This window comes from Lissotriton vulgaris, chromosome 9 (assembly GCF_964263255.1).
Source record: "Lissotriton vulgaris chromosome 9, aLisVul1.2, whole genome shotgun sequence".
Lineage (NCBI taxonomy): Eukaryota > Metazoa > Chordata > Amphibia > Caudata > Salamandridae > Lissotriton > Lissotriton vulgaris.
In genome coordinates, this window is record NC_141697.1 from 947,790,051 (window position 1) to 948,943,483 (window position 1,153,433).

At 44.9% G+C, this 1,153,433-nt stretch overlaps 1 protein-coding gene across 1 annotated transcript; it reads left to right on the plus strand.

Annotated features, from left to right (window-relative positions):
- The first annotated feature begins 155,607 nt into the window (after positions 1-155,607).
- Positions 155,608-749,913, plus strand: CAMKV (CaM kinase like vesicle associated). Its single transcript, XM_086938801.1, has 11 exons — positions 155,608-155,920; positions 489,878-489,986; positions 572,741-572,872; positions 638,804-638,878; positions 677,171-677,309; positions 681,309-681,429; positions 693,640-693,715; positions 716,767-716,903; positions 725,418-725,496; positions 740,379-740,466; positions 746,797-749,913. The coding sequence occupies exons 2-11, from the start codon at positions 489,892-489,894 to the stop codon at positions 747,070-747,072; spliced, it is 1,218 nt and encodes a 405-aa protein (XP_086794927.1). The 5' UTR covers positions 155,608-155,920; positions 489,878-489,891; the 3' UTR covers positions 747,073-749,913.
- Positions 749,914-1,153,433: the final 403,520 nt, after the last annotated feature.

The following is a 1,153,433-nucleotide window of genomic DNA, read 5'->3' on the forward strand; positions in this document are numbered from 1 at the left end:
CCACGCCTACAACACCCCCTTGCAGCAATTGCCTTAGATGCTGAAAAGGCATTTGACAGGGTCGAATGGTCCTACCTTTTCCATACCCTTGAATGGTTTAGTTTTGGTCCCAAATGTATTTCCTTAATTTCTTTGCTATACTCTAACCCACGTGCAGCAGTTTGCGCTAATGGCCTGGTTTCCACTTTCTTTGATCTCGGTAGAGGCGTCCGTCAAGGTTGTCCCTTATCCCCTTTCCTTCTCAACTTAGCTCTGGAGCCTTTTTTATCCAAGCTTCGTCAAAATCCCAGTATCCATGGTTTTCAAGCCTTGAACTCCCAAATTAAACTTGCTGCTTATGCAGATGATATTTTACTTTTTATTTCTAACCCCACTGAATCAATTCCTGCCTTCCTTGATGAGGTACGGGATTATTCCTTGATCTCTGGCTATAAACTTAATATTGATAAATGTGAGATTCTACCTGTGACAAAGTTTACCTTTAAACAGGATTTCAGTGCTTCTAATTTTACCTGGAGCCCCTCGCACATCAAATACTTAGGTTTACAGGTTACTACCTCTATCTCAGACACAGTTTCCTTATGCTCGACTAAATGTATCCAGAAAATATCGGATTTAACAACTAGATGGCATCCTCTTTACCTATCTTGGTGGGGCTGACTCGACACCATCAAGATGATGTTATCTCCTATAATCCTTTATACCATCTCTAATATACTAGTACCCATCCCTTCTAAATTTTCAAGAAAATCAATTCGGTTCTATCCTCCTTTTTATGGAACAACAAAAAGTCCAGGATGTCCCTCACTAGGCTAATATGCCCCAAATCAGAAGGGGGAGTCAACTTTCCAGATTTTCCGGCCTACCAACAAGCATTTTTGTTGCGGCAAGCTTCCTTCTGGTTGCACGACCCTACCTCTCCTTGCCCTCTATGGGCTACAGTTGAACGCCTCTTTCTCTCTCCCTTTTCTTTTGCTGAATACATCTCTTTTTCACGCAAACCCCCTTCACTTCCCACTCCCATTCACAAATTCACTACCAAGCTTCTTTTATCTTCCTCCACTCCTCCTCCACCTGCTACGATTGCTGACTTTCTCAACTCAACCATTTGGCACAATGCACATTTACTGATTCATAACAAACCCTTTTACTGGAAATCCTGGAGGCAAAAAGGATTACTTTGGATCTCTCAACTATTTTCACACTCTACTTTCCTACCTTTTTCAACTCTCTGCTCCTCCTTTGATTTGCCTACATCTTTCGCCCACAAATACCTTCTTCTTAAAGAGATGGTGATGGCGACTTATACCCAGCTTTTGCATGCAAATACTGCCCTTGCATCACCCACCACTGCTTCACGACTTCATTCCTTTCTACGCACCACTTCGAAAGCCTCTACCATTTACAAGTACCTTCACACTAAAGAGTCTATTAGACCCAAGTCAACGGTGGAAGAACAATGGGAACACGACTTTGCCACGTCTTGGCCGTTATCCCTATGGGACAAGATATGGACTAAGATCCGCAAATCATCCAGAGCTGTCCCCTTAACACAGTCCTTGTTTTTTATTTATAATAGACTCCTTTTCACACCTTTTGACCTCAACAAGCGGTTCTCTGCTACTCATGACACTTGCTGGTCTTGCTCCTCCCGTAATGCCAATCTATTTCACATGCTGTTTCTCTGCAAATCCGTACAAGACTTCTGGCTACAGGTTTGGGCACAAATCAATGTAGTTTTCTACACGTGCATTCCCTTTTCTCACACACATATCTTTTTGGGAAGCCTCTCTCCCTGTTGGGAAAGCACTGACCTTAATGTTCAAATTGTTGATCTACTGTTAGCCGTCACATTTCAACAGAATACAGTTAATTGGAAAACATTTTCTAATATCTCTTTCAAAGCTTGGTGGTACAATGTATGTCATAATCACAGGTTGGACACTGCTTTTGTTTTTCCTATCCATATGGCAGCGAAACGTACAGACTTGTGGCTTCCTATCACGCTGTACCTCGATACATGCACCAATACTTCATTCCGTCCGCAGCTCGCTCAGCAGGAAGTTTCCAAACCCCCTTAAATACCCTTTGCATTTCTTCTCTTCTTCACTATTATCTTGTATGTATCTTTCCCCGTATGACCATATTTTGTAACAATTGCATCTCCTTTATTTAGCTTTATAGCCGTGACTAGGTTTTGTTATTGATTTTGCTGGATTGCTTTAATTGACTGTTATTGTTTTCTTTTTCTCTTTTTCTCCTGTATTACCTATGTACTTTGCACTGACACCTTGTTTTTTCTGACTAATAAAATTCTTTTTGAACTGAAAAAAAAAGTTTGCTTGAGAGTTGGGTGTGGCCACCTGGACCTCTTCCTATCGCCACAAAAACCTTCTTTTTCATCAACCAAGGGGTCGAGGTTCATTGATGCCTCACTACCCCAACTCGAGAGTTGGACATTTTTCAATGTTATGAGACCGGATTTCGATCCCAAAAAATGTGATACATCTCATACCGAATCGCTATTTGGAAGTCACATCTACAACACCCCCTGTCAAGTAGCAATTTGGTATGGAGGCACAAAACCATTTTCGAAGTTGGAAAAAAATTTCAGACTCCTTAAATGATTTTATTGCCTTGTACTCAACATTTTTGTGTTCGCTACCAGAACAGCATTTAGTGCATCCCTCCCTAAATAATATTTATCATTCAAATCATCATTGGCGATATTACTATTTTTATTGTTACTTGTTGTTCTTATTAATAGTGTTGTTAATTCTCCTGCTATCTTTATTATTGTAGATACAATCATGATAGATATAATAATTAGCCCCTTAAGTGCTGCGCACGATCAACGGCCGACGGCACCACTACCTACGTAGTGCTGCCGTCGGCCGTTGAACGTTCTAACTGCACCTGCGCAATGGAACGTCCAGCACTGGAGCTGGACGTTCCATAGCAGCTATGAGGTTAAAAAAATAATAATACAATCAAGAAGGATATTGAGTGAGCGTGTATGTATATATAATTCCTACCTAGCAACCTTGTGAACATTTCCAGTGTGATCTGTTATTAATTTGTTTGGGCAGTGAGGCACTGGGATTAGTGTAGCACATAACATTAGCCGAGGGTTGGGTGTTGTTTAATTACCTTAACATATTTTTTTTACCCATTTTGATCGTAGTCAGTGTAGTGACCTCTGGAGTATGTGAGGCTCCTTGGCTTTGCCAGAATTTTAGCTGGCAACTTTTAGGTCAACTAGATGTGAGCATTTAGGACTTAACTAGGCCATTGTGTGCTACGGGGTAGATGTTCTATCCTTAAAAATGCTCCAATCAGTGAGGACAAAGGTGAAGTTTATGGCACTCTGTTCCAAATATGTCATCTAAAAACATGCCCTTTCCAGGCTGCTCTGAAATACTTCATTCTATGGCATAAGAGATTTGAGCATTAGTTCTTCACAGAGGCAGATCAACGCTTAGAAGGGAACCAATAAAAACAGACTGGATGTAGTCATTATTATGCATTTGAAAAGAATCGTTCTAACTTCCAAGCAATGTCTTTTTGCCTTACATCCTAAATTAGGAATTACCAGGATGGGACTGGCCTATAGGGCAATCAGGCAGTGCCCGAAGTATTGGTCTGCTAGAACAGTGAATGGGCTGGTATTGACAGTGGGCCAGTTATCTAGTATTATTGGCCGGTTTTTGCTGTTGATTTCTCTGATATTATCACAAATTTTGCCTGCAACATGCACATTACATACAATCTTCCATTACTAGCAAAACACCTAGATAGCTTATGTTTACAAGTTAAACACTGCCCTGAGTTGAAAATGTGGCCAACTTTTTTGCTATTGGATTTGCTACAGGGGGCAGTTTTTATTTATTTGGTGCCCAGGACTATTAGTCCCAGTCCACCCTAGGAACTCCAAAAATGTGGACACTTTATCAATTCTTAAATGATTGACATTACAGAACAAATAAGGTACAATATTACATTGCTGTCACTTTAATTCTATTGAACATGCAGTTTTATTCATTTTGCTTGACCCGGCAGCTTATTTATTGTTGCACGCATATTATTCTGCACCCCTGATGCACTGTACAGAACCTGTCTGGTATAAAATACAAGAATTGGCGTAAGAAGTCTGTTGCACCTTCACTAAATTCAGTAACACGTTATAACTATATTAACACATCTATATTGTATTGTATTGTAATTGCATTTATATAGCGCTTACTACCCCTGACAAGGCGTCGAAGTGCTTTTTCGGCGGGTAGCACGCCACTCCGGGACCCATAGAGGATTAGTGTTGAATTAGTATAGTGAAACATGCAAGTACGTTTTAAGTGGTGGATAGGTTAGTCAGTTATTTGGATTTGGAATGATAGCAGAAGGATAGAGGAGGACAAAGGTGTGTATTTATTTATCACTCGCTTGTTGACGCATGCTATTCAGGAAGCCTATATTATTATTTTTTTTAATTATTTTTTTTATTTTCAAATTGCAAAGTAAGTATACATACAAATTAACATTGAAGGTCTGTGGCCCCCCCTCCCCCCCCCCCACCCACCTATGACAGTGAAGAAAAAGGTTACAGCGGGAATTGGAATAATGGGCACAAAAATACACCGGAGGAAAAAGAAAAAGAAAAACTAGAAGAGAAAAAAAAAAGAAAAGAAAAAAAAGAGGGAATAGAAAGAAGCAGACATAGAAAGATGCAGAAAAAACTGGCTGGGAGGACTGGCACCGAATAGTATAAAAAAGAACAGAAGTACACGGGCTAATCGGGCAGAGTCAGCCAGTTAGTTAGATTTTCCCACACCTCGGTGCCCTTACGTCCTTTTTTTGCATATACAGCTATTTCCAGGTGATATGTTGCCATAAATCTGGCAAGCCATTGAGAAAAAGAAGGGGGTTCTGGGTCTAACCAGGCTGTAGCAACACAGATCCTCCAGACGGCCATTGCTATAAATGTTAGGCCCTCCCTTTTCAGATGTGTGGCTTCTGTTTGTGTCCCAAGCATGATGGTAGTATGGTTCAGAGTTATTGGCTGGGAGGTGACTCCTCTTAGAAACCCCTGTATTCGATTTAAAGTAGGCGCAAGCTTGGTGCAAGAAGCAAATATATGTATGGAGTTGGCCCCGAATTCAGCGCATCTGGGACAGAGAGTACCTTGGCCGGTCCCCCATTTTGCTATTTTGCTAGGAGTGATATATAAGAAAAAAATTGTTTTAAAGTGCTGAGCTTGTAGTTTAGCAGACAGTAAAATATTTTGTGAGAGGGTAAGTGAGTTAAAGAAAACATTTCTAGGAGAGTCAAGTTTGGTAGACCATTTGCCTGCAATAGTTTGCAAATCGTCAGGAGTCTGTCTATTTAGGATGCAGTATAGGAGGCCAATTCGGGGAGTCAGAGGTTTCCGTAAGTCATTAAGGAGTTCTACCTCCATAAAACCAGAGGTTCCCCCTACCTTTCTAGAGAGAAAGTCGTAGATAGACATATATTTAAAAGCGTCCTCTTTCTTGAGGCTGAATTTATCTATAAGGTCAGGAAAGGGGATAACTCCCTTGTTGGTAATTAAGTCACCTAATTTTCTAATACCAGCCCTGTACCAGTCAGATAAGTAGGCCCTTCCAAAGATGTCAGGGAGATTACTATTATTCAGAATAGGAGAATAGTGGTTGTATCTGCCTATACCAAGGTATCTACGGATGCTTTGAAATACTTTAAATGAGTTGAGCAGGGTCTTAAATCTAACCCGTTTGAAGTATCCAAAGGTAGTTTCTCGTAGCAGACACCCCCAGTGGTGTTCCCCCACCAGTAGTTGGAAGGGAGAGGGCAACATTGTAGGAAACACATCAGGGCGTTCTTTAGTTAGCTCAGTACTATATTGCATGACCGTGGCCCAGTAATACAAAGTGATGTTGGGAAAGGACCAGCCGCCTCGGTCTTTAGGCAGGCATAGTTGTCTGAATGCCCTCCTAGGTTGTGAATATGCCCAAATAAATTGTATGTAGATTTGTTGGAATTTCGTGAGGTTGGCTTTACTAAATTCTAAAGGTATGGTCCGGAAAAAATATAGAAGTTTGGGAAAATAGGTCATTTTTACGACGTTGCATCTACCAACTAAAGTGAGGTGAAGGTTATTTATTTGTTTCAGTGCTTTCCTGGTTTGTATTGCGAGCGGGAGCAGATTATTGGAAACAACTTCGTCCAGATTAGAAGAAATGCATACTCCTAAATATTTGGCTTTGCCTATCACCCTCTGATCAGCCCAGGAGATTTTGCTGTTAGTAATTATCTGTGTCTTATTTTTATTAAGAGTGTAGCCAGAGATCTTTCCAAATTTTTTTGCCTCATGTTCTAATTCCGTTATGGCTTTTAGAGGGTCTGGTGATGTAAATGCCAGGTCGTCTGCGTATGCTAAAATTTTTGTATTGAAGCCTTGGAAACTAATCGGTGGAATGTTGTGATTGTTTTCAATCTGTTTAATAAAAGGGTCCAGGTACAGGGCAAACAGCAGAGGGGAGCAGGGGCAACCCTGTCTGGTGCCTCGGGATATCTTCAGTTGCTCGGTTAATTGACCGTTTATGGAAACACAGGCTGAGGGGTTAAGGTAGAGCGCTTTCACGGCCTGTATGAACTTCGGCCCAAAGCCCATCCTCTTCATGACTGCCCACAAGTATCTCCAGGAAACCCGATCAAAGGCCTTCTCGGCGTCAAGTAGTGTTAATGACATCGGGTCTCCTGCTGCCTGTGCGGCGTCAAATAGAGTGATGGCTCGCCTGACATGTTCTGTGGTGCCCTTTTTTGGGATAAACCCATGCTGCCACTCTGATACCAGGGATTCCACCACAGAAGAAATTCGGTTTGCCAGTACTTTGGAATAAATCTTAGAGTCACAGTTGATAAGTGTTATTGGCCTGTATGAGCTCATCTCGAGTGGAGATTTATCTTTTTTGGGAAAAATAGCTATCCTAGCGTTAGACCAGGAATCTGGAGGAGAGGCCCCACTGAAAATAGATGTTATCAGATCAGTTAATATTTTCTGAATTTGGGGCGCAAAAACCTTATAAAATTCCATGGGGATCCCGTCCAGACCTGCAGCTTTACAATCGGGGAGGGACTTAAGAGATTTCTGTATCTCTTCCCAAGTAGGAATAAGTTCTAATATGTCGGTAGAATTTGTAGAAAGTGTTTCAAGATTAATCTCATTCAAGTAACTGGAGATATCGTTCTCAATTATGTCAGTCGGGTCTTTATTCTCCTCAGTGTACAGTTTAGCGTAAAAGTCCTGAAAGCCCTTACGTATTAAGTTAAAATCTTTGGTCTCCTCTCCTGATTGGAGTTTAATGGTGTGTATTTCGCTGTTTGACACCTGCAGTCGGGTCTTGACCGCCAAGTGGTGCATTCGTAATTTTCTTGTCGTGTAGCGGCCCACTTTGCAGCGATTGTTTCAGAAGAAATTGCTCCAATTTTAGCTCTGACCAAAACAACCTCATCTTGGATAGCCTCGGTATTTAACCCTGCTTGAATGGCTTGTGTTAGTTTAGTTTCGGCAGTCTTAAGCTTCTTCTGGAGATCAGAGGTAGCAAGTCTCTCCTTTTTGTTTTTACCCACTGAAAAACCAAGAGTTTCGCCCCTGATGCCTGCTTTAAGTGTGTCCCAAACTATGGCCAAGGGTGCTGTCCCCACATTTATTTCTAGAAAATCCTGTATCCATCCCTGCATATGCGTCTGATATGTTAAATCTTGCAGTAGGGCTTTCTCAAAGCTCCAAGTAGTGGGAGTTCTAGGTTTTGACAGCCCCTTGATGTTGAGAATAAGGGGGTTGTGATCGTACATAAAACGCGGGACTATCTCAATAGTACTGCTGTTAATAAGACAGGATGATATGAAGAAATAATCTAGCCTGACAGGAGTGTGGTGAGTGGCAGAGTAGAAAGTGTAGCAGGGGTTGGAGGGTTTCAAGCTGGCCCAAGCGTCTTTCAGGCCATGCGTCTCTACCAGATTAGTCAAGGCCTGAAAGACCAGTGGTTTTCTGCCCTTATACTTCCAGGTACTATCGGTAGCCCAATCACTGGGTAAGTGTAGGTTGAGGTCGCCACAGAGAATTATTGGGATAGGCCAGTGTGCTAATTCCCCTGACACTAAGTTGAGGACCCCTGGGTCATCCGTGTTACTACCATAAATAGAGCAGAGTGTGAAAGAGGGACCGCCAGGAAGAAGACATTCCGTTATGACCCACCTGCCGAGAGGGTCTGCTTTGGACCTGGGAGTGTTAAGAAGGAGTCTTTTTTCAGCAAGGATTCCCACCCCCCTGGTTTTTGATCCTTGAGAGGTAGCCCCCAGGATTTTGAATCCTAGAGAGTCAAGTAGTTATTTCTGTGAGCCTTCGACATGTGTTTCCTGCAAACAGTAGATGTCTCCCCTCAAGGTTCTGAGGCCCTGCGAGACACTTTGTCTTTTGGAACGGTCATTTAGCCCGCAGATGTTTAAACAAATGATTCTTAGAGTATCAAGGTTAGCCATTTAAAAAAGAGTGTTGTTCGTCGTTCAGTGCCATGAAGTATACAGTCTGCTTGTGTGTGTCTTCAATAATTGAGTAGTGAATTAAACTAAACAAAGTATAGTTCCCATTCTTCCAATAGAAGTGCAAGTGCAAGTACCTCCCTCTTCCCCCCTCCCCCCGCCCCCCCCTTTTTTGAGCAATCAGGTAAACCCTGAATGATGGTAATCTACATGAGCCCCAGCCGCTAGCCACGCCGGAATGACAGAAAAAAAAAAAAAGCACAAATAAGCTGTCTCCTTTAGAAGGTCAGATGCCAGGGATCCTTATACAGTTGCTATGTGTGGATTGACAAGTATAGGAGAAGAAACTAAAGAAAAAGATAAGATTATAGCTTAAGGGCATAAGGTATGAAGGCATCACTATGTGTGGCAGGAGAACCAGACATGATCAATAGTCAATAGTCAATAGTCAATAGACCATAGTCAGTGATGGCTTATAATGGGCGCCTTGCCAGGATTCTTGCCGGGTGGATAGCGTCGGGTGAAGATAGAGCTAGAGCTGAAGCTATAGTTTGATTCATCTGTTGTTTTTCTTGGACTTCAGTTCTTCTAGGTATTCCCCGGCTTTTATTTCAGACAAAAAGATTTTGGTTGTTCCATTGCGTATAACCTTTAGTCTGGCGGGATTCATGAGAAACACGTCTGCCCCTTGTTGCTGAAAAGGCAAGATTAATTGTCTTAGGCGCCATCTGCGCTCGACTGTCTGATGGCAAAAGTCTGGCTTTGCGAAGAAGTTTATCCCATTGGCCCCTTTTTTAGAGTTGAAACGGGCTTTATCGTAAATCATCTCTCTAAGAAGAAAGTTTCCGAAATAGACCAGGAACACCCTCGGGTGTCCTCCAGCTGAATTATGTTGTCGTTTTAGATGAAAGGGGAAACGGTGCGCCCTCTGTACCTCACGGTCCCAGTCCCAGCCGGATTCTTCAGGGAAGGATTCTTGAAGTAGCTTGACGATGAAACGTCTTGGATCTTCCCCCTCCTTCCCTTCGGGAATACCAAGTAAGCGTAGGTTGTTTCGACGCTGGCGATTTTCCTGGTCCTCCATCTTTGTCATTAAATCGATCATGCAGGCTGTATTGGACTCCCCCTGTTGTTTAGTGGTCAGGGCCTCTGTTTCCAGGTGTTCCGTTCGGGCTTCCACCATGGCGACCCGTTCGCTGATATCGGAGCAGGTCTTATTCAATCGCCTTAGTCCGCCCTGCAACTTTTTAGCGGTATTCTTAGCAATGCGATTATCTGCCCGCACTTCTTCCTGAAAGTCCTTAATGGAGGCCAGAATGGCTGCTAAAGAAGGTTCGGAGGGGTCTGTTCGCAGGTTATTTGTGTTTCCCCACTGAGTAGAACTTGAATCTTCTTCATCCGGGGGGTAGGACACTTGAGAATCTGAATAGTCCCATTTAAGCTGACTGCGGCGCTTATTTTTGTTAATGGGTTTTTTGGGACGCTGGACTGTGCCTGTGTCTTTGTTTGAGACCTCACTGTCCCTTTCGCTGTCTTCCTCGGAGCCATCCTCGATAGAAGAGGTTGGGGTACTGTCTGACACTGAGTAAAAATCTTCAGCTCCTGCTTCAGGAGTCCAGGGTATTTGGGAACCGGAGGGCACCACCAGGCTTTGAATGACTTTGTTGGTCCCTGCTTCGCCAAATTCACAGGAATTCAGTGGTCTTTCAAGTACTTCAAGTACTTCAGGGCTGTTCTCTTCACTATTCTCCTCGGGTGTGCTCTCAATGGCTAGCGATTGTGGGGTAGGCTGGTTTAAAGAGACCGGGGTATCATCGCCTGGATGTATTAGGGCTTGGGGAGTCCCGTTTTGGCCTTTCACGGACTCAGTTAATACTGCCAAGCTGGTTTCCGGGGTGGTGGGCAGAAAGTCAATTTTAACAACGTTCCCTGCTTGTAGAACACTAGTAGTTACAGTTCCGGCTGGTGGGTTGCTAGTGGGAAAGAGGGGTGTTTTGTTGTTGATATTTGGCAGGGTTTTTTTGCCTCCCAGGAATATTTTTGCGGGGGGGATGTAAAGTCTCAGTGATTTTTGTGTCTCTGGGAGGACCCCCCCCCACCTGGTTTGCCCTGCGGTACCCCCCCAGCTTTCTTGTCCCCACTGACCTCAGGTTTTGTTTTGGGTGCTCCTTCAATGGCAGCAGAAGCAGCATGTCCGGTAGCGTCCTGGGCAGTTGGTTTTTTCGTTTTGGCACCTCTGCGGGCCCCTCGGGCGCTCATGATGACCCAGCCAAGTTCAGGAGGTCCTTCCACGAAGCAGATCCAAAGGGCCGTAAATCCGCTGTCTTTGCCCCGTTGAAGGCTGTGCGCGATGCGGAGTAAAAATATGCTGCTGCCGCGGCAAATTTAAAAAAGGACCGTCTTCGAAACAGGACAGCCCTTTGAGTCCTCTGTGCAATGCGGGCACCATGTGTGGGCTTGGGGCTTCCAGGCGCCTCCGCAGAGAGGCCCCCTCCCGAGAAGAGCTGCCTCGAGTTTCCTGTTGCACTGTGGAGCTGGCGTGAGAAATGAATCAGCATCCCGATGACAGGCGCAGGACAGCTAGTCGAGTGATTACGCTTCCGGCGTGAGCGGCCAGGCAGCGTGAGCTCAGGCAGATTCCATCTTGCTCTTATTCAGGAAGCCTATAAAGGATTAGTGGTGAATTAATATGTTGAAATATGAGGTAATTTCAGTGGTGGATATTAGTCTGTTACTTGGAGTGAGAAGGATAACGGATGGATAAAAGGGGAAGAAAGATTTGCATTCATATAGCACTTGTTACCCCTGATGGGTGTTGAAGCGCTTTTCTGGCGAGTAGCACTCCACTCCGGAACCCATAAAGGATTAGCGTTGAAAATTAGTATAGTATAAATATGAAGTAATTTGAGTATTAGATATGTTATTCATTTATTTGGGCAGTATATTAGTATAGTTGAATATGGAATATGGAATTTGAGAAGTGAACATGTTAGTCTATTAATTTTGATTGAAAAGGATAGTGGAGGGATAAAAGAGTGAAGGATTTTTTTATGGTCTTAGCAGTAGGAAGAGGCTTTTGGATGAGTAAAAGGGAGTTTTGGAGGGAAGGAGTCAGAGGGGAGAGTTTAGAAAGGTTTGTTTTAGGGAATCTGTGTAGTAAAAAGAGGTGTCAGATGATGCAAGGAGGGGTAGAGCAGGACAGAGTCTAGAAAGGGTTATTTTGGCGATCATAGTAGTGGTATGGGGTTTGGGATAAATGAGAGAGTGGATGTAGAGGATCTATTGATAGATGTATAGGATGAGAGATAGGGTAGTGCATTAGAAGGAGTAGTAGAAGGAAGTTTGAGATGAGTCAGAAGGTTGGGCTAGAAGATATATAGAGCAAAGTATAGGCTTAGAAATAGGCTAGTGCATTGGAATTGCAAAATTAGAAGAAAGTAATAAATATATTTATTTATTTATTTATTTTTACCATTTGTTGAGCGCGCTGTTACCGGGCGGTGTCCTGGCGCTGAAACGATACATTATCTCCAAGAGGCAAAGAAAGTTACTGGAGGTTAAAAAGCCATGTTTTGATATTTTTCCTGAAGGTCAGGAGATCATTGCTTTGTTTTAGGGTGAGAGGCAATTCATTCCAGATGTTAGATGCTCCGTGGAAGAAGCTACGGCCTCCCCAACGGGCTTTCCTAATACGGTTAGTCATGACCAGGCTTTTATTAGCAGATCTTAGATGTCGCCCTGGTTTGTACAGTTGGAGGTGTTCTTGAAGGAAGGATGGACCTATTCCATTTACTGCCTTGAATACCATACAAAGAGCCTTAAACATGATACGTTTCCGTATTGGAAGCCAGTGTAGATTTTTTAATTCCTGAGCTACCGATGCAAACTTAGGTAGACCAGTAATCAGTCGGGCAGCAGCATTTTGTAGCGTTTGCAATTTGTTCAGAACTCCCTGCTGGGCCTCCAGATACATGCTATTGCAGTAGTCAAGGCGAGACAGCACAAGTGCTGTCACCACCGTTTTCCTGCTATCACTGGAGAGGAAAGGAAGGATTTTCCTAATAGTTTTTATTATCCAGTGAATGGAGGATGATAAGGCATTAGCCTGTGCTTTAAAGGAGAGTTGGGAGTCAATAATTACCCCCAGGTTTTTTACTGTAGTGGCTGGAATGGGTAGGGCTCCCATTTCGTGAGGTCACCAGTCAGGGGTCCAGAGATTGGTCACATTTCCAAAGAGAAGAACCTCAGTTTTAGAGGAATTCAATTTAAGGCAGTTCTTAGCCATCCATGAACTTACTGCCATCATGCAATCCTGGAATCTGGCCGCAATTCCTTCCTCTCGCCCCGGGAGCAGAGATACCACAATTTGAGTATCATCTGCATACGATGTTAATTCGAAGCCAAAAGAACGAATCACCGGGGCGAGGGAGGTAACATAAACATTAAATATGGTAGGGCTCAGGGAGGAGCCCTGAGGAACCCCTCCTGGAAGGGTAAAAGGGCTCGATTCAAAATCTCCCATGGCCACCACTTGTATCCTGTCTGCTAAAAAGGATTTCAGCATGGTCAATGCGACTCCTTGGATTCCGCAGCCCTCAAGACGGTCCAAAAGAATGTCATGGTGGACCGTATCAAAGGCTGCGGATAGGTCCAGGAGCACCAGGACTGCCCGTCCTCCAGCATCCATCACCTTCCTGATTTCCTCAGTGGATTTAATGAGGGCGGACTCGGTGCTGTGACCTTCCCTAAACCCATGTTGAGCAGGGTCCAAGCCCCCAGAGGATCGGAGGAAGTCACAGAGCTGAACGTTCATGATCCTTTCAATAATCTTGGCCGGTAGAGGGAGTCTAGATATGGGTCGATAGCTACTAGGGTCATAAGTGTCTAGATTAGATTTTTTCAGCAGAGGAGCTATTGAGACTTGTTTCCAACATAGTGGATATGCTCCCTCTTTGAACATTTTATTGAACAAATCTGCATGCAAGACAGATATAGGGGCGGCTGCCAGATGAGCCACTGAGACTGGGCAGGGATCCCGGGGGGAGCCAGATTTGGTTCTCAGTAGTAGTTTCTTTACTACTTCTATTGTAACTGGCCCGAATTCCCTGAATTCCAAACTATGTGGATTTGTTGGCGTAGTCGTATGTGCTCCCTCGGTAAGAGTGAGCCCCACATGAGGTTCAAGGGCTGCGAAGATTTGCTCCACTTTATTTAAAAAGTACTTGGCGAGGGTCTCGCAGAGCTCCAGACTGGGAGGGACAGTGACAGAATTTGGAGTGGACAAAGTGGTCACCGTCTGGAAAAGTTCTTTGGAGGAGTTTTTAGCTCCCTCAATTCTAGCAGAGAAATATTCAATTTTTGCTTTTTTGATCATTTCTTTGTATATCTTTTGGCTTGATTTGAGTTTTTGTTTATCTGCCTGTGAATATTCAGTACGCCATTGGCGTTCGAGTTTTTTGCAAGATACTTTGTAATCTCTTAATTCCAAGGTGAACCAAGGGGCAGATGGTATTGTGCGTGTTGGACGAGATAGTTTGGGCTTAATTAGAGATGTGCATGCATCTTTTATCCAGATGGTGTATCTCTCCGTAGCTTCGTTTACATCAACCGATGGGGTAAAGGTAGAGGCTGCCAGACGTTCCTCCAATGCTTTCCCATCCAATTCCCTCCATGGCATATAGAGCTTGGCAGGTTTCCTTTCCTTCCTTGCTCTAACTGACTCAGACGGTTGAATTTTAAAAAGGACTGCTGAATGATCTGTCCATGCTAAAGGCTCCGCATGGCTAAACTTCAGGTCTGGGTTATTTGTAAAAATCCCATCTAGCGTATGTCCCTTTATATGTGTGGAACCCCTTACCATCTGAGTTAGTCCTGCCGTCAACATGGAGTCTACCAGAATTGCCGTCTGAGGGTCTGAGTTTTCCTCTAGGTGAAAGATAAAGTCACCAAGAATAGTGAATGATTTGGTGCAGAGGGCTTCTTCCAAGTAAGTACCTATTTCTACGAGAAATGAGGCTTTAGGACCAGGAGGTCTGTATAAGAGGCAACCTTGGAAAGTGTTATGGTTAGAGATGGAAAGTTTAAATCCTAGTACCTCCGTTAACTGGCAGTTCAGTGACTGAAATGTGCCTTGGATCCAGGCGTGGTAGATAATGGCTATCCCACCTCCCCTTTGACCGGGTCTGTCCTGTACCCGACAGCAGTATCCCGTTGGAGTGGCCATAACTAGGTCTGGCCCTGAGGCCGCATCAGTCCAGGTCTCAGTGATAAATACGATTTTAGCCTCCTTTTCTAGGATCAGGTCGGCACATTCAGAACTGTGTTTGACCAGTGATCTAGCATTAATGAGGAGGCAATTAATTATATATATCCATAAGTACATTGAAAGTATATAGATACATAAAGAAAGTAAGTATATTTTGATTAAATATCTTGATAGAGGCACAGGATGAAAAATAGGGTAGTGCATTGGATATGCTTTTTCAGGAGAAAAGTAACAGACACACAGATCCAAGTACATGGAAGGTACATAGATGCACAATGGAAGTATGTACATGTAGACCAAAGATGATTTTTATTTATTGAGGAATATTATTATTATTTTATTTTTATTTTTATTTTCTCTTAGTAACATAATTATTTTACATGTTTTATAAAGTAATACACAAAGATAGGTACTTATCTATATTGAAAACAAATGCTTATATACAGAGGGATATGCTGTACATTTCTTTTTCTGTATGGTGCTTATGTTGGGAAGAGCCAGATCTTGAGTAGTTTTCTGAAGATAAGGTGGTTGTCGGTAGATCTTATGTTGGGGGGTAAAGAGTTCCATAGTTTGGCTGCTTGAACAGAGAAGGAGGTGCAACATATGGTTTTTTTCTTGTATGGTTGGATTTTGAGGCGAGATGCTCTTTTAGAGCGGAGGTTCCTTTGTTGAATGTGTTTGGTGATTTTATTCCTGATGAAGAGTGGTCCTATTCCATGTATTGCTTTGTGGGTAATACAAAGCAGCTTGAACGTGGATCTTCTGGCAACCGGTAACCAATGCAGGGCTTTCAAGGCAGAGAGGATATGGTCTCGTGGTTTGATATGCAAGAGTAGTTTGGCGCCGAGTTCTGAATCCGTTGTAGTCTTTTCATGGTCGTTAAAGGTGATCTGTGGTAGAGGCTATTGGCGTAATCGAGTTTGGATAGAACAAGGGAGATGGTAGCTTGGACCTTGTGTGGAAATCCCAAATGAGGGAAAATTCGTTGCAGCGTTTTTATAGTAGCAAAGCTTGATCTTGCTAGTTTATCCACTTGGACATTCATCGACAGCTTGGAGTCCATGGTCATTCCGAGGTTTCTTACTTCCTTCGATACTTTAAGCAGTGATCCCAGCTCATCAGGCCATGCGGCAAGCGGGTTGTAATTTTTCCAATCGCCACATGTGAGTATTTCAGTTTTTGAAGCATTCAATTTGAGATGGCTCCAAGTCATCCACTGATCCACGGCTCTGAGACAGCTGAAAATTGGTGATTTTCCAATGTCTTTGGGGTATTCCAGTTAAAGGAGTATTTGCGTGTCATCTGCATAGTTGTAGCACGTGAGGTGAAGTTTATTGATCAGTACTGGTAAAGACTTCATGTAGATGTTGAAAAGCATGGGCGAGATGATAGAACCTTGAGGGACCCCTGCTTTTGTGGAGTACGGTTTGGACGAGAAAGGTGGGGTGTGGATGACATTAGTTCTGTTTCGAAGGTAGAACGCGGTCCAGTCTAGAGCAGTTCCCTCTATGCCGGCTTCATAAAGTCTTTGTTTCAGAGTGTCATGGTCAACCGTGTCAAAGGCAGCTGAGAGGTCCAAGAGGAGTAGCGCAGCAACCCCGTTGCGGTCAACTGTATTCTTTAGGTCATCCCAGATGCCAAGGAGGGCAGATTCAGTGCCTCTTCCCGGACGGAATCCTGTTTGGAAATCTGAAAGTATGTCATTCTCTTCAATGAATTGTGACATCTGGGCGAACGCTGCTCTTTCTATCAGTTTGCCCAGGAAAGGTCCATTTGTAATGGGTCTGTAGTTGTCAGGGTTCAGCGGGTCCAAGTTTGTTTTCTTCAGAAAAGGGCGTATGTATGACTTTTTGAGTTCTTCTGGAAATATTTCAGCAGTTAAGGAATCGTTGATGATTCTTCTTACTGGAATGGCAGCAGAGGTTGTTAAAAGAATTGTCTTGAAAGTTTGTGGCGGACAGGGCTCAGAAGGGCTGCCGGCAGGCCTGCTTGCTTTGACCAGGTCCATAAATTCATCGTGTGAGATGTGTTGGAAAGAACGGAGAGGCTTGATTAGAGCATTTTTGGATACTTGTTTTGTACAAGGGTTAGTGCTGGTGCTTTGTTTCTGTTGTAAGTATGAGTCCAAAGTGTCTGCTTTGTCCGTGTAATGATTTGCCAGTTTGTCTGTGAAATCTTGAGTAACAGGATGAGTTCCTTCTAGGCAATTTGGTTTTCGAAATTCATTGAGTATTTTATAGAATTCTTCATTTGCACATTTAGCGTTTTGAATTCTGTCTGAAAAGTACATTTTCTCTTTTCTTAGCTTTTTTTCTTAGCCGAATTATATATTCTGTTAATTTTATGTAGGTGAAGTTTGTCTTGTTTGGCGTTTGTTTTGAGCCTGGTAAGTTGCAGCTTTCTAATTTGTTGTTTTATGTCTTTTATTTCTATGTTTCTCCAAGATGCTTTTTTTCTTTTGTTCTGTTGTGTGGTTTTGAGTGGTATCAGGATGTCAAAGCTTCCTGTAGCCACTCATATAGATTCTGAATAGAATTTATGGTTTCCAGATTTATACTGGATGTTAGTTGAGTTTCCAAGTGTTCCAAATTGAGTTTGTTCCACGGCCGATAGGTGGATGGATGTAAGGTAGTTTTAGGTGAGTCGCTTAGCGTTGTTTTATGTGGGAAAGCAAGCAAGTGGTGGTCTGACCATGTGACTGGAGTTATAGTTTGAAAGGTAACTAGTTCAGTATTAGCAAAAATGACATCTAGGATATATCCAGCGGTGTGTGTCGGATTGGGGACAATCTGATGCAGGTTCAATGCGTCTAGGCCGGTGATTATTGTTTTTGGATGGGTCATATTGATTTTATCAAACCAAATGTTAAGGTCACCCAGAACGCATAGGTTGGAGTGTATTGTTATCAGGTTTGAAACTGTGTCTAGAAGTGCGTCTAGGAATGTTGCCTTGCTAGGTGGAGGTCTGTAAAGAAGCAGGAAGTTACAGGTGGAAGAAGGTGTAGGATTGCATCTTGTTAGAAGAGCCTCACAATTCTTTATGGAGATGTTGTCAACTTTAGTGATATGTATTGTTTGCCTGAATACAACAGCTAGACCACCTCCTTTTTTGGCTGTACGATTTTGGGTGATTATTTGATAGCCTAGAGGAATGGCTTCATGCAGGACTGGAGCCATATCCTCTCTCAACCATGATTCGGTTATAAATAGTATGTCTGGTTTTGCATCGGTGAGAAGGTCGTAGATGTGATGCTTGTTTTTAGAGAGGGATTGAGCATTTATTAGTAGACAGTGTAGAGAGTGGCCTTTGGTGATAGTGGGACTTTGTTTTGTAGAAGAGTGACCAGTATTGTGTGGGTGTGTAGCAGGTGTGTTTTTAGTGCTGGTATTAGCTGTATTAGGATAGCTATCGTGTATCTGTTCTATATCATGTTCCTCATCCAGCATGCTAAGAAGACATTTTGATGGGTCTGCATGTGTATGTGTTGGAGATGGTGTTTGAGAATGAGTTGGAGTGCTGTGTTGCTTTTGTGGTGTAACATTGTTGTGAGGTAGACTTGGGGAAGCAAAGTTGTGAGGTGTGGCATGGTGCTTATATTTTTTGCATGTGTTAAAGGCAGAAGGTGTATGAGTCAGGGGAGGTGGTGCAGCATGTGGGTCATGTCGTAATGTTCTAAATTGTCCAATGGATGAGAGGCGGTTAGAAGAGTGGTGCTGTATTGCTGTATCTGTGTTAGGTGTGGTGGAAGAGTGCAAGCTTGGCATTGGAGTTTGTTCCTTTGTGTGCTTTGAAAGGTGGGTATATGTATGCATTTTGTGATGGTAAGTATTATGAGGTGTTGCACTCTGAAGATCTTGTGCTGGTGTGTGTGATATGTTTTGCTTTTGAGGTGTGTTGAAAAGGGGTGCTGATGTATATGTTTCATGCACCTGATTTGGTTGTGTAGTATTGTTTGTGAGAGGAGGTTGTGACATAGAGGGGGTGGTGATGTGTTTATGAGTAGAGTGTATGTTGTGTGTTGGAGGAAATGAAGTAGAGGTGAGAGTGTTTATCTTAAACTGGTTTGTTTCAAGAGTTACAAAGTGTGGTGGTGTGCAGTGTGTGTGTGTGTTGTATTTTAGTGTTATTATGGTAGAAGGGAGAGGAGGGTGTTTATTGGGCAACTGATGGAAGGATCATCATATGTTTGTTAGTGATAAAAGGTGGACTGTTAGGTGTAATTACAGTAGGGAAAGTGTGTCTGAGTGGGATGTAGGTATGTATGGTGTTGATTGGCGTTGTGTTAGTGATGAGTGTAATGGTTAGTGGTATAGGATAGAGTTGTGTACTGTTTGTGGGTGATGGTGGATATGTGTGGTAGTTGGGATAGTAGGGTGAAAGGCAGTATATGCGAGTGTTGGAGTATATAAGTTACTATATGTGAGAGTGAGTGATTGTGAGAGTGGCTGTATGGAGGAGTGTGTGCTTGTGCCAGTGACTGTAGAAGAGAGTAAGTATGCGTTAGTATCTGTATGAATAAGTGAGGTGGTATGTGTATAACTGTATAGGTGAGTAAATGGTAGTGTGATTGATTCTTTGGGTGGCTGACTAGGTGTGTGAGTAACTCTATGGGTGAGTGGCGGTGTGTGAGTGTCTGTTTGGGTGTATGAGTGCATATATCAGTGGCTGTATTGATGAGTGACTGCGTTTATGAGTGACTGTATGAATTAGTGAGTGGATGTGTGTGTAGACCTATGAATCAGTGAGTGAGTATGTACTAACCGGTATTGGTGTGTCTATGGTTTCAAAAATGGTAGTCTTTATTTTAGAGTGGGTGTATAAAAGGTTATTTTAGGGTGTGAGGAGGTGCATCAGATAATAAGTGGATGATGTCATCAGTGATGCCATTTGAGATGTAATCAGTGATGTCACTAACCATGTCATGAGTGACGTAATATGTGACGTCATCAGCAGTGCATTACGGGGCACGAATTATAGCTAGCTCAGCCAACCATAACGGCTGAATTTCTCTGGTTTTGTACGAGTGAAATGTCAGTCTAACTATAACATTCCTGAAATCTGTGTTTTTCTCAGTGAATTTCTAAGGGTTTTTAAATGCTAATTCCTAACTATAACATCCCTGAAACCTGAGAACCAAGAGAACTTCATAAAGAGGCAAGAGAGATGCAGACAGAGGGAAGGTTGCATAAAGGGGCAAGAGGGGTGCAGAAAGAAGCAAGAGAGGTAGAGAATGAAGCAAGAGAAGTGCAGATAGAAGCAACAGAGGTAGAGAAAGAGAGGCAAGAGGGGTACATAAAGAGGCAAGAGAAGTGCAGAAATAAGCAACAGAGGTGTAAAAAAAAGCAAGAGAAGTGATGAAAGAGACAAGAGAGTTGCAGGAAGAAACAAGAGAGGTGCAGAAAAAATCAAGAGAAGTGCAGATAGAAGCAAGTGAGGTGCAGAAAGAGGCAAGAGAGGTGGAGAAAGAGGCAAGAGATACAGAAAGAGGCAAGTGAGGTGCAGAAACAGGCATGAGGGGTACAGAAAGTGGCAGGAGAGGTACAGAAAGAAGCAACAAAGGTACAGAAGGAGGCGAGAGAACAGCAGAAAGAGGCAAGAGAGTTGCAGAGACAGGTAGGAGAGATTCAGAAAGTGGAAAGAGGGGTACAGAAAGAGGCAAGATGGGTGCAGAAAGAAGAAAGAGAGGTGCCGAAAAAAGCTAGAGAAGTGCAGAAAGAACCAACAGAGTTGCAGAAAGAGGCAGCAGAGGTGCAGAAAGAAGCAAGAGACCTGCAGAAAGAGGCTAGAGATGTGCAGAAAGAGGCAAGAGAGGTGCGGAAAGAGTGAAGATGTTTGCAGAAAGAGGGGAGAGAGGTGCAGAAGGAAGCAAGAGAGGTACAGAAAGAAGGAAGAGAAGTGCAGAAAGAAGCAACAGAGGTGCAGAAAGAGGAAACAGAAGTGTAGAAAGAAGCAAGAGATGTTTGCGCACCATTAGTACCAATTTAACACCCACATTTAGCAATAGGTAACAAGTGACCATTCCAGTCTTGCACAGGGCCTTCCACCATGATTTAACACGTGTCACTGCATTTTTGGGAACATTTGAACCATTTCAGCTATGAACAAGGTTTTTTTTGTCAAATCTGCAGATTATGCGCCAGATAATGGATTTTGTGGCAAATGCAGAAAATGTATAATTATGGGAAAATAGGCACAGCTGGACAGTCGCCTATTTTTCCAGTGGCCCTCCTCGAACCTCTGACTAGATCCGCAAGTGTTCCTCTCTGGTTGCTTCTTTTTTTGTGTCTTTTCAGATTTATAGTTTAGCTTCTATGGAAACGAGGAAGACTAAACCTGAGGTTACCACTCCACAATACAGACTACCATACCACTTAATTACTCTCCATAATCCCACTCAACAAAATTCTTATACACTAAATACAACATACTTTCTATCCACATAATTTCACTGCACAACATACCACATAATTCCACTACAAAAACCATTAGTAAAAAACGATTACATTTACAACGCCAATAGCTCTAACTTTCGCAAATGCGAGACCTATTGCATTGCAAATGCTTCTTTAACTAGTAGTCACATTTGCAGAGTGGTGGAGAAAGGAGGCTGGGCCTCCAACCAGCACTCATGAATTCCGCTGAGAAGGACTTACAGGAGGTACCAAGTGCTTCTTGGCCCTCAAAGTCCCTCAGGAGTAAAGTGGACTTCATATCCCAATGCAGTAGTGTACCAGGAGGCGCATTTGCAGAGTGGTAAGGAAGGGGGGCTTGGCCTCTGAAGACCTCTTAGCAATTCCACTGTGTGGGACTTACTAGAGGTAACAGGAGGGGTAGTTGGCCCCCAAGTACATCCTTGAGGGCCAACTAACCCTCCTATTACCTCCAGTAGGTCCCACACAGTAGGATTGCTAGGTTCTTATAGCAGGCCACACCCCCTTTGCCCACCACTCTGCAAGCGCACTACCTGGTGTGCTCTTGGGTGGGATTGAAGTCTCCTTGCCTCTTGAGGGTCCCTTGGGGCCAACTAACCCTCCTGTTATCTCCAGTAAGCCCCACACAGCTGGATTGCTGAGAGGTGGACACAGGCCACACTCCCTTTCTCCACCACTCTGCAAACATGCCTCCTGGCACGCTTTTGGTTGGGGGATGAAGTCCCCTTGGCTCTTGAGGGCCCCTGGGGGCCAACAAGCCCTCCTGTTATCTCCAGTAAGCCTCACACATCTGGATTGCTGAGAGGTGCTCAGAGGCCATACCCCCTTTCTACACCACTCTGCAAACATGCTTCCTGGTATACTTCTGCTTGGGGGATGAAGTCCACTTTAGTCCTGAGGTCCTCAGGACACAAGGGGACCTCATTGCCCCACTAGCAGTTTGCCAAGAGGTGTGTTTGCAGCGTGGTGTAAAAAGGGGTGTGGCCTCCTACCACCTCTCAGCAATCCCACTGTGTGGGGTTTTCTGGAGGTACCTGGTGGGGTAATTGGCCCCTAATGACCCTCACCAGTGAAGGGGGCTTCATCCCCCAACCCACAGCGCTCCAGGAGGTGCGTTTGGAGAGTTGTGCAAGGGAGGCCTCCAGCGAGTTGGCGTGTTTTTTTTTTAAGAAGGGGGTGTGTCCCCCCTTTCCTTTTGGACCCCGGGGACCCAATACCCTGGGGCCTTAGCCAATAAAAAAAATGAAAAGGGAGGGGGCAGTGGGGCACCCCTCCTGAGGCTGATTAAGGCCCCAGGAACCCCATCCCCCGGGTCATGATCTCTTTGTTGGGGACCACGGGGAGCCGCAATGCTCCCTCCAGGAACCAGCATTGCTTTTGGGCGAAGACAGCTGCTGACATGCAGCTCGCTTTGCCCAAAAGCAATTATGCTTCGCTTCATGGAAGCAGGAGCAGTTTTTCTGCTATCGCTTCCATGAAGCGAAGCAGAAGTTTTCTATGGCAGGGGGGAGCAGTGCTCTCGCCCTGCCATGGGAAACTGCAATGTCCTGGGGGTGCGCACTCTGGAACATTGCTGAAGCCGGCTCTGGGGGGGTGGTGGTCCCCAGGGCCAAGGAGGGCCCCTAGAGTGGGGCCATGCAGGCTCACTCCCATCTTCTGTGCAGCCCCTGGGAGGTGGTGATCCCCGGGAATGTGGATCCACAACAGACCCCGCACTTAATTGATGTGTGTCCCAGGGCAGTGTGGGGGGCTTGAGCCCTGCCACACTTAATTTTTTAAAAGTAGCCCTGGGGAAGTGAAAGTCCCCGGGGCTTGTGGGGGCCAGCAAAGCCCAGCACATTTAATAATAAAGCCCCCGGGAGGTGGCGGTCCATGGGGCAGCGTGGGGGGCAGGAGCTCCCGCACGCTATGTTTTTTAAAAAAGACCTAGGAAGACGGCGGTCCATGGGGAGGCCTGGGAGTCCCCCACACATTAATTAAATGATCCCCAGGGAGGTGGCGGTCCTCGGGGCAGCGTGGCAAGGCAGGAGCCCCCCATGCTTTTTTTTTTTTAAAGCCCTGGGGAGGTGGCGGTCCCCAGACTGCGGGGGCTGCGGGCGCCTCACATCATAATTCTGCATCGCCCTCGGAACCTAGCCCACCCAGGGGCTTCAAGAAAATTAAGCGCTCGATCCAGCTCTTCATTTTTAATGATTTTTAATGATTTTTTGTCTTTCGCCGTCCCTGTAGGACCCCCTGAGCAGGACTAGGGCCAGGGTGTTTCTACCCTGCCCCCTTTTCTTCAATTTGAACCTTTTTTCTTGTAAAAGATGGCTGCCAACACTTCCTGGTTGGAACTGTTGACAGTCAATTAGATTGCAAGGCTCGAGATCGGGAGAGTTTGCGGATCCTTTGCGCCGCTAGATATCTGTAATTATTACATTTTCTCAAAAACTGCTAAACAGATTTACACCCGCGGCTGTCTTGTATGTTGGAGGGGGCTGCGCGGCACCCTCATGGGGCCATGGATGGCCTTGGGGACTGCCACCCCCCTGGGCTGACTCCTGCTATGTCCCAGGGGGGCAATTTCCAATCCAGTCTGTGAAACAGTAGAAAAAGTGTTGGACTTGGGAGGGGTAACATTTACTATTCCCACTCCAGTCTGTGCAACAGTAGGGCAAATACTTCACTTTAAAAACATACCATATTTATACCATAACCCTATTAATTTATAACAAATATAAAACTCCTAATATAACCTTTATCAACCACCCAAATAAAAAAACATATATAAAAACAAAAAACAATTAAACAATTAATGTGATTATTAAGTAATGTAATTAAGTACCAATTTTAAAAAAAATATTTTTATTTATTACTTAATTACCTTACCACACTATACCCTCACAAACCTAGCAGCCCACACAAAAAAATATAACTAAAATAAATAAATACAACAACAGCGGTAGGAAAATGTTTAGGATATTTTGCTTGAAACACTGCTCTGTGCTAGGGATTGCTGTGTCACTCACCTCACTGCCCACAGCCAGGTCCGTCACGGCAAGTGCCGATTGTACGGAGGGTGAAAGACAGGGCTTTTCCACGCACCCTCACTTCCTGTAACTCCCGCTTCCGGCAGGTGAGTGTGCTAGTTGTTGGGATACCCTGCTCATATAAACCTATGCCAGAGCGAATGCGCAGCGAGCGCGCTAAAGGCAAGTCCGGCTGCACCCGTACGCGACCAGCGCCAGTCACGCTGTCTGTTTCGACCTCGCAACCCAGCCCAGCTTGACCTGGTCTGTTGAACAACTAAAAGCTCAGAGGCCCAAAAAATTTGAGAATCCATCCCACCTTGAACTTGATGTCGACTCCCTGGAGGGCTGAAAATTCTGCTCCTTCAGGTTCAATACTACAAGGGTCGATTGAGGCCTTTTTGTACTGTATTACATTTTCACACACTTTATCGTTTACCGGAATATTAGTGTATAAACCACCTAATTCATCGGCGGTACACCTTTCCGATTTATATGACATCATTGCAGACCTATCTCTGAAATACACCAATTTTACGGTACTTGGGGACTTCAATGTCCATATGGACAATGAAAAGTGCCCCCTCGCCTCCAAATTGAATGATACTCTCCATGGGCTAAATCTAACTCAAAAAGTAACATCACCCACACATAAGCCTGGACAAATATCAGACCTATGTTTACTAATGACCGACTTTTAGAAGTCAAAGCACCTCTCCAGCTAACTTGGTCAGACCATCAACTTATACCTTTCAACTTGACCCGTAGCTCCAGCCTCAAACAGAGGGTCCTCACTTTTGAGACCAGAAGGAACTGGAAGAAACTGGAAATAAAATCATTAGAAGCGAACTATTAAACACCCCCCCCCCCGAGCTAACAGGTGACCTCCATCTTTCTTCACTGGGTATGGATGTATGTCAGTACAACGCGATCTTTTAGATCGCGGTACTTGACAACGCTGCCATTACAACCCAAGTCGTTACAACGACTTGCGTTGGAGGGCATGGATTGTGGAATACTTTAATTTTATATTCCAACACCAGTCCACGTAACAGTAGGGAAGGTGTTGGAATATAAAATTACAATATTCCTTAACCAACAGCGCCATCCAGCGCAAGTCGTAGTAACGACTTGCGTTGTAATGGCAGCGTTGTTAAGGTAGTGCGGTGTAAACACCGCGTTGTAAACGATGTTCCACCTGGGTATCATCTGCACTCGATAATATTATTCCCAAAAAAACAGAAAAGCGCGTTAGGAAGGAAGTAAGGAACCTTCTGCTCCCTGGTTCTCCACAGACCTTTGGACATGTAAAAGTGCCTGTAAAAAACTTGAGCGTACATGGAGAAAACACTACGATACTACAGCAAAAAAAGATATAAAATGGAGCTGAAGAAATTTAAGAAACTCAAGCAACACGCTATCAGGGATTATATTATGGAACAGATTAAAATCTCAAAAAACCCGACTAAAGAGATCTTTAACCTAGTGCAAGGATTTATTCAACCACAGGCTTTAAAGAGCCCGGTCACCTCTTCACCCACTCTTTGGGAAGATCTAGCCATCTATTTTCAGGAGAAAATCCAGACAATTTACAGTTCCTTCTCGCAGGCGGAGAAAATAGACAACCCCCCCTGTATTTCCCAACCAATGAGCCATTGGTCAGAATTTGGCCGTTTAGCTTGGATACTTCACTCGCAGATCTAAATAGTATAAGCTCAGGCTCACCTATGGATCCCTGTCCGGCCAGGTTTTTTTAACTACTGGCCACTGTGCTTAATCCTATCCTAAATGCTATTTGGAATTCCTCTTTGAGATTAGGTTCCTTTTCTGCACCCTGGAAGACAGCATATGTTAGACCAATCTTAAAGAAAGAGGATGCTGATCCCACTGTCCCCAAAAATTATAGGCCGATCTCTCTTCTCCCCATACCGGCAAAAATACTGGAGAAAGAGGTCCAGAGACAGTTATCCGCCCACCTCGAGTCCAATGCCCTCCTACACGATTCTCAGTTAGGCTTAGGGCTGGCTATAGTACTGAGACAGCTCTGCTGGAGGTGGCTGAGACTGTGCGTGCAACAGTTGATCAGGGAAATTGCGCAATGCTGTTGCTATTGGACCTCTCAGCGACCTTTGATACGGTCACCCACCGGATACTGATCAAAAGGTTGGAAACGATGGGTGTAGCGGGCACTGTGCTTGCTTGGTTCAAATCATTCCTTGAAGACAGGCACCAGTTAATCTCCCTCCATCCTCACATTTCAGCGGCAAAAGCCCTAACATGTGGTGTGCCCCAAGGGTCAGCATTAAGTCCAACACTCTTTAATGCCTATCTTGCCCCACTGGCCTATCTGGTTGAGGAATGGGATTTTAAGGCTGCCTCCTACGCTGACGATACTCAGCTGGTGTTCTTCTTTAAGGAGCACACAGAGGCAGCTTTCTACAACTTCAGGCAGTGTCTGCTCAATATTGCATCTTGGATGACAAACAACTGCCTGTAGTTCAACACTGATAAAACTGAGGTGTTATTTTTTAATCAGGTACACCCACCAAGAGCAAAGTTATGGTGGCCGATGGAGCTGAATCCCCCACCAGAACCTGCTCAGGTTGCAAAAAACCTGGGCTTTAAATTTGATTCTGCTCTTTCAGGCAAAGCACAGGTTTTTGGAAATTAAAAACTCTTCGCAGGTTTCTACATTTTCTCCCTATGGATAGCAGGAAGACAGTGGTTCATGCCTTGATCACCTCACAATTAGACTATTCCAACAGTCTTCATCTGTGCCTCCCTGCATATCTAATTTGGAAACTTCAGATCATTCAAAATTCAGCCGCTAGGTTGATTAGGAACGTCCCACTCCGTCATCACATCTCCCCCCACCTGCGGAGCTTTCACTGGCTTCCAGTAAAGAGAAGAATAGAGTTCAAAGCATTAACCATAGCACTTAGGGCTTTGACAGAGAGAGGTCCCAACTACCTCAAAGCTAGCGTACAGAAATACACCGAGATCAGATCCCTTAGATCAAACCATCAGGAACTTTATTAGTTTCTCGCTATAAAAAAGCGCGTATCGGCAGGTGCTCATTTACTGTAAAAGCAGCTGCACTCTGGAACACCATGCCAATACATATCAGGAAAGCCAAGACAGACTGTTCAGGAAAACTTTGAAAACCTGGCTGTTTAGCCTTCCATGAATTTCCTAGCCATCTCCTCCTGCTGCTGCTAGCACCGGGACACCCCCGTTGGGGGTAGCTGTGCGCTCTATAAGTAGTAGTAATAATAATATATTTAATAATCAATTAAATATTATTGAATACATTCATCATTAATAGTGAATTAATAATAATTATTTTCTCAACCTAGACCCCTACAAACCCACACCTAATATATAACTTGCAAAATATAATTATTAGACAATTTACATATTTAATAATAAGTTAAATATTTAGTAATAAATTTGGTAATTAATTGTTAACTTAATATTACTTAGGGCCTCATTACGAGTTCCGAAGTCCTACTGCCATTCTAGCGATGTGGCAGTCCATTAGACGACCCCCTGCTCGGCAGTCTACCGTCCGCTGTATTACGATATCACCGTTGGCCCATGGCAGTGTTTCTGACGGCGGTGAATGTTTTTTCATACATGTCCATGCATGTGTGTATATTTTGACTGCACAAGTACATGACACATATGAAAAAATACCTACTGTGAAAAAAATGCCTACCTAATAGGAAAGTACTATGAATACTTTCCCATTGCTAGAGTCTGGCTCATATGTGCCCAGTCCAGTTAATGGATAAAAACTTCAAAACTGACTTACCTGGATTTCGGCATCAACCGGGTTGTTTTCTTTGGGGTGAAGATGCTGCTGTGAAGGGGGGACTTGGAGGAAGGGATCCACATGGGAGACTGAAGCACGAAAAGGAAGTAGGTGTGAATGCACCCCAAATCCTTTGATTCTGACGACTCGAAGCAGGTGGTCTTCCCACCACTGTCGGCTTGCCAGAAAGCCAACTCATAATTCAGGCGGCAATGAACTTCTATGTACCACCCTCTGACAGCTGCTTTTCCTGTACTGACATTGCAGCAGTCTGCAAATGGCTGGTGGTGTCAGCGGTGCCCCAGGGGTTATTTTGTTCTGCAAACTGACAACATCGTAATACGGCAGGCCTCCCGCCTAGTCAGTGGGTGATGAATCCAATGCCATGGTGGTCCCAAGACTGCCAAAGTCGTAATCAGGCCCTTAATTAAATTCCCACCTTGTACTCATACAAAACAAACAGCCCTCACCTAATATATCAAGAAAAAATTTAACTAATTCACAATTTACGTACTTAATAAACAAGTACAATATTATTAATAAATTAATACTTAATTATTGAATTAATTATTACTTAACTTCCCAACATATACCCCTACAAGTCCAGTAGCCTCCACATAATATATAGCTTAAAAAATATAATCATTACACAATTTGCATATTTAGTAATCAAACACTGAATAATGAAATTAAATAATTATTACCTAATTAACTTCCCACCTTATACGCTTACAAACCCAGCAGCCGACACTTAATAATTTAAAAATTATAATTACTAAACACTTAACATATTAAATAACCAATTAAATAGTTAATAAGGTCCGCTGTATGGTAGCGAGGTGTGAGGATTTGTTAAACCTACCAACTTGCAAAGGGAAGAGAACAAATATCTAAGACGTATGCTGAAAGCCCCACATAGTACACCAGCATACTGTAGACACAAGGAGTTGGGGGTGAGGTACATAACAGATAGTGTGGGTGTGAAACCCCTAGTATGTTGGCTGAAGATTTGGACTAATGACGAGGTGGCTTTGACAAGGATGGTAGTGCGCGACTGTCTCTCCCTGGAGCATGCGCGCAAAATCCCATGGCTGAAATACGTAAGGGATTCTTTTGTTAACCTAGGTCGCACAAACCTATTTGAGAAACCAGAGACAATAAAGCCAAAAGACATAAGTGATATCAAAACACTGTATCGAACATTTGCAATGGCGCAGCGCGAAACCGTAGAACTGGGGAAACATTAGACGAGAGATCATATCCTAGTTAAAACAACTCAGGGCATAGATCTCTACTTAACACTAATGACAAGTGCCCATGATCGTTTTTTGGTCTCCCGCTTCAGACTAAATTATATCCATCACCTATTGGCAGTACCGGCAGGTTTCATCATAAATCCAGAAGAGAGGGGGCCCTGTGGCTGCGACAGTAAGTCTCTGCACCCTTCACTTAGTTTTACTCTGCCCGTACTATGCCTTCCCCAGGAAACTGTTTTTAAAAGGGCCGCTAAGAAAAGCTAGATTTAGACAGGCACGGGTAGCCTTGTTGTTTTTTAAAATTGTCATCTGATGTCTTTACTCTTTATTGTATGGCAAATTGCTTAAAAACCGCTCTAAAGTTGGGAACAATAAGGGGGGATGGAGTATATTAATGAGATTTATGTCCCTGGTGATACATAGTAGGTTATTGATTTTTAGTAATGATATTGTATTTGAGTAATTTTAGTCAAATACATTTCTGTGATTTTTTATTGATTGTTATTTATATGCTTTTATGGTTTGAGCATCAAATCGAATAAAGCTGTTATTATTATTATTATTAGTTAACAAAACATTAATAATGAATTGTTAATTAATTATACTTAATTATCTTCCCACCCTACACCTCTACAAAACTAGAAACCCACTAAGACACTATGAATTACTATTAGCAATTAAATAAAAAATTATAAATCGCTTGAAATTACAAACTGTATTTAAACATATTCTTAACAATTATACAAACTATTGTAACACATAAAATAATACATACACTAAAACACATAAAGATAATTAAAACACAATATTTGTTCAACTGTGTTATTGAAAACAATATTAAAGAAAATATAATTCTTGACAAATATTGCTTACCTGAAAAACCAATATTTGTGCGTCACTATATTTGTGTATCATTATTTGTTTCAGATAATTCTACAACTCGATATTTAAAACCAATGGGCCCGATTACGATGCGGGCAGGAAGGGATCCTCCGGAATCAGGTCCTTCCGGCATCATAATCGGCCCCAATATGTTGTTTAAATACCTAGCACAAAATGAGCTGGGAGCATTAATTTAATTTCACACAAGAAACATTGGAAAATAGAAAATAGATCTTTTCTTAAATTAACACACTTTTTGATAATTACACCACCCAAGTCCCATTTTTTTTGTTCTGTCGAGAGCAATTAATTGCAAGTTAGCCAGCACCAGCATGCCAGTCACTGGTTCCAAGATTTCGTTATACCAGGTTTCGGTCAGGATGACATGATCCAGGCTAGTGGAGATAATTAAATTGGTGGTCTCTACACTGTGTTGTGTTGTTGAACTGCAAATATTTGCAGGAGTCATTCTAGTGAGGAGTGTGGTGTGATACTGATGAGAGATGTAATGACTTTATTTAATCAGATTTTCTAAGTGGACTCCTATTCTATTGATTAATTTGATTGTCTTCTTGTGCCCACCACAGTGGAGATGTGATGACCATTGTGTGGTCTGTCCTTCATTAAGTGTGTGTGACTCATAGTCTTCTATTAGCACTTTAATGACTTTCTTGCGCATTGGTGCTGACTTTCTGTTACTGCAGGGCCTAGAGACCTTTGTGGGTTTGTAGATGTTAACTGTGTTTATGGAGGAAATATGTATGTTCTTGATTCTTCATCTAAGATGACCATGGATTATCTGCAAATTATGCCACTGAATAACATTTTTGCTTCTTTGAGGAAATTGTTGAAGTTTGCGGAGAAGGCTTTAAAGTTTGTGTGTGGGCCAGTACATTATCTTAAATCATTGCTTTCCTTTACTGGGCGGATCAATATAATATATTTTACAATTTACAGCATGTGTGTGGCCTGAAGAGCCAACCTCAAATTATGGGGTGAGCTTATCTGTTTTGCGCTTCAAGGTAGGAGTAATCTCACTGGGCTCATTGTTCCTAAAGTATGAGCAAGGGATCCATTGTTTTCACTAAGTGCTTGTTCCCTTTTACATTGGCATGTGGCTGGTGCTAGGGTCTTGATTCTTCTGATGTTCAAGTTCAAAGTTGGTAAGATTTACAGTTGTCATGAATCTAACACTTGACAGGGGGCATCTAGAGGTGGTGTGTGTGTAGCTATAAATAATGTTACCAGCCCAGAGTGGGTACTCATGTTTGTTAGTGGAACAAAATATATTGGTGCTTGAGGGCCAATGACACAGGAAGGAAATGGTGAGCAGTCACTTATTCCAGGTGCACTGAATGGAACTGTAAAGAAGACTGTATCTTGGGTCTTTCTGACGGTGTGGTTATAGGGCACTTGGTGAAGTTGGTAGGAGTGAATGTCTTGGGATATAGGAGCAGTAATAGTCTGCAGGATGGTGGCTAATGGTAAGTGGGAGGAGAAGGCCTAAAGTGGAGGCCGGGGGTCTGAGAGTGAGAAGGAGACGTGAACTCACTAAAGAACATTCTTGGGCATGTGACATGGGATGATCAGTGCTGTGGGTTTACACAGCTTAGAGTGAAGAGAATATGAGAGTTATAAGGTGCAGAGACCGAGGTAAAGGGAAAGTTCTGGTAGCCTTTTAAAGATTTGTAGAAGAGTCAGGAAGTACTGCTCAAATTGTTATATGTCCATATTAGCTGCTCGTACCACAACCTTACCATTGTTGAGGACGGAGATGGCAAGATTGGCTTTAAAAATGGGGACGTTGAAACTGAATGTTTGTGGTCTTAGGGATTTCAGTGTTGTGAGTGATATACGGTACAAAAGGGGGTGGTGATGGACGGAGCATCTGAATCAATCAAACACTCACACCCAGTCAAAAGATCTGGGTTTAATCCATCACCATTCTTTAGCCCACTCTGCCACCCCAGTTCAGACATGGCTATATGCAAATCAGTCTGACCCTGTGCCTCATGGGAACAGTCCAGCCTGAACTGCCAAGCCATGTCTTCCCTGGACTGGAAACAAGCTTCCGAGGACGGGTTTCTGGCATTCCAGCCGTCTTCAGCCCGGCTTGCTTGAATCCAGTGGCAAAATGAGCAAGGGACTCACGTCTGAGCATACCCTGCCACACTTATGGCAGCCAAAAGCGGTACAAAAGGGGGTGGTGATGGACGGGTGTGAGTGTTTGATTGATTCAGATGCTCCGTCCATCACCACCCCCTTTTGTACCGTGAGGGATATACAGCACTTTCGCAAAGAATTCATAGCAAAGTGTGGAGAAGGAAGAGGAGAACATTCTTTTAATTGCCATTCATAGGGATGATATTGTTCCTTAAAATGCAATTCAGGGTGTTCACTTGTGATCTGCAAGCAGACTTTTTAACAGAATGTGCACTTAAGCTCTGTGGTTTGAGAAAATTGAGGGGATGGTTAAGATGGGGTTCACAGTATTTAGGATTTATGCCACCCTAGTCTTTATAATATCAAGGATACAGGTAGTTAGCTTGAAGTCTGACTTAATCAGGTTTCACTGAATAAATGTTCAATATGAAGGAAAATATAGTAACAAAAGGGGAAAGTAGAGGAGAAAGACTGAGAGACTACTATCAATCTTATCAATAAACAAAGAAGACCGTCCACCATTGATTGGACTTGACTTCCACATCTGGTTGGGAACACAGAATGTTTTCTTTAGATAATCCTCACCCACCGGGGTTTCCTCTTTATGGCTTGCTTCATCATTTGGTCCATCCTGTTCCACTGCGGAACTGCGTGTGCTGTGACCTACGAGTTACGTAGGAGCACGTTTGGGTGTTTTATAATAGATGAATAAAGAAATAAAGAATAGGAGTCGGGGGCTACGTGGAAATTAAAAATACCTTTCTAGTAGGAAAAAATATTTGATTCACACCTCTAGTCACATGGTTACAAAATGGGGAAAGATTTGAAACTCAATTTAATTATGTTCCTGAGTTTCATAGGTCTACATGTTTCAAGGCCTACCCCAAGACTTTTCATCAGGAACCAGGATTTCTACTCCCTGATACCACTCCTATCCAGCAGAACAGGAAGGACTGAATGATGAAGCATGCCACCAAGGGGAAACCCTAGAGGATTAGGGTTATCTAAATAAAAGATTCTGTATTCCAAACCAGATGTCGAAGTCAAGTCCAACGAATGACGGACGGGCTCTCAATGTTTATGGACAATATGAATGAAAGTCAGCTGGAGATATGAAATACCTCATAATTCCTCTGAGAACCCTCTTTTGGATTAAGGTTCGCAAGTTTGTGTTTAAAGTAATCAGTCTAGGTTCACTCTATGTTCCATTCACACTATGTCGAAAAAGCACCGTATTCTGAATTAGTGTTGTGCAGCCTCTTATAACGTAAGACTTGGCGATTCTCAAGAAAGGTGGCATCTAAATTTCCTGTGATTTCAATTGAATTTTCCTGGGTTTAATGATTTTATCACGAGAAGCAGTCTATTTTTTTTTTTTTTGCTGATAGTTATTTAAGATATCTGCTCTTTGCTTGATAACTGGTAGAGTCAAGAGACCAGAAGTTAGGATTAAAGGTCCCCTGATGGGTTCTTCAGTAGGGGAGAACTATTTTTGCAACTAGAGATCCAAAAGAAGGACCACTGCCTGCTTCATGTGCACATCTGCAATGTACAAAATAAAAGGAGGCGAGTACACAGAATGCTATTTGCAGAACCCGTCCTGGCCTATGAAGCAGCTTAGAGTATGAGGGTTTCATGGTTTGTATTCTGATATAGTTAGATCCAAGCTAGAACATTGGACATAGTAAAATAACTGTTCATGAGCAAAAGAACTGTTGTTTTTACGATTGAAATGACTGCACCAGTACCACTGCTACTTCTAATAATATTACTAGTGCTGCTGCTACTAATGATAACAATTATAATAAAATAATAATAATGTATATGGTACACAAAATAAACTCAATTGTTATTGGTCCTCAAATGATAACTGATATTACTACCAAATCAAATCAAACTCCGTTTGTCATCATGTTTATTTCCGAACTTTAAAATATTCCATAAAACATATTATACATCAACATAAAATAATTGCAATTAAAAGAAATTGTTAAATAAGCTTTTTCCACTGCATATTTCATGTTCGAAAGTGCAAATGCATGAATGGTATGCAAATCTACAAAAACGAAGGGAATTCCTATTTAACTTTCTAAACATCATAACATTTCTTTATAAGGCAAAATTAGATCTCAAATACCACTCTTACAAATTTGAGCAGATAGAGCCTTATAGCCCTTGTAACAATCTTCTCCTACTTAGGTCTACTGTGGTACTAATATGATTGCAGGGGTGTGGCTATTAACCCCTTCGACGCTGATGACGAGCTGGGCTCGTCATGGCGTAGCCTCCTCGCACACTGATGACGAGCCCAGCTCGTCACGTAAAGTGCGTTTCCGCAAAACCCAGCGTGCGAGCGGAATTCCGCTAGCGCGCATGGTGTTAATAGAGCAGAAGGCGCAGTGGCTCCAGAGGCCATCGGTCTTTAGGGCCCACTGACCTCAATTATAGCTGTATTTTACTGCCTACCCCAGTGATAAGATCCTATTTTCCTTGCTTGGTCTGGGGACCACGACACCATTATTATTCCATGGTCTGATTGCATTCATATTTCTGGAATAGCCATTCAACCCACTGAACTCGGTTGCAAAATGGATTCTGCAGGTCAATGATACACCTTCATTACTCCATACGTGCTGGGCTCTTTCCCTGGCCATCTATAGTCTTTGGCCCATTATGGGCTTGGGAGCTTTTATTCTCATATGTGATAGAACCTCTTCACCCATATGGGACAGGACCTCTTGGTGATGGCAGATGGAATCCATCTTAAATGCCCACTGGAGCATATTGACTCTTAAATTTCCAAATTGTACACCGAAGACTCTGAAAGTGGTGCTCAGAGGAAGAAAGAATGTAATTGGATTATGATCATGACTACTGAATTTTACATTTTTAATTTGGCCATGCAAACAAGTCAAACCTGCAACACATCACATAAATATGTTACCTAACTTAATTACAGTTTAACACCAACAATGTATACTACTTTATGTCATATTATGTTATGCTTATGTTATGTTATCAGTGTTTTTACAGCATAATTGTATTGCCTTGTCACTTCCCCATCCTCTGTTGACGTCATTGAGAGGTCAAGGACATTTCCCTGAGTTTACTGTCACTCACAACACAACTCTTCAGACCCCTTTGGACTACCCCTCGGCAAACTAGATCAGCTGAACTCTGTTCTTACTGACTTTTCATGGTTTTTTGATTTCGCTAAATTTTAAATATGTTTAAGAAGAAAATTATTAAGTTTATGGCAGCTGGAACATCTTATAGTGAACACAAGGCTGAAAAGTAGCAACAGTTCCTATCAGAAGTTACTCACTGGAAACAATGCCACTCCTAAAGAGTTGGAAAATAATTGTTGCATGGTGTGAGTAAAATACCTAAAATACAGGAAAGTGAGTCCTTATGTACAAGAAATGTTTTGTGTTCGTTAACTTTTCAATTCACAAAATCACAGGATTTCTGACAGCTGAATGACATTCTAGTATTTATTAAATGCTTTTAATGATTCCAAAAAGCCTTTCCAACCCACAACAAGCATTTACAATGCAATGGTTTCGCCTTTGGAAAAGTTAGAGCTATTGGCATTTTAAATGACAAAATTTGTAATTATGTGTTGGTTTTGAAAACAGATAAATAAATGGCATTGTCATTTACATTGCCATTAGCTTAATCTCTCGCAAATGTGAGACCTATTGTACCCTACGGACGAGCTCAGCAGACAGCAATTACTACCACACACACCCAGAGCCACACCCACACACACAGAGCCACACACACACCCAGAGCCACACCCACCCAGAGCCACACCCACCCAGAGCCACACACACACACACCCACCCACACCCAGAGCCACACACACCCACCCAGAGCCACACACACCCACCCAGAGCCACACACACCCACCCAGAGCCACACACACCCACCCAGAGCCACACACACACACACTCAGGGGGCAGGGAAGCAAGCACAGCGAGGGGGCAGGGAAGCAAACATAGCCAGGTGGCAGAGAAGCAAGCACAGCCAGGTTGCAGGGGAGCAAGCACAGCCAGGGGCGGGGAAGCAAGCACAGCCAGGGGGCGGGGAAGCAAACAAAGCCAGGTGGCAGAGAAGCAAGCACAGCCAGGTTGCAGGGGAGCAAGCACAGCCAGGGGCGGGGAAGCAAGCACAGCCAGGGGGCGGGGAAGCAAGCACAGCCAGGGGCCGGGAAAGCAAGCACAGCCAGGGGGCGGGAAAGCAAGCACAGCCAGGGGCCGGGAAAGCAAGCACAGCCAGGGGCCGGGAAAGCAAGCACAGCCAGGGGCCGGGAAAGCAAGCATAGCCATGTTTCCAGTGCTTGGCTATTGTGAACAAACCATTGGTATACGGCCTGCCACTCAAACGAAAACAACTCCCAGAATACCTTAAATAGCTAAATGAAACTTCAGAAGTAGAAACATTATGTCCTGACTACACGAGAGAGGCTGCAATTGTAACTGCGAGGGACAAATACCACCTGAACCACACAGCGCGGATCCCCTACAAAACGACAAAGTTAAATTGCCCCTGTCCAACTACCTTGCCAAGTAGCGATATTTGCTTAAAATGTTATAAGTGACTTAGCATGTCAGAGTGTATTGCTAAATATCTAAATATAACAAGTTGCTGGCATAAATCCAGACAGAGCCCTCTCAGCCTTTCACCGGACGTGGTCCGTTGATAAAATCCATACCTAATTGGTTTAAATGCAATATCCGTGAAAAGGCGTGCTGTGTGGTTTTGCTGGATGGCTTGACACAATTTAGTGATGGGTGAAGACGACGCGATCCCCTTAGGTGTCTCAACATTACACTTCTCCTGTTAAAAATCGGAACATACGAGTTCCTAATTTCCAACCAGCTTTGGGCGAGTCCACAGTAAGGAGTTTATCTGCTATTATCATTATACAGTGGAAAGAAACACTTTATAGATGTTACATGAACCGTCAGAAATAAAAATGCCACTTCATGTGGTGTGAGCACACACACACACACACAGTTCCTGCTTCCTCATGGAAAAATAGTCCCCTTAGGACGGAGGCAGAAAGGAACTGGATGCGATAGTCACAAGATGAGGTCTAACTATAAATGTCTAGAGTTAGAATCCCAGCTACTCCTACCCAACCAAAGTCTGATCTTGGGCAAATTGGTAAACATCCCCCATCAGTACGAAAGTAACGGATGCTCTTTTGGCAGAATGAGCTGTCCAGACCAAAGGAATCAGCTCCCTTAAACATTCAATAGTACTGACAGGGGGAGGAGACATAAGGTTGTGCCATTGTCTGAAATGCATATCATGGGAGCAGGGGGCCAGTCACCGATGCAGCCAATTCACACAGCCATCAGCCTGGCAGCATTCAAGCTTCGTGGAAGGAGGGGGCAGGGGGTATTGTGCAGACCCAGAACGCATTAAGCAGCAGAGACTAAAGCCCTTTGTGTTCCAGATGTGTGTGTATGTAGGTTGTGGCTTATGTTAGTGCACACCACAAATCACCTATAGCGTGCATACTGCTCTGCACTAGAAGCGTTTAACACCAAAATATACAAGTACTGCTTTTCAAGGAACGGGTCTACCGAGTTGAGAGCCGGCACTCTTTGGAGACCAGGCAAGATGGCACGGAAGAAGCGGACAAGGGCAGCCTGCTGGGCATTGCTGTCGAGCCCAAAGCTTCTTGAAGTGCCGTATATGTTTAGGTAGGCGCAATAAATCTACTAGCCCCCCAATCACAAGCTCCAACAACTCTAAATGATGAGAGGATACAGAAAGGGGCAGTTTGGCTTTTTTCACGACATTTAATTTTCAAGTGGGGACAGCACAGTACATTTCTTGGGCAAAAAATGCCAACAAAATACTGCAGAGACTAAACAAAATCCCCGACGAATGCACATGTGATGCTTAGAGGGAGGTCTTTTCGAGAGGGGAAGGGGCAGTAACAATCCCAAACTCCCAGCGGTCATGAAAGGCAAAAACCAGGCGAAACCTAAAAAGGGAGGACGTGAAACACAAATTGCCCCATATTGTGAGTCACTGGATCGACATTTTAAGTGGGTCAAAGTAACTTTTATTTTGAAAACGCATTGACAATGATTCTGATGGCATTTCAGAAACCCAGAAACAGAAGGATGCAATGTTTTTATTTACTGTGGGAGCAGAAATAGTCTCCAGTGAGGGTGTTGTGTTGTTTACGTTCGTTAACAATGTTTTTGTGGCAGGGACTCGAGGTAACTTCAGCGCAGGGCTCCGTCTCCTGCTGCTGGATGTAAATAGAGGTAATTGCATCAGAGAAAGTGTATTTTCTCGTGACGAAGTGAAGAGCAAACTGGCAGGAAGGGGTCTTCTGGTCCCATTAAGCAGCTTGAACGGATTGAGAGCCGCAGGCGTCGGGCTGAAGCCAGGCAGATTTGGGGTGCTTCCTGCAATAAAGACCGCACTGTGTGATGTGCCTGACAGGTCTCAGGGTACCCCCCGCGCGGCAGGGAGGTGGGGGCCATGCTGATGAGAGCCCCCCCCCACTCCCGCAATATATCCATCTGTGACATTAAATGGTCCCTATTTCGCCGAATTATTGATGAAACTCCATTTATCACTGAAAGTGACATTTTGAAATGCATTGCTATAAATTCCACTGCATGGTTAGTTTTCTTTAATATTTCTCTCCTGTTGACGTCATACTCATCATTCTTCTCTGCTCTTACTTCACAGTGACGTCTTCCTGTGTTTCGCGCCGCCTCACCAGCTGTGCTGCTAGGGGTTAAACACTGTAGTGTTCCTCGTTAAATTCGGAATGATTGCAATTATGTACAGTTCATTTATTGAAAGGCAACAAGGTGTGATCCACGCTGCGTGGCCTCGTCGCCAGGCTCAGCGGCCCTAGACTGCCAAGAACCTTTTTTCCTCAGCGTCATAGCGTGTAGATAGACAACTGTCCATCAAGCGAGCACCACGATTTTCCAAAATCTGACTGCAAAGAGTTACAATTATACACGCAAATAATTAAACATACTCACCCCTGCGTGGGTAAATATAAACACGCACAGTATAATTTGACGTCAATTCTTGCTTCTGAGCGTGGCTTTTTCTTCGCAAAGCGCCTACAATGGAGTGAGATTTTGAGAGGCACTGGACTGCCTATTAGTGCTTGAAGCATCTGCCAGGCTGCTTGGATTGTCACGCTGTGGTCGTGTGGATTACACCGTGTTTGCCACGGTTGCATCATGTGTTGGGGGCATGTGCGGTCACCAGTGAGTGCACAGCACGCACAGCTAGGTTAGGTACATGCGGACAGAGACTTCCGCACGCACAAATACACACACAAACACACAGGCACCTTCAAAGAAATGAGATGAGCAAACACATGCAAGGATACGACACACAAAGACATACAGACACAAAGACATACATACACATAGATAAACGTGCAAGCTCATATACACAACTACACACAGGCACACACATAAGCGGAAGCACACAGGCACGCGCAAACACAAACCGAAGATAGTCACTTAAAATTAAACACAATAACACGAACCGATAATCACACGCACCAACACGCACACAACCAGAAAAGATCGTACTAAGTAGGCCCCTCCCACACACAACACACAACGACGCACAGACATAAAAATATATCACGTGCATACAGCACACAGATAAACACAGACACACAAACACACCCGCATAAAAAACATGCTCACAGATTGTTACACACCAAGACGCGCGGCCACTTAAAAACAAAAACACACATACGACACACTGAAAAATACAAACACACAGGTAAACACAAAACAATTGACAACTAGCGCATAAGGCCACGCACAAGCCTGGAAGCAAGTATCACAGGGTGACTGTTCATTCCGTGCACCTTTGTTCTATAAGGTGCTCACAGGACGCATTGGGGATATATAACTGTTTGGGGTTCTGATGAGTATTAATGTTCCTAACAGAAAATTCCAGCCTTGCCCACTTCAAGAACGGACCCAACTTCCGACTCACCTGAAAAACACACAATGGGGTGTTCCGAGGGGCGGCGGAGAGTGTAAATTACACGTGTATTTCCAATTGGCGAGAGGGGTTCATTATAAGACGCACTTCGTGAACGGACCTACACTTCCGACTCACCTGAAAAACACACAATGGGGTGTTGAGAGGGGCAGCGGAGAGTGTAAATTACACGTGTATTCCCAATTGGCAAGAGGGGTTCATTAGAAGACTCACGTAAAAGAAACCTGTGATTTAAAAAATAATAATAACATACCATTTTTGAGAAACAAAAGAACGTTTTTCCTGGTGCTCGCGTCCACCGGTGGCACACACCCTCCCACTGCCGCTCGCTCCTCTGTCTCTACGTGCAGTCTGTCTGCCTCGGTCCCTTCCCCCTTTTGTCCTGGAGACTGCCACTGGCGAAGACTTTTCCGGATCCGTGCAACCCCGGTTCTGCCCCCCGCCCTCCTCCTGTGTATGCTGATTCTTCCCCCCGGGCTGCGGGGGCGGGCACTTCCGGCCAACCACTTCCGGGTCGCTGCGGGCAGCGCAGCGGCCCTTCTCCTTAGGCAGGCAGGCGGGGGCTGATTTTATCGGGCAAATGCCGGGTGGGCACCGGCTCTTTAAAGATAACCATCAATCGAGGTGGGCACTCGATCGGCCCACAAGTCCGCCACAAAACGGTCCAGATGCCGGGTGGGCGAGGGGGGGCGTGGTCGAATGACGAAAATAAACCCAGGGGGCGAGAAAGGGGGGAGGAGAGACGCAGAAGTGCCGGCAATGCCGGAACAGACTCGGGGGCGTTCCCGGCTTTCGGCTGACGTCGCGTGACGTCGGCAAAAGCCAAAGATTCTCGGGAACGCCCCCGAGTCTCCTACGGCCATGACGGACGCCTCTCTGTTCCAATGGCTAGCCTCCATTTATGGAGCTAGCCAATGAAGCAGAGGGGCGTGTTCCAGAGTCACTACTGCAATCAAGAGATTTCTCTGGAGGCGGAGCCTAAAGGCTCCGTTCCCCAGCGAAACCTAAAAAGGGGGTTTGCGACCTATTCCGAATCACAATTAGGAGGTGCGATGAATGAGGGGCCCTCGCCTAATGGTGAAATGCATTGTGAAGTATCAATGCTTTGTGACTGCTATGACCCTAGTATCATCACCCCTGCAGGCTGATCTAACTTTTAACTAAGTTGCAGTTGCCTCAATAAAAGCACAGAAGTGTTTGTGCACTGCAGTCATGGGCCAGAGGAAGTAGTCCCACCCAGTTAAAGGAGACTCCACCCATTCCATGAAGGGTCCGTTCCTCACCAATAGTCACTGTAGCAGCTCCTCAGAGTCCCAACCCAGCAGCAGCTTACTGCAGTGGCGGCTCAATCGCTAAGGTGGAGGAGCGTCACCCCACTGCTTTAACTGCAAGCTCAATGCAAAAAATACAATGATAATAATGTTCCATTATTATTATTGTATTTTTTTGTATTGAGCTTGTAGTTGAAGCCAGGTTCTTTTAGGGCGGTAAGGGGCTGGGGTCCCGTGACGTCGAGGAAGGAGGAGTGGCTGCTGCACCTTAAATTAAATGTGCATGATGGTTTGGCTGACCGTCTCGGGCCAGCCAAACCGTTGTGCGCACTTTGCATGGTCGCCACAGGCTGTATTGTACTTTGATGGCCAAAACACATCACTCAGACCAATCACAAAACTGTTGTAAGGCAGCATCGTGATTGGCTAGGGGATTCTGGAAAGCTGTGTGCCTCCTGCTGCAGAAGGAGGAGATGTGGCGGCTGGCGGTATTCAGGTAAGTGTTTATTTTTTTTTTTATCCCCGCCACCCCCATTCGGTAGCAGCCGCTACTGGCTTACTGGCACTGCACCATTCTAGTTAGAACATTAGGGTGAAAAGACTGATGGTGCGCTACCGAGGGATGTTTGTTCTCTAATCTGCTAAGACTAGCTAGGCTCCTGGTCTGCTGGGGCTAAGCAATGCCGCCATGAGAATTAAATGCCACTAGTGAACAGAAACACACACACACTGACTGAAGGCCGAGACGCGAACAGGCAGTTTATCAAAAGCATGATAACAACTAGGATGACTCACTGGCATGGATATAATGACACACAGATGTCAAGAGTAGGAGCCCTGCTGTCAGGCATAGCACCAACGCAATGTACTGTGACATGCCCATCAGTGCCGCGCGTCACCAAGGGCGATCAAGGTGACAGGGTTGACAGAATGGCGTCCCTGAGTACTACACAAGTCTTCAATCCACCAAAAACAACCTATCATGAAATACATGCCAACTGTGCCCACGCCCTTTGGCAAGAAGGCAAATCGAAACCCATTGATGCTCTGTGAACAGGAAGACAAACACAGCTGGAGAGGATACAAAAATGACCGTGTTAAAGTAATATTTAAACTATAGAACTGCATTTGTCATAATCTGGCCTTTCACAATAAACTGTTAGTACTCGCACTTCAGGCCTTGCAATATTTTGAGTTGTTCTGGAGAAAGGTAAAGGGTGTGTCCTTTTTTTCTCTTTGAGAAACCTGCACAATGACGCTACATGGGTTTATTTCCAGAAACGTGCTTATAGTCTGTTGTTAGCAGAAAAACGATAACTCTTTTTTTTACCAAGTATTAGAACCCACAGCCGTGCCAAGTGCCACGCATCATGTGTCATACTAACTCAAACCTTAAGTCATTCTCGCATTCCTGCACTGGAACATTTTGTCAGGCAATTTAAAGAGTAGCTCTGAGCTCAGCAGCAGTCATTCTTTTCGTGCCACGAGTTTGAATAGCTATTTGTCAGCAAGACTCTGAAACTCAGCATTTAGCTGCCTCCGGTGTTTGCAGCCAGGACTGATGATAAGGGTTCAAGGAAAGCCTAACAGCTGTCATGGTTGAACCTTAAGACTATGTGCACTGTTTTACGACCCTGTAGGTGGGTCGTCCTTGCTTTCAGCAGATGCAGGTAACTTTAAATCAGTTGCATTATGCCACGAAGGAGCAGCACTCCCTCAGAGAAAGTGCATGTGTGCAAAAAGTGTCACTTACTTCTAAGGCTTCATATGGCACCAAACGAGATAATTTCTGATATTGATGTCTACAGGGATTTTTCTGTGAAGTTTTAATCTCAATTACGTTTCCCACATAGTGTCACACATAAAGCTTGGAATGTCACACATAAGTACACTTAAACCATGGCAATTCACAGATAAGCAATCTGAAACTTGGCAGCTATGCACCCACCGAACAGTTTCCCAGGACACTTGTCATCAGCCCCCCGTAGTTACCTGATCTCTTGTATTTAAAAGAACTACTCCACTTCAGCACACAGAATGCAACTAGGTTACAAATGCACTATTTATTGGATAGCCATTTGGAAGAGAGATTAGGTTAGTTTCTCCATTAAACTAGCATATACATTATCTACAGCACCACTTCCAACTGTACACACGGTGCCACAATCACACATGCATTAAATCCCACTTACACAGCACTATGGGTGGGCAGAATTGGTGGAGCTTGATTCCACGGAATACCAATAAAATTTTGCAAGATTCAGCAGAATTCCGCTGTGGGGTGGAGTGGGCATTGGCTACTATTTTCTTAGTGCAAAATGCACCCTCGCGACCGAAAATAGATGTGAAGATGCCTTTTGCACTAAGAAAATAGCTCAGACAGCCACCACACTGCGCCCTTACATACTCTGCAGTGATTATACTACAGAGTAAGTAAGGGTGCCTCAGCCAAGTGGTCTGCAGTGGTTTCTAATCTTTAGAAACCACTGCATATCACTATGGAATGTATACCCCTCAGCGCCCTTACATGCTCTGCAGTTATTATTGCAGAGCATGTATGGGTGTCGAAGGGTATGCACTCAGTGATTTCCAAACAGAGTGGAAAGAGAGCAGCGTCTCTATGTTTAAAAAACACTGCAGTTTAAACTTTAATCCAGTGATTTTCAACCGTAGATGAACTGCTCCTTCTTCCAGCCCTGTTTTAGAAACAACAACCACTACAATCATTCAAGAGACTTGTAAAGCGTGACTTCTCACCGTAAAGGTCTCAAGGTGTTAGGAAGGGAGTGTGTGTGGGAGGGTATACTCAGACGTGAGTCCCTAGCTCATTGCACCATCAGGACTCAAGCAAGCCGGGCCGACGACGGCTGAAATGCCAGAAACCGGTCCCCGGTAGCTTGTCTCCTTCCCAGTATAAGAATTGGCTTAGTAGTTTGGTTTGCCCTGTTCCCATCATGCACTGGGACAGGAACAGACTAATTTGCATATAGCCAGGTTCTGAAGCTGGGATGGTGCAGTGAGCTAAAAAACGGTGATGGATCAAGCTCTGATCTCTTGACTGGGTAGGAGTATTCTGCATCATTCAGAAACTCTGTCCATCACCTTTTCCAAAATTGATTTTATCCACACTGTGTGTGGGAGGGTATACTCAGACGTGAGTCCCTAGCTCATTGCACCATCAGGACTCAAGCAAGCCGGGCCGACGACGGCTGAAATGCCAGAAACCGGTCCCCGGTAGCTTGTCTCCTTCCCAGTATAAGAATTGGCTTAGTAGTTTGGTTTGCCCTGTTCCCATCATGCACTGGGACAGGAACAGACTAATTTGCATATAGCCAGGTTCTGAAGCTGGGATGGTGCAGTGAGCAAAAAAACGGTGATGGATCAAGCTCTGATCTCTTGACTGGGTAGGAGTATTCTGCATCATTCAGAAACTCTGTCCATCACCTTTTCCAAAATTGATTTTATCCACACTGTGTGTGGGAGGGTATACTCAGACGTGAGTCCCTAGCTCATTGCACCATCAGGACTCAAGCAAGCCGGGCCGACGACGGCTGAAATGCCAGAAACCGGTCCCCGGTAGCTTGTCTCCTTCCCAGTATAAGAATTGGCTTAGTAGTTTGGTTTGCCCTGTTCCCATCATGCACTGGGACAGGAACAGACTAATTTGCATATAGCCAGGTTCTGAAGCTGGGATGGTGCAGTGAGCTAAAAAACGGTGATGGATCAAGCTCTGATCTCTTGACTGGGTAGGAGTATTCTGCATCATTCAGAAACTCTGTCCATCACCTTTTCCAAAATTGATTTTATCCACACTGTGTGTGGGAGGGTATACTCAGACGTGAGTCCCTAGCTCATTGCACCATCAGGACTCAAGCAAGCCGGGCCGACGACGGCTGAAATGCCAGAAACCGGTCCCCGGTAGCTTGTCTCCTTCCCAGTATAAGAATTGGCTTAGTAGTTTGGTTTGCCCTGTTCCCATCATGCACTGGGACAGGAACAGACTAATTTGCATTTAGCCAGGTTCTGAAGCTGGGATGGTGCAGTGAGCTAAAAAACGGTGATGGATCAAGCTCTGATCTCTTGACTGGGTATGAGTATTCTGCATCATTCAGAAACTCTGTCCATCACCTTTTCCAAAATTGATTTTATCCACACTGTGTGTGGGAGGGTATACTCAGACGTGAGTCCCTAGCTCATTGCACCATCAGGACTCAAGCAAGCCGGGCCGACGACGGCTGAAATGCCAGAAACCGGTCCCCGGTAGCTTGTCTCCTTCCCAGTATAAGAATTGGCTTAGTAGTTTGGTTTGCCCTGTTCCCATCATGCACTGGGACAGGAACAGACTAATTTGCATATAGCCAGGTTCTGAAGCTGGGATGGTGCAGTGAGCTAAAAAACGGTGATGGATCAAGCTCTGATCTCTTGACTGGGTAGGAGTATTCTGCATCATTCAGAAACTCTGTCCATCACCTTTTCCAAAATTGATTTTATCCACACTGTGTGTGGGAGGGTATACTCAGACGTGAGTCCCTAGCTCATTGCACCATCAGGACTCAAGCAAGCCGGGCCGACGACGGCTGAAATGCCAGAAACCGGTCCCCGGTAGCTTGTCTCCTTCCCAGTATAAGAATTGGCTTAGTAGTTTGGTTTGCCCTGTTCCCATCATGCACTGGGACAGGAACAGACTAATTTGCATATAGCCAGTTTCTGAAGCTGGGATGGTGCAGTGAGCTAAAAAACGGTGATGGATCAAGCTCTGATCTCTTGACTGGGTAGGAGTATTCTGCATCATTCAGAAACTCTGTCCATCACCTTTTCCAAAATTGATTTTATCCACACTGTGTGTGGGAGGGTATACTCAGACGTGAGTCCCTAGCTCATTGCACCATCAGGACTCAAGCAAGCCGGGCCGACGACGGCTGAAATGCCAGAAACCGGTCCCCGGTAGCTTGTCTCCTTCCCAGTATAAGAATTGGCTTAGTAGTTTGGTTTGCCCTGTTCCCATCATGCACTGGGACAGGAACAGACTAATTTGCATATAGCCAGGTTCTGAAGCTGGGATGGTGCAGTGAGCTAAAAAACGGTGATGGATCAAGCTCTGATCTCTTGACTGGGTAGGAGTATTCTGCATCATTCAGAAACTCTGTCCATCACCTTTTCCAAAATTGATTTTATCCACACTGTGTGTGGGAGGGTATACTCAGACGTGAGTCCCTAGCTCATTGCACCATCAGGACTCAAGCAAGCCGGGCCGACGACGGCTGAAATGCCAGAAACCGGTCCCCGGTAGCTTGTCTCCTTCCCAGTATAAGAATTGGCTTAGTAGTTTGGTTTGCCCTGTTCCCATCATGCACTGGGACAGGAACAGACTAATTTGCATATAGCCAGGTTCTGAAGCTGGGATGGTGCAGTGAGCTAAAAAACGGTGATGGATCAAGCTCTGATCTCTTGACTGGGTAGGAGTATTCTGCATCATTCAGAAACTCTGTCCATCACCTTTTCCAAAATTGATTTTATCCACACTGTGTGTGGGAGGGTATACTCAGACGTGAGTCCCTAGCTCATTGCACCATCAGGACTCAAGCAAGCCGGGCCGACGACGGCTGAAATGCCAGAAACCGGTCCCCGGTAGCTTGTCTCCTTCCCAGTATAAGAATTGGCTTAGTAGTTTGGTTTGCCCTGTTCCCATCATGCACTGGGACAGGAACAGACTAATTTGCATATAGCCAGGTTCTGAAGCTGGGATGGTGCAGTGAGCTAAAAAACGGTGATGGATCAAGCTCTGATCTCTTGACTGGGTAGGAGTATTCTGCATCATTCAGAAACTCTGTCCATCACCTTTTCCAAAATTGATTTTATCCACACTGTGTGTGGGAGGGTATACTCAGACGTGAGTCCCTAGCCCATTGCACCATCAGGACTCAAGCAAGCCGGGCCGACGACGGCTGAAATGCCAGAAACCGGTCCCCGGTAGCTTGTCTCCTTCCCAGTATAAGAATTGGCTTAGTAGTTTGGTTTGCCCTGTTCCCATCATGCACTGGGACAGGAACAGACTAATTTGCATATAGCCAGGTTCTGAAGCTGGGATGGTGCAGTGAGCTAAAAAACGGTGATGGATCAAGCTCTGATCTCTTGACTGGGTAGGAGTATTCTGCATCATTCAGAAACTCTGTCCATCACCTTTTCCAAAATTGATTTTATCCACACTGTGTGTGGGAGGGTATACTCAGACGTGAGTCCCTAGCTCATTGCACCATCAGGACTCAAGCAAGCCGGGCCAACGACGGCTGAAATGCCAGAAACCGGTCCCCAGTAGCTTGTCTCCTTCCCAGTATAAGAATTGGCTTAGTAGTTTGGTTTTCCCTGTTCCCATCATGCACTGGGACAGGAACAGACTAATTTGCATATAGCCAGGTTCTGAAGCTGGGATGGTGCAGTGAGCTAAAAAACGGTGATGGATCAAGCTCTGATCTCTTGACTGGGTAGGAGTATTCTGCATCATTCAGAAACTCTGTCCATCACCTTTTCCAAAATTGATTTTATCCACACTGTGTGTGGGAGGGTATACTCAGACGTGAGTCCCTAGCTCATTGCACCATCAGGACTCAAGCAAGCCGGGCCGACGACGGCTGAAATGCCAGAAACCGGTCCCCGGTAGCTTGTCTCCTTCCCAGTATAAGAATTGGCTTAGTAGTTTGGTTTGCCCTGTTCCCATCATGCACTGGGACAGGAACAGACTAATTTGCATATAGCCAGGTTCTGAAGCTGGGATGGTGCAGTGAGCTAAAAAACGGTGATGGATCAAGCTCTGATCTCTTGACTGGGTAGGAGTATTCTGCATCATTCAGAAACTCTGTCCATCACCTTTTCCAAAATTGATTTTATCCACACTGTGTGTGGGAGGGTATACTCAGACGTGAGTCCCTAGCTCATTGCACCATCAGGACTCAAGCAAGCCGGGCCGACGACGGCTGAAATGCCAGAAACCGGTCCCCGGTAGCTTGTCTCCTTCCCAGTATAAGAATTGGCTTAGTAGTTTGGTTTGCCCTGTTCCCATCATGCACTGGGACAGGAACAGACTAATTTGCATATAGCCAGGTTCTGAAGCTGGGATGGTGCAGTGAGCTAAAAAACGGTGATGGATCAAGCTCTGATCTCTTGACTGGGTAGGAGTATTCTGCATCATTCAGAAACTCTGTCCATCACCTTTTCCAAAATTGATTTTATCCACACTGTGTGTGGGAGGGTATACTCAGACGTGAGTCCCTAGCTCATTGCACCATCAGGACTCAAGCAAGCCGGGCCGACGACGGCTGAAATGCCAGAAACCGGTCCCCGGTAGCTTGTCTCCTTCCCAGTATAAGAATTGGCTTAGTAGTTTGGTTTGCCCTGTTCCCATCATGCACTGGGACAGGAACAGACTAATTTGCATATAGCCAGGTTCTGAAGCTGGGATGGTGCAGTGAGCTAAAAAACGGTGATGGATCAAGCTCTGATCTCTTGACTGGGTAGGAGTATTCTGCATCATTCAGAAACTCTGTCCATCACCTTTTCCAAAATTGTTAGGAAGGGAGTGGGCACTGTGGTTCAGTCAAAGAGCCAGGTCTTGAGGTCCTTCTTGAATTGGGTCAGTGACGGTGATTGCGTTAGGTGGAGAGGCAGGGTGTTCCAGGTCTTTGCTGCGAGGTATGAGGAGGATCTTCCCTCAGCTGTGGTCTTGTGGATACATGGGATGGCGGCCAGGGTCAGATGGGCGGAGTGGAGGTCTCTGGTGGGTGTGTGGAATGCGAGGCGATGGTTAAGGTATGCAAGTCTTGTGTCATGAAGGGCTTTGTAGATGTGTATAAGGAGCTTGAAGGTGATTCTTTTGTTAACTGAGAGCCATTGGAGGTCTCTCAGGTGGCTGATGGTGTGGCTGCAGCAGGGGATATCGAGGCAGAGGTGTACTGGATGTTTTGCAGTTTCTTGAGGAGTTTCTGGGTAATGCCGGAGTAGAGTGCATTGCTTTAGTTGAGTCTGCTGCTGATGAGTGCAGAGTTGTTTTCTTTCTGGACTCGATTGGGGATCCACTTGAAAATCTTTCGGAGCAGGGGTAGTTGGGGAAGCAGGATAATGAGACTGTATTGATCTGGCAGTTCATGGAGAGCGAGGAGTCCAAGATGATGCTGAGATTTTGTGCGTGGTCTGTGGGTGTGGGGGGGTCCAAGATTCGCAGGCCACCAGGAGTCATCTCAGGCGTAGGAGGTGGAGCCCAGGATGAGGACTTCAGTCTTCTCTGACTTTACCTTGAGGTAGCTGTGCTTCATCCAGATGGCGACAGCCTTCATCTCGTCGAGGAAGTTGTTCTTGGCGACTGTGGGTTCATTGGTGAGGGAGAGGATCAGCAGGGTGTTGTTGGCGTAGGAGACAATGTTGAGTCTGTGGTTCCTGACAATGGCTGCAAGTGGGCTATGTAGATGTTGTAGAGTGTGGGGCTCAGGGAGGGGACAGATTAATTCTGTTGGTGGAGTGGCTGAATTTATTAGTAATTCCATGTTACAAGAGTAACGTAGAATTACTAAATTCCTCCGGTCCTGCCTGCAGAATCTAAAATTCTGCTCAGGCCTACACAGCACCTCATCCACATCCTCTTGCATGCAGCACCACTGCACAAGCACACAGCCTTACAGCAAATACATTATCAGCTACAGCTACGCCAAAACACAGCGGGACACTTGACTACACAATGTGCATATATTCTGGCACTGGCTTTGTCAAGAATTGATTACTGCAATTCGCAGTACCATGGGATAGTAAAAAGCCCATCAATCAAAAGCAAAGGTTGCGGAATAAATCAGCGAAAGTCACATTTAAACTGAAACATAGCAGCCGAGTCAATCAAGTTCCACACACAATGCCATTACTTGCGCTCTGTTTGGAACTGCATCGCTCCTCAAAGATTAATTTACCTCGCAAGGCTAACGGAGAGAGAATTCCAGCTTACCTATTGACATTTTCTACACTAATATTCACACAGCAATTCATTGCATTCATCTAATAGTCAGTCCTTGGCACTCCCCTGATTGGTCAAGTTAAGATTTACGTGGCAGTGTTGTTTTTCACAAGAAGTAGCATTATAAATTCACTACACATATACAACAGTTCACAACAGTTGTTCACATACAACACTAGAGACACACAATACATTTTTACCCAGGCCACAGGAACTGCACTTGTGCTAGGTATGGGGCAGATAATTGCATGAAGCAAACACAAGGAGATGATGGACGGAGTGCTGAAACTTTTCAGACACTCACCCCCAGTAACAGAACTGGGTTGAATCCATCATCATTCTTTAGCTCACTTCGCCAGCCCAGTTCAGACCCAGCCATATGCAAATCAGTCTTGACCCTGTTCCTTATGGGAACAGCCCAGCCCGTACTACTAAGCCAGGTCTTTCGTGGACTGGAAATAAGCATCCTGGGACCAGTTTCAGGGCAACACCCATCATCAGCCAGGCTAGATTGAATCCAGTGGCAAACTGAGCAAGGATAAACAAACGTGTGACCTTATTTATTGGTAGGGTGGGCCAAGAGACTGAGAAGTCCCTGATCTAGATCATCAAAATGTACATGTCACCGAAACATTGATCACTACAGTCAGGATAATTGTTTAAATCTAGAGGATGCAGAGATGTTGGGCACTCCTTGTAAGACGCATTATCCGTTGTCTGTGAACCCCAAAGCATGGATACAATGTACAGCTCACTAGAATGCATGGCAAGAAACTCATTCATTGGGCTTGACTCTCATGGGGTAGGAAGAGCAAGCATTCCAGGCTTATTTCCAGAGGATGACGCAAGTGTCAGTTCTAAAATGAAGGTATACCGTTCATGTTCTAAAATAATTTGAGTGCATGCCAATATTACGGACCTCCTTTGAAGCTAAAAGTAATTGACTTTCTTTTCGCCAATGTCGGCCATCTTAATTATTACGTTATCAAGGTTGAACATGTGTTCAAGCCACTAGTCACCACATCATTTTCATTTCTCTGGTCACCACCATGCTCTCTTCACACCATCCTCCTCATTCAACACAGGAAATCTGTCTATCTAGATGGAGAATGCTTACTTGCTCTAGAATGTAAATAGGCAGGAGGTGTTGTTTATACTGTATCCTACACTTATCAGAATAGCCAAATTTGTACTGAACTCTTTTTTATACAATTTCCTTTCTTTCCACACAATCATAGTTCACTAAATTGTTGCATAATTCTTGCAGTACCTAAGCTTGCACGCAACTCTCCCAGTTACTAAATAGTATCTTGTGCATTAAAATAGATCACGCTGTTCATACCATCACACCATTCCAACATGGCGACCTACGCGAATGCCTGAGCGCTAGTCTAATTGACAACGAACGCCCTACACGCTATAAGATGGATTCAATTTCCATATGTTTAACATAAGCCAACCAATAGTCCTTCAACACACATCTATTTGCATATTGCGATATCTTAGTCAAGATAATCAATCTACTACAGTTCGCCTCTCGGTTTCTAGTCCGTCTTCTAGTTTTACACGGAAGCCCAACTTCCCAATAAAAGAAGGACTAGCCGCCTTTTCGCATACGCCAGAAAAGACGCCAAGACGGGATCCCTGATCATTCGACTTCGGTAAGGCTTCTCGCTGAACCTTTCACATAGCTTCCGAATCGCAATGCGATCTGATCACATTGCACGCCGGCCAATATTCAAGACGCATTATCCTTATCTCTCCCGGCAGGTCTTTTCACTTCTTTGAGCCCTTGCTGAGCCCGATGCGCAACCCATAGGACTCACAGGTAAACTCCAATACTACATGGAGTCGTCGTTTACCGCTTTTGTTAAACATTCGCCGATTTCTGATTACAATTTTGCTTATCTCCTCATAGGCTCCCTGTTTTAAAATCAGCATACATAAGGTGAGGTTACAGATATATTCAATAACGCCATGACTAATTTAACTCCATGCTGTTGTAATGTGAATAGCCTACACTCTTCTCACCCTTAACCTCGCCTCTCATTACTTTGTTATCTTTACAGACTCTTTCATCCCAAGCGCACAGGTAATTCTAATCCTCATTCAGAGCTTCTGAATGCACCATACTGATCAAATTAACCCAATATGCTCACATGCAGTTCTCCCCTATCTATAGATCTCATCGATTTCCTACCTGAAATGTAACTTACAATACTCCTCCATCTAGTTTGCGGTAAGAAACATAAACAACGCAATCATTCATTCTTATTGATGACAGTGCATCATTAGTAACAAGATTCCTTTTTTCTTCTCTCTTTTTCTTTTTTACACATACAGACCCCTGACGAAGGGGCTCGTGCCCCGAAATGCATTGGGTGGACACTAAATGTACTGTTTATTGTGATGTATGACATATAGCTGAAGACAGTTATGTATATGCTGATTAATTATTATGCGCTTTAAACAAATATAACATGGACATAAATGTTATGCTGATTTAAGTTGACTTACTGATGAAACTTTAAATAAATGTACTAACGTTCAAATTTTTTGAGTAGTGCGTGCTGGTGTCCTGGTTCTCAACCAGGCCTAAAATACTTTACAAGCCACTAGGAGATCACAAAATTAGGATAATGTTAGTGTCATATTAAAAACATGTACTGTAATAATGCTCTGGCTGTATCTCACTGGAAAATGTTTAAATGGAATTGTCAGAAAACACTTTAGGAGAACATCTACCTGCAACTCTGAGGATAGGAGTGCACAGTCGATCTTCGATCTGAGATATGAATCATGTACCCTTTGGGGCTGCATCCTGCCCACTTCAATGGAAAGATCTCATTTTGTGTTTCCAAGATGCTGAGGTGTCACAGAAAGTAAAATACGTTGCTTCAAAATTTCATGTGGAGCTATAGAACAGATTGTAAAACTCCAGGGGGCAGATTTACAATAACTGACGCATCCCCAGGGATGCGCCAATTATTGTCAATTGTCAATTTACAATGCGGCGCACCATGGGGCAAAAACAGCACAGATGCGTGACGCATCTGTGCCGTAAAGGCGGCGCATCGCTCGAGTTGCGTCGCAAGCGCGACGCAGCTCCAGCAATGCTCTGGGGGGCCCTATCTGTCCAATGCTGTGCCAAGTCTTACGCCTGCTTCAAGCAGGCGCAGGGTTTTGACGCAGCATTGGCCTAAAAGTGACTGAGTGAAATCTACAAGATTTCACTCAGCCACTTTTAGGAGGCGTTCCTGCGCAGGAACGCCCCCCCCCCCCCTGTGCCGGAACGCCTCCTTGTGGCGCAGGGCTTTACAATGTGACGCATATCCTAGATGCGTCACGTTGTAAATACCCTGCACCATGGCACATCTTTTGCGCCGCCGCTGCGTCATAAAAGTGACTCAACGGCGGCGTAAAAGAGGCGCAAGGGGCTTGTAAATCTGCCCCCAGAGGTTTACAAAACAGAGTTGCAAAGTGTTGGAGAGCAGATCAAGCATGAAGATGAAGGAGACCCTGGAGAACGGGCCTGAGCTTAAATTCTGGAACAGAGAATAAAACCATAAATCGAGCAACTTGCATGACACAAGGCTCAATATACATTGTTAAAGTAAAATGTGGCATGCATGCGTCTCACTGCAAAACATGGCACTGTTGGTGTCGGTGCAACCAGCCTTGTGCGTGACATTAAGAGCATTTATAAACACCTTAAACAAATGTGTGTCAAACTTATGGGCAAACACATAACATAGACATCAGGCACTGTCCAAATGGGATAACTCACCCAATTTAGGTAAATGGTATTGCCTTCAGGAGTAGGAGCAAAGCTAATGCTAATTAGCGTGTCTTGGGAGACAAAAGTGGGGAGATGTCACAAAGAGGAAAAGAGCACCTCATCATCAGTACACTCAAGTAGGCTCTTACTGGGAGACCTGTTGGGAAAATTGCTGCACTTTACTTTAACGATGTATATTGCGGCTTGTGGCATGCATGGCACTTGATCTATAGTTTTATTCTTTTACATGTCGGTTCTTAGCATTATTACATTACGGTATCTACTTATACCATACTATCAGCCCGTCACGACGTTGTCCGGGTATGAGTTTCTGCCGGCCAGTAGTATATTGTTTTGTAGGATTTCGTTTTGATAGCATTTCTTATCTGTGACAGGCCTGTGAAACGCTCCGATTCACAGTGCACTGCTGATGCACTTAAGAGTGCACGTTCAGTAGTGTGTGAACTCGAGTTTCCCTACTTTATTTTTCCTTGCAATATTATATAGCGCGAACTCGACAACATGGCATGAGCACAATTTACATTACAGAAAAACACATTCATTTGTGGTAGGCATGGGGAGACAAAGCGATTTGCCTGGAATCACAGGATGTTGAGCTGATGCCGAGATTCGAACGTAGCTCCCCAGCTCTAAAGTTCGCAATTCTAGAACTTGTGGCGGGAGGTGTGTCTAAAAGTGTATGTCGGTGCTGGCCATCAATGAAAGAGGCCTGTTAATTTTTCAAATCGGTGGTGAAAAAATATGAGTATGTTGCTGGAGATGTGGGCCGCTGTGCCACCAATGTACTTACCGGGGTAGGGTAAACATCCATTATTCCGCAACTTTCTTTCCGCATACCATCACTCCACATACTTTCATTACGAAAGTACCATGACTCCGCAATGCCATTATAACGCATGGCATTACATTTTATATGCTTTTACCACGCATACATTTACAACGAAATTCGTTGTAACTGCATGAATGGTAAAAGCATGTTTTTTTAATGTTTGGATAAGGTAAGTATGGGTATAGGGGCATATGTTTTGGGGTACTGAGGTATATGTTTTGAGGTGTTTGGGTATTTTAAGGGTTCAGATATAGTTTTGGGTTATGGGGTACAGGGGTAGTTTTAGGGTTTAGGCATAGGTATGGGTTTTGGGGTACAGGGGTATTTTTAGGGTTCAGGGCTAGGTTTGGGTTTTGGGGTATAGGGGTATTTTTAGGGTTCAGGGGTAGGTTTGGGTTTTGGGGTACAGGGGTATTTTAAGGGTTCAGGGCTAGGTTTGGGTTTTGGGGTACAGGGGTATTTTTAGGGTTCAGGGCTAGGTTTGAGTTTTGGGGTACAGGGGTATTTTAGGGTTCAGGGGTAGGTTTGGGTTTTGGGGTACATGGTTATTTTTATGGTTCAGGGCTAGGTTTGGGTTTTGGGGTACAGGGGTATTTTTAGGGTTCAGGGGTAGGTTTGAGTTTTGGGGTACAGGGGTATTTTAAGGGTTCAGGGCTAGGTTTGGGTTTTGGGGTACAGGGGTATTTTAGGGTTCAGGGGTAGGTTTGGGGTACAGGGGTATTTTTAGGGTTCAGGGCTAGGTTTGGGTTTTGGGGTACAGGGGTATTTTAGGGTTCAGGGATAGGTTTGGGTTTTGAGGTACAGGGGTATTTATAGGGTTCAGGGCTAGGTTTGGATTTTTGGGGTACAGGGGTATTTATAGGGTTCCGGGCTAGGTTTGGGTTTTGGGGTACAGGGTATATTTATAAGGTTAAGATGGGTTAGTGTTTATGGGTGTTCGGGTATTTTAAGGAGTAAGGGTGGGTTATGATTATGGGGTGCAGGGGTATTTAAAGGGAGCAGTGTGGACACCCGGAGCTGGAATGTACAGAACCTGGGAAGAAAAAACAATGAAATATTGGGCCACAACGCTCACTTTTTTTCCCGTAATCCCGCGCCACGCACACGCCCACGCCCCCAGCGAACGCCCACAGCACACGATATGAGACATGGCATGAAGGGCGGAACATACCACACGCCCCCAGCGTTTGTCACGCTCCAAGCACACAGCACAACGCAGACACGCCCACAGGGGACTACTTTGCTGGCACGGTTCTTTTACCTTATAAATGTATATGGTGGGCATCTGCATAGCCTATGTCCTTCTGCTGCAACTGCCCTTTCCAACGCTGTATTGGGTGTTGTGATTGGTGCTATGGTTCTTGAGATTACCCATCTCAAAGGTTTGGGCTCTCTCTTTATTATATTAGTATAGATATAGATATAGATTGGGTTACTTGTGATTGGTAATCTTCTGAGTATACACAATTCTACATTCCAACCACTGTGTAGATTAGGGAATTTTGGCCATGATGAATTGCCACAAGTTTGTTTCTTATTTATAACGGCACGAAACATGTTGACCCACTTAGAATTTTGAGCTATCACAGATCATTATCTTTGCTGATAGCCACCGCCATGTTTACTAGGCAAGTGGACTTGTCTATTAAACTCTTTTGAGGACCACTTAGTCTAATTTAATACGCACTTTTCACATGCACATATTACATACACCAATCAACACCAGCAGCCCCACTCTCACACTTCACTTACAGCATAAAAAGAAAAGAACTCCTGAAAAGAGCCTCTTTGTGAGTGCCCATCAGGCATTGCAGCGCTGGCCAGATAAGGAGCATGTCCCATGATGAAGAATGACACTCTTTTGGGTGTGTGAGAGCTTTTGCTCCTGAGGAATCACACTTCCCTGACTGATTCCCGAGTTCATAACCCACCACACATTCTTTATATTGTATCCTCTCACAAGTATGTGCTTACCAGCATCCTGGGGGCTTCTTCAGTTTCCTGGTCAGCTCCAGTTTCGTCATAGCATCATACGGTGCAGAAACCCGTAAGCCTTGTTTCACATGTTACTTATTTGTTATATACCAGCTAATGTCTATACTTACCCTCAACCCTGTGCCTTCCAGCTGGCCAGATCTACCCCAGACTAATTACCATCAAGAAGTGCTTAACTTCTGGTGCCCACATTTTTCTCAGAATTCAGAGACCAGCCTGCCACAAGTTGGAGTTGCCAAATACCAAGTCTAGTCTTTATTCCACCTAAGGCCATTTCAATCCACCTCCTAATACTCCCTGCCCCTTTATCCTTCTGTTGCTTATTCTTTTTCATCTCTCCTTTCTTAGTTTGTTACTGTTTTCCGTCATTCTCTTCCTCTTTCTTTCTGCCTTGCTCTGTCTTGTTCTGAATCGAAGACAAATGATTGGAAAATAAGTTCTGGTCCCAAAAAAGAGTATCAGTGGAGTCCACCATCAAACACCGGCTCAAATTAAGCACTGCTATGAAGGCCGAGTGGTGGCATCCCTTGAAACAGACAAAGTCTCGGAGAGTAAGCTCCAGTCCTGGATTTCTATCTTACCACTTTTTTATGTTTCTCCTCCAGTTACTATGTCTGGAGAGGCTTAACACTGGTCATCAGTACAAAAGCTAAGGGATAGCAGCAGCTTTCAGCCTATCCCCAACTTTGAAACCTGACACAAAGTTGTACTTTGATCTGAGGAGATAGAATCGTTCTACAACTGCTCTGAAAATCCTCCACTGATTACCAGTGGCAGCGGCCACTGAATGAAAGTCCCAGTTTACTATCCAGCAGACCCTCTGGTGAAACAGAGCCAAATATCTGCAAAAACGTACATGCCATTATATCACTGCAACATTGATGAGTCCCAACCAGTCCATCCTCAAGCAAAAGTGAGGACAGCAAAAAGGCAGATCCTTCATAGTATGTGTAACACAGCACTGGACAAAATTTGAACACTCACTCAGAATCCAGGTAAACTATTGGAAATTCAGGATAGCCCTAAACATGACACCCTTAAGAAAAGTTCTCTATCAGGAGTCATGGCTGCAAGTCACCCATAAACCATCTTTTGGGCTCACTAGAATGAGGTAGAGAGAGGCTGACTAGGCAAAACATTCCAACAGCCTCCCCCTTGCATCAGACACTGCCTGTTTAGCTCCCCCAACAGCCCATGCATGTGGGGCAACATCAAACTATAATCTAAGGGACCGATTCACATAAGTAATCTGAGACGAAAGTCTAACTTTGCGACTTTCGGTATTCACAAAGGGCATTTAAGAGTAGTAAAGTTAGACTTTTGGTCTAAGTTTAGACCAAAAGTCTAACTTAGACCGAAAGTCTCACTTTACTATTACTAAAGTTAGACTTTTGATCTAAGGTTAGACCAAAAGTATAACTTAGACCAAAAGTCTAACTTTAGTAGTAGTAAAGTTAAACTTTTGGTCTTCGTTAGACTTTTGGTCTAAACTTAGACCAAAAGTCAAAATTCAATACTCGTAAATGCCCTTTGTGAATACCGAATGTCGTAAAGTTAGACTTTCGTCTCAGAGTACTTCTGTGAATCGGGCCCTAAGCATTTAATCACTATTAAAGTACCTCTCAGAGAACTCACAGAACGCACTGTGGATCTACATAATAAAACGTACTTCAAAACTCCTAGAAGTCTATGTGTTGACTGTATTAGTAAAACTAAGAATAAGTAAATGAATTAAAAGTCACACCCGTAAACTAAGGGTGGTTGAAACAGTAAATATTTTACATAATTGATAAATCATGGTTTTGGAGCAAAATGTGGTTCTCCTGTGTCTTGTATCACTTTTTTTCACATGACTGTAAACCTCTGGTAGAAAAGTCTCACAAGATATGTCAGGAACCTAATGTAAGCAAAAAATCTTTTTTGGTTATATATTTTCTTCTCAAATGACTATCTTTCATGCAAAAATTATGTGATCTTGCGTAATGCGCACTTGCAATTACTTTTCGGCATATCATGCATTAAGTGAATTTTACCAGTGCAATTTAAATGTATCCAAGGCCTGCTATAAACTGTATAAAATTATTCTGACTTAAAGATGATAAAAGAGATAAGAGTTACAAATAACAAAGCGCTACATATATAAATCTTATGATTTTTTTTTTTACATTTTATTTTGGGAAAGTCAGTGGCCAAATCTGAAGTGGGTGAGCACAGAAAAGAATCAGAAATAATTTGGTCCCCGACACCGGACAGTGGCAGCGCACCCATTAGGGCGCTGGGGTGTTGACCCACAAGCCGCAATCGCCGACTCCCGAAGCAGTAATTTAGCAGAGGCTCAGCTCACTCAGCGGCTCTGTCTAAAGGAGGTGGGCGGGCCAGCCAGCAGGTTGACTCCCGGCATCATGCTGACTGACATGTCATTGTCAGACTCAGCAGGCCGGGGGTGGGGCAGAGCGCACAGCAGGCAGCAGTGCACATGTTGGGTTTGGGTCGGAGAATTTTTATAACCAACCCAGTCATGCGCACTAGTGTTTGCTGTGTCTGGCGACTGCCCATTAGGAGAGCGAGGGTTGATCAATGCTGCAGCCCTCGGTCTCCGAATGGGCAGCGAGTATCCCTGCTAAGCCAATCCTGGCGCTGCTGGAGCAGTGTCTGTATTGGCTGAGAGGGTTTGCACACTTGCCCCAGCGCCAGCAGCATCAGGATTGGTGTATAGTTGCCGCCGCCGGGCGACACTAGTACACAGCTCTGGCCCGGGACCGCAGCATGCATTAAGGCGGCAAGCAGCGCTGGGGCATAAAGATCAAGGCTAGTTGACATGGAGCCTTTGGGTCAAAAGAAAGGACTGTATGGATAGGGCCGGAGCAGGAGCTGCACACATTCACACAGTGCGTGTGTTAAAACAGCTTTGTGCTAGTATATCCCATGGATGCCTTTCTATCTCCATACTGTCTCTGTCTTGCCTATTACACTCGTATAGGCACTCTTATGGGCCACCGCTTTAAAATGTCACCAGCCGCCACTGACACAGTATACTCTTCCTCTAATCTCAAAGCCACAAAACTGGAGTAGGTGATCATTCACTGCGAAGGACTCCTCTTTAACCCCAGGATCACTGAAATTGGAACTTTACAAATTCCACAGAAATCCTGATGGGCTCTCCAAACGCCGAAACAGAGGTTCAGGTAAAATGCCCTGTTACGAATTTAGGAATGGTTCCCTGTAAGAAAAACATGAAGCTGAGCAATCCAATAGGATCCCCCTCGGTGGGCTAAAGTCTTCCTCGATTGTGTTACTTCCATTTTCCAAAGTCATATTTCGATTTTTACTGATTTCTGAATGTTTCTGACTTCCTGATATGGTAGTGTATGGTATCTGGTCAGAAAACCGTCTGGCATAAACATCATGTTTTAAATACGGGAGTAAATAATAGAACACCTACACCCAATTAGATTATATTTTTGAAAAAGATATTTAGGGCACAACAATTAAGTCAGACGATATTTCTATAGTCCCATTAGCCTTACTGACAGATGTAATTATAGCAGAAATCTAACATATTTAATTGGGTCCAAAGGTCGTTTTTAGACATTTGAGGTGTGTGTATCTATCTATACATCATGGATGAGAACTGTATCGGGAAACTAGAACCACTTCATCAAGTCTTTTGGGTATCCCCAGACATTTGGCACATCGATTCAAAGATGCCTTTGGGCGCATAGAAACAGAGGAAAACAAGGCAGCACATCCAGCGTGATCATAGAGCGGCCATTAACACCACATGGCAGATTCACCTAGGCCTAAAATGAAAATGAAGGCAATGGCCTGAGGGTTACATTACAGAAAAACAACACAGAAAGCTTTTTTGCTGAGTGGCAATTAAAATAATTGAGCATAACTCTCAGAGAAATAAGCTCAATTCCAGACCATATCTGAAAAAAACAAAAGAAACTGCAAGTGGCACCCAATGGTTTCTAGTACTGTGGATATCATAGTATGGAAACGGTAGTGTAATCGGTGCAAGAAGGGGGAATTAACGTTAGGGGGTGAAGTAGTTGTGTGAAGTCAGCACAAACACCACAGTCGGTGGAACGCAAGGATCCCCCACGTAGGGTAAATGATTGATTGCAGGCATGCTGTGGTAGGCCACAGCATAGAGCCTAAATTAGGAGGATCAGCAACCCCTCTGGGCCTGATGCCCGGTAGTCATATGGGCGACAATACTCTGAATCTAACAGGCGCGTACAGCACAGTAAACAGGGGTGGGGTGGGGTCAGGGCTGGTGGCGGCAAGTGGACAGAGACGACAGGATAGGGAAAGTAAAATAAAAAATAAATAAAACCTCTTCCCTTGAGCTTGCCGCATCACCAACTCGGCGATGCGGCGAGCACAAGGTAAGTGGTTTTATTTATTTTTTATTTTACTTTCCCCATTCCGTCGTCTGTCCTTTTCTCCCCCACCTGCCCTGCCTCACCCTCGCCCCACCGCTGTGACCTGTGCCGGCCACGCCTGGAATCTAAAGGAGTACGATAAATACAGTAAGGGCCTAATTCTGAGTTTGGCGTTCCAATTGACCGCCAAACCCATGGTGGCGGTGCGGCCTGGCGGCCCTACCGCCATATTATGACTTTGCCGGTTGGACCGCCATGGGATCGCGGCTATCACCAGGGATCCGTGATCCCTGGCGGTCTTGCAGTGATCTGAGGCTGCAATAGGCTGGTGGTGCAGCTGCTGTACCTCCAAGGATATTATGAGGTTCCTCACTAGCCTCCTTCCTGTGGCTGTGAGCCGGCCATGAAAAGGGTGGCTGTGAGGAAACTAAAGGGGCCCTACATGGCCCCCTGGCACCTCGGTGCATGCAGGGGGGGACACATGGTGTGCCCCCTGTCTTTCTGCACCCCTAGTTCCTGCACAACATGGACTTTACAGTCCATGCTGTGTTGGAACATGCTGTTGCGGTCCCACAGTGCTGCCTTTTTAAGCCCCTCCTATGAGCCTTTGAAAGGCAGCACTGTGGGACAGCAGTTGCATGACCACCCTCCGGTCGAAGTTGCAGTTTGCCATTTTGAGAGCAGGCGGTGGCGTGCCACCCGGCAATCACACCGCCAAACTCATAATCAGGCCCTACGTCTTCACACTGCATGCTGTAGAGCTCTATGTTGTTCTTGAACACAGAGTTTGCACTGAACTGTAGTCATGTCCTTCCCCAAATTCAGACTAGGGTAGACAAAGTTGCTTCGTTTTTTCCTCACATTGTACACATAATTCAAATAAAAACTGCAGGTCACACAGTATTTGAAATTGGGCTTCAACATAAAAATTGGGTCTTTCGCAACCCCCTTTATTTAGGAGATTCCGATTTTCACTCCCCATCCATGTGTATAACCCGAAAACATACAGTTTGGTAAATAATCGTGAGTAAACGAAACATCCATTTATCCATTTTCTGTAAGTGACGCAGAGAAAGATGCTTATGCAACGCAGCTCATGCAACAAATACCCGAATTGACTGTTCCCCAAGACATTTTCTCATCCAGCTAAATCTGGTCTCCAAAAGCATAAATTCTGAGTAAGTCGTGCATAGACAATTACTAGCATAATGCGACTCCTGCAACACACACCAGGTTCCACTGCTCTGGTGAGACATTTCTGCTAGAAAAGAGTTTCCTGACAGAAATGCTATGCAGTTTGTTTAAGCATGCAGTAAACAGGATTTTTTGACGCCTCCTGCCACCCACAACTCTTTTCATAAGGGTCCTTCATGGAGGCGCTTTTGCGCCATTTCTTGATACTCATAAACAATGACTGTTTAATTGGCTGATGTAGCACTAAATCGGTATGTTTGTACCATTTTTATGGTAATTTTTTTTTTTAATAAAGCGTGGGAAAAAAGAAAAAATAGGACATTTTGTGAAATACAGGGAACCCAATGATCAGGAACCATGCAAGAATTTACTTGCGTAATACAAACGAAGCACTGCCCTAAAGCATCGCAGGGGCAGCTCCTCTGTTATGGCGGAGGAGCGTCGCCCCACTGCTTGAACCAGGACACGCATCCATACTAATATAATGAAGAGAGAGCCCAAACCGTTGAGGCGGGTAATCTCAGGAACCACAGCACCAATCACAACACCCAATACAGCATTGGAAAGGGCAGTTGCAGCAGAAGAACATAGGCTATGCAGACGCCCACCATATACATTTCAAAGGTAAAAGAACCGAGCCATGAAAGTAGTCCCTTGTGGGCGTGTCTACGTTGTGCTGTGGGCGTGTGCAGGGGGCGTGATAAATGCTGGGGGCGTGTGGTATGTTCCGCCCTTCATGCCATGTCTCATATCATGTGCTAAGCCCACCCTGCTCCCTTTAAATACCCCTGCACCCCATAATCATAACCCACCCTTACTCCTTAAAATACCCCAACACCCTTAAACACTAACCCATCTTAACCCTATAAATATACCCTGTACCCCAAGACCCAAACCTATCCCTAAACCCTAAAAATACCCCTGTACCCCAAAACCCAAACCTAGCCCTAAACCTTATAAATACCCCTGTACCTCAAAACCCAAACCTACCCCTGAACCCTAAGAAAACCCTGTACCCCAAAACCCAAACCTAGCCCGGAACCCTAAAAATACCACTGGGCCCCAAAACCCAAACCTACCCCTGAACCCTAAAATACCCCTGTACCCCAAAACCCAAACCTAGCGCTGAACCCTTAAAATACCCCTGTACCCCAAAACCCAAACCTACCCCTGAACCCTAAAAATACCCCTGTATACCCCAAAACCCAAACCTAGCCCTGAACCCTAAAAATAACCCTGTACCCCAAAACCCAAACCTACCCCTGAACCCTAAAATACCCCTGTACCCCAAAACTCAAACCTACCCCTGAACCCTAAAAATACCCCTGTACCCCAAAACCTAATCCTAGCCCTGAACCCTTAAAATACCCCTGTACCCCAAAACCCAAACCTTCCCCTGAACCCTAAAAATACCCCTATACCCCATAACCCTAAACTATATCTGAACCCTTAAAATACCCAAACACCCCAAAACATATACCTCAGTACCCCCAAACACATACCCCTATACCCAAACTTTCCTTATCCAAACATTTTAAAAAAACATGCTTTTACCATTCATGCATTTACAACGAATTTTATTTTAAATGTTTGCGTGGTAAAAGCATATAAAATGTAATGACATGCGTTATAATGGCATTAAGGAGTCATGGTACTTTCGTAATGAAAGTATGCGGAGTGATGGTATGCGGAAAGAAAGTTGCGGAATAATGGGTGTTTACCCTCCCCCGGTAAGTACATTGGTGGCACGGCGGCCCACATCTCTAGCAACATACTCATATTTTTTCACCACCCATTTGAAAAATGCACAGGTCTCTCTCATTGATGAAACAAATGGGGTTGTGTGGCACTCTGTTTGTGATCCTTTGAAGTATGTAATCCAATTATCGTTTGCAGTGTTTGATACTTGGGTGCTGGTGGGTTTGCTCCCTCCGACCTATGGGGAGTTATCGTTTAATATCCTGTGTCTGTACTGTCAAACTTGACAGTAGACCCAACTGCACTCCTTTGGGAGATAGAGAAATCTTCACTTTTTTGACTCAAAGTAAACAAATATATATCCAGAAAGAATTAAGTTTCAAATTTGTTTATTCATATTTCACAAATGTTATGTGTTTCTCGCTGTTACATCACAGCTCAATCATTAATTATTTTTTCATGATAAATCATTCATCTTCATAATGATTTTTTTACAATCCAAACAAATATTCACTAGTGAATATTCATAAACCCTATGCATATTGTGCGAACCGCACTTCATCAGGAGAAATACGTGTAATCTATGGGAAAAATTGAGAGTAAAAGAATGCATCAATGAACGGGATATCATACCTCTGTGTGCCCTTCTGTGTGGAGTCAAATGATGATGAACTGCCTTTATCTGAAGACAGATTGCTGTACGGTCTTTGTTGTCTACGTTGAACCTAGACATCTGCCCAATTGTAGACCTCTCCAAGCTTGTAGTCTATGATGTCACGCTTGTATTTTCTAATTTTTCTGTCGTTGATTTCTCTTGTGTATTTATCCAATTGGATATTGATGTCATTCAAGGCTCGGTCAAGTTCATCTTTTGTCATGTTGCTGTCTAAATTGGTTTGGATCTTTTTGATGTCTTTATCAAGGTCCTCGATGACTTTAGAAATGTCCTCCACAATAAGAAAAATAAGATCCAACGAGCATTTGTTTAAAATCTCGTACCAGCGTTCCGTGAACTTAGGATTGTTCCTGCAAAGAGTCGGCTTTAAGGCTATACGTAGCCCTCTAGGGATTCTTTGATCTTTATGGTATCTTATGAGCGTACCCGCGTGAAGTTTTTGATTGATAATTCTTTTGGAAGTATATAATAATTGTTTGAGCAAGCTTTGAGTAGAAAAAGTGCTGGTAGATGCCGGACATGCTTCCTGTATCAAGGCATATATACGACTGGTTTCTTCGGATGAGAAGCCGAATGTGTTTGCTCTGTTTTTTGTGATGCTTGAGATGTCCTCGTATTCCATTGTAAGATTGGTTAGGGTAGGTGCTCACACTAGGAGGGTCAGAATAGATTAAATCAAACAAATGGGGTTGTGTGGCACTCTGTTTGTGATCCTTTGAAGTATGTAATCCAATTATCGTTTGCAGTATTTGATACTTGGGTGCTGGTGGGTTTGCTCCCTCCGACCTATGGGGAGTTATCGTATAATATCCTGTGTCTGTACTGTCAAACTTGACAGTAGACCCAACTGCACTCCTTTGGGAGATAGAGAAATCTTCACTTTTTTGATTCAAAGTAAACGAATATATATCCAGAAAGGATTAAGGTTCAAATTTGTTTATTCATATTTCACAAATGTTATGTGTTTCTCGCTGTTACATCACAGCTCAATCTTCAATTATTTTTTTCATGATAAATCATTCATCTTCATAATGATTTTTTTACAATTCAAACAAATATTCACGAGTGTATATTCATAAACCCTATGCATATTGTGCGAACCGCACTTCATCAGGGGAAATACGTGTAATCTATGGGAAAAATTGAGAGTAAAAGAATGCATCAATGAACGGGAAGCGGACCATCGTGTTATTAATTAATGGTGGTGAATTGGGAAAGAACGTGGTGATCATGCTGGTATTATCGACGAAAAGCTCAAGTGACTTAATCATGTCTTTCGATTGTGAGTAGTTATGGAGAGTATTGAATCGTAAAATTTGCGTGCATCGCATTAAAGAAGTGTTTATTTTATGTTCAGCAGGATGCTTGAGTCCGCGACAGGGAACATGCCATGCTTATGAAGGATTGTTCACTTATGTTGTGCCCCCGATTTGTGCTCATTAGTACGTTATCATTTTCCACAATATGGTCAGGCTATGAGTGGTTACTGGCAAGGGTTACTAGTGGCAGAATATTAACAGACGTGGTTTAAGCGTTAAGGTAATCGATCGAACCAATTATGTGTCCAGGTTCTATTTAACATTGCTCCAACTACGTTGTGCTCGGTTCAAAAATGGAAGGGTGCATCAATCTAAAATGAAGCATGCTTAATTCTCATTCATGGCCAGCACCGACATACACTTTTAGACACACCTCCCACCACAAGTTCTAGAATTGCGAACTTTAGAGCTGGGGAGCTACGTTCGAATCTCGGCATCAGCTCAACATCCTGTGATTCCTGGCAAATCGCTTTGTCTCCCCGTGTCTACCACAAATGAATGTGTTCTTCTGTAATGTAAATTGTGCTCATGCCATGTTGTCGAGTTTGCGCTATATAATATTGCAAGGAAAAATAAAGTAGGGAAACTCAAGTTCACACACTACTGAACGCGCACTCTTAAGTGCATCAGCAGTGCACTGTGAATCGTAGCATTTCACAGGCCTGTCACAGATAAGAAAAGCTATCAAAATGAAATCCTACACAACAATATACTACTGGCCGGCAGTAATTCATACTTGGACAACGTCGGGACGGGCTACTAGTAAAAAATAAAATGATAATAAAGCAGTTAATACAATTTTGTTATTATCATTTTATTTTACTCCAGAGCCACCGCCCAGTCTTATGGGCGGGGCCATCAGCAGCAGGAGGAGTGGTGGCCTCAGAGCACTGCTAGTCCATATGAAGGTTTGGCTGTCCATCTTAGGATGGCCAAACAGACATGCACACTTGGATGTCTCCAGGCTATTGCTTGGCAATATATGCAAGCTCCCAGACCCTGATGGAGCATGGAACCAGCCCACTCCACCCAATCCCTATGCTTCTCTCATGCAGGGTAATACCAGCATGAGAGTAGCGTCTGGATTGGCACAGGGAAACATCGTCTGAAGAGGCGGCGAGATAGCGGAAGTCAGGCTGCAAATAAGTTTCCAGGTTTTTATTCTCCCCCCTGCGTTGCCTCATCGATTTCCGCAGCTAGTGGCCACCACTGAGCATTGATGACAAAGACAGCCACACAGGACACTGAATTACTACACTCTTCTGAAATATGTTATTGCAGCCTTTCCTACTGGAGAAAAGGAAAAATGTTTCATACTGTAGTGGGCGCTGCTATTCAGAGATACCAGAGGCAGAGACGTTTTAAGGCATGTGCATAGTGGGCCCCACCTTCAAAGTGCCCCTCCTTTGAAAGTAAATGTTCTCCTTATCTACCTCTCTTCTATGTTCATCCATATCTCACCCACTCTCCTTTCTGCCTGCATCTACCTCTGCGTCTCTCTCTTTACCTCGGTGGCATCTTAAGGATTTTGGGAGTCCTAAAAAGAAGAATCTCACCAGTTGTTGAGCAAAGCCCATTTCTGAAAGCTTGTTTGCCATCATGTAGGCTTCAATTAGCATAAAATATAATTATGAACAACGTGCCTCAAAATATGTCTTGCCCAGGGCCCCAAAAATCCTTAAGGGAGCACTGACCAGGGGAGCCAAGCTCTTTGGAAAAAAATGGAACCTATAAAAAAAAACGAGTGTGCATGCAAAGCCATTTTAGATACTGACGCTATCCCTCAGATGCATCAAGAACCCATTTTGCTATTCCTTAATAGCGAAAAATAACGATTCGCTAATAAGGAATAGCAAAATGCTATGCATGAAGAAATCACTTAAAAAAATAGCGATTTCTTAAAATTCCTAAATTGCGACTCGCAAATTGTGAGTCGCAATTAAGGAATACCTCCCCATTCATTCCTATGGGCCTAGAGGCCCTTAGGAATGAATGGGAAACCATTCTCAATTTGCGAATCGCAATTAGTGAATCGCAAATTGAGAATGCGATTTCAAGGGTGCAGGGGTGTCCAAAGGACACCCTGTTGAACCCCTCAAATTGGTCTGTGCACATATGTTGCGCACACACATGCCCTTAGGGCATGTGTGTGCGCAACATGAAACTTTGAAAAATGCACTTTAGTGCATTTTTCAACATTTTTGCAAATTACCATGAAGTTCCACTTCACGGTAATTTGCGCCCCCTTTTACCGAAATCGCTATTTTTTTTAACTTTAATGTATTGCATTTAAGGAATCTCAATTTGAGATTCCTTAAATGCAAGTAATCGCAATTTTGCGATTTCTTAATTTGCGATCTTTGCATTTGGGATGTTGCATCCCAAGTGCAAAAATACCGGTCGCAAAGGGGCAGATTCTGAGAATCTGCCCCATTGCGAGCGGATTTTACCTGATGCATCTATGTCTAAAACTTGATACTGCAGACACATCAAACTCATAAGACACAATCTGAAAATCCAATATGCACACAAATGGCAGATGAGCAAAATGGCCAATTCGAATAATATTATTTTTCATTTAAAATATACATTTTAAGTGTATCCAGCCACTAAGTAAGGCGTTTGTTATATATGACTGAATTGACACATTTCTTAAATACTTATGCAGTCTACGTTTGCAATGCTTTGACTACATCTTCTGCATTAAACATCTGGGGCCAGATACATGCTCAAATGCCAGGGATGAATCACAAATTCTGTATTTGCACGTCATCTACAGTGTGACCCGGGACATCCTTTCCGCCTGCTTGTTGTGTTAATCCTGTAGATTGCAAAAAGAGCACTCTCATGGATTTGTAGATATCCCGCCTCACTGATATGTACACAAATCCTTGTGAATGGCTGTGAATGCGGAGACGGAGGCCTGCAAGGGACAGCGGGATGCCATATCTTTATTAGTTTTGTAATTTGGAGGACCCTGTAACTTAAAGGCCTCAGTGTAGCAAAAAAAATGTGGCAGAATGAACGTCTCTTTGCTCCCTCCAATGCCGGTAGCTGCCACTCATGCACGAAAGCTGTCCCTTAAGGACAGCTCCCAGATTCTGAATGAATGTAGACACGCCACAAACGTTTGAAATATTTCCTTGTGAGATGCAAAAAGGAGATGGGCCCTCTCCTTTTCCTTGGGATTCATATGTAATCAACCACTCATATTGCCTAGTGATTGTCTTTGTCTCTATTTATGCTTGTACCTGAGTCTAAGGGCCCGATTCACAGAGCTAACTTAAGAAAAATTCCTAAACTTACTACTTTTGGTATTCACAGAAGTTAGGATTTAGTCTTAAGACAGATTTAAGACAGACTTAAGACAGACTTAAGATAGAATCCTAACTTAAGTCTGTCTTAAGTCTGTTTTAAGACAAAATCCTAACTTCTGTGAATACCAAAAGTAGTAGGTTTAGGATTTTGTCTTAAGTTAGTTCTGTGAATCGGGCCCTAAGTGTCTAGCATAAAATGTAAAGATATGTTATTCTATTTTTTTCCTTTTATGTAAAGCTCTCTGATACCTTTGGGTCTAGCTAGCGCTATATAAAGCTTATAAATAAATGTTGTCAAGTGACAAGGTCATTTTGTGCTCACAATGTTACTTCAATACATTGAAAAGTTTGTTTTCGCAATCTGTCTGCCAAAGTGCACAGCATAGGCTTTACGATTGTTAAAAAATATATTCCTATATATGGATCTGAGTTACAGCGAGTACATAACCTTTATAATTTCTTTCAGATTAATGACGTGTTCATATACTTTGCAAACACCTTAACTCACTATGTGTTGATCATTGATAAGACAATATTCATTGTATATGACTTTACTTAATGAGTCGTCCCAAGCTATAAAACTCCTAACCATTGAGACTGTGGGACCGATTCACAAAGGGCCTTTGCACTCATGGAGGAGGCCGCACAGTTGTCACTCACAATCGCTCTAGAAAATGGCACAATAATTGTTCGCGTATGGAATATGATCTATTTTTACAATATTAATTATTGGGATGTAGTTGATGATACGAAATAACATAATGAACATTTGGATGCAATGCAAGCAATATGTGGCGGTTCGCCCCTTGATGCGATTTCAAACCAATTCGGTTCTTGTTTTTGTACTCAATATATAATTATATGAATAGTAACATGTCATTGTAGGATTCTCCTAAAGAAAATCTCCTTATGAAGTTACCATTTTTCCAAACAATGGAAGGCCAAACCATTGCTGATGTTTACATTTGAAATGCTCTCTTTAGTAGACCCCTTTACATGTATATTTATATTGATATTGACATTTAAGCTGTCAGATTTATAGGGCAATAAAGTTAAGGAATGTTTTCTGTCTGTTCTGTATTTTGTTTCTTATGATATTTTGTCCTTTTAAACAAGATTATGGCCTAGTGTTTTTACATATTTTTACATGTGTTTGTTTTGGACTTTATATGTCTGTATTTTTGTTCATGACTGTATTTAATCTGAGTTTTTGTGTATTGCTTACAGCCCTGATGAATTTCAAGAGAACTTGAATGAAATGCGTTGGCTGGATGTGTTGTAATCATTGGGTTTTACAAGTTTTGATATTGAATAAAGCAAGAATTTTTCTAATGGACTGAAAGATCTGTTGTTCCACTTACTTACGAGTGCACCATTCCACCATTTGTTTTTTCAAGATTATTTCTGCTTTGCAGTAATACCATACAACGGCTGGCATTGGGAGAGAAGTGCACCATGCTGTACTTTTTGAACTACACGTGAGGTGCAGTGGAGAGGTCTGCCTTTGACTCTTTTCCCCTTTGCTCTTTTAAAGAGGAGGATTGAGGCTGGAATCAGGTTCTGGAAATCCAGCTGGTCTAGATCAGGCTTCTTTGACTTGTAGGGGTATTTTGACCTGATTTTACTGCCAATTCGAAAACTCTCTCTTTAAGGAAGGCATTTACTATTTTAAGGATTATTGGAGCAAGGTCTCAGGTATAAAGTTTAACAGGTTTGCTGGGTTGTGTTCATTTACATATGAAAAGGGGGTTAGTTGATGCAATAATTGTAATTATGTCTTGAGTGTCAAGTTTTTCTTTAATGATGACGATTCTTTAATGTTTATCTGTAGAATATCGTGTTTGGATTTTATGTCTCAATTTGTCTTCATGTCTTGATGTATTTTTAAGATTTTGTCAGTGAAGAAGTTTGTGTGGGTTGCAGTCAGTTCTGAACATGGGATGTTCGATTTTTGCTTGGTTTGGAGCAATGTTTACTTTTTTGAAGAGTACCCCGAGTCTGTTTGATGGTTCCTTAGTTCGTTTCAAGAAGTAGTTGATTATGGTCAAAATATTTTTTCCCTTGTTGTTTTTTGTTTCCTTTTCAGAGCCTGTAAAGTTTTAGGCTTTTGTGTCTATCACCAGGTCTTTTCTAGTATACTGGTGTTCCCTCTGCTTAAATGCAGTGCATTGGTATATGAATGAGCTGAGTGTTTGCCTTTTATTGATTTTAGAGATAAGGGTGTTCATTTGTTGATTTTCTTTAGAGGTGAGTAAATGTTGCAGGTGCTGAAAGTTTACAACAGCATGTTATGTTAATTTTTATGTTAATTTTCCATGGATTTTAAGTTACTTGAGAAATGTAGACAAATACCTTTATGAAAATGAAGACTCAAAAAGTGCACAAAAAAAGGACTGACAAATCAGTTCTGGCACATATACTTGATTGAACAGTGGCGGCTCCTTCGCTAAGGCGGCGGAGCATCGCTCCACTGCTGCAAAGCAGAAAGAAAGAACAAATACAATGATAATAACTCAAGGTTATTCTCATTGAATTTGTTCCTGCTGTGCAGCTTTGCGCAGCGGATGGGGCCGCTCTGCTCTCATAGCAGGGGAGAGGTGGTTTGCCCACTCCTAAGTGCACATGACTGTTTAGCTGGCCTTTTCAGGCCGGTCAAAAAGTCATGCGCACTTCATGCGCACTTTGCATGTTTCCACCCAGCCTGCATTACAGCCTGCTTGGAGAACATGCCCAGGCCTCCATTCTCTGGCTGAGCGACGAACCACGGTGCTCAGGCCAATCACAACGCTGCATTGCAGCATTGTGATTGGCCTTGGGGAGGGAGCCTGACTACTTCCTGTTCTGGCCCCAAAATAGGAGAGACTGAGAGCACATGGGAGAGAACGGGAGAGCGGCGAGAACGTACGTTTTTTCCTTTTTTCTTTTTCTGTTTTTTTTTTGCGGCACGCCTCACCACTACCGATCCATTAAGTTCTTTCATGGTGTGAATTGTCTCCCCATATCCATTTGTAGTTATCTGATTGTGCTAGATTGTATCTAGATAACTGGTAAACACACAGGATCCTGTAAACAATAGAGAACGTTTTAACAATTGCCTAGGACTTAAATATAGCAAGAAAGAGAGAATGAGGAAACGAAAATCCCTCTCAGGTCAAGGGGTAGCTGGGACCCTCGATGCCTTTTTACAAAGGGCTGAGTCGGTATTAAGATCTTCAATAAAAGACGCGGACAAGACCCTAACACACATAAAAACTCCCACTATAGGCAAAATAATACGGAGACAGAGCAAGAAAATGCAACTCCAGCTAATATTTTATCGCCCGAGGCTACTAACTGAAGCATTATTTTAACGGGGGAACAGAGGCCACGACTCAGCCATTCTTTTGGGATAAGTTAGAGGGTATGTTTGAAAATAAAATTAGACCAGTGCTAACTAAACTATCAGCGCTAGAAGAAAGGCTACAGAGTCTGGAGGGCGCAGTAAAACGCTCATTGGAGCTCCCACAATTATGTCACCAGATTCCTTGTAAGACGGAGCATATCACTAATAATACTCCGTGCCCCTCCACCCAGAGTACCTTGCACGCTACCCTCCCTGCTAATACTGCCTTACAACCAAGATCTATAGCTAATCCAGAGAGTGAATTAGTCTCATTGGCCCCTGAACCACCTGACCAACATGACCTTGGTGTGCCCTACTACAAATGCAAATCAGGGCAGTCTAATTAGAGAAGGACCTATGGAGCTTGTCGGGGGGGGGGGTCTAATAGAAAACAAGAATCTAATTATTTAGTGGAGCCGACCTCCCTACACCTTCCACCTGAGGCCACACCTTACACTGTTGTTTTAACTAATGTACCCCTTTTGAAACAGGGAGTGTTTGAGCACTGGTCCTCACTGAAAAATAAGGCATTGCACGCACTTGCCACCAAGACGGGTATTACTTACCCTTTATTTTCAGAATTCAAGACGGCCCGCCAGATCCCCTGGGTAGGATCTGCTCCCAAAACATCATCAGGGGACTGTGTAGTGATCACGTTTAGGTCACATGAATTGGTCAGAAATATCCTCTATCAGTCCAGTCGCCATTTGGTGAAAAAAGGTGGGATGGGGTAGCCCCCTTAGGTTTCTTCTATCAATTGCACCCTGGGCTGGAGCAACTCCCCCACTATGATAATAGCAGAAGTAATTTACATCATAGATATGGTATTCCAACCTTTAATTTCTTTGATCCCCTCTATGGCCTGGACGGAGTAGATTGACTGGTCTCTCACCCAAGCAGCGTTATAGGTGTGGGGGAGACACAAAATAGTACCACCCAGGTCACTACTGGTGAGCTGGGTACCTCGCATAAAGAGGACTTAATAGGTGCTGAAAGATCAAAACAGGTTGAGAGATGTGCTAGTGAATTGGGAGATGTCGGGGGAACAATATATATGATAGACCAGGAGCCGGCGTAGCATGGACACTTAAATTGCCCACTCTGGATCCTCTAAAAAAAGTAGTAGGGTCGTCAAACAATGTACCCCAGGTGACTCTAGATCCCACGATTTGCACAGTGGTGTCTTGGAACATTGCAGGATTACGTACAAAGATCCAAAACCCAGTTTGGGAGGCCTACTTGGAGAATATAGATATTCTGTGCTTGCAGGAGACCTGGACAATTGAGCCAATACACTTAAATGAGTACAAGACTGTTGGACTTGGCCCTGTTTCCCAAAATGTTTCGCTTTTCGCCACCCTGTTTTAGGACGTCTCCCCCATGGTAGAAAACTGCCTAGGCCATGTGTGGTATGAGATGTCATGTGAAATGTAATGCAATGGTGTGCGCACCTATGATTCCCCCATTAAGAGAATGTACCCTGGTAACATGCTGCGTTTAAAATGGATTGCATGGCTGAGTGTGGTGCCACCTGACTGTGGTAGGTTAGCAGTCTAGATGTTTGGTTCCCAGCCATCCCAGCTTTTGGAGGGAAAGCTTGGCACCCAGGGTTCTCAACTCCTCCCCTGAGCCAGTTAGAACCAGTTTCCCCAGAGGCTTCTAGAAGCTTCTGGCACTGCCTGGTAGGTGGGGTGAGGGGCATATAAATAAGGGGGCCGTGCCACAATGTGCTCAGACAGGGCAGGGACATGAACGTGAGGAGACCTGCTGCCTGTGGGTACCGCCACTGGGGCCTGTGTGCTGGACCCTGCACTTAACTGAAACCCCTCTGCTGTCCACAGGGATAGTGAAAGCCCCACTTCTGGAGTTCAGGCTTCTGTACAGGAGAAGTGCCACGTTACAGAGGAGGATGGTTTCTAGGACCTACCGCCCTGTTCTGATGAGTGCCCACTGACTGCTGACCTGGCCCAGTGGTGCTTGCTGCTCTCCTGCCTAGCGCCTCGTGAGCGCTACCCATGGGCCCTGACTGCTGGCGAGCGCCTGGAAGAAAAGAGTGCTTTAACTGGCTGCCAAGGAGCATCTTTGACTGCACCCAGAAGGAGGTGAGGAGCACTAAAATCAGAGTGCCAGTAAAGAGGAGCGCTATCCCCTGTCCCAAGCTTGCCTGCTGACTAGCGCCTGGTGAGTGCAGCGCTATATTCCCGGCACCAGAGGTGAGGAGCTGATGCCTGCAGCGCTCTACATTAATTTTGTCCAAAAAGAAGCGGGGACCCAACAGCGCTGTGTGGCCCTGAGGTACTGTGTTATTGGAAAGCGCAGCGGGTGCCCACCCCGCGTAGTGGCGGCGCTTTGCATGCCTCAGAAAAGCGGGTGCCTACCCCGCAATATTGCCCCCCTGGTGCCAATTTAAATAAAAGCGGGTGCCTGCCTACCCCGTGTGAGGACGCGCTGCTGTTTGCCAATGTAAGCGGGTGCCTACCCCGCGTTTGGAGACTGCCCGGAATCAATGCCGCAGCCCGGGAGCAAGAAGAAGGAGAGTGCCGCATCTGTACCCCAGCTGGAGCCTACCCCGCACTATCACTGTCATCGCGCGTGTGTGCCGTGCGTTATTCTACACCCCAGCGGGAGCCTACCCCGCGGGTTCACCGTCACGCCAGTGGGAGCCAACCCCACACTTTAAGATGGCCGGTAATCACCGCCGCCGGCCCGGGCAAAGGGTTGCCAGGGAGCCCTGAGGGCCGCCGCGCTGCCCGCAGCGACCCGAAGCCTTGTCTGGAGGTGGGCGGGGCTTCAACAATATCCGGAGCCAGGCGGGAGCCTACCCCGCGCTGGCCCAGCAGCCCTTGAAGACACCTGCAGCCTCGCAGAGGCTGCATCGGACCCCCGGGTCCCAGGAGGGGGGGCCCGGGTAAAGTCCGGAAGCAGCGGAGAGGGAGGCGGGGCTCCCGGGATCCAGAGGGAGAGTCCCGCAACCTCAGCAGAAGAGAAGACAGAGCCAATGCAGAGCGAAGAGAGTCCCGGTGAGTGTGGGGCTCTAGCGTCCACGTGGGGGCCAAGGGGGCCCAGGCCTACCTTGGTGGGGGCGTAGCGGGGTACATTGTCGGTGCCCGCCCCCCGGCTGCCGTGTTGACTTTACAGGTGCCTCATCTGGCAGCGGGCACCTGCAACGTAGGGCCAGATTATTTTTGGGCACCAGAGAGCTGCACCAGCGGCGGACTCCCCTTCCCATCCCCCAAAGGAGTGGGGATGGGCTCTGACTTTCACCCCGCGGACCAGCTGGAGGAGGGTACACCTGGGGGGCACCAGAGTCCCTTTCTTATTACCATGAAGGAGGCCGTTTTGGTGATTAGAGACCTAGAATAGGGGGCTCCCTGGTGCAGTGGCGCCAGAGATTACTCTGCAACTTTGGGGCCTTCGTGAATTTAGAGACCCCTATGCGACTGCGTAGTGCACCAGAAATTCATCTGCCACGTAGGGGGCAAGGACTGTAGGTGTTGATGCCAGCTGACTGCAAGGATGTTTATGCTAATGGCTTATGCCCCCCCTACCAATGTGATTTATGCTAACGCAGGATGCCCCCATGTTGAATGCGGTCAGGCTAATGAAAGTTTTAGGCCTAGAGTTCTCCAGCTGCAGAGGTTGCTGATGTTACGCATAAGGTCTTGCCCCTTACGCATGATAATACCTGATGCCTCTGCTAATGTGGTTAATAATGTATTCCTTTCAGGCTTGTGTATATTGTGTTCATGGGCTGGCCTGACAACCTATGCGAGGCTCATGGTTAAGGCCCTATACCCCGAGAAGTTATATGCCTAAGGTGGGCCAAATACCATACCAGGATATCTGCGTTTTACGCCTAATGTTCTTTTTGCAGGGGATGCTGAAGCAATGCATAATGTGCTTTTATGCCTAATGTTCCTACCCTGAGGATAATGTCCCTGGCTGGTGTATGCCCCCTCTGGTCCTGCCTGATTCCAGGCCTACAGAGAATGTCCTGCTAATGTTTTATGCCAAATGTTTATGCTTTGTTTCTTTATTACAGTCTTGACACAGATGGACTTACCTTTTTCATTTATTCTTTATCCTTGCGTAATGGTTCTGGCAGCGGCCCGATTGGCCCTGCCCTGTAAATAATCCCCTTGTATATATTGCCCTGGCACCAGTTGGCGCAGTCTAGAGACTACTGTGGTTACACACGTGGTTACTCTTGTATGTTTTATACAATACAAAAGTTATTCTTTCCATATAATCTGGTGTGGTCTCTTTTTGTGGTGTGCCTAGTGTGTCATCTGTGTGTTCTGCGTGGATGCTTCACACATGTCCTCTGGAGTTTGGCCTGCCCGCTCTGCACCATGCTATCCCATTTCTAACAAAGACATTTCACACTGTGAAAGGCTTGGGAGGGAGACCTAAAGGAGGGATAGTGACATATATCTCAAATAAGTTCCCCATAACCAGGATCACCTTCAACCAGGGGGAAATCACTTTCACGCGATTAAGCTAACCCCTACTGCAACCCATTCTATCCTTTTGATTAGCATCTATAATAATATAATGCAAAATGATCTGGAAGTAGTTGTAAAAGAAATCCTGGCCATAGTAAATAAAATCTCGGAGGGGGAAAGCAGAGACATAATGACTCTGCTGATGGGCGATTTCAATTGTGGGCTATGTAATAATGCTGATAATAGACTGTGTAGCACCTATAATAGTGTGGATAGCTGCACACACTTTTCCTATTCTAAAACAGGGGATATATTTAATGGCCTCATTTCTAAACTAGATCTGGCATTTGTTAATGAGATCTTAAACCCCCAGTGGGTTTTTTGCCCACATTTAATGGGAGAGGCTCTGCCAATACAATTGATTTTTTTTTACTGATTTCAGCTACTTGTGCCCAGGTTTTACTATCTAGTGCGGTTGGCGAAGTCGCTTCAAGCGACCACTTCCCCCTTATTTTGAGATTTGATACACGTCTCCATATCCAGAAAAAGTGTGGAGTAAATTCCTGTATTCAGGGAATGGTAGAAGTGAACTCAGTAAATGGATTTTCAATAAAGTGGTCCCGGGCTGAACCAGACTTGTTAACCAAAAATGTTTTAGAGAAGTGTAGGGCTGAGATAGAGACCTGCCTAAGTGAGGATGCCTAAGATATATCCGTAGTGAACTGTTCTGAAGTAATTACCAGGGTAGTTAGAGACCTCATGACAATACAGTTTAATAATAGGCCAAAACACTATGGATGGTTTAATGCAAGGTGTACTAGGGCTTACTCTTACCTAAAAAAGGCTCTCCACACTAAGCCTAAGTCCCGGCCCAATATCACACAAGCCAGATTAGAATACAGGAGGGCTATAAAAGAAAGGAAACAGTCCCTCCGTAACGAGGCTTGGGACTTACTACATAAGGCAGCAGAAATGAAAGATAGTACAACTTTTTAGAAGGTCCAGAGAACCCCTTTTTTAGCACCTAGCACAGGACCTACTAGGGAGATAGCCATTACGGAAAAAGAATGGATTATCCACTTTTCTAAACTATACATTGATCAGGGTATAACGGGTAGCAACGCGGAAGTCTTAACCTCAAGTAACTGGGAAAATATTGACCTAGAAATTACTTTGGATGAGGTCACTAGGGCTTTGTCAGTAAGCGCTGGCGGAAAAGCCCCTGGGCCCGATGGAGTGCCAGTTGATCTGTATAAACATAATGTGACCCTGTCGGGACCCATATTAACTCAGGTCTTAAATGCCAGCATAAGGTCTACTCCCCCGTCAACCTCAGCAAAATATACTATTATTCTAAACTTTAAAAAGGGAAATCGGGAAGACCCAGACTGCTATCGACCAATTTACCTCCTTGATTCTACGGTCAAGGTACTATGGAGGGTCATTTTGGAGCGATTAGCAGGTTGGGCTGAGGAAAAGATGATTTTAACAGACCTACAATATGGGTTCCGCCAGGGCTTGGGCACAATCGAGCAGTCTCTAAATCTTTCCTTACTGATAGGTAAATATACCAGAGCATAAAAGGGCAGTCTTTATCTGGCCTTCGTCGACCTCACAGTGGCCTTGATTCAGTGAAGCATAATAGGCTCTGGGAGGTCCTTGAAGCGGTGGAAGTCGACTCACAAATAATTATTCTTCTACCCTGCCCCTACATTGATGCTTCAGCAACTATCCGCTTTGGTCAGAACGGAGAATGCAGTAAATCCTTCCCTGTCAGGAGAGGGGTAAGACAAAGTTGTGTGCTGGCCCCTTTCCATTTTAATCTTTACATAAATGGGCTCAAAGAAGCACTGTTGACACAGGGCAAAGGTTTTCCCCAAGTGAACGGTCATTTGATTCCCGCACTTCTTTATGCGGACGACACCGTATTGATGGCTCGTACCAAAAATGACAAACAACCAAACAACAAAAGAAGAGAGGTCTGGTCAGTCACAAGGCTGCCAGGAATATGGAGCAAAGGGATAAGAGGATTTTTTTTGTACACAATCACTCTGATTGAGTAGGAAAGCCCTCACACACCGACCTGGTCAGTGTCATGCTTCATCATCGGGCCTCACCGAAGAGACCGAGTGTCTCTTCGGTGTGCTGCGACGCCAGAAAGACTGCGGAGCTGGTCGTGTGGGGAGGACGTGTTGTGGAAAATAGAAAATTAAAAGTGCCTAACAGGGTATCAAAAAAACTTTTAATGAGTGATCCCTAAGACACGTGTGGGTGGTATATGTGTCTGAATTTAAGTGCCAAGGTTATTAGGATTTGGTTAAATTCATCTAAATACCACGAGTTTTAAAATTAATCAGTCAACATGTTTCTGCCGTACTTGTGGTATGTATTCACCAAGGCATTCTTCAGGACTATACCCCGGCGGTATGGACACTCTAATAGTCCACCCTGACCTGGGGACGTGAAAGTGAAAAAAGGAAAAGTGAAAAAAAGTGCTTAAAAATTAGAAGAGCAATTGCTCATTCCAAAAAAGCCCCAAAGTTCAGGGGTGTATCAGCACTTTTAAAACAGGGCGCTACTAGCACCATGGGTCTCGGGAGGAGGATTGGAGCGCGCCTGGCACATCGCCCTCAGCGCTCACAACCCACTTCTCAACCTGCAAGAATCCTCTGAACCGGACCCCGACTCGTACCAAAAATGGCCTCCGGAGAGCCCTGGACATTTCTAGTAAATATATGGGCGACCTTGGACTTCAAACCAATATTTCCAAGACATACGTAATGAGGTGCAAGCAAGGGATACAGAAAACCCATGAGATGTACATTGATGGAAAAAAGTTAGCTACTACAAAAAAATTCTTATACTTAGGTGTATTTTTTAACTATCAAGATTCCTGGACCCCCGCAATTTTGGAAAAAAAGACAGCTTTCACCAGATCAACTGCGGTACTACTAACAAAGTTCGCTGGGAAGCTGGGTAGGAAACCGCCCCGAGAGCTGTTATATATATATTTAAAGCCAAATGTATCGTAATGGGTATTTACGGGGCTGGGGTGTGGGGTTTTGCGGATACTAATTCTTTGCAGCAGATTGAAATTGCCTTCATAAGGTACATCCTTTCTGTCCCCTCTAGCACCTCTACTTTCAATTGTCACCAGGAGCTGGCTCTCCCCCATATAGTAGATCTGGTAAAATTAGAGCCAATCCTCTTGTGGCATAGAGTTTGGTGTAAGGACCAGACGGGCCTGAATAGAGAGATTCTAAAAGATATATTAAAGCTGGACAGGGCACATAGAATTCCCTGGATTAAGTACGTACACAACCTCATGAACAAATATGGTTATCTCGAATATTTTAACACCCCATTCTCTATGAAGAACATTACAAGAAAAATATTTAAAAAGGAGGGCATGCAGTTCTTAGAAACTAAAAGATTATACGGAGAATCTGCAGTTAAAATAAATGTAAGAAATTATCAGTTGCTGTGTACTACACTAGGAATGGAGCCGTACTTATCTTTTGTTCCTGGATCTTTTGATAGATTTTTTCTCACAAGGTTAAGACTGGGTATTAGTTATAGGCTGATGACATTTCCAAAGATGAATACTTGGTCTTGTAACCTCTCACACTGCCCATGTGATAACACACCCATTCAATCCAACATGCACTTAGTCCTATTTTGTAATTTTTTTTGCGAGTTTAGGAAAGCTTGGATTATACCCTTTGTTGTGAAGTTAGCAGGCTAGTGGTTGTGGGTGGAGTTAGGGGGAGGACAGGAAGAGGAGGGGACAGACAGGCGAGGGGCAGATAGAGTAGGGACCGAGACAAGGGAAAAAGTAGTAATAAAGAGCTCTGCATAATACTACTCAAGTGTCCGCGTGTCATTGTTAGGACACTACAACTGGCGACGCTGGGTGGGATGTAGCTGGCTGCCATCCCGAGACCCTAGAAGAAGTATTGTCCGGTCCCTGGGGGTCGTGTTGGCCGAGTCGCCATCGCGACCTGTGAGCCCGCCGAAATCGCCGTCGGAAGACCAGCGATCAGCCTGTGTGCTCCGCGAGTAGCGACTCGCGTGGAGTTTCTCCCCCCCCTCCTCCTGGCGCAGCTGAGCAGAAGGCTGCTGAAGAGCCAGTGCGGGGAGTTCCTTTTTCAAATCTGGCGCTGTTTTGCGCCGAGAATCGACCAGTGAGGCGAGAGGCTGAAGTGGGCAGAGAAAGTATTGAGAAGAGATCGGGAGCCCACCCGACTCTACTGTGGTGCCTGGAGTCGCGCAGTGACCGCCGGAGCGCCGGGAAGAGGAGCGCTGCATTGCCGAAAGGAATCGTGCTGCCTGCCGGAAAAACCTCACCCCCGATGCGTGAGACATCGCATTCCGTCGTCGGAAGAGTGAATTGAGCCGAAAATTCAGCTTACCGTGATGGTGGAGAAGTAGAAAGCCCCAAAGAGAAGTCTCGGACCAGAGGGAAGATCAGGGTGAGTCCATGTGGAGTCTGTATGTGGAGTCAGACTGAATGCAAGCACATCTCGTGTGATTTGGGCGGCCATCTTGGAGTCAGGCAGCTGGGAAGGACATCCCCTGTGAAATTTGACGGTGGCCATTTTAGAGTCAGGCATTCATCAAAACAAGAAGCATTGACAATTGCATGCAAACAAGCATTGGCGAAAGTGAATCAACAAGCATTGATAGTTGTAAACAAAACAAAAAAAAACATTGACAAAAGCAATTCAACAAGCGAAGTGAAGACAAGCATTGATAAGAACAAATGAATGTTTGACAAAAGGGTACAAACAAGCACGAGTCAACGCAGAGAGACAAGTGACATCAATCAATAAAACATAGAAACAAAGTGATAAACAGAAACAAATAAAAGGCGGAAGGCACTTACTGCAAAATGGTGTCCGACGATGAAGGTCCGCAACCTCAACTGAACGATGCCAGACCTAAAGCTGCAGGCGGGTCACACCTGCGAGCCCCAGAACCCCTCACAGTGACCACAGGGGGAAGCATGGGTCCCAGGTGGCAAGAATGGCTGGAAGAATTTGAAGATTATATCGAAGGATCTGAAGTGACAGTGGACAAAAAGAAGTTGATTGCCCTGCGCAACCTAGCGGGGCGTGAAATAGTTAAAATAATCAAAGATCTCCCCACTGATGATGCTGATACCTATGACAAAGTGCGTGACGCATTGAACAAAAGATTTCTTCACAAAAGAAATGTGGACTATGAACGTCACACATTTCACCAGGCTCGTCAAGGGAAGGAAGAGCCCATGAGTGCTTTCATGATGCGCCTGCTGAGATTATCCAAACATTGTGATTTTGACAATTTCTCAACGGATGCTGCCATAAAGTCTCAAATTATAGATGGATGTCATTCTGACCAGCTGAGGAGGCGACTATTGAGAAAAGTCCATTAACTAGACGAAATAGAGGAAATGACGCGAGTCTATGATCAAGCGGAGGAGTATGCGGCCGACATTGAAACAGGGCACAAGGGAAGTCGCGAACAAGTGCGATTTGTCCACGCCAAAAGTGACAGTCGAAGGAGTTCGAGAGACCGACAATGGAGGTCACGCCCGTCCTCCCGTCGAGAACAATCAAGACATCAGCGGAGAGAACCGTGGAAGAAAGAGAGAAAACCTGAGAGGGTGAGGAAGTGTTACCGATGTGGGTATGATTACCCCCATGTGGACAGCTGCCCTGCCATGGGTCAGAGATGCCGGAAGTGCGGACGAACTAACACTTCGAAGTGATGTGTGGGGATTTTAACAAAGAGAAACGAAGCGATGCCACGAGAACGTCCCGGTCCGACACTAGAAAGCACTACGCGCGAGCTGTTCAAGAACGGACTGAGCAATCCCCCAGGTCGTCACACTCTAGCCGAGAGTCACGTCGATCCAGGTGGGAACGGAGATCACCATCCAGGGAGTCTAGACCGTCATCCCGAGACTCAGTGTACACCATCGAATATTTGAACCTAGCGGCAGATCCGGACCAACTTAAGAGATATCCTCGTCTGGACATCAAAGTTGGCAATCATGACACAAAGTTCGTACTAGATACCGGTGCATCCTTGAACTATATTCCAGTTACTGAGTATGAAAGAATGAGTCCTCGACCTTCTCTTACCTTTGCACCAGTTAGAGTCTTCATGTGGATGTCTAAGAAGCCACTTCCCTGCCTTGGGAAGTTTTCGACGACCCTCAAACATGAAAACACAACCATATCAGCTGTCATCCATGTCATCAAGGGCCCAGACGCTGACTGTCTGCTGAGCCTACCGACAGCTGAACGTCTTCGCCTGGTGGAGATCCTCTTCAAGGTCAGCGACAATCAAGATGTGATCCGTCAGTTTCCCAAATTATTCCAAGGATTAGGCAAACTGAAAGGCTGTCAAGTGCGTTTACACATTAACGAACTGATCAGACCCGTCGCTCAACACCCTCGACAAGTACCGTTCCACCTCCAGACCGCTGTTGAGGAAGAACTCCAGGATCTGCTAGCTGCTGACATCATCGAGCGAACAGATGGTCCAACACCGTGGGTATCACCAGTAGTTATCGTACCCAAGAAGGGCACGGCCAACAAGGTCAGACTCTGTGTGGACATGCGCCTGCCCAAAACTGCAATTGAGAGAGAACGCCATCCGGGACCACACCTGAGCGATATGATCTCAGCTCTGAATGGGGCAACGGTATTTTCAAAGCTGGACTTAAATAAGGGATATCATCAGTTGGAGCTGGATGTAAGATCAAGATACATCACCACCTTTGCAACCCATCTGGGATTATTCAGGTACAAGAGACTGAGCTTTGGAGTTTCCTCAGCCGCTGAAATATTTCAGGAAACAATTCGGCAAATCAGTCAGAACATTCCCAACACTCTCAATTACAGCGATGACATCCTTGTATATGGTTCAGGCCTACGGGAGCACGACATAGCACTCCATCGTGTCTGCCATGCCTTGTTGGAGGCAAACCTGACTCTAAACAAAGATAAATGTGAGTTCCACCAGTCCACATTGAAATTCTTTGGTCATATTTTCTCAGGCACTGGCATGAAGCCTGATCCTGACAAGATCGTAACTCTGAATAACACCAAGAGTCCCCAAGACGTCAGTGAACTCAGATCGTTCCTGGGGATGGCCAGCTACTGTGCTCGCTACATCAGGGACTACGCGACCATTAGTCATCCCCTCCGCATCTTAACCAAACAAGGTCAACCGTTTGATTGGACACCCCAATGTGAACAATCATTCAAAGAGATCAAAAGAGCGGTGGAGTCTGTGGATCACCTGTCGTACTTTAACCCAAAACGAAAGACTGAGATAACTGTGGATGCCAGCCCCGTTGGGCTTGGAGCCATCCTAGCACAGTATGAGAATGACTCAGACCAACGCCGTATCATTGCCTACGCGAGTCGTTGCCTGACTGACCTGGAGCGGGCGTACTTGCAGCCTGAAAAGGAGAGTCTTGCCGTGGTGTGGGCATGTGAACATTTTCATGTTTTCATTTACGGTAAACATTTCACCTTAATCACCGATCATCAGGCTCTAGTCACCATTTATGGAAACCCCCGGTCCAAGATGCCCCCGAGAATTGAGAGGTGGGGCCTAAGGCTACAGGAATACACATTTACTATCGTTCACAAACCTGGGAAGTCGGAAAACCCGGCTGACTACATGTCCCGGCATCCACTCACATCGTCAAGCTCCAATCCGTCCATCGCGGAAGAGTACATACATTTTGTGGCCGACCAAGCACTACCTCCAGCCATCCCCATGGATGCCATCCATGAAAGCACGGCCCAAGACGTCATCCTGCAGAAAGTCCTCGGCAGGATTCGAAACAATCGGTGGAGACATGATCCCCAAGAAGAAGAGACTGATCCCAACATCAAACAAGAAATGCAAGCTTTCCGGCATGTGTGTGGTGAACTGTCAGCTACCACCGACGGAATAATACTGCGGGACCAGCGGATCGTGATCCCCACTCAACTGAGGCAAGGTGTGGTTGCTCTTGTACATGAAGGGCATCGGGGAATTGTGTCAACTAAACGTGCTCTGAGTGAACGAGTGTGGTTTCCAGCTCTTGATCAACTAGTTGAATCCACATTAAAGGACTGTCATCTCTGTCAGCTCACCAGCAAAAGTGATCCTCCAGCACCATTACACATGACCACCCTGCCACCCGGAGTATGGCAAGAGATTGCCATTGATTTTTACGGACCCCTGTCATCGGGCAAATATGTGCTGGCCCTCATCGATGAACATTCCCGATATCCCATTGCACGTATAGTACCTTCTACAAATGCCTCTAGTACTATCAAAGTACTTGATGAAGTCTTTGCAACTTGGGGAGTTCCCAAGGAGGTGAAAACGGACAGTGGGCCCCCATTCAATGGGCAAGACTTTGCAGCGTTTGCAAAACACCTAGACTTTCATCATAGGAAGATTACGCCCCTCTGGCCACAGGCGAATGGAACAATTGAAAGATTCATGGCCACGCTTAAAAAGACCTTCCAACATGCTACAACAGAAGGAAGAGACTTGCAAGTGGCACTCAATGAGGTCCTCAGAGCCTACAGAACAACCCCTCACTCAACGACTGGGAAATGCCTGGCGACGCTCATGCTGGGGCGTCCCATGAGGAATCGCATTCCAACGTGGGAAGGGGCCTTGCGAGCATCATCACCCGCCCGAGACCATCAGGAGATGAGGATAACAGACAAGTGCAATAAAGACAAGATGAAATCATATGCGGACCACCGGAGAAGAGCGAGGTCGCTGTCATTACAGGAAGGGGACCATGTTCTCGTCAAGCAAGAGCAGCAGAGAAAGACCGACTGTCTATTCAGAGATGAACCATTGGTGATCACGAGAAAGAAAGGAACTATGCTGACAGCGGAATCAGAGCAGCGGCGAGTCACGAGAAATATCTTGCACTTTAAGAAATGCTCACGAGATGTTACAGGAACCATGGCGAGTGACATGGACACTCCAAGTTCAGAAGAACCATGCCCAGGCGGTCGTGAAAACACTGGTCTGGTCAGTGAGGCACTGAGTAATACCGGTCCTGGGGCCCGGTCACCACGACCTCATCGTGACACACGTCCACCCAAAAGACTCATTGAAGAAATGGACTGAGAAGTAATTCTGTTGTTTGTTACAAAAGGGGGAGATGTTGTGAAGTTAGCAGGCTAGTGGTTGTGGGTGAAGTTAGGGGGAGGACAGGAAGAGGAGGGGACAGACAGGCGAGGGGCAGATAGAGTAGGGACCGAGACAAGGGAAGAAGTAGTAATAAAGAGCTCTGCATAATACTACTCAAGTGTCCGCGTGTCATTGTTAGGACACTACACCCTTGTTAAGAAATCTGGGCCTTAGGCGGTGCCGTGAAGCAATGCACCAACTTTTACTGCTAGAGAATGAACATACAGCATGGAGGGTGGCCCGGTTCTTGAAAGCTGCATTTTATATGAGGAAAAGTTTTATTTTAATGGAATAGAACTATGTAAATTGACTGTATTGTGTCTTTTCATCTTTTATCTGTAAATAGTGTGTTGTATTTTTGTGCTTTTCTTTTAACCTATGTGCTTTTATGTCTGTTTAATATAGCAGCCGAATAAAGCTTGACTGAACTGAAATGAATCAATCCATGCCGGCCACTACCGTCCTAAAATACCTTATTATCCTCATGGATATAAGTCATACTGGATGTTGCAAAGGGGTGAGATGAGTCAATTGTTTACCTCACTCAAATAGAAGCTCTGTCACTGCTTGGATTTTAGGTGTTTTAAATGTAACTGCAGAGTGATTAGATTAAAGAATGATACAAGGAATAGCAAAGTAGATTTCCTCTTTTCTTTTTTCCCTTTTCCAAATTCTGTGTAAATACAACTTTAAATATTTGCTCATTTGCCGCATGCCTAGGCACTGAATTTGAAATGGCAATTATTTTGAACGTCTGTTCCACAGGATATTTGATTTTACAGCAACACACAAGGGCTTGGGGTCAGGTTGTTTGTAAGGCTCGGGGGTCATGGTTGGTGGTAGGGCTAGAGGGTTGGGTTGTTTTTAGGGATGGGGGTTGCAGTTTTTAAGGTTCGGCTGGTTGGGTTGTTTTAGGGGTCAGGGGTGTATGGGGTTGTTTTTAGGGCTTACAGGGGTCAGATGTTTTTAGGGCTCGGGGTTTGGTGTTGTTTTTAAGGCTGAGGGGTCGGGTTGTGTTTAGGCCTCGGGAGTTGGAGTTGTTTTTGTGGCTCGGTGTTGGGGTTGTTTTTAGGGCTCATAGAGGTCTGATTTGTTTTTAGAGCTTAGTGTCAGGTTGTTTAGAGGGCTCAGGGGGGTCTGGATTGTTTTTAGGGCTTTGTCGGTTTGTTTTTTAGGGCTGGGGGGGGGGTTGGGGTGTGCTCTTTGCCACACATATCCCTTTACTAGTCCTTCCTTTACTCAGAAATTGCATGGTAAATGCATGCATGGTAAAAGAATCCTTTTTCAAGACACATTTGTTGTTTGGGCAGCATTGTAGAGCCACACATGGTTTAGCCATGCATGCCTCTATCATACAACCCCCTCAAAGATCGCCTAGTAATAACATAGATCTAAATTCCAAAGTATGTTGTGCGATCTAAATGATGTTTCCCGTGATGGACATAGTTCTTTGGTATCGTATTTTATGTGTACAAATCAAATATATTTTACCAAAAATAATGACAAATAATGGGGAAGCCTCCTGTGTCTTTATGTGTAGACTACCTGTGCACACACCATCTCTTGGTTTTCACATTGAACTGCTCGCACAAGTATTCCAATAGTCAATTACAGTTAAGACATGAGGGTTCACTTGTTTAGGAAGTCCTATGGTCTCTTCAATTAACCCACTCCTGGGAGCCCCGTCTGGCAACAGGAATGTCTTTTATGTGACTGCTAATCAGGGGCATAGCTTCGGGGGGGGGGCGGGGGGGGTTACACACCTTCCCCCAATAAAAAGCACATGCACACTCTCCATCTCTCTGTTTGAAAGGCCTAAAAAATCTTTGCTACTTTACTAAATATTATGTTTTCTCTCACTTAGAACCCCTTCTAATACACACTCCGGTCACTTTCCATTTTAATATTATGTGCCAGCTTCATTGTTGGAAACTCTGAAGCTCACCCTCCCCCCAAATCTTACGGGCCAAGCTATGCCCCTTCTGCTACTGCGTCTAGCACTGACTGACAAAGAATGTTAGAGTGAATGAGAGAGGAACAGGGCTAAGTAAGCGAGGTCTTGGCGGGTTTCAATCAGGGAAGTAATTAAAAAGTGACCTTTAAATTCGTCCCTATTGGGTCCCTTATTTATATCCATAATTTTACCAGTACAAACTCTGATCGATTTCTCAACAATGACTGTAAACACTGTTAAGGTAATCCACATCTGCAATACAGTCCACTTATAATTCATATTTTACTTCATCTCGCCTTTCTGTAGATTATTAGCTTTCCCTCTAGTTTTTTTTCTTTCAAACAATGTATGCCTGTTGTGTGCTGCACTGAGATGAAATGAGTCTTTGTCAGTGGTGCACATTGTGAAAGAGTCGCTCTCACTGGTGCACGCTGTGAAATGAGTGTCTCTCAGCGGTGCATGCTATGAAATGAGTCATTGTCAGTGGTGCACATTGTGAAATGAGTCGCTCTCACTGGTGCACGCTGTGAAATGAGTGTCTCTCAAATGTGCACGCTGTAAAATGAGTGTCTCTCAAATGTGCACGCTGTAAAATGAGTGTCTCTCAGTGGTGCATGCTATGAAATGAGTCGTTGTCAGTGGTGCACATTGTCTCAGTGGTGCACGCTGTGAAATGAGTGTCTCTCAAATGTGCACGCTGTAAAATGAGTGTCTCTCAGTGATGCATGCTGTAAAATGCGTGTCTCTCAGTTGTTGTCGCCGTGAAATAAGTCATTGTCAGTGGTTCACATTGTGAAATGAGTTACTCTCAGTGGTGCACGCTGTGAAATGAGTGTCTGTCAGTAGTGCATGCTGTGAAATGAGTCATTGTCAGTGGTGCACATTGTGAAATAAGTCGCTTTCAGTAGTGCCCTCTGTTAAGAGTGGTGCACACTGTGAAATGAGTCATTGTAAGTGGTGCACAATTTGAAATGAGTCGCTCTCAGTGGTGCACGCTGTGAAATGAGTGTCTCTCAGTGGTGCAGGCAGTGAAATGAGCGTCTCTCAGTGGTGCACACTGTAAAATGTGTGTCTCCCAGTTGTGCACGCTGTGAAATGAGTCATTGTCAGTGGTGCGCTCAGTGAAATGAGTCACTCTCAGTGGTGCATGCTGTGAAATGAGGTCTCTCAGTGGTGCACGCTGTGAAGTTAGTTGTTGTCAGTGGTGCACTCTGTGAAATTAGTTGTTGTCAGTGGTGCACAGTGTGAAATGAGTGTCTCTCAGTGGTGCACGCTGTGAAATTAGTTGTTGTCAGTGGTGCACTCTGTGAAATGAGTAGTTCCCAGTGGTGCACAGTGTGAAATGAGTCACTCTCAGTGGTGCACACTGTGAAATGAGTCACTCTCAGTAGGACACGCTGTGAAATGTGTGTCTCAGTTGTGCACACTGTGAAATGAGTCGCTCTCTATGTGGTGCACATTGTGAAATGAGTCTCTCTAAGTGGTGCACACTGTGAAATGAGTGTCTCTCAGTGGTGCACGCTGTGAAACGAGTGTCTCTCAGTGGTGCACGCTGTGAAACGAGTGTCTCTCAGTTGTTCACTCTGTGAAATGAGTCACTGTCAGTGGTGCACTCTGTGAAATGAGTCGCTCTCAGTGGGGCACGCTGTCAAATGAGTGTCTCTCAGTGGTGCACGCTGTCAAATGAGTGTCTCTCAGCGGTGCACTCTGTGAAATGAGTCGCTCTCAGTGGTGCACGCTGTGAAATGAGTGTCTCTCAGTTGTGCACGCAGTGAAATGAGTCACTCTCAGTAGGACACACTGTGAAATTAGTGTCTCAGTTGTGCACACTGTGAAATTAGTCACTGTCAAGGGGGCACTCTGTGAAATGAGTCGCTCTCAGTGGTGCACGCTGTGAAATGAGTGTCTCTCAGTGGGTGCACGCTGTGAAATGAGTCACTCTCAGTGAAATGCTGTCAGTGGTGCACTCTGTGAAATGAGTCGCTCTCAGTGGTGTACGCTGTGAAATGAGTCACTCTCAGTGGGACACACTGTGAAATGAGTGTCTCAGTTGTACACACTGTGAAGTGAGTCACTCTCTATGTGGTGCACTATGTGAAATGAGTCGCTCTCAGTGGTGCACACTGGGAAATGAGTCACTGTCAGTGGTGCACACTGGCAAATGAGTCACTGTCAGTGGTCCATGCTGTGAAATGAGTCGCTCTCAGTGGGACACGCTGTGAAATGAGTGTCTCCCAGTGGTGCACACTGTGAAATGAGTCGTTCTCAGTGGTGCACACTATGAAATGAAACACTCTCAGTGGTCCACACTATGAAATTAGTGTCTCTCAGTTGTGCAGTCTGTGAAATGAGTTGCTGTGAATGGTGCATGCTGTGAAATGAGTCATTCTCAGTGGTGCATACTGTGAAATGAGACACTCTCAGTTGTGCACACTGAAATGAGTGTCTCTCAGTTGTGCCCACTGTGAAATGAGTCGCTGTCAGTGGTGAATGCTGTGAAATGAGTCGCTGTCAGTGGTGCACACTGTGAAATAAGACACATTCAGTGGTGCACACTGTGAAATTAGTGTCTCACACTTGTGCACACTGTGAAATGAGTCACTGTCAGTGGTGCACAGTGTGAAATGAGCGTCTCTCAGTGGTGCACGCTGTGAAATGAGTTGCTGTCAGTGGTGCACACTGTGAAATGAGTCACACTCAGTGGTACACATTGAGAAATGAGAGTCTCTCAGTTGTGCATGCTGTGAAATGAGTTACTCTCAGTGGTGCAATCAATCAATCAGAGTACTACTAAAGCGTGCTACTTACCCGTGAGGGTCTTAAGGCGCTATGGGGAGGGGGTGCTGCTACTGCTCAAAGAGCCAGGTCTAGAGGAGTCTTCTGAAGGTGAGTAGGTCTTGGATCTGCTGTATGTGGGTAGGGAGGGTGTTCCAGGTGTTGGCGGCGAGGTACGAGAAGGATCTGCCGCCAGAGGTCGTTCTTTGGATGTGGGGGACAGTGGTGAGGGTGAGGCTGGCGGAGCGGAGCTGGCGGGTGGGGGTGTAGAAGCTGAGTCTGCTGTTCAGGTAGGCTGGTTCGGCGTTGTGGAGTGCTTTGTGTGCATGGGTGAGGAGCTTGAAGGTGATCCGATTGACGGGGAGCCAGTGTTGGTCTCTCAGGTGGGGGGTGATGTGGCTGCGGCGGGGGACGTTGACGATCAGTCAGGCGGAGGCGTTTTGGATGCGTTGTAGTCGTCGTAGGTGTTTGGCTGGGATTCCTGCGTAGAGTGCGTTGCCGTAGTCCAGTCTTGTGCTGACGAGGGCCTGTGTCACCGCTCTTCGTGTTTCGGTCGGGATCCACTTGTAGATCCTGCGGAGGGTGTTGTAGCAGAAGGAGGAGACAGCGTTGACCTGCTTAGACATGGAGAGGGAGGAGTCGAGGATGAATCCTAGGCTGCGTGCATGGTCAGTGGGTGTTGGTGCTGTTCCCAGTGTGGTCGGCCACCAGGAGTCATCCCAGGCTGAGGGGGTGGGTCCGAGGATGAGGACCTCCGTCTTGTCCGAGTTCAGCTTCAGACGGCTGCTCCTCATCCAGTTGGGGACGGCCTTCATTCCCTCGTGGAGGTTGGTTTTGGTGGTGTGTGGGTCCTTGGTGAGAGAGAGGATGAGCTGGGTGTCGTCGGCGTAGGAGATGATGTTGAGGTTGTGATGGCGGGCCACTTGTGCGAGGGGGGCCATGTAGACGTTGAACAGCGTCGGGCTGGGAGATGAGCCCTGGAGGACGCCGCAGATGATGTCGGTGGCTTCGGATCGGAAGGGTGGGAGGCGGACGTTCTGGGTTCTGCTGGAGAGGAAGAACGTGGTCCAGTCAAGGGCCTTCTCACTGTGAAGTGAGTCTCTCTCAGTGATGCATACTGTGAAACAAAATGAGTCACTCTCAGTGGTGTATACTGTGAAATGAGTGTCTCTCAGTGGTGTACACTGTGAAATGAGTGTCTCTCAGTGGTGCACACTGTCAAATCAGTGTCTCTCAGTTGTGCAAGCTGTGAAATGAGTCGCTGTCAGTGGTGCACTCTGTTAAATGAGTTGCTCTCAGTGGTGCTCACTGTGAAATGAGTTGCACTAAGTGGGACACATTATGAAATGAGTCGCTCTCAGAAGTGCACACTGAACAAACAGAAATCTTTATTGCATGATTAAAAAAACCTTTGCAAGTTACAGAATTTTAAGAGCGATATAGTGCACACTGAGAAATGAGTGTCTCTCAGTGGTGCACGCTGTGAAATGACGCGCTGCCTGTGGAGCACAGTGTGAAATAAGTCACTCTCAGTGGGACACACTGAGAAATGAGTCAGTCTCAGAGGTGCACACTGTGAAATGAGTTACTCTCAGTGGTGCACACTGTGAAATGAGTGTCTCTCAATGGTGCACGCTGTGAAATTAGTTGCTGGCAGTGGTGCACGGTGTGAAATGAGTCGCTCTCAGTGGTGCACAGTTTGAAAAGAGTCACTCTCAGTGGTGCACAGTGCGAAATTAGTTGCTGTCAGTAGTGCACACTGTGAAATGAGTCACACTCAGTGGTACACACTGAGAAATGAGTGTCACTGCTAGTGGAGCACAGTGTGAAATAAGTCACTCTCAGTGGGACACACTGAGAAATGAGTCAGTCTCAGTGGTGAACACTGTGAAATGAGTTACTCTCAGTGGTGCATACTGTGAAATGAGTCTCTCTCAGTGATAGATACTGTGAAATGAAATGAGTCTCTCTCAGTGGTGCACACTGTGAAATAAGTCACTCTCAGTGGTGCACACTGTGAAATGAGTGTCTCTCAGTGGTGCACAGTGTCAAATGAGTGTCTATCAGTGGTGCACACTGTGAAATGAGTCACTGTCAGAGGAGCACTCTGAGAAATTAATCGCTCTCAGTGGTGCACACTGTGAAATGTGTGTCTCTCAGTGGTGCTCACTGTGAAATGAGTCGCTCTGAGTGGGACACATTGCGAAACGAGTCCTTCTCAGAGATGCACACTGTCAAATGAGTGTCTTCCAGTGGTGTATGCTGTGAAATGAGTGTCTCTCAGTGGTGCACACTGTCAAATGAGTGTCTCTCAGTTGTGCATGCTGTGAAATGAGTATCTCTCAGTGGTGCACACTGTCAAATGAGTGTCTCTCAGTTATGCACGTTGTGAAATGAGTCACTCTCAGTGGTACACATTGTGAAATGAGTGTCTCTCAGTGGTGCACAGTGTCAAATGAGTGTCTATCAGTTGTGCACAATGTGAAATGAGTCGCTGTCAGTCGCTCTCAGTGGTGCACACTGTGAAATGAGTGTCTCTCAGTGGTGCACGCTGTCAAATGAGTGTCTCTCAGTTGTGCACGCTGTGAATGAGTCGCTGCCAGTGGTGCAAACTGTGAAATGAGTCGCTCTAGGTGCCTAGGTGTGTTCAGGTTTTTAGTATGTGTTTATGGCGGTGCACAGTTGCATGCTCTGGAGTTGAGACTTAAGGTCGTGCTATTTTCTCACAGAGCCTCTCAGTGGGTCATACAAATGGAAAAGCCACAAGGACATATAATACTTGGCCTCTCTGTAGAGCACATAGAGTGATTGTCACATAGGTGACAAAGGAAAGTGTGTGAAGGAGGTCTCCAGCTGTTAAAATATGGACTGCACCAAAGGAAAAGAAAATGCGGTGCTTATAAGGGTTTGGTTCTGTTGTTTGTGTGGGGAGTTAGTGGAAGTAGAGGAGATGAAAGAAAGCACATGCAGGCAGAGCGGAAAGACATGCTGAAGAGGAGCAAGATGATGCAGGAAAGATGATATTTTTTTTATAACTCCGTTTATTGTTTTCCATACACAAACAGCATACACAATGACCAATCATGTCTACATTCGAGCGAGACATTTCTAAGGCACTTGGCAAAACATGTTACATGTGTTGTTACCTGCAGAACAGGAATCCAATTAAATAAACCCAGTTGTCAACAACCTTTTAATCAGCAACTTGTTCCAAATTAGCACCTGGATACTTATACAAAAACTGTAAACATGAGCCGCAAGGCCCTATAATAACAAGGGTCAAATAGGCCCTATGGTCAAAGCACCTCAAGCGTTCCACGACCACTGCTACAGCCTCCTTCAAGTTCAGGACCATTTCCTGCGACTCAGGGTTGGTGGAGTGGGCCCGCTCGGCCTCCCTAAGGTTCCTCTCTGCAGTGTCTATTTCCTGCAGTAACATCTTTCACACTCCTACCATTTAGTCATGCAGAGCCCACGGATCACCACCTTGAAGGCATCCCACTCCAAGGCGGTCGTCGTAGCCGTGCCTTCGTTTTCACTAAAGTACCGCTCTATTCCTGTTTCCAGCTCAGCGCTGAAGACCGGGTCCTCTAGCAGCTCCAGGCGGAATCGCCAGTTCGGGACAGCTGGGCATTCCAGAGCCCAGCAGAAACTCACCAGCAGCGGATTATGATCCAAGATGGTACGCAATAGATATTCGCTATTAGCTACCATAGTAGCAAGACCAGCGCTACACAAAACCGCATCGAGCCTCACGTGCAAATCATGAAAAGCCAAGAAGTAAGAGTAGTCTTGCTCATCAGGGTGCTGCGCGTGCCATACAGCTATAAATCCCCAGCTATCCTGCCACTGGGTTCTAATCTTCGAGAATTTATGAATTGGGGCAGCAGGCAGCGGGGGTGGTATCTATCCATGGTCTGGTCTGTAATGGAGTTGAAGTCCCCTCCCAACAATACCGGGTTCGTGAAGTATACTGCTAAGGGGTCGGACAAGTGTGCAAAGAAGGTCGCCTGTTCCACGTTTGGGGCGTAAACATTGCAGAGGGTCACATACCGCCCATGAAGGTGTCCTCTAACAGCTACATAACGTTCTTCCGGGTCTATCAGTTGGTCAATCATCTGGAAGGGGACCCCGGCCCTGACCCAAATCAACACCCCCCTCGCGAAAGCCGAGTAAGTAGTATAATAGAGCTGTCCCCACCATCTGCGCTGCAGTGCTAGCCCTTCTGTTTTAGTTAAATGTGTCTCCTGCAGAAATGCTATCTGTGCGCCCCTACGTACTAGATATGAGTGAACCTTATATCTTTGTTGCATAGAATGTAATCCTTGCACATTCCAAGTCACACACTTTACATCAGGTAATGGACCCATAGTTCAGTTGTAAAAGACACAGGAAATTCCTGTCCCTCTCTAGACATGCCAGTGAATACCATTCCCCAATCAAAGTAACTCTTTCCCCCAACAGACCCAGCCCACCCACATCAATCACTTCCCACCCTAGAACAGGCACTAACATAGTGAAACCCATCCAAACTAACCCAACAAACGCCCCAAAAGGTGTTGAAGGCGCACTAACTGGGAACCATCCAGTGGGGGCTGGATAGAGCCTAGCAATCAAACAGCAATCAGTCAAAGCAGTGCCCATTTACCACCCCGGAAACCCCTTGAAAATATAGCAATCCCAATCCCCCCCATATTTAGTTCCAGGTCCCCTGAGCAGTCTGCCAGTATGCAAGCATATCATTATAGAGCCAGGCCTAGGGTCCCATCCTTCCACAGCCCTAGGTGTCATCATATTGGGATCCAAGCAATGTCCACATTTCCATCCCCAAACCCAACAGACACAGCACACCCTCATAAAATACAGATTCTACTTATCCATTAGTCCATCCGCCGTTCCAGGTGTAACCAGCGGCAAATGCACACTATCTGACCCTGAGGAGTCAGCATCCGAGTGCTCTTTGTCCTTCTCCAGGTCTGAGTCCTTCGGTGAAGTCACCAGCAAATCACCAGAGATAGCCGACACCGCTTCCAGCGCTCCTCTGCGTTCCAACTCTGTCTGTGAAGTTAACAGCTTTTGCAGTCCTCGCCGTTGGCGCCTTATCCGTTGTGATTTACGAATCTGAGGGTTTTCGGCGGGTTCTCGGGTCTCCCGTTCTGGACCGTCTTTACCTGCTCTATAGGATTCCAGCAATTGTCCACGCATCTTCTGGTGTTTCATTGAAGCAAGTTCTCCCATCTAGGATTATACGCAACTTGGCCGGAAACAACAGGGAGTATTGGAGCCCCTCCGCTCGCAATTCTTTTTTGACTGATTGGAAAGACGCGCAGCGCCGCTGAGTCTCGAAAGTGTAGTCTGGGAACAGAGTGACCTTACTATTTCCCACGTGGAATGGTCCATCAGTACGGGCCTTCTGGAGCAGCAAGTCTCTATCCCTGAAGTGCAGCAGGCGTGCCACCACCGGCCGGTGGGCGTCCTTGCTGAGGTGATTTCGCAGGGACTCGGTGCGCACGTTCTAGGGTGTAAAAGGTTGACAAACCAGGAGCCACCACTGTTCTCAGCCAGTCCTCCAAGTAGCGCACCATGTCGGGTCCATCTGCTTTTTCAGGTTGTCCCACCCCGCGAATGTTGTTCCGTCGGTTTCTACCTTCAGCATCCTCAGCGCCCTTCTCCAGCGCTGCACTCCGATCCAGGGCATTTGTCACTGTGCAGCCAACGCAGTCTGTGCCAGAGCCACCTCTCGGACTATCCCTTCCACTTGTTTCACCCTGTCCGCCAACTTAGAGTGGTCCTCCCGCAGGAGGCCAAGGCCTGTCGCCACCTGCGCAATGTCCTGTTGCAGGGCAGTACGGGAGTCAGCGATGGCCGCCAGAATCTTATCCAGTTGCTGTTGTAGTCCAGAGTCCTGGGGAGGGTCTTGTGTATCTTGTTCTGCCTGAGACAGGGACTCAGTTTCTGAGTGTTGTTGAGCCCCATCCTTCTTCCCTCTTGGCTTGCCCATGTTAAAGTCTGCTAGATCGTGCCGGAGGGACCCGAAGTGTCAGACCTCCCTCAACCTGGTATTCGGCTGCAAGCATCGTACACCAGCAAAGAGACTCCAAATATCCGACCCGCTAGTCGACTCAATGTGTCGCTGCCGATGTTAACCAGTTCAATGCCGCCAGACTGTATTGTGTGGGAACTGAGCTATCAGCGTATGTCAGAGCAGAGGAATATCATTAACATTACTCAATTCAGTGTGCATCTAGCCATAGGCTCCGCACCCCTTCTGTCCAGCTGGGAATGCCTGGGCCCGCAGTGCATCGTCAGCTCCTCGCTGTTGGGGTGGCACCAGCCCAAGTCCCGATAGTCTAATATAGTGCTACTATTCCAGCTCCCAGTTGCGTTTCCCACGCTTAGAAGCGCTCCTATATCCCTGCGACTCGCTGGCTTCACACTCGATCGTGCTCAACGAGCAGGCCCCTCTCTGCCACCGCCTCAGGCCCCACTGTGTGTCGCAGTACCTCCAGGGACCGCTCGTGTGTTTGTCAGAGCGAGGTCCCACCAGTCGCGCCCATGCTTGCCTTCTTCCAAGGGCTGGCATAGGTCTCAGTATTCCTGCCTCCACTCGTGCCCCGGCTTGCAGGTCGCGGCATCCCAGGGCCGCACGTCTGCCTCCGTGGTCCGCAGCCCCAGCTCCCACCGCACCCCACTCACCAGTGCAGGGCCATTTGGTGCTCGCCCCTCAAGCAGGTCCCGGGTACTGGCAGCTCCCTCGCCGCCACTCACGTGCTATTCGACCTCCGGGGGGGATGGGGGTTTGATAGCTCCTCCGCTCTCCCGGATCCACTGGATGCGTCGTCCGCGGCGCCGGGTGGAGTCGCGGCGGACCCCCTGAGCTTCGGCCACTGCAGGCCGTTCTTCACTCTGCAGCCACGTATTCCAGCCTCCCAGCGGGGTCGCACCGCGCTCTGGCTCAATCCACTACCTCATCCGAGCCCGAGGCAGCAGCCCGCTGTCCCACTAGCGCAGTCCGGGAGCCACTTGTTAATGGAGCGCCGCCATTTTGTGGGTGCCTCTCGCCGCCAGCTCAGACTTCAAAGTCTCTACCGGGTCTTGATTCGTGCCGTTTTTGGAGCGGAATTGCCCCGACGCTGCGCCCCCTCGCACCCCGAGGGGGGGGTCAAGGTAGTATTATTTCAGGATCTTTGTGGGGTTTCCCTAGAGGAGCTCGGTGCTCACACTGCTGATCGCATCAGCTTCCAAACAACGCCCCATGCAGGAAAGATGATGATGGAGAAAATCAGAAATAAGTGAGGGGGAATGGGCGTAAGTGTCTAACAGAGAGAGAGAGACAGAGATTGGAGAGGAAAGCAGTATGCAGAGAGTTCAGGAGTGAATGACTACTCCACAGACCTTAGTAATGTTTAATCCACAGTCTCCCATTTTCAGAATTTAAACATTGCCAATTCTGATGACTCACAACATAATCATAGTTATTACTCGTTCATTTGATTCTGCTAACAAGCATTGGCAAATCCGACGGGTCTGGCTTGTTTTAGGCATATGTTTGTTGTTGTGGTCAGAGGCGCAAATAGAGCCAAATTTCGGGATGGCTGATAAAATTTTTTTGAGGGGGGGCTAATTCTTCCAGCAGGGGCTATAAGAAGGGGTATAAACACAACAAAGCCTCGTTAGCAAGTAAAAGGTCTATTAACCCCTTCACTGCGGTGGCTATTCCGCCGCAGTGCTAAGGGGGCGGGGCGGCCGCGCGGCGGGCGCATGCTGGTGACGGAACCGCTCCGTCATCTGTCACCAGCCGCAGTTGAGCTGTGCTCATGACGGAGCGGTTCCGTCATGGCCCCGCCCGCTCAATAGAACGCGCCGCACAGGCGCGAAATCAGCGCCGCGCAAGCGCAGCGGCCGGGCCATGATGGAACTGCTCCGTCATCAGCACAGCGCCACCGCGGCTGATGACGGAGCGGTTTCATCATCAGCATGGATAGGGTTAAAGACCTGTGAAATACTCAGGTTCGGCTGCAATAAGACGGTCGCTAGACAAGCCAGCTCGGGAAGCTGTCTCAGCCCGGGGGGGTGGTCGGGGGGTGCTGAAGCCCTTTGAGCCCAATGGGCGTTGCGCGCCAGGCTGTGGTATGTGTCTGGTGTCACCGAATTACTGTCCAGGTGGCATGCTGTGTTTACAGGTTTTAAGCCACACTTTTAATTACTTAGGTCACATCTCTTGGGAAGGATTGCTAGTTACACTTCTATGACCATGACCCTTTTAGAGCTGCCATCCTTTTTTTATCCGATTTAAAGCCCTGGAGATGAAGGAAAGGTGTAGATACAATGAGAGAGATAGAGAGGCCTATGAGGGGGGGGAAGTGTAAGAACTAGAGGGAAGGAAGCAATTGAAAAGGGGTTTCAAAGAGGTTGAAACTCGGCACAGAAAATTGATAAAATAGTAGCTGAATTAGGAGAAAGTGAGGCATGAGGAGAGGTGGAAATAGGAGGATGGCAAGAGCGAGAACTGTGCACGACATACAGACGGGGAGGACAAGGAAAGCAACGAATTGGGGATAAATGACCAAAATGAGACAAGAGAGGCAACATGGTGGGTAGAAAAAATATTGCGAACGGTGGGTCAGGAAGGAAAAACGTGAGTTAAGGTGGACGACGAAGGTGCAGGCGTGAGGGGGGAGTTGGGAATGGGCAAGGAGGCGCGCGAGACATGAGGGAAGCGACGTACTCGAGGACGCAGAGGAATTACTAGTGAGCTGTGCACAGTGCGAGTAGTTCCGGCCTTGTAGAGTTTGTCGGCCTTCTCCCGGAGGTTATTTTTAATTCATTCAAGCATTTGCAAATGTAGAATAATGCATAGGAAAGCAAAGCGCGCGCGCGCGGTCACCACGGGGGAGAGTCAGCTCGGCGGGCTTAATGTGAAGCCAAGGCGAAGAGACAGCTCTGCTCTTGCGAAATATGTAAGAGCCCCTTAGGAGACGTTACTTCCTGGCGAGACTGAGCACCGTGGAAAACCCTCGCCAGAGACGGCTCTCGGAAGAGTCCAGTCACAGTGCACCGTGTGTGTGCCCAGCGTACCATTAATAAAAACCGCCCGAGACGCCTCTGCTGTGATTCTTTCCAAGAACACTGCTCGAGTCGAGGCAGCACTGTGTGCACGATCGAAGACCCCTACTGCTTGAGGGACCTAAAAGTACACTGTGAGGGACCCCCGAGTGAGGTACTTGTGTGTACCCTGGAGAAGAGCACGCGTTGAGGGACTCTGGGGCAGATCTACAAGGAAGTGCGCCAGCATGGCACCGGGCTGTGCCATGCTGCAGCACTTCCAAAGCACAGGGGGCCTCATTTATGAGAAATGACGCATCGCTGCGTGAAAGCAGCGATGCGTCACTTCTCAGTGCGCACTCCTTGCGACACCAATGATGAGTCATATTTAATGTATGACGCATCATGTCGCAAGGAGTTACAGATATGTCAGTATTTCTTACGTATCTGTAAGCGCAAAAGTGACGCATTACTGGAGTGTGTCACAAAAGTGACGCAACTCCAGCAATGCATCCTTTCACATGGGACAAGCCCCATGTGAAAGGGCCTGCGTCAGTCTTACGCCTGCTGTGAGGCAGGTGGAAGATTTTGACGCAACAGCGTCCTAAAAGTGACGCAGTGAAATCTCATAGATTTCACTGCGTCACTTCTACGACCCTTCCTTGCGTCAATACGCCCCCCTTGCATACATTATAGCTGGCGCGGGTATATTGTGGCGCAGGGGTTTACAAAGTGATGCATCTACCTAGATGCGTCACTTTGTAAATATGGCGCAACAAGGCGCATTTTTTACGCCACTGGTGCGTCACAAAAAGTGACGCACAGGCGGCGTAAAAGTGACGCACGGCCTCATAAATGAGGCCTAGGGATGCAACATATTTACAAGAATATGGTGTATCTGTGTGCTTCCCCTTGCGCTGGCGCACAAACTGCAGTGATGCGCTGGCACATGCACCCCTGCACCATGGTGCAAGGATGCCTGCGTCGTGGGGAGATTATATACAGGAAGGGGCACCTTCCTGCACAAAAACAATCCCTACAGGCATTTTCCTCGTTCAATTTGTGCTGTAGAATGCAGCACGCATTGAAAGAGAAAAAAACTAGGAGAAATTAAAACATCTCTCCTCGTTTCGCCTCGCTACTCCACCTCTAGGGTGGTGTAGCATTTAGACACATCTCCAGATTTACAATTTCTCGTAAAGCTGGAGATGTGTCTTGTTCCTTGGGTGTTGCTGTGGGAACACCCGCAGCAACACCCATGGAACACTCCTTCAACGCAAAGTGCTGCATGTGAAGGGGCCGAATTTACAAGGAGAGAAAAAGTTGCGCTGGGTGGCTTTTCCTGTCCCTGTAAATATGGAGGAGCCCCCTGCGCCACCAGTATGTCATGAAAGGTGACGTACTGGTGGCGCAGGGGGCATGTAAATCTGCCCCTCAGTGCTCTAATAAAAAGTCCTGCGCGAGGCACCGTTGTTTGCGCTACCGAAGGCGGCGGGAGAGGCAGCTCTGTGTGATCAGGGGCGTAGCTTCCACTGGTGCAGCAGGTGCAGTGCACTGGGGTCCGGCAGCCTGAGGGACCCTGCTTTGAACTCTGATTTTTGCTGTATTTCATAATTCAAACAAACAGCGGTTCGGGGCTCATTTCCTTACTTGCACTAGGGCCTATTACAAACAGGCCACGGTACAGATCTGTGTACACTTTCAGGGAGCACACTGCTCTCAAAGGGCACTGCTGCTTGAGACATCTCTATGTGAGTTTTTGATCACTAGTGTAACTGACAGATCCGAGTACACTTTTACACAGCACTTTTCGAGGCATCTCCATGTAGGCTACACGATTGACGAGCTCTCGTGAGCACCTGGTTGCAGTCTATCAATGAACACTACCTCTATCAGCGCTTTGTGCACTATCAAAGACTTCAAGAGACAGCGCTACATCTATCCTAGATCTTGCACGAGGCACCTCTGTGTGCCCTGTTGAAGAATAGCACCTGAGACACTTGTGTGTACACCATTGGAGAGCGTTGCTTTTGGCGCCTGTCAGTGCAGTATCACAGAGCATCGCTTGTGGCACCAATTTGTGCACTATCGAAGAAACCCACCAGGAGAAAGCTATGTGGGCACTCATTGAAGAACCCAGTTAGAGGCAGTTGCTTGTAATCGCAGAGCCAGGGAGGAAGGATTCACTTGTGCTCTGTGAAAGAGCTCTGTGAGAGATATGTACTTGGGCACTGCTCTATCTAAGAGATCTCCACGAGGAATCTATGTGTGCCCGACCAAAGCGATCTATAAGTGGACTTTACTTGAGCACAGTACTATCAAAGGGATCTCTACGAGGAATCTGCTTGTGTCCGACCAAAGAGCCCTGCAAGAGGCCCCTACTTGGACACAGTAAGCCACGTCTCTAACCTTCCCTCCACATTCATTGACCTGCCCACATTGTACTCTGGGTCACAGTTCCCAAATTTCTTTATGTACTTTGACTACTGGATAGGAGACACTTACTTGTGCACTATCCCAGAGCTCGGTAAGATACATCTAGTTGTGCACTGCCAAAGAGCTCTGTAAGAGGCACCTACATGTGCACTATCAAAGAGCTTTGTAAGGAGATAGCTACTTATGCACTGTCAAGGAGCTTTGTATGGAGACAGCGAATTGTGCACTGCCCTAGAGCTCGGTAAGATACATCTACTTGTGCATCGTCAAGGAGCTCAGGAAGAGGCACCTACGTGTGCACTTTCAAAGTGTTCAGTAAGGAGACAGCTAATTGTGCACTGCCCTAGAGCTCTGTAAGGTACATCTACTTGTGCACTGTCAAAGAGATCAGTAAGAAGCATGTATTTATGCACTATCCTAGAGTTCGGAGATGCATCTACATGTGCACTGTCAAAGAGTTTAGTTAGAGGCACCTACTTGTGCACTGTCAGAGAGCTTTCTAAAGAGACATCTAATTATGCACTATCCTAGAGCTCGGTAAGAGACATCTACTTGTGCATCGTCAAGGAGCTCAGGAAGAGGCACCTACGTGTGCACTGTCAAAGAGTTCAGTAAGGAGACAGCTAATTGTGCACAGCCCTAGAGCTCTGTAAGGTACATCTACTTGTGCACTGTCAAAGAGTTCAGTAAGGAGACAGCTAATTGTGCACTGCCCTAGAGCTCTGTAAGGTACATCTACTTGTGCACTGTCAAAGAGTTCAGTAAGGAGACAGCTAATTGTGCACTGCCCTAGAGCTCTGTAAGGTACATCTACTTGTGCACTGTCAAAGAGCTCAGTAAGAAGCATGTACTTGTGCACTGTCAAAGAGTTCAGTAAGAGGCACCCACTTGTGTACTGTCAAGAAGCTTTGTAAGGAGACATCTAATTGTGCACTATCCTAGAGCTCTGAAAGCTACATCTACATGTGCACTGTCAAACAGCTTTGCAAGGAGACATCTAATTGTGCACTGTCCTAGAGCTCTATAAATTCCATCTACTTGAGCACTGTCAAAGAGCTCAGTGAGCGGCATGTTCTTGTGCACTGTCAAAAAGCTTTGTAAGGAGACATCTACTTGAGCACTATCCTAGAGCTTGGTAAGAGACATCTACTTGTGCACTGTTGAAGAGCTTTGCAAGAAAACATATACTTGTGCACTGTCCTAGAGCATGATAAGATCCATCTACTTATGCAATGTCAAAGATCTCTGTAAGAGGTATCTACTTGTGCACTGCCAAAGAGCTTTGTGAGGAAACATTTAATTGTGCACTATCCTAGAGCTCGGTTTGATACATCTACTTGTGCACTGTCAAAAAGCTAAGTGAGCTGCACCTACTTGTGCACTGTCAAAGAGCTTTGTAAGGAGACATTTAATTGTGCACTATCCCAGAGCTCGGTAAGATACATGTATTTGTGCACTGTCAAAGAGCTTTGTACGGAGACATTTAATTGTGCTCTATCCCAGAGCTCGGTAAGATACATCTATTTGTGTACTGTCAAAGAGCTCAGTAAGAGGTATCTACTTGTGCACTGTCAAAGAGCTTTGTAAGGAGACACCCCTTGTGCACTGCCAAAGACCTTCAGAAAGAGGAATCTAGTTGTGCATTGTTGCTGAGTTCCTAAAAGCGGCATCTACTTGTGCACTATCCATGAGCTCAATCATAGACATTTACTTGTGCACTATCAAAGAGCTCAGTAAAGGGCATCTATCGACATGCGCACTGTCCAAGAGTACTTCTTTGAGGAATCTACTTGAGCCCTACCACAGAGCGGGGTAAAGGGCCTCTACTTGAGCACTGCACTATACAAGAGCACTGTACTTGTGCACCATCAAAGAGTTCCACGAAGAGGCATCTACTTGTGCACCATCAATGAGTTCCATAAAGAGGCATCTACTTGTGCACTATCCATAAGCTCAGTAATAGACATTTACTTGTGCACTATCAAAGAGCTCAGTAAAGGGCATCTATCTACATGCGCACTGTCCAAGAGTACTTCTTTGAGCAATCTACTTGAGCCCTACCAAAGAGCGGGGTAAAGGGCCTCTACTTGAGCACTGCACTATACAAGAGCACTGTACTTGTGCACCATCAAGAGTTCCATGAAGAGGCATCTACTTGTGTACCATCAATGAGTTCCATGAAAATTCATCCACTTGTTACTATCCACAAGCTCAGTAATAGACATTTACTTGTGCACTATCAAAGAGCTCAGTAAAGGGCATCTATCTACATGCGCACTGTCCAAGAGTACTTCTTTGAGCAATCTACTTGAGCCCTACCAAAGAGCGGGGTAAAGGGCCTCTACTTGAGCACTGCACTATACAAGAGCACTGTACTTGTGCACCATCAAGAGTTCCATGAAGAGGCATCTACTTGTGTACCATCAATGAGTTCCATAAAAATTCATCCACTTGTTACTATCCACAAGCTCAGTAATAGACATTTACTTGTGCACTATCAAAGAGCTCAGTAATGGACATCAACATGTGCACTGTCCAAGAGTACTTCTTTCACGAATCTACTTGAACCCTACCAAAGAGCGGTGTGAAAGGCCTCTACTTGAGCACTGCAATATACTAGAGCACTCAACTTGAGCACCATCAAAGAGTTCCATAAAGAGGCATCTACTTGTGCACCATCCACATGCTCGGTGATAGACATTTACTTGTTCACTATCAGAGAACTTGGTAGGAAGCATCTACTTGTGCACCATCAAAGAGCTCCATAAAGGGGCTTCTAAATGGCATCTAGTCTAATCAAAAGCCCGATAAGAAACATTTACTTGTACACTATCAAAGAGTTCAGAAAGAGACATCTACCTGGGCACTATCCAAGAGTTTATTAAGAGACATCTAGCTTGGGCACTATCCAAGAGCTCAAAAAGAGACATCGACTTGGGACTATCCGAGAGATAGATAAGAGACTTCTACTTGGGTACTTGGGCACTATCCAAGAACTCCATAGAAGACATCTACTTGGGCACTATCTATGAACTAAGTAAGAGACACCTACTTGGGTACTATCCAAGAGCCCTGCAAAAGACAGCTCTGCTTTACAAACGCTACCACCAAATAATGCAAGTGCTATTTCTCCCTAATACTGACTCTTAAGTAGGGGTGGGTGGTAAACTCCGCTTCACCAGCGGAGTACGTGGATTTTTGCCCGCTCTGCTTGGAGTGCGGAGTTCCAGAAAAACTCCACGAACCGCCGGGTGTCAGAGGTTTTCTTGAGCGCGGCTCGCAATCGTGAAGTTGGCAAGCGCGAGCAAGAAAATCGAGCATTAGGACGAGTCCTGGTGCAATTTCTCAACGAGGCAGTTGCAGCAGGTCGCTATCATTCACATCGAGGAAGCTGCCACTCAAATTGAAACTATACTCTAGCTGCAGAAAGAGAAAGCACCCTCTGGTACACCACATGATGCTGTTCATGCTGATTTTACAGTGCAGAACAAGCTCCATGTGCTAAAAATCAAGGTGAGCAGTGCGATGTGCTGAAATTCCGCCCCTCGCTGAACTCTGCAGAAGCTCGTAGAGGTTTTCTGGAACTCCGCGAGTTCCGCCGTCCCCTACTCAGTGGTGTAACAATAGCCCCCGCAACCCCCACGGTGTGGCAATGTCCCTGAGTCCCAGAGGACTCCAGCACTGTGCACGGGCGGGCCTGATAGCTCCCCTGCTGGGTCCTGAGCCCCTCAAGTTTCGTTTCACTACTGGCCTTATTATTATAAAGCCCCCTACAATATATTTGCCTCCTATAAAATCTGTGTATGTTCTATGTGCACTATTTTAAAAAGTGTAGGAAGAAATGGTACTGCTTTCATCACAACATCGCAGGACTGTCCAATAGACAGCTTAGTTTTCACTGTCAAGAAACTGAACGCTACATATTTGCATCCAGGCACATGAAGTGAAGGGAAAAGAGAAGAGACATCTCTGCCCATGCACACCATCTCCTCTTGTTCATTGGTAGCCCCCATTTCATCTGTGTCTTTGCCATTTTTCCACCTCTTGCTCCCTCCTTTTCAACCTCTTCTAGCCAACCACTTGTATCCCTCTAGCTAGTTCACTTGTCCTTCCTCCTATGGCTCTCTCCTCTCTATCTGTGCCTTTATCCCTCTCATTTCATCCCTCCCTTTCCTTCCTCCCTACTTGGCTGAAGAATTCATGGTCGGACGCTGCTAGCAAGCAGCAGCCGTCACATTAGATTCCCAAGGTATATCTGCAGCCTGGGGGTTCTGTCAGGACATTGCCGCCGCCTCACCTCCCCCTCACTCCTCCTCCTGTGCACATGGCGTCAGTAACTGAACAGCAATGCTTTACACGATGTAGGGATTCATTCGTCTTGGGATCTGCTGTGCTTGCTGTTTGAAATCACCCCATCGCACTCTGAGCATATGCTTGGGAATGGATGCTGGCCAGCTCAATCATGTCTTCTGTCTCCCCGAATTTTCATTTAAGGGCCAATACATGAGGGGGGTCTGGATGAAAAGAACAGAGGGGGCCCACCACATGTTTTACTGTTGCTTGGCAGCGAAGGATTTCTGGCCAATCATGGTGAAATATACTAGCTGGTTTTCAAAAGCTTTGCGCGCGTGCTTGCGTCATGCGTTACCACATACAATGCAGCACGCACAGAGTATCCATTATAAAGGCCTGCAAGCGCAGCTCAAAATGGCGTTGCAACTCATGACCGTCTGCACAAGTGTTACTAAATCTTCTCGTAAGTAGTTTCCCCTTATGCGCTCTTCTCCCTGTGTGCTCTTGTGTGGTTGCTTTTCAAGGAGGTTCTTTTGGAAAGTAACATCTTTTAACATGCCATGACGTGTTTGTACTCTTTCACCCAAGCCCAAGGGTATCTTGACGGTGAATGACATATGTTTATTGTTACCAAGCTCAATGGTACACATTTTATCAACCACAGAAAGATGAAAGGCTGAATAGACAAGCTGGGTTTTGAACCTGTGACCATGAGGTCGTACACAGTCCACTACAGTGGACACATTAGTCTACTAAGCCACCAGACGTGGCTAAGTAGTGCACCCCCATATTTTGTTTTCTATAGGCATTGACTTTTCTGCCCTTTACAGTCTGCTAACCAAGGTCAGCGTACCTGTGCACCTCCTTTCAACACTGTGAAATTGGCATAGCCCTGATTGGCATATTTATCTCACCCATCAGACCCTAGTCCAAGGTACAAAAGTTTATTCAGGAGCTGTAAGTTAAATGCCACAAGTGGACTACAGAATCCATTGTGCAATCCACTACTAAAGCTGAATAGCCGATTTGATGAGATGTGAATAGGGGCAGAGCTTCATGGGGGGGGGGGGGGGGGGGGGTTGTGGCGTTACATGCCCTATTAAATGTATTTTCTGATAAATAGTTGGGTACAGGTACTTTCATTCAGGTATGGAGAGATGTCTGTCGGATTTCACAAGGAATTTTTACATACACGCAGATATAAACGCACACACACTCTATCCCTCTCTGTTTTGAAAGTCCTCAAAAATATTGGCTATTCTTACAAAATAGAGGGGCATATTAGCAAGATCCTCGTTAAAATTATCACTGTTTTAGCGGCAGGAAACTGCCGCTAAAACGGCGATAATGGGCTTGCTAATATGCGTTATAGAATTCCAATAGAAGCCCAGGTTACATGTGCAGGACATCTACCCTGGGCTTCTATTGGAATTCTATAACGCATATTAGCAAGCCCATTATGCCGTTTTAGCGGCAGTTTCCTGCTGCTAAAACAGCGATAATTTTAACGAGGTTCTTGCTAATATGCCCCCTTGTGTTGTCTCTCTTAGTAGCCCTACCAATCTGCATTCCTCTCCCTTTCCACTACCCCTTAGGCCCCTCTCATGCATCCTGCCTGTCATATAATATATTTAAACATTATATGACAGCCTGATTGTCAGAAAATTTGAAGCTGCCCCCCCCCCCCCATATTACTGACAAAGCTACGGCCCTGGATGTGAACTAGTTCCTAGAGCTGAGAGAAAGGCCTTGTGTGTGAGGAGATGTTCTGTTCCTCAGGCAGGATTGCCATCTGGGTTGTGCAAGTGAACATAATTAACTTCAAAGAAGCCTACCCTGTCACAGACAAATGTTAGCTGACACCTAGGCAGTGGCCTTCTTTGTTCCCATTCAGGCAGGCACCAATTCCAGTGTAAGATATGCTGCCCATGAAGTGGTTTAGAGTGACAACACATGAGGGATTGCTCATGCCCCTGGCCACACCTCTGGGGAGGGCATATGGACTCTTGCACAAGGGAAGAAGGGTTTCACCATCTTGGGATTAGGTAGTGTTGGATTGTTTGCAGCAGAACTCACAGGAATTGTTGCAAAAGTGGGTAGGGTTTAGGAACATTAACCCTATTGTTTAGGGAGGGGCGAGGAGTTACCTCACCCACCGGCTGGTGCCAAGTATAAATGTTGTGTCCCAGCACCCTCCTCAGAATATTTTTGGGATCTGTAGAAAAACAGAAGAGGAAGGGACCTGCAGTCTGTGACTTAAGAGACAAGAGAAAGATTGGACCTGCTCTCTCTCTTATCCAAGGGCAGGGGAATGAACTCTAAGGGTCATCATTTTGACCTCCTGATCAAGCTACAGAGACACAATAAGTTAACACCTTAGCTGCGGCGCAAATATCCCTCCCCAGTGCTGCGCTGTCCATTGGAACTAGTGCTGAATGGACGTCCAATGGTCGTGCGCAGCACTGGGGAGGTAGCGCTCGTGACGACCGTTGGCCGTCGGCAGCGCTTAAGAGGTTAATGGAGAGCTCCTTCTGCAGCTTCCCAGATGACCAATCACAACTGGACCTGCCCTAGACCCGGCTGCTGGCCTCAGATGAAGTGAGCCTTGACCCCTAAGTGCTGTCCTAAGGGCCCTGGACTCTTGACTAGAGTAAAAGTGCATTTCTCCTAACTTTTCCTGAAACCTAGGACTTGGAAACTTTATGGCTCCAAGACCTCCGGAGGACTCGGACCAACCTGACAAGCCGATCCGATGAAGGTGCATTGCCGCTCAGAGCATTTCCACAGCAGCAAATTTGATTCAATGAGACCTCGCTGAGAAGTCATCTGGCCTTATGAAGCCCTCTTAGGCTACTGCCTGCAGCCTTGCCTTGCTGGAAGAATCCGAGCTCAAAAAGATGACTAAATCCAAAGGTTGAAATCTTCACTGAGTGAAGGTGTCAGAAGTATTTGGCGTGGGAGGGACTTTCATTGGGCAAAATTCAGATTTTGTCCACTCTGAGCTTTCCTGACAAAAGTGAATGGGTTCATCGAAACCTAACACATTCCTTCTTCATTCAGGGCCTGCTGCCTTGCTGAGGATTTTTTACTTCTATTTCACAGAATAAGTCTGAAGATAAAACCTCTGACTGGATCACACCTGGTTTCTGTACCTGACCTGTACTCCATCATAGTCAATTATAGCTTATGCCTACGTACAGGTCAAGCACAACCAGAAGACCGTGGTTGACACTTAATGCTTTTTTTTACACTTAAACTTTAAAAACTTGATAACTCGGGTTTTCCTTATTGGATTTGGTGTCATTTTATTTATTAAAATGTACTCATTTTTTCTAAATTGGGTTTGGATTTTTCTTGTTTGTTTTTTCCACGTTATTACTGTTTTAGTACTGTATAAATATCTTACACATTCCCTCTTAGTTAAGCCTGTCTGTTCCAAGTCGCAGCCACCAGGGGGTTGAGCTCGGGTTAATTTAGTGACGCTGATGGTTTACCCTGACAAGGAATGTGGTTATTACTTGAGGCGGGTACTCACCCCACTCAACTAAAACCTCAATGTTCGACTGGTTCATAGACTGCATCATGCTTCCCCGCTGTGCTGCAGTGTGTCAAAAGCAAGGGGACACCTGTGGTTTTAACGACAACCTTCACCCTATGTAATACACGCACCAACTACAACTCAATTCCTATGTCCTGCCCACTTTTGATTCCTAATGTGGAAGCATATTTTCCCCATCCACTGCTTTCATCACCTTTCGCAGTTGTTGTGAGAAAACATTTGCACCGTATTCTAAGTCTAGCTTTTAATCAACACTAGTGAAATCTAGGAGGAACTAGATTTGGGATCCATATAGGTTGCACCCAAACCACCTAACCAAGAACCTGTGTCAAAATGCCTTGTAGGGGCTCGCTTCACTGTTGTTGTATGATAAATATTATGGGGAGCATTTTCTGAACAATACACATCCATTGGTGCATTTTAAAGCTTACTTGGCCAATAACATTGGTCTCAATTTAATATCCGTTGGTGGGGTTCAAGGGTTCTCCATTAGGGCATTTTAGCGGAATGAACGGTAAGTGGCCAATAGACCACGTAGGATGTGCAATTTTGGGAACAATAAACATCAAATAGTGCATTCCAAAATGCACCTGGGCCAGCTGAATTGGTCTTAACCTATTGGGACTTTACAAAATACAATATATTTAGGCACACTTCCACAAAGGATATTTTTCAAGATTGGTACCAAATGGTGCAGTTTAAACACATTTGTTTTGTCATTGTTCTATTCTTAGCACACTTATCAGGACACAATTGGTTTATGTTAGCATACAAGCCTATTAGAAGTAACAACTCTCTTGCTGTCCCTTAGAAGGTTGCCTCTGGCACTGTAATTTACAAGATAGTCAATCTATATTCAGTGGTACCGCATGGTAACCTTGAGCCCCATCTATGTATTCGTTGCTTTGATACACTTGGCTAGAGCCATTGCCTGAAATGAGTCTGTCATTTGGAAAGAATTTGGTGTGAAGAAGGCACATGGAGTGCAGAAACTGAGCATAAAGTGCGATTATCAATGGATTAACCATACAAGTTAGCATTGACTAGCATATCAGCAGGTAAACCTTGTTAAGTCATTTGCTAATGTAGCACTGTCCTACCAGCTGCTGGCTTAGGGTTTCATCAATATAACAGCAGGGTCAGAAATTAACCCTAGATCAAAAGTTATTTGGTTCATGCTCCTTTAACTAGAGGAGTCCGTGGGAGTCTGGTGAGGAACTGAATGTGGGTGAAGCGGTCAGCCATGAATTGCCATTTGTGGTGAAAGTGTTTCACGTCACTTCCTCTTTGCTATTTTAGTCATTTAAAGTCCTTGGCAGCAGACCCAACACTGAAACCTGTGTCACATACATGAATATTATTGTCAGGAGACATTTGAATAATAATACATTCTAGAAATATGCAACCGTGCATGGAGAATAAATACTACAACTTCAAATATTGCTTCTATGGAATTTAACTTAATGTTTAACAGATAGCATGGCGCATAAACTTCACTGGAATCCTTGAGAGGAGCAAAAGTATAATGACATAGGACATCTTAGGTTAATAATCAGTCGAAGCATACAATGTATTTATAGAGCAATGGTAGGCTGGCTTCCAACAGCAGTAATGTGTGGAAAGTAGGAACATTTAAGAAAAATATTTTGGATAAACATGGCTAATGAGCACTGCTCTCCCACTTGACCTAACCCATTCACCCCCACTCCTTAAACAATTGTAAAACTCCCTAGTCCCTAACCTTGATACCCTCTCTGCCCTCTCAAGATCTCAGTTATACTTCTAAAACGTACTTCATCTTCAGCAGTGGGCAAACAGAGAATTGTTGATATTAGGATGATGCACATTAGAGGTCAGCCTTTAGATATTGCAGAGTGGCTTAGCAGTTCCCTGTTTCAATTGAACATTTTCTGACCTCCCTTAACATCACTAATAGTCTACCATTGTTATAAAGCACTGCCACTATCTGATTATTCTCATTGTCATCTCAAAAAACTACTTCCCTCCCGCCATCTCTCATGCCACCCATTGCATCTCCTTTTCTTCACTCCTACTGTTGTAAGATGCCTAAAGTTGGTTACCTTTAAATCACTCCTGCATATCCAGTGAGGTACCAATATCTTGGACAATGCTTGCTTCACCCACAAGTATCCCTTCTTATTGTCTCTGCCTTGCCCATGTTTTATCTCTCCCACTTTATGTTTTTAGATTATCTTATGACAGCTTTAAAAGCTTTACAAATAAGCAAAATAACATCTTAAGACAGAGACAACTGCGGTCCCTTTATTCTAAAATTATAAGTTAACAGTTTCTTTACTTTGAACCACTAATATGTTTCTTCCTCTTTGTGTCTCTCTGAGTGTCTCTCTTATCAACTTAATACTTCCCTTGGCCTTTTTCACTTTGTCACCTTCTCTTTGTCTCTATTTCTAGGCTTCTTTCAGTCTCTCTCTCTCTCTCTCTCTCTCTCTCTCTCTCTCTCTCTCAATGCCTTCTTCTCTAGATCTCTCTTAAGTACCCCACATTGACATATGGAGAGCAACAGGATGGAAAACAAGAGTGATTTAGGAGAATTTGAACATCAACATGCAATCTTTGCTGCCCTTATCTCTACCATCCTCCACCAATAGTCCCAAATGCTCTGCTACAGAGGGCATCATCCTCTTGTCCTAGAGCAGCAAACCCTTCCTCATCCCTTAGAGTAGCTCCTCTGGTCCTCATACTTCAACCATGTAGGACTTCTCCTGCCCTTATCCATCTCCCCGTAGCGATTGGCCTACTCACACTTCCTCTTTCAGATCTGCCAGAGAGATTTTCCTCCTACTATACGTTTAGCCATGCTCACCCTTTTGCTGTCCGCATCTTTTACTCTTACACACTTCCCATCTTCCACTACATTCCTTTCTACTAGTCTTTCTTCTGATCTCCCTCCAACGTTATCCTCCACTGGAAGATCTTTTTGCCCTCTTTATCTATCTCCCATCTGCCTTCCCCCTCACTCCTCTACCTCACTGCAATGCAAGCCCTGCTACAAAAAAATCCTGGTCAAGGGAATCTCTTGGGTAAGTTATAAGTGGTATTTACATCAACCACAAATCGCACAAAGTCAGAAACATAACCGCCCGACTGGAGGGAATGTTTGCCACTAGATGGTCACCATGTTTTCTCCCACCAGTCCTTTCACAGCTGCATGGCTTTTTGACCGGTGGAACTCATGGGCCATATTTTAATGCAGTGGTTTTCAAACTTTTTTATGTATAGCCACCTTTGAGTTAAAAAATATTATAGTACTCCCCCACCCCACCCCCCATGATGTAACATACTAAAATGTTTAATGTTGAACATTGATTACTGTAGATGTTTCACATTAGAAATTTAGATTACTTGACTGGATTAAGGTAGGAGTAAAACCATTATATGTTCTTGTACATTATCCTATTCTACCCTCCAGACATGTGAAAGGCTGAGATGTCACAGCATTTCTTAAAGTCCCAGTGAGGCCACAGTGCAAACTCGAGCTAAATTCTGGAACCTGTTTTTCATTTCCGAAATATATAAGGTTGCTTGCTACAGCAGTGTTTGCAGAAAGCAAAAACGTGATGGGTAGAATGCTTGAACTATATCAGTCACTTGTAATTACTAGGGATCCTGTTCCAATCGATTGTTTTGTTTTTTGCCCACTATGCCACCTCAGACAGGAACAAGAAATATGAATGTCAGCCTTGGACTTGCTGAAATAGGAATAGCGTTGGCAAAACTACCAGCCCAGGAGCCCTATGAATGGGAACATAGGTCACCCTAAACCAATTTCAACCTATTTGGGCCTCAGCAGTGATGTGCAGCTTGAGTCCTATAGCACATTGAGCGTAGGACCCACGTCTGGACACACCCATCAGTCTTTGGGTGTCGCACAGAAGAAAGCAAACATTAGAAGGATGGAATGCTTGAATTAATCTCAACCACTGGTAATTACTGAGAGCCCTATTACAGACCATTCTGGCATATGCATCAATATTGCATTTTGCGATTCCTTAATTGCGAAAAATAAGGAATCGCAATTACGGAATTGCAAATGCATCAAGAAATCTCTAGAAAAATAGCAATTTCTTAAAATTCCTTAATTGAGATTCGCAATTAAGGAATACCTCCCCATCCATTCCTATGGACCTAGAGGCCCATAGGAATGAATGGAAAGACATTCTTAATTTGCAATTCACCATTAGAAATTCGCAAATTAAGAATGCAATTTCAAGGGTGCAGGGGTGTCCAAAGGACACCCTGTTGCACCCCTGAAATCTGCTTAGAAGTACATTTTGCACACTCACATGCCCCAAGGGCGTGTGTGTGTGTAAAATGGAACTTTAGTGCATTTTTCAAAGTTTTCGCAAATTACCATGAAGGTCAACTTCATGGTAATTTGCTCCCCTTATTTGCGAATTCGCACATTTTTAGAGTTTGATGCATTGCATTTAAGGAATCTCATTTTGAGATTCTTTAAATGCAATCGCAATTTAAGAAATCGCAATTTTGCGATTTCTTAATTTGCGAAAATTACAAAAATGTTAATGCATCCCAAAAATGGGAATTTCATTCGCAAACGGCCGAATTTTGCGATTCACACCATTTGCGAATGCAATTTCCTTTGATGCATGTGCCCCAATGTCTTTTGTCCACCAAGTGACCGCAGACAACAACCAGTGATAGGCAAATCCTCCTTGGTCCTGCTCCAGTTTTGCATCGCTTTAAAGGACACGTGCTGTCCTTAATTGAGTCATATCCATGTTATCAATCCCAAAAAGATGAAGGTTTGAGGCACCCCTACCAGAATTCCACATTTCTGCAGGTTGCTTGTAGATGTCTGCAGTTGGCCCAATAACGGTACATACTACTGCCGATAAGCAGCTGTCTATAATGTGCATTAAACATAATGGGGCATTCTTTTTACCTTGATGTCAAAAAGCAATATATCCTTTGTGCACTTTATGTTTAATTAGCCTTGAACAATATCAATGTCTTCACTGCAAAAAGAAAATGCTATTAAAATGTATGGTATACTTTAATATACTAGGCTAACTTTAAAGACTTTAATGGAAGGCAAACTTCTTCTGGCATAAAATTGTCTATCTTTTAAGTGCCAATTGATGGATACTTATTTTAGCTCTTTGGATTGAGTGAAATTGTTGCTGTGTATCCCTGCTGTTATTTATTGGAGGGTGTCGGATGCGAAAATTGCAGCTTTGACCCACTTCACCCGTTCACTTTAAACAGCGAGTCACAACTCTTGTTAAGGAAAGAAACAATCATGTATTTTAATGATAACATGGATTTGTATTTCGCAATAAAGACACATGCAGGACTGTTAGCGCTGCACCTGTCCTTGCAGGCCAGCCAGCCTACTCCAGAGAAGCTGACGGTGGGTGGGGGCTAGAGCACTCAGAACTCAGCCAATGGTAGTTGCATGTCAGACATCTAATATATATATATATATATATATATATATATATATATATATATATATATATATATATATATATATATATATATATATATATATATATATATATATATATATATATATATATATATATATATATATATATTTACATTGCTTGAACAATACCAGAGAAAAATACGGGCGCCCTGGATAGCTGCAGGAAAAAAATGTATTTGCTGCAGAAAACAACGCATTTCAGCTTTCGCCTTGATCACACTGGAAGCACACAGTGTCAACTCTCCATATAAAGTCATATTCAGCTGCCTAGAAAGAGGACTGATACAAACACCCCTCAGAGAAAAACAATGGGTGCCATCTTAGCGTGGTGTTTTAAATAAAGTTTTGTTGCAAATGTCTCAGTGTCTAATGCATAATTATCGGCACCTCAAAATTATAAGCTACATTTCATCTTTGATTCAAATAACCAGCGAGAAATTGACGCTTGCATGTGCTGCGCTGCTCCTGCCACTGACTTTGCACATTTAGCATTTAGCATGGCTATGCCCCAAGATGTCTGTTTTCTGGCAGGCAGTGTGCACTGCCATCTCGGAGATGACCTCTGCGTCAGTGCAGTCTGACCCTTCCCTGTGTCTGTTGGGCTTTGTAAAGGTTTGCCCAGGCGCCTCCCGCCGTTTGATTGCGATGTTGCTGGTCCTTGCCAGTCATAGGGTGGCTATGTGTTGGGTTTGAAAACCTGCACCCACGTTTGACCACTGGCTGGAAGACACTTCAAGGTGCCAGACCTTGCTGTCGGAGTTCTGGGACTTGATGCCCGCAAGGTCTCGAACTGTGGACATTTGGGTTCCTCTGGTGACATTCCTTTATTCCCGAGCCCCTCTAGCGGTGTTGCCTCCCCCGTGCTTCCCCCCGGCACCCCGACTGCGTTGGTCGCCGGTGTTGGTTAGTGACTGCCTTCTTCCCTCCCTGTGCCTTTCTTGCCCGCTGCTTTGTCTACTAAAGCCATTGCCTAGCTCATGATCCCCGGTGGAGGGGAAGGACACACTGAAGAAGCCTTGCTGCCCACACAGTATTATGTATAATTCGCTGTTTGGCGAGAGTGAATGCTTTTTTCTCTTATTCATGAACCTGACTTGGAACTTTTTGTGTATATTGTTCGGCTCTGATGCAAAATTGTAATGTGTTTACTCTGAGATTCCTCAACAAAGGTTTTGAAAAACGTAAAAAATTTTTTTTAAAATAACCAGCGAGAAATACATATTTGATTAAGTTGCCCATTCATCATGTAACATTGGTACCGTATACATATGCCTGAATTATACATATATGAAATTCACAATAGTTTGTAAGGGGACATCAAAATCTTCAGTTATTTCATTTTAATATAAAAGTACAATGTAAATGTCCTCCTCCACATAGCCTGTCTGATCGCCCTGGCATGTTCAAACACTCTTTTTTTGGCACGATGAATTGTGCTACCTATATATGCCATATTGCATAGACAAATCAAAGCATAAACACAATGTGTAGTGTTACATGTTAAGGGTTTTCTAATCACCCACTCTCTACTGATGCTAGAAATTGAGAGTGTGGTGCAGCTGACGCTATTACTGCAAGCCTTGCAGTTCCTACAGCATCAAATTCCTGGGCGAAAATTAGTATTGGGTTTGATGTTCCTTGTCACTAAGGGGGCGATTCCGATTCGGGAAAAACCACTCCGAATAGCCGTACGGAACGTTTTTCCCATACGAATCGTACCCTGCAACGTCCCCGTACGTACGAGGAAGTACGATTCGTACCAGGAGCAGGACTCAGTACGAATCGTACAAAGAACATATGACTCTAATCTCCGCATGATTCTCCCTCGAAACCCGCTGTACGTGACATCCATACGGTTCGAAGCAGGTTTTCCCGACCCAGCAAGTACGATTCGTGTCAGGTACGCACCGTACAACGCTTTTGTTATGGGACCCCAAAACGTCCGGAGAAGCAGAGTTCACCTCAAAACAAGTATGGAACTCCCACCCCCGGTACGGTGCGTACACCCCATGCCCCCAGGGGTACAGTCCGTACCCCTGCAATCATGGGGTGTACGCACCATACCCCATGATCGCAGGGTGTACGGTGCGTACACCCTGCGATCATGGGGTACGGTGCGTACACCCCATGATCGCAATGGTTCGCATTGTACCCCTGCTGACATGCGGTGTACGCACCGTATGGTGTCTATGTGATTGTATGGTTGTCTGTACAAACAGCCCTTACCTGACGTGGACTATACAAATCGCGTCATCATACCCCGGTCCGAATCGTACTCGTCGGGTCGTACAGCATGCTTATGAATCGTATGGTTCACTGTGAGGGTCCGTGTTGTACGGTTTCACCCTTGCAATTCATACGGTCCACGATGATTCAGACGGATTGACGAGATACAGATCGAACTACGCGATACGGACGGACGTGTACGATTCGTACGGAGAGGACTCCGGATACGATTTGGATGGACGCTTTTTTTCCTGATTCGGAATCGGCCTCTAAATTGGGGCTCAATTTACCTCTCAAGGATCTATTTCTCTTAAATGGTATTTTGAGGCCAGCTGTTAAAATATTTCTGCAAATTGCTGTCTGTCAACAGCACATGCCAACGTTTTTGTAAAATATGGCGAATATCCTGTGCTTGTCCTGAATAAGTTGTAACTGATAACGGGTGACCAAATCTACTCAATTACATGCATCCAGTATAGTCTTGCGGATGTAAACTCTTTCTTTAAACCGTTGAGACATGATCTCTTTCTCTTTTAAATAGCTGGTCTCAGAGCTGCAATTGCGCTTGGCGCGTAATAGCTCACCATGTCGTATGCTGTACACCAATTTACGGGGATGGGACCTAAAGGCGCTCAGAATGTTATTTCCGGCTGTATTCTTGCGGAACAAGTGCGTTAATATATATATATGGCGGACAAGAGGGTGCACAAAAAATAAATAAGCGCTGAAACTAACCTGATTGGGTCCGTTTCGTTATTCTGGTTCCAGTTTTCTTGGGGCGGACAACGAAGTTCTGGGCATATATATATATATATATATATATATATATATCAAAATTGCATCTCCTGACCGCCAATTACAAGGTGGAACCAAACAGGTGCGGACCTCTTCCCCAAAATGCAGGTTCAATAACGGGCCACTGCACAAAGTTCTGCAAGCAGTTTTAAAGTTTTATTTAATTGTTCTTGAGACTAATGTCCCCCATGACGCGTTTCACTCCCTGGAAGGAGCTTGATCCCATGACGCGCCCCGACAAACATCACCAATTTTAAAGTGCTTTAAAAGCCCAAACAGCCTTAAAAAATAGGCTGAAAGGCAACAATGTGTAGTAAATAAGTAAAACGACTGAGAGTGGTAAAGACATTCTTTGTTCATAATGATGAAAGTGTTGGCAAGTGCCCTTAAAAATCACAAAGTCATCAAAATGTAGTCAAACATGGAAAGTAGCAGCAACAACAAGTTATTTAAATGTATATGTTCGTCCACTGCAATCACAGAGCAAAATGCTACTATTCATATAAAATAATTCCCATCATCTAGAATGAATCAATAAAGTACAAGTGCAAAAAATATTTCAATTTAGTATATAGAGAATTGTAGAATAGAAGCAGCTGGAACTACTTAGGGGGGTGGGAGCTAAAGGCGCTCAGAATGCTATTTCCGGCTGTTTTCTTGCAGAACAAGTGCATTAATATATATATATATATATATATATATATATATATATATATGTATATATATATATATATATATATATATATATATATATATATATATATATATATATATATATATATATATATATATATATATATATATATATATATATATAATGCTCCCCCGCAGGTGGGGAGCGTTAAAGGGGACCCAGGGAGGCTGAAATTCATCACTGCTGTCTGGCTTGTCTTTCTCAACACAACGCGCCTTTCCCCACTAATTTTGCTCACTGCACCCACAGCCCGAAAAATACTGCATTTTGGGAACTGGAGTTCTACTTGGGTAGCAGTGGCAGTGCGACCATGTGACTGGGGGCTGAACTTTGACCCTCCAATTGGGGAGAGCACAGGAGATCTTAAAGGCGTGGGCGGAGACACAACCGGACTCACAGAGGCATCTGACGAAGGCTACAATGCCGAAATGCATCATGCCCATGCTGTCATTAATAAAAGCTTTCTCTGCTGTCCCCTGATGTGGCCTCTCACCTTCTGTATCTGGAGTGGTGTTAATTGGATATATATATATATATATATATATATATATATATATATATATATATATATATATATATATATATATATATATATATATGTATATATATATATATATCCAAACAATGTTCCCCCAAAAATGAAGAAGCGGAAGCCCAGAGGGGATCAAGGTAGGGAGCCTTTATTGACTTGGAAACATCCCTGATGGCGGCGAATGCATTTCAGTGTGTACCTTCATAAGCGCCCAACACCAGAATGTCTAATCAGCAGAGTAACTCCCCACTTCCACTTATTAGGTGTAATCGAGTTCGCTCCTCCACTACATTGATATGTCTCACCAGGTGAAGTCCATTCTCCATTCTCTGGACTACCACTCCCAGGGTGCTTGTAATGCTGGCAACACAGGACGGTGAGTACTAACTTTGGGGAGTCAGTGTGGCGTGTTAACAGGAACTCAAGGAGCAGGGTGCGCTGTAGCAAACAATTGTTCCAAGTCCATCCAGGCCCCCCTCAGGCTCCCTCGTACCGCCAGAACCTCCCAAAGCTGAAGTCCAAAATGCCGGGACTAAACCGCAATGCAGAATGTCCAAAAGAGAGGTAAAATACCTCCACTACTCTCTTCTTTCAGTGCGGGGGGCGGATTCAAGACGATTCCATATCTGAAGGGTTTTGAAAAGCGCCGTGAGGCAGACCAGCACGTCCGGAACCCAAACGTGGCGGGGACTTCCAACGTGCGTTACTGGCCGGCACACAATTGTATCCAAACAATGGTCCCCCAAAAATTAAGAAGCGGAAGCCCAGAGGGGATCAAGGTAGGGAGCCTTTATTGACTTGCAAACATCCCTGATGGCGGCGAATGCATTTCAGTGTGTACCTTCATCAGCGCCCAACACCCCTATATATATATATATATATATATATATATATATATATATATATATATATATATATATATATATATATATATATATATGTTCAAAAGTAACTTTATTCGATTGAGTTTACAATCATAAAAGTAAATCGTACAATACATATACAGTTATTTACAACATTTTGGTTTTCATATAGTAGTTGGCTGCTATGTACAATAATATGTCAGTTTTAGCATAAAATCAATTTTCTTTTTGTTGATATAAAAAGTGACAACAGTATAAAAATAATATTTACTGTGCAGACGCCGCAAGGTTAGACCGAATTTTGATACAAGCTTTTAAATAATAGGCAACTGTTTTTGCAACATAAGGAGAGTCTAAGCATTGTAGTGCCAGGAGGGCAGGTCTGCATCTTCTCAGTCCTAGTGATCTAAGCAAAGGGACCAACCAACGTTTGCGGGGAATTTCATAAAAAGTACAGAATAAAGTTGCATGTAACATGGACTGAGGGGTACAGTCATCGCAGGGACATTTGACCAATTCACGTGACCAGTCTGAAGGCGTAGGAAATGAGACAAGGCGGTAGAAAGAGTTAAATCTAAAACGGGTTAAAACATATCTATCATAGTTAGACAAATAAAAAGACAGGTAGGGTTGCAGGCCATATGAGGATTGGATCGACATTAGATGGATAGTCGACTGCTTGCTGATTTAGGAGCACAAGCGTAGATCACGCAGATGCGAGACACATAGGTTCTTTAAAGACTTTCTAGATATGGTCAAGAGTGAAGTAGGGTTTGTAAAAAACTCTAGGCAGTTCAAATCATTCAGAAATTTAAATACGTACGACAGCCAAGGAATCTTTTTCCAATGGGTCAAGGTGAGGCAGTCTGTTATTAGCGACCGGGTTAGGAGACATTGCTCCTTGGTCCATATACGGTGCCACAGGAGAATCGGTTGGTACCTTATGGTGTCAGATAGGTAATCCCAACCGAGTTCCATATGGCTACCGTAGTTGGAGGCACTTCTAGGGAGAGCTAATATGTACTTCAGGAAGTCGTTTTCGACTACTTGGAGCTCCTGGACAGGGGCATAGCCCCATACACCCGCTCCGTAGGTAGCCACACTCATGCATTTAGCTTGATAGATTTGCAATATTGCTGCAGGAGCGGGCTTGCCCAGTTTCCTTGAGAATGAGGTTAGTGCTGATGTTGTGCGCTGGAGCTGCAGTTTTCTACTAGATATGGCAGGTTTCCACGACATTTGATGGTCAATGAGAATTCCTAAGTACGGATAGTACCTAGCGCTATCTAGTCTAGTGTTCTCAATATAGATGGATTTACATTTCTGGGCTTTCTTGCCAATATGCATTACAAAGGTCTTAGATTTGTTGACTTTAAGACCAAGGGAGAGCATATATTGGCAGTATTTGTTGAGTTGCAGTTGGAGCTGGTTGGGCGTCCTTGCTAAAATTACCGAATCATCGGCATAAAGAAGTGCTGGAATCGGGCGGGCTTTTATACAGGGGAGGTCCTTGTTCCCTATCAGCATTGCTTGTTCCAAGCCATTAGTATAGATGTTGAATAGGAATGGGGCAAGGACACACCCTTGTCTAACTCCTTTTGTGATTCCAAATGAATCCGTTAGCTCTCCGTTAATACCAAACCTCACACAGGCTTTGGCATCCGAATAAAGCTCTCGGAGGAACTTCAGGATTGGAGGGTCTACTCCCAGTTTGCTTAGGATCTCCCATAGCTTGGAGTGAATCACGCAGTCGAATGCGGAACTTAGATCCACATAGACCAGATAAAGATTGCCACCTTTAGCCCAAGCATATTTCCCCATAAGTAAAGTGAGGTTAAGAGCCTGTTCCACCGTACCTAATCCCTCTTGGAACCCAAACTGGAGGTCTGTGATGATCTTATTCTCCTTCGCCCAGTCCTGGAGACGTTCCAGGAGGAGTCTCCCAGCGACCTTACCCAGCGAGTCCAAGAGGGAAATTGGTCGGTAGCAAGCTGGATTGTCTCTGTCTCCCTTCTTAAAGATAGGGAGAAGGACAGAGGTGGACCAGGAATCGATTAAACCAACCTGAGAGACTGCGGACATAACTTGAGTTACTATTGGGGACCATAATTCGAGGTTGTTCACAAAGATATCTAGGGGAACCCCATCAGGGCCGGGGGCTTTACCAGTCTTGGAGGACGTTAGCGCTGTGTTCACGTCTCCAAGGTCAAAATGAATGTCTATTGGGTAGATGTTATTACTGTTGGTACAGGCCTCCCCAGGTGTGGTATCATCGGTAGTTGGTGATGGATCCCCAAATATCTGGGAAAAATGGGTTACCCATTTTTCAGCAGGTACCGCCACATCTAATTGGGAAGAGGCGGTGTCATCTGCCAAAAATGGGGACTTGACTGTTCGCCAAAATAGCGTACTGTCCTTTGATTTTATGCTCTCATGGAGTTGGGCCCAAAGGTTATTTTTTATTTCTTGTTTACGGGCTTTTATGGCCAATTTATATTGCCTTCTTAAAAATGAAATGAAAACTGTGTCCCTGTCTTGGCTATGGAGGGCTCGTTTGAGGGCATTATGGGCCATACGACAATCGGAGTCAAACCACCCCCGACTATCTTTATCTTTCTTCTTGCTGTGATGGCGGGTAAGTTCCTGCCGCATGGTTTCTAGGATCTTTGCAAAACTACACAGGATCAGCTGGGGAGGTGAAGTCTCATCTAAACAGGTGTATATTTGGGGAAGAGTTTGTTGGATGACCTTTTCAGTGACCTCTTTGGGGTTGATCTTAGACCACTTTACTGTGTAGCCGTTAGTTCGACCCATCTCCAGTGATTGCTGCATTAAAATACTGGGCTTAGTGCTAGATACGGGAACCAAGGTAAGAGTTATAGTAATACTATTGGGAAAGTGGTCGCTAGAAGGGTCTGTGCCGGTAGAAGAATTTTTTAGTCTGGGTCCTAGAATCTGCGAACACAATATAAAGTCGATCTTGGACAACAATCCTCTACCATGGAATGTTGGCTTAAAGTCGACAGCAGGTGTTACAAGTTCGTTCGCAAATTCGAGTTCCAGTGAGAATAAAGATGTATTAAAAGCTGACCCTAAGCTAGAATGGACAAAGTGGGTAATGGGAGAGTCATGCTCGTCTTGAAGGCCGCATACACCTTTGTTGTAATTACTACATAAATAGATATTAAAGTCCCCACCCCACACAAAATAACATTGTGACTGTACATTTTTAGCTTTCTGGTCATGCAGAAATGAAGTGATTTCCGCCAATGACTTTACACTGTCAACCGATGGCACATTGTTATACATGTTTATAACATAATAAACAGAGCTTTTAACAGTAAACTTAAGGATTTGAGAAATTGCAGACACCTGGGATATTTCGGTCATGGTAAACGGAATTTGGTTCGAGACATAGATAGCCAGACCACCCTTGTGTCTACCTTGAACAGATGGAGTAGCGGACATATGAAAGGTTTTAAAGCCATGGATATGAATCGGCTCGATGGCCCAGGTTTCCTGGAGACAGACTATGTCATGGCTGTTAACCAGGTCGATCCAGGGCTGTAGATGTGTTTTTGACCTAAGGCCCGCTACATTCCAGTACATGATTGCAAGATCCCTAGTGGAGGGTAAAGGGGTATATGAGGTCAACAGGTGATCAGGCGGTATTGGATCACGGATGTGAAGGGACGGAATGGTGGAAAAGGCAGTGTTATTAGATAGACTAGTTGGTATAGATAAACTAGTTTGTTGGCTTTTATGTATCTCCTCCGAAGTAATAGGAGGAGCAGAGCTGAGAGCACGAACCTGCGAAGATGGCAAATGTAAAGAGGATTTTGGCAGTGGAGTGAAGGACTCAGTGACAGCACCGGGCAGGGAAGGATGATTGGGCATTTCCACCCAATTTTTGCTTGGAGAGAGGGTTGTGGGGATCTGAATAACTATGGTGTCTTGGGTGTTATCGGAGGGGACTGATGGTCAGTCAACCATGTCCAAACATTCATATCTGTTGGATAATGGTGGACCTCTCCAATTGGAAGGATGTCCGAAGGCGGAGTTGGAAAAGCCATAACCTGCCCAGTGACCATGGTCTCTGTTCCCATCCCAATTACCCACTCTCGTCCAGCTCCAAGGGGGGACTGTATTGTGACACGGAGCCGGGGGGTAGAAGTATGACAGGTTATGGGTGGCTATCCCTTCAGCAGAGGTGCGGTCGCCCCAGGAGCAAATGTGCTCTACCGTGTTGGGGTCATCAAAGTTCACTATGATGCAGTCGCCCTGGATGTTTTTGGGCGCAGTGCCGAGCCATGGCACTCTGCGGACGGTGGTAACTCTGTTGTCCAAAAAAGGTGGTAAGGGTCTGTTGTTGGACAACCAATAGATAACTTTGTTTTTTAGTGACCAAATTGGCTCATCTTGACTGGGGGGGAGTTCCGGGACACCTGTCATAATTACCACATAAGGGGATGCCTCAGGTGGAAGATGTACAGGACGGGGCCCTCTCTTTCGGTTTCTAGGGACATTGTTAAAGCCAACCGATTGTTGCTTCGGGTGGGAGGGTGCTGGGGTGGGAAGGGAAGGCTGAGGAGGGGTTTTTTGTTGAATAGACTGTTGAACATTTGGATTATTGGAATTGATCGGGGTTGGGGTGGTAAAGGCTTTGGTGCCTTCGGTGGGGGTTGAGGCTTAGGCTGAGCAGGTGGTGGTTGTTTTTGAATGGGTTTCAGCAAGGCCTTTTGATTAGTGTTGTTGTTAGGAACAGTCGTTTTTGCCAAACTGGGCTTACTGGTTTTGCTGTTATTTGGTAGGGATTTCCCTGGAGCAGGATTGGGATTTTTTGTACTAGTCTTGATTTGGTCGAGAGCGGAGGACAGATGGGTTAGTTGAACTAATTGAGTTTGCACCTGGTGTAATACCTTTTCAATTGGGGTTAGGTATGACTTAAATAGTTCACCTAATTTGTTGAGCAATAGGGTATCGTTACCACAGGTAATGTTAGTTATGTTCCCGTTGTCATCCAGGCTACTGTCGCTATCGTAGCTACTGGAGCTGCTAAGATTTAAGTTATCAACGGTAAGAATCGTTGCAGGTGCTGGCATGGGAGAGGGTGGTTGATCGGGGGTTGGAACAGGGTTGATGGGTTGGGGGAGATGTGAAGTAGAAGGGGTTTTGGGGATAGTCATGGATGGAAAGGTAGTGATGTGCTGTAAATGAGCAGTTTTCCTTCTTTTTGACTTTCTTTTGGGAATGGCCCCTTCTCGTATACCCCTATCTGTGGCTGGAGAGGGATCGGGGGCACTGTGAGTGGCAAATATAAGTGGGGATTTTTCGAGGGACAGGCGAGATTCTGACAAATCCAGAGTTGCCGAGAGGTCCACTGTACTGGGCACCGTGTTTACCTCTGCGTGGACTAACACTGGCAGGGGTAGTTCTGCTGGGCGTAGCGGAGTTACCGCAGTGGCCAGTAGGCCCATAGAGGAACGCCTCGCTATGGCCAGGTCCTGGGAGACTCAGCGATTTAATAAAATGATACCCTGCTCGATGGCATCGTTGGCCTTAGTTATGAATTGGTCAATCGGACCGATGACTTCGGCCGCGGCCAGAGCCTGCTTTTTAACAGTATTTCTAGTATTTCGAGGAGACATGCTGTACGTGAATTAATGGCTCACTAGTGGTGGGGAGCTAAGAGAAGCAAGTTCAGGGATAAAAGTTAAAATACTCTAACAGTAACAATAAAAAGGGGGGAAATAGAAAAACCAACCAGAAATAAAGTGGCCCAGTCCAGTCTTGCACAGGCTTGAACGGGCTTAAACGGGCCCGCCCTTTGCCCGGGCTTCGCCCCGCGCTGCGGGAGGGACTGAACTAGTTTTTATGTTGTGCTGTGATGAAGGGGCGTGGCCGCCGGGGGAAGAGGCACCAGCTGTGGAAGCTAGAGGCTGCTGGTCCTCGCAGTCCCCCGGTGTGGTGGCAGTAGTTTGTTTTAATCTTTGGTCCAGCGCACGCTGGGAGCATGCAGAGTTACCGCCGAATGCGGAACTGCTCCCACCAGCAGCGCGACCTGCCTGTAGAGCCCCTTTGATCTGTGGATCCCTCCGTGGGCGATGAGCAGCTTCCTAGTGCAAATATCCGGCAAGAGAGAGCAAGTGAGCGGCACCCGCGGAGCGGGTGTCGCGAAAGGTAAATGGTCGGTGATGAGGGGGCGTGGCCGCCGGGGGAAGAGGCACCAGCTGTGGAAGCTAGAGGCTGCTGGTCCTCGCAGTCCCCCGGTGTGGTCGGCAGTAGTTTGTTTTAATCTTTGGTCCAGCGCACGCTGGGAGCATGCAGAGTTACCGCCGAATAAGGAACTGCTCCCACCAGCAGCGCGACCTGCCTGTAGAGCCCCTTTGATCTGTGGATCCCTCCGTGGGCGATGAGCAGCTTCCTAGTGCAAATATCCGGCAAGAGAGAGCAAGTGAGCGGCACCCGCGGAGCGGGTGTCGCGAAAGGTAAATGGTCGGTGATGAGGGGGCGTGGCCGCCGGGGGAAGAGGCACCAGCTGTGGAAGCTAGAGGCTGCTGGTCCTCGCAGTCCCCCGGTGTGGTCGGCAGTAGTTTGTTTTAATCTTTGGTCCAGCGCACGCTGGGAGCATGCAGAGTTACCGCCGAATGCGGAACTGCTCCCACCAGCAGCGCGACCTGCCTGTAGAGCCCCTTTGATCTGTGGATCCCTCCGTGGGCGATGAACAGCTTCCTAGTGCAAATATCCGGCAAGAGAGAGCAAGTGAGCGGCACCCGCGGAGCGGGTGTCGCGAAAGGTAAATGGTCGGTGATGAGGGGGCGTGGCCGCCGGGGGAAGAGGCACCAGCTGTGGAAGCTAGAGGCTGCTGGTCCTCGCAGTCCCCCGGTGTGGTCGGCAGTAGATTGTTTTAATCTTTGGTCCAGCGCACGCTGGGAGCATGCAGAGTTACCGCCGAATGCGGAACTGCTCCCACCAGCAGCGCGACCTGCCTGTAGAGCCCCTTTGATCTGTGGATCCCTCCGTGGGCGATGAGCAGCTTCCTAGTGCAAATATCAGCAGCAACTAAAGCAGCACAATGGATTCTAACAGGAGACACCAGCGAAATATATATCCACGAAACCCTCTTCAAATTGAAGAAGCAGAGGCCACGTGAAGGGATGAGATGGGAGCTTTATTCAGATAGCACAAGTAAGTTTTCTGGCATAATGCATTTCGGCCGGTTCTGGCCTTCCTCAGATGCCGCTCCTTTCAGTATTCTCTTTTTCAACCGTTTTGATGCTTTCACGCACAGTTCTCATTAATGGACAACATTGCTCCACCTCCAACCATGTGACTGTGCACCGACTGGTTGTTGCCCGGTCCTACCAGTCCCAGCATGCATCTCTCTGGCTAAGTGCTACTGGCTTTTTGTTTGTAAAGGCCATGTGGTTTAGAGCAAATTGCGTGACAATTCACGGTGTGGATGTTTTTCAGAGTCCCGATTGGTGCAATGTCTTTAACCCCTTCGGGTCCCCTCGACGCTCCAACCTTTGAAGTCGAGCTTCCACCAGGTAGGGGTAGGGATGGCCATGCACCCCATCCGATGTGTAATCACAGCCTGCTTCAACCGGAGCCATCCTTGTTTCTGTACGACTTCTACGGCGGACCTGGGCTTACCGATACCTCGGAAAGAAAATATATATATATATTCCAAGGATTCCGATCTCCTGAACACTCAAGGCACTTCAGGCAAAGAAACGGATACGGACCCAAACTTTGTGCAAGTGAGATTCTTTATTCAGTGCTTCAAATCGCCATGACGCGTTTCGCGCTCCCCAGAGCGCTTGTTCACATGACACAGAAGATCGCTAGGGTATTGGTTTTATATATATATATATATATATATATATATATATATATATATATATATATACATATCTACCTACTGGCAGTCGCCAGTAGGTAGTTATAGTTAGAACCTTGTGTCTATTCAAAAAGTGTTTTTTTTGCCAATATCTTTGGCGTTGTTTGACAAATCTTCACAAAGTTTTCAAAACTAATGGCCCGTGATCCACTCGGGTCAGCTGCTGTCTTGAAAGTTTTGGGGTAATTCGTCAAGAGGGGGCCGAGAAAGAAGGGGTCCCAAAACGTGTTTTCTCCATGTTAATTTCCTTAGGAAACTTTAGACACGGCTACAGCCTGAACTGCTGAATGGAATGACACCGAATTTAGCAACAAGGTAGCTTTTGGTCCAGAAAGCATGCCTTTCTTTAAATGGTGTAAATCCGTTCAGTAGTTTTTTGAGATATTTAAAGATTTACAGATATCGATATTTGAGAATTGTGAGACCTGATTGGCTGAACCCTCCCGATCACAAGCTTGCTTCTGATTTGCTGCCAACACTTCAAACCAGGAAGTGTTGGCAGCCATCTTGTGACTCGGTAGAACCGAGTCACAAGAAAAAAGGTACAAAATAAGATAAGGGGGCAGGGTAGAAACCCCCTGACCCCCTAGGCCTGGTTAGGTGGTCCCACAGGGACCCCCAGGGCCCCAAAAAGCATTTTTGTAAAAAGTATTTCACCTGAAATGGTGGTCCCCAGGGATTGGGGCGTCCTGCTCTTTGTTTTAACAAGGCCCTGGATGGGCCAGGTCACATATATATGCGGGGGCTGCCACCTCCCCGGGGCTTTCCTTAATTATGGACGAGTTTCTTGTGGACCCTCCTAAGCCCCGGGGACAGCCACCTCCCTGGGGCTTCACTTATTTATGGGCAGGAGGCCTCGCAGCCCCCCAATTCCCAGGGACCACCACCTCCACAGGGCTATTATAAATAGTAAGTGTGGGGTGCCTCGAGCCCCCCCCCACAGCCCTATGGACCACTATCTCCCCAGAGCACACTGTATGCAAATATGGGGGTCCGTTGCGGACCCCCGGCCCTGGGGACCACCACCTCCCTGGGCCTATGTTCACGTTGGAAGGGGTGCCACAATCCCCCTCCAGGAGCCCTCCATGGCCCTGGGGACCGCCACCCCCCCTGGGCAGGCTTTAGCAATGTCCCAGGGTGCCGACCCCTGGGACATTGCAGTTTGCAATGATAGGGCCGGAGCACAGCTCCCACCCTGTCATTGCAAACTTGTGCTTCGCTTCATGGAAGCGAGAGCAGAAACCCATGCACCCAGTGAATCACCCACTCACACATCCATGCAGGGAGTCACACATACCCCATCCACCCACACAGACACTCAGGCACTCATACAGGTACTCAGACAACCAATCATTAACCCATATAGACACTCATGTAGCTACTCACCAACCAATGCAGCCACTTACAGACCAACTGAGACTGATACAGACATTCACACAGATTAGTCACTGACCCATGCATTCACTAAGGCATGTTTAATCACTCACTTATACAGGCAGTCACGCACCCACAAAGTCATCCATAAAGACACTCATACACCCACTCACTCTCTAATACACCTTGGCATGCATATATAGATAACCTTCTTAAACATTTCAGAAACACTCAGTCACTGGGTGATGTCATCAGTGATGTCCTTTGAGATGTCATGAGTGATGTCACTGACCATGTCATGAGTGATGTTACGTCATCAGCAGTGCATTGCGGAGGTGTGAGTTATAGTTAGCTCTACTAACTATAACAGCTGAATTTTTCTGGTTTTATGCAACTGAAATATCCAACTAACTATAACGTCCCTGAAACCTGTGTTTATTTCCGTGAATTTCTAACGTTTTTTTAATGCTAATTTCTAACTATAATGTCCCTGAAACCTATGGTTTTTTCAGTGAATATATATATGTATATATATATATATATATATATACACACACACACACACACACACACACACACACCAAAGCTTGATGCCTACAGTGAGTGTGAAAATTATAGTGTAGACCCCTGAGATGGGGATCGAAGAGCTGGTTTTTTTGCAGTTTATTTAAGTAGTGCGAAATTGGCCCCTAGGTATTGGAGCACTTTACATTAGCACCCGGTACTTTGCAGAAGGTCTCATTAATTTTGAAGAGAGACTGGAGAGATTGTAGGAGACTGAACCCCTGCAGCCCTGTCTTCGCTACATAGTGAATTGACTTTTGCAGGCTGCTTTGGCTTTGTATGCTTGTTCATCTGTTCACACCAGCACAGAGGCTTGTTAGGATTAGTTCCTCGGACCAGACTATATTAGACTTTCCAGTGGAACGTTAAAGGACTTAACTCACAGTAGGGGAAATCAGCACTGACAAAAAAGCCTCAGGTAAATACAATGAGTGCTATGTGGAAAGGTGTGTATGTACATGCATGTAGTTATGCTCCAGTGTTTTATTGTCTGTGTGCATGTGTGTGAGAGAGAGAGAGATACAGAAAAAAACAACCATTGGCAAAGTGGAGTGTTGCAGAGAGGAGTGGTGCAGGGTAGACTGCAGTTTCATGGAGTAGTGGCGTAAAATGCATTGGCATAGAGTGCAGTGACAGAGAGTGTAGTGTTGCAGCGTAGAGTGGCACAGAGTGGAGTGGCCTAGACTGGAGTGCAATGGTGCATAGCAGAGTGGGGTAGTGTGAACTGGAGTAGAGCGGTACAGAGTGGAGTGGTGCAGAGTTGAGTGGTGCAGAGTAGCGTGGCGTGGAGTACAGTGCTGCAGATTAGAATAGAGTGTGGCATAGCATTCAGGGGTGTACAGGGCAGTGGCATAGAGTGTTGCAGGGTAGAGTGTACTGGCATAGAGTAGTAGTGTATACAGCAGTTGCATAGAGTAGGGTGGTGCAGGGTAGAGTGATGTAGAGTACAGTGGTGTAGAGTTAAGTAGTGCAGAGTGGAGTAGAGTAGAGTGCAATGGTATAGAGTAGATTGTTTCAGAGTAGAGTGAAGTGGCGTAGAGTAGAGTGGTGCAGGGTAGAGTGGAGGAGTGCAAGGTAGAGTACATTGGAATTGAATAGTGGCGTAGAGTGCATTGGTGTAGAGTGCAGTGTTGCAGAGTAGAGTGGCATAGAGTGGAGTGGTGCAGAGTAGGGTGGAGTAGCCTACACTGGAGTGGTGTTGAGTGCAGTGCAAAGAGAGCAGTGGTGCATAATTGAGTGGGATAGAGCATACTGGCACAGAGTAGACTGATGCAGATAGTGCGGCATACAGTGAAGTTGTGTAGAGTGCAGTGGTGCGCAGTAGATTAGAGTGGCATAGTGTGCATTGGCGTAGAGTGCGTTGGTGTAGAGTACAGTAGAGTGGCATTGAGTAGAGTGGTACAGAGTAAAGTACAGTGGCACAGAGTAGAGTGGTGCAGAGCAGAGTGGCGTAGAGTTTTGTGGAATAGAGTTCAGTGGTAGAGAGTGCAATGTTGCAGAGTAGAGTGTTATAGAGTCCAGTAGTATAGAGTAGAGTGGCGTAGAGTAGAGTAAAGTGATGTAGAGTGCAATGGTGTACAGTAGAATGGTGTAGAGTGCAGTAGAGTGTTTCAGGGTAGAGTACAGGGGCATAGAGTGCAGTGTTGCAGAGTAGATTAACGTAGAGTCCAGTGGCGTAGAGTGTGTTGGTTTTTATAAAGTGGTGCAGAGTGCATTGGCTTTGATTCCAGTGATGTGGAGTACAGCAGCATAGAATAGATTGTTCTGAAGTGGAGTTGCACAGGGTAGATTGCAGTGGCATAGAGTAGAATGGCTCATAGTGAAATATAGTGGTGTAGAGTGCAGTGGGGTAGAGTAGATTGTTTCAGAGTAGAGTGGAGTGGCTCAGAATGCCGTGGGATAGAGTGCAGTGTCATAGAGTGCTGTGTCTTACAATACAGTGGGCAGGGTCGACTGGAGTGGCTTAGAGTGGAGCGATGTAGAGTGGCGTAGAGTGTAGAGGCGTACAGTGCATTGGCGTACAGTGCAGTAGAGTAGCGTAGAGTAGAGCAGTGAAGAGTAGTGTGCAGTGGCATAGAGTGCAGTGGTGCAGAGTTCAGTGGTAGAGAGGACAGTAAGTGGCAAAGAGTGAAGTGGCGGAGAGTGGAGTGGTGCTGAGTAGAGTGGAGTGGTTTAGGGTAGAGTGCAGTGGCATGAAGTGGATTGGCGGTAGAGCGTAGTGACGTAGAGTGTAGTGGTGTAGAGGGGATTTGCATAGAGTGATATAGAGTGAAGTGGTACAGAGTAGAGTGCAGTGGCATAGAGTGCAGTTGCTTAGAGGTCAGTGCAGAGCGTACGGTGGTGCACAGTAGAGTGCTGTACAGTGCATTGGTCTAGAGTGTAGTGCATAAAGTGGTGCAGATTAGATTGGAGTAGAGAGCAGTGGCGTAGTGTACAGTGGTGCAGATTAGAATAGAGTGGTGTAGAGTTCAGTGATGTAGAGTACAATGGAGTATTGTGCAGTGAGTATAGTGTTGCAGAGTAGAGTATAATGGCATAGAGTGCAGCGGTGCAGAATAGATAGACATTGAGTATAGTGGTGTAGAGTACACTGGTTTGAGTAAAGTGGCGTAGGGTACAGTGATGCAGAGTAGAGTGCAGTGATGCAGAGTAGAGTGCACTGGCACTGAGAGCAGTGGTGCTGAGGGGAGTGGCACCGAGTGCAGTGGCACCAGGTGGAATGGTGCTGAGTTCAGTTGAGTAGAGTGGATTGTTTCAGAGGAAAGTGGAGTGGTGCATGATAGAGTACAGTAGCATAGAGTAGAGTGGCATACAGTAGGGTGCCATAGAATAGAGTGACATAGAGTGTAGTGGCAAAGAGTGGAGTGGTGTACAGTACAGTTACAAAGAGAGCAGGGGTATATGATAGAGTAATGTGGGGTACAGGGCATTGGCATACAGTGGAGTGGTGTAGAGAGGTGTGCAGTGAAGTGTGGTAGGGTGGAGTGGTGCAGAGTAGAGTGCAGTGACGCAGTGTGGAGTGGTTTGGAGTGGAGTAGAGTGGTGTAGTGTGGAGTGGTGCTGAGTAGACTGCAGTGGTATGGAGAGGTGTAGGGTAGAGTGAAGTGGGGTAAAGTGAAGTATGCATGGCATGGTAGCATACTCCCACAGTAAACACATCTTTAATTGAAATCACCATAACATTCGCACAGACATACAGTTTTACTTATAAAAAATATACAGTGCACAAATGATGTGTTGAAATGTCATCACATAATGTATTGATTTGTTTTGATTGTATTAAAATATGTGTTTCTACCACAATTCTGAATTTCCCAAAAATGTGCATTGTTTGTGCTTTTCTAATTCTGATATTCTGAAATATCTAATTAGTTCATTTACAGACATTTAAATGGTGTGTGATAGAAAAAAAAATCACATTGTACAGCCTTCCTCAGGCACACCCCCAGTAGTCAGCATGTTTGTCACATAAATCCTTTCACTTTGAAGTCAGAGAAAGAAAAGTAAACACCAGGTTCCCTGAAAGACAGAGCCTGACGTTTGACCTCTGTCATTGAATGCTCAGCAAATGCGACAAGATAAGAATATGATTTAAAGGCCTGTTTACAGAAATCTAGTACTGGTGGGCGAATACAGTAAATAGGATTTGGGCCATGGAAGGGAGAAACTAAAACTGGACACCCTAAAACAAATAGAGCCAGCAGATAGAAAACAAGCAACTGTTGGTTACAAAGTCAATAGAAAGCAATGGGCAGAATGCATTCCCAGAGAAGCTTACTGAATATCTCCAAGATGTTGTTAGCAAACCAGACAGCTGCGATGCCTGGTAGGCTTCAACCTAAAAAAGCAAGTAAGAGAGAGAGAGAGAGAGAAGGGAGAGAGAGAGAGAGAGAGAAAGAGAGAGAGAGAGGGAGAGAGAGAGAGAGAGAGAGCGAGAGAGAGAGAGAGAGAGAGAGAGAGAGAGAGAGAGAGAGAGAGAGAAAATGTCTAAGACTGGCTGGCAGGGTCTAATGAAGTCTGGCGAAGGCAGATGGTCCCAGTCTGTGAATTGATTGTGTCTGAGAACCAAATGAGGGGGTCTAACATTTTGGTCTTTGATGGGGTGTTTGATCTTTGCTGAGGGTGTTTGGGTCAATTGTAGGTTCATCAGTGTAGGTTCATGGTGTCAGAGAGCTGATCATATGTTCTAAATGCCAGTGAAGGGTTTTGATGATGAACTGGGTGTGTCTGAGAACCAAATGAGATGGTCTGATATTTTGGTCTTTGTTGAGTGCATTTGAGTACCTGCTCTGGGTACCTGAGGGCCAATTAGAGTCTATTAGCATTGGTTAAGGGTGCCAAAGAGCAGATCAAATGGTCTAAGGCCAGCTGAGTGTTTTTTTTGTTGAATTGAGTGCATCACATAGTAGATTAGTAGGTTTCTTATACCACTGAGAGAACCTGAAAGTTAGGCGATTGTTCTGCGAGCCAGCAAATCTGCCCAAAAACATGTTTTGTGTGCCAGGTACCTCTTTGTGTGTGGGATTGTGGGTTGAGGTGCCTGGTGGCCACTGGAGGTTGATTGGCGATTTAGGGAAGGGTCTGACAGCTTTCAAAGCCTGCTGAGGGGCTAGGGCCTGCTGAGAGCTGATTAAAGGTGTCTGTGTGGAATCACTGACAGAATATCGACATCAAAAATATCGACATCAAAAATATCAGAGGTGGAATATCGACATCAAAATATTGAAGTCCTATCTACATTAAGGTAATTACAAAAATATCGATAAAAAAATATTGTAAAGAATATTGTTGTAAAAAATATATTTTTTTAATGTTGAAAAATAATATAAAATTAAATAAATAATACATATATTTAAAATAAACATAGTTAAAAATATATTTTAAATTATAAGTATACATATAGGGGTCGATTCCGATTCGGGAAACTAATCCGTACGACGATTCGAATTCGTAGCTGTTTCCGTACGAATCGTACAAATCCGTCCGAATCGCGTAGTACGATCCGTTATGAGAAAATACGTCCGAATCATTGCGTACCGTACGAAAATGAAGGGTAAATTCGTACGACATCGACCCGTACAGTGAACCGTACGATTCGTAAAAATGCCGTACGACCCGCCAAGTACGATCCGGACCGGGGAATGAGTACGCGATTCGTACGGTAAACTTCACGTATGAGCAATTCGTACGGAGGGCAACACTATCACATATGCAGAGTACCCCTAACATCAAGGGGTGTATGCACGGGGTGTACGCACCACACACCTACGACCTTGAGGTGTACGAACCGTACCCCTACGGTCCGTACACCTACGATCATGGAGTGTACGCACAGGGACATACGCAAAGTACCCCTGAAATCCAGGGTTGTACGCACCGTACCCCGATGCACCGTACCCCTGCAATCCTGGGGTGTACGCACCGAACCCGGGGGGGTCCGTTTCATACACACTTCGAGGCGAAATCTCCTTTTACGGATGTTTTAAGCTCCCGTAGAAAAAGAGTCGTACCGAGTGTTGTCGATACGATTCGTACTTGCTGGGTCGGAAAATGCTGCTTCGATCCGTACGGACATCACATACTGCGCGTCCCGAATGCGATTCGTACGGATTAGTGAGTTGTACGGTCTTCGGTACGATTCGTACGGAGAACTGCTTTGGGCACACATCGTACTACATCGTACGTACGGGTACGGTTCTGCATACGATTCATACGGGAAAAAAGCTCCGTACGGCTATTCGGAGGGCATTTTACCAAATCAGAATCGGCCCATATGTAAAAAAAATAATATGTACATATAAAATATAATATATATACTTACTTGATAATATTTACAATTAATAACTTATAAATTGTTAGAATTTTTTTATAAATTATAAATACATACATACACATTCAACAATATCAATAAAATATCAAAACTATATATAACATTTTTTTTTAAATAATTTTAAATAAATTAGACATTACTTTAATTAAACAATAAATATTGGATAGCGTAGGGGTAAAAATTACTATTCCAACTCCAGAGGGTGAAACAGTAGGGAAAGTGTTGGATAGCGTAGGGGTTAAATTACCATTCCAAATCCAGAGGGTGCAACAGTAGGGAAAGTGTTGGATAGCATAGGCCAGGGGTTAAAATTACTATTCCAACTTCGGAGGGTGCAACAGTAGGGAATGTGTTGGATAGTGTAGGGGTTAAAATTACTATTCCAACTCCAAAGGGTGCAACAGTAGGGAAAGTGTTGGATAGCATAGGAGTCAAAACAACTTACTAATAATTAAAATAATAATTTTTCTTTAATAATAATAACAAATGAATAATTATTTATAAATAAATACCAATTAATAATTAATTAACAATAAAATAAGTGCAATTAAATAATAATTATTAAAAATGTCTTAACAAATTATAAAAAAATATATTTTAAAAAATTAATACCAAAAAACAATAATTATTAAAAAAATTAGCAATTTATAATTAATTAACAATAAATTATTGATAAATACCAATAAATTATAAAAAAAATACCAATTATTAATTAATAAACAATTATTTATAAAAAATAATAATTTGTAAAAATGTATTAACAATTAATAATTGATTAACAACAATGTCATTATCAATACTCAACACTAAAAAAATATTTACTTAATTACAATTAAATTACGTACCACCCTATTACCCTAAAACCTCACAACACACTTCAACAATAAATTAATACACTTAATATAATTACCAATTAATCAATTCATAGCAATTAATTACAAATTAATAAAAATTAATTACCAATTAATAATTATTTAACATAAACATATTTATCAATACCAATAAATAAAAATTACATATTTAATTAATTACAATTAAATTACTTCCCACCCTAATCCCATATAAACCCACAAACCGCTACAGAACTAAAACGCTGAATGTATTAAAAATATTTATTAATTCCTAAAAAATACTTAATTAAGTTACTGTAATTAAATTACTTCCCACCCTATTCCCCTATAAACCCACAACCCGCTACGGTACTAAAACGCATAATTTACTTAAACAAATTATTTCTAATTTCAAAAATGTAATACATTTATTTTAAAACTAGTAAAATAATTAAAAAAATTATAAAAATAAATATATAAAATAAAATACATAACACTAATATTAATATCTATATTAGTAACATCAATATTTTTGCTATCGATGTTACTAACTTCGATATTAACAAAAACGATATTTCTTACCTTCAGGTCGATATTCTGGTTGTCGATATTCTTGATTTCGATATTCTGTCCCTCCGAAATTTTGGACTCGATATTATTGCCTGTCGAAATAAAAACTTGATATTTAGACTGTTTACATGTCAATGTTCTTACTGCTTTGGAATGTATGACTTAACTTATATGGAGGCCTTTCGTGAGCTATATTGAAAGATATAATTATTACCTGTTGATAACTATATATAACTGCTATCTGAGAGCCAGTCCTATAAGATCTGTGTAACCTGCCTTTGCTGATTGGCCTTCAAAAATAGGTCAACCCTGTGTAATAGCTCTGCTGTTTAAGGTCTGAGATGTTGTGGTCTCTGCAACATCATTACCTTCTCTTCCCTCGTCCTCACTCTAGTCATTTATTTGCTACATGTTAGACTTGGCATCTTTTGGCGTGTTTCCCCTGAGTTTTTGCTTTCTGCCCCCCCCGGTTTTCACTCTGTTTTTGCTGGCGTAGTGTTTCTGCGCACCTTTCACACTGCTGATCTGTGGTAAAGTGCAAATGCTCCTGTGGTAAGTATGTTATGGATTTCCATGATTTTCTTGTCAGCCCCTAGTAAAGTGCACTGAGTGTGCCAGGGTCTGGGAATCAAATGCTACGTGTGGGCCTGCAGCACAGATTGTGCCACCCACGTGAGTTGCCCGAAAAAGGGACCTCAGACCTGCCATTGCAGAGTCTGCATGCAGTTTGTAACTGTCATGTCGACTTGGCCCGTGCACACACTCATTGCACCATCAGGATTCAAGCAAGCCGGGCCGAAGACGGCTGTAATGCCGGAAACCGGTCCCAGGAAGCTTGTTTCCTTCCCAGTATAAGAATTGGCTTGGTAGTTTGGTCTGCCCTGTTCCCATGATGCACTGGGCCAGGGACAGACTAATTTGCATATAGCCAGGTTCTGAGCTGGGATGGTGCAGTGAGCTAAAAAACGGTGATGGATCAAGCCCTGATCTTTGGACTGGGTAGGAGTAGTCTGCTTAATTCAGATACTCTGTCCATCACCACCCCCTTTTCTGAATCATTTTTGTCCACCATAAGCGTGGAAGGGTATACTCAGATGTGAGTCCCTTGCTCATTGCACCATCAGGATTCAAGCAAGCCGGGCCGAAGACGGCTGTAATGCCAGAAACCGGTCCCCGGAAGCTTGTTTCCTTCCCAGTATAAGAATTGGCTTGGTAGTTTGGTCTGCCCTGTTCCCATGATGCACTGGGCCAGGGACAGACTAATTTGCATATAGCCAGGTTCTGAGCTGGGATGGTGCAGTGAGCTAAAAAACGGTGATGGATCAAGCCCTGATCTTTGGACTGGGTAGGAGTAGTCTGCTTAATTCAGATACTCTGTCCATCACCACCCCCTTTTCTGAACCGTGCACACACTGGCCAGCCCCTAACCTTCTCTTTTCTTACATGTCAGACACCCCTAAGATAGGCCCAAAGTACCCCTGTGGGCAGGGTGCAGTGTATGTGAAAGGTAGGACATGCCCTGTTGTGTGTGGCATGTCCTGATAGTGAATTACCGCCCATTTCGTTTTTCACTATTGCAAGGCTACCTGTTCTTATAGGCCAGAATGGGAAGGTTGATTATAACATCTTATAATCCTAAACTAACCGAGGGAACAAGGTAGAAATTCGAGTTTAGTATGTCTGAACTCAGAATGTTAAAATACATATTTTAGGGACGGTGATTTTTACATTCTGTGTTTGAAAACACCACTTTTAGAAAGTAGGTATTTTCTTGCTCGGTCATCCCGTGTGCCTATGCTGGAATGCGGATTGCCTGTCTGGGTTTTGGACAACAGATGGCTAGGAAGCAAGGGTGGCTCCTGATAGTCTAGGTAGGTCAGGAAAGGGCTGAATAGACCTGGGCTGCGATGGGGGAAGAGGGAGGTGATTTCCTTGCACCTCAAAGGGCCTGGTCTGCCTATGAATGCCGTCTCCACCCCCTGCCGGGAAATCACACCAGAGAAGGCATAACTGGTTCTGGCTGGGCACAGACACCATTATTATCACAACAGAGAACACCTGGGGGTCAAACATAAGGGGTGGATCATAAAGCCAAATGCAACACAAAAGACACCAGTGAGTGAGCTTCGAAAGTGAAATGCAGGCCAGGTTAAGGCTCAAGAGCAAATGGAGAAATAGTTCCCATCAGAAGCCACTCTGTACCGCCCTTATTCTCATCATCTGGGTTCTCCTTGCCCAGGAGACTGAACGGCCGGTCAGATGTTACCGTGGCCGATATGTGCGAGATAAGGGAAGTGAATGAAGTACAAAAAGTAAAGGTGGCTACTGTAGAGGCAGTGTTGTGGTAGGAAAAGTGTTAAGTGAAGGGAGAGAAACTAAAATTAGGTGATCGGGTGGACAAACAACATTTATTAGTGTCTCCCAATCCCTAAAGTTTAAAAAGCAAGTGTAAGTGCGGGTTCCAAATAATCACCGTACTATATGATGGTCAACATGTTTCTGCATTATTATGAACAAAGTTTCAAATGCATTCGTCAGGACCGAAACTATAAAACACTGCTGCTTAGATTTAGTGAAATTAAAACCAATATCACCTGATCTTCAGGTACAAACTCAACCGAATACCAAATCTTGTGGTTGAGAGGCTTCACCCCACCTGGCCACAGCGCAGGTATGAGGAGCACCGCTCTAATCCGTCGATGTCTCCAGGCAGTCAGCTGTACTGCTTGGGGGGGCAGACACCCTCTGCCTAGAGGTTCAAAGAATTTTTGGATACAAATACTGGGGCCCAGACCCCTGAATTTCAGAACTCATCTGGATCAAGAAGACTGCCAAAAAGAAGAGCCGGAGAAGCTGTAAAGAGGAACGACCGCTTTGCTGGGCTGACCTGCAGCAGCTGCTTCTGTCTTGGGCAGTGAAAGTCCTGGACTGGACTTTCTTCAACCTAATTTGTGAGTCTCTCCAAGGGCTTGAGGTAGAGCTTGCCCACTGTCACGAAGTCTCAGGAACCGCAAAGACTTCTAGCTCTTCTGCCCGCAGCACCGTGGACTGTGTGTTTTGTGCTGCCACAGAGGAAAAGTAACTCAACAACATCTACAATGCCGCTGCCGACTCCGTGTCCTGACGGCACCACAGAGAACACCACTGCAACACCGCACCGTGACCCTGGTCTCAATGACGACGCCTGCAGACGCCGCCAAGGAGCCACTGCTCGCACCACGGCCTGTGGGCACCGCACTCTGCACTGCCTTGCTTCATGCCGAAGCCTGGGCACCGCAGATAGCACTGCCGGAACGCTGCACTGCAACCCTGGTCTCACCGACGACGCCTGCTAACGCCTCCATTGAGCCGTTGCTCGCACTGCAACCTGTGGGCACCGCACTCCGCACTGCCCTGCTTCACAACAACCCCTTGGCCTCCCCGTTGAAGCAGCTCCATGCCAAAATTGACGCCCCTGCTTGCACCGTGGTTCGAAGGCACCGCTCGTAAAGTTACATGATGCACCGCCCTTATCCCGCACCAGAGCCTTGACCTACCGACGCCGGCAGCATCGACTCCCATTCGTCAGCCAACGACAGCGCTTCAGCAACAACAAAGCTGCTGCTTGCACCGTGACCTGCCAGCACCGCGACGAGCACCGCCTTCACCTCGCACCGTGACCCTGGTCTCACCGACGACGTCATCTGCCGCCGCCACCAAGCCGCTGCTCACACCACGACCTGAGGGCACCGCACGCCGCACCGCTGCACTTCGCACCGCAACACCTGACGCCTGCCGACACCAGCGCTCCTGATCCCAACAGAAAGGAGCACGACCTGCAACACGAGTGACTTCAAGGGCCTCAGCGCCCTGCATCGCTAACAGGTACTGTTTGCCTGTCTTCCCGACAACGTACCTGGTCCGCGACGCCACGACCAGCCTGAACTGTTTGGATTTGTTTGCTCATAATGCCGTGATAGCCCCGGACGGAGCTATCGACATCAAGGAACTGTTTTTAAAGCGTATTTTGATAACTGCAGATTTTTAAGTACTGTATTGTGGATTCTTATTGTTTTTGGTCTTGTATACAAAAATATTGGCTATTTTTCTAAACTGGTGTGGTGTCCTTTTGTAGTGCTTACACTGTATTACTGTCAGTTAGGTGCAAATACTTTACACACTGCCTCTAAGATAAGCCTGACTGCTCGTGCCAAACTACCGAGGGGGTGAGCAGGGGTTATTTTATGAGTGTAACTCCCTTATCCTGACTAGAAAGAAGGGTCCCTACTTGGACAAAGGTGCAAGCAATTGCCAACTAGAGACCCCCATTTCTAACACTCCCTGTTTACGATTTACGTGTAAACGTTTGGAGATACCAGGTGGTAGATTTACCGTTTCTGAATGGTATCTCCACCTATATTTACTCTTATTTTGAGCTAAATTCCTTTCAATGGGGAATTACTGTGTGAGCATGAAATTACTATGTGACACTCTACTATTTTCTCTTTTCCATGGGGTTTAACACACACATTTACCATCTGCTCTGAGCAAGTGGTAATGGGATGGGCGGGATTCTGTCTGGGGTGTGATTTGAGGGAGGTGAGTGGTTAGTAGGTTAGAGAAGGGAAGATTACTTCTGGCAGGGTGGAAAATTGAATGCTGTACCTTTGCCAGAGAAAAAAAAGTCAGGTGGAGCGAGGCACAAGGCGTTGATGCTGAAATAACCGGCAAGTAAAATAAGTTCTGGAGATTCCGTACCCTGGAACACCAGGTGCAGGAACGCCAGTCCAGTCATGGTCTGACAGAGAGGTATATTGCATGGGAGTTTTTCTCTACAAGACTTGCAATCAATGCCTAGATAAATAGCCACCTTTCTGTTGGTCACCCGGCATATTAAACTCAAAGAAGCCCCTCTAATTGAGCTGCTGTATATTTTCAACTGCCTATTGTTTCCAATTGAGTTTTTTAGGTCCCACTAGAGTCAGTGCATGCGCTGCTCTTGCGAGAAATGTAGTAGGTGGTTTAAAAGTGCTACCCAGGCCGGCCACCAGCTTGCTATTACTTGCACAAGCACGTGCGAAGTGCACAGCACTTTTTCCCGTCGCGCACGTGCGCACAACTCGCGCCACCACTCGCATTTTTTTTAAATTTCATTTTGCTGCTTTGCTGCGTTACTTTTACGGCCGCGCTGCCAATGCTTTGTTTTTTTCTGTGTGTGCGAACCAAGAAACTTGCTCTTGGAATGCACATACCTAGCATTTGAGACAGAGGGCGCTAAAGCGTTGTATTTCGAAAAACAAATAAGAAGCTTGCTCACTTTCTGCAGTCACAGAAATCCGTGTAATTTAAAACGTAATGTTTATCAAAATCTGCAAAAATTATTTGAAAACTATTCCAAAGGCAGTGTTTCCAAAGAGAACAGCGTTTTCATTCAATGACTCGGATCAGAAAGGCTCAAAAACATACCCTCATATATCATTCATGCGAACGTGAATCCCTATCCGCGTTATTATGATATAAAGTGATGGGCATTACATGGGCGGCACTGAATCCACGTACAGGCGGTAAATAATGGTTGATACTATCAGCAGGAAGCCAAAGTCCCCCCACCCTTAAAAAAAGCTGAAAGTGTGCCCCTGTTTCGGCAGCTGCCTTCTTCGCAATTAGCTGCCGACTGACAGGAAAATTTAAAGTAAATATCCTATGTTGAACCTTCCGGTGCGTAAAACAAGCAGCTGGTAAACCTGGGGCAGTATCGAGGCACCTTCACGCTATTGCTCCCGCCGTGCGTCATGGAATCTAGATGCATTATAACACGTGGCAATAAACACATCATATGAAAAATGTCCAAATTGTGCCTGCTAAATTGTGGCTGTCGCGCGTCTCCTCGTTCGCTTTCTTTCCTACCAACTTAAGTGTGCAGGGTCAGCTTTAGCGCTGGGGGCTCAAGGTGCGACCATGTTTGTTGGCGCCCCACCCCTCAGTGACCTTCTGCTACTTATTCACTCACTACATAACACTGCCCCTCATGTCTCCATAACCACCCTCTCTCACATACATTGCTTTTGTTTTATAGGGCCACTAATGTCAGAGTAGGGTGTCAGAGCACTTTACATCACATTACACAGAAACAATGAATTATATGAGTATGAATCTATATATAGGAAATGTTACATGAGACAAAGGACTACAAGGTGTAGGAGTCACATGTCATCCATACTGGCAGACTAAATTTTAAGAGTGCTTGGTCTGGGGAAGCATTAACTCGGAAATTAAAACATAACACCATGGTAGAGGGTTGACTTCACTATTAGAATAGACTTCTACCCAAATTAACCCCTTTTGCGACATTAGGATAATGAAAGACTGGGTAAGAAAACAATGTTCTAACCTATATCTTGCAGTCTGCAGGTTGCTCTTTGATAACAGTTAATAAGTCACTGTTCTAAGGGGCTCATTAGGATGGCGGACGGACCAGCGTCCGTCCGCCACCCCAGAGGAGGAGGGACCCTCCGCAGGGGCAGCGATGGTCCCTCCGTGCTAATTAGGATGTGACCGCCACCCTGGAGGTCACATCCTGTATTTTTAACATTGCGGCCGGTGCTGCTTGAAGCAGTACACGCCGCAATGTTTTCCTTTGCGTGCACGAAGCTGCAGGCACCGCGTGGTGCCTGCCGCTTCGTGCACGCAAAGGCAGGGGGGTACCATAGGTACCCCCCATGTGCACCCCCCACCCCCCCTTCACCCCTGGGGGCCCACAACAGGCCTCCAAAGAAAAGTCAGTATGCCTTTCCACGGCGGAAATGCCGCCATGTAAAGGCATAGGACCGCAGACATCCTAATACGGCTGGCGGTGTCTGATAGACACCGCCAGCCATGTTAGAGCATTTCCGCCGCGGTCGGAAGGCGACCGCGGCGGAAAAGTTGGCGGACGGAAAAAAGATCCCCCCCGTCATCCAAATCTGGTGGGGGGTCTTTTTTTAGTCCGCAGCGGGTAATCCGCATCCTCCGAGCCGGCGGTGGCTTCCGCCGTCCCGGAGGATGCGGATTAACCGCAATCCTAATGATCCCCTCAGTTAGGATTTTAACGTACAAAGTGCAAGTAACAAAAGGATGTCTGTGACAAAAGCAGTAACCCACTGAACTATTTACATGCACTTCTGTGATCTGTATGGTAGATGCCCTTGCAGAAAGCATATTAACCCTCTACGCTACCTTATGATGAGTTAAAACTTCCACTTGACAAAACTCTGATCTCTCTGCAGCAGACCCATTAATCACCAGAGTAATTTTGACATTTTTATTGTTTCCTGGAAATGGCTGGAGGCAAAGAAGCTGCAGCAGGTGCATTTACATCCAGAATATATTTGAAAACACTGTGCCCCCGAAGCCAGCACCCCGTGCCCTGACACTGGTCACACCGCACTAAAGCTGGCTGTGGAAGTTAAAGGCACGCTCGTGACAGAGGCCCTCCGCCACCCCTACCGCCCATGGTCAAATGTTGCAACGTGAAATAAGCCGAATTAGATCTAGATCATGAGGGTTTTAAAGTTCAACATGGTCAGTTGCATCAGTCTGGTGTCTCCTCTTCCCTAGGCTCTGCAGATTAAGTTCTTGTGCATGACTGGTATCAGGGCTTGGTCACTATGGGTCTCAGACTAGGTAACAATAACAAGCATTGCCATAGCCAATAGGTCTCGCCTTTGGGAACTAATAAGTGTTTCGTTATCCAGCACAATATCCTTGGTGCAACAACATGAAGTGTTGCATGGCTAAACACTTATAAGGTGTACTTCCTAGTGCCAGACTGTGGGTTTTATCAAATGAACGGCATTCGGGCCCACTGGTTGCTGATCATTTTGGTCGTCTACCTCCTCCTAGAAGGTAGCTTTGATAAATCTGGGGATGTAGTATATAAGGTACCTTTGGGTGCAATGAAAATTTGCCCCAGCTTTTTGGACCCCGCCCATCCCGCCACCGGCACTTTGGTTTCACAGAAGGGATCGCAGATGCTTGTGCAGCTTATTCTGTAATGCCAATCCTGTATCCACGCATTTTGCCCCTGAATGATGATAAGGGCCCTTCCCCCATTTGCATGGGAATGTGGACCCATGCAAATATGGCAATCCTTTGCCTTTGCTCATGTGTCATATTACAGACTCAGATGCAGAGTTGCTGTCAGGTGGTGCACAATCAGTGTGACTCCTGGGGGTACAGTGGCAGCTGCTACTTAACAGGGGTGGTGGGGCGAGGAGGATAAAATCCCCTACCTGCAGGGCGGTTGCTGCTTCTTGGCCCTCTTCGGTCATCCACTCAGAGTCTTAGAAGCAGGAAGCACACAGGGTCCCCTAGCCAATCATGATGCTGCTGTCACCACCTTGACAGTAACATTGTGATTGGTCTGAGCACAGTGGTTCGGCGCTCAGACTGGGTCTGGGAGCCTGAGCATGTTCTCCCATGCTGTTTAATACAGCCCAAGACTGCCGGCCAAACCATCATGCGCACTTAGAGAGCATCCACCACTCCTCCCCGTGTTCTGGCCAGCCCAGCTCCACCCTGCACCTAAGCCAGTATGGAAAATTAAAATGATAATAGCATTGCGTTATTATCATTTCATTTTTCCTTTTTGAACTGCTCACAAAGAAGTGGGGCGACGCTCCTCTGCCTTAGCGGACAGGCCTCCGCTGAGAGGGTGACTCTTAGGAGGGGAGCAAAGGGGTGCCTCATAGAACCCTAGGCATCCCCTGTAGGTGGGCTCAATCACTCAGTATACCTGTCTGCAGGGAGATCCATGCTACCCCCCTTTAAATGTGAGGCCAGGACTGGCGTCTCTGTGAAAACACCACTAGCAGCTTAAAACAGCCGGTCCGTCTTTCACTAACGCTCTATTCCCAGAGCAGGCACAACTTCGCAAGCAGTCGCTGTAAAAGGACGCAATGACCCAGTCTGAAATGGCGCACGCTATTAAAGGTGTGCCGCGGCACAGAATGGGACTGGGCGCCCAATTGTAAGAAGGCTGCTGCATTTAAGACTTTTTTAATTATTAAAATTCGCAAACATTAATTTATAATGCTTTATTTATTTATTTATTTATTTATGGATTTTGTAAAGCGCACGGCTACCCCCAATGGGGGTGTCCCGGCGCTAAAAACTGATTGGCAGAAGAGAGAGGAAGTAGACTACACAGATACAAAAAGCCAAGTCTTCAGGCGTCTGCGGAAAATCACTTCAGATGGGGCAAATCTAAGATCAATAGGTAGACTGTTCCAGTATTTGGCTGCAAGGACGGCAAAGGCTCTGCCACCCATTCTTGTGCGACGGAATCTAGGCACACACATGAGGCGCAGATTGTTGGAACGGAGATCCCTGACCGAGTAGGACAGCCTCAGTCTTTTTCTTAAATAGTCTGGGCCAGTTCCATTCAACGCTCGAAAGGCGAGAATGAGCGTTTTGAACTTAATTCGGTTAGCTATAGGCAACCAATGAAGCTCTTTGCGAAATGCTGAGATCGAATGTCTGTAAGGAATGTTACCAATCAATCTTGCGGCCGCGTTCTGCACCACCTGGAGACGTTCAATTTGGTACAGAGGGGCCCCTACATATAGACTGTTCGCGTAATCTAGGTGGGAAGTAATTAAGGCCTGGGTGACAGTTCTACGTGCATCCATAGGTAAAAAAGGAAAAATCTTCCTCATCATTTTTAATTTACCATAGCAAATCGACGTGACCTTATTGATTTGGGGGCTGCAAGATAGTGTATCATCGAATATGAACCCCAGGTTGCGGGCAGAGTGAACCGGGGTCGGAGGAGGGTTGAGAATTGTAGGCCACCATAAAGAAGGTGGAATGGTCATTTTTTGATTAAAAAACAAAACCTCCGTTTTATCGGTGTTTAGTTGCAGATGGTTAGTGGACATCCAGGAGCAGATTTCGCCAAGACAGTGGCGAAAACTGGAGAGGCTGGAGTCAGAGTGATCGCTGAAAGAGAATATAAGCTGAGTATCATCAGCATACGAGATCACTCTGACTCCGCAGGCCTCTACTACCTTGGCCAACGGGGCTAGGTAAACATTGAAGAACAGGGGGCTTAACGCTGAGCCCTGTGGGACTCCGCGAACCAGAGGTTTGCGTTCTGATTCAAAAGGTCTGAGAAGAACCCTCTGTGATCGTCCTTGGAGGAAGGAACCCAGCCATGATAAGGCAACGCCGCTCACTCCAATCTGTTTCATACGGTCAAGGAGGATTTTATGGGACACCGTATCGAAAGCGGCGGACAGGTCGAGGAGGACCAACATGGCCTCCTCGCCCTTGTCCACACACTCTCGCACAGTCTCTGACACTTCAAGCAGTGCGGTCTCAGTGCTGAAACCAGCACGGAAACCGGACTGGGAATCGTGCAGAAGAGAGTTTTAAACCTTTTATTGCTCCTTTTTTACTTTTTCAACTCTATTTTCTGTCCTATATCTTCTCTGTCTTCTTTCCTAACCTTTTCAAATTGTGCATCTTACTGTACCATCCCAGTAATTAATTTGAAAGTCAATTTGTGGAAAGGGCTATAGGAAGTCCATGAATACATTCAAAATACACGAAGAGGATAGGATGGAGGAAAGAGGAACCACTTTTATCATAACTATCACCACTTCCACGTAGGTAAAGCCATCTTGTTTTTTTTTTTATCCACGTTCCAGTCCCCTAATTGGCAGACTAATGAAGAGTATTCACATGACCCTTTGCCCGAAGGATGCTATCAGAGGAAACACAGGAGAGACTCATTCAGATCAGAGGAAATTACTGGGAGCTTCTGCTCCAGGTGACATAATGATTAATCAAGGGAACAGCATAAACGATCTACTACTGAACATGGCGGCCAGCCTGACCTACCCTAGCACAACCCCTTCCTTGTAGCTTCCGAGGCCAGAGATATTCATTTCTAGTAGTGGTAAATGATTTGTGTGGTGAATGGAATGGCAGCTGTTGCGTTTCTACACGTTTTAAAGAAAATATTTAGTGGTTTCCAAAGTGAGTGATGTTTGGCTTGCCGACCTCGCAAGCATGAAAGGCTAGGTTCGCCTTGCAGGGATTTTTACACCTGCTGTTCTCATCAGATGTCATTGGCCATCAATTAATTTATCGGGGCAGTTTACAGAGAAGGCATGGTTGAATCAATCAATCAGGAATGTAGGTGTTTACATCGCATGAATTTACCACGCATGCAATTACAACGCCTTTGTTACAACGATCGCGTTGTTACATTGCAGTACCATTACAATGCAAGTCGTTACTTGCTGTAGGGGGCGCACACTGGATTTAGGAATAGTAGAATTTACTATTCCAACCCCAGTGTGTGCAACAGTAGGGAAGGTGTTGGAATAGTAAATCATACTATTACTTAGTTTAGAGCGTCCCCTACAGCAAGTCGTTGTAACAACTTGCATTGTAATGGTACTGCGATGTAACAACGCAGTGGTTGTATAGCTCGGCTGCTTCACCCGTGGGGGTCTTAGGCGCTGTGGGGTTCTGCTAAGGGGTTCTGCTGACCGTTCTTAGTGGTTGAACATCCATCTCTTGAGGACCTTCCTGAACTGTTGGAGTGACGGAGCTGCTCTGAGGGGGATGAGGTTGTTCCAGGTCTTAGATGCCATGTGGGTGAGGGAGTGGTCTTTGCTGTTTGCCCGACGGATGCACTGGGTAACTTCTAGAGAAGGATCAGGAACGGAGTTCCCTGGTAGGTTGGTGGAAGTGCATTTGTTTGTTGAGGTTCGGTTGGTTTCTCTCCATACCTAACCTATGCAGCACAGGCAATTATGAGGAAATTGCCTAGATAATGGTTATTTAATCTGATATTGCATTGGAATAATAGGAGACTGTCAGGGCTTCTGTTGGAAGACAGAGGTATACTCCCAGCTTCAGGAAAGTTGAACTAGGCCTTATGTTACGTTCCAGTCACCACGTGCGGGTGGATTTGTGGCCTAGCAGCTTGGGATGATAATCTTGGAACAGGAGGAAACAGAATGGAATCTCAGTCCCAACTCAACATCTAATGATTTTGTTCCTTAAAAGCAAAATAAAACAAAAAACTAGGTGTAACTAGTTTGGTTCTTGTAAAGCACTCAAATGCTCTTGGGTCAGGTTTGCACTATAAAAAATTGCAAAGAAATGTGTGGATGAATTTATGGCCTAGTGCCTAGAGCTGATGAACTTGAAAATAGGAGTGTGTTAAATTTGAGTAGTTTGATTTTGCGTAGGAATGTAAAGTTATAGCAAATGTTATGGAATTGCATGTGTGGGAGGGTAGGGTCCTTCTAGCATTGTTACCCCCTCCCTTTTTCCCTGCTGTCAGTGCGTTCTTGACCTGGTCTGCTTAGATCCTTCTAATCAGGACGCTAGCAACTAAGTTCTCTCCCCTAAATTGGTTCTGGTAAGTACTTTGGTCACACACAAAAGAAACTGGAATAACTGGAAAAAGAGGAAAGGAAGAAGATGGATCCTGTTGAGGGAAAGAAGGTCCTTTCTCATATCTCTTGGGTAGCCAAACATATTGGATTAGATGCCTCACTCACTTTATCATCAACGCCTATCCACACCCTGGTAGTATGGTACCATCAGGGCAGACTCAACCAAAAATGGAATGGGAAGTCTTAGATTAAATCAAACTGGATAAGCAGGGATCCAGAAGAAAGGTATAGAGTTTAGAAATACCTACATGTATACCCAAAGGATTCCTTTATTCATAGGCTAACTGGGGTATGGGTATAAAAAAATTGTGTTTTTAATATATTTTTATTGAATATAATGATTCAATTACACCTCCTTTATTGGTGCCTTACTGTACTTTGGTACATCCACAATTGGCTACTGGTGTACCCTTGTACGTCCCTAGTATATGGTACTGAGTTACCCAGGGCATTGGTACCCAGGGTCTCCCATGAGCTGCAGCATGTATTGTGCCACCCATGGGAGACCACTTAAACTGTGACAAAAGGCCTGCCATTGCAGCCTGTGTGAGTTGGTGCTTGTACCTCTCACAACAGATATAAGTTTCCTTATATCTGATGTCACTGCACTTAAAACCTATTAGTCACTCCTATGGCAGGCTCTTCAGTCCTGAGGGCATGGTGCTTGGTTACAAGTGTAAGGGTGCCCCTGCATGAGCAGGACACCCCTACAAACCCCAGAGTCAATTCTCCAGGCTTTCTAAGTGCCGTCAGACATTTTAACGATTATGGTGGACATCAGTCATTACAAGATGTCTAATTATATAGTGACTGCACCAAATCTGGTCCTGTTTGGTATCAAACATGATAGAATCATAGCCCAACACTAATAACAGTTCTGGAAGTATGATTGCATGTACTGGGGGTTCCCTAGGGCACCACCCTGTACTTGTAGTAAAAGGCTTTCTGCTGCTCACCACAGACATGACTCTGCCCTCCTGCTGCTGAGCCAAGCTCGAGCAGGGGAAGGTAGAGCAATAGGTTCCCTGTTACAGGGAGGACTGACCACTCTCCAGACAGGACTTAGTGTATTGGGCTGGGGTGGGAGCACTTTGCAGCGCCACCAGACTGCTTTGAAGGGCACAGATGGTGCCCTCCTTGCATACACCAGTTTAAGCCAGTTCAGAAAATCTTGGTTCCTGCTCTTGCAGGAAACTGGACAAAGGACAGGGGAATACCCTTCCCTCTGTCCAGCTCCTACTCTAGGAGGAACCCCTGAGTCGTCTCAGCCCTTTGTGTAGGGTATTTAAGGGCTCCCCCATGGGCGGGTCCACAGATTCGTAGTGGGAGCAGACTCCACCCTGAAACTATGTCACTCTACAATTGTCTGGGCACTTGAACTTCATTGGACTTCGACTGGAACAGAGACTGCACCTAGGAAGACTCCTGCAGCTCCTGGTCTCACTGTTCATCAGGTCTTCTGCGTTGTCTGTGTCTGTTCTTCATCCAGGTTCTCCAAAAGACCTTTGAGGGATTTGGCGGCCTCCGGCTCTGTTCCACTTCCAAACACGCTAACCCCTTCCTTTTTACTGGCCTCCATGCTCCGCCCTGTCCGGACCCCCTCTTCCGGGGCCCCCTACCTACGCTCCCTGCCCAAGGCCGCCATGAACCTAGAGCCGCCCCTGATTGGGGTGCCACAGTCTCCCTCAGAAAGAGGGGACTAGAATATGGAAAGTGCCACCCATCACTTGCACTAGCCCCATATCAGCTCTGACAGAGACTATGGTGGTCCCTGAAGAAGCACTTGGGGAGGGTAAGTGGTAGTGCTGCAAAGAAATACAGTAGCCGTCACAATCGGCATCTTGAAGATCTCCACTTGGCCTTGAGGGAATAATGGTAAGGACGATCAAAAGGGGAGGGACAGGAGTATTGAGCCAAGGGCCCTGAACACGTTACCCTCGATGAGGTCTTTATCCGAATAATTGATCTGTATACCCGAGTATTTAAACGTGTTATGGCGCCATTCCAGCCTAGACTGCAGCAAGGCTCTTCTATTGGGCTCAGGGACTAGGTAAAGGGGGAACAGACAGAACTTATACCAATTTACCTTGAGGCCGACATGGTTTTGAATTGATTCAGTGTCTCTATCAGAGCAGGGAGTTCACTATTGACTTTGTGCAGATAGATAAGGGCATCATCTGCACATAAAGAGATTATGAGGCGTTCCCTGTGTGCCATGATTCCCCAGTTCTGCGCTCGCAAACATAGTCTACGGGCCAGTGGCTCAATGGCTAGGGCTAGTATCAGTGGGGAAAGAGGGCAGCCCTGCCTGGTGCCCCTTTGTATGTCAACAACCTGGTTTGGTCTATATGTACGAGGGTGCTGAGAATGAGGAGCAGTACCTTCCCCAATATCTTATAGTCCACATTTAGGAGGGATAGTTGCCTGAATCAGTGTACGTCAAGCGTATTCCATCCTGGTTTGGCACATTGCGGGCACTGTGTGCAAGAGGGAACCCATTGATGAAGCATGTCATCCAAGTGGTGAGTGAGTGTTCTCGTCTTTAAAAAGCAAATGCCCAGCTCTTTATAATTGAGTTACTTTGCACACATTGGTTTACATTCCAGTATTCGACCAATAGGTTACCTTTTGTGAGTATTATATGGTAAGAACCACTATCAGCACCTCAAGCAGGTGTCTGGGAAGGGCCCTCTCTTCTTTGCTCCGTTATAAACTTCCAGTAGTGTCTGGGAGAGGTGTGCACTGAAGGTGGCACAGTATTCTACTGGGAGGCCATCCTTACCCAGGGTTTTACTTTAGGCAATTTGAGTGATGACCACACGTATGTGTTCAATTTGAAGGGGGTTAATCCAGTTCTGCTCTTTGGGGCGGATTCAAGTGGAGGAGGGAAGCTCGTGAAGATACCCCTTGATCCTATCAATGGTGGGACTTTCTACGTCTGCATATAAGTAACAATAACACTTCTCAAAGGCGGCAATACTATTCAGTTGTGTGTTAACCACTGTGCCATCTTCCGACTTAATCCGCTCTTTCAGCGGACGCATTTGACAACCTCAGGTCAGCTATCCCAGTAGCTTGCCTAATCGATCTCCTTCAGATCATTGACAAATATTAAACTTTATTTTATAATTTAGTGCAACATAAGCTACAAAATTGCCAACATCCAGCCTCCTGTAGAAATGCACATTAAGACTGGAAATGTATTGGGACAGAACACAATCCACACATACTGACAAATAGAAGCATCTGTTCCTATCAATGATCTTGAATACATTCTGAATGTAAGGAATCTGCATCCAAAGTTATTTTTGAGAAAACATAAAGGCCCTGACACCTCAAAGACAAAGAGTGCATGTTGGATCAGAAGAAAAGCCAATTTCTGCCGAATTTAAATGACCACTGTACTGACAGCACTATACAGTCAAAACAACAACCACACCGACCCTACTTTTACGCAGCACTTTCTTCTAACACGCGCCTAATCCTAAATGTTACCCCAACCCAAACTCTACTTATAATCATACACCAAAAGTAACCTAATTATAAAATAACCCTGAATCTTACTTTAATGGTAAGCTTACCCCTAAGCAGCCACCTAAGTCTAACAGTGCTATTGTATTGTGTGAAAATATGTTGATTTAGTGCTGTGTGTGTAGTGGTAAGTGATGATGTAAGGGTGTTGATGGAAGAAGGAATTGAGGTAATGGTTTAGGTGTTCCTGTAGAGGTTTGTGGATGTAGGGGGGAGGCAGATGCAGTGGGGGGGTGGGGAGGGGGGTAGTAGACTGCAAGCCTTCCTACACCCATTCCCACAAACGTCAAAGGTCTTACCCATTCATTCTTAAACCTGCCACCCATTCATCCATTCTTCTATGCCTTCATGAATCAGTGCGTCCTTATGTTCATTCCCGGCCTCTGCCTCTCACAGTCGCCGTTCTATCAGTCCCTCCCCTTCGAGCAGCACAGAGCCCCAAGTTTGGCGGCTGTTCTCTCGATTAGATCTGGCAGGACCGGCTACCAAGGTGACCAGAATCACTCGGTCTGACATCCCGCGACCACCTTTTCTTGAACCTCTTTCACAGGCATGGGAGTGGTAGAACCCATACATTATATAACAACTAACGTCTGTATGTTGGCAAGAAACATTGATGGGTGGGTGGATGGATGGATGGGGGGGGGGGGTGAATGGATGGATGGATGGACGGTGGGTGAATGGATGGGTGGGTGGGCGGGTTAATGGATGGAAAGATGGATAGATGTATAAAAGAACGAATAGAGGATTGAATTCCACGGTTATGGAACAAACTGTCTTTTTTAATGATGCAAAGCTCGTTCTTGGAGGCAACTACATAGCAAGAAGGCATGCAGAGCTGAACGTGCCCTATGGTGAAAAATCTCTGCAGTGCCTTTTCATATCTCGCCCAGAAGTGAACACAGCGTCAATTCGCGTCAGATGCTGCCCGCCACACCCCCATTTCGCCTCTACAGTAGATGAAACAACAGAGGTAGGGTGGGCGGGGCTTAAAGTTTCCGGTGATGGGGATGCAGGGATGATGAAGCCCCGCCCCCGCTGGGATGGGCTCCGGCGGTCTCCTCTCTTGGAACTTTTGCAGCAAGCTCTGGAGTGGGCACTGCTCTGCCTTCCTGGCGCTCGGCTCCATAGCTGCAGGTTGTTCACCCGGCTGGTACCTCTCCGCAGCTTGCCTGCCTCCTCCGATGGCAACACGCGGCTACCACTAAGCAGGGAGCGGCGACCACACTCTGGGATCAGCACCCAGCGGCCCGGACAGCTCTGCAGCAGGGGCGCGAGACCCGGGCAACGCCGCCCACAGGCTGCACGCACGGACCTTAAGGTGGGTGCACGCGGGATGGATGGGGCGGGCGACACTGGAGAGAGTGCCAGGGAGCCCCGTGCGAAGTGCCAGTGTGCTGTGCATGTTGAACTGGACAACTCGAAGGGATTAGCAGAGCAGACGAACTGCAATAGGGTTATTTGTCATAATAAGGTGGACTGGTTCTCGAAAATCACAGCAGGTGCCAACGCTCGGGTGCATACTTTCTGCCCCTGCCATGTGGCAAGAGAGTGGTCAGGACTGCATGTGCCACCTTCAGCCCCTGGCGGTATCTTACGTTATCTGCTTCACGAGCGCTCGAACACCCCCCCCCCCTCCTCCTCCCAGGCGTATGAGTTCCCACCAGAGTGTCGGACGAAACAGGTGCACCTCTACACCCCCCCCCCCCCCACCCCCAACGTGTCCCCGCGTGTGTGTGTGGGGGGCGGGGGGTTTAAAGTGCTGAAAGAAGATTTTTGTTTAACGAGGGGAGGCGGCATTCTTGCATTTAGTAAAGTGGTGCATCCTTTATGTATGCCTAGGCACTCGAACCTTTACGTCTTAGTCAAAGTAAATCCTCTCAGGCGATTTGAAAACATCGCCTCCCTGTCCCGGGAGCCATGTGCGCTCCCCACAACCCCAAACACTGCCTCTGAGGACGACTGCCATCCATTCGCACGTGCACTCACTATCGGTGGGCATTCTCAGCCTATACCAGTGGGGAAAACAGCCCCGACATTATTTTAGCTCGACTTAAAAAATGATTGACATCCTGGGGCATGCATACGCTGCACGGGGGGAGGGGGGGGGGGCACCAGTCACCAGGGTGCCATAGCCCCCCTCGAGTCGATCGAAGCTCTCTCCTTCCGTGCCTCCCACGAACATGTAACACGTTCGCGCTTCTTTTCCACAGAGACTGAATAGCCGAGGGGAGGCTGGGCTGCGACACCCCCAGCCCGCACCGCGGTCCGTCTTAAGAGAGGGGCACTGTGCAGGGCTTCTTTAACCACGTGCTGGCGGCCCCTAATTGTCACGTAGAAGAGAGCCCACATGCACGGTTCGGCACCCCCCTCCCAATCCATTTAGTCGCGTTTTGGGATTAGTTAGGAGTTTTTGCATAGCGCTCCGTGTCTAACGGGCCACTTCTAGGTGCTGTCTCTTGCACTTTAATTTTAGGGACGCAGGAGATGGGATAATCCAGTCTACGTCACTTCTCAGAAGCCGTGATCTCTACTCCTCTATGTTATGCAACTAGGGTGGAGTAGAGTGGAAACTGCGGTGGGCTTCCGCCACTCCATAATTTACTCCTGCATATTACACCGTTCTTCTGCCGTTTGCGAATGTCTCTGACACTTGCAGCCTGCCCGACTGGGGACCAACCCGGGGAGCTACATACAATGTGGCGATTGGGGGGGGATGGGGGTGGGGGGAGTTGCGTTCAGAGGCGTGAGTGGAGCTTCTGCCAGCAATGGTGTAATCCATGTACGCGTGAAAAAAAAACCAGAAGAAGCGACGCACCACTTGCAAAAATGTAGACGCATTTAGAATGTGTTTAAAAAAAACGTTCATCAGCCACTGGATTAGCTGTTTGTACCCGCGGCTGCTGTCGATATTTTTAAGTCTTAAGCTACTGTTGTTTATTCTGTAACTCGTCGGAACCCGCTGTCTATACACACACACACTCACGGCGAGCTTCGGGCTGCGCGCGCGTCTGTTTCTAGCTCTACCCCCTCGCGGGGCAGGTATTAGCCACTGTGTGCGCGTGGTTAGAACTCATCACGTGTCGCCCCCACTGACTTCCGCTGTGGTAACTTTATTTTGTGAGGGGCGGGGGGGGGGGGGGGGAAGGGGGGGGTCTGTCATTTGCAGAGACGCTGTGAAGTGATGTTATGGCCAGGTGAGTTTAGTTTTTGAACCACTGCCCACACCCCTCTCACATTGCTCTGCACAGGGACAAGTGCCCACAGGGAGCTTTACAGAATGATACGTCATACCGATGAAGGTGCGCCTGCCTTCAGATGTTATGCTCACATATTGTAGCACACGTTCAAAAAGACTCGCTTGTTAAAAGACCTGCTTTGCAGACTTTGCCCAGCTCACGCCTCTAAGCTGTCTCACCAGCAAGCAGGGAACAAGCATTTAAAATACACGTCAAGCCTCGTTTTCACGATGATTGCCCGCCAATCCCTCCAGCCCGTCAGATATTAGGAGGCTGGCTTTGTTTTTTAGGTTAATAAATTCTGCTAACCCGCAAGCCTGGAGTTATTGGTTGCGCCTTATCCTCCAAACAGGGAGTGGGAGAGGCATAGGATTCAATGGATGACCTGTCTTGTACAGCACACACTGATAAGTGAACGCTGTATAATGGCCAGAAACCTTGATCCCCAAAGCCAGGGGCTTGAAATGATTTTCAGAGGATCACACCGTTTGGTTACCTGAAGCAGCAGGGATTACCAATTCAGCAGCCTGACTAAATGCGGGTGGGAACAGAAAATCTGCATTGCCAACTGATGGATATGCTGTTCACACCTCCTGCAACTTTTCTGCACCTCACGTTGGATGTACCACTAGCAGAAACCCCGAAGGCCACCGTCCAGTGACGTGATGCCACCAAAATAAAAACAGATCCGTCAGCTGATCAATAGTGACTACTATAAGGCTCAACATGTGGGCACTGACAATTAATTATGTGACTCAGTGGAAGTGACACTTTGGAAGTACAGATCCAGTGGCCATATTTTCTGGTGGAGGTGCTAACAGGAACAAAGAACATTGCTGAGAATTCTATTTTGAGGGTTTTCTGACTGATGCAGACACTTCGATTAAAAGGCTTCCACTGTTTTGGCAACTAATCCTCCCGCCCGCCCCCCCCCCCCCCCCATTTACTCAATTTCCTTGATGGAAGCGGTAACACTGCCACTTAAAACTACCCATCAAATGCTAAATTAAGGCCTTGGTTTCAAAATCTGCAGTCTTCCCCCATCCCTTTTGTAATGTAACCAATTGAAATAGGAGAGAGGGGCACAGGACGCATACTTTTGGAACAAAAGCTCTTAATAGCACCACCCACACACAAAGTTATGTGTCCTAATTCTGTTGTGTTCATTTGAGTGTAGATTTACTGCTCACACAAGTTGTGGAATTGCAAGCACTAGAGAGGGCTTCTGTCAATGACAGTGCAAGATTTTCAGACACTTCTCCAGTGTGCACTAGTGCTACTAGTGCGATTGTGAAGGTAAGTCAGGCTCAATGCTCCTTCTGTCCTTGGCCTCTCTGCTAAGTCTCCTGGTCAGTGGGGTGGGTGTATTATTGCAGACTGTGGAGGCCTTGGGTTAGTCCAAGTGCTTTCATATAGCTCACCAGACAAAGCACCAATAGCTGACACATTGAGACCAGCATCTCCATCTTTTAAGTGTCTTCTGTGATATAACCTCGTGCAAGCTCTTGAAGCCTAGCCTGCTCTAGCACGACTACACATTAGTCCAGCACAGGGATGTCAGGCTTGGACAGCCAAAGGTAGTCATTTCTATCCTTTGGATATTTAATGCAGCTGCTGCTGTATATCTTTTCAGCCTTAATATTTTAAGAACTTAATTGTTTCTTTAGTTACATCTTCCTAGTTTTACTAGCTGGTTAGTTGCATCCATTATCAATCATTGTGGTTTTTTTTTAACATACCTCTTATTCATTATTTCTAGGCAGGTCATTTAAACTGAAAGTTCAAAAGTATCAGACTTCGTAATTTGTCACTTCCTGTGATATCAAACAGCATTTGGTGTCACTTTTGAGACCTATATGAGTTTGGTCAAAAGGAGCAGCGGCCCGTGCAGGTAAGAGCGGTGGAGCGGCGGGGTCGGGTAGTGGGTGAATTCGACAGACGACCATGAGGGAAAATTAAATAAATAATTAATTTTCCCTCGTCGTCATCTGTCGAAACCCCCCCCCCCCCCCGCCCCCCGGCTCGGTCCTACCACCCCATCGCCCTTACCTGTAGGGCCCTCAGCTGGTCAAAAGACATCATTGTGCAAAGAATTTCTAAATTGAATGAAGGGCCATGCCATGTGGTCAATTTATAAAAGACGTAGGTACAGGGGCTTAAGTTTTTCCTACAGGCGTGTCACCAGTGCTGTTGAATGCCAAGGGTGCCTCGCCGTGATTTTAGTACATACCTCCTTTTTCAACCACCATACATTTAATTTTTTACATCTTTCTAGTTCCTTTTCATCCCTGATATATATATTTGTCACTGTGTCCCTAGATTTCTCTTCCTCTGTTTTTGTCACTTGTCTGCCTTTTTCCTGCTTGCTCTGGGTCAAAGACTAGTAAGGACAAGTAAGTGCCAGACCCCAAAATAAGTGCCAGCGCCTTCCACCTGCACACACTTACATCATTACTGAACGCTTGAGTGTCTCAGTGGGGAACACGGATGAGTTGTAACTGTTTGTAACACAATGTTGTCAAAATGGAGAAGCTCTTGTTTAATGTTTGTTGACTTTATTTGCCTGAAGGGCTTCCAGTTTTGAGGAACTATTCCTCAAAAGAAACGTGTAGAGGAAAACAAAATATCACAAAGTGTTGAAACAGCCCCCCACCCCCACTCTCGTCTTCATCCCTCCCTTGAATTCAGGGAATTGTAGAGTTTGGGCTTCAAATAGCCGATTGTTACCAAGAATTAGGATTTTTCAACAAGCCTATCTTTGTTTTAAAGTCATGATCTCGCGTGCAGCCGATTCTCCCACAGACGCCCACACTACAGCGAGAACGGGAGGCGAATTTCCGCAAATGTGACAATAAAAACAAGAAATTTGCAAAGAGTGGGTTGAAAGCATTTCTTTTTATATATATGGTTCTCCATGTCGTGATTCAAGAGATTTAATTGGTTGACCTGAGTCTTTTGAGTCTTATGTACTGCAGAATACACACTTGTCCCAAAGAAATTACAGTTTTGTCTAAAAGGCCAGTAAATGGTCATGTGGAAAACTCTCTAAAATCAGTTGTTCCAGTTTATGGAGAAATACCAAGTTTAATGCAGGATTTTTAATTTAAAGAGCTACATTTCAAATAAGTGGAGCAAGTAGTGTGTTCTGCTTGGGTGCCATGCTTGAGGATATATTGGTCGCCCCATCACCACAGCAGCCAGTGCATCTGTGAAGAGCTGTAGCCACTTGGGTTGTGGTACCCCTCAGGCATGGCCAGTGGAAGGATGTGATTTTGTGACTGTAGTGCTTTCTGCATAATTATGGATTTGCTGCATTTGCCACACAATCCATCGCCTGCTGCATAATCCGCAGATTTTAACCCCAAAATTGTTTTTCTAACTCAAATGAATCAAAAGTTACTAAAAACACAATGACGCGTGTTGCCACATAGTAGAAGGCCCTTTGCAAAGGTTCTCTATGCACCTTTCTGTTGCTTACTGCTGTAGTTGTGTGTCAACCTAGTACTAATGATGTGAACCTTTGCGGAAATAGCGTTAACATGTGTAAAAAGGACTAAGGTGGCAATACTATCACAAAATGTCCCGCATTATGCCACATATTTTGACTTTTCTTGCCACATACTATAGACATCCCTGCCACATGATTTGGTCCTCCCTGTCCCATATTTCCAGAGTCCCCGCCTTTGGCCTAAGCTCTACTGGTTTTCACCTCGACCTTCATGATGTACCATATCACGGTTTCCCATAGAGAGTAAAATCTCTTTCATTACCACCATTGCTTCATTCAAATCCTGGAAGTATTTACATTAAGCTTGTGTTTCTTGAGAGTATCCTAAGGAAAAAATATTTTAACCTTTTTTTGCGCATACATTTTTTTACTCGTCATAAATCTGGAGCCTCCAGTGACGACTGGATGTACCAATGGTCAAATTTGTGCTGAAACTTTGGCCGCTGGCTACGAAGCAGGCGTTGGCTGTGTTGGATATATTTATATTGTTCTTTGCTGATTCCGCTTGTGCTACACAATCAGGCGCTTTGTAACATATGGGAAGAAACCGTACAAAGCTAATAAAATTGTAGCGTAAACATGGTTGGACTTATATTACATTCTATGCTTCTTATCTCAGAAGGCTCCAAATACTGTTTAAGCGGATACCCAATGATGAAGCATGTCACCTTTGGTGGGCGAGGGAACTTGTCCTTTAAAGGGAGCACCCCACATCATTTAGGTACACCAACACTCATTGTTTCTCTTCTCTCTATTAGATCCAGGTGTTTTATTTGTGATTTTTATTTTTATTTTGAAAGTTATTAATAAGAGGATACTCTGTCATGAATAATTGGTAGAGTTTAGGACTATAGAGTGTATTTTGTAGGATGAGATTGAGTGCCTCTCGTGTGTGTGGTTTATAGGAGGGCACCAACGTGTTGTAGCAAAACTTGTTGATATACATACTCAGTGATTGAAGAAGAGAGATAGACTTTTTTGTGTCTACTGTCATCTTCAGGCAGTTGGCTAAGCAGCTAACATGATGCTTGTGCTGTGAGGGTGTAAGTTTGTATTTTGGGCTAACTGGGTAAAGTGGAATGGTTGTCAATAACAAAAAATGAGGGGTTTGCGAAATTCACAAAATTTCCATTTTTAGTAATCCATTAGAATTCAGAAAAATGACTCAAAGTTAGACAAAATGTAAACTTGGTATTTAGTGCCATATTTGAATGTGAAAGGTGCATATTTTTTATGCAACTACCCATGCTGCACTAAAAAATCACAACAAACACAAATGCTGCCTACAACAGCCACTAGTGTTATGATCGTTCGTGTTTTCCTCTGCTCCCACTATAGAAATTTTACCCAAATGGGCTGATTACACAATGTGGCATAATGGACTAATATTGTGATCTTTGCCTAACAAAAATAACCCACAATTGGATAAGATTATGCTGACGCAACAAAAATGTATCTACACCAAGCAAGAATATTGTGTTCTAAAAATCATTTGCAAAAACATTATCCATTGGTCGTAGATTGCCCGTTATTAATTTCAAACAGGGCACTATTTTGATAAAGGCATTCGGGGACACAATATTTCTCTTAGATGATATTTTGTTTTTCAGATTCTGGTGCCATGCTTTGTTATATGTAGTGCATTAAAAGGAGATCCCATTGTGTTGCATCAATTTTGTGGCTGTGCCTACACCTCTGGTGAGGGGCAGGAGTGCAGGATGGGCTGGGTTGGACAAGTGTAAAGTACCATTATCCCATGCATGTGTGAGTCATCTGTTCTGGGAACAACCAGGCTTATGGCACCCTCATGAATTCTAGGTGGCCACACTTGATCCTTAACCATTCCCGGTTGTGATTTCCAAAGAAGCAGGTACCACCAGTTTTGATGAAGGGAGGGATCATGAGGAGGAAACTCTGCCTGGAAAAGAGCATCCTTCTTTGAGTCCTCTGCGTGCACCATTAAGTAAATAAAATAGGAAGTTCTGTTTTCCGGGCACATTGCACTTTAAAGGTTCTGATCAATTGGGGATGTTGGATATTGGGTTTTATTCATAAATTGTGTATAGGGTCACATTTTTTAAATCATGTTTTAATGTATTACTGTTTTTATGTACTTGTAACCGTTGTAACTTTTATGGTTGTCCGATGTGAAACCGAATAAAGTTTATTTGAATTGAATTTGAGTCCTCTGCCATAATTTTGTTTGGTGGAAGGTGTGTATGATGTTGTGGATTGCATGGCAGGAGAAGCATAGATCCTTAAACAAGCAGCATAGTGTTGTAGGCAATCAGTGGATGGTTTGCAAGGGCACAGAGAGATGTGGTCTGTTATGCACAGAGGCAAGAGTTGTCTGGTGTCTTTATTCTGAATCCTCTGCAGACTTCAGAGTAGATAGAGAGAAGCTCCCTAGGCAAAGTCTGTTGCTCTAATTTAGGCATGCCAAAAAATGAATACAATCTTATTTTGAGCACTGTGAGGGAAGCATAGATAAGGGAAGGTGTGGAGCAAGGTTTGCATGATGTAGATGCCTCATTAAGTCACTTGATTTACTTGTGGCACCAGTGCTGATTTAGAGTCTACTGGCATTCCTAGAGTGGGGGTCCAGAGTCCTCAGAACAAATACCAGTGGGGTGATGCTTAACCTATTTTTCCAATGTGAGACACACTGTTTTTAAGAACCAAGTTTGAGGTGGTTGAGTAGCATTCACTTCTTGGAGGCATTGGCCTAGGGAACTGATGTCAAGGTATGAGATGTTTGCAATCTTTAGGAACATCTGGGTGTCATCAGTTTAATTTAGCAGTTTAGGTTGAACACTTTGAGGATTTGAGGATTTTTGAACAGAGGCCCAAGTTTCTATTAAAGAGTGGAGCAGAAGTATTGGAACCATGTGGGTGCTGGTATGGGAGTGTAAAGGAGCTGAGGTAAAAGGTTGAGAGTGAATGATATAGAGCGAAGGAGAGCCAGTCCACTACGTTACCATGAATACTGAGGTTGCTCAGTCTCTACAGTAGTGTAAGATGATGCAATTTGCCCACAGCAGAGCCGAGACCCACTAAATTAGTGCAGCACCTACGTTTATATATATATATTTTTTTGTCCTCATTTCACTTTAACCACATTGCTGCTGTGGTTATTTTTCTCCTGTGCTGGATATTGCCATTTCCCATTGTTCATGACGAGCTGGGCTCGTCATCAGTGTTTGAGGAGGCTACACCATGACGAGCCCAGCTCGTCATCAGCCTCGAAGGGGTTAAGCATCTGCAAATTCGCATTTGGAAGTCCACCTTCCAACTGGGCGCCCTGGGTCTATGCTCTTGCATTCGCTTTTCGGGCCTACCAGGCCAGCTTCATTTGTTCGAGGCTTGGTGTAATCATTGGACCATATACACTTAGACTAACCTCATTTCAGTACCCCAAGTGATTAATGGCCCCCAGATGTTCCCCTCCTCTTGGTCCAATCTCGCCATACACAACACAGCCCTTAACCAAGTCTCATATTGCGGTGGCTCAGGGTCTTTCCACAGCCTGCAGATCTCTCTACGGGCTACTAATATCAAACACAAGAATAAACCAATCGACTTATTAGATAATTGGTATGTAGGATTATTCTCGATACCAAATATAACTAGTGTCGGGTTGAGATTGAACGTGACTTTAAAAACACCCTCCAACGCCCTCCTCACATTTCCCCAAAAGGTTCTTAGAAAAATACAGTCAAAAAACATATGTATATCATCAGCCTCTACCAAACCGCATCTAGAACATTTAGGAGCTAATGTTGATGCAAATCTAGCAATTTTTTGGGGGGTATAGTACAATCTATTTACCACAAAGAAATTATTTTTCTTTAAAGAAGCTGATTTAACATATTTGTATAAATTATAAAGAGAGGGATAAAACAGATCAACAGAGATGTTTTCCAGCGATGAAGCACTCCATACCTTATGAGAGGGAGGAAGAGTTATATCCTCTGCCTCAACTACTGCTCTATACCAAATCCCTACTTCCTTTTTTTGAGGGTTTACATTTTGGAGGATATTCTCGATTTCCCAATTTCCACCAATAAGATCTCTCTCAGCAGTGAACCAAGAACATATTTGCAGGTATTTAAAGCGGGAGAGAGAACCCCCTGTTTTAGCATTTAACACTTCCCATGGATGGACACCGTTCTGTGATATTAACTCTGACCAATTGTCAATTCCTGCTCTCTTAATAGGGATGGCCAAGGTGTTATCTAGACAAGCAGGAAGTCCTGGGGAGTCCCAGATTGGGGCAAAATCGGAATATAATCTTATTCCCCACTTTGTTTTCAAACTTTGCCACACCCTGAGAGCGGACCTCATTACTTTTAATCGTACCTTTTTTAAAAATCTGGGAGCACCAAACTTATACAAAAATCCAGTACTACCTCCCTCGAAGTGAACCATAGCATCCAGAACCAGTCCCCAATTGGAGCTGGGGGGGAAGAGAGTAAGCAACAAATGTTTAAAAAAAAAAAAAAAGAGTATAAAGAGATATCGGGGAGGGCGAGGCCACCCTTAATCAACCTCCGTTTTAGCTTCTTCCAAGACAGCCTGGAGTTTTTATTGGCCCATATGAAGCTCCCTAATTTACTTTGAATGTTTCCCAGTAACTTCCCAGGGAAATCGAGTGGTATAGCCCCAAACAAATATATCAACTTTGGCAGAATAACCATTTTAACCAAGTTTACTCGCCCGTAGATTGTAAGAGGGAGATTCTGCCATTTCATGAAAAGATGGTCGATTTCTTTAGAAATTTTCTTCAAATTAATAGTGGGGATCTCCTCTATATTATGGGTTATAATAATCCCTAAATACCTAAACTCCCCACAGTGTCTCCCAACATAGTCTTCAACTCCATAACCTCGGTTTTAGATGTGTTAACCAGGTATCCTGAGAGGAGACCAAACTCTTCCAAGGTATTTTCTACCCTGGGAAACACCTCTACTGGGTTGCTGGTATACACCAGCAGGTCATCTGTGTAAAGGGCTAACTTACACTTCTGGGACCAGTCTGGGAGGTGGATATAGGTACAGGTGATGATTGGAGGGGTGGAACTAGCTTTAGTGTCCTACTAAGGCCCTAATGTTGACGACCCGGCTTGTTTACTTAAAATGCAGGCCTTATTGGCTCAAGTCACCCTGCTAATTATAATCGCTGGAGATGTTAATATCCTTCTTAACCCCTCCAAACATAGGTCTAACCTTAGTCGCTCTGTTACAGCTCAACGCATGCGCCGGACAATGATTAACATGATGCATGAACTCGGATTGGTTGATCTATGGAACATAAAGAAGGAGGGTCAACCGGGTTTTACTTTTTTTAGTAAAAAATATGGCCATTCTTCCAGACTGGACTATATCCTTTCAGATAGGGCATGTCTGGATCGTTTGGTTGATATCTCTATCCTTCCAGTCATATTGTCCCATCATGCTCCAATAACCTTTCTCTATCGTAAGGCGAAATCTACTGTTGCTCCTAGGTGGACATTAAAAAGGGCGATGCTGGCCAACGAAGATTTAATAACAGTTATTAGATCTTCGACTGTGGAGTACTTCGCTGAGAATCAGGGCTCAACATCATTGGAATATGTCTGGGACGTATTTAAGGCCCACACTCATGGGGTACTCCACAGTTGGATAAGCTCCAAAAATAGGGTAGAAAGGTTGGAACTAAAAAGATTGGAGGAGGAGATTTCTAGATTGGAAAGGGTTAGAACCAACTGTCCCCTAGATAATTTATCTCAAGTTCTTAAAGACTTGGAAGATCTTCGCTTTTCATATAGGGATAAGTTGGATCAGAAGCGCCTACGTTTATATTGGCTGTGATCTTCAGATCATTCCAGATGATGATCAAGTGAAGATCAGTCCTTCTGCCTGGGAAATGTCCTAGTAAATGGCCAATGAGAATGAGCTTTCCTTTAAAAAATGCCATTATGTGGATGGGGGCTGATCCTTTGTTGAGGTTACAGAGGAAGGACCATGAGAGATTTGTCTGAGGCTGGAGGAGTTTGTCAGATCAATCGTTTGTTTCTTTGGGATCATCTTGACATAGGAGGTCTTGAGACCATGAGGATACTGCACAATGTCAAGTTGTATTAGAACATTGGAATGTTGGGAGCTCCATTGAAAACAATGGAGTGCTCTGGGCGTATAATGGCTGGTATAAGCCTGGAGCTCCAACATTCCAATGTTTCTTTGTTCACAGCTCTGGCTGTGAACAAAGGCTTCAGGGAGCCTGAGGGGATTCCAATCCCTTCACGCTTCCAAAAGGCTTTGTTTTTTTGTTAGAACATTCTGTCCTCTAGTGACAGAATGTTCTAATAGCCTTATAGCCCTTCGTTGATGGGCTATACCGCTATTAAAGTCCCTCTCCCTTGTTAAAGGCCCTCGCCTTCGGCTTGGGGCCTTTAACGCTGGAGAGGGCCTTTAAGAGCCGGTATAGCCCTCTACGGCGGGCTATAAGGCTATATTGTGGAAGACAAAGAATCTGCAACAGAACAGACATCATGATAAGCTGTTGCTGCTTGAGGCAAAAAAAGAACTGACCCTCACCCCTTTGAAGAAGGAACACAGTACAGACATTACTGTTTAAAGCATGGTGGATGAATCCATAGCCATTGTTAACACATATGTCAACAATCATGGTTTTAGGTGTGTTGGTTGGGGGCCCCTAAAATGGCAGGTAAAAGGAGATCTGACAGGTCCATCGGCATGGGCAGTGGAGATGTCCGCAGATTTGTACAGTAACCATTTTCAGATCTCGCCTACAGACAGCATTTAGCTGTTTCTTGTAGAAGACCTATTCAGCACAAAAAAAAGTAAAACACACAGCTGCACTTTTGCCGGACCAGCCCCAAAACTTTGGAATGCCCTACCACCCTCAACAAGAGCAATTACCTCCATTAGGCTTTTCAAGAAGGAAGTTAAAGCCTTATTACTAGAAAAACATGACTCATAAGCAAACTTTTATAACTGTAATTCACACTGGTGCATTTGGTTCCTTATTATTTGTATGCCATGGTCTCCCATTTCTATGTATATTGTATCTTAAATGTTTGCTGATTACTGTAAAGCAACTCTCTACAACTCTTTGTACAGTGCTCTGATACCTTGATGGTCATTGTTCGCGCTATATAAAACGCTATAAATAGATAAATAAACAATACCAATATGAACAGTGAGCTTTGGGCCTATTGCTCACCATTGGTTGGCTCTCTTGTCAATCTCATTTACTTGCTTCTTATTCAACGGCCTTCCGTGTTTGTATTTATCCCCTTCCCTGTAGTACAGCTTCTTTACCATCCTTTTGACTGGATGACTTGTAAGCTTCCACTACTCTGATTTTGATGAATCACATTTTTCTTATTTCATTTAGCGGTCAACCTGCTGCTTTCATGTGTTTTATGTTTCTCTTCCTCTAGCTTCTCTATTGCTTTCCCTACCGGTTCATGGCTGGCATTCTCTTTTTTTCTTTTTTTTTTAGGCTGTTCCACTTCAAGCTTTTCCGCTGCTTCCCAAACTGCACTGCCCATTGTTATCCCTCTGTTGACTTCTCCACCACCCTCTACTCCATTGCTTCTCCACCGTATCCAGCACATTTTTCTTTTTTGCTTTTTGGTACTCCGCACCGGATTGAGATTGTTGTGGAACATGAATTGTTTCTTCATTGTACAGGACTTCTGTATCAGGAAGGCCTTCTCGCTACCATTACTGGGTGGGAGAATTTTGGGGCTTGCAGAAGGTTCCTCCAGGTTAATACCAGAATCAGGGTAGGCTTCTCCCCTTAGCGCAATGGTGATTACTGGATCATAGACTTTCTTATTTGAGAGTTAGGATATCAATAATATCTTTCTTTTTATGGTCTCTGAAGTCCCTCTGTCATAAGGATCCTGGTTTAGTTCCATTAAGACCATCTCTGACCTCTACCTCGTGCTTTATGTACCTTCTGGGAAGAATCGTTGTTTATCCTTTTCATCTGTGGACTATTTGTAAGGGTGTGCGGAACTCACGGAGTTTCACTCCTCCGGAACTCAACAGAGTTACATAAAAACTCCACGAGATTAAGTGGAGTTCCGCAAGTGGGCGAATAGGCACGTCACACTGATTTTTATCTCCAGGAGCTTGTTCTGCACTTCAAAATCAGTGCAAACATCACTACATGGTGCGCCAGCGGGTGCTGCTTCTTTTCTGCCGCTTCAGTGGATTTTCTACTTAAGTGGCAGCTTTCTCACTGCCAATGGTTGGGGCTGCTCGTGACCCCCTGTTGCCATCCTCGCGCCTGAAATTCATGCTAGCGGACGTCAATCCTCGCTCGCACTACCACACAATAAAAAAAGTCTGCAATGTGGCAGTTGGTGGCATTTTGCTGCAACTCCATATTACAAGCGTAACACAGAGTCGGCAAAACTCTGTGAACTTCGCAAGCGGAGCGGAATTTATCGTCCACCCCTTATATTTGGTGGTAGTCTCTCACAGAAATCTCATTGAGCAGTTCATATTTTCTGGTAATTCTGTTGCCTCTTCCATGCTTCTATCTTGGCCAGAGAACCATGTTCAACAGAATAATTAGGGCTTTTAGAACAATTGACCCCTGCTAGGTTTGCACTTTTTCTTTAATGAACAACCGTAAATCAATTGTTTGTCTCATCTTTCTAGTACCTGCCTATTTTAATAAGTTATTGTCATATACAGTACTCATTTTAAGCATTCAATAATGCTTTAAATCCATTATGTGGGATATTTTTATGTACTTATTATCCACTCCCATGAAAGAAGCCAGATACTACCAGAAGGTCGCGTGCTATTTGGTACCTTGAGAAAAGCGTATTGAAACACAAGTAGGTTTATAAGTATTCAGGTTTTTTCAGCATCTCACTTTGGTAATACTTTTTTTGTAGCAGGCTAGTGTCCTTGGAAGAGGCTTAAAACCTCACCTTGTAGATACACAGAGATCCATTTACTTCTCTTCCCAGAGTAGTAGGAACAATCAATATTTTTCTCCTCGTCTTATGTTCAGTTGGAGTACATGTTGCCATGAAGACCATGACATGTTTGCTTTAATAAAAGGTTGCGTTTAATAAATGAGAAGCAGAGATTACATTTTACACATCACTTTATCCATCTGCTTACTAACTAAACATACTCGAAACAGCAAATCAATACATCTTTATTGATTTTTGCCACTCGTTCCTCTGTTGGCCTAATGGTACCCTTTCCACTGACCTCACAGGCACTGTGAGGCGGGCGCATCCTGATTGTATCTGCGGAACCCCCGCATGCATTGCGGGCAGTCCCATTTCCTGCCACCCACCATGCTAATCCACCCCATAGTGTTAAATGTCTGCATCCCTTCAAAACTGAGGATGGACTCTGTTAGAACAGGATTTATGAATGTAAAATTACTACTAGTAAATTTTCACTTGTAGGCAGATGTCTTGCCACCTGGGTCCAGATCTACAAATGTTATAATATAGGTAAAAATAATAAAGTTTCATAATTATTAACATTTTATTTTAAATATTTTAATGTAAAATAAAAATGTAAATGAACTTACACTAATTCTCATTAACTTATAACTAAACAATATACAGTACATTACTCATCAAACTAAATGGTAATAAAAAATAAAATATATTAATGCAATTTATAAGTATTATTTTAAAAAATCGAAAACCCCACCCTCACTCTTACTTGTAACATTTAATTATTATTAAGTACATTTTGTTTAAACATATTTGTTTAATTTATTGTATTTAATTATTTTTTTATTAAACGTTTAAAAGTTGCACATTATTTTTAAGCAACAAATTAAATATTCATTTAAATGTATTAAAACTATTTTGGAACAAATTTGCATTTGTGAAATTTACAACTTTAAATGATTTATTTTATTTAACATGATTGTATATCTGGTGTTCAATTATGTCCATGCCGCCATTATCTTCTATGGGTGTGTGTTTCATTGCTTGTCAGTGGTCATGTGTGGTGCTGGACTTACTGCAAGTTGGGGTCAAGTACATTTACAACTACTTTGGATCATTCTTGGCTGTAGCAACTTTAGAATTGCAGTTTTTGATTAGCAACGGCCTTACCCTTTTTGGATGGATGCTTGTATTTGCATGTCTGTCCCTAAGCCCCCCATTACGACCCCTAATACACTCCTATTTAGAAGTCAGTATTCCCCATTTCCCAGCCATTCCCCCAGGCTCCTCCAACATTTACAGCTGGGGACGAGAACTCTCCATAGAAGAATTAGGAGAGGCTGAGACTGAGGTATCCACATGTAGGTTTGTGAATAGAATTTTGTAGAGCAGGAGTAGTATTATTGTAGTAATGCTAACAATACTGCAAAGTGCAGTTTGTGAAGAGGCCCCAACGTATCTTTGTTCCATATCTTGCGTATCCCATTCTTGGCGACCAGCAGCAAATGGAAGGTAGTCTATCCGGAGCCAGAGAAAGGGGCTGTGCATTCACATCTTAGCTTCTACCATATAACCCAGGCCTCGGTAATTATAAAATTGTGCGGCCGTGGCATTTTTCGCATAAATATAGATTTGCTGCATTTGCCACATAAGCCATCATCTCCTACAGAATCTTCAGGTTTTAATAAAAAAAAATGTTTTGAGCTCAAACAGTTCAAAAGTTACTGATAACACAGCAACACTTGTTGCCATACAGTGGTAGACCCTTTGCAAAGGTTGATTGGATATCACATTGTTGCTTATTGATATATTTGGGCGTTAAAATGGTCCTCAGGAGGTGCAACCATTGCCTATACAATCTTAACTCGTTTAAAAATGGCAAAATAATGAAGTAATACTATCACAAAATGTGCTGCATTATGGCGCATAATTTGTCTTTTTGTGCTGAATAATTTACTCAACCTTGTCACATAATTTGGCTCTCCCCTGCTGCACAATTCTAATGACCCTGCATATAACGTGGATTTTAAGGGGACATTGTTTTAGAATGGCGGTCACCCCAGTGATTCAGAAATCCCACGGAAAATGTTATAGCTAAGATGTGATGGTATGGCCATATTGGCATCTTCTCTTTCCCTCCTATAGCAGAGACTATCAAAAAATATCAAAATTCAGATTACAGCTCCTCCCTTTTCTCCCTAATCTGTATAAACACCATCCCCACTCCAAACCAGCCATCTCCCTCTCCCACACCCTAGGCAGACACCACAATGGCACCACTCCCTCATAGTGTGGTCCCTTCCCAGCCAATGTATACGCTGCAGTCGCCCTCGCTGCCAAGAGGCTAGTCACAGGGCTCTTTAAGACCTTCTCCAAGTAATCCAGCACTACTGGTGCTCCACCAGTGTCTTCGATCCACCCCAATCTTTTTGGCTTCCTGGAGGCCAGGAAGATAGTGGTTGGCGCTAGGGTCTCCCTGAATGGCTCTAGCACATAGAAACTCTGGTTCGCCTCACGGTTGTGCAGCGCACTTACCAACGATACTCATGCTTGAGTACTAATGGGACCTTACTCCATAGTATTAGAATCCACATGGCAGCAGACTCCGTACATTATCGTTAGCTATGTGATGTTATGTTAATTTTATTTAATATAGCGCACAAATTGCCCCCAGAGGGGTTTCTCAGCGCTGTAGATAAACCCGAGACTAAATTAAAATAAAACTGTCTTAAGCAGTTTCCTGAATTTGTCATGGTCAGTGTTGGTGCAGATATAATAAGATAAGTAATTCCAATAGGAAGGGGCCAGGTGAGAAAAAGACCTTCTAGGTATGGTAAGAGTTGCAAAGGATTTGTGGACATCTCACATGAATCACTGAAATAGGAATGAATATACCAGTGTGCTTTAATGCCCCTGCTGCAGAAACCTTGAGCATCTCTCATCCGTTGAGGTAGTAAAACAGCTCAGTGATATAGATGATAAAGAGTCTGTGGTGCCCTCCTAATGGAAGAATTCACTATATAGATGTGTATAACACAACAGAACTTACTGCAGAGAACCTTTCACAACCTGGAGCTTACACAAATTGGGCTGTGCAAAGACCCGAAGTCTAAAAGCTTTCAGATTTGACCTCAGCAGTGCCCCCTGCCCCACCCCGTTAAGGCGGAAGAGTGTTACCCCCCCCCTGCCAGTGCAGCAAAAGTGAAAAATAAAGCAGTAATAAAATGAATTACCGTTTTATTTTTCACTGCTCCCAGTCCGGGCAGTGTTTGGGGGCCGGCACTGCTGCTGACTGGCAGCAGGAAGCGGTGCTCACTCCAGCAGTTTACACTGCTCAAGTAAGTCATTTTTGCCAGCCGTCTCTCGACAGTCAGCCTGACATACGCTATGTAAGCCTCTCCACCTAGCTGTCTCAGACAGCTGTGTGGAGAGCAGGCACAGGCCTCCTGTGCCCTGCTGGAGCGTTGAGGCAGCCCGCTCCAGCCAATCCTGGCACTGCTTTCATGCTGCTCATCTGCAGCATGAGAGCAGCTTCGGGATTTGCAGCAGGGGGCTGCCAGAGGCTCCATGAGGCGCTGTTGTGCTGATGCCAGAAGAAAGAAGAAAACAGGGAGCGCGAAACACAGATAAGTACATTGTTATTTGTTTTAATGTATCTTTTTGCCCCCCACTGGGTTTGACTCTCGGTCCACTCAACGCCCCTCCAGTGTTGAGGGTCACCGCCTGCCACAATTTGTCCAGTTTTCTAAAAGAATAGACAGATTCACTAAATGCAAAGCTGGTAAAGATTTATGTCTATACACTGAAAAACAAATGCACTTCAACGCGAACTACCCTGTGGCTGCAAATGGTCGTGATGAGCGCAAACACCTATCTTAACTTCTACATGGCCGTGGTGAGAGCAAACACCTATCTTAACTTCTACAGTCCCTGATGCCAGACTTATGTGCCCCCCGTACCACCTCGTTTACTAACGAGGAATATCAGGATCTGGGAGTTCTCTGAGGGCCTCAGAGGTTCCCAGGGATCAGGAAACAGCGAAATTGATGCTGGGCAGGACACCAGCCTACCAGGACTTGGCACATTTTAACTACACTGCATCGGGGTAATTCATGGAATCTCACACACTAAAGTAAAATTTACAGCATTTTACAACCTACACAGCTGTAATAAAAAAAATTGTCTGAGCTTAGTCACAACTTCAACTTTTAGTTCGAATTTTTGTGGCTTACCATTTCAACCCCTAAATTCAAATGAATTGAGTATCATTTACTATGGTATTAATATCTTTTGTCAATACCTGAGCCTCCAGTTGGTTAGTTCTGCAGCAAAAGTATGAATGTAATTGTATGTATTAGTTTTATTTAGTACTTTTTAACTAGTAGTTAGTTACATAATACCAAGAAAAGAAGTTAAGAATGTGATGAGCGCCACTGACATTTCCCAGCTTTGACAGCATTACTTCAAACCTCAGTAAAATTAACCTGTGAACGACTGGAACAAAAATGGCTAAATACATTTTTATGCATGGAGGCCTTTATGCCACAAAGTCTTTACACCCTGAGCCTTCAGCCACTTTAAAGAAGTTGCTGATGCCAAAAGACATTGTCCTGTCGTTTCTTACAAAAATGACAAAAAAAGATTGTTTGGGCAGAATTTCCTTTCCGCCTGCCGTAGTCTAATGTGTCCCTGTGTAGGTTTCAGCACAGGTGCACTGCTCCCCATTCACAAAAGCATTTATGATTATGGGAAATAGCACTACATGAGAACTCTTTACGTACTTTTCATGCCTTTGTTAATTGGCCCTGAAACATTCAAAGTAGGGGTGAGCAGAACTCTTGGAATTTGACTCTGTGGAATTTCACCAAGTAACGAAAAAACTAGGCCTGGGCCGCAAATTCCGTTCCGCTCGTGGAATTTGGGTAATTTTGCGTTCCGCGGAGAACGCAAAATTGCCCAAAACTCTGCGTTCCGGGACTTTGTGAATTTTTTTGTTTGCGTTCTCTAATGCGTGTTTGCGAGATATTTCCCCCGAGCATGCAAACAGCAATTGCGAACAGTAAAAAAGCATCGCGAACAAGCAATTCTGCGTGTTCATGGAATTTCTGCGTGTTCACGGAGATTTTTTACTGTTTCGCAGAGATTTGCGTAACGCGATTTCGCAAATTCCGCCCACCCCTAAAAAAAACGCAGTGAGATTCTGCGGAGCTCCACTAATGGACGGAAATAGGCATGACATGCTCCGATTTAGATCCGGGAGCACGCTCCGTGCTGAAAAATCAACGCGAACGGCACCAATCGGAACACCGGAAGGCGTAACTACTCAAGTTGATTTTGAAGCCACTCGAGTAGATAAAAAATTACACCACGTGATGATAGGGGAAATTTGATCGGAATTCTGCCAATTTCAACAGCGGAATGGAATATTTCACCTATCCGTAATTCAAAGTCATTATTAATGGAAGTGCAAATAGGGAACACTCATTTCTGTTTGTATTATTTGTCCCTGAACAGTCCTATTTTGGGCCAAATCACAAAGTATGTTAGAGTATGTAGAAGAGAGCCTCACAAAAAACTTATACATACTGCAAAATGCGTTTGTAAATGGGCCTCTACTTCTCTTGTAGTGTGTTGGCTGGAGACATTTGACTATGCTTGAAAATCTGTGTTTCTGCCATACAAGGCTTCAATCTGACTTATTGGAACTTCTGATGAGAGGCACAGTAGAAATATTCAAGCAAGACACATCTTGTGATAGGAGGAATACTAGATGAACGGCCATCTTAAAAATACTGTGAGCATTTCAACTAGTTGAACCATAGCATCTCACTAACTTACTCAAGGGACTCCTTAGGCATTTCCTACAATTTGATGCTCACGCCATGAAACCAGTATATACTGTTACTTATACAGCAATTATGCTATTTACTGGATGTGTAGTTTGCACTTGTAAATGCTTGTGTTTTGCCCCATTACAAGGGGCACAAACTTTGATTTACAGTTTGACTGAAGAATAGCACCAGGTATTACCTGGTGAAAATCATGAAGGCAAAAACCAGTGGGGTGCATAATTATTGCATAGTTGGACTTTCGATTCAAACAAAGTCAAGAACTTGCACCAAAACTGGGAACCCCGCTGTTATTGGAAAGAGTGTCAAGCGGTGAATTTAGATTTCTTTGAATGCAGTGTGCCCCTAAAAAGTGGGGGATGTCGCATCTGCCCTCATTACATTGCAGAGACACAGTGATTAATTTGTAAAAAATATATATATATGTTCCGGGGCCCTCGTCAGGAGGCAGCTTGCACCAGCACATTTCTCCTGTTATCGTGGCCTAAAACAGAAGCACCTACTAACCATGAGATTGAGGAAAGGATGTGGCCTAACGGCCAGAGCTGGCGACTTCGGAGCTCGGGAACCAAGTTAGAGTCTCCACGCCCGCTCAACATTCTTTGATTCTGTGGAAAATCACTTAATCTCCCAGTAAATTAATGTGTTTTTAACTGGTCCTCATGAAAAGCGCCAGAAACCACCGGCTGAAATTAAGCACTGCCAAGACATCAACTCTTCCTCAAATAGGATGGACGAGTGGCCCGCCAAACTCTAAAGCAGGCCCTCTGTCTTTTGTTTTGTCATGTTAGTTTCAAAATGTATGCCATTATCAAATACATATATTGACACTTCGGAGTGCCTGTATGACGCACTCGTAGGCTACTTTGTGTTTTACACGGTTCAGAGCACACCGTCTAAAAGCCAACATTCCTAATGTACCTCCTCAACAAATCTGAAAACGTTTTGGGTAACTTAATGCCTCTGTGTACGTGATTTAGCACCTCTTTCCTGCAGGTGGGTCAATAAATTAGCGAATATCGACCGATTAGGCGTCAAAATGTCAAATTAACAGCCCTTGCACAGATTCGTCACCGTTGGTGCGTCACAGGCTCGCTTCACACATATTGGACATAGCCAGAGGGCGTCATCCAAGAAGACAGAGATGCACGAGCTGCTTCCGCATTCCATTACTGGGCCTCGCTAATCACCGCGTGCGTGCTAAAGAAGCACGCACCGTGGAGGTCAAAGGTCACTGCGATGTCATGGCAAATATACCATAAATCACAATCGTTTTTGTCATGTTTGCCTAAGACTCCTGGATATGGGTGAAGACAGAACACTTTTATTGGGGTTGCTGGAGGCAGAACGTAAAAAGGAATATTGAGAACTGGTTTAGTGCAGTGAGGCCTTTGTGCTTAGATATGTGAGATCGGATCATGTAAAACGCACTGTTCCTTGCTGTGAATGTAATTTGCAAAATTGCCAGAAATCGACATAAAAATGATTAGTACCTTTGAAACCTGTACACTATACATGATGTGGCCCCTGGTGCAGGTACATGGCTGCTCATTCAAATGGAATGGGTTATTTATTTTGTATTTATTTATTTATTTATCGAGTTTTATATTGCTCAAACTTGACCCGAAGGCATCAGAGTGTATTAACAGAGTTTAAACAGTAGCAATTACATGAGATACAAATGTTGTAAATAAAATACATATAGCCTGATTCATCAAGGTGAATTGCGCTCGCAAAGGGCCAGATTCTGAGAATCTGGCCCTTTGCGAGTGCGATTTTTGCATTTGGGATTCATCATCCCAAATGCAAAAATCGCTATTACCGAAATCGCATATTTGCGAGGAATTGGATTTAAGGAATCTCTAATAGAGATTCCTTAAATGCAATTCATCAACCAATTAGAAATTGCGAAATCGCAATATTTGGTCGCAATTTACCACCAAGTCTGACTTGGTGGTAAATTGCGAAAAAAGTAAAAAGCACTTTAGTGCATTTTTTTCTTTTGCATGTTACACACACACATGTCCTTTGGACATGTGTGTGCGCAACACCTGTTCAAATGTGCATTTAAGGGGTGCTGCAGGGTGTCCTTTGGACACCCCTGGCACCCTTCAAATCGCTATCTTATTTGCGATTAGCAAATTGCTAATCGCAAATAAGGAATACTCCCCATTCATTCCTATGGGCCTTTTGGCCCATAGGAATGAATGGGGAGTTTTTCCTTATTTGCGATTAGCAATTTGCTAATCGCAAATAAGGAATGTGTAGGAATCGCATTTTATTTTGCGATTCCTACATGAATACCGTTTTGCGAGTCTCTAATAGCGATTCCTTATGATTCTCTATTAGAGACTCGCAAAACGGTTCTTTGATGAATCAGGCTGATAGTTACAATAAATTAGAGAAGGGTTGCATAAACAGTGGGGCCTGTGTACGATAATGTGAACTAGGCCCGAAGGCATTAGACCACTTCGCATAAATAGCACAGCAGCATATTATACGAGATACACATTGGATAAATAAAAATATAAAGTACCAGTTTGTTACAAAAAGTAGATACGGGACAGTAGGATATTTTAACAAAATTGATCAGAGGTAACTACATACAATATACAGTGGGATATGAGGGCAACATAGTTCTGAGGTAGATATGAAGGGTGTTGCAGATGTGGGGAGAATAGAGGCAAACGTTTTCCCCAAGGTAGTGATGCTCAAATTTAAAAGGATGTGGGTTAGGAGCTTTGGATCCTGCAGAAGGTGTTTGGGGGTGGGTTTGGGTATTTTTGTTAGAAGAAGGAGCTTACAGCTTACATTTATTCCTGAAGTGAGGGTACGAATGCTTGTCATGTAGATCCTCTGGGTGTGGTCAAAGAATTTAGCATTCAATGAGACGAAAACCTGAACTGGATTTCTGGGAGTTTTGGATAGAACTTGCATTGGATCCCAGTACTCACAAGAACAGACTAACTGCTGTGTTGAGGGGGAGAAGAAGAAGATGATGAAGTGGCACATGAATCTTCTAGATTACATTATGGGCATGGATGTCAAGTCGTGTCGCGTGTGCCCTCTTTAAGCCAACAGATCACTGAAGGCTGTTGTGTAGGATCAGTAGTTTTGTGTTTCTGGGCTCAAAAATCCCAGAAAGTGGGGTTGGCAAACAAGGCAGAACTTGGAGGTGTCAAGATCACACACATGTGAAGCACTGTCCCAAAATCTAATAATGCCATTTCCCTCACACTATTGACAGTAATGTTGGTATGCACCTGTTACAACGCATTTTTTACTCCGCACTACCACTACAACGCAGGCATTACAACGCATACCGTTACAACGCATTGCGCTGGGGGGCGCTCTAGGATAAGAGGTAAGTTTAATTTACTATCCAACACCTTCCCTAGGGTCCACGGGGACTGGAGTTAGAATAGTAAATTATACTTACCACTATCCAGCACCCCAAAGCGCTATGCGTTGTAGCGGTATGCGTTGTAAATACCGCGTTGTAATGGTATGCGGAGTAAAAGTATGCGTTGTAACGACATACATCCGTAATGTTAGCAGAAAGGGATATCTGTTACAACTTTTTTAAATGTTATTTTATTTTGACAGTGTATGGTAGTATTTCACCTAGAAATGTACTTTGTAGTTCTTGTATTTATGTCACATTCTGTTGTTGTGGACTTTGTGTACAAATGGTGAAAAAATTCTGCATCAGTGTGTGTGTGGGGCGGTTGCTGGGTATAAGGAGGACGGTGATGGGCCACAGTGGATAAATTGTAGGGGTGGGCAGAAATCACTGAGTTTTACTCCACTGAATTCCATGGAGTTACATAAAAACTCCACGAGATTCCACCCAGTTCCGCCCAACCCTAACGTAGACACAGCAGTATAGTCTCTCACATGGTTGTGGCTGCAGGTATCAACCACGCAAAAGCTTCAGCAAGTGGTCAAGCGCTACCAGTTGCACCCACACAACAGACCTTTTTTACAGTTGTACATGCCTGTGAATGCCTAGGGTTGCCATAGACAGCCTATCTGTTGAAAATGTCTATTTTCTCTCATCCTCGCAGCCTCGAGGGGATGTTGTATGTTGTATCTTTGGTCACCGAGCTGGGCAAGCACATGACTAAGTCATGTTGCCTGTATCGGCCACTTGCACCACTTACCACTCAACATGTGGCTCGTCAATGACCAGATTAGAAGCTCTTTGAACTTCTTGGCTTGTCCTGTCACCGCCGAGGTCTGCTTCATTAACCCACCTGTGGCAGAGGCTGCTTCACAGCGTTGAATATGGAAGTGACGAAGCTGCTGCCGACCAAGGCAGACTGGTTGGACTGCCCAACTCTCCAGGGCCAGCGCGGCGGGGGAGGCTGCTGAGTGGGAGCGGCAGACACGGTGGCAAGTGGAGGCTCCTGTGGCTCAAGTCACTGTAGATAGGTCATGTATCCATTGGCCACATTTGCAATGAAGCTGCTGTTGGAGCCGTTGTGTCTAACAGCCTCAAGCGTCCCGCGCAGGCTTCTTCTCCATGTAAATGTAAATGTATTTATATAGCGCAAATCACCGACCCGGTATCTAAGCGCTTGCTTAGGGAACCCGTCCTGGTATTCCCCTGTGAGATAACCCCAGCAGGGTATCCACAAGGTGAAAGCCAGGCATCCCACCGCGAGGGGCCGTTGTGGAGATTAAGCAAGCTATTGCCCAGAGTAGCAGAGTGTGAACCCGTGAATCGAGTAGGCACCGGAGCGAGAATTGTCGAGTCCGTGGACATTTTAGGACTCAAGACCCCGCAGAGCAGGGAATTGAACCCTGGTCCCAGGCTGACCTCTGCTTCCAGGTCTGCCTCCTCTAAACAGTGAGCCACACTTCTCCTCCATGGAAACACTCATCACTTCTGGCCGCGGTGCAGCATTCAATTGTGTCGTCCGGACACAAACATTTTTTTTAAATATACTTCTGAGTGTGAATGTGCGAGAGGGAGGTGGTGCATGACTTGGCGTTGAGGAGAGCGGGGTGTGTCTATTTCTATTCCAGTAGAGTAAGAATTATTTATTTGACATTCATAGCAATAAACTAGAGGTGCTGATTATTTCCTCCGGTGGGGCAGAGCAGCAGAATTTATTATTCATTCTGTGTTACAAGAGTAACAGGGAATTACTAAATTCCTCCAATTACACCCACCCCTAAAAAATTGGTAGGAGGGTTGAGTACTTTGGCGCCCTAGTGGTGAAGGGAGGTCTAAAGGTTGTCACATGATTGAAATGGACATAGGCCCCCATGCAGTGAAGAGAGACATTTAGTTTGAGTCCTCCTGACTAAGGCAGCTCGTGATTGGAGGCTACTTTTAACTGGTCCTAAATATGCAGAAAAACAAGAAATACTATACATAGCGACAGAACCAAAGAACAAAATCTCGTGGCAGTTTAGATGGTAAACAAATAGGTATTTGCTTATAAGATGCATGTTAGGTGTTGGTTGATAGGCACAATAGTGGATAAGTAAACAATTATAATTGATATGCTGGGCAACTTAAAAACACAACCACATTTTACATCACGGTTCAGTAGGAGGGCATATTTTATCAGGAGTAGGAGGCTAGTGATTAGTTGCAGTCACTTTAAACCATAATTAGGGAAGACTATAATCAGGACCATTGAAATTATGCAGCAGGGGAGGGATAAATTATGCAGCAGAAATTAGGCGGCAAGAAAACATAAGTTATGTGGCCTAATGTGCCACATTTTCAATAGTATTACTGTAATATTTTGTCATCTGTACACATGTTAACTGTGTCCAGGCAAAGGTTTCACCTCATTTGTTCCAGCTGAACACCTAAACAGAAATACCCTGCTAAAGGTGGCCATCAGTATTTGCAATGGGCTTTCTAGTGCACTGCGACAAACATTACTGCCTTTTCAGTAACTTTTTATCCGTTTGAGCTAGAAACAACTTTTTTTCTTTAAAAATCTGCAGATTACATGCAGCAGATAATGGATTACGCTGCAAAATCAGCTAATCTGTAATTATGCGGAAAACTCTGTGACCGTAGAACCACATAATGCCAGTGAACTTTAAGGTCCGTTATTTCCCTACTCGTACTCTTTCTTGAAGATGAGCAGAACTTTTCTAGAGCTCGACCCGCATTTGTTTTTGATCAGTGGAAATCAAAATTATAGAATTTTTTTATGCACCTCGCCAGAGGGTTTAGGTCTGTCTATTTGAGCTTTGGTGCTGTACAATGAAGTCTTCCAATTTTCCATTTGTTATAAATTTGGGGCTTTTCAGCCTAGATTGGCCACTCCCTCCCCCTCCGCCTTCATGCGGCCAAAGTGATTGACTGTTGATCCCCTCAGATGGAGAGGTCCTCATAAGGTGAATGTGACCCACATACTCAGTTTATATCAGGATCGAGACTTTTTTTTGTTAAAAACTGTTTCTCTAAAAACACTGGGGCAGATTTACAAGGACTGGCGCATCCCTGCATATCAGCAGGGATGCACCAGGTAAGATGCGTCACGCAAGCTTACCGTTGCGCCACCACAGATGCGCCGCATTTACAATTTGGCGCATTGTGGCGCAAGGATAAACAGATGCATGACGCATCTGATGGCGTAAGGACGGCGCATTGCTGGAGCCGTGCCGCAAGCGCGACACAACTCCAGCAATGCTCAGGGGCCGCCCATACCTAACATGCTGCGTCACGCCTTACGCCTGCTTCAAGCAGGCGCAGGGTTTTGACGCAGCAGCGTCGGAAAAGTGACTCCGTGAAATCTTGTAGATTTCACTGCGTCACTTTTCCGAGGCTTTTTCCAACGGAACGCCAACCCTGCATAACAACGTCACATTGTAAATACGGCGCAACATGATTCATGCTTTACACCGCCACTGCGTCATAGAAGTCACGCAACAGCGGCGTAAATGTGTCGCAAGGGGCTTGTAAATCTGCCCCCCCCTTTCTATAAAAAAATATCTCCAGGGGACAAACCGAGCCCACGTTTTCTCGTTTGTGGATTCCATTTTCTCTTGATGCCTTGTTGGAAGTTTGTGAATCCCATGGGTATTAAAGCACCATCGTTCTGCACACCCAGCATCTTTTTAAATCGATTTTTGAATGTATTTGTCTTTTAGATTGGATCCTATTGATTCAGTATGAAATGATGTCGGCATAAGGACCGACGAAGCGATTCAGTGGGCAACACAGCACCCCGAGCGCGTGCATTTTAAACGCGAGTGTTATGCTTACAGTGAACTACGTAAAAAAGAGAAGGAGGTGTGAGGGGAGGGAGGAGGGAGCTGAGTTATATAAAAAGACATCTGTAAATGACATGCTCGGCGCAAGCTTAAACTCTCCGCACGCAGCACGTCACGTCGCGTTGGTATCACGTCCCTCTCTCGGAGACGAGGCGCGAGTCTAGCAGCGGCGCGCGCCGAGAGGGGGCAAAAAGGAACAGGCATCCGTTTGGCATGGAATGTCCTCACGCCACCCTGGGATACCCGCATGGAGGTCCAGGATGCAATAAAGGAGGGATTATTGGAGGAAACGTCATCCCCCAGTTATTTAAACATAATTCTAAATCAGGGGGTGGGATGGTGGCTCCAAACAGACGCTGAACCGACTTCTTAAAATAGAGGTGCCTCAGCCCCGCAGATATGTGAAGACTAAAATGGCCGAGTGTTGTTTCCTGGCACACTGTGTAAAGTACACGCACAGCAGTGATTGAAGTAGACACCAGGAAGGCTCACCAGGGTTTGATTCGCTCAACCTACTGTTCAAATCTGTTTGGGTTCAAGTAGGGTGTGGGCCCCCGAAAGGCTCACGTCTGATTACACAGCAGTGTAACATTTGCAGTTAGCCACTAAAAGTGCTTAGAAGTGGTTGCAGTCTGGCAAGGTGGCTCAGCGAGTCAACCACTCCCGCTAACATTTGTGTGAGCTGCAGGGCACTAGTTTGATTCACAGCAAGCACAAATCAGACTCACATCTACAGGAAGTTTAATAAAAATGACGGCCTTTTGGGTTAAGCTTTATTTTGACACTACTATGACCAGTCCATAGAGGGGCAGTGGAGAGATCTTTCCTCATTACTTACTCTCCCAGTCAACTAGACCACTGGCATCTGCTCAACATCCTGTGATTCTGGGCGTGATTAGTGCAGATAGCGCTCTAGTGTCTGGTTGGGCAGGGAGAGGAAGAGGAAGTGTCAGAACAGGAAGCTCCAGAAATGGACAAGTAAGTGAGGAGCGGCAGTGTTTGGGGGTGTAGCTTTTAGTGGTGTGGGTCAGGTTTTAGGGCTCAGGGCGGGGGGTCGGGGTAGTTTTAAGGGCTGGGGCCAGGTTGGGGTGGGGGGGTAGATTCCTTTGCTCACTTTGCCACTGGATTCAAGCAAGCCGGGCTGAAGACGGCTGGAATGCCAGAAACCGGTCCTCGGAAGCTTGTTTCCGGTCCAGGGAAGGCATGGCTTGGCAGTTCGGGCTGGACTGTTCCCATGAGGCACAGGGTCAGGGGTCAGACTGATTTGTATATAGCCATGTCTGAACTGGGGTGGCAGAGTGGGCTAAAGAACGGTGATGGATCAAACCCAGATCTTTTGACTGGGTGTGAGTGTTTGATTGGTTCAGATGCTCCGTCCCTCACCACCTCCTTTTGTACCGCAACATTACATTTAAAGCACCACATGGCCATTTTTACAAACAAGCATTTGCATTGCATAAGGTGTCTCATTTACGAAAACTCTCGTAAAAGCGAGACCTATTGCATTGGATGCAAATGCTTGTTTAAAGGGAGGAATTGTTTTAGGCATCAGGGCGGGGGAAGGGGTAAGGGTAGTTTTAAGGGCAGCATGGAGGTTAGTTTTAGGGATCAGGGTAGGCAGGCTGGTCTCAGGGAAGTTTTTTGGCAGAGGCAGGGTTTTATGCCTCAGGGCAGGGGGAGGGGATGGGGTAGCCTTAAGGGTGGAGTAGACTTTAGGCCTCAGGGCAGGGGAGGGAAGTAGGGGGATAAGATTTTAGGGCGGGGAGGGGAGATTGGGGCTGTGGTGTTCTTTACCACGCATAGCCCTTTACCAATCATGCCTTTACCACGAAATTGAGTGATTTATTTTATTAATACTATTTTATAAAATGTTGGTAATTCACCAACATGGAGATTCACATGCCTGGATTCGTTAGACTGGCATTCTTCATCTTTGTTTACCACCAAAGAAGGCAGATTTTGCCTGTTTTGTTGAATATTTTCACCCACCAGCGCAAATAAGCCCTAAATGTTTACTGGTTTGGAGAAACATGATGATTGTGCCTTAGGATTGACTGAAGTTGCCTATGGTGTTAGCTGTTCAAGAAGGGGCTTGTACAATGAAGTAAGAAAGCCTGGACCTGTGACTTACTTTCTAGCACTTATCAAGATACAGAATGTCCACCACCATTATGAGGTGCGACAACCATGAAAAGTGTGGCGGTGAGGAAACTGTGCCTCTGCACCCTGGGGTGCATGCAGTGGGGCTCATGCTGTGCCCCCTGTGTGCATGCACCAGGTACGGATTTTGACGCTCACACTGCTAAGCCTATTCCATAGGCACCCTCAGTGGGAACGCCAAAGAACAGCCTGCAAGACCAGAGAAAACTCGTAATCTGGCGGTTCGTTCAAATATGGTTTTGGCGGTGCGGGACGGTCTCGCTCCTGCACCGTCAAACTCATAATAACGTCTTAAGATCTTACTCTAGAGAGAAAAGCAAAAACAAAGACTCAGTGGCATTTTTGTGGAAAGTTTCTGTTTCCTTTGAAGCACCTAAAATCTTTTGATCTGATTGAAATATGTGGTCGCACACTGGGAAAAAAATTCATGATCACAACTCCTGTTTGTGTCTCGATTTTATGACGAGAGACCTCCATGATGGAGTGCAGGAGTTCATTCTCAGTGAAGAAATATTTCAAAAGGATGCATCTTTTCTATTGCACATAACACTGAGTGTTTTTATCTTCCATATCTCCAAGGATGTGTGGTAATTAGATGTGTTAAATGTGACAAAAATGTGCAAAGGAAACCCTTAGTAAAGCAGGGCCCACGTTCTTGCATGACTCATCTTTTAAAGAGGAATAGAAAGGAGATGGCTATGCCATCTCCCTAATCACCATGCACGTGAGCCTAGTATGACCCAGATAGCTTTAAAAGGGATTATTTAACCTATTAAAAATCAACATGTTTCAGGCAAGCATTAGAAACGCTCTGCCCCGGGATAATAATTATTTTTGAGAATCACATTCAGGATTGCACAAACACGTTTTCCTGCCGCTGAGGCAATATAATGCTGCCACTTTCTGAAATAGCTCTCGTTTTTTCAAAACTGTCTCTTTCAATTTACATGTTTATTAGCTTTTCTCTACATCCATGCTGACAATTGTGAACCCTGCTCTCAATTTACCAGGGGATGCGTTAGGAGACTGCAGATTCCATGAGGTGAATTGGTATTGTTCCATATTCTAATATTGAATTTTTGAAGAAAATTAAGAGAAGTGCATTATAATAAATTTATCAGACCCACACCACTGCATTAACATTATTATTATTTATGACTACACTTAAAAGTGTCATATTAATTTTTAAATATGTTCTTATGCTTAGATTTTACCTCCATTATTTACATGCCTTCCTTCAAAGCGAAACACAGGAAGAGGAGAAATGACTACGAACTTTCATTGACCTGCAAACTCAAGTGGAATTTCAGATATAGCATTCCATGCTCATGTTGGATTATACAGGGTTAGGTGAATATATCTTTCAATGGTCAGTCCAGCTTATCTTGTATGGAAGGTACCAAGCAATTAAGAATCCATTCATAATTGTGTTATTGCATCACAGAGCGCCTCGTATTGGTCTATGGGGCTTAGCGGATATTTTTGTGTTTATTGCAAACTCAACTCACCAATTTTTTTTCTACTATTGTTTTCGTAGGAAAATATCATGTCCCTATCATTTCTGATGAACGTACATTTTTTTAAGTGAAAACAAACTCACTTCTGAACACAGATCAGACCTTTTTTATAGTCACCTTTAACCATTAGTGCAGTGTAATTGATTACTTTGTGTAGAACCATCCTAGGGCCTTATCCCATTTACCCTCTCTCTTATAAGACCCCTCTGTCCTACATTATCACAAGCCACCCACTCCTTGGGGTTTCCTTTCCGAGACCAGTCACCTCTTTTGTGATGTTGTTTTTTCTTTGCTTCTTATGTATTCTACTATCTCTTTAATCTAGCTTTCTATGCATGAATTTGCTCCATGCCTTCGGCTTCTGGTAACATTGTGGTTCTTGTCCCTTCCTGTTCTGACTGCCCTCCAAATCGAGATGAGTGGATGTTCTCTCAATGTTTTTCTTTAAATTTCCGTTCTATGACTTGTGAGTTAATGGAGGTGAGTTGTAAGGCAATATGCTGAGTGGTGGACCATTCTGTCATTTCCGTGTTGACGTATGTTGAGCTGAAGATGCTTGTTTTTGGAGGCTTCATCAAGCTCCAAGACTGACATTTCAGTGAGCTGATCTCTTTTGAATTGACATTGGTTGTTTTTTAGAATACGGTTTGCAGTGTGCCTCGCTGCCATGTTGATGGAGTCCATAGGCTCCAACTTCCCAGGAGAAACCTAGCCAGCATACTTAGAGGTCTCCGCCTACACAGCATAAAGGGCTTTTACCATTGTGGCAGACAAACTCATTTTGGCAGAACTGAAGTGCCAATTAGCCGCCATGCATAGCTGCTGGTAAGTATTTTTTGTTGTTGTTCTGTACAGAAACAACCCTCTAGCATGGAGGTTTATTTCTGCAAAATAAATAATCAGTGGCCCTGAAATGCAGAGTTTTTTCTTCTCAGCTTGTGGGCGTTGATTCTGTTGTCCTTAACAGGGAAAAGGAATAGTGGACAGTGGTTTAGCAAGGGGACGGCGGTCCACGACGGGTGGCACAGGTTTTAGGGGTAGCGGCCTCCCCTGCAACCCCTCACTCTTACCTGCGGCTGGTGCGCCAGAGCAGGAATCGCCAGCACCACCCCTCTTAGATACGCCTGCCGCGGGCCGGCAAACGCAGGTGTTGCCACAGGCGGCCACAGTTCTACCTACGTCGCTGATGGTGGAAGCACTTATCCAAATGGGGCAAACCTCCTGGCGTACATTGACAACAGCACAACCACACTTCATGCTTGATGTTCAATAGATTAGCCAAAAGAAACAAACATATTTATTGTAGCAAAGGCTTTTCAGATCCAGAGGAATGCTTTAATTGCCAAGTGTTTACATAAGGGTGGTACCGGGAGAATAATTTGATCAGTAGGATTTTGTTATACAATTACAAGAATTGATCTACCTGGAATGATGACTCACCATTCAAACAATCCTATAAAATTGTCTTCAATATTTAACCCATATGCAATAGCTGATACATTGAAAGAATTGTAGAAACATTGTCCAATGTTGGCAAAATGCTAAGTGTCATGAAAGAGCTAGCCAGGAATTCTGAGTTGTCAGGGAAATTTTGTTTTTGTCACTGTCACCATAATAGCTATTAGCTTCCATGGCCTGCTGATAGGCCTGATAGAAATTTTAATTGTGTGGGTGTAATATGTGCAATTCCCAAAATTGGCATAATGCAAAAGTCTGGAAATATTTAACATTTTAGATTACACAATTTTGCTTAATGTTTGCATGAAAAAGACTCATTTAAGCAGGACACATCTCACAAAGAGACATATTTTGCTCAAACCAGACTCCTACCTGTAACTCGCATGAATTTTTTACTCGAAGCGCGTTCTCTTGTTTCAGGTAATTGAGGCCATTTCATCCAAAGAACATCTTGTTTCGTATAACATGTTGAGATTGTGTTTTATGCATTATACATTTATGAAGTGTATTTCACGTTCAAGAATTCTAGCTTGGATGACATGGTACAGAATAGCATAGCCCGGAGCAAGATAGGGGGTTCTCTTTCCGGATGCTGCCTCTTTGTCTGCTTTTAGTCCTTTCACCACTTATGCTTGACTCTAGTTGAATAAATATAAAGGCTCAGGAAAGCTATTATTGTAATGGCAACATAATCAATGTGTCTCTGTTGATGATAAATCATTGATTAAGTCACACCAATACCAATGGAACACATTCAATACTTTCTTAAGTGCTAGATGGGTATGTTTGACAACATTAGGAATGTAATTCAGATACATGATTAGGCTGACCTTTGTTATTCAGAGCTCAGCCTTTGTTGGCCCTATCCTTTTGTGACACTTATTAGCTCATGAGCTCATATTTGGCCAGATAAAGGGAAGACTGTGCTGAAGGAGCTGCCAAGGGAATCTCAGGATGTTGAAGTAGGAAGGGAAAAAGCAGAGGGGTGTGTATGAGGTTCACCCTCAACATAAGATGCCCGTACAGGAAGGTCAAATTATCTTAAATGGTGATGTTTATGGGAGGTGGTAATAATTGTGATTTGACTTACTTATATCTCTTGGAGGATAAAAGCAGTTTTCAAAAAGTGGAGCACGACTGCTGGGAAAGGACTGTATTGCACTAGTGCCTGTCCCTTTATATGGTCAAGGAACACTTGCTGTCACATAAAGTTGCGGAATTTTATTTATTATGAGACTCGAGTGACACTTCTTATTTGAAAATCCCTAATTATTTTCATTTCACATTTTGTCTAATCCTTCTGCACTTCTCTTTCATAATTATTTTTCACGTCCTTTGAAAACGTTGTTACGTCTCGAATATATTCATTGAAATAGGAAACAAGTGCTTTTAATTTTCTTTTTCTAATGTAGTTTCTCCTTCTATTCATTCTTTTTTTGCTTTCCCTCTTTTATTTTGAACTTTTGCCCTCTCTCTTCTTTTCATTCGCCTTTTCTTTACCTATTCGTTTTTATCTTTTCCCTTCCCCTTTCTATATTTTTATTTCTGTTGTCATTTATTTGCATTTCAATCTTTTCTTTCTCTTTAGCTCTTCCGGTTCATTATTGTGCCTTTACTTTTATCACTTTCAACTTACTTTCCTCTGATTTTGTTATGCTCTTAACTCGCACCTTTCCCAAATGACAGAGCTTCATCTTGTACAAGTGAAAGAGTAGCGTGCTGGCCCACCATCTCTGACAATTTATCAATAGGATAAGGAAGGAGGTGCCTCGTGGTGGACAGTAGGGACATTTGATGCCACAATGAAGAGCAAACTCTGAACTCATCAGCTAGACATATATACACAAAATATTATTACAATTGGACGAGAAAGTGTTGACCTTATTTTGTTTTTAGGAGCTACTTCTACATCAAAAGTAACCCACAATAACAAAATGATGCAGAGTACACTGTTGCGAAACTTACCCAGTTATAAATATCGCTAAAGGCTATTTGAAATGTGTATCAACATCTATAAAGATCAGACATGCAAGTTCTGACCTAATTTTGTTACAATAGGTTTAGTCTACCTGACACATTTTTGTGACCATTATATCTATATGTATTTGTACGGTTATTATGTGTTAATATGTGTATTCCACCACTTTTTTAGCAACTGATATTCATATCGTTGGTAAGAATATTTGCGCAAAGTACTCTCATATGTACATAAATCAATTGTCCGACCTTTGATATTAGTAGGCTGTTATGCCATAGCTATATGCAATATTATACTGTGCATTGACAGTGCTTTATTTTCACTCTTTCAAAATGGCGCCCGTTTTCGTTAAAGTATAGGCTTAGGCAATACGTGAGTCCTATTTCTATATCATGTTTTCGAATTGGGCGCGCTTTGCACTTTGTATGCTATATATGTTAACAGTGGTCCACACTCCCGCCAACAGTGAGCAAGGACGATCTGTCCGAAACGCGTCTGTTCAGCATTTTTACCCTGCACTTTATAGTTTAATAAAGCAGTGAATAACCAAAGACTGGCTCTGGCGTATTTCTGAGTCTACGCGCTGGGTTCTGTGCTTGTATCTATGGCACGGCTAGCGGCTGGATTGTGATCTATATATATATATATATATATATAGATATATATATCCAATTTCCACACCTTTTCCACAGACAAACTGAAGAGGCCACAGCAGGGGAACCGTTGGAGAAAACTTTATTCTATCACACAGGCAAGTAACAGTCCTGCACCACCCACAATCGGCGAATGCATTTCGGCGTTTCGTGCTGCCTTCATCAGCGCCAGGGGTGTAAAATATTTCAGGAAGAGACGTGTATCCCAGATAAAGTATCTAGCCATTCCTGATAGGTTGTGCAGCTTACGGCTCCTTAAAGGTGTATACCAAACGCAGACAGCCCTGGTAGGTCGCTACTGGCTCTACGCCTACCAGTCCCAGCATGCAATGTCCATGTTCGTGTCTGGAAGGCTGGAAGGTGCTGCGTGGATATATATATATATATATATATATATATATATATATATATATATATTCACTGAAAAAACCATAGGTTATAGACCATATATAGTTAGGAATTCGCATTTACAAAACCTTATTTTACTCACACAAAACCATTGAAATTCCATATATAGTTAGTTGCACTAACTATATATCGCGCACCCGCAATCCACTGCTGATGATGTCACATATTACATCATTCATGACATGGTCAGTGACATCACTGATGACATCTCAAATGACATCACTGATGACATCACTGATGACAACATCCAGTGACTGTATGTTTCTGTAAAGTTAAAATATGTCTTACATATTGAAGAATGAGTGGATGTATAAGTGTCTGGATGAAGGATTTAGTAGGTGCATGACTGACTGTATGAGTGAGTGATTAAATGTGTCTCACTGAGTGCATGGGTTAGTGACTAAACTGTCTTAATTTGTGCATCATTATGTCTGTTGTTCTGTAAACTGTTGCATGTGTTGATAAGTAGCTATATGAGTAACTATATGGGTTATTGATTGGTTGCCCAAGTATTTGTATGGGAGACTGAGTGTGTGTGTGGGTGGCTGGGAGGTGTATGACTCTGTGCATAGATGTGTGAGCAGTTGCTTCACTAGATGTATGGTTTCAAAAGTGCATGTGGAAACAGCTGTATGGGCGGTTGACTGTGTGCATGAGTGTATTGGTGAGTGAATGGATATCTCAGTGCTACATGTCAAAGTAAGTACATATGTAAAACACAGTACATGTGAGAGTTGACATATATAAATAACTGTGCACAAGAGCCAGTGAATGTGTGAGTGGCTGTATGGATCATTGTGAACTTGTATCAGGGATTGTATAAGAGAGTAAATATGTGTTAGTATATGTTTGAATAAGTAAAGTTTGTATAACTGTATAGTTGAGGAAATGGAGGTGTGATTGATTCTTTGCATGACTGACTAGGTGTGTGAGTAACTCCATGGATGAGTGACAGTCTGTGAGTGTCTGTTTACACTGATTGTATCTAAGGTTATATTAGAGTCTGAAGAGGTTCATCGTATTATCACATGAATGATATCATCAGTGATGTGATCAGTAATGTCAAATGAGATGTCATCAGTGATGTCATCAGTGATGTCATTTGAGATGTCATCAGTGATGTCATTTGAGGTGTCATCAGTGATGTCATCAGTGATGTCACTGACCATGTCATGAATGATGTAATATGTGACATCATCAGCAGTGGATTGCGGGTGCGCGATATATAGTTAGTGCAACTAACTATATATGGAATTTCAATGGTTTTGTGTGAGTAAAATAAGGTTTTGTAAATGCGAATTCCTAACTATATATGGTCTATAACCTATGGTTTTTTCAGTGAATTTTCAAGGTTTTGTAAATGCTAATTCCTAACTATATATGGCCTATAACCTAAGGTTTTTTCAGTGAATTTTCAAGGTTTTGTAAATGCTAATTCCTAACTATATATGGTCTATAGCCTATGGTTTTTTCAGTGAATATATATATATACATACATATATAAACATATATCATCTGTATATCTATATAAATACAAACATAAATGCATGCATACATATACTTATATGCATACAGATGCATGTTATTTACATGAAAGTTGAAAAAACACTAATAAAAGCAAAGCTAAAAAGCCACCTCATTACAAACAGAATGGCTTTAACTTAAACGAGGGCGAGATCTATTGCATTTTCAATGCTTGTTTACTTTGGTTCCATCAAGAAGGCATTCAGATGTGTCACACATTTGCCATAAATTCTGAATGTTAGCACTCTAGTTGCACATTAGATCACTGTAGTAAAGCTACTGCTCACCAGGGACGTCTGCTGCTGGTATTCAAAGTGCATGTTTCAGTCTGCATGTCAGAATTAATGAAATAGAAGAGGATTTGAGAAGTCACTCAAAATGATCCCTAATTTTTCTTTCTGAAGCACTAATCATACTTTCTATGGCAAAATTAACCCCCTCATGTTGTTCCTTTTTAAATTGAGTGTTTTCAGACTTACCACTTCATTCCAATCAAGATGGCTTCTGGTGTGCCATACTTTTGTCATAAGTAAGACTGTGTTGTAACCTTACTCTTCTCTCACTCCCCGTTCTCCCCTCCTCTTACTGCCCACTTGGTATGGTCCGCGCTACCTCCGGGAGCGCAGGTTAGAACGTTGGTGAAGAGTTTATGCCGCCAAGCTGGGAGCACCTATTATACAAGACTGAATAAAAGTACTTTCAAGGAAACCTCATTTGAAGTAGTGTTTTATTACTACATTTTGGCGACGAGGACCGGGAGCTGAGCCGGGGTCAGTGAGGTGCTTTCCCTCCCCGGGATGAACTTGATGCTTGTGCGGACATTGCGGATCGAATGAACTGTGGATTTCCCAGCACTAGAAATATCAACCGAAGAGCGTCTTTGCTGGACGTTAGGCTCTCGCTTCTAAAAAGTCGGAAGTGGTTTTAGCCTGGGAGTCGGTGAGCTGGTGCTGAGGTGAGGAGAGGAAGTTTGCCTCCTCGTTTGAAGTCATAGGCGTTGGTGGAGCCGGTGTTTACAGTCCCGTTGGTGTGACTGGAGGCGGGGAAAGGGACATACGAAGAAGCAGCAGCATGCAAGCTGAGGCACGTTGATCTGAGGCTGCTGGGCACATCGAGTAATTTGGTGAAGGGTCCTGAAGAGGTGCACGCATCTGTAATCAAGCAGTGACCGGTTGATCTGAGGCTGCCGGGCACAACGCGTGATTTGGAGAGTGGTTTTGAAGAAGTGCACGGACCGGTAATTAAGCAGCGGCATGTTGAGCTGAGGCCGCCGGGCACAACGCGTAATGGTTGTGTGTGAACCGGAAGAGGTGCTAGGATCTGCCATTAAAGTGAGTGAAGACGTCGAGGGGCAGTGCGTGTGAAGAAAAAATTGCTGCTGACTTAAGCAAGGAATCGAACTCTACTGTCAGAGCTGTGTGAGGAGTGTCGTCATTCGTTGGGGCTCATTAAGTAGAAGACAGGACCTCCGTTGTAGTCCCCTCTGAGGAACGGAAGGCTGTCCTGCTGTCAGTGATAGCAGGGAATTCTAGTGGGTAACAAGACGGATCTGGTCTTGCCCATAAGCGCCGCTGAGTCGTCGACAGGAAGTTCCTATCCTGCCATTGGGAGTGAGAAGTAGAATTTAAAAGTACATTCGCATCTTTCGCGAGAGTGTGCAAGTCGAGTGTCACGCCGGGCACTGGAGGCGAAGAGGTGGAGCGAGAAGGCAAGGACGGCGTCAGTGAGGTGAATTTAACCCGCTCCTGTCGCGACGGCTCAGGAGGTAGAAACCCCCAGGAGAAAGTGACGCGCAGCAATCAGCACACAGTGATACCGGAGCCAGCGGTGCAAAAGAGCCTGAAGAAATGAAGTAAGGCTGTGGGCTCCATTGGTCAATGAACTGCACAAATCTATGGCGTGAGACTTTTATGCAGCGTGAGGTGAAGTGAGTGGAGCGTGCATTCCAGGCGCTCCTGTAGCAACGTGAAAGGAGCTGTTTCGAGGTGAGCGAGAAATGAAGGGAGCGGATCGTGCATTAAGGTCGCATTTGAAGCAACGTGAAAGGAACTGATTTGAGGTGAGCGCCAACCATTTGAGGCATGAGTGAATGACAGCGCGGGGAAGACGCCATTCCCTGACTCCCAGAAGTATAGGAGGCGTGTAACGGAAAGCCTCGGAGAATCTAGTTGGATTCACATGTTCTAGCGGGGGAAGGAGATTAACCGTGGGGGACACAGGCTGGACTGCATTATTGAGTTGGTCCTCTGAAATTTTGAGAGGCGCGTAGAGCGTAACTTATGGTGCCTATGTCCCAAGATACTGAATGGAGGCTGTGCAGGGCAGATGTGTGAAGAGAAAAGGTGGGAAATAAAAGATAAAACCGGAAGTACAGATTTGTGTAACTAGCCTCTCTTCCTGGGATTGAAGATCATAGGTGGCAGCATATTGAGCGGCATTAACTTCTGAACTTAACCTGTGAATTGGGACGATAGCAGCGCGTAGAAGATTCAGGTGAGGTGAACTCAGTCGAAACGCCGTGTATAAGCGGCACAAGGACATCTTAAATTTGAGGCAGCGCTGGCTAGTTGATGAGAAGGTTTAGAAGGAGCTTAGAGAACGAGATTAACATCAGGGCCCTGTGAAGTAAATCACCACTGCGGGGTTTAAGCAGCGTAAGGGAAATTTAGAACTGACGTAGCATCCCTAAGCGATGTGTGGAGATTTTGGGACTGTGGCTAAACATCAGGGCTCTGCGTTGTAGACCCATCCACGGCAGGTGTTGAAGCAGCGGGAGGTTAAGCTAAGGATCTCGACAGTGCGTGGGAACAGTTTGAGGAGATTCCAGAGGAACACATGTGTGAGGCAACCCACGAGGTTCCGAGTAGAAAATCTCATAGTGGCTGTGAAGTGAGGCAGTGTGTGTGGGAACCAAAGAAGGGCCTATAGTGCAAGTACACCTTGAGGAATATTCAATACAGTTTAGAAGCAGCTCGTCGGGTAAGGGTTAAGCATCCCTTTGCACAAGTGAATTAGGATTTCCATGGGTTACCAACCCACATACGGTGGGAGCTAAGCAGACTCAAGGATCATAGAAAGTCAAGCTATAAATCTATAAGCATTCGGAAACAGTATTTTTCAAAGTAAAATCCCAGTGGCTGTTCTTGGCACATCTCCAGTTACAGGCCTGGGGACGCTCGGGTGACCCCCGATCTCACACTGATCCCATCTTCCTGGTTAGGAGGTTAAGCATTTTCAAGTGATTTTCCAAAATACAGGTACATTTAACATGGAGTGGGGCCAGAAGTATGATTTTCTGCCTCCAGTGCCGTTTATGGAGAGGGATGATAAAACCGTGGCAGAATGGAATGAATGGAAAGTATATTTTGAGAATTACATTACAGCACTGGAGGAAGGGGCAGTATCCTTGGTGCCTAAGGAAAAAACTGAAGTATTGCTGTACAGCTTAGGAACAGGAGGGCGTAAAATGTACCTCAAAATGGAAAAAACATCCATGAAAGGAGCTGTCTGTAATATTTACGAGGATATCTTGAGAGTGATGGATGAACACGTTGCACATGCCTTGTTGGAAAAAGTACAAAGGGTAGAAGTTTTCAAGAATGAAATGGGTAGCAACGAGGATCGAAAGCTAAGTAATGTATACCAGGGGTGTACCATCTGCATAGGAGGAGTGATGACAGATATGTTATTAGATTCAGGATCGCCGCATAGTGGGATAAGCAGGAGTGACTGGAATAAAAAATTAACTAAGAAATATGGAAACGAATTGAAAGAAGCTAACATATTCCAGGAGACTTGCACAGGGGAGGACGTCAAGGTGATAGGATACCTAGTCATGGATTTAACGTACAAGGGAAAGTATACCAGGAGTACCGTATACGTAACAGAAAGAGGACCCACCATGTTGGGGTGGGAGGATCAAAAGGAATTGAGAATATCTCGTGAGGGAAGAAGAGGAGAACAAATGAAGGAGAAGGCACTGGAAAAAAACACGTGTGTAAAAATGGCAGGCGGTTGTGAGGGTGCAGCAAGTTGTGAAAAACGTGAGGAGAATACAGCCAAGTGCAAACTGAGAGGAGGACTAGAATCTTATCAGGGTTTGGTGGATGAGAGAGAAATACGTAAGAAACACGGAAAAAAAAAAAAAACTGTGAAGGAATAGGTGGAGAGGAAAGAGATTTCGAAAGAAAGGAAGAAGGCATCAGTTCCACTGTTAAGAAATGGAAAAGGATAAAATGTAAGAGCAAGGAAAAGAACATTACAGCCAGTATCAATCTTCCGGATGGAAAGGGTAATCTTAGCAGGAGAATTTCGGAATCCAAGGGATAAATAGACTGTGGGCAAGTTCTGACAAAAAGGGAGCCAAGAAAAAAAAAAAGGTTGTGATTCATAAACCTGGGCTTTACCCAGGACAGGATGTCTAAAGTACATACTCGTGAATCCCTTAAGTGTACTGCCCACATCATAGAGGTGCACATCCATGGTGCACCAGACATTCACAAGTGTCACTTGCGTTGGTTGATTTTAAGGGTGTAAAGGATGTGATACCAACAACTGTGATCTACCCATGTCAGGACGCCTAAGCACGTAACCGTGCATCCATTGAATTGTACAGCCCATATCTTAACTGGGCACACCCTTGTGGCACCTGAATGTTACAGTTGTTTATGCGTTGGTTGATTTTATCTCATAACTTTAATTGCTGCAACCTGAATTCTTTAGAGTTTTGTCCTGGTTGCTACAGACACATATTTGGACAATGAGCGTCTCATGCAATCCTTCTGTATATGCCAGGGGATCAAATAAGTATATCCCCAGTCACGTCAAGTAAAACCAACCCTTCATATCTCATGTACCATAGTCAACTGTAGTCTCATGAGTTTTTCCATTTAGACTTTGGCATGGGGTCCCCTGTTCCCGACCCTGTTGTTTTGTGCCTTACACATATCTCTCTCTCTCCAGCTCTCTCTCTCTCTCTCTCTCTCACTCTCTCTCTATCTCTCTCTCTCTCTCCCTCCCTATCTTTCCAGCACCCATTTCTGCTGGGAGTGCTTACTCATCCTCTCCCTCTATTTTCCTTAGGGAGGAAGGTGTGTTGTAACCTTACTCTTCTCTCACTCCCCGTTCTCCCCTCCTCTTACTGCCCACTTGGTATGGTCCGCGCTACCTCCGGGAGCGCAGGTTAGAACGTTGGTGAAGAGTTTATGCCGCCAAGCTGGGAGCACCTATTATACAAGACTGAATAAAAGTACTTTCAAGGAAACCTCATTTGAAGTAGTGTTTTATTACTACAGACTGTTAGCGCTCTAGTTGTTCTTTAGAACACTCTGGGACATTCTGTCATTGGGCTATACTTGGGGTACATCTGGGTGATATTTGGGCTACATTTAGGCTCTTTTGACTCTGGTGGCCATCTTGGGAGACTGTATGTCAGAATTTTTTAATGAAATTGAAGAGGGTTTGAGAAGTCACTCAAAATGTGCCCTAACTTTTCTTTCTGCAGCACTAATCATAATTCATATGGCAAAATATACCCCCTCATTTTGTTCCTTTTTAAATTAAATGTTTTAAGAGTTACCACTTTATTCCAATCAAGATGGCTTCAGGTGTGCCATACCTTTGTAATAAGTAGGACTGTTAGCGCTCTAGTTGTTCTTTAGAACACTCTGTGACATTCTGTCATTGGGCTATACTTGGGCTACATCTGGGTGATATTTGGGCTACATTTGGGCTCTTTTGTCTCTGGTGGCCATTTTGGGAGACTGCATGTCAGAATTTTTTAATGAAATAGAAGAGGATTTGAAAAGTCACTCAAAATGTGCCCTAATTTTTCTTTCTGCCGCACTAATAATACCTTCTATTGCATAATATACCCCCTCATTTTGTTCCTTTTTAAATTAAATGTTTTAAGAGTTACCACTTTATTCCCATCACGATGGCTCCAGGTGTGCTATACCTTTGTAATAAGTAGGACTGTTAGCGCTCTAGTTGTTCTTTAGAACACTCTGGGGCATTCTGTCATTGGGCTATACTTGGGCTACATCTGGGTGATATTTGGGCTACATTTGGGCTCTTTTGTCTCTGGTGGCCATTTTGGGAGACTGCATGTCAGAATGTTTTAATGAAATAGAAAAGGATTTGAAAGTCACTCAAAATGTGCCCTCATTTTTCATTCTGCAGCACTAATCATACTTTCTATGGCAAAATATACCCCCTCATGTTGTTTCTTTTAAAATTAAATGTTTTAAGAGTTACCACTTTATTCCAATCAAGATGGCTTCAGTTGTGCCATACCTTTGTAATAAGTAGGACTGTTAGCGCTCTAGTTGTTCTTTAGAACACTCTGGGACATTCTGTCATTGGGCTATACTTGGGCTACATCTGGGTGATATTTGGGCTACATTTGGGCTCTTTTGTCTCTGGTGGCCATTTTGGGAGACTGCATGTCAGAATGTTTTAATGAAATAGAAAAGGATTTGAGAAGTCACTCAAAATGTGCCCTAATTTTTCATTCTGCAGCACTAATCATACTTTCTATGGCAAAATATACCCCCTCATGTTGTTTCCTTTTAAATTAAATGTTTTAAGAGTTACCACTTTATTCCAATCAAGATGGCTTCAGGTGTGCCATACCTTTGTAATAAGTAGGACTGTTAGCGCTCTAGTTGTTCTTTAGAACACTCTGGGACATTCTGTCATTGGGCTATACTTGGGCTACATCTGGGTGATATTTGGGCAACATTTGGGCTCTTTTGTCTCTGGTGGCCATTTTGGGAGACTGCATGTCAGAATGTTTTAATGAAATAGAAAAGGATTTGAGAAGTCACTCAAAATGTGCCCTTTGTAATAAGTAGGACTGTTAGCGCTCTAGTTGTTCTTTAGAACACTCTAGGAGGCTGCAGTAGAACACAAAGGAATCAACTGACAGTCTCTGTCCTTGTTGGATGTTTATGTTTTACTGAGAATGTCAGACTTCATTTTCACATGACTGAGAAAGATAATGTGAATTTACAGAAAATATGCTTTCAGTTTAGCTTATAGATCCCCTTCCAAACCACTGTGGGAAAATCATGAGATATTAGTTTTCTTTCAAACAATATTCATGATATCACAGCAGAAGGTTTTTTCACATGGTATCACCTTAGAACCCACCACAATTCCTAAAACGAGTATGGTACCATCAACAAATGATTTATAATGTAACTAAAGTCCTAAAACCCTCTATTAACTACAATGCTTTTTAATGAGGTGCTATCATGTATATTGGTCCCAAGATGGCTGCCAACACTTCTTGGATGAAGTGCTGACAGCCAATCAGATCAGATGTGTGGTTAGGCTCCGCCCAGATATATATCTTTATTTGAACCTAAATTACTCAAAATCCACTGGAGCACATATATTGAGACCTAGCAAAGGCACATCGGGCTAACAGTCCCTACAATTTTGCCAAGTTTCGTGCAAATCCATTCAGCCGTTCGAGCTAAAAGTGAGGCCAACCGCCCTATGGAAATTAACATGGGAAAAACGTGTTTTGGGACCCCCCTTGTTTCTCTGCCCCCCCTTGATGAAACCCCCCCAAATTGTCAGGGGCTGCTCAGAAACAAAATGTTCCATTTTCCTGAAAATTTCAGCCACTTCCGTCCACATACGCCAAAGTTATTAGACATAGAATTTTCAAAAATCCCATAGAGAAAAAATCCTAACTATATATACCTACTGGCGACCGCCAGTAGGTAATATATATATATATATATATATATATATATATATGGAGAGCATGAGACGTGAGTCCCATGCTCTCCACACCACTGGAGTCAAGCTATCCTGGCTGAAGATGGCTGATAGCCAGAAACCGGTCCTAGGATGCTTGATTCCGGTCCAGGAAAGACATGGCTTGGCAGTTCGGGCTGGACTGTTCCCATGAGGCACAGGGTCAAGGCTGATTTGCATATGGCCATGTCTGAACTGGGGTGGTGTGGAGTGCAAAAAAACGATGGATTTAGGCCCAGATCTCTGTACTGGGGTGAATGTATGACATTGTTCTGCATTCTGTCCATCAGCTGTTGTTTTTTCATTTGTCACCCCGAGTGGGATGGGTATGCTCAGACGTGAGTCCCATGCTCTCCACACCACTGGAGTCAAGCTATCCTGGCTGAAGACGGCTGATAGCCAGAAACCGGCCCTAGGATGCTTGATTCCGGTCCAGGAAAGACATGGCTTGGCAGGTCGGGCTGGACTGTTCCCATGAGGCACAGTGTCAAGGCTGATTTGCATATGGCCATGCCTGAACTTGGGTGGTGTGAAGCTAAAAAAACGATGGATTTAGGCCCAGATCTCTGTACTGGGGTGAATGTATGACATTGTTCTGCATTCTGTCCATCAGCTGTTGTTTGTGAAAAAGCAAACCATTTAAATGATGACCAATAGGTCACTGCCGGAAACGTGGCAGTCAGACAAAATCAATCAAACTCAGCAATGATTCCTAGCAGGTCTGTAACCGGGGGCAAGTTCATTGTCAGAGAAATGCAGCATCACAGAAACACGCTGTTCTGCCAAACATTTTTTCTGGGAAATTAACATCAATCGGAGTAAAGGGCTCACGGTTCTGAAAACGTTTGGGTAATCCTTTGGAAAGCTGTGCTTTCAGTTCTTCTGCAGTTAAGAGCGTTCCGAATACAATGTTTAGTTGAATACGATTTTTACTCGCTGGTTACACCGGGAGCTGTCCAGGTGCTGAAAGATGTCCTGCATCTGAAGAGAAATAGGTGGGCGAACGAAGGCGCTGTCCTTGGTGTGCATTTAGCTCGCAAGAGCAGTTCTGCGCTTTGAGAGAGCCTCGCTGTCAAGTTGCAGGTCGATCTCTAAGCTTGAGGTGCCTACAACAGCATCCAATGTGTCGAAAATGGCCTTATGAATTAGCAATTTTTACATTACATTTGCGTTATGTCCTAACTTATTCTTCTCTTCCCAATGTATATGTTTTAATCTTTAATGGGGTATTTTCTTTAGTATATTTTTGTCTTGCATCATCCAACTCCATCTCCACACCTGGAAGAGTGCAGTGTGTTTAACCATTGGTTACGTTCTTTTTCTTCTTGCTGTTCTTTTATTTTTTCCCGGTGGATACCTGTCTCCTCTTTCTTTTAAGTGTTGCATGAGAAAGTACATGTGCTGTTGCTTGCGATATCTTTTGCAGTAGTGGCCAGGGTATGGATATGGTGGGGGGTGGGGGTGGGGGGGAGACAGAAACATTAAAAACAAAAAACATTTACCTGCCGCATCGCGCTCCTCTCTTCTGCAGGCACAGACTCCCAGAATGCACTGCAGCCAATCCCAAAGCTGCTTTCGTGCTGCTGAAAGCAACATCAGGATTGGCTTGAGCGCCGATGATTTGCGCTCCCATTTAGACTTGGAGCCTGTGCCTGCTCTCTCCAACCAGACAGTGCAGCTTGGGTTGGACAGAGCTTTAGTACACATGATGGTTTGACCAGCCAGACCGTCTTGCGCACTGAATAGCAATGCAAAATACAACTCCACCAACCTGTCATCCACTTGGCCGCATCCCAAAGCCTCGGCTCCAGAACAAAAATAAAACAATAGTGAAAAAGTATTTATTACCGTTTTTTTTAGGTAGGGCGAAGCTCAGCTGCCATTGTGGAGGAGCCGGCGCTGATCTTTTGTTCACTTAAACTTAAAGGGTGTCTGGAGTCCGCACATCACGTACCATTGGTTGGCTTCATCATCACTCTCATACCCTTGTTTCTCATTGGTCAGAAGATTCCACCTTCTCTTTCCTTTCAATGGAGCATGGACTAAGTACTATTAATTGCTTAATCGGTGTCCTTCCACTACTCTTGCTGAGACTGGGGTACTTTTTTGTTGCTTCCCCCATCATCATGGCTTCCTTGTGGTCGTTGCTAGGGGCTGAAAACAGGCAGTGATTCATTTATAAGAAGGCCGTGGTCTTTATAGAATCGATTTCTACAACCACAACAGTGGGTACTTTCCCTTTTTGGCATTTCTTTACACACTCATTTTCAAAATGTAGCAGAACGCCATCTTTCCTCACTAGAAGTCACCCTGTGTAACATACACAGAGAGATCTTTGTAGACAACCCCAAGAATTGACACATTTTTAGATGGGATGTTCTACACTCTCTGTTATTTACAAGTGTGTTCACTGTGCCCAAGTAAACACACTGTGTGATACTGGGCAAGACCCTTGCTGTTGCAGGGTTTCAGGGTTCATCCACTGACAAAAGCACAAGATGAAGGTCTGCTGGAACAGTATGAGCTCCTCACTAAATTGACTGCTCTGTCAATATCTGGGCTGATGTTATTCTGTAAATGGTAGTACCAGGGTCTTTAGGGCTAATCCTACATTGCCTTGATCCACCTCCTCACTCTAATTCAAAGAGAGTGTGAGATTCCTGCCTGGCAATGCAGTGACAGAGTACCCTTTGCTCAGCAGGGACACCTGCAATGCTGCTGGCCGTCATCACTTTTAACCTGGGCCCTTCTATGCTTTAAATCCATAACACAGAATATGTCAAAGAGCTTTCACATCTCGCCTGTTTCACATCAAATAAGAAACATCACAGAGTAGACCCAAGAATGGCTTGTTCCTGGTACCCAGGAAAGCAATTTGCTCACAGTGCAAAGAGAAAGTAGTCTTTATCATTTAAAAATGTTGAAGTGCAAAGACGGAATTTACAACGAGCTGGCTGTGTCATAGCACTTTTGTTTTTTAACTTCCAACAATGTTACATGTACAACATGGCACAAAATCATTGACAAGGCAAATTAGCTCTACTATTTGCAGAATGGTTGAAAGTAAAAAACAACAACGCTGTGAAGCGGCCAGCATTTACCACATTATAGCACTTTAAAAAAAATACTTTCAGTCGTGCTGCAAAGCAGCCGCACTGCTATACAAAATGGCTAAAAAAATGACAAATCCATTAGATCTCATATTAGAGAAATCTATTGGCTTCACCAGTCCTTTTTTAATTTCCTTTTCCATATTTCCTTTTTCCTTTCCTTCTCTGTGTGTTCTATTTTTCCTGTTTCTATGCGCTGAATATTTCAAAGTCTTTTTGGGAACTGTCACTTTCATAGTGTTTATTGTCAAGGTGTCAATTTGCTGTTGTTAATGCACCCATAGGAGGCCTGGCTGAAAGGGCTTTACGTAAATCACTGTTTGGCTGGCCCAAGACAGCTGACCAAAATGTCATGCGCACTTAGAAAGCGCCTACCACTCCTCCCTCAGCTCTCTACTTCTCAGCCCTGCCCTGCCCCCAACCAACTGAGCTAGTACTGTTAAATAAAATGATAATAACGTTGCATTATTAACATTTCATATTTCCCTTTTTTTATTTTAAAACATATTTTATTGCAAGCAAGAAAAAGAAACACATGACAGCAGTAATCATCACAGTCAGCTTCAGATCACAGATTACATTCCTTACATTTCTCAGGATGATTACCTCCATTGTTGCGTCAAGTTGCTCTTCCAGTCCTCCCCCCTTTCATGTCTCAGCAATATAGCTATTATATTTGACCCTTGGTCTCTCTCTGGTTGGGGGTCCATCCAACTGGTAGGCAGAGCAGCCCCCTACTTTCGTCCCAGCCCCCCTCAAATTTTCGTCCATTTATGTGGGCAATCTCTCCCCTCATAAACCACATTTTTTCCACCTGCATGCAACAATCCATGTCAGTTTCCCAATCACAGAGTCTTGGCCCTCCATTTGCTTCCCATTTTCTAGCTATGTTACGTTTGGCCATCATGATCATTTTTCCCTTTTGAACTGCTCAGTGAGCAGTGGGGCCATGCTCCTCCGCCTCAGCGGAGGGGCCGCCGCTGCTGTTGGTACTGCACCCACTGCCCTATTGATAGATGCGAACCCGGGGACCATTAATGGATCTCAAAGGGGCTGCATTCCCAAACTGTGATCGTTGAAGAGAGGCAATAGGTGCCCCTGGCTGTGCTGAAGTTGTCAGTGTCACTGAATGGCACCAGACTACCTAGCCCTTGAAGAAGGCCTACTGGGCCCAATCTGTGACTTAAATTACCAAAGAGGGCCACGGGCAGGCAACCTCAGATCAATGGGGAAGCAGTCGCTGTGCCGCTGTTTAATGTTAATGCAAACAAAGCTCCTCTGTCCCCGTATTGTTTGCTAGTGCGCATGCGAGAGACTGCTCTCCATGGCGGCAGTCTGCCCTGGGTGCTCACTTTGCAGGCTCAGATTTTGCCAGTGCAGCCCTTGGGTAATAATTGCTTTCTCGACAGAGGCGAACCTGGTTGACGCTCACTGGCAGACTTGGGAGGGTAGCAGCTCCACAGATTTGTCTGGACAGTCGAGGGATCCTATCCAATCAAAATAATGATATTAGAAAATTTGAATATTGCACATTCAGGGAATGTCAGGGCCAGGAAGCATCTTGATGTCTTTATAGGGAGTGACAGCTCTAGCGAATGCCCGGAGTAATTCTAGGAACACAGAGACGAGGAAGGGCATTCACAATGCCTTTGGATCACAACCAGTGCGTTATCATTTTTTTACTCTACTGCAGCCAGAATAGAATGTATTTTACGAGGAGATCGCAAGCCGCAGCAGAGCAGACAAGCATTGCAAGACCCCTTAAATGTCACAGTGACCTACCTTATACGCCTGACACAAAGAAAACGCATGAATAGCTTGTTTTATGTGTAAACCAGCAGCTCCTATATTCAGGGCCTCCCGAATTTGGCGGCAAGAGAGGGCTGATTTATGCTGCAGGGTTGAATAAATAATGCCGCAAGAAAAGCCAAATTATGTGGCATAATGTGGCACATTTTTAAATAGTATTACTTTTTTGTTGTGGCAGTTTTATATAGCGCAGGCTCGACCCGAAGGTATTGGAGCGCTTTAAATGAGCACCGGTTACATTACACAAGGACATATTCATTTTTTTGTCATTTTTTAACTTAGTAGCACTACCTGGGCATTGGTTGCACCCCATTGACACCAATTTAACACCCACATTTTGCCATAAGCAACAGAAAGTTGACCATTCAATAAGCAACAGAAAGTTGACCATTCCAGCTTTGCAAAGAGCTTTCCAACACGAGGCAACACGTTGCTGCATTTTTAGTAACTTTTGACCCGTTTGAGTTAAAAAAAAAAAAGTTTAAACCTACAAATTATGCAGATGATGATATATGTGGCAAATGTACACTTAGGCGAAAATCGCCATGCCCGCACAATCGCATCAGCCCGCACAATCGCATCAGTCCAGTGGCCCTGCCTATATTGGGTATTGTAGCGCTGCGTTAACAGGCTTTACCAACAGACATGAATATTAACAAGTTGAATCGTTCACTTTTAAAATCATTATAAAGTACTGCACAGGGTCCTTCCATACTCGTGTTCCTCCGAGGTGCTTCACTTGAGCTATTGTTGAGAAAGATGGGTAGCGTCTGGTTGTAAGTTCCCTAATACTTCATTGCGCTACACATGATCAAGCCGCACGGGTCAGAGCAGCAGTGAGCGCAGCATGTTCCGGCGAGCCGAGGCTTCAACCTTCCCCGATGCCGGACAGCCCAGTGCCTCTGCCCCTGCAGCTGGGAGGGGAGAGTGCGGCTCGTCATGCCGGCAGCAGTTGTATTTCCCTCTGTCATTCATGGTCAGCGAGCCTGGGTGACCCCCGGGGACGAGGATTTCTGCAGCTGCAGCTCCCTCCGGACTTGGGCAGGGAAGGAATACAAGGGGTTAAGGAGAGACTTGGCCTTCGGCAAAGTCGGACAACTTCGGACTTCATCGCAACGTGCGAGATCAGTGCTTTAAATAGGCTGGAACTGAGTACCGGCACTTTTGTATTTTAAGGGGGAGTACCTGCACTTCTTAAGAGAGACGTAATACTTTTAATTGGAGAGTACTGGCACTTCTCACAGGGGCGGCTCTAGGCTCATGGTGGCCCTTGGCAGGGAGCGTAGGTAGTGGGCCCCGGACGAGGGGGTCCGGGCGGGGCGAAGCGCGGAGGTTAATGAAGATGAGGGGGTCAGGGTGTTTGGAAGTGGAACAGAGCCAGAGGTTTCCAAATCCCTGCCAGAGGCCGCCACGCAAATATGTATCCATCCTCAGAGGATTATTATATTAAGGATATATATTGGCGTGGGGGCCCCGGGGGTTTGATGGCCCTGTGCAGGTGCACAGCTTGCACATGCCTAAGGCCGCCCTTGCTTCTCAGAAACAAGCAGGTACTCTGGTACAGAGTTCCTGCACTTCTATTTTTCCATTTTAAGCACTGGGCGAAATCGTCCGCTTTCGAGTGCATTTCTTTATAAACACACGCTTTAAAAAACTTTCTTTCTACCTCTTTCGCCCTCCCCGTGCTCCTTTCACTCATGTATTCTCATCTCCCCCCTGGTCTCTACATATTTTCCAATCCATCCTCTATACTCTACCCTGCCTCGCACCCCCCTCTCCGCACACATAAGGGGGTGGTGGGGTCGGGAAGAGAGAGTTTAGTGCTGGTTCGTGTTGAGCTGCAAGGCACAGAGAGTTGCTAGAGGGGATATTCGCACTTCCACCCAGCTTGGGAATGCTTCCTATAATGGACTTTTAATGGGAACAAAGACAGTGTTTTATATAGTGCTGCTGCATAAACACTGCTAACACTGTCACCATAAACGGCAGCTTGATCACTCATTGAGTTATGCGCTCCCTGCTGACATCTGATGTTAACAGAAGGTGTCATGAGCTTTCATTTCAGCAAAACAAACATGGCTATCCTTTCTTTTGAGGTCAATAAATATCCTGCAAAGACATTGGTAATAGAACCAATAGTTATTTACAATTAAGAGCGGCAGAAATGCATTATTGCACGTTATATACAATTGATTAGCATTAATGTTTAAGTTGTCTTCATAGCACTTGTCCCAGGGGTAAATGAGAGAAAGAAAACAGGGGGTGAAGAGTTGTGGACAGAGTATTATAATTCTTTCACATTGTGAATGAATACACTGCAGTATAGCACTAAGCTGTGACCTAGTGCTTCTGTGATGTTGGGGGATATTCAGGCGCTAGTATGAACGTTTAGACCACTGAAGTATCAAATAGTCACCATGGCCACCAATATGTCAGCTTAGTTCCAGGTAGTCTGGCTGATTCACCTACCATCAAGGATCCAATCAGAAATGGTGCTACATATACATTTCGTTCCAGATAGACTGATATTAAATGATTTTCTAGTTTTTATTTTGTTTGGATATCAGGACATTTTGCCAGATTACATTTTGGGCTTCCACCTGGCCTATCGAGGAGCCTCTGACTCAAAAGGCACAGACAGAAAAGCATTACAATGAAAAAAGTATTATGAATAAACCAAGGGAATGGGTAATTCTGGGATTTCCCCAGTAATGCCTCATCCTCACTTACAGTTTCACCCTGGCCAAATCATCTTGGTCCACGTTAACCTGTGCACTTCGTCATTTTCATACGGCCTATAACTTTCATTAAAGGCCCCTTTGGAATTACAGGGGCACTTGGGGAAGCTTTGATGCTCCTGCAACACAATAATGGGTGACAAAAGCTTGTACAACTACACACATACACCATCCCTATTTCAGGGCATGTAATGTCACTTTCGCCATCCCTGGCATTTTGGTGAATTGACATTCATGTCATCCTTGTGTAAACACATGCATGGTGCACCATGTCAATTGAAAGATTGGTAGAAATATAGGTTGTAGTAATGTTTATTTGTAAATCCATAAAATCCATATTTGTAAAGCGCAAACTACTCACCCTTACGGGTCTCGTCGTGGAAAATAAGTGAGCTATTGCCCAGAGTCACACAGTGCTGAGCTGAGGTGCAGCCGGAGCCAGGGATCGAACTGTGAACCCTGTGTTCTGAAGTCAGCTGCCCTCGCCGCTGCACCACACCTCTCCACTACCAGCATTTCATGTGTAACCCTTAATTTAGCTAAGGGGCCTATTAAGATGGCAGACCCCGTCGCGGAAACGGGACGGACCGACCTCTGGTTGGCGGTCCTGACCGATTTATTATGATGCGACAAACATGGTGCAGTCACATTCCCAAATTTCCCTAATGGAGCTGGAGTTACAGCCGTAAACTGTCCGCAACACAAACTCCCATAGAGAAATGGGAGATTGGGTTAATCCTGCAACCCATGGCAAGCACCTCAAGGTGCCTGCCACAAGGTGTAGGGATTACCAGGGGGGCACAATAGGTGCCCCCTCGGCCCCCAACCGGAGGCTGCAAAGGAAAAGGTGCCCTGCTAGGGGCCCCCAAACACGCTTTCCAACAGGGTTTCCATGTTGGAAAGGCCACCTTGCATCGTTATCCGGAAGGCGTAAACTACCGTCCATTTGGGTTACGGGCTGTTTCCAACTGGCTGACGGACTCCTTGAGCCCATCGGAAACCAGACGGAATGTCCAGCTGGTTTCAATTCCGACCAGCTGTTTCATAATGATGTTGAAAGCTTTCCGACATTTATCGTAATCAGCCCCTAAGTGTAAGTCATATTTTTCTTTGTTCAACAGGAGCTCTCATTTCAAAGAATGCATAGTGTTGCAATGATAATTTGTGTGCAATTCTACCATGGGTGAGAATTTGCATGCCACATCAGTTGTGGAAATTTAATATATGATGCAGTGCAGGGTTTTCTATCTCATTTATTTCGAGAACTCAAACTTGTGTGGTACAACCTCTATCAAAATGTATGATAATGTACACTGCTAAGACATTTGTAGGTGGACTTTGATTTTCTTACTATCATGAGCAGTTAGTGGTTAATTGGTCAAAAAATTGGTGAGATAGTTGGACCCAGGGACTCTCAGGATTCAAGGGGACTTAATACCCCAACTTAAAACGTGACACAGGGCGCCTTTGCGTAGTGGTAAGGGTAGGGCGGGGGCAGAGATGCCGAATGCAAACACGCCCTCTGGTGCATTTTAAGTTGGGGAATTAAGTCCCCTTTAATCCTTAGAGTCCCTGGGTCCAACTAGCCCACCACGTATCTCCAGTAAGCACCACAGAGCTGCGTTGCAGAGAGGTGGTCCGAGGCCATGCCCCATTTTACACATCTCTGCAATGCAACTCTGTGGCACTTACTGGACATACCTGGTGGGTTAGTTGGCCCCCAGGGACCCTCAGGATTCAAGGGGACTTTATCCCCCAACTTAAAACGGCCACAGGCCGTGTTTGCACACATGTCACCTCAGGCCCCCCCCCTCCCTTCACCAGGGTGCAAACGCGCCCATGGCATGTTTTAAGAGGTAGTTTTAATCCCCCTGCCCTATTATGTACTAGGGTCTTGCAGAGGAGGTCATGCTAATCACAGGGGTACCCCAACGCATAGTGTTCCCTAGTGTATATAGGTGGTTTCACTGTATTCTAAGTGTCTTTTAGCATAGCACTGGCTCTAGGCCTGGTTAGTCAGAGTCAGTTACCACCAGTACCCGTCTGAAAAAGTTGTGGGCACAGGATGATTTTGCAACAAGACCTCTTTCTGCTCCTCCGTTGGTTCTTTCTGCACATGTCTCGCTTCTTCCTGCACTTTTCCTCATCTGTGTGGACTTTTGTTGCTTCTTTCTGCATTTCTTTTTTTTCTTTCTGTGCGTTTTTTCTTCTTTCATTACATGTCCTACCTCTGTAGGCATAGTTAGAAAGTAGCATTTGAAAAACCTTTGAAATTCACAGAAAAAAACATAGGGTTCAGGCACATTATAGTTAGAAATTAGCATTTAAAAAACCTTTGGGATTCACTGAAAAAACCATAGGTTTCAGGCACGTTATAGTTAGAAATTAGCATTTAAAAAACCATAGGTTTCAGGGGCGTTATAGTTAGTTGAACATTTTACTCGTACAAAACCAAAGAAATTCCCCCGTTATAGTTAGTTCAGCTAACTATAACTCGCGCCCCCGCAATGCACTGCTGATGACGTCACATATTACATCACTCATGACATTCTCAGTGACATCACTGATGATATCCCTGATGACATCTCAAATTACATCACTGATGACATCATCCATGTGATAATTTGATGCATCTTCTCACACCATAATATAACCTTTGATACACCCACTCTAAACTACAGACTGCCATTCTCAAAACTATAGACACTCCAACACCAATCACTAAATACCCACGCACTGATTCTTAGGTTTACACACACATCCACTCACTCACCCATACAGTCACTCATACTTATGGTCAGTCAGTACAGGACTATCATATTCACTCATACACCTATATAGACACTCACACACCGCCACTCATCCATAGAGGTACTTACACACCTAGTCAGTCATGCAAATATTTAAGTAATCTGTGACGAAAGTCACACTTTACAACTTTCGGTATTCAAAAAGTATATTTACGAGTAGTAAAGTTAGACTTTTAGTCTAAGTTTAGATTACTTCTGTGAATCGGGCCCATTATGTTTGGTAACAGTAACACATGGGGTCTTATTCACAAAAGGTATTTTTGGCCCTTAACCCCATGGGCGTTGCCGTGATTCTGCGCCTGTGCAGCACATTCGCGGGTGCGGTGATGACGGCCGGGAGCAGTCATCAGCACACGAGCACTGTGTGCCATGATGGCTCCCGGCCGTCATCAGCATGGAAGGGGTTAACATATGTTCACTACCTTATTTACATCTACCCGGAATTCACAAAAGGATTCCTGATTTTATAAATGAATATACTACTGCAGATTCCTCCAAAACAAGCATGGACAAACACACAGTAGTACATCACACAGCATTGATGTGGGCTTTTGAAGACTTAAATTACCTTGTAAGTTTATAAACTCTCACAAAAATGAACATTGATAGTCATTCATAATCTCCAATTCCCCCGATTTCAACCCTGGTAATTGTTAGAAAGCTGCTATATGCAAGGGATGGCCTAACTCCCTTTCTCGGATGGGAAGGGATGGATCGCTGCCCCATTTAGGCCCTCATTACGAGTTGCTCAGTGTGGTAACCCTGTGAGGGATACCGCTGCAGACAACTATGAGTTTTCTGGTGTCTACTGGCCCAGAAATATTGGGTCTTCAAACTCTAGACCTGATAATTCCAGTCACAGTGACACAAGAACCAGAGACCACTGAGGAGCTGCGGGTGCTGCTGGCAGCTGTGTCGAGCTACCCACCCGCCCTTCAACGTCAACTGGAGTGACGAGAAAAAGATCCCTCCAGCCGAAGTGAGGTGACCTCCGCCATACGTCTGCCCCCTGGCCCTGCCCACTTCCCCAAACCTCCCTCCAACCAGCTGGGAAAAACGCTCCTGCAAAATTTACCACGTGCTACAAGCAGGAGGGTAACTGTAGATTTGGGCACATTTTTTAACCCTTCCTAAAGAAAAATTTACAATTAAAACAGAAAAAAGCTTGGGATTTGCCGTATATTTTTTTACGGTGCAATAGTGACCATATTAATTAAATTGAGCTACTTTATGTCCCTGCGGAGATAATGTGGAACCCAGAATGGTGCCTTTACTGAGGTGTACAGGATGGGATTTCCCTAGAAGGCTGGGCAAATGTTTTCCAAGCAGAAAAAAAACATTTGCACAGCACGCGCCATTCGACCTGTGGTGAAATCTACGCCATTTTGCTTTTTGTACAGGGTAAGGAGGTCACGAGGTATCATGTGGCATTCCCAGTAATATGCGTAGAAATACGCGCCTCACCCAGCTTTGCAGGCGTTGGAAATTGAAAACAACAGAAAAACACGGTCTGACACAGATGTAAATCTTCACCTGTACTTTTATGTTTAGAACTGGTCAATAATTTATTAAGCACCAACAGCTAGATTCATCAAAGTCCCGATTTGCGAGTCCTTAATAGCGATTATTAAGGAATCGCTATTAAGGACTTGCAAATCGGGATTCATGTAGAAATCGCAAAATAAATTGTGATTCCTACAGCCTCCTTATTTGCGATGAGCAAATTGCTAATCGCAAATAAGGAATAACTCCCCATTCATTCCTATGGGCCTAAAGGCCCATAGGAATGAATGGGGAGTCAATCCTTATTTGCGATTAGCAATTTGCTAATCGCAAATAAGGATGCGATTTCAAGGGTGCCAGGGGTGTCCAAAGGACACCCTGTAGCACCCCATAAATGTGAATTTACACTGATGTTGTGCACACACATGGTAACATGCAACTTAGAAAAATGCATTGAAATGCATTTTTCTAAGTTTTCGCTATTCACCACGAGGTTTGACTTCGTGGTAAATAGCACTCCTAAATTGCGAATTCGCAATTTTTAAATGTTTCATGAATAGCATTTAAGGAATCTGGCCCTTTTGCGAGCACATTTCGTTGATGAATCTGGCTGTATGAGTCAATTAGTTTTGTACAGCAAATAAAAGAGCAAGGTTGTGGATGTTGTATAAGTTTTCTGGAATGTGTATGTGTTGGGGCAGGGTAGATATGTTCCCTCTGCAAACACTGTCAAGGACTCTGATTTGAAGAAGCCATTTTTTTCTATTCAGCATTAAAAAAAATGGGCTAGAAACGATTGTCTCTTACAAAATGGCGTTAGCCAGTGCTGGCATCCGTTGAGCAGTTTAGCAACCCTTCTTGACAAAAGATCTTCAACGTACAGGAGGTAGGTGTCCCAGAACTCGCGCGAGTGTGTCGGTGGTAAGCACCAGGACAGAAATGGAACGAAGAAGCCGCAAAGACACGATTGCTTGCTCCTGTAAAGTCATTTGGCTGCCTGATGAAGTCCCCATGGAAGGTTGAGTGCAGTGAAATGCATCCCTCCTGATGGTCTGCAGTGCCGGGATGCTGAGAATCAGGTCAGGACAGTGCGTGGATTGCATAGCGCAATTTTGCATCTCTGCAAGCCACCTTCCTTAGAAACACTCTCCCTACTTTTCACATTAAAGGACACTCTTGGGACCTCTTGCTGAAAGCGTGCTTGCCTGCTGATTTCCTTAAATAGTACATCTTTTTTTTAAATGTTGAGGTTTTCGACTGTTTCTAAGAAGTTTGCACACTGAGTCTTAATTAGGCATGCAGACACTGGGATGGAAATACATTGTAACAGATTGACAGTGGATTGGTTGATTTTAAAGACAAGGACCGTAAGAAAAAAGGGGGAAACACATTTGAAGAGACGAGGCCAGATCGATTGAGGGGACCATCGACGCTTGATTTGCGCCAGTGGTGGCCCCTGGAACTCAATTTGGTGAAAGTGACGTAATAGTTACTCATCAGACTTTGACAGAGAATGAGGGAAAGACAGAAAAGGAGAAAGAACACGGGGGACAACGATGGGAAAATAGAGAAAAAGAAAACAAAGATGAAAAAGAACCTGCAAGGGTGTGATGAAAAGATGATGAACAGAATGCTGAACATTTTAAAACATTCACCCCCAGTCACAGATTTGGGTTAAATCCATTGTTTTTTTGCTCACCAAGCCACTCAAGTTTTGACCCAGACATATGCAAATACGTCTTGACCCTGTTCCCCAATGAGAACAGTCCAGTTCGAACTGCCAGGCCAGGTCCCCCCTGGACCGGAAACAAGTATCCTGGGACTGTTTTCAGGGTATCACCCCTCATCAGCCAGTGCCATAGGAAGCACGAGACCCACGTCTGGCCATACCCTTCCCAATTAGTGCGGCTATAACAACACAAACAAATGATAGACGAAACGCTGAACACTGTCAAACATTCACCCCCAGTCACATTGGGTAATATTGAAACAGAATTTCGAGGCATTTTTTTATGCACAATGACAAATAATCGTAATCTCATTTTGCCCTTTACAGAGCTTTTCTTAGCACAGTGGCACGGTACAGCAGAATCATGTTTTTTCTAATAAATATGCTAGACAGAACCATTTTGTTAGTTTTAAATGAGGTAGGCATTTGGCCACTGGAAAATATACTCCATCCTTTAAATGATGAAAATTATAAATGACGGACATGCAGCTTGGGACTTAAAGGGTTATTTTGAGTTTTCGGATGCAGGAGCTCCACCAAAAATTGGTGGATGTCCCAGTTGTCCTGCTTAGAGTGTATACCTAGTTACAGCCGCGGTCGGTGGTAGGGGTTCCTGCAGGGCGGTGACGTGGGGAAGGGGAGGGGCAGGGTGGGGGGTAGTAATGTATGGATTACGGAGTTTAACAGGTAAGTAAACATATAAATAAATAAAATGAATTTCGTTGCGCGCACTGCATCACCAAATACGATGCAGTGCGCGCAACGAAATTCGTTTTATTTACTTATATGTTTACTTACCTGTTAAACTCCGTGCCCCTCCCCCTCCCCACGACACCGCCCTGCAGGAACTCCTACAACCGACCGCGGCTGCCTAGTTATACAATCTAATAGGGCGGAAAGATCCCCTTACATGAGAAGACCCTCCCATAGCTCAACAGTTTGAAATCCTCTTGATTTGTGATCAGTGTTTTTTGCGAACTGTAGTGTGATGTAAATTGTAGTGTGCAGAGTTTACAGCACCATTAAAAAATAATAAATCATATTAACATATCACGACGGTACAGGCGAACTCAAGCAGGACAAATCTTTTTTTAGATACTGTAATTTTCATTTAATTACATTTTTGCAACGTAGGGGTATTTATGCAAATTATTTTTGCAATTGAAAAAAAATTGTTTCATTAGCAAAGTAGTTATTTACATTCGACCATATTAAGTTTATGTAAATGCCTAAAACGCCCTCAAAGTATTATTTAGATGTCAAGCTTGGAACCAAAATAAAAACAAATATAGAATCTAAAACTGATTTTCTTGCAATCATAAAAACAATAATAGTAAAAGAAAATAGATATTAGCAGAAAGGAGTTTGGTGTTCTTTTGAAAGAAACCCTTGCTTAAGGGACATGCATGCCTTCAACTTTGCTTTTTTATTCTCAACCTATTACGTTTAATTGCTGGTAAAATATGTGATTCTTTTCTCTCCAGGAATTGCAAGGATGTCAGGCCAGACTCTTTTAATTGGATATTTTCTTTACTATAGCCTTCTAGCATAACTATGCTTCTGGGTAGAAGCATCTGACCTCTTAATAAAAGACACTACAAAGCCCATGAAAATATAACTGGATTCCAGCGAAAATGGCCTAATTTAAATAATGATAAAAACAAGTAGGAGAAATTCGGGTGGATGTAATGCACAGTGGAAAGTAATGACATTTATAACAAACTATAATCGTGTATTTTTCCGTGTTAGATAAAATGTTCTCTAGGCGCTAGGTGATGTAAAGTTTGTGATGTTTTTAAAAAGTTTGAACATTGCTATTTAGAAAAGGGAGCATATACTCAAGTAAATTGGAAGAACCAACAACAGCTTCCTGTTAGAAACATCTCCTCTTACTTCAGCCACAGGAAGTGGGGGGCTGTAGGGCATTACCCCATGAAGAATCAAGTACTCTAGCGGGTTCAGGGCAGAAGGCCCACCCTGTTTCTGCAAGTGCTTCTGTATGTTTCAAAACAATGAAATTCAGATGTGTGCTGCAGCAACATATTTTTCTAACTTTCCTTCATGTTTAGGGTATTTATGAAAGAGGCTAACAATCAGAAGGTTCTCATTTCGGGAAATTATATAGGTCAGTTTTAAGTAAAGCTTTTAATATGTAAGCACAGTCTTGCTTAGCTCCCAATTATGACCAAACCGTAGTTCACGGAAGTTTCTGTTTTAAAATACTAAACTTTCAGGGATAGTTTTCCCTATAAACATGCAATATTTTCCGCTGGCAGCTAAAATGAATGTGCTTTTTTTCTTGTAAGTTACCTTTAAACCCATATTTCTTGCAACTTTGAAACTGGAAAAATATTGGAAATCCTTTTTCTCAAAACAACTTAAAAGGGGTATGCACTTTTCGATTAATAACCAAAGAGGTAGCAACTTGGATCTTGACAGCTTCTTCCCTAAAAACATGATAGGCGAGATTCCTGCTCCTACATACAGTAGAGTATGGTGGGCATTTCTTCAAGAGCAGTTTTCACAGACATTCTCTCATTGAGTGCCATCTGCACACAGGCCTGGACCAAGGGGTTGATCCTCTTCACCAGTCTGGTAGCTTGAGGTGAGTGTAATGCAATTCTTTCGTGATCCATTCTTATATTCTTCAGGAACACTTTCAGAGCTTTTGTTTTAAATTCTCTCCCCTTGTCAGGGACAATGGGTTGAGGAATCCCTTTTCTCTTGGACTTCTCCTTCAAATATTCATTCACTTTAGAAGCTGTAGCACGAATCACAGCTTTTACCGCAACCCACTTAGAGCACAAGTTAACCAACACCAAAAGTAAAAGCTTATACATAGGCAACAGTTTGAATAGGCCTATAATGTCTAAACCCATCTTGCTACAGGGAGGCACAGAGTCAGACCCTCTTTGGTGGGGCCACAGGGCAAACCGGGCTCCTGGGACTCACCCTTGAGTGTTGAAGTCATTTTCCTCTGATGTCTGAGGGTCCATCCTGTGATGGTTATGCAAACTGGGCCAAGTACAAAGCCTTCAGCACTTGATTCTCGGTGGTTGCGATGAGCAGTCTCAGACTTCTCAGGATGGTAGTACAGGGGGGCTCAAGCTTTGAGTTTAACAATCATTCAGCAGTGTAACAATTGACTGTCCAACTAAGTGCTTGACTTTCAAGGCGAAAAGTACTTCAATGTGCAGTGGAGCTAAATAATACACAAATGAAGATGTACACATTACAATTTACTTCTCCTGGCACTCGAGTATGTCTGTACCTCCTCCCACTATTGGCCCTGGTTACCCATACTCTTCAGGTGATTGCCTCCAGGGTCAGTACCTAGTGTGATTAAGCTCAGGTGCAAATTAGCTCCAAACTCTTGTTATTGCGCACAGTCCTCCTTCAGTTCACAGTTTCGTCCTCAACCAGCATCTGAGTCCATGACTAGTTGATGCTGTTGGGCAGTCGCCCTACTCGTTCACAGATCATCCCCTCTCTCTCTTGCTGGAAGAGCATGAGCCAGCAGTTCATCTCCACCTCCTTATTGGTCACATCAGCTTCAATGCAGTAGCTCTGGCTGTTAGGGATGGGTACTTGGGAATGTGTGGGATTTCTCAGCCTAGTGGGTGCTTGGTACAGCCTAGCTAAGGGCTGATCAGGTCCTGCTGGTGTGACCACGCACAAGCGGGCTGAAGAAGGAGGTAAAGACTTTTACAGGCCTCACCTGGCTGGATGGGGATTAGCCTCAGGTTGTGCAGTGACTCTGGTTATGCTGCAGATTTACAATGCTTGGATGCTTGATTCCGGTCTGGGAAAGACATGGCTTGGCAGTTCGGACTGGACTGTTCCCATGAGGCACAGGGTCAGAGCTGATTTGCATATAGCCAGTGTCTAACCCAGGGTGGTGTGGAGTGCAAAAAACGATGGATTTAGGCCCAGATCCTTGTACTGGGGTGAATGTATGACATTGTTCTACATTCTGTCCATCAACTGTGTTTTTTGCAAATTTCACCCCGAGTGGGCTGGGTATACTCAGACGTGAGTCCCAGGCTCTCCACACCACTGGAGTCAAGCTATCCAGGCTGAATGAAGGCTGATAGCCAGAAACCGGTCCTTGGATGCTTGATTCCGGTCTGGGAAAGACATGGCTTGGCAGTTTGGACTGGACTGTTCCCATGAGGCACAGGGTCAGAGCTGATTTGCATATAGCCAGTGTCTAACCCAGGGTGGTGTGGAGTGCAAAAAAACGATGGATTTAGGCCCAGATCCTTGTACTGGGGTGAATGTATGACATTGTTCTACATTCTGTCCATCAACTGTGTTTTTTGCAAATTTCACCCCGAGTGGGCTGGGTATACTCAGACGTGAGTCCCAGGCTCTCCACACCACTGGAGTCAAGCTATCCAGGCTGAATGAAGGCTGATAGCCAGAAACCGGTCCTTGGATGCTTGATTCCGGTCTGGGAAAGACATGGCTTGGCAGTTCGGACTGGACTGTTCCCATGAGGCACAGGGTCAGAGCTGATTTGCATATAGCCAGTGTCTAACCCAGGGTGGTGAGGAGTGCAAACAAACGATGGATTTAGGCCCAGATCCTTGTACTGGGGTGAATGTATGACATTGTTCTACATTCTGTCCATCAACTGTGTTTTTTGCAAATTTCACCCCGAGTGGGCTGGGTATACTCAGACGTGAGTCCCAGGCTCTCCACACCACTGGAGTCAAGCTATCCAGGCTGAATGAAGGCTGATAGCCAGAAACCGGTCCTTGGATGCTTGATTCCGGTCTGGGAAAGACATGGCTTGGCAGTTCGGACTGGACTGTTCCCATGAGGCACAGGGTCAGAGCTGATTTGCATATAGCCAGTGTCTAACCCAGGGTGGTGTGGAGTGCAAAAAAACGATGGATTTAGGCCCAGATCCTTGTACTGGGGTGAATGTATGACATTGTTCTACATTCTGTCCATCAACTGTGTTTTTTGCAAATTTCACCCCGAGTGGGCTGGGTATACTCAGACGTGAGTCCCAGGCTCTCCACACCACTGGAGTCAAGGTATCCAGGCTGAATGAAGGCTGATAGCCAGAAACCGGTCCTTGGATGCTTGATTCCGGTCTGGGAAAGACATGGCTTGGCAGTTTGGACTGGACTGTTCCCATGAGGCACAGGGTCAGAGCTGATTTGCATATAGCCAGTGTCTAACCCAGGGTGGTGTGGAGTGCAAAAAAACGATGGATTTAGGCCCAGATCCTTGTACTGGGGTGAATGTATGACATTGTTCTACATTCTGTCCATCAACTGTGTTTTTTGCAAATTTCACCCCGAGTGGGCTGGGTATACTCAGACGTGAGTCCCAGGCTCTCCACACCACTGGAGTCAAGGTATCCAGGCTGAATGAAGGCTGATAGCCAGAAACCGCTCCTTGGATGCTTGATTCCGGTCTGGGAAAGACATGGCTTGGTAGTTCGGACTGGACTGTTCCCATGAAGCACAGGGTCAGAGCTGATTTGCATATAGCCAGTGTCTAACCCAGGGTGGTGTGGAGTGCAAAAAAACGATGGATTTAGGCCCAGATCCTTGTACTGGGGTGAATGTATGACATTGTTCTACATTCTGTCCATCAACTGTGTTTTTTGCAAATTTCACCCCGAGTGGGCTGGGTATACTCAGACGTGAGTCCCAGGCTCTCCACACCACTGGAGTCAAGCTATCCAGGCTGAATGAAGGCTGATAGCCAGAAACCGGTCCTTGGATGCTTGATTCCGGTCTGGGAAAGACATGGCTTGGCAGTTTGGACTGGACTGTTCCCATGAGGCACAGGGTCAGAGCTGATTTGCATATAGCCAGTGTCTAACCCAGGGTGGTGTGGAGTGCAAAAAAACGATGGATTTAGGCCCAGATCCTTGTACTGGGGTGAATGTATGACATTGTTCTACATTCTGTCCATCAACTGTGTTTTTTGCAAATTTCACCCCGAGTGGGCTGGGTATACTCAGACGTGAGTCCCAGGCTCTCCACACCACTGGAGTCAAGCTATCCAGGCTGAATGAAGGCTGATAGCCAGAAACCGGTCCTTGGATGCTTGATTCCGGTCTGGGAAAGACATGGCTTGGCAGTTCGGACTGGACTGTTCCCATGAGGCACAGGGTCAGAGCTGATTTGCATATAGCCAGTGTCTCGCACTGGACTGTTCCCATGAGGCACAGGGTCAGAGCTGAGTTGCATATAGCCAGTGTCTAACCCAGGGTGGTGTGGAGTGCAAAAAAACGATGGATTTAGGCCCAGATCCTTGTACTGGGGTGAATGTATGACATTGTTCTACATTCTGTCCATCAACTGTGTTTTTTGCATATTTACAATTCAGCACAGCTGCTTAGGTCACGCGGCAGCGTCACAATTTGAACGAAGGAGCTCAGGTCACGCCACACCTTATTGATCTGAGCACTGCAACTCAGATCATAATGCAGATTCACAATTCCCACCAGGAATCGCAGTATAGAGTCTGGGGTCCACTGACACTGATGTATGCAGATCGCTGTCTGTAGTCTTCCTCATCTACAGACTCACCACTCCAGGGTTATGCTACAACTTGTTCCTCCTGAACAATCACTCCTGTTGCAGGGTTGCAGACTTCTTCCCTCAGTTAGAAGGCAGCCAGTCGTCTAAGCATTTCATGGCAGGTAAACAGCTCTTCAGCAATAGGTAGACTCAGTTGAAGTCACCCTACTATTGGGAAGCTGGATGTCAGGCAGACACCATCTCTGGTTACACAGCAATCCTCTTAGTTCTCTGCAGAGCACTACCTTTGTGGTCATAGATAATTTGGAACTGGAACAACAAGTTGGTCAGTGGGTTCCTCTTTAATACAGTAAAAGCAGACAGAAAATGTGTATCCACTGTCTGCAGTTTCAGGATCACTTTGCAGTGGTTCTTCTTTCAAGTGTCCTCATCAGGCTGTACTCCCCCCCACAGCCTTTGCGTAAAATGATGTTCCTCACTGCAGGGTTGTCTTTAGCCTGCAGTACCTAAAACAGAGGCACAAAGAGGTGTAAGCTTTCTGTACCTGGCTGTCCTCAGTCAAACAGAAGGAGTGTCCTAGGAAAAACATAAGTCTGGACCTCAGCCAAGGGGTTCTGTTCATCTTGCACAACACAGCCTGCAGTCCCACTGTTTACTCCAACCAGCTACCAAATGGCATAGTTTCAAGAAGACTAATCAGGAGCTCCTTGCTCTGCAAAAAGCTAGATGGATTCCAAAGGGAGTGTTGTTTCCTCTCTCCCCTCTTCAGTGTCTAGGTCTCCTCACTCCAGCTTCAGGAATGTCAGCAATACACTTCCACTGTCTGGGAAAACAACTTCACCTCAATCTTGTGCAAAAGGCCAGGCACATCCAAAATTGATCGAGCAGGCCTCCATGACTCTGTTCACAAACACACACTCTAGGTGTAACCTATGTGGCATATGCAAACACACATGACATGCAGTTGTAATGTTGGCACGAGGATCTGGTCATGTGCATAGAAAGAACTTTACACATGTGGGGAAGCATGCCTCCAATCCAGTGGCACACGTGAAAAGGTCTGGCCACTACTATGGAGTCACAAAAAAACACAATGCTGCTACCACCGCTCCATGTAGTAAACCCACACCAGGGACATTAATTCACTATCTCTACAACATAGAAACTCTTGGTGAGCTTCTCCAGGTCAGAGGACAGGTCCAGGACCTCATTCATATCAAGCGGCAGGCCTAGGCCTCTGCACACAGACTAGATTAGTGTAAAGTGAGGGCAAAAAATCAAAAACGAAACCAGATACACTCAGTCATGTGCTCTATACATGGCATGCCAACTTTACACCATGCAGATGACATTCTCGTCCCAACACTGTGCTGAAATTGGACATAAAAGGAATTCCCTTGTCACATTAACCTCATCACTGCTACATCTGCTACCATTCTTTAACTTGACTCTTAATCATGTCTGCGCTAGGCCACAAGCAAATTTCCTTTATTCTGGCCTTGGTAAAGTTTCGTCTTTGAAACTGATCATTCACAAAATAAGCATTCTTCCCATGAACTTCCTCTTGCAGAGCCATCCTACTACCATACCTTAAATTCCCTCACTGAATGTTAATTTCCCCTTCACATTCCAAAAGCCACTCTCCCAAGCTGGCAACTTAAAACTAGATGACCAACCTTCAGCCACCATCTTTACGACACTTCAAATTCAAAAAATTGCTGTAATTTTAAACTGCATCATTTAGTTCCACTCTACTAGAGGCCATCTTCTTCCCCTACTAAATTATTTCTTCGATAATACTGCTCACTTCCTCCACATTCTCATGTTTAATAGGCATAGAAGAAAGACAATCCCTATCTTCTTTCTCAGTTTGGCAAATATTCCACTTGGAAATTAGATTCCCTCACACTATCAAAACATTACGCAATCTTAAGCGTGGCCCTCAAAGATCCTTTACACAAATATATTTTCTGTAGTGGGCTCATACAATGAACGGCAAACTCCACAGAAAATGTAAAAGTGTTCCTTAGCCAAGTTGCACCCCTAAGCCTCTCTTTGAACAAAAGGGTAATTAACCTCCACTCTTATGAGTACAAAGTTAGAAACTTCTTCCTTTCCATCCTCCAATTGTGAAAGAACCACTGAAAGGCCTCTTAACCGAGCATCTGTAGTGGCAATTTGTTCAAACTAACACAAATTATTGACAATACTATACCTTTTTCAAACTATTCCCCTTGGGGACTCATAATCCCAGCATACTCTCTAACAAGCCTCTAATGAACTTTACTTAGTACTCAGAAACTCCAAGAAAATATTGGAGAGCCTCCTTGTTATCAAGCACCTGAATATCCAAAACCACCTTCACTGAACCCATCCCTAACTTAATCCACTCACCAGAAGTGGTATGTCCAAGATGTGAAACGCTACTCACTCAAAATTCACACTCCTCCCTCTTCATAGTCAAACCCTTTTCTTCTGCTCTACTTAGTAAGTGATTCAGAACATCATCATGCTACTCCACATTGCTCCTATATCCAAGATATTGTCCCATCCTCATTGCCAATATTGTTATGTTGTAAGGTACATGCACAATGATGTTATCAGAAGTTGTAACTTTCTTCTTAAGGTCAAAATTAATTGATTTTTTTTTAATCACACTAGTTGCTCAGTGTCAATTGTTTTTTTACCTGGAATGAGTCACAGTCTAATGGCCTTGATTCACAAAGGTAAACATATGCTTTTGTGTACGTCTAAAGTTGCTGTAGCAACTTTACTGCTTTTTAGTATTCACACACTACAAGTGTAATTTTACAACTAGTAAAATTTCACTCGTAAAATTACTAACGGTAAAATTACATTTGCAGTTTGTGAATACCAAACAGTAAAATTAGCTAAACATACACTGTAGTTTACTGTTGGTGTAGTAACTTTACAATATTCGCAAACTACAAGTGTAATTTTACTATAGATAATTTTATTAGTATTCAAATTACACTCATAAAATTACTAGTAGTCGTATGAATACCAAAACTGTATTAAAGTTACTACACCAAGTGTAAACTTACACAAAAGTGTAAGTTTAACTTTGTGACTCAGGTCCTAAATGTCTACATTCTCTAGTCATCCCAAGCCCTACTTACCTTGGAAACTCACTGGTTCTTGCCTTGTGATTTATTGCACAGTTGCTACTATTTCCCCTAGTTATTTGGCCCTGAAATTCTGTCACACTCATAGCTGATTCCTGTAACTGGTGATCTCCAACACCACAGGGTTGATTCTGTGCCTTCTTTACAGCTTTTACTGTCCAGAGGTCCCTCACCAATAATTTCTATCCTTTGTCTGTGAAAAAAATCTATCTCGGATTCTGGACTAGATTCTGGGTGCCTCGGATTTGGTAGTGACTTGGGGAAACTGATACTGATAGGTAGTGAGAGTGTGGAACCCTGAGGTTCCAGTGAGAATTTAGGAACTGCAGGTATTCCAGATTTCATTCACATGGAAAATGTACATTTTCCAACCTGTTTGTCGCTCCGCGCAAACTTCAGAGGAGTAAGGTTGCTCATGTATGTATAGGCACAGAGCTACAGGCATTTGCTGCCTGATACGCCCCTTGTCCAAACAATGATTTGCACTTACCAACTAGACCTTGAATCGGGCCTGGAAAGGTCACAGAAAAAGGAAACATATACACATCACTTACTCATCCTATATTTTCTCAAAAGATACCTCTCTGACCACTTTTGTCATAATAGATGAAAGTGATTTGTACAAATGCCTTTCCTTTTCCATTCTCTGGTTATTACACTCCTGGTAGTTGACAATAATTTTCTATTAGTGATGCACAATTAGTTCTGCCATCTATACACGGTTTGTTGTTTGTCACAAAATTGTGAAGAGCGGTCCTCATAGAACAAAGTTAAATTATACATTCTTTTTTCCATTATCTAACAACTGTGCATGCCCGACGTTTGATTTCTACTGTTACCTCTTTTATGGCAGCGAATTGCTAGTGTGCCTTTGAAATTGGATGCATGTGCATTGTTCTGACCAATGTGTTCTATTGGGTTTGTGAGCTTTTATTATTATGGTTGGTAAGGTTGTGAGCTTTGTGATACCTAACAATATGGAAGATTTGAGCTGTGTTGCATGCTTGGTCAGTATTTTGTCTAATGTGGTGTGTTGGATATTTTGTTTTACTTGTTAGATCATTGAGTTATGTGCTGTGTGCCATCTAACTATGGTCACATTTGCAATGCTCTGTACTCATGTGCGGCCGCAAGAGTTCAGTTCAGTTGTGTGTGTTGTTTAATATGATGTGTGCTCTTGTAGACTCATTAATATACAACTGTATGCAGGGCCACTGGAATTTGCCACAGAAGAAGACAGCATTATGTTGACTAAATTAAGCAGAAAAAAAGGTACACTAGGCGGTGTAATGTGGCACGTTTTATAACAGTATTACTTCATTATTTTGTCATTTTTACATATGTTAACACTGGGCACAGGTTCACCTCAGTAGTGCCACTTTAAACTTAAATACAGCAATAAGCAATTGAAAGGTGACCAGACAATCTTTGAGAAGGGCTTTCCACTGTGCGGCAACATGTGTTGCTCCATTTTTAGTAACTTTTGACCTGTTTGTGCTAGAAATATTTTTTCTGTAAATGATGCAGCAAATGGTGGATTAAGTGACCATGACTATATGCATTGTGCTGGGTGGTTGTGTGGGGTGCAGTCAATGTGCTGAATTTATTTTCTTTCGTTGCTGTTATTGCTTGGGAGGGTAAGCAGTTCTAAATGCAGTCACACCAAACTATATGATTTATTTGCACTGCATTGCATGCGTTTAAGATTTCTCTGCCTATTATTTCCTGTTGAATTCAGGTTCTAACCACTTTGTCTGCCAACTACATTCATTCAATCCCCTGATTAGTTACATTGGGCTGATATGTACCTTATTTGTAGATTTTCTAATCACTCTAGTTACACACCCCTGGTGACACCACCAAGCACATTATTTTATTGACTTACACCAGTTCTTGAACTTTTGTAATTTTTTTGTTAACTTAATCAACCATAATTTAGTCAGTCATAAGTCAGAATTTGTTTTGTAACTCCACAAGACTCTAGCCTGTTTCACTGAGCTTTTTGCACATGTAATATTACTTTACAGGTGGAAATAGACTTTTTCTCTTGCTTAAAATCGATTTACATTCACAAAATATAATTTTGCGCTTATAAAAAGATTTACTAGCCAAAGATTTTCATGTGGGTCTATCCTTTAGGAGGGGAGGAGGCTGGCATTTGAGGATGGTAATGCCCATACAGTTTGGGAATACACCACATTTTTTTAAACTAATCCTAGTCTGGACATGGTCAGGAATTTACTTCTGTCAGGGGCTGGAGTAAATCACTTTGCATGGTTGGAATGGTTAAGAAACATGCCTAAAATGTGTTGGCGTTAGGGAAGGGGTTTCTTCCAGGGGAAAACATTTCTCTCTGGAGGAACAAATAAAATAAAAATCTATTGTCACTCATGCAAAGTTATTTTCACTTGCACAATTACTCATGCAGAAAGCTCTTCACATGCTCATAAGGAGCTCACAAAACATTCCTGGTGAACCTTAAGTACTAATGGGAACCTTTGCACATTCCAACAAGCATTGGCAAAGCCAATTTGGCGGACCTTTATAATGAGAGTGACACACTATTCTCTTTGCCAATGCTTGTTTGCAAAGCATTGTTTGAAAAAAAGGAAAAGGAAAAACTGTTCAAAATAATGGAGCAAAAGCAAGCACGTATCTCAAGGTATCCCAAAACTGTACACTGAATACAAACATTGTAATCATTATAAATGGCATGATTTATATTTCAACTACTTTTCACTTAGAACGCAAACATGGTCCAGCCATTTTGTCCTCTTTAGTAGCTCGGGAAACAGACGAATGGCCTCTAGCAGAAAATACATCTCCAATTCAGTCATGCTAATTGCACCTTAGGCCTCAAACCCCAGCTGACTGCAGCATTTGGCCACTCTCTAGTATTATAAAAGCCTTAGTATGCTAATGCCTGCGTTTCGTCCAATATATGAAATGGAGGAGATGAAACTAAAACAACCCTTAAAGTCTGCTCTTTAGTCACACCCTGGAAACAATACCTGTTATTGAGCTTACACAGACAAACTGGCAGGGGTAGGAACAGAAAAACCACTAGGGGTGTGGCTCCGCACTCTGTAGATTTTTAATTGTGGTGTTCAAAATTTGTAGTCTGTTCAACAGTGTGGTTGGTGCCTCATGTGATACTCCCACTGAGCATGGGAGATAGTTTATGTATAAATGCGCGTTACTTGAACCCAAGCTCCACAATCACATAGGCACTCGAGAATGACTTTTCGTATTTTTATGAAATAATTGTTTTCACATATTCTTTATGCTTACTTCTTCTTTAATTTCCGTTAGCATGTTAATTGTTAAATCATTAACTTTTCAAATTAATCACATGTTTTTCACATTTCTTAAATGCCCGATGCATTTCAAGCAATACTGCTCTTCCTCAGGGGACTTTGTTCTGAAACAATATAGTAATATGTTGGTACATTACCACCTCGGTATACAAACACGTAATAGATCTTCAACATTGTCAGCATCATCAAAATTATTAATAAACCGTTTCGCATTCCCACTCTGTTGTGGTAAAGTGACATTCAATTGTCATGTCACACCTTATAAATCTTGTGTAAAATGAACGTATTACCAGGTCTCACCCCATATCACATGCACTGTGCATACGTGTATGTTCACTATGATATGCTGCAACACTAACCTTGCAGGGTGTTTCACTATTCTTGTCTGGTGCTGTGAACAGTAAATAATAAACCAATTTACTCGAATGTCATGATTACGATATCATTATATCCCTATGTTATGCGGGCCTCCCCGCTGCCTTTTCCGTAATCTTACCGAGTGATTATTCAAAACGCGTGCTGCAGTGTATTCTCCCTGCCGAGTGTCCGTGAAGTCTGGCGTGCGTCGCTCTATCCCCGTCAAACTCTATGTTTATCCCGGTCCGATCACGTGGTGTATGTTGTTCTAGGTGAAAAAACTAAAAACTAAGGGGTAGGAACAGCACAGACCGCAGGGGCATATTTAGAGGAGGGAAGAATAACACAAGGAAGACCTCAAGGAAACACATGCACTCTAATGGACTGGTAAATGAAAAAGAAAAAAGTAGTTCCCTAAATGTGAGACGTGGAAGGACAAATGTAAGTCATTCAAAAGGATGGTAAAGAGGATATTCTCCAGTATGCTCCAAGGGAGGGATAAACACAAGAAGAAGAAGGCAAACATCAAATAAGAAGCAAGCAAATGAGAGTGACAATAAATCCAACCAATGATACATAATGGGTGAGCTTAAGCCCCCTTGAAGTTTTTGTTATGGTTCAAATGAGCCTTTACGCAAAATTCTGTTTGATTGACCTAAAACTGAGTAAATCTGCACTAGGGGCCAGATGTAGGAAGGCTATTACCGGTCAGTAACGGCCGAAATCGGCCATTACCGGCCGGTAATAGGCTTTTCTGATGTAGGTGGCAAATTTACAGATTCGGTAAATACCAAATCGGTATTTACCGATTCGGTATTTACCAAATCATCATTTACCGATTCGGTATTTACCAAATCATCATTTACCGATTCGGTATTTACCAAATCATCATTTACCGATTCGGTATTTACCGAATCGGTAAATGACATGTAGGAAGCACTTTGAAGAGTGCTTCTGTGCCTTAAGGATTCCTTATTTACCACCAACTATTAGTTGGTGGTAAATAAGGAATACATCTGTAAATGCAAATGTGTGCATTTACACCAGTGCCATGTGGCAGACACACATGCCCTTAGGGCATGTATGTATGCCACATGTGCACACAAGCACTATTCAGGGTTGCAACAGGGTGTCAAAGTGACACCCTGCCACCCTTGACTCTTTCCCAATTTTACAGAATCTTAACGATTCAGTATTTTTTAACGAATTTGCATCTACATAGCATTTACCGATTCGAAAATACTGAATCAGTAAAAATTCGGTATTTTCGAATCGCCAAATGTCAATTACCTACATCTAGCCCTAAGTGAGGTAATTAACCTGTGGGTGAAGATTTCAGGTTTTTATTTCAGTATCAAGGTCTCGTTTAGAGTCTGACGTAGCACGAGCACTAGTTCTCCTGCCCCATCAAACCTCCTGTTCCCCTGCTCGATAGCGTGGCAGCAACACCAGGTTTCATGGCAGTGCCTCTGCTGTCTCTCCTACTACAAACCTTTGAACCAGTGGTTCGTACACCCCTGTTAACTTGTGGTCCTTTGGTGGTCGTTTCTTCTTATTGAGGGTGAGGCTACTGTGGCCCATTATTCCAGTGTGTGTCCGACATGGGCAGAGAAAATGTAGAATGGCCCTGACTAGTAGGGCGAAAACTCCATGCACGTCAGACAATGTTTTTGTTCAGTTAGCAAAAAACTTTCCTCTGGGAGTTTGTTCTCTTAAAACAAAATAAAATGGTGAGTGAGCTCTTCAAACAGGGCACCCATGTGTCAAATTAGCAGTGGCAGCAGCTTCCTTCAGAGCATATAGAACCTCACAACACAGGTGGAGAACTCAAAATGTAATGGTTAGTCCTCCCCTAGGGTGACGAAGGTAATGACCACCGCTCCCCTGGCAACCAACAGACCACTGGCCAGGGTTTAAATGAGACCCTAAGACTTTTATTCTGCACTTACATGAAACTATATTGGGAGGCGATGTGCGTCAGAGACTTTCTACATCATCATTAACAATACATCTCAGATTAATTATTATGCTTTTTCAGAGGTCTAGCCCCATAATTTGATTTCTGGTGTGGTGAGGGTTTGCTGATGCAGTTTTGCTATTTTCAGGATGAATATGTAAGCCTGTAATTTCATTGATATTAACTTGCTTTTCATGAGGGAAAAAGTTTGTCCAAAAATCCTTTTTTCTTTCGCATAATTGATATGACTTTCAAGAGGAAGGTGTGGGCTGGACCCCTGCATTAAACATTGACATGCTGTGAAGCTTTGGAACGTTACTCTTGCCTTCAACCTTCATCACTGAAATCACACTGAGATAAACACATTTATAAGCACAGTTGAGAAACGGAGGTAAACGTTTTAAAAAGCTGAGTACTGAAACAAGAAGTCAAACTCATACAAGAGCCCAGTGTGAGTTCATTTAAAAGGAAAAGCTGTCAACAATGAAAAGTGCACAAGTGAAGGGGACAGTTCCTTGGCTCAACAGTTGAACTGCTTCTAATAGAACGTCTGCAGTAAAAGAAAGCTCAATCATATTCTAATTGAACAGCCTCTTGCACAACTGCACTTCCCATAGAAGAGGTGCAAAGAGAATGATCAAGTGTACCTCATTCACATAGAGTGCAGTACAAAACAGAATCAGAGTCTCATTGACAGACAGCAGCTGCACAACACCGAATCAGTCTCATTCAGGGACAGCTGCTGCACAAAACTGAATCAGAGTGTCTCATACACACAAAGAAAGGTACACAAATTTGAAGCAGTCTTCTTCGCAAACAGTAGCTGCACAAAGTTCAATGAGAGAGTCTCATTTAAAGAGAGCAGTGGCACAAAATAAAACTGAGAGTCTCATTCTCATAGAATTTATGCACAAAAAAGAATCAGGATTTCCATGTATGTGGAGCACCTGCACAAGAAAGAATCAGAATGTCTACTTCACATAGATTAGCTTCACAAAATATAATTAGAGAGATTCATTCAAATAAAGTAGCTGCACAAAATAGATTCAGAATGTCTCATTCACATAGAGTAGCATCACAAAATGGATTCAGAATGCTTCATTCACATATAGTAGCTGCCCAAAATTAGAGTGTTTCATTCACATAGAGTAGTTGTACAAGATAGAATTGGAGTGTTTCATTCACATAGAGTAGCTGCACAAAATAGATACTAAATGTCTCACTCATTCACACAGAATAGTGTCACAAAATTGATTCAGAATGTCGCATTCACATAAAGTCGCTGGACAAAACAGAATTAGAGTGTGTCATTCACAGAGAATAGTTGTACAAGATTGAATTGGTGTTTCGGTCACATGGAGTAGCTGCATAAAATAGAATTAGAGTGTTTCATTCACATAGAGTAGCTGTCCCGAAGAGATTCAGAATGTCTTATTCACACAGAGTATCATCAAAAAAAGGATTCAGAATGCCTCATTCACATTGAGTTTCTTCAAAAAATAGAATTGGAGTGTTTTATTCACGTACAGTAGCCACACAAAATAGAATTAGAGTGTTTCATTCACATAAAGTATCTGCACAAAATAGATTCAGCATGCCTCATTCACGTAGAGAAGCATCCCAAAATAGGTCCAGAATGCCTCATTCACATAGAGAAACTGCACAAAATACATTTAGATTGTTTTATTCACATAGTATAGCTGCACAAACAAAATTCAGAATGGCCAATCCATAGAGAGTAGCGTAGCAAAAATAGATCTAGAATGCCTTATTCATAAGGAGTAGCTTCACACAATAACATTAGAGTGTTTCAGTCACATAGAGAAGTTGCACAAAGTACAATTAATGTTTCATTTACATAGAGAAGCTGAACAAGATAGATTCAGAATGGCTCATTTACATGGAGTATCTTCAAGGAATAGAATTGGAGTGTTTCATTCACGTAGACTAGCAGCATAAAATAGAATTAGAGTGTTTCATTCATATAGAGTATCTGCACAAAATAGATTCAGCATGCCTCATTCAAATGGAGAAGCATCCCAAAATAGGTCGAGAATGCCTTATTCACATAGAGTAATTGCACAAAATACATTTAGATTTTTTTATTCACATAGAATAGCTGCATAAACTTGATTCAGAATGTCCAATCAACAGAGAGTAGCGTATCAAAAATAGATCTAGAATGCCTTATTCATAAGGAGTAGCTCCACAAAATAGAATTAGAGTGTTTCAGTCACATAAAGTAGCTACCCAAAATAGAATTAGAGTGTTTCATTCACATAGAGAAGTTGCACAAAGTACAATTAGTGTTTCATTTACATAGAGTAGCTGAACAAGATAGATTCAGAATGGCTCATTCACATGGAGTATCTTAAAAAAATAGAATTGGAGTGTTTCATTCACGTAGAGTAGCAGCACAAAATAGAATTAGAGTGTTTCATTCACATAGAGAAGTTAAACAAAGTACAATTAGAGTGTTTCATTTACATAGAGTAGGTGAACAAGATAGATTCAGAATGTCTATTCACATAGAGTAGCTAAACAAAACAGGTTCAGAATGTCTCGTTCATATAGAGTAGTTTCACAAAATAGACTCAGAATGAATCATTCACATAGAGTAGCTTCACAACATAGAATTAGAGTGTTTTATTCATATAAAGAACCTTGAAAAAATAGAACTAGAGTGTTTTGTTTACATAGAGTAGCACACAAAATAGAATTAGAGTGTTTCTCATTTAGCGGCTGCATTAAATAGTCAGACTCTCTCAATCCCATAGAAAATAGTTGCAAAATAGATTCAGAATGCCTCATTCACATAGAGTAGCTGCACAACATAGAATTAGAGTGTTTCATTCACATAGAATAGCTGCAAAAAATAGATTCAGAATGTCTCATTAACATAGAGTATCTTCACAAAATAAAATTAGTGTTTGATTCACATAGAGTAGCTACACTAAAAAGAATTCGTTTTTTGTTTACATAGAGTAGCGAACAAAATAGAATTAGTGTTTCCTTCACATAGAGTAGCTGCACATAATAGATTCAGAATCTCTCATTCGCATAGAATATAGTCACAAAATATATTCAGAATGCCTCATTTACATAGAGTAGCTGCAGAAAATAAAATTAGTGTTTCATTCACATAGAATAGCTGCACATAATAGATTCAGATGTCTCATTGACATATAGTAGCTGCACAAAATAGATTCAGAATGTCTCATTCACAGAGGATAACATCACAAAATAGATTCAGAAAACCTCACTCACATAGAATAGCTTCACAAAATAGTGTTTCATTCAATAGAGTAACTGCACATAATAGATTCAGAATCTCTCATTCACATAGAATATAGTCACAAAATATATTCAGAATGCCTTATTTGCGTAGAGTAGCTACACAAAAGAGAATTAGAGTGTTGCAGTCAATAGAGTAGCTGCACAAAATAGAATTTGTGTTTCACTCACATAGAGTAGTTGTACAAAATAGAAGTAGAGTGTTGCATTCAATAGAGTAGCTGCACAATATAGAATTTGTGTTTCACTCACATAGAATAGCTGTCCAAAAGAGATTCAGAATGTCTTATTCACACAGAGTATCATCACAAAATGGATTCAGAAAGCCTCATTCACATAGGGTATCTTAAAAAAAATAGAATTGGATTGTTTCATTCACGTAGAGTAGCCGCACAAAATAGAATTCGAGTGTTCCATTCACAAAGAGTATTTTGTATTTGTAGTTAGATTTATAGGGCGCACAGCTACCCACAAGGGGTCTCCCGGCGCCAAAGAAGCAGTGATTTACGCATCGCAGATGTTATTGAGAGAAGAGCCAGGTCTTAAGCTCTCTGCGGAATTTCAACAAAGATGGTTCAAGTTTCAATGACGCCGGGAGGGAGTTCCAAAGCCTGGGGCAAGCGCAGGAGAAGGCGCGCCCGCCCATTCTCATTAGTTTGAAGCGTGGAATTTGGAAATTGCCTCGACCAGATGATCTGAGGGGGCGGGAGGGAGAGTATTGTTGAACAAGAACCTGGAGGTAAACTGGGGCTGACCCTTGCTTGATTTTGTGCATGAAGCAAAGTGCCTTGAATTTGACACGATTGGCAATGCGGAGCCAATGAAGGTCTCTAAGAGCGGGGGAGATTGGGGATCTCCATTGGACCTTGCATATGTTATGTTATGTTATGTTAAAATCAATTTATAAAGCGCTCGTATGCCCGTGGGCTTCATGGCACTATAGAAGAGGTGAGGGATCAGTCCAACATAACACCGAGCTAATAGTGGCTTAATGGTAAGCTTGAGAGAACAGCCATGTTTTTAATCCTTTACGAAAGGTGAGTAAGTCCTTGCTCTGCCTGATCGGTAAGGGAATGGAATTCCAAAGTAAGGCTGCTAGATGGCGGAAGCAGCTACCTCCCTGTCGCTTCCTTTTAAAGCGAGACACCTCCAGTAAGGATAGGAGCCGGGCAGCTGAATTCTGAACTAGTTGAAGCCTTCTCTGGAGCTCCAATGTGACTCCGAGATACAGTACATTGCCGTAATCCAGGCGGGAGGTGATTAAGGCGTGGACCACTGAGCGTCTGGTCCCTACTGGAAGCATCCATAATATTTTTCTAAGCCAGCCCAGGATGGAAAAACATGTGGCGGCCACCTTAACCACTTGGTGTCGCATCGAGAGCGAATCACCCAGGACAAATCCAAGGTTGCGAACCTGGGTCACTGGGAGAGGTGGAGGGCCCATTTCTGGAGGCCAGTGTACAGGGCTGCAGAGATGTTTCTGCTTGCCCAAAATGAGCACCTCCATCTTGTCTCCATTCAGCTTCAAGAGGTTTGTCTGCATCCATTCGGCCACTCGGCTGAGTCCAAGTTTAAGGGCGGATGGGGCATTTGCTGCGGCTGAGGAGAGGGAGAAGAAGATCTGGGTATCATTTGCGTATGAGTAGAGGGATAGACCAGCGTCTTCCACGATGGTAGCCAGGGGTCTCACATAGATATTAAAGAGCACAGGGCTCAGTGAAGACCCCTGCGGGACGCCATACGCAGATGAACGGACAGAGGAGGAGGAACCGGAAGAGACAACCTGAAAGGTACGTTTATTCAAAAACGAAACCAGCCAGGCAAGGGCAGGGCCGGTCACGCCAGCCGTTCTCAGGGCTCGCAGAAGGATGGGGTGTGAGACCGTATCGAATGCGGCGCTTAGGTCTAGAAGAATAAGCGCCGCAGTCTCACCCTGGTCGAGGCGGGCACGTAGGTTCTCAGTAACCCCCAGGAGGGTAGTTTCAGTAGAGTAGTGGGGGCGGAATCCTGACTGGGACGGATGATGTAGAAAACCTGTGGTCTCCACGTGAGAGGAAAGGTGGATGTTAATATGTCTCTCCAGGATTTTAGAGAACAGGGGGAGCAGCGAGATGGGCCGATAGTTAGCGAGTATCTTGGGGTCTGCCCCGGGTTTTTTCAGGAGTGGTACCACCAGGGCTCATTTCCATTCCTCCGGGACTATAGATTCCTACAGTGAGGAGTTCAGGAGCTCTTGGATAACTAGTAGAGCCTCGGGAGAGAGCTGGCGGAGGATGCTCATGGGGATTGGGTCCAGGGAGGAGCCCGAGTTGACCTTCGTCATGTGAGTAAGTAGTGAGATGGGATCTAACAAGGGCCAGTTTGAGATCTGAGATGATGGGCTCAGAGGGTCCATGATGGGGGGACCGGGAGGAGGCTTGGAGGGGACGGAAGACAAAGTGTTGTAGATAGTTTCAACTTTGGATAAGAAGAAGTCTGCGATTTCATTGCATTCCACTTCTCCCAGCACTGGAGGCGTGGGGGCGGTGTTTGAGCCTGCTAGTTTTTTGACCATAGAAAATAGGGTTTTCGGCCGGTTAATGGCTTTTTCAATAGAGTCTGAGACAAACAGGGATTTTGCCTTTCTGCAGGCTTGGTGGTATCCCTTGAGAGCCGATCGGTAGATTAATTTATCGCCCAAGGCGTAAGTTTTCCTCCAAGATCTCTCCAGATGTTTGCATTCGGATTTGATAGCTTTCAAATCATCCGTGAACCATGGGTCAGGGGTAAGATGGGAAATTGGTCGTCTAGGACGAAGCAGCAGGTGGCGATTGATATTGGAGGTGAGCCAGTAGGATACTTCCTGAGCCAGGGAGGTACACCCAAGATTGGTATCAGGGTAGGTGGCAGAGAGAGAGGCATTGAATGCCGAAATGTTCAGTTTGGACCAGGCTCTAAGGTTGCCCATAGGGCCAGGGGGAGGCATGCCCTTTGTAGTGTCCGCAGGCATAGTGAAATAGATGGCAAAATGGTCAGACCAGTCAAGGGGGAGCGCAGGGGAGGTGCAATCAAACAGAATATTGGAAATGATGGGGTCGAGTAAGTGGCCAGCCTGGTGGGTGGGTCCTTGATTACGCAGTGTTAGATTGATGGCCTCGCAGTCGGCTAAGAGCGTTCTGCTTAAGCCATTCTGTGTATCTTCTAGATGGAGATTTAGGTCTCCTAAAATCATAAAATTGGCTGCCTTCAAAGCGTGTGGGGCAACGTATTCAGCGAATGATGCCAGCCACTGCGTGGGTACATCAGGGGGGCGATAGATGAGGGTGCCCGATAGTGTCAGTTGAGGGGAGACAGCTAACTTGAATATAGTATCTGCACAAAATAGATTCAGCATACCTCATTCACATAGAGTAGCAGCACAAAATAGATTCTGAATGACTTATTCAAACAGGGTAGCATCACCAAATAAATTCAGAATGCCGCATTCACATAGCGTAACTTCACAAAATAGCATCAGAGTGTTTCATTCACATGGAGTAGCTGCACAAAATAGAATTAGAGTGTTTCCTTTACATAGAGTAGCAGCACAAAATAGATTCAGAATGTCTTATTCTCATAGAGTAGCATCACAAAATAAATTTAGAATGCGACATTCACATAAAGTGATGTCACAAAATAGCATGAGTGTTTCATTCACATAGAATAGCATCACAAAATAGATTCAGAAAGACTCATTCACATAAAGCAGCTGCACAAATAGATTCAGAATGTCTTGTTCACATAAAGCAGCTGCACAAAATAGATTCAGAATGTCTAATTCACACAGAGTAGCTTCACAAAATATAGAATTAGAGTGTTTCATTCACAGTAGTTTCACAAAATAGCATTAAAGTGTTTCATTGAAATAGAGTCGCTGCACAAAATAGAATTAATATATATCATTCGCATAGAGTAACTGCACAGAAAGAATCAAAATTTCATTCACGAAGAGTAGCTGCGCAAATAAGAAACTTGTTGGCTGTAGAGCACTTAAAGTAGATACACAAGAAAATGATGCTATGTGTTCCCATAGATTAGATGCATGTACAGCTTACTGGACTGCCTAATCCACACCTGTAATCACATGTATATACATTGTAGTATCTCACTTCTGGGGAGCAGATGCACCCAAGGCACTATACATTTTTATTTTCATTGAGCAGGGCACAAATGAGGAAACGCAGAGTCTCATTTCCATGAGACAGCCAGCGGCACTATCATGGAACCAGAATGGCACGTTCCCTAAAGCAGCTACACATGCAAAAAACAGTAGGGTTACATTCACACAAGTAAACGGTGCACAGAACAAACTACAAAGTACATACAAAGAACATGTGTGTCTAATTCCTGTAGGGCAACTGGGCACACAAAAACAGGAGTTCTCCTTTCCATGAAGCAGCAGCACACCCAAGAGCACGACGTTCCCATAAAGCAGCTGTATACACAAGGAACATGAGTGCCTCATTCCTATGGTGCAGATGTACTCACAAGGAGCAGCACTGCCTCATCTCTAAACAGTAGCTGTACACATGAAAAGAAGATTTCTGTTCCAATGGAGCTGCTGTACACACAAGGAACATCAAGGTCTCATTTCCAAACAGCAGGTGTACACATGAACACAAGAGTTCCATAAGAGTTCTGTTCCCATGGAGCTGCTGTACAAACAAGGAACAGCAAGGTCTCATTTCCAAACAGCAGGTGTACACATGAACAGAAGAGTTCTGTTCCCATGGAGCTGCTGTACACACAAGGAACAGCAAGGTCTCATTTCCAAACTGCAGGTGTACATGTAAACAGAAGAGTTCCATTGGAGTTCAGTTCCCATGGAGCTGCTGTACACACAAGGAACAGCAAGGTCTTATTTCAAAACAGCAGGTGTACCCATGAACAGAAGAGTCCGTTACCATGGAGCTGCTGCACCTACAAGGAACAGTAGTCTTTCATCTCCAAACATCAGCTGTACACGTGAACAGAAGAGTTCCATTCCCATGGAGCTGCAGAACACCCAAGGGACAGCAGTCTCCCATCTCCAAACGGCAGCTGTACACATGAACAGAAGAGTTCAGTTCTCACAGAGCTGCTGTACACACAAGGAACAGCGGTATGTCATCTCCAAACAGCAGCTGTACATGTGAACAGTAGAGTTCCGTTCCCATAGAGCTGCTGTACACACAAGGGACAGCAGTCGCTCATCTCCAAACAGCAGCTGTACACATGAACAGAAAAGTTTGGTTCCCATGGAGCTGCTGCACACACAAGGAACAGCAGTCACTCATCTCCAGACAGCAGCTGTACACCGGAACAGAAGAGTTCCATTCCCACGGAGCCCGCTGTTTCGTCATTGTCTCATTTCCAAACAGTAGGTGTACACGTGAACAGAAGAGTTCCATAAGAGTTTGGTTCCCATGGAGGTGCTGTACACCCAAGGAACAGCAGTCTCTCATCTCCAGACAGCAGCTGTACACATGAACAGGAGAGTTCCGTTAGCACGGAGCCCGCTGTTTCGTCATTGTCTCATTTCCAAACAGTAAGTGTACACGTGAACAGAAGAGTTCCATAAGAGTTTGGTTCCCATGGAGATGCTGTACACACAAGGAACGCAAAAACAACAATTGATGAACGGAATGTTGCACAATGGCAAAACATTCTCCCCCAGTCACAGATCTAGGTTTAATCCATCGTTATTTTGCTCACTACACCACCCCGTTCAGACATGGCCATATGCAAATCAGTCTGACCCTGTGCATCATGGGAACAGTCCAGCCCGAACTGCCAAGCCATGAGCAAAAAAACTATGGATTTAGGCCCAGATCTCTGTACTGGGGTGAATGTATGACATTGTTCTGCATTCTGTCCATCAATAGTTCTTTTTGCATTTGTCACCCCGAGTGGGACGGGTACGCTCAGACGTGACTCCCGTGCTCTCCATGCCACTGGAATCAAGCTATCCTGGCTGAAGAGGGGTGAAACCTCGAAACCGGTCCTATGATGCTTGTTTCCAGTCCAGGGGGGACCTGGCCTGGCAGTTCGGGCTGGACTGTTCCCATTGGGCGCAGGGTCAAGACTGATTTGCATATGGCTGGGTTGGAACTGGAATGGCATGGTGAGCAAAAAAACTATGGATTTAGGCCCATATCTCGGTACTGGGGTGAATGTATGACATTGTTCTGCATTCTGTCCATCAATAGTTTTTTTTGCATTCGTCACCCCGAGTGGGACGGGTATGCTCAGACGTGAGTCCTGTGCTCTGCATGCCACTGGAATCAAGCTATCCTGGCTGAAGAGGGGTGAAGCCCTAAAACCGGTCCTAGGATGCTTGTTTCCAGTCCAGGAAAGACCTGGCCTGGCAGTTTGGGCTGGACTGTTACCATTGGGCGGAGGGTCAAGACTGATTTGCATATGTCTGGGTCCAAACTGGAATGGCATGGTGAGCAAGAAAACAATGGATTTAGGCCCAGATCTCTGTACTGGGGTGAATGTGTGACATTGTTCTGCATTCTGTCCATCAATAGTTCTTTTTGCATTTGTACATACAAGGAACAGCAGTCTCTCATCTCCAGACAGCAGCTGTACACGTGAACAGAAGAGTTCCATTCCCACGGAGCCCGCTGTACACACAAGAAATGGCATTGACTCATTTCCAAACAGCAGGTGTACACGTGAACAGAAGAGTTCCATAAGGGTTCAGTTCCCATGGATGTGCTGTACACACAAGTAACTGCAGTCTCTCATCTCCAAACAGCAGCTGTACTGGTGAACAGAAGAGTTCCTTTCCCATGGAGCTGCTGTACACACAAGGAACAGCAGTATCTCATCCCCAGACAGCAGCTGTACACGTGAACGGAAGAGTTCCATAAGAGGTCTGTTCCCATGGAGCTGCTGTACACACAAGGAACAGCAAGGCCTCATTTCCAAACAGCAGGTGTACACATGAACAAAAGAGTTCTGTTCCCATGGAGCTGCTGTACACACAAGGAATAGCAAGGTCCCATTTCCAAACTGCAGGTGTACACGCGAACAGAAGAGTTCCATAAAAGTTCAGTTCCCATCGAGCTGCTGTACACAGAAGAGTTATGTTCCCACAGAGCTGCTGTGCACACACACAAGGAACAGCAGTCTCTCATCTCCAAACATCCGCTGTACATGTGAACATAAGAGTTCCGTTCCCATGGAGCTGCTGCACCTAGAAGGAACAGTAGTCTCTCATCTCCAAACAGCAGCTGTACACTTTGAACAGAAGAGTTCCATTCCCATAGAGTTGCTGTACACACAAGGGGCAGCAGTCTCTCATCTCCAAACAACAGCTGTAAATGTGAACAGAAGAGTTCTGTTTCCTTGGAGCTGCTGTACACACAAGGAAAAGCAGTCTCTCCTCTCCAAACAGCAGATATACACGTGAACAGAAGAGTTCCATAATTATTCAGTTCCCATGGAGCTGCTGTGCACACAAGGAATAGCAATCTTTTATCTCCAAACAGCAGCTGTACACATCAACAGAAAAGTTTTGTTCCCACAGAGCTGCTGCACACACAAGGAACAGCAGTCACTCATCTCCAGACAGCAGCTTTACACGAGAACAGAAGAGTTCCACTCCCAAGGAGCCCGCTGTTTTGTCATTGTCTCATTTCCAAACAGGAGATGTACACGTGAACAGAAGAGTTCCATAAGAGTTCAGTTCCTATGGAGGTGCTGTACACACAAGGAACAGCAGTCTCTCTTCTCCAAACAGCAGCTGTACAGGTGAACAGAAGAGTTCCGTTCCCATGGAGCTGCTGTACACACAAGGAACAGCAGTATCTCATCTCCAGACAGCAGCTGTCTAGTGAACAGGAGAGTTTTGTTCCCATGGGGCTGCTGCACACATATGGACCAGGAGTGTCTCAATACCTTGGAAAGTTTGTACAGAGAAAGAACATACATGCTTCATTCTAATACAGCAACTGTACGCACATGGAATGCAAATGTTTCATTCAATTAGCAGCTCAACTCAAGTATTATATGCCTCATTCATGTAGAGCAGCTGTAAACACAAGGGCTGGAGTGAAGTGCCTCAATCTATGATGGAAGTACTTTGCATGAGGAACAGGAGTGTTACATGTCCATACAGCAGCTGTACACATATGGAACTGAAGAGCCTCATTCCCATAGGGCAACTGAAAGCTTTACACACAAGGAAGCGAAATGCTTCATTCTCATGGAACAGTTGTACACATGAGGAACAGGAGTGCCTTACTTCCATAGAACTGTTGTACCACAAGCATCAGGAGTGCCTCATTTCTCTAGCAGTGGCGGCTCCTCTGCTAAGGAGGAGGAGCATCTCACCACTGCTTTTCGCAGTGGAAAAAAAGGATAACTAAATGAACATAACTCTATGTTATTATCATTTTATTTTTCCTGCTGCAGCATCTCGGGGTGGGGCAGATCTGCTCTGGTCTCAGAGCAGGGGGAGTAGTGGTGTGCCCTATGTAAGTGTGCATAAATGTTTGGCCGACCCTCTGGGGCCTGTCAAATATTCATGCACACTTTGCATGTTCTCCATGCAGGCTGCATTACAGCCTGCATGGAAAACATTCCCAGCCTCCCATTCTCTGGCTGAACGCCAACCCACGGTGTTCAGACCAATCACAATGCTACATTGCAGTGTCGTGATTGGCTATCAGGAGGCTGGGAGCCGGGTGCTTCCTGATTCCTTTGCAGAGAAGAAGCCAGGAAGAGGACGCAGGAGAGGCGAAGACAGCTGGCCAGCAGGTAAGCGTTTTTTTTAAAACTCCTCCTCCTCCCCATCATCCCCCCTCCAAGACCCACTGCTGCTTGCCTGGAGCTTGCTACTGTTCCCTAGAGCTGTTGTACAAGCAAAGATAATGGGTGCCTCCTTCCTATATAGCTGTTATACACACAAAAACAGGTGTATCTCTTTTCCAATCAAGCAGATGCAAATATAAGGAAATGGATCATCTTTGTACCACTACACAACTATTCATCTATGGATCTAAAGTATCTCATTCCCTAACACCCTCAGTGCACACAAGCTAGCACCTTGATCCCAGATAGCATCTGAACACAAGATGAAGGTATTTGAACAGAAATATCCCATTCAGGATAAATGGGGCATGGTCCTCTGCCCCGAGTGCCCAACTCCATAGGAATCTTGAATCCTGACTTTTATTTTGGCCCTGGTGTCACCCTAATGTAGCATGTGAATAGAGGTCTAGTCCTGTCCCTAACAATACGAGGCCTGTTGTATGACCTGAGGGGCACATCAAGCAAGCCGTTATGGTGGACTGAGCACTACTATTGCTGTCCTGCATGTAGCACATACATTGGTGGTGCAGTATACAGTAGTTCAAGAATGGTAGTAAGATTTCTACGTTTGAATAAGTCTGAGTACTGAAGTCAGCGGGATCCATTCTGGATGTCCCTGGTTTAGCATGGCACAAGGTCAAAGGAGAGGACAGCTTACCCAGATAGTGGAAGTATTTTGCCTACATTCATGTGGCTGGAGGGTGGAGGTCCATGCAGCAAATCGGCATGGATAGAGACAGAGCCAACATTATATATCGCACGAAGACAAACGAGACAGATGTCCCATCTCACTTATTACAAGTGCATTATATTCCATGGAACTTGTAATCAGGTGGACAAGATATCCATCATGTTTGTGGCAGAGTAACCCATACTCCAAACTCTAAATCAGGCATTTTGGTAGAAAGAATGCAGCTGATAAGTTCTTCCTGAGGACTGCCATTTGGTAGATGTTAAGGTTGGAGGGTAGGACAGCAGTTTCTGTTGCTCAAGGTGAGGGTGTGTCTAGACCAAACCTGTCGTTTTGTCTGTACCTGATTACTGCTTTATAAAGCATAGAAGGCTGCAACTGCACCTCGCCACTGTGACCTTATTTGTCCAGGGAGACTGCAACTGTATCTTGCTGCTACGAGCCTGTTTGACCAGGAAGGCCTTAACTGTATGTTGCCACTGCAGATCTAATTGTAATTGTAATTTTATAGCCCTTACAACCTCTGATGTGTTAAAGCACTTTCAGTGAGTTCCAGTTAACTGAACTGAAAAAAAAATATACCACAGTACTTCAGAACCCAAAAAGGATTAGTGGTGAATTAGTGTAGGGAAATATGAGTACATTTGAGAGTTGGACATGTGAGTCTGTTAGTTGGATTTAAAATGTTAACGGAGGGATAGAAGAGGGAAGAGTCTAGAAAGTCAGAGATCGTCGTAGTCTGGGGAGGTTTGTCATGAGCAAAGTGAAGATGGAGGAATTTTTAAAAAATGGATGAGAAATCATAGTAATAAAATGAGTGTTGGGTTGAGTCTAAGGAGGGATACATGAGGGAAGAATTTAGAAAGGGTTGTTTGGGAGATCATAGTAGTAAAATGAGGTTTTGGGTGATCAAAATAGGGATTAAGGAGGGAAGAGCCTAGAAAGGAGTATTTTAGAGATCATAGTAGTAGAATGAGGTTTAGGTATGAGTCAGAGAGCCGATGTAGAGGATATATTGAGAGAAGTACAGGATGAAGCATAGGGTAGTGCAGCTTGGAAGGCAACAATTACTGGAGGATTCATGCCGTGGTCCCAGACGAGCCATGCTGCCTTTACCCTAAGACATTGGAACTAAAGAGAGGCTACCTTGAAGACAGATGGCATGGGCTGTGCCATTCCATCATCCAACCTGTGAGAGCAGACGAACAGATATTGTAAAGCATTAACGCACCAGAGCAAAAGGACTGAGATGCACTCTAACGGAGTTGAATGTATAGACTTGAGACTTTCTGTCTAAGATAAAACAAGGGTCAGAACAAGTAACTAAGCCATGCTCCAAGACAGCAAGGGCAACAGTGATAATTTGAACCCTCTTCCTAATTAAAGCACCAGATACACATGAGGGTAGTTCCTAGGGTTACCTGGGTGACAAGATGATACTAGAGCGGGAGGGTGGAGAACCTTTTGTAGAAAGTAATCAGAGTGACAACCCTGTATCTCCATACCTAAACTGAATTGTGTAGTATTTGTGTGATTGAAGTACGTGCTTTTTCTCAAAGATGAGGACTCGCCTGACATTAAGGTGTCTGTTGATTGATTTTGAATTCTGAGCTCTTGCCCCTCACACTGCCTCTTTGAGCGGCCTTTGACTGCTCACCCTAGCTACCCTAAAACTCAAGTGCAGAAAGGGTTGTAGGAGGCCCAGCTTCCAGAGCCATAGTAGGACAGACACCAGGGCACCAGAGGTAAATGACCTCAGCTACTAAGTTGGGGCTGGTAGCCCCTGTCTACCCGGTGGCCCCCAAATGGAGACTGACAGTGAGGGCAGTGGTCTGAGATACAATTTCTAGTTTCAACATTCTAGAAAGGAACAATAGGTTCAGCTTAAGCACAATATTACCTGCACAACACAGTGGCAGACACAAGGTTGGTGGGAGTAGGCGGTAACACTGTGACCCTAGATTTGTTCAAAGATCTGTCTTTTAAGACATGTTGGAGGGTTCCCAAAAACAAGGGCAGGGAGATCCTGGTAGGTCTGTTATGGACAAGATAGAGAAAATGGCATGGTAGAGGAAGAAACTTTGAGAGAATCTGTGGAAAGTACCATGTTAGGAACCGAGTAAGGGAGTGCTCTGGTGTGACGCTCTTTTAGCCCAGACAATGCTTTCTAGTGTTTCCCTGAGGCTTCAGCCCCCTTTTACCACCCCTGCAACTGAATTTAGGGATACCACTTCCACACTCTTGGGTAAGACCATGGAATCAGAGAGAGAGAATTTGAGATTATATTGCCAGGAACCTGAGGAAGAGAGGTGGGAGAAACAGGAGAAATTGAACTGCGATAAAAAGAAAATGGGAGAGAGAAGAAAGGGAAATGGAAAAGGAAAGCCTGGCACTAGAGAAGGAGCAAGAACTGGAGAAAGAGGATGGCAGGTGGGACAGCTACATCTGGGAAAGGTGACCCCCCTCCCCTTCTGCAAGTTTACCTGGAAAGGTTCCAAAAGAGTTTGTGCACAGCTGTGTGTAAGGTCAGGAAATTTGCAATGTTTGGGGAGCTTTGAGGTTTCTTGTATGTGTTATAGGCACTGACAGAGGCACTTGTCCATCTGAGGACTTCTCTGGGCTGGTTCTGGAGTTGCGTGTGTCCTCAGTGGCCCTTTGACCCTGGGAGGCTCCTTCAGAGGGCTGTGTTGGAAGCCAGTGTTCTCATGTGGTGGTGCCTATGACTCGGCCTGGGAACGTAATTGCATCACTGAGACGGAGAGAGCCGAGAGTCACATGGTGGGAGACCTTGAGTGGGAAGAATGGTGCATTGTGATTGGAGAACATTCTGACATCGTGAGGGGGACTGAAAGTGCTGCAGGTCCGATAGGAATGGGACTGGTTACAGCTCTTCCAACTGGGGGCGTGGGCTATCCTATGGACACACGAGGACTCCCTGCTGGACACCAGTACAGAAGTGGAGTCATAAAGGGACGAAAAAGCCTTGAACATTTGTCGATTGAGAAGCACTACTATGCAGGCCACGGAGAGATTGTGACATCGTTCTACTGGTTACGTTTTAAGAGACAAAGGTCCTTAGCATTTGTGACAGTAAAGAGCAATTATTATATAGAACACAATAGGCTGCTATATATTTAACTTCCTTGTCCAGCCGGACAGGGAATTTATTTATCAGAAGATAAAAGATAATCAGTTACAATACATTTCTACAGCAATAGTACATTGCAGTAAGACACACTCCTGTGCAGTACCGGTTAGCATAGAATCAAAGCAGTGCATACTGAGTAATGGACACTGGTATTGGTCAAGAAGGTGGCTGAACATTGTGCTCCAATAGACTGTCCTCTAAATCAGTGTCATTGGGGGGGTTGAGGCTGGGCCCTGGAGAGTGTCCTGACGCCTTGGACGTGCAAGGTGCTCCCTAAGTTTGTTGCCCAGTGGAGCTGGTGCCCGGCTCTCCGGCCTGAGCTGGGTCTGCCACTAACTTATTGAAAGCTAGGATGACTAAACCTGCACAATCGAAAAAAATCGTAAACTGCACTCACACCATCCACCCAGAAGGTCCTGCCTTAGTCGAAACAGCGAAAAGACTGCGGGGTGGAGAGGCAGCAAACTTGGCCCCTTCCCTCGCAGAGCTATTGTTGGCAATACAGAGCTCCTGGGTTGAAATGGTCAATAAAATTAACTCAGTCGCTATTGGAGTCAATCTACTTCGGGCAGAGTCATGGAAGGTGGCGGACCGTGTGACCGCTATGGAGCAACACGTGTACACCCTGCAACAAGAGGTCCATACCCTCCACAACACCGATTCTAACCTTTATTAGCTGATGACCCCACTGGACAAACGGATAAAAGCCTCTAAGGGGCGCTCCTCGAGAAACAACTTGAGATTTATAGGGTTTGCAGGGAAGGAAGAGGGACACTCAATGGAATTGTTCCTAAAAGAATAGATTATTAACATCCTGCTTCCTATGAGACTAACCAGGTTTTTTATGATTGAAAGAGCTCACAGGGCACTGGTCCCCACAGCGTAACCTGAGGCCTCTGAGAACCATATTTGACCGTCGGTTCAACTAACGCGACCGGGATGCCATTCTTCAATGTGTTCCGATACAGGGCCTTCCGTTGTTTGAGGGGAAACCCTCTCAATTTTCCCCAACTACACGCAAAAGGTCTAGGAACAGCAAGAAAAATGTTATTCCATCAAGAAACGCATGAGAGACTTAAATATTAAATACACTGTGATTTTCCCTGCAAAGCTGAGTGTCTTGCATGAGGGAAAGGTGCAGTTCTTTTTCAGCTCAGGAGAGACCAGCGACTCGTTGGACTCTTTTACGAGGAACAGCAGTCAAGACACAGGACAGCGGGGCTCGACTCGGCTGAGCACACAAAGATAATCCGCCCACATTTGGAAATGGAAAGAGCGATGGAGGAGCCAAGACCAGAGCCGAACTGGAAACAAAAACCGGCCCTGGCAAACTGCTTGGCCGGACCCCCTGGGAGAGGAGGGGGGGTGAAGCCGAGCAGTTTTCTAGGGCCGGTTTTGGCCAATTTTGTTACAGGGGGCCGGTATTGCTGACCATTTGTAGCAAAAACTGCCTTCAGGGGCCGAAAACCAGTCCCCACGCCCGGTGGCCGGTGCCCGCTATGGCCAGTCCCCCTGGCCAAGGTGATACGCAAGGAACAGGGGGAATAGTGGTTTGTCGAGATGGTACTCTTCATCTTCAAGCCACTGATGCAGTGCCAGACTCAAGAGACTCATTCTAGAAATGTCGAAGTGACCCCTGGCACAGCCATCGATAGTACGGTTGTGACCCTGGCACAGCCAGTGATAGTACAGACCTGTAGTGATGGATTGATACACCCCATGGAGAGACTGCTGAGCCTTCCTGGATGAGCTGGAGATGGTGCTGGCGCTGGAGCTGCCTGAACTATAGACTAGTCAGTACTGGGTACCTTGGCCTGAATTGTTGTTGGGTGTGAGGTGGGTGGCATGCTAGTATACATTGTGAGCAAATCTGCTACATCCTAAAGAATCCCGGGGGGGGGGGGAATTGGGAAGGGGCAAGTAGACACAGAGGGGGAGTTTGAGGGATTTGGTCTTGCATCGTTGTCTGAGGGCTGGCCTCTAGCGAAGCACACAGTTTTATTTGAACAGAACTTATTCTGATATAAGGCTATTGGGAATGGGGCGGAGGAAGATAGCTCTCAACTGGGCTGTTGTTGGAAGGGAGGTTTTGGCCAAGCTGCTGATGGGGAGGAGGGAGTTGGGTGGGTGTACTGTTTTTAAAGGTTTGAAACGTTGGGGAATTAAATGCTGCTCTTGTAGACTGTGGTCCTGGTTCCTACTCCCGCAATGCCCATGTAACAGCACCCTCTTAGCCAAACATGAACGTGAGTTGGAAGTGTGCAGAGATAAGTCTCTGGATTGGAAATATGTTCATTCCTACTCTCCAAACTTAGGCCAGGGGCTAACTCTAAACTCTAAAGTTGGAGCAGTCTACTATTCGAAGCTGGGGCAGTACAATGAGACTTCCTTCCGAAGAAGGTTAGTGTGGGAGAATTTCCTCCGAAGAAATTTGCAGTGCAAATAAACTGTCCTCTGAAGCAGGCTTCCATGTGAAGCAGGCAACAGTGTGAAGTGTCCATCCTTTGAAAAGGAAAATCTGTTCAGTGCTTGCCCATTTGCAGCTGGTCAGAATGCAGTTAGGCCAAGGTTTCAAAGAAAGTGCCTCTTAAGCAGAGTTCTGTGCAAATAGGTTGTCCTCTGGAGAGTGCATCCATTTAAAGCAGCTCATACTGTGACCACCCCCTAAAGGATGTTTTGCTAAGAAAGGGACTGGTCAATTTTGTTGTCATGAAACACCAAAGCCAAGAAATGCAACCAAGCTGCAAAAACTACTGTTGTTCCTGAAATGCGTTAACAATTTGTGGTGTTTCATAGTGGTTTATGGTGGTTTGACGGTTCCTGTGGGGCAGGGTTAGACCGGCAGGGCCTGATGGGCTGGACTGACAGACAGCAGCAGCACGTGCAGGTAAGAGTGGTGGAGTGGTGGGGCAGGTAGGGGGGATTTCGACAGACGAGGGGAAAGTATTTATTTATTTATTTTTCCCTTGCGGTTGTCTGTAAAATCCCACCCTACCCGGCCCCACTGCCCCACCGCTCTTACCTACACAGGTCGCACCTGCTGGCAGATCAGTGTGTGTGTTGATATTTTAGCAGTTTGTTGGTATGTTTTATGGTCTAATGGGCTGGTGTTTGCTGTTGCTGTCCCTGATATTACCACACACATTGCCTGCAGCAAACACAAGTGCATGCAGTCTCCCTTACTAGGCAAAATACCCATACAGCAAGTTCAAAACTGGCCTGATTTGCAAATGTGGGCCCCTTTTTAGCTATCCGGTTCTGTAATGGCACTTTTATTTTGGTATGTGGGCCTATTGTTTGTCCCAGTCTGACGTTGGTGTTGAGCGTGGGGAGGTGAAAACAATTAGCACAACTATGAAATTTTTCAACAGAATACACCTAGTTTGATAAATTGGCAAAACAATAGCGAATTCGTTCCACCCGTGAAAGTTGTTCTCCTGTGCTAGGATTTACGGTTGGCATGTCTTGACAGACTGTTTTGCCCAACGCTAATAAAGAGACTGATTTTTTTTAAATTTAAAATGGCCGACTCCTTACATTTGTTGCTCCGTGAAAGCTGGCGCCTTGTAAAGTGGCAGCCTGCTGAAGAAGGCAGGAGGAGAGTTCAGATTCATCTGTGACGCAGACCACACTGTGAAGTAACCACCCTCTTAAGCAGGCTGTTGCCACCTGAATAAATTACGACGCAACTTAAAGAGGCTGCACGCGGTCAGATATAAGTAGACCGACAGAAAATTAACCCTACAATTCATGCCGGAGGCTGCACTCAAGCTGCATTAATCTCAGCCTCAGCTGCTAAATAATTAAGCAGCTGGTCTGTCTTCTTCAATTCGCTGAAGGGCTCGCGGACCGAAGCACCCGCACTATGAATTATGTACCAGTTCATTGGCTTAGAACTGCTCAGCAGCGAGTTCGATCCTTCCCCCGGGCTGTGCTTGGTTCCTCCAAACCTTCATAATATATGCCCAAGTGACCTCTGCAGGATTGTCTCCATGCATCATTTGTTTGCGTAGATGAGGTTGTTCACTTTCACAAGCTTTTACACACACATTTTGTGCTCCCCAGTAACATTTTCGTGAAGCTTTCCAGTGAAGTGAGGACCACCAACATTAACAACACTGTGCCCTTGCAGTGTATATGGTTCTGCTTTGGAGTTCTGTGGTTGTCTGTGCCCAATGTTGTCCACCAGACTTGAGAATATACACACGAGACCAACTTGCACAAAATCAATTTAGAGTAGATTTGCCTAAATTGTCAGTGGTTGAAAATGTGGCCTAGAGCAGACATTTTTGGTCCATTGTTGGACACCCCAGCTCTAAGGTACCACAAGTCTAAAAGTATGGAAAACGTTACTGCATAATAGGGTGAGTTCGACGACTATGGGTGGAATTAAAGTGCCATACCAGAAGAACTGTACCTGAAGACTTGTTTTCATTGCTGACTGGCAATACCTTCCATATCAAGGGATTTCTCATGAAAGACGTTACTTTGCCCCATTATCAAATGGCCCTTCATTACATTCAGCTGGTGATGTGTGAAACAAAAGGGAATTTTCATTTGCATTCAAAGAGAATAAGGTCTTAAAAGCCTCTGTAAAGGTGAGGGACACTGTGCAGCAATACTGACCTACAAAAATATTAAGGCCCAGAGTGCTTAATTAGTAGACAAGTAAGTGCCCGGTCCAAAGCATTGTTCAAAAGCCTGTGGATGGCACTATTGAAGATTGGGGTGTCGAATACCAAAGCTGTGTCACCTCGATTCCACCTCATGCCTCTTAAATCAACCAACAGACTCTCCCTTTCTTTTCATCTCACTCTTTCAGCTTCTTTTTCATCCCTGATTTCTCCTGCTGCCACTGTTTTTCCATCTTTCCCTTCCTCCTCCTTCCCCTTTCATGTTGTTCTCTCTCTTGTGCAGCATCAAAGACTGTTGATGAAAAACAAGTGCCAGTCTCTAAAAATGAGTGCCGTTGGGCCCCACCTGCAACCACCGGCTCAAATTAAGCACTCAATGCACAATGTCTACAACCACTGTATTATTCAGATAAGTAGAGATGGAGATAGAAATAGGAAAACTACATGTTCCTATATATACTTACCTTGACGATGTAGTGTTAGTCAATACAGAGGTTCAACATTCTTTAAGCTAAGTGAATTAGGTCCATAGTGTGACATAGTGCCTTTACCCATTTAGTTAGGAAGTGTGCACTGGTGTTTGTTAATCCCATCTTGCTGGTATGGTACCCAAATATCTGGAAAACATTGCCTGACCAAAACAGAGGGTCCTTCATAATTGTTTTAAAAAATATCACCCCAGTGGAGGTAAGAAAATCTACACCCAGTGGGTCAATATTTTTGTAAACGATATTTCAGGACAAAATATTTCTTTCAAACAATGTTTTTTCTAACAATATTCTGAGCCAACCCACCATCACTTTCACATATCCCCTAACCTCTTGGACCCTACTTCCTGCTGTGCTACCCACCCCCCAATACATAGTAGGGGATCCAAACCCTCAGCTCTAGCCTCAAACACTGCTATACTGTGATGCCTGTTCCATCCAGTTTTCAGCAGCAGATTGTCTCACCTTTCATGAGTTGGGCATCCTGCAGCTGGAAAACATCCAACTTGTGAAGGACAAAGACTGAGAACCTTTGCATTCTAAAGTTAGGCAACTTCACAAAGCTTCAACTAGCTTCAAAGATGAAAAGATTCTGATTTGAACCCATTGTTGGGGAATTGTTTTACCTTTTCTTGCCCCTAGTCATTATCCTTCCATAACCATTCTGTAAATATACAGAATCCTTAGATAACACACCATGGATCTTCATACTGTACTATAGGACCTCTCTATGTTTTACAGCAACAGCGGAAAACGAGCTCCAGTGTGAAGTCCCCTAATATTCTCTAAGAGTCCCTCAATCTATATTAATTTTATTAACACAGCATTGAGGAGCCACTTTAATTTCCGTTAAAATCTCTTATAATTTTCCATAAGAATACCAACTCTTGCTTGATTTAGTGACATTAGGGAGCCAACAGCTTTGAAGAGATTTGTTACTTTTCGTAGGAATTACTCCTCTTTTTTTGTATTCACTAGCATCCGGAAAACAGAATTTTCTCTACTGTGAAGTGGGTACTTCATAGTACACAGCCTTAGAGAGCCTCTTAATGTTCTGTAAAAATCCCTCCTCTCTTTTTATCCAGCGAAACAACACACAATATTGAGGAAACTTTCAACTTTTCTAGTGTCTTCTTTTTTATCTGATGACACAAGAAAACAAAAACCTTTGAGGACACTCCTGCTTTTCCATAGGAAAGCCTCTTATCTGATAAGTTTTTGCCATAAGTTAGCACAGACCATTGTGAAACCTCACACTTTTCCATATGAATCTTTCTTCTCTATTTATTCAGTGACAAAGGTGACACACATCATTACAGCATTTAACTCTTTTCCTCAAATATTCCTCCTATCTGATTATCCATTGACACAATGGACCACACAGCTTTGAGGAACCTTGTATTCTCCATAAGAATGCTTCTGTTTATCAAGTGACATTAGGGAGCACAGATCATAGAGGAACATAATACATTTACTTCTCTATAAGGATTTCACCTCTCTGCTTATCCATTTACATAAGAGATCACACCGTATTGAGGAACCTCTTCTCCATAGGTATAATTCTGTTGTCCTAATGAAATCATGGAGGAACCTAATATTTTTAATTCCCCTTAAGGATCTCACCTCTCTGTTTATCCATTGACACAAGGGACCACTCAGCTTCTTTTCATCTAGTGAAATTCGGGACCACAGATCCTGGAGGATCCTAATACTTTTTCCTGTCCTTAAGAAACTCATCTCTTGAAATGAAATGAAAAATTCCACTTGTATAGCGCATAACCACCCGGAGGCCTCGCAGCGCTTATACCTCGCAGCGCTTATATCTTTATTTATCCATTAACACAAGGAAACACACAGCATTGGAAAACCTCTTTCTTCATCCAAAAAAAATCTCTCTCTGTGTATTTAATTCAGTGACCCGAGGGGACAGTATCATTAAGGGACTAATACTTTTCCTTTACCATTCCTCCATGTCGTCTATTGATCAATGCAAAGGATAACACAGCACCGAAGAACCTAATTTTTCGCCACATGAATCTCTCCTCTGTTTACCTACACCATTGAGGCGCCATACTTATTTTTTATAATAATCCCTCCTCTAAAGGGAGCTCACACCACTGTGCAGTGCAACAGTCCTGCAATTACACATGTAACTCCCTCGGGCACATATGGTACAGCTGCCCTTTAGAAGAGTGCCTGGGAGGATCCTGGGATTGCTTTTCTGAAGCACTAAAATTCAGGTCTAGTAATTACACCTGTAGTCGGCGGCACTTGACACTGCTCACTTAGGTGGGCTTCTTTATGTTTTATGTGTATTATTCATGAGCAAGCTAATGCACTGTGATTTTCTGTGAACATGGAATCACAGGCCTGTGTGGGCTCTTCGCGCAGACATCTGCCTACTCACTGTTTCTTGCAGCCAGTTCCGGCTTTCGAGCTCCCTGCACGCCACATGCAATCGAAGCCGCTGCTTTTTTTTTAGTCTGGCCTAGGGAGAGCTTTAGCTGTCGTTCAGCCTCATGTTTTCCCCCCAAAAATATATAAAAAAATGGATGCATAAGATTATAAGGCAATGTAGGGAGTCAATATGTGATTCTTATTGAAGACTTAGGATACTATTCACACATGGGGAGGGAGAGTTACATTTTACTAATTTAAAAAGGATTATCCATACCACCCAATACACTCACCCATCCCTAAACCCTAAAATCACCCTTACCACCCTACATCCTTACCCACTCCTAAACCCTTAAGACACCATTATCCTAATTCCTAATATATATGTATACACAGGTATATATATATATATATATATATATATATATATATATATATATATATATATATATATATATATATATATATATATATATATATATATATATATATATATATATATATATATATATATATATAAAAGTTTTCACTTACCTGATATATACTCAGGCCCGGTGTTAGCACTGGTGATGCCTGGTGCAACAATCTTTTTGTTCCCCCCCACCAATATGACCTCCTCCTTGGATTTCTTCTCTACCACCCAGGCCAGAGTTCCCCTCATCTCTCCATAGTCCCTCTCTCAAATACATTTAATTTGTTTTTAAATCACTGGTAAAGGTTGGCTTTACTATTTCACTCAGCTATCCACATAAAATACAGATCTGTTATTTGCAGCAGGCATATTAACCCTTTGTGCTACTTTATGGTGAGTTATAGCTGCTTCTAGACAAAACTCTGATCTCTCTCCTCTAACTGGAACATTAATCACAAGAGTAATCATAACATTTTTATTGCTGCCTAAAAGCTAGATGCACAAGGAACTCTGCAGCAGGTGCCTTTAAATCGTACCCTATTGCTAAACACAGCGACTCCCTTGAGGTTAGTGCCTCCCCCCCCCCATTCCAGGTCAGTGTCTGGTGCTGCACCAGTCGCACCGCCCTAAAGCCGGCCCTGTATATACTTACATTTTCATTGTAAAGGCATGCATAGTAATGGCCTATGCACTGTAAAGACTTGTTTGGTAAAGGAATTGCATGGTAATGGACTTGTGTAAGATAAAGTGACGTGTGGTTTTGTCATACATCCCTTTTCTAATGGTCTGTTCAAAGATCATTCACATTTTGCTTCTGTTAACCTCAGTATACAGCATGCAGCAATAGGTCTGCCCCCTTCAGCCATGGGCTGTTTGCACTATGAGAAAAGCGCTTTTCCTGATCACGTGTAGAGTAATTTAAACAAGCATTTACAATGCAATGGTCTCGGCATTATTAAAGGTAGAGCTATTGGCATTGCTCATGACTTTTTTTTTTTAATCATAAATAAATGGCATTGTCATTTACATTGCCAATAGCTTAATCGTTAAATAAATGGCATTGTCATTTACAATGCCAATAGCTTAATCGCTCGCAAATGCATGACCTATTGCATTTACACCCACACAGAGCCACCCACACAGTCATTCACATATAGCCCCCTACACAGAGCCACCCTCACACAGACAGAGCCACCCACACATAGAGCCACCTACAAAAAAAAGCTATCCACAGAGCCACACACACACACAGAGCCACAGAGACACACACACATAGCCACATACACACACAGAGCCCTACACATACACACAGAGCCCCCACACACACACAGAGCCCCCAACCACACACACAGAGCCCCCCCCACACACACAGAGCCCCCCCCCACACACACAGAGCCCCCACTCACATAGAGCCTGCCCACACACACACAGAGCCCCCCCCCACACACACAGAGCCCCCCCACACACACACCCAGAGCCCCCTCACACACACAGAGCCACACACACACCCAGAGCCACACAGACACACACCCAGAGCCACACACACACACACACCCAGAGCCACACACACACACACACCCAGAGCCACACACACACACACACAGAGCCACACACACACACCCAGAGCCACACACACACACATCCAGAGCCACACACACCCAGAGCCACACACACACACCCAGAGCCACACACACACACCCAGAGCCACATACATACACCCAGAGCCACACACACACAGGAGAGCAAGCACAGCCATGGGGCAGGGGAACAAGCACAGCCAGGGGGCAGGGGAGCAAGCACAGCTAGGGGGCAGGGGAGCAAGCACAGCCAGGGGGAAGGGGAGCAAGCACAGCCAGGGGGGGCGAAAAGCGAGTGCAACGAGGGTCAGGGGGGGCACGAGCACAAATAGCAACAGGAGGGCGGTGGTGTCTGAAAAGCGAGCGCAACGAGAGTCAGGGGGTGGGGGGGCACGAGCACAGCGAGCAACAGGGGGGCAGGCATCAGAAAAGCGAGCGCAACGTGTTGGTTGGATGGATCCCCTGTGTGCTGCGCACTGCTGATTTTATGATACCTGTGATTGTTTGTATTAATGAATTGTGTAACGTGCAATATTTCTGTAAAAATTTATTTATTGAAAATAAAGTATTTTGTCTCGGCTCGCCACTGCGCAGAGCTTTCATCATCAACATTACTGCCCTTCTCTACATAACCACTGCCATTAAAGTTACTGCCCAGCATGAGGAGCTCCCACCGCTACCTATACTGCCCCTTTCTTGTAGGCACCCCAACCCACTTTATGTCCCCCCCCTGCGGATGCCTGGGCACTACCCTTACTACTCTCTGCCTCAAAGCTAATCATAATGCCCCACCCTACACACACCATAGCATTCGTTACTGCACACGCAACTTTTTCCTTACGGCCCCACTCTACACACACCAGCTTTCTTTACTGCTCCACCCTACACACGCCTGTTTTCCTTACTTCCCCACCGTACACACTCCCAGCTATCCTTACTGTCCCACACTACACTCATTCCAGGCAGCTATCCTTACTGCCCCACCATGCACATGGTGCAGCTTTCCATATTGCCCCACCTATTCTTACTGTACACTCCCCCATGTAGAGCCCCTACTGGTCTTATTATTTATACCCGTTTGAGCCCGCTCTGCCCACCTTACTGCAGTTAAGACAAACCCCTACTCCACCTACCTTTGAACCTTCATGGCCCCTCCCAAGACACCCTCAGGCCCAAACAGTGCTCACTACCAGACTCTACAGAGCCCCCCACCACCAGCCTCAATGCAGCTCCTCCATAGACCCATCTACAGAACTACTGCCCACCCACCGATCCCCCTCCCCCACTGCCCGGACTGCAATACCCAGAGAGGGGGGTCCACACGCCCTACTGCCCCACCCCACAGACTCCTCTGCCCACCCACTGAACCCCACCACTGCCCGGACTGCAATACTCAGTGAGGGGGGTCCACACGCCCTACTGCCCCACCCCACAGACTCCTCTGCACACCCACCGAACCCCACCACTGCCCAGACTGTAATACTCAGAGAGGCGGCCCTCCCTCCCTACTGCCCCCGCCGTCCGAAGTCATCTTTACCAGCCCTCTTTGCTTCTACCGCTGCACACGTCATCTGTAGCCCCGACATCCGGAGCCCTCATCTGTACTACCCCACCGGCCCTGCCCCTAATCTGCCCTAAATCCCTACCGCCCCCGCAAACCGGACTCCGCTCCCATATTCTATCCCAGTGCAAGCTCTCCCGCCCCCTCGAGCCCCCCCCCCTGTGGCGATCCTCACCTTTCTGCACCCCAGGGCTGCTACTCTCTGCCCCAAAGCTAATCATAATGCCCCACCCTACACACACCATAGCATTCGTTACTGCACACACAACTTTTTCCATACGGCCCCACTCTACACACACACCAGCTTTCTTTACTGCTCCACCCTACGCACGCCTGTTTTCCTTACTTCCCCACCGTACACACTCCCAGCTTTCCTTACTGTCTCACACTACACTCATTCAAGGCAGCTATCCTTACTGCCCCACCATGCACATAGTGCAGCTTTCCATATTGCCCCATCTCACATGCCCTACTGCCCCAACCCACAGACTCCTCTGCCCACCCACCAAACCCCACCACTGCCCGGACTGTAATACCCAGAGAGGCGGCCCTCCCTCCATTCTGCCCCTGCCCTTCAGAGTCATCTGTACCAGCCCTCCTTGCTTCTACCTCTGCACACGTCATCTGTAGCCCCGACATCCGGAACCCTCATCTTTACTACCCCACTGGCCCTGCCCCTAATCTGCCCTAAATTACTCCCGCAAACCGGACTCCGCGCCCATGTTCTACCCCAGGGCAGGCTCTCCCGCCCCCTCAAGCTCCCAGCCCCCCTCCGTGGCGATCCTCACCTTTCTGCACCCGGGGCTGAGGCCCCCCCAGGACTGCTGCTTCCTTTCCTTCAGCAAAGTCTCACCGACGGGGTCTGCAACAAAACACCGCAAAGGGTCAAAGCCTCAAACTCTAAAGCACAGCGAGCAACAGGGGGGCGGGGGGTGGTCAGAAAAGCTAGCAAGCGGGTGAGGACTCCGTGGAGGGATCGATTTCGGCGCAGCAGAGACAAAAGGCGGGATGAAAGACAAGTAGGGGGCAGGCGGCACAAAAGGGCCGTGCATCTGTGGGAGGGAGAGCATGACCGAGCCGCTCCTGCGCCGATGGGGAAGAGGCGAGACAGCAGCAACAACAACAAAACAAAACAAAAAATGGCTGCCTCAAGCATCCAAAAATTTTGGATTCGGGGGCGTGTTTTTGGCGTTCTGAGTGACGGATGACGTCATAGTCGAAAGAACGCAAAAAAACACGCCCCCGAATCCGAAAGAGACAGGGCTTTATTGGAGTGACGCCTGTCTCCTCCAATGGCTGGCCTCCGTTTAGGAAGCCAGCCAATGGAGGAGAGAGGAGAAGAGAGGCGGGTTCAAGCCCCATACTCCAAATCATTAAATCTCCTCCCGGATACTGCACAAGCGCAGCCTTCGGTCCTCGACCTAAAAAGGAATGCACGCCATTGCCACTGTGTACCTGGGCGGCTGGGTGCACCGCTTTATTTGAAACTAGCAGCCCGTTCCGACGAGCAACAGGCTTCCCCGACCCCCGCCCGCCCCGACATTGTCCAGCAGCCCGGGCCCCCACCCGTCCCGTCCCCCGCCTGCCCCGACCCCCATGCCCCGACCCCCGCCTGCCCCGACATGGGTCCCCTTACCTCAGCCGCCGCTCCTCCCGCCTGTCCGCTGCTTGCACCGCCGCTGGCCTGTCCACTGCTCCTCACGTAACCGCTCCTCCCCCGCGCCATGTCCGCCGCTCCCTTACCTCAGCCGCCGCTCCTCCAGCCTGTCTGCTGCTCGCACCGCCGCTGGCCTGTCCGCTGCTCCTCACGTCACTGCTCCTGCCCCGCGCCATGTCCGCTGCTCCTCGACGCGGTCCTGGACGCCGCTCCTCCCTGCACTCCTGACGTAAGCACGCACGTCGGGGCCGGCGCTACTTCGGAGGGACTTTTTTTTTTACTGTAAATTTTTTAAATAACGTTTTTTTTTTTATTTATATAGCCTATAACCATCTACACACCCTGACGATTCCAACGGTGTATCAGGTGTGTGGATTGGCGCTGTGGTTCCTGAGTTTACCCACCTCAAAGGCTGAAAGTTCTTCCTTTATTATAGTAGTATAGATATGTTGCCTCTTTTTTGCATATTGCATCTTTGCAAAACCAGGCGCGATTTCCATGGCCAGAGCTATGGACCTTACAAGTGCTTGTTTAAACTAGAAACATTACCTGCAGCAGACGTCCTGTCAATTTCAGCAGCCAACTGAAGAGCCCTGATGAATGAAAGCATTTTATGGGCTACTCCGAGACCTCATTATTAAGTAGATTTTCAAGGACAGGCGAGTGAATGCGCCGAGCCAGCAGAAGAAGTTATTAACGGGAAAACAGAAAGCACATTTGAAGAAAAAAAATCAGAAACAGAAAACAAGGCGCAAAAGCGCTCAGTGAGAAAAAGTAAAATGGGGGACCATTCTGGGTACCTTTGTTAAGAGCTGACAGGGAATGACTGGGACTACATATCAGATAGGGACTTTATCCATCTCAGATTCTCAATTTCTTTGTTTCCTTGGAAAATAATGGAATTTTCTCCCTCCTTCCCCTGTGGACGTAACTATTTTTGACACTTTATTTTGTTCCGTGCCGTTTTTATTCTTTACATTGTTTGACATCTGCTGACAAAAATTCAATGGATGATTTTCCCGTTATTTTTTATCCTCTGCTCCCGATTTTCAGAATGTGTGCACCCTTGTCTTTGCCATAGGTTGGAATGGTTCCTTGCGAATTGCAGGCGCCCTGGGTTGAAAGCATGAGGGGTCTCATTTATGAGGCTGTGCGTCACTTTTACGCTGCCGGTACGTCACTTTTTGTGACGCACCAGCAACGTAAAAAATGTGCCTTGTTGCACCATATTTACAAAGTGACGCATCTAGGTAGATGCGTCACTTTGTATACCCCTGCGCTACATTATACCGACGCCAGGTATAATGTATGCACGGGGGGCGTTCTGACGCAAGAAAGGGTCATAGAAGTGACGCAGTGAAATCTATAAGATTTCACTGCGCCACTTCTAGAACACAAATGCGTCAATTTCTTACGCCTGCCTGACAGCAGGCTTAAGACTGACGCAGGCCCTTTCACATGAGGCTTGCCCCGTGTGAAAGGACACATTGCTGGAGTTGCGTCAATTTTGTGACACACTCCAGCAATGCGTCACTTTTGTGCCACACAGATACGTCAGAAATACTGACGTATCTGTAACTCCTTGCGCCATTATGCGTCATACTTTAAATATGACGCATCAGTGGTGTCGCAAGGAGGGCGAAGTGAAAAGTGACGCATCGCTGTTTTCACGCAGCGATGCGTCACTTTTCATAAATGAGGTCCATTGTACTTACGGGGAGGGTCGGATTGGTTATGCGGGCACTCGGGGAATGGTAGTTGCAGCTGTGAGACACTTTTTATATGATACTTAACAGCATCTACCCTTTCGAGTTTCTTGCCACCTACATACATTTTCCCTATGATTGGTGTTGTCTTATTGCCACATACTTTGTCTTTGTTGCGTTAACTTCTAGGCCTCTGAGTGAACAAAACTCTTCAAAGCGTAGCAGAAATGTTTGCAACCCTTTGGCTGCCTGGGATACTAGAAGGGTATCACCAGCAAACAGCAGAGTGGGTATCTTTGTGCTTGCCAGAGATGGTGCGACCTTAGATGCAGCATAGGGGAACTGTACTACTCCATTCAAGTAGACAGAGAGTAGGGTTGGGGCAAGTACACAGCCTTGCCACATGACCTTTCTAATTGGAATTTGTCTTGTAAGCTGTCCCTGTTCTCCCCAGCGGGCACTGGCATATTTGTCCTCACAAAGCCGAATATTGATTCATAGTAAATTGTGAGGCATTCCCATCTGCTCTAATACCTGCCACAGCTTTTGCCCGGGAACCAAGTCAAATGCAGACTTCAGGTCAACAATGGCCACACACAAGTGGCACTTGCCGATTAGCACAGTTTTCCAATTTAATAAAAGGAAATGAAAATCTTGGTCTATGGTGCTAGTTTTGTCCCTGAAGCCTGCTTGGAAGGGAGAAAGGATTTGATTGTCAAAAATCAGCATGCGTAGCCTGTCCAGGACAACTCTAAAGAAGACTTTCTATAATGTGTCTTTAATCTAATTGGTCTGTTACTGGATGGCAGATTACGATCCCCTTTTTTATATCAAGAGGCACCACCTCCGGACCCTTCCATGATCTGGGGATGGGGACATCTTCTCCTATTGCATTGCTCATGAGTAAGTTGTATTCGGCCCTTTTTTCCTTATTATGCAGGTGGATGCCGCCAGGGATTATACCCGGGCCAGTTGCGTTCCCCTGCCCAATTGTCCCTATAGCACTTTCTGCATCCCGCAGGTCAAATGCCAACCCTAGATCCATCTGTAGTATCTTTGAAATAGCCTGCCCCTCGCTAGTGTAATCGTGTAGGGCACCATCATAATGGGCTTGAAAGTGCTTGGCCCATGCTTCAGGCGAGGTGTGGTTTGCTGAGTGGGTCATTTCTACACCTCTCCTCCGGATCACCAGAGACCAGAACTTGGTCATATCTCTCTCATGGCAAGCAGATAGAAGGTCGCACCATCTTTTCTCTTCCCAGTCCGGCTTGCCCTTTAGTAGAACATGGTGGTAACTTGACTTAGAGTAGACATGTGACCTGTGTTCCATTTTTAATGGCTAGTACAAGTTTAGATTTAAATTTCCTACATTCTGCATTTTACCATGTTGCAGTCTCTTGCCTAGTACCCTTTTTTATGCTGGGAACTGAAAAATGACTGATAAGATTGTCAAAAAATCCTAGGTGAATGTGTATAGCTTCTTGGGCTATACACCACCGCATCCTCAAGTCTTGCTAATATCCTTGTTAAGTCACTCTCAATGGTGGATAGCACAGCTTTGCATACTCACACCTGGCTCCATGTAGGGTGGTGCCAGTCTGTAGGTCCTCTGTAGCACATCGAGGTGGGAGCTCATTCAAAGATTTCTCCCAAAGGGCGTGCATAAGGAAGCAGATGGGGTTGTGATTACTTTCTATACTATTTTCTATGGCCATGTCTACTACATGATGCCACAGCATTAGATCCATTAAGATATAATCTATGCACCTTTCGCAGCAAGGTTTGTTATATGTCTCTCCAAGCATGTTCTACCATTTAGAGCCATTAGCCCATAATATAACGTTAGGGCTTTAAGCAGGAGGGCCACTTCAGTCCACCTTATGATGGGATTAAGGCCAAACTATGTAATGCCCCATCTTTCATCCTCATCTGCAGTGAGAGACACATCATCGCAGTTCAAACGTAGTATTAAAACTGCAATGATGCATGCATGAGTGATTATTTTTTCCCAGACATTCTCTAGATTTACCAAAGTAGATACAGCTCTACCTCCTTGCGTTTCCCTGGCCGAGACGTTACAAACTTCACCCATATGAATAAGTCCCCAGAGCGGCGCCCTCGTGGGTAAACAATAGTTGGAGCATAAACATTTTGATATCCAGCCCAGAATATTGGAGTAGTGCACAATATCTCATGTAAAAGGCAAATTTCAAACCCATCAACATACGTTCCCCAATCAGGGAGGCTCACTTTGGAAGCTATGCCTGCCACATTCCAAGAAATATTTGAGACCCTGTCGTGTTCAGCTACATTTAATCTGCGAGGAATAGGGATGGGATTTGCTAAATTATTAGGTAGGTTGAATTGTGGGAAAGGAACTGTCACCAAACCTAGCTGGTTACCTCCCAATTCATAGCTGTAAGCTCTCTGCCCCAGTGTCCTAGCTTCCAGTAAGTTCAAGCAAGGGGAACTGCATTTGTCGTGTAGTCAATCTATGGAATCCAAGACAGAGCTTGGATCGAATTGTACATTAGGCACGTGCTTCGGATACAAGGGCTTTGTATCCCCTCAGTACTTAAATTGGATAGATGAGCCATTTGGTGGGCAAGTCCTAGTATCTAGGGATACCAGTCTGGCTACCAGGATTAAGCTTGACTAGATCAAATTGAGATCCTGGGACGGATTTCCTTTTAGCACTCAGTGTCCTCCATGATGACAGATTTACGGTCTCTAACGTGTTATATCCAATGAATAACAATTTTTTAATGCCTCATCAGATTCATAATACCAGGCTACACTTAATTTTGTTACATTTATCATATTAAGGAAAGGAGTAACTGGTGGATCCCACTGGCTGGAATGTGGCTCCAAAGCTCCACTTCCACCCTGTGGTCCGCTATACTGCCCCGCCCTTAACAAGCCCTTCCTTGGATGGGAGGAAGCGTTATTATAGCAGAAACCCTTTTCCACCAGCTCCACCACTGATGGGCCCTCTGCCGACGACTGTTGGCCCTATATTTAAAGAAGCACCCCCTGTCAGATGTTGATAGGGGACCTCTGCCTTTTTTAGGGATAGTCGGACTCACTTAGGGCCTCTCGTAGTCTTTCTCATCAGCTCTTCCCGAACTCTCATTAATTACGATGGAATGCCCCATCAACTGCTTCTCAAGCCCTGACAGTTGTAGAACCATGGTTTTTAATCCCCTATTTCTTCTTTCATACCATTTACTGTCCCCAGGAGAGTAACAAAATAAGGGAATATGTGTTCACTTGGTATCTTGAGATTGGGCTTTGCTGATGTCTCATCGTCAATGGGGATGGCCCACCAAGCATTTGTAAGGCAGAGAACAGGTTGCTACATATGATATTAGGCTCTAGGAGAGTATCCTGTGGATTGGCATCGGAAAGAGGTTCATCCTTGAGAATCAGTCGGCCTGACTCTCTCTCAGTGGAGGGGGTGGTCTTACAAGCACTACATACTTCCTTCCTTTTAAAACATACTAGGAAGGAAACATACTGGGCGCTTCAAGTTCCTACCGGAATCTTTTTAGGGCTTAGCTTGGGTATTTTTGGTTCCAATAATTGATTCAACTTCCTTGATCAATAAATCAATTTCACTTAAAGTACAATTATCAGCTTTCCTCATTATCTTCCCATGACCATGCATTCCCTGTGCGGGCCATGTGGCCTTTCGTTTCCCCATTATGTACTTTATACTTTATAACAAAACAAATGTGTTGTGTAGCACTATGACAAGAAGAAGACTAAAAAAGTGAGTGTTAGGACAAAGGTTTGCCCATACACACAGGTGGCCCAATGGGAGAATAGCTAGTAATAGTTGAAGAAAGAGAAGAGGGAGATGTAATAGTGAGACTATCTTGCCTAATACAGGTCTAGTACGGGCGATGCCCCAGTCTGCTTAGATTTCGTGAAAACTGGCAACCAAGTGCTTGGTTGTAGATAGTTTGAACAAACACAGCCATTAGTAGTTCCACATGGACTAAACTGAGTCCGCACTTGAACATTATAATAAAACATATATATTATGCAGGTATAACCAGCTAGTTGCAGGGCTCTATGCTGGGGTTGTTCTTACCAAAAGCAAGATGGTGCTCAATAGAGGAGCAAAAACCAAGAGGGGATTTGTGCTTTTTAGCACAGAGTAGGAGGCTGCAAAAGCACAGGTGCAGCTGGTTAGAGGGCCTTCTTCCCACCCTTGTTGCCGCCTGGGACTCGTATCCTCCACCAGAAGAGTCAGGAGAGCCACAATGTGTCCCCATTAATCGTTATAAATTCATTTTACTTTTTATCAATAATCACATACATGTATTTGACCAATTCAAACCCTCTAGTGGGTAATTCCATACATCTCAGAGTCATACACCATCCTTGCAGTGAGATTCTTGCCTCAACTAATAATATCAAGCACCAGTACAATAACCATCTTGCCCCCTAGGAGGCTGTAGTCCATTTATGTGATAATGATGACACTTCTACCTATTTCACTCCTTCTTCCACCATAAATCTAATACAATGCATGTGTTAAAAGTGCTGACTGATAAGACCTAGCAGATCAAAAAGATTTTTTTTAAAATTAGCAGAAATCGATCATCATATTCTTCTAATGAGCAATCCCACTCGAGACTTCATTTCAAATTATTCCACGTTCATAAGCGACCTATGACCCTGCTCACAGACAGGTCGCTCCCCACGCTGCTGCACGGCTCTGCCTGCATTGTTTTTGCCTAATCTTGTATTTTTCCCCTGTGCCTAACTTGCTTTCTTGCCCAGACTTGTTTTTATTCCACTGTGCCTGTACTTGCTTTCTTGCCCATACTTGTTTTTATTCCCCTGTGCCTGTACTTGGTTTCTTGCCCAGACTTGTTTTTATTCCCCTGTGCCTGTACTTGCTTTCTTGCCCAGACTTGTTTTTATTCCCCTGTGCCTAACTTGCTCTCTTGCCCAGACTTGTTTTTATTCCTCTGTGCCTGTACTTGTTTTCTTGCCTAAACTTGTTTTTCCTTCCTGAGCCCAGTTCTCCAGCGGCCCTGCCCGTTTTTCCCGCCACTGCATCCCTGCGGCCCCGCCCACCTGCAATCCCATTCGCCACCCTGATCCGCGGAAGCGTAGCGGCGCACTAAGCGGGGGCGCCACAGGCGCGCCGCTGGCGCACCTAAGGCAAGCCCGTCTGCACCCGTCTGCGCCTGGACCGTGCCCAGCGGCAGAACCCCTGGTCCCTGCGCCCCCCACTGCACCCGACCCACACTCAGCTACGACGCCTACTCCCTCCACGCTCTCAACACCGGCCGAGACCAACGCTGCAACCAGGCCGCCCCGAAACACACCCACGGACCCTTCTCCTGCCCCAGCTGCAGATTCACTTGCGACAGAACCATCAAACCACCAAGAACCAGACCCAACCACCTCCTCTGCATGCTCCTCAACACCCGCTCCGCACGCAAACACGCCATCTAGCTCTGGGACCTGCTCGACACCACAGGCCCGGATGTAGCCTTCCTGACCGAGACGTGGTGGAACGACTCCTCTGCACCAGACATTGCCGTAGCCTCCCAGACGGATACAAGATCACCCGTAGAGACCGCGCCAATGGCATTGGAGGAGGAATAGCCATCGTCCACAAGTCCACCCTCAAGGTCACCACCCACGCAGATGACTCCCTCAACACCACCGAACACCTGCACACCTGCACTTCCGGATCCACACCGACCCCAACACCACCCTCAGAGGAACTCTCATCTACAGAACCCCTGGACCCTGGGCCCGCTTCAGCGACTCCATCGCCGACCTCGCCAGCACCCACGCACTCGCCTCCATGGACTACATCCTCCTCGGAGACCTGAACTTCCACCTCGAGAACAACAACGATGCCAACTCCTCCATGCTGATCGACAACCTCGCCAACCTCGGCCTCAGACAACTCGTCACCGTGCCCACCCACGCTGCCGGCCACACGCTGGACGCCATCTCCTCCACAAGCACCCACGTCACCTTCGACCACACAACCGAACCCCACTGGACCGACCACCGCTGCATTCACTTCACCTTCAAAGAACCAACCACGCACCATCGCACCCAACAGCTGTCTCGCCGCTGCTGGAGCAAAGTCACCGAAGATCAGCTGATCACCACCCTCTCCAAGAACCCACCCACCGACCCCACCAACCCAGACGCTGCAGCCCGCAACCTCAGACAGTGGATCAATGACTGTGCCAACACCTTTGCCCCACTGAAGAAACCCTCCAACAACCACGCCAGCAAGAGAGCCACCTGGTTCACCGACGAGCTCCTGGCCTCCAAGCGCGCACGCCGGAAACTGGAGAAGAAATGGCTCCACGAACGCACACCGGACAACCACGCAGCCCTCAAGGACGCCACCCGCAGACACCACCACCTCATCAGATCAACCAAGAGATCCTCCTTCAAAGACCGTCTGGATAACAACGCACACAACAGCAAAGAGCTCTTCTGCATTGTAAATGAAGTCTCCAACCCCAGCGCCAACACCAACGGCATCCCGCCCTCACAGGAACTGTGCGACTCACTGGCCATCTTCTTCCACCACAAAATCGCCGACATCCATGAAAGCTTCAACACCACGACCGACCCGACCACGCCAGACTCCACCCCTCTCCCGAACACCAAAGGCACCAACCGCCTGACCTCCTGGTCCAACGTCAGCGACGTCGAGACACGCAATGTCATGAGCTCCATCCACTCAGGATCACCGACAGACCCGTGCCCACACCACATATTTAACAAGGCAGACGCAGCCATCGCACCCCAACTACGGAAGATCATCAACATCTCCTTCGAAACAGCGACATTCCCGGAAAACTGGAAGCACGCCGAAATCAACGCCCTCCTCAAAAAGCCCAAGGCGGACCCCAAGGACTTCAAGAACTTCCGGCCAATCTCCCTGCTCCCGTTCCCGGCGAAGGTCATCGAGAAAATAGTCAACATGCAACTGACCCGCCACCTCGAACACAACAACATCTTGGACCCGTCCCAATCCGGTTTCAGACGAAACCACAGCACCGAGACAGCCCTCATCGCCGCCACAGACGTCATCAGGCGCCAATTAGACAACGCCGAAACATCTGCCCTCATCCTCCTGGACCTCTCGGCAGCCTTCGACACGGTCTGCCATCACACTCGAAAAACACGCCTCCAAGAAGCCGGTATCCAAGAGTAGGCCCTCGACTGGACCACATCCTCCCTCTCCCACAGATCCCTGAGCGTCCGCCTCCCACCTTTCCGATCCGAAGCCACGGATATCATCTGCGGCGTCCCCCAGGGCTCCTCCCTCAGCCCGACGCTGTTCAACATCTACATGGCCCCCCTTGCACAAGTGGCCCCCCACCACAACCTCAACATCATCTCCTGCGCTGACGACACTCAGCTCATCCTCTCCCTCACCAAGGACCCACGCATCACCAAAACCAACATCCACGACGGAATAAAAGCCATCGCCGACTGGATGAGGAGCAGCCGTCTGAAACTGAACTCAGACTAGACGGAGGTCCTTATCGTCGGACCCAACCCCTTAGCCTGGGACGATTCCTGCTGGCCAACCACTCTGGGGACAGCACCGACGCCCACCGACCACGCACGTAATCTTGGATTCATCCTCAACTCCTCCCTCTCCATGTCCAAACAGGTCAACGCCGTCTCCTACTACAACACCCTCCGCATGCTCCGCAGGATCTACAAGTGGATCCCGACCGAAACAAGAAGAACAGTGACACAGGCCCTCGTCAGCAGCAGGCTGGACTATGGCAACGCACTCTACGCCGGAATCCCAGACAAACACCTACGACGACTACAGCGCATCCAAAATGCCTCCGCCCGACTGATCATTAACGTCCCCCACTGCAGCCACATCACCCCCCACCTGAGAAACCTACACTGGCTCCCCGTCGACAAGAGGATCACCTTCAAACTCCTCACCCACGCACACAAAGCACTCCACAACGCTGGACCAGTCTATCTGAACAGCAGACTCAGCTTCCACACCCCACGCCGCCAGCGCCGCTCCGCCAGCCTCGCCCTCGCCGCCGTCACCCGCATCCATTGAACAACCTCAGGCAGCAGATCCTTCTCCTACCTCGCCGGCAAGGCCTGGAACACCCTTCCTACCCACCTACGGCAGACCGAACACCTACTCACCTTCAGAAGACTCCTCAAGACCTGGCTCTTCGAACAGTAGCGAAGCTTCCACCCCCCCCACACTCAGCACCTGGGGACCCTCACGGGTAAATAGCGCTCTCTACAAATTGATTGATTGATTGATAAGTGGACATGCAGCATCTTATCTTGGTTATGTCCATCATGGTGCTTTATTTTTTATTTTGTTATATATTTGGATTCCAATTGTCCTAGAACTCTTATTCTATCTCCTGTGATTTATTTTTCTGTCAAAGCAATTCCCCCCAAAAATAGAGATATTGGAACACCCTCATGTGCTGTTTTATAAGCCATGCTATTGGATAGCGGGTGTCATTATTTGAAATTGCCTGTAGGTGTTCTAAAATCCTCTTATGTAGTTGTCATGTTGTGCTTACATTGTACATCATGTTGCAGGAACATTTTAGGACATAAATCAAAACATCATTTCTGCATGTGATGTTTTTCCTATTTATGATTTGTTTCCCATTGATCTCATACTCTTTCTTCAATATTCCATGCTTGAATGCCTTAGATTTAAGGCATTTCTGAAAAAAACATTTTTGTTGTTATTACCCATCCAATTTAACCCTTTCCTTGTTTTTCTTTTTCAAAATGACTGCATTTAAGCATATTATATAGAAAAGGATCATTTCTGAAAGTTATTTTGGGACAAGTGGCAATTTGTTTCGTGAGGTCAGAATTCTTTCGTAATTGAAGTTTATTTTTAAATTCTGATATGCTAAAAAATTTTGTTGAGCGCACGTTATCCAATGGTTTCTTGGCGCTTAGGCGGAGATGCTAGACAGACACAGTGAGGATTAATCAATTATAAGCCTGGGTAAAGAGCCACGTCTTGACGGATTTTCTGAACTGAAAATAGGAGAGGATTTGGCACAATTCGGAGGGGATGGTATTCCAGAATTGAGGCGCCAAGGTCGATAATCTTAGACCATCATGTTTTTTTCATTTGAATGAGCAAGGGGTCAGTAGATTCAAGCTGGAAGAGCAGAGTTCACGAGAGGGGGCGTATCGCTGTATTTTAGTGGCAATGAAGACCGGTCTATGGGACGACAAGGCTCTGTGGATCAGGCAGCCAAGTTTAAAGAGACAGCGCTGGGTCACAGGGAGCCAATGGAGACTCTTCAGCAGGGGTTTCACATGGTGGGATTTAGGCTGGCCGTAGACAAGCCTATCAGCTTGATTATGTACCATTTGTAACTGGCGTGATTGGTATACAGGAATTCCAGTGTACAGAGAGTTGGCGTAGTCAATACGTGACATTACAAGGGCCAGGGTGACTTGGATCAGTGCCTCTGTGGATAGGAATCTATTAATTTTCCGAATTCTTCACAGGTGGAAGAAACAAGCGGAAACCTCTGAGTTAATCTGGGCCTTCATGGTGAGGTCACTGCTAATTCTAATGCAGAGGCTTTTGACCGAGCTGACTGGGGATGGTGGACATCCCAGTGATTGGGGCCAGAAATTAGAGTTCCAGGGGTTAGCTGAGGTCCAAGTGAGAACCAGCTCAGTTTTATCAGGATTAAGCTTTAGCTGATTTAAGTTCATCCAGTTGCTGATAAAATTTATGGTTGATTGAAATTTCTCCATGGAAGACGGTGGAGAGTCGATGGTGAAGACTAACTGGAGGTCATCAGCGTAATTAAAAGTGACAACATCTTTCTTCCGGAGGTTCAAGATCAGGGGAAAGATATACAGATTAAAAAGAAGGGGGGAGAGAGAGGAACCCTGGGGGACCCCACAGGTCAGTCTTCTTTTCTCCGAGGAAAAGATGGAAAGGCGGACCGCTTCGTAGCGGTCATTGAGGAAGGAGCTGATCCATTTAAGTCGGAGGCCCCGGATGCCGGCGCTCTCGACCCGGCCGACCAATAAATCATGGTCGGCGGTGTCGAAAGCCGCCGACAAGTCCAGGAGAACTACTGCCTGCGTGGTGTTCTGATCAGCCCCCTTCCTGAGTTGATCAAGAACTGCCAAAACAATGGACTCAGTAGAGTGTTCGGGCCTAAAGCCCGCTTGATGTGAGTTTAAGTAGTGGGAGTGCTCCACAAATGTGCTCAGGCGGTTCGCTACATGGGCCTCCAAGATTTTACCCAGGAAGGGTAGCAGTTATATAGGGCGGAAGTTGCTGAGTACGAGAGGGTCAGAGCCTACTTTTTTTGGGATAGGTGCAACTTCCGCAGTTTTAAAGTGGTTAGGGACAATACCCGTAGTAAGAGAGTTGCTAAGGAGCCATAGGGGTGGTTCGGGGAGGTGAAAGAAGATCTCCCAAGCGATATGAGGGGGGCAGGTGTCCGTCTGGGAGCCTGAACGCACCCTTTTAAGAAGGGAGAAGACCTCATGAGTGAACGGTAGGATTAGATCAAGGTGGTGGGGGTTACGGTATGGACAGCCAGGATCAGGGAGTAGGGGGGCCATGAGAATGCTGGTTTAACAAGTTTGTCCACAATTGAAAATATGTCTTTAGCTTTGTTAGTGGATTCCAGGATTTTCAAGGAAAAGTATTCTGATTTGGCCTCGAGGATGGCACTTTTATAATCTTTGAGGGCCAATGAGAAGATTGATTTTTTTGATAGGGCAGTAGTCCTGTCTCCATTTACGCTCAATTTGGCGCAAAGCAAGTTTCTTTTCCTTAAGATTGTAGGTGAACCAACATTGGGCGTCATGGGACCTTTTATTTTTGAGCTTTCTCAGAGGAGCCAAGCTGTCTCTAGCCAAAGCCAGCCAGGCATTGATGTTTTCCTCCTGAGTGTGCGGTGAAGCCAAGTGGCCGAAGGACAGAGAGGTATGGGGCATAGAGGTGGCTAGAAGTGTACAAAGTGCTGTGATGTCTACCCGGCTCCAATTCCTGGCCATAGAGGAATATAGGGGAGGGGCTTTGGAGAAGGGACTAATGGGGATAGAAAAAGAAATAAAATGGTGATCAGACCATGTGCAGGGGGTGATTTGTAGGTCAGTGATCTTGAGATTAGATGTCCAGACCTGGTCCAGGATATATCCTTTTAACGCTTGTCGGGTGGCACGCACGACCTCACACCACCTCCCTCACAACATCTTTGCGACGCCTTATCTGATTTTTTCTTCAAAAAAGTTAACGACATCTATCAGGCTTTTTCTCTAAACACGGACTCTACACCACTATCCTTGTCCTCCACCTCACGGGATAACACACTGACCCGCTTTGTCGAGCTCACTATGGATCAGACAAGGAGTATTATTTCAAGAATCAAATCAGGTTCTGCATTAGACCCGTGTCCGCTCAAAGTTCTTATGCCAGTTATAGACACGTTGATACCGGTTATAACTCATGTTTGCAACACTATGTTTAGCTCCGGAATTTTCCCGGCTTCTCTGAAACATACGTTGGTCAAACCCCTCTTAAAGAAAGCTCATTTGAATAAAGATGACCTGAAAAACTATCGTCCGATAGCCAGTCTTCCTTTCCTGGCTAAGGTAATAGAAAAAGCCATGAATCCGCAACTGTCGGAATTTGTGGAGCAGCACCAGTTGCTCAACAACACCCAGTTCGGATTCCGCAAATGTCATGGCACGGAAACTGCCCTTCTAAAGGCTGCGGATGACATCAGAGCCATACGAGACCAGGGGGGGACAGCACTCCTGGTACTGCTGGATCTTTCGGCGGCCTTCGACACGGTCGACCACAAGATCTTAGTCAACCGTGTCGAACGACTGGGGGTCCAGAAAACTGCTCTGGACCTGCTTGTATCGTTTCTGGCCAATAGATCACAAGCAGTATCTCTAGGACCCTACCAATCATCGAAGGTGTCTCTGCCGTGTGGGGTCCCTCAAGGCTCATCCCTGAGTCCGACACTATTTAATATCTACGTGTCAGACCTTGCAAATGTCATCAAAGCATTTGGGATGAGCCTGACCTCCTACGCCGATGACACCCAATTGGTACTGGCTATCAAAGGGGACGGGGAGGAAGTGGCCAATCGATTCACGAGAGGAATGATGGCAATAGGTGACTGGATGGCCACGAATTGTCTGAAACTCAATTCAGAAAAAACTGAAGTGGTCATCTTCGGTCACCTCTCCCCGGGCTGGTCACCTGTCTGGTGGCCACCATCTTTCGGTCCCCCGCCGAGTCCAGCTAGCAAAGTGAGAAATCTAGGCGTCATCTTCGATGCTGGCCTCAATTTTATGGCACATGCGAATAAAACTGCGGCTTCAGCTCATATGAAATTGAGAATGATTAGGAAAATACTACCTTTCCTACCGAACACGGCCGGGAAAACACTGGTCAGCTCACTAGTCCTGTCCTCCTTGGACTATTGTAACGCTCTATTCTTAAATGCCCAAGTCCGAGTGACAAATAAGATGCAGTCAATCCAAAATGCAGCCGCACGAATGCTGGCTGGGATCCCCAAGTTCGCACCAGTTACAAACATCATTAGGGATCTCCATTGGCTCCCGATACGCAGCCGTATCAAATTCAAATCGCTGTGTATTGTTTACAAGTCACTCAATAATCAAGGTCCCCACTTTCTCAAACAGAATCTTCTCCATCATGTCCCAACCCGATCTCTTCGTTCCTCTATTCAGAACTTCTTGGCTGTGCCTCGCACTAGAACAGTCACCTGGGGCGACAGGCGTTTCCTGGTTGCCGCCCCTAGACTCTGGAACACCCTTCCTGCACATATCCGAGCAAGTCCCTCCCTGTTCACATTCCGCAAACAGCTAAAGACGTGGTTATTTGACCAATAGCCTTGTATATCTTCTTTACCCCAGTTGCTGATCCATCCCTTAATTAGCGCCGAGACGCCCACGGGTATTCGCCGCGCTCTACAAATGTCAATAAATAAATAAATGTGTGTAGCTACCTTGATGTGCTGGGTGTAGTTCATTCCCATTAACAAGTCAGTGAAGTCTGCCGAGCAAAGGCCTTCCCGTGCATCATGTGGCCAGTATTTAAAGTCGCTGATAATCAGCACTCTGGCATGGTTTATGACCAGCTCCGCAATCGCATTGCCAAATGTTTGCGAGAAGTTGGACATGTGGAGGGGGGCCTGTAAAATAACGCACAGGTAAAAGAGGAACAATTAGATTCGAACTTAAAAAGAAGACTATGAACAGAGGGGATTTTATATATGATTAAGGAGGTACATTTATGTGACTGTGATATTATAACCGCAACTCCTACCCCCACTCTGTTTTCAAGCCTGTTGGTCTGAAGAATATAGTAGTTGTCTGGGATTGCAGCTAAGATATCTGTGCTGGATTTGGTTGTTAGCCAAGTTTCTGATAGAAGGAGTATGTCAGGCTTGATAGTATCCAGGAGATAAAATATCTCTAATTGATGCTTGACCATCGAACAGGTGTTAAGGTACCAGATGGTCAATTTGTCCTGGCCTTTGCTGGTGAGGGGGGGGTGAGATTTTGGGGAGAGTGTCCCAAGATCTTGTTGGTGGCATATGATCAGGAAGGTTGATAATTGGTCTACAGGCAGTGTCCTTATGGGTCAGAATCCCTAGTTTATCTAGGATGCTCCTGGTGTTTGGTTCAATGGCTCTGACCTTTTTGACTTTCTATTTGTAGGATATCACTTTGATACTCTTATCTTCATTTTTCCCCAATCACCTTACTAGTATTCAAAAGTTTACCCCTTTACTCTTAGTTCATTTTTCCACTTTCTTTATCAGTTGTTCTTGCTAACCACGTGATAGAACACTCTATTTGGTTAAAAATACGTTTTTTCCTAGCTTATCCTCTGTTGAACAATTTCTCTTTACCCTCAGCATTTCATAAATTGTAAAATCCATTTTAGTTTTTTGTCATAGTGACTTGAGCATGCAATTCACTGTTGGTGGCCATGCTTTTTTTAAAGATCCTGATTTCAATCTTGTCTTTTTCTGCATAAACCAATGTATATAAGAACTCGTTCCTTTCAGGGCTCATACAGTATGTCAGCCTGATGTTGCATAGATTGTTGTTTAGACTCAGAAATTATTCCTTTAAGTTTTCTTGTTGCCACCCTATATTAAAACAAGGTCATCAATTAAGAGCAACCAGATTACAATATTGTCCAAATACTTTTCATGTCTACCTTATCAAGCAAGCTCTTTCTCCCACCAGCCCAAAGTGAAATTCGCATTGATGGGGCACAATAATTTGCCAAAGCAGTGCCACAGATTTGATGGAATACCTCGTTGCCAAAAAGCAAATAGTTGCTCTTCATTTTGATACCAATCATCTCAATATACCTATTTGTATGCTTCACTAGTCTCCTTTTTATACGAAATACCTGCAAGGTTCCAGCCCTATTTCATGGTCAATACCCGTTTATAATGATGTCACATCCATTGTCGCCACATGATAGTTACCCAGCCAAGAAATATTCTGTAAGAGGCACAGAAAGTTCATTGTATTGCATAGATATGAACTCAGTTTAACTTAAGGTTTCAGAAATATATCCACACGTTTAGATTTTTTTAAAACTGGGTAGCAATGCTGGAGACTTCTGTTCCTCTCGGGGTATTCTGTGCATCTTTGTCCACTTTTGGGAGAAAGTAAATTTTTGACATTATTGTACAATCTACCATAAGAAATGTGACCTCAATCAAAAAGCCTGGATCGTTCTGTTTAGTTACTTTGTCTGAATACATTTCTTTTATATGTGTAATCAGTTTTCCGGGACGTTTCTGTAACATTTTTCCATTATGCTGTTGATATGCTTTTTTCATATATTTACTCTTGGCTTGTATGGCGATTTTAGTGCCTTCATCAGCACTTTTTATAACCATACTTTCCCCACTTCTAAGTCAATTGAAAGCTTTACATTCTTCTTTACTCAGGTTCTCTGATTTTCAGTTTTATTTGCGTGTGGCCAGGGCCTGTAAATTAAATGCTACTAGTGGCCCGCAGTACTGGTTGTGCCACCCACACAAGTAGCCTTTCGAAGGTGTCTCAAACCTGTCACAGCAGTGTCTGAGAATAGTTTTTACTGCCATGTCGACCTGGCAAGTGCACCCACTTGCCAGGCCCTAACCTTTCCTTTTCTTACATGTAAGAGTTAGCCCTTTGGGCAGGGTGCAGTGTATGTGAAAGGGTGGACATGTACTAGTGTGTATTACATTTCCTGATTGTGAACCACTGTGCATTTCGTTTTCCATTATTGAAAGGCTGTCTCTGGCATAGGTAAACCTGGGAGCTGCCTTGCAACCTCTTACAAGTGCAACTTTCCATTGGACCAAGATAGAGGAATGGAGTTTAGGTTCTCTGAACTCACAATGTAATAATGCATCTTTTAGTAAGGGTGGTTTTTGAATTGTGTGTTTGAAAATGCCACTTTTAGAAAGTGAGTATTTGCTTATTTAACCATCCTCTGCCTGTTTGTGTATTCACCGTCTGGTTTTGGAGTGACAGGAGCTGGGATGTACATTCACACCAGATAATCACAAGAGGGGTTGAGGTGCGGTCTTGCCTTTTCCTGGGTGACTCATAGCCAGGCTGAATAAACTTTTCTGCATTTAGAGTGGTGGGAGGAGTTTTCACTAGCACCTGAATAGGCTGTGTCTGCTCTGCACAATGCTTTGACATGTTCTGACATGTTCCACAGTTCACCTTGAAAGACCCCATGTCAACAGAGAGCAAAGTTATTCTAGCTTGGGCCTCTTCACACATATTTTGTATTGCCTTGTGAGCTGGGAGGGAAAATAAAATGTACTCAGTCTTAAATAATATGCCCCAGATGATTAGGTCAAACACCTTCTCAGTATCAATAAGTATTATTACTGCTGGGAATTTCATACAGGTAAAATGATTTAAAGCCTCCATAAGGTATTTGGTGTTGGAATGCAGATGGTACCCTGCAAGAAAACCATTCTGATTTGGTAAATCAAATGGCCTGCTCTTTTGTTGATTCTGTTAGCTAACAATTTTGCAATAATTTCATAATATACATTTAGGTGAGTAATTTTGTGGTATGAATTCAGATCGTCAGCTTTGTCAGTTTAAAAAAACTCATGATATCATCCATGAAAAAGTAGTCAGGAACTCAGACTCCACTTGAAATGTGATTTGACAATTTGTTTAAATGACCACTCACAACCCTTTAAATGATTTATAAACTCAATTGGATATCCACCTTTTCTGCATGCATTTCAAGTCCACGTAATCTTGATTACATCCAAGCATTCCTCCAGGTCAAAGGGAGAGATTAAAGGTAGAGCAATGTTTGCGGCTAGTGTTGGGAGGGATAAAGTAGCAAGAAAAGTGTCTGGAAGATTCAGATCAACTACTTTATGTTTATTATAAATCTTTTATAATGCTCTAAACACATTGCATTTATTTCCACTTGTGCTGTACTTCTGGCCCCTGTGTGTGGTTTTAATAATATTTGGGTGGATCTCTCTCCAGCTACCCATACTAAATATCTCCCAGGATAATGGCTATTCTCATAGGAGCACTATTATCCTATCATTAAGAATTTTTTGATCATAGTAATGTTCCTTAAGAGATTGTTTGGCTGTCTCCCAATCTGCGCTATTTTGAGGAGTTTTCTGTGAAGCAAATTTAGCACAAGCATTATGATTCTGCAATTCTAATTTTATTTTGAACTTTCTGACTTGTTTTCTTCTGGCAATACTGAATGGAATTATTTTTCTCTAATGGTACTTTTAAAAGTCTCCCACACTGCAGCCTAATTTGGTGTGCCCTCATTATGGCAAGTCATAAACTCATTATTATCTACTACCCACGTTTAGAGCAAAATATGGACAATTATTGTGCAAGGAAACATATTAGGGATGCAATGTGCCCTCATAACTTATAAATTACCTTCAAAGTCAGGCAAAATTGATAGCTTCCTTAATATACCCATCTTTATATTGTCATTAGAATTGTTTTATTTACAGTCAGGTACCCCAATAAATTTCAAATTAAACATCCTTGAACATTTCTCCAGTGCTTCTTGTCTATCATTTTAATCTCCTTCCTGTATTTCTAAATAGAAACCTGTTCCAAATTCTGTAAAATCTGAAGGTCTGAGATCCGCTGCTCAGCTACCTCCAATCGGTGAGCAACTTATTACATTTTCCTCTATCTTCTTTAATTGTGCTACAATATTCATAATGGATTGTGAATGCATTTGGTTGACCTCCTGGAGTTCCTGCAAGATAATATTAAAAATTAGCATTTTTGCTCCATCTTGACTGAGGTTAAATTGTCTGTTCTACTCTGCTGGATTTGTATATTTTACAAGCGGAAATTGCCGACTGACTAATTGAGTCAGGCTATTTTAAAAATGCGCATCAAATTTCCCCCCCTCAACTTGTTTGGTAGTATTAAGATTTAAACCAAGACCATCACAGTTAGTCGAGTTGATCATCAATAATTGAGAAGAGATATCAGTAGAAGGTTTGTGAATTTGAAACGAGTGATCAACTAAAGGTAGCCCTGAGGTAGTATCAGACTCTCCCTGAATACAGTTATTGATAACTACAGCCAATGCAGAAGATCTCCGGGAATCATTTAATAAGTCAAACATTTCTATCACCTTTCAACAATTAGGTAAACTCTCAACAGGTCCCCATTAAGTATCTTGAGAAGAGAGACCAGCCTGCGTTTGTGAGTTTACAAGTGGAGGTTGAGACACAGAAGAAAAATTGATCTTAGAAATAAGGATTGTACTATCAGAATGCTCTAAACTCTCCAGGGTTGAACCACTTAAACAAAAGTCACTGCCATGATTTTGAACCCCAGAAACCTGAGTTTTGGAATTTTTTGACATTCTATTACTCACAAGGTTATACTTCTGCCCTCCTTCCACCCCTGACTTCTTCCACACTTTACGGGGTAACATTCTGAATTCAGTTGGCTTCTTTGAATGTTGTAGATGGGTGTTATAGATGAAGGTAGGTAAGACCCAGTCATCAGACTTGTTGGGAGTATTTCAAGATGCCCATTAAACTCATAAGTCTAGTACACTGAAGAAAATGCACCTCTATACAAATAGCAATGATCTTATTGCTTCAGCGACCCCCCCCCCCCCCAGATCCCTGATTAAGGGAGGGCTCACCAGGCAAGGAGTTTCAGTTGGCTCGTCTCCAACATGGAAGTAGTGAAAGTGCAGTGAAGCACTGCAGAGGCCTTCATCACCCTATCAGCAAGATACCAGAAAGACAGAATTCAATCTTGGCATATCACAATGCAAAATGCCAATTAGCTTGCAGATTCCACCAAAACAAAATGTATTTGTTGCAAGCAGCCTGCTGTGTGAAGGTCTGAGAGGAGGAAGCTCTGTGGGAGAACGGCTTCACAGATGATGCACAGCAGGTGTGTCTTACCCCCTTCATAAATCCTGCAATATTATGATGTATTTTGGGTCACAAACTTTGTATTTCTGTTCACAATGCCTCTATCACAATGTTGCCCTTTTTTGAGGAGGTAGAAAGGCATTTCTCATCACCTTCACCGGCAATAGAAGGTTGCAAATTGCCTCAGAGGTTTGTTGATCTCTTGCACCACTTAATGACCAACAAAGAAACATATTTAAAATTTTAGTCAGTAAATCAATTTGCAGTGGTTTACTAATCAGCTGGAATTCAACAGGAAAACCAGCTTCAAAAGACATTTATTTATTTATTTAGAAGGCACTTTGTGGTCCAGTGGGTGGGCCAAACGGTAAATGTATATTTTTCCCGCTATTTTGAAGGTCTTAAAGACTGTCATACAACAGATGATTACCATCTAAAAAAACGAATCCATTCTTGTCCAAGCTCTACCTTTATGTCAATTTTGCTGTAAACCACCAGTCCAGTGAAGCTCACTGTCTAAAGGCAAATATTTCCATGAGAATTTAAATTGGGTTTTAACTTTTGAGAATGCTGCAAGTCTTGCCAACCATTGATCAATATGAAAAAATTAAGGAGTTAATCTGAGGCGGTTTTTAAATGTAACACCCTGTGCAGTTTGTCAAATGGAGCAAAAGTCAAAGCAATCAAAAAATGCTTTTTTATGAACTAAACGCCTCAACCATCATTACAGTCACCATCACCAACTCTGTATTATAACATTACAGTAAAAGAAAAATGTTATTGGAACAATAAATATAGAAAATGTTATCAAATATAATCATTTGGCTCTGTCTAATGGCCCCCAATCTTTATGATCAAATGACAAAAAAAACTAAATGAGATAATAATATGTTTATATGCATCTCGTAACGCAAAATAAAAAACACAATTAAAAAAAGCATTTGACAACATAGTTACCATTACAGTTATATGAATAGCCAAAGACCCTTGATATTGGCATACTGGGCCAGTATCTTAAGAACTATGGTGCAAATGTGATTCATATGGATGTCATTGCTCCTTGTCAAATGCTGCCTTCTCTTACAATGGATTTGAGGATTGCCCCCGAGGAGGTACCTAGCCATGTACAACAAATGAGAGGAGTCTTTCTTGGACCCAGTTCACCCTTCCATAGATAAAAGGATATTTGGGTGGATTAATGGAGTGATGTGGCTTACATGGAAATGAACCATAACGTCTTTGAAGAAGATGAGGATCTGCTGATGGGGGTCACTCTAAGTGATTTATTTGTATAGAATGAGATCTAGTGATCTGCTTGAAGTGCTTTTATTTCAGAAATCCTGACTTGATGTACCCTAGTTCATGACATTAAGGGGCCCATTAGGATGTCAGGCGAATTGCCCCCGCCAGGCTGGCGGTGGCTACCGCCAGCCAGACGGGGTAATCTGCCCGACATCTGCATTCGAATTCCCCCTGCCATATTAGTATGGCGGGGGGACCTCGGCGGACGGAAAGACCGTCCGCTGCTTTTCCGCCCTGGATGCCTTGCGGCCGGGGCGGAAAAGGATTAATATGGTGGCGGTGTCTATTAGACACGGTCAGCCATTTTACAATGGGCTTAGGGAGATGCCTTTCCGTGGCGGCGATGCTGCCACAGAAAGGCATGCGGTCTTCACTCTGGGGGCCCCCTGCGTGCCCCCAGAGTGAAGGAGAGGTGGGGGGTGCACACGGGGGGTACCTGTGATATCCCCCTGCATTTGCATAAACAAAGCGGCAGGCACCGCGCGGTGCCTGCCGCTATGTTTATGCAAATGTAAAAGTGCATTTTTAGCATTGTGGCGGGCGGTGCTGAGAGCACCGCCCGCCACAATGCTAAGAATACAGGATGCGCCCGCCACAGTGGCGGACGCATCCTAATACCCCCCGCGGGACCCCCGGTCTTATGGCGGGCGGTCCCGAGTGTGGTTCCTCTTATTTTCCCGTTCAGAGTTATCCAGGCATGGCCCTTTGGGCTGGACTGCTCCTAATAAAGCAGATAATATCTGATTTGCAAATGGTTGATCCCTTTCCCAAGTGGCCCCATATTTAGTAGCTGCCAGTAATTCAGATCTTTGCAAGCACTCAACCCGTCATCTTTGTGTATTCTTCTTGCATACCACCACAAAATTAAACCACACAGGCTATAGTATTTCCTTTTTAATTTCTGTATGGTCACTTCCTTATGATTTCGTTTTCTGCTGACTTCTGTAATGTGAAACTAAAAATCAAGAAAACTTTTTTAAATTGAACCTCCTTTAGTAAAGACTGTGGAGTTCAGTTGAAAGTTTGCCATAAGAATCCTAAAAGGCGCCCGAAAGAGCAATGTAATAGAAAAGTGCAGACAGTAATTACAGCACTGAAATGAACTGGGATAGTTGAGTTAAGAAAGTACACATCATTCATTATGTCTTGTTCTGAATTAATTATGATGTTCTATGCTGTTTTGGGATGTATCAGCAAATTGGTGCTGGTACATCCCAAAAGCATTGCCTTATGTAAATTCTGCTTCTGTTTCATTATTTAGCCATTTTTACTGATTTCAGCTTTCTCTGGGAAACCTCAGGGGCGTTTGCAGCTTCTGAATTAAGGGATCATACTTAATCTTCTGTCTGTAACTTCTGTGCTTGAGCATTGCTTTTGAGGCCAGTCCGCCTCATCCAGATAAAGTTGCTGGAGGAAGGACAAATCAAGGACAATCCCTGCCCCTCCCCCTATAAAATGATAAAGCTGCAAGTGCTCTGTTTTTCTGGGAGCGTAGAATTCCTTAGACCCGTTCCAATGTATGTCTCACTATTTGTATTAGCACAGGCTTACTGAGAGCAATCAAACACAATGCATTGAGGCATCAGGATACAAGAATTGGGTGGAAAGATAATCCAAGGCTATGTACATTGCAGAGTAGAATTAATCCCTTCATAGTGCCGGGGTGAAGTTGATGGACCAATGTATCACTTGATTACCTATTCCTTAAAGAGATGTGTCTTCAGATCCTTCCTGAACTGCAGGGCCAATGGCAGAAGCATGGTTTGTGGGTGGTTGTGCAGGAGGTAGCACCATGCTTTCCCATATCTTTGGCATTTTGTTTTAATTTTTGTAGTTCTTCATCACTCCACAGGCAGAGCAGGTTTTTTTAATGTAAGGTTTTGTATGTTTTATTTCCTCTAGGTAGCATTCATTCAGCACAGTTATGGACTCTAGCCACTCATTCGCAAGTTAATTTTGTAAGCCCAAAGACAGCTCATTTAGCATGTATCCCTCTCCAACTATCCATTTGCATCCTGCATATAGGATCTTTGCTGAGACTACTCACCTTGTCATTTTTCCATGGTTGATAATGCGTTATATTGATTTTAGTAATACTGATGCCTAATTTTTAGGCACAAACAGATAAGTCAGTTTGTAGTTAGTCAGTCATTCAGTAAAACTTTATTCAAAATCCTAAAAGTAAAAGCACAAATATGCACAGTATATAAACATTATCAGCAAACACATGAAAAACAGATGATTGACCCACACAGAGTACAAGAAAATCTTAGCTCAATCTCAAAACACCAGAGAGAAACCAAGATAAGAAAAAAACACACATTAGGCATTGATAAAAATTGTAAAAACAATAGCGCTGGTTTTACTTGCTCAAAATTCATGGGTAACAAAATAGACAGTATAGATTTGTTGCGTAATTTGCAGAACTTCGGGCAAGTCATAACACTTATGCAAAGTGTCAGGAATAGAACATTGTCGGGTAAATCAGGATCTTTACGCGAACCACCGTTAGTAAACATAAGCTGAGGAGTCAAACTTAGATAAAAAAGGTTAACAGCCTTTGATGGTGACTAGACATATCAAGATTATAGGTAGGGTTCCATGCCGCTCATTGATGTGACCATATTAAAATGGCGCAAGGAACGCTTGGTCAAGACAAGAGCCTTGCACTCCGCTGCCAACTTGGAGTTAAAGGCTACCTTGACCCAAGTAATGTCTCCTTTAACAATGTGGCCAGGATCATAGAAAAGTTCTGGTCTCCCTAAATCTCTCGGATTACACAACATATAATGCAGCCAGGGAATGTGTAACATGTCATCCAGGCCCATGAATTCAAGTACAATAAGCTTATTAAGCTCAGCTCATCCTTCAGCAACACTGGAAACCAAAGGAGCAAGGGGCAGAGGCAAATAAAATCAAATATGTATCTCATTGCCCAGTTCTTCATGGGCAATCTTTGAGGGTATGGAATATTTAAAATCCCTCTAAAAAACGTATTTTCTGCAGTTTGATTGGGGACAATGGGTGCATAGCCCCAGATCTCACAACCAAAACTAACTACGGGATACATTTAGATTTAAATATATCTAAAACGGCCTTCATATCTGTGCTTCGCAGCTGTCATGAAAAATCACCAATACTGTGAGAGGCCCTATTGAAAGAAATTATGTTATAATTAATCAGTGGTTGGCAATTAAGGAATATCCAGCAAAATGGCCAAACAACGAAAATTGTCTACCTTACCAATGACCCTTTGCCAAAAACTTCTGAGTTTTAGTACTATTGGGAGCAACCATTATAGTGTGACATTTTGTAAAGTTAGGTGAGAGATCAAGACTATCCATAAAACTGATAGAAAGATCTAAACGATACTACAAACTCTTTTCAGTACATGCAATTAAAACCATGTTGTCTGCATAGAACAGTGTGGGCACCGAGCGACGACCTACCTAGGGACATCCTGGCACTGTTATATTAAAACTGATTCAAAAGGGAAGTGTGTCAGGATGCAACCCTGTTGAACTCCTCTTTTCAAACTAAAGTGTGGTGTGCATTCCCTATTTGCGCCATACCTCACAGGGGCCGAGGGGAGGGACCATCGTGCAAATCACGCAAAAAAGTAACAAGTGCAGGCCTGACCCCAATTGACTCCATCACAGCTCAGAGCATGGCTCAGTTTACTCTATCGAATGCTAGGCTGAGGCCCATGAAGGCCAGGTGGATTGCACCACTCTTCGCTTTAGTATATTTGCAAATAAGTAAATAAAGGTTAAGGCTTTGCTCAATGGTACCCCATCCTGGTCTGAATCCATATTGCAGGTCCGACAGGATGTTCTACTCATTAGCCCATACCGTTAGGCGATCCAACAGCACGCACCTATCATTTTCACCTCACAATTACTGAATGACACCCATGTACTAATTTGCACACACACTACGGTACATTTCCTCTTCTTTTGTGAATATTGTGAAACGTATGCCTACAAAATCCTCATTCCAGTTATGAAGTTTAGGAATCTACGGCTTAATATGCAAGCATATCAATTTTTATTGGCATTACCAGATGACTAAACATGTGGTCATGTCACTCTGTTTCTTAAAACCACAGTCCGCTCCAGGAGGTCAATGATTATAGATTCATTTTAGCATATTGATAAATTAGAACTCAACTTTGTTTTAATCTTGGTTTTGTTCACCCTAGTCTGATTTTATTCAGATTGTTGGACATTAATATCCCAAACCTGATGATTTTACTTATTTTACTTGTGGGTTTTAATAACTCGTATGTATTCTGTTTCTAGTTTTGCATGCCTTGTATGCTTTCATGGCTGTTCACAGCTGAATAAAGAGAATTCTGATACTGAATGACCCGACGAAGGTGGCAGAGGACCACAGGCGGCGGAGTTTAAATGCAATGTCTAAAAGGGGGCCCACAAGCCATCCATTGGCTTGTACAAATCGCCAGGAACCCCATTCAGACTGAAGGGCTTTTCCTGAGGAGAGAGTAGAAATAGCTGTTCTCACCTCATTCCACCAAACTATAATCCTCTGATCCGCCCGAGGATGGGGTAAGACGACTGCCAGCCCTCACGGTCTTAAATGGACTCAAAATGATCGGTCCATGCCTGTGCCATGATAGTTAAGACCTGGTTAGATAACAGCTCATAGTTTGTAGTCAACATATACATGTCTTTTAACTTGCCATGGTTGGGTCTGAACTCCAATTGTGATGAAGTAGTGTAACGAAGAGATTCCAAATCAATTCCAAAACGGGTCCAAGTGTCTCTTTATTGTAAACAAATCATGAATTTACAATAAAGATACAAAAAAAAGTGGTCCAAGTGTCTGTTTAGTATAAATGAATCATTCATGTATAACAGGCAGACAGTCGGATACTTTTGAAATTGATTTGAAGGTCTTCTTTACACTACTTCATCACAATCGGATTGTAGATCTAACCATACTAGATTTCTCAATGTAGTCTTGTGATATGGGCTATACTCAGAGGTTACCAATTCAGCAAGCATACCACATTGACGCTTTTCAAATTACCCATGGTAGAGTGCCTAACCTCTTCATAGTTACTCATAAGCCTTCCTTATTTATGGTTTCTTATATTTTGTTGAGTTTGACAAGATATGAGACCCGCCAACATAATGGAAAAACACTGCTTCTTCTCATTCTTGGATCCAGTGACCCTGTGTGATGCTTGTATATGCGTGGGGTACCTCCTGGCTGAATGCATGGCTGATCTCTTTGAAGTTTCCTACTAGCACCATTTATTACCAAAATCTGTCTGAGTCTGCTGGTACAGTTGATTAATGCGTTCACTGCATGGATCTGTTTTTGACCTCCATGGTCAGCCTTCCATCATCTGGAGGTTGATAAAATGATCACCACTAAGTTGAGTAACAATACACATCAGCATTTCACTGCCAAGAGACTAGTTGTTAACTTGGCAGTACATGTACACGTTATATTATCTACCACAGCACTAACTTATTCTTACCTAAGGCACTTAGCTCTCCTCTACTCTCTCTAAAATGTATGCACTTTTATGACATTTGTGCAGTGGGGATGGTGCTGAAAGGCTGTGGAATGTTGTGCGAGATTAACAGTGGTTTGAATGGTAGCTGGCGTCTGACAGCAGAACTGGACTGTTACTGCATTGTGATATAAAACACTTTAAAAAGGTGTGACTTCAGCTCTTTACTAAATTGGAGCAGGCATGACACCGTTCAAATGGATACAGGGATGTCATTCCAGATCATTAATGCATAGTTTGAAAATGCCTGCGACCTTGTTTTGTCTTTTTTTCACTTCTTTGTTTCCAGTCTGATGGTTTTCCCCCTGTGCTTGTGCCAATAGCCACTAAAGAATGTGAGCTTGTCACCCAAATAGGCATGGTGCTGATCACGATGGTTGTGTAGATGTTGCAGCTGGTTTTCAAAATGGTGCTGCGGATTTGTGTCAGGGTAGGGATGATCATATTTTTTAGGCCCTTATTAAAGTGTGCTGGTGCATGACAGATGTCCTACATGTGGGCAATGTGTAGTCTGAGTGACTGTAAAGAAGGGTATTTACAGCATCTTGATGTGAGAGTATGAGAGCTTTACACCACAGTTCTGAAGTTGTGTTTTGATAGGAAATGTTTCATTTTAATTAGTAGAGAGAGCTTATACCAGAGCATCTTGGTTTTATTGAGGGTTAGGGCAGTGCCCAAGGTAATTGAGCGAGGGAGTTGGCACTCGGTGAAAGGTGTGGTTTGAATTCATCCAGGTTCATGTCATTCAGCCTGGTGTGGACTTCTTGTTCTTTCCAAACATCAAAAAATCTATTTTGGTGGAGTTGAACTTCAAGCAGGAGCTGAACATCCAGGTCTGGATGAGTTGAAGTAACCTGATACTGGTAAAAGAGATGATTTTCATGTACAGTTGTGTGTCACTAGTGCATTGGTGAATTTTCATGCCATTATTGGTTAGAGGGCTAAGATAGTTGGGGCCCGATTCACAGAACTAACTTAAGACAAAATCCTAAACTTACTACCATTTTCGTATTCACAGAAGGCACTTACTCATTTTGGTATTCACAGAAGACACTTACTCATTTGGGTATTCACAGAAGTTAGGAGTCCTAACTTTAGGACTCCTAAATGCCTTCTGTGAATACCGAAAGTCTTAAAATTAGGATTTTTCTCAATTCAGTAGTAGTAAAGTTGAGAAAAATCCTAATTTTAAGACTTTCGGTATTCGCAGAAGGCATTTAGGAGTCCTAAAGTTAGGAGTCCTAACTTTACTACTACTAAATTGAGAAAAATCCTAATTTTAAGACTTTCGGTATTGACAGAAGGCATTTAGGAGTCCTAACTTTACTACTACTAAATTGAGAAAAGTCCTAATTTTAAGACTTTTGGTATTGACAGAACGCATTAAGGAGTCCTAAAGTTAGGAGTCCTAACTTTACTACTACTAAATTGAGAAAAATCCTAATTTTAAGACTTTCGGTATTCACAGAAGGCATTTAGGAGTCCTAAAGTTAGGACTCCTAACTTCTGTGAATACCGAAATGAGAAAGTGCCTTCTGTGAATACCAAAATGAGTAAGTGCCTTCTGTGAATACCAAAATGATAGTAAGTTTAGGATTTTGTCTTAAGTTAGTTCTGTGAATCGGGCCCAGAGTTCTTAAGTCATGTGGAGCTTCTGTTACCTGGATGTGCAAACAGGAATGAACTGATGCTCCTAGATGCCGGCACAGTGAACTGATATGCTGACTGAGATATTATTGGAAACTCTGGTGACAAAAACTATACAACCATGGTGCCTGATATCATCTTATCTGCTAGTGAGATCAGGGTTATACATAGAGTGCAGTGAGCACAATTACACTGTCATTTAATAGGAATTTGTGTGACATGGGAGGCAGATGAGTTCTATATATTTGCTTGTGTTTTTTTCTGGACCTACCTTTTGAGAGTTCAAGTGGAGATATTTGCTGTTATTGGATTAACTACACTTTTTTTGAGTGGGCTGAAACATTTCTTAGTCTTCACTGTGTTTTTTGTGCCATTAAATATTACATTTTGGGAGCCTGGTGCAGGCAAGATGAGGTTGGTGTTTGAAATTAGCCTAGAACTAGTTTGCCCCTTGCAACCCCATGTATTTAAAAAGTATGATTGGATTTTTTCCCCAGTGTTTGTGACCTTTGTTAAATTATGTTTTTGGGTATGAGTCCTTGTAAATACACTGAATGCAAACCTTTGATCACGTGTTCACTGTCATTACTGCTTTTTTAAAATAATTAATAAAACCAAATCTGTCAATCAGATTACCTGTCAATTTTAGACTGTGTTCTTCAGTATGTGGAGCCCTTTTTTCTGTTGCTTAAAATACAAATGTGGCCTCTTATCGCTATCCTTTGATTTCATTAAATACCCATCGTCCATAGGAGCACAAGCTTGTCATCATTTTAATTAATAAACGTAAAAAACGTATGGATCTTTCCTGGCATCTTGATATGATTATATTACTATACTGAAAGTCACCATTTGCATTTATTTCTTTATTTATTGGCATAACATTTTGACCAGGCTAGTTATACATAGGAATCGCGTGCCCGAGAAAAATGAAATACTCAGGTTGACGTTTAACCAAGATTAACCATTTCGATGAGGAGTAAATGCAAAATATGTGCATGGATCAGTGGTGAAGACAAACCTACATTTTAGTTTACATCAGTATCTGAGAGTACACATAGACTTTTATTTAAAGGATTTTAAATTAGTGCCGAGTACTCACAATCAATCAGTAGATTTTAGAGTGCTTCTTGTCACCCATGAGGGTGTCCAGATGCTGGCAAGGTCCAGTTGATTAGTCCAATAGCCATGTCTTCAGGAACTTTTGAATCTCTGGAAGAGATGGGGAGGTCTGTAGATGAAAGGGTCGCTCATTCCACGTCTTCGCTGCTAAGGCGAAGGAGCGACCTCCATATCAGCTACGTCGGATGCAAGAGGTGAGTGTAGAGAAAGGGATGCAGAGCGGAGGTGTCTGATGGATTGATGGCAGTTCAGTTGGGGGTTCAAGTAGGCGGGTCCGCTGTTGTTTAGGGCCTTTTATTTATTTATTTTGTTTATAAAGCCCATACATCATCCCCAAAGGAACATCCCAGCATGAGAAACAATGCAAAGAAATTCTGCAATTAGATGCCCCTAAAGTGGAAACAGCTAGGTTTTCAGGTGCTTATGGAACACAAAGAGGTCCTCCATAAGATGCATTTCCAAGGCAAGGGAATTCCAGTGAAGTACCGACAGATGACAAAACAATCACCCAGCCTGGCTTTCCCAATTCCAGTGCTACGAATCAAAGCTTCATGGGAAGAGTGGGTTTGTAAAAAGCCACTTTGCCACGCAATATACTTGCCCTGACTCATTGAGTGACTTATGCACGTAACAGAGTAGTTTGATCATATACACATTTATGACTTAAGGCACATTGAAGTACTCACATCTTGCATTACTTGTCTCACTCCAGGCGGCTGGAAGTTTAAGAGGAACATATTTTATCTACTATACGGTTAGGTTGTGAATGTAGACTGAAGTACCCTTTTGGCGCAAATGTGTAGGTAGACTGAATAAAATGGAAATGGATGAAGATATGGGCCTGAGTGTGCATCAACTGTGTCTATAAATGCCTATTAACAGTTTACGATGGGTAGAAAGGGATCCTACAAAGAAACTGAGTATATTGTCACTAAAGGGAATCCAAAAAGCACGTATTTAACAATAATTATACAGAGTGCTCCACCCTCGCTCCTCTTGGGTATGTTGGAATAAATGCACCACCAAGTGAAGCCAATTTGACTTAAATTGTCTCAAGATACATAAAAAATGAACATTCCCTCAAGGTTTCACGTGAACAAAGCTACTCTGAAGTATGGATCTAACCCAGATCTGTGACTGGGGGTCAGTGTCTGAAATGTTTCAGAGCTCTGTCCATCATCTCTTTGTATTTTCTTTGTATGCCCTAAGTTGGCAGGGTATGCCCAGATGTGGGTCCCTTGCTCACTTTGCCACTGGATTCAAGCTAGCCTCGCTGATGAGGGCTGTTAGCCCGAAACCGGTCCCGGGATGCATGTTTCCTGCCCAGGGAAGACATGGCTTGGCAGTTTGGGCTCTACTGTTCCCATGAGGCACAGGGTCAAGACTGATTTGCATATAGTTGTGTCTAAACTGGGGTGGCGAAGTGAGCTAAAGAACGATGATGAATTCAGCCCAGATCTGTGACTGGGGGTGAGTGTCTGAAAAGTTTCAGCGCTCCGTCCATCATCTCTTTGTGTTTGCTTTGTTTGCCCTAAGTTGGCAGGGTATGCCCAGACGTGGGCCCCTTACTCACTTTGCCATTGGATTCAAGCTAGCCTGGCTGATTAGGGCTGTTAGCCAGTAACCGGTCCCGGGATGCTTGTTTCCGGTCCAGTGAAGACATGGCTTGGCAGTTCCAGCTGGACTGTTCAAATGAGGCACAGAGTCAAGACTGATTTGCATATAGCTGTGTCCGAACTGGGGTGGCGAAGTGAGCTAAAGAACGATGATGGATTCAACCCAGATCTGTGACTGGGGGTGAGTGTCTGAAAGGTTTCAGCACTCCGTCCACCATCTCTTTGTGTTTGATTTGCCCTGAAGTATGGCAAGACCTGCTAGCATGGCAGTTATCTGGTGGACTTTACACCGGTAATGGCCTTTAGGATCAGATGAAGCATGCCCTGTAAACCAGAGAAGTAATTTACCCACTGGTGTGATGGTATCTGTCTAAGGAGTTACAAAATTGCAAATCTTCTGTATTTGTTGGAAATTCTTGAGAGGTTCACAAAGCTCTAGGCTACTGGACTTTTGAGTGTAAACATGGTCTATTATGCTTAATTCATGCAGACGTACCGACCTGACTGGGAAAACCAACAGCAGTCCTGACAAAAATGCCACCCGCTGCCATCGTCTCGTTGTGCAATATCTCTCTTTACAACCATCCATTCTCTTACTCTCCTTGTCTCCTCGCTTCTCCATGTTTGAACACTTTCTCTCTACCTTCTCTCTCTCTCTCTCTCTCTCAAAACCTCCCAGTGCTTGCTACAATTAACCTCTGGGAGCTAGGGCAAGAGACAGAGGCACTAGGAGAGAACATGGGCATTCAACCAGAATTCAAGGGCTCCAGCCCACTGGGGAAATGCCCTGTGGAATAAAAGGCTTATCCGGCCCTGGAGCCCAGTATCCCCGATAGAGTTAACAAAGAACTCATAATGCAAGCATAATGGGTACATTTTCAAACATTTTGCGCTGGGTCCAAGTCGCAAAAGTGGTACTAACCAACACCAAATGTTTTTACCAATTTCCAGCTCAAAGCATTACTATGCAATAATTAGCACCAAGGTGGTATTACATGGATGGTACATGGGCATTCCCATGCAACCACCCATGCTTTTTGACGTCAATGTCTATCTCCCTATCTACAAACAACTGTAGACAGGTTTAGCTTTTAGCACCAAAAGTTAACGCCATATGAATAAGCATTAAGGGGGAGAAATGTTTTCATTTCCCCTTTCTTTTCCTACCTTGTATGCATGCTGCACTGTGCAGCTCACACACAAAATGGGGAAAGTACTTACACTTGTCTGGGCATAGTATTTTGTACAGGAAGGATATCCTTCCTGTACAAAACCTATGCTAGATTCAGGCATGCACCTTAGCGCTATGTCACTAATGTGTGTGCCTGGGGCACAGCAGCTGAAATCAGCGCTAGTGAGAGGGGAGGAGAGTCATATCTCTGTAGATATGTCGCTCCTTTGCTCCCTCCCTGTCACGCAACACAGCGCAGCATCTTTGGATGCAGCACTACGTTGCGTGACTTCTTTAAAAATCTGCACCTTAGTGTTTACAATCTGTGGTGTAAATTCTAGTTTTATATCTCTACAGATACACAGTAAGATGTCATGGGCCTCATTTACAAGGTATTAACGCAGTGCGGTGCCGCAAGCCATTTGGCTGTGCCGCGCTGCGTTAATTCTAAATAGAGGCTTGAGTCATGTCTACAACGATATGACAGATCCCTTTGCTCTCCCCTGCGCTAGCGCATGATTTGCTGCCATGCGCTGACACAGGCACCCTTGCACCATAGTGCAAGGGTGCCTGCGTTGAGGGGAATGATTGTTTATGTGCATGAAGGTGTCTCTTCCTACACATAAACAATCTGAAGTGGCATTTTTAATGCTTAAAGCAGCATACATAGAAGTTAAAAAACTTCATTTTTTTAATGTTTGTTTATATGCAGGAAGAGACACCTTCTTGCACATACACAATCAATAGAGGTGATTTCCTTGTTCTGTGTGTGCTGCAGAATGCAGCACGCATAGAAAGAGGAAAAAAACGAGGAGAAATGAAAACATTTTTCCTCGTTGCGCCTCCCTACGCCTCCTCTGGGGACGTATAGCATTCTGACACATTTCTAGGTTTACAATGTCTCCTAAATATGGAAATGTGGCAGAAGCAATGGGTGTTGTGTGGGAGCACCCACATCAACACCCATGGAACGCACCTTTCATGCAAAGAGTTGTGTGTAAAGGGGCCATATTTACAAGCACATGAAAAGCCACGCAGGGTGGCATTAAGTGTCGTTGTAAATAAGGGGCAGCAGGTTGCGCCTCCGGTGCGTCACAAAAAGTGTCGAACCGGCGGCACAAGGGGCTTGTAAATAAGCCTCTATGTTTTTTGCCCAAAGAGCCCGGCGCTTCTGTGTGCTGAGGTTGCTGGCTCTTAACTCACCTCTAACTGAGAGAGATACAAACAAAAACTTTTTTCTTCTGTGATAGAATAAAATGGTGCTGGTTGATCCCACCCAACTATTTCCTCACAGAGTATAAAAATCTCTCAAGGGCCCTCAAATGGATCCTTCACATATCTCCAGCCTCAGTGCACAATTTGGAAAAACAATAAGAGCAGGGGCTCAGTTTTTCATAGGAGGTAGTTACCAGTTCTAGGCTTGCCGAAGGCCAAGACAACCTGTTTTTGATTCCACCTCATCCCTCTTTTTCCCAACATCCTACACTACCCTCTCCCTTTCTCAGGGTACTTTTCATCCAAGCTTTCGCTCTGTTTCACCGTGTATTTGTGTCCTACATTATTGTTTTCCGCTCCTACCTTTCTTTGTCTTTCTCTCAATCATAATCTTATACTTAAAAAAATGAGTCCTGGTTCCAAAACAAGAGTGCCAGTGCTTAACACGTGCAGCCACCGGCACAAATTAAGCACAGTGAGCACTAGCACTGAGCACCATTAGCTCTTGCTGTGGTTTAGCTCCAACTGAGCATAATATAATCCTAACGTGACGAAGGGTCAGACCTTTATAGGGCTGCCATGATGATGCACAGTGTGGCGATATTTTCACAGGGCAGGCAAAACAGTTCTGGGAATTCGAAGTTATGCAGCGTTTCATGCCTCGGATTGATAGTAACTGACGATCTCTTTTCCAGTTACCTTAGCAACAAAAAGACTGTACTTCAAAACAGGCGTTTCAGAAGCTTTTTATATCACCGTGCACGCACATAGCTAATGCTTCCAAAACAGTGACGATGAAGAGACCTTGTGCCCAAGATCAGACCTTTCTTTCGTCAACACCGCAGTAGCTGTACCCAACACCGGTTAGTCTCGCTGTTTAAAGCTTTTTGGAGCGCATGTACTCGACTGTGCTTGAAATTGACCTTAAAGTGCATCTCTTCCTTGACTTGACATTTTGCCACACATGAACAGGGCCGGACTTCGGAACCAAAGGGCAGGAGCGGCTGGTGACCTTTCAAAGTAGAGGGCGGGCGAAGTGCCCCACCACATACACAAAACACATTTTCCCTTCCTACAAAAGCAGATTCTAAAAAAAACCTCCTCAGGACCAAATAAAAACAACCCTTCCCTCCAAAATAAAACAAACAGTACATGCATTACACATTATATTAATTAAATAAAACTAAATTGTATTTACAGTTGGCTCCGCGTCCTCTTCGCTGTCTTTCAGAAGACTGCAAAAAAAACAAACCCTAACCAATCCAGATGCTGCTCTCATCCTGCGTGAGAGCAGCGGCTCGATTGGATGGAGCGGATTGGCCTAAAGTTCCTTCAGGCCCTAGAGGTCTGCGCTTGGTCTCCACCCTTCTGTCTAAGGAAGCTGGTTGGAGAGCTTCAAAGTGCGCATGTCACTTTGGCCGGTGCAAGACCACCAGGCCAAAGTAACATGCGGAAGTGGGTGGCCACGAATACTCCGGTCCTCCTGCTGCCAATCGGCAGCAGACAATATGCCGCCCTGGCTCGGAGGCAGGCTGGCGGCGCACCTTGGTTAAAAATAAAATGGCAAGGAAATCATTTTAACACTTTGCGCTGCTCACAGCGGATGGGGGCGGTGACATTTCCTCGCCCTCATAAAGAAACCGCTGCTAAAAGGCAACTCTGGCAAAAAGGATCAAATAAAAGCTGCTCCATTGGCCTACTTGCGCTATTTCTCTCTTTCCACCCATCCATTCTTTCTCTCTCCTTCTCTCCGCTCTCTCTTCTCCATCCCTGATCGCTTTCTTTCTACATTCCCCCTTTCTCTCGCGAAGCATCCTCCTGCCGTCTGCAACGAACCTCTGGATGCTGAGGAAAGTGACAGAGGCATTAGGGGCAGCCCTGGGCTTCATAACCAGCCTCCATTGCTCCAGCCCACTGGGTGGATGCCTGGTGCAATAAAAAGCCTGTCCAGCCCTGCGTGTGAAGTGGGAGGAAACAATAAGTAGATGGGCTGACATGGTGGTATTAAACATGATGAAAGCATCTGGTGTTCTGAGGATCAGAGGGTTGCTTTTTAGGCTAGATGGATAGGCCTAAAATCCATCTGATACTGGCCTGGCAAACAACCCTGAGGGAATGCACTCGATTTTCTTGTAGCTCCTTATATAATTTGCCCCATGTGCTCCATAAAACCCTCCTTGGAGATGGCCCACTCATTACCCCCTGGTAATATGGTAGTGGCATGAACACATTTTCAGGGAAGTTTTCATCTCCCAGTCCACCAATAATCCCTTGATAGACGTGGGCAAGAGGGATCGGTGACCTCTTGTCCACATGGCCTGGGGCAATTATACCCAACCACCAGCTAGAGAAAACACCCCAAGCTTCTCAAATCTTGCCCCAAGACTGTGGAACTTCTGACTAGGACTTCAGACTCCATGACAACCTGTGAGTCAGAAGAACCCTAAAGAGCCAACTTTTGACGTCTCATCTATAGGATTTTATTTCAAGAGAACCTGAAACACACCTTCTTAGACCCTTTTAGAAGTGCTGAAGTCCCCACACACAATACAAACACATGCAAAAACTCTTTCTCTCTCTCACGCACAAACACACAAACAGCTACCTATGCATGTACATACACACACATATGTACACTCATATTTATTGATGTACATACACATGTGAGCACACGTACGGCAACAGACGAATGTAGATGGACACATGCACAGACATGCACACATAAACCTAGGTTAAAGCACATACGTGAAGACATACGCACATGCAGAAACAGGCACAGACACACGTACACACTTACCCGATATGTATATGGCTACATATATGTTGTTGACACACCACACATCCACACACACGAATATAAAGAGTAGCACCTATCTGCTGAATTATAACTGAAATAGCTTCTGACAGTGTTCCTACCCCCCTTTCTTGATAGCCTTTGATTGGACTTAGCCCTGGGAGACTGCCTCAGCAGTGATAGTTTGCGCTTTATAAATAGGTAAAATCCAAATACACACACATCTATCACATGTCACACATACACACGCATATATGTAGACACTTGTCAAATAAAAGCACACACAGCCACGAAAATACTCACATGAGCACAAGCACATACATGCATATTTACCCACACACATATAGACACATACCATCACATGCACACAGATATATAATACATTTACAAACACACATAACCACATACACAGGCATGTGCACCCCCCACACAAACAAAACAACCATCTATTTCATACACACACACATGCACATACAAAAAGAGATGTAGTATCTATCTATATGTGTGATAAAGCCAGATTTGTCACCAACTGCAGATTTTCCCAATCCTTTCCTGCGCCATTACTTTTTCCAGGCTGTCTAGGCAAGGAAGATGTTCAGTCAGCCTGTTGGCTTTGAAGAAACCATGTTATTAATCAAATATTTATGTGCGATTAATGTCCAATTTATTACCGTCATCACGTTGTCTCGCAGCAGTCAGCTCGAATGTCGCGGGGACGGTATCCCCCCCTGACGCCTTCGGTCGCCTTGATGAAAGCACCACTACTGACTGCGGCACTCTGTTCTCTTGAGTCACTGCTCGGTAAACCAGAGGTAATTCACCTGCATCAAACGTTCTAAAAAAAAACATTCCGCCTCAGCCGCACTCTTTTAAGTATTTAAACGTTTTCAGCCGCAGGTGGACCACAAATATTCCTATTGCTTTTACTGGATGTTAAAAGTAAGTGGGTCACAAGTTATCCCGAGCTGTTTTTTATGGGTTTTTTTCTTTTATGGTTGATTGCCCCATCCCTTCCCCCCATCCACTTTCCCACTCGGGCATGCACATTCATATACAATCCTGGAACTGGGATTAAGCATATTTTTAATCCATTCAATAAGGTGAGGGATTATTTTTGCTTTAAATTTTGTGCTTCGGACCTTTACTATGCATTGTAGTGAGCCACCCGGCCACTGCACTACATTGTTGCACCAGCAACTCCCTGGGCCGGGCTCGGACCAGGGGGTATAAATAAACGGCGCGGACTGAGTAACGGAGTGTTTGTGTGCTTTACTGCCGCCGCAGCATAGTTAGGCCTCCCCTATCATTTGCCCCTTCTAGAAGCAAGCCAATCCCTATCAGCGAGTCCAGGTACCCCCAACATCAGCCCCACCACATGCTTGACTTGAATAAATAAATATTCAGGTTGTCAGAAGGCCAAGATGGCGGACACGTTTCTGCAGTGCACCGGGACTCCTATACCATTCATCGGCATTCGGGGCATACTGAGCCTACTCTCCTCCACTACTCCTGCTGCTGCCAGGGAGCCCCGCTGTCAGATGGCCTCCAAACCAGTTCTGCTGCCTGCCTGGGAGCGCAACTGTCGAGCGGCTGCACCGGACAGGAGTGAGGACTGGGAGAGCAGTCACCTCTGACCGGGACGAAACCGTGGTCAGGACCCAACGATTACCGGGATCCCAGGACAGAAGGAATGTACACCTCAGAGGAAGTGGGTGGTGGAGGCCTTTGCTGCAGTCCGCAGTTGATCTGTGGGCCGGCAGGACCAGACACGGCTGCAATCGACTCGAATCAACACAATGTTGGAGCTGAAAGGGGCTGCAGGTCCCCACGGCTGAACCACCGACAGGAGACTGACTGGCTTGTGGTGACCGCAGGCATCCTGGGACCTCGTGCCTACAAACTTATACTTTGGGGAGGAGTTGGAAAACAAGGCAGTATCTGTGAGGCCTGCACAAATAACCTGTCACATTTATCCTTCACTGGGAACCAAACACCCTAAGGCAGCGCCTGACTCTCAGAGGGTAGCGTAGCAGAGCAGTCTAAGGCTTACTCAAGGGAGGTGGTGTGGGCTAGTAATCGCCATTTGCAGGTGTGTAGAAATAACACTCAATAATTGATTGTCCACTCTGTACTTTGCTTTATAAAAGTAGAGTACATTTATTGAACCAACACACTACTCAATACTATGCACCAATTTACAAATATACATAAGATGTTGGAATTACTTTGTGACATTGCATAACATCTCCACCCTTCCCGCAGGGGGGGGTGGGGTCTAGTACCACCGCTCCTATGTACGCACATCATCTTGTCCCCAAAGCAGTTAGTTGAACATAATCTGGAGCGAGGGCCCTGCGCACTGGCACCATCTGAGTGGCGTCACACCCCATTATCTCAACAAGCATTTAAAATAGGTAACCCTGCCTTGGTGACACACAACCCTGACTGAGCATTTCCTAATGACCATGAATTATACACCTCGACATCTTAAGGGCTAGCAGTCTGGGTTCTTCACCTAAGTGCAGCAGCAAGAATACATGTTTAAGCATCACTTTAGAATGACAGTGCTCATCACATGTGTGTATCATTAGAATGCATTGCAATTACAGCCTCTAAAGGCATCACAGATGAAATCACAGGAGTACACATAAACAGCCAGACACCCTAGCAGAAATGACAGGTCTTGCTTCGTGATGCCCTCACACACCCCGAGGGATGTCATGCTTCATCATTGGGCTTTGCTCCTCGTCGAAGGGCTCACCATAAACGGGGCTCTTTTTCGGAGATCTTTCAGTGAAGCAGCCATAAGGTATGTGCGGGTAAGAGGATAGGATGCCCTATGTGGATGTAATGTTCCTAGAGGGCTATCTCTGTGAAAAAGGTTGACATGTTTCGTGCCTCTGTTGCTCCTGACGAGGAAGTAATAGTGTATCGTGCACTACTAAATGTCTGGCTCCTAGTTGGTGGAGTGGTAACCAGACAACAACTCGAGTGCTGCCCTAGTGCCACTCCACCAACCAGAAGCCAGACATTTAGTAGTACATGATACACTATTACATAGGTCCTGATGAAGTGCCAATTGACTTGTTAGGAGCAACAGAGGCACAAAACATGTCGACTCTTTTCACAGAGATAGCCCTCTAGGAACATTACATCCACATAGGGCATCCATGCCCTTTTTTGGAACTACCTTGAACATTAAAATAGTTTTGATTAGGACTGTTCCAGACTTATTTTAACTTCCACCATCCTTGCACTACCCTTGCCCTCTTACCCGCACATACCTTACGACTGCTTCACTAAAAAATCTCCAAAAAAGAGCCCAATTTACGGTGAGCCCATCTGGCATTGCAGCGCCAGCCCGATGAGGAGCAAAGCCCAATTATAAAGCATGACATCCCTCAGGGTGTGTGAGGGCTTCACAAAGGAAGACCTGTCTTCCCTGTCCCCCTTAGGAACTGTATACCCCTTGTAGCACAGCTTACTAGGAGCCCTGCATGCAGGACCTGCTTAAATAACGCTCCCTGTCCCAAACCTCCTCTTTATTTTGATACCCTAGCAGAAATGTCTGCCATCATAACCCCACCTTGCTTATGACATCATCTTACACAGGTACTTCACATTACACATGTGACCTTCAGTCCCTTTAAAATAAATAACGTTAATAAATACATTTTCTGGTGCAATTACACCTCTTCACCTCCAGGGGATGCCCTTCTCCAGACATCTCCAACTCAGACCTTCATCACCTGATACACTTCTTATAACACCCCTATCTGTAGAACCAAAGTTCCAGCCCAAGAGGTGTTGATCTGCCAGATGAACCCTGGAGGGGTTATTTCTTGGAAGTCCCCCGGACACTTAGGGTGGGACTTTTCTTCTTCGTGCTGGGGGAGGCTGCGTTGCTCCTACAGCTCCCCCTGCACCTTCTTCACTAATGAGGGTGACCCCCCTCCTCTGGGGGTCACCAGGCACCAAAAATGCTGGATGTCCCCATGCCTTGCATGGCATTATGGGGTGCTTCAGGCTCCTTTCCGCGAATATTTGATGAGAGGTTCTCCCGCTGTGCTGGGGAGAGCCGCACTGGTGGTGCTGGCGGTCCTCTGCTGCGTTCTTGCCTCGTTGGGGGGCCCGGTCCCACCCAGACCCCCAGGGGAGTGGCTCTTCCCGGCTCAGGGATACCACCCCAGGCTACTCGTATCTTCACGGGGACCCGGTCCCACCCGGGCACCCTGCATCACCACATCATTGGAGGGCAGCCCACCCCCAGCTGCACCCGCCGGCTCCCCCTCTTTTTTGTGATATTTGTGGGGTATTTCTAAAGCGCGACGTTCGCTCCGGAGGGAGCATCTTAGCGCTAGGAAACCTGTGTGAACCAGTCCAGTAGGATTAGATGGAAGCTTTGGAGTAGTCGTCCGGGAGATTGAAGATCCATGTTTTTAGGAGCTTTCGAAAGGATTTTTCCTGGGTTTGTTGTCTGAGGGTTTTGGGCAGTTTGTTCCATGCTTTAGTTGCAAGGAAGCTGAGGGTCTTCTCACCCTTCGTTTTTAGATTGTATTTAGGTAGAAGGATGAGGTTATCATTGGTTGAACGAAGGTGGCGGTTGGTCACGTAGTGGGGAAAGCGCTTGTTGAGGTATTTAGGGCCAGTTTTGTTGTAGGCACGAAAGGCTGTGATCAGGATTTTGAAGAGAATCCTTTTATGGAGTGGGAGCCAATGAAGTGAACGAAGCGCTGCGGAGATAGAGGATCTGCGGGGTAGGCCCAGAACAAGACGGGCGGCTGTATGAAGTACGCTCTGCAGTTTTTGGGTGGTGCTCTTTTTGACTCCTGCGAGCAAGCCGTTGCAGTAATCCAGTCGCGAGATTATGAGTGCAACTGTCACCGTCTTTCTGGCGTCGATGGGGAGAAAGTCGAAGAACTTTCTCAGGGATCTGATTGTTCCGAAGCATTTGCCTGCGACGGTTCTGGCATGCAGATCGAAGGAGAGATCGGAGTCAAAAGTAACGCCGAGATTCCTGGCAGACGAAACTGTCTGGGGGGGGGCAACGGAATTGTCCGGCCACCAAAGTGCTGGACAGAAGGAGATATTTGTGCCAATAGGGAGGATCTCCGTTTTACTCGAATTGCACTTCAAGTGGTTGTTGTCCATCCATCGGAATACTTCAGTCAGGCAGTGTTTGAGGTTAAGTTCAGCTTTAGTAGATGATTCGTCCAATGGCACAATGAGTTGTGTGTCATCGGCATATGAGGTGACAGGTATGCCGAATGATTCTATCAGATTGAGGAGTGGAATGAGGTAGACGTTAAACAGGAGAGGACTGAGGATGGATCCCTGCGGGACACCTGAGGAGACAAGTTTGTCTTTGGAGTGAAATGGGCCTAAAGTGACGGTTTGGGAACGGTGGGAGACAAAGGACGTAATCCAGGATAGGGCGGAATCAGAGATGCCAATGTCCCTGAGTCTACTGATGAGGATGGTGTGGGAGATGGTATCAAACGCCGCCGTTAGGTCGAGGAGGATTAGGATGGAGTTTTTTCTCTGATCTTGTAGGGTTTTTATAGTGTCGGACAATTCAATGAGAGCAGTTTCAGTCGAGTGCTTGGGGCGGAATCCGGATTGTTGGGGATGAAGAAGGTTGTTTTCATCTAGATAGCATTTCAGCTCTTTATGGACTAGCTGTTCCGTGATTTTTCCCAAAGCTGGGAGCAGCGAAATTGGGCGGAGGTTGGTGAGATCCGACGGTGGTTTATTTGCCTTCTTCATAAGAGGTTTGACGATTCCTTTTTTCCAGCAGGTCGGAACTATGCCAGAGCTAAGCGAGGAGTTGATTAAGTTGTTAATGAGTGGGTTGACCTCGTCGATTAATTGGTGGAGTATCTTGGGGGGACAAGGATCGGATGGAGCACCCGATTTGCAGGCCAGAATGGCTTTTTTCGACTCCTCAAGGGTGACAGCGGCGAAGCGACTTAGCGTACAGCTTTGGGGGACCAGTGGGGGGAGTACTGGGGGAGTGACGGGGGGGGAAAGTTGATTTGGATTGAGGCAATTTTTTCCTCGAAATAGTCAGAAATTTGATCACAAAATTTCTGAGAGGGGGGGATTTCAGGCAGGAGTGCCTTAGGTTGCGTGAATGATTTAACTATCGCAAACAGCACCTTTTGTTTCTGGCCTGCGTTTTTTATGGCGTTGACGTAGTAGTGTTTTTTTGCCAGTTTGATTTCTGAAAGGTAGTTTTTTCTTGTTGTGATATAGGAAGTACGATTAGTGGCATCGTATGTCTTCCGCCATTTTCTTTCTGCCTTTTTACATAGCAGATGCGCATTTGCGAGTTCAGATGTAAACCAAGGGGCATTGATTTTTGTTTTGCCCCGGGAGGTACGGGGGCGTGAGGGCGGAATTCTGGATTTGATTTCTTGAGTAATCCAGTTGTGGAAAAGATCGGTATCGGTATCAACATTGCCGGAGAGGATGGGAGCTTGAGTTTGCATTGAAGGATTAAGAGTGAAATTATCCTGAACCTTTTTCCAATTGATGTGATTGCCAGGGAGGAGGACAGGTTTATCGCGATTGGGTAGGTTTTCGTTCAGGATGTGAAATGGGATCAAGGAGTGATCAGACCAGATCTGGGGCAGAGGCGTTAGTGTGATCAAGGAGGGGGAATTAGTGCAGACTCCATCAAGGGTATGACCCAGGGAGTGGGTGGGTAAGGTGACGAGTTGCTTAAAATTGAACATATCAAGTGTTTGTACGAAATTGATGGCACGAGTATCTGTCTTCGATTCTAGGTGAAGGTTAAAATCACCAAGGAGGGAGAAGAATGGATATCTGAGTGAAAGCTGTCCTAAGGAATCGTGCAGTGAGTCGAGGAACTCGGATGCGTTGCCAGGTGGGCGGTAGATGAGTCCGCCTGAGAATGAAGTGTGCTCGTTCAATTTGATAGAGAAGCCTAGTCCTTCTGTCTTTTTTAGAGGCTCTAGACTAAAGGTGTGGCAAGGGAAGGTATCTTTAAGGATGATTGCAACACCTCCGCCTCGGCCCTTGGCTCTGTCTTCCCTGAAGAGTGAATAGCCCAGGGGAAGAGCAATGGCTATGTCAGGGTTGCAATCAGCTGTTAGCCATGTCTCAGTTATCATGAGGCAGTCAAGGTCGAACTCCAAGATAAGGTCGTGTATATCTTGGTTGTGCCTGCACATGGAGCGTGCGTTGATCAGGCCACCTTTGAAGGAGGGCAGAGGGGCCTGAGGTGTATTAGCCGCTGGAGCAGTAGAGTGGAGCCCAGTGGACCAGTGGCAATGTTTGCAACTGACTGGGCCTGAAAGCGCGGCTGGGTCGAGTATACCAGGGCACGGCTTAGTGACCTGTAGTTGTAAGAGGTCGCCAGGTTGGTAGGAAATGTGGGAGGAAGATTTGGCAGAGTTTCCTGCGCCTGTCGCGGTCTTGGCGCGGACGGGCCAGCGTGGGCAGACGTGAGGCAGACTACAGTGCTGCAGATCTCCAGGGGAGTGTGACGGCACTCCCCCTGCCGTCACGCAGCTGAGGGGGAGCGCGACGGCACTCCCCCGTTCTCCTCGTCTCTTCGGGGCCCGGAGATGAGGTCCCAGGTCCCCTTCCTTTGCGCGTTCCTCATCTTTGGCTGTTTCTGCAGGGGCCAGGGTGGGCTCCTGCCACCCCGCGGGGGGACATCTTCACGGGGAGAGCGACAGCCCTCCCCACCTTAACTTCTCCGCCGAGGGCCAGGGTGGGATCCAGGACCCCCGCCTTGCAAATCTTCACTCTTGCTCTTGGTGGCACTCCCCAGCCACTGGGAGCACTCTCCTTTGCCCTCTGGGTCTCCCAGAGGGTGTATTCTGCAGGGGGCTGTCTTCACTGGCTCCCTGTGCCAGCCTCTCACCTAGCTCTCCTAATGGGCCTCCGTTCTCCCTGCGCAGAGGCCCCTGCTTCTGCGCACTGGTCCTGGACTCTTCTCCTGTCCCTGTTCAGCGTCCTGGGGGCAGTCAGGGGGTTCCTCCTTCCAAATGCCCATTGCGCTAGGCTCCAGCACCTTCTACCTCAGCAGACCACACCCCGGAGAGAGCTTCTCTTCCTGTGCAAGCACTTTTTAAAAGTTGAGTAGGGGGCTGGCAGGAAGTCTCTGTTTGTCCTATCAAACAGCGACACATCAGTTCACTGCCCCTGCTCCCTCCTTCCTGCCCAGCCTCTGGGTTTGTTCAAAATGGTTTTGTCCAGGGTCTCTTGCCACATGGTCACGGAAAAAGCCCCTTCCCTCCTTGGTGCAGCCTGGTGCCTGGCACCCAGTGATAGCTGCTGATAGATGAGCCTGTTTCCCATCTCTTCATCGAGAGGAGGCCTTAGCTTGTGGAAGAAAGGTTATCAATCCATCCTGCTGAGGTCAGGCCTCAGCCAAGCCCTGGTTATGACTGACTCAGAGAAATGTGACATTTCTGGATGACCCAAAAGCAGTACAAATATGACTCTGGAATCTGTAGGCCTTATGAAAGTTACTCCTTCCCATGGGCTCCGCACCCCCATAGGGGAATAATGAAGTGAAAAACAGTAAAACACACTGACTTTCCCGGGAATGTTCCTTCCCAGTGTATAAAGCCTATCCATGTCACCACCCCATTCTGCATAAGTCCTGCAACACTAGTCTATCTGCACCTGCTCCTAGGCTGCGCACATTAGGAATCTCCCCTGCGCAGCCCCTACGCGTGTGCACATGCATGTACACATGTGTCTGCATGTAACCAGCCCGGTGTCGCTTACTCCAGCTGCTGCGCAGTGGCCTGGTCAAGCCAGGGGGACACCAGTAAAATCCACATGCAGTCTCTTTCATCCTGAGTTCACTGTGGGTGAGTCCCAACTTATGAGGCTCCCCCACAGTAAAAGCTCAACAATTAGGTGTTCAAAAAGCGAAAAATCCGGGCGGCCCATAGTGTCAGAACCACCTTCTAACAGGAGGCCTCCATTAAAGAATGATAATCACCTAGGCCACAGACCCTCCTGCTCGTTTGTGCTTTCTCTGCATGCATCTCCCTCCACAATGGGGGTGGGACCAAGGCGAGCAAACTGGGAATCAGACACTTGCTTGACTGTGAAGGCCCCAAGTGGGACCCAGAAAACATCCAGACTACGGGCGCGCCATCCATCTACTTAGGGGGATCCCCTCGGAGCCGGTGGGACTGGTGAGCGCATTAACCTCACCTCTTCCTCCATTGCCGGAGCGCGACCTAGGCCCTGCACTGTACCATTAGTACACATCAGCCAGGCTTATTCTCCCGCCATGAGACCCTGCTCTTTAGTCACAGCCAAGATGAGGAAAGAAAACATAGCCCAACGTTCATTCCTAGTTTGTCAGATGGCTCTAATTACACTAGCCATTCTTATCTGTTGACCTGGAGACTATACTGCAATCTATTCAATCTTCCCGAGAGGCAGTCACAACTAAGATGAGGGAAGTACAGATTGATGTCTCCTGCACCAAGACTGTGAGCAATCCGCTACCCCCCCTTTCCCTACTGTTGCACAGACTAGAGTGGGATTAGTAAATTTTACCCATCTGCAATCCAATACTTTCCCTACTGTTGAACAGACTGGAGTAGCACATTTACCCCTCCACTATCCAACACTTACCCTACTGTTGTTCCAACTGAAGTGGGAATAGCAAATGTTACCCCTCCTGAGTTCAACACTTTCTCTACTGTTGCACAAATTGGAGTGGGAATAATAATTTTTACCCCTCCTGATTCCAACCCTTTCCCTACTATTTCTCCGACTGGAGTGGGAATAGTACATTTTACCCCTCCGCAACCAACTATTTCCCTACTGTTACACAGACTGGAGTGGGAATAGCAAATGTTACCCCTCCTAAGTTCAACACTTTCTCTACTGTTTGACAGATTGGAGTGGGAATAGTAAATTTTCCCCCTTCTGAGTCCAAAACTTTCCCTACTGTTGCACTGACTGGAGTGGGAATAGTACATTTTACCCCTCCACAATCCATTACTTTCCCTACGGTTGCAGTGATTTGAGTGATAAAAGTTGTTTGTACCCCTCCAGAGCCTAGCACTTACCCTCTGTTGCACAAACTGGAGTGGGGATAGTAATTTCACCTCTCCTGAATCCAGTGATTTCCCTGCTGTTGCAGAGATTGGAGTGGGAATAGTATATGTTTCTTTCTACAATTTTAAAGTTTTGTTTCTATTGTTTCGATTTATATTAGTATGATGTTTCGTGTGTTTAATATTATATTATTTTCATTTATTAATGTTTGTAATATGTATATATAAATGTAGTTGTTATTATGTTTCCTTTAAAATGTGTCATTAAATTGATGTTTTAAAAATTATTTTCCAGTTTCTTTGTTTCAGTTTATTATTTATTGTGTATATTTGTGTATGCATTTTTCCAGGCATATTTCAGTTCAACACATCTTATTTTCCAAAAACATTTAATTTTGTGCTTTGTTTTTATGAGGCACTAACATGTTAAAAGATGGCTGACATTTGTTTTCCCTTTGACGTTATCACGGTATTGCCGGTATCTATGTCTGTGTATTTTGAACATACAAAATGTCTGCTGTATTGGCTGGAGAACGTTGTGAACAAGGCTAGTTTAGCCGAAATGCATAGATATTTGTTTGTCTACTACTTGAGTTTTCTTTATTTTGAATAAATTCTCCGTACCACAGGAGTGCCGTCTCTGAGAGATTCTTTTTCAGATATTTGTAAACAGGGCCGGACTGGTAACCAAAACCGGCCCGGCAAAGTGCTCGGCCGGCCCCCGGGGGGAGGTCTGAGCTCTTTGCCGGGGCCGGTTTTCAGCCGATTTTGCAGCTATGCTGCATAAACAGCCCTATAACAAAAACAGCCCCCAGGGGCCCAAAACCAGCCCCCACCCTTGCGGCGCACCGGGGGATTGCCTGGCGCCCGCAACGGCCAGTCCGGGCCTGTTTGTAAAATATATAAAGAACTTGAAAAACTGCCAACCATGATGAGATCGTCAAAACAATGACAGACATGAAATTAAGGCTGGCCAAATACGAACAATCCATAAAAGACAGAAAGGCTGTCAAATTCCAACGAGACAGAAACGACTACATGAATGGGAAAATATATTCATTTTCCCAAAAATTCGAAAACATACGCCGCCAATAACGATCAGCAACCTCAGAAACACAAATGAGATCGACGGAGCCCAGTGGGTCAGATTTGAGTTCAGAAGTAGAATCAGACATACAACTGGCCCAGATATCCGCAAAACGCCCACCGCTGTGCAAGAATTTGTTTTTTTACGGCTAGAGCGACTAATGAGCCTACGGCCACGACCGCCCGACCAGAAAGCAACTATACTCCCAGAAAACAAACAGGAGGAGAAGAAAAGACAGACGCTGGGGAAAAAGATACACAAAACTAGAACAAACGGCCATACAGAAGAAACAAACGACAATGAACAGTAACACAGACTTTACAAACACAGTCATCAACCTCACCAATATGGAGCTCACAACTGATGAACAAAGAATCCTCTCGCTAGGCCTCACGTTCTGTGCTAAAAATAACTTTGACTATGCTCAGACAAGAGTGGACCTTTTTCAATTTGTAAGAAAGCTTAAACTACAAACACTTTTTTCTATGTATGTCAGGTACATAGACAACATATTTATCCTGTGGAAAGGGTCCTTAGAAAGTGCAAAAATGTTCTCTAAAGAAATCAAAACAACTCTCTAAATCTCACTTTTACATGTAACACCAGCTTCAAGAGTATACACTTTCTAGACCTCGAAATCTATGTAGATGATGATAAAATGCAGTCAAGAAGAACCTTTAGAAAGCCAACAGCAGGAAACGCAATACTCCACGCTCGCAGTTTCCATCTGACCACATTAAAAGAGAGCATACCATATGCAGAATGCCTGCGCATGAAACAGAACTGAAGGCCTAGAACAATCCACTAGTGATCTCTGCAATATACTAGAAAACAGAGGTTACAGCTCAGACACACTCGTGAAAGTCAAAACCAAAGCAGCAAACATACCAAGGAGGGATCTTTTCTTTAGGAAAGACAATAAAACAGAAAATGAGAATGAGCCTAAAAAAAGCAACACCCCCAGACTAATCACATGATATAATGCATACCATGCTAATGTGCGCAGAAAAATACACAGGCACTGTAACACTGCATGCAATAACCCAGTCACAGTCCCGGTTTGCAGCAAAACACCGCAAGTCACATTCAGGAGAGCCAAATATGCGCTATGTCAGTAATGTTCCGGCTATAGGCAAAGGTTGTACCTTGTTTAACCCCTTCGATGCTCATGACGAGCTCAGCTCATCTTTATTGTCATCAGTTCATGGAGTCAGCGCCTGTCTGTTCGCCGATCTACTTATATATATGTATATACGTATATATATATATATATATATATATATATATGTATATATATATATATATATATATATATATATAATATATATATGTATATATATATATATATATATATATATATATATATATAGTTGTTATTTTAAATTTACAAAAAGTTGTAAATTGTAACATAAATTATAATTATTTTAACAATAGTTTTAAAGTATATATGTTTAAATAAACATACACACATATAAATATGAGTTTTTTTTAATAAGTATACCATTTATATATAATTTTTAATTATTATATATTTAACTTCCATTATATTAGTTTAATGTTAATATATTTAATGTTTACTATATTTAACTATGGGGCATATTATCAAGGGGGTTTATCTCAGCTTTTTTGGCTTTAAAAGCCAAGAAAGCGGAGATAAAATCATCTCCCTATTACCTAGCTGTCGCTAACACCAGTTAGCGACAGCTAGTAGGAGATAGCGACCATCTTGGGCCCCACTTTGCATGTCAGAGAAATTTATCACTAATGACATGCAAAGTGGGCGTGCCAAGATGTTAGCGACTGGAAACAGTCGCTAACATCGCTATCTCCTATTACCAACTTTTGGAGATATTCGCGCTAAGCGCGAATATCTCCAAAAGCTAACACCTGCCCTGAGCAGTTCTTAGTCATGTTATCCAATGGGAGGTGGATAACATGGCTAAGAGCATTAGCTCGGTAATTCATGAATATCGCGGACTTTTCAGCGATATTCATGCATTGCAGCCGATTTTTATCGCATTTGCGATAAACCTTGGTAATACCAAGGTTTATCTGCGATAAAAATCGCCGCAGGTCGGCGATACATTTTTGCCTCTAACCAAGCAATAGCGATAATTATCGCTATTGCTTGGTAATATGCCCCTATGTTTTTAATAAAAAACAATAATTGTGTGTTCGATATTAGTGTATAACGATATTTCTTTTCAAAATTTTTATAATTTACATTATAAGTATAGGATAACCATTTTTTTGTGTTCAATATTTGTGACTTTAATATTTTGGCAGTGACCCCAGCCAGGAAGTATTCCTATTCCCTGAATACTCTGCTTGTTTTGTTCTTACTAATGTGGATTTGGATAGTTTCAACATTTTTGTGGTGTATAATAGGAGAGCTCTCTTGAGACCTTCAGCCAGCAAAAGAGTGTCCTGCGTGCAGGGTAGAGTTGAAAGCTTCGTGGTGGTGTGCTGTTGCCTATATATTGCGGTATAATCTCATACCTAGCTGCCTCTTTCATCCCACCAAACAACTGCATTTAGAAATGACTAATTTGGTATTCAACTGGTGGAAATCAAAGGCTTTTCTTTAATATTGTGTTCATTTTAGAGACTCTTGGAGGCGTTCATCTATGTATCTGAGTGAAGACAAGGAGGCCATTAGGTAGAGAATATTTCTTTCTCAGTGTGAAAGCGTACACTACTGACAGAGATGTAGTAGTGGCTGTTACTTTTTCAATGTGGCTCAATTTTACATATATCAGGAATCCACAAAATGATACCTGCAAACTTAAATTGTTTTAATACTAAATATTAGTTTGCCATGACTGTGTACAATTAAGCAATGGTAGACCCTTCTTTTGGGGGTGGGGAGTGGAAGGATCAGGGTGCAGTTTGTCATTTGAGTTTATGAATGCTCACAAACTTGTGAGTTTGATGGCTTTCACAAATTTCTCTTTGATCCCTTGCCAGCCTGAAAACAGTTAATGATTTACTCCAGTGAAGTTTTGGAGCAATTGCTTTCTCTGATGGCACTGGAAACAGAACACACCAAAAGTTAGGCCTCATTACGATGGCGGTCGAATGGGTATCCGACCGCCATCGTCTCGGGAAGGTGTCCAACTGACTAAATGTCGGAGGTCCCACCTGCCCGATTATAATGCGACCGGCCTGCAGGCAATCGGAAACTGCTCCGTTCCATTGTGGCTTGTGCTGTAGCCCTAGTAAAGGGCCGCAGCACAAGTCACATGTGGTGCCTGGCACATGGTACATGGATGAGGCCACATTCCAGTGGCACCAGGGGCCCTGCTTGGGGCCCTCAAATTCCCATTCTGTCTGCCTTTACATGGCGGTGGAACTTCCTTGTAAAAGCTGAGGAAAAAGGACATCCTAATCCCTTTGGCGGTGCCTCCGCCGGCACTGCCTCCATTGTAGGGATTAGGCTCAGACTGCCACCTGTTGGAGGCAGTGGTCATTCCCCGCCCAAATCGCTCTGACTTCCGGAATTGTAATTTGGTGGTCTGACCAATACACTAGATGTCAGGTGGACCGCAAGCGACGGCCTGTCAGTGGCGGCCTGCCTGGCATTGTAATGAGGCCCTCAGTGAGGTTGTAAATAAAGAGGTTTCTCCAACTGGAAAGATGTTTTCCCATATAGAAATAAAAAGAAAATAATGAATATTTGCACACTGGGATGAATTTCCCCAGTGAGGAATGATGCCGCGCGTAAAACTTTGGATTAGGCAAATAATAGATCTCACATTAGATTCCCAGTTGTATATCTGAAAATCTGCAACTGGCGCAGCATTCCAGACCTACTACTTGAAAAGTTTGTGAATTTCCAAAAGCTGTACACACACACCTGTAGCGGTAGGAAGGAGTACATCTAATGGTGTGAATATATGACTTCACTTTGTGGATATGACCTATAATGTTTTGTAATATACTATAGTATGGGAAGAACTACCATACGAAAGATCTGGTAATACCACTGCCCAAAATGTTTAAAGATGGAGCTAGAAAAGTAATTTAACCTTGTACCAATGGACGTAATTTAGGGGTCACCAGTGGCCGCAGCTGCAACCCATGGTTTGGCTTGCCTCTTGTGACCCTTGGCACCATATACATTATATATATATATATATATATATATATATATATATATATATATATATATATATATGTGCACATTCAAGCAGCTGACAATAGACTAGAATCGACTCTGCATCATAAGATCATAAGAGTACTGCAGGGAATTCGACCTTGCATGCTTCGAGTTTCCATCCGCATCATCATAAAAGGAGTATTCCCTAAGGACAATTTTTAAGATTATGCAGGATCTGTAGCACTGAGCAGGAATTCCACCGATGGGTGGAAGAGGCTAAACTTAGATTCTCAGAAAGAGGCTATGATAGTCATATCATTCAACAAGCTATAGTTAAAGCTACTAAGATCACTCAAGATAGCATACTGTACCAAGAATCCCACAGTAAAGATGTCACAGTTGCCCCAGATAGAGCTAAAGGCAATACTGAGCCAGAGACCCGTCTCATAACCACCTATAGTAGACAACAGAGACAAATAAGGTCTATTATCAACAATCAAAGGCCTATAGTTATGACAGATGCGATCTTGTGTGAATGTTTACCATCTAAACCAACTTTGACCTTCAGACGGGCCCCTTCTATGAACAATGCGTCAGTAAAAAGTAGTCCTTAGATAGTGCCCAGTAATTCAACATCTAACACCAACTATCTGGCCTCAAAAAATGGCTTCTACAAATGCAGTTCCTGCAGAGCATGCAAGTTTGGGAGTAATGCATTTGAGAATTCTTCAGCCTTTGGCCCCAAAAACAGTCTGCTGATGGGAGTCTCCAACTGCAGAATGGAATTTGCAGTATATGTTCTGACTTGCACATGTGGACTCCAATATGTTGGAAGCACAAAGTTACAAGTGCATGTAAGAGTCCTGCAGCACCTGAGGGCCATAGTCAACTCTGACCCACCTTACCCTGTTGCTAGGCACTTCAAATTGGTGCACAACAATGACCTTAGCTGCCTCAAATATTTCGTAATTGGGGCTGTGCCTCCATTGAGAAGAGGCGGCAACAGGGAGAAAATGCTCAGACGGCTGGAGTCTAAGTACATATTGGAACTGGACTCCAGAGCACATAACTTCCTTTAATTCCTCTCTGTATTTTAGATGACCTGTTCTGCCTATCTGTTCCCTGTTTCCTCTGTTCTTCGTTTCCTGGTACCTATTTGCTGCTATCCTTCCATTATTCTACCATTTTGACATCTGTCTTCTGTTTTTCTGCTTTTCGGTTTTGTATGATCAATGGTTTTAAGGTCTGGTACTTACATTCAACCAGCTAGTAGTTAGGAGTTACCACCTGGCTGTGGTGTCAGCAATAACAAGACTGCTCTTCCCTCTCACCCCGGAATTATACAGGGTTTTTATCACTTTTCACCAAGCACTTTAAGTTATAGTGGCAATTTAATGTATTTGCACTTTCTACACTGTTTTTCGTATTATATGTAAGTAGTCGGTTATAGGCAACATTTTAGCATGAACATCACTTTTTTATATCCACTAATAAATATTGTCGGGCATGGATTTTGTTTCAAATTAAGAGATCTTATTCTGTATTTTGGCAGCTATGTCAGCACACAGGTTACTGCATTTAAGCCATTGTGACGGTGCAAAACGTTTTGAACTTAGTTCCTGTGGTACAATACAGCATTGTATGTTTCATGTGAATAGAAAGTATAGTGAATTGCTGCACAGATTTTTGGCATTGAAGCTACTTATATATATATACATAGCAGTATGCCGAAACGCATCAGTCTTGATTTTTGAACTTGGTAGGACTATGAAATGGCATCTGTTTATGCCCCCCAAAAAAATACGAGTTACGAAACTGACCTGAATGGTGGACCGATGTTTGCTTGAACGTGCCGTCGGATTGGGTATTCAGGAGGAAGAACATCAATGGAGACATATATATATATATATATAGATAGATAGATAGATAGATAGATAGATAGATAGATAGATAGATAGATAGATAGATAGATAGATAGAGATATAGATATAAAGATATATATCCAAGTACAGCAAAAAGCCGACCCGACTTCAGAGATCCAAACAAACAATGATGGCAGCAGCTTGCACTGACTGACACGTTTCAAATCTTAAATGAGTCTTAATCATGCAGAGCAATTATTGATGACAGGTGATTACTTTTAAAACAGACTGCTTCAGTAGTTCCATAGTCTGTCAATCATACATATTCCAGAGTGTACTGGAGAAATAAATGAAAGTACATTGAAATTGCGATGTAACATGTGCATTTCATATTTCATTACTCACTCAACATTAGCAATCTATTTTAAAGTTCGTCGTGTTTCCACTGTGCATTTTGGCCTTTAGTTGCCACAGATACTGATGCCTTTAAAAGCGCATGTATTCAAATTCCACACAAAATGGTGCAGTACCTTTCACGCATCCCTTACTCGCTTCCACAATGCATATACTGCATATACTATATATATATATATATATATATATTACCTACTGGCGGTCGCCAGTAGGTATATATAGTTAGGATTTTTTCTCTATGGGATTTTTGAAAATTCTATGTCTAATAACTTTGGCGTTTGTGGATGGAATCGGCTGAAATTTTCAGGAAAATGGAACATTTTGTTTCTGAGCAGCCCCTGAAAATGTGGGGGGTGGTTCGTCAAGGGGGGGCCGAGAAAAAAGGGGGGTCCCAAAACGCGTTTTTCCCATTTTAATTTCCATAGGGCGGTTGGCCTCACTTTTAGCCCGAACGGCTGAATGGATTTGCACGAAACTTGGAAAAATTGTAGGGACTGTTAGCCCGATGCCTTTGCTAGGTCTCAATATATGTGCTCCAGTGGATTTTGAGAAATTAACGTTCAAAAAAAGATATATATCTGTAACAGCGCTCCGGGCAGCGCTCCGGTTCGCGTACTTGACGCGTAACGGAACTTCGCGAAGCGAAGCTGATTGGCTCTCCGGTGTCTGTCAACATTCTAAACAGTCCGGAGCGGCCGCCATCTTGTCTCTCGGTAGGATCGAGAGACAAGAGGAGGCCAAAACAAAGGGGGAAATGACCATAAGGGGGCATAGTAGATCCTCCCTGACCCCCTAGGTTTGATGTGGAGGTTTTAAAAGGGCCCCGCGGGGTAAAAATTTTTTTTTTTTTTTTTTTTTGCGTGGGAAGCTCCCGGTTCGCGAACCGGGAAGCGACCCGGGGAGCGTACTATGAGGAAAAAAGAATGATAGACTTTTCAAATATTGTATGTTAATTGATTGTTTGTTTTGTTGATTTTTTTTTATTTACTATCTAACACAAAAAAGTTGCACAGTATATTTTAAGTCTCATTTTATATTATATCTTTTGGGTACTTTTTCAGCATTTTCAAATAAAAAAGAATAATGATCAATTATATCCTCTTCCATCTTTTCTTCGGTAAATAAATCTATTAAACAGCATCTCTGGTTTAGTCCCTATAGCTGTCTTTCTTTTAACATTACTCTCTGTTTACTTCCCTTGTACTTACTCTTCTTTTTTTAAAAAAAAAAATTTGGGGTTAGCTCCCGGTTCGCGTACCGGCGAGCGAACCGGGAAGCGAACCAAAAGAAATAGAGCTTGCCAGAGTGCTAAACATTCTAGCAATTTTTTTTATAAAGGGGAGGTAGTTCTGAAAAGAACTTTTTTGATGTTTTTGTTGTTTTACATATTTTTTTTAATTTTCTGAACATTTTTTGTTTTTTTTGTATTTTTTGAACAATTTTATGTTTTTTTTGTTTTTTTTGGAGGGGAAAGAACAAAAAACAGGCATTGGAAAGGGCTCAACAGGAGCAAAAAAAAAATTCTTTTTGGGGGCGTTTAGAGCACTTGTGATTTACAAAAGCTCTGTGTACTAAGTTAATGCTCATATTGGCACATGAAAGTAAGGTACCGCAATATATACAGACAATCTTCATGTGGACAAAGTTTTCCTGTATGTTTGGCCCTGTTTCCTGTGCCTCTGGCCCCAACAGAGATATCTGTGTTGATGTCCTGGCCACAGGAGTTGGTGGGTTGTCCTGCAGGTCACGCATCTCTGCCCGGCTGTAATTTAGAGGATGCCACCTCTGCATGTGACGGTGCATAGTATAGTTGCCGTAACTATACTTCTTATTTGTGCCTCTAGATAAGTCCTCTTTGCATATTAGGCACGTCACATACCGAGCATTAACTTTTTTCTGTCCTTCAGGAAAAGAAAAAAACTGCCAAATGAAACTATTTTTATGATGAGATACCCGGGGCTCCTCTTGTAAAAACTGTGGTGCCTGTTCTTCCTCTTCCTCTTCTTGATCCTCTTCCTCCTCTGTGTTGGCAAGGAACTGTGGAGGTGGTCCTCTCTTCCTATGAGGAGGTGGTGGTGGTGGTGGGGGTCCACCAGCTGAAGCTACTAGTGAAGCCATTTTCCACTGAGCAAAATAGGTCTTCCTTTCACAAAGTTGAAAGTCAGAGTGAGAAAAAAGGTGGGGGCTTTCATCATTTGGGGAAAAAATAGTTCTAAACCAATGAAAAGTGTTATTTTTAGGTCACCTGACCTAGCCTTACATCATTAGGAAACCAAAAGTGAAATGAACCAATGAAAAGTTTTATTAACAAGTCACATGACCTGTTACGCTTATGTTACGCGCTGCGCGCCGCGCCCCGGATCGCTTCCGGGAAGCTGCGCTTCGCGCCTCTGTTCGGGGTCCGGAGCACTTCCGGGTGCGCTAACGCGGTGCGTCATAAGACGCATTACGCTGCAACGCGATACGTCGCGCTTTCGCGACGTGCCCCGGATCGCTTCCCGGGAGCTGCGCTTCGCGTCTTAGTTCGCGTACCAGAGCACTTCCGGGAGCGCTAACGCGGCGCGTCATAAGACGCATTACGCGACAACGTGATATGTCGCGCTTCCGCGACGCGTCACGATGTTGATTTCTAACGCGGCAGTTGCGCAAACGGAACGTTTACCGGTTAGCGGACCGGGTCGCGGCATCAAATTGAGCTAACGGAAAGCTTCCCGGTTCGCAAACCGGGAGCGAACAAAAAAAATATTAAAAAAAAATTATTAATAAACATATAAAATATATTTTTGGATTTAAAGAAAAATACATTTTACAGCTACAGATATTAGCTTTTAAAAAACCAATGAAATTCACTGAAAAAACCATAGGTTATAGACCATATATAGTTACAAATTAGCATTTACAAAACCTTGAAAATTCACTGAAAAAACCATAGGTTATAGACCATATATAGTTAGGAATTAGCATTTAAAAAACCTTTTTTTACTCACACAAAACCAATGAAATTCCATATATAGTTAGTTGTACTAACTATATATCGCGCACCCGCAATCCACTGCTGATCATGTCACATATTACATCATTCATGACATGGTCAGTGACATCACTGATGACATCACTGATGACATCTCAAATGACATCACTGATGACATCTCAAACGACATCACTGATGACATCACTGATGACATCACTGATGACATCACTGATGACATCTCAAATGACATCACTGATGACATCACTGATGACATCTCAAATGACATCTCAATGACATCACTGCTGACATCACTGATGACATCTCATTTGACATTACTGATCACATCACTGATGACATCATTCATGTGATAATACAATGAACCTCTTCAGACTCTAATATAACCTTAGATACACTCAGGGTAAACAGACACTCACAGACTGTCACTCATCCATGGAGTTACTCACACACCTAGTCAGTCATGCAAAGAATTAATCACACCTCCATTTCCTCAACTATACAGTTATACACACCTTACTTATTCAAACATATAGTAACACATATTTACTCTCTTATACAATCCCTGATACAAGTTCACAATGATCCATACAGACACTCACACAATCACTGGCTCTTAAGCACAGTTATTTATATATGTCAACTCTCACATGTACTGTGTTTTACATATGTACTTACTTTGACATGTAGCATTGAGATATCCATTCACTCACCAATGCACTCAGTCAACCGCCCATACAGCTGTTTCCACATGCACTTTTGAACCCATACTTCTAGTGAATCAACTGCTCACACATCTATGCTCAGAGTCATACACCTCCCAGCCACACACTCAGTCTCCCATACAAATACTTGGGCAACCAATCAATAACCCATATAGTGACTCATATAGCTACTGATCAACACATGCAGCAGTTTACAGAACAACAGACATAATGATGCACAAATTAAGACAGTTTAGTCACTAACCCATGCACTCAGTGAGACACATTTAATCACTCACTCATACAGTCAGTCATGCACCTACTAAATCCTTCATCCGGACACTTATACATCCACTCATTCTTCAATATGTAAGACATAATTTAACTTTACAGAAACATACAGTCACTGGATGTTGTCATCAGTGATGTCATCAGTGATGTCATTTGAGATGTCATCAGTGATGTCATCAGTGATGTCACTGACCATGTCATGAATGATGTAATATGTGACATGATCAGCAGTGGATTGCGGGTGCGCGATATATAGTTAGTACAACTAACTATATATGGAATTTCATTGGTTTTGTGTGAGTAAAAAAAGGTTTTTTAAATGCTAATTCCTAACTATATATGGTCTATAACCTATGGTTTTTTCAGTGAATATATATATATATATATATATATATATATATATATATATATATATATATATATATATATATATATATATATATATATATATATATATATATATATATATATATAATATATATATCAAAACAAAACCCTTTCAGGCATAGAGTGACGCATAAATTATGCAAAAAAGAAGAAGAGAACTCTGGGTAAATCTCAAGTTTAGGTGGAAAGCAGCTCCTGTTAGAGCACTCTCAACACCAGCGACACTCTAGATCTGCTCATCTCAAATGTCTGTTTTTCTATCAAAGGTTTTTAGCATAGGATTAGCACAGTGCTATCCACACAGGGATAGAAAAGGACAAAGTATTTTGCCATTTATTCAGCAAAGTCTTTAAGCATAGGACTAGTAAAGTGCTGTCCTTGCCAAGCTGTAAAATGACAAAAGCCATTTATCACTCCAGGCACAGTATTACAGCTTTAAATTGGTAAAATACCAAATCAAGCCAACCTAAAATGAGTAAAAGCAACCCCTGACACAGTGTTTCGCTCTAATTAGAGCTCTTCAGAGAGGTATATCTTTGTTCAGACACAAAGGAGCACCCAGTATAAGTCAAAACGTGTACCCAGTGGCAAGACATTTTGAGGAAAAACACGATCAGAATCCCGCGGGCCTAAAATATTTTGCAATCGATACAGTTCCTCCGCTCAGGAGAGGGGGTGACCGTGAGGCACTTCTACGTAAACTGGAAACGAGACACATAATACTGTTCGATTGCAAAGTTCCAAACGGTATGAATTCAAGTGAGGATTTTTACCTGTTTGTAGGCATTCTGTTGTTTATAACATATCTGTAAATTGCTGCTCTTCTAACCAATTTAGTGGTTTTTAACTTTTTTATGTATTTAGGTATTGTACATTTTTGACACTTTTTGTAATTATTTATACACTTGGATTGGTATAGCGTGTTGATATCTATTTATTTGCGGAGTTTGCACATTCAATTGCACTTGATTGTTATTTGCACATTGACTATAGCCCACTTGGGCTATATTATCTCGCTTAATGCAATAATGTGAATAGATGAATAGGACGCGACAAATATGTTGGGGTAAAAAGATCAAAATGGGTTCCTTATTATTTAAAATTGGTCCCTTGTTTTTACTAATGTCCTAGGCGAGCTTGTTGCATGATGAATTTGTTAGCAGTAGCAATTCGATTATGCATTTATATAGGATACCAATATAGTATCTTTTTATTTCTTGAATTTATTCAGAAATTGGTTTTACATGTTTTTACTTAATGCACTGCCATAATGATGCATTTTAGCTTTGCCGCTTACTGTATTTTACAATTATATTTGCAGACATATTTATTGCAAATTACCCATGTATGTTTTTGACCGCAATCAGGTAGACAGTAGTCTTTCCTCTATGTTCATGCATTACTATCAGCACGCTAGCACTTTAAAAAGGTCACCTTACCTTCTCAGCGTTTGTCATGTGATCAAGGCCCTTCGCGGGCTGAAACGCATCATGGTCGATATGGTGTTTGGGCTCCATTAAAAGAATTTTTGCACCAGTTGCGGGTTCGTCTCCTCTTTGCCAGACTTGCTTTTGATGACGTTGTATGCCTCATATAAATATATATATATATATATATATATATATATATTTATATTGAATATAGGATTTATCTTCTGAAGTAATAAATCATCCAGCAATCCGAGGTAGATTACAAATATATATATATATATATGCCACAATCCTCCAGAAGAAGGTAGACCGCACTCATGTTATGTTTTTTAAGGCATTTACGCATGGAAAGAACCTGATGTGGCAAAGTATATTGCCTATGTCCATTGTTGATGTGACGCACTTGCACTTTAAAAGGGGTGGTAATACCTAAGCATTGTCATGTGATCAAGGCCGCTAGTTTGGCTCAAAAGCGTAATGGCAGACTTTGGTAAAATAAAATAATTGAAGCACTTATCTGGGTCCGCGCTCGTTCTTCTGCGGAGTTGGAGCTGTGACGAGGTGTTTGGATATTGGACCAGCTCGGAGTGCCGCCGGCTCGTGGACCCCCTTCCAGGAAGTAGGCTCCGTAGCTGACAGTCTCTTGCTCCCGGCTGTTCTGCCTACGGCACTACGGGCTCGTGGTGCTGCCTTGGTGGGGACCCCCCGGGCACTTCACAGAGTTTGGAACGAAACGGACAGAGCCCCCTGTGTTATGCGATATGCACATCGGTAAAGTAAACTAGGAGCAGTACGAGGCTGTGCTGTGCGAAGCAGCAGCATCAGGCTCGGAGATTTACTCGGCGGAGTGGACACCCGATGGTTGCCGCATTGGGCTGCTCGACACGAAAGGTACGCAACTAAGCAATATCACACAGGTTGGGAAGTGTGCCTTTCTGCAGCCCGAGACAGGATTCATTCTGTCAGGGAGCTGAAGCAGAGAACCTTTATTAACATAAAGCCAAGATGTCAGCCGACACGCTTAGGAACCGCAAGTTAGCCGCAGAGGAAATGTTTTCAGATTCCCCAGCGGATCAGTCAAATACCAGTAATGGGGGAACTGAGGAACAGAGCGTCAGACTCAGTGGATTAAAGGAAAATTTCAGAATGCTTGAAAAGCTCAAACGCCAGAAACAATCAAAATGGTGGGAGGCGCGCTCACTTAAAAGGTATCTGGATATGGGGAAAATCCCCAGGGGCCTCTGCATAATGATTGCTCCTACCTATGAGGCGCCTAACCCGCTCATGATGGTGGAATGGGGAGAATGCAATCTCAAGTCGTCCCGCAGACTGGTGCAGATACTGGTCAAGTATATGGAGATCGACAGAACGGATTTATAGACCAGAATTGAAGCTTTAGAAATCGACATCAAACAGCAGGAAGAAGACTCCCGCCCTGGACAAAAGTTGCAGGAGGAGATGACAATGAGGCTGGTAAAGGAGGAATAAAAAATTAAAGTAAGAAAGGCGTACAAATTCAAAAGAGACCGTGACGACTATGCCAATGGTCACATTTTTACATTTGCTAGGCGCTATGACTCACTTAGAACAGCAACAGCGAACAGACGCATGCATGCGGGCAGTCAAGGGGACAAGAGTCAGCAAAGGACTGAATTGGCATCGACATCTGATTTAAGTTTAGTACCAGAGAGTGAATCAGACAATGAAAGTGCGAGAAGGAATGTAGAGCACATTGGTATCAAATTCACTCTGGGGGAATGAGTTGGACATTTTAAAACGGAGCAGGAAGGAAACATCCAGCCGCAAAACCGAATCAAAAAGAAGAAGGGGGAGACGCCAGGCCTGCAGGAGGTGCTTGAGGCCAAGAAACGGGGTTGCGGCAGAGGCAAGCGTCAATAATTGAGTCCATTGGAGAGGGCAATGTGAGCTCTGAAAGCGGAGCATGTACGCAGTATGCTAATACCTTAATCAATTTAGCTAATATAGATCTATCAGCAGCAGAGGCCCAATTATTATCTTTGGGACTGTCTCATTGCCCCGAATCTAATTTCAATTACACCAGGACAAGAGCAGACATTTACCAGTACATTAGGAAATTGAAGCTCAGGAAATTTCACCAGCAAAGGTCAACATCGGATCAAATGAACACGGCAGCACCAATATTGAACAGTGATTATCCCCTGGCCTAACAGTTTCAGATATAGGCTTATATCAGGATCTGTGTTAATTGGAAAGCAGGTTTGAGACGGGGAATCAGGGCCTGCCCCCATCCCCCTGGGAGCCAATGCAAGACCAATGACTCCCTTAAAGATTATGGCCCGAGATGGCTTGGATGTTTTCAGTGTGCATGTTGTGGCACAAATTAAACAATAGAACTTCGCCATTAATGGATCAAATAGAAAATATACTAACAGGGAAAGGAAATACAATCAACTAATTGCCAAGTTGCAAAAAGAAAATGTGGTAATAAGAAACTCTGACAAGGGCGGCAATATCGTCCTTTGCCCGATGGAGGAATACATGAAAGAGGCATATAGTCAACTAAATGATTAACAGTGTTATAAAAAAAGTTCTCCACTAAAATTCAAAAGTACTCAGGACTCTGTTCAAACTCCTATTGGCATAGAAAAGTCTGGGGCTGTACCCTGTACCCCAAAACCCAAACCTAGCCCTGAACCCTAAAAATAACCCTGTACCCCAAAACCCAAACCTACCCCTGAACCCTAAAAATACCTCTGTACCCCAAAACCCAAACCTAGCCCTGAACCCTAAAAATACCACTGTACCCCAAAAACAAAACCTACCCCTGAACCCTAAAATACCCCTGTACCCCAAAACCCAAACCTACCCCTGAACCCTAAAAAAACCCTGTACCCCAAAACCCAAACCTAGCCCTGAACCCTAAAAATAACCCTGTACCCCAAAACGCAAACCTACCCCTGAACCCTAAAATACCCCTGTACCCCAAAAACATCTCAAATGACATCACTGATTACATCATCCTTGTGAAAGAGTGGCAGACCTCCTCTCAGCGAAATATAACCCTTGATACACACATTCAAAAATAGAAAATACATTTTCAAAAAAAGGGAGATACCAAATCCAGTTAGAACAACCTATTCAGTAATTCCAAAATCTACATACACATCCAGTTCTGTATAGGCACTCATACATGTACTCACTCATCAAATGTACTCATACACCTATACATCGTATTACACACGGACACTCATCTATAGAGTTACTCACACACAAACTCACACATGCAAATAAGCAAACATCCATTTACTTGCATATACAGCTATACACCCACCACTACACTTACTTCTACAGAATCGTACACATACTTACTCTCTTAAACAATCACTTATAGAAACACATACTTATTTATACAGGAACTCTTACAATCGCTCGCTCTCACATATACTCACTTATATACATCAATACTCACATATACTAGTTTAACACATATGTAGTTACTCATAAAGATACTATTGAGACAGTGATTCACTCACTAGCACACCCATACACACACTTATCTACCCATACAGTTCTGCACACATGCTGTCTTCAAAACACATACAAACAGTGAGTCACCCATTCATGCATCTATGCGGTAAGTAATACCCCCCACCAAACCATACAGACACTCATACTGATACTCTAAAAACCAACTAATAACCCATTACGACACTCATGTAGCTAGTCACCAACTCATGCAGCCACTTATACACAGAGTGAGACACTGATACAGATATTTACATATTTAAAAATTACTCGCTAATACATGTATTCACTAAGATACACTTAATAAGTCAGTTATACAATCATTTTTACAAAAAAAAACATCCATTTAGACACTTATTTACACATTTTTTCTTCCATCGACCTTTAGATATACATATATAAAACATATTTATTTTTCAGAAAAGACACACATTCACTGGATGATGTCATCAGTGATGTCATTTGAGATGTCATCAGTGATGTCATGAGTGATGTCACTGACCAAGACATGAGTGATGTAATATGTGACGTCATAAGCAGTGCATTGCGGGCGCGCAAATTATAGTTAGCGGAAGTAACTATAACGGGGGAATTTCAATGGTTTCGTATGAGTGAAATGTCCAGCTAACTATAACATGTGTGAAACCTATGTCTTTTTCAGTGAATATATATATATATATATATATATATATATATATATATATATATATATATATATATATATATATATATATATATATATATATATATATATATATATATTTATATATATATATATATACATATATATATATATATATATATATATATATATATATATATATATATATATATATATGGTTTTTCAGGGGTTAGGGTAGGTATTGGTTTTTGGGTGGTAAAGGCATTTTTAGGTTTTAGGGTGGGGATGGAATTTTTGGGTGTCAAGGGTAATTGTAGGGTTTAGGGTGGGTATGGGCTGTTGGGTAGCAACTGTAATTTTAGGGTTTATGGTGGGTAAGAGTTTTTGGGTGGCAAGGGAAATGTTAGGGTGGGTATGGGGTTTTGGGTGGTGAGAGTATTTTTAGAGTTTAGGGTGGATATGGGCTTTTGTGCTGTAAGGGTATTTTTAGGGTGGGTTTTGAAGGGCAAGGTGATTATATATATATATATATATATATATATATACACAACTCCTGGCTCAACCGCCACTCAGACCCATGGCGCTTCTCTTTTCAGTGCGAAATCCTTGACAGAGCCATACCACAAGTTAAGTCCACAATATCCTTACGGATAGATGAAAACGCACTTGAGGGATGGTTAACTTTCCCAAATTCTTTTAATTTTCAAACATTCCCTGGTTGAAGAAACAACTGACGCGTTTCGTTATCCCTGATAACTTGATCGCGGTTAGGATGTCACTCTTTCTGACACTACTCTCCGAATCAAACGTGTAATAAATGCACATGCACTTTAACAGAATTGTTATGCATTTTTATGAACTATGTTTCCTAGATTAGAACAGTTTAATGTTGAATACTTCATTGAAGACAATGAACTGGCTCAGGGTCAATAATGATTGGTACAGATCTGCTCCAGCATCTCAACCTTTATCTCTGTTTCTACCTTTTTTGTTTAGAACATTCTATCCTTAATAGATGGACTGTTCTAATATCAATGTAGCCCTTCTACCTCAAGCTACAATCATTGTTAAAGGTCTTCACTCTCGTTACAAGGCATTGTCTGTAGCTTGGGCATTTAAATCAGATTTGGGTGCCATTAATAATCATTAGTGGCATTGGGCTGTAATGCTTAATTAATAGCAGCATTCACGTGTCTGAGATTCAGTCATTCATCCAATGCATCAGTCCCTTTGCTTGACCTTTGCAGCTCCTATGGAAGCATGTTAACCAACAGCGCCTTAAAGTTGGGGCATCAGGGTGGTGTTTGAAGACTCTGTAATAACATTATCTGTGTAATGTGCACAAGGTACCACCTTAAGATCCGCATGCAGCCTATCTTCTGTAATAGGGATTTTTAAATTGCTCCTCATTTACATCCTTGGAGCTTCTTGTCCTAGATCCTGCTATTTTTACCATGGACAGGAAGATTAATCTGCATTGTACTTGAGTGTCACAAAATCTGCAGAGAAGTTGTGATGATGGATCTTTACCTGAAACTTATGGTAAAGAGGTATCAAATGGGCCTGAAAAGACCATTCATCCATCCACCTCCAAATTTGGCGTAACATCTAGATGTATGTAAAGGTCTCAAAGTCAGCAAGGTCAAAATCCGTTTACCATACCTACTTCATCACAAAAACCAGAAACTAGACCTTATCATTATAAGGGCTTCCTCTTCTCCATGCTAGAAGGAGTGGGGATACTTCCTTATTCCCACGGATCCATTTCTTTTTATTTTTTGTGGATTTAGTCAGTGATAATCTCTGTGTTTTCTAATCCCATCCCACTTGTTATCTTCAAGCTCTTCACCTTGACTGCTACCTTTGCTTTTTTTCTGTTCAGGAAATACATTGATGCAGGGGCTGTTAGTGAATCAAGCAATGGTAGCCCAGTATACAGTTCTAGTTTTTGTGCATCTTACTTTTTTGCTTTGTGTGCATGTGGGAAAATAAATCAATGTTTGACCTGTATAAAAAGCTCAGTAATGAAAATGGCAGTGGAATTGGGAAACCCACAGCGATAGACCCCTATTCCTTTTAAGAAATGTGGCAGTACCATAAACATAGACAAAGGGCCATCCAACTACTGATCAGGTTAGTGAGATGGTACTGGAATTGTGGTAAATGGAGTTGACCTTCATAGTGACCTTGGATGAGTCCTAATGAACTCATGCTTGGAATTGGCCTATCTTTTAAGTAAGGGTCTCCGGATCTCCCGATGCTTCTGAATGACCTAGAAAATAGTCAGAATAAGCAATTGCCTCACATTTGACTATGTCAAACCATGCCACATGAGTATTTAAATCTGGGAAGAGAACTTGTAGTAATGAATCGGTATCACTGATTATCTTCCAATGCTTTTATTCACCTCGGAACCAGGTACCTGGTACCACTATTCCACTCCAATAAATTACTTCAAGCAAGTAGTGAGAGAGAAATAAAAATGTACCCCTCCTATGACATTACGAACGTGTTTGCATTTTTTGCAATTAAAAGTTCATTGTTTTCTTCTGAAGACTGTATGTTACAGTATAGACACCAAAATTATCTGCATGTACTTATAGCCACTCCAGAGTATTGACAACCAACATATCACCAAGCTGTGTTGTAGCAAAAGATCCTTAGGCCCTCATGCAAAAAATAAGGCCCTCCTAGGCCCTGATTGTGTAGTAAAAGAAAGCTATAACTAGAGATCAGTGGGCCCTTCTCACCACTGGGCCCCGGTGCCACTGCACCTGTTGTACGATTGGAAACTACACACTTACCATCAAGGAAAGTATGCATAGAGAAGTGTGCTTTACTAAATTCAACTCCACATTTACCTACACTAATGGCATGCAGGTAGTGTATATTATGAAAAGTATATGAGTGTGGGTTGATTGTTAAACATTCCTTAGGGGTATACGACATACTTTTGCAGCACAAGGAGGCACCTTTCAGGTATATCCCTTTTAGCCCAAGGTTTACAAGCATCAGTGAAATGTTGGAGACTGAAGGGTCCCTACCCACATTCTGTTCCTCCTTATAAGACATCCAAGGATGAGGATAAAGGTTATAAAAAGATACACCAAATCAAAACCATCATGGCAACCCATCTTATGCCGACATCATACATCATCGATTATAGTCCAACACATATCCAATAACATATAATAACGTACAATGACTCAAACAAAAGGGCGGCACTTGTGCCAAGTACCTACTAGCATATTTGTAATATGATTTGCGCATGTATTGGAATATCGCTTTCTCCCACACCATGTACTTGGTTGTTCATTGTCGAGCACCAGTCTTCTAGGCCTGTAGTTGGTATGGAAACATAATGAGACCTTATCTCTCGTTTTGAATGGATAAAAGTAGAGGTGTCTCCTTTGGTAATTCTCAGTAAGTGGCACACACATTCCATTCCTGTTCTCTCAGCTTTTACTTTGTATTGCAATGGGAAACTGTTTTATCCACACACATAAATCCTAATACTCTACGATGTATAACGTGTTTTTAAATCTGCAGCGGCTCCTCCGTTTGAGTAGAGGAGCGTCGCCCCACTGGTTGAAATGCCCCTCCATGCTCCAGAATTGAAAAATAAAATGGTGATAAAGTTGGTTTATTGCCGTTTTATTTTTCAATATAACCGGATTGAGGCGGGGCTGCTGCTGAATGACCGCAGCAGGGAGGAGGGTGGGCTGCCTCGCCACTTATCAAAGTGCATATGTCGTTTTGACCTGCTGTCTTTGTGTGGCCAGCTGCTACGGCCAGCCTGACATGCGCACTTTGAAACCTCTAACCAAGCTGTCTTTACACAGATGGGTTAGAATAAGTGCAGGGCTCCAGTGTCCTTGGGAGCTGCGAGTGAGGCCACTCCCTTCAATCAGGGCTCTGCACTCACAGCATAAAAGCAGTGCCAGGATTGGTTAAAGCACTTCTCAAGGAATGTATGACATAATATCGACAGACAGAATATCTACATACAAAAATATCGACACAAAAATATCGAAATCAAAAATATCGGAGTCATATCTTCATAAAGGTAAGTACAAAAATATCGAAATTCAAAATATCGTTTTTTTAAATGAATTAATAATAATGTAAAAATAATTTTAAAATACATATAATTTTACAAATATTAAATAAAAACATTAAAACTTAATCAAAAAATTAAAACTAATACATATACATTTAAAATAAATTAAAAATGTAATAATTTAATGTAATTTTTTTTTTTATTTCATTTAATTGATTTAATTTAAATTTATTTTATTTTTACCCTGTAAGCCTGTACCCCAAAAACCCAAAACTGACCCTGAACCCTAAAAATACCCCTTTACCCAAAAACCCAAAACTGACCCTGAACCCTAAAAATACCCCTTTACCCAAAAACCCAAAACTGACCCTGAACCCTAAAAATACCCCTTTACCCAAAAACTGAAAACTGACCCTGAACCCAAAAAAAATACCCCTTTACCCAAGAACTGAAAACTGACCCTGAACCCTAAAAATACCCCTTTACCCAAAAACTGAAAACTGACCCTGAACCCTAAAAATACCCCTTTACCCAAAAACTGAAAACTGACCCTGAACCCTAAAAATACCCCTTTACCCAAGAACTGAAAACTGACCCTGAACCCTAAAAATACCCCTTTACCCAAAAACTGAAAACTGACCCTGAACCCTAAAAATACCCCTTTACCCAAAAACTGAAAACTGACCCTGAACCCTAAAAATACCCCTTTACACAAGAACTGAAAACTGACCCTGAACCCTAAAAATACCCCTTTACCCAAAAACCCAAAACTGACCCAGAACCCTAAAAATACCCCTTTACCCAAAAAACCAAAACTGACCCTGAACCCTAAAAATACTCCTTTACCCAAAATTAATTAATATTATTTAATTACCAATTAATTATTAATTAACAATAACAATAAAGTAAATATATTAGCACATTAGCTGTAATTATTTTAATTTAATAATTAATATTATTTTTTCCCCAATTAATTAATTAATAATAACAAAAAATTATATATATAAAAAAATTACTCTAATTAATGTAATTGCCTAATTAGTATTAATTAATTACCAATTAATTATTACTTAAAAATATGTACAAAATTATATTAATTAATTAACTAATTAATATTAATTAATTACCAATTAATTATTAATTAAAAATATTTACAAACATATATTAATTAATTAATTATTATTAAATTACTTCCCACCCTATTCCCCTATAAACCCACAACCCGCTCTGATACTAAAAAATGTAAACAAATTTACAAATTTTCAAACATACATTACAAAACATGTTTAACAAACATATAAACAACATAATAAAGTACATAACACTAAACAAAATTTCGATATTAGTAAAAATCGATATTAGTAACATACATACCTTAAAAAAACGATATTCTGTCTGTCTATATTGTGGACATCGATATTCTATACTGTCGAAATTAAAACATCGATATTATTGTATATCGATATTTTAATTTCGATATTTTGTCTGCATACCCTTCTCAAGGGCTTGCGCTGCAGGAGAAAGACGTGCAGCGAGGAAGGGGTCGGGGTCGGAGTCAGACGTGTTGCAGGTAACTGTTTTATTTTTTTATTTTTACCCACCACCTATTTGCCCGCCTCACCACTACCCATAGATGCCAGCTGCCACTGTTTTATTTAGAATTAATGTTGTCTGTAGGCTTGTAAAATGGCAGGTGTCTGGCGAGTAACATTTTTTTACTGGATGTATCCACCCTTGAGTTGGTGTAGAGTTACGAATTGTTGGAATTCACAAAGGTTTGCCAGGTGATGCTTTAAAACCACATTAGTTACAACTTGTCAGGCATGCTCCTGAAATATTTGCTCATTCAAAATTCTCCTGAGCAAATGGAAAAGCCCTTAATATTTTGTTTCCTTTTTCACCACAGGGAGAATAGTATTTCCCATTGAGAAACCCCTTCCTCTACACACCCATACATTTTGGAGGTATACTCTTCTCCTTTCCTCACTTGAAGGGATTTATTCCTGTCTAATTTGCGACCTTGATTTAGAAGAGAAGAGGTCGAGGATGAATATTTCAGCACCCAAAAACATGTAGATTTATTGGTATGCCAAGCTCTGGGGAAGGGGCTTCAACCCTGATATGGTCTTTTTCTAATGATGAACGTAGATTTACTTACACTGTACATTGTGTGTATCCTTTTACAGGAGCCAAACCAACTTCTGTGAATTCCATAAAGCGGCTTCGCGCTCCTAAAAAATGATAATCATGCATATCAGCCGAACTTATAAATGCAAAGATTTTTGGGAATCCATGCCTTTCTGGGTACATCACTTTTGACCAGTGGCGTAACGGAACTTGAGGCCCCCCCCTGCAAAGTATATCGAGGGTCCCCTCACATTCCAGACCCACTCAAGATCTCTCAGTTCAGGGGCCCGCCGCCCGTGCACAGTGCAGTGGAGGCCCCTTGAGCTCAGACCCCCCACACCTTGGGGGGCTTGAGGGGTAAGGTTACACCACTGCTATTGATGAACAATAGTAAATCCTATTGTTATTTGGATAAATGAACAGCTTGGGTCTTTTGGAGGGATCTGTTAAGGGCTATAAATGTTCTTGGCGTTTGAGGTGTTTTGACTTTTGAGGGTAATATTTGACTTCCCTTCAAAATGTTCGATCTCCGTCAACAGTACTTGGTGCTATCAAACCACAGGCAATCTTATACATTCTGGGTAATATAGTCTTGTTTTGCTTCAATTGAACTAATTAGACTAACTCACCTGAAATTAATGATTTGTAAGTGTAAGGTTCAGGCTATTAGACAGTGTTCCTAAATGACCTGAAGTGAGGTGGTCACTCTAAATCCCACTGGCTTGCCCCCGGGAGAATCAGGCAGAGTTACTGCGTAAATCGTTTTGTTTTTTTTACAAATTATTAATTTTAAATTGAACTATTGTGGTTTATTACACAATCAGATAAATGTGTTTTAAGCGCTGATCAAACAGTAGACAACTCGTTGCATTTTCCCAGCAACATCTTTTCAGATTTTTTATGTGGTTTAATATCTAGACATTTCAATATTCACTCATTGATGGTGCTTGCGTATAACGAGTGCACACATTTAAAATTACTCTCTGCTTTACCATTTCTTATAAATGCAGTGCTTATTTTACTAGTAATGGATAATCAGTAATTTTCTAAAATGGGGCTAAGCAAAGAAACTGCTCAAACCTTATCTTGTAATAACACTAATAAAAATAGTTGTTCGAGGTTGGAGAAATTTGTGAATATTCGATTTCTGACCAACTCTTTCTTTCATCTTTAATCTGAGTATTTTGTTACTGAAATACATTCATTGGTTTGTTGAGGTTTTAGTTAGAATATCAAAAACAAAAATATTGTGGGACAAAATATTGTGTCAAGTATATCGAGGACATAAATATTGTGACTGTAAGTTTCTATAGGTAAGCACTGTTTTTATATTGTGACAGTAAGTTTCTATAGGTAAGCACAATTTTACTATATATAACCACATATATGTACGTTGACGATATATATATATATATATATATATATATATATATATATATATCATTAAGGTACGTGGATGTGAAGTTAAGAATAGTAAATCTATACTTACATATTCGTACTTACCTTCTTGATATTTTGATCCTTGATTGTTTTTACAAATTTGTCCACATAATATATTTGTTTCCGATATTCTGTCAGTGATCCGTTTGTTGAAAGTTACTTAGCATAACACACTTGATAATGTGGAGCAAATTCCTTGTTCAGGTTTACCCAAGTTAGCCGTTTACGCTAGAAATGGAGCGATTTGCCCACTACTGCTTTTATGGTCCAAAATGACTGAAACTCACCAAAGGTCATCTGAAAACTTATATCAATGCACGAGATCATCTTTTCAGACTACTCGATCTCATTTGGGTGGCGCTAGAGTGATACACACAGGTCGAGAAAGATCCAGGGAGCTCTTCCTAATGACAATTGTGGTAATTTATTGTATGGTTTTCGTGTAATTGATATGGCTGGTTTAAAGTGTCTTAATTGTTACTTTATGTTGCGCTGTACTTAGTTGCCTCATGTTATGCATGCCACTAACGTGGCATTGGGCAAACTTGCTGTAGGATTTTAAACTGCCTGATAATCCCACCTTCTAAATTAGGATTATCATGAAAAAAATCCTATGATTTTAACAAAGGATAGAAATGAATGATTGCTACATTAGTCATCTGAGCAGTTAAATCAAGGGAGTAGAAAAAGAGAAAGTTGCTTAGTTTCGGCAAATAATTAAAAAAATATATTTTCAGATATTGAGCAGGAAGACCCAAGCCTTCCCAAAGTCACCAGCAGTTCCTTGATATATTTTGTAGATAGTATTGGTCGCGCTTCTGCAAAAATATCTGAAAACCTACAGATCCAGAATCTTGCTTTTCTCGGATGTGGGTGTTATTGTTTTGCAGGATCGAAATGTGACTATATTGTTTCAATCATAAAATGATTTCTGATTAAGTTGGATACTAGAAGCAAGATGTACTAAGGTATTGTGCAGCTGCACATCCTATGATTTGTAAAATTAGAGGGTTTGTTTAGGAAAGTGCCTCTTTTGACATGGTTAGGCCCCTACGTTTTGCTTGGTGTATGATGTGATTTCGAACTGGAAGTGCACTGGCTTCCTGCCAACCCTGTTCCCAGTGCTAGATCCCTTTCCTAACTTTGTACCACGACTGGCATAACTTCGGCAACCCCTGTAAGTCTCTAGTAAATGGTATCTCTGGTACCTAGAGCATTGGTACTGAAGAGGGTCCTCTGGGGCTGCAGCATCTATTGTGCAAACTCAGAGACCGCTCACCAAGACCATGCAAACATACATTGCAGGCTGCGTGTCTTGGTACAGAGAATACAGAAGAGTTGACATGGCACACATCCCTGTGTCTGGAGTGGAGACGATAGAATGCATGCCTTTCTTTTATTCATTATTTATTTATAGAAACATTTGTAAAGCGCGAAACGAAGGCCCGTGGGCATCTCGGCGCTAAGTAACTGCAATGTTTGGCCAACAAGGGGACTAGGAGATCATTGATTAAAAAGCCAGGTTTTGAGGTTTTTTCGGAAAGACCAAAGGGACGTGCTGGTCTTGATCGAATGAGGCAGTGTGTTCCATAGTTTTGGAGCAGCCACAAGGAATCTTCTGTCACCCCAGTTGACAGATTTAGTTCGGGGGATCACCAGTTCCAAGGAGCTGGAGGAGCACAGTGCTCTAGATGGACAGTAGGGGGTAAGGTTCTGAGTGAAGAACGCTGGGCCATCGTTGTGTAAAGTCTTGTATACCAGGCACAAGGCTTTGACCTTAATCTTCTTCCTCACCGGAAGCCAATGAAGCTGTTTCAAGGTGGGTGAGACCGGATGGAATTTGGGGATTCGCCCTAGGAGCCTGGCGGCCGCATTCTGTATAGACTGCATTTTCGTTAACACTCTCTCCTGGGCCCCTAGAAACAGAGCGTTGCAATAGTCTAGGGTGGAGAGCACCAGGGAGCTTACCAGCGTTTTCGCAGTGTTTTCAGGTAGAAAGGGCAGAATTTTTTTTGATGAGCCTAAGTTTATGAAAGGCTGAAGAGGATATCTGGTTGGCATGTGGTAAGAAGTTCAGACGGTTGTCGAACATGACTCCCAAGTTCCTCACTTTGTCAACCGGGACTGGGGGCTGGCCCATGGGTGACGGCCACCAAAGGGGGGACCACTCCGGGGAGAGATTGCCAAAAATTACAACCTCCGATTTGTCGGAGTTTAGCTTCAGACAATTGTGTGACATCCAGTTCCCGATTGCCAACATGCCCTGGTTGAACATGTTGGCTTTCTGAAGCCCGTCGTTTTTGACGGCAAGGACCAGTTGAGTGTCATCAGCGTATGAAGTGAGGCTCATCCCGTGTGCCCTGATGACATTGGCAAGGTCCGACACATAAATGTTAAATAGTGTCGGACTAAGGGATGAGCCTTGGGGAACTCCACATGGTAGTGACAAGGGGGAGGATTCAAAATGTCCCACAGTGACGACCTGGGTCCTGTTGGCCAGGAAGGAGGCAAGAAGATTTTTGGCATTGCCTTGAATGCCTATGCTCTCGACACGGTCGACCAAGGTGGTATGGTCGACCGTGTCAAAGGCCGCCGACAGATCTAGTAGTATCAGGACGGCAGTGCCTCCCGCATCCCGGATAGATCTGATGTTGTCTGCCGCTTTGACCAAGGCCGTCTCGGTTCCATGGAAGCGACGGAAGCCAAACTGTGATTCATCAAGGCATTTGTTTTCCTCGATGAAGGACGAGAGTTGGGCATTCATGATTTTTTCCACTATTTTTGCTAATAGTGGGAGACTGGCGATGGGGCGGTAACTTTTGAGTTCTTCTTTATCAAGGGTGGGTTTTTTGAGCAAGGGTTTTATTAGGGTTTTCTTTAGTGTCTCGGGATAGATGCCAGTGCTAAACATGGAGTTGCAGATATTGGTTATTGAGGGTAAAACTGCATCCATAATAGGTCTCAAGACCTTCAAGGGACAAGGGTCAAGGGCCGATCCAGATTTGATGGTGGATATAGTTTTTAGCACCTGCGGACACGTGACCTCGCTGAACTGCGAGAGAATGGGTCCTTCAGGTTGAATTGATGGCCTGTGGGAGAGAGTAACGTTATTGGCGAAAACCCTGTAAATGTCATCAACTTTGCTGAAGAAGAACTTTGATAGAGCGTCGCAAAGGGTTTGGGATGGGGGAGGTGTGAGATCCACAGAGAGACCCGCTAATTGTTTGGTAGTCTCATATAGGCATTTATTGGAGTTTTGTGCGGTTTCAATTTTATTGCAATAATACTTTTTTTTTGCGTCCAAGATAAGATGTTTGTATTTTGCTACCGACTCCTTATATAGGAGTTTGTTTTCGGGTGTGTAGTCCTTCCACCAGTGTCTCTCTCTATTTCGGCACTGTTGCTTTTGGGTACGCAATTCCTCTGAGTACCACGGGGCCGAGGGGGTAGATCTATTGCGTGACCGTTGTTTAACTGGGACCAGGTCTTTTGCTGCTGAGCTTACCCAGTTGTAAAATTGGGACGTGGCGTTATTAGGGTCAGGAGATAACGTGGGGAGGGTATCATTAAGCAAGGTTTCCAGCCTACATACCTCTAAATCATCCCATGCCAAGTAGGGGAGACGGGGATTAGGGTGGGGTTTGTCGACCAGGGGGTCGTCCACTGGAAGTGAAGCCAGGATGAGGTGGTGATCCGACCAAATTAAGGGAAGTATTTCTGTGAGTTTGAGGCCCGAGGCATTAGAAAAAATGCCGTCTAGTGTGTGACCTCCTTCGTGCGTAGGGGAATGAACCAAAGGGGATAGACCAAAGGTGGACATGTCGGCTAAAAGCGTGGCTGTGTCGGGATTGTCGGGCACGTCAAAATTAAAATTAAAATCACCTAGAATGGTGAAGGAGTTGTCCAGCGCGGATGTTTCCAGAAAGGACCTGTGAGCCCCCACTCCTGGGTCCTGGGGGTCGATAAAGGAGGATCCCTTTGAAGGTGTATGAAGGAGTCAGTTTGATTGCGAATTCTAAGGCTTCGCAAGAAGTCTGGGGAATTAGCGTGTGACTTACGATATAGGTGTCACGGGCAATGATAGCAATACCACCGCCTTTTTTCTTGGTTTGCCTGTCCAGTCTGTAAGTGGTAAACCCCGCAGGAACGGCTATGACAAGATCCGGGTCAGATGCTTGGCCCATCCATGTTTCCGTCATGAACAGGATATCTATTTTATGGTCCTGTATCAGTTCATGGATGTCTTGGCTGTGTTTGCCAAGCGAGCGGACATTTGTGAGCGCAATGGTGTAAGAATCCGTAGGATGGTGCTTGCCACTCTGAAGAGATTTGCGGGTGGACGGTAACATGGCATGACAGCCATGTTTTACACAGTTTTACTTTACTTTGAAATAATTTGAGCTTTTGCGTGCAGCCTGGAATCGCGTGCTCTTCCCTTGTAACACACTTTGGAGAATCATCAAAACTGGAGCACTGTATCCTTACTCCGCCAGCCGCACTGCTTGATTCATGACTTTTCACAAAAATACTGCAAGCGTATCAGTGTTTAACAATTTTTATTCTTATTTATTCCATTCACTCCAAAGTTCTTTTTCTCTTTTCATTTCTCTATTCACATGTGAGATGTTTATGTTTTCCAATGTGCCATACTCCTGTGACCCCAGTCTCTGCATGAGGTATAGGTAAGTCAACCGTACTGCAGGCCTTATAGCCCTAAGACAGGGTGCACTATATCCCATGTGTGGACATATCTGCATGAGCAGATATGATCCTACAATATCAAGTCCATTCTTGGATATTGTAAGTGCACAGGGAAGCCATAGAGACTGCATGAGCTGGATACTTGTCATTACGTGTTTCCTAGTTCCGTGATGGCTTTACTTTGCCTTAAGGTGATCGGTAACAAATATCTCACCTTAATAAATCCTCACTGATACCAGTGGTGGATTTATTAATAAATGCATATAGGAGACCCTTTAGAGGGTCCCCAGAAAACCTAACAAGCACTGGTGTGGTCTCTGACTAGTCTTAGCAAGCCTGTTACCACCAGACATATTTCTGACCTCATGGGGTGAGAGCCTGTGCTCTCCGATACCAGGAATGAAGCCTGCTCTGGGCAGAGGTGCTTCACACCTCCTCCAGGCCAGGATGGCCTTCCAGGGCGGGAAGCCTCAAAGGTGATGCCACCTTTGAAATGTGACCCAGGCTGCTCCAGATAGTGGAGCATGCCAACCTCCCCTTTCCTGCTTCATATTGGCGGGAGGACAGATGGGAAAATTAGTTAAATTTGGAAGTGGGTCCCCATTCAGCCAGCACCACCCCTAAGGTGTGGCTGGTGATGTGGACCCCACTTTCCATTTCCCTCCATCTTGGTTTGTGAGGGAATTAGCCAATTAGGGTCAGGGTATTGCCATTTCCCACAGGAAGTGGTCACTTAGATGGTGTAGGCACCCTAAAGGTAGGTAGCACATTGGCTAATACATGTTACCCCCTTTAACACCCCTAAATTTAGTATTTAGGTGGCATCCCTGGACCCTGAATGTAGATTTAACGGACACAGAGAAGAAAAGGACAAGGAAGAGCTACTGACCCGAGGACTGAAGCCCTGCTGTGGAAAATTGGCTCCAAACCCTGCTTCTGCCGTAAGGACTTGACATTTGTGGCGTGCTGTCTCGTCCTGCAACTGTGGGGCCTCCAAGACCCCAGAGCTTCTCCGTCCTTCTAAAAATCACAAAAGAACTCCCTTGGAGTGGAGGTACCACTCCCCTGCAGCCACAGGCACAGAACCACAGAATTAGGTTGAACCAACTTGTTGCTCCCCGGCGACTCCGACACCACACCTCAACCAAAAATGGTATACCAGCTCTGGAGGATCAGATCTGTCTCCCCTCCAAATGTGGAAACACAAGGATCTATTGGAGCCATGCTGCACCAATACCCAGGGTACTGGACCATCTGCAGCATTCGCCAAGACGAAGAATCCAACCTAGACTCCAACTCCCCAGGAAACAATCACCTGTCGATGGACGTTGAGACCCCTGAAAACAACTTTGTGAGTGTCACAGCTGTCCTGGATTCATCTCTCCAGGCTGCCTGCTCCTGACCACAAGGACATCTTGACGCGCACCGCCCAGCTGACCTATCTGCTCTGCACCCAGCCCGACCGGCCTTGGTAATGTCGATACCGTTGTGCTCGCATGTTCCTGAGGCCCTTGCGACCTGTTTCCTTGAGTAGGACCCCCTCAGACTTACACTTAAGTTCCTTTTTTGCGGAGTGTTTTCAAGTGGTCCCCTTCTTCGTAGCGCACCAGCTACCAACAACCTCATCACCCTGCTCCTGGCCGAATCCAGGATGCTCCTGAGAATCTGCTGGTCTAACATTGGGCCTGGACGTGATACTTACCTCAATGCTGAAGTTGAACCTTGAAATCCAGCTGTATGATTTTATATGCATTTTTCTCTTTTCACCTGTTGACTTTAACCCCTTCACTGCAGGGCATATTCCCCTGCTGTGCTGGAGGGGCAGGGCGGGGGGCGCGCACAGCACCCTGGTGCTCATGACGAGTTCAGCTCGTCATGAGCCACGGTTCTCGTGTGCTCATGACGAGCTGAACTCGTCATGGCCACATCCGTTTTCATAGAACGTTCAGCACAGCAGGGGAATTATCCCCGCGTGCGAGCGTTCTAACGGCCGTGACGAGCTGAGCTCATCATGAGCACACGGGAACCGTGGCTCATGACGAGCTGAGCTCGTCATGAGCATGGGAGGGGTTAAAGGTGCGTAATTGCGAGCAAAAGTGATTTATTTTGCGAACTTGGAAAATTCATTACTTAAAAAGTACTTACTGTAGAATTAAGTTCTTGTTCGGAAAAATTACATAAAAATCATTGGTATTTTTATAAATTGGTCTTGGATTTATTCTTGAGTGTGTGTCTCATTTATTGCCTCTGGCAGTACAACAAATGCTTAGCACTACCCTCTGATAAGCCTAACTGCTAACCCACACTATCAAAAATAGAGCATTAGTGTTATCTACTTTTGCTTCTGTATGCCAATCTGGGTCTTTCTGGACTCTCTACACAGTGTACTTCATGTTAGTGCACTATAAAGAGCCACCGTCCTACAGTATGGGACTGCATAATGGCTTTTTAGTATTCACTAAACTCAATTTGCGATTTCATGAAGATTTACATAATCATATAATGGATTTAGATTTGGATAACAAATTGTACATTGGAAGGATATCAGATGTATCACTGGATTGCGACTGCAATTTGGGTTGAGAACCATTGAAACGTTAGACCCTCTCAAGGTGGTAACATATTCACGAAGGGGAAAGAATCAAATGGGAATGTAAAAAAAATGTGCTTGGGAGTAGGCAGTGCTCTAGTGGACAAGTGCTAGCTCTCAAATCAATCAATCAGTCGATATTTGTAGAGCTCGGTTATCACCTGTGAGTTTCTTCCTCAAGTCCGTAAGCGATGGTGATGTTCGGAGTTGGAGGGAGAAGGCGTCCCAGGACTTGGCGTGAGGTGAGAGAAGAAGCATCCTCCGATGGGGCTCCAATGAATGTGTGTTGTCTATGCCAGGCCGAGGGAAGTGGAGCTGAGGTTTCTGGATGGTAGGTGGAAGTTCAGGCAGTCGTCCATGTATGCTGGTCCATGATCGTGGAGGGCTTTGTAGGCGTGTGTCAGTAGTTTGAATTGGCACCTTTCTGGATGGGGAGCAAGTGGTGTTTCCTCAGGTGCTGGGTGCTGTGGGTCCGTTTGGGCAGGTTGGGGATCAATCTGGCCAATGAGTTTTGTATAGTCTGGAGTCTTCTCATGAGTTGGGCGGTAGTTCCTGCATGCAGTGGATTGTTGTAGTGTTGTAGTCCAGACAGCTGGTGATGAGGGCTTGCATGACTGTTTTTTTGTTGCCTGTGGGGAGCCATTTGAAGATTCTGCAGAGCATGCGGAGAGCGTGAAAACAGGCTACGAGACTGTTGATCTGTTGATTCATGGCAAGTTTGTTGTCCATGATGATGCTGAGGTTTCAGGCATGGTCTTCATGTATGGCGATGGGTCTAAATTCAGCAGGCCACCATGTGTCGTTCCACAGGGAAATAGGTTGGCCAAAGATCAGCACTTCGGTCTTGTCCGTGTTGAGTTTTAGGCTTTTTCAAAAAGCAAATGTTTATTTTTAAATGCACCACAGATTTCTTTAACCCGTTGCATGCGTCGGACAGCCCCTGGTCGTCCGACGTCACGGTGGGCGGTTTGCGTCGGCCGGCCATGGGGCCGTCCAATTTGCGCATGCGTGGAATTCACCCGCACAGCAGGGGAATTCCAGCCGCGCCCAAAGGGTTAAGGAAACTGGAGAGCATTTTTCTAAAGGTTACTGTTTGAAAGGCTATCACTGGCATGGTGGTCTGCTGACCCTAGCAGGCCACAATCCCTGTGGAGGGCTTCAATAAAATTGAGTCACTATTTGCGATCTACCACATTAATATTCATGAGGTAGGTCAGTCTGTGACCCATTTCGATTGGAAATTTTGCAAACTGACTAATTTGTGCATAGTTTAACTTGCAGCTTCATTATCAATTCACCAAAAGTTGGTGTGCAGTTTGTAACTGTTTATTGTGAATCGATTCTTTAAAATATGGTGCCAGGGCCCTTATGCATCAACACATTCCACAAAGACACAGAGAACAGACAAACTCCATTGCTACATCAGGCTCTCGGCTTGTTTTTTCATCCTAAATACACAAGATTTGTTTTTGGACAAATAAATGAACTAATATCTTCTCCGGAGTTGCTGTTATTCAGTCACAGATACGTAAGGAACAATGTACACTTACCAACCATTCTCAGGCCTCCACCATAGGTCCAATAGGCTCACTGCATATGTTTTATAGGGGCCCTCAGCCCTTCTGTACAGGTCCCACCATCCCACTGCTGATATATTATTGGTGCAGCCATCCCAGTACAGATAAGTTGGGACCTGATGCCCTCCCTATCCCTACTGCCCCACTGCAGATAACTTATAGAAACATGCAGCCCTCCTAGATACCATTTTGCAGCAGATATCCTTAAGGGACACTCAGGCCTTCTGTTAGGGTCTTACAGCCCCACTACAGATATATTATCGGAGCATGCAACCCTTCTCCAAAGTCCCCACCATCGCACAACAGATACCTTATAGAAACACTCAGCCTTTTCTACCTTCGCACTACAGTATGTTTATAGGAGCACACAGCCATTCTCCACCGTCCCAGTGCAGATATGATATAGAGTCAGCCATTCTGTGTATGCACAAACTCTCCGCCGTTCTCCAGAGGCCGCAGCCAGACGTGAGACGCATTCTTCCAAAGCTGACGTGGCACGTGGCCACTCAGCCCTCGCGCTCGCGCTCGCGCTCACTTGTCTGCGTTGTGCTCAGTTTCAGGCCGCTCCGGGTGGTGTAAATAATGACATGACCGAGGAAAGGAGTGGTTATTTCTGCGTTTCGTCGTGCTCCTCGGCTCAGAAACTTCCGTTGCCATGCTGACGGATTTGAAGCTCGCTATAATTTCTTGGAAGAAAACGTGCTATTAAACAAAGAGCTCCTTTTATCTCCACTCGCGGTTCTCACTTCCTGAGCGCCGCTGCTCCGCGTCCCTCTGCTTCACAAGCTGCGCTTTGCTCTTTTTTTAAGGTAAAGGTACAGTTAGGTAAGATTATTTCTTCGGTTCATGGGGTGAGGAGCGAAAGGAGGGCCATGGAGCAGACGACAGGCGTGGATGTTAATTAGGTTGCCATTTCAGGCCTGTCCTTTCGCAGGGTGGCCAGAAGTAGACAACCAAAACATTCCTTAAATACAGAAGATAGATGTCAGGCCATTCTGGTCCTCTGCCCCGGCTGTAATTAACAACCATTGCCAAAGCCAAAAGGTCTCGCCTATGCGAGATCTGTTGGCGTTGTCTATGGGTTTTTTTAGCCAATAGGCCTCACCGTTTGGGCCTTTTTCGTTCGACAACAGCATGTGTTGAATGGTGAACTTTTGGCTTTGACAGTTGGCTGAGTTCAGTTATTCATTAAATAACACGATTGAGAGCTCTGAGGTTGAAGCAAATGGCAGAACGAATTTCTTACATGCTATGAGTGGGTCATAAAGTTGTTCTAATCATACGTACATTCACTTCTTGGCTTTATTCTGCAGTGTGAGCAGAGCGATGGTCACATATGTGCCAATCGTAATTACTATTTGATATGAAAGTGTCTGAAAGGGGTACTCAGATGTGAAACTTGTAGCAGTGCCAATGGAAAAGGAGGAAGCAACATCTTTATGAAAAATCTATCCAAAGTTCTGGAAATAGGGTGTTTTTTTTATATTTCATCACCTATAATCCTCTTTGCAAGCAAAATCATTTTTAATGGAAAATCGTTGCTTAACCGAAAGCATCAAACTTTAAAAGGAAATCACAAAATCTCTAACATTATATATTTGCGTATCTACATATTTAACGATTTTTTATGTAGTGCGATTTGTGTGTCATGAGTGATATCAATAAGCAAGTTGAGAATTGTAATTACGTTTGGCAAAATTAATACTATGCTGTCAGGAAACTGGCTTGATCTGAAAATATATATTAGCGAGACATTTTTTCCTTGCACCTCTCTTTATGTATGTGTTTATTTAATAAAGATTTTTATATTGCACGAACATGGAAACGTTTGACCTCCTTATGACATGTTTAACCAATTGGGTTAGTTGTAAATCCTGTATGGATTAATGCCAGTTGGAACTGAGGTCAACTGGACTGGTGGCAGTTGGCTCAGTCACCATATGTTACAAATGATGGCTATAGGTCACTATATCGAGGTCGACAATATCTACATATAAAAAAATATTGCATTCACTATCTCAAATGCATTGAAGGCCCAGTATAAATGTACAATTTGTATCTATACTTACACATACTTAACATGCAATGTATTGATTAGATCAGGGCAGGGGTCTCCAACCTTTTCTGTAATAAGAGCTACTTCTGTTCAAAGAAAATCATCAAGAGCTATTAATATTGTTAATGTTGTAATTATGACTGCACCAGACAAGATTACATTGGTGGCCACCCTATTCATGATAACTGGTAGTGGTTACCTCAGCGCAGTGTTGACAGTGTTGACAGGAATTATCACGTCAATGCATCACACCAGGCAAGGTTCATATGTATTTTGGAAAATCAACCAATCAACCCTTTATCTCCAAAGAAGCTTAAAAGTTGAGAAAAATACACAGATTAACACATTTAAATTTTGAGATATATATATCTATATATATATATATTTATATTCACGCACATGCCAGAGGTGCGCTGGAGGCTCCGGTTCTTCAAGTGGCAGAAATCAGCTGGCGCCTGCTTCTTAAGCATCAGTGTTTCCCGTTTCCCGGACCAGTTTCTGCCCGCTTCGAGTTTGTGTTTGCCTCAGCCTTCTGCCAGCTGGCAGCTTGTTACTAAACGAGGAGTCGACTGCATTTACTACTCGGCTCTGCATTTTGGCTTAACTTTTGGCTGCACTATGCTCGAGGCTTGAACTGAGAGGGATGTGAAGGAGTGCGCAAGACTTTCCATTTACGTGTTTTCCTCATTTCATCACTGCAATTTTTCCTTTAACCCTGGCTGCCGTCCCCTGCAATACTCTCCAGCAGCACTGTCTTCTGGGAGTTGAAGTTTCATTTTGCGCCACCATGGTCGAATCAACATGTGACTTGGGGGCGGGGGCTTACTTACCTTCCAATGAGGGTGGTACAGGACATTTTGAAGTTGCAGGTGGGGTCATCACGTGTCAGCAACAGCAACCGAAGAAGGCTTATTGCCGAAATGCATTTTGCTACGCTGTCTCTCATTAAAAACGGCTCCTGCACAGTTCCCTCGTGTGGCCTCTTCTCCTTTCTAATCTGCGAGGAGTGCTGTTCTTCATATATATATATATATATATGCAACCACAGTTCTATATATATATCATTGTTTTTTAAAGGAAACCTTTGTACCACGAGTATAATACAAAGAAACACTCGCACTCCAGGATCGTGGTCACAAGCACAAAGGTTTCCTTAACCCTTTCGCTGCTGATGACGAGCTCAGCTCGTCATCACCCACGGGTGTCGTGTGCTGATGACGAGCTGAGCTCGTCATAAGTGAAGCAAAAGAGCAATTTGCAGCACAGCGCAAAAATCCCCGCAGCAGCCATGTGGTTAAAAATTATAACGGGCTCCGGCGCCCTATCTTGCACTGGCCCGAGTTGTGGAAGCGATCAGCAATGTCGTGACACCTTCCTTATATATATATATATATATATATATCGAACAACACCCCCCTTCAAAAAGAGCAAATGCAGGCACTCCAGGTGAGTAGCATATTTCTTTATTTTTCAGTCTTGGCACAATGCCTGCCCTAACGCGTTTCGGCTGCAGACAGCCTTTGTCAAAGTATATATATATATATTGGCAATAATGAACTACAATTGGGTCCCACTCGTGATTTCGCGTGCATGCGAGGTTGATCTGCGAGGTATTGCAGATATATATATATATATATATATATATATATCTATATATATAGTCAAAGTTGTGAGCTAACAGCTCACCGTGCCTTTCCCAGCCACTTCATGGCGGCGGTCCGTGATGAGGCAGGCAGCCTCAATCAAATACACCACAGCCAAATCCAAATCCAAAAAGACAGCAATCACGGACACAAAATTGGCTGCAACAAACCTCCGTTTATTTCACTCGGGTCTTTGGCAAGTAGCATTCAACGCGTTTCAGGAACACTCCCTTGTTCACGTGAGAAAGTACAAACTGTCAATTAGCTTCCTGCTCCCCAGGGAATGTTTTAGGGTCTCCACTTGGATGACTCACTGCCTTCCCTCTTTTTTATTTCTCCTGCAACAAGCCACACTACTAAATTAAGGGGAGGAGGGATACTGTACAGCCTTGTCATACTCCATAAAGACAGTCGGTCGGACCACCCCTGTTCAGGCAGGCTGAAAATACGACAGATTGACGTGGCTATGTAGTGGGCTTAACAAACGACTGATTGATTGATTGATTGATCCAAAATATGGTTTATTTTCATTGTTTGTAAACACTGAAGAGACCAGAAGGGACTCCAGCGGATCCAAAACGCCTCAGCCAGACTCATCCTCGACATCCCACGATCCAGCCACATCTCCGGACATCTGAGAGACCTTCACTGGCTCCCCATCAACAAGAGAATCACCTTCCGCCTCCTCACCCACGCACACAAAGCCCTACACGACCAAGGCCCGAGCTACCTCAACAGCCGAGTCAACTTCTACGCTCCCAAACGCCACCTCCGATCAGCCAACCACGCCCTCGCCGCCGTCCCCCGCATCCGAAGAGCGACTACAGGAGGAAGGTCCTTCTCCTACCTGGCCGCCAAGACCTGGAACTGCCTCCCGTCCGACCTGCGCCTGACCCAAGACCACCTCTCCTTCAGGAAGAAGCTGAAGACCTGGCTGTTCGAGCAGTAGCGGCACCCCCCCCCCCCCAGCGCCTTGAGACCCTATGGGTATGTAGCGCGCTTTATAAGTGCCACTGATTGATTGATTGATTGACTGTGAATTTCCTCTCCAGAAGAAGGAAGGGAAGTCCAGGATTTGGGTTCTGTTTTCACAGAACAGTCAGGGCATATTTAAAAATTAATAAGTGCAGTGGAACATAGTTTATCTTAAGAGCCCTCTGCTGATGCTGTCGAAAGCTGGGGTGGCAAATGCTGAGAGTCGATGAAGCTGTTCTCTCAAGGGACCACAACAACACCCTTAAGTAATGTACCTCTATTGGGGCTCTCAGTGTACAAGTGGTCAAAAAAAGTGTAGGGACTCAAAGTGTTTCTTATTATTTCATTCCTCAGCGCTGTCTTAGATGATCGACTGCCTCGTTGTTGGTCATCCTCAGGGTGAAGACCGTAAACGGGGGTGGGAGAAGTTTCTTCCACCTGGCCCCTAAACTTTGGAATACTCTACCATTGAACCTAAGATGCCAAACAAAGAGACAACTGTTCAGAAAGGCTTTGAAAACCTGGTTGTTCGCACCCAACTCCTAATCTCATGCTACCCCCTCTGTCTAGGATATGACAGCTCTAGCGCTAAGATGGCTTGGCATACATGCGCTTTATAGAAACTCTGTTCCATTTAATGTCTTAGGAGGCCATTTAATGTCTTGGGAGGCCATCATAGTTTCTGCACAATTGCGGAATACCAAGGGTGCCTGGCCTTAATTCCACCTCAAACCTTTTTCTTACATCACCCTTCACTTTGTGTCCTTTTATCACACTCTTCTAGGTCTTTATCATCTCTCTTTACCTTCTCTGTCACCGTTTTCTAATCTTTCTCTCCCTCTCTTTCTCCTTTTACTGCCTTTATCACTCTTGCTCTGGGTCATTCTCTGACGGTAAAAAATAAGTGCCAAAAAATGTATGCTGGTGTCCATCACCTGCAATCTCCAGCAGAAATTAAGCAATGGGAGCAATCCAACTGCAGATGAAGACATGTGTCATTACTCTAAATGCTTACAACAAGCCCTAGGTGCTGCTTTAGTTGATGACTATAAGTACCTGTGATATTCGAAGCATATTACAGACATATAATGAACTTTTGTCTTATGATGGTGTATATTAGTGATATGTTTGCTATCAGAATATTGTTATTTGTGGTTGGTGCAGTGGAATAGGCCCCTATAGCTGGGTCATCGCTCTACGGCAAAATTGCTGCACTTTTTGCTTAGTCTTCTCATCATCACTTACACCTCACTTAGGAAGTGTCCATGCAGGGTGCGACTAGGACAGAAAATAGGCCGGGGCACCAAAATAAAATTGTCTGCCACTAGTGAAACAGATAGATAAAAAGAGTGCCTCACATTAACAACTCAGGGCTATTTTGAACCTTTAAAGAGTTGCTGTATAGGTGCTTCGGAAGAGATGTGAGACTACTTGAAGTTGTACTTGCTGCATGTAATTTTGTGGTAATATCAGGGAAATCAGTGGTAAAATCTGGCCCACCAAGCATAAAAAAGGTCCACAAACACACCAAAAACAGCCCATACACTGACCTGTCAGGCCTACACTTCGGGTACTGTCTGATTGCACTGTAGGACAGTACAATTCTCATGCCCGGCCCGTGCAGGGCGTTATACTGGGCGGTGACGTCAGGCAGGGGAGGGGCAGGGGGGTTAAAATGCAGGATATGGACCATTACAGGTAAGTAACGAAAAAAAAAAAAAAACGAATTTCGTTGCTTATGCTGCATCACATTTGGCGATGCAGCGCGGGCAACGAAATTCGTTTGTTGTTTTTTCCCGTTAATTACCTGTAATGGTCCATATCCCGCATTTTAAAAACCCCCACCCTGCCCTTCCCCCGCCTGACATCACCGCCCCGGTATAACGCCCTGCACAGGCCGGGCCTGACAATTCTGTGTCAATGGTCTACGCACGGAAATGACAGGGTGTCCTGTACTTTTCACTTGCTCTTCCTGCTGATGCTGCTTTTGTCACTTCGTTTATTGCTTCCGCAGATAGGGAACAAAGAATGTAGACAGTTGATCTCGGAGGCAGTAAGGGTTCTGCAGACCTAAGAATGAGGCCACACCCTTTTTTGATACTGGAACTTGAGATGCAGTATATATTTTGGTTAATTGGAAACTGGAAAGGGGGGGTCTAACTCCAATTGTGGACTGTGATTCATTTAGAAATTCTGGGCGCAGGTTATTAGGGACATCGCGAGATTTGTTGTCTTTCCTCTTAGGGTGGCGCGTCAGAACCAGTTTCAGTTGGAGCTAGATACTGATTCCAGTTCTAACCGTGACAGTTGCACTATAGCCTCTTTTGAAGATGTGTTTGTGGATGGCCTGGGTACAAAAGGATTTAAGGAGGGTTGCATACACTACTGTAATTTCCAGGAGGCTCTAGTCACAACATAGGAACTTAAATTGGAGTGGTGGACGTGTAGTGGGGGCCATGATCTCAGCCATCTATTGGCATAACCAAGCGTGACACAGATTTACATGTGTAGGAGTAAGGTAAATCTGGTGCAGATGGCACTGGATTAACACAGTGGGGACAGGGTTGGTGGGCATCTTAGTCTTAAAGATATAGAAAAAAACAGTATTCTATCTATCATACAGCCACCCACCGGGCAGTCACACTTATGTCACACAGAGTGTTTATCTATTGTCTGTCACTTTTGGTATTTCTCAACCAGACACAGACCAGGGGACATATGTATAAGTCCTTATCGCTACAGGAACATAACTTTTTGCGATGCTCCTGTGGCGATAGAGGCTTCACCTTATTTATAAGGCAGCGTTAAGCCACTTAATGTGGCTTATTGTTGCCTTGTAAATAAGGCCCCCTTTCACACTATGCTTAGCGTGAAAGGGGAGGGCAATGGGTGTTGCTGTGGGCGTACCACCGACCATCAAAGAACCAGATGGTCTCCCTCCAGGTGGAGGAAGGTTGACTGCCTGGAGAACAGGAGACTCAGGCGGAAGAGGACCCAATGATAAAACGAATCACCTAACCTTCTCAAGCGGAGAACCACAATATACCGCTGCCCACGGGTTAGAGTGTATGAGGGCCTTTGTACAGCAATTATAAACCCTGGCTTTTTCAAGATACGTGGTTCATTCTCGTTTGATTAAACCCAAAGAACTAAACAACTGCAAAGGTAATCAGCATTAAAAACCTTGTTTAGAAACAAGAAAGAGCAGTGAACTTATCCAGGATTGTTACATTTGCAAAGGACTAGACAACTGCAAAGGTAAACAGCGTTACCCCCAGGTCCCTTATGTCCTCATCCCATTCATTTACATAGTGGAGATGACCATCTCCACAACAGAAAAAAAGACAGAAGAATGCTGGTATACTAACCCCGCCCCTTCCAATGGGAGTATATAAACTGCACCAACCCAGCATTCTCTCTGTTCTTTTTTTCTGTCTTCCGACAGAAAGGGATGTGAAGTTTTCTCTTACCTGCTGAATGCTTCTGCGATGTCTTGTTGGGCTGCTGGGCTGTCCTCTATGTCACTGAAGTCTTCTTCGCTGTCTCGTCGAGCTGCAAGGCTTCTTGATGTCCTGTCCTGCGGTGTCCTGGCGTGCTGGGAGCTGCGTTGTTGGGCAGCCGGTCCTTCGTGGCTGGGGCGTCGCTCCTCCTGGTCTGTTTTGGGTTGAAGGTTGCGTCTTCCTGTTGCTGGGCCGGTCATGGAGACGCGCTGCTGATGCTGTTTGGGGTACCTCAGGCCGCTCTTGGTGAGACCCCTGGCGTTCCTGGATGCCGGTTGAAGCTGTACGATTCGGCTTTCCTCCCTGGATGCTGCTTGGAACCTGGGGGTGCAGGTTGCTCCTGGATTTACTCTTGTTGACTTGGCGCTTGTTGTTGGATGGCATCTGGGCAGGTGGTCGGGGGGTCAGTCTTTGTGTGGTGGCGTTTGACTGCCCCCGTGGTAAGTACCGCATAGCGGTTTCTTTTTCCATGCTGTGTCTATTGGCAGTTTGCCGCTAGCTCCTGGTAGCTACATGTGTTTGTCTGCTTGCCTACGGTGGCCCAAATGGAGCCTCTGATGTATTCCCATATTTTGGGGTTACTGGTCTTTAATTTCTCCCTCAGCACATAGGAGTCTCTGTGAGTACCATTCTCTGTTGTGCTTGGATTCATGATGTTTGTCGCTTGATGTCCGAATCTTGCCTGATGTTTTTTACAGGTTACAGAGGTTCTTCTACTTTTAGTATCCTTCTCTTACTGCATTGCGGAGTCACTGTGGCCTGGTGGTTGTGGTCATGTACTCTTTTGCATTGGTTCTGTGTTTCACTCTCTTGTGTTTCACTGCCTGTGTTGGCTGTCTGTGGGGGTGGGGTTGTGGATGCGGATTGCCTATTTCCCCTCGTGCCAACTGCTGCTATCATATATGTTTCTATATGTGTCTGTCCATCTGTGCTGCTTGTGGTCTGATGTTGCACTTTGGAAGGACTTGGGACTGGGGGGGCCATTGTTTGGGCTTTGGGGTCGCTGCAGCTTCCTGGGCTTCTGGTGTTCCTGGGTTGGGTGCCTTCTTCTCTAGTACCCTGCTGCACGTTTCTTCAGCCTTTGTCCCCTTTGCTTCTGTGTCTCTTTGTGACAAGCCCCGCAGTGCGGGTCTGTTGGTGAAGGCAGTGTCCTTTTCTGCCTTGTGGTCTCGTTTTTCCAGTATGTATCCTGCGCTGCATTTTGGTGTCATGCGATGGAGCCTGTCCTGGGCTTTGGATGCAGCTACCCTGTTGTTTTGGTGCTGGTTTGCTACCGGCTGGCGGTCCCTGTCAGGGTGTTCCGCTGGGCGTGTCTTGGCTTGGCCGGCCTGGTTCCTTGGGGTTCCCGACTGTTCCTTCTTTGCCTCGCTGTTGCTGCGCTCTGCTGTTGGCTTGTACTTTGCACAGGCCCTGGCGACTGGTCCTGTGACCTGTGCGTTTCCACTCCGCAGCTTCTGTGGCTGCATGCTTCCCCTGCTGCACCCTGTGTGTACTCCTGGTTTGGGTCCTGTGCAGCCTGTAGAGGCCCGGGGTTTGGCCGGGGGGCCTCGTGGGTGCGCGGAGCCTTTCTTTTCCTTCCTAGTGTTGGTTCTGGCTTTGTGTGGCGAGGGGCTGCTGGTATTGGTCCCAGGGCCTCCTGCATGTGTGGCTTGTCCTCTGCCTTTGGGCTGCTTCTTGTGGCCTTGCTGGGTGGTGCTGTGTTCAGCTGCTTGCCGCTTCCATGCTGGGTTCTGCTGTCTTGTTGCTCAGGGCTCTGGCACACTCATTGCACTGTACCTGGCTTCTGTGGTTTCCTTGGCTTGGTCCTTGTGTTCCCTGGCTAGTGCGCTCCGCTGGGTTCTCAGGGGTTGCCCTTGTGCGTCTTCTGGCCTTGGCTTTGCGGGCTATGTTCTGTCTCCTGTGCATGCCTATTGCCTTTGGCTTCCTTCGGTGGGTCATAATCACGCCCTTCGCCTCTTGTCCGGCTTTCCCTGTCTCCTAGTTCTGTCGGTGGTGCTGCTCGTTCTGTGGCTGCTCCTGATGCGGCTCCCTGTCTGCTGGATACTCTGTTGCCTGTATCCCCCTGTTTCGCGGCTGGTACTGGTGTTCGGCCCCTGCTCCCTTCGGGTTGCATTCCCGCTCTGTTCACTTCCTGCGGTGGTTGTGTCTTTGGGGCTTGGTGGGCCATGCTTGGTGCCTGCCTGGTTTCCCAGGTGCTGTTTGCCTCGGCTGGGCTTCTGCATGTTCATGTCCTTGCCTGGTCCTGTTTCTTTTAGCCGGGGTTGTGCCTCGTTTTTTTTCCCCGTGATCCTGTTGTTCCAGGGGCTGTTTTCCGGGCACTCCTGGTCTGCGGGCTTGCGGCTGCCTCTGCTTGGTATCCGGCAGTGCCTCCTTGTGGTCTCCGGTTGCCTTCGGCCTTTCCTCCCTGTTGGCACTTGGGTGCCTGGCTGCATCCTGGTGGGGTGTCTTCCTGGATGTGCTGGTGCTGTCTGCTCGGGGTTGCCCGGTTGCTCGCTTGCACTGGTCCCTCTGCTGTTGGGTTCTGGTCCTTGCTTGTGTGGTGTGTTCCTGCCGTTGTGGCCTCTTGGCTCCAGCTGAGCCTCTTTTGGTCTGTCTCGTACTCCTGTCTTCCCTGCTTGCCTCTGGGAGTCTTGGTCAGGTGGCGTGCCTGGCTGTTGGTCCCCTGGTCCCCTGGGGGTCTGCGGATTGTTTTGAGGGGGTCTGGTGGCTTATTGCGTTGCTTCCTAGCCTGCGCCTTCTCTTCTCTGTTCTCTGTGGTTCGGCTGGGTTGGTCCTGGTTCGTGCCTGGTTATGGGGTCCGCCCGGTGTTGCGGGTGCTGTGGGCTTCCTATGGGTAGCTGTCCTTTCCGGCTTCGCCTGTGGTGCTATCCCAGGGCTGCTTGCTCTCTGCCTTCTGGTTTTGTCCTTGCTGCTGCTGGCCGCCTAAATTTTATTGATGTATCTCATAGTTCAAACTAAAAACAGTGCAAAAAAAGATAGTGTCAACCAATAACTATCTAGAGAATTATAATACTCTAGATAGTTATTTGTTGACACTATCTTTTTTTGCACTGTTTTTAGTTTGAACTATGCAATACATCAATAAAGTTTAGGTCTCTCATATCTCAATTTTAGCTTCACTTTCACCCAAGCATACACGCTGTTCCCATATATGAAAATCACTATTGAACTTAATCAAAACATCCTCGGGCTCCCTATCCTTCTGATAAGGTTGCAGCCCTTAGAACTACCAGTGTGGTCAAAAAAGACCAGATGATGAAGCATGTCACCAGAATTAGTGAGTGATGGGAATCCATAATTTTCTTGAAGATTTTCTCTTAGATTCTGCGACGTCGGTATTAGTGTGGTAGCTCTCAGACTTATACAGGTCACATAATATTTACTTTAGACCTATGGATACTCTATGTGTGTTACATTGGTAGTTTGGGGCGAAGTTTCCATGCTGGTCTTTAAAATTTCCTCTGACCCCCTCTTTAAAATGTTTTGTATCATGTTTTTGCTATCCATAAGCATTTCACTCTGGACAATAATGAGTGACTTCTAGTATGACTAGTTTTAAGCATTGCTTTATTTAGAATTTTATTATCAACCAGTTGATGAAATGTAAATTTCAGTATGCAATACGGATTTGCGAATACGTTCGTAATTCCTTTTATAGTTATGTAATCATTAAAAACTGTAATGTAATTTTGTAATGATTTTTATTACTCAACAAATAAAAAACCTCCTAGAGGCTCACATACCACAGAGGGACAAAAATATATTTCTGTGCACCTCAGTGGTTCCTGTATGTGACCAATAACTCATTCTTCTGAAGGGCAAATACAATGCAAAGCTGTTTAGAGAACCTGTATTAATGTCCTGGAAAATATTCTGCCACTCAGACTCACATGTATCTAACTATGTTGTAAGCAAATTTAATTCAGAAAATGTAGTTCAAAATGTGCAATGTGACTCATAAGATAAAAATATACTTGGATGGAGTCTAGAAAGACCTTCACTGCTATCACTATAACTAAGTGGTGTCTGGTTCTCTTGCATGTTGTATCACTCATATGTGCACACAGCTGAGAAGTGGGTGCATGCAAACATTTGATTACCACTCATGGGGAAAAAAATCTTAGAGGGAGCTTTCACTGTAGTGATATGTGTATAAGGTCAACTTAGCCAGGGTGCAATGAACAATGGAGGGTACCTTGAGAGTTGGACAGAGTTGTGTGTATAGTGGCCATATCACATAAAGCGCCAGGATGCCCGTAGGGTTGCAGAGTGCTCTATAAATACAATAAATAAATAAAATAAAGTGAGCACTAGCGGCAGCCTCAGTTTTGGACTGACTTCTGTCTTATGTAGCGTAAGCGCTGAAGCAGCACTATTTTACCACCTTAAAAAGTGTTAAATGAGTATGGGTATTCAAAATTAGCATATTATTGTTTTGTGTAATTGTGAGAAATGCCACCCAAATTACAAGAAATTATGTTAAATCATGAAAATGAAAATCTGGCATTTAGCTCTATATTTTATCAGAAAAATCCTCCTCATTGCCATTTTGGAATCCATGTATTTCACACTAAATAAATAGGGCAAAAAACACAAATGCAGTGAGCAACAGACAATTCCATTCTGGTTGCTTGCATGCGTGCATTGTTCCAATGCGTCTGCGCTATAATTTTGAGGTAAACATGGCATAATTACATAATGTCAAATAAATTTGTAATTTCTGGAATTCTGCATAACAAGCGTAACATGAAATACTCAAAATTATGTGAATAACGTGATTGTAATTTGAAGTTTAAAGTATGACTAAACTTAATAGCTCCAGTAAAAAATGTTTTGTGATCAGGCCCAGGGTCTCTGATTAATTTCATGGTCTTATTTGTTCCTAACTATTTTTTCTTTCCTATTGAAAATCAGTTTCAACCTATATTTTTGCTTGGCTTTTTTCTTTATTTCTTTTCATTGTTTTCGCTTTACCGTTGTGTTTGTTTAGTTAAAGCAGGAAGCTGAGATACAATATAGTAAGGCTTTGCTAGTAGATTAGTGGCAGTAATAGAGCCTTTTGCAAAAATACTCCATTCCCCCATTGCTAGACCCCCGCTGCTCCCATTCAGCTGACATTTCATGTTAAATGAAATGATCTGCTCAAGTCCATGGCGGGGTGCCTCAATAAATGGAATAAAATGTTCTCAGTCACTTCAAGGTACATTACCGAGCACACCTGGCATGCAAGAGAATATGTTCCATTCTCCCCGCTTTTCATTAGCCCTTTCAGAAAATCAACCAAATATCTGAGTCAATTTGCTTCCTTTTTGTATGACCTTTTGATGGAAATTGATCCCTCTTCTGTAGAGATCTAAATCCTATATGCCCCTGAGAGAGCACTACTGGACATTAGAAACCAGTTTCTGTGATTGTCGCGCTGAAACCAAGAGTTCAGAAATCACATTTGTCCATGTGACCTTACTGTTTACAAGTACATTAGGACTATGAAGGGTACTAACTAAAAGACTTTTGACTGATAAACTCAACACTCGGCAATCAATCTCAACACTATTACCAAAGGCTCTGAATCACAATTGGAGCGATTTTCTCCTCATTACCAATAACATGTGCCCTCAGGTCTTACAATAGCATATGTTTGCGCAAATCTTAGAGGCCAACTTCATGGACAACAGGGATGTCTGAAAAGGTACATGCGCATTACTTCCAAGAAAGATGGTCAACATTCTTGGTTACATTCTGCTTGACAAACAGTAAATGATAATCCCGACACAGTATTGAATTGTTATAGGAAAATAGACTGCAAGAACAGCACTAAAATGGGAGATGGAGGTACTAATACCTTTCTCAACACAACATCTAATAAAATAATTAAGCTACCCATTGATAAATCTCATGTCTACACAAGACCTGAGCGAAACATGTGTCAGCTAATCTTTAAAAGTGTTATATGTTGATATAATAAGTACCACTAAAAAAAGTAGCACGTTATAGAAATGAGTCTGTAACTAACATTAAAAAAATGTGCTGTGTATTGATAGAAATTGTCTTCACCTTACATGTCAGGAATCCACCAAATGCTACATAATATCACATAGGTACCTGAAGGTTCTGCCCACTTGTGACTTTATTCTAAATCAGCCCGAGAGATCACAACTTCAGAGGTGCAAATATGGCTTCTAAATTTTGGTGTGTTGTCTCAACTTCAAAGATCTGTACAAATACAATCAAATGACATTAGAGTATTTTAGAAGCACACCAAGGGTAATCCTAGCCTGTGTTACGCCCGCTCCTGTAAAATCATCTTGGCATGTCAGTAGAGCCAGTATTCAGGTCTTTTCTAGCATTGCCAATTCTCCTGAAATCAATTTTAAACTCAAATAATGTTGAAACCTGAAGTCAAACTGAACACTCAATTACTTATCAGAGCTAGTACTCATCAGAAACCTTTCACCTGTGTAAAACAGCCATCGAACTGCAGGACTCACTGGAAATAATAGGAGACGTTTACTCTGTCATGATGGCTATTTATATTTAACCATCTACGCAGGTGAAGGGAAACTGGGCAGTGAGGGCTCTGGAAATTTCGTCCTCTTTCTTTCTTGTTTTATTTCTATTTTCTCTGTCAAGCCTCCTTTATTTATTTTCTTAGCCTCCTTTTATTTTCTCCCTTTTCTTTATATTTGAGATTCTCTTTATGTTGCTTTCCCTACAGCCTGTCTCCTCCTGCATGGTTAGCTATTCCGCTTGAGTCTTGCTTTCTCTTTTTCATTTAAAACCTTCTTTGAATTGTCTAATAGAGGTGATCATGCGATACAAGGGAGGTGGGGGAGGGTGGTGAAGGGAACAGGAGGAATGAAGCACAGGCATGGGAACTAGTTGTCCCCAACTTGGTGACTTCACTGCCATTAGAAAAGATTGTGATATGTCTCTATGTCATGTTCCTTTGGACTCAAATGAGGATTCCTGATCTTAATGAATACACATTATGTTGTAGGTACCACAATTACCCTGGTTATGTCACCCTTGTTCTGTTCACTGCTATATTATTGAAGTCACATCCGGTGTATCCACTTAGCCCCAAAGGATTTTACCCTTTTCAGTGAAAAGGAGAATAGGTAGGTGTCTCTCATTCCTCCTCTAGTGAGCTATGTTCCATTAGATGGGAGTGTTAGTAGTCAGACAAACCTGTCAAGGAACCTTTTGTTTGAAAGTGAGGATAAATGGATCCCCACCATTGTATCCCAAAGTAGAGTGCACACACAATGGTTGGTATTTTACTATAGGTATGTTTATTTATTATACATTTTTTCGACAAATCATGTGAATCAGAATAATTATTGTTATAATAAACAATTCAGTAAATATTATGCAAATTAAGGCAGATCTTAAATAAGCCCCAATTATATTTCATCACACACCCCTAACTTGTTGTTCTATGCTCTACCTGTAGTGTCTAGGTGTTGTCAGCCGTATAACTTATGGCTGTGTTGATTTATTCAGCCCATATTATGCTAAGCCATGTATAGTTTTGCCACATACCTTATGCTGAAACTGAGTCAGCAGTCAGAATTTGCCCCTTCAGCTCCTCCCCTCAGCAATCGGCCATATGTCTCCTCCTGGCCATGCATCCAGTGCCTTATATACATTTGTCACCAATGATATCTTTTGAGGCAAGAAGGGTTCACTTATGCTTGGCGCTTTCTCTGCTACAAAAATGTACACACATATGTCGTAGCATAGGAAGCTATGGATACTCAAGGGTGTAGCTCCAGGGGGGCTGTTTGGGGTGTTATAACCCCCTCAACATGTATTCTGTTGTAGATTGTAGGGTGTAAGTGCTTTAAGTCAGGTAATGTGAAGTGTCCGTCCGATTTCACCTGGGACTTTTACATACCTACACTGACAAAAACACGCATAGTCTCTCTCATGAATATATTGAAGGCTTTAACTAATGTTGATTAGTTTGAGAAATGACGCACCGCTGCGTGAAAGCAGCGATGTGTCACTTCTCAGTGCGCACTCCTTGCGACATTCCTGATGCGTCATATTTAATGTATGATGCATCATGTCGGAAGGAGTTACAGATACGTCAGTATTTCTGACATATCTGTAAGCGCAAAAGTGACGCATTGCTGGAGGGTATCACAAAAGTGACTCAACTCCAGCAATGCGTCCTTTCACATGAGGCAAGCCCCATGTGAAAGGGCCTGCGTCAGTCTTACGCCTGCTGTGAGGCAGGCACAAGATTTTGATGCAACGGCGTCCTAAATGTGACGCAGTGAAATCTCATAGATTTGACTGCGTCACTTCTACGACCCTTCCTTGCCTCAATACGCCCCCCTTGTATACATTATACCTGGCGCAGGTATAATGTGGCGCAGGGGTTTACAAAGTGACGCACCTACCTAGATGCGTCACTTTGTAAATATGGCGCAACAAGGCGCATTTTTTACGCCACTGGTGTGTCACAAAAAGACGCCCCTGTGGATGCTAATGCTACTTTTCCCTTTGTGCTTCCAAGATGGATCTCTTCAAAGTCATCTTCCCCAGCGGCTGCAGTTATACCATGTGCAGTAGAAAAATGGGAAGTTTCATTTCTTCGTAGACACCTGTGCAAAGGTTATGAATGTTGCCCATTTACCCTCATCTTTAGCTTGACAAAGATTTTTCTGCATTGCAAAGTCGTTTTCATCACATAGCAGATCATTAACAATGTGGTCAAAGTCAGCCACAGTGGGAAATGTTTGTAGTATACTATGCAGTGAATGTACATTTTACAAAGTCTTTCCTTGAAAATTAATAAAACCTTCTATATTTTACACTGTATGTTTACCTTTTGCTGAAGTAGTCCATGCACAAATGGCGAAGCAAAAATATTAGCAAGCTTTGCAAAGTTTTCTATAAATCAAGAATGCTGCTAAAAAACTAATTTCACGACTTTGCACAACACTAATACGGAATGGAATGTACATGTTAATTTAGGGATACCCAGTCCGAAGCTGCTGAAAACCACTCTAGTAAGCCTATTATACCTTGAGCAAAGCTATGTAAAGTTGTTATTAAGCAAATGCAGTCTTGCTGGGTTCCCAATTATTGGCCTACCCCTGTTTACAAAGTTTCCTGCTTTCCCTGCTTTCCCCACACATCAACGAGCTATAAACATATCTTTTGATTTAAACTCTACAACTGTTAAGAGATTTGCATCAATCTGATCATACCATTCATATTCCGTATTTAATCACAATAATATGTTTAGAGAGAACCATGGGCCTCATTTATGAGGCTGTGTGTCACTTTTACGCCGCCGGTGCGTCACTTTTTGTGGCGCACCAGCAGCGTAAAAAATGTGCCTTGTTGCACCATATTTACAAAGTGACGCATCTAGGTAGATGCTTCACTTTGTAAACCCCTGCGCTACATTATACCTGCGCCAGGTATAATGTATGCAGGGGGCGTTCTGACTCAAGAAAGGGTCATAGAAGTGACTCAGTGAAATCTATAAGATTTCACTGCGCCACTTCTAGGACGCAAATGCGTCAATTTCTTTACGCCTGCCTCACAGTAGGCGTAAGATTGACGCTGGTCCTTTCATGTGAAAGGACACATTGCTGGAGTTGCGTCACTTTTGTGACACACTCCAGCAATGCGTCACTTTTGCGCCATACAGATACGTATACAGAAATACTGAAGTATCTGCAACTCCTTGTGCAATGATGCGTCATACTGTAAATATGACGCATCATTGGTGTCACAAGGAGGGCGCAATGAAAAGTGACGCATCGTTGTTTTCACGCAGCGATGCATCACTTTTCTTAAATGAAGCCCCATATGTCCGCTACACATGTGGGTTTTTTCCCTTCATTTTTATATCTGTATGCGTGATTTTTGTAGTCTGATCCTGTAACTTAAAAAATAAATAAGGGTTAAAATGAAAAAATGCTGCTCGACTCCTTATTGCTCAGTGTGCGTGCCTTTCTTTACAAATCTCCGAAGCACAACTGAATAGAAAAAAATATAATTGGATTTTCCCCAGCTTTGTGAGCATTTATTGGTTTCATGAACAGAAATGAATCGAATGGTTAGAAAAAAAATGTATAAGGGAGCCAATTTGTAGAAGAAATGGGAGTCACTGTTGCCTCAGTGTTCTAGGTGGTCAGGATCAACCAATAGTAGAAAACCGATCCCTATATGAATAAATCAAAGTCATTGCAGCCGAGAAGTTGGCGGTAATGCGCAGGAGCCATAAATGGTTGCAAATTCGAGGCTCATCAGTGCGGTGCCGTTTGCAGTGACATTTGCAACTGAATATTATTGGAGAAAAATTTTATGAAGGAAGGTCATGCCAGGAATGGAGCATCATATGTGGCCTCCAGTACATTACCAGCATCAGTATGATTCACCCTGTAAGATGTCACAAAACGTATCTTGAACCTTGACCCTGGGAAAGCTGCCTAGGCGTCACATGACAGGCAGCTGTGATTGTGGAACACCACTGCTTTTCTGTGTTTCTCATGGTATAAAATTGGGGAATAAAGAACGACCACGCATTAGATCGTCGCTAACTAGATTTTTTGATAAGCTGATCCTGTGGTCCACTTCGAAACGCAATATAATATAATATAATATAATATAATATAATATAATATAATTAATATAATATAATATAACAATATCATATAATATAATATAACATAACATACTATAATATAGACAGGCAAGGCCCGTGCAGGGGGTTATACCGGGGCGGTGACGTCAGGAAGGGGAGGGTCAGGGTGGGGGGTTGTAAAGTGCGGGATATGGACCATTACAGGTAAGTACCGAAAGAAAAAAACAAATCAATCAATCAATCAATCACACTTATAGAGCGCGCTACATACCCGTAGGGTCTCAAGGCGCTGGGGGTGGGGGTGCCGCTACTGCTCGAACAGCCAGGTCTTCAGCTTCTTCCTGAAGGAGAGGTGGTCTTGGGTCAGGCGTAGGTCGGCCGGGAGGGAGTTCCAGGTCTTGGCGGCCAGGTAGGAGAAGGACCTTCCTCCTGTAGTCGCTCTTCGGATGCGGGGGACGGCGGCGAGGGCGTGGTTGGCTGATCGGAGGTGGCGTTTGGGAGCGTAGAAGTTGACTCGGTTGTTGAGGTAGATCGGGCCTTGGTCGTGTAGGGCTTTGTGTGCGTGGGTGAGGAGGCGGAAGGTGATTCTCTTGTTGATGGGGAGCCAGTGAAGGTCTCTCAGATGTCCGGAGATGTGGCTGGATCGTGGGATGTCGAGGATGAGTCTGGCTGAGGCGTTTTGGATCCGCTGGAGTCTCTTCTGGAGCTTGGCGGTGGTCCCGGCGTAGAGGGCGTTGCCGTAGTCCAGTCGGCTGGTGACGAGGGCCTGGGTGACGGTCTTCCTGGTCTCTGTGGGGATCCACCAGAAGATCTTCCGTAGCATGCGTAGGATGTTGAAGCACGCCGAGGAGACGCTGTTGACTTGCCTGGTCATGGAGAGGGAGGAGTCCAGGATGAAGCCCAGGTTTCGTGCATGGTCCGTTGGTTTGGGTGCGGTGCCCAGGGCGGGGGGCCACCAGGAGTCGTCCCAGGCGGAGGGTGAGGAGCCCAGGATGAGGACCTCCGTCTTGTCCGAGTTCAGTTTCAGGCGGCTGGTCGTCATCCACTCGGCTACCTCTTTCACCCCTTCGTGCAGGTTGGCTCTGGCGGCGGCGGGGTTGTTGGTCAGGGAGAGGATCAGCTGGGTGTCGTCGGCGTAGGAGATGATGCTGAGGTGGTGTTTGCGTACGATGGCCGCGAGGGGGCTCATGTAGACGTTGAAGAGGGTGGGGCTCAGAGATGATCCTTGAGGGACGCCGCAGATGACTTCGGAGGCCTCTGACTTGTACGGTGGTAGGCGGACTCGCTGTGTTCTTCCGTCGAGGAAGGAGATGATCCATTCCAGCGCCTTGTCCTGGATTCCGATGTTGCTGAGGCGCCGTATTAGGGTGCGGTGGCAGACCGTGTCGAATGCCGCGGAGAGGTCTAGGAGGATGAGGGCCGCTGTTTCTCCATTGTCCATCAGGGCTCGGATGTCATCGGTGGCGGCGATGAGGGCGGTCTCGGTGCTGTGTTTGGCTCGGAAGCCGGACTGTGAGGGGTCGAGGGATCCGTTCGTCTCGAGGAAGGCGGCCATCTGCTTGTTGACGGTCTTCTCGATGACTTTGGCTGGAAACGGGAGAAGCGAGATGGGGCGGTAATTCTTGAGGTCGGTGGGGTCCGCTGTTGGTTTCTTGAGTAGAGCGCTAAGTTCGGCGTGTTTCCAGCTTTCAGGGAAGATGGCGGAGTTGAAGGATGTGTTAATGATGTCTCGCAGGTGGGGTGCGATGACCGCGTCGGCCTTGTTGAAGACGTGGTGAGGGCAGGGGTCGGTTGGTGATCCGGAGTGGATGGAGTTCATCGTGCGGATGGTGTCTTCGGTGCTGATCGGGGTCCAGGCGTGGAGGGTGGTGGTGGGGGGGGGTGGCTGGTCGGTCGTGGTGTGCGTTGGTTGGTTGTTGAAGCTGCTGTGTATGTCCGTGATCTTGTTGTGGAAGTATGAGGCGAGGGAGTTGCAGAGGTCTTGCGATGGGGAGATGTCGTTGTTTCCTGCGCTGGGGTTGGAAAGCTCTTTCACGATGTTGAAGAGTTCCTTGCTGTTGTGTGCGTTGTTGTCCAGCCGGTCCTTGAATGCTGTTCTCTTGGCGGCGCGGATCAGCTGGTGGTGTTTCCGGGTGGCAAGTTTGTAGGAGGTCCTGTTGTCCGGTGTTGGTTCCCTTTTCCAGACTTTCTCGAGGGCTCTGCAGTTCTTCTTGGAGCTCTTGAGTTCGTTGGTGAACCAAGGGGCCTTCTTGCTGCTGGGTCTGCTGGGCGGGGACCTCAGCGGGGCGAGCTCGTCCGCGAACGAATTTCGTTGCCCGTCGCTCGAACGAATTTCGTTGCCCACGCTGCATCACCAAATTGGATACTATGAGTAATCGATTTATATGGGCCCATGGCAAAACAAGAAGGGCTCTTCGTTATATGACTTTACCTTTGGATAGAGGTGGGTGGGCAGTTCCAGATTTCAAGCTCTATCACTGGGCGGCGGCACTACAGTATATGTATTGGTTGATTGGCGGAGGGTTTAAAGAATCTACCGATATCGAAAAGATACCTGATGTACATAGGTTATTGGTGGGGGAAGATGCAGTAAATTGTTTTTTGAAATTTAGCGAGCCCAGCTATTTTAAGAGAACAACATTTAAAACTATGCAAGCAGCGTTTAAAAGCTGGGCTGCCCTAAAGAAGAAGTTGGGCTTAGGAAGAATTAATTTTTATACTCAATTATTTGGCAACCCTACGCTCCCACAAATTATTTTGGATCAAATTATGGAGGTGTAGGCAGAGAAAGGTCTAACGAAAGTGGGGGATTTAATGGGTGCAGTTGGTTTTTTATCAATTCAAGGATATTCAGGATACGTTTAGAATTGATACAAGGAATTTCTTTAAATATCTCCAACTTCCTGAGTAAAAAGGCGGGTGGGTTTAATGGTTTTGGCAAGGTTGAAATTATTGAGGCAATAAGAAGTAGCGAGGGTTGCACCATTAAAATAATTTATAATGAATTAACTGTAACAAAATCGGATGATCTTGTTAAACATTGCAAGAAATGGGAAGACAGGTTAAGCATTGACTCAGATAACTTTACTCAGTCTTTAGAGTTAGCTCGGACAGTCTTAAATTCTGCTGGGCTTCAGGCCCAGCACTATAAAACAGTATTTTCTTTATACTACACACCAGCTAAGATCTTACAATGGGGGGGACAAGAGGGTATTACATGCCCACGGTGTAATTCGCTTAATGCGGATTTAGTCCATATGTTTTCCACCTGCCCATGTCTTGATAGGATTAAATCAGCTATCACTGTATTTTTTTAATCCACGCTGAGCCTCAAAGTTAGGTTAACCCCAGGATTAATGCTTCTTGGGGTGGATAATAGTCAGGGGCAATCATCGTCAGATTATTTTCGCTTTCTTGCTATGGCTGTCTTAATCAATCAATCAATCAATTAATCAATCACTCAATCAGAGTGCTTGTAAAGCGCGCTACTTACCCGGGAGGGTCCCAAGGCGCTGTGGGGAGGGGGGTGCTGCTACTGCTCGAAGAGCCAGGTCTTGAGGAGTCTTCTGAAGGTGAGTAGATCTTGGGTCTGCCGTATGTGGGTAGGGAGGCTGTTCCAGGTCTTGGCGGCGAGGTAGGAGAAGGATCTGCCGCCGGACGTCGTTCGTTGGATGCAGGGGACAGCAGCGAGGAAGAGGCTTGTGGAGCGAAGCTGGCGGGTGGGGGTGTGGAAGCTGAGTCTGCTGTTCGGGTAGGCTGGTCCGGCGTTGTGGAGTGCTTTGTGTGCATGGGTGAGGATCTTGAAGGTGATCCTTTTGTCGATGGGGAGCCAGTGTAGGTCTCTCAGGTGGGGGGTGATGTGGCTGCGGCGTGGGACGTTGACGATCAGTCGGGCGGAGGCGTTTTGGATACGTTGTAGTCGTCATAGGTGTTTGGCTAGGAATCCTGCGTAGAGTGCGTTGCCATAGTATAGTCTGCTACTGACGAGGGCCTATGTCACAGTTCTTCTTGTTTCGGTCGGGATCCACTTGTAGATTCTGCGGAGCATGCGGAGGGTGTTGTAGCAGGAGGAGGAGATGGCGTTGACCTGCTTAGACATGGAGAGGGAGGAGTCGAGGATGAATCCTAGATTGCATGCATGGTCGGTGAGTGTTGGTGCTGTACGAATGACTGTTGCCTCAGTTTGGTTAGATCAAGCTGCACCAACATTTCAGTTATGGTTAGCTCAGCTTTTTTCAATTTTTAATCTGGAAAGGGGTATATACGAAAGGAAGGGTAAAAGAGGAAAAATCCTAGGTAAACGTATATGGGCTCCCATGTATAGCTGGAAGGAATCGTTGGTTTATAATGGACCCTAGTGATTCGTATAATTTTGGCCTCTTTTATTAGATCTTATCATTTGATAAATACCTCCAATGTATTGTGTTTTGTAAAATGTATTCAGATTATCTAGGTTTATGCAATTATAAGCAACTGGTACACGCTGTGCTGTATAATGGAAAAAACTAATACAAATAATTAAAAGAAAAAATAAATCTCTTGCTTTGTGATCAGCACCTTTATTGAAGCACAGATTGCCACGTCCTCTACAAAAGGTAATGATAAGTTTCTTTTGCTGATATTTGAGGTGAATTACTTCATGCATAGGGCAATCACGTGGGATGGCTTTGTAGCATTCGAAAACGTGCAAGTATGTGTTGTATTTACCCCACAGCAATTTGTGGCCCTATGTGATGTGCCCTTGAAATGATTGCCTGACATACTGGAAGAGAAGACTCACTCTTGCTAACGTTCTGTTTAGTCAGAGGCACTCCAGCTTTCAAAGATATGTTCTTTAGAGAACATTTCTTGAAATTGTTAACACACAAGTGGGCAAATCTGAGTGGAGTTGTCCTCAATGGTTGTGTATTCCATACGTTGGTGCAACAACTAAGTAAGGACAAAAATCTCTGACACACTGTGCCAGGTCGGACTGGCCTGTAAGGTAGTCAGGCAGTTCCCCATGGGCTAGTTTGACAGATCAGTGTGTGGGCCTATTTTCTGGCTGATTGTGGGCCTGCTTTGTGGGGTGCTGGGCTGGTTTTTTATTGTTGATTTCCCTGATTTTAAAAGAAATATTGGATTCAGTAAGCTCAAATCAATGAAATCTTCCATACCTCGCAACAACACTTAAACTGCGTACTGCCCTAATTTGAAAATATGGGCCATGTTTTTAGCTATCTGACTCACTAATGGGGGCCATTTTTATTTTGGTGCTCAGGCCGAATATACCTTGTTTTCCACATTCTTTTTTCCCGCAGGGAATTACAACGCGGTTGTAACAACGGGTTGTAAAAACACATACAATTACACCGCAAATCGTAACAACGACTTGCGGAGGCGAGGCGCTGGATGTTGGAATAGTATAATTTACTATTCCAACTCCAGTATGTGCAACAGTAGGGAAGGTGTTACATTTTAAATCAGTCTCTGATCCAGAACCTGTACGACCCTCAGGCCACACGATATCCCTCTGTTTATTTGGGATGGACACAACCTCGCTGTAAACTGGGAGACAACCTTTCGTAACCGGATACAGTAACTCACTTTTCAGAAGTCCAAGATACTCTCCCTTGCCTTTGCAGGTTAATATTTCTTTGTGTTTTCTTGTTGTCAGTGTCTGCAATCATTATGACTCTCGCGATGAGTAAAGGTTGCAAACCTGACAGAAAGTATCTCAGGTTTGGCAGTTTTTCACAAAGACTTCCTATTTGTGAACATTGCTTTAACCACCCCATCGAGGATATGGCATAATGTCAGAGCTGTCAACTTTGGCACTGATAAACCAGGTTTGAGTCATCGCATCGGCTCAGCATCCTGTGATTCCTGCAAATCACTTAATCTCCCCATGCATACCAAAAAATGAATGTATCCTTGTGTAAGGTAATCGGTTCTCTTGTAAAGCGCTCCGGGTCGAGTTCACGCGATATAAAACTGCTAAACGAAAATATGATTCTGGCAAATGCACTGGTATTGTGTCTTCATTTGCAGAAGTGTTTAAGTGTTCCCTAGTCCTTCATTGATCACCCATAGAAGAATAATTAGTTGCAAAATTTCAAATCTGTTGCTATGTAATTGCATTTTAAATCCGAAATCTAATAAATCTTTTTTTTATTTCAAATCTTTTTTATTAAAGTACAAGAACACAAGATTACACGGAAAAGAAGGCAATCATACAAAAAATCAGCTCGCATGGTATATACGATTAATAATGCATGGACAAATACAGTTAATGCAGTCGATAGTAAATAATAAGATGCTTATGACATAGTATATCCGTAGGAAATACACAACCGGTCCACATAGCAGTAGAACATGGAGAGCAGTGTATCAGATATCCATGCATACAATCTCTGTGCCATGGAGCAAAAACAACTAAGAAGACAAAAAAGACAAGAGGGGAAAAGGGGAAGAAGAGCAGACGGAGAGAGGGGGAGAGATAGAGAGAGAGTAGCAGCAACAAGGTTTGAAGAGATTTCCTGAGTCCAGGCATACATCAAATGTCATATATATCAGAAGTGATGCCCGATGTACCGACAGCGAACCCGCAGGGGCACAGTGAAACCCTGGCAGTGTGCCTAGGGTGGGTCATAACAGAGTTCCAATGAGTCAAGCAGACTCCAGAGTTTGGAATGAGGTTTTTGCCAGGGGGATGAGCGTAATACGTCATTATCCGCACCCCTCAGGGAAGACAGCCACTCCTGCCAGTGTGCAAAAGAGACGTAAGAAGCGCTCTTCCACTTGCTCAGGATAATTTTGCAAGCCAGTGTGAGCATAAGGTCCAGGAGGTGTCTGTCCTGCTCTCTAGGGATATTCGGGTCAATCGCCCCTAGCAGGATATATGTGAAGTCCCTGGGTGGTTGGTGGCTGAAGGTTTGATGGATATAGTCAAAGATCTTGTCCCAGAATGTTTGGATCAGCGGACAGTGAAAAAACATATGTGCCATGTTACCCACATGTGTTTTGCAGTTCCAGCAAAGAGGGCTGTCCAGGAGTTTGAGTTTGAAAAGTTTCTCAGGTGTCCAGTTGGCTCTGTTTATCAGCATCAGTTTGGTCTGCGAAAGTATCGGAGATATTTTATTGTAGAAAGGAGTGAGATAAATCTTTTCCCAATCAAAGGTCAGGTTAGATAAGCTTGTCTCGTTTTCCCAGTCCCTCTCACATTTTCTATGTGTTTTCTGTGGTAATGGCAATATGAGCTTATAGATTTTGGATACTGTGTGGCCTAGTGACATAATGTGAGCTAGTTTAGTACATAGAGTGGGTTGTTGCAGGACAATGGCTCTGGCAGAGATAAGTGCCTTAAGGCGAAGAAATTTGTAGAAGTCAAGCGGGCGGAGATCAAATCGCGATTGTATGGTGGCAAACGGGAGCGGGAAGTACCCTCGTAAATGTCCTGTACTAAATTCAAGCCCTTTTTAGCCCAGTCCTCCCAAAAGAGAAGTCCGCTTTCATCCTTTAGGGCCGAGTTAAATCAAAACAAAGCCAGGTTCGATTTGGAGAATTTTATTTTAGCTTTGCAATGCTTCTCAAGGTTGAGTAAAGCCCGTTTAGTGTTGAGAAATATATATTTTGATTGAGTAAAGGCTGAAGGATCCATAGTCATTATAGCGGAAAGTGGCAGGTTGTTAATTATGGCTTTTTCCACATGGACCCACACAGGAGTATATTCTTGTTGCTTAAGGAACCAATTTGCTCCTTGCTTGCACAGGAATGCTGTCTGATAGCATCGAAAGTTAGGCAGACCTACCCCCCCCTTTATCTTTCAGCAATTGAAGTTTTTTCAGGGAAATTCTCGGTTTCTTACCCTGCCAAATAAAATTATTGAAGAGTTTATGTACCCTTGAGAGGAAGTCATCCGAAAGCAGCATGGGTAACATGCTGATTAAATAATTTACAAGCGGCGTAATCATCATTTTGAGGGTCTCCACCCTCCCCCACCACAATAAAAACTTCGGGGACCATCCTTCTAGAAGTGTGGAGATTTTCTTGAGTAACGATTTCTCATTAATTTTAAGAGTACTTATTAAATCCTTTTCAAAATCAATTCCTAGGTATTTAAAGCCCTCCTGTTGCCAGCAGAGGCCTGTGCCACCCAGGACACTCCTATCGCCGACATTACTAAGCAGCTTTACTTCAGTCTTGTCCTTGTTGAGTTTATATCCGGACACTGCCGAGAATTCTGCAATTGTTGATAACAAAGCCGGTATGGCTTCGTCCGCCTTCTCGGACACTACCAGGACATCGTCCGCGTAAGCCGAGATTTTGACTACGGTCTCATTGAAGTTTATACCTTTAATTAGGTTGTTGTTCCGTAGAGAGAAGAGGAAGGGTTCAATTGCCAAAAGAAAGAGTGACGGGGAAAGGGGACAGCCCTGCCTCGTACCCTGTTGCAAGTAAAAGGAGTCTGACAGGCATCCACCGGCTCTAACACGCGCAGAGGGGTTGGAATATAAAGCCATCGCCATGCGTATGAAATTCGCGCCCAGATTACATTTATGTAGAGTGGCTTCCAAGTAGGCCCAGTCAACCTTCTCAAAGGCCTTCTCGGCGTCTAGGGTCACGGCCACGATGGGGGAATCTGATGTTTTAGCTCTCTCTAAGATGTGTGCAAGTGTTCTGGTGTTATCACTCGAGAGTCTATTTTTGAGGAATCCCACTTGTGAAGGATGTATCAGTCGGGGTAAGACTAGTTGGATCCTTTTTGCCAAGACCGCTGAGTAGATCTTACAGTCAAGGTTGATCAAAGATATGGGCCTATAGTTCTTGGGGCCGACGGGTCTTTCCCGTCTTTTGGCAGAACCGCAATAATGGCTTCTGCCGGTGTGCCAAGGACCTGACCACTAGTACTGAAGTGTTCATAAAGGTCCTTTAGTGGTTCCGTTAGAACATTCGAGAAAGTCTTATAAAATGAAGCACTGAACCCATCGGGGCCTGGAGCTTTCCCTGCTTTGAGTGACCTAACAGCCTCTAAAATTTCTGATTCGGATATGAGACGGTTGAGTGCGACTTGATCCTGAGCTGAGAGAGTCGGGAGTTTGCATTTATCAAGGTATGTCTTAACCTTGGAGCTGTCAATATCTTTGTTTTTGCTGTATAGTTCCTTGTAGAATTCTTTAAATAAGTCAGCTATTTTGTTGGGATCAGAGTGCGATGTGCCTAATTTGTCTACTATACATTTGATGTTTGATTGCTGTAGTTTAAATTTTAGATAGGCGGCAATACTTTTACCCGCTTTATTATTTTTGGCACAACCTAAAATTTTTATGATGTTGAAGCCATATACCTGCTCTCTCACTAATGATTTTATTATATTCGTATTTTTTATTCATTAAGGCATTAAGGACTGAAGGTTCTTTGGATAATACATGTTTTTTGTCTAGGGCAGTTATCTCTTCTTCTAGTCGTGACAGGGTGGAGTTCGCATCTTTGTTCATGGCCGAACGAATTTTAATCATTACCCCTCTGATCGTAGTTTTAAGCGCCTCACACCTTGTGAGATCTGAGGTGTCTCCTTTTTTGTTGTGGCTAAGGTAGTCAGTGATTGCTGCTTCTATGGCACACCTGTTTGTTTCTTTTTTTTAAACGGCATCATTGAATCTCCACAAGGTCGTCTTCCTACCCGTTTTGTGCAATGCCAGAGTCATTGTTACGCATGAGTGATCGGAGATTACTCGTGCTTCTATAGATGTGTGTTCAATATCTCCCTTCGAGTGAGCTGAAGTGAGCAGGTAATCTATACGTGAGTATGAGCCATGCGGTGGTGAGAAGAAGGTATAGTCTCAACCTGTTGGGTTCATCAGCCTCCAAGAATCTACTAGGTTAAATCGGGTACAGAGGTTGAGAAGTGCTCTATGTGAGTTGTTTGGTCTGAATTGACACTTCGAGTCTCTGTCTAGGAGGGGGTCCATAGGTAGGTTTAAGTCACCACCCAGGATGTGCGTTGTCTGGAATGGAGTCTATGTGTGAGCTAAGTTCCTTCCAAAAATCTTGATCGTCCTCATTGGGTGCATACACATTTGTCACATAGAGCTCCTTCCCACCCTTAGATAATTTAGTAGAAACCCATCTGCCTTTAGAGTCTGCACTACTCTGTAGAACATCTATGTTGGCTCGCTTCGTAATGAGTGTGAGTACCCCATTCTTTTTGCCCATTGCCTCAGATCCAATCGCTTCGCTATAGAGCTTATTTTTCATGGAGTTAAATTGCGAGGAGTCTATTTTAGTTTCTTGGAGTATTATAATCTCACCTTTCAGTTTGTACAGGAAATCCAAAATTTTCCTCTTTTTGATTGGGTGGTTAAGACCCTTGACATTGAGCGATATTATCTTTATAGACTGTTTATCCGTGGCCATCAATAAAAGAATGTGAATGATCTAGTGGCCCACATACATGTGTAGTTTGAGATCTGACTAACATTATCACTTTTGCAATGGTGTTAACTCGGGTCCCTGGATCATGAGGACGGGTATGCTGTGTACAAGGAGCATTCTCGTCTGTGTTGGTATGTAGTGTGCTGCTGCGAGAAGACAGAAGAAGAAGAGGGGAAATAAACCAGAGGGAAGATGACACAAAAGGGAACACGCACAAGAAAAAAACCAAAAACCCCACCCTACCCCTTCCCATCCCCAACCCACACCTCCCACCCCAATAATGCACTAGGAGCATGACGACTAGGGAGAAGCCGCCAAAGTGGTTGCCCTCCTCCGTGGCGCAAACTAGGAACCTGCGCAAAAATGTAGGCAAACAGTGTTACGGGGTCAAATTGTGTAGCCAACCGAGACCAGACAGTCGTTCGTCTGAGACATAGGGTCTCACGGTGGCATACCGCCCTTATAACATTAACAACATTATCTAACAATTTCTAATATCTAATTGCCCCATTAGTTACTGAAACGAGGTCTATGAACTCCACCTGTAAACAATATACTATAGTATACTAAACAGTGCGTGAGAGGACCAATTCGCAGTCGTATTTGGATCAACATATATAATCATTTGACCTGAACTCTTTTAATTACTTATTCATTATGTTTTTAACTCTGTAAAATGGGCTGGACTGTTCCCATGATGCACAGGGTCAAGGCTGATTTGCATATGGAAAAGAAAAGAGAAAAACAAAAAGGTGAGGGAGGGCCTAAGGGAGTTTAAAGACCGGACAGAGACACATTCCCTAACTGAATGCAAAAAACACGAGAGTCTCAAAGGGTCTAAAAAGTCTATGTGTGGTTCATTAGACTAACAAAGAACAGTGTCAACTCATCTAACAGTTGTAGAAAAGCATTGGTGGATATCAGTGATCACTAACAGGATATCCATCAGTCACCACTCGGAACCGCCCTTCATCATTTGGCATTCCTGTTGACCACAAAAATTGGTACACCACTGGTTCAGATGGAGGGTCAGATGGTATAACCTCCTAAGAACCTTGTAGTGGCCGATGGTGGTAGAGTGTCACAAACTACCCATCAATTGAGAAAGTGGGTGACTGATTTGCAGTGCTGTGAAAAGGGTGTGATTAGTGAGTGAAAAAAATATATAAAATTGGGTGAGGGAGCAGAAATAAGACTAACTTTATTCGGTTCTATGCTCGCTCCACCAACATTAAAAGAGCAGCATAAGTAGATTTAACAAATATCTACCTAGATGGAGAAATGGTCAACATGTTTCAGCAATATACAGGGGACTATAGAGTCCATTGCTTTCATCAGGACCGGATTATATCAAAATGCTACTGCAAAAAGTGAAGTGCAAGGTTTAAAAAGTGACAGAATATTGACATTGCTGCAACATGAAAAAAGATCACCTGATTTTTTAGGTGTATTCTTTGTTCACAGAAGTTGTATTTGTCACTATAAAACAAAGAAAAGACACAGACTAATAGAAGTAAAATGACCACATACATATAGACTAAACAACATGTGGATAATCCACTTTGAGCTATAAACCAGTATTCTTGGTTTCATCACACATTGGTTCTATATTTTATCAGCATGAAGATATGTAAAAGTAATATTCTCATGTAACATATTCTGCTCCATCTTACCATTATAGTTGAAGCAAATAGCCCCACCCGGCCTGGCAACCGCTCAGGACACGAGGGAAGCACCGCTCTAGTAAAAAGAAGCAGAGAACAGGGGTATGTCATCGCTTCCTGGTCAAACGAAAATAAAGCACATTGAAAAGTACCCAGAGAGAAATGACTCATATGGAGTTTGTATTGTTTGGAAAAGCACAGTATCGTCCAGACCATTGATGTTATAAAGGTGAGTCAGAGCAGAGATGTATGCTGACACGTCAGCTGGCATGCCAAGTATCAAAAACTCGTCAAAAATCTGGTGTTAGTCACCATATTATGCGGGAATTATTTAGCAATATATTCTTCTTCCTTGGTAAATTATGACAAAATCTATGACTGTCAGCAAGGTCCGTTATAGTATATTACAAATAATGACTATACACTCTACTAGATTAGATGCAAAGCAAGGTTTTGAAAAAACTCTCAATGTTCGTGTTGTTTGTAAAATGAATGAGGGAGTCGATTTCGCGCTCTAATCACAAGGGCACAGCTTGCTCGGAAAAAGCACTACTAGCGTGTACGACTCGCTAGAGAAAGGACACAGATTGCTCGGAAGAAGCACTGTTAGCGTGTGCGACTAGCTAGAAAAAGGCACACCTAGCGCGTAGCTTACCTCTCCGTCGGTACTCCTTCACCACCATCTGAGCCGGTTGGGGAGGTACCGACACAGAGTAAAGATCTCAAATATAAGCTGTGTATTGATTGGTTGAACCACGGTCATGTGACCGGGTCCACCAATCAAAATTGTTGTTGCAACGCGTCCTTACAAAGACCAGTCCTGTGTACTCATTGGCCTAGTGATGATCATGTGATCGGACCCGGTAGTCGTTTATTGGTCACAGAAAGTGATAGTGTTAGTGGTTGCCTGGAAACTAACACCGAAATCACTAAAAGAAAATACTGTTTCCGATCATTGTATGAAAAGTACAGATCGAGGCTATTTAGCTCGATCACATCATCTAGAAGAGTTTATATTCAGTATAATCTATTATTTTGAACTAGACAAAGGATGTTATAGATCGAGTGCCTATTACTCGATCTCATTGATTCTAATGTCTGATGTACAATCTATCAAGTATTAGGGGGAGAGAGGACAGATCTTACAGTCTAACTCTTTCAATTATATTGCAAGGATATCTTAGTAATATTTTATTTCTACAGAGTAGAAGAGACTGTCAGTGATTGCAACATATTCTAGCAAGCATGGCTATAGGGTGGACCACGGTATGTCGTCGTTTAGTCCACCTTTGTTGGTCCCCAATTTGAACACCCATTTCTGTTCCTTACGATTTGCATATGGCCATGTCTGAACTGGGGTGGTGTGGAGTGCAAATAAACGATGGATTTGGGCCCAGATCTCTGTACTGGGGTGAATGTATGACATTGTTCTGCATTCTGTCCATCAACTGTGGTTTTTGCTTAAAACAATCTACATCACCTTGCTTGAGGTAGACCTTCCTGGTGCATTCAAGTTTACCTGGAGAGACAAGGAGTCTTAGAAGGACAAACTTTTTATTGTAGCCCGAGTAACTAGCTAGTTATGAATACCAGCACACTTGCCTTAAAATAGGTGTGAATCCTAAATATTGAACCCACAGAACATCGAGGATAAAATATCCGGGGGAAATCGACAGGTAAGTAAGTCTAGATGTTCTAAACCTAACTCCAAATATTTGAACCTACACAGTGCATATGTCTTCAAGGTATATGAATGTGGTGTTCGGAAAAGAAAATCTATACTTCGCTATATGCACTTACCTTTCGATATTTTGACCCTTGGTAATCTGGCCTCACCATTCTTGTACCAAGAAGTAGTACAACCCCTTAAATAGGGGTTGGTTGACCTTGTAGCCAGGGAAACATCTAAAAAACCCATTGCAGGCATTTGAACTGAGATTGTTGTTAGAGGTGTGAGCATTTAATGTTGCTACAGAAACTCTGTTGTTATTTCAAAGCGCTTTGTACTTGATAAAAGTATGCTTCACGTGGAAATTACCTATTTAGGAAAACTACAGGTAATAATAGTGGAGGTGTTTATGACAGGTTCCCCCACACCAGTGAAGGGTCTATTAAGCAATGACTAAGCCTAAGCATCTGACTTACTCTTCCATTAAATGCTCGACAACCCCCCTCGAACAACTCAAAAAGGAACTTAGAAAATACAATAAGCACATTGCGCATGAAAAATCCACCTTCTTTTGCAACACACTGAATAATGTAAAAAACCGCCCCAAAGAACTCTTCTACATTATCAGACAGCAAACATCTAAACCACCACCTGCTGCAATTCCGGCCTCCAAAGACCTATGTAACAAATTTGCCAATTTCTTCAACGAAAAAATACTAAAGATTGAGCTCTCACTGATGGACCACTCTCATCCCTCAAAGGTAGGCCCGCTGCTCATCAAAGAAGACATAAACCCACCCAGCCAATCAACCAACAACTGGCTAACCTTTGCACCCACCTTTGAAACGGAAATTATTGAACTAACTACCGGATCCAAACCCTCATCACACCTTGAGGACCCCCTCCCCGCTCAACTGGTAAAAAAACTCAAACACTCCTTAGCCCCTATCTGGACTGAGATTATAAACAGCTCCCTGGAAACAGGAATCATGCCTGACAGCCTCAAAATAGGTCAGGTACCACCATTAATAAAAAAAGCAGGTGCCGACCCTAACGATCTCAACAACTACAGGCCTGTCTCCAATCTTCCTTTCCTAGCAAAATTACTAGAAAAATGTGCTCTCCGTCAACTCACCCACCACATGGACATTAACCTCCTCGACCCTCACCAATCAGGCTTCAGAAAAGGGTGTAGCACAGAGACTGCCATCTTAAATGTCATAGATGACGTGCACAAATCACTGGACAAGAACCGCTGCTGTCTACTCATACTCCTTGACCTTTCGGCGGCCTTTGACGCAGTCGACCACAAACTACTCATCAACATTATCCAAGAAAGGGTAGGAGAAAAAGGGTGGTCTCACAATGGTTCACCTCCTTCCTAAAAAAACCGCTCCCAAAGAATAAAAATAGGAAACTCCACGTCTGACCTACACCCTATAATCAGAGGTGTTCCCCAAGGGTCAGTTCTTTCACCCGCACTGTTCAACATCTACATGGAGCCACTCACCATCAGCCTCAAAAAAGCCAACTTTCCATTCCACCTCTATGCCGACGACACCCATATCCATCTAGAAACCTCCTCCATAGCAGACATGCAAAGACTAAACAACACTCTAAGAGAAGTCCAAAAGTGGCTGTCCCTAAACCATCTGAAACGAAATCAAGACAAAACGGAAATCCTTCTCAGAGCCAACAAAGAACAGACCCCCCAAATCACGGAATGGAAAAAGTCTATTGATGCTCTCGACTGTACCCTCATCCCAGCAGACTCAGTGAAGTCATTGGGTATCACTCTAGACCCCAACCTGGACATGATCAAACACATCAAGAATACCGCAAGAGGTGCCTTCTTCAAGTTAAAGCTACTGAGGAAAATCAAGCCCTTCATCCCACCAACTGACCTTAAGCAAGTCACACAATCCCTCGTTCTATCCAGATTAGACTATGGGATCGCCACCCTCACAGGCACGGCTAAACTCCACCTTGCTCCTCTCAGAACAACCCTAAATGCAACAGCCAGAATGGTGACGGGAGTAAAGAAATATGAACACATCTCCCCCGCTCTAAAAGACCTTAAGTGGCTCCCAATAGAAATGCGGGCCAATTTCAGAACTGCTTGGCTCACACACAAAGCTCTGCACACTGGCAAACACACATATCTAGCTGCCAAACTCAAAAAAGTGGGACAGACAAGAAACCTCAGAAGCACCGACTCTCTGCTACTCATCCCCCCGAAAACCTGCAAACAAAATACCTTATCTGGGTCCTTCACCGGAAATGCACCCATAATTTGGAATGCCATCCTTATACATATCAGGACGAACCCTTCCTTCAAAGCATTTAAGAGCCAGCTGAAAGCGCTCTTCCTCAATCGAGACCTCACTAAGTGACAACGGACCTACTTGAATTTCCTACCTCAAGGCAGAGAAACCAGTGACTACGATAAGATCACTCCTTACAACACCTTCCACCTGTCCCGCACAGTACTCCCCCTATTTTTACCACAAACTTTCAACTCTGCATTGAATGCTACTAAACGTATACTGATTAATGAACCTCCTTGGAATCACTGTTTTTCTGGACACTCTTGGTATACTAGACTGTTATGGACAAATGTTGTAAAGCGCTCCGATACCTCCGGGTCTGGCTAGCGCTATATAAAACTCCAAAATTAAATAAATAAATAAAAAACAAACATAAACTTTCCTGCTCGGTTTTTCCAAACCTAGATATCTTTCGGTTTGGAAATTTATGGAACTAGTTCGCCCTTCTTACTCATAAGAACAGATGTGGTGATCCCTGTGTTCTGTTGCTAGTTGACAATTGTTAATTGTTGATGATGGTTGTCACATGCCAGATATCTAGTAATAAAATCTCACAGGTGATTCCACAAGTCATATCACAAGAAGCAATTACAATCTCAGACTGTCACATTTCATTGTCAGTCTTAGCTGCTCTATCCCTACAAGCTGAGGTGATCATACTGGTGAAGTCATTTGCAGAGAACTGGGCTAGATCAGGGACAGGGAAGCAGAAAGGTTGCTATAATGTGTGGAATTTACTTGCATGCACTAGCAGTTGTTGGTTTAGAAGTTTTGACTATATCCGAATTCCAAAGTGAGTTGCATGTGCCAGCATTAGGGAACATGAAATATAGGACAGATATATTATTATTTAGCACTATGGAGTGCAGCAAGCAAAGTTGCTTTGCTATTTTGCGCTGGCAGAAAGGATTAACGCAGAGTCTTATCTACTAAGATATGGCTCTCTTTGAGCTGTACAAACATTTTTGCACTTAACTGGATTTTTTGATGTCTTCAAAGATGCTCTAGGGTACGATGTAGGGCACTGCAGAGTAAGAATTGTCAGAGATGGAACTTGTAGGTGTCCATGAGTTCAGAAAAAGGGAATAAATAGTCATTGTCCAAAATGTGCTTGACATATTTGCGATATACCAGTAGTAGAGGTTTGGCAATCCTTTAAATAAAGGAAGAGGCCATCAACATACAACAATACTGACTGGACCTCATTAGGAAGAGTGATTCTCCAGGACAAGCCAGACGATCTAAGGGGCAAATTATCCACAGTCTGCGATAAATATCGCAATGCGCGCTTAGCACGATTTGAATTATCGCTGGCTATCGCTGAATTACATCGCCGTGTTAGCGGTGTATTAGCAACCCTTAGCTAACAGGCGATGTGAAATCCTGCGATAGACTGCGATAATCAACATTAGCACGTGAAATCCTGTGATAATTTCACAGCGCTAATGTCAGGCTTGGTAATGGGGGAGTGTGGACTTAACCTTACAATCCACTACCCAAAGTCATTAAAATAAGTCCGGTTTCAATCAGGCGATAGAATATTGCAATGATGGGGGTTTGGCGCGACTTTCGTCATCGCGGGACAGCTTTGCTAATAGAGCGAAGTTGTTTTAGTGACCTTTTCCGTGTGCTTTTAGTAAGAAACGCCTACCTTGCATGTCATTAGCAATAATTATCGCTGGCATGTAAGGCCATAGGAAAACCGTCATATGACGCCAGAAAGCTAGCGCTAACGCATGTTAGCGCTGGCTTGCAAATAGGGCGATAATAATATCGCCGCTTTATCGGCAAAAACGTCAGCTAAAGCGTCGATAAGGCCCTTGCTAATATGCCCCTAAGTGTGGGCGCCAATGGCTCCATCCCCAGGGCATAAAGAAGAGGGGAGAAACGGCAGCCTTGGTATGTTTCCCAGAAGCATCTTTGCATCACAGTGCAAAGATGTGTGCATGATATCTGATATAGGTTTTTGTTTGAGAAGGGGACCCTTCCAGTACACAATACCATGCTTAGACATACTTCAAATCGTTTAACACATTGGATACTTGCCACACAGTACAGCACACACGCAATTTGTGAAAAGTTTGCAGAAAGGAAAACTTTTCTCTTTGTTAAAGCCTTAACGAGGAGTAATGTTTTGGCACAAAGTCCTGTCTAATAATTTTAGTCAATAGCTTTTACATCCAAAACCATGATTTATAGCTGTGATGTGATGCATCACCGTAATGCAAAGTAACGCAAAGCTCTTTTGTGTCACTTTTAGGGCTACTTTCCAGCTCAACCAAAGAAAATACTTTATCAAGACTTTGTGCCTGTTTCTTCACTTTGAGGGGCTGATGTGCACCGGTATGTCACTTTTAATATAGAAAAAGTGACCTACCAGCCAGGCAAGAGGCTTGTATACAAACCCCTGAATGACTTTGAACTGGTGCAATCTTGATATTTCGGCCCCTTAATTTATTTGAATTGGAAATAATAGCTGAGGCATTGCCGGGGGCGGCAGAATTTATTTCTGTAACCTATTATACGCTTTTTAGCAAGGTACCATACGGAGCACATTCATGGTACAAAAAATGAGTAAAACGTAATCCAACTTATCGCAGTGCCGCCACTTGTTACTATTAAGAAGATGGAAAGCTGCCAGGGAAAGGTGCCGAAAGAAGGTGATGTATCAGAGAAAATTGCTTCTGAGAAATACCAAAGGACGAAAAAGTGGGGCAGGAACGTAGTCCAAGCGGGAGTGGATTTCAAAAGAAGGAAAGAATATTCAAACCCGAAAGAGGCCCAAGGGCACAAGAAGGGCAGATGGACAAGAAACGATGGATTTTAGAGGCAGACCAAAGAGCACGAGGAAGGACAAAGAGCTGGATCAGTGAGGACATGCGGGGAGAGGAAACCCGTGAATACATTTAAAGCGGAAGAAATGACAAACCAGCCGAAAATAAAATGAAAGCAACAAAGAGAAATCAGAAGCGGTGACAAGTGCGGAAAAGAGGGGGGATGAAAGAGAAGTCAAACAGAGTAAATGAATGCTAACCGCAGAGGAGCAAGAGAAGAGCAAATGATAAACGAGAAGAAGAAAAATGAGGTCAAGAAAAAAGTGGAATAAAACGTTTTGATTGCTTTGAAAGTAAATGATGAGGTGACGGCCCGATATCAAAAGATGGCGAATTCAAGAATCAAAAAGACTCAATAATTCCTAGCACAAGAAAACTAAGGTAAGCAGCAGGTGAGAGGTTATGAAATAAATAAATAGAAGAGGTAGATATAAGAAAAGATGCGGGGAGATGAAGGAAAGAATATCATCTCATCTTTGGATGGGTAGTGATCAGGTTCATTGGAAATATGCCGCAACATTTTCCACAAAAAAAAAATGTTTCAAGCGCAAACGAATTAAAAGTTACTAAAATGTGGTGACATTTGTTGCTGCACAGAGGAAGGTCCTTTGTAAAGGTTGACGGGTCACCTTTCTGTTATTTATCACTGTGTTTGAGTGCCAAACTTGTACTAAAGAGGTGAAATGACAAATAATTTGGTAATACTATCGCAGAATCTCCCGCATTATGGCGCACAATTTGCCTTTTCTTGTTGCATAATTGAGTCAACTCTCGAACATAGGGGCAGATTTACAAGCCCCATGCGCCGCTTTTGCATCACGTTCAACATGGGAAAAGTAATGCAAAAGTGGCGCAACTGGCTTGTAAAGCTGCCCCATAATTTGTAATCTGTTCCTCTCTTGCCGCATAATTCCAATGTCCCTGGGAAAGATGTAATGAATGAGAAGACATCCAGGCATTAATTTCTCCCACTGTGTTTTAGATCTATTTTAACTGCAATTTTTAACAAATGTTATTCAAAATATTTTTTAAATATTTTTTTTTAAATATTGTATGTATGTATTTTCATGTTCTTTAATGGTATCTTTTTAAGTACCGAATAAAGATAAATTTGAATTTGAATTTGAATTTAATGAATGGGAAGACATCCAGGCATTAATGCAAGAGTGGTTCCTGAAAATTATGTGCCGCAGAACAAAAATAGAAGGGGCATAGGAGAGAGCAGGGGCAGTGGATGTATTGCCTGGAACGGAGTACTTCTCAAGTTATAAATGCACTTTATTATGAAAAGCTCTTGGCTTTACAAAATACCTTAATTTTATTATTTCAATTTTCTTAGATCCTGCAGTGTTTACAAGACAATAACTCCCTCATTGTGGTTGTCGTCAGTTTATTCATTTGATATTTAGTGACCTAGCTATACAAAGGTCTGTGTGGCTCTACAACGGTGGCTCCATTTGACAGAAGCAAAGATTCTGAAGAGAAACACTGGTTCTTATGATAAAGCAAATTTCACCGGTAAATTCACTTTTAGATTTAGCACTTCTTTACGAAATTTGGGGAATTTTTCATTACATACCGGCTCTAAATCTGTCCCTCAGTAATTGCATATGTAATTTTTTTTATCTACCTTGGCCTTTATACAGCCCTATTCAAATAATACGAGCAAAAGATGCGCATGTCGGAAAAGTTGTCCCTTTTTAAAGCTAAACAGCGTTCGTGGACACTTCACCAACCTTCAATGAAAAATGAGAGCACAAACTGAAAACCCTCTCGTTGCACATACTCTTTCAGTGCTGGGGATAACCCTCATTTCGCGCTCACTGCACATACATTAATGAGATAAGCCCAGTATGAACCACTTCGATCACTATCATAAAGTGCTTCCAGTCCTTTTAAGTCCTCCTGTGTCTCCTACAGTGTATAGAGATGGTAATAGGGTCATTTGTCATCTCTGCGGAGAAGAAGAGGTTTGGAAGGGACAATCTATAGTTGTCCATGACAAAGGCTGTGTGTCGTTGAGTGCGCCTTGCACTGGTTGCTACCCCAGAAGAGCCTGGAATAGGACATTTCTATGTTATTTACTGCAGACACATGTCTTTTAATTCCAGAGGTATGCAGCACAAAGCTATTGACTACAGGACCTATGCATCAGTCTCTGGCGTGCAGCATCAAAAACCACCCCCCAGCTGAGCATGGCCCGCTGTTATCATGTGTCTTCCTTTAATATTCTTTGTGGTTTGTACGTGAAGAATACAGAGCCTTACCCATACCCACACCTAGCCACAGAGCCCCTGCAAATGGCACAGATGCGCCAGCTTGGTTGCATTTGAGGAGGATGGTCTCCTCATTCTCTGTCCAAATGACTGCTGGTGTTGTCTCCCACAGCTTTCAACGCACTCCATCACACAAAAAGAAAAGAGGTTTACTCCAGAGAGCTAAAATTGCTAGTTTTCACATTCTATATGATACATTCATGTATTTTATTCTCATGTTAAACGATACAAAACAGTTTTATAATACAAAAATCTGCATAAACTCCACTTTGCATTTGTTTCTTTCAACAGTTCAAAATGTCTTCACGCAGTTCTACTATCCTGAATATAACTGGTTCAAACATCACATCATGTCTATTTCCTTCGAATATCACCACGTTTCATATCCTCTGTTCCAGTCATTGCATTCAAATATAGGCCATTGGTTCTCAGTTTTTTCACAGTCAACCATTCATTCGTATTAGATCATAATTAATATCACAGCCGCTTCATCAGGGCTTTGTAATGGCAAAATAAAAATAAATAATGACTATGCATGTAATGTCTTTGGCATAAATATCTATCTATATTATATGGAATTATAAAATCCTCTGTACTACACGTATTTCCGCTTCTCTCAAGGATCTTCATTGGTTGAGAGTAAAGAACAGGATCAAATCTAAGGCCCTCTGCCTGACGTACAAGGACCTCCATGATTCAGAACCCTCTTTTCTGAATAAAGCCCTAACATGGTACACACCCTCGAGAAACTTCAGAGTAAGTGCCATTAGATTTTAAAAATCTAAATGGGGTGGCAACAGATTTGCGGTTAGAGCTGCGACAGCCTGGAACCTCCTTCCACTCAATCTCAGATCAGCTCCCTTCCTATCTCAATTCAGGAAACTACTAAAAACGTGGCTTTTCAATCAATGAGTCATTCACACCCCTTTCGCTGCTTACTACTTCAGCGCCAAGACACCCAAGGGTAAACGCTGCGCTTTACAAATAATTTAACTTAACATAACATACAGTCATCCTATTAGTATTAGCAGAGTATAAACAGATACTGCAAAGTACTTTTGTTACATCAACATGTTTTTCTACTATTCAGGGAGGCAGTTATTTGTAGTTAAGTTATGTTATGCGTATTTGTAAAGCGTACTATCACCTGCGAAAGTATCCTGGCGCTGAGCTGGTATGTGTGTCTAGTAGCTCTGTCTGTCTATGGTAGGTTGGTTAATAGAAAAGTCTGGCATTCAGCTTCTTGTAGAATGTTTCTGTGTAAGTGTCTGGATGAAGGATTTAGTAGGTGCATGACTGACTGTATGAGAGAATGATTAAATGTGTCTCACTGAGTGCATGGGTTAGTGATTAAAGTGTCTTAATTTGGCAATCATTATTTATGTTCTTCTGTAAACTGCTGCATGTTTAAATCAGTAGCTATATCAGTAACTATATGGGTTATTGAATGGTTGCCCAAGTATTTGTATGGGAGACTGAGTATGTGTGTGGGTGGCTGGGAGGTGTGTGACTCTGTGCATAGATGTGTGAGCAGTTGATTCCCTAGGTGTATGGCTTCAAAAGTGCATGTGCAAACAGCTGTATGGGCGGTTGACTGTGTGCATGAGTGTATTGGTGAGTGAATGGATATCTCAGTGCTACATGTCAAAGTAAGTACATATGTAAAACACAGTACATGTGAGAGTTGACATATATAAATAACTGTGCATAAGAGCCAGTGAATGTGTGAGTGGCTGTATGGATCATTGTGAACTTGTATCAGGGATTGTATAAGAGAGTAAATATGTGTTAGTATATGTTTGAATAAGTAAGGTGTGTATAACTGTATAGTTGAGGAAATGGAGGTGTGATTGATTCTTTGCATGACTGACTAGGTGTGTGAGTAACTCCATGGATGTGTGACAGTCTGTGAGTGCCTGTTTACACTGAGTGTATCTAAGGTTATATTAGAGTCTGAAGATGTATTATCACATAAATGATATCATCAGTGATGTAATCAGTAATGTCAAATGAGATGTCAGTGATGTCATCAGTGATGTCATTTGAGATCTCATCAGTGATGTCATCAGTGATGTCATTTGAGATGTCATCAGTGATGTCATCAGTGATGTCACTGACCATGTCATGAATGATGTAATATGTGACATCATTAGCAGTGGATTGCGGGTCCGCGATATATAGTTAGTGCAACTAACTATATATGGAATTTCAATGGTTTTGTGCAAATAAAATAAGGTTTTTTAAATGCTAATCCCTAACTATATATGGTCTATAACCTATGGTTTTTTCAGTGAATTTTCAAGGTTTTGTAAATGCAAATTCCTAACTATATATGGTCTATAACCTATGGTTTTTTCTGTGAATTTCATTGGTTTTTTAAAAGCTAATATCTAAAGCTGTAAAATATATTCTTTATTAAGTGACGTATCACGTAGCCCGTGAGACGCCTCATGATGCATCGCATAACCGTGACGTATCGTCTCTGCAGCGCAAACCAAACCCAAAACGTAAGCGCGCCAAAACACGCTTAAAGATATATATATATTTTTTTAACCTTAATTAGACAAAATCCACACGTGCACATATCACAAACGTTCAAAAAACACAATATGTCGGACTCCTGTTACGCTGCCGGTTAGCTGCCCGGTTAACGTACCAGGAAGCACCTTTTTCGCGAAAAATCACATTTTTTTTTCACCCCCCAGGGAACTTTAATAGCCCCCTCATCAATCCTAGGGGTTCAGGAGGGGTCTGCCTTACCCCTTTCATTCATTTACACCTTTTTTCCACCTCTTGTCTCTCGATCCCACGGAGAGACAAGATGGCGGCCGCTCCAGACTGTTTACAAAGATAACAGCCAATCAGCTTCTCCTCAGACTCCCGTTACACTGCCGGTTAGCTGCCCGGTTCGCGTACCAAGACGCGTCTCTACGGTGAAAAAATCGGAATTTTTTTTTTTGGGCCCAGCGTGGCTCTATATTATCCCCTCATCAATCCTAGGGGGTCAGAAGGGGTCTACCTTGCCCCTTTCCTTCATTTCCCCCTTTGTTTTGGCCTCCTCTTGTCTCTCGATCCTACCGAGAGACAAGATGGCGGCCGCTCCGAACTGTTTACAATGTTGACAGCCAATCAGCTACTCGTCAGACTCCCGTTACACTGCCGGTTAGCTTCCCGGTTAGCTGCCCGGTTCGCGTACCGAGACGCGTCTCTACGGCGAAAAAAACGGATTTTTTTTTTTTTTTTTTTTGGGCCCAGCGTGGCTCTATAATATCCCCTCATCAATCCTAGGGGGTCAGAAGGGGTCTACCTTGCCCCCTTTCCTTCATTTCCTCCTTTGTTTTGGCCTCCTCTTGTCTCTCGATCCTACCGAGAGACAAGATGGCGGCCGCACCGGACTGTTTAGAATGTTGACAGACACCGGAGAGCCAATCAGCTTCGCTTCGCAAAGTTCCGATAAGCGAAAAGTACGCGAACCGGATCGCTGCCCGGAGCGCTGTTACAGATATATATCTTGATTTAAACGTTAATTTCTCAAAATCCACTGAAGCACATATATTGAGACCTAGCAAAGGCACATCGGGCTAACAGTCCCTACAATTTTGCCAAGTTTCGTGCAAATCCATTCAGCCGTTCGAGCTAAAAGTGAGTCCAACCGCCCTATGGAAAACTCAATGTTAAAAACGCGTTTTGGGACCCCCCTTTTTTCTCAGCCCCCCCTTGACGAAACCCCCCCAAATTTCCAGGAGCTGCTCAGAAACAAAATGTGCCATTTTCCTGAAAATTTCAGCCGATTCCGTCCACAAACGCCAAAGTTATTAGACATAGAATTTTCAGAAATCCCATAGGGAAAAAATCCTAACTATATATACCTACTGGCGACCGCCAGTAGGTAATATATATATATATATATATATATATATATATATATGTATGTATAAATATATATATATATATATATATGTATGTATAATATATATATATATATATATATATATATATATATATATATATATATATATATATATATATATTCACTGAAAAAACCATAAGTTTCACACCAGTTTTAGTTAGGAATTAGCATTTAAAAAACCTATTAAATTTACTGAAAAAAACATTATAGTTAGTTGGACTCACTATAACTTGCGCGCCTGCAATGCACTGCTGATGACGTCACATATTACATCACTCATGACATGGTCAGTGACATCACTCATGACATCACTGATGACACCATCCAGTGAATGTGTGTCTTTCTGAAAAATAAATATATTTTATATATGTATATGTAAAAGTTGATGGAAGAATAAATGTTTAAATAAGTGTCTAAATGGATGGTTTTTAAAAATTGATTGGTTAACTGGCTTAATAAGACATCATCAGCAGTGCATTGCACGCGCAAGTTATAGTGAGTCCATCTAACTATAACGTGGGAATTTCAATGGTTTTATATCAGTAAAATTTCCAGCTAACTATAACTGGTGTGAAACCTATGGTTTTTTCAGTGAATTTAATAGGTTTTTTAAATGCTAATTCCTAACTATAACTGGTGTGAAACCTATGGTTTTTTCAGTGAATTTCATAGGTTTTTTAAATGCTAATTCCTAACTATAACTGGTGTGAAACCTATGGTTTTTTCAGTGAATTTCATAGTTATTTAAATGCTAATTCCTTTGTATATCGAGTTTCTAACCTTTTTTTTTTTTACAATTTGCTGTTTTTTTTTAAGTATTCATTTTTTTTATAATTTTTTTCTTTTGCGCTCTGGGTGCGCGCTCCGGGAAGCTTTCAGCTAAGCTCTCCTGTAAGCTTCTCCGAGAGCTCATCTGAAAGCGCACCCAGAGCGCAACTGTCGTTCGTGAAAAAAAAATATGAATGAAAAGTTAATAATAATGCAAAACATTTCGTACCATACAAATAAAATTTGTTTTTTTTAATATGGAAAATGATTATGCATTTCTATTAAAGATTGATGACGTCACTTCGGCGCGCAACGTACGTGCCCTCGGAAGCGCCTACGTGCGCGGCGCCTAAACGCACGCAAAAGCGCCTACGATCGCGCCACGTTTGCGCCCCGGAAGCGCCTACGATCGCGCTGCGTAAACGCACCCGGAAGTGCACCGGAGCGCGCAGCGTAAACGCGTCGGGTCATGTGACCCTAAAATAACACTTTTCATTGGTTGCTAACAGTTTTTTTTTACAATGAATGAAATCCCCACCCATTTCCTTCACTTCTTCTTTCACTTTTGTGACTGAAAGACCTGCCTTTTTTGCTGCTCCATATTCCTGGATTCATCATGGCTGCCAGACCATCCAGCAGTGAAGATGACTCCAATGATTTCATTGATGAAGAGCCTCCTACCCCAAAGGTGAAGGAACATTTCATCTGGAAATTTTTTAAGTTTCCAGCAGACCAGAAGAAGGTGAATGCACCAAAAGTAGAGTGCAGGATCTGCAAAAAGGTCCTGTCACGGGGTAACCCCCTAAAAAAATACTCTTTTGGCAACTTCACCATGATTCGCCATGTGGAGACCAGGCACCCCCAGAATTTTGCCCGGGAAAGTGTCAGGGCTCTGGCACAGGAGGTTCCCAGAGATGGGGCCTCTACATCAACAGGAGGAGCAACTTCTTCCAGAAGAGAACAATCTCAGGGGCAGGTAGCAAACATTCAACCTGCATTCAACCATGGGGTCGTCAGATGCAGATACTGCAATCAACTCCTCACCTATGGGGAGCAAAGTGTCCTGCTCATGGTTCGGGCATTAGAGAACCATCACTGCCCTTCCCATCCCTAATTTTTTTCTTTTCTTTTTGCTCCTGTTGAGCAGTTTCTATTCCCTGTTTTTGTTCCTCTTCAGTTAAAAGAAGAAAACCAAAAGTTCTTTTCAGAACTACCTCCAATTCTCATCAAAGAGCTATAATCTTAAAAAATGAAGAGTAAGTGAAATATAGTGCATTGATAATTGAAAGGAGAATGAGTAAGAAAGAACAGAAAGGTATGAGAGGTGAAAGGAAGTGAAGTAGGAGGACTGAAAGAAGGTGAGTGTTAGAAAAGAAAGTTATGACACAGTGAATAAACTGGAGGCCTCATTTCTGAAAAGTGACGCATCGCTACGTGAAAATAGCGATGCGTCACTTATCTGGACGCACTCCTTATGACATTCCACATATGTCATATTTAATATATGACTAATCAATTCGCAAGGAGTTACAGATATGTCAGTATTTCTGACATATCTGTAAACACAAAAGTAACGCATTGCAGGAGTGCGTCACAAAAGTGACGCAACTCCAGTAATGTGTCCTTTCACATGGAAAAAGCACCATGTGAAAGGTTTGCTGTGAAGCAGGCGCAAGATTTTGGCGCAACTGCATCCTAAAAGTGACGCACTGCGTCATTATTACCAAGCTTTTTGCAAGGAACACCCCCTCTGCATGCATTATACCTGACACTATTTTTTAAAAAGTGACGCATCTAGGTACATGGGTCACTTTTTAAAACTCTGCGCCATATTGTATCTGCATCAGGTATAATGTATGCAGAGGGGGCAATCCCTCGCAAAAAGCTTGGTAATAACAACGTACTGAAATCTATGAGATTTCCCTGCGTCACTTTTAGGATGCTATTGCGTCAAAATTTTGCGCCGGCCTCGCATCACTTTTATGTTTACACATATGTCAGAAATACTGACGTATCTGTAACTCCTTGCAACATGATTCGTCATACATTAAATATGACACATCTGGAATGTCATAAGGACTGTGTACAGAAAAGTGACGCATCACACCAGCAGTGTAATAAAATGTGCCTCGTTGCACTATATTTAAAGGATGCAACAGCATCCTAAAAGTGACGCAGTGAAATCTCAAACATTTCACTGCGTCGCTATTACAAAGCTTTTTGTGGGGGAACACCCCCTCTGCATGCATTATACCTCACGCAGATATAATGTGGCGCTTGATTTTAAAAAGTGACCCATCTACCTAGATACCTCACTTTTTAAATATAACGCAACGCAACACATTTTTTTACACTACTGGTGCAATGCGTCACTTTTCTGTGCGCACTCCTTATGACATTCCAAGTAACGCATTGCTGGAGTGCGTCACAAAAGTGACGCAACTCCAGTAATGTGTCCTTTCAAATGGGGAAAGCAGCATATGAAAGGTCTTGCCTCAGTCTAACACCTGCTGTAAAGCAGGCACAAGATTTTGACGCAACAGCATCCTAAAACTGACGCAGTGAAATCTCAAAGATTTCACTGCGTCGCTATTACAAAGCTTTTTGCGGGAGAACACCCCCTCTGCATACATTATACCTGACGCTATTTTTAAAAAGTGACGCATCTAGGTACATGGGTCACTTTTTAAAACTCTGCGCCATATTGTATCTGCAACATGATTCGTCATACATTAAATATGACACATCTGGAATGTCATAAGGAGTACGCACAGAAAAGTGACGCATAACACCAGCAGTGTAATAAAATGTACCTCGTTGCACTATATTTAAAAAGTGACGCATCTAGATAGATGCGTCACTTTTTAAATATTGCATAACAATGCGCATTTTTTTACACCGCTGGTGCGTCACAAAAATTGACGCACAGGAAGCGCAAAACTAACAGCGCAAGGCCTTCATAAATATGGTCCTGGATTTTCCCCGTGCTTCCGGTGCGCGTACCATGCGCTTCCCCCGCGCAAAACGAAAAAAAATTTTTAATGCCCTGCAGGACCCTATTTTAGTCCCTACATCAAACCTAGGGGGTCAGAGGGGGTCTACTCTTCCCCCTTATGGTCATTTGCCCCTTTTTTTTTCAAACCCCTTGTGTCTCGATTTTACCGAGACACAAGATGGCGGCCGCTCCGCACTGTTTAGAATGTTTACAGACAACTGAGATCCAATCAGCTTCCTGCGCGCAAGTCGCGTGTCGCGCCTGGAGCGCACTCCGGTGCGCGCACGGGAGAGCGCCTATAGATATATATATTTTTTTGAACCTAAATTACTCAAAATCCACTGGAGCACATATCTTGAGACATAGCAAAGGCACATCGGGCTACCAGTCCCTACAATTTTGCCAAGTTTGGTGGAAATCCATTCAGCCGTTCGGGCTAAAAGTGAAATCGACCGCCCTATGGAAATTAACATGGGGAAAACGCGTTTTGGGACCCCCCTTTTATCTCGGCCCCCGCTTGACGAATCCCCCCCAAACTTTCAGGGAAGGACCGGACCGCCATGAGACCATTTTCCTGAAAATTTCAGGCAGATTCGTCAACCGGCGCCAAAGTTATTCAAAATAGAATGTTGAGATTTAACATTGAAAATTATCCTAACTATAACTACCTACTGGCGACCGCCAGTAGGTAATATATATATATCGTTAAACCAAAGTATATTCCGCGCGTCGCAGTCACAGCTAGCACAGGTACACCAAGCACGGACCAAATTTTACGGCAGTTACATTTTTATTCGCCTGTCGGTTTCATGACGTTTCGGCACCCCTGTGCCTTGCTCACATGATATATACATATATATACATATACACAATGCTCAGCTTCCAAGAATCTGCTCAGAAGATACAAAATCCAAAGCCACAATGCACACACTCTCAGGAACCACAGACCAGGTTATAGGATACAAGTAGATTTATTCCTTCATAAATCCAACGTGACACGTTTCGGCCATCATGCGGCCTTGATCACACAAAGTGTAATTACAAACAGAACCGCATATGTAAGGCATGTAGAGACATAGAAAGGGGACTCTGTAACCAACAGAAAGACATATTGTGAGAATTCTGGTGGCCATCTTAGAGTGAAACCTCTATCATGAAAGGAGGTACATGAACTGCACTAGTAAATTGCAAAAGCATATAAATGTACAATACGTAAGTTTTAAGGACAAAGAGGCAAACCGTGAGAGCCACATCCTTGGTTTCATGTGATACACATGGAAACAATACATAACATAAGAAGTGCTTGTAATTGTGTAGTAAGTCAACATAGTACCAATAAACAACAGTATTGCAGCAAGTAAACACCAATGGTATACAAATTAACATGATGACCTATACATATTGAGATGTGTGTCACAGACAGTCCTATATCAAAATAATTCAAAATGTTGCATGTAAGTCCCCAAGTGGTAGAAGACATATGTGTTAAAAAAAATTGACAAGTGAAATAACAAAAGAAAAATAAGAATGATAAAAACATATCTTATCTGGGGCAGAAGAGGCCACAGGAGACAGATACAGATGAAGAAAAGAGTAGAGATCCCAGAAGTCACTGGTCCTGATCCGTGGGTCCCTTCCTTTCCTCCTGAAAAATATGGAGAAAGACAATGTCACACTCTGTTGTTATATGCAGAAATAATGCAGAGAAAAATATAATAGCTACCATGCTATCTGGGAATCAGTAACCGAGACGTGAGACAGACAGATGTGCCGAAAAGGTCAAACCACTGACAGGGTGGTAAAGGTGTATAGTCAATTCCTCATCAATATTATGACCTCCAGGGTAGATGGTACAGAGATCAATATTATGCATGGATTCACATTTTCTTAGCTTCAATTCCCTATTGCCCCCTCGTTCACCCACACTGACTTGCTCAATAACAAAATATGTAAGCTTGGAACTGTCGAATAGTGGTATGTCTCAAAGTGTCTAGCAATGGGGTAGTGTGGATCTTTGTTAGATATGACCCTCATATGCTCTCTTCTTAGCCATATGCTTCGTACTGCCTACATAGTGAAGTTTGCATGGGCATTCGAGTATATATATATATAATAAAGATAGTGCTGCATGTGAGAAATTGCTTGATGGGTACATTGGTATTCTTATTCGGGTTAGTGTATTCTTTTCTCATAGTGCTGTTCCAGCATTCCTTGCAGTGACTGCATGGAAAGAAACCCTGCAACGTCATGTTGTTAATGCCACCACCAGTCGTGATATCACTATGCATAAGTGTGTCCAGGATTTTTCTCAGTTTAGGAGCAGTAAAGTTAGAACTCCTAACTTTAAGACTCATAAACTGAGAAAAATCCTAACTTTAAGACTTTTGGTATTCACAGAAGGCATTTAGGAGTCCTATTAGGAGTCCTAACTTTACTACTTCTGAACTGAGAAAAATCCTAACTTTAAGACTTTTGGTATTCACAGAAGGCATTTAGGAGTCCTAAAGTTAGGACTCCTAACTTCTGTGAATACCAAAATGAGTAAGTTCCTTCTGTGAATACCAAAATGAGTATGTGCCTTCTGTGAATACCAAAATGTTAGTAAGTTTATGATTTTGTCTTAAGTTAGTTCTGTGAATCGGGCCCAGCGACTCCAGATGCCTGTAACACTTCTGGTGTATTTGTCTTTGTTGGTCTTGGTGTAAAATATAGAGTCATCTAATTGGCGCATGGCCTCAGCTATATATATCTCCCTACTGAGGATAACCACATTCCCGCCTTTATCGGCAGGTCTTATGATAATAGTGTTATTGTTGGCCAAGTTCTTAATGGCTTCTTTTTGTGTCAATGTGAGATAGAATTTGGGTGACCACGATTTGTTGAACCATGTTTTCTGTCTGAATCTCAGAAGTTGACTGGACACAATGTCTTGAAATGTGTCTTTATTGTTGTGCAGCATGACTGGTAGAAAGGTAGACTTAGGTTTAAAATTGGAGGAGGCAGCCCTATCATATACAATATTTAAATCATCAAGAATGGCATGCACATTCGTGTTAACATTACTGTCACCCCCTTACAGTTCATGCATAGTTATGAGGGTGTCAATGTCACTTATGTTCAGGTCCTCACTCATATTGTACCATACGATTTTGTTGCTGTCTATGCTGCTGTTGGGTTTGAGCTTGTGCCATTTCTTTAGTTTCAATTTATGGCAAAATGCAAACAGGTCAATGCACATGTTGACATAGTCTAAGGAAAATGTTGGACAGAAAGAAAGGCTCAGGCAGAGAGTTCTTTCCTCAAGGTCATTGAGGGGTTTGTCAGTTAAGGTCATGATAGTTTGATTTACCTTCTTATACGTTATGTAGCGGTTTTGGAGCGAGTTGATGAACTTCCCATGCGCTCCTTGTTGTAGCCTCTCCCTCCTCCTCCTCTGCCTGCATCTTTTCCTCCTTGATCGCTGGCACCCCGGCCTCTTCCCCTGCCCCTTCCTCGATTGTTGGTGTTCTTTGTCTTAGGTTTCGGGCTTGTCCTTGTGGTCTGTCGGCCTGACGAAAGAGCAGATACTCGTCTAAAAAAAGTTTTTGTTTTGGTCTTACATCAATTTCACTGCCTGATGTGGAGCTTCCTGATGCTATAGATGTTGCAGGTGTATCAGGATCCGCTTCCATAGATGTTTCCCTATTAGTTTCTGGTGATGTTTCAGTCCGCAAGTATTTGCCGGTATCAGGATGGTGTGTGTTGTACATATGGTCATATTTCCAGCTATATGTGAGAATTCTACCTGTCTCGTAGTCAACACAGTTGTGATGGAGTTTTTTCTGTTTTCTTGCTTTTATGTCATCTTCATTGGTGGTCAGTCTTGATTTCATATCACTTAGGAATTTTGAAATGGTGTTGTGTTCATTGCTCTTGTTGATCTCCTTTTTCAGACGTTTGATTTCAGTTATCATTACTTCCCTATCACACCAAGCATATTTGACCAGGATTTCCATCATGGTCTTTGAGCTGTGGGCAGAATTTGCCGTCCACTCCTCCAGCATACCAGGATTAGGCGACTTATATAAAGAGGTGATGTATATCCTTAGTCCCCTTGGGATCATTTCTTTGTCAATATAGTCTTGAAGGGAGGTGGCCTCCCACCATTTGGATTTGGTTTCTATAATTTTTTTTAAAGTAAGTCTGTGGTGGTTGTTCCGCGTATTGCCTGTGCACCGGATATTTGGCCTCTCCCACAAGCTCTTGCAAACAGGGTTTGTGCCACGGCACGTGTATCTGTGACATCATACATTGCTCTTGTCTGTGTACTTGTCTCATATGTGGCCCCACAAAAGTATCATTGACCCTGGTGTTCCCCTTGATACAATCCTGGCTGCTCCGCTGGCTCACGCGCCACCTCCCGAGGGTCCCTGGTTCCTGGAAGGAGTGCTTCTCATGTTTTGGACATTATATATATATATATATATATATCACGTTCACACAGCTGCTGGAACGACCCTCAACCAGGCAACGCTGATGCCGTCGGTAGCAGCAGCCGCTACCTAAATGTTGAAATTGCTGGATCCCGCCAAATAGAAGGAAGCAGAGACGGCACACCAGGAAACCTTGCACAAAATTCCTTTATTGTGCACTCGTTAACCCAAGACGACGCGTTTCGGCGTAAGCCTTTTTCAAGTAGCCGCCATTTTGTTTTTTGCCACATTTATAGTCCCACAACTATTTTTGTAAACAGTAGACACAAAAGAAATACTTCAAGGTAAGCCATTGCAAATGAAAGATAAAATCTAACAAATTATATTGCATTAGGTTAACAATTCAACATTCCTTGTATGTGCGTGGTATTCGTGTATTTTGTGTGGGAAGTGGACAGTTTTTGCTTACCCCACTGCCGTATAACACAGTGGTCTTAATAATAATAGTTGACTGTGTGCCCTGTCAAGAACGTTGACAATTAATGTATTGGGCAGCTGCAACACGCATACACCGTTATCGAGGTAGATATCCCTCGTAATGTTGTACTTACGCCGGCTTGAAAACCGCTCAGTATCATGGGAATTGTAGTCTGATACAGCGGATCGGGACCATAGTCCCGAGAAATACAATCCTGGCTGCTCCGCTGGCTCACGCGCCACCTCCCGAGGGTCCCTGGTTCCTGGAAGGAGTGCTTCTCATGTTTTGGACATTATATATATATATATATATATATATATATATATATATATATATATATATATATACAGTTCCACTTCCTTCGCAAAAGTGCCGGGACACCAAGACAACGGTGCAATCCCGGGGCAAAGGTAACCCTGTGTTAAGATTCAGGCTCACAGCGCGTAGCAGCAGCAGCTACGCAAATGCACTCTCCTTGACAGGAAAAAGATCACTCCCAATCCATTTTGCGCATTCCAATATTCTTTAATTCATCAGATGCAGCATCGTGGTGATAAACAATGAAATAACCCCAAAGCGTTTCGGCGATACCTTCGCCTTGGTCACGGGTGATTACAATGCCAGTGTCAAAACATTAAATGAAGTTTCACGTGATAAGTGCTCCAAATAAACAACGGACTCAAGACCCCATTATCGCGGCCATCTTGGAGTGGAGTAATATCACCTTCTATCTATTCAGCCCACTCCAATACATTCTACACAGTATATATAACAACAATCCTGTCATAAAAAAAGGGGTATGGAAAGTAACATTTAAATGATATTAAATTAAATTCATCACACGTAATTACTCATATAGTACAGTTGGTATTAATTTAAGCGGTGGCATGGGGCATCGATCCGGTAATATTCTGTAAACATGATTGCCACAATATATATTCGCCAAATTCATTGGAAAACTTCAAGATGCCCAAGTGAGCAACATTATACTCTCATTGTATTCATATATTGTCGCAAAAACAGTCTATCATTTGCAAACTCCCAAGTGGGAAATTATAGTTTTCTAGTCCACACGGAATCCAATAGTCAACACCCAAGTGAGATTTCTTTCTGTACATCAATGTACTTCCATTACCTAAAATAAAAATAAAAAAGAAGAATGGGCCAATCAGAACTTCTGTATACCATATACCAAAATATAAGCCATATTTGGGTTATGAGTCTTAAAGATGGAACAGAAACAGAATTCCAAGAATACTTTCAGACAATGAACACCAGCGTGAAAAATTTGAAATTCACATATAATATGAGCAAGGAGAGAATAATATTCTTGGACACAGAAATCTACATAAAAAATCAGCAAATTCACACAACTCTCCATCGAAAAGAAACATCTACAAATGCCACGTTAGAAGCTACCAGTTTCCACCAAAAGTCCCTACTAAACAGTATCCCTTACGGTGAATTTTTAAGAATCCGGAGGATATGTAGTGAAGAAGATGTGTGGAAGAGGAACAGTAAACGTACAATGGAAAGATTCATCCAAAGGAAATACCCACAACAAACAGTGAAAGACAGCCTCGCAAAAAGCAGTACAAAAACACGCGAGGAGTGTTTGAAGAGAAAAAACAAAGGAGTTGATCCCGAGGCAAACAAAATCCGTCTAATAACAGACTACTCACAAGAAAGTGAAAAGATTGGCAAAATTCTCCGAAGAAATTGGAAGTTGTTACAACTAGACAACACTGTCAAAGAAATCGTTGGAACACATCCCATAATAACCTACAGGCGTGCCAAAAACCTTAAGGACCATCTGATACGCAGCCACTTCCAGAAAAAAAGACAGGATGATTGGCTAAAAACTAAAGGGTTCATGAAATGCCATGGGTGCAAAATGTGCCAGATAGCCAAGCCAACTAAAGAAATTACTTTGGCCAACAAAAAGAAATGGAAAATAAGACAATGTATCACGTGCAAAACACCATTCACTGTATATGTTGTGGAGTGCCCTTGCCCCATGCAATATGTTGGAAGCACAACCGTGGAATTGAAGAACCGAATCTTGCAACATATGAGGGCCACAATACATAAGGACCGCTCTAATGCCATAGCCAAACATATGGAATCAGCACACCAGGGTGATTGGCAAAAACTGAAATTTTATGGCATTCAAACAATTTTGAAAGGTAAGCGGGGGGGTGATCGAGCGAAAAGACTGCGACAAGCTGAGTCGAAATTCATCATTAATCTGAGGACCCTGCACCCTAATGGGATGAATCAGTCGGAGGAGTTGTATGTGCACCTTTGAACAGACAAAAATGAATCTAATTTGCAAAGACAAGTCTCTATATCAAGTATGAGTCAGCCTATTGGAAGGCAAACCAAACATTGATAATTGAAGCCTATTGGAAGGCACAGGACGAAAATGCAGTTAATTTTGTTAAGTTTAAAATAATTTATAATTTGGATGAACTTTTACATAGATTGGTTTTGTCAAAAATTCGTAAAAACTACAAGGACCACAATCCTTAGCACACCATGTGACAGGAAACACTGGTTTTTTGAAAAAATTGTTGTGGTTAAATGTTTGTGGGTTGGGCATACCCAGTGATCGTGAGCAAGGTGAAGTGACACCGAAACGCGTAGATCTCTGTGCCTGTTGCCCTTTGAAATGAGCAAAATAAAAAGGATTGCTGTTTAAAATCCGAAGTTGGCTGTGCGACCCGTTTTTCCCAGCAGGGAGAAAGTTTTGAGGATAATAGCGGCTTGGTTCTGCCGCAGGATACCGCACATGCGTGAGCGCTGCAGAATCTCCCGCAAAGGAACTGCTTTGGAGATATATATATATATATATATATATATATATATATATATATATATAAAATTAGGCTGACAGAACCACTCTTTCACGCTGGGAACCAACTGAATGCTGGTAAATGCAGTCATTGAACACTAACTGTTGGAGTGCTTCTGGAGGAATGCGACACAGGTGTCTCCCTGGCTACTTTAGGGGATGGGCCATTACTATTTTGAATGGAATCCAACAGCACCAGAAGCATCTGAGGGATGCTTCGCAAAAACGCGTTATGCCAGGCTCTGAATAAACGGTCTCTCAAAACCCCGCCGTGCCCCCTTGTTTCTTTCACGGAAGAAGACAGCCTTGGAATACATAACGTGCAGTCAGTGGCACGTAATGGGGACCCTTCCTGAAGCAATCCAGGGTCATTGACACTTACCCGGATCGCCGCCCCTCCCTGAAGGCAGTGAATCTGTTGTCGCCTGATAAGCCCATACTGCATGGATAGACGTTGTTACTTCAATTGGCTTCTCCAGACACGCTGCTGACGGGGATACGGGGGTGGGAAGAGAGGGCTTCAAGAGAATGTTTTGTCCAGCACAAGTGTCTGTTTCCAACCTGTGCTGCGGCCGATGTCAGCCTTTCAATGTGGAGTACAATAAAATCAGGCTGACAGAACCACTCTTTCACGCTGAGAACCAACTGCATGCTGGTAAATGCAGTCATTGAACACTAACTGTTGGAGTGCTTCTGGAGGAATGTGACACAGGTGTATCCCACGCTACTTTATGGGATGGGCCATTACTATTTTGAATTGAATCCAACAGCACCAGAGGCATCTGAGGAAGGCTTTGCCGAAATGCGTCATGCCAGGTTCTGAATAAACGGTTCTCCAAACCCCGCTGTGTCCCCTTGTTTCTTTCACGGAAGAAGACAGCCTTGGAATATATAATGTGCAGTCAGTGGCACATAATGGGGACCCTTCCTGAAGCAATCCAGGGTCATTGACACTTACCCGGATCGCCGCCCCTCCCTGAAGGCAGGGAATCTGTTGTCTCCTGACAAGCCCATACTGCATGGACAGACGTTGTTACTGCAATTGTCTTCTCCAGACACGCTGCTGACGGGGATACGGGGGGTGGGAAGAGAGGGCTTCAAGAGACTGTTTTGTCCAGCACAAGTGTCAGTTTCCAACCTGTGCTGCGGCCGATGTCAGCCTTTCAATGTGGAGTACAATAAAATCAGGCTGACAGAACCACTCTATCACGCTGAGAACCAACTGCATGCTGGTAAATGCAGTCTTGAACACTAACTGTTGGAGTTCTTCTGGAGGAATGCGACACAGGTGTGTCCCACGCTACTTTAGGGAATGGGCCATTACTATTTTGAATGGATTCCAACAGCACCAGAGGCATCTGAGGAAGGCTTTGCCGAAACACGTCATGCCAGGTTCTAAATAAACGGTTCTCCAAACCCCGCTGTGTCCCCTTGTTTCTTTCACGGAAGAAGACAGCCTTGGAATACATAATGTGCAGTCAGTGGCACGTAATGGGGACCCTTCCTGAAGCAATCCAGGGTAATTGACACTTACCCTGATCGCCGCCCCTCCCTGAAGGCAGTGAATCTGTTGTCGCCTGAAAAGCCCATACTGCCTGGAGATTCGTCTTTACTTCATTTGGCGTCTCCAGACATGCTGCTTACGGGGATACGGGTGGTGGGAAGAGAGGGCTTCAAGAGACTGTTTTGTCCAGCACAAGAGCCGGTTTCCAACCAGTGCCGTGGCCAATGTCAGCCCTTTAATGTGTAGTACAATAAAATCAGGCTGACAGAGCCACTCTATCACGCTGAGAACCAACTGCATGCTGGTAAATGCAGTCATTGAACACTAACTGTTGGAGTGCTTCTGGAGGAATGCGACACAGGTGTGTCCCACGCTACATTAGGGGATGGGCCATTACTATTTTTAATGGAATGCAACAGCACCAGAGGCATCTGAGGAAGGCTTCACCGAAACACGTCATGCCAGCCTCTGAATAAACGGTTCTCCAAACCCCGCTGTGTCCCCTTGTTTCTTTCACGGAAGAAGACAGCCTTGGAATGCATAATGTGTAGTCAGTGGCACGTAATGGGGACACCTTCTGAAGCAATCCAGGGTCATCGACACTTAGCCGGATCGCCAACCCTCCCTGAAGGCAGTGAATCTGTTGTCGCCTGACAAGCCCATACTGTATGGAGAGACGTCGTTACTTCATTTGTCGTCTCTAGACACGCTGCTGACGGGGATACGGGTGGTAGGAAGAGAGGGCTTCAAGAGACTGTTTTGTCCAGCACAAGTGCCGGTTTCCAACCTGTGCCCCGGCCGATGTCAGCCCTTCGATGTGGAGTACAATAAAATCAGGCTGACAGAACCACTCTTTCACGCTGATAACCAACTGCATGCTGGTAAATGCAGTCATTGAACACTAACTGTTGGAGTGCTTCTGGAGGAATGCGACACAGGTGCGTCCCACGCTACTTTAGGGGATGGGCCATTACTATTTTTAATGGAATCCAACAGCACCAGAGGCATCTGAGGAAGGCTTCGCCGAAACACATCATGACAGGCTCTGATTAAACGGTCTCTCCAAACCCCGCAGTGCCCCCTTGTTTCTTTCACGGAAGAAGACTGCCTTGGAATACATAACGTGCAGTCAGTGGCACATAATGGGGACCCTTCCTGAAGCAATCCAGGGTCATTGACACTCACCCGGATCGCCGCCCCTCCCTGAAGACAGTGAATCTGTTGTCGCCTGACAAGCCCATACTGCATGGAGAGACGTCGTTACTTCAATTGGCGTCTCCAGACACGCTGCTGACGGGAATACGGGCGGTGGGAAGAGAGGGCTTCAAGAGACTATTTTGTCCAGCACAAGTGCCGGTTTCCAACCTGTGCCACAGCCGATGCAAGCCCTTCAAAGTGGAGTACAATAAAATCAGGCTGACAGAACCACTCTTTCACTCTGAGAACCAACTGCATGATGGTAAATGCAGTCATTGAACACTAACTGTTGGAGTGCTTCTGGAGGAATACGACACAGGTGTGTCCCATGCTACTTTGGGGGATGGGCCATTACTATTTCGAATGGAATCCAACAGCGCCAGAGGCATTTGAGGAAGGCTTTGCCAAAACACGTCACGCCAGCCTCTGATTAAACAGTCTCTTCAAACCCGCAGTGTCCCCTTGTTTCTTTCACGGAAGAAGACAGTCTTGGAATACATAAAGTGCAGTCAGTGGCACATAATGGGGACCCTTCCTGAAGCAATCCAGGGTCATTGACACTTACCCGGATTGCCGCCCCTCCCTGAAGGCAGTGAATCTGTTGTCTCCTGACAAGCCCATACTGCATGGAGAGACGTCGTTACTTCAACTGGCGCCTCCAGACATGCTGCTGACGGGTATACGGGCGGTGGGAAGAGAGGGCTTCAAAAGACTGTTTTGTCTAGCACAAGTGCCGGTTTCCAACCTGTGCCGCGTCCGATGTCAACCTTTCGATGTGGAGTACAATAAAATCAGGCTGACAGAACCACTCTTTCCCGCTGATAACCAACTGCATGCTGGTAAATGCAGTCATTGAACACTAACTGTTGGAGTGCTTCTGGAGGAATGCGACACAGGTGTGTCCCACGCTACTTTAGGGGATGGGCCATTACTATTTTAAATGGAATCCAACAGAGCCAGAGGTATCTGAGGAAGGCTTTGCCGGAACGCGTCATGCCAGGCTCTGAATAAACGTTCTCTCCAAACCCCGCTGTGTCCCCTTGTTTCTTTCACGGAAGAAAAAACCTTGGAATACATAACGTGCAGTCAGTGGCCCGTAATGGGGACCCTTCCTGAAGCCATCCAGGGTCATTGACACTTACCCGGATCGCCGTCCCTCCGTGAAGGCAGTTAATCTGTTGTTGCCTGACAAGCCCATACTGCATGGAGAGATGCCGTTACTTCAATTGGCATCTCCAGACACGCTGCTTACGGGGATACAGGCGGTGGGAAGAGAGGGCTTCAAGAAACTGTTTTGTCCAGTACAAGTGCCGGTTTCCAACCTGTGCCCCGGCCGATGTCAGCCCTTCGATGTGGAGTACAATAAAATCAGGCTGACAGAACCACTCTTTCACGCTGATAACCAACTGCATGCTGGTAAATTGATCATTGAACACTAACTGTTGGAGTGCTTCTGGAGGAATGCGACACAGGTGTGTCCCATGCTACTTTAGGGGATGGGCCATTACTATAGAAGACAGCCTTGGAATATGAATATATATATATATATATATATACATATATATATATATATATATATATATATATATATATATATATATATATATATATATATATATATATATATATATATGCAAAAGAACTCCTGGCCACCAAATGCAAGGCAGGCAAACAACAGGTGCGGACCTCTTCGGAGCTCCTTTCAATCACAGACCACCACACAAGATGAAAGTGCAAGCAGTGTAACTCAATTATTATGCATAATGAGACAAGTCTCTTCCTTGACGCGTTTCACTCCACGAAGGAGCTTGGTCACATATATATATATATATATATATATATATATATATATATATATATATATATATATATATATATATATATGTATATATATATATATGTATATATATATATATATATGTACGTTTCGGCCTCTGTGTAGGCCGAAACGTTATGCCGAGGTGTGCCTTCCACGAAATTGAATAAATCACTGCTCACCTGCACTTGGGTCTCCCTCTCTTCTTCTGCGCCGTTGGTATCCAGATATTGGGCTCCTGGTGAGAGAAAGCTGAGATTGTCCTTATATATATATATATATATATATATATATATATATATATATATATATATATATATATATATATATATATATATATATATATATATATATATATATATATATATATATATATATATAGTAATTTACAAATTGTAATTCACCAAATTACAGAATTGATTAAATCATAGATTCTCTAATATGGTTTATATAAAACGTCTAATATAGCCTACAATTTGCTAACTCTTGAAAATTCCCCGTTCGCATTTAATCAAAATTCTCAAATATATCTTTATTCGACTACTTCCGACAGTTAAAGAGTGAACTAAAAAAACACATTATATGTGTTAATCATATATTGATCTATTTATATTCATGTATTATGAAAAGGATCTATTTTTTTAAGATTTGTCTGTGTTAGGTTTAACTGAGAGTACTATTAATTGTCAGGATCGAACTCTCAGCTCCTTACTTTACAGAGTTGTAACATTGGTACTGTCAATATTACAGACTCTACACTATTGCTGATATGCTAGAGATCCCCCAAGAAAAGATACTACTATTCACTAAACCTCTTCCACAGAGATTCATTTGAGAACAACCCAACTGCCAACTCTCATAAACTTTAATTCTCATCTTTATCTGATCCTTTTAGTTGATGAATCGCCCAATTTCTCAGATATTTCTAGATATTTTTTCTAAATTTACTGCATCCATTGCAAAAGGATATTAGTGAACACAGTGATGCTACAGTAAATTAGTTTTAAAAGATTAGCAAAATAATAATCCTTTAAAAAAATATATATATATTGGGGGGGGGGGGGCGTGGCCAAGATGGCTGCGGTGTAGGACGTGTCCTTCTGTCCCTCCTGCGCTGCCTGGCTTAAAGCTTTGATTTTGCAGTCCCTGGTGCCCATCCACGCACAAAAGGGGGCAGCTGCCGATCGCCACACAGAGCTGGTACTGGGGGTACCCTTCTCTCGGGTCCCGTCACCGGGAATCCGCGTCAGACGCGGCCTGGGCGCCCTCTGGGTTGGGGCCGCCACGTGGAGTCCTGCACTACGTTCGGACGGCGGTCGCTGGGAGTGGAGCGGAGCGGTGGAGGCGACCGACGATTGCTGCTGATCTGCGTGCCCCCCTGCCCGAGAGATGCTTGTGGGACGTGGACACAGTGGTGCCCAGCACTGGTCGGGGGCAAGCCTGGAGTGGTGTGCGTGGCTCGTGGGGCCCGCCGGGTGGAGAGCAGCAGTCTAACGACGGAGCTGGGCAACAGGCGGCGATCGGCGGACAGCGGAGCTCTGGCCTGTGAAGAGTGCAGAGAGTGGCGCGCCCCCCCCCTGCTGAGTGACTGGCGACTCTCCCGGGCCTGTAGAACGTGGAATTTCTTGTGAAGGCCTTGGATGCTTGAAAGAGCGTGAGAGTTCTGTCGGGAACCTGAGACTGTCTCTCCAACTGGTGGTCAATTATCTGGTTGAAATCCCCAGAAGAATCATTGGGCTGACTATAAGCAGGCCAATTTCAAATTTGACTGTCACCCAGAATTTAGGAAAATGTGAAAAAAAATTGAAGGTTTTAAGTAATATTACCTATATTACAGCCATAGAAAAAGAAATCTATTTTGTCCCTTAAATGGCTCATAGCAGTAACACATTTATGGTTGGAAATCAATGTGATGAGTCTGTTTATTTTCTTATCTTGAGATGATGCAAAAATCTGTACTGCACATCTTATTCTATTAGCATTTGCCCCTTTTCTTAATCTTGGTTTCCTGGTTGAGAGCAATTTTAGAACATTGTCCTTTAAGAAGAGTCCAACCCTTTATTACTCTGTGGTGCTGAACTTTGATGAGTGATATTTCACTATTCATTTGAATTGTCTGGTTAGTTGGTGCAGGGCTTGTTTGAGGATGAGTTTCCTTTTCTTGCTAAAGTGACCATGTTGTCGAGATCACAACTCACGTGATGTAATGTCCTTATGTGAGTAATTAGATAGGTAGAGATTCGGGACACAAGAGAGGTTCAAATAAATTGTCGTCCAAGTGACATCTGCCAAGCCTCCACTCCTATTTAAACTCCAAAACAAGTATTCCTTCCTGTATTCCTTCCTTCCTGTATTCCCTTTACTAAAATCCAAAGGGGAAGTAGAACTGTAGCTCTTCATGACTAAGCACAGTTAGTATCTAATTATGTATTTGAAAATTGGACCACAGAGCGGAGGTCTTGTAATATTTTAATGTCATGGCAGAAGCACCATGCAGTTGTGTGGTTTCAGCATAAATGTATGCAGAGAGCGCCTAATCTTGGCCTTCAAAAAATCTCAGGTACTGATTAAGTACGATTTTCATTTTTGTTAGTTTAAATAGGCCAAATATATAAAGTAGAGAATTAAGTTGTAGCCTTAAAGTTTAAAATGTGTACATTGTGCCTGAAGTTTCTTTCATGAAATACTGGTGTATGTTAATGGGGAACATTTAATTGTTGTTTTGGTTGGATTTAGTAGCTCTCCTTAACTGGATCACATGTTGATGACATAGAATGTTGCAGATCTTTTGTCTTGGTCTTTGTTGTTCCAGATTTCTTTGTCGATAGTAGACCTTTAAATTCCTTGCATGCAATGCTCTCTTCTCCCTTCAGAATCTTGACAATGGTTTGGGTATGTTGCCTGTTTAGTTTCTCTCAAGCTTTTAAGGCTGTGCTGTCTATTTAGTTTCTGTTAAGCTGCCATGGTCTTTTTCAGATGCTGATTGGATTTCAATAGATTGACATGTCACAAGCGCCATCTTCCATAGATGTGATTCTAGTCTCAATATTTGTCTGCAGTGGCTAGGTTTGTGATTTTTTTTAATGTATTGTCATTTATGATGCCTCTGATTTCCAGAAGTACCGAACGTAAAATTGGGTCATCACTGCTGGTCTTGTGAGTTTTGGGAGGTAACTGAGAAGAGGTCTCTATTTTTGCAGTCTGATCTGTACCTTTGTTTCCTTTATATTAGACATCTGCTAAGTTTAATTTATCTTACCCTTTTCCTATCAATTTACATTTCTAGTTTCTAGTTCAAAAGTTGTCTTGAGAGTGGTGTTTCATTTTTATGGACTTATTTTTTCAAGGGCTTATTTTGGAAGTGGGACAAGAATTGCTCTTTTCCGAACATGTTATACTGTTTGTTGCTGCAGATAGTCTTCTTGTATCAAGTTTGTAAAAAGACTGCTTTCTTTTGCTGGTTGTCATTCTGTCACACTAGTTACATCAACCTAAAATGGGTGACATCCACAAATGACTATGTCATCAAGATAAGTATATATTTACTTGTCTTTTACTAGTCTTAACTTCAAAGCCACTTACCTTGACGATATAGTGGTCGTATGTGTAATTGATGCAACATTTTTGTAGGTCACTATTTCAACCTCAATATAGTTGCAGAATACCATTTTTGTTTTCTGTCTGCCTTTTTAAATCTACTACAATCTTCATGAATTCTTTTTCTGTAAGCCCTCACCTGGTTTGACGTGGACACAGGGAACTCTCTTTTTAATGCAATCTCTATGATAATGCCTTAGGATTTCTTTTTATTGTCAAACCAATGCTATTCGGGCTAGAACATGCAAACCTGTTTGATTCGTAGTGCTAAACTGCAGCTAGTATCGGCAGTTCTATCTTATTATTAAAAAATATTGGACCTAGGTAAATCTTCAAGAATGTTCTAAAATGCAGTAGCTTTTTCTTTGAACAAAGTTGGAGGTCTAGAGAATTCCACAGGGATGGAGTCACAAAATACAAAGATCATCCCCTCTGTTGAATTTTTATGAAAGCAAGGTATCTGGAGTGAAAACTGGATGCTTATAAAAATATTTTGCTATGTTAGCGTAGTATCAAGTTAGTTCCATTTACGGCATGCTTGGAGACGGTGGAATTTCCTGCTTTTCCTACGCAAGCACACTTTTGTTGTCTTTTCACTAGTTGTGTCTGTAACTCATAAGCACGTTGTATGTGAGAGAATAACTTGCTTATCTTTTCTTACCACACCAATAACTCACAATCATTTTAAATGAGTTAATACATTATATTGATATACTTGCCCGCCTTATTCCGACTTTTGAAATTTTTGCATTTTCACCTCTATTATTAGATCCGCACCATAAGGGTGATTTGCTTAAGAGTTTAAATGGCAAAATGGTAAACTCAAATAGAAGAAAATCATTGAATTGAGGCAAAAAAAGAAAGCAAAGAATTCAAATCTCATCGCCGAACTTGTGAAAAATGCAAGATATTACTGCTGGTGCAGCGTAAGCGTGGTTAAATTGTTATTATCCACTTACTCTCCTTTAACTACTCTTACCGAACTGGGTTCTTTACGATTAGACAATCTGCAGTACATCCATTTACCATAGAGGCAATGATATTCTAATGAATCTTCCTCCGCCGATTGGAGGGGCTGGAATTAGGGTGACCAAACATCGCATTAGCTGTCCAATGAGGACCATTAATTGAAATCCAACTCACAAATTTGAGTTCAGATTTAGGTACACCACTCTTAAAGCCATGCTGTAGAAATAAAGGATAGAAACAGGAAGCCCCAACTTCCTGAAAAAGTTAAGTCGAGTTAGGATTATGCAGACCAAAAGCTCTGCAACAGTAAAGCAAAACAAAAGAAGTAACACCTGATGTTCTGTCAGAGCTTGCTGATTCTCCCTACAATACATTTAAATCATTAGTAAAAAGCACAGTCTAAATGGAAGAACCAACAATACTCTATAATAGATTCAGACAGATATTTGATTAGTTTGGTTATTATATTAAACATTCAACGTTCATTGCCACAAGCAATTTCTTGGGAAGTTCAGTTAAAAATATCACAGCTTGTGTAACAGCTCCATTTAAGCAGGCTTTCTTGGATGGTTATAATCAGAATCAACTACAGAGTTAAAAAGCACAACCACCATCACGGTTAAAGGAATAGTTTGTTGTCTAATAGTCCTACGAAGATTGGAAAAAGGGTTTAAATTTGAATTCCATTAACGGCAATTCCAGTTAACATAAACATCACTGGGACATTGTTAGAACTTTATAAAAGAAGAAACCCCAAAGGAAGGGCAACACCATTGATTTTTGCTTCTTGACGAACGCCATTCTGATTTTCTCTACTCTTAGACTCGGATGCTATGCTGATCAATGAACTTTTCTCTTACTTTTGGACTGCTTTGCTGATGTCGGTAGCTGATGGACTGAACCTTCTTTGCCGAACCATTTCCATTTTTCATTTTAGAATGGGATTACGGCGGGGCCTCAGACTGGCTTCTTGAGCCCTCGGAATCCAGTCTGAATGACTGGCCAGTTTCACTTTCGACAGCCTGCATTGTAATGCAGTAATAAGAAGTGAAACCTATGATGTGACTCGGTCGGAGGCTTTCTGAGGCACATTGTAATGAGGCTCAAAATGGTGCATTCTCAACAGAAAGCATTAAGTTCAAGTTCAAGTTCGGGCATTTATATAGCGCACTACTCACCCAGAGGGTCTCAAGGCGCTTGGGGAAGGGGTTCATTATTTGTCGAAAAGCCAGGTTTTAAGTTCTTTTCTGAAGGAGATGTAGTTTTGAGTAAGGCGGAGGTGAGTGGGGAGTGAGTTCCAGGTCTTGGCAAACAGGAAGGAGAAGGATCTGCCACCCATGGTGGATTTTCGGATGCGCGGGACTGCGGCGAGGGCTTGATTGGACGATCTTAGTTGGCAGTGGGTTTGTAGAAGGACAGTCGAGTGTTGAGGCATTCGGGTCCTAGATTGTAGAGGGCCTTGTGTGTGTGGGTGAGAAGACGGAACGTAATTCTTTTGTTGATGGGAAGCCAGTGGAGGTCTTTTAGGTGTCCGGTGATGTGATCTTGGCGAGGGATGTCCAATATGAGTCTCGCTGATGCGTTTTGGATGCGTTGGAGTTTTTTCTGTAATTTTGCTGTGATTCCGGCGTATAGTGTGTTACCATAATCCAGTCGACTCGTGACCAGTGCGTGGGTGACAGTCTTTCTTGTCTCGAGGGGTATCCAGCGGAAGATCTTTTTGAGGATGCGAAGTACGTTGAAGCAGGAGGATGAGACTGCGTTGACTTGTCTGGACATCGAGAGAGAGGAGTCTAGGATGAAGCCAAGGTTAGGTGCGTGGTCTGTGGGTGTGGGTGCTGAGCCCAGAGAGGAAGGCCACCAAGAGTCGTCCCAGGCAGAGGGGGAAGATCCTAGGATGAGCACCTCCATTTTGTCTGAGTTCAGTTTTAGGCGGCTATGTTTCATCCATTCGGCTACTTTTTTCATGCCTTCGTGAAGATTGGTTTTGGCGGTGTTAGGGTCTTTGGTGAGGGAAAGGATTAATTGGGTGTCGTCGGCATAAGAGATGATGTTGAGGTTGTGTTGGCGCGCGATGGATGCAAGTGGGCTCATGTAAACGTTGAAGAGGGTGGGACTGAGTGATGATCCTTGTGGTAATCCACAGATGACTTCAGTGGCCTCTGAGTTGAATGGTGGAAGTCGGACTCTTTGAGTTCTCCTGGCGAGGAACGAGATGATCCAGCCCAAGGCTTTTCCTTGTATGCCGATGTTGCTGAGGCGTTGTATAAGGGTGCTGTGGCAGACTGTGTCGAAAGCGGCGGAGAGGTCGAGTAGAATGAGGGCCGCTGTTTCTCCGTTGTCCAGTAGTGTTCGGATGTCGTCTGTCGCTGCAATGAGGGCGGTTTCGGTGCTGTGTTTGGCTCGAAATCCGGATTGAGATGGATCGAGGGAGTTGTTGGATTTAAGGAAGGCGGCGAGCTGGCTGTTGACAGCTTTCTCAATGACTTTGGCGGGGAAAGGGAGGAGGGATATGGGTCGGTAGTTTTTAAGTTCAGAGGGGTCTGCTGTGGGTTTCTTCAAGAAGGCGCTGAGTTCGGCGTGTTTCCAGCTTTCTGGGAAGGTGGCAGAGTTGAACGAGCAGTTGATGACATCACGGAGATGGGGTGCGATGATGGAGTCAGCTTTGTTGAAGATGTGGTGGGGGCAGGGGTCGGTTGGCGAGCCAGAGTGGATTGAGTTCATTAGGCGGATGGTGTCTTCAGTGGTGATTGGGTTCCAGGCGCTAAGGTTGTTAGTTGGCGGAGTAGGATCTGAGGGGGGTGGGGAGGGTTGATCGCTGGGAGTGTTCTCGAAGCTGTTGTGGATGTCGGCAATTTTGTTGTAGAAGAAGGAGGATAACGTGTCGCAGAGGTCTTGGGAGGGAGTGATGTCATTAGATGCTGCGGTGGGGTTGGTGAATTCTTTGACGATGTTGAAAAGTTCCTTGCTGTTGTGGGTGTTGTTGTCGAGACGATCCTTGAATGCTGATTTCTTGGCGGATCGAATCAGTTGGTGGTGTTTGCGGGTGGCTGCCTTGAGGGTGACCATGTTGTCGGTGGTTGGGTTTTTTCTCCATGTTTTCTCCAGGGTGCGGCATAGCTTCTTGGATTTTTTGAGGTCATCATTGAACCAGGGAGCCTTTTTGCTGACTGATTTGATCTGGTGCTTTTTCAGGGGTGCTAATTCGTCAGCACTGTGGGTGATCCATTGCTTGAGATTGGTGGCCGCTTGGTTTGGGTCCGATGAGAGGGCGTGTTGGTTTTGGTTGAGTGATGTGAGGAGTTGGTCGGAGGTGATTTTGTTCCAGTTTCTCTGAGGAATAGGTTGTGGGCGGTTGTGGGTCAGGGTGGTTTTGTTGCTGAAGTGAACACAGCTGTGGTCCGTCCAATGGAGAGCTGTGGTGCGATCGAAGGAAATGTGCTTGCTGGAGGTGAAGATAGGGTCGAGCGTGTTTCCGGCTACATGGGTGGGGGTGTCAACAAGTTGTTTGAGTCCGAGATTGGCCAGGTTGTCTAGAAGGGTGGAGGTGTTGCTGTCGTGTTTGTTTTCAAGGTGGTAGTTGAGGTCTCCTAAAAGAATGTAGTTCTCGGAGGCGAGGGCATGTGGGCTGACGAAGTCAGTGATGTCATTGCTGAATTGAGTGCGGGTTCCTGGAGGCCTGTAGATGAGGGTGCCTCTATGTGTGGTCCTAGAGTCGGTGTGGATCTGAAAGTGGAGATGTTCGGTGGTTGCAAGATTATCGTCAGAGCTGGTCGTGATTTTGATGGTGTTCCTATGGATGATGGCGATGCCTCCTCCTGTTTGATTGGTGCGGTCTTTTCGGATAATCTTGTAAGCGTCCGGTATGGCTATGGCGATGTCGGGTGCTGATGATGTGTTCATCCATGTTTCTGTAAGGAAGGCGATGTCCGGTGACGCAGTGTCGAGTAGGTCCCAGTGTTCAGTTGCGTGTCTGTGGACCGAGCGGGTGTTAAGCAGAATGCACTTCAGGTGGTTGGAGTCGGAACTGTGTATGGAGGAAGTGGATTTGGTGAGGGTCCTGAAGCAGTTGTACTTGCAGGAGAGGCAGGCGAATGGGCCGTGGGTACGTCCTGGGGTGGCTTCGCAGCATTGTGGTGTGCGTCCGGGGTTGAGGGCGAGGAGAGTTGCGGCATCATATGTGAATATATTGGGTTGGGTGTGGCGGGGACCAGGGGGTCTGGCGCTGGGCGCGGTCCAGGCGCGGACGGGCGTAGACGGGCTTACATTTGGCGCGCCTTCGGCGCGCATGGGGCACGTCCGCTGCGCGTCAAACGCTGCGCGCAAGTCCATCTGTCATAAAGGAGAGTGGAGGGGGGCGGGGCGAGGGGTGGAGAGGCTGGAAGCGGGAGCGGGGTGGAGAGGCGGTGCTGGGAGGCAACAACAATCAACAAAATGGCAGCGACCCTAAAGCCAAACAGGACGAGGCTGGGATCACAATATTTGGTCAGAGAGGGAAGCGTCACCGGTTCAAATCGCAATAAGGAGCAAAATAAGTAAAACAGTAAAAGGCAGCAATGCACAGACGAAAATCAATGACAATTAATGAGTGCGCAGCTCAGCGTGTAATATAGCGCTACGATGCAGTTACAACCCGGTACAAATGAGGCACAAATGAATGCAGGGTCAATGCGAGCAATGGGCAGTTGTTTTAAAAATGCAAATGTCAGTCTGGCAGTATAGCGCTACGATACCAGCTTGGGAGCAGCGTGAGGAGCGCCCGCTTCTGATGAGGTTCAGGACGGTCACAGAGCTTGTTTAGGATGTAAGAGGCTATCCTTTCTGTGGGAGGGGGGGTCAGCTGGGAGGCGGGCGCGGGGTGGAGAGGCGGTGCTGGGAGGCAACAACAATCAACAAAATGGCAGCGACCCTAAAGCCAAACAGGACAAAGCTGGGATCACAATATTTGGTCAGAGAGGGAAGCGTCACCGGTTCAAATCGCAATAAGGAGCAAAATAAGTAAAACAGTAAAAGGCAGCAATGCACAGACGAAAATCAATGACAATTAATGAGTGCGCAGCTCAGCGTGTAATATAGCGCTACGATGCAGTTACAACCCGGTTAATAAACATCATTTTCATAATAAACTCTTATTAGTGCAACTCGTTTATATGTATTAGAATTGCTTTGTGTGCATGTTTTCTTCATCTTAGTTTAAAGCAAGCTTTTATGGTGCTTCTACTACACTTGTCTCATTTTCATGAGTCACTGTGTCTTATGTGTGCAAAGTGTACTTTCAGCTCTTCATGTCTTCAGTTAGTAAATGTGCTGTGTTTTTTGATTTTTATAAATCGTGCTACATCACTGACATCCTTTCAATTCCATGAAGATCACCATCTACAAAGCGAAATGTATTTCCACGGCCACATATGGATCGGGTATATGGGGTACCCGAGAAAATGTAACATTGATTCAATTAATTGAAAATCAATACCTCAGATATCTTTTAGGGGTACCCAAATCAACAGCAAATTACCTCACACATATTGAATTAGGCCTACCATACATTGTAGATGCAATTAAAATTGCACCCATATTACTCTGGCACAAGGTCTGGGTCACCCCCGAGACAGCTCTTAACCGCAACCTGATTTCTGACTGTGTCACCCTAGATGGTGTCTCCAATATTAAATGGCTGGCCTATGTTGAAAACATGCTGACTGACATGGGCCACCTAGAGTATTTCTCGAGACCTTCTACTCTGGAGGCAGTTGATAGAAAATCACTAAAACAATCGGCCCTAGACCATCTAGAAAATAAAAGATGGGCTCTAGAAAAACGTAAACCTTCTGTTCTGGCCTTCCAGAAAATTACCATCAATCGAGGGCTACAATTGTATTTAACAAGTGATTTGAATTGTTACTCCAGTATGTTATTAAGTCGCTTCAGGCTCGGAACTTTTTTTCGTTTAATAACTTTCCCTGCCTGTAAAATTTGGTCGAGGGAGATTCTCATTTGTCCGTGTGATGACACCACTGCCCAATCGAACATTCACTGTCTTTTTTTCTGTATATACTACACTGTCCCCAGGGGGATTTTTATTAAACCAATTTTGAAGGCATGGGGACATCGCTCTTGCCATATAGCCTTTACTAGACTACAGAATTTAGAAAATAACACTTTGGCTTATGCTGTATCCCGTTTTTTAAAATCTTTGATCAGGTACAGGACAACTATGTTAAATCTATAAAACTAAATTTTAAATTTTAAATATTTTATTCAACTGGTATTATTATCTTTGAGACCTGCTGATTGTAACTACTCCGATTTTTAAATGTATTGAACATGTTTTTGCACAATTGTATGTATGCTTTTATGATTTTATCCATGAAATCAAATAAAGCTTATTTGATTTGATTTGAATTCCATGAGGTCTTATCAGACATGGCACACGTAGCCTTCCTGTCACTGGTGAGCATCATCAGTGGCTGCACCCAGAGCAGACTGTGACTGTGATCCTAATTAGAGAATACAATGAAAGTTTTTTTTAAATGCTTATGCTATCAAAGTTACTTCATTCTCTGGAGTGGGTGCAGCAGGGAAACAAAGAGGAGCAGTTTACCTGCTTCTTTTGATTCTTTCCAGGTGACCCTACAGACATCCCTGAGGATGAATGCAGAAAATGGCACAGAAAATGCAGAGTCTGCAATGCTTTTGCAGAGATGGCCTTAATCTAGCTCCTAGTAACTGGCATCCTGGGAAAAACCATGCAATTGGCACTGCTACCTTGTTGTACCTAAATGTTGTACCCTACTTAAATTGCCACCTTAGGCATCCTCAAATGGAATAGGAAGTCCCTCCTCCTGCCACACTATCAGTGTCTCTACAGGCACACTTCTAGACTGCCTTTCATGGATCTCTCCTCATCGGGGGTACAGTTCCTAACTGGGACACTACATTCGATATCCTGAAGGGCAATCCATGCCACATGCCCTACTGGGCTCCTGCCGTACTTCCACGGCATGGACCCTGGCACCTAAGCCCATCCCTTTATTCTCACATGCAATGGTTAATTTGTGAAATAAAGAGTGACGGTGCCCAACAGCTCTGCTCAGAAGCCAGCAGCACCCCAGGCCTGTTTAATCCACTTCCTGTTAATATATCCTGCTCTTTCTACTTTTCTGGCTGTGTTAACGTCTTCCCCTACCACCTTCTTTGCCCTTGTGTGTTCCCTCTATTGCTCTCGGGAAATGTCTGAAGAGGAAACATTTGTGCTGGTGCTCGTGGCCTCCACTGGCAACCTCCAGCTCAAATTAAGCATTACTCACAGGCACCCCAAAACTGCTTCCTTGATTTTGGTCTCTTCTGAAGCGATAGCTTAGGAACCTCTGCCCTTCCTCACAGAAGCCTAATGTTGCACCTATACTTTGTGGCTTCCCATGCTGAATTCCACTTTCCCAAACTTCATTGAAGCACAGGTTAAGGATAAAGTGGAAGAGGTGAAATAATCTGGAACCTTGAACATGATGTTTCCATTGAACGGAAGCTCTTTATTTCATGGCAGATCACGTTGCATAGAGGAAACACTGTGGTTTCGGCAGGAGTTTGCGAAACTCTTGCAATTTGCTTTTTTGCCTAAATATGCAGATTTTAGGGTCAATTATGCATAATCCTACCAACCCAGTAGAACACTCAGATCATCAGATGCTGCGCTGGCAACAGTCCCCATCATAAAAAGATTCTGTCTAGGTGGTTCTTCCTTTGGCTTTTGGGGATCAAAACTGTGGAACACTCTACCTCTCCACCTAAGGCAAGAACCCATTGAGAAACCCTTTAGGAGGAAACGTAAAACATGTCTGTTTAGGCTTGCCTAATCTTCTTACCTTACCTGTTTTATTTTGTATTAACCTTACCTTTCTTGTCAGGGTCTAGCTCTCTTATTACTCTTATATCTGGTTAGGGCAATCATAGCGTGGGGCACTTTGTTGGGAGCACCCAATGCACTTTAAAAATTATTAACATAACATAATCAGGCGAAATACATATCCATCTTTTAGTGTTACATTTGATTTGAAATGTATCCTTTCGTCAATTTTTTACAAGAACGCATTTTGCTGTAAAAACAATGCAAAAAATACAAGTGGTGCGAGCAACAGCCGCTCAGGTTCAGGCTGTTTGCCTTTTTTTATATTCCCTATAGAATTTTAATGTCAACAGCACGCAATTGCATAATGGCATCATTTTGGGGATTTTGCGTACAAGTGTAATGTTAAAGTCATGAAACAACATGAATTACGCTGGAGTATTTTAAATGTCACATGGGCCTAGGTTTAAGCAGCTTTTTCTGGCGAATAGGCCAAATTATATCTAAGAAACATGTGAATTAACAGCAATATTGCAGTGTACCAGAATAAGGGTACAGGAAGTTGGAGTAGGATGAAAAGTGAGTATCTCAATCTGGCTTTAGGGCGAAGTACTCCACAGAAACTGCTCTCCTCTTTTCCACCGAATTGCTCCGCCGTAAAGCTGATGATGGTCACACTGCAGCGTTAATTTTATTGGACCTGAGTGCGGCTTTTGACACCGTGTCGCACTCGGGTCTTCTTGCTCGCCTCAGTGAGATCGGAGTACTGGGCCAAGCCCTTGACTGGATGAGCTCCTTCCTGGCGGATAGGAAATTTCAAGTGCATTGCCCCCCATTTAAATCCAGACTTAGATCGCTTAGACAGGGGGTTCCGCAGGGCTCCATACTAAGCCCTATGTTGTTTAATTTATATATGGAGCCCCTGGCAAGACTAGTGGAGTCCTATGGGGTGGATATTGTTTCGTATGCAGATGATACCCAACTGGTGATCACGTTATCTCACAATCCAGTTGGGGCTGCAGAGAACTTTTCCTCCTGTCTTGTAGCACTCAATAGTTGGATGAAGGGTAACTGTCTGCGCCTTAATGGCAATAAGACGGAGCTCCTTATCATCGGCCCGTCCCCTTCCGTCTGGACTTCGGCCTGGTGGCCGGCGGACTTGGGTGCTGTGCCTCTTCCATCTGCCACTGTGAAAAACTTGGGGATTATTCTTGACTCTAACCTCTCTTATTCCCAACATGTGAGGAATGTAGTCGGGAAATGCTATGGCACACTCAAGGTAATTCGTAAGATCTTGGATCTTCTTCCGTTTAAAGCTAGGAAATCCCTAGTCCACGCCGTTGTCACTCCACATCTCGATTATGGGAACTCCCTGCTCGGTGGTCTCAGCAGAAAGGACCTTAGCCAATTGCAATGCGTCCAGAATGCGGCGGCCAGGCTAGTCCTAAAAATGCCAAGGAGGTCATCGGGTAAGCGGACACTTCATACCTTGCACTGGCTACCCATGGGTGAGCGCATTCGGTTTAAAATCTTGTGTCTCACCCATCGCATTGCTTATGGCCGTGGCCCCATCTACTTACAAAAGATGATGTCCATTTACCGTCCTAAGCGCTTGCTGAGATCCATGGGGAGCATGCAGATTATGGTTCCCCGCATCCGTCGTGTTCGGATGGGTGGGAGATCCTTTAGGTTCCTTGCCAGCAAATATTGGAATGAACTTCTGCTGGAATTCAGGATGGAACCCTCAGAATCGCGCTTTAGGCTGAAACTGAAAACGTATCTATTTCCCAAAGCCTAGTCCTCTTTTTCCTTGTATCCCTTTCCCCGGGCTGCGGGTCTTTCTGTTCTGGAGCTTTTCGGTCTTGGTATGCATCCACAGCGCGGGGACGCACTGTTTCTTCTGTGTAACCATGCGCTTAATAAATGTTTTTATTATTATTATTATTAAAGGGAGAGAGGCGAGAGCTTGCCTCCCAGTACTGAGGAGTCATTGGCATAAACGCAGAATGGAGCCTCCCTGCAGAATGTAAAGAGGCGCCCTTGGCATTCATAGACCTTGGGCTGAATAGGAGCCATGTGAAGGGCTTGGATGCCCATGGGCTTGCGTTACGCCCCAGTGAAGGGTAGAGGTCTTTGTAGAAATCAGTGTGCACCATCAAGGCCGAAGTTTCAACACCTCATACCACCTTCAGTAATCGATCGACCCCAGAAACATTAATTGAATGTTATTATTAAAATGTGAAAGTTGCACAGAGCAAATTGGGCTCTCAATCTGGAAAAAAGGTTTTTAGGGGCTGGACGAAAGTAAAGCCTGGTTAGGGGGAAAATATAATTTGCAGGAAAAAGTTGAAGAGTCACCGTGGAGTCTGGAAGAAAATAAAGCTTTTGTGGGGAGGAAGAAGACACAAGGTCCCTGTAGAGTGGAGAAACAGAATTTGCGGGGTATGGTGCAGATGAAATAGTGGTGGAAGAGAAAAATCTGGTGAGTCTGGAACAAATGAATGTTCTTGTGAGATTAGTGAGATGGCAGAAAATATGGGCTGGAGAAATGAAGGTGCTTGAGATGGACAGGCTATATAATATATATATATATATATATATATATATATATATATATATATATATATATATATATATATATATATATATATATATATATATATATATATATATATATATATATATATATATATATATATATATATATATATATATATATTACCTACTGGCGGTCGCCAGTAGGTAGTTATAGTTAGGATTTTTTTCAATGTTAAATCTGAAAATTCTATTTGGAATAACTTTGGCGCCGGTTGACGAATCTGCCTGAAAATTTCCTCAAAATGGCCTCGCGGCGTTCCGGTCCTTCCCTGAAAGTTTGGGGGGGATTCGTCAAGCGGGAGCCGAGATAAAAGGGGGGTCCCAAAACGCGTTTTCCCCATGTTAATTTCCATAGGGCGGTCGATTTCACTTTTAGCCCGAACGGCTGAATGGATTTCCACCAAACTTGGCAAAATTGTAGGGACTGGTAGCCCGATGTGCCTTTGCTATGTCTCAAGATATGTGCTCCAGTGGATTTTGAGTAATTAAGGTTCAAAAAAATATATATATCTATAGCCGCGCTCCGGTACGCGCACCGGTACGCGCACCGGGCGCTTACCGCGACTTGCGCGCTGAAAGCTGATTGGCTCTGGGATGTCTGTAAACATTCTAAACAGTCCGGAGCGGCCGCCATCTTGTGTCTCGGTAGGATCGAGACACGAGAGGTGGCCAAAACAAAGAAGGAAATGACCATAAGGGGGCAGAGTAGACCCCCCTTGACCCCCTAGGTTTGATGTGGGGGCCATAAAAGGGCCCCGCGGAGCAAAAAAAAAAATAAATTTTTTTTTTGATTTTCGCGGGGTGAGCGCCCGGTACGCGCACCGGTACGCGCACCGGTAAGCGTACCGGGGAGTGTACCATGGGGAAAAAGAATGACAGTTTTAAAAGTAGCTGTTTAAAAAAAAAATGTTTTGTTGTTTTTTTTTATACATACACATACATATATATATAAATGCATATGCATATATATATATGCATATATGTGTATATGTGTGCGTGTAGAGAGAGGTAGAGAGGTAGAGGTGTAGAGGTAGAGAGGTAGAGAGGTAGCGGTAGAGAGGTAGAGATTAGTAGAGAGAGAAGAAGAGAGAGGTAGAGAGGTAGAGAGTAGAGAGTGAGTAATAGAGAGTAGAGAGTGAGTAGTAGAGAGTAGTAGAGAGCAGTAGAGAGAGTAGCAGAGAGTGAGTAGTAGAGAGTAGTAGAGTGAATAGTAGAGTGAGTAGTAGAGAGTAGTAGAGAGTGAGTAGTAGAGAGTGAGTAGTAGACAGTAGTAGAGAGTAAGTAGTAGAGTGAGTAGTAGAGAGCAGTAGAAAGTGAGTAGTAGAGAGTAGTAAAGAGTGAGTAGTAGAGAGTGAGTAGTAGAGAGTGAGTAGTAGAGAGTAGTAGAGAATGAGTAGCAGAGAGAATAGTAGTGAGTAGTAGAGAGTGAGTAGTAGAGTGAGTAGTAGAGACTAGTAGAGAGAGAGTAGTAGAGAGTGAGTAGTAGACAGTAGTGAGTAGTAGAGTGAGTAGTAGAGACTAGTAGAGAGAGAGTAGTAGAGAGTGAGTAGTAGACAGTAGTAGAGAGTGAGAAGTAGAGAGTGAGTAGTAGAGAGTAGTAGTGAGTAGTAAAGAGTGAGTAGTAGAGAGAGTAGTAGAGAGTGAGTAGTAGAGAGTAGTAGATAGTGAGTAGTAGGGAGTAGTGAGTAGCGAGTAGTAGGGAGTGAGTAGTAGAGAGAGAGTAGTAGAGTAGTAGAGAATGAGTAGTAGACAGTGAGTATTTGAGAGTAGTGGAGTAGGAGAGAGTAAGTAGTAGAGAGTAGTGGAGAATATTCCAAAGTTTGGCACAGCACCACTTTCACAATGAGTCCAATCAAATCATATCACTTAGAGTCCTTATTGAAGTGCTGAATCTTGGTGTATATTCAAATGCTTTTATTTTCCTTAAGTTTATGTACCACAGCCAGCCGAAAGGTTTCGTTCTGTACAACAGAACTTCTTCAGGGCGTTCTTATTTCCTTCAAGTTATGTCGGTATCCAGTTGTCATATAACTAGATATTTCTTCCAAATGTTAGACGAGACATAAGTATATTCTTATTCAAAGTGACTAGGTATCAATTTTACCCACACAATTCGGGCAGACTTGAGTAATTTATAGCATCCTCAAAGTCAGTCTTTCAAAAATTCCAAAGTATAGGACATGATAATCCAAATCCAAATGTTTCTCAAGAAAAGTAATTTACAATCGTTCGGAATATCGGTGTTTGGGCAGATATGATCCAGGGACCCCCAGTATGCAAGGGGAATTAGTCCCCCCTCTACAAACGCGCCAGTGGCCTGCATTGCAGAGAGGTGTAACAAGGGTGTGGCCTCATTACACTTCTCTGCAATGCAGCTCCCTCGCGCATACTGGAGGCTCCTGGTGGACCAGTTGACCCCAGGGACCCCCAGTATGCAAGGGGAATTAGTTCCCCCTCTGCAAACGCGGCAGTGGGCTGCGTTGCAGAGAGGTGTAACAAGGGGCATAGTCTCATTACACCTCTGCAATGCAACCCCTGGCGCATACTGGAGGTTCCAGGTGGGCTAATTGGCCCCCAGGGGCCCCCAGTATGCAAGGGGAATTAGTTCCCCCTCTTCAAACATGCACGGGGGCTGCAGTGCAGAGAGGTGTAAAAAGGGTTGTGGCTTCATTACACCTCTCTGCAATGCAGTCCCCTGGCGCATACTGGAGATTCCTGGTGGGCTTTCAGGTCTTATATAGTTAGGAATTAGCATTAAAAAAACCTTTGAAATTCACTGAAAAAACCATAGGTTTCACACCAGTTATAGTTAGGAATTAGCATTTAAAAAACCTTTGAAATTCACTGAAAAAACCATAGGTTTCACACCAGTTATAGTTAGGATTTAGCATTTAAAAAACCTATTAAATTCACTGACAAAACCATAGATTTCACACCATTTATAGTTAGCTGGAAATTTTACTGACATAAAACCATTGAAATTCCCACGTTATAGTTAGTTGGACTCACTATAACTTGCGCGCCTGTAATGCACTGCTGATGACGTCACATATTACATCACTCATGACATGGTCAGTGACATCACTCATGACATCACTGATGACACCATCCTTGTGACAGAGTGACAGACCTAATTTCAGTGTAATGTAACGCTTGAAACACATATTCAAAAATAGAAACAAACATTTTCAAAAAAATGGAGATACCCAAACCAGTAACAACAACCAATTCAGTAATTCCGCCATCTATATACACATCCACTCATTCACCAACAGTTCTATATAGTCACTCATATATATACTCACTCATCATATGTAGTGATACACCTATACATCCTGTTACACATCAGCAGTCATCCAAAAGTTACTCACACACATACTCACACATGCAAATAAACTATTGAACATCCATTTATTTGCATATACATTTATACACACACTACCACCTTACTTCTAAGGAAACTTACCCATACTTACTCTCTTAAACAATCACTTATAGAAACACATACTTATTTAAACAGGAACTCCTACAATCTCTCACTATATATACTATACTCACTTATATACATCAATACTCACATATACTAGATTAAAACATATGTCGTTACTAATGAAGACACTAGTGAGACAGTCATTCACTCACTAACACACACATATACACACTCATCCACCCATACAGTCCTGCACATATGCTGTCTTCAAAACACATACAAACAGTGAGTCAGTCACCAACCCCTGCAGCCACTTATACACAAAGAGAAACACTGATACAAACATTTAAATATTTAAACAATACTCGCTAATATATGTATTCACTAAGATACACGTAATAGGCCAGTTACCCAACCAATTTTTTTTAAAAAAAACATCCATTTACACACTTATTTAAACATTTATTCTTCCATCGACCTTTACAAATACATATATAAAACAAATTTATTTTTCAGAAAGACACACATTCACTGGATGGTGTCATCAGTGATGTCATGAGTGATGTCACTGACCATGTCATGAGTGATGTAATATGTGACGTCATCAGCAGTGCATTACAGGCGCGCAAGTTATAGTGAGTCCAACTAACTATAACGTGGGAATTTCAATGGTTTTATGTCAGTAAAATTTCCAGCTAACTATAAATGGTGTGAAATCTATGGTTTTGTCAGTGAATTTAATAGGTTTTTTAAATGCTAAATCCTAACTATAACTGGTGTGAAACCTATGGTTTTTTCAGTGAATATATATATATATATATATATATATATATATAGATATATATAGATATATATAGATATATATATATAAAGAAAAACAGAAGTGGAGGGCTCTGGGTAGTTCCTAAATCTAGGTGGAGAACAGCTCCTGTACAGAGCACCCTCCAACACCAGCGACATTATGCTTCTGTTTTTTGCACCTTGGGAAACTTTTGTGGGGGGAAATGATATGTGTTTATGTGAGATGTTAGGAAAAAATAAATCATGTGGTGTGGAAGTAATGGACCTACTTTGCGTGGGAATGTGGAAGAATAGCATTTAGAGAGTTTGGAGAATGAACAAAATTGTTGACGGACAGGAGAGTGAATGAAATGAAGGAGACAGGGTTATGGTGTGTGAGAAAAAATAAGAGCCCACAGGGAATGAAACTATGTGTGCACAGGGAAGAGAGAAGCCATATCAAGAGGGAAAGGTGCATGCCCATTGCTGTATATAAAAAGGGGGCCTGATAACTCCCCCGTGGGAGGCAGGCAGGGCTCACTAATGATGGTGCTGCGGCTGTATGTGACAAGGCCTGGCGTCCTAATGACGGCCTCTGGGAACGCGTCTGACAGCAGTGCCACCGCAGGTACCGCGCCATGCTGGGAGCAAGCACAGCGGAGGTGATAGCGAGGCATGAATGTCACTTTCAGAGGTGTTGTCATGTCTCCAAATCCCGCCTTGCCTTTCCACCCCCATATTAAACAACACACCCCATAAAAAAAACAAGCATTGGAAAAGCCATTTGTTCTGACTTTTTTAAATAGTGGAAATGTTATTTGAAAGTTCACTAACACACAGACGTATAAGTACAGAATAGTTCGCAGCATCAGCTTCCTAGACAGAAGGACAACTGCAGCATGGCAGCAGCAGTAATTCAAGGGTTCCCTCAGATACTTTAAACAAATCCTGCATAGACAAGAGCTAGGGAAGCACAGACAGCAGGGGTGGGAGGGCAATCAGTTAAGCCACAGAGAAGAAACCAATGGCCACAAATACGCCAACATCTTCTTGGTCTTCTCCTTTGCAAATTACAACTGTGACGGGAGGCACACACATTCATGTGCTTGCACCCTCACACATGCACACACCCAAACACTCAAACCAAGAACCGTAAGAAAGGCAGCAGTGCAAGCTTCCCTCATACACTCAGAAAAGAGATGAGGTGTCTACAGCAATGCAATCTTCACTGCACTAGATCAGAAAGCCTCAGTTGGCAGCAACAGTTCAAGATTTCCCCAGACACAGAGAATCGATAGAGCACTGGCAGAGGCAACAGTCCTGTCCTAGATTTCATTAACACTCTAGACAGCATGACAATTTAGGCAGGGCAGAATAAGCTTTGGCAGAAGGGAACCATCAGAGCTACAGGCTACTATACAGTTCTTCTAGAAGCAAAGGGGTGAATTTGTTAGCTTAATGTGGGCAAGGTGGATTTCAGGTATAGTCTTGCTGTGGCAGGCTTGCCAACTCTCAGATACATTTCTCAGCATGCTAGGAGGTTGGGGCACAGTCTGTGGATGGGGCGATCATAACCTCAATGTTTTTTATGAGGCATGAGGAGGCTGATTTCTAGAGAGGAGGGAGGCTTTGTGCCAAAAAACTGTCACTGGCTCTCTCCCATCTGACCCTCCCACCCAGAAACAAAAGCTTCCCTAACTATTACTAATGCCCTGGAGGGTTTACAAACACCGCCATGAACATCAGCAGTGCCTAGCCTCCAAACATGAGCTGGAGGCCCTCACTGTATAGGGTTCTCAGCGAAGGTGTGATACCCGCTCCTCCCTTGTACTCCGCATATCATGTGGCCCACAGTGGGACCACTGGTGCTGGCAGGTCTGCTATAGCCCTGACTGCTCTGTGACATGGTCCATTGAATCCTGAAAATCAGGTGTCAGGCAGAGCAGAAATGAAGCGTGATACATCCTCCCTTTTAGGATCATTGTGGCCGTTGGCAACGCAAGCCCCAGAATCCACCCAAGATGCGATGAGGTGGAACACAAATAGGTCACTTTGTACAGAGGGGCAGTATCATTTGGGCAGAAACTATATGAGCTTATTTTCTCTAGAAAGTGCAGGCCTAGTCATTTTTAAAGATCCCTGTGGCATCTGTTGTCTTTTGTATCTGTTTAATATGTATTTTCCAAGAGCTCAGCTCCTATCAAGACACACATAAGTCATAGATGACTGAAGGTTCCACTGTGTGTAGTCTGTAACAGTATGTAGATAAGCAAGAGAAACTGCCTCTTATTGCCTTCGTCCCACCAATAACCTCTGACATTAGGAGCCACTTCTCTGAAAATTCTGTATCTCCTTGAGCTCATCTGATCATCTGATCCAGTAAGTGAGCCTATCGTACACAGTAGATATGCTGACTCCGGTCTCTACATAAGCTGTATAAGGGTAGGAACTAAACAGCTGCAAGCAGAAAACTGGGAAAGTCCTGCCTTTTCTAAAATCTTAAACCAGTTTTAATAATACCTTGGCAACCAGGAACTGAATGACAGGTCCAACCACCCTAGTGTTGCCAAAGGGCTGAGGTCTCTACGGGCGGATATTGTTTGCCTACAGGAAACTCATATCCTGTTTATTGGGAAATGTTTGTTAGGATTGTTGGGGTATCAGGTGGTGTCAAATACTCTGCAAGGTACAACAGTCAGAGGCACCCCTATACATGCCAGGGCTACTTTTGCACTGCAAATAGGGTCATTCCAGGTCGAACTGGCCATTGGGCATCAGTCGAACTTCGAATTTCAGGGATTACGTTCACAATTTGCTCAGCACATGACTCTAATGTAGATGATGCATTTGTAATTGAATGTTTGATAACAGAATTAGCGTCTTGGCCTACCCCGATTATTTTGTGTGGCGATCTTAATTGTCACATGGTGTTAACTTCGGCTTCCATGGAGAAATATAGGGGTCGAAAACCAAAGGTGTACTGGGTTGTTAAGCATCTGCTGGAGATGCATGGGCTAATTGATGCATGGGCAGTGATAAATAGCTCTGATCCGGGCTTCACCTACTTATCCACATCAAAAGTATATTAGTCCTTACTACTTTTTGATATCTGCCTGTGTACTGGATAAAGCCAGACTTAGTAATCTCCCCTGGGTTTTCTCAGACCATATTCCTCTTTTCCTTGAAATATGTTACTCCGATATCACCCGTCCACAACGTAAGTGGACCTTCAACAGGGCACTGCTCCTGAATATATCAGTCATATGTATAGAGACCTGATAGCACAATTACAGATAATGGGTGTTCAATTAGATAATGTAAGTATAAGTTAGGGGACTGGGCAGGGGCGCCCCTGCTCTCCTTCTTTATTTGCGCTTTATAGTGATTCCTTTTTGCGTAAACTCCTGAATAATAGTGCTACAACGTGTGTGACAACTAATGGCTTTGCTACTAAGCTGTTAGCATATGCAGGCAATATCCCTTTAGTTACTGGTGGTGGAGGAGAGTGCCCATTTTGAGCCACTATCGGGCTGTCTTTTAAATCGGGGCAAAACCCACATTTTATATAATCACAATACTAGTAGTTGCGCCATCAGGATGCCAGATAGTGTGGGTTATTGAGGAGTCAAGATAATCCTTACAATGGAGAGCATTGTTCTTTCTAATTATGCACCTGCTATCCAGAAAATGATGTCTCAGTTGGTATGCATTACCAATCTACATTTGACACTTATGGGGCATGCAATGTTGTCAAAATGTTGATGTTTCCCCAAAATTTCTTTATTTGTTTGGGGCTATTCCTTTGGAAATCAGAAAGGAGTGATTGAAGACTTTGGAAGGGATCTACAAAAATGTTATTTGGGAATAAAAGAGGGTGAGGAGGGCTCTGAAATATATGGTAATGCTCATGAACAGAGGCGGATGGGTGGTACCCAATTTTAAGTACTATTATTGAGCAGCAATGCAACAACATATGGGGCTTTTATTAACCAATACGGGCAATACAGACTTTGCAGCAGCAAGGCTCCCCAGTATACAAGAGTTATAACTGGGGAAAAAAGCAGGAGGTTCTTTTGTGAAAATATTAGAAACCATCCACTATAAAAGGTTATGTTTAAGTCTGTTGAGATGGTCTCTCACGCGGGGCACAACAGGTCTGACCTGGAATAATCTTTATACACCCCTCTGGCGCTCTTTGTTCCCTCCGATTTTTTATTATCACCACTGTTGGGTTTGAGAGAGAGCAGGGATATGTAAAACGTTGATCTCTACAATGAAGGTCAATTTTGCTTTTGAATGAAAGGCTTTAGTCACAATTTTAGGTAATGGCAAAAAAAGCTATTACCTAAAATAGCGACTGCAAATAGGGGATCGCAATTTGCGATTCCCTTAGCACACGTGCCAAGCATTTCCTAAATGCAAACTGTGCATCTAGGAAAAAGCTACTACCATCGACTTCAAGTCGATGAAAACCATGTGCACATTTTTTTAAATGCACAAAAAGGCACTTTTCAAAGTGCCATGTAACACTCGCATTCCCCTAGGGCATATGTGCGCTTTACATGTGCACATTGTTATTTTTTAGATTCTTTCAGGGCGGCCTTATGCCCCTAGGCACTCTTGGCTTTTCATGACCTAATTTGCAATTACCAACTAGGTAATCGCAAAGTAGCTAATGCAAGACCATTTGCACCTATAGGTCTTTAAGCCCACTGGAACTACTGGAGTAGTATTACCTAATGGCGATTATCTGTTTATTGAATCGCTATTTCGTAATATTAAAGAATTGCTATTTGGTAATCACAAAATGTTTTTTTGATACATGTGGCCCCTAGCCCCCAGAACTGTGCAAATTCTGCAAGAAAGGGCCTGGTAATTCAAGGTCCCACATGTTGTTCCGTATTTTTGAGACTTAAATTAGGGAAAGCCGATTGTGGGTGGGAAAATACCAGCCTGAATCAATAATCCCAACTTTAGTAGCTCTCACCCTAAATTGGTCTAGTCCATAGTGAGGGTCTTAGAGGTGTGATTTGAATACACCTCTTTTTGGCAGTGGGAACGGAAAAACCTTTTCTTGTGTGGTAAAAAGTGGTATTACTTTATTTGTAAGGCATTAATAATACTTTGAAAAGCAACTCATTTTAAAAGAGCTGATATCCTCTTCAAGCACATTTAACATGAAATTTAACACTTCTGGCCTCCAAATGATGGCCTTGAAGAGGAATACAGCTTTATTTTCACGAGCACCCTTCGGGTTCATTACCTCCTGTCTCCTTGCTTCAATCCACTCTGTCTCCTATCAGTTCCTCCTTCGGTTTAGGTCACACTGTTCATTCACACAAAACAACTTCCCTCTTTCGCTCCTTCTGTAGAAAGTCCCATCAGTATCATCACACCGCCCACCTTACACTTCTAGGGACCTGGATTTCACACTGAATGCTGTAAAAAACAGAAGAGACATGCAGTACATCTGCCTGCTCCACCCTTCGTTCTTAATCTGTCTCCTCTGCTTCTGTTGCTATTCTGCCACAGACAAAGCTTAACTAAATAAAATTGCCTCAGAGGTCTAGTCTCCATTTTTCGCACCAAATAAAATCCGAATCCCACAGTTTGGAATTTATCAGGCACAATAAATAGCACCTAATACGAGTTTTCCCTTCCATGGGAAATAACATGCAGATATTGGTGCTTACTGTTTCAAAGTCCATGTTTCCCAGTAATTACTGGGCCACTTTTCACAATTTACATTTGGCAAGTTCACCATACTCCCTCACTGCCTGGCCTGGAATGTACTGGGAACGATAACCAATGCTACTATCAGGTTTTTTGCCTTTTGATGGGGAATAACATGCAGATATTGGCGCTTACTGCACCAACATCCACATGTCTCGTTGATTCCCTGGCTATTTTTCCCAAATACATTTTGACAGGCTTGCCCTGCCATAATTTAGCAAGGGGTGCAGACTTTATTACACACAGTAAAGGCCAGATGTGATAAAGTCAGCCCAACTTGTCCTTCTGACACCTGCATCTACAGGGGTTTCAGCAGAACTCGGAATTTTCTGCCCCCATCATAGTTAGGCCCTCAGTCTCAAATGCCTTTAGTTTCTGAATTTTGGCTAGGAAATGTTTACATCTTAAATTGTTTATCAGAACAAACTCCAAATTTCTCACAAACTTGCATTCTGTGACCCCGTACGGATTTCCTTCTTCACCACCATTCCCCTTCAGTCTTCCTCATACTGGAACACATCTGTTTTCCACTGGGGCTCCTGTGTGTATCAGCCATGTGCTGGTTTTCAATGGATATGAGTAGGAATCCACACTCTAGACACCAGGGAGTGTTTTTGATGTGGAAGGTTTCATGGGAGAGACCTTTGGGGTTCTGGCTTGAGGCACCCAGGAAAGCATACCAATCCTGGACATTTCTAAAAACTAGAAAACAAAGGAAATACAGGGTGATATAGCTTGCATGAATCACAGGACATTTTATAGCTCCGATTTCCCCCTCTAATGTAAAAATTTGGGTAAAATAACACTTTCTTCGTTTTATGTAAAAGAAAACTCCATAATATCTGAAAAATTAAAAAAAATCTGCAATTTCAAAATCCCACACTTCTTCCAAGAAAAACAGCACACATGTGTAGGGTAGCCTACTATGCATGAAAGGAATAGATCAGAACTTTCAGATGTAAAAACCACATTGACACTACATTGATTTCACACAGTTTTGGTCTGTTTCCATTACGCTATGCTCACACATAAACATGAGGTACTGTTTTTGTTCGGGTGGAGGAACCTTTGCTGTTTCCACAAATTCCAGAACTTTATGTCATAGAAATATGAGGTAAATCTGTTTCGGAGGCAATTTTTGATGTGTGCCGAGCATTCTGGGTAAGAAAAAGTGGGGGCATCCATAGAAGTCCACCACCATGCACTACCTTCATGCCTAGGTGTCTAGGTTTCAGAAATGTCTGGGATTGGTAGGTTATCCTAGATGTCCTCAGAATAGCCTGTCCTCAGGATAAATAAGATTTCAAGTGGTACAAATGTCACCCATCCCAGAGCTCAGATATTTGAGGAACATTTCAAAAGTACTTAGATTTCATTTCCCCCAATTCATATTCCATACATTTAATTATCTAGGTTCATCCATGGTTACATGGGCTAGACACAGTACAAACATTGTAAATCATGGCTTGATTACTGAGGGTTGGCATTGTGTTCCTTTGAACAAGCTGCAAACACTACACAACTCTGCAACAAGGAAAGTCTGATTGCATAGAGGTTTACTATTTTTGTGGGCCTACCTTTTGAGCAAAACATAATGTTCACTATTTTTTCAAAATCCTTTTTTGGGAAAATTCAAGAGAAATCTGCACAATCCCTTCCATAGTCTTTCATCCATTGGTGACTGCATTTGTAACTAAATTGCGCAATAGTTCCAATTATTTGGGATTTTTCCATGAGTAACCTTTAATAGCTCTCGAACTAACTCTGTCTGAAGAAGCAAAAGACAGATAAATCCTCTCAATTTTGTCATAGACATGAAAAAGTCAAAGCATTTTCACTTTGATCATGGAAGAAATGCACATCTTAATTATCTGAATATGTTGCTAGAGTTTCTTATTTTTTTTTAACCCTAGGTTGAGAAACTAACACAGAAAAAATATATATCTGGTTTTTGTTCAAGCTGAACCAACTGTCTCTCTTCTAGATTAGGAGTTCCTTTAAGATGCGCTCTTTTCTCTTGTGGTCTTGATCCTGTTTGTTAGGAAGACTGAATATCACCTGAGCTGTAACATCATAGTTATGGAATTTAACACTGAGGGTTTGCAAAAGAAGTTCAATTGTTGTGTTATGATGTTGAACAGCACATGTGAGAGACAAAAGCTCCAGAAGACTCTGTTTATGCAGGGGGGAAGGTATTCGGATGTTGCACATTTAAAATGTGTAAATCTCAGAATACAAAGCTTTGCAGGTACGCCTTTGACCACCCACTTCCTTTGCCTTACAATGGATGCACAGAGCCCTCATAATACAAAAGTATCTTTGAAACTTCCCACTTCATTAGCATTAACACCATGCGCGCTAGCGGAATTCCGCTCGCACGCTGGCATTTTTAAAAACGCACTTTGCGTGACGAGATGGGCTCGTCATCAGCGTGCGAGGAGGCTACGCCATGACGAGCCCAGCTTGTCATCAGCGTCGAAGGGGTTAATGAGGCAGAAGCCAGCTTGCCACTCCTCACAACATGTTGTGAATGCAGGAATGGTTGGCAGCATTCACAATAGGCCTTCATTTCCGAAGACTCACCCCCTACACAGGATGCTTATTTGTTTATTGCAGCTCTTGCCTCTTCAGTAGCCAGGGGTTGCAATGAAGAGATAAAATATGTGAAAGCATTGAAGAGGCACTCAGAGGTACCCTGGACCACTGTGCACCACTGGCGTAACACAGGACCCGCAGCCCCGTGATGTGGGGGGGCGAGCTGCAGCGGGCCCCCTCAGTTTCAGTACTCTGGCCTAAGAGATACTGATTACATCGGAGCAGGGGGCCTCCATGTACCTTGCATGGGCTGCCCCCTCAAGTTCCGCATACACCACCAGCCCTACAGTTTCGAAGTCCACATTAACAAAGCGGAAACTCTGCATCAAACCCAGTTTAATATTTATGAATCCTGTTCCACCTCTGTTAAGGACTTTGAGGAGGTAGCCTGGAATCGATGGATTGAAACTGCAATGCATTGATACATGGCCTTCCCAGTCTTAATGTGTTGTAAAGTGCTCATTGCAAGTTGAAAGATATTTCCAACCTGCAATGTGCCTTTGGTAGAGTGCAAATTGTGAATTTGTGGTAGCAAAACTGTGATTGTGCACAAGGTTTGTTTCACTCTTACTTACTGCTAGGTTTTTCACAGCGGTAAGGGAGTTTGAAAACTGGCCATTCGTCTGACCAATCTACATTGGGTGGGGCATTTAAATGCTAGAACTACGGCAGCCATACTTTTTTGGGCCATTAGAGAAGTAGGTCAGCAATGGGGCAGAGTAGGCTTCATCGCTGACACACTTAAGGTCCACCCATCTGTAAATTAGACGGGCACTTCACAAGTTTAGAGGAGAATGTACTCCGTCTCAGTTCCAATGGAATGCCATCACTGCCAAATTCAAAATCAGGTACATAATTCAGGTTGGATTTTTACACAGTTTACGCTGTGGTTAGTGAGTTTAGGGCTTGAAATGCCAAGGATAATGGTCAAGGTTACAGTGATCAGGTGAAATAGGAAATTGCAAAGAGAAGTGTACATTACACCTGCCGGCATTATTAGCCATGTGCATTATAAACTATACAATAAAACAGGTGAAGTATCTTTGAAAAGAAACATCAGTGAATAAAGTGGGAAGGTAGAGAATGCTTGAATCGTTAGGATGTACACCTGTGGTTTATGAGGTTCATTCGAGTCTGAATCATTCATTAGGAATGGAATATTTCTCTGTGCAGTGTGTTCCATAGGCCTAGGCCTTCAGCTGAGAATCCCTGGTAAAAATGTTTTTGCACCAACACAGAAAAAGTCTTCATATGCTATACCTAATATGGTGGTCGATCCTTCCCATGCATCACTCCTAAAGTGTGGAATGACTTCCGACTCCACATCAGAACCTCCTGCTCACTTCTTGAGGCTGAAGACTTGATTCTTTGAGCAAGTCCCCAACCCGGACTAGCCTCACACACCTGCGAAATGCCATGATATCCTCGTGTGTGATAGTGCACTATACAAATACATGTAAAAAAACATAACCTAGCTAGAGGTATGACAAGGAGAAGCTCTTCGCTGATTGATTGCTGCCTTAAAGAATTTTTCAGTCTAACTTTTTCTTGCAAAAAATTAAGGGCTGGTTAAGCAGGAGCAGCCCGTGCAGGTAAGAGAGGTGGGCCGAGGTGGGGGGAGTTGACAGACGACAATGAGGGAAAATACAATTAAAAAAAAGAAAACCACACACCTTGTGCTTGCCGCATTTTTGACTCGGTAATACAGCGAGCACAAGGTAAGTGTTTTTCTATTTTTTTTATTTTATTTTTCCTTCGTGGTCGTCTGACGACTCCCCCCTACCCGCACCACCACTCTTACCTGCAGGGGCCGCTCCTGTACTTACGGCTTGATTTATCATCATTTGACACAGCGCCACACAGCAACACAACTTGCTAAATTGTGAGAAATAGAGAGGGGAGAAATGCACCATATTTACTAACATATGGCACATTCCTGCTCTCTCTCACTGCACTGGTGCACTATGTGGTGCCTAGTGCCAAAGCAGGCACCCTTGTGTCATGGTGCAAGGGTGCTGGCATCACAGACAGAGAGGAAACAACGAGGGGAAATAAAGACACCTCTGCTTTACTCCGCCCAACTCGCCCTGGCCACTGTCCCACGGATCCACAAGACCAAAACCAGAGGAAAGTCCTTCTCCTTCCTTGCTGCCAAGACCCGGAACACCCTACCCCTCCACCTCAGACTAACTCCCACTCTACCCCAGTTCAGGAAGGACATCAAGGCCTGGCTCTTTGCATGACCCCAGCACTTAGTTCAATCTGCTCCCCACCTTCCACAACACCTTGAGACCCTCCTGAGTGAGTAGTTGCGCTTTACCAACCTTTGATTGATTGGTTGCGACTCTATCGGGAAGGTGTACAATTTTAACTCATTCTCAGGTGTACCTTCTTGCTAAATCTGGGAGTGCCTCAAAATACATGGGTTTATGCTTGGGAACACCCACACTGCACCCATGTAACTCTGTCCCAGTGCGGAGCATCACAAGCCAGTGACTTGTGCTGCCTTTCATTACTCCAGGGTTACCAAGCCACACAGGGCCATGCGAGGTGGCCTGCAATGGTTTAGAAAATCTGACTTAAGGATTGCGTTGCACTTGCGTCACCTTGTGGAGAAGTCAGTGTAGTGTTTTGTGAGCTTGGCTACTAGTATTGAAACACAAACTGAATATTTCTGTTGTTTGTGACATTAGTAGGTAGTGGCCAACTAAGCTTCCTGAACTGTCCTTTTATGTCTCCTAATAATATGTCCTAAAGCTGTAGTTGGTTTTTTTTATTTTGCAAATGTTTTTCTTTAGAAAATTCTCAAGCTAGTTCTTTAGCTAGAACGTGTCTCAAAAATTCAAGACACTTTTTCTCCAAGGCAGTGTGCCGTGCTCCTACAATTATTTGCATTGCCTTGTTTATACTGTGCGAAAGACTTGCCAAGAATAGAAATGTCTTGCTCAGGGAGCAATTTGAACACGTACAAATGCATGGTGTTGCAACCTTCCCTTCGAGAATGTCATCTATTATATGCTGCATTTAAATCATGATTTAGAATGCGGCAAGGGCTTTTGATACCTTAGCTACACACATTCATGTTTCTTTTATTTGGTATCCTTGAATATATGTTCGTTTCATTAAAAAGCTGCAGTCAGTGAGATCAGCTAATGCAAGATTGTGTTCTCGCCTCGAACAATATTCCTTCAAGGTTACACTCTCCTGACTTCAATGGTCCAAAATTGGCATTTTTCAATGTGTTTCAGTAGCTACACTATATCCAGTCAGATGAAAAAAATAGCACGTATATAAAAATACCTCATTAAACAATAAAATGAATCATGAAATACGTACATGGATTCATGATTCATTATTCATGGTTCTACAGCCCTATAATTAATTTATTTTAAATAAATTAGTACCCAGAAATATCCCACAAGCATTGGCCATGATTTTTCCCACCTCCTCAGACAATCCCATTCTTTGATTAATAATCAAAACAAAAAAATACGATTTTAGACTCAAGAAATCATGTTCATTTGGCTCATCCTTTGGAGTTCATAAGTTGAGAAGCCAGACCCCTATCAAGACTATGGGGCATATTATCAAGAAAGGTTGTTACATTATCGCCGCTTTTATCGGCAGGAAACTGCCGATAAAGCGGCGATAATGGGCTTGATAATATGCTCTATGAATTCCAATCGAAGCTCATGTTAGATGTGAAGACATCTAACATGGGCATCGATTGGAATTGTATAGAGCATATTATCAAGCCCATTATCGCCGCTTTATCGGCAGTTTCCTGCCGATAAAAGCAGCGATAATGTAACAACCTTTTTTGATAATATGCCCCTATATATTCAGTTCCAGTCCCTCACTGCTAAATTCGATCTTAGACACTGGTTGCAGCCCTAAGGCTCAACCTCCCCTGAGTAACATACTCTTGACAGGTATTCTGTTTCTATCCAAAATGAGTCCAGTTCCTTACACCCTATGTCATGTGCTCCTAAGAGAACTTAGGTGCTTGCTACAGTGCATATTCACAACTGAAAAATAGCTGTGTAATTTACCAGCAGTATGGTATGTACAAAGAGAGAACGGCCTAAGAAGCATGCAACATTTGACCATCTAAGGAACGTATGTACTTTCTCACAGCTGGGAAAAGCAACTGGATTTTGGGGTGTTCCACAAAAATATCAAACTTTGAAAAAGCAACATGCACCTCCTTCCCTACACGCACTTAAAATTGACAATATGTTGTCAGTCAGTGATGGATAGTTGATTTATGTGCAAGTCAATATTCTTCACCTCAATATTTTAACAGTCACAGTCAATTTTGGGTGTCATTCCCACCCACCTTTATTTCAACACTCTTCGGTCTGATGCTTTATTGAATAAGGTAGCTAGTTTATCCATAGACAATAATGTCAAAAAGCTCTTTTTGCCAAGCATGACTCCGACATTAGTTCGATTTCATCAAATCCAATTCCGCAGGTACAAATAATTAAGAAATAAACAAGGAAAATGGAATGTAAGTTTATCTTGCAGCACTAAAATATTTGGATTCCACCCTCTCTTCCTCCACCTGAAGGAGAAATTGTCCAAGTGCCAAAATTCCATTTTCTACATTTGGTATATTTGAGCATAACAGGTGCAGCTCACGTATGGCTTGTTACAGTCTGGGCCACTAAAATGCATACTAGTGCCAAATATTCAATTACACTAAATTCAACTTTCTTTGAAATGTCCAGACATTAATTAAAACCCCTATCAGGCGTTGGCCCCCATATACTATGAATAATTAAGCAATCCATTCCATCTTGATATGAAGGGTCAGAAACCTCTTTAAAACCTAGCTATCAGTGAATTGTAACACAACTTAAAATCAAGTAGATCCACGGATCATAAGGTAATATAAAGCTTGGGGTTGTTGCCTGAGTGTCGCTCCTAGCTGCTGCTTTTCCAGCACCATGGGCCTGTCTGATTATTGTGGAGACAATATCCATCTCTGTCAGTGAAACAGACAACAGATGAAAAGATCTCGTGGTAGGGAGGCATAGCCATGTAATGGCTGCACGTAGATGCTCTGCATGGATTGGAAAACGTGATGCTAGGTGAGTGTAGTGGCCCCCACCCCAAAGAATTTGAAAATATAGGAGAGAGAGTGAGGTGGGATAAAAGTGTTCACTATTGCCAAGGAGTTTTTGCACTAGATACGTTAAATACTTTTGAGATGATGAATTCACTAGATCAAGTACTGTGTTTTATCCTAAATTTTATTTTGAAACATCTGTAAAAGGTTCAAATTGAGTGTCATTCACTCTCCTACATCATCCACACCCCTAAAATGTATTGACAGGCCTCCTCTTCCTCAGTAATAACACTAATAACACTAATAGCATATTCTTAGTGTCTTTGATACAGTGATCAAATCAGATGGAACAAACCCCAAAACTCTGATGTCCCATTGACTACTACTGAGTTAAAATTTGCAGATTATAGGGGGACAGATAGAAGGAGACCGCGATAATGAGGTCAGAAGGAATAATGTGAATGCACGGAGGCAATCGTCCCCAAAGAAGACCCAGGGGAAAGCCCAGAACTGAAGGTTTCAAGCAGAATACTAAAGACCACAGATGTATTATTCTCCTCAGGATTGCTGCTTAGAGAAGAGAAATATTATATAGGAAGCAAGTGTAACTCCACATTAGAAAATGTGTCAAAAGCAAAAAACACGCATGCCAAGAATATTAATAATATATCTAATACCCGTAAGCCCTTGCCCGTTTTTTTTACATATAGTAGTCGATGGGAGAGAAAAAAGAAGTTAATAAAAAAGTTTGCAAATGTGACAAAAAAAGCTAGGGTAGTAAAATAAAGGCAACCTACTACATTGAATACTCTGTAGGGAGTACCTCATTCATACAATGTAATAACTCCTGCGTTAAAGCCCCATATGAGGGTATAAGGTCTCTTTTTAAGCCTAAGGATCATACATTTCGAACATACCTCTCCTTAGGGGGAGAATGTAGTTACAACAGGATCTACTGTGTTCACCCAGATGTCTAGGTATCCAGTGGGTAACCCATGTTTTTTAGCGGTTTAAGACTTTTTCTTTGAATTTTAATCTGCTTCGCCGATACAAAGATCTTGTATACTATACTGTTCTATTTTTGAGGATTTAAAATTCCTTTCATGGATTTTATCAGACTAACAGATCGAGGAAAAAGCTGCTTCTTTTGTCTCAAATGTTAGTAGCTTGAGCCTACAAAATTGAGCCCAAGTACAATGCATAGGGAGTGTGTTTTACCTCGCAAGTTCCACAGTAAGATTTATAATTGCACCGAGTAAAATTAAAATGAGATATTAAACACTATCTCAAGAAGACGGATGAGGTGTAATTAATTTTCTGATAGCTTCTAGGGTAGGAAAAACTGTTGTTTCATGGTTATGACAATTTTAAATCCTAACACCCTAGGTATTCAACTAATAATTTGGATGCCTGAGACTACACTGACGGACATCTTTCTGATCATATTCGTGAATTTACAATCAAATCCTTTTCAAGAATGTTTGAATTAATAGCATAAGTCCGGTAAAGTGAGGGGGTACAACACGTAATAAACCTAAGGGAATTCAACATAAGGATAAGTGAGTCAACAGCCTGATTAATGAAAGAGATGGAGCAGGAAAAAAAGTTATCTGTTAATATAAAATCTGTAAATAAAAGGAAAATCAAATGAAGAATATGTCTTAAAATTAATAGGGCAATAGCCAGGACCCTGAGTTCACACAATTATCAAGAAGTGGTCACTTAGAGTAAATTTTCATTCAACATCAATCTAAATCTGGCCTTGGAAAAGAGGGGGATATAAAGGTCGCTCCATTACTTTCCTGCATTGTGTAATTGACATCGTGTGCTATCGGCGCCCTGCTCTGCCCTCCCCTCCATTTTGGCTCTGTTACTGTTGTTGTTGTTCCCTTGAGCCCGCCACGCCTCCCAGCTGAGCCGCCCTCCCACTAACAATATAGAGCGCCCTCTGACCTTTGTGCTCCGTGATCCACTCCCTGCTCCTGCCTCGAGTGGTCGCTCCCCTGCCTGCTTGCTGCTGAAAGGCGGTATTGTGCTACAAAGCTGAGTGATTCATTTATTTTAATAGCGCCATATCGTTTCAGCGTTTCAGAGTTGCTGTACTTTATATTTGCATAGCGCAAAGATTTTAGAGCGTGTGAGCATTTAATTATTTATTTAAACAGCGCCAGGAATCATTATCATTTCCCACCGCCTGGTCACTGCTTCACCGGATGCTTGCTTGGTCGCTCCATTACTTTCCTGCATTGTGTAATTGACATCGTGTGCTATCGGCGCCCTGCTCTGCCCTCCCCTCCATTTTGGCTCTGTTACTGTTGTTGTTGTTCCCTTGAGCCCGCCACGCCTCCCAGCTGAGCCGCCCTCGCCCCTCCCCCCTCCACTACCCATATATGACAGTAGTTCCCGCGCGCAGCGTTCACGCGCAGCGTCCGCGCCCAATCCGCGCCGAAGGTGCGCCAAAGGTAAGCCCGTCTACGCCCGTCCGCGCCTGGACCGCGCCCAGTGCCATACCCCCTGGCCCCCGTCCCTCCCAGCCCCCCTGCATTACCTACGATGCCGCCACCCTCCTAGCCCTTAACCCCGGTCGCGCCCCCAACTGCGTCCAAGCCGCCCCTGGACAAACTCACGGACCTTTCTCCTGCTTCTCCTGCAAATTCAGCGGCACCAACAACATCTCCACTACGACCACACCACAGATACCCGACCCCAACCACCTACAATGCATCTTGCTCAACACCCGATCGGTCCACAGGCACGCCATCGACCTATGGAATCTACTAGACACCACTTCTCCGGACATCGCCTTCCTTACGGAAACATGGATGAACGCTTCCTCCGCACCAGACATCACCATTGCCATCCCTGAAGACTATAAGATCACTCGCAAAGACCGTACCAGCCACACAGGAGGAGGAATCGCCATCGTCCATAAGAAATCCATCCGCATCTCAACCAGCTCCGACGCCAACCTCGCCAACTCCGAACACCTTCACTTCCAGATCCACACCGACCCCAAGACCACACTCAGAGGCACACTCCTCTACAGGCCACCAGGACCCCGCGCAAAATTCAGTGAAGACATCACGGACTTCATCACCCCACACGCGCTCCCCTCCAAAGAATACATCCTTCTGGGAGACCTAAACTTTCACCTCGAAAAGATCAACGACCACAACACCGCCACCCTCGTGGACAACCTCGCCAACCTCGGACTTAAACAACTGGTCACTTCCCCCACCCACATCGCAGGTCACACACTCGACCCCATCTTCACCTCCAGCAATCATGTCTCCTTCAGCCACACTACGGATCTCCTCTGGACTGACCACAGCTGCGTCCACTTCACCTACAACAAGCCCAAACCCACCAACCACCTCCAACCAACTCTGCAAAGAAACTGGAACAAAATCACCACGGACCAAATCTCCGCATCACTCCTTCAAAACACCCCAGCCCTCTCTTCTAACGTTAACGAAGCCGCCGCCAACCTCACCTTATGGCTATCCAACACCGCTGATACCTTAGCTCCACTGAAAAAACGTCAAAACAAACCCGGCAACAAGAAGGCCTCATGGTTCAACGATGATCTTAAGAAATCCAAGAAACTCTGCCGCTCCCTCGAAAAGGCCTGGAAAAAAGACCCTACCACCAGCACCAAGGACGCCTTCAAAAACGCCACCCGTACTCACCACCAACTAATCCGAAAAGCCAAGAAAACAGCATTCAAGGATCGACTTGACAACAACGCCCACAACAGCAAGGAACTTTTCAACATCGTCAAGGAATTCTCCAATCCCTCGGCCAACTCCAACGACATCACCCCCTCTCAAACCCTCTGCGACTCCCTAGCCTCATTTTTCCACAACAAGATTGCAGACATCCACAACAGCTTTGACAACCAACCCGGAAACAAACCCACCCTACCATCTGCTGTACACCTTCCCCCCGTGAACACCCTTAACGCCTGGAACCCCATCTCCACTGAGGACACCATCCGCCTGATGAATTCCATCCACTCAGGATCCCCCACAGACCCATGTCCTCACCACATCTTCAACAAAGCAGACTCCGTCATAGCACCGCACCTCCGAGACGTCATCAACTGCTCCTTCAACTCCGCTACCTTCCCAGAAGACTGGAAACACGCTGAACTCACCGCCCTTCTGAAAAAACCCACAGCAGACCCCACCGAACTCAAAAATTACCGCCCCATCTCGCTTCTTCCATTTCCGGCCAAAGTCATCGAGAAAGCTGTCAACAACCAGCTCGCCGCCTTCCTCGAAGCCAACAAATCCATCGACCCCTCACAATCTGGCTTCCGAGCAAAACACAGCACTGAGACCGCCCTCATCGCAGCAACAGACGACATTCGAACTCTACTGGACAATGGAGACACAGTCGCCCTCATCCTCCTTGACCTCTCTGCAGCATTCGACACAGTCTGCCACAGCACCCTTTTACAGCGCCTCAGAAACATCGGGATCCAAGGAAAAGCACTTGATTGGATCACCTCGTTCCTCACCGGAAGAACCCAGAGAGTCCGCCTTCCACCATTCAAGTCCGAGGCCTCTGAAGTCATCTGCGGCGTACCACAAGGATCCTCACTCAGTCCCACCCTCTTCAACGTATACATGAGCCCCCTCGCGGCCATCGCACGCCATCACAACCTCAACATCATCTCTTACGCGGATGACACCCAACTTATCCTTTCTCTCACCAATGACCCCAGCACCGCCAATACTAACCTACACGAAGGAATGAAAGAAGTTGCCGAATGGATGAAACACAGCCGTCTGAAACTGAACTCAGACAAAACTGAAGTACTCATCCTAGGTACGTCCCCCTCTACATGGGACGACTCCTGGTGGCCGGAAGCCCTCGGAAAAGCACCCATCCCGACGGACCACGCACGGAACCTAGGCGTCATCCTGGATTCCTCACTCTCAATGAACAGACAAGTCAGCGCCGTATCCTCTTCCTGCTTCAACATTCTTCGCATGCTCAGAAAAACATTTCACTGGATCCCCACCGAAACAAGGAAAACTGTCACCCACGCTCTGGTCACGAGCCGACTGGACTACGGAAACACCCTCTACGCAGGTACTACCGCAAAACTCCAGAAGAAACTCCAACGAATCCAAAACGCCTCAGCCAGACTCATATTAGACATCCCACGCAACGAACACATCTCTGGTCACCTTAAAGACCTCCACTGGCTACCCGTCAATAAGAGGATCACTTTCCGACTGCTTACCCACGCACACAAATCACTCTACGACATCGGACCAGAATGCCTCAACTCACGTCTGTCCTTTTACACCCCCTCCCGCCAACTACGCTCTTCCAGCCAAGCCCTCGCCACTGTCCCTCGCATCAACAAGACCACCATGGGAGGCAGATCCTTTTCTTACCTGGCTGCTAAAACATGGAACTCTCTCCCCGCATACCTTCGCCTCACCCAGAACCACCTAGCATTCAGAAAGCAACTTAAAACCTGGATATTTGAAAAGTAATCCTCCTCCCCTTCCTAAGCGCCTTGAAACCCTATGGGTATGTAGTGCGCTATATAAGTTCTGTGACTTGACTTGACTGACTTGTAGAGTGTAATATATTTCATCAATGTATACAAAATAAAAACAATATTGATGTTTCCAAAGGTAGATCAGAGTTTTTGAGCCACATTTTCAATCCCCTTCTTTCCTCAAATTTGTTCATCTGCCTCTCCAAAGAGTATACCATAAAAACATTTACAGTTGAATGGCCATAATGTGCGTATGTTTTTCTTTAATAAGCATGGAAGTCAACCAGGAAAAAAATTACCCTAATAAAGTTGGGCAAAAATGTGTACCTATTCAAGGTTTTGGAATGAATATTTTATTTTATTTTTTAAATTATTTCCCAGATATATTTAATATTATGTACAAATATTGAATTATTGTGGTAATTTGTATGATGTTTTTCACAAATTCTGCTAATTGGTATCCCTTGATGAACATTCAGGAGCTTATTACGACTTTGGCGGTCCTCCTGCAGCACCGCTACTCCTTCATCTGCAGGAGGACTGCAAAGTCTGTGGTGCACTACCCCTCTGGATTCCAAGTTGAATCCAGGTCGGTCGGGCAGTGCTGAGGCGGCCTCACGGGGAGGCAGTTTAAGGCTCATAGGAGAGCCTTAATAGCAAAGCGCTGCTCCATGTCGTGCATGCCATACTGTGCAGGAACACCATGTGCCCTCCTGCATGCACCTTGAGGCCCAGAGGCAGCGGGGGCCCTAACAAGGCCCCCTCAGTTGCCTCTCTGCCACCCTTTTCATGGCAGGCTCACTACCATGAAATGGGTGGGGCAACTCTTAATATGCTCAGCGGCACCGCTAGCATATTATTGTTCCTGACCACTGCTCCAACGCAGGGGGATCCTGGATCCCAGCAGATGCAGCGGCCCTGTTGTGGTCCGACCGCCACACTCAGAATACAGTGGATTGGCCCTCAATGTGGCATTGGTAGGGCCACCACAGCGAGTAATTTGGCGCTTAGTATTGCTGAGGCATCGTTGGTATACTACCAGAACATACCATTGTGATAAACAAAGCAATAAAACACAATATATGTCATATGTTTATATATTCAAGAGACTTCATATTGCCATTTATTACTCATTACTTCCGTAGCATAGAATCATATGGACAATGAAAAACTAAACCAGGCTGGAACTTGAATGACACCTGCGAAATTCACTTTCATTTTACAAAATGAAGTGCACGTATGTGTGGGAAAAAATGTGAAATACCAAAAAAACACATTTTGCTTTAAAAGCAAAAATGATGTCAAAATCAGAGCAGAATTTAGGGAAGGAACACAATGTGGGGGTTACTATTTAGACACTTGTGGCAATGAGATTTACAGCAAAAGATACAATATATAGGAGCAATGCATTTGTGAGGCTGCGCAGAAATTTAGATAAGGGAAACTGTCAGAGCAGATTTGGGGGAATACGATCATAAGATATGCATAATATTCACTTCACAATGGGCCATTGAAAGGAATAAGACGATTGTACAAAATTAATCAATCCTTAAATGTAAATAATCAAAATGCATAGTAGATGTAATGCATGTAAATTGGAGTATATTGAGTAATAATGACATACCGTTGATTGCATAAATATAACAAATGTAGTTTAAAGACAAGCTGATAAATGTCAAAAGAAATTAGCATGGAACCTATATAGAGAACATTGTCCATGACATAAACAGTATTTAGAATGTCATATTCTCAAAAATGTGATCCAGGGTTCTGAAATTACATGCTCAATGAGTTGATAAACAATTATAGTATATTATGAAAAATGTGGTGGGTTCCACATGTATGTTGGACCAACGTATTGAAAATTAAAACACTGATTGCAGAACATAAATCAAATATTAGAATAGCAGGTTAAACAAAATGTTGTGGCCAATTCTAGAAAGCACAATGGAATATCAGATATGCAAAATTTGTATCTATTCACAGGGAGGATATAGTAGTGAACATTCACTTAGACATGAACTTTCGTGGAATACATTTTAAAATTCAGAGGCTCCAATTAGAATAACTAGTAAAGTGCATCACCGCTGTTTTCTTTGTTTAGATTGATGATAAAGCAATATTAAAAGGGGAACTTCAAAGATGGCAGGAGGGAATTAGCGTAATAACTTGATAACGTGACTTTACTGTATTTGGTTTTTAGCAGCCTTGGGCATGACGTATTTTACTGTGTTGAATCCAATAAAATGTTCAATCAGTAACTATTAATGGTAAAGAGCAAGCAAAAACAAATTTGCTGCATTGAAATAATCTGGCCTAAAAAGATGATGGTTGAAATTAAATTCCGATTACCTATTAGCTTTATATCATTTTGAAAATATGAATTATATTTTGTCTGAGCTCACTAGATTGCAAGGCAAGAGTGAAATTAGGATCACACCTCGTTCACATTTTCTGCAAGGCTTGGCCTGACAATGGATACTTCAAATAACTTGCCACACAATAGCCAGATATATCTGGGGGATACACAACTGGACATTTAGGTTTGAAGCTGCTTCTGCATTACCCTTCTTATTCAGAACAGAAAGTCTCCCAACCTCAAAGAAGCAAGGAACTACTTGATTCCTGCTGTCTCAATAGATTAGGTTTCCTGTGATGTCCAGTGTGGGTGAATGAATGAATGAATGAATGAATGAAGCCAGATTTATATAGCGCTACTTAGCCCAATGGGCCTTAAGGCGCCTAACCAAATAAAGTGTAAGGTCAGAGAGCATGCTTACTGGTAGGCCTTAGTGAAACACCACGTCTTTAGGGCTTTCTTAAAAAGGGCCAGAGAGGGTTGGGTTTTAATATCAGAGTACTTGGGTAAGCTAAGGGTCGGGCTGTGAGGCACAAAAGAGTGATGCACAGCTGAAATAGTGGTGAACCATCTTGAATGTTAGGTCCATGAAACTCTGGGATCATTTGGTAGTCACAAAGCCTGTTCATGAATTTACGCCAAACATAGGAGTAAAAATGTATTGTACGGTTAATAAAACTGTTACAAATAAAATAGATATTTGGAAATTAAAGACAATTTGAATTATAAAATCAATACACATTTTACAAACACAGTTAAGGACTAATGGGCTGATTAGGAAGGCGGTGAACCCGCCACGGATAGGCTGCCTAGCAGGCACCGCTGGTCAGATTACGATGCTGGCTCCCTACCAGCCTTTCCATGGTGGTTCGCCCGCCATGAAAAGGCTGATGGGATGGTCTTTGAGGGCCCGTTGCGGGCCCCCCTTGTGCTGGGGCAGTTGGTATTAGCACTTGGGGGGGCACATATGGTGCCCCCTACATTTCCCTGCAACATGTTGCAGGTACCGCATGGTGCCTGCCACGTAGTGCAGGGAATTGTAATACGTGACGTTTTTACATTGCCTCGTCCACCATCGTAATCACCCCCCTAGTTCTAAGCAAAGTTATGCAAATTATTAGGATGTGCAATTTTATCAAAAAGGCAACTAACTATAAAGTTCTAATTCATGAATAGGAGTAAACATTTGGGATTTATGAATTTTTTTTGTGCAGTGGACCCTCTGTCTTTTGTTGGAGTCAAGAGTCTTGGAGAACACCGCGCTGTCTTGGCTGGATGAATGAAGGATATGAATCCAAGAGCTTTCATCCCTATCTTCCGTATAACCAAAGTCAATTTGGACATCATGTAAATTAAGGGATTAGGCCAATAGATGGACACAAATACATGGGAAACATTAAAAACCAAAAAATTAAGGTAGGTTTATTAATCGGAGAATGGATATTTGAGGGCCAGGGAGCTCACTTGTAAGTACCTTGGCTCCCTGCTGGAAAAGTGGCTCAAACCTTCACCCACGGTGGTGTGATCCTACAGCAGTCAAAGTCCTGCTTCAGCGACCCAAGGTTATCTAATTGCAGGCTTTTATGTTTCCTGTTGACGCAAAGAAAAAAATCAAGCCTGGACCATCATTAAACAGAGCACAAGAACTTAAAACTTGATATTCTCCTTAACGTTTTGTGCAAGGGAGGAGAAATCCCTTGCTGACCAATCACAACCATGTATTCTTCCTGGCAAACCCAATAGAAAGCATGCATTATCACTGTTCAGCCCAATGACGATTCTATAGTTCTCTTTTCACTTCCAGGTCATAGAGGCCTTGTACTCTTGTTACATCACTATGCAGCCTAGTAGGCACTAACTTAAGCCATGATGGCAAACAGCATAAAACAAATTTCCATCATGGCTACCTCGGTCAATATTATATATAACAAAACATCCTGACATACATCTGAAATTAAATATTCAGGCAACCCTGGTATGAGAAGAGAAAGTGCCCACCTGGAGGAAGATGCCCATGAAAGACAGCAGTAGGTTGTTTTTTTATTTTGTAGATGTCATAACAAGTACACTATAGACTACCTCCCTGTTATCCATTTTATCAAATGAGACATATCCTGATGGCAGAAATCATAGCCTTTATTGCAGGTGTTAGAACATTTCAAGCGTGAAAAGAAGCTTTGAAGCATGTGTGACAAAAGAGACAGCTCAGTCAGTTACCACCAGTGGGATAGTTTATTCTAACCGCCTTTCCTTGATAAGCAGTTACCAGTGCGCTGCAGAAATTCTTGCCAAGGTCTGTGACACCTGATAAAAGAGGAAATGTTTCACAGCGTGTGCGCCCTCCTTCTAAGCTGAGATACTAATGAGACATTTCTTTGCTATGTGAACCTGGAAAAAGACATAATATGTGCAGGACACACACATACTTATCATGAAAGTGTCAAATACTTCCCTTTACGGAGTCTTTGACACAACTGTCTTAAGATTTGGAGGAAGAAGAGAAAACTGGAATTAATTCCACAAGGAAGTGCATTGTCAAAATGGAGAAATGAGATGGAGAGGAGCTTGAACATATAGAAATGGCGCCCGATGGAAATTCCTGTTGAGAAGCTACAAATAGTTTTTACTTGACTCGGTTGTTAGTAGATTCCTATTTTCTACTTCATTTTAAAGTTTGCTTATAAAAATTCTATTTCAACCATGGGAATGTTAAATGGTATTTAGTAGCACCTGTTGCGATTTTTGTTTATAAAGTAAGATGTCCTATGTTATATTTACACTGGACACTGCAGTCCAATAACCCAAAAAAGACACATGCCGCAAATACATCGAGCTGAAGCCATTTGTATCTGTACACTTTTATACCCTGACACTTGGCTGAAATCCACATTGTAGGTGTGTTTCTGAGAAACAACAACATTGAGAAGTGGATAGTATTGACTTTACAACTCGCCTGTCAATGATTTATCATAATAAAAGTGCTCACACTGTGTCACAGGGAGCATTTTTAATGAAGATTCTCAAGCAGTAAGATGGGTAACTAGTCAAAAACATCAGATTGTCTGCTGTGGGACAAGGGGCGACTCCTCCGTAATGTCAACCCTCTGCCCAAAGCCCTCAGATGATAAATAAAAAGATAATAAGCAATGTCATTATCATTTTATTGATCGTGGTCTGAGTCCAAGCAATGAGTATAGGGTGGGGTCTGGCCGGGCATGGCAGGGAGGAGTGTGCACTTATAAGTGTGCATGTTAGTTTGGCCAGCCGTCTTAGGCCGGCCAAACAGACATGCGCACTTATGTTGCACTTACCCAGCTGACTTGCCCAGCCGGGTTGGAGAAAAGCCACAGGCTCCCAGGTACTGTCTAAGTGGCAAACAAGGCCACTCAGGCAAATCCTGGCTCTGCTCTCATGGTAGGAATAGCATGAGAGCAGTGCCTGGCTTGAGTGGGGGGTGGCACTTCCGGGCCGGAGGAGATAAGCAACGAGGCGTCCGGCAGTGTCAGCAGAGCTGAGCAGCAGGTAAGTCTTTATATTTCAATTGTAGTCCCCTCACAGGCCGCCCTACCACTTTAGATTGGCAACAGCCGCCACTGTGTGGGACAACCAGAGATGGGGCTCCCACTGTCCCAACAGACTAACAGGCTGCCTGTCAAAGTCTAAAGAGGCCCCATAATAATTAATAAGACAAAAGAGTTAAGTAGACCTCACCAAAGTTTATAATCCGGATAAAAGTTCTGGAATAGATATATGATTGATGTTCCTTATAAACATTGATAGAATTGGGTTCCGCTCCATTTATTCCTGCTGAAATTTTTGCTTTTTTGACAACCTGGTTTATGAATTTAAGTCTCAATCAGTAAAAGCGCTATTGAAATGAATTTGAAGTGCTAACCCCAGAGCCAGACTCTACCTTTTACGGTACAGTCTTTATCTGCGCAGCTAGGGTGAGACGCTGTAGGCTGGTTGCACATGAAAACCCACATGTGCACACATGTGCAGGCTGAGCGTATGAGACTGCCATCTAACTCAGCCCAGTAGCTGCTTACATGTAGTCTGTTGCATAACGGACCATCATGTATTGGTGCTGATCTGTGTAGGCCTTAAAATAGGATCGGGCATTAATAGTGTAAGTTTGTACATCTGTAGCGCTTTACTGAAGTATATAGAGTGCTTACTATATTATACATGAATCACTAACAGAATATCGACATACAAAATATCCACCTACAGAAATATCGATGCAGGAATATCGAAGGCAAGAATATCGACATCCTATCTACAACATGGTAAGTATAAAAATATCGAGAAAAAAATGTCGAATTTAAAAGTATCGTAATTAAAAATATCATTTTATTCTGTTAAAAAAAGTGTAAAATAAAGTACATATACTTATAAATAAAATAAACATAGTTACAAATATTTAATAATGTTTAAAATTAATAAATGATACATATATAATAATAAAACAATTAAACATATACATAAAATATATAATATATACTTACTTAATAATAAGTTTTAATAACTTATAAATATTAACCATTATTATAAATTACAAATACATCTACACACATAAAACAATAACATAAATAACAAGTAAATAATTATGTTTAATAAATGTAAAAAAAAATTCAATATTGTTTAAATTAATTATATACTACGTTATCTAAAATAATACAAAAAATATTAAAGAGCTAAAGAAATAAAACTACTATTCAAAGTCCAAAAAACTACAGTAATGAAAATGTTGGATAGCGTAGGGCTTAAAATTACTATTCCAACTCCAGAGAGTGAAACAGTAGGGAAAGCGTTAGATAGCATAGGGGTAAAAATTACTATTCCAACTCCAAAGAGTGCAACAGTTGGGAAAGCGTTGGATAGCGTAGGGGTAAAAATTATTATTCCAACTCCAGAGAGTGAAACAGTAGGGAAAGCGTTGGATAGCAAAGGGGTGAAAATTACTATTTCCACTCCACAAAGTGCAACAGTAGTGAAAGCGTTGGATAGCTTAGGGGTAACAATTACTATTCCCACTCCAGAGAGTGCAACAGTAGGAAAAGCGTTGGATAGCGTAGGGGTAAAAATTACTATTCCAACTCCAGAGAGTGCAACAGTAGAGAAAACGTGGGATAGGGTAGGGGTAAAAATTACTATTCCCACTCCAGAGAGTGCAACAGTAGGGAAAGCGTTGGATAGCGTAGGGATAACAATTACTAATCCAACTCCAGAGAGTGCAACAGTAGGGAAAGCGTTGGATAGCGTAGGGGTAAAAAATACTATTCCCACTCCAGAGAGTGCAACAGTAGGGAAAGCGTTGAATAGTGTAGGGGTACAAATTACTATTCCCACTCCAGAGAGTGCAACAGTAGGGAAAGCGTTGGATAGCGTAGGGGTAGAAATTACTATTCCAACTCCAGAGAGTGAAACAGTAGGGAAAGCGTTGGATAGCGTAGGGGTAAACATTACTATTCCAACTCCAAAGAGTGCAACAGTAGGGAAAGCGTTGGATAGCATAGGGGTAAAAATTACCATTCCAACTCCAGAGAGTGAAACAGTAGGGAAAGCGTTGGATAGCGTAGGGGTAAAAATTACTATTTCCACTCCAGAAAGTGCAACAGTAGGGAAAGCGTTGGACAGTGTAGGGGTAAAAATTACTATTCCAACTCCAGAGAGTGCAAAAGTAGGGAAAACGTTTGATAGCCTAGGGGTAAAAATTACTATTCCCACTCCAGAGAGTGCAACAGTAGGGAAAGCGTTGGGTAGCGTAGGGGTAAAAATTATTAATCCAACTCCAGAGAGTGCAACAGTAGGGAAAGCATTGGATAGCGTAGGGGGAAAAAATACTATTCCAACTCAAGAGAGTGCAACAGTAGGGAAAACGTTGGATAGCGTAGAGGTAAAAATTACTATTCCCACTCCAGAGAGTGCAACAGTAGGCAAAGCGTTGGATAGTGTAGGGGTAAAAATTATTATTCCCACTCCAGAGAGTGCAACAGTAGGGAAAGCATTGGATAGCGTAGGGGTAAAAATTACTTTTCCCACTCCAGAGAGTGCAACAGTAGGGAAAGCGTTGGATAGCGTAGGAGTAAAAATTACTATTCCAACTCCAGAGAGTACAACAGTAGAGAACGTGTTGGATAGCGTAGAAGTTAAATATAACATACTTATAAATAATTTCTGTATTTAAAACAATAATTTAATTTTTAATTAACTCTACACTATTAATAATTATTAAAAACATAATTACAATTGAATAATTATTTAACAATAAATTAACAATAAATACCAATAAACATTAATTAATAAATATTAATCACTAAATAATAAATATTGAACAATACAATATTTTTCATAACAAAAACATATTAATTATTAAAAATTGCTTACCAATTAAAAAATATTAAACAATACAATTATTTTGTATACCCAAAAATACTTTTTATGAAACATTAATGACCAAATAATAAAAAATAATTTCCAATAAAAAATATGAATTGCAATGAAAAAAATGAATTACCAATTAAAAAAAATAAGGACCAATTATTAAAAATAAGGACCAATTATTAAAAATAAAATAATTATCAATACCAATAAATAAGAATAAATCATTACTTAATTAAATTACTTCCCACCCAATTCCCCTATAAACCCACAACCCGCTACAGAACTTAAACGCAAAAATTAATTAATATTAATTTATAATTCTTAAAAATTAATAATTAATTTAGTATAATTAAATTACTTCCCACCCTATTCCCCTATAACCCACAACCCGCTCCGGTACTAAAACACAAAACATTATTAACATATAAAAATAGTATACATATAATTTAAAACCAGTAGAATACTTAACAAAAAACATATAACACATACAAATTAAATACATAATAAAATACATGACAAAAATACAAATATCGATATTAGTAATATTGAGATTAGTATCATCGATATATTTGTTATCGATATTACTAACTTCGATATTACTTACATCGATATAAAAAAATTCAATATTACTCCCTATTGGGTCGATATTCTGTCCAACGATATTCTTGACCTCAATATTCTGTACCTTCGATATTTCCAACTCGATATTTCTGTGGGTCAATATTTCGGAATCGATATTTAGACTGTGCACCATTATACACTATGGGTGAAATCTGTACCAAACGACATTTTTGCAATAGATATTCAGTTGACACACCAATATTATGTGTAGTGGTGTCAGTGCCACTGGGCCTGAAGAAACAAATCCTAGACCCTAGGTGTCAATGAAAGTCTGAAATCCTTGACCCATTCTTGCAGCAGGGGTAAGGTGTTTTATTTCTTCCAGTGGTGCCAAATGCGGTAACTCCATTAGCAGGTAGGCCCAAAGATGGAACATTGTACCCAAACTGTGTGGAAGAATAATTCAGCACCTGAAGTATGTTCCACTTTATTCTGTTTACTTGCCCACGCTAGTCTAATCATAAGAGATTTTAGCAAGTCAATAAACACTTTTTTGGGGTGATAGATGTGTACAAAAACTAGAGGAGCATAGGAAGGGCTTGCGTCTTCATTAGGGCTCTATGGCTTGCTAGCCATAGAGGACTTTAATCTAACGGCCTACTTGATCTGACTGCCGGCTCAGCACCAAGTTTCAATTGTCCCAGAGCACCATCAAAGCGAGCCTGTGTGCTCTAATACCCAAATAGCACACTGACACCTCTGTCCATTGCAGGGAAACTCCAGAGGGCGTGGTGCCATTCCCTCTGTCAATAGAAATATGAAGGATTTTTTCCAGTTTGTTATAAGGCCTAAATGCTGCAGTGAAGCAGGATCTCGTTTAGGGCCTGGGAGAGGTGTATCTTGGGATCTCCTCCTTACAGATGTACATCATCTAGAAATCCCATCCTCTTATTTGAAGGATGTTGAGGCAGTGAACCTGTGAGTCATTCAATGGTCAGAGCATACAATATCGTGACAATGGGCAGCCTTGATGCATCTCTTGCTAATTATTGAATGTGTTGGAAAGGGCCCCATTTATTTTGAGTTAGGCAGGGACACAAGACAATAATGGTGTAGCCATCACTATTCTTTTGATCACATCCACTAAGAAGCCCCCACTCAAGTGAGTCAACTGCTTTTTCTGCATCTAGAAAAAGTGTATATCTCAGTGTATCTCAATCAATCAATCAACCAATCAAACATTTATAAAGTGCTCCTTCTCACCCAAGAGAGTATCCTGGCGCTATGCTGTACAGGCAGTCAAAAAGCCAGGTTTTGAAACACTACCTGAAGTGGTAGCGAAGGTGACTTGTGGAGGTGGATTTGAAGGGCATTTAAGGTCTTGGAGGTGAGGTGGGAGAAGCACCCTACTTCGATGCAGCAGGGTCAGATGCATGGTATATGTGAGAGGGTGAGATGAGCGGATCGGAGGTTCCTGGGAGAATGGTGAAAGTTCAGGCTGTGGTTCATGCCCTTGGCCGTGGAGGGCTTTGTAGGCGTGGGTCAGGAGCTTACATTTATGGGGAGCCAGTGAAGGTCCTTCATGTGCTGGGTGATGTGAGTACACTTTGGCAGCATCAGGATGAGTCTGACTTCTGCGTTCTGGATCGTCTGGAGTCTCCTTAAAAGTTTAGTGGTGGTGCCTGCATAGAGTGTGTTGCCGTAGTCCCGTCTGCTGGTGATGAGTCCCTGCATTACAGTTTTCCTGGTGTTGATTGGGAGCCACGCTAAGACTTTGCAGAGCATGCAGAGAGTTTGGAAGCAGGCGGAGGAAACAGAGCTGACCTGGTGTTTCATGGAAAGCTCGCTGTCCAGGATGATTCAGAGGTTGCTGGCGTAGTCTTTCGGAGTGGGGGAGGATTCAAGCTCTGATGGCCCCAGGAGTCGTTCCATTGGGAGGTCTGTCTGCCGAAAGATCAGTACTTCACTCTTGTCCGAGTTGAGCTTAAGGTGAGGGCAGGGGTCGGCGAGTGCTCCAGAGTGGATGGAGCTCATAAGGGTATTTGTGTTTGGTGTACTGAGCTGCTCCCATGTGGTGATCGGGTGCTCAGCAGTGATGGCCAATGGGATGGTTAGCAGGTAGGTGGTTGGGAGTCTAATCAGACCCGCTCGCAGATTGTACATTGTTGACTTGCCAGTGATGAAATGAATCTGGTTGCGTAGCACAACTGGGGGAGCCTGACTGCTATCATTTTAGCCAGCACGCTGGTGTCCATGGTGAGCAGCAACAGAGACCTATAAATGCTCAAAACGTTTCAGGTTTATCAGGCTTTAGTAGAGTAATAATGAATGCTTGCCTAAGTGAGAGAGGGAGGTAGCCACAACTATACGTCTTACCTTGCTTGCTCAGAATATGTTGGCCATATGTGGTGTGTGGAACTCCATATATTATCTGTAGAATTTGCCTTGAGACCATCTACTTCTGGAGAATGGCCATTAAGCATATTTTTACTGACCTTTTTAATGTTCTCCAGTGAATTTGGTTGCATCAAGAATTCCATCTCTGTTTCTTCTAGTCACACTAACATAAGCCTTAATTGCTTATAGTATTCCCTAAATTGGGCGAGTGTGCTGGGAGTATCATGGCCATCAGAGGATTAAGTGGGGGCTATTGCCCTGGTCCACCATTTCTCTAAATTCACCCATGTAGCATGAATACAATTGAGTCTCTCACCCTCATCACTTGATGTCCGGAAAAGGTACAGTTTTCATATACCTTCTTCCAGTAGGTCTAGATCCCTATAATTTTTTTAAGTACCCCTGATTGCTTGGGTATAGGAACACCAGGTGCATACACTTTAAAGGAATTCCATAGGATGACATAGTCTGACACTGAGCCTACGTTATAGTGGAAATATTCTGAGACCTCCCCTGTCAACCTCTCTAAACATGGCATCAAGCAGGATCTCTGCAGAGAATACACCATTGGTGGACACGATGGATAGACACATTGAGTCCTAAACCCAATACCACTGGGGCATGGGTAGAGAGGGTAGGTGAAAGGTGAAGGCACTTGTGCTCTGAGGGCAGGCATATAATGAGGCTAGCCAAAAATGTATACATGAATCTACATTGTGGACTCAGGATAAAATGTAAATTCTGAAAGCATGGGATGTCTATGCCACTATATGTCTATCTGGTTATCTTTGTTTATTATATAAAGGATCTTCCCAATCATGGTAGACAGACCGTTGAGCACTTGACCTGAACTGTCAGTATTTAGGAAGGTATTGAAGTAACAGCCCCATATTATCACCTGGGGTTCCTGTCCATTTAATTCTGTTTGAAGGTTCAAGTGGAATGGCAGATTATCAATATTAGGACTGTATACTTTTTACATTAATGAATGTATTATTAACACCCAGACTGACACACTTGGCCTATGCAGTTCACTGTAATAATTGGTCGATATGGATCATGGCTAAAGTGTTGGGTGCGGTACCAATATATTCTGATATTACCCTTCTGGAAAATCGAATGCTTACTACTGTAAACGAAGAGGTGAAAATTAGGCTTACAAAAGTGGGACTGTGGACACTTTGGCATTTGCTTGTGGCCAACAAGTTCTTGACGTACAAACAGTTTGGAGAGGGGTGGACACTGACTGCCATGGATAAATCTGACTACTTCAGAATGCTGTTGTTCAAAATGGCAGTCGTTTCCTGATGAAAAGCCTGAGTTCACCCCGCTCACACAGATAATCAGAGATCTTTGGGGTGAAGGGTGGTATTACAGGTTTTATCAGTCATGTTTCTAGGCAATACATAGAGCCTGATTTAGATCTCAGTGGATGGGTTACTTCAGCACAACGGTGACGGACATCCTGTCCACCAAAATATAAATCTCACAGTATATAATAGGATTTTTATTACATCAGACAGGATATCCCCCTAGTCCCTAATTAAGTATTGGAGAAGTGGGAAAAAGCGATGGAGGAAAGGGTTGGGCGGGAGGTCTTGAAATACTGTTGCATGCAAACTAAAGAGGTGTCGCTCAAATACCATCATAAGCTCCTCCATTTTAAGTTCTTAAACAGATTGTACTGCTCTCCTGAGCTGCTTCACATAATACATTCAGTTAGACTATCCTATTGTACACAATGCTGAGGTGATCTTGCAGACTTCTACCAACCTGCGTGGGAATGCCCACCAGTAGTGTGGGCTAAGATAGTGTACATATTTGGTGGTTTTGTGGGCTTTACGGTCAGCTGCACCCCCAAAGCACTGTTGCTGGGCTACGTTAAATATTTCCCTAGGTCAAATCATAAACTTGTGGCCCTACTCCTTTTGTTTGTGAGGCACTGACATCTGAAAACGTGGATTGAAGAGCTGACCCTCAAGATTACAGACTGGCTCAAAGATGCTGCTTATGTTGGTGAAATGGCCACAGACTTGCAGCTATGCAGATTCCACATGATAGGAACAAGGATACAAGGTCCCTACTCAGACAATACCTCATAGTGCTCGACCGGCAGACTAATAAGGCGTATCCACGCTTGCTGCGATATTACATCTGAGTTAATAGGCAGAAAGGCAGATTACACTCATCGATGCCCAAGCTAGCCAGTGTAACCCCAAAGGATGTACCACTGCATTGTTGTTGTATTGATTGCCTGAGATGAATCACCTTAGCACATGCTATATCTGATGACATTACCTGTCTATGACTGTTTCATTGTACTCTTGAATGGGGAAGGGCGTGAGCTGTTTGTGGATGTTGATTTGTACTGGTTCCAGTCTTTTGAAAACAACTGAATTAAAAAATGAATGTAATATTGAACATTTCCATAACTCTATGGGTTATCAAAAAGCTCCTTTCTAGATTCCAGATGTTGAACCATCTCGGCTACCCTTAATGGATGCTCTCTCCTCATCAACAACACTCTCCTAACATTATTATGGTAGGACGCATACATGCGTCGGTCCCTCGACCTGGCTATCCTAGTATGCTTGTTGAATGAGGTTGTGTGTTTCCCCTGGAGAAGGGCCACATCCTCCTGGTGGCTGTTCAGATATACTGCGAGTGACCCTTCTAACCGTACAGACATCATTTACCGTCAATACATTTCAGGATAACAGGCAAAAAGTTAATTGATGTTACACCCTAGCCATGCTGTGAAGTGTACAATCCTGGCAGAGGGTGCGAACACACATGATGTGGAGCCCTTCGTATGACAGTGGCCTTTGTGCAGCATACATTTGTGTTGCTAAGTTGTGTTGTAGCACCACCATTGCCAACCATGCACCCACACTGTCTACCCAAACTGCAGTGCATCTAGTCCACCCCCACAACCTAACAATTCCATCCACAATCACAAACAGGCAGAACACACTAGGGAAGAGTGTCAGACACCACACACACAACACTGGCACGCAGTGGCGGCTGCTCGATTTTCAGAATGATTGGGCTACAAAATGACATCCCTGTTCAATGATGAGTCGAATAAATGCTGGGACCGCACCTCACACAGTGTATTTATGAATAATCATTAAGGATAGTCTCACTTGGTGATTAAATGAAAATACTGTGTAACAAGGGGTGGGGGGGGCAGAAATATGACAGGGTAGTGGACAGCAATGAAAAGAGGTACCACTTTCGCTAGAGCTACAGTAACAGGAGACAGTATCATGTGAGGCCTATCAAAGCCCACAGGCTGGGTCACTGTTGGGTCCCACAGTACATTTGACGGTCTCAGTCATTAGTGGCCCTTCCCTCCATCGCCCCTACCTGTGTCTCATGTGATGGAGATCCCGGAGCCTACTTTGTAAGTTGTTGAACAGGCACCCACACTGGGAATCTCTGAAAGCCATGTATTTGCACTGAAGGTGAGCCGATGGCATCCAGGAAACATGGCATAAGTTATATTCAGTGACAAAAGTTTCTTTTTGACAGTGCTGAATGCTTGCCGATCTTCGGCATAGATGCTTTGAAGTCTGGGACGAGGGATTGAAGGTTCCAGTGCCGCTTAAGTCTTGCTTCTCACCAGCCATCCTCAATGCTGCATCATGATCTTTGCAGGTTAGGAGTTAGAAGGCGTGTGATGATTGGCTGCGAGAGTGGCACCAGCCTCGGTGCCAGATACCTGTGCACCCGCTCTATGAAGAGGAATAACAAGAAGTTATCTCTGTTGAACTGGAAACAGCGTTTACAACACTGGTAATACCACGCGGGTAGGTTACAACTCAGACGTTACATCGTCCGCGTTGTTACCGCGCATGGCATTACATTGCAAGTCGTTTCTATGACTTGCACTAGGAGGCGTACAACACCAAGGAATGTGTTGGATTTTAAATCCAACACATTCCCTGCTGTCGCACTAACTGGAGTAGGAATAGTAATTTATACTATTCCTTGGTCCAGCTCGCCATTTAGTGCAAGTCGTATGACTTGCGATGTAAAGCAATGCGTGGTAACAACTCAGACGATGTAACATCCGCGTTTTAACTTATTGCGGGGTAATGGATGGCTTAGTAACATCATACATTCCTGTTGAACATGTTTTAGAGAAGAGTCTTCACGAAGGTCACCATGGTGCCAGTATTTGTGGATTAAGTATACCTTAATTCAAGGTTTTCATACTTAATTCTGACTTTAAGGACCTATCTTATTCCGAGACATGATCTTCATAGTTCATTAGGACCTTGAGGACCTATTTTGTCCTGTGACTCCTTGCATTGAGCACTGGCGTCATCTTTGACATCAGATACTCTTTGTTCGGCCTGGTCTATTCTGTAGGCTTGCTTGTTGGGGAGTTCAGACATACAGGACTAGTAAATTATCAGGATATCCATCTTGCTATCTATTGTGCGCAGCCTCTGTCTTATGTCTTGCCAGATAGCTGGAATACCATGGCCTTCTGAGGACTCTGAGTTGTAGGAATTCCCACTCTCCAGCTTGTACTCACTGTTCTTTTTCTTTATTGTAGCCTGACTGCCTGAGGGCGAATGAAAGCTTTCTTGGCTTATGGTTTGTCTTCCCCATTGAACCAAAGTGGGGTTGCTGTGGCAATGAGGCATGTGAGAGGCCCCAGGTGGGTTTTCAAGACCAGGTAGAGCAGTTCACTGTCACAAGGGACAACAAATCCGGGCAGAAGCATCTTGCTTCCAGTTTCACTAAAAGGTCAAGTGGGAAGAGGGGCCACATATGCAGGGCAAAGTGGGTGTATTGTACTCTAGTTCATTTTAGAGGCGTCTTCAGCTCTCGTCAAGATCTTAGGTCTTCCATAAGAGCTCTCTATCAAGGACACCATTGATTGCACCCTTTTCGGTTTTATACCTCCTAAGGCTTGGTGTAATGGTAAATGAGCTCTTCTGTGAGCTTCCTTAAAAGCTAGTCCCAGCTCATTTCCATCGCTTGTCTGCAGGACACAAGATAAAGGCTACTATATGGCCGAAGAGTGAATACAACTCAGGAATCAGCCGATTCTCTTCTTTCGGTTGGCCCCACATCGAGGCCGGCTACTGCTCCTCCCACTGGATATCACCACCTCGCACCTCCTCCTCCGACATGAGCAGCACTCCCCAAGAAGTACAGCCCTTCTTGCTGCAGGTGTTAGGCCTACTTGGGAACCACACTTCACCTGGGGTCCAGGTTTGGGATAGACTTTACCCACAGTCTCCTCTGCTGGGGCATGGTCTACTCCTCTGCGGCTGTAAGTGGATCATTCAGTTCCACTTTTACCCATTCCTTTCTGGAAAGGGCACCAACAGCTGGCATGTCGCACCGGGCCTCTAGTTGCAGGCATTACCTCCATCTTCCCACGTCGCATATTCACACACGAGGGGCATTGTTTGGTGAGGGGGTCTCTACAGCAGTTGAGGGCCAACAGCGCATGGTCCTGCTGGACTCCACCTATGGCTTCAAGGGTAACCGATGACCCATCTACTTGCAAATTATTGTTGGATATATGAGTGGCCAAAGGAGGAACTCTAGAAAACAGCTTTTGTAGTGTTCCGCTAACTCCGCTTTCATCCATTGTCCTTTCATGGATATCGATTGAAAATAATTCATTTTTTGAAGTAGAAATAGGAGGGCAGTGTGCTGCCTAGTTTTGATGTGGATACAAAGTTGTAAGTACTAGAGAGTAATTAAGATTATTGGTATGGTATTGGGGCTTTGATACACAGTGCCATGTTGTCCCCACAATAAGGCCTCCCTGTCCTTCTTAAATGAGGACAGTGGATAAACATGTAAGTATGAGCAAACCACTAATGCAGAAGAGAGAATGCCATTCAGAAAAAAATAAGTATTGCATAAGAGGTAAAAACAAGGAACACACAAGAAATAAGTGATGCTTAGCTGGAGAGAGAGAGAGAGAGACACTTTATCAGAATAAGCATGAGATGTCATCTTGTTGAGATTGGAGGTCAATGTAAAGTTACATTTTATATATCTCAAGCCCTTTAATGGATGGGCACCATGACACCAACCACTCAAAGCTGTAGAGCAATGGGGCTCATGACAGCAGCAGTTGTGTGAAATAACATCCCTTCACTACCGTAGTGATGCTATGTGTGCGGTGCACCCGATATGTGTATGGAGTATCTAATAGCTCTAGCACACACGTCTCTCTGGGCTGCAGTAACATCATTATCTAGAAACAGTTACAAGATCCTTGCAGATCTCAAGTTGGCTAACTTTGTGTTTTAGTAATAGGCACCAGTGGCTTAAAATAGAAAGCGACTTTTGAGAAGAAGGCTATGTGATCACACTTCTTATTTCTTAAGTGCATGCCTCTAGTAAGACATGGCAGCCCTGGTGTCCTGCCTATTCATTTCTCACTTTACATTAGGTGTCTCACAGTTTGTGCTCATTGCTGAAGTTCTTGACAAAGGTTTCACTTTACATTGAACCTATGAGAGAAATACAGCAAATTTACAAACACTGGCTTGTTCACAATTGATTCATTATAAATGGTCTGCATGGTATATCCCCCTCTCATGAAATCTTTCAACCCCATAAGCCTACCATTCACAATTTGAAGGAAGAATTTGTGGCTGCACTCATGCAAACCAGCTTTCTCCTCTTTTCTCGAGGTTTGAATTGAGATAGGTGTGAACTTTTTCAATTAATTTCTCATTTGATCTAACTCAGCCTGGGCGAAATTTAAGTTATGCCTGTGTAATTGGAGTCATTTGGGGAATTTCCTGTTCCTCTTGTTATGTCGCTGTAACATCTTTACAGTGAGCGCTTAAGAACAAAATTAATGACCAGAATGACAGCAGCTGTTCCTCGCGGCACTCGGGTTATCACTCAATTTTTAGTGTGAAATGCGTCCTTGTGTCAAAAATGTATGCATGCACACATTTCGTGCTAAAATATAGAACTAAATGACAGACTTGATTTATATATAATTTTTCCAAAATTTTACATAAATACTCAAAAAGTGAACAATGCAAATGTCACACACTCTTAATTATAATACTTGCAATATCACAGTTTATACTTATTTATGACATTTCTGTTATTACATTTCAGAGTTTCCTTTATGAACATTAAGTACTTGCAAATTTGCAAATGTAAATTTGTTTTTCTCTGATGGTGTTAAAGAAAGTGAAGCACGTTAGTCATTGTTAAAAACAAAATGGGTGAATGAAAATTTCCATAATGTCAAATTAGAACAGAGTCCACATCTGCAGAGGCTTAGTGGAAGTACAGCTTTAAGATTTGCGAAAAAAGCTTGTTTGATTGAGTGCCGCCACCCACCCGTTTTTGTAAGTGTGGGAGTACCACTGGAATCTGAAACAATACAATTATTTACTTGAGTCACTGAACAAGGGCTTGGTAGAGAGAATACACTTTTCATGCTGCAATAATATGTTGCTCAGAATCCAAAGGGAGTGATGCACACTTCCATCTCACACCACCACCTGCCTACAGAGAGAGAAATAAGAGGGCCAGTTGTAGAACAGGGACAGGAGAAAAGAGAGAAAACAGGCTCTGGTCTTCAACTCTCTGTACACTCATGTTGATGAAGGATATTTGCAGGATGCAGTGGATATCTAGAGGGCAAAGAGACTTCTGCCAAACAAGGTGCTCTGCTTTACAGTAGTAGTCAATAGGTATATCTTTGCATATAGCCAACACTATGTACTTTGATGTGGAACTTGCAATTCCTGAAAACAGATAAAGAATGAGTATCTCATTTATATGGGAGGGGTGAGTTATAGCAAGCTTCCACTTGACTCTTTAGAACTGCAAGATACCCAACAATGTTCACATTCTGCTGTACCCTAGTATTAGCAAATGTAAATTCAGTATTTGTAAAGCGCACAGCTACCCGGAGTCCTCTCGGCGCTGGGGGCCGTCGGGAAGATTAAGTGAGCTATTGCCTAGAGTCACATGGTGCTGGGCTGTCCTGCCGCCAGTGCCGGGGATCGAACCATGAGCCCCAGCATCTGGTGTCAGTCGCCTTGGCCGCAGCGCCACACCTCTTCCCTGTCGCCCTGGCCGCAGCGCCACACCTCTTCTCTACATACTAGACTTCAATACCGCAAACAGTGACATTCATATATAACATGAGCACCATTTTGAAGGCTAAGAATCCTTCTTGTTCCATCCCAGCATAACCATTTGTAAATGTAACAATCCCAAGTCGTAGAAGAGTTCATGTCAATTTTCAAAAATAGGTCAAAGTTTGCTTCTACCAACAACATGATGGTCTGAAATACTTATTCATTCTCAATGTCCTTCAATACCCATCCATAGGAAAACAATAGGTCATTCAAAGGAAATCTGAGATACCATAGCAAGGTCCTGGCTGCTCAACACTGTATCACAATTGCATATCAAAGATGCAGTGGGCCATGAGGGAAGCTATACACAGATATCCAAAATGACCACCATCCTTCTAGAATATAAATGAGGTCATGGCCTGCTTGGAATTGTAGTTCACTATCAGAACACTTCTGCCTGGCATGTCCTCTGCACCAGTGCTAAACTTGTAAAATAATAGGTTTAAGGGCCCTGACCCGGAGGCCACTGCAGCTTGTACCACCCATTACCCTGTCATCGCTGCCAATGACAGTAAGAAAACAACTACTAACCATCTCTCTCACCTGCAAGCCTGACTGTTCAGATTATTCCAGGTCCCCAAAGCTAAAGAAATGGCTGGGAAAGCAGGTTTTAGCATTTTGTAATGTATATTGCATTCATAAACAACCATTGTTCTGCTCATCTTTAAATTAGATCAGCAGTACCACCATGTGGCACAGTGTCATAAGTGTGGTGCTGACAATTAAGTGCAGGTGCCGAGCAAAAGAAACCAATTAAGTGCTGATGCCGAGCACTGGAAACCACCGGCTCAAATTAAGCACTGCTCTGTACACATGAAGCTTCAGTGCAGACAGCACTGATACTCTGCAATGACAACCAGTCTTTCCATCCTGAAAGCAACTCAGCATCAGTGAGTTTGGAGTATCACTCCCCTACAATTGTCCAATACCAAGCGGTAAGCAAAGCTTCCAACTCCTCTTCCTGAAAGTAATTTTACATAGAACCTATTGTAAGGACCAGAGCAGTTCAGCGCCATTACAGCATGTTTTCACTCAATAGCTGCACAGGACTGTAGGTAGGTTAGGGGAAGGGAGTGGAAATCATTTGGAGGGTGGGTTTCAGGAAGGTACAGATATCCTCAACAATCTTTCCCACACACTTTGTATTTGCAACCATCTTGGCTGCTGCACCGAATAACTAAAATTGCCTCATGACCATATTATCTCGAAGCTTTCTTTTTTATTTGCTCAAATACATTTTCAATCCCATTGATGACATCCTTCCATTCCTTGGTACCTAGAATCCTCATGTACACACGTAGAGAACTCCTATCTCAGTTGCCCTTAATCACTTGCTCACACATGCATATTACAACTTCTTTTGCAGTCAGAGCTTGCTTGACTTCATGGGTGAGATTTAAAGTTTACTCACTCATATGTCTACATGAAACTCTAGCATTGGCATGAAAAACAAAGGCAGTTACCAACATTTTGAATCAAATTGAAATTCTACTTTCAGCCTTGCTTTAGGTTGCCTACTGCAACAACCTCCAAATCACTTTTAATTATGCTGGTCTTTCAACAGAAAATTGATGTTGTAAATGTTTTTGTCATATCTGGCATGCCTGCCTTTACATATCTAGACTATTTCTATCTTAAGCAACCAATATGTTGGTTACTGAAAGCTGGCATATAATAAATGCGACTCCACCAGCACTCACCTCAAATATAACGAGACAGCAATCTAGGGAGAAGTTGGATGGATCTAGCCATTGTCCCTGTCACTCTTATGGTTAACAGCTTTAAAAGAAACCTAGGCCCTTGAGAATGGTACTGTTAGAAATGTATTTGAATTTTATACTCTAAGTTGTTAATCATCACCTTCCATGAATCTTTCTACCATTAAATTAAACAAAATGACAAAAAAATATCAATCAAGGATCATTGTTGAAAACTCTCCAGGTTTATGTTTCTATGCCAATAAATTGAAGCAATGCACAAACACGCGCAGCAGGTGCCATGAAGAGGAGTCAAAGGCAAGCCACTCAGTGCCCTTCTATGCTAAATCCAGCAGTGTTTAAATCTTCATTATCCATGAGGAACTCAGTCTATCTAGGCTATGTCTCAGATAACCTTGCCCTTCATCCTATCTTGAGGTGGATTAACATCTTGCTAAAGAAGGAGACTGAACTGAAACGTATAATTATAAGAGACTGTTTAAGCCTGGATGGAGGTTTATGGATACCCTGGTTGAAATATATAAAATCCACATTTGCTCACATGGGCCATTCAGAATAATTTGAATCATCTGACTTTTGTCAAAGAAGACTTACTTCGGATCAAAATAGATTTTATGCTTTATGCAAAGGGCAATAGAGAAATGAGTGAACTCCATAAACCGTCTGCGCACGCTCACACCCTACGGAGAACTTCCTTGCATATTGAAACATACTTGTCTTTTGTAAAAAATGTAAACCATTGTTATTTGCTAACCAAATTTAGGATAAACTTGTTGCATTGTCTCCTAGTCAGTCCTAGTGACTGGCACCCGGTGTAACAACTAGGGATATGAAGCTGTGATTCATTTGTGGAACAAATTACAATGTACTTTACAATGTCCTGTGACCTCAATGATATTTTTTCTTGTTTTGGAATATATTTTATTTGAGTTTTAAATTGACATAGGATTGACACATAAACATTTCAAACAAAACATTTACAAAACAAAACAAAAGGATTTCGACGATGTTCGGTCACATTTACCTCTCTCCTCCTTCTCCCAACCCACCTAAAAGATACATAAGATACTTGCATTGTAGTGGTCTTTCCCATATCATGCCAGTTCCTAAGGCCTTTTATATGTACCTTGGCATTTCAGATAGATGGGGTGTATCCCTTCATGTTTTACCAATACGTCGGTTCCTGATTCCTACAGCTCTGGTCCCCTGTGGCTATCCCCAAACACTCTTCCATATTTTCTGTAAAGCCCATACCCTCATATACCATGTTTTCTTTTGTTTTACATACATCCATGCCCATTGTCCAGTCTTGGATTCTTGGGCATGTCTGGCTACCCTATTTCCTGGTGATTTCCATTTTCACCAGTAGAAATCCTTTGTTAATCAATAATCTCATGTAGGACATTGCCTTGGAGTCCTTCCATATTCCCAGTAGTATAAGTGGGGGCTGTGCTTCGATAGTTACTCCTGTGACCTCTCCCAGTTTATGTATCATCCCTTCCCAGAATGCTCAAAGTGTGGGGCAGTCCCACAGTGTAGGTAGGAAAGTCCCCATTTGTCCACAGTGTCTCAGACATTTATCATCCGGGGCTCTACCTATTTTAAACAGTAGTGCTCTGGTTGATGCATTCTATGTAATATTTTGAGCTGAATGAGGCGCGAAGTTGCCTTTATGGCCACTCCTCTAGGAAATTGTTGCACCTCCCTCTAGTCGTCATCGACCAGTTCACCTATATGTGGCATATGTAAGGGAGATAGACTTTGCAGTCATTCATGTTTCCATCCTGTAATGTCCTCTCCAGGTCTGAGACCTCTTTGGTCTCCTGTTAAGGAGGAATCGGTGCCTGTAGGGCATCATAGTTGGAGCTATTTAAAGAATTGCATCTTTCCCATCTTATATTCCATTTGTAGGGAGTCAAAGGACACTATGCTATTTTCATCCCACACATCCCCTATTGTCAAGAAGCTGATTGTATCCCATTTTCGAAAGCCTGGTAATGCGGCCACCGGCCAAGTCTCGTTCACAACCATAATGAGGTTTTAAGGGTAAGTCTCTTATCCGCTCCCACTTCTCTCATTAAATTATGCCAAATGGATATCCCTGTTACAGTGGCGGTCATCTGCTCTCCTCTTCTCTCCATATAGTATATGTAGGTATCCTTTCTGTTCCAGGTTAGCCCGGTCCATCTTAAATGCCAGGCCATTTGGTGGAGCATACACCCATTTGTGTATTATGCTAACCTGAGCTGCCCCCTAATATCTAAAGACATTTGGTAATGCTCTGCTCCCATTGTAAACAGATCTCTGGAGGTTAGCAGTCGCTATTCAGAGTGGGCCATTCCTCCATAGCAAGATCCAGAGCAATCTATTTACTGTGCAGAAGAACACCTCTGGGATTGTGTATGAATTATTTTGCAGTACATATCTAGAACGGGGCAAAGCGATCAATTTAAAGAGCGCCGCTCTGCCAAGGATAGAGTGGTAGTGCTTTCCAGTGTTTAATATCCCATTTCCAACGTGTGAATTACTGGGGCTAGGTTATCTTCATAGTGCACTTGGTCGCTTATTGAGATCCACAGCCCCAGGTATTTGAAATGTTGGGTGGAAATTCTCAGTGGCAGAGATAAGTCACCCGCTGTTGTCCAGTTGCCCATGGGCACTATTAGGGATTTCTCCCAGTTTATTCTCAGGCCTGTAAATGCCCTGTACATCTTGAAAATCTCTTTAGTCTCCTCAAGGGACGCCAGGTACAACAGTATGTTATCCGCATGCAGGGATATGCGCTCTTCCCAGGACATTCCCCTCATCTCCATCCCCACACCTGATTATCTACCCTTATCCACTCTGGTAGAGCTTTTATAGGAAGAGCGAAGAGCATTGGCGATAGGGGACATCCTAACCTTGTGCCCCTCTGGATGGGGATGTATCTAGATAGGGTCCCATGGATTTTTAGTTGGGCTCCGGGGTTAGTGTGTAGGAGTTTTGTTCACTTTATAACTTTGGGTCCAAACCTCATCTTTCCCATGATAGTGAACAAAAAGGGCAATTCAATAGAGTCAAACGCCTTGTGAGCATCCAAAGATGTCACAGCTAGTGATACTGCTAGTCCCTCTGCCGCATTGATGTTATTATAGAGGGTAAGAACGCAATAGATGCAGTGTGTGAGTCTTTAGAGAGTTCTCCCTTACTGTATCCCTCGGCATTACATTCTGTGCAACTGTTCCATCATTTTACTTGCCATTGATTTTTAAAAAATCTGTCCGGGAGCCGTTCAGGCCTGGAGTCTTCCCAGATTGAAGCTGTGTGAGTGGAGCTTGCACTTCTTGTGTGAGATACCCTTTCACTGCTAGGGCCCTGTCTTTTCCTAACATCCTGCAGGGGCAGTCAAGTATAAAAGCCTATAGGTACTGTCCAGGTAGTGTTATGTGTGTCAAATACAATTCCTGAATGTAGTCTGCTTTTATTGCTGCTATTTCATTACTCCCTGTGATTTTTGTGCTGTTCTGAGTCACAATCACCCTGACATGGTTACTTTACTTATCTCTACCTCTAAGCCATGCCAGGAGTTGCCCAGCTTTTCCCCTACTTCATAGAAATGTTTCTGTTACATCATGTAAATCCTTTTGACTTCCTCTGTGGCTATCATACGGAACTCCTCCTTTTTAAGAGCTATGCGTGTCTGAAAGGGTTAGTATGTAGTTTTTTTCTAGGTCAACTATCTCCCTTTCAAGGCCTAGGCTCTGCTGTATCCTTTCCCTTTATCTCCAACCTCTTCTGAAATTATTGTTCCCCATATCGTGGCCTTGTAGGCTTCCCACCGTATTATTATAGCTAGGCCTGGGTGGTATAATTAATTCCACCAGTGGATTTGGAGGAATTTGGTTATTCTGCTTCACTTTTGCAGCACGGAATGACTTATAAATTCCGCTGCTCCACTGGGGGAACTAATCTGCAGTAATGCATTTTTTTCTAAGATGACTGGAAGAGGGAGCATTCCCTATAAGTTTAAAAATCACTGTAGATTAAAGTGTAATTTGTTATTTTACACCCATATATTCGCGTGGGCATTGTATAGAGGGACTGCAAGAAAAGTGTTGTTAAACATTTATTAAGAAAGCCTTATGTTGATCCTTTTCAGAAGTCAGTTACAGAACTATGTCTCTCCAATCTTTAAAGAAGCCATTCTTTTAGAGATTCTTGATTTTCTCCTTACGTCTCGAAAAAATGAAAGATCAACAGACAACTGTGATGCCATTGTCAGCCGTATTCAACAGATATTGGGGGGTTCTTTGCCGCCTCCTTCTGATTGCCCAGATCATTTGGTTGTCTTTCAATATTTTGTGTCATCTCCATCTTCGGTTATCTCATTCTGACCCTCCCCAGAATATGATGAAGAGGAAAACAGGTTTCGGGGGAATTCTTCCATGCCCAGAGCAAAAAAGAAACACAATGAGTAACTACATGGAGTCATTTCTTATCTCTTCTCAAATCTCCAAATGAGGGCCAGCCGTTAACAGTGGAGAATAGTTTTTTTTCAGAGTGCACGAAAACTTTCAGTAAATTCATCCACATATGATCTTTTGAAAAGAGAATCAAAACCAGAAAGGTTGTCAGTTTCTCATCTTGTGGTTAGACTATATCATTAGGTGAAAGGACATTTGGAGTTAACTCAGTCATTGGTTTTGGAACATAAGTTAACAAATCTAGAGAGAGAGAGTGGGGACTAGATCGGATTCTTGTATCAACCCACACCGGTTGGGTAGGAAATCTCGGATTAGGCCACCATATAATTTGTCTGGACAGAAATGTGAGTTTATTAAATTAGGGAGGTTCAGGCAAATATGCCTCCTTATTCCGCATGCCTTCACCCCGCATGCAATTACAATGCAGTCGTTACAATGACTACTCACTAAAACTACTCACACACCCACTCACATACCCACTCACAGATCCATTCAGCCAATCACACACCCACTCACAAAGGTTACAGATTACTGTTAGGAAATAAAAATATAAAAACCTTCAAAATTCACAGAAAAAAAAACAAAGGTTACAGGGATGTTATAGTTAGGAAATAGAATTGAAGAAACTTTGAAATTCACTGAAAAAAACAAAGGTTACAGGGACATTATAGTTAGGAAATAGAATTTTAAAAAACTCAGAAATTCACTTAAAAAACCAAAGGTTACAGGGATGGTATAGTTAGGCTCAGGTTTCACTCATACAAACCATAGAAATTCAGCAGTTATAGTTACCTCAGCTAACTATAACTTATGCCCTCACAATCCATTGCTTCTGACCTCAAATATTACATCACTCATGACATGAGAGGAGACAATAGGTTCCCCTGCTCTGGAAAATAGTGATAGCTCAGGAATGGATTCTTCCTTTACTTCCATGTTCTCTACTTCATCCTCCTTTAGCCTGTGCCTCTTACCAGCATCTGAGGGTGTGAGTTTAGAGGTCGAGAGGGAAGGTCTTAGGGATCTGGGATTATCATTGCCAGTTTCCTTTTTCATTCATGCATAACAACTTTTACTCTGAAATCATATGTCGGTCCCTAGTCTTCTTTTTGTAACTGGTGTTATCTTAATAATATTTCCCTGATTGAATGTCACCCGGAATCCAGATTTTTCCAAAGAGCAAAACTTGAGCCTTTAGTACCTCCGTTTATCTGTGTTTGCTCTCTTATGAAACCAAAAGTGAGCAATTTGGTTCTTCCTTTGGCTTTGTGATTTTCAGCTTGAACCACCAGACGACGTTTTTGACGCTCAATCTTTTCCATCTAGAAGCCATAACTACAACAAGACTTTTGGGTGAACTCGGATCACTTTTGTGTGGTCCTCCATATTTGAATATTTTTGACAGCAGAACGGTGTTACATATAGATCAAGGCTTTCATTCTAAAAGTATATTAATTTTTCCATATTGACCAAGAAATAATGTATCCAGCCCTCTGTTTTAATCTCTCTAACGAGGAAGAGTCATAATTAAACTTGATAAATGTTTTGTGACCAGGTAAACTTTATTCTCCACAGAACACTGGGATAAAGTTAGGGTGGGTATATGTAAAACAACCTAGGTATGGCTAGCCAAGGTTAGTTCTGATTTAAGATTATTTATTGGATGTGATAAATAACAATATGTTTGCGAAGATCTTGTAATTTAGGCTTTAGTTTTAAGTGTGGCATTGCAACCTGTGTGCAGCTATTTTGGTAAGTTTTGTTCTGTTGAACTGAATTCTTTTTGTTTGCATCACATGGTGCCTTAAGCAGCGCAGGTATCTAAATCATATATACGTGGAAAAAGCAACATCCTCACAGTCACATTTTTCTAGTATCCCACTTATACTTTATTGGGTCAATGTGACTTGAGTATTGGACCTAAATAAATTTAGCATGTAACAAGCACTAATACACAGCGGGCCCCGGGGGGGATCAAACCATATACTAAGAAAGTAGTATAAGAACCACGACTCGAGTCAGGACAATGTTGAGAGGACGTAGAATTGTTGGGACCCCAAGGAACCACCCATTGTGATTAGACAGTGACCCAACGCAGTACATGTGCACTGTGTGAACACGACCGCGTGCTCCGTACAAGTCTATGCGAAAGTCGCGGTTGGAATTTTAAAGATTAAGGACCCTTCCCAGTGGACTTTGAAGAAACCCCGTGGAAGAAAAAAGGTTGGAGAGCCATGCCACTCGTGGATACTGTGGTACCCAAGTTACCTATCCCAGGAAAGCCGGGTGCATAGGTGTGAAGTGGTGTCGGAAACAACTGTAAAACCCAAAGGAAGACTTCATGAAAGTGCCACTGCTGGAAGAGGAGAAAGTGTCCAGAGGAATCCAAATGTAGATTCTTGATGAAGAGTACCTGAAAGCAGAGGGGACAGAGTCTGGGTCACTTGGGAGTGACCAGGGGTTCAGTAGATTAATGCCCACCGATGTTGGGTGCTTCAGGATGGATGTTGATGACTTTGACTCTGCAGCTGTAGGGACCAGGCAATGCTGAGGATGACCAGGAACTGGATACAAGCTTTCCCACGAAGGATGTCGAGATCTGAGGGGTTGGTGTCCGGCGGGAGCACCAACAAGCCTTGGCAAAACAACCCATGCAGGAATTCAAGAAAGTGTACGGTTTGGACCAGCAAGGTCCAGAAGACTCACCACAAGCAGGGGAGTCAGGGCAGTTCGCAAGCAATCAGTGGAGCCCAAGGAAATCAAAGGTGACCCTCAAATGGACCCACAGGCCAATGGCACAAGAGGAATTCGAGCAGCTCACCAAAAGAGGCAGGCCACGATGCACATGATGCGGTATGGCTGAAGATTTTGACCACAGGAGGCTCTCAGGGTTGGGGCTACTTGGAGCCCGAAGATCTTCTTGCAAAGATGTCAATAAGCCTTTGCAACTGCAAAGGTGATGCGGTACCCAGGGGTTCAGTTATTGCAACCCCCACTGGAGCTGCTGGCCTCAAACTTGGTCAGAGGGGAGAGCAGGCCTTGGGGGCTGAGGAAAACCACCACATGAGCTACAGAGCCCACAGAATCCGGAGCAGCTTGGAATCTGCAGACCGGTCATCTTCATTGCGGTGCCTGCGAATGCAGGGGAGTGATTCCTTCACTCCAAGGGAGATTACTTTGGTTGTCCTTGATGCTTCAAAGGGCTTGGACGGCTCCTGGAGGACCCACAGTCACAGACAATGCAGCAAACTAGAAGGGAGATGAAGTCAGGCCCAAACGAAGTCCAGTGGAGTTCAGATTGCCCAGGAGGTCGAAGTGCAGTGGTACTATTCTAAATCTTGTCCACAACGAATCTAGGGTCCTACAACCAGGTAAGCCCTTAAGTACCCACGGGAGAGGGTCAGAACGATTCAGGGGGCCCTCCCACGGGAAGGTCTGGACAGGGGTTACTCCCATGTCCTTTGCCCAGTTTTGCGCCAGAGCGGGAGCCAACGGCTCCCAGGACTGGTTTGAACTGGACTATGCACAGGGACACCAAATTTGCCCCTCATGCAGACTTTCAGCATTGGCCAGTGCACCACCCAGTACTAAAACACTAAATCCTGTCTGGGAGGTGGTCACCTCCCTGTGACCGGATACCTATTGTTCTGCCTTCCCCTGCTCAAGTTTGGCTCAGCAGCAGGAGGGCAGAAATGTTTCTCTGGTTGCAGCAACCATTTTGTGCTGTCCGGAGCTAGAAGGCTGGTACCAGGAACACCGAGACCCCCACAAAGGGCCTTCCTGGTGGGTGGAATCATACCTCTCACACCGGTTACCAGTGTGGGGGTATGATTCCAACATGTTTGACACTGACAACCATGGGGAATGGACTCAGTAGGCTGCAGGGGTGTCCTGCTCATGGTGGGGCACCCTCTCACTTAGAACCAAGCACCCTGCCTTCAGGATTGTAAAGGCCTGCTATAGGAGTGACTTGTAGGTTTTAAGTGCAGTGAACCTAAGATATAGTGAACCTATATCTCAAGGAAGTGGTGCATGCACCAATTTACACAGGCTGCAATGGCAGGCCTGTAGTTTCATTTTGAATGGTCTCCCATGGGAGACATAATCCATGCTGCAGCCCATGGGAGACCTCTGGGGTATCTGTGCCCTGGGTAAATGGGTGCCATATACTAGGGACTGACAAAAGTACCCCAGTATCCAATCTGGGGTGTACCTAAGTACATAACCTAACAGTTTAGGAAGAAAGCAGATAGTCTCTGGTTCTGATTAGCAGGATCCCAGTCAGACTAGTAAAAAACAGCACTACATCAAGCAAAAAGTGGGGTAACCTTAAGAAACCATATACAACTTTCCTACACCACCCGTGCATAGAAGCAACAAGGCAGAAGACAGGTCGGTTTCAGGTTGAGGAAGGGGCTCATTACAATACATATGTACCCAAAAGACAGCATAAGGGGTGCTGGTGTGTGGTCCATGCCAAATCACCTTCAACATTATTCTTACCTTCCCAACATTTTTTTTGTAGGATACTCAAATACTCAGAAACTAGAAACTAATGATCTTTCTTACTCACAGTATTAGAAATTGAATGCCAAGATGTTTCATTGCCACAAAGCATGCATTACTAGCTAAAAAGTACAGTGCAGGCCTCTGTCAAAACCTGTTCAGATATTAGGGATGAATCATGGGATCGCTGAGCAAGATCACCAACATACCATAAATTCATGGGATTATATGTCCAAATATGATTGATAAAAATATAGACTCACATTAATATTGCATCCTAAATATCATTTGAAAAAATACGATCCATGTGGGTTCATACAGCCTCATGTTTAGCAGGATGTATTAGTATTTTTTATAGAGCAAAGAATTAGAATGATGCTTGATGACCAATTTTCTATGCTGCATGGAATCTGCAACCGACCTATGTTTAATAATACCTTGAATGATCTTGGATGACGGTGACAGCTTTCCTGGCAAATGCAATTTTTATTTGTGGGATTATATTTATGTGGCTACCTTGACATCACTGCTTTGTGGAAGAAAAATCATGATGAACATCTCACTGAAGGTGCAGGCACAACTTTTAATGTTCAAAGGACCTTTTATCATTCCACCGAGCACATTCAGAACGTGCTGTTGCTACCGACTAATGTCAATGAAAAAACATTGCCAAAACCAATAACTTATCTTTTAGCGTTGAGGGCTTTTAGCTTTTTCACTGCCTATTGAATTAGTGTATTAAAGTATCAAAATAGCTAGCAATCTTGTCACACAATTTATTGCAGAATGTGTCCTTAAATACATAATTCAGTCGTCTGTGCCACATATTTTGGTCCTTTACTACTGCATAATTCTTGTAGCCACAATTATCAGATAGTTGATAAATTACTGCTCCAGTTTATTAAATACATTGCTTAGACTACATTTAAATTCTGTGCAGCTACTACATTTTATAGTCTCACATCACATGCAAAAAGTGAGCAGTTTTCAACAAATGACCGCTCAGATGGTATGTAGGTCAACATGTTTCGGCAATAGAGGGAACCTAATAGTCCTTGCCTTCTTCAGGACCAATATGTTTGTACTACTGCAATGTGCAAAAATGGTGAGTATACAGTGAAAAGAAAAAAGAACGTGGTCACCTGAAATCCTAGGTGTCCGTTTCTTTCTTGCACATGGACAAATTTTATCGCTATTGTGCAGGAGAAATGAGCCTCACCTCACCTGGCTGCGGCTCAGGAAAAGGAAGAACCGCTCTATCCGTCGGTACTTCATGCCGGCATCCGAGCCCCAGTCGGCTTGGATGCCGGCGTGAAGTATCGGGTTAGCTGTCTGTTGACGTGTTCTCGATGACCTTGGCTGGGAAGGGGAGCAGAGAGATGGGCCGGAAGTTCTTGAGGTCTCTTGGGTCTGCCCTAGGTTTTTTAAGTAGGGCGTTGATCTCGGCGTGTTTCCAGATCTCTGGGAAGGTCACGGTCTCGAGGGAGAGATTGATGATGTTGTGCCGGTGGGGTGCGATGGCGTCCTTGTGTGCTGCGGGGCTGTCTGGAGTTTGTTCACTGTGCCATTTCTTCTCTAGTTTCTGGCAGGCTTGCTTGGAGTCTAGAAGTTCTGGGGTGAACCAGCTGGCCCTCTTGCTGCTGTCTCTGTGGGGGGGGGGGGGGTTTCAACAGGGCGAGGGTGTTTGCGCAGTCCTCGATCCAGCGTCTGAGGCTGTGGGCAGCGTCGTCGGTGTTGGAGGGTTCGGTGGGTGGGCTGAGAGCGAGGTTTGAGTGTAGTTGGTCTTCGGTGATATTGCTCCAGCAACGGCTTGGGATCTGTTGGGTGTGGTGGGCTTCTGGAAGGTAAAGTGAGTGGTCGGTCCAGAGGAGTTGGGTGGTGTGGTTGATGGAGACGTGCAGGCTTGAGGAGAAGACGGGGTCGAGCGTGTGGCCGGCGGAGTATTTGGGCGTTGTCACGAGTTGCTTCAGTCCGAGTTTGGCGAGGTTAACTATCAGGGCTGTGGAGTTGTTGTCATTGTTGTTCTCAAGGTGAAAGTTCAGGTCTCTGAGGAGGATGTAGTTGGTCCCCATCCACCAAATTACTTTCCTCACTTGCGCCATTTCTTCCCACACCCTACATGTTCTTTCCATCCTCTTGTGCCACCCATGTTGCTCTCCCACCCATTTTTGAAGAGGAAATGCGCTTGTGTTACTTTTTACATTTTTTTCCTGATTCTTCTCTGATCAGTAAATAAAAAAAGAAAAATAAAGGTAGGTGTGCCAGTGTGTGTGTGAGAATGCACAAACTCTCATACAAATGATATGGCTGAGTCATAGTGCTATTTTTCTCTTAAGCCATGCTGCACAGCATCAGGGATGCTGTACAGGATTGCTAAAAGGCAATGGCATAGCCAATAGGTCCTAAATGTGAAACCTATTGCTTTGTCAATGCTTGTTTCATTTAAATGATTTAGAAAAGGGGGTGGTGATGAACAGAGTGTCTGAGTTAAACAGACCACTCTTACCCAGTCCAAAGATCAGGGCTTGATCCATCACCGTTATTTATCTCACTGCCCCATCCCAGCTCAGAACCTGGCTATATGCAAATCAGTCTGTCCCTGGCCCAGTGCATCATGGGAACAGGGCAGACTAAACTACCAAGCCAATTCTTCACCAGAAAGGAGACAAGCTACCGGGGACCGGTTTCTGGCATTTCAGCCTTCTTCGGCCCGGCTTGCTTGAATCCTGATGGAGCAGTGAGAAAGGGACTCATGTCTGAGTATACCCTGCCACACCTATAGTGGCCAAAAACGATTTAGAAAAGGGGGTGGTGATGAACAGAGTGTCTGAGTTAAACAGACCACTCTTACCCAGTCCAAAGATCAGGGCTTGATCCATCACCGTTATTTATCTCACTGCCCCATCCCAGCTCAGAACCTGGCTATATGCAAATCAGTCTGTCCCTGGCCCAGTGCATCATGGGAACAGGGCAGACTAAACTACCAAGCCAATTCTTCACCAGAAAGGAGACAAGCTACCGGGGACCGGTTTCTGGCATTTCAGCCTTCTTCGGCCCGGCTTGCTTGAATCCTGATGGAGCAGTGAGAAAGGGACTCATGTCTGAGTATACCCTGCCACACCTATAGTGGCCAAAAACGATTTAGAAAAGGGGGTGGTGATGAACAGAGTGTCTGAGTTAAACAGACCACTCTTACCCAGTCCAAAGATCAGGGCTTGATCCATCACCGTTGAGAAAGGGACTCATGTCTGAGTATACCCTGCCCGGGAGCTTGTTTCCTTCCCAGTGTAAGAATTGGCTTTTGTAGTTTGGTTTGCCCTGTTCCCATCATGCACTGGGACAGGAACAGACTAATTTGCATACAGCCAGGTTCTGAAACTGGGATGGTGCAGTGAGCTAAAAAACGGTGTTGGATCTAGCCCTGATCTCTTGACTGGGTGAGAGCTTTCTGCTTAATTCAGAGACTCTGTCCCTCACCACCCCTTGTTGTAAATATTTTTGTCCACCCTAAGCGTGGAAGGGTATTCTCAGATGTGAGACCCTTGCTCATTGCACCATCAGGATTCAAGCAAACCGGGCCGAAGACGGCTGTAATGCCAGAAACCGGTCCCCGGGAGCTTGTTTCCTTCCCAGTGTAAGAATTGGCTTTTGTAGTTTGGTTTGCCCTGTTCCCATCATGCACTGGGACAGGAACAGACTAATTTGCATACAGCCAGGTTCTGAAACTGGGATGGTGCAGTGAGCTAAAAAACGGTGTTGGATCTAGCCCTGATCTCTTGACTGGGTGAGAGCTTTCTGCTTAATTCAGAGACTCTGTCCCTCACCACCCCTTGTTGTAAATATTTTTGTCCACCCTAAGCGTGGAAGGGTATTCTCAGATGTGAGACCCTTGCTCATTGCACCATCAGGATTCAAGCAAACCGGGCCGAAGACGGCTGTAATGCCAGAAACCGGTCCCCGGGAGCTTGTTTCCTTCCCAGTGTAAGAATTGGCTTTTGTAGTTTGGTTTGCCCTGTTCCCATCATGCACTGGGACAGGAACAGACTAATTTGCATACAGCCAGGTTCTGAAACTGGGATGGTGCAGTGAGCTAAAAAACGGTGTTGGATCTAGCCCTGATCTCTTGACTGGGTGAGAGCTTTCTGCTTAATTCAGAGACTCTGTCCCTCACCACCCCTTGTTGTAAATATTTTTGTCCACCCTAAGCGTGGAAGGGTATTCTCAGATGTGAGACCCTTGCTCATTGCACCATCAGGATTCAATCAAACCGGGCCGAAGACGGCTGTAATGCCAGAAACCGGTCCCCGGGAGCTTGTTTCCTTCCCAGTGTAAGAATTGGCTTTTGTAGTTTGGTTTGCCCTGTTCCCATCATGCACTGGGACAGGAACAGACTAATTTGCATACAGCCAGGTTCTGAAACTGGGATGGTGCAGTGAGCTAAAAAACGGTGTTGGATCTAGCCCTGATCTCTTGACTGGGTGAGAGCTTTCTGCTTAATTCAGAGACTCTGTCCCTCACCACCCCTTGTTGTAAATATTTTTGTCCACCCTAAGCGTGGAAGGGTATTCTCAGATGTGAGACCCTTGCTCATTGCACCATCAGGATTCAAGCAAACCGGCCTGAAGACGGCTGTAATGCCAGAAACCGGTCCCCGGGAGCTTGTTTCCTTCCCAGTGTAAGAATTGGCTTTTGTAGTTTGGTTTGCCCTGTTCCCATCATCCACTGGGACAGGAACAGACTAATTTGCATACAGCCAGGTTCTGAAACTGGGATGGTGCAGTGAGCTAAAAAACGGTGTTGGATCTAGCCCTGATCTCTTGACTGGGTGAGAGCTTTCTGCTTAATTCAGAGACTCTGTCCCTCACCACCCCTTGTTGTAAATATTTTTGTCCACCCTAAGCGTGGAAGGGTATTCTCAGATGTGAGACCCTTGCTCATTGCACCATCAGGATTCAAGCAAACCGGGCCGAAGACGGCTGTAATGCCAGAAACCGGTCCCCGGGAGCTTGTTTCCTTCCCAGTGTAAGAATTGGCTTTTGTAGTTTGGTTTGCCCTGTTCCCATCATGCACTGGGACAGGAACAGACTAATTTGCATACAGCCAGGTTCTGAAACTGGGATGGTGCAGTGAGCTAAAAAACGGTGTTGGATCTAGCCCTGATCTCTTGACTGGGTGAGAGCTTTCTGCTTAATTCAGAGACTCTGTCCCTCACCACCCCTTGTTGTAAATATTTTTGTCCACCCTAAGCGTGGAAGGGTATTCTCAGATGTGAGACCCTTGCTCATTGCACCATCAGGATTCAAGCAAACCGGGCCGAAGACGGCTGTAATGCCAGAAACCGGTCCCCGGGAGCTTGTTTCCTTCCCAGTGTAAGAATTGGCTTTTGTAGTTTGGTTTGCCCTGTTCCCATCATGCACTGGGACAGGAACAGACTAATTTGCATACAGCCAGGTTCTGAAACTGGGATGGTGCAGTGAGCTAAAAAACGGTGTTGGATCTAGCCCTGATCTCTTGACTGGGTGAGAGCTTTCTGCTTAATTCAGAGACTCTGTCCCTCACCACCCCTTGTTGTAAATATTTTTGTCCACCCTAAGCGTGGAAGGGTATTCTCAGATGTGAGACCCTTGCTCATTGCACCATCAGGATTCAAGCAAACCGGGCCGAAGACGGCTGTAATGCCAGAAACCGGTCCCCGGGAGCTTGTTTCCTTCCCAGTGTAAGAATTGGCTTTTGTAGTTTGGTTTGCCCTGTTCCCATCATGCACTGGGACAGGAACAGACTAATTTGCATACAGCCAGGTTCTGAAACTGGGATGGTGCAGTGAGCTAAAAAACGGTGTTGGATCTAGCCCTGATCTCTTGACTGGGTGAGAGCTTTCTGCTTAATTCAGAGACTCTGTCCCTCACCACCCCTTGTTGTAAATGTTTCATTTAAATGAGCATACTGTTGTAATTTGTGTCACCCAGTTGGTTGGTGCAGAGGAGCCAGGATGCAGAAGGTCTTCTTGGGTGGAGAGGTTCTGTCATCTCTTAAAGCCCGACCTTGATACTGAACCACATAAAACGTTACGATGGACTACGCTTCTATGATTGTATGTGAAGAGGACTTATAAATAAGTATATTAATGACAATATTTTACTAAGTTTCTACAATTGTGTAAGTAGGACAAGGTTATATTTACTAAAGGTACATATTACTGATACACTGGACTTAGCTTACGTTTTTGTAGTTTGTAATTGTAAACTGAATAAAACTTTTTACAAATATAAAGTAAGCTTTACCTCAAAAAAAGAAATTAAACTTAGGCCCTGAGTGGGCAAATGTTGAAAGTAAAATGCAGACATGGCACTTGACTAGCCTCAGGGCCAAGTGCCAGCCTAGAACATAAGAATGCTGTCGTGAAAACAATTCTTGTACAGAAAGAGCTCTCCCGCTGTGTGGCAGTTGTTCTCGCCATGAGAACATTGCTGCCTGGGCCCCCTAGGGGGAGGAGCTTGTAAAAGGAATAGCCTGCCTCGTGCTCTGTTCTCTGCACACTCTGTAACATTTTCCTAAATAAAAGGGCAGAGGTATTATGCGTGCCCTGGGAGAGCTCGCGCTGATTTGCAGTTCATTCGCGTGCTGCAAAGAGCTCCCTCGAGTATTCCCCTTGCGTAGAAGAACAGGAACCGTCAGCAGCAAAACATTCAGTACAGCACAGGCGCCGGCCCGGCACAACAGGGAGCTCTGAGTTCATGTTTTCCGAAGCGTGCAAAGATGAGAGGGGCCTAGAAAAGAGAACGAAAAAATGTACTTTTCAGTGACCTAATGAACCTAGGTTTGCTGCTTTCTTGTTAATGTTAAACATATAATAGGCCCTTATTACACGTTTATCAGAATAGGGTGGAGAGCCGAACAGTCATGTGCACTTACAGTGTGCCCACCACTCCTCCTTCTGCCCCTCTGTGAACAGAGCTGCACCTCGCCGCCCTGCAAAGCTGTTGCAGCAGGAAAAAATAAAATGATAATAACAAGTTATTATAATGTTATTTTTCCTTAATTTACACTGCTGAAAGCAGTGCGGTGACGCTCCTCCGCCTTAGCAGAGGAGCCACCTCTGTACTATTTTTTGGCGCAAAAACGCCTGTTAATGCAGAGTGCTGCAAAGTAACACTTTTATATTACATTTAGAAAAGATTTCAGTGCAAAGACATGTACTGGAAAGTCAATCATTTATCATGACTTTGCACCAGTTATTATTACTATTTATGACTTACCACAAGTGTAAAGCCATGGTAAATATGCGCTCAGTATTCAAAGTAGTTGAGTGATGTACAGAGAAAGTGTGGCTATGTCAATAGGAGCTAGGAAAAACAGAGATCTATGTGCATGTAGGAAAGAAATAGAAAGATGAGGTAAATTGAAAAGGATGGCATTTTTAGTAATACAAAGGAATATAAATAGGCTGTGGAAGAAAGTATGAAGCAGCAAAGATCATACAAAGACATGTAGATATGAGAAAAGCAAGGAAAGTCTGTAGTTAAAGCAAGCAGAGGCAGTCTTCGAAGGATATGAAAATGTGTTGAAGCGTAAGAAGTAAGCTCAAGAAGTCATAAAGCATGATACCCTAGATGACAAACAAGCAAAACCACAGCAAGAAAATACTGGATGTGTTAGATTAAAAAGTGAACACATTCTGGCATCTGAAAATCTTTGAATATCACAAGAGACATGTAGCTGGATAGAGGTAAAGTAAGAAATAGAAATAATGAAATAGTTGAACAAAAAACTTTAGATAGCGAAATAGCAAAAATAATAAACTAGGCTGAAGAAGAAACAGGAAACAGAGATAAAATGTTCTGAAGTTTTTTAGACATTAAAGGATAGACTGTTATTTACATGCAATATGGGAAAGAAAGAAAATTATAAATGAAAGCACCTTTGGTGAAAAAACCCTGCACATCATAATTACAAAGGGATAGTCCAAAAATGTAAGAAATTTACAAGATCCTCTGTAGAGTCTCACAAGAACAGGTCCTGTCGTAGTGCCTGTTCATCAGTGCCATACTGGCCGTACAGGGCATCGAGCATTTCCTCTTGAGACTGGAAGGGTGGGAGACGGTTTTGCATTGGTGGCCTGCTTTCGTTACAGGGGAGAGGTTTTGCCGTGGTGCTGCAGTATTAGCCCCTGGTAATAAAAGCAGCAAGAAAGTGTTTCCAGCCTCCCGGGGCCATGCAGCGCTTCCCCGAGGGCTGGTCCAAGAAAATTGTCAGGGCTGCTGTGGGTTGATAGTCCGTCCCTGCTGTTCATTCACATTGAGAAAAATGAGAATCACCAAGAGAGTAGAACAAATGCTAGAATGATAAAATGTGGAATAAAAAATGAATTAGAATTCAAGATGAATAAATAAACCAAAATAATACAGTGATCAACACTGTCCGAAGCAAAGGAAATAGAATATGTTTCTTGTAACATCCGGTAGAAGAACATTGTAGATGTGGTAGAGCATTGTCTCTGTAGAGTGGAATAGAAACCAGGTTTGCCAGGAATGGGAAGAACATTATTGAAGAGGAAACATAAAAGGAGAAAATGCATTAGACATTAAAATGGGTGCTCATTTTTATTGGATTGGCCTGAAAAGTCAAGCTAGTTCCATATTTGTCTACGTCTAAATGTGTGTCAAGTGGAGTATGTTTAACACTATTGTCACTCTTATTAAAATTATTCATTTTATTTTTAGTTGTATGGTGCTCTGTTACTTTGTATGTTATTAAATTGCAAAGATTTTTGTGTCATTGAATCATGTACTGTTGATGTGACTGGTGTCTTTAATCTTTAAAGCTATTTTGTATGGAATTGTGCTTTTTCAATGAATGTTAAGTGATTAATTTGCTGATTCCTAGGTACATTCTTCTGTGATCAACTTGCATCATTGTTTTTAGTTTTATTTTGTAGCATTTATTCAGGACGTCACTTCCTGTACACTTCCTGTAGCACAATATCCTATATGACCATATGCTCAACTGACAACATTCTGTGGCACAATATACAATATACTTGTGAATACATTCTCCTTTGAGCAATATTGTGTAGATTAGAATTCTACAGAGCACACCTGGTGTAAGAGCACCTTGGGCAGCATCATGTTGTTATTACTGTAGTATTGATATTATGTGCTCTAGGACCCACGTGGTTCTGGGCGTACTCTAGAGAGGAAACATGTGATAAGCGGGGAAGCTTTAAGATTTTGTTAATGTGGAGTATGAGATAATGCACAGTGTGTGAGTGTATGCTGAGGAAAAGAGAAGTATTTGACTACAGCTCCCTTAGCTCCGATGTGGCGTATTTCATTTGCATGAACCTGGGTTGGGGAAGATGGTAAATCTGGCAACGAGTAGAGGATACGTGCCCCAAAGAAAACAAAACTGCTCCTCCTGATAGTATTTAATGGTACAACAAACTGCTTGTGCATGCTACGTGTGCCTGAAATCCATGCGAAGCAGCCTGCAATTGGTACATGCGGAGTCAAAGCCCTGCTCCAATCCCTATGGGGCCAAAGAAGAAAGTAAAGGCCCTACTAAGGAGCACATTTAAAATGCCTGCCAAAACTGCAGGTGAAGTGGTAGACGAAAACACTGCCAACTGCCCCAAATAGGGCGCAAATACTTAAATGAAGCAGAAAGATAACAGCAGTGAAAACCAGATATAAGAAACAGAGAACTTACTCACCGTCAAAGACAAGTGAAGCATTTTACGACTTCAGATCAGGCGTGGTGACCCAAGCTAAAGCACAGGGTTGTGTTTGCAGAAGTTGCAGAGGTAATCGGGTAAAGCGAAGATGTACGAGAGCACAGGCTCTCAATGGCAGAAAAAGAGAGCAAGAAATATTATGCAGCCATGTCCTTGAGGCCACCACCGCCCTCCGACATTCTAAGAAGCTGAGGTGGGCTACATGGATTGAATTTGATGACTTCATAGAAACACTAGAAGAAGAAGAAGATGACAAAATAATCATCAAATACTTTAAACGCCTGGCAGGCCTGGCTGACGAATGCAAAATCATACCAGAAGGTAAAAAAAGCATTGGAGGCCAAGTTCAACCAAATGCTGAATGCTGTCTATGAAAGGTAAATCTTCAACTAAGCACGACAACAGGTTGGTGAAACAATGTATGAATTTGTTGAAAGACTTGATACACTCCTTAAACATTGCAAATTCTGTAATTTCACTGACAAAGAAGCCATGCACCTCAGAGTCATTAATGGCTCCCGTTCAGATTCATTTAAAAGGCGCATGCTGAGAGAAACCCACAGTTTGGAGAAAATGCTGATGGCTGCAAGAGGAGAAGAATGACCAGACTGACAAGCTGCTGAAAGGGAAGCAGGAACAGCACACAAGCAAGATGCATGTAATTGATGTCTTCGAATAAATCAAAGCTATGCTTCTGTTGTGGATTTTCATTTCATCATGAAGGTAAATGTCCAGCCATTGGGAAGAGTGCAAAGGATGTGGAAGAAAGAATCATTTCATAACTATGTGCCGAACTAAAGAAAAATCAAATGCAACTTGATGGAAAGAAAAGATGGACACCAGAACATTCCAAAAGCACAATCGCCACAGCCACAAAACCAAAACCAACATCAGCTACGACAAGTAGAAACCAGGCAAGATAAATTGTCTTCAAGCTCATTGTACAAAAGTCTTTCGGCATCACTGTTGTGTATCAGTGAAGAAGATGGGTGTGAGCTAATGATATGTACCAAAGAACGGCGTGCACATGTGGGATTAGCCACCTGTAAAGTAAATCACAGCTCAAAGACGGCTTATCAAATAATGCGACAAATGTAATTTGAACCCTGTTGCAAAATCACATTGAAAGTGAACGATGCCCCCATAACTTTTCTCATAGACAATAGTGCAGTGATACACATCATGCCAGTAGAGAAATTTAACAACCTATCCCCTGTGCCTAGCCTCACTCAATCAGGCAGAAAGGTATATACTTGTACCACGTCTGAGCCACTACAAAGCCAAGGATTGTTCACAGTGACAATGAGAAACAAAAAGACATAGGTGCAAGCCATCATTGATGTTCTACATCAATGAAGAAATTTGCCCTGTAACTCAACGACACCGCAGAGTTTCTTTCCATTTACAAGAAGCTGTAGAGAAAGAGTTGGAAGCGCTTTTAAAGCATGGCTTTGTTGAACATTCCACAGGTCTCATGCCAATGATTTCACCCATAGAAGTAGTACCAAAAAAGCATAGTAGTGAAGCAGTGTGCATTGGTTTTGATATGCGCCAGGCAAACAAAGCCATTAAGAGGGAGAGACACCCTGGTCCACACATCAAGGACATAATGATGCAAGTGAACGGAGCCAAATGATTTCCCCATCTTGATCTGAACAAAGAATACCATCAACTCCAGCTCGTGGAGAACTGGAGAGACATTACTACCTTTTTGACTCATGTTGGTTTGTTCAGATATAAAGATAGAGTTTGGCAGTATCTTTAGCTGTGGAGATTTTTCAGAATGTTATTCGCCAAGTAATTCAACCTATTACTTGTGCTTTCAATTACAGTGATGACATACTGTTTTTTGGGAGAACACAAGCAAAACACGACATAGTGCTCCACCAAGGGTGCCAGTTACTTGCTGATGCAGTTTTCACTCTAAACGCTGTGAAGTGTGTGTTTCACAAAACCAAATTCAAGATTTTTGGACACATATTCTTTGGCGGGGGAATGACTCCAGACCCAGACAAGGTGCAAGCAATATAATCCACTTGCCCCCTTCACGATGTTACCATGCTGCGATCCTTTCTAGGCATGGCCAGCTTTTACTCAAGATACATTCGCAACTTTGCTACAGTGAGTGCCCAGTTGAGAAACTTGTCAAAGTGAAATGTACTGTTTTACTGGTTTACAGACTCTGACCAATGTTTCAAAGATCGTAAACATGCGATCAAGAGTGCAACTGAAATGGCCTACTTTGACTCCAAGTTACATACCGCCATAACGGTTGATGCAAGCTCAATAGGGCTAGGAGCAATCCTTACTCAACACAATGGTCATACGAATGCTTAGAGACACATTGTGGGCTAAGCCAGTCAAAGCCTGACTGAAACACAATGTGCCTCCTCTCAGCCGGAGAAGGTGAGTCTGGCTTTGGTGTAGGCCTGCAAACATATTCATGAATTCCTCATTGGGAAGTGATTCTCTGTCATCACAGATGACCAGGCATTGCTTAAAATATTTGGAGACCCAAAGGCTAAGATGCCCTCTGGCATAGAGAGGTGGGGGTTGAGACTGAAAGGGTATGACTATGAAATCGTGCATAAACCAGGGAAATTCCAAACCCCAGCAAAGTACTTTTCACGAATGCCGCTACATTGTCAAAGTTCACCATTCAAGATAGCTGAAGCCTATCTCAACTTTATTGTGAGATTCAGCACACCAGAGGCTCTGTCTGTGCAACAAAAAATTGTTGCCACCAACGCAGATAAAGACATGACCATATTCAAAGAACTCATCACCACGCACTCCCTGCTGATGATGTTGAATTCTAAAAGTTCAAAAATGTACGGAATGCTTTAGCAGTTACCCAAGAAGGTGCAATATTGTGAGGCTAAAGAATTGTCATATCAGGAAGCCTAAGACAGAAGGTCATTGATCTGGCCCATGAAGAACACTGTGGTATCATAGCCACCAAAAGAACCTTAAGAGATCAAGTGTGGTTGCCTCAGCTAGATGAGCAAGTCGAGAAGTAACTGAAAACCTGCCACATTTGCAATTGTTTGTCCCCCAAGGTGACACAGCACCCGGGTACAGTGTCTGATCTACTCTACTTGCCCATGCTTGCAACAGGATTGCAGTTGACTTATTTAGGCCTTTAGGGAATGGACACCAAGTCATACATGAACATTCACGTTTTCTTTTCCTGGAAGACCTATCTTCGACAACCCATGACAAAGTCATAGAATGGTTTGATGACATCTTTGCTCTGTGGCGCGTCCTCGAAATCCTCATATCTGATAACAGCCCCTCCTGTCTTCTCTGACTCAACGTCAAACACCAAAAAGAGTACACCCCTCTGGCCCAAGGCCAATGGTGTAGTTCAACGATTCATGGCCATACTCAAGAGGGTCATCCAACGAGCGTCCATGGAGGGACTTGACCTAAGCCAAGCTCAGTGCTAGGTCCTCTGTGCCTATAGATCAACCCCTCCCTCCACAACTGGTGTGAGCCCAGCCACCTTGCTATTTGGGAGAGCCATCAGAACAAAATTACCCCAATGGACCCCTGATCAAGCTGTTAACAATGACAATGTTCGAGACACTGACATTACTCGGAAAAGAAAAATGAAAATGTATGCAGATCTGCGTTGCCATGCCCAGGAGACAACCTTTGGCAAAGGAGACTGGGTTTTGGTTAAGCAGAGACGAAAATGGAAAAGAGATACTCCTTTTGCCACTGATCTTCGACAGGCAGTGGTGTGCAAGGGACATATGGTGACAGCACATTATCCTAGGCAATCCATCACTCAAGACACATCACATTTTAAACACCTACCACGCTACTTGCTGAGGCCTGAAACCATGCTTGAGGGGACCCATGCATCAGGTCCGGATCAAACACCTGAGCCTATGATGCTCTTGCCTGGTCAGGGTGGACCTCGATCATCTCTTATCAGCTGAGCCTGCAGACAAGTGCAAGCGCCTCATCAATTAATTGAGGTAATGTGATTTTTAGTGATGTCTGCCACTTTTATTTAACAAAGGGGAGATGTAGCATATTGATGTTATGCAATCACGGACCCTCATGGTTCTGGTCGGACTATGGAGCAGAAACATGATATGCAGGGAGGTGTTAGGGTGTGGTTAATGTTGAGTATGAGGTAATGTGCAGTCTGAGTGTATGCTGAAGAATGAAGAAGTATTTGACTGCAGCTCAAGGGTGGCATGTTTCATTCCCATGCTCAAGGGCTGGGGGAAATGCTACAATTACTAACCCTTTTCGGCTGCTTGTATTTTTAAAAAAGGCACAAAAGCTGGTATTTCTAATAGTAAGGACAGTAATATTTAGAGCAGTGTTCTGATGAGACAGAAAGTGGCACAGTATTTTGATTGGCATATTCACTAGCGTGGACGTCTGATAGACATATCCTGTGTCACTGATGATGTGTTTCTATATTTGAATAGACACATTTTGTTAGCACTATGTTCTGATTGATTAGGATATTTGTTGCACACAATATTTTGATAGCCAAAGTTTTTGCCACTTAATGCAAACGATCTACAGCAGGGGTCTCCAAACCGGTCCTGGAGGGCCGGATCCATGCCAGATTTTTAAAATTACTACATGTATCTCAATGGGGATATCCCAAAAATCTGGCATGGACCGGTTTGGAGACCCCTGATCTACAGGAACAGTGGTCCCGTACAAGAATGCATATAAAGTAATACTGCACAAAAATACAATGATCTCTATGTTGCGAATTCACAGTGGAATGTATTAATTTATTGAATCGAAAAAAATTAAAGAAACATAGAAGTGGGACAATATTAAACAAAAGAAGAAGTCATTTAGACTGTCAGAACTCAGGCATTGAACAGCATGCGGCTAAAGTACAAACAATGAGTAAGCCACAGTAACATAGTTCCATTGCTTATATTAAAACTAATGAGTGAACAAGTCAAGGAACTCAAGTCAATGACGTTTTGACCCCTAACAGAGTTGGAGAATTTAACTAAACGAGAGCCCACACCCTTCTTCTGCACAAAGAAGATGGTACTGCAAAATCTCTGAGGGTGTAGAAAGCTTCTTTTCCCAATGGACTTTGATTTTCTGAATCTATAACATTATGTTCTGCTTAAGAAGAACTGAAAGGGTGTGGTTTGAGCCTTTAGAATGGAGTAGCTTAAAATTCCAGGGCCTCATTTATGAGACCGTGTGTCACTTTTATGCCGCCAAAGTGCGCCACTTTTTGTGCACACCAGCAGCGTAAAAAATGTGCCTTGTTGCACCATATTTACAAAGTGACGTATCTAGGTAGATGCGTCACTTTGTAAACCCCTGCGCTACATTATACCTGCGTCAGGTATAATGTATGCAGGGGGGCGTTATGACGCAAGAAAAGATCATAGAAGTGATGCAGTGAAATCTATCAGATTTCACTGAGCCACTTCTAGGACGCAAAGTGCGTAAGACTGACGCAGGCCCTTTCACATGGGCCTTGCCCATGTGAAAGGACACATTGCTGGAGTTGCGTCACTTTTGTGACACACTCCAGCAATGCGTCACTTTTGCGCCATACAGATACGTCAGAAATACTGACGTATCTGTAACTCCTTGCGCAATGATGCGTCATACTGTAAATATGACGCATCATTGTTGTCGCAAGGAGGGCGCAATGAAAAGTTACGCATCGCTGTTTTCACACACCGATGCATCACTTTTCATAAATGAGGCCCCCAGTTTGTAACCTTGCACGGTATCTATGAACCATTCATCTTGAGACAACAGCATCCAGTTGAAAAGAAACAGTTTCACTCTGCCGCCAAGATCACTTGCAAAATAGGAATAATGTTTCCCTGTAAAGCTAGCACTGGCTTCATCGGTGTGATCTCTGTGGCCACCTCCGTAGCTCTATCTGCCTCTGCCTCCACAGTAGTGAATAGGGAAGAAAGTGCCTCCTCAGGCATCATCTGTCCACATCGTCACTGGTGAAATCCTCTCTGGGAACCTGGATAGGAGGATTGGCCTGGAGAACATCACCTCTGCTGCCAGGCCCGACCAAACAGGCCAGGGTGAAAACCTTTTTTCGTAGATATTTAGAATTTAGCTAAAGCAGCAAAGGTTTCCATGAACGGGCCCATGTCTTTGACTAAAGGGTTGCCAAACACGAGGGCCGCAGCCACCGTGCCTGTTTCAAAGGACGCTAATGCCATTAACTTCGGATCAGTCCTCATCAAAATGGACTTTCAATGCTCAGTAAGAAATGGCACAGTAGGCCCTGCCCAACTGACATATAACTCGTTGCACCCAACCTACAAGCATGACTGGATCGACGGGTTCTCCAGATTCCTTGGCTTGATAAGCCATTTCCAAAATATTGGTTAAGGGGCCAGATATTTCTAGGAGCTTATCCTGACATGCTATCCCGGATAGTTAGAGACCCTTTTTAGGGTCTCTTGCAAATTAACTCATAAAAGTGGGCATATTAGGATCCACTTCTGGTGTGTTCGCCACTTTACCAAGCAGAGCCAGGCAAGGAGATTCGACTCCAAGAGAAATAGGTTGGAGAGCCTCAGCTAGTGCCTTATCTACTGATTGTTGGTCAGAATAATCCAGTAAGTCAACCAGGGAATCAGTAAAGAAGTTAGCTGGATCAACCTTGTAATAGTCCTGATACACATCCATATCAAAAGGAGTGTGATCCATACTAGCAATAGGTACCAATCCTTTATGATCAGTTGGGAGAGCAAATCCCTAAAAAGGGCCAATCAGGATTATTATTGTAACATAAGGCGTGGTAGGAGGAGCCTGCCCTGGGAGATTCCAAGCTGGCACGATGGGACTTGCCAGCCAAAACTGGCAACAGAAAGAAAACTGCACTCCTTCTAGTGAGTGAGTGCAGCCTGGCACAGACCCCCGCTCCACTAAGGTGCACCATGATGGAGGTAGCGCAAGCCTACAGGAAGGAAGAACAATCATCTTCAGGGAAAAAGGCCTTTCAATGCTTAAATAAATATGTTGTCATGCTACGCTACAGGCGTCGCCACGGTACAAGAGCATGATCCGGTGGAGCAGCTCTCACCAATCCTTCTTTAACAGCAATAATCAACAATAGTACATAAACCGCAACACAAATATGATAGCACTTATCTTGACTGCTGCAGCAGCAAAGAAAGAGGCAGTCAAGTTGGTGCTGATCGTGTTTCAGGAGCACAAATGGCGGTGATTGGTGGAAATCTGTGGTTCAAAACATGGGAAATGTAGTTTTTGATGTTAATGTGTTTTGATTAGCTGCTGTGAGCTTTTAATAAAAGAAAGAAAAAGCATAATCCGTGCCTCCGGTCCTGACATAGAATTTCATGCAGTTGCAGAGGGCATGGAACATCGTCAGATAGGGCCTGGCAGCATGGCCAAAGTGTGGGGTGCGTCTCTGTGTAGTGGATGCTAAACTCTGCCATGTATCCCTGGTGCTCCGTTGCATGGAACACAAAATTGCCAACCCTATTTTGCGAGTCGGTAACCTATTACTTACTTGTAAAATAGGGTTTGCGAGTGCCTATTATGAAGGGGCGTGCCAAGGGCGTCCCTTCCTAATAGTGAGTCGCACTGGTATGAACGATTGTTTTGTGACCACAAATGCGATTGCAAAACACTTGCAGTTACCACCTACTTCAAGCCAGTTGCAAACAGGAAGAGGTCCCTATGGGACCCCTTCCCCTTTGTCTTGGGGAGTGAAAATATTTTGTACGAGCAGGCAGTGGTTCCACGGACCACTGCCTACTCTTAAAAAATGAAACAGAAACGTTTCAATTTTCTTTTTTTAAATGAAGCCCATTTTCCTTTAAGGAAAACGGCTGCATTTTTTTTTTTAAAAAACAGTATTTTTTAAAAAGCAGTCACAGACATGGTGGATCGCTGACCCCAGCAGGTCACCATCCATGTGAGTGCTGGCCATTCATAATGTGTCTGAAATTACGACCTGTCTCGTGAATATGAATGATGCAGGTCATTTGCGACTCATTTGGAAATCTAAAACATTGTCTCAGACACTGTTGTACATTCCATTTTGCAAGTCGCAAATTGAGAGTCCCAAAATATCGCAATTCGCGACTCGCAAAATGGAATGGGCATACGTCTGGCCCTAAAATCGAAGTAACTGTGGTGCGTGACTGCATCCTGGGTACAGGGTCGCACAGGGAGGCAAAAAAAAAACACTTAAAACCAGCCTCTGCTTCCTTCCTTCCCTTCATCTCTCCCTTTTTCATCTATTCAATCTCTGTCTTTCTTGTTCACTCCTCTCGCTTTTACTTCTCCCTCTCTGATCTTCTCTCTCTCTATCTCTGCCTCTTTCTGTCTCTTACTCTCTCATGAAATTCCCACCTATCTGCTGTAATTAACCCCTAGAAGCTGGAGAACGAGACAGGGGTGCCAACAGAGACTTTGGTCCATGGGCCTTCATAAACCGGCATTCAAGTACTCCAGACCCCTGAGGGAATGCTTCATTGGATAAATGACCAGTCCGGCTATATTTGGATGTTGCCTACCAATACTATAATACTGGCTGTAATTAGGAAACTTTGCAAAATCATTTTATACGGCGATTCACATGCGATAATAAAACTACGTATGTGAAATATATTTGCGATGCATGTACAACCACAATGCAAACCTAGCATACATATACTTTAAATATAATACACAATAGACATAATGGCTTGCTTTGTGCACACATGAGTATGCCTTTCCTGTACTAAGGCTCCGATTGTGTCCCTTGTAGTCTGTTGTCTCTGTCATGTCTCCCCTGCTCAGGTAAGGATATGAAGTGATGTAATGTTAATGTGTCTTATATAGCTTCTTGAAGGTGGCCTTTGACCACTGTGTACAAAGACAGCATCTTCATTGTAATACATTTCCATTTGTAAACAAACTAGCCCTTTAGCTCAGGTTGTTGCCATATTTGAGCTTTTTTCCTTTTGGTATCACAAAAATCTCTTAATCTGACCCTTAACAAAGCTGGTGAGCTCCTATGATGCCTTAACAGTTAACTGGTACAAAGTTAATCTGTGAGATGCATCCAGACCCAATTCTATCAAACGCTAACTTTCACAAGTACCATCATCCTAATATACCAGAGATGACCGCATTTGTTGATGAAGACATACCTGAATTCACCATGAAATAGGTTAGCTCATAAATTCTGACATCCATAATGTATTCCTTTCTGGTTAGTTTGTCAAAGGTTATTACTACAATTCATTGCATCACATTTGCTAAATTGATTATTGGTTACGCCCAGTCTTCATGGCCCCCAAACCACTGTGCATGGGTTTCAGCCTTCCGCAATGGTCAATACGCTCTATGGGCAGGTCGTGGCCTTTGGCCATGAACTACCCTCAGTGCTTATGTCTCAAAGTCATTGCATCATTCTTCAGATGTTTACAGTGGCCACTGAGTTCAGGCTGTGACGTTATGCCATGTCATGTACCATTCTACACACAGCCTCCATACTTACAAAGGTTTGCTCCAGAGAAAATCACAGAATGCTGACGGCGCCATTGAGATGCGCATGTGCACATGACATTCACAATGATGTGTTCAGGTGTGTTTTAGAAAGGAACTAGTCACCTGCAGAGTGAATACTATGCGGGTAGGTCACAACATTGTGGTTGAAATATCGGCCTGCAACAGTATCAACAACTACATGGCCATGTACTGTAGACATGAAAAGGTGAATAGTAAGTCTATACTTCCCTGTACACACCTACATTGACAATATAGTGGTAATCAATACTGTGGAGTTGATTTTTGTGCAAGTCAATATTATTACCCTCCATATTGTGACATACAATCTATACTATGCAAATCTTGGAATATTTAGGGCCATATTTATGTAGGGTTGAATTGCTTTTGCACCCCACAACGGGGTGCATGCGTGACACAACCCTTAAATGTGATTTATCAAGCTACGTAAGGCCACCTTGCGTGGTCCTGAGTGGCATGGTCATTTTAGATTAACTCAACGCAATGCAAATATCTGCACTGCGTGTCTCTGCCCCAGGGAGGCCTTCTATTGGTGGAGCATGGGTGTTCCCACGCAAAACCCATGGATTTTGATGCATTCCCACATTTACCATAGGTGGTAGACCTGCGAATGCGTCAAAACTGCTACACCTTCCCAGGTGAGGCGCAAAAAGGAGAAATATGTTTCTTTCTCCTTGTTGTTTCCTCTTTTTATGTGTGCTGCATTCCGAGCACACATAGAAAGAGAAAAATGTCTCAGGATTGGTATCCCTTCCTGCACTAGAAAGATCCTCCTTAAAACGCACCACGGTGCAAGAGTGGCTGCGTTGTGGCAGCGTGGGGAAAAGGCAGGAATGCGCTGAATTATCTTAAATACGGAGCATTTCTGCCCTTTGACTTGTCACGCAACATAGCAAGGTGGCTTGCTGCGCTGTGTGACATATTGATATATGTGCCCCGTAATCCATAGGACGGTTGGGGTAAATCTGAAATGCTTCAGTGAGCCACTCATTTACTTTACTTACAATAAATCTTTTTTTGAATGAGACACAGTATTTTCCAACATGTTTATATTTCTTACTTCTCCTTTCCATCCTCATGCACATCAGGGTGATAGCTGCCATTGGTGCACCAGGTGCAGTGGCACAGTGCCCCAGACGTGGAGTAACTTGTTCAGTAAAATTGGGGCCCTGTGAGCTTCAGATTTTCCGACAATCATGCTGGCATATCATGCTAATCATCATATAAGAAACAGAGTATGAGGGGGCTTAAGGGGTAGTGGAAAAGGACAGAAGTGCTGACTGTGAGGGGGTACTAAAAAACACTGGGGCAGATTTACAAGAAAGTGACGCATCTGTAAAGAATTATCACTTTCCCTGCGTCACCTTTAGAAACCCTTGCTCCACTATGGATGCCCCGTATTTACAATACAGCGCACCATGGCGCAAGGATTGACAAATGTGTCAGAAATTCTGATGCATCTGTTGACGCAAAAGTCATGCATTGCTGGAGTCATGTCACAAGCACAACGCAACTCCAGCAATACAGGGAGAGGCCTATCCTCATTGTGCTGCGTCACTCCTTACACCTGCTTCAAGCAGGCGTAAGAATTTGACGCAGTAGCATCCTAAAAATAGTGCAGTGAAATCTTGTAGATTTCACTGCGTCACTTCTACAAGGCCTTTTTGTGTTGGAACACCCACCCTGCATACATTATACCTGACGCAGGTATAATGTGACACAGGGCTTTACAAAGTGATGCGTCACGTTGTAAATGGGCCGCATTTTCACGCTGCTGCTGCGTCACAAAAAGTGACGCAACAGTGGAGCAAAAATGATGCAAGGAGCTTGTAAATCTGCCCCACTGTATTTTGTAAACTAACTGTGTTTAAAGACCTTCAAACCAGAGAAACATCCTTTACAACGCAACTTTTACCACGCAGTGCCTTTACGACGCAACCTTTACAACGCAAACCATTACAACGCATTGCGCTGGGGGGCGCTCTAGGATAGGGAATAAGTTTAATTTACTATCCAACACCTTCCCTAGTGTCCACGGGGACTGGAGTTGGAATAGTAAATTAAACTATTCACTATCCAGCACCCAAAAGCGCTATGCGTTGTGAAGGTTTTCGTTGTAAAAACCGCGTTGTAAAGGCATGCGTGGTAAAAGCATGCATTGTAATGTCATACATCCTTCAAACCAGAGACGAGTGAGGGTGTGCTTTTGTCTGAGTGAGCATTTAAAAATCCCAGGTGAAATCCAAGTGACACCTTACCATACCCAACTGAAAGCTCTTGTACCCAACTTTTTATTAAAAAAAACATTTATTAGGTTGGTGTAACACCCCAAACATCCCCCTGAAGCTATGTCCCTGGGCCCAGATGGACCCATTGAACCCTGATAATTGCTGTATAATATTACTTCGGCAACAGACAAAGGAGCCGCTTTCCTTGCTTATACCACCGCCCCTGGCGTTCTTGCTCCTACTGATGAACTTGGTCATTTTTAACTCTTTGCTTGATTTTGAAATTAAAATTATTTAAATATTTAGATACTTTCCTCGCTTGACCCGCGCCGCTGGCATTCTTGCTCCCTACTGATGAACTTGGTGATTTTTCTACGTTTTGGTTAACTTAGAAGTTAACATTATTTAGATATTTGGAATGTGCCCTGGATAATGACATGGACATTGGGATAAAATTAATAAGTGTAAAGTGCAACTGAAATTTCCTTTTATGTTTTTGCTGATTGAGAAATGTTTTGGTAAGTATTCAATTGATGTGAAAGCAACATGCCATTTCTAAAACTGTAAGCTCATGGTGGGTGCAATAGATCACACTGTGTTATAAAAACCCATTTGTTCGAATTGACAATGTCATCTCTGAAGCCCCTGGACCACTGCGACATGGCTTGTATGTCAGTAGTCAGAAACCATGAAACAACAGAGTGCAGATTTCAGCTCTAACCTGGAATCCCCTTTCTCTGCAGACTGGACGTCCGCCATGCCGTTCGGCTGTGTGACCCTCGGCGACAAGAAGGACTATAATCAAATCTCGGAGGTGACTGACCGCTATGACTTGGGACAGATCATCAAATCGTAAGTGAAGGATGCTGATCTCTGTAAAGGGCAAAATGGGCACAGCGTGTTCATGGTGGGGCCCACTTTTGACAGTTCATGTGAAATACTTAAGGTGGTATTGAGTGAGTAGTAGGTTTAAGTGAAAGGGTCATACAGACAATAAGTGCATTCGAGGCTTCTGGGACACAGAATTGGGAGAGGGTAAACGGTTGGCTGAATTTGGGGTGCTATGGAATGCTACGATGTAACAGCTTGAGTGTGAATTTGAATTTATTTTACAAGTCTTCGCTTTAGGTCTGGCCTTGGGACAGTTTGAGCAGTCTCATCAGCCTCATGTTTTTCAAAAATTGTATTGATGAAGATACACACTCATTCAGCCCTCTTCATCCATTGGCTTGTTGAAGTGTCCTTAACATTTTCCTTCCTAAGCATTCGGCAAAGGGTTAACCCACTTCACCCATTGATTGTTTGGCACAGAGTCACGACTTTTTTATAGCAATGCCTGTAATCTTCAATGAAAAACGGCTCCAGAAACTGTAGACGGTAAATCTTTATTTAGCAGGAACATGTTAGCGGCGGTAAGTCCAGTTACAGAATAACAACTGTCATCTTCCACCAAATACATAACCCTTGCTACTATCCAAAAGATGCACCCACATGCCACCACAATGCCAACCCCCACCGCATTATCTGAAAGTGGGCATGAGCGTGAACTACGGTTCACCCTCGTGTCTACCTCAAACAATAACACGTGGTGCACGGCTGAGCATGAGCGCGGCATAAGGATGCCGTGCTCGTGTATACAACACATCTTTTCTCTTTACATATTTTTTATGTAAGTACACTATTTTTTTATTTTAAAGGAGGTTGTCTTGATCTTAAATCCCTGGAACTTCTACTGGACACTTTACATTATACTGAAAATATCCATCACAGCGTGAATTCCCAAAACAATAATTTCCTGCTATATCAAAAAACACATTTGTAGCACAGTCATCAGATGACATAATTTCATTCCTAAATAACAGCTCTGCTAAGATTCCATACAGTACCACCCTCAACATGTACAGCGTACCTAAATCACACGTACAGGATCCAACCATTTTGCAAATCCTTTACCCACTATTACACCTTACCTTAACGGCACCATGTCACCCACTTGCACAAGATGTTTCCCAGGCACAGCCTTTCTTTCCCTGAGATCCTCTTTTTTTTCTTTTCATACACTTCCATTTTCTCACGAATTTCTTTGAAATCTACTTCAGCAAGATCGCAATGATTTCTTGTCTCTTAATGACCATGTGACAAAATTAGTGCTAGGTTTACATCCCCTTAAAAATTCAAAATGACTCTCCAAGGTAACAGAATTAGGCAAGGTTCTGTAAGTCAACAACATAGAGTACAAAGCATTCTTCCAGCTCAAACCGCCTTTTACAGCCAATTGGATGGCTACTTTAACCACACGCTTGAACCTTGCCACTTGGCCATTGGCCTCTGGGTTGAAGACAGCAATTCTTGTGTAAATCACACTACAGTTTTGCAAATACTCCTCCAGCTGTTAAGTAACAAACTAAGGCCCATTGTCAGTCACAAGTTCCTGGGGAATGCCCTCTCTACAGAATATCTCAGCCAAAAACCCTATGACCACTTCAGAAGTCACGTCCCTCACCATCTTGATCTGTGGCCATTTAAAAAAGTAATCTATCAGAACAATACCAAAAGCCTCTTGTCCAGGTAAGACAGCAACTTGCGCCTTGGTGCTGTGGGCAACTCTACACGTTGAGGATCAGAATATAAGGCTTTGGCTGATTTGTCACTATTAGCACATTTACCACATAATCTTACTTGATGCTCCACAAAAGAGTCAATGCCAGGCCACCAAAAGTTAACTTTAATACGTCTTCTTGAAGCTGAAATACCGAAATGCCCCTCATGAACAATATCAACAACAGCTCTCCATAATCTAAAAGGAGGATAAAACTTTTCATCCCGGACAATAATATTATTTTCCATTGCCAGTTCCTCACGTACCTTAACAAAAAATGTTATTAATTCACTGGCAATTTTCCTCTCCTCAGGCTAACAATCCAAAATAAATTTTTCACCTTGAAAAGTTCACTGTCTTTCCCCCTTTCTTCATGCCAACTGTTCTCCTCCACTACTGGAAATTCCATACCAAGTAAATTAATATCCTCCAAAGTGAACGCCACTTCACAATCATCGGCCTCATACTTAATCATGGCCTTCAATAGGTAAAGGTAATCTGGACATGCAATTCGTGCATCCATTGTTTTTCCCAGGGACGTATTCTATCTTTTACTGAAAATTTAGTAACTTTGAAGCTAATCTGGCTAATCTAGCAGACATTGTATGACCGCCACCAGGTGCTAATATGCGCACAAGATGTTTGTGATCAGTTTTAATAGTGAACCTTGTACCCCACAAAAAAGACCTAAAATGTTCAGTGCCCCACACACAAGCTAGTAGCTCACTTTCAATTACAGAGTAATTTTTCTCTGCTTCATGCAAAGGTCTAGACGCATATGCCACAATCCATTCATGTCCATGTTCCCTATGCATCAGCACTCCACCTAAGCCACAATTGCTAGCATCAACCATTATACTGCAATGCTTTTCAATTGCAAAAGGTTTTAAGCACTGTGCATTCACAATTAGGTTTTTAAAGTTTCAAAAACGGTAGACATAATCTTGGTCCTTTCAAATGTAATATTTCTTTAGTAAACACCTAGGAGGATCCACAACAGCAGCATCATTTGGGATACATTTTGTATAGAGTTAATCCCAGAAGGGCCACCAACTGTTTCTTATATGTAGGTTCTGCAGCCTTAATGTTTTCTACATTAATATTTTTTGGTTTAATACCAGTTCCACTGTTACAATGTCCTAAATATTCTCCACTTTTTCCCTAAATCTACATTTAGCTGAGCATAAAGTCAACCCCTTGGATGTTAAAGCAGACAAAACATGTTCTAAATTACGGGCTGGTCTTCTGCATTTTCCCAAATACCAATATATCATCCTGGAAGGCCATTGCCCCAGTAAGATCATACAGGGGTTCTTTCATTAACCTTTGGAATACCAAGGCAGCGCTTGCTAAATCAAAAGGCATTCTGCCGAACCAAAACAAACCCTCAGGAGTTATGAACGCAGTCAAGTTTGAAAATTTTCCATGCAACAACTCCTGATGATATACACTGTCTATATTAAGACATGAAAACACGAGTCCCAGCCAACGTAGATACCATCTCATGTAGATTAGGAAGAGGATGAGTATCAACGTAAATAACATTATTGAGACTGCATACATCCATGCAGAGGCAGAGTTCCCCATTGGATTTAACCGAAATAACAACCAGAGAAGCCCACAGAGAAGAATCAGCAGGCTCAATCATTTTCTTCTTACATATATCCTGTAACATTTCCTTCAGTTTACATCTGTACCACGAAGGAACATTCCTTACTCTATGGCGAGCCGGAATGACTCCGTCCTGTAGTTTAATACGATGTGTGAACTCCTTATACATTCCCAATTCATTGGCAAAAAGCTCTGGAAGCTTGTTTTTCAATTTCGATATGAATTCTACTTCATCACTAGATTTCCCATTACCTGTAACTTCCTAAGAGATCCCTAAAGCATAGACAGGAGGGTCTGCCCTTGGATCCAGCTTGATCCTAAGTTTTTTCTGATGTCGCCAGCCCAATAAAGACTGACCATCCCTTACAACATAAACCTTCCCAAACGTTTTGCAACCAGCAAACTCCATATTTGCACAAAAACAACCCACTAATTGAATCTTGTCACGTGGATAACCACCTGAAGAAACATCAGGAGGAAACAGCATTCTCTTGGGCCATTTCGCCTTGACAGTGTTATGTGCAATTACAGTATACTAGGAGCAGGAATCCACCAACACAGTTGTACTTATACCATCAATGCTAACAATGCAAGAGGGAAATTTTGTTCGACCCAATTCATCATTAAGGTTTGAAATTGTGTTTACCTCTTTATCACTGTATTCCAAACCCAACTCTCAATCATCCTGGCTTTGTATAACATTCACTCTCCAGTGAGCTGATTTGCACAACTTTGCAAAATTACCCTTTTTGTTGCATTTGGAACAATTTTTCTCTAAAGTAAGACACATTTTCGAATTTCCCCAAATGGAAACCACCTCTAAAACATGAAGGAAAAATGTTATTCCCTTCAGGTTTTTGTCACTTAGTCTGTCATGTAGGCTTTTGTGTTACCTCATTTTTCTGATTAACGGTTTTCTTGACTTTATCTCCCTCTTTTGCAACAATGTGTACTTCACTCTTTTCACACTCCCTTATCTCATGTACAAACTTTTCAGAATGTTCAATAGCTTTAGTTATTTCAATGGCAGGGTTTAACGACATATCTGCAGTAGCTCACAATCTCTCCTGGATTTTCTTGTTATTGGTTTGCATAAGTATTTTTGGACCCTCCTAAGACTTGATCATATGCAACAAGCTTGAAATCACAAGTTACAGCCAAAGACCTGAGCGAGGACATATAACTATCAATTGACTCCTCAGGCTGGTGTTTTCTAGAGTAATATATGAATCTTTCCATAACTACATTTCTTTTCTTACTGTAGCTTAGCGATAACTGTTTGGATGCATAATGATACACATCAATATTCCCAGGATTTACCAATGTAGGCAGATTACTCAATTCTTTTAACCCAATGCCACCCAAACAATGTTTTAATAGGGAAACTTTCCTCTCTGGTTCACAGGCTTCCCCTTCCAAAACCTCCACATAAGCTAAAAACACCCCTTCTCATGTTTACCAATCCGTCGTTGGCTCTCGAGGTGCTGACAAAAAGGAAGGAGGTGGCAAAACACCTGCCATCATATTACTAGATCCTACCAATAGATAATTATCCCTCCACACAAAAAAAATACGAAACCCAGAAACAATCCCAGAAAACAAATAATGTGGTCACTGCTGTCTCCTGCGCCAATTGCCACAACCATTGTTATTCCTGAAGAGAAGTAAAAGCAAGAGCAACAAAAAAATAACAAAAGTGGTCACCATACTTTGTGCATGAATCAAAGTGCACAAAAGATAAAGGCCACGATGCAGTGTGAATCCCTGCTAGTACTCTGGGGTAATTACACCAATGTATGTTCCTGAGGTTACAACTGTTATTGCTCGATGCTGGACCCCGTCTCATCACAAACAGCGAAACGGAGGGGTGAAGATGCCAAATTAGCACTAGCGTGGCGCTCCAGACGAAATCCAACACAGTGAGTATAATTGTATTTCCCTGGCCACATGCAACAATACAAAGATACCCCACATTGTAATAGTCAATGAGACACAAACCTCAATAGAAAGGGGTGTATCTGTATGACCAGGAAGCTGATGAACAAATCCCAGGTAATGCCAAAGGAAATTCACAAAGCTGAAAATAAACCAATCACGTTGTTGGAAAGAAGGTTCCTCACACGTAGCCTCGTACCCACTCATCACTAGTGTAGCAATGATGGTAATCGTCAATGAAGACTGGCTCCAGAAATTGTAGAAGGTAAATCTTTATTTGGGAGGAACATGTTAGCGGAGGTAAGTTCAATTACAGAATAGCAACCATCATCTTCACCAAATATATAACCCCTGCTACTATCCAGAAGAGGCACCCATGCGCCACCACAATACCAACCCCCACTGCAAATCTGAAAAAAGGACATGAGCGTGAATTGCAGTTCACGCTCGTGTCTACATCAAACAAAAACACGCGTGCGCTACTGTGCACAAGCGCGCCATAAGGATGCAGCGCTCGTATATACAACAATTTTGCATGATCACCTGGTTATAGCTGCCTAAAAAATATACATTTTAATGCCAAGGCTGCTAGTCCACTATTTATTTTATGATTTATATTGGTGCCAAATTTCTTTTAATATTGTATATGTTTGCAAAAAATGAAAACAATAAAAAAAAATTCATGCTTGCCAAGGCCTAGACTGCCGCTTTACTGTGAGCAATGACAGTGATCCCACTCTCACTGCACTACTGGGGCCTCATTTACGAAAAGTGACGCATCGCTGCGTGAAAACAGCGATGCGTCACTTTTCACTGCACTCTCCCTGCGACACTAACGATGCGTCATATTTACAGTATGACGCATCATGTCGCAAGGAGTTACAGATACGTCGGTATTTCTGACGTATCTGTAGGTGCAAAAGTGACGCATTGCTGGAGTGTGTCACAAAGTGACGCAACTCCAGCAATGTGTACTTTCACATGGGCAAGTCCCATGTTGTTAGTGCCTGCGTCAGTCTTACGCCTGCCATGAGGCAAGCGTAAGATTTTGACGCATTAGCGTCCAAGAAATGGCACAGTGAAATCTTATAGATTTCACTGCGTCAATTCTGTGACTCTTTCTTGAGTCAAAATGCCCCCCTTGCATACATTATACCTGGAGCAGTTATAATGTGGCGCAGGAGTTTACAAAGTGTTGCATCTACCTAGATGCGTCACTTTGCAAATATGGTGCAACAAGGCACATTTTTTACTCCACTGGTGCGTCACAAAAAGTGACGCACCAGCGGCGTAAAAGTGACGAAAGGGCTCATAAATGAGCCCCCTGGAGTGCACTATCTTGCTAGAATTCAGTCCTGTGACCTTCGTACTGCATGTTAATTGCCTGCAGTTCGTGTCTTCAATTTATGAACAATCTCTCTGGCGGCAGAACTTTCACACTGCATGTAAAAGACCGGTCTCTGCATAGTGGCAATAACTCTTTAACAATTCTGGGAAGAATTTGAATCTGTAACCTGCATGATATAGGCACATTTCTGCAAAGGGTATTTTTAGCCACTTCTCTTTCTCACTGCAACTGGAATCAGTGAGAGGTTGATTAAATATAGATATCAGAAGCAGGTACATTAACCTACTAAGGTATTTCATCACATTTTAGCCTGTTGCATCAGACCTTGCATATTTGAAAAAGGTTTTCAGAAGTGCACTCTCTGCACATATTGGCAATAACGTCTATATAAGTGTGTTCAAACACACAACAACTTTGCCTATAAACCAAAGCCACAACAATTGGTTCTGTCCATGATTAGCTATCTTAAACTGGGCAATTTGTGCTCTCTTCATTGCAGTGCCAATGAAAATTTCAAAATCCTACCTAAACCAGCAGAAAATTAGAAAAAAGGCTTTTTAAATCAAGGACCAATGTAAAGTGGATGGCAGAAGAGGTGCACTGAATAAATTCTGCTCTTTACTGGTGTTCAGAGCCTCATTCCCTGGACTAGGATTCCTGGCTCTGAGTTCTATGCAGACATCTTCATCTCTGGTAGACAGTTGTCAGTCCAGTGCGTTCTCCAGTGTTTAATGTGCACCGGCAGCCATTTTAGGTGCCAGGGACCAATTTTTCATCATCGAAATTTGATCCAAACCAAAAGTGAGAGAAAGGCTAAATGGAAGAAAGAGAGAATATGAAAAGTGTAGCAATGGGAGAAGATAGGGAGAAAAAAGAGCCTGCAAGAGTGAGATAAAGAGACAGGGAGGGTAGGGTGAGGGAAGAAAGATGCAAGAGGTGAAACCAAGACTATGGAGCTTTGGTATTCTTCAACCTCAGCATTTGACGGGCTGCTAAAAAAAAATCTAGGCTATTTTTATTATTTTTTACAAAGTGAGGACTTGCTTTCTCCCTAACTGACCCCAATGGTGGATAGCTAGGGACTTTTTCCATCTTTGTTTGATACTATAGGTAATTTATTTTGTTTATTTATTTATTTTTATTTTGAGAGTTTTATATAGCGCTGGCTAGACCCGGAGGTATCAGAGCGCTTTACATAAGATTCCACAGGAATTACAAAATTACATCATTTACACGTTACATCAGTTACTAGAAAAACATTTCAAGAGCAAAGAAGACGAAATAAATGGAGCTTAGCAGGGTAAGGGGGTGGGGTAAAGGGGTAGGAGGTGGGTAGGAGGTAGATAGGATGGAGAGACGAAGGAGAGTCTGCCCAAAGTCTGGCTTGGTAGGTGACGGCCGAGGAGGAAGTCCACAGCCCATCTCCTCTTTAACTATCGGATAGCTTCACCGGGCATCAGCCAAACAGCTAGGTTTCGATGGGAAAACAATTAAAGAGCAAAGAGGAGGGAAAAAAATAGATCAGGGAGAGTTAGAAGCCCAGAGGAAGGAGACCGCTGCGGAGGAGAAGACGAGACAAATGTCAGAAGACTGGCTGGGTAGGTGATGGCCAAAGCGGTGTGCCAGAGCCAGTCTCCCCTATAGCTGTCGGAGCACCTCCCTCGGGGATCGGCCATGTGGTTCGGACTCCGCCGGCAGAGGGTGAGGAACAGGGGTAAGTCATGGTTGTTGATCACTGTGGCTCTGAGGCTGGGGGTTTTTAGCCACGAGGCTTGTCCATGTGAGATCAGTGGCAGCCATTTTAGGGTCAGGTGCTGTGTGTTGTTCAAGTCCCTTGTTGTTAAAAGACAGGCCAGATCCCTGGATAAAGATTATGGTCAAACTGGGCGACTACAAGATGATCCAGGGAAGAAGTCACCAGTTGGAGAAAGCCAAAACGTCCTGCCCTAAGCAGAAGCAGCCTGGGCGCCATGTTGGGGTCAGGCACGGGGAAGCACCGGACCGGGCCTGCAATTTAACCTCACGAATGAGATGCCTCCCAGCCTCTAAGTGTTCCACTCGTGGCCCCGTGGGTCTGTGTTATACTGCGGGGGCCTGTGTTGTAGTATCTGCTGCGGTAGCAGCCCCGGTGCACAGCCCAGGCCCAGATGTAGAAGGAATCCGGGGAACACAGTGTCAGGGCAGCTACTGCTGGGTCCCACTCACCTCGTGGATCCTGGCCATTTCGATGGTCTCCGCCTCAGTTACTGCTCCCATGCAGCCGCCGTCAGGGTCAAATCACGGCACTGCTGTCTCTGCGAGACCCACGGCGTTCAGGAAGAGGCGTGCTGCTCCGGACGCGACCGGGCTCCGCCTCACTCGCCACAGCTGATTGCTCACCAACTTTAGACCCTAGCTCCGGCATGGTGCGCAGGCCACACCTTGCCTCTCAGCGTCAAGGAGTCAGAGGGCGCCGCACAGGACTTTCACTGGCCGCATCAGATGCCCCACTAGCTCCGATCCAAGTGCCCCTGCATGGAGTACGTTTTTACCTCCGGATTAGTGTGCGGATCGTTAGGGAAGATGGTCAGACAACGGAGCCTCTCAGTCTCTGGGCAGACCAGATGTTCAGATCTGAGGTCTGTGTGCAAGCCATACCAGATCAGTTTTTGTAGTCAGGAAAAACAGCATCAGGCCATATATGTGATGGAGAGCAAAGGAAGGTGTATGCACCACACAAAGTATACTGCAACGGCTCAGACTTCTGCTATGCTCAAAGAATGCATCTTTGTCTCGAACTGAGGAATAACATCAACAATTCAAGAACATCTCAATAACAGTGAAAATAAAGTTACATATTTAAATCAAAGTTAGTCGATAATCACCTGATTACAGCATAAAGGAATACAAACCAAACCAGTCAAACAGCAAATACGAAGCCAAGATATTTTTTTGATAAACAGACTTTATTAAATTTAAACCACCAAAAGTGGCAACGATGAACACTTGGCACACATATAGCATAGCATATAATCAAGCATCTCGATTACACAAGACGAGATCACTCAAGTAGCATAACACATACAGCATAGGTACTGTCCAATAGGGCATAGTAATAACAGTCTTACATCAATAGACCCAACCACTTCCCCCATACCAGCTCATGCTTTTGGGGGCAGCCCCTAGCCTCGAAGACCACACGCTCCTACTGCGCACACCAATCCACGCCCGCCTCCAACACGACAGAGTGAGGGCCGTAGGGGACATCCATCGTTCAGTGATGTCTTGCTTTCCTACCAAAAGGGCCGTGCCTTCGTGCCATCAGAGCCCTCAAACCCACCAAGGAGAATCAGTGGGGGAGAAAGAGGGACCCCACCCAAGGACATCCGGCAACTCCCGGGTCACCTCGGTCCACTACTGACATATCATTTGGTAGGTCCACGAAGCCACGATATTTAAAGACAGGGTAGACAAATCAAAAAGGATTTAGGATTCGGTTCCCCTGAAGGAAAACTCCCGAATGCTAAAATATGTTTCAGGTGAAGTCGGGGAAAGTTCATAAGCAGCAGGTGTCAGCAAATATAGCATTGCGGAAAAAAGAAATGTGCTTCCTCAAGAGATTAACTACAAGCAGAAATAAAAGAATCATCAGGTCTCAAGAGTGGGAAAGGGACCTTCACCTCCAAGGGTGGACAGAAGCAAGTCTCCCTATCTAGTGATACACAATTTACAAAAGACATACTCTGCAATTTTCTCATAGAGAAGAAACCAATCAAAACTAAACATTTACAAAGTGCTTGGTGTCGGCCCCCTTTTCATGACCCATACAGTGAACAATTTCAGGTCCATTACTGTCCAGTTTATTAAAATGACACATTAGATGGCCTCACACAGAACTTAACAATAATACAATCTAACGAATACGCAGGTGATACTTGGCTCCAGAAACGTGAAAAAGATTATACCCAACAAGCAGATACACAGCACTTATTTTAATATGGATCTTTTCAATCCAGGCCTACTGTGACTATGGCTAACTTAACGTGAACACACTCTAAGTATGGTTAACGTAAAAATAACACATTCTGGTCAATCCAAATATGAACTTGAATGTCAATATATGTAAACAATGATTATGCGTGTTATGCCATTAGCATGTCATTAAACGCAAATAAAAAACAGTGACACAGCGTCACCATAAGCATAGTAAAAATTGAAAGACAGATCAAACGTAAACTCAATTTGGAAGCCACCATAATTTACCTGCATATACACTAAGGGGTTGAACGTCCTGGAGGAACAGAGAGTTACACTTAGACATTTCAGAGATGACAACAACAGAGGTTGGTCTATGTCTACTTTGTAGGTCATATTTAAGGATCTCTTGTTGTTCCTTCATTGTGCCCACTCTGGCTTTACATGTATTTCCAGGCTGTTTTTTCTCGAATTAGGTTGAATTCCCGAGACTGGCCCAATACAGGTTAAATTAATGTTGATATTATAGTCACAGTTTACTGATCTCTCCTTATGCGTTTGTCATGACCATTGGGGTCATGTATATAAAAGAAGAAAAATGTGGGAGGGACTAACTGTTTAGACATGCTGCATACCACCTATAGATCGCCCTTAAACATAGCCCGTTCACGAGGAGAGGGCGAGAGACAAATCAGACATAGCCGAAACATCTCAAGAAGTTAGATCGTATATGATATTTGCATCAGGGAAAATGGGATAATTTTGACAAAATTGGTGCTATTGGATATTAATGAATTTATATTATATTGTTTTATGAATTGTCAAGAAACGTATTCGATTAATCGAAGTGAATGAATGGAATGACCAGTTAAACCTGTATAAGTGTACTACGGACTCTGCTTTTAACTCCATTTATGTCCATCCATTAATCTGTTGCATGTCATTCACATTTTTATTAAACCCACTAAAGTGTGAGTGACAGCATTCTGCTCTTTCACAAAGAACACAGAACACATCCATACAAAGTAGTTCCTTTCACTAACAGGGATTGATATGGCAAAGTGCACTTTGGGTCTTTCGTTTTGTTTTTGTGCCAATGTTTTTTTTTCACATTGGAGACGACCCAGCAGCTCTTCAAAAATAAAGTTGTGCAAATCATAAAAACAAAACAAGCATTGTTAAAGCCAAAATGCTGGCGGCCAATGCCAGACGAATTTGCTGTGCCAATGCGTGTTGTTATTAGGTCTGAAACGTGTTGATGTTTGGTGATGGCATCATTTAACATGACATTCCCTCCCATATAAAATGTTGTAATGGCTACCTTAATGCCATTTAGGCTACCATCCTTGAGATTTACAGAGTCCTTGGTAACCCTGAGCGCTCCTCGGAATGGGGGTGCCCTCACTGCTTTGGAAGGTCTGCAGTGGCTTATGTTTCCCCCACGATGATAGCGTAAAGGATGCCCCCAGTCACATATCACCCAGCCAGCCTGTCTACTCCCTCTACACACTTAAATAAGCAGTTGACTGAATAATTCACTCAGAAAAATAAAAAGTGGGTGGTTGGAGTGCTTGAATTAATCTCAACCACTGGCAATTACTCAGGGCTGCATTCCAGTCCATCTTTTTTGTCATTGAATGATTGACTGTGTCGCTTGGAGGCTGTACTGCCAGTACCTAAAGTAGTTCAGCACAAAGAAGGTGGAAATCCATCTTTCAGTCAGACCCTAATAGGGTACTATGTCTCAAGCTACTGAGTTAAGCCCACGGGAAATTAAAAAGCTGAGAGAGAGAGGCATAAGTTGAAGGGTTGAGCATTCGTGACTGAGCCGGGCATGAGTCCCGGCCTAAATATGCCACATTTTAAATTATAGTACTTTCTCTGGCTCGATGTAAGTTTTCTCATGCTCACACATACATGAGGCTCTGCATTGCCCTTGAAGCTCTTGTGCTGCTACTCCTTCAAGCCTGGTTGGAGTAAACTAACGTCAAAATGAATGAGTGGAAGTAATCTACACAGACAGCTATACTTCAGTGGTACAGAGGGAAATATGTCCTGCAGCTGCCTCGGTTAAGGCAAGTGTTGCCATCATTAGGGCAGGATGCAGGTTTCTCTACGTGGAACCAATTGTAATGTAACAGATGGACACATTTATTTAGAATTCACGCAAGGCAGCTCTACAAGCAAAGTTACTGCACTGTGTTTAATGAAAGGGAGAGAACAGGTATGGCCCTGTTGCCTTCTCACACATCACTTTCGCATATTAGGGTGCCCTGCACTGCACACACATTTCTGAACCATAGTACAACGGTGTCTGCATGATGTCTACCATATGTTTTGTACTGGAGAATACACTTCCAGTACTAACAAACTATGCTTGGACATACTATAAAAAGTTTTAGTTGAATGTGTACAGTACAGTAGAGAACAGTAAAGTGCAGTACTCACACACCCACTTACATTCCCATTCACACAGCCATACAAGCATTCACACATCCGCTCACTCGCCCGTACAGCCATTCACACAGACACTCTCCAATACAGCCACTCACACATTAACTCACTTAGCGAAACACCCACTCAAACAGCCACTCACTCATCCATATAGTCACACCCAGTCGCTCACTGATACAGCCATTCAGATTCCATCTCACTCACCCTTACAGCCACTACACAACCTACACAGCCCTTACCCACCCATACAGCCACTCACACTGCCACTCATTCATCATACAGCTACTGACACACCTACTCACTCACCAATACCACCACTCAAACAGCATCTCACTCACCTCCACAGCTACTCACACACCCACTTATACACCCATACAGCCACTTACACACTCGCACATACAAGGATCTATACAGTCACACAAATAATATAGAAGTAGTATCACTAAGTAGTAGTGCACCTAGTATATTAATTTTACTTTTGTACTTGCTTAGTATATATGTGTTAGAATCCCCGGTTCCCTGGTTGGCTGAGGTAGGTGCCTTAGGCCAAACAGGAACCCACAAGCCACCAACGTTAGGGAAAGACAGGTTGCCTCTAGAGATAGCACCCGCTCCACCTCCATGGTAGCTTGGCACGAGCAGCCAGGCTTATCTTCAAGTCCAATGTGTAATGTATTTGCAATTACGCTCACAGCAACGCAATGATGACACCACAAATAGACTCCACACAAGTTTCATAAAAAAACAAGTATATGTTTATAAAAAGATATACGATGCGACCACACAATACTAAACAACATATGCATCGGGGTAAAGCTCCCCCTGGCCTATTACTATTGTGCTAAACTAAACAATCCTATGTAATCCTAATGTTGTAATATGTAGTTTGTTAAGAACGAATCAGGTACTTCACAACATAAGAATAATGCAGATTGTAATACAGCTATCTGTTGATTTGTACTGTAATGCAGTGCATAATGCAACAACGTGGTAAACTGTTATGCCCCTGTAATGCAATCCGTACAGTTCCTTTGGAAACTCTGTTAGGAAAAAGCAATGCAACGTGTAATACAGTTATCAGGCAGTTTGTTATGCGAAACTAATGCAATGCAGAACACATATGCCAGGCAGTTCGGCATGCAACACTAATGCAATGTGTAATATGACAATCCAGCAGTTCGTGATGCAGGAATAAGACAAGGCGTAACACATCTATCAGGCAGTTCGTTATGCAAACCTAGTTCCATGCGTAACACAACTATCAGGCAGTTTGTTATGCAAAACTAATGCAATGGGCAATACGACCAACAGACAGTTCATTGTTTAAAAATAAGGCAATGCGTCATACAATTATCAGATACTCCGTTATGCAGGACTAATGCATATGTAAGTTACTCCAGCACCGTTCACGGTGCCTCAGGCGGTCTCTCCGCCACTCGTGATGCTTACAGTTAGTCTCCAGAAACAGTTGCCCCCCCACACGGGTAAGATATAACACAGTGAATGCAGCTTCGCATTCCAGCCCCGGTGCTGCCAGTCCCGAGGCACACAGGCCGCGATCCGAGCCAAAGCAGAGGCTCGTGCTGCAGGACAGAGAAAGAGGCAGAGAGACACACTTGCCTTTCTCGGGCTAATCCATGTGAAAGTCTCAGGCTGCACCAAGCACACGCACACCGCGTGGCTGAGACTTATTTGGTTTCCCGGTGCACACGTTCACAGGACGATCCTCTCGAAGGACTCAGGCTGCACCAAGCACATGCACACCTCATCGCTGAGTCTTGTTTGTAACTCCACGTGCCCAAGATCACAGGGCACAATTTACGAAGGTCTCAGGCTTGACAGAGCACACGCACACAGCGTCTCTGATAGTCTTCTCTGGAAACTTTTGTGTTCCTGTGTTTTTGAACAGGTAACCAGCTCACCTCAGGCCCTTGGGGACAGTTACGTCAGGACACAGCACACCGCAAAGTCCTTCAAGCAGTGGGACACAGCACAAAGCAAAATCCCTTTAGCCTTTCCTTGGTTGAAACAGCAAACTGCAGGCCAGCCCCAGATCACACAGCAAGAGCAGTCCTATCCATCAGTCTCTTCAGTTGTTTCTTCCTTGGCAAAGGTCCTCTTGGCTACGAAGTAGCTCCAGTCTTGTTCACATTTTATCAAATCATTCTCCAAAGTTCAGGGGCTTCATTTCGCATAGTTATACCCCTCAAAGGCTTTGAAGTCTTTGTGTTACAGGGGGCACTGGCCCCTGCTCAAACCAGTCCTGGGTGCCTCCCTACCAGTGACACCTTCTTCCTTTGATTAGTGGAGTCTGGATTTTCAATCACTCATCTGGAGATGGGGCAATTGTTTTATAGCACCAGCCCAGGCCTCTTCACCTCTAGGGGCTTCTCTTCCCCCTACACTTCAAATGCAGGTCAGCCTGTGCTGTCTCACCACCTCCCCTGGGTCAAGATGTTCCCCAGATCCTTTCGCTTTCAAATCCAGTCAGTCAACCAACAACCAGGCAGAGACACACAGAAATGTTTAAAGCACAAAAAGCCAGCCACTTCTGAAAGAGTGGCTTACAAACACATATTGCAAAAACCATCTTCATAAAACACACACAGAGCAGACACATGAGAGCAAGGAAAGTGAATTACACTGTCTCTCACAAGATACTGAATAATGTCCTATTACTTACGGTAATCTTCATTACTCCGGGTCCCGTAGTCCTCGACACCTTCCTTACAATATGAGATTATCCTATCTCTGACAGAAAAAAGAAAAGAAGGAATGCTGGACCTACCCTCCCCCTCCCGCCGGGAGTACAAAAGGGTACATGTCCCAGCATTCCCTCTGAAATACCAAGCCAAAGGATGAAGGCCGGCAAACAGGGCGGGAGGGAGGGAAGCCAGGAAGGTGTCGAGGACTACGGGACCCGGAGTAATGAAGATTACCGTAAGTAATAGGACATTACCCCCAGGTCCCTACGTCCTCGACACCTTCCTTACAATATGAGACATACCAAAGCAAAACCCCGGCATTCATCCCACAAACCACAACAAACAACCAGTACAGCAAAAACCAGGCATTTATTGAGCACAGAACATAAATCATGGGCGAACACAACCCAACACCCCCAAAGCAAAACCGCCCTCATCACCCAGCAAATTGAGGAGACGGTAATGCCTGATGAACGTATTAGAAGACGCCCAAGTGGCCGCCCTACAAATCTCCGAAAGAGGGACACCCCGGACCTCAGCCCAGGAGGCCGCCACCCCCCTTGTAGATCGACCCTGAACACCCACAGGAGGAGGGGACCCAGAAAGAGAATAAGCCAAGGAAATGACCTGCTTCAGCCATCGACCAATGGACACAGTCGAAGCCTTACGTCCACGGCGAGCAGCCCCAAAAGATACAAACAGGGAGTCAGTCAACCTGACAGCCGCCGTGCGCTCAAGATAAATACGCAAAGCCCGGCACACATCCAACAAGGACCAACAAGGACCCCCCGGGGAATCCAGAACAGAACTCAACTCAGGCAAGACCAACTCCTGGGACCGGTAAAATTGAGAAGCGACCTTGGGCACGAAGGAGGAATCAAGGCGGAGCACCACCCCGCCCTCCGAAAAGGACAGGAAAGGCTCCCGTGACATCAAGGCCCCCAACTCGCCCAGGCGTCGGGCAGACGTGATGGCCACCAAGAACACAACCTTCAAGGTCACAAATTTCAAATCCACCTCCGACAAAGGTTCAAACGGAGGACTAATCAAGGCCCGAAGGACCAAGGGCAAATCCCACAGGGGAAAGGAAGGCCGGGAAACCGGACGAGACAGAGAAAAACCACGGAGCAGTCTGGAGACCAAATCCTCATCATCAGACAGATTACCCCACGGGGAACGAAAAGCCCGGACAGCCGCCCACTGGGCACGCAAGGTGGACACAGCCAAACCCTTCTCAAAACCTTCCCACAAAAACTGAAGCACCGCCTGCAAAGAACAGTGCAAAGGGGAAAGGTCCAAGGCCGCACACCACCGACTGAAGTTACCCCAGTGGCGATCATAGGACAGGAGAGTGGAAGGCCTACGGGAACTCTGGATGGCAGCAGCTAAATGTTCCGGGAATCCGCGCCGCCGCCACCCCTGCCTCTCAACCTCCACACCGACAGCCGCAAGCGGAGAAGAGACAGTGGCGGTGAGGACCGCAGGGGAGACGGGGACAGAGGGAGGAACCACGGGCCCCGAACCGCCAGAAGACGCACTGTCGGAAACCAAGACCTCCGAGGCCAAAAGGGCAGAACCACCACCACCTCCCGATCCTCCAGACACAGTCGGGACAGAAACCTGGGGATCAGCGCCAGGGGGGGGAAGGCATAGAGCAGGCGGGACGGCCAGGGAACCGACAGGGCATCCACTCCCCAACAACCCTCCTGCCGAAACCTGGAGCAAAAGCGAGGAAGCTGCGCATTCAGCCGGGAGGCAAAGAGGTCCAGAAAGGGACGCCCAAACCTCTCGCACACAAGCCGAAACGCAACCCGGGTGAGAGACAACTCCAGAGGAGCCGGAAAGCAGCGACTCAGGACATCCGCCGCACAATTGTCCACCCCCTTGATATGAATCGCAGTCAGAGACAGCAGGTGACCCTCCGCCCAACAAAACAACGGAATCACCACTGCGTTCAAGGAAGCCGAACGAATCCCCCCTTGATGGTTGAGATAGGCCACCGACACCATATTGTCTGACCGCACCAGGACGTTCCTGCCCATCAAACACACCCGAAAACCCATCACGGCACGGGACACAGCAGTCAACTCCCGCCAGTTGGAAGACCTGCGACTCTCCAGCAGGGACCAGCGACCCTGAAGGGACTGAGAACCCAAGGTCGCCCCCCACCCCAAAGCGCTGGCATCCGTTGTCAACACCAGCGACGGAGAGGGCTGCAAGGGGAGCCCCTGAGACAGATGGCCCGGATCCGACCACCAAATCAGTGCAGGCAGAACCACAGGAGACACCGGCACCAGACACTCCCAATCGCGGGACAACGGATCCCAGAGAGACAGAAGGTAACACCACAGGGGGCGGAGGTGAAACCGAGCCCAAGCCACCGTAAAGACAGTCGCCGCCATCAGACCCATAAGACGCAACCAGAGGCGCACCCGAAAGGAACCTCCCGCCTGGAACCTGCGAGCAAGGGACAACAGGGTCACCACCCGAGGCTCCGGTAGGAACACCCGGTTGAGGTCCGTGCGAAACCGAGCCCCAATGAACACCAGATCCTGCGAAGGGGTCAGGTGGCACTTCGGCAGATTGATCAGAAACCCGTGCCGCCTCAACTCCGAGCAAACCAACTCTCTCGCCTCCAACAGCAGGGCCCGAGAGGGAGCATGGATTAACCAATCGTCCAAATATGGATACACCATCACCCCCCGGAGATGAAGCCAGGCAACCAAGGGGGCGACAACCTTCGTAAAAACCCTCGGGGCAGAGCGAAGGCCGAAGGGCAGAACCTGGAACTGAAAGTGGCACCCCTGAACACAAAATCTCAGGAACCGACGGGACCTTGGATGCACCGGAACATGATAATAGGCGTCCTGCAGATCCAGGGTACACATGAAGTGACCCGGCAGAACCAACGGAATGATCCGCTGCAAGGTCTCCATGCGGAAGGGAATACGCAACACCCCTCGGTTCATGAGCCGCAAATCCAGGACCAGGCGAAAACCCCCGGTATTCTTGGGCACCAGAAAAATCAGGGAATAAAAGCCCGACCCCACCTCCGAAGGAGGAACCGCCTGAATGGCCCCTTTCCGAAGAAGATCCTCCACCCCCTGAACCAGGTGGTCCCTCCTGGACCGGCAAGCAGGCCAGGGTGTCGGGCGGAGGCCGGAATCGGGAGGGGGAACAGAAAACTCCACCTCGTAACCCTCCCGCAGAACATCCAACACCCAAGCGTCTGAACATGACTGAACCCAGGCATCTAGGAAGAAGCGCAGCCGCCCTCCTACCAACAACCCGGGAACCACAGCCAAAGAGTCAGGAGCGAGGCTTCGGGGGAGGGGGAGACCTAGCCTTACGGTCCCGACCCCCGCCAGAAGAGAACCTTCCACGGCCCTTCCCAAACTTTCCACGAAAGGAAGGCCGAAAGAAAGATCTAGACTTAGAGGGGGCAGAAGAAGCAGGAGCAGAAGCAGACCCTTTAAAAGAAGACGAATGTTTCTTTTCCTTAAACAGTTTGTACAGTTTGGTCTCCAACTCCCCCCCAAACAGCATAGAACCCTGAAAAGGCAAACGCAAGGCACAAGCCTTCTGCGCAGAGTCAGTCTTCCAGTCTTTAAGAACAAGACTGCGCCGAGCCACCACACAGGCCCCACCAGAAAGCGCAGCAGCTCGAACCACATCAAAAGACACATCGGACAGAAGTTCAACCTGCCGCTCAATGTGTTCAAGAAGCTCAGAACAGTCCGTGGCATCGTCCATTGACTGGTACAGAGACTTAATGTCAGACAGCAGCGACTGCGACAAATAAGTACCATAAACACCGGCCCTCAAGGCCAGATGAGATCCAGAATAAACCTTCCTCAGTGCTCCGTCAGCCTTCTTATCCACAGGGTCCTTCAGCACAGCGTCCTCAGATAAGGAAGTGCGACCCACCAAACTCGCAACAAACGAGTCAATGGGGATGGAATCAGGAAGATCCGTAGCCATATCCCGGAGTGGGTAAAGACGGGCCATGAAACGCGGAACCATAATGCGATCCGGATCCGCCCACTCCCTTTTCAGGACATCCCTAATAAAGGGATGAACAGGAACATCCACCGCTGCAGAACTCTGGAATTGGCGGAGCAAAGAACCCCCAGAAGTACTGGGAACAGCGTCATCAGCAAAGCCCATATTCCGCTTCACGTGCATCAGGATACCTGGAAGTGCGTCCTTTTCAATATACTTCCCCTTCAGCTCAGAGTCACCAGCCCCAGCCGACTCGTCAGCTGAAGAAGCAGAAGCACCGGAAGCCGCAGCAGGCACCTTGCGACCGGCACCACCAGAACCCATCTCAGTAAGGGTCTCCCTGATCAAGCGCTTCAAGCGCGCATCCCCACCCCCACCACGGCGTCTGGACCGGGCAGGAGAAGGAGAACGTGACCCACTGGCAGAAGAAGAAGAAGAGGAGGACCTCTCCCTATGACGCCTCTTCCTCGAACTCTTCCCCATCCTGAAGCAAGGAACAACCCAGGAGGCAGTAGCAATCAGCAAAAAATGCACAGGAAAGAAACACCGCTACGCGGTACTCACCAGCTGCCCCCGTTTAAATAGTCAGGAAAAACGACCGGGCAGAAGCGCCTGACCCTGTCCCAAACCGGAAGTCAGGCACCGACGTCACAGGAAGGCATCATCCAACCAGCCAATACCAGACGCGAAGTCGGCCGCGCCCCCTAACAAGCCCGGCAGGAAGGAGGGGCGGCCATCGGGCAGACGCGAGGTCCACGCGTTCCCACAGCACAGCGCGACCCCCAGGAGCGCCAAAAGGAAGCCCGCGCCACTCCCCCCAAGCCCGGCAGGGAGGGAGAGGCCATCCACGCCGCCGAGGACACCGAAGCCCCAGCGGAAGGTAAGTTCGGCGCAGGAGCCGATTCCATGCTCCACGCGCCACAGCAATCCCTGTCAGAATGACAGAAAAAAGAAACAGAGGGAATGCTGGGACATGTACCCTTTTGTACTCCCGGCGGGAGGGGGAGGGTAGGTCCAGCATTCCTTCTTTTCTTTTTTCTGTCAGAGATAGGATAATCTCATATTGTAAGGAAGGTGTCGAGGACGTAGGGACCTGGGGGTAATCATTTTTCACACTTGTACTGGCCAATCAAACGTGACTAACATGGAGCAATATGAACTAGGGACTCTGCTGATGATGCCTGGGGAGAAAACGCTATTTAGAACCTTAGACCTAAAGCAATGAATTGGAAATTTCAGGATGAAAATTGATCCTTTCATGGATATGCATTGTAAAAAGATGCACAATTCAATTGAAATATGTTTAGTTGAGTACAAAATACTATAATTATTTACAAAACACAGTTGTAGCACACAAGTATGCGCCACCCCTACTGGTGCCAAAGTTACTCAAATTCCAATACGCAGGGTTAAACTGTAAACAACCCTATTTCTTGAAATGCTAGGTACTATCAAACATTCTGAAATAATTGGGAAAAGCACTCTAATTTATAAAGTGTTCCTTCCAGTTCCAATAATTATTCAATTCATAAATTGTGTAGGAGTGGTCCAAAGGTCTTTGTGGTAATTACTCGATTTAGCTGTATTCCTCCCAGAAGGATTTCCTGAGGTTTATGGATTCAATCATTCCATGAACATCTAAACATTTGCCAAACTGTACCGATCCATTTGACTATTAGTGCATCCCAAGTGTCAGCGTACAAGGTAGCCACTACAAACAAAACTGTTTTCCTGAGAGAAGACTTTGAGTAATGTAAATGGTGCCTTCAAACAGTTCTCTAGAACGAAACACATTGTCTGCATTAAAAATAATAACTTTTTAGAAATTTGGAATACCATGTGTGGTAATCGTTTTAATCTTTGGACCACAACGAAAATACCATAAGATGGTTAAACCAGTCATATATACAATATAATGTACACAGTCCTCTCAAATTATTTACAAATACCTAAATATCTCAACAGTCATTAAAAAGCACTTTAGTTAGTGACATTTAAGTAATTTATAAATTTACAAGAACATTTTAGTCTTAACATTCCATGCTCTCCAGTAGCCTTACACCTTAGAGATCCTACAGGATAGGAGGATTTGACAAATAAGCACACGGTTATCCCATTTATTTCTCAACAAATAGGTATAATGAATCAACATATCTCATTCTACTTAAGGTTGATGTTCAGTCATTGACTAATGTATGCAGTGGTTGCAGTTTGTGTGCAACAGCACTTATGCTGGGAGACCTGAGCTTTTTTCATCATCAGGCTTTGACACGAACAAGACCAAGGCAAGAAATGAAGAAAAAAAGATTAGAAAACCTGCAAGAGTGGGATAAAAAAGAAGCAAAGTGGAAGCAATTCTAGGCAGCCTCAGCATTCCGCAACAAAGATTAACTAACAAGGGAAACCCCATACCAATAATGGACACAAGCTCCCCAGGAGAAGGCAGGGTGCACATATAAACTCTATGACAGAGGTTTCTAGTATCACTCACATGAATAAGGGCCTGGTTCATATGCTGGTGGCAATGGTACTCTGTTCCAATGGCAAAAGAGTGCTTGTTTCACCAACATAACGGTCCACCCACCTTATTTTTGGTCATTTGGTGTAACAAAGGCAGAGACTACTCTGTCTCTGCCGTGGTTACACCCCTCTGACAGAGGTTAATCTGTATGTCTGCCCACCTAATTTAGATGGGTGGACATACAGACCAGTTTTCATTGCCCTTCATTGCTAAGTGAACCCTGGCACTAAGCGTCAATGAAAACTGCAAAGGGTTCTCCTCACCATGGAAGGCAACTGCCCCTGCAAAAGGCGCATTGTTTTTTTATTGTCAAAAATAAAATCCTGCTTTAGGATTTGCTTCTTGAAAATGAAAAAAATGGTAAGTTTGCTGTAGTGCTCCGTCATGTTTGATGAAGACATACAGTAGTTACAATAAATTGGCATGAGCCGCCTTGATGGCGGTTCTTGTCAATGCTTGAAATATCCGCTAGACTGACTGACCTTTCAAATTTGACAGTAGGGACCGCCACCAGGGCTATGAAGTAATTTACTCAATCACTCTAGCAGATGACCGTCTGACCGCCAAATATGAAACTGGGCCCTCAATTCTCAGCAAAAATACAACCTGGTGTATTAATGAGCCCATGAAACCTCTCCTATATGGCATTCATAAGTAACAACAATGCACACCGTTTCGGCTGAGCAAGCTATATTTCAGAAATGCATTGCTTGGGTTTGAAATAACATTTACTTTTGTCTCACGACCAACTGATCCTGTGGTCCGACTTACCATGATCGACTAATTGAGGCTGTTCCGAAGTTTGGGTTTTAATTTTGCAAACTATATCACTGTTGGAGGCTGTAAAAGAGATGCATTGGGTGAAGGTATAATACTCGTAGCACCTACAATATAGGAGGTTGTGACTTGATCAGATTCTTCCATGTAGTCCTGTAGAATTGAAAAAGGATTTGAGATATGTAGAGTATTAGATTTAGGACGTGGAGACGAAATAGACATGGATGCCACACCTCTGTCTGATTTAATCTTCCCCATAGACATGTGTGAAACAAGGTCGGAGAAGAGTTGCGTGTAATTTGTAATTTGAAAAACAAATGGATATAGAATAGTCTTGTATAAACAGCAACACAGAAAAAAATGAGCTTGGTAGTGTAGTAATAAGTCTTGATGAAAAGCAGCGTGACTCCCAAGACTTTCGATGCCGCTTGGTGCAAACCACCTCTAATTCACCTTAAGATTTAGTGATCAAAATAACGAGGCAGGCATGGCAACTGGAAGGCGAGGAACAGGTTTATTTCTCTAGAGGAGAGTACATCACATCAGACACCGGGGCTATCGTCAGGAGGTGCTCTAACTGCATCTCTGTGGCATGGCCTTTTATATGCTTTTTCGTCAGTTTATTACATGGTCAAACATTCCTGGCATCAGTTTATTGCATAGTCAAACATCCTTGAAATCCCCGCCTCAAGCTAGTTCCCACACAAACCCAGCAGCAATTGTCCCTCCACCCAGATCTAACAGATGATCGCTATCTTGCAGCTGGACATTCCGACAGGATCTAAAAGTATGTGGGATTGGTCAGATCTAAGGGTTTGTGTCTTTGATTAGATCAGGCCCTTTGTTGGTGAAACAAGCCCTGCCGTGTGCGGGCAATAAACTATGTCCACAGGGGTTGGTTAGTGCATGGGACCGGATTGAGTGGCCAGGTGCAGGGAAGTGACTCCGGGGCATTGTCATGCTGACAAGTTTTACGACCCTGGTACATGTGTTCAGGCTTGGTCAGAGCGCGGGGGGATGATAGCGAGGTCAGGGTGATTCACAGGTGACCAGCAGAGTATGAAATGGCTGCGATGTCTAAAATGGTTGCTGCTTATGCGCACGTAAAGGCCCTCACTAAGCAAGATGGCGCCGGCAATGTTCATATTTGTCGTTTTATTTTCTACAGTCTCAGAGAGTTGTTCCTGTAACAATGCACGCAAGTAGTCTTTTGCCCAAAGGAGAAACTTGAAATTTTAAAGAAAAGATGCTATCACAGTTGCAAGACGTAACAAAAATGTCATGGGATAGCAAGAGGCAACAGTTGCAAAAGATAAAGAAAGCCTCAATTAGAGAAGAGGAGAGAGCAGTGCTGGTAGTGTTTCGAATTTTTTTTGAGAAAATACAAAAGTGTGTGCGAATCCAGGCATGGAAACGGGATGTACATGTATGGAAAAGGAAGCATCATACAAGCAAACTGTGGATATGGAAGCTATTAAAATGCTCAAGAGGAAATGAAAAACACATTGATTCCAGGAGTAATAATGAAAAGGGTCATTCCAAAGTAAAAATGGTCTGACATCTCATTCCTTTAGGAATGCACTGAAAGCTGAGGAGGAGAGACAAAATGGCAGACGTGAATCCTGTCAAGGAGACACGGCGCACATGGTAAATGTAGAGAAATGTTGCACAATGTTTACTGTGCTCTAAGAGGATACCGCTGTGCTTTTGCCATAATGGGAGAGATGACTGCAAGTTTCTAACTTTAAGCAGGAGCAGGACGGGAAAGTCGACCGTCAGCAGAAGAAATAAACAAAATGGCGGTTGCAAATCCTATAGTTGAGAAGCGCCGCACATCTTGTCTAAATTAAGACATTGCAAAGGGTTTACCATGTTCAGAGAAGATATTGTTGTGCTCTTGTAAAGCTAATGAGCAGAGTCCTGGTAATTCCAAGCAGGATAGATCGAGGATATCGCCCGTCGTCGTGAAATTCCTTCGAGTCCTCAGACGAAGCGATGCTAGCAAGCCACCATCCTTCCCGGCGCCAAGCCATGCCCCCATTTCATAACCTTCTAATTTGAGGTTTATACCTAGATATATTTCTCTACCATCCACTGTAGCAAGGACAGTATATCTCAGCACTCTTCAGGGGAGTAGCTATCAGTGGCACAACCAGTGCAAGAGCACTGAGGTGAGTGGGGGCCCAGCTTGCTATGTATCTGTTGCAATAAGATAGCAGGGCTCCCACTCTGAAAGATTTGAACACAAAGCCTGCCTAGGGGAAGGAGGGAAGAGAAAGAATAGGATAAAGTCTAAGGGAAAAAATGGAGACGACAGAGGAAGTAATGAAAGAAAGCAATAGGGGGAACATAGAAAGGAGAGGAAAAAGTGACAAAACAGGAGAAGGAGATAAGATGCACAAATGGGGTAGGTAAAAAGAAGAGATACATACCAGAAATAAGGACGTCAGTGAAAGAACATTAGGAAGGAGAACAGGATAGACAGTGGCGCCCGGCATGACCTGCAGGTGGCATCTGTGGGGCGAGGTAGCACAATGAACAAAAAAAATACACAATTAGCTTGCCGCCGGTCCCGCCCCCACACCTCAGCTCCTTGCTCCTGCTTTCCTTGTGGGACAGTAGGCCAGGCTCCCCTGGCCAATCACAACACTGCAATGCAGCATTGTGATTGGTTTTGAGCATCCTCGTTCGACGCTCAACCTGGGAATGGGGGCCTGGGCTTATTCTCCATGCTGGCTGTAATGCAGCATGCATGGAGAACAGGGAAAGTGCCCATGACTGGTTGGGTGGCCCAAGAGGACCGACCAAACAATCATTGAGCACTTAGGAGTGGGCAAACCACTCCTCTCTTGCCCTGCTCCGTGAGCATAGCAGCCCCTCCAACACACCCACCCGCAAAGGAAGGAAACATAAAATGATAATTAACTAAATGTTACTATCATTTTATATTTCCTTTCTTGTACACTGCTCAAAGCAGTGGGGTGGCAATCCTCCGCCATGGCAGGAGGAGCCGCCACAAAAAAGAGAGCAGAGCAGACAAAAAATAAGCATCAGAGAAAGGGAAAAGGGAGACAGAGAGATCAAGAAGATTAAGAAGAGGTTGCGGAAAGATGGATAGTGTGCATGGAGAAGAGAAAGGATACATGAGACTTGAAGGAGATAGAAACGAGGACAAGAAAAAGAGAGTTTAAAGAGAATAAGGAGAGAAAACAGTGAGAGAAACAGAGCAAGGAGATAAGGATGAGAGAGAATCATGAGGGGAAGAGAGACTGAGGAAGAAATAGAAGAGTGAATGAAATGAATATGGAGATGGTGAAGAGATGGAGCTAGGAAGAGGAAAGTGAAAGGCATTTAAAATGAGGAAATTGGAGATCTTGAGCTAAGTTTAGTGAGAAGTTTGCTGAAACAACAGGGTCCAGGATATTGATGGGCCCATTGACCCTCTTCATCCATTGGTCTGTTATTGTGTAATTCGCACTTTTTCCCTGCTCATTACAACATATAGCACGGGGCAATAGGGCAGCCGAGTTTATCCATTGGGTAGCTTCACTATGAGTGATGGTATTCTTCCATTTTACACGGGGCACTTCTGCACAGAAAGTAGTTCCCTTAAGTTCCAGGTATTACTATGGCAATTTCTGCTTTTTGTAACCCAAAAATATGTTGGGTTTTTGACATAGTTCTTTTTTTAGATTAATTACGGTCAGGCAGCTTTCCTAACAACATTTTCCAACAACCCTCACATTACAAAACAAGCACTGACAAAGCAAAAATTCTGGTGGTGCACGTCAGACCTAATGGTTTCCTAATACTTGCTAAGAAAAGCAATAGCAATTTCTGATGTTCACTGTGTGCCAGACACTCATTGACTTTACATTACTGAAGACAAAAATCACTTTATAAGACCTGCAGAACTGTTTTTCCTGAGATCAGAAGGATTGAAATTGGGCCCAGGTGTTTTTCCCATTTTAAGTCGAGCCTAGAGTCAGAGCGCAAGCGCTGCTGTGGTGAAGATCTGCTGTAGTTCACTATGTGAGGGAAGCCCCGCCCACTGCCCCGCCAATTTTTTCATTGGCTTGTTTCTTTGTCCTTCATAAATGCTGTCTTTTTATTGATTATGAGGCTTGTTAGTCTCTCCTTATTATGGCCATGTTGTCATTTGTATCCTCCCATGGCTTCTGGCCCCTTTATATCGAGTGTTACACAGAACGTGTTATTTAGACTGTGAGCACTATTTTTTTTAATGAGGTTCTCCTAGTGCCCCCTCCCTCCCATTGTCTGTGCATTCTCACCCCCTCCCGTACTCTCGTTGTATGTGCCTTCTTGCCCCCTTCTCCCCTTCCCCCACCCGCACTTCTGCTGTCTGTGCCTTCTTGCCCCTTCTCCTGTTGCCCCCGCCCTCACTCCTGTTGTCCGTGCCTTCTTGCCCCCTTCTCCCCCTACCCTCCTCCCTCCTGTTGTCCGCGCCTCCCCACTTCCCTCCTGTTTCCAACACAATAGGTCTTGCGTAAATGTGAGTCCTATTGCATTGCAAATGCATGTTTAAGTGGGAGGGCAGCTTTTTTGCCCCAATCCGCACAAACGGTTAGAACTACAAACCAATGAGAAGGCTATCTGGAAAAGAAGGTATGTTTTGGTGAGCTGAGAACGAGACTTGACACGCACAGAGGTGGAGGCGAGGGAGAAGCTTTTCTCGTGGTCAAAGATGGCTCCTTGGCGTAAAATTAACAAATCTCTGACAGGTCCTAAAAAGGGGATTATTTTTCCTTAGAGGTTGTACTTTCCTTCCATTCAAAGTATCTGTTTTTCACCAACCCATTTCATTTACATACTCAGCAATTCTCTCGCACAGTGAGGGGTCCTGTGACACGCTACCCCATCTAAATCTCTATGTATCCTTTCTAACTCACCAGGCGATCCCCTGATTTCTTCGTTAGTGTTCTCCTGCTCCGATGGGAATTCTCTTTTGTAGATCGAGCCCATTTTAGGACCCCTTGAATTATCTCCTCTATTATAATCTCACTTCTTCATTTTGTTGATCCTGAACCCAAGTAAGCTTCAGTCCTTTTACAATTCAAACCTAATTATGCCAAGTCGGTTGTTTTGGTCTTTTATGCCAGCAGGCAGCCCCAAAGTACCGAGCAGGAGAGAAGGGAACAGCGGGGGAATGATGAAGGAATCATGTGAATTTATGAAACATCTCGCAAACCCTTTATTTAACCAGAAGTTTGTAATACATATTAACATTTGGGGACACAAATGGGCATACTTTAATAACAAATTGAAGAAACTCTGTGTCTGCAGTGCACTTATTGCATTGAAGGGGATTAGGCTAGAATAACCTGATTTATAGCTTAAAAACCAACAGCCACCTACTTAAACTGGGAGCGCTGCCGTGTATGTGCTGTAGGGAGCCGAATTTTGCTGTCTGTCCTAGTAGGGGACGAAGGAAAGAAAATACTGTGACGTTAGACGTTATGTGGTCGGGCTATGAAGAAATCAGGATCGGTGGTAGGAGAGATACTGTGGCAAGCCCGAAAGAAGCCCTGGAATCTAGTGTGCGGTCGCCCTAAATCACACAGTGTCACCAGTAAATGACAATGCGTTTTATTTATGTTTCAAAAAGAAAAAAAGATTTTAAAAAAACATTGTCATTTACAATGACATAAGCTGAAACTCGCGTAAATGCTTGACCTGTTGCATTGCAAATGCTTGTTTGTCTGGGTATTGCTTTTTCAATCTATTTCTCGAGTTCAAGCCACAAAATTATCTTTTCTACTCCTAACTCTTCTGTTAGAATAAAGGTTGAAAGTTACCAAACGAAGCTGTAGCTCTCATAGGACATCAAACCATGCATCATTTTCCAAACACCCTTTAGCTGCAAAGTCTAGAAAAATCTCTGGGTTTGTTGGCATGAGTAATAGTCCTAAAATGTTCCAAATTCCATAATCTGAAGATCCTTTCTTGTATTTGATGCATATTAAACGCATGTGCTCATTTAGAAACTACTAGACTTTGTGTTCACTGTTTAGTTACCCATGGATTAAAGAGAGTTAATTCCACAACGTTAAACCTATTGTGCTATTTGGCTCAGTACAACCATCTCCCTAGTACCTACGCTTACATTAGGCACACATCTTCGTCCACTTTTAGAATGTTTTTAAATATACGCCTGCGTCACGCCCCAAGCCATCTCAACCTTACTGTAGCACTTGTTCAAATTGTTTAGGAGGGACCAGAACTAAAATAGCAGGGGGGGGGCAGGTTAGGATTGAGGGCTGTGTTTGGTTGTTCGTGATGAGTAACGGAAGTTCTTACTGGCAGGACCAACCACCACCACAGAAGATTACAAGTGTGCATGCACGTGCCTGTGAGCGTGTGAAGGTGTCCGTTGTGTGTGACCAGACCTAAAATAGCAGGGACAAGACAGGTCTTGAAATTATGTATGGTTCTTATTAACTGATTAGTAGAAGTGCTTGTGGCCGGACAAAGCGCACCCACAGAACATTGCCAGACTTCGAGCATGTGTGCGTGTTTGCGCGCGTGTATGTGCGCATAGGAGGGACCGGAACCAAAATAGCAGCAGGCAGGATAGGACTGGGAGCTATTTTGTTTTTTATTGATGGATCAGTCAAAGTTCTAACTGGCAGGAATGTGCATTTTGGAAGATTATAAGTGTGCATGCACGTACCTGTGAGTGTGAGTGTGTGAAGGTGCCCGATGTATGTGGCCAGACCTAAAATAGCAGGGACAAGTCAAGATAGGACTTGTAACTATTTCCTAATAACGGAGCAGTAGAGGTGCTCGTGGCAGGACAAAGCACATTACGAGACTTCGAGCGTGTGTGCGTGTGCTAGCGCGCGCGTGTGAGTTTGCGCGCGTATGTGCGAATAGAAGGGACCGGAACCAAAATGGCAGGATAGGACTTGTAACTATTTCCTAATAACGGATCAGTAGAGGTGCTCGTGGCAGGACAAAGCACATTGCGAGACTTCGAGTTTGTGTGCGTGTGCTAGCGCGCGCGTGTATGTGCGCATAGGAGGGACCGAACCAAAATGGCAGGATAGGACTTGGAGCTATGTTTGTTTTTTTTTTTAATAATGGATCAGCCGAGGTTCCTGTTGGCGGGACAAGGCGCTTCTGCAGAGCGCTGCACGAGAGTGACCCAGGGCTGTAATAACGGTTCTGCGCACCAGGTCGGGATTAGAGCTTCTCGCGCTGTCTGCTGGCCTAGTTCTGCTACCGCGAGGGAGCGTTGCCAGGCAATGCAGATGCTTTGGCAGGATGTCTGCGCGCGCCGTACATGCTGCATTGTGTCGGGATTTCGGCGTCATGAGCTCCGTTTACAAAACCCAAAATAAATAAGACAGCTTTGAGAGGGACGCAGGAGAAATGTTTCTGCACAGATTGCCTGAAAATAGTTGGTAGCCCAGCTGGAGACACTAATTGCACAACCAGAGGCAAATTGCTAGGCAGTCGAAATGAATTTCTTTTTTAGCAAGAGCGATGTAGAGTATTTGGAGTGTGGGTGAGTCACCGCCTGGTTATTTGTGATTTCCAGTCTGTCAGACAACAAGGACTTTTCTAGGACTGGTTTAGAGCCCTCACTTATTCTTTACAGATTTTTAAAGACCTTCTATAGCCACAGGTGTGCTCTGCTATGTTCACTGATTAAACAAGCATTAGAAATGCAATAGGTCTCGCAGCATTAGAGTTAGTGCTTTTAGAATTGTTTATGGGTTTTTTTTTTAAATCTTTAGCATGAGGTTGAGGGTGAGTGAGGGTGAGGGGTTGAGGGTGAGTGAGGGTGAGGCTGAGGGGTTGAGGGTGAGGGTGAGTGAGGGTGAGTGAGGGGTTGAGGGTGAGTGAGGGTGAGTGAGGGGTTGAGGGTGAGGGGTTGAGGGTGAGTGAGGGTGAGGGGTTGAGGGTGGGTGAGGGGTTGAGGGTGAGTGAGGGTGAGGGGTTGAGGGTGAGTGAGGGTGAGGGGTTGAGGGTGAGTGAGGGTGAGTGAGGGTGAGTGAGGGTGAGGGGTTGAGGGTGAGGGTGAGTGAGGGTGAGTGAGGGTGAGGGTGAGTGAGGGTGAGTGAGGGTGAGGGTGAGTGAGGGTGGGTGAGTGTGAGTGAGGGTGAGTGTGGGTGAGTGTGGGTGAGTGTGGGTGAGGGATTGAGGGTGAGGGGTTGAGGGTGAGTGAGGGTGAGGGGTTGAGGGTGAGTGAAGAATTACAATACAATACAATATACCAAGCCAGCTTCTCACACTAACTTTGAGGAATGTTTACAGTCTATAAAATACACAGAGTGAAGATAATGTATTCCAAATACTCTAAATCTGCTGTTCTCTAAACTATTAATGTATGATTTTGCCCTTTGACATCCATATTGGATTATTTGTTACTTCTTTTCTTCTTTGCTTCTAGAGAAAAATCGGTAAAGAAGGAATTTTATAATGTTTTCCTTTGTATCTTTAACTAAATATAAACCTCTTGCCACGTTAAAAAAAAATATTTTTATTGGAGCAATAATGTAAGGTAGTGGCCTACGTAAAATAGAACAGCACAGCTTAGCTATACATCATGCTCAGCACATTAACTCAGAAAGGGTTACTCGGGTGCAGCACACAAATATGGCCTAAAGCACGAGTTTTGCAAATGGATAAAACAATGCCCCTCAACTCCCACTAACCAACCCCCATCCAGCAGCCAAATAGCATCATATTAGTACCCAAGCTACCTCCTGCCACGTTAATGAGGGTCCTTCGTATTGTTAATTATGCGGTGGCAATGCTGTCATGGAGTAGCACGAATGGCCATGTAAACATGTGTATTAAATAAAAAACCGTGGCTTTATGATCATGACAACACCTGGCACTGGAAATAGATAGCCATTAGGCCTATATTCCTAAGAACGAATATTTGAATGACTCATGCACTCTGACGAACGGCTATTACAAAACAGGTCATGCAATGGAAATCGTTGCATAAGAATGCACTTCACCTCTCTGTACCCATCGACACCAGGTTCACTTTCAGAGCAACTTATCTAGCAGGGCTTGTCGTGCTTGGAAGTAAAGGTGGGCAAGAAAAGCAGGTCTCGCGGCTGGCTCGGGCCCGATGTCTAGCTCTGGCTCAGCCATTTTCTCATGGGAACTGACGAGCCAAAATAGCGCCAATCCAAGCATTCCAGGCGCCGAACGTTCCATCCCTATTGCCTTTAAGGAAACAAAATACTTTAGACGCAGGACAGATAAGCACAAGACAAAAACGTTCTTGTTTTGCTGTGTATGGTTTCATTGGTATTGCGTTTACTACCCCCGACGACTCGGCTAGAACCGAATTAAGCGACACGTTGCGTTAAAGCTGATAATCTAATGTTACCGAAAACAAATATGAAAACTGTTACTGTTATCGTCTAGATCAATAAAGAGTCATAGGAGCTTGCCGTCGTAATGGAGGAGTGGGAGGATGTATCACCACGCCAGGTTTGCGTTTCTAAAAATAAAGGTGAATAAAACAAACCCAAATAGGTTGTAGATTGTTATTCGGTATATAATTAATTAAAACAGAATGGGGTTTACTAACGGGCGAGAAACGCTTCCTTACGCCTTTAAGGAAACAAAATACTTTAGACGCAGGACAGATAAGCACAAGACAAAAACGTTCTTGTTTTGCTGTGTATGGTTTCATTGGTATTGCGTTTACTACCCCCGACGACTCGGCTAGAACCGAATTAAGCGACACGTGCGTTAAAGCTGATAATCTAATGTTACCGAAAACAAATATGAAAACTGTTACTGTTATCGTCTAGATCAATAAAGAGTCATAGGAGCTTGCCGTCGTAATGGAGGAGTGGGAGGATGTATCACCACGCCAGGTTTGCGTTTCTAAAAATAAAGGTGAATAAAACAAACCCAAATAGGTTGTAGATTGTTATTCGGTATATAATTAATTAAAACAGAATGGGGTTTACTAACGGGCGAGAAACGCTTCCTTACCGGAGAAAAAGATATTCCGTTCTATGTATGACAACCTCCGGGAGCCGCATAAAGGATGAGTGATGGCGTCCCGCAGCCGTTGGCAATACGAAATGACCCAATGTGCCGCCATCTGTCTCTTTCTATAAGGGCCAATCGTTATGGTTAAAGCAATGCTGAGGTAGCTAGAACGCCGCCCCTAGGGGGGATATCCCTTTAACAGGCGATAGTGAGGACCAAATAGTAAATGAAAACGCCTAGTAAACACGCCTGTTAGATGACGTATTGATGATATGGAAACGCCTCTAGAAACAAAGTAATTCATGTAAACCTAAAAAACCGGGAGGCGGTAACGAAATAAACTGATGCACTGGCGTGCACCGCAAGTCGTGCCACAACTGCGCCCCAGTGTGATGCCCACTAAGCCGCATGGTTGAAAAATGATAACAAGAGGCAGGAGAGAAAGAAAACAAGACGGACGGACGGACGAGAGGGGAGGGGGGAGGAGAAATGCGACACGGAGGGAAGGGGAGGGGGCGGAGCGGGTTAAATTATACAAACAAAAAACAAGCCTTTCACCGTAACACGGCGGGCAGGGGAGGGGGCGGAGAGGGGAGAGGTGCGACACGGCAGGCAGGCAGGGGAGGAGAGTAGGAGGAGGAGGGGGGAGGAGAGTAGGGGAGGCACGGCCTAGCGGCCGTGCAATCAAGTAGTGAGGGGGCGGAGCTGGGGGAGGCTGTGAGAGAGAGTAGGCAAGGCAGGCGGCTGGGGGCATGTGCACGCGCATTTAAGCTCAATGCGCATGCGCATTGAGCTTAAATTTCTCGTGCACTGCAAGGAATCGCCACGATTCCTTGCAGTGTGGATAAAGAGCGGATAAGTGCCAATACTCTCGCCTTGCTCGATGCGCATGCGCATCGACAGGCGAGACCTAAAAAACCAAGGAAGAAGAGTGACCCTCTTCTACACGGTGCTATTTCAGGTAGGCATTCTACGCATGCATTTCAAATAGCACTCTGTGGGGGAATTTACAAGGAAATGGCGCAGAGCCGCGCTGAACGCAATTTAGCATATCGTGCCATTTAAAAAATGCAGGGATGCACCATATTTACAAGAATACGGCACACCCATGTGTTTCCCCTTGTGCTCGTGCTAAAAAAGCTGCCTAGCGCCTACACAGACACCCTTGCACCACGGTGCAATGGTGCCTACGTTGCAGGAATGATTGCGTATGTTGCAGGGAGGATTGCTTATGTGCAGATAAACAATATGTAAAGGCGATTTGCTTTTACTGTGGGTTCTGCATGCAGCACACATTGAAAGAGCAAAAACGAGGAGAAATAAAAGTATTTCTCCTCGTTGTGCCAATCTAATGCCTGCTTTTCAACGGCGTTCGTTTTTGGTGCTGCCTCAGATTTACAGATCCTTGTAAATCTGAGGCAGCACCAAAAAGAAATAGGTGTCGCAGTTAAACACCCACAGACACACCCATTGCACGCCCCTTTCACGCAGATACCTGTGTATGCCCTTGTGTATTTTACTATTTACTAAATGCATCTCAGGGTACAATACAGGAATCTTAGTTCAAATATATGTTTGTTCATGCACAGTTTAAACAATTTATGCAGCACAGTAAACAGCTCTAGCACCAAGCATCTCTATATGTACTATATGAATGTCATTTTACAGCACATAGATTGATGAGCCTTCAAATATTTACTATCTGCTTCAGCAATCCATAGTCATCTGGTTTCCCATTCCGAGAACTCATTATTTGGATGCGATAAAACTTCTTGGGAAAATACCAGGGCCCGAATCTATTAACATTTAGTGTAACGCAGCAAGAAAGACTCTGAATGTGCCATATTTACTGTGATAGGGCACATTTCTTCTCTCTCTGTGCTGGCTTATTGAGTGCTGCCTAGCGTCAATGCAGGCACTGCTGCACCATGGTACAAGGGTGGGTGCCTGCGTTACAGGCAGGATTGTTTGTATGCAGGAAGGTACACCTTCTTATACAAAAAACAATCCTCAGAGGCATTTTCCTCTGACTATGTGTCGTACAGAATGCAATACATGTAGGAAGAGGAAATAATGAGGAGAAATAAACATATTTCTCCTCGTTACGCCTCTGTTGGGCTGGTGTACCATTCTGGCACATTTCCAGGTTTACTCTTCTCAGTATATCTGAAAATGTGCCATAATCCATGGGTGGATGAATGGGAACGCCCACCCTCCACCCATGAAATGCCTTCCCAGGGCAGAATAATGCAAGGCAGCGACTTAAACTGTCTTGCCTTCCTCTAGATTTACTTGGACAAGCAAAGCCATGCAAGGTGGCTTTGCATGGCATAGCAAATCTGACTTAAGGGCTTGCATTCCCCTGTGTCACTTTGCATGACGCAAGGACAATGCAAATTCTTAGTAAATTTGGTCCCAGGTTTCCATGGGGCATGGAGGTCAACAGTGGACATCCATGCCAACAATGGGGTATGGTTTGTTATTGAAAGCCATAACATTTTCGTATTAGATTTATCTTGAGAGAGTACAAATAGTTTATCTTTGTTTTGTATCCTTTCAAAGGTTAATGAGCGATGGTTTCATGAAGGTCCTGAGCCAAAAATCCAGTGTCTCTCCTTAAACAGGGCCTTCAGGGTCTCTCCCTTTCCCTATTTTGCCCGTTTCCTAATGTGATATTTTTCTCATACGGTATTTCAGTTAGAACAGGTAGATGAGTGGGATTCTTAGTGGGCCCTAACTTGGCAGCCCCATTATCTTCCTCATATCCTGACAGTTGGTATATTCCATATTCCCTCCTCTTTTACTTCCCTACATCCTCTGATGAACCCACCCTAGAAAGCTGCCAACGTTTCCTCTCCAAGACTACATTCCTGTCAGTTGGCTTTCATAACTTGTGCCCACGAGGTTGTTAGTGGTGCCTAATTCTCCTCTAAATAAACTATGGGTCTCATTTACAAACTTTTGATGCACGGCTGCGCAGCAGGCCTTCCTGCTGCGCTGCCATGCGTAAAAAAAAAAGGGCAGAAATGTGCCGTATCTACAAGCTAGAGTGCATTCCTGTCCTTCTCCCTTGCGCCGGGGTACAAACAGCAGCTGTGGCGTCAATGCAGACACCCTTGTGTCATGACGCAAAGGTGCCTGCGTTGCGGGGACAATTGTTTTTGTGCAGGGAGATGTCCTTTACAATAATTGATGGCATTTTCCTCTTTCTATGGGTGCTGAAGAACACAGCACTCATAAGAACCGGAAAAAACGAGGAGAAATACAAGTTTTTCTCCTTGTTGTGCCACTCCTAGTCAAATCTGACACATTCCCAGGTTTACAATTCCTCGTAAATCTGGGAATGCTTCAAATTCCATGGGTGTTGCATGGGAACACCCACAGAAACACCCATGGAATGCCCTTTACACGCAGTGTTCTGCGTGAAAGGGGCACATATTTACAAGGCCGCGCAAAGCTATGTAAAGTGGCTTTGCGTGGCCTTGTAAATATGCTGCGGCACATTACACCACTGAAGCGTCAAAAAAGTGATGCTCCAGCGATAGAAAAGTGCCGCTGGGGCTTTGTAAATGAGGCCCAAATTGTTTCCACATTTCCTGATTTGATCAGTAACTTTACACACTAAACTGATGAAGACTTTCAAATACTGGCCTGAGGGCCAGCCAATACACTATCACCTCCTTGAGGTAATCATCTCTTGAATTTCACAAGCAGAATCAATGCTCCTTTCTTAGTGACAGTACTCAGCGATTAACCTTCCTGTCTTCTTCTGTATGTGCTCCCTCTGCCCTACGCTTTACATATTGGGACTAGCAAAGGGCTTCTGAGGAACGGTTTGACTATGTGTCTCTACTCAACCGTGTTTGCTGTCTCTCGTGCCTTGCATTTCACATATTCTCATTCATCCAGTATTCTCACCCTGCTTTCTTGGGGTTCTCTTTGGTGCGTAAGGCCAGCCATCCTCCATTTACTACATGCTATGTGACTTCCTTTGCCTGCACATGCTGATTTTTGTGTACTTGGTAGTGTTGGCTGTTGCTGAATGTGGTTGCGGTCAATGACTGCTTTACTTCCACCTATTGACTCTTGGCGACACTGCAGTGAGTGCATTTTCTACCCCTACACCCCATGTAGATGGGAGACACTATATATTTGCAAGTTGATTCTTACTCTCACAGCTTTCTACCACACCTTTGTCTGCACACCGCTGTTGTTCTGTAGCCTGGAGGTCTTCTTTTGTGTTGTGCCGAATGTTGACACCCCACAAGGTAGAACATTCACATTGAGATGTTGTTCCCTCTACATGCACCATGCAAGAACTGACTTCCTCCTGGTTGCCTTGTGAATTTGCTGGAGTTGCCTTTTTTTGGTAAAGTTGCAGATAAAATTCGACCAAAGTCCAAAGACCAATTTTAATGGTGTTGTTTCAAGCAGAAATGTTACTTCTGGAAGTCACGCTGAATGTGACTCTTGTTTTTGACCATACATTTGGATTCATTAGCCTTGTGTACATTCCATCGCCATTTCTGCTACTCCTGCTGAATTACTTCTGTTGTATATGTCCTAGCTCCGCATTTCATTTGCAAGGTGCATTCTTGGAGTTTATCATCACTTTTACAATGTGTTACCCAAAGTATTTCATATTACCTTTCTTTGCCTCTTGGTTATATAACTAGGAGTGGGCGGAACTTGCAGAATTTGTCTCTGCATAATTCCACAGAGTTACAAAAAAAGTCAGCTAGAGTCTGTGGATGGAAATAGGCACTTTGCTCTGCTCGCGCTGTGATTTAGTGCTGGGAGTGCGTTGAACGCTGAAAATTCAACATGAACAGCAACATGCAGTGTGCCAGAGCACCCAGCTACTCGAGTTGATTTTGCTGCCTCTCAAGCAGAATTTCTACTTGAGCAGCAGCCTTCTGCCCACGAATAGTTGTGACCACCCGCTTTGGAAAATTCCTGCAGGATGTATTCCTACTGACTGAAAATTGCTGTAGGGGAGGCCAAATCTCGCTTGCGCTTGCCAACTTACTGTTTAGGTGCACACAAAAGAAAAATTTCCGCCACGCGGTGATTGGTGGAATTTGGCTGGACCTATACATTTTTTTATGCCAAAGTTCCGCCAATTTCACCAGAGAAACAGAATACTTCACCCACCCTGAGAAATAACACATCCTACTTCATAACTTAGGTATTTAGGGCAAGAAGGAAAATGAAAATCGACCAGATCTCCCAAATGTGGATGGAGATGGGGAACATAAATACATTTTTCAAATCACTTTAAAAAAAACTGGAAGAACACTGTGAGGATGATTTAAATGTTGGCTGGGAAGGAGATGCATTTTTGGGTAGGTGCAAGGGAAAAAGTTAAAAGTCAAAAGTTGACCTGACCTTTTTTAGGTGTTAAGATATACTAGTAATTAAAAAATTCAAGACAAATGACTTGATAGTAACCATAATCTTAAAGATCAACCAGGTCTTGAATTCCTTTCTGAATTCTGGGAGAGAGGATGATGTTCGGAGGTGGAGGGGAAGGTCATTCCAAGACTTGGTGGCAAGGTAGGAGAAGGAGCGCCCTCCACAGTTCCTTCGGCGGATGAGGGGGGATGTGGAGGGCTAGGGAAGCGAAGCACAGGTGTCTGGAGGGTTTGAGGAAGTTCAGGCTGTGGATGATGTAGGCTGGACTTGTTCATTAAGGGCCTTGTAAGTGAGTGTCAGCATCTTGAATAGACATCTTTCCTGGATGGGAGCCAGTGGAGGTCACTGATGATGAGTGATGTGGGTCTATTTGGGGAGGGCATGGAGGAATCTGGCAACTGAGTTCCCTATCATCTGGAGCCTCTTCAGGAGTTGGAAGGTGATTCCTGCGTAGAGCACATTGCCGTAGTCTAGCCGGTTGCTGACTAGGGCTTCTGTGATAGTTTTCCTTGTGCTGACGGGGAACCCAATCTTTTGAAGCAGGCGGAGGATGTGGAAGCAGGCGAGGAGACTGCATTGGTCTGGCATTTCATGGAGAGTTTGCTGTCCAGGTTGATGTCGAGGTTGCGGGTGGGGTCTGTGGGTGAGGATATGGGGTTCGAGCTTGTGGGGTCCGCCGGGTATGGTCATGTAAGTGTTGAGCACAGTGAGGCTGAGGAATGAGCCTTGAGGGACGCCGTAGATGATGCTCTTGGGTTCTGAGGTGAAGAAAGGTAGGTGGATTCTCTATGTTCGTCTTGTGAGGAAAGATGCTATCCATTTGAGGGCGTCTCTTGATGAGGGTATGGAAGAATACGGTGGTGAACGCTGCTGAGAGGCCGAGGAGGATCAGGATCGCTGTTTCACCACTGTCGAGGAGGGTTCTGATGTTATATATATATATTAGCTAGCAGTATCCATATGCGGACACGCACACACAGGACCACGGACACATGGTGTGCTGTTGCCGATATCGAATGCTTTATTCAACCAAAAGGTGCAAGTTCCGGACACGGACTGTGTCCTTGGTCACTCAGAGATATGTTGAACAACTGGGAAATTTAAACATTCAAGCACTTCTGGGTCACGTGGTCGGCAGGAGAGTGGACATGGAAAAGTTACTCCACAAGTTGATATTAACTAAGAGGAAACCTCTGTAAATACATCGCATGGCTATAAAAATGAATCCTACCAGTATAAATGCACATTGCTGAATTGAATGTTCCAATACATTGCATTGCACTCTTAAAAGAATCTTGTGACTACAAACCCGGACCAGATAAATATTTGTTGTTAACAGACATACAGTTATAGCTATAAAAACATATGTAAAACGTTTATGTACCCATACAAATGGCATTATACTGAAATGTGCTAATATGCTGTTATAAATATTACGAAATGTAAACAATGGTCTACGCCTGTGCAATATATAGCAATGTCATTCAAATGTGCAAATACTCTGATGTAAACAATGGGTTGGTAATGATACTATCCAATCATGTGCAAAAGCAAGGCTACACAGTACAATGATATATAAATAGTATAAATACAGTATAAATAAACACCACCTAACTTATCACTGGGGTCCTAAAAACACATATGTAGTTAAACTTTTAGCAGCAAAAGACCACATTGCCTCATGTAAATAGGTTCAGATAGTATATGTCAAAATTATTCTATTGGATGTGCAAATACGGCAAGTATAAATTCAATGGCCCTGAAGAAACTTAGGGCCATATTATCAAGAAAGGGCTATACATTATCGCTGCTTTTATCGCCAGGAAACTGCCGCCAAAGCGGCGATAATGGACTTGATAATATGCCCTTGTGAATTCCCATAGAAGCCCAGGTTAACACCAGAACCTGGGCTTCTATGGGAATTCACAAGGGTATATTATCAAGCCCATTATCGCCGCTTTAGCAGCAGTTTCCTGCCCATAAAAGTGGCGATAATGTATCGCCCTTTCTTGATAATATGGCCCTAAATTATCCTGCCTCCACGATAGCGAAAAAGTGCTTTTTAGTGCATGAGGGTGAAAATAATAATATATGTGCAAAACAGTGCTTAAGAATAAAAAAAACCAATCCCAAATGTAAAGAAGGGAAGCAGATGTCATTGAGAACTGGAATCTACTGGCATAAATGCAACTTCAAAATATCATAGTACAAATACTAAAATTAGATATGCATATAAACATGTAGCTCTAGTCGATATCATCCACAATCTAAAGAGCAAAAAGTGTATACAAAAACTACAAAAAAATGTATCTACAGATCATATTATGACACAGTTAGCAATAAAACATGGCACATCGATTCAGTAGTGACCATCCAAAAGAAACACTGAACTCTGAAAATATTGTCATGCAGGCATTAGAGGGAAGACTAAAATACAGTATAACAGGAAAGTCGCAGCCCCTTTAATTAATGGAAATTATGTAAATCTTCCCCTGTATTTAATCCAGTTGGGAACTTAGTGTCTAACTCTAAGATGTATAAAGATTCTAGTTGACGCAGCAACTTTTCGCGAGTCCCTCCTCTTTTATTGGGAGGTACTGCGTCAATTACAAAGTATTGTAGACATTTAAGATTGTTTTCGTGCTCGGCTTTAAAATGTCTAGCGGCTGGATATGCTGGATCCGAGTTGACAATTGCACGGAGGTGCTGCACTATGCGCATGTGCACTGGTAACTTAGTACTGCCAACATAGCACAAATCACAGCTACACCTGAGTACATAAACAGCATGGTCGGTCCTACATGTATAATGCTCTCTTAGTGTATGTTCAGAGTCAGAGAACGGTGTCCGATATGTAGAGGTATTGATACCGAATTTACATGCTCTACATGAGCTACACCTAGTGAAACCTTTTCTAGGAGTAAGCCAATTCGTAGACGTAGTATTTTCTGCACTGTTTTTAACTAGATCATTTCGCATGGAGTAAGCTTTTTGGAAGGTGACTGTAGGATGGGGTGGAAGCACTTTCTTGAGAGTCGGGTCTGTCATGACTATTGGCCATTCTTTTTGATTATTGCAGTAATGGCTTTGGCTTGTTTGCTATATGTCATCACCAATCTAAGCTCATCCCCCTAAGCATTGGGTTTACCTATTCTTGTCTATAGTGCTAATGGGTTTCTCTTGGGATCTAGTAAGGCCGTCCTGTCATTCATATTGGCTTTTCTCCTAGCTATGTCCAACTTTTTGGAGGCATATCCTCTTGCCTCCAACCTTTTCTTTACCTCTTCCTGATGGTAATCACGGGTTACTTCAGTTTTGCATGCTCTATGAGTTCACAAAAATTCCCCATATGGAATACTAGCTATTGTATGGTGGGGATATAAACTCTTGGCATGTAGTACCAAGTTTCCTGATGCAGGCTATATATATATATATATATATATATATATATATATATATATATATATATATATATATATATATATATATATATATATATATATATATATATATATATATATATATATATATATATATATATATATATATATATATATATATATATATATATATATATATATATATATATATATATATATATATATATATATATATATATATATATATATATATATATATATATATATATATATATATATATATATATATATATATATATATATATATATATATATATATATATATATATTCACTGAAAAAACCATAGGTTATAGACCATATATAGTTAGGAATTTGCATTTACAAAACCTTGAAAATTCACTGAAAAACCATAGGTTAGAGACCATATATAGTTAGCTGGACATTTTATTGACATAAAACCAATGAAATTCCATATATAGTTAGTTGCACTAACTATATATCGCGCACCCGCAATCCACTGCTGATGATGTCACATATTACATCATTCATGACATGGTCAGTGACATCACTGATGACATCACTGATGACATCTCAAATGACATCACTGATGACATCACTGATGACATCACTGATGACATCTCAAATGACATCATCTAGTGTCTGTGTGTTTTTGTAAAGTTTAAATATGTTTTACATATTGAAGAATGAGTGGATGTATGGAAGACTGAGTGTGTGTGTGGCTGGCTGGGAGGTGTGTGACTCTGTGCATATCAATGTGTACTTGTATCAGTGATTGTATAAGAGAGTAAGTATGTGTTAGTATATGTGTGAAAAGTATGGTGTTCTGTGTTTAACTGTATAGATGAGGAAATCGAAGTGTGATTGATTCTTCACAGGACTGACTAGGTGTATGAGTGCATATGATAGTGTTGTAATAATGAGTGACTGTATGTATGAGTGATTGTATGGGTGAATGAGTGAATGTGTGTGTAGACGTAGGAATCAGTGAGTGCGTATGTAGTAACTGGTATTGGTGTGTCATGATGTCATCAGTGATGTCATTTGAGATGTCATCAGTGATGTCATTTGAGATGTCATCAGTGATGTCATCAGTGATGTCATCAGTGATGTCACTGAAGTATGGTGTTCTGTGTTTAACTGTATAGATGAGGAAATGGAAGTGTGATTGATTCTTTACAGGACTGACTAGGTGTGTGAGTAACTCCATGGATGAGTGGCAGTGTGTGAGTGTCTGCATAGGTGTATGAGTGCATATGATAGTGTTGTAATAATGAGTGACTGTATGTATGAGTGATTGTATGGGTGAATGAGTAAATGTGTGTGTAGACGTAGGAATCAGTGAGTGCGTATGTAGTAACTGGTATTGGTGTGTCATGATGTCATCAGTGATGTCATTTGAGATGTCATCAGTGATGTCATCAGTGATGTCATCAGTGATGTCATTTGAGATGTCATCAGTGATGTCATCAGTGATGTCACTGACCATGTCATGAATGATGTAATATGTGACATCATCAGCAGTGGATTGCGGGTGCGCGATATATAGTTAGTGCAACTAACTATATATGGAATTTCATTGGTTTTATGTCAATAAAATGTCCAGCTAACTATATATGGTCTCTAACCTATGGTTTTTCAGTGAATTTTCAAGGTTTTGTAAATGCAAATTCCTAACTATATATGGTCTATAACCTATGGTTTTTTCAGTGAATTTCATTGGTTTTTTAAAAGCTAATATCTATAGCTGTAAAATATATTCTTTATTACGTGACGTATCACGTAGCCACGTGAGACGCCTCATGGCGCGTCGCATAACCATGACGTATCGGCTCTGCAGCGCAAATAAAACCCGTAATGTAAGCGTGCCGGAGCACGCTTACAGATATATATATATTTTTTAACCTTAATTAGACAAAATCCACACGTGCACATATCTTGAGGCCTTGCAAAGGCACATCAAACAAACAGTCCCTACAATTTTGCCAAGTTTGCTGGAAATCTATTCCCTTAATTTTTTTTTTTGCCCCGCGGGGCACTTTAATATCCCCCTCATCAATCCTAGGGGGTCAGGAGTGGTCTACCTTGCCCCCTTTCCTTCATTTCCCCCTTCGTTTTTCACCACATCTTGTCTCTCGATCGTACCGAGAGACAAGATGGCGGCCGCTCCGGACTGTTTAGAATGTTGACAGACACCGGAGAGCCAATCAGCTTCGCTTCGCGAAGTTCCGTTACGCGTCAGGTACGCGAACCGGGGCGCTAACCGGACCGCTGTCACAGATATATATATTTTTTTAAACGTTCATTTCTCAAAATCCACTGGAGCACATATATTGAGACATAGCAAAGGCACGTCGGGCAAACCATATCTACAATTTTGCCAAGTTTCATGTAAATCTATTCAGCCGTTCGAGCTAAAAGTGAGTCCAACCGCCCTATGGAAAAATGAATGGGAAAAACGCGTTTTGGGACCCCCCTTTTTTCTTGGCCCCCCTTGACGAACCCCCCCCCCAAATTTTCAGGGGCTGCTCAGAATCAAAATGTGCCATTTTCCTGAAAATTTCAGCCAATTCCGTCCACAAACGCCAAAGTTATTAGACATAGAATTTTCAGAAATCCCATAGAGAAAAAATCCTAACTATATATACCCACTGGCTATCGCCAGTAGGTAATATACATATATAAACATATATAATCTGCATATCTATATAAATATAAATGCATGCATACATATACATATATGCATACATATGCATGTTATTTACATGAAAGTTTTAAAAACACTAATAAAAGCAAAGCTAAAAAGCCACCTCATTACAAACAGAATGGCTTTAACTTAAACGAGGGCGAGATCTATTGCATTTTCAATGCTTGTTTACTTTGGTTCTACCAAGAAGGCATTCAGATGTGTCACACATTTGCCATAAATTCTGAATGTTAGCACTCTAGTTGCTCATTAGATCACTGTAGTAAAGCTAGTGCTCACCAGGGAAGTCTGCTGCTAATCATGGTTTGCAGCCATTTTCCCGCATTTTTTATCCCGCAGACTTTCAGTCCGCATACCATTATCCCGCAAGGTCATTGACCTCGCATACCATTATCCCGCATTGTTTCAAAACGCATGTGCATTTATCGCGCATGCCTTTACAAAGAATTACGTTTTAAAGGCATGTATGGTAAATGCATTTGCGTTGTGAAAACCACGATGACGAGAGAGGTAAGTGGGTTTGTGTTAATTTTTTCGTGGGTTAGTGATTGTGTAGTGTAGTGTAGTGTTGTGTAGTGTAGTGTTGTGTTAGTGTAGTGTAGAGTTGTGGTGGTTGTTTAGTGTAGGGTCATGCTGGGGGTAGTGTTTTAGGGTTTAGGGTTGTGTTGTAGTGTTTGCGTAGTGTAGGGTCATGCTGGGGGTAGTGTTTTAGGGTTTAGGGTAGTGTTGTAGTGTTTGCATAGTGTAGGGTCATGCTGGGGGTAGTGTTTTAGGGTTTAGGGTAGTGTTGTAGTGTTTGCGTAGTGTAGGGTCATGCTGGGCGTAGTGTTTTAGGGTTTAGGATAGTGTTGTAGTGTTTGCGTAGTGTAGGGTCATGCTGGGGGTAGTGTTTTAGGGTTTTGGGTAGTGTTGTAGTGTTTGCGTAGTGTAGGGTCATGCTGGGGTGTAGTATTTTAGGGTTTAGGGTAGTGTTGTAGTGTTTGCGTAGTGTAGGGTCATGCTGGGGGTAGTGTTTTAGGGTTTTGGGTAGTGTTGTAGTGTTTGCGTAGTGTAGGGTCATGCTGGGGGTAGTGTTTTAGGGTTTTGGGTAGTGTTGTAGTGTTTGCGTAGTGTAGGGTCATGCTGGGGTGTAGTGTTTTGGGGTTTTGGGTAGTGTTGTAGTGTTTGCGTAGTGTAGGGTCATGCTGGGGGTAGTGTTTTAGGGTTTTGGGTAGTGTTGTAGTGTTTGCGTAGTGTAGTATCATGCTGGGGCTAGTGTTTTAGGGTGTTGGGTAGTGTTGTAGTGTTTGCGTAGTGTAGGGTCATGCTGGGGGGTAGTGTTTTAGGGTTTTGGGTAGTGTTGTAGTTTTTGCGTAGTGTAGGGTCATGCTGGGGGTAGTGTTTTAGGGTTTTGGGTAGTGTTGTAGTGTTTGCGTAGTGTAGGGTCATGCTGGGGGTAGTGTTTTAGGGTTTACGGTAGTGTTGTAGTGTTTGCGTAGTGTAGGGTCATGCTGGGGGTAGTGTTTTAGGGTTTAGGGTAGTGTTGTAGTGTTTGCGTAGTGTAGGGTCATGCTGGGGTGTAGTGTTTTAGGGTTTTGGGTAGTGTTGTAGTGTTTGCGTAGCGTAGGGTCATGCTGGGGGTAGTGTTTTAGGGTTTACGGTAGTGTTGTAGTGTTTGCGTAGTGTAGGGTCATGCTGGGGGTAATGTTTTAGGGTTTAGGGTTGTGTTGTAGTGTTTGCGTAGTGTAGGGTCATGCTGGGGGTAGTGTTTTAGGGTTTAGGGTTGTGTTGTAGTGTTTGTGTAGTGTAGGGTCATGCTGGGGGTAGGGTTTTAGGGTTTAGGGTAGTGTTGTAGTGTTTGCGTAGTGTAGGGTCATGCTGGGGTGTAGTGTTTTAGGGTTTTGGGTAGTGTTGTAGTGTTTGCGTAGTGTAGGGTCATGCTGGGGGTAGTGTTTTAGGGTTTAGGGTAGTGTTGTAGTGTTTGTGTAGTGTAGGGTCATGCTGGGGGTAGTGTTTTAGGGTTTAGGGTAGTGTTGTACTGTTTGTGTAGTGTAGGGTCATGCTGGGGGTAGTGTTTTAGGGTTTAGGGTAGTGTTGTAGTGTTTGCGTAGTGTAGGGTCATGCTGGGGTGTAGTGTTTTAGGGTTTTGGGTAGTGTTGTAGTGTTTGCGTAGCGTAGGGTCATGCTGGGGGTAGTGTTTTAGGGTTTACGGTAGTGTTGTAGTGTTTGCGTAGTGTAGGGTCATGCTGGGGGTAGTGTTTTAGGGTTTAGGGTAGTGTTGTAGTGTTTGCGTAGTGTAGGGTCATGCTGGGGTGTAGTGTTTTAGGGTTTTGGGTAGTGTTGTAGTGTTTGCGTAGCGTAGGGTCATGCTGGGGGTAGTGTTTTAGAGTTTACGGTAGTGTTGTAGTGTTTGCGTAGTGTAGGGTCATGCTGGGGGTAGTGTTTTAGGGTTTAGGGTTGTGTTGTAGTGTTTGCGTAGTGTAGGGTCATGCTGGGGGTAGTGTTTTAGGGTTTAGGGTTGTGTTGTAGTGTTTGTGTAGTGTAGGGTCATGCTGGGGGTAGGGTTTTAGGGTTTAGGGTAGTGTTGTAGCGTTTGCGTAGTGTAGGGTCATGCTGGGGTGTAGTGTTTTAGGGTTTTGGGTAGTGTTGTAGTGTTTGCGTAGTGTAGGGTCATGCTGGGGGTAGTGTTTTAGGGTTTAGGGTAGTGTTGTAGTGTTTGTGTAGTGTAGGGTCATTCTGGGGGTAGTGTTTTAGGGTTTAGGGTAGTGTTGTACTGTTTGTGTAGTGTAGGGTCATGCTGGGGGTAGTGTTTTAGGGTTTAGGGTAGTTTAGTTGTTTAGTGTATGCTAAAGGCATATTCGTTCTAAAAGTTTTCGTTATTTTAATTTGCGGCCTAATAGTACATGCAGGATTTCGTCATATATTCGCTAATCATACTTTCTATGGCAAAATGAACCCCCTCATTTTGTTCCTTTTTAAATTAAATGTTTTAAGAGTTACCACTTTATTCCAATCAAGATGGCTTCAGGTGTGCCATACCTTTGTAATAAGTAGGACTGTTAGCACTCTAGTTGTTCTTTAGAACACTCTGGGACATTCTGTCATTGGGCTATAGTTGGGCTACATCTGGCTGATATTTGGGCTACATTTGTTTTTTTTGTCTCTGGTGGCCATCTTTGGGCTACATTGGGCTACATTGGGCTACATTGGGCTACATTTGGGCTCCAACATATATATAGCCCAATGTAGCCCAATATATATTTTTCAAAGTTAATTTTTGTGAAAACCACTGGAGCCTATATCTTGAGACATAGCAAAGGCACATCGGGCTACCAGTCCCTACAATTTTGCCAAGTTTGGTGTAAATCCATTCAGCCGTTCAGGCTAAAAGTGAGGCCAACCGCCCCTATGGAAAATTGCATGGGAAAAACACGTTTTGGGACCCCCCTTTTTTCTCAGCCCCCCCTTGACGAAACCCCCCCAAATTTTCAGGGGCTGCTCAGAAACAAAATGTTCCATTTTCCTGAAAATTTCAGCCAATTCTGTCCTTAAACGCCAAAGGTATTCGACATAGAATTTTCAAAAATCCCATAGGAAAAAAATCCTAACTATATATACCTACTGGCTATCGCCAGTAGGTAATATATATATATATATATATATATATATATATATATATATATATATATATATATATATATATATATATATATATATATATATATATAGATTTATATATAGATATATATATATATATATATATATATATATATATATATATATATATATATATATATATAGATTTATATATAGATATATATATATATATATATATAGATATAGATATAGATATAGATATATATATATAGATATATATACCAACAAAGAGATGCCTGTTGTAGAAGACAACTGAGCCACAGGAAAATATCAGCCAGCATAGGTTTATTCAATGAACAGCAGCGTCATGACAGCACTTCAGTCCGCTAAATTAATAAAAGTCCCATCCCGACGCGTTTCGTAGAATACTTCATAATGGGATTCGGGCTAAAGAAAGAACAGCAGGGCAGGATTTGGCGGCTCTTTTTCAATTCCAAAGACCCGCCCCAGTGGGCGTGGCCTACACTGTGGCCTCATGGTTCTTGTAGTTCCTACCAGTTGTTTTCCAGTGATTTGCCCGCTGTTCAATCCAAATATTCACCATCAGTATTACCCCAGTGGGTCGTGGCTTGATGTGTTGTACCAAGGCACCGCTGTATAATCACTTGAAAAACCGGCTCCTGTGCCATATGTAAATCCGCCGGTTGACGGACTCACTAGAACGCTATAACAGCATTGGGTTGTCCTCCGCGACCCAGGCTGGCCGCCACATACACCAACAAAGAGATGCCTGTTGTAGAAGACAACTGCGCCACAGGATATCAGCCAGCATAGGTTTATTCAATGAACAGCAGCGTCATGACAGCACTTCAGTCCGCTAAATTTATAAAAGTCCCATCCCGACGCGTTTCGTAGATTACTTCATCAGGGGATTCGGGCTGAAGAAAGAACAGCAGGGCAGGATTTGGCGGCTCTTTTTCAATTCCAAAGACCAGCCCCAGTGGCGTGGCCTACACTGTGGCCTCATGGTTCTTGTAGTTCCTACCAGTTGTTTTCCAGTGATTTGCCCGCTGTTCAATCCAAATATTCACCATCAGTATTACCCCAGTGGGTCGTGGCTTGATGTGCTGTACCAAGGCACCGCTGTATAATCACTTGAAAAACCGGCTCCCGTGCCATATGTAAATCCGACGGTTGACAAACTCACTGGAACACCATAACAGCGTCGGGTTGTCCTCCGCGACCCAGGTTGGCCGCCACATACACCAACAAAGAGATGCCTGTTGTAGAAGACAACTGCGCCACAGGATAATATCAGCCAGCATAGGTTTATTCAATGAGCAGCAGCGTCATGACAGCACTTCAGTCCGCTAAATTAATAAAAGTACACGCACTGGCGCCGATGTTTTATTCTGTCCATGGTTTTTGATGATAAAATATTTCTTCAATTTTAATTTTCGGATAAATTTATATACATCAACACGAGTTTGTACGAAATTGAAATTGCTTTCGGGGCAATAACTCAGACCAAGTGCCATCAACTGTTTTCCAGCCTTGTTTAGTTCAATATTGGTTAAATTAACGATGGTTTGACTGCATGGTGTAATTACTTGCGCCAGTTCTTTTTCCTTGTTGGGTTGCCCTCCGCCTCGTGCGCTTTGAGCATTTTCTTCTCTCTCTCCTCCTGCGATTCCTTTCTTTGTTTGTAACCCTTGTGAATTTCTCGGTCGCAAGGACTGTTTTCTCTGCTCCCGGATAAAATCCATCTCTTCAGCATAGGAGAGTGGGCCCAGTGTTGTCGTGAAAATACCCTCTGTACAACTACTTCGGTCTGAGTTAGTGTCACTGAGCACAACGCTGGAATAAGGACCTTAAAGCTACAGCACTCAAGGCAGACGCTTGACCATTAGAATGTGAAACCCTGGCTGTACACCGGATTTGTTGAGCACTGTTTTTTGACCAAATCATATTTAAGAGCAAAGGTGAAGACCTGCCCTTGATCGTAATCATTTTTGTCCCTTGCAAATTTCCATACTTTTTTTTTTAATAGTCTCCTCGTGTTTGCTCTTCCTCTCATACTTAAAAAAAAAAAAATTCAACCAAATCTTTATTGTTCACGTTGGTGTGCGCATCTATTTCGCGCTGGATTTCTTTAAGGTCATTCTCTCAATCAATTCTAGCATATTTGATAAGGAGGCACACCAGTCTCATGGATGCTTCGAGGTTACTTTCCGCCCACTCCTTTAAGAGCAGCGGATTAGGATTTTCAAAGCTGGGTGCCAGCATAATTCTTAATCCCCCCAGCACCCGTCCTGCCTCGTGATATTTTTCGAGAGATTTGACCTCCCACCATTTCGTGAGTTCACTTTTATGATGTTTTTCCAGCAATTTTATTAAACTTCTAAGATCTGGGTTCTGTTCAGTTTTATCCACATTTTGGCCAGCCCTCTTGTCTACTACGGGTAGATTATCAAAAAGCTCCTCCGCTGCCTTCTCCCTGTTTCTGAACATTTCATCCATCCTAATGCAACTGCATAACATATATATATACATATATATGTATAACGTGCACTGCATCGCATTTTGGGATGCAGTGCGCGCAACAACATTTGTTTTATTTATTTATATGTTTACTTACCTGTAATCCTCTGTAATCCATAGATTACTACCCCCATCCTGCCCCTCCCCCTCCCCACATCAACGCCCGGCAGCTACTAGCTGGACATTTCACTCGTACAAAACCATTGAAATTCCCCTGTTATAGTTAGTTCAGCTAACTATAACTTGCGCACCCACAATGCACTGCTGATGACGTCACATATTACATCACTCATGACATAGTCAGTGACATCACTCATGACATCACTGATGACATCTCAAATGACATCACGGATTACATCATCCTTGTTATAGAGTGGCAGACCTCCTCTCATCCTACAACCTTTGATACACACATTCAAAAATAGAAACTAAAATTTTCATAAAAATAGATATACCAATACCAGTTACAACAACCTATTCAGTAATTTCATGATCTACATACACATCCACTTAATCACCAACAGTCCTATATAGTCACTCATACATGTACTCACTCATCATATGTACTCATACACCTATACATCCTGTTAAACACCGCCACTCATTTATAGACTTACTCACACACATAGTCACTCATGCTAATAAAGAATCAAACATCCATTTACTTGAATATACAGTTATACACACACCACTACACTTACTACTACAGAAACGTACACATACTTCCTCTCTTAAACAATCACTTATAGAAACACATACTTATTTATACAGGAACTCTTCCAATCTCTCATCTCACATATACTCACTTACATACACCAATACTCACATATACTAGTTTAAAACATATGTATTGAGACAGTCATTCACTCACTAACACACCCATACACACACTCATCCACCCATACAGACCTGCACACATGCTGTCTTAAAAACACACACAAACAGGGAGTCACTCATTCATGCATCTATGCGCTAAGTAATACCCCCACCGAACAATACAGACACTCAGACACTCATACCGATACTCAGAAAACCAACTAATGACCCAATATAGACACTCATGTAGCTACTCATCAACCCATGCTGCCAATTATACACAAAGTGAGAGACTGATACAGATATTTACATATTTAACCCCTTCCATGCTCATGACCAGCTCAGCTCGTCATGAGGCACACTGGAGCTGTGCTCATGACAAGGTGAGCTCGTCACGAATAAGGGGATCCGGCATTTCTCAGCACACAGCATGAATTGCCTTAGCATTCAAGGTGTTAAACATTACTTGCCCCATGTATTCACTAAGATACACTTAATCAGTCAGTTATACAATCAATTTTATTTAAAAAACTATCCATTTAGACATTTATTTACCCATGTATTCTTCCATCGACCATGGGATATACGTATATAAAAAATATTTAATTTTCAGAAAGACACACATTCAATGGATGATGTCATCAGTGATGTTGTTTGAGATGTCATGAGTGATGTCACTGACCATGTCGTGAGTGATGTAATATGTGACTTCATCAGCAGTGCATTGCGGGCGCACGAGTTATAGTTAGCTGAGCTAACTATAACGGGGGAATATCAATGGGTTTGTACGAGTGAAATGTCCAGCTAACTATAACGCCCCTGAAATCTATGGTTTTTCAGTGAATTTTATATATATATATACATATATATATATATTATATATATATATATATATATATATATATATATATATATATATATATATATATATATATATATATATATATATATATATATATATATATATATATATATATATATATATATATATATATATATATATCCTACCACAGTTCCTCTGAACATAAGGACGCCACTCCACTGGTGCAGTTTAACAAAACTATTTATTTCGAGGTTGCACAATGTGTCCGGTTTCTTTTCGTTTTCCCCAATGCGTTTCAAAGCTCCTGCCTCTTCTTCATGGGTTCATTTTGGCAGCACGTGACGGAAGTCAACCACAGCTGTTCCAAATATTGCATACTCTCCCAAGATAGGTATGCTGGAAGCTGTAGTTCAATGCTAATCCTTCAGTGAGGTTCGTATCGTGCCAAATTTCGAATGCCTTTCATTTTATTTACAGCCCTCCAGTGGGCTCCAGACACATTATGCACCCCAATTGTGACTTCAGAATGTTCCAATTCCTGCACATAATCGCTCTCACCTTACTCGCTGCCACCGAGTAATTAGTAATGAGCCTTACAGTACCTGTTCCCTCTTTAAGATTACGGCCCTGTCTGTCTCTCAGTAATGTTGTTCTGATGGTTGTGTCTACCTTGCTTTTGGCATGTTGAAGTACCCTCTGTGGATAACCACGGGATTTAAAGCGTTTAATGCTTTTATCTGCTGCATCTTCATAGTCCTTCTCCATAGAACTATTTCTTTTTATTCTTAATAGTTCCCCATAAGGGATACTATTAACAAGGGTCTGGGGATGGCTACTGCGTCCATGGAGGACCGAATTCCCAGCTGTACTTTTCCTATATAGGGCCGTTTGAATTGTCCCTGATTCGACAAACACCCTCAGGTCAAGGAAACTAACCTCTTTCCTGCTTATTTCATAAGTGAAGGTTAAGTTTAGGTCATTCTGGTTCAGGGCTGTGATATATCCTTCTGCTGAGGATTTTGATTCCTTCCAAATAATAAAGAGATCGTCAATGTATCTACTCCAGCAGATCACCTTGTCCACCCATTCCCCCTTGTTGTCGGCCCAGGCCACCTGCTTCTCTCTCTCTCTCTCTCTCGCTCTCTCTCTCTCTCTCTCTCTCTCTCTCTCTCTCTCTCTCTCTCTCTCTATATATATATATATATATATATATATATATATATATATATATATATACTAGCAGCCCGTCCCAACGTTGTCCGGGTATGAATTGCTGCCGGACAGTAGTATATTGTTTCGTAGAATTTCGTTTTGATAGCATTTCTTATCTGTGACAGGCCTGTGAAATGCGATTCACAGTGCACTGCTGATGCGCGGTCAGTATTGTGTGATCTTGAGTTTCCCTACTTTATTTTCCTTGCAATATTATATAGTGCGAACTCGACAACATGGCATGAGCACAATTTACATTACAGAAGAACACATTCATTTGTGGTAGGCACGGGGAGACAAAGCGATTTGCCTGGAATCACAGGATGTTGAGCTGATGCCGAGATTTGAACGTAGCTCCCCAGCTCTAAAGTTGGCTATTCTAGAACTTCTGGCAGGAGGTGTGTCTAAAAGTGTATGTCAGTGCTGGCCATCAATGAGAGAGACATGTGCATTTTTAAAATGGGTGGTGAAAAAAATATGAGTATGTTGCTGGAGATGTTGGCCGCCTTTCTTGCTATTTCCGAGGAGGCGGGCCTTGTGTCCGGATGTGAGTGGCGCAAGACCTGTGCGCAACAGAAGTGGAAAATCTTCAGTGTGCGCTTCAGGCGTCACCGGAAGTTAAGACGAGATAAGATTTCCTGCACAATGGCCCCTGTTTGCGCTCCTTCCGGCCCTTGGGAATAGCGCCATGCCTGACCTCCATTCAGTAAAGCAGGTGCACGTCACTGGGAGCGCGGGGCAAGCACACCCGGAGCTGCAATGTACAGAACCTGGCCAGAAAAAACAATGACATTTTGGGCACAACACTCGTTTTTTTTTTGTCGTAATCCCGCGCCCCGCACACTCCCACGGCCCCAGCGCACGCCCACAGCACACGATATGAGACATGGCATGAAGGGCGGAACGTACCACACACCCCCGGCGTTTGTCACGCCCCCAGCACACGTCCACAGCACAACGCAGACACGCCCACAAGGGACTATTTTGCTGGCACGGTTCTTTTACCTTTTAAATGTATATGGTGGGCGTCTGCATAGCCTATGTCCTGCTGCAACTGCCCTTTCCAACGCTGTATTGGGTGTTGTGATTGGTGCTGTGGTTCCTGAGATTACCCGCCTCAAAGGTTTGGGCTCTCTCTTTATTATATTAGTATAGATATATATATGTATTTTTGTATGTGTGTGTGTATATATATATAATCCATCTGAAAACGCTCCCGCAAAGCGGTGTGACCCGTTTGGTTGGTCGCGAGTCATGCAGCGGGCAGCTGCGGTGGAGATTAGCGACCCAACGGGATTATATTGAAGGATGTATTCATGCAGCGGTGCCATTATGGAAGGAAAATAGCAAACTACATGACCCAGAGTGCACTGAAGCACACGCCCAATGTGGGCAGGACTACTTAGGCTATCCCAGGTGTAAGAACTCATACCGGCTGCATTCACACCACTAAGCCTAGCCAGTGAACAAGAAGGAATTCAAAAACGCGTATGGCGGATGGTACTATTTACGCAGGAGAAACTGTTTCTGCCAAGCTGCAGCCTACCAAGCATTGAAGGGTGTAAGCATACATCGCAAGTGGTGTCTTAATTTGCGGGAGCGTTTTCAGATGGAACATATAGTGGCCTGCTCTGGCCACGAAGACACCCCACTGCCTGCAAGGCGGGTCCTGGCACTGTGAAGAGCGCAGCGCACTGAAGGAGTGGTGTGACCCATTTGGATCGGTGCGAGTTATGCAGCGGGCTGCTGCGGTGGAGATCAGCGACCCCACGGGATTATACTGAAGGATGTATTCATGCAACGGTGCCATTATGGAAGGAAAATAGCAAACCACATGACCCAGAATGCACTGAAGCACATGCCTAATGTGGGCAGGACTACTTAAACTATCCTAGGTGTAAGCACTCATACCGGCTGCATTCACACCACTAAGCCTAGCCAGTGAACAAGAAGGAATTCGAAACGCGTATGGCGGATGGTACTATTTACGCTGAAGAAACTGCTTTTGCCAAGCTGCAGCCTACCAAGCTTTAAAGTGTGTAAGCATACATCGCGCGTGGTGTCTTTATTTGCGGGAGCATTTTCAGATGGAACATATAGTGGCCTGCTCTGGCCATAGGACACCCCACTGCCTGCAAGGCGGGTCCTGGTGCTGTGAAGATCGCGGAGGACTGAAGGAGCTGTGTGACCCGTTTGGTTTGGCACGAGTCATGCAGCGGGTGGCTGCGATGGAGTTCAGCAACCCAACAGGATTATATTGAAGGATGTATTCATGCAGCGGTGCCATTATGGAAGGAAAATAGCCAAGTACATGACCCAGAGTGCACTGAAGCACACGCCTAATGTGGGCAGGACTACTTAAACTATACCAGGTGTAAGAACTCATACCGGCTGCATTCACACCACTAAGCCTAGCCAGTGAACAAGAAGGAATTCGAAACGTGTATGGTATGTCGAATGGTGCAATTTACGCTTAAGAAACTGTTTCTACCAAGCTGCAGCCTACCAAGCATTACAGGAGGTAAGCATACATCGCGAGTGGTGTCTTCATTTTGCGGGAGCGTTTTAAGATGGAATATATATATATTATATCTGTGAGCAAGGGCGGATGCCCGAAACGCGTCAGATTTGGTAAATAATTGACTTTAAATAAATACCTGTGCCTAAAGAAGAAACGCTGGATTTGCGTGGTTTTTCTACTATCGCGTCGGCGGTTTGGTGGGAGACTGCAGCTGGTATATATATATATATATATATATATATATATATATATATATATATATATACATATTCCAACTGCCTCTCCCCTCGGGAAGAAAACGAGCCGCACACGCAACGGTTCCACCTCTAGACAGCGCATTTCTTAAACTGTCTGAACATGAGATTTTTAATATTGGTAGAGTGAGTATCACCCGAATAAAGATTGTTCTATACTTTCTCATCCAATTTTATACACTTGTTTCTATATAATTTTTGCACGTAACTTTTTTCTGCACTGCACTCCTTCAGTCACATCACACTCCACCACTTATAAATCTTGAGAAGTGGTACACCATACTACTGCTCTTTCAGTAGAAGAGATCTATTCTACATCTTGGTCTCGTTCTGCTTGAAAAGAACACATCTATGTGGATGGTTTTTGAAGACTCCCAAATGATGAAGGGCTGTTCCGAGTGGTGACTGATGGGTATCTCTGACCATCCACTTGGATGTCATTGAATACCTCTTTTAGAGGTTAGTATTTATTTTTATTTTTATTTTATTTCCATTTATATAGCGCATTATCACCCCAGGGTCTCTAAGCGCTTGTACAAAAAGAAACCGGCATTACCGAGAGCAGATAGAAAACTTACAACACACCCCACGCTTCCCGAAAGAGTATGGTTTTTAGCATTCGGCGGAAGGGCAGCAGATATGATTCCTTACGGAGATTGGTTGGTCGTTTATTCCATGCTGCAGGAAGCAGAGTGGAGAATGCTCGCCCGCCCAAAGTGGACAGGCGGAAGCGTGGATTAACCAAAAACGTGGCTTCAGAGGACCGTAGCACCCTAGCAGGGATATAGCCGGATAGTCTGGTTTTAATGTACCTGGGCGCGTTTCCATAGAGTGCCTCATGTGTAATACACAATCCTTTGAACATTGCTCTCTGTCTAACAGGGAGCCAGTGTAACTGACGCAGGAGAGGTGAAACATGTGTTTTCCTAGGCTTCTTAAAAATCAACCTCACTGCATCATTCATTACTATCTGGAGCCTCGCGAGTTGTCGCTGAGGCAACCCTATATACAGCGCATTGCCGTAGTCCAGGCGGCCCAAGATCATAGCTGACACAGCACTTCTGAGTGTAGAAAATGACAGCAGATGAGAGATCTTGCGAAGCTGTCTCAGAAGACCAACACATGTGCCTACCACCACCGACACCTGTTTCTTCATAGACAGATTGCTGTAGATATGGATTCCCAGGCTTTTCACCACGGTTTCTGGTTCCGGCGTCCTGCCCAACTCCTTGGGCCAAAACCCGTCATTCCAAGGGCTGCCCTGGATGGTTATGGGCAGCACCTCGGTTTTATCTGGATTAATCTTCAAGGAGTTGGCGGACATCCAATTTACCGTGAACCTTAAGATGTTATGCAACCTGGTTTGTGCTCCTGGAGAATCCTCTATTTGGATAACGATCTGTGTATCGTCAGCATAGTTGAAGATCTGACAATCCATCTGGTTGAGGGCTGAAATCAAAGGCTGCAGGTAGATGTTGAAAAGGAGCGGTGAGAGAGCCGAACCTTGCGGCACTCCACAGGTGATGGCCGCTGATGTTGATACTAGGTCGGACAGCTGCACCTTCTGCAATCTATCTTGCAGGAAAGAGGTGAGCCAACCTAGAGCAGGCCCCACGATGCCCATGTCTCTCACACGCGACAGCAATTGACGATGACATACCGTGTCAAAAGCCACGGAGAGATCGAGGAGCACCAGGGCCCCAGGGATCTTCTTATCAGCTCTACACCTCATTTCGTCCAGGATGGACACCATCACCAGCTCCGTACTGTGATGAGCCTGAAAACCAGCCTGATTTTGCTTTAGCAGGTCATTGGTCTCCAAGTGCTTTGAAAGGTATGTCAGCACATGCTGTTCCAGAACCTTTGCTAAAAAGGGTAATTGGGAAATGGGTCTAAAATTCTTTAGAATTTTAGTGTCCGCCCCAGGCTTCTTAAGCAGTGGAATCAGCCTGGCCTCCTTGAGCATAGCCGGGACTTGTCCAGCTTCCAGGGATTTGTTTAGAAGATTGAGAACATCCTTTTCCATCCCTGGCATAGCTAGCTTGAAAATCCTCGGGGGGCATGGATCCACATGGCAGCCTGATTTTACCCTCGCTACTAGGCTAGCTAGCATCTCCTTTGTAATGAAGGGGAAGGTATTCAGGGGGTATCAATTTTAAGACTAAGAGGCGTAACTTGCAGCGGGCATTCTAAAACAGAGGAGCAAGAGATTTCTAGCAGGAGATCTTCAATTTTATTAATGAAAAAATCCTGGAATCTTTGACAATCCTCCTGTGTGAAATCAGGCCTCTGCTCCTTATTTTTTCTCAGTTCTGAGAGCACCCTGAAGACTTCTTTCTGCGGGTATCGGGCTGTTGCTATCCTAGTCTAAAAAAAACTCAGATTTTCGTGCTAGTATAGCCATTTTATACGAGGCCAGCTCTTGCTGATATAGGCTCTGTGCCTTCGTATTGTAGTCCCTCCTCCAGGCTCTCTCAGCCTTCCGAAGGGCCTGTTTCCTCAGCCTCAGCGAGTCATTAAACCAGAGCGCTCCTGCTCCTTTATCCACCATTTTCACCTTTCTAACCGGAGCCACAGCTTCAATAGTGGATTTTAGTTTGTCCACTACCTTCTTACAAGTGACCTCTATATTGTCGTCACCTGTGGTTGTATAGGGTCCTTCTGTTGCCTGTTTGAGTTTTGCACATTACAAACCTTCTTTTATTTTCCAGACCCTCTGGTACTCTTTTGTTGTTCTATATATATATGCACACACACACACACATATACATAAAGGTATAATACCTGCTAATTACTTAAACTTTTATTGAAAAGGCATGCATTGTAAAGGCATAAGCACGGTAAAGGCATGCATTGTAAAGGCATAAGCACGGTAAAGACGTGCGTTGTAAAGGCATACGTGGTAAAGACACAGTCGTTGTAAAGTCTGAGTTGTTAAGGCATGCATCATAAGTGCATGTGTGGGTCCTTCATACTACCAACAATTAGTGCAGAGCCAACTGGCATTGAGTGAACTCACCAGCTGCTTTTACAGCACTGTGTGGGTCAGTCTGGCCTGCTGCACGTGGTGCAGATGAGGCTGCACCATGGAGAAGGTATAATGTTAGGTGGGGTACATACCTACCAATTGCACCCGATCTCCTGCTGTGGGAAATCCCTGCCTTCCAGAAACATCGATCGGGGACTTAATATGTCTCGATGGAAAGAGAGAGAATGCCTGCGAGTGGACAATGGGAAAATACTTAGGTGAGATTTCAGCTAGACACGAGTCAGCTCCTACATTACTTTTCATTACGAAACATAGTAAGAGACATGTGGGAAGGGGAACAAGTGCATCCACCCAATTCAAATACACTAGACATAATCCTGCGCACGACAGTTGGAGAGGGTTGATCACACGCCTTTTCCTAGCAATCCGTACAGATAAATTGGGACCCATGATTAAGGCACACCAAAAGCGGGAAATTGATTGTGACTCCAATTTTAAGGAAAGGACAAGATCGGGGCACTGGAGTGGATATAAACAGCCACAAGCGAAGCTTTCTGTCACCTTATCTAGTTTAATTTCATACATCGAACATATGTTACTCCAGCCGTGCTTCATAGGTTGGACACACTGAAGTCAGTAGACTGCTCCAAGTGTGGCAGCGCTGGGGCCACATACCGCCACCTGACATGGGAAGTCTGCGGCTTGCTCAGTGCTAGACACCGGTGATACACCAATTCCAATGAAGGCTGAGATGCCCACTCAGCCAAACACCACAGGCCTGTTTGTAGGAAATGGGTACACCTCGCACAAAACACTTAAGGCTTTTGTGCCTATGAAAATGACACAGCATGGCGCTGCAAGCCATTTAGCTGCGCTGTCCTGCATGACTTTCAAAGCACAGGGATGTGTTGTATCAACAACAATACAACACATTCCTGTGCTTTCCCCTGCGATGGCGCACAATTAGGTCCCATGCTCTAGCGCAGGCAGCCCTGCATCATTTTGCAAGTGTGCCTGTGTTGCGGGGATGATTGTTTTTTGCAGGAAGGGATACCTTCCTGCACAAAAACAATCCTTAACCCCTTGCCTGCGGTCGGAATTCCACTCCTGTGTGGCACATTCTGATCGCGGGCGTGGTCGTGACGGCTCCCGGCTGTCATCAGCACACGAGCACTGTGTGCCATGACGGACGGGAGCCGTCCCCAGCATGCAAGGGGTTAATGGCATTTTACTCTTTCTATGCAGCATGCAGGGAAAGTGGAAACAAGCATTTACAATGCAATAGGTGTCGCATTTACGCAAGTTTAAGCTGTTGGCATTGTAAATGACAATTGTTGGACTTGGACCTCTTGGCAGGGTCATCCTTGAACTTTTTGCCTTCCTCCAATATTCTCTCTGACCTGTTTTTGTTGGTTTAATGACTCTGGGCACTTTACCACTGCTGTCCAGTGCTAAAGTGCATATGCTTTCCCTATGTAAAATGTAACTGTGATTAATTTCCATGATTAGTTCATTGGATTTACTATCAGTCCCCAGTAAAGTGCACCAGGAGTGCCAGGGCTTGTAAATGCCAATGCTGCTAGTGGGCCTGCAGCGCTGGTTGCGCCACCCACAGAAGCAGTCTGTGAAAATGTGTCTAGGGTCTGCCATTGCAGAACCTGCGTGCAGTTTGGTACTGTCATGCTGGCTGGGCAAGTGCACACACTTGCCAGCCTCTAAACCTTCCCTTAACTTCATATTAGTCACCCCTATGGTAGGCCCTAGGGCAGGGTGCATTCTAAGTGTAAGGTAGGACAAGCCCTGATGTGTGTGGCATGTCCTAAAAGTGAATTACAGCCAAATTCGTTTTTCACTATTGCAAGGCTACCTGTCCCCTTTAGGCCAGATGGGCTGCTGGAATTATTACACTCTATAATCCCAGCAGGCTCAGGGAACATGGTAGAAATTAATGTTTAGTATGCCTGAACTCAGAATAATAAAATATTTCTTTTAGTAAAGTTTATTTTAATATCCTGTGTTTGCAAATTCTACTTTTAGAAAGTTAGCATTTGCTTGCCTAACCATTTCAGCCCGCCTCTGCTTGGATGTGTATCTGACTGTCTGGGTTGTGTGAGTGACAGGGCTGGGGGATGACAGGTGGTGAATGCAAGGATTACATCTTAGTGGGAGGTAGGAGTGCCCCTGGACTCTTAATAGGGCTGAGCTCTGCCACCACATTGCTGGCTCCGCCCCCTGGGGAGCGACTGATGACTCAGCCTGCACCTGGCCCAGGAAGGGTGAAGCACTGTCATCAAGGTACTCCTGGCTGCCCCTGTCCAACACAATGCTGGCTCCACCTCCTGTGGAGCGTCTGATGTGAATGCCCCTCACACTGAAAGCAGAAGCCAGAAGTACACCCAACAAGTGCTCAGAGACTGAATGAAGCTATGCAAAGGCCCCCCTGGCCTGAAAAGACAAAATAAATGCTATATAAAAGTAGGAGCCCTGCTCCTTGTAAATCAGAATCCTGTTTCCCACAAAGAACCTCTGCCCGACTAGAAGGAGAAGAAGACGCTGGAAGGACTGGCCTGCTGCTTGCCTTGCTGAGGAAGGAGAGGAAAAGACTTGATGAAAAGACTTTGCTGATTTGTGCTTGAAACTTTCTCCAAGGGCTTGACTGAGCTTGCCCCCTGACCTGAGCCACAGGACCATCTGGCTCAACTTGCTCTCTGCTCGTCTGCCGGTAAATTGTGAAGCTTCCTGCCCCCGCCGGAGCTGTGACCTGGGTGCCCCAGCCCTTCTTGAGGCAGTGACCCAACTGTGTCTCCCCGTCCCTGCCAAGGGAGAGCCCCGCTCCGCCGAGCCGCTCTCCCCCCGCTGTGGGAGATCGCCTGGTCACCTCGTCCCCTGTCTGGAGACTCGCTGCAGTATCCTTGGTGCCCCCTAGCCCCTCCTTGAGGCCGTGATCGACTGAGTTTCCCTGTTCCCGCCGAGGGAGAGCCCCGCTCCGCCGAGCCGCTCTCCCCTGCTAAGGAAATCACTGAATCACCTCGCCGTGGGAGCCCCGCTGGTGTGCCCCCCCTTTTGTGCACCCTCCCGCCTGGAAACTTCGCCGGACCCCCAACAGATCCAGAGGACAGAATCGCCGAAGTTCAGACAGCTCGGGCGCCAGCCTCGCTCTAACTAAGAGCCGCTGGGCGCCTCGCGTCTGCCTTCGCGACAAAGCAACACCGTCATCTCTTCAACGGGCTCGGAGCCCGCTACGTGCTTATTTCCCCGCATCCGCCTTCCTACAGACTTCCGGAGGTATTTTGGCCCCACCGCGGTACGGGCCATCCCCCTAGCGAGGCTCGCACCGCCCCGTGTCCTCAGGGCCCCCGGCAAGCGCTGTCAGCTGTGCTCCCTCCGGTGCGACTCGTACCTCATTTCCCGACCCGACCATGCCGTACGCGCCCCACATGGGAGGCGTGAGCTTTGGCAGGTCGGGCCTGTAACTCGAGCTAGAGGCGTTCAGGAGCGCAGAGAAGCCACTAGACCAAGGGGGATTGCGTGAAGGGGCGCTAGAAGGCGCAGCTAAAGGACTTTGGCATTCTGAAGAGAACGAAAACATTCTTGTGAACCATAAGTACAAAGAAGTGATTTTACAAGGAAATCCACCTGTGAACTTGATACTAAGAAAAGCTTGCCTATCTACAACCTGTTGGCATACAAAAACGTTATTAGTCTTGTAATAAGTCTGAACTGCTCATACACCTATATATTTTTACATAAAGGAACGTATTTTGATATAATACCTGTCTGGTGTCCATTTGTGAGGGGATTGGTACATTTTACTGTGTGTGCTGCTACAAATGCTTAACTGACAACGCCTGAGGAATAGCCTTGGCTGCTCACGCCACGCACCTAGAGGGTGAGCAAGGGTAATTCTAAGGGGTCATCCTTCGCCCTGACTTAGAGGAGAGGGTCCCTGCTTGTCACAAGTGAAAACTTGCGCCAACCAGAGACCCCCAATTCTAACAACAATGCCTTTAATTTATGTTTTAAAAAGGAAAACAAAAATAAAAGGCATTGTTATTTGCAATGTTAATAGCTCAAACGCATGTAAATACAAGACCTACTGCATTGCAATTGCTTGTTGAAATATACAGAAACAATAACATTCAGTGGTGTCTGCTGGCCGGCAGCAAAGCGCGCCCCCTACCGCGGCATTGGCCATTGAGAAATGACTTTTAAGCACTCAATGTTAACTTTCATCTCAGGATGGATCAAGGTGTATGAATACCCGGGGAGCAATGTTAACTTTCATCTCAAGGATGGATGAAGGTGAATGATTACCCTTGGAGTACATCTACTTATGAAAAATAGGCATTTACAATGCAATACGTCTCGCACATTATTTTGAACTATTGACATTGTAAATGACATTGTTTGTGTTTTTCTTTTGTAAATATGAATAAAAGGCATTTGCTATTGACTATTGACATTGCAAATGACAATGGCTTTTAACTGTGTTTTCTTTTTTAAAACATAGATAAAAGGCATTGGCATTAAAAAGCCAATAGCTTAAACTAAACTTTTAGCTATTGGCATTTTAAATTACAATGCCTTTTATTTATGTTTTACAAAAGAAAAAAAAAGAAAAAATAATCAATGTTATTTACAATGTCAATAGCTTAAACTCGTGTAAATGTGAGACCTATTGCATTGCAAATGCTTGTTTTCTGTTCCTCCTCACCGCACTAAGGTATTATTTGACAGCTTTAGAGTTAACACAGTGTCCTCTGCTCACTGTACTTTTGAGCCGGCCTCGGTAACCTTTTCAGCAATGGTTCACCAGATCCTGTACTTTTTGAGTGTGAGTGAGCCATGTTCTGTTTCGACATCAGAAATATGCAATTGGGAGGAAGAAAGATTGGGTCAGTTGCGGCCACATAAAGAGAACAAGCATTTGCAATGCAATAGGTCTCGCATAAGCAAAGTTTGAGCTATTGGTATTGTAAATGACAATATTTTTTCTTTATGTGTTGGTTTTGAAAATAGCAAAATTAATAGCTTTGTCATTTACAATGCCAATAGTTATAACTTTCGCAATGTGACACCTATAGCATTTGTAATGCTATATGTGTTGTATTTACGTGACTTAGATGTATTGATATTACAAATAACAATGGCTTTTATTTTTTTTAAATAATTAATACTTAAATAAAAGTAATTGTAATTTATAATGGCAATAGCTTAAACTTTTGTAAATAACTTTTGTGAAGATTATGTTCAGTGTATTTTACTGTGACAAAAATCCAGGAACAGAAGTGAAATATTAACATCTTTTTGTGACATTTGTAATAAAGCTTGAAACATTGAAAGAACATATTTGAACAAGTTGTTGTTGAATGGTTGCACAGATTGATGCTGTGGTGGCGCTGAGTGATGTTGTGGTGGCGAGGAGTGATGCTGTGGTGTTCACTGATGCTGTGGTAGCGCATAGTGATAATGTGGTGCCACTGAGTGATGCTGTGGTGATGCGATAGATAGATAGAGTGAGTGTGATAAATAGATAGAATGAGTGCGATAGATAGAGTGAGGGCGATAGATAGAGGTAGGGTGATAGATATAGAGTGAGGGTGATAGATAGATAGAAAGAAAGATAGACTGAGGGCGATAGATTGATAGATAGATATATAGTGTAATTATGTGGCGTGTAATTGTGTGGCACTGAGTGGTATTTGGAGTGTATGTTGCGTTGAGCGCAGTGTAATTATGTAGCATATAATTATGTGGCACTGAGTGGTATTATGAGGAGTGTATGTTGTATTCAGTAGAGTGTCAGATAGAGCGAGGGCGATAGAGAGATAGACAGATAGATAGAGTGAGGGCGATAGAGAGATAGACAGATAGATAGAGTGAGGGCGATAGAGAGATAGACAGATAGATAGAGTGAGGGCGATAGAGAGATAGACAGATAGATAGAGTGAGGGCGATAGACAGATAGACAGATAGATAGATAGATAGAGTGAGGGCGATAGACAGATAGAGTGAGGGAGATAGATAGATAGATAGATAGATAGATGGATGGATGGATGGATGGATGGATGGATGGATGGATGGATGGATGGATGGATGGATGGATGGATGGATGGATGGATGGATGGATGGATGGATAGATAGATAGATAGATAGATAGATAGATAGATAGATAGATAGATAGATAGATAGATAGATAGATAGATAGATAGATAGATAGATAGCGATAGATAGAGTGAGGGCGATAGATAAGAGTGAGGGTGATAGATAGATAGAGTGAGGGAGATAGATAGATAGATTGATAGAGTGAGGGGCGATAGATAGGGTGAGGGCAATAGATAGAGTGAGGGCGATAGAGTGAGGGCGATAGATAAGAGTGAGGGCGATAGATAGATAGAGTGAGGGCAATAGATAAGAGTGAGGGCGATAGATAGATAGATTGATAGAGTGAGGGGCGATAGATAGGGTGAGGGCAATAGATAGAGTGAGGGCGATAGATAGAGTGAGGGCGATAGATAAAGTGAGGGCAATAGATAGATAGATAGATAGATAGATAGATAGATAGATAGATAGATAGATAGATAGAGTGAGGGCGATAGATTGATAGATAGATATATAGTGTAATTATGTGGCGTGTAATTGTGTGGCACTGAGTGGTATTTGGAGTGTATGTTGCGTTGAGCGCAGTGTAATTATGTAGCATATAATTATGTGGCACTGAGTGGTATTGTGTGGAGTGTATGTTGCATTGAGTGCAGTGTAATTATGTAGCATATAATTATGTGGTACTGAGTGGAATTGTGTGGAGTGTGTGTTGCATTCAGTAGAGTGTAATTATGTGGCATGTAATTATGTGGCTTTGAGTGGTATTTGGAGTGTATGTTGCATTGAGTGCAGTGTAATTATGTGGCGTGTAATTATGTGGCACTGAGTGGTATTTGGAGTGGTGGTGGAGGTGGTGATTGTGGACGTGGTGGTGGAGGTGGTGGTGGGTGTGGTGGTGGATGTGGATGTGGTGGTGGTGGACTTGGTGGTGGTGGATATGGTGGTGTATGTGATGTTGTTGATGGTGGTGGATGTGGTGGACGTGGTGGTGGACATGGTGGTGGTGGACGTGGTGGTGGACATGGTGGTGATGGATGTGGTGGTGGTGGACGTGGAGGTGGTGGACGTGGTGGTGGTGGGCATGGTGTTGGACGTGGTGGTGGTGGACGTGAAGGTGGACATGGTGGTTGTGGACGTGGTGATGGTGGACATGGTTGGCGTGGTGGTGGACGTGGTGGATGTGGTGGTGGACTTGGTGGTGGATGTGGTGGTGGTAGTGGATGTGGTGGTGGTGGAGCTAGACGTGGTAGTGGCCTCATGGTGGACATGGTGATGGCCGTGGTGGTGGTGGTAGACATGGTGGTAGTGGACGTGGTGGTGGATGTGGTAGACATGGTGGTAGTGGACGTGGTGGTGGATGTGGTGGACATGGTGGTGGTGGACGTGGTGGTGGACATGGTGCTGGTGGACATAGTGGTGGTGGACGTACTGGTGGTGGATGTGGTGGTTGTGGATGTGGTGGTGGTTGGCGAGGTGGAAGTGGTGGTGTTGGACATGGTGGTGGACGTAGTGGTGGTGGACGTGGGGGTGCTGGAGGGGGGTGTGGTGGTGACGTGGTGGTGGTGGATGTGGTGGACATGGTGGTGGTGGACTTGGTGTTGGTGGTGGAGGTGGTGGATGTGGTGGTGGTGGATGTGGTGGTGGTGGTGGATGTGGTGGTGGACATGGTGGTGGTGGTTATGGTGGTGGTGGATGTGGTGGTGGTGGACGTGGTGGTTGTGGTGGTGGTGGTGGACGTGGTGGTCATGGTGGTGGATGTGGTAGCGGTGGGTGTGGTGGTGGACTTGGTGGTGGTAGTGGATGTGGTGGATGTGGTAGTGGTGGTGGACATGGTGGTGGTGGAGGATGTAGTGGACATGGTGGTGGTGGCCGTGGTGGTGGCCGTGGTGGTGGACATGGTGGTGGATGTGGTGGACATGGTGGCTGTGGACATGGTGGTTATGGACGTGGTGGTGGTGAAGGTGGCTCTGGTGGTGAACGTGGTGGTGGAGGACATGGTGGTAGTGAAGTAGTGGTGGTGGATGTGGTGGTGGTGGTTGTGGATGTGGTGGTTGTGGGCGTGGTGGTTGTGGATGTGGTGGATGCCGACGTGGTGGTGGTGGACATGGTGGGGGTGTACGTGATGGTGGTGGATGTGGTGGTGGTGGTGAATGTGGTGGTGGTGGACGTGGCGGTGGTAGTTGTGGATGTGGTGATTGTGGATGTGGTGGTGGTGGACATGGTGGTGGACGTGGTAGTGGTGGATGTGGTGGTGTTGGTGGTGGGCATGGTGGTGGTGGTCATGGTGGTGGTGAATGTGGTGGTGGTGGATGTGGTGGTGGTGGTTGTGGTGGTGGTGGATGTGGTGGTGTTGGTGGTGGACATGGTGGTGGTGGTCATGGTGTTGGTGGATGTGGTGGTGGTGGATGGGGTGGTGGTGGACGTGGTGGTGGTGGACATGGTGGTGGACGTGGTAGTGGTGGATGTGGTGGTGTTGGTGGTGGACATGGTGGTGGTGGTCATGGTGTTGGTGGATGTGGTGGTGGTGGTTGTGGTGGTGGACCTGGTGGTGGATGTGGTGGTGTTGGTGGTGGACATGGTGGTGGTGGTCATGGTGTTGGTGGATGTGGTGGTGGTGGATGGGGTGGTGGTGGACGTGGCGGTGGTAGTTGTGGATGTGGTGATTGTGGATGTGGTGGTAGTGGACATGGTGGTGGACGTGGTAGTGGTGGATGTGGTGGTGTTGGTGGTGGACATGGTGGTGGTGGTCATGGTGGTGGTGAATGTGGTGGTGGTGGATGTGGTGGTTGTGGTGGTGGACGTGGTGGTGTTGGTGGTGGACATGGTGGTGGTGGTCATGGTGTTGGTGGATGTGGTGGTGGTGGATGGGGTGGTGGTGGACGTGGTGGTGGTGGACATGGTGGTGGGCGTGGTAGTGGTGGATGTGGTAGTGGTGGACGTGGTTGAGGTGGTGGACGTGGTGGTGGTGGACATGGTGGTGGATGTGGTGGTGGACGTGGTGTTTGTGTACATGGCGGTGGTGGAGGACGTGGTGGTGGTGGACATGGTAGACATGGTGGTGGTGGATGTGGTGGTGATGGAGGTGGGTGTGGTGGTGGTGGATGTGGTGGTGGGTGTGGTGGATGTGATGGTGATGGACATTGTTAGTGGTGGACATGGTGGTAGTGGACATGATGGTGGTGGATGTGGTTGACATAGTGGTGGTGGACTTGGTGGTGGTGGATGTAGTGGTGGTGGTAGTGGACGTGGTGGTGGGTGTGGTGGTGGTGGACGTGGTAGTCATGGACGTAGTGGTGGTGGATGTGGCGGTGGTGGCCGTGGTGGGGGTGGATGTGGTTGTGAATGTGGTGGTGGAGGTGGGTGGTGGATGTGGTGGTGGTGGGTGTGGTGGTGGACGTGGTGGTGGTGGACCCGGTGGTGGTGGATGCAGTGGTGGTGGATGTAGTGGTGGTGGATGCAGTGGTGGTGGAGGTAGTGATTGTGGACGTAGTGGTGGTGTATGTGGTGGTGGTGGACATGGTGGATGTGGTGGTGGATGTTGTGGTTTTGGTGGTGGGTGTGGTGGTGGTGAACGTGGTGGTGGTGAATGTGGTGGAGGTGGATGTGGTGGTAGACCTGGTGGTGGTAGGTGTGGTGGTGGTGGACGTGGTGGTGGTGGACGAGGTGGTTGTGGACATGGTGGTGATAGACGTGGTGGTGATGGACATTGTTGGTGGTGGACATGGTGGTGGTGGACATGGTGGTGGTGGACATGGTGGTGGTGGTCATGGTGGTGGTGGATGTGGTGCTGGTGGATGTGGTGGTGGTGGACATGGTGGTGGTGGTGTTGCTGGTGGACATGGTGTTGGTGGATGTGGTGGTGGTGGACATGGTGGTGGCCGTGGTAGTGGTAGATGTGGTAGTGGCGGACGTGGTGGTGGACGTGGTTGTGTACATGGTGGTGGTGGAGGACGTGGTGGTGGTGGACATGGTAGACATGGTGGTGGTGAATGTGGTGATAGTGGTGGTGGATGTGGTGGTGGTGGAGGTGGGTGGGGTGGTGGTGGATGTGGTCGACATGATGGTGGTGGAGGTGGGTGTGGTGGACGTTGTGGATGTGATGGTTGTGAACATGGTGATGATGGACATTGTTGGTGGACATGGTGGTGGTGGACATGATGGTGGTGGATGTGGTGGACATAGTGGTGGTGGACGTGGTGGTGGTGGATGTGGTGGTGGTAGTGGATGTGGTGGTGCTGGTGGGTGTGGTGGTGGACGTGGTAGTCATGGACGTAGTGGTGGTGGTGGCGTGGTTGTGGATGTGGTGGTGGGTGGTGGATGTGGTGGTGGTGGGTGTGGTGGTGGACGTGGTGGTGGTGGACCCGGTGGTGGTGGATGCAGTGGCGGTGGATGTAGTGGTGGTGGATGTGGTGGTGGAGGTGGTGATTGTGGACGTGGTGGTGGTGGACGTGGTGGATGTTGTGGTTTTGGCGGTGGTGAATGTGGTGGTGGTGGACGTAGTGGTGGTGAATGCGGTGGTGGTGGATGTGGTGGTGCTAGGTGTGGTGGTGGTGGACGTGGTGGTTGTGGACATGGTGGTGATGGACGTGGTGGTGATGGACATTGTTGGTGGTGGACATGGTGGCAGTGGACATGCTGGTGGTGGATGTAGTGGTGATGGATGTGGTGGTGGTGGTAGTGGTGGTGGACGTGGTGGTGGATGTGGTAGTGATGGACATGGTGGTGGTGGAGGTGGGTGGGATGGTGGTGGACGTGGTGCTGCTGAACATGGTGGTAGTGGACATAGTGGGGGTGGACATGGTGGCGGTGGACATAGTGGTGGTGGATGTGGTGGTGGTGGACCTGGTGGTCGTGGATGTGGTGGTGGATGTGGTAGTGGTGTTGGATGGTGGACATGGTGGGTGGTGGAGGTGAGTGTGGTGGTGGTGGATGTTGTGGTTGTGGTGGTGCTGGTGGTGGGTGTGGTAGACATCGTGGTGGTGGACGTAGTGGTGGTGGATGTGGTGGTGGACATGGTGGTGGTGGTGGATATGGTGGTTGTGGACATGGTGGTGGTGGATGTGGTGATGGTGGTTGTGTTGGTGGTGGTGGATGTGGTGGGAGTGGGTGTGGTGGTGGAAGTGATGGTGGTGGACATGGTGGTGGTGGACGTGGTAGTGGTGGACATAGTGGTGGTGGATGTAGTGGTGGAGGATGTGGTGGTGGACATGGTGGTGGTGGATGTGGTGCTGGTGGACGTGGTGGTGGATGTGGTGGTGGTGGACATGGTGGTGGTGGACGTAGTGGTGGTGGATGTGGTGGTGGTGGTGGACGTGGTGGTGGTGGACGTGATGGCTGTGGACATGGTGGTGATGGACGTGTTGATGGTGGACGTGATTGTGGACGTGGTTGTGGACGTGGTGGATATGGTGGTGGTGGTAATGGTGGTGGATGTGGTGGTGATGGGTGTGGTGGGGGTGGACGTGGAGGTGTTGGACATGGTTGTGGTGGTGGACATGGTGGTGGACGTGGTGGTGGTGGACATTGTGGTGGTGGACGTGGTGGTTGTGGACATGGTGGTGATGGACATGGTGGTGGTGGATCTGGTGGACCTGGTTGTGTTGGACGTGGTGGAGGTGGATGTGGTGGTAGTGGTGGTGGATGTGGTGGTGGTGGGTGTGGTGATGGTTGACGTGGTGGTGGTGGATGTGGTGGTGGACATGGTGGTGGTGGTGGACGTGGTGGTGGACATGGTGGTGGACATTGTGGTGGTGGACATGGTGGTGGTGGACGTGGTGGTTGTGGACATAGTGGTGATGGACATGGTGGTGGTGGACGTGGTGGTGAATCTGGTGGACCTGGTGGTGTTGGATGTGGTGGTGGTGGATGTGTTGGTGGTAGTAGTGGTGGATGTGGTGGTGGTGGAGGTGGGTGTGGTGGTGGTAGTGATGGTGGTGGACATGGAGTGGTGGACGTGGTGGTGGTGGACGTAGTGGTGGAGGATGTGGAGATGGTGGTGGAGGTGTTGATTGTGGACGTGGTGGTGGTGGATGTGGTGGTGGTGGATGTGGTTGTGAATGTGGTGGTGGAGGTGGGTGGTGGATATGGTGGTGGTGGGTGTGGTGGTGGACGTGGTGGTGGTGGACCCGGTGGTGGTGGATGTAGTGGTGGTGGACGTGGTGGTGGTGGACGTGGTGGATGTTGTGGTTTTGGTGGTGGGTGTGGTAGTGGTGAACGTGGTGGTGGTGGACGTAGTGGTGGTGAATGTGGTGGTGGTGGATGTGGTGGTAGACATGGTGGTGGTAGGTGTGGTGGTGGTGGATGTGGTGGTGGTGGACGTGGTGGTTGTGGACATGGTGGTAATGGACGTGGTGGTGATGGACATTGTTGGTGGTGGACATGGTGGTGGTGGACATGGTGGTGGTGGACATGGTGGTGGTGGATGTGGTGGTGTTGGTGGTGGACATGGTGGTGGTGATGTGGTGGTGGTGGATGTGGTGGTGGTGGACATGGTGGTGGTGGTGGACATGGTGGTGGTGGTCATGGTGTTGGTGGATGTGGTGGTGGTGGATGTGGTGGACGTGGTGGTGGTGGACATGGTGGTGGACATGGTAGTGGTGGATGTGCTAGTGACGGACATGGTGGTGTTGGTGGACGTGGTGGTGGTGGACATGGTAGACATGGTGGTGGTGGTGATAGTGGTGGTGGATGTGGTGGCGGTGGATGTGGTGGACATGGTGGTGGTGGATGTGGTGGTGGTTGGTGTGTTGGACGTGGTTGATGTGATGGTTGTGAACGTGGTGATGATGGACATTGTTGGTGGTGGACATGGTGGTGGTGGACATGATGGTGGTGGATGTGGTGGTGGATGTGGTGGTTGTGTACATGGTGGTGATGGACATGGTGGTGGTGGAGGACGTGGTGGTGGTGGACATGGTAGACATGGTGGTGGTGGTGATAGTGGTGGTGGATGTGGTGGACATGGTGGTGGTGGATGTGGTGGTGGTGGGTGTGTTGGACGTGGTTGATGTGATGGTTGTGAACGTGGTGATGATGGACATTGTTGGTGGTGGACATGGTGGTGGTGGACATGATGGTGGTGGATGTGGTGGACATAGTGGTGGTGGACATGGTGGTGGTGGATGTAGTGGTGGTGGATGTGGTGGTGGTGGTGGACGTGGTGGTGGTGGTGGGTGTGGTGGTGGTGGAAGTGGTAGTCATGGACATATTGGTGGTGGAGGTGGCGGTGGTGGATGTGGTGGTGGTGGATGTGGTAGAGAAGGTGGGTGGTGGAAGTGGTGGTGGTGGGTGTGGTGGTGGAGGTGGTGGTGGTGGATAAAGTGGTGGTGGATGTGGTGGTGGAGGTGGTGATTGTGGACGTGGTGGTGGTGGATGTTGTGGTTTTGGTGGTGGGTGTGGTGGTGGTGAACGTGGTGGTGGTGGATGTAGTGGTGGTGAATGTGGTGGTGGTGGACGTGGTGGTGGTAGGTGTGGTGGTGGTGGACCTGGTGGTTGTGGACGTGGTGGGGATGGACATTGTTGGTGGTGGACATGGTGGTGGTGGACGTGGTGGTGGTGGACGTGGTGGTGGTGGATGTAGTGGTGGTGGATGTGGTGGTGGTGGACGTGGTGGTGGTGGACGTGGTGGTGGTGGATTGGGTGTAGTGGTGGGTTGGTGGTGGTGGACGTGGTAGTCATGGACGTAGTGGTGGTGGATGTGCTGGTGGTGGCCGTGGTGGATGTGGTGGTGGTGGATGTGGATGTGGTGGTGGATGTTGTAGTTTTGGTGGTGGGTGTGGTGGTGGTGAACGTGGTGGTGGTGGACGTAGTGGTGGTGAATGTGGTGGTGGTGGACGTGGTGGTGGTGGACATTGTGGTGGTGGACGTGGTGGTTGTGGACATGGTGGTGGTATACGTAGTGGTGGTGGATGTGGTGGTGGTGGACCTGGTGGTTGTGGACATGGTGGTGGTGGATGTGGTGATGGTGGATGTGTTGGTGGTGGTAGTGGTGGTGGATGTGGTGGTGGTGGAGGTGGGTGTGGTGGTGGAAGTGATGGTGGTGGACATGGTGGTAGTAGACATGGTGGTGGTGGACATAGTGGTGGTGGATGTAGTGGTGGAGGATGTGGTGGTGGTGGTGGACGTGGTGGTGGTGGATGTGGTGATGGTGGACGTGGTGGTGGATGTTGTGGTGGTGGTGGACGTGGTGGTGGTGGACATGGTGGTGGTGGACATAGTGATGGTGGATGTGGGGGTGGTGGATGTGGTGGTGGACGTGATGACTGTGGACATGGTGGTGATGGACGTGGTGATGGTGGACGTAGTTGTGGATGTGGACGTGGTGGTAGCGGATGTGGTTGTGGTGGTGGATGTGGTGGTGGTGGTGGTGGGTGTGGTGGATGTGGTGGTGGTGGACGTGGTGGTGGTGGTGGACATGGTGGTGGACGTGGTGGTGATGGACATGGTGGACGTGGTGGTGGATCTGGTGGACCTGGAGGTGTGGGACGTGGTTGTGTTGGACGTGGTGGTGGTGGATGTGGTGGTGGTGGTGGATGTGGTGGTGGTGGTGGACATGGTGGTGGTGGACATGGTGGTGGTGGCTGTGGTGGTGGACATGGTGGTGGTGGACATTGTGGTGGTGGACATGGTGGTAGTGGACGTGGTGGTTGTGGACATAGTGGTGATGGACATGGTGGTGGTGGACGTGTTGGTGGATCTGGTGGACCTGGTGGTGGTGTATGTGTTGGTGGTACTAGTGGTGGTGGTGGAGGTGGGTGTGGTGGTCATGGTGGTGGTGGACGTGGTGGTGGTGGACGTAGTGGTGGTGGATGTACTGGTGGAGGATGTGGAGGTGGTGGTGGAGGTGGTGATTGTGGACGTGGTGGTGGACGTGGTGGTGGTGGATGTGGTGGTGGTGGACGTGGTGGTGGTGGACATGGTGGTGGTGGACGTAGTGGTGGTGGATGTGGTGGTGGTGAATGTGGAGGTGGTGGATGTGATGGTGGACATGGTGGTTGTGGACGTGGTGGTGATGGACATGGTGGTGGTGAAAAATGTTTTTCCCTTGGCAGACCGTTCTTACATGGGACAAACCTAAATGTTTGTCTCAAACTACCCAATAGGCCCTCTAGATCCCTTGGGGGACCCTTCCTGTCTCATACACTTATGCAACAAAAATATAGTTCATTTGTTTTATTATAAAAAAAGTTCATACAAATGCAATCTAATGTTAAAAACAAATCATTATACACATATGTTAAAATTTCATGAACACATTCATGAAATACAGTTATCCTGCACAAAAACATTAAAAACCAAATTATTTAAAAAAACAACAGTTCATACACATTATATCAAGCTGAAAAATACAAGAAAGGAGAGACATACAAAGACATAAAATTGTCAATAACTATTGCACGTTTTTTGAGATTTTTGGCATAAACACAATCCTGGACATATATAATTCTTTGTCTACAGGCTAGGTTTTTTGATCTCTTGATTGTGCAGAGGGGCGTCGACGCGTTTCGATTGTTTTTATCGATGCATTACCATCTTTTTCAAGACTATATTAATGAGTCTCTCCTACATATGGCACTGGTTGGTTGCCGTCAGTATAATTCTCCTGTTCACATAATGCACGATTTCCTAGTTAATCTCATGTGCTTCATCACACTTTGATCCAGGACTGTTTGTACATATTATCTTCGTTTTGGTTCTCTTAAATTGATGATAAGAAAATGTTCCTTTGGCTACCTTTTTGTATTTTTCTTACTCCCTTTTATTTTTAGAAAAGATGATCCACTATTTTTACTTCTTTCTTCAGTCAAAATTCGGCTTCAATATTTTGTATTTCCTGGTATCTTTTGTGCAACAAATCCCTTTCGATGTGCTTTGGTGGGTTTTAAATTCACGGAGGCAGGTCTTGTTTGTGTTTATACTTGTTCCGTTAGATAAACAGGCAAAGGGTCTCCTGTGTCCCAAGTAATCCTCAGCTTCCCCTGCAACGTCGGTCGTCTTGCACAAGAAACGAAGAGCGGTGGTGGACATACTGGACGTGGTGTATGTGGACATGGTGGTGATGGATGTGGTGGTGATGGACGTGGTGGTGGTGGACATGGTGGTGGTGGATGTGGTGGACATGGTGGTGGTGTACCTGGTGGTGGATGTGGTTGTGGATGTGGTGGTAGTGGACGTGGTGGTGGCTGATGTGGTGGTGGTGGTAGTGGTGGTGGACGTGTTGGTGGTGGTGGTGCTGGCCGTGGTGGTTGACATGGTGGTGGTGGACATAGTGCTGGTGGACGTTGTGCTTGTGGATGTGGTGGTAGTGGACGTGGTGGTGGTGGATGTGGTGGTGGTGGACGTGGTGGTGGTGGATGTGGTGGTGGTGGATGTGGTGGTGGTGGGTGTGGTGGTGGACGTGGTGGTTGTGGACATGGTGGCTGTTAGAAATGGGTATTTCTGGTTGGCTGAGGCTTGCGCCAAAGCCAGGCAGAAACCACCATTCTCAGTCAGGGCAAGGTATTCACCCGCCAAGATAACCCCTACTCACCCTTTTGGCAACGTGACACGAGCAGTAAGGCTGATCCCGGAGGCAATGTAAGTTAAGTATTTGCGCCTGCACCAACCAGCAACAACATCCCAGGCCCCCCACAAAAGGAACTCCACACAAGGTTATATAAAAATAGCCTTTGTATTATCAGAAGACATCATAATCATAATCACGGGATGTACATTGTGCCAACTGGCACGGGCAAAATTATACATATATATATATATATATATATATATATACGTGACGTGGTGGTGATGGACGTGGTGGTGGTGGATGTGGTAGTGGCAGACCTGGTGGTGGTGGTGGATGTGGTGATGGTGGACATGGTGGTGGATGTGGTGGTGGACGTGGTGGTTGTGTACATGGTGGTGATGGACATGGTGGTGGTCGAGGACGTGGTGGTGGTGGACATGGTGGTGGTTGATGTGGTGGTGGTGGATGTGGTGGTGGTGGAGGTGGGTGTGGTGGAGGTGATTGTGGTGGTAGTGGATGTGGTGGACATGGTGGTGGTGGATGTGGTGGTGGTGGTGGGTGTGGTGGACGTGATGGTTGTGAACGTGGCGGTGATGGACATTGTTGGTGGTGGACATGGTGGTGGTGGACATGATGGTGGTGGATGTGGTGGACATAGTGGTGGTGGACGTGGTAGTGGTGGTGGTGGATGTGGTAGTCATGGACGTAGTGGTGGTGGACGTAGTGGTGGTGGATGTGGTGGTGGTGGCCGTGGTGGTGGTGGATGTGGTTGTGAATGTGGTGGTAGAGGTGGGTGGTGGATGTGGTGGTGGTGGGTGTGGTGGTGGACGTGGTGGTGGTGGACGTGGTGGTGGTGGACCTGGTGGTGGTGGATGCAGTGGTGGTGGATGTAGTGGTGGTGGATGTGGTGGTGGAGGTAGTGATTGTGGACGTGGTGGTGGTGGACGTAGTGGTGGTGGACGTGGTGGATGTTGTGGTTTTGGTGGTGGGTGTGGTGGTGGTGAACGTGGTGGTGGTGGATGTAGTAGTAGTGAATGTGGTGGTGGATGTGGAGGTGGACGTGGTGGTGGTAGGTGTGGTGGTGGTGGACCTGGTGGTTGTGGACGTGGTGGGGATGGACATTGTTGGTGGTGGACATGGTGGTGGTGGACATGGTGGTGGTGGATGTGGTGGACATGGTGGTGGTGGACGTGGTGGTGGTGGATGTAGTGGTGGTGGACGTGGTGGTGGTGGACGTGGTGGTGGTGGATTGGGTGTAGTGGTGGGTGTGGTGGTGGTGGACGTGGTAGTCATGGACATAGTGGTGGTGAATGTGGTGGTGGTGGCCGTGGTGGTGGTGGATGTGGTGGTGGTGGATGTGGTTGTGGATGTGGTTGTGGATGTGGTGGTGGATGTTGTGGTTTTGGTGGTGGTGAACGTGGTGGTGGTGGACAAAGTGGTGGTGAATGTGGTGGTGGTGGACGTGGTGGTGGTGGACGTGGTGGTGGTGGACATGGTGGTGGTATACGTAGTGGTGGTGGATGTGGTGGTGGTGGACCTGGTGGTTGTGGACATGGTGGTGGTGGATGTGGTGATGGTGGATGTGTTGGTGGTGGTAGTGGTGGTGGATGTGGTGGTGGTGGAGGTGGGTGTGGTGGTGGAAGTGATGGTGCTGGACATGGTGGTAGTAGACGAGGTGGTGGTGGACATAGTGGTGGTGGATGTAGTGGTGGAGGATGTGGTGGTGGTGGTGGACGTGGTGGTGGTGGATGTGGTGATGGTGGACGTGGTGGTGATGGACGTGGTGGTGATGGACATTGTTGGTGGTGGACATGGCGGTGGTGGACATGGTGGTGGTGGATGTGGTGGTGTTGGTGGTGGACATGGTGGTGGTGGATGTGGTGGTGGTGGATGTGGTGGTGGTGTTGGTGGTGGACATGGTGGTGGTGGTCATGGTGGTGGTGGATGTTGTGGTGGTGGATGTGGTGGTGGTGGAGGTGGATGTGGTGGACATGGTGGTGGTGGTGGTGGGTGTGGTGGATGTGGTGGATGTGATGGTTGTGAATGTGGGGGTAATGGACCTTGTTGGTGGTGGACATGGTGGTGGTGGATCTGTTGGACCTGGTGGTGTTGGACGTGGTGGTGGTGGATGTGTTGGTGGTAGTAGTGGTGGTGGATGTGGAGGTGGTGGAGGTGGGTGTGGTGATGGTGGTGGTAGTGATGGTGGTGGTGGACATGGTGGATGTAGTGGTGGTGGGTGTAGTGGTGGAGGATGTGGAGGTGGTGGTGGAGGTGGTGATTGTGGATGTGGTGGTGGTGGACGTGGTGGTGGTGGATGTGGTGGTGGTGGACGTGGTGGTGGTGGACGTAGTGGCGGTGGATGTGGTGGTGGTGGATGTGGAGGTGGTGGACGTGGTGGTTGTGGGCGTGGTGGTGATGGACATGGTAGTGATGGACATGGTGGTGGTGGACATGCCGGACGGAGTGTATGTGGACATGGTGGTAATGGATGTGGTGGTGATGGACGTGGTGGTGGTGGACATGGTGGTGGTGGATGTGGTGGACATGGTGGTGGTGGACGTGGTGGTGGATGTGGTGGTGGTGCTGGGTGTGGTGGTGGTGTGCGTGGTGGTGGATGTGGTTGTGGATGTGGTGGTGGATGTGGTGGTGGTGGTGCTGGGTGTGGTGGTGGTGTACCTGGTGGTGGATGTGGTTGTGGATGTGGTGGTGGTGGACGTGGTGGTGGTGGATGTGGTGGTGGTGGTAGTGGTGGTGGACGTGGTGGTGGTGGAGCTGGCCGTGGTGGTGGACATGCTGGTGGTGGACATAGTGCTGATGGACGTAGTGCTCGTGGATGTGGTGGTAGTGGACGTGGTGGTGGTGCTCGTGGACGTGGTGGTGGTGGATGTGGTGGTGGTGGTGGATGTGGTGGTGGTGGGTGTGGTGGTGTTGGACGTGGTGGTGGTGGACGTGGTGGTTGTGGACATGGTGGTTTTTAGAAATGGGTATTTCTGGTTGGCTGAGGCTTGCGCCAAAGCCAGGCAGAAACCACCATTCTCAGTCAGGGCAAGGAAGTCACCCGCCAAGATAACCCCTGCTCACCCTCTTGGCAACGTGACACAAGCAGTAAGGCTGATTCCGAAGGCAATGTAAGTTCAGTATTTGCGCCCGCACCCACCAGCAACATCCCAGGCCCCCCACAAAAGGAACTCCACACAAGGTTATATAAAAATAGCCTTTGTATTATCAGAAGGCATCAGAATCATAATCACAGGATGTACATTGTGCCAACTGGCACGGGCAAGATTATACATATATATATATATATATATATATATATATATATATATATATACGTGACGTGGTGGTGATGGACGTGGTGGTGGTGGTAGTGGTGGTGGACGTGGTGGTGGTGGACGTGGTGGTGGTGGATGTGGTGGTGGTGGACATGGTGGTGGTGGACATAGTGGTAGTGGATGTAGTGGTGAAGGATGTGATGGTGGTGGAGGTGGAGGTGGTGATTGTGGACGTCGTGGTGGTGGACGTGGTGGTGGTGGTGGACATGTTGGTGGTGGACGTGGTGGTGGTGGACGTAGTGGTAGTGGATGTAGTGGTGGAGGATGTGGTGGTGGTGGAGGTGGTGGTGGATGTTGGGCATGGTAGTGGTGGACGTAGTGGTGGTGGATGTGGTGGTGGTGGATGTGGTGGACATGGTGGTGGGGGACGTGATGGTGGACGTGGTGGTTGTGGACATGGTGGTGATGGACATGGTGGTGATGGACGTGGTGGACGTGGACATGGTGGTGATGGACGTGATGGTGATGGGCGTGGTGGTGATGGACGTGGTGGTGGTGGACATTTGGTGGTGGACGTTGTGGTGGATGTGGTGGACATGGTGGTGGTGGACGTGGTGGTGCTGGGTGTGGTGGTGGTGGATGTGGTTGTGGACGTGGTGCTGGTAGTGGTGGTGGACATGGTGGTGGTGGAGGTGGTGATTGTGGACATCATGGTGGATGTAGTGGAGGTGGACATGGTGGTGGTGGAGGTGGATGTGTGGTGGAGGTGGGTGTGGTGGAGGTGGATGAGTGGTGGAGGTGGGTGTGGTGGTGGTGGGTGTGGTGGACATGGTGGTGGTGAACGTGGTGGTGGTGGACATAGTGGTGGTGGATGTAGTGGTGGTGGATGTGGTGGTGGTGGAGGTGGTGATTGTGGACGTGTTGGTGGTGGACGTGGTGGCGTGGTTGTGTACATGCTGGTGGTGGATGTGGTGGTGGTGGACATGGTGGTGGTGGACGTGGTCGTGGTGGAGGTGGGTGTGGTGTTAATCCTGCAGGAGTCCGCCAGCAAGCTGTGCAAAATTCAGCAGCGCCTCTAGGCGTTTGTAGCAATGCAGGGACTTCACACAGAATTTGGCCTCACGGTATAGTACACAATAAAACATTTCTTAGCACATAATTAAATAAGAAGCTCAAAAGAGCTCTTTCAGCATCTCTGGCAATTGTGAATGAACAGCACCATAAACTTCTAAGAAACGAGACCAGAACAGGTAGGAATGCGTACAGTGTAGTTTCTATAAGACTTTCCGACCTAATCAGGACTTAACTAAACCTTTCATGTCTATTTTACAATATCTAAATAGCAAAAGACTGGGATCCAATGATGAAAGCGGAGGTGACACCAAAGTAGCAGGAAGCAACAATATAATTTATGGGCGCATTACCTCGGCTGTTTAATTGGGTGTGACCTTCAGCGAGCAAAGCCAGAAACGGCGGGGAGTGGATTCCTTTGAAGTCTGATGCCGGCTGCAAGCAAACCAGCATAAGTGAGGAGAGAGGCAAATGGTGTGTGATGTGCACGCGCCCGTACACATGCGCTGTAGGCAAACCGCCTTTGGGTGCATTTTTGAGACCCCTTACTTAAGTCTCGCTGAGAAGGCATACGCGTTCACTCAGCGAGACCTAAAAAAGGAGAAATAAAAGTATTTCTCCTCGTTACCTCAGGCAAGGCGTAGGATTCTGACGCATTCCCAGTTTTACAAAATGTTGTAAATCTGGGACTGCATCAAGTTCCATGGATGTTGTGTGGGAACACCCACAGCAACGCCCATGGTACGCCTCTTTCACACACAGTAATGCGCGAAATGGGCTCATATTTACATTGCCATGAAAAGTCTTGTATGCTCATGCCCATTGTGCCACCGGTGCATCAAATATAGTGACTCACAAGCGGCGCAATGGGCTTGTAAATAAGTCCCGAAGTGAAAAAGAAGTTCATAGATTTTGCCTTGTGGCTGGCAAGGCGCTGGATTGCTATAATGTTGCTGGGCCCCCAGACCCCCGAACTGAAGATCTGGCTGAGAGATCTGACGGAATGGAGAGTGGCCAAGGAAACAAGGGTAACAATGCTATGGAACGATGACAAGCTAGAAGAGGATGCTGAGGTATGATCCCAATTATATAAGCAATGGTGTCAGCTGTCTGATGAACACCCACTCTGAACATATTGACAGTCGACTAGGAATTGGTGGGGTTGCTGTCTCGACCAGACAATTGTACAGCTGTAGACATTCGCTGTCATGGAATATATATGGATAAATCATCGCTAGTATGCCATGTATTCCTCAAGCTCACAGCTGATGTACCAGTTATTTTTAATACACCATTCATTAAAGCTAATAAAAATATTTTTAAAAAATATTGTTCACTTGGCATTTTAGTGAGCTTGCAGTAGCATCTGGTTTTACGTCTACTGAGGCAACTTCCTGTTGCAAAGATGTTGTCTCTGACTGTGCTAGTCCTTGAATAATTGGTCTGACACTTCGTTTCTATTTCTTCTTTCTCTTTTTCTATCTCTTTCTGCCACTCTCATCGTATATAACAGGTCTTTCTTAATCCAGTTCACGATTATATTAACAATTCTTTGTAGACTACAGGGTATGTACACTTAGAGACAAGTTGTTTTGAGGTCTAAGGGTTTCAGGAAAATACATTTATCAAACAACTGTTCGATTTAATAATGCCTAATTTTTTTAATAATAGTCCTTTTCCATGAAGTCTTTTGAAATAAAATTGGCAAAACAGAGGGGCATATTTATCGCAGGTTTGCGTCATGCTTGCACCACACAACATGGTACGCGCATGACGCAAACCTTTAAGCCAGGTTTTTGAAGACACTCAAAGCCACTTTGCATGGCTTCAAAAATCTGAATTAATGCAAAGCAGTGCAAATTGCTGCTTTACATTACTCTGCGCAAGAGAAGCATTCCATGGGCGTTGCATGGTTGTTCCCACGCAACTCTCATGGTTTTTGATGCATATCCAGATTTACCAAACCTGATAAATCTAGGAATGACCCAAAAAAATACGCCTCTCCAGGAGAGGTGTAACGAGGAGTAATATCTTTATTTCTCCTCTTTACTTCCACTTTCTATGTGTGATGTGTGCTGCATTCTGCAGCACACATAGAGTTATATGACTCCAAGGACTGTTTTTGTGCAGGAAGGTGCACCTTCCTTCATGAAGAAAATCTTGCATGCAATGCATGCACACTTGCACCATGGTGCAAGGGTGCCTGCGTTGGCGCTAGGTATCCCATTGTGCGACAGCACAGGGTGAAAGGACAGGAATGCGCCATTTGCCTTAAATACAGTGCATCCCTACCCTTTCCCAGTGACGCAGCGCAACAAGGTGACTTGCTGCACTGCACTGCAACACTTTGTCATGAATATGGCTCAGTGTATCTGTGCTACTATGTCCTACTTCAATATCAGTAGCTTCTTGTGTCACATACTCTAAATTAGTTTGCATGGTGCAAAGGTTTCTGTGCCATTAGAACATTTTACATACTTGAACATTCATTCTTTTTTGCAGGGAAGAATTCTGCGAAATTTTTCGAGCAAAAGAAAAAACAACAGGAAAAGTCTTCACCTGCAAGAAGTTTTTGAAACGAGATGGCCGAAAAGTGCGGAAGGCAGCCAAAAATGAGATCATCATTTTAAAGATGTAAGTGGTTTCAAAGATGATGTTGTTTAATGGTAGTGTGTTATATCAGTTGCAATACTACCAGTGCTTAATTTGTAAAATAAAAATAAAAAGTAGTGCCAGGGCTCTTGTCAGGAGGCCGCTGTAGCTTGCACTAAACATTGCCCCTGCCATGCTGCCAACGACTATTCCAGGCCCCCACGCTATAAGAATGGCTTGGGTCGTAGGTAATAGTAATTTTTAATCTATATTAAAATAATAATTAACTGTTGTTGTGGTCTTCTTTAAATTAACCAGACTGTTACAAGCAGGGTGTTGGCAATTAAGTTCTGGCGCAGAGCACCGAAAACCACCGGCTCAAATTAAGCATTGGATACTACAAATACCTTCATCAATAACTTAGCTAAATTAATGTGCATTTTCACTGACTACCCTAAGTAGCATCGATACAGCATGCTACTTGATATATGAAGTTATAGTGTCTATCCTAAACACTAAATTACAGAGGTTATAAATGAAAGGACCTACAGGGAACGTGTGTCTTGTTCAGCACGCAAACGTAATGGCTTGTGGTGCTTTTCTGAACTCAGGTACACTAGATGAGCACAGTCTTGGGCACCCTTGGTAGGGATATAACAAAGTTTGTGGAAGTCTTACACGTATTATAAATGCAGTGGTCAACATCAGTGTAAGTTTGAAAAGTTTTTTATCATGAAGCAATGACTGTATTGAACCAAACAACCAGCCGACACATGTTTCGTCACTAGGAGTGGTCCTGTGACTCTTCAGGGCCTGGAAGCAAATACACTGGAGCCGTCTGGATAACCCGGGTTATCCAGACGGCTCCACTGTCTTCCGGCCTCGCTTCTACCACACTACAGGCGCACCCGCCTCACAGCAAACATACGCCTCGTGGATCGCCACAGTTTATCTGCCACCACGTGTGCTCAGGACTGTGCTCATTTTCCAGTGTGGATCCTTCGATTCACACAATTCCGGGGGTTATTGGGTAATTACCCCGACCTGGCGGCACCGTACCTACTCAGGTAAATAGAAGACACCACACGCATTAGTCTGAGCGCCATTCTTCCTGACCACTAAAAACCCTACCCCTAGCTTTCAAGTACAATAAAGCTCAGATCTAGGAAGTTTTCTTATGTAAGTTGGAGTGGAGGTGTCTCTAACAAGTAGCTTGTGAGCTGCAAGTAGCTCTCCAGGTACCTGTGAGGTGAATAGCTCTCCTGCATGCAGCCCAGCCTAAGACTGCTTGGTTAAATTATTATATGCATACCAAAATTAAAAAACATGTATTCAAGACAAAAATGTGTGTATTTTCACAACTCATAAGCTAATGTCTGTAGAAAAACAGTTGAATTTAAAAAATGTGCTTCAAGCTATTATTTGAGTTGGAGAGATTTTTTACTCCTATGTATACCTTGGTGCCAGGGATTTGCAGCTATGGTTTATATGTACTACCTATGTAATATTTCAGTTCAATTAGTCAAAGCCTTTTTTACATTACTGCTTGAGATGCGATCACTGCAGGCACTCTTGGATGAGGTGCTCACTTGCACATCAATAGTATTAGTAGCTCAGGATGATTTTCACTGAACATAAGTAGGTCTTGTCACAGAAAAGGTTGGAGACCCCTATGCTAGGGGTATCCAACTTTTGTTGACAAGCTTTGAACCATGGCATATTTTTATGCTAACATATGGGTGGCCAGAAATTGGAAAAATCTGGACATCAATAAACTTAATTCTTGCCTTGATAACTCCAGGCCCTTTACAACTATAGATAACATCGAGGAGGAAGCTGGCATTCATAGCTGGCTTACCTCAGCTGTTAATGCATGCCTTCCACAATGTAAGAAAAAGTACAATTTGCACCACCCTCCCGCTCCATGGTTCAATGAATCATTAAAAAGGGAAAAAAACACTTGTAAAAACTTATAGTGGAAGTGGCGCATTCATTATGATCTTCATACTAAACAATTGTACAAAGCCGCCTTAGCTAAATATCATGCACTTTGCAAGATAGCCAGGGCAGAACACGTTAACCTTACTATTTTGAATGCACATAATTGCCCCAAAACACTTTTTAAAGCTGTACAAGAACTCTCGGGCAATACATGCCAGCCAAAAGCCCCATGTTTGGATTACATGCAATGTAATACTCTGGCGGAATTCTTTATCACTAAAATCGATAATATCTATGCTGATTTTCGTGACTTAACTCCTACCTCCACACCATCGGAGCAGCCTGAACTGGTTACCCACAGCAAAATTGATATTTTGGACCAAACATCCAGCAACTCCAATCAGCAGCTAACAAAATGGGACCTTCTTGACACTACCACACTTAATGATATTATCATTAAAATTAAATCAGGTTCCCCTATGGATCCTATCCCCCCACAAGTTCTACAAGCTCTGGATACTTCCAATCTTAATCTTATTTTGGAACTTCTTAATTCATCTCTAAGGGAAGCCAAGGTCCCCAAGGCATGGAAACATGCGATGATAGTACCTTTGCTTAAAAAGGCAAACACCGATCCAGAAAATCCATCTAACTTCGGCCCTATATCATTGCTACCATTTGTTTCTAAAATTTTAGAAAAACACATCAATTCTCAACTTACCAAATATATTGAGTCCAGGAACCTCCTCCATCATTCTCAGTCCTGCTTTAGGTCAGGATTCTCGACAGAATCAACACTGTTAGGTGTCTCTGAGACGATTCGTGGCCAAGTTGACAAAGGGGAAACCGTGGCACTTATTTTACTCGATCTTAGTGCCGCTTTTGACACGGTTTCCCACACGATCCTTCTCAACTCTCTCCAATCCTGTGGTATTACTGGCTTGGCCCTAAAGTGGCTTGTTAGCTTTCTTTCTGACAGAACTTTTCAAGTTTTCTCTACCACATCTGCTTCCAAAATACACTATTCTAAATACGGAGTCCCCCAGGGCTCCATTTTGAGTCCCTTACTTTTTACTTTATACATCAGTCCGTTAGCCTCTATTGCAGAACAAGCTGGGCTCACCATCTACTCATACGCTGATGATACCCAGCTTATATATTCACTCTCCTCACACTCACATTCTAATCCATCTTCCCTATGTTCTGGACTCAATAATATTGCCAAATGGATGTTTGAAAATAAACTAAAACTAAATGGGGGAAAGACTGAACTTCTGTTGTTTGGCAATAATACAGCTCTATGGGGCTCACATCACTGGCCTCCTCAGATGAGCTCTCTTCCTTCTCCTTCCAAAACGGCTTGTAACCTTGGCGTCATTTTTGATGGCCGAATGTCTATGAAGCAACATGCGATCAGAGTCTCGGCTACCTGTGTCACTATCCTCAAGTGGCTAAGGAAGATCATATGGATGCTCCCTCATGATACACAAAAAACCGTAGTCCAGGCACTAATAACATCTAGACTGGACTACGGTAACGTTCTCTATCTGGGTGCCTGCAAGGAAGTAATACAGAAACTTCAGATGGTGCAAAACATAGCGGTTAGGCTATTGTGCAAACTTCCTAATAAATCTTCTACATCGACTTCCTTGCGTAGCCTGCATTGGCTCTGCATCGAAAGACGTATAAAGTTCAAGGCTTTATGCTTTATGCACAGAATCCATTCAGGTAGGGCTCCACCTTATCTTAGAACATTAGTTCACCATTACTTTCCTTCTCATGTCCTCCGTTCCTCTAACCAGCATAAGTTCCAGGTACCCAGGATTAAGTGAGCCAGAATGGGCAGACGCTCGTTCTCTTACCTAGCTCCATCTCTCTGGAATTCTCTTCCACTTCATCTGCGTACAGAACCTAGTTATCTTAAATTTCGTAAGGACTTGAAGACCTGGTTGTTTAACCAATAGATTGTCCAATCTTTTGTTGCTGAATCTCTTGTGCCGCTTCTCTGCTTCTCATCTTGTCCCTAGCGCCGGGAAACCTCTGGGTAGCTGAGCGCTTTATAAATTTCAATATATAATAATAATAATAATAATAAAGTTACACTCAATTAATCCAAATGTATATCCTTCACATAGTCATTGGGTATCCTAAAGATTAGTCAAGGCACTTGCTCATGTGGAGCAATGTTGGACAGCCCTGTCCAAGGCTGTGTTAGATTTACGAAGCATCTAGAACAAGGGCTATTTCATATTTACCCTGGCCTTTGGGCACTCCACATACCAGGAGTCATACTTCAGAAAGCAATTGCCTGATGCTGAATGACATAAGATGGACAGGGAGAGTTTCACAATGTTTGTGGAATGATAGCTCTCAGAGTGTGGAATTAGGAGCCTCCAGGTCAAAAACTCCCTATCCCACGTTGAGTTCCTCAGGGTTAATTCCTAAATTACTAATTCCAAAGTTTTTACTATATTTGTGGAACCGCATCCTCATTGGGATACTTGGAAATGGATGGAGGTACCCAAGTCAAACATTAGTTCGAAAACTGTCAATATTATCTAAACATGACCTCTGTTTGCTATTTAAGGTCTTAAGTGCCTTCACTTTCATTACCAACCTGTTTTTTGTCACTATAAATGTTAGCAAAGGTGGACAGACCTTTGGGCTTCATACTATGTAATCTTTATATTTAAAGGTTCATGTTGCAAAACTCACACAATCAGATCACTATCAATTTTACTATTATAATACATCTTAATTCTTGTTTCCATTTAGTTCATGATGTCAAAGATTTTGCTATTGCTAAGCACTCTAAATAACACAAGTTACTGTTACCATTGTCGATGGTTCTCAATTTGTTTACCAATCGAGCATGAAAGGAAGAGTTGGCCTTTCTGGGATTTGAAATTGTGATAGCAGATCAAGCTAAGATGTCGGCAGCAATTGCTTAACACACTGACCCATCTTACTGCAGCAGATCAAACTCTAGATTGTTTACCGACAATTCCATTCCATGGTCAACCTATGATTATCTCCCTATCGATTGACATTAACGCTTGTCTTCTCAGACGCATACGGTTTCCAATTTGTCTACTTTCAATTAGCCTTTCATGTTGTAAATTTGGTGATGGATTCTAAATAAAATGATTACATCAATCTATTAGCTATGCTGTGACTTTCCCTGAATTACAGTTTTTGGTTTGGGCTGGTTTGTAGCAGGTTTTAGGCTCCTAACTTAGAAAAGCATGTATCCTCGGTGATACGGTACTAGAATATCATGACCTAAACATCATCTCCCAAGAATCTCCTAAATATACTGTGCTAAAATATTGCTTCACTAGAGTTTTTATCTGAAAGTCCACACTCAATAGAGCACTTTCTGTAAGTGATATTAAAGCCACAATATTTATGTCAGATTATATTTTAGTTATTTACATTCTGAGATACAACCTGTTCATGATCAACATTGACTAGGTGTGAACTATAGGTAATGCTTTATTCTAGATATTTCTTATTTCTTTCATTCTAGGTTTTAGGGAAATCTTTTCTTTCATTCTATACAACAGTTGAGTATTTCCCTGCCACATGAATCTGCTGTGCCTTTGACCCAGTATATTTGCAAATAGTTACAATTACAGCTTTTTAGCTTACTCATTCTCTGTCCAGGCTTTCACTCATCCACCTAATTGGTCCAGAAATGCCATTTGTGTTGAATCTTATTTTGTCGAAGTTATCCGATTGGGCTCCTTATTTTTTTTACTGTTATGTTTTTGTATTTCTAACCAATGTGCTAATGTTTTTATTTATATTTATGATTTAAATGTATTTAGAACCTATATGGCACAGCATTCTGTCACCCCTCTGTGTTAGCTCGTTCATTATTAATTGTATAAGTAACACCCAAAGCAAACCTTCATCAGCAGTAGAGAGTGGCTAGTAGCTCTACAAGCAGGGCTGGACAGGCCGTAGCAAACATCACGTTTTTTCCCGGGAGGATGGAATGGTAGCGGCCGGTTTTGCAACAAAGAAGGACGTTTTTTGTTACTGGGGCCGGTTTTGCCCCAGTGCTGCAATATTGGCCCCTAGTACCAAAAGCAGTATCGCTTCTCACTTGCACCTCCCCTCAGAGCTGGTCCTATAACACTGTCAGGACTGCTTTGGGTTCCCAGTCCAGCCCTGCCTACAAGGCTATCAAGAGATGCCAGTTCACAGTAGATGACATTCTAGTACATGGCATAGACCTTTAACCAATACTGGAAAACTGTAGAAACTTTCTTCAACCCACCCCAATAAAATCCTTATTGGAAACCAAAACTGGGATAACGAGTGGTGCTGAAGGAAAGAAGATGAACAGAAGGGAGGAGGAACACCAACAGGAGCCAAAAGACCAGAAGAATATGAGATGGTGGGAATGAAAATAGCACGGTGTGAGAGAAGGATTGAAAAAATGGATGCCAGGCGGGACAGAGTGAAGTGGAGAAATACAAACGGAGGTGTCTCGAAAGGTATGGTATAGGTGGGCGAATGGAGAGTTATAAGAGTGAGAGAAGAGGAGGGCAGGAGGGCGACTGTGAAGGATTGTTGGTTAAGGTGGTTAGACCTCATGTATGTTACAATTCTAAATTCCAACTGATCTGAAACAGCCATTCATTTCGCCGAGGTTGATAAAAAGAGTGCTAGACAGGATTGAGAGGGGAGAGACAAGTGTGGTGGCGCGGTCTAGTGGTTGCACGTCACGCACCGACGTGACGTGCTAGCGGCCATGTTTGGGGCTGCGCGCGCATCGCGCATTCAGTGGCACGAAAGCCGAGAACCGATAGCTAGCGGCTCGGCACTCTTTAGGCAATAATTCTTATTAAATACTGGTTAATCACTCATCTGCTGTAGCGTCCTCATTTGGGGTAATACCATCATTACAATGGCGACGAGTGTGGGATGATAGACCCCTACCCACCACAGAGAACCAACCCCCACAGCAAGAAGCCACAGAGGGAACCATCAACCACACCGGTGGACAGAAGACACTCAGAAGCGAGCAGGACCACAGAGACAAGTGGCCAGAGGAACAAGTGGTCAAGAAAGAGACCAACAGCTACCACACAGGTACCTCACCCTAAAGAGCGTGACAGAGCCCCAGAATCACCCAGGAGGGCAGAACAACTAAGCTAAGGGGGGTGGACAGACCCCAGAGGCACAAAGCTAAGCACGCCAGATCACGCAACAATCCACAAGACAGGGAGAACCGCTCTGGATACCTCCAAAAGAGTGAGGGGGCTGACGCAGGTAGTCCCCAGGCCCATGCAAGTAAAGAAGAGCAGGACAACACACCGGGGAGTCCCAGAAGCCAAGGGAACACACAACCCGCGATCAAGAGTGAGAAGATGAGTGCGTAAGCAGGATACGCAATGGCGCCAGTTCAATTTCTGCCCAGACCAGGGGAACCACTAATGAAGTGGGAGGACTGAAGAGAGTATATTGATAATTTTATAGGAGTCTTGGAAGACGAGAATGAGGAACAGTTCAACCCCAAGAGAAAAAAACGCCTCCTGTTGCTCAACCTAGGCCCAGAAGGTCTGAGAATCTACAAGAGCCTGGTGCCAAAACAAAGAGGAAGCACTGATGATGATGTGTATGCCCATGCCATCAACGACCTGAATGAAAACTACAGACCGGCGGTGTGTGTATCGGTGGACAGGTTCAATTTCCAGCAAAGAAAACAACGCCCAGGGGAGACGGTAGAGGAATATGTGGCGGCCCTGAAGAGACTGGCGTCCACGTGCAGATATGACAATTGGGAAGAGGAGTTCATTAAAGATCAGGTGGTGATGCACACCACGAGCACAGCAGTGCAGGACAAGCTATGGGCCAGCGGGGACACCACACTAAAGGAGGTGATGGTAATCGTCAAAAGAGCAGAGTTGGCGCGCAGGTGTGCGGAGGCAATGAAGAAGGAAACAGCGCCTAGCGCCATGGTAAACATAGTAGATGATGAGGAGCCCCGCAAAGACTACAAGTACAAGGGGTCGTCGGTGAGGGGACCCAACAAATGGCAAGGCAATCCAGGCCCCCCAGGAAAACAGGCGGGAAGCAACAAGAAGTCATGCTACAGGTGTGGGAGCTGGTCCCACGAGGCGCACGACAGGAAGTGCCCAGCATTCCGCGCCAAATGTATGTACTGCGGCATAGTGGGCCACTATGAGAAGGTATGTCGGAGGAAGGCTTCAAAGGCATTGGTGAAATATATTGGTCAAGAAAGCGAAGAACAAGAAGAAGGCACAGAGGAAGATGTCGTCACGGTACTTTGCATCTACGATCAGGTGCTGAGCGTGGATGGCCAAGTGCTGAGCGTGGATCGTAGAAGAACGACGAAGCCTGTCCTGGAAATGTCGATAGGGGGAATTCTGATAAGCGTGGTGGCCGACACGGGTTCGCCCTACACCTCGTCCAGAGAGTGGTGTGGGAGGAGAGCTTTGCACCAAATCTAGGCCCAGAACTGGAAAAGCTGGATATCCGCCCAGTCACGTACAATGGGGACCGCATACCCATGGCAGGATTCAGACCATTAAAATTCGAGTTTAGAGGCCGGTCCGCTTTCTGCAAACTCTACATATCGGAGAGAGGACCCTCGGTCCTAGGATGGCTGGACCAAGGCGACCTGGGCATCAAGTTGGATCCTGGAGGAAAAGAACAAATACTATTTACAGAGCCGGAAACATGGCCAGACCTCGACAAATGGAGAAGTGAGTACCCCAAAGTATTTGGAGGCACAGTAGGAAGGATGGAGAAATTCTCACACAAGATTATCTTTAAGGAAGATGCCGTACCGGTCGCCCACAAAGTGAGAAATGTGCCTTTGGCGGTGAGAGAAGCAGTACAAGTAGAACTACAGGAATTAGGAGATGAAAGGGATCATTGAACCGATTACGTGTGCGGAGTGGCTGGCGCCCCTGGTGGTAGTAATGAAACCAAGTGGGAAGGTCAGGCTATGTGTCGACCTGCGCGAACTGAACAAGAACATTGTGGTGGAGAAGTTCCCCTTGCCTAGAATTGAGGAGATGCTGGCCAGCACCAGGGGAATCAAGTGGTACTCCACTATAGACTTGACCTCAGCCTACCACCAGATTGCACTACACCCGGAGAGCCGCAAACTAACATCGTTCATCACCCCATTTGGGTGCTATCAGTTCGGCCGCATGCCGTTCGAGCTGGCCTCGGTGGCTGCAGTGTTCCAGAAGCTAATGCACCAACTGTTTAGAGACACGGACGGCGTCCAATACTTCCAGGACGACATCCTGGTAATGGGGCGAGACAGACCAGATCATGATGTGAATCTCGGCAAGTTACTGAAGATCCTAGAGGGTAAGGGCCTCACAGCCGAATGGACGAAGTGCCGGATTGGAATGGAATCGGTGACCTACTTGGGACACGAAATAGGGGTGCGAGGGGTGACCCCGAAAGCAGAGAACATGAAAGCGATTTGTGAAGCGCCACCGCCCACCAACAAAGAAGAAGTCAGATCATTTATTGGTATGGCGGAATATTATAGCAAGTTTGTGCAGCACTTCGCCTCCAAGACCCATCACATGAGGCAGCTGACGAGAGACAGCACGGAATTCCGCTGGACGGAGGAAGCACAAGGTGAATTTGAAGTCATCAAGAAAGAAGTAGCAGGGGCAGTACCACTCCAAGGATATGACCCCCAAGGGAAGACAGTGCTTACCACTGATGCCAGCGACAAGGGGCTGGGCGGCGTCCTGATGCAAGACCGAGGTCAAGGAAGGATGGAGACGCTCAGCTTTGCATCCCGCACGCTGAGTGAAACAGAAAAGAAGTACAGTGTAATAGAAAAAGAAATGCTGGCAGTCGTGTGGGCTATGACCAGGTTCAGGCAGTTCCTATGGGGCACACGGTTCCAATTGAGAACGGATCATAAGCCCCTACTGAAAGTGCTAACATCCAGCGGACACGCCAATGCAACGCCCAGGATCTCCAAAATGACTCTGAAACTGCTAGAATTTAGATATGATGTAGAATACATCCCAGGCAGTAGGAACAAAGTGGCGGACTACCTGAGTAGAGCATCGGCCATGGAGCCGAGCGGGGAAGACCAAGCGGGAATAGAAGAACTGGTAGCACTCACGGAAGACCTAGAAAAAGCAATGGGTAATCAAGAATGGAAGGAGGCGTACGATGAAGACCAGACCCTAAAGGAAGTGAAATCATATATCACAAAGGGATGGCCAGACAAAAGACAGACCCGTGGGGACCTCAAACCATTCTATGAAGTCAGGGAAGAGTTGTCGATGGACGACAAAGGAGTATTTGTGTACGGGGGGAGAAGGTCATCCCCCCGGCAGGCATTATCCCCAAACTATTAGACATGCTCCACGAAGGACACTTGGGAATTGGAAAATTGAAGCTGAGGGCCAAGCAAAACTACTGGTGGCCAGGGATGGACGTGAGGGCCGAGAGGCACGTCAGGGACTGCTCACAGTGCCAAGGAGCAGATAAAACACTCAAACCACTGCGCCCAGCTCTTGGCAAATTTGACCCCCCGAGGAATCCGTGGGAGGAGTTGTCAGTGGATATTCAGGGCCCGATCCTAGACGTACACGGAGTCCAAAAGTACGTGTGTGTCCTCATGGATAGGTACTCGAAATGGCCAGAGTTGAAGATAGATGAGGCGATGGTCGCAGAGACCATTATAAAGTTCCTGGCTGACACTTTTGTGAGGGAAGGTATCCCAAAGTCCATCCTAAGCGACAATGGCCCCCAATTCAGATCAGAGAAATGGAGCAACTTCATGCAGAGGAATGGTATACTAGCCAAGCACACATCCATATACCACCCTGCTGGAAACGGACTAGTAGACCGATTTAACAGAGTGGTGAACGGATCGGTCCAGGCTGCTATCTCCAACAACAAGGACTGGGAAAGGGAGATATGGCACATGGTGTGGGCGTACAGGATCACCCCCACAGGGACAGGTTACAGCCCCTTCCAAATATTGAGGGGCCGCGAACCATTCACCTGAGACAATAGAGTATGGAAGGAGAAAACCATAACGAGCGAGTGGTCCCCTGCAGTGGTGCGAGCCAACTTGGAAAAGGCACAAGCCATTTACTCGAGACACTACAACAACAGAAAAAAACGTGAAAGAGACAGAATTGGAAAAAGGTGAATGGGTGCGAGTAAAGTTGGCCACGCTACAAAGGAAAGGAGACAGCAAGTACAGTAAGCCCATGCAGGTCAAGGACGTGCTGGGCAGAGGGGCCCTGCTGAGTGATGGAAACGTGTGGTCACAGGACCGCATGGCAAGATGCAACAGAGTCCTACCATGGGACCAAGGCGGAGCAGACCTAGGAGACGAGGAGGAAGGAACCGCCGAGCAAGAACCATCGGAGGTGGAACTGGACGTGAGAAGAGGAGAACAGCAAGGAGAGAGGACTGATAACGGCAATCAGGAGTTGGTGAGTGAAGGGGACATGAGCAGACGAGATGGAAGCGTGGCTGCGCTTGGAAGTGGAGGAAGAAACAAAGGGACTCAGGAAGGGGAGACCCCAACTACCCCGGTGAGACTGACCCGGAGGGGTAGAGCGGTGGTCAAACCAGCAAGGTTCCGAGACTTTGACATGAACGGCGGACTGTGAGTTAACAGTTGCTTTGTTGGGAAAAAAGGGGAGATATGTGGTGGCGCGGTCTAGTGGTTGCACGTCACGCGCGTCACGCACGTCACGTGCTTGCGGCTAGCGGCCATGTTTGGGGCTGCGCGCGCATCGCGCATTCAGTGGCGCGAAAGCCGAGAACCGATAGCTAGCGGCTCGGCGCTCTTTAGGCAATAATTCTTATTAAATACTGGTTAATCACTCATCTGCTGTAGCGTCCTCATTTGGGGTAATACCATCATTACAACAAGAGCTGCTGTGGGTGGGAGCAGAGCCCTGTGATGGATGAGGAGGGCATCTGGTCTCAGTCTCAGAGTCAAGTCAAGTCAATTCAATCATCTTTATTCGGTCAAATATATATGACCATAAAACCGCGAAAAATATAAAATGCACATATATAAAAACATAGTACAATACGTTATCAAATCTTGTTTCATTATCACACAGGTCAATATGAATTATTAAAAATATCAAGTCATAATACATACTTAATAATAATGTCCTTAAAAATCTTTACAGTGTGTACCGATCTAAAATTCATCTATACCTTAAATTGGTTTGTAAATAAGCATGATTAAAAATATGAAGCATTTATCAGGTCTTAACACATTCTTAATATTAATCCCCTTAAAAAATCTTTACAGTGTGTACCGATCTAGAATTCATCTATACCTTATTTTGGTTTACTCTCATTAAAATACATACAAATAATCCATAATAGTGAAGGAATACAGTAGGATAAGAACCTCACTAGTGGGTCCACCATAATTCCTATTTTCACACACTTATAATTGGTCATGTTACTAATAAAATACTGAATGGGTGTTTCAAAATGTCAGAATAATTCTGTTTACCTACATGGATCTTGGGTCAGTCTTTCCTTATCGGTCTGGAGTGTTCATACCCCCAGCAAGATATTTTTTCTGGCATAAAAGACGCTCCATAAAAAGCGTGACATTCTTACCCATATGTCAATGGTCGGTAGTGACTGTAGGAAAAAAATACGCTGGTCGACACTGAGAAAATGATTGCTGTTTTAAAAGGTTTATTAAATAATATGCCCTCCACTTCTTATAGAACCCACAAAACAACACGCATTGTGCTCTGTGTTGAAGAGCCGTCACAGGGGCATTTAGATAGATTTAAGGACCAGTCAGTTAGTTCTGGGAAAGAGGCCACATGTCTCAGAGTCACCTGGGGCCTTGGATTTAGACCCATGCTATTTTTTTTGTGTGATTTCACAAAGCAGTAATTATGGCTAGTGGCTTAAAAGCTGGAAATCTTCTAGTCCACCCTGCAGCTCTGAGAGGGTCTTGAAGGTAGACAGAAAGGTACAAAAGATTGATAAAACATGGATATGAGGACGGGTTGCAGGAGCAAAGAGCAAAGTAATGCACAAGAGTAAGCAGGAGTAGAAACAGTAGCATAGCAAAACTTGAAGGGGCCCCCTGCAAAGCACATGGAGGGACCCCCGATGCTCTGGATCCAGTTTGAAGCAAGGGACCTGGAAGTGGGCCCCTTCCGGAGCTCAGCTCCCCCCCCGTGGCCCTGTGGGGCTTTTGTTACGCCACTGGGTAGAAAGGAAAGAGAGCATAGCAGCTGTAGACCAACTGGGGTACCAAACAGATAGAATGTAGAGGAGAATAGACAGCAAAAGCAAATAACCATGGTCATCACCAGCGGTGACAGTGGTAGCAGAAGAGATGGAAGGCGGTCAAGCTAAGGTGCAAGTCCGCAAGGACTATCTTAGATTTTTTTGGGCACAAGCATTTATTTATTTTTTATTTTTTTAATTTACACTGACTACAACACATCTAGGCCATCAACATGATGAAGAGTTACAAGGGTATTAAAAGCAGACTGTGTCCCACTACACCTTCAGGACTTCTACCCTTGACAGGAATAAGGAAGGAAAATACCTTGTTCCTTCAAAGGCGCAAAGGTTTATGTACCTACTGGGTCCAGGCCTTAGAGATTATTTATTATAAGGGACTCAATGTCGGGACCACGGTCAACAAAGTTGCAGTGGCCTTTCACTGTGCTAACACTGGCCTTTCACTAATGTTCATAATGACAGACATAACCTACAAATTGCACCTTTCATTAAACAGCAATCGTCTCGGTTCAAATGAGTGTTATTCGACAGCGACACACAAATGAATTCAATCCATTTGGTCTCACCTCTTGCTGCACATCCTCATACACCTGCTGTCACTCCGCGGGGCATTAGCAAGTGGTAGTTAAGATAACTAGTTGTCCACCACTACCTGGTGCACTAGACAAGGTGAAAGATTTAAAAAAGCTAAAACATCCAGGGGAGATTGGCATAACAGGTGAGACAATGGAAGGGAAAGAGGAGACCAATAAGAACTGGTGGAAGGAAACAGGAGTGAAATGGGTGGAGCAAGATTCAAAGACAAGCATTGTCAAAGCCAATAGGTTTCGCATATGCAAGATTTATTGACTATGTCAATGTTTTTTAGGTATGTTAGATAGCCGTGCTGGCTGCTGTGCAACAAGTCTTACAGTAAATGAAAAAAGTGCTATGATGCAGTCAGTGTTAAGTCATGTTGCACAGTAGCCCATGCTGCTGTACGTCTAAAAAAGTGAGGGACTGGCATGCAGCAAGAGCAGTGGCGGCTCCTCAGCTAAGGTGGACTGCTCTTAAAACCAGTGGTCGAAGTGGACAGGATCTGCAGGGCACGGAGTGCCCCAACTTCTTTAATGTAGTAGATTACGTTCCCTGTTAGACCTGGCACCATTTGGCGTGGGTCTCCCTTCCATTTTTTGCTGTTGCCTCGTGTTTTTCTGGTGTTAGATGCTTTGGGCACTGTGCCACTGCTGTCCAGTGCCGCAGTGCGAGTGCGCCCTACTGTAAATTGATGTATTGATTAGTGGTTTCATTATTGGATATTTGGTTTACTTGTCAGACCCTAGTACAGTGCACTGAGGGTGCCCTGGGCGTGTAAATCCAAATGCTGCTAGTGTGCTTGCAGCACTGGTTGTGCCACCTACAGAAGCAGCCTTGTAAAACGTGTCTAAGGTCTGCCATTGCAGAGTCTGCGTGCAGTCTGGTACTGTCATGCTGACTGGGCAAGTGCACCCACTTGCCAGTCCCTAAAACTTCCCTTGTCTTCATATTAGTCACCCCTATGGTAGGTCCAAGGGCAGGGTGCATTGTAAGTATAAGGTAGGGCATGCCCTGATGTGTGTGGCATGTCCTAATAGTGAATTACAGACATTTTCGTTTTTCACTATTGCAAGGCTACCTGTTCTACATAGGCTAGAATAGGCTGCTGGATTGTTACATGTTTATAATCCTAGCAGACTCAGAGAACATGGTAGAAATTCGAATTTAGTATGCCTGGACTCAGAATAATAAAATACATCTTTTAGTAAAGTGTATTTTAATATTCTGTGTTTGAAAATACCACTTCTAGAAAGTAGGTATTTGCTTGCCTAACCATTTGAGCCCGCCTCTGCTAGGTTGTGTATTCCTTGTCTGGGTTTGTGTCTGACAGGGAGGGATTCGGGAGACAGGCTGGGGCAGCCCGGTGGTGAATAGGGAGATTTGCAACCAGATGGGAGGGAGGAGTTGCACCTGAATAGGACTGTGCCCGCCCCCACAGTGCTGGCTCCACCCCCTGTGGTGCGTCTGATGTCTCTGCCCTGCACACTGAAAGAAGAGAAGGAAGACTGTCAACAAAGTGCTCCTGGACTGTACTTGCCTTCCAAATGCTGGCTCCACCTCCTGTGGAGCGTCTGATGTGCCTGCCCTGTGCTGTGAAAGGGAAGGAGAAGTCTGATAAACAGAGTGCTTCAGAACTGGCTTGAACTGGGCCCAGGCCCCTCTCCCCTTAGAGAACCCAGGATTTTGGGGTATTAGTATTGGGACCCTGATCCCATGAAATTAGATCACTCCTGGAACTGACAAGAAGAATCCTCTGCTGAGGAGAAGGAACCTGAAGAAACTGAGGAGAGACTATTCCCAAGCTGAAGTGCTGCTTGGGGGGTTGGCCTGCAGTGGTTGCCTGGCTGCCTAGAGAGGAGAAAGGACTTTGTGGATTTTACCTTTGCTTTTCAACTTGTGCTAAAAAGATCCCGAAGGGCTTGGAAGAGAGCTTGCCCCCTGACCGAAGTCCCAGGACCAGTGGACTTCACCAGCCTTTGTGAATTGCTACTGTTCCAGTGGCTACAGAGGCAGGGAGCTGTGACAGACTCTCACGACCGGCCCGGGGTCCTGTTGGCACTGCACTGAGCAACGTCCGCCTCGAACAATGCAAGCTCTGCACTCACCAACTCCGTCTCGATGCCGTCAATGAGCCGTAGCCTGCGCCATGAGTGGAAGGACACCGCAACGTGCAACGCCTCGCTACACCGATCGAACTGGTCTGACCAACGCAGTCATTGCTGCTGACTTCGTGTCCTGTGACCGCACCGGAGTTAGGCACTGCCTCGCACACTTCGAGACACACCGCCCGACTCGCACCGCTGTCCGGACTGACCGACGCCAGCTCCCCAACTCCAGCTCGAACGCCGCACCATAAAGCTGGAAGCACCGCAACGAGCAACGTCCGCCCCAAACAACACCAGCTCTGAGCTCACCGACGCCGTCAATGAGCCGTAGCCTGCACCGCGACAGAAGGGACACCGTGACCTGCAACGCTTTCTTTTTGTACACTGCGACGATCCCCGGAACCGGCTCGCACATCTGTGCCGGCCGCCTCAAGGCAAAGGTACTGTGTTTGAGTCTGTCGACATTTGAGTGGGCCCAGACTGTCACGGTCCGCTGGATTTGTTAGACTCTGTGTTCTTTCAGCACGTTGTAGCCAGACAAGGCTACCAACTCGCACAGAACTTTAATTTACACCTTTTTAACCAGAACTCTTGAAATTTAATAGTACTGTGGATTCTTTTTGTCGTTTATTGGTCTTGTGATAATTCTATATGTTATACTTAATTTTTTATATAAAACCTTGTGTGGTGTCGATTTGTAGTGTTGTCACTGGGTTACTGTATGTGGTCACAAATGCTTAACTTACATCGCCTCTGGACTAGCCTTGACTGCTCGCGTCACGCCGCCTAGAGGGTGAGCAGGGGTTATTTTAACAGGCTAATTACCTTGCCCTGACTAGAGGAGAGGGTCCCTGCCTGTCACAAGTACCTACCTGTGCCAACCAGTGACCCCCAATTCTAACATTCCCCTATATTTTAATTTTAAACACAAGTCCCAGGACGGCAGAAATAGCCAATGCTTATAGATAAGGCTCTGTGTTAGTGGCTATTCAGGGCCGGTCGGGGTGCGCAGGGATAGAAAAGGTCTCTGTCTTTTCATTCTTGACCAGGGAGGACAAGAACAGTGTCCACTTCCATTTCTGCACCCCCAATTTTCTTACTCTTCCTCCCTCTCCTTCTGTCTTGCTTCTCCTCACTTACTGAAAACCGTGACTTCAGGAGACGGTTATTACTCCCTATTTCCTCTCCTTTAGTTTTATTAGTTCATCAGTGAAAAGGCTCCAAAAAAGAATAACATTTTTGCTAGAAATGTCACTTTTTTCGGACATTTTTCTATTCCAACGGGCAGCCTTGTGACAGCGAGAAATAAAAGGTTCAAAATGTGAAAAACAACTAAATAAAGCAAGATAGAGTGGTCACAAAGTGGCCAGAATGTTTTTATTACACTCAAACACATTAGCGCCAGTGGAGCACTACTTTTGTTTTCTTGTCTTTCTTTGAACATTATTGCTTTCCCTAGGTGGGGAAGGGCACCATTCCTGGAGTAACTTTGCAATACATGCTTGATGGGTGGCTTGGAAAACAAATTGAGTACATCAGCTCTGTGTTCAGGGATGTGGTCTTTTTAAACCATGCTGCTTACATTTTGTAAGAATATAAGCAATGGACATTGAAACGTGTCCCTTCTGCACCCTGTAATCATGTCCTCGACTTCTTCAGGAAAAAACACTCATTGATTTCTAAATGATGAGTGCAATAGTGTTACGGTAACCTTATATCTTTCAGGCAAAAACAGTCATTGATTTCTGAGTAATGGGTGTAAAAGCTTTAAGGCTTCTTACATTTCACATACTTTACTTAATCTTGCATTCCCTTTAGTGTTAGCCTTTTCCAGGATGTTTTTACTTTTTTTTTATAGGAAGCATATCACTCTTGTCTAGAGTGTAATTTAAATTTAGTCACATGCAGGTGTTTATAGGGGGAACAATAGGGTTGTAGTTGAAGGCAGTGCAAGTTTCTCCCAGTGGGGAAGGATGGTACTCAATGGGGGAGAGGATGTGGCACTATGATAAGAGCTGCCAAATTTGGAACTGGTGAACCAGGTTTAGCCTTCATGACAAGTCCACCAGGCCACTCTCCTGAGGAAGCACATTCCTGTGCTACACCTTAGAAGGCCCTGCAAAACATTAGAAGCCCTGGTGTCTTAGCACCAGCAGGTGGACCCTAGTGGTGGCAATTGTGGTTAACCTTAAAGGCCTGTCCACCAAAATCCATGCTGAAGGTCACCTCCAGTCTTGCGGGCAGGCCTATGAAGCATCACACCCTAGAGCGACTGGGACTCTGCCACTGAGGTCACAGGACGCTTGGCCAGGGCGGCTATAGTGCAGTGTGACTGGTGCGATCCCACCAGGCACTGACTTCAGGGGGGGGCGTTATGCTTGCTAGTATATTATGTTTCTAAAAGCACTTTCTATCGCCTTCCTGGCCTCCAGCCATTTTCGGCAACAACAAAAATGTCATGATAACTCCGGTGATTAATGTTCTTCCTAGAGAGAGATGGAGTTTTGTCAAGTGGAAGTTTTGAATTGTGGAAAGGTAGTGCAGAGGGTTAATATGCCTGTTGCAAAGAACATGTACCATGCAGATCACAAAGTGCACATAATGTAAATAGGTCAGTGGGTTACTGCTTTTGTCAGTGAGATCCTTTTGTTACTTGCAGTTTATAAGTCAAAATCCTAACATAGAACAGTGAGCTATTAACTGTCATCGAAGAGCTGCATGCAAACTGCTAGGTATAAATTAGAGCGTTATGGTTTTTCCCCTGTCTTTGATTATCCTAATGTTGCAAAAAGGGTTCCTTTCAATAGAAATCAATTCTGGTTATTGAAGAGAACCCCCAACCATGGTATTACATTCTAAATTCAGAGTTTGTGTTTCTCCAGACTAATCACTATTAAACTATACTGCCTACTAGTATGGTTGTCATGTGACTCCTACACCTTGTAGTCCTTTGTCATATGTAATATTTCCTATACAGTGGTTTACACATGTGTGATTGATTGTCTCTGTGTAATGTGTTTTATGTAATGTGCTCTGGCGCCCTACTATAATTTCAGTGGCGCTGCAAATCTAAGTATAGGCGGAAAATCCGTTCCGCTCGCGGATTTTGCGGATTTTCGGTAAATTCGCGATCCGTGAGATTCGCGAATTTCCCGCAAAATCCGCAAATCCGCGAGCAGCGGATTTTATGGCTTGCTCGCACTGTTCGCGTGAGTTCGCGGCTTCCCAGTTCAACTTCGCGCCCCGCGAATAAGCGCTACATTGCAGAAATACGATCTTAGCAAAACTGAAACTACTTACCAGGTTCAAAAGTTCAAGCTCATCATTAGTAGCCATTTCCTGTAGTGCTTCCTGAGGGGCCCCTCCAGAGTTCAGTTGCCTACTTGCAACTATTATGTGACCCTGCTCTGACCCTCAGAATAGTTACACATATGCCACAAAGGTCCTGAATTACAGCTAAGAGAGACAAGCAGGAGCCAGGCTGGAAGTTCAAATCCAGTGACACATTAATCAGCCCCTAATTCATTATTGTCAGTTGGGGCAGGGCAGGTGTTGTAACTAATTTTGCAACAATGAAAGCACTTAGCAAGTGCAAAAGATCACTAATCAGGAAGCACTAAGGAAGCAGGTGCCAGCTAAAAAAATATTCTGTGACACATTAATCAGCCCCAAATTAATTCAGGTCACTTGAGGCAGGGAAGGTGTGCTTTGCTTTGCCACAATAATGTACACTGGACAACTAGAGGGTGCTGTGATGAAACAGAGGGTGGCATGGGTGAGCAAGAGGGTGGCATGTGGTGACAGAGGGTGGCAGTGATGAAGAAGAGTGTCCCAAACAGGCTGGACACGTAGAAACAACAAGTTCGCAAAACTTGCGACCTGACAGGTAAGTTCGCGTTTGCGAAATTGTACAAAAACCCTCGCGACCTGGCAGAAACCCGAGCGAACACAAAAAAAAAATCCGCAAATTCGCGAGAATTCGCGGATTTTGCGGATTGCGAATTCGCAAATCCGCAAAATTCGCGAACGCGAGATTCGCAAAATTCGCCCATGCTTATGCAAATCAAAGTAAATGCATCTGAACAAGAGTTTTGTATGGAGACTTGAGGGGCACTGTTAAAGGGTAGTAGTGAGGGAACCTGTGGCGGAGGGAGTCCTTGAAGGGCACCAGCAAACATTGTTGCACACGGCTCCACCAGCGCTAAAGCCATCCCTGCCCTAGAGGCCCGTCCGCCTCACCCATTCGTACCTCTATTGGCCTTGTTTCAGCAGTAGTAACTGCAAATCACTAGAGTACGGCAAAGCAGGATTTGCACGCACATCAAACTAAGTTCACAAACTTCACAGTCTCTCTGCTTCATGTACAAGCACTATTAATATGTGCTGCCTGCTTTGGGGCCACCTGAATTATGCAGCAGTGGAGGACAAAATTATGCCGCAGTGTTGACTAAAATATGCAGAAAAAAAAGCTGCAGAGTAATGCAGTATATTTTTTGATACTTTATTATTTTGACATGTTTACACATGCTAACAGCCTGTGCGAAGAGTTTTCCTTATTAGTATCAGTGTAACATACAAATGCAGCAGTGAGAAAGGTGATAAGTCAACCTTTGCAAAGGGATTTCCACTTTGCAGAAACATGTCACATTTTTTGTAACTTTTGATCTGTTTGAGCTACAAACAATTTATTAGTTAAAATCGTCAAATTATGCAGTAGATAATAATAATAATAATAATAATAATAATAATACATCATTTGTAGAGCGCCTGGCTAAACAAAAACTGTGTGTCCCCGCGCTAACTGCTGATAGATTACAGAAATCAAAAGGCAGCTGTGAAGAAGCTCAGGAGGTGTTACATGTTGGGAAACAAAAGTGTTTTAAGTTTTCCCCGAAATCTTAATTCAGATGGTTCCATCCGCAAGTGGAGCGGGAGCGCATTCCAATGTTTGGAGGCTAGGTACCTGAAGGAGCTACCACCCATTCTGGCCCGGAGAATGCGAGGAAGTTTAAATAACATCGTGCCGGATGATCTTAAGTTCCGAGTAGGGCGATGTATTGCGAGAAGGTTTTTTAAGTATTCAGGGCCTTTGCCCTGAGCGATGCGATGTGCATAGCAGAGGGTTTTAAATTTGATTCTCTATCTAACCAGGAGCCAGTGAAGCTTGGCCAGGGCGGTTTTTGCAGAAGCTCTCCGTGAGAGTCCGAGCACGGGGCGTGCGGCGGCATTCTGCGCACACTGGAGTTGATGTAATCCCTTTTGACTGAGCCCTATCAGCAGGGCATTCCCATAATCAAGATGGGGGGTCACCAGCGTGTGGACAATAGTTTTTCTGGCTCCGGTAGGAAGGAGATCCAATATCTTTCAGAGGACCCTCAGTATGCCAAAGCGCCTTCCCGTTACCCTGCTGACGTGGGTCTTGCCAGAGAGATCAGAGTCCAGCATAACACCTAGGTTTCTTACCGACTCCACATGATGATACATTATGTGGCAAATATTCCTGAGCCAAAATTATATAGAAAACATTTGCAAACTAGGATATTCTGCCATTTATGTTTAAACTGCTTTTGTGGAAAAAGGGAGGCGAAGTGCTGATGACAGAAACTCCATGGCTCAGAGACAAATGCCTTTGTGCTTCCACTTTAAAGCGTATTTGTGACATTCTTTGATTGCAAACGAATCCCATTTTGTGAATGTATTTTAATGCCAATAACTCATAATAAACCTTAAATAAACGTGCATCCATTGGTTGAATTAAACACCGTAATAAGCTGTAACTGGGTAGTGAAATGTCAAACAAATACTACAAATTATAATAATTTGCTCTTCCTGGCCACGCCAGACTGACTGGACATCCGCCCACTGACCCAATTCTAGGGTTATTCTTTCCCTCTGATCCTCCACCCACACCTCCCCTGCATTTTTCCCCCCACTTCGACAACCGCTTAGAACAGTGAAAAGGGAAAAAATAAAATGATAACAAGTTTATCATTTAATTTTCTGTTGCTGCAGGGCTGGTGGCTCAGGGAGGTGGAGTGGACTATGCACACTAATTGCGCATGACTGCTTGGCCAGCCATCTTGGCCCAGCCAGTCATGCGCAATTTGTATATTCCCCACCAGGCTGTAACAAACAGCTTAGTAGGGAATATGCATAGACTACCTGTCCCTATCTGAGAGCCGTTCCACAGCGTTCAGACCAAACCCAACGCTGCATTGCAGGATGGTGTGATTGGCTTAAGGGAGCCAATCACAATGCAGCATTGCAGTGTTGCAATTGGCTATGGGGAACCTGGGTGCTTCCTGGTTCTGGGACTGTGGAGGAGAGACACGTGGGCCACCGGAGATAAGTGTTTTTTTAAATATATTTTTCAACCCCCCCCCGGTACTCCCTGCCCCGCCACCCCTGTTCCCTACCTGCACCACCGAGCAAGAGGGAGACACAGGGGAGGCGGGAGGGAACAGAAGCAACAGACAGTGGGCGGGATGGTGGAAGTAACACCATGGAGATGCATGGATGGAGGAATGGAGTAGCAATGGGCAGCGGGAGGATGGTGTGAGGGAGGAGGGAGAGCAACATGAGGGAGCTGAGGGGGAGGAAGGCGTATCAAAGAGCAGCAGGAGGAGGGCGGTGAAGGCAGATCGTTCTGCGCGATGCACTCTCATAAAGTGCTTGGAAAAAAGTTTTTTTTAAAAATACATGTAGGATCACGCGGCTAGTACACTGGTCATAAACAGGAAGCTGTACTAAGTCCATGCTCCATGGAAGGGACAAAAGAAAGCAGGAGGCAAGCAGCTGGAAGGAAGCAGGAGGCATGGCCGATAAGAAGCAAGGTAACACGAGTGACTTGGAAGCTAACCTATGGTAAGCATTGGTAAATAATGGGCAGGCTATAATCCAGCTTTAAGCTATTTTTTAACGAAAGTTTTTGCCAACAGCGTATGAGTGAGTCTCAGGCAAAACCTAAAAAAGAGTGTTGAAATGCTTGGTCGATGAGGCTATTAAGATGTATGAAGATGAGGAAGAGCAAGAGAAGACAACAGGAGAGAAAAGTGTGTGAAAGGTTACAGATAAACGATAAAGGCAAAAAAAGGAAGGTAGATATACAAGATAGAACAAGCTAGGGATTGCGGTAAAAAAAAGAGAATAGAAAATGTGGAGAATCCGAGTGAAGAAGTAAAAACATTGGAGATTTAGAGAAATAGAACGAGTTAAAGAGGCACTCATTGAGTGAGATGCAGAAACAAACACATAGCAACAGAAATTAGAGATATATCAACTGAGGCAGCAGTCCGGGTTGGCTAAGAAGGCAGACAGATGTGAAAGTAGGCGGATGGCCAGTGTAATTTCCCAATATTTCCTTTGGAGGTCTTCGGATAGGAAGAGAGTGTGCTGTGCTCATAACTGCACATGAAATACTTTTGCTCGGCGTTACAATGGAAGAAACATTTGTCACAATGATATCCCTTCTAATTCAGATACAATCGAATGATTGATTAATTAGAGGGAATTGAAAGTATGGCCTTCTTCTCGAAGTCACTTGATTAATTTGAGAGAATATAAGTATGGCCTTATTCTCTATGTTATTCTTCCACAATCCCTCTTCCTCCATCAGCCAGCATAAAGTGCTGCTTGCAGCAGCAGGGGGACCCGTGAAGCATCCCTTAACAAGCTGTTCGCGCCTCTAATCAGGGCGAGGGAGCTGCGCGCTTGGAGAGAGAGCGCGCGGCGGCCTCTGCCTCTTACCAAGTCACCGCGCGCCAGTGTCAGATGAGTGACACTGAGCAGCCGCGAGAAGATTAGAGGCACAGTCCCGTCGTCGCTCAACACACGGTCCTTAGCAAAGCAGATCACTCCCACCGGAATCAAAGGCAGGCACTTTTCACTTAAATGCTAGATTCTGCGGCACAGTCTTTTACAGTCTGCGAGGCCTGCGCGCGCCTTCTACTCGCCCACAGAACGTGCACAGAGACCAGCTGAACTGCACAACCTCCCACATGGGCACTAGGAAATCATGGTCGGCAATTTATCTATAGGGCATTGGCAACGGAAGTGACGTCACACACTTTTTCAAGGACAACAACATTGAAAGACTCTCTTGTCTTGTGCTTTGCCCTTCAGTAGTTTCTTGTTTGTTGCTGTGTGGCTAGACGTGGGCGTGCCACTAAAGGTCCAACTTTTGCTCAGGCCATGGCCTCTGAGACGCCCAATCGAGCAGCTATATAGATTCTGCCTGCGCTGACTCCCTGGGAGCAGGCTGGTGATCCAGAGAGAGAAAGAGATGTAAAACTCAGAGGCTAAGAGAGAGGTAATGGAGGATAGGGGCTTGAGCGAAAGAAACTAAGAGCTTGGAAGAAAAGAGAAAAGATGGCGATGGGGGAGGGAATAAGAGAGGGAGGGAGCAAGTTGGAGGAAGAGCCAGGCAGGGCAGGCTCTAGGCATGGGCAGGGTGGGCAGCTGCCCAGGGCCCAGCAATCAGCCCACCAACATGGGACCCCGTACCAACCAGTACGCCACAGTCTGGTCACAGCCAACTGATCTCCGTGTTCTCCTTCTCATTTCATTTGAGAGAGCAAGGTGTCATGTTGTAATTGTGCCCTCCCCCTTCCCTCCCTGTATGGTCCCAAGGAAACCAATGCTCCTTCAATCAGGCCTCATACCCTGACAAAGGCCCCCTGCGACACATATTGTCAAACCACTAGTATCAGCAGGGGCGGCTGGTGATATTTTAAAGTAGTGCAGCGCAAACTGATTTGCGAGTGCGGGCCCCAGGCCACTCAGGCAGGCGCGACCCCCCCCCCCCACCCACGTACACAACACTCAAAGAAATGTATTCACACATGCACACACACAAACACTTCCATTCGCAACACTCTCCACCAAACATTCATGCATACACGCACGCTCGCACCAGACACTTTAAAATAAAAGAAAAACACACACTCTTACCCTGCTGCCGGTCCCGGTCCGCGCCACCTCTGGGCTCTGCTCCCCACACGTCACAGGCTCACAGCGCCCCTGGCCAATCCTGGCGCCAGGGGCACAGGTACCTTCTCGCCCGCAGCACGCCCATTAGGGCTCCTAATGGGCATGCGCAACGTCGCAAAAACACAAGTGCGCCTGCGTGGGCACGGGTAAAAACTTCACCCTCCGTCCCCACTCATGCGCACTTGTGTTGCCGCCTGTACAATCATGTCAATCAATCAACATGACGCCAGACCGCCAGGCAGGGCGGTCTGATGTCATGTTGATTCATTGACATGATTGTCACAAACGCCGAGGGAGCTGCGGGCGGCTTCGGGCAGGGGGCGCTACGCCCCCACGCACCAATGGACGAACCGCGCCTGAGTATCAGTAGTAGTCTTATGTACTTACTACCATTCTTATGTGAATTAGTGTTTATCTGTTCGTATCATCTTTTCCTTGAGTTAATTTGCAACTTGTGTGTTGCCCGAAAGCAGCAGGGACGCACAAGTTGCCTGATTTAAATAAAAGCCGTATGGTTTTCCATCTGCATTGTGTGCGTCCCTGCTGCTTTCGGGCATTTGGTGAGACAATTTAAACGCACAGCAGCCCTGTCGTGGGGGACTGCACAATCCTCACAATGGAAGGAGGCTGCTTGGTCGGAACGGAGTCCAGACCCACGTAGCAGCATTGCAGACATGGCCAAATTTAAACTTGCGGACGAAACTGGGGCCCACTTAGGGTATTTAAAAAAGCTTCAAATAACATGACTGATTGCGCAGCACTTACGAAGGTGATGGAGTTATCTTGCATAAAACTACTAATCCCAGCATGCAGGAAATCACACACGCACTGAGCGGAGCTGTGAGAAGTTGGCCTGGTATATAATGCTCACTAGTTCTAGTGATCACTTTGTACCATGCCAAGCAACCCTTATGATGATGGTTGTAATTCAACCTTGTAGACCAGTTATCCTAGTGGTAACGTGGACAAAGCAGTCTTAGGCTAAACTCTGAAAGGCATGTGAAGCCAGCTGTTATACCATACACAACCCCCTTGAATACCAAATGAAAGGGACACCACACAGATATATATTGAAAATATATATTGATTTATTAACTATTAAAATCCCCTGGACTCTTTATGAGCACAGAAGCACAAGCGTTAAATCACAAGACAGTTTAAAATACACAAAAGTTGCGCAATATGGATGAGCCCTAGGGGCCACCTAAACCATATACTAAGAAAGTGGTATAAGAGATACCAAGGGGAAAGTGAAGAGGCCTAGGGCCTTGGGAATCGCTGGAGCTATTCGAGACTGGAGTTAACTAAGTCGGGAGAGGCCCACGGGACTCGGGTGCAGTGTTCAAAGTGCACGCACTTTCCAATACAAAGTCTATGGTGCGTAAAAAGTACAAAGTTAGAAAGTTAGGAACCTTCCGAGTGACCTACGGAGCTGAAACTTAAAACACAGGCCCTTGGGATGTGTACCAGTGCAGGAGCACCGGCGGAGCTGAGTTACCTCACCCACAGGAAGCGGGTGCACAGGGTCGAAGTTGTGTCGGGTTTCGTCACGCTGGTCGATGGTGCTTGGAGCTGAAGATGCTGCAGGCGGCTCGATGAGAAGAGTTCCGGTGGATCCAAGGGTGGATCTGAAGATGTGAAGACCTGAAAGCAGAGGGGACAGTGTTCAAAGTCACTAGCCAGTGACTACCGTGGAACCAGATTGGAACCAGGCGATGTCGGGTGCAAACAGGCGTTGTCGGGTAGCTTCTTTCTGCAGCCACGTGGATACCCGGGGTCGAGGACGTCCAGGAGTCGGTCACGAGCTGTCCCACGTAGGCTTCTCGCTGTTGGCGGTGTCGGCGACCTGATCGGAGCAAACAGGCCTTGGCAAATGCAGGCCACGCAGAAGTTGAAAGATGCTGTTCACTCGGACCAGCAAGGTCAGAGCGGGTGCTCCTTTTCACAGGAGCTTGGGTAGGTCTGGAGCAACCAGACCTGCTGTTTAAATCTTCGGGTTCGTCGCCAAGATGGCCGCTGACCACGTGGCTAGTGGCCGGGATGGCGCGTCGAGTGGCACAATGCAAAAGGGCCCCACGCAGATCGTGGAGATGCTGGAGGGCTGATCTTCGGTGCAAGGGCTGCTCGGTGGTGGGGGTTCTCAATCCCCAAAGCACAACGTCGAGGATGCCTCAGAAGCTGCGCAGTCAGCTTTTCGGGTGTCTTTCAAGAGGTCCGGTCCCACGTCACTCGGTGCCTCCACGGGTCCCTTCTTTGCAGGGACTGTGGATCGGGCTCTGAGAGGTCTGGGAGTCTGGTTCTTGTCGGGCTCTGGGCTCGGTCTCCGGCGGGAGGCGGCGGCAAAGCAGACGTCGAGTTGCTGGTTGGTACCTGTGTTCACAGGGTGGTCACTCCTTGGCCACAAGGGAGATTCTTCTTCAGTCTTCTGTGCAGCAGAATGTCGAAGTCCAGTCTTCTTCTTAGTTTTAAGTTGATTTCGGGATGATCTGCTGTGCAATGGCACTGCTCCCCCTCTTATTCCCAATCTAGGGGGTGGATCACCTACTAGGTCCCTCCTCTGGGAGGAACCAGGAAGGGGGGCGGTTACACCCCCTTTCCTTTGTCCAGCTCCGCGCCAGGACTGGGGCTGGAAGGCCCCAGAACCGGTTTGGGCTGGCCTATGCACGGGGACACCTTGTGTGCCCCGGGCATGTCTGATTCTATTCAGCCCTGTCCTACCCAATACACAAAATCCTGTCTGGGGTGGTGCTCGCACCTCCCAAGGCAGGAAACCCTTTGTCCAGGCCACCATCTGCCGAGTTTCGGTCAGCAGCAGGAGGCCAGACTTGTGTCTGTGGTGGCAGCGTCCATTTTGTGAAGCTGAGGCTCTGTTTAACTTTAACCGGGGTTAAGGCTACACACATGTCGTGTCCCTCTAGAAGGGTGGAATGCTATCCCCGTCGCCAGAATTGGCGAGGGGATAGTATTCCAATTTGTATGACACCTTACTCGACATGTTTTGATAAAGCCAAACCAAAGATAGCATTTAACCGCGAGGATTATAATGCACTTAAGAGTATATGGTATGGCAATATCCCGGAACAGCTTAGGGAGTGGTTCCCGACAGCTGCAGACAGGCTCAGCTCATGCCAGAGCACCATCTCACATATTTCCAAGCACTCTGCCTCCAGGATTGATGAGGCCTTCCATAGGAGTTGCTGATAGGAACATATGTGTCCAGTTTAGGGTTAGGCACAGACATACTGTACCTAAGTAAGAGGTGGTTACACCGACTTACCCCAGCTGAGTGATCAGCCAGTTGTGTCAAATATGGAGGCCAGGCCAGGGGTGGCATAATACATGCTGCAGCCCCTGGTAGGCCTTGGATACACCTATGCCCTGGGCACCTAGGGTGCACTTATACAGTGGCTCATAAGGTGAACTAGTTCCAATTCGTAATGCACCTAGAGTGCATTGGCAGTAATTTAGAGAGAGAACAGCAGGCTGTGGGTCTGATTAGCAGGCCCACAGCCACATTAAGTCAGAAACCAGTGAAGCAAAAAGCAAAAATTTGGGGTGACCATAGGATAGCAGACCCTACTCTCCTACATAACCCCCCCCCCAAACGCAGGGACATTAGACTAACCTTGACCAGTTGTGTCTTCATGTTCTAAGTGGAAGTACCTGGAGAGACCATCTGCGTTGCCATGGTCAGTCCCTGGGCGGTGCTCCACTGTAAAGTCCATCCCCTGTAGGGAAATGGACCACCTGAGTAGTTTGGGGTTTTCACCCTTCATCTGATTAAGCCATAGGAGGGGCTTATGGTCGGTCTGAATCTTGAAGTGAGTACCAAATAAGTATGGCCTCAACTTCTTCAGGGCCCACACCACAGCAAAGGCCTCCCTCTCTATAGCTGACCAACGTTTCTCTCTGGGGGTCAGCCTTCTGCTAATGAAAGCAATGGGCTGGTCCTGGCCATCTACATTAAGCTGTGAAAGCACTGCTCCCACTCCCAACTCAGAAGCATCTGTTTGGACAATGAACTCTCTTGAGTAGTCAGGACTCTTCAGGATAGGTGCAGAGCACATGGCCTTCTTCAGGTCATCAAATGCCTTTTGACAGATTTCTGTCCACTGAACCTTTTTGGGCATCTTCTTGGATGTCAGATCATTAAGAGGGGTCACAATGGACCCATAGTTCTTAACAAACTTCCTGTAGTACCCAGTCAGGCCCAAGAAAGCTCTGACCTGAGTCTGGGTAGTTGGAGGGGACCAGTCCTTGATGGTCTGGATCTTACTCTCCAGTGGTTGAACTTGGCCTCCACCTAAAAAGGTGGCCCAGGTATACAACCTTGCTCTGCCCTATCTGGCACTTTGTTGCCTTGATAGTGAGGCCTGCCTTCTGCAGAGCCTCAAGCACTTCCTTCAGGTGGATCAGGTGATCCTCCCAGGTGGAGCTAAAGACAGCAATATCGTCCAGATAAGCTGCACAAAAGTCATCCAACCCAGTGAGGACTTGGTTCACCAACCTTTGGAAGGTGGCAGGTGCATTTTTCAAACCAAAGGGCATCACCACAAACTGATAATGCCCACTAGGGGTAGAAAATGCTGTTTTGGCTTTAGACTCCTCAGCTAACCTGATTTGCCAGTAGCCAGCTGTCAAGTCAAATGTGCTCAAATATTTGGCAGAAGCCAACTTGTCAATGAGCTCATCTGCCCTTGGAATAGGGTGTGCATCTGTCCTGGTGACAGCATTGAGTCCTCTGTAATCCACACAGAACCTCATCTCTCTCTTGCCATCTTTGGTGTGAGGTTTGGGGATCAGAACCACTGGGCTAGCCCAGGAGCTCTCTGAAGGCTCAATGACACCTAATTCCAGCATCTTTTGCACCTCAGTCTTTATACAGTCCCTGACGTGGTCAGGTTGCCTGTAAATTTTGCTTTTTACAGGAAGACTGTCACCAGTGTCCACCACATGTGTACACCAGTTAGTCTGACTGGGTGTCAATGAGAACATATGCCTGTATGCCTGTAGAACTTGTCTGCAGTCATGTTGCTGATGTTCAGTGAGGCTGCCACCTAAGGCCACACCATCAACTGAGCCATCCTCAGGGTTCTGAGTGAGCAGGTCTGGGAGAGGGTCACTCTCTTCCTCCTGTCCCTCATCTGTAGCCATGAGCAAGCCCATGTCTGCCCTGCTGACATATGCCTTCAATCTGTTCACATGGAGCACCCTGTGGGGGCTCCTGGGAGTTCCTAGGTCCACCAAGTAGGTAACCTCTCCCTTCTTTTCCAGAATTGTATGGGGTCCAGACCACTTGTCTTGGAGTGCTGCTGGGGCCACTGGCTCCAACACCCATACCTTCTGTCCAGGCTGAAATTCAACAAGGACAGCCTTTTGGTCATGCCAAGCTTTTTGTAATTCTTGGCTAGCCTCAAGGTTTTTAGATGCCTTTTCCATGTACTCTGCCATCCTGGAGCGGAGACCAAGTACATAGTCCACTATGTCCTGTTTAGGCTTTTTGAGAGGTAACTCCCATCCTTCCTTCACAAGACACAGGGGTCCTCTTACAGGGTGCCCAAACAACAATTCAAAGGGGCTGAAGCCAACCCCCTTTTGAGGGACCTCTCTGTAAGCGAACAAAAGGCAGGGCAGAAGGATGTCCCATCTCCGCCTGAGCTTTTCAGGTAATCCTTTAATCATGCCCTTTAGGGTCTTGTTAAATCTTTCAACAAGCCCATTGCATTGTGGGTGATAAGGAGTGGTGAACTTGTAGTTGACACCACATTCCTTTCACATAGCTGTCAAATATCCAGACATGAAGTTGGTACCTCTATCTGATATTACCTCCTTAGGAAACCCCACTCTGGAGAAAACTCCAAGTAAGGCCCTGGCCACAACAGGAGCTGTTGTGGTCCTAAGGGGAATTGACTCTGGGTACCTGGTGGCATGATCCACTACCACCAGTATGAATCTGTGCCCAGATGCTGTAGGGGGATCCATTGGACCAACAATATCAATCCCCACTCTCTCAAAGGGAACCCCCACCACAGGTAATGGTATCAGGGGGGCCTTTGTTGTTCCACCTGCTTTACCACTGGCTTGGCAGGTTTCACAGGAGCGACAAAACTCCTTGGTGTCTTCAGACATGTGAGGCCAGTGAAAGTGGGGGACAAGCCTGTCCCAAGTCTTGTTCTGGCCTAGGTGTCCTGCTAAAGGAATATCATGGGCCAAGGTGAGTAGGAAGCCCCTAAATTGCAGAGGTATAACCAACCTCCTGGTAGCACCAGGCTTGGGGTCTCTAGCCTCTGAATAAAGGAGTCCATCGTCCCAATATACTTTATGGGCACCTTGAGCATTCCCAGCAGCCTCAGCAGCAGCCTGCTGTCTGAGGGGTTCAAGAGAAGGACAGGTTAACTGAGCCTGCCCCAAGTCTGCCCTAGAAGGTCCCCCTGTCCCCAGAAACTCAACCTGATCAGGTTCAAGTTCTTCAGGGACAGTTCCCTCAGGGGTCTCAAGATCAGTTTCCTGTGAAGCCTGATCCTCACTTGTAGGCAGTTGGGAAGGTGCAGCCTTAACCCTCCTGTTCTTCTTCTTGGGAGGTACTTGGTCCATTGTTCCAGGATCCAAGACCTGAGGTTCAGAGAGGCACTTTTTGGCCTGTGACCTGGTCACAGCAAGGACATGTGATGATATCCCTAACATCTCTGCATGAGTCCTGTACTCAACTTCTGACCATAGAGAGTTCTCCAGGTCATTGCCCAACAAACATTCTACTGGGAGATCAGCACTAACCACAACTTTCTTTAGGCCAGTTACCCCTCCCCAGGAAAAGTTAACAAGTGCCACACTATGTGTAGTAGTGACATTGCTGGCATTGGTCACCAGGTAATCATCGCCTGGCATGTATTGTCCAGGGTCCACAAAGTTAGGTGTCACCATAGTGACACTGGCACATGTGTCCCTGTAAGCTTGAGCCACTTTGTTGTTAATCAAAGGCGTCTGTCTGTATTTGCCCAGATTACTGGGACTTATGTCAGGGACCAAATCCAGGTCCCCTTCACAAACCAGAACAGCCTGTGTAAGAGTTCTGACTAGGTCAGAATCTCCTCCAGTTCCCAAAGTGATCCCCACTAAACCCTTGGCTTGAGGACCAGCACTGCTAACTGTACTAGTGGGTGCAGGTGCCTTAGGGGCTGCAGTGCTGGGGGCTCCACCCTTTTTACACTCACTTGTCCAGTGAGAGGTGTTCTTACAAGTTTTACACCAGGGTTTCTTCTGACCTTCTTTCTTCTTCTTCTTGGAAGTTTGGGACCCACCCTCTGTCTCAGTTTGGGGCCCTGTTGAAGACTTCTGGTCTTTAGCTTTCTGCTCCCCACCCTTCTGGTCTGTTTTCTTCTGGTCACCACCCTGGTTCTGGTTCTGGTTCTTTTGCTTAACTCTGGTTCTTACCCATTTATCTGCCCTCTTTCCCAATTCTTGGGGAGAGGTCAAATCTGAGTCAACCAAATGTTGATGCAACTGCTGGTTCTGACAATTATTTAAAATTTGTTCTCTCATCAGCAAATTATACAATCCTTCATAGTCTGTAACCTTGCTTCCCAGCAACCATCCCTCCAGAGCCTTAGTGGCACACTCAACAAATTCAGACCAGTCCTGAGTCTGTGTCTTCTGGGTATCTCTGAACATTAACCTGTACTGTTCAGTGGTTAAGCCTAACCCATCAATCAGAGCACTCTTCAGGACCAGGTAGTTTCTAGAATCCCCATCACTAACTGTGAGGAGTCTGTCTCGGCCACTACCTTCAAAGGAGAGCCACAAGATTGCTGCCCACTGCTCCTGAGGGATCTGCTGTACTCTGCAGGCTCTCTCCATTGCAGTAATCCATTTATGGATATCATCCCCAGCTTTGTAGGGGGGCACAATCTTACTCAGGTTTCTATTATCAAAAGACCTGTCTTTATCCTTGTGGATATTGCTGCCACCAGTGGGTTCTATTATCCCACTCTCTCTAGGCTGCCTTGCTCTAGCAAGTTTCTCTTGGGCCAGGGCAATCTCTAACTCTTGTCTCTGGACTCTCAATTCAGCCTCTCTAATTTGAGATTCTCTCAATTTGGTCTCATGTTCCCTTCTCTGAGGGCTAGTCATCCTCCTTCTGGAGTGACCATGAGAACCTCTAGAAGCATAGGAGTTGTCAGAGTCACCGGAGTGAATCCTTCTCCTCCTAGGCTCCTGGTTAAGTCCACCTGGGGGTCTGAATGGGTTGTTACCTGATTCATTCCCAAGTTGACTTAAGTTAGCCTGGTTCAGTCTACTGACCAGCACCTGACTATTTCTGTCATCATCTGACTCACTGCTTTCCACCTCCTCCTCCTCTTCTTCTTCCTCTTCCTCTACATCTACTTGAGGAGCTCCAGTGGTGGAGGCATCCTCATCTACCAGGATGATAGGGGCAGGGGTGTCTACAGTATCATCCTCTGAAGGATGGCCTCCTTCAGCATTCCCTGTGGGGTTTGCTTTAGAGGTCTTTAGAGCCTCAGACTGATCCAAGAGCTCTCTTAGGTGGTCTGTAGTAGGGGAAGGCCCTGTCTTCAGACCCCTTAAGACACAAAGCTGTCTTAATTCCTTAAAGGGAAAAATAGCAAACTGGGATGGTGCCCTTGGAGGGTCACTCTCAACAGGAGTAAGTCCACTGGACCCCTCTGTTCCAGACATTGCTCTAGTGTGGGTGGATGTGTTGCAATCTACCTACACTGGTGTTTACCTACTAAACCTATCTAGTAGTTGTAGCTAGGGTGTGCTACTCCCTTTGCTCTACAACAACTAAGTTCAGTAGAACTTAAGTATACTAGTCTTGTTTTATATGTACCTAGCAGGTACCTGTGTGATCTTTCAGATGATAATCTCAAAGATTGTAATGGTAAAACAACAGCAAGCTCAGATCCCAATCCGCTGCTCACCAATGTGAGAAGTTGGCCTGGTATATAATGCTCACTAGTTCTAGTGATCACTTTGTACCATGCCAAGCAACCCTTATGATGATGGTTGTAATTCAACCTTGTAGACCAGTTATCCTAGTGGTAACGTGGACAAAGCAGTCTTAGGCTAAACTCTGAAAGGCATGTGAAGCCAGCTGTTATACCATACACAACCCCCTTGAATACCAAATGAAAGGGACACCACACAGATATATATTGAAAATATATATTGATTTATTAACTATTAAAATCCCCTGGACTCTTTATGAGCACAGAAGCACAAGCGTTAAATCACAAGACAGTTTAAAATACACAAAAGTTGCGCAATATGGATGAGCCCTAGGGGCCACCTAAACCATATACTAAGAAAGTGGTATAAGAGATACCAAGGGGAAAGTGAAGAGGCCTAGGGCCTTGGGAATCGCTGGAGCTATTCGAGACTGGAGTTAACTAAGTCGGGAGAGGCCCACGGGACTCGGGTGCAGTGTTCAAAGTGCACGCACTTTCCAATACAAAGTCTATGGTGCGTAAAAAGTACAAAGTTAGAAAGTTAGGAACCTTCCGAGTGACCTACGGAGCTGAAACTTAAAACACAGGCCCTTGGGATGTGTACCAGTGCAGGAGCACCGGCGGAGCTGAGTTACCTCACCCACAGGAAGCGGGTGCACAGGGTCGAAGTTGTGTCGGGTTTCGTCACGCTGGTCGATGGTGCTTGGAGCTGAAGATGCTGCAGGCGGCTCGATGAGAAGAGTTCCGGTGGATCCAAGGGTGGATCTGAAGATGTGAAGACCTGAAAGCAGAGGGGACAGTGTTCAAAGTCACTAGCCAGTGACTACCGTGGAACCAGATTGGAACCAGGCGATGTCGGGTGCAAACAGGCGTTGTCGGGTAGCTTCTTTCTGCAGCCACGTGGATACCCGGGGTCGAGGACGTCCAGGAGTCGGTCACGAGCTGTCCCACGTAGGCTTCTCGCTGTTGGCGGTGTTGGCGACCTGATCGGAGCAAACAGGCCTTGGCAAATGCAGGCCACGCAGAAGTTGAAAGATGCTGTTCACTCGGACCAGCAAGGTCAGAGCGGGTGCTCCTTTTCACAGGAGCTTGGGTAGGTCTGGAGCAACCAGACCTGCTGTTTAAATCTTCGGGTTCGTCGCCAAGATGGCCGCTGACCACGTGGCTAGTGGCCGGGATGGCGCGTCGAGTGGCACAATGCAAAAGGGCCCCACGCAGATCGTGGAGATGCTGGAGGGCTGATCTTCGGTGCAAGGGCTGCTCGGTGGTGGGGGTTCTCAATCCCCAAAGCACAACGTCGAGGATGCCTCAGAAGCTGCGCAGTCAGCTTTTCGGGTGTCTTTCAAGAGGTCCGGTCCCACGTCACTCGGTGCCTCCACGGGTCCCTTCTTTGCAGGGACTGTGGATCGGGCTCTGAGAGGTCTGGGAGTCTGGTTCTTGTCGGGCTCTGGGCTCGGTCTCCGGCGGGAGGCGGCGGCAAAGCAGACGTCGAGTTGCTGGTTGGTACCTGTGTTCACAGGGTAGTCACTCCTTGGCCACAAGGGAGATTCTTCTTCAGTCTTCTGTGCAGCAGAATGTCGAAGTCCAGTCTTCTTCTTAGTTTTAAGTTGATTTCGGGATGATCTGCTGTGCAATGGCACTGCTCCCCCTCTTATTCCCAATCTAGGGGGTGGATCACCTACTAGGTCCCTCCTCTGGGAGGAACCAGGAAGGGGGGCGGTTACACCCCCTTTCCTTTGTCCAGCTCCGCGCCAGGACTGGGGCTGGAAGGCCCCAGAACCGGTTTGGGCTGGCCTATGCACGGGGACACCTTGTGTGCCCCGGGCATGTCTGATTCTATTCAGCCCTGTCCTACCCAATACACAAAATCCTGTCTGGGGTGGTGCTCGCACCTCCCAAGGCAGGAAACCCTTTGTCCAGGCCACCATCTGCCGAGTTTCGGTCAGCAGCAGGAGGCCAGACTTGTGTCTGTGGTGGCAGCGTCCATTTTGTGAAGCTGAGGCTCTGTTTAACTTTAACCGGGGTTAAGGCTACACACATGTCGTGTCCCTCTAGAAGGGTGGAATGCTATCCCCGTCGCCAGAATTGGCGAGGGGATAGTATTCCAATTTGTATGACACCTTACTCGACATGTTTTGATAAAGCCAAACCAAAGATAGCATTTAACCGCGAGGATTATAATGCACTTAAGAGTATATGGTATGGCAATATCCCGGAACAGCTTAGGGAGTGGTTCCCGACAGCTGCAGACAGGCTCAGCTCATGCCAGAGCACCATCTCACATATTTCCAAGCACTCTGCCTCCAGGATTGATGAGGCCTTCCATAGGAGTGGCTGATAGGAACATATGTGTCCAGTTTAGGGTTAGGCACAGACATACTGTACCTAAGTAAGAGGTGGTTACACCGACTTACCCCAGCTGAGTGATCAGCCAGTTGTGTCAAATATGGAGGCCAGGCCAGGGGTGGCATAATACATGCTGCAGCCCCTGGTAGGCCTTGGATACACCTATGCCCTGGGCACCTAGGGTGCACTTATACAGGGGCTCATAAGGTGAACTAGTTCCAATTCGTAATGCACCTAGAGTGCATTGGCAGTAATTTAGAGAGAGAACAGCAGGCTGTGGGTCTGATTAGCAGGCCCACAGCCACATTAAGTCAGAAACCAGTGAAGCAAAAAGCAAAAATTTGGGGTGACCATAGGATAGCAGACCCTACTCTCCTACAGGAGCCCACTGGGGGCAGTATAAAAACAATTAAGCACAAAGAGTTGCACAACAGCACGACTCCCTGCACCACATTCATGTGAAGAGAGACCTTTGAGAAAGAGGACAGCACCTCGAAACGCGTCAGGTCTTTGAAATAATTACCGAAAGGATTGCAATGCAAGTTTCCTAATTTAAATAAAAGCTGTATGGTTTTCCATCTGCATTACGTGCGTCCCTGCTGCTTTCGGGCATTTGGGGAGACTATATATATATATATTACCTACTGGCGATAGCCAGTAGGTATATATAGTTAGGATTTTTTCCCTATGGGACTTTTGAAAATTCTATGTCTAATAACTTTGGCGTTTGTGGACGGAATCGGCTGAAATTTTCAGGAAAATGGCACATTTTGTTTCTGAGCAGCTCCTGGAAATTTGGGGGGGTTTCGTCAAGGGGGGGCTGAGAAAAAAGGGGGGTCCCAAAACGCGTTTTTAACATTGAGTTTTCCATAGGGCGGTTGGACTCACTTTTAGCTCGAACGGCTGAATGGATTTGCACGAAACTTGGCAAAATTGTAGGGACTGTTAGCCCGATGTGCCTTTGCTAGGTCTCAATATATGTGCTTCAGTGGATTTTGAGAAATTAACGTTTAAATCAAGATATATATCTGTAACAGCGCTCCGGGCAGCGCTCCGGTTCGCGAACTTTTCGCGTATCGGAACTTTGCGAAGCGAAGCTGATTGGCTCTCCGGTGTCTGTCAACATTCTAAACAGTCCGGTGCGGCCGCCATCTTGTCTCTCGGTAGGATCGAGAGACAAGAGGAGGCCAAAACAAAGGGGGAAATGAAGGAAAGGGGGCAAGGTAGACCCCTTCTGACCCCCTAGGATTGATGAGGGGGATATTATAGAGCCACGCCGGGCCCAAAAAAAAAAAAAAAAAAATCCGATTTTTTCGCCGTAGAGACGCGTCTTGGTTCGCGAACCGGGCAGCTAACCGGGCAGCTAACCGGGAAGCTAACCGTCAGTGTAACCCCCAAAAAAAAAAAAAACGATTTTTTCGCCGTAGAGACGCGTCTTGGTTCGCGAACCGGGCAGCTAACCGGGCAGCTAACCGGGAAGCTAACCGTCAGTGTAACCCAAAAAAAAAAAAAAAGACTCACTTTTAGCTCGAACGGCTGAATGGATTTGCACGAAACTTGGCAAAATTGTAGGGACTGTTAGCCCGATGTGCCTTTGCTAGGTCTCAATATATGTGCTTCAGTGGATTTTGAGAAATTAACGTTTAAATCAAGGTATATATCTGTAACAGCGCTCCGGGCAGCGCTCCGGTTCGCGAACTTTTCGCGTATCGGAACTTTGCGAAGCGAAGCTGATTGGCTCTCCGGTGTCTGTCAACATTCTAAACAGTCCGGTGCGGCCGCCATCTTGTCTCTCGGTAGGATCGAGAGACAAGAGGAGGCCAAAACAAAGGGGGAAATGAAGGAAAGGGGGCAAGGTAGACCCCTTCTGACCCCCTAGGATTGATGAGGGGGATATTATAGAGCCACGCCGGGCCCAAAAAAAAAAAAAAAAAAATCCGATTTTTTCGCCGTAGAGACGCGTCTTGGTTCGCGAACCGGGCAGCTAACCGGGCAGCTAACCGGGAAGCTAACCGTCAGTGTAACCCCAAAAAAATAAAAAACCGATTTTTTCGCCGTAGAGACGCGTCTTGGTTCGCGAACCGGGCAGCTAACCGGGCAGCTAACCGGGAAGCTAACCGTCAGTGTAACCCAAAAAAAAAAAAAAAAAAATCCGATTTTTTCGCCGTAGAGACGCGTCTTGGTTCGCGAACCGGGCAGCTAACCGGGCAGCTAACCGGGAAGCTAACCGGCAGTGTAACCCAAAAAAAAAAAAAAATCAGATTTTTTCGCCGTAGAGACGCGTCTTGGTACGCGAACCGGGCAGCTAACCGGGCAGCTAACCGGGAAGCTAACCGGCAGTGTAACGGGAGTCTGAGGAGTAGCTGATTGGCTGTCAATATTGTAAACAGTCCGGAGCGGCCACCATATTGTCTCTCGGTAGGATCGAGAGACAAGAGGAGGCCAAAACAAAGGGGGAAATGAAGGAAAGAGGGCAAGGTAGACCCCTTCTGACCCCCTAGGATTGATGAGGGGGATATTATAAAGCCACGTGGGGCCAAAAAAAAACAAACAAAAAAATCCGATTTTTTCGCCGTAGAGACGCGTCTTGGTACGCGAACTGGGCAGCTAACCGGGCAGCTACCGGGAAGCTAATCGGCAGTGTAACGGGAGTCTGAGGAGAAGCTGATTGGCTGTTATCATTGTAAACAGTCTGGAGCGGCCGCCATCTTGTCTCTCTGTGGGATCGAGAGACAAGAGGTGGAAAAAAAAAAGGTGTAAATGAATGAAAGGGGTAAGGCAGACCCCTCCTGAACCCCTAGGATTGATGAGGGGGCTATTAAAGTTCCCTGGGGGGTGAAAAAAAAAAATTTGCGATTTTTCGCGGTAAAGGTGCTTCCTGGTACGTTAACCGGGCAGCTAACCGGCAGCGTAACGGGAGTCCGACATATTGTGTTTTTGGAACGTTTGTGATATGTGCACGTGTGGATTTTGTCTAATTAAGGTTAAAAAAATATATATATATCTTTAAGCGTGTTCTGGCGCGCTTACGTTTTGGGTTTGGTTTGCGCTGCAGAGACGATACGTCACGGTTATGCGATGCATCATGAGGCGTCTCACGGGCTACGTGATATGTCACTTAATAAAGAATATATTTTACAGCTATAGATATTAGCTTTTAAAAAACCAATGAAATTCACAGAAAAAACCATAGGTTATAGACCATATATAGTTAGGAATTTGCATTTACAAAACCTTGAAAATTCACTGAAAAAACCATAGGTTATAGACTATATATAGTTAGGGATTAGCATTTAAAAAACCTTATTTTATTTGCACAAAACCATTGAAATTCCATATATAGTTAGTTGCACTAACTATATATCGCGGACCCGCAATCCACTGCTAATGATGTCACATATTACATCATTCATGACATGGTCAGTGACATCACTGATGACATCACTGATGACATCTCAAATGACATCACTGATGACATCACTGATGACAACACCCAGTGACTGTATGTTTCTGTAAAGTTAAAATATGTCTTACATATTGAAGAATGAGTGGATGTATAAGTGTCTGGATGAAGGATTTAGTAGGTGCATGACTGACTGTATGAGAGAATGATTAAATGTGTCTCACTGAGTGCATGGGTTAGTGATTAAAGTGTCTTAATTTGGCAATCAATATTTATGTTCTTATGTAAACTGCTGCATGTTTAAATCAGTAGCTATATCAGTAACTATATGGGTTATTGAATGGTTGCCCAAGTATTTGTATGGGAGACTGAGTGTGTGTGTGGGTGGCTGGGAGGTGTATAACTCTGTGCATAGATGTGTGAGCGGTTGATTCCCTAGGTGTATGGGTTCAAAAGTGCATGTAGAAACAGCTGTATGGACAGTTGACTGTGTGCATGAGTATATTGGTGAGTGAATGGATATCTCAGTTCTACATGTCAAAGTAAGTACATATGTAAAACACACTCCATGTGAGAGTTGACATATATAAATAACTGAACATAAGAGTCAGTGAATGTGAGAGTGGCTGTATGAATCATTGTGAACTTGTATCAAGGATTGTATAAGAGAGTAAATATGTGTTAGTATATGTTTGAATAAGTAAGGTGTGTATAACTGTATAGTTAAGGAAATGGAGATGTGATTGATTCTTTGCATGACTGAATAGGTGTGTGAGTAACTCCATGGATGTGTGACAGTCTGTGAGTGCCTGTTTACACTGAGTGTATCAAAGGTTATATTAGAGTCTGAAGATGTATTATCACATAAATGATATCATCAGTGATGTAATCAGTAATGTCAAATGAAATGTCAGTGATGTCATCAGTGATGTCATTTGAGATGTCATCAGTGATGTCATCAGTGATGTCATTTGAGATGTCATCAGTGATGTCATCAGTGATGTCACTGACCATGTCATGAATGATGTAATATGTGACATCATTAGCAGTGGATTGCGGGTCCGCGATATATAGTTAGTGCAACTAACTATATATGGAATTTCAATGGTTTTGTGCAAATAAAATAAGGTTTTTTAAATGCTAATCCCTAACTATATATAGTCTATAACCTATGGTTTTTTCAGTGAATATATATATATATATAATTTCGTATTTCCACACACTCCTCCAGGTATGAAAAACACGAGCCCAAGTGCATCCAAAGGTTTATTTTTGCAAAAACGGCAACAGATTAACTCAACGCGTTTCGGGATAGTCTCCCTTGCTCACGAGTCAAGTTGTGTGAATTTCATTGGAGTAATTTAAAGAACATGTGACAAATAAACATAAACAAAAGACTACCGCGATTTATGTAAACAAAGCGGTAGCTAGGGAATGTTTCCTCAAAATACAATTCATTATTCATAAGCATGGTTAAATTTAAATTAATGTCAATGGCATTTCGCTATGAATTCATGTGTGTAACGCTATATTTACAAAAGGCACAACTTGTTGGTAATCAGCTGGTGTGTACTGCGCAAAAATGATAGGCGGAAGAACTTATATTTAAATCAATTAACACTCATAACATCTCGTGAATGTTTAACAGGCAGCGCCCCTGTGGGCAGTCCTATTCTTCATTTATGCTCTGTTCTTCTGATTATATATCATACACATCGCGCAAACCATTTTCAAATAAGAATATAGCCTATGTGGGCAAACGCAAATTACTTTTTACTTTGCCTTCCAAAATTCATTACTACTATTCAGTGTCGCCCCTACGGGCAAACATTTCATTATTACATTGCGCACACGTTGTGAAATTTCAGCGGCTACCATGCAACTAGAATTGAGCCCCAGTGGGCATATATATATAATTTTTTTCTTCAGATTTATATAGCACGAACGCGAACCAAAGGTATTGGAGCGTTTTACATGAGCACCAGCTATGTTACACAAGGACACAATAATTTTTGGGTGGGCACGGGGAGATTAAGTGATTTGCCCAGAATCACAGGAAGCTGAGCCAACGCAGAGGATCAAACCTGGTTCCCCAGCTCCAAAGTTGGCAGCTCTGGCCATAAAGCCACAACCTACATGTAACTCTAACTACTAGTATCTGTAGTAGTCTTAGGTACTTACTACCAACAGCTGCCTCGCCGCGGCTGGAGCAAAGTCACCGAAGACCAGCTGCTCACCACCCTCTCCCAGAACCCACCCACTGACCCCACTAACCCAGACGCCGCAGCCCGCAACCTCAGACAGTGGATCGACACCTGTGCCAACACCCTCGCTCCACTGAAGAAACCCTCCAACAGCCACGCCGGCAAGAGAGCCACCAGTTTCACTGACGAGCTCCTGGCCTCCAAGCGCGCATGCCGGAAACTGGAGAAGAAATGGCTCCACGAACGTACACCGGACAACCACGCAGCCCACAAGGACGCCACCCGCAGACACTACCACCTCATCAGATCAGCCAAGAGGTCCTCTTTCAAAGACCGCCTGGATAACAACGCACACGACAGCAAAGAGCTCTTCCGCATCGTTAAAGAACTATCCAACCCCAGCACCAACGACATCCCGCCCTCACAGGAACTGTGCGTCTCACTGGCCATCTTCTTCCACCGCAAAATCGCTGAAATCCACAACAGTTTCAACACCACGACCGACCCGACCACGCCAGACTCCACCCCTCCTCTGAACACCAACAACGCCAATCGCCTTACCTCCTGGCCCAACGTCAGCGACGACGAGATACGCAAGGTCATGAACTCCATCCACTCAGGATCTCCGACAGACCCGTACCCACACCACATATTCAACAAGGCAGACGCTGACATCGCCCCCCAACTACGGAAGGTCATCAACATCTCCTTCGAAACAGCGACATTCCCGGAAAGCTGGAAGCACGCAGAAATCAACGCCCTCCTCAAGAAGCCCAAGGCGGATCCCAAGGACCTCAAGAACTTCCGGACCATCTCCCGGCTCCCGCTCCCGGTGAAGGTCATCGAGAAAATCATCAACATGCAACTGACCCGCCGCCTCGAAAACATCCTGGACCAGCCCCAATCCGGATTCAGACGAAGCCACAGCACAGAGACTGCCCTCATTGCCGCCACAGACGACATCAGGCGCCAATAAGACAATGGCGAAACATCAGCCTCCTTCGACACAGTCTGCCATCGCACACTAAAAACACGCCTCCAAGAAGCTGGTATCCAAGAGAAGGCCCTCGACTGGACCACATCCTTCCTCTCCGGCAGATCGCAGAGCGTCCGCCTCCCACCCTTCCGATCCGAGGCCACCAACATCATCTGCGGCGTCCCCCAGGGCTCCTCCCTCAGCCCAATGCTGTTCAACATCTACATGGCCCCCCTCGCAAAAGTGGCCCCCACCACAACCTCAACATCATCTCCTACGCCGACGACACTTAGCTCATCCTCTCCCTCACTAAGGACCCACGCACCGCCAAAACCAACATCCACGACGGAATGAACAGCAGACTCAGCTTCCACACCCCCACCCGCCAGCTCCGCTCCCGGACCCTCGCCGCCGTCCCCCGCATCCAACGAACAACCTCCGGCGGCAGATCCTTCTCCTACCTCGCCGTCAAGACCTGGAACACCCTACCTACCCATCTACGGCAGATTAAAGACCTACTCGCCTTCAGAAGACTCCTCAAGACCTGGCTCTTCGAGCAGTAGCGAAACCCCCCACCCTCCCCTCTCAGCACCTTGAGACCCTCACAGGTGAGTAGGGCGCTTTACAAATACCATGATTGGTTGATTGATTATGTGAATTTAGAGTTTATCTATTTGTATCATTTCAATTCAATTCAATTAATCTTTATTCGATTATGCATCATAAGCATAAAAGATAAAGGGGGCGTGGCCTAACAAGATGGCAGGCTAGACGCGTTTTTGCTCAGCTCCTGTCCCAATGGTTAAAAAATCATTTATTATCCTGGCGTAGTGGTGTCGCTGCGCTCGATCCTGTGGTGGGGCCCCCCCCCTGACCTCCGCGGTCCCGGAGCTGCGACAGCAGCACTGCCCACAACCGTAGAACAGCACGCGGCCCACGGCGGACTCGCCGGACCCCGGAATAAGAAGATGGCGGCCTTCGCACTGAGGGGTCGGTGAGGCGCGCCGCCGTGCCGAAGGGGCATTGGAGTTTGGAGCTGCTCCCGCGACAGGCGGGGCGTGGTGTGGACCCCGGCGGGGAGTGCCAGCCATTGATGATGGCGGAGGGCGGCCTGCTGGTTGCCCGCCGCAGAACCTGGCGACTGGATCCACTGGAGGCTGGTGCGGTGTGGCCTGCGTAGGGACCCGGCTGCCTGGTCGTCCTTGCCCCCCTTCGGAGGAATATTGTGCCGTGAAGCTCTCCAAGGTGGTGGAGGTGAGGAGTGGTGGTGAGCCTGGGTGGGCCTTCCCACCGAGCTGAAGTTATAGGCGGGCCCACGGATGGGAGTGTGGGCGACGGATATCAACACAGGGTGGCCGGCTGGCAGATGAGATCCTGGTGACTGGGGGCGGAGCCTATGCAAAGCTGGTGCGGTGCAGCCCGCTTGCGCCCCAGCTGTAGCTGCCTGGAGACGGCGCGGAGGCCTGCAGCCTGGATTGTGCATATAGCGGCCTGCCCGGCTGCTCAGAGGCCTCCCTCTTTGGTGAACTAGTGTGCCTGGGCGGTCCCCGATTCCCTAACGGGGTGGAGTGGAGGTGAACCGACGTATGGTGGTCAAGTAGATGAGATTCTGAGGCCCGGAGGCAGGGTCCCCGCAGGGCCGGTGTGTTGCAGCTTACATCTACTCCGGCTGTATTAGCCTGACGGCGACTTGGGGACCCACGCAGTTTCCCGTGCCCAAGGCAGCCTGGCTGATGTGCCGCAGGTGCGTGGTGGTGCGGCTTTGACTGAAGGGACTCAGAGGTGACACAAGAGTCAGCCCAGACTACATTATCTGTGACCAGTGCCCAGCACCAGTAGGATTGAGTAACCAACACAGAGGCTGGATCGCGACTCACGGGGTGGTCCCGGCCGTGATTACACCGGATAACTGTTGACCGGGTCTTGAAGCACTTGGGGTGGACGATACACCCGAACCCCCCACCTTCCGACAGCGCGTTCCCCTGAGAAGCACCCTGGGTCAGCAGCGCTGGATATGGGGAGGGACCGGCTCACGAGAGGAGCCCAGTCAAATAAAATCATGCAATACATCATCCCAGGCCCAACATCAGTGGAGTGGCTCAGAACTGACCAGGAGCTGGGGACCCACCAGGATGCAGCAGCCTGGAACAAAGCCAATATCTTAGAGGCGATCCAGGAGTCTAGAGTGGCATTGGAAGCCAAAATGGACGGGATGGTGATGGACATTAATCATTTGCGCCTGGACCTCAGGAAGGTGGCGGACAGGGTTACCACCACGGAGGGTGACCTGGGCACACTGCAAACCGAGGTCCGCCAGTTGAGGGAGACGGTCAAGGCTCTCCAGGATCACACGGCCCGGCTGGACTGTTCCCATGAGGCACAGGGTCAAGGCTAATTTGCATATGGCCATGTCTGAACTGGGGTGGTGTGGAGTGCAAAAAAACGATGGATGTAGGCCCAGATCTCTGTACTGGGGTGAATGTAGGACATTGTTCTGCATTCTGCCATCAATTGTTGTTTTTGCGGCTGGAGGATGGGGCAGAAGATGCTGAAGGGCGGTCCAGGAGGAATAATCTTAGCTTCCTGGGATTTCCATAATGGGCAGAAGGGCTAGCGGTGGACCTATTCCTCGAGGACTGGATTGGCAAGGTCTTCCCTAACCTGCGCCTCTCCAAAATGTTTGCAGTGGAGAGGGCTCACAGGACTCTAGGGCCGCCAACGGAACCAGGATCCCCACCTAGGGCCATAATAGCCCGGCTATTCAATTTCAGGGATAGGGACACGATCCTACAACACATCCGCAACACGGGCCTGCCCAAATTTGACAATCACGACATTCATATCTTATCAGACTATATAACGGAGGTGCAAGATCTCCGGAACGACTTCCTTAGGGTTAAGCGAAGGATGCGAAGCCAGAATATTAAATACAGCTTGCTATTCCCGGCCAGGCTCCGAGTACAATACAGTGACAAGACACACTTTTTTTTTTGATTGGATGGACTCGCTGGGTCTGGCAGGCCACGACCAAACACAGGGCTGGCAGGAGCAGAGACGTCGGAGTGGGCGGCGGTGGAACCAACGACCTGGAGAGGAAGATCATCACCCGAGAGGACGTGATCTAGCAGAGGGAGGGCGTATCACGGTGGGACCGGATGGCAGCGCTGGAAAAAGACTTTCCCACAGAAAAGGAGAGGCTGCCTGAATGGACCGCCACGCGCCTGCAGCTAGGGGAAACACTGGGCCTCGGTCGGCAAATTTAATAGAACTGCCAGCAGGCGGAGATGGTACACAGAGGGCGACAAGGTTGGGCGGTTACTATTACGTCTGATTCGGGCGGAAACTCAACACCACCCGATTCTGGCACTGAAGAACGATTTGGGCCAGATGGCATATACCCAACAGGAGATGAATAACGTCTTTCGGACCCATTTATGTAAAATATACTGTGAGTCTCAGCCCTCCACGGGCTCGAGGGTGTGGAGGTATATCTTGAGGGGTTGCAACTGCCTTGTATAGACGCGGACAGTCAGGAGGAATTGGGAGGTCCCCTTCGGGAGGAGGAAATACGAGCAGCGATAGCCCACCTGAAGATAGCAAAGTCCCCTGGGATGGAGCGATTAGCCGCCAAACTCTATAAGGAGTACAAGGGGGTCCTGATCCCGAAGCTCATCGAAATTATGGCGGAGGCCCACGACCGAGGCTCGCTCCCGGATTCCATGAGGGCAGCAATGATAGTTATGATCCCCAAGCCGGGTAAGGATCCCCTTCTTCCCAGCTCGTATAGGCCTATATCCATGCTGAATGTGGATCTGAAAATTATCAGTCAGGTGCTGGCAAGTAGACTTCTCCCCTATCTCAGATGGCTGGTACATGATGACTAGTCAGGATTCATTCCGGGCAGGAATACGCTGAGAAATATTCGTCGACTAGCACACGTAATGCAAGCTTTAGGGGGATGAGACCAGCAGAACACCCTAGTATTTCTCTATATCGAACAAGTGTTTGACTCGGTCCGTTGGGCCTATGTTTGGAAGGTACTTTTGATAATGGGATTAAGGGAAGGGTTTGTAAATTGGAACAAACTGCTTTACGCTCAGCCAGTGGCCAGGGTCCGCACCGGACGTTACGTATCAGACATAATACCCATAATGAGGGGGACGTGTCAAGGGTGCCCGCTATCCCCCTTACTCTGTGCCCTGGCAATAGAACCGCTGGTGTGTCATCTCCGCACGGTACTTGAGGGACAGGGCATACGGGAGGGGGACATGGAACACATGGTGTCACTGTACGCTGATGATGCGTTGATCTACTTGAATCGGCCAACGCAGTCATTGCCGACTCTGATGGCTGCACTGTCGCAGTTTACGGCTGCTTCTGGGCTTGCAGTTAATAAAACAAAATCACAGCTTTAAGCTATTGGAGAGCAGACCAACTGGGAGGGGGTCCAATGCCCGGAGATGGGACTTTCATGGGTAGAAGACACGCTTCGCTATTTGGGGATATGGATTGGACGGAATGCGGCAATCTTCTTCCAGCATAACATGGGGAGGATAATCCGGGGTCTGCAGGGGAGTATCACCTTCTGAAACACCCTTAAGCTCTTACTGATGGGGAAGATTGCCGTAATAAAAATGGTGGTCCTCCTGCGCTGTCGGTACACAATGCAAGGTTCTTTTTATGAACTTCTACACCAGGTCTTCAGGGAATTGGATTCTCTGCTGGTCCTCTTACTGTGGAATGGGAAGCGGTGTAGGATGAATTTAGAGGTTCTGAAATGTAGGTGGGGCACAGGGGTTTAGAAGTCCCGGTTCTGGAACTTTATTATTTTGCGTCACAACTGAAACCTAGCTAGATACGGACCCCTCTTGGGAGAGGTCCTTACTGGCAGGTACATACGGGAACGTGCAGTTGGGAGCGCTGCTGTGGTAGGTAGGGGGGCGACAAGACCAAGGCCCTCCACTGGTGCGGCTGGTGGCCACAATATGGAATTGCGGCTGGTGGCCACAATATGGAATTGAGTGGTACTGCGCCTAATTCGAGACAGCCGTTCGCCCCTGAGATGGATTTCTGGCTGATGCCACCCTTTGCCCGGATGGAACAGGTCATGTCAACAGAAAAGTGCTGCCTGATGCTGTCCGACCTTTATCCGGACGATAAATTTCTCACTTATCAGGAGGCGGTGACCTCCTTCGAGCTGGGACCGGGGCAATTTCTGCAATATGCCAAAATAGCGGCGACAACGCAGCAACTATGGCCCTCGTTTCCGGACGGTCCGGTGCACACCCGTAACCTGGTTACCATGATAGCGATGGTAGGGGGACATACGTTTGTGACTCACCTCTACAGGGCATTGAGGGAGGATAAAAAGTTAGGTCCTCTTACGATAGAACACAAATGGCAGCAGGTGTGTCCGCAGGAGATTACCCCACGAGAGTGGGGAAAAATACACAAGAGTGTGCAGAAGGTGTCGCTGAGTAACCGCTTCAAGCAAATTTAATATAATATTATACACATGAATTATCTCTCACCCAAAAGACTCCAGGCCATTGATAACACCAGAGACTCACACTGCCTGAGATGTCGGATTTTATACATATGGTGTGGGCGTGCCCTGCAATCCAGTCGTACTGGGTGTCGGTCCTGGAGGATCTGATAAAGGTGACGGGGTGGATAGTAGACCTGGACCCGCGTGCTTGTCTCATGGGCTTGATCCCTCGGGATCCCAAGCGGAAAGAACGCAGGCAAATTCTGATGTTGGGCCTAGTTGTAGCCTGGCGTCGCATTGCGATCCCTTGGTTGTCCCAACAGGGCACATCACTGACTAAATGGAGGGCGGATCTGCGGGAGTGGGCACTAGTGGAGGAGGGGCACCTGTGGAACACCTGGAGGGATGGCAAACTACCTGAGGTCCTACTGGCTTGGGGGCAATGCTTCAGGAGATGGCAGGACAGGACTCCCAGTCGACACAGGACAGTTCCGGGTCATCGCCCTCTGGGCAGGGGGAGGCTCCGGAGCACGAAGGAGAGACACACAGTGACCCAACGTAGGGATTAGGTGACTTAGACCTCAATTCTATGGACCCGGCAGCAGGGGAGGGGGTGGGGGGACTATGAGGGGTGGCGGGGCTGGGGGGTGAGTTTTCTTACAGTTGTGTTATGTTGAAGCAAAAATGAAGCTGCAGATATGGTCGGCACAGGAATCTCCACAATCATAATCATTGCTATACAACTTGCCTTGCATTGTTGCTGATTTATGAACCACCTCAGCAGAGGCGGTTAAGCTTTATGTTTGCACCTTGCTTGTTTTAATGATCTGGAGATATAAACCTAATAAAGAAATATATATTTCTTTAAAAGCATAAAAGATAAAAACATAAAACCACATAAAATCCTTAAAAATTATAATATATACAGTCCACCTTATTTCATTCAGATTGCACAGTCTACGAGCCTTGGTTATGGTTCAAAAACAGCAAGCTAACCTATCATACACATCTCTATACACTAGGCACACATTATTTTATTCCAATATAAGGCTCCTTTTAGATAGATGGTGACTGCCTACATCACCACATAATAAGGTAATAACTGTAAATATAAAAGGCAGCTCGGAATTAGAAGAAAACCCTAGCTTTTAAAAGTGGTAATAAGTACGTCTTATGCCAAAAATCATAACATTTACAGAATGAAAACAAGTGTGTTAAGGCTTGAGGCGAGTGCTCATCATAAGGACAGGTTAAAAGAGCATGGGGCCCACTGGTCTCAAAGGGCTTCAGCCCCGGTCGTATGTGTCAGCCTGACTGAGACAGCTTCCCGGGTACACACACATCCGCCGCTGAGTACTTCACAGGTCTTTAAAAGACCACTTTCTTGCTAACAAGGCTTTGTTGTGTTTTCACCCCTTCTTAGAGCCCCTGCATCTCCACTCTGCATATTGCTGGAAGAATCAGCCCCCACAGAAATATTTCTGCCCCCAAAGTCAGATTTCGACTACTGATTCGAGTCGGACAGTACATTTTGGAAACGCTGTCCGAATCCAGTATCGTAATCGGTCGTTCAGAAACGCGGCCCTTAGAGTTGCAGGATTCTGCTCCATACGGCTCTTTCATTCCGAATGCCGTCGGGTTCGGGTTGGGATATTCCTAACGCCTACCTAGCATCGTAATCAGTTGGTCGGAAACCTTTCTGATTCGGTCGGAAAGGCTATGTTCCCTATCCAATTTGGAAGGAGCAAATGCCACTAGGAGGCCTTCCAAACCGCATCGGAATCTGCCCCTAAATTATTAGGGGAATATTATGAGGAGGCATCTTGTGGGACTTTTGAGTGCTAAGGCATGATTCACACACAATTGGGCCCAGGCAAAATTTGATTTACAGCAGTGTAATCTTGATAATTTCCAGCATTTTGTATAACTAATATTATGCAAAATGCCTGACAGTACGCCATTACGCCTTGCTGAGTAGTTGAGACATTGGGTAAAAATCCTATTATAGGAGCAAGGGAAGAACACTAATAAACCAAATGTGAGAGGCCGTGCCAAATACGAGATGCTGTTTTTTGCGGCACACTTGATGTTGAGACAGAAAAGTCCTCTACATGGTAATGGACATGAACCCCTGCCCTGAGTGCCCAACTGTACTGATGTCTGGATCCCTAATGCTGATCTTAGCGCCAAGACACCCACGGGTATACGCTGCGCTTTATAAATTTTTAATAAATAAATAAATAAATAAATAAATCTTTGTTGTCATAGGCAAAGACGAATCATGCGTGTGGGCCTGAAATAGCACTGTCTCATAGACTGCGGTCTTGTCGGACTGGGAGGGCCACCTAAAGCGCTACCCTCATAATGGTGGACTGTTACTGCCTTCACCAGGTGTTAAGCAGCACGAGAACCGCGGTGGCATCATACCATGTAGTGATCAGTGGGAGCGAACAGATCATTTTCAAGCTGTGTTACAGGAGTGAGACTCACTAATTTTTAAAGTTCTGCCACTGTGTGCATAACTCACTGCTGGCCTACATCAGAGTAGTGTGAAGTGCTGCGCACTCAGAAGTGGTGTATCTGAGCCTGGGAAGGGTGAAATACAAGGATAGTGAATGGATGGTGTATGCATGTGCTGGAGGTGCATGTGCCTAGGAGTGGTCCTGTACCTGAAGGATGTAGTGCTGTGCAGTGTGTGCAGGATACATTCATGTGCTGCTTGCAAGTGTGCCTCTGAGTGGTACAATGAATAAAGGATACCATGCTGGGCAGTGCATGCATGCTAAATGTAGGTGCTGGATGTATGTGTGCCTATTGTACAGTACAATACGGATACACTATGGTTCAGTGTGTGTATGCATTCCACATGCACTGGGTGTATGTGTACCTGGGGATGGTACAATACGTGGAGGGCCCTGGGTTCCATTTTGGGAGACCTGCATAGTAAAACACGGAGAGGAGGTAGAGAGATTCACCCCAGACAGATTTGTGGATTGGTGCATTTTTGTAAGCTGGGAGGGACACACCTGCGGAGTAGAGAACCAGCCTCCACTGAATACTTCAAAGGGTGGTTTTTCATTCAAAGAGAGGTCACCCGGAAGGGGCCCAGGCACATCTCAAGAAAGAGATGGGGCTGATAAGAAAATCACAAACCATAGGGCTCGGGCCCAGGCTAACCATGCGATGCACATATCACTGTGGCTGACATCGAGCAGTGAACTCTGGTCATGCCCATGGCCTGGGTTGTGGGACTATCAGCTTTGGAGACACTCTAGCTGTGAGAGACTGTTTTTCTCAGAGTTAGAGGTAGCAGAGAATTATATACTTCAAAGAAAGGAGCTTCCCACCATAAAAGCTTCAAGAAACAGACCCCAAATAACATTTGTTTCCTGGAAATGGACTATATGAAAGGGAGGTTTAATCTCCGTCCATCATCCCCTTTTGTATCGCTTATGTTCGCCCTAAGTTGGCAGGGAATGCTCAGACGTGAGTCCCTTGCTCACTTGGCCACGGGATTCAAGATTGCCTGGCTGATGAGGATTATGAATCCGAAACCGGTCCAGGATGCTTGTTTCTGGTCCAGGGAAGACATGGCTTGGCAGTTTGGGCTGGACTGTTCCCATGAGGCACAGGGTCAGACTGATTTGCATATGGCCATGTCTGGACTGGAGTGGCTGAGTGAGCTAAAGAATGGTGATGGATTACACCCAGATCAGTTGACTGGGGGTGAGTGTTTGATTTGCTCAAACGCTCTATCCATCATCCCCTTTTGTATCGCTTTGTTCGCCCTAAGTTGGCAGGATATGCTCAGACGTGAGTCCCTTGCTCACTTTGCCACTGGATTCAAGATAGCCTGGCTGATGAGGATTATGAATCCGAAACCGGTCCCAGGATGCTTGTTTCCGGTCCAGGGAAGACATGGCTTGGCAGTTCGGGCTGGACTGTTCCCATGAGGCACAGGGTCAGACTGATTTGCATATGGCCATGTCTGAACTGGGGTGGCTGAGTGAGCTAAAGAATGGTGATGGATTACACCCAGATCAGTTGACTGGGGGTGAGTGTTTGATTTGCTCAAATGCTCAGTCCATCATCCCCTTTTGTATCGCTTAGTCTCTAAAACTGTCATCTGCCAAGCAGCCAGATGGGCTACATGAGGAGGGTAAGCTTCACAGACTGCTGCTTGTGACCACAACAGGGGGCCAAGGCCTGCTAGTCTCCCTGTTGGGTGAGGGGATATCACCCAGGGAATCCAAGACCACTTGCCCTGAAGCCTGTAGCACCAGCGCCTGCCTGCTTGCCAAGACCATTGTGCCCTGTGAGGAAGAGGAGAGGCGTGGAAGGAGTGAGGTCTGGTGAGGAGCCCTGTTGAGTTATCTCCCTGTGCGAGGTGTGAGGAAATGGCTGTTGCACCGATAAGATTGTTGACTGTGTGCAAGACAGAGTTGGTGACTCCCATATGCCAAGAGATAGCTGTCATGAACTTAGGTGTGTGTCATGCTACCATGCGGCAAGGGACCGTAGCCCTATATAGTAGTGGAGAGGTGACCCCATGTGCCAGGAGAGACCACCGCAGAAAGATTGCCATGCAGAAATGAGCTGTAGCCCTATGCAGTAGCAGAACGGGGACCCAGTATGGCAGAATGGGCCATCGTGGAAAGTATCACCATTCTGATTGGGCCGACACCCATGACCTGTGAGTTGCAGAGACCCCTGTATGCCAGAGGCGGTCTCCAGGAGCATCAAGGACTGTGTCTTGTTCTGCCCCAGCTAGAGAAGTGTAGGCCCCATGGAAGCACCGTCACCCAGACCAGGGACCCAGGACAATATCGTCATAGCCATGCCCCTTCGGAAGCTAAACTAACACTTACCCCAAAGGAGGAGACCCAACACCCCTCCAGCCTCTTCAGGAGCTCGACTGCGTGTGAGTGGTTCTGCAACCACTGAGTGAATAAGCCTGGACCGCGTGTGGCTGAATTACTTAAATTTGGCTGCAGCCACTGCGAGTGACTGCAGATTGGGCACACTTAAGAACTCTGAATGCTATTTATGAAATATAACAACCTAGGCAATTCAATACTTAAAACTCATGGGAAAGTGACAAAGGAGAAAAAATTACTACTGATTAATTTGTGAAATTGGTTAAAAATATGTGAGAATCAACTTTTTTTAATGATTTTTATCATTTTTTGTTAATAAAATTCATGTCACTGATGATCTTTTGGATGTAGTTAGTATTTTTTTCTCCTTTGTCATTTTCCCATGAGTTTTAAGTATTGAATTGCCTATGTTGTTATATTTCATAAATTGTGTTTCCCTGACCTAGAAATTACTATATTCATATATTCAGGGGGTCCTTGTTACCTATAAAAAGAACTCTGAATGCTTCCCTCCTGTCAGAGTGGGCAAGGATAGTTTTGTACCTGTCTGCCCAGTGGGAACTTGCTGCTAGAAGTGCTGTGGCTCCAGAACACTGTTGACTTGAATTGAGAGTCAAAGTGGACTCTTGATACTAGGGCTGCTAGTAGGGCATACCCTGGATGCTATCAATAGTGAATGTGGAATAACCTCTAGCGCTAACACGTGGAGAGAGTGGGACAGGGAATTACCAAAGAAACACTACAACCCAAACATCAAGGGGAACTGTGTGATTGTTGTATTTGTCCTTTGTGTTAGTATAGGGTAGAAATGAAATACTTCTCATTTTCATCAAAGGGAGTATTTGGTTGGACCATTATTTATTGCTGCTGCTTAGGAGTTTTGGGCCTGTTTTTACTATCCTGAATCCACACTTCTCCACGGAAGGAGAGCTGGACTGCTTGGACCACGCTATACTGAGAGTCAAGAGCAGATGGGGTACTTGGCCCAGTTACTCAGACTCCATTGTAGGTCGGGCCCTGGGACATCAGGAGTAAAAGGCCTCAACCCACACCCTCTGAAAGGGGTTCCAACACTTGATTTTGCAACGGATTTCAAGTGTGGACTGCATCCTAATGCCAAAAATTGACGCAAGAATGAATTTAGTGTTAAAAAAGGTGCATATATTATTATTGGGCAATTTCACCAAGGCCTACAGTCAGTTTTCTTGCAGACCACTACTAAGAGTAATTTGCATATTTTGGTAAACAATATGCGTATTATATCTAATACTTTCATGGGCTCTATTGAACAACAAGTACAAGTTCACTAATGCCATATGTGCCCAACCCATCCTGCTTTGAGTCAAATCCATACAAATTGGTTTGATTGGGTTTGCCGTCCTTTCTCCTCGGAATCTCCTATAGACCACTGCTTGCCATTCATTTACTGACCATTTGACCACTGGCAGCCAGCCGTGAACTCCAAAAGTTGCCTCTGGGTTGCATTTGTACTAAATCCTAATGTCAGTGGGATCAGAGAGTCCACCATGCCATATTGCACCATTATAATAGATTTCAAAGCAGCTTATTTGCTTTCTTTCTCATATTCTACATTGAACGCCACATTAACTTATCCTGTATTATAGCCCCAGGATATCTGCATTCATTGTGTATTGCTATTTCTTTCTTGCTGATGGACTTCTTTCCTATCACGTTTGTCTTACCAAAAACCAAGATCTGGTGTTAATTCATTTTAAGATTTTGTTTGCTACTACATACTTTGCCAACATTTCACAAAGTTCTCTGTAGGCTGATCTTGATGTTAACTAGTGCTTAGTTTGTGCCAGTGGTTTCGGTGCTGGCACCAGATTTTATTGGCACTTATTTATGAGAGAACACCAGATGGTGCCACTCTCAGCCTAGTTCCTTTAGTACTACACAAGTGTTCAGCAATTCAATATAATACAAAATAATAAAACTCGATCTTTCAGGCCATCACTATAGGTTGGGGTGACCTGCAATAGTAAAAATATCACACTTGTTTAAGTTTGGGAGTGTGAAGGATCAGGAAAAAATCGCGTTTAGCCTCGTAAAATCTGGTCAGCGGTGTGTTATTTAATGGTTAAAGCAATTCTTAGCCTGATCAACATGTTGAGTCTGTGTCCATCTGCTAAACATGGGATGTGGTTGCCCTCCACACAGCACGTTGTTCTAGTCTCCGTACGTGTTAACTTCCTATTGATGATATGGATGCTCTTTGCATGTGTTATGTCTTCAGTCTAAACTTTTTAATGATTCTTTTTTAGATAATGTTTTGTATAAGGTGTGATGATGGCTTTACTCTCTTTTTTTAACCTTGCGAGGAATTTTCCCATTTAGGATGTGTTTCCTGATCATATATGTATGATACATGTTTGGACATTTTTTACCACATGTAGGAAACAGTATTTATGTAATGTTTTTGTTTTATGTGCTCTAATGGCCATAAGCCAAAATAATGTTTTGGACTTAGGGGCAGATTTACAAGCCCCTTGCTCCCCTTTTACACCGCTGTTGCGTCACTTTTGTGATGCAGCGGCGGCGCAAATGATGTGCCATGGTGTGGGGTATTTACAACGTGACGCATCTCCCAGATGCGTCATGTTGTAACGCCCTGCGCCAGAAGGAGGCGTTCCTGCGTGGGGGTCGTTCTGGGCAGGAACGCCTCCTGAAAGTGGCTGAGTGAAATCTACAAGATTTCACTCAGTCACTTTGGGACCATTGCTGTGTCAAAATCCTGCGCCTGCTTGAAGCAGGCGTAAGGAGTGACGCAGCATTGCACACATAGGGACCCCCAGAGCATTGCTGGAGCTGCGTCGGGATTCACAGGATCCCAGATGTCAATCCCAGCGCTTCTCTCATGCTCAAAATAGTATAGGGATTGGTCTGACCATCCTGGTTTGATGCTCAGACAATGGCTGGGAGCCTGTGTCTTTTCTCCACCCGGCTGTACAACACAGCCGGGTGGAGAAATGCTATGTGTGCATAACGGGTTAGCTGGCCTAAGACAGCTAGTCAAACCAACATGCGCACTGAGTAGTGCCCATAACCCCACCTCCCCACTGTGTCTTGCATTGCATTGCCCCGCCCTATGGCCTCTGTGGCAGCCGGCAGGTAAGAAGAAAAATAAAATGATAATAACGTTGGTTACTTATCATTTTATTTTTCATGCATTTTAATCTGCTGCCACCTAGTGAGGCGACGCTCCTCCGCCATAACGGAGAAGCCACCCCTGATTGATGGTGCTGTAATGCATGTTAGACCGTGCTTTATTTGTAAAAATGTAAGCGGTCCACAGCTGGCACTCAAGCACTGGCCAATCTGGTGGCCGACAGCCCGCTATGCAAATACAATCCTTGCCTTAGCACTTACATTTTTACAAATAAAGCACGGTCTAACATGCATTACAGCACCATCATCCTCGTATAATTAGAATACTAAGCTCAACGTTCCACCTTATTTTTGGATAAAACAGCTGAGCCACCACAAGTTTTCATCAAGATCACCCAAATACAGATATGCGGGTTGCAAAGACACACACCTGTTTAACATGCATCTTATGATTCACATTTGGTAAGGATAAGAAAACACTATGGGGCAGATGTATCAAGATATCCATTTCCGATTCTCAAATAGCGATTTTTTGAGATTCGCAATTTGAGAATTGCTATTTTTTAGCGACTTCTTAAAATTCCTTAATTGCGATTAGCAAATTGCTAATCGCAATTAAGGAATAATTTTCCATTCATTTCCATGGGCCAGGAGGCCCATAGGAAGGAATGGGAAGTTATTCTAATCGCAAATTGAGAATAATTTCAAGGGTGCAAGGGTGTCTAAAGGACACCCTGCTGCACCCTGAAATATACATGTGTGCGCATATGGCGCACATACATGCCCTAAGGGCGTGTATGAGCGCCACATGGCACCTTTACAAATGCCAAAAAGTGCATTTGTAAAAGAATTCGCAAATTACCACCAACTACAAGTTGGTGGTAATTTGCGATTTCTTAGTGTAAATTCGCAATACTGAATTGCTTCATACATAGCATTTAAGAAATCGCAATTTGCGATTCCTTAAATGCTTACGCAATATTAAGGAATCGCAAAATTTGCGACTCCTTAATGTTGCAATGGTTTTTACATGATACATTCCATTTTGAGATTTTTTTTGTCGCAAACGCTGACTTTTAGCAATTCGCAGCATTTGCGACAAAAAAATGCTTTGATACATCTGCCCCTATATTCCTGGGAGACCACTGTCGATTCAGTTTCTCCTACAAGTACCCTTGCCAATGTTATCAAATGTAATAGTGGAATTAACCAACAGTGAGGCACAGCTCACTACTTCAGGGATCAATTTGCCTTCACCTTCCATTGAGTTGCGTGCTGTAGACACCCCTTTCCTGAGCCCAGTTCGAATAATAGAAATCCATTTGATGGATTCCGACCAAACAAGTAGTTAATTATACAAATGTTGTGCAAACCTTTTTCACAGGCACACTTGTCAGCATAACATTACCAACAACTGGCACTTTGGAGTTTCTGTTTAGTTCCCCTTTTGGGGGAATTGGCAAATTTAGTGATTCTGGCCATCCATCTGGCAACTCTCCACTTTTTGTGATTGCCCAAAATACCATTCACAAAAAGCTGCTCACCAAATACGTGATTTAAAGGGACCCGGGAATTATCTGTAGCATGGTGGGATACAAGTTGATGATCGGTCCCCCAGAATGTTTTTATCAGAATTATTTTCTGGATAAACACCCCCTCGGTGAGGCAAACCTGAACGACCACCCGTTAAAAGCTAGCGGAAATTAGATATGGTTATCAGAAATAAAGCCTCAAGTTCATGCCATATATCTCAAAGATGGAAAAACAAAGCCAAATTAGATCCTTGGAGATCATGTTGTTTCACAGAAATTATGCATTTTGTCTCCTGCCTCATGTGGAAAGTTTCCATATTGTGGTTGATGCATAAAAATCCTCATTTCCCCCTACATGGAGATGTGTGGCTCAATGGTTAGAAGAGGCAGACCATGAAGCAGAGGTCAGACCCGGGACCAGGGTTCAATTCCAGACGCGGCAGGGTCTTGAGCCCAAAAGGTCCACAGACTCGATAATTCTCGCTTCGGTGCCTGCTCGAATCACGGGTTCACACTGCAACTCCGGGCAATAGCTTGCTTAATCTCCACTATGGCCCCCCGCGGCGGGATGCCTGGCTTTCACCTTGGGGGTGCCCAGTACGGGTTATCTCACAGGGAAAAACCAGGACGGGTTCCCAAAGCAAGCGCTTAGAGACCGTTGGTGATAATGCGCTATATAAATATAAATTACAATTACATCACAATGGCAAATTCTTTCATGGACGGCAGCAGTTTTCTTTCCTACTTTTGTTGTAGAGGCACAACTGCAGGATAATATGCTCCAGGCATTCTAGGATTCTCTAAGCTTCTGATAGCAAGATTTTTTTCATTCATTCATGGAAATGCCCCATTTTTTTTCCTTCTCCTCCATCTGTAATTGTTGCTTGTACACGTAAATAGGCATATTTCTGAGTTTGCATTTATTTAGGGATTGGTATATACAGTAGAATAGTACTTCTTTCCAGCTGATTGCTTTGAATTTTTCCTGCATCGTAAGCATACATTGTGTACGGACAGAAGCAACCCTATCTTTTGTGGTTATGTAAATAATTGTTTTCTGATCTTATGATCTGGGTCACCCTCTTGGATATCGTTGTTTTACCCTCTGATTGCTATATGTTCAACCTTTTTGGAAAGATGATGTTGATTACTGTAATTAAACATTTTTGCAGTACGCTTAGGCTCTTCTTACATACTTTGGCACCACTTTAATACATTGTTATATGGATACCCGATAAATAATAGAGAAGTTATAGTTAAATAATTCCCCTTCTGTGCTACTTTTTGTGTGCCTAAATTCTTGTGGGATTATCACTTCACCAAATAATTGTTAGAAATCGGGGTCTCTAGTTGGCAGTGGTATACACCCTGTCCAGGTAGGGACCCTTCCTTCTAGTCCGGATAAGGGAGTTACACACTCCTGCTCACCTCCTTGGTAGCTTGCCATAAGCAGTCAGGCTTATCTCAGACAGAATGTGTAAAGTATTTTGCATAACACGCACAGCAACACAGTGGTAACACTACAAATGGACACCACATCAGTTTATAATCATAAAGTATCTCTATGTAAACCAAACAAGTTCAAAAGGACAATACAATAATCCAACATACACAACCCAAAATATCACTTTTACAAGGTTTTATTAATTCTGTCCATAGGAAACTATGGATGCGCTAATTTTACACAAAGTACCTTCAAATGCGTAAAAATTCAAAAGGCAAAACAGGCGCAGAGGAAGGAAACATCAAAAAACGCAGTGGTGCGTCAGTTCCTGAGACTGTGAGGAGGCAAGGTGTCAGTTCTGCTGCATGCAACAGAAGGGTTGTGTCGACTCTAGACTGAAGGGGGAAGTGAGGCATTGATTCCAAGACGGTTCTGGTCTTTGGGTGCTGCATCTAAAAAACCTGGCACATAAGTGCGAAGCGTGAAATCCAGACTCGCTGGAGGTTGATGAAGCCTCAGCAAATAGGTGCTCCATCGATTTCTTCAGCAACGGTCCAACAAAGCATCAATTCTTTGAGCCTCACAGCAAGGCCTGCGTCGGAGTTAGTGCTGTGGTCTCGTACTTTGGAGACCGGTGTGCTAAACTCAGGCTGTGACGAGTGTTTCGACTGCTGGCAGGTGTTGCACCGACTTCTTCAGCTGCATGGCGGTGGTGAGTCGAAAATTCTCCCACACGGCGGAGCCGCGCCGGAAAAAGAGGCACTGGAAGGGCGATGCATCGATTTCGATGAATTCCTGATGCTTTTTCAGCAGAAAAAAAACTCCAAGCGCCCAGAACTGGAATTGGCCCCACAAGGCAGGTCAGAACTTCTAGCAGTGGAGTTCAAGGATGCTGCAGGCGAAGCCTTAGTGTCCCTGAGACTTCTTAACAGGAAGCAAGCTCTACTTCAAGCCCTTGCAGAATTTTCTCAAGCAGGATAGAGCAAATAAAGTAAATGTCCAGTCCTTTCCACTGCCCACAGATGGAAGCAGCAACTAGTGGCCAACCCAGCAAAGCAACACACAACAAAGGGGCAGTACTCCTCCTGACAGCTCTTCAGTTCTTCTTCTTGGTAGGGTCCTCTTAACCCAGAAGTGTTCTAAAGGTCTGAGGTTTTAGGTCCAATACTTATACCCCTTTTGGCCTTTGAAGTTGGCAAACCTCAAAGAAAGTCTTTGTTTTTCACAAGTTCTTGCTATGCCCACCCATGGCTTCAGACACACTCCAGGGGGGTAGAGACTGCATTGTGAGAAGACAGACACAGCCCTCTTCAGATGTCAGTGACAACTCCTTCCACCAATCTAGCTCAGGAAGTTCCAATCCCTGGTGAAGGCTCATCAGGATATGCAGGACACACCTCAGCTTCCTTTGTGTGACTGTCTAGAGTGGAGAAACAAACAGCCCCTGTCAGTCTAAACCAGATGTTGATTTCACAGACAAGCAGAGACATAAAATGGTAAAGCACAAACATGCCCACTTTCTAAAAGTGTCATTTTTAAACAAACAACTTAAAAACCACCTTCACTATAAGATGCACTTTTAAATTCTGAGCTCAGTGAACCCAAACTCCAAATCTAAATCTCTTTCCAATTAAAGGGTACACTTGTAAGATGTTACAAGGCAGTTCCAATGATAACCTATAGGAGAGACAGGCCTTACAATAGTGAAAAACGAAATTAGCAGTATTTCACCACCAGGACATGTAAAACACACCAGCACATGTCTTATCTTTCACATACACTGCACCCTTCCCATGGGGGTACCATAGGCCTACCTGAGGGGTGTCTTACATGGATAAAAAGGGAAGGTTCGGGCCTGGCAAGTGGGTGCACTTGCCAGGTCGACATGGCAGTTTAGAAACTGCACTCACAGACACTTCAATGGCAGGCCTGTGACAAGTTTACAGGGCTACTCACGTGGGTGGCACAACCAGTGCTGCCGGCCCATCAGTAGCATTTGATTAACAGGACCTGGGCATATATATTGCACTTTACTAGGGACTTACCAGTAAATCAAATATGCCAATCATGGATAACCAATCAGAATGTCAGTCACTGCAGGTTAACTGTTACTTGAAGACAAACTGCCTATGAGGTCGCTAGAAGTACAGGTGAAAAAAACTCCACAAACGGTTGTTGGTTAGATGTACAGTGGTAAGAAGGGGGAATTCCTCCTTGTTAGTGATGTGCCCTCACACAACCAAGCGGGTGTCATGCTTCATCATTGGGCCTCGCTCCTCATGGGGTTGACACTGCTGTGCCCCATAGGCTACGCGAGAAGGGCCAGTGGGGGACAGCAGCGCCACCCCCAGGAGAAGCAAAGCCCAATGATGAAGCATGACACCCGCTTGGGTGTGTGAGGGCACATCAATAACAAGAAGGAATTCCCCCTTCTTATAAGTGTACACACAACCAACAACCTTTTGAAGCATTTTTTTTCACCTGTACTTCTAGCAACCTAATAGGCCAGCTTGTGTTCTAGGAACAGTTACCCTCGAGTGATTTACACATTGACCTTGGGAGCACTGATACTGGACCTTTTTCATCTTTTGCTCCTAGTCCCCCCTCATATGTGTGTTTGATAACCAATCAGAATCGCAATTTACACCAAGACCATATGCACTTTAGCACTGATTAGCAGTGGAAAGGTGCCCAGAGTCCTAAAGTCTACAAAAACAGGGTAAGAAAAATAGGAGGCAAAAGGCAAAAAGTTTAGGGATAAACCTGCAAAAAGGTCCAGGTCCAGCAATAATTTGTACTGGATTTGATGGAGCACAGCAAATGGTCTTATTTACAATACCACCTTCTACAAGTGCTGTAGGCTATGATGTACCTCTAATATGGGGGGTGGAACACCCGTCACATTTGTGGCTAAATATTCCCTTTGCCAACCCCAAAATAAGGCCAAAAGTCTTTTCAGTAGGTGTCAGTGCTGCATCCTCAGGAGAGTTTGCCACACCTCCTTTCTGACTCTTCTAGTCAGGTCGGTGGTTTAGGGCATACATTCAATACATGAAAAAAATGAAATAAAAGTCACTTACCTTGCTGCAGGCCCTTGCTTCTGTCCTCCAGCATGGGTCCAGCCAACTCCCCTAACTGATCCTGGTGCTGCTCTCATGTTGTTAATCAGCATGAGAGTAGCACCAGGATTGGACGGAGCAGGCTCTTGCAGGACTCCAAAGGGCACTGCAGGCCTGTGCTTGTTCTCAACCCAGCGGTCCAAGACAACTGGGTTGAGAGGTTTAAAGTGTGCATGTCTGACTGGTCGTTGTGAGACAGCTGGCCAAAGAGACAAGTGCACTTTAAACTTAAAGTGCCCTGCCCATCACTCCTCTCTGCTGCTGCCATTCAGCAGCGACCCTGCCACGTCCTGACACTCAGCTTGCGACGTAGGTTTGCTGAGTTAATGAAAAATAAAATGGTAATAATGTTAATTACCATTTTATTTTTAATCTGGCGCCTTTTAGTTAGTGGGGCGATGCGTTCCTGGCTTAAAAGAGGAGCCGCCCCTGAAAAAGGCTGTACAAAGGACCATAGAAGTAGTAGGATTACTTCTAAGTTTGGAGCAGGCTTCTGATTTTTAAGTATTTTCCCAAATGATCCCAGGAAGGCTGGTGCAGATTTCTAACAGTACTCCAATAAACAACAAGTATACATGCATAATTTTGAAGAAACAAATTCCATACATCTTCATTAAATAAGTGGTTTTCTCTCCCCATTGTCATTGTGGATACATATTTAATCTTGCCTGTGAAGAACCAAATTAGGGTGAGAAACCACCTGGAAGAAGCATTTGAGACTAATATCTAAAAACGAATGGACTTGTGATTGTTTAGGTACATTTCCAGAGACCAACCAGGAAACACTCACACTCCACCCCTTAACTTACCCTGAAATGCAAATGTGGAATTTCTGCCTTACTGGAATAATTTTCACATTCATATGTGCATCCTACAGCAATAAATTCCCAACTAACCTAGTTCATTGTATCAGGATTTGGATCCTACCTTTGTAAAGTGCTTTTTCTCGCACTTACAGTCAAAAGAAGTGCACAACAAATTGTGAATAGGGCCCCAATTGTAAAAAGGGAAGTACAGAACATGGGTCATGCTTCATTGGAGGTCTTGGTGTCGCTCTTGACTCAGTGGAGGCCATCTTGTGAAAATTGAGCAATTCACTCTACATTCAGATAGCTTCAACATTACATAGCTAACCTTCTGGTCTTCTAGGCAAGGCATGGGTTTATAGACTTATTAAACATGGAATTCCACAATCTCTGTATTCAAACCCTATCTCTTATTTCTTTATAATCTGCAACTTCTACACACCCAGTCGCTGATTATAAAAAAATGACATACAAAATTGGCTTTATTAGAGTTGAGTTCTGATGTCACAATGCCTGCTGTCAGGCTGTAGCAGCTACGCTCCAGAGATTTCAGTGGTTTGTGGGAAAGATAATGGTGTGGCTAGGATATTGAAAATCACGTCGGAGTTCAATAACCTCATAAAGGAGTTCGGTTTTCAGCCTCATTCTTCTATATAGTTATGGAACTCTAACGTGACTTACAATATCTTTATAATGTGCAAAAGGGGGTATTTTATCTCATATAACATTACGGATACCCCTAATGATGGAGAGTGAGGATGCATAGGTAGCACAAAAGAGGGGTATTCTGGACTCATAATGTACTGTGAATTCAATTCTTCAGGCTTGTGCTATGGTGAAATTTCACTACAGATTATTGAAGGGACTTGTATATATTACCCCTATTAAAAGATCAATGAACTCCCAACTGGGACTCCGGCCAAGTCATTGGTTATGCATTTGTTTTTAAAACACAAATGAGCAACGATTAAGAGTTTCCAGGGCCACTAGAATTAAGCGATTTTGTGCTGCAGCCTTATCTGCATAACTATAGAATTGCAGCATTTGCCACATAATTCATCAACTGCTGCATGATTTGTGCACTTTAAGCCCAATATTTTTTTTAGCTCAAATGATGTACAATGAATTAAAAACACAGAGACCCAGGTTGTCATTACGTCAAAGACCCTTTGCAAATGTTTACTGGTCCCCTTTTTATTGCTAATTGCTGTATTATGGTTTTAAAGTGGCATTAATGAGGTGAACCCTTTGCCCAGATAGTGTAGCGTGTATAAAAATGTCAAAATAATAAGGTCATACTACGTAGCGCTGAATTTACCTTTTCTTGTTGCGTAATTTAGTCAACCCTGCCACTTAATTTGGTCTTCCCCTGCCGCATAATTCGAGTAGCACTGAGAATTTCTGACAAAAAAGAAATATTAGGGTCCAATGAAAAATGTATGTAACATTTGCTATTTATTCTTTGCAACTGCAGTATTTTATGATTTGGTATTGAATATATTTGGAGCAAACATATATTAAAATGAAGGCAAACGACAGACATAAACTACAAATTACACTTTTATAGCTTTCTTGTTCCTCTTTGGAAACAAACTGATCAGCAACAGGGCAGGATGCTCTGCCAAAGACCTACCAAAAGCACTGTTTATCTTTGATCTTAATTTAAAAAGAAAAGAGTACAGAAGAACTGTTTATGAGCAATGCTAGTTTCATCTATTCAAATTACTTACCACAAGCTGTGCCAGCAGCATGCTAGACTGTGATGCATTTATGTTTTGACGTGAGTAAAGTTGATTTACAAGCCTATTAAAAGCTGTAATTTGTGGATCGATGTTAAGCAGCTGGTAAAATATGGAAATTTGGTATGCGCTGGGATCACAATGCAACTGTTAAAAAAGTGCACCTCTGTAATTGGTGTTTGAAGGTGTTGAAGCTTCTTCTAGAGTTAAGGCTTCTCTGTGCTATAAGTGTCAGCGGATGGCCAGATCCAACAATTTCATTGGCTGCTGGGAGCTACAAGGGTGTAAGTGCATATGTGGGCACAGATAGACCATGAGCCTAACATGCACCTAGCAGAAATGAAATGCCCATTACAGCAATATTTACTTGAAGGGTTTCCTGAAACTTGTCTCAGTTCAGCAAGAACAACACAAGTATTGGATGACTTGTCTCCTTCTGCATTAATATAATTCACCCCCCCCCTGCAAAATACACACACTTCTAACAATGGGCCGTATCTAGATCTGTGCGAATGAAAGACTCCGTCATAAACATGATGGATATCCTGTCCACCGTATTACGATCTCCATGGGATATAATGAGATCGTAACCGACGGAAGGGTCTCTGTCACGTTTGTGATGGAGTATTCCCCTCGGCCAAGATCTAAATTAGGCCCAATATCTTTTGTGACAACTCTGCCCTTATTCCGGAAAAATATTTTAAAAGCTATTGAGGACTGACCACCCAAACACCACCGTAGCAATTGCTTGGAGGTCAGTTGGATGCCCAAGCTAAATCGGATTCCCCTCTGAGCAATTATCCAGAAAAATTAAAGTCCATTCTGGGCAATTATTCAGCAGCATAACCATGACTAATCTACTAATCACTTGATTAGATCAGCAAGCTGTGTTCTAAATCTGATTACCTGATTATCTGATTAAGAATATGTTGCAAACAGAGAGCCAGCCATGGAGATTTAAGATGCACGCAGATCTCAAATCAATCTCTGTGGATACCCCCCCTCTTGTGTGACTTGTTTATAACTCTCTTATATCTGTGTTTCCATCCTTCAGGGTCCGGCATCCCAATGTTCTCCAGCTGATAGATGTCTACGAGACCCGCAAAGAGTACTTCATCTTCATGGAGCTGTGAGTTACTGAGAATACAGTTATTTATTGTACTATGATGAATGAATAATACCATAAATGTAAGATTGAGCCAATGGAAAGGCAAAATAATAAGCTTCATAGTGCAGAAGCCACCAAGCCAGCAATGAGTGAATGAGATGTGGCCAGTGAGCTACTGGCCAAGGTGGATGGCTATGTGAACAGGTGGATGAAGGCATGATGATCCACATAGCGTTGAGTTAGACAGCAGGTGATTGAATTTTGAAATTAAGTGAATGATGTACGGTGACTGCTGGCAAGACTAAAAGATCACGCGACAGTGAGTTTTTGAGATCGTGAATGAGACAATGAAAGAGGGAGTCAATTAGAGAAAGTGTAAAATCGTGATTTTAAAAGTGAGCGACTTTGAGCAATGGTGAGCAAGTGAAAATAAACCAACAAGGAAGAGTACATTATTTTTGAAGGATAGAGTGAGAATGCTAGTGGCAAATGAGGGGGAAAACAATAAATAGAGAGAAAATTAATAGTACGTGAGAGAAAGTGTTCAAAAGAGGGCGCAGTAGTGATAGAAAGCGAAGGCGTAGGTGAAGTGAATAAAAGACAAGAAGGGAATTAAAAAGTATGTTAATGGAAGTATGTGAAAGAACATGAGTGTGTGAAAAAATAGACAAGTGAGTTCAGAAGCGAAGCACGTGGGCAACAAAGTGAAAGAGTGAAAATATGAATGAGGTAAAATGAGAGAAAGCGAGTATAGGAATGCAGTTTCAGTCATAAGGTGACAAGAGCATTTGTGAACATGGATTTAAAAGATGTAATATGACATTTTCACATCCTAACTCTCCAAAGCATTAACAAAAATATTGTCCTCTAACATAGACTGGGCAATAAAGTACAACACATTTTTGTGACATCCAAGTGAGCATGATGGATAAGCTCTCAAAAAGCAAACTCTAGGGCCACTATTGGTAATGGCAGGTCGCATTTCTATTACCTTCTCTTTCTTTCTTGAGGTTGGATAATAAAGACGACCTCCCCAAGATGCTACACCACTGCCCTCCAGATCAACTGAGAGGATATTGGGAAAATGCTAGTCAGGGGCTACAAAACTAAATTTTGCATGAAGAGATGAAAAGTAAAAAAAGGTGCAGTACCCTGGAAGAGGAAAAAGTAGTTTACATTTACAAAAATACATCATCATTTAAACAAGAAAGCAGTGTATAAACAGGAAGTAACATTCTTACAATTACAAGACCGAATAGCAGACTGAAAAAACTTCACCACAAGTCCCACAACAGCTTAAACAAAGGAAATGTGAAGAAAATGGATTTTGGAACCTTGAGAGGCAATGGTAGTGTGGCTCACTGGTTAGAGGCGGCAGACCCGAGAGCAGAGGACGGCCCGGGACCAGGGTTCGATTCCCGGCGCGGCAGGTTTCTGGACCAGGGTCAGCGGACTCGATAATTCTCTCGCCTCGGTGCCCACTCTGATCAGCGATCACACTCGGCAACTCTGGGCATTAGCTTGCCTCATCTTCACTAACGGCCCCACCAGACTGCCGGGGATGCCTGGTCTCACCCTGGAGATACCCATTAAGGGACCATCTCTCATGGAAGCCAGGAAGGGTTTCGCAGCGGTCGAAGCGCCTTGGGACCCTCCGGGTAAGTAGTGCGCTATATAAATGCCTATACATTTACATTTACATGAGGATCTAAAACAGGCCTGTTACATAGTGATAGAAATCATTGTTATCCATATGCCATGGAAGTGTTTTTCATCCGCCTTGTTTTCGAAAATCATTTATTTTGACTGCACTTCCTGTAGTGTAATTCCATCCTCCGGTCACTGGAGGTCTAAATCTAATTATTAGATATTCTTCTTACACCTGCCCCCTTTGTCCTCTTTTCAAAAGAAATAAATGCAAAAAGTGAGGATGAGTTCTGATAGTAATTAGAAGGTTTCTGCCATGCAGGGTTGAGCAGGGACAAACAAGGCGCCCGATAAAACAGAGTAACATATTATAGTGATAACTGCATTGGAGGTGCGTATCTCAGTCCAGCAGAAGCCATGGTCAGGCTGAGAGGCTGCTACTGACATGGCTGATGTAAACAGAGTACTTATGAGCCATATGGTGGCTAATGTAGGTGGGGTTTCTGGGAGCCACTTGGCTCCTGCAATAAGCCACAATCATGGAAGATGCACAGCCTGAAGTGCAACAACTATAACCTTGAATATGAAAGAACAGAGCGTTAATATGAAGGAAGTGCTCAACTCCAAATATCATAAAAGCAATGAACTCTACCAACTGCCCTAGGGAAACATGCTGCTACAGCTGATAATATTGGCTCTTTCTTTTACATCAAAAAGGAGTTGTCAACACACACACACTCGCACGCTTTCTCTTTTGGTATTGACAGCAGCAGTGCTATCTTCCTTTAAAAAAATAGACTGGCGTGCAAGGCAAAAGCAGCGTAAGCTTCCCATACAATGCTGGTAGCAGAGCGGAAAAATGTGAGACATAGTCTATGAATTTAGATTCAAAGGAATAATGACTATAGCCTAGTCAAAGTAAAATTATTCTCAAAAATAGGAGCACATTTCAGTCAAATTAATTGTGCTCCAAAGACTGAGAATGGAGAATTCAGTCAAAGTAATGAAATTATATTTTAATAAAACTGAACGTTACATTATTTTTTTAATTCAAAAAAGGTTATTGAATATTTTATAATGAAATAGTAGTGTTTTATTTTGAGGATTTTAAACATGAAATATATTTTATGTATTTACATTTTTAACTGTTTTAAATAATTCAATTTAATTTAACATTTTCGTTGAGGTTTTGTTTTAAGTCCCCACCTCCATTATTTTCAGTAGGAGAGGGTTTTAGTACCTGTGCCTGGCCATGTGTTTTACTGGACATGCTCCAGCTCTGAGTAATCTAACACTGTTTTGGGACCCTTTTGGCTGAACCAGTCCCTAACCCTACCCAAACCACTCCTTACCCCTCGCTAAACCCCTCCCATTTAGTAACAAGTATACCTCTTTTTTCAACCACTGCCCTGTTCCCTCCCACATTTTCTTCTAACTAGTAAACTTACATGTGTGAGGATCTCCTTGTAGAAAAGATTAAAAAGGTAGAGATTTACACTTATAGGTTTGTAATAACATTTTGTAGTACTTGAGTAGAACTGTTGTAGTATTAATAAGTGTACTACAAAATGCATTTTAAGAATAGGCCACAGGTCTGGGTAAAACGTTTGATGTATATCTCTGTGAGAAGACATCATGGTCATGTTTATGTTCATGTTAAAGTCAACAGACTGTGTTTTACATGCAGAGATAAAAGCAGTAGACCACAATGCCTGTAAACCTTTTGAGTGAGAAAGGCTTCTAGTAATGAGAGTAGTCTACATTTAAAGGGTTAGTTACCACCTGCAGTATTTCTTCACTGTATGTGATTTTTATCAATGTTAAACTCTTCGCCGCGGCGGAATGTGCTGAAAAAAACGACGCGTGCGTGGTTCGGATGGCCCACAGCCGTCCTCCGCATTCAAGAGGCTAATTTGTAAGACCATCCATGAGGCGCTTCAATTCATAAGTCCATTGTAAAGTATGTAACTATTTATGATTTTAAATAATAGTATTTAGTTGTGGGTGCATTAAGGAACTTTTCTGTTTTAAAGAAAAGCCCTGCAGGACATTGATTTAGTGAGTGTTGAGGTTGTGCGCTAATGTGTTCTGTGTTCTAGCGCACTGCACCTCCCAGACTAAGAATGCTCCTCCTAGTTTCCCTTCGAGACAAGTGTTAAAAGAGATGCTTGGTCCCTATTTTGAGTGCATGGGTTTACGGTGGCTTAGAACATCAGAAGCAATGCAGCTATTAATTTCCAACTGCCCAGGACCAACTTGAATTTGATCTCTCAGCTTCAATAGGAAGGGGTTTTACATTGTGAACACTATGACAAATGCAATAGGAAAGTGTTTTAAATTGTGAACTCCTTGCCAAACACCATAGGAAAGCACCTTACTTTGTGAACCCTCTGACAAATCCAAAAGGAAGGGGTTTTATATTGTGAGCTCTGACAAAAGCAGTGGCAAGGGGGAGTACATTGTGGTCCCTCTGTCAAATACAACAGGAAGAAGTGTTACATTGTGAACACAATGATAAACACCATAGGCAAGGGTTTTCCATTTTGCACAATGTGACAGATCAACTTGGAAATAATTTTATTTTACATTGTGAATTCTCTGGCAACCTCAATAGAAAGGGAATTTTTTACATTGGTCTCCCTCTACCCCTGGCCACACTAAGGACTATATTTATCATGGGGTTGTGTCACCCTTGCCCTACACAAGGGGCGCAAGGGCAATGTAAAACCTCAAATGTTATTTACCAAGCCACGCAAGGCCACCTTGCATGGCCCTGAGTGGCTTGGTAAATGTGGAGTAACACAAGGCAGCACAGGCCGCTGCCTTGCATTACTCTGCCCCAGGGAGGCGTTACATGGGTGGAGGCTGTGTATTCCCACAATTTCAATCATGTATTTTGGCAGATTCCCAGATTTGCCATTAGTTGTAAACCTAGGAATACGTCAACACGCTATGCCTCTCCAGGGGAGGCATACCGAGGAGATATATGCGTATTTCCCCTCTTTATTTATTCTTTCTATCTGTGCTGTATTCTGCAGCACACTTTGAAAGAGGAAATGCCTCTGACAATTGTTTTTGTGCAGGAAGGTGTCCCTTTCAACACAAAAACAATCCTTCCTACAATGCAGGCACCCTTGCATCATACACAAGGGTGTCTGCATTGTTTCTAGGCAGCAGTTTAGGGACCAGCACAGGCGGAGAGCAGAAATGTGTCATATAATGTTAACCCGTTCGATGCTGGTGACTGAACCATTCCGTCATCAGACACGGTTGAGCTGTGCTGATGACGGAATGGTTCCGTCACGACCACACCCATTATCATCGGGGCCCAGCACAGGGGGAAAATATCAACAGCAGCGATGAGGTTAAATACAGCGCATTTCTGCTCCCTCTCTTTCACACAGCAGAGCAAGGTGGCTTGCTGCGTTGCGTGTACATTTGATAAGCATGCCCCTAAATGTTTGGTGTCTACAGAGGGACACTTTATGTTCTTGTCAATGTATACTTTGGGTCTCCCTAAAATGTTTACTGAGTCTCGCTAGGCAGAGATCATATGGTCATGCTTATATTATGTTAAAGGTTATATGATTGTTTATTGATTTTAAAGTGGGGTGGTAAAGGCAATAGGCCACGCTCAATGGTTAGAGGCGGCAGACCCGGAAGCTGTGATCGGCCCGGGACCAGGGTTCGATTCCCATCGCGGCAGGGTCTTGGGTCAAAATGTCCGCGGGCCTGATAATTCTCGCCTCGGCGCCTACTCTAACCTTGGGTCCCACTCTGCAACTCTGGGCAATAGCTTGCTTAATCTTCCCAACGGCCCCTTCAACGCCGGGGATGCCTGGTCTCACCTTGGGGGTGCCCAGAAGGGACCATCTCACAGGGAAAGCCAGGACGGGTTCCCCAGGGGTATACAGCGCCGGGACGCCCGCGGTGTGGGCAGCTGTGCGCTTTACAAGTATACAACATTTACATTTACATTTTTTTACACAATGAATGATTTGACAAAGCATGTAGTCCAACCTTTGCTGACAAAGAAAAGGATTATATGTTGCAATTAGCCCATATAGAGGCATTGCTGGTTTTAGGATTAGAGCCTGTTGGTGTGCAAAGTGTCATCTGGTATCACACATATAACAGGAACAGACCATATGTACTGAGTTAGTTGCCCCTGTGATATTTCATAGGGGTATGCAATTTGCCCCTTGCACTTCTGCAAGGCCCATTTAAGGAGGTCTTAATTTACAATTCCACTTGAAAGCTTGTATATTTTTTAAACTTTTGTTTGTACTATTTAGTTGTGTGTTCATTACAGTACTTTTTCTTTTTAAAGAAGCATTGGCTAGGCATTAATATATTGCAATTTAGGTACATTGCCATGAATTTAAAGTGCTAAAAGCGGTACTTGGTGCATAGTTTGAGAGACCAAGGTGCATAGGCTTTAAGACACCAAAGTAGAACCCCCCTGAAATATTTGGGTCCATGTAACTGCTGACCTCGCTGGAACATCCCGAACCCAAGGGTTTCGCACTGTGAACTCTCTGATAAACACAAAAGGAACGAATTTTACATTATGAGCTTATTCCCAATCACCTTAGGCCAGACTTGTATATTGTAAGCACTCTGACAAATGCAAAAGGAAGTGGATATACATTTTGAACTCACTGACAAATTAAATAAAAAGGATGTTGTGACCACTGAAATGCAATAAGAAGTGGTTTTGCATTGGGAAGTCTGGCAAATTCAAGAGGAAGGAATTTTTACATTGTAAACTTTCTGACAAAAAACAAAGGAGGAGCCTTATAAATGCAATAGAAAAACTTTTTGCATTTTGAACTCTGAAAAACCCAAGAGAACGTAGTTTTACATAGTAAACTCTCTGGCTAACACAACTTGAAGGGGTATTTACTTTGTAAACTTTTGGACGAACATCATAGGAATGTTCTTTACATTTTACATTTTAATTACCTGAGAAATACAATAGGGAGGAGATTTACACTGTGAAATCTCTAATAAATGCTGTAATAAGGCATTTAATACATATGTCCCTTTTCTTGGTCTGGCACCAGAAAAATGCTTGATATCTCCAGAGGAATATTTAAGGTTCATGTCAATGTATGGTAAAATGGTTGATAGGTCACCCTAGTTAAAGATCAGTTTTTCATTTATAAGCCAACATGCCTTATTGAGTATTAAATAATGTGACAAAGGCAGTAGCCCTCTCACTTTTCAATGTGAATGACTTGCCAAAGCCAGTAGGCTATCACTTTTGATTGTGAAAAGACTATTTTGTACCAGTAATCCAGAATTGGAGAATTTCTAATAGTAGGTTTAAAGCCTATTTGGGTGATTTCCACCCAGGCCAATTTGTGAGGACCCCGCAGGGGCAGTATCAATTTGCAATTCAACCTGAAACCTTGTAAATATTTGTCATTTTGAGAATAGTATTTAGTTGTGTGTGCACTGACGTGTTTTTCCTTCTAAGAGCAAAAAAAACATTGGTTGGATATTGATTTATTGTGTGTTGCTCTGAGTGTCTAGTCCACAACGGCTATAAATAATATGGTTCTTACTTAAGAAGCTTTGCACAGTGCACAAGGCACTTATTGGCTCCTATCCTGTGTAACTGCTCTCACATGCTCCATTCCTCATCTCATGCACTCATGCTTGTGCCCATGTTCCATTGTGCAGATCAAGCAGATGCTCTTTCTTGCTTCTCACTCTTATTTTCAGTATAGTGAAGGTACATGACTGTCAATGTGAGTGATGGGTGAGTGGTGTGCTAGTAATGTTCAAGGGCACCACATTAAAGTCAGATCTTTTGGCATTGCCAATGCATGTTTAAAATGTAAATTGCTTGGAGAGGGTACTAGTGAATGTAGTGGAATGATGTGTGGTGTTAATGAGATGGAGTGCTCTTATATAGCCTTATAGTCCGCTGTAGCAGGCAATACTGGCCATTTAAGCGCCTATACAGAGGTAAAGACCTGAGCCTAAGGCGAGACCTCTAACAAGAGCATGGACCTTTAACGGCCAGTATAGCCTGCTAGGCTATAAGGCTATCAGAACATTATGCCCATGAGGGGGGAATGTCCTAAGTAGAAAACACAGAGGCCTCTCAGAGCCCGAAGGGGTCTGAAACACCCAAAGGTCCGAAGCCTTTGTTTCACAGCTGTTGCTGTAGCTGTGACTGTTCAACAGATAACAGCTGCGCTCAGGGCCACAGCTACTAGCTGTTGAGCATTCACAACAATAGCTGTGAAAGGCGGCTGAAGTCCGACCCTGGTTCTCCCGCGCCTCGTGTAAACTCCTTTTCATTGTACAACCAAGCCAGAGAAACCCAGGAGCTGAGCAGCATTCCCCCCTCTCTACTTCCAGTGGGTCCAGTGACACTGTGAACTATGGGATAAGGGAGGGGAGAAGGTTCCTATGTACCCTGATGCACAGACTCTGCCTGTCTCTTTCCCCTGCCCAATCCATATATTTTGGAGAAGCTGGGGAAAGAGAGAGGCCGAGGTTTTGTATTGCAACATTATAATGTTGAGAACAGCATGCCTATAACACTTTATATAGGCCACTGCTGCTCCATTGTCTTCAGTAGAGCACTCAACATACAAATGTTCTAATATCATATATGAAGTGATGCATTAATTTGTGAAGTTTGCTTTTGTCAGCTTATGGAATATTATTTTCAACTGTTGTTTCGAAACTTCACAAAGAAATGTGACACTTTTATTTGTTAAGTGAGAGGAAAACTCCATAAAGCATAGATAATGCAAGAGAAAAATCAATAATAGCTTCTTTTGTGGGAAATTAATCTACAAAAACAAAACCTTTTTTAGCAGGACAGGGCACCCTAAGGTGCAGTTCGGTCAAAGTGACAAACGTTGCAACTTTGTAGAGATGTAAACATCATACCTCTGCTAGTGGGATTGTAATTTCCCACAAAACTGTTTACAACACAACACTGGATATTTACAGCCTCAGTCATACTCAATAATTCCACAACCTACTGTTCTATATCTCCACTGTAATGAAGGTGAACCTGCCTATCAGGGGTTTACGTCACTACAAGGTTTACACCTCCTTTTATTCCTCGGAGATTCGCGAGCTGCAAAAAACATGCCACTATTTTCTATGTCACCTACTTATTTAAAACTTGACCATGTTCACCTTTGCATAGCATAATAAAGTTGGGCTAATGAATTTAAATTGTGAAGAAGTTACTACTTTATAGTCTCTTTACCTTTTTAAAATTCAGTCATCACTTTAATGTCCCAGTTGTGCTGCAAAGTCGTCCTGCCTTTGGAGCAATCTTTTGCTTTCAGAGCATTTTATAACTTTAACTATCTGTGGGCTGCAGCTACTGTAATTTAATCCCAGGATTCTTGAAATGAGCAGATGAATAGGCCCATCAATTTTCCTGCAATACGCCAAGTACAGAAATACTTTTAAAAAACAAAGCATCTAGAAAATATGCAGTATTTTTCCGCTGAAGAAGAAATTACGCACCTCATAAATTTGGCTGTAGTTGCACCACCAAACCAGATAGACATTACACTTGCATAGCACATCCAGTTAATGTTTTTGCTCGATTTGACAACATGCCTTCCTTAACCACCAGTAAGATCCATGCCTACATTGAGCATTTCCAGGCATAGATCTGGGAAAAGACTATTTCCACCCAGGTTAAACCTTCACCATGCTTGGCCCGCATTTTATTCAACATAGAGTTCATTGTGAATATAATGGAGGGATGAAATTGAAATTGTGCATCCTATCCTTTCACAGGATTGGTGGCTTGGTCTGCTTGGAAGATTGTCCTCTGGCTGCCATTCTAAACAAGCACCTCCTAAGAGTTTCTTATCGTGATAAATCCACAATTCTCCGCTTTGAACCACTTGAATGCCCTCCCCGTCAAGGTGCAAATACAAAAGAACAGGAAGTTTGTAACTTCACCCTACTATCTCACTCAAGGTTCTACACAATATTGTGCCTTTACAGAGACATGTAGGAGGAAGAATGCTGCTTCACCCCAGCATCAATCAGTGGTTTAGAGAGCGCGCTACTCACCCGCGAGGGTCTCAAGGCGCTGGGGGGTGGGAAGGAGCCGCTCTGGATCAGTCGAAAAGCCAGGTCTTGAGGTCCTTCCTGAACGTGTGCAATGTTGGGGAGTGTCTGATGTTGAGCCAAGCCAGGTCTTGAGGTCCTTCCTGGTCTTGGCTGCGATGTAGGAGAACGCCCTCCCGCCCGTCCTGCTTCTGTGGATGCGGGAGACCTCAGCCAGGGCGAGGTCGGCAGAACGGAGGTTCCTCTTGGGTGCGTAGAAACATACTCGGTCGTTGAGGTATTTGGGTCCGATGCTGTTGAGGGATTTGTAGGCGTGGGTGAGGAGTTTGTAGGTGACCCTCTTCTCGATGGGGAGCCAGTGGAGGTCTCGCAGGTGTTGGGTCATATCTTCGTGGCGCTGTGTCCCTAGGACGAGTCTGGCTGCAGCGTTCTGGATGGTCTGGAGCTTACGTAGAAGAGTTTTGTTGATTCCGGCATAGAGGGCGTTGCCGTAGTCGAGTCTGCTGGTGATGAGTGCGTGGGCGACAGTCTTTCTGTAGTCGGGGGGGATCCATTTGAAAGTCTTCCGGAGGATGCAGAGGTAGTTGAAGCTGGCAGAGGAGACAGCATTGATTTGGTGGTTCATGAAGAGGGAGGAGTCAAGGATTATGCAGAGGTTCAGAGCGTGGCCTTTAGGGGTGGGTGGGCTCCTGAGGGCGGAGGGCCACCAAGTGTTGTCCCAGGCGGAGGTGCAGGGTCCTAGAATGAGGACCTCGGTCTTCTCGGAGTTGAGCTTTAGGCAGCTGTCCTTCATCCAGGCTGCCACGTTTCTCATACCTTCCTGGAACTGAGTCTGGTCACTTCTGGGTTCTTGGCAAGGGAGAGGATGAGTTGGGTGTTGTCAGCGTAGGTTACGATGCTAAGCCCATGCTGTCTGACGATTGCGGCAATGGGGGCCATGTAGATGTTGAAGAGTGTCGGGTTAGTGAAGATCCTTGGGGTACTCCGCAGACGATGTCAGTGGGGTCGGAGAGGAAGGGGGGGGAGTCTGACCCTCTGTGTTCTGCCGGAGAGGAAGGATCGTATCCAGTCGAGGGCGGACCCCTGTATTCCTGCGTAGTGGAGCCTGGCGGCTAGTGTGCGATGTGAGATGGTGTCGAAGGCGGCGGAGAGGTTTAAGAGGATCACCTCGGAATTTTGATGGGAAACACAAGAATGGAGTTATTTTGAAGTGCTACAGTTGTACCTAACACATGTATACCCTCTGCTTTAGTAGAAAGATTGGTAACTGTACCAAATGCAGAGAGATTAGTGCATGAAAGCATTGGAATAATAACACTGACTAAGGGTTAAAGAATCTAGTCAGCACTACTGTGCAGACCTCATCATACCACGTAAGCAGTAACCAAAAAAACTGGAGGACAACCAGATCCCCAAACGCCCTATACAGACCCCTTTTACGTCTTCTTCAATGCCCTTTACTTCCTAGTCATACTCACACAGGTGCAGAAGCAGGAGTACGTGAAAGGCTAGACACTTCACCAGGGTCTCAGGTATCAATGGCTGGGTGCCCAGGTCCACAATGTCAAGTCCACCCACACACATGCATACCCACATGGAACGCTTAGATTCACGTGACACCATTGACACCATTTACCACCACTCAGAAAAGATACCACACTTGATAGAAGAAGCAATACTAATTAAATTAGACAATGTTATGAATCATAAAGGCATTGTTTGGTTAGGTTTGGGCTAGTATCAGAATGTGGTTTGCCGCAACTTTACATCTGAAAGAAAAGTAATTTCTCTCTATGGAATTTTTTAATAGACCAGGTGGCTGCCTCTTTACAATTTCTTGACAAAAAATTTGAAATCATCAATGAATGCTTCTTTTGGGAAGCGATTATAATGAACAATTTACTAAGAATGCTTTTCATTGTTTTTCTAGCCTCCACCTTAAATCCTGACTCAAAGAATTAGCCCCAAGTCCCATCACAAAGGTGCAAGGACTTTTTGCAGAATGAGTTTCGCAATAACATTTTAAAAGTGTCATTATGTATTCAGTACCTAATAAATGATAATTGATGAGGAACAATACACGGTGTATCGTTGCCAGCTTGTCAAATTTCACCAGAAGCTGAAGCCCTGCCTATTCAAATAATGCGACAGATGCTACACACCTACACCGTTGCTCAAGCGCCTGAATACCCTTGCAGATGATTAGTGCGCTATTAAAAAAAAACATAACATAACATATACATTACAGCAAAATATTTGTCTCATATCTCACCTGACTGATGGAAAGATGCTCGCAAAATAGTAAGCATGCAGCCATCATGTCATCAATACATTTGTTCTTAGAAACTACTTTTCTTCCACTTTAGGTTCTATCTCTCAGTGGTTAAATGGGAAGCCGCATGCTTTGCCCTCTTTACATCAGAGGCACTATAACTGTCTGTTAGTGTCTGGTCTTCTCCCAGTGTTGTCAGGTCAGGATGTCATTCAGGCCTACAGGTAGATGGGGACAGAGCTCCACTGTCTTCTACCAGAGGCTGCAGCACTGCTAATCTTAACAAACCTCCCAAGGTTCATGTCCAGTCTCTAATGGAAATAGTGGAGCAGTAGATGCAGTGACAGCAGGTATACAAGATAACTTTGGTGGTGGGAGGGGGGGGTAAATTACATGACTGGTCCCCACTGAAATCTGTTACTGAGGTGTGTGGATGTTGGTAGCCTCCACAACTCCATCCTCTCATGTTGCAGTGGGTCTTTAGGTGTGTCCTACAGGGGTGGAGGCATTCCAATGTGGTGCCAACGCTCTTGAATAATAGTAGAGGAAGGTAGGAGTGAAACAAAGACACACACCAAAGAGATGCTGCTGCACAATTGAGTATCACTCCAACTTGATAAATAAAATATTACACTAATTTAAAAACCAGCAGTAACATCCTGTGTCTCCACCCCAAGGAGCTATAGGAAATCTGTGTCTTGGCTGCCCCATAATTAAATCGGACCTGTTTGTTTCAAAGACCAGTTTTGCCAACACACTTGTTCAAGTCACTTCCTCTGTGATACCCTTCAGCCTTCTCCGAATGGACCACTTCTGCTGAGGCATGCAGTTGCAGATTGCGAGGTACTCCCCCCCACCATCGCCTGCCAACATAAAAGTAAACTGCTGATCTCTCTTTTTTCATTTACATTGTATTGGATTTTCCACATCACAATCACAAGTTATAGGTCAGGAAATCAATGGCGAAGAAGGCACCGTCCAGATTGATAAACACACTTAAACTGTCCCATGTTTTAATCTGCGTGTAGTAAATATAGAGCTGCAGAGTGGGCGGGGGTAGACAGAGGGAGCCTGGTGGGAGCCGAGACTCGGAGAGAACTGCATTTGTGCCGTTCATGCAGCAGGGGCCCCCTTATGAAGCCCCCACTATAAAAAGCATGAACGAAACGGGAAATACAATGTAATTTAGAACGGAGTGAATTGTAACTTAATATAATAACTTCAAAGATTACATGCATTTCTCTAGCTCTTTGTCAAAATGTGTTAATTTCCAGGATTTCATTGCCTTCCTTGTTTATCTATATTGTATTGTATTGCAGGATATATATATATATATATATATATATATATATATATATATATATATATATATATATATATATATATATATAATATATATATATATGAACCAAATCCTGTGTTCAAAATCCTTCAGAAAGCAGGCACCAACTCCGTGGGATTCATAATCAAAGGTCTTTATTAACAAGAAAGACGACCAGACGCGTTTCGGCGGACAAGTCCGCCTTGCTCACTACATCTGATGTTATATATATATATATATTTTTTTTTTTGGGGGGGGGGGTTTGTAATAAAGTATTTCTACATATCAGATTACCTGCGTGCCTGCCGTTTTTCTGATGACACAAAGTTGGAGCGTGTTGCATACACTGATTGATTTAGAAATTTCTTCTGCAATAAAGCACTGCACTTTAAACCATCACGCTGTAGTCCATACCTGATTTTCGCCGTGGCTACGGTGATCCAGGATTGTGGTTTCCATATCTATCTATCTATCTGTCTATCTATCTATCTATCTATCTATCTATCTATCTATCTATCTATCTATCTATCTATCTATCTATCTATCTATCTATCTATCTATCTATCTATCTATCTATCTATCTATCTATCTATCTATCTATCTATCTATCTATTATACTGACAGATAGAGAACTGCTGCCACGCAGTGAGATTCATCGTCATCGCGCATGTCATATTTTTCATGCTTGCGCCTTTCAATGATATGAAATGATCGTTCATACTTCCTGCCTAGAGGAAGAGGCTTGTGGGACTAGCAAGGGTGCACACATTTTCAAAGTGTTTTCTCATGAATTTCATATATTTCTTGTAAGATTATGGAAAAAGATGCAGAGGCTGTAAAACTGTACGCAAGCTAAGATTTTGCATGAAAATCTGGAATTTCGCGAGCATTTGTTTGAGATGGTAATTTGGGTTTAGCCATTCGGAATGAGAAGCGTGGAAAATGCTTGCCAGTTACTCTCGAAATGCAGAGTATTTGCAAGAAAAAGTAGAGCAAGGTGAACACTATTGCACAAAATGCTGAGTTACTGGCACCAACTAACACTCAAAAGAGAAAACTTAATGAAAGCGTAGGCATTAAAAAGGCAGGAAACTCTATGAATCACAGCTGGGCCCGTTACGAGAACTTCATGAGTCTATGCTTGCTTGGTAAAAACTTTGCACAAACTTCAGTGACGAAGAGTTAGGCACTTTTATAGACTGGATCGTGCAGTTTTCTCCAAAGTTTTGTAATGAATTATTGATAGTAGAGATTTAGTTGCTTTATGATGTAGAAAATATTGTTTTACATTATTGGACAGAGATGAAACAGTCCTTTTTTTTCCTTCAGAAAGGTTTTTAATGGGTTTTTGCATACAGGAAATGCAGGAAAACAAGATACATATAGAGCAATCTATCCTGGTGGGTGATACTAATAATCTGAGTGAGAAACAACAATTTATTACATAACCAATAAGTGTTTCGTCTTTGAGGGTAGGTGGTGTGAGTGTATGGTTTGACATTCGGTTAATTGGTGTTGGCGTGGAGAATGGGTTGGTTTGGTCGATAAGAGAATGAGAGGACTGTACAGTGGCTTGTTTGTATGGCAAGGATTGTGGATTGGGAAAGGATAGAGAGGCAGAAGCGAGAAGAAAGAGGAAGTGAGAGGAGAGAAGCAGGAAGTCTTAGGAGATGTTGGGATGATGGGTGAGGCACTGGGGGGTAAGAAGGGAGGTATATAGGAGAAATTGGTGGGGGGAGAGGGTAGAGGGTGGGAAGTGGGTGCATGTGCCCCCAAGCTTGGATGTTGGGAATAATTAGTTAATAGTTGTCTAGTTTGATCCAGGGTTTCCTCTTAATCTGTGTTGAGGATTTAATATATGTATTCATTTAATTGAATGGGCTTCTGGTGAATTGAACCCGTTCCCACCAGGTTTGGGTGGACAGTTTGGATGAGTCCTTCCACTCAGAGAGGATAACTTTGAGACTGGTTAGTATATCCCATAAACTTTGTTCTTCTTTGTCCAATGCTTGTTGAAGTATACCTAGTGTAATGGCTACTAACTCTGGAGTCCACTTTATAAGAAGAATTTAAGATATAGTATCGCTGATATCCTTCCAGAACCTTTAAGTGAAGGAACATTTCCAAAGCATGTGTTTGCAAGTCCCCTCTTTCCTTCTCACAACTCAAGCCGGTGTTGAAGGACTGGAGGCCTAGTTTATAAAGTTTGGCTGCGGTCCAATGGATGTATGACGGTACAGCGCGTGCTTTTACAACGCGTACCGTTACGGCGCAGGTTTTACAACGCAAGTCGTTACAATGACTTGCATTGGGGGGCGCTGGATAGTGAATAGTTTAATTTACTATTCCAACTCCAGTCCCCGTGGATAGTAGGGAAGGTGTTGGATAGTAAATTAAACTATTCCCTATCCTAGAGCGCCCTCCAGCGAAAGTCGTTGTAACGACTTTCGTTGTAAAACCTTTCGTTGTAATGGTACTGCGTTGTAAAAGTTTCGTGGTAAAGGATGTTTCCCTCCCAAAAAGACGACAGTCAGGTGTTGACCCTTGGGAGTTGCCAGGATCACCCAAGTGAGTTTCCTATTTAGCCTGGTGGGGTTGGTTAGATCAGAGTTTGTTTGGATAAGGAGAGCGTATAGTTGAATGCCAAATGACCCCCTTTGCTGTAAGTGTTTAGGGGTTTAGGAGGTCTGGATGGGTTGGTGGTTTATGTCTGGCTATGAGTGATTAGATTTTTTTTTTAAATGAGAGAAGTGCATTTCATTGAGGCCGAGCTTTGTTTTGTGCTGGGATAAGGGTATGGGTTCTGAGGAGGTACCAATGCCGCCTACAATAGTATGCTCTGTTGTGCCCATTTCTCAATGAAAGGAGTTCTTCCCTCTCTTCTAAAGTTTTCATTGTGCCATAGGGTGGCTAAGTACGAGTGAAGCATTCTGTTGGGTAGTATATTATCGACTTAGCATAGTGCCTGTACTGTTCATGAGATTATGTTAGCGGAGTGTTCTTTTTTGATGATTTCTTTAGTAGTTATTATGGATGTGAGAGATAGAGGTTTAGCCAGATCATCTTCGATGTTAAGCCAGGAGGGAGAGGTGTTGGTTAGTGGGTAGAAACCACTGGCTTTCCTGTTTGGCAAGGAAGGCGTGTTGGTATCTACTGTAATCTGGTACGTTTAGGCCTCCTAGTTTTTTTGAAAGCCTTAGTTTCTTTAGAGCAATTATGGGTTTCTTCGCTATCCATAGGAACATGGTAAGAATAGTGTCTATTTTCATAAAAAAAGGTGTCAGAGTGGCAAATACGGGACATGCTGATTAGAAAGATGATGAGGGGTATAATTATCATTTTGATGGATAATATTCTTCCCCAACAGGTGATAAATTTGTTCAACTGTTTGTCTATGTTGTCCTTAATTTTGCCTAGCGTCTTTTGTTCATTCAGGTTCTTGGAGTTCTTGAGATTTTGGGAGAACCATACTCCTAAGTATTTCAATGAGTTAGGGACCCATTTAAGACCAAATCAGCTATTCATGGAATCTTTGTAATGGACATTGTGAGATGGTGTTCAATTTTTTTCTGTGTTAAGGCAGTAAACTGAAACTTCAGAGTAGCTCTTGATGGTGGACATGATTTGGGTGACAGGTGGTCGTGTATTTGTGGAGAAGAAGAGAATATTGTCGGGCTACGCGGCAGCTTTTGGAGGCCTGCAGAGAAAGGAATGCCTGGGATGAGTGGGTTCTCTCTAATTAATGTAAGTAGGGGTTCCAGGGTTAGTAGGAATAGCATTGGAAAGAGATGGCATCCTTGACTGGTATCTTTTTGAAGGCTAAAAGTGTTGGTTAGATGTCTATTATTATTTAGCCTAGCTTTAAGTTCTTTATACAAGGCGAGGATCATTTTGGATAAGTAGAAGCCTAAATTGAGAGAGGTGAGCGTTGCATGGAGGAAGGCCCACAAGACCTTGTTGAAGGCATTCTCTGATGCCAAGGCAGACTGGGTAAGACGTGGGGCTTTTTTAATGACATGGCTAAACAGTGTGGGCCCAATTCACAAAAATTATCTTAGACAAAATCCTAACTTTATGACTTTCGGTATACACAAAAGGAATTTAGTAGTAGTAGTAAAGTTAGGATTCCTAACTTTACAACTACTAAACTGAGAAAAATCCTAACTTTACGACTTTTGGTATTCACAGAATGCATTTAGTAGTAGTAAAGTTAGGATTCCTAACTTTACTGCTACTAAAGTGAGAAAAATCCTAACTTTATGACTTTTGGTATGCACAGAAGGCACTTAGTAGTAGTAATTTAAGAAATCCTGTTAGAGACAGAGGCTTAAGCAGTCAGCAGGGATGGGACACTAGCCTGGGCCATCTTAAGGATTTTTGGAGTCCTGGGCAAGACGTATTATGAGGTTTCGCTGTTTGGATCAACTTTATATTTAATACATTTTTTGACAATTCAAGCCCTCGTGGTGCTAAACAATAATGAAATAAATGGTAAACTTTCAGAAACTGACACAAAACTCTGTCAGCGTTGACCAGAGGAATAGTGCCAAATGAAAGCTTGAACAAGATTTGTCCAAGGCCATTTTTTAAATTCTGATTTTATTTCTCTGGTCTTGCAAAAACTGTATTTTTAATTCAGTGTCTAACCAGCCTGTTCCTCTAGTTGTAGGAAAGACTTGATAAGACTGTCTCTGTGCACGTTTAGAGGACTAGTGCATATTAATAAAATAGGTTGTATGTGGATAGCACTTGGACTTGTAACTTAAATTCATAATTACAGAAAGTGTCCCTTCTCAAATAGTATTCTCGCTGCATTGGGACAATCAAAGCACTGTTCCGTGAATTTCCGTTATTCCATCAAATTTTCCCTTAATTTTCTTTCCCTGCTTGTTCCTCCTCTCTGCTTTCTCTGTATAGATGTCAGTGATGGGACACTGACCTCTAGCTCTGCATAACAGAAAGGAGGAGGGCAGGAGATAGGTAGACAGAGGGATTAGGGAGATGTGAGGTATAGAGAGATGGAGAGAGATGTAGAGGGGTGAGGTAAGGAGAGACTGGAGTGAGAGAGGTGAAGTGAAGTAATTGGATTAGAGATGCATGTAGGTGAGATGGAAAAGAGAAGAGAGTGGGGTAAGATAGTACGAGAGAGAAAGACATGATATAGAGAGGGAGACAGAGAGGTAGACATGGCCGCAAAAAGTGGTGGAAAGAGGGTCAGAGTCAGGTGTGGCTAGACAGAGGGATATTGAAAGAGAGGTGAGGTGGATAGAGGTTAGATAGAGACAGTAGAGATATAAGAATGGCTGTAGGTGCAGAGAGAGGAGGGTGAGGTACAAGAGGTGAGATGAAGTATGGAGAGAGCAAGCTCAGACACAAAAATATATAAAGCAGAAAAGAGGGGTAGAGAGATTTAAGATATTGTCTGACAAAGAGAGTGGCAAATACAAAATTTGGAACGAGAGAAGGGAGGGGATTTAGTGACTGGTTAAGTAGCGTATGATGCAATACATTAAGATAGAGGAAGAGATGAAATGCAGAAAGGTGAGTTAGTGGGCAAAAGAAGAGAGAGAGGCAAGGTAAACAGAGGGGGTAAGAGAAAGTAGAGGGAGGTAGACAAGTATGGAAAGAGTGGTATACAGAAAGGTAGAGAGTGCTTCAGTAGAGCCCAGTAGTTGTTGACAGGGACCAGGGATGGAGGGGCGGGCACGGGAGGGGGACAAAATACAAAACATAATACTACTTACCTTTTCGGCCAGCCGCATCTCTCCTCCGCTTCTCCAGCGAGTCAAGGAAGCACACAGGTTCCCCTAAGCCAATCACAACACTGCAATGCAGCATTGTGATTTGTCTGAGTGCCGTGGTCTGTCACTCAGATGGGGACAGGAAGCCTGTGCATGATCCCCTGTGCATTACAGTCTGCTGGGGAACATACTAAGTGTGCAGGAATTGTTTGGCCGGCCCACGATGGCCAACCAAACCGCCATGCACACTTGGAGTGTGCAAACCACTCCTCCCCTGTGCCACCTAACCGATCCCCAAATCTTCAAAAAATAAATAACATTGTTATTGTCATTTTATTTTAGCTGCTCTGAGAGCAGTGGGGCGACGCTCCTCCACCAGAGCGGAGGAGCCGCCCCTGATAGAGACAAGTAAGAGACAGATACATTCAAAGGTAGAGGTAGGCAAAGAAAGGGGATAGCGAAAGAGAATGATGAGGAAGCAAGAGTCATTGTACTGTCCAAATCAATTTAACAGGGAGAACCCTGGAAGGTGGTGCCCTAGGCAATTGCCCATTTTGTGCATGCCTTAAATATTCCCGCTAGCAAGGGAGGAAACTAGCAACAATGACCTTGCAGAGAGAAACCACAAGCACATGGTTTCACTCGGCAAGTTCACTGTTGCAAGCCTGTGCACTTTCTTTTCAATATACCTTAAACTGCCATAAAAAGCCAAGACACCTTCTTGATACTCTGTGCTGGTATAGGATCCTTGGTAGGAAGATCAAGCCACTGGGGCAGAAAAGCAGGTCTTTGCATGGAAGTCATCTTTCGCAGAGGTGAGCTGGACACCTGTCAGTAGAAGGTAAAGATAAGACACTGACTACTAACTGACAGGAACCCCCTGCCTGCCATGTCTCCCAGATTCAGAGTTAGTCAAAAATCTCATACCTTGAAGGAGGTATTGGGCTCACACAAATGAATCCTGAAGAGTGTAATGTGCAAACATTCCACTGTGTGCTCTTCCTAGTGGAAGAAAATCTGGAAACTTGGTACCTCCTGGATTGTGAGCAGGGACAGTTGGTCGACACTGCTCAGGGCACTTTTCCAATCGCATGCCCGAAAAATATTACATTTCTGACACCAGCCAGGTGGCAACCATACAGCCAAGTACATAAGTCTTACTCAGGGGCACATGTGGCAAGCTGAAACCTAGTTGTCTTGTGGCTTCCATTCAGAACTGTTGTCATCATTGGTCTCCTTGCCAATGGAGCATGCATGATAAAAGTATGGAGCCATATAAATGAGGTTGGAAGCAAGTAAAAAAGATGGGGGACACTGAGCCTCCAATGGTTCTGAATGTTCTGCATAAAAACGAGTGTTTGACCGATGCTATCCCCTCTAAAACCCTCTCTTCCCAATGTAAGCAGTGCATCTGGTGATATCAGGAGGCCATCTTGGTTTAACTCAATATGAAGGAGGATCTTTTGACTTCTCACATACTTGTAACTCTCCTGATAATCCTAAATAAACTTAAACCTTCATTTTCTAGGAGTACTCTTCACTGAGCTCAACCTTTGCAACTAGTAATAGCAGGGATCTTGAGGTCAAGGTCAAGAGTTCAAATCTTAGGTTTCCCCTTCCTTCCTGTCGAGGTTGGTAAATTGAGTCATATGAATTGAGGAATTGGATCATTTAGAAACTTCAGAATTTCAATATGCAGTGCTACATGAAAAAGCAATTCTTATAATACAATTATTTAGCAAATATAGCAAAAGATTTGTGATGGATGGATGTCAAAATGATTAGTTTTTACATTTTATTCTCTGTACGTTCAGCCAGCCTGTCACTTTCAGTTTCCTGTTGAGCCTGAGCTTTCCTCATCTTTATTCTTCCCAACCAGTAGACGCTTGATTACACCTTCTGCTGCAGACCAGCTCAAATACTGAATGACCAGGATTATATGAAAAAAAGTAAATTTGTTGATGAATAATTCATTTCATTGACAACTGTATTCAGTCTTCAATAAAGAAAGCTGCTTCTGAACGTAAATGTATATATTAGAGAGGACTTATCCCCTGATAACTAAATACATGTAGAGCAAACGCAGTGTAGCAGGAAAGGATCACGAGCATTGTCTGTTATGGTACATAAAGCAATTTACTGTATGCAAATACTGTGCAGTTGAATGCACAAATTGAGCTATCCACTGTTAGGAAGCTAGGTGTTTTGCAAATCAGCGTTTTTCACTAGAAAGTTGCAAAGAGTGCTCTGCCGTGGCACAGGCCATGATTATTTACATTGCAGGCACGGCTTACTACGTTCCGGCACACCCATATATCTCCTCTTTCTTAGTGCGGTAATCCCCAGAGTAGGATTCATGCCTGTGCAAAGAGAAACCATGCGGCTCACGAGCCAGCGTTTATTGTGTTTACTTCTTGTAACTCAGGGACTTGCAGCGCTGAGTGACAGCGGTGCAAACGATTCCCTCCGGCCAGATGTCCTAAGAAAATCGAAGCTTCGTACGAAAATGAACAGGTGGTGAGGAAGCTCACCTCTGCAGAAATAGAACAACTTCACCATCTAAACTGATGCCTTGTTCGATGCTATCAACTTTAGTTTTTAGATCTTTTCTGATATCATTCACCAGATAGGCAATTTAAAGCCTATCTTTATACAAAACAGTGTCTTAATCAAATACAGTGCAGACCACAGAGGCTAAAAACCTGCTTCTCTTCGTGTACACCACAACGGCACAGAACTCTGTAACTCTGGCTGTCAGTCCTTCATACTCAATCATCAAACGTGAAAATAATCTATTTTCCAACCTTCTCAAACCATATTAGTCTGGCTCACTAACTATATCTCACTGGATGTTTTCACTCCTTTCTGTTTTGCCATGAATCTTAAAATGCTATTTGACACACAAACTCCCTCTCCACCAAATCCATTGCTGCTAGATTTTAGTGGGCCATTATCAGAATCATAGACCCATACCCCACAGAGAATACAGTGAATTCACAAATATACAACTGACATGAGACAATTAGACACAGGTCTTCTAGTGGGTCTACTGAAGTATACCTTCTCTCCTCTTGGTAAATAATTTGACAATCAACTTTGCAACCATTCTTCACCTTACTTCCCCTCATCTTCAGCTCATCATCATCCACCAATGGCATGCCAGTTGTCTTTCCCCTACTAGTAAATCTCCGATGAAGCTCCTTCTCTTTGTTTTCAAGTGTGTAGTCTGTTCATGGTGTCATCCTCCCCACCCTTGACAGATAATGTCTAGTGTTACTCACCTTTTGACTTCTACACTCATCTACTCATTTTTCCTAAACCACAGCATCCTCCATTACACCTTTCCCACCCATTTCACTGTAGCTAATTTGTGCTTAAATTCATGGCCATACCATCTCTGCCTTCAAAATTAAACTCTAAATCCACCTCCTCAATCCTGAGCCCTGCCTTATTTGAAATACGTAACACAAAATTGTTTAATGACCATACCTTCCTCAGACCGTCCTCATTCTGACTGCTTAATGCATAATATGAAATAAATGCATCTAATTCATGTATGTACTGTCTTGTTCTTTTGCGCAATCCTTCCTCTTCATGTCCTTCAAACGCATGGTTTTCTATAACCACCAAAGTTGAACATGTCCTCATTATATTTCTTGTGGAAATACTTTCACCTCAATAAAAAAACAATAAATAATATAAAATGTGATCTGACAGTCCTAGAGAACTATACACTCTGATGGAGCTGGAAACCAACCTGCCACTAAACCTTCCTGACCTCCTTCTCCACACATAAATCCAGTGATACGCTTTCACTCCACATCATGTGGATGCTGCACTGACAAGTTAGTACCTCTCCCTCACTGGATTCAATTCAAAAGGAGCACATATTAAGAAACGCCTTGTACCACCCTGGAATAGTTCAGATCCAAACATCAACTTGCAAGAATCTTCTACGACAAATAATGATTTCCGGCCAGATGTACCTAGACTTCCATTTGCAAATTCTCAATAGCAAATTTTTGCAATTCGCTATTAGGAAATCGCAACCCGCTATGTACAATAGTGTGTCTTACACTGTTTACGATTCGCAATGGGTTGCAAGGGACCCGCTTCATTAATATCCATGAGGCAGGTCGCAATTTACGACTAATTGGGAATGGCTGGCATTCAGAGGGATGGTGCTCTGTTGGGGTCAGCGAACCACCATGTCTGTGACTGCTTTTTAAATAAACAGTTTTTCATTTTGAAATGCGGCGGATACATTAAAAAAAATATATAAAGTTTCCCTTTCATTTTTTAAGTATGGGCAGTATTCCGGTCACAAAACATTCACACATGCACCAGGTAGGAAGGGACGGCCTTGGGGCACCCCTTTCTAATAGCGATTGCACACCCAATTTGCTTACTGAATTGCAAATAGGGCTTTGTACATTCAAAAATGCGTTTTCTTAGATCGCAAACGGCCCAATTCTGTTAATAGGGCCGCTTGTGAGCTGAAAAAAGCTTTGTACATCTTGATCCTTACTATGTTAACCACTTGCTGAGCTTATCACTCGAAACCCGTATTGTCAACTAATCTAGAGCAACAAACAAAGAACACCCACAGATCCACATCTTTGCCTTTACATTTTAGCTCAGGCTTCTCCAGCAAGTAGGTCTACTGTGTCAAAACAATTCTACTAAATTAGAAACTTTTGATTGGTTGGATTAATATATGTATATCAAGATTGAAAAGCGTTTATGAAAATGTGTGTATTTTCAGAAATCATAAGCTGATGTTTGGAGAAAAATGGCTGAATTTTCAAAATATATTTACAGCTGATTATTATTTTGATAAGTCTTAAGGCACTGTGGAGAACTATTACTAATATAACTTTGCCTGATGCTCTGATGTGATCACTGCTTGCAATCTTGCATAGGGTGGTCACTAATATAATCTCGTTTGATGTGGTCACCATTACAACTCTGATAATAGTAGCATGGGAACATAAGCAGCTCTTATTACAGAAAATGTTGGCGACCCCTGTTTTAGCTACATAGAAGCACACACAAAATCTAGAATTACAGCGGTTAGCCCAACAGCTCCCAGACCCACACCAAACCACTGCTACTCAGCATGAGAAAATAAATCACCTGTATACAACAGTAAAGAACCTTTGTGCACCACTATTATTAGCATGTGCACCTCTACTATTAGCATGGTTCCCATCACCATGATGAAAACAATGTCATGGTCTATCTTTCAAAAAATATAATGCATTTCAAATTCTGCCACTGTATCATTCTATGACCAGCATCTGTGGGATGAGTTGGATTGGTGTTTCTCTACAAATATTTCCAAAGTCAGGGAGAATATTCATTCTATTAAGGAACTCAAACAATTCCAGATGCCAGGCCAGCTGGCCCTGTGGCTAGATGTGTGTTGTCCAGACTCTGATAAGGCGAACCTAGTGAGCTTCTTCACTTCGCCTGTTGTTGAGACCGCATATTGGAGGAGGCCGATAACACTCAGATCTTCTAAAGAACTGATTAAAAAAAATCACCTTGTGCATTCTGATATAACCTATCAGGCTGCTTTAAACAGCTGTTACTCTGCAGATCCAAATGTTGAGTCCAACCACTTTTAGATCATTTTCATTATGGCTTTAGACCAGGAAAGGAGACAAAGTCTGTGCTGATGACCTTGACAGCAAACTTTATCAGGTTACTGACCACAGTACTGTGTGTGTTCTAAATCTCTGTTGGTATCATATGACACTATTGAGCTTGGCATTCTAGTAAGCTGCCTGACAGTAATTGACACTAGAGCAGCTGTCCTTGGTTAGATAACATTTATAATGCTCATCTATTCAACACTTTGCCCCATACCAGTGTAAGCTTTTTTTAATGATATGTGCATTGTTTGCGAAAACAATTACAGGAATTTCTGTATTTTGTGAAACATTTATGGCTGTATATCTTGTATGAAAAGTATGTGAGGGCATGCTTCATGTAAAAAAAGTGAAGTAATATATAGCAGGAGTCTGTTTTAAGAACATAATGCTCCCTGCAAAATATTTTATATTCAAACCAGGTTCCTTTGGGTGCCAGTTCTTCAAAAGTGCAAAACCACGAAATGGCAGCATTTTTGCATAATGTATGTAGTGTCTAGTTCCTGAATTATTCACATTTTGGACACGTAATAAACATTTTGCCTGGGCCTATGTCAAAGACACATCTTTTGTTTAAGAAAGATGCTGTACAGTTCCTTGTTGAGCCCACCTATGATCAACGTGCACTGTCCCACCGTATACTGACTATGCGTCTTCTTTTTGGTTATAATATTTCTTCTAAACCGATGACACTTACATCTATCTTCGAAAGAGCCGATAGAAAAAAACATTGTGCATCTCTCCAAATGTACTTTACATGCATTCATTACTAGATGCAGACCTACTTCTTACCGCCAAATGGTCAGCAAAGCCAATTTAGTGATGCTGAGAAACAACATTTGTCTCCTTACTTCAGGACTTAGGTTTTGTGGCCTTACGCCAGACAATTTTTACAAAATATAAAAAAACAGGTAGCTGGGGACATTTCCCTCCATACTAAGGGTGTGCCTGTAGTTCTACGTTTGTTTGAAAGAAATCAGTGGTGGGCAGACCTTTGGAGTTTCACTCTGCAGAGTTCCTCAGAGTTACATGAAAACTCACACTGATTTTTAACACCGGGAGCTTGTTCTATTCTGCAAAATCAGCACAAACGGTACTACGCAGCGTGCCAGAGGGCGCTGCTTCTCGAGTAGATTTTCTACTCGAGCAGCAGCTTTTGTCACTGCGAATGGTCGTAACCGCCCGCGACCACCCACGTTTGAAAAATCTTATCTGGTGCCCTCCTACCGCCCAAAAATGGTGCCAGGGGACGTCCATTCTCGCTCTCCAACTTACAGTTGGCGAGCATTGCACAAGAATTTGTCTGGAACATTGTGCTACATGTGTAATGTGGTTGGCCAAAACTCCGCCAGCGGAGCAGAATTTATTGCCCACTCCGAAAAAAAATCCTGGGGACCAAGGATTTTCTACATAGCACTCTGAATGCCGAGTTTTGTTGAATACCAAGGCTGGCTATTCTTCACCACTCTGCCCCAACTCATGTGCACCTTTCGTCCCCGGCCCTGCACTTTCTCCCTTTAGAGCATTCATGCAGGTTTTTAATCATTCCTGCTTTCTCCCTTTGTCAATGTCTCCCAAGTTTTCTCTTCCTCTTCCTCCTTTCGCTCTTTTCTGCCTTTCTCTCTCTTGCTCTGGGTCAAAGTCTGATGATAAAAATAAGTCCCCGTCCCGAAAAGAAATGTTGAGCCCACAACCTGCAACTACTATAAATTGGGGCCAGATCTACGACCCGCCAATTAGTGAGTCGCAAATTGCGTCACAGTTGCGACTCGCTAATTGGGATGCACAACAGTGTCTGAGACACTGTTTGCAATTCCAAATGGGGTCGCAAATTGCAAGCCTCATGCACAATAATGAGGCTGTCGCAATTTGATACCCCATTGGGAATGGCTGGCACTCCCAGGGATGTTACCCTGCTGGGATCAGCAGGCCCCCATGTCTGGGACTACTTTTAAATAAAGCAGTTTTTTTTGCAGCCTGTTTTCCTTAAAGGAAAACAGGATGCATTTAAAAAAGTAGAAAATTAAACTTTTCAGTTTAATTTTTTTAGGGCAGGCACTGGTGCCTGGGACCACTGCCTGCCCTTAAAAAATATTTGCCCATGCTTTAACAAATGGCAAGGGGTTCCCTGGGGACCCCTTCCATTTTGCGAGTGCTTTATCACCCTTCTGAGAAGGGTGGTAAACTGTGAGTGTGTTGTGACTGTAATTGCGGTCGCAAAACATTCTTACATAGCTTAACCTCTTCCGTGCGCATGACGGCCCCTGGCCGTCATGAGTCACGGTGGACGTGTGCGTACGACAGCAGGGGACATCCGAGCCACGCCCGAGATTGGAATGTCTCAGCACTGCGGCGGAATTCGCGCCGCATCGAAGGTGTTAAGGAGTCACTATTAGGAAGGGAAACCCTTGGAACGCCCCTTGGTAATAGCGAGTCGTTAATCCTATTTTGCGAGTCGCAAATTGATTTACGACTCGCAAATTAGGATTAGTACATGGGCCACTGTTTTTTTGCGGGCGCAAACGGGTCTAAAACCCATTTACGCCCGCAAAATACCTTTGTACATCTGGCCCTAAGTGCACTGGTTGTGTAGCAAAATCATTTTGTGGGAAGTTTTGCAAAGGTGACGCCAAACTGGTAACCTGGAAAGAAAAAAACATAGAGAGAACAGACTGTGTCCCAGGACTCAGATAGCTTCTTTGCATCAAGGTCATAAGCTTGCTCTCAGCTGCCTATGTTCCTTGTATCACTTGAAGTGACTACGATTATTCTCTCACCCAACACTGACATCTATTGATGGGATGCTGCTGTATGTTGCTGTGTTGAGTGGAGAATCCATGCTTTCACCCCGAGAGTGTCTCTAGATTTAGACTGACATCGATTCAGGACTATTCTGGGCAGGGGTATGACCCACGAGGGAAACTCTAGAAGGCCTTCGAATGTTGTCCCTGACCGTATTTTAGAAATCTCCTTGGATTGTTTTCTCAGGGACGGGGTCTGGTCGCCAGTTGGAAGTTACAATGCAGAAGTGTTACTTTTGAACTGACATAATGCGGGACGTGAAAAGTCCCGTGGGCTTCGTTCTTGTTAAAAATCTAACCCTGGGCCTCGTTCTTGTTAAAAATCTAACCCTGGGCCTGCAGGCTTCTAGCACATCTAGGTGACAAGGGACGCTCGAATCACGTTCAGTAACACTCGAAAGCGACACCGTAAACCTTTCTTATAAGCACATGGCACCCTCTAGTGGCTGAGATGAAACCGATTCTCAAAACTGTACCTTTCTGCTTCATTGAAGCGCTGGGATTTTAAACTGTTTCAGCAGGCACTATTATATTGCAATTGCATATTTAATTTATATAATGCTAACTACCCCTGACCAGGAATTGAAGCTCTTTCCGCGAGCAGCGCTACTCTAGTACTGAAGATTAGATGCAATGAGTGATTAGTAACTTTTTTTTCTTTTAATTGTGTATTAGGAAAAAAATGCCAATGATGCAGTTTCTAGAGAGGATACAACAAACACCCAATTTTCAATCATATTCTAAATTTAATTACACTTCTGTTGCAAATAAGGATAGCGCCTGGTAGGAAGGTCAGGTAGGTGTATATGATGAAGATTTATTGAATAACATACCACTTGGTTACAGATGAATGTATATGCCTATGCATGCGCCCCGCCAGGAGCAGCATCCCACTGCTCAGCCCACTCTCGCGAACTGACACTCTCCCAAACCAGGCACTCACCAAAAATGTCATTACATTGCTCATATGCCTGAGCAGCAGGAAAACTAGGGATTGAATCCATTACACGTAAATCAGAATATAACACATTCCACCCCTTAGAAAATAATAAGAAAAATATACGTCTGAAAACGTAAGATAGAAATAATAAAATAATTCAGGAAACAGAAGAGAGAAAATCTTTTCACATCCGAGTCTCTCAACCCTCACTCATCGCCGAAACACAGGACATCCTGTGACCATAGAAAAGGGTCTCTTTCACCCCACACTCCCCTCCCAAACACAGGGAATCTTGTGACTATATAAATTTATCTTGAATCATTTCCAACAATACTCATCCCAATACAGGACATCTTGCGCATAACAAAACGGGTATCTTCCAGCCCTCTCTCAAACAGTATGCAAAGAGTATATTTCTACCCTCGCTCCTCCTGAACAAGACACTACATACATTTGGAAATGGGTCTCTTTCAACCCACACTCACTAATAACAAAATGGCCATCTTTCAAGCCTCACTCAAACAGTAGGAAAAGAGTATCTTTCAACCCTCACTCATCCCTGCACCAGGACACTACCTAAACTTAGGAAAAACCCCAATCACACACAACAAAACGGGTATCTTTCAACCCTTACTAAAGCAGTAGGCAAAGAGTATCTCAACTCTCACTCGTACTGATCCAGGCACTACATACATTTGGAAATAGGTCTCCTTCAACCACACTCATGCGTAACAACAGTAGGCAAAGGGCAGCTTCAATCCTTCGCTCGTCCCTGCACCACAGAATACTACATAAAATTGAATGCAACATATCTCTCACCCTTGCTTATCCTTTCTCTACACTGAATACCATGCAGGCACACTGCATGCACACACACACACTCTCTTGCATACACAATTTTATCATGGCATTTATCAAATTCAACACAGTATGGCAGTACCAACATTAACAATTATTTTCCACACAAAATGAGTGCCTACTCACCCGTCTACTATACACACTCAACAGCAGACACATGTATGCTTAAGCAAAACAATACTGGCAACCCACATTTCATAACCCTGCGCAAACATTGTATAACATGACATAGTACTTAAATACTCAATATCACAATAACATATACACTTGATGATTTAACAACATTTCCTGCAAAATTAGACACGTCCTCTACCCTGGTGAGAGATTCCTCATCTGGATGCATCGCAAACCCTCTCCACTCCGGTGAGCAACGCCTCACCCGAACAGGTGTTAAAATAGTAACCAACTATAGGCTCAGGCTTACCCAGTACTAGTATTAGTCACATGAAAACTCTTCACCTTTTTTCTTCTGCAAGTTCGTTTTACTTAGTGCAGCAAAGACCCAATTATGAGTGAGACTCCATTATGATGTGAGATACATTTGTCCAGAAGACTTCAAAATCAGATCTGTTTCCTTTCCATGACATATAAAAGTACCATGTTCCGACGCATGTTGACACTGCCAAACACATCCAAGCCGTGACAGGCATGAAGATTCTGGTGTTTCTGACGCCGTGACAAGTGACCCCAGCAGCTCTGTAGCAAGGCACACAGTCAAAGCCCTTCCCGACTTGTCTTCGTGCTTTCATAAAATAATTAAGTCCTATGGCTAGTGCCCTGTTTAAACATGGCGCCCTCACATTGGCACAATGATATCACTGTACTGACGCAGCCACCTGGCCGATCCAGACACGCACGCAAGCACTCTGGGGGCAGGACCGCCCTCAGAGATAAATAAACGGGCGCGATACCGCTCGGGGTCCAGTCTGCGTGTCGTTTGTTGTTTCAGTCAGGCCCCACTCTGCGGCTTAGTTTGTCAATCCCCCCTACCCCCCCCACCTCAAGCTACCGGCACTACATGTTGGCGACGTAGGGCGGGATCTTCCGCGCCTCGTAAAAGAAAGCAGACGAGTAGAGGTGCCGGTTTTACACTCGCACCCCCGGCTTGAGGAGAGTCGCTGTGAGGGTTAAAGTGATTACACCCACTGCACCGATCGCTGTCTCCGTGCCTACCTGGCATCAAGGTGAGCCCCTCACAGGGAAATACATTTTTTCCTCGGCAAGGAGAATATATAAAAATAAAATCACCTCAGAAATTACCCACAAGAGAAAAGGAAGATAACACAGTGTCACTTGGGGAGACAGGTCGGCCATCAAGGGAAAAAAAAGCAAAGAAACAGTTCAGGCCAAGAGCATAAGCCTATTCACATAGTGACACATTCGCTTATCAGCTTAAGTACAAGACTGCAACAATAACGTACATGGGAAAAAATAGGAAAATGCAATAAAATATTTTAAAGCCAGTTTTCTATAACGTGCTTAACAGCGAACTACTTCCTACTTTAAAGGAAAAGAAAAGAACGAAGACCAAGAGGGCTCAAACTGCCAATACACAATATTTCTCACACAAAGTGACAGACTGACGCACTCAGAGTTTATCTGTATAACTGTATGCAAGAGAGATAAGCAGAATGAATCAAACACCAGCCACAAATGGAGACGGAGCTGCAGCAGCACCCACTATACAGCCGGCTGGACCACTAAACGTTGCAGCACCACAACACAACATACCCGCACCGAATCCGGACGCAAACAACGCGCCTGCCCCACCTGGTCATGGCATGGCTGCCCCACTTCCACCTTTTAGTGAATTGTCAGACCCATTTACAGTGGCAGCAAGATGGCGCCTGTGGATCGGTCGACTCAACCACTATTTTGTAGGCGTCAGAGAAACAGATGGAAAAGTAAAACGTTCACTTTTGTTGTGCTATGGAGGAGATAAGCTCTACGAGCTGTTTGAGACACTGCCGGATAGAAGAGATGCAAATGACTATGACGCCGCAGTTGCAGCTTTAAATCACCATTTTGACCCCCGCGTCAACCCTGATTATGAATGGTTTAAACTGCGCCAAGCCCGCCAGGGAGAGACAGAGTCCATCGACACTTTCTACGCGAAACTCAGGAAGCTTGCGACGGCCTGCGAACTGCCGGATCAACGACAGGAATTACGTGCACAACTTATTCAAGGATGCAGATCAGTACAGCTCAGACGTCTCATTCTAAGACAACCACGCATCACGCTTGATGAAATCCTTGTGTTAGCCCGGTCGCACGAACTCTCCAATGCACGGGCCGACGAAATGCAGGCTGCCCTGAACCATCCTGAAGTAACTACCCGGAGCCCAGTCATTAAGGAAGAACAGGTAGATGTTATCCGTAGGCGGCCGCAAGCGCCGAGAAGGAACACCCCGACAATGCAGACCCCCGTCTGTGGTAATTGTGGAATCGAACATTCAGTTAGTGGAAGGTGTTTCGCAAAGGGAAGAACATGTTCAAATTGTGGAAAGCTCAACCACTTTGCGAAAGTGTGCCGTAGTAGTGGTCAACGCAGACCAGGAACAAATGTGAGAGGTACAACCCAAGCTGTACGTCAATTGTCACTCGAAGACCCAGGACCTTGCAGTGACGCATCACGGTCCATTTTCCACCTGGAGGATGACGACGATGAAGTTTACTTCGTCTCATTCGTAGGAAGGGAAGGTTCAAGAAGACGGCCACCGCCGATGTGCGAAGTCAGCATTGCTGGTTCTCCGATTCAAGCATTGATTGACACAGGGGCATCCGTGAATGTGATGGACAGCATTCAGTATGATAGGCTGACACCACGTCCACTCCTTGCACCATCAAAGGCAAAAATATACACATATGACAGTGACGAACCACTTCTTCTGCGTGGAGTCATGGAAGTGGCGGTAACCTGCAACGGACAAGAAGTGATGACAAAGTTCCATGTAACTGGTGGGAAATGCGGAACCTTACTCAGCTGCCACACGGCAGAAGACCTCCAATTGGTGTTTTTTGCAAATCAAGTGCACGAACTTCACGCCGACATACTATTGAAGGTTTTTCCAAAGTTATTTAAGGGGCTTGGATGCCTAAAAGGAAAGACTTTCAAACTACATATAGACCACACAGTGCGACCAGCAACGCTGAGACACAGGAGGGTGCCTTTTCACCTGAGGCCGCAGGTGGAAAAAGAGTTGCAAAAAGTTGAAGAACTTGGCGTTATTGAAAAAGTATCAGGCCCAACGCCACGCGTGTCCCCTCTTGTTGTCGCGACTAAGCCAAAGCAACCTGGTACTATAAGATTATGTGTTGACATGCACCTCCCAAACAAGGCAGTAAAGAGAGAAAGGCATTTGACGCCCACCATGGATGATATTGTAGCGGACTTAAATGGGGCTTGGTGGTTTTCAAAGTTGGACCTTAATGCAGGTTACCACCAGCTCGAACTGCATCCGGACAGCCGTAATATCACCACATTTTCAACACATGTAGGGCTCCGACGCTACAAACGTTTGAGTTTTGGCGTATCCTCCGCCTCAGAAATTTTTCAGAACGCCATAAAAGAAACACTCTCTGGGCTGCCCGGCGTAATAAACCTAAGTGAGGATATCTTAATTTTCTCAAAAACACTTGAGGAGCACCACGTCCACCTCCGGGCCACTTTGCAGCGATTAGTCGATCAAGGTCTTACACTCCATCGAGAAAAATGCTCGTTTTACCAAGAATCGGTAGAGTTCTTTGGATATATCTTTTCAAGAGACGGGCTACAAGTCGATCCAAAGAAAGCAGAGGCAATAAGATCTGCACCGAAACCAACTTCAGCAACTGAAGTCAGAAGTTTTCTGGGAATGGCCACTTATTGTGGTCGCTTTATACCGAATCTAGCGTCTCTTTCCCAACCCCTGCGTGTACTGACAAAGACAGGACATCCATGGATGTGGACGGCGAAAGAAGACGAGGCGTTCATAGCCATCAAAGATGCGTTGATTAACAACAGGATCATGGCCTACTTTAGACCTCATCGACATACAGAAGTTATCGTGGATGCAAGCCCAGTAGGACTTGGGGCCGTCCTCATGCAAAAGACGGAATCACATGAGTGGGTGCTCACCGCTTACGCCAGTCGAGCCCTAACCCCAACAGAAATGAGATATGCCCAAATTGAAAGGGAAGCTCTAGCTATAAAGTGGGCATGCCACCATTTTCATTTATACCTATACGGTCATGAATTTAAAGTTGTGACAGATCACAAACCACTGGTGCCACTATTTGCCGGGACAATGAGACTTGCCCCTCCGCGAATAGAGAAGTGGGCTGTTCAGTTACAAACATATCAATTTGAGGTAATTTACCGCCTAGGAGCCGACAATCCGGCAGACTTCCTGTCACGTCACCCGAGTGCCATGTCCCAAACTCAGGACTGGGAAGGAATGGAGGAGGTCGAAGAATTCATTAAAATGATAACGCAGGAAGCGTGCCCAGCCGCCCTCACGTTGGAAGACATTGGAAAAGCCACGGAGGAAGACGAATGTCTCAGTCGGATGAAGACTACATTGATGAACCGCAGCTGGAAACACTTCCTTGATGGAGTTAGTGCCCTCACAACTGCAGAACAGACATTTCCGGCAACAAATCTGGAAGGCACAAAGCGAATTAAGTATAGGACTCCATGGTGTGATTCTCCGTGGCTCAGCCATTGTGATACCATCAAGCCTCCAAAAAGAAGTTGTGCGGCTAGCCCACCAAGGCCGCCAAGCTTCTAAAACAAAAGCGCGTTTGCATACCAAGGTGTGGTTTCCCAGCCTAGACTCTGCTGTGGAAGAAGAAGTTCGCAACTGCCACTCATGCACCATTATGAGTCAAGATCCAGTACCACATCCTGTTATCACTGAAGATCCATGCCACATTCCGTGATCAAAATTGAGCATTGATTTCGGTTCTTTCCCGGATGGACGACACACCCTAGTGGTAATTAATTCCCATTCACGTTTCCCAGTGGTGGAGGTGGTACCTTCTACCGCTTTCACACATATCAAGGTGGCGTTTGAGAAAATATTTGCGATGATGGGCCTTCCAGATGAAATACGGTCAGACAATGGTCCACCTTTTCAGAGCAAAGACTTTCAAACTTTCCTGACAGCTAGAGGCATCCGACACAGGAAAATTACACCACAGTGGCCTCAGGCAAACGGTGAGGTCGAAAGATTTATGCGAACAATGAATAAAGCCCTGCGGATTGGAGTAGAAAAAGAGGAAGGACCAGAGGAGTGCCTATCTAAATTCCTGGGCGCATACAGACATACACCTCATTGCACCACGAAGTGTGCCCCAGCGCATCTGCTGTTTCGGAGAGTACAAAGAGACTGCGTACCAACAGACCCATCATGGCGCCCACTAGTGCTAGACAAACACGCTACTCAAGAGAGGAGACGACAAATCAATGAAAGAGGAAGTCAGACCAGAAGGGCACAACCAAGGTCATTGGTAGTTGGCGACAAAGTTATTCTCAAAAACAGATATCCAAACTGGAAATATAATACGGCATATGAACCAGAGATATGGGAAATCGTGAATGGACAAGGAACTATGATATCTGCGACCCGCTGCATGAGAGCAGTAACAAGAAATGTGTTGTGGTTCAAACGTATACCCAAAGAAAGGGATACTTCCCAGCAGATGTTGGAAGAAACAGAGTGTGAAGACTGGGATGTAAGAAATAACGAGATACCGACAACTCAATGCACAAGGGAGGAACCCTTACCGAGGCCTGAAATGGAGCGGAACATTCAAAGAGATAAACTCCCTGAAGAGACCGGAAATCCACCATGCCAGTCTGGAGAAGGGGAAATTGCCTAGAGGCCTCGGTGCCAGAAGTACAACCTCCGACCCAACCCAACTCCAAATCAGAGACTTAAAGACTATGATTGGAACCCCGGCACAACTGCTGAATCCCCATAGGTTGGACTGTTTTATCCGTGAGTTTGGAGGGATGTACTGACGGAGCCACCCGGCCCGTCCAGACAAGCACGCATGCACGCAAGCACTTTGGGGGCAGGACCACCCTCAGAGATAAATAAATGGGCGCGAGACCGCTCGGGTCTTCAGCCCATAACAGTTAGCCAGTCTGCGTGTCGTTTGTTGTTTCAGTCAGGCCCCACTCTGTGGCTTAGGTTGTCACCCCCCCCACCCCCCACGCTACCGGCACTACAATCACAAGATCACACACATCTTACAGAAAGTGTAACTGATGTAGGTGCTCCTTCTCTCAGCTGGGAGTTAATGTGAGTACCGGCACTACAATCACAAGATCACACACGTCTTACAGAAAGTGTAACTGATGTAGGTGCTCCTTCTCTCAGCTGGGAGTTAATGTGAGTGTTCAACTCGCGCTCCTGGTCACAACCGCCCCTGGGGAAGTCTTCACGCTAGAGCTGATGCCAGGGTTCCCTCCCCTGCTCACGCTGATTGCAGCAAGTTACCTCACAACGGCCTGCAGCTGCAGTTTAGTCACATGCGCTGATTAAGTGTATATGTTGAATAACAACAAAGGACACATGCTCCCTTGCACCTCAGTGCGCGTTACACACACTGATAGAGGGCGGCTTTAAATAAAAACACACAACATGCGCCCCCTAGCACCTCAGTATGCGCTCTCACCATCACTTAATGGGGCTCAATCCTTCCCGAGAATAACACCCCCACAGCGATGCTTAGCTTAACTCGGCTGCTATAGTAGGTACACTTTGTTGACCACTCTTTCAATGCTGGAGAAATACAGACTCGAGTTGCTCCCTCAACTCAATTTTTCACATCAGGGTTGCAGATACGTTGTCCAAATCTGTACACATAGAATTCAGCAAACCATATCTTCAGCATTTATAGTCCATTTAATCAGGCACATTAGGTCTTTTTCAGTGTACATACAAGAAGACCAACCCCTTAGTCTGCAGGCTGTCTGATGGGTTGAGACACTGGGAGGGCTCAGAATCTGTCCCACTTTCCTCTTTATGCATCTATTTTGTTTTCCTGTCTTCAAACTCTCTTTCTTTGTTTCGTGCAGACTTTCTCTTCTTCCTCAAATCTCCTTTCACATGTAGGTTATTTTTCCAATTATCGCCATAGTTGCAAATAAGGATAGCTCCTTGGTAGGCAGGTCACATAGGTTATATGATGAAGGTTTATTGAATAAGATAACTCTTAGTTACAGGATAAAGATGAATGTATATACCTATGCATATACCCCACCAGGAGCAACATCCTACTGATCAGCCCACTCTCTCCAACTGACATTCTCCCAAGCCAGGCACTCACCAACTCTCCATCACATCTCACACACTGGCTGAGCAGCAGGAATCAGGGAAACTACGGAGAGAATCCATTACACCTAAATCAAGATATAACAACTTCTCTTTAACAGATCGTTCTTTAAAAAGTGTTCAGAGGGTGTTCTCTCAACTTCAGAGTCTCTCTTGAAAAACATTATGAGCAAATCCTCTTCCTCAGATCACCTAATACTTCTCACAATTATTTTGTAAATGTGTAAAGATAACAAGCGAGCCAACCCAACCTTGTGGAATGTTATAGCATTTCACCTAAATAAAACAAGACGATGACCCTCAAAACAAGTGGTCCAGTGCGCTACATTTTTTAATCGAATAGTGCATAATTATGCAATATGGCGTAATAGTCTAATTTTGAAAATCTCATGTAACAAGCATAAAGCAAAATTAATGAAATCACACAAGATTACGCCTGCTTGATAGAAATTACTGATAAAAGAATGGGTGAATAGAACTGTTTTTTCTTCCACAGTGGATGGCCCTTTAAGAACTTGTGTTTGGTTGACTGTGATACAGGGATTAGTAAGTCTGGCTCCTATGTAAAGGATTCAATTTTGTAATAGATTGGATGAAATATTGGCAGACAAGCTGGCCAATGTAACAACGTTTAAAGCAACATTGAAGAAGGATATTAAAGTTTAGTCTTTAAGGGCGAATTTCTCCATTACAGAAACAATACCTGTCAATATCCATTTTTGTATGATGTGTAGAGCATATCTTGTGTTAGGAAGCTATGACATTTCAACGATCCCAGCACACAAACTTTTTTTGTGTGCAACTGTCAAGGACCCTTGCTTGCATGTCATATTTTGGACAGCCAGTTAAAAGTATTTTTTGTCTTTTATGCAAAGATTCATTGAAAGCCTGGGTCATATAATTTTTTATTAACACAGTTTGAGATTATTATGCTTAAAACATCTAAGATGTGATGGATCCTCAAAGGATTGTAAAAATAGCCAATTAAATAAATGTATATGAATTCAGGGAGTCAATGAATTGCTTATTTCCTGTTTCCTTTTTTGGAATGGAGCTAATTATGTATTAAATGATGTAGATAAGTAATGATGCCTAAGATTTATTTGAAATCAAACAAACGTATTTTAAATATAAGCGCAATTACCATAACATGCAAACCTTTGAATGGGTGTGGAACTTAAACAAAGTAGTCTAATTACAAAAGCGTTTTGCAGAACATAAAGTAGTACTCCTCTTGTAGTTGTTTAAGTACTTCTACATGCCGTTGTGAATTGGGTCTGAAAATCAAAAACTGAAATATTCAGGTAATATTCATATTCAATGAGTACAATTGGAAAAGGTTGTGTCGTCTTTGCTTATTGATAATAGGGTGTTGGATGCTTGGGGGTGACTCACAAATGCTAGTAAAAGTGCACAAAAGACAACTCCTGTGGTAATACTTCTAAATCGGCCCCATATTGTTAACAAGCTCATGTCAGAAACTTTCTTTGAAATATCTTAGTTACCTTGCAAGCATATGGCTTTATAGTTATTGGAACTATTTACTATGGCCCACCACAGTGTTACCACACCTGAAACACCTATTATTGCATCATGCATGGTTTTGTTTGGTTACAGCAATATAAACATCTCCCTGTCACTTGCCACAGTTCTGTAACCCTGCATCCTGATGTGCTTTTCGCATTAACAGAGCCACTGGCCGTGAGGTGTTTGACTGGATCTTGGACCAGGGTTATTACTCGGAACGTGATACCAGCAACGTTATCCGGCAGGTCCTTGAGGCGGTTGCCTATCTCCACTCACTGAAGATCGTTCACAGGAATCTCAAGGTAATCCAAGAGTTCTTCAAGTGGAAACTATTTACAACTATATTGCAACATCAAGACATACTGGGATTTAGAAAGCTATGTAAGTGGGTGTAAGTGAAAGACACTCAAAGGCACTAGAAGGGCATTGCTAGAGACGTTTGTGAGATCCCTATGCTTCATTTCTTTCTTTCAAAAAAGAAGTGTTGCCTCTGCTCCCGAGCCCTGCTGATATCTCCAAGCAACAGACTGGAGATGTCCTAGTGTGCATGCCGGTTTGGCCGGCCAAACCCACATGCGCACTTGCAGTGCCCTATGTCCATCACTCCTCCTGCTGCTGATGGCCCCTTCCTCAAGACTTGGGCTTTGGCTCCAAAGTAAAATAAAATGATAATAAAGCAGTTTTATTAATTGCTTTATCAGCATTTAATTTTGAATGCATCTGCTGGTTCCAGCAGTGGGGCCACGCTCCTCCATAACGGAGGAGCCGCTCCTGCCCAAACTGCAAGGGCAGGTTCCCTCCATACAGAAACACAAATGGTAACAGACTTGTTTCGGACTACTAGAGCATCACCAGTGCTTGCAACTTGATTCCAGTGGAACAACAAGCACAAAACCCACATCTAGGCATACCGATGACAATTATGATATTTTACGGAAACACAAAGATTTGCCCACTCCCACTTTATGTGCTCAAAATCCTCCTTAATAGCATCTCTTATGATAAATGCAGGTGCCGCTCCTCTGCTAAGGTAGAGGAGCGTCTCAGAGCAGTGAAAAATGGAAAAATAAAATGAAAATAACAACGTTATCATCATTTTATTTTTGGTTGCTTCTGGGCTGGGTTAGGGTGGAGTGGGGCTAGTGGCACAGGGAGGAGGAGTGGTTTCTTGCACTGGAGTGCACATGACTATTTGGCCGGCCATCTTCGAGCTGGCCAAACAGTCATGAGCACTCTGCATGTTCTCCACTAGCTATAATGTACAGCCTGGGTGTAGAACATGCACAGGCTCCCTCTCCCTGTCTGAGTGCCGAATCACGATGCTCAGACCAACCACAATGCTGCAATGCAATTGCAGCACTGTGATTGACTTTGAGGAGCTGTGTGTTTCCTCCTTCTTCCAAACGCAGAGTCAGGAAGAGAAGGGGAGAGGCAACAAAGAGACAAGGCTGAAAAGGTAAGTGGTTTTAAAAATATTTTTCTCTCCCCACCCCCACCAACCCCGTTCCCTATCAGCTGCCACTGGATAAATGGGTATCTAAAGCTGAGTTGTGCAGGGCACATTCTATGCAGCAGCTATGGTCTCCCATTCAACTTTTGAATAAATGTTGGCTCCTCACACACACCTGTTCACACCTTATGTTCACAGGCTGGTCGAAGGACTCCCAGCCTCATCTGTACAAGGGGCATACAGCTTAGGCCTCGTGAGGCTTCCCAGTCCACTTCTTGCCCCAGAATCTGTTATGATAATCAAAGTGTATATATAGTGCCTCTCCTCGCATTGTTCCATTCCAGTACCTCCTTAATGCTTTCCCATGTGCTTCCCATTTCTCTTATCCTTCTTTCCCTTCCTTCATCTCCTGTCCCCCTTCCCTGTCCCCACTTTCAGTTTCTGAATAATGGCTGTTTATAAGCAGCAACACCAAAATCAACACTTCCCCAAAGGAGAAGTGCCCTGTAAGCATGTTCACAAACACACACATCCATTGAATATTCAAAGTACACATTGGGCTCATAATTAATTAAGCCATTTATGGTTCCATGATGATAGGAACAAGCTTTATCAGTGTTTGATTGCAAACTCTGGACTGCAAAATAACCTCACTAATGAACATTAATTAGGCAGGGTGCTACAGCAGACCCTCATTGCTCATTCCCAAATGCTAAACTTTTTAGAAACAGCCTTTAAGGGACCTGTACTACTTTAAAAATATATTCTGTGTGAAACACTTTGGGATGCCTGACCCGATTCCCATGAGGAAGATGTGCAATGAGACAGATTCCCACACGCTGGTCCGTTAGTGCGAAGATGTAAATCAGGCCCGTGTTTGGCTCTTACATAGAAAGACCCATAGGAAAATACATTTGACTATAGTGTCTGCTTTCACAAGGCACATTTCTGATTAACTGCAGAGTCTGTCCCAGAGAGTGGAGTGGTATGGCTCACTGGTTAGAGGCGGCAGACCCGGAAGCAGAGGACGGCCCGGGACCAGGGTTCAATTCCCGACGCCGCAGGATCATGAACCAGGGTCAGCGGACTCGATAATTCTCGCCTCGGTGCCTACTCTAACCAGTGATCACACTCGGCAACTCTGGGCATTAGCTTGCCTCATCTCTACAATGGCCCCCCCAGACCGCCGGGGATGCCTGGTTTCACCTTGGAGATACCCAGGAGGGAACATCTCACAGGGAAAGCCAGGACGGGTTCCCCAGCGGTCTATAGCGCCAGGATGCCTCCGGGTAGCAGTGCACTTTACAAGACACACACATTTACATTTACAAGAGATCTGAATAATAATTTTACTACCAGCAGTGTACATCATTTTCTGAATATGATTTGCATTTCAGTTTGCAAATCAGGAATTTCGCACCCTTTTTACATTGTTAGTGGAAAAAAGAGTGCAAAATATCCATTCAGTTTCAATATCACAATGTACACATCAGATAACTTGCAAGAAAGAGTCCAAATCCATTTTCAGAACCAACTAGCACTCTCAAAGGAATATTGCCACTCACAAGGAATAATTGCCTGTAGCGGAGGAAAAGCATGCAAGTGATTTTGGTAGGAAAAAAAGGGAAAATGCCAAAGACTAGAAGACCATTAAAGATCTTTGCTGTATAATAAAAAATAATGCATACATCTAGTAAGGTGTTGAGTGACTGAGAGGGATTGTGGTAGGACAAGGGGTGAACAGAGTACACCAAATACATTTTGGTAGGCTTGTAAAAGCAACGGCAAAAAGTGGCGGTATCCTCTTCTACAACCTGTTTGTTGATGTTTTCTAAAGAAGATTGACATGTCTTACTCTAGCTTTTGCATGTTTCTCTCTTTTGGTGGGTTGACATTTTTCTAGACACGCGAGGGTGGATGCATGCAGTTGGAAGAGTTTGTGGTAGGAATATTCATTGAAAAAATGGGATGGTGGAGTCAAGGAAGGGTTTTTGTGGCAGTTGTATGGATTACCATAGTCACTCGGAGGAAGATGATTTATTGCTATATTTGGAAGCTAGGATTTCAAATGAGATTGTGGGAGCTGGTTTACAATATCAGTATTAGTAGAAATGTAAGCGACCTCTTTTATAGTTATCAGTCTACATTGGTGTTGATGGACTTTCATTTTGATTCTGCTTCCAAGAAAATAACTACCTGTGTGCACTCATCGACTTGTCATTATTGCTCTTTGGCACCAAAGTGAATGATTTCCTTACATGAAGAAGGTTAAGAAAAGAAGAAGAGTACAGAGCTGCATGAAGTTCGTGGGCCACCATGTATTGCAGTTAACCAACCCTGCCAAATTTGTAGCTTCCCCATCCCATTTAGAGGGGTGGTATCCGTTGGGTTTCCATTGTTGAGCCTCATTCAGCTCTACTGGCATAAACCCATGACCAGATAGTCCAACTCCTACTGAAATGCCAGGTGACAGTGGCACTCTCCCTGACCTAGTTGGGGATGAGTGGCCATAACTAGACTTCCTGTCAGGCTTCCTGCTCCCAGCTAGGAAGACATTCAATGTCCTAAACCTTTATTGTTGAAAAACAAGATGGTATGCCAAGTAGACACAATAAACAAGACCCCTAATTGGCAAACTATTCAACCTTCATAACAACTGCTGCAGCAACAGGCAGGTATCTCTGATTTGCAGAAATCTCTAAATATGTGAAGTGGTCTTTCATCAAGACAGCAGAACACATAGCCTTCACTGACTTGGTGAGCCGCAACACTTTTTGAAGAGATACATAGATTTTTACTGTGTGTAAATTGAATTGGGGTACTTTGTTTTGTCTTCCTGCTCTAAATTCAGCTGGAGAACCTGCTCTATTACAACCGCCTGAAGAACTCTAAGATTGTAATCAGTGATTTTCATCTGGCCAAGCTTGAGAACGGGCTCATCAAGGAGCCCTGTGGCACCCCAGAGTACTTGGGTAAGTAGCCGGGTTCAGGTGACTTTATCTCAGGGGATGGATGGTGGGATTTCCGCAAACCTAGAATTTCGATTTTATGTATTTTTGTTTAAATTTTAAAATATATGGTAGTCATTATTCATTTCCTCGTTGTGCAGAGTAACTTTAAATCGAGCATAATTCCTACCTTGTAGTATATTTTTCACTGATAGCTTGAAACGGGTGCTGTGTTCCAGTAATCCTAATAATTTGTCCACATCTGCTGTGTGAAGAGGAAGGTGGCATGGAGGCATGGACCAAGTAAGCTATTGAAGACCAGGCCTCAAGAACTGTATTGGTCCTTTGGTCCCCCTGCCTCTGATCTTCCCTCTTTATGGGTCTCTTTCACCTTACTCTGGGGTTCAGCGATCTGGCCCAAGACCAAGATCTCAGATGCTAGTGACATGAGGCTTAGCTATCACTGAGGCATCAGGTGCAGTGGCGACATAGGGGAGTGCAAGACCATTCTCAATGCTTGCTTTATGGACCATGGCAATATTGGCACAACACTGGAATGCATCCACAGCCTCCATATGTGTCTGTATAGTAATTGCAACGTAAACAGTGCAAGCAGCTCTGCAACCACCCCACTGAGTCCTTCATCAAGACAGCTGTTTTACTATGTGGGGAAGATGGGATTTGCTAAGAGCTTCCGCCACACAGTCATCAACAGGGTACACGAATAAGAGTGTTCAATATGGCATAAGAAGGATATGAATAAGGGTGCATCAGAAAGAAGGTGAAAACTCTGTGGGCCCGATTCACAGAACTAACTTAAGACAAAATCCTAAACTTACTATCATTTGGTATTTCCCAGAAGGCACTTACTCATTTCGGTATTCACAGAATTTAGTAGTCCTAACTTTAGGACTCCTAAATGCCTTCTGTGAATACCGAAAGTCTTAAATTTAGGATGTTTCTCAATTTAGTAGTAGTAAAGTTAGGACTCCTAACTTTAGGACTCCTTAATTCCTTCAGTCAATACCGAAAGTCTTAAAATTAGGATTTTTCTCAATTTAGTAGTAGTAAAGTTAGAACTCCTAACTTTAGGACTCCTAAATGCCTTCTGTCAATACCGAAAGTCTTAAAATTAGGATTTTTCTCAATTTACTAGTAGTAAAGTTAGGACTCCTAACTTTAGGACTCCTAAATGCCTTCTGTCAATTCCGAAAGTCTTAAAATTAGAATTTTTCTCAATTTAGTAGTAGTAAAGTTAGGACTCCTAACTTTAGGACTCCTAAATGCCTTCTGCGAATACCGAAAGTCTTAAAATTAGGATTTTTCTCAACTTTACTACTACTGAACTGACGTAGGATTTCAACTTTTATTAATGTTCAGGTAAGTTACAGACGTAATGCTGGGATCCCACCTTACCATCCTTCTGAAACCGGACTAGCCAATGTTATGCTCCTATTATAGGCGAATTGCGTTACTGAATAGTGAGGTAAAATGTTTTGCATAAATACTCGTGGCCCAACTCCAACCTAAGTGGCCTACTCTTATTGCTCCCAGCAATTGGACTTCCTCCACAGTAGGCAGGCTAATGACAATACGGGACTGGCAGATGTAGTGCAACATTTATTTATGTGCTTCTATATTTATTTATTTATGTGCTTCTATAGCGCCTGAATAGATCCCCGAAGGGATATCTCTGCGCTTAAGATGGAAACAAGAGTGCTTAACCCCGGGCTAGTCATAAACAGAAAGGTAAAACACAAACTGATTAAATGGTGGTGAAAAGGTGGGTTTTGAGGTTTTTACGAAAAGATAAGTGGTTGGTGATGAGTTTGAGATGAAGGGGAAGGGCATTCCAAAGGGTGGGTCCTGCGTATGCCAGAGCGCGACCTCCCTGGCGGGATTTTTTTATTTTAGGGACCTGTAATAGGTACCGATTACTCGATCGAAGTGATCGGCCTGGCACGTAGGGAAGGAAAGCTTTTGTCAGATATTTAGGACCCTTTCCTATCAGAGACCTATGAATGGTGCACAGAATTTTGAACTTTGTACGTTGCCGCACTGGCAGCCAGTGAAGTTTAGCTAGTAAAGGGCGGGAGGGAGTTCTGGATGGGAGGTTGAGAACAAGCCTCGCCGCCGTATTTTGGACTACTTGTAGTTTTTTTAATTGGCCTTCATTGGTTGCCAAAGAAGGCCATTACAGTAGTCCAATCTACTGATCACCAGTGCCTGGACAAGGGTTTTCCTATGACCATCGGGTATATAAGGAAACACCCTTTTCAAAAGTCCAATGGCTCTGAAGCAGGTGCCAGCAACTTGGTCGACATGATGTTTAAAAGTCAAGGCTTGATCGAATAACACCCCCAAGTTTTTGACAGTCTGCTTTGGGACCGGAACAGGTCCTAATTCTGTGGGCCACCAATCCCCAGACCAGAGTGTTGCTGCCTCCCCAAACAGTAACACCTCTGTTTTGCCCACATTACATTGCAGGCAATTCTCAGCCATCCAGCATGACACAGCCCTCATGCCTTCCGCGAAGGATTTTTGCAGGGCAGGTGAGAAGGTTTTGAAGGGGAACATCAGCTGGGTGTCATCAGCGTAGGATATCGGGGTAAACCCGTATGGCCTTACTAAGTCGGCCAGGGGGGCCACATACACATTGAATAATGTGGGGCTAAGACATGAGCCCTGTGGCACACCCCTGGTGAGCTCCCTGGAGATGGACTTGTGGGAGCCCAGCCTGACTTCTTGGGAGCGACAGGAAAGAAAGCTTTCCACCCAGGACAGGGCCGTCCCTCCCAACCCTACACCCCTCAGACGACCGAGAAGCACTTCATGGGACACCGTATCGAAAGCAGCAGACAAATCCAACAGCACCAGAATCATGGAGCCCCCACTATCTAGTGTCAACCTGATGTTATTAGTAACTTCCAGTAGGGCTGATTCGGTGCTGTGATTTGGCCTGAACCCAGATTGAGAAGGGTCCAGGCCTTCTACTGCTTCAAGGTGGTTCGATAGGTGGGTGTTTACGTGCTTCTCCGTCATCTTTCCGATGTAGGGTAGGAGGGAAATATGTTGTGCCCAAACATTGTGCCCAACCAATGCTCCTTCTCTCCCTGGATGCAGAGAAGGCATTCAACAGAGTAGATTGGGCATACCTGACTAGCCCACTGGCAAACTGTGAGGAGGAAACAGGCTTTTCCAGTTTACACCTTTCTCCTGACCCCCTTGGCCAATAACCCAGACTTCCCGCCGGGTGTTTTGAATTCAGGTTCCTTGTCTTGGGAACGCCGCAAAGCTACTGCCAGGATCACGGAGACGGAGTCCAGGATTTTCACAGTTGAAGATGATGTCTCAACCCTTAAGTCTCAGATCTCCACACTCCTCATCCGCACGTCAGAACTCCAGGTTACCGCCGAGGATGCAGCAAACCGCTCGAGACCTAATAATATCCTCGTTATTGGGATCCCTGAGTCTGTTTAAGGGGCAGCTTCGAGAAGGCCCACTAATCACTGGCCTCCTCCTGGTGCCCCACCCCCCGCAGCCAATCATCGTCCGCATCTTGAATTTTCGAGACTGGGACGCAATCCTTTGCATAGAGCGCACCCGGCCAGACCTCTACTATAGCGGCCCTAAGGTCTTTGTATTCCCGGACCATACTAAAGAAGTAGAGCAACTAAGACGATCCTTTCTAGATGTTAAACAAAAACTGAGGAACATGGGCCTCCAATACTGTCTCTTATTCCCAGCCAGACTCCAAGTTATTTTTCTTAATAAATCCAGGTTCTTTGATATGCCCGAATAGGCGTGGCAATGGCTTACGGAGGAGAGACCTCTACATAGACGCTCTCTACCTTCTGCCAACGACCGGGGGTCACCTGATGACCTGGTCCCTCACCCCCTACCCCTACCCCGACCCCAGGGACAGCGCAACCACACCCTGAGGGGACGTGGTGGGACTCGTTCAGCTTCACCCTTGGGTTCCTCCTGGACAAAGCCCCGGCGCTCTGGGGGCCCAACCAGAGATCCTACAGCAGGTGAGGAAGATGACGTCCGAGCAGTCGAGCCCTCTACATCCTCACTTTTAAATGACATTTCAGTTCCTCAGCCAGACTCGGACCACTCCAGCAGTCCAGTTTCTGTCCATCCTCACGTACGGGGACTGGTCATGGAGGGCATCGCCTGGTCCCACCAAATCCCATACTGGCAGAGTTGGTCCCCTGCCTAACGCCTCCTGGTCAGAATGATCATCAGTGCTCAGAGGCAGTTGGATTTGGCAAATCCACTCACCAAATAGATTCATCCTATCTGCTTTCTAAGACTCAGTAATGTGTTGCTCACTGCTGTCTCCATTGTTTTGGTTTATTGGGTGACAGATACTTCTAGGGTACAAGTTTGTGGAGGGGCGGGAGTTGGAGGTGGGGAATATTTTCATATATTCTTATTTATTGCTCACCCTTTTTCCCTTTTGCAAGGTATCGACACACCTAATATCATTCACTGTGACCCGATTCCACAACCTTGTACAGTTTTAGAGTCTTCCAGACACCCACCTCGCTGTCGTATCTGCCCCTACCCCCCCCCGGGTGTTTTATAGCCCCGGGTGATCGTGCTGCTGTGTGTGTATGTACCACCAGCCACCCTGTCACTCTGCCTTAGAGACCTCTTGACACTTCTTGCCCGCCTCCCCGGGGACTCACAGTGTTGGGGGAGATTTTAACGCAGTCCCTGTGCCTGCCTTGGATAGCACCGGTCCTGCTGCCTCCAGGGACCCGAGGACTCGGCTCCTCGCGGATTGGACTTCGTCCTGGGGCCTCTTTGATGCCTGGAGATCCTGGCCTCATAAACTCTATCAATTCACGTACACCTCAGCTGCTCACCACACGCACTCTCGCATTAACCTGATTCTTTTACCTCCCCTGGGCTGCCAGACACTGAGCCACATCAAAATATTACCCAGGGGGATCTTGGATCATTCCCCACTACTCCTCCGCATTAGGCATCCCACCGCAGCAATGGACCTATGTGGCGTATTAACACATGGTATCTCCAAGATAAAACCTTTGTTCACCCATTGAAAAAAAACCTTCAATCTCTGTTTTAAACACGATTCTTAATCTGTTTGCCATTGTATTTACACTAACTTACCTCTAATCTAAGCTTCGTCGCCTTCCCTATTCTGCTCTCCTGTCCACCACGGACTTTCCGATTGCATGGAGAGAGCAGGGGTGAAGGGGCAGAGCTTAGCACTCATACTTCCGGGGGCTTACATTAAAGCAGCATGGCAGCGCGGATGCACAGCGGCTGACAGGAGGTTCTCTGGCACCTGTAAGCAGAGTGATTTTCTCCCTTTCAATTTTTAAGATCTTAAATGATTTTAATGTTTTAAACAGGATTCCTAATCTGTTTGCCATTGTGTTTGCACTAACTTACCTCTAATCTTCACTTCGCCGCCTTCCCTGTTCTGCTTTCCGGTCCACCACGATCTGTCCGATTGCGTGGAGAGAGCAGGGGTGACGGGGCGGAGTTTGGCACTCATACTTCCGGGGGCTTACATTAAAGCTGCATGGCACGTGGACTCGTGCAGCGGGCACGCCGCTAGTGCGCTAAAGGCAAGCCATTGGCGCTCGTCCTCGTCCAGACGTGGCCAGGAACCCTGCTCATTATGATTCTGAAACACAAGGAGTGATAAGATACAGTTCAAAAGATCTCATATAATTGAATGAATTGTCACCCCACAATCTGCTAACTCAGTCGCAACACAATGCATGGCAGGAAGAAAGAACATGTGCACCCATTGCAAATGCACGGTGAGTGAGGAGATCACTCGTCTAAAGGGGTCCCCAACAGAAATAAATGGGAAAGTAAGATGGAAAATGGGGCTAATAAACTGCAGATCCATCCCAGCACACAAAACAGAGATAAGACTTCTAATAGACTTCTTATTTGTGCCCGAGACATGGCTCAAAGAATGGTCCACTCCAGACCTAGTACTGACCCTCCCTACAGGATTTAACATTAGTAGACAGGTTAGAGATGGAAAAGTTGAGGGGGCAGTAGCCATCATGTACAAAGATATCTACAGCTGCAATTTCTCACCTAAGCCCCTTCTCAACTGCGATACCATACTGTTCAGCATTAGGCTTTCCCCCATCCAAACCTTTTCAGGAATGCTTATCTATCGACCAGCTGGACACTGTAAAACCTTTCTGGAGCATTTCCCCGACCTTATAGCCGAGAGTATCACTACCAAAAGTGTGACAACCGTACTAGGCGATTGTAATATCCACCTAGATAAACAAAACAACCCCACCACCAACAGATTCACCTAAGAAATGGATGCCATGCAGCTTAGTCAGCTGGTGCATTCAGCAACACATGAAAAAGGGCATATTTTAGATGCAATATTTACCAACGACCCTAAATTAGAAATAGCCACCCCATACCAGTGCCCTGCTCAGCTCATTTTTACATCCCTCTATTGCTCACCAATACGCATTTACAAAACACAGGGAGCCCTGCACCTAAATTAGGCAGGAAATGGACTAGAACCATTCCAGAAAAATTGACCAGGTCATTAGAAAGGCATACCCTGAAAATGGCATGGGATGTAGAGAAAGCAGATTCGCTCTGTGACAAATGGCTCATTGACACAACAGAACACTGCAGTAAGAAAGAGAGAACAGGGACTAACTGGACACAAAGGAAAACAACCAGGTTTAATCGCCATCTTGCATCCCTGAAAAGAGCATGTAAAAAAATTGAAAGGACCTGATGGAAATCATACAATATCACTATTGAGGAACAATATAAGAAAGCGATTAGATACTATCACAATAAAATTAAAATACCCCAAGCCAGATATTTCCAAGAAAAAATAAACTTGGCCACCCACTCTTCCAGAGAACTTGTCAAGGTGGTTAAATTCCTCGAGTCAATAGAACCTGATGCATCTCTGCATTCTTCATCTAAGGAGAGATGAAATGAACTTGCAGTCTTTTTTAAAAACAAAGTTGAAAATATTTACAACTCCATTCTAGGGAGAATAGATAACCCAGGCCCTCAAAATACAAAGGATTCCACAGGGCACATGGCGAGACCCACATTAACGCAATTCCCAGCGGTAAATAAAGACACCATAATTAAGATACTATAAGGCATTAAATCAGGTTCCCCTAAAGACCCGATACCCCCACATATTTTGATACAGGGGGTAGATACTATTCTTACAGAGTTACTCACGCTATCTCTTACGCAAGAGAAAGTCCCGAAAGCCTGGAAACACGCCATAGTCCGGCCATTACTAAAAAAGCAGCAGCTAGACCCAACAGACCTAGGAAATGCCTGTCCCTTTTCACTCCTACCCATCCTAGGAAATATTGCAGAAAAATAAGTCAACCATATACTGTCCCAGTTCCTAGAGGAGAATGAGGCGCTACACCAGACCCAAATGGGTTTCAGACCATTACATAGCACCAAATCTGCCTTACTACTTGCCCCAGAGGAACTTAAGGAAATCCTCGACTAAGGAGGTACTGCTGCCATCCTGTTGCTTGCCTTAAGTGCAGCCTCTGATACAGTGGATCACAAAACACTCCTTCTTAGGTTAGAGAAAGCAGATATATAAGACAGCGCTCTAAGATGGATAGTGTCATTTCTGAAGGACAGATCTTTTCAGATCAGAGAATGCGGACACTACTCTGACACCCTAGTTACATGTGAGTGCCACAGGGCTCCGCCCTCAGTCCTACTATGTTCAATCTATATATGCAACTTCTGGCTGAGATTGTCCAGGAATTTGGACTGTCAATCGTATCTTATGCTGACGACACCCAATTAGTAGTCACAGTGGCAGAGGGCCCCAACTCGAAACACAACCTAGTGGCTCCCTGCATGGAAAAGGTAGCGAGTTGGAGGACAAGCTGTAGACTAAACCTAAATGGTGACAAAACTGAACTTATTTTCCAAGGTAATAATCTCCCACCATGATTCACCATTGATTGGCCAAAAGTATTGTGCTGTCCGCCCGTCCATATAAATTCTAGGAATGTGGATAGACAATAACCTCACCATGGAAACACAAGCCAGGAACCTGTTTTGGAATACTGAGGATGCTCCGTAAAATTCTAGGCCTCATTCCAGAGGAGACCCAGAAAACAGTGATGCAGTCCCTGGTGGTCTCCCGCCTGGACTATGGGAACTCTCTTTTCCTGGGGTCACCCAAATATGTGTTGAACAGGCTGCAGGTGGTACAAAATGCAGCAGACAGGGTACTTAGACGCATACCCAGGTATGAATCAGTGAAAGAGACCTTAAGACTACTCTACTGGCCGCCAGTACCGGCCTGAGTCAAATTTAAAGCACTATGCATAGCACACAGGGCCTTGAATGACAAAGGGCCGGCCCCCTTCAAGGCACTTATCACACCATATACACCGGAAAGAGCCCTAATATCCTCCTCCGATCACCTTGCCAAAACCAAACTAAGGATAAGGCGGTCCAGATGGGGAGGAAGATCCTTCTCGCACTTGGTACCAAAACTCTGGAATTCCATGTCTAAAGAACTAAGGCTTCTCACGGACGAGCGTAGCTTTAGGAAAAAAATAAGGACATGGTTGTTCCTGGGATGATTCAATGTTCACGGCTATCTCCTGCTCCAAAGGGCTGGGAAGCCCTTGGGCATCTATGCGCTATATAAAACTTTCTTAACAACAAAGGAACTGTAGCTCGAGTGAGCACACTCTGGTCCGCCGAATAGACACCCTGCATGGATTTGCTTAACACTTAGTTAGGACCCAAAAGCGGGAGCGATTCTCCATCATCACCCAGCTGGAGGATCGGGCTTGAGCCTGAAGCAATGCCTCGTCCGGGAAGTAATATGCCAACACTCTCTAGAAACTGCTAAACTCGTTTGGGACACAAAGACGGCCAACTTATACGGCTAGGGGGATGAAAATGGAAAGTTGCTCTATTGGCTGGAGTCTCATTAGTAAGTAAACAGGATAGTCCCAGAGGTCATGGACAAGACAGGCTGTATGCAACACTCCATACCCAAAATCACCCAGATTTTTGCCCACTACTATGAGAAACCCTACTCTGTACTGGCAGACAGGGATCCAACGGCACATAGTCTCTTCCTGAACTTAGCCATCCTCCCGGCCCTTTCCAAAGAGGACTCCCAACTGCTGGACAAACCCCTTGCAGTGGAGGAGATTCAGGAGGCGCTGTCGGGCCTGACCCCTGGGAAAATTCTGTGCCCAAATGGGTTCCCCTTGGAAAATGTTGTGGCATACCGTGACCTACTGCTCCCCAGCTTCTAGAACTATGTGAAGAAGCATGTCACTTTGACTCCTTCCCAGCAGACCTAGACTCTACCACAATAGTTGTGATTCCCTGGATGCAACCCCCATCCACATCTTGTACACACTACGGTCCCATCTCGCCACTTGACTGCGTAATCAAGGTTTTTGCCATGGTACTGGCTAATAGATTAAAAGGAGTGCTGCCAACTCTGGTGCATCCAGACCAATGCTGCAGAGAGGCACACAACACTGCATTAGACACCTTCATGTGGCCCTAGCTCACCATCACGCCTTATCACAAGCACTAGCCTTACTTCTCATTGATTTTAAAAAGGCGCTCAAAACGGTGGACTGGGGTTACCTCCAAAAGGTGCTAAACTGACAGCTTCCGTCTGCATTTCCGGAACATGGTTGGTGTCCTATATTCCCACCCCTGGGCCCTTGTGCGTGTGAACGGAGTTCTATCGGACTCCTTCCCCATAAACCATGGAATAAGGCAGGGTTGCCCCCTATCGCCTCTCCTTTTTGCCCTATCAATGGAACCCCTGGCCCAACTTATCCGCAGGGATTCACGATACAGGGGGTGGAGGCGGGATGTCAACCACATAGACAACATCGCCCTATACACTAACGATCTTCTCCTCTACTTGGTAGACCCAGCAAGGAGTGGCCCTTGATGCTTCCAGTTGCATGAGGCTTTTGAGAAGGCCTGGGCCTGAAGATGAACCCCTCCAAATCTGTGCTGGTCCCCCTGGCAGCCTCAAGGGACTGCTTTGACTGGCAGTCATCCATTCCCCTTCGCAGGCTGAGCTTTAAGTACCTGGGGGTGTGGGTGGCGTTGCATCCAAAACTCATCTGGGACCTCAACTTGCAGCCGCTGCTCAATAATGTGAAGGTAGAACTCACGAAATGGCAAAACCTCCCCCTTAAACAAATGGGCCATATAGCACTGTACAAGATGATGGTACTGCCCCGTTTCCTCTACATTTTTCAGAACCTACATCTTCAGGTCCCTAAGTCATGGTTTTGGCGACTGGAGGGTATGTGCGGACCTTTCTATGGAAGGGGTCGCTGCCACAGTTGGCACTCGCCCACTGCCAACGAGGCCATTTTGATGGTGGCCTAGGCATGTCCAACCTTTACCTCTATTATCTCGCCTTCCACCTTCTCATCATTCACGTCTGGTTTAATGGAGGAGGTCAGACCCTGCTTATAAGTTGGAACTTTCCCTGTTAGGTCTCTCTGCTCTGCTGAATGGCTCCCTGGTTCCCTTCCATATGCCTTTGGTTATACGGGGGGGGGGTTTCTGGCCTGGCAGGAGGCACTGTGTCATGTGGAAAGGGACGGTTAACTTACACAACAAACTACCCTATGGCACGGCACCTGGCTAAAGGAGGTGATGATTCTCATTGGCTTTAAAGAATGGACGCTATTGGGATTTCACAATTAGGAGATATATGGTCAGGGACACACATATGTTCCTTCTCAAACTTTTAAGAGTTATACACCCTCTCCCATACCCAATTCTACAGGTATCTTCAAATCAGACATGCCCTTCAAAGCCATGCCCAGAACGCAGAGCCCTTCCCCGAATGTAACCCTCTAGAAGCCAAACTCCTAATGGGCAGCCTGGGTCATGGTGGAGTTTGCAATCTACAGAACCCTCATTATAAATGCTCCTGGTTCACTTATGATTCAGAAAAGGGGGTGGTGATGAACAGAGTGTCTGAATTAAGCAGACCACTCTTACCCAGTCCAAAGATCAGGGCTTGATCCATCACCATTATTTATCTCACTGCACCATCCCAGCTCAGAACCTGGCTATATGCAAATCAGTCTGTCCGTGGCCCAGTGCATCATGGGAACAGGGCAGACTAAACTAATGGATCAAGCCCTGATCTTTCATCACCACCCCCTTTTCTGAATCACCTGGTTCACTTAGCCACCTCACGACCCAATGACAGGGTTGGTTGGGTCCCTTTGAGGAGGAGGATTGGTGTGATGCCCTGATGGCCCAGTGAGCTCACTAACACCACTAAACTTTGACTAATACAAATGTATTATCTCTATGCAACCTATCTCCTCCCACGATCCTATACAAGGCAAGCCTTTGCTCCGATACCGCCTGCTCACGGTGCGCAACCACTCTAGCAGAGTTCTTTCATATGGTATGGTCATGTGCGAGAATACAACTATACTAGTCTACATTGACTAAAGAGCTTGCTGAGGTTCCAGGGTAGGCAGTACCCCTCTCCCTCCTTCTGATCCTTCTTGAGGTTTTTGAGGGCACAGGTGGCACTAGGGCTGAAAGGGCCTTTCTAGGTACAGCCCTCCGTGTTGCAAAGCGTGATGTTGCGGCAAAAAGTCCCTCCTCCCCTACCCTTTGACAGTAGTGATTGGTGTGTCCAACAGGAACAAGTGGTGTTTGAGGCAAGGGGCTGCCCCCGAAAGTGTGATGGAGTGTGGGGAAAGTGGCTGAATTTATGACCCAATGTACTCAATTTTCCATATTTGGCAGTCCAATCATCATTTATACGTATGTCTTTTTCATGGTTGCAATATGAATCTGTTATACTACGTACTATATCTGTGACACTTACACAGTTGGCCACTTCATGGCTGTTAAAAGCTAATAAAAATGTGTTTATCAAATTTATATTTTCACGTAATTAGAAGTATGCTTTCATATGCTAGCCGCAAGCCCTCCTTTTAAAAGGGTCACAACATCCAAAATGTGTATACAACATTTCATATCCTAATAATGAGAGTAAAATACTGTCAGCCCTAAACAGCATGCACTAGCACAGCATGTTTTACGTTGGTGTGGTTTTAGCACTCTGCTAATGTTTTCTCATCTTCTACCAAAGGAATTTGATTTAGACTGGTGCTTTATGATGTATACAGCTCTCATTCATTCATATTGTTCCCACTGCAGCTCCAGAGGTGGTTGGGCGTCAGCGATATGGGCGACCCGTGGATTGCTGGGCAATTGGCGTTATCATGTACATCTTGTAAGTATAAGGATTAAAAAAAAACAGGAGGGAAAAGTGCTTCACCACCAAAATGCGTGCCAAGGAATACGTCTTAACAGTGTATGAGTTTCCCCCAAAAATGCATTTTGTGAATACAGTGAAAGTTGGCAAAATTAATTTTGTGGTATCTTGTGTGAAAATTGAACTTGAGGGCAAACTTTGTCCAACAATTTGATTGGCAGACAAAGAAATGCTTCCCACAAGATATTTTCTGCTCGCACCAGTCTCCCACGAGACATTTTTGGCATGACCAATCGCCTACTGAAAATAAAATGAAGGAGTTTCACATCAGCAAAGTCTGAGATTTCTTTGGATGAGAAATTCTCAAATGTCATGTATTTCACCTGTATAATACAAATATTCAAATACCTCTTAAAGACCTCTAAATAGCTGCTTTAAGCGCAGGACTTTCATACAATTGTAAAATACGGACTACTCTTTCATTACACAGGTCGACAGGTACAGTTACAGACCTTTGCTACAAGTGTTTTGCTGCTGCTTCCGGCCCTGCCCTTCTGAGCGGAAGCCAATGCTGGAACTGAAACTGTATATGTGTTTCGTGGTTCTGCAGTTTCGTAGTCGCAGCTCCTGTGTTAGCCACTTCAAGAAAACCCTACACTTCCTGCTGTGCTCCTTTTCGTAGCTGCTGCAATTGCCTCGTCCGCCACTCGATGGTGCCTGGCCTCCTGCTGTGGCTCCCCCTGGTCTCAGGTGAATTCTGCAGGTGCCCGTGGACATTGCCGCTGTTTGCCTCTTTTACTGGACTGGCCTGAGTTTCAAGGTGTTAGATCACCTAGGCCTTTGGTGTGCCTGCACCGCCGCTGCCAGTTGGGCGGCTTTGGCACCTTCCTTCACATTATCGTTTTTGTGCTTACGCCAGTCCTGACTCTGGCATCCTTTCTCCGTGTCTCCTCTTTCTTCTCCTACTGCAGTTCAAATGACCTCAAGGCTAAAAAAGAATAAAATCAAGTTTGAGTTCAGTGTGTGGCCTGGGATTAATGCTGCACCAACCATCCAACACTTGGAGAGAGGTCAGCAGTGTGAGAAAGGAGAGAAGAGAAAGGATTTGTGTATTTGGCTTAAAGGGTATTAGCATCTTATAAACCTTTAATATTCAACATATAAATATTTGATCAGCACTGGTTTTCTGGGGTGCAGCAAGGGATTGTTGGTGCTCTGTTCTGAGGGTAAAGTGCGGAGTGTTGAACCGGCCTAGCTAGGTCTCTGATGCAGCCTGCCGACCTCTTTGTACTCCCCCACCCCTGGCTCTCATCTGAATTCAGCTCCAGATAACAAAATCTGCCACCCTTTTCCGCGAATTCCGAATGACAGCCCGGAGGCTATGCTAAGACAGATTGATTCTTATGAGAGCCAGTAAAAAGACATCCCATTTAGAAACAAGGAGGCTCTTTCAAATTTGATGAAAGGTTTAACTCGATCTTCTTTCAAAAACAGAATGTCCCATATGAGGCTAAACATAATGACCCCTCCCTAATATGGGGGCCCTTACAGCTCCTTTAGCAGCAGGGTCAATTTTAAATTCAGCTCCATCTTTCGCTCAGCACTTACTTGCCTTAGGAATAACAAACTTGGAACGTGAGGAGTCCAGTAATCCTTATATTGAGGATTTTAACTTACCAGATATGGACATCAACTTGAGAAGCCGTACACCAATGACATGGGGCTTCCCTAAGACCTCATCTGGCCCTACGTAGGCTACTGGTTAAAAGCTCTTCAGTAATACTCCATCAGATTAATCATCAGTAGTAACATGGATGTCTGCGACAACCAACTTTGAAATGCTTGGGAAATTATCCTACAAACTCCCTGGTCAATATGTAAAAAAATCTCTGACTCTCTCAAGTGCATGAAACAAATCCTGATGTCCATTTTACCACTCCTAGAAAAGTCAGTGAATAATTTGGATCAAATTCAAGACATCTCACTTGTAATCCTGAGATTGCTGTTGGGATCAAAGAATGGGCGGGGGGTGCTTCCCAATGAGGTTCTTCAAACAGCTACAAATGAGACTGTTGTAAAACTGGGCCTCTTGGATCCTCGACCACTTGCTGGGGCGCCTAAGTACCAGGTGTACGATCATGCCTTTCCCCAAGCTCTTGACTGGGGTACACAAGCTGGTAAACTCCAAGTTATACCGGTTGCAGTACTCAGTAAGAAGCTGCAGAACATAGAAAGTTCCATATATTCATTAAAAAATATTTTTGACTCGGGCTCTCCAAGCGCTATAGCTCTCAAATCATAGGTGAAGTGCTCTTGTCCTGGGTTTGAGGCCTTCCCTATTTTCAGATCACTACACTGGGGTGCAACAAGCTTGGCTGATTTTCCAGATCCTGCTCTTTCTAAAGGAAAAACCAAAGCAAAAAATCAGTCTGCGAAAAAAGAACAAACATAGAATCTCTAAGAAAAACTGAAGGAAATTTAGTTTTCAAGAATCAGGAGATTTCGGGCCCCCTGCTACAAAGACCTCATGGGAAATTCCAAGAAATTCCCATTGTAGCACAAGCAACTCTGGTACGAAGGGGGGCTCAGCCGTAAAGATGGATTTCTATTCCATAATAAATCCTCTGGTTAGTAGGCAGGCTGAATCACCCACAGTTGAACTAGTTTCAATAGAAGAGGTGCCTTTGGATCTGAACCCCAGGGCTGATCCTTTTTGTGTTGCACCAAATATAAACCTGAACTGCATATGACTGAGTGGAAATTTCCCACCCTCTTATGTTTCTGCAAACACTTTTAGGTTAGATTTTGGAGTCTTATCCGAATCTGACTTAACTTTGAACCATTCCTTTTTATTATCCTGTTTTGCAGAGATTGAAAATCTGAAGATGATACAAAGTAGTGACATTACTCGTGTGTACCTTTTGCACTAACATGCAGTGCTGAATAGAAGGGTTCAGTTCAAAATAGTGAGTTTCTCCAATGTAGAGGTAGAGATGTAATACCCATCCTTGGGAAAATATAATCTCTAATTGGTACCATGTTACCCCGAAACCTGCAATTCCCGAGTATTATTTCATGCCATGCTTATGATTTAAAATGCCTGCATGTCTCTGTGATGAATGGAGGCATCTTGGGGTCTAGTGTCCCCAGAATCCACCCTCCCCCGCCCGAGTAGAGGATGAGTACATGAAATAGAATTGGCTAGCCGGCACACTCAATGGTGCCCGTGTATTGGGTCCAGAATCAAAGCCATGTCATTAGCAAGAACATAAAAGTAGCTTCCTGGAATGCAGCTGGCCTAATAAATATTCCAGAGAAAATTGAATTCTTAACGCCATCAACGCTTATGGTTTTCCCCCCCTGCGCTGAAAATCTGTAAATCCCATTAATCATGACGAGCTCAGCTCGGCATGAGTGTACGAGAGGTGTACCTCATGACGAGCTGAGCTCGTCATGAGCGTCGAAGGTGTTAAACAGCTTAAAAGCAGATATGATCTGCTTTCAGGAAACCTGGTTCTCTTCAGATTTTTCACGTAACAACTATTTTGTCTTAAGTTGTAACACTCTCCCTTCTAAGAAGAGACATGCAAAGAGAGGGATAGCCATTCTGTTGAATAATGATTTTAAGTGGGACTATAATATCTTTAATGACCCTTCTAATTTCTTTCAGGCTATAAAGATTGTTCCAATTGTAGATGGAGGTGTGATCATTCAATTACTAGTGGTGAATACATTTATTCCTCCAGATAAAAGCTATAATAACATGCTTTTGGATATTATCTCCTTCTTATAGAAAATTGGAAACAATTATGGGGGTGAAAACAGGTTCTGTTGGTTGGAGACTTAAATTGCAAAGTAGCTAATTATTTCATTAATTTATTCTCAGATGCAGAGAAAGAAGCTGTATTATAGCCTTATCGCCCGCCGTAGAGGGCTATACCGGCTATTAAAGGTCCTCTCCAGCGTTAAAGGCCCGAACCGAAGGCGAGGGCCTTTAACAAGGGAGAGGGACTTTAATAGCCGTTATAGCCCAGCTACAAAGGGCTATAAGGCTATTAGAACATTCTGCCACTAGAGGGCAGAATGTTCCAACAAAAAAGAACAAATCCTAATGGGAGCGTGAGAGGATTGGAATCCCTCAGGCGCCTTGAAGATTTTGTTCACAGCCAGAGCTGTGAACAAAGAAACATTGGAATGTTGGAGCTCCAGGCTTATACCAGCTATTATAAGCCCAGAACACTCCATTGTTTTCAATGGAGCTCCCAACATTCCAACGTTCTAATTAATATTCCGCCATTACTTTTTCCACCGAACTTGAGAACTGGTAAAAGAAGGCTTTCACTCCTTGGCCATTTAAGAAAGAATGATAACGCGATTTTAAAAGATAGATTCATCCAGGATTCCCCAGCTCGATTTACTCATAAATCATCACAGGAAACCTCCTCTATCATTGATTACATTATTGCTTCCTACACTACTTTTAACTGATTTGAAAGTTGTACATTCCCCAATCAGTGACCGCAGACTACTTACTCTTTCCTTAGAATTTAGCCTGCACCCTGTAGGGTCATGGGAATTTGATGGAACCAGCACAAAATGTGATAAGAATTGGGGTAAGACGCAGTGGCCGCTGACCAAATACTCCAATTTAAAAGGGCTACTTGTGGGGGGTTTTCCATCATTTAGGCCTTTGGAATACGGACATCCCTAATTCCTTCTCCCAATTTATGAAACAGATTGTAAAGGATGACCGTGCAATATACCCCAAATATTCTTGTAAACTGTTGTCACTCATTGCTTTCGATGAATAGGGAAATTAACAGGTTGATTTGAATGCAGTTTGTTTCTTTTTCGAACGAAAAAGACAGTTTTATCTCCCTACTGAAGAGAAGAAGGAGGTGTTTGAAGGTTGGTCTTATAAAACAGAACTTTGACTATAGGTGGGCCGACTTAAGAGAGCGGCTTTTAAGAAAAATGCTAGAAAAGTTTGCGCAATGATTTCTGATTCTTGTTGCTCTAAAGTGAAGTCTTATCCATCTCATATGCCTGAGGAAATTTGGAGAGGCTTTATTTTATCATTATATGCAGAGAACCTAGGGGCATATTATCAAGTCAGGCGATAAAATTATCGCTGCTTTAGCAGCAGAAAACTGCAGCTAAAACGACGATAATAGGCTTGATAATATGCTCAATGGAATTCCAATTGAAGCCCATGTTAGATGTGAAAGACATCTAACATGGGCTTCAATTGGAATTCCATAGAGCATATTATCAAGCCCATTATCTCCGTCTTAGCGGCAGTTTACTGCCACTAAAGCGGCGATAATTTTATCGCCTGTATTGATAATATGCCCCCTAGAAGTTAAAAATCAATCTGAAAATACACCTGCTGTACTCAAGACAGTTACTGCTAGTTACGGACCGCCTTTGGTGTTGGTGGGTAAAATTGAGTCCTCGATCAGTGCATTGCAATACTCAGGCGCACTGGGCCCTGACGAAGTCCCAGTGTTAGAGACCACCCTCTGGGCTATAGTTCTGCAACGGGTTTTTGAAAATGTGTTTTCTTAAAGGAACTGTCCCTTTCTCTTGGGTCGGAGGTGTCATCATCCCATTGTATAAATAGGCATTTGCAATGCAGCAGGTCTGGCATTTGTGAGTGTTTGAGCTATTGGTATTGTAAATGAGAATGCCTTTTATTTATGTGTTGGTTTTGAAAACAGATTAAAAAAAGGCATTGTCATTTACAATACCAATAGCTTAAACTCCTGCAAATGCGAGACCCATTGCACTGCAAATGGTAGTTATATTATGCCATAAACCCTATAGGAGTGCCATCTCTTGGTGACTGACCTCCCTCACTGGTGCCTCTTTCGCAACAGGATGAGCCACAGCATGTTCCTTGCTTCTTCAGCACTTCCACTGCATAAATAAGAAGAACAACGACAATCATAATATTAATATTTATATTAATAATTATAGTTAATATTATTAGTATTATGTTAACATTTCTAGGGCACGCTTCTTGTTGTTGGATAGTCAGGTCATGAAAGTCTGTAGGAGGGAAATTATGCTTGGAGAGGACTGAATGTAAGCCCTGTATAGTCCTGAAATAGCACAACACAACTGAGGATGCACATAACTCCAGTACTAAAATTGATGCTTGCTATTCTCCTAGTTTCTCCTTGTCAGAATCCCGTTCAGAGAGCACAACGCTAGCAGCAGCTACTGGGCCCAACCAAGGTTGAGGCCTTTTACTCCTGATGTCCCAAGGCCTGGCCTGCTTTGGATCCCAAGCAACTGGGTCAAGTACCCCTACAGCAAATGACTTTATAAATAGCGTGGTCAGAGCAGTCCAAGGCTTCCTCCTGGCAGATGTGGATTTAGGGGAGTGAACATAAGCTCACAGCTCAGAATACATACAGCAGAAGCAATAACTCATTGTTTAGCCAAATACTCACTTCCATGTAGAAAATTTGAAGTATTTCTAAGCTATCAACACAAAGGGAAATACCACATTCACAAACTACACAGCCCCTTTGAGGTCGGTTCTCCTGCGTTTCATAGGCAATTACCTGTGTCCCGCTTCCCCCTTGCTGTAGTGATAGTGGTTATTCACCATTAACTATATCCAACATCTAAAGTAGGTTATACTCGTAGTCCAAGACTCAGGAGTCCACTCCAACTCAGTATTAAAGTCAAAAGTGTTCCAGCGATGAAGCGCTATCTAGCAAGCAAATTCGCCAGAGCCACGGGCCCGAAATCAGTCTTACCTGCACTTGCTGGGTTGGAGTGACTGGAGTTCTTGAGCGCACCCCATCTGTGGGTTTTGGAGCGGCAGTAGCTGGTTCCGGAGACTTCACTGCACGCAGCTCACATGGCCTGCACTCGACAACACCAAGTTCCTCACATGAGGTCTTGCAACTGAAGTGCTCGAAGGTCCTCGAAGCTCCTTGCGGCAGGGTAAGTCTTTGGTCCGTCCCACTTGGGGGGAAGTAGAGCAAAGGTCCTGATGCTGATCCCTCATCAAGGTGTAGATGAGTAGGGGATCCCATGGTGGCCCCCCTCCTCCAGTGAGGACCTTGGTCAGGTCACACTTCTTGCTTGTCTGAGTGACCCCCTCTGGCATATGCGGTAACTGTATCCCTACTGCACACAGGCTTTGGCACAATTGGCACAGTAGATGCCTTCACAGCAGCCCCTTCTGGCATATGGGGCTGCCAACCCTTCATCGTGCAAGGCCCACTCCGCACGCCAATCTGTCTATGTCGGCCCTTCCTGGCATATTGGTTCGCCAATCACCCCCTGCACATGGGTTTCAGCCTGTTTGCACAGCGATATCATCCTCTCACGTCACAGTGGCCCTCCTCTGGCATATCGGGGGTGGCTGAATTTTCTTGTTCAAAGCATGACCTGAGCAGTGCAGCAGCCACCTCCTCACACCTCATAAAGGGAGTCCACTCGACAAGTTTCTCCACTGGACATCGCTCCCTCCAACACTCTCCCATTCCTAACATGGTACACTGGTCTTGGCAAGCCAGCAGGCACTGGGGCTTCAGTTTCCTGTGCAGGTGCTCTTGGATTTTTGCTGGATGATGCCCCCTCACCCAGCAGGGAGACTGCCAGGCCTTGGCCCCCAACCTGGTCACACACAGAAGCCTTGCACAGTTTCTCCTCCCCACACAGCCCAACTGGTTGCTTGACAGCTGACAATGTTTGGGGTCTCAAGCTCCCCTTACAGTCCATTCACCAGTCACCAATTGTGATTTAGAGTCTGAGTCTTTGACGTTTATGTTGGAGTCTACTTAATTTTGAAGTGCCCACTCCTCTGCCATCTCTTCCTCTTGAAAGCAGTCTGTCACAGCAGGAGTGACTTCAAAGCCATGGGAGTGACTAGAGTTCACATCTGGATGTCAGCCGCCGTGCTATGGTAATCACAAGGTTTGCCCAGGGCCTCAGGTCTACTCTTCATGAGTCTCTTATCAGGCTCATCCCCTTTCTGAGATCTGGCCAGGCCCCTTCCTTGTGACCTCTGATTCAAAGAGCACCCTTTGAAGTGTGCTGGGGAAGTATGGCTCCCTTTTCCAGTGTGTCCTACCCAGCTTACAGGAATGAAGCAATACACAAATCTGCCTGTACGGATTCCTCTACCTCCTTTCCTCATGTTTCAACATGCAGCCATGGGTCCCACAAAACTGAACCCACAGTCTGCCATGTGTAGTACAATCCATGGGCACACATACACCCAGCACATGCATTTAATATACATGCACTGTGCAACACTCTGTCCTTCACATACTATACCACTCACAGGCACACATACACCTTGTACATGCATTCACCATGCACACACTGCACAGTACTTTATCCTTCATGTACTGTACCACTTACAGAAACAAATACACTCAGCGCATGTACACCATTATGCACTGCACAGCACTCCAAGCCAATTCGATGTAGGCCAAGGGGTGAGTTAAGCATGCAGCAGAGGGTCCTTGAATGAGTAAGCCTGTAGCCTTCACTCCAGTGATTCAAGTTAAAAAGGAGCTGTTCACTCCTACTGATCACTACACAGTATGCTGCCACCACTGTGCTCGTGCTGCTTAACTCCAGGTAAAGGGAGTAGCCTTTCATTACTATGAGGGTAGTGCTTTGGGTGTCCTTCCAGCTCAACAAGCCTGTGATCAGTGAGACCTGCCTAAGTCATGACACACACGCATGATCCAGGTTTGCCTATGACAACAAATATCAGCATTAGGGGTACAGACATCAGTACATTTGGGGCACTGAGGCAGGGGTACACGTCCGTTACCATGCGGAGGACATTTCTGCCATAAACTTCTCATAATCTGAATACAAACATAATATTCTTTCAGTTCACACTCTCCAGTTCTATCGCTGCATTTAAAGCTAATGCAAGCATTTCTGCTACTCTAGTCAAGGTAACAAATTACTTTTCTTGCCTTTGGCAATTTAGGCATTGTTTGCTACTTGTAAGTTAATCTTGCATCCAGTTGCATGGTTGGACTGGGACAGAAAATAGAGCTATGCACCAAAATAAAAGTGGCTTCCATTCGCAAATTAGATAGCTAAAACATTGGTAACACAAATTGAAGCAGTATTGAACTTGTAGATTAATGCTGTATAGGCGTTTGGCAGGGTATAGGAGACTGCAGGCAGTGTGATAATATAATTCAAATCAACTGTAAAAAGTGGTCCATCAGGCCATAAAGCAGGCCCACAACCAAAACACTGACCCACACACTGACCTGCCAGAGCAGCCTTTCTGGCACTGTCAGATTGGCCTCTATGCTAGTCTGACCCTGCCCAACTATCGGACGCTCAGGGACTCAAGACATGCATGGCGGACAGTCCACCACACCACTAGGGTGGCGGGAGCCTGTCTGTGAGTCTGATGCCATACTGAGAAATTCAAGCCATTGTTGTAGAGATGTTTTTGAAATAAATTGCTCCCACTGACTTGGTAAAGGTACTCTTGGCAAAAACACAGTACTGGATGAGCTGCCATATCATGAGAGAATACTCAGAAAACCAATGGTTTGTTGCTGAAAACAGAAGCAGTGTTCATGAAATTGTTGAGTTTTTTTGCTGTATCTTGGGGATACTTCAGCCTTTTTTCTGCTTACAGTCACAAAAATCTGTCAAAAAGTCCACCGCAAGTTGGGAGGACTTCAGAATCTTTTTATCAAAGCCACAGACTCTTCTTGTAAAAGAAGCTCTCTGCAAAATACATTCTCAGCCTAGGTAATGAGTTTCCACAATGAGTACAATACAAAGCAGGAAGCTGAACGGGTTATAGACATGTTCCTAAAGCCAGTGATAAAAAATGAATTAGGAGGAATATGAAGAAGAGAACAACATAGATAGTAAAGCAGTGACATAATGAAAGCTAACACACTGAAGCAATAACAGAGGGATACAAGAGATACAGGTTATTCGATGAGTGATGCAGATAAATAGTGTATGCTCATTATGGAAGGTAGAGAATAGGCACATTACAAAGCTCTCAACAGTTGGCAACCATTTTGTGAAAGTTAGTGGCTTCACATAATAAATGGTTTTAGACGTGTTTTACCACACAAAGCTGAGCCTGGTACCTTAGTGGACTAATGCGTTCACTGTAGGGGCCTGTGTTTGACCTCATGGTCAAAGGTGCGCATCTCAGGGGATCCAATAAGCCTTTTATCCTTCTTACGTTGATAAAATGAGTGCTATTGAGTTGGGTAATAGTAGACATCTGTTATTCAGCGCCAAGATGCCCTTCAACGTGAATGTGCTTTTTACATAAACACATGATGCTGTTGCTGCAGTAAAGGACAGTACGAGCTTAGCATGAGTCGAGTGTTCTTTGACTCTGCCCATCGAAGTGCTACTTTCTCATGTCATACTATTAGCTATTGGGTGTATCATTACACCTCCTATGGCATAATTGTACTGCATTACAGACTGTTTTACTTTTCAAAAGTAAATGGAATCACTATGCATTCAATTATTTATCTAACAGATGCATTGTGTAAATAAATCAAATGTGATTTCTGTGTGAAATGCTTTTTTAAATATAATTTAGTCCAACTCAAATTTGCAAGGTAGACGCATTTGCTGTGCCACTACTTTTTTTGGTACTTAAGACGATGTGGGGAGCGGAGTGTATGGCAGCTTTAGGTGGGGTCTGGTTTGTATCAGTGAGAAGGACATTCAACATTCTTTCACTAGCTCAAAGAACGGTGCCTCGGTCACTGAACCCAAAGCATGCATTTAGCATTTCACAAAAATATCTACACCTCAAACCACTGCATCTGACAGAGCACTCAATATGTTAGCATGGTGGGCCCCGGGGGAAGCAGAGTCGTAGACTGGTCTTCCCCCGGGGTCTTTTGTGCAGGAGGGCCAGGCTGGGGTCAGGGGGTGGGGATTTTGGGGGTGAGTATGAGAATGCAGTGGAGGAAGGTGACTTCCTCTTCCTGCATTCTGGCACCTTCCGGAGGGTCAAATTAGAAAAGGAACGTTGTAGGGCCTAGGTGGTGTCTGAGTTTCCAGGTGGGCAACGGTTGCAGCGGACCCACTGGTTGGTGGTGTTCGGAGGCGGAGAGCGTGAGGCGATTGGTACGGGCGGAGCACGATGGCAGACGTGTCTGCAGAGCAGGTGAGGTAGGCCCTGAGGGTACTGGGCCATGCCGGCTGGGTGGATCTCCTCCGGCCCGGCGTTCTTGAGGAGGCGTGGGTGGGACTGACTCGGGCCTCGCGTGTGGCATCCGCTGGTGTTGCGGCGGCGTTGGTGGCTTGCATGGAAGAGCCACCACCGCCCGGGAGAAGTGAGCAAGGGAGGAGGCAGGGCGCGGTAAAGAAAGAAGCAGCTCGTGGAGGCCGGTGTAAGAGCCTGCCTCCGCGTCTGGAGGTTAACGAGGCAGAGGTGGGAGGGCTCACGAGGGTGGCGGTGTCACTGGGAGAACCACACTAAGCACAAGATGGCAGTGGTATATTCTGGCCAGCACCTCTGTAGAAGCTTGTATTGAATAGTCAAGATATGAATACAAGGATATTCTCCAGCGTGCTCAATGTTGAACACCGTGCCATCCACAGTGTTATATTGTTTGTGAGAAAACCGAGATCCAAATTGTATTACAATTTTTTGCTAGACAGAGCACAACCTAAATAGTTTGCTACCACAATGGTTAAAGTAGACCAAACATGTGTGGCATCATATAAAGCACAACTCAAATATAGTCCGAAAAACGAAGAGTCTTTATTTTCAAATCTTGATCAAAGTTGACTCATCATAGTTGACACGTGGGTATACATAGAATCACAGCTGACATGTGTTTCGTCTTGAGACGACTTTTTCAAGGCTAAGAACACACGGTGTAAGCGTTTCAAGGTTCCACAACACTTCCTGAATAGTGGGGAGGAGACTTCTATGTATGAAGCCAAGTTAGAGCATTTTAGAATTGTATTAGACCAGATCTGTTTCAGATATGATAATCAGAGCAGACAAAACAAGTCGAGTCCTGAGGGTGCAGGATCACGTAGTCAGTAGTGATAGGACGGTCGCATATACTCAATAGTATCTGTAGTGGCTAAAACAGAATACTGATAGCCTTCGTGAACATTAAAAGGATGTGGTACACCGTCCTATTAGATTTCAGAATTCTAAGACATTGCATGCAGTTGAATTTGGCGGCGGTAACATCAATACGGAAGAGGCCACCTGATAATGGCACGCGAAGTAATACCCACGGGGCTTCTCTGGCTTGTGTGGGACCTAACTTTCAAAACGCCACGCCAAAGAACTGGGAGAACCGCTGGGGCCGAGTGGCAGGCCCGATTATGCTGGGAAGGGAAGAGTGGAGGGAGCAGGGCCCCTGTCAGGTCCGGAGGCCTCATTTGCTTTAGGGAAGCAGGCGGATGGAGAAAGGGAGTGGGGGTGAGCCCACGGGCGATTTGCTGGCAGCTGCTATGGGAATGGTCACAGATGCAGGGCGTGGGGGCAAGGGGGTATTGCCCCCTTCCATCCCCGGTGGGAGTCGATGCATTTGGGGGACAAGATCAGTGAACAGCGCCTCCTTGTGCAGGAGACAGAGGAGCACTAGGCGGAGTTGAATGCTGCCAGGGGTGGAGCGATTTGGGAGGAGGAGGTGGTGGGGCCCCCCACACCTACCTCGGAGAAGGAGTAAAGGTGGGCAGAACATGAGGAGAGGGACAAAGAGGCTAGGGGTAGGTGGGAATGGGTAGGCAGCAGGGGGGGGCCACAGCCAAAGAAAGAGAGAGCCAGAATGGCTTTGAGGCTTGATGGTGCCGGGGCCCGCCCAGGTTGGAGCAACCTGGGGGGCAGGGGGGATCCAAGCCAGCGGAGGTCGGCAGAGTGATGGGTGGCACAGCGGGGTGCAAGATGACCTCAGGATGCCGGCCGGCTTGAAGCAGCAGGGGGTCCGCAGCGGCCTTCCCTGCGGCGCGGGTGTGGGCTATGGCGTCGTGTTTGGCGAGAGGGAGCGGGTTGAGTATGAAGACCAGTGAGGGTGTGAGGAGCGCAGTGCGAGAAGTGCTGTGGACGCCTGTTGAGGTGAAGCCTGAAGTGGAGTTGGATTATGACACGGAGAGTGAGCAGCTGGAAGAAGGGGAGGTGAGGGATGATGATGACAGGACAGGGGGTGAAGAGCAACAGTGGAGTTGGTGTCTTGCAGGGAACAAAGCCGGCGAAGGGCAAGGTGAAAGCTGAGACCACCAAAGCCAGCAGCACCAAAGGACGGTGGGGAGAGGCGCAGATAGCCTTGATAGGTGAGGGGGCATGGTGGGAAGCTTGAGATGGTGGGCCAAAAGGAGGGAGGAAGAAGGCCTGCCGGTTCATTGGTGGGGTGATGGGTCTTTGAGGGATGCTGTGGTGCAACCGTAGGGCTGATCCAGTGGGGGTACAAACCAGAAAGGGCAGGTAAGACAATGTCAATGGCTGGAGTTCAGACTGACAAGACAGAATGGAAGGAGGACAAAGAAGAGAAGGGTGAAGACAAACACCATAAAACATTTACGTGCATGGGGTTGGCTATGCCACTGGTGTCACATTTGTCAGAAAAGAATAGGAACAGAATTTGGAAACACAAATATGTGGACGTGTTTAAACTGTTGCACAAGGAAAGTTCAAGCGAAGGAAGGCTCTAAGGAAGGAAAATGGGAGCTATTGAGAAGTCCCAGGGTTCTGGTGAACATGGAAAACTGGACATCAGCGTTTCTCATTTATGCTAGTATTTATTGCGAGAAAACCTGGACAAGGCCATAGCTCTCTTGAAGCATATAGATATCATTTGGAAAGCCCAGATGCATTTTAGGGGTTTTGACTGGCTGAGCTACGATGAGGAGTTCCGGGCCAGGATTAGCGTGAACCCTGACAAGCCTTTTGGGAGGTGGATCAGGAGTTATGGATGCAGTGGGTGGCATCAAAGCACTTGTCTGCATCTACTCACACAGCCAGCAGCTTGCCGGTCACTTACCGGTCCTTTATACCGCGTCCCGCCCTTAGTGGGGTTGGAGGGACAACTGCCAATGCAGGAAGCGCAGGTCCACCTTCTAAGCCGTGCAGCAGCACCACCGGTGCATGTTGGTGTTACAACAGGGGCTATTGCTCCCGGTACCCATGCAAGTTCAAGCATGAGTGCTCAAAATGTGGAGGACGGCATGCCCTTACCCAATGTTTTACCTTGGCCACGCTTTCAGAGCAGTGGCAAGCCACGAAAGGAAGGGGGCAGACTGGGCAGTAGGGCACCTATACCAGTTAAAGTTGAGGCGATGGCGCAGTGGCTCTCGTGTTACCCGAACAGGGAGGCGGCTTTGAAGATTCAATGGGGTTTCACAGAGGGGTTTCAGGTGGGCTATCAAGGATCTAGGGTGAGGAGATGGGCGGACAATTTGAAATCAGTCAAGGAATTTCTGGGGGTGGTGGTGGTCAAGCTGCAGAAAGAGGTGGATGAAGGCAGGATATCGGGCCTGTTTGTCGACTGGCCGGTTGATGACTTGATCATTTCCCCACTGGGAATGGTGCCCAAGAAGGAACAGGGTGAGTTTTATATGATACATCACCCCACCTGGCTGGGTGGGCAGTTTGGAATGATTTCATCACTGAAGAAGACTCGAGGGTGCTCTATGCCTTGGTGGACGATGCGGTCCGCCTAGTGAGGGTGTGTGGGCCGGGGGCGGAAATGGCAAAGTGTGATGTGAAATCTGCCTTCCGCCTGCTGCCTATACACCCTGCAGATTTCTCTCTACTGGGTATGCAATTTGCAGGGGCTATCTATGTGAACAAGGTGCTGCCCATGGGGTGTGCGATTTCCTGCGCGCTGTTCGAGATGTTCAGCACATTCTTGCAGTGGGCCGTTACACAGATCAGCAGGCATCGGGAAGTTTCTCACTACCTGGATGACTTTCTATTTTTGGGAAAGGCATATTCAGGGGATTGTGGCAGGGCCCTGTCGCAATTTCAGGAGATGTCACAGCGTTTCGGAGTCCCCTTGGCGCCTGAGAAAACGGCTGGGCCCAGCTGTAGACTAACGTTACTGGGAGTTGAGCTGGACCCCATTCAATGGATGGCTCGACTAACCGACACAAAGGTGACAGAAATACAGGCGTGCCTTTTGTGGGCAATTGGGGAGAAGAGGATTGCGTTGAGGGCTGAGCAATAATTGTTGGGTTTTCTGAACTTCGCATGCAGGGTGGTGAGGGCTGGACAGACATTCTGCAGACGGTTCGGCATGGTCATGTCGGGTGCAGTCTTACCACACCACAGGGTCGGATTTCCATGGAGATCCAGGTGGATTTGAGGACATGGCTGACTTTCTTGACTGATTTCAATGGGGTATCACTGGATTTTGAGGACGAAAGGATGGTTTGGCAAGTGCAAATTTACTCTGATGCGGCCAAGGCAGTGGGCTTTGGGGTTTTCTGGGATGGCAGGTGGTGCACTGAGGACTGGCCGGCACATTGGGTGAAGCAGGGGTGGATCATTGCGTTTCTTGAATTTTTTCCATTGTTGGTGGCACTGGAGGTGTGGGGGTCTGAGTTTCAGAATAGGTCAGTACTGTTCCATGTGAATAACATGACTGTGGTGGAGTTGGTCAACCGACAGAGGGAAAGGGATTTGAAAGTGCTGCATTTGCTGTGAAGCTTCATGCTAAAATGCCTGAGATTGAATGTGGTGTTTCGAGCCAAGCATGTCCTTGAGGCGAATAATGACATTGCGGATGCTTTGACTCATTCACAGTGGCAACGGTTCCAGCGATATGCGCCATGAGAAGATCAGTTCAAGACCGAGCTGCCGGGTGGCATCAGGGCCTGGGGGAGTGAGGGTGATAGGCCTGGTGGAGAAATCTATAGCTGATACCACAAGACGGACCTACAGACTGGTATGGGCGGAGGTTGGATCCTTTCTGGAATGGTGTTGGGAGTCGTCGTTTGGAGACCGCTCAACTGTGGAACAGGGAGTGTTGCAGTTTGAATTACATTGCATTGACAAAGGGCTGTCTTCCGCGACGATTGCGGGGAAGTTGGCGGGAGTGTCTTTCTATTGTTGTTTGTTTTTTGGATTTGATCCTACAAAGGATGTGATCATTGGTAGGGTACTCAAAGGTTGGGGCAGGGAGCGAGGGGGGAGGAGAGGGGCGTTAAGGGAAGCGATTACATTTGACATACTGGTCAGACTAATTTAGGCATTGCCTCAGTGTTGTTATGACAGTTTTGAGGTTGTGGTTTTCCGATATGCATGGTATGGATGTTTTTTGGAGCTTTAGGGTGTCAGAGTTGTTGGGGCCGAAAGAAGTGAGCGGCAGAAGATAGAAGGAGATCAGGTTGGATGCAGGTTGCCTGGGGATTTGGTTGGGGCAGTCCAAGACGGGCCAGTTGGGGCGAGGGAAATGGGTTTGGTTGTGTGAGAGTGTTTGCAGGGGGTGTGTCCGGTGGCTGACTGGCAAATTTTTCTACTGGCAGCGAGGGCCATGAGTGGTCAAAATGTTTGTCATGCGTCTGCGGCAAAGGTGACAGTGGCACAGTTATTGGTGGTTTTGTGCATGGCCTTGAGACGGTTGGGTTTGAACCCGGCTGGTTTTGGGATGCATTCTTTCCGTATTGGGTCGGCGACGGCGGCAGCACGCCTGGGATGGTCTTAGGATAGGATTTGGCAGATCGTGAGGTGGAAATCTAGGTGCTGCGAGCGCTATGTGTGTAAATAAAGGGTCCTGGACTGGAGCATTGCCAGCTGGGTGGGGGTTCTGGATGTGTTACTAATGGCTTTTTCTCACCGTAGGTTGCGTGGGTGGCCCGGGGGCCAAGACGGTCACATGGATCATTGGGCATTCGTTTGTGCATTGGGCCTCAAAGTATGCAGAGCAACAGGTGTACAACCATAACCTGGGACTCAAAGGATGACAACATGAGGTGCATTTGTGGGGAAAAGGGGGGATGTGATGGGGGGCGCTATTGCCCTGTCTCACGAAGATGGTCCCCCAGAAAGGGTGCCCTGATTTGTTAACACTGCATTTGGTTGAGAACGATCTAATTCGGCTGTCAGGTTTGGCGCTCTTCCAGCTGATGCAAGGAGAATTTGAGATTTTGAAAGAAAGACTGGCAGGGACCTGCATTGCATGGACAGAATTTTTTCCTTGGAGAGTCAGGAGGGGGCCAATTAAACACAGGGATGTGTGGGAAGAAAGACATTAAAGTGATTGCTCATACTGGACTGCGACTGGAGGAACCGCTCTTCTTCAGGGATGACAGTGTGCATCTTTCGAGGCTGGGGAATGCATACTACATGATCGAGATGAGAGATGTGGTCAGCAAGTTGTGGAACGAGGCTATTTGGTGTAAGAAGGGTGCTTGAGTAGGTGGGGCGAAATATGCACAGTTGGACGGGGGGCAGGTAACCGCCCTAAAGGGGGTTCCCTGGTTGGCAGTACTTGGGAGGGGTGGGGGAGTCACTGACGGGCACATCCATCCCTCGGTGGGAAGAGTGAATGATGGAGGGGCTGGAGGCATAAATGTAATGCAGGTGATACTGGGAAGGATGCTAGGAGAGTCGTAAAGAAATGGATGAAGAATGGAATGGGTCATGGAGTAGAATGAGAGATGAGTTTGGAGTGGGTGAAGGGAGTTATTGGATGAAGAGTTGATGTTGGGGTTTGTTATTGGTTATTTGTTGTTATTTGGTTATTGCTTATGTTGTGCAGCCTGGTCCTAATAAATTGCATTTTCAGCATGGACTGTTTATTGCATGACAACAGTTTTTGTGATTGTGAGTGAAACAAGTTCAAAATGTGCACGTTTTATTTAGTCAGATAGCTGCATTGGTTTCACTCTTTATATAACTTTCACTCTTTCAAGGTTAACACACATAGCTCCACTCACCTCCACAAATTTGCAGGTTTCCTCCAGCTGGCCTTTGATGGCTTGGATTCTGTTGCTGCTTCCCACTAACATGGCAATGCCCACTGTAAGTTCAGACTTAAAAACAACACGAGAGGGATCAGAACCAAGACAAGCTATACTACACGTGGGCCTACGGTCCACCTCCTGTCCCCAATGGCCAGCGTGGACTCGTTGGGGGAAGGAGATAAAGCAGCAACGGGCGTGTGCTAAAGCAGCAACGGGCGTATGGGGGATGAGAGATAAGAGAAACACTCCTTTTAATAACAAATACAGATTACCAGCACCTGAGGTCTGTGAATGTTTGCAGGAGGCTCCGGGAGGCAAAAATAGTGCAAGAATAAATCAATTAAAAGACAGGGGTGGGTGCATACCCAAGCACGGAGAGTGGGAGGCTTGTGGCGTTGTGTTGGTTGGCAAAGTGTGCACATGTTAGGGCCCTGTCCCTGAAGGGTCTTTAATGAGAAAGGCTTGAGACCGAAACATGAAACACAGCATTTTTACAGCATGTCTTACGACTGGTGCAGATAAGGCAATGTGGAAATAACAAAAGCAACAACATAAAGGCATTTCGGGAAAGGATCGTCTGCTGGTCGCTGGCTGCGCCACACAGCAGCTGCTAGCCCGGCGCTGCTTTCGCAGTGGTGGGTGTGAATGCCAGCTTCACATGTCTTCTGCAGCGAGCGCGTCACTGCTCATCCCTGAGCCAATACTACATGGGTGTTAACTTCAGAGAAAGGTGGGACATGCAGCAACTGTTAGCCATTTGCAGGCTACCATTTTTTAATGACACAGAAAAAAGCCAATCCTAAGCAAAGGAGGAGTCCGCCCCCACATTGCACATGCATCAGATTGCCTGACAGTGCAAGCACTCTTTAGACTCGACCTAAAAAAAGGGATCAAAAATCGCCTTCTAATTACCGCCAAATCGCCCTATAGATGCATGTGGCAAGAAATGTATCAAGTGTCTATTAAATCATTGTAATACCTGGGTAGAGAGCAGTATGATCATCCAGTTGGAACAAGCTGGCTTCAGGAAACTCCATGGATCATTATATAACATAGCTGCTTTGCAGCTTATAAATGAAAAATATGTAACAATCAGGAGTTCCTTTGTTTATGCTGCGTTTATTGACTTCTCCACACCCTTTGATAGGATCGATGTTCAACACTGTGGGAGAAGCTATTTAATCTTGGCATTACAGCAACTCTACTGAATTTAAATATATCCCTACACTCTTCAACCTGATGTAAAGCTCTGCTGGGAGGAGACCATGGCTTATCCATGGATTTCCCTACAAAAAATGGTCTTAAGCAGAAATGTTTAATTCCTCCTTTGTTATTTTCTTTATACATATACAATCTTCCCAGGTTCATATCGAAAGGCCAGGGTTTTCAAGTACGGAGGTCGCTCTTGAACTGATCTGCTTTATGCAGATGACATTGTAATTCTCGATCTTACCCTGAAAGGCCTAAGTAGCCCCTTGGTGGCTCTCCAACGATACGCAAACCTGCATTACTTTAAGTTTACCTCATCAAAAAGTCAAATTTTATGCTTTCTGGGGAAACCTGCATGTAAAAACTATAACATTTCATGGTGTGGGCTCTCAAACATTGGAGAGGGTTAGACATTCCTAGGAAAATCATATATAGCTCCCTCAGCAATTCTGATCACATCTCAAACAATGTGGTAAGGTGCAGTCTCAGGCCAAGGGGCTAGGTGCATTTTTAAAGTAGTAGGTAGGAGAAACATTTCCAATCTTCTCTCTGTGTATCAGGCCAAGATCAATTCCCCCTTACTGTATACGGTGGAGCTAATAGATGTTACAAGTTGAGGTTTCCTGGATAAGACTGAAGGTCAAATTCTAAGACAACTGTAACTTACTTTAGCTACACGCTACTATACTTTAGCGATGGTGGCTGCCTTAAGACTAGAAATTGGAATCAAAAATTATTTTGTATAAGGTTTGGTAGGAGTGATACGATGGATCTTGTCTGATGCGAAGTGACGTTTCCTCACTTGAGGACTTTATATGTAAGGAGATTTTTTACATGGAGAGAGAGAAGTCTTTGTGTTTCTAGAAATGTTTAGTACATTTTTGAACAACTAGATTTAGACCAAAATGCGGAATTTCCTTTATCGCCAACTCAACTAAAACAATGCCTAAAACATGCTTCTGCAAATGTAAGTAGCCGCCTGCATAGCGCATTTTGTAGTAAAAAAATGATTCGTAAAATCCACTATTATAAAAATTCTGCAACCATATTTGGATTTACTTCCATTAAATGTTTTAATTTCTAAATGGTATGGTACTCCAAATGTTTGCAATATATGCCAAATTGATCTCCAGGATTTGAAACATATCTTATTTGTTGTCCTGCTTTGTTGGTATGCTGCTGAAAGCTGTTGAGACTTCTATTGCTACATTTTGTTTGCGAACCACAGCAGAGGCTCTCCAATTGTTGTATATACCTTCTAAATAAAAAAAAACATCTTCCAAGTTATTAACTTTTTTAAATTCTGTTTAAATTTGTACTGAAAATCTTAATTTGAATTTCTGACATTTTGATCTGTTAATTTGACTGTTCAAACTGTGGATAGCAACAATTTGTTTTTGAGATTTATTGCCAATGTATTTTATATTTGTATGTCTTTATTTTATGTAGAACTCCTAGAAGTTCCAAAGCATGAAATAAAAATCTTGAAAATCTTAGACAGGTCGATAAAATTGGTAGATGAGCTAAAGCTATTTCAGATCATTTGGAAAACCACTAACTCAACAAATTATTCCCATTTAGAGCAATTATGAAATATATCTTCTGTAGATATCCTGAATGTGTGGAACGTTTCCATCCTTGGTGGACAATAGTTGGACACTTGTGGCCATATTTACAAGGGGATTGCACCACCTTTCTACAATGCCCTTCTAGATATTTACAAGATGGTGCTAAGCCACTTTGTGTGGCTTAACTCCGCCTTGTAAATATCGTACACTTTCATGCCTTTTTCTGCATCAAATGGGTAGGCAGTGGGTATTGGTGTGGGTGTTCCCATGCAACAGCCATTGCTTTTTGACAATGCCCCAGATTTACAAGAAATGGTCATTCTGAGGCAGCGCCAAAAATTAACGCCATTGAAAGGGTGACGCTAGAATGGCTTTTATTTCTCCTTGTTTTTTGCTCTTTCTAAGTATGCTGCATTCTGCAGCACACATAGAAGGAGCAAATTACCATTAAAGACAATTTATGTGCAGGAAGGTATCCCTTCCTGCACATAAACAATCATCCCTGCAATGAAGGCACCATTGCACTATGGTCTAAGGGTGCCTATTATGGTGCTAGGAGGCTTTTTTAGCATCAGCGCAAGGAAAAACACAGGGGTGCGCAGTTTTTTGGTAAATACGACGCATCCTAGCATTTGTTAAATGGCGCAGCACAGCTGAATTGCTTGCAGCGCCGCACTACCTCATTTCTTTGTACATAAATGTAAATCGGGATAAAATTCAGAAAATGTTTTGAATTGATTGGTGTATTTTAGTCTGCCTCTAGTTCTGCTCCAATCCATTGAAAAGAAAGATAGTAACTACATAACTTAACACAAACAGGTTAACAGAAATCAGGTGAACTGCCAAATAAAAATTAAGTGACTCAACCAAAGGTGATGCAGAAATAACATCATCTCTCTTTAAGGAAATTCAAAATAACCACTTGATGAAGCCAACCTCAGGTCAGAGTCCATTTTTATCAGATTATTAAGACAATGGTGGTAGCCAAGTAAATACAAATGGTTATTGAAATTTGCATAATTTGCTTTCATGTAAATACATGGAATTTCGGTAAAATTACGTAAAATGCTAATTTGTCATCTAGCACTATATTTTAGTGCAAAATGCACCTTTGAGTTAATTATTGACACAATGATGCAATTCACGCTAAAAAAAGCAGAAAAACACATTTACATGAAAAACTGTTTCTCCTTGTTCCCTCACTTTCACACAATAAATTTGGTGTAATTTCAGGAATTTTATTTATTAAGCATAACACAAAATTCCCAAAATGATGCACTTTAAATCAGCAAAATTGAAATTTGACCTAGGTCTATGAAAAACCACTTTGGCTTGGAATTGTGAGCAACTGAAAGGCAACACTGATGGGAATCCTTGCCTGTCATTAAAAAAGGAGAATATCCCTAAATACCAGATTCAATCCTTATCAGTCCTTGCTAATATTTATATCTAAAGGTTGATACTCTCCAATATCATGTTTCTTTTAGACCTCATTCAACCTGGCATTCATCACTGAATACAAACCACACAGTGAAGTTCACATAGAGGACTAAGAGCCATATGTATCAAGCCCAAATGCGTTCGCAAACGCCGAAATTCTCAGAATTTCGCCGTTTGCGAACGCATTTTCGCTAAATGGTATGTATCACACGCATCTGCATGCAAAATAAGGAATCGCAAAATTAGCGATTCCTTATTTTGCAATTGCATCTAAGGAATCGCAAATTTAGCGATTCCTTAAATGCAATGTAAGAAGCACAAAAAAAGTGCAATTTTGCCTTAAGGAATCGCAAATTACCACCAACTTCAGGTTGGTGGTAATTTGCGATTTCTTTGAAAAATGCACATTTGTGCATTTTTCAAAGTGCCATGTGACACACATACATGCCCTTAGGGCATGTATGTGTGCCACATGTGCACCAATGCATATTTCAGGGGTGCAACAGGGTGTCCTTTGGACACCCCTGCACCCTTGAAATTATTCTCAATTTGCGATTCTCAAATTGCGAATCGCAAATTGAGAATACCTTCTCATTCATTCCTATGGATCTCCTGGCCCATAGTAATGAATGGGAAATTATTCCCTAATTGCGTTTCGCAATTTGCTAATCGTAATTAAGGAATTTTAAGAAATCTAAAAAAAAATGCGATTTGGTACATACATACCTATTTGCGATTCTCAAAAAGCGATTTCTTAAAAATCACTATTTGAGAATCGCAAATCAGGTTGATGATACATATGGCCCTAAGAGTTTATTGATCTGTCCACCAGTGAATTAATGTGATCAGCTTTCAACATAGCATCCTTCAGTATTTAAAATTATAGCAAGAATGCCTTCCTTTACTCTCATTGTTTCCCTCTTATTTCAGACTCTCTGGAAATCCCCCATTCTATGATGAAACAGAGGAGGAGGACTATGACAACCACGATAAAAACCTCTTCCGGAAGATCCTGGCAGGAGATTATGAATTTGACTCCCCGTACTGGGACGATATCTCTCAGGCTGGTAAGTGGCAAAGTAAATTCAGTAACTGGCATGCAAAGTCACTCATGCGGATAATTGTTTCTTTGACTATCTTCACCAAACACTGGTTCGGGAAGAAGGTTATATCAGTCGAAACAGACACAAATGGCAAAAGTTTGGATAACAAAAAAAAGGGGAGGAACAATATGGCGGACTGAAGCCGCTACAGAGAGCTGCAGTGGAGGACCCTCTCTCATCAGTAGGGGAAAATGAAGCTTGAAGAAAAGCTAATGCTTTTCGTGTTCGCATTTCATTAGAAACAAAGCAAAAAGACTATGTGACCTGCAAGGGACTGAACTATTGAAGGAATTAACAAGAAACGAGAAAAGGCGGGCCGCTTCAGTGACGAATGGGAAGCGGTAACGGCAGCAACGGCGGCTGATTGAAGCAAAGGCAGGTACGGTCTGTACTTGGCTGTATTTGGCTGATGCGAGCTACAAGTCACAAACTGAGGCTGATAGTAGATTTTTTGACATCGGATGACATCAGATGTAGTGCTTCGGCTGGAACCGAGAAAGGTGGATGTGGTGGACAGGCGGGGCTCGCGCTTGGTGGCTGCTGCAGGCTGCACGGCTGCCAGCGGTGAGAGTCTCGGGTGGACCGGTGCTCAATTGGTCACGGCTGCTGGTCTCTGTTGCTCTCGCCGTGCTGCAGATTCCAAAGGAGGCTACAAACTATGCTTTGCTGCATCCAGAGATGGCGCCAAAGAAACCAGCCAGGGCTATGCGAGCTGGCAAGGTAACTGCTCATGATGAAACGAGTGTAAATGGAGTGGAAGATGCTACGTTGGAAAAAACAAGTCTGACCTCTGGTAACTCTTCTATACGTACTACGCAAATTCTAAAGGGGGGTCTGAGAATTCTGGTGTTAAAAAAGGCAAAGGAAAAAGAGAAAGAGCAGAAGATAGCTACTCAGAGCAATGTTACTATAACTCCAGCTGTAATAACTCAGCTGAGGCGCCAGGACGCCCCTTAGGCGCCAGGACGCCCCTTCGCTGGGGCAGCTGTTGCGCCTAATAAATGTTATTAACATAACATAACATAACAGTAACATAGTTTCATTACAGGGCAATAATGACTCATGCCACAATGGAACTTCAGTTTTAGATTTAGCGTTTGCTCCAGCTTCAGCTTCAGTCTCAACTCCAACTTTAACTCTGGTTCCTGTTAAGGGGACAGAAGAGACAAATAAAGTACAGATCTAAGACCCAAGGGCAATAGCTGATAAGCTGGCACTGGCAGCAGAACTCATAAGTAAAGAACCTACAAAGTCTCAGGACTGCTCTGGAGTGCCTGATGTAGTTAACCAATCAGATTTGCCAGATACACTACCAAATATGCTGGACTCATTAAACATTCAGATACTCTTTTTTAATGTAGGTACGGACTCGGACTTGATTTCAGAGCTGGGGGCAAAAATGTGTGCTGCTATTGACAGGGTCAGAGCTGATTTGCATATCGCCATTGTCTAACCCAGGGTGGTGTGGAGTGCAAAAAAACGATGGATTTGGGCACAGATCTTTTGACTGGGGAAATGTGTTACATTGATCCACATTCGGTCCATCACTTGTTGTTTTTGCAATTGCCGCCCTAAGTGCGCTGGGGATGCCCAGACGTGGGTCCCAGGCACTCCACACCACTTGGAGTCAAGCTAGCCGGGCTGATGAGAGGTGTTACCTCGAAACCGGTCCGGTCCTCGGATGCTTGATTCCGTTCTGGGAAGGACATGGCTTTAGTAGTTCGGACTGGACTGTTCCCATGGGGCAACAGGGTCAGAGCTGATTTGCATATCGCCATTGTCTAACCCAGGGTGGTGTGGAGTGCAAAAAAACGATGGATTTGGGCCCAGATCTTTTGACTGGGGAAATGTGTGACATTGATCCACATTCGGTCCATCACTTGTTGTTTTTGCAATTGCCGCCCTAAGTGCGCTGGGGATGCCCAGACGTGGGTCCCAGGCACTCCACACCACTTGGAGTCAAGCTAGCCGGGCTGATGAGAGGTGTTACCTCGAAACCGGTCCGGTCCTCGGATGCTTGATTCCGTTCTGGGAAGGACATGGCTTTTGTAGTTAGGACTGGACTGTTCCCATGGGGCAACAGGGTCAGAGCTGATTTGCATATCGCCATTGTCTAACCCAGGGTGGTGTGGAGTGCAAAAAAACGATGGATTTGGGCCCAGATCTTTTGACTGGGGAAATGTGTGACATTGATCCACATTCGGTCCATCACTTGTTGTTTTTGCAATTGCCGCCCTAAGTGCGCTGGGGATGCCCAGACGTGGGTCCCAGGCACTCCACACCACTTGGAGTCAAGCTAGCCGGGCTGATGAGAGGTGTTACCTCGAAACCGGTCCGGTCCTCGGATGCTTGATTCCGTTCTGGGAAGGACATGGCTTTTGTAGTTCGGACTGGACTGTTCCCATGGGGCAACAGGGTCAGAGCTGATTTGCATATCGCCATTGTCTAACCCAGGGTGGTGTGGAGTGCAAAAAAACGATGGATTTGGGCCCAGATCTTTTGACTGGGGAAATGTGTGACATTGATCCACATTCGGTCCATCACTTGTTGTTTTTGCTATTGACAGTGTGACTGAAAACATAGACTTGTGCGCGGACTCGGGTCCTGATGATGAATTTGCAGAGTTGGAAGACATCACAATTGGAATACCCACTGAAATGAGTAAAGGCTCGACATGGAAGAAAGGCAGAGGAAAATTTAAGAACAAAACCAAAAAAATTGGGTGTGTGCAATCTGCTGTAAAAACGAAAGCTATAGCAGATAATAGCGGAAGTGGGTGGAAGCACAGGACGGTGTTAAGACAATGGCACTTCGGTTATCAGGTACTAGCCCGCTGGAGGGAGGCTCTGCGAATGTTCATACAGTAGTAACAACGGCAGGAGCAGTATCTGATAGCCCTAAGCAAGATTTACTAAACCAAATCACACCCCCTATGATATCTTCTGTTAATGACATCGCTAGCAAGAGAGATAGAGATAACCAGACCAGGGATCTGAGTCAGCTGTCCGCACAATTACGAATCGAGAATGTGGCTAGTCAAGAGGATGCATCACTTGGCTTGATAGTGCAGCTTCTCAGAGAGCAGAGATATGAATCACAGCAACATTACTCACATGTGCGGGTAGATAGCGACAAGATGCAGCGCTCATTAAATGAGCTGGCAGGCAAATTGGGAGGCCTGACGCAACAGAGATGGCAGAGCTCCAACAAAGGGTGGTGGATACTGAAGAATTGACCTCCAGTATAGAGGTCTGTGTAAACAAACATGAAGCTCAAATCGCAAATCTCCAAGCTAAAGTAGAGGAGATGGAAAACCGACAAAGAAGACAAAACCTTCGACTTTTTGGTATTCCAGAAGGGGCAGAGGGGGCAATCCAAGAGCGTGCATGGTCCAACTTTTTCAAAAGGCGTTTCCAGATCTCTCTGATTGGGATTGGGACTCACAACTGCAAAGGGTTCATAGACTGCCATTAACACAGCGGAATAAGGGTAGCCAATATCCTCGGCCATTCCTGATTTATATGGGGAATTTTCTGCTAAGACAAGCAGTGTCACTGAAGGCACGCCCTAATAATCCAGTTACAACAGAATCAGTAACTTTCTTTGTCAGATTGGATTTAAGCAAGATCACTATGGAGAAACGCTGGAAACTGCGACAGTACATTAATCCAATCAAGGCTCTTGGAGGAGAAGCGTTTCTCCAAGAACCGGCATGGCTGAAAGTACTTAAGAATGGTCGTATTTACTTTTTCACTGACTATCAGGAGGCTGAAAAGATGTTAACCCAATGGTGGGCGGGAGCCGCAGCAGGAGTAGCAGGATAGAATATAGATGCCTGTTATCTGCAACCCACTATGGGATAAGTGGTATAAGGATATATAGTACTCTTATTTAATTTGCTGGGGGGTTTCTCCTTGTTTTACCGATTCTATGAAGCAGAATATGCATATTCTTATAAAAAACATATATAGCGTTATCTAAGGCACTAATATGATGAGGGGAGAGGGACCAACACTGCTGTGTCTCTCATGGCTGCCTAAACTAACGGCAGCTGGTCAGACAGAGGAATCCTCCTCTATGGAGAAGGGGTGGGTGTGAGTGTGGGGGTTGTGGGGTGGTGGGTGGGGTGTAGGGGTGTATGGGGAGGGGTAAAAATCAGCAAAAATTACATGAGGGAAATAGAAAGTGAGAAAACTAGCGGCAGGAACTCTTTGTTTTGGCATTCTTATTCTTTTTTCTCTTAATGTATGACGTAGTAGGAGGGATGGGTAGGAAAGAGTGGGGGAAACTTTTTTTGGAAAGGATAGAATAAGATGTTTAGCTTGGAATGTAGCAGGATTGAATAGCAGGAATAAACAAAGGCTGGTCTTTGAAGAACTAAGGATGTATAATCCACGCAAAGCTTTACTCTTGGAGACACATATCCCATATAAGGACCATAACTTATTAAAACAACTAGGCTATGATGTAGTTGTTAGTTCTGAGCTAAATGCTTCAATACGAGGTGTTGTAATTTTACAGCATAAACAATTCAGAGCTTAGATAATCAAGACCTACTCAGATAGAAATGGGAGATATGCTATCGCTCAGCTGTTGGTTGAAGGTAGTAAATATACGTTTTGTGTAGTGTATGGCTCAAACATAGATGTTCCTACGGTTATTGATAAGGTTAATATGGAATTATTGGGTTGGGAAGGTGAACTGTTGGTGATGAGAGACTTCAATTGCATTATGAACTACGATATTGACACCACTAGATGGGGGGCATTTAAGAGGCTGCGTGAAAAGAGGGCCGCAGTTAGGGAAATAGGAAGAATACACAATATAAAAGATGCTTGGCAAGTGTTACATCCTGATATTGCTGGCTACACGATTACTCAGCTGCCCATAAATTATGCTCTCGTACAGATATGGCTTGGGTATCTGATTTTGGAGACAAGCAACATGGAGATCTGCCCACGGGTCACTTCTGATCATAACCCCATTCTTCTCTCTTTCAAAACTAAGACTAGGAAGCAGTGCTCCAGTCCTTTTTCATTTACCAGGCACGTTTTGTTAAATGAGGATTTCATATTAAAACTTAAGTTACATTTAAAAGAATTTCTTGAAATTAACATTGGCTCAGCCTCACATACGGTGGTTTGGATTCTTGTAAAGCCAGCATTAGGGGCTTTGCTCAACAGTATATATTTAGACAAAATTATGAATGTAAAAAAAGGACAGATGAAACCATTGCTAGAATACTCTTAGCAGAATGACAGATGGCTGAAGCGCTTTCGCAGGGCTTTACTGAAATAGAGGAACTGGGCTATACTTTATTCGATCTTAAAACTTCCCTCAAAAATACACTGAGGGAAAAAAGTCTCATCAAAGTGAATAAACACCATTTATCTAAATATGAGAGCGGAGAAAAAATAGGTAAAATATTAGCTTACAACGTGCCAGACGATAGAGCCAAAACTCTGGTCAAATTTATCAAAGGGCCTAATAATGTAACATATAATAACTCTCAGCAAATACTCGAACAATTTGCTAAGTATTATAAGGATCTAAATTCCCCTGAAAGTAGACCGGTGTTAGGTGATATTTATTCATAGTTACAAACTAACTCGGGAAGCTGTATCGAGGAGGAACAATCTAATGTATTGAACAATGATGTTACATTGTCCGAAATTAGATTGGCAGTTTCTGCTCTACTGTCAGGCAAAGCGCCTGGGGAAGATACAATTCCTCTTGAGTTGTACAAAAATGTATTGAGGAACTAGCCCCATTATTTAGTATGGTAGTTGAACATATCGGAAGGGGAGGAAAAGCTCCTGAATCATGGAATCTTACTCAGATTGTGTTCTTCCTCAAAAAAGGTAAAATAGCTGATGAATGTGGGTCATATAGACCTATTTCTCTTATAAATACTGACGCGAAAATTTTTGCCAAAATATTGGCGAATTGTCTCACTCCAGCAATAGCGGGATTGGTGTCCCCACAACAACACGGGTTTATCCCGGGCAGGGATACTATGACCCACATAAACACGGCCTTCATAGCATTTGATGCTGCCAGGGTCAAGTCAACCCCACTTGGTATGATACTATTAGATGCTGAGAAAGCATTCGACCGGGACTACCTCTGGGCTGTATTGAAAACAGTTGGGATTAAAGGACAGTATCTACAGTGGATACAGGCCCTGTATGACAACTCTTGTGCCAAAGTCTGCTATGCAATCAATGCTATTTCCCATATCTCGGGGATACCCGTCAAGGGTGTCCTCTGTCACCTTTATTATTTGCCTTATCTATCGAACCACTTTTAGTGGCGCTACAAACTCAACCATGCGATAGTACCATTTGTCTCAGATTTAAATATCCTAAAATAACGGTATTTGCAGACGATATTGCGGTCTATTCAGTCGATGTAGTAGAAGCAATGAAAGGTATCATAATGGAAGCTGAGAAATTCGGGGCTGTCTCTGGCTATCGACTGAACACAAATAAAACCCAAGTAGTAATGAATTACAAAACTCAGACTTTGGTACAAGGAATGTGCAAGGCTGCTACCTATCTGGGGGTTAAAGTGTCAGTTAATATAGAAGAAATAGCTATATTAAACTACAAATCGGTATTAAAAGAGACAATCAACTCATTAAAAAAATGGCACAAGGTTCCTCTTAGTATAATTGGGTGGATAAACCTAATCAAAATGAAGATACTCCCCAAATTCCTATATCTATTTCGGTCTATTCCTTTACGTATTAACAACACTTTTTTCAAAAGACTAGAAGGTGTATATAGTAGCTTCATTTGGAGCTATAAAAAAGCATGTCGCGAGATTGTGACACTGAAACTCTCATTTAGCCAAGGGGGCATTCGTAGTTTGCTAAACCCTAGTCATAACCCTTTTTTTATTACGAATTTATGTTGGGAGCAGAAGCCAAAATGTTTTTGTATCGCATTAACGACCCGAATTACTTAAAATGGGTCAAATTCAAGACCGCACAGGACATAGTATTTATCTGGAGGGCTATTATCAATAAATATAAAATATCAATGTATCATCCCAAACTCCCCTTGTGGGACAACCCAGCTCTCCCGGGTATCTTTCATGAGGGGGTGGGAGACGATGGGCTCATTTGAGCATCAAAAGTTTAGGACATTTGTATGATTCCACCGGGTTTTCAACATTTGACAATCTGAAACTTCTATATAGTGCTACAGAGGGTATGCGGTTCAAATATTATCAAATTCGTGATTATTTTTTACACAGTATGAAACTTGTTAAACTATCAGATTCTGATATAGGGAACTGTATATATGTAGCTAAAGATAGATCACTGATTAGTGTCGGGTATAAAGCTTTTAATTTGCATAAAGAAGATGACTGTGGAAGATTGGCTGCTAGGTGGAGTCAGAAAATGGGGTTTACTATTCACGCTAACACTATCTCATTTGCACTTAGTAATATATGTAAGTCAGTACATTCCTCAAATTTGAGGCTACAGTCATATAGAACTATCTGCCTAATATATTACACTCCTGAATGGATAGCGAAATCGTCACTAGGCAATCCTATTAGTGACTGGAGTAAATGTCCAAAATGCAATTTAATCGCAGCTGACCTGCCACATATTGTTTTTCAATGTCCATCACTGAAAAAGTTCTGGCAGGGAGTTGAAACAACTATGTCTCAAAAGCTCGGAAAACCTGTCCTACTCTCAGTATCAGATGTGCTATTAGGTCTACAGACAGGCGATCAGAGAGATCTTATAAGTATCTTACTGGCTTGTGCTAGGCTGTTTATAGCTCGTGCTTGGATTGCACGAACCCCACCAGCGACGGTGGAATGGTGGGGTATTGTTAAAGACATATATAGCATGGAATTAGCATTAGCTAAAACTAAGGGGACCAAGTCAATGTATAAACTTGAAAGAATCTGGGGAGAATTTGTGCAAATGTAGAGATAAAATCTCACTCTCAAATATATTTGTCTTTATAAATTTCTTGTGATTCTACTCTCTATCTCTGGTCTCTGATCTACTCTCCTACTCCTTTATATATCTAGTTTGGATTATATGGATAATTTCTATAATATGGAATTTTGGAGCGATGAAAACATCTTCTCTCTGTTTTTGATTTTTTTTGTCTCTTCTTTTGCTTTCGCACTGGGATTTGTATATTGTTGTTTTGCTATTATGACCTCATGTTATCGATACAATTTTTTTTAAAAAGGATTACAAAAAAAGGAAGTTAGAAGAGGCAGGGTGACCTAGTCCATAGGCAAACCCTGTTGCTAGGCATCAACCAAATTTGAAATGTGGCCATATAATGTCTTACAATTATTTTTATACTCCAAAGCTACTTTCCTTCTATGTCTCCAGTTGATTCCATTAAAGTATTTTCTTCCTTCTGACGAATCAAATAAACGATAAGTAATGTTGGTGCCCAATGAGGAGACTTTTAGGTGTTTATTTTCTGCCTTTGACAGCCAAAGAGCTTGTGACGCGACTGATGGAAGTGGACCAAGACCAAAGGATTACAGCCCAGGAGGCCATCGGTCATGAATGGTGAGAGATTTTTCAGCGTACTACACTTTTCTTGTTATTCTTCTGTCTTTTTCTCCACCTTCTGCCTCAAAAGCATTAAAAACTGTATTGTAGTTTGATGTCATCAACTAAAACATCTCACAGTAAGTTAAATTTAAACCAGATGCATTTCGCTGCATTGTTTATGTGTGATTGAGATTACTTTTATCAAGAGCTATGCCAAATGATTTATTGTTTAATCTGTTATTTTAGCTCTACATTCCAGGATGCTAAATCAATCTAGCTAGGATTGAACTTGAATGTTAATATTGCAAAGAGTGATCAGCAAAAATTCTATCATGATTGGTTGCATTGTCAAGTGGTGGGGTATTCACCCATGAAACACGTCAAACATGTTTGGTAAATGAGAGCTGCCATACTGTGTTGATATTTTTTGTTAAAGTGAAAACGTTTGGTTATCAGCATTAAGAAGTTTTGAAATTGTTAAGGTCCTCATGGTCACTGGAATGCATTTTAGCAGACCTATTACTTGACAAAACATAAGCGCAGGGAGAAAATTCCCTTTAGGATAGTGCCAGGTGAACAATTCGTTTGTCCAATAGACTGCAAAATAATCTCATGTCCTGAGCTGGAGGCCCTAGCAGGAGATTGGTCAAGGGTTTTAAAATGCTATGGTAACACTGATAATCAGTGCTTTTTTGTATTAAGGCTTCCCCAAAAGCACTGGGATTTCTGGGTCTTAGAAGTAAAATACAAGAAAATGACAACCTTTGGCCACACCCCCACAGCCTCGATAGCAGCTGTAGTGCGAGTGGCTCTGTTTGGAACTGGATGCTCTCATTGAATGAGTGATGTATTTGGATATCTTTGCACACTTCATTTTCTTGTGCTGGGGTAGGTGCTTGGGTCACCTTGAAAGAGTCCACTAGCTCCACTTTATTCAATATTGAAAAGTTCCATTTCAAATATTTTGTTAGTTGTTGGTATTTTAATTCTGCCCCTTCTTTTTCCAATAGGCGTAGTGCCTTGGGAGCTAGGTGTCGACACTAGGAGCTCCGGGCTCCATTTGATTTTATTTGCCCACCTTCATTGTTAGGAACAATGCTTTACGTTGCTTTCCAACCTTTGACCATGTCTCTAAAGCTGTGATGCACACCAAACGCAAGCTCATATGCTCATGTCCATTCCCCAGACATTTCCCTCACCAGCCATGCTGTCCCTTGGACGGCTGCCCTGCCTCACAGAATTTTAATGAGTCTCTCTCGAAAATCCTACTCTAGAAAGACCTTACTAACCCTCAAGGCTGCATATTCTAGGCATGCTATTCTCGTAGTATACTACTGAACTGCCTTGCCTCCTTTATACTTGGGCCACCAATTTTTATTATGGCCAAGGATACTAAGACAGTAAGACAGTACCGGCCCTTTTTACCTCTGCTTTAATTATATAGTGCTCACCAGGCAGACACTCCTCGGAAATCTATGATTTGTTAGTGAGCCAGAGTCTGGAAATGTATTTATTACTGAGTTCTGGTTTTTAGAGGCCCTGGGTCCAGATTTCCATGCCACCTAGTCTCAGGGATGTAAAGCCTTCCATGTCCATCAAACTAATAGGCAGGCCTTAGAATTCGCCTTCCTAGCAAAAATGTGATTGACATTTCTAGATTTACTTTAGTGCCATACTCCTCTGCTTCTCGAATAAAATATTACAGCCTCTCAGCAATATTGAGTGTACCCTATTATCACCCTCCGCCTCACAGTAACAAATTTGGAGTTTTTTAGCCACTTTTTATCACTGTCATCTTTGCTGCTAACGATCTTGTAATTGACAACTTCCCATCCTCCAAGCCTGGCTGCCTATCTTTCATATATGTTTAGGATTTACCTTCCTAATGCTAAGCCCAGTTTGCAGCGCTAAATGCCTTAAAGGGTGTGGGCTTAATTTAATCCTGATTCTCTCAGGCAAGCTTAGGGCAACATTCCACCTTCTCCCTTGAACTCCTCTTTGGAGCTTTAACAACTCTATATCTAGTGAACTGGACACAATTCTTGAAATTAGTTCCACTCATTCTCATTTTAGCATCCTTTGGTGCAGTGGTATAGCACCTGCCTCGCGGAGTACAATTCTCATTTTAAAAAACTAGTATGCATCTAGAGGTCTATCTACTAGGAGGATTGCAAATGAATCTGAGAGAAGTCCTCTGCTTGTACAAATCTCTAACACCCAGACCTAAGTCTGATTAATTTACTACTAGAATTCTCAAGGCAACCAATACCACAAAGGAGTCAATTAATATATTAAACACCAGTCACTCCCCTGATTGTCCCTCTTCTTCACTAGAGCCATCTCAACTGTTATGTGATAAACGTTCTGAATTCCCTGCAAAGACTGACCAAGGGCTGACTATATCTCCTAACATCGCTCCTTCTACAATGTATATAGCAGGTTCACTGTGTCTAAACAATATTTAAGTTAATATGTTGCTGGCCTTAATTATTGCATTTTTTCAGGGTTTCGTCATTGTTGTGCAAGTTTGGAAAAGGCTCTTGTTGAGTTAAAATAACTCACTGCTGACCCCTCAGTCAATAGTCGTTTCCGCCCTATTTCCTTCCTGCGACATCCTGTCATCCCTACCTTAGGTTTTGTGCTTGATCAGGAGCCTTCTCTTAATTGCCATGTCAACAACTGGTTTTGATGTGTCTTCTGCTGCTGTACCCCTTACACAAACTTCCTCCTCACCTCCCACAAACGTCTCAACCTACAGTGGTTAGGATCATGACTAGGTCTGGGCGTCATTTTTTTTATTACATCGAAGTAACTGACGTAAATTGGTAATTTCACTTAGCAAAATCTATGCAAAATTACAGAGATTACTCCATTACTTTACATCGCATAATAACAGGTGCCAGTTCCTTTAACATGGGCGGTCAAAAAACATTTCAGGGAGATTTTTTTCACCTGAGTGGACCATTCAAGAAATCTTTACTGTAAAACTATAAATCTGAATGTGAGTGACAGTGTACTGAATGCAAGTAACTGGAAAAACACCCGAAATTACATTCACATTTTGATCCGAACAGACTGCTCAGTTAATGCATTTTGCGCAATTCTGCTTAATTTTGCAATAATTTCATGTAGCCACACTGCGCTAGTTAAGGTAATGGCAATGATCTTAAAAAGCCTGCAGTAGAGCAATTTTCTCTTCTGGGGGGACAAGACTGTATCATCAAATGTTTGTGGCACATACAGAATGTGGCCACTCAGCTAGCATTAAATCTTTCACCTAGATCTTCTGCTAGTGGAGCACTGGAGGCTTTGCACTGACTTGCCATTCCCCAAAGAATCACGTTCAAACCCCTGCTTGGTCTTTAAAGCAATTTATTTTAATACAGCCATTTGTTTTCATACACCAAGCTACCCCAAAAAAATAATCATGCCTTATACTCCATCTTGAGAACCTAAATTTAGTTTGGCCAGGAGTGAAGGCCATGCCTTCTTCATTTTTTTCGCTAAACTATAAAATTCCCTTCCTGTACCCATTTCAATGTTTTCTTTCTACAAAGCGTTAACAACCTGATTATTCACTAAAGCTTGATCTCCAGGTCTAATTCTATGTTTCCTAGCAACAGAATACCCTTTTAAGTAATCACACTCTTCGGTGTTGGTCTTTTTCTTTTTTATTTGTGTTTTCTTAACTGTCTGTTTTTTTGCTTTAAAGTGTGCTTCTCTGTTACTATAACAGAAACTTAAAATATATCTTTTTTTAAATAGGCTATCCGTTCGTACCTCTTTACCCTCCATTGTTCATTGACAGGGGGGCATTTTATAGCGTGTTCCTGTTCAGATTTAAGAAGAAAATGTTTTGTCTTTCTTTCCGAGCATACCAGTCAGTCTAACCACTACTGGCCTTTATGGCCCTAATTAATCTCATTTTTTTTTTTTAACCAAAGCATCCATTTTCTATAGTGAGCGTAGGATTGAGTCCCCCTCCGCTTTTACTAATCATGATACTCTCTGTTAAATGTAAACTGTCATGACATTAGTCATGGGGTAACACATTTCACTCATTAGTCTAACAAGCTATAGATGTTCCTTGATGCCTGCACACTGACAAACTTGCTGCAAGGCCAGTAGCAATTCTGTTCTGATTGATGAATATTTTGTTAACTGTAATGAGTTGCCCTATATTTCCTCAAAGAGCAGTGCTCAATTTGTAACAGAATAAGTGCCAGGATTCAAAGTTTTGCCCAGACGCCTGTGGCCGACGCTATTGAAGGTTGAGGTGTCCAATACCAAGGCTGCGTAGTCTCAATTCCACCTCGCGCCTCTTTAATCCAGCACCACTTCAAAAGACGCAGGACGAAATGCAGATATTGTTAAATATTTTCCAAACAGTAAAAATTACTGCATATTTTGAAGGACAATGTGATGAAGCACACAACTCCTCTGATGCTTTGTTTGTTACTCTCATTACCTCTAAAGGATCACTTAATTTCCCTCAAATTATGTACAAAATTCCTCACACCACACTAGGAAGTCCAGCCCTCTCTTTTCAGTCCTAGTTTCAACCTCTCAATAATGGGAAAAGTGTTTTCTCAATTTTTAAAGTTCCTGTATCCAATTGCCCTTCCACTGCAACGTTTATCCCATCGTTCTCGCTACCATTAGGTACTAGGGATACCCTAGTACCTAATGGTTCAAGCAGCACTTCTACCACCACTGTGATAGGGGGCCTTGATGTAATGACTGCCATGCCCTCCCTTCTGGTTTGCATTGGGCATTGTAACCCCTCCCAGACCTCCACTCGTGGCAGGAGTTCCTAGAGGAAGTAGAAATCGAGATACTCACGCAGTAACAGGACCCCCTGAAAGTTGGGAGGTGATGACTGGGTATGATGCACTCATTCTCTGCAGATCAGACTGCACCTCAAGCACCATGAAGATTACACCTGATTATTCACTGGTTTTGTTATCAGTGTCTGGAGTGAATAAAGGGAGGACACAGAGATTACAGATTTTTTGGGGTGAACTTTTTGATTGCCCGCCAGCTCACCAGTATCGTCCTTCTGATTAGCGGATGAGTTAGTCAAAAAATTGTTACTGCTTTCCCTCCCACCTCGGCAAATTTTGAATGAGAAATATCTAGACATTGTTTTCCAACTGGGCAATAAACAAATAATAAAAACAACTTTAGTAAAGTGGCATGGGATTGGTTGGTGAAGACCCAATCATCAGCTCAAATGTGAATATGCCTATCATTTTAGTGCTAAAGGTCCTGAAATAGAGCTGTTGTGGTCAGAGCATTGCTAGTTAGATTACTATTAGTATGACGTCAAGTTGTATCTCAGCTGGCTATTTAAGTCGGCCTCTGTATTCAGTTGAGAGGGTTGCGTTTGACCAATATGTAGGTTGTGTAGATCATTCACAAGGAAAAATATTCTAAGTACAATGGTGACAACGTATTTCATTGTGCAGAGTTAAACCGCTAACTTCTAATTTTTGCTATTAAGTCTGATAACTTGGATCTAAATAAAACGCCACATTCTTTGGCAGAGTAGGTAAATCTTTCTTGCATAGATGCACGGTTCCTTGAGTCATCTAGCAAGTTAATGTCAATGCTTCTGTTCAAGCGTGCTCTAGAAAATAGTATCAATCTCACCACTGGAGCAATTCAGTCCTATGCAAGAGCTTGCAGAAGGTGATCAAAGGCAGCAGCTTTGGGTCATAATTTGTAGCTTAAATAGTGTCCCAGGACACTATTTAAGTGTCCAGCAGTGCAAATTACGGATGTATGACGGTACAACGCGTGGTATTACCACGCGTACCGTTACAATGCAGGTTTTACAACGCAAGTTGTTACAACTGGATAGTGAATAGTTTAATTTACTATTCCAACTCCAGTTCCCGTGGATAGTTGCGAAGGTGTTGAATAGTAAATTAAAGTATTCCCTATCCTAGAGCGCCCTCCAGCGAAAGTCGTTGTAACGACTTTTGTTATAAATCCTGCGTTGTAATGGTACCGCGTTGTTAGAGTTTCGTTGTAAAGGATGTTCCCCCAAATTACCACTTCCTGTCAATCTGCTCTTTCCAATGCTGAGTTCCAAGCATGTTCTGGCTTTAATAAGGTAAGGGCTAATCTTGTTTAGCATTTTGGTAAAGCCATGTGACTAACTTGTAGCTCGCCCCCATAGTAAAAATGACCTGTAAAAGATGATGACATTGAGTTCCAGGGTCACAGTACATCTTAAGGCAAGGACAGGTGTGTCAGGGACCCATATGTTAGGAATTGATCAGGTGGCAGTTCAAATTCTCCAATCATTGCATCCAAGGAGATACGTTCTCCAGATGAGTAACAATGTATAACCATGAATATTCCTATCTCTGACCAATGTGTCAGTTGTCTGGTGGTGAAAAAACAAGGCACCCCAACAGCAATGCTGAAGCATACAGTTGGAATTGTGTTGCGTATTTAGCTGTGTGCCTCTAACATTTTAGTATGGTGTTAAGGAGCAGGTGTTACCAGTTTCTTACCTTTTATTCACAACAATAGGGCTACAAGGGTCCACTAATTATGCTCTGTCCCCAGTTGCCCAATTTCATCCACACTAGTCAAGTCGTCTTACTATCCACTGCAGCTATGCGGCCTGCTAATATGACGCTGTCAAGTCACCCTAAGGACCCCAATTAATGAATCCACCTGTTTGAACCAATCAAAGGATAATATTCATGTCAGAAGATTTATAAAAAAAGTAGAGTAACCTAAGAAGGATTATCATCTTGGAGAGGGGCTTTCCCGCCAGTCTAGGTAGCCTGAGAGAACTCCAGAATGCCACACTCCCTTTCAATGTCCTCACGGGCAAGCCTAGGTAACCTTCAATTAGACCTGCTTCTCGTTGTAATTTTTTATCTCCAGGTATTGAAAGTGTGTGGGGTTCACAACACTCCATTATTATCTAGGGCCAAAGTTGCATGGTGTAAGTGGGAACACCAACACGTTTTGGCCCAATTGGTATTCACACTTTAGATGATTACACATTCCAGGAGAGATTGCAGTGTTTATTCAAGGCCTGCCTCTATGTTTTGTAAATATAGTAACAGGTCATACGCATAAAAGGAAGTGGGATATTGTTTGTCAAAACTCTGATCTCATCACTGTTGCAAATGGTCTAATGGCAACCACAAATAGAAGTGGGAAGAGTGGGCACCCCTGCCGCTTAACCCCTCCGCTGCGGTGGCTATTCCGCTGTAGCGCTAAGGGGGCGGGGGGCCGCGCGGCGCGCCCATGCTGGTGACGGAACCGCTCCGTCACCAGCCGCGGTCGCGCTGTGCTCATGACGGAGCGGTTCCGTCACGGCCCCGCCCGCTTAATGGAACGCTCAGCGCAGGCGAGGAATCCGCGCCGCGCAGGCGGGCCATGACGGAACCGCACCGTCATCAGTACAGTGCAACCGTGGCTCGTGACGGAGCGGTTCCGTCACCAGCAGGGGAGGGGTTAATTTAAAAATGATTATATTGTGATAAAAATGTCTCCTGATTTTAACTCCAGCCAGTTGATTAGAGTACAGCTATGTGCATTTGGGCCAACTTTACCCCATCCCCAAGCAATACATCACTGAACTGAGATAGCCCCACTGCAGCAAATCAAATGCCTTTTCTAGGTCTACTAAAACCACCCTGGCAATACTCCAATTATTGGCACCAGTTTCATCAAAGATCTACTAGAGTCTCCTGAGGTTGCAAGAGGTGTTTTTGTGAAGGGGTGAACCTGTTTTGGTCTATATGTATAATGGAGGCAGGTGTGTGTACAGTCTATTAGCCAATATTTTGCCAAGGGCTTTATCATCTATATTGAGCATGGGTATCAGTCTATTCGATGCAAACTCCTCCCTTATCTAGCTTGGGCACTAACTCGTACAGGGTTTCTGTTTCCCTGGTGGTTGCAGGGAGCTCCCGCACTCCTATACAGCCTTGCACACCCTAGGAAGGCATTGAGCCAAAACAGATATAAAGGTCTGGTAAAATTCCGCAGACAGGCATTGTTGTTTAGGGTCTTACCTCTGGCTAGCTCTTTAATTACCATTTAATCTCTGTTTTGGTACTGGGGCCCCCCAAGCCCTTCCTCGCCTTCCCAGTTCAGGGGAGGTGCACTATCTACGTCACCACTTGTTCAATCAAGGCCTCATTGGGCCTCCCACATAAAGTAGAGTGTAATACTCTAGAAACACCACGTCATAAACCAATAGGAATGGACCAACCGGTCAGCTGAGCCTAAGGGTGAACCAGCTAGGCCAGAATGCTTCCCTCTTCAATGACACAAAATTCCCTGATGTATTCTCCTAAGGATTTTCTGAGTGGGCCGTCAGTTAACACTCCTGCTTGCGCCTTCCAGGTGGAAATGGGTTAGGGCAGCCTTTTCAGTTGGACTCCCAGCAATAAAGAGTAATGGTTCTCCCCAGGTATTCCGAGCTTGTGAAGAGCAGGCTGAGAGCAATAGAGTGGAGCATCTTGTCCAGGTGTGCATGTATTTCAGGAAGGGAAGAATAGAAGAAGTAATCCCTTTCAAAATGACGATAGAATTTCCAAGTGTCTACCAGACCCCATCAGTTAACCATTTTACGAACACCTTAGCCACTTTAGCAGGATCTGTATTGTGCCGGCGTGGAGTTGATCGGTCAGCCCAGACACAGTGAGAGGGCAGCAAGGTATTGCAACTGGTCCTAGTTAGGTGCATTTAAATTGCCCAGTAAGACATCCAGTCCATCAAGCCTTCCCGTCTAAATGATATAGCATCATTCTTTATCAATCAGAGCCTTGAGAACCTCAAGAGGGACTCCAGGTCTTACCAATTTAGGGGTACCTCTTTTATATCATGAATAACAAATGGCAAAGATCTGACCTTCAAATCAACCCTTCAGCCGATCAGCCTTCTGCACTGCACAATTAGTACATAGATCAGTTCTTAAAAATCTTTACTGGCAAATTGCGACCACTAAATAGTGCATCTGGCACTTGTTCCTTTCTTCTCCTTCAGAGCTTCTGCAATGTAAACCAGTGATAAGAATAGGTTCACTTGCAAAGACTGCAAAAGGGATAATAATTCACTATACACATCAGGTGCCTGTGACATACAGGTGTCTTCCCAGTAGACTGTAATGGGGTCTGAGTTAAAAATTGTCAGTTGTAGCCTCATGAGGAAGAGATGGGGATGGGGTGCTACATTAATACTAGATCATAATTCACCGTAGGACTCTGGCTCGTCTGTCATTCGTCATTACTGCACAATTTGCTTTTTTTAATTTGTATGGAGCAGTCCTATACTTTTGTGCTTCTATATTTAGTAATGTTTGCTATGATTTTAAGTAACCATGCAATCAGAATAAACTTTGAACTTACAAGAGATCCAAGGAATAGAAACATGGTACCCAAGCAGCTGGGTGGCAGACTCTAGTCACATGTAGCCAGCAGTTGTTAGCCAAAAGAACAGAAAATTCATGTTTAGTAGCTTCAACATACTCAAGAATCTGGCAGAGTGTTATTTTAGGCACTGATCCAGCGGGTTACCAGCAACAGATAATCTAACACTACATACTCACCTGGGCCCATAAATTGATTTAACAATAACTGGCACTAACCGCTGGAGTCATGTTTTCTAAATACCAAGATTAGTTATCTCATGCCCCTAAACCAACTTTTCACTTAATCGAAACAGTTATTTCCTCTGGTCAATGGACCATTTTAGGTGAACTAGTGGATGGTGAAATGACATAAAATCTTTATTTTACTTATATTTTGGAAATGAACAGGATGTCTTTTAAAGTTTTACCTTAGATTAATTTCATGTGAACCAAATTACACAGTACAGAACAGACTCTGTTTCTCACAGGAAGGAAAGTTCAAATAGTCAACCAATCAATCAATCAATCAAATACATTCATGTATATTTGCAATGACTTAGCGTGAAAGGAGAGGAAAGAGGGAACAGCACATAAGCGCAAATATAGAACATTTATATTTACCAAGTATGGTGTGAAAACCAACTCCCAGGTCTAGGAATTGGAAAGGGTCCCCCAGGAAAGATCTGGCGAACAAAGACTTCAGGACTGGAATCAGGACAGGACAGGCGGCCTCACAATCACATATGCTTGGGCAGCACCTCTCTCTGACACTCTCTTCCTCTTTGAGATTCTTTTGCGATCTTCTTCTAAATTAATTTGCTTAAAATAATTGGTTCAGCTATTGGATTCTACTTCAGCTTCACGAGTCACTCCGACAGCATCCCGACCTCATCAACATCTCTGTCTCAAAATGATAACTAACTAAGGCTACCTCAATTATACCTTTCTGTAGGCTAGTGCCACCCATTAATGTTTCAAATTTATGAAACTCCTAACTCTGATTGGACAGGCAAGGGGAGGTGACCATCACACCATGCTTATTTCTTAATATTTTCTTTCAGCTCTTTCTTTAAAATCCCACATCAATCTTTATTCCCACCCGTATTCACAATGAAATTGTCACATTTTAGAAGAAAAAATAGTAGTTCTCATGCATTTCAGTGGGCTGTTGTTCCGGTTCCTACAAAAGTAGCAACATTTATCCTTGGACGATGTTCAAGTTAACATTGCGTCTTTCAGTCCCTGCATACTGTGCATGTGTAGAAGAATAAGAGGGGATATACTGTGGTGCTGGGTTTTAGGCCCGTAACAAACACTATGAAAAGAGTCAAAAAGACAAATGTTAAAATAAAAAAATAAATAGTTTTACTGTATACCACCTATTTCTACTCTAATTCCATTTACTTATTATTATTATTCCCACATTAGCATTAGTAAAATAGGCTGGGTTTAGTTCTCAGCAAGCAGGTGGCAAGCATGTGAGTTTCAAGCAGCCATCTTGTCAGCTTCTGCGCAAGTGCAGCAAGTTTCCCTCCAAGAATAGATATACTGCGTAGATGTAGTAGACGCATGCACACTAAAGAATTTCAGTGACTGCCCATTTTAATACCACTCTCGGGTTACTGTTTAGTATGACACATAGGCAAGCTTCAATCTCTTGAAAAGAATATCTTGTATGCATGTTATTTCAACAAAACATATTTTAGTACAATGTTAAGTGTTACTGAAGTGGATTGCATTCAAGCAAGTCTCTTTTCTACGAGTCCTTGCTCAATCAGCACCAGTAACTAGATTAACAAGGATCTTGGGGTCATATTAACAAGCCCATTATTGCCGCTTTAGCAGCCGTTTTCGGCCGAAAAGCGGCGATAATGGCATTGCAGTATCCGCAAGTATCAGCAAGGACACGCTAGCGCATGTTTCCTTGTCGTAGCACCGGTTTTGCTAACGCCCTGCATTGCATTTCTAATGAGATGCAAAGTAGGCGTTCCCGAGCAAACCCACAGGGAATGAGAAGCTAACCGCACATTGCGGTATTACAAGGCCTGCCCTGACACCCATAGCAATGTCAAAACCTGTGCTAACCGCGGTTATCGCTTAAAGCTAACGTCTGCTGATATTCAGACTTAGCTATATGTGTAATGCGGGGTGGTATCTCAGGCTACAACCACCATGGGCTATTTACAAGTAATTCCCTATCGCTGCAGGAATATCGCTGGATTTCCATCGATATTCCCGCATTTCGCCGGCTATCACTGGATTTTTATCTCCTGGGTAATAAGCGTTGTTAATAACTACTCGCGCATAGCGATATTTAGCATCCGTTGTTGGTAATATGCCCTTTAGTATTACCGGTTTCAGGGAAAGACAAAAACAAAGCAATTGAGGTCAACCCCAATAATAAGCACAGTAATAATTCAAAATTCTTGGCTAGAAGCAGATCTTTGGGGGAGAGGGACTGAGGTTCAGCACAAACTGATAGGGCAGCAAGAATATAGTGAGAATAAAAGATGGTGATCAGGTTGTGAATTAAGTAGTGATTACAGAGGCATACCACTGGGGTGTGGCTGAATAACAACCAAAACTACAGAGCCATATACGTTTTAATTCTATCACCACATCTGGATCTTATACACTCAAGCTAGGGGAACCTAGGAATTTGTACCTGTTTTTTTCCCATTTGTGCACTCTTTCTCTCTCTCAGCTAGTCTATCTCTATGGTTCATTCATGCACTCTCTCATAGCCCATATTAATCTCCTCTTGACATCATTTTATTTTTTTATGATCTATTCTTCCCTTTTGCATATGTTAACCCTTGCTCTCTCATGCCACATTTAATTCACATTCTCTTTCAATTATATCATTCTTTTGCATCACTCATTCTCTCACGTTTTTCATCAAACACTCTCCATCTTCCCTCTCTCCCCACAACTGTTCACTCCGATCTTACAACCTCTTTTATCCTCTTTCTGTCACATGCTACCCTTTTATTTCTATGTTGCACCTACCACTTGTAAGGCCATTTTTTGTCTCCTACAACTCTTTGATATGCCTCACTCGCCTGTCCCCGTCCTCCGCCTCCTCTCTCTCTCTCGCCATTTTTCAGCCTTTTCACCTCGTAGAACGCTTCACCTCCTACAATGGATGCCATTTAGGGGTCACTAGAGGTCACAGCTGCGATCCCTTGGCTAGCACTGCTGTTATGACCCCTGGCCTCACAACTGGCAAAAGCCATATCAAGCACAGAAGATAAACAGTGTTCTGTTGAACACTGAATGCATTCTGTAGTTCCCACTAGGAGGTCACACTTTAAGTTAGAAAGAAAGAAATTTAAAAGTGGTAAGTGCAATTTTTTCTAATACAAAAAAAGATTTAAGCAGATTTCAAAATTGCTGCCCCGGTTATTATTGTGATTTTGTGAAAGAATATGTTTTTGAGCCGAACCCTCTGCTACTGTGCTCTGCAAGTGTGATAGTTCATTGCAAGCAATAATAAGTCATTATTTATCAATATCAAAAATTAGTAAATCAAGCCAACAACACAGTTCATATGCAATTTATAGTCCAGACGAATTATCATACCATTGGATTGTTGAGAGCTCCATTGAAGCAATGGAGCAGCTCCAGGCTTATAATGGCCGAGGGAAACCATGAGCGCCAACATTTCAATGTTTGTCTTCATGTTTCTCCCTTATTAATTTAGAACATTCTAACCCTCAGTGGGTGGAATGTTCTAATAGCCTTAAAGCCCTTCTGCCGCAGGCTATACCTGTCCTAAAGACCCTCACCCTCAATATAGCCTCATGCAGACACTGGTTCAGGGCCTTTAACAACTGGTATAACCCTTGGCAGTGAGCTATAAGGCTATAGTATGAGTGGACCTGACCACTATTGTTTTATTAACGCTCTTTTTTGTGCATCTCCCTGTGATTTCGCAATAATTTCCTGGAATTCAGGCAAAGGTCATGTGATGTCACTTCCTATGATGTCAAAAGACTGTGTGGCCATTTCCCCTACCCTTGGCGTTTTGGTGAATCAACACCCAAGCGTCTTACAATTCTCTCTGTCTTGTCTCAGTCTGTCTCACTTTCACTCTTCGATCACTATTGTGTCTAACATGAGTATTGAGATCATGGTGAGAAGTCCTCCTGTTTACCAGAGAGGTTAAAATTATGGCCTCCAGCACCCTGTCAGAGGACTGTTTGTCTATTTAGCGATTCTCTCCAATCTGTCAGAGATCTCTAGACTGTAGTAACCAGATTGAAGGTAGTCGATGCCATGACGGCTCCTTTCAGAGCACTGAAGGTCATTCTAGCAAATGATTTGTTTAACAGCCCTACACATCTAACATTTTGTTCATTAAAAACAAACTCCAATAGTTGGAGTTTATTTTCTCTGAACATATTGTGCAGGTTAGTAGGGGTCGGTTAATTCTCTGCCTGTTTCCACCATATCTCAAATGAATGATAAGAGAAGGGAAAGTAAGTGATGGGGATGTATGACGTTACAACGCATACATTTACATCACGGTACATTACATAGCGTTTTTTCCAACGCAAGTCCTTACAATGACTTACGTTGGAGGGCACTGGACTTAGGAGTTGTATAATTTACTATTCCAACTCCAGTCTACATTCAGTAGGGAAGGTGTTGGATAGTAAATTATACTATTCCTTGTCCTAGAGCGCCATCCAGAGCAAGTCATTGTAACAACTTGCGTTGTGAAAACCGCAATGTAATCCCCGCATTATAAACGATGTTTACCAAGTGATGGTATGCCTCGCCTCATTAGGAAGAGATGACCACCACTGTGACCCAGCAGTCCTCATACGGAAAAACCACTAGGTCAGGGGTCACCATCTACGGACCCAGGGGAAATTCAGCCGATGATAACCCAGAGGTTCCACTGACTCGTCATGGAGTGGTGTGAGACTGCCAGTTTACTGTGTTTTTCTCAGTCCGCCAATGCTTAAATAAGGTGCTGTATCTGTCATACCACTCTTTAACTCCCCTCTTTCCAAAAAGTATTCAGCCTCCCTCTTTTCTATCGTCTTTATCTTCTCTTGCTATATATTATGCAACAATCTCTATGTCGTCCCACAGCTTTTCCCCTTTCTCCTATTATATTAAGCCTCTCTTTCTCTCTTTTCTCCCCCTCTCTTTCCTTCTTTGCTCTTGTAATGCTTGTCACTTTGTCTTTTCTCAGATTAGCAATACTAAGTGATTTTCAAGCTTTCTTGATGGTTCATTTATTTTGCCCTATTCTCTCTCTCTGCGCCTACTAGGCATCTTTTACATCACTATACCTCCTACCTCTCCCTCACCCACTTTCCTCTCACCCTCTGTCCCTGATACTAAAACCAATTCTTCTTTGCTTGTAGATCTTTTCCTCTTACTCTTATCACATTTCAACATTGTCCTTTACTCTTTGGTTCCCTATCTGCTAAGGACATTTGGCTTTGGACATGATCGAAGGGGAGTAAGACATGATTCTTTTATATGCTTTCAGGATCTCTGGAAATGCTGCTTCAGACAAGAACATAAAGGATGGAGTCTGTGCTCAGATTGAGAAAAACTTTGCCAAAGCTAAATGGAAGGTAATGTCCAGAGATACCATACTGGTTTTCCCTCAATCATTCTCTTGTGAGGTTGGTTGGTTGTTTAAAACATCCAAACTACCTACATGTATTTGTGACAACGCCTCGTCCCTTGATACTTTGCACATGGTTTTATTTGTCCAAGGTTTAATAGCCTTAGTTTTAAATATATTCAGCCCCTCTTGGTATCTTTTAATTTTAGACAAGTGCGAACGACTTTATTATATTTACAATCCTTATCCACCCTGCATGTGGGTTTCTCTTAAACATGGTTTTTATCACACGTTTTAAGTCTGAAATAGTGAGATAAAGTGCTATTATATCTTTTAATTGCTGATTTTTTCTGATTGTAAGGAGATGTTCATTTGATTTGATGCGCTTTGTTCTCATTTTTAGGAATTGCTTTGCTCAATTCGAATAAAGTTATTTTGACTTGATATGATACTGGTTTTCAACAGTAAACATCTAGTTGTTTTTCTTGATTGTGCCATCAGCTCAGCAGTCATGATTGCTGTGTACCTACCCTTTGATGGACAGACTCATATTGTATTGTATGTGAGTCTTTGCATAGGTTTTGATACCTCTGAAGATGGTGTAAAGTGATTACAGAGTGTTAGACATGTTAGTTATGGTGCATGAGGTGCAAATACATGCTGAATACATGGTACAGGGTATGTTAAGGCACATATGTGTGAAGTATTGAGGAGTGTGAGAATTAGTCATTCATACCTACTTATCCTTCTGTATTTATTGTATTGTTTATGAAATAAACTATCCAAATATAAAACCAAAAATCCTTAGATCGACATGATGGTAGTGGGGTAAGAACTCAACAATCAACAATGGTCCATTTAGAATATCACTGAGTACCAATATGCTTTACACGTAAAATGTCAATATATATATAAATGATGTGTGCCATTGAATATGGGAAGAATACAAATAAAAGCAAATTTGTTAAAATACAGGTTGATGTTAATGACCAAGGTAGAAAATGGGCAGGCTCCATTAATCACATGTGGGGAAGAATGTGGGTGGGTTCTAATAACTAACAACATGGTAACACATTTGTGAGAAACAATCATAGGGTCCATAGTAGACCCTGGAAACATGACTACGTGTGCATTGGAATATGGATGCCCCTGAGTGAAATCTGTCTGTATCCATAAGCAGTTACATATTTTCCAGACTTTTTTTATGTCTTTTTAAGTTTAGCAACAGACCGTTAAGTTGTGTAGTTTTGCAGGCGTTAAATGTATAGTTTACCTAGAAAGATGTCAGCTTGACAACAATAGTTTATATTTTCTTACAATGGGTGGCCAGGCAACTGCACAACATTCATGCCTAAAATCAGGATTTCTATTACTTTCTTTTGATTAAATGTCTACAGGACATAATTCAAAAAGCAATGCATCTGTATTAGCTTGCTAGGACATCCAAATTTCACAAATTGTGAAATATAACATGTTTCCTTTTTCCACTTTGCTTTTGGAGCAAGTTTAGGCAAAAAAAAAAACGAATACATTGACTTCATTAGAAAAAGGAATGGTTATTTTGTGTGTTTTTTACTTGATTTGAGTGGTTCTCCCAGGCTAGCAAAATGTGGTCCTAGGAAAACCATGAAACACACAAACTCCACGTAGGTCCAGCAAATTCATAAGGCTCTAAGAACAAAAACCACCATCAGACGAGGTGTTTCACTATAAAAGTAGTTACAAATTGTAAAGAAGACCATCATATATCAGAAGAATTTTCTTGGATGATCATTGAAAACCTAAATGAAGACAGAGCACCCAATAATAAACATGTATTATTACTACGGAAAAAAACACCTGTGGATTTATAAATTAGCAACTGATAAATCTGAATTAAATGATAAAATAGAGTGCCACACTGGCATTTTGAAATAGAACAGACATTTGGGTAAAACAACGATCTCTATAAGGGCATATTGACTATTGATATAATTTTTACACTGCCCATAAATATGTGTCCTGTGCTTGCATAGGTAGTCTGACTTACCTACTGGGTGTACCAAAACATATGTATTCTACAGTTTACATGGGCCAAAACCCTAAAAAATAGTATACACTTTTGTTCTCCTTTTTTCATCCACCACTGTGTGAATAACTCTATTTCTTCACTTTGACCCTGATTTTAAATCCATTTACTCACAGTTTACTTAGGCCTTTTTCAATAGCTATCCACTTGTGGGTAACCAGTGACCAGTTCTGCCATTTCTATAATTGACTCGAAAAATGGGTAGGGGTTCTGCCCACATAACCCTCTTGTACCTGAGCAAGGGACATCCAAGGATGAAAAAGTAGAAGAAAAATGGCACTAAGGGATTAATCAAACATTTAATCACAAACAAGAAATAATTAATTATCTTGTTGATTACCAGTATTGAAGTGCATTCATATTCAAAGTTTCATATATATACGAGTAAACAGAGAGAGTGGCGCAAAGGAACAACACAAATGGAAATAATATATGTAACAATACGGCATACAAAAAATATATACAGATCACATATACAAACTGTACATTACAATTACTAGAATCTATCTATACATCAGGGTACCCTAAGAAAAATGTACAAAACTTATCACAGTATCCACTCCTATTTTAGAGTGAAATACATCTCAAAGAGGGAAGTCCCAAAATATGCGCCAGAGCTATCATTTCTCTACACAACATATAATTATCAAGGCGCAAAAGGCAAAACTTTGACTAGGTTATGATTTTCAGGGGACTCCTTGAAGACAAGGTGTCGACGCAGTCGCGGTCGCGTTTGAGCCAGATGTCTTTATGGCTTCATCAGGGCATGGGTACTTCAACGCACGGCAGAACCGGCGGAGATCTAAGAGGAATCCACACCCTCATGGGTGGAAATGAGCTTAGTCCACTGAAGGCTGTATGAGTTTCTACAATGACTGTGGGCGCCCAACAATGACGTCCAGTCGAGGGATCTTAAACACTGTACCACAGGTATTATTCACTTGTGTCTCCTGCCTCAACAACAGGGTCAGGACACGCCGGACTTAAACACGAGGCATTCAATGCGGCCAACGGCAAAGGTCCGTCTATCAATGAGCTTATATTTACTGCCGCTACTGTCCATTTACATTTCTGTCATGGTGTTATCATATGTCTTTTTATCTCTGATACAGTGTAGTTAAGTGCAGTCATGATGTCTGCAAGCTTTGACCACATGGCTGGGTCCCCCATGGCCGTCACATAAGGATTCACTTAGACTAATAACAGCACATTTACAATTATATGGTGGCACAATTATCTCTGTTGCTTTTGAGTTGACAGTGATGACGATGAGTGCCCCAAACACATCATAAATTATTGCTCAAATATCATTTTAAACATATTTTCATAAATTCAGTAATTGTTTCCGAAATATTACCTTGTAAGTGTCTCAAAATACTGACATTTCAGCATGCAATGCAAACTTTCCCATAGGGTAAATTAGCTTATTTACAAAACATGGAAGCTTGGCTTTTTAAAGATTATAAAGAGAAAATACAGCATTAATGTCTCAAAGCATCAGTTTTACAATTTTAGCAAATACTCATTGGACCCAAAACATCCAATTGTCATTTTCACCAAGAGCTAGTAGACAGAAGGACAGTATCTACCTTTCAAGTAAATTTATCCACATCAAATATCAGGATGTACATCATTTGGCAAGGATTTCCACAACCTCTATTTCAGAGATAAAAAAGGATTAAGTCAAGAATGGCCACCATACATCAAGTATTGGCCACGGTTATGCCAATGACATCCAAAATTATGTCGAGAATGGGCACAATAAGGCAAGGGTAGGAGATAGACACAATAACACCAGTAATTAACAACATGGTATGTATTGATCTCTATTTTGCAAGGATTGCCAATAATGACACTGATGTGCCACAATAACACACAGATAGCCAGCATATTGCCAAGAATACTCACAGTTTGACGTGGATGTTTCATTATTATCCAGGAAAAACCACAATAATATTCTGGATACTCTCAGTCTGTCATGGTTGGTTCACCGGAATTAGTACAGGAAAGTGACACTATTTAGCCAGACCATTGACATGTCAGGGACAACCACAATGTTCCATGGAGTGCGCCCAAGATTTCAGGGAAGGCTATCATTTTTATAAACCGCCCAGGGTCCCTGACACACAAGCATGTACTTAGACATGCATGAACAAAAGCACGCACGTTCATAGTAACACACACATTACTCAAATCTTATCAAGTGTCATGGCAGATGGTGTAATGAATGTGCTTTTCGCAAAAAGGACACACCCTAACGACAACATCCCCAAAAGACTAGGCGAGACCCAGCTCTCCCTTAAGATAAGAAAACCAATCCAAATGTATGGAATATAACACACATAAGTGTATTGATACAATACTTCAAAAAGGCTGACCCAATATATATCAGTCATGGCAGACTCCCATATATCAAATGAGCAATTGAAATAAATGGTCAAAATAAAGTGCAGTATGTATAAATAGCAAAGAATAGAATAGAATAGAATTGGTTAGGAACACCTCACAGACTGAATTTGCAGAATCCTTGCCAACTTTAGCTGGGGGAAGTCCTTTTCTGCAGCCCAGGAAGGAGGTGAGTCAGGACTCAAGTTCTGTCACCTTTCCACAGCAATACGTCTATTCGGTGGTGAACTTCCACCTGGCCCACAAAAGCTCCCAGCTTTAATACCATTATTCAACGTGAGACGAAGTTTCCAGAAAACCCTGCCCCTTTCTCATTGGAAAAAACAGAGCTGGTTGGTACCAGCCTGCGTCAAGGCCAAGACAGTGGCGGGCCAAGCCCCCGTATTTTGGCTCCGAGGCTGAGTTGTACATTCTACAGATAATATCCAGTTCACTCTGGTCAGTGAGGTGCAGAAAACAAGTGAGGAGCAGAAAGAGCTTGAATATGAGTCGCAAGCACTTATGTGCACGCAGAAGAAAGACAAACTCAGAAAATAAGAACACATGAGACCATGTAAAAGCCAATAGTAAGAACCTAAAATTCTCATAAAAGCTTGAAGCAAAGTAAAGTCAGAAAGTAAGATGACATGAGGCCATGTCAAAGCCAATAGTAAGCACCTATAATTCTCATAATCCAAACAACTTGCAAGCACCACTGTGCACGCAGAAGAACTGAAGCAAGGCAAAGTCAGGAAACAACATGGCAGGAGGCCATGTTAAAGCCAATAGTAAGACTTTAATAATTCTCACCAATACACAGTACAATTGACATTTGTACACAACTGCTATAGCATCACATACTTCATCCCTCAATGTACAACACCGAGCACATATGTGCACCATCACCCACAACACTGCACTTTGTGACCAAAAAGTACATTCCACACCTTTCTCTCTTCCTCTCACACCTTCAAATGCAAATCCCACACCCTCTGCTCATGGCAAGACTGTTCCACTCCGTGACAGCTCCCACTGAAAGACAGCAAGATTACAGGAAAGAAGGGAAGCAGGAATTTGCAGGACCACCCTACATTAAGGCTAGGGTAAAATAACACACTAAAGTCAGTTAAAATGATGGCAGTTAAAGGTCATCATAGGTTGCCAAAATCACAAGAGTGGCTCTTTCACTACAGATGGTCCTCTTTGGATACACCTCCTAGCTCTTTGCCGCCCGGCTCTACACCTTCAGGGCCCCATTCTGCATGAATATAGGCAGTAGTACAACAAGTAAGTAGAAGCAGTCATTATTCTGTATGTGGTATACAAGTCTCCTCTCAATCAGAAGACAGTCGTTGCTGGAGGTGAGCACTTATTCTCTTATTGATCCCGCCCTGCTTTATGACATTTGCTAAGCCGTAAGTGTAAGATTTACAGGCACAATGATTCTCTGTTGGGTGACAGGCCTAGTAGCTATGTGAGGTTAGAGCTACCCAGAATTCCCCTGACAAACGTGCAGTACAACCAACATAACCATTAGATCCGTCCTGAACTGTAAACATGTTGCAACAGTTACATGTAAACAACAACCTGATCGTTGTTCATTTTCACGCATAAGGTGAAATATTGTGATCAAGTAGGTGAGGCGGCAATGAATCGATGCGATGGGGGTTTGTACCCCCTATGACCAGCTGCCACTGATTCATGAGATGTATCACTAAGAAAGGCAATTTTGTGCAGTACCTATAACCACAAAGTAGTTCCATTTGTGATGCTTTCTAAATTAAATTCTTCACATATACTAGTAGAGAGCATTTAAGGGATTATAGATCAGTTTATACATTAACATGCACTAGATTAATTAAATGTCTGGGTTCTTTCCCTCAGAAAGCAGTCAGGGTCACCACAATCATGAAGAGGCTGCGAGCAACAGAGCAAGCGGAACCAGGGCATCCAAACCAGCCAACAGACAGCACACCTCCAGCGTCTACAACAGCGTTGATTGCAAACCCCAACCCTCCAGTCAGTGCCACAAAAGAAGAGGCCCCTTTGGCCCAGCCAGATGAAGTCGCTGAAGCTCTGCCTACGTGCAATGGCGAAGAGGAGGAGACCCCTTCAATCCCGGCACCACTGACAGAGAGCAAGCTGGAAGAGACCGGCTGAAGCAGCAAAATGTGGATTGGGAGGGTTGAAGATGGAAAAGGCTGTCTGTGAGGGAAGGGATTGTGGTGGGGTAAAGGAACCAACCAACTTTTGTTGTAATTACAGTTGTTGGCATGGCAGTGGCATTTCTTAAGTGGAGTTGCAGTCCTATCACTTGCCACTCCACCTATTGCAGACGCCGATGCTCTGTGCAATCTGTGTTCCATTCTGTCCTCACTTTGTCACCTTTTGAACTGTTTTTACTATGAGAAGATTGCTAGAGGATTGGCATTTAGTTTGCTAGAGGCCATAGTACCTTTTGAAACTGGAGCCAGACAAATGTTTAAAGACAATGGGACACGGCCACCAAATATATATCTGCAAGTGATGGTGTTGAATGCATTTTCCCTTTCCACCAATAGTTTAGCTTTCAAACTAAAAGGTCCTGTGGAAAAGATACCTGTAGCCCATGTTTAATCAATTAACAGACATTGAATGAAGTCTGGGCGGATCTGTTGAAAATGTAGGCAGATACTGTTATATCTCTTTTTTGGGGAAATATTAGTTGTTACAGGATAACCCTATTTTCACCCACATATACTAGTTTAACAAAATGAGAAATTAACCCTTAATTCCTTATGTAAAGAGAAAATATTGCCGGAGGAGTTCTTTTTATTTTGGAGAATATATTTGGGAGACAAGTTGTTTTTTTCACTGTGGTTATTTTGAGAACATTGAGAATGGAATAGTTTATTGGAGGAGATTATATTGAACATATCAGGAGTACAAGTCTTTATTCCTTGGAATTTTGTTGATCACGTTGGATAATGAAATATGTACATATTCTATTTAATGTTTTGAGAGTGCAATCTTTTCTCTACATGATCCTGTGTTGAATTTCTTGCAGAAACACAATCTTTTGTCAGTCAGTTGAAACCTATATCTGTTGCAGTACACTCTCCAATTTTAGAGTTTTTTTCCAGGTCCAGAAAGTGAATGCGTTTTTCCTGTGGCTCTCTTGTATTGTATGTTAAAATTATATTTGTAAAGAATTTTTGCTTTATCTTCAAGGAGATACATGCTTGGGTTCCAGTTGCTATATTTGTTTGTCATATCATAATGCAAACCCTTCAAATTGCACATACGTTGATAGTTTGACCCGTTGGCCTTTTTTGTGTTTATATTTGTTAATATGTGACACAGCGCTTGTCCCACTAGGGTGCCTAGTGGCATAGTCAGAGAAGCAAGATGAAGACGTTGGAAGTCACTGTGAGTTGTAGCTAAATGTGACAGACATCTTGTAATGGCTCTATGGTCTCTCTGTGTAATGCATAGTTAAATTATATTTCCTACTGTCTGCGTTTGGGCCAGAAATGTGGGCTTATAGCAGTAATTTCAAAGCTAAATATGACCAACTGCCCTACCTGTAATTTGATGATCTGGAAAAAACAATTTTACAGTGGCTTATTGTGTCCAAAGAGAATTGTCTATTGGCATAAAGTAAAAGCTATAAACCTATAATTAAGTCAATAGCATGGCCCGAGAGGATAAAACTAATGAATAGTACCAAATTCGACTTGCAAATTATCGGAAGCCTCCGACCAATTCAGGGTTAGTCAACTTAAAGGTGTACTGGACTAGAAGCCATTTTTACTACAAAATGGAATCCATTTGCTGGGCAACTTAATGGCAGCCTTGTAGGAGCATTAGTACTTAATTTTCTAGTCTGCCATCCAACAGAACTGGGAGGCACCAGTGAGAACTCATCAGAGGCCTTGTTTTACTAAACGGTTTGAGAATTAGGTCACTTACTGCCCATGATCAATCAGCAAAGCCAGGGTTAGCACCTGCCACCCCTGGCTAGCCCTGTGGTACCCCTGGCACAAGCTTGATATCCTTGGTCTGAGTGATGATGAAAGCGGTAACAGGAGAGAAAGTAAACAGGGCTCCGCAAACTTTGTTTACTTTCTGTTATTTTCACCCTGCCCTTACCTTAGCATCTCAGAAGCAAGCAGAAATCTGCTGGGTGGGTAAGATTGTGTCTATTGGTCCATCATGTAATGGCATTTGATGCAACATATTGGAAATATTATTTATATCACCCTTGGCAGTCTGAGAATTCAAATGTATTATTTTCTCCTGGAAAATCAAAGGTAAGTCACACCCAGTCACTGAAAAATGTTCATAATCAGGCAACGGATTGGGAAGGGAAAAGAAGAGATACAAATAAAAACAATAGACTGGTTGAAGTGACTTTGACCGGCATCTTCTGGTCTCTATTCAGCTTTATATATGTGTGAACCTCCAGTTCATCTAACGGTAAGAATTACCTCCACATTTGTCCTTTACTTCCGGTTCATTGTTTCTCACTGAGACAAGCGCAGGTAAATGGCCTTACCATGCATGCCACAGGTACAGGTGTGTAAATGTGTAGCCTTCTGTCACGTAATACATTTTAGGGATGTAGAAAGGGAGCCATTTTAGATAGAACAACACACTATTTTCCTTGTGTCATTTCAGCGGTCTTATGGATTGCTGTCAGCCGAACAAATCAAGCCTGTCATATGGGGTTTGTGGCACGTGGGAGGAGTGAGGTGGAGGTTCATAATATGAGAAAATATGGCAATTTGTCATCGATTTTCATTCAATTGAAGCAAAAAGTGCTTAAAAGTAAAAAAAAAAGGCAACACGCCATCTCCCATACATGCCAACATTTTAGAAGTCAAAATTGAGAGATTTAAAAAAAAAATAATCAGGAAAGTGTAGTTTCCCCATTGACCTCCATTAAGGGAAAGGCATTTTCAGGTGGGAGACAGTCAAAATAAAACCATTTCTTGCTTCACAAATCAGGAGTATCCCAACTAAATGAGGTCTATTGGCATGAATGCAACTTCATCTACACATGCACGGTCTGGATTTATGACTAATACCAATCACAACTGCCCTAAATCTTCTGGAATTAAGCAATGAGCTGCAGACACAACTTTTTAAAGAACACTACATCACAATGCAGTAACAGTTTACATCCGCTTCTAGAAACCAGCTACTACCCCTCCAGTCACTGGTTGACTTTATCTTCACCTTTGACCCTCTAATGCACTCTGCTGCTTTTCAGATAGGTTCAGGCTATAGTAATACCACACACATGCATACCTCTACATTGTTTAGAGAGAGTTCAGCAAGGGAGCATTTGGTGTAATGCCTTGCATCATCCAGTGCTGCAGTACCTAAGGGAATTAGTCTTCAAGAGCATTTATATACCATTGAGAATATGTTATGCCCATAGAAATGATTGATGCATATCACAAAAGTCTTTTTTCTCTGTAAGAGAAATAGTCATGACCTGACCCATTATTTTATTTTATTTAATTGGCGCAAGGTGGTTGGACAAAAGTAACTATAATATATGTAGCACCAAATCTGACAAGAAGTCAAAGGTCGTACTCCAACCTTCTCACACTAATCCAATTGACAAGTAAGTGGTTTGAGAGACTGTCTTCACATTTTCAAGACCCCCGCCTTTAGAATACATATTGCATTTTCATTTCCACAAAGTTTCTTAAAAATGTGAAGCACCGCCACACAGATAGTTCTCTGAAGAATCCACTGGTGGCTCTAGAACTTTTTTTAAATGTGAAAAGTGCAAACGAGGACACAAGTGTGAATGTGTGTAAAATTGGATGCACATTTTGTTTGCCTACATTATTCACAATTTTCCTCACGCATGTAAATCATCGTCAAATAAGGACCGAAGCCATGTGCAAATATTTGTGCCATATACACTGAAGCCTAAATGGGCACCTTAATAGGGAGGGGATAGGAATTATATTTAGTAGTCCCTATTGTGATTGCATCTCATTTGAAATCTGAACAATTTTGATGGTCCTATATATGCAGTGGATTTTAGTTCCTGCTAGTGCTTTATCTCTAATTAGAACATTGGAATGTTAGGAGCTCCATTGAAGACAATGGAGTTCCCCCATGCATCTACAGGCCGGTAAAGGCCCGCTGAGCAACATTCCATTCTTTTACAAAGGCCTCTCGGAGCTCGAGGGGATTTAAATCCCCTCGAGCTTCGAGAAGCATTTGTTTTATTTGTTAGAACATTCTGCCCTCTAGTGGCAGAATGTTCTAATAGCCCTTCGTAGCAGGGCTATACCGGTTATTAAAGTCCTGTCCCTTGTTTAAAGTCCCTTGCTTTCGGCTCAGGTCGTTAATGCTGGAGCAGGCCTTTAATAGCCGGTATAGCCCACTACTGCGGACTATAAGGCTATATTAGAACTTTGGAATGTTGAGAGCATAATTGAAGAAAATGGAGAGGCTCTGGACTTATAAAGTCTGACATAAGCCTTCTGCTACAATATTCCAATGTTTGTCTTTTTGTTTCTCCCCTTTCAATTTTGAACATTCTATCCTTAGTAGGTGGAATGTTTTAATAACCTTATAGCCCTTCTGCCTCGGGACTATGCTTGTTGTTAAAGGCCCTTACCCTCTTTATAGGCACTCGTCTGTAGCTCATGCCTATAACTTGTGTTCACTGCCTTTAACAACAGGTATAGCCATCTACAGGGGGCTATAGAGCTTTATTGAGCCTTTAAAAGCATTGTTTGGGTATCAACATGAAGTGGTTTTTCTGTCTTAATCAAATAGGCGATTTTTGGTGGAATTCATTTAGAGGTCCTTGCTACCCGTGACACTGAAAACAACATTTTTTTGTTAGAAAATACAGTTTTAAGGTTTTTCTGTCTGCAAAACAGCAGCAACTCCAGGCTGCTGGGGACAGTACACAGTTCAAACATTAAGGGGCATACTTACAAGAAAAGTGACGGAGCACAGTGTTAGCCTTCTTGGCCTAACGCCGCACTCCGTAATTTAAGAAATGCATGGCTGCACCATATTTACAACAATGCGGTGCAGCCCTGCGTTTCCGATTGTGCTGGTGCTAATTACAGCTGCTTAGCACCAATGCAGGCTCCCTGTCACAATAGTGCAAGGGTGCTTGAGTTGGGGGAATGATTGTTTAAGTGCAGGAAGGTGTCCCTTCCTTCAAATAAACAATCTCTAATTGTGATTTGTAACTTCTATGTGTGCTGCTTTGTGTAGCACATGTAGAAGTTGCAACTCGTCATTTTTAAAATGATTATTTATGTGCAGGAAATGACACTTTCCTGCACATAAACAATTGTGCATGTTTTGCTGTGTTTATGTGTGCTGCAAAATGCAGCACACTTAGAACAGCAAAAACAAGGAGAAATAAAGCATTTCTCCTCGTTCCGCCATGTTAAGACCAGGGTTTTTTTGGTCTTAATTTTGGCACTGCCCCATATTTATGCCACCCTTATAAATATGAGGCAGCTCAAAATCAATGGGTGTTGCGGAGGAACACCCTCTGCCACACCCATTGCCCACCCCTTTCACAGTAAGTATAGCAAGATAGGATGCGTTTTTTACAAAGCAGCGTTAAGCCAGTGGCTTAACACTGCCTTGTAAATAAGGCGAAGCCCGTATCACCACAGGAATGTTGAAAAAAGTAACATTCCTGTGGGGATAGGGGCTTGTGAATATGCCCCTAAATTGTTTCAGTGTGTCCCATCAAACCCGATGTTGCTTAGTAACACTCACTTTAAGGCCATCTATGCCCATCCAACGTCTAAGCAGTAGCAAAAAAAAAATTGGGAGTTAAATGCGACAATCAATTTGACTCTACAAAATCAAATTAGCACATTAATAAGAAAGTGCTTTGGTCTGATGCGTATGGATAAAGAATTCCTGCAGATCCTTACCTTGTCAGCGAAGATTACTGTTGTTTTGGTCTTGACTGTATCCAGACTGGACTACGCAAATGCTCTCTATGCCAGCCTTCCACAATACCTGTTAAGGAAACTAGAAACTCTCCAGAACACAGCAGTCAGCCAGGTCCTCATGTTACCTTGATGAGCTATTACCTAATCTCAGTCGAAGAATCTATACTGGTTTCCGGTTAAAATGAGGATTCTGCTCAATACCCTGGCCCTCATGCACAGAGCTTTGAACCACTCTGGACCTGAATACTTGTCTTCCAGGATCCAGCAATATACTTCCCTTCAGAAGTTTGCACTCATCCCATCGCCATCTGCCTAAAGTTCCATGGGACAAACTAGCAAAAACTGGAGGTAGATCCTTCTCCATTCTAGGCTCCCAAGCCTGGAATACCATGCCTGCCGAACTAAGTCAAATCGTAAGTGAGCAGACTTTCAGAAAGCAACTCAAACTTGGCTCTTCACTATCTAATTCAAAATTCTGTGCTCTCTTACATTCCACTCAGCGCTGGGACACTCCTCGGAGTAGCCACACGCATTTGAAATCCCAGCATTCATAAATTCATTTATTCATTCATTTATTATGCCCCAGGCTACAACAAGCACTTATTGCAGGCTCCCAGTTTTGGTATATTTCACTGTACTGGACTGCATTTAGGTTAGCCACCTTTTTCAGAGAAATGTAGCAATTATTTGCTTGTGTTTTTTAAGAGTTTTGATCAGTCAAGAGCTGGTAGTTCAATAAGAGGTTGAGTAAAGTTATTTATATATTTTCATAACAGAATAACATTACTTCGGTCTGTTAGTTTAAAAAGCTCTTAAATATTTGAAGTGAATTCCCCTCGTATTAGCTGTTTTAAAATTTCAAACAGTAAAAATTACCATCTGATTTTTCAATATTTTCCACCAGCCTCGGCAATAAAATACGAGCATAGTGTTAAAATACTTGCAAAGTGGCAGCCCTAACTGCACCAAAGAAAGAAGCAATCACAAGGACTCAAGTCAGTAGCCTGTCCTGTCTTATTTTGCTTCCCCGGGCATTTTGATGACTGTTTAAAAAGACCTCATTGCTGATCTGACTTTTAGAAGCATACTGACAAAAACGAAATTTGTACCACAAAGCCACTAGGTGGCAGGGCTGTATAACAATAGTGAAATCAGCAGCTCTCGCTGTTTAACAGGAACAAACAAGTTTTTACAGCTTTAGTAGCCCATTCAACTGTTACAAAGATACCAGCACACAGGGAATTACAGATAGAGGTGAGTTTGAGATTTTTTTTGCCCAGGTTCCATATTACACATCATTATGAGTTAAGCAGCTTCTAATATTGAAGTTTTTACTGCAAAAAGATCCAAGAGAAAACAGTGGGTTTGTCAAGTAATTTCACGCAAGTTCTATTACTAATTCAGTTTGCTCCGGAGTACCCATTACAGGGGTGCTAGTAAAAAAGCTCTTAGAAAAAAAATACAAATAACCAGAAATACTCAGTAGTTGGGTCCAAATGCAACCCTAAATGCAATCCATATTACTTTGATCACATTTATCAACTCCAGAACTTTAAGTGGGATGAAAAAAGTTGTTAGGGTCGTGATCATGAAGGCTGATTACACGTCTTTTCGGGCTGCAGGGGGGTCTCACTTCCGTTGCTCTTACAGAATTATCGACAAAAAAGTATCCTTATTAGTTCTCTGAGGAAACTCCCAGTCAAGTTCACAAGCAACATTTATTTTCTTTGTTTGGGCTTCAAGGTTTCCTATTGAAAATAAACATTCTTCCATATTTTCGAAAGAAAATAGCATACATATTATTCTCCATTACAGCTCAAAATGAATGTGCGGTCTCATAATGTAGTCTGGGTGATCCCATGTCCTCTTAGTCAGGCCTCTGACCGGGACTCAATGGACGTTTTTCAAATAATGATCTCCCAAAAAACTTTGGGCCAGATGTAGGTAGCTAAATACCGGATGCAACGTCCGAAATCGGTCATTTTCCCGTTACCGACCGGTATTTAGCCCTTTCTAATGTAGGAGGCTGGTTTTAAGGATTCAGTAATTTACCAATTCCTTATTTTAAGAAATCAGTAAATAACCGAATCCTTAAAACCTATGTGGGTAGCACTCAAGTGAGTGCATTTTTGCTTTAAGGATTCGTTATTTACCACCAACTACAAGTTGGTGGTAAATACTGATTACATTTAAAAAAGCAATAATTTGCTTTTTTCAAGGTGCCATGCGGCAGACATACATGCCCTTAGGGCATTTATGTGCGCCACATGTGCACACATGCACGATCGATTCAGGGGTGCAACAGGGTGTCAATGTGACACCCTGCCACCCTTGAATATGCTCCCACTATTACCGATTCGGTATTAGTGAATGGCTTCACATTCATTCCTATGTGCCTCCAGGCCCATAGGAATGAATGGGAAGGTATTTCTTATTACCGAATCGGCATTACCGAATCGGTAATAAGAAATATTACCGAATCGGTAAATTTTACCGATTTATTACCTACATCATATTTACCGATTCCTAAATACAGAATCGGTAAAATTCGGTATTTTGGAATTGGTAAAATGAGATTACTTACATCTAGACCTTTGGCTCTATAAACCGGTACACTACAGAGGTACAACCCCTCTCTACCAAGCTGCTACATGTCATACAGTTCACCTTTAGCCAATCATGTGGTTTTTGCTAAGATCACTCTTCATTCTATTGTTTTCACTTTCACTCTGCCTGTTATTAGTTGTGAAAAGTTGCAAACTTTGGGTCTCATTTATGAAAAGTGCAGCATTGCTGCGTGAAAACAGCGATGCAACACTTTTCATTGCGCCCTCCTTGCAACACCATGGATGCGCCATATTACTGTATGATGCTCCATGTCACAGGGATTTACAGCTACATCAGTATTCCTGACTTATCTGTAGGCGCAAATGTGACCCATTTCTGAATGTGTCTGAAAACAGATGCAACTTCAACAATGTGTCCTTTCCCATGTCTTACGCCTGCTGTCAGGCAGGAGTTCAATTTTGACGCAGTGGTGTCCTAGAAGTGTTGAAGTTAAATCTTATAGGTTTCACAGCGCCACTTCTACAACCATTTTCTGCGGGGGAAAGCCCACGCTGCATACATTATACCAGGTATAATGTAGCGCAGGGACAGAGTGACGCATCTGCTTAGATGTGCCACTATGTAAATATGGCACAATGTGGCACATTTTTTCAGATGTTGCAGCTTCAAAATAAGTGATGCACCAGCAGTGCAAAGGGCTCATAAATAAGCCCCTTTATTTTTATCTTCGCGAATAGTTGTGGAAAACTGGAAAATGTCCCAAAGGTTCAGACGTTTTTCACTTTATCACTTCTGGCAAAATCACCACATTTGCGACAATATATGTCACACATGTTTTTTATGAAGGTTAACAAATTGGCTCCTGCATAAGCAATGCTTAGCAGAATATATAGTGTTGTTTCTCTGCGCAATGCAATTGTGCATAAAAAATCTGGCAAAAACTTGCAGGGAAAAATTCTGAAAACAGTTGCTAATGGACAATGAAAACTTTTGCAGAAGTTACATTTGCATAGAAGGTCTGCATACATTTTCCAGTTTACATGGGTTCAATTACAGAGACAAACACCTTGCTATGCTCTGAACATTATTTTGCAATGCAAAAAAACTTTGCATGGATGAAGACAAAGGTAAAGCTTTAAATGAATGTGCACACCCTGTGGTGTGCGTGTTTTAAGTGCTGTATGCTAAAAAGGCAGAACCTCCTAAAGTTTCCCCTTATGGTTTGGGGCCATTTGAAACATTTAAAATCGATTATTTGCTGAAACAAAAACAAGCCACACTTTGTGTGACTGGCTTGTGACTTCTTGACTTGTGACTGGCTTGTGACTTCTTGAATTGTGACTGGCTCTGAAGAGAGATTTTATCCCTGCTATGATATGGGGTCCACTATCAAATAGGGATATGTGTCTTGGGGCACAGTGGGGCCGATTCACAAAAGCATTTGTGAGTACAGGAAGTAGTAATATAGGTATACTCCTTTACACACCGCTCCACGCTTTGTAAATAGGTTCCTAAACATCCACTTCCCATTAGTAAAAGTGCAAGGAGGGCGCACCCTCGTTATTTGCAACTAATTGTCAAGGAATAGTCCCTTTTTGTATGCTTTTTAAAGGTCTTTGGGCCAATTCACATTGACATGCAAGAGTATGTAAAATAGTCCTACAGAAGCACTATCTTGTGTACTCCAGTGTGTCTGTGAGAATAGGCAAGGGTAAATCCAGCCCTGGACATGGCCCTATTATGTTTGTTGGTGGATCCTGAGCAGTCGACCCCAGCTGAGGTTGAACTATGCTGGAGATCAGGCTCATTGCTGATAGAGTAACATTTAGGGTTGCCATTTTCCTCGAAGTTCCATGACCTTTTAAAGCAACTCGGCCTTCTGTCTCGTTCTTCTATATGATCAGAGAACCCATTGGTGACTTGCAATATCCTTGTAATGCACGACAGGGGATACTTTATCTCCAATATTATATGAATTGCCAAATGCCACACTTAATGCAGTACTTGCTCTTAAGCTAACATAACTTTGCATGCTCTCATCTGTCAGCCTGACCTTAAAACGGGATAAGCAATATAGTCAGTTTCACTAAGGAAAGTGCAGTACCCCCAGCAAGTGTCACACATGGCATTTGGGAAGTGAGCAGGAATATTGGTTGATCAATTACAGATGTGTTACTGGAGGACACACGTACTATTTCGAATATTACCAAAACATGGATTAGAAGTGTTTATTCACAGATTACAAATTTATTGCATCTCAAAATTAAGTTGTTACAAATAACTTTTATTGGTCTCAAGAAACTAGGTACAGTTCACTTATTATAGGATTAAGGATTTAATACAATTCAGAGTATTTCTATAAAACAAAAAAACGAATTTACCATTTGACAGGGAATCTATGCATTAATATAGGAGGGTTATTACATTGATTGTTATGATTCAGCTTAGCAATACAGGCAGCAAATATTTACACAAACATAAAACAGTTCAGTACATTCTTTTTCATTTTATCCTTGGCCTGCCCCAAAAATTTGAAGAGAAAAAAGGTAATGTGTGTCTAATTTTATTAAGATAATTTAGTACTGTTTGGGCTTTTCCAGGGAGTGAGGGCACCCCAGGAAGTGGTAGACAGGGACACTCACAGATAATTTGTTTTGCTCTGCCTCAGCTAAACTTAATAGTTGGTCTGCACTTGCCTTTTCCCTTCCAACCTTGCATGTGTCTGAGCACCTTTTCCCTCCAGGGGAATTGAAGATATTTCAAAGTATTGGATTGATTAGTGAAACTGTGTTGGGATAGCACTGTGACAGGAAGTACCGATTCTGTAAAAAAAATGTAAAATAAAGGCTATATACAGTATAAATATACATCCCGCTATGGATTGGGCAGGGGAGGGAGGGTTTGTAGGTATTTGTCCAGCACTGCTTTAAATAAAACTCTTGCTTAAAAAATGGTCCGGAGAGTGTGTTTCCTTTTTTATGGGATGGGAATGAACCCTTATTGTATTAATTGTTTCAGTATTGGTAAAGACCTGATCTCAAGCAACCACTCATGGTTTTTGACACAAAGCCCTACGAAATGAGAAAGGAAGACAAGCCTTTGCACAACAAACGTACACCTCTTCAAGTCAAGTGTAATATTGGAGAAAAGTTATATTCTCTTCACCTCTTTCCAACTTTGCATGCATGCTGTACTGTACTGCACACATGCAAAGCTGGAAACGTTTTAAACTATATCTAAGCACAATATTTTGCCCTGAAAGCTTACCCTTCCAGTAGAAAACCTGTGCTAGACACCAAGCACACCCTTACACTATGGTCTACAGGAGCGTGCACTGCTCAAAGCAATCTAAAATGCCTAAAAGCAGGGGGACAGAATACAGTACTACATCTTAGTAGCAATGGCTCTGTCTTTCTATCTCCCTTTCGCAGCACAGAACTTTTGATACTGCACTGTGTTGCTTGAAAATATTACAAATTTGGCCTCGAGTGCTGCAGAGGACCTGTTGCAAGGAAGTCCAATGCCATCTTGGAAGAGTATGTGGAGCTAAGGCAAGGCACCAGGGAAATCAGCATAGGTCAGCCTTTAGTCCTACATCACCTAGGAGTCCCCCATAGATGTGAAAACAATAGTGGTTTGAGACTCCAAAGCATTGCTAGCCTGGAGTTTGGAAAGCACTGAGGTTGGGCACAACAAGCAAGGAGACTACAATGCAAAAATATTCAGAATGTCGCCCATCTCAAGAGTGAAACCACGGAGCACTAAGACCTATACCTGTAAGGCCTGAATAAATACACCCTATCACAGCGCTAGCTCCAGTGGTGATACTGCCATCCGGTACTCAGACAGAAACAGTGTTATTCAAAAGGATAATCCAATTAGGATATTGGCTTTTAAATGCAAACATCTTAAAAACACTATCTGGACAAAGCAAAATCGGTAAATGAGATACACATCAAGGGAAACTGTAATTTGACCCAAAATAAATTTGGAAAACCCTTACAGGAGAGGACATGGAGGGGGCAAGCAATCTTGGTCCACATAGAGGAGTCAAATAATTACACAAAACAACTACTCCTGGGCATGAATACCAGGCTGATCGCAATTGACAGTCACAATGACACCTTTAAGGGAATACATGGATAAGCAAGCCTCCAGGCTAGATGTGATTTTGACATGGGTCTCAGATAGTGCCACGGATCAAGATAAGAAACTATATCGGACAATAAAGATGCCGGAAAGAACAACAGCAAAAAAAGAACATTTAGAGGTAAGATCAAGATGCAACAACATTAGAGTTATAGGTATTGCAGAATCTACAGCAATGGGGAAATCAATCTTCTGAAAATACGCTGCTTGAACTTTTTGAGAAGACAAGTATTTTGCCATGATGAAAGCCGAAAGGGCGCACTCGTCTGTGATCTCCAGACCTCCATGTGACACCCACCCAGGGACCAATTATACCTAGGGGGCATATTCATAAACTGCATTTCTTACTATGTTTAGTAGTACCACAATAGAACAACTACAGTACTACGAAATCTATTAGCAAACCTACAAGTGTAAATCTCCAAATGCACCTCCTCTGTGGGGATATCTTCACACATGTAAGTTTATTACTTAGAAATAAATGTGGGATCGACCAGGGGGAGTGACTGGAAAAGGGGCATACTTACTACTTAATAGGAGGTGTTTCAAGAGGAATAAGGAGGAGTTTACAGAGGGTTCTGGGGGAGTAAGGGAGGAAAATGGATTCCCCCACAAATCAGTAAGCCCATTGCTGTTCACAACCTACATGGTTACTAGACCCATGACGGGACTTAATAAAGTAGTAAAGTACTCCAGCTCAGAGCTGGAGTAAGACCAGCACCTCATATGGCCAACCATGGGCACTAAAACACACTCCCATAGAAAATAATGGAGGTGGTTGCAAAAAAGGTTCAGTTGCCAGTAGAGAACAGCTGCCCTTGCCAGCACCGCTGAAGTCTCTGTGCTTCAGTCTGCGTAAAGTGCAACTCTGGTGTGTGTTTCTACATTTTAGGTAAGCACAAATTGAGTAGTGTTTAGTTGGTGTTTGCAGGCCCTTCACATTCCATGTGACTATGTCAACATTGCCTGGCGGATACAATTTCTCTCGCAGCCATGCGGTAATGGGGATGCATCAGTACACAGAAGCGTAATGAGAAACATGCCCAGGGACAGTATAATTGACCCTCACCACCCCATCAAGTAAAGAAAGATAAAGGGAAAACCACCAAATAAATAACTCCGAGGACAGGAATTAAATGCCCCATCTAGACTAGGAACAACCACAAGCCAGCAAAGCTTGGGGTGGCAAAGCCATATGTGTTGATGAATAGCGTGTGGCCCTGTAATAGAGCAGAATTCTAATGGGCGTACTTCAGGATAAGAAATTATAGTTCCTGCTTGGCTATCGCTGTGGTTAGAGTAGACACGCCCAGCAGCCCAGTTTAAAACATAATCCACAGCAATAGGGTAACCAGCGAGGAGGTTGTCCATCTCCAGAGCCAATAGGTAAGAGTTGGGAGAGTCAACATTGCTGGAGGACTCTTCCAGGGTTTCTCGTGTAGAGGTTTTATAGGGGTGAAAGCAGTTGCAGTGGGTTTCGCCAATCTCCTATCCTCAACTGCCTGGAGACCTGACAGGAGGTGAACACTGCGGGCTACCCAGGCAAGGTGGCATGAGCGTGTCAACAGCGACTACTCTTTGGAAAGTGCTCCCAACCTTCCGTAGTCGCCTTCCCACTATGGATGACCGTCACTCCGCCCAGTGCCAGGCCTCCTTGGGATTGTCAAAAAATGTGTGGCTCCCTCTGCCAGGCCCACTATTCTGAGATTTTCCTGTAAACTCAGTCTTCCATATCCTCAGCCCTGCCCTCCAATATCTGTACTCTGATCATGAGGTATGTGAGAGTAGTCTGAACTTCGGTCAGCGAAGCCTTCATGTCTGATAGTGCAGTTTCAGTGTGGGAAATAGTTCAAACAATTTGTGATGGTCATCGCGGAATAAAGTGAATTCAACAGGCACAGAATCAATCTTGGACTCCAGTGAGGAGTGTGTTCTTGCTATGGTGACCAGGATGGAGTCCAGTTTATCAGCAGTCTTCTTGAGGAGGGGAGGATGATATCAAATCGGCTGATTCACATTTAGAGCATAAATGGAACCCAGCACTACCTGCCTACCATCCAGGGTTCCGCAGATCAGGACACCTGCTTTGGTCGTCTATGCGGGACTCACTATGAGCGAAGGGGATTTCCGCCAGTAAACATCTTGCGGACCCTCCAGAAAAGGCATAGTACGCATGAATTTGGGCATGCCACCTCTTTTGCAGCTTACTGGATTCTGCCTGCACCAGCGCATCTCTTGGAGACACACTATTTGAGCCTTGTGACGATGAACTTGGGCTACGATTCTATGTCATTTTACGGCTGACCCCACCCCTAACGTTCTAGGATATGATTGTACACGGTTTCACATCCGACACTAGTAGGGGCTAAACCGCCTCCTCCCCCAGACACACCACCACCAGAACCTCCAATCAGAATATGCAGCAAACATGAAATTAGCATAAACAATCCCCAATACTGGGTCAAACAACAGAACTTCGTCCAACCAAACTATGCAAAAAAAGAGTGTTAACATCTTTCATATAAAACTGTTGCTGTTGCTTGTGGGTGTAGGCTACTTGCGTAATACTCAAGGTGCTCAAACAATATTAGAAACACATACCCATGTTGGGCCGGGGCAACACATCAATATACGATCCACTTATAACGCCCCATGTTTAAGCAGGGGCATCACCTATACAGTGCATAATAAAGAACAGTCAGAAACAAAGTTAAGCATGACAATAAGTAATTAGCTGAAATGGGTGGGCACAGCTGCAGCTGGTCAGTGTCAGTCCCCCTACAAAGGATCTTTCTTACTCAGCCCAATGGATCTTGACTGAGCCACGTAGACACAGACGGGAACAAGGCCATGCTACCTACAGAGTCGGAGTCTGATTTGGCCGTCTCCGAAGGACTAGTACTGATCTCCGGTCTTGGGAGACTGAGCGCCTCAGCCGACCAGAGGGCCTCTCGCCTCCCCTCCATCACCAGCTGGTGCGTCGGGGAAGAAGCACTTGTGCTCTGTGTGACCATGCCTCTCCTGCGACGACGTGCGGTATGCTAAGAGTTTGGCTGCGTAGGATCCATTCTCCGCACTGGTAGTACATCCGGGTAATTTCTGTCCAGCCATTTCCACGCACTCTCTGGGGTGTCAAAAAACAAACACCGTTGATTATAGTTGAGCTTGGCTGGGAAAAGCAATGTAAATGTCAAGCCCGCCGCACGGACTCTTGCTTTGACTTCCAGAAACGAGAAGCGTTTTTGTTGAACAGCCAACGTGTACTCCAGAAATATGGACACACTCACACTCTCCACCAGGAGCGGAGCTTGCTCCCGTGCCGCCTCCAGCATCCGGTCACGGTCCCTATAATTCAATATTCTCGCCAACATTGGACGCGGGTTTGTGCCGGGCATCGGGCGTCTCGCTGGCACTCTGTGAGCTTGCTCCACTGTAAAATGAGGAGACAGGCCCGTAGGTGCTAACACTGTTTTCAAACAGTCCTCGATGCATCCTGTTGGATTGGGACCCTCCGTACATTCAGCCAGACCCACTGTTCGGACATTATTCCGCTTCACCCGCCGTTCCGCATCATCATCACGAGCGTGCAAGGCCTCTAACTGCTGCCGCATTTCCCTCAACCGGCCATCGTGATCAGTGATTAGAGGCCCCATGGGGTCCAGCAGGTGTTCAGTGTGTTTAACCTTGTCGGATAACTTACGATGGTCATCTTTGAGTAAATTCTGGTCCACCAAAAGGGTGCCCAGCTGACTTTCAAGTGTGGAGCGTGATTTGTGAATTTCCTTCAGGATCACGTCCAGCTTATCACCCATGGGGGTTGGTCCCGGTGGAGATGTAGTGGGCGAAGACAAGGGCGGCGATCGAGAGCCCCGCCTGCTCGACTTCGAGGCGGTCCGAGGCTTCCCTCTGCCCATGGTCCACTGTAGCTCAGGTGGATTCAGTACTCAGCAGGATGGTGTATCGGGCGTTCAATAAACTTAAGCCAACAGGAAATTATGGGGGGGTGGGTGTTGCAGCACACACCCCCTACAGGATCAAGGTCCCCAGCCAGTCACCTCCCCCCCGCGCAACCAGGCCTGTCAGGCAGAGGATGCTGCACTCTCACCGGCAGTCTGACAGAGGGAAGCAGCGTGTTGGATATCAGGCACAGTTCCCCCAGCTCCTCTCAGGGGGAAGAGGGGGCGCCTCGCCACAGCCCCCAGGGAAAACTCATTCACATCTGGGAGGAAGAATCCGAAAGAACGACTCAGGAGGCACCTCCACTCCAGCTACGTCCGCCATTGCAACAGGGCGCCTCCACAACCAGCCAGCCCAGGTGAAAGAATCTCCGCCACAGCCACTCCTCACCAGATCACTTCAGAGGGTCAGCTCAACAATCTCCAGCGTCGCAGCAGGAGTGCACAATGCACAACAGACAGCACACAATGCGGTCAGCAGGTGTAGAGACGGCAATCTGGTTCCGGCCCTAGAGGACTAGCAGCAGCAGCGTGAGGCCAACAGTGCAGAAAAATGCTTCCAACGTCGTTGCAGGGGCACCCCAACACGTCCCAAGCCTCCTGTGACGTTATAGCTGGCTGAGTGAAAGTGCGGGTAGAGGATAGAACCACAGGCTTCCAGGCACCAATCCGGGGACTCGAGCAGCAGCTACAACCCCTCCCTCTGCATCCGCCACCGGCATGGCTGAAACGCAAGGGACGTGCGTCACAGGCCCGTCCTCCGGACTCAGAGAGACGCCGCATCAGAGATCCACTCGCCCCCAATTGCGGGTTAGAGGGCCTCTTTATGGCCCAGATACATCAGCAGCAGAAGTGCACTGCAGGTAGGGAGCACACCACGGAATCTCAGCCCTGTCAGGTAGTAGGGAATACCGGATAATACACAGATTAGGTGCCAGAGCATGGAGCTCGTCGCTTAGGCGACTGCCATCTTGAGCAGCAAGCCACGCCCCCGTAATAAATGCATGTAAATAGGGAAGTAATCTAATTAAAATGGGTATCCATGTGTATATCAGTGCACATATCAATTAAAGTCTAGAAGCTTCATTTGGACTGCAAAAGTGCAATCTGGAAAAAGGGGAACCCTAACATTGTCCACATTGAATGGACCCCCAGATCTGGCATGTTGCAGGAGCAGGTCCTGGCCACGTACAAGTACCAAAGACCCCACCACCGGGCGCGGAGGCCTCCCCACAGCCAACGCCCTTGCTGGCACCTGATGTGCGCACTACAGAGTGTAGAAAGCTGACAGGCCCTCAGAAGCCACCAAAGTCCAAAAACAATTTGCCAGAAAATACACCATGTCATCACCTTCCGACCCTTCTGGAGGACCCACAAACCTGATGTCAGCACTGCGGGTGCTTCCCTCCATGTCCTCGGCCCTAGGCTCAAATAGATGTACAATGAGGGCTCATATTTGTTGTTCTAAGGCTTTCTGCGCTGGAGTCAGTTCTGAAATGCTGGTTTCAGTACACTTTAGCCTTTCGGAGAGTTAGCTGTGCTATTACCACAATGGACCAAGTCCAACCACTACAGTACTAATGTCCTGGTGCAGAGTAGCATTTTTGTCAGCTATGGCCTCCAATATTGAATAAAGCTGCTGCTGTATAGGTGCCACTAAAGTGGACTGTGGCTGCTCAGGGGTGCCATGCTTCAGGTCTTGGGTAGCCCCAGCCTGGCGTCCACCTTGGACTACCATAATGGAATGGAAGCAATGAACACCAATGAAAACAGTACCTGCTCTTCCACTTCTTTCACAATGCATCACGCAGTGGTTGCAAAGTGGCTGTTCACCATTCACAGTCACACTTTGGTTGCATATTGGCACACCTACGTACGTTGCCTCCCCCAACAGTCGGGCTCCTCCAGATTTCCCTGGGTGAGTACTGACCTTCAGTGTCCCAAACCAATCACAGGGTCAATAGGTATAACATCTCAACAAATGGGTTACCAGTCAGGGGTCGTGTAGTCTAGCAGGTATTTATCAGGGCATTTAAAAGGCATCTGGTCCCTGGGCCCAGTCCCTGCAATGCACAAGTATACAAACACACCAGCAGCGCACGCTGTGCTAGGGTAAGGTCCAGCCCATACCCAGGATGAAGCTCTGCCAATCACTACTGGACACAGTAATGGCCACCGCTACATGCAGGTACAGAGGTGCGTAATGGCATCAGGGCTCAGCGGCATACAGCTGCCCGCGAGGGGACATTGCAGCTCTGGTTTGCATGGTCCGCCACTCTTAACAAGGACCAATGGGCCACAGCCACTCCCCAGACACCAAGTCCCTCTGCGTGGCATTCCACCCACTCCAACTCTCTCTCTTGTTCCCTGCGCCTCTGTTGGGGAGAACTCCAGGTGTGCAGGGAAATGTAAAAGCCACAAAAGTCACAGCAGCAACCACCCACAGCAACACCCAAGTAAGCACCATCAACGGAAAGTGCTGCGTGTAGAGGAGCCAAACTAACAAGGACAGAAAAATCCACCCAGGGGGTCTCTCTCCGTCCCTGCTACTATGGTGATGTGCACTGCACTGCCAGTGTGTCACAGAAAGTTAAGTAGTGTCAGTGGCATGGAAAGCTGATCAGCAACCTTAAGACAACATGCAATTGACACCAATGTGATTCACCATTACAATCTTCACGAACTTCTCTGCTCCGTCCATCACCACCCCCTTTTGTACCGCTTTTGGCCGCTATAAGTGTGGCAGGGTATGCTCAGACGTGAGTCCCTTGCTCACTTTGCCACTGGACTCAAGCAAGCCGGGCTGAAGACGGCTGGAATGCCAGAAACCGGTCCTCGGAAGCTTGTTTCCGGTCCAGGGAAGACATGTCTTGGCAGTTCGGGCTGGACTGTTCCCATGAGGCACAGGGTCAGACTGATTTGCATATAGCCATGTCTGAACTGGGGTGACAGAGTGGGCTAAAGAACGGTGATGGATTAAACCCAGATCTTTTGACTGGGTGTGAGTGTTTGATTGATTCAGATGCTCCGTCCATCACCACCCCCTTTTGTACCGCTTTTGGCCGCCATAAGTGTGGCAGGGTATGCTCAGACGTGAGTCCCTTGCTCACTTTGCCACTGGACTCAAGCAAGCCGGGCTGAAGACGGCTACAATGCCGGAAACCGGGCCACCGAAGCTTGTTTCCGGTCCAGGGAAGACATGGCTTGGCAGTTCGGACTGGACTGTTCCCATGAGGCACAGGGTCAGACTGATTTGCATATAGCCATGTCTGAACTGGGGTGACAGAGTGGGCTAAAGAACGGTGATGGATTAAACCCAGATCTTTTGACTGGGTGTGAGTGTTTGATTGATTCAGATGCTGTTAGACGGACCGGGAGGGTCGGCCGAGGACAATGGGAGAGGTCTCCAGGGAGAACCCCTCCAGCGATCGTACAGACAAGTAACTTCCCCCCCACAGACGTACACCACACAGAGATAAGGTTTAACGTTCTTTATAAGTGATCTTTAAGTATGGTAGAATGGTACAAGGAGGTCTGGACTCAGGGGTCCCCTCGATTCTAGTCTCTTGGATGGGAAGGGGGTAGCGGGACAGTCTTATTACCAATCTGGTAGATGCGATGATATGATGAATAGCTCACAATCCTCGAGCTCGGCGTTCTAGATGGACGGGCCGCGGCAGCGCCGGTAGGTCCCGAGATGATCGTAGGTAGCGACGGTCCGCGGCGGCGCCAGCAGGTCCCGATGAAGGTGGTAGTTACAACGGTCCGCGGCCGTGCCAGCAGGTCCCGACGAAGATGAAGGATGCAGAGGGTTGCCGCAGCGCCAGCAGGCAGGACGATAGTTCGCAAGGCAGGACTACGGCAGCGCCAGTAGTCCGTCAAGGATGAGTTCTTCACGGTGTCTCTCGACTCCAGGATACAACTGCCTTCCTGCTCTGGGGCTGCCCCAGTTATAGGTCTGGCGCCCTTTGATGTCCGGACCCTCGCACTTGGAGGTCGGGAGGTCCGGGATGAGGGAGTCCAGACACCCAGCAGGGGGGTGGAGCCAGCGCCCGGGGGAGCTGGGGGGCGATCGGCACCTGGCGGGGGAGAGCCATCGACACTTCTTTCTCCCATTGACCTGCCAAGTGGTCCGTTCACCTCCTGGGTGGATGGTGGTGCCGGGATGTCGGGGCCTGGCCAGGCCCAGGGTTAGGGTCGATCTGAGGCCACGCGGCCTCGTGGTGCAGTGTCCAAGATGGCAGCCGGGCCGGGCGAGGGCCGGGCGAGGGCCGGCAGTGGTTCGGCCCCATGATACAGAGATGTCCGGGGGCAGGAGTCCCGTATGAGACGGGGTGCGGGGTACTTCTGTGGGTAACACCTGGAGGGCCGGGGCTCGGGCCCTGTCATGCGGGGAGGGAGCAAGCCATTCCTGTGGCCTGTCCAACATGCGTCCCCCCCAGCTGAAGGCGGGGAGAGTCACCCATCCTCTTGGGGACTCTCCTCGTCGAGGCGGAAAAAGCGTGACAGGCCATCAGCGTTGGCGTGGTCTTGGCCAGGTCGATGTTCCACAGTGAAGTCCATCCCCTGCAGGGAGATGGACCAACGCAATAGTTTGGGGTTTTTCCCCCGCATCTGCATTAGCCACTGCAGGGGCCGATGATCTGTCTGCACCCGGAAGTGGGTACCGAAGAGATAGGGCTGGAGCTTTTTGAGGGCCCACACCACTGCGAAGGCCTCCCTCTCGATGGTGCTCCAGCGCTGTTCTCGGGCCAGGAGACGTCTGCTGATGAAGGCCACTGGTTGGTCAAGTCCTTCGGGGTTCAACTGGGAGAGGACCGCCCCAATGCCATGGTCGGAGGCATCCGTTTGTACGATGAATTCCCGACTGTAGTCGGGGGCCTGGAGCACAGGGGCAGTGCACATGGCGGCCTTCAGCTTCTCGAATGCCGCTTGACAGTCTGGGGTCCAGTTGACCTCCTTCGGGTGGTTCTTGGATGTGAGTTCCGTGAGGGGCCCCACAATGCTGCCATAATCCTTCACGAACCGCCGGTAGTTGCCGGTGAGCCCTAAGAAGGCTCGGACCTCGGTCTGTGTGACGGGAGGCTGCCAGGACTGGATGGCAGCGATCTTGAGTTGAAGAGGGGCCACCAGACCGCTTCCCACCTGGTGTCCGAGATAGGTCACGGACCCCTGACCAATTTGGCACTTGCTGGCCTTGATTGTGAGGCCGGCCCGTTGGAGGGCCTGCAGGACCTCTCGGAGGTGGTGGAGGTGGTCGGACCAGTGGCGGCTGTACACAGCGATATCGTCCAGGTAGGCGGCGCTGAACTCCTCGAGCCCCGCCAAGACCTGGTTCACCAGTCGCTGAAAAGTAGCTGGAGCATTCTTCATGCCGAACGGCATGACCTTGAAGTGGTAGTGGTCATCGGGAGTGGAAAAGGCGGATCGTTCTTGAGCCCGGGGTGTGAGACCGATCTGCCAGTAGCCCGCCGTCAGGTCGAAGATGCTGAGGTAGCGGGCAGCCCCCATGCGGTCGATCAGTTCATCTGCTCGGGGGATGGGATGAGCGTCGGTTCTGGTGACAGCGTTCAAGCCCCGGTAGTCGATGCAGAATCGGAGCTCAGGGGTGGTGCCGGGGGCAGCAGCTTTGGGGACCAGCACGACCGGGCTGGCCCAGGGGCTGTCCGAAGGCTCGATGACCCCGATCGTGAGCATCTTTGACACCTCCTCTTGGATGCAGGCCCGTACCCGATCTGGTATGCGGTACGCCCGATGTCTGATAGGGGGACTGTCCCCAGTGTCCACGTCATGCAAGCACCAGGGGGTGACCCCTGGGGTGAGGGAAAACAGGGTCGCGAATTGCAGCAGGAGGTCCCGGCAGCCTTGGCGCTGTTCCGGGGTGAGGGCATCTGAGAGTCGGACCCCGTCCACGGAACCATCTTTTTCCCCGGTCCTTAGGAGATCAGGGAGAGGCTCGGAGTCTTCTTCCGCTCCGCTGTCTGTAGCCATCAGGAGACTGAGCTCCGGGCGCACAAAGTGAGGTTTGAGTCTATTGGCGTGGAGGACCCGGAGGGGGTTCCGTGGAGATTCCATATCGATGAGATAGGTGACGGGGCTCTTGCGCTCGATCACTTTGAAGGGCCCCGTCCACTTGTCCTGCAAGGCACATGGTTCGGTGGGGGACATCACCCACACTTGTTGGCCAGGTTCGAATTCGATGGAGGAGGCATTTTGATCGTACCATTTTTTCATGTCCTCCTGACTGGCCTCCAGGTTCGCTTTCGCCATTTCTCTGAATCGCCTGGTTTGATTGCGTAGGGTCAGGAGGTACTTGAAGACATCTGGGGGGGTCTTTAGGGGGGCCATCTCCCAACCTTCTTTGACTAGGCTGAGGGGCCCTTGCACCGGGTGTCCATACAAGAGTTCGAACGGGCTGAAGCCGAGGGACTTCTGGGGGACTTCTCGATATGCGAAGAGGAGGCACGGCAGTAGCACATCCCACTGGCGACGGAGGGGCTCTTCCAACCCCCCAATCATCCCTTTGAGCGTGCGGTTGAACCGCTCGACGAGTCCGTTTCCTTGAGGGTGATAGGGGGTCGTGAATCGGTAGGTGACCCCGCACTGTTGCCAGAGGGACTTCATATATTTTGAAATAAAGTTTGTGCCTCTGTCGCTGACGACTTCTCGGGGAAAGCCCACCCGGGAGAAGATCCCCATTAAGGCCCGGCCGACCACCGGGGCTGTTACAGTTCGCAGGGGAACAGCCTCGGGGTAGCGGGTGGCGTGGTCCACCAGTACCAGGATGAACCGATGTCCTTGTGCTGTACGGGGGTCCAGGGGCCCCACAATGTCTATGCCCACCCTCTCGAACGGGGTGGTGACAACTGGGAAGGGTTGCAGAGGTGCTTTAAGTTTGCGGCCGCTTTTCCCGCTGGCCTGGCACGTGGGGCAGGACCGGCAGTGGTTGAGGACGTCGTTTCTCATCTTGGGCCAGAAAAAGTGGGTCACCAGGCGACTGTAGGTTTTGTCTTGACCCAGGTGTCCAGCCAGGGGGACGTCGTGGGCCAAATTTAACAAGAAGTCTCTAAAACGGAGGGGCACCACCAGCACTCGACTGGCCCCTAACTCCGCGATTCTCTGTTCACTGTGCAACAAGTCGTTGTCCCAATAGATCCAATGGGCTCCGGTGGTGTCCCCTGCGCTCTGGGCGAGGGCTTGCTGGCGGAGTCCCTCTAGGGAGGGACAGGTCTTCTGTTCTTGACGGAACTGTTCTTGGGTGGGCCCCCCCTCTTGACACCACTGAGCCAGGCTGGGAAGGTCCTGGGGCTGAGCGAGCCCTTCGGGAGTTTGTTCCGGGGTGTCGGTGTCCTCTACTGGAGCGATCGGGGGAGGGGGTGCTGGCCATTCGGGTTCTTCTGGTCGGGGGATGGTACGGGCAGCCATGGACCGGGTGGTTACACACGCACAGTCCGGGAGGTCCAACATCCCCAGGTGTTCTCTTCTTTCTACGGCGGCCCACGGGGAACTCTCAAGATCATTTCCCAGGAGACAGTCCACGGGGGCGTCATCTCGGACCGTCACCTTCAACATGCCGGATACTCCTCCCCATTCGAAGGGGACGCAGGCCATCCGACATAGACTCTCCGAATTGTCGGCTGAACGGACGGGGCAGAGAATGTTCGGCAGGATCTGCTCTGGGGTCACCAGGTGACAGCGGACGGCCGTCACACTGGCCCCTGTGTCACGTAGGGCTTCGGCCCTGCGCCCATTAATGTTCACCCACTGACTATATTTTCTGGTGTTGGCGGGTAGGGGAGCCCGCGGGACCATGTCTCTTCCCCCTAGGCACGCTAGAACCATGGCGGCCGGTTCCCACTCTTGTTGTTCTTGTTCGCACTCCTCCTGTTCTTCGGAGATTTGTTCTCCCCCCAGGGCGGCGGCAGCTACCTGGCGGGGTCTCGGAGTCTGGTTCTGTGGACAGTTCGGGTCATTGGCGTAGTGGCCGACTCGCTGGCATCGGTGACATGTGACATTGGCTCGGAACCCCGGGCGCACCGGGGGGTTGCCCCGGTTGGCCGGGGGCGGGGTGCTTGCAGCGGGAGTGGCCGGGACGGTGTCTCTTCCTCGTCCCTGGCCTCCTCCTCCTCCTCCTCCTCGGGGACGGTGCTGACCTTGGTTGTTCCGGTTCTGTTCGTGTGGCCCACTCCGGCCTACTCGAGTGCTCTCCCACCGGTCAGCCTCGGCGGCGAGCTGCCGTGGGTCAGTCAATTTACTGTCGAGGAGGTGCTGCCTGAGCTCGACGAAGCAGTTGTTAGAGAGGTGCTCCCACGCCATGAGATTAAAAAGTTACTCGTAGGTTGTTACATGGCTTCCCTTGATCCAACCCTCGAAGGCTCGGCTGAAATAGTTTACATATTCCACCCAAGTTGTACCCGGGATCCGGGTGCAGTCTTGAAACCTCTGGCGGTACATTTCGGGTGTGAGCCCATATCGGGTGAGGAGGGCCGCTTTCATGTGGTCATAGGAGGTCATCAGATGGTCTGGGAGCTGTAACAGGGCATCGCGGCCTTCATTGACGAACCTCCCCCATAGACCGGCTCCCCAGTCACTTCGATCAATCCGGTGGGAGGTCATGGCGATCTCGTAGGCCTTGAACCACTGTTGTATGTCGTCATCTCGGAAATATTCTCGAACGACATCCTTGGGGATGTGTACTTTCTTTTCTGTCGTTCCTGGGGTGCGCGGTTGCTCGGGCACCCCCAGTTCTTTGTTCTGTTTCCGTAGGTTTATTTCTGCTAGATTGCGCTCGTGTTCGTACGCTAATCTTTTTTCTTCAAGCTCTCTCTGCCTCTGTTTTTCTTCCCGTTCTTCTCGGAGCCGCAAATGTTCTAGGTTCAGTTTCTGTTCGGCTAATTTGAGCTCACTGTCCATTTTGAGTCGGGCCATTTCTAACTCATGCAGTCTGCTTTTTTCTCTCTCTTGGATCTCTTCCTGCGAGAGACCCGTTCTTCGCTCCTCGGGAGCCGTGGTGTTCCTCTCTGATGCTGCAACGTTTTGGTCCGGGGGTCTGACGGCCCCGGTTTCTGCCCATGACTCAATGGCGTGCTTGAAATCGTCTTTAGTACTCAGACCGGTGGTAGCAATGCCTAGTTCAATGCAGAATTGTTTCAATTCACGACGGCTGTATTCTTCCAATTTCTCCATCTGGAATTTCTCGGTGGATCCGCTCTCTTTGGTTGTCATTGTGTTTTCGTCGTGGGGTGAGCTACTCTCTGTACGATTACGCGTTGATTCGGATCTCACCACTGCCACCAATGTTAGACGGACCGGGAGGGTCGGCCGAGGACAATGGGAGAGGTCTCCAGGGAGAACCCCTCCAGCGATCGTACAGACAAGTAACTTCCCCCCCAAAGACGTACACCACACAGAGATAAGGTTTAACGCTCTTTATAAGTGATCTTTAAGTATGGTAGAATGGTACAAGGAGGTCTGGACTCAGGGGTCCCCTCGATTCTAGGCTCTTGGATGGGAAGGGGGTAGCGGGACAGTCTTATTACCAATCTGGTAGATGCGATGATATGATGAATAGCTCACAATCCTCGAGCTCGGCGTTCTAGATGGACGGGCCGCGGCAGTGCCGGTAGGTCCCGAGATGATCGTAGGTAGCGACGGTCCGCGGCGGCGCCAGCAGGTCCCGATGAAGGTGGTAGTTACAACGGTCCGCGGCCGTGCCAGCAGGTCCCGACGAAGATGAAGGATGCAGAGGGTTGCGGCAGCGCCAGCAGGCAGGACGATAGTTCGCAAGGCAGGACTACGGCAGCGCCAGTAGTCCGTCAAGGATGAGTTCTTCACGGTGTCTCTCGAGTCCAGGATACAACTGCCTTCCTGCTCTGGGGCTGCCCCAGTTATAGGTCTGGCGCCCTTTGATGTCCGGACCCTCGCACTTGGAGGTCGGGAGGTCCGGGATGAGGGAGTCCAGACACCCAGCAGGGGGGTGGAGCCAGCGCCCGGGGGAGCTGGGGGGCGATCGGCACCTGGCGGGGGAGAGCCATCGACACTTCTTTCTCCCATTGACCTGCCAAGTGGTCCGTTCACCTCCTGGGTGGATAGTGGTGCCGGGGCCTGGCCAGGCCCAGGGTTAGGGTCGATCTGAGGCCACGCGGCCTCGTGGTGCAGTGTCCAAGATGGCGGCCGGGCCGGGCGAGGGCCGGCAGTGGTTCGGCCCCATGATACAGAGATGTCCGGGGGCAGGAGTCCCGTATGAGACGGGGTGCGGGGTACTTCTGTGGGTAACACCTGGAGGGCCGGGGCTCGGGCCCTGTCATGCGGGGAGGGCGCAAGCCCTTCCTGTGGCCTGTCCAACATGATGCTCCGTCCATCACCACCCCCTACCCCCTATTGTACCGCTTTTGGCCGCCATAAGTGTGGCAGGGTATGCTCAGACGTGAGTCCCTTGCTCACTTTGCCACTGGACTCAAGCAAGCCGGGCTGAAGACGACTGGAATGCCAGAAACCAGTCCTCGGAAGCTTGTTTCCGGTCCAGGGAAGACATGGCTTGGCAGTTCGGACTGGACTGTTCCCATGAGGCACAGGGTCAAACTGATTTGCATATAGCCATGTCTGAACTGGGGTGGCAGAGTGGGCTAAAGAACGGTGATGGATTAAACCCAGATCTTTTGACTGGGTGTGAGTGTTTGATTGATTCAGATGCTCCGTCCATCACCACCCCCTTTTGTACCACTCTGTCTTTGGATCGCTCAGGAGTAGTCTGGGAAGAGCATGATGACTTTATTCTCAACTCTGAGTGGACCAGCTTAACGGTCCGCCCCTAGGACTGCATCTCAATCTCGGAAGTGCAGAAATTTTGCCAGCAACGGTTGTGGCAGGGGTTGACGTGCAGGGACACAGTGTGCCCTTTCGATGGAGAAGAACATGGTACTGTCTGCATTAGGGGTGAAGGATTTTGTCCAGGCCTCCATGTATCCGACTGCGTCTGATTCTTCAATTACTTTGGGCAGGCCAAGAACGCGTACATTCCAGCATCTCTATTGTCCCTCCAGGTCGTCAATGCGCTTTTCCATCGTGGACACTTGGCCAAGTAAGGTTTGTAGGAAGTGCTGGTGCACCTGCACTGAAGACTTACTAGTTGACGCTATCTTCTCAGTGTCCGAGACCTTTTCAGCCAGTTTGCAGTGCTCATCGCGGAGGAGGGTGATGTCCTTGGTGAGGGTACCCAACTGCTGCTCCATGGATACCCTAGAGTGTACGTTTGCCGCCAGCACTCTCTCCACTTTCTCTGAGAGGGAGTGATCTTTTGAGGCGGCAGTGTCTTTTGAGGAGGTAGATTAATTGCTGGTGGAAGCGTCCGAGGTAGTCCCTGTGTCGCGGCTGTTGCCCTGGGCTTCCCCATCGTGTCAACTGCAGTCCCGCCTGGATGGCAAGTGGTAGTGATAGGTTAGCGCTGCTGTCTCTGCTGGTGGCGCACCTCCACGCGGCCTGGTGTAGTGTGTTCTGGTTCTGTCAGTGTCACTTGTGCACCATATAAGTGGGATGAGATGAGGCAGAGGGGGCACAGGATTGGTGTCCCAGGAGGGGAATTCACAGCCCCCAGGGTTTGAGAGGCACTTTGGGGAGCTCACCTTTGGCCCAGCTGGTCCGCCCATGCAGGTCCGTTGCGTTCCCTCCAGGCGGTCCCTCCCAGCAGCAACCATGTCCCTGGCACTTGTTGAGTTGCTGGGATGTTGCTGCCCCCCACAGTTGACGCACGCCTTATGTTGAAGTTGAGGGGAGGCCCCTCCATCCTATCCAAAGTGGCCTTGCGGGGGCAACGCAGCGCCCAGGCTGTTCCTGCTATGGGGTACCACCTGGTGTACGCAATTGTCTGACCACATAAGTCGGCAGACGCCATGCTAGGGTCAGGCAGGTCTCCACTGCAGCATGTGGTGGGATCTGGATATTGATGTGGGCCCCTCTGGTCCTCTATCTCAAGTGTTGGGCTCATGTCATTGAGCGGCAAGTGTACAGGGAAAGTCTATGCCACTAACGGCTGGAAGCAGGGTATTTGCACGCTATACAGGAGCAGTAGCAGTGCAGAGGCACCATCTTAGGGTCAGGTGGGCCTTTACTTTTGGCGCAAACCCAGGTGCAGGCAAGGCCCCCTGCGCCCCCACTAAGCCTCACCTATCTGAGTGACCCGTCACTAATGTCAGCGTAGGCAAGCCGCAAGAGTGCTCTGCCAGACCTGGCCACCAGGGCGATCCACGGGGTTAAATTCACCATCACACCTTGGTGACCCCCGCCGACTGGGCCGCCACTATGCCATTCTACTCCATCTTTGGTTCTGCGGGTCTGAGGTAGGGAGCTTCTGTTGTTGGCATGTTGTGGAGCGCTGGTGTTGCGGGCGACGGAGGTCGGTCTCTTAGGTGCGCGGCCATCGCCCACAGTACTGAGGCATTTGCTTCTGGGTCTGTGACCCCGTTCTTGGTGTTTCCCTCCACTAACCCCTGGCCTGGAGGGACTGCGGGATGTAGGGGCTCCGATTCCGGATACCTCTGGGTCTGTGCAGGAGTCAAATGATCAGGCGGGTGTCAGCAAGAGGGGTGGGCGCTATCTCCCTTCCTGTGTCAATTCTCCGCATTGAGGGCCTGTCTTCTGCCACCGCAAGTATGCAATCCCACTTTGGGGGCCAACACTGGGTGCCCCCTACATTCCGGTGCCATCCTGTGTGCATAGGGTCCAGCTGGACTCAGTATGAATAGGCGAGGTGAAAGCCCAATCTCAGTGCCTCAGCCTGTTGCGACAGCCATAACCCTGCGCCACATGAAACCTGCGTTAGGTGTCATGTGGGCGTTCCATCCCAGGGTGGGCGTTCCATTGCAGCAACGTGTCGTCAAAATGACGCAATGAAATCCACAAGATTTCACGGCATCACTTTTACTTCCACCTGTGTCAAAACTGTATGCCTGCTTGTAGCTGGCGTAAGGAGTGATGCAGCACAGCAAGTATAGGGCACCTGTGTGCAGTGCTGGAGTTGCGTTGTACTTGCGACACAACTCCAGCATTGCGTCTCCTTCCCGCCGTCAGATGTGTCACACATCTCTACATCCTTGTAAATGCGGCCCATCCATGGTGGCACAAGGGGTTCCAACCGTCAACCAAAATAACTGGCGCATCCTTGCTGATTTGCAGGGATGCGCCAGTTAATGTAAATCTGCCCCATACTGCCTGTATTGATTGTTCATGGTCATGAAGGTGCTCATTCATGCACACAGACAATTGCTACACGACGCACGCATCCATGCACAACGGTTCAAGGTGTCCGGTGCCTGCGCGTGGATGCAGTTTGTGCGCCAGTGCAGGCTGAAGCATGGAGATGTAACATATTCCTGTGAATATGTTCCATCACTGTGCTTTCCGGACTGCTGCAGCGTGGCGCAGCCAAAAGACCTGCTGTGCCACGCTGCAGAACTTCCTTGTAGATCTTACCCCACAAGCACTCATCTATAGTGTCAAATCTGATTTGAGTCACTCAGACCACAGATAAGTCTTGCATTTCCCTGTAAAGGGTCACAATTACCCAAGTGTTTAGCATCTTTAAATTGTACTACTCAATCAGCCCCCCTAAAAAGTGGCGCATCTACACGTAAATTGTCGCAAAGCCACATAAACCGGTAGAATCTGAACAAAACGCGACGCAAAATGAAAAATGTACTACTTTGTAATGTCAAATGCAGGTCAACGTATGATGCAACACTCAAAATACAGAAGAGTCACGCTTGCAGATGTTCAGATGAACTGTAATAGTTGAAATAAGTACGCATCGTCGGAAGCATCACGGAAAATGTGTTGCATCTCAGCAGGAAATGATGTCATGATTTCAGAATCTTCAAAACCAGGAGGTGCACTGTTACTTTCACTTTCTGTTACTCTCTTTAGATGTGTGCTTGGTGGAGGAGGGAGTTTGCCTCTGTGCTGATTGAGATTTGCCTTTTGCAGTGTTTTTTTTTATCAGTCTTTTGTGTATTTTGAAGTTCTTTAGTCTGTCTTTTGTTAGTCTTGTGTGTGCCAACTGTGATTTGTGTTTAGGGGTGTGTGTCTATAGGTGTAGTTAGTTTTAGTGTTAACTTAGGGGTGTTTTTTTCAGTTATTTTTGTTTTATGTTACCTTTATTAGCTTTTATAAGTTTACCTTTTTGCACTTCAAAATACTGCTGACAATGTCAAGCAGGTCAAGGAACCTGACTGACAAGGAGTTTGGTGGCCTCTTATGGCTCATCTTTCACTACCTGCCAAGGATGATCAGCACGGGGGCCGTGTCAGCCAGGGATACAGCACGGCGGAGCGAAAGGGAAGGTGGATGCTGGTCCAGCAACATCTTGGAAGTTTATTTCAGGTGGAACGCACGACCCACCAAATTAAGCACAGCTGGCAGGACACCATCAGCCGGGAGGATGATCTGCTCGACCATTTTGGCCTGGATGTTGGTGGTCCAACCGGTAAGTACATGTGCATTCTTACTCATATTGTAATAGTCACAGATGCAGAGCTATGCCAAATCTTGCTATGTCTAAAAATTTTGCAAATATTAATTTGTGCAGATTTATGAGTCATGGTGCATCTCTGCAAATCAGCAGGGATGCACCATAAAAGATGTGACACACATTTGCCTCCCTGCGCCACCACAAATGTGTTGCATTTACAAAGCAGCACCCCGTGGCGCAAGGATAGGGCAATGTGTGTTGCAACCTGTGGCGTAAGGGTGGCGCATTGGTGGAGTCATGTTTCAAAGGCAACGTGGCTCAAGCAATGCTCAGGGGCGCTCTATGTCTAACATGTTGCCTCACTCCTTGTGCCTGCTTCAAGCACGCACAGGGTTGTGATGTATCGTGGACGTGAAGTGGGGCAGATTTACGACTTCTGGCGCATCTCTGCTAATGAGCAGAGATGCGCCAGAAGAGTTCCGACACATCTGCCCATCTGTGCACCACCACTGATACGCCGCATTTACAATACGGTGCACCGTGGCGCTCGGATGGGCAGATGCGTGACGCATCCCTGGCGGAAATGCGGCGCATTGCTGGAGTTGCGTCGCAAGCGGGACGCAGATCCAGCAAGGCTCGGGGTGCCCTATCTCTAACATGCTGCGTCAATCCTTAAACCTGCTTCAAGCAGGCGCAGGGATATGACGCAGCATGGCCCTAAAAGTGACTGAGTGAAATCTTGTAGATTTCACTCACCCACTTTTAGGAGGCGTTCCTGCACCGGAACACCCCCCCCCCCGCGCCAGAACGCCTACATGTGGCACAGGGCTTTACAACGTGAAGCATCTCCCAGATGACTCACGTTGTAAATACCCTGCAGCATAGCGCTGGCTTTGCGCCGCCGCTGCCTCACAAAAGTGACGCAACTGCGGCGTAAAAGAGGCGCAATGGGCTTGTAAATCTGCCCCGAAGTGTCTGCGAAATCTACTAGATTTCCCAGCGCACATTTGTGAGGTATTCCTGCAACATTTTGCCAACATGAAACCTAACGCATGTTTAATGTGGTGCAGGGCTTTACAACATGATGCATCTGCCTAGATGTATCACGTTGTAAATAAAGCGCAACGTGGAGCATGGTTTACGTCACCGCTGTATCACAGAAGTGACGCAACGGTGCCGTAAATGTGGCGCATGGGGCTTGTTAATATGCCACACTGGTGTGGCAATGATCTGAGTTGCAAATACATATGACCAAAAAGGAAAAAGGGGATTTTTGGGTGGTGACAGACACACATGTAGGCACAATGGGGCAGATTTTCAACTTCTGGCGCATCTCTGCTAATCAGCAGGGACGCGCCAGAACAGTTGTGACACGTCAAACCACCCGTGTGCCACCACTGATGCGCCGCATTTACAATGCGGCGCACCGTGCCACACGGATGGGCATATGCGTGCCACATCACCCGGCGGATAGGTGGTGCATTGCAGGAGTCACATTGCAAGCAAAACGCAGCTCCAGCAAGGCTCAGGGTTCCTCTATTCCTAACATGCTGCGTCAATCCTTATGCCTGCTTCAAGCAGGTGCAGGGTTTTGAAGCAGCATGGCCGTAAAAGTGACTGAGTGAAATCTTGTAGATTTCACTCAGCCACTTTTCCAAGGTGTTCCTGCGCCGGAACGGTCCCCCATGTGCCAGAACGCCTACGGGGCAGGGCTTTACAACATAACGCATCGCCCTAGATGCGTCATGTTTTAAATACTCCGCAGCATGGCGCAGTCTTAGCACCGCGGCTGCGTCACAAAAGTGACGCAACAGTGGTGCAAATGTGGCATACAGGGCTTGTAAATCTGCCTCAATATATTTAATGATGACCTGGAAATGGTTTATCTTCACACACACAGGCACCATTTTCTAAAGTTGAAATTTTCTGGTGATGCTTAAAACTATGGAAAATAAAGAGTTGATGGACGGAATTCTGGAGAAGGCAATCATTCACCCCCAGTCACAAGGATCTAGGTTTAATTCATCATTCTTTTGCTCACCACACCACCCTAGTATGGACCCAGGCATATGCAAAACAGTCTTGATCCTGTTCCTTGTGGGAATTGTCCAGCCTGTACTGCCAAGCCAGGTCCTAGGATGCTTGTTTCCAGTCCAGGGAGGACCTGGCCTGGCAGTTCGGGCTGGACTGTTCCCATTGGGCGCAGGGTAAAGACTGAATAGCATATGGCTGGGTCCAAACTGGAATGGCATAGTGATCAAATAAAAATGGATTTAGGCCAAGATCTCTGTGCTGGGGTGAATGTATGACATAGTTCTGAATTCTGTCCATCATGATAGACATGACCCTGGTAGTGTATGTAGGCATGATGCCTTATGTGGCAGGTCAACCAGGCATTGGAATCATATATGGGCTACTCACATGTTGCTAATTTAAAATGCAGGAGTGATGGCTGCGAAAGCTTGGTATAAGAGGTTTGAGACAGGGGTCCATTTGTGATCATCAGTGTATGCCTCTCATGGTAGATGCGTAGTCTGGTCTGTTGATTATTGTCCAGGATGAGATGGAGGGGTACCTGGGAGAGAATTAAGATTGTGTGCTCTCATAGACCTCTGTCTTATGTTGTACCTTATCCTAGAGGCACATGCCATCCATGTGGGAGTATGAGACAAGCATGTTGTAGTGGTCCTGGGAGGGAGAGATGTCAGTATTGGCAATGCAAGTTTTGCAAATGTAACTGATGAAGATGATCCTTAACTTTGCATTTCTGGAGTTAGTGAGGATGTAGTGTATGAGTCATATTTAATTTTCATTTGAAAATGATGTGTGGGTGGATTGTTGGTATGGTGTTCTTGTATTTGGGACCCTCTTCAGGGAATTTGCTGATATACATCTTTGCCACAAGGTGTCTGCATGTGCCTCACAATTGATGTGGTGTGTCTGGAAACCATGTTGCCTTCCTGTGCTGATGTGTGTTGGTGTTAGACACTTGTGCAAGTTCTTCAACACATAACACTAACCATCTTTGTGGGCCATTTCGACCCAAGCTTGTGTTGTGCAAGGTGTCCATGGCATTGCGTTTGTGGCGCATGCATCAAAGTTTTTTCATATCCATCTTCTGTCATTTCCTTTGTGTTGTTCATTTCGTTTTTTCTGGATGCAGATGTATAGTTTACATGGTGGTGTACATCAATCTGATCAGCACATGGGGGTACGTGTTCTGGGTGTAGTGGATGTCTTGATGTTTGGACCTGGCTTGTGGTTGTGAGTCATGACAAGTTGTTACTGTCAGATGTATACAAGGTGGTCCTTGCAGTTTGCAAATCTGTTGGCACTGATGTTGGCAAGATGTGAGTTGAGGTATGTCACAAGTATGTTGAACATGTATATGAATGCATGTGTTGCAATAATGTATGTGATGTAGGTGCTGTACACAGTTGAAGGCTTGGAAGGTCTGTGGACAAGGGTCCCTCGGAGTGTTGTCATTGGCCTTGCCTGGATCTGTGAGCGCAGGTTTGTGGTATTGAGCGTGCTTTGGCTTGAGCTTCAGTTTTTGATTTGGATGTAGCTGATGGGCGTAATGACATGGCCTCATACCGTACAGTTATTGCAGACCATTCATGGAATCTGGAAATTATTTGGTGATGCATTTGGGAATGTTGTTGGCAAAGGTACCGATTCCCATATTTCCTGTGAGTAACACAAGATCTGGTTCAAGGTTGTCGAGGATGATACAGCTCTCCATAGCTAGTCATCAAAGGGTGGACACTTTGAGGAAGTTGGTGTTGAAGGCATGAGGGCAGTGTACTCTGGATTACTGTCCATGGGTGTTGCTCAGAGTGTAAAGGTAGTATTGTTGAGATTCTCCACTGGGACAGTCCATTGAAATTTCTCACAGTCATAGCTGATGCATTGTGTATGAGCATGACTTCTGGTGATGATTGTGTATGTACGTTTTTGATGGCTAAAGAGGGGTTGGGCTGATGAGCTACTACTGTGCATGTCTGCTGTGTGTACAAGCATCAAAACCCATGTTATTGTGAATGGTTTATGGATGTGCAACTGGAACTCGGTATTGGTCAGGGTGGAGCCCCTTTGGCTGAATCAGCATCAGGAATGGAGGGTGAAGGTTGAAGCAGGCATCCAAAAAAAACACAAGACATGTGCGAGCAACAATGCTACATTCACCAGCCAGGTCACATCTGTGTTCAATCAGACAAGATAGAGTTTTAGATGCTGCAAGCATGTTGAGAGTTGGAGAAGTATTGTGATTTCACAAAACACAACAACTGTTTACACATGTGCATGTGCACACAAATATTTTGAACAGCCATCCTTACAGCATTCTGCAATTGTGTCTGCGTAAGGGCATGTCCGATGAGTGTATTGACGCACGTGCAGAATCATAGGGATGCCACACGTTTGTTTCACAGCCAGTGAACAGTGATGTGGAATTAATACTGCATTTGCAGTGTCCATGTGTGGATGACAATAAATTGCTGTACTCAATGTGAAAGGGGTGTCATGGTCTCAAAATTACATGCATGTGTTACGCTAATATTGTCAACATAGACTGTACATATGTTGGGATGTCATACATAATTGTACATCTGTCACTGTTTTGTAGGTGGACCAGCGCCATATACACAGGGGGAGGTTGACAGCTTTGAAGACCCCAATGCGACCAGTCAGTATCTAGATTGATTGCTTGTGGTGTAGGTCATGTGCGAGGATGTAAGCTAGACTCTGTATGCAGGCAACTATAGCATGATCACTACATCCAGCTGCAGTCTGAACTTTGCAGACACACTCAAAGTCAGAAGACCATATTGGAAGTCATTGTGAATGTTGTACTTCGCGTAGTCATGCATGGACAAATCAAAAGCCACAAAAGTGTCAGACAGCCCTTCCCCCTATCCACAAAGCAACATTGGGGAAGCAGAATCCAAATGGAAATGACAGCATCAGATAGCTGACATATGGAGAGGAGGGCAGTCTGCACACAGTGCTCACTACATGTGGGTAGTGAAGGTGTTGTGCCCAATCGTTGTACAGGGTGTGGTCCCAGGGTTGCTGTGTGGATGCAAGCTCAGAGTCAGCTGTACTGGGGAAGCACAAGGCTTGCTAGGCTTTTCAACAGTGATTGTAAGTGATGACACAGAAAACAATCAAGCACTAACTGGCCATGCTCAGTGTCCATGAATGTCATGTGTATATCCACGCAATTGGTCTTTTGTATGGTGAACACGTATAGTTCTGTGACTGTTTATGTCTTCCGCACCTCACATTTTAAATGTACCTTGCTAGCAATACATGATCAGGTATGCATTTTCCAACAACATGCCTAGCCCAGAATCATCTTCATGCAACTGAGCCATAGGAATTGCAGTCTGCCTAATGTATTTGATTGGGGTACTCCTTGTTATGTGTCTATGACAACATCAAAATGTAATATATACAAATGACCATTGGGTAACAGTTTAATGGGCGTGTAATTAAGGCGTTGTAGGGATTTCTAGTGTTTTACACGTAATCGACTAGCAGCAGAAATTTGCATGGTATGGAGACAGTCTTCCCATTGTTCATCACTTGTCTCTTGGTAAATGTGTTTAGTATATCTTCAGTATCGCAATGCCGCACTTCACCAGGGCCCTGAATTTACAATATATACTTTGAGAATCGTGTGCCCCTGATCACCTCTGCCAAAGCTTGTCCTGGCCTTTTCCCTTCACCATACTTACCGGCCTCACAATATGGTCCCCGGAATTTCAACTCTCTTGTTGCAGTGTCCTCATATTCCGTTAATTTCATTTAGAAATATTTCTGCACTTGCCCGGTTTCACCCGCTTTCATCCAAGCCTACAAAGCATTTAAGGCCAGATGTAGGTAAAAGTCATTTACCGATTTTGAAATACCGAATCCTACCGATTCGGTATTACAAAATCGGTAAATGAGATGTAGCAAAAAAATCGGTATTTTTTACCGAATCAGTAAAAGTCGGCATCTGACTTTCGGAATTTACCGATTCGATAATTACTGAATCGGTATTTCCCATTCATCCCTATGGGCCTTTGGCCCATAGGAATGCATTGTAAATACCGAATCGGTAAATTCCTAAACGGGAAGCAAGCAAAAGTGAAACTAATGAAAACAGCCAATCAGGTGCCACCACCCTCCCCCTCCCAACCAGGAAGTGGCTAACCAGGCAGCTGCATGTAATTAGAAGGTTCTGGAGAGGCAGTCAGAGCACAGCACAGACACAGAGCTGCAGAGAGTGATTAGTTGTACTTTTCCACAGTGAAAATGGCCAGCAGCAGTGAGAGCCAGAAGGCAGAAAGGAAAAGGAAATCTAAGTTCAGCAACATTGAGCTGCAAGTACTAGTGGAGGAGGTGGTGAGAAACCACAAACAACTGTTTGGCAGACACTCCATCACAGTAGCTGAGTCAGCAAAACGCAAGCTGTGGCTTGATATTGGTGAAAGGGTGAATGCTGTGGGAGTGACAAGCAGGAGCCTAGATGACCTCAAAAAGCGCTTCTACGACATCAGGAGTCTCACCAAGAGAAAGATGTCGGAGCTTCATAAGCAGGCTGGTGTCACCGGCGGAGGCAGGAACCCAGCGCCCCCCTGACTGACCTGGAGGAGTTGGTGGCGTCTACCATCGAGCCAGACAGTGTGGTGGGCTTGGGAGCTGGGAAAAAAAGGTAAGAAGCATGCACAGCATGACACCCCATACCAACTTGCCTCCCTTAAGCCTTTGTGCACAGGCCAACTCCAGTCCAGTACTGCTAGCACCATACAGGAGCAATGCATTATGGGAAATGTAGTCAGCTAACATAAGACCATGTGTAACTGCCCAGACATCAGCAAGGCAGTGAAAGTAAAGCAGAATAATGACAGTAAAATGTGTAATGCATTTATTTAAGTGACTGTGACACAGTAGCACTCAGTTGACATACGCTTATTTATACCTAGGGGCAACATCAGCCAGTCAAGCCACAGCTACAGCAGGGACTGCAGCAGCAAGGGAGCAGAGTGACATGCCAGGGCCAAGCCAAGTCCATGCCTCGCTGGAGGAAGAACACACAACTGTCACCTCCCAGGATGAGGACACATTCCACACACCCGAGTTTCCCCACTCCCCACACCTCTCGCAATCGCCTTCATTGCAATTCTCTCCTGAGACCTCCCCAACACTGTCACAGCCTGCACCTGCAACGTCACCAGCCAGGAGGCGAGTCGTGGCCACACTGCCACTGATGGAGGCAGCTGAGGGAGAGGCCCAAGCCACTGCACCTGAGAGTCCTGCTGCACTGCAGCACATCACAGAGTCTTTCACCTTGCGCAGACGGCAAGGCAGGCCCAGCAGTACAGGTGTCCATGGAGAAGGCTCAGTGTTCCGCGGTCTGGAGGGGAGTATGGTGCGAATCCAACGCCAGCAGGGTAAAGCAATACAGGCCTGCCACCGCCAATTTCGTGTCCTAAACGAAAAAATTGGAGAAATGGGGATGGGCATTAGAGACATGGTGGAAAGCAACAGGGAGATATCGAAAACCAATGCTGACCTAGCTGCAGGAATGCAGCAAATGGGCACTGCAATCAACCAGCTGTGCTCAAAACTGGACAGCCTTGAGCACACACGGCGCAGGGACGCCCGTGTAAACAATAGGGCAATGAATCCCCTAGCCACTGCCACATCACTGCTCTGCCGCAGAGGCATTAACATGCAGGAAAGCCTGACTCAGAACATGGCTGAGGTCACAAGGGGCATGGCTAGGATCACCACTGCCCTCGAAGCAATGATCATACCCAACACTGCAGTGGATCCAGCCCTGGATGTGGCTGAGGGAGATGATAGCAGCAGCCGCAGCAGCATGTCAAGCTCTGTGGTTCACCCACGTAGGAGCAGCAGGCGCCCAGCTGAGCCTGCAGGCCATGAGGGAAGCAGTGAGCAACACCCCAGTGGGTCTGGGAAGCGCGGGCGCAAATAACTTGGCCGGTGTGGGTGATGTAACCCAGGACATGTTGTCCCCATCTTTCTTTACTTTGATTTGTAGCTCTTAGGTGGATTTACGTTGTGGCTACATAAAGCGCGGGCGCAAATAACTTGGCCAGTGTGGGTGATGTAACCCAGGACTTGTTGTCCCCATCTTTCTTTACTTTGATTTGTTGCACTAATGTGGATTGACGTTGTGGCTACATAAACATACGTTGGTGCCATACACTACCTGTCTGTGTCTCATTACTTACTCAGAAATAGTTGCTTGTAATTTCCTCACGTCTGTATCTGCCATCACTTGGTGTTGTCACTCCAGCAGGTTGTCTTTCAGGCACAGCATTGTCGTCGTCATGATCCTCGTAGTCAGACAACTCCACCTCAGTACCCTTCCTCATAGCCAAGTTGTGCAACATGGCACAGGCAGCAATTATCTTGCAGCAGTTGATGGGGGTATACTGCTTTGCACCTCCACTCTTGTGATGGCATCTAAATCTGCTCTTCCAGATGCCGAAGGTCTGTTCTACCACATTCCGTGTACTTTTGTGGGCCCGATTATACCTCCTTTGGCTGGGTGTGGAGGGGTTGAGGTAGGGAGTGAGGATAAATGAACGTAGGGCATATGCACTGTCTCCTAAAAGGGAAATGGGAATACATTACTCACATGCATACTTGTACTTCTTACTGCAATAGGTGTGGGTGGGGTCGCACACTGTGTCTTACCTAAGAGGAATCCTTCGCCAAATTCCCCTGCAGACAGGCGTGCATAGATGCCGCTGTTCTGGAAAATATAGGAGTCGTGGGTACTCCCAGGGAATTTCGCTACAAGGTCAGTGATGACAAACTTTGCATTGCAGATCACCTGGACATTGATGGTGTGTGTGGACTTCCTATTCCTGTAGATGTATTCTGTGGCAGCAGGGGGACAAATGGGGATATGCGTGCCATCAATGCAGCCGATGACATGGGGAAATCTAGCCATCTGGTAGAATTCAGATTTGGTTTGCACCAGTTCAGCATGGGTGGCAGGAAAAGACATGTAATGCTCCATCCTCTGCAACATGCCGTCAAGGAATTTGTGAAAAAACCTTGAGAGGTTGCTCTGGGTCACCCCACCCACCGCAGCAACCACGCTCTGGTAGCTCCCAGACGCGAGCAGGTGGAGGCTGCATAGCACCTGTACATGGGGTGGAATAGCATGTGCCCTTGGGGTAGTGTGCTGCAACAGTGGTTGGAGGTCCCTAATTAGTTCCAATATGGTGTCTGGTTCCAACCTGTACCTCTGCAGTATCTCTGCGTCTGTGAGCATGAACAGGGTCACCCTCTGCCTGTAGACCTGCTCCTGTCTCTGCCATTCCCTCTCTCCTTCCTTCTGTAGCCGTAGCTGTCTTGCGATGACATAAAATGCCGCCATTGTGCAAACAGCATTGCATTTTGGGTCAATTTTTATAGGCTGCACCTGGTTACCACCTGATTTGAATCCATGGTAAATACCGACTCTGAAATACCGAATTTGGAGCAAATTCGGTATTTCAGAGCTTACCTACATCTCAATCTTCATTTTTTCCTATTTTTCTTTACCGAATCGGTATTTTACCGATTCTGTAAATTTTCCGATTCGGTAACTTTTCCGATTCGGTATATTACCGAATCGGTATATTTTCCAATTCGGTGAATATTTTCCGATTCGGTAAATATTCCGAATCGGTATTTTACTGATTCGGTACATTTTCCGAATCGGTAAATTTACCGATTTCGCCCAATTTCTATCACCTACATACAGATCGCTCAAGACCGGTTAGTAACGGCCGAAAATACCGATTTTCGGCCGTTACCGACCGACCTACATCTGGCCCTTATTTTTTTTTCCAGATTCTTTAATATTCTCTGGATGGACCCCAAACATTTTACAAATACAGAACCCTCTTACTCTAACCTTCAAGGCCTCACGTGTTATTTCAACACTGTCCCCTGACCCCTGGTTTCTCTTGAAGAAATCCTGACTCTCCCTCCCCAATTTGAGATTGTCAACTGTATTTAGTAACGCCGTGGGTTGTAGCCTCCAGCTAGGCCTGGATTTGTCATACCCAGGTGGGAGGAGCACCAGTGTCACCGGGCGATGATCGGAAAGTTTTCTGGCGGGTCTGTGACAGCTCGGATGGTCAGTCCCAGTCCCCTCATGGTTTGGAAGTAATCTATTCTGGCCCAGGTTGCACCATAAGTAGTGAAATGTGTGCCATCCCTGACTTCTGGGTGAGTGTGGCACCAGGTATCGATCAGCCCTCCTTCAGTCAACATCCCCTGAAGGACCTCCTGAGAGTGATCATAGTGGTCGTGCACAGCATTAGACATGTCTCGGGCAGGGTTTAGGGGAACATTGAGGTCACTGCACCCCATTTTGTGGTTAGAGCCTATATTGACAAATTTAACCCAGAGTTTGCTAAAAAAAATCTGGAGTATCTGTATTAGGACCATCACAGCATGCCAATGTGACTTATTCTGAGCCTAGTCGGCCCCAGGCAATCACATATCTTCCTTGTGGATCTGTTATCGAACCTGCTAGGGGAAAAGGTGTATGTTTTTTTATTAGTATTGCTGTGCCTCTGGTGTAGGAGGAATGAGAGGAAATATGCTGGCATTCTGCCCATTTGGTAGCAAACGTATTAGGGAGCTTGGGGTTGACGTAGGTCTCCTGGAGAATTACATTGTTTATCTGGTGACGGTCAAGGTAGGACAATACCTGCCTCCGTTTTTGCAGATCCCCCAGCCCTCTGACATTCCAAGACATGAGTCTCAAATGAGGTGTGTCTGTCACATTACCCATGTTTCCCTTGGACATTAGTCCTGCCATAGTGTGGGTCTGTACTCAGTGCTCGAACATGAAGAAAGGCCCATGATACTAATGGATAGCTGGACATTGTGCATACTTAAACATATATTAAACCATATAAATCTCCCCCCCTCTCACTGAAACATCACAGACATGCCAGTAACATAATTCCCGTCCCCCTCCCAAATACACACAGAACAGAACATTATGTCCCACATTTCTAGTCAACGACCAGAACTAACTGGACAAGGGGATCTCCCTTAGGGGGAACATTGCTGGGCGGCACATGGGTACCTCTTGCCGTTCAGGGACCAGTAAGTTGACAACAATTCTCCATGTTAGGCACGAGTGTGCCTTGTAGCAGCTGATCCTCCCTGCCCATCCCAGGGCATAAATCACCAGTTTGTGTGTGCATTCTATTCGCACGAGGTTAGTTTATTGAGGTGTTCATTAAGTCAGATCAGGACAGGTCTGGTATTCAGTAGGGAAAAGTTGCCAGCCTTATCCCAAGTTATCTTTCACTTCATAGGCGGAAAGAGTGATTCAGACAAGCCGCCCGGTGTGGCTGCTGCAGTCTAATGGGTTTTAAGCCGTTTTAGCAAATCTTCAACTTGCTTTGGCTTTGATTGGAACATATGTTTATCTTGATACATGACCCAGAAACGGGCAGGGTAGAGAAGAGCGTAAGCTATTTGGACCTGTCGCAGCTTTACTTTCACTGGCAGAAATTTGCGTCTTTCTTCTTGCACTTCAGCAGTAAAATCAGGATACATGTTGAAGGGTACCCCCTCAAAGTGCAGTTGATTCTTCTCTCTCGCAATCCGAAGTGCAACATCTCTGTCCTCAAAATTCACGGCCGTGGTTGCAGGGGGTGGTTTTTGTCCAGGGGAGCGATGTGCCCGCTCAACTATGAAGTGAGGGGAGAGAAGTTCCACCCTACCACTTCTGAAAATGGCCTCTCAATTTCCGCCTCCATTTTGCCTGTATTTGTGCTCAGTATTGCCTATTACACGCCCTGTCTCATCTTCTGCGTCTGATATGCGCGGGTCTGTCTCCTTAATACATGCCTCATGGCCCTCAATCTTACGGGCAGCCGCGTCCATGCGTGTGGTCAGGGTGTCAATTTTGCTAGCTATGCCCGCAACGCCCTGTGGGACTTCTAGTAATAGCGCTTTCATATCTTCACTCTGTGAGGGTTGTGTATCAGGCTGTGGCGCATCAGCCCCTTCCTCTCCATCCGCTGTATGCTGGTGGGTGTTTTTCTTAGCTTCAAAGGTGATGCGAAGTTGACGTGCGTCTGGTTTCCCCATTCTAGGCACTAAGACAAAATGGGAATTGTGATGGGGGCGTCAGTGCAACGCTATCACTGGAGTGGTTTTGTAGTGAGGGCTGTCTATGTGCTGCTTGTTTTTAATTCGGCGGTGGGTCGTGTCAGGGCAGTTGGGGCAACCAGATAGCTGTTGGCCTATGCCCTGAGAGAGGATGTGCTGCTGCGTGGAAGCAGGCTGCCGTACATGGCTCTCCTGCTCGATACGTGCACGCCCTTGTACCTGTAATGCCTGTGAGCTTATTTATTTATTTATTTATTTATAAAGTTTTATATAGCGCAAACAAGATCCCGAAGGATATCAGAGCGCTTTACAAAAGGGTGGAAGGAAGGTCAAAACCCAATATCAACATCAAGTAATAATACAAAACATGAATAATCGCACGATTCACATACAAATGACACAAAGGAGAATAATACAATAATCAGTGCTGGATCTGTGATTGGTCCTTCCTGTAAAGTTGATGTTTGGCGGCATTGTTGGTGGTTTTTGCATGAACACTATAGCATAACCATGACAAACAATATTTACAACCCACTTGTCTGTAAAAATAACATCCCAATTTTTTAGGAAGTCATCCGTTCTCCTGTACAGGAGTGTTGTGAGTGTGGAGAGGGAAATAGGAGGTAGACTCTCCCGCCTCTAGCAGTTCTATTTGTCTGTACTTATCTTACATGCCCCTCTTCTGTACTTAATGGGCAGTAGTCTGGAATGTCTGACAGGTTGAGTCTGGTTCCACCTTCTCATTAGATACTGGCGTTTATCTGCCCATTACTGTAGCTCTAGAAGGGGAGCATCACTCATACCACATTGTCACAACATCTGAGCCTTCCAATGTTCAGCAAGATGGCGCTGCCGTTTATGTCCGATCTGCCACCCGTGCTGCTCTCAGTCAGTGGAGCCTCCCCACACCCAAGTGCACAATTATTGTCCGTGCAGACGCAGGTTCACTTTCATGCTTTGTTGCAATTCGCCCATGTATGCAAAGTGCACAATGGGCACACTGGGAGACTCACTGTGCAGTGCTGCTGATGCTCTACCTCTTGGGCCCACACTCCACGTGGGATCCCCAGACCCCGCGCGAGCAGCCAAGCCCAGCTCCAGGGGGTCGCTACTCACGTCCGCCGTTCCTGCATATCTTGGCGGATCGGTGCCAAACTTGCAACGCTGGCTCCCCAGTGTTCAGGTTCTTTGACTCCTGAACGTTTTTGGCGATCTGCGCTGTTCTGGACAGGATTCTTGACAGTATGATCATGGCAGGCTGCTGGAGTCTCACATAATGGCAGCCATTCCGCTTGTGCGCCACCTAGCGCCCCCTGCTTCAGAGTGCTTTGGTGCATATGGTAGATGACAATTTTGAACTTTGTCATCACACAAGTGTTGGACATCTTGTAATCAAACATTGCATTCACTCGTGACAATGTCAGACTTATGTTTTTGTTGACATGATGCAACCTTGATCCTTTGTCATGAGGACTAAATGGCTGTGATTGAACAGTAGATATGTTATATGTGTCATAGTTCAGACAATATACAATAATACTATGGTCTACATTTTGTAGCCAGTTTTATGTATGGTGTCCAAATGAAGCTGATGTGCACTTCACCCTGCTAGTACTACCTGGCATGCTGTATGCCACTCAACTTGGGTACTGAAATCAATTCTAAAGTTCATTGGTGTAGAGACACAAACCACATATCTGTGTCCCAAAAAGCAAATAGCAAGTACAGTGCATTACTCTGTTGTAGTGTAAAATTAACAGCCAAGTGGTATATAGGTCTATGGAAGATGTTCTTCATCCATGACACACTGTGACACTGTTCGAACTTAGCAGCAATTGCAGAATGAGTATCACATCACTCCATGAATTGTCCATGGGAAGACAGATATTGTGAGGTTTTGGAGGTAATGATGATCTAATGCCATGATATCTGGTGACTGGTTTGTCATTCCTATGGCTCCTCATTAATTAGTTAGGTTGTCCAGTGTGGAAATGATTTACGTGCAACCATGCTATTCAGTTGAGTGCATGTTATATGATAAACAAAATCTGCATTTTTAAATTTTGTTGCATGGGCCCCACAGTTACCAGAGGATTGGCCCACATGTTGGTTACATCACACATGATAGCATGCATTTCTTATGAACTTCTGTTCGTCATGTACTGGTTGACTTATACATGTGTCCCTCTTTTCACACAGTTAACATGAATGCAGCTGAGGAATGTGTGTTCCGCATACGTAAAGCCCAATATGGCCATATCTTGGCAGTGGCCAAGGGTTTCCGATGGACCTCCCGGCAATACGACAAGCAGAAGGCTGCCAAGACATGGGTGACCGCCTCACCAGCCAAGAAGCCAACATCAGCAGGACAGCAACCTGTAGGCAGTGTGGCCCCAAGCACTGCACCTGGAGCTGCCGGACCCCCACCCTCCACGTCTGGGCAGACAAGTGGGCCAAGCATGGCACAAAGAATGGAATGTTTGGATGCCTAAATTGACAATTTGGACAAAAAAGTTGATAAACTGCAGCAGACCCTAGATTAAATCATAACCTTTATCTGAGGGCTGCCTGTACACTTTTTTACATTTGTATTGTGTTTTATTTTTTAAGTATGTTTCCTTTTATTGGTCCATTTCTGATTGTAAATATTTGTAAGCATAGTTAGAGTAGTTAGTTGAGTTAGTTAGGTGTTCATTTTAGATAGGTTAATACTGTTTTTATTATAGTGTTTTTAATGAATATTTAGGGTGGGTGGGTTATTTTATGTGTGTTGAGATGTTTTATAAAAATATATATATATATATATATATATTTGTTTTTAACTAGATTTGTACTTAGTTTATGTATAGGATAAGTAAGTGTATGTCTATTGTGCATTTATGTGTTAAGGGGGTGGGCGATGATGTTTAGTGGTCCTGCGTGAACATAGTTTAGGTTAGGATAAGTAAGTTAAGTTAGGTAGGTTAAGATTAGTTAGTTTAGATAGTTATAGAAATTGAATAATAGATTTTAGTGTACATTTTGCAGAGTGTGTGTCATTGAAGTCCAATTTCGAAAAAATATTTTTAACATAAAAAAAGTTTAAATTTACCTAGTTTGGACTATATTATTTAATGTTCTGCATTTACTACGTTGTATGTTTGAGTGAGTGGGCACATTGACTGAACACAGGTTCATGTTTGAGTGCATGTAACTAGTACATTCTAGTATGTTCCTGCTCCATGTGGGACTAGATGTACATGCAACATCTGTGCTTCAAATATTTGTGTACCCATTGTTGGTGTTACACATTCATATGTTTTTGATTCTAATCATGAGTCTTTGGAAAAGCTCTGCATGTGTATGTATCAGTATCAGCTGGGTATGACTTGCTTCATGTAAGTGAAATATGAGTTTACTCATACACAGATGCACAAAATGTACACACCACACATTATCTCACTTGATGTTGTAATAGCTATGCCATGTTGTTTTTTGTTTTTGTTTTTTTGAGCAAGAGGTTTGAGGGCCAGCACAAAAAGTATCGGGGATAAGTTGCAGCCCTGGTGAATACCACGGGATTTTGTATAAGAGTGAGAGATGGTCCTACCCGTCTTAGCGCATGCCGTAGGACAAGCATACAACAATTTAACCCACACACAATAGGATTAAGGCAGACCAAATTTATACAATAGCGCTAACATATACGGCCAGCTCAGAGTATCAAAAGCCTGGAGCACGTCTAACAACAAGCATCCAGCAAGAAGGAGAAGTGTTGGATGCTGCGTGTATTAGAGCATGGAGCAGGTTGATATTCAGAGAAGTACTGTGTTGGTGTATAAATCCACATTTGTCCGTGTGGATCAATCGAGGAAGGAGGGGAAGGAGCCGCGATGCCAAGACTTTGCTGAGTATCTTGTATTGTGTGTTCAGAATGGAAAGCGGCCAATAAGATAGGAGATCCGTTGGTGCCTTATCCGGTTTTAATAAGGATGTGACTATAGCCTCCCTGGTAGTAGGAGGCAGGACCCCGTCCTCCAAGTAAGTAATATAGAGTTGCAACAGCCATGGGAGCCAAATATCAGCAAAAGTGGAATAAAGCTCCCCAGGGAGGCCGTTAGAGCCCGTCGTCTTGTTACGGGCCAACGCCTTAATCCCCATCCGGATTTCGGCATCAGAAATCGGAGCGGCCAAGTCTTTGGCAATTGAATCAGAAACTGTGGGAAGCTGGACCTCGGATAAGAAGGAAAGTGTGGGAGCTAAAAGATCTAAACATGGGGTGGTATACAAACTAGCATAATGCTCCTGAAACGCCGCATTGATCTCACTCTGAGACGTAACCAATACAGTATTAATCATATTCACAGCTAGAATGGGAGTAGTACTCACCGTAGTTTAGATTAGTCTCGCCAAGAGTGTACCCGTCCTATCTGCCTCGGAGTGTGTACACAGTGTGTAGACATTAATGTCTATCAGACGTAAGCGCTCCAACAATTCTGCATACTTAATCCTGGCGGACTGAAGTGGCTCTGCACCATCAACACTTCTCTGAGCCGCCACCTCCAGGGCCTGCAATTCTCCCTCTAGGTCAGTGCTGTCCCTGATCGTTTCCCTCCGCGATAATGTCAAAGTCCCCATGGCACCCCCATACATCCACTTTGAAGGGCTCCCACTCGATAGATCTAGACAAGGCAGTACCCTCATTCTCCACAAAATATGTATCAATACCTGCAGTCAATTTGACCCGATATACCTGGTCTTCCAATTGTATAGGCTGTATTCTCCACGTTGGAATTGGAGTAGGGGAACAACCCCAACTCAACAGTAATTCTATGGGATTATGGTCAGATATAGTCTTGCCTAGATTCTCACAATGGTTAATAGAAGAGGAGAAATCTGGGGAGCTAACAAAGTAATCCAGACGCGTGTGCAATTTATGGGGGTAAGAGTAAAAGGAATATTCCCTCATGCTCACGTGCAACGCCCTTCAGACGTCTAATAAATTCCAGCCTTGTGCCCAACATGTTAAGGTCACGGCCTGCACCCTGGTTCGAGTGTTAAATAAAGGGGGATAGAGACTATCCAGACTAATGTCAAATAGCGCATTTAAATCACCACCCATATGCCACGGAAAATGGGACCAGCCAGCAAGTGCCCGTGAGACCCGCGTAAAGAAAGCCTCTTGATCCCTATTTGGTGCATAGATGGACCCCAGCACTATCTGTCTACCATCCTACGTTCCCAGCAGAAGGATAAACCGGCCCTAACTGTCTATTTTGCTCTTGTTAAGGGAGAAGGGGATGCCCGCCCGAATCCAGATGGTAGCCCCTCTAGAAAATGTTAAATATGTTGTTGCAAAAAATTGACCCCGCCATCTCCTTTGTAGTTTCATAATTTCAGTGGGGATCAAATGTGTCTCTTGAAAGCAAATTATGTGTGCCTTACAGCGATGTAATTACGCAGCTATTCTATGTTGTTTAGCCATTGAATCCTTACGTCGAACGTTCCATGAGACAAATGTATTAGAATTAACAGCAGGCATCATCAAAAAGAATGAGAAATCCCCCTGGATACCACCCCCCCCCCCCCAACCTCCAGACCATACAGCATAGTTACAAAAAACTCAACAATATCCCAATACTGGGTCCAACACACAAACATCATTCAACAAAACCATGACAACAAAGTTAACATGTGCTAAAGCCTTTGGTGGAAGGTCGCCAACATTATCATATCAACCGCCACACAAGAGCAGTAAGTAACACATGAAAGCGCCCAGAGCGCAGTTCGGGCCAGGAAACTTACTCCTCCGTTCCCACCTGTCTCATCGACATACAAGTTTCATGATGTTCTACCAGTCAGGCAAAGGCGCCTATGATGAACAACAGCACTTCAAACAGGTCAGTGAGACAACAATAGGCTGAGCATACCCTACAAGGTTACAAGAGAAAGAACTAAGACTCTGCTGAGGCTAGAGGATCATTGCTAAGAAGTGATGTTGCAGAAGGAAACAGTGCAACGCTACCATCGGAATCCGTGTCTGTATTCAATCCTTCAGACGGGCTAGAGCTGATAGCTGGGCGAGTGGTGCAAAAAGTTGAGGCAGTGGTACGTGGTGCAGGGGTGCCGCCCCTCTACCATTTGAATCCTCATGGGCCAAAGAGACGAGACTCCCACCACAACACGATCAGAGCATCCGATCACCGGTGCCTGGGGGGGTCTGGGCAGAAGCTGGTGTCCTTGTGTTATCACTAATGAGTTGCCCCAGCCACCAGGCCACAACCCAATCGCGGAGGGCGCCTCTCCGCAAAAAGTGACAATGGTGGCGAGGGGCTACCTGTTTGTCAATCACAGCCCTTGTTGTCAGACCCAATGCAGAAAGACCACAGGTCCCCCGGGCTTACACGCTCCAGACGTCTTGCTCCTTCACATGTGAGAGCCACTCCAGGGTCGGGATACGGCCGCCGCCCGAATAACTCCAAGCTAGTGCAGTCCACGACTGCAGCTCCAGCCCCTGTCATCCCGACCAAGGGATATTCTGGTAGGCCGCAGTCCGCTCAAAGCTGATCCCCACCCCCACCTTACATCTAGTGTCGGACTTGTGTTGGACTCACGACTGCGGGTCTTAGGATAAATTATGTGAGGGAGGGGTTCCGCCATCGCTGCCAGGGGGAATCTCACCACTCCACCTCATCAGTCCCTTCAGTAATCGATCGCCGCCTGGGCCTGCCCTCTCGGCCGCGGCGATCCGCCACGTACTCTGCGACCTCTCACACTGCGTCACTCCATTCACCAGCCGATTCATTTTCCTGCCATCTGCAGGCAGCAACCCCCAGTGCTCCCCGGTTGCTCCTCCATTCCTGATCCCACCGCTCTGGCTAAACACGTCATGTTGCTCTGACTCATCACCCACACCACTGCTATTGCATCACAGTTTTAAAACTCTTTCATTTGAGCTCAGAGAGATCTATCCAGCGTTAAATTTTGTACGCAATTGTAGTCCCCTCCTAGGATCCAGGGTACTTGTGTGTATGTGCTTAAAGGGGTGGAAAGCGTGTCCCAGAATTTATTTCGGTCTACGTTGGGTCCATAGATACTCCCCAGCAGCATTGCTTTACCGTCAAACTGTCCCTGCAATAGAGCGTATCGGCCGGCTGGATCAATGGTGTGAGACTGCTCCTGAAATGGAACACTGGGACATACCCATATGAGGGTGCCCCGAGCGAAGGCTGAATATGTAGTGACACATATGATACCCCTCCACCCACTGCGCAGTTTCGCCACTTCCCCTGCTGTAAGGTGCCTCACTTGCAGCAACGCGATTGTACATGGTGGCGTTTCATGTAAGCGCATATAGAGTATCTCTTGCGTGCGGTGTACATACTACTCACATTCAGTGTAAGGATGGTGGTGTTGCCAGTGTGTGCCATTGTTGCATACATAAGGTGTACAGGGCAGGATGGGTGAGTGGACTCCCCCGGAAATCTCGAGCTCTAATCCATTCTCCCAATGCCCGCACTGAAGGGACGTCAGCGCAGCTGCTCAGCGGCTTGTGGGCGGGGACACAGTGCGAAGTAGGTATGGTCGGGGAAGGGGGAAACTGGGGTGGGGCAAACGTAATATGCCAAGGGAGATACATCCAAACTAGCTCTCAATTGGCTCAAAGGATCTTGTCTGCTCCCAGCGCTCTGAGACCTTCGGGTGAATTACGTGCTTTACAAGTGAAATAAATGTAATGTAAATGTAAATGTGCAAGAGCATCAACATATTGTAGGGGTGACGGCATGTATCCATGAGGGATCTGGACATGTGGGCTATGCGCGCAATGCATGACTGTCTGCTGGTCTGCCTGTGTGCATATGGGCAGATTAAGCCTAAGGCGGCGGGAAGGCGCATGCTTTACGATGGCTACCTGTACAATATACTGAAGGCATCGCACCTCGCCCTAAATCCTCAGCATGTTGCAAGGGTCCATTCACATCAAGTAGTCTGCCGTTCACGGGGTAACCGAGGGCTGAGCCACCGAGTCCACCCCGGATTGCGTCGTTTTACTGTCCCCTTCCTCCTCCGATGTATATATGAGGGGAGCCAGTTCAATGTCTGTTGTAGGGGAGGCGGGACAGAGGCCCGCCACTGTCTTCAGGGCTTCACGTCTCTCCTGAACTATTTGCTCCAAATCCGGGGACCCCAGGGTGGGTGGAAGCGATGCGGAGGCCCCCGGTCGATTGCGTCTCCGTGAGCGTTGTCTTCTGGGGCCTGTTGCTCTCACATGTTGCTCCTGGGCGCGTTCCGCCCGATGGCCCGCAGTACAGTTCTGGTCCGCCCTATCATGCGCCTCCTCCGGGGTTGCAAAGAAGTGAGTAGTGCCATCCATCGTGTATGACTTTAAGGCGGGCGGGAAAAAGCAGGGAGTATTGTATTTTTTCTGCCCGTAGGTGCAACTCCACTTCCAAAAAGGATGACCTTTGGCGCTGGACCGCTCGGGAGTAGTCGGGGAAGAGCATGATGGTTTTGTTCTTGACTCGGAGCGGTCCAGTCTGTAGGGCTGCCCGGAGCACTGCATCACTGTCTCTGAAGTGTAGTAATTTTGCCAACATTAGGCGTGGCGAGGCTCCCGGCTTGGGGCGACACGCCGGAACACGGTGCGCCCTTTGGATGGAGAAGAACGCGGTCTGCTCACTACCTGGGGTGAATGACTTGGTCCAGGTTTCCATATACTCCACTGCATCACATCTTTCAATTCCCTCCGGCAGGCCAAGAACTCAGATATTGCAGCGCCACGATCACCCTTCCAGATCATAGATGCGTACTTCCATGGTGGACACGCGGCCTATCAGAGTTCCGATCGAGTCCTGGTGTGTGTGCACCATGGGTTGGATGTCAGTGATCGCTCTCGCATTGTCTGAAACCTTGTCTGATAATTTTCGGTGATCATCACAGAGGAGGCTAAAGTCAGTTGTTAGGGTGCCCAGTTGCTCTATTGCCACTAGTACCTTGTCTAGCTTGGCCGATAGGGAGTTGTCCGCTTTGGAGGCGCCACTGGAATGGTTGGTGGGAGCTTCTGATGCAGCCCCTGGGGCCGTCGCCGTAACTCTGGGCTTGCCCATGTTGTCTGTTTGGGACTGCGTGAACCTGGAGGGTATTGTTATCAGGGTAAAGTGCTGTCCTAGCGGATGATGGGTCTCCTGGCGTTGTGCCTAGCTGCTGCGCAGTGTCCCACGCAAATGGAAATGGCTCCGGAGGCAGGCAGACCTTAGATTTGACTGTTGCTTCCGGGCGCCCGGGAAGGCGAGTGCTGTCCGTTGGGGAGGTGGGGTGCCTTCAGTGCAGGCCGCCGGAAGGGATGGGAGCTCGCGGACCCACCGAGCGCAACTCACTGGAATTGGCGTCAGTCTGTGATCTTCCTTGTCCCGATCAGCTGGTGCCTGTGCAGTGTCCCTTAGCCAGTCACCACACCACCTGCACACTGCCTGCTGCTGGCAGTGGATGGTGGGGGAGGTTCCTTGAGCTGGTGATATCTATACGCCCAGACGGGGGCCCAGCAGGTAATGCTATCTGCATGCGTGGGCTGGCGGGACGCAGACACCAAATTTGGAAAAAGGGGGTGGTGATGGACAGAGTTTCTGAATGATGCAGAATACTCTTACCCAGTCAAGAGATCAGGGCTGTATCCATCACCGTTTTTTAGCTCACTGCACCATCCCAGCTCAGAACCTGGCTATATGCAAATTAGTCTGTTCCTGTCCCAGTGCATGATGGGAACAGGGCAAACCAAACTACCAAGCCAATTCTTATACTGGGAAGGAAACAAGCTTCCGGGGACCAGTTTCTGGCATTTCAGCCGTCGTCGGCCCGGCTTGCTTGAATCCTGATGGTGCAATGAGCAAGGGACTCACGTCTGAGTATACCCTACCACACATAGGGGGTCATTAGGATTGCGGTTTTTCCGCATCCTCGGGGCCGGCGGAAGCCACCGCCGGCCCCGAGGATGCGGAAACACCGCAGCGGACTGACCAAGGACCCACCGCCACATTAGGATGGCTGGTGGGTCCTAGTTTCCGTCCGCAGCTTTTCCGCCGCAGCTGGCTTACAACCGCGGCGGAAAAGCTCTGATATGGTGACGGTGTCTCTCAGACACCGTCCGCCATATCAGGATGGGATTTTAAAAGTGCTTTTCCGCGGCGGGTTTTCCGCCGTGGAAAAGCATACGGATCTTCACCTAGGGGGCCCGTTGCGGGCCCCCTAGGTGAAGGGGGGGGGGGGTGGGGGGTGCACATGGGGGTTACCTATGGTACCCCCCTGCATTTGCATGCAGAAAGCGGCAGGCACCGCGCGGTGCCTGCCTCTTTCTGCATGCAAATGCAATGCGTGCATTTTTAACATTGCCACGAGTGCAGCTTGAAGCTGCACCCGCGGAAATGTTAAAAATAGAGGATGTGACCACCAGGGTGGCGGTCACATCCTAATCGCACAGGAGGGGACTCCGCAGCCCATGCGGACGTCCCCTCCTCCTCAATGATCGCGGACGGACGCAAGTCCGTCCGCGAACATAATCGGCCCCATAGTGTGGAGAAACCGAATTTGGAAAAAGGGGGTGGTGATGACAGACGTGTGGGAGGGTATACTCAGACGTGAGTCCCTTGCTCATTGCACCATCAGGATTCAAGCAAGCCGGGCCGACGAAGGCTGAAATGCCAGAAACCGGTCCCCGGTAGCTTGTTTCCTTCCCAGTATAAGAATTGGCTTGGTAGTTTGGTTTGCCCTGTTCCCATCATGCACTGGGACAGGAACAGACTAATTTGCATATAGCCAGGTTCTGAGCTGGGATGGTGCAGTGAGCTAAAAAACGGTGATGGATCAAGCCCTGATCTCTTGACTGGGTAAGAGTATTCTACATCATTCAGAAACTCTGTCCATCACCACCCCCTTTTCCAAAATCGGGACGCAGACACCAGTCAGCCAAGCTCCCACTGCGGCAAACTGCGGGACTTATCCGGCGTTGGCGGTTGCTAGTGCCTCGTGGCTGCCCCGCTCCAGTGCTCGGCAGTGAGGAGTGGTGTCAGGGTCAGCTCACCATGCGTCTTCCGTGGCCCCTTCCAGCCCACAGAGTCTAGGCGAGCTTCTGTTACAATGTCTTGTATTGGGGCAGAGCCTCCGGGCCCGACGGTTGTCAGCACAGTCACAAGGGCTCGCAGCGCATAAGCGTAGGCTGTTAGGCGGGGGCGCGATAGGCTGCCATTTTAGGGTCAAGCAGGCCGCGTTATGGCCGCGTTCTCAGGCAAACTTCGCGAGGCGTGCAAAGCCTCCCACCGGGTCATCGCCACCCTCGCATGGGCTCACCTGGGCTCCAGAGGTATTCCGGGTCAGTTGCAGACGGGCCCCGCAAGTCGACAGCAGACGAGCCCCCTCGCGGCCGGTGCAGGTGTGGCAGAGCTCCCTGGTAATGCACGCCTCTCGTTGTCTACTGGTTCGTGTAGATTGACACCTCTCCGCGATGGGCCCCAGGCAGGGGGATGCATCCACCGCACGCCAGGTGAGTCAGAGGTAGGGCCCTGGCATCTATGAGCATCCGCTCCCGGGAAGAAGTTGAGCGGTGCTCTCAATGCCGGAGGGCCGATGTCAACTCCTAGAACATAGAATTATATATGCTGCAAATGTGAGTATGAAATGAGTTGAAGTGTTTAGCTGCTAGTGTGCAGAAGGAGTGCCCACCAGCTCAGCATCTCCTTACCCGGTTGTAAACGGCCAGCTGATGACCTATTAAGCCAAGTTGGCATGTGGTGGTGTATTGTGAGAGCATGTTGGCCAGGATGGCAGGAGAGGATGAATTGAAGACCTAAACTTGAACATAAAATGTTTAACTCCACTCTTCTGTCCACCGGCAGCCAGTAAAGCAGACGACTAATGCTGGTTTTGGAGCAGGTTATAGGGAGACCAAGAGGAGTCCTGGCTGCTGCATTAGGGACCCTCTGCAAGCTCACAATCTCAGACTTGTTTGCCCCCAGCTGGAGCAAGGTGCCATAATACAGTCTCAATAAAACAGAGGCCTGGACTGAACACTTCTCAGGATGGCGGCGAGAAAGGTTCTTTATCGCCCAAGTCCAGGAGAAGCACTAAAGCCCCTTACTCCCATTGAAATTCTCGACTCTTATAAATACAAGTACCCAAAAGAGTCTATGAACAATGAAAAACCAAAGCTGGAGGTGGTGAAGTGTTCAGATATCAACACAGCCTACACTTCACTTCTTGAGGGGTTTGAGAACTCTGGCCTAGTCCTCGCCGAGGCCTGCAGTTATCTTGTGACAGTGATGAAAGATTTGGAAGAGGAAATAGATGACGACTGGGACTCATATGGAGTCAGTATTGCCAAGAAAGGAGAGAAAATCAACCCCTCTTGCATACTATCAATTTCCACCAATGAGGCTACAGGCAATTGGGCCTTCACGGACCACAAAATCTCCCCATCCAAAGAGGAAAGACTATCATTGGCTGGATTCCTCCTCTCCCTATATAGGCTCGGCAAAATCAGGGCGGCCAATCAGGGAACATATAAGGAAACCCTTGTCTTAAGAATTGCAACCATCCTCAAAGGGAGCCCCTTTGTAGGAAATATGAATCCCATCACTCTGTCTGCAGCTGCAGCTCACTGCTCGGTGTGGAATAGCAACCCTACGTTTAGAAAAATCGTAGGCACTTATGACATGTTCCTAATGCGGTGCGAGAGCGAGTTTTCCAGTTTAAGAGCAGGCACTGTCGTGACGGCGTATGAAGATTGCTCTGGCCTCACTTCCTTCTCTTACTTTATTAGGAAGATAGATCGGTCTATCGAAGAAACAGTCCTGTATTTCTTTAGCCAGCATGTGATGAGGGATATATCCAGGTTATGGCATCCAGACCAAGAATCGGATTTACCAAACTCTTTTTTCATCCACTTTAGATCATTAGGAATAGTGGGGAAGTCCCCATACTCTTCAAATGCAGTAGGCCACCTTTATAATCTCATTCACAGTACATGCTCCTACATGGGAGACGCGAGGTCACTCAACGCAGTTGTCATCTCAGACAGCTCCCCCAACACCATGTCCGTCCTGGGAGGTTTTCTCGGGGAAGGGTTCTTTGGTCAAGGGTTTTTTGACAGGCTGACTTTCCGTGACGAGCAGGACTTCCAGAATCATCAGGAAGCAGAGGCTGAGGGGGAAGATTTCGATGAGGGGATGTCATCGGTGGGGTCAAACTTCGAGGAAGAGAGACCACAAAGAATACAAGGTAACGACCCGGAGGAGGTATATGCAAGAATGGTTCAATCTAGGTTTCGACTTACTGAGTCCATGAAGGCCAGATACAGAACAGTGGCGACCACAGTGACTCCACGAAAGGACACCTTTGCAGAGTTCCTAGCTAGGGTATATGTGAAACCTTAGTCAACTCAAGATCAGTTTTGTCTCCCCTTTTCAGTGCCTTTTTATTAACTCCAGTGTTTTTTACTGTGAATCAACAGAGCTACCTCATTTTTTGTTATTAAAGAACGGTTTTGAAAAAAAACTAAAAAACTAAAAAAACAGAGGCCTGGACTATAAAGTGACTGATAGGTGGCTTGACAAAGAAAAAACAAACAGCAGTGTGAGCCCACATAGTATCCCAAAACACATTCCTGGCACTTTCTTAATTTGTTCCTGGAGGAGGAGAGCAGAGTAAAACCAATTACCTAGGTCTTTCACCACCCTTTTCTGTGTGGGGGCATTACTAAGGGATGGAGGCCACCAGCATTTAATCCAGAGCTCAGGATGTTTACCCACCAGCAACATCTTAGACTTGCTGGCATTGAGCTGGAGGCAGTTGGCAGTCATCCACCCAGCAACAGCAGCAAGATTACTCCAGAACTTATGTGCATCCTGCACCCAGTGATTGGAGAGTGCAACTACCAACTGCATGTGATTCTACTGTGAGCCATCAAATCCTGGACAGCGCTGCTAATGTTTTTACATATGTATTAAATAGTGTTGTTCTCAGAAAAGCCCCCTGTGGCACACCCTGTTTAATAGTGTGAAACATGGAGGTGGAAGGGGGGTCCATTACATGGAAGGTCCTCTCAGGAAGTAAAGAGTTGAACCAGTCCAGTGCAATGTCCGCTATGCCTACCTACTCCAACCTTTGCAGTGTAATGTTTTGGTAGACCGGGTCATACACAGCACAGATATCCACTGAGACCACTGCCAAAATACGTCCCTCATCCAATGCTCCCCCTGTCAGTACAGCAAGTTTTTGCAACGCTGTATTTGTGAATGTAGAATTCCATGTGAGTTGCTGTGTGTTTTGACACCTCAGAACCCAGGCAGTAGACATATTTCAAGCTTTTCAAAGAATCCTAATCCTGCTAATGCATCAGCATGCTACACCACACTAGGGGTTACAGACAGTGGGCCATTAATGAACAAACTTTGCCTCCTCCACGTTTCAGTGGGTTAGAAGTTGTGCTGCAGTCTACAGCATGGTTTTCTTTGGAGAACAGCCGGTTGTGACACTTCTTGTGTGGGGTTGGGGAACCTTCATGCACAACTATTAATCCCACCATGACTCAGGCATCCTTGAGGCATGCCGCAAGGGTGCATACACAGGCGCATGACAGATATTCCAGCACCAGCACAGGGTAGTGCACAGGAATGCAACATTTCATTGAATATGTGTGGCATTCCTGTGTTCAGAAAGGTGTTGTTGAGATGCGGTGCAGCACATTCCTGAGAAACTGTCACTTATGTCAACATATATCAGCATGTATTTTCACATTTGCAGATTCTTTTACACTGACAAACCTTGACCAAGTACTTAGTCACTCTTCCACATGCGTCTGCATTTCACAGCAGACAGTGTACCCAGAGCTATTGTGGAATGGTACAAACCTAACATAAGTGCACATTGTTCTTGACACACAGGTAGTGAGGCAGCACTCGTTCACATATTTGACTGTGTTAGTACAAGGATATTTTATTTCAGTAGTGTGTTGGTGAATAATACATTGTTACTGTCACAATGTGTTTGACTTCAGTGTTTCATGCAAAAAAAAAAATGTGGTGTGGCACAACTTTTCATACTGCTCTTGTCTGTTGGACATTGTTCTCCTTGATGTAAATTGTTGTGGGTTGTCCAATGACACCTGTGAGCTAATGAAGTTTACTGACCAGCCTTCCTCTGGATTTTTGTTGCAAACGCATCCTTGGAGTCTTCCAATTGTGTGTTGGCTTGTTCGGTAGGTGCAGGGCATGTTGTGCGACTGCTACCACCAGCAGTGGCAGAGGATGTTTGAGGGTACACATATTCCGGTGAGTTGAAGTTAGCCCTTTGGCCATTCAGCATCAGTTGCTGATTTTTGATCACAGTCATCAAATCTGCATGAAAGGCTGTCATGGCTGACAGGTAGAGGTCTTGCAGTTGCTGCATGTCTCTCATTCTGTTGTCAATATTTTGTAGGTGCTGGGCTATATCCCTGGTGGAATTTTGTTGTGGCATTTGGACATGCCTCTGACTCATGATATTGGAAATGTTTTCGAGAGATTGAGCTACTCCCGGTGTTTGGGGGGAGGTGGCTTTGTCAGTGGCGATGTTTTCCAAATCTGGATTTATGCTTCGTAGTATGGCTTGCAGGATGCCGCCCATACTTTCCAATGCAACATGTACCTCGCTGAGGAGTTTCTGCTGTAGAGATACAGCTGTTCTTTGAAAGTCACGCTGTTTGTTCTCCCACTCGGCGCTCATGTTTGTAGTGGAAAGTTCAGGTTGTGGTTGTGGTGGTGGTTGGGTTTCGGTTTGAGCGGCAACCACAACGTTGTCACGCTCTGGAGGTGGTAGAGGTGACCGTATGGTGGTTATTCGCTCCTTGAGTATGTCCGTGTCAATGGTGGGAGGGTTGTCATCCATTTCATCCAACATTTTGCTGTCATCCAGCTGTTGTGATGTTGATGCAGCATCCACTGGAAAAAATGGGCAAATCTGTTAGTGGTCTTGGCATGTTCAATTGTAGTGATATTTATTCAGAGGCCTTACTTGTGGCTTATCATAGCTGATCTTTGTATCACATTCAAGAAATCTTTGTCCTGATGCAGACTGATGATTTAGACTCATACCCACTTGTATTGTCATTGCACTACTTATTGTTACAGTAGTGGTGCAGATAATTGGTATGCATTGATAGTGACCTGTGTACATACACCACATTGGTAATGTTGGTCTTAGTGGTAGGTCCACATTTTGGCCAACACTGCAATTGTAAATTGGTGTGTGATTCCAGGGTGTTGGCCTCCTTTCAAACCAACCTAATGAGATGCATCATTGTACATTTTGTGTACATTAAAGCCCATGGGTACAGGTACTCACTCAAAGTACAACAAACCCTAGTTAGCGTATGTTTGTTGTGTGCCAGCCTATCATTTGCTAAGGACACACTGTTTGGGATGTTCTGACATGGCAGTATTTGCAGTTGTCTGCAATCAAGATTGACGGACACACTGCTATGAAAGCATTGGTAATTACATTGTAGGCAAGCAATGAGTGATAAAAGACACATTTGCAACATATTGGATGAAATTATTCAATACTAGTTCTTCTAACAAACCCATTTTGTTAATGAGCGTGGGAGCCTACCTACAATGATGACTAGGTAACTAACATTGTTTATCATGCAGAATGGATTAGCCAGGCCCCAGCACCTCACAGAGCAACAAATCCCACAGATCCCCCAAATGCCATGACCATCCAGACACCAAGGCAAAGGCAGAAATCTTGGCTATACTACTGAGTACATGCACTTTGATGAGCAATACCAGTGTGCATGACATCTCATTGGTCACTCTTACTACACAATGGCATACCAACCATTCTAAGCACCAATAATTTCCCAGCTCTCTGTGCCAATGCTGGTCCGCCATTTGTAAACCAACATGGAATGCTGTGGTGCAGTGTAGTTGCTGGGCTGTGTTGTTGGCCATTGGTGAACACCCTAACCTGGCGTTGTAGCCTGCAAGGTTGCATGGAGGCATGTTGCAGACTTGTATTTGTGGATGTTACTTGTCCTCTGTAGTGAGTATCTACTGAGGAACACATTGCATACCATGCAGCAACAGTACACTGTGCTGCACCAAACATATTGCCAATGGTGGGCAAAGCATATCTGCAACCTGGGCAACAGGATGGGTCACTGGCCATAAGCTGTGGAGGGTGTTGGCACTGAGATGAATCTCACTCATGTTGCACTTGCACTCAAACTACACACATTATGGATTCATGATGCATCTCCATCATGTCACTGCCCAGCTTTCTTGGCAGGGAATGCTGTACCCAAGCCTGTTTCAGCACACCTAGCAGTGGCTCATGCTGGCAGATTGACCGACTTTGTGAGGGTGCATCAGATCACACCACCATGTGGATGTTCAGGTAAGTGGAAGGTGTGATGCGTAGTGGAGGATGCCCATGATATTGTGGTGCGCAGGACCCCCATTGTGAGTTAATCATTTATGGAGCTGGAGCATTGGGCCCATGATTTTGAAAATTGCTAGACGGTGAAACAAAAACCATGATGGTCATTGATCTATGTAGTGGTGCTATGTTTCCTTTTTGGGTATGATGGTGATTGGGGCTGTTCTACTCAGGATTGGGCCCAGGAATCAGTGATATGCCTACTGAAGTGCACAATGTCTATTAATTTCGGCTCTCAGTCCGGCCAAAACAGTCAGGTGCAGTTCAATGTTCACAATGCAGCCAGCACTGTAGCCTGTATGGAGTACATGGCCACTCATCAAGCCTGTGCCAGAACACACTGTCTCTGCATGCATAAGCAATTGCAACACCACATTGCTGGCCTGTTATTGACTTGGGTGAGGGAGCCTGGCTGCTTACTGTCCCTTGAAGCAGACTCATTGGCACAGGTGTACAGATGACGCATGACCAGGCCTTGTTGGAAATTTCAAAATTTAATGTGATGTCAAACCCTCTCTCACACCCACCCCCCACATCCCTGCCCCCAACAGTGTATTTCCTAGATTTACCCTCCAGGCAGATGTCCAGTGCCCCTACACCATTTCTCACTGCCAGATGCTGTGCATGCATGCGAAGCAGGTAGACCAGTTATGGACCAAATTATAATCGATTTTGTTGCACAGCATACCATTACATTGCCGTAGCTTTTCCATATGATGCATACCAATAGGTCTCATATTACAAGAGTGTAGTGAGAGCTGGATAGGATAGCATTGTGAATTAAATTTCCCACAACAGTGAGTGCAACCGTAAAATAAACACTTATGACACATAACAACCCCAGTTACCTGAGATTCATCTGAGCCCTCCCAAAGGACACTAGATATTACAATATTGGCAACACTTCACCCTATTTCCATGTATAGCCCCAAGTGACACACTATTTAAATAGTTTGCCCCCCCCCCCCCAATGACCCCTGTTTTCATGTTTCCCCCACAAACATCACCCAATTGTCAATTTTGGGCCAGAGGACACCTTTTTTTTATATGTTGCACCCAAAATACACCCTAATATAATATTTTGCAACTAAAATACACCCTATTTTCTTTTTTTGACCAAAAAAACACCCTATGTTCATAGTTTTTCTCCAAAAGGCACCCTATTTTTATATTTAGCCCACAGAATACACCCTAATTTCATATTTTGCCCCAGACGACACCCTATTTTCTCATTTTGCTCCAGACGACAGCCTATTTTCATATTTTGCACCAGAGGACACCCTATTGGCCTACTTTTCACCAAAAAGACACCCTTTTGTAATTTTTGAAACCAGAAAGAAAGCCAAATTTCTATATTTGACCCCATAGGACACAGTAGTTTCAAATGTTTTCCCCTAAAGTAGTCCTGTTTTGATTTTGGACAATTAAAAAAATGAGACTTTCTCCATTAGTTCCACACGGGACAGCCAAACTTTCTTATTTGTTCACAATGAAAATCCCTTACTTTGCTATGTCACACCAGAACACATTACCTAAGCATGAACTACTGTAACTCTATTAGTTGCATCACAATGCGTTCATATGACATGCAATGTGAAGGCAACTGCCTGCCTGTGGTTACTTGGAATTGACATTCAAATGTGATACCTGTGTTGTTATGTACATCTGGCATGACAGAGAAAACCATGAATGAGACCATATGCAGCCATTTGCCACAGGAACACACTCACCAATTAGGACCATTCTTCTTCTACACTCCTCCGCTGCAACACAAACAAGCTCAACATCCACCGTGTACACAGACACACCAGCCATCTTGAAGGACTGTATGCTTATCTTGCACCCTGCACAAGTCTTAACTCAGGGAAGAAATTCTTACACATCAGGGCACCAGTGCATTGTGCCACCCAGCAAAAGTACACTGCACACAACCTGCTCAAGTCCATCCTCCACAACGTGCAGGCACTACATATGCACACCACAGAAATGTCACACTACTTTCCTGTTAACTCTTCATTTGTCACCTACTTCACAGACACATATACCTACATTTGTTCTGGATCTATGTTCACCATCACCCTCAGTGACAGCTACTTAATTTCCCACAAGGCCCAAATCAAGGGGGAGGCATTACCATCTCCTACAGGTTAGGAGGACACTCTTGTCTAAACATGCACTTGAATGACCCAGCAGTGACCATGGTACTACACAACTTGCATAGCCAGACCAGGCAGGACAACATCCACTTTGGCGCCTTCATTTGCATGCCCCCATGCCATGAACACCCTTTCTCCCATGCCATTGTAGCCACCATTGCACACCAGGCTTACACACCCCCAACAACATTTCTACATCGTGATCTCTGTCCTCAAGTTCAATCTGAAATACCACCATGAACAGGACACCATCACCTCCTTGGTGATATTTCTGACATTAAAATGAGGCTGCTATTGTGAACACTAGGTCTCATTGCAGGAGACATAGACAGGCACATCTCCTCCACAGTAGCCTGATCCAACAGAAGCCACACACCCATATTGACCAGCACCAGACATCATCGTGATTATCACATATTCACCATGCCCACTAAACACCACCACCATCATTGATCCACTTCACAAAGGAATACTGGACATCTAATAAGTTATCATGGAGTCCCTTGGCCACAGCACTCCGCCTACGCTTACATACAATGACCCCACTGCACACGTCCTCCACCCATTGTTCGCTACCTACCCAAACACACTGGCACACCTCAAGGACAGGCAGGCAGTATGTGGCACCACTTTGCACCTTATTGCCTTGTAGGCATATGCATGTAGGCATATGCATGGCCCTGTGCACATCTTTTATGTGAACCTTGCACCAACAGCTCTTCAGTTTGTACATTCACAAATGTATGGTTCAGGTAGTGCAAGGCCCTACATAGATGAAGTCCACTTTGTCTTCTCCAGCAGGGATGGACATAGCATTGCTTTTCTGACATTTTAAAATTTAGATTGACATATGTGTTTGACTTACATTGGGAATCATTGTAATTGTGGACAAGTACAAAGACTACAAGATAAACACATCAAACTGTGGAACAGGGAAATGTCTAGCTGCAATGACCACCATGACCTATCACTGACATCTGTGCACTTATTGTGACTTACCCCTTGTCTGCTCTACAGTTTCTCTGGTGGCACTGTCCTGTCTGGAGATTCCTATGACTATTTCCTCTGGTATGACTTGTGCCAACCTCTCCTCCAGGTCGTCAAGGACCTCCTGGTCTGCTGGGCTGCCTCCTCCAGTTCCAAGGGCTGCCTTGCGATTTGCCGCAAGCTTTTCTTTTGTGCGGTGCTTGCTCTCCACATCACTGGAGTCAAGCTATCCAGGCTGAAGAAGGCTGATAGCCAGAAACCGGTCCTTGGATGCTTGAATCCGGTCTAGGAAATACATGGCTTGGTAGTTCGGGCTGGACTGTTCCCATGAGGCACAGGGTCAAGGCTGATTTGCATATAGCCATTGTCTGACCTAGGGTGGTGTGGAGTGCAAAAAACGATGGATTTAGGCCCAGATCTTTGTACTGGGGTGAATGTAAGACATTGTTCTGCATTCTGTCCATCAACTGTGTTTTTTGCAATTTTCACCCCGAGTGGGCTGGGTATGCTCAGACGTGAGTCCCAGGCTCTCCACATCACTGGAGTCAAGCTATCCAGGCTGAAGAAGGCTGATAGCCAGAAACCGGTCCTTGGATGCTTGATTCCGGTCTAGGAAAGACATGGCTTGGTAGTTCGGGCTGGACTGTTCCCATGAGGCACAGGGTCAAGGCTGATTTGCATATAGCCATTGTCTGACCTAGGGTGGTGTGGAGTGCAAAAAAACGATGGATTTAGACCCAGATCTTTGTACTGGGGTGAATGTAAGACATTGTTCTGCATTCTGTCCATCAACTGTGTTTTTCTTTCAATTAAGGAAGGAGACTGGGCAATACCTACTTCATGATGGGAAGGGGTCTTTCCAGTTTTTCTGAGTAGTTATCAAAGCCCTATTGGATAATGCTGTCAGGCCGCATGTCTGGTCAGACTCTTTAAATAAAGCATATACAGAATCTACTATTTCAGTTTTCACTTATAAAAATCTGCTGGGAAGTCATCTTCCACGGGAGCTTCATTATATGGGAGGTTAGTAATAGTCTTTGTTATTTCTTCTTTAGATAATTCCGCCTCTAATAGTGACCTACCTTTCTCATTGAGCCAGGGTAGTTGCATGGCATGAAAGAACAAGCCTGCCTGTCACTGTCCACCAGCAACTCTGGGGAATATAGGTCTTTGTTATGTGGCAAATGTAGCAGCTTTCTCTTGCGTGTTCCTGTCAATGTGCCCCTTTTGGTCGCTGATTGTTGGAATAGCTGTGCTGCGATCAATAAGCCTGCCTTCTCACATTTTTCATAATGGTGTGCCCTGAGCCTGTATTCTGCCCTGGAAGTGCAGAGGTTGTTTAGTTCCATTTTTGCCTTTTCCAGGTGGCGTCCATCCGGGTCAGTGGGTTGTGCAGTGTACGCATGTGTTCGTGTTCTAATGTACACTTCCAGGGCAGTTTGTTATGCCACTTTTTGTCTGCTATTGAGGTCGGTATCCGTAAATAATGGCTTTAGCTGCTGCTCATTTTGTCTGTGCCGATGATACAGAGCCTTCATTCTCGGTTAGGTATGTCTTCATGTGGCCATTTATGAAGGTTTTCTCCGGGGGCATCTTATAGTGTGATGTGTGAAAGCACCAAGCTTTTTTGATAGATTTTGTCAGTCTCGTGTCAGCTGTCATCCAGTGAGTTGTCTGACATATGGCTTTCTAGGATCATGCTGTGTCTTGCAGATTGTTTTTGAACCCTTCAGTATTTATTTATTTCCAGATGCTCCCCGTTATTCGCATCCCCTGATTTTTGCTTCAAACTCTGTATATATCCCAGATAGTCCTCTTGTACTATTAAAAGGCTTTCTAGAAGCACCCACCAATTAGGGTTCACTATCAGTGTGCCAAAGACACACCTAACTCCTTGACAGAGGCCTCTTTTCATAGGAGTCAGCTTGGATATGGTGCAGTTCAGAGCTTTCCCTCAGTTAAACTGAGTCCAGAACATTCTGGCTATGATTCTGATGTTTCAGGTTCAGTCCTGGGTCTCAGTGAGGGTGGGTTAGAGGCTTTTTGGCCTCTTTCATCCTGCTCATCAATTGTGCCAGGTGGCATGTATGGACTCTATGGTGGAATCTAAAGTGCACCCCAAGGAAACATGTCAGATCAGGTTTCGTAAGGACGTCAACTGACCAAAATGCTAGGGTTAGTGGTAGTGACATAACATGCCCTTTAACAACAATGACATTACAGGAACTGACATTATATTATCTTGTACTTGAAGTCACCTTAGGAGGGGATGTCACATGATATTCTACCCTGATGACATCAAAAAAGTGATGCCGCTGAAGTAAGACACCATGCAGTGCAGGGTTGATGAACAGAACCAGCAGTTACAAACGCAGACTGTTATATGCTGACCAATGCTGACTGATGGTATCTTGGGCTTGAACCTTGTGATGGCCCAGATTCCAGTTTAGGTCAGTTGGCCCAGGCTTTTCTTTAAACAAGTTGTTTTCATCTCAAGCTCTAATAAACATCTTTGATTAGATCCTTTGTCTCATCACCATCATTAAGAAGGAACATCATACTGGCGACGAGCGGGTTCAACCTTTGGAAAAGCCTGGAGTGCTGCCGATGCAAAGTATACATCGTAGCAGATCAAGGGGTTTCGTGACACGCACTGCAGTGTACAAAGAAGCAAGTCTCTGTCACTTCAAGACAAGAGGAGAACTTCATAATACGGACTTACGCTGTTTCCAAGAAGAAAATTCTGTGTTTAAAACAAGTTTACTTGTTCCAATGTTCCGATGACAACCCAATAAACTCGGTGTGTTATTTGAAGCTGGGCTCATGCTGTTTTCCAGAGAAGAAACTCAGCGTTGGTTTTGGTCGTGGGTAGCTGAGTAATATTTATACTTTATTTACAATTAATTTTGGAATGCAAGCTGTGAAGCTGTATTTTCTGTTGAGCGCGCCTTGTTGCTCGAGCGGTTTCCGTCATCTGTTGCGTGTGCTCATGCTCGAGCGTTGAACGCGTACTATGACTCGAACACTCTGTCAATGGTATGCTGAAATTAAGGGGCAGATTTATGAAGGCATTGCGCCACAGATGCGTCACTTATCATTACGCATAGTGGATTTTTTACTTGTGCAAGATTAACAAGGTGACGCATCCATGAGAATGCGTCACGTAACCTGAGATGCGACAACATCAAACTGCGCAAGATTTGGCTGCGTCGCGTAAGAATAAATATATGCAAGGTAGGCGTTCCCACGTAAAAAGTCACGCATTTCCGTCGCATCCATATTTACGACATTCCGTCACGTTGACGCATCTACAAAATGCGTCACGCAAATCAGAAAAAACGCTCGCAAGCCTACGCCACAGAAACCCACGCGCAGGAAATAACGCAAGTCCGACTGAACGACTCCAAAAGTGTTGCAGAGTATTTTGGACGACTTTGACGAAATATGGATCTATTAATTTTGCAGTTGGGAGTTGAACAACCACCTCTACAAGTATTTCCACAACCTCATCTACCAGCATTAGTCCCAAGGCAGCACAGTAGAAAGGAGTGCGTTTTCCGTGTAAGGACCACACTGACTGGATTACGGAATGAACAAATTATAAAACTGTACCGCCTCAAAAAAGTCTCCATTTTGACCCTCTTGCGGCAGATCAAACCACAGTTGCAGTCAGAAAATGAAAGGGGTAACAACATCCCACCAATGACAAAGCTACTCGCAGTATTGCACATGTTGGCATCAGGATCATTCCAAACAACAGCAGCTACATTGGCAGGGGTTTCACAGGCTTCTTTCTCCGCCTTCCTGCCATCAGTCTTGGATGCGATTATTGAACTAACACCACACTACATCCATTTCCCAAGCACCCATCAGCAGCAGATGGACATCAAACAGGGCTTCTATGCCATTGCTGGATTTCCACATGTGCTAGGAGCAATAGACTGCACACATGTACAGTTTGTACCACCTGCAGCAACAGAACACCTAAATAGAAATCGGAAGCATACACACTCCATTAATGTGCAAGCCATTGTGGACCATCGTGGACTATATATCAATGTACTGGCAAAATATCCAGGGAGTGTCCATGATGCGTACATATTCAGAAACTGCATTATCAATGACCGTTTTCAAAATGGACAATATGGCAATGGGCTCCTTGTAGGTAAGCACAAATAATTTTACATACAAGTATACTATGCAGTAATACTTCGCACTCAGCCACACCACATGTTGGCATGTCAACATGATGTAATAAGTTAATGTGGGGGGGATGTCTCCTAAAAGTGGTTGAGTGAATTCCACTGGATTTAATGTACTCACTTTACAGCGCATGTTGAGTCAAATCCTGTGCCTGCTTGAAGCAGGTGTAAGGATTGATGCAGCATTGTAATAATCATGCCCCCCAGAGCATTTTTTTGTGCTGTGTTGCGCTTGCAATCAAATTCCAGCTATGTACCACCTTCATGGCACAGATTCGTCAGACATCATTCAAGTTATTCCATCATGGTGTGCTGCATTGTAAGTGCTGTGCATAAATGGTGGTTGAAGTGTGGTGCTGAATAACTGGTGCATCCTTGCTGGTATGCAGGGATGCGCAAGTCAATGTCAAAATGTCCCATGGCAACTAACACACATTAACTATAGAAATGTGCAGTGCTTTGTAATAAATGCATGTATAATTTATTTTGGTTACACATATTATTTGGTTTGAAGGATATATATTCTTGCACTTCATGGGCCAGAATTACAATTAGTGGCTCATCCCTGCTAATCAGCAGGGATGCGGCAGTAAATGTGCACAGCAGCTCCACCACCCATGATGCCCTGCCATTATAATGCGATGCACTATGGTCCCAAAACTGCACAGATGTGTCATGCATTTGGGCTGTAAAAGTGGTGCTTTGCTGGAGTTGCGATGCAAGCGTGCTGCAGCTCCAGCAATGCTCCGTGGTGGGCCCATTGTTTCAATCCTGCCCCAAGCCGTACGCCTGCTTCAAGCTGGCACAGGGTTTTGATGCAGCAGGGGCTTAAAAGTGAATGAGTGAAATTTGGTAGATTTCCCTCAGCCACTTTTAGGATGCGTTCCTGCGCAGGAACGGCCCCCTGCGCAGGAACGCCTCCTAATGGGGGCAGGGATCCACAACGTGACGCATCTCCCAGATGCGTCATGTTGTTAACACCCCACACCATGGACTTGGATTAGCGGTGGTGCTGCGTCACAAAAGTGATGCAACTGTACCGTAAATGAGGCGCAAGGGGCTTGCAAATCTCACACCAAATGTTGCTTGAATTGTATAACATGCATACACGTACATTTAATTGCAGATCACATCACAGGTGTACATATTGTTGCAGTTCAGATGACCACTATGTAATACATTCATATTGCCAAACACAGTTTTTTTTGCATTGTCAACTATGTAATACAATGCAGGATATTGGGACATATTCTGAGATAGAGCGCTCAATCATATATATATATATATATATATATATATATACACACATCATAACATGTCAAGATTTGTATTTAAACTCATATGTAATGCAACCATTTAGGTGACAAAAAGTATCAAAAAGTAATCAATGTATTACAGTCTGCCAATAGTAACGCACATCTATGCCATCCATGCATACCTTCCTTTAATATACCACCCATAGCTATACCTCCCTATAAAGGATGAACAATCAACTTGTTTGCTAGATTACTATGAATGAGGCAAGGAGTCAGTGAAACAATACTGCATATGTTTCCCTAGGCTTGGGGGGGCAGAGGAGGAAGGACCAGTGAGGCGGCAAGACAGTCAGGGGTGAGACGGTGGTGGGGGTGAAGGCCTAGGTCAGGTTTGGTAATGTAAACAACCCATCACCTCTTTGGTCCAGAAATGTAATTCCCCATCTACTTTGAGTTGCTGTCCATAACATAGCCCCTTGCCTATGCGGCTAACTCAACCGGTAGATGTAGGGCTGCATCTACATCTTCTCCTACCAGTTACTTACATTGTTCCTACACTTGAGCCCAAAGCAACGCAATTTGTTTCTTCTGCAAACCCCTATATTCTACTTGGGCCACTGACTCCTCCTCTGTCACCACCCATCTAATGACCTACTCCCTCCAGATGCCCTGTTGTGGTGCCCTGCATGAATGTAGTCGCAGTGTCATCATTTTCTGTTTCCAAGCATCACAGCCAGCTAAGTGGCACACCAGTTTTGCTTACTTTGGGAGGGGGAGAAGACCCAAGAAACACACTTCCATGGGTTCGCAAACATTGTGCTCAGTCAATGTGGAGAATCCACCGACAACTTCAGACCTAACCCCCCCCAGAACAGGTGCATGCGAATAACATATGTGTGACATCTGAAGAATCCTGTGGACATCTTGGGCAGCAGCCAAGGGGTACATGAATTGTATAGCCTGCTTACTAACATACGTCCTTTGTAGTATCAGTAGATGAATGGACTGTATGTGGAAATTATGCAACACCCGACAGGTATGCTCCAGAGCGTAATCCCACTCCCTGTACTCCAGTTCCTGTGTCAGTGCCAACTCACACGTAAGACACAGTGTCAGCAGTGGTAACTTCTGGTGTGAACTCCAAACATGGTATTGCCAGTGCACCAGGTGGTGAGCATGGGCCATGATGTGCATGGACACCATCAAGTGAAATGTTGGGTGTTCGGTGTGCGTAGTCAAACAATATTGCCGGACATATTCTACAAACGATGCATGTGTGATAAAAAGAGTCTCTTTTACTGCTGTAGTATGGGCACATTTGCCATGAGAATTCAGTGCACCATTGTAGCGAAAAACTTTAACTGTGGTTGTGTCCGCTTATATCCAGTCCCGGACCTGGCCAGCTGACAAGACACTGCGCTGGGTAGGGGAAGAAGAAAGAGGGGTATTTGGAGCATAGGTGGGTCCAATTTTAGACGATAAACGTGCCTGCTTCCAGTAGTGGATTGCGGTGGACAACAGTAACTGAGGGTCACGCAGTCTGTGAGCTCCAGGACATAGCAGCTCATGCAGCTTACTGCAAGGAAAATACGCCGGGGTGTAAACAATTTAAAATGCACCTGGTAGTAGTGGTGCACTTGTTCACATTACAGTAAGTATTAACAGTGTTGGCCAATGTAGGCCCAAACACATGATCCACTAGTGTTGCTCGCTGCAGGCGCCATGTATGGATATGCGTTGGTACCCCCACCCACTTCAGCGACACTCATATTGTATAATGGGTGGAGATAGTTTTGCCCAGGAATGTACTGTGGTGTATGGCAGGGGACAGATGTGTGGTACAATGGAAATGATCTAACCGGGTATGTAAGTTGGGTGGGTGGAAGTAGAAAGAATATTCCTGTATATGTCTGTGTTGGGATCTCAAGATGTGTAAGGTTTCATGCCTGTGCCCACCTCGTTAAGATGTATCGCATTGGTGTTCTTAAAATGAAGGGTGTGAGTGGTCCAAGGTCATGGACAACTCCTCTGCATCCGAGCAAGCAGCTCCATTGCACGCCACCTTTGCGATGTCATTAATCTCTCCCCAGAGACCATGACTTATCCAGACAGCAGGAAACATGCAAACATGAAGGCCTGACTCCAAAAACTCAAGGTAGACACGAGAGACAACAACAAATTCTAAACCATCACTCTGCTCCCCTTCGTGGCCAAGGTCATAGGGGAAATCGTTATCACAGAGCTAACCCGGTACCTCAAAGAGAACAGAATCCTGGAACATTCTCAGTCAGGGTTCCATAGCAACCACAGCAACGACACCGCCCTCATAGCTGCCACCAACATTATCAGGACCCTGCTAGGTAAGGTCAAGAGAGCAGCACTCATCCTCCTACACATCTCTGTCTCCTTCAACACAGTTTGTCACTGCACAATATGTGCATGCGTCCATGCTGCAGGAATCCAAGTCAAGGCTCTGTTTTGGACCACCTCCTTCTTCCCCGTCAGAACCCAGAGCATATGCCTAGCGTGTTCCCAAGTCTGCTGCCAGCGAGTGTGTAGTCGGGAAGCAGCAAGGAGGTATGAGTCACGCACCCAATCTGGTCAGCACACAGGCTCCTGGGTGTCCCCACCGGGACAAGGAGTGGAGGACCAAGCCTGGCCCTTGCGCATTAGGGTCTGCCGCTTGTGAGGACAACAGCCAACGTACCACGGCACGACACTCCGGTGCAGCAGAAAGCACCAGGGCACTTCCAGGCCATGAGCGTAGGCGTTTCCTAACACCAACACGTGGGAGCAATCAAGCCCTCCTGCACAGCCACACTCCAGCAAAAGTCAGCCGGACAGCCACGCAATACTTGGGTACGAGTTCACGTTGATCCAGCCTTATTTATGCCAGGGGGACAGGATGTATGGTCGCATTGCAGCAGGGCCAGCATGGAGCAAAGCGCCTATGCTTACTCCATCTTAGGCTGCAGGTCAGGCCCCCCCCCATGTACTACGTGAGACCATAGCCAGTGACAACATGATGACTACATTCCAACCTGCATTACTCATTCTTAATGGTTACTCCAGTTACCATCAATTCCGGGACCAACAGCCTCCCCCAGTACCCCACACAAAATACTGGCCCCCTCCCTAACCCACAACCATAAATAAAAAATTGATCCGCTCTATTACAGTCTGCTCTGTTGTGAGACTGATCTTAGGGTCAATACGGGGAATGCTCTGCTACTATGACTTAGGTTGAGGTGACCCCAATGTGACATAGCAGCTCTTGTTTCCAAGGTCCAACACTGTTACCAAGGACTAATGGGCCACAGCCACTCCACAGGCACCAAGTCCCTCTGCATGCCATTCCACCCAATGCAACTCTCTCTTGAGAACTGTGCCTCTTAGGGGGAGAACTCAAGGTGCGCAGGGAAATGTAAAAGCCACAACACTCACAGCAGCCACCACCCATATCAACAACAAAGCAACCACCCACCACAACACCAAAGTAAGCATCAACAAAGGAAAGTGCTGTGTGTAAATGATTCTAAGTAACAATGAGTGAAAAATCCACCCAGGGGGTCTCTGTCAGTACATAGTGATATGGTGCAGTGCACTGCACAGACAGTGTGTCCCAAAAAAACAAGTAGTGTCAGGGGCATGCAAAGCTGATCAGCAACATCAAACACAATAGGCAATTGACCACAAATTAATTCACCATTAAAAACTTCACTAACTATTTGTACAACACATGCTATGTATGCAGAATTAACACTAAAGTAAGACATTTACATTTATTTATTTAGAAGTTTTCTATAGCGCTAACAAGACCCAAAGGTAGCAGAGAGCTTTACAATAGAGGGAATGAAAAGAGAACAACATGACACAAATCCAATAAAGCGATCAGCGAGCGACAATTTGGAATGCGGAAAAGTTCGGACAGCAGGACTTCTTGGTAGCAGGGTTCAATGTTACTGCATGGGTTCAGGGGACGCTTGCTGATCCAGGTTACCCGCAACCAAGGGAACGGATCAGGCACAAGGATTTGAGTTGGCTCTTGAATTCTGAATAGGACGGTATAGTTCTGATGTGCGGGGGGATGGCGTTCCATATTTTGGGGGCATTTCCTGAGAACGAGCAGTCCGCAGTTCTCTTCTTTCTGGTTTTTGGTAGGATGAGCAGCAGGGAGTTGGAGCTTCTCAAGCTTCTGGCTTGGCCTGCTTTTTTGAGCTTGTTTGCCAAGTATTCCGGTTTGCCGGTGTGGAGGGCCTTGTGGGTGAGGCAGGCCGTTCTGAAAGTGCTCCGCATTTCCGCAGGGAGCCATTCGAGTTCTTTGAGTGCCGGGGAGATGTGGTCAGATTTTTTGCAGCCTGTGATCATTCTCGCTGCCGCATGAAGTGTTGTTTTTAGAGGGGCCAGGTGCGATTTGGGGATGCCTGTTAGGATTGAGTTCCCATAGTCCAGTCTTGATAGAACTAGAGATTGCGTGGCTAGTTTGAGGTCCTTGTTGGGAATGTAAGGTTTGATTTTGTTCAGAAGTCTGAGGTTGAGAAATGCGCTTTTCGCCGAGTTCTTAATGTGGTTTGTCAGGGTTAGTTTGGGGTCTAGGGTGAAGCCCAGGGATTTGACGGAGTCGGCTAGCGTGAGGTTGCCTTTGAGAGCATCGATCGATTTTAGCCACTCGGTGATTTGAGGGTTGTCTTCTTTGTTTGAGATGAGGAGTGTTTCTGTCTTGTCGGGGTTGAGTTTCAGGTGATTCTTTGTCGGCCAGTCTTGAACTTCATTTAGGACATCGTTAAGTCTGTGGATGTCTTTAAGAGAAGAGGTTTCCAGGTAAATCTGCGTGTCATCCGCGTAGAGGTGGAAGTGGATGTTGGCGTTCCTGAGTAATTTGGCGAGCGGTTCCATGTAGATGTTAAAGAGCTGAGGAGAGAGCACTGATCCTTGCGGGACACCCTTGTTGACCTGCTGGGTTTCGGAGGTGAAGTTCTTCATTTTTATTGTTTGCGTACGGTTATGTAGGAAGGAGGAGAACCACTTGAGAACTACATCGCCAAGGCCGGCTCTTTCTTGCAGGGTCATGATGAGGAGCTTGTGGTCCACCGTGTCGAACGCTGCGGAGAGATCAAGGAGTATGAGGAGGCAGCACTTGTCAGCGTCAAGAGAACCATGAATGTCGTCTATGATGTTCAGCATCGCGGTTTCTGTGCTGCGGCCTTGTCTAAAGCCGGATTGGAGGGGGTCCAGGAGGTTGATGTGGTCCAGATGTTGCGTCAGTTGCAGGAGTATGCAGCGTTCAAGTGTTTTTGAAAGCAAAGGGAGGTTGGATATCGGTCTAAAATTGTTCAGGTCACTTGAGTCAAGACCGGGTTTTTTCAGCAGAGGAGTGACTTGCCCCATTTTTAGACAATCGGGGACCACTCCGCTTTGTAAGGAGCTGTTTATGATTCTTCCCCAGATGGGTGCTAAGGTAAGCTTCATTTTTTTGATTAAAGAGGGAGGAAAAGGATCTGAGACGTGTGCTGATGGTTTGGAGGTCGAGATCAGCGAGATTATCTCAGTTTCCTGGACGGGGCGAAAGCTTAGCCAGGGGGAAGGAAAGGAGTTGGTTGGGATTGCCAATGGGAAGGCCGGGTTACTCTTCTGGAGGTGCGGGTTGTTGATGTCTAGAGACAGTTCGATTTTTAAGACCTTATCGTTGAAGAAGTTGGCGAAGTTATCACAGAGTTCTTTGGATGCCTGCAGGGTTGAGGGCCGGGGTTTGGATGTTTGTTGTCTGATTATGTTGTAGAGCTCTTTGGGTCTGTTTTTGGATTTGACCAGTGCCTCACGGAAGAAGCTGGATTTTTTGTTTTTGATGTGGTTGTTGTACTTCCTGCGGGCAGATTTTAGTTGGAGGCGGAGAATGGCGGTAGGGTTGTTTCTCCACTTTCTTTCTTTGGCTCTCAAGTTTCTTCTTTCTGCGTTGAGGTCCGCAGTGAACCAGGTTCTAGATGGAGTGGCTCGGCTTCTTTTGAGCTTTAGAGGAGCAAGATTGTCGAGTATGGAGACTAACCCCGCGTTGTAGTGGTCGACGAGATCATTGGTCGAGAGGTGCAGTGTGTTATTTGGAAGAAGTGAACTTAGCTGACCTTCCAGGATATCTTGGGGTACTTGGGAGAGGTTTCTTGACCATTTGGGGGGGTCTTGCGTAGGTTTAAGCGAGATGATGGGGTGATTGATATGAAATAGGATCATGTGGTGATCTGACCAATCAACGGGTAGTATGTGGTTGACCGTGATAGAATTCTTTTGGGCAATGATGGCATCCAGTGTGGCTCCTTTGTAATGAGTCTCCTCGGTACAGTGTTGGGTGAGGTTGTTATCATCAAGGAGGCTAGATAGCGATCTGATTAGAGGGTTATGGGTCTCATTCCATCGGAGGTTCAGATCACCAAGAATGAGGATTTTGGAATCGCCAAGTGCGTCTTGAGCAATCAGGTTTGATAGTTGTTCTCCAAACTCATTATTTCTGCCCGGGGGGTGATAGAGTAGGTGGCACAGTAGAGAGTCGTTGTCTTTTGTCTTGATGACGGTGGATAGACATTCAAACGAGTTGTACTCGAAGGAGGAGGTTTCTGTGATGCTCCAGCTATCCTTGTGGATGATAGCGACCCCACCTCCTCGTTGTTGTTTGATCCTGTCTTTGGAGATGAGGGAGAAACCGGGTGGAACCAGCATATCTAGGCAGGGGGGGGATGTCTTATTAAGCCAGGTCTCCGTGAGGAACGCAACGTCAATGTCATGAGTGAGGATGGCTTCAGCTAAGTCTGTTGCATGTAGTGAGGCCGATCTGCAATTGATTAGGAGGCAGTTGGTGAATTTCTCCTGATTGCTGGTGGTTCTATCTTTAGTCTCTCTGGGTATAGCGGTGAGGACTGGTAATCTCTGTTGTTTGACGATGGGTAGAACTTTCCGGTGACCTGTGATAACTTGGATTTTGGATTTAGGTGAATCAGCAATGGGGGAGTCGTAGGTGGCGGCTAGTAAGGCTGCTTCCCTGTCTGACATGGGAGCTTCTGCTCTAAGCGGCCTGGAGGTTAGGTGTTTTGAGCCCGCTGAAGTGGGAGAAGAAATGGAGAACACGGGTCTGGTGCAGGGGGCTCTTGTTGTTTCGGGTTTTTTAGAATTGGAACACTGGACCTTGGGGAGGGCATCGAGAGGCTGGGCACTGAGGGCTTTTAAGGGCCCTTGGGAGATGATGGTATTGGCGTGCAGGGGGGTCTGGGGAGAGTGTTTATGGGGGTTACAGGCTATACCGAGGTTAGAGAGGATTTCTGATAAACCTAGGGTGATAGTGTCGACCTGATTTTCCAGGGCTGCGAGCCGTTTTGTTATGGACTCAAGGGAGGGGATGTGGGCAACCGGGGTGGGGCCAAGTGTGGTAGGGTTCGCGAGGGAGGGTTGGGCGATAGGGGTCAGGGAGAGGGACGAAGGGGCGTTCGGGGGGGGGGGGCCGGGAAGATATTTAGACAAAGGGGAGGTAGGGAGGAAGACAGGAGGAGGTTTGGGCATAGATGAATTGAGGATTGTAGGGATATTCGCGGGGATGAGGCTCGTTGACAGAAGGCCGACTGTTGGCGTGGGGGTGATTGTCGTAGGAGGCTGTCGGAGACTGAGGCTGGGGGAGGTGAGGTAATTGGAGGAAGGGATAGAGGGAGGGGATTGAGTGTCCTGCTGCTGTTGGGTGGCTGTGTGTGGGGGTGAGGTATGGCTGGGTGGGGGGGGGCCTGTCGGGCTGGATAAGGATCGCGGAGGGGCGTATCAAGGTCTTCTATGTTAGTTGTGGTCGTGGTCAGAGGCGGCGTTGGGGCGAGGTTAGAGGGGGTTGGGAGGGCTGACCTAAGTGCGGGAAATATGGAGTCGAAAGCTTCCAGGTTCTCGTTATTGGCTTGGATGAGGACCGTGCCATTGGTGAAGATGGTCACGGTTATGAAGCCTCTACCAGCTGATCTGAACGGGAGAATCGCGGTTAGTATGCAGCTGTGGAGAGTGGAGGTTGTTTTGGCGATAAGCCTCCGCGATCTAATCGTGGAGACCCAGTATTCCGGTCTTTCAGTGTGGAATATTAAGTCCATCTTCGTAGGTCCATTGGAGGCCGAGTGGTAGATGTCAGTGATTAGGGTTTCTTTATGATTGCGAATGAGTTTCTGCTTGAAAGTGCGTCGCAATTTAGTAGAGAGGAGTGGGGGGAAAATGATGGTGAAGGAGTTCCGGCTGTGAGGTTTAAGGTGGGCAAGTGGAACTGGAGGAGGGGGTGTGGGCTGGTCCTGGGCCATCGTGGGTGAGGTGGAGGGGGGAGCCTGATTAGGTAGCGGTGTGGCGCTAGGATGGCCCGGAGGGCAAGCGACCGGCCGACGGGGCGGCTCAGTAGGACACGTGATTAGGAATCATTTCCTACTATCTTCCTTCTCTTTGTTTGGTATTTTTTTTTTTTCTTTTCTGATGAAGTGTCCCAGTTGTAAGATCTCAGGATTTGGACACGCTGGCGATGGGGCACGTGCCCCTGTAACTCCTTGTGCGTCCCGTAACTTCCAGTACCACTCAGGGTGGAAAGAGGTGATTCCGGTGGAGGCTCTAGTCAGGCGACGTCCTCTTTGGCCGCCATTTTAAAGTCAGGCATGGGGCTGGCGGAGGCAGGAGACAATGGGCTCTAATGAGGAGGCTTTGATTACTAGAGTAGTCGGGGCAGAAGCTTGGTGGTGCCCAAATGAGAGTCAGTAACTCACGGGGTCGAAGAAGAGCAGCTGTGGAGTGGGCTCCGGTCAGGCGACGTCCTCTTTGGTCGCCATTTTAAGCCAGGCGCAGGTTCGACATCTTTGGGATTCTTGGAGCTCCGGCGGGAGAGTTTAATAACTTCTAGTGATGATCGGGGTTGTTGCTTGGCGCCCTCATCCCTTTTTGAACTTTTTGAACCTCGGCGGGTGGAAGCCTCGGCTCAGGGTGAGGCTCAGGTCAGGCGATGTCCTCTAGTGCCGCCATTTTGGGGACAGGCGCGGAGGGCAGCGTCGGCGGAGAGTCCCTGGGTTCCAGAGCAGGAACTTGGATCTTCCAGGCTGGTCAGGACTCTACAGTACAGGATTCGTCATGCTGGTGTTGCTGCAGGATCCGGAAGCGGTCGGCTGCAATTGCGGGTGAGTGTCCTGGGGTCGCGAGGAGGGCAGTGAGCGCTGATCACCATTGAGCGTGATCAGGCGGCAGGTCTCTGCTCTCCTGTAGCGGGACAGGCTGCACTTTTCCGCCACGGATTCCGGTCGCGTTCCTGGTGCTGGGCAGCGCTGGGGGGGCTCTGTTTAGGTGTTTTTCAGGTGAGCCAGGAGCTGTTTCGGAGCTCACTACCCCTCACTACCCCTGCGGCCATCTTGCGCTTACTTCCAGCTGATCAAGGATATGGTCTGCAGACGTGGATGATGACTCAATTTGGAAACCCACATACGGAACCTCAAAAGGCATACAAGCATGCCCATTGTAAGACACGTAACATCGTAGAGAGAAGCTTTGGAATGCTGAAATCCAGGTTCCGTTGCCTTGATGTATCTGGTGGAAGGCTACTGTATACTCCAGAAACTGTGTGTAAAATGATACTAGTATGTGCAATACTACACAACATATGTGTAAAAACAAATGTCCCTTGGGACGAAGAGGACCAACACCCTGATCAAATGGATGATGGTGATGGAGGTCAAGCAGGAGGACAAAACATCTGCAACACTGCAGCAGGGATAAGATGACGCACACACATTGTGACACAATTTTCTTCATGAATGATCATACTTAAGTATGTAATAATGTTAAATAAATTTAAATCTGAAAATTAAAGTAGGTCCATCAGTTTTTTATTTCTAGAACTGTACAGCCCATATGATTTGCAAATATGTGTGTGGAAGTTCGTGTTTCCATCTCCTGGAGGGATGGAAGGGTGTATTCATCAAGGAATGGCATGGTTAAAATACACAATAAAGGAAATACTGCACGGGGAAAATCCGTACTCACATGTGAATGACCCGTGCATGGAAGGTTCATTATCTATTGTTCGAGACAGTTTAGCAACACTTCACAAAACTCCCTATATAGACATAATTGGCCTCTGTGGAGGTTGATGTGTTCCTGGATTTCTTTGAAAGTCAGTACTTGAAATCTAAATAACGGGGTCATTAGTGCCTCTTGGGCAGTTGCAGGCAATACACCGTTGTCCCAAGATTCCCTGTAAATAGCTTCCAACCGTGGTGCCAATATTTCTGCATATGCTGCGTAAAACTTGATTGCTGTACCGTCTGCACCAGGGGTTTAATGTTTATACATATTTTTGATTGCTGTATGAATATCACACTCTGTCATCTCTCCTCCTAAGCAATCTGCCAGTTCCTGATCTATGCGTGGCAGTTGAGCAGCGGCTTGCAAATCAACAATGTCCACAGGTATGTCTGGCATTGCGCTCCTATAGAGGGGGTCATAGTAAGTGAAGAATTTCCATGATCTTCTTCATGGGAATATACCAAACGGGCCTCCACAGTGCACAGGGACAGAATAGCGGGTGGAAGGATTAGCCAACCAGGCCAACAGGGAGCCCACCTCATCATGCTCAGCGTGAGCCCAAATGAGGTATTCCTTATGATCAAAACAGCGGAGTCTCTCCATTTGTATTGCGACGTCTTCACGTGCAGCCGAAGCCGCCTCGTGATACATTGAATCTGCATGGCTGGCCCGCTCTACATGACCTAACCGATCCTCGCTCTTCCCAAGATCCTGCTGCAGAGTCTTCAGAGACCCTGCTGTGGAGGAGATACAAACACCACTAATCACCGCCTCAAAAGCATCCCATTCAAGGGCCCCTGCACGATGCCGTCACATCATCATGGTCAAAGTAACGCACCATACCTTCCTGCACTACCGCTGAAAAGAATGAGTCCTACAACGCCAGCGCGTTCAACTGGCAGGTGGGAATTGCCTGCCGCTGCCCAGTCCATTGGACCAACACCAAACAGGGATAATGGTCAGAGATCAATCTCGCAAGCTACTCACTATGGGGTGCAAAACCATTTACATCTGGTGAGCGAACCCAGATGTGCTGTTGATTGTGCCAATCTTAGTCCATCAGCTAGGGCACAGTTCGGAAGTGATGGTTAGCTACAGTCCACCCACCATCTGCGCAGGTGGGCCTCCGTGATTCTGTCGGGGCACCAGCACTTGCAACTCCAATGTCCGCCTGGTCGCAGGGCCCACAAACAGAACCCCCTCAATATTGGACCCAGCCAAAAGAGGTGGAGCACTGTCATCACCCTTGTGTCCCTCGCTGCTTGTTTGCGACCTGTTAAGGTCTTCCAATAGATTGCCCTACTCCTCAACTGTAGCCACAGGGATCAGTACTGGGGTAATGGTGAGGAACGTGTGTCTCCCGCATGTGGTGCCCGCTGGCACCCTGGGTCATCATGTAGGACTGTGTCCAGTCGGGGCAGTCAAGCAATTCCGCCAGTTGGTCCCTTGCGTGTTCCCGGCCAGGGCCAGGGCAGAGGCTGAATGTTGTAGCACGTGGAATTGCGCTGTGCTGCCCCACAAAGGTATCCGTGGGGGTCCTCTGCAATACAGCTGGTCTTCTCCACCACACTGCTTCTTCCACACACACAGGCCGATGCGCCCCTGGAGGTATCCGCAACTGCCGGGGACCAGCAGACCGCACTGTCACACTCACCTCGAGTTCCCAGCATCACAAGAATGCTGCGCATCTTCAGCCCAACGAGGCCACAACAGGGCACCAATGGGATCTCCAGCTACTCCAAGGTCCATCTCACCTCCGGTGTCTTTGTTCTAAGTTTACAACGGTGCACCGGCTCACGCCGTAAGCTGGGTCCGGATCACCGGCAGTCTGGCCCACCTAACTGCTTACTTGAGGGGGGGCGTGGCCACGAGCCGGCATGGTGGACGCGCTTTAGAACAGCCTTGTCCAATGCCCGACAAATAAGCTAAATATCCTGACTATCCCATGTTCCCCGATAGCTCCGACGATCTCTGCGTGCTACGGAAGACCGGGAAACCTCCCGACCACCATCTGCGGATCATGTAAGCCGCTGGTGAACGGACACGGCGACTGGCGCCTGCGCGGCCTAGAATACGAGCAAAAGCTGCGGCCTCGAGTGGTGGAGTAAGCCGGAGACGGTGAGGCCGGCCGATTGGAGGCACTTGCGACGCAGTCGCGCAGTGCGGCTCTGATTGGCAGCCGCGCAGCCGGGAGGAATCTGGGGTGGTGATATCGCTGGAGGAGCGCTGACAGCCAGAGCGGACCGGAGGGACACAACCCCCAGGGCCTTCGGAGCCGATCTTCCGAGGTCCCCCGGGGAAGGAGCCTGGAAAAATCGGGGCACGGAGAATGCATGCCTGACCTGCCAAATGCAGAATTGGAGACCAGCCTGCAGCGGGCTCTGCACACAAACCCTGATCGGGAGCCCTGCGGTGGGTTTAGCTCCTGAATCCTGCCCAAGAACCCAGTGTTTGATAGGCTAAGGACACACATGTTATCGAGTGGACCGGTGTGGCGGGCGCCATATTGCTGCTGCCCTCTAACATTTCTCCGTGTGGGCGACGTCGAAGTAGAAGAAGAAAGGAAGCAGTAGCTTGCAGTGCATCCAAGGAAACGAAACGTGGCACAGTGCTGCTGCCGTCTACGAGGTGGGTCCTGCACACTACACAAGACCTGAGACCATGATTCAAGTGCACAAGCTACTGCATGGGGCGGACTGAGACAGAACAGGCTTTGCACTTGCTCTCAGAATGGCTTACGCATACGCCAGGCGCCTTGGGTGAGGCAAATAAAGGACATTGGAGCGCTTAGAGGGCACCACCTCACTACCAGGCTAACAGCGACACCACAGTAGAATATCCATAAGGGGCACGGGCAGTATGTCGCTGGGGGCAAATGCGACCGTGACGCGCCGCAAACTCCTGCTTGGGCATATTCACAAGCGCCAGTGAGACGGCCGCGCCCATAATCTCCACGACGACTGCAGGAGTCATACGCATATCCTGACGCCGGAGAAGAGTGAGGGGCACTGCGACACCACAACCGCCGCCCTGCACACGAGGGCTATGGGCAGGAACAAGACTAAGGTCCAATAACATGGCGCCAATGCCGACGTACAATCCACAGGGTCGGAAGATCCGCTGGCCTCCTCCAGCATGGAGTATATACCGCCTATAGGCAAAAATACACAAGACGCCAAGCTGGACCTTATTTTGGCCGAAATAAAGGCGTCCAGGGAAGCGCTGGAGCAACGTATGGACAATATGGCGACTGGACTGTCGCTCCTCAGGGCAGACCACAGCAAGGTAGCAGAAAAGGTCTCTGTACACAAGCTTGCACTGGCCGACCTCATTTCGCAGCAAACTGACCACTCCACAAAACTGTTACATCTTCACACAGAAGCACTGATGTATAGTGACAATTTTGAAATTAGTCTCTCCAATTTGGAAAGAGTCACTAAAATTGAACATTCACTCAAATTTTAGAAGAGTCACTCAAATTTAAGATAAGTGTTGCATCTTTCCATAAAATGTCCCAATTAAACAAATGTGTAGCATCATCAAATGTAACTAATATCAAGGTACAGTAAAAGTGTTGCATCTACCATCATAATTTAGCAAATCACCAAAAACGTGTCGCATCTTCACAAAAAGCATCGCACTATGACAAATGTCCCGCTTCCTAATTGCAAATGAATGTTAACGTACGATGCGACACTTAAAATAATAAACCGTCACGCATGTACAGGAATAGATTAGCTAGCAATTGAAATAATACCGCATTGTAAAATGCGTGTTGCAAATCATAAAAACGTGCAGCAACTCCGGCAGGAAGTGATGTCATCATTCTAGATTCTTTCAAACCAGGAAGTACATGTTTCTTTCACTTTCTGTTACTCTCTTTGGGTGTGTGCTTGGTGGAGGAGGTGTTTGAAAGAGTTGTGACTGAGAGTAGTGTTTCCCTGTGTCTTTTTGTCAGTTTTTTGTGTTTTTGGTAGTTCTTTGGTCTGTCTAATGTTAGTCGTGTGTGTGCTATTTGTATTTTCTATTTAGGGGTGTGTGCCTATAGGGGTAGTTAGTATTATTATAGGGGTTGGGTTTTTATTTCATTACACTCATTTTCATGTTAAGTTTCCTTTTTTCTCTGACTTCATTTTCATTTTTTTAAAGTTGACATTGTCTGGCAGGTCAAAGAACCTGAGTGATAGTGAGTTTGGTGGGCTCCTGTGGTTAATAAACCACTACCTACCTAGAATGGTGAGCAGCATGGGTGGGCGTGTCAGCCAAGGATACCCCACAGTTGAACGTAGAGGACGATGGATCCTGGTGCAGCAACATCTGGAACAATTGTACAAGGTGGAGCGGACAGTGCACCAAATCAAGCACCGCTGGCAGGACACCATCAGCCGGGAGAGTGATGTCCTTGATCATCTGGGCATGGATGTTGGTGGCCCAACCGGTGAGTACATTTGTAATCTTACTCATGTTGTCATTCTCACTAATGTACAGATATGTAAAAGGTTGCAATGTTTAAAATAATACAAAAGATGTCTCAGATTTACAAGAAGCGAACGCAAGTCTTTTTTCTGCGCCGTGCTGCGTTACTTTAGAAAGCACAGAGATGCAACATATTTACAAGAATATGTTGTGTGTCTGTGCATTTCCCTGCGCTGACGCACTAACTCCAGCTATGCACTGGCGCAGGCACCCTTGCACCATGGTGCAAGGATGCCTGCGCCATGGGGAGATTGTTTTTGTGCAGGAAGGGCCAAAATGCAGCACATAAACTATTGCAAGACACTTTTTCCACTTTCAATGTGTGCTGTAAAATGCAGCATGCATTGAAAGTAGAGCAAACATGGAGAAATAGAAGCATTTATCAATGTGCCTCGCTACGCCACCTCCAGGGTGGCGTAGCATTCATACACATCTCCAGCTTTACCACTTTTCAAAAATACTGTAGATGTGTCTCACTCCATAGGTGTTGCTGGGAACATCCACAGCAACACCCATGGAACATCCCTTCCACGCACAGTGCTGCGTGTGAAGGGGCCGTATTTACAAGGAGAGGGCAAGTCACGCAGGGTGGGTTTTCCTCTCCTTGTAAATACGTAGCACCACCCTGCGGCACCAGTACGTCACGAAATCTGACGTAGTTGTGGTGCAGGGGGCTTGTAAATCACAAACAATGCCATTTTCTCTTGATAAATGTGTCCTGGTGCATTTTGTTAAATATGCAGGGATGCACCATCACACATGCGACACACATTTACCTCCCTGGTCCACCACAATTGTGTTTTACTTTCTAAGCTGCACCCCGGGGAAAAATTATTGTGCAATGTGTGTGAAATACTGTGATGTCATGGTGGAGCATTTGTGGAGTTGTGTTTCAAATGCTACTTGGATGACGCAATGCTGAAGGCCACCCCTCACGCCTGCTGTAAGTACACACAGGGTTGTGACTATCACGGACGTTAAGGGGCAGACTTACAATTATTGGCGCATCCCTGCATATCAGCAGGGATGTACCACAGGCCTCATTCATGAAGGGCTTGCACCACTTTTGCGTCACTTTTAAAATGGGAAAAAGTGACGCACCGGTGGTGCAAGGCCTTCATAAATGAGGGCCCACGTATCTAGCGCGGCTGCTCACCCACCATTGGTGCACAGCATTTACAATGCAGCGCACCATGGATGAACAAATGCACTGATGTGTACTTATTTTGTTTAAATGTTCTTTTTCTAATCTCTGTATTGGCTTTAAAATTTTTGAAACAGTATAATGAACATAAATATCCATCAGAAACATGAATGCACGTACATTTCAACAGTCAAGTATGCAATATGTATTCTGTCTATCATGGACTGCATTGTATTGTGTACAAGGTGGAGCGGACAGTGCACCAAATCCATTCACGCAGGTAGCAGATGTGCCCAAGAGTATAGGTGGTGCCTGTGGGGAAGATGTGGTCCAGCGTGTTGCTGGGGGTGTGGATGGGTGTTGTGAGATTTTGTCTGAGGCCAAGGTTCGGTAGGTCGTGTATCAGGGTGGCAGGGTTGGCGTAGTTATTGTTCTTTAGGTGGAAGTTCAAGTCCACGAGGATGATGTAGCCCGTGGAGGCAAGTGCATGGGTGCTGGCAAGGTTGGTGATGGTGTCACTACATTAAGCCTGGGCTCCAGGGTGTGTGTAGATGAGTGTTCCTCTGATGGTGAGGTTGTTGTTGGTGTGGATCTGCAAGTGTTTGCCAGTGTGGAGGGTGTTGTCTACATGGCTAGCAAACTTGAGGGTGTACTTGTTTACAATGGCTATTCCCCCTCTGTTTCCATTGGCACAATCTGTGCGGGTGATCTTGTATATGTCCGGGATGGCTATAGGAATGTTGTTGGCCAAGGAGTTGTTCCACCAGGTGTTAGTCTTGAAGGCCACATCTGGGGCAGAGGTGTTGGGCAGATCCCAGAGCTGAACGGCGTGTAAGGTAGCAGAGCAGGTGTTGTGGAGTATGCTGCGGAGGTGTGTGTGTTCAGTCCTTGGACATTTGGTGGTCCAGTCACAGGTGAAGCTGCATGTGTGGCTTGAGCGAGGTCCGTGGGACCTTTTCAGGGTGTCCTTGAAACTGTTGTGCTTTTGGCCTGCCATGAGTACGTGGAGGCTGCTGGCGACGCAGTGGAGTCTGCTGTTGTGCCATTTGCGTGGTCCATGGTTTCTGGTGCTGGGCACCGTCCAGACATGCCCAGACGGGCTTGCCTTAGGCGCGCCTTCGGCCAACCACCTAACGCCATTAGAATGGGAGCTGGGAGGGCGGAGCAGCTGGGAGGCAGGATGCAGGGGATGGGGAATGGGAGCAAGTGGGCAGGACCACAGGGGTATTTGCAGCAGGAGGGGAGCAGTGTGCACGGGGGGTGAGTTGTAAAACATGGTCAAACAATGTACACTCATTTGGAAGTCATCATGCATTTGCAGTGTCCATGTATATTTCCATACAAAATTTTGTTGCAAAAGAGAAAGGGTAGTCATGGACTAGAAATCACATGCATGTGTTACACTATAATCTGCAGGCTACAATGTTAAACATTTCTGATGTCATGCATTAATGTACATATTTGCACATGTTTTGTAGGAGGTCCAGCACCATACACACAGGGGGAGATAGACAGTTTTGAAGACCCCAATGCAACCAGTGAGTATATGGATTAATTCCTTGTGACTGAAGTAATGTGTGAGGAGGCAAGCTATACTCTGTATGTGCCCAACTATGGCATGCTCACTACATCCAGTTGTATTCAATCTTTGTAGACACCCTCAAAGAAAATATACAATATTGTAAGTGTTTGTGAATGTTGTTGAATCAGGCATGGACAAACAAAAAGCCACATAAGTGTCAGACAGGCCATTCCCCTATGAACAAAGTAACAGTAAATGCCAATTTCGTTTTACACTGAGGAAGCAGAATCAAACTGGATATGACAAAATCATTAAGCGTACATCTGTAGAGTAAGCCATGCTGCACACAGTGCTCACTACATGTGGTTAGTGAATGTGTTGTGGCCAAACATTTTACAAGCTGTGGTACCAGAGTTGCAGTGTGTGTGTAAGCTCACAATCAGCTGTACTGTGGAAGCACATGGCTTTCTAGGTTTGTTAACAATCACTGTATTACGAGACACGTAGAACAACAAATCATTAAGTAGCCATACTCAGTGTCCATGAATGGCATGTATGTATCCACGTAATTACACTCATCAATAGTGAACATTCATGGTTATGTTACTATGTCTGCCTTATGCTCATCAAATTAAAATAGCACTTTGCTTGTAATACATGATCAGTAATGCATTGTCCAAACACATGCCTAGCACAGACTCAGTGTCATGCAACTGAGCCAAAGGAAATGCATTGTGCCTAATACATTAGCTTGTGTAAATCCGTGAGCTGTGTCTATAAAAACATCCAAATGTGAAATATATATATAAATGACCGTTGTATACCATGTTCATGCACGTGTCATGAAGCCCTTGTACTCATTTATAGTGTGTCACAGATAATTGTCTACTAGCAGAAATTAGGAAGATATCGAGACAACATTCTTCGCATTGTTCATCACCTGTGTCTCTCCAGAGTTACATACTCCAATGTGTTTTGTCTGAGCCAGGGGATGTTGTGAGTTGTTCATGTAGTTGTGTACATATAATACCCCCCTATGCTGTAGAGTGTAGTATGAAGGGAGGTAAAAGTGATTAGTATTCCTTCAATTACACAATGCTGTACTTTAAACAGGTGCATGAATTTGTTACAAAATAATTTCTGTATTGTGTGCGCCTGATCAACTCTGACGATGCCTGTCCTGGCCTTTCCCCTTCACCCCACCTACCAGCCTCACAATTAGCTCCCCGGATTCCAAGATCTGTTTTTGCTGTGTTCTCTAGTATTTATTTAAGATTAAATACTCATGCACTTGGCACTCTTCCCCCGCTTACATCTAAGCGTACAACGCATTTAGGTATATTTCTGGATAATTTACTATTCTCTGTATGTCCATGCGGACCTCAGAAATGTAACATACACCCAACGCTCATTTATTGACCTCAAAGGGCTCACATGTCATTTGAACACTGTCCACTGACCCCTGCTTTCTCTGGAAAAAATGATGAATGTCCTCAAACAATTTTAAATTGTCTCCTGTTTCTAGTAATGACTGGGTTCTACCCTCCAACTAGGCTGGAGTTTGTTTTGGCAAGGTGGGAGGAGCCCAGAGTTACCATGCAATGTTCAGAAGGTGTTGTGGTGGGTCAGTGTGACCTTGTACGGTCGGGCCCAGTACCCTTGTGGCTTGGTAGTAGTGTGTTCTGGCCCAAGTTGCTGCATAAGTAGTGCAATGTGTCCCTTCCCTGGCTTCAGGGTAAGTGTGTTGCCAGCTACTTATCTGCCCTCCTTCAGCCAACATCCCGAGGGTCCTCCTGAGTGTGGTCATAGTGGTGTTGCACTGCATTATCCATGTTTTGGGCAGGGTTTAGAGGTAGATTGACCTCAATGCTACACATATTTGGAATAGAGACTATGGGGCAGATTTACAACGACTGGGGCATCCCCAGGGATGCCCCATTGATTGTGCGCCACTGCTCCGCCACCCTTCAAGCTCCGGATGTGCAAAGCAGGGCACCATGGTACAAAAACGTCACAGATAAATAACGCATCGGTGCCGTAAAGGTGACACATACCTGGAGTTGCATTGCAAGCGCAACGCAGCTCCAGCAAGGCTCGGGGGTGCCTTATCTGTCCAAAGCGGCATCAAGACTTACGCATGCTCCAAGTAGGCACAGGGTTTTGATGTAGCATTGGACTAAAAGTAAGTGAGTGAGTGAAATCTTGAACATTTCAGTCAGCCACTCTTAGGAGGCATTCCTGCACAGGAATGCCCCCAACCCCTACAGACAAACGCATCCTTATGGTGCAGGGCTTTACAACGTAACGCATCTCCCAGATGTGTCACTTTGTAACTACCCCGCATTATGACACATCTTTTGCGCCCCAGCTGCATCACAAAAGTGACGCAATGGCGGCGTAAATGAGGCACAAGGGGCTAGTAGATATGCCCCTAAATTTAACAATTTAAACAAGAAATAGTTACATAAATCTGGAGTATCTGTCTTCAATCCATCACAGCATGTCAAAGTGATGAATTTTGAGCCTTGTGGTCCACAGACAATCACATATCTTCACGGTGATTCTGTTATGGAACGCTCCTCCACATTGTGTATGATGCCCTCCAAGCGCTAGACCTAGGCAAAACCTGTCTCATAATCCTTCTTGATCTCTCCTCCTCCTTTCATACGGTGTTCCATGTAAATAATGTTTGTAATTATTTAAAGATATTTCTCGTATTATGAACCACAACTAGCGTACAAGAAGACCAATCACAATTACACAAGTGCGTGGTCTCGTCAGGGCACAGGCTGCTATAACTTGACTCGCTACAGAGTAATCAAAGCAGGACATTCAAACAATTGTTAAGAGCTTTTCCATTGCACAAATCGTTCCACATTAACAAAAGGAAATTCATGTGTGTCCTGTACATCGCACCATAAGGCCTCAGCATAATTGTGTAAACCTGCACTACCCCCCATCCCCCATCCCATCTCAACGGCGTGTCAATCAAGTGTACTCAGTGCAACAATTTGTTACCATGAAATAACTGAACATTGTCATGGTACCAGTCCTGCAGCCATACGTAATTTTGAGACTATATCAGAAGTGGGTGGAAAGTTTTTACATGTCTTTCAACATTACTGTTGCAAGACCGTTATACTACAATCCGTCATTCCCCACAGGTGCACTCATCTCAAAATCAGTGTTCATCCCATCCATTCATAGTTCTGCAACCCAAACTTAACATGCCCACACTGCATCTAGTGCCTTATCATTGTGTGATATTTGGGCCTGCTGCATCCGAATCACACTCTCACTCCTCGCCCATGTAAGCAGAGCAGCCCTCCGTCTAATGACACTGGGCCCCACTGGGATCTGCCGATGGAACGTAATTTCTCTGTTGGCCAACACCAACCCCAAGTCCAGGAACTTGCTTGTCACTTTTGTTCTGCTAGTGTGGGGAAACAAATGTAAGAGACAAGTTCTTTTATCCGGATTAATCTGTTGTTCCGTAATACGCTTCAATACTGTGAAAATGTCCTCCCAATAAGTGAACAACTGCATACAATCCCACAGCATGTGCAGAAGGCACACATCCCTCAACCTGCAGCGGGGACAGTGCGCAGTATGTACCCAAAAGTATTAACAAATCTTTTCTGGAGTAAAGGAAGCCCTATGCAGTACAAATAAATGAACCAATTTCATTCTAGCATTCCTATTGGCCTTCCATGACCTCCTAACTATTTGCATTCAGGCCAAGTCCGGTATTTCCTGTTCCATATCTGCTTCCCAGTGTGATATTAGTCTCTGCATTGGTGTCAGCCCCTCCTCAATCATTTGCCTATATAAACAGGTTACTGCCTTGATTGTACCCACCGCAATCATTACATATTGCCATGCAGCAATCACTGGTGGTTCTAACAGGCCCGTCCCACCGTAACTCTGAATGGCTGTAACCAAGGGCGTATGGATTAAGTAATGACCCCGTGACAGTCCAAATGTCTCCTGCAGTTTGTCCTCAGACAAGAGAACACCCTTGCTATTCAGGTCCACCACTACCTGCAGCCCAAGCTCCTCCCATGTTGCAAGGGCCGACCAATCTCCCCCATGTGGAAGTGCCGTACGCATGCCCAGTGGTACCTCTGGGGCATAAGGGCATTGCACCCCTATCTTGCTATGGTACCTATTACAACAAAGTCTCAGAGTTCATTCCTCCTCAGTCAATGAATCCATCCTTACCTTGTGTTGCAAGATCACAAAGGATAAGGCGTGCCGTGCCACCTCTGGTTCAAATTGACATTCAGGTTCCATTAACTCCTGCACCACTGCCTGGGTGAGCCCCTGGAACGGCACTGCCAATTAGTACAATTCTAAATCTGGGACAGCAAGTCCCCCCTCTTCCCTGTGCCGCATCCGGGTCTCCAACGCCACCCTTCTACGTCTAGTTTCCCAGAGAAAAACGGTCAACATAGAACAGAGTTCTATGCACACCAGCAATGTACGGAACAAGTAAAACAGACAGGAAAGTGCCACCATCTTCAGCGACGCCACTCGGCCCACCATCGACAGTGGCAACGTTCATCAGAATTGCATGCTACTCCAAAGCCCTCTCATAACTCTTACAATATTTACATCAATTAGGTCTTCCTGGGTATGGTAAACATGTGTCCCCAAGTAAGAGAGATGTCTCCAAACCTGTGGAGGAGAGCACGCACCCCCTCCAATGCCTCCCCATCGTCCTCTGGAAACAACAATAGGTCATCCGCATATAGTGATACGAAGAGCGTCTGATCACGGAGCCTCAGGCCACAAAACACTCTACCCAATTGAGTGCAAGTTGCTCATCGTTCTACAGCCAGAGCAAATAACAGAGGGGAGAGCAGGCAACCCTCTCGCCCTACTGGGTATGAGGAGGACATGATTATTCACACCTTTACTGTAGGGATGCCTGACAAATACAAAATTACAGTCCAGTGGACACTTCCCTCTGTCAGCCCAAATGCCCTCCTAACAGCGAACAAGTTGGGCCACTCCAAGCAATAAAATGATTTCGCTATATCCACTAAAGGACCACCGCACGATAGTCCACCACATAGTCTCTGCTCAAAATTTGTATCAACTTCCGTATACTACCGGCCATATTGCTGGTAGGGATGAAACCAGCCTGATCAGGGTGTACCAAGTGTAACGTGTGCGGGAGTACTCGGGCGGACAGGATAAGAATTGTAATTTGATCATCCATGGTAAGCAGGGATAGGGGACGGTACCCAGAAGAGTCAGTTCGGGCTTTCCCCACTTTGAGCAAAGGGATAATAATAGCTTCCCTAGTCGCAGACGGCAGCATCCCCAGGTGGCCTGCCTCCCTAAACATCAATAGCAGCCTAGGTGCAAGGATGTTGACATTAGCCAAGTAAAAATTGATGGGGAGAGCATCAGCCCCCGGGGTTTTGTTCTGGGCCAGTTCTTTTACAGCGCACCGGACTTCCGCAAGCATTAAATCCCAGCCAAGAGAGTACGCCTGCACCTCATCCACGGTCTTCCAAGAAAGCCTGTGCCTCCGCTTCCCAAACCTGTAACTGGCCACTATATGAATCAGCGGCCACTATATGAATCCCAATGAGATGAGACAGTGTGTAAACATACCTACCTGCTTTGCCTTTCATATGCTTACATTTCTATCCCACATGTAGATGGGACCCTTAACAACGTGCACCTCCTGTGTATTCTGCTTTATTTGTCTCACATGTACCTTGGACTTAAGACTGCGTGCTCCTCCATTACGATGTATCCTTGCCTCACCCAATTGAGGAAATATAAATTTTTGGTCAAGTTATGTTCCCTATCGTGTACCCCACCGTCTCCATGTACGAGTTAAAGTGCATGTAACTTCCCTCCTGTGCCAGCTATGAAGACGCAAATACATTTGCGTCCAACGTTAACATGTCCTCTTTCAGACCCACCCTGAATGGGTTGGATAGTCCGTTCCTAAGTATGCTATGCCAACGTCTTTTTGTAGTGTACTCTACATGTTTTTCAGCTCTGGCAAAGTAGGCCCTGAATTTCTGCCATCGAGCCTTTTCCTTCCTTCTGACTCTGAAAGCCTCAGCCCAGGCTGCCCAGGCTGCCCCCGTACCTGTGAACTCTGCCTTACTTTCAGCGCGGCCCACCACGCTTAGCTCGGCCTGCTGCCTGCCAAGACTGACTACAACCTTCGAGTTATCTGTTCCGCTCCTCGAAGATACATTCCTGCCTACTAGTTTCAGTAAACATTCCCCAGCTGCAGAGCCAAAGGGCCTGGCCTTACTGTCTCCGTGCAAGTAATTCATAGCCTCTGTTACCATGCTCCCATGGAAGGCCCATGCCCCCACGCTTCTCATGCAGACACTCAGGCGCTCATACACGCACTCACAGTCAGTATAGAATAGCTTCTGCCCCAGAGACCTTTCCGCCCAGATAGCTCAGTTCCTAAACATCAGATATCAGATATGATAGAAGCACAAGTTGATCTGACATGCCAGACTTCTGTCTCTTTCCGTCAGTGTAAATGTCAAGCCCCCTGCACCCTGCAGTTTCACGCCAAATCACACGTCATGCAGCTGCGCGCGCATCCAAGCTTCTGATTTCTGCTGACATTGCAACATTTCTGTTTTAGTGCCACCCACATGTGACACCTACCTGTGACGTTTCTAGAACACACCTCCAGTTACGCCTAGTCCACGCCTTCTGATTACGTACTAGTAACACGTGGATGCTGTTATCTTGTCTACTCTCAGCTGTTACGCCTATTACATTGCTTTCTATGATGTATGTTAAGTATATAAGCTATGTATTGTCAATAAAACTTCGCTCTATCCCTTCTTACACCCCTGTGGTGGTAAGAACCAGATATCCAGGTCATGACCATTCCTTTTTAAGGAATAAAACCCCTAAGAACTCTAACACCACGGACTCTGTTTTCTTTCTTTCCGATTGAGTTATTATTGATTAAGTACTTACCTGCATAGAAATTAAGATAGTAAATTAAATATTTACGACATTTTGGCGCCCGAATAGGGACCCCTCCCCCACCTCACGCGCCGGTTGGTGCATTGCAAGCTCTGTCCCCTGCCATCAGTTAGAAGGAAACTACGCGTACCGGCAGGATTTCCTGTATCTCCCTCTGGCCCACGGAGGTGACGAAGATTGCGATCAGTACCCAGACGAGGCGGTGAGGAGTGCGGAGGATCCCGACCAGAGCCTAGCCGAAAGAAGCAAGGTCCGAGGTGTCAAGAGGCCCACCAGTTTTCCGAAGTATCCACGTGTCGAGTCGAGTCGAGTCCGGTCCAGTCCAGTCGAGTTTTCCGAGGCCTTCTGTTTTCCGTGCTTCCCGGTGAGTACCATTGCTGGGACGTATCTAGACGGGTTTGGGTACACAAGTCCGGTCTGCACTGTTTTAGGCAGTGTATCTGTACTGTTTAGCAGTACATCCGATGATTCAAGTTCTTGCACTGTTTTCAGCAGTGTATCTGTGCTGTTTAGCAGTACATCTGATATAGGGGGTAGTCGTATATGTCGCAAAATGTCTTTTTGTGATTAATGTCGTGGTATGAGTGTGACTGTTGTTATGTGCATTATTGTGTTCTTGTATAACTAGCTGTACCTAGTATTAAGTAGCAAGGATTGAGCGTTCAGTACTGAGTAAACAAGATGCCGTTTTTCAACAAGTTAAAGCAGATAGGAACTAGGAAAGGGATACTAGAGGAAGAAATTCCTATCCCCCCTAAGGATACTCCTGGAAACTTTATGTACCACAAGCATGGCATAGATGCCATAGTGTATCTAGATTTATGGGCCGACTATACTAAACATCTAGACGAGAGACACAGATGGCCAGTTACTGGAACATGGGATGCCGAGTGCATCATGAAGGTAGAGGAAGCATTATGGAAAAAGAAAGCCAGACAATCTCAGAAGGACGCCATAGAGTTTTGGCGTAAGGAATCCCGTAAGCGTGCTGAAAAAGAACTACGTAGAGAGGACAGACTTAAAGAATCAGAGAAAGCCCAAGAAAACGAACTAATTACTGAAGGCATCCGAGTAAAGTCAGAACAGATAGACCGTGCACGAAATAACGTCGTAAACGGTATGTATCTCGCGGCCGAGGGTTCGCCTGAGGCCATTTCAGAAATACCGAAAAATCTACCGTCACCATTGGTTCCAACTAAAGTAACTCACAAGACTACTAAAGACATATTCCTGAACTCCTATCTAGAGGATGTAGCACCCGCTTACACCAATCTGCCTGTCCGCACCCTGCCTAACGACAGGGACGGGGGTGGTAACCCGCCCCAAGATCAGATTCCGCCTGTTCCACCCCCTCCACCGCCTCCCATACCTAAAGTTAATCTACCAAAGCCACGTTTACCTGACCCTGCTAAAGGACAAATTCAAGTACAGATACAGACTCCACAGAGAGATAATGTCCAAGCTTCAGCCTCAGGAGGTGCGATGGGGGGTCACCAGACCCCGCCATCAACACGCAGGTTACAGCTCGGGGACTTGCAGAGTCCCTACACGTACAAATCACCCCGTCTCGACATACTCAAAGGACAACTTACAGTTTGCAGATATGATCCAGTACCCGGCAAAGACGATAGAATGATAATGGCATCACTACGGTTACGATCTGCTACTGATTTCCTGCTGATGTTTCCAGGAATGAACGAGCACCTAGATAGAATATATCAGTTTATTCAGACTGGGAAAGACCCCGACAGTATTAGGGATGCCATGGAGCATCAGAAAGTTGACGTTCAAGGACAGATACTACGTTTTTTCATAAATTGTCTAATAAGAGAACGAGACAGGCCCGAGACAAATCAGGGTGAATTAGATGCCCTCAGCAAGTGGGGTCAAAATATATCTGAAGGAAAACACGACAAGGGGACTTGCATAGCCAGTATGTACAAGAGGATAAGAAGAGCAGTGATAGACGTACACAAAGGAGAGAAAGAAAAGGCTTCCTCCGAGGGGGAAGAAGAACCTGAAGAGCCAGAAAAGACTACAGACACTATAGCGTATGTAGGTAAGGGAACTTACCTTAGGAAAGGCATCCGTCCAGAAAGCAAGAGGGTTCTTTTCTCTGCCTTAACAAACCCGAATTCTGCTGAACATCAGTTCCAGGAGACTGATAAAAGGCTTCGAGATCGAGTAGGGTACCATGTACTAAATTCTATGGATGAACAAGAACTAGCCCGGTCAGCCATATTATGGACTGAAAACCCAGATATATACCATGATGACACCGTAGCACAGACATTCCTGAACCTTTCCCCAGACGAGCAGAAATTAGCAGGTGTATACATGATTCAGCACCTTCTCACGAAATACAGAAATCAACATTCTGATCCAGGTCCCTTACCCGAAACATTAGAAGAACTACTCATGGATAGATGGAGAGGTTTAAGTACCAAATTAATTCAAATAATTCTAGAACAACGCCATAAATATGACACTTTCATAAGCTCCGAATATGTCCCCGCCCCGCCCCCAGAAAGAAAAATGTATCATATGGAACGTCGGCATGGCATTGAAAGTCAGAACCCCTTACGGGAAGTGCACCCAGTTATGGGTGACGATCATAACTTGAAACGAGTGTATGTACACACGCCTCTGACTAAGTTAGAACTGTTAGAAATGAAGAAACTAGTCCCGTGCCATGATAAAGACCCTGCAGGTTTTCATAGAGAGCTTAAAGACATGTTACTGATGGGGGATTATACGTACGAAGATATCACGAAAATGTTAAAGGTACTGCTGCCCACGGGCATTTACGAGAAACTAAAAGAAAAAGAATGGGAGGTGGGAGAGAAAAAGATTGTATGGACAGAAATAGAAGACGAAGAGAATAAACGGGTCCCAGGGGTAGGCCTTGGGGAGAAAACTAAAGCATTGCCAGGTCTGATAGTACAGGTTCTGCCAAGATTATTGACAACTAGAAAGGAAGACTGGGATGCAATATCAGCCTGTAAACAGAAACCCGACGAAGATACTAGTGACTTCTATTCAAGATTCGAGAAATGTTTCATTATTAATAGTGGTCTTAAACCAAGTAGCGAGTCGTACCCGCATCTTTTTGTATCAAAGTTAGTCGAGAATTCCCTGTTAGCAGTTAAAAACCGTGTATACAAGGTCAAGAGTACATGGCAAGCCAATACGCCATCCCAGATGTTACAAATGTTACAATATCATCAGAACAGAATTAGAGAAGAGCAGGATCAGGAACAAAAACGTATGAAAGACACGAAAATGAAAATGCTAGTAGCCCAATCGGTATCAACCGATGCCCACAGAAAGGGTACGACCCAGACAGGTCACACCACAGCTCCCGTTAAAGGGACATGCAACTATTGCAAGCAGCCAGGTCACTATGTACATGAATGCCCAGTTCTGAAACATAACATAGCGACAGGTAAAACTAAAGAAAGACCGCATCCGCCTAGACAAGACCATAATCAGCATCAGTCTTCACAGAATATGCAGCCTATGCAGAATACACCGCCTACGCATGCTTCATCTCCTACAGCGCAGACAGTAGCGGTATCACCACCTCAGCCCATTGCCGCAGCACAGCAAGTTTCACAACAGATGTACCAATATGCCCAGTCCGCTTACCCCGATTATCCACGATATACATGAAACAGCCTAGAGAGGGAGGGTGGCTTGCCTCTTATTGAGATTCCTGTAGATCAAGAGGGTCCTTATGTACACAGTCAAGTATTGGGAAAAGACAGAAAGTTTTTAATTGACACAGGGGCAAGTCGCACCACAATCAGTCATGAGGAAGTTCCAGGGGCACCCCTCTCAGGCTCACAGAATGTTTCCCTTGGTTTTTCAGGACAGCCCATTGTAAATGAGGTATCAGAACCAGTTCCCCTGGCTGTGGGTCCGTTATCACGTGTTACAGACTTGTTACTTACGAAATCCTGTCCAGAAAATCTGTTAGGAATAAAGACATTGAAGGCTCTAGGAGCCGTGATCTGCTGTTCCCCGGAGGGAGTTAGACTCTTTTTGCGGGATTTCAAGGGTCATTATATGTTACGTGAGTTTGATGTCAGATTGAAAAATGTACCAGATCACCTGTGGGCAAAAGGCCCAACTGATGTAGGTTGTATGCACATTACCCCATACCGTGTTACACTCAAACAAGGTGTAGTTTTACCCAGAATCAGACAATACAAGTTACCACCCGATGCTGTAGTGGCTTTACTGGAAATAATTGAAGAGCTCATTACCCAGGGAGTGGTCGTAGAGACCGACTCCAATATCTGTAATTCACCCATCATTCCGATTCTTAAACGTACTGATCCCAATGCACCGCCAGTATATCGGCTGGTGATTGATCTAAGAGAACTGAATAAATGCATTATTCCACAGTACCCTGTGGTTCCCGATATCTCATCCTTATTGACTGCTATTGATTCAGAAGCAACGTTCTTTACTGTAATTGACCTCAAGAACGCTTTCTTCAGCGTACCTATTGATCCAGAGAGCCAATATCTCTTCGGATTCAGTTTAAATGGACGCAGTTTCAAATTTTCACGCGCACCTCAAGGATTCACAGAAAGCCCCAGCATCTATAGCCAAGCACTGAAAAGACAACTTGATTGTATAACGATGCCAGTTAACACCGCTTTACTGCAATACGTCGATGATCTGCTGATCACCGCACGAAGTGAGCCCGAATGTGAACAAGCATCACTGACAGTTTTACATTTTCTGGCCGACAAGGGACACAAGGTGTCTCCTTCGAAGCTACAATTCTGTGTTCAGCAAGTTGTCTACTTGGGTCACTTGCTGTCCAAAGTGGGGAGACAGCTCACTCCCGATCGCATTCAGTTAATTGCAAATATGCCACAACCTCAGACACAAAAGGAAGTGCGGGCCTTCATAGGCCTCACCTCGTACTGTAGACAATGGATTCCTCAGTATGCATTTCTAGCCAAACCACTCATTCAGTTAACAACACAGGAGGCAGCGACTTCGATTGTCCTTCCCTGGACTCAGGAACATACACAAGCCTTTGAGGAATTAAAGAAAGCATTATGTCAAGCACCTGTTCTAGCGACACCATGTTACAGCAAACCTTTTACACTTTTTGTTACAGAACGTGAAGGTACAGCACTGTCTGTCCTCACTCAAGACCAAGCAGGTTCATACAAGCCGTGCGCTTATTTTTCGAGTACATTGGATTCAGTAGCCCAGGCACTCCCTGCGTGCTTAAAGTCAGTAGCAGCAACAGCATTAGCAATCAGACAGAGTGATTCAATTGTTTTAGGACATCCATTAACAGTTCAAGTTCCACATTCTGTAGAGGTTCTTTTAAACAGAACCCAGACTCAACACTTGACCATAGCACGATTGACAGGTTATGAATTGACACTATTCCAGCCACACATAGAAATCAGACGCTGTAGCATCTTGAACCCCGCAACATTGTTACCTGCACTTATGACCGATCCAACACCGCATGATTGCATAGAGATCATTAATACAGTAACAAAACCTCGACGAGACCTAACAGATGTTCCACTGACAAATCCAGACCTGACACTTTATGTGGACGGTTCATGCATGAGAACAAGTACAGGAGAATTAGTGGCCGCATATGCAGTGACCACTGAAACTGCAGTTAAAGAAACACACCGTATTGACACACTGTCTGCTCAAGCAGCGGAGCTCATCGCTCTGACCCGAGCTTGTATTCTAGCCAAGAACAGAAATGTTAACATATACACTGATTCCCGCTATGCGTTCGGAGTCGTACACGACTTCGGCATGTTATGGCAAGAGAGAGGGTTTTTGACCTCCCATGGTGCCAAGATTCAACACGGTCCCCTCATTCAAGCATTATTAGAGGCAATACATTTGCCCTCAGGTATATCAGTCATGAAGTGTAAAGCACATACTAAGGTTACAGATTTTGTCTCCCAGGGTAACGACCTGGCAGATCAGACAGCGAAACATACAGCATTGACTCACACCCAGACTACTGATGTGACAAAGACAATAGTACCAACTCAGTGTATGACAGTCAGGGATCCCACCCTAGACGTAATCGATATCCAGACACATGCCACTTCAGATGAAATAAAGAAATGGACCGAACTAGGAGGGATCCAGACAGATCAAGGATGGGTCACAAAGGGAAAACCTACATGGTTCCTCCCCGACTCCATGGTTCAAAGCATGATAAATACAGCACATAGTCCTGCACATCTAGGAGAAAAAGCTATGTTAGACAGTTTACAGAATCTCTGGTACAACAAACACTTACGAGCAGCAGCAAAACAGAAAGTGCGTACTTGCATGATCTGTTGTCAGTTCAATCCAGGTAAAAGCGTCCCTGTAGAGCAAGGTGGATTTCATCCTCCCGATCACCCTTTTGAAGTCCTCCAGATGGATTATATCCAGATGGACCGTTGTCGAGGATTCAAATATGTCCTCGTAGTTGTTTGTGCACTCTCTCGTTGGACCGAAGCCTACCCAGTCTCAGATTACACTGCCCCGACCACTGCCAAGCAGCTGGTTCGAGAATTCTTCCCACGATACGGCCTGCCTCGTGTCGTGTACTCAGATAACGGACAGCCGTTCTCATCCGAACTTATGAAGCATGTCTCCCTTTTGCTAGGATATCAGTGGAAATTCCACTGTGTCCGACATCCCGAAGCCGCAGGCCTTGTAGAGAGGCATAACCAGACACTTAAGATACGTCTTGCTAAAATATGCCAGGAGAAAGGGGTCGACTGGATAGTCGCCCTGCCAGTTGCGCTGTTCTATATGAGAATGGTTGCACATTCGAGATCAGGACTATCCCCGTACGAAGTGGTCTTCGGCAGACCACCGAATATGTGGGGGACGCCCATTCCTAAGAAAATTACCGATGTTGATTGTAACATGTTGACAGATTACCTTGCCTCCTTGATGTCTGCACTCCAATCATGTCGTTCACAGGTTGCCGCAGCATTTCCTGACAACACTGATGTGAAGCCACATGATGTCCGTCCTGGCGACACCGTCCTAGTGAGGAATTTTGACAGGAAAAGCCCGCTGGAGCCCCGCTGGAAAGCGCCGAAGACCGTCCTTCTTACTACGAGGACCGCAGTGAAGTTGGAGGGCAGAAAGGGGTGGGTCCACACGAGTCATATTAAGTTATGCAATGAACTGAAACCAGACCTTGACTCGCCCACCCCCACCAAAGACTGTATTAAACATAGTGACTTTAAATTACCTGAACGAGAGAAAACTCCCCAAGAGGAGTACCGACTCAAGCTTCGATCTAGCAAGTCAGACAGTTTAATTGTTTAAGTCCTCCCCTAGGTGAATCGGTTAAATAGTTTCTGACATGTATCCCCTAGATCGAGATAGAGAGAGAGAGAGACAATTCAAGAAACGTACATACTGCAAATCACTGCGTAGTCACTGTATAGTGACATTATTAATTATGTTTTTTCTAAGTATTCTGATCATTGTTGCAAGTGTACTTCTTCCAATATATTGCCCTATTTTCAAGCGTGAACAATCTGCTTACAATGTTTCTGCTGAACATTCTTTTAGCGAGTTACCTCCACATGAACTTTCTTACAGACTTGCGCTGCGCAACAACACATTCATTAGTATGCTACATCACTCCCATCAGACTAATAACGCTACAAACTGCTGGATATGTGGCCGACTCCCTCCCTACCAGAATTACAAGGGAGCTCTGCCCCTCTTTCCGTACCCGTTCACTCACAACGGCTCCTGTGGTGCATGGTTCAAAATAATTAATTCCTTAGATCCTGATATTGCTGTTCTCGACGGGAGCTGGGTTTGGGGAAACTTGAACTTAGTCCTGCTCAACATCTGTTACCCTGATAAGGAGGGACTCCCCATTAGAATAGGAACTGATCTTGAAAATGAAGTATATGGATTAAGTAATTACACAATTAACCTTATGATTCTTACTGTTGAATCCGAAGCTGCACCAGTTCTGCCCGCTATGTCAGTATTACCAGTCACTGGTGAATTATGTGTCAGAAAGAAAGGTTCAGTACACTTAGGTCATAGTAAATGTACCACTGTGGTCGAATTCAGTGATCATGGTAAATCATCCTTTAAAGCTACCCGTCATTCTTATTTTGTTTGTGGTCATACCGCATACATACGTCTGCCCCCAGATTGGGATGGTACCTGTTATATTGCATTCCTTCTGCCACCTGTTTTTCTGGCCCCTCCTGATTACCACAGAAACACAAATCTAGTAAAGAATAGACTCCGAAGAGATCTCCCGCTTGTCGACTATACAGAAACGGCATGGGAACAATACACCGATTTTAATAAAGGACTCTTTTTCTTTTTAGGCCCCGTCCAAAACAGTAAATTAATACGTAGATTAACTAGAACCCTTGAAGCTGTAGTACATGAAACTGCCTCCGCCTTAGGTAACTTAACCGAGGAACAGTCCGCCATGCGGGTTGTTGTCCTTCAGAATCGACTTGTTATTGACGTCATCTTGGCAGATAGAGGTGGAGCCTGTAAGGTCATCGGGTCGAGTTGCTGTGTTTTCATTCCAGAAAACGCGCCATCTGTATACAAAGCTATTACACGTCTTCACAAAATTGCAAGTTTAATACATCAGAATCCAGGCACCTGGACTTGGTCCGGTTGGTTCTGGACAACATTGTCCGCTTGGGGATGGAAGATCCTATCCTTCCTAGGCGTTGGCCTTGTCATAGTATTCAGTTGCTGCCTGTGCCTACAGTGTGGGCCGGCGATATGTGGACTGTGTGCCACATCGTGCATTGAACATTCCAGTTTTCTCTCAAACAGACAACGGAAGAGAGATGAACAGATTATGTTACAAGAACAAACTGATCAATTTATGATGATCGATATATCATGAAGGGTCCGTAGGGAACAAGGAGGGAATGAGGAAATATAAATTTTTGGTCAAGTTATGTTCCCTATCGTGTACCCCGCCGTCTCCATGTACGAGTTAAAGTGCATGTAACTTCCCTCCTGTGCCAGCTATGAAGACGCAAATACATTTGCGTCCAACGTTAACATGTCCTCTTTCAGACCCACCCTGAATGGGTTGGATAGTCCGTTCCTAAGTATGCTATGCCAACGTCTTTTTGTAGTGTACTCTACATGTTTTTCAGCTCTGGCAAAGTAGGCCCTGAATTTCTGCCATCGAGCCTTTTCCTTCCTTCTGACTCTGAAAGCCTCAGCCCAGGCTGCCCAGGCTGCCCCCGTACCTGTGAACTCTGCCTTACTTTCAGCGCGGCCCACCACGCTTAGCTCGGCCTGCTGCCTGCCAAGACTGACTACAACCTTCGAGTTATCTGTTCCGCTCCTCGAAGATACATTCCTGCCTACTAGTTTCAGTAAACATTCCCCAGCTGCAGAGCCAAAGGGCCTGGCCTTACTGTCTCCGTGCAAGTAATTCATAGCCTCTGTTACCATGCTCCCATGGAAGGCCCATGCCCCCACGCTTCTCATGCAGACACTCAGGCGCTTATACACGCACTCACAGTCAGTATAGAATAGCTTCTGCCCCAGAGACCTTTCCGCCCAGATAGCTCAGTTCCTAAACATCAGATATCAGATATGATAGAAGCACAAGTTGATCTGACATGCCAGACTTCTGTCTCTTTCCGTCAGTGTAAATGTCAAGCCCCCTGCACCCTGCAGTTTCACGCCAAATCACACGTCATGCAGCTGCGCGCGCATCCAAGCTTCTGATTTCTGCTGACATTGCAACATTTCTGTTTTAGTGCCACCCACATGTGACACCTACCTGTGACGTTTCTAGAACACACCTCCAGTTACGCCTAGTCCACGCCTTCTGATTACGTACTAGTAACACGTGGATGCTGTTATCTTGTCTACTCTCAGCTGTTACGCCTATTACATTGCTTTCTATGATGTATGTTAAGTATATAAGCTATGTATTGTCAATAAAACTTCGCTCTATCCCTTCTTACACCCCTGTGGTGGTAAGAACCAGATATCCAGGTCATGACCATTACTTTTTAAGGAATAAAACCCCTAAGAACTCTAACACCACGGACTCTGTTTTCTTTCTTTCCGATTGAGTTATTATTGATTAAGTACTTACCTGCATAGAAATTAAGATAGTAAATTAAATATTTACGACACAATGTGATCTCTCCCATCCTCAAGACTTGCACTGCTCCCCCTCAAGGATGCATGGCGCTCTGATACCCTCACGGGTATGTTTGGCACTCTAAAAACCTAAGACAAGATAGTACAACAGAAACCAGCGTGGGATACCAAGCCCCCGCATGAGCAGACAAGCACAGCTGTCATTCTTGACAGTATGTTTGTGGCCAGCTGCTGGGGTGTCACTTAATGGCAGTCATTCCACTTGTGCACAACCTAGCGGCCCGTGGTCATGTGAGCTTTGTTGCATATAATAGATGACAATTTTGAAGTGTGTCATCACACAAGTGTTGGCCATCTTTTCATGAAACATTCCATTCACTCTTTTGAATGTACGACTTATGTCATGCTTATGTCCATCATGTACTGCTTGCCTTACACATGTTTCCCTCTTTTCATACAGTTAACATGAATGCGGAGGATGAGCGAGGTTTCCGCATATGAAAAGCAAGATATGGACATATCCTGGCAGTGGCCAAGGGGTTTCGGTGGACCTCTCGACAATATCAAAAGAAGAAGTTGGCCAAAACGTGGATAATGAAATCACCTACTAAGCCAAGTACAGCTGATGGACAACATGGTAATATTGCCACAAGTCATGCAGGTGGAGCTGCTGGACCGCAATCCTCCACATCAGGTCAAAGCAATGCAGCAAGTGTTGATCACAGTTTAATTGTAGGGATGGAAAAGAAGATAGACATTTTGGGAGGCCAAATAAATACTTTGGACCAGAAACTGGACAAGGTTCAGCAAACCTTGGAACACATTATTTCCATGATATGAGGGGTGTAAGGACAGTGTCTGGACATTATATTTTTTTAACCAATGACTGACAAATGCTATATTAAACACTGTGTATAATACTTGCGTTCACAATAGTTTTACTTTACAAAACAGAACAAAAGATGTCCCCTGTAAGTAAACCCATATTAGCTGTTTCAGTTATTGAACATCCTAAGGTTTTATGACATGGGGAACAGTAGTGATATCCTGGGCGGGTGATGGAACTGGGATTGTTAATGGAAAAACATCTACAGAGAAAACTATTGGTGAATTATACTTCTCCGGAAATGTAAAACTCACAAATGTTTCATTTGTGTAATCGTTTCATAAACATGTACATTAAAAAACTAAATATGCTCCACTGTTTTAGAAAATCTTTACAGCTTGCTAGATCACCCTTTAAAGTTACAACTACGAAAACCTTCTTACTTAAGCTGTTGAATTCGGCTTCAAATGTAAAGCATAAGTTCAAGCTAGCATATCATATGTCTAAAAGGTTAAACATAATTGATATGCAAATTTAAATACTACCCTTTCTTAATGGTGACACCTTATCTCTCCTATATCCCACAATTTCCATGAGCAAAGCAAAAGAAATTCTGAGGCCCTGAAGAAATAAGGCTTACTGTGGGGTTCAACTCAATCTGGTGTTTGGGCGCTTCCATGTTTTGGGGTGATATTCTGTGACAGGGTGCAGGCACCAGAAGAATTTTAGCCTAGTTCATCACATTGGAGAATGAGGGTCTGTGTAAATATCTAATCTGGTGAAGAACCATCCCTTCTTTAAACCCCATGGTGACCAACTATAGTTTATTCTCTATTTCGTTCCCTTGCCATAACAAAATAAAAGTCTTGGGTTATTTATGGAAGGGAAGACTTTTTGTTTCTTCCAATTTTTTTTTAAAAACAAAGGTTTAAGGAAAGGCAACCCTTAATGTGCATGTTTTCCACAGAAATTTGCCTTTGAAAACTAGAGGCAATAAATAAGGCCGAAATCTGTATTTTGTTTTTGGATACACATGTTATTTGTGTCTGTGTATTCATTTTTATGCATGACTTTATATGGAATGGTTAAAATAACTTATGATGCAACTTAACAGGAAAGATCACAAACATTCCAATGAGTGCTATGTCCCAGGTTTTACACAAAGTAGTGTTTACCTAGAGTGGTGCTGTGTAGGACACTCTGAATGGAAATTAACCAGAACTATAACCATCTACTTCCAATAATATAACTTTTATGCCCAAATTACGCAAAGATTTAGCTAATCTGCTAAAGGGGGGAGTCGCCATTTCTTTTGATAATTTATTCACCCATCCGTAGCCTCTCTAATCTCCATTACAATGTGTTTGTTGCTGTCGCTAGCTGATGAAAAAACTAAAGTGACAACTTCCTCATCCTTAATTTGTCTTTCTTTGTTCCTTAAGATGTCATCTGTGTCAACCTCTTCCGAGAATGCAGATGCGTTAGGGATTTCCTTGTGTTTCTTAATAGCATTGGTGTCTGCACACTTCTTTGTCAATTCTGTGAACATGACAGCTGCTTCATAGACAGACGATATCTTTGTTAAGTCATTAGTGTTAAGTGTGTCTGAAACTACAGTGCCCTTCTCTGTTTTACTTTCCTCAGACACTACAGAGTTTTGTGTGTTGTTCTTCTGAGCGACAATTATTCCAGAGGTTTCAGGTTCACTTGTTTTGTCCTGCAGTGAGTTAACAGCTTCAGAGACTTCATGTTTATTTGCTATGTCCTGCTGTGCGTCAACTGCTTCAGAGACGTCAGCCTCATTTGTTATGTTTGACTATATCCTGGACCTGCCCGGCCGCGCCCAAAATGGCGCCGGTATAAATGGGACTCGTAACTCCTTGTTGTGTACTGGTTGCCCAACCTTGATATCACGAGATACATATGCAGTTTTGAAGCACATGGCGAGCAGGGACGAGAACTGATTGAACATTTTGACATCCCTATTGATATTAAGCTCTGATGTGTTATTGATTACTGTACTATTGAAAGTTCGAATTAACGTCACCCATGGTACTTGCCCGCAAATGTATATCTAGATAATTTTATTGTAACTGGCCCTGTCGTACTTTAATTATAAAATGTACGTCCACCGATTCCGCAAATGGTAGACACCTTAGTTCTTGCAATCTAATGGGTCGCCCGTTACGTTCTTCTACAGTGTAAATGTGCCCTCATCATATACGATTCCAGTTTGCTACGTGGACGGCCCACGTGGTTATAGGCCCGTATTTGTATACTGACATTTTCACAATAAAGGTTTTTAAAAAAAAACATGGTAGTAGTACCTACATTGGTAAAGTTTTGAATAATAGCCACTGTTTTCGAATCAGTAAAAGGCAAGTGAAATAAAGCAGTCCAATTACATGACTGTTAAAAGGTATAATACGCAGGAACGCAGTAAAGAAAAATGGTCAAGGGCTGTTGTGTTTTCTACTCCTGCAACATAAAGTGATCGATAAGAATCTGATATTCATGCCTATCAGCGATTAAGACAGCAGGCCGAGCCTCTTTTGCTCAACGGCTCCCTCATGGGACGAAGAAACACCCTTTTTCTCGAAAAAGGAATATTTTACTTGCAGGACAGTTGTAAATTTCCCGGGAAAATACATTAGCCTGGAACATTGTTAGTGATAAACTGTAAATGCATCTGGGTCCTTTGCTTTACAAGTCAGAGTGAGAAAAAAAAAAAGGTGGGGCTTTCATCATTTGGGAAAAAAAAATGTTCGAAAGCAATGAAAAGCGTTATTTTTAGGTCATATAACCAAGCCTTTCATCATTAGAATAACAAAAGTAAAATGAACCAATGAAAAGTTTTATTAACAAGTCACATGACCTGTTTCCGGGAAGCTGCGCCTTGCGCACCGGAGCACTTCCGGGTGCGCTAACGCGGCGCGTCACATGACGCATTACGCGACAACGCAGGTCCAGAATATAGTCAAAATGTCTCCAGCAACCAGCGGTCGGAATACAACCCCTTTCAGCAGTCCAAAAAGTTCTGTTAAATGACAAGAGAAGGGACAGGCAACAAGAACAATCAGTCAAAGAGGGGAGGGCAAGTTCTTCTCTACCGGGTCACGTTGGGGCTCCACCGGAACTGATTGAATTGGTAGTCTACAGTGTTTCTGTATGTTTCAGATTGAAGCTGGCGTCAGCATGAGAGCACCCAATTCTAAAACAGTAAATGCTTGGATAACAATCAATCAAATGTAGGGGGAAGCAGGCACGACGGGTTACAACGGGGGCAAAGGCTTACGTTACCTACCCTTCACTATCTGCAAAGAGAGAATACTCCTAAAAGAAAAGAAAAGAGGAGGGGGGGGGGGCAGCGTTCAAAGCACATCAGCGTGCATAAATACGAAAATGTTTTTACCTACCACGTACTTGACATTTTACAGCTTTTCATATTTGCTATTAAAAAACCATTGAAATTCACTGAAAAAACCATAGGTTATAGACCATATATAGTTAGGAATTAGCATTTACAAAACCTTAATTTACTCGCACAAAACCATAGAAATTCGCATATATAGTTAGTTGCAATAACTATATATCGCGCACCCGCAATCCACTGCTGATGATGTCACATATTACATCATTCATGACATGGTCAGTGACATCACTGATGACATCACTGATGACATCTCATTTGACATTACTGATCATATCACTGATAATATCATTCATGTGATAATACGATGAACCTCTTCAGACTCTAATATAACCTTAGATACAATCAGTGTAAACAGACACTCACAGATTGTCACTCATCCATGGAGTTACTCACACATCTAGTCAGTCATGAAAAGAATCAATCACTCCTCCATTTCCTCAACTATACAGTTATACACACCTTACTAATTCAAACATATTCTAACACATATTTACTCTCTTATACAATCCCTGATACAAGTTCACAATGATTCATACAGCCACTCTCACATTCACTGGCTCTTATGCTCAGTTATTTATATATGTCAACTCTCACATGTTCTGTGTTTTACATATGTACTTACTTTGACATGTAGCACTGAGATATCCATTCACTCACCAATACACTCATGCACACAGTCAACTGCCCATACAGCTGTTTCCACATGCACGTTTGAACCCATACATCTAGTGAATCAACTGCTCACACATCTATGCACAGAGTCATACACCTCCTAGCCACCCACACACATACTCAGTCTCCCATACAAATACTTGGGCAACCAATCAATAACCCATATAGTTACTCATATAGCTACTGATTAACACATGCAGCAGTTTACAGAACAACAGACATAATGATGCACAAATTAAGACAGTTTAGTCACTAACCCATGCACTCAGTGAGACACATTTAATCACTCTCTCATACAGTCAGTCATGCACCTACTAAATCCTTCATCCAGACACTTATACATCCACTCATTTTTCAATATGTAAGACATATTTTAACTTTACAGAAACATACAAACACTGGATGATGTCATCAGTGATGTCACTGACCATGTCATGAATGATGTAATATGTGACATCATCAGCAGTGGATTGCGGGTGCGCAATATATAGTTATTGCAACTAACTATATATGCGAATTTCTATGGTTTTGTGCGAGTAAATTAAGTTTTTGTAAATGCTAATTCCTAACTATATATGGTCTATAACCTATGGTTTTTTCAGTGAATATATATATATATATTTGTTTTTTCATTAGATTAGTATGTAGTTTATGTTTAGGATAAGTATGTGCATGTCTATTATACATTTATGTGTTAAGGGGGGTGGGGGCTGATGTTTAGTTGTCCTGCGTGAACATAGTTTAGTTTAGGATAAGTAAGTTAGGGATAAGTAAGTTAAGTTAGTTAGGTTAAGATTAGTTAGGTTAGGTTAAGATTAGTTAGTCTAGATAGTTTTAGATAGTTTTATAATTTTGGAATATTATTTTTTTATGTACATATTTAACAAAGTGTGTGTGTGGAAAGTACATTTTATAAAAATGTATCATTACATACTTTGTAATATCTTCTTTTATGTAGAGCACTTACTATGTTGTAAGTGTGAGTAAGTGGACACATTGAATGGAGACAGTTTCATGTTGGAGTGCATGTCATTATTACATTTCAGTATGTTGATGCTCCATCTGTGACTACATGTGATGGAAATCCCTCTGATGTCAAATCCTGTCCAAGATGGTAGGCAGGTTTGTGCATTCATTTGAACTTCAAGCAGGTGGCCTCAAACCATGTTTTTTGGGTCTCTCCCCTCCTTACCGGAAACAGACTCTACCGCGTTGCCAGTGTTGACAATCTCCCCCGGAACACATCCGGTGCTCCAGAGCGGATTTCCCAGGAATGTTCTCACTGCTATCAATCACCAGGGCAGCAAGTTCATTGGGCCAGGGTATATGGGGGAGTCACTTAGCTCTGCACTTCAAATTTGAGGGGTGATTGTGAGCTCATGTATGCCACCTCGTCACACCGCTCCGCCAAGGGGAGAGAGGAATGTCCAGCAGTTAGCCTCTAGTCATTCAGTATTGTGCAGTGGGTTGGAGCTCAGCTACATTGCAACTAACGCGCCCCTTCCAAGGCCTTCTCTGCATCCCTCAAATACATCAAGAGATTATCAGCATACAGGGATATCATATGCATGGTGACAACGGTTCTATGGCAAGAGCAAATAACAGTGGGGACAAGGGACAACCCTGCCAAGTACCCCGCCCGACCCCCACCCTAGTGCTTGCCTATGAATACAACATCTCTTTCCATCTCAGATGACCCTCCCCAAGTCCAAAGGCCCTCATAATTAAGAACAGATAAGGCCTCTCAAGGCTTCTGCAACATCCACTGAGAGGATCACCGCCATCCTCTCCTCATCGTACATCTGTCCCAGAATTCGTAACAAGCGGCGTACATTGCCAGCAGTATTACGGGTGGAAATAAATCTGGCCTGATCTGGATGAATCTAACGCCCAATATGCGAGAGGAGTCAAGTGGCCAGTATACGGCTCAATAATTAGAAATCCGTCATGAGCATGGACAATGTGCAATACGTGAGGGATCCTCACGGGCCATCCCCAGCTTAAGTAGGGGGACGATCACCGCCTCTCTAGCAGAGGCTTGCAATACTCAAAAATCCCTGGCCTCACAATAGATCAACAGCAGTCTAGGGGCTAGGACATCAATCAAGGTCAAATTTACTCGATGGGAAAACCATCCATACACGGCGTCTTGTTAAGCGCCATTTGCTTGATAGGACACCTAATGTCATACGGCGTGATATCGTGCCCAAGTGAGTCAGCGTGTTCCGCATCTATGCTCTGCAACTCTAGTTCCCCTGGAAACTCCTGCATGTCGGTCTCATCAGCCTGCAGTCTACTACAATACAACTCTGCATAATAGTCACAAAATTGGCCATTAATCCAATGTTGGGTGTACTCCGCAGTCGGGGTCAGCAGTCCTCCAATGTTCCCTACAGTCCACTCAGCTTCAGGCACAATTCCCAGGGCGTTCCTGCGCCAACTACACCATTGCGACCATTTTGTCCAGCAGCCTGTCCCATACACAGGACCTTCCCCGGGGCTCCCAATCACCGTGGAGGCGCTGCTCAGCTCGAGTTTGGCCGGGGCAGCTCTCAATTACCCTCATCTCACACAGGATCATGCATGGGCGACCCGAGGACTCCACAAAACCAGAAAATTACGTGGTTGGTGCAGAGCTGCAGGCTCACACCTCCTCCTCCATCGGTTCCGATAACACACCCCCAAGACTGTACTTTGTCACGTTAGGTTATGTGTATACTCTTACTGAGCACAGCAGCACCAGCAATGGCATGTACCAGCACTGATTGGACACAGACCAGGAGGCATGTCACAGAATGAGTCGATTCATTGTGAAAAAAAAATGGATCTTGAATGCCTTACCAAAATTTTCTACAAAGTGTATCAATGATACATTTGTGCGTCTCAAATGTGTTTGATAGTTTGGCTGGTAGTGTGCTGAAGGAACGGACACCAGCTGACCACATCCTTACCCGTTTGAAAATGTTCAGCTGATGACCTATTAAGCAAAGTTGGCATGTGGTCGTGTATTGTGAAAGCATGTTGGTCATGATAGCAGTAGAGGAGGAATTGTACACCTTAACATTAGACATAGAAATTGGCACTTTGCACACCTGGCCACCAGTAACCACTAAAGCAAACACAGACACCTGGTACTGGTATTTGAGGGGGTTATGGGGAGAACAAGAGGACTTGTGCCAGCTGCGTAAGAGACCCTCTGGGTGCTCACGATCACAGACTTATTTGCCCCCAGCTGCAGTAAGGTGCCATGATACAGTCTGAATAAAAGAGAGAACTTGAATACAACCTGAATGATGCATAGCTTGACAAAGAACAACAAACAGCTGTGTGAGGCCATGTAGTATCCCAAGACATATTCCTAGCATGTTCTTTAGTTGTGCATGGAAAAGGATAGGCGAGTTTTGATAGAAATAAAATGAAATGAAATTACATTTAATTTGTGAAGCGCATGGCTGCCCTAGAGCGTCCAAAGGTCTTTAACAACACATTTCTGTGTGGGGTCATTACCAAGAGATGGAGGCAACCAGCATTCAATCCACTGCTCAAAAAGTTTAAACACCAAAAACACCTTAGACATACTTGCATTGACCTGGTGCAGTTGGCAGTCACCCACCCAGCACCAGCTGCAAAATTCAATCCTGAGCTTATGTGCATCCTGCACCCAGTGATTTCAGAGTGCAGCTAACAACTGCGTGTGATAGTACTTTCTGCCATCACATCCTAGACATTGTAGCTAATGTTTTTCAATATGAATTAAATGGTATTGTTGTGAGAATTGCACCCTGTTACACAACCAGTTTATTATAGGGAAACATGGAGGTGGAAGAGTGTGTGCATTAAATGAAAGGTTGTGGCAGGAAAGAAACAGTTGGACCAGTCCAGTGCTATTTCCACTATGCCTGCCTAGTCATACTTTGGCAGTGTATGTGTTTGATGGATGTGTTGAACACAGCACAGATATCGACTGGGACCACTGCCAACATACATGCCTCAACCAATGCTGCCCTTGTCAGTCCAGCATTTTCTTTGCAACATTGTATTTGTGAATGTATCATTCCATGTGAGTTACTGTGTGTGTTGACTCCTCTGAACCCAGGCAGTAGACAGATAGCAAGGTTTACAAAAAAAAATGTTCATCCTGCTAATCCATTTGCATGGTACAGCACACTAGGGGTTACAGAGAGTGGCACATTGATAAAGTTTGCCTACTACACATTTCAGTGTGCAAGAGGTTGTGCAACAGTGTACAGCATGTTTTGTTTTGGAGAACAGCCAGTTGTGACACTTCTTGTGTGGTGATGGAGAACATTCATGTACAACTCTTATTCCATGTATGACTCAGGCTTCCCCGAGGAATGCCACAATGGTGCCTACACAGGGCGCATGACCAATGTTGTAGCAGAAGCACAGGGTAGAGCACAGGAATGCAACATGTACTTGTATATGTGCCCATTTATGTGTTTGCAAAGGAGTTTTTGCGATGCCCTGCTGTAGATTCCTAAGATGATTCAGAAAAGGGGGTGGTGATGAACAGAGTGTCTGAATTAAGCAGACCACTCTTACCCAGTCCAAAGATCAGGGCTTGATCCATCACCGTTTTTCAGCTCACTGCACCATGAACAGAGTGTCTGAATTAAGCAGACCACTCTTACCCGGTCCAAAGATCAGGGCTTGATCCATCACCGTTTTTTCAAGCCCTGATCTGTTGACTGGGTACGAGTGTTCTGCTTAATTCAGATACTCTGTCCATCACCACCCCCTTTTCTGAATCGTTTTGTCCACCATAAGCGTGGAAGGGTATGCTCAGACATGAGTCCCTTGCTCACTGCACCATCAGGATTCAAGCAAGCCGGGCCGAAGACGGCTATAATGCCAGAAACCGGTCCCCGGAAGCTTGTTTCCTTTCCAGTAAAAGAATTGGCTTGGTAGTTTGGTCTGCCCTGTTCCCATGATGCACTGGGCCAGGGACAGACTAATTTGCATGTAGCCAGGTTCTGAGCTGGGATAGTGCAGTGAGCTAAAAAACAGTGATGGATCAAGCCCTGATCTGTTGACTGGGTACGAGTGTTCTGCTTAATTCAGATACTCTGTCCATCACCACCCCCTTTTCTGAATCGTTTTGTCCACCATAAGCGTGGAAGGGTATGCTCAGACATGAGTCCCTTACTCACTGCACCATCAGGATTCAAGCAAGCCGGGCCGAAGTCGGCTGTAATGCCAGAAACCGGTCCCCGGAAGCTTGTTTCCTTTCCAGTAAAAGAATTGGCTTGGTAGTCTGGTCTGCCCTGTTCCCATGATGCACTGGGCCAGGGACAGACTAATTTGCATGTAGCCAGGTTCTGAGCTGGGATGGTGCAGTGAGCTAAAAAACGGTGATGGATCAAGCCCTGATCTGTTGACTGGGTACGAGTGTTCTGCTTAATTCAGATACTCTGTCCATCACCACCCCCTTTTCTGAATCGTAGATTCCTAAGAAACTGATATTTATGTCTACATATGTCACCATAAAGTTTAACATTACAAGATTCTTTTCATACTGACCAACCTTTAGCAAGTTTTCGCCTCTCTTCCACGTGTGTCGACATTTCTCAGCAGAAAGTGTACACAGCAGGGCTTAATTTGAGCCGGAGCTTGCCGGTGCTTAGCACCGGCACCTAATTATCAGGGCCGGGTCTATCATGCTGCATTAAGTGCACCTGTCGTGTTGTTGCATGTTAATCTAGGTTCCTGATCGATACTGTGACCTTATGCCCCTATTCGGCTATAAATCCATTTATTCCCTATATTGGCATAACCGTTCAAATGCGATTTTCTGAAAAGTCATCTCTGGCCTCACACGAACAGAGCCACATTCCAGCATGACTCTCTGCTACTTCCTTTGCGACCAATTAGTGCAATGACAGAGCAGCAGTCACTATCTGATATTCCTAGATAACACTCCGAGTTCTTCAACAAGATAAAAACTTAGCAAACCTGGAAATCCCCGCTTGCTATGTTTTGATTAGTAATGGAACTCTAATGAGCAACTGATAACTATCATTTCCTAGTGACATCTTTAATTGACGTCTTATGTCCAGCAAACTTGCGTCAAACCCGGCACCTGTCAGGTATAAATATTACCAACGTTGCCTTAAGCAATGCTCGTTGTTCATTGCCTGTTGCTGATGCCAGCTGCCTGCATGACCCTGTGTTGGTAAATCTAGCACTCTGTCGCTGCAGCCTGCTATCCTGTGGTGGTGAAGCTGCTGATTACCATTATCGCCGCCACAGCGCGAACTATGGTGCAGTACGCTTAAGGAGCTGAACAGCCGTCCCTCTGCGAAGACATCCAGCAGATTCCAGCTGCCCGCGGACGCTGTCCCCCGCCTCCTTCCTCGACGCGCTGAAGAGAAGCCGCTGCCTTTCTCTTGCAGAGAAATCCAGTCCCGGCGCTTCCGGTTTACCCTCGCGGGTGACTGGGATATCGAGAGAGACCCCCGAAGGAGATACCAATCCTCCATCATTCTATTCAGAGGTATGGTGTTGACTAAACCCTTAGACGAGAATTCTTGAAACGAACCTTGGCAAAACCAACTTAACTTAAGCTACTTACTTACTCCCCTTTTCACGTGTTAGGCTTGGGTCAGGCACACTCGGGTAGGCTTAGTTAGAAGCACCAGTTGAGTATGTTAGCCTAATGTATATATGACTGTATATATGTTTTATTACTTTTAAACCATTGTATGGCTAAGAAACCATATCAATGCTTTTACAGTTCTATTTCGCAATACTTATCTTACTGTACGTACTTTTTATAATAACAGTTATTGCAATTGTGGCAATACATTTCTCTTGTACGAGAAGAAAGACTGTTCAATAAATGTTAACCTTTATTGATACACGCCCGTCTCTCTATTCTCTACATCTCGTGAAAGTAAACTGCACTAGACTGACTGAGTGAAATACATGTCTATTGTTTCACACGACCCTAGAGATTGACTCTTGATCTGAGGAGCAAAGTTGTCATGTTGCACGGTTGTTGGAAAACTGAATCCCTTCTTGTCTGTGCCAAGGAAGCTGATCACTTCCTATGCAGAGAAGAAAGTTTCCAGTGACCTCTGAGCTAGTTGGTAACACAACCCAATTAAGTTTAGCATAGTCAGTGGAGGCCTGGAATATCTGCAGTTCCACGTCGATACTACTGTTTATGTTATTCCAATGCGCAGGGCCTAGTGGGAAACTAGGAACTACACTACATGGCGCCCAACGTTTGGTAAGGCGATAAACTAACGTAAGACTTATAGAGTAACTCAGTCGTGCATATTTCACAGACCCCTTTCTCCCGTAAAAACTCCAATAGACGTCTGGAGTGGGTGAAAGGTTAAAATCCGCCCGACCTTAGTAGGAAGAGATTCCTATGTAAAGCTCTGGTTTATTCAACGTTGAAGGATACAGTGTTCCAAAATATTGTGCACCTAATCTTTGTCTCCTTGGAGACCTACTCGGCAAAGCCTGCATTTATAAAAAATGTCAGTAGAAACCAACGGAACCTCTGGGGCCGCAGTAGACGCGACTCAGCAAGGTCCCGAACAAGCAGACCCGGATGCTATTATCATCCCGGTCCACTTAAGAAAATCTATAACTTTAAAACTTATAGAAAACGGACTGACACCTCAGGGTGGTACAGTAATTTTCGTGATAGAGGCTCACGAGTATCGGCAGACAGAGGTATTCTATTCATGGATAAACTTTCCAGCGGCAAACGCTGCAACACAAGAGTTTCACTATTACAAAATAGAGGAACCTCCGGGAGAGTACGCTCCTTTCGAGGAGATTGAAATCCCACTTAAATTTCAAGAGCACCTGCTCTGGTTTAATGGCGCCCTAAAACACAATAATCACATAACCAGGCTCGGTCCACTAGGTAGACCAGGAGCAACGTGGCCGGTTCTAGCCAGCTACACACCACATCCTGACGTTGCAAGAATGTCAAGAGAAGAGCTGTTAGTACAGCTAAACACATTAATAAAAATACATAGGCAATTAGTCCAATATGTAATGCGGACTGCAACAGTCCAGCCAGCTGTTAATTCACACCAGCTGACCCCTCATCAGGGGAACACAAATAAAATTACACCACAGAACATACAGTCATGTCTTGGTAAAACACCCGTAAAACGGGAACAAATTCCTTTCTGGTTAGCACAGAAAATCACTCAAATAGAGGCAGTATTTCCTGATACTACCCCTATTGAGAAACACAGAATCTTGACCATCTGCCTTCCTATGGGAATCGCACCACACGTGGAGGACTGCGACACTTGGGGTACAGTCTTTGCTTCCATTTACACAAAAACACACGGTGTTCCGTCTATGGCGGTAATACCAGAAGTGCTAAAACAGATTCAAAATGAATTCGGTCCAGAGCCCGCTTTAAATCTGGGTATGAAATTACTGAAAGATTTCAAGCAGGTCACAGCTATATTATTAGCCAACGTAAAGGGAGAAGCAGCATCTGTGGCGATTCGCCAGAAGTTGAGGGAAACAGATATAAAAGATCCTGTTGAGCTTGCAAAAATCATAGAAAAATGCTATGAAGAATTAGGTAGAGACAGCTTGGGTGGAAAACCAGTTAAGCCCCAACTGCTCGAAAATCCTGAAAAATTATTTATTAAAAATAATTTAAACACTCCTAAAAAGAGCTGGGATGGGAATAAACAATTCACTCCCAAGGAAAAAGTTTTCCAGACCAGAGGAAGGTCTCCTCGACGGAGGGAAAGAACTCCGACTCGAGAACGCCAGTCTCCCCAACGGGAGCCCTCTGAGAAAAGATATAACCTTAGAAATAGGGATAATATAAAAAAACCTGATAGATATCAAAGTATTGATACACGTCCCTCTCGATCTCTTCCACAGAATTCGGAAAGAAGAGGACGGTCAGACCCAGGAGAGCACACCAAGTCCAAAGACAAGGAACCTGCTCAAAATAAGAAATCTCAATTTCAGAAAAAGAAGGTAGCCAGTATTAGAGTAATCAACCATGCCGAGAATACTGAGGACACAGTTGAAAAACGGGGAGTGGGCATTGACAATGTTGGACAGTGCAGCAGAAATCAGTATAGCGCGCAAGATCTTGATGAGTCATCTGGAGACAGTGGACACGAATGAATACATTCAGGTTGAAACTGCCGACACCAGACTTAGCAAGCCCCATAAAATATACAAAATAACATTGCGTATGGAGGGTGATAAGACTAGGAAAATTAAGGGTCTATTTTGGGATAAGCTCTCAAAAGGCTATGATATTCTGTTAGCTGAAAAAGATTGGCCTCCGGAGTTTGTCAGGGAGTGCCCTCGTGGCGAAGAAGTAATTATGCCTGCCTTCTCGAATCACATTCCGATTCACAAAAAATATACATATGCACGGAAATGGGCAGTAGCCCAGGCACCTGCATTGTATAAAAATCATGTAGGATGGGATGAGGACTCTCCTCCTCACAAAATCCAACTAAAAAGTGAACCAACTGCCCAACGGCAGTATCCCATAAAGCAAGAAGCTAAAAAACAGGTCAGGGAGATCTTAGATCAACTTGAGTACCAGGGGGTGATTGAAACATGCACCTCTCAAATGAACAATCCTTTGTTTCCTGTCTCCAAGCCAGACAATTCATATCGTCTAGTTTTGGACTACAGACATCTTAATACATGTTGCAAAACTTTTGCAGTACAAAACTCGCATAGTGCAGCCCTAATGAATAACATAGTTAGGAAAAAATACAAAACGACATTAGACATATCTAACGGTTTCTTTTGTCAAAACATTGCACCAGAAAGCAGATATTTGACCGCTTTCTCCGCATTTGGGTCGCAGAAAAAATTCTGTCGACTCCCACAGGGGTTTAAGAACAGCCCAGGACTAGTCTCAGCTAGGGTAACAGAGTTACTACAAATCTATGATGATGAAGCATTATCTTACGTAGATGATATTTATCTCACAGACGACGACTTGGATACTCACTTGAAAAGAGTGAACACCATCATAGTGAAGTAGTGTGGCTCACTGGTTAGAGGCGGCAGACCCGAGAGCAGAGGACGGCCCGGGACCAGGGTTCGATCCCCGGCGCGGCAGGTTTCTGGACCAGGGTCAGCGGACTCGATAATTCTCTCGCCTCGGTGCCCACTCTGATCAGCGATCACACTCGGCAACTCTGGGCATTAGCTTGCCTCATCTTCACTAACGGCCCCACCAGACCGCCGGGGATGCCTGGTCTCACCCTGGAGATACCCATTAAGGGACCATCTCTCAGGGAAGCCAGGAAGGGTTTCGCAGCGGTCGAAGCGCCTTGGGACCCTACGGGTAAGTAGTGCGCTATATAAATGCCAATACATACTTGGGTTCGCAGCAGAGGGTTACAAATTCAACTTTAAAAAGTCTCGAATTGCCCATCTGACGGTACTGTTTTTAGGGTACGAATTATCAAGTGAAGGGAAAAGCCTAGCGGACAACTTCTTAGAGAAGTGCGCTGTACTCCAAGCTCCAAAAACGCTGAAGAATTTACAATCCATTCTAGGTTTTCTGAATTTCGGAAGAACTTACATTCTAAATTACGCAGAGAGGGTTAAACCTCTCTACGAACTAATTAAACCTGATTTTAAACAAATCAATTGGACTCAAAAACACACAGAAATTTTGAGATCACTGCAAACAGACATGTTAGCAAAAACAAAATTAGATACACGTGACAACACGATCGATCTTGTAATCCGAGTCATCCCAGGAAGATGCGGATTCACATACCTAACCTCTAATGAGGGAGAAAAGGTACCAATTTCAATTAAAACTCACTTGTACACACAAGCAGAAAAAACATTCAGTCACACAGAAAGAACTGTGAACGCAGTGCAAATCGCATTAGCAAATGAACGAGAACTAGCACACGGCAAAAGGATTAACATCCTCACAGCGGAATCCGCCTTCGAAGCGCTATTCAGCCCAGTAAACCTGCCTACAGTGTCACTGGATCCGAAATGGATACAGTGTATAGATTCTCTAGGAGCGGAAGACGTGAAATACTATTTCGCCCCGCAATACGAAGAACTGAATGATTTAGAGTATGAAGAAGAATATTCTCTGCCAATCGAAATTCTGCCTCTCCCACTATGTGCCTGTATAATCTATACAGATAGCTCTGTACAGCATTTCAACGTAGAGAGAAAATCCTACGATGCAGCATGTGCGATCATTAAATGTCGTTGGCTGTGTGGTAAAATCAAACCGAAAATAACAAAAACTGAATCAGTAAAGTACTGTTCGGCTCAAAGAACTGAAATCAGATGTTTAAAGATGGCGCTCGAAAATGCAGAACGCGAATTCCCCACACTTATAGTGTGCGATTCTCATTTTTGCGTCAACTCTTACAACAATAAACTGCAGAGTTGGATCGAAAACAACTACAAAGATGACACAGGTGCCACAATAAAGCATAAAAAGCTCTGGAACGAGGTAGCTCTTTTATACAAAGAACTACAAAAGACTCACGTGATTCACGCACAGAGTCTTCAACGTGATGGCGTTCACGTTGCAGGGAATTCATTGGCTAATACAGCCACAGCGGAAGCAACTAAACCAGCTTCCGTAGCCACAAAAAAGCGTACAGATAAATACATAGACGGGGAAACCATGCTGGCAGTAAAAACGACCGTAAAAGGCGACTGTGCAGCACTACCCGTAAACTATCCACTCAATTATGCATACATAATCGATGCAAACTCCGTTCCTTTTGCTCGAATCCCTGGAGTGGGGGATAGAGTAATTCCAAACATGAACAGGAGAATATTTTTAATAGCAGACGCACATATGGGTTTGGGTCTGAGACACCAAACAATTAAGGAGTCACTGACTGAATTGCAATCAGTTTTCTGGTGGCCGGGAATGAGTGTAGAACACCAAATATATGCAAACAACTGTGAAAACTGCAATAGGGATCGCAGTAGCGAAACCTGCTACCGGCTACCAGTCAGAAAGAGCGTAACGCTGCCTGCACCCCAACCTGCGTCCTATTAATTAGTTAAGACAAAAAGCACTTTAAAAATGAGTCCTCCAGCACTCGGCTGACGCCTAGAACTGTTATAAAAGATTTGCGAGTCTTTATCGGCACATACGCAATTACCACGTTCCATTCTGACCAGGGTCCTGCTTTCAGCTCTCGAGCCTATAAGGAGGCCATGGCCAGCATGGGAATTGGATTGCGGTATTCTTGTCCGTCGCATCCCGAAGGGAATAGTGTGGTCGAAAGAAAAAACTGTGACATAAAGCAATCTATAACAGCGAAGGTATTAGGTTCAGGCGCTGGGTGGGTCAAACATTTAATAAGTGTCCAGACTAGTCTTAACAACATGCCAAGAAATTCTCTGAAAGGTTTCAGCCCATACAAACTATTGTTCGGAATTAGAATGCGCGTTCAGGACCTCGATAGTCAGATGTCAGTGGTACAAGAAGAAACAAAGCACTTTGATGTAAAGGATCGTTTGGCTGTTTTACAGGAACTGAATGAAACAAGAAAATCATTAAGCAACATAAAGTTAAAGCAACAGCCAAGTACCACTGACGATGCACCACCCGCAACAGCCCCAGCAAGGCCTGTCTGGATTCCAAAGATTGGGGATCTAGTCAGAGAAAAGATCGCGGTTAAGAAGGAATTTGGGCCTTCTTACAGAAAAGCAGTACCTGTCTTAGCAGTCACCGGAACAAGATCAGTTGTGCTACGGCCCCTTGCTGGTAAAAAGGAGAACAGAGTCGTGTCCATCGATCTGGTAAAACCACAAGCATGTGGCCTATAATCAACAGTAGGCCCAGTGGACTCCCAAGAAACAACAGAATACCCAAACTTGCAACAATCCAAGAGGTTCAAACTGAAAGACTAATCACATTCGATCAGCCTGCAGTGCACAATGAAGGACTATGCAATAATGCCATGGAACTCGTGCCTCTTGAAACACAGATTGAAACAGTTCGTCAAGAAACAACACCAGTCTACAATGATGTGGCATCAGAAAGTGCTACCGAGAGACAGATTGAAAGAACAATCCCATCAATTGACAGAACTGCCTCTGGTTATTTCATCAACTTCGACAACTTCTCTGAAGATTTAAACGACCCAGAAGTGATGCCAGAAACAAAAAAGTCTTTTAAAGAAAAAGCAACAGAACTCTTTCATCAACTGAAGGAAATCTACCTAATTTCCCCTTGGCTAGAGTTCTGGTTCGGTCTAGGTGTATTTTTCCTCCTGCTTTGGCTCATCATGGTACTGTGTTTGGGAAAATTCATTGAAGGAAAATATATTACAATGGACACAGCAAGTCAGAACATCAACCTAGTCCTGAAACCACACAGATCATCCCACGTGAAGAAAAGAGAACTGTCAACAGTAAATGTCACAGCAATTCCAATACCTGGTGGGGTAGTATGGGAGAAAACAGACTATGAGATATATGGTCCGGTCGAAATCCTGAAGTATCCTCATCAACTAAAGGTTTCCTTAAATGACTTTGTGACTCCTAGTACATTCTCTGATGATTGGGACTTTAACAGTATTAATGACATGATGTCTGATTTAGTAATGTCAGCTAGATTCACAGATCATGATTATTTACAAGGTTCATCTAGTTATGAGCAATTATTCTGTTACACCCACTATGGGGATCATTACTTGCATAAATCTGCACAGCCTAGAAATGTTTTTATGTACAATCAATGGGAACATTGTTCTACGCCACCTAAAAGCAGTTCTAAAGCATTTTTTGAGAAATTCAAATACTTCTCAGGGTTTAACACCAGTGATGCAGAAACGTTTTATTACAAACTGTTAGATAAAACAGGAATGAAAACAATGCTGACAAATTCTAAATTGATATATTCAGAAGCATTTTATGACAAAATGATGACATTTGGTTTTGATTATTGGAAAAATAATATTGAAACGAAAACGATTTGGGGTACAAAAGATTGGCAGGTGCAAGGCATAGAAGCACTATTTAGAACCTGCATGATACCTGAACAAATGTTGTTTTTAAATGACACTATACACCAAACATCTTGTCTTGGCCTAGCTAAGACCAAAGACCTTAAAACTCCGTCTATACCAAAGCCAATAGCTGAGAATATAACCACAGATATTGAGTTAGACGTGTCACAAATTTTACATTTCAACAGAACACATCCTGATTGGAAAAAGTGGTTAATCTGGCCTACAGACACAAATAGCTGTCAAGATAGATTCCTGAATAAAACACAGGGTTTAAAAATGACCAGATTAGACCCTAGATACTCCCAGAGACAACATCCAGGGATTATAACAACATACAGTGTAGGGAAACTCTGCCTAGAATGGCTAACTACATCCACACTGGCTGAAATTAAGCAACACTTGTCTTTATTAAAAGATGGTGCTGATTTGCGCGATTTCATTCTTGGACCACGCAAACAGCGTCAAAAGCGTTTCATAGCGACCAGTATCTATGCTGCTTACAACGAGGCTTGGAAAGTAAAGCAGATTGAAACTGCTGAAAAAATACGAGAAATTGATCGTATTAATTTGGAGAAATCACTTTCTGTGGTAGACAATGTGTAAATGACTCTGTCTTCCAGAATATATTCTTTGGACAATATTGTATCCTCTGCCTTTGATGTGATAGACAGAGATTTGCTTATGTTACAACATGGCCAGTCTCAATTGCGCTCTATTATAGAATTAGGCTGGACGCTGCAAAATCTTCGTTCAGGCTATGTGCCTTGGCGTTTAATCAACACAGCGTCATTATTTTTCAGTTTTAACCTTACTGATAAACAGATCAGTTTGGCACAGAAAGGAGCAGACTATACAATCCTGAGCATCGAAAGACTCGAGAGATTACCATTGACAATGTCAGAGAGTCCTGTCATTGAATGGATAATACACGGAATTATCACAATTCCGATAACAACTTTCCGATTTAAAAAATGCCTTGAGTACATACCTGCTGGCCAGTATGAACAATTGGGTAAAGGATATGTAAAATCCGAATGGAAATTACCATACACTCATTCTTGCTATAGTGACAGCGACAAAAATGTATTTCTTAGTGGTGAGAACTGTAAACATTCACTAAGTGGTATACTTTTGTGTCAGGGTATTAATTTACACGGAGCATGTGATGGGAATTCAAACAACCTTTCATGCCACCAGCTAGTCACACCTGCAACTCAGATAGAGCCCTTCTTTATGCAACTCGCAAACGGGAGTTACATTCTTAGAACGGATCACAGGTGTTGTGGCCTCGCGCCAGGGACAAGTTATCTAGTACAAGTAACGTCCATGGTCAAATGCTGTATGCAAGCATTGTTCCCGAGCGGGCCTCCAGACATAGTGACTCCCCTCTGGCCTCGTCTGAATCTCTATTCTATACGAATTGATACATTAAGCAAAATGAAATCTGTACTTTTACAGACAACAGTGCCTATAACGTCATCTAAAGAGACGTATGATCTTCTAGTCGCAAGGACGGCTACTGAAGTCCATGACCTTTTATCAACAAATTGCCCCGTGCATTTCGTAGAAATATTCAGCCAACTCCTTAACATGTCTAGTGCAACAAGCATCCCAGGCATATTTAAGACAGTCTTTACGGGACTGCTAACACCCTTCCAGGCAATTTTGGGAATCTTTCCTAATTTTGTGCACTCCATTTTTGGCGGCATACCACTATTTTTGGGACTCGTTGCAGGGATTCTATTTTTGACCCTCCTGCTTCGTTATGGCAAGCCTCGGCTCAGACATAGCTCCCATGGGAATGGAAGAGACAATCCTAGCAATGCGCTACAGGGACAGGATAACTGACGTCCTCGGATTGGCCAGGCTGAGAGATCTAAACATGACCTGGTTCCTTTCATTCAGACCGATATGGCAAAATTGCATTTTACCTGTGCTACGGTGTATGCTTTGCGGCGATGAATGCGTGTTGGACATCTGTCTTTCACTTCCATCAGCAGTACCAATGGACGTCGATACTTTGCTCAGTCCAATAACGGCTCACGCATTGTGTTGTCCCCAGCGGCTACCAATCCTGATGACGGCATTTGTGGAGACTCCTGTACTACAGCCAAGTGGTAACAGTGGAGCGAGTGACAAAAGCAACATCATCCAGGTACAACGTTCTGTGAGCATTGCTGGTCCTGCCATCGATGACAGCAATCATTCTCACACCTGCCAAGTTACAGCGCTATCTAATTTGGTTGAACTATCACCTGAATTTGTAGACCAATTCTTTGAGAGCCTGTCTGATACGATGTTCTCACCCACGGAGAAACAATAACTTTTAGAAGCTTTCCGACACACAGCGTTCCCATGAACTCTGAATTGGGCCTTCAGTTTTGATCAACAAACACTGCCAGGAGCTTTGGAAATCTATTTTCTTTGAATTGGACAATTTTTCTAATATTGACCCTTTTTTTGGCACGAACAATTCTTTGCTTAACGTAAAAACTATTCTTAGAGAACAGAAGCTTCACACTTCTATTTCTAAACACATCTAGAGACATAACAACATAACACCAGCCTCTAGCACACATGTTATTACAATGCATTTTTATGTGATGATTTATCTCGCATTTCTTCTGTCAGAGATACTTCATGTGTAATTCTTTATGCATAATCGTTCATTGATTTCATATGCAATGATTTTTGAATGATTACTATGCTTTAAAAAACGTACAGTACCTAAATTCCATGTATTACAAGTACGCCTATTTCGAATGCATTTATGTATTTTGGGGTGGGCAATGTTACACATGCATCTAATTGCTTAGTTTTAGTAATTTTGATGGACATTAACCCGTGGAGTGGGTGTTGCGTGTTAATCTAGGTTCCTGATCGATACTGTGACCTTATGCCCCTATTCGGCTATAAATCCATTTATTCCCTATATTGGCATAACCGTTCAAATGCGATTTTCTGAAAAGTCATCTCTGGCCTCACATGAACAGAGCCACATTCCAGCATGACTCTCTGCTACTTCCTTTGCGACCAATTAGTGCAATGACAGAGCAGCAGTCACTATCTGATATTCCTAGATAACACTCCGAGTTCTTCAACAAGATAAAAACTTAGCAAACCTGGAAATCCCCGCTTGCTATGTTTTGATTAGTAATGGAACTCTAATGAGCAACTGATAACTATCACTTCCTAGTGACATCTTTAATTGACGTCTTATGTCCAGCAAACTTGCGTCAAACCCGGCACCTGTCAGGTATTAATATTACCAACGTTGCCTTAAGCAATGCTCGTTGTTCATTGCCTGTTGCTGATGCCAGCTGCCTGCATGACCCTGTGTTGGTAAATCTAGCACTCTGTCGCTGCAGCCTGCTATCCTGTGGTGGTGAAGCTGCTGATTACCATTATCGCCGCCACAGCGCGAACTATGGTGCAGTACGCTTAAGGAGCTGAACAGCCGTCCCTCTGCGAAGACATCCAGCAGATTCCAGCTGCCCGCGGACGCTGTCCCCCGCCTCCTTCCTCGACGCGCTGAAGAGAAGCCGCTGCCTTTCTCTTGCAGAGAAATCCAGTCCCGGCGCTTCCGGTTTACCCTCGCGGGTGACTGGGATATCGAGAGAGACCCCTGAAGGAGATACCAATCCTCCATCATTCTATTCAGAGGTATGGTGTTGACTAAACCCTTAGACGAGAATTCTTGAAACGAACCTTGGCAAAACCAACTTAACTTAAGCTACTTACTTACTCCCCTTTTCACGTGTTAGGCTTAGGTCAGGCACACTGGGGTAGGCTTAGTTAGAAGCACCAGTTGAGTATGTTAGCCTAATGTATATATGACTGTATATATGTTTTATTACTTTTAAACCATTGTATGGCTAAGAAACCATATCAATGCTTTTACAGTTCTATTTCGCAATACTTATCTTACTGTACGTACTTTTTATAATAACAGTTATTGCAATTGTGGCAATACATTTCTCTTGTACGAGAAGAAAGACTGTTCAATAAATGTTAACCTTTATTGATACACGCCCGTCTCTCTATTCTCTACATCTCGTGAAAGTAAACTGCACTAGACTGACTGAGTGAAATACATGTCTATTGTTTCACACGACCCTAGAGATTGACTCTTGATCTGAGGAGCAAAGTTGTCATGTTGCACGGTTGTTGGAAAACTGAATCCCTTCTTGTCTGTGCCAAGGAAGCTGATCACTTCCTATGCAGAGAAGAAAGTTTCCAGTGACCTCTGAGCTAGTTGGTAACACAACCCAATTAAGTTTAGCATAGTCAGTTCAGTTCATAAACTTTATTCGACAGTTTTAAAAACGTCATAAAAGTACACAGATAAAATCATACATGTGACATTACACAGGGAAAGTACATATCATCATGGGTTGTTTTCAGGGCATACAGAAGTCAGCAATAAAAAAAACCCAGAAAAAAATAGCTAAAAAACCATACTTTTTCTTGCCGCAACAGATTTCAGGATAAAAGTTGCTATAAAAAAACACAAATCCGGGCTAGCAAGTGAAAGTAACAATTTCATGGCATTTGAAGTAGAAGACACAGAATATTTTTTAAATAACGGTTTCAAGTAAACAATACGTAGGGCTTTATAAAGGGGGCAGATTAACATAAAATGAAGGGTACTTTGCTTGGTTAGTCCATCACATGGACAGGCAGATGTTGTATAATTTTTCATTTTTGGAAAGGCCACAAGGTTGTGGACAATACCAAGTCTAAATCTGGATAGTACGAATTGGTGAGATTGCCTGTAGATTATTTTAAGATAGATAGGCAAACCAGGACCCTCGTTTGCATTGGAGGAATAGAAAGCATGGGTTGAGTAGTTACTTGTGTCTGCTTTCCGTTTAACGAATTTTACCCTCATAAATTCTTCTTTCACCTCCTTTTTGGATAAAGTGGTTACAATCTCGGGATCTTTGCGTACATCCAAATCAAAGAGTTCTTTAAAAGTAGTGGTCACATACTTTATCCATGGTATATTCTTGAAATTATCCAAAGACAGACAATCTTTGATAATGCTCTTTGTGAAACTTGTTTCGTCCTTCAGCCAAATAGACCTCCATACCAGGAGGGGTCTCAATTTGATTAAATCGGCTATATGGTCCAACCTTAGTTCCTCGTGGACCAGGTAGTTAGATGCCGATGAGGGTAAACAAAGTAGCCGTTTCAGAAACAAATTTTCCAGAATTTGTCTTTGTTAAACCCGTACCCCCATACCCCTGAACCATAAATCCGTCGGCTGCCCAGTTTATTGGCAAATCGGAAGACACCTAATGTAGCCTTCCCCATCCCGGCTTTTATATTAGTTTGTTCAGGTGTCCATGAGCCCCGACAGTTAAAAGTAATGCCCAGATAACAGAAGTTATCTACAACCTCAATTCTGTTATCTTTAAAATAGAAAGACTTGGGGTGATTCACCTTTTTGCCACAGACCATAATGAATGTTTTAGAGTTGTTAATTTTGAGTTTCTTGCCCTGGATAAAATCATAAAAACAGTTCATTAGCCGCTGTAGGCCGATTGGGGTTCTAGATAATAAAACGGTGTCGTCCGCATATAACAACACTGGAATTGGTAGGCCGCCTGCTTGTGGTGCATCTGCTTGGACCTGTTTTAATTCTTGTTCCATAGAATTAATAAAAAGGGAGAAAAGCAAGGGGGCCAATACGCACCCCTGCCTAATGCCTGATTTTACCATAATCTTTCTCGTACACTCTCCTGCTGGTCCATATCGAATCTGAGTGGTAAGGTTGGAATATAACCTAGCTAAGAAATGGATAATAGCTGAGGGAGCTCCCATATCGAGAAGGGTTGTCCACAACAGGGAATGGTTCACCAGGTCGAAGGCACTAGAGAGGTCCGCAAAACAAAGAAATAAGGAGCCCGATTTGACCTTGGTATATTTACCTATTAAAAGGTTGAGGTTAATGCACTGGTCAATGGTCCCCAAACCCTTTCTAAAGCCATATTGGGATTGTGCCAGGATAGTGTTATTGGTCGCCCACTCCTCCAGGCGTAGTAGTAGTACCCGGCTCATGATTTTAAGGGAGGAGTCTAAAAGGGAGATGGGACGGTAGTTTTTGGCCTCCCCTCTATCTCCCTTCTTATAAATCGGGATAATAACGGATTCACTCCAGGTTGCCGGGGTGGAGAAATCAGTGGCAGCATTAAAGACCTGGGTCAATAGGGGGCTCCAAAGGGCCAGATCATGTTTGTAAAGATCTATCGGGACCCCGTCAGGTCCCGGGGCTTTACCTCCTTTACTAGAGTTAATTGCCGTGACTACTTCTCGGATAGTGATTCCCAAAGTCTGCGGGGTCAGCTGGGGATTCATACAGATTTTATCATAAGACTCCTCAGGGGGGTCAAATAATCCTGAAAAATATCGGACCCAGCTATCTTCGCTTACTAATGCGGTAAGTACTGGGAAATCTTCTTTCTGGAGGAATGGGGCATTAATCGTACTCCAAAACAATTTACAGTCCCGGAGAGCTGCGGCACAATCCAGATTGTCCCAGGCTTGTTCCCGGAGTTCGTTTTTCCTGCGTTTAAGTTCAATGTTATAATTGGACCGCAAGGTTTTAATCACTTCCCTGTCTCTTGGAAGATTGGATAGTGCTTGCTTAAGGGTTTTTAGCGCTGTTGTACAGGCTTGGTCGAACCAGCCAACCTTATCCCGTCTAGAATTGATCTTATTGTTAGTAAAAATTCTATTAATAATAGTGCCTAGATCCTCAAAATCCGCTATAATACCCTTAGGGAGGGCATTGACTTCCAGACAGCGAAATATCTGCCTGGAACCACCTACCACAACTGCACTATGTAGTTTTTCTGATTTTTCTGTGCACCACTTTATCCGGGTTCCATTAGGCCTACTTGGGACAATATTGTCAACAACCCTGCCTGTAGGCGTAATTCTGGGGCCCCAGATAAGAATAGACATAGTTAGGGCATTATGATCACTCAGACAATAGTCCTTAATTATTGGCACTGTGCAGAATGGCACCAAAAGGGATGAGATCAACAGATGGTCAATAACCGACTCAGTATCCCTCCCTTTGAATGTTGGAACAATGTTGCCCTTTTTATCAAGAGCTGGTTGGTGAATAACTAAATCAAATTTTAACAGAAGACCATTAAGGGAAGTCCCATATGGGGTGTGTTGAAAATGTGCTAAATACTCCCCCGAATCCCCATCGAACCCGCAAACTGGGGTTTGAGAGTGCGGGCACGTTCTGATATTGAAGTCCCCTCCCCATACGATGTCATAAGATGTGTGGGATTTATTACAGATTTTATTTAGGAAGGCTTCCAGTTTGTCCACAACCAGGGTGCTGGTCGGATCAAATGTGTTATTGTAATGATTGATCAGTAAAGTGTTCCTACCCTTTTTGGATTGTAATTCCAGGATTTGTGAATGTGTGCCAACAGTAGAATATGAACCTACAGTTATCGGGAGATCAACTGATATAAGAACAAGCAGACCCCCTTTAGCCCTCCCCATAGCAGATTCCTGGGCAACACAGTTATAAGAAACAAAACCATCAAAATGAATGTCTAAAGTGGACCATGTTTCCTGTAAACAAAGAATATCAAACCCAAGGATAAGTTCCCTCCACCCTAGAGCCGAAGCTCTCTGACTCCAGCCAGCTATATTCCAGCTCACCATGGAATACCCTTGATCACTTGGGGTAGATATCTCTTCTAAGGGAGAAATCATTGTACATCCCCTATCAGCAATAGCCTCATCGAGTGGTGAAAGGTGGACTTCAGTTGGTTTATCGAGAGTTAAGGGGATCAGATCGGGTAGATCAGAAGTTATTTTGCCAACCGTTACTGGTATGGTATAATACTCCACAGTAGCCCCGCTATCGACAGGATTAGTCTCGATGGGCAGAGGGGGAACAGTGGTGGAAGCACTGGGTAGTCAGTCGACTCCCTCTAGCCCATCGAGACAACTATATCGATTATAATCCCAGGAGGTGTTCTGCGGGGGCTGAAATGGGGGCAATCTGGGGTATCTTGGGCGAAAAGGCCTTCCCCTACGTTCAACCCTAGTCCATTCATTGCTTCCATCATAGTACATGGGGTTAATGGGTGGGGGGAAGAAAAAGGAAACAGGGAGAGTCTGGATAGTGGAATCTAATGACCTATTAACACCCGCACATATGTAAGACACAGTACGTGGGTCTCTAAAACTGACAGTGATACAGTCTCCCTTAATGGATTTAGGGGTTTTACCAATCCATGGTACCCTCCTCACCATGATGACTTCATTGTGCAGGTGTGCCGGTAAGGGACGGTTCCAATTAAGCCATTTTATGACTTGGTTTTTAAGGGAGTTAAAGGTTTCGGTTTCACCCCTCTCTAATGGAGGTGCTCCTGCCAGAATTACCATGAACCGGTTGGCCTCCGGTGGTAGGTCAGGCCGTCTAATTCTTGGAGTTTTGAGGTCTTCGGGTGGGGGCCCTTGGGTATCGATAGACAAAAGTGCGGGTGGGATATGCGAACCTGGGGGGGGGGCTTGGATATTCTGGGAGGCAACTAGGCTAACAGAGCTAGGAACTTGGGGATCTTGTTGGACGCTTGTGGACGTTGAAACAGGAATTTGGGGCACAGTAGTAGGAGGGATAATTTGGGGGGCAGGCAAACTAGGAGGGAGACCAGAACTATTAGGCTTGGAGGAGTTAGCTAAAAGTATAGCGGTTGATTTCTCTATATTAGACATTCTAAAATCAAGCCTATCTAGTTTGGCCTCTAAAGGAAAAATAATCGATTTTAGTAGGGTTGCTATTTTATCCATAGAGAAATCGTTACTAGGTAAGCTCCCTCCACCTTTGGAATTCAACAATACAGATGCTCCATCTATTCTAGCTGTTTTAGATGCCCTCCCGTTATTTTTACCTTTATTGTTATACTGTCTCTTCCGTTTCCTAATAGCCCCTTCTTTTCCCCCCTGAGTTGTAAGGAGGGTAGAATTTCCATCATTTACAGAGGTAAGGGAAACATTTGCACAATCAGAGACATGGCTAGAATCAGCAATGACGATGGAGGGATTAGATATTACAACAGAGTCTACACTTAGCAGGGGGGCAGAATCGGGAAGTAAAAGTTGGGCATCCACCACAGGCAAGCAGTCAGTAGGTCTTTCAGGAGTTTTGGCATTAGCAAAAGGGCCCATACTGGAACGTTTGAGAGACATTAGTTCCTTGGACAATCGTTTCTCCAGTGTGACAATTTCTTTGTCAATAATATTGTTAGCCCTAGTAAGAAACTTCTCCATACCTCCTGCGGCAGATTGTGATCCTCCAGCCAACAGGGATTTGCTCCTGGTTTCGCGTCCGACCATGGTCCACAGGAAATCAGGCAGCAGAAGGATTAAGGGGGGTAGCCCGGTCCGGTCAATACCGGTCACAAACGGGCCCGCTCTTGGCCCGGTCTTCGCCCGCTTCTTCGTCCGCGCGCGTCCCGCGTACGCGTTCCAGGCGTGGTTGAAATAGAGGAGGAGAGAAGGGGGCGGGAAGAGGAACCAGGTGCGCGCGGTGGACGGCGCTAGCACTTCTGGACCTCGCAGTCCCGCTCCCACGGCAGATAGTAGTCCAGGCTCTCCCCCTGCCGAGGTGACCGAGCCGATGTGCTCCCAGGTCGCTGGATATGCTAATTAAGAGGCTCCGCTGCAGTACTTGCCCCCAAAGCGTCCACGAGTGAGCAGAGCAGCACTTCACACACAGCGCGATTGGCCTCTCATCCAAGGTCCATGCCGCCCTGTCCAAGCTCACACAGACATTGCAAGCTGCTGCAGGGATTGGCCTCTCATCCGTGTGTGAGCCAAACGAAAGGAAACACGAAGGGCTGAAAACAATGAGAAAATGCACACAATTGTCCTGGCTCCAAGCTTCAGTCAGTTTAGCATAGTCAGTGGAGGCCTGGAATATCTGCAGTTCCACGTCGATACTACTGTTTATGTTATTCCAATGCGCAGGGCCTAGTGGGAAACTAGGAACTACACTACAGTGTGCTGTGCTGCTGTGTCACTTAGTTTAAGTTTTACCATACCGACGCGTCGTACTTGTTGTTGACTGTGATACAGACAGTAAATTGGAAACACTTACTGTCGGTGACGTGACGTGACTGACGACGATTCTCAATTCCCTCCTCCTCTCTGTCTCAAGAATTCCGGCCGCCGATCAGGCCCAGTGGGCGGGACAGTGTAGTAGTTGTTGTGTTGGGTTGGGCAGAGCTTTGCTGCCCTGGGCTGGTCCTCTGCTGCGGGGGTTGGGTCTGTGCACGGCAGAGGCAGCGATGCGTGCGCAGATTTTGAATGCGCGCGCATTCGCTTTAATTTTGCCTTGGCATGCCCGCCCCAGCATACCCGCACCTCTCCTCGCCACCGAGTGGAGTATCCACTGGTGGTGTTGATTACTACTACACCAACGCCACCTTTTAAAGTGTTGGGAGCTGCTTGGACGATGTCACGATGCTGCAGTATATAGCTCTGCTCACCAGGTGAGGGGCCAGGCGAGCGAAGCATGGCCTGGGGTAGGCCGGCGGGCTATAAAATAAATCATTTAAATCTGCGCAGGTGTTGAGGCAGCAGGGCAGGCCGCAGACGCCATGACTGTGATTACTGGTCACAGTGCAGTGTTCAGGTAGGCGTTTAATCATTATGTTGAATCACTTGAATGCTCTACCCGGGTGTCTGGTCATGATGGCCTGGGCTGGGTAGGCCGGCGCCGGCGGCCGAATCGAATCATGATTTAAATAAATAAAGCTGCGCAACCTAGGTAAGGCCGGTCAGTCCAGGTCTTTAATGGTGGTAAAGTGGAGTAAGGGTGTATCAAAGTTAGAATGGTTAGTGTTAAAATGTTTTGTTGCAGCGGACCTGCCATAGGCCCAGAGACATGGTTTGTTTATTCTTCGGAGTAGCGAAGCCCTTCTACTTATCAACCGCCGCCTCCCTTAATAACTGCATAATTAATTCACGATTTTCCTCCAGTGCGTGGCAATTTCTAGGGATTCGATATATGCCTTGAAGTTGACTTCGCAGTAGCTTTGTTAACCCGCGGATCTATCTTAGCCTCTTTGTCACTGAACAAGGGTCTCTTTCTCTTCACATTCACTGTAAGACTGGCCCTCCTGCTAATGTCCGCGACCTCAGGTTTGCACCCCTGCGTTTCCCTGCCTCCTCCGCCTCCACACCCCCTGGCCCTAGGATGTCTCACTGTTCCTAGTACTGGAGTCTGTTATGTGCACATTATGCACAATTCTCTGCAGAAGCTACATTAACCCACTGAACTATCTCATTCCTATAATCGCTGTAGCAGTGCTGTGTTCACTGTAACGCAATCACTCCACATGCGTTAACTGTGCTATTGTGTTCGGCCTTCATACAGATTTGTTTTAGAGATATAACTCTGCTCGTTACTACTTTTGGTGGGCAGTATTGTCACCCTGGCCTCATCATTCACTTACTGTGTATTCGCGGACGTTGAAAACACTTCACGCCCTTCACACGTTCCCGCCCATCTTTCGCGTGGTGTGTACTTCAATAGCTCTCTGGGGGCATGGGAGTTCTGTTCATTGGAGTCGTGGGGTGCATCCAGGGTCAACCCCCCTCTCCTGCCAAATTGATTTTTGAACACCAACGTGTATTCTATAGTTAAGCGCGCTAAAAAAAACACCCGCTCACTTTTCGGGTAGATGTTTTTTCTTCAGCTGCTTTTAAGTGCGCTGTTTCTGAAACACTTTCGCTAATGTACACCACTTATTACTGCTACTCGCTGTACTTAAGCACAGAAGCACTTGCTGCACCTTTCTAGCTGCACTCTTCCTGTGAAGTTGGTAATCGCACTTAAAAATGCAACTTGAAAATAGTCACTTTGAACTTTTGTGAAACGACAGGGAAGAGGGGGAAATAACGAACGCTTCCAAAGTGATTGGTTTCATTTTCATTCGAAAACATTTTGAAGTTTGATCGGACTTGCCACTAAATGACTCCACACTGTATTCGCTCTCATGCAATTAGCCTTTCAACTTTTATTTAGGTGTATATTGGTCACAGTCACCGTTGGTAAGAGCATTCTGTTGAGACGTGCTTTGCAATAATTTCTGATCATCAGATGGGTTTACATTTAATTTTAATTCAAATTACATTTTAATTCCAGTTGGCCTGGAAAAACGTCAGCCTCACAGGTGATCCCAAATAGAAAATAAATGTCACTTTTTAATTGGCTAGAGCCGCATTGCTCTGAAACAAAAGGTCTTCTGTGGTGAGTGTTATGAGAGAGAAGAATTCAAATATGTGCGGGCATGGTTTGATGATCATCCTGTTTTGTTGCCAGTAGTAGTGCACTGCACTGGTTATTGTTGAGCAGTTGCGGGCCAGCCCGGGCTGCCTGGATAGATGACGATCAGTACTGGATTCAGTTTTGCTTCAGGGCAGGGCACGGTCATCAGGTCTGTGGGGGTTGGGCCCGGGGCTGTGCCCGGCAAGCAGATTTTTCACATTGTAATGCGCGGCCAAGATAGAAGGAGCTACGTCTCCGGCCTTTTTATCTACATTTCATATATTTAAAAAATAGAGGCAGTCGGGAACACATGAAGCAGGGGGTGGGTTTGCAGGGGAGAGGGTGGGTGCTTTATGAGGCAGAGAGGTGAGGGGGAAATAACGTGGCTGCGATTCTTCCTGAGGGAGGTGGACAGCTGAGCAGTGATGGGGCGGAAGTGTGAGGTAGAATTAGCCAGAGGGAGAGGGAGAGGTGAGAGTCAGAGGTCACAGGGCAAGGGAACCTCCTATCAAAACCTTGCTACGAGGAAAACGCCCTTGCTGAAATTCGGACCAGCCAGGTATATATTATCTCTGACTTTTAGCAGTGCCAGTTGAAAATGTGGGTGGAGCTAATGTAGTAAATGGGTGGAGCCAGAGAAAAGTAGGTGTGGCCTCCAACAAACATTTGAGCACCTGCACTTCATATTTTACAAATTAAGCACTGGTACACAGTGCTATCATTGAATGTTACACACATGACACAATTGTACATTGTTATAGACACACAGGTGGTGATGAAGAACTTGTTCACAAGTTTGACTGTGTGAGTACAATGATATTTTATTTCAGGAATATCATTGTGAAATATACATTCTTAATTTCACAATGTGTATTGGTTTAGTGTTTCATGCTAACAAATTTGTTGTGTGATACTTTTTTTGAGACAGGTGTTGGATGTCAGACATTGTTCTCCTTTGTGAAATGTTTAGTGTGTTGTCCAATGATACCTGTGTGCAATTGTAATTTACTGGCCACTCTTCCTTTGTATTTTTATAGCAAAATCATCCTCAGAGTCTTCACTTTGTTGAGTAGGTGCAGGGCATGTTGTGCTACTGCTACCACCAGCAGTGGCAGAGGATGTTTGAGGGTACACATGTTCCGTCGAGTTGAAGTTATCCATTTGTTCATTTAGCATCATTTGCTGGTTTTTGATGACCGTCAGCAAGTCTGCATGAAAGGCTGTCATGGCTGACAGGAAGAGGTCTTGCCGTTGCTGCATGTCTCTCATTTGGTTGACAACATCTTGGAGGTGCTGGGCTATATCCCTGTTGGCATTTTGTGGTGACATTTGGACATCCCTCTCACTCATGATATTGGAACTGTTTGACAAAGATTGAGCTAAACCTGGTGTTTGTGTGGAGGTGGCTTCATCAGTGGCAATGTTTGCCAAATCTGGATTGATGCTTTGTAGTATGGATCGCAGGATGGCAGCGATACTTGGCAATGCCACATGTACCTCACTGAGGAGTTCCCGCTGTACACTTACAGCAGTTCTTTGGAACTCACGTTGTGTGTTCTGCCACTCATTAATCACGTTTGTTGAGGAAGGTACAGGTGGTGGTGGTGGTAGAGTTTCGACTTCAGCATCAACCACATCGTTGTCACACTGTGGAGGGGGTGTGGGTGACCGTATGGTGGTTCTTTCCACCTCAAGTGTGTCAGTGTCAATGGTGGGAGGATTGTCATCCATATCATCCAATACATTGTTGTCATCCAGTTGTTGTGCAGTTGATGCAGCATCCACTGTGAAAAAATGTGCAAATCTGTTAGTAGTGTTGGCAGGTTTAATTGTAGAAATGTTTAATCAGAGCCATGACGTGTGCACTCATTGTCCAACACCGCAATTGTAATTTGGTGTGTGATTACAGGGTGTTCGGCTCCTTTGAATCAAAGTATCACACACCCTATTTATCTGAAGTTTGTTGTGTGCCAGCCTATCACCGGCAAAGGACACACTGTTTGTGACGTTGTCAGATTATTTTCTGCCAAGACTGTATTTACAGTTGTCTGCAATTGAGACTGACAGACACACTGCTTTGTACACATTGGTCATTACATTGTAGTCAAGCAATGACTGAATACAATACACATTTGCAACAAATTGTATGACATTATTCAACACAATCTCTTATGTCAAACCCATTTTGTGAATGATCGTAGGAGTCAACCTACAATGATGACAAGGTAACTGACATTGGTTATTGTGCTGAATGGACTACCCAGGCCCCAACACCTCACCGAACAACAGTTACCACTGATCCCCCAAATGCCATGCCCATACAGACACAAAGTCAAAGGAAGATATCTGGTCTACCCTACTGAGTACATGCTCTTTGATGAGCAATACCAGTGTGCATGTCATATCCTTCTAAACTCTCACTACACAATGGCATACCAAACATTGTAGGCACTGCCTATTTCACAACTCGGGTGGCAAAGCTGGTCTGCCATTTTTAATCCAACATGGGATGCTGTGGTGCAGTGTTGTTGCTGGGATGGGCTGTGAGGCATTGATGTACACCCAAACATGGTGTTGTTTTTGTGGATGTTACGTGTTGTATGGAGTGCATACCTAGGGATAAACACATTGCATACCATGCTGCAACAGTATATCATTGTGCTACACCAAACAAGTTTGCAATGGTGGCCTACGCATATCTGCATCCTGTCCAACAGGGTGGGACACTGGCATACACTGTGGAGGGTGTTGTCCCTGAGATGGTTAGCACTCAAGTTGCACTGCCACTCAAACAACACACATTAGGGATGCATGTTGCATCTCCTTCATGTAATTGCCAAGCTGTCTTGGCAGGGAATGCTGTACCCAAGACTCTTTTGTTACACCTAGCTGTATGTCATGCTGGCGGATTAACCAACTTTGTGAGTATGCATCACATTGCACTACTGTGTGGATGTCCATTTAAGTGGAAGGGGTGATGTGTAGTCGAGGATGCCCATGGAAATGTGTTGCACAGGTGTTAATATTTGATTTTGCAGCAACATTTGGACAATAAATTATGAAATTTGGTAGACGTTGAAACAAATTCCATGATGGTGATTGTTCTATGTGGTGGTGCAATTTTATGTATTTTTGTAGGATGGTCATTGGACCTGCTGTACTTTAGATGTGGGCCAGGAATCAGTGATATGCCTACTTAAGTGTACAATGTCTATTCCTTTGTGCTCTCAGTCTGGCCAAAACAGTCAGGTGCATTTTCATGTTCACAATGCAGCCAACACTGTAGCATGTATGGAGTACATGGCCACCCATCAGGCCACTGCCAGAACACACTGCCCCTGCATGCATGACAAATGCAACACCACATTGCAGGCCTCGAGTCACTTGTATGAGGGAGCCTGGCTGCTTACTATCCCTTGAACCAGACTCATAGTCAAAGGTGTACACATGTCGCTTTTCCAGACCTTGTTTAATGTTCAAAATCTGTAATGTGATGTCAAACGATCTGTGACACATACTCCAAACAACCCTGCCCCTTACAGTATATTTCCAGGATTTATCCTCCAACCATCTGTCCAGTGCACCTACATCATTTCTCACTTGCAGAAGGTGTGCATGCAAGCGCAGCAGGAAGACCAGTTATGCCTAATATTGTGTTACAGTTTGTTGTCCGACATACCATTGCATTGCCATTGCTTTTACATATGATGCTTACCACTAGGTCTCTTATTACAAGAGTGTAGTGAGAGCTGGGTAGGATAGCATTGTGCATTACGTTTCCCATCATCAAATGTCCAACACTAAAAGGAACATTTATGACACATTACAACCACACTTACATGAGATTCATATGACTCCTCAAAAAGGACACTAGTGGGTTAATTGACATTAACTGGCGCATCCCTGCATATCAGCAGGGATGCAGCAGTTATTGTGCGCCACGCCAACACCTCTTTCCCCAACATTGCAGCACACCATGGTGCAAGACTAGACAGCTATGTGACGCATCTGCTGGCGTAAAGGAGCCACATTGTAAGACTCACGTTGCAAGCGCCACGCAGCTCCAGCAAAGCTTGGGGCACAAAAGTGACACAACAGCGGCGCAAATGTGGCGTACGGGCATGTAAATCTGACCATAGATATCACAACAAAAGGGACTCTGATTTTATATGTATCCCACCAAAAAAAACCTAATATCATAATCTGGCCCAGACGAGACCCTATTTAGACATTTTGCCTCAGAAGACACCCTATTTTAATATTTTGCAGGCGAGAAAATATGAAAGTGGATTATTTATCTACATTGACACACACTTTTGTGATTTTTAAAAATTAAAATTACAGAAAATTATTACATTTGAGACCATAGGACACTGTAGTTTCAAATATATTCCCCTAAGGGAGTCCTCTTTTGTTTTTTGACACTTAAAACAAATAATAAGACTAATGTACATTATTTATGAACAGGACAGCCAATCTAATATTTGTTGACAATGGAAATCACGTACTTTGCTATGTCACAGGTGAACACATTACCTAAGCATGAAGTCCTGTAATTGCACTAGTTGCATCACAATGCATTCATATCACATACAATGTGATAGCAAATAACTGCCTGTGGTTACTTGTAATTGACATTTAAATGTGATACCTGTGTTGTTGTGTACATGTGGCATGACGTCCAGAACCATGATTGGAAGCATATAGAGCCATTTGCCACAGGAACACACTTATCAGTCAAGACCATGACTCTTCCACACTCCTCCGCTGCAACACATACATCCAGGACACCCACTGTGTGCACAAACACTAAGTAGCCATCTTGCAAGACTGTATGCTTATCTTGCACCCCACACAAGTCTAATGTCAGGGAAGAAATGCTTCCACATCAGGGCAATAGTGTCTTGTGCCACCCAGAAAAAGTACACTGCACACAATCTGCTAAAGTCCATCCTCCACAATGTGCAAGCACTACACATGCACACCACAGAAACGTGACACTACATTGCTGTTCACTCTTCATTTGTCACCTACTTCACAGACAAATACATTTGTTGCGGATCTATGTTCACCATCACCCTCAGTGACAGCTACTTAATTTCCCACACAGCCCACATTAAGGGTGAGTAATTGTCATATCCAACAGGTTAGGAGGACAATCCGTCTAAACATGCAATTGAATGACCCATCAGTGACCATGGTACTGCACAACTTACACAGACAGGCCAGGCAGGCCAACATCCACTTTGCTGCATTTCTTTTCAGGCCCCCATGGGCAAGCAGGACACATATTCTCATACAATTGTAGCCACCATTGCACACCAGGCTTACACACCCCCAACTCAATGAGTACATCATGACCTTGGTCCTCAAATTCCACATGAGACACCACCATGTAGAGGACACCATTACCCCCTTGGTGATATTTGTCACATTTAAATGAGAGTGCTCTTGTGAACACAAAGCCACATCACAGGAAACATGGACAGGCACTTATCCTACAAAGTAGCCACATCCAACAGCACACCCCCACCCCTATTTACGTGATCCAGCCTTCATGGTGACTGTCACAGATTCACCATGCCCACAAAACACCACCACCATCATGTATCCACTTCACAAATGTATACTGGACAGCTAATGAGTTGTCATGGAGTGCCTTGTCCACATCACTTCGCCTACACTTACATTGATGACCCCGCTGCACATGTCCTCCACCCACTGTTCCCTACCTAACCATGCACACTGGCACGCCACAAGGACATGCAGACAGTATGTGGCACCACTTACACCTTCTTGGCAACGTCACGCATGACATCCAGACATCCAGTTTTGAGTTTTGGTCTGTAGGTTATGCATGTAGGCATATGGATGGTCCTGTGCACATGTTTTAAGTGGTCATTGCACCATCAGCTCTTCAGTTTGTACTTCCACAACAGTATAATTGTGGTGGTGCAAGGGCCTACATACATGAAGGCCATTTTGGGTGCTCCAGCAGATATGGACATCAAATTGATTTTGTGTCATTTAGAAATCTAGATATAAATATGTGTGTGACTTACTATTATAGTCATTGTCATTGTGGACAAATACAAGGACTATTGTGGCACAGAGAAAATTTATAGCTGCAATGACCACCATAACCCATCACAGGGATATGCGCACTTATTTGTACTTACCTGTTGTGTGCTCTGCAGTTTCTCTGGCGGCACTGTCCTGACCGGAGATTCCTATTACTATTTCTTCTGGTATGACTTGTGCCACCTGCTCCTCTAGTTCATCCAGGTCCTCCTGGTCTGCTGGGCTGCCTCCTCCAGTTCCAAGGGCTGCCTTGCGGTTTGCCGCAAGTTTTTCTTTTGTGCGGCGCTTGCAATCATGCCACCTTTTTTGCAGTCAAGGACTGTCCTCTTGGCCTGGGCTACACTATTTATTTTCATTACAATTTGCCTCCATATTGCCTCTTTTTTGCCATGGAGCAGCTTTGAATTTACAAACAGCTGATGCTGGTACTTGATGACCTCTGCCACCAGGATTTCATTTTCCTCATGGCTGAAATTTGACTTCCTTTTCCGTTTAGCCTCAGCCTGTACATCTGGGCTTCTGCTAGCAGGATTTGCCTGGGGGTCCTGGCTGCTAGTATGAGCTTCTTCCATTTGTGTTTGTCTTCTGTGGTCCACAGCTATCGCAATCGATATTTGCGTCACTTATCCTACAACCTATTCACGCTTCCCGCAGTTTACAGTGTTGCGCCGGCGCCGCAATGGCGTTACGTGTCGCAAACGACCTTACGTGACTTTTCCGCACGTTGCATCATGCTGACTTGCGGCGGTTTTGCGGCACCTACATCAGTTTGTCAGACGCTGATTGCCAGGTTGCGCCATGCTCCGTCACCCCATTGATTTGGCGCTAAAGCATTGACTTGCGTCATCGCAGCGGCGACGCAAGACTTTTGGCGCATCTCTGCGTTGCGGCAGAGTTGCGTCACTCTTCATAAATCTGCCCCTTAGCTTTTAATCCTGGACCTTGAATTTCTGCTCCAGCTGCTTCCTTTGTCCACTCCCCATGCTCCTGCCTTCACCCGAGGTTTTCTTCAGCAGCCTCCTCACAGCCCACTAGAGGAGTGCCTCCCTGCTGCAGCACAAAAGATCCCATTGTTTTGGCTGTTGTGCAGGGTAACCTGTATGTCAGCAGTGGAGTCAGTGGACCTCCTCCTACTTAGAGGTACACATCTGCAGGGCCAGAACAAAAAAGATTGAGGGGGAGCCTTCAGGTACTCCCACGCAGGTCTGTCCCTATACTGTCCTTCATAGGGAATAAGGGAGCGTCAGCACCACTGGCCCCAGGAGAAACTCTCCTAGTCCCTGGGTACCAACTGGAGTCAATATCATTAAGTCCATCCTTGTAGTGGAGTCAGGTAGCTTCTCCTTCCATCTGGGCATTCTTTCGCTATAATTGCTTCTAGGTCTAGTGAGTTTTCAATGTCAATCTTGGGCAAGGTTTTTAAAGTGTGGGGGGGTTTCAGGACGGTAGGCACCTCTGTCCAATCCGAGGGAGACAAATTTTCACTCCACCCCTGCCCCAACTCTCCTTCACAGCATTAATTCTGAGACATTTAAATATATTGGGTTAAAGTGGTCTTTGGAAAGGCCTTCCCTGACAGCTTCAGGCCCACCCCTTCTGACACAGCTGCCTGATCCCACCAAAACTTTAAAGGAGAGCCCCTCTAACATTTGATTGGAGAGGCCTGACTTTTCCCCTCTGTTTCTGTGGATTTGGACTTGCCCAGGCCAGTTGTCTGTATATCATCAAGTTACATAGATGTGAAGTTAGGAATAGTAAATCTCCTCGATTTTCTTCACACAATATTTTGTCAAAACAATAGTTTCTTCGATATTTTCGGCAAACACCCCCAGGCCGGGTGCAGTATGTAGAGCTAACTAGAACATACAGATTTCCCGCCAATCCTTACTCTCCCAGGAACTGGGCCAAGCACTGCCAAATGGCTCTATTATGGAGCAGGCCTTTTATCCTCTTGTTTTCCAGTAGAGTAATGAACTTGGCCCAGTGGGCAGGAGGGAACAAAGAACTTAAATCTGATTATGAGCTAAGCCAGAGAAATATGAAAATTTCCCAAGTGGTACAAGGAGTACATGTATCACAAAAATGATAGTGGGTCTGCACTTGGGGTATATTTCTACTGTAGGATTGATAACTGGCCAGTATCTCTAGGCCTAAGTAGGACAAAACAGTGCTGTGCCGTGGATCTCACCCATAATGTGTAAATCAGTACAGCAGACAGGACAGGATTCACAGAGTTAAACTCACACTTTTTAGTACGTTTACACTTGTGTAGCAACTTTACTATCTTTTGGTATTCACAAACTACAAGTATAATTTTACTACTCAAGTGTAATTTTACTATTAGTAAAAATTACACTCATAATTTGCAAATACCAAAAAGTAGTAAAGTTACTAACAGCAAGGGTAAACATACAAAAAAGTGAGTATTACTTAATTTTAGCATTCACAAACCACAAGTGTTATTTTACTACTAAGATCTTAAAAGGCTGGCACTGGCTGTTAGCACTCTCAGTCCATTTCCACAGGGTCCTCTGAAAAAGATTAGCTCTCCTTGGACTTCCTGCAGTTCTTATCCTGATGGATTAGTGGTTTTACATTTATCACCAGGAGAGTGGCCCTGAGAATCATTCACTACGAGTCTGTGATTTAGAGGGGATGTTGACTTTCCTTAAGGAGATAACTGTAATAAATTCTTATTTGGGATGGGTGACTAACCATCTCAAGGAATAATCACAACACTTTTCACTAAATGAACCTGAGCTCAACCCCCTGGTAATTATGGAACAGACAGAATTATCTTAGGGCAATGTGTAAAGTATTTCAGCAGTACCAATCAGTACTAAAGTTGAAATGCAAAACAATAAAAGTCAAAATATTAATTAAAAAAAAAGTTTAACATTTAATAACCAAAATGACAACAATCCAGAAAGAGGAACCAGAGATACGATTTTTCAAAGTTTTAAGTAGGGATAGCGCCAAGAAGCATAAAGTGCCAATGACAGCCAATGGTTGCAGTAGATCAGAACTTAGGTGCAATTTGATGCTGATCACAATGGAGCACGTGTCAGATACACCAACCAAGTCCGCCCTGGTCAAAGATGTTCCCATCTGTTCATTCAAGGAGACTGCAACAGCAGGTATCCATTGACAGAAGGTAAAGTACTCTTTTCTTTTTATTCCTACTTATGTTAATACTCTACTTTGCAGAGTTAATCTGGGAGGTCCCTGTCTCAAAAATACTGTGAAAATGGAGCTCTGGGGCTATGTCCAAGTGGGTGTCCATAAATTTGCACTCTCACTGAAAAGCTCCATATGTTGAATCATCATAACAACATGCTAAAAACTAAGGGCATAATTTAGCTCTTGGTGGACCCCCATTACCCCACGTGGTCAGCAGAGGTGCTTGCCTCTGTCCACAAGCAGATGACAACCCACTAGCGACCCTCACCTGCTTGGCTATATCTCTGTGCCGAAAATGCATATGCTGTTGCAAAAAATGCATTTTCCGTACAGATAAATACCTCGAAAGCCACTATGTTGAAACATTGAGCTCAGGGGTTTTTTTTGGTAAAAGGATACCCTCAAAGCATAGGGTTCCTACTTACCGAAAAATCTTTACCCAACGCTCAAGGAGATTTATACTTGTGTGTCAGGAATATTTTGTTCTTTCATATCCAGGACAGCCATGCCTCAACAACAGCAGAGCCAGGAAAGAAGAAAAACTGTGGAATACCAACCCTTCATAGAGTAGGGCTTCTGCCACTGTGAAGTGGTCGCCCTCTGGTGGATGGGGGCTACATGATCAAGAGTTCCTAATGGCACAGCCAGCTAAGACTCTGCCCTCCGAAACCTTGTAATTCACCCACCTCTTGATAATAGGAGGAACTGTTTGTTTGGCAGGATGAGAACCCTGCCCATTTGCACTGGGGTTACGGTTCCATCAAACCTTGTGTGATGCCTTAAGTGGGCATTTAGATTTTGCCACCAACCTTGCAGTTGTCAAGAACCATTTCAAGTATGTGGTTTAGGAAGTCCCATGAAGTTTTAATATGAATATTCTTTCTTTTTTTGTTCATGTGACATTAGACATGGGCCAACAGGCAGATTGAACTAGTGACCTGGAAAACCTTTTATTTCATGAGGGTTAATTTTGTACTCTACTAGCAAACTGAAGATTTTTCTTACAATTTTAAGATAGTTTGTATAAGAATAACTGTATTATGAGTACACATCATTTGTATTTGCCACGGCTAAGGTTGATATCCATATAAGTTAGAAGGCAGTTCAACTTTCCTTCTTTCCTAACATACCCTTGGCACCTTTGCGTAATCTAGCTATCAACGGACTCTTACATTATATGTGAACGGCACAAAGGCCTTTTAGCCATAAGAAGGGTTTTTTCTGACCGATGTTAGTCCCTATTTTAGAAAGGATCCAAACCATCTAAGGCATACTTACAGTGGTCTTACATATTAGATTGCTGCACTAAAGCTTCGCTTGCTGCTACTGCTGATATTTGAACTTGGCTACAGTAACTTTCTAGCACCTTATATATATAAGTGGATGCCAATTGTACAGAAGTTCTGTGGGTACTTCTCAAACACGTAGGCCCTGATTATGAGTGGACCAAGCAAGTGTGAGAAATTTATAATGCAATACCAATATCTTTGTCAGGTGTGGTAAACACTCCCTCTTCTGGGTTTTTCTGAGGAATATGAGGAATTTCAAGCAGAATTTGGGGCCTGGCATACTATTCTTGTTTTCAAAGCAGGGATATACAAATTGAACACTGATGGCTTTTACGAAGAGGGATGTAATTTGTGCTGCAAACAATATACTAGTAGTCTGCAGCAAAACTTGCCCATTGACACAGTGTTGCAAAACAACGTTTCTAATGAATAATGGATGCAAATGCAGGAAAGTTGGCCTGTAAGGGACCAAAGGCTGCAATCCTTATATTGGCTTTCTCAAGCGGGAATTTTTTTTAAGGGAACCCATATCTACTAAAGAGACAGGTCCTGCTTCAAACAAATGTCTCCTTTTGTAAACGCATCCCTGGGAGCATGCAGTGGTCCAGGCGCTATTATTGGCAGAATCTGTTATCTCACCAACTTTATAGGTAGTAACTTTTCAATGGTTTGAAACTGCAGTTGAGGTAACAAACCCTCTACTTTACCTCTCCCCCTGTTTGAAATTTGGAAAGTATCTCAAAACACTTTTTTACAAGTCGAAAATGTTTTTCTGCAGCATATACTGAATTGCAGGCTTTACAATCCTAAAATGTTTTACTACATGACACTCTATGTGTTTTCCACACCAAATTCTGCATGTATTGGGATTTTCTGCATTTACATTTTGGCAGGTTTAACTTGCTGAAATTTATCATGGGAAAATTTGAGATGAGTGTTTACTGAAAATCTAGGAATTCCTATCCTTGGCAAACAAGAGTTTTCTCAGGGTCTGGACATTCGGTCCCTTCCCAACTTCACCTGCTCACATGCAATGTGCACTACTCCATGGATGTTTGCTCTAGCTATATTTACCACTGGGTGTCTTGAAAAGTGGAGTCAACCCTAACAAACAGATATGTTGCATGCCTAAATCAGCAAAAGAAATACATTTTCAAGTTCCTGTCAAAGGTCAGGTGGTCAACTGTTCTCTGAAGATGAAGTAGCAGAGTTCAAAAGACTGCCCTGTAGGACTCTCAAAGGCCGTCAATAACTCCAGAACAAATGTATTGCTTGTTTAGGTCCTGCTAGTAATATTTGTGTGTGCCAGTACATAGAAGCTTTGAACAATAGCGTATTTTTAAGATAGTCCCTCAATCGACCTCCCTCCAAATGAATTCACTTCCCACCAGCACTTAGTCTCTATTGTTTTGCTATGGATAAAAGTAAGAGGGATGATTAGTGGGGATCAAAAGGTGAGGACAGACGAAGGAAGCTGAGCATGCAAATAATGTTCGCGTTCTCTTTCCTGCAGCAAGAATATCCCTTGAGTCTAGAGAAATGAGGGCTACCATGATAGCGGTGTCTATGGTGGATAGCTCAAAACTCCTCCAACATGACATGGTTGATTGGAAAGGCAAAAACAAGGTGATAGATGTCCCCAATAGAACATACACATGACATGTTCATCATCCAGAGCTGAACATGTTAAATACTGAAAAAATAAATATGTATACAATTTGCTTTCACAGGTTACTCATATCTATACTACATTAATTGTCATAGTTTGCCCCCCATATCTCATTTTTCTTGAGAGATCCTTAATTGACACTCAGTCACCTATACTCAATATTGCCAGGTCACTTTCATTGTTTATATATAACCAATAGTGTTTTTTTCTTGTATTTTTCTAATAGCTGTCAGTTGAGGAACTCACAAATTATGGAAGAAAATAATCACTTGGGTGCATCTGCCGTTATTAATAGTTTACTTCCGGGTCTTGTGATCTATGAATACCAGAAAGGAAGAAGGACAACAAATCAGAAAGTCCACAACTTCTCAACCCTGACTGTGGTCTTGCTAAACAAAACACAAACTCTTCAGCAATTGAAAGCACTAATTCAGGAAAATTTAACAGGAACATTGAAGCATAGGTCCTAAAGTTTTCAGCAGAGTGTAAAGTAACTCATAAAAGTCATGTGTGGATTATATCAATAGAACACATCAACAAAAAGCTCACCATAAGAGCAGACAATTGGATTTTGATGTACTATCAGGACAAGGCAATGCAATGCATGTGCTATCCATTGAAAATTTGCCCAGCAACAGAGCAGAAAAAATTGAGAAGAAATGTAAAGAATTCGTGAAAAAATAATATGAATTAAAAAAATGCCATACAAACATGATGGAAGAACTTTTGTTTGAGCTTATCAAAAGAATATTTACAGGTTTGGGGCATTGGCCTTTTTCAGTTCTTTTATTTTCTTTCCAGTTATGATCAATATTTCTCTATTGCACCATGCTCAAAACTTAACATTGTGTCATGTCTTAAAATCTTAAGCCACGATTCAAAATCAGAAATTAGATGCATGGCAGAAATAACTATTCAAAATATTCAACAAAAGTATGCACTGTGATCAGAAATGTAATAGAAGAAATATGTCACAGGACGTCTTGAAAGTAATAGTGAATTGCTTCTGGTGGAACCTGCTACATGGCTAATACCTCTGCAGGATTGACAAACATTTATTTACAGAGCAAAAATATGCAAGCAATATCAGAAGCAGGGAAACTGCTTCAACAGGTTCTTGATAAATGCAAGGTTTTTGTCACATCAAGATTAGATCTAATTGCATCATCAAAGGCTCAGTGGACCGGGAGCTCCAGGGCTGAATATGACCTTTCTTCCCTTTGCAATAATATGTCTGAACCAGACGACATATTAATTGGCAAAAGCCAATATCAAACAGGTTCCACTCTACCGGAGAAAGAGAAAATGATATTCAAAATAAACAGCAGTATATCATTACTAGTTTAACCTAGTTGTGTTAATAGCAAACAATTAAAAAAAATAGTTTTCACATCGGTTCTAGAGTTGTATGCAAAATATGTGTTAAATGACATCTTGAAGGTGATTGAGAGAGAACTCCAGACAGATTTTGCACCAATACAATAAACCCCTGCAGCAATCAACATTATTTCGTCTCTTGTAGAGGTTTTACAGTATGAAAACAGAAATGGCTTATTTTCTAGTCAAAATTCTAAACCATTACATCTGGTTAATTTATCCAGATATAAATCTTTATGTGCGACGTTGAGTTCCTCCGTGCTGAAAATAAAGATTATCACTGAGTTACGTCCAACACATTATAAAAAAGGATGAACTGAGTAATTGTTTTTGACACAAAGACCCACTGAGATTTTCTGGCATTTATGAAGAATATACAAGTGGTGAAATGCATTCACAAATCTTTGACTCTTTAGCTCAGTTGAAGTGCTACAGGAATTCAGTTCCTACTCCGAAAAACAACAACATGAATGTTTGCAATGGAGATACAGAGCATGTTAGATGGGGATTTGATATCCTTGCTGAAAGCAAAGAAGGAAATATGTTGTAAGGTATATTGTGGTCTCAATGCAGCTGATGATAAGCAAGTACCTACTGAGAGCCTAGAGTCTAATAGAATTGGTATATCCCAAACCATCAATGTACCTGAAACTATATGAAAGATGTAAATGAGAGAGAACAGGTTATAATGCAGATGCCATCTGAGGCAGGTAAGCATATGGAAGCTGGAGATGCATCAAATACATTAAATAGAAACATAGAGGACACATCAACATCTGAACCAATGCTTGATTTTCTTTAAAGAAAACACTGTAAGAAGAGTCTCAAAAAAGACATCAATGGTAGAACCATTTAAAAAACAACCAAAATATGCCCATCATTACTAGAGATAATATTAGCCACCCAAGTACTTCTCCAATTAAAGCACGAGGACTGGTGGAAGCTATCAGTGACTCCTTACTGTGGAACATTACTTGTCATGCAGGGGAAGGAGAAGCAGCAAACAGCACAAGAGCAAAAACTTCCATTGCTAATATGGACAGTGATTTAGAACACTCAGTGTACATGATCCAAAAACAGCATGCCTCCTGGAGAACAACAGTTGCCCTATTCACGTATATCTATTAAAAGAAAAAGAAAAAAAAGAAAAAAGTTGTAAGCCCAGGTTCCTAGAACAATTCTAAGCCTTCGGGTGACTTGTAATTAAATACCAAACCCGTGTTTCATTTCAAAGACTCAAAAACATACCAATCTACCGAAGGGGATGCTTTTTTTAGCAATATCAAAAGTTCCATTTCAGATGATTTCCATCACATTTCATTGAAACCATTAGCAATCATTTGATTAAACAGACATTTTACATTATTTCAGAAAACTAAGGTAGGTCACAAAACGATGGAATGCATTCAATAAAACCTGAAAAATATCTCCACACTGCATCCACCTCAACTTATCTGAGTATGAAAAGATACTTCAAGGCCCATCTTACAATACCTTTGGAATTGAGCGTAGACTACCTGCACCCTCTATATATATATATGTATGATAAATGAAGCTTCAGAAAGTTTAGTATCAAAGCATTTAGAACTATTGGTATTAAGGGGGTCATTATGATTGCGGATTTTCCGCATCCTCGGGGCCGGCGGAAGCCACCGCCGGCCCCGAGGATGCGGAAAATCCGCAGCGGACTGACCAAAGACCCACCGCCAGATTAGGATGGCTGGTGGGCCCTGGTTTCCGTCCGCAGCTTTTCCGCCGCGGTCGGATTACAACCGCGGCGGAAAAGCTCTCATATGGTGACGGTGTCTTCCAGACACCGTCCACCATATTAGGATGGCCAGTAAAGTATGCTTTTCCGCGGCGGGTTTTCCGCAGCGGAAAAGCATACGGAACTTCACTGCGGGGGCCCGTTGCGGGCCCCCTAGGTGAAGGGGGGGTGGGGGGTGCACATGGGGGGTACCTATGGTACCCCCCTGCATTTGCATGCAGAAAGCGGCAGGCACCGCGCGGTGCCTGCCTCTTTCTGCATGCAAATGCAATGCGTGCATTTTTAACATTGCCGCGGGTGCAGCTTGAAGCTGCACCCGCGGCAATGTTAAAAATAGAGGATGTGACCGCCAGGGTGGCGGTCACATCCTGATTGCACAGGAGGGAACTCCGCATGCCATGCGGAGGTTCCCTCCTGCTCTGGGGTCGCGGACGGACGCAAGTCCGTCCGCGATCCTAATCGACCCCTAAATATGCAGAGGCAAGTTTCCTCACCAAATCTTCAGTCATGCAATGCAGAGAAAGCTTTAAATGGAAAAAAGCCTCCTAGACAAAGACACATGCACCAAAATACTGATTGCAAGCGGATCACCTTGTCACAAAATAAATCACTAAAGGGTGAGTCTTCACTCACATCTTCTCCAACCAACCTATTGCTAGCATTTAGAGTGTGCCAAATACAACCACATCCTCACATGAACAACTTACAAAGCCTCTGTCAGTCGGAGCATGTGTTCTCCTAACACTAACAGGAGAAAAAACGAACTCCATCTGTTTAAATTAGTGATTCTTTTGATTTAACACCATTAGATAAATTAGCACCTGAATGTTTTGCTTCCCCAATTTTACAAATACAAATATCACTAAGAATAAATATTGTTTGTAGACACCCGGAAAAAAAGATTCACAGGACATTGCTTGGCAGAGAGCAGCTAAAATGTGGAGGTAGGAAAGAGGAATGCAACAACTGCGTTCAAGGGAAAGGAACTACATGTCCAATTTGATCATTTAACCTTACCAGAAAATAATATGGGTTAAATGAATGACTTTATTACTAAAACAATGAAGAGAAATATGCCTGCTCCAATAGTAGCAATTAATTCAATTACATACAATACCTTGTTGAATTCATTGCTAAAGACGCAGACTGTGTTGCTGAAAAACAAACATTTATTGAAGCTGTAATAAAAGAAAAGTTGGGAATACCATATTCCCTTTATCACCTAGCACCTCTAATAGTGAAAATGGAGTGTTGAAGGAAATAAATGCAATATTACTGGCACTATTACTAAAGAATTAAATAAAAGATAATGAAACACAATAGTCATCTCACATAAACTCTTGGTTAATTAGACAAATGTGGAAAAGACGGAGCTATCAATTTATGAAATATAAGTATGAATATTGGGATCTAGCTACCTTGCAGAATTCATGAAAGAAAGAGAATTTGGTTATTGTGTGTAACATTGACAATTCTATTATATTGCAAATGATTAATACACCACCAGAGTCCTACGACTCATTATCCTCCTGTGAGGTTAATCAAAGCTTTGCAGACTCTTCTTATGAAGCATAAGAAGCGGAAATGCTCTTTACAAATGATTTGTCTAATAAGTTTTAGCTTGCTTCATTTCTGGAAAAAGACTCTTTGCAGACTTATACCTAGAATACTAACTACTGTACCCACGTATGACATGGATAACTGCTGTCCCCATGTATGACATGGATAGTAGCCAAAACGAAGATAAATCCTGTGAAATACAGTTACAAATATGTAGTTTCATACCTAAAAGAAATTCAGGTTATCCTCATAAGGATTACTGAAGAAATGGCTTTCCCAACAATAGATTATAATGTCCTTTAAAATGTGGTAGACTCCATTTACCAATGTATTTATACAAGCATATGGATCTCACATGGAGGTTTATACAAACCTAAATGATGGAAACCGAGTGCTTGTGGATACAATTACCTACTGCATACTGATGGAATTTTTTTTACCATTATATGGAAGATGATTTGGAACAAAAGCCCCCAATTTCTCACACAAACACAGGTTCAGGCCAAATTCCAATCTCTGAATTATTCTCAGACAAAATCATGCACTGAGATTCACAAAAGAAACATACTGCAGAAGAGAGCAATATTTGGGAATGGTTAGCAGTATCGAATATCAGCACATGATTAATAATCTCCAGCTTGAGATATTGGGTCAGGTAGATATTAACATTAGAATGTGCCCAAATAATTCTGAATATGAACTAGCAAGCAATGTAAAGATAACTTGCATTTGTACTGTCTTCGGAAAAGATGCGTGTTCTGAAGGGTGGTTTCATTTTATGTATTACGATTACAGCGTCTCAGCGTCTGGGAGCCCGAGGCCCACAGTACCTTGTATGGTTCGGCAGTTCTCAGGCATCAGAAACTGCTGCAAGAAGCCTGCAGCTAACGGTTGTGAGTCTCACCCACCTGGGGCTGCCTTCTTTTGTGATCCTGGGCTCCTGGCTGCTGCTCCTTGCTTCTCCAGCTCCTAAAATGTCATACACCTGCCTGAGGGTCTGCAGCTGTCATTTAAAGCTACACCGCAGCTAATCAATTTCAGATTTTTGTTGCCTTTTCTTTTTCATTCTTTTTCTCTTTCCTTTTTATTTTACATCATGGCTGTTTATTCCTTGGTTGATGTCGAGGTGATGGAAGGGAACAGGGCATTATGACCATGAACACACTGGTCACTGCCCTGGACACCGGACACCACATCAGGCCTAGTGGAGGGGCTAGATAGGAACCGGACACTCTGCCCTGGGATATGGACATGGTGGGTCGTGCATGGGAGAGTATGATGCATACATATAAAGAAGTCTTGTGTCTGTGTAGTGCTTCTGGGGGCCTAGGCACAAGAACAAAACATCTGACAACGAAGGTAACTGGACACTGCAGTCGAGCAGATTTCAGCACAACATCTGGAAGTCACCCCGAGTGCGATGCAATGATCAGACGCTTTAGGCTACATCTCACGACCTCACTTCAGGGGCCCACCCTGATCACGCACTGCAGCCTTGAGTCTAATAGAATTGGTATATCCCAAACCATCAATGTACCTGACACTATATGAAAGATGTAAATGAGAGAGAACAGGTTATAATGCAGATGCCATCTGAGGCAGGTAAGCATATGGAAGCTGGAGATGCATCAAATACATTAACTCCTTGGACACTCATGACGAGCTCAGCTCGTCATGGTGTACACCACCATACACTCATGACGAGCTGAGCTCGTCATGAACAATGGGAAAATCAAATGTCCAGCAAGGGAGGAAAATAACGCTAGCATCGATGTGGTTAAATAGAAACATAGAGGACACATCAACATCTGAACCAATGGTTGATTTTCTTAAAGAAAACACTGTAAGAAGAGTCTCAAAAAAGACATCAATGGTAGAACCATTTAAAAAACAACCAAAGTATGCCCATCATTACTAGAGGTAATATTAGCCACCCAAGTACTTCTCCAATTAAAACACGAGGACTGGTGGAAGCTATCAGTGACTCCTTACTGTGGAACATTACTTGTCATGCAGGGGAAGGAGAAGCAGCAAACAGCACAAGAGCAAAAACTTCCATTGCTAATATGGACAGTGATTTAGAACACTCAGTGTACATGATCCAAAAACAGCATGCCTCCTGGAGAACAACAGTTGCCCTATTCACGTATATCTATTAAAAGAAAAAGAAAAAAAAAGAAAAAAGTTGTAAGCCCAGGTTCCTAGAACAATTCTAAGCCTTCGGGTGACTTGTAGTTAAATACCAAACCCGTGTTTCATTTCAAAGACTCAAAAGCATACCAATCTACCGAAGGGGATGCTTTTTTTAGCAATATCAAAAGTTCCATTTCAGATGATTTCCATCACATTTCATTGAAACCATTAGCAATCATTTGATTAAACAGACATTTTACATTATTTCAGAAAACTAAGGTAGGTCACAAAACGATGGAATGCATTCAATAAAACCTGAAAAATATCTCCACACTGCATCCACCTCAACTTATCTGAGTATGAAAAGATACTTCAAGGCCCATCTTACAATACCTTTGGAATTGAGCGTAGACTACCTGCACCCTCTATATATATATATATGATAAATGAAGCTTCAGAAAGTTTAGTATCAAAGCATTTAGAACAATTGGTATTAAATATGCAGAGGCAAGTTTCCTCACCAAATCTTCAGTCATGCAATGCAGAGAAAGCTTTAAATGGAAAAAAGCCTCCTAGACAAAGACACATGTACCAAAATACTGATTGCAAGCGGATCACCTTGTCACAAAATAAATCACTAAAGGGTGAGTCTTCACTCACATCTTCTCCAACCAACCTATTGCTAGCATTTAGAGTGTGCCAAATACAACCACATCCTCACATGAACAACTTACAAAGCCTCTGTCAGTCGGAGCATGTGTTCTCCTAACACTAACAGTAAAAAAAACGAACTCCATCTGTTTAAATTAGTGATTCTTTTGATTTAACACCATTAGATAAATCAGCACCTGAATGTTTTGCTTCCCCAATTTTACAAATACAAATATCACTAAGAATAAATATCGTTTGTAGTCTCCCGGAAAAAAAGATTCACAGGACATTGCTTGGCAGAGAGCAGTTAACATGTGGAGGTAGGAAAGAGGAATGCAACAACTGCGTTCAAGGGAAAGGAACTACATGTCCAATTTGATCATTAAACCTTACCCGGAAATAATATGGGTTATATGAATTACTCTCTTACTAAAACAATGAAGAGAAATATGCCTGCTGCAATAGTAGCAATTAATTCAATTACATACAATAACTCTTTGAATTCATTGCTAAAGACGCAGACTGTGTTGCAGAAAAACAAACATTTATTGAAGCTGTAATAAAAGAAAAGTTGGGAATACCATATTCCCTTTATCACCTAGCACCTCTAAAAGTGAAAATGAAGTGTTGATGGAAATAAATGCAATATTACTGGCACCATTTCTAAAGAATTAAATAAAAGATAATGAAACACAATAGTTATCTCACATAAACTCTTGGTTAATTCAAGACAAATGTGGAAAAGGCTGAGCTATCAATTTATGAAATATAAGTATGAATATTGGGATCTAGCTACCTTGCAGAATTCATGTAAGAAAGAGAATTTGGTTATTGTGCGTAACATTGACAACTCTATTATATTGCAAATGATTACTACACCACCAGAGTCCTACGACTCATTATCCTCCTGTGAGGTTAATCAAAACTTTGCAGACTCTTCTTATGAAGCATAAGAAGCGGAAATGCTCTTTACAAATGATATGTCTAATAAGTTTTAGCTTGCTTAATTTCTGGAAAGACTCTTTGCAGACTTATATCTAGAATACTAACTACTGTACCCACGTATGACATGGATAACTGCTGTCCCCACGTATGACATGGATAGTAGCCAAAAGGAAGATAAATCCTGTGAAATACAGATACAAATATGTAGTTTCATACCTAAAAGAAATTCAGGTTATCTTCATAAGGATTACTGAAGAAATGGCTTTCCCAACAATAGATTATAATGTCCTTGAAAATGTGGTAGACTCCATTTACCAATGTATTTATACAAGCATATGGATCTCACATGGAGGTTTATACAAACCTAAATGATGGAAACCGAGTGCTTGTGGATATAATTACCTACTGCATACTGATGGAATTTTTTTTACCATTATATGGAAGATGATTTGGAACAAAAGCCCCCAATTTCTCACACAAACACAGGTTCTTGTTTTGTTATGCAAATTGTTTTAAATAATGTAAGTAATATCAATAAACAGCGCTAAATGTCAATAATGAGTTATCTGGCCACATGATTAAACACCATTCTTCCACAAATAGTTTTCCATATTGTCCTTCAGCTTACCACTATCATTCCACATTTAGGAAGACAAAGTAATACAATTGGAGACATTTTTGCTAGGATCACTGAACAAATTAGATACAAAGTAATGTGTAGCATCAGAAATGAACCAATACTGAACATTGACAATTCAAAACTCTACCAGTGCCACATAGACAGGGATGGCCAAATTCCAATCTCTGAATTATTCTCAGACAAAATCATGCACTGAGATTCACAAAAGAAACATACTGCAGAAGAGAGCAATATTTGGGAATGGTTAGCAATATCGAATCTCAGCACATGATTAATAATCTCCAGCTTGAGATATTGGGTCAGGTAGATATTAACATTAGAATGTGCCCAAATAATTCTGAATATGAACTAGCAAGCAATGTAAAGATAACTTGCATTTGTACTGTCTTCGGAAAAGATGCGTGTTCTGAAGGGTGGTTTCATTTTATGTATTACGATTACAGCGTCTCAGCGTCTGGGAGCCCGAGGCCCACAGTACCTTGTATGGTTCGGCAGTTCTCAGGCATCAGAAACTGCTGCAAGAAGCCTGCAGCTAACGGTTGTGAGTCTCACCCACCTGGGGCTGCCTTCTTTTGTGATCCTGGGCTCCTGGCTGCTGCTCCTTGCTTCTCCAGCTCCTAAAATGTCATACACCTGCCTGAGGGTCTGCAGCTGTCATTTAAAGCTACACCGCAGCTAATCAATTTCAGATTTTTGTTGCCTTTTCTTTTTCATTCTTTTTCTCTTTCCTTTTTATTTTCCATCATGGCTGTTTATTCCTTGGTTGATGTCGAGGTGATGGAAGGGAACAGGGCATTATGACCATGAACACACTGGTCACTGCCCTGGACACCGGACACCACATCAGGCCTAGTGGAGGGGCTAGATAGGAACCGGACACTCTGCCCTGGAATATGGACATGGTGGGTCGTGCATGGGAGAGTATGATGCATACATATAAAGAAGTCTTGTGTCTGTGTAGTGCTTCTGGGGGCCTAGGCACAAGAACAAAACATCTGACAACGAAGGTAACTGGACACTGCAGTCGAGCAGATTTCAGCACAACATCTGGAAGTCACCCCGAGTGCGCTGCAATGATCAGACGCTTTAGGCTACATCTCACGACCTCACTTCAGGGGCCCACCCTGATCACGCACTGCAGCCATGAGTCTAATAGAATTGGTATATCCCAAACCATCAATGTACCTGACACTATATGAAAGATGTAAATGAGAGAGAACAGGTTATAATGCAGATGCCATCTGAGGCAGGTAAGCATATGGAAGCTGGAGATGCATCAAATACATTAAATAGAAACATAGAGGACACATCAACATCGGAACCAATGGTTGATTATCTTAAAGAAAACACTGTAAGAAGAGTCTCAAAAAAGACATCAATGGTAGAACCACTTAAAAAACAACCAAAGTATGCCCATCATTACTAGAGGTAATATTAGCCACCCAAGTACTTCTCCAATTAAAACACGAGGACTGGTGGAAGCTATCAGTGACTCCTTACTGTGGAACATTACTTGTCATGCAGGGGAAGGAGAAGCAGCAAACAGCACAAGAGCAAAAACTTCCATTGCTAATATGGACAGTGATTTAGAACACTCAGTGTACATGATCCAAAAACAGCATGCCTCCTGGAGAACAACAGTTGCCCTATTCACGTATATCTATTAAAAGAAAAAGAAAAAAAAAGAAAAAAGTTGTAAGCCCAGGTTCCTAGAACAATTCTAAGCCTTCGGGTGACTTGTAGTTAAATACCAAACCCGTGTTTCATTTCAAAGACTCAAAAGCATACCAATCTACCGAAGGGGATGCTTTTTTTTTAGCAATATCAAAAGTTCCATTTCAGATGATTTCCATCACATTTCATTGAAACCATTAGCAATCATTTGATTAAACAGACATTTTACATTATTTCAGAAAACTAAGGTAGGTCACAAAACGATGGAATGCATTCAATAAAACCTGAAAAATATCTCCACACTGCATCCACCTCAACTTATCTGAGTATGAAAAGATACTTCAAGGCCCATCTTACAATACCTTTGGAATTGAGCGTAGACTACCTGCACCCTCTATATATATATATATGATAAATGAAGCTTCAGAAAGTTTAGTATCAAAGCATTTAGAACTATTGGTATTAAATATGCAGAGGCAAGTTTCCTCACCAAATCTTCAGTCATGCAATGCAGAGAAAGCTTTAAATGGTAAAAAGCCTCCTAGACAAAGACACATGTACCAAAATACTGATTGCAAGCGGATCACCTTGTCACAAAATAAATCACTAAAGGGTGAGTCTTCACTCACATCTTCTCCAACCAACCTATTGCTAGCATTTAGAGTGTGCCAAATACAACCACATCCTCACATGAACAACTTACAAAGCCTCTGTCAGTCGGAGCATGTGTTCTCCTAACACTAACAGTAAAAAAAACGAACTCCATCTGTTTAAATTAGTGATTCTTTTGATTTAACACCATTAGATAAATCAGCACCTGAATGTTTTGCTTCCCCAATTTTACAAATACAAATATCACTAAGAATAAATATCGTTTGTAGTCTCCCGGAAAAAAAGATTCACAGGACATTGCTTGGCAGAGAGCAGTTAACATGTGGAGGTAGGAAAGAGGAATGCAACAACTGCGTTCAAGGGAAAGGAACTACATGTCCAATTTGATCATTAAACCGTACCCGGAAATAATATGGGTTATATGAATTACTCTCTTACTAAAACAATGAAGAGAAATATGCCTGCTGCAATAGTAGCAATTAATTCAATTACATACAATAACTCGTTGAATTCATTGCTAAAGACGCAGACTGTGTTGCTGAAAAACAAACATTTATTGAAGCTGTAATAAAAGAAAAGTTGGGAATACCATATTCCCTTTATCACCTAGCACCTCTAAAAGTGAAAATGAAGTGTTGATGGAAATAAATGCAATATTACTGGCACCATTTCTAAAGAATTAAATAAAAGATAATGAAACACAATAGTTATCTCACATAAACTCTTGGTTAATTCAAGACAAATGTGGAAAAGGCTGAGCTATCAATTTATGAAATATAAGTATGAATATTGGGATCTAGCTACCTTGCAGAATTCATGTAAGAAAGAGAATTCGGTTATTGTGCGTAACATTGACAACTCTATTATATTGCAAATGATTACTACACCACCAGAGTCCTACGACTCATTATCCTCCTGTGAGGTTAATCAAAACTTTGCAGACTCTTCTTATGAAGCATAAGAAGCGGAAATGCTCTTTACAAATGATATGTCTAATAAGTTTTAGCTTGCTTCATTTCTGGAAAGACTCTTTGCAGACTTATATCTAGAATACTAACTACTGTACCCACGTATGACATGGATAACTGCTGTCCCCACGTATAACATGGATAGTAGCCAAAAGGAAGATAAATCCTGTGAAATACAGATACAAATATGTAGTTTCATACCTAAAAGAAATTCAGGTTATCTTCATAAGGATTACTGAAGAAATGGCTTTCCCAACAATAGATTATAATGTCCTTGAAAATGTGGTAGACTCCATTTACCAATGTATTTATACAAGCATATGGATCTCACATGGAGGTTTATACAAACCTAAATGATGGAAACCGAGTGCTTGTGGATATAATTACCTACTGCATACTAATGGAATTTTTTTTACCATTATATGGAAGATGATTTGGAACAAAAGCCCCCAATTTCTCACACAAACACAGGTTCTTGTTTTGTTATGCAAATTGTTTTAAATAATGTAAGTAATATCAATAAACAGCGCTAAATGTCAATAATGAGTTATCTGGCCACATGATTAAACACCATTCTTCCACAAATAGTTTTCCATATTGTCCTTCAGCTTACCACTATCATTCCACATTTAGGAAGACAAAGTAATACAATTGGAGACATTTTTGCTAGGATCACTGAACAAATTAGATACAAAGTAATGTGTAGCATCAGAAATGAACCAATACTGAACATTGACAATTCAAAACTCTACCAGTGCCTCATAGACAGGGATGGCCAAATTCCAATCTCTGAATTATTCTCAGACAAAATCATGCACTGAGATTCACAAAAGAAACATACTGCAGAAGAGAGCAATATTTGGGAATGGTTAGCAATATCGAATCTCAGCACATGATTAATAATCTCCAGCTTGAGATATTGGGTCAGGTAGATATTAACATTAGAATGTGCCCAAATAATTCTGAATATGAACTAGCAAGCAATGTAAAGATAACTTGCATTTGTACTGTCTTCTGAAAAGATGCGTGTTCTGAAGGGTGGTTTCATTTTATGTATGGCGATTACAGCGTCTCAGCGTCTGGGAGCCCGAGGCCCACAGTACCTTGTATGGTTCGGCAGTTCTCAGGCATCAGAAAATGCTGCAAGAAGCCTGCAGCTAACGGTTGTGAGTCTCACCCACCTGGGGCTGCCTTCTTTTGTGATCATGGGCTCCTGGCTGAGGGTCTGCAGCTGTCATTTAAAGCTACACCTCTGCTAATCAATTTCAGATTGTTGTTGCCTTTTCTTTCCTTTTTCATTCTTTTTCTCTTTCCTTTTTATTTTCCATCATGGCTGTTTATTCCTTGGTTGATGTCGCAGTGATGGAAGAGAACAGGGCATTATGACCATGAACACACTGGTCACTGCCCTGGACACCGGACACCACATCCGGCCTAGTGGAGGGGCTGGATAGGAACCGGACACTCTGCCCTGGGATATGGACATGGTGGGTCGTGCATGGGAGAGTATGATGCATACATATAAAGACGTCTTGTGTCTGTGTAGTGCTTCTGGGGGCCTAGGCACAAGAACAAAACATCTGGCGACGAAGGGAGCTGGACACTGCAGTCGAACAGATTTCAGCACAACATCTGGAAGTCACCCAGAGTGCGCTGCAATGATTAGACGCTTTAGGCTACATCTCACGGCCTCACTTCAGGGGCCCACCCTGGTCACTCACTGCAGCCTCATGGTCAGGATTAAGTGTGGGCGAATTATTGCATGTTCGCAGGGTTTTTTCCAGCGCGGCGCCCGCGAAATTACCCATGCGGTCGTACATGGGGGCGGCCATCATGTTTTCAGTGTTCGTGTTGTGTATTTCAGTTTCCAGGCACCAGTTGCATGCTCGAGCTGTGCATTTCCTACGTGCAGGCCGCAATTACGTGTTCGCGTCCATTTTTGCGTGCTCGCGGGGGAAATATCGCGCAAACTTACCCATGCGGTCGAAATGGGCGCGGCCATCTTGTTTTCCATTCATTGCTATGGTTCTGGGCATTCTTTTTCAATCCTCCCTTAATCTTTGCAATTCTTTGTTTTAATTTTTTTTACTCATTATCTATCTCTTTATTTTTCTACATCTATATTTTGTGTTTTTTTCTACTTTTGGGGCCCGATGTAGGTAAAAGGGATTTTCTGATTTCAAAATACCGAGGCGGGCCGAATCGGTATTCTGAAATCGGAAAACGAGATGTAGCAAAAAAACAGCTAAATGATACCGATTCGGTCGGCATCGGTAATGTGAATCGCTACGTACCGATTCGGCACGGACCGAATCGGAAAGTACCGAATCGGCTACCACCGAATCGGAAAATACCGAATCGGCTACCACCGAATCGGAAATAGCCGAATCGGTAAAATCCGATTCGGCAATTACCGATTCGGAGGTATGAAAACACACCCATGGGCAAAAAGCCCATAGGAATGCATTGAACAAACCGAATCGGTAAAATCCGAATCGGATTTTACCGATTCGTTAAAATCCGATTCGGTAAAAGCCGATTCGGTAGAAGCCGATTCAGCCAATGAGGTGGATCCCCCCTCCCCCACCCAAACAGGGAGTGGCAACCCTGGCAGGTGCAGCTAATTAAGAACTTTCTGGAGAGCCAGCCTGAGCTGAACACTCACAGTTAGCAGCAGAGGGAGTAGGAGGTAGAGAACTGTTGAGAGCAAGATGGCAAACCAGAGTGAGAGCCAGAAGTCCAGCCAGAAGAGGAAGCCAAAGTTCAGCAGCATCGAGCTGCAGGTGTTGGTTGAGGAGGTGGTGAGGGTGCACAGGCAGCTATTCGGGAAGCTGTCCCTCACTGTGCCGGACAGCACCAAGAGGAGGCTCTGGAGTGAAATCGCCGAAAAGGTCAATGCTGTAGGTGTCACACCCAGGTCCCTTGATGAGCTGAAGAAGCGCTTCTATGATATCCGCAGCCTGACCAAACGTAAGATGGCTGAGATCCAGAGGCAAGCTGGAGTGACAGGTGGAGGCAGGAACCCCGCGCCACCCCTCACAGAGCTGGAGGAACTGGTGTCCAGCACCATTGAGAGGGAGAGCGTGACGGGAATTGGGACCCTGGACAGCTCAGCCAGAGCTACAGCTACAGGTAAGAAGCATGCACATCATGACACACCCTACCAGACACCTCCCCATTAGACACAATGCACAGCCAAACCCCAGCCCAGTACTGTAACCAACATACAAGAGACAAGCATCATGGTATATGTAGTCAGCAGAAGTTAGCAAAATATGGCAGTGCAGAATCACAAGATAGGAAACAGTGGAACACATACTAAGGAGATGCAAGGACATGTGCAATGCTTTAATTGTACTGACTGTAATACATCGGCACTCAATTTACAAATGCTTCTTTATACCTAGGGGCACCATCAGGCGGAGGACCACAGGCAACAGAGGCAGCACCACCAACTACCAGTGCACTCGCAGGGCCTAGCACGAGTCAGGCTGCCGAGGAAGAGGAGGACAACACCATTGGGCTGGGTATTGAGGGAGACCTGGCAATTGACTATGATTTACTTCACTCCCCACAAATGCCGAGCACACCCCCCTTGCTGTTCTCCCCAGAGAACTCCCCGACAAGGGACCACCATCCACCTACACCAGCTCCTGCCACGATTATGGCTGTGGCTCCAGTGAACCCTATCCTGGGAGCAGGGGCTCAGGCCCCGGCCAGCACCACACCCACACCAGTGGCACCCCAGCCCACTCAGCAGGCCGGCAGCAGCAGTACCCGGCGCCGTGCCATTCCCAGCACTGCAGCGCCAGCACCGGAGGGCAGTGTCTTCCTGGGCCTTGAAGGGAATATGGTGAAGATCCAAAGGCAGCAGGCGAAGTCCATCATGGCCTGCCAACGCCAGCTCCTGCAGCACAACCTGCAGATGGGGGAGATGGTGAAAGGTTTCAAGGCCTTTGTAGATACCAACAAGGAGGTAGCAGCAGGTCTAGGCAGGCTAACCACTGCCATTACCCAGTTATGCGGCAGACTGGAGGAGCATGAGCTGTCGCGCAGGCGGGATGCCCGCGTCCAAAACCGCTCCATAAGCCGCCTTGCTGCTGCAACGGCGCAACTCTGTCAGCGCGGTGCCAACATGGAGTCAAGTCTCACCCAAAATACCGCCGAGATAACAAGGGGAATGGCCCGCATCACTACAGCAATGGAGGCCATGATTATCTCAAACACTGCCGCAAATCCTGCCCTGGACCTGGGGGATGCTGGGGACAGCAGCAGCCGCAGCAGCCCCGCCAGCGCTGCGTCAGAGCCACGCAGGAGCACCAGGCGCTCCGCAGAAGCCGCAGGACATTCTGAAGGGGGTGAGGGACACCCCATTGGGGCTGCCAAGCGCTCAAAGAAGTAGGCTTGCAAGGGCGGGTGAAGCAACCTGGACCTTAGACTTTTGTTTTCTTTGCTATTACACTTTTTTTTTGTTGCACATCAGTGCAGTAACTGTGTTGCAACAGTATTAAAATTTGCTTTTCACCACAACCATTTACCTGTCTGTGCATCTGTACTCACTCAGAAATAGTTTTCTGTAATCTCCTCACGTCTGTATCTGCCATCACTTGGCGTAGACACCCCAGCTGGCTGTGTTAGTGGCACAGCTTCGTCGTCGTCATGGTCCTCGTAGTCAGACAACTCCACCTCAGTGCCCTTCTTCACCGCAAGGTTGTGTAACATTGCACATACAGCTATGATCTTGCAGCAGGTGATGGGGGTATACTGCCTTGCACCTCCACTCTTGTGCAGGCATCTGAATCTACTTTTCCAGATGCCAAAGGTCCGTTCGACGACATTCCTTGTGCTTTTGTGGGCCCGGTTATACCTCCTTTGGCTGGGTGTGGAGGGGTTGAGGTAGGGGGTGAGTATGAATGAGCGGAGGGCATATGCACTGTCGCCTGGAAGGGAAAGGGGTAATATTACACACATGCATACATGTATTACACCTAGCTACTTTGTGTTATGGGGGTCCGATGATGTGTCTCACCTAGGAGGTATCCTTCACCAAATTCGCCAGCCATCAGCCGTGCATAGATGCCGCTCTGTTGGAAAATATAGGAGTCGTGGGTACTCCCTGGGAATTTTGCTACCAGGTCTGTGATGGTGCACTTCGCATTGCAGATCACCTGCACGTTGATGGTGTGCGTAGACTTCCGATTGCGGTATATGTATTCTGTGTCCGCTGGTGGGCAAATCGGAATGTGCGTGCCATCTATGCAGCCAATGATTTGGGGAAATTGTGCCATCTGGTAGAAGTCAGCTTTAGTTTGTAGCAGTTCTGCGTGGGTTGCAGGGAAAGAGATGTATTGGTCCATCCTGTGTATCATGGCGTCAAGGAATGTGTGGAAGAACCTTGACAGGCTGCTCTGGGTCACCCCTCCTGCCGCTGCAACTCCACTTTGATAGCTGCCAGACGCAAGCAGGTGTAGGCTGCATAGCACCTGGATGTGTGCTGGGATGGCGTGTGCCCTTGGGGTGGGGTGGTCCAACAATGGTTTGAGGTCCCTGATGAGCTCAAGAATGGTGTCAGAGTCCAGCCTGTATCTCTGTAGGATCTCTGCCTCTGTGAGCATGAACAGGGTTATCCTCTGTCTGTAGACCTGTTCATTTCTTTGCCATTCCCTCTGTCCTTCCTGCTGTAGCCGTAGCCGCCTCGCAATGACATAAAAAGCTGCCATCCTGCAAGTTGCAATGCATTTTGGGGCTGTTTTTATGGGTTGGAGTTGGTTACCACCTGATTGTAATCCATGGTAAATACCGAGTGAATTCTACCGATTTTGAGCCGAAATCGGTGTTTCTGTGCCTCCCTACATCTCCCCATCTGTCCGATTCGGGGAATTTCCCGATCGGTGATTCTAACGAATCGGTAGGTTCTCCGATTCGGCTTATGTCCGAATCGGTGTATCTACCGATTCGGTACATGGACCGAATCGGCTTGATTCCGATTCGGTGTCACTACCGATTCGGTACATGGACCGATTCGGATAATTTCCGATTCGGTGTCACTACCGATTCGGTACATGGACCGAATCGGATAATTTCCGAATCGGTGTCACTACCGATTCGGTACATGGACCGATTCGGATAATTTCCGATTCGGTGTCACTACCGATTCGGTACATGGACCGAATCGGATAATTTCCGAATCGGTGTCACTACCGATTCGGTACATGGACCGAATCGGTTATTTTCCGAATCGGTGTCACTACCGATTCGGTACATGGACCGAATCGGTGTTTGCATCCGATTCGGTGTGTTACCGATTCGTTACATATCCGATTTTCGGTATGTACGTATCGCATTCTTTTCCATTCGGTACTCATTCCGAATCGGTTTTCGCTCCAATTTTGACTTTTTTCTTTGCCCTACATGTCGATGGCTGTATACCGATCGGTAAGGGCCCAAAATCGGTATTTTCGGCCGTTACCGATCGGTAACGGCCTACCTACATCTGGCCCTGAGTTACTTAAAACTACTTTTTTTGACTCTTTTACTTACTTTTTCCCTATTCTTTTTTTTTCTTTTTTCCTTTCCTGTCCAGGACCATGGCAAAGGGAGCCGGGAAGAACATCAAAGGGAAGGGCCCCGCACCCCGTACCCGGCTCCCTTGCGGGCGCTTTAAGGGGGAGACAGTAGTAGCCCGGGAGATCTTCAGCACAGTGGAGGTGACCGCACTGGTTTTCTTCGTCCAGCGCCACCTCCCCAAGACCGTCGCGGCAGGCCCGGTGTCGGGTAAGGGCTCCAGGAGCGTCGCCATTTATGGGGGAAGGTGTGCCGGGTCATGTATCGGGAGTCTGGGGTCCTGCGCACCTACAACCAGGCGACGCACCAGTGGTCCGACATCCTGGACCGGGAGCAAGACCTGCTCGACCTGCTTGGAGTCGAGATCCCGGGCCTTGGTGAGTAGTAGTAGCTAGTATTTAATTTCTACTTTGCTTTCTCCTGCTCTGTGTTATGATATTGCAATTTGTTTTTTCCGAAGAGCAATAATACTGCCGATTACATTGCAGGTAAATTATGTTTCAAAATCTTCTGTGATTGCAGGTGCTCGCCTGCTCAGTGGCGGTGCTATGCTTACTTGTTTTCAATTTTGTGCTCATTTGGCCTGGGTGATGATTATGTATCAGTGTACTTTACAGAACTGCGTACTGCTAGACACTGGAGACTCAAATCCAGTCCTTCCTTTGTACTCCTGCCACTAAGAAGAGATAGTGGTGGTGGATTGATAGTTGAGTATATTATGACAGGTTATTTAGTAGGAAACTTTTTAGTGGTCTGCTATCATGATGGACTGCGTCTGTCACTTCGCGTGCTGCGGAGTGCAGCCTGCTAGTCCTAGTACAACCATTTTTGTAGTTGGTTTAGTGAGTTACACAACTTTCCAAGTAGACGGTCTGCGAATCCAGCAATATAAATATCCTAGTAGACCACATCAGATAGGTCAATATAGTGCAATTGTTGTCTTTTTCCCCAAAATAATTTGTTATTGTTTGTTTTTGGAAATGTTTCATTTGGTTGACAACAATCATCCATGTTTGTGTCTTTCTTTCATGTACATAAGATCCCCCCAGGGGCAAGAGGACAGAGGTGGAGGTAGCGGTGCCGGCGGAGCAGGAACAACAACAGGAAGGCCAGGATAGGTCCGCCGAGGGCTCCTCTGCTGGCCCCAGTAAGTTTTCCTGTTAATAATAATTATACTTCCCTTTCTTTTACAGCACCTATTTTTTTCCAAACGTTACTCATAATTCTATTTTTTCCTAAATTGTCTTTGATTTTCTTGTAGACTGTTTCTAAATTCTTATCCTGCCTCTACTATGACTCTCTGTGGTACTACTAGATTATTATTAGTCTGTCTGAGTAGCTAGCTAAGCTTGCACAGTTGGCAAAAGGTGTTAACCCCTTCCATGCTCATGACGGAAAGGTTCCGTCATGAGCGTCGGTTGAGCTGTGCTCATGACGGAACCGTTCCGTCATGAGCCCATAGGCTCATTAGAACCTTCAGCACAGCGCAAAAATTCGCGCCGCGCTGAAGGGGTTAAACAAAACCCCTATTCTATTCAGCAATAGCTCCATGCACTGAGTGCAGTCCTCTGGGTTGTCCATAATGTCTATCGAAGCCTTCTAAATGTTAATGCTTTGACAATTCCCAACAATAAAATGTCAATGGCCACCAAGAAAAAGATTCTAGTTTACTTTTTGATTGGATAGGACGACAATCCATACTACTACTGTTGCAGGGACTATTCTGCACAAACAGAACTATAGACAAGAAATAGGGCATTGGTTATAAAATAAAAAAAGGCGCAGTTAGACTTTCCGCATACCTCAGTCATAACAGAAGCTGAACCCCTAATCTCCTTACTGACTAGCTAGTGTGTCAGAGTCATTTAGCTCCCGAATGCAGCGATGATCCCCAATGATTATACAACCCAGAACATAAGACTACGGAGTCAGAGTCCTGACCTCTCAGAGCCACGGACTCATGCTTGCAAATTGCAAACCCATTCGCTCACTCACTCATGACCAAAAACCACAAAGTCTATGTAAGTTTTAAAGCTTTATTAAAAGTAAAACAACTAGCTCTGTGTGTACTCTGTATATTACATTTCAATTGTGCATTTTATAAAAACATTTATTAAAATCAATGTCATATAACAGTGAACGATTGAAAAGTGGCTGATTTCACACATTAATTATGGGAGAGCCTCACCTACTTAAAGTCTTGGTGGGGATGAATCGTTGACGACTCCGACCAAGTTGATATGATGATGATCTTGCTCTTGTTCGTAGAAGGGAAGCTTCTGTCTGTTATGAGAAAAATGGTGCGTGTTAAAAAGCAAGCATTTATCAGTTGTGCCAAAAAGTGTAGCATCACATGTTATGGCTAAGCATAAATAGAAAAACACCCTTCCCAGAAGGACGGGAAATTTGTAGTTTAGACTAGAGAGTCACAAATTATTACATTTGTTTATGTGGTACTAGTAAAAAAAAAAAAATTCCTAGACAAAGTAGGGAGTGGTGTATATGTCATCTAAAAATATTAAATGTATTTTCTAGGCATTAAACCATTGGCACAGCCAAACACCAGAGCCAGTGCGGAGGTGGGCACTCCAGGGGCAGATGCGGTGCCACAGCCAACAGAAACTGCTGTGAGGGAGGCCACAGTAGTGGCGGGCAGTGGTAAGCTATTATATTCCTTACTTATTGAGATTGCAGACTGCAGAGTGGGCTCTCTGCAGCGTTGTATATGTAGTACAGTACAAGTACACTTTACTGTTAAGGAAAAAATTGGTGGCTAACATGACAGCAGCAGCTCCAACACGGACATTTGACAAGGGAAAAAGGTCTATGCCTCGCAAATCAGACAGGTACTTAATTTTGTTGAAATGTCAATAAGGAGCATTGGTCTATTGTCAGGCGGCGTCTCACATAAGCCTCATAAGGAATCTGCAACATCAAGACATTTCTTTCTTCGAATTGGCAAAACATTCTTGGAACGTCGTCTATTGGAGCACTTTTTAATGAGTACAGTGTTGGTTTAGTGCTGTTCAATGCTGCCATCTAGTGGCTTTTTCTCATGTATCAGTTTTCAGTGTTTTAGTCGAAATTTTCACTGTTCTCTATTTAAGAAGCATTATTGAGTATGTCAATTATAGCTTTACAGTACAGCTTCATTTCAAGTACAGTTTACAGCTTTACAGGATTACTGTTTACAGTTTTACAGCATTACAGTTATACATATTAAGTTTTTCCCTTACGTTAGGGATATTAAGTTTTTTTCTTGCAGGAGTTAGCTACACTTTATAGGGCTCCTTCACAGGGGTGAACCCTTACACAGGGTGATTGTTCTCTACTTTGGGGTAAGTTTTGGGAATTTTTATGACAAATTTTACGCTTAATTACATTTGTACCCTTACGTGAGGGTGGTCTTTTTGACTGGTTGCAGGGGTGGGTTCCTGCGTGCTTAAGACGCCTTGCGCCGCACGTCTTGGTATGTTGTCACATAATTTGTCTCCTCTCAATGGAGAATTTTTAAAAGGTTGCCCCTTAGTTTCTGGTGGGGCAGGACATTGGGTCACATTCCCTCTCGTCCACATATACACATTTTCATTTTTCGACGTCCCCTGTTTAGGGTGGGGGCAGGACATTGGGTACAAGTCCCTTTTGTTCACATTTACGTATAGTTGTCCCCTGTTTAGGGTGAGGGCTGTATTAGTTCCTTTAGTCCACATACACACATTACTTGTCTTCCTACATGGGAGGACACATGATTTTACATTGTTGTCTCTTATTTTAGTTTGAGGCAGGACACTGGGTTTTTAGTCCTTTTTGTCCACATGACTTGATTCTCACATTACATTTTGGTCTATATTTATTTTCTGTATTTGAGGAGGGGGGTGGTCATATAGTATTGTGTAGCCATCTTTCCTTCTTGTCATGGGTTCCTTTCCCTCTCGTGGTGCGGTGTTCCGTCATCCCTGGGTCTGGGCTTTTGACTTTGTTTTAAATGGTTCATTTCTTCCTCATGATGTTCTCTTCATTTTTGGGATGTGGACTATTTATGTATGATGTACATTTATGCTTATAGTTAATTGTATGTTCTTAGTTATGCATTCGCTATTTCTTCCGTTCATTAGGGAAGAGGTATGTAGTATCCTCACATGATGTTTCATTCCCTATGTTTCTTCACTCTAGCTGCTCACTCTGTGTGTCTACTCTGTATGGAATGTTGGTGAGTGGACCTTCACTAGAATGCCTGGGTGACTGAATGTGGTGTGACAGTTGATGAGAGGGGCTGAGCAGCTAGCAGGCTGCTCCTGATGGGGCTGTGAATTACCATCTACAAGACTTTTACCACCTGTTAACTTACTTGTAAATAAACCTACTTGGTTTATATCATACCAGCGTAGCGTGGTTACTACATAAATTTTGGCGACGAGTTGGAGACCTTCCCACGCACTAAAATTGGTAAAAGAAGCATGAAGATGTCTTCCACAACAAGTTTGAAAAAGCCTACAGCAGAGAGAAAACGACAGGCGCAACCAAGAGGTACAAGACAAAAGGAACAGGAGCCACAAAAGGTACAAGACAAAAGAGACACCAGCCAAAAGAAGAAACTAAGAAACATAAGGAGCCACAAAGTAAGGAGCCACATGAGCAACATAAACTGCACGCCAAGCAGCCCCACCAGTGTTCATCAGACCGGACAGCCCCTGGCCGAGCGTGCTGTGTGTGGTTCACCTTGTTCATATGGACATCAATTGCGCATTCATCAGAAGTAAGCGTGATTTTTTTACTTGTACTTGGCTCTTGTAAATATAATGAAATCTGCACAGGCTGAGCAGCTAGAGTGAAGAAACATAGGGAATGAAACATCATGTGAAGATACTACAAAAACTTACACATTTAGAACTAAGTTTTTGTCAACCAGGTGGAAGACATTCACCCTTGACTTCTCATTGGCAATAGCATTAGCGGCGGGAGTTGATGAGTAACCAATGACCTCCTCTAAATTTGACTTCAACTCAGCTGTGAAAGTTTTATCGAGTAGCCAAGTCAGATCAGAGATGAACATGATGGATGGAATGAACGAAAAGGGAAAGAAGGGTGTAAGGAAGGACGGGCGAGTTAAAAGTAATGACTGGCAAAGAATGATTCATGTTTTTGAATGCTGCCCGAGGTGGCTGGGAATATGATGCATGTCCGGTTGAAGGCTGAAGCAAGGATGGGTGGAAGGAGAAAGGAAAGAGGACTGCCTGGGTGGGTGAAACAGAAACTGTATGTGTGCGCAATATATCCTTTGGTTCAAATTCAAATGCAAGTCAAGCATGGATGCATGGCTGGCGGTTTCCAAAATAAAATAAAAAGGTTGTTTTTCGTGAGAAAAAGTAAGGTTTGTCCAGTTGAGACATTAAGAAGAATGATTGATATTTACTTTGAATGGATGGATGCCTGGATCATGGTACTATCGTCCTCATAGATAACATAGGTGTATGTAGACAGAGTAGACGGTCACTGGATGAAATGTTACTTTGAAGAGCATGTAACACCGCACATCCGTGCCAGAGTAGCAAAGCAGAGGAAAAGAAGTTGTAATTTTTCAGAATACTACCATGACTAGCAACAGTAGTTTGCAAGCACAGCATATATGCGGCGATTACGGGGACCACTCACTACCTCTGTTAATAATTTTATTACAACTCTGTCATTCATTTGTGGCCTATCGGTGTTCACTCAATAAAAAACAAAGCACCTAAAGTCATCCCATATGTAAGCAAATATCCTGTGAAGGGATAGATGATCATAATATTTATCTTCTTCATTTTCCTTTTGTACTAGTCAGGGCAGTGCAGGGTGAAAGTTAAATTAATTAAGAAGTAGCCCTTTTAAAAGAGTATGGCCAGTGCCACCCGTAATAGAAAAGTAAGAGCTTCACCACCTGCATGTACTGGACTGGTACAGTAACGCAAGTATGTGTCATCATGGCTTGCGTCTGTTTTTCTCGGTGCAAGTTGACTGCGCTGGCATTATGCCGGCTTCCACAAGTTTACGTACCAATTTCGCTAAACAAGAGAGAAGAAGAAGACTGGTGTACTGTCTGAGTCTAATGTAGTGAGTTCATATAGTGCTAGTAGAATTCCTGAAACTCCCACTAATGTTAGAGCAGAGCGCGACAAATTGAGAGGTTTGATAGATACGTGTCACAAATGTTATGTACTGTGCTTGCAGGTTGCTAGTGCTACTGTGACACAACTTTCTGAATTATTTTGTGTTAATCTTAAAGAGCATTGGTTACAGTATGTTTTTCTTTCTTCATATAGATGCTCCTTCGAAACTAACAAGGAAGGAGTTGGCTAGACGGGCCCGGCAACGGAAGCTGAAGGCAATTGTCACTGAATATCGGCGGCTAGTCACCCAGGAGGAGGAGGACACGTAGTCGCAGTGGACATCAACATCCACGACAGCTGCATTCTCCTCCGCCCACCCTGGGTCATCTAGCCAGCGCAAGCCTTCAGCGGTACGGAGCCTTGGTCACGCAGCTACCCGCCACACAGCAAAAAAATCAGCGGCCCCCACAGCAGGTGCAAGGCTCGTCTGCACCGCTTGACACTCAGAGTGTCCAACCTTGAGCAGGAGGTGGTGAGGCTGAAAACCCTGCTCAAGGACCTCCACAGAGAGCATCGTGACCACCTGGCAAAAGGACACCGACGGCGCAAGTAGAGGAGAGACTGTCCCTTGCCCCTTTTTTAAAGACTTTTGGAGGGGTGGGAATTGGGCGTTGGGGTTTTTGGACTTTGGGGACTTTGATTTCATGGACATTCGTTGGGGTTAGGTAGGGGGTGTGTTGGGTCTTCTTGTGGGATAGTTTATTTTTGTTAGGGCTCCAATAATTATTTATTTCTACTCAAACATAGCATACGCGTTTTTTTTTTTACTGTAATGTGGGGGATGGGGGGGGAGGGTTAACTGTACGTTTGATTTCCTGAAACTTAACTGGCTGGTTGATTCAGATTGTGTAACTGCCCAAATTTTTACAAAAGTGCCACTGACAGAGTTAGTGAATTCAATTGTCCTACTACTTTACTAGTACTACCGTCAGTCTCTCATCTCCTCCTTCTCCATTATTCTTCCTCCCCAAAATGCTTATCTTACCTGTGATTCGTGTTTGAGAACAGGGCTAGGCACAGGGCTGGGTGCATGGCGATTAAGGTTGGCTATGGAATCCTGGACAGATGAAATGTCATCGTTGTGGTGGTAGTAGTAGTGGTACACACTGGCAGTAGCAGCATATGAAAAAAAGGAAATGAAACATTGAGTGGCATGAGCGCAGCATTAGAACAGTATGATAGATAGTACAGTACACAGTAAGAATATATCCTCAGATTCCTTCACCAGCCTTGAAATTGATTTTCTGTTGCTATGACCTTATCCTCCCCAGCAAGTGTTTGGAATTATTGTTGTCATTTAGTCACACCTCAATGAAAACCACACAGCCCGGGGGAAGTGTTTGAAAATTGGATGGGAATGGGGGTTTTTGGGAAAGTTTTGTGGAGAGAGGAAAAAAACACAGCATGGACAAACAACACATGAAGAAAAACAAATCTTTGGATACGAAGATATCCATAAATCTTTTTAGGGACCTAAAGAAAGTGCACTACTGCATGCATGAAGTTGTTTGCTAAATGGATGGTTAGGTTACTGAAAAGTAGTACTTACTACAACTTACTAACTATGAAGAAACAATTTGACAGTACAGGGCTCCAGTAATTACGCAATTTCACTTGCCTATCTGCCCTCAGAGAGAATAAACACTTATTAGTACATTAAATTAGTTTTAAAAATAGTAAAGAAACTTATCAAATAGTCAGAGGGATGAATTTGAAGCAGATAGCAAACAAACGCACAGTCACACTCATAGAAGTTCACAACAATAACAAAATTTTAAAGATAAGGAGAAGTGAAGAGGATACTGTAACTGTATGTTGTAGTTGTCCTGTTCAATTTGGGAAGTTGCATGCATCCAGCCATTCCTCTTATTCGCGGTACTCCTCCATTCCATCTGACGCTCCGTCGATCAATCTGGTGACCAGACACACTGTCCACTGCCTGCCTGGCGGATGCGGAATTGCGGATCCCTAATGGTAAGCCTGAGTTAATCGTTTTCCCCATCGAACAGGGTAAAAGCCGGCCTGTAATTGTTGATGGAAAAACAGGAAGTTATATTAAAACACCACGGAGAAAAAAATATAAGGTACGGTGTGTAGTGCAAAAATAACACTTTCAGTTTCAGAGGCGACAGTATTACATACAAGCATAATTTCTAAAGTTCGTACTCTGAGTCTCCTTTTCAAGGATAGTAATTAGCAGGCACACAGCAGGCCAGGGCCATGCCGACGGTCAAGGCAGGCACCACTGAGTGAATGAAGCAACCTGATGTAGCATACCTCTTTGACACAGACAGACAAAGCATATCTAATTGTATGCAGCAAGCCACATAGCCGCAATTTTACATGAAATGCTGTCTGGACTCTTGCATAACAACACTACACTGGCTCGACCACTCCATACCACGACTAGACAGACATGTAGTTCTGCTGTAGTTGTTGTTGACTGGTTTACCTGTTTGCCACTCATGAAATGGCCACAGTTCTTCTGTAAACCGACGATGATGATCCATCCATCCCAGTGAGTGACTGTAAAGAAAAAAGATATTATGTAACTTTGATCATCAAGACTCATCATCATCATGGTATATTGGCAAACTCAATGTTGTTCATGCAGTCGCAGTCTACACACACAGTGAGTCCAAGGATATTTTGCATATTCAAAAATGCAACGTAGTGGCCTCTGCAGTAGAATTATAATTTGAATTAAACAAGGTAAAAAAAACAGAGTAGACTTTAGTTACATTTAGTGTGTAAAAGAATAAATAATAACAGAACACATATGATGATTCATTTCATTCACAACAAACAGCAATTGCTTTTATCAGAGCCAGACAGCCAATGCTGTCCACTGCATGCCATCTCATTATTAATTACCTGTTCCACTTTTTGTCCACATCTTGTTCTTAAAGTGGTGGCCCACAGGGCAGCCTCTTGAGTCAATTTCAGAAGTAGCTGTCAGCAATCAGCATATAGTCAGTAAATCCAGTCCCACTTCTTTTGAGGGAACTCGTCTACAAAGCGACGGTTTCTTCATTCTGCGTAATCCAGCCATCTGCCTTGAGCGAAATGGATAGAAAGAGTCTGGAGGAGGAGAATAGAGGAGCATGACTGAGTTGTGAACTTGTGAACTTCAGGATTGCAGACAGCGGCACCTTCAATAAGGAAATAAGACGAAGATAGTGCCGCTGATGGATTTGTTGTGATTAGAGTTTTGTTGTGGTATAAGTTGCAAAACAAAGAAAGACACACAGGAATAAAAGTGAATAAGGAGTCAGGACGGAAAATAAAGGAAGTCAGTTTCAGGCCTAGGTGTCAGGGAAGTAGAGTTTGTCCTCAAACTCTGTGAATTGAGTGGGAGTAGGTCAGCTAACAGAGAAGAACTTAAGACACCTAAGTCGGTGTCCTCTTCTTCCTGCGTGGATTCATGTATTTTGTAATCTGGTGGTATGAAGTGCTGATTCATCTTGATCACTGTTAACCTCTCTACATTTTTGGGCAAGAGGCGGGTCCTTTTTGAAGTTACAATGGCACCAGCAGCACTAAAAACACGTTCAGAAGACACGCGTACGAGTGGGAAAGACTAATAATTTAGAGCCAGCTTGGTGATCAGTGGCCATTGGCCCCTTTTCCCAAACCAATAAAGCAATATGGTGTGATCAATGGAGACCACTGTTGGGTCATCCAGATAGGCCTGCACCATCTACTCAAGGTCACCCAGGGCTGCTCCACTTTGCGTACCATCTGTGGCCTTTGCATCAGCACTGGAACGAGCAAACCCTTGATGTGTTATCCAATCCGCTTCCGACAATATTATGGCTGGGCCTGGTGCAGGTGAGGATGATGATACGGTTGCTGGTGTAGGTAACGGCTGTGTAAAGTGACTGCCTTTGGCCACAGAAGTGGACCTTGACGCCGGATGGCCTGCTGATTCAGTAGTACTTGTGGTGGTTCCTTCAATTTCCTGTCGCTCTTTTTCGAACCGAGTGGCTGACAGAGCTAGCCAATGTTTGTACTTTGAAACATCTGTTCAGTAAAAGGAATTAATGCTTTTCTGGGCACTGCCTTTTTGTACCGTGGATCCTGAATAGTGGCACAAATGTAATGTTGTTCTGTATGTATTTTTTTAAGCCTTTCATTGTCAACTAGGCGGGTTAATAAGCTCTCCGCCAACTGATATGAGTCTTGCTTGTCAGTATCATCTTTGAACGTTGAAGACACCACCTTCAGTTGGTGCTCTAGCATGCGCAACAATGGGATAGCTTTGCCCAAAGTACAGTCCTCCCTGCTGACTTCACGCATGAAGACCTCAAAAGGACGAAGCATGTCTGTCAGGTGTTTAACTAGGTCCCATTCCTCCAACTCTAGCCTCATGTCTTTAATAGTAGAACCCTGTGCAAAGACATACTCATTGATCACCAAGCACTGCTCAGACAGACGCTCAAGCATGTAGAAGGTTGAGTTCCAACGTGTTACCAATTCCTGGATGAGTCCTCTGACTGGCACTTTACGTTCATGTTGAAGTTTCCTCAGCTGCTTCCGGGCCTTAAAAGAATGGCTGAAATGTGTGCAGATTCTTTGGCAGGTGGTCAGTAACTTGCTGACTGTGTTTTCTTTTTTCAAGAAATCTTGAACAACAATGTTAATACTGTGCGCCAAACACGGCACTCTGAAATAGCCTCCAACATTCATGGCCCTAACTATATTACTGCCATTATCCGTGGAAACATAACCAATCATGCGCTTTCTTGGATTCAGCCATTTAAAGACCTTACTGTTAAACTCCTCCAAAATGTTTACTGCAGTATGAGATTTCTCCATGGCAAACGTGGCTACTGTTGCATGTTTCAGACTAGCTTGAAAAATTGTGGCAGTGTCAACACCTGCAGACATCTTGTCTCTAACCCCTGCAAAAGAGACCCAGTGTGCAGTGATGCACATGTAATCAAGGGCTTGACAACTGGTCCACATGTTGTTGTCAGGTGGATAGTGTGAACAGCACTCTTCTGCAAAGCTGCCCCAATCACCTCCAGCACATCTTGATGTAGTGCTGGAACCACAAATCTAACAAAAAAGGACCGGCTAGGAACCTTCCATTTAGGGCAGACTGTTGCCACAAATTGTCGAAACCCCACCCCTTCCACGAAAGAAAAAGGGAGAAGGTCCAGCACTAACATTTTAGCCAGCATTGCATTATAAAGACGTGCCATTGGGTGGTTGTGTTCCAATGGCGCCTCGGACCAAAACATGCTTTTAATGGTGGTCTGGACCGTTTTCATATGTGATGAGGATGCAGACCTCTGCAACCCAGTTAGGCTCATTGATGTACTTTTTCGCATTGGTGTCTCTACCAGACTACTGTGCCTCTTTGATGTTGTTGGGGTAGAGGAGGGTGTGGGCGCTACCACTGCAGTGGTGCTGCCAGGGGTACTGTGTGTACCAGAAAAAAATTCTCTTGGTTCTTGAACTCCCCCCTGCACGATCAGCTCCTCATCATCAAATGCAATATCAATGGATACATTTGGATTTGTACTTTTGGCTTTCTGGATGTTACTTGGGTGCGCCTCCCACTGGATAATGTGGTGTTTTTGGAGATGACCTCTCTGGCCTCCGGTACCATAGTACTTACCCCGACTAAATACTTGTTTACAAATCGAACAAATTACTAGGTTTTCCGCCTTTTTGCTAATACTAAAGAAGTCCCAAACTGGGAACTGGAGATTTCTGGTGGTGGTGGAGGTGCTACTTTCAATGCCAGGTGAAGTGGAGGATGGGCGTGGCTGAATGTGACTCTGATGTGCACTTACAGCACTACCACTTGAGGTAATGGAGGTCGAGCTGGATGGAGGTCCCTGCAGGCCCTTCTGACGAGAAAATATGGCGTGTTGGTGTAGTAGTTACCTGTGTTGGTGGTGATACCAATGCCACGCCGCCCACATCCCGCTCAGCAGCAATTCGGGATAGGGTAAAAATGTCTGTCTGCTGCATTCGCCGCTGGGGCTGGAGTGACGACTTTGATGACTGGGTCGTCATCGTCAGCCTGTTCATTAGCAGCAGAATCCAACACTTCTACCGCTTGTTCGTCGTCATCACCCATAAGTGAAAGCCTTGCGGGAACCTTCCTTTTAGGCTTAGCTACCTTTGTCGGATCATGGCGTGCCTCCCTCTCAGACTGCATTGGTGGGTTCCAATCAAGATCAAGATCATCAGAAGGAAGGGGGCTTGAAGAAGAAGTTGTACTAGCGCTCCTTGACCTTTTTCTTGCTGGGGATCTGGAAGACAATGGATCATCAGGAGGAGTGGCTTGCTCAGATGATACCTCCGCTTGAATCTCGATTTCCTGATGTGCCCCTACTTCTGGAGAAACAAGCATTGAGGGAAGTTGTGCCTCTCGATGCACTTCTACTTGGACCTCTAATTGCGCCACTACTTTCACCTCTACTTGCGCCTCTCCTTGCGCCTCTCCTTGTTGCACCTGTGGTTGTCGTTGCGGCTGTGGTTGATCACTCGTCAGATGAGTTACACCCTGCGTTGATTGGATGCTACTTCTTGCGATGATTCAACGCTAACATCACTGGTTGATGGTGATTGAGCAATTAAAGTGGCTGCCTCTGCGGCACTCATGGCCTTGGGCCTAACTTGGCGTGGTGGCACAGAGACCAATGAAGCTGAGGTGCTGCTCCCAGCTTTGTCCCCGGCGGACACCGCTGCTGCAGGAGTAGTTTTTTTTTTCTCCCCAAAAAAGTGTTGTGGGCACACCAGTCTCCTTGGTAAGTGGTGCCACTTGCTTCTTCTGCTCGTTCTTACTGGCAACTTTCTTTGTAGAGGAGCTACGGCCACCTTTCTTTGGGCCCATCTTCTGCAGATGTCAGAAAAGCAGGCCGCAGTTGCACGAGTTGCAGAGTTGCAGAGTTGTCTGTGGCCCCACGTGACGTCACATGACGTTGTGCTGAATACACCGCAGCAGGACTTCTTCCTGGCACTGATGATGATCGATGAGGATGATTCGTGGGTCTCTTTGTGCACCTAAAAGCAAAGGAAGCCAGAGGAACATCAGTTAAATAAATGTTGCATATGTCGTGCTTCAATTAATATTTGCAACTAGGCATTTATTACAACACACCCAAAAACGGAAAGACCAAAAATAAAAATTGCAATTATTTCTAATCAAAAATGGATGTTTAAAATAATAGAAGAGAGAACACACAGAAAGACTTGGTCCATGCACCACTGAGTACCCCTGGGCATAATGGATGAAAGCAAGGCATACTGGGTGAAGGCCTATGGCACAAAGCACACTGCCTGGCTTCAAAATGGCCCCTTGACCCCCACCCACATGGCCAGGCCCTGCCTGGACCAGGACTCAAAATGGCCCCCACCCACATGGCCAGGCCCCAACAACACCCTGAAAAGAGAAAAACACACAAACATCATCCCAATCCAATGCCATCCATGCCCTAAGTGATGTTTAAATTCAAGACACCCCACAGAAAGACTTGGTCCATGCACCACTGAGTACCCCTGGGCATAATGGATGAAAACAAGGAATACTGGGTGCAGGCCTATGGCAAAAAGCACACTGCCTGGCATCAAAATGGCCACTAGACACCCACCCACATGGCCAGGCCCTGCCTGGACCAGGACTCAAAATGGCCCCCACCCACATGGCCAGGCCCCAACAACACCCCAAAAAAGCATAAAACACACAAAAATCACCCCAATCCAATGCCATCCATGCCCTAAGTGATGTTTAAATTCAAGACACCCCACAGGAAGACTTGGTCCATGCACCACTGAGTACCCCTGGGCATAATGGATGAAAGCTAGTCACACTGGGTGCAGGCCTATGGCACAAAGCACACTGCCTGGCTTCAAAATGGCCCCTTGACCCCCACCCTCATAGCCAGGCCCCGCCTGGACCAGGCCTCAAAATGGCCCCCACCCACATAGCCAGGCCCCAACAACACCCCGAAAAAGCGGAAAACACAAAAATCACCCCAATCCAGTGCCATCCATGCCCTAAGTGAGGTTTAAATTCAAGACACCCCACAGAAAGACTTGGTCCATGCACCACTGAGTGCCCCAGGGCATAATGGATGAAATAAAGCAGGGCATACTGGGTGCAGGCCTATGGCACAAAGCACACTGCCTGGCTTCAAAATGGCCCCTTGACCCCCACCCACATGGCCAGGCCCTGCCTAGACGAGGCCTCAAAATGGCCCCCACCCACATGGCCAGGCCCCAACAACACCCCGAAAAAGCAAAAAACACACTAAAATCACCCCTATCCAATGCCATCCATGCCCTAAGTGATGTTTAAATTCAAGACACCCCACAGAAAGACTTGGTCCATGCACCACTGGGTACCCCTGGGCATAATGGATGAAAGCAAGGCATATTGGGTGCAGGCCTATGGCACAAAGCACACTGCCTGGCTTCAAAATGGCCCCTTGACCTCCATCCACATGGCCTGGCCCTGCCTGGACCAGGCCTTCCAAATGGCCCCCACCCACATGGCCAGGCCCCAACAACACCCGATAAAGCGAGAAACACACAAAAATCACCTCAATCTAATGCCATCCATGCTCTAAGTGATGTTTAAATTCAAGACACCCAACAGAAAGACTTGGTCCATGCACCACTGACTACCCCTGGGCCTACTGGGCTTTACACGCACCCCAAAATAAAAAAAATATTTCACATATAACAGTGAGCTATTTAATTCCATGACATAAATGATATTTAAGTTCAACAACTCACAGAAACAGTTTTATCATGCACCCATGATAACTAACCCTGGGCCTACTGGATACTGTGCCTACCCACAATATATTTTTTTTAAAGTTGTGAAAAAGTTTACAAATTGTAGTTGCAGCAACCGTAATGCTCCATACAAACAACACCAACTTACTTGTAAAATCTCAAATCCAAAAGTAATCCAAAAGTGATCCAAAGAAAAAGTCCTCAAATACAAATATCCGGCAGCAGCCACAAAAAGTAATCCTTTCAGCTCAAGATCCAAATGAAAAGTGACCAAGACATGGACAAAGCACTGGGAGGAGCCTGCTGGACAGGAACAGAAATTTGTAGACTCTGGGGCACTTTCTTCCTCCCCCCCCCCCCCCAAAATGAACTCCTTGCACAAAAAAGTGCAGCCAAATGTCAATCTGAGGACTTATTCTGATCCAAATCATCCTTTTCAGAAGGTTATTGCTGCCTGCGGTAGATTTGTTGTGCAGAATTGCAATTTTTGCAAGTTCAGGAAAGCGAGCAGTTCAAATCTCCTGCTGGATGTCAGCTGCGCGGCGTATCTACGTGTTCGCAATAGTTTTCTCGTTCGGTGCGTGATCGCAGACCCTTATGACGTATTTGCGTTCAGCAACTCTCGCAATGCAAGATGGCGGGCTGCTATGACGTACTTGCTGTCGAAAAGTCTAGCGTGTTCACGCAGCCAGATCTACAATGGTGCAGCTCACGCAAACCGGGAGGAAAAACAACTCGCCGAACTCAGAATCACGGTAAGTCAACGCCGCGCGCGCAAGATTGTATTTTTGAAGAGCGACAAAGCAAAAAAATCTGCCAGCTTGTGAATTTTTTTTACAATTTTGCGCGATTCGCGGACCGCGAAATTGCCAAATATTGGCAAATTCTGCGAGCGGAAAGGATTTTCAGCCCACACTTAATCAGGATAATATCAGTAGCCCAATCTGACCACGCAGGAGTGAAGTGGTGAGTGCTGCAGTGTTTCCCTGTTTTGCTTCAGGCTTCCCACATTGATCTTTGCATCAACTAGATCTCACAAGAGTGTGCAACTCTTGGCAGCCATCTTCAAGTCAGGCGTAACGGCCTATGAGCATTGAGGGTGCCCCGGCAGCCATTTTGAAGTCAGACGCCATCACCGCCACTACTTCCGGCAGCCATTAACCATGGAAAAAATTGTAATCCCTCCACAGCAGCCATTTTAAATTCAGGTGCCACTATTTTACCACATTATGCAGCTGTACACAGCAGCAACAAAATATTAAAAAAAAGTAAAAAGGACTGTACCTGCACGATGCCCACAAGCATACCAGCAAATATGCAGAAGCACAGTGGCGCCTCAGAAACAAGCATCTTACACTGTGCAGTGCCCGTGAACTGGTTGATACCAACATGTCTTACGGTAAAAACAACAGCCTAATGCCGAGCTCTATATTATTCAGATGCCCTTTACCTTTTGATCTCTCAGATTCTCAATGTAATGATCCACTGTAACTCCTCAGGATTCGAGCAATGCACAAAGGGGTCCACCTCTTGACGTCCCCAACTCTGGACAAGTAACACAGAGTTATGAGGCAATCAAGCGAGGGAAAAGGAATTAGGGAAGGAACAGCAGGGACGGGGATACCTGTAACAAAAGAACACAAGGTTAACACATACCTGCAATATGCTACACTCCATATGATCTCACTAAAACTGCCTGTTACCTGTAAACAACCTAGGTAGAAGCCGCTGTGTTCCTTTCTATCACCAGCAGAGATGCGTCTCTCAAACTATAATGAAGTGTACATATAACAATAAAGCGAAGACCAATTAAAGAGCCATTCGTTCCCACTCTTAGTCAAATGCAAACCACACCAGCTCATACGTACCCTACTATTCCTTTCATGCCATATAAAGACGAAAAAGGAAGAAAAAACAACTGTTGCGGAATCCTGTGTTCCAGCACCTCAGAATCCACAAGGCAGTCTAATAAGGAACCAAACAATGAGATCAGGCCCGGACTGGCCATAGCGGGCACCGGGCAATCCCCCAGTGCGCCGCAAGGGTGAGGGCCGATTTTGTTACAGGGCCGTTTTTGCAGCATAGCTGCAAAATCGGCCCGGCAACAAAATCGGCTGAAAACCGGCCCTAGCAAAGCGCTCGGCGGCACCTCCAACACCCCCGAGTGGGGAGGGGGGCCGGCCGAGCACTTTGCCAGGGCCGGTTTTGGTTCCCAGTCCGGCCCTGAATGAAATCCAATAATGTTAGTTTCCAAGAAATTATAAGAAAAAGAAATTAAAGTTCTGTCCGAAGTATTTGGGATTAGCTTATCCCAGGCAAGGCTTAGAATAATAGATACAACTGTAAACGAGATACCTGAACAGTAAATAAGTCAGGGGCCTTTCTCTCAATCAGTTTAGCTACTGGAGCCCGAGTAGCTTTGGATGCAGCCTCGCAGCACCGGCGGATCGGAGACACCGAACTTCCTATTGCAACAATCCTGCTGGGAAACCACTACTAGCGGCTGATGCCCCCTCTGGTCATCGGCAGGAAGAACAACTCGCCCCCGCTTCCTCATGCGAGAAAAAACAAAGCTCAGCGGAGCTAATCAATGGTACAACGATGCAAGACGAAAGAACACCCTCCTTTCCTGGGCAATAAAACGCCTCATCCCCGCTTCCTCTTTGCGGGACAAGGCAAACAAGGCTCCGCGGGAGTATCGCACATACCGGGCAATACATGCTGCAAGACAGGAACTACCACCGAATCCTCTGGCGGCTTGGAGCAACTTTTAGAACAGGAAGAAACTAGAAAGAGGTGCGCCTACACATGACTACAACTGACAGGATTACGCACTCCGCATAACTAGCTAAGGCTGGTAGTTAACCCTTAGGCCCGCCTCCTCCAAACAGGATTTCTGGGAAACGTAGCTCAAGTCATTTTGTTGCATAACTCGTAGACGCCTGAGCTCAGCGCCTGACACTCAAACGCTTGATGGTAAAAGTGTATCAGGCATTTGGAACACTATCTGCTGACCACCTGCAAAAACTAAGTGGATGAACAGGCCAAGGATCTATTCCTGAACCTTGTCGGTGATGAGGTTGAAGATCTGCTCGTAACATTCCCGCCTGACTAGATTAAGACCTACAAAGGCCTAATATATTGCCTCACAAGCAGCTTCAACCCCAGCAAATGTTTATTTCAAATGCTACACGTTCAATACAGCGTGCAAACAATGAGTCCCTCAACCACTTTGCAAACCGACTGCGCAATCTTGTGACCTACTGGGAGTTTGACATCTTTGACAATGAAGTGGCAAAACGATTGTGCATCATTGCAGGATGTCACTCAACTGGATTTTGCACGAAAATACTGAGAGAAAAGTACCCACTATACAAAATACTGGACATGCCACAGACAGAAGCTAGGGCCACGTCGCACACCATCCACATGAAAACTGGCAGAACGCGAACAATAGAACAGGCTTCTTGCATGGCCGGGGGCAGTGGTAGACGTGACAAGCCATCACCGCCAGTAAACAAACACACAAGGGCCTGCTATCGCTGTGGTCTGGAGAACCCAAACATCAGCCTCTCCCTGGCCATGGGACAGAAATGCCGGACGTGCAACAGAGACAATCACTTTGTGAGTGTGTGCGTGGATGGACATATCAAGTCGGAGATTGGGTGATCGGCCTGACTACTGATGACTTCGACGAGACATGCAAGGCCCATGGAAGCATGCAATCCCAGCTCATCCACTGACTCAGACTCCGTGTCGGAACGAGAGACCTTCGAACGCCTATACCTCATGATGGATGCCCAGTGACAAAGCGCCCCTTTGAGCACGTCCAGCTGATTGACAAGACGCAAATTAAGAAGATGGCCACGGTGGATCTCCAAGTGGGCAACCATACAACACGATTTGTCCTTGACTGCAGCGCCACATGCAAAATCAAGTGTGTGTCGTGTCGGAGTATGAAAACTGTTGATGACTTCAAATGTGTAGCGAAGCAACCTGTGATGAATATAGGAAACTTTGTGGAATCACTGACAATCAATGAAACGCTGGTTCAAGAAGAGGTGCATGTCCTCCAGGGCGATATCTCAGCAGCATGTCTACTCAGCAATGTCACAGCTCAAGTAATAGGATTTCTAGCCATGACTTATCAAGTGTCTGAGCGCCACAACATCCTGAGAGAGTACCCTGGCTTTTCAAAGGACTTGAAAAGCTGAAAGACACACAAGTCACCCTACATTTCAACAAAGCTGTCAAACTGATAGCTCAGCATCACTGCAGAGTTCCAGTTCATCTACAGCCTCAGGTAGAGGAAAAACTAAAGAGACTTCAAGGTCAGAACATCATTGAGCCCGCAGAAGGAACAACGCCAAAGGTGTACCCCACTGTGGCTGTGCCGAAGAAAAACACGCAGAAAACATGCATCTGCGCTGACATGCGGCTATCATATATGGCCATCCATAGAGAACGACACTCAGGACCGTACCTAAATAACATGATCAGTTGTCTGACTGGAGACTGTATGTTCTCCAAGCTAGACCTATTAACAGGTTATCAGGAACTTGACCCGCGGTAATGTTACATTGCCACACTCTCCACTCACCTGGGACTGTTCCGTTAGAAGACATTGAGCTTCAGGGGGTCATCTTGCAGGTTAAATATTTCAAGATATGGTGCAGAGAGTGTTAAAAACCATCTGAACTACAGCAATGAAATTCTGGTTGTTGGGCACACAAATAAGGAGCATAACCTGTCGCTGAGGGAGGGATTCAGCCAGTTGAAGAAAGCTGGCCTGACGCTGAATGAGGACAAATACGAGCTGAGTAAGGGAGAACTTGTCTTCTTTGGGCACATTTTCTCACAGAATGGAATGAGACAGGACCTGAGTAAAGTTGAAACGAACCACAAAGCACGGGCCCAGTGGACATGGCGGAGGTGAGGTCATTTCTGTGGCTGGCAAGCTACTGTGCTTACTACATCAAGGATTTTCCAACAGTGAGCTTACCACTTCGTGAACAAACTAAACAAGGGCAGGGGGGCGTGGCTTGCCAGCATGCACGTGCTCCAAAAGAGCTGGGACCGGCAGCCCGTGTTGACTGTAATAACCTGGGGAATCCGGGCTCGACTGAGCTGAGAAACATGCTTCTGACTTGTGGGAGACCTTTGCTCGCTGCCTGGAGGAGGATTGAGCTGCCGAGATTGTGTCCTCTGGCCCGGAGCCCTGATCGACCGGAGCAGCAGCAGCCGCCATTTTGTGGCAGCTCTGGTGGGACCGAGCAGGTCCGTCGGCACTGTGCGCCACTTGTGCCCCGGTAGGTGGCGGAACTTGCATCTTCTGCTCCGATTCAAGTGAGGAGCCCTATACGGGTGTGTGGCTTGGAGGACGATCCTGGCTGGGCACGCTGAGGGGCCCCTGTGTTGGAGGGGTTGGACGCGAGCTCCCAGCTGTAGCTGCAGTCGGAGCCCTTAGCGGAGGCGGAAGTCCTCTGAGCAGGGACTAGTCGGCTCGACAAAGTAAGTGAGTGGAAGTGCCCTGCGGGTCCCCTGCGGTGAGTGGACGGTGGACGCAACCGGCGAGGCCAGCAGCTGTGGGAACTACACGGAGGATCTGTGCACAGTCTGCCATCGTCCTAATCCTGCAGAGAGCGGTATCTCCGAGTGGAGACCCCCCCCCACCCCGATTGCCGGAGATTGGACGGCCATTAATGAACACGGACGGCGTGTTGGGAGGTGGAAATGTGCCGTGACAGAGTCGCACTCACCGGGACCCGATTTGTATGGTATGGACCAGCGAAGAGTTCTGAAGGCTGGAGAACCTGGGGCTGACTGGCTGTGAGGGACCAAGACCTGTTGACAATCCTTGCGGATCGGCGAGGGGTGAGCCGGACAAACTTGAAGAGAGGTCAGTGGCCTCCCTTTGACAGGAGGATCTGCCACTCTGTGGTATGGAGTTGTATAGCTGTGTAGTGCCCAGAGGTCATATTCAATATCCCTGCATATCCTGAGGCTTGAAACAGTATAGTACAGTGCACATACAACTCAGACCCCAGCCGGGGCTGGCCCCGAATAGATAGCATATAGCTTGCACCCCTCCAGGCTGGAAGGGCTGGTTCAGACCCAATTTGTACAACAAACTGGCCAATATGGGCAAGGATAAAACGACAAAACCTCAATCAAATAAAATACTGAACTATGCCCATCCCATATCGCACGGCCCGGAGGATAGAATTGATGACAGAGCACCCGAAAATGGAGCATCGGAGTGGGCGGGTGACGATTCACCAACCCTAATGAACATGATACTTGGCATTCCGTTGACATGATCCGAAAGATTGACACCGTGGCTATAAATGTCAATCTGCGGAGGTGCGACCTCAGACAGGGTGGCGGTCATGGAGAAGGGCACAGAGGCCTTGAAGGTAGAGGTTAAAAATCTTAGCGCCAAGGTGATGGAGTTGAAACGACAGGTGATCAAGCTCGATGACGAGGCCGAAGACTCCGAAGGCCGGTCACAAAGGGGGAACCTATGATTTGTGGGGTTCCCTGAGAGGGCGAAGGGCTCTGCAGTGGACCTCTTCCTGAAGGACTGGATCACCTTAGAAATGGCACCCAAACAGCTGCTGAAGTTTTTTAGTGTGGATTGGGCACACAGGGCACTGGTGGCCCCCCTAGACCCAGAGCTCCTCCTCAAGCCATCATCGCTAAGCTGTTCAATTTCAGGGACAGGAATCTTCTGCTCCAACTCTCTCGCAGCGGACGCTGATTCTTTTTTCAGGGTCACTCCATAGCAATATACCCTGATTATACCCAAAGAGTCCAAGAACAGAGGAAGACTTTTATTGCAATTAAACGGCAGCTCAGGGACCTGAACTTGAAATATAGCCTCATGTTCCCGGCAAAGCTACGCATGGAGAGTGAAGGCCAGGTGTTGTTCTTTTTTTCAGCGAAGGAGGCGAGAGACTGGTTGGACACCAGCGCTCCGGAGGGGAGACGCCTGGTCCCTTCTATTAGCTCAGCAGGATAACACCCCTCACAGTCCCCTGTGAGTAGACGTAGACTGCCTCAGAGACAAGCACCCTAAAAGAGAACTATGAGCTTGGGCCGAATCACAGTCTTACGAGATGGCACACTGCAGGCCTCAGACTACCAGGTTGTCCCAGATTCGATGGAAGCGATGTCAGAACTTGAACCTGCCACAGGTGGCCCAGGCAGTAAGCGGGACTGAGCCCTGAGAGCTGTGTATTGACTGCTGAACTGTACAGAAAAGTCTGCGAGTTTCTGAACTGTGTTGAGACCTGGGAGCAGGCCTGTTTACCTGGGGAGGGGTGCCAGGGGGCCGGCAGTTCTGACTATGCGGAAGTGGTCTCTCACTAATGTGGTATTGAGGTTCTCCTTCTTTCTTCCTTTGGACTATAGTATGGATCAAAGGTCTAGTTAATTCTTGGAAGTATTGAAAGTGCAGGCTGCCGTTGGAGCAGCAACGCCCCATCAAAGACTAGGTTCGCCGGGGAAGCTTGAGAGTAATCTCAAGCCCCAGTGTAACCGATTCTCTTGCACAGCATTATTTGTTATGGGTAAGGTGGGGGGAGGTAAGGGGCAGTATGTATGATGGCTTATATGAAACTGTATATTCACATTTACACAGCTGTCAAGGGAAGGGAGAATGGGTTACAAAGGTTTTAGTTCTTGGAAGTTTGTTTGTTTGTGAATATACAGGGTCACACGGAATTACACCATGACGCCAGAGTTCTGGTTGGGATGGGGTGGACACCGGGGCAGGGAGAGCTGTTTGTCTTGAAAATACTACCACCTTGCCATGACAGTACAAACACCAAAGTTCCTTAATTGGAATGTTCGAGGAATGGCATGCTTAGTTAAACGTAGCAGGGTACACGCTTTCCAGTAAAGGTACGGCATAGCGATTGTGGGTCACCAGGAGACGCATATATGGGGAGATACCATAAAATGTTTACGTAAACGATGGAGGGGACAGATATATGCCACACACTATTCTGGCTTTGCATTGGGGGCATTAGTGTGGTTGGCACCAGGGGTTCCATTCCAGCACCTACACCTTGTGCTGGACCCTGAAGGGCGGTATGTTATTCAGTTCGGGAGATGGGAAAGTAAGGAATTGTGTATTATTAATATGTATGAGTCCAATCTGAACTGCCCTGATTTTTATCAGAAAGTGCTAAAGGCAGCGACACCGTACAAGGGAGCGGAAACTCTTCTCTTTGGTGACTTTAATTGTATACTTGATGGGACTTTGGATAGGGAGCCTCCCAGAGATAATACCAAACCCTGTATGGTGAAATACGTTCTGGGTGTTCTGCAGGGTATGCAGTTACGGGATATATGGAGAGCGCGTAACCCTGATAAAAGGGAGTTTTCATTCTACAATCCGGCAGCAAACACCTTCTCATGGATTGATAATTGTTGTCTCACTGCCGGCCTTGCTGCTGCGACAGGGACCGTCTCTTATTTACCAAGATATCTGTCTGACCACGTTACTTTGCTGTTGACCCTGACCTCCGGGCCGCGTAAATCGCTCATTCCTCCTCCGGCATTACTTTGAGGAGAAGTGGGATTCCACCGCCAAAATATCCACGAGTGGGAGGCCATGAAGGTTGTTAGCAGGAGGTATGTATGAAGACCACCCAAGGGGTCTACTGGCAGCTTACCGCAGAGATTGATTCCCTAGAAAAACTTGAAAACACTAGTGACCACATTACATCGGGCCTCTACTGATAAAACGGAGTGGGTGCGTGCTCAGGGGGAGTTACTTGAAGCTTGGTCGCGACTAGAGAAATACAAATACACCATCTATAGACAGCGGCTCCATATGGAGGGCGACAGTTCGGGGCACTGCTAGCTTGGTTGATTAAGACAGAGATGGAACATGCTCCGGAATTACAGCTCAGTGATACTATAGGGAACACAGCATACACACAGGACGCGATTGTACGGGAATTCACAACACACTTTAGACAGACCTGTTCTACTGTAACCCGGGCCGGATCTCTTGCATTTCAAGACTTTTTCAATGATATTGTGTTTTCTATACTTAGCGATGAGGAGGCTAAGGCACTTGGGGCGCCTCTCACGATAGAGGAACTACTGACATCTATTTAACAGTTGAAGAACGAAAAATGCCCCGTGAGTAACGGTCTACCTGCCGAGTTTTATAAAACGTTTGCCCCAGAGTTGGTGGAGCACTTCCTTGAAGTATACACGGAAGCCCTAGACAAGATTTTACTGCCCAACCCCATGATGATTGCACTGGTTTCCATGATCCTTAAGCCTGAAAGAGATCCACACTCCCCGAGCTCTTCCAGGCCTATATCCCTTTTAAATATTGATGAGAAAATATTGAGCGGTGTCCTAGCGGCGCAACTCTTGCCGTATATGACTCAATTGGTCCACCCAGAACAATCCGGGTTTATCCCGGGTCGGAATACCACACATAACTTGGTAGGCTTGCACACTTATGGCATGCGCCGGGTCTCCGGGAGTCTGAGTGGGCGCTATGTCTGTTAGATTTTCGTCAGGTATTCAATACTGTTGAGTGGGATTATATGTGGCAGGTTCTTGCCCGGATGGGATTGGGGGACAACTACTTGCGATGGCTGAAATTGTTCTGCTGTAAACCTAAGGATCGGATCGCCATCGGAACCAGGTGTTGGATAGTCTGGAACTTCAATGAGGTACTCGACAGGGCTGCCCCCTATCGTCGCTCCTCTTTGCCCTTGTGATGGAATCTCTGGCGATTGCCCTCAGACAACAGATGGAATGTTGGGGAGTCTGGCTGGGGACTATGGTTCATGTTGTGTCCATGTATGCCTATGATACCATGGATACCTCCCACACCCTGAGACGGCAGCGGAAGCCTACTTAGAGGATAATGTGAGGAGATGTGTGGAGGGTGTTCAAAAATCAATTGAGTTCTGGCGAGACCTCCCCTTGTCCCTGATGGGGTGGATTGCCCTCATTAAAATGGTAGTCCTGAGGCGTCAAGGTTGCGGTCGCACTCTAAGAGTGCTCTGGACCCCCCGTCCATCATCCGCCCAGCACCCGCCTATTGCAATTGCCATCGACTCGCAGCCCCGTTGGTACCGGTCTCCCCTGGCTGCCTTGCATCACCCAGTGTCCCGGACCGCTTCCCCGGGCCCTGGTGTTGCCTCCACCGGCCTGATTCTCCCTGGCCGCGCGGCTTCCAAAATGGCGGCCTCCATCTGAACTGGCGAAGCGGCCTGGTCTTGGGAGCTCCGACCGGTGCTTCTGATAGAGGGAGATTTATTACGGGGCAGAAGGGTTCAGGGGGCTGGGAGCACTGGCTCTGAAGCCTGCGCTGGGAAGATCGTGAGAGAGAACTAGGGACAAAGGAGCACCTTAATTTGCACCGGGGTGTGCAGGAACCCTTGCTCTAAAAATAGAGAAAACAGATATGTGAGCTGTGGAAACTGAAGCTGAAAGGTTAACAGTTTTATTAAGAAGATGCAACTTCTAGAAACAACAATATAAAGGCATGAAAATCACATTAGTTCAATATCCAGCGCTCGGCATTCACTGGTAGCCACGTGGATTTAGATTTCAGTACTGAACATTGCATTTACTTAATACAAGCTTTCAAACTGCTAGAGGACAAGGGTCTAAAACCTTAAAGACACCTTTATCATTTGAGGCAAAGTACATTAAAAAGCAAAGTACATGTTATTTAGGAAAGAAACTCACATCTGCCCATAAGTGAGAAGTCCTACAATTACAAGTTAAACACTTCAAATATTATAAGGAAAAAGCAAGGTTAAAAGAAAACACAATAGTTATAACATTTCATATGGCAGAATGTAAAATACAATACAGCTAATATATATATGCATACTAAATCAATGATCAAGAGCTCTTGGAGACAACTCCAACCTGATGACTGCAACAGACCAGGAGTTGCCCAATTAATGTTTCTGCGGACCTCCTTTTTATACTTTTTAAGGTGGTGAGGGGTCTATGATAAGTCATCTTGTGCCACCTCGTGCATATTTATCCTGCCTGCGTCATTTATGGTTAGTTCCGTACCCTTCCCATTCATATGTTCAAAAAGCAGCCCTTTCCCGCAAACATGGCACCTATGCTAGGTTAAAGGCCATGCCTTGTTGACTCGAGGCTTACCGTAAATTAGCTTTAGTTGCAATTTAACAGAAAAGGCGCCTTACAGTACATATTATGTGAGGATGTACCATCTGTATATCCTGTTACGACGCCCATTACAGCTGCATGGCTGGGCTGAGGGGCCCAAGTTCCTCTTTTCTCAAATACAGTTTAGAGGATGTGGCCTCCTGTCGTGTCGAAAGAATTGGATGGAAGTTGACCTTTAGCACACAAGCTGGGTGGGAGCTCTAAACAGGAGGAGAAGCTTCGCAGACAAGTGGGGCTGGGTGAATTCTTGGTCAGACCTGCCTTCTGCTTTCTTAACACAAAATGGCAGTACCACAAAATGGCAGTACTCTGGACAATCTAACTAAGGCCTATAATGCTGAACAGTAGGGCCTACACAGGGGTTCATGCTAGCTAAGCGATAAGAATATCCCAGGACATATATATTGTAAAATCTTCCCCTCTCTCATTCCCCCGTCTTGTTCATATTATTGAATATCATTGTACATCATTCGAACTGCATATTTAGATGGCGCCGGGGGGAGTGGCCATGGTGAGTCATGAAGAAGCGGCTCTTTAGTGTTCGGGGCAGTTGCTAAGGCCTCATGTGGCCCCCCTAGTTTGTCGCACATCGTCTCATAGGGATGTACCAGATCTCTCCCCGAGGGAAGTGGTGGGCAACTATGCACCTGGGCCCGGTACTGACTATCAGGAGGAACCTGTGGTGTGAGAGAGTCAGGGATGGTGAGCTCTACTATGTTTAACATTGCTACTCCTTCCTCGTCCCCTTGTTCCCTACGTATTCCCGTGTATACTCCTGAGTCTGCATAATTCATCCCAACCACTTTTGAGCTGAATCTCTTCACACAATGTATCATAATCTGTACCCCGAAACACAACAGCAGCAAGACAAAAAATATGGTCATTATACATTTTAGAGTGTTCTATGGTACACAAAGAACCACACTTGGAGCAAAGAAAAATGCCACTGGCCTCACTCAGGTCAGTTAAGAAAGCCCTCACTCACCAACCTGGTTGATGACATGCTTCATCATCGGACCCCACTGAAGAGGCCGAGTGCCTCTCCAGTGTGCTGCGACGCCAGGTCTACTGTGGAACGTTTGTGAAGTCAACATATGTTTTACTCCTAACATTGTCGCAATTGTGTCAAAAATGGCGTTTGAAAAATGGCTGCCATTGTCACTGCGAATGGCATCCGGTAGTCCCCAGCGACATATGACCTCGCGAAGCCTTTGCGTCACAATAGACACATGGTCCAGCCTCAATCCATTGCGAGAAAGGACACACTACCACAATGAGGTATCGGTAATTCTGGCGGGAAACATCCTAAACCACGATGTATGAACAACGACTTACCGGAACAACGAAGAGTGAACAATGAAGAGGGCTGAACCACGGAGGAAACATCCACGAACGAAGGAAAAACAAAGGATGGAACCACGACTTTTAGAACACCGGAGTTGCACGTAAGAAAATTTAGGAAACAAATAAATGGGTAGATTGGGGGTGTGGTGGGACTCCCCCCACAAATACAATTAAAAATATATATACAGTTAGAATTATAATGTGATGAATAAATTCGTAATAGTTACATATCAAATACAGCAAAAGTGGTTGAAGAAAATGGTTTACATTTAAATTACCGGTTTATGTCAGGAGATGGCAGTGTTGCATTGATTTAAAAAATTGTAAATGCTTTAGAATCATGAAAAGAATATGATCAGTGCTCGTTTTTGAAAAAAGAAGTTAACTAATATTTTAGAAAAAAAAGGCATACATTGAAAAAGTGTAATTAAATCTTATTTTATCGTGGTTTAGGGAGTAGTGGTTTAAAATGTAGTGGTTAAGTAATTGTCGTGGTTTAGCCTTCTTTGTTCCAGAAGTCGTGGTTTAGGCAGTAGTTGTTAAGTCATACAATCAATTCTGGCATCTGTCAATCATGTCTACATAATCAATGTGGAGCTCTCTAAAGGGACCCTTGGGCCTTGGTATTGTTGATGCAACTGTTTTCAGAGCTGGATTAGGGGAATACTGTTGACAAATGAGGCACTGATGAACAAAGAGTTGTATATGCTCATATGCATTGGGGATGAACCACTCTGTCTGCAAAGTTGTGGACATTATATCATGAGGGACATGTGTAGGAAGGTTTAACTGAGTGAGTGCTATTTGCAAAAGGGCTTGTGGCATGACAGGCTTTCCTGTCATTGTCTGTCTGTAAATGAAATCTGAAGCATCTTGCTACACTCCCCTCTTCTTCCACAACTCTTTTTCTTCAGGTGGGGTACTCTCCTGTATCTCTCTGAGGTGCAGTTGTGCTATAAGGTCATACTTCTGTGTGTTATCAATAGTGCATGGAAGTGATGGATCTGGTGTATCTGGGAGTGGTAATTTGCTATAATCATCAACTGTATCTTGTGTATCTTCTTGCACTGCTGATAGTGCATCTTGGGCAAGCAGAATGGTGGCACAGTCATTTTGTTCTGGGGTGGAGATTGTACAGTTCGGGGCCCTCGTGCTGCTGCTCTTGCAGCCCTATCTGCAATGGCATTTCCTCTGGACACGAAATCTTTGCCATTTGTATGTGCAGCACATTTTACTACTTCTGTTGGCAGTGTCAATGAATCTATTAGTTCCTCAAGTAACTGTTTGTGCATCACAGGCGTGCCATCTGTTTTGAGAAATCCACGCCTTCTCCATCTCAGGATGCTTGAATGTGTTGTCGTGGTGACATAAGCAGAATCAGAATATACAGTAACCCTATCATCAGCCCCATGCTTGAGGGCTGCAATCAGTGCCACTAATTCGGCTGCTTGTGCTGAGTAATGTGGTGGCAATGCTATCTGCTGTACAATGTCTAGAGAGTCTGAGGAGTTATTCTGCTGTGCTCTGACTACTGCAGCTCCTGTGTACCGTATCCCTGTCTCTTGATCAATGGTAGAAGGACCATCGACAAAGTAGATTGTACTGTCTGGTAATGGGTCCTCCTTTGCTGTTCCTGACTCGTCTGGCCAGTATGTGGCACAATCATGAGTGTCATCATCATCGGTGGCAATAGGATGGGCAAAGAATGTGGCTGGATTCACAGTGTGACATTTAACAACCTTCAGGGATGGCAATGACAGTATGACCTCGTATCCTGGCACTCTTTGTGTGGTAAGGGTAGTTTTAGCTTTTTGTATTATTGCAAAGACAGCATGTTCAGTGTACAGTGTCAGAGGGAAACCCATAACTATGGGGTTGCTTTTTTCAACAGCGAATGCAGCAGTTGATAAAGCCTGCTCACAAGGATAATGGCCTGAGTCTAACATGCCACTGAAGTATGCCACTGGTTTGTGGCCCATGGGTTTTTTTTGGGTGAGGACTGCTGTCATGACCTGTCCATTGCAGTGAGTCGACAGATAGAATTCCTTTGTATAGTCGGGAGAGCCTAACACTGGTGCATTTGTAATTTCATCTTTCAATTTAGTGAAGGCTGATGTCATTTCAGGTGTCCAGTCAATCTTGTTATGCCTGTCTTTAGCCGTTTTGACAGCTTTCAGGAGTGGTGCAGTTACAGTAGAATAATCAAAGACCCACTGTCTGACGTAGTTCACTAGTCCTAGGAACTTTTGCATGTCTTTGACTGTCTGAGGTTCTGGAGTCTTTCTTATTACTTCTACTCTTCCTGGGGTAACCCTTCTTCCTGATGCTGAAATCATTTGACCTAGATACTGCACTTTTTCCTGACAGTATTGAACTTTTGTTTGTCTACTTTGTATCCTCTCTGTGCTAGTGTTGTAAGTAGAGCAATTGTATCCTGACGGCACTCTTGCTCTGTGGTGCTACATAGAAGTATGTCATCGACATATTGTAGCAGAGTGCTGTCAAATATTCGAAGTTTGACAAATCATCTTTGACAACTCTGTTGAACACGCTGGGGGACTCACAGTAGCCTTGAGGCAATCTTATATATGTGAACTGCCTATTTTTGAATGAAAATGCGAATAAAAACTGGCTGTCAGCATGCAGTGGGACACTGAAAAAGGCATGTTTCAGGTCATTGACAGAAACATACTTTGTATTGGGTGGGATGTTAGCAAGGATCACTGAAGGGTCAGGGACAATGGGAAATTCTGGGACCACTATGCTGTTAATCGAGCGAAGATCATGAACTAGCCTCCATTGGTTTGTTTGTTGTTTGCGTACAGGAAAAAGACACGTTTTACAAGGCGAGATACAAGGATATATCACACCTTGATCTAGTAATGCTTGTATAGTAGGGGCAATTCCTTCTTCTGCTTCTTTAGACAAGAGGTACTGGTGCACGCTGGGGAGAATGGCGCCTTCTTTCAGTGTTACTCTGAATGGTGTAGCTGATCGAATGAGCCCCACATTATTGGGACCTGTGGTCCAAAGGATGCTGGGTACCTGAGCTAAGTCTGAGTCACGTGCAGTATCAATTACTGTGGGTGGAGCTGGTGTTCGTATTTCAACTGTCACTGATAGAGGGACTGGGTTCTGATATATAGTTTCTGATTTCAAATGTTCCTCAGGATCACCGAATAATTCTTGATCTGAAATGTTTCTCAGAAGGTGTCCAGGCTCAATAAAAATGACGCAGGCCCATGTGTGGGCGAAGTCATCTAGGGCTAGAAAAGCTCCATATGTGGGTGTTATTTCAAGACAGTGTATTCCTAGTATCATATTTTTGTCTGGCACTGGCATATTCTGTGATTGAGGGCGGAAAAGAAATTCTTTGGGAAGCTGGACAGTGCGCCCATTCATCTCTGGTTCGTTGGCAATGACAATGTGTACTGCTGTGGAGAATGCTTGCTCATCCATTGGGCGTGCTCTTATCTGATCCCTCAGGGAAGAATCCAAAGTGACAGCCATCATTCTGGTCAGTGATGTACTAGGAATGGAGCAAAGACAAAGACAGCATGCAAAGACAGCATGTTCAGTGTACAGTGTACAGTGTCAGAGGGAAACCCATAACTATGGGGTTGCTTTTTTCAACAGCGAATGCAGCAGTTGATAAAGCCTGCTCACAAGGATAATGGCCTGAGTCTAACATGCCACTGAAGTATGCCACTGGTTTGTGGCCCATGGTTTTTTTTTGGGTGAGGACTGCTGTCATGACCTGTCCATTGCAGTGAGTCGACAGATAGAATTCCTTTGTATAGTCGGGAGAGCCTAACACTGGTGCATTTGTAATTTCATCTTTCAATTTAGTGAAGGCTGATGTCATTTCAGGTGTCCAGTCAATCTTGTTATGCCTGTCTTTAGCCGTTTTGACAGCTTTCAGGAGTGGTGCAGTTACAGTAGAATAATCAAAGACCCACTGTCTGACGTAGTTCACTAGTCCTAGGAACTTTTGCATGTCTTTGACTGTCTGAGGTTCTGGAGTCTTTCTTATTACTTCTACTCTTCCTGGGGTAACCCTTCTTCCTGATGCTGAAATCATTTGACCTAGATACTGCACTTTTTCCTGACAGTATTGAACTTTTGTTTGTCTACTTTGTATCCTCTCTGTGCTAGTGTTGTAAGTAGAGCAATTGTATCCTGACGGCACTCTTGCTCTGTGGTGCTACATAGAAGTATGTCATCGACATATTGTAGCAGAGTGCTGTCAAATATTCGAAGTTTGACAAATCATCTTTGACAACTCTGTTGAACACGCTGGGGGACTCACAGTAGCCTTGAGGCAATCTTATATATGTGAACTGCCTATTTTTGAATGAAAATGCGAATAAAAACTGGCTGTCAGCATGCAGTGGGACACTGAAAAAGGCATGTTTCAGGTCATTGACAGAAACATACTTTGTATTGGGTGGGATGTTAGCAAGGATCACTGAAGGGTCAGGGACAATGGGAAATTCTGGGACCACTATGCTGTTAATCGAGCGAAGATCATGAACTAGCCTCCATTGGTTTGTTTGTTGTTTGCGTACAGGAAAAAGACACGTTTTACAAGGCGAGATACAAGGATATATCACACCTTGATCTAGTAATGCTTGTATAGTAGGGGCAATTCCTTCTTCTGCTTCTTTAGACAAGAGGTACTGGTGCACGCTGGGGAGAATGGCGCCTTCTTTCAGTGTTACTCTGAATGGTGTAGCTGATCGAATGAGCCCCACATTATTGGGACCTGTGGTCCAAAGGATGCTGGGTACCTGAGCTAAGTCTGAGTCACGTGCAGTATCAATTACTGTGGGTGGAGCTGGTGTTCGTATTTCAACTGTCACTGATAGAGGGACTGGGTTCTGATATATAGTTTCTGATTTCAAATGTTCCTCAGGATCACCGAATAATTCTTGATCTGAAATGTTTCTCAGAAGGTGTCCAGGCTCAATAAAAATGACGCAGGCCCATGTGTGGGCGAAGTCATCTAGGGCTAGAAAAGCTCCATATGTGGGTGTTATTTCAAGACAGTGTATTCCTAGTATCATATTTTTGTCTGGCACTGGCATATTCTGTGATTGAGGGCGGAAAAGAAATTCTTTGGGAAGCTGGACAGTGCGCCCATTCATCTCTGGTTCGTTGGCAATGACAATGTGTACTGCTGTGGAGAATGCTTGCTCATCCATTGGGCGTGCTCTTATCTGATCCCTCAGGGAAGAATCCAAAGTGACAGCCATCATTCTGGTCAGTGATGTACTAGGAATGGAGCAAGTCATTGTGCAATTCTCACTGAAGTGTATTGTCATATTTAACTTGGCCATGAGGTCACGCCCCAAGAGATTTACTGGGGACTGTGTTGAGTAAAGCAGACACTGCTGAACACATTCACCTCCTATTTCCAATGGTACTGGCTTTGTGAAAGGGACCCTTGTTATTGCCCCAGAGAAACCCTGTGTGTCTGAACTTTGATTGGAGATGGGCAGTGCTCCTTCCCTTATACAGGAGAATGTGGCACCTGTGTCAATCAGAAAACTATAAGTTTTGTTGTTAATCGTGACATACACAACTGGATCCTCTCTAATATTTGTGAGACACGACAACAAAGGACACACTAGGTTTGTCTGTGGGCTGTCCTAACCTGAATACCCTCCAGTCCGGTACTGCTGGATGGTGCCCTGCAAAACTAAATTGGCGGGGGCAGTACTGTGGCTCCCTGAGGTACAGGAACCTGTGTCTGTGGCACCATTTGGTACACAGGTATTTGTTGCTGTAGGATTTGTGGCTGTGCTTGCTGAACTGGGGGCTGTACTTGGGCCATCACCGGTGTTTGTAATTGCACCTGCTGCCGCATTGGCTGTTGATTTGCTGGAGAAGCGTAGGTGTACACTACCTGGGGTTGCAGTGGCTGTGGCTGTGGCTGCTGCTGAACATATTGTATTGGTGCCTGAAATTGCTGTGGATGTCCTCTACCTGCTGACCTATTCTCATCATCTTTCATTTTAGTACAGCAGTCCTTTATAAAGTGACCTGGCCGCTGACAGTAGTAACACAGTCGAGCTAGTGGCTGGGGTGCAGATCTTTGAAAGCCTGATCCTCTACCCCTCCCTCGCATCCCAGTATTTGCAGACCTCATCTGTTGGTTATCATTATACTGCTGTGGTTGTCCATTATCATGAAAGAGTTGTGCCTGTATTTGTTTTGCTGCTGCCTGCATGTTTCCTCCTAGTACATTCTGGGCATTTTGTGGAAAATTAGTGACAGTAGTCATTTGATTTACTGGTGTAGCTACCATAACTGCATCCAGAGCCTCCCTTTTCTTTAGTTTTTGCTGCACTAATTTAGCAGCTGCGTTTTCAATTGCTAATTGCCTCTTTTTCTCCTGTTCCTGTTCCTTCTTACAATAGTGAATAATATGATGTTGTATTTCTGGCCAAGGTTTGCATTCCATTGCTACTATTCCGTCTAACTTGCCCTGTACCGCAGTGGGTAATCCTTTCTTAACTGTATGGTAGAAGAACCTACAGTTACCTCCTGTCACGTCCCATTTCTCTCCTAACTCCTGATGCCATTTTTCCTTCATTCTTGAAATGTACTGTGCGGGGTCTTCATTGCTTTGCATTGTCTGTGACATTAGAGACCTGATGTCTGGGACATCGGGGAACTTTCGACGTAGTTCACTCCATAGGGCAGTCCTTATTTTAATGAAAGGATTACCATCGAAGTTTGTTTTAGTGGTGGAAAGTCTGTGGTCTATGCATGTGAACATATCTGCATCTTCTCCAATCAGGGAAGTGAGCAGACTTTTTACATCCCCAACAGCCAATGGCACACCTGCAGTGTGTTTTTCAAAGGCTTGTATCCACTTTCCAGCACCCTCTGTGAGGGGTAGGAGTTCTTTCTTCAAATTTTCTTTGTCCAAAAGGGACGAAGGGACATACATGAGGCGGTCCCATGTGTTTTTAAACCACAGGGGCAGCTGGCATGTTACCCCTGTGGGCCTTGTTGTGTCATACCTTCGGGCGTATCTCTGCCAGACCTTTAGGCCTTGGCGCATATGGTTGTAGTCCCAATCGTCATCTCCTGCCCCCTGCAAGATACATTCTTCAGCAGTGGCCATTTCCTCTGGTTCAAATGAACCATCTCAGGGCCAAACATTCATTTGGGGTACATTAGCTTCTGTCCAGCCTGCCAAGTCGTCTGAGAATGGATTGACATAGTAGCAGACCCTTCTCCACGTATCACTATCTCATTTGGTGTCAGATCGTTGGTTAATGACTGTCCAGGCCTGCTACGGGCCATGTGGTCCTGTGCTCTAGATCTGGTGGTGCGCAGGCGTGCCGTGCCTGATACCTCATATTCCTGTGGGATATCATCAGGTCTCCCATGGTTACCTAATACTTCCAAATTTTCTACTTCTGTTCTTCTCTGCCTTCTCCACCTTCTTTCTGCTCTCTCAAGCACATTTGGCAGGTCCAAATTGTCTATGTCTAGCTCTGGTGTTACTATTCTGCGTGGTGCGGCTACTGGGGTGGTGCCTGTCGTGCAGGTGTCTGTGGTGGTGTCAGCTGGGGGTTGTAGTTAATGACTGTTGGCGGAGCTTGGGGTACACTGAAGTGGGCTGAACGGGAAGGTGCAGTGTTGTTCTGTGGTGCGGCTGCACCTTGGGCTGCCTCATTCAAGTATCCCCATGGCTCTTGCTGTTGCATGATAGTTGGGACCCTACCACTGTGTGACTCTACTCTGTTTGCAGCACTCGCTAATTCATTGAGTGTTGCTGGTTGCCTTCTATTAAATTGGCCCAAGCCAACCATAAGTTCAGACATCCTATCATCTACTCTGCCCACCTTAAATGACAGTCGCTTGAGTGTTGCTGTATTACCAGTGGGGTTGCTTGCGTACTGTTCATGTGACATGCCCCCTGCTTCTCTACCCGTTCCTTGGTATAAATTCTGCTCTGTCCTCCACCTGTTGATATCTCTCTCTGTGTCTACCTCAGAGGGATATTGTTTGCAGTCCCTGTTTTCTTCACTAAATAGTAGCTGGTGTTCTTCCTCTCTGTCAGGACCAGTGTTGAGGGGCTGCCACTCATCATGATGTGTTTGTGTATTGTAATGTTGCTGGCTAGGGGACAGGAATGGGCCATAGTGTCTAGTTCTTGTCTCAGAGGTATCGTGATCCCTAGTGAATGGTGTGGGGGCTGGGCGATTCCGTGTGGGCAGTGGCATGAGGGAGCTGTGCTGTAAACCGCCCAGGCCCCATCATTCTCTTGATCCTCTTCCAGCTGGGGGCCTGGAGTGTTTGATGCAGGAGTCATCTTTATTGTAAATAGCGCGTAATGTTGACCTGGTATTCCTGTAGTGGCACCCTGCATCACCGGGCCTTGGGAGCTTAGGGAGAGCTAGCTCTGTCTATTCTCTGGTCTACTGTTTCGCAAGTCATCTGAGATGTCTGGGGTAGAGATATCCTCATGGCCTATGGCTGCCAGGTCATTTGATGAGGGTTCTAGGTCAGTTCTTATAACTTGTTCTGGATACATACCTCCTGAGTCATAAGCTGGTGGAGGTGCTGTGGGGGTTAGTGGTGTATCATTGTCTTTAAATACACTCCATGGCCAGGGTGTCTTTACGTTTTTTGAGATTGCTACCAGAGCATTTACCCTCCAAGAATGTTCTTGCATGCTCTAGTACCATCCTATCGAATGTACCTTCTCTGGGCCATGGGTGTAGCATATTTTGTGTGAGCTTGTGAAGCTCAGTACAATGTTTCATGATGCTCTTTTCTTGAGCTGTAAAGTTTTTTATCACGTGTTGCAGAGGCGTCATTATTCCACTGCGTTGTATATATAAAGGGATGAAGATGTAACTTCACTAGGCGCTATAGTTAATCTTACCTGCTGCAAGTCTGTTGTGTCAATTTCCAGGGCTGAGAGCAGTGTTAAGATGACTGTACCCGTCAGTGGTGAAACCTGAACAGAGGATGCTGTCAGATCCTCAGAAAGGGCAGTAACACGACCGTTCTCTATGTATACCGTGATCTGTAGTCTTGGGTATTGTGTGGGCTGTCTGCTCATACCCTAGAGCTACCTTTAGGGTGGGCAATCTGTGGCAGTGAATGTGACAATACTAATCTCCTTTTAACAGGCGGGTTTGTAAATATGCCCACATTAATGGATAATGCGTTGTGGAAGGGTGTCTTTGTAATAGTTCTGTGAGTCTTGGTGATGGCTGCTGCTGCAGCTGGTCATGGAGCTCCTGGGCGTGATGCCCACAATCAGGAGTAAGGTGGGGTCATGCAGTGCCTGTAGAAATAATGCGTGATGTTCACAGCCTAGTGGTATGAGGGTATCATGTGAATCTCCCTGCCCCTCCGGGCAGTTGGTGCTTGGAGGAGGCGGTGTGAATGAAAGCTGGTGGGCGAGATCAGGGCTTTTGCTATTTACTACACTACCTAATTCTGTGGAGGGAGGCTCTTCAGTAGTATATGAGGTTGATGGGGACACCAGTGGTAGGTGTAAAGGTATGTCTTGAGTGTCTTCCACAGAAGTGGAGCTTTGTGAGTACTGTGGTCCCTCAAGTGCAAGGTGTGGGCTATGGGTAGGGGATGTATAGATTCGCGCTGGGAGGCACAGTCTCACTAGATGCAATGTGGACGCCCTTATCTCAGTACTCTGTGTGAGTGGGATTCCCAACAAGTTCCACGCTTTAGATATCACGGAAATTTGGCGTCTGTTAAATGCTCTCAGAGTTTGTGCGCTAATGTTCTGTACTGATATAATTTTATTGTCTAATATGTGCAGAACTACCTCAACTGGTTGCTGTCCACTGTAGCTCATCTGTATTTTGTAGCGAAATATATATATTTTTATATATACTATCGCTGCCCTTATGTGTCAGTTGTTAAAAATGCAGGATAGTATAGTACAAGTTCGTCCCCTAATGCCTCTTTTATGACTAAATAAAATGCCTCTTTAATCTCCTCTTTATCTGGGCCGTTGTACACACCTTTTGGAGAGAGGTCGGGGAGTTGTAGAGCACTAGGGTGTTCGCCCAAGCAAGCAACGAGGACCTTGCTGCGCAAGGGGTTGCTGGGCCAAGAGGTGATCACAATGGTGGCTATCTCTAATCCTGTGTTATCATTGAAACATGCACATGTATTGTGTGTGCAGTCTTGTATGTTCTGTAACCCTGTATCCTATTCATTGGTGTGAAAATGTAATTTAAAAGAAAAACATTTTCTGTAGTGACACCTATATATTTTAAACGGCAGTGAGCTTCTCTGGCTTCTCCTGCAGTGCTGATAAAGGAGGGGGGGCTAGTCTGAATGCACACTGAAAGGTAATAGCATAAAAATAGTATGTCTGTGACAATTATGGTGCTCACGATGCTTAGCTTACAGAATCTCTTCAGTTAGTGAGTGGCAGATCAATACACATGGGGAAACATTCATGCATTTACAATCTCCCTAGTTATTGAATCTCACTAATGAACCAGTCTTCTGCATTTGGCAGTGGCCTTCAACAATGTTCACAAAATATTTTTCAGCAGTATTACTCCACAATTAATATATGTGTGCGTATACTCAACCAACAAATCCTAAAAAAAAGGAACAACCAATGTGTGCCTAGATATTATGGTCTAACTAAGGTCAGCCTCTGTACCAGCCAGTGACTTCCAATTCAATGACCATGAAGAAATAATAATAATAATCACAAAAAGTTCTATAGCTATACCTAATAAAAACCTCTATACATATATCACTAAACACCAAGCAGTGACATGAAGTCCTAAAAGTGCCTACTAAATAGCGATCATTTATTCATGTTTCTCAAAAATATTTTTAGTGTTTGAATTTCTTTAAAAAATTGCGCACTTTGCCCACTAGAGGGCGTTTAAAGTGCTTCCTATGCAAATGGTGTACAGAAAGAGAACAAAAAAATGCAAAAAACTTTTAAATGGCGAAAATACGATACTTTCAACAACGGGGAATCACTTAGTTCACTTAGGTATTTACATAAGCGCCATCAGAAAAACCACTAGCTACGTGGATTTCCAATTTAGCTTCTTCTCTATTGACTATTGAAATGGAGGGTATATTTCTTTACTATACAGAGACTTCACTTAGAAACTTCAATTAGAATCATTTAGAAAAGCAAAAAGATACTGGCCATTTATCTCTATTATACAGAGGCTTCACTTAGAAACTCCAGTTAGGATCACTTAGAAAAGCAAAAAAAATACTGGGTATTTATCTCTATTATACAGAGACTTCACTTAGAAACTCCACTTTAGGTAAATATTGAAAAGACGACTGCTCCAATCTTTTCCTTCCATGTCTTCCAATATCTATTGGACAGAGGATCCCTTAAAGAGCAAAAATAAGCATTTGAAAGACGCCAGACGCACCTTCCCTTCCCTGACAATCTATTAGATTAGTCAGAGGCCCTCCCTTTTATTCAGAGAGGCTCAGAAAAAGAATGGTCATTGAAAGAAGCAAGACGCAGTCTTTCCTACTTTGTTTGTACCATGTACAATGTCCCAACTTCACTTTCAGTTTTCAGAATTCCACTCCGCACATAACCTCCCCTCTCTTAGAGAGAATAAAATGTGTAGCGAGACCACTAGACAGTAAGAAACTGATAACCTGTAAGGAACAGAGCCGCTCCACAAAACACAACCACCTCTTCACTGTAGCCCAGAAAAAGACAAGCACAAAGGCAGTCCAGTTATAAACTTACCCAGTGCGTTGTGCTTCTCCTATGGCTCATTCAGAAGGGCTGCACGTCTGCTCTAGCAGCCTGTGTTTCCTCCAGGGTCAGATACTTCCTGTCTGTTGGTGCTGCTAATCCGAGTCACGGCACCAAATGATAGAGGGAGATTTATTACGGCGCAGAAGGGTTCAGGGGGCTGGGCGCAGTGGCTCTGAAGCCTGCGCTGGGAAGATCGTGAGAGAGAATTAGGGACAAATGACCACCTTAATTTGTACCGGGGTGTGCAGGAACCCTTGCTCTAAAAATAGAGAAAACAGATATGTGAGCCGTGGAAACTGAAGCTGAAAGGTTAACAGTTTTATTAAGAAGATGCAGCTTCTAGAAACAACTATATAAAGGCATGAAAATCACATTAGTTCAATATCCAGCGCTTCGCATTCACTGGTAGCTAACGTGGATTTAGATTTCAGTACTGAACATTGCATTTACTTAATACAAGCTTTAAAACAGCTAGAGGACAAGGGTCTAAAACATTAATGACACCTTTATCATTTGAGGCAAAGTACATTAAAAAGCACATGTTATTTAGGAAAGAAACTCACATCTGCCTATAAGTGAGAAGTCCTACAATTACAAGTTAAACACTTCAAATATTATAAGGAAAAAGCAAGGTTAAAAGAAAACAATAGTTATAACATTTCATATGGCAGAATGTAAAATACAATACAGCTAATATATATATGCATACTAAATCAATGATCAAGAGCTCTTGGAGACAACTCCAACCTGATGACTGCAACAGACCAGGAGTTGTCCAATGAATGTTTCTGCAGACCTCCTTTTTATACTTTTTAAGGTGGTGAGGGGTCTATGATAAGTCATCTTGCGCCACCTTGTGCATATTTATTCTGCCTGCGTCATTTAAGGTTAGTTCCGTACCCTTCCTATCCATATGTTCAAAAAGCAGCCCTTTCCCGCAAACATGGCACCTACGCTAGGTTAAAGGTCATGCCTTGTTGACTTGAGGCTTACCGTAAATTAGCTTTAGTTGTAATTTAACTGAAAAAGCGCCTTACAGTACATATTATGTGAGGATGTACCATCTGTATATCCTGTTACGACGCCCATTACAGCTGCATGGCTGTGCTGAGGGGCCCAAGTTCCTCTTTTCTCAAATACAGTTTAGAGGATGTGGCCTCCTGTCGTGTCGAAAGAATTGGATGGAAGTTGACCTTTAGCACACAAGCTGGGTGGGGGCTCTAAACAGGAGGAGAAGCTTCGCAGACAAGTGAGGCTGGGTGAAGTCTTGGTCAGACCTGCTTTCTGCTTTCTTAACACAAAGTGGCAGTACTCTGGCCAATCTAACCAAGGCCTATAATGCTGAACAGTAGGGCCTACACAGGGGTTCATGCTAGCTAAGCGATAAGAATATCCCAGGACATATATATTGTAAAATCTTCCCCTCTCTCACTTCCCAACGGCCCGCCTGGCTCCCCGCCCCTGTCGGGCGGGTGGAACCTCTGCTGTGACCTCCTCCCCGCTGGGCCCCCCCACTGGATGACGGAGGCCTTCCCGAGGCTGCGGTGTTTGCCCTGCTAGGTGCTGGGGGAGGAGGCGCGACATCAGCGGCCTGAGATACCTAAGGCGGCCCCCCACTGACATCAGGTTCGGGCTGATGCGAGGGCGAGTTGCCGCACCAGCGGAACCTGCTCCAGAGCCCCACGGAGGCCGGGGGCTGTTGGGGTCCCAGGAGGTGAGGAGAGGATTGAAACGGGGCAGGGGGCTCCCCCTTGGGCCTCGCCTGTGTGTGGCTTGTGCGGGCTGGGAGGTCAGGGAGCCCCGGGCGCGCTAGCTCCAGTGCGGCCACCCCCATTGTCTTCCTGCCTGTAGCCGTGAGGACGGACTGTGGAGCCCGTGGGGCTGGCCCTGCACTAGCCGAGACATCGCCGCAACACTGGACCCTACCCCATGACCTGAGGTGACCCGGGGCTGCTGCAAGCCTCCGGGGGCGAGAGAAAGATTGGGAGAACCCAGGCGGTTCCCCTCTGGCCTCGCCCACGAGCTCCTTCAGCGGGCTGGGAGGCCCGGGAGCCCTGAAGTATATTGCTTGTAGAGGCCGCCCCCCGCCGGGCCACTGTCTGGTCCCCCGGTGCCTCCCTGGAACCCTTGGACTCTTGTGGGGGTATCGGACCGGCGGAGTATCTGACCGTCTGGGCGCCTGCCCCCCCAGGCCTGTTCACCGCGAGTTTGGGACCCACGGGGTACTGCGACCTCCGACTGAGGCCATTACCGGAACTCTTGTCCAGCACCTGGGGCCCAGGTGGTGTGGGGACTGTGGCGGGCACGTTCGCCTGTGGGCCGCCTCCCTGGGGCCCTGCTTTGCCTGGTTGGGGTTGGCCGATTCTGCTGGCTGCTGGCGCCCTACCATGCGAGATCGCTGGAAGGCCGTCCGGCCGCTCTAACTGTCGCCGCACAAGGAGTGGAGCCTCCCCCTCCTCCCTCCGGTCTCCTTGCCCCCTGGACCCTGCCGCCTGCACCGTGGTGGGAGGCCTGGGAACGGTGGCCTGTGACAGGGCTGTAACGCCACCACCGGACCCCGAAGACTCCAGACCCCCTGTGACGCTGAGAGGTCTGACTCCCTGGAGTGGGCCCTTGGGACAGAATCACTCCCCACGCGCCGCCATCCAGATCCCTGCGACCATGGGCAGGGGAAAGACCACACAAACTACGGTTCCCCTGACCCAGATGTGGATGGACCAGTTCACTAAACCAGACCACAAATCCGGCGCCGGCCCCCCACCTCTGCAGGGGGCTGAGGGAGGGGACCTATCCACAATCCTCCAAGCGATCAGTGCGTCCCAGGCCTCCGTGGAAAGCAAGATTGGGGAGGTGACGGTGGACGTGGCCCTCCTCCGACAAGACCTCCGAAACGCCACGGCGCGAATCACAGTGGCGGAATCTTGTATCTCCATGGCAGAGGATGACCTGACCACCCTCAAAACCCAGGTGGCCCGTCTTCAGACGTTGACGTCAGAGCTCCACAACAGGGCGGAGGACGCCGAATACCGGGCGCGCCAAAACAACTTGCGCCTCCAGGGATTTCCGGAGGGAGTGGAGAAGGGCTCCACGGCCGTCTTCCTTGAGGCCTGGTTCTGCTCCTGGATGCCTGCAGAGAAGCTCTCCCCCTAGTTTGCGATAGAACAAGCCCACTGCTCACTTGCGCCCTAACCGCCTCCAGGGGCCCTGGCCCAACCCATCATTCTTCGTATATTCAACTTCCGGGACAGGGACGCCATCTTGGGGACTGCCAGGGACCTGGGACTCCTGCTCTTTCAGAACTCTAAAATAATGGTTTTCCCGGACTACTCCAGAGAGGTCAAATCCCAGCGCAGGTCCTACGATGAAGTCAAACAAAAGCTCAGGGCGATGGGACTGCGATATTGTCTCCTCTTCCCGGCTCGCCTCAAGGTTTTCTTCCAGGATAAGACCTTCTTCTTCGATAGCCCGCAGGTGGTGTGGACTTGGTTTACGGAGGAACGCCCCATCCTGCCTGGGCGAGCCCCATCTCCTACCCACCTGAACCATGATTCGCCTAGGTCACGGCGACGCCGCACCGGCTCCCGTAGGAGGGGCCGCTGTCAGGGAGGGGCCTCTCAGTCGCCGGGGGGGTCCCGGCGGCCCCAGTCTCTGCTCACGGACCAGGCTGCTCCCCCTTCTGCTGCCCCCTCCTCCCTGGTTGTCATCGATGGGACCCCGGAGTTTCCGCTCACGGACCAGGCTGCTCCACCTTCTGCTGCCCCCTCCTCCCTGGTTGTCATCAATGGGACCCCGGAGTTGGGTGCCTGCGAAAGGCAAGATCGGACTCAGACTTATCTGGCAGCCCTGTGATTCGTGGAACCTCAGATGATGTGGAGGTCTGAACCAACTTCACCTGGTGTCCGATCTTCGTTGGCCGGGTCTGACATGCCGGCTCCGCTCAGGCCGGCCATCTGGGCCTTGCTCGCCGCCTGGAGGATCTGGCCGCCCATGGCGGTCCCCCATGGGGGAAGGGCCCTGAACTATCTACGCTCACACAGTCACTGTTCCTGTCCATCTCTTCCTACTCGCCCCACATCCTTTCTGTCATCAGCGTGACTGTTGCTGGTATCCTAAACTACACCCATCTTTGAAGCTCTTGTGTTTAAAGCTGTTAGCATTTATCCTGTGATATGGAGGGGGGTCCTCCTTAGCAAACTCTTGACTGTTGCTACTGCTCCCTACTAACCGTTTTTGTTTAGTAACTTCCCCCTAGCAAGGGATCCTGTTGATTGTTTGAAATTTGGGGCGACAGATGCTTCCTGTTTTGAAGTGTAGGGTGGGGGGAGTTGGAGGGTACGGGGGAAGAGTCTGTTGACTCTAACTGGTTTGTTGTTTTTAGCTGCCTACGGGCCGCTTTTTAGTTCAGCTCTGTTTAGCCGCTCCTCTGTCTTTGTTGGTGCCACCTGCGGGTGGCTGGTTGCAGCTCTCCATACTGCCAAAATGTGGCGGGTGGGTCCACGCCTGACACGCATCTCCTGTTGCCCATGACTTTATTATTTTCGGCCGCCTACGGGTCGCCACGGGGATGACCGCGGGTGGTCGCCCTCCACCCCGGCTCCCTGCTCGGGCCTTCAATGCCCCTGATCCGCTCATTGCCCTTGATTGACTCCTCCTGCCTCTGCGCAGCACCGTTGGCCCTCTCTCCCTGGGTGCGCTTCCCAGCGATCCATGGTCCCCCTACGTCTTCTCCTCCCCTGATGGCATTCTTTCTTGGAATGTTACTGGTCTCCTGGACCGTATTAAGCGCGCGTCCGTCCTCCGGACACCCCACCGCCATACGGCGGATGGCCTTCTTCTCCAAGAAACCCACCTCTTAGGCACACAATGCAACTTTCTGGCCCGGTATGGCTTTGCGATGGTGTGGCACTCTGGGTTCATGCGCGGGTCCCGAGGAGTAGCAATCCTGCTTAGGAGAGGCCTCCCCTTTACCTTGATAAAGGCCTGCACCGACCCACAGGGGCGTTATGTGGCGATATCAGGCATGATGGAGGGTTGGTTGCCCTCTAAGTAACCTGAATCTCTACATCCCGCCTGCCCTCCTGCCCCCGACGCTTCGATGCCTTACACAGATTTTCTCCTCCCTTCCGCACGGCCTCACGGTGGTTGGAGGTGATTTCAATGCCGTCATGCAGCCCCAAAACGACATGACCACCACTCCGTCCATGGTCCAGATTTCCTCTACTGCTGCTCTGTCGGGCTGGGCCTTGGCTCTGGGGCTCTCCGACATATGGAGGGTTTGGAATCCCCGTAAGGCACAGTACACTCACACATCGGCCTCCCACCATACCCACTCCCGTATCGACCTTCTACTGCTTCCGGCCACCGACTGCCACCTGGTCTCAGGTGCGGCTATACTGTCCAGGGGCCTGTCCGGCCATTCCCCCGTCTCTCTCCAACTTGGCTCTTCACCAACTGGCCCGAGAGCGGTCTGGCGTCTCAACGCTTGGTTCCTGAAGGACCCCAAACTGGTGGACACACTAGGACAAGAACTAAGCCATTATTTCTCTACCAATGAGGGGTCAGTCCCCTCGCCGGGAACCCTATGGGAAGCTGGCAAGGCCGTGATTTGCGGGGTGGCTGGTGCATGCCAAACGGGCAGACCAGTTGGCCCGACTCGCGGCGTTGGAGTCCCGGGCCACGCGATTGGAGGCAGAGAAAACCTCTGCTGGGCGCGCAGACCCCACCCGACAGCTGACGCTGGTTCGGGAGGAAATCTGGCAGGTCTCACTGGACTCGGCCCAAATGTTGTGGAGATCGTCGGTGGCGCGGGTGTATGGCTGGGGGGACAAAAATGGCAAACTCCTCCATAACCTGGTCTCCTATCCCAAAGTTCACCGCATCATTCCGGAGGTTCGCGCACAAGACGGTACCCTCCAGGTAACCTCCGCGGCTATAGCCGGAACCTTTGCAAGTTTCTATATGCGCATATATGCGGCGCGACCACTGGATGCGCCCCAGACCACCCTGCTAGACGGGGCCGGTGCCCGGCTCCCCTCTCTCACTCCTGAGTCTGCGGAGGCCCTGGAGTGCCCCTTCGCCCTGTATGAGGTCCTGGAGGCCAACCACCTTCTCCACCCCGGCAAGACGCCTGGCCCGGACGGATACCCTCAGGAGTACTATGTTGCCTTTTGAGATATCCTGGCTCCCCAACTTTTGGCCCTCTTCCGGCATGTGGCGGAGAATGGCTCCTTCCCCCCTGAGTCAGACCTGGCCACGATAGTGGTCATTCCCAAGACCCAGCCGCCCTCCACGAGCTGCGCGGACTACCGCCCAATTTTGCTCATTAATACCGAGATCAAGCTCTTCGCCACAATACTAGCCCAGAGGCTTAAGCCCCACCTCCAGGACCTGATATATCCCGACCAGTGCAGGGTTCATGCTGGCCAGGGGCACCTGCCACTGCATCCGCCGCCTTCACCTGGCCTTGGCCCACCGTGCCTGCCTGTTTCCATACCTGGCCCTCCTTTTCCTCGACTTCGAAAAGGCCTTCGATACGGTAAACTGGGAATACCTGCAAGACGTGCTGGAGGCGATGGGCTTTGGCCCGTTGTTTTGCCGCCTTATCAGGGTCCCTTACGCCAACCCTAGGGCCCGAGTGCTCGTCAATGGGACGCTCTCCGAGGCCGTCCTGATCAGCAGAGGCACGCGCCAGGGTTACCCCCTTTCCCCACTCCTATTTGCGCTAGCGATGGAGCCCCTGGCGACGTTCATCCGGTGGGAACCCCTTGTCCAGGGGTGGGCCTGGAACAGAAGTCACATAGACAAAATAGCCCTTTAAGCTGACGGCGTGCTCCTGTACTTGGCGGACCTGGCGGGCTCGGGCCCCAGGTGCTTGCGCATCCTCGCTGACTTTGAGGCGGTTTCCGGGCTCCGGCTCAACGCGGCCAAATCCACACTGGTCCCGCTGCATCCCTCCAAAGAGGGCTTTGACTGGCAGTCGTCCATTCCCCTCAGACACCACTCGGTTAAATACCTAGGGATATGGGTGGCCCTCCTGCCGGACCTTGAGTGGGCATTAAACATCGTGCCCCTGGTGGCCCGGACGAAGGTGACCTTAAGAAGTGGCAATTCCTTTCCCTCAACCCCCTAGGGAGAAGCGCCCTTTTCAAAATGATGTTCCTCCCCCGCTTCCTCTACATCTTACAAAACATCTCCAACCCCCTCTCCCGCACTTGGTTTCGCGAACTTGACGGGACCCTGTCCCTATTCCTCTGGAATGGTGGACGGCCGCGGATGTCCCTGGCGCACAGCCTCATTCCCCCCTTTGATGGGGGATTAGGGGTGACCCACCTCCACTTCTACTACCTTGCCACCAAATTGATAGTCATTCATGACTGCTATGCTGGCGGCTGGTCCGACCAAGCATACCGCGTGGAGCTGGAAACTACGGACTTTCCGCAGATCCAGGCGTTCCTCTACGGATGCCCAGTGCCACAGACCATAGCGCCGATCACTAGAACGGTCCTCTTGGCCTGGCGCGCTGCCGTGTGCCACGTGGGGTGGGACCGTAAACTCACTCGTCAGACGCCGCTCTGGCATGGGACCTGGCCCCGAGAGGTCTCGTCCCTGAACGGATTCCGCCGCTGGGATTTAATTGGCATTTCGGTCCTGGGAGACGTTTGGGTGGGGGACCATATCCGTGCCTTTGCAGACCTAAAACAGCGCCATGCCCTTTCCCACGCCCAACACTTCCGTTATTTGCAGCTACGACATGCCATCCATATACATCTCCCCTCACCGACTTCCCTCCCAGAGTTCAGCCCGCTAGAGGCCCAGGTGATGATGGGGAACCTGGGCTAAGGAGGAGTGTCCCGTATCTACCACTCCCTGGTGAATAATGGCCCCGCATCCCTAGCTAAGGTGCACGCCCGGTGGGAGGGGTGGGTGGGCCCCCTAGAGGAGGCAGACTGGAGAAATGCCCTTATGGCCCATAGAACCCTAACCACGTCCTCCAGGCTACGCCTGGTGCAGATATACTACCTACAGGCGGTCTACCTCACCCTGAGCGACTCTTCCATGCCCGATTGCGACCCTCCCCAGACTGCCTGTAAAGCGGCTCCTCCCCCGCCGATTTTTACCATATGGTGTGGCTCTGCCCGGTGTTGGAGAGGTCCTGGAAGGGGGTGGATAGGGAGTTCGCACAAGCCCTGGGATGGGAGGTTCCTCACGACCCACTCCGGATGCTGTTGGGGATATTTGACGGCCTAGATGGTTCCAGAATGGATAAGCGCCTACTGGGGACAGCGGTGGCTGTGGCCAAAAGGGACATAGCGACGTACTGGTCGCGTGCCGCTGCTCCCACTGTGAAGGGGTGGAAGAGGGGAGTGGACTGGTATGGTGCCCAGGAGGAGGCCATGTTTGAATCCCAAGGCTCTCCAGAATTGTTCCATAAAATATGGGGAAAATGGTTCAACATGATTCCGCCATAATCCTTGTTGTATCAAATGCCTCATGCTCTGCCGTCAATGTAATGCAGGTTGAGATGCTGGACTGGAATGGACTGACCCTGCACATATGTTTTATTGATTCACATCCGATACATAAGTTGATTAATGAGCTGCAACCGGTGAATTCTTCACTGTTGTATATACTTAATAAAAATGTGATTATCAAAAAAAAAAATGGTAGTCCTTCCGCGCTGCGTATATGTTCGGCAAAACGCTATTGTATCCCATGGGCGTACTTTCGCAGGCTGGACCGACTGTTGGTGGACCTCTTGTGGGGCTCCAAACGGAAGAGGGTGAGGCTGGATACCCTGCAGAGGATGTGGGACCGGGGGGGGGGGGGCGGGGGGGCTGGAGGTGCCCAAGTTCACCCATTAACATATAGCGACACACCTTCAGCATACCATTCAGTGGCTGGAGGAAAATGACAATTGGGAGAAGCGGCTGTTGGACGGCACTCATGGAAGGACTCCCCTTTCTGACCTACTCATGATGAGATCGAGAGTGCCTGCGCGATTCCCCAATATTATTAGGAATGTGGCTGCATCATTGGAAACCACAATTAAAACCGTGATGAAACGAGCGCTGTATGCCCCAGGGGCCCTGCTCTGGGCAGTGATATCGTTCAAAAGAATAAGTCACAATATGGCCACCACTCGATGGACAGCGGGAGGTTGCAACACAATGGGGGATCTATACCTGGGGCAACGATTCCTCACAAGGGAGGAAGCTGAGTCGATGTTTGATTTGGGTCGGGGACAATATCTCCAGTATGCGAAGATCTCGGCAGTCGAACAGGAGATATGGCCAACTTTTCCGGAGGAAGCACCCATAACTGCCACACTCCGGGCCCTCATTCAATAGCTGGGGGCCACACATTGGTATCCAATATATAGGGCGTTAAGAGAGGACTTAGCCACAGATCCGCTCCCAGTGCAGGCTAGATGGGATGGACTATTAGAAGAGCCCTTGACAGATTCAGAGTGAGGAAAGGTACACGAAGGGGTAAAACAAATTTGTTCTAATGTGAGATTTAAGCTTACCCAATTTAATATTGTTCATCAAACATACCTGACCCCTCATACATTACACAAAATCTACCAGGATCGCCCCAATCAATGCACCAAATGTTGTTCGAATGACGCCCAGTTTTTACAGATGACCTGGGACTGCCCGAAACTGAAATTATTCTGGGAATCGATCTTAGAACGTTTAAGGCAGGTGACAGGGTGGTCGATACCGAACTCCATCAAGCAGGTGCTTTTGGGCCTTATTCCAAAGCTCAAAGGAAAGAAGCTTACGTGGAGGTTCCTACATCTGGGACTGGTGCTGGCAAAAAGAAGGATTGCAATCAGTTGGATGTTAAATTGTGTGAGACAGGTTTGTGTGCCTTTATCTGCTACAAGAAAAATGATGGTGCCTATGACAGAGGTTGGTGTTTTTATCTATCACAATGAAGACTGTATCAAGATGTGTCACAATTGTGTGTTTTTATCCAACTCAATGAGGACCACACTTTGGTGCATTTTAGACATGTGTGCTTCTGTTATCAGAGAGTCATATCATGTTTCATTGAACAAGTTCATATTAATGTAGGTATCATTAAAAATACTTTATTCATGTGATTTAGTGTTTATAGCATATTCCTTTCACAGTAAGCTCCATTAACAGTAAGCTTCTTTAACATTATGTTGTGTATTAGTAAAGTGTTTTTATCCATCACAACGAGGACTGTATCAAGATGTGTATAACAACTGTGTTTTTATCCAACATAATGAGGACATATTTTGGTGCATTTATACAAGTGTACTTCTTCTATCACACAGTCACATTATGTTGAATTGAACAAGTTCATGTTAATTTAGAGTCATTCAACGTACAAAATTAATGTGAATTCATGTTATCACATATTCCTTTAACAGAAAGCTCCTATGACATTATGCTGTGTATTAGTAATGTGTATGATCTTAAGTAACTTAAAAAAAACTATATTGTATTCTATCTTGGAAATGTGTGCACTCATCCATCACAATGACGGCTCTATACAGGCCTGGTCCATAGGACATGCATCATCCATAGTAAAAAAAGCACAGGAGCTAATGTGCACAAGTATACATGTACACTTGCAAAAAGAGGCCCATTGAATGTGAGTTAATACTTCTGTGTGTTGGGTAGTGATCTTCACTGGGCTATGTTGCTCTGCAAAGAATTTGTGTGCCTGCGAATGTACTACTTTGTACCTGTCCACATTTCTTCAGCCCATTCCAACACAGGGAACATTCTGAGATTCACTTCTAACAAGTCTGTTTCCAGGGTGGGAAGTGGAAGCAATCAGTGGAAATGGCATAGATGAAGGGATTATTCCATAGGGGAAAATGCTTTTCAAATGTTATTACTTCTACTTTCTTCAGAATATTTCCAAAACTCTAAGCCTATAAACTTGTTCAGGGGAAAATGGAATTCTCAAAAGAAAATGAAGACTACTCCTTGAAATACATTCTCTGTAGCTGTTTGCTAACTGTCCCCAAGACAACCTTTGTGAATTAAAAAGCAGCTTGCACATGTAATCCTAAATAATGATAATAAATATAGCACTTGGTGTAGTGAATTGAGTAAATGATAAAGGGGTATAAAGGTGTTTCTCTATATGAATCACAGCAGGGTCACAATCACAATCTTTCCAGTGGTTTGTTCATACCCTGCACACTGACCATAGCTTGGAGTGTTACAGGTATTTTGGGGTGTTATATAAGTGAGCAAATATTATACTTTGAATCAAGTCATGGTGTGCATCACACCTGTTTGTTTTTATCCATCACAACGAGGACCGTATGATGTTGTGTGTTACACATCTGAGCTTTTATCTATCACTGTGAGGACCAACCTACTAAGTCTGTTGCAAAGTTGTGCTATTATCTAAACTATTGTTACCAAGAATGAACTTCTTTCCATCACAAATAGGATTATATTACATTGTATGTTACAAATTAATTTGGGTTTATTAAGTGCAATGATCATTAGATGTCTTGAAGTGTTACAAGATTGTTTCCCTTGATACGTCACATTTAGGTTCCTTCAGACGCCGCACACGGACTGATCGGATTGATTTCGTTAGACTGCTTTTGATTTATTCAGGCTTTGTTTGGATTAATTATTAATTTTGGAGAAAGGTTTTCCCACCTGTGAAGCAATCCTGTTGACAGTTTGGAACTCTGCGCGCTACACACACACATGCAGTGATGCCTCACTTCTACCTACACTATATACCCTGGAGAGCCATGGAGCCCCCTTTCTCAACAACTGATCTGAGAGAAAATCCTTTCCCTCCCGCTGCTGCTCTCATGGTGTTCCCAGTCCTTCTCACCCCACACCTGTCCTGAGGAAGACCCCGGTAGTAAGGTTCCAGTTACCTACGAATATAGGGGTCGAAACGTCGACTTTACAACATCTGCCAATACCGAATCGACAGTGATAAATAAAACTGTGATTTCATATGTTATATGGCAAATATGTGTTTAAGATGTGGACTTTGACTATCAGGTATATAACCAATATATACCGAAACTGTATGTGATTTGTTTGTCACCATCACCAAACTCTCTCTCCCATCACTTACCATCTAACACCCCTATTCACCCCTCCCTTCCCCCCTGGACACCACTCTTATTAATGTGATACCTTGTTAAGGTTTTTATTTGCAGCTGTTCATACAATGCATGCCCAATGTGATTAAACAACATTGGTTGAACATTGTTGTTTTCTCTCATACTGCTACTTGATTTATTTGTCTTTGTTTTTCAAAAAATGTCTCCCCTTCTTGTGAAAGTCAGTAATACACTGGGACCACTCCAATATATACTGAACATCACATTAAGGAGCACATCATGCTGTCTGTAAGTAATATGAGACAGTATCTATTTATAACAGAGGACAATCTCATACAGAGTTTTACAAAGATGTGCATGCTCTGACCATCACCAGGAAGGCAATATCATATAATGCACTAAAACTGCATGTTGGTTTATCTCTTCAGTTGTAATTCATTTCAGAGAATTGGTGATGTGCTGGCATACCATCATAAGGCTGCCTGAAGATACTTCATAGAAACAAACCTGTTCCTCATTAAGACTGCATTCCAGTGAGAGACTGGTCCCCTCTGGTGTCAAATTAATATGAATTGTTTAAGACTTTTAGTCTATCAAACTCATTATAGCATCACTTTGCATGTTTTAACTCTGTGTGCTCTTTCGCCACACTCTGAAAAAACATCACATGTGTGTTGGTATCCATCAGAATGAGGACAACATTGTGGTATGCAATTCATGTGGCCATATATATGGCATGTGAGCTTTTATCCATTGCAAAAAGGAGCACATCATGGCGCATGTTACAGTATTGTGTTGTGCTTTTTTAACATGTAATAGACATTGCCACAGCTTTGTGTTTCAAGCATATAAACGTCTGTTCTGGATATAGTAAATCACTCATATTGTGTGTCACAACATTGTGCATTTGTATGCTTTACTTGGTGTTGTAAAGTGAGCCATTTATGGAGGGGTATAAAGGTGTTTGTCTATATGAATCACACCAGAGTCACAATCACAATCTTGCCACTGGTTTGCTCATACCCTGCACAATGACCATAGCCTTGATTGTTACAGGTGCTTTGGTGTGTTATAGAAGTGAGCTACTGTTATACTTTGGATCAAGTCATGGTGTGCATCACAATTGTTTGTTTTTATCCATCACAATGAGAACCATATGATATTGTGTGTTACACATCTCAGCTTTTTGCTATCACTGTGATGACCACAGTGTTTTCCTATTATCTAACTACTGTTACCAAGAATGAAGCTCTTTTCATCACAAATCAGATTATATTACATTGTGTGTTACAAATTAATTTAGGTTTATCAAGTGCTATGATTACTAGATGCCATGACGTGTTACAAGATTGTTTGCCTTGATACATCACATTAAGGACCACATCATGCTGTCTGTTAGTAATATGAGACAGTATCTATTTATCACAGAGGAAAATTTCATCCAGGTTTTTCAAGTTGGGCATGCTTTAACCATCACTGGGAGGGCAATATCATGCACTAAAATTAGATGTTGGATTATCTCTTTATTTGTAATTTATTGCAGATAATTTGTGATGTGCTGGCATACCATCATAAGGCTGCCTTAGGATACTTAACTGAAACAGACCTATTTCTTATTACAACTGTATTCCTGAGAGAGATTGGTCCTAATCTGGTGTCCATAAATTTGAATTGTTTATGAATTTACTACCATGAAATTCATTACGACATCACAATGCATATTTTAACTCTGTGTGCTATTACACCGGACTCTTACAAAATATCACATGTGTGTTTTTATCCACCAGAATGAGGACTACATCATGATAGGCAATGCATATGACCATGTGTATAGCATGTGAGCTTCTATGCATTGCAAAAAAGGACACATCATGGCGCATGTTACAGTACTGTGTTCAGCAGCGGCCCGTGCAGATAAGAGCGGTGGGGACGGTTGGAGCGGGGATTTCAATGTATGATAATGAGGGGAAACTAATTATTTCTTTAATTTTCCCTCATCATGGTCCATCGAAATCCCCCCCCATTCGGCCCTACCACTCTTACCTGCACCGGCTGCGGATGATTGTTTGCACAATGAACATAGCTTTGAATGTTACAGGTGATTTGATGCGTTATATATGCGAGCTACTATCATACTTTGAATCAAGTCATGGTGTGCATCACAATTGTTTGTTTTTATCCATCTCAATGAGGACTGTATGATATTGTGTGTTACACGTCTGAGCTTTTTGCTAACACTGCGATGACCACACCACTAGGTCTGTTGCAAAGTTTTCCTATTATCCAAACTACTGTTACCAAGAATTTACTTTTTTCCATCACAAATAGGATTATATTACATTGTATGTTACAAATTAATTTGGGTTTAGCAGCTGCAATGAGCACTAGATGCCACGACGTGTTACAAGACGGTTTGCCTTGATTCATTACATTAAGGAGCACATCATGCTGTCAGTTAGTAATATGAGACAGTATCTATTTAAAACAGAGGACAATCTCATACAGTGTTTTACAAAGATGTGCATGCTTTAACCATCACCAGGAGGGCAATAGCATGCAGTGCACTAAAACTGCAAGTTTATTTACCTCTTCATTTGTAATTCATTTCAGAGAATATGTGATGTGCTTACCTACCAGCATAGAAACCTGTTCCTCATTAAAACTGCATTCCGTTGAGACTGGTCTCCCCTGGTGTCAACAAATATGAATTGTTTAAGAACTGTAGTCCATCAAACTCATTACAGCATCACTCTGCATGTTTTAACTCTGTGTGTTATTACACTGCACTCTGTAAAACAAAATCACAGGCGTGTTTTTATCCATTAGAATGAGGACTACATTGTGGTAGGCAATTTGTGTGACGATACGTATAGCATGTGAGCTTGTATGCATTGCAAAAAAGAGAACATCATGGCTCATGGTACAGAATTTTGTTGATATTTTTAATATATAATAGACACTGCCTCAACTTTATATGTGTATCAAGCATATGAACGTCTGTTCGGGAAATTGTAAACAACTTCATATTGTGTGTCACAACAATGTGCTCTTTTATGCTTTACAATAGCTCCTATGTAAATGTGGCTTATGTTCCTATGTGTACTTTATAGGTCACACTGAGGACCATGGTAAATTGTGTGAGACAGGTTTGTGTGCCTTCATCTGCCACAATAAATATTATGCTGCCTATTACAGAGGTTGGTGTTTTTAACTATCACAATGAAGTGCGTATCAAGATGTGTGTCAGAATTGTGTGTTTTTATCCAACACAATGAGGACCACATTTTGGTGCATTTTAGACACGTGTGCTTCTTCACAGTCACATCATGTTGCATTGAACAAGTTCATGTTAATATAGCTATCATTAAAAATACCACATTAATGTGATTTAGTGTTATCACATATTCCTTTAGCAGACAGCTCCTTTAACACTAAGCTGCTTGAACATTATGCTGTGTATTTGTAGTGTGTATGATCTTAGGTAACTCAAAAAACTACATTGGATTTTATCTTGGAAATGTGTGCATTTATCCATCACAATGACCGCTCTATACAGGCCTGGTCCAAAGGACATGCATTTATCTCCATCACAAAAAGGCCCAAGAGCTAATGATGTGTGCCTTTATCTGCCACAGGAAATATTATGCTGCCTATTACAGAGGTTAGTGCTTTTATCCCTCACAATGAGGACCGTATCAAGATGTGTGTCACAACTGTGTTTTTATCCAACACAATGAGGACTCATTTTGGTGCATTTTAGATAAATGGGCTTCTTTTATCACAGAGTGTCACGTCCCTGAACGTAGCGAGGAGTGAATGTGGCAGGTTGGCGATTTAGCGCTATACAGCAGCACAGTACCGCAGGTCACCACTTGACCACTTCGGGGTAACGCCATCAAAACCCGACACCAGTGCTTCTGATTCTGCATCGGACGCGGAGGAGCTCATCCTTCTAAGAGTTGGTGCCAGTGCACGCTTCATTCCCCGAGACCCACACAGTAAGCGCTGGAGCGCGTTACCGTTCTTTCCTTGTTGTCAAATATCACGGTGAGCACTGGAGAGCAACACCGTTTACCACCTTGCTGTTTGTCTATGGAGAGCGCGTCACCATCCATAGCCCTGTTTCTCCCGGTAAGCGCTGGAACGCGTTACCTTTTCTTGCCCTGTATATTGTTTCATCACAGTGAGCGCAGGAGCGCAACACCGTACATTGCCTCATTGGTGAGCGCAGGAGCGTGTCACCATCCATAGTCCTGTTTCTCCCGGTAAGTGCTGGAGCGCGTTAGAGTTTCTTGCCCTGTATATTGTTTCATCAAGGTGAGCGCAGGACCGCAACACCATTCTGTACCTTGTTCCCCCCTGTGGTAACACTGGTGCTTGTTACCTTTACTCCGCTCATCTTCACGGTGGGCGCAGGAGCTCTTCACCAATACTTCCTTTACCTTAATTCCTGATACCAAGCGCAGGAGCGCATTGTTACTTTCTTCCTACCTTGCAGTCAGCAGCTACTACACCATATTGCAGGCTAGGAGTCCCTTATTATCCTGAGAACCCTGGAATCTTCACATCCTTCAGGTGACTATCGTTTCTGTATACCTTCCTATTTAGCGAATGCATGGGAATGAGTGTGCGTACTGATAAATACAGCTAGTGATTGTTTGTGGGTTATCCTTCCAGGCTCCAAGGCAGGAAGACAACAATCACCCAGTGTTGGACTTGGCCCTTATGGCAGGTTCACCCCTAATCTTTTTGCTTTTAATCTGTGATCTGTGTTGATGATTTTTGGTCTCTGCGCACCTTTTCCCTGTGTCCCAGAGAAAAGTGTGTGTGCGTAGTGAGGCTGGTCTGCTCTCCCATAGGAATGCATGGGGAATGTCGGTGTCCCTGGTAGTTACTGATGCGTGGGGAGTGCAGACTCGAATTTGGTATGTGTGAACTCGTGAGAGTGAATGATTCGCAATGATGTATGTGGCATGAGTGTGTCTTGTGCGGAAGTGCCACTTCTAGGAGTTGGCATATTAGTGTACAATATGCCTGGCGTGTGATTGGCTGGAGCTGGCTGGTGAGCCTGGCTCCAGGAAGGCTGGATGGGTCTGCCCGGTGGCGAGTGTGAGATTAGCATGTTGATGGCTGGTTCCTGATGGGGCTGGGCTTTCCCCACACAATGCTAGCTCCGCCCCCTGTGGTGCGACTGATGACCCTAGCCCAACTAGTGAATGAAAGGGGCGGTTGAGCCATCAAGGGTGCTCCAAAACCAGCTGCAACTGGTTTCTCCCCCTCCCTGCATATACAGACAAAGGATTTAGTGGTATAAGAAGGGGCTGTGTCCCCATACAATTTGTTCTGCTTTTGGATCCTAGCTGAGGGGGCTGCTGCTGTTGTTGGGGCCAGGAGGACCGCCAATTGGATTGTCTCCCTGCCTGGAGACCCAGTGAGCTGGCTCTGGCCCAGCCTTGCCCCCTGCCTGCCTCCAGACCTTGCTGGAGCTTTGCCTTTGGCGCTAAGAGCGCTTTATCCTATGCCTTAGCGCTTAAGAGCGCGGTATTCTTGTCAGCTAGCGCTGGGAGCGCTTTTCTTTCTCCCTAGCGCCTAGGAACGCTCCAGGTGCTTTCACCGGTGCCCACCCGGCATCGGACCCGTTTTACCGACTTTCGGCGCGGCTGCCCGCGCCGCTCATTGCCCCTTCGTGGTTGCGTGTGCCGACCCTGTGTTGTTAGTTAATTTATCACGAGGGAGCCCACCCCTCGGATAGTGATCCCCCGCCTGCCTGAAACGAGCCACCGCGATGCCCGTGGCGACCCGGAAGTGTTGGGCCAGCCGGCCAATTGCAGCGCGGCACGACCGGGAGAAGGACCGGAAGTCCTGCCCTCGGCGCCGCAGCGCGAGCAGGAGTCTTCGCCAGCCGTCCGGGGCCTAGCGAGGCTCCCCCGAGGGAGAGGATCACTGCCCGCGGCACCAGCAGTGACGCAGACCTACGGAGACCCGGTGAGTGGGGCCCAAAGCGCAGAATCGGGGAGGAGGGCGTCGGGGCACATTGCCGGTGCCCGCCCCTCCCCTCCGGAGTGTAGAGCCGGTTAAGGCTCTTGGGGGCATTTGCATTTGTCCCTGAGTCCCCCGTGAGGGACTCCAACAACCCCGCATTTTTGATTAGGAGCCCCGAGGCTCCTGGGGGCAATTTGTGTATCGCGAGCCCCGAGAGGCTCCACGCCCACAGTGGTTTTGCGAGCCCACAGAAGGCTCGAGGGGGCACCTTGATTCCTACGAGCCCGGCGAGGCTCTGGTGACAGTTCTTGTTCTTGAGCCCCGAGAGGCTCAGGGTGCCATTTTACTCTACGAGACCAGAAAGGCTTGAGTGCCAGTTCTTTGTGCTAGAGCCCAGCGAGGCTCTTGGGGGACACAGGCAGTTGTTAGAGCCCCGTGGCTCGCACGCTGTGTTTTTGCCCCACCTGTGTTCTTGAGCCCACAAGGCTCCAACGTTGGCCCATCATGGATTTACAACTGTCCAGCACTTAGTGGACAGTTGCTACGTTTAGGTTTGTGTTCTTGGCTGCCTGCGCAGCCTCCCTGACATTTGGACTCAGGGCATTTCAGCCCTTGCGAGGCCAGTTGGCCTGAGGGACCGTTCTAGTGCTGTGCTACGTGCACCCTGCGCATTGTGATTTACTTGCTTATGTGATCTCTGCGCAAATGTTCTACCTGCACCTCTTAATGTGTTTTACTGCCTCATGTGCAATGTGTTTATGTTTTATCCCCTTTGCTAAAAGTGAACTGCTTAGAGGATTGTTGATGTCTTATTACCTTTGCTAAATGTGACCTGCTTAGGTGATTATTTTATGTTTCTTCCCCTTTGCTAAAAGTGACATGCTTAGAGGATTGTTTATGTCATTACCTTTGCTAAATGTGACCTGCTTAGGTGATTGTTTATTTTCCTATAGGTCCTGATATTAAGGTCCTAGTTCCCTGCGTAATTTTTCTACAGTGTTTAGGGTTGCGTAGGAGGTATTTACCCTTTACCAGTAATTACTGGTTGTGTGCTACATTTACTATTTTGGTGCTACAGTCATTATATGTTAATGTGCTAAGTTTTATACCTACAAGTGCTATTTCTAAAAAGTGCCTACCCCTGACAGTGGTCCATGTGGCCCTGTCCTGTACATAATCCCTTGTAAATTCTGCCCGTGCCTGTTGGCACATTGTAAAGTGTGTGTGTTATCTAATGTGTTCTTGCTATAATACAAAGGCTATTTTTTATATAACCTTGTGTGGAGTTTCCTTTGTGGTGGGCCTTGGGTGTTGTTGCTGGGTGCGCACGCAAACGCTTTACACATCGCCTCCGAGATTAGCCTTGCTGCTCGCGTCACGTTACCTAGAGGGTGAGCAGGGGTTATCTTGGTGTGTAACTCCCTTGCCCTGACTTAGAAATGGTGATCTCTGACTGACTTGGAGCGAGCCTTGGCCAGCCAGGGACCCAGTGTCTAACATTGGTGGCAAGCGGTGCGGATTGGACTTGCGTTTGCGCTGTACCACAGTGGCGACAGGCCGCACTACAAAACTCTACATTTTTAGATAACCACATTTTGGGGATTATTGTTTTTTAGGTGAAGTCTCAGTATTGCTTCTCCTGAAAGGTGTCATTTTGTAATTTTGTCCAGTACCTTGTTCCCCGCCCTGCTCCCAGATTGGTACCTGTGTCGCTTATGGTCAGGTTGAGAAATCAGTGGTGGTAGAAACTGCCTTACTGAGGGGGGGGGGGGGTAGGGGGGTGAATGAGTGGTGTGTTACACTGGACAGAGAAGTGCAAGTTATCCAAGATCGGGAGCTTGCTGAATTTTGTTAATTGTGTACTCCTGTTAAGCTCAGACCCCCAGGTTCCCAGTGTCAAACTTTTCTTGAGAACATCCGCCAAAATGGAGCCTGTTTTTGATCTCTGTGGTCTTTTTAGATACAGTAGGTTAGAGCTGGTCAGATTCTGTGAAAAGGGAGGCATAGAGGTGAGTGAGTCGGATACTCAGTCCCAGCTTAGGGACAATCTGATCCTATGGCAAAAGGATCAGTGGGATCGTGAGCACAGTGAGAGAGATAGAGCCCGGGCCGCACGCCATGAGGGTGGTGAGTCTGTGGGGAGCCATGAAGAATTTGAAGTGGATGAGGATGACAGTGGATGGGCACCAGCAGATAGTGAGGACCCCATAGATAGGGAGTCCCTTGCTGGGTCCAGTGTCAGTACCAGCGCCCCATCCCTTTCCCTGTCCCCAGAAGAGTGGTTGGATAGGAAGGAAGAGCGGGAGCACCAGATAGCGATGGAACAGCTCAGGTTAGAGCACGCCAAGCTAGAGGCTGAAAGGGCCTTGTTCAGGGAGAAGATAACCCTAGAGAGTAGGTTGTCCCCTGAGCACAGTTTGAATTTTCTGGATTCCCCAGGGAGGGTTGAGTCCAGTGGTGGCAGCTATTTACATTTCAGTGTAGACAGTCCCACTCTCAGTTCCCCGAGTATGGTACATGTTTCCCTAGAAGAGGAGTATAGGTTGCAGTTCAGGGTCAGTAGGAAACTGTTTCACCAGTCTTGGGAGGAGTTTACAGAGGACTGTCAGTGTGCACTGATTGAGTGGTTAGAGGTTCCCACAGGACCTGATTTTGACAAACTGTTTTATCTTATTCTCAAGGAACAGGTGCTCAGTCATTGTCGGCCGGAGTTGCGGCAACACCTGTTGAGGTTGACCTTTGATCCTTGGGAGCTGGCAAAGGAAGCAGACAGCTGGGAAAGAGTGAGAGGTTCTTTAGAGTCACTGGGGAGTGATTCCAACAATACTGGGTCAGGTGTCCTCCCGCCCAGCGTGGTGGAGGAGGGTGAGAGTAGCCCAGCTAGGTCCCAGTATAGTGAGGAGGGTATAGGGGCTTACTGCCTGTCTCAGTGGAGCCGGATTGAGTGTGAGACCGAGAGTCCCCAGACGCCCGAAGCCCTGCCTCAGAGCCTGGATGGTTTCTTTAGGGAACACCAGGATGGGAACCTAAGCTTGCCTGTTAGTTCACTTGAGGGAGATCTCCTAGTGTGTAGAGGACCTGGAGCATCTGTAAGCGGAGCTTCTATTAGTATAAAGTCTGGCAGTACTGCTCCAGTAGGGATGGTACAGGAGTCAAGCAAAAGGAGTGATTGGGGAATAGTGTGTGAGTCCCCAGAAGTCCTGGAGTGCCAGGGATTGGTTCCACCAAAGGTTTTAGACCAGAGGTTGGAAGGCCAGGTTCAGGATTCGCCTGACCTGAAGGGTGGGACTACTGTAATCAGTGTCCTGACCAGTTCTTCCTCCAGAGGTACCGCCCCGGTTGGGAGGGAGCAGGACTCTGGAAGGGGGTGCAGAGGGTGGGAGAGCCCACCTCTGACCCCGGTACCACCTGAGAGGAAAACCCTAGGTTGGGAGAATGGTGTTTTGAAGGTATCCCTCGCAGGAGGAGGAGGAACCCTAGGAGAAGAGGTAGGGGGAGGAGAGCCTTCCCTGAGACTCCTTGTCCGCCTAAGGTTGTAGACCCTAGGCTGGAGAACCAGTGGCAGTCTAGCCCTGTCTTGCAGGCAGGAAGAGTGGAGAATGGCTATTATGTGACAGGGGTTACTACCCCCCACTTTGTGAGTAGGCAGGAACCAGTGGCACCTGGGTGGCCTAGGGCCGGGTCCTGGCCGAGGGTAGCTGGAGAGTACCAGTGGGGTATCCAGTTAGTCTCTACAGTAGTTTTAGAAAGAACCCCAGGGGTTCACCGTGGTGTAAAAAAAGAGGGTGTCCCTGCAGTTGCGGGCCCTCGTCCGTGTTTTATCGCTCCAAGCAGGGAAGCCCATTACAGTGGTGATTGGTCTGCCCTGCGTTTTGGCTGGAAAGGGGTTGTGTTGGACTTGGCCCTTATGGCAGGTTCACCCCTAATCTTTTTGCTTTTAATCTGTTATCAGTGTTGATGATTTTTGGTCTCTGCACACTTTTTCCCTGTGTCTCAGAGAAAAGTGCGTGTGGGTAGTGAGGCTGGCCTGCTCTCCCATAGGAATGCATGGGGAATGTCTGTGTCCCTGGTAGTTCCTGATGCGTGGGGAGTGCAGACTCGAATTTGGTATGTGCGAACTCGTGAGAGTGAATGCTTCGCATTGATGTATGTGACATGAGTGTGTCTTGTGCGGAAGTGCCACTTCTAGGAGTTGACATATTAGTGTAAAATATGCTTGGCGTGTAATTGGCTGGAGCTGGCTGGTGAGCCTGGCTCCTGGAAGGCTGGATGGGTCTGCCCGGTGGTGAGTGTGAGATTGGCATGTTGATGGCTGAGGAGGGCTGCACCTGGTTCCTGATGGGGCTGGGCTTTCCCCACACAATGCTGGCTCCGCCCCCTGTGGTGCAACTGATGACCCTAGCCCAGCTAGTGAATGAAAGGAGCGGTTGAGCCATCAAGGGTGCTCCAAAACCATCTGCGACTGGTTTCTCCCCCACCCTGCACCTACAAAGGATTTAGTGGTATAAGAAGGGGCTGTGTCCCCATACAATTTGTTCTGCTTTTGAATCCTAGCTGAGGAGGCTGCTGCTGTTGCTTGGGCCAGGAGGACCGCCACTTGGATTGTCTCCCTGCCTGGAGATTCAGTGAGCTGGCTCAGGCCCAGCCTTGCCCCCGGCCTGCCTCCAGACCTTGCTTGAGCTTAGCCTTTGCCTTTAGCGCTAAGAGCGCTTTATTCTTTGCCCTAGCGCTTAAGAGCGCGGTATTCTTGCCAGCTAGCGCTGGGAGCGCTTTGCTTTCTCCCTAGCGCCTAGGAGCGCTCCAGGTGCTTTCACCGGTGCCCACCCGGCATCGGACCTGTTTTACCGACTTTCGGCGCGGCTTACCGCGTCGCTCATTGCCCCTCAGTGGTTGCGTGTGCCGACCCTGTGTTGTTATTTAATTTATCACGAGGGAGCCCACCCCTCGGATAGTGATCCCCCGCCTGCCTGCCTGAAACGAGCCGCCGCGCTGCCCGCGGCGACCCGGAAGTGTTGGGCCGGCCGGCCAATTGCAGCGCGGCCCGACCGGGAGAAGGACCGGAAGTCCCGCCCTTGGCGCCGCAGCGCGAGCAGGAGTCTTCGCCATCCGTCCGGGGCCTAGCGAGGCTCCCCCATGGAGAGAAGCCCCGCCCGCGGCCCCGGCAGTGCCGCAGACCTACGGAGACCCGGTGAGTGGGGCCCAAAGCGCAGAACTGGGAAGGAGGGCGCCGGGGCACATTGCCGGTGCCCGCCCCTCCCCTCCGGAGTGTAGAGCCGGTTGAGGCTCTTGGGGGCATTTGCATTTGTCCCTGAGTCCCCCGTGAGGGACTCCAACAACCCCGCATTTTTGATTAGGAGCCCGAGGCTCCTGGGGGCAATTTGTGTATCGCGAGCCCCGAGAGGCTCCGCGCCCACAGTGGTTTTGCGAGCCCACAGAAGGCTCGAGGGGGCACCTTGATTCCTACGAGCCCGGCGAGGCTCGGGTGACAGTTCTTGTTCTTGAGCCCCGAGAGGCTCAGGGTGCCATTTTACTTTACGAGCCCAGAAAGGCTCGAGTGCCAGTTCTTTGTGCTAGAGCCCAGCGAGGCTCTTGGGGGACACAGGCAGTTGTTAGAGCCCCGTGGCTCCCTCGCTGTGTTTTCGCCCCACCTGTGTTCTTGAGCCCACGAGGCTCCAACGTTGGCCCATCATTGATTTACAACTGTCCAGCACTTAGTGGACAGTTGCTACGTTTAGGTTTGTGTTCTTGGCCGCCTGCGCAGCCTCCCTGACATTTGGACTCAGGACATTTCAGCCCTTGCGAGGCCAGTTGGCCTGAGGGACCGTTCTAGTGCTGTGCTACGTGCACCCTGCGCATTGTGATTTACTTGCTTATGTGATTCCTGTGCAAATGTTCTACCTGCACCTCTGAATGTGTTTTACTGCCTCATGTGCAATGTGTTTATGTTTTATCCCCTTTGCTAAAAGTGACCTGCTTAGAGGATTTTTGATGTTTTATTACCTTTGCTAAATGTGACCTGCTTAGGTGATTATTTTATGTTTCTTCCCCTTTGCTAAAAGTGACCTGCTTAGAGGATTGTTTATGTCATTACCTTTGCTAAATGTGACCTGCTTAGGTGATTGTTTATGTTCCTATAGGTCCTGATATTAAGGTCCTAGTTCCCTGCGTAATTTTCCTACAGTGTTTAGGGTTGCGTAGGAGGTATTTACCCTTTACCAGTAATTAATGGTTTTGTGCTACATTTACTATTTTAGTGCTACAGTCATTATATGTTTATGTGCTAAGTTTTATACCTACAAGTGCTATTTCTAAAAAGTGCCTACCTCTGACAGTGGTCCATGTGGCCCTGTCCTGTACATAATCCCTTGTAAATTCTGCCCGTGCCTGTTGGCACATTGTAAAGTGTGTGTGTTATATAATGTGTTCTTGCTATAATACAAAGGCAATTTTTTTATATAACCTTGTGTGGAGTTTCCTTTGTGGTGGGCCTTGGGTGTTGTTGCTGGGTGCGCACGCAAACGCTTTACACATCGCCTCCGAGATTAGCCTTGCTGCTAGCGTCACGTTACCTAGAGGGTGAGCAGGGGTTATCTTGGTGTGTAACTCCCTTGCCCTGACTTAGAAATGGTGATCTCTGACTGACTTGGAGCGAGCCTTGGCCAGCCAGGGAGCCCGTGTCTAACATTGGTGGCAAGCGGTGCGGATTGGACTTGCGCTTGCGCTGTACCACAGTGGCGACAGGCCGCACTACAAAACTCTACATTTTTAGATAACCACATTTTGGGGATTATTGTTTTTTAGGTGACGTCTCAGTATTGCTTCTCCTGAAAGGTGTCATTTTGTAATTTTGTCCAGTACCTTGTTCCCCGCCCTGCTCCCAGATTGGTACCTGTGTCGCTTATGGTCAGGTTGAGAAATCAGTGGTGGTAGAAACTGCCTTACCGAGGGGGGGGGGGGGGGTGAATGAGTGGTGTGTTACACTGGACAGAGGAGTGCAAGTTATCCAAGATCGGGAGCTTGCTGAATTTTGTTAATTGTGTACTCCTGTTAAGCTCAGACCCCCAGGTTCCCAGTGTCAAACTTTTCTTGAGAACGTCCGCCAAAATGGAGCCTGTTTTTGATCTCTGTGGTCTTTTTAGATACAGTAGGTTAGAGCTGGTCAGATTCTGTGAAAAGGGAGGCAAAGAGGTGAGTGAGTCGGATACTCAGTCCCAGCTTAGGGACAATCTGATCCTATGGCAAAAGGATCAGTGGGATCGTGAGCACAGTGAGAGAGATAGAGCCCGGGCCGCACGCCATGAGGGTGGTGAGTCTGTGGGGAGCCATGAAGAATATGAAGTGGATGAGGATGACAGTGGATGGGCACCGGCAGATAGTGAGGACCCCATAGATAGGGAGTCCCTTGCTGGGTCCAGTGTCAGTACCAGCGCCCCATCCCTTTCCCCAGAAGAGTGGTTGGATAGGAAGGAAGAGCGGGAGCACCAGCTAGCGATGGAACAGCTCAGGTTAGAGCACGCCAAGCTAGAGGGTGAAAGGGCCTGGTTCAGGGAGAAGATAACCCTAGGAAGTAGGTTGTCCCCTGAGCACAGTTAGAATTTTCTGGATTCCCCAGGGAGGGTTGAGTCCAGTGGTGGCAGCTATTTAAATGTCAGTGTAGACAGTCCCACTCTCAGTTCCCCGAGTATGGTACATGTTTCCCTAGAAGAGGAGTATAGGTTGCAGTTCAGGGACAGTAGGAAACTGTTTCACCAGTCTTGGGAGGAGTTTACAGAGGACTGTCAGTGTGCACTGATTTAGTGGTTAGAGGTTCCCACAGGACCTGATTTTGACAAACTGTTTTATCTTATTCTCAAGGAACAGGTGCTCAGTCATTGTCGGCCGGAGTTGCGGCAACACCTGTTGAGGTTGACCTTTGATCCTTGGGAGCTGGCAAAGGAAGCAGACCGCTGGGAAAGTGCGAGAGGTTCTTTAGAGTCACTGGGGAGTGATTCCAACAATACTGGGTCAGGTGTCCTCCCGCCGAGCGTGGTGGAGGAGGGTGAGAGTAGCCCAGCTAGGTCCCAGTATAGTGAGGAGGGTATAGGGGCTCATTGCCTGTCTCAGTGGAGCGGGAGTGAGTGTGAGACCGAGAGTCCCCAGACACCCGAAGCCCTGCCTCAGAGCCTGGATGGTTTCTTTAGGGAACACCAGGATGGGAACCTAAACTTGCCTGTTAGTTCACTTGAGGGAGATCTCCTAGTGTGTAAAGGACCTGGAGCATCTGTAAGCGGAGCTTCTATTAGTATACAGTCTGGCAGTACTGCTCCAGTAGGGATGGTACAGGAGTCAAGCGAAAGGAGTGATTGGGGAATAGTGTGTGAGTCCCCAGAAGTCCTGGAGTGCCAGGCATTGGTTCCACCAAAGGTTTTAGACCAGAGGTTGGAAGGCCAGGTTCAGAATTCGCCTGACCTGAAGGGTGGGACTACTGTAATCAGTGTCCTGACCAGTTCTTCCTCCAGAGGTACCGCCCCGGTTGGGAGGGAGCAGGACTCTGGAAGGGGGTGCAGAGGGTGGGAGAGCCCACCTCTGACCCCGGTACCACCTGAGGGGTTAAACCCTAGGTTGGGAGAATGGTGTTTTGAGGGTATCCCTCGCAGGAGGAGGAGGAACCCTAGGAGAAGAGGTAGGGGGAGGAGAGCCTTCCCTGAGACTCCTGGTCCACCTAAGGTTGTAGACCCTAGGCTGGAGAACCAGTGGCAGTCTAGCCCTGTCTTGCAGGCAGGAAGAGTGGAGAATGGCTATTATGTGACAGGGGTTCCTACCCCTCACTTTGTGAGTAGGCAGGAACCAGTGGCACCTGGGTGGCCTAGGGCCGGGTCCTGGCCGAGGGCAGCTGGAGAGTACCAGTGGGGTATCCAGTTAGTCCCTACAGTAGTTTTAGAAAGAACCCCAGGGGTTCACCGTGGCGTAAAACAAGAGGGTGTCCCTGCAGTTGCGGGCCCGCGTCCGTGTTTTATCGCCCCAAGCAGGGAAGCCCATTACAGTGGTGATTGGTCTGCCCTGCGTTTTGGCTGGAAGGGGGTTGTGTTGGACTTGGCCCTTATGGCAGGTTCACCCCTAATCTTTTTGCTTTTAATCTGTTATCAGTGTTGATGATTTTTGGTCTCTGCACACTTTTTCCCTGTGTCCCAGAGAAAAGTGCGTGTGGGTAGTGAGGCTGGCCTGCTCTCCCATAGGAATGCATGGGGAATGTCTGTGTCCCTGGTAGTTCCTGATGCGTGGGGAGTGCAGACTCGAATTTGGTAAGTGCGAACTTGTGAGAGTGAATGCTTCGCAATGATGTATGTGACATGAGTGTGTCTTGTGCGGAAGTGCCACTTCTAGGAGTTGGCATATTAGTGTAAAATATGCTTGGCGTGTAATTGGCTGGAGCTGGCTGGTGAGCCTGGCTCCAGGAAGGCTGGATGGGTCTCCCCGGTGGTGAGTGTGAGATTGGCATGTTGATGGCTGGGGAGGGCTGCACCTGGTTCCTGATGGGGCTGGGCTTTCCCCACACAATGCTGGCTCCGCCCCCTGTGGTGCGACTGATGACCCTAGCCCAGCTAGTGAATGAAAGGAGCGGTTGAGCCATCAAGGGTGCTCCAAAACCATCTGCGACTGGTTTCTCCCCCACCCTGCACCTACAAAGGATTTAGTGGTATAAGAAGGGGCAGTGTCCCCATACAATTTGTTCTGCTTTTGAATCCTAGCTGAGGAGGCTGCTGCTGTTGCTGGGGCCAGGAGGACCGCCACTTGGATTGTCTCCCTGCCTGGAGATTCAGTGAGCTGGCTCAGGCCCAGCCTTGCCCCCTGCCTGCCTCCAGATTTTGCTTGAGCTTAGCCTTTGCCTTTAGCGCTAAGAGCGCTTTATTCTTTGCCCTAGCGCTTAAGAGCGCGGTATTCTTGCCAGCTAGCGCTGGGAGCGCTTTGCTTTCTCCCTAGCGCCTAGGAACGCTCCAGGTGCTTTCACCGGTGCCCACCCGGCATCGGACCTGTTTTACCGACTTTCGGCGCGCCTTACCGCGCCGCTCATTGCCCCTCCGTGGTTGCGTGTGCCGACCCTGTGTTGTTATTTAATTTATCACGAGGGAGCCCACCCCTCGGATAGTGATCCCCCGCCTGCCTGCCTGAAACGAGCCGCCGCGCTGCCCGCGGCGACCCGGAAGTGTTGGGCCGGCCGGCCAATTGCAGCGCGGCCCGACCGGGAGAAGGACCGGAAGTCCCGTCCTTGGCGCCGCAGCGCGAGCAGGAGTCTTTGCCAGCCGTCCGGGGCCTAGCGAGGCTCCCCCGAGGGAGAGAAGCCCCGCCCGCGGCCCCATCAGTGCCGCAGACCTACGGAGACCCGGTGAGTGGGGCCCAAAGCGCAAAACTGGGAAGGAGGGCGCCGGGGCACATTGCGGGTGCCCGCCCCTCCCCTCCGGAGTGTAGAGCCGGTTGAGGCTCTTGGGGGCATTTGCATTTGTCCCTGAGTCCCCCGTGAGGGACTCAACAACCCCGCATTTTTGATTAGGAGCCCGAGGCTCCTGGGGGCAATTTGTGTATCGCGAGCCCCGAGAGGCTCCACGCCCACAGTGGTTTTGCGAGCCCACAGAAGGCTCGAGGGGGCACCTTGATTCCTACGAGCCCGGCGAGGCTCGGGTGACAGTTCTTGTTCTTGAGCCCCGAGAGGCTCAGGGTGCCATTTTACTTTACGAGCCCAGAAAGGCTCGAGTGTCAGTTCTTTGTGCTAGAGCCCAGCGAGGGTCGTGGGGGACACAGGCAGTTGTTAGAGCCCCGTGGCTCCCACGCTGTGTTTTCGCCCCACCTGTGTTCTTGAGCCCACGAGGCTCCAACGTTGGCCCATCATTGATTTACAACTGTCCAGCACTTAGTGGACAGTTGCTACGTTTAGGTTTGTGTTCTTGGCTGCCTGCGCAGCCTCCCTGACATTTGGACTCAGGACATTTCAGCCCTTGCGAGGCCAGTTGGCCTGAGGGACCGTTCTAGTGCTGTGCTACGTGCACCCTGCGCATTGTGATTTACTTGCTTATGTGATTCCTGCGCAAATGTTCTACCTGCACCTCTGAATGTGTTTTACTGCCTCATGTGCAATGTGTTTATGTTTTATCCCTTTTGCTAAAAGTGACCTGCTTAGAGGATTTTTGATGTTTTATTACCTTTGCTAAATGTGACCTGCTTAGGTGATTATTTTATGTTTCTTCCCCTTTGCTAAAAGTGACCTGCTTAGAGGATTGTTTATGTCATTACCTTTGCTAAATGTGACCTGCTTAGGTGATTGTTTATGTTCCTATAGGTCCTGATATTAAGGTCCTAGTTCCCTGCGTAATTTTCCTACAGTGTTTAGGGTTGCGTAGGAGGTATTTACCCTTTACCAGTAATAACTGGTTTTGTGCTACATTTACTATTTTGGTGCTACAGTCATTATATGTTTATGTGCTAAGTTTTATACCTACAAGTGCTATTTCTAAAAAGTGCCTACCCCTGACAGTGGTCCATGTGGCCCTGTCCTGTACATAATCCCTTGTAAATTCTGCCCGTGCCTGTTGGCACATTGTAAAGTGTGTGTGTTATCTAATGTGTTCTTGCTATAATACAAAGGCTATTTTTTTTTATAACCTTGTGTGGAGTTTCCTTTGTGGTGGGCCTTGGGTGTTGTTGCTGGGTGCGCACGCAAACGCTTTACACATCGCCTCCGAGATTAGCCTTGCTGCTCGCGTCACGTTACCTAGAGGGTGAGCAGGGGTTATCTTGGAGTGTAACTCCCTTGCCCTGACTTAGAAATGGTGATCTCTGACTGACTTGGAGCGAGCCTTGGCCAGCCAGGGCCCCCGTGTCTAACATTGGTGGCAAGCGGTGCGGATTGGACTTGCGTTTGCGCTGTACCACAGTGGCGACAGGCCGCACTACAAAACTCTACATTTTTAGATAACCACATTTTGGGGATTATTGTTTTTTAGGTGACGTCTCAGTATTGCTTCTCCTGAAAGGTGTCATTTTGTAATTTTGTCCAGTACCTTGTTCCCCGCCCTGCTCTCAGATTGGTACCTGTGTCGCTTATGGTCAGGTTGAGAAATCAGTGGTGGTAGAAACTGCCTTACCGAGGGGGGGGGGGTGAATGAGTGGTGTGTTACACTGGACAGAGGAGTGCAAGTTATCCAAGATTGGGAGCTTGCTGAATTTTGTTAATTGTGTACTCCTGTTAAGCTCAGACCCCCAGGTTCCCAGTGTCAAACTTTTCTTGAGAACGTCCGCCAAAATGGAGCCTGTTTTTGATCTCTGTGGTCTTTTTAGATACAGTAGGTTAGAGCTGGTCAGATTCTGTGAAAAGGGAGGCATAGAGGTGAGTGAGTCGGATACTCAGTCCCAACTTAGGGACAATCTGATCCTATGGCAAAAGGATCAGTGGGATCGTGAGCACAGTGAGAGAGATAGAGCCCGGGCCGCACGTCATGAGGGTGGTGAGTCTGTGGGGAGCCATGAAGAATTTGAAGTGGATGAGGATGACAGTGGATGGGCACCAGCAGATAGTAAGGACCCCATAGATAGGGAGTCCCTTGCTGGGTCCAGTGTCAGTACCAGCGCCCCATCCCTTTCCCTGTCCCCAGAAGAGTGGTTGGATAGGAAGGAAGAGCGGGAGCACCAGCTAGCGATGGAACAGCTCAGGTTAGAGCACGCCAAGCTAGAGGCTGAAAGGGCCTGGTTCAGGGAGAAGATAACCCTAGAGAGTAGGTTGTCCCCTGAGCACAGTTTGAATTTTCTGGATTCCCCAGGGAGGGTTGAGTCCAGTGGTGGCAGCTATTTAAATTTCAGTGTAGACAGTCCCACTCTCAGTTCCCCGAGTATGGTACATGTTTCCCTAGAAGAGGAGTATAGGTTGCAGTTCAGGGACAGTAGGAAACTGTTTCACCAGTCTTGGGAGGAGTTTACAGAGGACTGTCAGTGTGCACTGATTGAGTGGTTAGAGGTTCCCACAGGACCTGATTTTGACAAACTGTTTTATCTTATTCTCAAGGAACAGGTGCCCAGTCATTGTTGGCCGGAGTTGCGGCAACACCTGTTGAGGTTGACCTTTGATCCTTGGGAGCTGGCAAAGGAAGCAGACTGCTGAGAAAGTGCGAGAGGTTCTTTAGAGTCACTGGGGAGTGATTCCAACAATACTGGGTCAGGTGTCCTCCCGCCGAGCGTGGTGGAGGAGGGTGAGAGTAGCCCAGCTAGGTCCCAGTATAGTGAGGAGGGTATAGGGGCTCATTGCCTGTCTCAGTGGAGCGGGAGTGAGTGTGAGACCGAGAGTCCCCAGACGCCCGAAGCCCTGCCTCAGAGCCTGGATGGTTTCTTTAGAGAACACCAGGATGGGAACCTAAGCTTGCCTGTTAGTTCACTTGAGGGAGATCTCCTAGTGTGTAGAGGACCTGGAGCATCTGTACGTGGAGCTTCTATTAGTATACAGTCTGGCAGTACTGCTCCAGTAGGGATGGTACAGGAGTCAAGCGAAAGGAGTGATTGGGGAATAGTGTGTGAGTCCCCAGAAGTCCTGGATTGCCAGGCATTGGTTCCACCAAAGGTTTTAGACCAGAGGTTGGAAGGCCAGGTTCAGGATTCGCCTGACCTGAAGGGTGGGACTACTGTAATCAGTGTCCTGACCAGTTCTTCCTCCAGAGGTACCGCCCCGGTTGGGAGGGAGCAGGACTCTGGAAGGGGGTGCAGAGGGTGGGAGAGCCCACCTCTGACCCCGGTACCACCTGAGGGGTTAAACCCTAGGTTGGGAGAATGGTCTTTTGAGGGTATCCCTCGCAGAAGGAGTAGGAACCCTAGGAGAAGAGGTAGGGGGAGGAGAGCCTTCCCTGAGACTCCTGGTCCGCCTAAGGTTGTAGACCCTAGGCTGGAGAACCAGTGGCAGAATAGCCCTGTCTTGCAGGCAGGAAGAGTGGAGAATGGCTATTATGTGCCAGGGGTTACTACCCCCAACTTTGTGAGTTGGCAGGAACCAGTGGCACCTGGGTGGCCTAGGGCCTGGTCCTGGCCGAGGGCAGCTGGAGAGTACCAGTGGGGTAGCCAGTTAGTCCCTACAGTAGTTTTAGAAAGAACCCCAGGGGTTCACCGTGGCGTAAAACAGGAGGGTGTCCCTGCAGTTGCGGGCCCGCGTCCGTGTTTTATCGCCCCAAGCAGGGAAGCCCATCACGGTGGTGATTGGTCTGCCCTGCGTTTTGGCTGGAAGGGGGTTGTGTTGGACTTGGCCCTTATGGCAGGTTCACCCCTAATCTTTTTGCTTTTAATCTGTCATCTGTGTTGATGATTTTTGGTCTCTGCGCACTTTTTCCCTGTGTCCCAGAGAAAAGTGCGTGTGGGTAGTGAGGCTGGCCTGCTCTCCCATAGGAATGCATGGGGAATGTCTGTGTCCCTGGTAGTTCCTGATGCGTGGGGAGTGCGGACTCGAATTTGGTATGTGCGAACTCGTGAGAGTGAATGCTTCGCAATGATGTATGTGGCATGAGTGTGTCTTGTGCGGATGTGCCACTTCTAGGAGTTGGCATATTAGTGTAAAATATGCCTGGCGTGTGATTGGCTGGAGCTGGCTGGTGAGCCTGGCTCCAGGAAGGCTGGATGGGTCTGCCCGGTGGTGAGTGTGAGATTGGCATGTTGATGGCTGGGGAGGGCTGCACCTGGTTCCTGATGGGGCTGGGCTTTCCCCCACTCAATGCTGGCTCCGCCCCCTGTGGTGCGACTGATGACCCTAGCCCAGCTAGTGAATGAAAGGGGCAGTTGAGCCATCAAGGGTGCTCCTACACCATCTGCGACTGGTTTCTCCCCCACCCTGCACCTACAGACAAAGGATTTAGTGGTATAAGGGGCTGTGTCCCCATACAATGTGTTCTGCTTTTGAATCCTAGCTGAGGGGGCTGCTGCTGTTGCTGGGGCCAGGAGGACCGCCACTTGGATTGTCTTCCTGCCTGGAAACCCAGTGAGCTGGCTCTGGCCCAGCCTTGCTCCCTGCCTGCCTCCAGACCTTGCTGGAGCTTAGCCTTTGCCTTTAGCGCTAAGAGCGCTTTATCCTTTGCCCTAGCGCTTAAGAGTGCGGTATTCTTGCCAGCTAGCGCTGTGAGTGCTTTGCTTTCTCCCTAGCACCTAGGAGCGCTCCAGGTGCTTTCACCGGTGCCCACCCGGCATCGGACCCGTTTTACCGACTTTCGGTGCGGCTGACCGCGCCGCTCATTGCCCCTCCGTGGTTGCGTGTGCCGACCCTGTGTTGTTATTTAATTTATCACGAGGGAGCCCACCCCTCGGATAGTGATCCCCCGCCTGCCTGCCTGAAACGAGCCGCCGCGCTGCCCGCGGCGACCCGGAAGTGTTGGCCCGGCCGGCCAATTGCAGCGTGGCCCGACCGGGAGAAGGACCGGAAGTCCCGCCCTCGGCGCCGCAGCGTGAGCAGGAGTCTTCGCCAGCCGTCCGGGGCCTAGCGAGGCTCCCCCGAGGGAGAGAAGCCCCGCCCGCGGCCCCAGCAGTGCCGCAGACCTACGGAGACCCGGTGAGTGGGGCCCAAAGCGCAGAATTGGGGAGGAGGGTGTCGGGGCACATTGCCAGAGCCCGCCCCTCCCCTCCGGAGTGTAGAGCCGGTTGAGGCTCTTGGGGGCATTTGCATTTGTCCCTGAGTCCCCCATGAGGGACTCCAACAACCCTTCATTTTTTATTAGGAGCCCGAGGCTCCTGGGGGCAATTTGTGTATCGCGAGCCCCAAGAGGCTCCACGCCAACAGTGGTTTTGCGAGCCCACAGAAGGCTCGAGGGGGCACCTTGATTCCTACGAGCCCGGCGAGGCTCGGGTGACAGTTCTTGTTCTTGAGCCCCGAGAGCCTCAGGGTGCCATTTTACTTTACGAGCCCAGATAGGCTCGAGTGCCAGTTCTTTGTGCTAGAGCCCAGCGAGGGTCGTGGGGGACACAGGCAGTTGTTAGAGCCCCGTGGCTCCCACGCTGTGTTTTCGCCCCACCTGTGTTCTTGAGCCCACGAGGCTCCAACGTTGGCTCATCATTGATTTACAACTGTCCAGCACTTAGTGGACAGTTGCTACATTTAGGTTTGTGTTCTTGGCTGCCTGCGCAGCCTCCCTGACATTTGGACTCAGGGCATTTCAGCCCTTGCGAGGCCAGTTGGCCTGAGGGACCGTTCTAGTGCTGTGCTACGTGCACCCTGCGCATTGTGATTTACTTGCTTATGTGATTCCTGCGCAAATGTTCTACCTGCACCTCTGAATGTGTTTTACTGCCTCATGTGCAATGTGTTTATGTTTTATTCCCTTTGCTAAAAGTGACCTGCTTAGAGGATTGTTGATATCTTATTACCTTTGCTAAATGTGACCTGCTTAGGTGATTGTTTATGTTCCTATAGGTCCTGATATTAAAGGTCCTAGTTCCTTGCGTAATTTTCCTACAGTGTTTAGGGTTGCGTAGGAGGTGTTTAACTTTTACCAGTAATTACTGGTTGTGTGCTACATTTACTATTTTGGTGCTACAGTCATGTTTATGTGCTAAGTGTTATACCTAAAAGTGCTATTTCTAAAAAGTGTCTACCCCTGACAGTGGACCATGTGGCCCTGTCCTGTACATAATCCCTTGTAAATTCTGCCCGTGCCTGTTGGCACATTGTAAAGTGTGTGTGTTATCTAATGTGTTTTTGCTATAATACAAAGGCTATTTTTTTTATATAACCTTGTGTGGAGTTTCCTTTGTGGTGGGCCTTGGGTGTTGTTGCTGGGTGTGCGCGCAAACCCTTTACACATCGCCTCCGAGATTAGCCTTGCTGCTCGCGTCACGATACCTAGAGGGTGAGCTGGGGTTATCTTGGTGTGTAACTCCCTTGCCCTGACTTAGAAATGGTGATCTCTGACTGACTTGGCGCGAGCCTTGGCCAGCCAGGGATCCCGTGTCTAACACCCAGGAAGGTCCATTATTGTTTCACCATACCTTCAGTCACATCCATACCAGGATTCCTTCCCCCGGTTGTCACCACGCCCCGGACTGGTACTATTAAGGTAGGACAAGGGAGCAGGTGGGAGACGGTGGAGGTTATTCATATCATCCCTGCGAGACTACTTTACAAGCAGACAGTAAGGCTTGTGGGGTCCCTGACACAGAGTAACATTATGTTGTGTTAAACAAGTTCATATTAATTTTGTCATCATTAAAAGTACCACATCAATGTGAATTAGTTTTATCAGTTATTCCTTTACCAAAAAGCTCCTATAACATTATGCTGTATATTAGCAATGTGTATGATCTTGAGGAACTAAATAAAATTACATTGTATTGTATCTAGAAAATATGTGCACTTATCCATCGCAATGACGGCTCGCTACAGGCCTGGTCCATAGGGCATGCATCATCCTTCATAAAAAAGCACAGGGGCTAATGAGAACAAGTATACATGTACACTTGGAAAAAGAAGACTATTGTGCCTGCAAATGTGCTACTTTGTAACTGTCCACAAACAATTCTTCAGCCATTCCCACCCAGGAAATAATCTGAGATTCACTTCTAACAAGTACCAGATTAAATCGGTTTCCAGGGTGGGAAGTGTTAGAAGTCAGACAACAAATTGGAAATGGCATAGATGAAGGGATTAATCCACGGGGGGAAATGTTTTTCAAATGTTATTACTTCTACTTGCTTCATAATATATTTCCAAAAATGTAAGCATATAAAATTGTTCAAGGGAAAATGGAATTCTCAAGAAAAAATGAAGACTACTCCTTAAAATACATCCTCTGTAGCTATAAGCTAACAGTCCCCAAGATAACCTATGTGAATTAAAAAGCTGCTTGCTCATGTAATCCAAACACATGATAATAAATGCAGCATGAAAGACTGAACCCCAACACTCTAAATAATATAGGTACAATTAGTGAATGGATTTTAACTAGCAAAGAAAACAACATATGATGATGAGAGAAAACTTCCAAAGCAGGGATTTAGTAGACAGAATAGAATCGGATGATTTGTACAGTGATTCATTTAATCAAAGACACATAAAATGTATTTCAAGCAGTCTTAGCATTTGGAAAAAACACAACTTCTTTTGATGTAATTGAAGTTTCAGTTCTCGACTTGGTAGCACAGAAACAGCCAACGCACACTTCCTCAAGGCTTGCAGTAGTGACAGATAAGCCTGGCAGGATGCTTTAATTGTGGCTCTTTAGTCTCAGATTGCTGAGGGTCCCTTGTCGGTGCTAGGAAACAGTATGCTCGAATTTGAGGGCGTATGAGCCTGGGAAAGTAGTCCAATTGGCAGCTCCTAAATTTCAAAAAGCTGTAGATCCCTAAGTGAGCGTTATAGGCGAAGAGACTATTTGACTTGCTCCGTATTTAGTGGCCAAACCTCCCTAGTCCAATTAAAGACCTGTACAGTGGGGTTTTCAAATCACGTATATGCTTGGTCGGAAAAGTAAATTCTAGTAGCTCCTAACACTCCCAGTTCGGGCCATACTTTACCTGTAAAGACTTGAAATTAAAATGGTTCACTGCAGATATGTGTAAATCTGCGAACTGGTCACTAATTCCACGGTAGAGGTTCTCAAAAACTGTATTTCAAGATAGAATTCCTTTATTCACACAGTATTAATGTCTTCCCAAAAGTAAGTCAGGAAGCATGAGGAGAAAAAGTACAAAGGTTTCTGTCTATATGAATCACAGCAGGGTCACAATCAAAATCTTTCTAGTGGTTTGCTCATACCCCGCACGATGAACATAGCTTTGAGTGTTACAGGTGTTTTGGGGTGTTCAATCAGTCAATCAATCAATAAATCAATCAAGGGTTTATAAAGCGCGCTACTCACCCATGAGGGTTTCAAGGCGCTGGAGGGGCGCAGGTCTTGTGGCTCTTCCTAAAGGTGTGACGGGTAGGCGAGCGTCTGATGTTGACTGGGAGCTCGTTCCAGGTCTTTGCTTGAACGAGCAAAGAGGGTGTTATATATGTGAGCTGCTATGATACTATGGATCGCGTCATGGTATGCACCACTGTTGTTTATTTTTTTTATCCTTCACAATGAGGAACATATGATGTTGTGTGCTACACATCTGAGCTTATGATGTTGTGTGCTACACATCTAAGCTTTTATCTATCACTGCGAGGACGACCCACTAGGCCTGTTGCAGAGTTGTGCTATTATCTAAACTACTGTTACCAAGAATGAACTTCTTTCCAATACATTTAGGATTATATTACATTGTATGTTACATATTAATTTGGGTTTATTAAGTACAATGATCACTAGATGCCTTGAAGTGTTACGAGATTGTTTGCCTTGATACATCACATTAAGGAGCACATAATGTTGTCTGTTAGTAATATGAGACATTATCTATTTGAAACAGAGGACAATCTCATGCACTTTTACAAAGATATGCATGCTTTAAGCATCACCAAGAGAGCAATATCATGCAGTGCACTAAAACTGAAAGACGGTTTAGCTCTTAATTTGTTATTCATTGCAGAGAATTTGTGATGTGATTGCATACCATCATACGGTTGCCTTAAGATACTTCATAGAAACAAACCTGTTCCTCATTAAGACTGCATTCCAGTGAGAGATTGGTCCCCTCTGGTGTCAGTAAATATGAATTGTTTATGAATTGTAGTCCATCAAACTCGTTACAGCATCACACTGCATGTTTTAACTCTGTGTGCTATTACACTGCACTCTGAAAGAAAAAAATCACAGGCAGGTTTTTATCCATCAGAATGAGGACTACATCGTGGTAGGCGAATATTCATGTGACCATGTGTATAGCATGTGAGCTTGTAAGTATTGCAAAAAAGGGCACATCATGGCGCATGTTACAGAATTGTGTTGAGATTTTTAGATAATGCTCCTATGTGCACTTTAAGGGTTAAACTGAGGACCATATTAAATTGTGTGAGACAGGTTTGTGTGCCTTTATCTGCCAGAGGAAATATGCTGCTTTAATGAGGTTGGTGTTTTTATCTAGCACAATGAGGACCATATAAAGTTGTGTGTCACAATTGTGTGTTTTTATCCTACACAATGAGGACCACATTTTAGTGCATTTTAGGCATGTGTGCTTCTTCTATCACAATGTCACATCATGTTGCATTGAACAAGTTCATGTTAATGTAGCTATGAATAAAAATACTACATTAATGTGATTTAGTGTTATCGCATATTCCTTTAACAGAAAGCTTCTTTAATAGTAAGCTGCTTTAACATTATGCTGTGTATTTGTAGTGTGCATGATCTTGGGTAGCTAAAAAAAAACATTGTATTTATCTTGGAAATGTGTGCACTTAGCCATCACAATGATGGCTCTATATAGGTGTGGTCCCAAAAAGGACCTAGGGCTAATGTGTGCCTTTATCTGACACAGGAAATATTATGGTGCCTATTACAGAGGTTAGTGCTTTTATCCATCACAATGAGGACCGTATCAAGATGTGTGTCACAATTGTGTGTTTTTATCACACGCAATGAGGACCACATTTTGGGCCATTTTAAACATGCGTGCTTCTTCTATCACTGAGTAATATCATGGTGTACTGAACAAGATCATGTTAATTTAGGCATCATAAAAAGTACCACATTAATGTGTTTTAGTATTATCACTTATTCCTTTAACAGAAAGCTTCTATAACCTTATGTTGTACATTACCAATGTGTATGATCTTATGGAACTAAATATAATTACATGGAAATGTGGGCACTTATCCATCACAATGACAGCTATATATAGGCCTGGTCTATAGAAAAGCATTTATCTCCAGTACTGAATAGCCCAAGTGCTAATATGCACAAGTATACATGTACACTTTGAAAAAGATGACTATTGTATGTGAGTAAATATTTTTGTGTGTGGATAGTGATCTTAATGGGCTTTATTGCTCTGCAAAGTATTTGTGTGCCTGCAAATGTGTTACTTTGTAACTGTCCACAAACATTTATTCAGCCCATTCCCACCCAGGGAACTATCTGAGATTCACTTCAAACAAGTGCCAGATTAAATCGGTTTTCAGAGTGGGAAGCGGAAGGAATCCGAATAAAAATTGGAGATGGCATTGATAAAGGGATTACTCAACAAGCAAAAATGCATGCAGAAAGGAAATATTTTACTACTTCTATTTGATTCCGAATAGTTCATATTTATTTACATTTATACTTGTTCAAGGAAAAATTGTATTCTCAATAGAAAATGAGAAATAATGAAATACTGCTACTGCAGAAGCATGGTAAGAATAATCGAGAAACTTTGCAAATTAAAAAAACAGCTTGCTTATGTAATCCAAGCACACTAATAATCTATGACAATAGATGTAGCACTGTATTGTGAATTGAAGAAAGGATCTAGAGGCATTAAGATGTGTGGCTATAAGTATCACTTCAGGGTCACAATCCCAATCATGCCAGTTGGCCTCCTGGCGTCTCTTCCTCTGCAGGGGTTTCCTCCCCACTTGTTGCAGGCAATGAGGCCCTGTTTCTCCTCCACGCGCTCTGGTTCTCCGGGCTCTCTCCACGTTCTTCGGCTCTCACTTCTTCCTCAGTGTTCGTTCCAGCATCCATTTCCACTTTTGTCAGCAGGGCTCTCTCCCCCCATTGGTCAGGGGGCAGACACGTCATGCGGACTGGTGTTGGAGTCCTGTTCCTTAAAGGGACAGACCGGAGACGAAGCCTGCACACGGAAGAAGAGTACCTCATTCGTCAGAGTCACCAGGGAGTATGGTATCTCCTCCAGTAAGTCATCCTAGACTCCGTGACACAGTTACAAATTAATTTGGGTGCAACATGTGAAATGAGCACTAGATGTCTTAAGATACCTAATAGAAACAAATCTGTTACTCATTGCATGTGCATTCCTGTGAGAGACTGGTCCACTCTGAATTGTTTATGATTCTGTGCCCATCAAACTCACTCTCATAAAAACATCACACACATGTTTTCATCCATCACAATGAAGACTGTATTGTGTTATGCAATTCATGTGACCAAGTGTATGGCATGTGAGTTTTTATCCATTGCAAAAAGGAGCACATCATGACGCATGTTACAGTTTTGTGTTGCTATTTTTAAAATGTAATACACACTGCCACAACTTTATATGTATTTCAAGCATATGAACATTTGTTCTGGACACTGAAAACCATTGCATACTGTGTGTCACAAGATTGTCCTCTTTTATGCTTTACAATAACTCCTATTTAAATGTGATCTTTGGTCCTATATGCACTGGTGAACCTAAGAACCATATTAAATTGTGGACGACAGGTTTGTGTGCCTTTATCGGTCACAAGAAATATTATGCTGCCTATTACAGAGATTGGTGTTTTTCCATCACAATGAGGACTGCATATAGATGTGTGTCACAATTGTGTGTTTTGATCCAACACAATGAGGACCACATTTTGGTGCATTTTAGACATGTGTGCTTCTTCTACCACAGAGTCACATCATGTTGTATTGAAAAAGTTCATGTTAATTTATTCATCATTAAGAGTACCATATTAGCATTATTCCTTTAACAGTAAGCACCTATAAGATTAAGCACTGTATTACAAATGTGTAACTCAAAGAGAACTACATTGTATTTTATCTTGGAAATGTGTGTACCTATCCATCACAATTTTGGCTATGTAATAGCCTGGTCTATATGGCATGCATTTATCTCTATTCCAAGAAAGACCAAGTGCTAATGTGCACAAAGTACAAGTGTACACTTGGAAAAAGATTGACTAATATACAGATATCTATTTGAATAAATATTTTCATGTGGGTATGTAGAGAAATTTCAAGGGCTTTATTGCCTTCAAAGACCGCCTAGACAACAAAGCGCACAACAGCAAAGAGCTCTTCAACATCGTGAAGGAACTCTCCAACCCCAGCTCCAACACCAACGACGTCCCACCCTCGCAAGACCTGTGCGACTCGCTGGCCACCTTCTTCCATTGCAAAATCACAGACATCAACCACAGTTTCGACACCATGACCGCCCCGACAACCACTGAGACCTCCGCCCCCACGACCACCCTCGGCACCAACCGCCTGCTCTACTTGACCAACATCAACGACGATGACACCATCAAGATCATGAACATCATCCACTCCGGATCTCCGTCAGATCCATGCCCACACCACATCTTCAACAAAGCCAGCACATCCATCTCACATGGCACTCCATCTCCGGAACGTAATCAACACCTCCTTCGCGACGGCAACCTTCCAGGAGAGCTGGAAGCACGCCGAGATCAACGTCTTACTCAAGAAACCTAAGGCGGACCTTAAGGACCTCAAGAACTTCCGGCCCATCTCCCTGCTCCCGTTCCCGGCAAAGGTCATCGAGAAGACCGTCAACGAACAACTGTTCCGCTACCTCGAGGAGAACAACATCAGGGACCCTTTCCAGTCCGGGTTCCGCAGCAACCACAGCACCGAGACTGCCCTCATCGCCGCCACCGATGACATCAAGTCCCTGCTGGACAAAATAGGACCGGCGGCCCTCATCCTACTGGACCTGTCAGCCGCCTTCGACACGGTCTGTCACCACACACTATGAACACGCCTCCACAATGCTGGGATCCAAGAGAAGGCCCTGGTCTGGACCACCTCCTTCCTCTCCGGCAGAACACAGAGCGTCCGCCTTCCCCCCTTCCGCTCCGAAGCCACCGAGATCATCTGCGGCGTACCCCAGGGCTCATCCCTCAGCCCAACTCTGTTTAACATCTAGATGGCACTGCTCGCCCACGTCGCCCATCGGCACGACCTCAACATTCTCTCCTACGCCGATGACACCCAGCTGATACTCTCCCTCACCAAGGACACCCACACTGCCAAAACCAAACCTTCACGAAGGAATGAAGGCCGTTGCTGAATGGATGAGGAACACCTGACTGAAGCTGAACTCGGACAAGACGGAGGTCCTCATCCTCGGATCCAACCCTTCGGCCTGGGACGACTCCTGGTGGCCGACCGCACTGGGAACCGCTCCAACACCCACCGACCACGCACGCAACTTAGGGGTCATCCTCGACTCCACCCTCTCCATGACTAAACAGGTCAACGCCGTCTCCTCCTCCTGCTTCAACACCCTCCTCCTGCTCCGTAGGATCTACAAGTGGATCCCCACTGAAACGAGAACAGTCACCCAGGCCCTTGTTAGCAATAGTTGAACTATCGAAACGCCCTCTACGCAGGAGCCTCGGCCAAACTCCTGAGACGGCTCCAACAAAAAGATTGAATAGCATGTAGATTTCTATGTGAGTACATAGTTCTGTGTGGGTGGATAGAGAGCTTTCCAGGGCGTATTTGCTCTACTTCCAGATTCCTCATCTTTTGAATAAATTCTCCCAACAGTCACAAGCCAAGGTTTGGGGGCATAGCTGGTTGTACCAAAAACTCCTCAAGGAATCAGCGAGCAAAGTGACTTTCCATCCTCCCTTCTGGGTTCAAATGGTAATGCTACGCAAAAGTGTAGAGGGACACCCAACTCACCACTTTGCAGATGTGTGATATTGGCACTCCTGTTGCCATTGCAGAAGTACAAAACTTGCTCTGGTGGAATGAGCTTGAATACCTTCTGGTGGTTCTTTGCTATCCAGAGCACTGCACATCTTAATTCATAGGATTATCCATCTTGATAATGTCCTCTTATGCACTTTCTTGCCTTTCACCTTCCCCATATAGCCCACAAACAACTGATCATCTAGCCTTAACTCGCATGTTCTGTCCACGTTGGATCTAACTGCTCTCTTAGAATCAAGACGATGCAGTCTCTGTTCTTACTTGGTTGCCTGTGGATGAGTGAAGAAGGTTGGGAGTCTGTTTGGCAGGAAGGCAACCCTTGTTCTTAACACCAATCTGTTAAGCCTGAAAGAAGTGAATATATGTGTGACACTAAAAGCTTGCAACTTGCTAACTCGTCTAGCTAATGTGTTTGTGATCAGGAAGACTGCCTTAAATGTGAGTAACGTAAAGGACAACTATGTAATAGTTCAAAAGGGGAAAATATAAGAAACATGAGAGCCAAGTTGTAGCCCCATTGAGGCATCCTAAAAGGGATTGGTGGAAACTTGTTAATTGTCCCTTTAAGAACCTCATAACTATGGATGGTTTGAAAAGGGACATCTGGTCAGGGAAACAAAGAAAAGCCAAAAAGGCTGATAAGTAGGCTTTAATAGTGCCCACTGCGCCCCACTGCTGGGCTAGTGAAAGGACAAACCTTAGATGTTAGACAGATGAGCCTGAAGAGGGTCTAATAAGTTGTCTACATATCACTTGGTAAATTAATTCCATCTGCCTGAGTACTCTATCTTGGTGACATGACTGCGGGCACATAAATTAATATCCACACCTTCAGAGGCAAAGAAAGAGATCTCATGTTACCAGATAAATCTCTAGAAATACAGGTGTAGGCTTCAGATGTTGGTATGGAGAAACCCCATGTGACTGCAACAAGAGGACTACTCTGTGAGGGAGAAATAGCGGAGGGCACAGGGAGCGATGAATGAATGAGGCCTACATTTTACACCCTTTGTGGCAAATCTGGGGGCAATGAGGAATACTTGTGCCTGATCAAGAACATTTTCCTCAGAATTCGAGCAATCAAGGGAATGGAAGGAAACACATAATGAAGCGAAAAGTTCAACTTCAACTGAAACACATCCCCCAATCCTCCCAGCATCAGAAATTAGAGGTCACAGATTTTCAGGAATTGAGTGTTCTCATGAGTGGCACACAGGTCAATATAAGGAGTCCTCTAAAGTTGGAATATGTCCTGGATTACTTCCGATTCCAGATGCCACTTGTGGTTGGCGAGATGAAGCTTACTGAAACTATTCACTAGCACATTGAGCACACCTGCAAGGTGATCTGCCACCAGGCAAATCTGATGTTCCTGAACCCAGGACTAGAGTCTCAGAGCTTTTAGGTAGAGAAGTTGTAGTATCTTGTTATTCCCTATGCTTTCTCTCTCTACCCCTATTGGAATGTTGCTGTGATGCATCTAACAGAATGTTGGTGTTCTGCCTGAGATGTCAGTTGGCTGGGCTGAGCACCATGTTGGATGCTCCTGGTGGGGTCTCTCTATACATCTTGGATTAAAGCATCACTAAATACAACATCACATGTGGACTTCTCATCATTACATTCATGGCGAAGAGGATGGGATACGAACCCACGCGTGCAAAGCACAATGGATTAGCACCTACACCTGCCAAGTCTGGAAGTACTTCAAACTACAAGAAATTAAGAAAGGAAACTACAAAACATGAAAGGACCTCCTACAACAAGAAAAGCTACCCCAACTGCCAGCATGACCCCACCAGTGACCTACAACCGGTCTCCCACAGCAGTCTGGCAGTCGTCCTGTGTACCAGTGTGTCTACAAAATTTAAGTTGGAGCTGTGCCCTGACGCTGGGTAAGCCTCTTTGTTTTGACTTTGGGACTCACGCTGTATCCTCACATGAGGGTAAGCATTTTATTGGCCAACTCTGCATTTTGCCCTATTTACAAGGAGAGTCAATTACATTTTTTTTTTTGGAGCTGTGCCCTCTAATGAGTTTAACCTGAATCGTTTCTGCTCTTGGCTCATCCTGTGTTTTGCCCTCACATGACAGTAGGCATTGACTCTCATCACGTTGTTTGGGGAAGAAATATGACTTAAGACATTTTTTTTTTTTTGTATATGGCAGTGAATGGGATGACATTTGAATTGAAAAGCAGAATGTGCCCTACCTTTTCTTGCGGCAGAGTTTTACTGAAGATTAGTCTGCCACATTGTCTATTTCTCCAGCGCCTGATTTTTGTTCATAATGCACTGGTGAGGAGGCTAACGGGAGGGGCATGGTGTTATCTGCTAAAATGCGTCATATTTATGGATGTCTCCGTGGACTGCCTTATTAACATCAGCTGTGTGCTCTAAGTGCTCCGTGGAAGTTCGTTGGAGCTGGAGCTGTTCATCGGTCTGCTTCTTGCTGAGACTGATGACGCAGTAGAATCCAGCAAAGGGATTTGGTGATCTAGCTGCGTCATCAGTCATTCTGGAACATGATTGAGCACTCCTCAGCACAGTAGGATGCGTGCTTGAAGCTTGTCTGCACGTCAGAGCTCTGTCTGTTTTTCTTCACAGAGCAGAAGAAAGTGACGAAATTAATCTCTTCCTGTGATCTCGAGGAAAAGCGGTGTCAGTTTCTTTTTATAGCCTGGCTCAAGCTGTGTCATAAATCTTTTCTTCCTTCAGCGCTGAATGGACTTTCGAGGGTAGAAGATGGAAATATATTAATGGAACTGTGCAGGTGACAAATGAGTTTGTAAATTCAACAAAATTTAAGGTACTGTACACTACAAGAAAATTACGGAGTCTTTTGGAAGCGCTGTCATGAATCTCAATGTGTACTTCATTTTTAAGGATAATTTATCGGGGGCAACGATCGAGCTCCGGCGTTTAAGATTTAATTAGAATCAATTCTGTACTTGAATTGGTTCATGTTTTAATGCCACATCGTTTCGTTTTGCACACAACACACATGTTTCCTGCTTGTGCACTACAGTGTTTTGTCTTTTACACTTGCAGTGGGCTTTGGTCCCAGCTGCTCTTTTGTTCACATGGTTATGTTTAATGTTTTTGGGGATGTGTCCCGTTTTCATTGGCTTGCAGTGGGTTTTAGTCCCACCTACTTTATTTTTCATGTTCTTGCGATGGGTTCCTAGTCCCATTTCATTGCACTGGGTTTGAGTCCTTCCTGTGTAATTTAATTGTTTGCGATGGGTCTTAGTCCCATTTATTTGCAGTGGGTATTAGTCCCATCTGTTTTATTTAAATGTCTTTTGCGATGGGTCCTAGTCCCATTTGCTCACTGTGGGTTTTCAGTCCCACCTGTTTGAATTGCAATGGGTTCCAGTCCCATTTGCTTACTATGGGTATCAGTCCCACCTGTTTAATTTGCTATGGGTTCCAGCCCCATTTGTTTGCTGTGGGTTTTAGTCCTACTTGCGCAATTTTTATGTATTTGCGATGGGTTACCGTCCCATTTGTTTATAGTGGGTTTTAGTCCCATCTACTTTATTTAAATGTTTTTGCTATGGGGTTCATGTCCCATTTTACTGTAGTGGGTTTTAGTCCTACTTGAGAAATTTTTATGTATTTACGATGGGTTACAGTCCCATTTGTTTGTAGTGGGTTTTAGTCCCATCTACTTAATTTTATATTTTTGCTATGGGGTTTATGTCCCATTTTGTTGTTGTGGGTTTTAGTCCCACCTGGCACTATGTCAGTTGTCCACACAGACCTTGTTTATTTTTGTTTGATGCCCTTTTGGGTGTGTGTATTTTGTCTCCTTCAGAGGAGCTATGCTTGGGTTATTGTCCTATAGCATTATTGCGTTTTTATTCACTTATGCTAGTTTACCAGTCACTTTTTGGAGTCTGGGGGGCATATTACCAACAATAGGCGAAAAATATCGCTATCGATATTTATAGCGACAAATTTTATCGCTATGCATCGCCTGGAAATATCGCCGCCGTAGCGAGGTAATACCAACACCCAGCATGGCGGCGATATTTCCCCGAAAATGCGATAAACGCGTGCGGTAAAACTAGCGTGTCCACGCTAAGCCGCCGCACGCTAACGTGAAAAAAATCGCGATGGGCCTATCAGTGATGATTATCGCTAAACCAATAGGCCCAAGGCTACCATATAACGCGTTAGCGGGACGAAAAAATGCCCGCTAACGCGAAAATCATTGCTAATGATGGAGAAAATACAAAATGATGGTGAGCAGCCAGGGACCAGTGCAGAGGGCACTACCAACACCCAGGAAGGCCAGGCAGAGAGCCAGGGAAAGGGCAAGAGGAAGAGGAACCCTAAGTTCACTCCAGATGAGAACCAGGTACTGGTTGAGGAAGTGACGCGACACCAGCAGGAACTCTTTGTGAGTTCCACAGTCACCATGGTGAGGAAAAGGGACATATGACAGGACATAATGACCAAGGTCAATGCCGTGGGGGAGCACAGGAGGACAGTGGACGAGTGTAAGAAGCGGTGTCACGACACAAAAAGCAAAACAAAAAAGAAACTGGGAGCAAACCTAAGGGCAGCAAGTCTGACGGGAGGCGGTGGATCAGCTCCACAGGAGGAGCTGGATGAGTTGGAGGAGCTTGTAGCGAACGTCATCAGTGAGGAGACTGTCATCGGAGCCACAGGCCAGGATACTGCTGTACTGGAAGTCACACAACAACACCAGGGTGAGTGTCGAATAGGAACAAGTGGAAGTGGGTGGATGGGCACAGTCTCATGCATGTACCATGTACGTCTACACAGTGCATACCCCCATGTAAGGTACAACAAGTCCCGGAGAGCCCGGGTCATGCAGGCATAGGGACACATCACCAGGAGGATGAGGGCAGATGTTGAGCTGTTGCACAGTTGGCACATAATGTCGTCAGTGGTAGACATGAGTACTGGCAGGGTAGTGTGGACTCCAATGATGCAGTCCTGGGATGGGTAGTGGATGTTGTTGTCTACCAGGTGGTGGGCCAGTTGCATGTAGAACAATTCCCAGTGATCGGCCCTGGAAACAGGAGCAGGGAGAAAGGCTGGAAGCACCTCAGGTCCATGTGGCCTGGCTCTGGCAAGTTGAGGAGGGTGTAGAATAAGTTGTGTAGCAAGCTCCATGGAAATATTGCTGTAATGTAGTCAGCTCAGATAGCAGCATCTGCCATGTAACATACGTGGGGGCAGATTTATGTCAACTGGTGCATCCCCAGGGATGCGCCAGTTAACGTGCACCGCAGTGCCCCACAGCTCCGCCACCCATGGTGCGCCACATTAATAATGCGGTGCACCATGGTGCAAAAATGGCACTGATGCGTGACGCATCAGTGCCGGAAATGTGGCGCATTGCTGGAGTTGCGTCGCAAGCGCAACGCAGCTCCAGCAAGGCTTGGGGGTACACCATCTGCACAATGCTGCATCAAGACCCACGCCTGCTTCAAGCAGGCGCAGGGTTCTGACGCAGCATTGCCCTGAAAGTGACTGAGTGAAATCTCATAGATTTCACTCAGCCACTTTCAGGAGGCGTTCCTGCGCAGGAACGCCCCCCCCCTGCGCAGGAACGGCTCCTTATGGCGCAGTGCTATACAACGTGACGCATCTCCTAGATGCGTCACGTTGTAAATAGGGTGCATTGTTAGCGTTGCAGTTGCGTCAAATAAAGTGACTCAATTGCGGTGCAAAGAGGCGCAACGGCCTCATAAATCTGCTCTGTGGAGTGGGAATAGGTGTGACAGGGAGCGTGAGTGGATGGAGTACATAACCATGTGTATCTTGTAGCTGTTGACATTGGAGCGGGAGGTCAGGTGGCATGCGCTGCTGGTGTACACAGGGGAGGTGGGCCCTGGCATAGGTTGGGTGGGTGTCGTGTTGAAGCTGTCATGGACATCAGCGAGCTAGCAGTAGAAGAAGATGGCTAGTGAGTTGCACAGTTCCACTCAGGGAGTCATGTTGTTGGTGTTGGAGCTGGAGCCCGAGAGTTCCCTTATGATGCAGAAGAGACCCTTGCTCCCGTGTGTGTTGTCATTCAGTTAGGTTTATAAGGAGCAACCCTTGGCCAATCACAAGCGGTGGAGATGTATGTGTATGGCATCCCTGTGGTGTGCGTGGTTGTCTGGAGTGTATATGGTGACCAATAACCACTCATGTTTCCGCCATCCAACGCAGGATACACACCAGCACATTGGTGAACGTGGCGGCTGGCCTGCTGGTGTGGGTTCAACAGGGTACCTTGAGTGGCACAAGTGTGTTGTCACAGTTGTACATACACTGCCTGAGGTGGGGGCTTGCAGCGTTGGAGTTGGTGGAGTTGTTGTGTGGCCTGTGGGTAAGGGTGGGGATTAGCTGGTCTACAGTCACTCTCCTCCAGCAGTGGCGAGTTACCCGTTGTGTGCGGTGGTCTGTGGACTGTACAGTGAATGGGGGAATGGATGCAGCACGGTACAGTCCTGTGGAAACAGGTGTTGTGTACGAAAGTAACGTGGGTGCCTGTGTAGAAGGTGGTGTCCAATGTGTGACCAGCGGCATGGGTGGAAGTGTGGGACTGGGTGGAGTGACGAGTCTGCTGAGGCTGAGGTTGGCTAGTGTGGGCGACAGGCTTCTGGAGTTGGTGTTGTTCTTCTTCCTGAGCTGGAATGTCCGCTCCACGAGGAGGATGTAGTCTGTGGAGGTGAGTGCATGGTTGCAGGCAAGGTAGGCGAGGGATTAGCTCCATTGAGAATGTGGTCTGGGGGGGCTTGAGATGAGTGTACCTCTGAGGGTGGCGTTGGGGTTGGCGTGGACCTGGAAGTGGAGATGTCTGGCAGTGTTGATGAATAAATCTGTGTGGGTGGTGAGCATGAGGGTGGCAGTGGTGAACCAGAGGGTAGTGTGAAGATCAAAATGGTGGCTGGTGTGAACCAGAGTGTGCTGTGAGGAACCAGAGGGTGGGATAGCTAAACTGCCTGGGAGACCTGTGTATCTGAGCCCTGTGCTGCATAACTGCCCCTGAGCCCTCCCAGTGTGAAAATATGATTTAGCACAATTGCCAGTGGTCCCTCAGGGTGTGAGCACATATTGTGCCAAGTTACCCCCTGCCCCCAGTACATATATACCCATAACGCACAGCACGAACATGCCCTAGCACCATGAACTCTTGTGCCTGGATGCTCCATATCTGTGTGGGTGGTAACACCGTCAGTGCAGTCAAAATGTTAAGTCATAAGTACCTACACAGCACCAACAAACATCTGTCCCCCTTGGCACAGGTATGTGCATGTACCATGCGTGCAGCACCTGCATGCCCCTGCACCCTACTGCCCAACTCCAGCATAGTCCTGTATGGGGCATTGAAGAATGAGATGGGACATTGTCCAGCAGCAGCAGCTGCATAACACATGAACACACTGAGCTGGATCTGAATGGCTAAGTACCAACACGTGCAGCACAGCAATCTAGGACATCTGTAGGATTCTGGGGGCCAGAGCCAAACATATATCAGCATCCATTACTTTCACAACCCCCATCCCTGTGAAGCTCCTGTGACAAGGTGCCTGCATTCACCACACCTGCTGCACTGCTTGGTCTCTGACCCCTCCGAAACAAGATGCATGTGAACTCACATAGAACGTCTACCTGTTTGGCAACCTCAACCACACACAAGCAGTATGAAACATCTTCTTGGCGTACACACTATAACGACCAGTACACTCAAGGGACCTTGTTGCATCATGGTGTGCTGGCAAAGTGACAGGCACATGTGGGCACAAATTTGGTCATATTGCAACCAAATGCACAAGTACGCCAGCAACGTAGCAAAACTGTGGACTGTCTTGCCATTCAGTGCAATATAGCAGAACCCCAAATAGCTGGGGGCAGAGTACCAAGCAATAGCGATAATAATCGCTGAGCACCGAGGAGTGATTACCGATGAGATACCGTGATACTATCAAGGTTCATCTCATAAGCCGTAAAAAGTCCAGCTAAATGCATGAATATGGCTGAGAAATCTGCCACATACATGCATTATTGTGACAATGCTCTTAGCCATGTTATCCACCTTCCATTGGATAACATCGCAAAGAACTGCTTTTAGCAGGCATTAGCTTTTGGAGATATTTGGGCTTAGCGCAAATATTTCCAAACGAAAATAATATGAGTCAGAGATGCTAGCAACTGTTTACAGTCGCTAACATGTTGGCACACCCACTTTGCATGTCATTAGCGATAATTATCGCACACATGCAAAGTGGGCCCCTAAATGCCTGCTATCGCCTACAAGCTGTTGCTAACTGGTGTTAGCGACAGCTTGGTAATAGGGTGACAAAATTATTGCTGCATGAGCGGGAAAATGTACACCTAATGTGGCGACAATTCCCTTGGTAATATGCCCCCAGAATTTGCCCATACACAATAAATCCCATGTTATCTGTCAACCATGCAAGTCAACAGATACCACACCTAAAGTGTAGTGAACACAATACATGCATCCCAGTAACAGGTTGCATCCAAAGTCACACATACAGGGATCACACCACTGATGACCTCAGAAGCATAGAATGTGTGAAGACCCACACTCTGCAACCTACCTGACACCAATGCAAGTATTAACCAATTCAAAAGTATTTATTGTATAAAAATAACCTATCTAAAACTACACTAAACACTAAAACTAACACTATATCTAAAATCCCTACACACATAATAAACTACACTACACATGTAATACTAACTAAACCCTACTACACAAACTACAAAAGGACATAAACCCCCCACCCAAAGAGAAAATAAACTTAGCCCCAACACTATCTTAACCTAACAATTTCTCACTACACTAAACTAAAACTAATCTACATCTAAATCCTATCATACAACTATATACAAACACTAAACTAAGAACAAGGAGGGAAGACAGAAGAGGGGTGTGGGCCAGAAGAAGTCCAGGTCTACGGTAGCCCAAGTTTTACGGCAATGTCATTCACTCGCCGGTTCAGGGTGACCAGTTCATTGCGCACATCGAGGAGCAAGTTGTTGTTCCTGGCCAGCTCTATCAGAATTTCTTTTTGGTTGTCAGCCCTTGCCGGCGACGTGGTGGGTGCCCCCGGATCCTGCCCTGGTGTGTACTGGCCAGCTCCCTGGCTGGGTGCAGCTTGAGTTGGCCCCTGGCTGCTGGTACCTGGAATGGCTGATGTGCTTGGTACCGGAACAGGTGAGACCACTGTGTCAGATTTTTTTCCACCGCCAGCCTTGCCACCAGCCTTGGATTTAGTAGACTTGTCACTGTGTCCCACAGCCTCTGGCATCGCATGCCAGGTCCCATCCCGCCGAGCAGCCGCGTATCTCCGTGCCATGGACCTGTACCCCTTCTTGACCCTGCGGATGTGAAGCCACCGTTCCTTGGCCACATTGAATGCATGGGTCTCCTCTGCATTCATGTTGTCTGAAAAAAATGGGAAATGTCAATCCCAAACCAATGACACTGGTTCATTTGCCTATCATCCTATTATATGGCACAAATCACATACCACATGGGAGGCAACGCACATGTCACATCCTGTAACGTCTCAAAGTGACCTGCCCACATGATTGACAAGCCCTACTTTCCACTATACAGGCCCTGGAACGTAACATCACAGTACATGGCAGGTGTGATGTACTGGCAAATCATATGCCAAATGAGAGAGTGATAACATGTCACCTTTGTGCATCCTGAGAGTGTGCAAGTAATCCTATTAACATTAGTAGTGTGGCACTACCCCTCCATGGGCAGCCCCACCCTCATCTGACCCTGTGACACACTGCTGATACTGCTCTACGATGCACATGTGCAGACATGTGTGTCTATCTGTAAATGTGTACAGGTCATGTAGTCACTGACAAGACAGCCACTCTCTCATATGTTTGCCAGTGTGGCTATATGAATATGTCAATGGAAACTCAATGTAAGCTCGGCCTACATGCATGGGAAGAAGACCGGGACACCCCTACCAACAACAGGTGTCAAGAATATCAAGGAAGTTCTCCTCAATATTGCTGCGTACATCGGCAGGAAACAGCAGCAAAACACGCCATAAAGGCCTACACAATATGCACCTCAGAAATCCCATAGCTGTCCTGGTCATGGGGCAAGGATGTATCCTAAGTGCAATGCTGTCCAATCTATACTTTAGCCTGCTGGCCAACGTCGGGAAATTGTACGGCTCATCTAAGTGTATTGTATGCCGACAATAACCAGTAACTGAGTACGTGTAGGACAAACTACACTGACACACGTCTCTGTTGTACAAACAGCATGTTTAACATGCGTAACTAGAAGAGCATCAACAAACTCTAACGAAACTGCAGTAAAACAGACCTCATTCCGTTTGGCAGCCCTGAGGTATCTTGGTCACATGAAAGGTGGCAGCTGGAACTGTGCTCCTCTCCCCCTTGCAAACATGTGATCTTAGACCTACGACAAACAAAACAACATGCCCTGTCCTGGCCAAAGCCCGTCAGCCAGGTAATTTCACCTGCTATGGGTTCATGTATAAAATATGGAAGAACTCCAAAAGCCATCCTACTGAAGCAAGGAACCCTTTGCTGCAGGGCCTGCCCATCAGCCACACCGATGACAGCAATCCTCTGATGTCATGACTACATGTAAAAATTAGTGGCAAACAGCAGACCCTGCAGAATCTGCCAGCCACACAGACTCACGACCAGTCGCCTAGAACCCCTTCCACGCCTACATAGTAAATACACCACAGGCTCATCATGCGGCAGAAAAGGAACTATGGGGCATATTACCAAGGGCATTATCGCCGCATTAGCGGGACTTTTTCCCGCTAATGCAGCGATAATTTTATTGCCCTAGTACCAAGCTGTCGCTGACACCAGTTAGCGACAGCTTGTAGGCGATAGCGGGCATTTAGGGGCCCACTTTGCATGTCAGCGATAATTATCGCTAATGACATGCAAAGTGGGCGTGCCAACATGTTAGCGACTGAAAACAGTTGCTAACATCTCTAACTCATATTAACAACTTTTGGACATATTCGCGCTAAGTGCAAATATCTCCATAAGCTAACGCCTGCTAAAAGCAGTTCCCAGCCATGTTATCCAATGGAAGGTGGATAACATGGCTAAGAGCATTGTCACGATAATGCATGAATATTGCTGATTTTTCTGCGATATTCATGCATTTCGCAGGATTTTTACCGCTTTTGAGATAAACCTTGATAATATCAAGGTATCTCAGTGGTAAAAATCCTCGACGATATTTTTTTCCCGCTAACCAACCAATAGCGATAATTATCGCTATCACTTGGTAATATGCCCCTATAAGATTCAGAGTTGCATGCATGACACCCAGTCTAATCCAGGACCTAAAGGCCTCATAAAGGAGAAGACCTGGAATGGGCAAAATAGACCACTCAGATCATGCGACAAAACATTCATGACCCAGTCTTGTGTCAGTCCCTCTCAACATGGCTACGCTAGGTCATTTCTCTTGCCCCTTGGAGGTGTAATGAACTGCCCCCTCACCCATTATCCATCTATCAACACAAACTCTCCTGTGAAAGTTGGTAAACTTGCCTGTTCCCAATATGTGGTGCAACATTGCCTTGAACCTCTATGGCACAGTTTCATCTGAATGACACTGCAAAAGGACCTTCAAACCTTGTGTGGATGAGATGTGATCTATTCATACCTTACACATGACATGACCTTAACCGGGCATGATATGGGTGTGTTCCAGGGCATAAAAGTAAATCTCAATGTCCGCTTCAGAGGCAGTGTACTGCAGATGAAGCGTGTATACATCTTTGTGCTGGTCTTGATAATATGTAGCCATGTGTGAAAATCCTGTAGCGTAATGCCTGCATGATCTCTGGATAATTGGCTATTTAGCTATAATCTGTGCTGGATGTCATGCACAGGTAATCAGAGCAGTTGCATCGTCCCTTCATGGACAAAGTCACTATTTAGATAGATATGCGTCTAACCACACTCTTATACATATTGTCTGAATTATAACACAACAATACTCTGCACCTTGTGGCCCAGTGACATGCGGAACACACCAGCATTGCCAAACTACAGTGTGTTGCATTTCTCAATGACATCCATTACATCACACATGCCAATGTACTTCACAATTACTCACCAGTGGCTCTTGGGTCCTTGAAACGGTCCACGTCACCCTGCGTGATGGGTCGCCGACCATCTGTGAGTGAACCAAATTAAATATGTGTCATTGTATGGCATCCAGACACGTCACATGAACATGATGAACATGAGGAACAACTTTTCAGTCACAAGAAATGCTACTTCACTTAGTAGGGGATTCACACATAGTACTAATGACTCTGTGCACTTTGATTGGCATGCACACATGGGCTTGCTAATGCAGTGGTGGCCAAACATAACATAACCACAGTCATACATGCACATGACAGTTGGGTCATGCAATTCATAAGCACCATGTCCACACAGGCATCATGTGTACGTTGTACTCCGTATGATGGTAAGTATGCATTTAGTAAGAGGCTGATACACAATCCTTTGGGATGTAAAACACTCTTGAGCTGTAAAACTCAAAAGTGAATGACTGTAACCTGAAACATTTAACTCTGTCACTTCATAGAGGTGTTCCTGTGTATGAATGCCCTCCACTGCGGCAGAACGCACCCTAAAGGTGCATAACTTTAGGAAGTGAAGATTCACCAAGAATTGTGATATTGTACATACCCTGCACCATGGCGCAACTTTGGCGTTGCTGCTCAGTCACATAAGTAATGCAACAGCGCCGCCAATTTACCCCAAGAGGCATGTAAATCTGGTAAAATGTGGCGGGAAGTGGGAGTCCAAATCAATCTTAACTGAAGCAAATCATGTGCAAATTACATAGGGACAGATGTATCAACATTCCCTTTTGCGATTACTAAATAGCGATTTATCAGGACTCGCTAAATAGAAATTGCAAAATTGTAAGTATGTCTGAAATTGCTTATTGTTTGCGAACCATCAACATTCCCAAATTGCGATTAGCAAATTGCAAATCTCAATCTTCCCATTCATTTCTGTGTGCCAGGAGGCCCATAGGAATTAATGGGGAAGTTTGCAATTACCAAATTGCTAATTGCAAATAGAGATTGTTTGAAATGGTGCAGGGGTGTCACAAGAACACCCTGCAGTACCCGTGAAAATGACATGTGTGCACATATGGCGCACAGACATGCTGCAAGAGCATGTATGAGCGTCACATGGCAGCTATTGATGATTTAAAAACAAACAGAGCACATTCATAAAATAGTGCTATTTACCACCAACTAGAAGAAGGTTGTAATTTGTGAATCCTAAATGGCAATTTTGAATGTTAATTGCCCTGATACATAGCATGTAAGGAATTGCTAAAGTAGCTATTCCTCAAATGTTATAGCAAATTAAGCAAAGGCAAATTTTGCAATTCCTAACTTTGCACTAATAATGTCACATAAATGCCATTTACCCAATAAAGTTTTTGCTGACGCCGCAAATCAGCTAATGTCTGCGTTACATAACTATTTTTTCCATGATACATATGGCCCATAGGGAAATGACATTGTCATCAAGACCTTGTCACAGTATCACAGTAACGAGTCAGCATGTACATGCCCTACACACATGTCACACACGTAACGCACTTATATTACATTTTAACATTAAAGTGAAACTATGGGTTTAGGACTTACCACCCTGTATGCCTGGCATCACTCCGGTGTAATCCAGGATGTCGGCCTCCCGCGCAGTCATGTCCTGCCAGCGGTGCTTCCACTGGTGCACAGAGCGTGCTATATTGAAGTAGTGCTCCATTTGTAGCCTCACACGCTCCCAGCGCACATTCCGTCCCCCCAGAGCATACCCCAGCAGGATCCGCCCCCCCGCCTCCAACATATTTGGCAGATAAAATTTTATCAACCACAAAAAAAAACCCAATGCCTCCTCACTCATTCTCCCCGACCTCCCAACAGCAGGCATCTCCCTGACCCCCTTAACCCACTTAAAACTAATAAATAATAACCCACTTAACAAACTCACTATTAATATATACAAACTGACCCCTGAATTAACTCTTAAAAACTGAGGACACCAGACACACAAACTGTGTACAATACAACTAACACAACAAACAGACACTGCAGACAAACCAGAGGACAGTAGACACACAAACTGTATAATACACAACAAAAAGTACAAACACACACTTCAGACAAGACAAAGCACGCAGCAACACTCTCCAAATCCAACTTCCAACACACCAACCACCATACACCTCCTACACTCAGCCTATGCACCAGCAATTGCAGAAAAGAGAAAGTGAAAGTAGAAACCACACCCATGTGACAGGAAGCAGTAATACACCACTTCCTGTGTTTGCTGCTAAAAATTCCGACTTAGCGACAAAATTATTGGTGTTAGCGATGAAAATCGTGTAATTAAACGTCGCTATGGTAGTCACATAAAAAATCGATCGAAATGCGACCCGTGTTTTTGTATTTGCGACGAAAATATACTCGCTAACTGTGGCTAAGCGACATAATAATTAATAATGATACATAAATGAATAACATCATGGATTTCTATGTATAAATTAAAATAAATACCAGAAAAAATAAAAAAAATTATGAGTATATTTTTCATCCCACAAAATCTTCAAATTATTTGGATAGAGAGGTGTGAACACAAATTGCAAGTTAATCTTAACATAAAATTAGATCAACACAAGAGACAGGGGTCAGGGAACGTGATCATGCACAGATTACCTACTGGAATAATATCTACTATCAATGGTACAATGATGTTTCATCATGGTTCTGTAGAAAAGTATGGAAGGACGTCCAATTGGACACTTCCAAATGCATTAACATAGACGTTACTGGTCAAAGTCTTTGTTTTGCCTCTACATCTCATGCATAGCGTGGAAAGATGACATTACATCATGCAGACGTAGAAGGCAACACACAATAGGAGGGATCCAAACACCACAAACCATACATCATGGTGCAGATTTACAAGTTCCTTGCACCCCTGAATGTCAGCATTAGCCTTACATTATGTGCGGCTGCTGTTGCGCAATCCATGTGCAGCATATGTGGTGCAAAGGAAGCCCAATGCTGTGGCATATCCCCAAGGTCTTGGCACGTGAAGAGAGGTGTACCGGCAATGAGGGCTGTCACCGGGGGTGGCACAAATGCACAGGAGGTAGTGTACTGGCGTTGCTACGTATCATACCATTGGCTGATGTAATTCAGAATGATACCAGCCACTCACTCCTGGACCAATGCTGCGTCCTATCCCTGCACTTGCTTTCAGCATGCGTGATGCTTCATGCAGGGCGGTACTGGGGTCACATGTTGCTTTCATTGATATCCGTGTGCGAATGTACATGTCTTAGGCCTCTGGTGGCGCAGGCTGGCACAGGTCTAGTGTGTGATAGCAGCCTATGCCTTATGTATATCCCATGGTTGCTTCGTTTGCCCTGGGCTCTTACTGCCTTTGTACCTCCTGAGGATGTTGATGTTCCGGTCACACTGTGTCATGTTGGTGTGTAATGTCACATGTGTGCGTTGCCACCTATTGCACATGATTTGTGGATCCTGCTGCAGGTCGGACTGGCTTGAGCCTCCCATGTGGGGAGGCATCGAGTTTGGTCGGGGTGGGTCTAACTCCCTACATTGTGTTTGGCAGTGGGGCCTTGCTGCCAGGCCTGGACTGACTATTGCGGGCCCTGGGCAATCCCCCGGTGCGCCGCAAGGGTAGGGCCCGCTTTTGGGCCCTTGGGGTCCCTTTTACCTACAGGGCCGTTTGTGCAGCATAGCTGCAAGCTCCTCCCTGTGACACAGTTGGACGAAAACCGGACCTGGCAAAGAGCTCTGTTGCACACCCAACCTCCCCAGGGGGGACAGCCGAGCACTTTGCCGGGGCGGGTTTTGGTTCCCAGTCCGGCCCTGCTTGCTGAAGCTTGCCGGAGATCCCTTGTTGTTTATATCAGTCTCGGGGTGTCAGCTCTGCTTGTGGGGTGGCTGTGGTGTGTGTGGACCACCTTGCGTTGGCCTGTCCTCCTACTATGGGTGACTTCGTACCTGGGTATGGTTGCCCTTGGACCCTCTGGTTCCATGCCAGTCATGTGGACTTTTTACCAGGAGTGCTGTCCAACACGGGGTGTGTCCGCATTGGAATCCGGGGTGTGTTTTGGATTACGTGGTGTTTGGCTTCAACTAGGGTCGGGCTCTGTCCACCCTGCAAGCTTTGTGTGTGGCCGGATGGCCCTTTGGCGGTTTGTGGGTTGAGCATGTGAGCCCCTTGTTGGCCAGATGGACCTGGAGTTGAATCTTCCTGGGTCAGGTATTTTAATTCCTTAGCACATTGTCACAGTATTTGGTTCTGAAATTGTTGTGTTGTGTACCTCTTACTGATGTATATGTGCAGGTGCTCAGTTTAGCGTTTGTGCACACTCTGGAGGTGTGCCTCCTTCATGCTGTGCCTTTGTTGTAGTGTGGTTATCCCTTTTGGTTCCCTTTGGCCTGGCTGGTCATTATCTGTGGTCTTCTGTACCTACTCTCCATCAGTGGCTGTGTTGGCTGTGGGGCCTATGTTTGGCCTTGTGGTGTGTGTCATGGGCCGTTAGGAGGTTGCTTGCGTTGGGTGTGGCAGATCATTGTGCTTGCTTCTGTAGGACATCCCAGGCCATGTTGTGCATCGATGCCGTTGGGTGTTCTCACCACACTCTAATGTCATGTGGACATAGGGTGATGTGTGGGACTGTGTTTCCTGCCTTTGGCTACGCAGTGTTGTGTAATGCTTGGGTTACTTGCTGCTTCTGCTGCTTCAGTCTGTTTTGCTACAGTGTGAATCCAAATCTTGTTTAGCAATCTGCACAATAGTAAGAACTGGTACATGGAAGGCTATGACTCTGAGTGATGTTCATTTGCATAGAGTCACCCGACAATACTACTCCCCCACCTGCATATGTCAACACCCTGCACATACTAGCACTTGCACCTGCACATGGCTGACTTGCACTTGCATGAACACTCCAGCAATGCCACACATTTACGGCATAGATGGCTCTCACAGTTACTGTCATTTTAGTGCCCAGCCTGCACAACACATAATACGCATCACATCCATGCTGGCTGTGGCGTTCTGCACAATTACTGTGGCATCCCTGCAGACATGCATGGAGCCAACAGGTATTGGAATACTGCACCTTATTGTCGGACACTGTGGTCCATTGGAGACATATAGTACGCCATAACGTAATGCTGGCAACCCTGGCATGGCCATTGTGGCTAGCTGGACACATAGCTACTCCCCATTGGAATACAGATTTTAGAATGGGTGGTAGTTTTGCAGTCAGTCATTATTACACCAGGACATGTATCAGCCTTCCATTACTCAGTCCACACTTAGGATGTGGCTGGTGCGTCCAGATAGGTATCTTTCATCCAAATGCCAAACAGCATGAACCTAAAGCAGGACTGAGATGGGCCACACACTAAGGGGGAGGTGATGTCAGTCACAGTATTGTGTGGAATGATGTGCATATGAGATGAGGTCACACAAGGGCTGCCAGATAGCCAGTGTAAATATGCATCACAGTCCAAATAGTCTAACATAGTGTCAAGATACACTCCACACTCATTAGGCTATTTCCTAGTGCTAAGGCAGAGCCATTTTGGTATGTCCCATTGAAGATAGGGCACTGTGAGACGACCATGTACCACTGCTGCTTCTCACCTGTAATCTCCTCAGATGATTCCCCATTTGTCAAACACAGGTCCTTTCCAGTAAACAAGTATGATCAGACAATGTCATGCTGTATCAAGGTGTAATGTTCAAATGCATGATTGTTTGTGACAAACAGTGATGTAATTCATCTCCCATGTCACATTGCAGAGGGCGAGACAGCACCTCCTGAAGAGCAACCTGGACAGGCACTCACTGTTGACCCGGATGTCTACGCTACACTCAACATCGACGACCTCCAACTCCTACTCGATGACATTACCTCCCCAGCCTCCGGTGCAGGGCAACCCAGTAGCCCTCGGCAGAGCCCACCTCCTGCTCACACCAACAAGCAGCAGGCATCCACCACCCCAGCCACTTCCCTAGGGCCAGATACAACAGCACGTGCATTCCAACAGCGGATCATAGGGCTCCAGGAACGGTTGGGGGATAGGGTGGACGTGGGCTTCAAGCTCGTGGCAGCCGAGCTCGCAGGCATCCGTGGGTGTCTTACTGACACCCAGGGCCCATTCCATGCTCTCCACCAGTCCATGGCTGACATTGCTGGAGTCATGATACAGCGGCAACATGCTTTGTCTGCTCAGGATGGCTCCAGCAATGTCGTCAAGGGACTTGACAACATCAGGATGATCCTGGAGAGCATGGAGCGGATGCAGGCCCAACATCTGGCTGCCAGGGCTGAACACATGCGCCAGGTTACTGGGATTTTCACCGCCCTGCACCTTCTTGTCACCTCCTTGCTGCCACAGGGTTTGGTGCAGATGGATGCTGCTGCAGCCTCCACATCCTCAGCTCCAACACCAGGAGTGTCAGTGCCTCACATGGCTGCTGCCACAACACCCACTGACACCTGTGAGGCACATGACACCGATGATGATGGAGATGAGGATGACTGCGAAATTGTGCTGAGGAGGAAGCGCTAGTATCCCTCTGTACCAATGCCCCAGTTTCTTTTGTTTTGCTGGACTCTGAATCGTGCCACCCATGAACTTCTTACACTCACTTTCACTGTCCCCTGGAACATCCTTGGACCCCCCCATGGACTGCCATATGAACCCATTCCTTGCCATCTCAACCAGCCTGTGGAGTGAACTATGCCTCTTCCCTTGGACCTGTTAACATCTTTTGTCTCTGTCTGGCCATCCAACGGGCACCCTCTGCACTAGCCCTATATGCTCACCACTTGTATATAGTGTAAATAAATTATTATTTTCCCTTTCATATGTGTATTGGTCAAATGTAATTACTTACTTTTTAGGGTCCGGAGACTGATACCTTAGGAATGTACGACAATGTCAATACGAGCAGTGTACATGTTGATACTGATCCAGAGATGGTGTAGAATAATGTAAATATGTGCAAACATGTGGTCCCAATGGAAAAAATAACCTAGGCGGAAATTTTAAAGTTGCCTACACAGTGGTCACAGGACAAAAACAGGAGAGAGGCAGTTTCCAATGAAAATTATACTATTTTTGTATGTACTAAATAAATGTTATTTTTAAACAAGACAAGATAAAAATGCATATATTTCAACAACAAATAAAATTATATTTCAGAGACATAAGTCACAATAAAAAACACATAAAAATTTCTTCTACAGAATAAGGAAGGATAATGTGTCAAGTTGTATGTCAACGCGTTTCGGCGGCCCGCGCCTTTATCAAGACAGAAGACAACTCTCTAAAAATCGAAAAATATATTTTAGTATAACATTTAAACAGATTTATAACTGCTTCCTAATATAAAAGATTCACATTTTTCAGTCTATTGTAACAAATATATTTTCAGTTAAAACAAAGGAAACTGCTTAATAAAGGGTTTTTGTCCTGTTGTTAAAGGCAATATTTGCACTCAAAAGATCAGAGCAAAGGTTGTCTTGATAAAGGCGCTGGCCGCCGAAACGCGTTGACATACAACTTGACACATTATCCTTCCTTATTCTGTAGAAGAAATTTGTATGTGTTTTTTATTGTGACTTATGTCTCTGAAATGTAATTTTATTTGTTGTTGAAATATATGCATTTTTATATTGTCTTGTTTAAAAATAAAATTTATTTAGTACATACAAAAATAGTATAATTTTCATTGGATACTGCCTCTCTCCTGTTTTTGTCCTGTGACCACTGTGTAGGCAACTTTAAAACTTCGGCCTAGGTTGTTTTTTCCATTGTGTATTTTCCCTGACCTAGGGGTGCATGTTTCATTAGCGTACACAGGGAGCCCTTGTTTTTTGCAAGTGCAAACATGTGGTCCCACCATTGCACCAATGCAATGCTATGACATTGTCACAATGTGAATGGGCCATCAGGCAAGGTCTTCAATTGGTACATGCCAGTGAGCATTAATGTGCTAAATGTGATGGGAGAAGGCCCCCTGGTCCATGTTTGGTTGCAGCAGGGCAGGCACTACTGTCCTCATGTCTAGTAGGCCATGCACTGATACATTCCACTGGTTGACCTCTATATTGGCATCATACATTCAAAAGGGTACACACAGTCTGAATAAATATTAGTGGCACTACTGCATTCACTGAGTATTCCCTGCCCTCACACTGTTATGTGTGTAGTATGTGAATCATGAGTCTCTGGCCCTGAGGTGCAATGAGCATGCCTTTCATCAACATCAGATTTGGGGAAGGGCTGCAGCAGGTGTGTAGTTGGGCCACAACTTACCAACATGGGCAGCAGCTCTGCATCCTACATGTGTAGGTACAAGTTGGAAGGTAGCTCCTGGCAGCCCCAAGCATGTCTGTACCATTTGTACACTTAGCCACCACACATGCCTCGTCATGTTGGCATTTGTCCACAAGTGGTCCATGAGTGATGATAGCCTCCTCTTACATGTGCTACTCCCCCATGGTGGACACGTGACATAGGCCCATCACTTTCTGTAGACTTCACGGTGTCTGCACCTGCATGTGTCATGTCAGATGTAGATGTTACGATGTCACGTCGTGGTAGAAAAGGTATGAGAGATGTGTCTAGGTGGTATCTATGAATGACCCAGGGGTCAGTGTGTATCCACATTTACTTGTCTGTCCAGCTGTAGGAGGTGTCTTCACCCAGCCATGTAAAATATTTTGGATGTTGGTGTTATGCATGTCTTGGTGATGGTAATGGTCCATCCGTTCTACAAAGTATCTGCTCAGCATAGTGATGTTTGGCCTTGTGGATCTGTAGGTGGGAGTAGTTTCCAGGCTGATGTCTTGTGACAGACATACTGATGTTGTACCCACATTAGACGGCACATCACCTTGTTACTCAAATTTGTCCCATTACATTTAAGGTGGTCTAAATTATAGGCCCTTTCCCCGGTCCAAATGGCGCCACTTGTCACCGCCCATAGCAACATTTTGTGCCATTACATGCCCTATTTGCTGCTCTAATCACATTCCACACATACATCTTTGAGGCATTAGTTCAGGAGCCTCATTGACAGTATGCCCATCTGTGCAGATATGTACTTGACATAATACGTCAACAATGGGCTTGGTAATATACAGGATATGTATCTCATACGGGCCCTGGTTATTTATACGCCACTTCTTGTGCATGCTTCTATGGAAATGAAAATTGGCTTGTAATCAGGAACATTGTACACATCTTAAGGGTCAGTTTACTGCTGCTACGACGGACATGGTCTGGAGATGTGTCTGGATGATTGGCACCAATGTGTATTGGGATGTTGCAATGACTATTGGCATCATGCACACCATTTCACACACTCCTGATTAGTGTGATTCACACAACATGCCCAATCCATGATACATGGATTGGGGAAATTGAGTCAGAATAGGAATGTCATCCTCATCACAATCAGCACCCTACTCTGCTAGTATTTGCAGCATGTGAGACAACCATTTGACATGGTGTAGCCTACATAGTACCTTGCCAAGTAGAGTTTCATACATTTGACATAGTGCAGGGCATAACTGTACTGCGTACACATTTCCACCCTCCATTGATAATGGGCTCATCTGACCACTCATTGGGACACGTAACTGTTTGATGGGTACAGTGCCCATGGCAGACAGTAACACATTGAGATGTTATTTTTGTGACAATTTTATTTCTAAGACAACACGTGACTGACTCAAGCAAAATAATTGTTGATGATGCGGTTCCTCCGTGCAAGTCCAGCAGCATTTGGTGTGGGGTGTACAGCACCAGCCTCATCTTCGCCCTCATCTTCATCATGTGGTTCGGGCACTTGGATCCATGGTGCTTTGGTACGGACACATATGTTGTGCAACACACAACATGCCAAGATAATTTTGTTCACCAATTCGGGACTGTACAGCAGGCTGCCACCTGTGATATCCAAGCACCGGAACCTGGACTTCAAGACACCAAATGTCCGCTCTACAATGGACCTTGTGCGTATCTGTGCCACATTGTACTGTCTCTGGCCAGGGGTGGTGGGGTGACGTACTGGTGTCATCATCCATGCTCCCAGTGCATATCCTTGGTCCCCTGTGACATACAAGGGAAAGCGGAATTAGTCATTGGTTGTGCTGGATGTGTTGTTGATGAGCATGGATTAGTGTGTTGGAATGGATGTCATGTTGTATTTCAAGTTGACCATGTGTTTGAGCAGAAGGCTGTAGTGCATGTTAGCATGTGAATCAGGCTCACTGCTGTGACTCCATCCAACATCATTTTAGTGTGCAGAGGAGTTGCATGTGTGGCTCTTTTCACATCTTCCACAGACAGTGATCCACCTACTGCACTGTAATGTACCTTTGCTATATAGGTGGCATGACTACACACTACACACACTTGACCTACTGTGCGCCAGCATTCAGCAATCCTGCTGCAGAACACAACGCATGCTTCTCATGGTCATGGTCTGAGACAAATCACCAGTCAGCTACCTGTTACATGCATGGACCATTGGGGCCTTGTTAGGTTCAACAAGGACATCAACTCCAGCATGTGGAACACCATCCACTACCTGTACTGTGTGCTCCTACCTGTCCTGGCCTCAAGACTAAATGACATGAGTGCTCAGCGGACATGATGAATGTAGCAATATCACTTATCTTAAGTTGGAAATCTTTTTGTAATGAGACTTTTTATTATTCTTAAATACATACTACACACAACAAAGGGGCCTAAATGAATTCAGCCAATCAACTTTCCAAGTTAAGACTGGACAAGTATGCAATCAGTATTAAAAGCATATTTACCACCCTCAGTTTGGATGGTGTCATGCCCAGCCCATCAATGAACCACAATCGAGCATGAATACTGGTTCATGATTCTTAAACAACGCCCCATCGTTGGGCATGCCCATCAACTCCCATCCCCGCAGCCCGGCCGCTGGTGCAGTAGTGTGACATCTATGTGTTGCAAAATCACTACTGATGTGTGTCATGTACCAATGAGTCAGCGTACGCTCTATAGTATAGTTCTCTATTTCCTCCTATGTTGCGGGAGCCTCTCACTGTGCTAGTCCCTCTCTATTCAAATGGAGCTACTCATGCATGTCCCACCCCCACTGAGGACTCAGAACTGCTATCCTCCTCCCTGTCTATTATCCAGAGTCCCCCCATCAGGGCCTCCCATGCACGTGTAGCCTCAGGCACTTTTTCTTAATGGGAGCTATGTGCCAGCTGCATTCTGTTGGAGCTCTCACTTCCCGCCCATTTGAGTATCGCTGCCTTCCACCTGACAAAGCTGGGGCCAGGGGTACTTTCAACGTGACGCATCTGGGAGATGAGCCACGTTGTAATGGGCTGCACCACATGTAGGCGTTCCTGTGCAGGGGGGGCCTTCCGCCACTGGGACGCCTCCTAAAAGTAGCAGAGTTAAATGTTCAACATTTCACTCAGTCACTTTTAGGCCCATGCTGTATCACACGCCTACACCTGCCTGAAGCAGGCATGAGGATTGACGCAGCATTAACTAGATAGGGCACCCAGTGCATTGCTGGATCTGCGTTGCACTTGTAACGCTGTTCCAGCTATGCGTCACTTTTCCGGCACAGATGCATCGCGCATCTGTGCCGTTTTGGCACCATGGTGCAGCGCATTGTAAATGGCACCCATTGATGATGGCGGAGGTGTGGCACACAATGTCTTGCACATCCTTGCTGCTTAGCAGGAATGCACCAGTTATTGCACATGTGCCCCCTTGTATGTGATACAGTGACATTGATGTGGATAGATTTCTGTTTTGCATGTATGTGCTGTAGATGCAAGTGATATGTTGGATTACTACTTACCAACTAGGACTGCATTCCCTTATGTTCCATCCTGGAAGCGCTGGTTGATGACTGACTGCTGGAAAATATACGAATCATGCACACTCCCTGGGAACTTTGCTATGACATTTGTGAACATTCCACGGTGGTCCACTATTGCCTGCACATTCATTGAGTGCGTGTGCTTTCTGTTTCTATATATGTGTGCCCTGTCCGCTGGTGGCACAAATCGGATATGTGTGCAGTCTATTGCACCCAGTACTTGTGGGATTCCAGCTATGGCGTAGAAACCCTGCTTGACCAGGAGCTGTTCACGCACAGTATTGGGGAAGTGTAGTTCCTGGGGTATCAGGCTGATTATGCCATCCAACACATTTGGGAGGAATCTTGAAAAGGCTGCCTGTGAGACACCACCCACTCTGGATGTTGTGGGTTGAAAAGTCCCGGAGGCCAGGAAATGCAGCACAGCCAGTAGCTTTGTTTGTGGGGGGATGTTGGTTATCCGCTGGGTTGGTGGTGTGAGCCTGTGGGCTATGTGGTTCAGTATGTAGTCAATGGATGTCCGTTTGAGCCTGTAGTGGGCTATGATATCCTGTGGTTGTAGATCTCCAAGGACAAGTCGGTTGCGCATTTGCCGCCGTCGTCTTTGGCGCTGCCTTGCTGGTGGTCCGGGAGGCGGTGGGGGTGGAGGTGGTGGGGGCGGTGGCGGTGGTGGCGGTGGGGGCTGTGGCCACTGTGGGACTCCGAGCTGTATGATTACTACCTCCATGCCGTCTGCAGGTCCTCAGCTTTGTGGTGGGGCTGGGCTGGGCTAGTTCTCCTTTTCTATGGTCTTTTTATCTCCAGTTTTGCATGTTTAGAACTGCTTTTAGCAGTTCTTATTTATCTCCAGCTAAGGGGCTTTAGCGGGAATTTTTTTGTCGCTAAGCATGTCTAGGCGATAGTTGATAATAGTGCGCTAGCGTGTTAGCGACTTTTTTTGTGGTATTTAGCGAGGGCACGCCTACCTCGCATATCATTAGCGATATTTATCGGTTCCGCGTATAGCGATATTTTTTTCCGTTGCTAACGCATGGGAACTGTCGCTAACAGTAGTTAGCGGCAGCTTGGTAATAGTGCGTTAATCTTATCGCCGCTTTAGCAGGGATTTTCCCCGCTAAAACAGCGATAGAGCCCTTGATAATATGCCCCTAGGTTTTTAAAGTTTTACATCCACATATTTAGCTTATGTTTGCTCTATCTATGTGCTTTTATGCTTTCTATGCTAAATATGTTCAGATTTTAATTCTTTTCAGATTTGATGTACCTTTATTGCAACTTTTTGCACTGTTATCTCTTGCATTACATTATTGTATTTTACTTAGTGGTAATAGTGTTTTGATGAGGTTTCACCTCTACTTTTCCTCATCTTTTTGAAATGAGAGTTTCTTTTGTTCTTTCTCTTTTCTATTGCCTTCCTTTGTTTTCTTCTTTTTTAAAAGTTCTGTAAGAAGAGAGGATGGTTTATATGGTGTAAGAATGGAGTATGGTTTATATGTTTTTCCATTGTTCTCTTTTTATGGTGTTTCCTCTTTTCTGTTCTTTTTTCCGCTTTTGCTCTATTTACTTGCTTTCATTTTCTCCTGTTCTCCGTTGCTGTTTTAAGCTTTTTGTTTTCTGTTTAAGGAGAGAGGATAATGTAGTATCTTGTTATTACCTATGCTTTCTCTCTCTACCTCTGTTGGAATGTTGCTGTGATGCATCTAACAGAATGTTGGTGTTCTGCCTGAGATGTCAGTTGGCTGGGCTGAGCACCATGTTGGATGCTCCTGGCGGGGTCTCTCTATACATCTTGGATTAAAGCATCACTAAATACAACATCACGTGTGGACTTCTCATCATTACAGAAGTGTGACCCTACTCAGCCCTGCTTGATGATGTACTACAGTTTATTGTCCATCAAGATCTGAACACACTGATCACAGAGGGAAGGGAAGAAGACCTTGAGTGCCAGAATTATGACCTGTAATTCCTACAGAATAATGTGCAATATCCGTTCATCTAGGGACCAGAAACTTCTCATCTCAGATTTCTCCAGATATATTACCCACTCTAGAGTGGAGGCATCAGTGATAACTGTTGCCACCAGAGGGAGAGAGCGAAATAGACATACTTGGGATAGATTGCTGTCCATCCTCTACCACTGTAAGACCACTTAAGTGTCTCCAATGTGCTTGAACCACTGCCTGCAAAGACATCATTGGAGTGCCCTCATGTGTCAACATGCTTAGGTGACCAGCAGGATGAGGGAGGGCTGCAGATCGAAGAGGCATAAGACCATCAGGACTGGAACAATCGCTCCATTTTGAAACATCACAATCATAGCCTGAATGTTGTGAACCTTCTGAGAAGGAGGGAAGGCTCAATTTGCAATGGTATACCGTACAGCCCCTTCCAATTCATGAAGTCTTCAAGCAAAGCAATGCTGCAAGATACCTTGCTGTGCTGCACGAAAGGGAGAGGGCAGGCGTGCCAAATTTAACATTATTTGGCATATTCCTATCCTCTGTTTGTGCTGGCGCAACATGTACTGCTTCCACCAGCACAGGCACCCTTGCACAGGGGTGCAGTATTGTTTTTGTGCAGGGGCACCTTCCTGCACAAAAAAACCCCAGAGACACTTTTCTCTTCTAAGTGTGTTGCAGAATGCAGAACACTTAGAAAGCTGAAACAATGAGAATATATAAACATATTTCTCCTCGTTGTACCTCCCCTGGGAAGGTGCAGAATTTTGACACATTCCCAGGTTTATTCGGGGAATGCACCAAAATCCATGGATGGATGCATAGAAACACCCATGCTTCACCCATGAAATGCCTTGGCAGGGCAGGGTAGCGCATCGCAATGACTTGCGCAGCCTTTTGTTAATTCAGCCAGGCTTGATAAATCTCATTCTAGGTTTTGCCTGGCCCTGCACTGCCTTGCGTGGTGCAAGGGAAATCAAAACTTTGATAAATATGCCTCAGGATGCCCTGTAACGGAACTAGGGAAGACTTAGGATTGTTGGTGGAAAAGTTTATATTGACTGACAACTTGTCTGTCATGTGCAAATGGTAGGACACATCCCTGGTGAGTTGGCTTTTAGGAGCCAGTCATCCCGGTAAGGGAATTCTGGAATTAATTGCCATCTGAGATAGTCTGAATGTACCACAATCACCTTTGTGAAGACTCGAGGAGCGAAGTGAGGGCAAATGGGAGAACAACAAACTAATAGTGTTCGGAACGGACCGTGAAGCGTAGAAAATTCCTGTGTATACGCTGGGTAGGAAGGTGGAAGTAGATATCTTGCAGGTCAACAGACAATCTCGACTTCCATTTCCAATGCTAGAAGAACCCGAGCTAGGGACAGGATTACTAGCCCCTCTCCTGCTGTGGAACACACTCCACAGCACTCATTACTAGTAAGGTCAGAACATCTTGATGAAGTACAGTCAGATGGTCTGGCAGGAGTACTGGTAACTGGAAGAGATGGTTGGGGGTTCTGCTGGAAGGGTAGGGCATACCCCTTTCCACAATCTACAAGACTCAAAGGTCTGGAATCCTAAAAACTTGTGAAAGGTCTGAAGTCCCTCAAACGTGTAAAAATGGGATGTCTGTCCCCAAAATGACTGTGTGTTCGGACAAGGGTAACTACAGCTGTTTCCCTGTAATGGTTGGGGTAGAAAAGGAAAAGGGAGAAAGGGGTAGAGCACCTGTTCTTTCCTTGCTTTGTCCTCTCTACTATTTATAGAGGGAAGTTCCCCTGTTATTGGTGCTGCTGTTGGGCGTATTGCTGATGGCCCCAAAAGTAAATCCCCTGCTGAAACCTCAGATTATGTTGTGGGAAAGGCACCTGGTGTTTGCTTGGAGAAACAACAAGCTTGCACTGTTAGGGGGCGTGTCTAACCACCAAAGAGAATGGCTGCTCTGTAGCTTAGATCCGATGCGCAACTTACGAACCATCCGTTAATTGACACCTTCCCCTTGCCTGATCCCTGCCCCAGTGCCCTCGGTGGGCTGCGGAGGTGCCCAGCATGGCTATGGTCAATTTTGGGGTGAATCACCGCTGTTATCCCCGTGGGCTCTACGGACCGCACTTTGGCCGGGAGGCCCGCCGCTGGGAGTGCTGCTGCCTGGGGGCCCGACTCACGCGAGGCCGTGGACTGGGCCTACTCTGACTGTAATCTAATGCCATGCACCATTTGGATTAGGCAGTGATTGTGTGCTGCCCTGGTCCTGGTGAGGAGGCGGAGAACCCCTGGGCGGCCCTTGGAAGATAGGGAGTGTGGGAATAGCTGTGTGGGCCCCCGGAGGTGGACTGGTCACCGGGTACGGTGCAGCTCGGGTCTCCAGGCCGGTAATAGCTTCTGAGACTGGTGCGGGTCCCCAGGAGCTGGAGTGAGTGGGCCAATACCTGTTTTGGACTGCGGCGGTCCACGCGACACAACGCTAGAGGCCTGGAGTGCGCGCCCGTCAGCCTGGGCCCCCTGCTGATTCCGCGTGATTGGAGAAGAAAGCTCCGATGGTCATAACGTGGTGAAAGACAAGTGAGTGAGGGCCAAGGGAGGAAGCGGCCCACGACGGGGTGGTGCTGTTTCTGGATGGTGTATAGACTATGGCCAGCTGTTTCAACAGGAGGGCCATGTGTTCTCAGCTCTACCCGCTGTTCCCCGTGACTGATACCTGGCCCATGCCAGACCTGCAGATCGGGTGAGGGCACAGTCGATAAGTGGAATACCCCTGGAGAATATTTGTGGTGCCCTAGGTACCTGGAGGAACACATTGTCAGATGCAACATTTTAATGCCTGAGGCCCTCACAGACAGTAAATACGTATTGTCACTGCTGCCTCCCTCCCATTAAGTATAGGCATTGTGGACCGGGAAAACTGTTGTGCCACCGGGCTTGGATTGGACACAGGAGCTGCATGTGGGAGGTGGTTGCCCTGGTGGCTGAGGTCTGCGCCTGGGCTGACATTCTACATAACGAGCTGGAGGTCTGAGGTTTTCATAACCATTCAACTGGAGTGGTGAGCCCTGTGCTATACCCCTCAGAGAGGGGTGCTCTTCTCGAAAACCAACATGCCGGGTGGAATTCTTCCCTGCAAGCGGCGGGGAGTAGCGAGTGCGCCCTGACATTGGGTGGGGCAGCCGTGAAAGGGAGCATGGCCTCAGGACGCACTAACCGGACGGCGACCCAGTGCAAGCTGGAGAAATTTGCTTGGCAGAAGCAGCAGATTGACGACAGGACGGATTTGGCGACACCGGGAGAAGTGGCAGACCCCTCAAACAGGGAGCTCCTCGAGGTAATCACAGTGATATGAACCTCCCTCGAAGTGAGAATTGACACACTAGCCACAGATGTGGGGCTGATCCGGGAAGATATGAAGAAAGTGGTGGAGAGGGTGGCCATAGTCGAGAGCGCTACTAAGGACCTGGTCAGTGACACTGCCTTGCTCAAGACCCAGGTTACCTAACTTCGCGCCTCACACGAGGCAATGGCCCTACAAGTGGATGATTATGAAGGGAGAATGAGGTGCAATAACATCTGCATTATTTGAGTTCCGGAGCGAGCAGAGGGGCAGGCGGCAGACTTTTTTGTCGAAGAGCTGGTCCTCAAACACCTCCAACCCAGAGGCCTCTCCAAATGCTTCACGGTTGAAAGAGCTCATTGTGTTTTCCCGGAGGGGTTCTCCGGAACTTTGCTGCGCATGGTTGCGTGGACATGACCTCCGGGTGATGGGATTGCTGAGGTGAAGCTCCAGGTGGATAATGAGGGGTGAACTGTGATCCGCATGGTGTTTGGTGGACCCTGGCCTGTGAGATTGATCAGGGAGAACTATGGACCTATTACTGAACCCCCATCGCTATGCCAGCCCACCGGTTACCTGCTATGCACTGAAATCAGGGCATGCTGCACTGTCGCTCCATGTTATGGGCACTTAAAAAGGCTGCTCATAGGCCGTCTTGAGCCTCAACGTTGCATAATGTTTTGTGGGGAGGATCGGGCCGAGGGGGAATCGTTTTACTCTTTTGGAGTGGAAGGATGGGGAGGGTGGTAGCGCACGTTCCCTGAAGTTTTATGTGGGTGGGCGACAGGCACTCTGCATGTTCGGGGTGGCGGGCGGCTTTAGACCTGCTAAGCAGGGAGGCAGGGATGGGGGTACGGTTTCATGGGGTGGGGTAAGTTTGAGTTTTATTTGTTGGGGTTGTTTACCAGGCAGCCTTACTTTCTTGACGGCGAATATCCTATATGGCACTAGTATGATGATCAGTGGTACTTTACTTCAAATTGGGTCCAGAGTTGAAGAGCCCTTCGGGCTGACTTGGGAGGAAGATGGCGACTCTTGGGGTGCGGCCTCCCTGCTTTCCTGGTTAATAGGAAGGGGAAATATGTGTCTAGATGGCTCTCAGACAGGGACTTAAGAGTGTCCACCTGTAACATGAACGGCCTGGTGGATAAAATCAAACGAGGTATAGTCCTCCAATATATCCATCGACATGCCCTTGACATGGTATTACTGCAGGAGAGATACAAAAAGGAGGGGGGGAGTTAGAGGGAGATTGCTAGGTTACACCCTCCTAATCTAGTGTATGAGAAACAAAAATCCGAAATACCAGATAGAGAACCCAGCTGGTAGAGCAGTGATAGATGTAATCTTGAAAGGAAAAAATATCCTTTTTCTTGAGTCCCCTCACTCACCGGAGTTTCCTCACGGTGACATGCTTCATCATTGGGGCCATCCCAACCCGCTGCGGGTTGGGGCGTGCTACGACTTGCGAAAAACGTAGGAACACTTAAAGTGAGGAACTATGTGTGGTGCGGTGATAAGTGTGGGTGGAGTGGTGTGAATTAAAAATACCTAACTAGTGGGCGGAATTACTTTATTCTTGCTTCATGTTTTGTCCCACTGTGTGTGCTCTTTTGTCTGTAGTATTCATAGCGAGAAACCCAACCTGGACACACCTTCGGCCCGTTTGCCGGCAGCCATTTTGTGAAGTCCCCGCTCTAGTCTTGCACACATGACTAGGCGGAAACACTTCATTTAACTAGCGGCTCCCAGCACTGAGACGGAATCATCCGGTCTCGAGGGACGCCGAGTAGGTTAACCGGCAAGGAGAGAATTGTGACAAGTAAGTCTGTTCCTTTGCAGCAGCAGCAGACCGAGGGCTTCCACTGTGTTTGACACACACAGGTTTGCCCTGGCAGCCCGATGTGGGCTATCCGCTACCTACGGAAAAGTAATGACGCTTTTTTTCCGATTTTAGATAATTTCGCGGGTCTCTTTTCACCCGATCTTACCATAAGGCTCAGCACAGCCTAACGAAAAGTATGTTTGAATTTACGTGTTTTCGTTTTACATGTTGTTTTTCGATTGTGTTTATATGTGTCACTTTCACGACTATGGGTCTTTTTAATTCTAGAAAAGCCACGCACCAGAATCTAATGTCCTTCCCTCCCAGGACCACAGGTGCATGAGGTTTCACGAGGGCATATACGGTTACATTTGGTGCATATAAAATGTTATTTTTCCAAATCCAGGCACGACAGCATGTCAGCATCTTGAAACCAGATATATTATTTATGCCATTTTTTATAATAAGAGCCACTTACAGATAATGACTGAATGCTGTTATGTCATATGTATATGGTCTAATTTAATTTAAATGCTCATTGATAGGCATTTTTTCGTACTACACTTTGGAGTGGTACTCACAGGGCTGGTCCCTGTTGTGTCCTGAAGAAGAGCTTAGGGGTACAGCTCGAAACATGTTGGCACTCTACTAGGGCTCCTGACTCATTGAAAAACCAGGAAAACCTAGAGACCCACCCAGTTTTTAATATATCAACAAGGAGCAAGACTAAAGTAATTCCGCCCACTAGTTAGGTATTTTTAATTCGCACCACCCCACCCACACGTATCACCGCACCACACATAGTTCCGCACTTTAAGGGCTCCTACGTATTTCGCAAGTTATAGCACGCATCAACCTGCAGCGGGTTGGGATGGCCCCAATGATGAAGCATGTCACGGTGAGGAAACTCCGGTGAGTGAGGGGACTCAAGAAAAAGGATATTTTTTCCTTTCAAGATTACATCTATCACTGATAGTATCCTGCTCTACCAGCTAGGTTCTCTATCAGGTATTTCAGATTTAGTTTCTCATTACTGCAGGAGACCCACTTGATAAGTAATAAGTGCATGGCACTAAACAAGAAAGCGTACCGCATGTGCGTACATTCTGGGTTCACGACAGGCTCCAGGAGAGTGGGGCTACTTCTTCGGAAGGGCTGTCCATACATCATACAACGCACCTGGACGGATGTGCAGGGCAGGTACGCAGCAACCTAGGGGCTCTGGGAAGGTAGAGTTGTAAATGTTGTCTCAGTATATGCACCGCCTGGTTTAAAGCGCCCAACCCTGCAGGAGATTGGAACGTTGGTGTTGGCACTGCCGATTGGCTCATTGATACTGGGGGGATACTTCAACCTAGTTATGGATGGTCTCCGAGATAGACTTCCGCCTAGACAAGATACACCAGGGGGCTCTCAACTACAGAGGTTTGCTGACACCTTAGGGATAGTGGATGTATGGAGATAGTTCAACCCTCAGCACACACACTATACACTCCAGTCAGGAGTACATGGCAGCCAATCCCGGCTCGATTACTTGTTCACGCATGCACAAGACATACATGACTTCGTGGAACGCACCACTCTGCCACGCGGTATATCTGACCACTCCCTGGTGATGGCAGTTTTTGATGCACTTTTTTTTTTTTTTTTGATGCACAACAGGTCAGACGCCCTGGTACTATTAGAATACAGCTGTGTTCTTTGAAGGTTCCCCACATTAGGGCGAGCCTCCGTCAAGACACCAACTTTTATTTTACAGAAAATGTGGGGTCAGTCGAGTCGGAAGTCACACTCTGGGGGGCATAAGATGCGGTAATTGAAGGGAGTGCATTGTCGCGGATGCTGGATCATAAAAATGAACAAAAAAGGAGCCGGGCAGTTAACGTTTTTGGAAAAGATGCACACCTAGTATAAACAATTGCTAGGCTGAACAACCATTTGTGTTGAGTCACTTAGTATTTTATAAGAGATTATGAACCAAAATTTTCAGCATCAAAAGATACACCACAACATTTACAAAGGTTCACAAGTACATTGAATAAACCAAAAACAATACATTCAATCAAATATTCAACACACAAACAATTGTGATAAAGATAAATATAGACAACTGTACAATGCCTCAACAAATTCCGTCATTGAGGCAACAATCCTGAATGCAAATTGAACAAGTGGACTGACAAGATGAAAAACTAGCCTACTTGTTTCACCCACCACAGAATACACAGTGAATTTGTCACACGGTGCAGAAAATAGAAAAAAACACAAAAACTATACAACAGTGTAGAAGTGTGTAAATTCTATTCCTTTTACGCCCTAGTTTATTTGGTATCTTGGTGGAACTGGACGCCGACGCATTTCGAACCCAACAACGATTAACGGGTTCTCCTCAGGACATGGACTGGGGGGTCGTTGTCACTGTGAATTAATTAAAAAATGGTATCAATGGTGAGCTGGCTGACAACTACTCCTCACTGATACTCAAACACTCTTAAAACGTAAAGGTACCTTTTGTTTGGGGGGTCAGGTTACTCCCTGTGAATGAGATAATGTGAAAAACCTCAGTTACATACGGTCTTTAAGGGTCCCTATGAGCCGCACTAATGGATTGATAGGTTTAACACATACCTCAATATGGTAGACACTCGAGAGTGGTTAGGGTGCCGGCGCACCTCAGATATGTGGTGTACGATTTTGGAACGCCTGGAAGAAGCAAGGGCACTTCTTAGTACAACCCTGAGCGTTTCAACGTTATGTGAGAGGTTAGTAGCATGTAAAATCCTACCTTCATATGTAGGCTTATGGATCTTTGTTGTGCGCGTAAGCAGGCGGCAGCCGCCGCAATAGTTGGACAACTGCAGAGACAAAGAGCGAGCGTTTTTAGAGGGATGTAATATTGCGCTCGTCGAAAACAACATTTGTTTCAAGGGACTTACTTCTAAAGCGATGGAGTGAAGCGCTGCGACCGGCACCCAAGCGATACTGAACGACAACTCGGAGCCTGGGGGGCGTGTCCAATTGTATTTACCACGGACAGAGTCCTGGTGCATCTTGGGATATGTAGTTAGAGATTGCGTGATTGTGCAATATCCATTACTGAAGTGCAAAGGGAGGCTCAAATAGGGAAGTATTCATGGTGGAGAACCTGTTCCCTTGTGATGTCGAAAAGACACCTTAGTTAGAGAGATGTCAAGAATTGAATACATTGCGAACACATGAGCTGCAGCAAGCGGAGACAGACAATCGCCGCGGACAAGATATCTACAAGTTACTACGTTCGTTTAGGTCATTGAGTCCAGACATGGCAGTATTAAATCTTAAAATGAGGTAGGCCTCTTTCTGTGCCAGGCGTGCGTCAGGGTCCCCGCCCGTCCCTGGAATGTTCTTAATACTTGCTAGGATTGTCCATTTAAGGTCATTGGCCGAGTGTTCCTTCTTCAGGAAATGGGACACCAGAGGTGCTGTCAAGACTTTGTTGTTAATCCTGGATCTGTGCTGGATAATGCGTTGGCGCACTTCTTGGGTTGTTTTGCCTATATAGACTTTTCCGCATGGGCACGTGATGGCGTAAACTGCGTATTTAGTCTTGCAATTTGTAAAGTCATCGTGTCGCCAATGTTTTTTACCATCCGTAAAGAGGGTTCCTTCCGTTGTCAGATTGCACACGGAACATGTGCCGCACTTGTGGTGACCTTTTACTGGGCCCATGTTGAAAAGAGTGCCTTGTACTTCTCTTCTAGTAGTACCACGAGTGGATGAGATCTGCTGTCCAATGCTTCGTTTTTTTTTGAGCGCGAACAACGGTTTGCCAATGTCGGGTAGAATTTCTTCCACCAGGTGCCAATTACTCCAGAGGATTTTCTGTACCGGGGTGGTGTGGGGTCCGAAGGTGGATACACAAACCATCCGTTCCACTTGTGGTTTTTCTCGCTTTTGCAGTAGATGTTCCTGGGGTGTCCATCTTGCCCTCTTCATAGACTGTTTCAAGAGTTTGGCCGGATAGCCTCGCGCCTTCAGTTTGTTGGTCAGTGCTTCTCCGTGGGTGATGAAGTCTTCCGTTCTAGAACAGTTCCGTCTCACCCTAAGGTATTGACCGTAGGGGAGATTGTTCTTTAAGCTTTTGGGGTGGAAACTTGCGTAATGTAGGGAGTTGTTCTTGTCAGTTTTTTTCTGGAAGAGTGTGGACTTCAGGCCTTCCGGTGTCGATTTGATCTCCACATCTAAGAATGGCATGGTTCTGCAGTCATATGCCAGACTGAATTTGATATCTGGACTGCGGTTGTTCAACCACTCATGGAAATCTTCAAGAGACTGTGGTGTACCATTCCAGATACACCACACATCATCTATATACCTTAGCCACTGCCCAATATGGGCTCTGTGCGGGTTGTTATTATACACAAATTTCTCTTCATATTGGGCCATATATAGTATAGCCATCTCCGGGGCGAAGGGACACCCCATCGCCGATCCCTTAATTTGAGCCTCCCTTTGCACTTCAGTAATGGATATTGCACAATCACGCAATCTCTAACTACATATCCCAAGATGCACCAGGACTCTGTCCGTGGTAAATACAATTGGACACGCCCCCCAGGCTCTGAGTTGTCGTTCAGTATCGCTTGGGTGCCGGTCGCAGCGCTTCACTCCATCGCTTTAGAAGTAAGTCCCTTGAAACAAATGTTGTTTTCGACGAGCGAGCGCAATATTACATCCCTCTAAAAACGCTCGCTCTTTGTCTCTGCAGTTGTCCAACTATTGTGGCGGCTGCCGCCTGCTTACGCGGAAAACATAGATCCATAAGCCTACATATAAAGGTAGGATTTTACATGCTACTAACCTCTCACATAACGGTGAAACGCTCAGGGTTGTACTAAGAAGTGCCCTTGCTTCTTCCAGGCGTTCCAAAATCGTACACCACATATCTGAGGTGCGCCGGCACCCTAACCACTCTCGAGTGTCTACCATATTGAGGTATGTGTTAAACCTATCAATCCATTAGTGCGGCTCATAGGGACCCTTAAAGACCGTATGTAACTGAGGTTTTTCACATTATCTCATTCACAGGGAGTAACCTGACCCCCCAAACAAAAGGTACCTTTACGTTTTAAGAGTGTTTGAGTATCAGTGAGGAGTAGTTGTCAGCCAGCTCACCATTGATACCATTTTTTAATTAATTCACAGTGACAACGACCCCCCAGTCCATGTCCTGAGGAGAACCCGTTAATCGTTGTTGGGTTCGAAACGCGTCGGCATCCAGTTCCACCAAGATACCAAATAAACTAGGGCGTAATAGGAATAGAATTTACACATTTCTACACTGTTGTATAGTTTTTGTGTTTTTTCCTATTTTCTGCACCGTGTGACAAATTCACTGTGTATTCTGTGGTGGGTTAAACAAGTAGGCTAGTTTTTCATCTTGTCAGTCCACTTGTTCAATTTGCATTCAGGATTGGTGCCTCAATGACGGAATTTGTTGAGGCATTGTACAGTTGTCTATATTTATCTTTATCACAATTGTTTATGTGTTGAATATTTGATTGAATGTATTGTTTTTGGTTTATTCAATGTACTTGTGAACCTTTGTAAATGTTGTGGTGTATCTTTTGATGCTGAAAAATTTGGTTCATAATCTCTTATAAAATACTAAGTGACTCAACACAAATGGTTGTTCAGCCTAGCAATTGTTTATACTAGGTGTGCATCTTTTCCAAAAACGTTAACTGCCCGGCTCCTTTTTTGTTTATTCTATAAGAGTGGTCCAGGCCGGTCAGGGACAGGACCCAAGCCTTCCTCATTTTCCCTGGATCATAAAAATGAACGCAACAGGAGGGTGGTAGAGTTGAAAACTGACATTTTACAGTTAGAGAGGGCCCTTGCCACTGATCCGAATCCTGAGACGCCACACAATATTGGCCTCAAGAGACATGACTATAAACAACTTCTGCTAGAGGACGCTCTTCTGCGATCCCAGGCCATGCGACACCGTGTATATGAACTAGGGGAGCGCAAGGGTAAGATCCTCGCGTGGCTGGAATGTAAGGAACAGGCGGCAAGGTGGGTCAAGGCGATAACGGGCCCAGACGGCAAGCTTATCACGGACCCCTAGGGAATTGCTGACGTGTTTGCCGCGCATTTTCAGGCCCAGTGGGGCGCAGACCTCCTAGCCACTATAAATGTGGTGTGCATATCGCCGCAAGATAGTGAGCCTCTCGACGGTGACCTCTCAGTGGCCGAAGTCCTAAAAGCAGTAGCTGACGTTACGTCGGGCAAAGTGATGGGTCCTAACGGTTTGCCCATCGAACTCCTCAAACCTATGTCCGTGAAGGTGGTGCCCCACTTGCTGAACCTATATAACGAATATTATGAACTGGGATGTCTGCCGACTGAAATCCGAGATGCAGCGATTGTAGTGATCCATAAACCTAGTAAACTGGAGGAAGAATGCAAATCGTACCGCCCTATCTCGCTGTTGCCGGTAGAAGCGAAATTCCTTGCTAAACTAGTGGCCAATCGCCTACTCCCCTATCTACCCGACCTGATCCATCCGGATCAGTCAGGCTTCATGCCAGGCAGGAATACCGCTAGGAACCTCTGTCGCGTGAATGGGGTGTTGGGACGGGCTGGTACCCTTGAAGAAGAAGCAATTCTGGTGTCACTTGACGCCACTATGGCGTTTGATATGGTTGAATGGGAATATCTCTTTCCAGTGCTTGCCCGTATGGGGCTGGGCCCTAAGCTGATTGGGTGGATTAGGTTGTTATATGGGCAACCCACGGCGTATGTGTCAGTTAATAACCACCGCTCTACCTCCGTCCCCCTCCAACGGGGTACGAGACAAGGTTGCTCGCAGTCACCGCTCCTTTTTTCCATGGTGCTGGAGCCCCTGGCAGTCTGTGTGAGGGGTGACCCGGACATCAGGGGCATAAAATGGACACACAGTCATGAAGATCGTATATCGCTCTACACGGACGATATACTATTATATCTGGCCTCACCGGCACGATCTATACGTCGAGCTCTTCATATCTTCCACATATTCGGGGCAAACTCTGTTTATACGATCAACTGGTCCAAATCGCAAATGTATGCTCTCTGGGGCGAACCCCCGTCCAGCCCTATGGGCTATGACATCCCGGTGGTGGACCGGGGATTTATATATTTGGCCATATTCCTCACGCCAGACGAGAATCTTTTCTATGAGTGGAACCTCAAGAAACCCCTGGACCATTTGAGATTGGACTTAATGCATTGGAGGTCACTGCCCCTGATGCTGCTGGGACGTGCATCTCTGTTTAAGATGCTTGCTCCCCCGCGGTTTCTATACGCCATCAAAAACGCTCAATACCCGATCCCTGTTTCCTATTTTTCCCAGATCAAAGGGGTGGTGCGGCAGTTGCTCTGGGATGGTCGGTCTCCAAGATTTGCCACAACTAAGCTTACCATGGGGTGGTATGATGGGGGGAATAGGTTTGCCAGACCTACGCATTTACTACCGGGCGTCGTAACTGGCTCCCATCAACAGATGCGGTACAAAAGTACAGTCCGAACTGCCAAGCCATGCCTTCCCTGGACCGGAAACAAGCTTCCGAGGACCGGTTTCTGGCATTCCAGCCGTCTTCAGCCCGTCTTGTTTAAATCCAGTGGTGTGGAGTGCATGGGACTCACGTCTGAGCATACCCATCCCACTCGGGGTGACAAATGCGACAGAATGCAGAACAATGTCAAACATTCACCCCAGTACAGAGATCTGGGCCTAAATCCATCGTTTTTTTGCAAAAGGGTTTACTTTGATGCCTCATTATTGTTTCGGTTGGATAGGAGGGCGGATGCACTCTGCCTTAGACACTGCAACCACTGGCCCGTTCACACACATACTCTGGGACTGCCCCCACGTACAAATCTATTGGTCGGATCTCACCCGACAAATGTCCAGGGCCTGTGGCAAATCCATCCATCCTTCCCCAGGATTTGTCTCCTTAACATCTGGGACGCTACAGACCTCACCCAGATGGAACAATCGTGGGCGACAATGGGCTGGATCATAGCCAAACGTAATATTGCTCAAAAATGGGGTTCAGAGGTGCTGCCACAGGTGAGAGACTGGGCAGCCGATATGGACTATGCCATGGTGGCTGAAAAGACGGTGTTCAAGGGGCGTGGATGCCCCAAAAATGGGCCCGTAAATGGGGGAAGTGGAACAAATATAAGGGCAACATATGCATCTCTCCTACAGTGGAATTGAGGAGGGAGAGGCAGACAATGCTGGCTTTACTGGATAGGACGGGAGGGATTGCATCACCGGGTGGCCATAGTTAGAGCTCCAGGGGGTGGGGGGTACACAATGGCTCCCAGTGATTTTCGTAGACTGTTACGATGTTATATTTGGCCAAGATGGCTCAGTACTGTACCAAACAATGTGTTAAGTATCCTCTTACTATGTATAACTGATGGACTATCAATTCGAACAGATTTTTGCTTTGCCACTGATGACTCTGTAATGCCTGGAAGGTTGCTGTTCATCTATACTACTATTATAAAGGAAGAACTTTGAACCTTTGAGGCGGGTAAACTCGGGAACCACAGCGCCAATCCACACACCCGATACATCGTTGTAATCGTCAGGGTGTGCAAATGGGCATAGGCTATATAAACGTAATAAATATACTTTATTTTAAAAATTTACCGAAAAAAAAGTAGTCGCTTGGAAGGAGCGACGGCCGCGACGTGCGTGCTGACGTGAGGAGCGGCGTCCAGGAGCGCGAGGAGGACCGGCGAACATGGCGCTGGGAGGAGCGGAGGACAGGGGGTGAGGAGCGGCAGACAGGCGGTGAGGAGCAGGGGACAGGCGGGGAGGAGCAGGGGACAGGCGGGGAGGAGCAGCGGACAGGCGGGGAGGAGCGGTGAGCGGCGGATGAGGTAGGGTATTTATTTATTTAGTTAGGAGCGGTGAGCGGCGTAAAAATTAAGCAAAAATGACAATTGTGAGCAAGAGGAAGCAAACGGAGCATTACAAAAGTGAGCCAAACGGTGCATTACAGGAGGAAAAAGTTACGTGTGCAGGTTACAAAAGCGTACATCGTGAGCAAGAGGAAGCAAACGGAGCATTACAAAAGTGAGCCAAACCGTGCATTACAGAACGAAAAAGTTACGTGTGCAGGTTACAAAAGCGTAGAAAGTAAACATAGAGGTATAGGAGGAAAAAGTGACGTGTGCAGGTAGCAAGAGGAAGCAAACGGAGCATTATAAAAGTGAGCCAAATGGTGCATTACAGGAGGAAAAAGTTACGTGTGCAGGTTACAAAAGCATAGAAAGTAAACATAGAGGTATAGGAGGAAAAAGTTACCTGTGCAGGTTACAAAAGCGCACAAAGTAAACATAGAGGTATAACACTGCAATATATGGAGGAAGGCTCCGGGGGACCCACGGACAACGCCGGGGCGGGCGGGGGCCCTGAAGCCTAATTGCTCCCGGACAACGTCGGGATGGGCTGCTAGTCATTAAAAAAATTGTTTTAAAAAAAAAAAGCTTGCACTACTAGGCTCTCCAGGGATGGGTGAGAGGAGAGGCTTATAGTGTCAGGTATCGGTTCCAGAAATTGCAGTAGAAGTTATTGTTTTTTCCCAAATAGCTAGGCTACGCTCTGTTAGGGCCTCATTGAAAGGAAGTAACAATTCCACTGTATGAGGGGTTAAATATACGACCTCAATAAGGGGGGGTCTGATCTGTGTTTCTATGGACGGTACTTGAAGATATTGGCAGCCCTCCTATTGACTGAGTGGTATGAATTAACCTCTGGTAGGGGCAAACCAGTTGGAGAGAGAAGCTCCCTCTCTGGGGAAGTGTCAATACCATTTTCATCTTTTAGGCCTGTAAAGTCCAGGTCCAGTGTATACTGACCATCCTTATCATCTGCATTTAGATCTGAGCCCCAAAGAAAGAACTGCCTTACTCCATTAACCTTTGGCCTCTCCTGGAGCGATGAAGTTGATGGTTAATTAATGGAAGAGAGGCTGTTTGAGTGGTCAGCTGTACTGGTGGAGTCAGAAGAGGTGGAAGAATTAATGGTAGCAGCACCGGGGTATTGTCAGTGGTGCCAGTGGAATTAGAGATGTCATCTGTGGCAACAGAGAGGTGTTTTGGTCTGGCGCGGAAGGTGAGTAAGATGGGATGTTCAGTGGAGGTGGTAGCTGAATGCTGTGGTGGCACTGAGTCTGTATTGCTGACCATGATAATGCGGGCTAGGAAAGAAAGGGTGAAAAGGGCGTTGAGTGGTAGGACGCTGGTAGGCCTCCAGTGCTCGACAAGTACAAGTCATTGGGCCTATGGGACCAACCAGCACTCTAGATTGGATCACAGATCTGCATAAAATGCTGAACGTGTCACTCAGGGATACTGAAGGGTCCTCCACCCATCGAGACGGAAAATCTGGGCAAAGCTGACTGGCCTGGGGCCTTCGGATTGATGACACAGAAAAAATTGACTCCAAAGCCAGCTCCAGATCTGAAGAGACCACATGCGCCATAGACTCCATGGGGTCTATCTTTGGTTCCTGGTCCGACATTGAATGTGGCAGAGTCGGGGGTCGTGGAGACTTACATTTGAAGTATGTCAGAGAGACTCATGCCATTTCTATAATTTTTTGTTTTTCTTTGGTGACTTCAACGAAGATGGCTACTGCAGCAACTTCCATCTCTGTCTCGATTTTGACGTCCCCAATGCTTGTCTTGTGCTAGGCCATAAACATCTTGGTCTCTTGTTCTTTAATCACCTTTGGATGCAAACACTGACATGATTTGCAGGCCTGCGGGTCGTGGTGAGATCCTAGGCACCAGAGCCACATGTTGCAGGATTTTTGATGGAGATTTGGCCATCACAATCTCTGCATGGTTTAAAGCCATACCGCTTGGCTGGTATCATCGTGATAGAGCGCGCAGGTCACCCGTCTATAAATTTACCATACTCACCTGGGCCCATAATCAACCATGCACTTATTTCCTCTAGGTAAGTGACCTCACTGCAGTGTGGCTTCCATTTACCACCCGCTATTTTGCCCCCGGGGATTCCAGACAAAACATATAACAAGTACGAACAATTTTGTTTAATACATACACTCAATACAGAATCAATAAAATCAATGTAAAAATCTGATTTGATCGATCAATAATCAATACATAACTATTACTACCTATCTTTAACTAAACCCTAACCATCCTCTGCCTACCAAAAGAATATACTGATAAAGCGCGCAGGTCACCCATCTATAAATTTACCATACTCACCTGGGCCCATAATTAATAACTCATAATTTAATCAGGTAACCTTTGCTCTACTACCAGTTATTTCACTTACTAGGTTCTATACCATTGACTTACCAATACTTGTCGCTGGTACCTGTAAACCTATTGGATCAGGGTGTTAGATTGAAGATAGATAGAGAAAAATAAAGTTTGCACTCATATAATAATCACAGACTCTGGAAGTTTTAAAATCTTTATCTAAGTTTCTTAAATGGTCATGATCCAAAGATTAAACACAAAAAGACTCTCAATAATGAGAATCAATACTAGAATATAACTATTCAAAAGATGTATTAAACAGTTTTATGCATTTGATAGCTTTAACGTTAGGAAGGGTAAAGAGAAAGGGAACAAAACAATAACAAACCCACACAAATTTATATTTACCTAGAATGGTGTGAAGACCAACCCTGGCCACGGGCTGGACAAAGGACAGAACCCCGAAAGTTGCAGCTGCCAGTAGGCTAGCAGGTGCAGATCAGAATCAGGACAGGTAAAGCCAAATTGGATCAGGACAGGACCAACCAAAGGTTCAGACCTGCACCCGCAGTTCAGTTGCAAAGCCTGCACTACTCCCTCTCTGCAGCTGCTAGCCAGAACCCCGATTGGGTTATCGATTTCACCGTCAAAGTGCTTCGCCAGCACCCCTGCTTCCCGTAACCCTGATTGGGTTATCGAATCTTCTGTCAGAGTGCTCCGCAGCCCTCTGCTCTGGGTCACCTATTGAGTGCATTGGGTCAGTGACCGGACAGCTACTCGCACAAGTCGAACAAATTAACTAGCTAAGCCTACCCAAATTATACTATTTTCCAAGTCAGTGTACCACCCCTCAATGTTGCAAGTGTAAGGATCCCCAAATTTGATTGGACAAAGAATAAGGAGAGGTCATCAGACCATATCAAAATGTAACGTTTACCAAGGAATATTATAATAATGTTCCCTCCCATCAAATTTTATTTTCTCACATATGTTTTATTCCACCCGACAATGAATGTTCCAATATTGGTTACTTTTTAGTCCATTTGAAAACGTTAACTTCCTCCGTAGGGTCGAGAGGTAAGGTTCCCACAAGCATCTTCTAGCAAGTTGGCTCTTTGGCAGTGTTTCAAAGGTCATTCTGCTTCATGGACTTTGAGATTCGTGCGCAGTTGCAGTTTCTCCAAGATGCAGTTCAGCAATAGGCATCAGGCCCAAATTTATTTACATGTAACAATACAAAAGAAAAAGTTTGAGAACACAGAATAAATGGATGCACTGTATACCACTTATCTCTACTCTATTCCCATTACTTTATATTTAACTATTGCTTTAAGGTTAAGAAGAACGAACAGCTTAACAAAAGCAGCAGTGCAAGCTTCGTGCATGCGGTTACACAGAGCAGCCATTTTAATTCTAGTGCGCAGAAGCGAAAGTTTCCCCCAAGCTAAAGATACGTCATGTCACGTGAGTATGACAGACGCATGCGCAGTAGAAAATCCCGCGTAGCAGCAGCCATTTTATTGCAAGCTTCCCTCGGATGTCGTGTAATGCGATACTAATAAAACAAACATGTTGAATAGTATATTAACGTTATGTCGAGAGGACTGAGCACAAGCAAGTCGAGTTACGTGCGAATCCTTGCTCCATCAATCGTGAGGTAGCTGCAACTGAATTTTTTATATTTTTTTAAGAAACCGCCCATGACATCAACACTCCTAAGAAGACTTTGGAGTGCTCCAGAATGTACAAGTGTAGCTCAAAAAAGGAAACTGATGTCAGCACTCCTAAAGGTGAATTTTATGGTTCTAGTGACGTCGCAGTGATGCCACGTATGTCAATGAAGTGGAGCCAGCACATACTATTTGCATAGGAGAGTTATTGAAGAGTTTCCGGGTCCAGATTGGCACCGGGGATATTTTAAAAAATGAGGAATTTGCAGGTAGAAGTATCTATCAGAAAGTAAAGATTCTGTGAGATGTTGCCAGAGTTAAGAGCATGAGAGACAAAGGAGTGAGTTAAGACTGAGTAGAGAAGCTAATGAGGGAGAATGAGTGAAGAAATTTGTAAATAAAGAAGGATTAAATGAGGTGAGTGAGGAAAGTTGCATAATGAGCAATCAGTTAGTTATACCTGAGTGAGCAATAGTGATGAGTAAAGATTAGTAGACACTTAGTGAATAACTGTTTAAGTGAGGAGTAAGTTACAAAATGGCCCCAGGTCATTCGTCACCGACAAACAGCTCTATTTCATAATCAGCAGCACTTTGAAGTTGAGTGAAGTCAACAACCATACAAGTATCAGAATCCAGACAAAATGGACCCATGTTATACATATTAGACATTTGCCTCTAATCTGTCTGTGAATGGGACACGCCCCCTACCTCGCCTAGTCCGCCATATCACTCAAGGTCCCGGACATCTCCGACCGATCCTCCGGTCTCCCAAGCATCTTGGACTCCACCCTTCTCTCCTTCTTTGCAGGACCCAATCACGACAAGCGGAAAACAGGAAGCACTCCCGAGTAACCCCGGAAGTCCATCCCCCTACTCGGAGCCGGAACACGGAAAAGCCGGAAGCGAGGACGGCAGTTTGTTCAAGGAGTTGGACTCGTGGCAGGAGACAGCTTGCGGTGAACCTGAGAAGAGAGTCGGTGAAGACGAGGAAGTCTGGACCTAGGACTGGTGGAGTCCGGTGGAGGACGCTGGAGAGCAGCCGCAACTCACGGGAGAGTTGCGGCGGGGCACGTGAGCAACGAACCCTTTGTATATTGAAGAGTGTAAATAGCCGTAGCTTAAAACAGTCACGATCGCACGTTTGCACTCTCACTGTATATATTGTATAGTACCCGTTCCGTCATGGACGTCACTGTACAGACTCCCCGCACTTGTTCACGCCTGCATCAACTCCTCTTTTTCCCTGATACTCTTTTTCCTTTCCCTCTTGACCCGTTCCCTACCCTCCTCACGGTCCGTTCTTATCCCACACACCCGGTGACGGTATTCGGTACCAAGGCAACCTAAAACAGTCAAACTAACGGCCCTTTCTCTTTCTCTCCTTCCCTACTCCAGAGGAACCATCATCCCGGTGACTATCCAACTGGAGCTGCTGGAAGACCCCGACCAACGCCCACCGAAGAACCGGTCCTTCCGAGGAACTACTGTGACGACCTACGAACAAGCATCATCCCGAAGCCATCCCTGTCCCTTTTTTCTCTCATGAACTAAAACCTCTGTACACGAAGAATAAAAACCGGCTCAGAAATAGCCCACTATATACGGCCTCCATGCCTGTTATTCCGGTCCGCACACAGCCCACGATCACTTTGTCCATAGGTGGCCATTATAATACCACTTTCAATAATTTTTTTCTGGTACACTCAATATAGGCAGTAGTTTATGGCCGAAAGGATTTTAGCTCCGGGAATGGTCAATGTAGATTAGAAGCATAAAAAGAAAGAGGTATTCACAGATCTTCAATAGCACTGGATAGCACACTATAAGCAACAGAGCAGTACAGGGGAAACAGCATTCTTGCTCCTCAGATGAAGAGCAACCCAAACATACTATTCATTGCTGATGAAAAAACAATATGAAATGTATAAGGGGTGAAAAAAGTTGATTAGATGATCATGACAGCACATGCCATACTTAAATACAAGGTTTAAGGACCTAAATGAGCAATATTTGTCTGATGAGGTACTTTAGAGGGCGGATTGTGGTGCTAGGTAGGAAGCTATTTGTAGAAAAGCTTATTTGGGGCTTTCACACTACCATTTTTGATGTTTTTCTCATAAAGCAAGCCCACCACTGTTTTAGCCGTAAACAATATTCTGGAGACAACCATAAACCCATAATTGCCAGCATCTTACATTGCAATTATCAGTACTCAGTTCTTAGTGCTCCCAGGGAAAGCGTAAAAATCACCTTATGATTATTAATTAGACATCTCAGAATTTGTGGCAGGCAAAGACAACATTCTCCCCTGGACAAAATACACCTGAAAGAAATTGTTAGCTCTTTCTTTCGCTCTGGTTGCTATATTTTTTTTAAAGTCAAAACGGTCTATGATCTGTGATGAGTTAGTGGCAGGAAGGAGATTTGATAAGGGTGTGATGAACACCTAGTGAAACTGTTCGTATTTATATCAGGATACACTTGTGTTGGCAACTAACTGACTGCAGCAACCTGATAACTGAATGTCCTCATTACAGGTGATTATGAAAGTATGTAGTGAATGGACAAATTGCTAAGAAGCATGCAAAAAGAAGAAAGCTGCAGAGGGCACTATGTGATGCTCAGGATTTAAGTTACTATGAGCATTAGTACTATTTAAAATTTCACGCCCTGAAGAAGGGGTTATATCAGGCCCGGCTCTAGGATTCTTGCTCAGGGTGGGCCATGGACAAGGATGGGTGGGCCACAAAAATGAATGGGCAGTGGTACAAAGTGTTGCAGAAATCTAATATTTTAGGTACTGACATTGTCAACTTTTGCTATTTTAACACCATAAACACCAACAAATGAGGTGTCTACTTTGCTTTCCCTGCTTCGCATCTTGCTTTGTGGAAGGGGAGGATCGCAGCACATAGATTGGCTGCAGTCTGCTTCTGGTCATGGGCAGCAGCAGAACCATTCCAGCTGCCACACATTTCTTTACAGCTTTTCATGCTTTTAAAAAAACAAAATTGTCTACTTTGCAGTTTGCAAAGCACTTAAGTTTAAAAATGCAGCGCAGTAAGCCCGCTGGCAACTTTGCACACCCCTACATAATAAAATAATGCAGACTTTACAATTATTTATCCTCCCTTTCTATGCATGTGTTCTTTAAAAAACACACTTAAAAACAGAGTACCAAATAATGGCCTGGGCACCCAAAAGCAAGAGGCCTACCTTTGCAGATCACAACCTTTCATGGAACATTGCTTGGATAGTATCAGGGAGCAAATCTGGTGAGACAGTTGTGATAATTCAAACTTTTCAAATGTTCTAGGACCATTAGCATTCTCCACTTGCTGGAAACACAATTATTTCTCTGCAGCTCACTCACACATCTTTCAACGAATTGGTCCCTGAAACAGTTGCTCACTCATAGATCTTCTAGGCCCTTACTCGCCCTATGATCTCTGAATCCTCTCTCTGCAGTCAGGACCTAAAACCCCTGGTCATTCTTATAATTCCTTGCTTGGCCCTAACCAACATGTCCCAAGAAGCTCATGCCTATCCTCTTTTCTGTAGGCTTCTGTTCACACTTAAGAATCCATAGGTGCTGCTCATCCTAAGGCCTTCAGACTCTTGTTCACCATCAGTTGGTCTCTAAACTACCCACTTATTAATGAGACCCTGAAACTCATTTCCACTCTCCGATCCTCTGAGACTCCTGCTCAGGCTCAGATCCTTAAGGTCGATAGTGGTCAGACTACTCTTCTGATCCTACTCGACCTTACAGCAGCATTTGACACCCTGTCCCCTACCATTCTGGCCTCCCGCCTCAGTGAGACGGGGGTGAAGGGTCGGGCTCTCAGCCTCCTCACTTCTTTCCTCAACCATCGGGAGCACAGGGTCAAACTGGGTGACTTCCTTTCCAATGCCATGCCTTTGCAATGTGGGGTACCGCAGGGCTCCGCTTTGAGTCCCACATTGTTCAACATTTATGTGGCCCCACTTGCTAGGCTTGTTAGAACTTTTGGACTGGAAGTGCTCTCGTACGCCGATGACACCCAGATTATGGTCTCCTTGTCCCATTCTGTCGAGACCACGGCCCTAAACTTCCGAAATTGTATGGAAGCTGTGGCGGGTTGGATGGCCTCGAACTTCCTTAAACTGAACGGGGAGAAAACAGAGATCTTGGTCTTCGGGGGAAATAAGGAGATCTGGTCAGATGATTGGTGGCCCCAGACACTTGAATCCTGTCCCCAGCCCTCCCTCACCGCCCGTAATCTGGGAGTTATATTTGACACCTCACTTGCTTTTGATAAGCAAGTAAGTAGAACAGTCTCAACCTGCTGCGGGGTCTTAAGGATACTAAGAAAACTTACCCTCTACCTTTCCCCTGATGCCCGGAAACAGGTTGCAGTTGCCCTTCTATCCTCGCGATTGGACTACTGCAATGCTCTATACCTTGGCATGAGCACCAAATTACTCCATCGCCTGCAGGTCATCCAGAACGCGGTAGCAAGATTCGTTGTCAATGCCCCCAGACGCTCCTCAGGGACCAGGATCAGGAGAAGTCTTCACTGGCTCCCGGTGCATGCCAGAATAAAATTTAAAATCCTGACCATCACCGACAAGGCTCTTCACGGTGCTGGCGCTGAGGGCATTAGGACCTTAGTGTCGACCTATGTCCCAGGCAGAGCACTACGCTCCTCCGGTCAGTATCTGTTGTCTATTCCCCGAGTTGCTAAAGCGAGATGGGGTGGTAAGGCCTTCTCTTCTCTAGCCCCCAGACTTTGGAATGAGCTCCCTTTGGAACTCAGGGGCCAGGATTCCTTGCTGCTCTTCCGAAAGGGCCTTAAAACTCTGCTCTTTACTGAAGCCTACTCTTAGGTCTCCTTTCCCTGTTACTCTATATCAGTACCTGGCTTTACTCCATCTTTTGCGCCTTGACGCCTCTGGGCAAAGTAGTGCTTACACAAATCGCCATTCAATCAATCAATCAATCAGGTTCCAGCTCATTCTCAGGTGCCTTTGGATTCCAGCTCATCATCTGGTCACCTGCTTTCCCTGTTTACCTTCAGACCCTGTATCTCTTGCTCACTCCTGCTTGGAAGCTCCAGGACATTCTAATTTCCCTGAGGATCATGCTTACCATGAGATTCCGTAAAACCTATATATCCGTATAGCTTCTTTGATGTTTTGCTCACCCTAAGGGCATGAGGTGTATTGTCACCACAAGACGGCTAGAGATTCGGCTCACCCTCAATCCTCACAGTAGGTATTGGGGGGTGAGCATATGCTCCGGAAGCATAGCTGAGTTTAGGTCCTAGAGCCTCAAGGTCACCCTCAGGGTCCTGAGGTTTATGCTTACTCCAAGTTGCCCGAAACACTGCTCACTCCAATGCTTTCAAGGCTTCTGCTAGTCCCATTGGCTCTGGCTCACCAGAGGTGCCAAGCGTCCTACTCAGTGTCATTTAATTGTGCTGCCTGGCTTGCTAAAGGGCCTAGAGATTCCTACTCAGGGATATTAATCACTGAAGATGCGATCCACCTTAGACACCTGGGGCACATGTCATCCTCAAGTTGCTGAATCTTCTTCTCAATTTGATCTTTCAGAAGATCTTGTTTACCTTCAGATCACTGACTTTCCTTGCCACTCGGAGGTCTCCTGGTATCTCTGCCCTCACTTCATAAGTCAGAAAACTCACTGCAAAACTTCATCCACATCCAAGTCTTTCATGGACCCTTTTGGTTGCCACCCAGAAGTCTCTCTCTCTGAGTGTGATGTCTTAGAGGTATAACACAGCTTGGTACTTGGTGATATCTATACTGTGAGAAGAGACATGATCTGAATCTGCTTGACATGCTGGAGGAAATCGCTTCAGACGTTCTTTTCATTTTTTTATAGTACCTGTGTCCTTGCTCTCTCTCTCATTCCCCCACAAGTATGAACAGCCCATCACTGCTCCTGCTAGAGTTTCCTCTTTCTTTGCTCTCTCACTTCACTTGCACTCTAACGTTCTCACTGATCACATCTATTAGATTTACTATGTTTTTGTCTGTCCATACCTACTTTTCATTCTGTCTCCATCCACTGTGAAAAGCATTAACAATGCATATGGCATTGTAGATAACAATGCATTTTATTTATGTGTTAAGAAAACCTGCAAAGTACAAAGTGCGTGTTTACGCACTGCTTACAACTTTTCAAAAAGCATAGATAAAAGGCACTGTCATTCACAATGTCAATAGCTCAAACTTGCGCAAATGCGAGGCCGATTGCATTACAAATGCTTATCTTTAAATGTAAAGTTATTTCAGTCCTTAGTGTTTTTGTCTGAAGTTCCAGCACTCTTAGGTGTATACAGCACCCTCCCCAGTCCACAAATGAATGGAATTTCATTAGAATGAAACCTCCAATCTCTATCTGGTATGTTACTGCGCAGTTTTTAAACTAAGAATGCTGGCCCTAGCCCAACTTCCACTGTACCTTTCCTATCCGAGCATTGAGGCCTGGTGCGGAGGAGTAAAGGCCATTTCCCCCGCCTATGACTTGTTAATTGCGCTGCTCAAAAGCATCAGCAGCTCTCTGAGAATTAAAGTCACCTTCTGAGGTCTGGGATGGGCAGAAGTGCACCATGCTGTGCTTGCTCTGCTGGCCCATTGTCATTCTGCCCATGACAACAAACCGCCTGACTCTGTGGCTTGCAGAGTCCCACTCGAGCTGTAGCAGCGTTTCGGGTTGTACAACAGCAGGAAAGCTGGCCAAGATATGTGCTCCTGGTTTTCTAATTCTGAATAGCCTTGGGTGGGCCAGGATCTTATTTGGGTGGGCACGGTCCACCCTGCCCACCCTCTAGAACCGGGCCTGTGTTAAAGTAATGCATAACATGAAATATGTGTTGGGTGTAGTTTTTAAATCATTAAGCACTTTGGAAAGATGAATGCATTGTGAACAGAATTTTTTGCACATTGACTGGGAACTAATCTAAAAGTTGTGGCAGTAAATGTGATAAAAAAAATTCCCTGAATAACACACAAGAAACTAAATAAAAAATGAGATGTTACTACTATAACTTTTGTATAAATACAACGTTGAAAATGTTCTTTAAATAACAATAGTGTTATGGTTATTTATACTCCCCTTCAGAATTATACATTTCAAGTTTTGGATCCTATTATGAAAAAACCCTCTGTTAATCAGTTAACATCCCATTTGAAAAAATGGTAAGATTTCAATTGTTTGTGGCCATAATTACTATCACACAGGATTGATTCATAACAATCAGTCAATCAGAAATATGAGGCTTCAAAGAGAAGGACGATCAACTCTGAGGTATTTGTATTTAAATTAAACCTTTTCTCAGACATTATCAGATCTTCCCCAACTTAGGATCATGTGTTCATTTGTTTGATATCTACATTAACTACAAGACACAGGCCGTAGGCATCTGGTTCAGTGGTGGTTCCAGGTGTCAGGTTTCTTTGTCCTCAGCAGGCTCTGAGTATTTCTTTAGAGATTCTTTTGCACTTAGCTGCTGTTCACAGGAGATACGGTCTTTGTTGTCAGTCCTCCCAAGAGTTCTGGAGATGGCTGGCTGCAGGACAAGGCCATCTTTGGCGAAGGATCTCAGTAAACTGCAGGCGGGCCGGTAGGGCTGGGGCCAAGCCAGTTCTTCTCTGCAGTCTCCTCTGCTGGGCGTCTTCTTTCATCCTTCTTCTTCATAGGTATCGGGAATCTGCCTCCTGGGTTCAGGGCTGCCCCCTAAATACTGCATTTAGGGGGCGTTTTAGGGGTCTCTGGGTCAGGTGCCAATAAAATTCTGACCTTAGAGTGACTACACCCTTGGTGTGCTGATACTCCGGGGGGGGGGGGGGGGGGGGGGGTAGGCACAATCTCTAACACTGATTGGAGAGTGCCTGACATCTGTAAGATGGCGGGCACTGAAGAGTGTGCTTCACCTCGTATTAGCCACCTGAGGGGTGGGGTTGGCATAGGTGGGCACATTTTTTGGGATGTTCTAATTTTTCCTACCTGTCCTTCCGCCGAAAAGGATGAGGGCCAGCTCCTGATAGCAGGAGAGGCTGGGGGTCACGTTACAAAGGCGGCAAGGCCTTTGAAGCTCCCCTGCCACAGATGGCTCTTCCTGACCTGGGGACGGTGTGACCACCTCCACACAGGAACAGGAAATGCTTTGTTTCTGGACTCAAGGAGCGAAGGCTCCCAACCCAGGGGTCCAGAAACATGTCTTGTGATGGCAGGCTGGTGATTCTTAGTGAGTCTATATTATATGAGTGTACAAACAGACTTATCAGGGTGAGGGAGTGACCAATGAATAAGAAGTGAGGAACGATGAGTGAACAGCGAATAGTGAAATGCAAGTGAGCAAATTAATGATGTAGTTATCTTTTGGGGCCACCTGGCCACTTTTATAGTAGCATGACAGGTACAAAAATTAGAAACAATCACCTAAATACTGTATTTATTCCCCCTCTCAATACATACTTAAAACAGTAAATGTAGGAAGAAAACATTTTAAATGTGTTCTATTGCTGCCCTAACGACCCCTGACAGGTAACTAAAGTAAACAAAGAAAGAAAGGCAACCTTAAAAAAGAATACAGATATTTTCATTTTAATTTCTACTTAAGAAGCATGTCCTGGCCTTTGCAGATTGTTAAAAGTGAACAGATACCCAGTATGCTTCTCTCTGAAAGGCAGGAACAATACTTGGGGTATGTAATGAAAATGAAGCAAGCAAAGTGAGGGACAGGGATATTGCTGGGTAAGGTTGTTGTAAGGTTCAATCAATTTGACCAAAGCAAGAGTGACATGAATCAGGACCGATCTCTGTATCTAAAGCTTCAGTCACTTTTCATGTTCCTCTCTGAGAAGGATGCTTGAAGTGGGGGCTGGGCAGGGAAGGTTTAGAATATTGGCAACAGAATACTGACACAGGGCAATGTTCTCTTAGAATGTCCATTTCAGCCTGTGTTTTGGTGGCAGAAGAGTTCAAAAGTTCAACTCAGTTTATAGAGATACCACTGAATGTGTGTGCCCACTTTCAGCCAGACTGCTTTATAAACTGCATATTACATTTTGGCAATAACTGGGCCCTCCTAACAAGTAAAATAATTCTACAGTCTTCCACTGGTTCAGCCTCATTCAGACATGTCAACATTTTAAAAGTGGGGATTTTGTAATCAAATTAGGGGGAATGTATTTTGCCAATTGATATACATTAAAGAAGAAGCATTTTCAGGCATTTTGGCTTAAACATTGGTAGTGTCGAGTTTGAATCAGGTATGTTGGCATGTATGCTCATTGAAGAGAGTTTAAGTGTTCACATTTATAGATGGGCACCTATCGTCACAAAAGCGTTTAACCCTACTCCCATGAAACATAATAAAGCCAAATGTGGACACCCATTGTCTCAATACAGGGTAGGCAAACAATAGCTGCATCTGGTATGAAGTCATTTCTTAAATAGGAAAGGCCAAGAAAAACAAAGCTGGCCAAGTGATCAATGCAGCAGTACAGTGGGAAAACCACAGTCCAATAAATTGTATCTAATATAACCAAAGGAACACATGTTTTTTCTGAGTAGACATGTAAATGAAAAGCATATTTACAACTATACATTTTGGTTTTTGCCTGTGTGAGAACCACAAAAACTGTCTGCTATGCTGAGGATAAAAGGTGTGATGCCACAGCAATACCTAAAAAAAAAATGAATTACAATTAATGCTTTTGTGGAAATCATGTTATGTATTTGATGGCAACAAAAATATTGTTAAAAAAAGCAAATTTTAGTAAGGGAAATATGAATCAGCTGTGCTATCATTTGTGAAAGATAAAAGTGTGTTTTCACTGAAAACACTAACCTTAGTTTACTGTTCTTTAGCCTAAAATTGAAGACTTGAAGTTCACATCTGTTTGTAATTTTGTATATGGATGCACTAAAGAACAGCCTCCATTTTGTGTGAAATGAGACTTAATGCAGTCAGAGGCAGTCCAAGATGACTGCCCTACTGAGGGAAATCTCACTGAGGCCACTCTCTTTCTCTCACAGAGAACCAGCGTAGCAAATGCAACAAGGGGGTGTGGATCGAAAACCATTTACGAATGAATAGAAAAGGGAACTAAATAAGGCTTAATAGAAGGATGGGCAGTTAACAGGTGAGATTATCAAAAGGAGAGGATGAGAGAATTGGTAAATGTGTAAGCAAATGGGTAACAACAGAGTCAGTGTGATACAATAAAAAACTTGACGAGAAAGATTTCCAGACACCAAAGTGAGCAAAAAGGCCATGGGATAGTAGCAGTGCCTGACACAACACTTTTAAATGTACTGCATATGAAGAACATTGCACCACTATGTGCAGTGTGGACCTTAATGGGTAAATGACTACAACAGAGACAAAGAAAGGGCATGAACAAAAAAATTAAATGTGTGCATTGCCAGACAATGAGTAAATGATACAACGGAAAACAAACAAAATTAGCACAAAGTAAAGAGATTACCATGGGTATGTCCTGTCTAAACCTGCAACAAGAAGGACAACAAAATGCACAGTTTCTGTAAGTCTTAATGCCAGGGAACAATGAAGAGACCAGGCTTTTAGGGGTTAAGAAACCAACTTTGATTTTAACTACCACAGTTACACAAGGAAAACACTTCTAAGAAGGGGAACACATGTGACAGTCGCATTCACAACTCAACAAACTTAGCACGAGCACAGACACCAATGGTCACAACCGTAAAAAGGATTATGGATCTGGTAACCAATATATTGTTTAGCAACAATGGTGTATCACTGACAACTTTGTTTTCGAAAGCTGCTGTAAGGCAATGGCCTTAGCCTGTCTTGCATCTACACTGACCTGCAGCCACAACAGTCCCTTAACCAAACTACTTATTACGATACCCAGGGAAAAACCTTTTGGGGTTGTAAGCGTGCAAGGGGCACTCGCACATCAGTCAACTGGTATTATACATTTCTCATCTGAGTGGTTAAGTTGGTTATGATGGTTTGCTTGCTTGTGCATGAAGCTTATGCTGAATAGACATCAGCTGTCTTGCACATAGGTGGGAATCCACAGGGACACTTGGAGTTCATTTTACCAAAAAGTAGAGCGTATCTGTGTGATAAAGACAGCACTCAATATTTGCCTATTCTCTGTTTATTGATGATCATTGCATTACAGAGGTAACAGTGGCCTAGGTAGACCCTCTTGTATGATCTGTAACAGGATGTTTTGCTAGGTCTAGGATACAGGCTTCAATGTGTTGCTTTTACATCTTTTACATCTACTTCTGCAGCAACAATGACTAGAGGAAAACTAGACTGAGGCCAGCCAGTTGTGTCTACTTCACATATAGTCAGCGGCAAACTGAGTTTTGGGTATCTGGTTATGTATGGTTGTGAAAGGTACCTCAGTAGCTCTGTCTCCTGAGTCACTGTGATTTTAGACCAGGCTATGGTAAGCCTGAGGACGATGCTCATGGGTGGACATAGCTGATGAATCACAAGCATGAGTGTAGCAGTATCACGAGTAGGAAGAGAGCCATCTCAACCCAATTGTGGAGCTTGAAGGAGGACGTCCTCAGCAGGGCCCCTAGCTCAGAAGGGGAAGTCCTCAGCAGATCCAGAGTGGGCGGAGATAATGTGTAATGCTGTTTACAAACGATTTGGGCAGCAGAAGTCACCAACTGATTCATTAAGGAACAAATGCCTGAAGCTGCCAGTATGGATAGTTCCTGGCCAGAAACCAGCCTGGGTTTTTATTGGAGATTGTCAATTGGATGGACCTAGCCAGAGTGGGTTGCAGCTTAACCAGAAACCACTTTCCCCTAGGACAGAAGTACACATCTGGCAGGCCTTGTCCTAATCTGGAGATTATGTGCTGAAGGGAGGATCACAGAAATGCACAACATACCGTGCTACCACGAAGAGGGTGAGGCAGTTCCCATGGAGGGTCCCTGAAACAATGATGGAGGCCTAAAGCTGAATGTGGTCTTGAAGTTACAATACAGAGGCTCAACTAACTCACCTACACGACAGAATAGGATGCACTTTAAGAGCAGAAATAAGATGTGAAATAGCAGTCATTACTACCACGAGATATACTAAAGTAATGTGTGAGGAGTGTAGCTCAGTTGGTAAGGACACTGGTGCTGAGAAGATGGAGAATGGGTTACAACAGGAGGTAAACCAAACTTACACATCTTATGATTTAACATCAAAACACCAACAAATAGGCAAAGATGTTGATTTGACTTAACTGAAACAGTACTTTAATGCGAGCTATTGCCACAAATCATCCACACTATAGATAACTAATAACAATTGTGGCTTGGGCAGTCTATCATGCAGAGTGTCCTAAAGTCCGCTTCAATGCAAGCAAAAGGGGTGGGAAGCACCAAGAATAGTGTTTTCATGTCACCAACGCCTGCAGGCAGGAGGTTAAGTTTAGCCCTACTCCCAGGAATACACAATGAAGGTGATGGTCATCACCCAGTGACACTTGAGCTACAGGACGAGGGAAAACACAGCTGCACTTTGAATAGAAAAGATATGCTTTGCTAATGAAATAAACCTGCAAACGCTGGAAATTCATGTTTATAATAAATCCAAAGGGCTGACTTGTTTCTTTAGCAGAGATTTTACACTCCAAATAAAATCAAGACTGGAAAGTAGTTCTAAGGAACAAAGTCTGAGTGGTATTCATCAAACTGCAAGGTAATCTCATTAGAAAAATGTACTTGGAATATTCAGAACACATTGGAAAACGTTACTGACTAATCAGAGAACCCAAAACTCTAGCAAATTTGAATAGGTAGAGATGGAAACTCATCAAAAACTCAGAAACATGCAACTCAAGTGGCTACTTAAGAAATAACATGTGTTTTGCCTAAGATGAGCTTTCACCTGGTTCTAATCTTAGCTAAACTGTTCAGGATATCTACCACTCCTACCATTTTGCTCTTTCTAATAGTATGTATATATATATATATATATATGAGGTATGTGGCGCTCCCGAGATTCAACCAATACAGCAAATTCAGCCGATCAGCAAAACAGGAACCAGCAAGACCCAAAGATGGTGCAAATTTTCTTTTTATTGAATATTAGCCCAGCACCAGTCCGCCATGACGCGTTTCGGCTAGAGATAGCCTTGATCACATGATCAATATATATTCACTGAAAAAACCATAGGTTTCACACCAGTTATAGTTAGCTGGAAATTTTACTGACATAAAACCATAGAAATTCCAACGTTATAGTTAGTTGGACTCACTATAACAAGCGCGCCTGCAATGCACTGCTGATGACGTCACATATTACATCACTCATGACATCGTCAGTGACATCACTCATGACATCACTGAGTGAGCAGAGCATAAAGCTCATCGTCCTTGCTGGTGACAACCACAATTGCCCCATAAAACCCTAATTTTTTCCTGATTTTTTTTTGCTCCAGTTGAGCCATTTTCAATTCCCTGTTTTTTGTTTCTCCCCATACAAATAACAAAAAAAATATAAAATAGTTCATAAAAGCCAAAAAAAGTACAAAATGTTCAAAAAACATAAAAAAATATAAAACAACAAAAAAAGGAAAAAAACAGTTCTTTTTAGAACTACCTCCAAATTATAAAAAAGGCTACATTTTTAAAAAACTCTGTCATTCTTTTTTCCCCATGGAACGCTCCCCGCTATGCTCCGCGGTGCGCGTACCGGGCGCTCCCCCTGCGCAAATCAAAAAAGCCGCGGGGCCCTTTTATAGCCCCCACATCAAACCTAGGGGGTCGGGGGGGTCTATTCTGTCCCCTTATGGTCATTTCCCCCTTTGTTTTTGCCACCTCTTGTGTCTCGATCCTACCGAGACACAAGATGGCGGCCGCTCGGGACTGTTTGGAATGTTGACAGACACCCGAGAACCAATCAGCTTTCCGCGCGCGAACTCGCGTAGCGCGCTGGTTAGCGTACCGGGGAGCGCTTATAGATATATATATTTTTTTGAACCTAAATTACTCAAAATCCACTGGAACAGATATCTTGAAACATAGCAAAGGCACATCGGACTACCAGTCCCTACAATTTTGCCAAATTTGGTGGAAATCCATTTAGCCGTTCGGGCTAAAAGTGAGGTCGACCGCCCTATGGTAATTAACATGGGGAAAACACGTTTTGGGACCCCCCTTTTATCTCGGCCCCCGCTTGACAAATCCCCCCTAAACTTTCAGGGAAGGACCGGGGCGCCGCGAGGCAAATTTGAGGAAAATTTCAGGCAGATTCCTCAACCGGCGCCAAAGTTATTCACAATAGAATGTTGAGATTTTGTATTGAAAATAATCCTAACTATAACTACCTACTGGCGACCGCCAGTATGATATATATATATATATATATATATATATATATATATATATTTTCACTAAAAAAAACATAGGTTTCACATCAGTTATAGTTAGCTGGAAATTTTACTGTCATAAAACCATTGAAATTCCACGTTATAGTTAGTTGGACTCACTATAACTTGCGCGTGTAATGCACTGCTGATGACGTCACATATTACATCACTCATGACATGGTCAGTGACATCACTCATGACATCACTGATGACACCATCCAGTGAATGTGTGTCTTTCTGAAAAATAAATTTTTTTTATATATGTATTTGTAAAGGACGATGGAAGAATAAATGGTTAAATAAGTGTGTAAATGGATGTTTTTTAAAAAAAGAATTCATTGGTTAACTGCCTTATTAAGTGTATTTTAGTGAATACATATATTAGCAAGTAACTTTTAAATATTGTAATATATGTATCAGGGTTTCACTTTGTGTATAAGTGGCTGCATGTGTTGGTGACTGACTCACTGTTTGTATGTGTTTTGAAGACAGCATATGTGTCGGAATGTATGGGTGGATGAGTGTGTATATGTATGTGTTAGTAAGTGAATGACTGTCTCACTAGTGTCTTCATCAGTAACTACATATGTTTTAATCTAGTATATGTGAGTATTGATGTATATAAGTGAGTATATGTGAGAGTGAGAGATTGAAAGAGTTCTTGTTTTAATAAGTATGTGTTTCTATAAGTGATTGTTTAAGAGAGTAAGTATGTGTAAGTTTCCTTAGAAGTAAGGTTGTAGTGTGTGTATACTTGTATATGCAAATAAATGGATGTTTATTAGTTTATTTGAATATGTGAGTATATGTGTGAGTAACTTTTTGATGACTGTCGGTGTGTAAGGGGGACGGTGGCAGCTTCTCCCCGACTCCGTTTGGCGCCATCTGCGAGCATTCTGCTCTTCTTATGTTTTAAATTGCTCTAAACCGGCTCCGTGAGCTCGTGTAGAATTTTAAACTGTGTACCTGAATTAATTGTTTTAAAAGGGGCAAAATAGCTTGTTGCTTGTGCTTCACTCTGTTGAAGTGTTGCACTTTGTGAAATTTGTTTAAAATTGTACCGCATACCCACACGCACTGAGGGACCTGCTGTTTGTAGTTTGTCCTGTGCCTGCACGCCCAGTCCGATCCTCAGCCAATCACGGGTGCGGAAGGCGAGGCAGAGGCAGGAACATCTAGGGAGGCGAGCGGTTAGCGCTCTAGCTCTCCCCTAACTCGAGGGCTATAAAGTCAGCGAGGCGGCAGCCGACTTTGCGGTAAGGGGGACGGTGGCAGCTTCTCCCCGACTCCGTTTGGCGCCATCTGCGAGCATTCTGCTTTTCTTATGTTTTAAATTGCTCTAAACCGGCTCCGTGAGCTCGTGTAGAATTTTAAACTGTGTACCTGAATTAATTGTTTTAAAAGGGGCAAAATAGCTTGTTGCTTGTGCTTCACTCTGTTGAAGTGTTGCACTTTGTGAAATTTGTTTAAAATTGTACCGCATACCCACACGCACTGAGGGACCTGCTGTTTGTAGTTTGTCCTGTGCCTGCACGCCCAGTCCGACCCTCAGCCAATCACGGGTGCGGAAGGCGGGGCAGAGGCAGGAACATCCAGGGAGGCGAGCGGTTAGCGCTCTAGCTCTCCCCTAACTCGAGGGCTATAAAGCACCTCGGCGGCTCAACGCGCAGTGTTGACGCGCAGTGTGGCGCCTACTCCTGCGCCTAAGACGAGCCAAAGACTAGCCCGTCTGCGCCCGTCCGCGACAGGACGTGGCTAGGGGCTAGGGGCTATGGCGGGCTCTACCAGCCTCTCGGAGCCTTTCCATCGTCCCGTTTATACGTATTCGAGTCAGACTTTGCGGGATGTGGGCAGGTATGTTTCCACTTTGTGTTCCCATAGGGTGGAGATTTGTTTGGAGGGACCATTTACTTGCAGGGAGTGTTTTACACAATTCACCTGCAACGATGTCATATCTTCTCGGCATACTACTTCTATCCCCACAAAATACCTGACTAAATCACCTCTCAGCCCTTCTAACGATTCTTCTCTGAATTGTAAGAACTTTCTTTGCAATGTTCGCTCACTAGTGTCCCACGCAACTCAGATCTGGGATCTCATTACTTCTGAGAACCCACATCTCTGTTTTTTAACTGAAACGTGGCTTAAGCCCCATACTGTCCCGGCCATTACAATGGGGGTGCCGTTAGGGTACAAAATAGTGAGAATGGACCGCCCTATCAAAACTGGTGGTGGGCTGGCCATTATTTTCAAACAAGATTTGGAGGTAGTGGTCACCGAAACGGTGTGTAACCCGCAAATGGAGCTCCTGATTTTTACTATTAACCCGAATTCAAAGGAAACCAGGAAAGGTGCACTGGTTTATCGACCTCCAGACCCTCTTGGGAATTTCTCCACGCAACTTGTGGAAGCGTTGGCCCCCCACATGCAATTCAATTCAGATTTTATTGTGGTAGGGGACTTTAATGTTCATAGCGAAATAGCGACATGTGTGGAAGCACATACACTCTTGGATGATCTGGCCACGATTGGTCTTAACCAAATGAATCAGGGACCCACACACATAGCTGGACATACCCTGGATCTCGTGCTATGTAACTACACCTCTATAAAATGTCTGCCTCCCACTCCAGTGGATTGGACTGACCACGCAATTATTGAATTTTACACCCGCTCTAATTATAAGGTCAAGGGCACCCAGAGGACTATGGCAGAAGTCAGAAGACCCTGGAATAAACTAACTGCAGAGGGTTTCAGGAGGAAATACACAGAGCCCAATTGGGATGAATGCGGGGACAACGTCTCCTCTGCATTAGTTAAATTCAATGAAGCTTTAGCATTGACCATTAACCATGTTGTTCCTTTGAGGAAATATAAACCACGGCCTGCCCCCAAACAAGAAGTCTGGTTTACAGACGATCTCAGACAGTTAAAGCTAACTGCTAGGAAGTCAGAAAAACGCTGGAGGGCTACTCGCAAGGCAGAGGACAAAGAAACACATAGGACCTCATTAAAAGTTTACCATAAAGCTATTCGGGCTGCGCGGAAACATCATATTGCAGCCCAATTGTCAGCAGCCGGTAAAAATCCCAAAGTACTCTACCAGATTCTGCAAACCTTTATAAAGCCCTCGGTCTGCGAAACGGATGGGATTGAGTCTCAGGAACTTTGTAATAACATCTCTCAGTTCTTTGTCAGAAAAATAGATGGCATTTATACGAAGATCTTAGCCACTAAATCCACCTCTAACAATATGAGTACCGATGATAGCATGGTCCAGCCACATTTTAGCTCAGTAGAAAATACGACCAGTAAGCTTGAAGTCTTCCCGCCAATATCTTTGGAGGAAATAACCACCCTTATCACCCAAACAAAGAGCGGGTGTCCTTCAGATATTATTCCAGCACGGGTCATGGCTCTTCTTAGCGATGAGCTGGGTGCAGGAATTCAGCATATACTCAATCTTTCTCTGAGCACAGGGGAAGTTCCCCAAGGCTGGAAGCAGGCTTTGGTCAGACCTCTACGTAAGAATAACTCCATTACCTGGACCGATCTGACAAACCTGAGACCCATCTCCCTCCTCCCTTTTCTAGGGAAGCTTACTGAGAAATTTGTAAATCGGCACTTATCTAAATATATAGAAAGTGCGGGGGGACTTGATCCTTCCCAATCAGGGTTCAGGCCCAGGCACAGCACTGAGACCGCCTTGCTGTCCGTCGCTGATGATCTCCATATGCTACAGGATAAGGGTTATTCCGTTATCCTGGTGCTTTTAGATCTGTCAGCGGCGTTTGACACTGTGTCACATGATATCATGACCTCCAGACTCACTGACATCGGTCTGGGAGGCAAGGCGCTGGCCTGGCTAAGGAGTTTTTTCACCAAGCGCACTCAGAGAGTCATACTGGGCCCATACCAGTCAGAGGAGGTGGAGATCTCTAAGGGGGTGCCACAGGGCTCCTGCTTGAGCCCAACGCTTTTTAACATCTATGTGGCACCCCTAGCTAACATCATGAGATCCCACGGGTTTATCCCTGTATCGTATGCAGACGATACTCAACTCCTCTTTCCTTTCAAAATCATGACTCCAGAGGTGCGTAACTCCTTTGCCCGGGGGATGAAAGAGGTGGCTCATTGGATGGCAGCAAACTTCCTTCAGTGTAACGTCTCAAAGACTGAGGTGATGCTTTTTGGAGAAGCCAAACGATTGTGGACTCCTGACTGGTGGCCTCAAGACCTAGGCCCAGTCCCTGTGCCCAAAGGGGTAGTGAAAGATCTAGGAGTCAAACTGGATCAGGAGCTCGCCCTTAAACATCATACTAATCAAGTGGTAGGCTCCTGCTTCCATGTTATTGGTCTTCTCCGAAGGGTATTCCCCCTGTTACCTGACACCACCAGGAAAACTCTAGTTCAGTCACTTGTGTTGAGCAGACTGGACTACTGTAATGGTTTGCTGTTAGCCGCCAATGAGGGCATCATTAACAAACTCCAAGTCGTGCAAAACACGGCAGCACGCTTGGTTCTGAATGCCCCAGCACGTACACCCTCAAAACCATTGCTGAATCAACTGCATTGGCTTACAGTGAAACAGAGGGTGCTGTTTAAAACGTGCTGCATCATCCATAAATGCCTCACTGGTAAAGGTCCTGACTATCTAACTAAAAAATTTGTTCCTTACATCCCCGAGAACTCTGAGATCTGGTGATCAAGAGTTGTTATGTGTCCCCAGGTTCTGGAAGACCAGACAAGGAGGAAGGGCTCTGTCCGTAGCAGGACCAAAGCTCTGGAACGATCTTCCTTACGACATTAGAGTCTGTAAGGAACATTTTCCTTTTAGGAAAAAATTAAAAACTTTTCTGTTTAACTACTAGTTCCGTTTAGGCATTACTTAACCTTAAGATAGAGCCTGCTTTGGTCTCAGATGCTGCTAAAGGCGCAGAGATACTCCTCAGGGAGTCGATTCCCAGCGCGTTATAAGTATGCAAATAAATAACAGGATGAATAGGTGTATCACTACATATGATGAGTGAGTATATGTATGAGTGACTATATGGAACTGTTGATGAATGTGTAAATGTGTATATAGATGGTGGAATTATTGAATTGGTTGTTGTAACTGGTATGGGTATCTCCATTTTTTAAAATGTTTTAATTTATATTTTTCAATATGTTTTTCATGGGTTAAATTACAGTGAAAGGAGGTCTGTCACTCTGTCACAAGGATGATGTCATCAGTGATGTCATGAGTGATGTCACTGACCATGTCATGAGTGATGTAATATGTGACGTCATCAGCAGTGCATTACACGCGCAAGTTATAGTGAGTCCAACTAACTATAACGTGGAATTTCAATGGTTTTATGACAGTAAAATTTCCAGCTAACTATAACTGATGTGAAACCTATGGTTTTTTTAGTGAATTTAATAGGTTTTTTAAATGCTAATTCCTAACTATAACTGGTGTGAAACCTATGGTTTTTTCAGTGAATTTCATAGGTTTTTTAAATGCTAATTCCTAACTATAACTGGTGTGAAACCTATGGTTTTTTCAGTGAATTTTATAGGTTTTTTTAATACTAATTCCTAACTATAAATCTCACTTTATAAGTAAGACTGTTAGCGCTCTAGTTGTTTAGAACACTCTGATACATTCTGTCATTGGGCTACAGTTTGGCTACATCTGGCTGATATTTGGGATATATTTTTTTTTTGTCTCTGGTGGCCATCTTTGGGCTACATTGGGCTGCATTGGGCTACATTTGGGCTACATTTTGGCTCTAACATATATTAAGCCCAATGTAGCACAATACATATTTTTCAAAAGTTAATTTTTTTAAAAACCACTTCAGAATAGGGCTACCTGTCCCTACAATGTTCCCTTTTTTTTTGGAGCGCGCCCCAGGGAGCGCCCCGGAGAGCGTACTTCTATAAAGCGCCCCGGGGCGCGCTCCGGGGAGCGTCCCGTGAGCGCCAATATCGCAAACGAAAACATGATCGTGACGTATCGCGTAGCCGCGTCCGCGTGATACGCACGGCGTAAGCGCACCCGGAAGTACTCGAACGAATACGATCGCGCAACGTAAACATCCGACGCGCTTACGCTACCCGACCCGGAGCGCGCCCCGGGGCGCGTAGCGTAAGCGCGTCGGTCATGTGACCTGAAAATAACACTTTTCATTGGTTAATAACAGTTTTGGTTTCATAATGATGAAGCCCCTGGTCTTGTGACCTGAAAATAACACTTCTCATTGGTTCAGGACAGTTTTTTTTCCAAATGATGAAAGACCCCACCTTTTTTCCTTATTCTGACTTTGTCCTTTGACTGAGGAAGACCTGTTTGTACATCTCTGTACCTTTTTGATCTTAATAATGGCTTCAGTAGCAGCAGCAGCTGGTGCATCTGCCCCACCACCACCACCAACACCACCAACAGGACCAGCTCCAGTTTATATTGGTGGTCAAGAAGAGGAGGAGGAGGAAGAGGAAGAGGAGGAGGGGAGGAGAAGATGGCTTCCTGAAGAAAATACCCCATACAAGCCCAAGCCACACATTGTATGGGAGTTTTTTTCAATCCCAGAGGGGAAGAAAAAAGCCAATGCGGCCAAGGTAACTTGCCTAATCTGCAATGAAGAACTTTCAAGGGGCAACCCAAACAAAAAATATTCATTTGGTAACTATACCATGATTCGTCATATGACCAGAAAGCACCCTAACAACTATTCTCGTGCAGAGCTCAGGGAACTGGCCAGTAACCTTCCCCATTCTTCAAGGACCACCTCCCAAAGAAACAAACCCTCTTCATCAGGACCAGAAACATCAGAGATGATGCCTTGTATTCAGCCAAGATTTTCTGATTTTAAAATAACTTGTACTGCATGTGGCAAGCTTATCGCCTATGGTGAACAGAGCGTAAAGCTAATCGTCCTTGCAGGTGACAACCACAAGTGCCCCAAAAAGAACTAATTTTTTGGGCTTTTTGTTTTTTTGCTCCAGTTGAGCCAGTTTCAATTCCCTTTTTTTTGTTTCTCCCCCTAAAAAAATACAAAAAAAATATAAAACTGTTTTGAAAAGACAAAAAAAGTACAAAATGTTCAAAAAACACAAAAAAAATATAAAACAACAAAAAGAAGAAAAAAAAAGTTCTTTTTAGAACTACCTCCAATTTCTAAAATATGGCTTTCTTTTTTAAAAACTCTGTCATTCTTTTTTCCTCATAGTGCGCTCCCCGGTACGCGCACCAGGGAGCGCACCGAGCGCTCCCCCCGCGCAAAACGAAAAAAATATATATTTTAAATGCCCCGCTGGTCCCTTTTATTGCCCCACATCAAACCAAGGGGGTCAGAGGGGGTCTATCGCTGACGCCTTATGGTCATTTCCCCCTTTGTTTTAGCCACCTCTTATGTCTGGATTTTACCGAGACACAAGATGGCGGCCGCTCCGGACTGTTTCGAATGTTTACAGAAACCCGAGAACCAATCAGCTTTCCGTGCGCACCTCACGTGGCGCGCCCGGAGCGCTCCCCGGGGCGCGTACCGGGGCGCGCCTATAGATATATATATTTTTTTGAACCTAAATTACTCAAAATCTACAGGAGCACATATCTCGAGACATAGCAAAGGCACATCGGACTACTAGTCCCTACAATTTTGCCAAATTTGGTGAAAATCCATTCAGCCGTTCGGGCTAAAAGTGAAATCGACCACCCTATGGAAATTAACATGGAGAAAACGCGTTTTGGGACCCCCCTTTTATCTCGGCCCCCGCTTGACGAATCCCCCCCAAACTTTCAGGGAAGGACCGGGGCGCCGCGAGGCCATTTTCAGGGAATTTTCAGGCAGATTCGTCAACCGGTGCCAAAGTTATTCCAAATAGAATTTTGAGAATTAACATTGAAAAAAATCCTAACTATAACTACCTACTGGCGACCGCCAGTAGGTAATATATATATATATATATATATATATATATATATATATATATTCCGCTCCGTGGGGTTGTCCAAAACGGGTAGCACTCAAGCCTGCGTGCGCCTTCCCCAAGGCGTTAGTTGGTATGGGCAGTTGCGTGCTTGTAATAGGCCCGACGCGTTTCGGAAATTTATTTTCCTCATCAGGGGCCAGCAGTAAAGTGCACGACGTCTACCATCTCCCTTTATGAAACCAAGCAGGTGCTTGTGGGAGATGTAGTCCATATTATCCTGGATGGATGCACTCTCAAATTACTGCTCGTTCCAAAGGCTCTAACATGAGCCCCCAAACATCACTCCTGTCCTCATCCATCGCGCAGCTCCACATGTGAGACTCCTTGGATAGAGGGTCTCGTGGCCCCCGTTTCTTTGGGGTGATGCTACCCAGCGGCAGGACCACGGCTAATATATTCCGCTCCGTGGGGTTGTCCAAAACGGGTAGCACTCGAGCCTGCGTGCGCCTTCCCCAAGGCGTTAGTTGGTATGGGCAGTTGCGTGCTTGTAATAGGCCCGACGCGTTTCGGAAATTTATTTTCCTTATCAGGGGCCAGCAGTAAAGTGCACGACGTCTACCATCTCCCTTTATGAAACCAAGCAGGTGCTTGTGGGAGATGTAGTCCATGATGTTTGGGGGCTTATGTTAGAGCCTTTGGAACGAGCAGTAATTTGAGAGTGCATCCATCCAGGATAATATGGACTACATCTCCCACAAGCACCTGCTTGGTTTCATAAAGGGAGATGGTAGACGTCGTGCACTTTACTGCTGGCCCCTGATGAGGAAAATAAATTTCCGAAACGCGTCAGGCCTATTACAAGCACGCAACTGCCCATACCAACTAACGCCTTGGGGAAGGCGCACGCAGGCTCGAGTGCTACCCGTTTTGGACAACCCCATGGAGCGGAATATATATATATATATATATATATATATTTATATATATATATATTCAATCAAAACAGGTAGACTTAACAGAAGCTCTGCCACACAAAGTTTTTCAATGAGCACGTTTATTTGAATCCATTTCACTGCTCGCTTCCCAGCAGATTTCAGAGTCTCCTTCGAACACAAAAGCCTGACGCGTTTCAGGGATGACCATTTCCTCAGAGGCAATGTTCGTGAAGGTCAATCAAACAGTTCCTGGTAGTGTCTACTCAAATAACTCTCACCTGCCTCTATGGGCGTGTCTCAGGCGCACTGCATCCTGGGCTTTGTAGTACACTGTCCTTTAACCCACAGTGGGGCTGCATCTTCAACCTTGCAATTTGAAACCAATGTTCTCCCAGTGGAGCGAGGAGGGCACTGGAACCTGACTGGAAGCGCACTTGCAGTAGTGAATTCGTGTCCAAGGCAGCACCACCTGCGTTGGGGCTGCGCCTGCCTTCGTTCCATGACTGCAAGCTCCTACCAAAAGCCTGCATGGACCCTCATTCAAGGTGGGACTTGCTTCCCGACTGGGCAACAGCCGAAAATATTCAATCAAAACAGGTAGCCTTAACAGAAGCTCTGCCACACAAAGTTTTTCAATGAGCACGTTTATTTGAATCCATTTCACTGCTCGCTTCCCAGCAGATTTCAGAGTCTCCTTCGAACATAAAAGCCTGACGCGTTTCAGGGATGACCCTTTCCTCAGAGGCAATGTTCATGAAGGTCAATCAAACAGTTCCTGGTAGTGTCTACTCAAATAGCTCTCACCTGCCTCTATGGGTGTGGCTCAGGCGCACTGCATCCTGGGCTTTGTAGTACACTGTCCTTTAACCCACAGTGGGGCTGCTTCTTCAACCTTGCAATTTGAAACCAATGTTCTCCCAGTGGAGCGAGGAGGGCACTGGAACCTGACTGGAAGCGCACTTGCAGCAGTGAATTTGTGTACAAGGCAGCACCACCTGCGTTGGCGCTGCGCCTGCCTTCGTTCCATGACTGCCAGGCTGCCCCGGGACACCAAAGGTGGCCACCTACGAGGGCGGCCAACCTTAGTGCCAAGGATGGCAAACACCCTGAGCAGTCTAGTGGTTGGGGGGACCAGTGGTCCCCCGTGATGTCACTTCCTGCTAAGGGGGGGGAGGGGATGGGCTATATAGCCCAGGGGGCGAGGGTCAAGCGCCCTCTTTGTTCTTGCTGCAGCGGCGAGTTGACCCTCGCCCCCCACCCCCAGGCTGACCCGGCTTCGCGGGACGAAGAACTGCCCTGCGTTTTTCTTTAAGGTGAGTGCCCCTTGCTTGCCCGCTTCTCGGGCGTGTTCTGCAGCTCCTAATTTGGTGTGGTCCCGGGGGTGGGGCCTGGTGCTCGCCTCGTGTCCGCCCGGGAAAGAGGGGGTGGTTTGTTTTGGGGGCGCTTTTCCCCCGCCGGCGCCAAGAGGGCCATTGGTTCGGGGTTGCAGGATGTCTCGGGTGAGTTCCCCTCTCCCGGTGCGTGGGCTGGCCGGGTAGCACCGGAGAGGTAGGGGCGGAGGGATGCCCTGCTGCGGGGGGGGGTCTCCAACTCGGCTACAGCTTGCATGCCTCCCCCCCTTCTCTCGCTGCCGCTCAGCCTTCTATCCCCTGCTCCCTTTGCCCCAGGTGGCGGGCTACGATCGCGCAATGCGGGGGGGGGGGAGTACCTTACCTGCTCCTGTGCGCCCGGTGCCGCTCCCCGGTGGCCCGGCGCCGTGTCTCCTGGCCGCCTTCTGCCCTCGCTACCCCTGTGCAGGGCGGGAGTAGGGGCGGCGGCCTTCCTGCGCGGGGATGCCTCAGTCGGTCCCGCCTGCGGTGGGGGCCCACGCGGCCTGCCCCGGCTCCCTCCTGGTGTGGGCCCATCCCTGCGCCCGTCACCTCGCGCCACGTTCCTGGGGAACGCACTCCCGACACAGTGGTCGCGCTCCTCCGGGTGTCCTCCTTCCGGGGCCTCGTTGCCCCATGGCGGGTCACGCTCGTTGCTTGTGGGCCCCCGTCACCCCCTCCTCGGGCTGCCTGGCTGCCGCCGCGGTAGCAGTCTCGCGCATGCGCACATTTGTGCATACTTTCCCTCGCCCTGGGCCCCGGTCGGGCACGCCCCTCGCCGTCATCCTGCTCCTCTGAGTCACGCATGCGCTCCCTGCCTCATGCGCGACTCGTTGACCGCCCCCTCGCCCCCCCCCCTGCCTTCCCTCCCTCCTCTCCCCCTCACGCCTTCGCGTCTCGGGGGTGGGGCGATTTACAGCTGTTATTTTAAACTCATATGTTTTGTCGCGAACTTGGAAAATGTGTGCATTCTGTTTTAAGTACCTTTGCGTGATGTTTTTGGCACAAGGAGGGGAGTAGTGGGTGACCCATGAGGGGGATGCAGGGGGGGGGGGTTAAGTTTCTCTGTGTTTGACATGAATTACATTTCTTCCTTCGTGTATTTTGCGTGCATTTTCATAAAAATTACGGCAGTGACTGTCTTTTAGACACGCTTCTTGTTCATGATGACCTAGTGCCATAGGGAGGGGAGCAGTGGGTGGCCTATGAGAGGGGGGGGGGGGGATTTATGTGTTGTTTTTCTCTTTTGCAGGAGATCCCCCTTGTACTCGTTCGGTCAACATCTTTCACGCACAAGTGGCGCAGGTATAAAGGGCCATCAGGGCTCATTGGGGCTGTTTTCTCGCATGGGGGAAGTATTTAGGAAGGAGTTTAGGCCAACCTGTGGGAGATGTGGGAATGGGTATGTTTTTCGGGGCACGGCGTATGGGGGTAGGGGGGGGGGTGGTGAGGAATTAATGGTCTTGATCTTTTGATGCAGGTCACATCCAAGAGAGGATGGCCGAATGGGACATTAAGGACGGAGCATGGGTAAGCAGGCTTGGCTTACTGTGGTTAGTAGGCGGCCTAGGAGGTTAATCATGGTGGGGCCGGTCTAATTTTATTTTTCTAATTTCAGAGAGAAGTCCCGGAAAACATACTCTCTGAAGGAGCACGCGAACAAGAGTGAGAACAGCAGTGCGGGAGTGGAGTTTGGCGGGTCCGGGGTGCCTCAAGCCTAAGTCCCTCGAATGGAGTAAGTAGGCAGGTCAAGGGTCTGGGTCGTTGTTGGGCCTCAGGAAGTCCGCCCGTGCCACCCTAGTGCTTGGTCGTGTTCTCATTTTCTCTTCCTCCCGCCCTTAGATTTTGAACCGATCCGCCATCGATTATGGAAAGCCAGGGATCCCCATCGCTATTCTCCCAGATGTCGCAGGTGGATGACTCGCTGCCCGATGCGAGCCAAGCAGCACAGTGGGCGGCCTTCATGCGGATGGCCAAGGGGAAGGGTCTGTCCTGGGCTAATGGGCTGATGAAGGAGGTCGAAGGGGTCGACTCTGGGGTCATCTGCGACGCACCTCTGTCCGATTCCGACTTGCAGGAGGTTGGTCCGACTAGATCGCCAAGAGGGCGAAGAAGCAAACGTCCAAAGAGTTCCCACCTGTCCCACTAGCATTCAAGAGCAAAACGGCGACCGCACACATCGAGCCCCCGCCCTCACACGTTTTGCCTTGTATGTCATCAGTCGCTCCAGCAGCCAACAGCAGAACAGTGATCGCCCAAATCGAGCCCCCGCTCAGACACACTTTGCCTTTTATGTCATCACCCGCTACAGTGGACCTTGTCCCGGTCCAGACGGTATATGCCACTCGGGAGGACCTTGGTTCTTTGTCAGATTCCCTGAAAGAATTCATGAGAGAGCTCATTGGAGCCAGGGTCCCTCCCGCCCCGACCGCCAGGTCTGTGTGTATACCTGAGGACAATGGTGGAGGAGCAAAGGCGGCGGCCGCTGTCTGGGGCGCTTCGCCAGCGGTTTCCCCCTGCCTTCCACTTCGTCGCTCCTGCAAGTACACAACACCCCAGGTGTCTTGCCGAGCCCTCCTACGCCGCTGTCGAGCGGAAGCTTGGTGTCGTCCTCCCTTCTTCAGGCGCCTGCTCTTCCTGCACCTCCGGCGCCAGCCATCGCCAGCGTGACGGCGATCCCCGTGGCCACGGAGGTGGTCACTCCCGCTCAGAACACTGGTACGTCTGTGGCTCAAGCATTGGATAGTGGGGCGGTGGTAGCATCTTTGGCATATAATAACATTTCATCTGCAGGAAGCGCTGCTGGCTTAGTCGCCTTGGCAGCATCACCTCCCACCCCCGAGCCCCTTGTGAAGGCTGCAACCCTGTTGTCAGGTCACTGCGACTTGGCATGGCAAGTCCCTTTAGCTGGCAAAGAAATGATATTGAGGTGGGAATTAATTGATATATTCTCGCTACTGATGTTAGGTCAGGATGGGACTGATGTCAGGAAGGCGGGGGTGAAAGAGGATTATAAAAAGACCAAATACCAGCAGTGGCCGGAAAAGACCATAGAAAATTGGCTTGATGCATTTTCTATCCTACAGGGGGTGATATTAGAGAAACACCCAGAACAGGCGAAGGCGCTCGTCCAGTACAGTACTCTGATAAGAAAAGAAGCCGCGCGTTGGGGCGGTCAAGGCTGGGTGTCATATGACTTAGAGTTCCGGAGAAGGATGTCCTTGTGTCCTGAAATGAGATGGGACCAGAAAGAGGTCCAGCTGTGGCTAGACCACATGGGTTCTAATCTGCTTCGCAATGGGGGGGCCTTGGACAAAAAATATGGAAGTAAGGACTTCAGCAACTCCGCGCAGCGTAGTGACCAGCAGCAGGATAAACAGTCCTTTCGGGGGGGCTACAGGAATAGAGGGGGCAACAGAGGGTCTTTCAAGAGGTCTTCCTCACCGATTTGCCGCTCCTTCAACTCCGGTCATTGCCCCTGGGGGAAGTCTTGTAAATTTGCCCATTCCTGCAACAAGTGTGGGGGCCCCCATGCAGCAGGATCTTACACCACTCAGTCAGGGGGAGTTTCCAAGCCCTCAAAAGATTCAGGCAGCAAGCAATAAGATCCCTTTACCCACCCCCCCCTGAGTTGCTCCCTGGCGTAGTTGCAGGCCTTACAGCAGGCGTTAGTAAGGGGCCCTCGCCCGTGATCTTGAATAATATGTTACCCCTCTTTAAAGAATATCCGCACTCACGCGACAGGCGACTGCTCCTAGATGGTTTTAGCGAAGGCTTCAAGTTACCCTATGTGGGCTGTGAGGCCCCCAGAGAGGCCGAGAATTTAAGATCTGCAAGAGAGTTGCCCCTTGTGCTCAAGTCCAAAGTAGCTAAGGAGAGACTGCTAGGTAGAGTAGCTGGCCCCTTTTCCAGCCCACCTTTAGAAAATTTTGTGGTGTCACCGCTGGGGGTTGTTCCTAAGAAGGAGCCAGGGGCCTTCAGGTTGATTCACAATCTCTCTCACCCTGAAGGAGCGTCTGTTAACGATGGGTTGGAGGAAGGGTCTTGCTCTGTCTCCTACTGCACGCTGGATGTGGCTTTGGATTTGGTGAGAAGAGCAGGTGTAGGGGCTTGGTTGGCCAAGGCCGACATAGAATCAGCCTTTAGGTTGTTGCCGGTGCATCCCAGTAGTCAACACCTGCTTGGTTTCAAAGTGGATGGAGAGTATTATTGCGATCGCTGCATGCCGATGGGTTGCTCAGTGTCTTGCGCATACTTTTAAGCATTCATCAGCTTCCTCCAATGGGCGTTGCAGTTCAGCTATGGGACCAGCGGAGTATCTCATTACCTTGATGACTTCCTTTTTGTAGGGAGACATGGAACTAGGGAGTGTAGCGAGTTTCTGCAGAATTTTCAAGAACTCACCACCACTTTAGGGGTCCCTTTAGCGCCTGGTAAAACGGTTGGGCCTGCGCAGGTTTTGACCTTTCTAGGGATCGAGATTGACACGGTGAAGGGGGAGTGCAGATTACCAGCAGACAAGGTTCGGGATCTGGCGCAGTCCATCGTGTTGGCTCTTGGCCAGGACAAGGTGACTCTAGGTTTCTTGCAAGGTCTGCTGGGGAAACTCAACTTTGCCGCCAGAATCATCCCGGCTGGAAGGGTCTTTGCGCGCAGGTTGGCGAGGGCAACCGCGAAAGTCCGAAAGAGTTATCATTTGGTGAGACTTAGTAAAGACATGAAAGAGGATCTTAAGATGTGGGCAACTTTCCTGGCAGATTTCAACGGCTCTGTAGTTTGGAGGGCACCTTGGGCAGGATCCCCGGAACTGGCTATGTTCACAGATGCATCCGGTAGGGAAGAATTCGGTGTTATCCTTGACACTGACTGGTGCTCCCAAAAATGGCCTAATGTGTGGCGGAAAAAGAGGGGGACTTCTAACATCACTGTGCTAGAATTGTTTCCTATCGTGGTAGCTTTTCACCTTTGGCCAAAAAAGCTAGCGGCGCGTAGGGTCTTGATGTGGTCAGATAATCTGGCTGTGGTACAGGCCATCAATTCGCAGTCTGCTTCTTGCCCTTTAGTTCTTTGCCTACTCAGAGAGTTGATGAGGGTGTGTCTGGTTTGAAATGTAGAATGTAGAGCGCGGCATATACAAGGGATCCAAAACACAGCTGCTGATGCTCTTTCTCGCTTCCAGTGGCACAGGTTTCGGGAGGCGTGGCCGAGAGCAAAGGAAGAAATGACAAGATTCCCAGAGCACCTGTGGTTCATTCTGAATCTGAGAAGTGATTGAGATGTCTGGGCGAGCTGGCGTTGGCTCCTCGAACAGTCAAGCGTTACCGGGCAGGAGTGCAAAAATTCTGTGCTGTCACCGGGGAGTGGGAACAAGAGCAGCCTTCCTTAGAGTCCAGGACTCATGATTTTATCTTGTGGGCGAAGGATGAGGGCAAGTCACAATCTTGGGTGGCGGGGCATCTGTCGGCCATTAGTCACCGCGCTAGACTAGGGGGACAGCCTGACCCAACCAACTCCTTTTTAATAAAGTCAGAGCTGAAGGGTTGGTCTAGAAGCGAGCCCCGCATTCCTGATAATAGATCAGCGATTGATTTTGCGACTTTGAAAGGCATGCTGGATTACACAGATAGGGCCACCAGTTCAGCATTTGAGACAACTCTTTTTTCCGCAACATTTGCACTAGCCTTCTTTGGCGCGTTCAGAATAGGGGAGATTGTGGCCACCTCGAAGAATGACAAATCAGGCGCAGCCTTGTGTAGGCAGGATGCCACTTTAATGGGGGACTGTTTGTCTATAAGGTTGAGACAATCCAAGACAGACCAAGGAGGGGCGGGCAGGCTAATAGTGCTGAACAGGTTGGAATTTGCCAGGTACTGCCCCGTGCCGCTGGTCAAGACTTACCTTGCACAGCGGCCCCCTGTGGAAGGCTACCGGCTGATCCATGCAGATGAAACCCCCCTGACCAAGTACCAACTACAGCGCATTATGGACACTTGTTTAGACTTATCTGGCAGCAAAAATCAAGGGAAAAGGTTTTGTACCCACTCTTTTAGGATAGGAGCTGCGACCAAAGCATTTCAGGCAGGTTTGCCAGTGGAAAATATAAAACAGGTGGGGCGCTGGGAGTCTAACTGTTATAGAAGATACATCCGCACTTGAGTGGTGGCACAGTGTATTTTCTGGATTGTATTTTATTGTAAATAATATATGTGTGACTTTCAGTCAGTGTATTTGATTGCAGTGTTTGCAGTGTTTAACTTGGAGTGTTGTTAATAAACATGGTTTTTAAGCATCTGCATCTTTTATTTGTTAGGTAAATCTGTCTGGGTGGCAGGAAATGTCAGAATCCTAAACATAGCCCGGTGGGCTGATAGCGGAAAATGGAAGCATGGTTTCTCAACTGCAAAGATCAGGTGGATAGTGTCGGCTGACTTACACTGGAGTAGCGTAAAGCGGGTATTTCAGCAGTTATTGGACGGGGGTGAATCTCCTCCAGACTTGTTAATTTTACATCTTGGGGCAAGGAGTTGGTCCACTTGGAGCGCAGGGTCCTGCTACAGACAATGAGGGGCACGCTGTGTGATTTGAGCAACCTTTTGGGGCCTTGTGAATTATGGTGGTCTGAAATCACTCCAAGACTGCATTGGAAAGAGGCTAGATCAGGGGTGGCCATTGAGACTTCCCGCAGGGGATTCGGATTCATAAGGCACAGCCTGTTACACACCAAATGCAAGGGCTGTTCGATGAGGACGGCGTTCATCTATCTGAAGTAGGGATGGCCATATTCCTTCTTGACCTATCAGAAGCAATGGGAGCAGCGGGTTGTAGGTAGAGGAGAAACAGGGTGTGGTGGGACTCTGGGACGGCGGCTGCCGCACCCAGAGCCTTGGCGGAGTTACAGGACGATCCAATACAGGAAGGTACTGAAGGGTACCCTCTACAGGAGCACCGGAAGGGTGCGTGAGTGAATTATCCCCCAGGGAGATCCACGGCGGATCCTGGAGGACCGACGGTGCCCCGTTAGTCCTTCGGGCGGTTGTGCACCTGAGCAACCGGGGGTTGCCAACGCTCCGCCCCCCGAGGGTGGGGGGCGTGAGTAATGGGCGAACGAGGGGTTCGCCGGGGGAGGGGTTAGACCTTCCCCCCAGAAACTGACAACGCCCACACTGTTAACACCGTGGGGGTTATGACTCATCAGGTGGGCGGGTCGCGAGGCGCGGCCTGCTCTGGATCGCCCGTAAGATAACCCAACATGTTGGCATAAAGTTATGCTAATAAAACTGCAACAACTTTCTCCATCAACTTGTGTTGTGTCGGTTATTGGGGAAAGAGTGTGTTGTATTGAATAAAGGTCTGGGTGGGGGCCGATATTGGCACTATGCCAGGCTGCCCCGGGACACCAAAGGTGGCCACCTACGAGGGCGGCCAACCTTAGTGCCAAGGATGGCAAACACCCTGAGCAGTCTAGTGGTTGGGGGGACCAGTGGTCCCCCCGTGATGTCACTTCCTGCTAAGGGGGGGAGGGGATGGGCTATATAGCCCAGGGGGCGAGGCTCAAGCGCCCTCTTTGTTCTTGCTGCAGCGGCGAGTTGACCCTCGCCCCCCACCCCCAGGCTGACCCGGCTTCGCGGGACAAAGAACTGCCCTGCGTTTTCCCTCCCATCCGCTTACCCTGCTCTTGGGCAGATTGGGGGGTTGTTTGTTGTACTAATGACTTGTCTTTGTGTTACAGGCGGAGTTACAGGGCAATCCAATACAGGAAGGTACTGAAGGGTACCCTCTACAGGAGCACTGGAAGGGTGCGTGAGCGAATTATCCCCCAGGGAGATCCACGGCGGATCCTGGAGGACCGGCGGCGCCCCGTTAGTACTTCGGGCAGTTGTGCACCTGAGCAACCGGGGGTTGCCAACGCTCCGCTCTCCGAGGGGGGGTGCGTGAGTAATGGGCGAACGAGGGGTTCGCCGGGGGAGGGGTTAGACCTTCCCCCAGACTATTTGAGTTGACACTACCAGGAACTGTTTGATTGACCTTCACGAACATTGCCTCTGAGGAAAGGGTCATCCCTGAAACGCGTCAGGCTTTTATGTTCGAAGGAGACTCTGAAATCTGCTGGGAAGCGAGCAGTGAAATGGATTCAAATAAACGTGCTCATTGAAAAACTTCATGTGGCAGAGCTTCTGTTAAGGCTACCTGTTTTGATTGAATATTTTCGGCTGTTGCCCAGACGGGAAGCAAGTCCCACCTTGAATGAGGGTCCATGCAGGCTTTTGGTAGGAGCTTGCAGTCATGGAACGAAGGCAGGCGCAGCGCCAACGCAGGTGGTGCTGCCTTGGACACAAATTCACTGCTATACTAATATATATATATATATATATATATATATATATATATATATATATATATATATATATATATATATATATATATATATATATATATATATATATATATATATATATATATATATATATATATATATATATATATATATATATATATATCATGTTCCCTCCTAATCTCACTCTTTCTCTCTCTCACTCACATTCTCTCTCACTCACATTTACATTCTCTCTCCCTCTCTCTCACCTAGTCACCCCAGGGACGCCTTCTAACCTTGACAATGATGGTCAGGTCATTTATATTGTTTAGTGAAACTTTGTTTAGGCTGGGATGGGACTATGTCCCCTATCAACCAACCCAGGAAGAGCTCAGGATCGTACATTCTTAAGCCCACACTAACCCAGAAGAGACAGGACCCATCTTACTTCTTCATAGTTCGAAAGAAGATGTGCTGGGCCACTTTCCTTAACTCCATCTTTACAGAGGAATCCAAACCGGGATCTATCCTAATGGCCCTTTCTCCCTGTAATAGCTGCAGTCCCTGGTTCTGGTCCTCTACCTATTATTTTAGGTTCTTTCTCAGGTTACAGCTCTCAGTGCCATGTTTGTTATATACATTTTGCTCCCAGGTGAGGACTCTATGCATCTGACATGAGTGTCTGACCTAAGGTTAGGTGTTTCCAGGAAACCCCAATCTTCTCCACAGATAGTGGGCTGCTGTCCTTCATATTAGGATCAGCTACAGTTTAGAGATCGCTGACTTTATATTAGAATATGACTTTGTGCACTTGGTCTTTACATCAGAATCTGCCTCCAGATTAGGGCTCTCTGGCCCTTATACAGGGTTATTTTACAACTCAAAACGAGATTTTGCCCTCAGGGTATGGCTTTATTTAAACGTGTACATAAATAACCATACGTCTACTTATGATTCATTTTATAGTGCAGACCTCAACCTCCATTGCTGCAGAAGAAGATATTAATTACTGAAGGTTGTGATGGGAATTGGATACTAATATCTGTAATCTAATGAGCACACATGTAATCTAATTTATGAGATGACAAGTATACAGTCCTTTATTCTAACCAAAGCCACTTGAATAATGTGATTCTACAGCCACAGCATCTTCTGCATAGTTATAGATTTGTAGCATTTGTACATAATCTGTAATCTGCCGCTATTTGCAGACTTTAACAAAAAAAATCTCAAATGGATCAAAGTTTGGAAACACATGCTTTTGTGCATTGGAAGGCCGGTTGCCAAGACTGGTTACTTTTCAGTTGCTAACTGCTGATTTTGAGTATGAAATTGGTAGTACTGAAATGAAAACTTTGATAAGAGACTGTTACCATTTATAAAAATGACAAAATCAAAATAAAACTGCCATAAAATGTGCCACACAAAGCCACATAATGTGCATTTTCTTGCCACATAATTTAGTCAACCATGCCAGATAATTTGGCCCCCCTGCCACAGAATTTCAGTGGCCTGATGAAAAACGTAGCAGAGGTTGAAAAATTACTCATAATAAACACTTTGTAGTTTAATATTCTTGATTATTCCTTTCCTTATAGATTTACCTCAAAGATTAAATCATGCCATCTAAATTATCTTTCTGCTAAGGGAGGGTTAGGTTCAATATATCAAGATTTTGACTGTTGGCTAAGGAATGGGTTATATCAGTGACAGTTAAACAGTACTACCACATGATCATCAACACAGAACGTTCCATCCGCTGGATTGGCTGAGGAGCACTGCCAAGTACTAGCAACAGCGCTCTGTCAAACGCACAGAAGCACCATCCAAGCGACGGTGATCAGCGGTGAGGTAAGAGCGCTCACAGAATTCTAGCATGAAAGAGGAACAGGAAATAAATACTCATTTTAAATGAAACGCACTGCAGACAAATGATGACAGATCTATTTTATGGTAGACATTTACTTATGAGATTTTAGTTTTAGTTTACAAGCGTATTTTCACAAACTGTCAAATAAGGGGTACAACGTGGTTGCCTTCTGAATACAGTGTGTATTTTTCCATTTGGTTGTTGAGTAGGTATCATAAGAAATAAGGAAATACATTTTTATTAGCACAAACGACACAACATTTGATTCTGATCTGTACGTTTCACCACAGACAAATAATTAGCATTCTGTATAAAACAGTAAGTAGTAACGACTTTCATGCAAGGCATTCATTTTAAAAACTGACTAGACATTGATGGGAGTAGTCATACAACATGAGGAGAAACATAATTATTCACACTCTCTTTCTCAAATGAGGAAATTATTATCATAGTTTATTCAGTTGAAAATAAAACTTTACCGCAGATAGTCTTCAGTCTTGTATATCTCAAAAATACTTGAGCCACGACTACCACAGCTGCAAGAGGAACAATTTGACTGGCTGAGGGGCCGAGGTGGAAAAGTGGCCAGAGAAGAGAGCTCGCTACATACAGAGAAAGCTATCAGCTGTGAGGCGCCAGCAGTGGAGACCTCTATTAATGTCTACAAATATGAGAGGGAAGTCTATTTAATATTCATCATCAAATCTGTGTTTTAAACTCTATCTCAAAAGATGAGGAATACTTCGACCAAATTACATTCCTGACAAAAAACATGCAGTGAGGAGAAGTGTGAATGGGTTTTACTTTTTCCTCTGCCTGTTTTCCTGGTTACTTTAGAGCCTTTTTGTGGAATGAGTTTCTCAGTGCAGTGTTATAAATAGTCATAACTTTAATAATAAATGAATACATTCGAAAAATGTGTCATTATAATCATCAAACGTGCATTAATACCTAACCCTTTCTATCAGGAATGTAATTTGGTGTAAGTATTCCTCATCTTTTGAGGTAAAGTTTAAAACACTAAGGGCCCCATTCACAGAACTAACTTAAGACAAAATCTTACACTTACTACGTTTGGTATTCACAGAAGTTAGGATTTTGTCTTAAGTTTTTCTTAAGACAGACTTAAGACAGACTTAAGACAGATTTAAGTTAGGATTTTGTCTTAAGTTTGTCTTAAGTCTGTCTTAAGACAAACTTAAGGCAAAATCCTAACTTCTGTGAATACCACAAGTAGTAAGTTTAGGATTTTGTCTTAAGTTAGTTCTGTGAATCGGCCCCAATGTGTGTGGATGTCTCCTCTGGCACTTTCCCACCTCGGACCCTCAGTCAAGTCAGTAAACCAATGGCTGATGAGATGCAAAGAATACAGCTCTATATACAAACAAAGGCCACTTGAATTATGTGATTTTGCAGCCCCGGCATCTTCAGCATAGTTATTTACTACAGTTTGGCACGTGTCATGAAGTGAGAGAAGACAAAAAAATAATGTATTTGCTGAAGATACTGACTGAAAGATAATTTAATTACTCTAGAAAATGTTCAATAATAACGGTATTGTTCTATTACCAATTTTATTTTTTGCAGTTATCACTATTGTAAATTGTGGACTGTGAATTGGTAAACACTGATGTGGGGGTTTTATTGGAATTTGGTGAAAACATTTACAAATGTGGTAAGATGAACATGTATAGGTGAGTGATTGAGATCTGAGGTGGAGGAATCCGCTAGTGTGGGATTAAAGGGGAGGGAAGTTGCGAGTAAGTGGCTGTGGACAGGGGACAAAGCAAGTCGTGAGTGAATGACTGAGTGTTTTAATTGAACAATGAGCAACTTTAAAGCGGAGAGTACTATGAAGTCTGTAGGTAGGTAGACGGTGAGGCAAGATGCAAGTAAATCTGGTTGAATGTCAAAGTTTCTTTAATATTTCAGCTAAAACGTCATATTTATTAATTTATTTATAAAGTTTTATATAGCGCGAACTTGATCCCAAAGGATATCAGAGCACTTCACAAACTGAGGGAATGAGGTAACATCAGTACGAACAAATAGGGAATATACATAGAAAATTCCAAAATAGTGCACAGGAAAGGACCAATATAGTCATTGGGAGCATAAAGGCAAGGGGAGCAAATACAATAGAAAAATACAAGTGTGACATCCACTCTTGGAGTATGTCTGATGTGCTAAGAGCTGATCATTGCTCTTCTTATGAAGGTAGGAATTTGTTTATGAGGAATCTTTTTGCTTCCAGTTTGAAAACAACCTTGAAGGAGATTCTCTGATTTCTGGTGGAAGAGAGTTCCATATTTTTGGGGCAGAGCCCAAGAACGCTCGTTGACAAGTTATCTTTTTGCGGAATATCTGGGGCTTCAGGAGGAAGGAATTAGCACTCCTAGGAGGTCTCCCCCCCTCCGAATAGTTTTAACTTTTGCGTCAGGTAATTGGGGTTTTTGAAGTGGAGGGCTTTGTGCGATAAGCATGCAATCTTTAGTTGAATTCTAGCTTCATAGGGCAGGCAGTTTAGAGATTTTAGGACCGGGGAGATATGGGCATTTCGCTTGGTGCTCGTAATAAGTCTGGCCGCAGCGTTCAATGAAGACTTTAGCAGAGCCAAAGTGTATTTGGGGAGGCCGCATAACGTAGCTCTGCTATAGTCAAGCCTCGGTAGTACCAGCGCTTGGACCACCTGCTTGAAGTTGGCTTGAGGTAAGAAAGGTTTGAGGTTCCTGAGGGTTCTCAGAAGGTGGTTAGCTCCCTTGCTTATGTTGCTGATGTGGGTCTTCATATTCAGGTGTTTGTCCAATGTGATTCCTAGCGATTTGGCTGAGTCAATGATGCGGGGGGAGCAGTTGAAGACTGTAACTTGGTTCATCCAGAGGTCTATGTTATGAGTGTGTTTCGCGCGAGAGATGAGGAGGAATTCTGTTTTGGTGGCTTTTAGCAGGAGGTGGTTCTCAGTTAGCCAAATTTGAGTAGTCAATAAGGTGGAATTGAGTGAAGTGATATTGTCAGGGGAGGAGATTTTCAGTTAGAGTTGGGTGTCGTCAGCATACATATGGAATCGAATGTCCAAGGATTTTAGTACATCAGCTAATGGTTCAAGAAACAAATTGAAGAGAATGGGAGATAAGGAGGATCCTTGTGGAACCCCCATGGTGACTGGGGATCTGTGGGAGAGAGAGTGGTTCGCCTTAACTCTTTGGGATCTGTGCTGGAGGAAGGACGAAAACCATTGCAGCACCTACCCGGAGAGGCCCATCCGTTGCTCCCGAATTTCTAGGAGGTTGTCGTGATTGACAGTGTCAAAGGCAGAGGAGAGGTCGAGTAGGATAAGGAGACAAGATTCATTTTTGTCAAGCATTATTAGGATGTCATCCATGACATGAGTGAGAGCCGATTCAGTGCTGTGCCCACTACGAAAGCCCGATTGGTGTTGGTCCAGGAGATTGAAGTTTTCGATGTGTGCGCATAATTGAGATTGGACGCTTTTTTCCAAGTGTTTGGCTAGAGTGGGGATGCTGGAGATGGGGCGGAAGTTGTTAAATCTGTACTGTCTGCTGTACTTTTTTTAGAATAGGTGTTACCTGGGCCTCTTTTAGACAATCTGGGATCGTTCCCTGCGAAAGAGAGGCATTGGCGATCTTTCTCCAGATGGGGGAGATAGAATCTTTAATTGCTTTGAAGATGGTGGGAGGTAAAGGGTCATTAAAGTGATTAGATGGGTTGATACTCCAAAGGACCTTATTGATTTCTTTTTCGTTCAGGATGGTGAAGGTGTCGCAGGAAGCGTTGTTCTTGATAACTCTGCTAAGAGGAGCAGCCTTATCTGGTTTGGCCAGGGAGGGTGCAGGTCCTTTGGATGTTAAAAGAGACCTCCTGGTTTCTAGATCAATGTTAATAGGTCTGGACTTCTCATGAAAAAAGTCAGCCAAGTCAAAACATGAGGGAGGATTGACATCAGGTCCTGATCGGTTGGGGACTATTACAGATTGTTGTTTAACCAGTTTTAACAATTTTTTGGGTCGATTGGCAGCTTGGTTCAGTAGGGTTCTGAAATATTTCGCATTGGCTGTTTTGATTTATTTGTTATAAGAGCTTCGAGCTGATCTAAGGTTTTTTAGATGGACATGTTGAAGGAGTGGATCTCCAGGAGCGCTCTAAGGCCCTAAGATTGCGACGCTCCGCATTTAGGTTGCTATTGAACAAAGGCTTAGATATTTTTAAGGGTGCATTTTTTTTGCTGAAGTGGCGCAATATCATCCATGATGTTGGAGATAGACGAGTTGTAGAAATCTGTAAGTGCCTGTTCTTCGGCTAAGTCTCTTTGAAGAGAGAGGTCCCGCTTACAGTGGGTTGCTAGGTCAGCTGTGTTGATGTCTCTGAGGTCTCTTCTCCAGATCTTTGGTTTAGGAATTTGAGGTTTAATCTGAGATACCTCCAAGTTGATATGGAAGGAAATGACGTGATGGTCAGGCCAATCGCAAGGTATAATGGAGTTCAAAGTTATAGACTGACCTTTGGAAATGATGAGGTCTAGAACTTCTCCCTTATTATGGATAGGTTGGTCGCAATGTTGAACCAAATAGTGATCCTTCAGGAAGGAGTTAAAGCATGCTACAGCTTAGTCGTTAGGATTTGACCAATGAAGGTTAAAGCCTCTCAAGTAGATTCGTGGCTGCATTCAATCCACATTGTTAGCTATGATTTCCATTAATTGTTCAATGAATGGTAGGTTGTCGCCCAGGGGGTGATAGAATGTATGCAGTTTGCAGACCAGTTGCTTGTTACTAGAGATGTTGAGGCAAAGGTATTCGCAGATTGATGGGGAAGAGGATTCTGAGAGGGAGATCGCAAGTGTCCTTCTATGTATACAGGCTAGGCCACCTCCTATTTTCGTAACTCGGTCCAGACAAATTATGTCATGGGAGGGGGCACCAAGATCTCTAGAATCAGAGTGGACGAGGGGGTGAGCCAAGTTTCTGTGAGGATAATGATGTCTATCTCGTTATGATGTATGAGGTCGAAGATCTCAGAGGCATGTTTGTTGGCAGATCTGCAGTTAAGTAGTATGCATTTGAGTGTATTCAGAGAATGGAGGAAGGAGGCTGAATGATGTTCACTCTCTTGAGGTTGTCATTATTTATTCCCCTGCGGTTATGGGGGGGTTCTCTGTTCGGGTTAGAGTGAATTGTTTGAATTATTCCCTTGATACTTGAGTTGGAGTCTGTGTTTGAGGAATAGGGCTTGAGGAGGCTATTAGTTTCAAGGGACGCAGGCCCTGTCAATGAGCATCTGAGGGGAGAAGCTATGTTATGAAGAGGGATGGTAGTAGGGGAAAAGGGATGATCATGGGTAGCTTTATCTGTGACAATGGCGGTGGTAAGGGGCCAGTTTGGATGAGAGCGAAGGGTGCTTAACAAGGGGAGATATTCAAGTGAGAGGGCTCTCAGGACGTCAAATTTTTTGGAGAGAAGGTGCAGTAGGTTGGAGATATCGTCCAATCGTGCCAACAAGTCTGGGTGGTAGGAGACGGGCGGAAGTTGAGTGTGTGGATCCGGAGACGGGGGAGGGAGTCTAGGTGTGTTAGACAGATCTGCGGCGGTAAAGGGGAATTCTAGTGGGGAGGTTTGGTCATTGGGTGTGGGTGGAATTCCAGAAAGCCTTGACCGGAATGAAGATTGGGTGTGAGGATCTGGTGATAGGAGATGGTGTCTATAGGTGCTATATAGGTCAGAGACATTAGTAGCGGAGTTCGGAGTAATAGGATGTTCAATGCTTCTAAGCGGTGTTCTGTAAAGTGAGGGCCCGGGGATAGATCGAGGTGATTGAGTTAATGGCCTTGTATTATGTGGTTCAGGTAGATCATTGGTCGGCAAGGGCAGAGGAAGGGAATTGGGTGAGGGGGAAGGTAAATCTGAGGAGTAAGTTGGGGCGTCGCGTTGTAAGGTGCTTGAGGTGGATAGATCTAAGTCTTGTCGTAAGGAATACAAGTTGTTCAACATAGAGTCTTTGATCTTCAGAAAGAGCTTGTCAAATTGCTCTAGGTTTCGATTGGAAGCTCGAATCACAACAATCCCATTGTTGTAGATAGTAATGGTGAGATCTATTTTGTATATGGGAGAGGAAGTAGTGGAAAGAATAAAGCCATGGGGGGTTTTCTTTAATTGTTTGCACTGGAAGAAAGCTAGTAGAGATTTCCTCCGTTGGGCCGTTTTGTTCGTGAAGAAAATTAGGTCTGCCATGCTGTCACCATTAGACTTACTGAAATAAGTCAGAAATAAGTATTTCGGGGTTTCTTTTGATTAAGTTATGTTTGAATTTCTTTTATGCATTTTTGAAGAGGTATTGGGTATAGGTGATCTTATAGGCACTGTGGCCAAATTGAGAGAGTGAGCCTTCGGTCGGGCTGGCTATGTTGGCCTCCATAGTGTAGACCAATTTAGGAGACAGACGCTTTGGGTAGTTAGGAAGGCATCTGTTCAGCCTACTTTGTCGGGTGGAAGAACACTAGTATGATTCCACGACTGGGGAGAATAATACAAAAAAACATTCCAAGATGGCCGCCAATCTGTCGAGCCTTGATCCAGTTGTGTTGTTACTCCTTTGTTTAGTTTTATGGCCCAGACCACGGAAGTCCTATTTCCATGGGGATGTCCAGTAAAAAGTAGTGGTAAACAAGAGACATTTGTGAAGTGTAATTCCACATTGCGTTACCAGATAGGCACTATTTTGATGGAATTGGGTTGAAGATTAAGGGCTGAGCCGGACAAATGGAGGGATTCTCCTGTGGTAGATTGGACCCATAAAAAAGAGCTCCGAAACGGGCAGGTTATATCATCAAATGATCATGCCATTACAGGCCAAGGAACATAAAAGGAGCACAAAAAGATCCGAAAGGTACATCCATTATAAAGCCTGGACAGCTGATTAGCTATGCATTGTCCCAAGCTCGAGGTCAAGTACTAAACATGATTCCAATAGGCGGGCACTGGATCGAACCTCTTCTTGTCAGGCAACTGAGATTAAGCGTGCACGTTCCCTTAAAGGCAGTCCCGGTCTTGGAATCAGGTTCAGGCCGTGGCTTTGGAGCATCAGCTGCAAGCACACAATCGACAGCTAGACTCCATCGCGCTGAGCATCCCCATAGGAGCCTCGACAAATGCTCAGCTCGCACCCCGGGCAGGCCCACAATTAATAACCATAATGTTCAGACGGATGGGCGTCCCGCCCCAGAGCCGTTCCCCCGCTCATCCCGCCAACATCCACCGTGGAGACAATGATCGGGAAACTCACTAGTGAAACATATAATGGGTCCCAACCTTGACGCTCCAGCCGGCGGCTCCCTGCAGTCATTGGGAGCGGGAGGGGGAGGGCCTGCACAGAGTTCCCAGGACCAAACCCTGCATAGCTGGAGATTGGCAGTCGAGAGCTGGTCTCCGTTCCCTAGCATGTCGCTCCAGCTCCATATCCAGAGGGAGCACGGTCCCCAAACGCCTCTGTGAACTCGGGGTCATGTTCCGAAGGAGAGCGACTGGCCTTATGGGAAGTGAAGAGTGACTGTCGGCAGATCAGTATTTGAGCCAGAGGAATACTATGAGATAGCTGTACATAAGTGACTGAAGGTGTGGTTAGCTGTAACTGACTAGTTTGGCATTTGAGGGCAAGCAAAGGTGAGTGACTGTAGACAGCAAAAGATGTGAATGTATGTCTAAGTGAGTCATGACGAGTTATGTAGGGTCTTGGGTCAAATGGAAAAGGAACTTTGAGGGCAGAGAAAGATGTAACTTGGTGTTTATCGGGAACTAACTGAAGGAGAGTAGGCTGTGAGTTTTTGATTGAATGCCAGATGGAGGGCTGCTGGGGATGAGAGAAGCCATGAGTGAGTGACTGAAAGTTATCAGTTGAAGAGTGCAAGATGCTGTTATTGAGAGGGTAAGGTAAGTAGTTTCAGGGGAGTAGTTCAAGACCAGACAAAGTGCCAGCTCCTGAATTCTTTCTGTAGACTATGTTATGCTTTAAATCAGCTTTTCATTGCATACTTGTTACCTACCAATTGAGTCCTCGGGCTCGTTAACACAAAGTCAGTGCCTTCATGAAATAAAGCTGAGATTGGATTTTGAGTTAGTATAAGACTAAAATTAGGGGAAAGTTTAGGTTTAGGAATAGAATTTATTTATAAAGTTTTAAATAGCGCAAACAAGATCCCGAAGGATATCAGAGAACTTTACAAAGGAAGGAAGGAAGGAAGGACATAAATCCAATGTCGCCAACAGAAAAAGAATACACAACAGGAATACATGCATAAGTACAGGCAAATAATCGCAAAAATTCCAAACAAATGAATCAAGGAGACTAGTACCATAAACGAGTATGTAGCAGACCACGAAAAGGGTACACAAGAGCATAGATCCAATATCGACCTCAAGTAGGAATACACAATAGGAATATTCACTTGTTTCCCAAACAAGAGAGTTAAGGAGAGTAATACGATAAGCATAATATATAATGGGCTACGAAACGGGGGACACAATGCAGTAAAGGGCAGCATCAAATGAGGGTACAATGATTGTAGGAACAATGATTTCGAGCAAATGATCCTGGGCCAAGTTACGGTAAAAATGTGTTCATTAAGAATCTTTTGGCTTCCAGTTTAAAAGCAGTCGTTAAAAAAATTCTGCGTACTTACGGTGGAAGAGAGTTCCTAATCCTTGGGGCAGCGCCGGAGAAGGCCCAGAGACCGTTTTTTTGCTAAGGATGGGTCGTTTCAGGAGGAGAGTGATAGCGCTTCTCGAAGCTCTCCCACCGCAGGATAATTCAAGCTTTTGCGCTAGGTACCTGCAAGTTTTGAAATGCAGGGCTTTGTGTGCTAGAACGGCAATCTTTAAATAAATTCGAGCTTCATAGGGCAACCATTTAAGAGATTTTAGGAGTGGGGATATATGCTCACTTCGTTTGGTACCAGTGACCAGTCTGGCCGCAGCGTTCAGTGATGCCCTTAGGGGAGCCAGAGTGTAAACAGAGAGTAGCGCTGTCGTAGTCCAGCCTCAGCAGGAACAGTGCTTGTACCACCTGCTTGAAGTTCTTTTGTGGAAGGAATGGCTTGATGCTTCTGAGTGTCCTTATCAAGAGATTAGGGACCATGTGTATAAACCGAATTTTGATTCGCAAACGCTGCGAATCGCAAAAAAGCAGTGTTTGCAAATCAAAATTTGGAAAATGGTATGTATGAGGATAATCGCAATGCAAATTTAAGGAATCGCAAATTTTGCGATTCCTTAACTTTGCGTAAGCATTTAAGGAATCGCAAATTTCGATTTCCTAAATGCTATGCAGCAACCACTGAAGTTTTGTGATTTCTCCTTAAGAAATCGCAAATTACCACCAACTTCAAGTTGGTGGTAATTTGCGATTTCTTTCACAAATGCACTTTTTGCCATTTGTGAGGGTGCCATGTGGGGCACATACATGCCCTTAGGGCATGGATTGCGCAGTATGTGCAAACATGTAAATTTCAGGGGTGCTTCAGTGTATATCCTTATGACACCCTTGAAATTATTCTCAATTTGCGATTCTCAACTTGCGAATCGCAAATTGAGAATAACTTCCAATTTATTCCTCCGGGCCTCCTGGCCCATAGAAATTAACTGGAAAGTATTCCTTAATTGCGATTTCATAATTTTCTAATCGCAATTAAGGAATATTAAGAAATCGCTAAACAATTGCGTTTTTTTTACATACATCCCTTTTTGCAATTCTCAAATAGCAATTTCTAAAAAATCGCTATTTGAGAATCGCAAATGAGGGTGTTGATACATATGGCCCTAGCTCCCTTACACACATTGCTAATATGATTTTTCATATTCAGGTGTTCATCCAGGGTAATTCCGAGGGATTTGGCTGAGTCTATGATGAGAGGGGTGCAATTGAATGCAGTGAGGTGATTCAGCCAAGGGTTTAGCTTGGGAATGTGGTTAGAGGGAGAGATGAAAAGGAATTCAGTTTGGGAGATGTTGACCGATAGATGGTTCTCCGTTAACCAATTTTGCGTAGTAATTAGGGTTGTGTTGAGCGAGATGATGTTGTCCGGGGTAGAAATTTTCATATAGAATTGTGTGTCATCCGCGTACATATGGAAGAGAATGTTCGTGGAATTTAGAGAGTTAGCTAGTGGTTCCAATAAAAGGTTGAAGAGGATAGGAGATAGGGCGGACCCTTGAGAGACTCCCATGAGTACTGGAGAGGGCTGGGACAGGGAGTGGTTTGCCTTGATTCTTTGTGATCTTTGGTGAAGAAAGGTTGAGAACCATTGTTACACCCGACCCGAAAAACCCATCCTGATCTTCGAAATGGATAGACGGTTGTCGTGATTAACCCTGTCAGAAGCGGAAGAAAGGTCAAGGAGTACTATGAGCCAGGAATCATTTTGGTCCAACATTTTTAAGATGTCATCCATAACGTGTTCGAGAGCCGATTCAATACTGTGACTCTTTTGGAAGCCGAATTGATGTTGGTCTAGGAGTTGGAAATTATCTATGTGAGCACAGAGTTGGGATTGTACGCATTTTTCAAGTAGTTTGGCTAATGTGGAGATAGGGCGGAAATTATTGAGGTCAGTTTTATCTGCGTTAGATTTTTTTAGTATGGGTGATACCTGCGCTGCTTTTACACAGTCTGGGATCGTCCCTTGTGACCGAAAAGCATTTACAATCTTTGTCCAGATGGGGATGAGTACATTCTTGATTTCTTATAAGGTTAAGAGTACATTCTTGATTTCTTATAAGGATAAGATTTAATATAGGATTGCAGTAAGTATTAGGGAAATTAAAAGAAAATTACAGGGTTAAAAGTCAGAGAAAGGGACAGAATTATTAAGGGACTAACAATACATTCAAAAAGAAAAGGGTTTATGGATATAGTTATTTTATGGGTAAGACAGGCAGAAAGTGGGGATACAAAACAGGTACCCACATAATTTTGTTGAATATTGGCATCAAGGAATTCTGTTTACAACATGAAAAGATGTCTGCGAAAGTAACCAAAATCATGTGATAGCAATATTGAACCAAGTTAAACGTTACCCATGATGTGCTTTTATATTACACCTTTATTTATAGGGTAGCTAGCTTGAAAATAGTGTTGGGGGGTTCAAAGACGAGAATGTTTATTAAAAACAGTAAGTCATTTACTGTTTGATTGGGCTCCAGCAAAAGCACCGGATGAATACTAATATATAGATAAGAATGTATTATTTTAGAAAAAATACATTATGTTGTTCAAAAACACATTCTGTTTGGTATAAGGGATAGATTGTTGAAGCTTTTCTGTTCAGGTAACAGCTACTAATGAATACTGACTTAAATGAAGGATATATTCACGTTTAATGAATAGATTATTATAAAACAACGGACAATTCGGGGTCCGTGGAATTATGTGATTGTGTGGCTGCAATGTTTACCACTTAATAATGAATTGACTAAATCTGTCACATAATTTGCAACATAAGTTGCGGAAGTGAAAGACAAACGTTATTTCTAGTCAAACGGATCAAAGTAATACTGCCAGAGAAAGTGTCACATAATTTGCCTTTTAATACCACATAATGTTTGTTACCTTGCTATTAGACCCGTGGTACTCATAGTAGGGCCCGTGGGCAGGCCTTAATTGGCGGCCCCCCGACCTTGCCTTGCAGTGTCTATGTTTCTAGTGAGCACCTGACTTTTAAAAGGTCTTTTGGGAAGCTTCCTGTTTGGGCAGAGACAGATAGAGAGAGAGGCAGAAACAGACAGAGACAGGTAGAGATAGAAACAGATACAGACGGAGACAGCTAGAGACAAACAGACAGACAGAGAGAAAGATAGAGACTGGTAGAGATAGCGACAGAGACAGATTGAGACAGGCAGAGAAAGACAGAGAGACAGATAGAGACAGACAGCTAGAGACAGACAGAGACCGACTGACAGAGACAATCAGAGTCAGATAGAGGCAGAGTCAGATAGAGGCAGAGACAGATAGAGGCAGGGACAGGGACAGAGATGCAGATAGAAACAGATGCAGATAGAGACAGAGATGCAGACAGAGACAGATACACACACAGAGACAGACAGACAGAGACAGACAAATAGAGATAGAGACGGATAGAGATAGAGACGGATAGAGACAGATACCGATAGAGACAAATACAGATAGATAGAAATACAGATAGAGACAGATAGGGGCAGAGACAGACAGAGGCAGAGACAGATTGAGACAGGTAGAGACAGACAGAGAGAGAGAAAGCTAGAGAGAGACAGATAGAGCTAAGACAGACAGAGACAGACAGACAGAGGCAGTCAGAGAAAGATAGAGACAAAGACAGACACAGATAAAGACAGACAGAGAGAGAGAGAGACAGACAGAGAGATAGAGATAGAGACAGTTAGAGACAGAGACTGACAGAGACAGACAGAGAGAGAGATGCAGACAGAGAGAGAGAGAGAGAGAGAGAGAGGGGCGGAGACAGATAGAGATAGATAGAGGCAGAGAGAGACAGAGACACAGAGACAGACAGAAAGAGAGATAGAGACAGGCAGATACAGAGAGAGAGAGATAGAGACAGATAGAGACAGACACGGGCAGAGACAGACAGAGAGGTAGATGTAGTAAAGAACACCTTGAGACAGCAGTTGACTTTAGTAGGTTTCTTTATTGTAGATAGGAGGTAGAGTAAGAGCAGACCATCCACCGCAGCAGCAACCGGTAAACTGCCACAGTGTGAAACATACAGAGAGAACATAGAGTAGAACATGGAATATGGAATATAAGGAATAAGTATTCTTGAAAAGACTAGAAAGGCATAAGGAATAAGTATTCTTGAAAAGACTAGAAAGGCAACCAACAAAGTACTAGTAATGTACTACAGTAGACACAGAGAGAGATAGAGACAGCTAGAGACAGAGACGGATAGATACAGAGACAGATAGAGACAGAGACAAATAGAGATAGAGAGAGACAAAGACAGACAGAGAGAGAGAGAGAGAGAGAGAGAGAGAGAGATAGAGACAGGCAGAGAGAGATAGAGATAAAGACAGATAGCGACAGAGACAGATAGAGACGGAAAGAGACAGAGAGAGACAGGGAGAGATAGAGACAGAGACGGATAGAGACAGAGACGGATAGAGACAGAGACATAGGAGACAGACAGATAGAGACAGATAGAGACAGAGACAGACAGATGGAGACAGAGACAAACAGATCAATCAATCAATCCATTTCTAAAGCGAGCTACATACCCGTGAGGGTCTCAAGGCGCTGGGGGGGGCGCTACTGATCGAAGAGCCAAGTCTTGAGAAGTCTTCTGAAGGCCAGCAGGTCCTGGGTCTGTCGTAAGCTGTGAGGGAGAGTGTTCCAGGTCTTGGCGGCGAGGTAGGAGAAGGATCTGCCGCCCGCGGTGGCTTTCCGGATGCGAAGAACTGTGGCGAGGGCGAGGTTGGCTGAGCGGAGGCTTCGGGTGGGGGTGTGGAAGGTGAGTCGGTTGTTGAGGTATGTGGGTCCGGTGTTGTGGAGTGCTTTGTGTGCGTGGATGAGGAGTTTGAAGGTGATCCTCTTGTTGACGGGGAGCTAGTGCAGGCCTCTCAGTTGAGGTGTGATGTGGCTGCGTCGGGGGACATCGAGGATCAGTCGTGCCGAGGCGTTCTGGATTCGTTGTAGTCGTCTCAGGAGCTTGGTTGTTGTTCCTGAGTAGAGGGCGTTCCCGTAGTCGAGTCTGCTGGTGACGAGGGCCTGGGTGACGGGGTTTTCTCGTGTCGGGGGGGGGCATTTGAAGATCCTACGGAGCATTCTGAGGGTGTTGAAGCAGGACGCAGAGACGGCCTTGACTTGCCTGGTCATGGAGAGGTTGGAGTCGAGGATGACCCCCAGGTTGCGTGCGTGGTCTATGGGTTCCGGGGCTGTGCCTAGCGATGTGGGCCACCAAGAATCATCCCAGGCTGATGGGGTGGGTCAGAGAATGAGGACCTCCGTTTTGTCTGAGTTCAACTTCAGTCTGCTGTCCTTCATCTAGTCGGCTACGGCCTTCATTCCTCTGTGGAGGTTGGCTTTGGCGGTGTGGATGTCTTCGGTGAGGGATATGATCAGCTGGGTGTCGTCGGCGTAGGAGATGCTGTTGAGGTTATGTTGTCGTTCGACGTTAGCGAGCGCTGCCATGTAGATATTGAACAGTGTCAGGCTGAGGGAGGATCCCTGTGGGACGCCGCAGATGATCTCAGTGTTTTTTGAGCGGAAGGGTGGGAGGCGGACGCTCTGGGTTCTGCCGGAGAGAAAGGATGTGGTCCAGGCCAGGGCCTTCTCTTGAATTCCGGCGTCATGGAGACGTGCTGATAGGGTGCGGTGGCAGACTGTGTCAAAGGCTGCTGATAGGTCCAGGAGGATGAGGGCGGCTGTCTCTCCTTTGTCCATCAGGATCCTGATGTTGTCAGTGGCGGCGAGGAGGGCGGTCTCGGTGCTGTGGTTGCTGCAAAAACCGGATTGGGAAGGGTCCAGGATGTTGTTGTCTTCGAGGTAGCGGGTTAGCTGTTTGTTGAGAATCTTCTCAGTCACTTTTTCCGGGAACGGGAGCAGGGAGATGACAGACAGAGAGAGACAGGCAGACAAAGCCAGACAGACAGACAGAGATATAGAGATATCGAGAGAGACATTGAGAGAGAGGGATAGCGAGAGAGAGATAGCGAAAGAGATATAAAGAGAGAGAGAGATGGAGAGAGAGAGAGATAGCGAGAGAGAGATATCGAGAGCGAGAGATATTGAGAGCGAGAGATATTGAGAGAGAGAGATATCGAGAGAGAGAGATATCAAGAGAGAGAGATATCAAGAGAGAGAGAGAGAGATATTGAGAGAGAGAGAGAGAGAGAGAGAGAGAGCCAGCGAGAGATAGTGAGAGATACAGAGAGAGAGCGAGAGATAGCGAGAGAGAAATAGAGAGATAGATGTGTGTATGCCGGGTCTGGTGGCTCAGTGTATGAATGAGTCTGCTGCAGAGGCCTGTGTTCAACCTCATGGTCACAGGAATTTTTTTTGCTCTAGCCTCACCCCCCTCACTGACCCGCCCCCACCGGTGCGGCCCTCGGCCACAACCCACACGGTAAATTTGGCCCCAAGAGAAAGTTTGTGAGTACCCGTGCATTAGACCTAGCATTCTTGGTGTGGTTTTCCCTTAACCTTTTGCCTCCAGACCTCCTGCTTTTGCTGGCCTTAGGACTCAGTACACTCTACGACTGCTAACCAGTGTTGAAGTGCTTGTACTTTCCCTAAAACATGATAACATTGGCTTATACCCAACTGGCATATTTTAATTTACATGCAAGTCTCTAGTTAGGTGGCGGTACCCTTGCCCACGGCCTGTAAATGATATGCTACTAGCGAGCTTCCACCCACTTAAGTAGCACCTTGACATTTCTCAGGCCAGCCAATGCAAAGTGTAAACTGTCCTTTCTACCTGGCAAAACAAACCTTTTTCCAGGCCTAACCCTCCCTTTTAATACATATATGTCACCTCTAGGGTAAGCCCTGGACAGCCCAGAGAGCAAATTGCAATGTATTAACAAGCATTTGCAATGCAATAGGTCTCATATTTGCGAGAGTTTAAGCTATTGGCATTGTAAATGACAATGCCTTTTATCTATATTTTCAAAACCAACAAATAAGATAAAGGCATTGCCCTTTAGAATGCCAATAGCTCAAACTCTCACTAATGCAAGACCTATTGCATTGCAAATGCTTTTTTTGTAATTTTTGTATAGCGCAAACTTGACCCGAGGGTATTTGAGCGCTTTACATGAGCACCAGTTACAGTACGGAAGGACAGATCGTTTGTTCATTAGGCATCGGGAGATTAAGTGATTTGATCAGAATCACAGGATGCTGAGCCGACATTGTGATTCGAACCTTGTTCCCCACCTTGAAAGTCTCTGTTCCGTTCTGGAATAGTGCGTGACAAACCAGTTAATTCTGGGTGATGTAGTCTTGGCTTCTTGGGTCGCTCTGATTAGATACAAACACACTGGACAGCATTGATTTGTAAGTATTAACGCCAGGGCTGGAAACAGTCAATGAGATGCATCAAGATGTTTTCTAAACCACTAATGCAGGGACGTCCAACGTAGGTCCAAGAGAGCCTGGTCAATACAATATATTAAGAATACCCCCTGCCTAAGTAAATACATTCCATGTACACTTTTTGGAAGTATAGTTATTGTACATGACTGTCCTGAACTTCTTAACACTTATAAGTGTAAATGATCAGGTTGGTGTCTACGATGAATAAAACATGCACACATTTTATTACTCAAAATAGAACCAGTTGAATCGGAAAAATAAGCCATAAACAAATAGGGATGCAAAGCTCAATGGGGATGAAAATTGGCAGAGAAAAGAACCCTGAAGTCAGCCACGGCAGGATGTAAGCCGTCACAGGGCGCTCTGCTGCTTTAGGGAGTGTGAACACTGCTAGCCTGGCGCACTCGAGTCCTGTGCTGGAGGCTGACCCGGGCTGCAGCTGCTCCAGTGAGGCCCAGGCTTCAGAGAGAAGGCGTTTTAAATTCAGGTGCCAGGGCCAGGATAAGTTCATGCACACCTTGCATGTGAAAAAAACCACAAGCATTTGAAACCGGGAACCGAACAAGGTGTGACGGGCTAGACAAGGGGGAAGGGAACAAATTCAGCTGAATCACGAGGAGCGTTCATGTGCAACCCATTCAATCGAGAAGGCACAGCGTTCTCAGATCGAGAGATGGGGTACTTTGCAAGTAGGGGTCAAAGCCTGATAAAAACAAGCATTTGCAATGTAATAGGACTGGCATTTACACGAGACCTATTGCATTGAAAACAGGAGGTCGGGTCGTCGGGTGTGAGGGGTGCCAAAAGGCACGAACAACGGGAGTGGAGGGGAGTGGGGGGCGGGAGAGAAGGCACAGACAGTAGGGGGAGCACGGGAAGAAAATAGTGCTCATGAAGCACAAAGTAAAGGGGCCAGTAGCCATGAAGGACACAAATGACAACATGGCCGTCAGAAGGAGGGACTAGCAGCCTATAAACCAATCGGAAGGCAGAATTTAGAAAGGACAAACACACAAGCCAAAGAAAAAGTGGGCGGGGCTTCCCTCACATAGTCAACTACCACAGATCAACCCCAGAGCTGCGCTTGCGTGCTGGCTCAGGGCTCGACCTAAAAAAGCAGGACATGTAGTTTTAGTGAACAACTCTTACATTAGTTTTTCACTACTGTGAGGCCTACCTAACTCCTGCACTTTAATGCTTTACATCTGCACTGCGCTAAGAGCGCTTAAAGAACAAGTTACCTACCTTTGGTAATGCATTATATAGTAGAGACAATATCTAGTTGCAGATTCCTTACCTCTAAATTCCCCAGCCCTCAGGCTGGATCTGGAAACGTTTGAGTACGCCGCCCCCTTGCACGTCGTGGGGAAGCTCCGTTCTGCTCCCAGTGACGTCTTCAGCATTGTTAGTGTCAGTTATGACGTCGACGTCACCTATATAGGTGCCACCCAGGCGCACAGACGTCCGTTACATTTGCACTTTTCCACGACAGAAGCGCAGAGATTGAACTGACTTATGTGTGCCACAACTAGGGCCATGAAAAGGGAGCAGCCCTAGCCCTATTAAATGAGTCCACAGAGTAGGGAAGCATAGATGGGTCTGTAAGAAATCTGCAGCTAGATATTGTCTCTATCAGATAATGTGTTACCGAAGCTGAGTAACTGTAGTAATGTTAAGTCATTCTAACATGACATATTGAATGTTCTCTCACCTCCTTGGTGATAGAATGATTGTGCTTGAAGCTCCCAGAGCTGTTGATGTTATTCCCTGGAAGCTTTGGAGACGAACGGTAATAAATACAACTTATCCTCCTCTTTCTGTGTTCGTGGTCACATCAATTGGCAACGAGGTGGGCCTACCGTTCATGTCTCCTTCCCACGTGTGCAGAATCTATCCATCGAATATTAATATTTTTTAAAATATTTTTTTTTCGATTTTGCTGCTCATTTTTTACAGAGAAAACTTGTAAACTAATCCTTTGAAGTGGCTCGGGTTGAAGAATCGCCGATGGGACAGTGTGTCTCGGCTGATAAAGAGGAATTTATCATTAACTTATGTTTTTAACCTTTTTGCACGAGAGGATTTCATCAAATTAAAAGAGTGACAAACTCAACATTTCACTCGCCCAATCCTGCAGTGACATATTCTCCGGAGCTCCACCTTTCCGTCGCGGCATCAGGTTGGTCCAGTTTTTCTCATGTTGGATGCCCGGATTGTGGTTTGCATGGAGAAGATTGAATGCCCTTGAGGAAAACCGTTTGTCTTTGCCCCTCCATGTCTGCGGCGAAAATGATGATGTGCAGCGTGTAACCTCTGTGACGCATATACGGTTGGTATCCTCTGGAACGTCCTTCTGTCTTAACAGCCTTCGCAACACAAGCGGAATTTCCTGTTGTTGTCACCACGCAAGTGACGTATTATGACTGTGATGCAAGTACGCGGCGTACGGTGACTGTGATGTAAGTGTGGTGGTCACTCAGCAACGAGTATACGGAGCCCTGCTAAAAGAACAGTTTTTTTTCCTGTTTTGAGACAAGGTACTGTGGTACAAATATACGATGCACATCGAACATCATAGTAATCCTCATATCTTGTGCATCCGAGTGAAATGTGCATTATCCTTCAGCGCCATCTTGTGGAACTTTTTTATGTACTTCATCTGGAACACACAGGATCATCATGTTTCTTCGTTAGAACATTGGTGTCATATTTTGAAACATTATTTTGACATATCGCTCCTGAATTATCAAACATTTAATGACAAACAGCTTACCAAGTCATTACTATCACTACAGTCTTTAAAAAAATAATATCTAAACAAAAGAAAGGGAGAATATTGTTTTATACATTATAGAGCTATCTATTAAATTGGTAAAGTAACATAATATATACATTTAGTTTCATTATGCAAAGTGTACAAGCTCCTCCCCCTTTCTTACAGCTTCCAGGAGACCCACCAGTAGAGTGGAAGGTATGGTACAGGACATTCACTAAATATTTAGGAGCCATTGGTGGTATTAGATTCAGTGCTGAACCCAAGAGGTTTATTCTTGAGCACAATTTGGGCCTTGAGGGTCAAGCTGTTTTGGAACACTTACCTTTACCTGAAGTAGGAGAGGGTGAAGAACCTCTTAATGATTTTGATTAAGCAGTAAAAATGTTAGAAAAACAATTTGATGTTGAAAAGAGTTTAGTGGTAGCCAGACACAAATTCTTTACGAGAGAACAGCAAACTGCTGAAAGTATTGTGTCGTATGTAGCATCCTTGAGCATTTTGGCTTCTGAATGTGAATTTGAAGAGTTTACCTCTCAAATCAGTTCATAGACTTTATTTCGATAAAAATATCACAAAAGTCGTTACATGACACAATAGTGGTGAATTAAAAAAAATATAAAAATCTTTAAAACAATTATATTAGCATTAAATCACTTGTATTCCATTAACAGGGATATAGATTAAGTACTTTAAAAATCTTGATAATACAGTTAGAACTCCTAACACATGAAGTGTTTATAACATTTCATTCACCAGCGCAGAAAAACTGAATTACCAATGGGCTATGTGCAAAATGTGCATTGGACGCCAAATTATAAAGTGCATTGTGCGGGAGACATTATATAACCAATCGTTTCACAGGGTAACCTATTTGAAGTGTTTATTATTCTTGCCCAGCGTTATATACGTAAATGTGCTTTCGAACGAACAACCCACATGCGTCCCACAAATTTTGCGACAGCAATAACTATCGGTTCTTCCAATGAGGTAGTCAGAATCTGCACTGCCTCATTGCTCATCCTAGTTCCCATATTCTGGCAGACTGGTTTCAACCATCTTAGCCTTGGTCTGTAACAGGCTGGGCAAGCAATTAAAATGTGAACCACCGTCTCCACCTGATCTAAACAGTAGGGACAGGTATCATCATTCAAGCCTTTCCATTTCTTAGTGAAAGCTTTAATAGGTAGGGAGCCCACCCTGAATTGATGGTATAGTTTTCTTTCGTTTGGAACAGTAATTATGTCCCAATAGCCCTCGAACTTGGCTTCATGTTTTTGTCCAAGAAATTATATAGACAATGACGGCCCAATTGAGGACGCATAATGCTTTGCTGTGACCATCTTCCAATAGGCTGCCCTTAGCTCTATCTTAGATGGAAATACTGTAACCCCTGGATCTGTTCATAAGCTACTCATGCCCATCCCAATGAGTAAGTCCCTCACACACGTTAACAATGGAATTTTATTGGACACGTCCAGATTCTTGACGTCGTTTAGAGTCAACGCATAGTGTTGTAACTCGGAGGTCACCCATATCCTCCTCCAATATGCTATTGGCCTACACTTTGCCACATCCTTAATGGAGTGGTAGCCCAAATCTAAGGACAGGGGTAACAGGGAAGTCAATTGAGGGAACCCAATTAAAGACCGCATGAACTTATTTTGATCTAGTACCAAGTTGTCCAAATTGGCAAAGCCCCACAATTCAGCCCCGTAAAGAATGGAGGCACTAATTTTGGTGTTATGTATCTGAAGTACCGGGGCTATTGGTTTGGTGTAGGATGCTTTGTGCTCTTTAATCAAGGCACCCGACAATTGGGCATGCTTGGCTGTAAGAAGATCTACTTGCGGTTTCCAGGTCACTTTCAACATGTACCCCCAGATATGACAATGTATCTGCCTGTTCCAATTGCCCATCTGTCATACCGACACTACCAACAATCCGCTTCTGCTTATGCAGGATCATGTACTTAGTTTTATCCACATTAATTATTAGTTCATGATCTCTACAGAACAACTCAAATCTTGTAAAGGCTCTTTGTAGACCCATCCGAGTCTCTCAACTCATCAGAGACCAAATCGTTGTACATTGTGATAAAAAAGTTCAACAAAAGTTATTAACTTTAAAAAATCCTTCCCTTGAAGAAACGATTTCTATTGTCAAAAGCATAGAGTTATCTCAAACGTCTTCAAATGAGCTCAAATCTGACAAATCTACTGTTGGTCTTGTGAAAGAAGGGAAAGATGTTGTAGAGAAAAATAGTGTGTCTGAGAAAAACAGCAGTGCACATAAAGGGAAATTGCCTGTAGTTAGACAAGAAAAGAAACAATTGTATTTTCAAAAAAAATGTGTTTTCCAAATGTGGTTTCTCTTCCCATTTCCCTAATTCATGTATTTGCCCTGCTAGGAATGCTTCATGTAGAAATTGCGGTAAGCAAGGACATTTTGCTAAAGTTTGAACCTCAAGAAGCAATATTAGTGCAATATGGGAGGATAATGAAAAATCGGAAAGTATTGTGGATATTGTAAGAATTGTTGTGAGAAGTGTGTGGATCCCATTGTTGACATCATAGTGGATGGAAAAACCTTACAATTACTTGCTGACTCTGGAGCACGCAAGACGGTGATCACTGAGGAGTTGTTTGGATCTGTGTGGGTTGATAAGTGTCTTGAGCCCCCCGACAGTAGTCCTGTATCCTATGAAGGAAGGAAGATCGAATTAAAACGTTTCTTTGAAAGTACTCTAGTTTTCAGAGGCAAATCTATAACAGGAAAGATTTATGTGGCATTTAAAGGTTTGAACATCCTAGGGTGGTACCACCAAGGGTTATTCTGAATGACCCTTAGACCTGGTACAAAGGAACCAGAGTCTATTGTCAATTAGGGAATATTTACTCATCAGAATGGGCAAAAAGATTTCCTAATGTTTTTTGTGACAAACTTGGATTGATCAGAAGTTTTAAACATCTCATTAAGGTAAAGGATTGCGCCATTTCTGTGAAACACAAATTAAGCAACGTACCTTCTAGCATCAGGGATGATTTAGCGAATGAATTAAAGAAAATGTGGGAATCAGGTGTGATTGAACCCATAGAATCCTCCTTGTGGTTAAGTCCCTTGGTCATCGCGCGGAAAAAAATGGAAATCTCAGTGTCTGCATTGATCTACACAGTCTCAATAAAGATATATGGGTGGATTCACACCCATTACCTCGTATTGATGATATAGTTTCTAAGTTTGAAGGGTCTAAATGGTTTTTGAAGATAGACTTATCTTCGGCATATCATCAAATTGAGCTGGACATGTCATCCAAACACCTAACTGCTTTTGTTTCCCCAGTTGGAACTTTTCAATGTAAAAGGATGCCATTTGGCCTGGCGTCGGTGGCTTCCGTGTCTCAGCATGTGATGGAAAAGGTTTTGTTGGGGGTTCAAAATACTGTTGTTTTTCAAGATGACATCCTGGTTGAAGGAAATTGCAAGTCATCTCATGATAAAAATCTTACTGAAGTGTTAAGCAAATTACAAGAGAAAGGCATAGTTGCCAATATGAGCAAATGTGTTTTTGGAGTTGAGTCCATCGATTATCTAGGACATTGTATCTCAGGAAGGGGAATTCTTCCAAGAGAAGGGCCGATAGAAGCAATTGTCAAGGTTCCTTCTCCAAAGACTAAAGAGCAAGTCTCATAATTCCTGGGTATGTGTGAGTTCTACTGTAAATTTATCTCTAACGTTTCAGCTAAGACCACTCATTTGGTGAGCTTTTGAAAAAAAGAACTGCCTTTCTGTGGGATCAAACATGTCAGACCGACTTTGATAATATTAAGAGTGAACTTAGGTCTTGTAACATTTTGACTCCCTTTGATCCTTTGTTGGAATTGATTGTCTCTGTTGACGCAAGTTTAGATGGTCTTGGTGGCATGGTAACTCAAATTAAACTTGGTGTTGAACACACAGTAGGTTTTGTTTCTCGATCACTACGTCCCAGTGAAAAAAATGACTCTATCTTTGAGAGAGAACTTCTGGCTTGCTGTTGGGCGGTAGAAAGGTTAAAAAGTTTTCTCTGGGGTAGAACTTTTAAGTTGTTGACTGATCATAAACCTCTCATCCCGATTTTGAATGGTATTGTAGTGAAAGATCACACTCCCAGGATAGCTAGATTGAGCTCTAAACTACTTCAATATAATTTTGCGATGGAACATATTTCTGGAGGAAAAAACATCAGACCTGATTGTCATTCAAGGTTGCCTTTGCCATATGTGCATAGTGAGTTTATGGTTGATGATGATGAGGAATGTTTAATTGCGAGCATTGATGTTTGTAATGGAGTATGTTTCAATGAGGAAGAATGGTTTGATGCATTACATTCTGATTCTGTTCTCAAGGAAGTTAAAAACATTTAGATGGTGAACTCTGATGAATTGTCTCTAGAAGGTGGGGAGATGATATTAAGTGATACATTTGTCCCTCCAGCAGGCCTGAGAGATTGCATTATTATGTAAATGTAAAATGTAAATTGATACTTGTATAGCACACTACTCACCCGCAAGGGTCTCAAGGGGCTTGTACGAATACCGCTGTGGAACCCATCCTGGCTTTCCCTGTGAGGCGTCCACTCCTGGGCACCCCCAAGGTGGAGGCCAGGCATCCTTAGCGTTGTGGGGGCCGTTGTGGAGATTAAGCAAGCTATTGCCCAGAGTTGCAGAGTGGGACTCCATGATTGGAATAGGCACTGACGCAAGAATTATCAGGTCCGTGGAATTTTTGAGCCCAAGACCCGCTGAGGCGGGGAATTGAACCCTGGTCCCGGGCTAGACCTCTGCATCAGGGTCTGCCACTCTAATCATTGAGCCACACTTCTCCATTATGGCTGGACATGAGGGTCATCTTGGACAAACTTGCACCAAGCGTAGAATTCAAGCTATTTATTGGTGGCCATCAATGGATCGTCATATTGAGAATGTGATTGAAAATTGTATTACTTGTTGTTCCAAAGTGATCAAAACTGTCATCCCTCCCAAAGTGAAGGTTGAGTTGCCGTCGGGACCATGGATGAAATTGGCTCTAGATTTCATTGAACCTTTCAATGCATTACCCAATAAGTACAAGATTGCGGTGGTTGTTGCAGATTATTACAGAAAGTGGTGGGAAGTGCATTTCATGGTTGATCCCAACCCACACAAAGTGATTAGGTTCCTGGAGAGTCTTTTTTCCAGAGAGGGATTTCCCAAGGAATTAGTGTCAGACAACGGAGTACAGTTTGTCTCTAAAGAGATGTCCAGTTTTCTATGCCAATCAGGTATTGTTCCTCGTCGGGTTGCGCTTTACCACCCACAAGGAAACGGTTTTATTGAGCGCATGAACCGCATTTTGGTTGAATGTGTGCAGTGGGCTGTTTCTGGAAAAGTTGAAGTTGGTATACAAGCTTCATTTCGATATAGTTGATATCATAAAAAGCCATACAAATACATAAAAACATTAAAAAGGTCAGTGCATGGATAGTAAGCATACGATTCATAGTACAAGTGGCATAGGTATTATGCATAAAAACAGTCTAAAGTGAATATTAAACAATGTACAAAAACCTGCTAGATCTAATACGCCATGCCCATCCCAGAAACTTTGCCAAGCCACATGCAAACAGGGGCCAAGGATCTGATTTTAAAATTCGTAGGGCCTCCTTGTGTGATCTAGTACCAAGCTCTCTACAGAGTGGCTTCAGCCATCTGCGGCGTGGGGCTGCATAGGCCGGGCATTCGAACAGTAAGTGGGAAACTGACTCTGTCCTGTTCGCACAGAAGGGACAAAAAGGAGTTGTCTGCGCCGGGACCTTCCAGCTAGCAGTCAGTTGCCCCACTGGAAGTAAGCCTACCCTGAATTTAAAATATAGGGCCCTATCCCAGGATTTTAAAATAATATCCAAGTATGGTTCGCAAAAGTGCACCTCCTTCACCAAAAGAAATTCCACTGTGGTCTTACAAAGGTTGGCCTTGCTGTTTCTGCCATCAAACACCCAACTCCAATATAACTTCTTCAAGAGTGACTTTGGCGGGGCAGTTCTGGTGATCCAAGCGTCTTCAAGCCCCAGGTCAGTAAGGAGGCGCTTGACTTCCCTCAGCCAACGGACCTTAGACCAACCAGGTGATAGAAGAACCTCCTTTAAGCCCTCTGCAAAACTGGACAATTCTGGGACTCTCCAGATACGTGTCCACAAAAGAAGAGGACGCAGCCTCGCCTGATCACTAATGGGCCGAGTTCCCATATCCAAAAGAAGTGGGAGAGTTGGTGTACTATAAGGGAGGCCCATAAGGTCTTTGTGGAATTTATTTTCTGAGCGGGACAATTGATCCACATTCTGCACACCCCAGAGTTCAGCCCCATACAAGGCTGCGCTAACCCCTCTTGCCCTGTAGATATCAAGTACTGGTGCAATGGGTTTAAGGGATGAGGCACGTTGTTCCTTGAGGAGAGCCCCCACCACTCTCTTACGAGTCAGCAGCATCTTTTGTTGGTGGCATTGCCAACTCATAGAGTCCCATAGTCGAATGCCTAGGTAGTCGAACTCCCTGACCCTCTCAAGTGGGACTGATTCCAGGATAGGAGGATTGACAATCTTCTTCGGGGGGTTTAAGACCAGGAACTTAGTCTTCCCTGCATTGATAACTAGTCCCCTTGAGTCACAAAAGGTCTTAAAACTAGTTAGGAGACTCTGCAGGCCTGCTGGGGTTTTGGAGATCAGGAGGGTATCATCTGCAAATAAGAGGGTAGGTATTTTCCTTCCCCCCAGGGACGGTGCATCTGCTGGATGTTGTAACAAATGCTCCACCACTCAGTTAACATACAATGAGAACAGAGTGGGGGCTAGTACACATCCCTGTCGGACACCTCTGTTTACAGGAATTCGTGGAGTTTTTTGTCCCTGGTTACCCCACCTGATCTGCGCAAAATTATCTTCGTGGAACTTTATCAACATGTTGAGTAGGTAAGGGGCAATACCCAGTGCATCGAGAACACTCCAGAGTTGGTTACGTGGGACCAGGTCAAAGGCAGTCCGGAGATCTATGAAAGCAAGGTACAGACTGCCTTTGCCCAGTACGACCACTTTCCAAAAAAGCATCATTAGCTGGAATGATTGTTCAATGGTCCCCATACCAGTTCTAAAGCCAGCCTGGAGGTCTGAGAGAATTTGCTTCTCCTCTACCCACTGTAAGATCCTTCCTAGAACCACTTTGCCTGCCACCTTCTGTGTGGAGTCCAAAAGGCTTATAGGGCGATAGTTAGCAGGGTCGTCCCGACTCCCTTTCTTAAAGATCGGGACGACCTCTGCGCCCTTCCATGAGTCCGGGAGAGTCCCACCAGCCAAGCCTGCATTCAGTAGGGTAGAAATGAGTCTCCCCCACTCATCTGGGTTAGCCCTAAGCAGGTCCCCCGGGAGGCAATCAGGGCCCGCTGCTTTGTTAAAAGCAAGGCACTTAACCGCCCCCGCTACTTCCTCAGATGTGAAAGGTATTTCCTCGTTGGCCTCTGTGCGTTCTGTGGGGGGCTGTTCCAATGGGGTAGCAACAAGGCCCACAGGCAGTGTGTAAAGCTGGGAGAAGTGGTCAAACCACACTCCCCCAGCTATATTACATGTTATCAGTGATTTTACGGGTTTATCCCTAGCTCTCAACAAGTCCCAAAATCCCTTCGAATCCTTCCTTGAACTAGCCACCTTCAGGTCGATCCAAAACTGGTTCTCATGCTCGACCCTTGCCTTAGATAGAACCTTTCTATATTTTCTCCTAGCAAGGCTAATCAGGTTGCCCTCCTTGGCTTTCACCGCTTGGATTAGTTCCCTTTTAGCAGCACGGCAGGCGGGAGAGAACCAACTCGCGTTACCATGGGTCCCCCTCTTGCATTGCCCCTTGTGCCTACAGGGCGAACCACAAACAATTCACCTAACACTTTGGTGGTCTCGGCAAACAAAGTTGGAACGTCAGACTTGCTGAAGCCAGGGGAGTCTAAACGCAACATAGTGTTGGACATTATGGAATTTACTTCCAGGATCTTTCCCTCGTTGGCAGCAATTTTGTTCCATTTCAGACGCCTACCACAATTGGAGGGACGGACTTCGTGGGATGTTTTCCATGTATGTAAGGTTGGGGCCGAGATCACTCCCATCCAGGGAGGGGACAGGGTCAGAACTAGGGGGTTGTGATCACTATCAATAGATGGTAAGACCACCATGTCTATCAGGTGAGCCCAAATCCTGTAGTTCAAGAGAATGTAATCAATACGTGAGGAGTGGCCCACTCTGTTAAATGTATGCGCCCCGGAGGAGTCTGACTTTGAGCTACCATTAGCCGCCCTAAGGCCATATTCCTGGCAAAGGGCATTAAGGTCAATGGCGCTTTGGGTCCAGCTTTTAATAGGTGGTAGAGTGAGGGGAGGAATGCCTCTCCTAACATCATCTTCCCTGGTGCCAAAAATGTCCTCACTAGCACGGGGTTCAAATGTACAATTGAAATCCCCGGCTAGAATGACAAGGGAATCAGCACCACAAGAACCTAGTCCCTCCTCGATACCTGTAAGGGAGAGCATGGATGTACCAGCCCTTGACCCTCTAACGTAGATATTAAAGACTTTGAGCTTCCTCCTCCCGCCTGGCCATCTCACTAATATTCTCTGCAGGTCAGGTGATTTAGTTGGTATAGACCTGATGGATAGACCCAGAGAGACACTAGCCCAGATTAGTAGGCCGCCAGACGGATGGCCTTTCCCTCCAGGCGGTTGTGACGCCGACACAAAATAGGTGGTGTAACCCACCTTATAGCGTGGTTCCAAGCACCAGGTTTCCTGGAATAAGCAAATCCCGAAGGATTCAACAAATGAATTCCATTCAGGTATGTCAATATTCCGTGCGAGGCCCGCTATATTCCAACTGACCACCTTCAGTGTTGCTCCTCCAGCTCCATCCGACCCTGAGATAGGATCAATCGCAGGGGGGTCAGGAGTAGAACTAAGAACCCTATCCATGAGCAAGGGTATGGATTCCCCCCCTGCAACCTCCGGCGGGGGCCGGGCTAGTTCCACCCCCGAGATTGGTGTCAATAATGGTTTGGAACTACTACCGGGAGTACCTTCATTGCGACTTTCTACGTCTCATGGAAGTAACACTGGAGGAGACGGCACAACTTGGGGCAAACTGTATGATTCGTGCACCACCCTTTGTGAGGGAATGCTCATCGCACCCTGTTCAACTTATACTGCCAGGCCCATCTTGTCGCTAGTATGGTTCGGGAATGGGTCAAAGTCTGAGGAGCTGGTTACCCCCTCCCCCTGTGCCCTTATCTGTGGTTGTAGGTAGGTTACTTATTCCTATGATACACGTAGTCAGCATGGATTCAGTGCCAGGTGTAGGGGGTGTATTTTCAGAGCTGGTAAAACAAGCTAACCTCGGGGTAAGTCAATCCACTTCTTCAAGGCAACCGAACCTGTTAAAAGTTGGAGCCCCATTCCACCAACTGTGGTTGCCTTGCCAGCCATCTACAACCCCTCCCCGAGCATGATGTTGAAGTAAGAGATGCTGTGCAGAGCATGCTTTGGGCTCATCGAACCACACCGGGTACTGAATTTGGAAAAAGTCCTTTTGAGTTGTTGAGAGGCAGAGTCGCTACATTTAGTATGTGTCCAGCATGGATGAGGCAGTGGGGATTAGTTTCCAAAACTTCTACATTACCTTCTGAAATGAGAGTTAATGGTGAGGCTTATCTCCCTGTATATAATAAAGTGAATAATAAAGGAAAGAGTCCATGTCATTCAGAAGCGAGTTCTCACAAGGAAGTGTGGGCTCATAAAATCAAGGTGGGAGATTGGGTAAAAATAAAAATTCCTCACAATGTACCCAAAGGTTTGTCAAAATTCAGCCTGCCTGTTTGTGTTGATTCAATTTCACATTACGCTGTCAGAGTCAATGGAAAGAATTGGTGGAATATATCCAGAATTTATAAAATTCCTGACAAAGTTGTACATCAGATGGGTTTAAAATCTGATCCTGCTTTTTCTTTCAATAAATCAGTTCATGACAGTTCTGAGTCTGACAAGAATAGGGGAAGTTCTTCTTCTGGAACATCTGCAGACACTTCTGTTCCATTCTTGCGGAGGAGTGGTCGCAGGAAAATCTACTCCCAAACGTATGGATTTGTAATATGGTAGTTATTTATCTGCTGTTTTGTTTTCTCTTTTTGCAGTATTATATTTTTCTTCTAGAATTGGTTTACGTTGAAATTTACCTTCGCAATTATAATGCTTGATGTTTATGCACTTTTACTACACACGTTTTGTTTCTTTAGTTTCCTTTTCTTTGTCCTTTTGTTTTTCTCTTTATTGTGTTTCTGTGAGAAAGGAAGATATTGTAGTAATGTTAAGTCATTCTACCATGACATATTGAATGTTCTGTCACCTCCTTTGTGTTGGAATGTTTTTGCTTGAAGCTCCCAGGCCTGTTGATGTTAATCCCTGGAAGCTGTGGAGACGAACGGTAATAAATACAACTTATCCTCCTCTTTCTGTGTTCGTCTGATAAAGACTTCTAGCTACAGATTCCTTTCCTTTAAATAGATACCCAAGCCATTCCACCTATTACAATATGCAAGGACACCTTGAAAAATCTGGCATGGAATAAGCAATTTACAAATGAAACCCTGATCTGAAAGAACCCCTTTTAACATGACATCTGTGGACTTAAGGGTTTCGGTGTGTGAGATATTGTAATATCTAAATTGGGGAATGCTATGTTGGGTACAATACAATTCTATGCTCATTTCAGGACCTCCAATCAAATTACAACATGCACATGCATCAACCTTTTAGATATATACAATTGAGGCACGTTCTGCTCCCCAACATTAAAGACAACACAGAACTGTGTAACTTTAAGACATGAGACACTCTCATATGCGGACTGACAGACCATGCAAGTTGCAATGGCACCCAATATAGAAAATCCAACTGAGGTACCTTCAAAGGACATTTCTCACATGACACAGGCTCTGGAAGTTTGGGAGGATTACATTCCTAGATTATCTGCTTTACAGGAAGTCCCCGGGATGTTTGGTATTCCATTCTCAAGTACCCCCAGCTTTAGGCCTTTTTGGGACTGGAACATAACATTCTGGCATCTTAAAGATAACCCTAAATGGATCCTTCTACACATACCAAAACATCTCTTTGCATATAGAAATAAAATGTCTACTCTACACCTTGAGTTGGTTATAGCTACGTGCAATATCGTCCAGAATGGGAAGAGAAAAGTTCTACCGACCTTCAATAGCTGGGTGCATGCAATGGATCATTGAACTACATTAGAGGACCCCAATTATAAATCTCCCAGTTCTCCACCGAAGCAAAAGAAAATATGGGAGGAATGGATGAAAAACTGAGGAATAGCAGCAGACTTGAGAATAAGAGACACTATTATGTCATGACATAAGCTTAGGTACAGGTCTCAACTACATGTACCTAGTAATAGAACTATAATACAGTTCACTATATTTGATTTAAGACGGCCCAGTAACAACTGACTACAAGATGATGTTATTTGAAAATGCTGTATGCTTGTCTTGCTTGGTTTTCTTTTAAACACTAAAAGTCAATAACACTGTTTTCTTAATTAACAAGATGTTGGCCATAAATGAGTAGTCAGCACATTCTTAAATAGGGAGAGAAGGCATATATGCTTTGATATTACTTATATTTTCAACCCCAGAATGATTAAAGGCTATGACTGTTTCACCAGGAATCAAACATGTCACATCATCATGACAGCATGCTGCTACAGCATTTGCCCACTGGGCCATCTTGGATTTGACATGTGACCCAAAAGTTACACAAGCAACCTTTGAAAGAGGTTGCAGTTGATTTGTATAGCAGGAGCATTGGCTTACTAAGATATTTTACTGGCATTGCAAACTCCAAAATGAAGGTTGAGACCTGCCATCTTTTCAAGCCCAATTGAGGAACCCCTATTTGGCAGGTAATGGGAAATGCTCCATTGTGAACATTTTGGAAAAATAGTTCTATTTAAACATAGGCTCACATAACTGTAAACAGAATTTAATACAAATCAAAGACCACTTTACAGTGGCACATTTTAAGAACATAGACCGCATTGATCAATGCATCTCAACATGTAGTGACTGAATGTGGAAAGTATGAGAAGACACAGTAATTTCTATAGTTTTTAAGCAAGAGATGAGATTATGAGTGCACAATAAGACATTTGAGTCTCTCAAAACATTTCCGCATCCAACACTATTACTGAATGCTGTGGAAATGGTCAATTCTTTAGCCAAGAAACTGATAGGCGCACTTGCCATCTGTAGATTTCCCTAACTTTGCTAGTTTTTGCACACAGTTTTTTTCTGAACTGGAGTCAATCAAGTTATGTCCCACGTTTAATATGCATTGTAAACTAAATGCATTTTCTCAAAATGTGCTTGCTTCTTCATAGTAGGAACAACCCATGTGCTGTATGCATACAGTGCAGAGACGTCTTGAATGAAATCCATTAAACGTTTTTAAAACAGACACAGAGAGAAAGCAGTTATCTCTCAAAAGTCAAGGAAGAGCTTACTCCATTACATCAATACTGCTCTAAAATAAGTCCTGCTTCCTAATTTATTCTATGATCTTTTGTGGGCTAGGGTTCTAATTCAGCACTATAAAGCTCTCTGTATCAACCCCAGCTGAAATAAGGTTGAGGACTAGCAGATCAAGGAGAGTGACACCTATTGAAGAAGCAAAATACTACATCACAATCAAATCAGATAAAGAAACTCTTGAAGTGCAATACATAAATGAAATCAAGGGTTAGTATTTAGCTAAGAACATTTTAAATTTGTATTTTGGCTATATTTAAATATATTGTAATATATGCAAATGTTCCTGTCTCTTTGTCTCTCTCTTGGTCTGTCTCTCTCTCGCTCTGTCTGCCTGTCTCTCTCTCTCCCTCTCTGTCTGTCTGTCTCTCTCGCTCTCTTACATTAAAACCTGTTATGGTTTGATTTATAATACATCTAACCAAAGCCTTGCATGATAATATATATATGTTGTACAATTATTACAAACAAATTCTGAAACAGGAAGCAAACTGCAAAGTGTAGTGTCTAGCTTGAGTGATAAGGTCAAACAATGTGGGTAAGTGTTGAAAAAGTTATACTATCACAAGCTTTTTCCTAGAAGCCAGCGACAGGGCATGTGGGTGTAGGGAGGGGACAAGCATTTCAACCAAGTAGAAAGCCCAAACAAAAGTGAGAAAACCTGTTTGGGATACCTGGAGATTTAGTATGAGAAGTCACCTCCCAGTACAAAAGGACTGGGATGGGGTGATGGAACCCCATCCCATTCACTATGCATCACTACTTTATTTAGGCAATTTAATATGAAAATACTTGTGCTTTATGAAAAATTATTAAGAGAAGAAACACTTTTCAAATATGAAAGTTGCTGAAGATACAATTCTTAATGCATAACAAGTTGTGATTATTTTTGTTTTCAAAATGGACGAGGATTCTTTGCATCACCTAGAATACTAAAAGGAGGCTTTATTGTGGAATACAGAGGAAATCTTATAAGTACTCAACAGTCTGAGATGTTGGTAAAAAAAAGGGACTCAGTTTCAAACTTATGCATACTACTTCACACATCATGACAAACATCTCTGGTATGTTCTTAACATTTTGTACATTGAAGTATGAATGGAGATTGAAGAATTGGGAAAATACAAAAACATGAAAAACAAATTAGAAATAGTAGGATACAACATAGGGCACAATTTATATGTTGATGATAACATACAATGGTGACGGAGTATGCTTGCTGCCAACATAATGGTCTGCCCACCAACATTAGATGTGGGTGGCCCATTGTATGACAACAGTAGAGACTTTTCTGTCTCAGCCATGGCCAAATATCTCCCACGGCCTGGCGGAGCAAGGTCCGTTGGAGATATGGCTCTATCTCTGCCCACACAATTTGACTAGCTTAGTGAGGGAGGCATTGTTTTATTAATTTCATTACAAGACCGGAGGCTACCATTATGTATATAACTTTTAATGCAGACTCCAAACAGTTGCATATGTCACAAAGCAATAGTTCCAAATAGAACATTCTTAACAAAAAAATTCCAGTAAGCACTAGGCAATCAGCCTCTTTTAAATGCGGCTCCAAGCAGATAAGTCATGTTTTTCTCTTGCTCTCTGATCTGACATTGCTAGTCATTTTAATTGTTGTTTATTTATTGCTATTCATGACATGTATTTGTTGTTATCCTAATACTGTTACATTTCTACCAATGTCATTTGATTATTGTGGTGCTTTTATTTGATTTTCTTACTTTTTTCACGTGGGACGTTCTGTTCCCTTCCCATCTTCCAACTCGATCGATCTCCCGTCCTCTAATTTATGGAGGTCGGCTAGTTTTCATTATTTTACTACTTGATCGTGGTCGCGCACTTTCGTTTCCTGTTTATTTGGACTGTTTTGTAGTCGCGCTCTCCCTTTGCGCGATACATTCATATTGATTCCTTTTAATTTTAGAGCCCGCTTCTGCGTATATTTTACCGCTTGTCCCTCATTGAATCTCTCGCCTCAACTCTGCCAGTGGCTTTCTTGTTTAAAACTGAGGAAGGACCCTTGGCAGCACACGCGCTGCGTGTTATCGTTCCCTAGTCACTTTCCTCAGTTTCTATGTACACAATGAGCGTCTCTGGGCAACCGGCTGATCGCGCTCGGGGAAACTGTCAGTTTTCCGACGCGATCAGCTGATTTACGCGGAGATATCATTTCTGCTTTACTTTCTTTCGATTTAACTCCAATTTAACCTATTTTTATTTACAAACGACCCACAACCCCACCCCATCTACCCTACTCTCAAAATATATTTAAAAAAAGGGTGAATTATATTTCAATTAATTTGTACTTATATTATAAAAAAAAGGGGACAAGAGAAAGATCTATTTACTTACCTATTTATTTATTATTATACCTCTCTATTTTCCATCTTTATCATGTCTGACTCAGATTCAGACCAAGATAATCTTTCTCTCCCCAACATTGACAATGAGGCATTTAAATCTCTAATACATAAAGAAATGAGGTCTTGTATGTTTTCTACACTTTCTAAAGTCATGGCATCTAAGAGATCCTTTTTTCCTGAAGAGGAGGATGAATTCCAACATGGATTTGATGATGATAATGACCTCACTGAAATCAGGGGTAAAAAGAGTAAAAAAACTAAAAATATTGATTCTACCCCTAAGAGCACTATTTCAGGTCCTAGTACCTCAAATCTTACTGCAAGTAATCATACCTCAGACGATTCGGGTGTCCCTAGCGGCACAACATTTAAAGGTGTCCCTCGCGGCACAAATTATAACGGTGTCCTCTGCGGCACAACCTATCCAAGTGCTCAGAGTAATGAATTCATCCGCCATGATGATGATTTTAATAACTATGACGATGATGATACTGCCTCAGAATTCCCAGACGAATACGTCCTTGACTTGGAAGATGATAATCAAGATTTTGAATCCTTTGACGATAATTTACCTTCTTCCTCATAGGATAGCGTTCTAGATCCTCTAGGCAAGGAGATGTTTTCACCTTTTAACATTAGACATCCTAGAAGCTCTAATTGGGTTCCTATGGATCATGTTAGTAAATTTATTACCAAATGGATTAGAAATCTGTCAGACGAAGTCTTCCTCGGAATCTGATGTGATGATATAAGGGCCCACCTCTCGATACCTCCAATTCTGATTGTAATAATTACACAGAATATTGAAGGGATCAAGCGGGGGGGGGGGAAAGGGAATTAGGAAGGGAACAGCTGGGAGGGAGATCTGAAAAGGAAAAGTTAAGAATACACAAATACTGCACTTCTTATTTATTCAATAATTATTTCTGTTACCAGATTCTACTTTGAGCAAAGGAACCAACCCGGTTCTTAAAACCTCAATAAGATTGATCACTATTACAAGTTTGCAAATTAAATCTCTTTGCTTTCCATTTCAATTTCTCTCAAAAAAAGAAACTGTTCATACTCAAAACCTGTGGATAATTCTCTACAAGTTACGACCATTAACTACTAGCTCTTCTTGCAAATTAACCATGTGTGCTTGTAATGTTTTTGGAACATTCACATATACTTCCTGTAGAATGCCAACTTAAAATCAAAATTGAGTAGTAAAATATATATATATTGACAAAGAATTAATTCCCCTTTATTTGTTCAAATAATAAACCTCGACACGAAACATATTCAAGATTCAACTTCAATTTAACTGCACAGAATATTCTGGATTCCCTATAATACAATATAAGAAAAACAGAGCTTTAATCTTCAAATTTGCTTAAAAGGATTCTTGTATTTAAAATCCTGATTTTTTGGTTAACTTGTTCTCATACCTGTAGAGTACGACCTACTCTATTACTTTGGAAGATTAACTGCTCTTCTGGAAACAGGAAGAGGGAAATCCACGAAGAAATTTGGTCCAAAAACTGCCTTCTATCCTGCAGCCGACGAACCTGGCACCTCTGGACACTCCCCTGGCAATTCCGCTGCTTGCCGAGAACTCGATCTGGAGGAAGAACTGGAAACAGCCTCCAAAAGAAAAGAGCCTGCCAAAGATCAACCTTCCTCCCCAAATCAAATAGAATAGTGAGCACAGAAACCTGGGTGTGGTCACGTACATCGACGTAACCACACCCGCGTATTTTCCCCGTTTGCGGCTGCACCGGTAAACCCTACGCATCTCGCGGATGCAACAACATGCCAAATTACACGCATCTCGCGGACACGGTTGCCAAAGTACACGCATCTCGCGGACGCGGTTACCCTGCCAAACCTCATGCATCTCGCGGACAATGTTTAAACTAAAGGGGACTTGAGACATTGCTACATACAAGGTTTTAGAACTGGCTAGGCTCTTGAACAAAGCAGCCACCTACGCCCAGAAGAAAGAAACCAATGCACTTTCCCACATAGGTGCTTTGGACATGGCCGAGGACTGTGCCAGCTGCAGAGTGGGGCGGGCCCTAGACCGCAAGCCACCCTGGGCCTGACAGTATTCCCCCCTCCCTGGAGCGGTCTAGGGCCCGGCTTTGAAGGATGAAGGAAGTGGAAACGTCGCAATAAGCGAGAGGCATGAACGTTTTCCGCCGGCTCCCATGAGTCATTCTCAGATCCATATCCTTTCCAGGAGACAAGATACCACAATTTAGTGCCCCTCAGTTTAGAGTCTAATATGTCTTGTACTTCGTATTCCCAATTACCGTGAACTAAGACTGGAGCTGGTCTAGTTGCCACATCCTGCCTAGCCGGTTTCAAAAGGGAAGTATGGAACACTGGATGGATACGCAAAGTTTTTGGAAGTAACAATTTGTATGTTACTGGATTGACTTGACGAAGTACTGGATATGGTCCGATAAATTTGGGATGAAACATACTCCTATGCTTGAAAGTTAAGTTTTTGGTGGACAACCACACTTTATCTCCAGCAACATACCTTGGTCCTGGCTTATGATGTTTATCATATTGTTGTTTGTACTTTTCTTTACTTTGCAGTAAACGCTCGTGAATTTGTTGATGAATAGTTTGCATGAGTTGTATAGTATCTTGCACAGCTGGTGTATCGCTCATATCTCTGGGCAAAGTTAGAGGAATAGTATTTGGTAGATATAAAGCTTCAAAAGGAGAGGATCCAGTTGATGAATGCGGTGATGTGTTATAAGCCATTTCCGCAATCCAAAGCAAATCTAACCAAGACTTTTTGGAATCTTCTACGTAACATCTCAAATATTGTTTTAATGTCTGGTTCAATCGTTCCGTTTGACCATCTGTTTGAGGATGGTAACTAGTAGACATATTGGATGTGATTTGTAGACTTTGACACCATTGTTGCCAGAATTTAGATGAAAACTGAGAACCACGATCAGATAGCAACACTGAAGGCAGACCATGCAATCGTACAACATTTGTTAGAATTATTTGTGCTAGTTGTCCTGCTGTTGGCAATCGTTTACAAGCAATAAAATGAGCATACTTCGTTAGACTATCCACAACTACCAAAATGACCGAATGAAGATTTACTTGTGGCAAATTTGTGATAAAATCCAAAGAAACATGTTCCCATGGTTTAATTGGTGTTGGTAGGACTTGCAATAATCCTTTTGGTTTGCTATGATCAGTTTTAAATCTAGCACATATTTCACAGTTTTGAGCCATCAAAGAAATATCTTTTTGGAGAGTTGGCCACCAGAATAAGTTTTGTATTTTTTCTACTGTCTTTTTTGGACCTGGATGTCCTGCCATAGGATGGGAATGTAACCAGCCAAATACTGTTTCTTGTAGTTCTTTGGTAGGAAGGTAGACTTGTTTTCCATGAAATGGTATTCCTTCTTTGATTGTTTGGTTTTCTTTTTTGTTCTTCCAATTTTTCCATTGAGATGGAGGAAAATTTTCATGGATGTTATCTAAAAATTGGTCCGCATCCAACAAACAGATTACTTTGTCTGGTTCTATTATTGCTTGTGGAATTCCTTTGAATTTATGCAATGTAGAGTCTTTCCTGGACAGAGCATCTGCTTTTTTGTTGTCTTGCCCCGGTCAATAGGTTACTATAAAATCATATTCTGCAAAGAACATCATCCATCTCAATTGTCGTGGAGTTAACATTCTGGCTGAACTCATGAACTGTAAATTTCTATGGTCTGTATACACAGTCACCGTGAATTTTGCTCCCATAATATAATGTCTCCATTCCTTGAAAGCCTCAAGTATAGCAAGCAACTCTTTCTCAGCAATTATGTAATTTTGTTCTGCTGCATTCAATTTTCGAGACATATAAGCTACAGGATGCATTTGACCAGTTTTGTGATGTCTTTGGGATAAAATGGCTGCTATTGCTACATCGGAAGCATCTGCCTCAATTATGAAAGGTTCATTCACATCAGGATGCATTAGAATCGGAGCTACTGTGAAAGCCTTTTTCAAACTTTGGAACGCTTCATTTGCTTCTGTAGTCCATTCAAATTTCACCTTTTTTCTTAACAATCGGGTTATGGGAGCTACCACTGCTGAGAAGTGATCTATAAAACGTTGATAGAAATTTGCAAAGCCCAAAAAACATTGCACATCTCGAACAGACTTTGGAATGGGCCATTCTGCTACTGCTTTTATTTTTCTATCAGTCATTTTCATGCCAGTTGGTGTGAGCAGCACTCCCAAAAATTCAACTTCAAAAACATGGAAATCACATTTAGATAGTTTGCAATACAGGTTGTGTGATTGTAAAGTCCTTAAAGAAACCAATGCACTTTCCCACATAGGTGCTTTGGACATGGCCGAGGACTGTGCCAGCTGCAGAGTGGGGCAGGCCCTAGGGCGCAAGCCATCCTGGGCCTGACAAAATCCCCTGGAGAGGGACACTCGTAATCTTTTACGAGCAGAGTGTTCAAGACCTTCTATCGCAGGTAAAGTCTGTCAAACACCTAATCTTGATCCGGAACTGATAAAATATCTTTTTAAGCTCGGTAGGGATCCCAGGAAAGGTATGGAGAGATCCCTTAAAATCTGTCAAGACCGACTTCTTGATATTTTAGGTCCCCTCACTAAAATTATTGATGCCGCTGAAGATAGTCATATCAACGACTCTACCTTGAACACTGATCTTATCCGTGGCTGGAGTCAAAGGGCACTAGTACTCTTAGGAAACGCAAATGCCAGTCTCAACTCTGAAAGAAGAAGAGTTGTTCTCACTAAGATTAGCCCTAAGTTGAGTGACTTAGCTGATAAAGAACCTTCACTCAATCCTAAAGGCCTACTTTTTGGTGAAGACCTAATCAAGACATTAGGTAAATATGTGTCCACCTTTACAGCCCTGGATAAAGCACATCAAAACATGAAAAAGGTTTTCAACGTCAACAACAATAACCTTTTTGGGAGGGCCGGAAGAAGGGGCCAATCTTTCGGCGATTTAATCGTAGGCCCTATGGCAGATCCAGAGGTTATAACGCAAGAGGCGGCTACCAGGCCTCCTACCAACCTCAATTTTACCCTTCAAGAGGAAGAGGCTTCCGTTCGAGACCTAGAGGAGGATCTAACGACGCAAACCCACAAAGTAAGTGCTTTGATTCCTTTTTCCCCTCCCACAAAAGTGGGAGGCAAACTAAAAATCTTTCTCGAGAATTGGAAACTAATCACTCAAGATCCTTGGGTTCTGAACACTGTTACTGGTTTTACAATTGAATTTATAGATACTCCGATTCATTTTTCTTTCCAAAGAGTAATGTCTCTCTCTCCAGATCAAGAGAAGATTATAGAAGAGGAGATCTCTTCAATGCTCCAGAAAGGCGAAATCATAGAAATCCCTATGGAATTTCTGAGGTTTGTAAGTACTCTTTTTCTTGTAGAAAAAAACGACAAAGGTTGGAGACCCTTCATAAGTCTCAGGGAACTGAACAAATACCTTGTTTACAGACATTTCAAGATGGAAGGTATCCATCTGTTGACAGATCTCTTATTAGAAGGAGACTGGTTGGTCAAACTAGATCTCAAGGACGCTTATTTTACCATCCCTATGACCAAGGAACATCAACCCTTCCTTCAATTTATTTGGAAGAACCGACTTTATCAATTCCAAGCTCTCCCTTTCGGCCTGTCATCAGCCCCCTGGTGTTTCACCAAAATAATGAGAGCAGTCGCTTCATCTCTGAGAGAAAAGGGTAGTCGTATGATTATATATCTGGACGATATCCTTATTATGTTTCAAGATTATACTCAAATTCTTCAGGATCTCAAAACTATTATGGATCTTTTAGAAGTCCTAGAGTTCATCGTAAACAAAGAAAAGTCAATACTGTCCCCCTCAAAGTCCATGGAATTCCTAGGTTTCACTGTAGGCACCAGCAATTGCCTTCTCCTTCTTCCTCCGAAGAAGATTTCCAAAATCAGAAAAGAGATAAGACATGTCCTCAAATATCAAAATCTTTCCTTAAGAGAACTAGCCAGACTCTTGGGTCTTCTCTCATCCTCCATTCAAGCTATCTTTCCAGGCCCTCTAAATTATCGAGCCCTTCAAAGGATAAAAGGAAAAGCTTTAAGATCAGGTCTTTGGTACGGAGACCGTGTTTTCCTGAACCAAGAATCTATTTCAGAACTAACCTGGTGGTTGGAGAATTTGGATGCTTGGAACGGCAGAGCAATATTTGGTTCAACACCAGATTTTATTTTGGAATCAGATGCGAGCCTTCATGGCTGGTTGCCTGTCTCCTAGATCAAAATACTGGTGGAGTTTAGTCTCAAGAGGAGTCTTCTCACCATATAAACTCCCTAGAACTGACTGCAGGCCTTTATGCTCTAATGAGCTTCAAACACTCTCTTCAAGGCAGATCAGTTATTCTAAAAATGGACTATATGTCCGCTGCTGCCTACATAAACCGTCTGGGTGGAACAAAGTTGGAAGACTTGTCAAATTTAGCCAAAAAACTTTGGATCTTTTGTCTGGAACACAAAATATCTCTCTAAGAGCAGAATACCTTCCAGGGGAATCCAACCTTTCTGCAGATTGGAATTCAAGATTCCTCTTGGATCATTCCGATTGGAAACTCAACACCTTAGTGTTCAAATCCCTCAACTACTTTTGGGGTCCCTTTCAAATAGACCTTTTTGCGAGCAGGTTAACCTTTCAACTGGAACTTTATTACAGCTGGATGCCCAACCCGGGTGCTCTAGCAGTCAACGCTTTTCTCCAATCATGGGTCGGAGTCAACGCTTATGCCTTCCCTCCCTTTGCCATGATCCAGAGGGTCCTCCAGAAAGTGAGACATCAACATGCTTCCATTGTCCTGATAACTCCCTTTTGGCCTTCCCAAGCCTGGTTCCCAACTACTCTGGAGATGTCTTACGATCTTCCTTTCCTGATTCCTTCTCTCAACAACCTTCTCACCGACATAGACGGTCTAATTCACCCTCTTGTTCAAACAGGGAAGTTGAACCTTCTTGCCTGGAGAGTGTCAGGAGATCCAATGATCTCTCAAGGCTTTCGTCAACAGCTTCAACTCTCCTCGGAGAATCTTGGGCCCCGGGAACACACTACCGGTATAACAACATTTGGAAAGTTTGGTTACATTGGTGCTTGGAAAGGGACTTGGCTCCCGTGGAAGCACCTATCGTTGATATAGTCAATTTTCTTGGAGAACAATTTGATAGAGGTCTAAGTTATAGATCTATCAATTGCTATAGAACGGCTATTTCTGCTGGTCATTCCTTGGTCAACAGTAAGACGGTAGGTAAAAATCCTATTATTTGTAGAATCCTTAAAGGTATCAGACTTAGAAGACCTCCAAAACCTAGATATCAATCTCTGCGGGATGTTAAATTAATTCATGACCTTTTCTGTAGTTGGCCAGATAACTCACTTTTGAACAGAAAGAACCTTTCTATCAAATTAGCTACCCTTCTTTGTTTAATTTCATGTCGTAGAGTTTCTGATGTTAGAGCTCTAGATATTTCCTATAGGTCTTATGATATGTTTGGCGTTAAATTTGAACTCCACAGAAGGACTAAAACTATGTCTGATTCTATTTTCTATCCTCGTTTTGATATTTGTAAAAACTTTGTGTTGTGGATTGTATGAAACAATATGATTCGCGAATGCATGCTCTTCGCCCTTGTGGTGTTAATCAGTTGCTTATATTCTTTGTTAAACCTCATAAGGGTATCTCCTCTGCCTCTATTACAAGATGGGTCAAAATTGCTATGAATTTTGCTGGTGGTGATCTAAATATCTTCAAACCACATTCTATCAGAGGTGTTATGGCCAGTAAGTCCTTTTGGTCAGGAGGTAAGTTGGATGATATTCTTAAAGCTGCGGATTGGTCGAATTCTAGAACTTTTGCTCATGATTATTGTAAACCAATCACTCATATGTCTGATGTTGTCTTACATGGCTACCAACATGCATAATGGTAGCCTCCGGTCTTGTAATGAAATTGCGATTCTCCTATTAACATGACTAGAGAATCTGGATTTCATTAAAGACACCGAAGCTAACATTATCCCTCCCACCCTTCCCTGGGTGGTTGATGGTTGATCTTTTGCTTACTGTTTATTTCTTGTAATATGTTTATAAATGCAATGGTGTACTTGCTATGACAATAAACATATTTTAATGAATGAAATGTTTTATTTGAGTTCTTAATGTTTCTTGTCAGGATTAATCTTTCTTTATATTTCTGGATTTATTTACACTTCTTTTCTTTTCAGATAACCTCTCGTGAACTCATGTTCCTGATTCTTTCTCTTCGGATCTTGGAGATTTCGTTTGTCCTCCATCTACCTTGATTTAATGAAGTCTCATCGTTGATGTTTTTATTGGGACATTTCCTTTCTATCCTTTACTCCTTATTTAAAAGAGGCTGATTGCCTAGTGCTTACTGGAATTGTTTTGTTAAGAATGTTCTATTTGGAACTATTGCTTTGTGACATATGCGGCTGTTTGGAGTCTGCATTAAAAGTTATATGCATAATGTTAGCCTCTGTGTCTTTAATGAAATCCAGATTCTCTAGTCATGTTAATAGGAGAATTGCAATTTCAAAAACAGAAAGCCACTTTGAGATGTGTTTTTGAAAATAAAAAAACTTTGGAACCATCATGTTTGATGACGCTATAGGGTAAATATCCAATGTATTTAAATGAACCCCCTTGATGGCAGGTCCTGTGAGTGCCTGAAATATCTATCTGGGTGATGAATATTTCATGATTTTCATGCTCGGGCCCTTCGCTAGTGTCCCACTGTGGAGGACAGCCCAATTGCCAAATTAAGCCTATAATCATGAACAAGTAACATTGAAAATCAGTACTTTTAACCTTAAAAGAGCATACACAATATATTAGAAGTACGTCAGTAGATAAATTCTATATGCAGGAAATTTCATTCAAATATACTTGTAAAGCAATACTATGCCTACCCATAATTAATTTAGATTTCCTTGTGCAGTGCTCAGCAAATGGAGAAGTGTTTGGGGGATTATCAACAAAATACAAAATGTCTCTTTCTTCCTCTCTGCTCACCCTAGTAAATACCACTGCATTGACCTGGAAATCTTAGAAGTCACTATGCATCACTACTTTAATTTAGGCAATTTAATATGAAAATACTTGTGCTTTATTAAAAATTATTAAGAGAAGAAACACTTTTCAAATATGGAAGTTGCTGAAGATACAATTCTTATGCATAACAAGTTGTGATTATTTTTGTTTTCAAAATGGACGAGGCTTTTTTGCATCACCAAGAATACTAAAAGGAGGCTTTATTGTGGAATACAGAGGAAATCTTATAAGTACTCAACAGTCTGAGATGTTGGTAAAACAAAAAGGGACTCAGTTTCAAACTTATGCATACTACTTCACACCTCATGACAAACATCTCTGGTATGTTCTAAACATTTTGTACATTGAAGTATGAATGGAGATTGAAGAATTGGGAAAATACCAAAACATGAAAAACAAATTAGAAATAGTAGGATACAACATAGGGCACAATTTATATGTTGATGATAACAATGGTGACGGAGTATGCTTGCTGCCAACATAATGGTCTGCCCACCAACATTAGATGTGGGTGGACCATTGTAGGACAACAGTAGAGACTTTTCTGTCTCAGCCATGGCCAAATATCTCCCAAGGCCTGGCGGAGCAAGTTCCGTTGGAGATTTGGCTCTATCTCTGCCCACCCAATTTGACTAGCTTAATGAGGGAGGAATTGTTTTATTATTTTCAAAAACAGAAAGCCACTTTGAGGTGTGTTTTTGAAAATAAAAAACTTTGGAACCATCATGATTGATGACTCTATAGGGTAAATATCCAATGTATTTAAATGAACCCCCTTGACGGCAGGTCCTGTGAGTGCCTGAAATATCTATCTGGGTGATGAATATTTCATGATTTTCATGCTCGGGCCCTTCGCTAGTGTCCCACTGTGGAGGACAGCCCAATTGCCAAATTAAGCCTATAATCATGAACAAGTAACATTGAAAATCAGTACTTTTAACCTTAAAGAGCATACACAATATATTAGAAGTACATCAGTAGATAAATTCTATATGCAGGAAATTTCATTCAAATATACTTGTAAAGAAATACTATGCCTACCCATAATTAATTTAGATTTCCTTGTGCAGTGCTCAGCAACTGGAGAAGTGTTTGGGGGATTATCAACAAAATACAAAATGTCTCTTTCTTCCTCTCTGCTCACCCTAATAAATACGACTGCATTGACCTGGAAATCTTAGAAGTCACTATGCATCAGTACTTTAATTTAGGCAATTTAATATGAAAATACTTGTGCTTTATTAAAAAATATTAAGAGAAGAAACACTTTTCAAATATGGAAGTTGCTGAAGATACAATTCTTATGCATAACAAGTTGTGATTATTTTTGTTTTCAAAATGGACGAGGCTTTTTTGCATTACCAAGAATACTAAAAGGAGGCTTTATTGTGGAATACAGAGGAAATCTTATAAGTACTCAACAGTCTGAGATGTTGGTAAAACAAAAAGGGACTCAGTTTCAAACTTATGCATACTACTTCACACATCATGACAAACATCTCTGGTATGTTCTAAACATTTTGTACATTGAAGTATGAATGGAGATTGAAGAATTGGGAAAATACCAAAACATGAAAAACAAATTAGAAATAGTAGGATACAACATAGGGCACAATTTATATGTTGATGATAACAATGGTGACGGAGTATGCTTGCTGCCAACATAATGGTCTGCCCACCAACATTAGATGTGGGTGGACCATTGTAGGACAACAGTAGAGACTTTTCTGTCTCAGCCATGGCCAAATATCTCCCAAGGCCTGGCGGAGCAAGTTCCGTTGGAGATTTGGCTCTATCTCTGCCCACCCAATTTGACTAGCTTAATGAGGGAGGCATTGTTTTATAAATTTCAAAAACAGAAAGCCACTTTGAGGTGTGTTTTTGAAAATAAAAAACTTTGGAACCATCATGTTTGATGACGCTATAGGGTAAATATCCAATGTATTTAAATGAACCCCCTTGATGGCAGGTCCTGTGAGTGCCTGAAATATCTATCTGGGTGATGAATATTTCATAATTTTCATGCTCGGGCCCTTCGCTAGTGTCCCACTGTGGAGGACAGCCCAATTGCCAAATTAAGCCTATAATCATGAACAAGTAACATTGAAAATCAGTACTTTTAACCTTAAAGAGCATACACAATATATTAGAAGTACGTCAGTAGATAAATTCTATATGCAGGAAATTTCATTCAAATATACTTTTAAAGCAATACTATGCCTACCCATAATTAATTTAGATTTCCCTGTGCAGTGCTCAGCAACTGGAGAAGTGGTTGGGGGATTATCAACAAAATACAAAATGTCTCTTTCTTCCTCTCTGCTCACCCTAGTAAATACCACTGCATTGACCTGGAAATCTTAGAAGTCACTATGCATCACTACTTTAATTTAGGCAATTTAATATAAAAATACTTGTGCTTTATTAAAAATGATTAAGAGAAGAAACACTTTTCAAATGTGAAAGTTGCTGAAGATACAATTCTTAATGCACAATAAGTTGTGATTATTTTTGTTTTCAAAATGGACGAGGTTTCTTTGTATCACCACGAATACCAAAAGGAGGCTTTATTGTGGAATACAGAGGAAATCTTATAAGTACTCAACAGTCTGAGATGTTGGTAAAAACAAAAAGGGTCTCAGTTTCGAACTTATGCATACTACTTCACACATCATGACAAACATCTCTGGTATGTTCTTAACATGTTGTACATTGAAGTATGAATGGAGATTGAAGAATTGGGAAATTACCAAAACATGAAAAACAAATTAGAATGAATGAATGAATGATTTGGCTTTTATAAAGCGCGACTTACACTCCATGGAGCATCTTGGCGCTAGAAATAGTAGGATACAACATAGGGCACGATTTATATGTTGATAACATACAATGGTGACGGAGTATGCTTACTGCCAACATAATGGTCTGCCCACCAACATCAGATGTGGGTAGACCATTGTATGACAACAGTAGAGACTTCTCTGTCTCAGCCATGGCCAAACATCTCCCACGGCCTGGCGGAGCAAGGTCCGTTGGAGATTTGGCTCTATCTCTGCCCACCCAATTTGACTAGCTTAATGAGGGAGGCATTGTTTTATTAATTTTAAAAACAAAAAGCCACTTTGAGTTTTGTTTTTGAAAATAAAAAAACTTTGGAGCCATCATGTTTGATGAAGCAATAGGGTAAATATCCAATTTACTTAAATGAACCCCCTTGATGGCAGGTCCTGTGAGTGCCTGAAATATCTATCTAAATTAAGCCTATAATCATGAACAAGTAACATTAAAAATCAGTAAATTTAACCTTAAAAGAGCATACACAATACATTAGAAGTACGTCAGTAGATAAATTCTATATGCAGGAAATTCCATTCAAATATACTTTTAAAGCAATACTATCAATGTATCAAAAGATTGGAAAATATAACATACAACTAGGTATGCACAGTGGTAGGTTCCCAGCCATACTTTCTAATGAATTTGACCAATCTTATGCGAGATTAGCTGATAGTATTGCTACTATTACTCTAGTTTTATGATTAATTAAGATGAGCTATATTTTATTTAGTCATTCATGCTGAAGTAAACTATTTGGATTTGTTACTCCTGCTAGAGACTTCATTATAATGGAATCTCTACGTAAACAAATGAGGGTCAATTACCTCATGTATGTTTAATTTTCCCCCTCAAATCATGGACCTAAGCCATCATTGGGTACTAGCCAGGGAGTGGAGTACAATATTTGCAAGTAAACACACAGAAAATTAAAGATACATGATCTGAGTATGACAAAATACAACTCATTTGTTTTCTGTTTTTCAGCATTGAGGATGGACCATATGGAAGACTAGCAAATGATAATCAAAAAATAATCAGTTGCATGAAAAATATTGAAATTGATAATGTACCTCACCTCTGTTTATTTTCTTTGGAAGATATTTATATAGGAGCAGAGATCACTTATGATTATGGTGGATATGATCTTCCTTGGTGTTTTGCTAACCAAAATAAGGTGATTCTTTTGTCTTCAATTATTAATATTATTTCAGTTTCCTTGCTTTGTAATACTGACGCAAGGCTACGCTATTTAAGTCTACAGACAATATTGGTTTTATGAATATTCACATATAATATTGTCTGGTGTTGAATTCTAACCATGTGTTTGAAAATGTTCTTTACCAGAACTATGAAGGTAATGACCAGCCTTCATGTACTCATACTGGCTTGCCTGGGATGGCCAATGTACGTGACAACTCTAAAAACTATGAAGTGCCTCAATGTTCCAAAACTGACTTGGTTACTGCATCACTTGTACGTGGTAAATCTAAAATTCTAAAGTCATGGTATTAAAGAAAAGTTTCTGCAAGCATCGGGAATAATGCAGTATCATAGATTTGGGGATAGGACAATAGTTTACAAATATGCACTACAATTCATCAAAATGCCTATATGTAAATGTCATATGCCAACTTGGAGTCTCTGTGCTGAAGTACAAGAATCATTTGACCAGACAATCTCAAATGCACATGCACAGATATGCTCACATAGCCCCAAATGCCGTACTACAGTCTGAAGTGTAATTTGACATAATCAAATGGATGGGGGTGTGGCTTGGCGAATAAAGATGGCAGACGTGCCTTTGTAAGGCTCTGCTGCAAAGCCCCTATTGTCCATCATTTATCCCTACCCGGGCATGTCATCTGGCACTGCAGTGCAGCCTTCATCCCCCCATTTCATAGGTAGGGAAACCCTTTGGTCCTCGAGCTGCCGACAGACCTGTCCAAGTGTGTGGGGTCGCATCACCGGCGACTGGAGCCTGCATCTGGTGAGGTGTGCCGCAGAAAGAAGGAGTCGGATGTGTGAGAGGCTTGCTGCTGGGAGCTCCACGCCATGCCGGCTAGTGCTTGTCGGTACTCGTGCCCCTGGTGGAACATCATGGCGACTCCTTACTGAGTCGGCAGACTCAGGACTGGCTGCACTGGCTGAGCTTGGCATAGACCCACGAAGGAGGAACTCTACGACGTTGCCATGATCTAAACTGCTTTGTGCTGTCGCCGATCGGAGCCCTGAGCCTTTGGCTGACGCCCTGTGAAACTGCAACTGCTGTGGGACTCTGACATCTGTGCAGGGGCATCGATGGGAGGGTCTCCCCCAAGAAGGCCATCGACAGCAGGTAGCACTCGAGCAGACGCAGACCTAGGTCGGCTGGAGCAGAGATTGCAGGGCTTTTGCCCACCAGCCCTGCTAGAGCAGACCTCCTTGGTGACATGGGGTTTGCTCTGGCCTTGGGTGAACCTACCCTGCCTGCTGTGCCATCGTGAAAGGAGGGCCAGTAGCTTGAGTGGGGCGCTGAAGATGATCTAGAGGAGAGTGGAGTGCACTGCACCCTCTCATCAGAAGCTTCACTTGCACTGTTGTTGCTGGACTGGCACTGGAATAGTCACTTGGAACCTTGAGCACTAGCTGCTGAAACTGTTTTGGGGGTCTGCCTTGGCTTCTGTCTGCACCGCTGGCCATACTCGACATACAGCGCTTGCGTGTGCCCCATATACCCTTCTCTACTGTTTGCCTGGGGCTCCCCTGCCTCTCCTGTGCTTGCTGTTGCTGTGGTTCGATTGCTCTGAGGGATCTGTGCAGCACTGGGCTGCATGAACTGCTATACCCTCCTGGACACTGTTGACACATATAAGCGGATCCTGTGACAGCGTGCCCCCCCTGATGGCTTGGACGGAGACTTCATTGCTTACTTTGGTGACCTGCGCTTCCTCCATATAGATGCAGCTGGTACTAGCTTGTTAAGTCCCACCGGTGCGGACCCTTGGCAAGGCATATGCACTGGCGCTGGAATGCAATACCACGGGATCATCTCACTGTGGTTGGGAGGATCTTGGGGATCCGTACGTCTCTTGTGCTGTCGTGGAGGGGAGAGGGAACCCCCTTTAAATGTCTGACACCATGGGACATCTACGGTCTGGAACGGGTGGTGCCTCCTCTACTATGGCAGCTTTGTGGAATCAATTGGTGGTGCCAGAGGCCATGGACTCTTCGGGGTCAATGAGAGGCAAGCTTGATGCAATCCTTGCAGCGGTGGAGCGACTTGGAGCTTCTATAGCCTAGACGAGGACTCTCTGGAAAAAAAGATTGATATCTTGGTGGCCGAACTCAACTTACTATATGCGGACCACCGAAAATTGGCCGACAAGACCTGCTCCATTAAGCACACTCCTAGTAAAATCGCACTTAAGACCCATGAGGTGGCGACATCTATGCAGGCCCTGGTGGAAGGAGTGCTCCTTTTGGAGCATAGGTCAGATGACGCAGAGGGCCGCGTAAGGAGTAATAATATCCACGTGGTTGGACTGCCTGAGGGATCAGACAAGAAAGATGCAGTCAGTTACCGCTATCTGGATTGTTTAACAGTTTGGGTGGATAAACATTGTCCCTCTGCTCCTATGGAATTACCAGAATCAGTTTGATTCCTTTTTATTTGAGTGCTGGAAGTTGCACACCGCTGCTACCAGTGGAGCCTTTACCTGATGCAGTCGATGACTCCCTATGCTCCAGCGCTGGCTCTCCTGGGCACTCCTAGGTGTGCTGCCCCTACCTCCATGACAGAACTTTCCAACTGGCATGCTGCTGGTGTACACACCTTAGGAGACTTGTAAAGCGACTGCACCCTTATCCCCTGCAAGACCCTTATCAACAATTCTGGATTACCAACAGTAAAGTTTCTTTTATACTTGCAACACTGACCCGCGCATGGGGCGACTTGACGACAGAACCACTGACTAATTTAGTGATGCAATATTTGCAGGTTATGGGTACAGGTAGTCACATAGTGCAATGGTTAACTGCTTCGCTATTACCCCATACAGCGCCATCACTTGCAGCAATGTGGGCCCGTTGGGAAGCTGACCTTACTCGACCTTGTACAGATAGGGAATAGGCTCCAATCCTAGAAGGCCCTACTGATGCCCCACGCAACAGATTATAGAAGAGGAGATCTCTTCAAAGCTCCAGAAAGACGCAATCATAGAAATCCCTATGGAATTTCTGAGGTTTGTAAGTACTCTTTTTCTTGTAGAAAAAAACGACAAAGGTTGGAGACCTGTCATAAATCTCAGGGAACTGAACAAATACCTTGTTTACAGACATTTCAAGATGGAAGGTATCCATCTGTTGACAGATCTCTTATTAGAGGGAGACTGGTTGGTCAAACTAGATCTCAAGGACGCTTATTTTACCATCCCTATGGCCAAGGAACATCAACCCTTCCTTCAATTTATTTGGAAGAACCGACTTTATCAATTCCAAGCTCTCCCTTTCGGCCTGTCATCAGCCCCCTGGTGTTTCACCAAAATAATGAGAGCAGTCGCTTCATCCCTGAGAGAAAAGGGTATTCGTATGATTATATATCTGGACGATATCCTTATTATGTCTCAAGATTATACTCAAATTCTTCAGGATCTCAAAACTGTTATGGATCTTTTAGAAGACCTAGAGTTCATTGTAAACAAAGAAAAGTCAATACTGTCCCATGGAATTCCTAGGTTTCACTGTAGGCACCACCAATTGCCTTCTCCTTCCTCCGAAGAAGATTTCCAAAATCAGAAAAGAGATAAGACATGTCCTCAAATATCAAATTCTTTCCTTAAGAGAACTAGCCAGACTCTTGGGTCTTCTCTCATCCTCCATTCAAGCTATCTTTCCAGGCCATCTAAATTATCGAGCCCTTCAAAGGATAAAAGGAAAAACTTTAAGATCAGGTCTTTGGTACGGAGACCGTGTTTTCCTGAACCAAGAATCTATTTCAGAACTAACCTGGTGGTTGGAGAATTTGGAGGCTTGGAACGGCAGAGAAATATTTGGTTCAACACTAGATTTTATTTTGGAATCAGATGCGAGCCTTCATGGCTGGGGTGCCTGTCTCCTAGATCAAAATACTGGTGGAGTTTGGTCTCAAGAGGAGTCTTCTCACCATATAAACTCCCTAGAACTGACTACAGGCCGTAATGCTCTAATGAGCTTCAAACACTCTCTTCAAGGCAGATCAGTATTTCTAAAAATGGACAATATGTCCACTGTTGCCTACATACACCGTCTGAGTGGAACAAAGTAGGAAGACTTGTCAAATTTAGCCAAAAAACTTTGGATCTTTTGTCTGGAACACAAAATATGTCTAAGAGCAGAATACCTTCCAGGGGAATCCAACCTTTCTGCAGATTGGAATTCAAGATTCCTCTTGGATCATTACGATTGGAAACTCAACACCTTATTGTTCAAATCCCTCAACTACTTCTGGGGTCCCTTTCAAATAGACCTTTTTGCGAGCAGGTTAACCTTTCAACTGGAACTTTATTACAGCTGGATGCCTGGCCCGGGTGCTCTAGCAGTCAACGCTTTTCTCCAATCATGGGTCGGAGTCAACGCTTATGCCTTCCTTCCCTTTGCCATGATCCAGAGGGTCCTCCAGAAAGTGAGACATCAACATGCTTCCATTGTCCTGATGACTTCCTTTTGGCCTTCCAAAGCCTGGTTCCCAACTACTCTGGAGATGTCTTACGATCTTCCTTTCCTGATTCCTTCTCTCAACAACCTTCTCACCGACATAGACGGTCTAATTCACCCTCTTGATCAAACAGGGAAGTTGAACCTTCTTGCCTGGAGAGTGTCAGGAGATCCAATGATCTCTCAAGGCTTTCGTCAACAGCTTCAACTCTCCTCGGAGAATCTTGGGCCCCGGGAACACACTACCGGTATAACAACATTTGGAAAGTTTGGTTACGTTGGTGCTTGGAAAGGGACTTGGATCCCGTGGAAGCACCTATCGTTGATATAGTCAATTTTCTTGGAGAACAATTCGATAGAGGTCTAAGTTATAGATCTATCAATTGCTATAGATCGGCTATTTTTGCTGGTCATTCCTTGGTCAACAGTAAGACGGTAGGTAAAAATCCTATTATTTGTAGAATCCTTAAAAGCATCAGACTTAGAAGACCTCCAAAACCTAGATATCAATCTCTGTGGGATGTTAAATTAATTCTTGACCTTTTCTGTAGTTGGCCAGATAACTCACTTTTGAACAGAAAGAACCTTTCTATCAAATTAGCTACCCTTCTTTGTTTAATTTCATGTTGTAGAGTTTCTGATGTTAGAGCTCTAGATATTTCCTATAGGTCTTATGATATGTTTGGCGTTAAATTTGAACTCCACAGAAGGACTAAAACTATGTCTGATTCTATTTTCTATCCTCGTTTTGATATTTGTAAAAAACTTTGTGTTGTGGATTGTATGAAACAATATGATTCGAGAATGCATGCTCTTCGCACTTGTGGTGTTAATCAGTTGCTTATATGCTTTGTTAAACCTCATAAGGGTATCTCCTCTGCCTCTATTGCAAGATGGGTCAAAATTGCTATGAATTTTGCTGGTGTTGATCTAAATATCTTCAAACCACATTCTATCAGAGGTGTTATGGCCAGTAAGTCCTTTTGGTCAGGAGGTAAGTTGGATGATATTCTTAAAGCTGCTGATTGGTGGAATTCTAGAACTTTTGCTCATGATTATTGTAAACCAATCACTCATATGTCTGATGTTGTCTTACATGGCTACCAACATGCATAATGGTAGCCTCCGGTCTTGTAATGAAATAGCGATTCTCCTATTAACATGACTAGAGAATCTGGATGTCATTAAAGACACGGAGGCTAACATTATCCCTTACACCCTTCCCTGGGTGGTTGATGGTTGATCTTTTGCTTACTGTTTATTTCTTGTAATATGTTTATAAATGCAATGGTGTACTTGCTATGACAATAAACATATTTTAATGAATGAAATGTTTTATTTGAATTCTTAATGTTCCTTGTCAGGATTAATCTTTCTTTATATTTCTGGATTTATTTACAGTTCTTTTCTTTTCAGATAACCTCTCGTGAACTCATGTTCCTGATTCTTTCTCTTCGGATCTTGGAGATTTCGTTTGTCCTCCATCTACCTTGATTTTATGAACTCTCATCGTTGAAGTTTTTATTGGGACATTTCCTTTCTTTCCTTTACTCCTTATTTAAAAGAGGCTGATTGCCTAGTGCTTACTGGAATTGTTTTGTTAAGAATGTTCTATTTGGAACTATTGCTTTGTGGCATATGCGGCTGTTTGGAGTCTGCATTAAAAGTTATATGCATAATGTTAGCCTCCGTGTCTTTAATGAAATCCAGATTCTCTAGTCATGTTAATAGGAGAATTGCAATTTCAAAAACAGAAAGCCACTTTGAGGTGTGTTTTTGAAAATAAAAAAACTTTGGAACCATCATGTTTGATGAAGCTATAGGGTAAATATCCAATGTATTTAAATGAACCCCCTTGATGGCAGGTCCTGTGAGTGCCTGAAATATCTATCTGGGTGATGAATATTTCATGATTTTCATGCTCGGGCCCTTCGCTAGTGTCCCACTGTGGAGGACAGCCCAATTGCCAAATTAAGCCTATAATCATGAACAAGTAACATTGAAAATCAGTACTTTTAACCTTAAAAGAGCATACACAATATATTAGAAGTACATCAGTAGATAAATTCTATATGCAGGAAATTTCATTCAAATATACTTTTAAAGCAATACTATGCCTACCCATAATTAATTTAGATTTCCCTGTGCAGTGCTCAGCAACTGGAGAAGTGGTTGGGGTATTATCAACAAAATACAAAATGTTTCTTTCTTCCTCTCTGCTCACCCTAGTAAATACCACTGGATTGACCTGGAAATCTTAGAAGTCACCATGCATCACTACTTTAATTTAGGCAATTTAATATGAAAATACTTGTGCTTTATTAAAAATTATTAAGAGAATAAACACTTTTCAAATATGAAAGTTGCTGAAGATACAATTCCTAATGCATAACAAGTTGTGATTATTTTTGTTTTCAAAATGGACGAGGCTTCTTTGCATCACCAAGAATACAAAAAGGAGGCTTTATTGTGGAATACCGAGGAAATCTTATAAGTACTCAACAGTCTGAGATGTTGGTAAAACAAAAAGGGACTCAGTTTCAAACTTATGCATACTACTTCATGACAAACATCTCTGGTATGTTCTAAACATTTTGTACATTGAAGTATGAATGGAGATTGAAGAATTGGGAAAACACCAAAACATGAAAAACAAATTAGAAATAGTAGGATACAACATAGGGCACAATTTATATGTTGATGATAACAATGGTGACGGAGTATGCTTGCTGCCAACATAATGGTCTGCCCACAAAACATTAGATGTGGGTGGACCATTGTATGACAACAGTAGAGACTTTTCTGTCTCAGCCATGGCCAAATATCTCCCACGGCCTGGCGGACCAAGTTCCGTTGGAGATTTGGCTCTATCCCTGCCCACCCAATTTGACTAGCTTAATGAGGGAGGCATTGTTTTATTAATTTCAAAAACAGAAAGCAACTTTGAGGTGTGTTTTTGAAAATAAACATTTTGGAACCATCATGTTTGATGACGCTATAGGGTAAATATCCAATGTATTTAAATGAACCCCCTTGATGGCAGGTCCTGTGAGTGCCTGAAATATCTATCTGGGTGATGAATATTTCATCATTTTCATGCTCGGGCCCTTCGCTAGTGTCCCACTGTGGAGGACAGCCCAATTGCCAAATTTAGCCTATAATCATGAACAAGTAACATTGAAAATCAGTACTTTTAACCTTAAAGAGCATACACAATATATTAGAAGTACGTCAGTAGATAAATTCTATATGCAGGAAATTTCATTCAAATATACTTTCAAAGCAATACTATGCCTACCCATAATTAATTTAGATTTCCCTGTGCAGTGCTCAGCAACTGGAGAAGTGGTATGGGGATTATCAACAAAATAAAAAATGTCTCGTTCTTCTTCTCTGCTCACCCTAGTAAATACCACTGCATTGACCTGGAAATCTTAGAAGTCACTATGCATCACTACTTTAATTTAGGCAATTTAATATAAAAATACTTGTGCTTTATTAAAAATTATTAAGAGAAGAAACACTTTTCAAATGTGAAAGTTGCTGAAGATACAATTCTTAATGCACAATAAGTTGTGATTATTTTTGTTTTCAAAATGGACGAGGCTTCTTTGCATCACCACGAATACCAAAAGGAGGCATTATTGTGGAATACAGAGGAAATCTTATAAGTACTCAACAGTCTGAGATGTTGGTAAAACAAAAAGGGTCTCAGTTTCGAACTTATGCATACTACTTCACACATCATGACAAACATCTCTGGTATGTTCTTAACATGTTGTACATTGAAGTATGAATGGAGATTGAAGAATTGGAAAATTACCAAAACATGAAAAACAAATTTGAAATAGTAGGATACAACATAGGGCACGATTTATATGTTGATGATAACATACAATGGTGAGGGAGTATGCTTACTGCCAACATATTGGTCTGCCCACCAACATCAGATGTGGGTAGACCATTGTATGACAACAGTAGAGACTTCTCTGTCTCAGCCATGGCCAAACATCTCCCACGGCCTGGCGGAGCAAGGTCCGTTGGAGATTTGGCTCTATCTCTGCCCACCCAATTTGACTAGCTTAATGAGGGAGGCATTGTTTTATTAATTTCAAAAACAGAAAGCCACTATTGAGTTTTGTTTTTGAAAATAAAAAAACTTTGGAGCCATCATGTTTGATGAAGCAATAGGGTAAATATCCAATGTACTTAAATGAACCCCCTTGATGGCAGGTCCTGTGAGTGCCTGAAATATCTATCTAAATTAAGCCTATAATCATGAACAAGTAACATTGAAAATCAGTAAATTTAACCTTAAAAGAGCATACACAATACATTAGAAGTACGTCAGTAGATACATTCTATATGCAGGAAATGTCATTCAAATATACTTTTAAAGCAATACTATCAATGTATCAAAAGATTGGAAAATATAACATACAACTAGGTATGCACAGTGCTAGGTTCCCAGCCATACTTTCTTATGAATTTGACCAATCTTATGCGAGTTTAGCCGATAGAATTGCTATTATTACTCTAGTTTTATGATTAATTAAGATGAGCTATATTTTATTTAGTCATTTATGCTGAAGTAAACTATTTGGATTTGTTAGTCCTGCTAGAGACTTCATTATAATGGAATCTCTACGTAAACAAATGAGGGTCAATTACCTCATGGATGTTTAATTTTCCCCCTCAAATCATGGACCTAAGCCATCATTGGGTATTAGCCAGGGAGTGGAGTACAATATTTGGAAGAAAAAACACAGAAAATTAAAGATACATGATCTGAGAATGACAAAATACAACTCATTTGTTTTCTGTTTTCCAGCATTGAGGATGGACCATATGGAAGACTAGCAAATGATAATCAAAAAATAAGCAGTTGCATGAAAAATATTGAAATTGATAATGTACCTCAGCTTTGTTTATTTTCTTTGGAAGATATTTATATAGGAACAGAGATCACTTATGATTATGGTGGATATGATCTTCCTTGGTGTTTTGCTAAACAAAATAAGGTGATTCTTTTGTCTTCAATTATTAAAATTATTTCAGTTTCCTTGCTTTGTAATACTGATGCAAGGCTACGCTATTTAAGTCTACAGACAATATTGGTTTTATGAATATTCACATATAATATTGTCTGGTGTTGAATTCTAACCATGTGTCTGAAAATTTTCTTTACCAGAACTATGAAGGTAATGACCAGCCTTCATGTACTCATACTGGCTTGCCTGGGATGGCCAACGTACGTGACAACTCTAAAAACTATGAAGTGCCTCAATGTTCCAAAACTAACTTGGTTACTGCATCTTTTGTACGTGGTAAATCTAAAATTCTGAAGACATGGTATTAAAGAAAAGTTTCTGCATGCATCGGGAATAATGCAGTATCATAGATTTGGGGATAGGACAATAGTTTACAAATATGCACTACAATTCATCAAAATGCCTATATGTAAATGTCATATACCAACTTGGAGTCTCTGTGCTGAAGTACAAGAATCATTTGACCAGACAATCTCAAATGCACATGCACAGATATGCTCACATAGCCCCAAATGCCGTACTACAGTCTGAAGTGTAATTTGACATAATCAAATGGATGGGGGTGTGGCTTGGCGAGTAAAGATGGCAGACGTGCCTTTGTGAGGCTCTGCTGCAAAGCCCCTATTGTCCATCATTTATCCCTACCTGGGCACGTCATCTGGCACTGCAGTGCAGCCTTCATCTCTCCATTTCATAGGCAGGGAAACCCTTTGGTCCTCGAGCTGCCGACAAACCTGTCCAAGTGTGTGGGGTCGCATCACCAGCGACTGGAGCCTGCATCTGGTGAGGTGTGCCGCAGAAAGAAGAAGTCGGATGCGTGAGAGGCTTGCTGCTGGGAGCTCCACGCCGTGCCGGCTAGTGCTTGTCGGTACTCGTGCCCCTGGTGGAACATCATGGCGACTCCTTACTGAGTCGGCAGACTCAGGACTGGCTGCACTGGATGAGCTTGGCATAGACCCACGAAGGAGGGACTCTACGACGTTGCCATGATCTAAACTGCTTTGTGCTGTGGCCGATCGGAGCCCCGAGCCTTTGGCGGACGCCCTGTGAAACTGCAACTGCTGTGGGACTCTGACATCAGTGCACGGGCATCGATAGGAGGGTCTTCCCCAAGAAGGCCATCAACAGCAGGTAGCACTCGAGCAGATGCAGACCTAGGTTGGCTGGAGCAGAGATTGCAGGGCTTTTGCCTACCAGCCCTGCTAGAGCAGACCTCCTTGGTGACATGGGGTTTGCTCTGGCCTTGGGTGAACCTACCCTGCCTGCTGTGCTATCGTGAAAGGATGGCCAGTAGCTTGAGTGGGGCGCTGAAGATGATCTAGAGGAGAGTGGAGTGCACTGCACCCTCTCATCAGAAGTTTCACTTGCACTGTTGTTGCTGGACTGGCACTGGAATAGTCACTTGGAACATTGAGCACTGGCTGCTGAAACTGTTTTGCGGGTCTGCCTTGGCTTCTGTCTGCACCGCTGGCCATACTCGACATACAGTGCATTGCGTGTGCCCCATATACCCTTCTCTACTGTTTGCCTGGGGCTCCCCTGCCTCTCCTGTGCTTGCTGTTGCTGTGGTTCGATTGCTCTGAGGGATCTGTGCAGCACTGGGCTGCATGAACTGCTATACCCTCCTGGACACTATTGACACATATAAGCGGATCCTGTGGCAGCGTGCCCCCCCTGATGGCTTGGACAGAGACTTCATTGCTTACTTTGGTGACCTGCGCTTCCTCCATATAGATGCAGCTGGTAGTAGCTTGTTAAGTCCCACCGGTGCGGACCCTTGGCAAGGCATATGCACTGGCGCTGGAATGCCATACCACGGGATCATCTCATTGTGGTTGGGAGGATCTTGGGGATCCGTACGTCTCTTGTGCTGTCGTGGAGGGGAGAGGGAACCCCCTTTAAATGTCTGACACCATGGGACATCTACGGTCTGGAACGGGTGGTGCCTCCTCTACTATGGCAGCTTTGTGGAATCAATTGGTGGTGCCAGAGGCCATGGACTCTTCGGGGTCAATGAGAGGCAAGCTTGATGCAATCCTTGCAGTGGTGGAGCGACTTGGAGCTTCTATAACCTAGACGAGGACTCTCTGGAAAAAAAGATTGATATCTTGGTGGCCGAACTCAACTTACTATATGCGGACCACCGAAAATTGGCCAACAAGACCTGCTCCATTAAGCACACACCTAGCAAAATCGCACTTAAGACCCATGAGGTGGCGAAATCTATGCAGGCCCTGTTGGAAGTAGTGCTCCTTTTGGAGCATAGGTCAGATGACGCAGAGGGCCGCGTAAGGAGTAATAATATCCACGTGGTTGGACTGCCTGAGGGATCAGACAAGAAACCTGCAGTCAGTTACCGCTATCTGGATTGTTTAACAGTTTGGGTGGATAAACATTGTCCCTCTGCTCCTATGGAATTACCGGAATCAGTTTGATTCCTTTTTATTTGAGTGCTGGAAGTTGCACACCGCTGCTACCAGTGGAGCCTTTACCTGATGCAGTCGATGACTCCCTATGCTCCAGCGCTGGCTCTCCTGGGCACTCCTAGGTGTGCTGCCCCTACCTCCATGACAGAACTTTCCAACTGGCATGCTGCTGGTGTACACACCTTAGGAGACTTGTAAAGCGACTGCACCCTTATCCCCTGCAAGACCCTTATCAACAATTCTGGATTACCAACAGGCAAGATTCTTTTATACTTGCAACACTGACCCGCGCATGGGGCGACTTGACGAGAGAACCACTGACTAATTTAGTGATGCAATATTTGCAGGTTATGGGTACAGGTAGTCACATAGTGCAATGGTTAACTGCTTCGCTATTACCCCATACAGCGCCATCACTTGCAGCAATGTGGGCCCGTTGGGAAGCTGACCTTACTCGACCTTGTACAGATAGGGAATAGGCTCCAATCCTAGAAGGCCCTACTGATGCCCCACGCAACAGATTATAGAAGAGGAGATCTCTTCAAAGCTCCAGAAAGACGCAATCATAAAAATCCCTATGGAATTTCTGAGGTTTGTAAGTACTCTTTTTCTTGTAGAAAAAAACGACAAAGGTTGGAGACCTGTCATAAATCTCAGGGAACTGAACAAATACCTTGTTTACAGACATTTCAAGATGGAAGGTATCCATCTGTTGACAGATCTCTTATTAGAGGGAGACTGGTTGGTCAAACTAGATCTCAAGGACGCTTATTTTACCATCCCTATGGCCAAGGAACATCAACCCTTCCTTCAATTTATTTGGAAGAACCGACTTTATCAATTCCAAGCTCTCCCTTTCGGCCTGTCATCAGCCCCCTGGTGTTTCACCAAAATAATGAGAGCAGTCGCTTCATCCCTGAGAGAAAAGGGTATTCGTATGATTATATATCTGGACGATATCCTTATTATGTCTCAAGATTATACTCAAATTCTTCAGGATCTCAAAACTGTTATGGATCTTTTAGAAGACCTAGAGTTCATTGTAAACAAAGAAAAGTCAATACTGTCCCATGGAATTCCTAGGTTTCACTGTAGGCACCACCAATTGCCTTCTCCTTCCTCCGAAGAAGATTTCCAAAATCAGAAAAGAGATAAGACATGTCCTCAAATATCAAATTCTTTCCTTAAGAGAACTAGCCAGACTCTTGGGTCTTCTCTCATCCTCCATTCAAGCTATCTTTCCAGGCCATCTAAATTATCGAGCCCTTCAAAGGATAAAAGGAAAAGCTTTAAGATCAGGTCTTTGGTACGGAGACCGTGTTTTCCTGAACCAAGAATCTATTTCAGAACTAACCTGGTGGTTGGAGAATTTGGAGGCTTGGAACGGCAGAGAAATATTTGGTTCAACACCAGATTTTATTTTGGAATCAGATGCAAGCCTTCATGGCTGGGGTGCCTGTCTCCTAGATCAAAATACTGGTGGAGTTTGGTCTCAAGAGGAGTCTTCTCACCATATAAACTCCCTAGAACTGACTACAGGCCATAATGCTCTAATGAGCTTCAAACACTCTCTTCAAGGCAGATCAGTATTTCTAAAAATGGACAATATGTCCACTGTTGCCTACATACACCGTCTGAGTGGAACAAAGTCGGAAGACTTGTCAAATTTAGCCAAAAAACTTTGGATCTTTTGTCTGGAACACAAAATATGTCTAAGAGCAGAATACCTTCCAGGGGAATCCAACCTTTCTGCAGATTGGAATTCAAGATTCCTCTTGGATCATTACGATTGGAAACTCAACACCTTATTGTTCAAATCCCTCAACTACTTCTGGGGTCCCTTTCAAATAGACCTTTTTGCGAGCAGGTTAACCTTTCAACTGGAACTTTATTACAGCTGGATGCCCGGCCCGGGTGCTCTAGCAGTCAACGCTTTTCTCCAATCATGGGTCGGAGTCAACGCTTATGCCTTCCTTCCCTTTGCCATGATCCAGAGGGTCCTCCAGAAAGTGAGACATCAACATGCTTCCATTGTCCTGATGACTTCCTTTTGGCCTTCCCAAGCCTGGTTCCCAACTACTCTGGAGATGTCTTACGATCTTCCTTTCCTGATTCCTTCTCTCAACAACCTTCTCACCGACATAGACGGTCTAATTCACCCTCTTGATCAAACAGGGAAGTTGAACCTTCTTGCCTGGAGAGTGTCAGGAGATCCAATGATCTCTCAAGGCTTTCGTCAACAGCTTCAACTCTCCTCGGAGAATCTTGGGCCCCGGGAACACACTACCGGTATAACAACATTTGGAAAGTTTGGTTACGTTGGTGCTTGGAAAGGGACTTGGATCCCGTGGAAGCACCTATCGTTGATATAGTCAATTTTCTTGGAGAACAATTCGATAGAGGTCTAAGTTATAGATCTATCAATTGCTATAGATCGGCTATTTTTGCTGGTCATTCCTTGGTCAACAGTAAGACAATAGGTAAAAATCCTATTATTTGTAGAATCCTTAAAAGCATCAGACTTAGAAGACCTCCAAAACCTAGATATCAATCTCTGTGGGATGTTAAATTAATTCTTGACCTTTTCTGTAGTTGGCCAGATAACTCACTTTTGAACAGAAAGAACCTTTCTATCAAATTAGCTACCCTTCTTTGTTTAATTTCATGTTGTAGAGTTTCTGATGTTAGAGCTCTAGATATTTCCTATAGGTCTTATGATATGTTTGGCGTTAAATTTGAACTCAACAGAAGGACTAAAACTATGTCTGATTCTATTTTCTATCCTCGTTTTGATATTTGTAAAAAACTTTGTGTTGTGGATTGTATGAAACAATATGATTCGAGAATGCATGCTCTTCGCCCTTGTGGTGTTAATCAGTTGCTTATATCCTTTGTTAAACCTCATAAGGGTATCTCCTCTGCCTCTATTGCAAGATGGGTCAAAATTGCTATGAATTTTGCTGGTGTTGATCTAAATATCTTCAAACCACATTCTATCAGAGGTGTTATGGCCAGTAAGTCCTTTTGGTCAGGAGGTAAGTTGGATGATATTCTTAAAGCTGCTGATTGGTGGAATTCCAGAACTTTTGCTCATCATTATTGTAAACCAATCACTCATATGTCTGATGTTGTCTTACATGGCTACCAACATGCATAATGGTAGCCTCCGGTCTTGTAATGAAATAGCGATTCTCCTATTAACATGACTAGAGAATCTGGATGTCATTAAAGACACGGAGGCATCCCTTCCACCCTTCCCTGGGTGGTTGATGGTTGATCTTTTGCTTACTGTTTATTTCTTGTAATATGTTTATAAATGCAATGGTGTACTTGCTATGACAATAAACATATTTTAATGAATGAAATGTTTTATTTGAATTCTTAATGTTCCTTGTCAGGATTAATCTTTCTTTATATTTCTGGATTTATTTACAGTTCTTTTCTTTTCAGATAACCTCTCGTGAACTCATGTTCCTGATTCTTTCTCTTCGGATCTTGGAGATTTCGTTTGTCCTCCATCTACCTTGATTTTATGAACTCTCATCGTTGAAGTTTTTATTGGGACATTTCCTTTCTTTCCTTTACTCCTTATTTAAAAGAGGCTGATTGCCTAGTGCTTACTGGAATTGTTTTGTTAAGAATGTTCTATTTGGAACTATTGCTTTGTGACATATGCGGCTGTTTGGAGTCTACATTAAAAGTTATATGCATAATGTTAGCCTCCGTGTCTTTAATGAAATCCAGATTCTCTAGTCATGTTAATAGGAGAATTGCAATTTCAAAAACAGAAAGCCACTTTGAGGTGTGTTTTTGAAAATAAAAAAACTTTGGAACCATCATGTTTGATGAAGCTATAGGGTAAATATCCAATGTATTTAAATGAACCCCCTTGATGGCAGGTCCTGTGAGTGCCTGAAATATCTATCTGGGTGATGAATATTTCATGATTTTCATGCTCGGGCCCTTCGCTAGTGTCCCACTGTGGAGGACAGCCCAATTGCCAAATTAAGCCTATAATCATGAACAAGTAACATTGAAAATCAGTACTTTTAACCTTAAAAGAGCATACACAATATATTAGAAGTACATCAGTAGATAAATTCTATATGCAGGAAATTTCATTCAAATATACTTTTAAAGCAATACTATGCCTACCCATAATTAATTTAGATTTCCCTGTGCAGTGCTCAGCAACTGGAGAAGTGGTTGGGGTATTATCAACAAAATACAAAATGTTTCTTTCTTCCTCTCTGCTCACCCTAGTAAATACCACTGCATTGACCTGGAAATCTTAGAAGTCACTATGCATCACTACTTTAATTTAGGCAATTTAATATGAAAATACTTGTGCTTTATTAAAAATTATTAAGAGAATAAACACTTTTCAAATATGAAAGTTGCTGAAGATACAATTCCTACTGCATAACAAGTTGTGATTATTTTTGTTTTCAAAATGGACGAGGCTTCTTTGCATCACCAAGAATACAAAAAGGAGGCTTTATTGTGGAATACCGAGGAAATCTTATAAGTACTCAACAGTCTGAGATGTTGGTAAAACAAAAAGGGACTCAGTTTCAAACTTATGCATACTACTTCATGACAAACATCTCTGGTATGTTCTAAACATTTTGTACATTGAAGTATGAATGGAGATTGAAGAATTGGGAAAACACCAAAACATGAAAAACAAATTAGAAATAGTAGTATACAACATAGGGCACAATTTATATGTTGATGATAACAATGGTGACGGAGTATGCTTGCTGCCAACATAATGGTCTGCCCACAAAACATTAGATGTGGGTGGACCATTGTATGACAACAGTAGAGACTTTTCTGTCTCAGCCATGGCCAAATATCTCCCACGGCCTGGCGGACCAAGTTCCGTTGGAGATTTGGCTCTATCCCTGCCCACCCAATTTGACTAGCTTAATGAGGGAGGCATTCTTTTATTAATTTCAAAAACAGAAAGCCACTTTGAGTTTTGTTTTTGAAAATAAAAAAAACTTTGGAGCCATCATGTTTGATGAAGCAATAGGGTAAATATCCAATGTACTTAAATGAACCCCCTTGATGGCAGGTCCTGTGAGTGCCTGAAATATCTATCTAAATTAAGCCTATAATCATGAACAAGTAACATTGAAAATCAGTCAATTTAACCTTAAAAGAGCATACACAATACATTAGAAGTACGTCAGTAGATACATTCTATATGCAGGAAATTTCATTCAAATATACTTTTAAAGCAATACTATCAATGTATCAAAAGATTGGAAAATATAACATACAACTAGGTATGCACAGTGCTAGGTTCCCAGCCATACTTTCTTATGAATTTGACCAATCTTATGCGAGATTAGCCGATAGAATTGCTATTATTACTCTAGTTTTATGATTAATTAAGATGAGCTATATTTTATTTAGTCATTTATGCTGAAGTAAACTATTTGGATTTGTTAGTCCTGCTAGAGACTACATTATAATGGAATCTCTACGTAAACAAATGAGGGTCAATTACCTCATGGATGTTTAATTTTCCCCCTCAAATCATGGACCTAAGCCATCATTGGGTACTAGCCAGGGAGTGGAGTACAATATTTGGAAGAAAAAACACAGAAAATTAAAGATACATGATCTGAGAATGACAAAATACAACTCATTTGTTTTCTGTTTTCCAGCATTGAGGATGGACCATATGGAAGACTAGCAAATGATAATCAAAAAATAAGCAGTTGCATGAAAAATATTGAAATTGATAATGTACCTCACCTTTGTTTATTTTCTTTGGAAGATATTTATATAGGAGCAGAGATCACTTATGATTATGGTGGATATGATCTTCCTTGGTGTTTTGCTAAACAAAATAAGGTGATTCTTTTGTCTTCAATTATTAAAATTATTTCAGTTTCCTTGCTTTGTAATACTGATGCAAGGCTACGCTATTTAAGTCTACAGACAATATTGGTTTTATGAATATTCACATATAATATTGTCTGGTGTTGAATTCTAACCATGTGTCTGAAAATTTTCTTTACCAGAACTATGAAGGTAATGACCAGCCTTCATGTACTCATACTGGCTTGCCTGGGATGGCCAACGTACGTGACAACTCTAAAAACTATGAAGTGCCTCAATGTTCCAAAACTAACTTGGTTACTGCATCTTTTGTACGTGGTAAATCTAAAATTCTGAAGACATGGTATTAAAGAAAAGTTTCTGCATGCATCAGGAATAATGCAGTATCATAGATTTGGGGATAGGACAATAGTTTACAAATATGCACTACAATTCATCAAAATGCCTATATGTAAATGTCATATGCCAACTTGGAGTCTCTGTGCTGAAGTACAAGAATCATTTGACCAGACAATCTCAAATGCAAATGCACAGATATGCTCACATAGCCCCAAATGCCGTACTACAGTCTGAAGTGTAATTTGACATAATCAAATGGATGGGGGTGTGGCTTGCCGAGTAAAGATGGCAGACGTGCCTTTGTGAGGCTCTGCTGCAAAGCCCCTATTGTCCATCATTCATCCCTACCTGGGCACGTCATCTGGCACTGCAGTGCAGCCTTCATCCCTCCATTTCATAGGCAGGGAAACCCTTTGGTCCTCGAGCTGCCGACAAACCTGTCCAAGTGTGTGGGGTCGCATCACCAGCGACTGGAGCCTGCATCTGGTGAGGTGTGCCGCAGAAAGAAGAAGTCGGATGCGTGAGAGGCTTGCTGCTGGGAGCTCCACGCCGTGCCGGCTAGTGCTTGTCGGTACTCGTGCCCCTGGTGGAACATCATGGCGACTCCTTACTGAGTCGGCAGACTCAGGACTGGCTGCACTGGATGAGCTTGGCATAGACCCACGAAGGAGGGACTCTACGATGTTGCCATGATCTAAACTGCTTTGTGCTGTGGCCGATCGGAGCCCCGAGCCTTTGGCTGACGCCCTGTAAAACTGCAACTGCTGTGGGACTCTGACATCAGTGCAGGGGCATCGATAGGAGGGTCTTCCCCAAGAAGGCCATCAACAGCAGGTAGCACTCGAGCAGATGCAGACCTAGGTTGGCTGGAGCAAAGATTGCAGGGCTTTTGCCTACCAGCCCTGCTAGAGCAGACCTCCTTGGTGACATGGGGTTTGCTCTGGCCTTGGGTGAACCTACCCTGCCTGCTGTGCTATTGTGAAAGGATGGCCAGTAGCTTGAGTGGGGCGCTGAAGATGATCTAGAGGAGAGTGGAGTGCACTGCACCCTCTCATCAGAAGTTTCACTTGCACTGTTGTTGCTGGACTGGCACTGGAATAGTCACTTGGAACATTGAGCACTGGCTGCTGAAACTGTTTTGCGGGTCTGCCTTGGCTTCTGTCTGCACCGCTGGCCATACTCGACATACAGTGCATTGCGTGTGCCCCATATACCCTTCTCTACTGTTTGCCTGGGGCTCCCCTGCCTCTCCTGTGCTTGCTGTTGCTGTGGTTCGATTGCTCTGAGGGATCTGTGCAGCACTGGGCTGCATAAACTGCTATACCCTCCTGGACACTATTGACATATATAAGCGGATCCTGTGGCAGCGTGCCCCCCTGATGGCTTGGACAGAGACTTCATTGCTTACTTTGGTGACCTGCGCTTCCTCCATATAGATGCAGCTGGTAGTAGCTTGTTAAGTCCCACCGGTGCGGACCCTTGGCAAGGCATATGCACTGGCGCTGGAATGCCATACCACGGGATCATCTCATTGTGGTTGGGAGGATCTTGGGGATCCGTACGTCTCTTGTGCTGTCGTGGAGGGGAGAGGGAACCCCCTTTAAATGTCTGACACCATGGGACATCTAGGGTCTGGAACGGGTGGTGCCTCCTCTACTATGGCAGCTTTGTGGAATCAATTGGTGGTGCCAGAGGCCATGGACTCTTCAGGGTCAATGAGAGGCAAGCTTGATGCAATCCTTGCAGCGGTGGAGCGACTTGGAGCTTCTATAACCTAGACGAGGACTCTCTGGAAAAAACGATTGATATCTTGGTGGCCGAACTCAACTTACTATATGCGGACCACCGAAAATTGGCCGACAAGACCTGCTCCATTAAGCACACACCTAGCAAAATCGCACTTAAGACCCATGAGGTGGAGAAATCTATGCAGGCCCTGTTGGAAGTAGTGCTCCTTTTGGAGCATAGGTCAGATGACGCAGAGGGCCGCGTAAGGAGTAATAATATCCACGTGGTTGGACTGCCTGAGGGATCAGACAAGAAAGATGCAGTCAGTTACCGCTATCTGGATTGTTTAACAGTTTGGGTGGATAAACATTGTCCCTCTGCTCCTATGGAATTACCGGAATCAGTTTGATTCCTTTTTATTTGAGTGCTGGAAGTTGCACACCGCTGCTACCAGTGGAGCCTTTACCTGATGCAGTCGATGACTCCCTATGCTCCAGCGCTGGCTCTCCTGGGCACTCCTAGGTGTGCTGCCCCTACCTCCATGACAGAACTTTCCAACTGGCATGCTGCTGGTGTACACACCTTAGGAGACTTGTAAAGCGACTGCACCCTTATCCCCTGCAAGACCCTTATCAACAATTCTGGATTACCAACAGGCAAGTTTCTTTTATACTTGCAACACTGACCCGAGCATGGGGCGACTTGACGACAGAACCACTGACTAATTTAGTGATGCAATATTTGCAGGTTATGGGTACAGGTAGTCACATAGTGCAATGGTTAACTGCTTCGCTATTACCCCATACAGCGCCATCACTTGCAGCAATGTGGGCCCGTTGGGAAGCTGACCTTACTCGACCTTGTACAGATAGGGAATAGGCTCCAATCCTAGAAGGCCCTACTGATGCCCCACGCAACAGATTATAGAAGAGGAGATCTCTTCAAAGCTCCAGAAAGACGCAATCATAGAAATCCCTATGGAATTTCTGAGGTTTGTAAGTACTCTTTTTCTTGTAGAAAAAAACGACAAAGGTTGGAGACCTGTCACAAATCTCAGGGAACTGAACAAATACCTTGTTTACAGACATTTCAAGATGGAAGGTATCCATCTGTTGACAGATCTCTTATTAGAGGGAGACTGGTTGGTCAAACTAGATCTCAAGGACGCTTATTTTACCATCCCTATGGCCAAGGAACATCAACCCTTCCTTCAATTTATTTGGAAGAACCGACTTTATCAATTCCAAGCTCTCCCTTTCGGCCTGTCATCAGCCCCTGGTGTTTCACCAAAATAATGAGAGCAGTCGCTTCATCCCTGAGAGAAAAGGGTATTCGTATGATTATATATCTGGACGATATCCTTATTATGTCTCAAGATTATACTCAAATTCTTCAGGATCTCAAAACTGTTATGGATCTTTTAGAAGACCTAGAGTTCATTGTAAACAAAGAAAAGTCAATACTGTCCCATGGAATTCCTAGGTTTCACTGTAGGCACCACCAATTGCCTTCTCCTTCCTCCGAAGAAGATTTCCAAAATCAGAAAAGAGATAAGACATGTCCTCAAATATCAAATTCTTTCCTTAAGAGAACTAGCCAGACTCTTGGGTCTTCTCTCATCCTCCATTCAAGCTATCTTTCCAGGCCATCTAAATTATCGAGCCCTTCAAAGGATAAAAGGAAAAGCTTTAAGATCAGGTCTTTGGTACGGAGACCGTGTTTTCCTGAACCAAGAATCTATTTCAGAACTAACCTGGTGGTTGGAGAATTTGGAGGCTTGGAACGGCAGAGAAATATTTGGTTCAACACCAGATTTTATTTTGGAATCAGATGCGAGCCTTCATGGCTGGGGTGCCTGTCTCCTAGATCAAAATACTGGTGGAGTTTGGTCTCAAGAGGAGTCTTCTCACCATATAAACTCCCTAGAACTGACTACAGGCCATAATGCTCTAATGAGCTTCAAACACTCTCTTCAAGGCACATCAGTATTTCTAAAAATGGACAATATGTCCACTGTTGCCTACATACACCGTCTGAGTGGAACAAAGTCGGAAGACTTGTCAAATTTAGCCAAAAAACTTTGGATCTTTTGTCTGGAACACAAAATATGTCTAAGAGCAGAATACCTTCCAGGGGAATCCAACCTTTCTGCAGATTGGAATTCAAGATTCCTCTTGGATCATTACGATTGGAAACTCAACACCTTATTGTTCAAATCCCTCAACTACTTCTGGGGTCCCTTTCAAATAGACCTTTTTGCGAGCAGGTTAACCTTTCAACTGGAACTTTATTACAGCTGGATGCCCGGCCCGGGTGCTCTAGCAGTCAACGCTTTTCTCCAATCATGGGTCGGAGTCAACGCTTATGCCTTCCTTCCCTTTGCCATGATCCAGAGGGTCCTCCAGAAAGTGAGACATCAACATGCTTCCATTGTCCTGATGACTTCCTTTTGGCCTTCCCAAGCCTGGTTCCCAACTACTCTGGAGATGTCTTACGATCTTCCTTTCCTGATTCCTTCTCTCAACAACCTCCTCACCGACATAGACGGTCTAATTCACCCTCTTGATCAAACAGGGAAGTTGAACCTTCTTGCCTGGAGAGTGTCAGGAGATCCAATGATCTCTCAAGGCTTTCGTCAACAGCTTCAACTCTCCTCTGAGAATCTTGGGCCCCGGGAACACACTACCGGTATAACAACATTTGGAAAGTTTGGTTACGTTGGTGCTTGGAAAGGGACTTGGATCCCGTGGAAGCACCTATCGTTGATATAGTCAATTTTCTTGGAGAACAATTCGATAGAGGTCTAAGTTATAGATCTATCAATTGCTATAGATCGGCTATTTTTGCTGGTCATTCCTTGGTCAACAGTAAGACGGTAGGTAAAAATCCTATTATTTGTAGAATCCTTAAAAGCATCAGACTTAGAAGACCTCCAAAACCTAGATATCAATCTCTGGGATGTTAAATTAATTCTTGGCCTTTTCTGTAGTTGGCCAGATAACTCACTTTTGAACAGAAAGAACCTTTCTATCAAATTAGCTACCCTTCTTTGTTTAATTTCATGTTGTAGAGTTTCTGATGTTAGAGCTCTAGATATTTCCTATAGGTCTTATGATATGTTTGGCGTTAAATTTGAACTCCACAGAAGGACTAAAACTATGTCTGATTCTATTTTCTATCCTCGTTTTGATATTTGTAAAAAACTTTGTGTTGTGGATTGTATGAAACAATATGATTCGAGAATGCATGCTCTTCGCCCTTGTGGTGTTAATCAGTTGCTTATATCCTTTGTTAAACCTCATAAGGGTATCTCCTCTGCCTCTATTGCAAGATGGGTCAAAATTGCTATGAATTTTGCTGGTGTTGATCTAAATATCTTATAACCACATTCTATCAGAGGTGTTATGGCCAGTAAGTCCTTTTGGTCAGGAGGTAAGTTGGATGATATTCTTAAAGCTGCTGATTGGTGGAATTCTAGAACTTTTGCTCATCATTATTGTAAACCAATCACTCATATGTCTGATGTTGTCTTACATGGCTACCAACATGCATAATGGTAGCCTCCGGTCTTGTAATGAAATAGTGATTCTCCTATTAACATGACTAGAGAATCTGGATGTCATTAAAGACACGGAGGCTAACATTATCCCTTCCACCCTTCCCTGGGTGGTTGATGGTTGATCTTTTGCTTACTGTTTATTTCTTGTAATATGTTTATAAATGCAATGGTGTACTTGCTATGACAATAAACATATTTTAATGAATGAAATGTTTTATTTGAATTCTTAATGTTCCTTGTCAGGATTAATCTTTCTTTATATTTCTGGATTTATTTACAGTTCTTTTCTTTTCAGATAACCTCTCGTGAACTCATGTTCCTGATTCTTTCTCTTTGGATCTTGGAGATTTCGTTTGTCCTCCATCTACCTTGATTTTATGAACTCTCATCGTTGAAGTTTTTATTGGGACATTTCCTTTCTTTCCTTTACTCCTTATTTAAAAGAGGCTGATTGCCTAGTGCTTACTGGAATTGTTTTGTTAAGAATGTTCTATTTGGAACTATTGCTTTGTGGCATATGCGGCTGTTTGGAGTCTGCATTAAAAGTTATATGCATAATGTTAGCCTCCGTGTCTTTAATGAAATCCAGATTCTCTAGTCATGTTAATAGGAGAATTGCAATTTCAAAAACAGAAAGCCACTTTGAGGTGTGTTTTTGAAAATAAAAAAACTTTGGAACCATCATGTTTGATGAAGCTATAGGGTAAATATCCAATGTATTTAAATGAACCCCCTTGATGGCAGGTCCTGTGAGTGCCTGAAATATCTATCTGGGTGATGAATATTTCATGATTTTCATGCTCGGGCCCTTCGCTAGTGTCCCACTGTGGAGGACAGCCCAATTGCCAAATTAAGCCTATAATCATGAACAAGTAACATTGAAAATCAGTACTTTTAACCTTAAAAGAGCATACACAATATATTAGAAGTACATCAGTAGATAAATTCTATATGCAGGAAATTTCATTCAAATATACTTTTAAAGCAATACTATGCCTACCCATAATTAATTTAGATTTCCCTGTGCAGTGCTCAGCAACTGGAGAAGTGGTTGGGGTATTATCAACAAAATACAAAATGTTTCTTTCTTCCTCTCTGCTCACCCTAGTAAATACCACTGCATTGACCTGGAAATCTTAGAAGTCACTATGCATCACTACTTTAATTTAGGCAATTTAATATGAAAATACTTGTGCTTTATTAAAAATTATTAAGAGAATAAACACTTTTCAAATATGAAAGTTGCTGAAGATACAATTCCTAATGCATAACAAGTTGTGATTATTTTTGTTTTCAAAATGGACGAGGCTTCTTTGCATCACCAAGAATACAAAAAGGAGGCTTTATTGTGGAATACTGAGGAAATCTTATAAGTACTCAACAGTCTGAGATGTTGGTAAAACAAAAAGGGACTCAGTTTCAAACTTATGCATACAGTTCACACATCATGACAAACATCTCTGGTATGTTCTAAACATTTTGTACATTGAAGTATGAATGGAGATTGAAGAATTGGGAAAACACCAAAACATGAAAAACAAATTAGAAATAGTAGGATACAACATAGGGCACAATTTATATGTTGATGATAACAATGGTGACGGAGTATGCTTGCTGCCAACATAATGGTCTGCCCACCAACATTAGATGTGGGTGGACCATTGTAGGACAACAGTAGAGACTTTTCTGTCTCAGCCATGGCCAAATATCTCCCAAGGCCTGGCGGAGCAAGTTCCGTTGGAGATTTGGCTCTATCTCTGCCCACCCAATTTGACTAGCTTAATGAGGGAGGCATTGTTTTATTAATTTCAAAAACAGAAAGCCACTTTGAGGTGTGTTTTTGAAAATAAAAAACTTTGGAACCATCATGTTTGATGACGCTATAGGGTAAATATCCAATGTATTTAAATGAACCCCCTTGATGGCAGGTCCTGTGAGTGCCTGAAATATCTATCTGGGTGATGAATATTTCATAATTTTCATGCTCGGGCCCTTCGCTAGTGTCCCACTGTGGAGGACAGCCCAATTGCCAAATTAAGCCTATAATCATGAACAAGTAACATTGAAAATCAGTACTTTTAACCTTAAAGAGCATACACAATATATTAGAAGTACATCAGTAGATAAATTCTATATGCAGGAAATTTCATTCAAATATACTTGTAAAGAAATACTATGCCTACCCATAATTAATTTAGATTTCCTTGTGCAGTGCTCAGCAACTGGAGAAGTGTTTGGGGGATTATCAACAAAATACAAAATGTCTCTTTCTTCCTCTCTGCTCTCCCTAGTAAATACCACTGCATTGACCTGGAAATCTTAGAAGTCACTATGCATCACTACTTTCATTTAGGCAATTTAATATGAAAATACTTGTGCTTTATTAAAAATTATTAAGAGAAGAAACACTTTTCAAATATGGAAGTTGCTGAAGATACAATTCTTATGCATAACAAGTTGTGATTATTTTTGTTTTCAAAATGGACGAGGCTTTTTTGCATCACCAAGAATACTAAAAGGAGGCTTTATTGTGGAATACAGAGGAAATCTTATAAGTACTCAACAGTCTGAGATGTTGGTAAAACAAAAAGGGACTCAGTTTCAAACTTATGCATACTACTTCACACATCATGACAAACATCTCTGGTATGTTCTAAACATTTTGTACATTGAAGTATGAATGGAGATTGAAGAATTGGGAAAATACCAAAACATGAAAAACAAATTAGAAATAGTAGGATACAACATAGGGCACAATTTATATGTTGATGATAACAATGGTGACGGAGTATGCTTGCTGCCAACATAATGGTCTGCCCACCAACATTAGATGTGGGTGGACCATTGTAGGACAACAGTAGAGACTTTTCTGTCTCAGCCAAGGCCAAATATCTCCCAAGGCCTGGCGGAGCAAGTTCCGTTGGAGATTTGGCTCTATCTCTGCCCACCCAATTTGACTAGCTTAATGAGGGAGGCATTGTTTTATTAATTTCAAAAACAGAAAGCCACTTTGAGGTGTGTTTTTGAAAATAAAAAACTTTGGAACCATCATGTTTGATGACGCTATAGGGTAAATATCCAATGTATTTAAATGAACCCCCTTGATGGCAGGTCCTGTGAGTGCCTGAAATATCTATCTGGGTGATGAATATTTCATAATTTTCATGCTCGGGCCCTTCGCTAGTGTCCCACTGTGGAGGACAGCCCAATTGCCAAATTAAGCCTATAATCATGAACAAGTAACATTGAAAATCAGTACTTTTAACCTTAAAGAGCATACACAATATATTAGAAGTACGTCAGTAGATACATTCTATATGCATGAAATTTCATTCAAATATACTTTTAAAGCAATACTATGCCTACCCATAATTAATTTAGATTTCCCTGTGCAGTGCTCAGCAACTGGAGAAGTGGTTGGGGGATTATCAACAAAATACAAAATGTCTCTTTCTTCCTCTCTGCTCACCCTAGTAAATACCACTGCATTGACCTGGAAATCTTAGAAGTCACTATGCATCACTACTTTAATTTAGGCAATTTAATATAAAAATACTTGTGCTTTATTAAAAATTATTAAGAGAAGAAACACTTTTCAAATGTGAAAGTTGCTGAAGATAAAATTCTTAATGCACAATAAGTTGTGATTATTTTTGTTTTCAAAATGGACGAGGTTTCTTTGCATCACCACGAATACCAAAAGGAGGCTTTATTGTGGAATACAGAGGAAATCTTATAAGTACTCAACAGTCTGAGATGTTGGTAAAACAGAAAGGGTCTCAGTTTCGAACTTATGCATACTATTTCACACATCATGACAAACATCTCTGGTATGTTCTTAACATGTTGTACATTGAAGTATGAATGGAGATTGAAGAATTGGGAAAACACCAAAACATGAAAAACAAATTAGAAATAGTAGGATACAAAATAGGGCACAATTTATATGTTGATGATAACAATGGTGACGGAGTATGCTTGCTGCCAACATAATGGTCTGCCCACAAAACATTAGATGTGGGTGGACCATTGTATGACAACAGTAGAGACTTTTCTGTCTCAGCCATGGGCAAATATCTCCCACGGCCTGGCGGAGCAAGGTCCGTTGGAGATTTGGCTCTATCCCTCCCCACCCAATTTGACTAGCTTAATGAGGGAGGCATTGTTTTATTAATTTCAAAAACAGAAAGCAACTTTGAGGTGTGTTTTTGAAAATAAAAATTTTGGAACCATCATGTTTGATGACGCTATAGGGTAAATATCCAATGTATTTAAATGAACCCCCTTGATGGCAGGTCCTGAAATATCTATCTGGGTGATGAATATTTCATAATTTTCATGCTCGGGCCCTTCGCTAGTGTCCCACTGTGGAGGACAGCCCAATTGCCAAATTTAGCCTATAATCATGAACAAGTAACATTGAAAATCAGTACTTTTAACCTTAAAGAGCATACACAATATATTAGAAGTACGTCAGTAGATAAATTCTATATGCAGGAAATTTCATTCAAATATACTTTCAAAGCAATACTATGCCTACCCATAATTAATTTAGATTTCCCTGTGCAGTGCTCAGCAACTGGAGAAGTGGTATGGGGATTAGCAACAAAATAAAAAATGTCTCGTTCTTCCTCTCTGCTCACCCTAGTAAATACCACTGCATTGACCTGGAAATCTTAGAAGTCACTATGCATCACTACTTTAATTTAGGCAATTTAATATAAAAATACTTGTGCTTTATTAAAAATTATTAAGAGAAGAAACACTTTTCAAATGTGAAAGTTGCTGAAGATACAATTCTTAACGCACAATAAGTTGTGATTATTTTTGTTTTCAAAATGGACGAGGCTTCTTTGCATCACCACGAATACCAAAAGGAGGCATTATTGTGGAATACAGAGGAAATCTTATAAGTACTCAACAGTCTGAGATGTTGGTAAAACAAAAAGGGTCTCAGTTTCGAACTTATGCATACTACTTCACACATCATGACAAACATCTCTGGTATGTTCTTAACATGTTGTACATTGAAGTATGAATGGAGATTGAAGAATTGGAAAATTACCAAAACATGAAAAACAAATTTGAAATAGTAGGATACAACATAGGGCACGATTTATATGTTGATGATAACATACAATGGTGAGGGAGTATGCTTACTGCCAACATATTGGTCTGCCCACCAACATCAGATGTGGGTAGACCATTGTATGACAACAGTAGAGACTTCTCTGTCTCAGCCATGGCCAAACATCTCCCACGGCCTGGCGGAGCAAGGTCCGTTGGAGATTTGGCTCTATCTCTGCCCACCCAATTTGACTAGCTTAATGAGGGAGGCATTGTTTTATTAATTTCAAAAACAGAAAGCCACTTTGAGTTTTGTTTTTGAAAATAAAAAAACTTTGGAGCCATCATGTTTGATGAAGCAATAGGGTATATATCCAATGTACTTAAATGAACCCCCTTGATGGCAGGTCCTGTGAGTGCCTGAAATATCTATCTAAATTAAGCCTATAATCATGAACAAGTAACATTGAAAATCAGTCAATTTAACCTTAAAAGAGCATACACAATACATTAGAAGTACGTCAGTAGATACATTCTATATGCAGGAAATTTCATTCAAATATACTTTTAAAGCAATACTATCAATGTATCAAAAGATTGGAAAATATAACATACAACTAGGTATGCACAGTGCTAGGTTCCCAGCCATACTTTCTTATGACTTTGACCAATCTTATGCGAGATTAGCCGATAGAATTGCTATTATTACTCTAGTTTTATGATTAATTAAGATGAGCTATATTTTATTTAGTCATTTATGCTGAAGTAAACTATTTGGATTTGTTAGTCCTGCTAGAGACTTCATTATAATGGAATCTCTACGTAAACAAATGAGGGTCAATTACCTCATGGATGTTTAATTTTCCCCCTCAAATCATGGACCTAAGCCATCATTGGGTACTAGCCAGGGAGTGGAGTACAATATTTGGAAGAAAAAACACAGAAAATTAAAGATACATAATCTGAGAATGACAAAATACAACTCATTTGTTTTCTGTTTTCCAGCATTGAGGATGGACCATATGGAAGACTAGCAAATGATAATCAAAAAATAAGCAGTTGCATGAAAAATATTGAAATTGATAATGTACCTCACCTTTGTTTATTTTCTTTGGAAGATATTTATATAGGAGCAGAGATCACTTATGATTATGGTGGATATGATCTTCCTTGGTGTTTTGCTGAACAAAATAAGGTGATTCTTTTGTCTTCAATTATTAAAATTATTTCAGTTTCCTTGCTTTGTAATACTGATGCAAGGCTACGCTATTTAAGTCTACAGACAATATTGGTTTTATGAATATTCACATATAATATTGTCTGGTGTTGAATTCTAACCATGTGTCTGAAAATTTTCTTTACCAGAACTATGAAGGTAATGACCAGCCTTCATGTACTCATACTGGCTTGCCTGGGATGGCCAACGTACGTGACAACTCTAAAAACTATGAAGTGCCTCAATGTTCCAAAACTAACTTGGTTACTGCATCTTTTGTACGTGGTAAATCTAAAATTCTGAAGACATGGTATTAAAGAAAAGTTTCTGCATGCATCGGGAATAATGCAGTATCATAGATTTGGGGATAGGACAATAGTTTACAAATATGCACTACAATTCATCAAAATGCCTATATGTAAATGTCATATGCCAACTTGGAGTCTCTGTGCTGAAGTACAAGAATCATTTGACCAGACAATCTCAAATGCACATGCACAGATATGCTCACATAGCCCCAAATGCCGTACTACAGTCTGAAGTGTAATTTGACATAATCAAATGGATGGGGGTGTGGCTTGGCGAGTAAAGATGGCAGACGTGCCTTTGTGAGGCTCTGCTGCAAAGCCCCTATTGTCCATCATTTATCCCTACCTGGGCACGTCATCTGGCACTGCAGTGCAGCCTTCATCCCTCCATTTCATAGGCAGGGAAACCCTTTGGTCCTCGAGCTGCCGACAAACCTGTCCAAGTGTGTGGGGTCGCATCACCAGCGACTGGAGCCTGCATCTGGTGAGGTGTGCCGCAGAAAGAAGAAGTCGGATGCGTGAGAGGCTTGCTGCTGGGAGCTCCACGCCGTGCCGGCTAGTGCTTGTCGGTACTCGTGCCCCTGGTGGAACATCATGGCGACTCCTTACTGAGTCGGCAGACTCAGGACTAGCTGCACTGGATGAGCTTGGCATAGACCCACGAAGGAGGGACTCTACGACGTTGCCATGATCTAAACTGCTTTGTGCTGTGGCCGATCGGAGCCCCGAGCCTTTGGCTGACGCCCTGTGAAACTGCAACTGCTGTGGGACTCTGACATCAGTGCAGGGGCATCGATAGGAGGGTCTTCCCCAAGAAGGCCATCAACAGCAGGTAGCACTCGAGCAGATGCAGACCTAGGTTGGCTGGAGCAGAGATTGCAGGGCTTTTGCCTACCAGCCCTGCTAGAGCAGACCTCCTTGGTGACATGGGGTTTGCTCTGGCCTTGGGTGAACCTACCCTGCCTGCTGTGCTATCGTGAAAGGAGGGCCAGTAGCTTGAGTGGGGCGCTGAAGATGATCTAGAGGAGAGTGGAGTGCACTGCACCCTCTCATCAGAAGTTTCACTTGCACTGTTGTTGCTGGACTGGCACTGGAATAGTCACTTGGAACATTGAGCACTGGCTGCTGAAACTGTTTTGCGGGTCTGCCTTGGCTTCTGTCTGCACCGCTGGCCATACTCGACATACAGTGCATTGCGTGTGCCCCATATACCCTTTTCTACTGTTTGCCTGGGGCTCCCCTGCCTCTCCTGTGCTTGCTGTTGCTGTGGTTCGATTGCTCTGAGGGATCTGTGCAGCACTGGGCTGCATGAACTTCTATACCCTCCTGGACACTATTGACACATATAAGCGGATCCTGTGGCAGCGTGCCCCCCCTGATGGCTTGGACTGAGACTTCATTGCTTACTTTGGTGACCTGCGCTTCCTCCATATAGATGCAGCTGGTAGTAGCTTGTTAAGTCCCACCGGTGCGGACCCTTGGCAAGGCATATGCACTGGCGCTGGAATGCCATACCACGGGATCATCTCATTGTGGTTGGGAGGATCTTGGGGATCCGTACGTCTCTTGTGCTGTCGTGGAGGGGAGAGGGAACCCCTTTAAATGTCTGACACCATGGGACATCTACGGTCTGGAACGGGTGGTGCCTCCTCTACTATGGCAGCTTTGTGGAATCAATTGGTGGTGCCAGAGGCCATGGACTCTTCGGGGTCAATGAGAGGCAAGCTTGATGCAATCCTTGCAGCGGTGGAGCGACTTGGAGCTTCTATAACCTAGACGAGGACTCTCTGGAAAAAAAGATTGATATCTTGGTGGCCGAACTCAACTTACTATATGCGGACCACCGAAAATTGGCCGACAAGACCTGCTCCATTAAGCACACACCTAGCAAAATCGCACTTAAGACCCATGAGGTGGCGACATCTATGCAGGCCCTGTTGGAAGTAGTGCTCCTTTTGGAGCATAGGTCAGATGACGCAGAGGGCCGCTTAAGGAGTAATAATATCCACGTGGTTGGACTGCCTGAGGGATCAGACAAGAAAGATGCAGTCAGTTACCGCTATCTGGATTGTTTAACAGTTTGGGTGGATAAACATTGTCCCTCTGCTCCTATGGAATTACCGGAATCAGTTTGATTCCTTTTTATTTGAGTGCTGGAAGTTGCACACCGCTGCTACCAGTGGAGCCTTTACCTGATGCAGTCGATGACTCCCTATGCTCCAGCGCTGGCTCTCCTGGGCACTCCTAGGTGTGCTGCCCCTACCTCCATGACAGAACTTTCCAACTGGCATGCTGCTGGTGTACACACCTTAGGAGACTTGTAAAGCGACTGCACCCTTATCCCCTGCAAGACCCTTATCAACAATTCTGGATTACCAACAGGCAAGTTTCTTTTATACTTGCAACACTGACCCGCGCATGGGGCGACTTGACGACAGAACCACTGACTAATTTAGTGATGCAATATTTGCAGGTTATGGGTACAGGTAGTCACATAGTGCAATGGTTAACTGCTTCGCTATTAGCCCATACAGCGCCATCACTTGCAGCAATGTGGGCCCGTTGGGAAGCTGACCTTACTCGACCTTGTACAGATAGGGAATAGGCTCCAATCCTAGAAGGCCACACTGATGCCCCACGCAACAGATTATAGAAGAGGAGATCTCTTCAAAGCTCCAGAAAGACGCAATCATAGAAATCCCTATGGAATTTCTGAGGTTTGTAAGTACTCTTTTTCTTGTAGAAAAAAACGACAAAGGTTGGAGACCTGTCATAAAT

Bases quoted from the DNA above. Each gene is read 5' to 3' on its own strand.
- CAMKV (XM_086938801.1), top strand. From the start codon at position 489,892: ATGCCGTTCGGCTGTGTGACCCTCGGCGACAAGAAGGACTATAATCAA. The intron at 572,873-638,803 runs GTAAGTGGTTTC...TCCATCCTTCAG, and splicing joins GAGATCATCATTTTAAAGAT to GGTCCGGCATCCCAATGTTC. The intron at 716,904-725,417 runs GTAAGTGGCAAA...TGCCTTTGACAG, and splicing joins GGACGATATCTCTCAGGCTG to CCAAAGAGCTTGTGACGCGA.